General features: G+C 41.8%; 7 protein-coding genes and 6 long non-coding RNA genes across 48 annotated transcripts in view; 7 read left to right on the top strand and 6 right to left on the bottom strand.

Annotated features, from left to right (window-relative positions):
* The window catches only part of AQP1 (aquaporin 1 (Colton blood group)), a 14689-nt gene extending 2734 nt beyond the window's left edge, over window positions 1-11955 (top strand). Inside the window, exons 2-4 of the mRNA XM_072783591.1 lie at window positions 8571-8735; window positions 8991-9071; window positions 9861-11955. Coding sequence (XP_072639692.1) covers window positions 8571-8735; window positions 8991-9071; window positions 9861-10040 — 426 coding nt within the window. The 3' untranslated portion in view covers window positions 10041-11955. The remainder of the gene's footprint in view (window positions 1-8570; window positions 8736-8990; window positions 9072-9860) is intronic.
* On the top strand, window positions 478-5712 carry LOC140608734 (uncharacterized). The gene is made up of 2 exons (XR_012010709.1): window positions 478-723; window positions 818-5712. It is a non-coding gene; the product is annotated as an uncharacterized lncRNA (long non-coding RNA).
* A 21285-nt stretch (window positions 11956-33240) lies between the features above and the next one.
* On the top strand, window positions 33241-44760 carry GHRHR (growth hormone releasing hormone receptor). The gene is made up of 13 exons (XM_072784752.1): window positions 33241-33297; window positions 35473-35575; window positions 35695-35802; window positions 36356-36453; window positions 37540-37637; window positions 38333-38465; window positions 39808-39961; window positions 40200-40260; window positions 40708-40777; window positions 41467-41558; window positions 42155-42284; window positions 42929-42970; window positions 44635-44760. The coding sequence occupies exons 1-13, from the start codon at window positions 33241-33243 to the stop codon at window positions 44758-44760; spliced, it is 1272 nt and encodes a 423-aa protein (XP_072640853.1).
* Window positions 44761-94212: 49452 nt separating this feature from the next.
* On the bottom strand, window positions 94213-100633 carry LOC140608732 (uncharacterized). 2 transcript variants are annotated; one of them, XR_012010708.1, is made up of 3 exons: window positions 100503-100612; window positions 99959-100097; window positions 94213-97181 (listed from the first exon to the last, which is right to left on the bottom strand). It is a non-coding gene; the product is annotated as an uncharacterized lncRNA (long non-coding RNA). The 2 variants fall into 2 exon arrangements; XR_012010707.1 differs by lacking the exon at window positions 99959-100097 and having other exon boundaries at window positions 100503-100633.
* Window positions 100634-108929: 8296 nt separating this feature from the next.
* On the top strand, window positions 108930-167197 carry ADCYAP1R1 (ADCYAP receptor type I). Of its 5 annotated transcripts, none has more exons than XM_072783589.1 (17): window positions 108930-109069; window positions 119909-120048; window positions 121567-121672; window positions 136070-136177; window positions 138533-138553; window positions 139526-139570; window positions 141883-141995; window positions 142629-142726; window positions 143184-143316; window positions 144223-144376; window positions 144807-144867; window positions 145440-145509; window positions 148978-149069; window positions 156258-156338; window positions 159460-159589; window positions 160920-160961; window positions 162415-167197. In XM_072783589.1, the coding sequence occupies exons 2-17, from the start codon at window positions 119998-120000 to the stop codon at window positions 162601-162603; spliced, it is 1494 nt and encodes a 497-aa protein (XP_072639690.1). In that variant the 5' UTR covers window positions 108930-109069; window positions 119909-119997; the 3' UTR covers window positions 162604-167197. The 5 variants fall into 5 exon arrangements, with proteins under 5 accessions (XP_072639690.1, XP_072639687.1, XP_072639689.1 ...); XM_072783586.1 differs by having other exon boundaries at window positions 156255-156338; XM_072783588.1 differs by lacking the exon at window positions 156258-156338 and adding an exon at window positions 151932-152015.
* Window positions 167198-240430: 73233 nt separating this feature from the next.
* On the bottom strand, window positions 240431-295938 carry LOC140608728 (uncharacterized). 11 transcript variants are annotated; one of them, XR_012010697.1, is made up of 9 exons: window positions 295815-295938; window positions 295245-295370; window positions 292608-292683; window positions 282866-283066; window positions 279705-279879; window positions 259060-259160; window positions 258145-258209; window positions 244802-244907; window positions 240431-241117 (listed from the first exon to the last, which is right to left on the bottom strand). It is a non-coding gene; the product is annotated as an uncharacterized lncRNA (long non-coding RNA). The 11 variants fall into 11 exon arrangements; XR_012010698.1 differs by lacking the exons at window positions 240431-241117; window positions 244802-244907 and adding an exon at window positions 247450-247702; XR_012010695.1 differs by lacking the exons at window positions 240431-241117; window positions 244802-244907 and adding an exon at window positions 252437-252638.
* A 30789-nt stretch (window positions 295939-326727) lies between these two features.
* On the bottom strand, window positions 326728-329810 carry NEUROD6 (neuronal differentiation 6). Of its 2 annotated transcripts, none has more exons than XM_072783585.1 (2): window positions 329529-329810; window positions 326728-328037 (listed from the first exon to the last, which is right to left on the bottom strand). In XM_072783585.1, exons 1-2 carry the CDS (start codon window positions 329544-329546, stop codon window positions 327144-327146), a joined length of 912 nt encoding a protein of 303 aa, XP_072639686.1. In that variant the 5' UTR covers window positions 329547-329810; the 3' UTR covers window positions 326728-327143. The 2 variants fall into 2 exon arrangements, with proteins under 2 accessions (XP_072639686.1, XP_072639685.1); XM_072783584.1 differs by having other exon boundaries at window positions 326728-328178; window positions 329529-329806.
* A 12587-nt stretch (window positions 329811-342397) lies between these two features.
* LOC140609460 (uncharacterized) lies at window positions 342398-347873 on the bottom strand. The gene is made up of 4 exons (XR_012011287.1): window positions 347137-347873; window positions 345679-345765; window positions 342984-343055; window positions 342398-342544 (listed from the first exon to the last, which is right to left on the bottom strand). It is a non-coding gene; the product is annotated as an uncharacterized lncRNA (long non-coding RNA).
* Window positions 347874-410995: 63122 nt separating this feature from the next.
* Window positions 410996-416356, bottom strand: LOC140609459 (uncharacterized). The gene is made up of 3 exons (XR_012011286.1): window positions 416194-416356; window positions 411775-411890; window positions 410996-411228 (listed from the first exon to the last, which is right to left on the bottom strand). It is a non-coding gene; the product is annotated as an uncharacterized lncRNA (long non-coding RNA).
* An 18228-nt stretch (window positions 416357-434584) lies between these two features.
* Window positions 434585-568756, top strand: ITPRID1 (ITPR interacting domain containing 1). 6 transcript variants are annotated; one of them, XM_072783580.1, is made up of 14 exons: window positions 434585-435093; window positions 495532-495709; window positions 496986-497034; window positions 497363-497400; window positions 506954-507005; window positions 509800-509886; window positions 512476-512678; window positions 515848-516422; window positions 521118-521175; window positions 557292-557374; window positions 557769-559034; window positions 566641-566768; window positions 567540-567651; window positions 568100-568756. In XM_072783580.1, the coding sequence occupies exons 2-14, from the start codon at window positions 495550-495552 to the stop codon at window positions 568403-568405; spliced, it is 3117 nt and encodes a 1038-aa protein (XP_072639681.1). In that variant the 5' UTR covers window positions 434585-435093; window positions 495532-495549; the 3' UTR covers window positions 568406-568756. The 6 variants fall into 6 exon arrangements, with proteins under 6 accessions (XP_072639681.1, XP_072639682.1, XP_072639680.1 ...); XM_072783581.1 differs by lacking the exon at window positions 434585-435093 and adding an exon at window positions 466458-466596; XM_072783579.1 differs by lacking the exon at window positions 434585-435093 and adding an exon at window positions 466591-466695 and having other exon boundaries at window positions 568103-568756.
* Window positions 568757-586705: 17949 nt separating this feature from the next.
* Window positions 586706-630343, top strand: PPP1R17 (protein phosphatase 1 regulatory subunit 17). 4 transcript variants are annotated; one of them, XM_072783574.1, is made up of 5 exons: window positions 586714-586899; window positions 616132-616238; window positions 620435-620587; window positions 622143-622295; window positions 629104-630343. In XM_072783574.1, the coding sequence occupies exons 1-5, from the start codon at window positions 586730-586732 to the stop codon at window positions 629181-629183; spliced, it is 663 nt and encodes a 220-aa protein (XP_072639675.1). In that variant the 5' UTR covers window positions 586714-586729; the 3' UTR covers window positions 629184-630343. The 4 variants fall into 4 exon arrangements, with proteins under 4 accessions (XP_072639677.1, XP_072639675.1, XP_072639678.1 ...); XM_072783575.1 differs by lacking the exon at window positions 586714-586899 and adding an exon at window positions 610696-610878; XM_072783576.1 differs by lacking the exon at window positions 620435-620587 and having other exon boundaries at window positions 586706-586899.
* Window positions 630344-660439: 30096 nt separating this feature from the next.
* PDE1C (phosphodiesterase 1C) lies at window positions 660440-1151819 on the bottom strand. Of its 12 annotated transcripts, XM_072783564.1 has the most exons (20): window positions 1151720-1151819; window positions 1062901-1062951; window positions 1030482-1030653; window positions 762972-763085; window positions 760930-761112; window positions 759867-759933; window positions 755348-755464; window positions 753248-753388; window positions 744251-744351; window positions 741655-741783; window positions 740482-740583; window positions 739785-739905; window positions 731099-731180; window positions 727647-727767; window positions 725732-725907; window positions 717478-717708; window positions 710842-710919; window positions 680515-680583; window positions 674100-674160; window positions 660440-662809 (listed from the first exon to the last, which is right to left on the bottom strand). In XM_072783564.1, the coding sequence occupies exons 1-19, from the start codon at window positions 1151802-1151804 to the stop codon at window positions 674147-674149; spliced, it is 2154 nt and encodes a 717-aa protein (XP_072639665.1). In that variant the 5' UTR covers window positions 1151805-1151819; the 3' UTR covers window positions 660440-662809; window positions 674100-674146. The 12 variants fall into 12 exon arrangements, with proteins under 12 accessions (XP_072639665.1, XP_072639663.1, XP_072639666.1 ...); XM_072783562.1 differs by lacking the exon at window positions 674100-674160; XM_072783565.1 differs by lacking the exons at window positions 674100-674160; window positions 1030482-1030653; window positions 1062901-1062951; window positions 1151720-1151819 and adding exons at window positions 933809-933835; window positions 953975-954077; window positions 955602-955728.
* On the top strand, window positions 779107-783839 carry LOC140609458 (uncharacterized). Its single transcript, XR_012011285.1, has 4 exons — window positions 779107-779398; window positions 779936-780201; window positions 781164-781323; window positions 783571-783839. It is a non-coding gene; the product is annotated as an uncharacterized lncRNA (long non-coding RNA).
* Window positions 1151820-1153433: the final 1614 nt, after the last annotated feature.

Below are 1153433 nucleotides of genomic sequence, written 5' to 3'. Positions count from 1 at the left end.
AAACTCAGACCCAGCCCGGGGCCACCGCGGCGGGGGGAGGCTTGGCCTGAGAGAGGCTGAGGAAGGCTCGGAGGGTGCCTTCCCGGGACAGGGGAGCGGCGCACGAGCACACGGGAGGAACCAGATCTGCAGAATCGGGGCTCGGGGCCTGGGCAGGGCAGGCGGGGGCAGGGACCGGGAGGGAGCCAGCCCAGGGCCCCAGAGACGGCGGCCCGGGATTACAGCGATTGTTGTCCCGCTTCCCAGCCAAAGTTCAGATCCTGGCGCTGCAGCTGCGGGGAGGCTTGGTAAGGCCTGGTGCAGAGGGCAGCTGGCGAGGCCTTGGCCCGGGCTGGGGGGGATTAGCACTTCTTGTGTCACAGTGACACCTTACCCGGCCCCCTCGCGGAGCCAACCGCTGCTCGGCCCAAGATTGAAGATTAGCCCGCGGGCTGGAGTTTAGACTTTAGTCGAAGAACGTGGTGGCCGAGGTGGGTGGAAGGGACGAGAGCTCCGGCAGGCTCTCCAGAGGGCAGGGCCAGGTGACCCCGGGGAGTGCCCCCCGGGTGGGGTCAGGTTCAGCCGTGGCCGGCTCGGTGGGCAGGGCGGGCGGTGGCGAAAAGGTGCCCGTTGGGGAGGGGTTGAATGTCCGCAGGCCCCTGCCCTGTCTTGACCCTCCTTCTCCAGGGACAGGCAGGACAGGCATCTGTGGGCAGACGTTGCGTTCTGACTCGGGCATCACGGGTAGGTGCCGGGAGGGTGGCCGCCTACCGTGGCATCTTCGTCTGGCCGCAGCCTGCTCCAGTGTCCCTTCCCTGCCCCGGCCTCCGTTTTGCAGAGTCGCCCAGATGCCTGGCTGGGCCGTTGGCAGCTGGGGGAGATAAAGGGACAGGCTCCTGCCGGGGACAAGCACGCCGGGCTCACGTCCTGTCTGCTGCTAACCTGTTGCGTTTTCCTGGAGCTGAGGATCCTGAGACTCCAAGAAGGAACCTAGGTCTTTATAGATATTTCCTGGCCCCTCCTAAACCACCAGCAAGCTCACTCTGGGGACTTGTGTTTATCACCCTTCCCAGGAGGGTCTGGCTAAGAGGAGCCCACGGGGGGCCTCGCTGACCATAAGATTCCTGAGTGTTGTGGTGGGGTGCAGGCACTGTCCTGTCTACACCAGGGAGGTTTGGGGTTCCAAAGTCTGGGCCTAGAAACAGAAAGCATCTCTCCCAGGGCTCCTGTCAGACGCTGGACCTGCGATGTGAAGGCATCTGAAGTTCCTGGCAGGTGGCCCCGATGCCTCAAGAGAGGCAGAGACCGGTCTCTGCAGCAAGTGACACACTTTTTCCCCCAGGCTCAGAGGGAGGCTCCCACAGCCCCTTGGGCCCTGGGCCCCACCCTGGCCCAAATCTAGGTGGAGACCTTTGTTGGCATGGAGATTCCTCAGAAAAATAGGGAAAGAGGAGGCAGGAAGCGGTTGGGGTGAGTCAGGGGGTGTCCCCCGGGGGCATGGTGGGGACAACTTTCTTCTCACTGAGTCAGGGCTTAGGATACGCCCTGGAGAGATCACGGGCCTCTGTCCAGCCTGGAGGATCCCGGGTGGTTCTAAGAGCCAAACCTCGATTTTGACCCAAAGTGAAGAGTGTCGGAGGCAGGGGTCGGTGGCCCCGTCTGACCCTGCCCTAGCCAGAGGCTGACGCGCTTCATGCCAGCAGCCTAGCCTGTGTGGCCCAGTCCATGTGTGAAACAGGGACCGCAGGGCGTGGCTGGGCGCTGGGAAACGAAAGACGCTCATAGCCAGCTCTTCTTATTCTTCTCCTGACTCCCTCACCCATGCTCCCTGTTAACCAGACTGGGGCCGCTGGGGGCCCCCCAGGGGCTGAGTCAACCAACCAGCTCCCTACCCCTGGACCGACCAAGGCCCCTGGCGGGGAAGATAAGCCCCACGCACAGCTGCCCGCGATATGGGGCAGGAGGCAGTTGTGATAAGAGGTGTCAGGGCGGAAGAGAACGTCTGCTTTTGAGCAATGGGGAGGGCCAGGAAGGCTTCAGGGAGGAGGTGCCACGGGAGCCTGAATGGCCCAGGAAAGGGGCTTCCAGGCGGAGAAAGGGTGTGAGCACAGGCAAGGTGGCAATGGGAGGTCAGGGTGGCCGATGGGTGGGGGAACCCGTGGGAGGCTGCGGCTCTGGAGAGTGGAGGGCTGGGGTTCGGGCCAGGGTCTCCCTGTGTCCTAGAGGGGACTGGATGCCTGGCGGTCCCCCAGCCGGTGATTTCAGCACCACCCCAGCAGGGGGGTGTTGCGGGCTCAGGCCTTCTCTCTTCGGGGTCTTCTCTCAGCCCTGCTGATTCTGGGCCTGAGCCTGGGGACCGCTTCTCTCTGCTACATCGGGGCCTGACCTCAGCCCTAAACTCTCCCCTTCCTCAGTTTCCTGAGGCTCGGTTTCCCCAACCACAGGGTGGGCGGGTCGTCCCTTCCCTGTTGGCCCCCGTCGCCTGCATGGGCCCCGAGTTCTTCCAGGGTTGAGGGTCCCCCGCCCCCCGACCTCTGCAGCCTCCTCCAGGGCTGGGGTGGCTTAGGGAAAGGAAAGCCAGTTTTCAGATGGACGTGCCCGGAGAGGGGGCTGGGGGCTGGGTGGTGGTGCCATAGCCGGGACCTATAATTACTGTTTCCAGCCAGAACCAGATGAGGGGGAGGGCGTAGAGAGGCAGGAGCTTTGTGGTGGAGACTTCCCTCACCACGGAAAATTCTGAGGCAGTTTCCCCTGTGAGGGCCCTTGGAGCAGCCTCGCCAGCCCTATGCGGCCCACCCCAGAGCTCGGCCCTAACCAGGGCTCACTCTGGCAGCCCCTGCTCTGAAAGCGCAATGCCCTGCGAGGGGACGTGCCCCGCTGGAGCGCTCAGTCTGCGGGGACTCGCCTCCCCGCCCCGGCCCCCAGGGCACAGCCTCCTGCTCACACTGCTCAGTGCGGACGACTCCATGGAGCACCCCCACCCAACCTGAGCTCAGCCCGAGTGCTCCCCACTTTCTCTGGGGCCCCACCCAGTGGGGGTTCCTTCAGCATTAGCCACCAGGGCTTCCCCCAGGCGGGTCAAACTTGCCTCATGCCCACACTGTGGGCACTGGCTCAGGGAAGCTTTCCCGAAGAGCCCCCTGTTTTTGCTGGCGGTGCCTCCCTGGGGGCCGTGGTCCCTGCCCTCTGGAAGCACCAGTGGGTCTGGGGTCTCCTGAATGGCCAGGTCTGAGTCAACATACTTGCAGGTGTGGGGAGGAAAATGTCATGGCCATTGTCCCCCACCAGCCAGGGCTCCTCCCCGGAATGGTGTTGGGGGACGCTCCTTGCCCCACACTGGTGCTTAGGGGGATAAGCAAGGGACTGTCTTCATATAACCAAGGAGCTGCAGTTCTGTGGAGTTAAAACCCCCAACTCAAAAGATGGCCAAAAAGACTAGAAAATGCCCCATTCCCATGAGCAACTCCTCTCAGGGCCTGAAATCCCACCCCTTGGGCAACTAGAGAGGAACAGATGTCTGCTCGGTGCATGGAGCAGTTTGTATCTGGGGAGGGGCCACAGAGGGCCCACAGGCTCCCTGTCCCGGGGGCGTGCACAGGTGACCTGTCCACCGCTGGCCGCTCTGTGAGGGAGGACCTGTGACAGGCTGTGGGCCACACTGAGAGCCCGGTTCAGATGGCTCTGCGGGGACCCTGGCTGGGAGGGCGACAGCAGGTCCTGGGGACTGGGGGGCATCCCGGGTTACCGTGCGGGCCAACGCTTCCATTTTACTGATAAGGACACAGAGGCCACCGGGGCACTGAGATTGTGCGATTGCATAGCAGATCAGGGCAGGGCAGGCCCATGCCCCCAGCCTGCCGCCCGGCCCTAGCTTCTGCACAGGCTCTCTCTCTCTCTCTCTCTCTCTCACACACACACACACACACACACAAACATACACGCACGCACGCACAGCACCTGGGCGCACACACAGGTCCCCGTAGAGCCACTCAGGCCCTGCGGTCCTAGGAGGGTGGCGGTAGGTGCTCCTCAGTGGAGCCTCTTCCTTTCCCTGGCAGGAAGATGGGGTCTGCCCTGGAGCAAGGAAAAGAAGGAGGGAGGGAAGGAGAAGCCATTGCTTTGTGTATTGTTCCTTGCCAGGAAGATGAAGTAGCTTCTGGGAGCCAATGAGGGCCCTTTGAGACCTGCAGCTGGCTGGCTGTCCCTCAAGGGGACGTCCTTCCCTCCCCTGCCCCTCTCCGCAGGCAGTGGTGGCACCTGTGTGTAGCTGTGCGATGCCAAGGGACAGGATGGCACACCCAGAAGTGCCACCAGACACGCAACATGGTCAGGCAGGGCCACATTCCACACAGAGACACCCCCTCCCAACCCTGACACACAGAGACGACACCTGTGTGATCAGGATTCTCAGAGACAGGTGGGCCACTAGGGCCCATACACGACTAGCTTGTCTGGGTGTCCACATGGGCTGAGAGAGAGAGCAGATATTCTCGAATTTGGGGTGCAGGGCTTTACTTATTTTCCTTACATCAAGCTTGGTAATCAGGTGGCTCAAATCCTCCCTGTTGGCGCTCTTTATATTGTCTGACTGCTTTAGTCTATCTGTTTCTAAGAGAGGGGTCGGTAAACTCTTTCACGCTGGTGGAGGATTGATCAGATTCGCCTTAAAACTGTCAATTTTTGTCATTTGGGGGAGGCTGTCTTGTTTGGTGCTTATAGGTTTAGAATTCATGCAGCTCTTTGGTAGACTTTTCGTTCAATTATGATGCAATAAGCCTCTTAATGTCTAATGAAAAAGAAAAGGAGAGCATCCCACCTGGACCCATAGGATCAGCCCCAGATCCTGCAGATACCAATCTACAAAGATCCACAGAGGCGGGCAAGGGCACGGCTACCCAGAGGTACCTGCACACAGGAACACCTAGGAAGGGGTGACACAAGGGACCCACTAAGGTCTTCCTCGCTGTGAGTGCTGAGTCCTGGAGGCAGTGGGCGAGCAGGGCAGGCTTCAATGTCTCCCTTCCCCTGTTCTTCAAAACTGGATGCTCAGAGTGCAGCCAGGCTTGGTTCTGGAACCTGCTGTTCCCCAAGGGTGGGACACCAGGGTGCCCAGGTTCTGAGTGGGGGCCCTGGGCCTAGGGAGCTACCTTGGTCATTCTGCCCATGGGCAGCAGGGATGGGTCGAGGCGTACTGTCTAGAGAGGTTGGCCCTGCCATGTACACAGCCCCTGCCCCCGCCGTGCTGGAGCCTGGGTCACACTGGCAGCTATAGGGTCATCTTCCACTCGCTCCTCAGTCCCAGCTAGGAACAGCCAGGTCCCTTGGCTGGACCTGTAGATAGTCAGGATCTTTGGCTGGGACAAGGATCCTGGCTTGCTTTTCTTTTCTTTTTTTTTTTTTTTTTTATATTTATTTATTCATGAGAAACCCAGAGAGGGGGGGAGAGAGAGAGAGAGAGAGAGAGGCAGAGACACAGGCAGAGGGAGAAGCAGGCTCCATGCAGGGACCCTGATGCGGGACTCCATCCTGGGACTCCAGGATCACGCCCTGGGCCGAAGGCAGGTGCTAAACTGCTGAGCCACCCAGGGATCCCCAGATCCTGGCTTTCTTAATTCCTCCTGGGGACTCAGCCTCCTCATCCATTATCTCACAGAGGCTTGCATGGGCTGCCCCATAAGACCCACAAAAACTAATGACGGCCTGTGGCCTCCCAGCCAAAAAGCAAGTAAACCAGCCCTGAACCCAGAAAGCTTCCTCTAAACAGGCTGCCTCTAAACAGGGTGGAAGTTCTAGAAAATTAGCATTATCTACTACTTTGGTCACTACCCAGCTAGTATCCCCTCTGAGGTCTAGGCAGTGAGACAGGAAGGTCTGTCCTCGCCAAGCTGCCAGGCCGGGGGTCCGAGATACCCACAGAAAAGGCAGGAGGCTTACTTCCCTGCAAGAGTTGCAGGCAGTCAGTGACAGTGTGATGACATAGCCGCAGAAAGTTCCAGCCAGGGGCCGGAGGAAGCTTCTTGGAGTTGGTGGGGTTTGAACTGGGCCTTGGGCGTGAGCTTACTTGGGTAGGATGTGAAAATGGAGGACTTGCTTCTTTCTGATGCTTCAGGTTCCATGTGGGGACTATTCTGTGGTTCACACTTGTATTCATAAAACTGATTGTTTTGTTTTGTTTTGTTTTTGAAGGGGGCTTAAGTAGTGACCTATAAGACCTGGATGTGCAAACCCTGGATGTGCAAACATATACATATATATTTTAGTATTAAGTGGCCACAACTGAGATTAGCCCTATTTAAGCAATTGCGTCAAATTTAACGGATTATGCACAGTAACATGTTTTGAATTTTTACCTGCTTTTTCCTGGACGTCAAGTTTCAACAGACCCCTAACTATCCCTCTCAGTTCTGAATTATCAAGTCTGGCCAGATGTAAGTCACACAAGTGCATTGGTGGTCAAAAGAGAAGCGGTCAGTAGACGCTGAAGCAATCGGGGATGCTTCCTAGTGGTGGTGGTGGTGGTGAGGGGTTTTAGGAGAGGAAGTTCGCCAACCCCATGCGGTTCTGAGCTAAAGGCTCTGGGTGGTCAGGAAGGGGTTATAACCCAGGGTTCCCCGGGGAAGGTGGAACCCTCTCCTCTTCCTGTGGACTCAGAGTGCTGGCCATGGCATTGGCCCCCTTGTTCTGCTCACTTTGCATGAAAACCTGTGCCTTTGGGCAAAGCAGGGGCTGGGGTACTCAGACCTGGTTAAGAACTGAGGGAGGAGATGAGCTTGCCCAGGCCACGTCTGTGAGACGGTGGCGATGGGGGAGGATAGGCGGTAGGAGCCACGTAGAACCAGGCCTGGTTTCAGGACTCCCACCCACGAGCAATGAGGCTGAGCCTGGGGAGCAGAGGAGAGGGAGCAAGAAGAGGAGTGTGCGGCAGGTGTGAGCGTGACTGGCATCTGTACAAGTCGGCCCTGTCTCACCGGCCTCTCCTCCACAGCCCGTCCTGGCTCCAGGCAGGCCTCACTCGGGTCTCCACAACCCTATGCAGGGTCCTTCCCCTTCCGCTTGTCCCCCTCCCCACCCATCCTGGGAATAAGGTGAGAATGAATCAGAACAAAGCCACAACTGTCCTGGTCCCTCCCACCTCTGCAGCCCTTCCCAAACACTCCAAGACCCTCCCCACCCCCACTGCCTTTGAAACTCCAGCCATTCTGGAAAGTGGGTGGAGGAAAAAGCTATTTTACAGATGGGGGAAACTGAGGATCAGAAAGGCCATGCCGTGGCATCAGCAAGTCGGAGAGTCAGGACCTGAACACAGGGCTTCTGTCCCTATCACCCAACCTTGGGATGGGAAGAGAACTGGGCATTGCCCAGAGGGCTGGCCGGGCTGGGGGGTCACAGCTCTGGGGTCCGCCAGGAAAGGCCTAGAGCTAGGGCTGCCTCACAGGGGAGGGGATGTGAGTCACTTTCCCTGTGGCCCAGGACTGCAGACAAAAGCGGGAAGAGAATTGTTCTTATAAGATGGCCTCAAGGGTGGGGCTGAGAAACCTCGGGGGTGGGGGAGTGGGACGGAGGAAGGCCCCCCACCTAGGGTTTTATAAAATGCCCTCTGGCTTTGGAGGACCCCTCCTTCCCCCTTTGCCCCCGGGATGAGACTTCAAGCTCAGGCTCCTTGGGACACAGCAGCTCTGCCTGGGCAAGGCGGCCTACGTGGCCGCATCCGGGCATCTCTGCCAGTGGGTTTCTGCCCATGTGGAGCAGCTCCCCTGTGCGGGTGCACCTGGCCCCTGAGACCCCCCAAAGCGGAGGGTGAGGGGGCTCCCTGGCGAGGGGTCTCCCTGGCGCAGCTGCAGGGGGAGGAGGGCTCGGGTGACCTCACGGCAGCTCCCATTCCCTTCTTTTTCCATGAGTCATGTTTCTAAAAGTGGCCCAAGAGCAAGTGGCAGCCAGACGGTAGTGGCGGGGCCGATGTGGCCAGGGAGAAGGAGGGGGCTGGTCCAGGAGGGAGAGGGAGGGGGAGACGGGGACGACAGAGAAGAAATGGGAGAGACGCAGAACCAGGGGACGTGGGGTGAGAGGCAGAGGGCCGGAGAGCAGGGGAGAGAGGCCCAAGGAGAGAGGCGAGGGGATTTCAGATGAGCAGGGTATGGGGGAGAATGTTCTGGACTTTTGGGGTGTGAAGCAATGTGTCCAGGTGGACCCTCGCACCATGTGCTCCGCTCCCATGAGCATCCCTGCCCGTGTCCTCCCACGCGTGGGGCTCGGCCCTTGCCTGGGGCACTCTGCTACCCCAAGGCCCTCGGGCCGGCTGGAGCCGGTCGCAGATGCCCGGCCTCATCCCAGGCTCCCCTCGCCTCTGGGCAGAGCTGCAGGTGCAGGCAGGTACCGGAGCTGAGCTGGCACCTCCTCAAAGGTGTGGAAAGGGCCAGAGCCTGGTGTTGGCTGCCAGCAGCGTGTGCTTAGGTGGGCCTGGCCCCCTCTGGGCCTGCCGGGGGGCTGTTGTGATGGGCTCTGAGGGCACTGAGGTGCCTGGGCCTGGGGGGCCTGGGACACGGTCCCCACCTCACCTGCTCACGGAACCTTGCTGTCTCCCTTCCCTACAGCTGGCCCCTGGTGTGAACTCCGGTCAGGGCTTGGGCATCGAGATCATTGGCACCCTGCAGCTGGTGCTGTGCGTGCTGGCCACCACGGACAGGAGGCGGCGTGACCTCGGGGGCTCGGGCCCCCTGGCCATCGGCCTCTCTGTGGCCTTGGGACACCTGCTGGCGGTGAGTGTGGGGTCTTCCTGGGTGGGGACGGGGAGAACAGGGCCAGGCACCCTGTCATGGGCAGGGGGTGCAGGGGACAGGGTCCTGCTCTGAGAGGGCAGCACAGGGACCTCCTGACCATCTTTCTGGGTCAGTGTGCCCCCCTCTTTCGGGGTCTGATTGTCACCTCCTTGTCTGCTCCCTGTGTGTCACTGTGTCTCCTCTTCCTGTCTCTGCTTCTCTGGCTCCTGTGGCCTCCTGCCCTTGCCCTTGCAGATCGACTACACAGGCTGCGGTATCAACCCCGCCCGGTCCTTCGGCTCCTCGGTGATCACACATAACTTCAAGGACCACTGGGTAAGGGGGCGCAGGGATGTCCCCTGGACGTGGTGGGAAGGTTTGGTGCTGAATGGCAGTTCCAACTCCACCCTGCGGCGTCTTCTCCCATCACAGAGGCTCTGGGAGACAGACAAGGCCTGGAAATGGGGACAGCAAGGCCTGACATGGGGATGGTGGGGGGTCACACCTCAGGCCGGGAGGTCGCCTGCCCACATCCCAGCAGCGTGGCTGAGAGCGAGGCTGGACCGTGGCTCCGCCGCTTTCCCACTCGGTGTGACATGGACAGGCTGCTGGCCCTCCTGGTGCCTGCATTCCCTGAGTGGCAAAGTGGGGTGTCGTGGTGCCTCCCTCCCTCCCGGGGTGGCCTCTGGGACGAACGGCCTCACCACCTGTAGGTTGAGCTTAGCGCAGAGTCAGCGCTTGATGGATGTAGCGTCCTTAACCGCCAAGGTTTCTATTTCAGGCCACACTCTATCGAACCAGACACTCCTGTGGCCCTTCTGAAGCTGAGGAGGTTGGGGCAGGGGCCACCCTCAAGAAGGGGCTGGTCTAGTCACACCAGGCCCCCTGGGCTGGGGCACACAGAGGCGAGGAGCGGCCCACTACCAGAGCCCTGGCTTGGGCCAGCTCTGGGGTCACTGGCATCAGGACACTGGGGTTCGGCACTGCCTGCCCTAACACCAGGTGTGGGCGGGAGGGAGCCCGTGCTACAAGGTGGGGCGTGGGGGACGCCGGTCGTCAGGGCGGGTGTCCCAGGAGAGGAGGCCTTCCGTGGATGCCCTCTGAGCAGGCCTGCTCTGTTCCTAGATTTTCTGGGTCGGGCCGTTCATCGGGGGAGCCCTGGCGGTGCTCATCTACGACTTCATCCTGGCCCCCCGCAGCAGCGACCTCACGGACCGCGTGAAGGTGTGGACCAGCGGCCAGGTGGAGGAGTATGAGCTGGACGGCGACGACATCAACTCCCGGGTGGAGATGAAGCCCAAGTAGAGAGGCCCTGGCCCGGGCACCCACGCGGGGGTGGGCAGGGGCGGGCGGAGGGCGGGAGGGGTGCAATCACGTCCTAGACACTCTGACAAGCTGGCCAACGTCACTTCCCAACCAGTTCCCTCCGGAACTGCGTGGTCAAGCCTGGTTTGGGGCTGTTTCTATCACTTTCTTTCTCTTTCTCTGTTTCCTGGCCTCTGGGCTTCCTGGGAACCGACATTTACCAATCACTCACTCCCTTGAAGTCACAGAGGAAGTGAAAGAGAGGGACCCACCCTGCTAAGCTGTCCCCTCAGAGTGTGACGGAAGGTGTGCCAGAAAGTCCTTCTCATCCCAGAGTTGCTCAACAGCTCACCTGCTCCAGGTGTCTCGGGCCCCACTGTTACTGCTTTCTGCCTCTGGCCGCGGCCCTCCTTCTTCTCGAACACGCACTCTGCCCCCAAGGGTGCTTAGAGGGGAAGAGCCCCCGGGAGGTGCAGTGGTAGGGGGCAAGGGGCAGATGGGCTTCATTCTTGCAGGCTGGCCTCCAGCCCCAGCTCCACGCCCAGACTTGCTCCCTGACCTTGGGATCATCCGTTATCTCGGGGGCCCCAGTGACCCCATCTGTAGAGTGGCAGGGACAGGAGAGCTCTACGGGCCCGAGGCCTCTCTATTCTGTAAGCGTAGATACTCCATGCGTTCTAGAAGATGTAGTACGGACCAGCACCTCTTCTTCCACTTGCCCTGGTTCTTTCCCAAGTGCAGAGCCTTGGTTTACATCTGTGTGAACACACGGCCATATGCATACATGTTTCAAAGCAGAGATCAACAGACGGTCCAGGCCATGAGAGGCCCCTGTTGCCAGGAAAGCAAGGCTGACCCCTATGCCGCAGGGACAGGGTTGGCTCTCGCAGAATAATCCACAGGGAGCCCGAAGGAGGAGCACCCATGTTCCTTCACGGGGTTTTAGTTGGCCTTTCCCACCTATCATTGCATCATCTTGATCATCATTTCATTCTCTACTTCCTCCTGCCAGTGTAGACCTCGGTCATGCTCACGCAAGTGTGTGTTGGTTATCTGAAGCCCCAAGCCCAAGGACAGATGACCACGATGCAGATCAGCCCACAGAGGCAAATGTCCCTTGCTGGACCCTTAGCGGGGGGACGTGGTTTCTAAGCCCCCAGCTGATGCTGAGAGGCGAGGAGGAGCAGTTTCCCCCCTTATTGCTGAACTCCTGGCTGGAGGCATGTGGGGCAGGGAGGTGACCTGCCCAGGCTCCCCGTGTGACCCCAGGCCACAGCCTTCCCTTCTCGTTTGCCTGGATGGGACATTCAGCCTTGGCCTGATGAAGTAGCTACCAATACAGCCCACGGACCCCTCAGAGGACAGAGTCTGCTTTGGGGACAGCTGTCTAGACGGTCTATTCAATCCCATCAGGGCCAGAGCAGGTCCCCCAGCATGCCCGTCGCCATGATGGTGACAAAACCCAAGTAACTCCATCTGCAGATTATCTGGAAGCAGCAGGACAACCAGGTAACACTTAATGGTCACCGACCCGTCATGACATCGACACACTCTCTTCTCCATTCCCTAGCAGGGACTTCTAGCTCATTTAACAGATAAGGAAACTGAGGTCCAATGTCCCACAGTGAGGTAATGACTTGGCCAGGCCTAGCAACCAAGGCCATGTCTCTGGCTACTCCCTGGACCACGAGACTGACCCCTCTTATTCCCAGCTGCTCGGTTTCTGCCTGCGTGGTGGTCAGGAGCCAGGAGGGGCGAGGCTTGTGCTGGAGGGGAGAGGGGGGCAGACCCGCTTCCTGCCTGGTTCTGGCTGCTGCGTGCCAGACCTTGCATCTGTCTCTCTGCATATATGTCTCTTTGGAATCGGAATTTCATTATATGTTAAGAAAATAAAGGAAAATGACTTATAATGTCATCTAGGCCTCCTGTAATTTTTCCTCTTTGGGTACCGCGTTCCTACAAAGGATCTCTGGGTTGGAGGGGAGATTGGTGCCATTCTAGGGACCCCCCCTTTGCCCCAAGGATTCCTGGTCTCAGTGGGTGGACACAGCCTCACCTCAGACCTCCACTTGAGCAACACGGAGTCCTGACCCTAACAGGGACTCTGTGAAAGAGTGTGAAAGACATGAGGGAAAGCAGGATGCAAATGTGACAGCCGCATCAACCCCTCTGCCCTCCTCAGAGCATGGCCCAGGGAGCACCAGGGGCTGCTTGGGGGTCTGTCCCTGTGTCTCTCCACTCCCAGTTCCGACCCCACCCACATCTGTTTTGGGTAATGGGACCCAAAGTTTGGGCAGGAGTTCACCCACCAGAACTGAGTGGGGTTATGTTGGGCACAGGTGACGCTTAACTGGCTTGCGAAGGGTGACCTGTGGTAGCTAAGCAAGGAAGAGCAACTTAGCCCCTTGAGACCTTGTGCCACCTCCCTTCCCCCCGCCCACCTCCCACTCCTGGAAGCAGGTACCACACCTCGAAAGGGTGTGTACTCTCCTGTGGAGAAGGAGTCTGTGGCTGCCCAGGGCAGAAGGCAAGAGAGGTCACAGCGGGCTGGCCTCTGCTTCGAGGGTGCAAAGTGCAAAGACCACTCTGTCTGCACCTGCTTTTCCATCTGTCCTCATGGTGTCTGGAGGCTGGTGGGGGCTGAACAAGGCTCTGTCCAGCCCTCTTGATCTCATATAACCCCTTCCCACTCGTGGCCTCCCTCAGTGTTGGCCTAGCTGGTGTGGTTGTCCACATTTGACAGAAAGGGAGATGGATACCCGAACTCACGGGACAAGTCTGTCAGGCTGAGACTTGCACGTAGGGTCCTGATACCCACTTCTCTGCCTACTGCATGCACACTTATGGCTGGTTTCTCAAAGCAGGGACAACCACATTGGGAAACTGAGTGCCCCATAACAGGGAACAGGCTCTACTCCCATTAGCGGGCCTGTCCCTTCCACAGAGGCCTAGAATCTGGGAGGCTCTGAGAACCACCAACCATCTAGAAATCTCATCAGGCCACAGGTGCAGCTATCAACACAGGTGTGGGCTGATCAGGGAAGGGGTGTCTGGGAGGGTCCTGGCGTCCCATCACTGCTCCTGGGAGACACATGGTTCCTGCCTCCCTCTGGTGGAGGCCGGCTGTTGGGAATGCAGAGGCACCCGGCAGGGCCAGGGGCTAGGTCACCCCAGCGAAGGCTGCGTCAGTGCTGTTGGGATAGGCTCTCCTCCTCCAGGATCCACCGGGTCCCCGTGAGAGGCAGCTCTGCTGTGTCCGCCTGTGCAAAGTGCCCCTCCACCTCCCAGGCTGAGGGCAGGCTGGCATGAGTGCAAAGTGATGTAGCTACACCCTGGGAACAGGATACGGGCTAGTCCACTGCAGCCCAGACCCGCCCGGGACAGTGAGCCAAGGCTCTCTTGCGCGGCCTTTCTTTGCTTATCTCCTGCTCTTGACCTCGTCCTCCCCGGTGTGAAGCCATCTCAGTCCCCACTATGGGCCCTGGCCAGCCCCACCTCAATCCTTGCCCTTCCTTCGCCACCCCTGGCCATCCAGGACAGAGCCTTTCTCGTGGATTATTTAGTTATAACTTCCAGAACCCTAGTGACAAGAGGCAGGACGGAAAGAAGAGATCAGGGAACCGGTGTTTCTTGAGCACTTACTTTGTATGAGACACTTCCCCGGGTCATCACATACAGACCTTCTGATCTTTGCAACATCCTTGGAAGGTAGAGGTAGATGAGTGCCCCCATTTACAGAGGACACTGAGGCCCCTGAAGCTGAAATGATTTGCCCAAGGCCACACAGCAGGCTGGTGGCAGAAGTGGGATTTGAACCCGCTCCGCCTGGCTTCAGGGACTGGGCTCCTTCTACTATGCGGTGCGGGCCTGTTTTGTCATGACCTCCACGAAGCTCGGCTCTGGGCCAGCCTGGCAGTTGGTCTTCCTCGGCCCAGAGGGTGTCCGGAGGGAGAGGGAGCAGGAAGGGGAATGGATGGTGGGCTGGGGGGGCAGGCCTCCTGCACCAGGTGTGCATCTCATGCCGGGGCCAGCTGGACTCAGTGTCTGCTTGAGACGCACGGGCCCCGCCTGACCCCAGGCAGCTCCCCGGGGTGGCCCCACACTAGCCACCTGGGGCCCTCGAGGCCTGACTGCTCCTCCGTCTGGAGGAGGATCCATCCGGAGGAGGATGTCTGATAAACCTGCGTACCCCGAGGTTGCCCCCTCCCACCGGAGTAGGGTGAGAAGGGGACGGGCCATGCAGCACCCGAGGGAAGATGATGGAGGATGCAGGAGCCTCAGATGCCCTTTGAGGCCTGGGGGCATCGACTCCGGGGTGAGGCTGCCCCAGACTTCCTCCCATCTCCCTGTCGGCAGGGTTCAGTGCTTCTGGCACCCCAGCTCCCCAGGGTCAGCCCCACTCTGCTCCTGTTTTGTCCAGCCTAGCACAGAGAAGAAGTTAGGGGGGTGGGATGGTGGGGGAGCAAACTAGAACTGGAGCAAGGCTAGTGGAGCAACCAGAGCCCTTGTCTATTTTCTTCATCAAACTTTAACGGAGACAGTCAATTTCCTGGAAGATTCCATGACTCAGCCTTTGTCCCCTGGCTGCCAAGCATTCAGGTGACTCCACACGTGAAGTGCTTTGGTGGGGAGCGCCCATCACACACCGTTGCAGCTGGGTCCTTGCTGGGACTCCCCCCTCCTGTCCCCCGTGGTCCAACAGAGACCTGCTCTCGGAGGTGGCTCCGCGGGTCCGGAAGGCGGTGCCCTCTACAGTCAGCCCAGGAGGAAGCAGGATGTAATCTAGCAGCCATTGGATCCTAGAACATTCTCCCTTCATGAAACTCATAGGAGCAAAACGTTGTGTTTCCACAATTGTCCCACGGGTTCTGAGACCGAGGATCCCTGGCCCAGATTGCATGCTTTTCCAAAGCCCTTCTGAGGGAACGTCTTCCAGAGGCCCGTGAGGATGCCCAGATCAACCTGAGGTTGCCTGTATGCCACACATACGTATGACCTCATGCACTGGGTCACTCCGTTCTGGGTTTCTGAATATCCAGGAATCTGGGATCCTTGGACGCCCATAGTTTCCTTTTCATAGTTCCCCTTTTCCTCCAGGATCGAAGGGATTCTTCTTTCCAGACCCTGGAGGGGTGTTGAGTAGTCTATGGGAGAATTGGGGTCACCAGCAACTGCTCAGACATAAGTGCCATGAAGCCTCCATGGGGCTACTGGTCTGTCACTGGCCACGATCCCAGCATCATTATCCATCTCAAGAGCTCACGTGGGCTCAAAGAGGGCCCAGATGAAAGGGTGTGGAGGTCTTGAGGCAGCCATTTGACACTTGGCCCCAAAGACCATGGTGTCTCTCAGGGAATTGGCAGCTGCAAGGAGGGTTCTCTCCCTTTGGGGGTTCCCGGGCTGATCCTCAGCATCCTTGGAACCAAAGCCAGGAGCTGATCTGGAAAAGCACTGGAGGAACTGGTGCCAGGGGCTCCTGTCCTTGAGGTGGCTCGGCCATGTGCTGACCCATTGGGATTTTTCCATCACTCCTGGAGGTCACACCTTCACTGGTCAGGAGCCTCTCAAGGAGGGGGATAGTGATTAATGTTTTATGGACCAGCTGCTGGGCAGGACGCCTTGTTTTCTTTAGGTTTAGAATACAATGAAGACGATGAATGGAATTTGCTGTGAGCTGGGGGCCAGGGTGGGGTGATTCTTAGGGGCCCGAGGACCCGCAGGCGGTGATGACCACTGTCCTTCCCTCAGTGCTGAAGAGGGGGCAATTCGGAAGGTAGGAAAGGCTGCAGACGATGCAGACGATGCAGACGATGCCGGCAAGGCTTTTGCTTTCGGGGCCTGCATGCCCGGCCCTCAAGTGACAGTTGGGTCCCATCGTTCCCACCTTCGCCTTGGGCCCCGGTGTGCCGGAGAGCCCCTGGGGAAGTGTCCCCAGAAATGTTAATGAGCTCCTTCTGCTCAGGTGACTCTCCTTCATTCCACTGAAATCGCATTCTCTGCATATAGGATTCTGCTCATTTTTCTGTTCTTTCCAGCATATTGAGGGGGGACAAGGTGAGGACAGAGCTGACCGTCAGCCACGTGGGTCAGTAGCATCTCAGCACTTCTGAGCGACTCAAGTGCCCCTCCCCACAGCTGGCCTCCCTGGCTCCCCTGGGCCTAGCCCCCCTGGTACCTCTCTGATCTCCAGCACTTAAAGGTCAACGCTGTCATCCGCACGGGGCCTCACAGATCCTATTCAGGCCTGAAGTCTTGGGGTACTGCTGGTGGACTGCCACACGTGGCTGCTTTATATTTTGCATATCACCACTCGTTGGGAGAGAAAATATGCAATTCATATATATATATATATATATATATGATATATCTCCAAGGTCTAAGAAAGTATGCGTGTGTGTGTGTGTGTGTGTGTGTGAGAGAGAGAGAGAGAGAGAGAGAGAGAGGGAGAGAGAGAGAGAGAGAGAGAGAGAGTCTTCACTCCTGCAATACTACTATATTTGGAGTCCTCCTGTGATCTGTCCTGAGAACCTCTGCGGCAATCCTCCGTCCCGGGAGAGCCATGGCACAGCTTTGTCTAAGTACCCAGCACTGTGCTAGCTCTTGCAGCCTGGCCCACGACCCATCCCTGCAGCATAGGGGATGGAGGGAGGAACACCCTCTGCCCACAGTCATGTTGTTACTTAGAGGTGTCACCACCTGGTGCTATGCTTGGTTTGCCGAAAGCCAGCCTGCCCCCATGTAGAATATTGGCTCAAAAAGGCTGGCCTGGCTTCTGTTCATCAAGGGGGAACCTGCAAATATTTTTCTACAAGCCACTGAGTAAGCGAATGGCCCTATAATTTGAAAGGAGAAAAGTATTGATTTGGGGAGAAAAATGAAAGGGATGGAGGGAAGAAGAGAGGGGAGAGAGAGAGATTCTCAGAGAAATCGATATATGAGTCCAATTCCCCCTTCCCCCACCCTGAAAGCAAACCCAAGAATTGAGAAAGAGGCAAAAGTTCTCAGGGCTGGGAGCAACCTTGCTCCTTCTAAAAGTGGCCAATGTGTTGCTGGCAACTCATTTAACACAAGCTTTATTTTTAAACTTAGTTTATGTTTTTCATATAATGCAATGTAAATAGGAGTAACTTGTCTTTAAGGAACTCAGCCACAAAACCCAAACACATTGAACCTATAATACCAAGAAACTTAATTTTATTTTTATTCTTTTTAAGATTTTATTTATTTATTCATGAGACACACACACAGAGAGAGAGAGAGAGAGAGAGAAAGAGAGGCGCAGAGACACAGGCAGAGGGAGAAGCAGGCTCCATGCAGGGAGCCCGATGTGGGACTCGACCCCGGGACCCCAGGATCACACCCTGGGCCGAAGGCAGGCGCTAAACCGCTGAGCCACCCGGGGATCCCCCAGAAACTTAATTTTAATAACCTAAATTTGAAGGTGCCAACCGAGGTGTTAACATATTTTGACTATCACTTTGGTGTGCGTGGGGTGGGGGATGCTGATGCAAAGCCCGTGAAGGAGGAGTCAGTGAGGTCTGAGTTGTCTGAAGAACTCGCACGGGCCTTCTGGACTGTGCAGGCTACAACGCGTGAGATGACGTGCCCAACGCACGACTTTTTGTTACTTGTTTGATCTCCAAGGAAACTTCCCTGGAATGGATGAGTTCTTGAGTGATACGAGGGCACTTTACACAGGCCTGCGGAGAGGACAGGCACCTGCTGCATTCCCAGCAGTGGCTGTCGAACTGCCTGCTGGGAAAAACAAGTCCCTGGGAGTGGGGTGGAGGCCAGGCACCCCTCTTCTCCCTCCCCCAATCAGGTCTGCTTGCTTGCTTGCTGGGATAGATTACACAGGAGGGACTGTAGTGTGTGTGTGTTTTGGGTTTTTTTTTTTTTTGTCAGTGAGAATTTTTTTGCAGTGAGTAATGCATAATAATTTATACATTTGATAAAAATACTGGCCCCTCTATTTTCACGTATCATTCTTTCTCAGCTGACATTCCTGGGGAAGCCAGGCACTGGGAGGTGAGGTGAGGGTGGAGCTGGGTTCATGTCTCGCTGGCTCAGGTCACTGACCCAGGCGGGCATTGGAGGTGGCCTCTCCTGTAGTCACAGGGCACACGGCTCCTTAAGTCTCAGCTGGCCACCTGGCGTGTGCCAGCTGCCAAGCGGACACCTGCTACCCTGGAAGAAGCATTGTGGGCATTCAGCTTCATTTCTAGGTCCCAGCAAAGACATGGACACGCAGGCATTTCCTGGTCCCCTGGACACCCGGATCGTTTGTTTCCTGCCTTACTTTACTCCTCTCTCCCGTTGGCTTCTCTGCAGACCTGAAGAGGTGTCTCTGCTCCACACCCCACAAGAAGATTCCTGGGCTCTAGGGAGAGAATGGCTCTGTTCAACTGTTCGTGAAGTTCTAGGAGTCACTGATGCGCCTGGATCGTGACTGATGAGCCAGTGGCACCTTCCATCCGAGACGAACTCCAAGAATTTCCGCTGCTGGCAGTGACCTCCCGGGCTGGGAGGAGCAGCTGCATCTGCCTCCAGGAATGTGGGGCCCGGAGACACCAAGCCTAGGAATGCCTCCATGGAGTCCGAAGCTTTAGTTCTAGAAAATTCTGAGGGCTCCCAACTCCCTGCCCATTTCCCTCCTTCTTCCTAAGTAGGAAGTCACCTCAGGCTGCCCTTGAGATGTTCTGGAAATGGAAAATGACAAATCCTAGAGAGTTAAATTTGAAACAGACTTTAGCAGCCATGGAGATTTCACCAGCCGGTGTCCACCTGCCTGGCCAAGGCCTGGAGTGAAGGGCTTACGTGGGTCACCTGAGCTTAGGTGAGTCCCCTGCTCCCTGTGGTCCTCACAGAATGAGAACCCCAGCTCCTGGAGCTGTTGACTGGTTTTCACAGGTGATGAGGTTAAGTTTGGAAACCATCTCACCCTCTGATGGGTGGGGAGGACCTTCCTGCCCAGGGTGAGTCTTCCTCTGGCCCATCACTGATTAATCCTCACCTGCCTTGTCCTGCTGCCCTGGGGAGCTTGTATGGGAGCCAGCAGCAGGTGCCTGGGTACAGCCAGAGAAGACCTCCAGGAAAGGAGCTTCCGTAAATCATTGACTGGCCTTCCATTGTGCTGGAACCAGCTGGTGCTGGTTGCCATGCCAAGCTCCTGGAGCTGTGGGCAAAGGTGGCACAAGCTAGGGGTGAGGCCAAGCTGAGCCAGCTCTCCATCCAGAGCCTCCAGAAACAGGTCAATCTAGGGCTGTCAGGATGGGCTCAGCACACTGGGGGGTGGCTTCCAGTCAGAGCAGGGCAGCAGGACCTCAGATGATTCCCTTCCTCTCTTTGTGCCTCAGTGTCCCCATCCATACCATGGGGATTGCATTTGAGAGTCCTGAAAAGCCCTCCCCGGTCTAGGCTTTTGCTCAAAATCCTTTAAAACCTTGCACCTGGAAGCCTCTTCCCATGTGTTGGCTTTGAGGTCTTATTCATACCCCAGCTCATATCTCTGCAGCTGTGCCCTGATGCCGCCTGGGCTCTGTGCTTGCTTAGCTCTCCTGTGGGGACACACAGGGACAGAGGCCTTGGGCCTGTCCTCAGAAGCTCCAGGATGCTTGGGGGAGACCCCACATCCCCTGCGGCTGGCCAGGATCTGGTCTGTCTGCCTCTGGAAGGTGCTAAAGGTGGGCAACGGCCTGCACCTGCTGCTTGTCCTCCTCATTTGCCGGTGTCCCTGCCGTGCTGTGGGACCCTGGGCTCCCCTCCCCCACTGCAGTGTCATAGCTCAGCGCTGGGAGGAAGGCCCACGGTGGATGGCTCCCTTCGGGGGCCCACTGAGGCCACCATTCCTCCCCCTCCATGCCCTGCTTCCACTAGTCAAGATGCAGTCCCGACTGCCTGGCCAAGGAAGGAGGAGGTCCACACACCCTGGGGCTTATCCAAGTGGAAGAACCATGTAGTCGTTTCAACCTGACTCTTGGGGGAAGCCAGAGAAGCCCCTTCCCAGGGCTGAGCACCCCCAGGGGGACTGTTTTCAAAGCCCCGTGACATCATCAGCCCCATCTTCTCTGGTGGGCCCTCCCTGGCAGGTTTTGGAGCCTGATGGAGTGAGGAGGGGGCAGGGAGGGGGCATTGGGCTCCTTAGCAGGTCCGTCTGGGAGCCCTGGGACAGACGTTACCACCCATGGAGACCGTGGGTCCCCAGGTGCGATGATGCCAGGAAGCCAGAGAATGGCTGGGGGTGACAGGGAATCAACCCAATCCCCCACACCTATACCCTCATCACCATTAAAGAGCTGGGAACTCTGAGGCCAGAGAGAAGGAGACTTCACGAAGTCCCCTGAGGGTGTCTTAGCTGCGGTCAGAGCTCTTCCTGCTGCTCCGAGCCTGCTCGGGCCCTCATCTCCGGCTGCCTTATACTGAGGCCATTTCATATTTGGGTCTTTCCCTGGCCCTGCGAGGTGGTCCTAACCATCTCAGCCCTCAGAGCTGCCCCGAGCATAGTAGCTGCCCGAGGAGGGCCGCCAGGCTCACCTGCTACCTGCCCTGATCCCAGCCCCGCCCGCTGGCCCACCTGTGTACCTCCACTGGTTACAGGGGGAGGACAACATTCCCTGAGCAAAGGACAAGAGAGGACTGGGATGTCCAAGGGACGAGGCCTTGCAGGCTGGACCCCAAGGGGCAGCCAGGGGCACTGTTTCCCCAGGCGGCAGGCAGAGGATTGGAGAGAACGTGCTGGAGGGGCTGCAGAGGAGGCTGGCCTGGGGCGCTGAGCGGACTCCTTAGGCTGGGACTCTCGGGGTCTGAGAATTTCGGGCTGGATCTAGGCTTTGGAGATTGAGATCCTGGGCTGGGGTGAGACGGGAGGTGGGAGCCCCCAGAGTGATCGGTGAAGAGGCCAAGGGAAGACCATTTGTACTGTCCTGCCGTGTGCTTGGCACTGGACAGGAACTTCGCCTCTGTGGCTTTGCTTGGTCCTCAAAAATGAGCTGAGAGGTTGGGATTCACTTGTTCATTTGCCTGAGAAATAGGTACTGAGTTCCTACTATGTGCAAAGCACTATTCTGGGTCCCGACTGTTGAACAAAACAGACAATGGTTACATTTTATGGATGAAGAAACTATAAGTCTGAGAGGTGAGGCAGCCAATTCTAAGTTGCCCAGCTAGGGACGCCTGGGTGGCCCAGTGGTTGGGCGTCTGCCTTCGGCTCAGGGCATGATCCTGGGGTCCTGGGATTGAGTCCTACATCTTGCTCCCCATGGGGAGCCTGCTTCTCCCTCTTGCCTATCTCTCTCTCTCTCATGTGTCTTTCATGAATAAATAAATAAAAATCTTAAAAAAAAACCAACAACAAAAACCAAGTTGCACAGCTAGGAAGGGCAGAGCCAGGATTCTGAGCCTGCTCTAGCCCCAAGTTCTCTCCCTTTCTCTGTACTACCTGGGTGGAAAGGTGGTGGTGTGGTGAAGTAGAGGGAAGTTCAAACTGCCTTGCTGTGGGAGAGTGGGCCAGTGACCTCCCATTCTGGGCCTAAACTTCCTCAGTTGGCTTTGAGGGGTTTGGCCAAGCAGTCTGGAACTGCTCCTGGGGCGTAACAGTGGAAATTAATCTTTAAAATGGGGACAGCTACCAATTTTTGAACGAGTTCTATGCATCAAGCCCTGAGACGGCTCTGAAACTTCCTGAGCAGAGGGAGGGGCCCAGCTGAGCATCCCTGAACTCTACTTGCCCTGGGCTCCTCCCAGTTGTCCAGGACCTCTGGTCCTTGGGTTATCAGGGGAAGCAGCTGAAGCCTTTGGACAAACAGGGGCAGGCAAGGACACGGGGACATATGGTTTATAAATAAGGGGTCTGGGTGGGGTCAAGCTGGTTTGGGTGGGGAGGGTGAGGATCGAGCTGCAGAGAGGCCAGAGGGAGGCCTTGGGGGACCCAATCTTTGCCTTCCCCATCCTCTCTTACCGCAAGGGCAGGCTCCCCTCAGATCATAACTGAGCATCAGCACCTCCTGTACTAGCCCACGGCCCAGCAACTCCGAAGGAGGCCAGAGGAGCCGGGGACCAGAGCTGCTTCCTCCCTGTGTCTTCCAGGCTCTGCCCTGCTGCGAACCCATCACATTCACTTGCACACCAGGTCACCTGGGTGTGCAAATGAAAGCACAGGATCATCAGTGCTAGGTGCCCAGAGAAGAGGGGTGGATGACTGAAGAGGTGGAGGCGAGGGGCGAGAAGAGGGGAGGGGAGGGGAGGGGGAGAGGGATTTTACCCCTGGAGGGAAGGGGAGGGCAGGTGGGGACATCTCCCTTTCCCACCTCTCCCAAGACACTTTAAACTTCTAGTTACACCAAAAGTAACCTAGTTACACGATAATATACGCAGCTTGGTGGAGGGGTTCAGACCATGGGCTTTGCAATCAGACAGTCCGGGTTAGAATCCGGAGCCTCATATCTCCAACAGGTCACTGGGTCCTGTTTCCTCATCTGGAGACAGGGGACCCACCCCACGGAGCTGTCATGAGCTTTAAACGAGCTCCCATACGTGGTATGCTTGTTAAAGCGTCTGCACTCAGTGGGCTCTAAGGAAACAGGTATTATCAGAGAGGTAAATGATCAAGTTTAATAATGCAATAGACCCGGACCAGCCTGTCTTTCACGCCAAGAACTAGAATTTTTCCAGTAATTCGCATCTAGCGGTGAGCACCTGCCCTATTCCCAGAAGAGCCCTGAGAGGCATGTGCCATCCTGCATTTTCTATCTATTATTTCTTTGCCAAAAAAAAAAAAAAAAGTTTTATTTTTTAAAATCATGCATGCCTAGATGCCTAATTAACCTACTGTTTAAAGCTCCTCTTTTTGAGCTTTATAATGCTGGTAGCATATCGTAGGTAATTTTCTGGGATGTTCCCTCCATCTTAGCCTCTGAGACTCGTCCACGTTGTTGCGTGTGGCAGGAGTTCGATTGTAGGGCACTTGCCACCATCGGTTTCTGCCCGGCCACCGTCGCCGCCTCCTGACACGGGCCACTCCGTAGCCAGGCAGATCCCAAGCACCGCGGTGGGCCCGGCCTCCGGCCTCTGACCCCCGTCCCCTCAGCCCTGCACTCCCCCTCCTCACCCCTCAGCCCTGCCATCCCAGCTTTGTCCCCTCCCGGTCCAGGGTCCCATGTCATAGGCACAGTCCCTTCTCCTGTTGCTCTGGGAAGAGTGAGTGGCTGACCATGGGGCACCCCACTTTGCGTCTGACTGGCTGTGTGACCCTGGGTAGGTCCCCTGCCCTCTTCGGGCCTTGGTCTCCCCACCTGTGAGGAGAGTGGGTGGGGAGGATTGGGTGACCCTTCCTCTGCCTGGAGGCGGGGCTTTGCCTCATCCGGAAAGTCCAGGGAGTGGGTGCAAGGTGAGGCAGCGTGTGTGGGGTACAGCCTTGCTCTGCTCCGTCCTGGACCCCTTTCCCCAAGATGCTCTCACAGAGATCGGGGGCTCTGCTCCCAGCACCTTCAAGTGTTCCATGACCTCCTCAACACCAAAATAAGCCACCAAAAATTTGAATCAGAATCTTATGGTGGGGACGCCTGGGTGGCTCAGCGGTTGAGCACCTGCCTCTGGCTCAAGGCATGATCCTGGGGTCCTGGGATCGAGTCCCGCATGGGACTCCCCGCAGGGAGCCTGCTTCTCCCTCTGACTGTATCTCTGCCTGTCTCTCTGCATCTCTCATGAATAAATAAATAAATCTTTTTAAAAAAGAATTTAATGATGCATTTTAGTATGTAACTTGGGGGCATGGACAGAACCTGGGCCTGGACACCAGGAGACCTAGATCCCAGCCCCAGCTCAGAGATCAATTTCCTGTGCCACCTTGGGCACCTTGGGCACCAGTTTCCCCTTCTGCAAACTAAGGACAACTATCCATGCCGAGTGCGTGCCAGGGGCAGCTGGGTCTGTAGCCCCACAGCTCCTCTCGTCAGGCCTGGCTAGGGGAAGCCTGCCTGAGGAGAAGGAGGGCAAAGTCTGTGGTGAAGTTTAAAGTTTACAAAGAAATGAGTTATCCATGCACAAATCAAAGCACCTTCTTTGGTTGGAGGAAAACAAAGTGTCACATTGTTCTCATGCTGCCTGGCTGAAGGCCAGAGCTCCTCCTGCACCCCTGCCGGTCCACACCTCGCCCTGCCCCACTCCACCCTGCCCCCCATCTAGAAGGTGCTCCTGCGGGGCCGTGCTTTCTATTTGGCAGAAAAGCCACTTGGGGATCGTGAGATCGACCTAAAAGCCTTAGAACAGAAACGGATTTGCCATTCAGAGCCCAAAGAATCTAAGCATCATTATTAGTGGTACTACAAGAATCCTCAGCCCTGGTTTTCTTATTGACCCGACCAGAGACTGAGCCCTGACCCAGCCCCAAACCCAGCTCTGACCTTGAGCCCTCCATCTGAGCCTCACCCCTGGTCTAGCCTAGACTCCAAATAAATGGCAGGCTGAGCTCCTGCAGAACCGGGGCACAGGCCCTGGTGGGAGCAGCTGATGGCTCCAGGGGCCAGAGCCCCTGCAGAGCTCCAGTTAGGTGAAGCCCCCTCTCAGGGGGCCGAGGATGGGCTTCTGTCTATAGGGATCCATTCTGAGGCCCCAGGGCCCCAGCTTCTGTGCTTTTGATTGCCCCTGTCCCTGAGGTAACCGGGAAAGGGGGTGAAAACTCGGGCAGAAATAGGGCTCACTCTGGCCTAGCTCTGATACCCTCTGCTTATAGCATGCCCCTCGCCCCCGGAAAGGAGCTCAGTGCCAAATATCCAAATACAGCTGGTCCCTGGGGCCCATCCATCAGCTACAAGGCCCCCCATCTCAGCTGTGGGCATGTCCCCGGCCACCCTGAGACGCGGAAGGGGCAGTGATTGCTCAGCATCACCACCAGAGGGCACCAGACAGGGGCGACAGAAAAGCCTCTGCGCCTCTGAATCTGGACCTGGTGCTGGGGGCCAGGGGGGCTGTCCTAGAAGAACAGGTCCGCCCCCACCCTCCCCTCAAGGAGCCCAGCTGCTTTGTGGGGCCGGCAGACCCACTAGGTGACAGAAAAAACCCCTAAACACTAGCTGCTGTGACCTTCTAAGTTTAGTTTTCATAGTATAAGTCAGGCCCGAAAAAATGTCCTTAAACACTAGAATATTGGAGTTAATGCAAATATTCCCTTTGACCACGCCCCCCATTCCACCCCTATGAATCTATGAACGTTTGGGTTCAAGACTTTGTGTGAACATATGTTTTTATTTCTCTTGGACAAACACTTAGAAGTAAAATTATTGGGTCGTATACGTGTATGTTTAACTTTATATGCAACTGCCAAATTCTTTTCTAGAGAGGCTGTACCATTTCACATCCCTGCCAGCAATGTCTGAGAGCCCCAGCTGCTCCATATCCTTCTCCAAACCCATATTGTCAGTTTACTTACTTGTTAGTCTAGTGGGTGTGTAGTGGAGCCCATGGTGACACATACACCTTGGTAATGGCTAATGTTATCCAGCATCTTTAAATGTCCCTGCTTGTCACTCACAGGACCATTCAAATCCTAACCATTCTTTGAAAATCACGTTGTTTTCTGTGAAGTGGTCGGAATTCTTTGAAACCCCCCCTAGGTACGAGTTCTTTATAAGATAGATATCCTAGAAATATTTTCTCTCACTTAGTGGCTTGCCATTTTCTTTTCTTAATTTTCTTAATTTTCATTTTCTTAATTTTATTGGGTCCCTTTTTAACTTTATACTTAAAAAATACTTTTAGGCACACAGGACAATTGCAAAGGTAGTAGAGAGAGTTCCTCTAATTTTAGCATCTTATGTAACTGTGGTACAATTATTGAAAATAAGAAATGAACATTAATACAAAGCCATCACTAATCTGCAGACTTTATTCAGATTCCATTAATGTCCTTTTTCTGTTCCAGGATCCAATACAAGATGACACCGGGTCCTCTCATTGGATGGAGCTAGAAAATGTATAAACATATACTCACCCGTGCATGTTTATATGTACATGTATGTATGCATCCACCTATCTACGTACCTACCTTTGTTCCTATCTCTATATATCTGTCTCTTCAAGGAAAATATGATTTTATTCTAATACCTGTGACTCCGATTCAGCACCATGTATTTATTCTGGCATTTTTTTCTTTATTTATTTGTAACCTCTCTGGCTTTTATTGACTACAGTATCTTTATTTACATCCTATTACCTATAATATATTTATTTATTTGTTCCACCCTACTATACGTGCAACATATTTTCAGGATTATTAACTCATACCTTTGTGAAAAACAAATGTACCGAAAACGGTACAGAATTTGTGTACAGTTCTTTTTATCTTTAGTCCCACAGTATCCAGGCAAAACATTTAGGTCAATCTCTTTTTTTCCCACTCCCTAGAATGTGGTTATGTATATATGTGTAATATAGTCCGATTCATTTGTTATAGTCTGCACGACATCCTGAACACCCAGGACATCTCGTTGATGTTTTTCAAGCAAGCCCCCCAAAATCAAGCCCCAACAAGGGGCTTGAACTCATGACCCTGAGATCAAAACCTGAGATGAGATCAAGAGTTGGATGCTTAACCGACTAAATTACCCAGGCACGTCCATCCTGGTTGATTAAGAAACTATTTTCATATAGTAAAATTCACTTCTTGAGATGTTCAGTTCAATGGGATCTGACATGCGTAGAATCATATATCTCACATTATAATTCCTTATAGTTCCTTGATCCCCCCCAAATTCCCTCATGCTGCCCCTCTGTATCAGATCCTTCTCTCACCCCCAACCCTTGGGAATTACAGATTGCTTTCTGGCCCTATAGTTTCTCTTTCCTAGTATGTCATGTAAATGGAATAATGGAGTGTGTAACCTTTTGGATTTGGCTTCTTTCTTTCACCCATTAATGTCAATTTAAGATTCATCCATAATGTTGCATGAATCAATAGCCTGTCCCATTTTATTGATAAGTAATGTCCTACTGTGTGAATATACCATAGTTTGTTTACCACTATCTGTTGCAGGATATCTGGGTCATTTCCATTTTTGGATGATTATGAGTAAAGTGCTATCCAATTTGTGTACAGGTGGACATAAGTGTTCAGTTCACTTGGATAAATACCTAGGGTAGGGTTGATGGTTAAGCGCATACTTAACTTTAAAAGAAACTGCTAAGCTGTTTTTCAAAGTGGTTGTACTTTTTTTTTTTGAATGGTTGTACTATTTTGCGTTCTTCCCGGCAACACGCAAAAGTTCCAATTGTTCTGCATGTTTGTCTGCACTTGGTCTTGTCAGTCTTTTAAATTTTAACTATCCTAATACATGTGTGGTTTGTGGTTTCCTTTGTTTATCTTTCAACCGATCAGGGCTTTATCTTTAAAATGAGCACTGGGTGTTATTCTGTATGTTGGTAAATTGAACACCAATAAAAAATAAATTTATTAAAAAAATAAAAAAAATAAAATGAGTTTCTTGGGGCACCAGGGTGGCTCAGTTGGTTGCGCGTTCAACTCTTGATCTCCGCTTCATGGTTGTGAGTTCAGGTCCCATACTGGGCTCCATGCTGGATGTGGAGCCTACTTAAAATAAAATAAATAGTTTCTTGCAGGTATATAGCTGGGTCTTCACTTTTCTTTCAATTTGATGATCTCTTTAATTGGGGTGATTAGTCCATTGATATTTAATTTATTTATTCATATTGTTGGATTTACCTCTACAGTTCTCCTATGCTCTGTCTTATCTGCTCTTTGTTTCATTTTTCTTCCTTTCCTTTTCTTCTTCTTTTTTTGATTGACTAGTTTTTATATGATTGATTTTATCTCTGGTATTGGCTGATTAACTATCTCCTTGTTTTATTGTTTGGTGTGGGAGCTCAAGCATTTCCAATGTATATCTTTAACTTATGACTGTTTACCCTTAAACTATATTACACTGCTTCGCATAGCATAGAAACTGTATAAACATACACTTCTGCTTTCTTCTACTTTCATTTTTGCTGTTGTTTTCATGCTTTTTACTTCTATATGTGCCATAGACCCCACAAAGTTTCACTATTACTTTTGTTTTAACCAATTATTTTTTTTCACTCCAAAAATTGTGGTAAAATACACACAACGTAAAACTTACAATTTTAGCCATTTTAGATGCCCAATTCAGTGGCTTAGGTACTGAAGTATTAGGTATTCACAATGCTGTGCAAGCATCATTACTATTTATTTCCAGAATTCTGAATCATCCCAAATAGAAACTCTGTACCCATGAAGTAGCAACTCCTCATTTCCCCATTACCCCAAACCCTGATAACCTCTATTCTATTTTCTGTGTCTATGAATTTAACTACTCTAGATCTCTCATCTAAGTGAAATTACGCAGTCTTTGTCTTTTTGTGTCTGACTTCTTTCACTTAGCAGAATATGTTTAAGGATCATCCATGATGGAGCATATGTCACGACTTCTTCATTCCTTTGTATGGCTAATAGTCTGTTTAAGGTATGAACCACATTGTGTTTATCCATTCATCTGTTGAGGGACACCTGGGTTGTTTCCACCTTTTGTCTATGGTGAATAATACTCCTATGAGCCTTGGTCTACAAGTATTGTTGGAGTCTCTGCTTTCAGGATATGTGCCTAGGAGTAGAATTGTTCAACCTCTTGAGAAACTGCCAAACTGTCTCCCACAGCAGCTGGACCATTTTCCATTTCCACCAGCAGGGCTGGAAGGCTGATCTCTCCATATCCTTAACAACATGTATTATTTTCCATTATTTAAAATAATAGCAATCTAGTGGGTGTGAGGTTGTATCTCATTGTGGTTTTGACTTGTATTTCCTGAATGATTAATGATGCTGAGCTTTTTTTCAATGTGTCTATCATCTTCGAAGAAAGCTTATTCAAGTCTCTTGCTCATTTTTGAATCTTTTTTTTGTTTGTTTTTTGTTTTTGTTTTCTTGCTGTTGAGTTGTAAGAGCTTACATATTTTTTGAATATTGATTCTTCATCGGTATATGACTTGCAGATATTTTCTCCCATTCTGTGAGTTCTTTTTTTCATTTTTTTTTTTTGTGGTGCCCTTTGCTGGACAAAGGTTTTTGATTTCTGTAACATCCAATTTTTTCTACTTTTCTTTTGTTTCCTGTGTTTTTAGTGTCATATTCAAGAAGTCATTGTGAAATCGAAGGTAATGAAAATTTTCTCTTCTGTCTTCCACTAAGAGTTTTATAGTTTTAGCTCTTGAATTTAGGTCTTTATCTATTTGAGTTAATTTTTGCATATGGTGTAAGGGTCCAACTTCGTGTTTTGCATGTGGATATCTAGTTTTCCCAGTAGTGTTTGTAGAAAAGACTGTCCTTTCCCCATTGAATGGTCTTGGCAGCACTCCCAAAATCAATAGAGCATATATATGTGAGGGGTTATTCTCTCCAATTCCATTGGTCTATATGTATATTTATGCCAGCACCACATTGTTTTGATTCCTGTAGCTTTGCAGTAAGTTTTGAAATTAGGGAATGTGAGGTCTCTGATATTTCCCCTCTAATATTGTTTTGAATTTTCAGGGTCCCCTGAAATTCCATATGAATTTTAATATAGATTTTTCTATTTCTGAAAAAAATGCCATTGGGATTTATATACGGATTTCATTGAACCTACGTATTACTCTGGGTAGTTTTGTCATCTTAACAAATTAAGTCTTCTAATCCATGAACCAAGCCATATTTTCCTTTCTTTAGATATTTAATTTCTTTTGTAATGTTTTGTATGTTTTGTTTTGTTATCTTGTTTTTTTTGTAAAAGTTACCTCCTTGGTTAAATTTATTCCAAAGCATTTTATTCTTTTTGATGCTATTGCAAATGGGTGGAAAGGTTTTCTTAATTTTCTTTTCAGATTGTTTAATTTTTTTTGATTGTTTAATTTTTAGTGTATTAAAAAAACAACAGATTTTTGCATATCAATTTTGTTGAATTGTTTATTAATGTTAATTGTGCATGTGTGTGTGTGTGTGTGTATTCTTTAGGGTTTTCTGCAAATAAGATCATGTCATCTGCAAACAGAGATAATTTTATTTTTTCCTTTCTGATTTGGGTGTCTTTTATTTCTTTTCTTACCTCAGCATTCTGGCTAGACCTTCTAGTAAGTACTACATTGAATAGAAGTGGCAAAAGCAGACATCTGTCTTGTTCCTCATCTTAGGGAAAAAGCTCAGTCTTCATCATTGAGCATGATATGCATTGTGGGTTTTTCATTTATGGCCTTTATCATGTTAGGGAAGCTCCCTTCTACTCTTAGTATATTAAGTGTTTCTGTCTTAAAAGAGTGTTCACATTTGTCGCATGCTTTTTCTGCATCAATTGCAATGATCGTGTGTGCTTTTCTTTCTTCATCTATTAAAACCTAAAATTTTGTATATTTTGTTCAGATTTCCTGTCATTACGGTGGGAGGAATATAAGTCAGTCCCTGCTACTCTGTGTTGGCTGGAGCAGAAATTCCTCACATACATTAAAAAAATATTTTCATGTTAATACAAACAGATTTAGTTCATCCTTTTAATAGTATTTTAATAGTATCTAATGGTACATTCGATAGTATTCCACTGTATGAACATACCACATTTAATTTAGCTATTTCATTAGCATTGGGCTTTTGTGTTTTCTGTTTTTTTACTATATAATACTTTTCTCTGGGGCAAATATTCAGAAATGGAGCTTCTGGTTTTTGAGTATGTTCGTGTAGAGATTTAAAAGATCACGTCAGGGCTGCTTGGGTGGCTCAGTCGGTGAAACTTCTGCCTTTAGCTCAGTCATGGTCCCCGGGTCCTGGGATCAAGCCCCACACCAATAAAATGTAGGGCCACTGCACCGATGAGGGGATGCTCAATATCACTAATACTAAAGAAAATGAAAATAATAATGAGCTAATCCTTTTTCATAGATCACATTGCCTAAAATTTTCATGGCTAATAATATGAGATTTGGAAAATAATGTGGGAAAGTGGTACTTTTCTACTTTGCAGATGGGAGTGAACATTGGTACACCCAGTTTGAAAAGCAATTTGATATGATCTCTCTCTCTCTCTCTTTTAAAGATTTTATTTATTTGAGAAAGAAAGAGAGCATGAGGTGAGAGATGGGGCAGAGAGGGAGGGACAAGCAGACTCCCCGCTGAGCAGGGAGCTGGTCTCACACAGCTGGCAAGACCTGGAGGCAGAATTTGAACTTGAGTAGATACAGAGGTACTCAGAGATGGGTGTTCAGTGACTCTGGTCTATTCAGAAGGACAATGGGCCTGGAAGACCCTAGGATCCAGGTTTCTCAACCTTAGTTCCATCGACCTTTTAAACTGGGTAATTCTTTACTGGCTGTGGGGGCCGTCCTGTGCATCGTAGGACGTTCAACAGCTTCTCTGGTTTCAATCCATTTTCTACCATTAGCACCTTGTCACCACCGCTCCTTGCCCCCCTTGACCCCTGGCTGTGATACTGAAAACTGTCTCTAGGCATCGCCAAATATTCCCTGGGGGATGAAATTGCTCCCTGTTAAGAGCCACTAATTTAGATAATAATTATTATTAAGTGTGAATATTGATTATTAACCTTCATTAATGCTAATGACATTGATACTGATTACCAACAGTGATTAACTGTAATATGCATCCTTGAGCTGTTGCTTATTTGTAGCTGATGGATGGAAGGTTCTAGCTTTCCCTTTAGATCACACCTTCTCAGTGTTCTGCTGTCCCACCTGTGAGTCCTCACTTGGCCTGTCCCTCCAGGAGCTCTGCTTCATTCTGAAGATGAGGTGAACTGTGCGAGCATGCCCGTCCACACTGCTTTTACGGCGAAGCACAGGAGAACCTTTGGGCAAGGGCAAGGGGGGTCTGGGGCTTGGGGTGGTTCGTGTTTTCTTTTCAAAATGTTTTCCTTCAGCACTTTGTCAGCGATGAATACAAACGGAAAAATAAAGCCCTGCTGATGTAAAATGATTCCTCACTCTACACGAGGTAGGGGTGAGGAGCCTTCATCATTCATGATTTGTGCCAGGCTGTAAACATGCCTGTTGTCACCAGCATCCAGCCCAGCAAACTCTGGGAATGCAGATCTGCACACAAACGTCAGGCCCCACCAGGGACAGTGACATCCAGGGCTCTGGAAGATACAAGGTGCTTCCGAATCCCCAAGTGCTGTGCGAGAGCCAGGGTAGCTTAGAACGCTGTCTTTAGCTTGGCCAATTGGGATTCCATATTTTAAAGTCTAAAACTATAATGAAAATGCCCAGGCAACAAATGTCCAAAATCATTTGAGCAGCTATGTTAAGACCTCTAGTTTTTGCTGCTGCTAACAGTTGTCTTGCTTCATTCAGGGTGGTCTAGCTCCATGAATCCCCTTGCAAACCTCCCATTTTGGCTCATTTCCCTCTGTTGCTGTGAAGACTTCTGGAGACTCTGATAAGCCCCCGTGTGAAGTCCAGAGCCTTGACATCTGCACATTCCACCTTGCCTTCCAGGCTGGAGTCCTTGCAGGGAAAGAAGCAAGGTCCTACTGATATGACGCTTCTTGGCCAGCCCATGCAGGGGCATCATGATCTCACTTCTTTTTCTAACCTCATCCCTACCCTGCAACCCCCACTGACACCCTACCCCCATCCCTGCTGTGTCCCCACAGCCTTAGGCCCACCTGCAGCCCTGTGGATGAGGCTTGGGTGACTAACCAAACTGGGAGCTCCTGACGGTGGGCCCAGGTCGTCTTCTTCCTCTTCTCTGAATCTCCTTCATTTGGGGAGGGGGGCTCTCTCTACTGTGGGCCAGCAGAAGGCTGGGCTCCGAGAGGGAGATGGTAAAGAATGTTGGCCTGCCAGGGCAAGGGGTGTCCTATGGCTATCACCTCTCTGGGCCCTTGCAGTCAGTTCAGGACAGGGACACAGCAGACTTACAGATGGAGTGGAAGGGGGTGGGGTGCTCAGCCCCTCCCTGTTGGGGACATAGAGGCCCACTTTGGGGCTGGGGCTGAGTTGGGCATGATGTCCTGCAATCCTGTGAATATTTAGCTGGTTCTGTCCCCTTTGCCAGCTCCTGCCTATGCAAATAGCCATCAGAGTAGGGGTGGCGGCAGCAGCAGCAACCACAGGGGACCACAGGGAGGGAAGAGGGCCGAGGCTCACCCTGAGGACAAGGACGCTGACTGGGGGAGCCACTTTGAGCCCCACCATGGACAGCAGGGTGTGGGGTGCCTGCATCTTCTGCTTGCTGAGCCCACTGCCAGTTGTGAGTAGCCAACACAGACCCTCCTGCCTCTCCTGCTGGGCTCCGGATCTGGGAGCCACAAGGCCATAAGGGGGGGTCTAGCTGGAGCCTGGTGGGTCCCCACTGCTCTTCCTCAGCACAGGAGTTTCTACTAAGCAGGCTACTAGCCATGGCTCAGAGAACTCCTCTCCCCCTCCCCTCCCCTTCCATCCCCTCCACTCCTCCCCATCTCTCTTCTTCACTTCCCTCCTCCCCTCTCCCTCCTCCCCTCCCTTTCCTTTTGCCCCCTTCCCTTCCCTCCCCTCCCCTTCCCTTCCCTCCTCTCCCCTTCCCTTGCAGCTGCTTGTCTCTAGGTAGCTCTGACTAGGAAAACCTGGCTGAGCTGAGTTAGCCTCCTTGTTGCTTCCCTCCAGGGCCTGCCTGGGCCTTCCAGGGGCCACAGAGACCCTGTATGCCCGAGATATGACTCTGAATCAGGGTGGGCAGTTAAGGCCTTCCCATCTCATGTCCCTGATTCTTCCACAGAATCTCCAGACCCCTCCCTATCCCCAGTGTCCCGGAGCCACACTCCCGTTGGGTTGCTCCCTCCTAAAGGGTGTGGCCAGGGACCAGGGTCCTGCGCAGTAGATGGAGAACAGCTGCTCCCCTCCCATATTTGGGAGACTGTTCCTCTCTTGATACACCTCGGGCTGGAGAAGATTTTGGCAAACTTATGTACTGGAGAGTAGGGTGGTGGGAGTGGGGTGCTGGACAGGGGCCCTCCCTGATTGTGCTGTGATTTCCCAGCATGTTTTCTAGGAGTTACTGCAAGTGACACAGGGACCAGGACAGGACATACAAGGTACTGGGTGGGAAGCTCAGCACTCATGGACTGAGGTCTCCTCTTCCCCTGCTGGCTTGTGTGTGAGCGTGAGAGTGTGTGTGTGCTCATGCACGAGTGTGCAGGGGCCACCGCACCTCCCAAGCACCCGCCCCCAGGTGCACAGCCTTTGGGCTGGAATCCTGGCACCCTGAAACTAGCTGTGTGGCCTAGGCAAGTTCCCCACCCTTCCTGAGCCTCACTTGTATCTTTTGTTAAAAAGGAGATGATATCTGTTCGCCGGGGCTGTTGTGCATTGAGTGGGGTCTGATTTGTCAGGGCTGGGCATAGGGTGCAAAACAGGTTGCTGCTTCTTCTTCTTCTTCTTCTTCTTCTTCTTCTTCTTCTTCTTCTTTTTTTCTTTTGGTAATTGAAGTAGCCTGGACACACCTTGTTACGTTAGTTTCAGGTGCACCACATGGGGATTCGACAAGTTTCTATGTTATGCTGTGCTCACCACAAGCGTAGCTGCCATCTGGCACCGTGCGGCACTATTACAAGATCGTTGACTTCATTCCCTGTGCTGTGCCCTATTCATTCCATACCTGGAAGGTTTTGCCCCCTCCCCTGCCTTTTAAAATTTTTTGTTGTTGCTGTTGTTATGTGGGGAGTCTCTTTCCTCTCATCTGTGTGCACCCCACATAACCATGGCTGCTCTCTTTCACGTCCCCTCCCTCTCCCCCACCTCCTCCCCTCTGCTTCCTTCACATCTCCTTATCTGACTCTGACATTCTCCCTCTTATAAGAACCTCATGTCTGTCCAGATAATCCCGGATAATCTCCCCATCCAAAGATCATTAATTTAATCCCAGCTGCAGAATTTCTTTGGCCGGGCCAGGTAGCGTATATTCGGTTTTCGGGGATTAGGAGGCAGACCTTGTTGCGTGAATGAAGGCATTGTTCTGCCTACCAAGGTACTTTGTGCAGAATTGCATCCAGGGAGCAGGGGGGAGGAGAGGGGGAAGAGACGAGGAAAGGCCCTGCACAGAGAGTTGTTGACTCAGTCCCCTCCAGGAGGTCTTCGGAAGCCTTGTGTTCAATGCATCTCAGAACTTGCTCCCATGAGATGAAACTGGGAAGCATCTGTCCAGACTTCCATCTTCCTTTCCTTCCTCCCTCCTCTCTTCCTCCTCCCCCCACTTCCTCCCTCCCTGCCTTCCTTCTTCTGTTCCATCTCCTCCAAGAGCACTCGAAAGTGCGGGGAGCCAGACCCTGTGCTTATGAGCAGGCCTGGGGAAGTGAATCAGGCTTTGTCTCTGTCCTAAGGTCATTTGGACCAGAGAACCCAGAAGGAGCATCCGATTGGCTTGGCTCATCCCATTGCCTTCTTCCTGCAGGTATGGGGTCATGTGCACCCAGAGTGTGACTTCATCACCCAGTTGAGAGAGGATGAGAGGTCATGTCTGCAAGCAGTGGAAGGGATGCCCAACACCACGCTGGGTATGGCGCTTGGGAGGGAGGGGGTGGCTTCTCAGCTCTTCTATCTCCTCCAGCCTCATCACTCTGAATGCTGCCTGGCCTGTCCCCTGAGTCTGCTCTGCTCCCATCTCTCTATCTAGGCTGCCCGAGGACGTGGGATGGGCTGCTGTGCTGGCCAATGGTGGGCTCTGGCGAGTGGGTCACTCTCTCTTGTCCAGATTTCTTCTCTCACTTCAGCTCAGAGCCAGGTGAGGGTTCCGGGTGTGGTGGCGAGTGGGGAGATGAGGTGGTTTCACCTGGTGGTGTCAGCATATGGTAGGCACGTCCCTGGCTTTGGGGGCAGTAGATCTGGATGTGAACACCAACTTCCCATCTTCCTGTGTGACCTTGGGCAAGTGAGCCAACCTCCTGACCCTCAGCTTCCTGACCTGTGACCTGGGGAAACCAAGAACATTAACCTCCCAGTGGGGAGGATTGGTGAGCAGAGCATAGAGGTGCTGGGCCCAGGGCCAGACCCCAAGCAAATGTTCTGTGGATGTCGGCAGGAGGGCTGGCCTGGGGGTGGTGGGGAGCAGAGCCTGTCTGACTACTCAGATGCTACCACTGCCTAGTGGGGAGAGTGTGGAAAGGCTGGACCTGGAACCCAGGCCCCTTGGGGAAAGGCCACTCTTTCTCTGCCATTGAGAAGAGCTGTCTGCAGACCAGCCAGGGTCACCGGATGATCCACAACTCCCCTTCTGTCCTGGAGACAGAGAACGAGTTACAACCCGCTCTCTGTTCCCACCTCTGCATGCCTCGCAGGGGCCGTGAAGCGGGACTGCACCATCACGGGCTGGTCTGAGCCCTTCCCACCTTACCCTGTGGCCTGCCCTGTGCCGCTAGAGCTGCTGACTGAGGAGGTAAGAGGCTCCTGGCATCTTGGAGGAAGGGTCGCCGTGGGTGGTTGTAGGGATGGTGGACTGCACAACTGGAGGGGCCGCCATTTCCGCCGTAGCCAGCGGATGGGAATATTTATTACAGTGGTTTCAGAAGATGGCAGCGTCTGCAAGAGAGACGGCTCTGGTCTTTGGCTAATTGCTCAAGGGTGACACGTGGCCACGGTGCTGGGAGAGAGGGGAGGCGGAGGACAGGGTGGGAGATGTGCTGGCTGCCCTCTCCTTGGCTGCCCTCTCTGTGCCCAGGCCTCCGGGGCAGGAGCTTTGAATGGTTCTGGGGAAACCAAGGCACCTAGTGGTCCTGGGCAAGCTGCCCCCCTCCTCTGGTCCAGGTCCATGGGGTGGTGTGCATGCTCCACACATCCAAATTGAGCAGGGCCTTTGCGAGGTACTTCCTTACCCCCAACCCCATACCTCTTTCCCCTCAGCCCAGCAGGGGAAGGCATGAGTCTGACCATTTTTCAAATGAAAAGACAGACACGGGTGCTGGTTGCTTGCATCCCCCAGGGGTCCCTGGTCCCCTCCCTTGGCCTGCACCCTCCACCTCCATCTCAGGGTGGGGAGAGGGTGGTGTCCAGGCTGGACTTTGATGGATCCAAACACTTGGTCATAGAAAGACCTTCTCCCCGTGGCTGTCCCTGGCTGCCCCCTTTCTTTAGGGTTGGGGGGAACGTATGTGCCCAAGATGGTGAGGAAGTAGGATGTCAATAAACCAGTCCCATTTCCTCTCGAGCTTTTGTCGTTCTTCGATGAATGACAAAATCTACCAATGAGTGAGTGAAGCTGTAGCTTCTCTGCCGCCTGTCTCGGTCCCACCCCACCTAACAGAGTCAACGTGTCACTCCCTGCTGCCCCCCCCTCACTGCCCACCAGCAGGTCAGGTGCAAGACAGGCTGTAAAGAAGTGCCTCTGTTATGAGGGAGCTTGCCACGGGCACCCTGCCCCCAGATGGGGGGTTCTAGAACCGAGAGCCTTCACCTGCATGGTCCTCAAGCCCCTCCTTCCCAGAAAGTGCAGCTGCTGAGACTTTCTCCATCTCTACTCTCCCAGAAATCCTACTTCTCCACCGTGAAGATCATCTACACCCTGGGCCATAGCATCTCCATCGTGGCCCTCTTCGTGGCCATTGCCATCCTGGTTGCTCTCAGGTTTGCTGTCCTCTTGACTTGCTCCAGAACCTTCGCTGCCTCCCTGTGGTCCTTGGGGCCAAGCCTGAGTCCTTGCCTGGACACTCAGGAGGTTGCTGGATCTAGGCCCCGCGGCCCTTCCTGGCTTTCCCTTCCGTTCCCCGGTGTGTTCCCTTTCCAGCCCTCGCACTCCAGGACTCACCGCAGTCTCGACACCTCTGCTCACGTGGAACTTCCTCTGTTTGCTTGGAATGCCCACTTCCTGTGTTCTTGATGTGTTTCCATCTGTCAAAATTCAAAGCCCAGCTCCCACCTGCTTTCAGAATCCTTTTGGCCTCCCACATGGAGCCTTTCTTGACTGCTCCAACCCTTTGACCATTGCCTCCCTTGAGTACCCCCCCAACTTTAGAGTCTGAGCCCCCCAACATGGCTAATGCCATTCTCTGTCTCCTGGGGATGTGCCTCATCTCTCTGAGCACCCAGGAGGCTCCTCTGCCCAGTACCCTGCCACCTATGCCTTTGTCCCCCAGACTCTGAGCTCCCCAAAGGCAAGGACTGGTCCCCTCAGTCCTCTCACCTCTGCTGAGCCTCGGGGCGGTGGTTGGTCGGCTGTCCTGCATGGCTAACCCTGAAGCTCCAAGTCCAGCCTGGTCTGACTCGAGTCAGTTCAGTTGTGCTCCTCCTGTGCTCCCCCTCATGCCTCCCTGCTCTTCCAGGAGGCTCCACTGTCCCCGGAACTACATCCACACCCAGCTGTTTGTGACCTTCATCCTCAAGGCGGGAGCTGTGTTCCTGAAGGACGCCGCCCTCTTCCACGGGGAGAACACAGACCACTGCAGCTTCTCCACTGTAACAGCTGCGGCTGGAGGGTCCCGGGGTGGGTGGGGGGAAGGAAGGCAGCGTTAGGGACCTAGAGGAGCCCCCCGACTGTGGGCTGATACCCTAAGGCTCTGTGATTGCCAATTACAGAATAGGAAACACCCTCTCCTTTCCCTTCCCTTCTCTTCCCTTCCCTTCCCTTCCCTTCCCTTCCCACCCCTCCCCAGAATCAGATCCTAAATCCCCATGGCATTTCTTAGACCCTGGAGCCGATCCATATCCTTTCCCATATTCCGCATCCCCCCCCCCCTTCCATTCCTTATTGCATACTCCAACCTAGCCCATGCCTCACCCCAGCGGCCTTTGCATTTTGTACCTCCCCCCGAACACCCCTGCCTCTCTGTGGCCGGGTGCGGGTGTGTGCCGGGCAAGGTGCCCCTGGGTGCCTCTCCCCAGAAGCATCCACAGGGCCTAGGGGACAGAATGCACCGCTAATGGGACCACTGAGTGGAGGATAGGTGTTGAGAGCTGGGCTTCAGGGAGGAGACAGCTTGGGGCTGGGAGGGGGGCGAAGGGGAGAGAGGGCACGTTAGATGGAGGGACCGGGTGAACAGGGTCTCACAGGAAAACGTGAAGCATGTCCAAGAACCGGGGAAGTCACACGGGGGCAGGGAGCCGAGGCGGGAGAAGCAGAGGGAATGAACGTAACAGGCAGTGGGGGCCAGCGTGGAGGCAAAGCTGGGCTAGCAGTAGCCAGACACACAGACAGACAAACCAACAGTGACCTTAGTGAACGAATGAAAGAAATAGTAATGGTAGGTGTACTGAGCACCTCTGTGGAGGCGTTGCGCTAAATGCTTTGCATGTATTCCCACCTTTTAGTTCCTCCATATAGTTGCATTTTAGTCCCATTTGTACGGGAGTGGGCCTGGGGCCAAGCTCGGGCCACCTGGGTCACCCCTGACGGATGAGCGAGTCCTGCGGTGAATGAGCGAGTGTTTGCTCGTGTGTTTGCAGCGATGGACGGTGCTCCACACCCACAGCTCTGGGGATGGACGTGGGGTCAGGAAGGACCGAAGGAAAGTGAAAAATAGCAATTCCCACACAGAGTTTCCATCTGGTCCTCAGGACAAGGCCACGGGATAGGCAGCGGAAGTATTTCCCTTTACAGATGAAAAGCTGAGGCAGGGGGAGGTTACCCAGCGAATGCATTGGTAAACGTGAACCCAGGTCCCAAATCTGCGCTCTCAGCCTCCACATTATCCTACCACATCCCCTCTGGGGCAGCCCAAGGTGGAGGTGGAGGGGCCTGCGTGGGGGAGGGGCTCCAGGGGGTGTCCAGCCCTGAGGAACCCAGACCCCCGGCCCACAGGTTCTCTGCAAAGTCTCTGTGGCCACCTCCCATTTCGCCACCATGACCAACTTCAGCTGGCTGTTGGTGGAAGCTGTGTACCTGACCTGCCTCTTGGCCTCCAAGTCGCCCAGCACAAGGAGAGCCTTCTGGCGGCTGGTTCTTGCTGGCTGGGGTGAGCTCCAAGGCCGGTTAGGGCAGCAAGGGGCTAGTGGAGGGTGGGGAATTCGCAGGGAGCTCACCCAAAGGTCCCTTCAGCTCACTTGATGGTGACCCAAGGGACAACCTGTAGTCCTACAGCTCCCTGGTCCCCCCTTCCCGGTGCCCTGTGAGGCTGGCAGTGGAGGTGGCAGGTGAGGGCAAGTCCTTGAGCCGAGACACCCCTTACTCGTGTCTCCTCTGTACCCCCACAGGGCTTCCCCTGCTCTTCACTGGCATGTGGGTGTGCTGCAAGGTGGCCTTTGAGGATGTTGCGTGAGTCTGGGTGGCCACCTCATCACAGGGCGCTGGGTCCCCCTGGGGTGTGGGCTGAATGGTCAGGCAGCGTGGCTGTTCTCTACGCTGGGGAGAGGAGCAGGAGACCCCAGTCCTGCTTTCAGGGAACTCCCAGGGCCTGGGCGCAGGATGGGAAGGCCGTTGTGGGTAGCGTGCAAGGGGCATGACCTGGGGCGGGAGGGGACCTCAGATTCTCAGGGTGTTGGGCTCAAAGAGAGGTGGGGGCTGAGGACAGGGTAAATAGGGGCTTCCTGGAACAGGGAAAGTTTTGGGGCCAGCAAGAAGCAGCCAGTTGGAGAGAGGAGGGAGAGGTAAGCCCAGCATGGATTGATCCCTTTGGAAGGGAGCCTACCTGGCTGAGAGAGGAGAGAAGGCTGGGAGGGCATTTTTGGTGCTCCCCTCAGTCCTGGCCTGTCCTCTCTCTAGGTGCTGGGACCTGGATGACAGCTCCCCTTACTGGTGGATCATCAAAGGGCCCATCGTCCTCTCTGTTGGGGTCAGTCTCCGGGGCCAGCGCCTCTGCTTTATTCTCCTTGGATCTGCCGAGGGGGCTGTACCGCAGGAAAGGTGACTCCAGGCTGGGGGAGAGGGTACCTGGGTCCTGCAGCCAGGCTCTGCGAGATTCTCCGCGGACCTCAGTGTGGCATCGGTGAAACTAGGAGGTGGTCTCCACCATCGCTCAGGCTCCTTCTAGCTCTGGGTTGGGATGGATTTGGCGCCCTGGCTGTAGAGCATCTCCTACTGCAGCGGGGCTGCGGTGCAGGAGAGGAAGGCGGGCTGTGGCTGAACCGCCCCCCCCCCCCCCCCCCGCTCCCATGCTGAAAACGGGGCAACGGGGCTGGTTTACATGGCCTCGGTGAATGTGTGCATCTTCCCCAGTTTTATCAAAAGTGAGGGACACCTGCTTTGTGTCAGAGAAGATAGACCCTGGGAGGCACTAGAGGTAGGATGACAAGGCCTGGCCCCCCACTCTTTATCCTGGGGCTGCAGAGGGACCCTGCGCTCCATGTGGGACCCCCCAGTCTCCAGGACACAAGTTCTAGAGCAATGACCTGTACATCTATCTGCCTGCACATCCCTGTGTCTCAAGGATTTGGGGTTTGTAATTCCCAAAGAGGCCCCGTCCCAGGCTACCAGGGCTACTCCTGACTCTTGCCTTTTACCTTCCTACACCTCTATTTCCAGGTGAACTTTGGGCTTTTTCTCAATATTATCCGCATCCTGCTGAGGAAACTGGAGCCGGCTCAGGGCAGCCTCCACACCGAGCCTCAGTACTGGTAATGTGTGTGCACGCACGTGTGCATTCGGGGATGCAGGGAGCATGACTGGACTGGGAGTCGGTGTGGTTCTGTTTTATTCACTATCTTGGACCATGCTCCTCCCTAAGCTTCTAGAGAGATGATAGATCTGGTCCCTGCCCTCTAGGAGATCACAATGTGTGTGGGGGGGGAGGGATGGAGGCTCCAAATATCCAGTTCCCAGGACAAATGGACTGATGAGTGCTGGGGTCCATTTCTATGGGAAGGATCCTGTGGAAGGAGAACTTTTCTAGATGGGGGTGAGGTGGGGGTGAGTTATGGTTAGGGAAGACTTCCTGGGGGAGGTGGTCTTTGAACTAGACTTCGATGCATAGACATCGACTGGAATAAATTGAGACAAGAGCATTTGGCAGCGAGAACAGCAAGACCCCTGCTCCCCAAAGTAAGGAAGCCCTGCATTGTACCACTCTGCGTGTCTGGGGGGGATGGAGTTCTCCAGGGTGCCTGGTGCACAGAGTCTGTATGGAGAACAGATGGGAATTGGGAGTGAGCAGGGGGCATGTGGGAGTTACTAATTCCAGCCTTGGGTGCCTAGGGCTTGTCTTCTCCTGCAGGCGTCTCTCTAAATCAACGCTTCTTCTCATCCCGCTGTTTGGAATTCACTATGTCATCTTCAACTTTCTGCCCGACAGTGCTGGCCTGGGCATCCGCCTCCCCCTGGAATTGGGCCTGGGCTCTTTCCAGGTGAGGGGCCCCACAGGGACCCTTCCCACCAAGTCCTTGGGCAAGAGGGAGGAGGTGCAGCCCACAGGTTTGGTTGAGTTCACTGTAGGTTAAGGGTTACCGGGCTGGTTATCCTCTTTTTTAATCCACTTATCTCTCTATTCATGCAGCTTCCCCCGAACCGGCCTACTTGTCCATTTACCCATCCATCTACCCATCATCCATCCATCAATCCATCTACCTACCTACTTACCCATGCATTTATCATCCAGTTATCTGTCTATCCAGCCATTCATCTATCCAACGTTTACTGAGCACCTATTATGTACCAGGATCTGTGCTCAATGCTGGGGGAGGGATGCAGAAATAAAGCAAATCAGAGAAACAAGATCAACAGTACAGCCTTGGCAGGCTTGCTATGAGGATTACGTGAGACAGTGTGCCTGGTGCATAGAAAGAGATGAATGCACCTCCTTCTTTTTCCCCAATACCTGCCCAGGCCACAGCCTGGGGGCGGGTGGAGAAAAAGGTGGTAGCAGGTTGTAGGTAGTAAGGGGTAGATGAGTAGTTGGTAGTGGGTAGTGGAAGAAAAGATAGGTCAAGACTGTGGCCCTCCTAGAAGTCAGAGAGCATCCTGATGTGTTCCTTTCTCTTTGGCCCCACAGGGCTTCATCGTTGCCATCCTGTATTGCTTCCTCAACCAAGAGGTAGGTAACTCTGCAGGATATCCTTAGCCATTGAGTCTTACCTCCCACCAGACCTAAGGCCACTTCTCTTCTTCCCAGACCCTGTAAATCCCAGCTCGAGCCAAACCTTGACTCCTGTGATCCTTTGGGAAGCTGTGTCTGTCCTGAGCCTCTAGATCAAGCTGAACCTGATTGCTTCCTATAAACGTCCTTTATCCATCCCTCCTCTAGCCTGGACCAAATATACTCTCCTTTCAGGACTGGGGATGGTCTAAAAGGATCCCCCAATTCTGTGTTCCTAAAATTGAACAAAAGGGAGGGTGGATGAGGGAATAAGCCAGCTCTGGGAGAGGCAGAGAAACTGAAAAAGTCAGCAGCAGACAGAAAGGGAACTAGGAAAATAGAGTCAGGTGCAGCAGGAGGGAGGACGATGGGGAAGAGCCAGGGATACTGAGAGATAGAGGGACCTCAGAGGAGGGCACACTCATGCCTAGACACATAGTGACGACAGACTTGTAGAAATGTGGAAAGATGGCAGAGGGAGGAAAAGTAAAATGTCCCACCCAGAAGGCAGCTTGCATCCGTCCCTTAGGATACACTTGCTTTGTGGGAGAATTTAGCTCCTGCCCTAGACAGCCAGGCCCTGCTGCCGTGAGCACCGGCAGGGCTCCCTCTGGCGGCCTGGACCGGCCGTGGGCTCGGAGCTGCCCCGAGGCCTGGGTGCACACGCCATCCGCCAGCTGGGGGACCCCGCTCGCTCCTCCCCTGCCACCTCTGTCCCCGACTGCCTCCCGCCCCCTCTGCCTCTGTACTCCCACGCCAGCCTTATTGGGTGTCTGGCTGCGGACACAGGACTGCAGTGTCTGTTTGTAGTGGCTCTTGGGTCCTGCAGACGTCAACAGGGGTGGGGGACAGCCTCGGCTGAGGCCGGTGGGACCTGGGAAAGACGCTTCCCTGAGAGCTGGGAGGGGATCTGTCCCGGAAAATCACGCTGGAGACCAGATGGTGACATACCTCTGGTGATGGGGAGCTTCCTACTCACAGAACAGCTCTTCTGTTGTTAGGCCCCTGTGGGGAAGCTCACCCTTACACTGAATAGAAATCTGTCTCCCTCTGTCTTTCACTGCAGCCCTAGTTCAGCTCTGTCGGGTGGTCACAGCCTCTCAGCAACCTGTGACCCCAACAGCCCCTCGGAGATGTGACAATTCAGATTCCCCGGTCCCCACCCCTGCCTCCCTCTACCCAGCAGCTTTTCTTTCAGGAATCCTAGGCTCCTCACCTGCAGCTCCTTAGATAGGGGTCTGTGTTTTCTCCCTTTGGGGCATCGCCTCTGGACAGGTTCCCAGTGGCCATAGCTCAGTTCAGCGGCAGGGCCAGACTGAATCCCAGAGCAGGGACCGGGCTAAGCTGCTCAGGGAGGCCAGAAATTGAAGAAAGCATCCAAGGGAATGTTTTTAACGGGACCCACCCAAAGGCCCTCCTAGAAGTCAGAGAGCAGAGCTAAAGGGAATGGTCAGAAATACCCACAGGAGGGAGGAAGTAGTATCACGCAGAGATATACTTGGTGGTGGCTGCGGCCCATCTCCTCCCCAGGAGCCCAGGCCTCCCTTCCTCCTGCAGGGTCTCTCCCTATACCCCCAGCCCCGCCGCGGCCCTCCCTGACATCCTCTCCCTTGTCCCCCGAGGTGAGGACTGAGATCTCACGGAGGTGGCACGGCCACAACCCTGAGCTGCTGCCGGCCCGGAGGGCCCTCACCAAGTGGACGGTGCCTTCCCGCTCCGGGGTGAAGGTGTTGACATCTGTGTGCTAGGCTGGGACAGCTACCCTCTGTCGGAGCAAGAGGGACCCGCGCCCCTGGAGCCCGCAGGCCATGCCTCCGCCCACCTGCTGCCCCACCTGCCGCCCCACCTGCTGCCCCACCTGCCGCCCCGCCCCGGCAGGTGCAGCGCTTTCGCCCCGCCCTACACCGGACCCTGGGTCGCTGCGGGTGGACCGCCTGGGTTCCTCGGGCTCTGTTCTCCTGTCCCTCCTCCCTGGGCCCCAGACCACGGCCAGAGGAGCCAATAAACTTGTAAGTGAATATATAACGAGCTTGAGTGGAGACAGAGGGACCCTCGGCCGTCATCACCCCTCTCTCGTGTTCGGTCCCCAATTCGAGTCTGCGCAAGAATCCTCCTATTTAATTTATTCTTAAAACTTATTCTCTCTTGTCTCTATCTCCACTCCCATCCCTCTTCTCCCGCAGGCAAGCATCCCGACGTGTGTAATGTGAATATTTGTGCTTCTGTGTGTTCTTGCAAAATATGTACTATTGTGTGTGTGTGTTTGTGTGTGTGTCTGTACTTCTGATTTACATAAATTTTGTCGGTTATGTGCTTCATCCCGCTTCTAACATGTTCCCCTCAGCACTCTGCTTTTAAGACATCCACCCGTGTTGCCGTGTGCTCATCTGGTCTCTTGTGACTGCCATATGGTGCTACATGGTGTCATCGCCCACGTATGACCCGTCCTGTCTCCCCTTCGCCCCTGCAGATAAATATTCACACGCTTGTCCCCTCGTGCACCTGTACAAGTGAGCCTTTCTCCGGGACACGTACCCAGGAGCGAAAGTGCCAGGTCATCACTTGTGCCTTTTCTGATGTGATGAAGTACTGCCAGATTGCGCTCCAGAATGCTTGCAAAATCTACACTCCCACCGGCAGCTCCACCAACACTTGGCATTACCCAGCTTTTTAATGTTTGCAAGTCAAATGGGTGTAAAGCAACATCTCATTGTTGTTTCAATTTGCATTTCTCTGATAACTAATGAGTGTGAGCATCTCTTTCAGTGCCTGTTAGCCTTTTGGGTTTGTTCTTCTGGAAATTGCTTGGGTCCCTTTCCTTGTTTTTCTCTGGCGTGGAGATTTCTCAATTCTAGGTCTTTCCCTTGTGGTCTGACTGTTGTGTGCCTTCCCGTGTCCATAGCCTGCTGTCTGCTGTTCCCTGCTCAAGTGAGGGCCCCTGATGTAATACATCATCACAGTCAGTCAGTCCTTCCCCACCCCATTGCTTGGCGGGAGAGAGGAGAATGAGAAGTGGGTGCTGTCCTAGGGAATGTGTTTGTAGACTGATGGGAGATTTGAGTAGAGCAAACAGGCAGAAATGGACCTGGCAGGTCAGGATGAAATCGCTCCCGTTCTTGGTCAGCCCACTGCAGGTCTGTTGTGTAAAACTCGGCTCCATTCCCTGGCCTCCGGGAAGCCTTCCAGTCTTCCCTGCCATTCTTGCTCTGATGCAGGCACTCCTCCCTCACAGTCATGAGGGTTCCAGTGAAAGGAGACTCAGCCAGATGAAACCCAAGGTCACATTGTTGGCCATGACGCCTAACTACCCAACACCTTCTTGGTCGGACAAATGTCACGGTGTGACTCCAGCCTAAGAAAACTCTACTGTGCATTCCTTCCTTTAGTCTCCGATCATAAAAGTAATTCATATTCATTGCAGGGTGTTCAGAGATATAGACAGGATTAAAAAAGGAAATGAAAATCAGCCATAATCTCATTACCCAAAGATAGTCAGTCACTGTTGATATTTTGGTATGTTTCCTGAAAGATTTTTTTTCTCTGCATTTCTGAACCATCTTGAGATCATACTGTATTTATAAATTTGTATTTCTTATACTTAAAATGAGCACACACCCTATAAAAATGGCCAATAGGCACATAAAAAATGCCGACTGTCATTAGTCTTCGGGAAACTGCAACTCAAAACCACAACGAGCTTGTTTCCCACCCAGGAGGACCACTGAAATGAAAAAAAATGGGCAACAAGCATTGGCCAGGTTGTGGTGAAATTGGAATTCTTCTACATTGCCGGTGGGAGTGTAAAATGGTACAGTTGCTTTGGCAAAAAGGCTGATGATTCCTCAGAAAGTCCAATGTTGAGTTGCCATACAACCCAGCAAATCCACCCCATAGCACATAGGCAAGAAAATGGAAAACCCACGTCTATACAAAAACTGACATATGAGTCCTCATAGCAGCGGTGTGCCTCCCTGCCAACAGATGGAAACCATGTCCATCAACTGGTGAATAAAGAATCAAAATGATGTATATCCATACAATGGAATATTGTTCTGTAATAAAAAGGAAAGAGGGACTGACATGTGCTACGTTGATGAACCCTAAGACATTGTGCTCAGTGAAAGAAGCCAGGCACAAAGACCACATGTGGTAGGCTTCCATATGTGTGAAATGTTCAGAATAGGCAACTCTGTAGAGACAGAAAAGGTTCTAGGTTGTCAGGGGCTGGGGGAGGGTAAAAAGGAGACTGCTGGTGGCTATGGGGTTTCTTCCGGGGTGACGGAATGTTCCAGAACTTGCTAGTGGTGACGGTTTCACCCTCTGTGACTGGAACCACTGAATTGTGCAGTTGCAAAGGGTGGCATTTATGACATGTGAATTATTATCTCTCGATGATTGCTACACAACACCTGTAAAACTTTTTTCGGCCACATAATTTGGGAGGCCTATCCGATACTCTCTGTTGAGCTGATAATTGCCTGACAAATCTTCTGTCGGGGCAAGTTGCTCCCAATTTTGAAAAATCAATAGCTGTGATGGCAAACTTCCTTGCAGACAAGGCTTCATGCACATCTCAAAAAGAGAAGAAGCTTCAGAACAAACTCCTGGACCTAGAATGTTCGACCCAATGCAATGCAGATGAGGAGTCTTTTGAGTCCTATTGGCAGTCGTCTCGCAGAACAGCTGGCCCCGTGCATTGTGGCGCAGGCGGAGTGTAGGGGACGGTCTCTCGGCCTCATTATTATCATCCACAGCTTGGTCAGCCCGAGAGTCAGGTGGGGTCTCTCAGAGTTTTGAGGGTGTTAGCAGTTAGTGTTAGCAGTTGGTTCATGGCTGGTGCGAGTGGTTAGTTAGTGGTGTCAGTCGTCAGTTAGCAGTTACTTTGGGGGTGGTAGCCGTGGTGGCGTGGAGGCTCCTCTGAATTGTCTGTCCCTTTGCTGGAGGCCTCATGCATGGCTGGAAGTCTACGCCTTGCTCCCAGTTTCAACAGGAACCTCAAACCCCTGTCACTTTTTCTAGTCTCTTCACCATGGGACCTGGACTGGGACCACTGTGATGATTCCTGGACTGGCAAAGCCTTCCCTTCTCGGGGCTCAGCATGCACATCTGCAGGGGGAAGGAAGGAGTCAGGGGGCGACCTCGGAGGGCCCAGAAGGGACAGGGAAGGAGGGTGGTTGAGAAGAGATATGCTCAACGCGGCCACCAGGTGGCAAAATAACTGCAGCCAAGTGCCCGGGTGGCACAGCCTTGGTGCCCGGCCGGGACCTCCCTGAGCAGGGCGCAGGACCCTGGGCCTGGGGCACCCTGAGCCTGTGGCGCTGCTGGAAGAAGTGGCTTCCGGTGTGCAGAGGACAGCTCCGGGTTTGCTTTTTGTTTTTCTTAAAAGACTATTTATTCATGAGAGACCCAGAGAAAGAGAGAGGCAGAGACACAGGCAGAGGGAGAAGCAGGCTCCCTGCAGGGGGCCCGATGCGGGACTCGATCCAGGGGGCCCAGGCGTCCCAGGATGGCTCCAGTTTTGAGGTGGGCCAAGCTGGGGAGAGGAGGGAGTGCTGGAGAGACAGGAGAACTGGTGTTCGTTGGAGTCTCTGCAGAGATCAGAGCAGAAGGGGGTTGCCCTGGGCGCCTGGTTTTGTGCGGGGTGGGAGGGCAGGATTTGCCATTTCCCACACTGCTCTTCCTTCCAGAAGGCTGCTCCTCAGACCCTAAAGGGAAGGAAGAAATTGGGAGACGCCTCTCCTCCTGTGGTCAGCCCGTGCTCCTTTACAGCATAGGGCAGAGGCGAGGATAAAAATGAGGGGCCCATTCTCTGCCCCCAGGGAGCCCCCAGGGATGTTGGGGTGAGCCCTAGCCTGGATGTGAGTAAGAACAGGCATGTGAGACTCAGAGTCTCTGGGCTGTGGGAGCTCAGAGGACAGAGTGTGGGTGAGGGCAGGAGCAGTCAGGGAAGGCTTCCTGGGGGAGGGCACTTGGGTTGGTTGGATAGACCTTGGAAGTCACAAGGCCAAGTGCCACCATCTGCTGGGCAGGAAGCAGGAATGTGGCTGATTTCAGCTCAGGCGGCGATGCTTGGAGGAAGGGTCTGGCAGGACAGGAATGTGGGCATCACACCCAGGCTTTGTTTTCCCCAGGGTTGTTCACGGGCATTCTTGTTAGGGCTCTGGGCCCTGCTGGGCTGCCTGTTCATTCACTTGCTAAGGATCCCTGAAGCGTTTGCTTAGGCAGCAGGCACTTTGCGAGAGCTCAGAAACAGGGGCAAACAGCTCCAGAACGTTCCTACTCAGGAGGTCAGGCTCAGATATGGCTTTATCCATTCATCTGTCGATGGACACTGAGGCTCCTTCCACAGTTTGGCTATCGTGGACACTGCTGCTATCAACATTGGGGTGCAGGTGTCTCGGTCCTTCACTGCATCTGTATCTTTGGGGTGAATCCCCAGCAGTGCAATTGCTGGGTCATAGGGTAGCTCCATTTTTAACTCTTATAAAGAAGCTTATAAAGTGGTCTCTATGTACGATGGAATATTCCTCAGCCATTAGAAACGACAAATACCCACCATTTGCTTCGATGTGGATGGAACTGGAGGGTATTATGCTGAGTGAAATAAGTCAGTCGGAGAAGGACAAACATTATATGGTCTCATTCATATGGGGAATATAAAAATTAGTGAAAGGGATCATAGGGGAAAGGAGAGAAAATGGGTGGGAAATATCAGAGAGGGAGACAGAACTTGAGAGGCTCCTAACTCTGGGAAACGAACAAGGGGTAGTGGAAGGGGAGGTGGGCGGGGGCATGGGGTGATGGGCACTGAGGGGGGCACATGACCGGATGAGCCCTGGGTGTTACGCTATATGTTGGCAAATCGAACTCCAATTAAAAAAATATACAAAAAAAAAAAAAAAAAGAAAGAAAGAAAGAAGAGAGAGAGAGAGAGAAGATATGGCTTAGGGCTGTCTTGCAAACAACAGGACCTCTCAGGCTGGGTCACACAGAAACACATCGATTCAGGGACGTAGGGAGCTCACCTTATGCGCTCCAGGAGTGCAGCCAGTAGCAGCGCCCACCCCACACCAGGGGACCACTGTGGCAGATTCCCCGCGGCACCACTTTTGGTAGCAGACACAGCTGCCCACTCCAGTAATACTGTGGACAGAAGGCCAGACACACACAGGGCTGTCCTGAAAAGCCAGACTCCTGCACTGCCATGCTTGCTAAAAACTTGATTCCATCTGGCACTGGCTTCCTCTTGATGCTCTCTTCCAAACCTAAGTCTACACACTTGGTCCTGACCCTGCCCACTGGCCGCACAGTAGGGAGGCTTGGACAGCCAGCTCTGCCTTCTGCCTTTGGAGAGGGGCCTGCAGACTGTGGCAAGCTCCTCAGTCGTAGGAAGGGCGTTCAGAATATGCTGGCTGGCCGCAAACATGACAGATGCCCAGTGCTGGGAGGCAATCATGCCACTCAAACAATTGCAAAATCATGGTGGCAGGTATGCCCGGAGAAATAGAGTACCATGAGAACAAATACCTGGGAGCACCTAGGTGTCTCAGTGGTTGAGCTCAGGTCGTGATCCCAGAGTCCTGGGATAGAGACCCACGTCAGGTTCCCTGCATGGAGCCTGCTTCTCCCTCTGCCTAGGTCTCTGCCTCTCTCTGTGTGTCTCTCATGAATAAGTAAAAATAAAATCTTTAAAAAAAAATAAGAATAAATACCTGAAGGGCCAAATCGAGTCTGGGAGTATTAAAAAATAATGCTTTCTGGGGAAGTGACATCTAAGCTGAGATTAAAACTATGAGTATGAGTTGGCCAGATGAAGAAGTGGATAAAAATGCACTTTCCTGGCAGAGGAACGAGAATGTGCAAAGGCCCTGAGGTAGGAAGGAGTATGGCTTTTGAGGGGAGCTGAAAGTTAGCTACTGTGGCCGGATTACAGTGAGAAAAGGACCTGAGATGGGATGGGTGGGCGGCACCCAGCTCACGTACGGTCAGGAAAGCCGTGTTAAGGAGGTTCTATCCCCAAGAGCTGTTGGAAGTATGTGATATAGAACAAGACTTATGTTTTTAAAATGGATCCCTTTGACTTGCATATGAGGGCTGGATTTCAGGCAGATACTTCTGCTGGAAGCAGGGAGAGTGAAAATGGAGTCTGGGTGGGAGGGTGGTGGGAAAGATTAGGGCAGCTTCAAAAGCTGAGTAATGAGTGAATGTGTACAATGTAGAGAGGGGAGGTTTCTAGGAAGGTTCTGGAATGGTCAATGGTGGAAGGGAGCACGTTTCAGCGGGGAGAGTCGGAGCTCAGGGCAGGCACACTGGGTTTGGGGTGCACACGAGACATGCAGTTGGGAGCCAAGGAGCCGGCTGGGGCTGAGAAGGGAGTGGGTGGGAAGTGGCATGAGAGTAGCTGCGGTGCTGCACCACTGAGCGGGTGCGGCCGGGGTGGGACAGGCAGGGGCCCAGGAGGAGCGGCCTGAGGGCTGGAGGTGGAGGAGCGGCCTGAGGGCTGGGAAGTCATCAAGATGAAAGTAGAAGAGGGACTCCCATCCCAGACCAGATAGTGCTGGAAAGTGGAGGTGGGACAGACAGGTAGACACATCCTTTCTCCAGGCTGGTCTGGGAGTGGACGGATGTGAGGTTCCAGGGGGACTTGCGTGTTTCGTTTTACTGAGAGGAGGACCTGGACAGCTGGGGAGTCAGGAAGGGTCGGGGGGCAGGTGGCAAATCACGGAGCAAAGTCACTGGGAAGGAGTGAGAAGGTGGGCCCGGAACCCCGGTGCAGGCAGCTTGGCCAGGTAAAGGGGTGTCAGCTGGCTGCGCATGCACACGGGGGCCAGGGAGTCTGCTGGGGGGCAGGGAGGGAAGGGAGGGGGTCTTGAGGAGAATGAAGAAGGCTGGAAAGAGCAGCAGCAGGAGGCGGCAGCGCCAGCTGGTGAGAAGCACGTGCAGCTGTCGCCAGTGTTGATGGCCCGGCCCCAGCCCAAGGGCGGGGTTTGGAGCGACACCACTTGCCCTGGGGGTGCCGTGCAGCAGGGAGAAGGCAAGTGGAGCTCATCCAGGTGGGGTTTTGCCCGGAAGACGTCCCCGTATTTGCAAACAAGGGCCTGTGCCCGTGGGTCAGGGTGTGGAAGCGGCTGCAGCTTGGGTGAGGGGGTGAGGGGGTGAGGGGGTGAGGCAACGCTGCTAGGAGTGCGGGAGAAGGGCCCTGGAGGGGACCACAGGAGGGGCTGCATCACCCAGGGAGTTGGGGGTCCCCCAGCGTGAAGGCTGGTGATGACAGAGGGGGCCCAGGCAGGGGTGGGGTGACCCTGAGCGGGGAGCACAGGGCAAGACGGACAGACATCCAAGGCGAGGCCACAGGTGCACAGGGCCCCGGGCGGGTGGCAGGGGTCACGAAAAGTCCCAGGCACTGCCCCCTCCCTCTGGACGCCCCATGTGTGTGGCCCGGGAGTCCGGGATGGCCTCACCCTCCCAACTTGGGGACTGTCAGGTACCCGGGCCCTGGAACCATTGGGAACAAGGCTGCCTGCGGAGGGAGAGCCAGACTTTGGAAACCACGAAATTACAAACCCAGGTGGTGTTTGGGACTTTGGTTGTTTGAGAGTCGGCTCTGTCTCGGGGCTCGTGGGCGTGTTGGGCGTGTCGTGTGGCTGCTCCTCCTCCAGCGCGCCCGGTCCGTCGGCGCCTCGGGCCCCTAGCCCACTTCCTCTCTCCCTTTCTGTCTCTCTGTCTGTCTGTCTTGGTTTCCTTCTCTCTGTCTGAGCAGGGCCCCAGCGTCCAGCTGTGAGAAGTGACGAACGGCGCATGGGGCGGCTGGCCTGTCTCTAGGATCCTGGATGGCTGGGCCCCGGGGCGGGCCGGAGGTGGCTGGGGCTTCTGCTTGAATCCAGATGGCCAGCTGCCTGCATCTGGTCCCCTCTGCCCAGCCCCCACAACCGTTTCTCCTTTTCTCCCCATCTTCCTTCCAGATCTTTCTAACCCCTGTGTGCTTCCAGAGCTGGGGTGCTCTGTGTGTGTGTGTGTGTGTGGATGGGGGCCGTGGGGACTGACAGGTGGGATGACACAGGCCAAGCTCACGGACCCTCCCTGCGGGTGTCCCCGAGAGCAGGTCGGGCCGGCGGGGCTGATGGGCAGTGGTTCCCCTGCCCCCCAAGCACTGCGTGAGTGGCGCAGCCCAGCGCACATTCCCATGGTTACGGGGCTGGGAAAGGCTGGCAGCGGTGGCATCGCCATGGCACCGGTGTGGCCCACAGCTCCGCTGGGCGCAGTGCTGGCTCGGAGCGGCTCTGGGCTCCCACCGGGCAGGTCGCCTCCCACCCCGGGCAGCCTGTGGCCGGGGGAGCCAGGTGGGAGGCCAAGCGTCCCTGGGCAGCCTCTGGGAAGGCCGGAGGCCAGCTCAGCCTCTCAGCCCAGCGGCCAGGGCTCTGCGGGGGGCGGGGAGGGGGTGGATGACCGTGGGAATGAATGCCTTGCGCACCAGCTGGCTCAGCGCAGACCAGACTCTGAGTCCTGGCCAAGCCCTGCTGTCCCAAGCCCAGATCCCTTCTGCAGCCCCTTCCTCGGTCGGCACCGGGCCCACCCGGAGCCCTCACCAAACGCAGCCTCAGCCCTCCCCCTGGGCCCTGCTGAAATCTTGATCTTGACCCTGACCCCAGCATTAGTCTTCTGATCCTCTGTGGGCTGCGCCCTGGGGATCAAACAGAAGGGAGAAAAGGATCTGGAGACCTAAGCCCTGCTTTTGGGGGCAGGTATGCCTGCTGAGGACAGAGGCAGGTGGGACGCAGCAGGGGCAGCAGGGGGTGGGGGGCTGCAAATGTCAGAGGTCAGCTGAGGGTCAGAGCAATCGGAGAAGTCCTCCTGGGAGAGGCAGTGGTATTTTGGGCCCAAAAGGGTGAGTCGGACTAGACGACTAGACGAGGGGAAGGATCCTGGGAGGAGGAACAGCTGATGCGAAATTGGGGAGACCCAGAGCACATGATCCGTTTGATCGAATTAGATCTTTCAAAGAGAGGCTAGCCCGGAGCGAATAGAGGTTCTCTAGGCTTAGTTCTGCGTTGCTGGAGCCCGGGAAATGTCCAGGGGGATAGGGTGAGGGACAGTTAGCAGGGTCCAGTGAAAGCCCTTTAAAGGGAGCCTTGCCGAGGCCCTGGCACAGCCTCGGTGGGAAGCTCTCCATGCGGGGCACATGTGAGTCTCACGTGCCCGTGTCCCCACCCGAGCCCAGAGCCCTGGCCCACTCCCCCCGACAGCTCTGAACCAGTGTCTGGGGCATCTCCCACTTGGCAGGGTGGCAGGACAGCTCCTCCTGCTGGTCTCCCAATTCGGGGAGTGTCCACCTCGCCTGGCACCCCTGCTTCCCATCGTGACCGGGAGGTTCCTTCCCACAGCCTAGCCTGGACCAGCACAGCAACCCGGCCTCATCGTCTTCGGCCCTCCTGCCCTCCCTGCTCTGCCCTGGATCCCCAGGACCCCTGTGCCCATTTCAGCACAACTGCCACCTCCCGTGGTCGCTCAGCCCGCCACCTATTCAGCATCCATGTCACCTCCTAGAGGGCCTGTCCCGGCCACCTAGTGACCTCACTCCCTGTCGTGTTGCACGTCCCCGTTTTATTTTCTTCACGGCATTCGGTGGTAATTGCAGTCGATGCTCCTAATTCGCGGCGGTTCCGTTCCATAAAGTCACCGGCAGCGCTGAATTAGCAAACACAGAACCGTGGCTCCCGGGGGAGGCGCAGGGCGGGGCGCAAGCCTCTGTGCCCAACATTTTTGTCCACTGATCAATATGTAATAACCTTGTTTTCTGTGGGTTTCTGTTGGCACACACCTTACTTAAGATGCATTACTGGGGATCCCTGGGTGGCGCAGCGCTTTGGCGCCTGCCTTTGGCCCAGGGCGCGATCCTGGAAGACCCGGGATCGAATCCCACGTCGGGCTCCCGGTGCATGGAGCCTGCTTCTCCCTCTGCCTGTGTCTCTGCCTCTCTCTCTCTCTGTGAGACTATCATATATAAATAAAAATTAAAAAAAAAAAAAAAGATGCATTACTGGCTCATTAACGTTGAACTCCAGGTTGAGCACAATAACTCGTGCGTGAACGCAGCTTGTCTAGTGCCCGTATTTTCTCCGCAAGGCCCATCACTGGCCTCTTGCATGCAGGAGCACGAGCCAGCACTTCTGCACTGCGCCCGAGGCCCATTGTAAGCAGCAAGATCGCCAACCAAGAGCACAAAAATGTGAAAAACGTGCCCTGAAAAAGATGCTTGCTTATAGTGTGTGAGCTGAGAAAAGAAGGCAGGGCGTCTCCTTGTTGGACCTCGGCCGGGAACTGGTGCTTCGGGCCCCTTCCCTGCTCTGTGTGTGTCTGAGATGACTGACCGAGGTGGGTATTGACTTTGGGGGCACAAATACCATGAGCTGGAAGGCAAACGCATGCATACGGAATCTGCAAATAATGGGGGTCAACTGTATGTTATTTATGTCTATCACGTTTGTTGTCAGGCTTTCCTTTGTCGTCCTCACTGCTGCATTTCCAGCACCAGAATCAAGGTGGAGATTCAGCACAGACATCTAACAAAGATGTACTAACACCCACACACTCACACATTCATTTACACACACACACACACACACACACACACACACACACACAGAGTCCTTAGGAATGCCCAAAATAGGAAAGATGGGACATCTCTTTTCCTGATACTCCTCCCTTGGGCACCACAGAGAAGGGATAGAAGGAAGATTCTAGAAAAGAGGGGTAGGTTTGAGTCCTTGCCCTAAAACTTTCCCTGTCACTGCCCTCCTGTCCTTACTGCCATACCTGTCATCCACTGTAGGAAAGGTTGTGTGTGTGTGCACATGTCCTATTTAAACTCCCTCCCGTAGGAATCTGTGTGGGCACAAACCGTATGTATGTGGCCAGGCTGAGGTCCTCTGGGTCCCGGTGGCGGACGAGCAGTCCGTGTGTGCGTGCGTGCATGCACACGTGAGCACTGTACCCCCTCGAGTGTAGGCGTGTGTGGGAGCATGTGCTCCAGCCCTGCCCTGACGAGGCCTGCTGGCTTCCCAGCAGCTGCAGAGCTTGTTGCACTGACAGGGCCTGTAATCACGGGAAATTACCCAGCCCAGAACTAAAATTAAGGCTGCTGCTGCCACAAGACCTGTTTACAAAGCCAAGCACCCGGAAGCGCCTCCGGAGGAGGCTCTGCTAGGAGCTGGGACTTCTGGGGAGGATGGGGTGGGGACCAGGCAGAGGGGCCCCAGAGAGGGGAGGGCAGCCTCTTGCATTTGTCACGCACCTACAAGTGTCAAGCACCGTGCCAACGAGTTAGCCGGTGAGTTAGTTCTGTGCTTCGGCTGGCTTCAACCTCACAGCAGCCCTGTGGCTTAGGGACCATCCCAGTGGTAATGATGCTGCACCTGGGCCTCCCAGAGGTCTTTCAGGCCACGAAGCTCCCAAGTAGCCTAGCTGGGGTTTGAACTTAGAGTTGTTAGACTCCGGGGCCAGGACTGCTGGGCAGGGAAAGGGGTGCCCTGTGGGCTAAATGGCAACGGGTCCCCTAGGAAGTTTGAGTCTCTGGTTTTTAGCATTTGGTATTTGGTGTAAGGAAGGCCCCACAGGAGCCCTTACAGCCCTCACGGTCCCCTGCAGGTGGCTCTGCTGGGCAGAAGGGCCCTCCTTGCGAGGGTCTGAAGCATCCTCTCAGGAGCGTCTGGCTCCTGGGTGTGTTTGCTGGGCCTCTTGATGGGGTGTCCTCTTGAGGACAGTCGCATGGACATGGACACCTGCGCCCACAGCCCTCGCAACCCCGAACCAGGCTGGTCGAAAAGCCCAACTGCTCCACATCAGCCTCTCAATCCGTTTCGTGTTTGGGTTGTGACCAGCGTTTAATGTCTTTAATGAAATGGAAGAGAATGGAAAATAGAGTACATCACACCTAGTGGGGGTAAGTACCGTCTCCTGGAACATATTTTAGGGATCTATATGCATGTTTATACCGAATCACAATGAAAAATGTATTTCTCACTGTGGGTGAGGTAAAAACAAGTTTGGGGGACAGTCCTATAGGTTTTGTGTCCTATTTAGGTTCCTGCATCAGCTGCAGCCAGCCTAGGATCTCCTACCGGGCTGAACCCAGAGTCCCTCTGTCCCCACGACCCGCTGAGCCCGGCCTGGTATGTGGGGGGGCACACAGGGAGAGAAGCCCCCTGATTTACTGATTGGCTGGAGCTACGAGGGACCTCTGCGTAATACAGGCGCACCACGAGCCAAGCTTTCTGCAAAACACTTTAGGTGTGACATCTTTTAAGCCTTGTGAAATAAGTAGCAAATCCTCACCATCCCACAGATAAGGAAACGGAGACTTCGTGGTGGTCACCTCTTCCTCCGTCCTGTGCCCCAAGTGGTGGCTCCAGCCAAGTTCCTCTGAGGCAGCCTCCCCTGAGGGCCTGAGGGATTCTGTGGGTCTAATTAGAAGCAGCTTATTAATCCTGTGACCCAGGCCAGGGTGGCTCCCGGGAGGCTTGCTGGGGGCGTGGGGAGGGTCCAGGCTTCTGCTGAGCCCATTGAGCAATCCTGGGGCCCGCAGCCCAGCCCAGCCCAGGCTTTCATTTCTCCCTTCTTTCCTTGGGCAATTCACAGCAAGCAGCCTGAGGGCCGAGGCCACATTGCTGGTGCCCTGGAAGGGGAGATCTCCCGTGGGAGCCCCACCTTCACAGAGCTGCTCTGAGCAGTGAGACTGCCCGTTGGGCCTCTGGCTTCCCTCCCTCTGCCCTGGCCAAGCCCATAGCCCAGGCTTCTCTGCCCTCAAAGCTCACGGGTCCCTCTGGGGTACCAGAGTGAGCATGAATCTGGAGTTAGTCGGGCCAGGGTTCATGCCAAGGCTGGATCCAGAGACTAGGGTGGCTATTCTTACCCCAAAACACTGTGATTCAAAATAAACCCTATTATTTGCCAATCCCTCCTCTAGCTCTCCCATTTCCTCAAAGTCAAATGCCAAAAGCCTTCTGTGCGGGCCACCGAGAAGGCTTCCTTTTTCTGCCTCTTTGAACTCACCTCCTTTTTCCTTTCTTTTTTTTTTTTTTAAGATTTTATTTATTTATTCATGAGAGATACAAAGAGAGAGAGAGAGAGAGGCAGAGACACAGGCAGAGGGAGAAGCAAGCTCCACGCAGGGAGCCCTGGCTCCCCAGGATCATGCCCCGGGCTAAAGGCGGTGCTAAACTGCTGAGCCACAGGGGCTGCCCTCCTTTTTCCTTTCCTTCATTCACCTGGCTCCAGCCACACTGGCCTCCTTGCTGTTCCTGCCCCAGGGCCTTTGCACTTGTTATTCCTTCTGCACCGAGCAGTTTCCTCTCAGCTACCCACATGGCTACTCCTTTATCTCGGACCAAGTGGCACTCTGCAATCCCAGCGGCAGCCCAAGGCATGTCCTCTGCCCCTTCCTTGCTTTGCAGTCTTCTCTATGGCACCCACGACTAAAACACAGCCTGACTCACTTGTCTTGTTTATCATCTGTCTCTCTCCATTAGAATGCAAGCTCCACGAGGCCAGGGTTTTTTGTTTAGTTCAACAGTGCCTACCACAGAGCCGGCATGAGCAAAAGGTTTGTAGGAACGCATTGAAGTAGAATTAGCATATGTGTAAAGAGGTCCAGAATTCTCATTTCTCACATGACTTCTCTTAAGCTTCTATGTCAAATTCTTTGAAACCAAAGTCATTAAAGAACTCTTTCTTTGACCTTCCCACATTTGGGGTCTGGCTCCACCATGGCCCTCGTGGGTGCCAGGCCCTGTGCGAGGCATTGTAAATACAGGTGTGAACAGAGACACCCCCCTGCCCTCCTGCAGCTCACAGCCTTTGCAGGGGGAAAAGGCGACGATGACAGGGGTGTGACAGGGAAGTACCAGGGGCTACGGGCACCCACAGGGAGAGAGAGTGGTGCAGACAGAGAGTTTAGCCTGCAGAGAACTGCCTGGGTCCCAGAGTGGGGTGTGTGTGTGTGTGTGTGTGTGTGTGTGTGTGGCCAGCGTGTGTGTGGGGGTCACTTAACTCCTTACAGCCTGCTTTCTCGTGGTGGGTCAACTTGCAGATCAAATGGCATGATGGGCTGCGAGGCACTCCAGCACTGAAAAGTGACAGGCCTCTTCACATAGAGGCAGAAAAGCAGGGCAGAGATCAGTAAACCCATTTTACAGATTTTGCCATGTTGATCTTTTCCCGCTTCCTCCTTCCTCCCTACAGTCCAGGCACACTGAGGGCTCCGGCAACCTGAGACCCTGTCAGCTTCCTCTTGCCTCCTTCCTGCCCTTATCTCGACAAGGCCCAGACTTACCCTTGGCGTATCAGGACATCGGGACTCAGAGAGGGAGGGTGACTTGCCCATGGTCACAGAGAGAATCAGAGTTTGGGCGGGGGCTGGGACCCGGCCCGAGGCCCTCCCACCACCAGACATGTGTTCTTGGGACCCCCTGCCTCTATCCTGGGTTTCCCTGGAGGATGCCATGGCCCCTGACCCTGCTGAGCCTTCACTGATTTCACCAGCACCCCTGGGGCCACCAAACTTGGGGCCAAGGGTTGGGGCTGGCTGGAGGCGTGGGAGTCAGGGCAAAGCCAGTTCTCACTGAGGCTTTGCGTGCCTCCTCAGGCCTCCCCACTGCCCTCTCTCCCAGCCTCCTCTCTCTGGAGAGCACTCTTTTGGGGCAGACTCTCCCAAGGCTCAAGAGCACTGGTCTTCAAGGCTAGAGGAGCTGTCATGAAATTCAAGATCCTACCTCTTCCTGCCATACTACAGAGAAGGAAACTGAGGCCCAGGAAAGGCGAAGGGTCTGCCCAGGTCCCAGTCTGAGAATATCTGCTCTCTGGGGGCCTCGGGTGTGTTGTCTCTGGGCAGCATCCTGCATTTCTGGTGTCTGGCTAACCTTTCATGCCTCGAATGACAGGAGACTCACTACTACCATGTGCTTTCTCTTGGTCTTCATTTTTGTTCTTCTGACCTCTGGACTGAGGTTTTAGAGGTCAAGTTTCCTGCTTCTGACCCTCTCTGTCTTCATAGCTGGTGCTCCTAAGGACCCTCACAGGCTTCTTGTCTGTATTTACAGAGGGGACTTCTCCTGCCACCACTGGTCTACTCCACACCGCATACCATACCAGCCGCCTGAGGCAAGGTTTGCTCATCCTTGTCACTCCTTTATTTAAAAATCTTTATTGAACGTATGTCCTAATATGTACCAGGCGCTGTTCCAGGCACTAATGAAAACCAGCAAAAATATGAGTCAAAAAAAAAAAAAAAAAAAAAAAGACCTGACTCAGACCCTTCCTCCCCACCACAGAGCCTCATGCAGCTGTGAGACTGATGAACAGAAGGGCGACTATTAGGGCTATAAGAGACAGATGTACAGAAAAAGTGCTCAGAACGGAAGTGCAGCGAGGCACATGGAAACTTGACAGAACCACGGGCCCCCGTGGTTAGCTGTGGTTCCTCCTCCAGGAAATTGCAAGGCCGCCCTTTGACCCTCTTCTGGACTTGGAGGCTGAAGATCCCTTGAGAACATCTGGAACATCTGCTAGCTGCCTCTCCCACTGAGGGAGCCTGGGCCAGGGCTGGGGGGGCGGGGAAGGAGAAGTAGATCCAGCGAGAGGCCTCGCAGGCCGCCTTCTGCGTCCAAATCCCCAATGGCTCTTCCAGAACCGGGGGCCTGGCGCCTCCCCAGCCTCATCACGAGGCCCTTCTCATCCTGCCTGCCGCCTCTGGCCTCTCAGAGAGGGAGCCCCGGGCCGGGGGGCAGGGCCAGGACTGCCGGCGGGGCCCGTGGCGGCTCAGTCTCTCGGGACAGTCGTGGGGAGCAGGGCTGCGGGAGGTTCGGGGTGGCCGCCGGGAGGGGGCCTCCTGCAAGAGTGGTTGGGGAGCCCGGGTGGTGGATGTGTTGGTGACAGGACGGGTATAACCGGTGCCATGGACTGCGATGGAGCGAGCTGTCCCCCATTTCTGCTATGGGCGTTGAAACGGGGGGAGCTGTTACAGGAATTAGGGACTTGTGTCCCCACCTGCAAAATTCACACATTGAAGCACTAACACCCAGTACTTCAGAACTTGACTGTATTTGGAGACAGGACCTTTATTTTATTTTATTTATTTTATTTTATTTTATTTTATTTTATTTTATTATTTTATTTTATTTTATTTTATTTTATTTATTATTTTATTTTACTTTATTTTATTTATTTTATTTTTTTAAGATTTTATTTATTTGTTCATGAGAGACATACAGAGAGGCAGAGACACAGGCAGAGGGAGAAGCAGGCTCCATGCAGGGAGCCCGACGTGGGTGGGACTCGATCCCAGGTCTCCAGGATCACACCCTGGGCTGAAGCCAGGTGCTCAACCACTAGGCTACCCAGGGATCCCCAAGACAGGGCCTTTAAAGAGGTGACTACATTAAAATGAGGTCCTTAGGGTGGGCCCTAATCCAGTTGACTGGTGTCCTGGTAAGAAGACAGGATTAGGACACGGGTTCAGAAGGAAGAGCTTGTGAAGACACTGGGAGCAGACGGCCATCTGCAAGCCACGGAGCGAGGCCTCAGGAGAAACCAGTCCTGCCCACCCCTGGATCCGGGACTTCCAGCCTCCAGGACTGTGAGGAAATCACTTCTGCTGTGTGCCCCTGGTCTGTGGCATTCGGTTCACAGCCCCAGCCACCTAGGGCAGGTAGGAAGCTCCTGGGCTATGGCACTGCCTTTGTCTTAATTAAGCAGGAGCACATCCGGGTCCCATGGTGGTCCCATCGTGCAGACGCTGTGCCAGGGAAGAGGCAAGTCACCTTTGGGTCGTACTCCTGGTTTGTTTCCCCGGGGGTTAGGCTCAAAACTGGGGAAGCGGGATCCCTGGGTGGCACAGCAGTTTAGTGCCTGCCTTTGGCCCAGGGCGCGATCCTGGAGACCCGGGATCGAATCCCACGTCGGGCTCCAGGTGCGTGGAGCCTGCTTCTCCCTCTGCCTGCATCTCTGCCTCTCTCTCTCTCTCTGTGACTATCATAAATAAATAAAAATTTAAAACTGGGGCAGCTGGAGAAGTTGGTGCTCTTCATGGAGACTCGACTGGAAACCAGTTCACAGGGATGAGCTGTAACTAGCTGCCTTTAAGCACGTGGGAGAAAACCGGGCCCTGTCCCTGACGCCCCCAGGTGCCCCGTCCAGCAGGGGACCCGCCCCGCAGTGGGCCGCCCGCAGCGAGCAGGCCTCTTCCCTGCTCACCGTGAAGCAGGAGAGCGAGGTTCTGGTCTCACGGAGGAGTCGAAGGATGAATCTTGCAAAGAGGAGTGAGTAAGCGCTAGAGGTTTATTAGTGAGGGCACAGGGAAAGCTCTTGGGAGCGAGAGGTCCTGACAGGGTGGCCACTCAAGGTTTTTAGGCTGGTCTTTTATCGAAAATCTGACCGGGGTGTTTGTGGCCTTGAGATTCTGGTGCCGTCTTGGTTTGAGCAAGGACTATTGATAACAAACACCCTTAACGACTCACTTCTTTGTGGTCTGGTCATTTTCTGTGATTGCATTGTAGGCGCCAAAGAAAAATGCTTCCTCAGGACCGTTGGGTGGCTCAGTGGTTGAGCATCTGCCTTCAGCCCAGGGCGTGATCCTGGAGTCCTTGGGATCGAGTCCCCCATTGGGCTCCTTGCATGGAGCCTGCTTCTCCCTCTGCCTGTGTCTCTGCCTCTCTGTGTGTCTCTCATGAATAAATAAATAAAGTCTTTAAAAAAAAGAAAAAGAAAAATACTCCCTCACATCCGGGCCAGGTGGTCTGGCCTCTTCCCTTATTTTTGCTTTCCTTACATCTCAGCATGTTGGGGATTTTGTTTTGTGAGCCTGATTCCATGGTCCTCTACGTGGCTCCCCCAACCTAGCCCTGCCTGTCCCTTACTCACCTGGCCTTGGGGTCAGGGACTCTCCGGACAGCCTTATCCCATGGCTAATTCTCCGATGGCCATTTTACTTTGGAGGCCTCGGTTTTACCCTGTGCAGTGGGGAGAACCCGCTGAGACCCCCAGTTCACGCTCAAGGCTGTTAGATTGAGGAGGCTGGGGGAGAAGGATGGGCGTTCTCGGATACTCACCAGCCGGTTTCTGTCTTCCCTTGAAACAAAGCCAGCCAACTTGGACTCTTCCCAGAGAGACTTTAGGAAAAGAGGAAGGAAGAACTTGCTGTTATAGCGAGAAAAGGAGCAAGGCAGCCGGAAGAGACCCAGCTGGCCGTGGAGTCGTTCTTTCTGGAGGCCTGCACAAATGGGACAGGGACAGTCTCTGGGGTCCTGTTTGCAACAGGGAGATGTGATGCCCACTGCCAGGGAGCTGGCGGGAGGGACCTGACTTAATCCCCAGCCCCGAAATGGATGTGGCCTCACTTTGTCAGGGTGGCCGCGGTGGCCACGCAAAGGCAGCGCCCAGAGATGTACTATCCCTGGGCTGTGCTGGGATTTGCCACCCCGTAAACACCTGGCAAGGCTAGCGTGCATTCATGCATTTCACATTTAATAAATACAAAGGAAATAACTCAGTGTGAAATTGGAAGAGTGAAAAGGGGAAGGGCCAATTATTTGACTAGCATCTCACGGAGCCCGCAGCAGCCATCACCCGGGGACCTGTGTGCCCTCACCTCCCTTGGCTGCTGCGCGTCAGGGGAGGCATCTGGCTCGGGGCAGACTGATCTGTGTGTGTTTACAGGTTGGACTGGAGGGGGAGGGAAGAGGCGGCAGGGTGGCTGCAGCAGCTGCCTGGGAGGGAGACTTGGCTTGGCCTAGGCAGGGAGCGGGAGATGGCAGGAGGGGCGGGGGGAGATGAGTAGGGGACTCCGGTGAGGCTAATTCTTAGGAGGGAGGTGTGGTGACCCTCGTTTCCCCTCATCTACCACACCTGGCCAAGGGCTTCCTCTTTATGGAGCATTCTAGGAAGGACTGCCCCTCCTGGTCTTTGGTCCCGTGGGTTGCGGTTCAGGCAGTTCTCAGGAAACCAGCCTTCCTGGCCACCCACCCATCCCCACCCCCCCGACCAAGGAAGGCCCTGTCACCGGGAGAGGGATGACCCTCCCATGTCCGAGTCCTCATTTCACTTGCAGCTGGGCGCTAATCCAATTGCTGGCTCTAACCTAATTCTCCATTGATGCTTGAGTCCTTTGCCTGCCGATATTAAAACTCTTTTCATTTAATTGTGCAGAAGATAGATCCTCCTCAGCCGTCAGGTGGTAAATATAGAATAGCTGATGTGTAGCTCTCATTTCTTCTCTGGCAGGCCTCCCGCAGCTCTGAGTAATTGGGGACCAAGATGTTCTGGGAAGGGGAGGGGGGCCAGGAAGGAGGGAAACGGGAGGCAGGCCCAGGGGCTGGGACTTGGCCATGCTGGGGAAGCTACAGATCCAAGGGAGCTGGGTCTGTGTTCCTGACCTGGTCCATTTCTACAGGGCCAGTCACTTCTTGAATCTCTCACGTTGCCTAGTGACTGGCATCCTGAGCTGTTGTGTGAGGAGCAAGTGTTCCTGAACTGAGCGAGGGCAGCCAAGGGGGAGGGAATCAGTGCTATCCCATTGTAAAAAGTAAGGGAGGTCATGAGATCCCCTGGAGTTGGGAGCATGGAGGACTGCTCCTGATAAGCCTCCTTGACCTTGCTCAGGACAGAGGGCTGCTTCAGTCTCTATAGTCACCAATGAACCCCACAGAGTTGTGGCTTTTGATGCACCAAGACCCATTGAGTTGATTGTCTGTTTGCTGACCCTACCTGGTCTCCCAGCAGGGCAACGAAGCGCTGGTGGCAGAGTGCAGGCCTCTTGATTTGCAGTGTCACGTGGAACATGGTGGCCATGGTGTGTTCCCCTGGTGGGGAAGGGTAGTGGCATCACAGTGAGACCCCAGAAGCCATTAGAGCCGCTTAGGCTCCAGGTCCTCTTCCATCCACTCAGCAGAGGCCACTTGAAGTCAGCCCTGCCCACCTGTGCCATGCCCCCACCCTCAACACTCACAGGGAGAAGCAGGATAGATGTAGAGACCACATGGCCCAGATCGTAGGTCAAGGGCAGGACCCTGGGCTGTTACTGACCTAGCATCTGGTCATCAGAGGCAGGAAGCACTCCAGGAAGAACCACTAGATACTGATCTCACTGGCAGCTCAGCCCCAACTGTGGCTCCCCACAGCTTCTGAGTTTCCCTTGGGCTCTGGGGGACATGGTTCACACTCCATCTCCTGGAGGTTGGGCTACTTCTTCCTCTTGACCACTTGCTTGGCTCCTCACACCTCAGAGCTCCTGTGCCCGACCTTTGGTGGGTCTGAACTCTGTAGACTGGCCCTGCTTCCCTGTAAGAGGCTTTGCTGTGCTTGAGCTCCCTGAACCACTCCTTTCTACCACCCCTTGTCGCTGGCTGGTGGGGACCTCAGAGGGCTCTTCTCTCTTTTCCTTCCTGCCTGAGAGCAAGGCACACCTTCAGCATTTTCTGAGGGCTCCTCTCTCCTGAATACGTGGGAGATGCTTAGAGCACCATCCCTTCCTGGCCTGGTCACCCCAGGCACCTCTCATGAGCCTGCTCTCTCTAAGTCCACCCCAGCCACTCCCCAAGACCTGCTCCTTCTCCTCCCCCCAGCCTCTACCCCTGCTGAGCCAGGACATCCTTGGGCAAGGGGAAGGCAATCTCTGGGGCTTAGGATAGCTGCTGAATCCCCTTATCAGGAGGTCCTGAAGAAAGGGACAGGGTAGCTTCTGAGACGTCAGCCCAGAACCCCATCACTATCCTTTCCTTCAGACTTTGGAGCCAAACCCGCTGACCTGCTGACCTGCAGGTCACTCTCCTCTATGGCATTGTCAGAGCAAACACCCACAGGACATGCGACTGCTGGGAACATGGGCCCACAGGATCCTTGCATACGAGGGCCAGAACAGCCAACACAGCTGCCCCACTCCTCTGCTCAGAGGAGGAAATCGAGGTCCAGAGACAGCAGGTGAGAGGGGGTGTTTGCCCAGGCTCATGCGGTGACTCCATCCTGACATCCTGGCTTCCTGGCTCCAGTCTGGGCTCTGGACATTTCTGCTAGTAGAGTTGGAATGAGGGGCTGCTTCCTAGCATGGGGGTCAGGATGATAGGGTGTCAATTCCAGGTCCACCCTCTTCCAGCTGTGTGACCTCCGGGCAGTCACCCGACCTCTCTGGGCATCAGTTTCCTTATCTATAAGATGGTGATGACAATGGTATCTATCTCATGAGGTGGCATGAGCGTGCACTGAGTAAGCCGCCCAAAGCCTCAGCACAGCATCTGGCACGTGGTGAGTGATAATTAGCTATCATGCAACATTCAGCTCCACTGCATCACAAATGTCCCTAAAACCAGGGTGAACCATAATGAGCATTAGCTATTCAAGCAATGAACAGGCATTTGATTTACTCCCTCAGAAGATTGAGGGGTTTTGTTATCAGGGGACTGTTTGGATGGCTCTTCCAGAAAGAGGTTTCACGGATGTCATTTGTCCCTTCACAGAAGTTTCCCAGCACACAGCAGGAGTACCAGGGCCACTCCACTCATCCCAAGGCTGCCCCTCCCGGGAAGCAGAGGGAGCCAGCAAAGTCAGGATGCTGTTAGGTCCTCTCTGGAAGTTCTCTGGATGCCTAGGACTGCCTCACCTGAGCAGTGTATCTCATGTTGTGCCTCTGAAATGATTATGCCCCCACAGTTCCGGCCCTGACAGGGTAGAAGGAGCAATGCTGACACTCACCAGGGCCAGAAATAGGATGAGGAGAATGAGGCACTTGCCCGGGGTGCACAATTGAAGAGCCGCCCCAAACTCAGTCATCGAGATCAATAATGTTTTCATTTCTTACCTCCTGTGCCCCCATTCTCAGGAAGCCACTGGAGGATGCACACCACCAAAACAGGGGAACAACAAGCCTAGGGAGAGAAAGAAATAAGATTCCAGAAATGAGGACTTGAACACAGGAAGTACAGTGAAGGCATGTCTCAGCATGAAGGTGAGGGGTGAGTACCCTAAGGGAACCATCGAGTATCAGGCCCAGCAAGCAACATGTCCAGATTCAAACAAGAGGATGAGCCTGAGGTGTTTGATTGAATGGAAGCTACTACTGATAGGTGAGTGGCAGAGATTGGAACACCTGAACAAATTAACAATAGATCCGGGACATCAGGCAAATAAAAAAAGGCAGTAGTTAACTCTGGGGGACAATAGGCTCACACAAAAAGAGTGCAGTTGTAACGTACAACTGGGCTCAGCGACGCTTTTGTTCAATGAAAGATTGGAAATCACCATATGGGAGGATGGAAGGAAAGGAAGTAGGGGATCGATGGGAGATTTAAGTCCTTATTTACCATGGCAGGAAGTCAGGAGCTAATGCCCACAATTGAAATATCAAAAAATATTGTGTATATATATATATATATATATATATATATATATATATATTTTTTTTTTTTTTTTAAATGGAGCTTCATACTGGACGACATACCCAAAAGGATTCAAGGTGATTAGAACCTAGAGGTGATGTGGCCTTGGCGAGCGCAGGGCAGAGACTGTGCCTTTCCTTCTAACCTTTAAGTACAATTTCACTTTACCTATGTGCTGGTATTATTTTCAAGTTCCCCAAGCGTAGTGAAAAACAATTCAGTCCTGGTATCGCTACAATCAGCCTGTCATATAGCAGGTTGTCAAGCGTGTGCTTGTGGAATAAACAGCAGGACAGAGCCCAGAACCGAAGGGGTTTCACAGGCTTCCTGGAGGGGGAAGAGGGGCTGCACTGGGGCTGGAGTCTGCTGAGGATTTGGATGAGCAGAAAGAGGGACTCCAACCACCTGGAGAGGAGTGACAGGGTTATCAAAAACTGAGCAAGCTAATTTATTGCATTGTTTAGTCCTGTTGAATTTCCGAATTCTAAAGGGAAAGCCCCAAAGGGAAGGAGGTAGAAAGGCAAAATCTGCCAGGGGGCACTGCCTGTGTGCACACAACTCTCCACAGGAGTGGACTCTTGTTAAGGGAGCACATGGCATCCCTTCTCGTCCCCTCTGCAACCCTCTGCATCCCTCCCCTCTGCAACCCTCAGACCTACACTTGTTACTTCCATCAGAACAAGGGTGCTCAAACTGCACAGCAGAATGACCTGTGGGGCTGTCCCCAGGGAGCACCTCTGTCTGGAACCACTTCCTGCAGAGTCTGACCCTACTGGGCTAGGAAGGGACCTTCGCCTCAGCGCTGGGACCAGGGGGAGGTAAGTGAGGCACTCATTCTCGGGGTCCTGCAGGGCCAAGGGCAGATCCTGCAGGATTTAAAAGTGCAATGTTTTGTTCTTCATGGATTTTTTTTTTTAATTTAAAAATGTATTGAGGTATTAAGTGATATATCCCATTATATTAGTTTTAGGTGTGTCATATAATGATTTGATGTAAGTAGGCATTGTGAAATGATTATACAAGCTTAGTTAGAATTAATTTTTAATATTTTCAAGTATTCTGGAATCTAGGAGGGGCAGAGGGGAAATAGCTGAGAGATATTTCAGAAGTGGGATCCATAGGATGAATATTTTTTTCTGAAGTTATTGTTTGTTAGTTGGTTGCTGAGTTTTCATGTACCTGCCATGATTCTTCCGAAACTCTCCAACAAAACCTAAAACTGCTCTCAATTCGATCAACCTCCTTAGATTACCTGTACACACAAATCACGTCTTTTCCCCACCTGTCATTCTAGAACCGTCCTTCCCCATCTACCTGAGGAGTTACCTCTCTTTCTTGTTAGTTGACCTCACTGTGTCCTGGACCCAGACCCTTCCTATTTCTTGGCTAACTTCCTTGTTTTGGTGTAGCACATTCTCCAGCGATTTTCTAAGAATTGTAAAAGGAGGTAAGTTTTGTGAATCGTTTCATGTCTGAGTATGTATTTATTTTACCTATTCCAAGTATGTGTTTTTTAAAAAGAGCCTGCATTTTACTTATGCAATGGATAGTTTGGCAAGGTATGGAATTCTAGCTTACAGATAAATTTCTCTCAAAGATTTTGAAATCTCAAGAGATTTTTGATTGCTCAGTTGTTTTCTATTTTCCCCTTTTGTTGTTGAGAAGTCTGATGCCATCCTAAGTTCTTATCCTTTATACATGACCTGTCCTTCCCATTTCTCCTTTTCAGGTTTTTTCTTTGTCTCTGATGCTCTGGATTTCATGATAATGTGCTTTGGTATAGATTGTCTATGACTCATTGCTGCTGGGTGCTCATGAGTGCCTTCCAAGTTGACACTCATGTCCTTCAGTTCTAGAAAATCTTCTTGCTTCATCCCTTGGGAAAATTTCTACCCTCTATTCTCTCTGTTTGTACTTTTCAAAATTCATATTAGTGGGACATTTGAACCTCTTATTTCTTACCTTTTGGACATCTAATTTGAACCTCTAATTTCTTACCTATTTTCTCCTACTTTCTGACTTGCCACTTTGTTCTGTTTTCCAAAAGATGTTTTCAACATAATCTTTCAGTCCTTCAATTGATTTTAAAATTTCAGCTATAAAAAAATAAAATAAAATTTCAGCTAGAACATTTTTCTTTTTACTTTCCAAGTCCTTTCGATTATTCTTTGAATATTTTTTTCAATACCCAGTGCTCATTATAAGTGCCCTCCTTAATACCCATACCTATTTAGCCCATCCCCCCTCCTCGGCCTACCACCCCTCCAGTAATCCTGTTTTTTCTTTATAGTTAAGAGTCTGTTTTGTAGTTTGCCTCTTTTCCCTGCCCTATGTTCATCTGTTTTGTTTCTTAAATTCCACATATGAGTGAAATCTTATGGTATTTGTCTTTCTCTGACTGACTTATTTCACTTAGCGTAATACTCTCTAGCTCCAACCATGTTGCAAATGGCAAGATTTCATTTATTTTTATGGCTGAGTGATATGCCATGATATATATATATATCATATATATGATATATCATATATCATTGATATATCATATATATAATATATCATATATCATTGATATATCATATATATATATATGATGTCTTCTTTACCCATTCATCAGTTGATCGACATTTGAGTTCTTTCCATAATTTGCTATTGTTGATAATGCTGCAAAAAAACATTGAATATACCCACCTCGAATCTATATTTTTGTATCCCTTGAGTAAATACCTAATTGCTGGATTATAAGATTGTTCTATTTTTAACTTTTCTTTTTTAAAGATTTTATTTATTTATTTATTTATTCATGAGACACACACACACACACACAGAGGCAGAGACACAGGCAGAAGGAGAAACAGGCTCCTTGCAAAGAGCCTGATGTGGGACCCAATCCTGGGACTCCAGGATCGTGCCCTGGGCTGAAGGCAGGCGCTAAACTGCTGAGCCACCCAGGGATCCCCCCCCCCGCATTGTTACCTTTTTTGAAGAGCCTCCTTACTGTTCTCCAGAATGGCTGCCCCAGTTTGCATTCCCTCCAGTAGTGTAAGTGGGTTCTCCTTTCTCTTTATTTTTGCCAACACCTGTTGTTTCTTGTGTTGTTCATTTTAGTTGTGACGTGGTATCTCATCATGGTTTTGATTTGTATTTCCCTGATGATGAGTGATGTTGAGCACCTTTTCATGTATCTTTAGTCATCTGTCCTCTTTGGAGAAATGTCTATTCATGTCTTCTGCCCATTTCTTAACTGGATTATTTGTTTTTTGGGCATTAAGTTTGATAAGATCTTTATAGATTTATAGATTTTGGATACTAATAACCCTTTATCAGATATGTCATTTGCAAATATCCTCTCCCATTCTGAAGGTTGCCTTTCAGTTTTGTTGATTGTTTCCTTCTTTTTTTATCTTGAAGTCTCAATAGTTTATTTTTGCTTTTGTTTCCCTGGCCTCTGGAGACATGTCTAATAAGAAATTGCTACAGCTAGGGTCAAAAAGGTTACTGTCTGTGCTTTTTCCTAGGATTTTGATGGTTTTCTGTCTCACTTTAGGTCTTTCATCTATTTTGATTTATTTTTGTGTATGGTGAAAGAAAGTGGTCCAGTTTCATTCTTTTGTGTGTGGCTCTCCAGTTTTTCCAATACCATTTGTTAAAAAGACTGTCTTTTCTTCATTGGATAGTCTTTCCTGCTTTGTTAAAGATTAGTTGACCATATAGTTGTGAGTCTATTTCTGGGTTTTCTATTCTGTTCTACTGATCTCTGTGTCTGTTTTTGTGCCAGTACCATTATGTTTTGATGATTACAGCTTTGTAATATAACTTGAAGTCCGGAATTATGATGCCTCCAGTTTTACTATTCTTTTTCAAGATTGTTTTGGCTATTCAGGGTCTTTTGTGGTTCCATACAAATTTTAGGGTTGTTTGTTCCAGCTCTGTGAAAAATGTTGTTGGTATTTTGATAGGGATTGCCTTAAATGTGTAGATTGCTTTGGATAGTGTAGACATTTTAACAATATTTTTTCTTCTAATCCATGAGCATGGAATGCTTTTCCATTTCTTTGTGTCATCTTCAATTTCTTTCATAAGTGCTTGATAGTTTTCAGAGTACGAATCTTTTCTCCCTTTGGTTGTATTTATTTCTAGGTTATCTTACGGTTTTCGGTGCAATTATACATGGAATCAATTCCTTGATTTCTCTTTCCGCTGCTTCATCATTGGTGTATAGAAAAGCAACAGAAAAAAAAAAAAAAAGAAAAGAAAAGCAACAGATTTCTGTACGTTGATTTTTATATCTTGTGACTTTCCTGAATTCGTTTATCAGTTCTAGCACTTTTTTGGTGGAATCTTGGGTTTTCTATATAGAGTATCATGTCATCTGCAAATAGTCAAAGTTTGCCTTCTTTCTTGCTGATTTGGATGCCTTTTATTTCTTTTCGTTGTCTGATTGCTGAGGCTAGGATTTCCAGTACTATGTTAAAAAGCAGTGGTGAGAGTAGATATCTCTGTAGAGGAAAAGCTCTATTTTTCCCCACTGAGGATGAGATCAGCTGTAGATCTTTCATGTATGGCCTTTATGATGTTGCGATATGCTCCTTCTATCCCTACTTTGTTGAGGTTTTCATCACAAATAGATATTCATGACGGAACAAACGAAAGTACCAACAAACAAAAGCCCAGGGATGGATGGCTTCGCAGGAGAATCCTACCAAATACTTATTTTTTAATGTATTTATAAAGATTGTATTTATTTATTGAGGGAGAGGGAAAAGAGAGAGAGAGCATGAGTCGGGAGGAGGACAGAGGCACAAGCAGACTCCCTGCTGAGTGGGGAGCCTGACACGGGGCTGGATCCCAGGGCCCTGAGATCATGACCTGAGCCCAAGGCAGATGCTTAAGTGACTGAGCCACCCACACACCCCTCTACCACATATTTAAAGAAGAGTTAATACCTATTCTTCTCAAACTCTTCCAAAAAATAGAAATGGAAAGAAATTTTCCAAACTGATTCTATGAGGCCAGCATGACCCTGACACCCAAACCAAAGACTCCACTAAAAAAAAGACAATACCATGAACATGGATGTAAAAATTCTCAACAAAATACTAGCTAATCGAATCCAACAGTATATTAAGAGAATCATTCACCACTATCCAGTGGGATTTATTCCTGGGCTGCAAGGGTGGCTCAATACCTACAAATCAATCAATGTGATACACCACATTAATAAGAGAAAGGCTAAGGACCATATGATCCTCTCAATAGATGCTGAAAAAGCATTCAACAAAGTAATGCATCCATTCCTGATATTCTCTGAATATTTCTTTAAAAAATAGCATTCTGTCTCTCTCTTTCTCTCTGTGTGTCTCTCATGAATAAATGAATAAAATCTTAAAAAAGCAGGGGGGATCTCTGGGTGGCTCAGCAGTTTAGAGCCTGCCTTCGGCCCAGGGCATGATCTTGGAGACCCAGGATCGAGTCCCATGTTGGGCTCCCTGCATGGAGCCTGCTTCTCCCTCTGCCTGTCTCTCTCTCTCTCTCTCTCTCTCACTCTGTGTCTCTCATGAATAAATGAATAATATCTTTAAAAAAAATAGCATTCTGTTCACTTCCCCTCCCCCAGGTATGCAATACATTTTATTAATTTTCTGAGGATATTTTTAGTTTTTCCCTCCTACTTGTCTCTGTTTCATCTGAGTTTCTTTCTCTGCCTGCCAAAACACTTTCTTGCTTCTCTTTCCCTGTCTCAAGGCTTTCCTATCGGAGGCCTTTCTAAGATGTCCGGGGAGCCTTGGCAGCAAATCTTATTTAAGGCAGAAGCACCAACAATCTGACAGGAAGTTGTGTGCACATAGACACGGTTTGTCCTTGGATAGGCTTCCCCAGAGGTGACCTGGTGATGAGCCCAAATGCTACCATCTCCCAAATGCCGTCTTTTCTCCTGAGCTGGGTAGTTTTTCTGCCTGAGAGGAGATCTCTAATTTCTACTGGGGGGTCTGTAGCCTTCTGAGGGTGGAATAGCAGGTGGAGGTCTACGATTCTGTATTCAATCCCCACTTAGGTATGATGCTTTGTCCCCAGCCTCCACTTCACTGACCCAGTGTCACCACTTTCCTCTCTCTGGAGAGGAAGCGTTCCTTCCTCAGCTTAAGTGGGGAGGGACCTTGCAGCAGGAGGGAGAGGGCGGCTCTAACTGCTTTCACGCTGCTCCTTCCATTTCCAGCCTCACTCCTGCTCGCAGAGGAGCCGGGCAGCTCTCCTTCCAGAGTCTTTCCAGGCACAAGGCAGATCCGGCTCGTGTGTCCTGTTGTCTCTTCTCCGGTGTCTTGTCTTTTTCTGTCATTTTAGTCAGTCTTAGTGGGAGTGGGGGCAACCCACGGGGCTTACTCGTGCGGGCACCGTTGCGGGGCTGCATCACCTCCTGGCACATCTACATGCCGGCGGCCCCGCTTCTGCTCTCAGGCCCAGCTGTCTCCCCTGAGCCCAGACCCAAGCATTCAGCTGTGTCCTGGCACTTTCTCCGCAGTGGGTCCCCAGGCCCCTCAAGGGCAGCACAGCTCCCTCCACACCTTCTCTTCCTCCTGTGTCCTGCAGGAGTGAATGCACCCCCCCATTCCCCTGTAGTCCGGGAACTGGGTCCTTCCACTTGCCCCCAAGAGGGTCAACCATCACACACTGTCAGCTCGTGAGCCCGTCCACATCTCTTCATCCCCACCAGGACCTGTCAGGGCCACGCATCATTTCTCCCCCAGACTGCAACACCCCTGGCATCTCTCCTTTCCACCGGTGGGGCTCGGGCCGACCTCTCTCAACCTGATCACGCCCAGGGGGTTCTCACTGTCCTGAGATAACCTAACCCTTCACTTGGCCTGTGAGTTTTATTGTCTGTCCCCAGACAACAACGTCGGCAGGCCCACCCCCTGCTTCTAACCCCGAGTACTCTATGCTCCAAATATCACATGACGTGTTCTCTCCATGCCAGCCGGGCCTTGGAGTTGGGCCTATCTGTTCCTTGCTCCTTCCCCTGTCTCACCTGTCTTCTCTCTTCTTCCTGCCTCTTCTCCTTTCTCTGATCTCTTGTTTATTAAGCGTCAGCGTCAATGTTACTGCCTCCAGGAAGCCTTCCATGACTGCGCCCCACCCCACCTTCCCAAGCTTGATTGATGTGGTGCCCCTTGCTCTTGTACTTGTTACATTGCTAATGAATCAATCCAGGGCCCAGTGAAGTTGGCCGTGGTCAGAGTGGGTGTCTGTCTTTTGTCTGAGGAGGATACCTGTATCGGGCATCTTCAGGAGCCTGCTGTTTGGGAGACACCCCTGGAGGAGAGCTCGTAAATCACTCTGTGCTTGCCTCAGTGGCACCCAGGTCTATGGGGGTGGGGTCGGCCGAGAGAAGGAGGGGGGTCACAAAGCTTCACCCCTCCGAAGTGAGTGCGGGTTTCCCTCCTCTGCAGTTTCCTTGGACTGCAGCTGTGCTGGAACAGAGACCTGGGGAGTGGGGGGTGGGGTGGAGGGTGGGGAGGGGGTGCGCTGGGAAGCAGATCCAAGCCTGGGTGCCCAGGGTGGCTGAGTCACCATGAGGAGCTCCTCCTCGGCGAGTAGCTCCTGAGGCAGGATGGCAGCTGGGGAGCAGCGAGGCCACTTCAGGGTGATCAGAGTCCCTGGCCAGTGTCTCAACCCCATCCCCATCCCACCCCAGTCACTGCTTCCTGCCTCCCTCCTCCTCCCTCTTGCCACCTTTAAACTAAACATCACCCCGCAGTGTTTCCTACCCCCCTCTCTATCCCCACCATCCTGCCCGCCCCAGATCAGGCTTCATTTCCTCTGGCCTGGTGTCCTGTGGGGACCAGATTCTATTTGGCTCCTACACCTGCCTGCTCTGGTGGTGATGAGGCAGGAGCCTGGGATGGTCAAGAGCAGAGGCTCTGGAGCTGGGCTGCCTGGGGCTGGAAATCAGAGACCTTCATGGGTCCAGGGCTCCCTTCCCTCATCTACAGATTGTGTGTGAAAACAACACTAGCTCATCGGACTGCTGTAAGATGAAGCCAGGTGATGTGTGTCAAGCACTTGGAACGGTGCCTGGTGCACATAAGCCTTACAAAGTGGTGCTTCTTATCCCTAGGCAGGTGCTCAGGGATGTCTGGGCATAGACTGGTGTCAGGGCTGCTGGAGAGCGCGCTGTCCTCTGCTCTCTGGACCGTAGCCTCCTTGCTGGTCTCCCTGCCTCCTGCTGACCCTTCCGCTCCGCCCTGTCCTGTGGGACGGCCAGGGCTGGCCTCTGCCTACTTCTCTGCCAACTACACACATGCACACGTGCATGCACACACCCCTCCATTGGGTTCCCTGTGCCCCTGGCTGGTCCCATGTTCCAGGCTTTTGCTCATAAGGTTCTCTCTGCCAGCAAGTGGCTGCTTGTGGCCTTGGGCTGTGGTCACCTTCTCTGTGAAGACTTTTCTTCTCAGCTACCTCAAACTCAGGTGTAAACGTGCCCACCTCACACTTACTTGCCTTGTTCCTCCCACCGGCAGCTTCTTCGGGAGCCCTCCATCCTTGCAGATGCTGCGTGGAATGGCAATTGGTTGCCTGTGAGTCTCCCCAACTCTGGCATCGGGAGTGGGCGTAAGCCTCCAAGGTCCAGGGACCTCCCTGCTCTAGCACAGGCGGCAGGTGCTGCAGGATCCCACGGGCAGACGCAGCCCTTTTGCCTGCCTGGGCAGCTGGGATCCTGGCCATCTGCAGGGGGCAGGGGGCAGGGGGCAGGGGGCAGGGGGCAGGACCGTGCCAGCCTCTGCTCACCACCTTCTTGCCCACCGTCCTTCTAGTCCTTTCTTCCTTCCACACCCCAATATTGAGTGCCTGGAGGTCAGAAGTGAAAGGGAGATGTCCGGCCCTGTCGAACTCCCAGGCCTGTGGGACATCACGAAACTGTGCTCTCCGTGGCAGTCCTGTCCTGATTCTGAGGAGGCCAAGGCCCAGGAGGCGGGGGGTTTGCTGAAGGACACGTGGCGAGCTGACGGTCAGGCTCCTACTGACTGTACTTCTCTTGTGCTCATAGGTACAAATACCACGTCTATAAGCCTGGCTTCTGCCCTCCTCCCATTCCCCGTCATTCCTTAGATCTTCAGGGCCCCTTCTGGGGCCAACCACTGCATCCTAACCTGGTCCATCTTAAAGGGATGGCACCAAGGGTAAGATGTCCTTAAGCTCCAGTGGGGACCATTCCTGCAGTCCCATGTGCCATGGGAGAGCACTGTTGGGTTAGCGTGGCTGCTGGAAGATGCTCCCCAATGCCCAGCCTGGGCTTACAGCCATGTCAGTCACGTCTACCTCAGGATGAGTGAGATCCTGACTCCTTCCCAAGGTGGCTTTTTTTATTTTTATTTTTATGATAGTCACACACAGAGAGAGAGAGGCAGAGACACAGGCAGAGGGAGAAGCAGGCTCCATGCACTGGGAGCCGGACGTGGGACTCAATCCCGGGTCTCCAGGATCGCGCCCTGGGCCAAAGGCAGGCGCCAAACCGCTCTGCCACCCAGGGATCCCCCAAGGTGGCTTTTAATAACGGGAGTTAAGGACAGATTCAGGGCACCAGAGAGGGAAGTGCCTTTGCCTGAAGTCACACAGCATGGGCCAGGCAGAGATAGGGAGCCTGGGCTCATTCTGAACGTACATCTCAGAGCCGCAGCTAGTCTTCAGGGCACCCATACTGCCCCCTCTGCCTTCTACCTGGCGGGCCCCATGGGTACTGTGGAAAAGCTGCAGGGACAGGTGGAGGCGGAGAGCGGGCATGCGGAAGATGAAGGAAGGGGAAACATCCCTTCAGACCGTTACCCTGCCCCACTCTTCCCAGCTATGCACTTGTTTCGGGGGGGTCTGTGGGAGAAGAGAGGGGCATCGAACCATGTGCCTTCCTCCCCATTTCTCCAGACTCCTGGCCATCGCCTCCTCTCCTTCTAGCGGAGGGTGGAGTTTTTGTTGTTGTTTTTGTGGTGTTTTTGGCATAGACGGTGAACTCTGGTTGTCATGGCAACTCCAGTAGAGGGAAGCAGGGAGAGGGCCTGAGTGGGGTGAATGTATCCCGCCATCAGCTGGTTCTCTAAGTGGGGATGTGCAGACGACAAAGGCTGGGAGTCCAGAGAAAGGCCCTGGCCTAGGAAGGCCCTGTGGGCCTCCACGCCCCCTGTCTGACCTGGCTCCAGGCTGCCTTTGGCATAATGCAAGCCTTTCTCCTCTTGAGGGAGACATGGGCCTCCCCCTGCTGCCACATGAAGTTCTGAGTAAACTGTCTTAGTGTGGGTGAGGGAGAAAGGTGAGGGAGAGCTGCCCGGAGAAATGTCCCCCGGCTGGGGCACTCGTGCTGACTCCTTGGTCCTGTTGAGGCAGCGGACAGGGAGTGACAGGGCCAGGGAGTCCTTTGGGTGACCTGAGACACGAGCTCAACCACTCCAAGCCTCCGTCTGGGCAGCCACACGAGAGCACGGGACCAGGCCTTTGATGGTTAAACACTTTTCCAAGGCAATAGTCTCCCTTTGCTATTCATTTCTTATAACACATGTCCCTCCAGTTCACTTTTCCACTTTGACAGTGACAAAGAAATAGTTTTCTACTAAAACAACAGCACATGGCCAGTGCTAAATGGCAGCTGGCGTTGGGAATGGGGGCGATGGGGAGTGGTAGGGACCGTAGCCAAATGGAGAGCTTTTTTTTCTGGATGACGGGCACTGTGCCTACTCACTCCAGTTGACTGTTGCCATGTGGACATGCTGGCTCAGTGGCTCTGGAGGAGCCAGAAATCCGGATTCTGGGAAACTTCCTGATTTTTACCTTTATCCTCACTGTAGTCCTGTGCCCACGCAGATGCAGGACTTCTCAGGATCAAGAAGAGAGGACCCCTGCTCTCACCTAAACAGTTAAAATAGACCAAGCCTTTAGAAATCATCTCATTTGCCTCATCCTGTGCCAGATAGGGACACTGGGACCCAGACAGGACTGGGACCTGTCTGGCCAAGGATACTGAGCGGGTTTGCGGGAAGGCTGCAGCGGGAGGAACCCAGGGCGGATAAACAGGACGACCCAAGACTGTGTGTGCTGCTGAGCCCCATGGCGAGCACCTTGCCCCACATCAAGGTCAGATGGGATTGAGAGGACCTGGGGATTATAATCATCGTAGCCTATCCTGGGATAGACACGTCTTGGTGCTTTACACATATGTGTCCAAGAAGCAGAGTTTGTGTCAATTAAAACAACAATTTTATTTTTGTATTCCAGAGACCCCTGAAAAATGCTATTGGGGAATCTGTCTTTTGCTTTATGAGATGAGAACTTGGGCAGATCCCATGTCTTTTCTGCTCACTCTTAGGCTATAGAGAAGGTGTTAATTATAACTCTGATATTGATTTAACAGCCCTTTGCCCACGCCTGCCTTGGGTCTATAGTGGGAAGGAGCCCACGGTGGGTTTCTTTGTGCTTCTTCCCTCCTCTGGCCCTTATCCAGCTTACTAGCCTGTTTCTGACCCCTCCTGGGTGTGGGAGCGGCAGAAGGGGCAGGAGGGAGGTGGGAAGGGAGAGTTGGCACCATTATGAGCTGGCTTCCTATTCTGAGCCTGGCAGGTGGGTAAAGCTGGCCCTTCTTCTGCAATACCTGGGTGGGCGCTGTCTTTATTCTGGTAGTCAGGGAAGGAAATGGCACTCTTCATGGGAGGCAATGCCCACCCCACTGTCCACCGCCCAGCCACAGGGGCCTCTCATCAACTGGACCATCCCAAGGAACTTGATTGGTGTCGGATGTCTTATACCTGGGTCACTTGCCTGCTGTGTGACCTTGTTCAAGACCTTGTTCAAGACTCCATCGGTCTTAGCTGCCCTCCTCTGTAGAATAGAGAGGCTACGTACTTTTGCATAAGGCTGTATTCCTGCTGACCAGGGGCAGCCAGGTCCTCTTGTCTCCTGGCTCCTACCTGGGCCCCAAGCAGAAGAGCAAAGCCACTCCCCAGTTGCTCGAGGATTCTGAGCTCATGTCCCCCTCAGAGCCTTCAGGGCCTCTGCTGCTTGCTGGAGATGCCCTCCCGTCTCTGAAGTCGCCCCTGTCCCTCTGCCCTGTGAATGCCCCGCTCCTGCCCTGCCATCCTCCTTCTTCCCCAGCACCACCTGAGGGTGGGGAATGTGATGCAGGGGGAGGACTTGACACCTGCTGGGTCCCTGGACTTTTTCCTCCTCCTTGTCTTCCATCTCCTGACCCCACTCGCACCCAGCACAAGGTCCTGCAGATGGGGAACTGCCACAGAGGAATGGTGAGGATCCAAGAGGGCCAAGTCAGTGCCTGGAGGAGGATGGGAACCCAGCAAGAGTGAGCTGCTGGTCTTGGGTCGAGGGAGAATTTGCTTTGAGACAAGGAGAGTGGGTGCAGGCCTTCCACCCGAGAAGGGGCTCAAGTTCTGGGGACCCTGTGCTTCCTTTCCTCTGTAATCAGAGTGCTGGGGAGGCATGCCCCTGACCTCCCGGCTGGCTGGGGACAGGGCTCTGGGGGCAGGGCTGAGACTGTGTAGCAGGATGGGCTTATTACCAGGAGTCTCAGCTCCTCCTTCCATTTGGGAAGTCACTCTGATTTTCAGAAGAACTGGGGCCAGTCAGGTTAACCAAGAAATATCTAGGAATCAGCCCTTGACATTTTGTCCTAACTCCCAGAAAACAGCCCCATTACCTGGGCCCCCACAGGCTCCCCTGCTCCTGGCCCTGGTCTAGCCCTTCCCATACTGTGGGGAAACATGCACCATGCACCCGCCCCCTTCTTTGAGGCCCAGGGCTTGGGCTGTGTCCTGCTCCTCTCTGGACCTCAGCCCTGGGCCTCTTACCTGGCACAGAATCGGTATTTGACCAATGTTTGGCGAGTGAATGACTGAATGCATCCAGGAAGAAGGGGGGACAGGAAGAGGGGGGAGAGAGAAGGGGTGGGAGTCTGGGTGTGGGTGTCAGCTCCAGCCTGCTGAGTTCATTTTTGCCTCACAGCAGGAAATGGGGGGGCACGGGGGAGGGTACTTAAGATAATGACCTTCTGGTGGGAGGTGACACACCGCTGGCCTACTGGCCCTGCCCCTGCAGCCGGTTGAGCAATGAGTGGCTCAGCCCCACACTCCTCCCATCCTGCCCTTGTCTGGGCCCCGGGAGCCGCTTTGGGGAGGTAGGGGCAGGTAGGCAGAGATTTGGAGAGGGCCAGAGGCAGCAGCAGGTGGAAGAGGACAAGAGAGGAAAAGAGTGGGGGTGGAGACAGTGGAAGGAAAGAGAGCAAAAGACGGGTTTGCTTTCAGAGCAGGGATGGAGAATCTGAGATGGTTCTTGGCCCCACAAAGAAGAATCTACCTGCTGGGTCCTGGTTCCTGAATCTGGCCTATCTCCTCTGAAAATGGGTGGAGTTCCTGTGGGGGACGAGGGGCTCCAATCCAGCCCCCTGGGCATGGTTGACCAGAGCCAAACAGACTCTCTCCTTCAGTCCTTAGAGTCAGGGGACGCAGTAGTGAGGGAGTGTGACCCTGTGCTGCTCACTAAGTGTCTCTATGGGCCAGCTGCTTAAACTCTGTCTGCCTCAGTTTGCCCATCCGTAACCTGGGGATAATAATAGGACCATTTCATGGAGGGGTTATGAGTTTTGGACGACATAATCCAAGGAGAGGCCTGAGCCTGGGACATCACACAGTCTCCGTAAATATGTGTTATTATTACTTGGGGTTCGGTGAATGGAGGCAGCAATCGGCAACCGACCTTGTGCACACCTGTGTTTTTACCCGCTGAGAGGGGGAGAATGACGCTGGCTCCGACAACCTGCCAAGAAGCCAAGCTGATATCAGACAAGAACAGCAACCGTTTACAATTACTGGCCTCTTCCTTGGCTTTTAAAAACATTTCAAATCTCCGTCCAATCCTCTGAAGAAGACATTGACCCCCATTAGGAAGGGACAGAAGCCAGAGGAAGATGGGTGTTTTACCCAGGGTCACGTGGCCGTCTGGGGGCTCCCCCTGACTTGGGCTCTGGGGAGGGGGTTAGGGGTGTTGAGAGGTGGGGACAGGAGGAGGCAGTGTTCCTGCTTGGTCCCTGTCATTATTTGTCCTACACACTTGCTGATTCTGAACAGCAGACACCGAATCTTCAGGCCTCAATCACCTGTCTATTTGAGGAGAAAATTGGATGAAAATGGCCTAGAGCTTTCAGCCTCCAGTTCACGAGAAGGGAGGGCAGCGAGGAAGAGAGTAGCTTCTGAGTCTGAGGGTGTTCTCAGGGCCAGGACCTCAGGAAGCAAGGCCCCGAGGCCTGGTGGATGCCTGGGGAGGGGGTAAATGTCAGGGGAGGCATCAGGGTCCTAGACCCCGACCTCCCTGCTGCAAGATAGAGGCTCCTAAACCCCTCCCCCACAAAAAGACATGATGCAAAACTCACCTATGACCACTGGGTCCTGAAGTTTTTCTGCAAGAAAAATAAAAAGGACGAGTGGAGGACATGTGTGGCATGCCCGGAGGCCCTGCTTGGCACTCCCTCCCCTGCATCCTGGTCTTCATTTGTTTGGCCTATTGGAAAAACTGGGAAGGAAGACCTGGGTCCTGCCCTCAGGAAGCCTGTGGTTGGTGGGGACCAGACTCAGCCCAGGTCAGCCAGAGAAGAGCCCTGGTTGAGGTGGAGGTCTGGCTGGAGGGTAGCGCTTGCTTGGCCAGCTAGGCAGAGAAGTTCAGAAAAGGGAGGTCAGTAGAGGTTGAGGCAGTTGGGGAGGTTCCTGTGAGAGGAGTGGATAAAGCTGGTTCTTCAGGACTCGGACAGGGGGACTGAGGAGGAAGAGCCCTCGGGTGGAGGTCTTCTTGTCTTCCCCTAGCTGGGGCAGAGTAAGCGATGAAAGATGACAAGATGGGGGAGGTGAAGGAAAACACCACCTAGTTGGGCCAGGAAAGGGTTGAGTGGCCAGTAAGCCAGGAAAGAGAAACCATAGACCTGGAAGCCAGATGCAGAGAGAGTTGGGCTACGGGCATTGGACATGACACAGTGGGAAATAGGGAGCCATTGAGGATTCTGGAGCAAGGGAATGGCTTGGTTAGATTAGCAGGTGGCGAAACTCATTCTTCCCCTGGCTGGAGAGTGGATGAGAGTAGAAGCTTGGTGACTAGTTGGGAGACTATCATAACTGGTAAAAGGCAGTGGTGCCCGGGTTTGGACTATTCCCAGTGGTTGGAAAGGAGAGACTAAACACCTTTGTAATGCAGATGTGGGATAGCCTGGGGTGGATCAGATGGGGATGGGATTCATCTACGCGGAAAAGGCTAACTTCTACCTAGGTTTCTGGTTTGGGCAATTAGGGGGATGGGGTGCCATTTGCAAAGACTGAGAACACAATGAGGAACTTGACTTTGGACTGGCTGAGTACCAAGCATCTGTGAAGCAGCAGTGTGGAGTCAGTCCATTGGATGGTTGGGTAGGTAGGGGCACAAATGAGCGATGGGGGCCCACTGGCAGATAGATGGGAGTAGAGTATGGTGCTCAGTCGGGTGGCTGTGAATAGCAGAGCCTGGAGAGAACATCTGCACCTCTTCCCACAGACACTGTGCTATGACCCCATCCTGAGGGTTGCCTGGGAGTTTCTGCTAAGAGTAAGAAGAGGGTCAGAACCCAATCCTGGGGACCATCATCGTTTAAAAGGAGGCAGAGGAAGATGGTGATGGGTGGACTCTAGGAAGACAAGGGGCATGGTCATAGGTGTCTGGTGTCACAGAGGGCAGTGTGGTGAGGCAAGAGGCTAGCAGGAGGTCATGGGGCCTCCAGAGTCACAGCGTGGGGTCAGCTGATGGAAAAGCTCAGAGCCCAGAAGTCAAGTCAGGTCTGCTGTTGCTGGTGCCCATGGGGTAAGAGGGGGTCTGCAAGCTATCTTGGAAGCAATTTGGGGTTGTACTACTCTGCCTCCCCAAGACCCCACGGAGGCCCTCCATCTTGTGCTCATGGGATGGAGGAGCTGACCATCTGGCGTCTCTACCCTTCCCATTTGTCCTATATCTTGACCATTTGTCTTCTTGGCCTGCCTACTCCCTTTCCTGTCTTCCTCCCCATGTCAGAGCCAGAGGCCTAGACTATTACAGGCCTGAGCTTATTACCAATTCCTGCACCCTGCTCCCAGGACTCAGGACTCCCTTTCCAGGGGTGCAGGAGTACCACGTGGACAGAACCTGAATTGCATGCTGCTCTTCAGATCTATTCCATGAATAACCCATGGCAGGGCTTGGGGGTTAGACACGGGGGGAGGGACCAGACTTTAAGGTGACAAAGTACACTAGCAAGTTGGCCTGAGGGCCACTGCAGGGAGCGTGGATGGCTCTCTGCCACCCACCCCGCCACGGTGAGCAGACATCAGTGCCCACAGCCATGCCCGTGACCGAGGGAGGCAGTGAGCACCTGGATGTCAGAGAGCTGATAGCACAGACTCTGAGGTCCATGCAGGGGGCACCGGGCGCTCTAGGAGTGGCTGAGTCATTCCCTGAAGCTGCGGTGGCTGGAACATCCAGTCCCTGCTGGTAGACAGGAGCTTATCTGGGCCACCCGCCTGCCCATCTGATGTGATCTCTGCGAGGAGACCTTGTCCTCGGCACTTCCCTGCAGCACAGAGGCCGTGCAGAGCTGGGCTCAAGAGGGGTCAAGAGGGTCCTGAAGTCCATGACCCCCACACCAGCGCACAGGTCTTGGGTCTTAGAAGCACCAGATATGCCCCTGTCTAGAGAGAAAAGGAACCCTCGCTTCTGTTTTTTGCAACCCCTGTGGGGTGTGAGCCTCTCAACTGCAGCCCCTGACAAGGGGTGCCTATATGTATCTCACCCACTGGGCTCAAATACCCCTGGAGATCAAGGATGCCCAGTTCTGCCCAGAACAGAGGCTCGGTTTGGGTAGGTGGGCCAGCAACATGGGGGGAGGGGGAGGACTTGGAATCTGGAAGGACTTTTAGAGAATGTCTTGTCTGGTGTGGGGTTTCAAACACCTTTAGCAGCAGCTCAATGACTAAAACACATGAGGGTAGTCACTCTGACTGCAGTGGGGGTGGTGGGCTGGGGCCACCTATTGACTCCTAACCTTGAAGCCCACCCCCAGCGGCCACCACCAGGAGTGGCTTTGATTAACCCCTAGGGTGCCGGGTAGCACAATTTGAAAAACTGCCCACCAGCATCACTCTGCATGATATACTCGGCCTACCTGTTTTACAGATGGGTATGTTGAGGTGTAAGAAGGAGGTATAACTTATATAAGGTTGTTTGTGGTGGAGCAAAGGGACAGGAATCCAGATTCCTGCATCCCAGCTTGGGACCTCCCAGCCGCCTGATAGGACTCCATCTTCTCAGACTGCTGATGGGATGCCAACAGCTCTGTTTTAAAGAATAATTGTGTTGTCCTAATTGTGCATCTCAATATTGTAAGCCACCTTACATCTGCTTTGGAAACAGGCCAGTAAGCATCGTAAATGCATATGTAAAATCATGCTTCCTTTCGTTCAACCCTGGTCTCTGCTGCCCTGTGGGAATATTTAATAAAAGAGGGTCAACCTGGCCCCTGCCCTTGAGGAGCTCACAGTCCAGATGGGCATGGAGGAGAGAGGACTCTGGCCCACTGTCAGATGCTGCAGCCAGGCCGGAGATGACAGCTGGCCTTCTGTTGTGTGCCCCATGGTGGTGGTGGGGGGGGTAGGCTGCAGGTTAGATTCCCCTGGGGGCATCTTCCTGGCTAGCTGTAGGGCAGAGGCATGTGATCCGTATACCCTCTGGCTCCAGCTTGAATGCTGTTGAGAATATTGACTCTATCTGTTGATAGCCATGACCTTAGGCAACTTTGCTAACCTGTCTGTGCCTCAGTTTCCTCATCTGCAACGTGGAGATTATAAATTACAAATCTCAAAGAGTCGTGAAATTTGGCATGTATCCATTTGCTAAACACCTAGCACTGCACCTAGCATATGGCGAATGCCCCTGAGCAGTTAGCCGGTGATAATGATGATATATGCTTGGGTTAAAATGGGCTCTGGAAGAGTGCCCGCCCTGGGGGGTGGTGGGGGTTGGGGTATAAACTCTCCCATGGGCATCACTTCTTGCCTGAGGCTTGATCATTGGAACCCTGCTTGAATGGAGCAACCTATTGTAGAGGACAGCCTGGGAGCTGGGAGCACGAGGCTGGGAGCTCAGATCCTTGTGCTGCTGCCAAGGACCTGGGACGGGGCTGTGTCTTCTCTGAGCCTCCATTTCTGCATCTGTGAAGTGAGGGACATTACACCAAACACACGTGGCGCTGAGAGTTAGATCAGACGAAGGCGTAAATAACAATCACTTGGCCTGGCATGTTGGAGGCATTCAGAGAAAGTTTGTTCCCTGCGCTCGGCCCCGTCAACAAGAGGATAGCAGGAGGACCCTGGGTGACATATCACACAAGGATCCTCCCTAGAATTTGGGAAGAAGGTGGAAGTAGCAGCTGGCAGCTAACACAGATGGAAGCAGGTAGAGAGTCCAGGCTGGGGCAGAGGAAATGTGCATTTTCATCACTTAGCACATTTCCCAGATGTTCACTGTGTCTGGCCCCTGGGCTGGGTCCTGGGTCGATGGACAAGGCTGACATCACTCCTGCTCCCGGGAGCTCCCAGGGTGCGGGGAGAGGGGTGAAGATGTATGCTCAGATGAACACTGTGCCGGGTAGAAGTAGAAAGGCTGGCCTGCGGGCTGAGGGCTCTTTGAGCTAGGGAGGGCTGGGGTTGGGTTTGGTTCGGTTCGGCTGGGGCTTGAAGGACAGCTAGGATAGAAGAAATTCGGGTATGCCAGTTAGGTTGAAGAACATCCCATGTGGAAGGGCCCCACAGGCAAGTGCTGGGCGGGAAATCATAGGCAAGCGGATCTGAAACCCCGCTACATCCCTACCTCCTACCTGGGTCACCCCATTCAAGCAGGAACAGAATTCCCCCTGGAGGAATCAGAAAGGGCTATTTCCAAAATTTTCACATAGCAACAAATGGTACAACCCATGGTTCACTTTTGAAATATTGACCAAAGCTCTAGCACCACACAGGGGAGTGTTGACTGCAAATTCACCATAGGCCGGGAGAAGGTCCAGTGGAGCCTGGTGGGAGCCTGGGCAGGGTCAGCCTAGGCCCGGAAGGCTTCTCCGAGGAGGTGATGTTGGCGGAAGCCAGCCTGCTGGCGGGAGAAAGCCAGGCTGAGAAAGCTACAGGCGCTCATTCACTTCCTATTGCAGATCAGAGCAAGGAGTTTTCCTCAGATTACTTCTCACTAATAAGACAGGCCTCTTCTCAGGCACGACTGCTGACATGTTTTGTTTTCCCCAGATGGGGATAATCAGCCTGTTTGGTAGTCAGGCTGACAGCTCAGGCAGCAGGCGGGGGCTGGGGCGGGAGGCCCGGGGCTGCAGGCAGCTCTCAGGGAGCAGATGCCGCTTGGTTGCCTGGCTGCCTGGGTGACAACCCCGAGCAGGTGGGGACTGTCATTTGTGCCGTGGAGAAGAGGGCTGCGGGGCAATGTCGCTCGGTTACGTGAACCCCAAGAGCCCACCTGGCCGTCTCCCCACCTCATTCAGGCCTAATGTCAATGCTGAAAAGCATCCAGCCAATCCCCTTGCTTCACGAGAGGAGACCAGTCAAGATCTGTGCTTGGAGCTCCCTCTCCTTCGCTGGGAAGATGTCCATGGTTCCCCATCCCACAGCCCTGACAGCCCCGGCCTTAGATGCCGAGCCAGGCATACACGCTTCTCCCACTTGGGAGACCCGCCTTGGGATCTCGATGCGCAGGTCATGGCCAAGCTCTTCGGCTCCATCTCTAAGTGCTGGGCTGGAAGCCTTGTGAACGGAACACAGCCGGGCTGAGGAGTGGGTAAAGCAGCCATATCCACCTTGAGGATGATGGGTCCCCCACCCCATGGGTCCCTGGAGGTCCAAGGGAGGCCCCAGACCTGCTCCACCTGGCTTCAAGTTTCCCCTCCTTCTAGGCTCTCCTTCCCCTCCTGGACAGCCTTTCTGGATGCCTTGCACTCGTTTCCCACCCAACACACACTCTGATTTCTTCTACTGTATTGAAGGAAGGGGGTGGGCCGCCCCAGCTCCAAGCCCCCACGGCCCCCACCTCAGCACCCCTTCTCTGGCTCCCCAACCAGAGCCCAGCAGAGAGCCCAGCTCTGGGCCGACAGTGTTTGCTTCTCGCTTCCAGTGCAACAGGCCTGGGTTTCCTCCTCCCCTGTGGCTGCACATTCCAGCTCCTCCGGAGAGCGAGGTGTAGTAGTGGCCTTTCTGGAGCCTGAGGTCTTTCCAGAGGGGCCTGGTGGGGGACCCGGCCACGGAGACCATATGCCCCCTGGCTGTGTGTGCCTGTGTTGCAGCTCCCGGGCCCTGGCTCTGTCCTCGGTTCCTTGCCCTCAGTGTGTCAACAAGTCAGGGCCTCCCTCGGCACCTCAGTTTTCCCAATCTGCCTTGTGGGTGTCCAGAGGACCCCAGCAAGAGGCCTACAAGGCAGTGGCCCCCAGGAGAGGCACCTCGGGGACCACCAGCCATCTGGCCCTCGGTCGCGGTGTGGAGCAGCTTCCTCCTTCGTGGTCTCCCAGGCAACGCCGAGTGCCTGCCAAGCTCGCCGCCGAGGCCTGGCTCCTGCGCACATCTTTAGTGCCACACAGAGATGGCTGATGGCAGGAGCCGGGGCGAGACCCAGCCTCCCCAGCTGTCACGGGAAGCAAATCAGATAAGAGCTGAGTGGGGTCAGGAGGAGGGAGTGTTGGAGCCAGGGGTCCTGGGAAAGAAGCTCAGAGGCCATGACTGCCACTGCCCCCCCCCCCCCCGCCCTGCCTTAACACTGCCCTCTCTGTGACCCTGCTTTCAGAACCCTCCATGTGGAATCTCACAGCCCTGGACCTCAGTTTCTCTATATATCAGAGGAACGGGGTGGGGGAGGAGGGAGGGATCTCTAGCCCTCCAGACTCTAATGGCCTGAGACAAGGGCCCAGCCATGATGCCAGGAGCCTGTGCAATGGGCCCCGAACAATCTTTGGGAGGGTGCATCTCTCAAGGGTGTTTATTAGGCAAAGTCTCTAGGATCATTTGCTCCAAGATCCTAAAACCACCCTCTGCTCTTCACTCCATGCCCCAGCTGAGGATCCTTATCCAGGCTGCTTTGCTCTGCTAGCCTCTCCCTCTGCCACTCCCAGGATTTGCAGGCTCTGGTGGTTGGGCAGTTCTTTCTTAAATTATAGTCACTCATGAGCTAAGGCCCTTAGTGCATTCCACCCCTGTCCTGAGAGATGTGGAAGCTAGAGCTGGCCCTGGGAGGGGGACCAAGGGGGTGTGCAGAGAGGATAGATCCTGGGTACTGCTACTGCTGCATGTAGAGGGCTGAGACGTAGGGAGAGCTCCTAGGACAAGGACCGGGGAAAGGGGTGATGTCCGGCCTCCAGGGTATTCCCAGGTCTGGAGGAAAGATCCAAGCATTCCCCCTCTAGGCTGGGCTCCCAGATGCTCACCAGGCCTGGGACATGAGAAGGGACTGCTATGGTGGGGAGTTCTGCTGAGACTGGGCTGCTGGCAGCATCAGATGGCCACAGAGACAAGGATGTCGTCAGCCGCCTTGGCCTCTCTGTGTGGACTGGAAAATGCACCCTCTCTGGGCAGACATGGCCCCGCAGTGCACAGATTCCAGTCCCTCAGAGGCTACCCCCACAGACTGTTGTTGAACGGAGCAGATTCGAATTGCTGTCCATAGAGGCCTGCCAAGCAGAAATTGGAGAGGCAGCAACTCTGGCCGACCCACTGGAGGATCAAGGGAGATTGGTGGCACAGGAGGTGGGGAGGCTTTGGTGCCTGTGGGCTGAGGCTGGATGCCAGGGCAGAAAGGGTATCGGTTCCTTCAACAACTACTAAGTGAGAGCACCTGCTCATCGCCGGGCACCGTTCTGGATGTTGGGAGCACAGGGATGCCCAAGATGGACAAGGTCCTGGAGCTTATGTTTTGCAGGGGAGAGGCAGTCAATAGTAACCTAAACAAACAAACAAACAAACCAGGGGGCAGGCAGAGGCTTACGTCAGGCAGCGCGATAGTGAGTGAAGGGCCATGATAGATGGGGGACAGGTGGATGAGTCTGGCAGGCTCCGCTGAGCCTTAAGCTGAGGCCTGAGTGACAAGGAATCAGCAGAGTAAAGGTCAAGGGAAAAAGCATGGCAAGTGGAGGGAACAGCCCGGCGAAGGCCCCACGGAGGGAAAGAATTTGGCCTGTTCATAGACTTCCAGGAGGCTAGAAGACGGGAGCGTGGTGGATGCTGAGGAGAGAGTAGGAGAAGCACTTAGCGGACAGAGGCCAGATCTGGGGACTCAGCCAGCTGTGGTGAGGAGTTTGGACTTTGTGCAGTGAGAAGCCAGTAGAGGAGTCCAAAGAGAGGACACTCAAGAACAGTGATTCTCAACCGGGAGTGACCCCCTCCACCCCGGGATAATTGACTGTTCTGACTGGGGGTAGGGGTGGGTGCCACGGGTACTTTGTGGTAGAGGCCAGGGACACTGGTAAGCGTCTTACCATGTGCAGGACAGCCCCACAACAAGCGATTATCTGGTCCCGAATGTCAGAGGTGGGAGGGGTTCTGAAGCCCTGGCTAAATGTTGGTGCTCCCCAGGGCTGCTGCTCATTTTGAATAACCCAGGGTCACACTGTACTCACATCTAGCTCTTTCTATATATACTCTGGGTTCAAATTCTGTTTCCACCACGTGCCCGAAATGTCAGTGGTGCAGAGGTTAAGAAACTCTGGAATGGAAGCGTCGAGACTGCTTAGACCTGCGCTGGCCAGTGTGGTGGCCCCTGGCCTCGGGGGGCTCCTGAACGTTCAGATGTGACTAGTCTCAGGTGAGATGTGCCGTGGGTGTAAACCGCCTACTGCATTCTAGACGAGGTATACTGCAAGTGATGTAAAATATCCATATTTTATATTGACTGCATGTTAAAATCTTAATATTTTTGATACGCTGGGTGAGAAAATGTTTCTTTAAAATGAAACATTTAATGAAATGTTTGCTTCTTTTCACTTGCCTCTTTTCATTTCTTTTCAACGTGGCTACTGGAAAAATTTAAGTTAGACACACGGCTTGCATTTGTAGCTCCGTTATGCTATTGGATGGTGCTGAGGTGGCCAGCGATAGTGTGACGGGACGGCTTCCTAGGTGCCCAGCACTGTTCTACACACATCACCGACTTCCTTCCCACAACAGCTTCCTGAGGAAGATATTATATCCCGTTTAATGCAAGGAAGCTGTGGCCCAGAGCAGTTAAGTAAGTTGCCCAAGGCCACACAAGGAGGAAGGGTAGAGCTGGTTCTGGAATCTGGGTGCTTAAGCAGGCCCCATGAGGATGATGGCTGGGTTATGGTGGAAGGGATGGAGTTGGACAGACGTGAGGTGATTCAGGACCCCCATGGGGCTCCACGGGACTCTAGTGGGTGGGCACAGCAAAGCGGGAAGGGAAGAGAAGGAATCAAGAATGCTCACTAGGGGACACCTGGGTGGCTCAGCGGTAGAGCGTCTGCCTTTGGCTCAGGGTGTGATCCCTGGGTCTGGGGATCCAGTCCTGCATCGGGCTCCCTGAGGGGAGCTTGCTTCTCCCTCTCCCTCTGCCTATGTCGTTGCTTCTCTTTCTGTGTCTCTCATGAATAAACAAAAATAAAATCTTTAGGGGATAAAAAAAAAAGCTCACTAGGCTTTGCTTTGAGCAGCAGCAAGTGGGGGTGATGCCATTCATGGAGATGAGGAAGCCAGAGCAGGAAGCCCAAGGGTTCCATGCTGGCCCTGCCAGCTTCAAGATGACTGTACGCATCCAACTAGAGACAGCAAGAAGGTGGTGGGGTTTGTAGGGGGGCATTTGGGGTGGAGATAGACACTTGGGGGTCAGTTGCAGGCCGCATTTAAGGACACGGGGGTGATTTTATCACCCAGAGAGAGTACAGATGTTGAAGAGAGGGTTGCTCAGGATGGAGACGCAGAGCACACCAACATTTAGAGGGTGAGCCATGGGGTAGGAAGCCGAACAGGTGGCTGAGAGAGAAGCCAGTGGTGCAAAAGGAAAACGAGGCAGAAGGAGAGGTCTTGGGAAGGAGGGTGGGGTCAGTTTTCAGGCTCATTGAACAGCCTGTGAGCTCTGGCTGGTGGGAGCAAGATTGCAGGAGAACTCGGGGTCCAAGGAAGGACGTCTGGGCTGGAGCCTTGCAGGCTGCCCAGATTCATGCCGAGTCCCCAGAACTAGGCATCTCTGTTTCCCAGAAGATCAGGCAAGGAAGGGCCATGTCAAAGGGCCCCAGCTAAGGTGAGAGGAGGGCCCAGGGGTGTGGGAAGGGAGACCCAGGCAGCTTATTTCATTTGATAGTCAGGAAGTCCTTCCTGATACCTGACTGCAATCTTAACTGCCTCAAAGTGGGCCTACAGGTCTTTGTAGCCAAGCAGAGCAAACCCCCTGGGACACGTATTTCTTTTGGCTGAAGACAGAACATGCTTCTCCCTCCCGACCTCTCCCCCCAAACCCATCAGCCCCAGCTTCCCCAGGCTTTTCCTTCTCCCTTCGCCTAGGAAAGGCAACAGCCCACAAATTCATCTCAGGGCTTGGACAGTTTGGAGTTCGTGACACATGGGGAAGGATAGGTAGCAACTCTGCTCTGAGCTTCTTGGGTCCTGCCTCACTCTAGAAGCTTCCAGCTGGCCCTCATCCCTAACTTCCACTGTTTCTCTGAGCTGATTAGGAAGATCTGTCTCCAGGAATCTGTTCTCAAGAGCACTTGTTTCTGGTTTGGCAACTTGCTCTCTGCCACCTGGTACCTGACTGCAGCCCAGCCTGGCTTCTGTTCTCTGCTCATTCTTGGCCGTTTGGGGTACCCCTGCCCCTAGCCCAGGCCTGGTCTCGGCTCTCCTACCGCTTTCTCGGGGCTGTCATCCCAGCGCACCAGCCCCCGCCTGGCCCCCACCGCTAATCTCTCCATCAGCAGCTTCTCCTCGACCGCACTGCCCACAGAACCAAGTGCTTTGTCGATGAAAAAGCCCTTTGGGGGCAAACACAGGAAATTAAAGCCTCAGAGCACAGTAAGAAAATCCATTCTTTTTCATGGATTTCTGCAATCCGATTGTGTTAGTTTCTCCTGAGTGGTTGGGATATTCCGGTGTTGCTCACACTCACAGGGGCTGGTGGCGGGGGGGCGGGGGGGTGTCAGGAAGGGGGGTGACGCTGACAAGGAGGGCCTATGTCTGAGATTTGGCCACCCACAGTTCATACCTTTGGGGCTGTAAGGCTGGCCATTCGGTCACCGGTCTCTGGTCTCCGGGGTGTCTTTGGCAGGAGGGAGCCTTCAGGGCATTGTCAGAAGCTAACACCTAGAGTGGATTTGTTGATGGCCAGCTGAGCTTTGTGACTCTGAGTGTAATGTGGGAAGAGAATAGACTAACTCGGGGACAGAGGCATCCATGGTCTACTCTCCATGCCTGCATGGTTTCATCTCAAAATGAGGGGGTTGGATGAATGGTGTTTAAACTCCCTTCTGGGTATAATTCATGCCACAAATGTTAGTAGAGCTCCATCCATGTGCCAGAACTTTCTGAAGCCTCAGCCACACTGAGTGTTCCCAGAGCCCCAAATCCACCAGGCAGCAGCTATGCCCCCTTACCTCCCTTGGCTACCACTGAGACCAGGCCCAGCCTGCCGCCCAGCAAGCAAGCTCACCGGCTGGGATCTTTGGAAGCCATCCTGCCACCAAGGACCTCAGGAATGCTGCACTCTGGTGGGCATCTTCTCCTTCGAGAATCCCAAGATTCCACCAAGGGCACTTCACCACTGGGTCCCTGAGAAGGCAGGCGAGGTGCCAGGGGAAGAAAGGTAGGGAGTGCAGAATGCAAGACATGGCCTCAATTTGGGGCCTTAACTTATCATTTGGGGGAGCAGAAAGAGAAGGAATAAAAGGAGAAGGTGGGAAGAGCAGGGTTTTGGAGTAGGATACATGGAGGACTCCTTCAAGTGCTCAGGCTCTGCTGACATGTCCCAGTGTGGGGACTGTGGGCTGAGGTTGCAACCAGCCCTGGGAAAGCCCTCCAACTCAGGGCTCTGGGAGGTGGCCGCATGCTGGACATTGGGAGAGCAACCCCACAGGACAGACTGGGCCATCCTGGCCCAGGGGAGCAACAGCAGTCACAGATGGGGCAGGAAGATCTGTGAGCCTCAGGGTAGGGGCTCAGCATCGGATTATCCAACTCCATCATGTCTTCTAGTTCTCTCCGTTTTTTTTTTTTTTAAAGATTTTATTTATTTGTTCATGAGAGACACAGAGAAAGAGAGGCAGAGACACAGGCAGAGGGAAAAACAAGCACCTGCGGGGAACCTGATGTGGGACTCGATCCCAGGACCCTGGGATCATGATCTGAGCTGAAGGCAGATGTTCAACCACTGAGCCACTCAGGTGCCTCTCTATCCATTTATCTATCCACTCATCCAGGAAACATTCTCTGGTAGGCATTCCTTTGCCACCCCACCCTCACCCCTCCCCATCACCACTGACCTCTTGCCCAGGGGCTCCCCCGCCCACAGGCTGTGGCTATTATTTCCTGACCCCGTGTCTGACCTTTCACATCTGCTCCTGGCCAAAGTAACCCCCGGCAGGATAACTGATTTCCTGCTTTGTAGATGGTCACGATAGGTGCTGGTTCTCAAAACCCTTACCCCCGCCAGCCCATAACACTGGCAGGAACCTCACCCTTACAAAGAATTGGCAGTCCTCACATTCTACACTTGCAACACACTAAAGCTTTATTTGATTATAAACTTGAAGGAAGAAAGGGAACCAGTCCGCAATGAGTGCATACCCCGGGTCAGGCATTTTCCATAATAGCTCACAACCATCTGAATCTGGTAAAATCTTAACAGCAAAAGTAGCTAATAGTTATTATTAAGTACTGCTGTGTTCTAGGTTTTATGCTAAGTGATGAAGACACAGGCTCAGAAGGGATAAGTGCTTCCTAACTCTCCCAGTGTCACATAATCAGAGTGTGGCAGTGTGGACGTTCAAACCGGCTCAGCTGACCCTTGTCACCTTCCACTTCGACCTCCCAAAACAGACATTGGTCATGAGCTTTGGGGACCCAGTGGAGGGAAGAAAATGATTGCTCTCAAGGAAATTCTGAGGGTAGGGCCCTCTTCGGGGGAGCCTACCTGTACCCTGCCGTTGACCTCTGCTCTCATAAACCCTGGGCTCCTCCTGAACCAAATGCTATAAGGTTTTTTCCTTTTAGGCTTTCACTTATGTCAGGCACGTTCTTCTGTAAGTGCCCCCAAGAGCAGCAGGGATTTATGGGTCTTTTTTGTCTCTGCCTCCCTCCCTAGCTCTTCCTGGTACTTGACCTGAACAAGATTAAAGGTGTTTCATAAATTCATACAGTTTCATTAGCACCCGCTTGGGTCCCCACCAAAAAAACCTTACCACTTTGTGGGATTGAGTACCCTATAGCTATTCTGTTTTACAGATGAGCATTTTGAAGTCCAGAAAAACAGAATGGCTAGAGAGAGAAGAAGTGATAGATGTCCCGAGGGTTCACTCGTGCGTATGCACGTGCTCACAGTACAGGCTGGCCTGGCACTTGCAGAGAGGACAGGGGGCTGTGGCGACAGCGGCTGCAGTTGTCCTGGGCAGGGGGGGCTGGTTCCCAGGAGGGAAGGCGGAGCCCCTCAGTAGTAGGCTCCGGCCAGATCAGCTTCCAGGGCCGGTGAAGGCCAGAGCAGCTTCCTGAAGAACTCATGAGTGACGAGTGACATGCGGGGAGCCCCAGGAAGTAGAGAGGGATGGAGGGAGAGAAAAAGGGAAAGGAACCTATTTTGTTTCTCTAAAGCCCTGTCACTCCTGAGAGGACCATCGTGTTTCCTGTTTGGCTCTCCTTACTGCGTTCTTGCGAGGACCGTGATGGAGGTAGCTGGGTGGCTGCTCTGGGTCACCTGCTCTCCTCTCCACGGGCCTAGGAGTGTGGGAGGGACTGCAGGTTGGTTCCCTTCCCACCCCATACTCCTTCCCGAGGTGTCTCATCCATGCCTGTGGTTTCAGTTATGGCCACACCTGTGCTTCCTCCACCGCACCCTGCGCCGTGAGGACCACCGTGAGGGAGCTTTTAGCAAATGCTGCTTGCCCGCCCTGTCCCAGACCGACTAAGTCAGAATCTCAGAGATGGGCCTGGCTATCAGAATTTGTCACCCACTCTTGTGCAGTCAGGGTTGGGAACTGCCGAGTCCTCCTCTGGTTTCCCTTTCTTCCAGCTGCCACCTGCCCTTGAAGCTTCCTACCTATCCCCTTTGCACCTCTTCTTGTCTCCTCTTAGGATGCCTCCAGCTCAGTTTGCCTGAGTCAGGTTCATCATCTGTACACCCCATCTCACTCCGCAGTGAAGCCTGTTTCTCCCTCGGGGCTCCACCCAGCAGTGCAAGCCGGAAACCTGAGGGCGGACCTGCCTCCTTTGTCCATTTGCTTAGTGTCTAATTGCCGCTCCATGGAGATCTGATTCAGCACCTCGGACAGAGAGACATAAATTAGTGGTGCCCCAGCGTCCAGAGAGCATAGAAGTTTCTCTAGTTTCCCTCTTTCTCTCATAAGAATTTGGATGGACCATTCAGGATGGTGTGGCAGCTCCATAACCAGCGGGGTCCCAGGGTTCCTCCTCAATCGGGTGCATTTGCTCTCCTTCGTAAGCAGCCTTCTTCTCCTTGTCCAACATGGTGTTCTCATCCTGACCATCATGTTCCCGTTGCAGCCAGTGGGAAAGGGCAAAGGGGAAGAGGAGGTCATGCCTCTCCCTTTGGGGGTACAAACTGAATGTTGTTCACATCACTTCTGCACATGTCCCATCGGGCAGGATGTAGTCACAGGCTCATACTCAGCCATAAGAGAATCAGGGAAACACAATCCTACTGACTTCATCTCCTCAAATGGTGTCCAGTCCCCCCACTTCTTTCTACCTCTCCCACCATCCCCTTAGTACAAACCATAATCTCCTTCCACATCTCCTGCCACAGCCTCCTCATCTCCTCACCTCCTCCAGCCTGGTTTGTCCTTTGCATCCTGGTGTGATATCATTTCAATGCAAAGGAGACCTGATCATCTGTTTAGCAGCTTCTTACTGCTCTTAGGATAAAGCCCCAGGGTCTTTCTTGACCCTTCATCAGCCCCAAGACTCTCATGATCTGATCTGCCCTCTGGCCTCAAATCAAAGCCTCCCTCCCTTGCTGTCCATCCTCCAGCCACACTGGTCCAAGTCCCGGGGGTTGAGCACAGACAGCTTCATCTCTACTCATGGCCTTTGCTACTTTCACTGCTGCAGCATTCTCCCCTTCCCATCACCTCCTACCTTCTCCTGTTTCCCTGTATTTGTCCCGCAGATGGAAGAAAAACTGACAGTTGCCCTGAAAAACTCCCCTGACCCCTTGAATGAGATCAGATCACCCAGTCCCTAGGCTTAGGGCACCCTATTCTTTTATTTTGGCATTGCAGGTTGTATTATATTGTTAGTGTGATCATTGCTTAGGTTGTGTGTACCCAGCTGACTGTAGGCTCCAAGAAGTTAGGACCATTGCACTGCCTGTACGGTGCCTGGCATGGTGCCTAGCCCACAGGATATCTTTCCTAAATGGTGGTTGCTCTGGTGAACATTGAGGATTGTAGAAGTATGAAGAGTGATTCCCAGGTTTTTGGCTTATCAAGGAGATGAATGTGGCACCATCTGTGGAGATAGGGCACCAGGAAGGGGTGAAGACTGGGTCAGTATCTTACATTTAGTGTTGGAAATGCTGGGCTGAGATGTCAAGTAGGCTATTGGACATATGGATATGGACTCTGGGGAGATGTCCCACTTGAGTCAATTGACATGAGGGGGGATTCTCCACCTGACCCAAGGTTATCATAAGTCAAGCCCACCAGAAAGGCAGCCATTTAGGGCAAGGGGTGTGGGGGGGGGAATCCTGGCAACATGTTCAACTTTAAGTGGGGCAAAATGGGAAGGAAGTACCAGAATAACTCCCCACTCTAGTTCTCCCTACCAGATATTCTCAGAAGGGCTTGCTTAGAGGCCCCTTAGCCTGTCCAGGAGACTGAGGTTCTGAGTAGCATGTATGGTGAGCATGGGAAAGCTGGAGCCTGTGCCCGCCCACCTGGTGATGGTGTATACCTCTCGCTCCGCTCCACACCCACAAGCAGTCTAGCTCAGCAAACACAGATGGAGTATCTACGGAATGCCAGGCCCCATGGGGATCAGTAATGACAGTGCTGGGGAGGGGCAGGGAAGTAGAAGTAGTACTAGCTAGTGCTTGCAGAGGACTCACTCACACCAGACACCATCCTGGACACCAACTATTTAAACACATTTGATACTTGGGACAACCTTATGGCATAATAATATGCTATTCTTCACATTTTACATCTAGGAAAACTGTGGCAACCAAAAATTAGAAATAAGACCACAGCGACTGAGTGGCAAAAAGAAGACTTCTTTGCTTAAGCAAGCTTAGAGGTGTGGGACTATCTCCTTGTAATAGTGGCGAGAGCTATTGTCACTACTATTGGATGGGTAGGCCCACAAAGGGGTTTCTGGTGAACATAATGCTTCTTACCAGCACTCAGTCACCCCCCACGTATATCCTCAGTAGTTTTCATTGAAACTTCTTGCCTTCTCTCAGAAAGCCTGGAGGTGGGTGGTGGGCTAATGTTGGCAAAACAGTTTTGAGGCCATTCCCCTTGCAAACCCTGCATAGACAATTTCCCAAAATGATTCTCAAGGGGGTAGAGAGTGGGCAGTGCTGGAAATGGATAGGAATTTTATATAAAGATTTTATTTGAGAGAGAGAGAGAGAGAGAGAGAGAGAGAGAGAACATGAGCAGGAAGGAAGGGCAGCAAGAGAGGGAGAGGCAGGTTCCCAGGACCCTGGGATCATGACCTGAGCTGAAGGCAGACTCTTAACCGACTGAGCCACCCAGGCACCCTACATAGGAATGTTTTTAACGTCACAATGACTGGGCAGTGCCCTTAGCATTTAGAACTGGCCTCAAGACGCCAAATGATTTGCATTGCAAAAAACAGCCTGGCAATATCCTAACCAAAAAGCCCCGGTATTGTCCTCCTTGAGAAATGAATGTGGGGTTATGTGACTGAAGCGTCAGTTAGAAGCAGTGCTGTGACCCAGATTAGCAGGCAGGCCTCTTCCCATCAGTCAAGAGTGCTCTGCAGGGCATATTCCCACCTGTCACTGAAAGAGAATGAGTCCCAGTGGGGGAGATTTGGATGAAGCACTGGACAAGGAAAGTTGTGGAGGGGGTAGAGCATCTTTCCCTGCCATCCTGGCTCCACTGGCCCTGTGAGGTGTAGCTGGCACAGCACCCCCACTGTGGCCTATAGTCTCTCCCTCCTCTGTTCAGATGATTGCAGTTGAGAGGTCTGTGGGTCCATCCATTTCTTCCAGGCAGGACTCCCTTGACCTTCCTGGGACTGAGCAGGTGTGTGTGTGTGTGTGTGTGTGTGTGTGTGTGTGTGTGTGTCTATGTGAGAGAGAGAGAGAGAGAGAGACGAGTTACATGCCTAAGGGGGAAGGCTCTTTCTAGAAGAAGACTGTTGTTCCTCCACCTTGGAGATGCTGAAAGAAGTGCAGGGAATAAACAAAGACTCAAATTTATTTGTTACTTGAGCTGGTATAGAGTTCCTCCTTGAAAAGTGCCAGGCTCTCTAAGGAAAAACAATGACCTCTTGCAAGACGCTAAAACCAGCCATGCTGAAGACAAGACAGGGGGTGACAGAGAAGAGGAAAGAGTGCAGTTGAGGAAGGGAAGTTGGGAGACCCGTTTGTGTAGGTGGCCACTGCCAGGCTTACAGACATTCACCTATATTGGCCATCATCAAGGTCAGCATCCCTATGGCCACTCTACTTCCACCACCACCAGGACCAGCTCCTCCATCACTCCACCCAACTCTCTTGCCACAGTCAGTGTCTCCATCTTCACTGTCTGGGTCAGGTTAAACCCTGGTCCATCGGCCTCCTTCCACATTCTCTTTCTCATACTGGAAAGAGCCTAGGGTGGAGCAGAGCTACCTCTGGACAGAAGACCCTTCCGAGAGTCTGGACTTTGAGCGGGAGTTCAGCTCAGGCCTTCATAATTGTGAGTTTCCAAAAGCCAATGTGTCTCAGGGGGCTCTATCTTACCATTTTTAAGAATCCTACTAGTCATTTGGGTTCTTTGAGGTAAAGCCTATTTTCAGAGATCTGTGTGCTCATTAAGGAGGAATCCACAGGGGGGATCAGGGATTGGTCTTGGATTAGGGCAAGGGGTTACAAGTCAGTCTGTGGTCAGGGCAGAGGTTTCCTCTGAGACTGGGATTAGAGACTAATTTGAGACACGGTCAAGGGTCAGTGTCCAGATGGGTCAAAGTGCTGACTGGGACTGAGCCAGTTCTCAGGGTAGAAGATCATCAGGTGTCCATTAATTGAACCTCTTATATGCAAAATTTCTTACAAAGTGCCACCATTATTCGGGGTCAATCCATTTCCTTGAGGGATTCCTGCACCCTCCAGTCCCCTTGCCACCATTGCCCTTTCAGCTCTTAGTCCTCTGGGGCTCAAAATGCAGCCATACTCCTGCGCTGGGGGATAGACTGCAGAAAAAGATGGAGAACATTCTGAATCCAAAGCCCTCCGCAGCCTGAGCCTGCAATTGGAGGAGAGGGCACAGCCGGGCCTGGTGCCTAGCCAGCCCTGGCAGCTGGATGGCCAGTTGTAATGGGATTAGGGCTGGCCATGCCCGCCCCCCCCCATACTCCGCCCCAAACCTCTCCCTCCCGTTCTCCCCCCTGCATCCTGATTAGGATGCAGCCCTCGGCTCTACCTACCCCGCCAGCCTCATTGTCTCAAGCAGAGCCAGTGCCTAGCAACCCTCACAGGGGAGCCCTTTCCCACCACCGCCCTGGCCCCTGGCCCTGCCCCTCCTCTTCTGAGCACCGGCACCACTTGTGTTTTTGTCGCTGCAAAGGAGCCAGGGAAGCAAAGCCAGCTGGGCTCACCACGTTCTCCCAATGACCCGATTCCAAGAGTCTCTTCTGAAATTCTGGCCCTCCTTTCCAAGATTCCTAGGTCCTATCAGCCATTCTCAGATGACATTCTGAGATTCCAGAGCTCCGTTCTGGAATTCTCCAAATCCTAGAGTCCATTCTAGGAATCTATGAATTCTAGAATTGCAAAATTTTATGACACGGTCTCAGACCACTGAATTGTATTCTAGGATTTGGCTTTGGTGTTACAGAGGGCTCTGTGGTGCCAGAGTGGGATCATGAGCCAGGGTGACAGAGGTTAGAAGATGATGAGGGCCTGGGAGCTGCATTTTATTCTCCAAGAGCATGGAGATCAATGAAACTGCCGCCTGGGAAGAAGGAAGGTGGGACTCCCTCCTGGATTCCACAAACACTCTTCAAGCCCTCTAGGTGCTGAAACAGAGTAACGAGCAAAGGAGGAGCCTGCCCTTGAGCAGCTCCCACTCTCTTGGGGGAGACAAATATTGAACAAATAGACAAATAATACCACGTTGTACAAAGTGCTATAAAGAAAGAAAGCAAAAAAAAAAAAAAAAAGAAAGAAAGCAAACAAAGAATTAATACTTTATTGTACTTACCCTGTGCTAGACGCTGTCCTAATGCTTGACATATCTTATTTAGATTTTATAACACTGTGAAAAAGTAGGTGCTATTCTTTAGTCCCACTTTAGAGATGAGAGAATTGAGGCACAGAAGGTTGCATAATTTGTCCAAGTGGCAGAGCTGGGACTTGAACCCAGCAGTTTGCCTCCAAAAATCTATGCTTATCCACTGTGTTGTAATGCAGGGTAAGAGGGTAGAGAGTGATGGAACGAGAGTGCTGTCACACTGAGGGGGAGCGGGGGGTGGGCAGGGACATTTGACCAGAAACTTATCGGAAGGCGAGGGGGTGATGCATGTGTCTGTCTGGGGAGTAAGCCAGGTCTCTTCTTGCAATGTGGAGGACCCATGTTCTCTATGTTCCAAGGCTGGAAAAAGGCTTCTCATGGGGGACCTGGTGGGAGGGGGTAGGCTCATGGAGGTGCTTGTCTCTACGGCCATAAAAGTCCCCTTTGCTCACCCTGGCCAGATTCCCTTGTGTCCTCTCCTCCTTGGTCATGCAGATGAGTCCCTTCCTTTCCAGAGAAGTGTCCTCTGAACACAAAGGAAAGAACTAAAAGAGACAATCCTCTCATGACAGGACCAATCAGCATGGCTAATTCTGAGTAATTAGCAACCCTCCCTACCACCTTGTCAGGCTGTGGGTGGCCCAGAGTGAAAGTGAGTGACACTGTGAGGACTAAATCCCTCTGAGAAGGAAGGGGGAGTGGTGAGGAGTGGTCAGTGGGGGGAGGTGGCCAAGCATCCTTGACCATCCACGCACACCTGGCCTCCTGATGGTGTTCTCAGTCTGTCCTGCCTATAGACACAGGCTAGGGAGTGTAGACAGGGGTACATCAGGGACAGTGGGATCAAGACAAGTGAGCATGAGTTCTGGCTTTATGATTATGCTATTAGCGTCTTTGAGCAAGTTACTTCGCCTCCCTGAGGCTTGTTGTCTTCATCTATAATCCTGGGGTAATCCTAATCCCTAATCCTTCAGCTTTATGATGACTCAAAGAGCTAATGAAATAAGTGAACAGGGTGCCTGGCATATAGTAAATGCTCAACAAGTAGAAGTGCTCATCAGTGGTTCACCTTCGTCCTCTGTTGCCTTGGATGACTTGGAACAGTCCTTTGTTCTCTCTGGGCCCTGGTTTCCACACCTGTACAACAGAGTTAGGAGTTGGTGACTTGCTTGTCCAACCAAAAAAAAAAAAAAAAAAAAAAAAATTCCTGAGTACTGATTTCATGCCAAGCACCAGAGATGGAACAGGACCGACACAGGCTCTGAGCTCAAGGAGCTTTGGTCAAGGGCTGTTCTGACCCCATTCCTCACGTTCCGGCTCTAAGTCATGGGGACTATGGTAGACAGACTTGTAAGGTCCCTGAGATTTCTGCTTCCTGTGTACATGCCCATACAAACCCCTCCTCTTGAATGTGAGCCGGACCTATAAATATAATGGAATTTTTATTTTTCTGGTTAGGCTACTTATGTGGCAAAGGGGAAGGGATTTTGCTGAGGTTGTTAAAGTCCCCTAATAAGTTGAATTTAAATTTGCCAAAAGGGATATTAGCCTGGGAGGGCCTGAGCTAATCATGTGAGCCCATTATAAGAGGGTCTAGAAGTCAAAGACCGAGGCAGAGTCTCTCTCCTGTTGGCCGGAAGAAGCAACCTGCCATGTTGTAGAGAGGGCTACACGGCAGGGATGGTGGGAGCCTTCTAGAAGCTGAGGGCCCTCGCCCCACAGCCATGATGAACAGACTGCCTATAACCTTGGGAGAAGACGCTGAGCCTCAGACCAGACCCCAGGCCTGGCTGACACTTTGACTGTAATCTTGTGGTATCTTAAGCAGAGGATCCTGCCTATGTTCCTGCCCCAAGAAAACTGAGATAACCACTGTGATTTGTTTGAAGCCCTTGTGGTAACTTGTTACATGACAATAGAAGCCTGATAGACAGACCCTACCCTTGAATGTAGGCGAAGCCTTGGGTCAACCCCATCCTGCCACCTGCAGCCAGCTTCCCTGTCCCTGCTCAGGGCCTAGAGCCCCCAAGGCTCCAGTGAATTCCTTGCAGACAATGCTCCCATCTGCCAAGGCAAAGGGTTGTTTCATCAGCTGCCAACCTGCTCCCAAAGTTGGTCGTCAAAGAACGTTCTATTTGCCCTACTTTTAACATAATTATCAGCATTGCTCGCACAACACCGAGTCAGGGCTCAGCCTGTCGCAGGCCCCTATTATCCTGAGCTGCTTTTCTGGGAACGGCTGTATCCACGCCTCATGCCTGCTGCTGCCTCCCACATGAATTATCTGTAATTTCCACACCTCCGTGCTTGCCGAGGCCCCATGTTAAAGCCAGGGACTTGTGGCGGGCTGGGTGCACTGTGATTTCCAAGGCAGCCAAGTCAGGCTCTGAGAAAACTGGAGCAAGTGCAAGTAGAACCTGGCTTTGACTGTGGGAGCTACAGGGGGGTGGGGAGAGCGAGCAGAGGGGAGCGGGTGTCCATCCCAGGAGGAGCCAGAGCCAGAATGAGGGCAGTGCCTGAGCCCCTAGCAATCAGAGAGGGCAGGGCATGCATGATGGGGCTCTGGAACACACGCAGTATGGCCCATTTGTGGGATGCCCGGGAGGGGTCCCTTCTGCTGCAGAATATTACACCAACTCCAGACTGTGCCAAAGAGGGAGGAGGGGATGGGTGTAGGGATAAGAAAAGAAAGCCCTGTGGATAGAGAGGAGTTGGAGATGAGAATAGATCGTGCTATTCTCCTTCAACCGGTGCCCTGCAGGGTATTCAGCTCCCATGGGTAAACAACTGAGCTCTCAGGGAAGGGAGTAGGGAAGGCGAGTGAGAGATGTCCCCGTCTGACAGCTAAGAAGCTATGCCTCCACCCAGAGGCCCACTGCCCGCGTGCAATTCTGCAGGAGAGAAAACATCTCTGTCTTGGTAGGGAAGATGTACTTTCATACCACGTATCTGTGGATGGGGCCTTTGTGTGTGCGTGCGCACATGCTTGGACCCCATGTGAATGCCCCTCTGGGCACAGATTTTGGATGGAAATGCATAGGTGGGGACATCTGGGTGGCTTAGCGGTGGAGCTTGTGCCTTGGGCTCAGGTCGTGATTCCAGGGTCCTGGGATTGAGTCCTGCATCTGGCTCCCTGCAGGGAGCCTGCTTCTCCCTCTGCCTCTGTCTCTGCCTCTCACTGTGTGCCTGTGTGTAAATGAATAAATAAAATCTTAAAACCAAAAAAAAGGAGATGCATAGGCATATGTGTCACAAGTATTCAGGAGTATGCATAATCTGAGCACTACGCTGCATTCGAGTATTTGTGAACATGGGGGAGGGAGACTACCTCTCACTTTCGCTCTGAGCTTTATGGGATTACTTCTTTGGCCACTGGTCTTCCAACACACCCACATTTTCCAACTCCCTTTCTAAGAGTTATTATGGTTCAGGGGAGAGAGCACAGTAGTCCAGAGACCTGGGATGAGGCCCAATTCTGCTACTCGTTAGCCTTGTACTACGAGCCTGTCGTTCTGTTGCCCGAACCTCATTTACCCTGTCTGTGAAATGGGGTGCTAACCAGTCACATCTACCTAGAATTCAGAGCTCCAGGCCCCGTTGTCCCCTGGCCCTACCTGTCCCTACTCCAGACAGTTCTCTCCTTGCTCATCCTTATCCATTGCCACGCCCTGGTGTGGAGGCAGGGCAGACAACTTGGGACTCCTCAGCTCTGAAGGTGAGTCTTCTTTCTTCCTGTACTCCAGGCTGGTGGGGAGGCAGGATTTCCAGAGCTCCTGGAGCACAGTTTGAAAACCATGGACCTAGGCAGCCTTGTGTTCATTGCCTTGGCTTCTCAGAGAATCCAGAGGGTCCTGAGGACCAGTATCCATGGGGTAACATGGCATGATTCATGGATGAGGATGTGGACCTCAGAGGGGAGGGCGGGGGAGGAGAGTGTATCGACCTCCGGGATGTGCATGTGGAATGGCTACTGTCTCAGGGGAGCCCCAGCCCTGATGCCTGCAATGTCCCTGGAGCCTGTGTATCCATGGGAGAGGGGACCTTCATGGGACAATGGGTGTGGCTTGCACACTTGCATGGGCTGAGCACTCCAAAAGCCTCCCTGCCCCTGCCCTGCTGTGCTTCCAGGCCTTCCACTGGGCATCCCTAGGGGCACCTGGGGCTGTCTGGGTCCAGCACAGGAGCAGGAGCTGATTGGGGGCCTTCAGAATCAAACTTTCCCCAAAGCTGTATAATCTGGGCCTCTGGCTCCCACTGGCCTGAATGAGGACTGAGCCAGGATCAGCATTTTTTATTCCAGAGAAAGAAACACATACTCTAGTAGAGCTGGGCATTCAAGGCCCATTCCCCACATACGAGTCAAATGGGTTAATGCACATAAGGCAGTTACTCCCCATCCTTTCCATGCCTTAGAGATCGTAGAAAACTAAAGTATTTATGTAGTTGCTGGCTGCCTAGCAGGCCGAGGGACAGTACTGCAGTGCACAGGTAACCGGTTCTGGACATACAAGGATGCCACCTTGGGACGCTCACATGTAAAGCATTTAGCCGAGGCCCTGTGACGGTGGATCTGAACCTTCACCACACTTTAGAATGGGCTTTAAAGAAAATAATTTTGCCCAGGCCTTACCACGGGCCAACCGTCTAGTGATTCCGGGTGGTGAGACCTGGGCATGGGTATATTTTTAAAGCTCCCCAGGGAGAGTTGAGAAGCCCTGGCCCAAGAATGAAGTGAGCATTCAGCAAATGTCAGCCAGCTCTAACGAAAGTGGCTCCGTGTCCTCCAATGTGCTGTTCTCCTTGACTGAGCAGCAGAAGGGCTGGGCTGGGCTGGGCTGGGCTGGGGGGCCAGGAGTCATGGAGGGCACCACTGCTCAGGAGAGATGAATGCCGGGTAGGGCAGCCTGGCATCCATCTCCCTCAGCCATGTCTCGGAAAATTGAATTACCACTTGTATTTTTCAGCTGCTGCCCGCCTGGCTGGCTGGAATGTGGAAGGGAGCTGAGGCAGTGAGCACCTCAGGGTAGGGAAAAGGTTGTGGGGAAGACCCCCCCAGCCTCCCTCCCTAGGAGAGAGGAGGCAACTCAAGGGGTCCTTTGGGAGGAGACCATTCCCAAGGTGGGCCCTCAGTCTCCGATCTTCCCAAAGGCAGGCAGGTAGGATGAGAATGCGCTGGCTGGCTCGGGGGAAGGGGGAGACTCTGGCCCTGTCTGTCCTCGGGAAGGTCCCTCTGGGGGAACAGGATTGGTGTAGCTGCTGTTCAAGGACAACCAGGTTTGTTTGGAGAGACCAGAGCCTCTGCCTGGAGGAGCAGAGCCCAGGTTGTGAGAGCCCAGCCTGGGTCTCCAGCACGATGGAGGCGGCCCACCAAGTAGAACACCACTAAACTGAACACCGGGACACAGGCTTGGGTCCCCAACCTGATGAGAAAGTTGCCTGTGTGTCCTCAGCCTAGTCCTCTCATCCCTCTGGGGTCAGGCACTTGATTCACAGGGAAGGGGACTGGACAACCTCCCGGATCCTCACGCAGGCTGATGTTCCTAGGCAGGGCTGGCATCAGAGTCCATCCACAAGGCCGGCTGGCCCATACAGCGCTCTGGAGAGAATTAGGGAGATACCCCCTCTAGGACCAATGAACAGAAGTGTGCACTGCCCACACCAAGACGTACATGTGGGGACACAGAATAGATGGCAGGGGGTACAGAACCCTAAGCACTAGGGATCACAAAGCAAATGCACCTGGAACAGAACGAAGGATCTCAGAGCCAAGGGGACCTCTTCCAGGGCCCTGGCCATTGACATTTCCAGGCTGAGCTGGGCTGCCATAGGTGACTCTTGGTTTCCACCCTTCCTCACACTCCCGGGTCCCCAGCGTCCTGCTTCCCTCCTGCTTCCCCAGACTCTGAGACTCCCAGCAGACTTCCTTTCCCTCTCCTGACATTTCACAGTTCACAGAGCACTTTCAGACACAGCATCTTATTTGAACTTCACTGGAGAGGAAGGAAGCAGGCTCCCAAGGGTTAGAGGAGCAAGCCAGGCAGGGGTGTAGCCAGGCCCACGGAGAGGTTCTGTCTGTCTGTGTGACTCTAGCACAGCACCTGGCCCTCTTCTCTCTAGAGAGGTCCCACTCTTTATTGACACAGAGAAGGACTGGCATTCTCCTCCTCCAGGAAGTTTTCCTGGACTGAAAGGAATGTGATTCACGCAGACCAAGTGTGGTGTACCAGCCGGGGCTAGCGTTTGCTGTGCAGTGAGGAGACATCACCAAGTCTCTGGATGGACCTAGGCACTCCCTGCATCTTTCTGGGGCCTCAGACACCTCCTATAAATCTCCATTATGGATTTCTCTTCTCAGTTGGACTGGAATCCCCAAGAAAAGATTCATCTGTTCTTCCTTCCTCCTTCTTGAAGCTTCCTTGATAGAGTGGCCACACCCAAGGCTTGGCCCATAGGAGGCTGGACAATAGCTTACTTGAACGGGGAAGGACAGCCTGGTTGCAGAACTGTGGATCGGGGTTTGGAGGGAGCTCTCGGGATGCTCACGTCTGGGGTGTGACCAGAAACCAAGAGCAGGGGCAGGCGGAAGCAGAGGTTGTGGGTGTAGGTGGGCAGCGGTTAAGTGCTTTGCCTGGGAGCACTAACTGTCTTCAGTGAGGCTCTGGCTCTACTACTGACTGGCTACCTGCCCTTGACCGGCTCGGTTCCCCTCATTAAGCTTCAATTTACCCACCTGTCCTAGGAAGAGGCTGAGTCGGACCGCAGTAACAGTAGTAATAGCGATTTATTCATTAGCGACTTAAATAATAAAATCAGCGAAGGCCTACTAGGGGGGATATGCACCATTCTTATTTAATACTGGGAGGGCGTGGGCGTTATGATTCCACCCACACGGGGTTAAGAAGCTGAGGCTCGGAGAGGTCAAGTCACCAGCCCAAGCGCACCGGCCCAGAGCTTGCCCTGACCCCGCGGGGCCTGGAGCACAGACGGTCTGACTTCAGAGCAGGATAAGTTGTAAGCCACCCCCCCCCCCGCCCCCGTCCCCACCCTCACCCCCGCTCCTTTCTGGCCACAGAGGTGTTCTCCAGGGGTCACATTTGAGGACATCCCCGGAGGGGGGGAGGCAAAGCTGGCCGATCTTCCCAGGCCCTGGGCTGTGGGGGCCCAGAGTAAGCCAAGCGGACTCTGGGACTTGCCGGGTGAGGAAGGCTTCCCGGAGGAGGAAGCGCAGACTAGACCCACGGACCCGCAGGGACTCCTGAGGACGCGGAAGGGGGCAGAGGAGGGCTTTCTGGCTCGGGGAGGCTGGGAAGGGGGGCAGCGAGCCCCGGCCCAGCCCGGACCCTTTGGGGCGCGCGCTCGCCTCCGCACCGCCGCCGGGGTCGCCCGCAGCTCGGGCGGTGTCGGGGCGGCCGGGCGAGCGCGGCGGGCGGGGTCCCGCTCCCCCGCACCCCCCGCTAACCCCTCCCCCGGGCGCCCATTGGTCCACACCCCCACCCGCACCCCACCCTGCGAGGAGCGCGGCGGAGGCGGTGGTCGCTCGCCTCGCTCCGGCCCGGCCTGGCTTGGCGGCGCCTCTCCCGCAGGACCGAGCCCGCGGGGCGCGGGGCGCGGGGCGCGGGGCGCGGGGGGCGCGGGGGCGCGGGGGCGCGGGGGGCGGGCGGGGGCGCCGCGCCCGGGCCCGGGCGGTGACTGGCGGCGGCGGCGGCTCCAGCTCCGGCGAGCGCGGTCCCCGCGTGCGCACACGCACACGCACACGCCGCGGCGCAGGGGCCCGGACACCGGCCGCCGGCGGACACGCGGACGCGGGGACCCGGGCTCGGCGCGCGCTCCTCGGCGCCCTCGCTCCAGCCCGGGCCTCCCGCCGGAGTCCGCCCGCAGCCCGCAGCCCGCAGCCCGCAGCCCGCAGCCCGCCGCGAGGCCCGGTGCGAGCAGGTAAGGGCCGCCCGGCCGCCCCTCCCGATGCAGAACCCTCGTCCCCGCGGGGGGCAGCGGCCCCTTCCTCCCCTCGGCGACCCCCGCGGCCCCTCCCGCTGCTGCTCCCTTCCTGCGCGACAGCCCGACCCCCCCCCCCCCCCCATCTGGGGTAGTACCTGGGGCAGCAGCTCCCTGCAGCCCCTCCCCGCGCCAGAGGGAGAACCTGGGGCAGGACCGGCACTGCGGCCGGGGGGACCCAGGGGGACCCAGGGGGACCCAGACCGAGGGACCCAGGGGGACCCAGAGGGACCCGTCTCCCTACTCCCAAGGCAGACGGACGCGCCTACGCGGATGGGGAAGGCAGCGCTGGAGGGGCCCTGGCTGCTGGCTACCGCAGTCCCCAGGGGGGCTGAGGGGTGGGCAGGCGCCGTGCAGGGGGGGTGGGGGCAGGGGCCAGCCTAGAATGCCCCCCCCATAGTGACACATTCGGGATTGTCCAAAAGAGCGTCGTCTCTCGGTTTCCCGCGGCGCAGAGGGGATGGGGTCTTGACGCCTGGGCGCGGGTGGTGGTCTCGCAGGAGACGCCCTAAGGGGGCCGGGGGGGGGGGGGGGGGGGGGGGGGGGAGCTCCGGCCTCCCTGGGCCCAAGAGGGCCAGCCCGAGACCCCTGCCGGCCGCCTTAAAGGCACAGGCTCCTGCTGCAGCTGCGGGAGGCGGGGGCCACATCCTGGGCGGGATGTTGGCGCTTTGAGGGCCTTCGAAGGGGCCAGGGCCGGGGAGGGGGTGAAGCTAGCCGCTCAGGAGGGAGCCTGGCCAGAAGCTGATTGCATGTCACACGGAGCTGGGGAGCGGAGCCTCACCACTGGAAGGAGTTCAGGCCCCTTTTGGAAGCCGCTGGGGGAGGGCTGGTGGGCCCCTGCGAATTCTCCAGACCATTTCTACGCTTTTAGTGTGGTCAGTGTCCCTGACTTTACCCTGGCCCTATAGCGTCCCACAAAGCATCCCCTCTCCCCGCTAAAAAAGAGAGAAAAAAAAAAAAAAAAGAGAAAGAAAGGAAGGAAACACACAGCAGTTAGCTTTTCTGTTGCACAGCCCAGTGTGTGGGGTGCCTGGGGAGTGGGATGGGGCTACACACCATCAGTGGAGGGTCACTTGCCTTGGGACTGCTGTTAGGCAGAGAGAGACAAGCATCAGGTCAGGCTCGAGGCTTTGAGTGGATGTGAACTAGTGAATGGGATGAAAAACTATTTATGAGCTTGGGGGTGGGCAGCAGCACCCAGATTTTCTCAGGAGACCCCAATCTCAGTTCGGTGCTGGCTGAGGGTGGGGTTGGCAGAGTCCCCAGCTGAATCTGGGGCTCCTGCTCCCCGCTGACCTTGGGGAGGGCAAGCAGAGGTGCCAGTCTGGATACAAACCGAAATTGGAACATACCCATTGGAAACAACACACTGGGGTGGGCTCTTGGCCAAATCTTCCAACCAATCCATCAACAGGTGGGTAGGGTGACCAGGGATGCAGTCCTGGTCCCTTCCTCTATGGATGATTCATTGGTGGGTCTGTATCTGGGCCCGGCTCCCTCTAGTCTGTTTGTCCCTGTGTGCAGTGAGGACAGGTGTCAGTGGGGAGCCTCTCGAGGGACCCTTCCCTGCATTCTGAGGACTAACCAGGCTGAACATCCATTAAAGTCCTCTTTTGTGTAAAGTTCAGGCTGGCAGGAGGTTGATTGGAGAAACACTTTGGGACCCCCTCGCCCCCCCCCCTTTTTTTTATGTGGCCACCCCTCCCTGTCACTCTTCTACTTTGGGACACTCCTCAATTTGTGTTGAATACACAAACACATAAAATAGGTATTTACAGGGATCCCTGGGTGGCGCAGCGGTTTGGCGCCTGCCTTTGGCCCAGGGCACGATCCTGGAGACCCGGGATCAAATCCCACGTCGGGCTCCCGGTGTATGGAGCCTGCACCCTCTGCCTGTGTCTCTGCCTCTCTCTCTCTCTCTCTGTGTGACTATCATAAATTAAAAAAAAAAAAAAAGGTATTTACAAATCAGTATGTGCAGCTAAGGGGCTAGGAAAAACAGGAGCTAAGGCCACAAGGTGGCTTTCTTCCTAGGGAGGTGGCCTCAGATTGAGTGTCCTGGGTCTCTATCCTCCCAGGGATGAAGTCTTCATTGACCAAGGGCTGGCACCAGTTAAGTGGAGGACACTTTGTGCTGTCTGCCAGAGGGCAGAACCAAGGTGTGCCAAGCGCAGAGCGGGAGCCCAGCTCAGTGCCAGGAAGGCCTCACTTCCCTGAGAGCCACCCAGCATGGAGCCAGTACCTGGGGGTGACAGTGAGTTTCTGTCTTACGAGGTATGTGAGCAGAGGTCTGATGCCCCAGATAGGGCTGTTGGGGGCTCTCTACCCTGGTAGGGCCAAAGGCATGGGAAACCTTGGCCGCCCCTGGACAGAGCAATCTGAGTCCAGGGACTGAACGTGCTGGGCCTAGTGGTCCAGCTGCCTGGCAACATACAGGCTTAGAAACTCCTTGGCGGCGACATTTGTACTAAGCCCTGGATGCCGTCAGAGGCACATGGTGACAGCCACCCCCACAGTGACACACAAAGAGGTAGTGACACACTGCCTAGGAGGCATGTAGGTTTCCAGTGACACCTGTCACCGGGCTGGGGCAGGACATGCAACAGCAGAAAGACATATGGACTTTGGGACACACTGTCTCACACAGATCTTGCATACCTGGGGACTCGGACATTGGCCACAGGAAGATCACAAAAGTCTTCCTTAATGAAAGTCTGGATGCACACGGAATCAAATGGAGAAAGTGCACGTGTTGCATGAGATTAGACTGAGGGTTGACAAACTTTTTCGGGAAGGGGCTAGATAGTAAATAGGCTTCGCTGGCCGTGCACCCTGTGGCAGTTGCTTCGTTCTGCTGTTGTAGCAGAAAAGCAACCGTAGGTGACACGTAAACAGATGAGCGTGGCTGTGTTCTGATAAACTCTGCTTAGGGATGCTGAAATTTGAATTTCATACAATTTTTTATGTGCCATGAAATGTGAGTCTTAATTTTTCCTGACCATTTAAAAATGTACAAACCCTTCTTGGCTCCCTGGCTGTACAAAAATAGGGGACAGGCTGGCTCGGACCTGCTGGAAGTGTTTGCCAACCTCTGGCCTAAGGTCAGAGAAGAAAAGTGATTTAAAAGATTAAAGGAGGAAGGGCTTAGTCCTGGGAGGCCGAGCTGCCCTAGGGGGCCGTGGATGCTTCCCTCCACTCTGCCTGGAGCCCCGAGTGTCCATCTGCTTAATGGGTCAGTGCCAGGAGAGGCTCCCTGCCCGGTCTCAGCACTGCACCCCAGACAGGTCTTTGCTGTGTACGTGTGATAAATCTAAGGACACCTGGAGACAGCATTCATGAAGATGAAATGATGGTGTGTCGCTTTAGCTCACCACATAGGTCCTGAGTCCCCTTTTCCATTGACCCTCTGTGTCCGGGTCCCTGCCCGCCTCTACCAGGAGGGAGATGCAGTGACACCTGGACAAGCCCCATGTTTCCAACAAGATTTGAAGCTCACAGTGAGCAGGATGAGACCTGAAATGGCCCAGGCAGGAGGGAGGGTCTCCTTATCTAGGGCTGATGGTTCTCAGACAAGGGTGAAATCAGTGGAGGTAGAGGCAGCCAGGGCGGGCTTCCTAGAGGTGGTGATGGGAGGTGGGCTTGACCTTGAGGATACCTGGATGCTCTCCATCCAGTGCCATACGTTGCCTTCACCATCCTCAACCTTCCCCTTCTCCCCCCGACAAATGGGCACTGCAAAGGCTTGGCGGAGGAAAAAAAAAGCTCCTTTGTAGGCTCCTCCACGCGGCCCAGCTTCTGATTGAAGGCTGTGTAGTGAACCAGGTCTTGCCTTTGGTTTCTTCCCCTCCCTCCTGTTCCCTTTTGACATTTCCTTCCTGCCATTTGCCCCGAGATGGGCCAGGGAGTCCTTCCTCTCCCCTTTTCCATGAGTCTCTGGATTCTGTTCCCTTCCTTCCATTCCCTGCCCAGGGATTCCCCTCCATCACCTCCACCCTGAATCCGGAGAATGGCCTCCGTGTGGGTTTTTCCCCTTCTGCTCGGCTTGCCAGCCGTCTGAGTATTGCCTCAGTGGGAAGCTTCTCACTTCACTCCCCAGCTTAGGGGCCTTCAGTGCGCCTGTCTTATCCCAGGGACCAAGGCTGCAGTGTCTCCAGCACCCGCAGACTGGCATCAACCTCCCACCCCCCTGACATCTTGCTGAGCCCCTGAGCACCCCCAGTCACCCTCCCAAGCCCATTCTCCAGGCACTTGTCAGAGATCCCTGGGGAGGTCTCTGGGCTCCCACTGTATGCTGGGGTCATGTGCGAATCAGAGCTGGCTCCCCCTTCCAGGGGCTCATGCCCACTCAGGAGGGCCTGGGGGGGTGACAAGGAAAGGCAGATAGAGAGGCACTCATAGTCCCTCCCTGCCTGGGAGGTGCTCCCTGGACTGTCAACAAACAGGGGTCTGCTCCTGGCTTCCATTCCCTCCCTGTCCACCCTCTCCCTCCACGCCTCCCACTGCCTTCCACCGGGCCCCTGCCTGCTATCCGGACTCTCCCTCCACCCCCATTATTATCTTCTGCTTCCTCCTCCCCCTCTCCTCCCCTCTCAATCCCACTTCGTGGGGGGTGGGTCTCTCCCTGGCAGAGAACTCCCAGCATCCCTTCCAGGACAGCAGATGTGCCTGGACTCCTCAGTGTGGAAGGGCTTTGCAGCGTGACTTTGGGAAAGTCTCCTGGTTCCTTGGGGCCTCACACCCTCGTAAGTGAGATGGGATAACACTCCCAATGTGCATGTGTGCGTTCCAGCCCAGCCCTTCCCTGCCCTGAGCCCAGGTTTCCCACGTGTCAAGTGGAGGGTGTGGGTGGGATCGTGGGGGACCCTTCCAGGGACCTGGGTTGTGTCACTTACTGTGCACAGGACCTCAGAGGCCAGGCTCTGAAAGGGGAAGGTTTGAACACCCAGAGGAGCATCAACAGTAATGATTAATCGAGAGGATGCCCTGCAATCGAGAGGATGCCCATTACCCAGGCATCGGGCTGTGGCCCTCATCAGCTCTGACCCTACTGAGGAGGAAAGAGGCTTTAGAGGTTCCCTGTTCCTTCTCCAGAAGCGAGTGTAGTTTCCTCCCTTTGAAGGGTGAACTTGGCATGGGGGGTGGGGGCAGGGTGTCGGGGTAGGTAACATTTTTATCCTTTGGTCTTCCCTTCCTGGTTTCCTGCCCTGGGAGGGAGAAAAGGAAGTGGGGGGCAGATCCTGCTCAGGTGCACTAAAAAAGGGAGTATGTGGTGAGCAAGGGAGGCCAGTGATCCACTTCCTGTGGGTCAGCTGTCTCGTGTCAGGCTTGGCAGTGCCCGGTGAGGTGAAGGGAGGGGTGCTGAGCAGCCAGGGGAGTTCAGTAGTGGGTAGCCCAGATGGGCCCCAGCCCCATGAGGGCAGAAGAAGGGCCTAGATCTGTGTGGCCCAATGGAGCAGGAGGGTGAGGTGCTGCCCTCCCACCGTGGGGGTGTGTAGAAGGCAAGGGCTGGCCCCGAAGGACATGGTGGAAGGAAATCAGAGCTTTTCCCTGAGGGCCCTGGGCCAGCCGCTGAGCGGGGTGGGCGCCCGGTCCCCGGAGCTGGGCCACCCTCAGCCGGAGTGCAGCAGAAAGGGTCCTGCAGGTGCAGTCGTGGGGCAGCGGGGAGTGGCTGCAGGGTCTCTGAGTCCCCTCCCACTCCCATGGGGAAAGTGGGGAGCCCGGTGAGTCACCGCTGGCTCCCGTGTGCTGACTGATGACACTCTCTTCCTGTGTGCTTGGCGCAGTGGCTCACCGAGCACGCGGCGGCTGCTCCAGTCTGTTCCCGTTGGTTGCTGTCAGTCCACCACGCTGGTGGGGCCCGAAGAGGGCCTCCCGAGTGTGGACGGGGGAGCAGACTCCCCTGTAGACCACATACCTGTCACACGTGCATTCCCGCCAGGCAGGGCTCCAGTACTCTCTGCTGTGTGACCTTGGGAAGAATCTCACCCTCTCTGGGCTCAGTTTCCCCACAGGGAGCGCAGTAGTAATGAAAGATGGCCTTTAAAGCCCGTCTCCGGTGTGAAATGGTGTGTCTATAATGAACTCTTCCTAAGGAAGATATTTCAGATGTAGAAATACGTGCAGGGGGGAGCTGACCAATCCCTAAAGGTGTGGGAAGGATCACGAACAACATACAGTGCATTCTGCGCTGATCTTCCCTTTGCCAAAGACGGAGAATGGCAGGAGTGTAGGATGGAGTGTTCGAGCTTTGGAACCAGCCAGCTTGGGTTCCCTCCCAGCTCTACTGCATATTTGCTGTGTGACTTTGGAGAAGTCACTTAGTTTCTCTGTGCCTTAGTCACCTTAGCTATAGAATAAGGATAATGCTAGCAACTACTTTAAGGTTTGGGGCAGGTGAAATGAGTTAATGCAAATTGATTGCTTGGAAGAGTCCCTCGCACATACTGGGCGTTTAATAAATGTTAGTCATTAGCAAATAAAGGTGTAGCAGCCCTGCTGCTCCCATTTTGCAAGTGACACAGGGCTATGGGGATAGAGGTGACAGCGAGAAGTGCAAAAACCTGAACATAGGTAGTAAGAAATTAGTGACGGTTAATACCAGTGTGGCCCTACTGTTGGAACCAGGCTATGCGATAGACTCTGTAGTTTACTTACATGAATTTGGTGTCTCACCGTAGTATTTCTGAGATAGTATTACTATTATTTCCATTTTACAGTCAAATCGAGGCACAGAAAACCTGATTTTCCTGAAGTCCTAAGTCTTAAAACTCTAGCAAAGTGGTCCCCACGTCCGCCACCATAAATGCCAGGGAGTAGGGTTTAATTGTTCTCAGATCAGTTGCAGAAGCCAGTTGCCCCAGCAGAGCCTGCACCCGAGAGAGCGAGCCTGGAATATCGGTGACCCGCTTGTCCTGAGCCAGCTGTGTGGCTGGGCCGAAAGAGTCCAGTGTTCATCCTCAGGGAGGGGAGAGTCCCACCCCAGACCACAGTGGCCAGGCCTAGCCTTGTCCTGTGCCATGGTCCCTGGCAGGTTGGGGGAGTGCAGAGGGGAGGTGGCCAGGATGGGGTGGGGGAGGAGGAGCAGCTGACAGGACTGGCAGGTGTCGGGGAGGGACACATCTCAGGGGGCGGGATCTCAGGGGGCAGGGGCACCATGCATGTGGCCCACAAGAGGAGTAGGTTTGGGGCAAGTGGCCTCCAACTGTAAACTCTGAGCGTAGTCCAATAAGGGTGTAGGGAGGTGTGAGGGCGTGGATGGGGGGCGGATGAGGGGCAGAAATGCCAGAAGGGGCTGGGGACACTGTCATCTTGGAGAAGCTAGAGAAGATGATCCCTGAGGTCCCCAGCTGGGGGTGGGGGGCATGGGGGAGATCAAGGCCCTGGAGCTCTCCCACACTCTCTCACTGGGGAGTCCGGTTGGGCAGGGGGTGGCCTGGGGAGGGGTGGGGAGAGGACACTAGTGGGCTAAGAACGATTAGATCTTAAGAGTTCTCATCACAAGAGAAATGTTACATCTGTGTGGTGACGATGTGAACGAGACTTAACCGTGGCGATGGCACAGATGAACATCCACTCGTTACGTCGCGTACCCGGGACTAATAGAATGCTACGTGTGTCAGTTATATCTCAATTAAAAGAAAAGAGGGCGAGAGTGGGAATGGGGAAGCCGGGTCCAGATCCAGATGAGGCCCTGTGATGAGAGCACCCCAGCCCCTCCACCCTGCGTCACTGGGCTGCTTCACATCATTGCCTGAGCAGCCTAGTGACAAAGCAGAGCTGGGGGATGGTGGGGCCGTGGGGCCTCGGCTCCGGCTGGTTTCTAATCAGTGCCGAGGCGCTGGCCTGCGGAGAGCGGGCAGGAGCACCCTGCAAGTCCGGCGTGCCCCTGGGAGTGTGCGAGCGTGTGCGTATGTGTGTGTGAGCATCTGTGCCAGGATCCAAATATATCTAATTGCCTCTGTGCATCTGAATGCCTTTGCGTACTCATGTGTGTGTGTTACTCCTGTAGATCCAGGATCTGGTAAACGTATGTGAGCCTCTGCCCTGCTGGGTGCTTGCATCCGTACCTACCTTTACGCTGTGTCCTGGGGGTGCTTCTGCATTTCTGCGAGGGAGAGCGTGTGCGTGTGCAAATGCACGTAGAGTTGCCTGTCAGCCCCTGAAGGAATCTTCACCTTTGGGTATCTCGTGCATGGCAGTGTACTGATGCCTCAAGTGGGTGCCCTGGGGATGGATGTCTCTCTTTGTCTCTGTGGGGTTTACATGTGTTTACGCTCTTCTCTGTGGACCTGCTTCTGTGTGTGTGTGTGTGTGTGTGTGTGTGTGTGTGTGAGAGAGAGAGAGAGGATATCATCAAAAACCAGCGAGCTCTCAAACACAAATCCATTCTCTGCTTGCGTGCTGCCGCCCACTTGCCCCTAGAGCACCCAGAGTTGTGGGAGTTGCTTGCTCTTCCGGTCCAGCCCTCTCAGTTCTAATAAAGGTCAAAACAGGCACCTTAAAATCCTACCCTATGTGAGCGTTACCTGGAGAGCCAGAACCGGCGTTGATCTTCGGGGCCTCAGCCCCGGAGACACTGACTCAGTTGGGCAGGGATATTTTTAAATGCCCCTCAGTGATTCTGATGGGTGGTCCGAGCTGAGTGTGGGCTAAGAGGTCAGAGCACATCTTCGGACCGGGGTTGGGGCTTGGGGACGGGGCAGCAAGTCTCCATTTGGGGGACCCCGTCCTGAGGGAGGCAGGTAGTGCTGTTGCCATCTCAGAGTGTCGCTGAGAGCCCGGAGCTCTTGATGTCATTTCTAAGTGCTCTTGTCAGGTGTCCTCCTCCAGGAGCCTTGCTCTGTGTCCCAGGGCAGAGGTCTCCCCGCCCCCCCCCCCCCAAGAGACAAATAGCAGCTGGTCCTGTTTATGGTGGCGCCTTGCTGGGAGTATGAGGGAGGTGGCCTCTGAGGAAGGAGCACTGTGTCCATTTAGTGACACAGGCTGTGCACCCATTTCCCTTCTCTGGCTCTTGTCCAGGTCCTGCTGGCTTGGAGGGTGCTGAGATGGGGAGTCACCTCCCTCTTGGCTAAGACATGCATGACCAGTCCAGGTGGGGTGTCATGTGGAGGGTCCTGGGAGTGGGTATAAAAATCAAAGCCTGGGAGTCCAGCCCAGCTGGTCCTAGGGGTGCCCAGGGATGCTGGGGCCAGTGTTTCCCCAGCCTGCCCAGTCCTTCCTGCCCCACAGGGGAGATCCTGCACTGGCATCCTCAGGACGCCTTGGACTTCTCCGAGCATTTCTTGGGGATACCCGAAGCCTCCCTCAGTGTTTCTGAGTGGGCCCTCGGTGGATAGAGCAACAGGTGGATAAGATAGGACCCCTTTTGTTGAGCTTTCCTGCGGCACATTTTTTTCCTCTTTTTTGGGTCCTTGCTTGTCACCAGATTGAGCTTGAAGAAGCTAGGAGAGAGGGGGAGGACACGTGGGTAGGCAGAGAGCCAGGGGCGCAGAGGAACCAGGGTAATGGCAGCTCTGCCCCCCGAGGGGGTTATGCAGAGACTAATGGTTGGGATGCAGCCCTCCATGGGTCTCTGAATCAGGCACCTATGGTGGTGGCCCTGACACCGACCTACTGAATCGTTTTAATAATAATTTAATAGTAATAAAAATACTATTTTTTAAATTACCGTGTGGTATTTCCTTGCATGGCTGCCGGGGCCTATTAACAGTGCCTGCTTGATGGATGCTTTGTTGCTTCATTTTCTGCTGTTGATGCTATTTTAGGTGATGCTGCAGTGAATATGGTTGCCTATGCTTTTTTTTCTTCCCCCTTGACCAGTGCAAATATTTCTCGATAAAGACCCAGATGTGGAATTGCTGGGTTGAAGGGAATACACATTAATGATCGATTTTAGAAGCAGACCAGGCTCTACCCCTGGGAATGTGCCAGGGCTTGCACATCCTCCCCATTGGGCTCCCTTTACTTGGTCTGGTCCCCACCAGGACCTCCCCACTTGGAGCATGCTCTTTGGCAGTCACTGTCTTGTATGTCACGGTGGTGGAGGCTTTGTCCTGCAGCCCAGGTGGCCTGAGAGAGGGTGAAAGGTTACGTCTGTTAGCAGGCGGGGCTCGGCAGCTGGCATGAAGTGGTGAGCGCGTAGTAGAAGCGCAGTTCTTTCTTATGTAGTGGTCCGGAGCGAGGCAGGCCTTCCAGGCTGGTGGGGTGCTCACTGGGATTTGGTTCCCTTTGGTGTGTTTGTTACTCTCCACTCCATGGGTGTTGCCTTGGTGGCACTGTCACAGCCAGGTCTAGCACTTAGGAAGGGTGAAAGAGCAGAAGCGGGGAGTGTGTGCTGCCTGAGGGACACATGGTACAGAAGTGATGCATGTCACTCCCACCCATATTCTGTAGGTGGGAACTTCATCACAGGCCCACACCTGCGAGCAGAAGGGACTAAGAAATGTCCTCTTGAGGTGGGCATGCTTGTGCCAGCTAGGACTCTGTGGCAGTGGAGGGAGATATGGGGACACAGTTGTTTGCTACAGAGGAGAAGCCATGCAGACCCTTCTGGTGGTCTGATGGGGGCCTGAGCCCGTGTGTTCCCCACCGCATCCCCACTGCCCAGCACTGTGTAAGTGCTCAGGAAATGCCTGTTTGATAGAAGAATAAAGAAGGCATAGACAACGGCAGGGAGGGGCTTACCCTTGTAGGCCAGAGCCTTGCTGCAGGTGAGGAGGGTGTCAGGTGCCCCTCCTCTGCCGCGGGACCCGCAGGACTCATGCTTTCCTTTCTCTCTAGGCCGTAGACACCTTGGGGTTAACCAGTGGCTGCTCTGAGTGGGAGGCAAGCAGTGCTGCCCTGAGTCTCCTTCCGGATTGAGAAGCGTCATGGCCAGCATCTTGCAGGCCTCCCTGGCTGCTTTCCTCCTGCTGCCTGTGGTAAGGGCCCAGGACCCTCCCCTCCATGACCAACTGGAGCCCCAGGCTCACCTGAGCTCACACCCCAGAGAACCTGTGTCTGTTGTGTGTCCTTCGCCAAGCTCGGGTCAGCTGGCTGTTATCTCTGCCTGAACCCCCACCGAGCCATTCAGTACCTTTGTGTGAGGTACAAAGGGTACCCCTTCTTCAAGATCTTGTACTGACTTGCCTAGAAATTATGACACAATTTACTAATCTATTATGATGAAGCAGATGTGGCAACCTTTAGAGTTGTGCAGTGTACAACCTGCTCGACTGTATGCAGGGGCCTTAGTTACAGCTGCAGAAAGCTTTTTGATCCCAATCCCTAGCCCATAAGTCTCGGCCAGGTTAGAGCTCAGAAGCTTGCTCTTTGCTAATGCGTCTTCCCTAAGAAGGGAAGGGTGGGGGAGGAGGGTTCCTAGGCCTTGGCCTCTGCCCCTCAACCTGGGAATTTAGACCAGCAGTCGATGCAGCTGTCTTCAGAGGCCTGGATGCCAGTCCTGTCTCCATAATGGCCTTACTCATGACCCCAGAGAAGCTCAGCCCTCTCCCTGGAAGCCTGCGCAGCTGTGAATAGTCAAAACTAGATCGGATCCCTCAGCACTGTCCTTAGCAGCTCAGATGCCTGTGCCTGCCTCCGTACTTGTGGGCACCCCTTGAGGAACCATCCCTGCCCCAGGGTTTTACTTGAAAGTGACAGCATTAGAACACAGCTGTCATGGTAGCAACACATGGGCTTAAATCCACACCTGCCACTAACTGGTTGTGTGACCTTGGGCAGGAACATTTGATCTTAATGAGTCTTGGTTTCCGCTTTTGTAACGTGGGGGCAGGAGTGAATGGGAGCAGTAGTAGGTCCCACTGAATGCAACCACTGCTCATTTGCCCACAGCCACTGGGGGTGCACCTCCTTCCTGAGCCCCCAGAGGAGAGAGAGGATGAGCTCTCCTAGCCCCTTCTCTCTCCCATCCCCTCCTTGCTCCTCCCCCGAAGTCCAGTAGTAGTAGCCTCATGGCCTCTAGAGCCAGACTGCCTAGGTTCGGATCCTGGCTGTACAGTCTCTAAGCTGTGTGACTTTGAGAAAGTTACTTAATGTCTCCGTGTTTAGGTTCACGTCTGTCAGATGGAGAATGAGCCCAGTACCCACTTTCTAGAGCTCTTAGACGGTGTATGTATGTGACAGAGTAATGCGTGCACACAGTAGCACAATGCTGTGCGTGTGTTTGCTACTATTATTAAACACGTGGAAACGGAGACCCAGGGAGGGGTGGAATCCAGTGAAGGCCGCATGTTGAACTAGGGAAGGACAAGAGCCCCTGTGGTATCCGTGGCAAAGTGGAGTCAGGGCCCCTGCTGGCCCTGAAATCTTTCTGGCACTATCTTCTTCCCGCTCCTGCCCCCCCAAGCCCCGACACACTGCCCCGGGGGCTTAGGTAGCAGGGCTTGCAGGTGAGCCTCCTGCTTGCTCCTCCTGTCCATCCTGTGTGTCCCTCGCAGGCCACCACCATGCACTCTGACTGCATCTTCAAGAAGGAGCAAGCCATGTGCCTGGAGAAGATCCAGAGGGCCAATGACCTGTTGGGCTTGAACGACTCCTTCTCAGGTGAGTAGGGTGGCGTGGAGGTCATGGCGTCCCCAGAACATCCAGGCCAGCCTTCAGAAACTGGTGTCCCAGCCTCTGGCCATTTTGTATAGGGTGGTGGAGGGTATAGGTGCCTGGGCCCTTCCGAAAACCCTCTGGGGTGATGGGAGTCCTGGATCTGCTCTGGGCAGTGGCCCCGGGGTGGCCTTCCTCGGGGACAGCCTGCCCAGGATGTCTCACTCTGGAGGAGGCAGTTCTGGGTGGCTGGATGTGGCCGCCTCTGATCCCACGGGGGCTGGGATCGGGCTGGTGTCTGCCCTGAGGAGCGGCTGTTAGTGAGCTTATTAGCAAGCAGCCTGGGCTTGGTGGCAGCAGGGACACAGCTGTTGCCAGTGGCCGAGCCGGAGAGCACCTGGTCAACCCAAAGCAGGCAGTGTGGGGTCATTCCCCTCTTCTTCTACTCGCTCTGCCAGAAGCCAGGGAATGAGGCTACAGCAGGAACCCCACTCCTACGCCTGCTGGGTACAGAGCTTTTCCTGGGGCTGCTGTTAGCAGTGATGTAGTGGGGGGTGCTGCCTCCTGGTGTTGTATGGGGCCATGCACAGCAGGACACTCAGCAGTCATAGCTCTCCCCATTAGATGCCTGGAACACCCCCAATCCCAGAGACAACCCCCAATTCCTCCCACCTTTTCCAAGTGTCCCGAGGGCATGGGATGGCTCCTGGCTGGGATCCAGGGGTCTGTGTAGCCCTCTCCTGCCGACTCCTCTCTGCACTCGTGGTGCAGATGGGATGCAGGCCCACGGGGCAGAAGAGGGCCTGGGGATTCGGGGCTGGGGGCATCCCTGGAGGCTTTGGAGCCTCACCTGTGCCTATGTTGCTGGAGGGTGGGGCTCTCTGCCCAGACTAGAGGGCTCTACTTTTCCCTCTGGATCCTCCTCATTTATGAGGAGCTCTTCTGAGCACCATCTGTTTAAATCCTTGATTAATCGGCAGCCCAGTTAAATGTAATGGTCCCTCCGGGCTGAGCTCCCTGTGCAGTCAGTGAACATTAACTGGTAATGAAGCTGCTCCTGGCCAGGCTGGCCTTTCCCTCCAGGGCAGGCTCTGGCTCAGCCCTAACTGAAGCCGAAAGTGGATTCTAGGCCCTGTCACCCAGGGCAGCTGAAGCAGGGGGCCCAGGTGGGTACACAGTTGCAGGAGACCAAAAGAATATCTGGTCCAAGCCTCTGGTCTCAGGGATGGGACAAGGGGAGCCCTGGGGGCAATGACTTGTTAGGCCACATGGGGGTGGGAGTGGGCGTGAGGCTGAGGTGTCCTGCCTCCCAGCCCCAGGAATTGTTCCTTTTGTTCCTGCATTGCAAGTCTCTGATGTACTTGGTGTTGAGCAATGAGAAGCATCCAGGAGGGAAGAGTAGAGGTGGGGTGGGGACCAGGCCTGGTGAGCTGCATGCAGGTTAATTGCACAGTGATTTGGGGAACCCTGGGTTGGGGGAGGGCATGAGGGCCTGGCCACAGGGGTGCCCTCAAAGAAGCATGAGCAAGATGGATATCAGGATGCACACCCTCCCAGGAGGGGGCAGGCCAGTGCTGAGTTGGGGGGCCTCACCCCCAGGTGATGCTCCAGACAGGAAGAAAGGAGTTCTCTGTGGGGAAGGTGGGCAAGGATTCATGGAAAAGGTGGTATTCAAACTAGATCCTTGGTTCTTAAACCTGGCTGCACATCAGAATCATCAGGAGCTTTTAGAAAAATTTACCCAAGCCACAATCCAAACCAATTAAATCAGAACCGCGGTCCGCTGTAGTCATGAGTTTTAAAGGCTCCCCAGGCAATTCCGATGAGAAGCTAGGCTGAAACCCCTGAGCGAGGCTTACGGACAAGCAGGCGCTTGATGGCAGGTGAGAGCTGGGGGATGGATGAGTGGGGAGGTGGGGAGAACATTCTCAGCTGAAGGAACCCTAGCAGGAAGAGGTGGGGGAGGGGAATGGGTAACTCCCTGTATCTGGAACCCTGAATGAGGGTGGGTGGGAGTGGGCTACAGAGAGGTCTGGCCTAGGGTCCCAGGGGCCCTGTGAGTCAGGGCTGACCACAGGTCACCCTCAAACCTGGACTTGGGTGAGGAACCCCAGGCCTGTGGAAGAAATTCCCTCATCTGCGGACCCACTCATTCATTTATTCACTCATTCATTCACTCACCCATTCATTCATTCACTCATACATGCACTCACTCATTCACTCACTTACCCATTCATTCACTCTCACTCATTCACTCACCCACTCATTCGCTCGCTCACTCATATGACAAATTGGAATCTTAGTGTCTGGCCTGGATTGAGTAGGGCAAGGCCACAGGTAGGGGACTGCAGAGAGACTCTGATAGGCCCAGATGCAGTTCACAGAGGTCATGCCAGGGGGGAGAGGTGGAGCTGGTGCTTTGGGAATTCAGTGGAAGGAGAAAGTACTTTATGCTGTGCAGGGTGAGTGGAGGTGGTGGGATCAGGGAGGGCTTCAAGGAGGAAGGGGCATTCAGGCTGGGCATGCAAGAGGCAGGGTGTGGAGGGGTCTTCCGGAAGCGAGCTTTCCTCTGACTCTGAGTGACCAGAGCAGAGAGGAGTCTACACCCTCCTACAGTCTGCCTCAAGATTCTCTTACCTCTCCCTATTGTCCTGCCATGAGTCATAGGATGGGGCTCTATAGACGAAGCTGAGATGTTATTAAGTAGAGTCAAAAGGCAGCCATCAGGTGGCAAAGAAGAGACTGAGGGCCCAGCTGGATCACCACCTCCACAGCTCTTTCTTTCTCTGTGCCTCAGAACCTTCTCTATTAAAATGAGCAGGTGGGATGGATCATGTTAGTAGCCAGTACTTATATAGACTTACCATGTGCCAGTCAATGTGCTAGTGCTTTTTTTCTCCAGAAACTTAGAGGGTTGGGTCTGTTATTACCCCTATTCTATAGCGAGGAAACTGAGGCCCACGGAGATTATGTACCTTGCTTGGAGACCAGTAAGATCCAGAGGTGAAACTTATAGTTGGGCACTCTGTGCCCTCAACCATTGGGATCCGCTGCCTTGGAAAAAGGATACGATCCACTAAAGCTCTACCCCCCTCACCAGCCATGTGATGTTGCAAAGGGCACTTAATGCCTTCATTTTTCTGTCTGAAAAATGGAGGAAAAGATGATATCTACTACCTAGCATTATTGCATTAAATGCCAATCATGGGAAATGCTAAGGGTTCTATGTGGCATTTGCTAAGTACTCAACAAAAACATGATAGTTACTTAGAGTTGTCATCTTCTGGTATGGAGTGCCTCCAGGGTCTCTCTTCTACTCGATCTGAGTTCTGTGGAAGTGTGGAGATCTCTACAGGAAACAGATCAGTACAGTTTGGAACAATCTGGAAGGGCTTTCTGGAAGACCGGAGGAGGGGTTGGGAACCAGATCCAGGCTGCAGAGGGCAGATGGAGAAGCATGGGAAGGGGAGAGAGAGCTCCAGGTGGGGGATGACCCCTGATAAAGATAGGAAGGGAGCAGTGAGTTCAGTGGGTGGGGACTGTGACAGCTCACACTTGAACACCAAGGACAGCTTCCGAATCTTCCCACACGGAGTTGCATGTAACCTCACCGACCTATGGGCTGGGTAGAGTTTTTCCTCCCATTTTACAGCTGAGGCTACGCAGACTCACAGAAGTTAGGTTGCTAGCCCCTTACCTGGTAGGTCACAGGGCCAGGGAGGGAGGAGCCAGGATGTGCATTTGGCAGTTCCGCAGTCCTTGCCGTTAACTGCTACACTGTGTTGTGGCTCAGAGGAGGAGCCGAGAGATAACCAAACTGCTCCCACCCCCCTTGTGCAGTGAAATGTCACTTGGCAGAGGAATGAGGCTGGAGAGAGAAGTAGGAGAGGACGGCCTTCAGTGTGCCCCCCGAGGCCTGCACTTCACTTGGCTAAAGGGCATCAGTGTTTCTAAGGGCCAGGATAGCAGGAGGCCTCAGCCTCTAGTGACCCTCTAGGCCTCAGCTCCAGTGCTGTGGAAGGAGACAGGGCCTGGCAAGGGGAGGCTCAGAAGTGTCCAGCCTGGCTCACTTCAGGCCTCTGGTCAGCAGGGACTTTGCCCTACAAGCTGAGGTTGGAAGAACCCCTCGGGGGGGGGCATTGGGCATCTCTCCAATGCTGAAGTTCTGGTAGAGCACTGATCTTGCGGTCAGCAGATGGGGAGAGTTTGCTAGGGTCTTAATTTTACTCACGTGCTGTATCCGAGCCTCAGGTCCTGGGGGCAACCTTGTCATTGCAGTTGAGCTAGGCTTCCTGGCTTCGTATTACACCTGCTTGAGAAAGCCAGGCAGCAGTTGATCTCCTTGCGCTGTGCAGGGCATTAGAACCCCCAGGAGCACTTAACAGATGCTGATGGCCAGGCCCTTCCCACACCAACGTGATTAGCATTTGGTGTGTGTAGGGGGCTTGTTGGAGGTATGTGTTAAAAGCCTTCAGATGATTCTAAAGCATATCCAAGTTTGAGAGCCGTTGTTGTGGCCAGAGGATGGCATCCACTGGATGCTCATGCCCTCTTGGACCAGAGAGCAGCCCCCTGAGCACAGCTAAGCCAGGCTGGGAGCTCATTCTTAGCCGAGAGCCAAATGTGAATGTAATGGAGAATTGGCAGTTGGCATGGTGTTGTGCTCGGGTGAACCAAGAGGCCAGCCCTCCCACTGTACCCCTTCTTTGCACCTCCCCCCTTTCTGTCCCTAAGCATATGCACCATGCACAGAACTCTGGCCAGAGGTCAGCTGTTGCCCCGAAGTGTACTTGAAAATGGAAAAAGAAAATCTGTCACCCTGTTCCAGTAACTGTGAGTTGTGAACTCACAGTCATGCTTTGCTATATTTGAAAAATGTATTTCTATGCATTTCGTATATTTCCTTCATTCTTTTAAATTCTAAAGCGAGTGTGTTGGAATGAGGATACTAATCTACTAGAGATGAGGTGTGTCCATCCTACAGTGTGTGTGTGTGTGTGTGTGTGTGTGTGTGTGTGTCTGGGGCAGTAGGGGGCTCCCTGGAAGGCACCTGCTTCCTGTCAACCCCTTTTCTGTCCCTGGAACACCTTAAAGAGAACTGGGATGGTAATGCACAGAGCAGCCTTCAGAGTGGAAGCCAAGGGGCAGAGAGATGTGAGGGTGACAGGGTGGGACCAGAGTTCCACAGACAGCTGAAGAGGGTAGAGAAGCCAGGCAAGGCCAGAAGAGCGAAAGCTGCCTGCATGGTTTTTTGTTCACAACATCCTCGGGGTGTTTTAAAGATGTTTATTGAGACTGTTTTGAGGAGATCTGTTAAGTGGTTTTGTACCTCGTCCCAGACCCCTGAATGCTCAGTGGGACTTGGGACCACATGGAGTCCAGCTCTGTCATGGGACACAGAGAGAGGTTGAGGCTAGAGGTGGCAGTCACTGGCTGGGTCACATGGAGGGCTGGAGCCAGCTCTGGGACAGGGCCCAGGTCTGCCATCCAACCGGGGGCTGCCCTTTGTGTGGCGGTGCTCTTGTGCCCAGAGAGAAGGAGAAAGGACTCCAATGCGTGGGAACGGGGGCTCTACTCTTAAAAGAGTTGCCGGGCCCACCCGGGTCACAGGCACAGCCTGCTTTGTCCTCTGCTCAGCCCGAGCGAGTCCGGCCAGCACCTCCTCTTTGCAGGGCTGCGGGGCTTCCGGCCGCCTGGAGGCCTTCCCTGCATGTAAGTGGGGCTGCTTGGGTGTGGTCCTCCTTGGGGGTCCCCCTGCTTTGGAGAAGATGAAAGAGGCCCGCGGTGGCTTTGGCTGGAGCAGGAGGGAAGATGCGGAAGCCTGCTCATTGCTATTCTGCTGCAACCTCAGAAGCCTGTCGGGGGCAGAGCGCTTCGCCCCAGCCCCACCTCCACTCTCACCACGAGAGGAGAGGCCTGGAGGAGGGCACCACCTAAGGGCTGGTGCCCTGGCTCCCCAGCCCCGGGGCAAGATCAGCTTCTTGACAGCACCTCCCAGCCACTCTGAGACTGAACAGGCGCTCAGCATGGGAAAGGCTGGGGTCCGCGGGGACCCTCACTTCTGACAGTCGGTTCCGTTTCTGTCCCAGACTGGTTTTCCCTTGGTCCCATAGTTCTCAGACTCGAGCCTGCATCAGAACCTCCTGGAAGGCTTGTCAAAATGCAGAATTACCGGACCCCAACCCCAGAGTTTCTGACTCAGTGGGTCTGGGTGGGGCCTGAATGCGTCTGCATCTCTGGCAGGTTCCTGTGCTGTCCCTGGCCTGCGGTCCCCACTTTGAGAACCCCTGACTTCCAGAGGGGAGGACTGCATCTTCATTCCTCCCCCCTCCACTCCCAGCACTGAGCTCACAGCTGGTCCCCATTTTATGGATCAGAAATATTGGCTGTGAGGTAAATCGAATCATTTTTTACCCTGGAACTGTGTGCTAAAATGAGGGGCTTGTTTTAACAATACCCAAGCATCCTCCAAGGGAGCACTGTGTCTTTGTCTGAGTCCCTTTGGTGCCCCTGGTCTCATGGGTTTTGAACACTGCGTGGAACTGGACAAAATCATCACCATGACAACCTGCGATTAGCTCCTTATTTTGTTCCAGTCGAGGCTAATGGCCCTTGTGTTCTCTCTCTGTTCAGTGCGCCCAAGTGGTCTTTCCCCCTCCTGCTGTCACGAGGCACCGCGTCTCCGTGGCTGCTTTGTGTCTAGTGTCTTAGTGAGAGCAGCCCCCCCAACCCAGATCCCCCCAGAGTGTGCACAGCGCTCTCCCCTGAGCAGGATCCCAGCTGTGATGGAGCCCCCTGCCCAGGTTCCCTAGAGGCTTTCAAGCCTTGGGGTGGGGGTCAGGGGGCAGACTGAGCTAGGAGGGCACAGGCAGACTTTGTGTAGAATTGGAGAACTGGAGGAGAGGTGAATAGGGAGGCTTGGGGGTGTCAAAGCAGAGAGCTCTCCCAGGGCATAGGAGCCATTCTGATTTTTTACCTTTCTCCCAGGGGGAGGAGAAGAGGGGACCGGTGGCTGGTGCACTTGACCACAGCCTCCTTGAAGCTTGCTTTCCTGGTTGCTCTGTTGCTAATCTGCCCTGGTTTTCCCTGGGTTCCTGGCCACTACTCCTCAGTCTTCTTTGCCACCCTGTCTTCTAAATGCTGCGTTTATTCTTCTGTTGGGACCAGGCCCTCTACTCCACTCTTCTTCTTACTCCACTCTTCTTCTTCCTCTTTTTTTTTTTAATGGGTTTTATTATTCATGAGAGACAGAGACAGAGAGAGAGAGAGAGAGGCAGAGACATAGGCAGAGGGAGAAGCAGGCTCCCCAGGGGGAGCCCAATGTGGGACTCCATCCTAGGACCCCGGGATCATGACCTGAGCCGAAGGCACATGGTCAACCACTGAGCCACCCAGATGCCCCTCCTCACTTCTCTAATGCACGCCCTCCCACTAGGCGCATCACCCAGGTCCGTGGTCCTCCCTAGCACCCTGTGCTGACCACTCCTTATTCTCTTGCTCTGACTTCCCCCGTCTGCACTCTGGACTTTTATCTGACCGCCTGCTTGAAATCTGCCTCCACTTGGCTCTTGGCACCATCTCAAACTGAACACACTCCAAACAAAACTGTTGAGCTCTAGCCTGCCTAATACCCTCCACCATTTACTTCTCATCCAGTTCTTTCCACTGTGGAGAATGGCTAACGCCTCTGGCCATAGAGACACGCAAGCTAGAAATCCAGGTGTCGTCTTCGGTAGCTCTCCCACTGCATTAGTCAGGGTAGCCTAGATTTCACTGCGGTAACAACAACAACAAAACCCTTAACATTTTGGAGCCTGGGTGCTACAGCCTTTATTGCAAGCACAGCTCACAGGCCAGCTGTTGGCAGAGTCAGGAGGCGGAGCTTGACTCTGCAGGGGTCCTTCAGAGCCCCAGGCTCCTTCTGCCTTAAAACACTGTCACCCTCAACATGTGGCCTCCAAGGGTGCCACAGAGAGAGGAGAGAGAAAAAGAGCATGGAGCCTGTGAGGGATGCCTTTGAGAGCAGTTCATCACCTCCACTTACCCTCGGGGAGAACCCAGTCACGTGATAAGGGTGAGCTTGCCAGCCACAGCTGGTCTGTCACCAGGCCCTTCAGTCCCACATCCAGACTCCCCAACACAGAATGCCTTTCCATCTTGCCTGTCCTGGCTCCAAATAGAGTCCCTCCACCTTCCCCTGGACTTAGGCCCATATCCTAATAGGTCCCGTGTTCGATTGGTTGCTTTTGAAATGGATTACCTTCCCACTCAGCTGAATCAGGTCATATGACTCCTTGTCTTAAACTGCATCTATGGGAGGCAAAAGGGTGCCCCTGCCAGCGATGTCCACACCCTAATCCCCAAAGCCTGTGAGTGTGTTACCTTACATGGCAAAAGGTACTTGGCAGACGTAATTAAGTGAAGGATCTTAAGATGGGGAGAGTACCCTAGATTATTCAAGTGGATCCAATATAATCACAAGGGTCCTTATAAGGGAAGGAAGAAGGCAGGCGGGTCAGAGGAGAGAGTTGAGGATGCTATCTACTGTCTCTCAAGATGGTGAAAGGGGGCCACCGGGCAAGGAATGTCTTGAATCTGGAAAAGATAAGGAAATGGATTCACGCTAGAGCCTCCAGAAAAAGAAAACTAAAACAAAAACAAATGCAGCCCTGCAGATGTATTGATTTTATTTAGCCCAGTGTGGTCAGTCTGGGACTTTCTGACCTTCAGGTCTGCAAGGTAAGAAATTGTGACATTTAAGCCACTGAGTTTGCTTTGTTGCAGTGGCAACAGGAAGGCAATTCCTAATCTAAGGGCTGCTCCTACCATTTAGCATAAAATGCAAACTCTTTTATTTGACCACCAGACTATAAACTCTGTGCAGGCAGAGACCGGGCCGCTTATTCACTCTGTATTGCTCAGCAGCATCTGACTCATATTATAGATACAGAACTTCTTGAGTAAGTGAGTGAATAAGAGGGAGGGGAAGGGAGAGTGAGAAGAAAAATAAGATAAGGGGGGGGGGGGTAGAAGGAGAAAAGGTGTCTTGAGATCCTCCAGTCCCAACAGAACTAAGGTTTGTTGGGACTAGAGTCTGGAACAGATGGGGGTAGAGAAGCTGGATGTGTTCTGTGGGGGTGGAAGGAAAACGAGTTGCTGTCCTCAGTTAGAGAAACCCAAGGCTTTTTCTAGAGCCCAGATGGTATCCTCCTCATCTGCCCGGAGAGGGTTACTGGAGGGATTCAGAGCAGGCCCCATTGAGGAGGGGAGAGGGGATAGAACCCACACCACCTCCATCAGGAACAGGCTGAGAGGTGAGAGCTGTGCAAGTGTGAGTGGGGCATTCTGGAAAGCCTCGAGGTGGCTGCCTGAGTCTCTTGTGACCGCAGTGATGCAGGCCAGAGGGGTGGGCAGAGAGCTGTGAGCTCCTGATGGGATCAGGGACACTGTCCCCTAAAGGAAAACCATGTCTCTACTCACAGCATTTCTGACATTGAATGTGTGGCTTTCCACACCAAGCCATTCTCCAGTTTTCTGTGGACACCAATCGGTGTCCCTACAATTTAATTCACTTCTGACACTAACTACCTGGAGTTAGCACAGACCCTACTGGCTAAGAGCTTAGTCTGAAGACTGTCACCTCCCCAACTCCACATGCCAATCGCAAATCATGGGTCCCTATGTTATCCACACTTCTGTCCGACTTGACTACAAATCGGAGGTTCCCATGACTTCCCTCTTCCTCAGTTTCAGTGATTTGCTGTAATGGCTCACAGGACTCGGGGAAACACCATAGTTTACCAGTTAACTCTAAAGGATATAAATGACAGCCAGATGAAGGGGTTCATGGAGTGAGGTCTGAAAGGATCCCAAGTGCAGGAGCCTCTGTCCCTTTGCACCACTCTGCTAGCATGTGGGTGTGTGTGCCAACCCAGAAGCTCTTTGAACCCCACTGTTAAGGGTTTTTATGGAAATCCTGCTGTGTAGGTATGATTGACTAAATCATTAGCCTTTGGTGATTAGCCCAATTTCTAGTTCCTCTCCCCTCCCATGAGGTTGGTGGGTGGGGTTGAAAGTCCCCACCTTCTAGTCATGTGGTTGGTTCCCCCTAGCAACCAGCCAGGGTCACCCAAGAGTCACCTCCTTAGCATAAACTCAGGTGTGATTGAAAGAGGCTTTTGAATAACTAAAGACACTCCCTTCACCCTTGTCAGGAAATTCCATGGGTTTAGTTTAGGAGTGTTGCCTGGAAGCTGGGACTAAGACCAAATATATAATTCTTATTATATCTTAATATTACAGTCCCCTAAACCCAGACCCTGGGATTGGACCCTCCAGTTATGGATTTTAGTTCTAGTCTTTCCACCTGCCTTGGTGCTGTAGGAATTGCCCCTAGGAACCTTAGACCCTGGAGGGGAACGAGGCTGGGAACCTAAGGAGGGCTTCCATAGTGTGGTAGGCCGTGGGGTAATGTGGGGCACCTTGGCAGGTAGCCCTTGGGAGATGTTTGTCCTGGCCCTGGGGCCAGGGTGGGCAGCCCCAGATTCCCCAGCCACCCTTCTGGGCACCCGCAGGTCCTGAGTGAATCTCTGTTCCAAATTGGAGCTCTGGTCACCCAGAGTTGAGCATAACCTCAGAGACACCCCGCCCTCACAGTGCACACAGGGAAACGGAGTCAGGGTGCAGTGGGTAAAGACTTACCAGCGTCATGAAGTGAGCCCTTGGCAGAAGTCCGCAGAATTCAAGGCTTAAGGCTGCCATGCAGGTGCTGAAGGGACATGCAGGTGCCCTTCTGCTTCCTTTGCCCTCACTGGCAAACTTCTTAGATTTGTTTTCTACACCATTGTGGCCCTGGGCCTGGTGGGTGTGGTAGGCGCCGCAGGGGTTCAGTAAGTAGTTGTCAAGAGAGTGGATTCCCCACCACGCCTCTACACCTCTGACCTCCAACCGGGGGGCCCCATCTCCCCTCATGGCATCCCTGCCTCAGCCCTCCTGGCCATGCTCCCTGTATCTCAGGGGCCCTGAGACCTCAGGAATGTCAGCTGGCGGGAGCCCAGTGTTGCACATGAAGGGAGCGTCTGTTGGCTGGGGCTTCCAGGGCCTGGGCCAGACCCACGATCAGATCAGCGTGGACCATGACAGCCAAAGGTGTGCTGTTGCGCCTCTTTCAGGGACGTGCTGTCATAAGCAGCCACGTGCCCGCTGGAGTCCTGCTGTGTGGGGTGAACGGGACTCAGCCATGACGGGCTATGGCTCTGGTCCCGGTGTCCTTATCTTCCTGGTGTGTTACCCTCAGAGTTTACTGTGGTGCTTCCAGCTCCGGAACTTGGTCATTCCAGGAGACTGGGCCGGTGTGACTGGGTAGGAATTCCAAAATAGCCGGGTCTGAATTCTGAGAGAGCGGGTCTTCCGCATTTGGAAGCTCTGGATGCCTTCTTGTCCAGACGCGGCCCATTAGTCAGTCACGGGCCCCAGCAGAGCGCCTGGGAGCCCACAAGGCCGCCCTAGGTCCTCTGGCCCTGCTTAGCGCCTGCCCAGGCGTCCTCTGTGACCTGTTGGTGGCACTCCACTGGATCTGTCCTCACCTTGCAGGGCTCTGCTTCATCTCCTTGCCTGGGCCTCTCTCAGGGGAATGATTCTCAGGGACACCTAATTGAAATAATGAAATTAATGCTAATAACAGCAGTGAATATGCATTGAGGGAGCCTGGAGTTCCAAGGGCTTTACGCGTATGAATTCATTAATCCTCATGACAGCTCTGAGGTGGGACAGTGTCGGTCACCCGCTGACTGTCCCTTATCTGGTAAGGAAGCCCTCTCCAAAGCCCTCGTACAGACCCCTCAGCAGGGTGTGGGGCCTTTCCTGAAACTACTCAGCTGTTGGACCCTCCACACAGCTGCCTCCCTCCTCAGCCTTTGCCCCCCTCTTAGGAATTACATTCACTGTGTATACTTCCTCTGCCCACCTGGTAAATGTGGGGTTCCCTGGGGCTCCCATCTCCATGCCCTTCTCACTTCATGCCCTTCCCCTGGGGGAACCGCTGTCCCAAGGCCTCATCCCCTCCCCATGTGCCGGAGGGGGGTGGCCAGGGCTGGGTCTTGGGGGCCACATTAAGGACTTGAGGTGATAGGTCCTCTGACAGATATGCTCTGCTGGGGGTGGGCCGTATGACCTGACCAGATCTTCCTTTTGAAAAGATCATCATCATAGCCTGTGGGGTTGAGTGAGGTGACCATGGTCCCGGTGAGAGGATGGCTTACCCCTTAACTAGACAGGGGTGGGAGGATAGAGAATAGGCCATGGATTCCACAAGTGTTTGGAGGTCAAACCAGCAGGACATAGTGACCAGTCGGATATGGACAAGGAGAAGGAGACATAGTAAGGGCAGTCTGTTACCAAAACCCAACTTTGGCTGCCCTTTGTTTGAAAAGCCAATTCTCCAGGGACAAATGTTTGTTTTTATTTAGTGTCTAAATAAAACAAAAGTTTTTATAATATTTTATTCTATAAACAATAAAGACTTAATTAGAGAGAGAGGCAGAGTACAAGGAGGAGGAAGGGTTGAAGAAGAGGGAGATGGACAGGGACAAGCAGACTCCCCGCTGAGCAGAGAGCCCAACACAGGGCTCCATCCCAGGACCCCAGGATCATGACCTGAGCCAAAGGCAGACCCTTAACCGAATGAGCCACCCAGGCACCCCAAGAGATGAGTTTTGTTTGGAAAAGAGTACAGGCTTTATTCAGAAGGCTGGCTACCCAGAGAGAACGCAAACTTGCCCCAAGGCCGAGTCCGAGGTTCCTGCCCGCCCCAGAGACTTTTTAAAAGGGTTGTAGGCAGTGAGTTAGTTAAGGGAGTGCAGTGGTCTGTAACATTACTTGATTACGTGCACGCTACAGATGCCACCTACAGACACTACTGGGACGCGCAGAGGTGGTACAGGAGGGTCTGGTGCCTGGTGCGGAAGGGGCTGTGTCCTTTTCGAGGAAAGAATGCATCATCTATAGATCTACAAAGAAAGGTTTAGTTAATCACGTGGGCCAAGGGTGCTTGCTAAAGCTGCAAGACTGCTAGGTTGGCCAGAGGGGCTGTGGTGGCTTCAAGTCTAAGTGTCCAGCCGAGACGGGAAGTCAGGTTTTAGTGAGAGATGCCGAACTGAGCCCTGGATGGGCTGGGTTGGGATTCCCTTGGGCCTTTCATGTGGGGCTCTCCAGCCACGGGAGGCTGTTTTCAGGGAGTGCGGGTCTCAGGATTGGGGGTTGTCTGAGTGTAGCTCTGTCCCTAAGTCCATGAGCCGGTGATCTTGTCCCAGGTGAGAGGGGGTGAGGCCCCAGGGGCCGGACAGCCACCAGCACTGCATTTAGTCAGGGTGGGCAAGACATGCCTTGTGGTGGCCAAAGCTGGTGGCCAGAGGCATTTCAGCAGAGAGGAAGGCTAGTCAGAGGAAGGGGTGGGGTGTGAAGGCAGGTGAGGAAGTGGCTGTGGGGAGTACAGAGAGCTCCCCGGAGAGCTGGCGAGGGCTGGAAGGAGAGAGTGGAAGGTAGGCAGAGGGACAGGAGGCTCCGCTGAGCCCCCAAATTAATACCTGGCCGGCAAGCTTGTCATCTTTCTCTTGCTCCCAGCAGTGCATGTCCAGCAAGGCGCTGTGTCTTGATGATTCCTAAGGACCCCCCAGTCTGTCCCACCCCCCCACCCCCCCCCCCACCCCGTCTGTCCCACCCCTCAGCCAGCCCTCAGCATTCACCTGAGCTGGGTCTGTGCCACCACCACCCTGGCCTTTTCTGTCTCTGGGCGCCGTGTCCCTTCACAGTCCTGGGCCGTGGCTGCGCAGGCCTCTGCCTGGCTGGCTTTCCCCTCTTCCCTGTCTGGCTGGCCAGTGGCCGCTCCTCTCCCAAGTCTCAGAACCTCACTATCCGGAAGGCAGGTGCAGCCCTGGAGCAGCACCCTTAAGCCAGCCGGCTCCTGGCCCTGCCCTCAGGGACAGGGAGGGACCACCGAGGAGGCCGAGTCGAAGCTGGACCCCTTAGTGATGGTGGCGGCTGGAAGGACTAGGGGGAGCTGGTGTGGGGTGCTACACAGACCCCCAGCATCTCATGCTTAGTGATCCCATATTGGTCTGCTTCTCCCTGCCCTGCAATCCTGCCAGCACCGTGGGGTGGTGTGAGGTGTAAAATCAGGTGAGCGCTCCCTCTCCACCTTGGGAGCTCCTGGAATGACTCAGCTCCTCTGTGAGGGGTCTTCCAGGGATGAGGCTGAGCCCTGCCTCACACAGTGAGCCTCACTTTCCCTCCGTGACACTGTTCCCTCCCCCTGCAAGGGCATGGCTCCCAAGGGTATGTGTGTGGTGTGTGTGTGCATGTGTGGGGCTGGGCCGCCTCTCACCGTGGTGGTGCTCTTCTGCACAGGCTGCCCTGGAATGTGGGACAACCTCACGTGTTGGAAGCCTGCCCGCGTGGGTGAGATGGTCCTGGTCAGCTGCCCTGAACTCTTCCGAATCTTCAACCCAGACCAAGGTGAGTTTCTCCCTGGGGTCTCCCTAGGCCGTGATTGGTCTAGCCTGCTCCTTACGCTTGAGGCCCAGGCTTTTCTGGGACACAGGTACCAAGGACTGGGGCATCCTACAAGCCAGTATTCCCTGTTCCAGAGTTCCCATGCTAGTGAGAGCATGAAGCTACAGACCCTAGTACACACAGGTTGACGTGGAAATGTGCCACATTGTGCTGTCATTGTGTGTGAGGCCAGGCTGTGCTCTTGGAGGTGTCCACATCCATCACTTACCCAGGCTGGACCTTGAACAAGGCAATTCCCCCTCTGTCCCTTGCCCGCATTCTCTGCTCTGTCAAATGGCAATGTGGCATCGTGACTGGGGAATTAAGTGGAAGAACACACGTGGTAGCCCAGGCCTTGGCACATGCTAACGGTCAATAGTGTTAGCTGGTGTCACTATCACCACACAGGGATGCTCAGAGGGCCAGAGACACACCCAGATATGGACACACAATGAGTCGCCCTCAGTCAGCTAGACACAAGACACTCCTGTCCATACCCACATACCCACTTAGATACTAGGTATGGTATCACAAAGAGCTCAGTTTCGGACATGTCTGTATTTGAGGTCTTGGCCATTGTTGAGCTTGTGGAAATTATCAGGGGCCCCAGACAATCTGAGAGTCCTAGAGGTGGGCAGTGGCTGAGGTTCCTAACTCAGGATGTAGGAACATGGAGAGGAAGGGCCAGAAGGAGGCGGGCAGTGCTCTGTGACAAGGACAGGGTCTTAATGACTGCATCTTCAAGGGGAGGGGTCTGAGGAAGAGGGCTTCATGCAGATCTCTTCTTTGGGTATGAGTCTGCTGGGCTCTCTAGGCCAGTCCCCACCTTTCAGCTGGGACCTTGTAGAGTCTTAAGGCTGCTCTCCAGCCCATCCGCCCTGCCTCTGGGAAGGGTCTAGAGCTAGCTCCTGCTCCTCCACCCCACTCCTTGTGGCTGTTGAGGGAAGCAGGACACCAAGTTCGGTGGGGCTGGGCTCCAGGCAGGTGATGTCCTAAGAGCTGGCCCACTCACTGCTGAGCCTTGGGCTGGGGCCTTGTTGAGAGGAGGGTGGAGGGCAGGGGCTCTTGAGGGGATTAGAGGCATCTGACTCACTTGTGTGGTCATACACAGCACCTTGCGACCTGGTCCTCAGCTTCCTATTTCACCTGCCTAAGCCTTAGGCCAGTGTCCTTCTGGAACTGGAGCGCTTCTGAGCTCCACTCCACTATGAGTCCTGCCTATCTCCATCCTCCCACTTGTCTGAGAGAGACAGAGACACCTTCTCTTTGTCTTCTGGAACCCCAGCACCCGTGACTCTGCCTGGAGGGGCAGGTGCTTGTGGGAATTGGCAGAGGGGATAGTAGCCGTATTGGGGGGTGGTGGTGCATGGCCCTACGCAAAGACCAGGGAAAGCAGCTGCCCTGCCTCCCCTCCCCTCACTTCCCCTTCTGGGCTTTTAGCCACACCTCCCATCTCTGGACTGGACCTGCCAACCCAAAAGGAGGGTGGCTTGAGGCTCTCCCATCCTGACACCTGGGGGCCTGGGCGTGCCCCAGCGCCAGACAGGAAGTGAATCTGGAAGAGGAGGCGAACTGGGGAAGTGCTGGGGTGTGGGGTACAGTGTGTATGGAGGGCATCAGGTGCGGTGGCAGCCGGTGACTCAGCCACCTCGCTGCCGCATTCCTATGGAAACCGCCTTCCTCATTTCCTCCATTCATGTACTCCCCTCATTCATCATTTACCTGAGGTTTCTTGCTCGTCTGCTTTGGGGCAGGTACCGTGGCAAGACTGCTGCTTTTCAACAACAACAAAAAGAGGCAAAATGAATCAGCAGTGAACTAAGATTTTAAGAAAGGCTTTCCTTCACACTCCGTCCCTCCCTCTGGCAACTGCACCACGAACATGAATGGCTTATTTACACCTGATTCTTAATGGCTCATTAAGGCAGGCCCTTTAGCATCTGTGTTCACAAAGCTGGATTAGTGAGATTCACCTTACCTACTTAGAAAGTTGAGAATGGCATTTCTCATTCTATTTCCTGGCACCAGGGGCCGAATCTGTTTGCTGCGGTCATTGCTTTTGCAGGCTTCTGAAGACACAGGGACGTTGATCTGCCCTCCCCCTCGCAGATGCATTGGCTCATCTCTCCTTAACTGGGTCCCATTCTGGAGGGAGACGTAGAAGTCTCCGGTGTCTGGTCCACCCCCAGCCTATAGTCCTCACACCCCTGGGTCCCCAGCAGAGTTTGGGAGTGGGGAATGGTGGGGGGCCCCAGTGAGAGCAGACCCAACTTTAGCTCCCTCGTTCACCTCTGTGTTCTCTCTCTTTCTCTTTTTCAGTGTGGGAGCTAGAAACCATTGGTAAGAGGAACCTTGGAGAGGACAAGGCTGCTGATCATCTGTCCATGTGTCCATCCAGTGGGAACCCAGTTCTGACTGCTGGGAATGGTGCGGGTGGAATGAGAGGCTCCTCCGGGACCAGATTCTCCCTTTACCACCTGCCCTTAGCCATCCGGGGAGGTGGGGGACACAGGCAGATGGGGGACACAGCCCTTGGCCTTGAGGTGCTCATGGGCTGATCTGGGAGGATGAGATACACCCGTGGAGGGCATCATACAGGCCTGAATGTGTGTGTGAACCCACGTAGATACCAACATGCTCGGTGGCCTTGGCCTTGGCATTGAGAGCAAGAGAGACCTAACTGCAGCGTGCAGCCAGGGTAATGAAAAGGTCGGGGGGTGGCATGTCAGCTACGTGTTGGAAACAAGATTTTGAGAACTGGAAAGGAAATGAGGGTTCGTTGCTAGCAGGGGGCTCATCATAAGAAAAGGATGAAGGCGGAATAAAGAGTCAGGAGAGAGGGAAAAAATGTCTGCGGACGAAGTCCTGGGCTCCCTTGGATGAGACAGGTTTGGGGCTGAGATGGAGGCGTGTGGACCAAGAAGAAACCCAAGTCCAAGACCCATGTTCCTCTTCCTGCCTCTTTCTGGAAAAGGCCTAGTCATCTTTTTCCATTCCTCTCTCTGTCCGTAGGCCCTTCCACCTTCCTGACGCTATCCCATTTCCACTTCCTGTGGCCCAGTGGGGAGAACTGAGTCATGGGCCATCATTAGCATCACAGAAGTACAAAGCAAGAGGGATTGATGCCCGAAGGCACAGTGTGTCAGAGATGTGTGTGGCTGCCCTGGGTGCTGCAGCCTTTTGGCCTAGACCCCCACCCCTATCCTCAGGACCGGGGATGGCCTTGGCCTTCCAGGGTAGAGAGTAAACCTTGCACAGCTCTGGCATGCTGATGGCTGTGTACTGACTCCTGCCCACTTCTGTGCTTTGCAGATCGAGAGTTCGATTTCCCTGACACTAACTCCTTGGATCTCTCAGGTGAGGGGATAAACCAGGTCCCACCACAGGCTGGCCAGAGGGAGGGCATCCACCGACACGTGAAGTTGGGGAGCACCCCCGTTCCCGGGCTGGCATCCTTTCTGTGGCTATGTGATCGTTGGCAGGTCCTTTTCCTTCTCTGGAAGAGCCGAGGATTTTCTCTGCAGAAACTTGCACTCACGTGTTCAGATAGAATATTGTGTGCACAGATCTCCCGAAGTCACACTGTGGGCTCCAAGCACAGATCCCCTCGGTTAGGTGGTCCCAGATAGTTTGGGACTCCCATGGGTGCCAGTGGTGGTTCTCAGGCTTCCCACTGTGACCACCGTCACCTAGAGGGCTTGTTAAAACTTGGATTCCTGGACCCCACCCCCAGAGTCTCTGAGGTCGGGCCTGAGAATGTGCGTGTCTAGCCAGTCTTCCCAGGGATGCTGATGGGCTAGCCTGGGGGGAGAACCAGTTTTGAGAACCAGTGCCCTAAAATCCTATGCGCCTATGAAATCATTGGGGCAAAAGAGTCTAGTGAAGTGGGCGCAGTCACTGCAAGGTTTTGACAGTCTAGAGAGTACTCCATCTTCTGGAGATTTCCATCAGAACAATACAGTGGCAAATTCGTGGAATAGTTCTGAACAAAAAGATTTATACGCCTCTATGCCCACTCTGTCTTACAAAAAGAAACGGAGAAAGGGGGAAAATAAAAGAAAGGAAATGGCTTTCACCTCTAGGACCCTTTTTTAAAAATTGCTTTTCAAAGCAGCTTCCCTTTCCTCTTCCCACCACTCTGATGTGGGCAAAGCAGAGAGGAGATGAGGCTCAGGAACGGGAAGGGTCTTGGCCAAAGCCATGATTTCCCCCTGGGGCATGCAGATTTTCAGAGGGATTTGGAATGAGGGTGCCAGTAACAGCCTTATGTGGATTTGCTGGAAACAGGAAGAATTTGGCATCAAAATGTGGGACAAAGCGACTCCTCTCCCTGGGCCTGCCAGGTGTCCTCTGTGTCCTATGTCACAGGACTCTGAATTGGAGAAGTGATGGAGACCAGTAGTCTCCCACTCTGGGCAGAGCTGTCTTCTGTGGCAGGGTCACTCACCCTCTGCTTCTTCCCAGAGTTCCAGGAAGTGTGTTTCTGACTCTCTTGGTAAAAAAGAATTGGCCTGGGATCTTCCAACTCAAGGCGAGGATGCAAGATTGGGAAAGTAGAAGGGTTTCCTGTCTTGGCCTCTGCCCTTGCCTCCTTCCTGAGGTGGCCTTGGTTGGAGCTAGAGGAACCTTCCAGCAACGTGGGTGCTGGAGGAGCCCCTTTCCTGCAGATGTGTCCCATCGTACACAATTTCCTGGGCCCTGAATCCTGAGAAAGAGCGAACCATTCCTAAATGTCCTACTATGCCAGGTGAACTCCCAGGAAGCCAGTCTGCGAACAGGGGTCAGCCTGGGCCGGGGGCAGGGGGGCTGCTTGCCTTTCCCCTCCACGGGACGTCTGTGGTTCACCTTATAGACAGTCAGGAGAGGGGAAGATGAAATGAGCAATCATTAAAGGCTAAAAGGCCCCAGGCGGGGCAAAAACCAATCTAGATTCCACTCTGCAGACAGTAAAGGACTCCCTCCCCTTTGGTGTCCTACAAAATGGCCTTTAAAGTCTATCAAAAGGAAATTAAAGTACATTAGTGACAGGAAACAGACCTCTAAACCTGGGAAGACAAAAGTTTTTTTTTTTTTTTTTAAACCTAAATGCACATCTTAATAAGATCTGGCGCTAGGTTAATGGAGGTCTGGTCCTTGTTAATCAAGCAAGCCATGTATCCCCTTGGTGGGGGATCTTGCAGCTGCTGGAAGGCGCAGAGCTCCCGGGGGTACGACGACGGGCACTCCTGCTCCGTGGTCACCTCAGGTGATTCCTGGGCCAGGATCTGGGGGCTGGAGTCTGCAGTGGTGATCTCACATCATTCTTTTCTGCTCACTGACGTCTGGCAAGTGCAGAGCCAGAGCCAGGGGAGGGGCTCAGGCCTTTCCTTGGTGAGCATTTGCCAGTTCCAGAAGAGAGGGAGACTCGGTCCCCTCAGCCCTTGTTAAGAGATCAGCGGTGCCTTGTCCTCCCCGGTGTCCTTTGTGTAAAGGCTGAGCTTGAGGTCACCGGCACGGACTGTTTTCCCCAAGACAGTGGAAAATTTCGTGAACCTGTCTGTAGTCACTATGCTTCCCAGTTGGGCATATGGGTTTCTAGAAATTCCCACTTAAGAAGTAATTTTCAAGTAAGAGTTTCAGGGTCCTCTTAAGTCTTTCCTGTGCCTCACTGAGATTTTGTTCTACCGCAGACATGAGGGTGGTGAGCCGGAACTGCACTGAGGACGGGTGGTCAGAGCCGTTCCCTCACTATGTAGACGCGTGTGGGTTTGATGAATACGATGAATATGAGCCTGGGGACCAGGTGAGTGTCTGCCCCCACCATGGGGGTGAGGCTTAAGAGGCCCGTGACAGCATGTCCCCACCAAAGGCCTTGGCTTCTGTTGGGACTCTAGGATCCTAGGCAGCAAATGAGCACCTGCTGTATACCCAAGCCAGACACACAGGGGGCAAGGCCTTCATTCACTCATTCTGGGCCAAGAAGCACCTGCTTTGCTGCCCAAGTTCCTCCAGCCCCCACTACATGTCCCCTACCTCCCTGGGTATCCTTCCAAGACGCTTGTCTTTTCTGTGGCCCAGAAATGAGAAAGTTGAGGCCAGGCCCAGCAGGGAGGGCCTCCTGGATACTTCACCGGGCTGAGGCTGGTGTCTGTCCTGATTGGTCAGTGCCCCTGCACTCAGCAAGCATTTACTAAGCCTCTGCAGAGCACAGACACTGAGGGGGCAGTAAGAAGCTCATGGGGGGTGGGGTGGAGGGAGCAGGGTAGTAGAGGCACTGACAGGGAGAGCAAGACCAAGACGTGAGATCAGCAAGAGGAGAAGAAAGGAAGGAGGGGCTGGGTGCTGGACCCCTGGGGTGGGCAGGCCCTGGCCTCGGGGAGCTGGGGGCTGGGGAAAGCCCCATGTGGGGCCCTGGATGTTTTGTGCTTTCCTCCAGGATTATTACTACCTGTCAGTCAAGGCTTTGTACACAGTTGGCTATAGCACATCCCTTGTCACCCTCACCACTGCCATGGTCATCCTGTGTCGTTTCCGGTAAGGATCCCTCTCTTCCCCACCAGCAGCATTTGAGCTAAGGCAGCCCACCCTAGCTTGGAGCCCGTGCCCTGTCCCACCCACCCTTGCCCTCTCCTCTGAATGTCAGCCTTGGAGGCCCCTTAGAAGGCATGTCACCCACCCCTACAATAACAGAAGGGGAACTTGATCTGAGAAAGGGCACCTGACATGTCCGGGGCCACGCAGTGAGGTAGATGCTGGGCAGGAGACCTCCGTTCCCCACTTCTATCTTCCTGGTCACAGGAAGGGAAAGTCTGGCCTCCTGGAATAGTGGAGTCTGGCAACAAAGGCCTGGGAAGGAGGTGGGAAGGTGGGGACCCACCCGAGACAGAGCCTGGAGTTGGCCCAGAGCAGCCCTTGGAGAGGAGGGGTGGGATGCTGTGGGGTTCCTCACCTCAAGCCTCTTCCTCCCCCTGCCCCCCACCTGCTGGCCTAGGAAGCTACATTGCACCCGCAATTTCATCCACATGAACCTGTTCGTGTCCTTCATGCTGAGGGCCATCTCTGTCTTCATCAAAGACTGGATCCTCTACGCGGAGCAGGACAGCAACCACTGCTTTGTCTCCACCGTGAGTGAGCTGAACCCCGGTAGGAAAGGCCTTCCAGGGGTCCCTTGCTGTGACACCTCGCCAGCCAGGTGTTTTCCTGCAGGCTAAGGCATTGTCCCCAGTGAACGCAGAAATCCAGGAATGGCCATGAGGTTGCTAGTAACCAGCGAGACCATTGCTTGGTGTCATTTCCTGCCTCTCAGTCTGTGTGTGCGCTTGGCAGAGCAGATGCAGAACGTGGAGAGGGAACGCCTCTCTCGCTTGTCTGCAAAGGAAACTAGGCTTAGAGCGAGGCTTGCCTGGCCCCTGGTCATTTAATGAACCTGTGACAGAGCTGAGGGGCTGCTTGGCTTGGGTCTCTCCAGACCGTCTCCCCAGTTCTTAGACCTTTGGAGGTAAGCAGACATGATAGGTGTTGATGGAATAAAATGGAAAGAACAGCCCAGAGCACAGGACTTTGACCCAGGAGGGCACACATGGCGGGGGCGAGGGGAGCTGTTGGAGATTTCTGGGGACCAGGAATCTCCGCATTGATGTCTAAAACCTTCATTTGACTAAGGAGTCTCCTGTGGGGTCGTCTACTCCCCTTACTCCCCTCTCTGAGGGGCTGGAGAAGGAGCAGGAAACTGGGGGGTGAATGAGCCTGGGGAGGTAGAGGGCCCTGTGCTCACCCCACCCCCATCCTTTCCCGACAAATGTAGAGTTGCCTCCATGGGCAACTCAGAATCCTAGGATGCTGCCGTTTTTAACTCTTCAAATTCAGGAATGTTGAGTCTTTCAATCCATGGGATGTTTGAGCACAAGCATGCTGGAGCTGAAGGGCCCTCAGAATTCTCCTTGGTTCTGCTGGCTTCAATTTTTCAGGGCCGAGTGGGGGCCAGCAGAGGGGTCTTCATGCTTCCCTCAGTCTCCCCACCCTCTTTGCAGGTGGAATGCAAGGCCATCATGGTTTTCTTCCACTACTGTGTCGTGTCGAACTACTTCTGGCTGTTCATCGAGGGTCTGTACCTCTTCACCCTGCTAGTGGAGACCTTCTTCCCCGAGAGGAGATACTTCTACTGGTACACCATTATAGGCTGGGGTAGGTCGCTGGCTGTGGCCTGGACAGGCTCAGGCCTCACGGCCAGGTATGTTCTTGGTCCCGCTGTCAGAGGGTGTTAGGTCAGAGGAGGGAGGTGTTATCATTGTCCCGCAGCTGATGTCTGGTTCTTGGTTCCTTTCTTGTTCTTCCTGCCCATAGAAAGCCCATAGAAGTTGGAAGGTGATATCAGCTGAAGTTCTTCCGAGAAGTGAGATAGCCAAGGGACTGGGGGATACATGGACCCCCAGAGGCCCCACTGTGAGGGACAGTTAGGGTCCCCAAGACTCCAGGTCTGAAAGGGAGACCTGCCCCATGATTAGGACCCCCTGTTTGAGTGGTGATAATGGCCCCTGGGAGCCCCAAATCTGAGGGGACCCCAGGGCCTCTTGGCTTTCCTGTTATCACCAGGCTCCTTTTCTTGTCTTCCCAGGGACCCCAACTGTGTGTGTGTCTGTGTGGGCAATGCTGAGGCTCTACTTTGATGACACAGGGTGAGTACATGCTCAAGAGCCAGGGCCAGAGCCCTGAGTAGGTTCTTACAGATGGGTCTCAGTGGCTGCCCTGACTTCACATTAACTGCCAGACTGTACCCCCATCCTCGGTCCTGACTTCACCCTGATCCCACTGTCATGGACCCGCCCAGTCACAGCTCTGCCAGAACTTAGTGACAACGTGCAAGGTTTCAGAGTCCCTTTCCACTTCTGGGCTCAGCTCTGAGTGTCTATTTTTCTTTTGGGGGAGAGAGGAAGGATATTGAGGATGAGGTCACCTCCCCACCCCCACAAGCCTGAAGGGGAAACATGGCCATTTGCTCAGGAGCCCATTGATGATTCTTACTCTTGGGCTCCACTCGCTGCCTTGATGGGGAGCAGAGGGAAAGACCAAGGCACTAGAAGAACCGAAACTGGGCTTGGGTCTGCAGGATGCCTGAAAACTCTTGTTCCAGCCAGCCCCTCCTCAGAGAGCTGCAAGGGAAAAGTGCCAAATGGGGCCGGGGTCATTGGCTTGCAGGCATCCCAGCCCTGAGCTTAAACTCTCTTCTTTCTGTCTGTCTGTCTTTCAGCTGCTGGGATATGAATGACAACACAGCTCTGTGGTGGGTGATCAAAGGGCCTGTGGTCGGCTCCATAATGGTGAGTATCCTTGGGACAAGGCTGGGAAAGAGACGTGAGCCTGGGCTGAAAGCAGGAAAAGGGAACAGATTCAGAAGTCACTGCACAAACTGGCCTCTACCTTTTTCGTGGCTGCATTATATTCTGCAACATGGGTATACAAGTTGTGTGCTAGTCCACTAGTGTTAGACATTTATATTTTCTCTTTTTTTTTTTCTTGTAATAAAGGATGCTACTAGGAGCAATTCTGTGTGTAATTTTGAGCACGAGCATTCCTTTAGACTAAATCTCTAGAAATGGCATTGCTGGGTTGGAAAGAGTACCTCTCATCATTGTCTGTGCTTGTAACGTAAATCATTTAAATTTTTGCACAGGCTCCTAGGGGATAATGGTAGCTCATTGTTTTAATGTGAATTTCTCCATATTGCTAGTGCAGTGAGGTATTTTTTTCCCCACTTATTGGCAATTTGTTTTTATTCTGGTCATTACCTGTATTTCTCTCGCTCATTTTCTCTTTTGCTTGCTTTGCTCACTTGTCTTTCTAATTGTTTGAAAGGTAGTAACGCTTTATCTCGTAAACATGTTGTAAGTATATTTCCAAGTCTGCATAATTTTTGACAAACTGTCGCGGTTTGTCTTCCTAATTCTGAAATTTCTTTCTTATTATGGAAGCCTTTTCCCATCCTAAGTATTTGTAGTTGTTTTATAACATTTTTATGGGGTGGATTATTATATATATGTTCTGAATCTGAATAAAGCTAAAGCTTTATTTCTTTGTCTGATCTGAAATGTTACCTAATCTTCTTTAGTTTTTTTTTTTCCCCTACCAGTGGATAGACATTCCACCCTCCCAGTTCTTTTTATTAAATAGGCCACTGTTTCCCAGTTATGTTGAAATGTCACTTTATCATGAACATTCTGTGTACTCTACTTGTATTCTATGCTACGTTACTAATCTATTGGACTGTTTCCACGGTGAATGCCCCTTGTGCTGGTTGCTATAACCTGGTAGCAGGTTTTGGTATTTGTTATGTTAATATTCTTCATTCTTTTTTTCTTCAAGATTTTATTGTATATTCACACTTTGAGGTGAACTGTCAAATAGCCTTATCAGGCTGCAAAAAAAAAAAAAAAGTGTGGTTGAGATTTTTAGAGAAATGGCATTAATTTTATGAATTAATTTGGAGAAGTGATTTTCTTAAAATATGGAGTCTTCCTCTCCAAGAACATGGCCCGATTCTCCATTTATGCAGCCTTTTCCATAGAGTCATTTTGTACAGCTTTTCAGTTGTCTTCAGTTTACCTTTAGGGTATTTTCCGTTTGGGTTTGTATTGTGTCTGGGACTCATGCCGTCATTCTGTGTTCTAGTGGGTTACGGCTGGTGCTTCGGGAAACTGTTCGTTTCTGTGTATTTTTTCTTGGTTACCTTTCTAAACTCCCTTAGTAGTTCTTGTTGCTTTTCAGTTGGTTCTTATGGTTTTCTAGGTAGAAAATGACATAATCTTTATATGAAAATAGTTTCACTCTTTCCAGTCTTTATACCGTTGATTCCTTGATTTTGACTAGGATGGTGTTTGCTATTTAGTTTTAGTTAGTCTTCATTAAATTAAGAGAGTTTCTATTCTCGGCTCATTTTAGTGTATATTTTTTCAAAATTATGAAATCAAATGTTTTGGAAACATTTATTGGAATGATCCCTTCCCTTAGTGATGAGCTTTTATAATATTCCAAATTTTCTTCTTATGAACAATGCTATAATAGATATATTCATGCACATGAATATGTCTTTAGAATAAATCTCTAAGAGTGGAATTTCCAGGACAAAGGGTATGTACCTTTAACATTTTCATAGATATCAAATGAGCAGAATACAATAATGCTCATTTCTCATGTCTTTGTTGATATTTTGATGATTGAACTATTCACCAATCTTATGGGGGATAAGGGCAGCTTATTCTTTTTAATCTGTTAATGTAAGAAATATTAGCAGATCTGAGTTTTTTAAAGTTTTGTTCGTTGTTGTTGTTTTCATTTCTCATATAAAACTTTTTTTTGGCCATGACCTGTTTGTTCTTTTAATGTACTAAAAAAATTCTATTTGTTAATATTTTGTTTATAGTTTTTGCATTGTTCTGTGTAAGTTCTCTGTTTTTGGGTGTGTGTGTATCTATTTGTATACTTCTTTTATTGTCTGGGATTTGTAGCAGAGTTTTGTTAGCCTAATAAGTAATTTGTGGGGTCTTCTTTTTACGTGCTCTTAAATAATGAAGTAGGCTATAAATGACATCTTCCCTAAAGGTGTTATGAAACTGGTCTGTAAAGTTGTCTGGGCCTGATGCCTTTTAATGCATACATCTTTGATAACTCTTTAACTTTCTTCTGAGGTCGTTGCTCTACTCAGATTTTCTACGGCTTCTTGATTTGATTTTGTTTATTTCTGTTTTCCAATTTTGTTTGATTTTTCTCTTATGTTTTAAAATATCCTGTACGTCTGTTGTCTTGTCCTCCTTCGTATCCCTAAATATGTTTAATTTTATTTTCTCCTTTTGAATCGACTAACCTACACAGTGAGCAGTATGTACTGTGCAGAATTTCTGGTGGTGTTCAGGCACTGGGCTTGTATTGGAGAAGAAGACTGAGAGAACTCTGCCTTTGTAGAACATGTGGAAACAAACAAACAAAACCAGACCCCCAAAATAAAGTTTTTAATTGATCAAGTCTACTTTTTCTATTTCTTTATAATGAATTTTTATCTTTATTAATTTCCTTCTTGTGTAAGTTAAATTTGTGATACTCTCCCCCTAGCTTTTGATTTGAATGCTTAATTATTTTATCTTCAGTATTTAGTATTTTTTTCACATGTTAGTGTCAAGCTCTACATTTTTTTTTTTTCTCCAGGCGCTGCTTTGGCTACACTCAGAGGGTATTGCCCTGTGGTTTTCTCTTTGCACCTTGTTTCTATTTATTTGTTCCCCATCCTCCCCTTTTCTCACTGTTTAGAGAGATTTTGTTCCCTGATCTTTCTCTGAAGGTAAATGCTGTTATTGCCATTCCCAGACAGTCCTTTAATTAATAATGCTTTTGGTTGTCCATTCTGGTTCCCCGTGTTCCATTACTCTGAACTTGGAGTTTCTCCAGAGGACAGTTCTCACCTCTGCAGGAGCCTCTTCTCTATCTGTTTGGCATTGTTTTCCAACACCCTGATCCTATTTGCTCTTACAGAAATTGCCTACTTTTCCAGCTCACTCATGATAATTTTTCCTGTTCCTCAGTACCCCTATGACATTCTTTTTCTTCTATCTTTTCTGTCATTCTAGCAATAGTAAGTGGGGAGGCAAATGAGTGTTCTGATGCCGCCATCTTGGATTATTGGGATTTGGACTGGATTGGGGAGGGTCCTGTTGGGGCAAGAACAGTCTATGCCGAGGCAGGGGTATGGAAAGTCCTTGCCCAGAATCATTTCTATCTACTTTTTCTTTGCTCTTCAGGTTAACTTCGTGCTCTTCATTGGCATCATTGTCATCCTTGTGCAGAAACTTCAGTCTCCGGACATGGGAGGCAATGAGTCCAGCATCTACTTGTAAGTACCATTGTGAATGCCATAGTCACTTCCAGCAGTTGTGTGGGCCCTGCACTCAGGTCATAGGAGAGGGCCTAGGTTTTGCTGACAGGGTAAACTAGCAGGGGCATTTGCAAGATTTCTTTCTGATTAAAGTGCCTTTAAAATGTAGTTGTCTGCCCATCCTCCAGTCAACCCAGTTGCTGATCTGCATGATTACATGTCAGGGAAGAGAGCGAGAAGATGAGATGGTCAGATCTTCTGTCACTTTAGGAAAATCAAGATGGGAAACACTTGATTCCTTAGAGTAATTAGGGTCTTAGTTGTTTAGCAGTTGGATTTCCTTGGGGGATCTTGCTTCTGTGGGAAGTTTGTGAATGCCACTGGATGCACTGTTGCCTGATGTCCCACCACCAGCCAAGCATGTACAAGTTGCTCAGCCCCTACTAGCGAGCCAGGCGGACATTCTTGCTGGTCTGGATATTGGAAGGGGGGAATCATTTCTCTTCTCCACCTTCTTTCAGGGCCACTCTATCTCTAGGTCTGGTCTTCCTCCTGCAATTCCCTTCTCCCTGAGCAGAGGGACAGGTGATATGTTTGAGATTGAGGGGATTTGCAGGCAACCTTTACACCATTGAGCATAGGGTTTTCTCCACTTTCATGGCCATTTGGCTTGTTTCCTACAAGTGTTTTTGCAGTCATGTCCCTAACAGCTTGTCCCACTTGCTCTGTCACCCCTCCTCCAGTCCTCCACCTGTTCTGAATCAGACTAAGAACTTCCTGTTTCACTCCTCTTGCTTCATAATCAGGAGAATGGCCAGCTGGGTGTGTGTTCTGATGATGGGGAGGAAGGTCGAGTCCCCTGTGGTTGGCTGGAAGGGCTAGAGAGGCATAGGACTTTGGAGAGCAGTCCCTGGGGTCTATCCATGGGCAGTAGAATCCATATGTGTTGCCTCCTCAGTTTTTTAAGAAGAGGGCAGGTTAGAAGGAGCCAAGGTCTTCTCATGGCATCAGTGGGGGATAGGTCCTGTCTTCATCAGAGACCCCAGCCCAGGGCTCAGAACCTTGATGGCTGCCAGTGGACAAGTGGAACAGCAGAGAGACTGCAGCAGAGGGTTCTCCCCACCTGACCATTGTGCTGGGTGGAAAGAGAGGCAGGACAGTTGAGATTCTTCTGCTCCTTGGGGCTTCCTCAGGGAGGCGGAGTTTGCCCTTGATCTGTATGTTAACTTGGGCACCTCCCCTTGTGGAAGTCCTTCCTGTGGGAGCAGAGGATCTGCACAGGGCCTGAGATGGTCAGCCTTGTTTTCCCTGAATTTAAGAGGATTACATTACATTGGAAGGGACCCCCCACCTATTTTTTTGCTATCCATTTACTGTCTTTTTTCCCCCATGTTTTTGCAAGTTTTTTACCAACCCGTGTTTGTATGTATGTGTTTTGTCGTCAAAAATTGTTCATACATGTAAGTCATAAAGTCTCTGAGGCCTTGCACTGGGGGGCCAGTGGGGTTGGCTCCCTGCAACTAACTGCCCTCAAGGGATCATCCCTGCCTTAGTCTCCAGGACCCACAAAACAGGGCCTTCCTGCTCCCTTCACCTCCCCGTCTGACGTCAGCACTCCTGCCCTTGTGTCTGGCCCAGGGTGGACTGCTCAGAGGCCTTTTGGCTCCCACACAGTTGTTTCAGAGATCTGAAGCTAGCCGTAGTGAAGGTGGCCTCTTCTCTCCTTTAAGCTCATGCCTTGGATCCCCCCACCCCCTCTCTCTGCTTCCTGGTAGGAAGTGTTTCTTTCTTTGTGGTTCCTGGGATCTCTTCTCTGGGAGGCTCTCCCTGCTTCCCCTCACCTGGCCTGTGCAGGGATGTATACAGGGACCCAGCTGCAGCCTAAAAAAGGCCCCGATGCCACCCCTTCAGTGACCCCGACACACACTTCAGCTCAGACATCTTGTCCCAGGCAGCAAGAAGCCCTGGGGTCTGGCGGGAGGGAAGCAGGTGGTGGGGCTTTCAAGTTACCACAGACTGGAGTCCTGTCCGGCCTTCCTAAGGCATAGACGACTATTTGTCAAGGTGCTTTATACATTTAAGTACAAGTATTTAAAGAACCAGCTAGTTGGTTTGCTTCTGTCATATAAAAAAAAATCCCCTTGCTACCTCTGTACATCCTCTTCTTAGAGAAAACCTGTGCTAGTCTCAAGCCCCAGAGATGAAAAAGTCAGATGTGGTCTGTAAGCCAGGGGGAGCGCTGATGCGGGATACGGGACCATTTCGATTCCAGTAAACATAGCAACATATTTGAGCGTTTGCAGGGTCAGGGCGACCTGTTGGTGGGAAGTGAGGGATAATCAAAGTGACCGTGCTGCTGGGGACTGCAGAGCTTCTAGCAACACTTGCCACCCAGTCCACAGACATTTCGTGCTCATAAACATCCAGTGAATCTGGTGGGCTGAGTAACCAACTGTTCAGTATAATCCTCATTTTGCAACTGAGGAAACTAGTTGTCAGTGAAGTGAAATGAATCCAGGAGGAATTAGTGAAGCCATAGCTTCGGTACAGCAGGCCCTTGGCTCTGAGCTTGACTGCACCGTCTTTCCTGTCGCCAAGGAAGTTACAGATGAAAGATGGTGTTAAATAAGCATATAAACAAAGCTTCCTGGAAGAAGAGGCCCCATAGGATCCAGCCCTGTCGAGTGCTTTGGGTTGGGAGGGAGGTGTCTGCTGTAGGAGGGGAGATTATGGGGGGGATGGGAAGGGGCAGGACCTGGTGGGAGAAGAGATTTCAGGACTGTGCCCAAGTCCCCTTGGGCCACCAGAGTTATATGTGGGGCTGAGAAGCCCCTTCTGATCTGCCCACAACAGCTTTCTGGTTTTTTCCTCTGTTTCCAGAACAAATTTAAGCCTGGGAGTCCCCAAGAAAGCCCGAGAGGACCCCCTGCCTGTGCCCTCAGACCAGCATTCACTCCCTTTCCTGTAGGTTGGTTCCAGCTGCTCAGATGATAAGGGTTTGAGACATCGCTTCTATTGGGGCTTGGACCCCTGCAGGGGGCAGTGGCCCTGAGCCACCCACACTCACTCTGAGGAGCTGGCATCAGGACTTGGGCAATGGCCAGGCGTGGAGTGTGGGCCTGGGTCGGGGCTTAGCATGTGCTCTGGCTCCATTTGGTCTGGGGTGGGGGTTAGGGCTCAGCCTGAGGCGGGGGCCAGGGTTAGTCTGCCCTTCCCTGCCCTTAGCTCTGTGACAAGCCAGCTGGCTCAGAAAGGGGAGGGTGAGTTTCCGCGAGGGCACCAGTTGTGCTGAGACCACCTTCAGTTGCTGGCTTTCCTCCTGGCGGCCTCCGCATTGCAGGATGGGCTTTGGAAGCTGCCTCTTGGGTCTGGGGTGAGGGAGGGAAGCCCTTAGGGACCTTGCAGAGCAGATCTGCATGGCCCCTTGGGGTAAAAGAGGGAGAAGAGAACAGACATTGTGATGTTGGCAGGGCTGTGACACCCAGTGTCTGAGCGACCGCACCACCTCCAAAGACGGACTCCTTCGTGGCAAAAGTGCAGTCAGGAAGCTTCCAACTCCCACGGGGCTCCATCTTCCACTTCCAGAGCACCCCTCCCCTGTCTGGCAGCACCCGTGTCCTCACAATTTCTCTTAGGGATCAGCAGCAGGGAACGGTTACTCCCATTTTGCAGATGGTGAAACTGAGGCTCAGAGAAGGAAAGTGGTACCACCTGAGACCAGCCAGCAAGTCAGTGTGTAGACAAAGCCTCGAGCTCACGAGCCCTGACCCCCAGAGGCTGGGGACGGGGCACAGAGGGTGAGCTTGTCCTCAGTGGTGAGGAGTGGGCAGGGAAGCTCCGAGATCTGCTGAGCTGAGCTTCTGGCTGGAGTAGCCGTGCGCTGTGCAGTGCTTCCCTGGGCGCTGGGCCAGGGTTCTGGGGGGTATACAGCATCTTAGCTTCACAAGGGATCGGATGGAGAATATTCAGTTCAGGCTGAGACCTTCTGTGGGCCTGCCGAGTGACCCAGTGCCACCAAGTCACTAGGAGCAGGGCGGAATAGATGGGTGCTGCCCTCCTAGGGCTCCCCCGCAGGGGTCTCTGTCTAGCATTGGGTTGGATGTTCCCTGGGGCTCTACATGCCCAAAGGCAGCTCTGCACACCAAAGGCGCCAAAGCATCCACGGAATTTAGCCTGTGGCCAAAGCAGGGCCGAAGAAACCATGTCCTGCCTCCCTGGGTTATACAAGAGCCCTGAGACCTGGACGTGGCTTTGACCTTCCTGCAGATACCCAGCAAAGCCTTGGCGGAACCAGGCCTGCGGGCCGGGACTCCCCCGGTGTCCAGATGGCGGTCTGGGCCGTGTACCTGCTGTGGGGACCTCCAGCCTTCCGAACCATTCCCACCCAGCAGCCTTGCCTTAGTTTCTTATCTTCCCTTAAATCCAAATCAGAGCTGAGCTCCCCAGCCAGTCTGGCGTTATGTCTTTCTCTTGGTTCAATTCCCCCCACCCCCACCCTTTTTAAAAATTTAACTAATTGTAGTGTCTTTTTTGAGGTTATGGCATCTCTTCTTTCTCATGCCTGTCTCTGGCTTTTCTGCTACCCTCTTGTATTCTTTTCAGTGGGTCCTTTTGCATAGAGTCATTGATGTATTGGGAGAAGTGGAGTGTCTGGAAAGGAGGGCACTTACCTTTGTCCCTAGAGCCTTCTCCCGAGAGCCCTCCCCAGCATCAGCCCCCCTCCCCCCTTTGTTCTGCCCCCATCTGTACCCAGGGGTCTGACCTCCCAGCTCCCCTGCCACTAAGTGGCCTTTAGCATACTGTGAAGAAATCATAGGAGTCAGTATTTACTGTGGCCAGGGCCCAGGAAGGGCAGGGACAACAACTTGGAAGCGCAAGGAAGAGTGGTCTCCGAGGACAGCAGCTGAGGATTTAGAATTCAGGGTGAGGGCTTAAGCCTGGCACGTAGGGGGTGGCATCTGAGGTTTGGGCTCTCGGGCTCCTGGGCACCACAGTTGAGGGATCAGGCCCCTGACTGCAGGAGAAAGTAGCCAACCTTTCAGTCTGGGCCAGGTAGAGATAAATTTGGAGACTAGAATGGCTCCCTTTCCTGTATACCCAATTAAGCTCTTTTAAGTTGTGAGAAAAACCTACTTATGTGTGTCCATCTGTCTCTTCATATATATATATATATATCATATCATATCATAGATATATATATATATATCATATATATATATGAGAAACCGACCTTTGACATTCCCTGAGCACACATGAAGAAACTTCTCAAATACGTGACTTCCTCGCGACAGTGCTTCTCAAGCTCTGAGTTGTCTGTGGATCATGTAGGAATCTTGTAAAAATGCAGATTGTGAGCCAGCAGGGCTGGGGTGATGCCTACGATTCTGCATCTCTAAGAAGCTCACGGTGGTGCTGATGCTGCTGGTCTGGGCAGCAGAGCGTCATGCCGTCCCTCACACCTCTCCCCTCACACCTCTCATCTGCAAAGTGGGCCAGTAGCGCCCACCCCACCATGTGGTATGAACTGAGAGGTGCCTTTTGTTTTGTAATCAATTAATGTATTTACTTAAAAGATTCTATTTATTTATTCATGAGAGACACACAGAGAGAGGCAGGGACACAGGCAGAGGGAGAAGCAAGCTCCCTGCGAGGAGCCCGATGCGGGACCCGATCCCAGGACCCCAGGATCACGACCTGAACCAAAGGCAGCCGCTCAACCGCTGAGCCACCCAGGCGTCCCGAGAGGTGCGGTTTATTAAATGAGAACCACGCACCTGACAGAGGCAAGGGTCCTGGGTGGACCTCAGCTTGCTTCATCTTTTTAAGTGTGTCATTCATATTCTTGCCTCAGCAAAATGACCTGTCTCCACATGTCAAGGACCTTCAGACTGACCTTCAAAGAGGTGGAATCACAAATTACGAATCAGTGAATGCCCAAGGTCTGGTGTTTTCGTGTGTGTCTGTTCTCATGTGCATTGGATCCCCTCAGAGATCATCGGCGGGTCCTAGGGGCTCGGTGCCACGTGGTGCCCGAGGAGGGTTCGTGGAGGAGGCCACTCTTTTGCAGTCTGACGAGCTGACATGGCTCTTGATCCGGGTCCTATATGTGTATCGAAGAAGGAAAAGCCTACATGTGGGGTTGTCCCCACCCAAGCGTAAGCAGGACCATGAGAAGCTAGAACAGATGGACGTTTAGTCTGACATCTCCGAGGTGGAAGCTCTGTGCCTCCTCACCCAGCGGGATGTAGAGGGAGCCTGGCACCCAGGGCCCACCTGCGGATGCCTCCTTTAAGATGACCTGTTACTGCAGGCACGAGGGCAGTGCCCAAAAGGCACCCTCCCAGCCTGCAGCCCCTGCCTGTTGAACTTTATCAGGAAGTCCAGCCCAGCGCTGTGCCGTAGGACTCTCAGCAGGGACGGACATGCCCGAGGCTGTGCCACCCGGTATGGGAACCACTGGCTCCATGTGGCTCTTGAGCCATTGCAGTGTGGCTAGGGTAACCGAGGAAAGGGGATTTCTGATTTGATTTCATTTTAACTCAGCTGCCAATGCGGAGTGGCTGTCGTATGGGGTGATGCGGATGTAGATTAAGTAACACTCTGTTCCATCCATCCCACCTCTGTCGCCCCTTTGTGCCCACTGGGAGCTGCCTGGGAACACAGAGAGGAGGAGGTCCAGGCAGGAAGAGTGAGAGGTATAGAGGACAAAGGCTGGTGGACGCCCAAGCCCAGAACTGGCCTGATTCAGGCTGGGTCGGCCCGGCGTAGGCAGCGTGAGGCCCACGGCGTGCGTTTCCAGCTGCCCGTCTTGCTGAGTGACCTCCGGCAGGCCCACGCTCTGAGCCTGGAGCTGACTCAGCAGACAGCGTCCGGGCCCCTGCTTGAGACCCAGGCCTGCCCCCACCTTCAGAACACATGTGCTCTCCATCTCCCCTTACCTGCTGTGGACCCAGTGTGGTGCTTGTTGTGTGCGTGTGTGTCCATGCACACACCTGTACACGTATGGGCATGCGTTTCTGTGTCCAGAGCTGACCGTGTCTTGGCCCCTGGCTTCCTCATTCTCTTCCACGTCACCGCCCCAACCCTGTCTCCACACTGGGGGCTCCCCTCTCCTCCCCTGAGCCGTGTCGCTCTAGGTCCACCTCAGTTTCTCCATTGCCCGATGCCCCCAGCTGACAGAAGTGCTGATCTTGTCACACCCAGCAGCTGCGTGCAGAAATGCTACTGCAAGCCACAGCGGGCTCAGCAGCACTCCTGCAAGATGTCAGAACTGTCCACCATAACTCTGTAAGTGTGCGTGGCGTGGCTGTGGCCGGGAATCCTGGAGGGGAGGGGGCCGCATGCTGCTGCTGCCCGGAGCTCGTACCCTGGCCCGGCTGGACGAGGGCGGAGAGCAAGCCTGTGCCTCCTGCCCAGCCCTTCTGTGCTGTTGCATGTTGACGTCTGTGTGTCTTGTGAGTTCTCTGCAACCTGAAGCCATCGGGGGGGAGTTGGGTGGTCGTGGGGTGGATCTGTGGGCCCAGGCGGGAGCAGCAGGGCTTGCCCGGCACTGAGGCTTGGAAGCCTCGGAAGCATCCTTGCTGCTGCCATGATGTGTGGTTTGCCCTGAATCCCTCACTTCTCTGGGCTTCAGGCTTTGCAACTATCCAATTGTTTCTAAGAGCCCTAGAACTTGAGTTCCTATAGATTGTCCCCCTGCGCGGGACAGGACCCTTACTCTAAGGAACCTCACTCACACTTCATGTGCCAAGTGGCTTCATCCCCTCAATGACCCTGTGAGGGGGATCCTTGTAATAACCTCATTTTACAGACGAGAAGACTGAACACAGAGAGGTGAAGTACTCCCTCAAGGTCCCATAACTGAACCCAGGGAGACCTAAGCATTAAGGCCCCAAGGCATCTCTAACTGAAGATCGGTCTTCATTTCATTTGGAAATCCTTTGAAGGGGGGAGCCCAACATAATTTGGGTGACTGACTGTTGGAAGCTCTCCTTTGGGTGTTTTAGGACTCTTCTGCCCATTGATGCCTCCTTGGGGCAAGAGGACAGAGGCTGAGGCCGGTGTTGCTGTCTCTGTGGCCTAATCAGATCATAGGGTGATTCTTTGTCCTCAAAGGGTTTCCAAGACACACCATGTGTCCCCATTTCATGGCCTCTGGTCAGCTCTGAAGTACAGAGGTTCCAGAACTTTGGGTCCTCACGGCCTCCTCATCTGTGCCCCCCCACCCCCATCTACCAAAGGGGTCACTGGGATGCCCTGGGTCCCTGGCCGAAGTCCCCAGCCATTCCAGGGCTCCAGTAAGGCCATCCATGAGTGAAAAGTGTTGCCCTTGCTGCCATTTGCCACCTGGCCAGGGACAGGGAAGGCCTGAGCTCATGTCTAGAAGGACCCTGCTTCTCACACACTGAACGCATCCATCCACTGCCCCATGAAAGCTGGAGAGGTTTGGCCTTTTGGTTTCTGAGAACTTTCAAACTGCAGGGATGAGTCCTGCAAACAGGCCCATGGAGGAAGGGAGTGGGGAGGAGGGCAGGGGCCACAGGTGCATCCCAGGGCTGCCTTTCCTCCTGATCCCCTTCACTTACCCTTGTAAGGTAACCCCCTCTGGGCAGGGTCTACAGGGGCCTCCAGGTGCCCACGTGCCTGCATTTCTAGGCCAGTTGCCGCTTCTGCTGCCTTTTGAACTTTCGTTCTTCAGCTGTCACTCCCTGCTGCCTCTGGTGCTGGCCACGGGGGACACAGATGAGCAGGGCCTGGGCCCTGGGGCACGTTCAGGCCCGCGTGTCCATTTATCCCTTCCCAGGCAGGCACCTTCTGCGTGTGAGCTCCCAGCCTGGCGTGTGCTGGCCAGGGAGGGCAACTGGTAAGGGCAGTCCAGGCCCACCTTCAAGGAGCCAGAGACTGGCAGGGCACAGACCACTCAAGGACCACACCTGGGTGCAGAGTGGGACCAACTCACATCCTGTTGGTGCCAGTTCTGGTCCAGGGCACCCGGGTCCTGCACAGCTGGCTGCCTGCGAGCAGGGGCAGAGGGGGCGGGCACTGGCACTCGTGGAGCTTCTTGCTTCCAGGGCTGAGCCTTGGTCCACCTGAAGGTTTTCTCAGGCTACTCCTCCCCCTTCCTCTGTGTCTCCTCCTCTGCTTTTCTTCCTTCCCCCCTCTCACTTTCCTTTTCTCTTTGTCGAAGCTGAGATGCCAAGGGCCTCCCTCAGACTCTATGGATTCACCTTCTCCTGAAATCCAGGGCCCCTACATTCAACAGAATGTTGTCTCCCCGAAAGGCTGGAGTGGAGAAGAGGGCAGGGCACATGTGTAAAGGTCCTAAATCACAGAGCCATCCCACACCCCCATGGACAGGAACTGAGAGAGTCGGGAACCCACTTCACACCCCCACTCTGATTGCCCAGGGGGCAGACCATACCTTCAAGGGCAGGGCTGGCTCTTCCAGGAACTCCAGAGGGAGCCAGTCTGCTGGGTGGGCAAAGATGGGGTCCCAGTCTTGGAGACCCTCTGGGAACACCCCTTCTGATAGAGTAGGACCCATGAGTACATGCCATGTGGATCCTTGGGATGTCATATCATGGCTTCTGTGCCCTGGTCCCTCAGAGCAGAGCCCCACCTCACTGGGCTTAGTAGCCAGGGGCAAGCAGAGGAATCCCAGAAGAGGAGCCTCAGGAGGCATGGAGGTCCCTTTGGCCCTGTCTCTCCGTAGCCCGCAAGCTCCAAGCAGATTGCCGCCTCTCTCTTGACTTTCCCAGGTAGTAGGTTCCTCTGGCTTAGCTGGTGTTTGTTGATTCCCAGAGTCAGAAAACCCTTCCCCAGATCCCTCCCGAGTCTCTCCTTCTGTGGTCCACCCACTGTGCCCCCCACCTCTCCCTCACCCGCACTTCCCCATCACTCTCCATGAGCGTCCCTGGCAACCCCAGACTCAGAAAAGCCCACTGCCTCCGTGTCCCTGAAACAGGGACATGGAACTTCCATCCAGAGCAAGAGAGGGTTTGCTTTGCTTGAGGGCCCAGCATGTCACTCAAACCTTCCGGATCCCATCCCTCTATTTGTCCTGATTTCACTTTTCCCAAGGGTTTTGTACCTCCCACCCACGAGGGGTGTCTGTAAACCACACACTCACACGTGCATATTTAGTGGTTGTGCAGGATACGGATAGGGCCTAGAGGGATGCTGTGTCCCCCTCTCCCCCCAGAACTTCCCAGGGAGTTCTGGAAGCCCTGCTGTGTTGCCACCATCTCTTCCGGGCCGCACGCACTGGGAGAGGATCCTGAGAGGGTCTGTGGACAGGAGCTCCAGCTCTGGGGTAGAATGGGGAGCTGGGACTAGGGTCTCTGCCTTCCAAGGCTCCGGCATCAAGACCTGGCGGCCCCAAGAGCAATATCTTGCTCTCTCCTGACAGACGGCTAGCCCGGTCTACTCTGCTGCTCATCCCGCTATTTGGAATCCACTACACGGTATTCGCCTTCTCCCCGGAGAATGTCAGCAAGAGGGAGAGACTTGTGTTTGAGCTGGGGCTGGGCTCCTTCCAGGTACGTGTGGTGGGGATGGCAGGTGGGGGACTCAGGGGGAGCCAGGGCCCGGCCCCTAACCTGCTGGTGGTTCTGACTTCTTTAACCTAGATCCAGCCTTGTGTTTCCATCTCTGAAATAGCACTAGGAGAAAAGGGAGCCGGGAGAGATCCTTCTGTCTACCCTGTGGGCTCCTATGAGAACACACACTGCTATCTGCCTGTTGCCGCACCTGGGTGTTCTCAGCAAGGCCTCCCCTGGGCTCCCCATCTCTCACCTTCAGCCTGGGGTGTGAGCAGGATGCTCTCCAGGGACCTGTGTGTCCACATCCCGACTCCAGCCTGCCGAACCATGCCTCTTAGGGGCGCTGGAGCTCTGTGTTACCCAAATTGGGGTCCCCAGCACCGGACCTGGCCACAGAGAGCCGAACAGGTGGATGAGCAGAGATGTAAATGATCCAGGAAATAGCAAGTAGGGGGGACCATGCACCCATGCCTGAAGGCGTAAGTGGATGTGAGTGAGTTGCTTTAAGGATTTGGAGTAAATTAATAGAAGGCTGCACAAGTGGATCCGTGAAGGTAGCAGTGACAACCTTGAGTGTCCCCCTGATAGAGCACCTCTCTCTAACCCAGCTGTCGGACCCAGCGTCTTGATGGTCAGAAGGTGACTCTGTGTATCTGACTTAACCTCTCCCCACCCCATTCTAACTCAAGGCCATTTTACCGGTTAGGGTTCTTAGCCTGGCGTGGCCGGGAGTTGTGTGGCTGCAGCCCCAGCCCGGAGGCAGAGCCCAGCGTTCCCGTCTCGGCACAGGAACTCTAAGTGCCAGGAGTACACGTGAAGACTCCACGTAGAGTAGCTAGCTGCCTACTTTGTGTCGAGCAATTACTCATGTGGTGTTTTGCGTGCTGTGTATATGGGTATCTGGCCAAGGAAGGCTGCAATGGGGGAGGTAGTGGGGATAGACACACGTCTGTTCTGTCCTGGAATGGTGCCACCCTCAGGGCCCTGCAAGCTGGTTAGGGAGCCCAGAGAACATCCCTGGGAACATCCAGGAAAGGCTTCTTGCAGCAGGTGGGTAGAGCTGGCCTTCGGCAATGGGAAGGATTTGACCTAGGGACTGTGAGATCCAAAGCCGGGGGCAGTCACTTGGCCTCATGGGTGTGGCCGTCTTGGTGCAGCAGAACTTCTCCCATCTTAACCACAGGTTCCCCGGGCAGGTGGCCCCCCATCCAGGTCATTGTATTTTTCTGCCGCCTGGTGTCATTCCCCATTTCCGCCGCCTCCTCCGTTCCCTGTGCACAAGGTCCCTTGCTAGCACTCTCAGGTTATTTTTACTCTCTCTCCCCAGGGCTTTGTGGTGGCTGTTCTCTACTGTTTTCTGAATGGGGAGGTAAGATTCCGACCCTCTGGCTTCTTAGTAATGGAGGTGGGGATTGCTGGGGAGCAGACAGGGGCGGAGCCTGCTGCCCACCAGAGCTGATTCTCTGAACCAGGGCCATGCCAGGCTCCCCCCAGCACCCAGTGGAGGGGGAGGGCAGCGGTGCTAGGGTCTCCTGGCAGCCTGCACCCTGTGCCAGAATCTGTCCCCCTTTGCCTGCTGTGCAAGGCATCAACTGTGCCTATAAAGGCATCACCTGCTGAGCACAGCTGTGCCTGGCAGGGCTTGCAGTGTGGGACATAGCTGCCCCAAAGTCAGCACCGTTCCCGGCATGCCTGCTGGCCTGCCCAAACCCATCCCCTGTAGACCTGGAGAGCCCCCTCCCAGAGAGGCCTGGAGCCTTCTCGTAGTGTTCCATTTCCAGAGCTGTAGTCTTAGGGCCTCCTGCTCCAGTGTGTTAGGGTGATGCTCTTGATTAGAGCCCAGAACAGAGGTCCTAGGCCAGGGTAGGGGCTCCTTGGGTGGGACCAGTATGGAGAGTGGGCAGGGATCATGCACCCGTGCTTGGGTCTCAGCTGCATGACCTTGGCAGACTCCTTCCCTTTCTGCATCTGAGAAATAAGAAGACTGGGTCTAGAGATCGCCAAGACAACTCTAGAAAGGTCAGATGAGGAGAAACAACAGAGCCCTGCAGGGGGTGGCTGGGGGAGGCAGGGAATGGGAGTTATGTGGAGCTTGCCAAGAGACCTGGGGGAGCGGGGGAAGCAGGAGCTGGAACCGGAGGGCTGGAAGCTGGGACCGCTCACTCGCGGTCGTGCAGTCGGTGCGCCACACGGAGATGCCAGCCTGAGGGGGTGTCTGGAGCCTGAAACTAGCCCTGCCCCGTACATCCCGTGCTAAGAGCAACATGGGGGTGTGTTCGCCCAGAGAGCACATTATTCAGTGGGCCCTGACCCTGGGCGCGTATTGGAATCCCCCGGGGAAGCTGTACAACGTACGGATGCCTTACCCCAGGGACTCTGATATAACTGTCCTGCGATATGTCTGGGCATCTGGGTTTGTCGAGCTCTCCAGGTTATTCCGCCGTGCAGCCCTCTGTTAATGGTCTGAGACAATGGGCTCTTTGCCCTGACCTGTCGGCCCCAAGGGCCTGCTTTGTACGATCCCCTGAAAGAGCCTGAGAGCCAGTCCCTGACTGTGGAGCTCCAAGGCCCCGGCCCAGAGGCCCACAGAGAGCAAGAAGCCATGAGAGGGCCTTGCTCAGACGGTGACTTGGGCGAAGGACTACTACGGTCGGCTCCTCAGCGGAGTTCCTTTCGCATTGGTGGCCCTGAGGGCTCCAAGCTGCCGTTTGGGTCAGACGGTAGTGCAGGAGGTGGCGATGCCAGCCTGGGAGGGGCCTCAAGGTAGACGAGGTTGCAGAAGATGTCTGTCTAGAAGTGACCATCTAAGTTGCTCCCTGCAGGTGCAGGCGGAGATCAAGCGTAAGTGGAGGAGCTGGAAGGTGAACCGCTACTTTGCCGTGGACTTCAAGCACCGACACCCATCCCTGGCCAGCAGCGGGGTGAACGGGGGCACCCAGCTCTCCATCCTGAGCAAGAGCAGCTCCCAGATCCGCATGTCGGGCCTCCCGGCTGACAACCTGGCCACCTGAGCCCACCCTCCCTTCCTCCTCTCCTCCGTACACAGGCTGGGGCTGCGGGCAGGCGCCAGCCCACGCACATTGTGCTTCTTTTCTCACTTCGGGCAGGCCCTGGGCTGAAGGCTGGGCTCCCCGAGGTGGGAGAAGGATGCCGGGCGCAGATGGGTATTGGCCCTACCCGTTTGGCACTGGCCCCACCCACCATGGGCCTCTTGGCCCTGATCCCAGACATGTAAATACTCCACAAATTTTGAGAAGTTGTCTCATCCCTACCCCTTTACCCACTGTCCCTGCTCACCTCAAGCAAGTCCCCAGCTTCACCCTACCCTGTTTCCACCAGCCTTAGTGATCTTCTTGACCCCTGAATGAGGCCTTGTGGGCTAAGGCTGACGACCTTGCTTTGAGAGGCTTGGGGTGGGGCCTTCCTGACAGCCCCCACAGTGTCTGACTTTCAGTGTGGACTCCTTGAGTCTGCTTGCCACCTGAGGCCCTCCTCAGGCCTGGCCTGGTCCCTGAGGTCTGCCAGAGGCCCAGTGTGGGTGCCCAGAGCTTCCTTCAGTGGAAGCAAGACTTGAGCTGAGACTCCTTCGTACTCCTCACCCAGCATCTTGGTGTCCAGATGTCCCGCTCCTGGGTATCAGGACAGTGGACAGCTCCAGGGCTCTTCCAATCAGAGACTTCATTTTGGGTGTGGGGCTGAGGGTCCCGGAATGTTCTGGTGCTCTTCATCTGGTTGAAGAAAAATTACCAAGATCCAGAAATGTGGATGTGATTGGAAAGGAGATGGAAAGAGTTTTGGGGCCCATGGAAGAAGACCTTCACTGGCTCCATTGTTTCACTCCGGACTCAAGGGGGTGGGGATTCACCTGGTAGCCTCCCTTCTACCCGTCCCATCCCCGAGCATCAGCTGCAGGAGGTGAGAGACACATGCCTCAGAGAGACTGCTCCCCACCCATACCTACTACAAGGAGCCCTATGCCCTCCTCCTTCTCGTTCCTCCTTAAGTCAAAGCCATGATTAGGATGAACCAGCCGCCTTCCTGTGATGTCACTAAATCCCAAAGCACCTTACCTCCATGTGCCCGAGTCCAGGGCATGAGACTCCCCTTTCCCCCACCCTCATGGACAATGAGCCCCAGCCACCAGCTTCTTGGGCTTTGGCTCAGCTACTGAAATATCTCTGAGACCTTTGCAAAGACTTCCCTCTGTGTTTTCTTGACATTGAATCACCACAGATGCCAGAGTGTCCTAGGGTGTTGGGAGACGGAACCACACCCACCAGGCCTGTTAGAAGAAGCTGCAGATGGAAGGCACAGCAGCTCTCCAGCTCCCATCGTGGTTCTCCAGCCGCAGTTCTTGGCCACAGCCTAAGAATTCAAAATGGGGCAGAACCAGGTTGGGGGATGGTGGAGCAAAATGCTAGAGTGCCATGGCCCGTGTGTGGGGCCCACTTCATTCCATGTCAACTTTTGGTGTTGTTCTTGTCCAAGTGTGTTTGTGGACTTGCTTCGTGATCGTATTCTGGAATGCTTGGGGAACTTGGGTGGAGAGGGAATGCTGCTTAGCTTGGTTTTATAAAGGGGAAGAGGCCTGGGAGGTTTGGGGGGTCTGTTTTTGGAGAGATCCCCAAGATGACTGGAGAAGGACTTGGTTGCATGGTTTAGGGATGAGCCTTGTGTTGTTGGACAGTGAGGCATTGTTGACCCCTTGGGTCTTTGGCAAACCCAGAATCTGCCCCAGTTGGGCTCATACTGCTGAGACTGTGGACACAGAGCTCCCTGTTTGGGGCCTCGGTTTCTCATTTGTGAGATGCAGTGACCTCTAAAAGCTTCTCCAAGCTCTGTACATCAATAATTCTCCAGTTCAAAACTAAGCAGATAAAAGGGCATGCGTCATTGTCATGTGTGTCACCTAAAAGGTTCTGAAGTGCATGTATTTGTACATATGTGGAGAGAGGGGAGAATGTTGTTTATTTTCCCTTTCTTAGAAAGGAAACACTTGTCTCTTCCATTGGGACACCACAGTGGAAGCTAGTGGGCTGGAGGGAGGGATTATGCCAGGGACAATTGGACAGGGGCCTTGGGCGTGATGTGCAGATCCAGCCGTGTCCCTAGCCCGGGCAGGGTGCCAAGGCTGCTTGGACAGTAGCCACCCCGAGATCCTAGGAGCAGTCCCCCGAGTGGACCTAATTTCTTCATCCCCGTCCCCACCAGCAAATCTGCTTCACTGTGGAAAAAAGAGACTTTGATTTTATATATATGTCATCACAAAACAGCAAAAACATAATCAGCCCTGATTTCCATGTGCTGTGCTGCCACCTGAGCCCTGGGTTGCATCCTTGTAGAGGTTCCAGGTTCCTGTTAGTTTGTTGGTTTGTTTTTCTATCTGAACGAATAATTGCCAGTCTTGTGAACAGATGTACCCAATGTATTTTGAATGTTCCAGAAGGTTAGGCAGCTGGCCTTGAGCATCATAGGCAGTGAGGGGGATAGCATAAGGTCTGGATACAACCTCTCTGAGTCTTTGTTTTCAAATCTGTAAAATGGGCAGTAAGACTAGGTGATTTGTGTGGCCCATTGCGTCCCTGGAATTCTATGTCTACACACCAGCCATCTACTTACTGGGCATGGGTCCCAGGCAAAGATTGTGGTATCTGCCTGTCTGGGAAAGGATAAGAAGTGTGGGGCGGGGAGGGGTTTGAGGGCTTTGGGAATGGTTAGGCTGCAGAGGAGCAGTTATCCGACTCCATGACTCTAGAGGATCATTACCAGGAAGGGGTTTTTTCATTGTTTTATGCAATCCTAAAGGGCAACAGTCACCTGGAGTGGCTGAGTTTTTCTTGGAACGAAGAGATTTTTCAACCTCTTTTATGAATGTCTCATCATGGGACAGGTCCTGTTAGGGGAGAAACTCCAACCCTGGAGGAAATGGGATTGCAAGTCAGGGATGCTGAGGCTGTCAGGGAACCTGTGACAGGACAGAGTGTATGATTTGGAGAGTGGAGGGCGGGCAGTTCTGTAGCTTCTTTGTGGTCCCCAGTGCTGGGTGGGGGGGGGGGACTGCTTAACCCCCTACTATACCTAAGGCCAGGCCACATTGTATAGCTCGGTGGGTAGTTCTGTGACTCTCCTTGACACATCCAGTGGTGTGCAGTGATTCGTTTTCTTACTCTCCTGCCTCCCCCAAACCAGTTTCTTTGGGGAGTAGGGCCAGGGAGCTGGAGCTGGGCCAAGGCTTGGAATACACACCATCACCCACCAAGTGTGCTGACTCACCTCCTTCGTTTGACCCTTTCCCTTCCTGGAAGGAAAGCCAGAAGAGGCTTTCTTTGTGATCCTGTGAGTACCCTCGACCCCCTTGAGGCCACACCAATGTGAAAGCAGTGAGTGCTTTGTCATCATAAATTCCTGCTTGAACCCAGTGACCATGGAAGCCTGTCAAAAAAGCTTTGAGCACGGAGCGGAGAACCTGGGCTTCTCCCAACTTTGCGGGGGACCTGCTGTTTGGCCTTGACCCCTTCCCCATATATCTTGAGGAAGACTCACAAAGCACTAGATCTGGGAAGAAAAACAGAGGTCGACAGGTCAAACCTCCCCATTGGGCTGCTGAGAACTCACTTACCAGCAGGCTTACTCAGCATGGTGCCTGTACTGTGCTGGGATCCAATGTGCTTTACAAACCTGAATGAGGCAGTGGGCCCGCCAGCATGTGCCCAGCCCTGCACGTGAACCAGAATAAAGCATCCATACAGGAAACAGTCTTCTTGCACAAGAAAGGGCCTCTGGCTGCAGAAGTTGTTAGGACTCCAAATTACAGGAAGAGCCATGGAGTCAGTGTGGCTTGGGGCGAACTGTGTTCTAGCCTGGGGTTTCCCACCTGCTTCTTGGAGCCTCTGTTTCTTAATCTGTGAAATGGGAGAAGATGATTTGCAGTCTGCCCCATAGGCCAGGGATGAGGTTGAAATGAGACATCCTTGTGTGTAAAAGGGCTTTGGAAACTATATTATTGGCTGGTTACTGGGGCAAAGACCTCTGAAAGGGACTCTGTGCTATTTGTCAACTGCTTTGAGCCATCCTGGGTTAACCTATGCTCCAGTTGTAAAACCACCAGCACTGGGAGTGAGGGGGAGGCCAGTGGACTGTGATGGACATGGAATTCCAGATTTATGTCTGTCAACTGATTCACTTTGCTCTTGGGGTTAGGATGGGGAGGATTTCATGTGGGTGGTGATTTCCATGTCACCTCCATGGGAATCCTTCAAGGATCTGGGAAATTCCTCAAGTGGGCTATGTGCCCCTTTCTGCTTTCCCTAAATGTGAGGTCCTGGGATGTGTTCGTGCTTAGTCATTTGTGTCTTGTCTTATGTTCGTGTTCTGTGGTTTGCCCTCGTGAGGGCTGAAGTGGGGCAGTCTCCAGCATCCCAGACGTGGCTTCAGGCTTGCTTGTGGAACCAGGCTCCCCGCTGTGTTTCGTCTCCCACAATAAAGATAAACCCCAAAGACCTCACTGCTCCCGCTGCCGCCATTAATGCTGTGCTCACAACCTTGTCCGGGATTTTAAGGATGTCAACCTGCTGTAGATGACTCAATAAATGTCTTACCATTTTTCCTGGTGGCTGTTAACTTGGCAGAAGTGATGGGCAGGGAGGAGAGGAGGTGGAAGGGGAGGAAATCTGACCACCCATAGTAATCCAGTCCCCACAGTCCTGTGGCCTTTTGGATTCCAAGGGACAGGTGTGAGAACAAGCATGAATGAGCTTAGAACGAACCGGCTTGGAAGAGTAAAGTCATGACCTCAAAAGGACCTGAAAGGATCCTGCAAATTGAGTGGAATCAAGGTCTGTTAGATGTTTTGAGTTCCCAGAAACGAAAGTAACTCACCCCATGGTTTTGATTCCCTGTGGCCTTATGTTGTTTTATGAGCACAGCTACCAGATACCCTAGAGCTTGCCTGTAATTCCAAATAAGCACAGGTGCATCACTGGCTACCAGAGCCCACCCCCTAATCTGGATATTCAGAGCCATTAGCCCATGCCAGACCAGTTCACCAATTCCAAGTAACTTCCATTTCCTCAAGTTTCTACTGACTGTCATAAACTCCAGTGCCCATTTGTAAGCAGTCAGAATTTACAGTTGCTAGCAACAGAAGATAATTTGGGCTGATAAATCCAAAATGGGGTTTAGAGGGAAGATATTGGGCATCTCCTAGAACTCTCTCGAGGCTGCAGAAACCAGCAAAGATGTCTCAAGGCAGAGCATGCTATAGAACTGGTGGTGAAGCTGTTGTCTGCTGCTGCCACCAGCCCAGTGAGGTCTCTTCTGTGCCAAGGACCCACCCTCATAGTTACCGGTTTTGAGAGCAAATAGCTTTGCTGCCATCTTCACCAGGAAATCAGTCCACATGCAGCCTCTTTCCTCAAGTCTCTCATTTCTGAATCGAAGCCTCACATGAGTCCATTAGGTTGGCTGTGTTTTGGTTGCAAAGGAGGCCAGAAATTTGACTTTTCTGGATTCTTGGGGAAGTCAGGATCCTAAATCTGGAGATTTTCTAAACTTAACAATAGTATTAAAAAGCCCTAGAATAACAAATGCCCATTACAGCAGGCCTGATGTCTACACCTGAAGCAGAGCCAGCTCCCTCCAGTGATCGGGTGGGCCACGATGAGGATGTCAAGCCAATGAAAAGATCAATCCCAACTGGAAACATGTGAGCCCTACAACCAGCTAGGCCACTTGCCAAATGCACCAGGTATCTAGTGGGGCTGTTCCCCAGATGTTTCTTCTTCCTAAGATTGCCCCTGTTCTTTCCTCTCCAGGTCCACCTCTTGTTCGAACCCTAAAGGATAGTACCAGCTATGTCATATGACCCACTTAGCAGATATTTTGAGCTGCTTCCAAAATGGAACTCACCCTCAACGGGTGAAAATCAATCTTGCATGTCTGACTGCTGATCACTTGGGCAGAAGACTAGTGTCTAGAAAAAGTGTCCTCACTGGTGTGACCATGATAAATTGAGGTTCCATAGGTTTCATTCTTAGAAGGAGGTCACATTCAAGAAGCAAAGATAAGGAGCCAAAAGCAAACTGAAGCCTTGAATTCCGTATTAGACTTGAATTTCTTGGCAACTGTGAAGATCATCAAACTACTCAGTCTATGAACGCTTATTAATCCTGTCCTATCCATTCCACCAAATCTGTCAACCATTCCAGCCCTCTTTTCTCCCAAGCCTTTTAAAAGAAGGCCTTCAACCCTGATTATTCCTGAGGATGCTCTTTGCTATGGATAGTGTGAGGAGTTCCTCTTGGGTATCCAGTGGTTCTCAAGCATTACCATGCATCAGAATCACCTGAGGGTGATTAAAGCACGGATTGCTGGACTCAAATTTCTGATCCAGAAGGTCTGAGGTAGGGCCTGCCTAATAATTTCCATTTCTAAAAAGTTCTTAGGTGCTGCTGCTGCGGCAGCTGCTTTGGTCTGGAGACAATACTTTAGGAACCACTGTTCCGGACATTCTACTGAGGACACTGAGTAGACATCACAGTGCCTTTTTGTGAAACTTAGGCCTGGACAATGATTAACTTACTAAGAGGGGGAGGACAAGCACAGACATCAGCAGCATAAGCTTTAATTGGCTTTTCTTCCCAGGCCACTGTAATAAACATGCATTGGTGCTGGCCCACCCAGCCCTGGTCTGGTCCTTTTTTGAGCATTTCTCATGTTTCCTATGGAAATTGCCTGGCTTCTAAGATTCCGTTGCCTTCCAGATCACATTTGGAGCATCCAAATGCTTAGGGGGCCCAGTCTCAGCAGGTGAAGCTGGATGAAGCCCATTCAGGAAGGCTAGACACTGACCTCTCAGTGTTCAAATAACCCCAGCTTTCAAAGAAACTGAGTGCCCATTCCAAAGCAGAAGCAAAGGCAAACCAAAAAAATATTGAGTCAACTACACATATTAGGGATGCTAGAAGACTTGTACAAAACCATCATTTACATCTATTCCAACTCATATAGACTTTCACATGGAGACTGGGGAGTGAAGTCCCACCAACTCAATGGAAAGGGTCTTTGTTGTGGCCCTCTGGGCTTTCTCTCAGGCCACCCCTCTCAGTCATTGTCTCCTATTCCCTTTCCAGACAGTCCCTACCCCCAGTTTATTCTATTCTCTTTACTTGTTTTCTTTACCCTGGGTTCCCTCTCTCTGCTCTTGATCTAGATTTAGGCATGGTTTGGTGCTCAATGTTTTTCTTGAGATGATACCCTTTTGGTGTGCCTGTCCTTTGGGTTTCCCTGACACTTGGGAGTCGTCTGTGGTTTTCTTCTCAACCTTTTTCTTTTTAGACATTCTCTCCAGGGACAAAAGCACTCATTCGTATTCATTAACCATGACTTCAGTTGATAATCCCGACCCTTCATCTCCAAGCACAATCTATTGGCATAGGTGGGGGTTTGTGCAAGAAGTACCATGGAGAGAACTGAGTGAACTTCAGGTCCAGCACCACAGACAGTTCCAAGACACTACACCTACTTGAGAGTCAAATCTTTGTGTGGCCAATTTATCTGACTTGAACAAACACAGATCTAGGATTTATAAGGTCTGAAACACATATAATTTGGGGGAGGGTTGGGTCATCTTTAATAAAAAAAATGCAAAGATTTAAATTCAAACTTAGATATAAACATTTTTCCTTTTAGAATGAGAGAAGTTGACAACTATCACAAATATTTCAAAATCCAAAAAAAATTATATAATATTTGTATTAATTACTCTATGACACTTTTGTCTATTTTTTGGTCCATTTGATCTTTGATTATATCTTCACTGGATTAACTATTTTTCTGTCATTCTCCATACAGATAACTGAAATATAATTCAGTCACATAATTCATCAAAATATGTGTTTTATTACTGATGACTTGGACTCATTATCAATGAGAAAAGAATCCCCCACTTAAACTTTTACATATCTGATGATTGGAAGATTATTTTTTACAGACAAATGCCTAGCTCCGTATATGTCAAACTTTGTTTCTTCACAACTAATCACAATGCCAGACATCTTCATATTATGCTATGATCTCTAGTCCTCTGTTTTTATATGTAATGTTCAATGAAATATAAGAGGATTCCTAGATGACTTAGTAATAATCTAATTACATAATGAAGCAACAGCACACTACTTAGTTGTAACCCGAACTGAATGTATCTTTAACTTGACTTCCCTTTAGCAAGATCCCCAAAGTGCTCATGGTCAGTTCACCAGTCCCCAACATGTGAGATGGTGTCAGGCTTTCAGTCTCTTGTGACATAGAGTATCTTGACTGTTAGAGGAACTTGATAATAGCTGGAGGAAGGATTTGGTAAACTTTTTCAAGAGAATTGCTCTTGAGCCTGAGTATTAATGAACAAATACCCAAGAAGACGGAAAAAAAAAAAAACAAACCCAAAACTTTAGAAGCAGAGAAAGTAGTATTATCAAAGACTTCTTCACTTTCTTCTGAAAAGCTTCCTATGATTCCAAATCCAGTTAAATGCTTCTCTGATATTTTCTCATACAATTTTGTTCTGAAGTCACACTGAGTTTGAACACTCATGCAAGAAATATTAATGGCACATCTATTAAGTTCTATGTGCTTTAAATGCCTGGGATAAAACCATGAGTGAAGGAAAAGATTTTTTTTCTTGCAGGGAATATATTCTAATCAGAAAAGCAGAAATTATATAGGCAAATGAATAATAAAATATATAAAACCAAACAGGGTAGTGGGGTAGAGATTTTAACACGGTGCTCCACACAGGCCTCTCAAGAAGGTGACACTTGAGTTGAGACCTAAAAGACAAGGATATAGTCATTGAAAGATCAAAAGAATAATGATCTGAAAAGTGCAAAGATCCTGAGGGTAGGCACAGATTTAGTGGTGTTTCTAGAAACAGAAAAAAGACCAGTGTGGATGAAATATCTGGTCAACAAGGCTGGTAAGCAAACTTCAATTTCAAATATATAGAAATTCTGGATGAATTGATATATATATATATATATATATATATATATATATATATATATAATATAAAAATACATAATATATATATATCTTGCATTAGTAGAACTAATGCAAGAAAGGGAAATCTCCAGGTGATGGAAATGAGAAATTTAAAAGACAAAACAATGAGTGCAGTAAGTCATGGGGAGGGTCATGATGTTTGAGAGGCAGGCAGTGACCAGGTTAAGTAGCATCTTATAGGCCATGATAAAAAATTTGGAATATTTCTCAAGTTCAGTGGAAAGTCTTGGGAGAGTTTTAAGCTGGAGAGTTAGGTCATGCGGTTTGTATGTTCAAATCACTCTGGCTACCTTGTAGAGAATGGACTGTAGGCTCATCTGGAGACTGCTGCCACTGTCCAGATGGGAAGGATGATCATTTAGCTTGGAGTGGAGGTGTAGCAGTGGACATGGTGAGATATGACTGGGGGCATATAGAGGTCAAACCAACGGGAGTTGCTCTTGGGTTGGGCATGCTAAGGGAAGATGATGATCAGGTTCTTGGGTTGAGCAATGGCTGGGGCAGGGTGCCATTAATGGAGACGAAGAAGACAGGTGGGCAGACTGGGAAGGAGACTTGAAGTGTTCTGTTACCCAAGGGTCAACTTTTAATGTCACTATCAGCCAGGAGTCAGGAGAAGAGAAGCTATTGTGGGTATTCCAAGTATGAGGAGTTTTAATAGGGGCATTAGAGGGTCACAGAACCATTGGAAAGGCTGAAGGAGTAAGACCCAAGCTGCACTGAGCCCCTCAACACCAATAGGATCTGAGACTGGGCCCTGGTCCACATGTTTGGAAGCACAGACAGTGCAGAAAATGGGTGTCCTGGGCTCTGTAAATGGCCTTGCCTCCTCATTTATCTGCATCTCGACCAGGGACATACTTAAAACAGGTCATGACCCAACCTGTCATCTAATCTGAACGAGCACGTGAGGTAACAGCAAATAGAAAAATCCCAGGCACTGAGAACCAATTCCGCCAAAATCATCCAGAGACAAGCTCTCTGATCTTGGGTTCTTTGGGAGGAAAAATCAGTGCGTGGGTCTGCACTGCCCCCTGCTGGTCACTCAGTTACCAACAAGGCAGCGCGGCGCTCCCTTCTGGAAGTTGCAGGAGCCCTTCCCAGCCCGGATTTTTCATCCAACCCAGCTTGCTTCCACACAATGACTCATAAATGAAATAATGAGGGGCAAGAGCAAGCTAAAATGTTTACCATAATTAACATCTAGAGGAAAAACTTCTATCTTAAATCGCCTGTGGAGAGAATGTGGCCCAGAGAGGATTTGGCAGCAGGTTTTAACCCTTCGCATTTTCGGTTGTGAAGCATTAACTTACATTTTTCCCCCCCGATCACACAGAAAGTTTATTTCTGAAGATCACATAAATATAAGAAACATATGTTTGGTGTCATTTAGGAAGAGAATATGGGCGTAAGGATTTTCACACTCAATTGTAAACACAAATACACTCAGTTACTCATTCATTCGGGCCTCAGATTTCCACTGAGATGTTTACTATGACCTCCCTCAAGGACACGAAGGTGAAAGAGATAAGGATTCTGATCTCAAGGAGCTTGCTGCTCATAAGGAAGTTAATAAATACACTGAAGGAAGGCACACAGGGAGATATGCCCTAGCAGATGCTATAGATGCCTACCTGGGGCCAGCCGCGGCAGGTGTGGGCTGCTAATGGTATCCACCTGTCCCCTTCTCCAAATGATCGCTGAGGGATGCCCAAGTGGTAACACCACCCTCCCTCCACATTCCCCATCTGGTGCGGCCTGTGGCCAGCAACTAACTGATGCAGGGGTATGACAGCCCGGGCCCTTGCCTCTGGGTGGCCAGTCTCTATGGTGCGGTGTCCATGCCACAGTTCCCTGCAAGGAGGGGCAGGAGGGGACAGATTCAGCTGCAATGACATCTCTGCCTAGCACCCCCCTGCCCCTTCCGGCTTCCCTCATTCCCCTATAATTTCTCCCAAGGGAGAAAAGTTATTTGCTTATGATTCTCAATATCTTAGGAGGAGATAGGAGTCTCCATTTGGAGACTCCATTGCTTAGGAGTCTCCATTTCAGGCTCTTCTATAGAATCCAAACAAAAACACGTGCCATCAAAGAGGCTCAGGAAAGACAATGTCTGTTCTCAGGATCAGGAAAACGTGCCTGGGAGGTTAGGTTAGATTTGAGCACGTTAGAGAGGATCGTTGATTCCACAAACACATCGACTGAGTGTCTTCTCTGAACTGGGCAGTCTCCCAGGCCTTGAGGACACAGCAGCAAATGTGGCAAAGCTTGTTACGTTCTAGTGGGAGGGAAAGAAATGTGAAAACAAATGATGGACAATTAGATAAATTCAGGTAAGTTCTATAGTGAAAATAAAATATGCTAATCGGTCAACATCACCAAGTCTCTCTCCGACAATTTTCCCAAAACTTAACCATGGGGACAGATGTTCTAATTCCTCACAATGGTTCAAGCCTCAGTCAATGTCAGCTCCTGCTGTGGGTGGTTATCTGAAACCATGGCAATAACTGCCAAGCATTTTCCAAGCACTTCCAAACAAATGCTGTATTTGGGATCTTGGAATATTCTCTAGGTTTTCCACATTTAAGGCACTGAAGTATTTCATTTAGTCTCTGCATTCAGAGCTAAGAGTTTCCCTAGAGGACCAGGGATGGTGTGAATCAGTAGGAGGCAAGTTTCTGCCATTGCTGGAGGTGACTACCTAAGGTCCCCTGACAAATGGCCCCAAGGACAAGGCAAGTGAGCCTCTCAAGGAGCCCAGGCCCTACTGGCTACCAGTTCTATTCTCCAAGCCAACGTCCTAAGACTGCACTGTTCTTTGTTCTAAAATAATAAGACTTCAAAAAAAAAAAAATAATAAGACCTCCCAAGACCTGTAGCCTTAGGAGGTCGAAGCTCTCCCAGGCAGGGGTGTGTTTTATTTATCCTCCTGTGCCTGATGGACACAAAACAAATTTTACTGCACAGGAGTTAACCAGGGACATTTGTGGAAATAAGTGACTTCGAGGACACTTCTAAATTTTTAATACTTGCTTGCCTTACTCATGATCCCCTGTTCAATGGCTGCCTGGGGGGAATTTATGCCTGCACAGAGTAGGTGCACAACATATTTCTTTCTCCAGCTCCCAGTCCATTTTTGAAGTATTAGCCACTGTTCCCAAGAACCAAAAGGCACCCACCTTCCAAATGTCACCTCTTTCACAAGGGCTCTCATGATTGCTGGGATGGCAGACTGACCTTAGAGCCAAAGCTTTTCTCTTTTCTTCTACAATTTGCATGGGGTGAGATCTTCCTAATGCAGCAGTTACTAATCTTATGAAATCCAACATGCCTTTTTCATCACAATTTTGGGTGGCCATTAGGGCTTTCCTAAAAATTTTGATCCTTCTCTTTATGGGAAAGAAATTGGATGGCTTTCACCCCAGTCCTTGAAGTCAGGCATGACCATGTGACATGCACTAGCCGACGAATCGTGAGCAGAAGTGAACTGGGCCACTTTGCTACTGAAGCATTCAAGAGCCTTGTGAGATTTGTCATGTTCTCGTTTCCTCTGCTGGAGCGAAGATCAATGTGGGGATGCCATTTGTGGCAGAAATAAATTTTGATTGTTTTAAATCACAGAGATTAACACAGGGTTGTTGATTTCTGTGGTATAATTAGCTCATTATGATTGATGCACCCATTTTATTTTCCTAAAATGAAATTCATAGTATATATATGTATCTATATGTATATACATATGTATTTACTTAAGTGTTTAAAAAGCAATATAATGGTCTGACTGCCATATAAAGAAGAAAGAAAGGGGCATTAAACTTAATGATATATATTCAATAAGTAAATGCTCTCAGACATAAAGAAGTAGATTCTTCTCCTTGTACATCATATCACCACAAATACAGCCATTGCAAATACAGACTTTTAGAGGTGTGCCAAAGACTCAAATGCCATTTGCAGAGCTATTGTCATTGATATGATCATCTAAGACTAGGAACAATTATCTAAGATTAGGAACATATAGGTTTTATTGTTTGTTTTTTGTTTTTGCTGTTCTATTATCTATCTATTTATCTATCTATCATCTATCTACCTACCTAGGTACCTACCTATCTATCTCTCTATCTGGAGAGAGAGTGACAACATAAGCAGGGGAAGGGGCAGAGGGAGAGAAATCCTCAAGCAGACTCCCAGCTGAACGTGGAGCCTGACGTGGGGCTCAATCCCAGGACCCTGAGATCATGACCTGAGCTGAAATCAAGAGTCAGACACTTAACTGACTGGGCCACCCAGGTGCCCCAATTTTGGTAGAGTTTAATCCTCCCTTGATTAACAGGGCAGTTGCTTTCCTGAGGAATGCAACGTATTCCCCTAATACTTTTCATTTAAGTATAAACAGCAGTTGTGTTCTCCTTCCAGGTTTTTTTTTTTTTTTATCTTTGATAGTCAAAGAGAGAGAGAGAGGCAGAGACAGGCAGAGGGAGAAGCAGGCTCCATGTACCGGGAGCCCGACGTGGGATTCGATCCCGGGTCTCCAGGATCGCGCCCTGGGTCAAAGGCAGGCGCCAAACCGCTGCACCATCCAGGGATCCCTCCTTCCAGGTTTAAATGTGAACCTATTTTGGCCCAGGTTTTAAGTAAAATCCTGCATGTTTTGCCTACGCAAAGGTCTCTTAGGGCATAAAGCACTGCAGGCTGTGGGACAGTTCTTCAGAGTGTGGACCTGCCCTGTATGTCGCAGGATGTCCACTGTTCTTGGCCCTTGCCCAATAGATGCCAGTTGTATTCCAGCTCTCACTGTTGTGATTATCAAAAATGCCCCCCAAAACTTCCAAAGTAGACTTTGAGACCGGATTTTTCCTTCCTTGAAAGCTCTCCCGTCTTTCTGAAGAAGGATGCTGCTCTACACTTCTTCAGGTTACCTAATGCCACCTAGCACTGGCATAGATCAAGAGCAGCTTCCTGACTCTGTTGAGTTGATTTTCCAAAGCCGATTCTGTTAAGCTGAGTTTTTCTTATTAGCACACGCTGAAGGATTGTTCTTAGGGCCAGGTCCTCCAGGACTCTGTCCCTGATGGCGGCACTAGGACTGAGACATAGGGTAGCACAGTGGTGCCCAGAGGGCTGGGCACATCATTCCTTCCTGGCCAGCACCATCATATGCCATGGGTGTTTCTGGAACATCCCAAACTTTTCTTCTTTTGGTTTTAGAGTTCATCATACAAGTCTTTTCCTCACCTCCCAGGAGGCTCTCCGGGCTTTTCAACCCATTCCAGTCCGTCCTCAGTATTTCTAGTGTTAAATGGCCCAGACCTGGTTTAGGAGATAGTAGTACTTGGGCTGGGCTGGCTCAGGTGAAAATAGCTGTTCATGTCCACTGAAGGCAGCACAGGTTCTTAGCTGCTCCCAGAAAGGATGGTGTTTCCAGATTCTTGTGGTTCTCTGTGCCCTCCTCTTCCCACCCACAATTCACCATTCCCAGCTGACTTCAGCTGCACCTTGGAGGGATTTCCCACTTGCCTTGCTTTCCAGAGCTACACTGGAGGGCAAGGTCCAGGAGGATTCTCCTCCTCCATGTGCTGCTAGGCTTTTGCAGCTCATTTCCTGTAAGTGTTGTTTTGGGAGACAGGAGACGGTCTTGGGGATTAGTAATCCCTGACCCCCATTTACCAGTTTTTGAGATTAACTAAAAGGCTCATTGACAATCTGATTCTTGGAAACTCTGTGCTCTTCAGTGTCCTAAATCATGTACAGTGGCCCTGGACTTGGCATCCTGCCCTTCGGTTCCTGTCTTCTAGCACAGGCTCTTGCTCTGTGTTAGGTCTCAGCTTGGTGGCTACTTTCTTGACCTCTGCCTCTGAAGGTTAAGCAATAGTTTGTGTTTTGTGGGGGAGGGTAGAGCCCATATCTTCCAGCCTCCACATCCCACTTCCAGCTGGTGCTTCCCCATGGCAACAGGCTTTACCTCAGGCAGACAGCAGGGGGCAGGAGGGGACTGAGAATCTCATGTCCCTAATTTCTGTGATTCTTCCTTGAATCTTAAGTTCCACATTTCCACTTCTCGCCTCTGTCCAAACAGGATTTAGGATACACGCGGCAGACATGCTTTTGCAGTTCTGCAAGATGTTTGAGTCTCTGATTCTTGACTTCCTAGAGCTTCTTAAACAAGGCTGAATTCTATTTCCATTCTCATTTCAGATAGGCCAGCTTCAACCAAACCATACAGCTTTGAAGAAGAAACTTAACAGATTAAAAAACAAAAACAAAAACAAACCAGGAGAGGCTAAACCATAGCATCTATGGCTACACATTAGTGTTGTAAAACTTTAAAAAAGTCAAAGAATTACTAGATTTTCTAGTAATTAGGAATTACTAGATTACTAATCTAATTTTCTAGATTACTAGAAAAGTCAAGATAGTCATTAATTTGGGGGGCAAGGACAAGACTGTGTTTGGAATGCCACACAGAGGGGCTTCTGAAGCAGCTAAGGAAAGTTCTGGTGCTAACTATGAGGGTTTTTACCTTATAACTTATGAAAACCATGTGTTTTTGTTAGATTCTAAGCAACAAATTGATGGGAAATAAAAGGATGAGCAAAAGTATATCATGTGGACAGCTACCACAGGAAAGCTGGAGTGGCTATATGGCTACCGGACAACAGACATAAAGATTTTATAATGATAAAAAGATCCATCAAGGGTATATCAATCAGGAAGACATAATGATTATATATGTATCCACATCTAATAGTAGAGCACTACGGTGTATGAAGTGGAACTGAGAGAAATGCAGAGAGAAATAGTTCAATAGCAATAGTTGGAGACTTCAGTACCCCTACTTTCAATAATGGACAGATCAAGGAGACAAAAGATCAATAAGGAAAAGCAAGCCTTGAACAAGAGTATAAATCAAATTAGACCTAGCATGTATAGAGCCCTGCACCCCATAGGAGAATATACAATTCTCTCAAGCACACGGGACAGACCATATGCTAGGCCATAAACTAAACCTCAATACATTTAGAAGGATAGAAATAATAGGAAGCATGTTCTCCAGACACAGTGGAATGAAATCAGACATCAGTAACAGGAAAACAACTGGGAGACTCACAAATTTGTGGAAATTCAACAACATACTCCTACATAACCTACGGGTCAAAGAAGAAATCACAAGAAGTCAGAAACTACTTCGAGATGAATGAAAATGAAGGTACAAGATACCAAAAACTGATATTAAGCAGTGAAAGCAGGGCTTAGAGAAGAATTGATTGCTATAAATGTCTATATTGAGAAAGAATAAATATTAAAAAAACCTTCTACATGAATGTTTCTAGCAGCAGTATCTACAACAGCCAGAAGGTGGAAACCACCCAAATGTCCATCAATTAGTGAAAAAATAAACAAAATGTGGTATAGCCATACAGTGGAAAGTAAAAGAAGCCAATCACAAAAGGCCACAGATTACCTGGGTCCATTCATATGAAATGTCCAGAACAGGGAAATCCATGGAGACATAAAGGAGATTATGCTTCCTTAGGTCTGGGGGAGGATTGTGAACATAATAATGAAAAGGCTTAGAGGGGTTTTGTTTGTTGTTTGTTTGAAATGATGAAAATATTCTTTTTTTTTTTTAAATTTTTATTTATTTATGATAGTCACAGAGAGAGAAAGAGAGAGAGGCAGAGACATAGGCAGAGGGAGAAGCAGGCTCCATGCACCGGGAGCCCGATGTGGGATTCGATCCCGGGTCTCCAGGATCGTGCCCTGGGCCAAAGGCAGGCGCCAAACCGCTGCGCCACCCAGGGATCCCTGATGAAAATATTCTAAAATTGTGGTAGTAGTTGCGAATATCTGTGAATACACTTAAAATCATTGAATTATACACTTTAAATAGGTGAATTGCTTGGTATGTGCATTGCATCTCAATAAAACTGTTTTTTTTTTTTAGTTAAAAAAAATGAAACACCACTAGAAAAGAAAAGCATTGCTGTAAGTAGCTTTGAATACATTTGATCAGACCTATTTGGGAGGATCTGTAAATTTAGGCTTAACTACCACTATTATTAATGATAAATGTAAATAGTAGCAATTCAGTGCTTCTTCACTGTATCCAACTTAAGCTATACTTCTTTTATGTGAATACATACTATCCTAGATTGTTTTATACTTAATCTGTCTTCAGCATTTTTTATATTTCACTTTAGCTTTTGTGATTAGCTATGTTAAAAGGCTGTGTATAATTTTTAGGTGCAAATATGCTGAAAGCTAGGTCATAATTCTCCCTACCATTTGTAAGAAATTGTCAAACTGTTTTCCAAAGGGACTGTGCCATTTTGCATATCCAGCAGGAACATGGATGCTCTGCATCCTTATCAGCACCTGATAGTGATAGTTTATTTTAAGATTATTTATTTTTCATGAGAAACACACATAGAGAGAGAGAGAGAGAGAGAGAGAGAGAGGCAAAGACACAGGCAGAGGGAGAAGCAGGCCCCATGCAGGAAGTCCAACTTGGGACTCGATCCCAGGTCTCCAGGATCACACCCTGGGCTGAAGGCGGCACTAAACCACTGAGCCACCTGGGCTGCCCAGTGATAGTTTTTTTTTTTTTTTTTTTTAAAGCCTTTCTATAGTCATGTAGTGATATTCCTTGCAGTTTTATTCTGTATTTTCTCTTTTTTTTGTTTTTTTAAAATTTTTATTTATTTATGATAGTCACACACACACAGAGAGAGGCAGAGACATAGGCAGAGGGAGAAGCAGGCTCCATGCACCGGGAGCCCGACGTGGGATTCGATCCCGGGTCTCCAGGATCGCGCCCTGGGCCAAAGGCAGGCGCTAAACCGCTGAGCCACCCAGGGATCCCCTATTCTGTATTTTCTTAATGAATTATGCTGGTGAATATCTTTTCATGTGTTTATTTGCTACTCATATCATTCCTTTGGTTAAATGTCTGCTCATATAACCTGTTCTTTGAAAGAACTGGGTTGTTTCCTTACTCCTGAGTTCTGGGAATTTTTTTGAAAAAAATCTTCATAAAAGAGATATGTGTTTTTTAAATTTTTTTTAATTTAAATTCAAATTGCAAGATATAGTATAACGCCCAGTGCTCATTCTATGAAGTGCCCTCCTCAGTGCCCATCACCCAGTTACCCCATCTCCCCAACCATTTCCCCTTCCACAGCCCTTTATTTGTTTTACAGAGTCAGGGGTCTCTCATGGTTTGTCTCCCTCTCTAATTTTTCCCACTTAGTTCCCCTCCTTTCCCTCATAATTCCTCACTATTTCTTATATTTCCCATATGAGTGAAACCATATGATAATTGTCCTTCTCCGATGGACTTATTTCACTCAGCATAATACCCTCCAGTTCCATCCATGTCAAAGCAAATGGTGGGTATTCATCCTTTCTAATGGCTGAGTAATATTCCATTGTATGTATAGACCACATCTTCTTTATCCTTTATCTGTCAAAGGACATGGTGGCTCCTTCCACAGTTTGGCTATTGTGGACATTGCTACTATGAACATTGGGGTGCAGGTATCCCGGTGTTTCGCTACATCAGTAACCAGATGTGTATTTTACAAGTATTTTCTCCTTGTCTGTGGCTTGTCTTCATTTTCTTGACAGCATCATTAGAACAGACTTTTAAAAATTTTTATGAAGTCCAATTTATCATTTTTCAAGTTTTAAAAATTTATTTTGTTACTTTTGTTTTCAGAGACCTTTTGGGGCAATAGGAAATAGATTTTTTAAAAGATTTTATTTATTTATTTATTCATGAGAGACACAGAGAGAGAGAGAGAGAGAGAGAGAGAGAAGCAGAGACACAGGCAGAGGGAGAAGCAGGCTCCATGCAGGGAGCCTGATGTGGGACTCGATCCGGGGTCTCCAGGATCAGGCCCTGGGCTGAAGGTGTCACTAAACCGCTAAGCCACCCGGGCTGCCTGGAAATAGATTTTGAAGCATTTTGAGCAGGGGTTCAACATGTAGAAAAAGACATTAAAAAACACTTGGTCTGATTGTAGACAACAATATAAATTGGAGTAGAAATAAATTTAGAGTAAGAAAAATCAGTTGTTACAATAAATTAGGTATGAAATAAATGAGGATTTAGGCAAGTGTGGTCACAACAGGAATTGCAGTTCATTAAAATTCCATCTCTGCTTAACTAGGATGTACTAATGATGGAATAGAGTTAGTTTCAGTCAGAGTTAGATAGTCCAGAAGGAAATCAAGAGTCCTCTGACTGGCAACATGAGAAGGAGCAAAGTCCTTAATTCCATCTGGATTATTCCTCAAATGTACTCCTCCCACTATCCTTCTTTTCTTTTCTTTCTTCTTCTTTTTTTTTTTTTTTTTTGGTATCATGATTTCCTATGCAGTCGGGAAATACAAATTCTCTATATGCAATTTAGCCACAATACTTATATCAGTTATCTCTTGCTGTATTACATGATTCTGAAGACCGACAATTTGGGCTGGGATCAGCTGGGCGGTTCTTGCGGTTCCGCTGGGTCCTCTCATGCGTCCGTGGATGGCTTGCTCATCTTGGTTGGGCCCTCCCCCGTGTCTCAGTGCCTTGCTACAATGGCTTGTCTGTGCTCCATATGTTCTTGCATGTTCCACCAGGCTGGTTTGGGGTTGTTTGCTTGACAGCTGGCAGGGTTCCAAGAGATTGAGCTGAAGTACACAAAGCCTCTTGAGTTCCAGGCTCAGAAGTGGTTAAGTGCTTTCCACTGCATTTTATTAGACAAAACAAGTCAAATCCAGCCCAGATTCAAGGAGTAAATACAGGGAGAGCAGTGACTGTGCCCATTTTATTGTCCAGGTCTATTTTATGACCTGCTCTAAGGTCATTTTGTGAAATTTCTTGGCAAGAAAAGCATTTTTAGAGACCCTCCTGAGAATTGCTGATGAAGGGATTATTTCTATGACAAATCTTCTCTGGATACATTATTGCAAAATCTGGGCCCTTAAAAATGAGCTAGAATTACGATCTAAAGTGGAAATCCCAATTCTTGTTATTTGCCTCCCATAAGGATAAGAAACGGCCGCATTATTAAGTGCCGTACTTTGCTACAAATATTAACTAACAACAATTGACCCTCTCTGGGATTTTCCATTTAGTTATTTACTGGAAGCTGTTCCTGTAATTTTCAACCGTGCTGTTATCTATGAGATTGTCTTTCTTTTAACTGTGCTGGGTTTTCAGATGCATTAATACAGCTTAATATCTCTTCCTGTTGCTTCTCTAATTAAAAGCTTGTTGGATTTCCAAATAAGAAATACTATATCCAGGCACTAGTAATAAAGACTGCTAATAATTAGGAGGGGAAGAAAAGAAAAAAAAAAAACATCAGCGAGGGACGTCATCAACCAGAAGTGAGGGATCCTCTGGTCAGGCAAAAAAATAAATAAAAAATAAAAAAATAAATAAAAATTAAAAAAAGGTGTGTGTTGGGGGGGTGCCCTGGGATCTGGAGAGGACTGTAGGGGAATGACCAGGCTCTGAGAAGCCAGCCTCCCAGGAGGGCCGCCCACGGGCAGCCTGGATGGAGTGCAGGTGCCCTGTTCCAAGCTGGATGTATGATTCCTGGGTCCCAGAAGAACAGCTTCTATGTGCCCTTCCAGTCATTACCTCTCTGGCTCCCCAAGTCCCTCTGCCCCGGGGGTCCTCAGCGCCGATCAGAGCTCCTGTCGCTACAAGAACCAGCCACTAGATGGCGCCAGACGACGGCGCCGGCCTGCGCTCCGCAGGTCCCAGCCCAGAAGGCCGGGTCTGGAGGTGGCTTCTCCTACCTGCCACGGTCCTCCTCGGGCTCCCCCTTCTCTCTCCATCTTCTCACCCCATCCCCACCTTAATAAAAAAAATTCTTTCTTCCGGCAGCTGCTTTTGCACGCGTGATTTCCAGGCAGGGGACAGGAGCGCGCCTGCAGGTGCGCACGTGTTTGGCGGGGGGGCGCTGAGCGGGGCGGGAGAGGGGATTTGGGGGTCCCCCCAGAATTTTGGATGGCCTCTCCAAAGGCATAGATTTAACTCCGGGCAAGAAAGAAGGTAGGGCCACTGCTTCCGAGTGTCCCCTCTCCAGCGTCCCTACCTGGCCGCCCCACCAGGTCAGAGTCTCTCTGAACCCATGAGTTCCTTCTCCATCCTGGTCCACCCCAATCCATGCTTCTTTTCGGAGCACCCCCCCCCCCTTCTCCATTCCAGGCTTCTAACCCAATCATTTCACTGGAAAGCCGGCCAATTTCCTGTCTAACTCTAGGGCCCCCCCTCCAGGCCCCATCCAACCTGCTGCCTGATGGGGCCTCACTGCTGGGCCCCCATCGAGCCTTCCCATTCTCATCTTTGTGCAAGGAACGCGGGGGCTGTTTGCTTGACCCCCCACCCCCGGCTGTCCGGGTATAGCAGGGGTGCTGACCCTGGGGACACGGCAGGGACATTTAGCCAGAAATCTGGAGGGTGGGTTGAAGGTAGCCAAGTAAATGGGGGTAAAAGCATTCTCCATAGAGCAGCAGTTCTTAGAACTAGGCACCCCTAGAGTTTGCCCTACAGGGGACTTCTGGCAAGGCCTGTAGACATTTTGGGGGGTATTTGATCAGGGGTAGGTGGTACTGGCCTCCAGTGGGTAGGGGCCAGGAGTGCTGCTGAACTATCCGACAACCCACAGGACAGCCCCCACAGCAAAGGGTTATCCAGGCCTCAAAAGGCTCTAGGGCTGGGTTGAGAAACCCAGGGGACAGAGGAAGCAGCACAGGGGTGAGGGGACATGGTTTTTTTGAGGAAGTAGATTGATTTTGTTATGGTGGGAAGGTGTGGTGGGGAGATGTGGTTAGAGACCCGAGTGTGTAGAGTTGCACCCAGCAGTTTAGACTCTGTCCTTAGGCGGACACACTGTATACTTGATTCTCAGGGTCGTTGAGAGCCATTGGAGCCTTGGAAATAGTGAATGAAAAGACACAATTTCAGTCACTGGTGTCAACCGGGCATACCTATCCAGATCTTTATCGAATAAATATTGGTATGCCATGATCCTTCGGAAATTAACTGGAAGTAACCAAATTCATCTATTTCACTAAACAAATGAACAGATTAATTGAACTTATATATTAAAGCACTCTTCGAAGCTGTTCATAAAGATTTTTTACCTTTTGTTCTCCCAACACCCTTATATAATAGGTACCTTTTAAATTTTGTTTTTAAATCCTTGCTTTTTTTCAGATGGGGACGGAGAAGCGGTGAGAGGATAGGTCACCTCCCAAGTGTCACATAGCAGGTAGGTAGTAAGGTCAAGATTTTAACCTAGAGCTATAAGACACAGCTCAGATTCTTAACTATAAGCTATACTGTCATTATACGACTTTGCCATATTTCCAAAGAGTAATGGGAAGTCTGTAATCATCCACCTTTTGTATATTTCCAGTAGCCTTGAAACTAGAACATGGATTTCATGCCCTTTCTTGGAAAACTTTGCATACGTGTATTTATTTTTAAATAGTATAATCCAATAATATCCTAAAAGAATTGGGAAAAAATCCACATACCCCAAACACTTGTGGTCATAAAAAATAAATGATGAAAACAAATGAATTAAGCATTGTATTAAAAGTTAGGAAACCATAAAATAAATCCAAGAAAAACAGAAAAGAAGAATTAAAAGCAGAAACTAATAAATTGGAAAACACGAAATTTTGGAAATTCTAAATAAACTCATGGGTTTGTTATTTGAAAAATTACATACTCTGATTTTTAAAGAAGGAAAACATAAAATCACATATTAGGAAAGATAAGGAAATTCAAAGAATCAGAAAAACACAAATATTTTTGCTCAATATCATGGAAATACATTTGAGCTGTTACATGAAATTGGTTGATACTCTAGGAAAATATGAAGTAACAAAACCCCTCCTAGAAAAAGTTAGAAATTATACAGCCCAAGTACAATAGAAGGAATAGAGAAATTTCCCAAAGAGGCACTGTCATTTTCCATAAAAGGCTCCAGACCCAGATGGGTTCATGGAAATATTTTACCCTATCTTTGATGAACTTGCAAGCAAGAAAATCTTCCACGTTTGTTTTATGATGTGAAAAATGTTAATATCAAGCCTGTCAAAGATAAAAATGAAAATTATATTTCAATCTTTATTTTGAAAATTGGTGTACAAAATAGTAAACAATTCAGTAGCAGATTAATGCAAATAATATTCCACAACTAATATATGTTTATTTTAAAAGTTAGGATTTTTAAAACATATTTTATTATTTATTTTGATAAACGGTGAGTGAGAAAGAGAGAGAGAGCGAGTGGGAGAGAGAGCACACACACCAGCAAGGGGGGAGAGGCAGAGGGAGAAGCAGACTGAGCGGAGAGCCTGATGCTGGGCTTGATCCTAGGACCCTGGGACCACCCCCCGAGCGGAAGGCAGATGCTCAACTGACTGAGCCACCCAGGTGCCCCATGTTGGGATTTTTTACAGTTAGGAAGTGACGACTAATTTGACGGGTCAGCATGGCTGGACCACAGTGCCTAGACAGTTGGTCATAAGGTCTGTATATATTACACTTTAGGAGGTGACCCCAAATGCTTTTCCAAAGATGCCTCCTGTATAACTTTATACTTCCCCCAGCACTACGTGAAATTTAAAACAGCTTTGTTTCCTCACCAACAGGGGGTGCTATCAATCTTTTAAATTTTAGCTATTCTCATGGCTATGTAACCATGTACTTCACTATGGTTTTAATATTTATTCCTCTGTTAAATAATGACATTGAGCATCTTATCAGTTTACTAGGACATTTGGATATTCCCTTTTGTCAAGCGCCTGCTCAAATCTCTTGTCTGTTTTCCTATTGAGTTGACAGGTTTTTTTTTTTTTTTTTTCTATTGATTTGGAAGTGATTTAAAAATATTTTCTGTATGCAAATCTCTTGAGAGTTATATATATTGGATAATATCATCTCCCATTTCCAATTTCATTCTCGTGGCATAATTTCATGAGTAGAAGTCCTTCGTGTTAATGTAGCCCAGCTTACAGTCTTTTCTCCTTTGGTTAGTTCTGTTGAGGTTCTAGTTAAGAAATCTTAGTCTATCTCAAGTTCATGAATCTGTTTCCCTATGTTATCTTTTTGATGTTCTTTTAAAAATAATTTACGCTTGAATTTTTTATTTGTCTCAAGTTTATACTTGTGGTTTATGTGAAGTCAAGGGCTGCATTCATTTCTTTTCTATATGGCTATTCAGTTGACCTGGCACTGTTTATGGACAAGACCATCCTAGACTATCCTTTCCCCAACGTTCCATGGTACCACCGTATTCATTTCCTATGGTTACTGTAACAAATTCCCACAAACTTGTTGAGTTCAGGCACCAAGAGGGAAATTTATTCTCAGTTTTGGAGGCCAGAAATTCAAAATCAGTATCATTGGGCTGAGATCAAAGTGTTGGCAGGGTGGCATTCCCTCCAGAGGCTCTAAGGGAGAATGCCTTCCTTGCCTTTTCTAGCTTCTGGTGGCTGCCAGCATTCCTGTTTGTGGGCACATCATCGTAGTCTTTGTCTCCATCTTCACATGACCTTCTGTGTGTGTGTGTGTGTGTGTGTGTGTGTGTGTATAGTCTCCCTGTGCCTGTCTCTTATAAGGACACTTATGATGGCTTTTAGGGACCATCTGGATGATCAGGATCATTTCCTCAGTTAAGTGTTCTTAACCACATCTGCAAAAACTTTACCACGTAAAATAACATTCACAGGTTCTAGGGACTAAGATTTGATATCTTTGTGCGGTCATATTTTAGCCGACTACAGTCACCAACCATCATAAATCAGGTGTCCATATATATGTGTCTGGACTTTCTGTTTCATTTCATTGATCTATTTGTCTCCCTTTGTGCTGTTATCACATTACTGTGATTTTATTTTAAGTGATTTTGTTATATCTTGATATCTGGTAGTGTCTTTCGACTGTTCTTTTTATTTTTTCCAGGATTGTCTTGACTTCTTTTCCCCTTTTACTTTTCTTTATAAATTCTAGAATCAGCTTGTCAAAAACAGGGTTAGGATTCTTTTGACTGAAGTTCCTTTGCATCTATGATCCATATAGGGGGTAATGACATCTTCAACAATATCAAGTTATCCAGTCAATGAACATGGTGATATTCATCCATTTGTTTTTTTAAGAAATATTTTTCAGGGGCAGCCCGGTGGCTTAGCAGTTTAGCGCGGCCTTCAGCCCAGGGCCTGATCCTGGAGACCCGGGATCGAGTCCCACATCGGGCTCCCTGCATGGAGCCTGCTTCTCCCTCTGCCTGTGTCTCTGCCTCTCTCGCTCTCTCTGTGTCTCTCATGAATAAATAAATAAAATCTTAAAAAAAAGAAATATTTTTCAGTAATGTTTTATAGTTTTCTGTGAAGAGCTAACATCTTTCTCAAAATTATTTTTGGTGTTTAACTTTTTATTATTTTTGAAAATGGCATAATATTAAAAATTTTAATTTTCCATTTTTTTGCTTATCTAAAGAGTTTTTGCATAAAATAACCTTGTTTAATTTATTAAGCATTATATATTATCTGTATTTTAAAAAATTTTCTGTACACAATCATGTCATCTGCCAATCCTGATTTATTAGAATGCAACATAAATTAGTATTTACTACTCTTCTGTTAATGCAAAAACCTTAGAGTTATATATTTTAACTTTACATACATATTAGCTCTATAAACCATTATTATTTTTATACAGTCAATATTTATTTAGATTCACTCTCATATGGACCTTTTTTTTTTTTCTCTTTATTTTTTCTCCATTACCATGATTAATCTGGGATTAATTTCCTTACCTTACATCTTTGGGATTCTGTTTATTATAGACTGGCTGATGAATTATCTGTTTTTCACTATCTGAACTTTTTTTTTTTTTTTTGAACTGTCTTTTTTATCTTTTGAGGATACTTTTTTCTGGGGATAAATTCAAATTTAGCAGTTATTTTCTTTCAGAACTTGAAGATGTCATTCCATTGTCTTCTGTATTCCATTATGTAAATTAAGAAGTAATCTGTCATTCTTATTTTGCTTCTTTGAAAGAAATGTCTTTGTTTTCTTCTAGTTACTTTCAAAACATCTTTTGTTTGTTTATATATATATTTTTAGCAGTTTTACTATGGTAAGTCTAGGTGTGTTTTTTCTTTATATTTTCTTGCTTGTGGCTCATAATATTTCTCAAACCTGTAGCATGATGTCCATCAGTTGTAGAGAATTTCTATCTGGTATTACTTCAAATATTGCTTCAATCCCATTTATTCTCTACATTCCCTCCTGGACTACAATACTACATATTTTTTGCCATGTCTTACATCTTTCTTCTTCCATCCTTCCTTCTTTTTCAGGCTTCACTTTTGATATTTCCTTCTTATCTTCTGCCAGTTAATAATTTTTCTCTCCCTCCCCATCTCTATCTCCATCTATTTTAGCTACAGATCTAGAGTTTTATATATGTACATAATATATATGCATATATTGCTGTTAGACACATCAGTTGAGTTTTTAATTTTAGTTTTTCTTTTCTTTTATTTATTTATTCATTTAGTTTTGCATTTTAAATTCAATTTTTTTATTGTGCAGTTTGTATTCTCTAATGAAATTTACTATCTTGTCATCTAGTTCCTTGAACATTACTAATCACTTATTTTAAAGACCATATCTGATAAAAACAATATTGAATCACCTGTGGCTCTGGAGCTGATATCTCTTTGTTTCTTTCTTTGTCATGCTTGAAACCATCAGTTTTATTTCCTGATCTAATTTTATTTCAAAAATCTAACAATTTTTGATAATAGCTTAAATTCCTTTATTGAACACAAAACACTTTGGAGATGCTCTGGATGATGTTATCTAGGCCTAGAGAGCATTTATTAAATCTCTGGTATGAAGTTAGAGTAGGATACAATCATTTTAATCCATCCAGATATTGAATTAATTTGAAGCTGGGCTTCAGTCTCATAAGGGATGTTTTACTTTTGGTTCATCCCTATTCCTGCTGTTTAGTTCCTTTAGGACTCTCAAAGGAAATCCTTGGATGTTTACTAGAGCTCCTCCTCCAATTATTTCCCTTAAGACTCATAAGAATGCAGGAAATCCTTGCTCATATGGTCTCTTCATAACCACTTGTGAATCATCACATTCCTTGATCAGAAAAGCAGTTTGAAATTAATGCCAACTCACCTCTTTGTAAATTCCTTCTCGTTTCTTTAAGTCCTCAGTGCCTTTGTAGTTCTCTAGTGTCTTCAAATACATATTTTAAAAACATATTCTTGAGTATTTCTAGGTGGTATTAGTGGGACAGTTGATCTGAAACCATCTACTCTGTCATTACCAAAAGGATTCATCTGTGATTGCTTATCTTTAAAATATGTACAATTTTCCCAGAAGCACTTTTATAAGAGGTAGAATAGTGTGATGCTAGGTGAGGTGTTTCTTATGATATAGGGTTTGGTATATAAGTTCACTTGATTTTTATTTCCTTTCTATGAACTGGATAAACATGTATGGGATTTTTCTTTTTCTTCACTACAAAGAACATGTTTATGGTTTCTGTGTTTATGTTTCTCATTCTTCTTTTACTTTACAAAGACTTCCAAGGAAATGAAAGAAAAAAATTCAAATTTTATATTGCTATCTTCAAATTGGAAGTCTGATCTCATTTTCATTTTAAACGTATCACTCTGGTTATTGTCTAGAACATTATTTCAAATAGTAAAAGATTAGCATGAACTTAAACGTATGAATACAAGATGGTTAAATAAATTGTGATAAATTCATATAATGAAATATAACCATTAAAAATAATTAGGTAGCTTTCTATGTAATGATATGGAACTATTCCAAGAGATATTGAGAGAGAAAAGCAGGATGTGGAACAATGTGTGTGCTATTACTGCTACTATTTGTGTGGGAAAAAATGTATTTACATTTTTTTCTAAGTGAGTAAGTTCACTTATAAAAAGTGTCTTTGGAATAATATACAAAAACTAGAAAAATTTAATACTTCCTAGAAAAAATTACTCGTAAGGAATGGAAGACAAGTCTCAGACAGACATTAACGTTTCAATGAATATTCTTCTTTATCTTTTGAATATTGTACTATGGGCATGTGTTACCTAGTGAATAATGGAAATAAAATATTTTTCAGAAGAAAAATTTACTTTAATGGGAGAATCTTCACTTGTGGGCCTTCTTATTGTACCTATTACCTTCTAGTATTTAGTAATTAGAGAATTTTATGTTATTTTAAAATATAACTTTTCACATTTTTATAATGTTCAAAATTATTATTTTCAAATTTAGCGTAATATTTTGTTTAGTTCATGTACCATAGTTTACTAATCCTTTTGGCCAGTTATATATTTACATGTTTCCTTATTATGTGTAACATGGGGATGAGTATCTTTGTGAATGTGTATTCATTTGGATTCTATAATTAGCTCTAAAACTTTATGGTTATTTGGTAAGGCTCAATGAAAATAAAATAAGCACTCTATGGAGTAGAAAAAAGGTTAGGAATGATTATAGATGATACTTTGAGTTACCCATGATAAGCATGGCAATTCTCATTTATTCCAACATTTGTCTATATGGACAAAACAAACAGAGTTGTTGCTCTTTAAATATACATACAGTGCGAATTGAACTCTTAGGAAATAATGCACTTAAAGAATCATTAATTATTACCTAATTACTTGCACCACTGTGGCATGGACAGAAAAGTGCTCTGCAATGATGAAGTTGTCAATTATAGTTGATAATTAAGGGGCCAGGTGCATGTTTAACTTAACAAGATAAATATCTGCCCAGATGTTGTTTGTCTGCTGCTTCATTACCAGGTAGGTTAGAAGATTTTCATAAACTAGAAAGACTATTAAATGCATAACCTTGCTACATCAAGAAATCTTTAACAAATCTGTTACTGTAACCAATATTCACTTAGGAAGACTGTTCATCAGATTTCCTGGAGAGCTGTAGAAGGAAGTGTGTTTAGGTAATAGCATATTTGCAGATTCTCAGCGAAATGTCTATTTGAATATAAAATAGGGCAAAAATACAGCAGTACTGGAAATTGGAGAAGATGCTTCTCCATGTCAGAAACATGAAGGAATTTATGTAAGATTTAAATACTGGATTGAAAAAAGACAACAAATAATTCGTGTGTGGGCCATTCCAAGGAACCCAAGAGCCTTGGATGTAAGAGGTGAACATTCTGGCAGATAGATAGTAAAATATCTTAAGTTGAAGGAAAAGCTGGAAGAAAGGACTGGCTATAGAAAAATTGGAAGTTGGACCATGTCACTATTTATCTGATAGGACTGCCATAACAAAATACTAGGTGGGATGGCTCAAAAAACAAGACCTTATTTTCCCAGAGATCTGGAGGCTGGAAGTTCAAGATTAGGGTACTAGCAGGATTGGTTTCTCCAGAAACCTCTCATAGGCTTGCAGATGGTTGCCTCGTGCTATGTCTTCACATGGCCTTTTCTCTGTGCATGTGCCTCTCTGGTGTCTAAGGACACAGTCATATTCTATTAGAGTAACCTGGGTGAACAATGTACAAGAACTTGGTACTATTTTTTTGCAACTTTTCTGAAACTCTGAAGTGATTTCAAAATAAAAAGTTAAAATTTCTATGTCCTCTATTTTTTTTTTTTTACAAAGTAAGCCGTACACAGGGCTTGAACTTAACACCCCGAGATCAAGATAAAGAGTTGCATGCTCTACCAACTGAGCTAGCCAGGAGCAGGACCCTGTGTCTTCTATTCTTGAGGTCAGTTTGGCCAGATACAAAATCTTTGGCTCATACTTTATTTTTTTAAGTATGTAAACTGTTACTCTATTATTTCCTGGCATGTCACATTACTGATAAACATACATAACAATTTTATTCTTTCTCCCTTCAGGGACTTGGTCTTTTTATTTGAATATCCAAAAGATGTTTTCTTTTATTTTTGTTAAAATTTTGGTAAAGCTCTTAGAGTATGCCTTGGTTTGGACATTCGGGGCAAATTTTTCCAACATTTAGTATGTCCTTTCAATATGGAAAATTACATTTTAAAGTTTAACTAAATTAATTTTAATGTTTCAGTAAGGTTTTCTCCAATTTTTTATTTAAAAAATTTTTAGTGTCCAGAAAAATTAAAAGAATATCAATGCAAACATCCATATATACTTCAATATTTACCAGTTGTCAAGATTACTACATTTGCACTGTATCTGTCTATAAGTGTATTGCATTATTTTTTTATTTATATTTGCCCAAACTTTTGAGAGTATAAAATGCATAAGAACTGTTTGGGAGCTACTACTTATTTATTTGCCCTTGTGAAAAAAGAAATACGAATAAGATCTGTATAAAGAAGTCTAAACAAGTTAGGCCCGCAGTTCGTAATAGTCAGTGGTTATTATTCTGTGGCCATGAAATAACCACATATAAAATTTTTTCAAAATACCATTTTCCTCTTAGTCCACACAAACTTAAGTAAAGACCGGGCAGATTTTTAATTAACTTGACTTATCAAGTAATAATCCAGAAATCCAGTTAGTAATAGCCATCATTTATTAAGCATTTACTATTTAAGTGATATTAGATTAGGAGATTTCACAGACTGAAAGATCGCTTATTTATTACGAGATGTTTACGAGATGTTTGCAAGGCAAGTAATATTCTCCTTATTTTTATAGTAGGTCATATAGAGGCGGGTAATTAAGGAAGCTACAACTGACTACATACTAATAAGTGATAGAAGGAGGATAGTAAGTCAGCTCTGTCTGAACCCAAGACCTGATCTTTCCACTACAGAGCACAGAGTACTTGGAAAACTCTAACACACAGCTTGTACAAAATGTCTAAAGGTCTGAATGACTCCCATGGGCCAATCTGTACTGGTTGAGATGAAGGGCTGTTTTCTGAAGCTTGTTCCTCTTTATGTGGCGCAGGCATCCCGTAATGCCCACTTCTGTGGATATCACAAAAGGGAACATTTCTTATCCAATGTGGTTCCTGTGTGAAAGATCTTCATGCAGCTTGATTTCCCAGAGAACTCCTGTTTTGCTGCCCCCCATCCCCTCGAAGTAGGCCTGGATTTCCCTTCTCAGTATCTGACATTGGCAGGCTCCCTGCGTAGAAGAAAAGAGAGTTCAGGTAGTGTTTCAACTCTTCTTCCCTAGAAAGTTTTACCTGTAGAAAAGAAAGGAGGCTGGGGGAAGTGGCCAGCTGGACTGGATTCTTAAGGTACATGGTGGGGCAGGCAACCATGCCAGAGTGCTGGGTTCCAGCACGCATTGTACTCCACTATAAGTAATCATCCTGATTGGGTGGGAGCTTGAATCCATAGTGTGTGACCTCCAGGAAAAATAATATGGCCTTGGATAATTCTAATTCTGTACTAGTGTTTGGGATCAGCAGTTCAGCTACATATTTCTTTTTTTTTCTTTTTAATCAACTCTATTGTTGATTAATTCCTACATGTATTTTAGCATTTCCTTTCCCCCCCTTCTTTTTGATTATTTTCATAATACTTATTACAAAATGCAAATAATATAGATACATATGACAGAATGTGAAAGTTTCTTTCATTTAAAAAAAATCACCATTTGTTGGGCACTAATGATGTCCCATATACTTTATATATATATATCCTCACTCATTGCTTGCAGCAACTCTATGAACAAGCATTATCATTCCTATTTTGCAGGGAATGAAAATGAGGCACACAGATTAAATAATTTTTCCAGAAGGTCTACTAGGTAACAAAAACCATTTTTATTGCGCTGAACTGCATTTAATTCTTGCTTGGCTGACTTGCAGTCTTTCTCATATTGGCTCTGTTGTGATCTTTTCTCCATGTGATCCTTTTCTCCTCTTTGACTTCAATTATATCTTTTTCTGATGGCATGTACTATGGGGAACTCACTAGCTAATAAGCTTTTCAAGAACAAGAAGTAGTTCTGTTTACTTACACGCCTATAGCACAAGAGTGCCTATAGTTGCTAAGCAGTCGGTCTTCATAGAATCAATAAGTGAATGAACAGAGTTTTAACCAACAGGCACTTGTATGCATTATCTCGCTTGGGCCAGTTAAAGTAAAATAAACTTCGTTTTAAAGGGATAATGTATACTGTTGCATTGTTCAATTCAAGAGAGAATTTCATGCTCTTAGTTGTTTACACAAAGATTTCATAAGAATAATCACATTAAGAATTTAGAATTTTTTATGTGCTGTCTAGAGTTGCCAGATGTCATTTTTTATATATTAATCTTGATTTGTCTTCCACCATCCTCTGTTTTTACTATTGTATGTGGGCGGTTTTCTCTTGTGCCCAGGTTAGAGCTCTCTTGCTCCATTCAGAAGTCTCTTGCCCAAGCATCTCCTCAGTTTGCCTTGGTAAACTGCCTCATACCAGTAGTCATCTTGGCATTGGTAAATGTACCTTAAGAATCCAGTCCGGTTGGGCACTTCCCCCAGCCTCCTTTCTCTTCTACAGGCAAAACTTTCTAAGGAAGAAGAGTTGAAATACTACCTGAACTCTCTTTTCTTCTATGCAGGTAGCCTGGTTGCAAACCCTTTTTTCTCCCAGCTTTGTATTTGTTTTCTGTGAAATCATTTAAGTGGGAACAGGTTGAGGGTTTGAAGAACTTTGGTGGCTTTTCCTTCAGAGGTGGTTATGCTGTCACAGGACATTTTCATCTCTTTGGGGTATTCACATGGGCCCCTTCTTCTGCCCCTTATAGATCTTCCCCCAACTCATAGAGGGTCACTCTCACCACACCCTGTGCATCTTTCTGATGCAGCCATGATTACCCAGGAGGCCTGACTTCGGATCTGCCACTGGTCAGCAGTTTGACCTTTTAGAAGTTGGTAAACCTTCCTCGGCCTCTTGGGAATTGGAACTTACTTCAGAAAGAGAATAGTGAATTGACAGTTGTGGAATACGGGCCTAAAAAAAAAAAAAAAATCAGCAGCTAAAAAAGTTAATTATGCCAGTGTTTCTCCACCCATTTTGTTGATAAAAGAGCCTCCAAAATCATTACCTGTCAATCCGATCCTTCAGATAAAAGACTTTTCCTTTGAAAATAGTCATCACATGAAAATCTGAGAGCTAATATCAATATTTATTAGGGGACACATACTCCTCCTGTCCTGTTGTATCATGGATTTACAGTACAACCAGTTATCCTGGGCTCCCTGAGCTCTTTCAAGGGTTGTGCTAAAATTAAACCTGTCGGCTGTTCCTTGGGAGAATCACAGAGTTTCAGACATTTGTAGCTGACTTGCTTGCAGAAGTATGAAAGTAGTTTTTTTGAATCTCTACTTGGAAACATATTTCTTCTTTTATTTCCTCTACCCTTGTGGTTGCTGGCTATTGGTATCTGAAGACCAAACCAAGTTCCTCTGGTGGTGATTGACATGTTCTGCAACTACATAGGTCAAAAGGGAAGAAAAGATGTATGTTGGTCCCTGAGTGGAAAGAAGAAACAGGAAGATTAACAGTAACAGGAAGCTATGCCAGAAGGAATAAGAAACTTAAAACTGAGAGAAGAAAGAAAACTTTTTAAGAATTAATTTTGGAGAAAGATTAGGTCAATCAGGAATGTTAAAAAAGCTCAGTATACAAAGTAAGAAGCAGCAAATGGTTCACATGAGCTGACATTAGTGCCAAAACAGATTTCGAAAGGACTCACATGGCTTTTTCCTAGAGGGAAATACAGTACTCCATCAATGGTCAAGTGTTTAGAGCTGTGTATTAGGTACAGTTCCCCTTTTTAATCTCCAAGAATTTTCTAGGAACAAGAATCAAAGGCATTGGTTGATGAATGAGTTAATGAAGGAATGAATGAATAAAGGGAATGGAACAAGGATGGTGATATTCCTCTCTGACCTAGTCAGACTGCACCTGGGACATTGTGCTTAAACTGAAGGACCACTGAGATGATGACAGTGTGGGGACCACGTACTATGAGGAATTTCAAAGAAACTGGGGAAATTTAGCTTTCAAGAAGGGACATTTCAGGCTGGTGGAGGTACCTTGTTAGCTGCTTCCAAATATTTAAAGTCTCAATGAATTAAATTAAAAACTGAGCAGCATTTGGGGGCTGGGCACTGGGCATGGAATACGGGATGTGTAGAAGATGTATGAATATGTCCTGCCTTCTGGACACTTCTCATGTAGAAGGGAAAAGGATACTGAGATTCTGACAGCTTTAAGACAAGATTTCAGTTTCATAAAAGGGAAAGTATCTTTATAAACAGGCCTGTCCCAAGGTAGAGGGGCTGCTTATGAGACAGCAAGACTTCCTGTTGTGGCCGTTCACCGTAGTTTAGATGACAAGGAATTGTAGATGTCCTCTAGATTCCTATAGGGACCATCTACATCCTACATTTACATCTACATCCCTACATCTACATCTACATCTCTACATCTACATCTACATCCTATTATATAGGATGACCATCTATGACAGGGCTATTCTTGGATGGGATTCTTTATTCCCTTCTACTTCTCATGAATTTTCTGTGGTTTTGCATCATAATATTTGAGAAAGGAAAGAGGCTAGAGAGTAGGCAAGTAATAAAGGGAGCATAGCTTGAGTTATAAAGCATAAGTAATCATAGCTTACTTCTATTGAGAGTTTGCCAAATCCTTGGCAGTGGTGGGCAGCACCTATCCCATGAGGTAGTACCATTTTATCTTCTTTTCCCAGCTGCTGAAGTAACTTGCTCAAAGAGCCACATCCTGTCACCCAGCATGGGAATGGAGGGGCATGCTCTGCCCTCCAGGCTGTGCTGCCTTGCTTGCTCATGCCTTGCATCATTCCTTGACTCAAACCTGCACTTGTGTGCCTGCCAGGAATGATACCTTCAAGGATTCTGGGGGATGCATTTAATTTTCCTACAACTTGCAGAAGCTCCTGTGAAGGCACTCCATGTATAAAACCGTGGGAATGTGAAGAGCCGTGCAAAATTATTCAGAGCAGGGGTTCTTACCTGACATTTGTGTGTGCGTGAGTGTGTATGTATGTGTACACACATCACTCTGTGAAGACATCTGTAGCTTTAATTACATTCTTAAAGGGATGACCCCTGGCCTCACAAAAGTTTAAGAAATAACTGATCTAAGGCTCTGTGGAGAGAAGAGAGAGTCTGTCCAGATATGGACTTTTTCATTCACAAAAGGAATCAGCTAGCTCAAAAAAAAAAAAAAAAGAAAAACAAGACAAAACCCCAGCAATTGAAGTTATTAAACCAATTCATTCTGATTGTAGGAATCATCTAGATTTAACCTTTTGGGATTCGCTTTACTAGGTCTTTCAGACTCTGTGAGGAGGCATTTAGTGGATGCTGCTTTTTCCCTAAAGGAAGTTGGGAGTGCTAGAAGAACACAGGAACTAACCGGGCTGGGGAAATGAGGATTGCTCACTGGCTTTCCTTCAGCACCCTTCCCCGAGGGTTTTGCAATATTCAACAGTAGAGTCTCTGAATGATCATTTTGTTTCCACGAAACTTCATTTCTCCCACCTTCGATCCTTGCCCGACACCATCAAGCATCGCACGGCAGTGAAAACAAAGACAACAAAGTAGAAACTGGGTAGATCAAAAGCAGTCAGATTTCCAAGTAGAAAATTCATCTCTGTTTCTGAGCATCCAAAGATGCTCTCAACATTCTTGCTGAATGCTTTTGATGCCGGAATAAAACTCCCCTTGCATAAGAACTGCGTGCTCGTTCGTGCTATCTGTGAAGATTGTTCTTTGGCAGAAAACTTCTGCAAAAGCTATTGGGAGAAGAGAGGTTTTTGCTTATATTCACTAGTCTTATATTAAGCATTTAATGATTAGAGCCCTGTATTTCTATTGAGATGACATAAAATATCAATACCACTAGTCATGTGTTAACAGTCCATTCTCTTGCAGGAAATGACCCAGAAAAAAAAGAAAGAAAGAAAGAAAGAAAGAAAGAAAGAAAGAAAATCAAATACTTTTAACAAGTGAAAAAGATCACTTCTGTTTTGACTTAGCTGCTTTTCTTTTCTTGCTTAATTCTCACATCTGCTTTGGAAGGACGGCCCCTTTGCCTAAGTGTCCAGCACCACTCTCCATTAACTTGCTGACATCTCCCTTCCTATATACCCTGCCTTGGGCTTCCCTGTACAGTTTTTGCACATTAAGATTTCTTAGTTGTTATCAGCGATAGCTCTGGATTTGTTAGCCATGAGGCTGAAAATCAGTATATATTGGTTCCGTTGATGACATCAAGGTGTTAATAAGGTGGAATAATATAATTGATATATGAACAGTGTCACAGTTTATAAACCGCTTTCATAGGCAGATCTCTTCTAACTTTATTGAAACATGTTATCTTGGAAAAAAATCGTATTTTCCTGGAAAAATATTACATTAGATGACTGTCTCTGGAGATCCCTGACAATACGTCGTGTCTGTGTCTCATGTCTATCTCTATCATTTCTCTGTCTTGAAGACCATATCTTTTTTGCTACTAGCACAATAAAGTAGCCAGGACTTTTTCACTGAGAAGAGAGTCATCCCATACACTCACTGGAGATGGGAAGAATTCCAAGTCTTGATCCTGCTTTACTTTCTATGAGCCAGAGGGTTAACTCATCTCCTCTTGACTCTTTTTTTTTTAGGTTGTGTCTGTTTTGCAGATGAGTGGTCATATTCATTAAATGTGGGCTTAACTAGTTTGATGAGGGGGGGTGTTGGTGGGGAGGGAGTAGCTTATGGTGTGCTCTGTGGGCCAGCAATGCTAACAATAATGGAAAGCACATAAGCCACTGCTCTTAACAGTATTGGCAATTACTTTTCTTTACAAATCTGATTTCTTTTTAATAGACTGTATTTTTTAGAACAGCTTTAGAGGAATGAAAACATTACCAATATAGTACAGAGTTCCCATATACCCCACACCTAGTTTCCCCTATTACTAACATCTTAAATCAGGTTGTTATATTTGTTATAAGGAATGAACCAATAATGGTATGTTATTATTAACTAAAGTCCCCAATTTATTCATATTTCCTTCATTTTTACTTACTGTCCTTTCTCTATTCCAGGATTCCACCCAGGGTACCATATTACATTTAGTTATCACATCTCTTTAGGCTCCTCTTTCGTGTGACAATTTCTCTGACTTTCTTTGTTTTTGATGACTTGGCAGTTTTGAAGAGTAGTTGTCAGGTGTTTTTGTGGATGCCCGCTATTGGACTTTATCTGATGTTTTTTTTTCATGATTAGATGGGAGTTATGGTGATTTGGGAGGAAGATCACGGAAGTAAAGTGCCATCTTCATTACATCATTTCAAAGGTACATACTATCGACACAATTTCTGACTGTTGATGTTGACCTGGATCACCTGGATGATGTGGTGTCTGTCAGATTTCACTCCTGGAGAATTACTTTTCCTCAAACTCACTATGTGCAGCCCACACTGAAGAAATAGGGAGCTATTTTCCCACTCCTTCTGGGCAGAGTCTCTACATAAACTATTTGAATTCTTTTGTATGGGAAATTTGTCTCTTTCCTCTCAAAGATCACTTTCCAAAAGTTATTAAACACATTGGCGTCAAAGTTTTAAGAGAAAGATATATTTTCATTTCTCTACAGTATTACTAATCTGTCCTTCCAAGATACGTATTTTGAATTACTCTACAAACCCCAAATTCAGTTATAGCTACAGATGTGTCAGGCATTGTGCAGATGCTCAAGGAAGCAATATTACAGTTCCCAGTCCACCGAGAAATGTTAGAAAGTCTCTGGGAAATTCCTAAGTGGAATCTGAGACTCCCAGGGCAGCCCCACGCCAGGTGGGTGTAGGATGCTGCAGACAGTCACACATGCTGTGATAAGGACTGATAATGCAAGTGTGGCAGAGAGTGTGCTCTGGGGGCTAGGGTGGAGGAGGAATGCCTTCCCCTGGGGATAGATCAAGCTGATCCTGAAGGGGGGGCGGGCACTGATGAGTGGGGCTGGTGAGGCCTGGAGGGAAAGAGTTGGCGACAATTGCCCACCCTCCCATCCTGTGTTCTCTCTGCAGAGATGGGAAGTAAGAGCCTCAGGTGAACAGAATTGACTTAATCATTCTCCTAAGTTCCTGCCAATGAATGTCATTGGTCCATGCAATCCATCTCTTGTTTCATTTCATTATGTGTTTTCCTTTTTTTTTTTTTTTTTTTTTAGGATTTATTTATTTAGTCATGAGAGACAGAGAAAGAGAGAGAGACATAGGCAGAGGGAAAAGCAGGCTCCCTGTGGGGAGCTGAATGTAGGACTTGATCCTGGGAACCCGGGATCACGACCTGAGCCAAAGGCAGAGGCTCCAGCACTGAGCCACTCAGTTTCCCCGATTTTGTGTTTTCCACCCATTCATCCTTCTCCCCAGTCCCATTCTCCTTGCTCCGTATGCACCCACTCTGGTATGTTCAAGCAGAGTCCTTTCCATCTACTTTCCTGACACTCCCATTTACTGCAGTGTTGTTTTGAGTTTGTCATTTTGTTTTATTTTTTATTCACTTTTTTTTTTTATTATTTGAGTGTAGTTGACACACAGCATTACATTAGTTTCAGGGGCACAACATGGTGATTCAGCTGCTCTATATGTTATTCTGTGCTCACCACAAGTATAGCTACCACCTGTCACCATGCAACACTATTGCAGTATCAGTGACTCTATTGTCTATGCTGTACCTTTCCTCCTTGTGCCTTATTCATCCATAACTGGAAGCCTACTCACCTTCACCCGTTTTTCCCATCCATTAAAATATTTCTATTATAGTATTATATGCTAGAAATATTATGTTTTACTTTTTAAAACTTTTTTCTTACTTTATTTGCACTCAATATTAATTTTAAAATCTATCTACATATTCTCCTTTACCCTGTCTTTTGTTCTATTCAGGCTTCCAGGGGATTGGATGAGGCCCCCCATACTGGGAACAGTGATCTACTTTATTCAGTCTACTGACTCAAATACTAAATTCACCTGGAAATACCCTCATAGACATACCTACAATAGTTAAAAAAATTTTTTTTAAAGATTTTATTTATTTATTCATGAGACACACACACACACACACACACACACACAGAGGTAGAGACACAGGCAGAGGGAGAAGCAGGTTGCAGGGAGCCGGATGCAGGACTTGATCCCGGAACTCCAGGATCATGCCCCGAGCCAAAGGCAGACGCTCAACTGCTGAGCCACCCAGGTGTCCCTAGTTTTTATAACCAAATATTTGGGACTCCCATGGCCTAGTCAAGGTGACACATAAAATTAACTATCAGAAAGAGAGAAAATGGGGGTGAGGGGGTGGGTAATGCATTCAGTTCTTTTCTAGAAAGGTTGTTGAAAGTCCAAAGGTTAGGACATTGGGCCTATAGGAAATAGAATTAAACATAATATGCAGGCCAGCTGTAAATAATATTTAAATTTAAAGAAAAGTTATTGATTTTCAACTTTTAGAATTTATGGACAAAGAATGGATGATGTTTGCAGTTGCAGAAATTAACGTAAATGGTAATGAAAGTAGGACAGTCAAGTGCAAGTTATAGGGTAGAAGGTGCGAAGGGAAGATGTTAGAACGAATGGGAATTGTGCCAATATCCTTTTCATATTTAGAAGAGAATTAAGATACTCATGTTGACAGAACAAAAAAATAGGCATGATGTTGAATGGAAGCCTAGTCATTCTCTCTCCCTTTCTTGAGGACTCATTGAAGTGGTAATATAGGAATAACCCCATAATAGCAAAGAGGAAAAAGATTAGCAGCAAAAAGTGGTCTTAGTAAATTTGTGAATACTGAAGATACGGGAGCCCTTTGATGGTTAGAGCAAGAGTGCTATAGCTCAGAATTTCCAGAAGGGGGCCCATAACACCGGAGAGCTTCAGTCTGCAGGCCACAGACCTGGAGACCCTCCAGGATCAGGTGATGATGAACAAGTACAAGAGTTGACGTGAGTGCGAAGGAAAGCTGGTAATGGTGCTGAGGAGAGGGGGGATTTAACAGAAAGTCTGTCTAATGTTTTCTCCCTGGAAGTACTATTGACATGTTGTGCTGATCAAATTTTATCAAATGGGACAGTCCTGTGTACTGTGGTTCATTTGGTGTCCCTGGCTCCTCCCCATAAATGCTAGTACTAATGATCCCTTAGTTAGTAGCACAACGACAAATGCATCCAGTTGTTTCTAAATAAAAGGGCGTGCTGCTTGCATTTAAGAAACACTGGAAGGAATGCCTGGAATGGTTCCACACCCCCTTTTTCCTTCTGCACAGAAGACAAATAGTCTAGGTTTTTCCCTCCCTCCATCCCTACATATCAGATGTCTCTCTCAAGAAATTGGGTAAAAATCTCTGAGAATCAAGGTTGCGATGTGGATGCCAGTACCAGCTTGGTACCTTTTCGGGATAATAAAAATCTGCCAGCAACAAGCCTTACACCTATATATAAAATTTAGTCAGATTTTTCTATTCTTGGAAAAGACCTAGTAGTGGCAGAGTGGGTAGGGAGATGTACATATACAGCAGCAGCAGCAGCAGCAAAAAAAAAAAAAAAAAAAGCATCACCCAGTTTACCAACAGCTATCACTGGGTATAAAGAAAACCAGCAAGCATGGAAATAAATAACATAATAGATCAAATAGGATAATTCTCCTAGAAGAAAATGGTTAAACCAGAGAACACAAGAAATTAAGAGAAATCTTCTGCTTGATGTCCTCGGAGAGGTTCAAGAAGGTTCTGTATTCATAAAATTAGTACAGTATGCTATGAAAAAAGGAACAATGATGGAGTAAGAAGGTGCTCTTGGGGGGATCCCCAGGTGGCTCGGCAGTTTAGCACCTACCTTCGGCCCAGGGCATGATCCTGGGGTCCTGGGATCGAGTCCCACATCGGGCTCCTTGTGCGGAGCCTGCTTCTCTCTCTCTCTCTCTCTCTCTCTCTCTCTCTCTTTCTCTCTCTCTCTCTGTCTCTTATGAATAAATAAATAAAATCTTTTTTTAAAAAAAGGAAGGTGCTCTTGGAAATTAAGCATTTATTTCCCAAAACTAAAATTTCAAAAGAATTGAAAGATAAAGTTGGAGAAATTTCCCCCAACATGAAAATAAAAAACGAAGAGAGAGAAAACTTTATATAAACGAAGCCACTTATCCTGAGAAGTACAATATTTGACCAATACAACTTCCATATAGATGTTTTATACATATTGATAGAAATAAATGAATTCAAATCCATTGGTGTGGAAAGAAATTCTTCATGTGGCCCTTTTGAATTTGAGTAGATTCTTCTTTCATTGCCTGGAGTATTGGGATGAGGATCTCAGATTTGGTCCTTTCCCTTTGGTGTTTTGAGTGCTCCTGGAGCCACTGTTACAGCCAAAGGACTTCTGGGGTATAGACAGCGGGTTCTCCCAGTCAGGAGACCACCAGGCACACCACACCTGCTTGCGATGCCTGGACCCATTGCTAATGGCAACTGGAGTTCACCTTCGCCCTCCCACTCCAGCTGCCTTCCAGCAACTCCCTGTGGATATTCTGCTGGATTCTTCTTCCTTCCAGACAGATCTCTGCTCAAGTATCATCTCCTAAAAGAAGCCTTCCCTGATCATCTGAGCAAGAACAGGCCCCTCCTACATCATCTTCTCTGCCTTTGAAGCCAGGTTGACATGTCTGCCTATAAGCACCTGGCATGATGATATATGTTTTGGGTCTTCCCCATAGGAATGCATGTTCCATGAGGCCCAGACTTTGTCTTTTTGTCATGGTATTTCTAGCACTTGGCACACTGGATATGCAAAGATGTTATTCTTTGCCATTATTTTATTTTATTTTATTTTATTTTATTTTATTTTATTTATTCGCAAGAGACACACAGAGAGAGGCAGAGACACAGGCAGAGGGAGAAGCAGGCTCCATGCAGGGAGCCCAATGTGGGACTCGATCTCAGAACTCCAGGATCACGCCCTGAGCCAAAGATAGATGCACAACCACTGAGCCACCCAGGAGTCCCTATTATTTGGCATTCTTTATGTAGGGACATCACAAGGGGGAACTTCATTGTATTTTTATATCACAGGGAGCCTCTCTTTCTGTTTCCTACTTCTATGGTTAGTTCCTTTCCTAGTGGAGTCACCATGAGAAACAGAATGGCTGGTGAGGGCAGCAAAAGTGCTGACAGAAGGGCACGGATGCCCCGGTTGCGACTGTGGGATTATTTTAGCTGCAAATGCTGTCCTGATGGCAAGGTCTACCATCAGCCCTCTAACACGTTCACACCACGTGGATGTATAAAGCGCCAGAGTTCAAGCTCTTGGGGGTGGAAGTCTTTGAAGCTAAGAGAAAAATTTATAGAATTCGAATCATACACTATTGTTCAGCTTCAGTTAAAAATGAGTTAGCAAAACAAAGTTTAAAGTTCCCAACTGAGCATTTAAAATAAAAATAGAATTTTGCAGGGAACATAACACCTTTCATTTCAAGAAGGGATAAGCAAGCAGTGAGCCTTTTCTGAAAAATGACATGACAAAACAATCCAAGGTGGTTGTCCAAGGTGACCGGAAATTTGTACGGGGAACTAGAAAATCCTAGCTATTGATAACCTCCTTGCTCTTGTAGTGCTAAGAGAGACGGTCAGCAGGCCTGTGCTTGGCTACAGACACTTCCTAAGTTCTAACGTGTCTAAGGGTTGAGTGGAAGGGGCTTTTTAAATAGTGGCTACTTTAGCTCTGTATCTTGAAAGTTGATTTCCTTGTACTTTTGTAGGTTCAAGAGAAACTTTATTTTTCTACTGTCATGCTCATTTCCATCACTGACCCATAAATGAGCAATTATAAGAGTCAGCACTAACAGAACAAATCTTGTGAGTGACCTAAATCATGCATTTGGGAGGAACAATAATCAAAGCTGTGGGTCACCTGATATGGAAAGTTCTGAAACCATAGCAAGAGGCTGAAGGCTCCTCCTCCTGTTACCAAACTTGCTGTGCCTTTGCATATGCTGTTCCTACTCCTGGGGGTGACACTGCTCCCAACCTGGTGAACTGATCTCATGTGGAGTCCACTCAGTTGTCGCTTCCATTGTGCAGCCTTCCTGATCGTTGCTTCCCCACAGATGGTTAGTTGCTTTCTCCTCTAAGTTCCCATAGCACTTTCTTTCATGCTTCTGTTGTAAATAAGACATGCCACCTATTGTAAATAAGTGTTTATCCGTTTGTACCGTTCATTGCATCATCAAGTCATCAGGGGCAGGGAGCTAAGTCTTCTTTATTCCTTGTCTCTAGAGTTTTTAGCAAGTGGCTGGCCCAGAACGTGGACAGATGAGTGGGGTCAGTCATCTATAATGTAGATTGATCAACCACCACTCTAACTTTAGGACCAAATTCTCGCATGGCACAATGTGCTAACCTCGGTCATGTTGCCTCTCTGCACATGGATGGGGTCACTGCGGCAGGAGCCCTCTCTCGCAGATCTCTGGGATAAGATTGCACAGAGCGCAGCCAAGATGGCAGAGGCCACACTGGCTCCTACTGGTACGATTGATCATCGCCACTAGGTACACTGCTGTGTGTTTCCTTCCCCTTTTGGCGACTTCCCAGCAGACCCCAAAGGCTTACTATTCAGTCTGCTCCAGATGCAGAATCATGGTTTGACAGGAAGCTTGGATCCATTTCTTGGTGCACTCTGCCTGTCTTTGAGGACACACGCATTCTGCTGAGATCAACCATCAGCAGCATGGAGCTGCTCATCCTGCTCCTTTAAATTAATTTTCCCTGCTGTTTTGAGTCTCTGCCTTCTCAAAAGAGTGACCAGATGTCTTTGAGTGCCTCTGGCAGGCTTGGCACCAGAAGACATTGCCATTTCTCCCAGTGTACCTCCATCAGGATGCCAGGCCAAGATGCTGGAGCAGCTCTCCTGCCTGCCTGAGTACAGGGACTTTCCCGATACTGTCTGAGTTCTTAGATGTCTGCCTAGGGCCCAGTAAATCTGCACTTGTTAATTTATCAACAAGCCTTTAAAGTAAACAGACAAAACCTGGCTAAGATCCTCCTGTCATGGAGAGGAGATGTAATTAGATCAAGTTCATTCTTTCCTAACCCTATAGCATGTGCTCACCAAATCCGTGTAGGATAGATCCACGTGAAGCTGGAGTTGTGCCTGCGATCAAAGGTGAAGGCACACTCCCTAGAGGGGCGCCAACTAATCATGTTCATTCCTGGTAAAATTGTAAAGTCCAGTCATTTACCAACCAAGTCAGCAGACTGGTCCCTTGACTGCTAAGCTGGCTTTTGATTTTTTGGGTTCGTAATCTGAAAAATATGAGCGATTAGTAGCTCACTGGAGAAATTATTAAGAATGTTTTTATTGCTCCAGAGGTGCTGTGTTTTAGAAACCGGACCTCTAGGCCTGCCTCTGCTGACATTTAGCTGTGTGACTTCGGATCAGTCACCTCTCTTCTGGGCTTCACACTCATTTCATAGGAGATGAGCATTCCTTCCATCTCTAATAAATCAAGCACGGAGAGATTACTGGAGCATTGGAGATTCAATTTGCTGCCGGCACAGGAAGGTGCTCCCTATCCCTTGGGGCATTTTTAATCTCTCCCTCAACAAACAAGCTGCAGGTGGTCTGGCTGTTTTGTCCGGATCTGTCCAGAAGGCCCTGTGCTCCAGAGAGCTCTATTTTCACAACTAGAATCCAAGGGTGCCCGTGCCATTGTGAGACACAGAAGTCCAGCAAAGTCTGCTATTTTTTTTTTCTTGGAAAGATGTGTCTATTTTCAGTTTTATAGCCAAAATGAAATAGATAATGGTATATAAATCATGAGGCAAAGCATTGTTTTGTAAAATGTCATCTGAATATACCTCACAGCAAAAAAATGTGTGCCCAAGTGTAGCTCCATTGAATATAACAGCGTATCTGCTCTTGTCCCCGCCAGTACCAGCAGGTTAAAAGAATTTTCTCTAGGTGTCCTCCCAAGTTCAGTGCATTTTTTTTGGTCATTGAAGTCAGGTCTGCTGTTTGACCCTTCTGTGTTCTTCTCTTCATTTCTGATATCAGCTATTTTTTCTCATTCCTTCGTGCAAGCCTCTCCAGCTCTCATTTAGACAACTTCAGTATCTTTTGGTTTCTCTACCTGCAGTCTCCCTTCCAAGCCATCTCCTGAGCTCCTACCAGATGAACCTGCCTGGAGGGAGCCCAGTCCAGCACCCCCCACCGCTGGCCCACCGCTGGCCACACTCTACATCACTCTACATCAGTGAAGACTGGGTGGGGACTGGGTCGTCAGACTCTGGTTTGGATCTTGGCTCCTTAACTTGCTAAGTGCGCACTTGCGTCGGTGACCTACCTCCTGCAAGCATCACTTTCTTCTATAAAATGGAACTAATTATTGGTCTAACACTAAAGAATGAGGAGAAGCTGTATGTTTGGCACATTGTAATTGTCAAGAAAAAATATTAGCTGCTCTTTTTATTCTTGGTATTCATGGCTCTTCATAAACCAAGCTTACCATTTCTGCCCAAATTTACATGTTTCTACCTTGCTTTATGTAACCTGTGAAGCAATGTGGAGTGTGCATTGCTCCCTGATTCTTACAGAATCCTTCAAAGTTCCCCCCTCTATACCTGAACACATGTAGGTTCTTTCACTCTGGTTCCTTATTTATCCATGGTGACATCAGTCATTCATATCAAATATTATGGAGAATTTCACCTGTATCACTAAAAGAGAATAATGAAATGAGCCATCCTGTACCCATTACCCAGCTTCAACAAAGAGCAACACATGGCAAAGCTTGTTTCAACTTTACCCCTGAATGGGTTACTTTAAAGCAGATGCCAGACCTTATCTGACCTTATCTGCCTATGTCTCTGCCCCTCTCTCTCTCTATGTGTCTCTCCTGAATAAATAAATAAAATCTTTTAAAAAGATGAATGGTTAATGCTTAAATTGTCTCACAGATGTTAATTTTTTTACAGTTGGTTATTCAAATCAGAATTCAAAGTCCACCCATTGAATTTAGGTGATATATCTTTTTTTAAAAAAGATTTTATTTATTCATTCATGAAAAACACACATGGAGAGAGGCAGAGACATAGGCAGAGGGAGAAGCAGGCTCCATGCAGGAAGCCTGATGTGGGACCCGATCCCAGGACCCTGCAATCACGCCCTGAGCCAAAGGGAGACACTCAACTGCTAAGCCACCCAGGTCTCTCTCTCTCTCTCTTTTAAGATTTTATTTATTTATTCATGAGAGACAGAGAGAGAGAGAGAGAGAGAGAGACAGAGACACAGGGAGAGGGAGAAGCAGGCTCCATGCAGGGAGTCAGATGCGGGACTCGATCCCGGGACTTCAGGATCATGCCCTGGGCCAAAGGCAGGCACTAAACCGCTGAGGACCCCCCAGGTGATATATCTTTTAAATGTCTTTTTATTATATATATTCTTTCTTCTTTTCATGTGATTTATTTGTTAAAGAAATTGGATAATTTGTCCTGTAGAACTTACCACAGTCTTCTTTTTGCCAATTGCATTCCTACTGCATGGTTCAACACATTCTTCTGTCTCTTATATTACCATTGGCGTTTGGGTCTACAGGCTTGATCAGACTCAGGTTTTTTATTTTTGGCAAGAATATTTCATAGACAGTGTCAGGAACCATTTCTTAGCCACTGAGCCTTGGGCGTGGTTCTGAGAGTACAGGGGGTGAGGCACGTTTTCCACATCAGGTTGTATACTCCTCCCCCAGGGTCTACCTCATGATGTTTTCTTGTAAATAAATTTTTGCCTGGTAGTAGGGTTTTGAGGCATAAATCTTCCTTTTCCCTTCTCTGTAGTGGCCTTCCTAAGGGAACCCTCCATGTGGAAATCAACTTCATAAACATCTCTTTCTCCAGCACTCTGACCATGCATAGTCAGGTTTCAATAAGAAGCAATAACCACACTAAACAATCGGGTCCTTTTCCTATTTACCCTGTACCAGGCACTGTGCTTGGTGTACCAGGCACATGCCCTTGACATGTGTACCCTGTACCCTGTACCAGGCACATGCCCTTGACATGAATCACCTCACAAGATGATTTCACAAAAATCTTATAACAAACTTATTTTAGTATTCCCGTTCTCGAGGTGAGGAAGAGTTTCCGAATCCCCTCCAAAGGAACTTCTAAGTGATGCCCCCAAATAACTAGGATGGTGTCCAGTGTTGAATCCTTGCCAAAGGCAAGGATTCAGCCCTGTAGATAACCTGCTTCTTTTCCTCCTTTGAGAGAAACACTTGACTCTTCCTTGGGTTGTCAAGTGTTATCTGAGTGTTAGCCAACTTTTGCTAATAGACAAAGGAGTTGAGAGTGTAAACTCATGTTGGAGATGCCTTGAGAGCTGCAGCTTAGAAGGGGTTGCAGTTGAGTAGTTAGAGGGGGCTGTGGGTTGGAATCCTAACTCTGCAACCCGCCAGCTGTGTGACCTTGGCCAAGCCACTGAACCTCTCTGTGCCTTAGTTGCCTCTTAATAAAATGTGCATGCCAAATGCAAGTACTTAGAAAGGTGCCTAGCATATAGCAAGTGCTCAGTGAATGTAGTTACCTGCTACTGTCGCTATTGTCACCATTATCCAAAGTGTTCCAATAACTACCAGAAAGAGACAAATAAAAAAGCTTATTAAAAACCTTATTTTGTATTCCGTGGTGTGAAAAGGCCAGCTCCCTTTTCTTTTAACTTGTCATGTCTTTCCCAGAGAAGAATGAGAAGTACAGAGGAGGTCTCGAGGTCTCCCCTGCCTCCTTCCCCACCTCCCCCCACCCCACATTTTAATTAAGGTATCTTTTGAGAAGGAATACTTTAATCCAAAGTGATCACTTTGATACTCGAAGAGACACATTTGGAGGCTACTTGGCGAGGGGGAATTAAAGACGGAGAAGCTGAATAAATAGCAAGCAAAATGTTAATGTTTTGGCTTTGTGGTGTCTGCATCTGAGAGCACTCGTCGCAGATTTTCTGGCCGGCTCCAGCTGGAAGCTCCTTTTGTGTGCGCCGGAGCCCTGGCTGCGGAGCTGCGCGCTGCCCCCAGGGGTCAGTGTGGGGCAGCGATCGTCGGGATCCGCAGGTGCCCCCGGGGGATGGGGTGATGGGGGCCGCAGGGCGCCGGCCCCCCCCCCCCCCCCGCTGCCCTGGCCCTGCCGGCACCTGCCGCTCCCCTTCAGCCCCCCACCCCCTGCCCTCCCCTCTCCTCCCTCCCAACAGGATTGTTTAGCCAGGGTCAGAAGAGGTCAAATTGTTCTTTAACTTCAGAAAATGACTGGGGTTGGCCTCCCTTCTTAACGGTAAAAGGAAAAAAAAAAAAAAAAAAAGGAAGAAAAAAAAAGAGAGAGATGGATATAGATGGCTTAGTAATTTTCTGATAAACTCTCCTTTTTTGCTAGTGATGCCTCCCAATCTATTGCATCCGGAGCCATAAGATGTTAGAGGTGTGAGAGGGTGAATAGCTTTCCTGATAGCTGTTCATCTTGCAAAGACACAGGCCCAGAGAAGAAAAACAGACAAGCAGCCCGGATGTCACACTTGAAGTCTGAGCTGAGGGTTTTATTTCTATTTAGCCCTAACCTTATTCGTTAATTATTATTTTTTTAAATTTTTTTTAAAAAGACTTATTTATTTATTTGAGAAACAGAGAGAGAGAGACACACACACAGGCAGAGGGAGAAAGAAGCAGGCTCCATGCAGGGAGCCCGACGTGGAGCTCGATCCTGGGTCTCCAGGGTCACGCCCTGGGCTGAAGGCAGGCGCTGAACTGCTGAGCCACCTGGGCTGCCCGTTAATTATTATTTTTTAAAAATTGGGAATGATGATTAGTTTTAAAGATCATGAACTGATATAAAAATTAGTTGTAAAGTGGTTAGAACTGATATAAAAAGTAGCTGTAAGGCGGTTAGCTGGCAAAATAGCACAGTGGTTAAGCCGGTGGGCTTCGGAGAGAGATGATCTGTGGGCAAATGGTGGGTGAGACAGGGAAACGGCGGTTGCCACCATATATGTGAGTTCTTACCCTCTCTTTGCCTCAGTTCTATTCTGTAAAAAGAGCATAAATTGAGAAGATTTATTTAAAAAACCCTACAAAATAATTTGGTAAAGACTTAGTGGATGTCGACTGGCATTAATTATTACAATTGGAAGCATAACAAAGGACATTTTTGAAGTTGGAGGGTAGGAATCCTATATTTCATCTTGGGGAGTCCAGTTTTACTCCTTCTAGTTCATCCTTCGAATGACGCCCGGAGTGATCTTTGAACACAGTTTGTGAGTCTGTTCCCTTATCCCAATACAAAAAGCAGGAAGAATGAATGTCCCTTGGAAATCTGGTGAAAGAGTCAGGAGTAGGGTGATAACTATGAGATTGGCAAGTCTTACAGAGGAAGAAGCTGTTCCAGGGTACATTTACAACGATGAATTCCCAGGATTTAGTACCTTTCTCAAGTTCAATTGCAAAAGGATGGGGCCTTCAGGGGACTTCGGATATTTTTTTGGATACTTCTTTCTTTGTAACTCAGTTGGCTGTGTGTTGTTTAGGGTCAGGTCATCCAGTTGCAACTTCCTAGAGGACTCCACCCAACTTTGGCTTCGTGTGGAGGGGATGCTTACTCCTCCGGACTATCTTGGGTACCATTCTTTCTCTGCAGACACCCTACACAAGATAAGTGGTAACAAGCGCAATCCAACAGTAGACCACTGCCTTTAGGCTTTTCTGTCTTCTTTGCATTGACTTTGCTGCATCTGTGGTGCTTGAAGATCCTGCCATGAACACTTCCCTCCTATTAGTACTCAGTCCGCTGTCTGAGAAGGGCTGGCATCTAATTCTCCTTTCACCTGGCCAGTCTGGAGATATTTGAGGACAGCTATCAAGCCTCCTTGAATTCTTCTCTTTTTATGTTTCCAGCCATTTTCTTGTGATTCATGGTGAACATGAGTCATCATTCTCCTGGTTCATCATTGCCCTGGTCACCATGGCTTCTAGTTCCTTGCCAGTTTGCGAATGTCTCTCATCACCTATTAGATGTTGGATACCCAGAAATGAATCTAGAACTATGAATAGGATCAGATCTTTCCAGAGTGCTAGTTTATCACCTGCTTTATTCTGAACACCATCATGTCAGTAACACATCCCCAAAATACATTTGTATCTCCGAGAGCAACATTTTGCTCTTGAATCATGGAGCATGTGGCAAACTATACTCCAAAGTTTTTTTCACATCAGTGGCCGTGGAGCCACATCACTTCCTATCCTGGATCCCAAAACTGGATTCTGTGTTTGTCTCATCGATACCAACTTGTTAAATTTGCAGACTATTAGTCTCTTTGGCCAGACCATGAATTCCTTAAGGTCATAGACTGTGTCTCTCAACAACAGGTTTCTAGTGCCCATTACATTGCCTGGGCTTTCATAGTCTTTGAATCCTGTTTCTTATTTATAATTATTGACCACATTATTTGTAACATGTAAGTATCATACATGGACATATTAATATAAACATTTTAAGCATTCTATTTTTTCATCCCAAGTCAATAATATCAGTAATATTTTGATTAAGGCAGAGCTATATAGGACCTAATTAGATACCATCCTTCATAAAATTTATTAAGAATAATAATGATAATAATCAACTCTTCTTGACCAGGATTGAGTAATGTAGCATACATTTATTTCATTTTGCTAATACCTAGCTTACATTTTCAGATCTTGACCACAAGGATTTCAGGAAGCTTTGTTGAAGGCCATGTTAAAATCAAGACAAATTATACCTGTGGCATTCCTGATAATCAAATGTAATAACTAAGCATAGAAAATAAGGTCAGTGTATGACAACTTGAGTTTCAGGGATTTGTTGCTTTCTTAGGAAAATGGTTACCTCCTCACTGGTACTACTGCCTCTTTTAATAAATGTGGATAAAATAGTACTATGTCATTAAGTTGTTGTATGGAGAGCACAATACTCCATACAACTTGTTAAGCATGATTTCTGTCACATAGTATATGCTGTAAAATACTGACTACTCTTTCTTGTTATTACTTTTATTTGACCAGCTATGAACCCACTCAGTTGGATTAGTATCCAATAAATTGTGCATTCATTCAATCAAGTCTGTTTTGATTTTTGAAATTAGTTTAACCAGTTTGGTGTTCTACAGCCAGAAACCATGGTTGGCTCAATTTTTATCATATCAACCTTTTTTGTTTACTTGTTTGTTTTGTTTCTTTGCCTGGAAGAGACAAAGACCTGAGTGTGTTCCTTATGAGCAGATGCATGTGTTTGTTTAAGCTGGTGGCGCAGGGCTGGGAAGAGAATGAGGTAGTATGGCCAAGAGAGAACCTTGTAAATACAGGTCAGGCCAATGCAAAGAAAGTTTGTTGGCTAAATCATTTGTGTCTCCGTGATTTGTGAAAATGAAATGCACGAGTTTTCTCCATCTCTCAACAGGGTAGTTTAAGCATATGGGAAAGGGTCTAGCATTTCATGCAGTTGTATAATTAAAATCTAAAATCAAATAATGATTGAGGTGTGATCATTTGCCTCTGTGGGGTTTGATCTGTGGAGTTTTCATGTGTGAGGGTTTTTTGCTACTTCAGCTGAATGCATGTCTTGAGATCTTTGTCTGCCACAGGTGATAGTCCCAGGTAATTATTAAGATCTACTGGTCGTGACCATGCCATTGTCTTAGATTTTCCTAAATTGTCTCTATAATCTTGATATTATTTAGTCCTCAAAACACGAGTTAGATAGAATTATCCCAACTTCCTAAACAGGGTAAATAATTTGTCCAGTCACACAGCTAATAAGGGACACAGAGAGGTCTGTTCTACTCCAACAGTAATTAACCTTTAACCATTGTGCTTTATCAGCCCCTGCATGACATGCTTCTGTCTTTTAGGAGATCTCAATGGCCTCTTCAGCTTTCGGTGAGCTCTGAGAATGCTTTATCGAAGCAGGAGTAGCATATATATTATTTTTAAAAAACGAAAGGGCCACATAACTTCTTGTTTTAATCTCTGGGAGAAGTAGAACCAAAGGAGAAGTTGGTTATAAATTATTCATAAACAGTCATTAATTTCCTTCTTTGACTTTTGAAGTTTGATTCTCACTCAATTCAGAATTTATTAATTAATAATTTAATTAATTCAACAAATATTAATGAAGCACTTACCATTTGCCTGGTACTGTCCAAAGTGCTGAGGAACTATGCTGATCCAAAGGCTTCAGTGGTCTAAATCCTCACTTTTCAGAAAACTTAGATTCTAAACGTCACTGCAACTTAAGTCCCCAGTGATTACATTATTCTTTATCCTTCTAGTATAATTTATATGTAGCTACACTTAGCCTTGAGCCCTGGCCTCCCCTCACCTCTTAAAAACCACTTAGCCAAACTCTACACATCCATCCTTCAAGGGGCCAGGGCCCACCTTCCCCTTGAAACTTCTCTGACCACAAGGCTACAGGCTACAGGTTCTTTCTCCTTTAAAGCTCACATGTATTTAGTGTCCATAACCCTCTTTTTTTCCTTAAGAGCATGACTGTTGGATTCTTATATTTCAAGGGTTCTTAACCTGAGGTGAGTCCACAATCACCTTGGAAATGTTATCAAAGTCCATGTGCCTGGCCTTCATCTCACTGAATATTTTCTGATTCAGTATTTCTGGTGCTAGAGCTTGATTAGATATCATTTGAAATAGCAACTTAGGTGGTTCTGAAAACTGGAGCAGATTAAGAAACCATAGTCTTATATTGTTGTCAGGCATCATTACCGACTCCCCTACATTTTATATTCAATTTTTCATGCTGAATGTTATCCCCTCGGTGAGGTCTAAGCACCTGGATACATTGTGATTATAATTCTTTGTCTTTTCCTAATTCCTAGCATGATGCTGAACAAATACTCAATAGTTAATCACTGAATGAATCATCAATTAATGAGATTGATTCCATTTCCTCCTTCCTCATGCTGCATTTAGAAAATTTCAGGAATGAATTATGCAATCTGATACCTAAGTCTGACCTTAGGGGCAAACTCCCTGACTTCGGCCTGTGGGGTAAACATGAGGATGGCTCACCTATGTGCTGGTATGCATCTTTTCACACATGGTCGAATAGTGCTTCCCCCAGCCCTGAGGTTATTTGTATGGCCATATGACTCTGTTCTAAGACTTATGGGTGGAAGTGACAGTGTCTCTCGCTGGCTGGAGAACTGAACTACTGGGTACTGTTCCACCTAGGTCCTGAGTAGCTAACAAAGCTGCAGATATGGAGGCTCTAGCATGTTGGGTCCCTGAGTGGGAAGACATGAAGCAGACCCTCCAGCTGACCCATGTGGGATACGAAGCATGAGTAAGAAAGAACTCTTTGTGGTGATTAAACCACACAAATTTGGGGGATTTTTGTTACTGTATTTTAATCTTTCCTGACTGACTCATCATGGACCAAATCTATATTAAATTATTTGTCATCTGCATTATATAAGACTTTCCAATGGAAGTAAAAAGTGTGAAGAGTTGAGCTATTTCTGGGAAGGACAGTGGAAACAAAAGCCAAAAACGAAAGCCTAGCAGAGAAAGGTAATGAATTTGGGACTTTCGTTTATATGGCCACTAAGATAATGTTCTTTTCATATACGTGCTTACTGAAAAATCAACACTTTTCTCACTGGGCTGGTAACAGAATGAAGGACTGTTTGGTAAGAGGGGTAGATGCCATCTTCAGTCCTCGAATGTGGAGGATTGAGAATTGGACAAAAGGCAATCATCCAGTGAGAGTTAGTACCTTGGTTAGTTACATCCTTAATTAGTGATCTGGGATAATTTCTGCTTAAATAGGATGGCTGGGTGACAGGTGTGTCACTTTTCAAGGTTTTGTACTTACTAAAAAGTACCAGTAAGGCAGTTCTACTTTCTAGAATTACGTGATTTATAAAAGGCTGTATTTCTTTAAACTCTCCTCAGTAATGGGTATATTCTTTTTCTTGGTGTTTGGTGCTTTGATAGGTGAAAATTATATGTTGCCTTATTTTGTGTCTCTTTGGTAGATAATGAAGTCATCCAACATTACAGGTACTGTTGGATCTTTGTTTCTTTTTTTTTTTTTTGTGAATTGCCTCTTTGGGTCTTCTCTAGGGGAAATGTTTTTGGAGGTGATGTCTCTCCCCAAGTCAAAACACAAGGACCCTTGGCCCTTCTGCTTACCTCAGGGTTTCGATACTGTCCCCAGGTGCCCGTGCCAGCATCTTAGCACACAGGCTGGCAGGGGGGCAGGGGATGCCAGTAGTGCAGCACCACCTGGATCCCTGAATGTCCCATTCATTGTACTCCCAAAGCTCCAGGATCTGATTAGTTTTCTAGAATGGTAAGGAAGGTTAGAGAAGGTGTTAGAATAGGGCTCAGGTCAGAATCCTGGAAAAACCCAGAGGCTCTCACTTTCAAAAATGTGTGTCTTTTCCCCCTTCTTTTCCTTTCTACCCTGGTGCAGTAGCCAGGGCTGCAGCAGCAGAGACTGACCCCTTGCCTCCCTGGGAGCTTGTAGCAGCTTGTTAGTACCACACGCTCCTCTGCGGGGGGATGGGGGGCACTCACAGGCCCTCCTGACCTTGTAGAAGGCCACATTCCAGGGAAACTGTGGTACCTTCTCCTCTCCACCTCTCCACCCCACCTCTTCGAAGGCTTCCTCCATTCTAATCTGCCACACTGACGTCTCTGTGATCTTTCACTGTACTCATTTTTCCTCCCTCACTGTGAAGGCCTGTAAGATCCTTGATCACCTAACTCACCAGTTGATCAGGACTATTGGCCATACCTGGAAGGATAGACAGATCCTGATGGACTTTGAATTTCAGGCTGAAGAGCTCAGATGGAATCCTTTAGACAATAGGAAAACAGTATGAGCTGGATGCCTGATGATCAGAGGTGTGCCTGATGGGGAGGCCAGGTGACCCACCGCCCTCTCTTTGTTTAGAACATCCGATGAGGAGCCTGTTGCCACCTTCCTGCATTGGGATCAATCTCTCTGCTGAAAGAGGCACATAGATCAGATTGGTTTTTCTCACAAGTGCTGGAGTGCTGGTGGTGGGTTGTACCCTGACATTACCTTTGTCTTGGTAATAAGCACAAGTACAGTGGCCCAAGTGGTAAGAGCAGTGATTGGGCTTTATTAGCTCCAGAGAAGCAAGAAAAGTCAGCTGGACCTTGCTGCCAAACTTGGAGAAAGAGTTTGGAGTAGTAGGCATTCAGTGACTCCCTAGATAGAGATGGGGTTTAGGATCAAAAGCAGTGGGGATTTCCTCCAAATCCGTGATTGTTTTCTGTCTTCCCTGTGTCCATGAGGGTTCTGGTGAGAAAGCAGATCCAAACTGGGTACTTTGAATATATGACCATGTACAAAGATGGAACAGAGTAAAGGAAAATTCAAGAAGTGCTTATAGCACTCAGGAGTAGTTAGGACTCTTATGACCCCTATACCACAAGCGGTAAGAAGAGTTACCAGAATTAGGAGCCAGAGAAGTTGTATGGAACAAATCCTTACAGGAGGGAGGACTTAGAGTTGCGACAGAACCCATGGTGACCCCACAGTGATAGGAGGGCTTGGGAGGAATATAAGTACCATGACTTCATTCTTCTTTCTCTGAGCTCTTTCTGATGCCTCCATTGGCTAAACCCAGCTGGAAACCAGAAGATAAGGGAGGCTGTTGAGTAGTCCATACAGCAGTTCTCCTACGGCAGAATGAAGGGCAGAGGGTAGAGACAAGGTCTGAAGGGCCAAGTGGAAGATATCCAGCATATACTGACCCCACTGTAGAGGAAGAAAATTTTTCCTCTATCCTATTAGCTTCAGACTGTGGAGATCTGCAAATTAAACTAACAAAGGACAGATTAGCAAGAGAAAAGATAGATATAATCAATACTTAAGGTAGTTCACAGAAAACTGTGGCAGTTAGGATTTGGGGGCTTATATACCATTTTAATAGGGAAAGGGAAAGGGGATAAAGTCACTTATGGGAAAACAAATGACTTTTGGAAAGGTAAATGGGCCCTTGGGAGAAAAGATGGGAGACATGACAGTTTTATGACAATGTCCCCTCTCCAGTGATAAGAGTCAATCTTTTCTAGTTGCAAGAAATTCCCGGGTAGAGGATTTATGACATTTGAGTTCTTTTGAGTTCTTTCGAGGGACTCTGCTTTTTGGCAGGTAAGGGATTTTAGGAACTCAAACGCCTTCTGCTCAAAATGATTTTTATGATGCAGTGGCATATTCTGGACCCCTCCACCACCAAAGGTAGCGTGGTCTCTGAGGGACTATAAGGAGACCAAAGTTTCCTATTTTCCTTCATGCAGAGAAATGACCAGGTGGCCCTACTTCAAGGGTGTGCTGTCCTGACCAGTCTTAGGCTAGTCTGCATTATGGGTGAAGGGCATCACACACCATTTCTGCATAGTCCATGGAATATGGCATATGGCCTTCCACTTGTTAGGGAGTCAGTGTCCTATTTATCTTGGAACTTCAGGAAATTTTACAGCTTCTAGGCCAGGTTCTGGCTGGAGTAGAGAACTCCAGACCTCATTTTCTTCAGGGTTTGGGGAAAATCCAGAGCCCTTTTGCATACTCAGGAGAAAATTCTATGTTCACTCATAAAAGTTTTTGGAATTCAAGAAGAAAGTGAACTTCCCAGGTGCATATGCATGTGCATGTGTGTGTATGTGTGTGTTTTCCAGATGGGAGGAAAAGTAAAACAGATAAGGTGATAGAATTTCCATTGTTAGATGCTTCTTGTTTGTCTATGAAATACACATGAAGGAGCTATACTGAGCCATGAATAGTGAAAACACTTGAGTGTTTTTCCACGTGTGAAAACGTTACCCTTTGAAAAATCCAAGTCCCCTCCCTGGGCCACACATGTCGAATCCGGAGCTCAGCTGTTAGGAGCTCCTCACCTGCGCCAACAGCAAAAACAAAAGTGGTCCGGCACAGACATTGTTTAAAATGGGTGCGTTAAAAATACCATCTTGACTTCACAGATTTCTGGAACTGTGAGGAGGCATCCTCATTTATGTACTCTGATGAAGGAAGGTAAGTCTGGGAGATATGCACAAGCCAGTTAAAAGTGGTTCTCTAATTGGATTATGCAACAGCAGCTTTAGAATCCCAATGCTTCACATTTCAAAGAACCAGCAACTTCTCTGAGCCCAAAGTTCAACAAGGAGCAAGACTTCAGGGCATCAGAAGGGGAAGGGGCTGGCAGCTCTGTCAAGCATGATTTTGGTAGTGGCTTCCTCTGTAAGATGAGGTTACAGGGCTGCTGTGGGGAAACAGATCTCTTTATGGGGAAGGCTTTCCTAGGCGCTGAGGAGAAAAGAAGCTACCAGCACATTGAAGGGAGGGATGCAAAGACTCCAGAAGAAGACCTGGCCTGGCAGGTGGCGGGTGGGGGGGGGGGGGTGTCTGTTCCCAGTTAAAGAAGTTGGTGACAGTCTTGGTTCAGGTTTATTTTAGAAACCAGGTGAGCTCTGCTCTAAAGCTGAACATGGCCCTTGCTTTGTCAATTCCCAAGACCTAAGTCAGCTTCAAGAGCTTAGTCTTCCTTTTCAGAACACATTCGTTTTGTGCCCCTAGGTAAACATTTTACCAAAGACCCTTTTACTACTTGTTAACTGCAGTCGTAGCAGCCCACCAGCCCACCAGCCATCCTCTCACTTTTTTGACACAAGGTTGGTTTGGCCAGATTCCATTCCAATGGCACAAGGCTAATACGCTTGTCTAGGACTCACAGACCTTCTGAGATGGAAGACCACGGCTGTAAACACAGGGGTGCATCTGGCTTCAAACCAAACTCTCTGTTATCTCCATTGTTTATTTCTCTTACTACTCGCTACTTTCGTCTTCCAACTGGCCTTCAAGGACTAGTCAGAACTGTCAATGTTTCTGAAGTTTCTGCCTCCGGAAGTGGTAGGGACTGGAGCTGAAGCAAGAGGGAAGAGGAAAGGTATAAGAAAGATGGCCAATATGGTGGCCCCATAGGAAGATAACCTCTAGCATTTACTTCTGTAAAGCAGAACAGTTGGCAAACCACCCAGAAGTCAGGGAAAAGGATTGTAAAAACAGAAGAAAGAGGAAAAATACTCAACATGTGTTGATTATGAATTTTAATTACTGAGTTATCTGTTCAGTCAAACAGACTGGGAAAGAAATGTGGGCAGGAAGAGCTCTATGAATGTTACAGATGATACAATTCTGTTTTTAGGAAATGCACAATTAGACTGTGTCTATACAACCCAAAGTAAAAGCAGATGTATCCGTCATCAGACTATTTTGATTAATGGGGAAATTTGGAGCTTAAATTATCTGGTTCCGCCAGCTATGTTGATCAAATGAACTGGATCATTGCCAGAGCTCCAGTTCCCTCAGTGGGGTGTAGACACAACTTTTTGGGTGAGGCAGTTTCAGAGACAGGACTCATTGTGTGAAGCAGCAGAACCTAAATGGGAAGGAAAAAGCACCACAAAACGAGTGATAATAATATTCTTATATTTGGATAACCCATATGAGAGGTCATAAACTTAGTTTATAGTTTACTTCCAAATCACACAATCAACTCAGCAGGCCTCGTAATCTCCAATGTGGAACCATGCTCTTCATAATCTTCCAGAGAGATGGTTTTCCAATTAGGAAAAATGTTCTCATGCTGTTGGTCTGTGATGAGAGGGCTGAGTGATTGGACAGAAATAAAGGAGAGGATAAAAGGCCGTTGAACACCCAGGGTAGAACTCTCTCACGATAGCTCACTTCAGATATGGGACTAGGGCTGTAAATATGGACCACTTCTGCCTTCTTATTGACTGGACAAAAGTTCTCTCTTGATATGACAGACCGCATCATCTGCCTTCCAAAGTTCCCATGGAGCCAATCTGGTTTTTTCCCCCACTCTCTAGTACACGTTTGTTTGTTTTTATATGTTGATCATGGCAGACTTTGAAGTCCATGTATTCTTTTGCACACCACACTGTGTTTTTTAGGACACACATCTTAAAAGGCACCACTCTCTGAGAAAAGAGGATGATTTGAGTTATGGAAGATGCCGTGGAACCAAAAAATGTCTTTTGAAATAAGGCCCTATTGGAATGTAAATCCTTTAACACTAACTGATGCATTGACTAGCCCGAGGTGTCTATTATTGCAAAGAAGAGAGGCAAATTAAAAACAGTGGAAATCATTAATGGCCATGAGTGATAAGAAGTGGCTATGACAACCCAAATGTTCGTTATGGATGAAAGGATGAACAAATTGCAGGCGAGGCATACTGTGGAATATCACTCAGCCATGAAAAAGAATGAAATGCTGATACTTGCTACAACACAGATGAACCTCAAAAACATACTAAGTGGAAGGAGCCAGACCCAAGAGGTTACATACTGTGTGATTCCATTTATATGAAATATCCACAATAGGTAAGTCCATAGAGACAGGAAACAGATTGGCAGTGCCAAGGAATAGGGAGAGGGGAGATGGGGATTGACTGCTTAATGAGTATGAGATTTTATTCTGGGATATGAAAATGTTCTGGAACAAGATAGAGGTGGTGGTCGCACATTAGGAGTGTATTAAATGCTACTGAATGGTACACTTTAAAATGGCTAATTTTATGTTACCTAAAAAAGCTAACATGTTTGAATCATGCTATTCCCACTCATTCCCTTTTCCTGATGAAGACATGCAGAGAGCTGAGGACCATTTTGGAGACAGTTCTTATAGCTGAACTAGGTCAGTACTTTAAAGAACCTGAGAGACCATCTCCTCCCACCCTTCATTTTGCAGATGAGAAGTGATGTGGTAGTTTCACTGGAAGTTAGGAAGAGGGCCAGGCCGGTATCCAAGCTGCCTGATTCTCATGTCTGTGTCTAATCTAGGAAATCACACTGTGTCCTAAGAGTAGGTGATATAATAGTCTGAGGTGCCCACTCAAAGTGGTGCAGAAAGTTTTAGTAGCTTCTTTTCTGTTGTGATTTGGACCAATGTATTAAGTAATAATAATAATAATAAACTAATAATAACATAAGTTTATTGAGCTCTTATTAGATTCCAGATACTGGGTGAAAGAAACACTTTCTACGCAATACCTCATTTAATTTGTCTCCCAACCCTATGAAGTCAATGAGGAAACTGAGATCCAGGAAGGGTAAATAAATTTCCTCCAGGGATACCTGGGTAGCTCAGGGGTTGAGCATCTGCCTTTGGTTTGGGTTATGGTCTCGGGGTCCTGTGATCAAGTCCCACATCGGGTTCCCCATGGGAAGTCTGCTTCTCCCTCTGTCTATGGCTCTACCTCTCTCTGTGTGTCTCTCATGGGTAAATAAATAAAATGTTAAAAAAAATTTTTTCTCCAGATATTAGTGGTGCAGTTGGGGTTGGCACTATCTCTAGGGCCTACAGTACTTACAACCAATATACCAGTGATTTCTAAACTTCGTCTTCCACAAACTAATAAAATTCCCAGAAACCAATGTAAGGTAGTCATATGTTATCTTGCCAAGTATAAACATGGAGCAAAAAACAATAATAAAGGAAACAAGCCTTACTATTTCCTATCATCATTATGTAATCAAATAAAAACATTTTTCACATCAAAAAGTAGAAAGATCCAATCAAAGAATAGAGAATGTCTTGGAAAGTGGATCTGTTTAGTTTTATGATAAGTTCTTTAGCACAGTAAGAGGAGCAAGTACTGTGGGAGTCTGAGCCATCTGTCTTTGCTCTTCACTCTTCTTTTCAGACTGACTTTTCAGACTGACTAGTCTTATACATACCATTTCCATTTGACAGTGGGATGCTGCTGTGTACATCCAATTTCCTGACTTAGTCAATCAAGTAATACCCAGTGCTTGACAGGTAACCATTTGATGTTCCATGGTCAGGTGTTTGGTCATTACTAGACTCAGTAACAAGTCCAAATCTGCCTTTCTAATGAAGAATTATTGTTGGGAGAACTTGGTATGGCTTTACACTAAACCCCAAGAGAGATGTTCTGTACTTCTTGTAGTGGGGCTTTCCAGAGACTCCATTGAGCATCCCTATCGGCCATAGACACTTCCAGTCAGGTTGGATATGATTGGTCATAAAGTCCAAGTGGCTAAGTAGTTTGAATGACAGCCTATTCTTAATCAAAATTGACAGCCTCACAGGGATCCAGAACTTGGGCCTAGCAGCACACCTATATTGTTTCCAAAACCCAAAGAGGCCCAGCAAACCTTTTGTCTCTTTGTGGACAGTGGGCCAGTTAAAACATATGTCCCATACTTTTGAAGAGTTACCCTGCCATACTGCCATAATATGGTACCACTGGAATCTTACCAATGTGGTAGACCCCTGAAATATTGTGGAGATTTTCTCCTATACTCTGGTATACATATACCTTTCTAAGACATCTGGGGTTTTCGCTACTCCCTGTTCTCCAGCTCCAATTAGCATAATGTCATTGGTGAACTGGACCAGTGCGATATTCTACAGAATATCAAGGCTTTTCGAATCCCTCTGGACAATTTTATGACAGAGGGCAAGAGGGTGGAAAGAAACTTTATAAAGTATACAGTTGTCCCTTCCACTTGAAGGCAACCTGTTCCTCCTTATCTTTTCTGAAATCTTCCCTGCCTTACTGGGGGTAATTACATATGATGATTAAGCACTACCATATGGTTTCTACCACCCTGAGATTCCATTATTTCCATTGAAATCAGGAAGTTCAATGCCAGCTTCTACCTCTACCTCCTGTAAAATATCACCTTAGGGACTTTCAAAGATGCAGGTGCTTCTCTTGCCAATGCATTTCTAAATGCCTTGATAAAATATCGTCCAGGTCTTCTTAATGCAAATGGTTAGGGGATGATGATAATTTAAGTGTTCGTGATGGCAACACATGCAATGAATTATCAATGTCTTATTTTTTCTTGGCAAGGAGTTTATGCTTTCATGAAATATGTGGGCAACTCATTCCCAGAATTCCATTTGGAGAATCTTTTTTCTAGAACTATTCTGTATTACTCAAGATCTGGCAAGAAACAGATGGCACACCTAAATGGAATAAAATTGAAGAGTTTAATAAAGGGAAGCAACCTTCACCTTTAGGACTGAATGGGCAAGAGGAGGAACTGTAACTGGAAACTGGAAAGTGCTACATCTGTGGGAAAAGGAGGTCTGGCAGGAACTGTGGCCTTAAGCAGAGAAATGCTGCCACAGCCAAAACTATATTCTGGCAAGGAAGGATAAGGTGGCTCTCTCTTCTCCCACATTTCAATTAGTCCTCACCAGGACCTTTTGGGATTTCCCTTTGGTTAAACCCAACTGGAAGCCAGAAAGCAAGAGCTCCTAGTGTTCTTCTGTGGAGGTGAGCCTGCTGGACAGAGCAGAGTGGAGAATGGATCTAGAGGGGCAAATGTAGATGACCCAGAACTTAGGCTAAGGATGCTGCATTCTAGAGTCACTTGGAATTCATGGCAACTTTTTTTTTTCTTCCAAGTTGTTATTCAAATTCTAATTAGTTAACATACAGTGTAACATTTCAGTGTAAAGTTTCAGATATAGAATTTAGTGATTCAGCACTTACATACAGCAATACAACATCAATATTCATCACAACAAGTGCACTCCTTAATCCCCATCACCTATTTAACCCATCCTCCTGCCCACCTCCCCTCTGGTAACCATCCATTTTTTTTTTCTATCTTTAAGAATCTATTCCCTGGTTTTCCTCTCCCCACCCCCCCCCACCATGTTCATTTGTTTTGTTTCTTTAATTCCACATATGAGTGAAGTCACATGGTATTTGTCTTTCTCTGACTGACTTATTTCACTTAACATAATACATCCTAGCTCCATCCATGTCATTGCAAGTGGTAAAATTTCATTTGTTTTGATGGCTGAGTAATATTCTGCTGTATATCTATACTATATCCTTATCTGCCCATCAGTTAATGGACATTTGGGCTATTTCCATAGTTTGGCTATTGTTGATATGATGCTATTAACATTGAGGTGCATGCATTTGTTCAAATAAGCATTTTTGTATCTTTTAGGTAAATACCTAGTAGAGCAATTACTGGATCATAGGGTAGCTCTATTTTTAACTTTGAGGAACCTCCATACTGTTTTCCAGAGTGGCTACACTAGCCACTCAGGGAAATTTGTATTTCCCTGATGATGAGTTGAACATCTTTTCATGTCTGTTGGCCATCTGTATGTCTTCTTTGGAAAAATGTCTATTCATGTCTTCTGCCCATTTTTAAACTGGGTTATTTGGCTTTTTTGGGAGGGGGTGTTGAGTTTTATAAGTTCCTTATATATTTTGGATACTAACCCTTTATCAGGTGCTCGTTTGCAAATATCTTGTTCTATTCCAAAGGTTACTTTATAGTTTTGTTGCTTATTTCCTTTGCTGTGCAGGAGCTTTTTATTTTTTAAGATTTATTATTTATTTAAGAGTGAGAGAGAGAGAGAGAGAGAGAGAGAGAATGAGAGTGCAAGTGGAGGGAGGAGAGGGGGAAGAAGAGGGAAGGGGAAGGATCTCAAGTGGACTCCACACTGAGTGTAGAGTGCAGCGCAGAGCTTAGTCTCATCACCTGGAGATCATAACCTGAGCCAAAACCAAGAGTTGGACACTTAACTTACTAAACCACCTAGGCACCTTGAAACTTTTTATTTTGGTGAAGTCCCAATGGTTTATTTTTGTTTCTGTTTCCCTTGCTTCAAGAGACATGTTTAGTAAGAAGTTGCTATGGCCAATGTAAAAGAGATTACTGCATGGCAACTTTTTTGAGTTGAGACATAATATTATTGGACTATATTTTAGGTCAATGGTAGCATGTGAACTGAATTTTGGGTACTTTAGAGAAGGGAGATCTACTAGGAGTCCAACAGTTGGAATGTTCATGGCATTCAGGTGTTGCAATGAGAATGGAGAGGATGGGGAGGATGCTTGGAAAGAAAATATCTAGTGTATACACGTCTTTTATGCCAATCAGGTGATACAGAGTTACTGTGTGAATACTAGAGTTTCCATCTGACGCTATATTAGTGAACCCAGTCAGGAGGCTGTGAGGACTGCACACTGCAGCAGATTGCCTCGGAGTTCTGCTTTTGAAGTTAGAAAGCCAAATAGATGTGAAGAGCATTTGGTCTATCCTCATTTCTATGCACATGGAGAGCTCATATTAATATCAAAGGAAGTCAGTTGTGTATGTGAAAGAGAAATAATTTACTTTGGGGTCCTTATTTGTCAAACTCCATCAGGATTTTCTTCTTCTTGCTCATGAAAATGATAGAATTCAATTTAAAAGCTATGACAGTATGTGATGGAATTTGATGCCAGGAGTGGTAGCAATAATAATAATAGCTAATATTTATGGAGTATTTAAAGTTATCTAGGTAATGCACTTTGCCTTATTAATCACTGATAGCAAACCTCTGAAATGGTATTCTTTATCATCCTCATGTCTCAGATGAGGAAACAGAGACTTAGCAAAGTTAATTCTAAGCTCACGCAGTGAGAAAAAGACGAAGTTGATTCTCTCGGCAGAACTGGTCAGCTCTAAAGTCTGTACTCTATATGCTTTTATTCTCTATTGTGTCTTGATAAGATTTGCCCTGATGATTGTCTATTGTCTTTTATTTATGCTTGTGCAGGTGTGTACTCAGTAGATTTAAAACTTCGGCTATCCAATGCTGCCATTAAACTCGGGTTTTAAAATTACCAGTCAATATTTGTGAAGTTCTGTTCTCCCAATGGGTCTATTCTCAGTGATGGGACACACCCGTGGATAAGACAGCCTCTGCTTAGGAGATGCCTCCTTCTTAGCAGGGGGAAAGCTGAGGTCCATCCACATGCCACCAATACTCCCAGTCCTGGTGAAAAGTGAGTGAAAGAACCTAGATGAATCCAATCTTGATTGAGGAAAAGAACCAATAGCATTTTCTTAGCATTTAAGAATGCATTGTTAATTGAGTTTCAGTTGATAACACAGCGCTCTTGAGTATGATGCATTTGTCCTAATTAAGTACAGGATTTTGCCTCTCCTGACCTTTAATTTGAATCAAATTCCTGCTTTCCTGCCCCACTCAGAGATCCAGAAAATGAGCCCCATTCAAATGTTATCTTTAAATAGGACTATTTTTTTTACTGGAAAGAAGTTACCTTTTTTTTTTTTAATATTTTATTTGAGAGAGAGAGAGAGAGAGCATGAGCAGGGGGAGGGGCAGAAGAGGAAGAGAGAGAGAAAGAGAGAGAGAGAGAGAGAGAGAAGCAGACCCCTTGCTGAGCAGGGATTCCCAACTCAGGGTTCAATCCCAGGACACTGAGAGCATGACCTGAGCTAAAGGCAGAAGTTTAACTGAGTCACCCAGGCACCCCAAGAAATTACCTTTCTTTGAGAAGAAAATAATATTATTTACCAATGTCTATTCTACCATTTAATATGAGAACTACACATAATTCTTTAAACAATCATTGGGGAACAGTAAATGCCATTGAGTCACCTCCATAGCCAGGACTATTTGGTAACACAATGAAAATACTTCTGTTGTTTTCCTCCTTTATGAAGAAGGAGAAAGAAATGAAAAGAAGTGAAAATCTTTTCTATACATTGTATTAATATATTTTAGTACTCAATGTAGATCAGAGCAGTGCAGCCCATTATATCGTTCATGAAATATCAGTCCTCAGGAAGAGTTTAGCTTGGAGCACTTGCTAGATCTGTAGTGTACACTGCAAACCATTTGTGCAAACCACTGCTTTGATACAGCATCAAACTCATCCAGGGAGAAGAAATCACATTTCGTCAGAGAACAGGTTTTCCATCTGATTTGTGCCCAGAACATGTAAAAAACATAGCAGATTGCATGCTGCATTGACTAGGGAACATACATATGCATTTAAATCACTTATGTTTTACTTTTTTTAATGATGCATTGGTGAATTGTATTCCTTTTGCATTTGTAATTAGAAGGCGGAACAGATGTGATGGCTTTGTTTAAAAGGAATATGTCCATTAAAATAACCTATACTACCAAGTAATTGTTTCCTTTCACAAGGGAGTCTGTCCATTGTGATACCATTTTTGAGCCATTTAAATAGATGATGAAGAAAAACATGATGTCTTAGGAAATATTGATTGATTGTAGACATGGGACATTTTTGTGATGAGGTTCAACTGTTTTATAAATTTGTTGTTTATATTTTCTACTTTTTATCTGGAGATGTGACACCATCAAAGAAACATTCATTCCTTCCAAACTTACTTTTTGTCCTCACACTGAGATGAATTATCTAACCTATCTGTATTTCAAAAGACACCAAGACTTTTTATTTTAACAAGCTGTGGTACAGTAAAACTGAATATTCAACCAGCACAGACTTGGTGATCAAATATAGTTGATATTAGCCTTGGCTCTTTGTTTGAACCTAAATAAAATGTGGGTTTTTATTTTGATCAATAACAGCATGCTGGAGATCTGCAGTTAGGGTTGATATAGACAGACTGTGACAGCCCACGCAGTAGCCGGCAGACAATTCTTTAATATATGAACTCAACTGACCCAATTACCCACCTCCCACCCCCAATGCAAATAGCATCTCCAGCAAACCTTTTTGCCATTTTATTCTTGTAACATCAATGCACTCATGATAAAAATTTAACTTAGTCTTTGTAGAACAGATGCATATTAATTTCTTGTACCACTATAATTAAACACCTCTGTCTCGAAGTCACCAATGCTAGTAGACACATCCTCAAGTTCAAAGTTGCCATTTTTTAAAAGAGGAACTTAAAATCAGAAATACTACATGGTCTGCACACAGCTGGAAAAAAAGATAGTATAGTTTCACATAAATTCCATTTAAGATATATTATTGCCAAAAATAACAATTCTTTGTTGATATAAAACATTCCGAAAGGCTTCTTATAGTAAGAAATGTTGGTATCAGTGATGTTATGATGATTAAGATGTTCAATCTAATAACTTGCACTTTCATCTAGAAGAAGGCTGCTGTGAGCCCCAGGGGCACTGTATTATGCCCTATGAGGCAGGTAGAGAGAAAATTCATTCAAACCCCTGTAACCAGATCCTGGAGATGGTCAGTGTGATTGTATAATTGAACACTTGCAAAGGTATTTTGGGGCTTGCTTCTCTTGGCTTGATGGTTTTGTAGGGGGGATATTTTTTTCCTCAACCCTCTCAGAGTCCTTGGCTGGGTCTGAAAATGAAATTGACAAGGACAGATTAACAGGAGAAAAGCACACAAATCTATTAAATATAAGTTTTATGTGACACAGGACCCTTCATAAGGAAACGAAGACCCAAATAAACAGTTGGACCTGAGAATATTTATGCTAGGTTTGATGAAGAGTGGGCAGCCATGTAGGAATAGAAGTTAAAGAGTACAAGATGAGCGTAGTAAGCTAGGAGAAACTTAGGAAGGCTTGTTTGTTAGAATGATGTCCCTTTGTTTTCAACCAGAAGGGTGCTTCTTTCCCCCAGGTGTAGTGAGGGCTCCCTTCACATGAATGTTCTAGAATATGTTCCAGGAGAGAAGGATGGGAGGAGGACCAAAGTGACTTTCCTGTGTATGCTGTTTTCTCAGATTCCTTCAGCTTACAATATTCAATACAGTATGCCAAGGTGCCAGATTTTGGGGTAGTATGTGCTGAACCCCATTGGTTTGGATTTATTGAAATACAAAACAGTTAGCTTTTTGGTTTTCCTGTCGAGAATTATCTCCATTCCATGTTTTCCTTGTTTTCCTAGTCATGGCTCTGATTTTCTATTTCTATAATAAACTTACTGAATTTACACTGTTGATTGTAGCTTTCATATTTTATTTGGAAGGAGATATATAGACATACACAGGTCAATGATTGTGAATTGATTTGACCAAACAAACAAAATCTTCAATTTTTTACTAGCCATTGATTTTCCATTTGCATAAGAGAAATACTGATAAATTTTCTTCAGCTGCGTTATATAATCTGTATTTCCTATAAACACATATTTTATAACTGCTTTAAAGGTTTATACAAAATGCCAATTAAGTAGTTGTTGACAAATGACTGATAGATACTGTTAACAGAGATGTTACAATAGGAATAATAAACTCTATTTATAAAATTGATAGTCTATTGGTTAGTTAATTGTTTCTGGAGATCAGATAAACAAACACTCAGGAAGTGTGTTAGGGAGCCTCTTTCTGGAATAGCTTTCAGTGTTATAGAAATCCGTCTGTTTGAGTTTATTTGGATATAATCCTATCTGAAACGTTGACTTTTAAGGATCATTTCTAAGGCTTTTATTTGATTGTTTACTTAGATCAGTTTTATGTTAAAATTTAACATTCACTAGAAAGTAAAATAGATGTCATTACTATGATCTTCAAAATAAAAAGTTGAACTCTCCCAGATTTGTAAGTTAATTTTAAACTAATTGATATTAAGTGTAAATTGCCTTTATTTTATAAAAGCCAAAAAAGCACAGCAGGCTTGGTATGCTATAAAGCTTACAACTGCTCATAAATCCACTTATATAAAATATCATTATCTCTTTCAAGCCCAGGGGTTTGGAGAATGACAAGAGAGAGTTTAAAGACAATTCTCTAATCAATGGGAAAATTATCTTTTGGGGGCCCTTCTGGGCACACCTTTTCTATGAGCATCACCTTCTGTGGGGTCACACTGTGAGACCCTAGCAACCGTGTTTGTAGGATGGTGCAGATACAGTCCCTCTGCCCACAGCCGATCTGATGGATACCGGGTGGTCCTTGCATGTGGCCATAACTGAGGATATCTAAATGTAAGTGCCCTGGGGCAGCCTTATTCAGAAAGAATCAGAGAGAAGAGACTAGACAATGCACCTGAGAGAGAGGAGTTTTATAACCTTTGATATTTTTATCAGTGTTCTATCATTGATGGAATGAACATATGAAAAGCCAATGTTTAGTAATGTAAACTCCACAGAGTTCTTTGATTTAAATCCTGCCACTTGGGAGAAAGAGGTTAGGTTGGATTGCTTCTAAGACAAATACTCTATGAGGCTGTATTTGAATCTATTTTTTCTTCACATTTTATGAAAACACATTTATTTCCATTAAAGGAAATTGTGGGCTAAGCAAGAGCTAGTAGTCACTAAACGGTTTGATTTTTGGTACTTTTATGTAGATAACTGAGAAGAAATTGAGATTCCTGTATTCTCTCCTGATAGCGCAAGTAAAAATGGATCTACTTTATTATCTACAACAGGAGGAATCCTTTCATCTCTTCCATTGAAAAATTTAATCATTTAAAAATGAGGATATTTGAAGAGGATTTTTTCAAGGTTCTAGAACAACTACCGTAGCTAAGTAGAAGTTTTCTGACAGGTAGAAGCCCTCCATCTATGTCTCCAAATAATACATCACTTACTTCTCTTTTGACTCTTCTCCCCTAAAGGCCCCCTATGTCCTTTGCCTAAACTTCTCTTCTGTTTTTCTATTATTTCTCTTGGCAATTTAATCCCCTCTCAAGGCTTCAGTGATGATACGGAATCTACAGCTTCACCTTTACTTCCAAGACTGTAAAAGTCTTGAGCATATATATGTAAGCAAATTTTTCCAAAAGGGAATGTATTATATACTTTCAAACAAGTACCGTGCACTTATAATATGTGTGTGTGTGTATATATATATATATATATATATATATATATATATGTCAATTTGTTATACATTTCCAAATCCATTTGAAATCGCTGGTCCTCAGTAGCTCTAAAATTGCACTCATCATTATCCTTCCTAGACCTGTTCTTCCACTCTCTTATTTCCATAATTAATTCCATCATTCCATCTTTCCAGGCAGCAAAATCAGAACCTTCCAGTCATCAGTCAGTTCTTCATTTCTTCTTTCTTCTCCTGCCTCCCACAGCAGAGCCATCTGCCTGGTCCTGATGATTTCACCTCTTCTGTGTCTATCTTTTCTGAGTCTTCTTTACCCCCTCACTGTACTCCATTGCATTGGCTTGCCAGCCATTCTGCCCTGATTCAAAATGCCTCCCTCTTCCAGCTGAACACATCACTTCTGGGTTAACCTTCTCAAGCACAATTGTGATTTTGTTGCAGTGCTACCAAGATACTTCAATGGCTTTCCTTTGCATTCAGTCTAAAATCCAAGCTTGTTGTGTTGACTCCAACCTACATTCAGTCTTTCTTCCCCTCTGCCCAGCTGGTGCCTCTGCTATTCTGTAGCTATGTGCTTGACCTGTGAAAAACCCCCAGTTCCTCCAGCTACATGTCCCTACCTTCTACTCCAAAGGCCATTACCAAGTCACCTAGCTAGAGCTTTCTCCAAGGGAAGGATACTTCCAGGGCTCTGATCAAGGTAACATGCTTTTTTTCTTGTACCTATTATGCTAGTTTATCAGAACTGCCACAAGAAAGTACCAAATATAAGGCAGCTCAAACAACAGAAATTTATTTTTTCACAGACCTGGAGGCTAAATGTGTGGGCAGAGTTGGTTTCCTCTGAGGCCTCTCCCCAGGGCTTGCAGGCTTCTCTGTCTTCATATGCTTTTCCTTCTGTGTGTGTCTCTGTCCTAATTCCCCCTTCTTAAAAGGACATCAGTCATATTGGATTAGGGCCCACCCCAATGACCTCATTTTAACTTAATTATCTCTCCAAAGAGCCTATATCTAAATACAGTCACATTCTTAGGTACTAGGAGTTGGGGTTTCAACATATGAAGTTTAGGGGGATGAAATTCAGTCCCTATACCTCTCTTGGCAGCCTGTCTCACTTTAGACAATTCATTCTTGCCTTTCTGTGTGTGTACAAGATTTCCTAAATTTCCTAACTTATTCTTCATATGAGGAGGCAGGGTCCACATTTCTTCATGACATACATGTATTTTTTGAGTAGAGAAGACAATTCACAGCATTTTATTCAAGTTAATCCATTTCATTATAATTTGCCATATCACTGCTGTCACCATTGTTATTGTCATTATTATTTCTCTTTTGAGAAGACCATGCTTTTAAAAAATCTGGGTTGGATTTCTATGACGTTTAACCCTATGATTAAAAATCTTTTTCCGTACCAAAAGTCAACCCCTTCATCACAAGAAAAATAGGAAAGTCTGAGATTTAGTTGTAGAAATTGAGCTCTGCCAGAAAGAATTCATAGTCTATAATCTTTCAGGATTGTACTTTTACCTGGGGTTTCTTTTTGGGGAGAGGGGGCCTATCTCTCATAGATTTTTGCTTAAAACAGATAATACGAACTTCTGCATCATAGAAGGAAAATAAGGTCTAGTCCTTAGAGAACAGACAGGTGGTCCTCTAGGAAAGGAACTCTAATAGCCCCTACATGACAGTCATTCTGCCAAAGTCAGGGGATAGAATCAGTGACCCTCTTGCCTGGACTAGTTGGTAGCAAATAGGTCTAATCAGGTGAGTAGGAGAGGTAGTAACTAGCTTGCAGTTAAAATCTCTAGCTCAGAAAAAAATAAAAAAATAAAAAAAAATAAAATCTCTTGCTCAGGAATGTCTATGTTTGAGTACGCTAGACCTGGAGGGAGATTGTTACAGAGTCTGAAGAAAGTGACTAAGAATAAGCAAATGTGAAAAAGATACAGGTTTCCTATGGGGGACCACAGAGAGGTGGCACCATCAGTCAAGGGTGGTCCTGTGCTTTTCTTTGAGAAGAGTATACACTTAGTCAGTTCTGCAGTTTTCCTATAACTGGAATTATATTGAATAAGTAGAATGTTCAATCAGAGTTTCTGTCCTTTGATCAGAAAACTTTGATAGAACACCTGTGTGCAAGGCAATGGGACAGGTGCTGAAAAGTAAATCAACCTAAGATGTGATCCTGAGCAGAAGAGGCAATCCAGCAGTGGCTGTGTTCTTAGGCCATGTGGAAGGAAGGATGGCTTCTGGCCATCACGATCAGGGAAGGAATTTCTTGATCCTCTTCTCCTGGTCCTCAGCCTATCCTATGTGTCTCTAGTTTATTGCTTGTCCTGGCCCATTCTCCTGTACTTGCTTGTTTTCCTTACTTTGCTTGGTGGTGTGAGAAATGCAAGTTTGAGAGGTTAAGATCCTGCCTCACATGTGCCTAGCATGTGTGGAATTGATGTATTGTGGAAATGTCACTTTGTCTTGGTTCAGAAAGGTGGAAAAAATTAGGGGAAAGGAGAGCTAAGATGGGGTGATAGGGGTAAGGTGTTTTAGTCAGAAGGTAGGGGCAAAGTTATATCAACAAGCAGTTTTAGTACAGCTTAAACCAGATGATAGAGCACCAACACTGCCAAGGACCTCAAGAAGGTAGCTGGAAGCCCTCTGCCACGTAAGTTAGTCTGCAGTATTGGGAAGCTTAAATCCTTTCCCTCTTATCTAGTCAAGCTCAACCAGAGCATTTGAAAGAATAATGAAAAACTAGAGGGTCTTACATTTCTGGAAAGTAGAAAGATCAACTAAACCCAGCAATCTTCCTGCCCCCAAAATAGTGAAGTTGAATGTTAAAGTATAGAGAAAGTTTTTGGATATCTTCTTTAAATTTGTTTTTAGCATTTTAGTCTGTAACAGTAAGGATAGAGAGAGATGCTGTCCCAAAGAGAAAAGTTTGCAGAAACCACAGTAGTTGAGCCTGACCATTCATGATGCCTTTAGATTTGCACAAAACCATGGCTACAAGGACTGTCCCATGTGAATTGGCCAGGCAAGCCAATGCCTATTGTGTAGAAGAGTGTGGTGATGGTTTACCAGCCACAGAGCAATGGGGCCCAGGGCTCCTAAGCTCTGATAACCAGAAGACAGAAGACAATCCACATGTAATACCCAAAGGAATATGCCCCTCTGGAAGCATGCCTTACTACCTGCCACTGTCCCCATTGTTGCAGCACATCCCTGAGAATGCTCCATGACATATTTCTATGTAAACTCCAGAAATGCTGAATGCAGTACCTTGCAGTACCTTACCATAGGAGATATGTAATACATTTTTTTAAGATGATAAAAAAATAGAAGTGTTTTGAAGATAAATCTGGCATGTGAACAAGGACTACATTCAGACAAATAGGTTTGGACAGGTGTCAATTGTTTGGATAATTCTTGCAAATACAGCTACTAAGAAATATGAAGAATTTTAGCCAGGATTTTGCATTGTTAGCATTAATTACATTAACTAACTAACTGCTGTGTATTCTGCTAATGGAGCAGGAAGGAGTTCCCTAAAAGAAGCTATTCTAGGGGCACCTGGGTGGTTCAGTCAGTTAAATGTCCAACTTTTTGGCTCAGGTCATGATCTCATGGTTTGAGATCGAGCTCACATTGGGCTCTCCATTGGGCCTGGAGCCTGCTGGAGATTCTCTCTCTCCTTCTGCTCCTTTCCAGCCTCTAGAAGAAAGAAGAAGAAGAAGAAGAAGAAGAAGAAGAAGAAGAAGCAGCATATTCCATTAGTAAATTAAGAACTCAATAAGACTTCCTATTTCCTGAGCCTTGCTAATGTGCCAGGCACTGTTTCAAGCACTTTTCAATTATTAACTCCTTAAATAGTTACAATCACTCTGGGGGTAGAAACTATTATTATCCCCATTCTGAAGATGACAAAACTGAGGAACAAAGAGCTGAAGCATCGTGGGCAAAGTCACACCAATGCCATTAAGTGGCAGAGCCAGGGTTTGAACCTGTGGAAGTCTGTAATCTGATTGCAGGTTCTGAGATCCTGTTCTACGTTAGCTTAGTCTTCTTATGATAAATTGTTAAGTTTCTCTAAATTTTACAAAGTATGATTCAAATATCTCTGACAGAGAAACATTAACTGCTAAGGGTAGAGAGTTCTAGGTCCTTCTTAAGACTTTGGAAATATGTATACAACATTTAAAGAAAGTTAAATTCATTAGCATAGACAAGCAAATTAAGCAATTTAGGCCTCAGAGTGGATTCTTTGGTCTCAATTATCTGGCTAGCATTTCACAATGATCATTGCCAAATGTCATACTCAAAGTGTTACCGAACAGGCACAGGCTATAAAAAGACTCAGTTTTGTCTCATGGCCAATCTTTCTAGTATAGAAACTCAACTCTGGCATATAATTACAAATTGATACATTGCTATGGTGGATGGAGGATTCCTCATGACTACTGAAATATTTGATAAATACAGATCAGTGACTAAAATGACACAGATAAAGACGGGCTAGTGGAAAACCCTTTAAAGATCAACATATATGAATCTTTTGAGATATTGATCCACTTTGCCCTTGTAAAATTTGAATAAAAACACTGCAGAATTAAGAAATGTAAATTGGTACATAATATTTCTTCTAACTTTTGCAGATGTCTATATTAGGACAATTATCCAAGTCAAAGTCATGAGACACAGAGAGAGGGAGACAGGGAGAGGGAGAGAGAGAACTTTTAGGCTCCTGTCACTGAGAAGTCCTAGACAAATTGACCTGACATCAACTTCTTCACTCTGCCTTCCTGTTCCTCTTTCACTCTTTCTGTTTCCCTCTATGTTGGTTTTTATCAGGAAAGATCTTGCTCCTTACAACAGCAAAGAAGACCCCTTTTCTCCATAGGCCCTCACTATTCATCATTTTAGAAGGAGAAAGAACCTCTTTCCTCTGACATATTTAACGCCCTCTCAGGACTCTTGGCAGCCCCACCCCCATGAGAAGGGCAGGATGGGGAAATGGAGCCTCCCCAGGAAAGCTGCATAGCAGGTGGGGAGGAAGTGCAGATCCCAAGAAAGAGAAGCGCAGGTGAAGCTGAAGAGGAACAGATGCCTCCTGCAACTGCTCAACTATTTACAAACAAAATCTATTTAACCTCCTTCTTGGGAATATTCACCATTTTTTTTTTAACTCAAAATACATCAAAGTGGAAAAGATCATCCTTTTAAAAGATAAGAAATCCATAATTAATACAATATGATACAATGAAATAAAGGTGGGAGGTCCAGGTAGTTCTTTGTGACTCAAGGAAATACTACAATCTTACAAGAATATTAAGTGTCGGATCCATTCTGGCCTTCCACAGATGAGTTTTTGAAGAGTAGTAGTGGTAGCCAGGTATATTAGAGCACTTGAAAGCTTTAGGGTAAAACAAACAATCTGGATATGTTTTCTGGCTCCAAATCTTGCTCCTGCTGCTTGCTTATTGGAAATTTTCATTTCTTTTTCTTTCTTTCTTTTTTTTTTTTTATTGCACAAGGGACTTAGAATCTTTGGGTTTTGCTTTGTTCACTTGTCAAATGAAGATAATTATACCTTTCTTGGATGATTGACACAAAGATTAAGGAGATGATGCCTGTGACACACAATCATATAGTAGATCCTCAATAAATGTCAGTTTTCCAGTGCAATGTATATTCTTAGCATAGCCAGGTTTGATTCCCTGTTTCCTTTATCAGCCATTTTTCCCTACTTGACAGTATACAACACAAATACAAATGGAAACAAAAGTAGTTTGTTCATGTAGTATGGGATAGGAGCAGGATTAATAATAAATTACACTCCCTGTATTTCTGGTAATGAAAAAGACAAGCGTATAAAAAAATTAATTACATCTTGTTATATGTCAGAAATCCAGTAGAAAGGAAAGACAGGGCTGGACACCCACTGAGTCACAATCATGGTATGGCAAGTGTTTTGATAAGAGAGAAGATTATACGTCACATTGTCACCACCGTTCTGTCATTCATTGGTGACTGTGGCCATATGAGGCCCAGAATCATGCACAGCTGCTCAGCACAGCACCCAAACCAAAGAGCAGAGCAAGAGCTTGTGCTTGACCCATTATTTTAAAAATTCAAAATAATATTTTCCTTTAATAGTGCAGAATTGGGTTGAAGTCTTTCCTTTGTAGCTCTGGATTTTGTCTTCAAATTTTGAAGATGACACAACCTGCCATCCCTTATTTATACTCTTATTTCTCAAAAGTGGGTTACTGGTAGGCTGAAATATGTTTTGGATATATCTGAAAAGTATTCCTTTCTACTTGCAAAGTGGCAAGTCTCTCTGACAAGCCTATGAAAGAACATTTAAGGGAAAGTCCAATAGTGTTAGTTTATGTAGCTGTCACTCCTTTGGTCCCACAATTGAGATTAAATGACAGGTATGGGATTTTCATCAGAATAAATCTCTGGAAATTTGATGAAAAGCAGGGAAAAAAAAACCCTGAATTAATTAACACAGCTTAACATATGATCATAATTTGGGGGGGATGTGAATTACTGTTAGTAAAATTTAGAAAAATCCACACATATTATTTTAACTTAAGTATATTCTCATGAAATGTACATGGCTGTGTGGTGGTTAAATGTTTATGGGAACTTCTCAGTTTTTGCTGTTCGGCCTGCTTTCAAAATATTCAAATATATTTGGCTTTTGTAACTTCGCTAATTAAACCTTCTAAAACAGATGGAATTATAGAAATTACAGAGTTTAAAATATCATTTTAATTGGTTTACGATCTATGTGACACATAGTGCCATTCATACTGTATAAAATATATACGGATGGCTCGAAAGAGATAGCATACCAATTAATTTTTCTTTAACTCTCAATTAAACCATGTTGTCTTCCTTATTTGATCCCCTTTCTGTTAGCCTGGCTCCAAGCTGGTCTGATCAACCCTAACTGAAGATACAGGTTGTAACCTGCAATAGTATCGGTGAGTTCTTTTAGGATGACTCATGGTGGGGGGAGAATCTGAATTTACCTTCTTTCAAAAGAAAATAATTTGACCTTAAGAGAAATCTTGAAACATGCATATGGCAGTCCCCCCGAGTGATGCATAGATTAATCCTTCTTTTAACATGGTTGTCTAATGTATGCAAGCAACCATAGTCCTCTGATTTTTTGGAAGTCTTGATTTCAAATATTCTATTCTACTGTCTCACTAAGAACACTTGCATTTATCAGACTACATTTCAGATTTTTTAGTTGAGATGGGAAGTAATAATTGCTGTACATAGATTTCTGGAAGACTTCTATAGACTGCTTCGTGCGTGTCTATGTGCCTCAAGATCGAGAATCTGGTTGAATAAAGCTTCCTTCCACCCACAAAGGTTCTAATTTTGAGGCCCACAATGAAGGTCTCAATTAAATAAACCTGCTTTACCCAGCAAAATAACATGCAGTTTTGAAAAATACTATATGCCACAATTTTTTGGCTACTGTTGGCTAACAAAATTAAACTCAACCGTTTCTTTCAAATATCTCAATTTGCCATTTAGATGGGATTTTAAACACACTATTCCCCTTTGTTGCCATGGTTACAGGTTTGGGCCCTCATGGGTGACAGGAAAGTATCACAGTACTGGTTCCTGTTTGAATACACATGTTCTCTGGGTCTCGCCTTGCAGGGAGAGGGGAGGCCGGAATCACCTCACTCCCACAGCAAGGTAAACCCATGTGTCAAATGACACTCAGAGCTGGGAAAATCGCCCACAGCAGGGACAGATTACCTCTTCCAGTCACTATGGAGAACGATTCAAATTCTGGCTTTAATGAGCCCAGATAGAGTCCTTCTCCTCCCCACCAATGTGACACTTTGCAGACATTTTATGTATCAAGGAAATATTTAACAGAAACGTGCTTCCAAGAATGCCTACCGAGCTGGCTCTAGGCATCTTCCAGCGTTGTGGGGGTCAATTAAAAGAACCAATCAATTGTCTTTAAAACTTTAAAATATTTTTTTAAAAAAGTGGGGGGAAAAGAAAGTGGACAAAAAGTAATGTTAAATAGCACGGAGCATGACTAATGGCGCTAGCATGTTAAAATCATTGGGAAAATGTCCTTGGAAGACAAATGAATTTTCAGCAGAATAATTAACTTAATTAACAAATTTGCATGCATATTCATCAGGCTATTGAAGTCTTTCCAGCCCAGCTTGATGAGCGTTGGTGTAATAATTGTCTCATTTACATTCTGCAATCTACTACAATTTAGGGCATGCAAAAAAAGCCGACCTCTTCCCTTTGACTTTCTTTAGGACCCACAAACTCCTAATAACACGACCATCACCCACTCAGTGGCCTCAAGTTCCGGCCTTTGGAGAGAACCCCCAGAGAGAGTTGATGGTGGTTTCCCCATCCCCCAGCCTTCCTCTTCTTTCTTCTTTTATTTATTTTTTTTCCTTTTGGCCCAGGTTCTCTGTTTTTGCCTCTGCTTGCTCTCCTGGGTAAATCTTGGCACCAGTTCTGACTTCAAATCTCCTGGGTCGCCAGACTGCATCATGTAAAAATTGCCATTTCCCTCTATCTCTGCAGGGCAATCTTTAAAGGCAGTAAGGTGTGACGCTCCAGACTGGCAGCTTGGCAAGACGAAGCCCATGGATACCAGCACACGGGAATCTGGACCGTTCACTCTGACAGCAGTCAGCACTGGGAACAAAAGGAATGGAGGAAAAAAAGCGCAAATGTATTTTTACATATTGTAGGCATATGGCCACAAGACCAGCAGAAATATATTTAATTACCAATTGCGCGCATTGAGGAGAAAAACACTGGGAAAAAAAAAAAAAACCCTGTGTACACAGCAATATTATTCTACTTTTAACTTTTCACCTCCTTTTTTTTTTTTTTTAATTGAAGATAAAAGGGATGTGGATTAGAATCGAAAAGGGTTATCTGCTGGAATCCTCCTATCAAAGGTGATGCCAGTTTTTCATGTGCCTTCCTCAGTAGCGGAACATTATTGTAGGAAATGTAAGTTTTCTTTTTATGATTTTAATTATAAAATAATTTTACTAAGGTATTTTTTGAGGGGAGGCCCGGGGGGACCCGTTTTGAACTGTAACAATTAGACAATTTCACTGTTCTATTGAAACTCTACTTCCAACGTTACACATTAGTTTAGGCCTTAACAATGAATGAACAGCCCTTGAAAAATTATAGTCCTGTTCCTTCCTATGAAATCAGAACAGTTCAACCCACGTTTATTGCCTGCTTCTTGTCTGTCAGGCACTGTGGTAGCCAATGGTGGGACAGGGATGAATCAAATACAGTCCCTGTACTCAAGAAACTTATGGTCTGGGGTGTCTGGGTAGCTCAATGGTTGAGCATCTGCCTTTGGCTCAGGTTGTGATCCCAGGGTCCTGGGATGGAGTCCTGCATCAGGGCCCCTGCAGGGAGCCTGCTTCTCCCTCTTGCCTATGTCTCTGCCTGCCTCTCTGTGTCTCTCATGAATACATAAATAAAATCTAAACAAACAAACAACAAGAAGCTCATGGTCTAAGATGGGAGACAAATACATATAGGCATAATCATAATATTAAATTATTAAAATGATAACCAAAATTAGAACTGTAATTATAATACACATAATAAAATAGGTGCAATATAATGAGGTAGGTATTTCGATACAGGGGCCACAGGGGACTGACTCTCAGGTCAGCCTGGGAGTCAATCACTCAGAAGGCCCAGGAAGGTCTGAGCAAAGGTGTGCGTAAGAAGTCCCATGGTTTCCCTCTATCCTGTTGATCCTGTTCCATCAGTCATAAACCTGGTGAAAAACTGTACCTGAATCAATGTGTTAGAACATCCTGCTCCCCTAATCAACAGCATCTGGGGAGGGTGGAGTTGGGTAGACACCTCTATCAGGCAGAACTTTGTGTCATCTGGTCACCAGTGGTCAGGTGGCTGTGGCTGGAGCTCAGAGGCATGTCCAGTGAGAGTCTATGCTCAGTGGGTCACAAGTATGCTCTGAGAGGTGCTGGAGAGTGACAACTATAGCAGGTAGCAGAGGCAGCAGCCCCAGGATTGGGCTCCTGTTGGGGGAGTTGACTACATGACCCAGTTGGTGGCCATGGACTCTAATCAGGAAGAGAAAGCCCAAGGATCAGGGCAGGTAAATATGTCCCAACAAACTAGGAGCCAGGCCTTAGGTTTTCTAGCCCTAATAGCTGATACCAGACAGGTGTGCCCATCAGATTGACACTTCTGAGAATTGTGTGAATCTCTTCCTGGTCTCCGAAGGGTTTACAGAAAGGCAGATATAGAGAGAGGTCTCCCACCCTGGGGATGGTATAGTTGCAATAATCATCAGAAACTGGTCCCATCTTCACTGGAGCAAGTTTGGTTTATTTGGGGGTTTGGCCTTGGAGAGGCTAACACTTAAAGAAAAGACCAAGGCTCAAATGGATCCAATTTCTTGCACATGAGTTGTACTGACTTAGTTATTAGTGAGCTCAAGTGGCACTAAGTGACAGAGTCTAGGGTTTTTCAAAAGCCAAACTCTATATTCTTAATCACTTAGCTCCACTGTCTATATTGAAATTATTATTTAAGAGGCCAAACACTATAAACATTTAGGGTACAAGACTGCAGATTTGGCTGCTTTATTGGCCATGTGGGGTTTGAAGCTTCAGCTCCTCATCCAGTAGAAAAAAAACTAATTCAAATAATTAGGTAGTAGAGGGAGCTAGCTATGTTTTCTACCTGCAAAATGTGGATTTTGTCTGTACCTGGAATAGCATATTCCAAATAGCCTTCCCATTGCCTAAGTAAGTCCATAATACTATTTCTCAATTTGGTTGAAACATGCAAGTTTGGTTGATTTCATGAACGTTAAAGTGGAGTTATCAGGTTCTGTAGACACTACATGATAACTTTTAAAAGTCTTCAGAGTAAAGTAAGAATGATACTATCACAAATCTAGAACAATGCCTCGGTAAATTAGGTACCTACTATTACGTTCTTAAAATTCATGGCATCAAACATAGTGATTTTCTGTCTCCCAGATACATATGGAATGTCTTAAAGGAAAAGTAATTCCTTAAAATTAAGATTCAAAGGGATTTAAAAAAAAAAGAAGTTAAATTTGAATAGAAATACATATAAAATTGGTTTCTGAGCTTCCTAGAAGACAACATAAAAAAGGAAATATGGAAAATTCCATTATTTTTCATTATCAGCAAGGAAGAAACATATTAGTTCCTCAGGAAGAGAAAGCATTCAACATGCATACAACAGCATACAAGTCTATGTTGTAAGACATAAACATCACATAGACTTGACCATTAAAAAGAAAGAACAGTTTAAAGTCTTTGTAATGATGTAGATTGTAGTACAATTCAAGAACTGTAATAAAATACATTCTTTCCTTTAAAACTAGAATGAAGGAGATATTCTTATCAAGGCATTAATTCAGGGGGCCTCTAGGCCCTGATGTGCAGATCTTGGTCCACAAGGCAGCACTATTTGGTTATGTATTCATAAAGGCAAATATTTGTTGATTACCTGATCTGTGCCATTCATGTTTCTAGGGCCGGGGATGAGTGATAAAAAAGAAAAAAAAATCCCTGTTCACAATCCAAATTAAAATGATTCCAGCACATTAATATAAAATTTTATAGTTTTAATTGTTACCATGATGTGTGATGAATGAATTATGGGTTAATCAACTTACATGATGCTTTACGGTTTACAAAATGTTTTCATACATCATTACAACCCAAGTATCCTTATGGAAGCATTGGGACATGCCAGGTATTGGACTGATGTTCCTGGCCATAGAGCCTTGATACATCATGAAAGTGATTGTGATTTTATTTTTCCATTAGAAAGGATATACTTGAGAGCTCATTTCAGAACTTAGCAAGACAATGAGCTAGTGCCACAAGAGGCCTTAACATACCTTGATGTGTTTAAGAGTTGAACACTACACTTAGTGACACCTGGTTTAATGAACATCTCAATTTTTTTACATCCCATGAAGTGTTGCAGGACTTTTGGCAAAATGTGAAGTTGTTGTGCTAGACACAGTGAGGAACTATGAATAACTGTTAGATGATAACTACTCGTCCCTATCTCAAGGCAATGATTGTGAGTCATATGGTCCACTCAGGCTCTGGAGCCCTGTATTCTCCTTCCTCAGCATGCCTATTGTGCACAATGGGTGAAGAATTCTGCTTCTTTTCCAGTTAATTAACCCACATGCTAATGATACTGTTCCGTCCTTGGTTAATTCAGAGTAACCTCCAGCTGTCTGCCTCCTGTCTGTTTAGAAGCTTTTGGTGATGAAGGTAGAGTAGAGCCCATGAGAAGGAAACTGCTGCATATACTCACCAGCACAGGCAGACGATATTCAGGTAGGGTGATCATCTCAACCCAGTTGGCCCAGAACTTATTTGGTTTCAGCACTGGAAGTCAAGTCCTGGTAACCCCTTAATTCCTATGCAAATAGAACCAGGATTGGTCACTGCCAGTACTGGGAACCATCGGTATAATCAGTAAGTAACAAATGAACACTTCCATCATTGAGTAAAATACAAGGGGTTAGGTAACATTTGGCGTCTTGGTTTGAATTCCCTTGAAAACAGGTCTTGAGTCAAAGATTCCAAGTGAAGGTAATTTATTGGGAGGTGATCCTAGGAAACAATGGTAGGAGAGTGGAGAAATGAGGCAGGAAAGCAAGGTGCCACTTGGAACCTAATCTTATTGATTAAACTGGGAAATGGTGTCTACATATCCCAGAGTCATGCTACCACATGGCAGGAGGATTGGGATAAGCACAGTCATTATTAGTTGAAGTTTCTTTTTACTAGCACAGGATGAGGTTGCTAATTTGATCTGCCAAGCCAATGGGCAGAGTGGACCTCAGCAGTCAGAGAAAGCCCTCTGACTTTCATGGATTGCAGGAGGAAGCTCTGCCATTGTACACTAAAATGGTGAGGGACAAAGGGCCATGCAGAGGTCATTGATAGTGCTGCTACAGTGGATCTACATTGCTTTCCATGTCAACAAATTCCAAAGAATTGAACTCTTCCCTCTGAGGACCCAGGCTCAGAGATGGATGCCTGTTTGGTAAGGGGTGAAAGAAATGTGATGGATATGGAGAAATTCAAAGTGTGGGTGCATGTGTGAAAGGCAGGAGACTTTATTGCCTCTGAATAATACTTGAAACCTGTTCTACTCATTAGTAATTATCATATGGCCAAACTAGATATGTGGGATTAGTTGGAATCTTATAAGTAGACTTAAATTATGTCACTTCAAACATTCATTGATTTTTAGGGACAAGACTTTTCAACTTAAGGGTCTCATTGCATTACTTATCAGGTCTCATTATTATAAAGAATTTGTTTCTTTTTTTACTTACATTCTTCCCTCAGCCATTAAAAACTATTTTAGTATTTCTATCTTTGAGATGGACAAAGTTTGTCTCTCTGGTCTCCCTTGGAAACACCAAGAACAGGACCTCAGTTTGAAGTTTGTAAAGTGTTTAGAGTGGAATGCAATGGCAACGTCTGCATCCAGGAATCCTGGCCAGGTGCCTGGGGTTGGTGACCAGTCATCCCAGCCATCTAGGCTGATCATCAGTCACCTACATGACCTGATGGATACATCTGCCAAATGGACATGCTTGAACCTGGTTAGAAGCTGAAGATTCAATCAGCCATTGTTCAAGATTAACGAAGACAATAGGTGAGCAGAATCCATGAGTCATCAAAAACCTCAAGGCAGAGACTACAGGGAGAGTCTGTTGGTAGGGAAGCCATCTTAACAAATACAGAGCAGCTGTGTGGAGCTGTGTGGCCATGATGGCCATGATGATGCTCACTAGAATGAGCAGCAATGTTCACCTGCCATGGAGAGGAAAGGGCAACCAAATGACTCAACATGGTTTGTGTCCTAGAAGTTGATCCAGGGTTCATGAGTGTGAGTATGAGGCTGTTTTCTGTATTCTTCAGTTCCTGTATTCAGCTTTATAAGAAACCCTGTTAATTGAAGGAAACTGGGTAACCTCATCTACCTTAAGGAGCCCAACTAACCTATCTTTTATATGCTTGAAATAATTTCTCACCTTTCTCTGATTTATGCTAAATAATTTTAATTTTATCAGTATTTTTTACTCTCACAAATTTTTTTGATAAGTTTTCATTAGCCATGATCTATCTCATCCTGTCATTTCACCCTTTGGAATTGTTCTATTTATTTTTATTTTTAAAATGTTTTCACTTTTATTGAGGTACAATTGTCAAATAAAATTGTAAGATATTTAAAGTATGATATGGTGATTTTACATATATATACATTGTGTATACTGACAGTTTTCTTTTAAGTAAACTCTATGCCCAACGTGGGGCTCGAACTAACTACCCCAGGATCTAGTTGCATGCTCTACTGACTGAGCCAGCCCAGTGCTCCTTTATAATGTTAACAATATTTTCATTTTATTTTTTTAAAGATTTTATTTATTCATGAGAGAGAGAAAGAGGCAGAGACACAGGCAGAGGGAGAAGTAGGTTCCATGTAGGCAGCCTGACGTGGGACTCAATCCCAGGTCTCCAGGATCACACCCTGGACTGAAGGCGGTACTAAACCACTGAGCCACCCAGGCTGCCCTAAGTAAGGTTCGTTCTTTCTTTCTTTCTTTCTTTCTTTCTTTCTTTCTTTCTCTCTCTCTCTCTCTTTCTTTCTCTTTCTTTCTTTCTTTCTTTCTTTCTTTCTTTCTTTCTTTCTTTCTTTCTCTTTCTTTCTTTCCTTTTTTTTTGTATATGTTTTTATTGGAGTTCGATTTGCCAACATACAGCATAACACCCAGTGCTCATCCCATCAAGTGCCCCCCTCATTGCAGGTCACCCAGTCATCCCATCCCCCCGCCCACCTCCCTTTCCACTACCCCTTTTTGTTTCCCACAGTTAGGAGTCTCTCATGTTCTATCACCCTCACTGATATTTCCCACTCATTTTTTCTCCTTTCCCCTTTATTCCTTTTCACTATTTTTTATATTCCCCAAATGAATGAGACCATATAATGTTTGTACAGTCTCTTCAATAATGGTGCTGGGAAAATTGGACATGTGCAGAAGAATGAAACTAGATCATTCTCTTATACCACACACGAAGATAAACTCAAAATGGATGAAAGATCTAAATGTGAGTCCAAAATCCATCAAAATCCTAGAGGAGAACACAGGCAACATCTTTTTTGAACTTGGCCACAGCAACTTCTTGCAAGATACATCTATGAAGGCAAGGGAAACAAAAGCAAAAATAAATTATTGGGACTTCATCAAGATAAAAAGCTTCTGCACAGCAAAAGAAACAGTCAACAAAATTACAACCTACAGACAACAGAACTACAACAGACAACCTACAGAATGGGAGAAGATATTTGCAAATGACATATCAGATAAAGGGCTAGTATCAAAGATTTATAAAGAACTTATTAAACTCAACAGCAAAGACACAAACAATCCAATCATGAAATGGGCAAAAGACATGAACAGAAATTTCACCAAAGACAACATACACATGGCCAACAAGCACATGAGAAAATGCTCTGCATCACTTGCCCTCAGGGAAATACAAATCAAAACCACAATGAGATCCCACCTCACACCAGTGATAATGATGAAAATTAACAAGACAGGAAACAGCAAATGTTGGAGAGGATGCGGAGAAAAGGGAACCCTCTTACACTGTTGGTGGGAATGTGAACTTGTGCAGCCACTCTGGAGAACTGTGTGGAGGTTCCTCAAAGAGTTAAAAATAGAACTGCTCTACAACTCAGCAATTGCACTACTGGGGATTTATCCCCAAGGTACAGATGAAGTGAAACAGCAGGACACCTGCACCCCAATGTTTATAGCAGCAATGTCCACAATAGCCAAACTATTGATGAGATGAAAAGATAAAGATGTGGTCTCTCTATACACTGGAATATTACTCAGTCATTAGAAATGACAAATACCCACCATTTGCTTCAACATGGATGGAACTGGAGGGTATTATGCTGAGTGAAGTAAGTCAATCAGAGAAGGACAAATATTTTTATTTTAAATTTAATTTAAAGCCTCATAGATTCAATTCACCCTCTTCAGGTTCTCCTGCGTTTTAGGCATAGGAGAGTAGAATAGGGTAAGATTGGGATCAAAGACATAGATTTATTTATTATTATTATTTTTAAAGATTTTATTTATTTACTTATTTTAAAGTGAGAGAGAGAGAGTGAGAGAGTGAGTGAGCCAGAGACAGAATCCCAAGCAGACTCCCCACGGAGTGTGGAGCTTGACGCTGGGCTCAATCTCACCACCCTGAAATTGTGACTTGAGCCAAAACCAAGACTCAAATGCTTAATCTACTGAGCCACCCAAGTAGCCTTTAACTTCTCTGACTCTTAAATAAATAAGGATAATATTTTTTTAATTAACAATAGTTTATTATTATTATTATCATTGCCCCACAGAAAATAATAGGTGAAACATTTTCTCTCCCCTCATCTTTGCCCCTCAAGTATATTCTGTGAAAGATTAAAGTTTGTCATATTAAAAAATACAATTTGGTAATACAAAGAAAATAAAAGACTATGGACCAAAAACTTGGAGAAAGGGTGAGGAGAGAAGCTAAGAAAGTCTATTGTAATTGAGTTAAAACTTTAGCAGTGAGCTTCTTGGAAAGAAAGGAAAGCAAAATATAATAGTCACATCTTATTCTAATAAAGTAAAATACAAAAACAAAATTTTATAAGGTAAGAAATATGTTTAATGTTTAATTCTGACATGAATTATTACATGGTTCTGTCTATAAGATACATTGAGACACACAGTAGAAATTTGTGGTAGACAAAGGGCCTCTGTATCCTATTTCTTACACTGACTGCAAATTAAAAGCTATGAATGTATGGTTGTGTTGAAAGTTTCTGGAAAGCATTTATTTCTAGAGACAGCTGAGAGATGATAGCCAAGGCATCTATTTTTTAATAAAATGAATAAATGCAGCAATACAAGCTGAAGGAAGTAGAGAAATGACTTGGTTTATTTCCTAATCTTTTTCTTTCTTTCTTTCTTTCTTTCTTTCTTTCTTTCTTTCTTTCTTTCTTTCTTTCTTTCTTTCTTTCTTTCTCTCTCTCTCTCTCTCTCTCTCTCTCTTTCTTTCTTTCTTTCTTTCTTTCTTTCTTTCTTTCTTTCTTTCTTTCTTTCTTTCTTCAGATTTTATTTATTTATTCATGAGAGACAGGGAGAGAGAGAGGCAGAGACACAGGCCCAGGGAGAAGCAGACTCCATGCAGGGAGCCTGATGTGCTACTCGATCCTGGGACTCTAGGATCACCCCCTTAGCTGAAGGCAGGCGTTCAACCACTGAGCCACCCAGGCATCCCTCCTAATCCTTTTCAAAGATGAACAAAGGCCACATTTGCCTTGATAGTACATCAGCTTGCTAACTGGCCTCCTTGGTGCTGGGCTCGCCCACCTTGGTTCCTTTCTCTCTACTGCAGTCAGGGCAGGGATTTCTAAAACACTCATTGTGTCATACATGGTTTCCATCACCTTCTATAGTTCACTCCTCAATTCTTTCAGTTTCTCAGATATGCTATGTGTTTTCCTCCAGGCACATTCTTCTTTGCCTGGAAGAGCCATCTCTGCTGTCAACCGCCATTGCCTCCAGCCCTTCCCCAAAATGTCAAGTCAATACTCATCTTTTTGAAGCCTATCGCTAGTTCCAGAAAACTTCCTTGACAACTCCAACCTCCTTGCCTGGATTAGTTTTCCCTCCTCCGTGTTCCTTAGGCACTCTACTCCATGATATTTTGTGTTTACTCTGTGTATCTTCCACTAGACGGAAGGTTTTGTGCATTAGGAGCACCATCTCAGAGCTTCATTGAATCTTTAGCATTAGCAGAGCCCTGGCATGTAGTAGGGGCTTACTACATATTTGATAGATAAATGAATGAAAGACTTGGTAGGAGCTGACTTTCAAACCAACAGTTGATGTCATTTTTTTTGATGTCATGTTAATAATCAATAGACATCTTCCCAAAGTGTGTTTCATGAAACACTGCTTCTGAGAAATATTACTAAGTGTCCCAGATGACAGACTTTTGTGATTAAGGAAGTAAAAAATGTTGCATATTCTCTCTCAAAAAGTCACTATTTTCATTAGAATATTAATGGCTCCTGTATGTTTTTCAACTAATAAACTTGTGTACTATATGTGTTTTCATATTTTTTGGTGGAACTCTTGAAACTAATTCCAAGCAACACCACCGGTTGTACATGGTCTTTTACTTTAAATTAGGAAATGTAATAAGGATGCATTCATCTTTATGATTATTTATATTATTCTGGAAAGTATGAACCAGTGCAGTAAGACCAAAAAGAAAAAAAAAAAAAAGAAAAAGATGAAGCACACAAAAATGAAAAGACATGATGAAGATTTCGCAGATTATATGAGTCAACTCTGAAAATACAAGAGCACCAACTCTGAAAACCTATTAAATTAACAAGAAATATAAGTGAGTCTAAAACATAAATATATCAAAAATGACTATATATACTATATGAATAGTGGTGATCAATTTTGGAAAATCCTATGGGAAACATTTAACAGACTAGCAAAATATAGCAACTTGGAAATAAACTGCACAAAAATATATATGAATTAGATAACCCAAATTTAAAAAATGAATATACAGAAGATGCTTAAGTTCAGAGACTGCTACATCTCTAAATGAGATCATTCAGTATTTTAAAGATAACGATTAAACACAATGCTATTTAGAACCCCAGTTTGGAATTTGAGAAAGGGTTTCTGAAGTTCAACTGGAAGATAAGTGGGTAAAAGTAGCAAAGAACAAAAGTAATAAAGAAGAGCAATTAGGAGAAACCAGTAATGTCAGTTTTTTAAATATATTAAAAGTTATATATCTTAAAACTTTACTATACCTTGCAGGAATAATCCAAAAGAGACTAAAATATGACAAGCATTTTTAGACTTAAAGACTTAATGTGAAAGAGAGTCACACATACATGTAAGACTAAGTGTTGCTGTTGCAAAGATTGGTTGATAATGTCTCAATTAAATTTAGTTTCTCATTTCATGCTATATATGATTCAAGACGGAGGAAAGATTACAGATAAAAGAAGCAAAGCATAGGAGAACTAGGAGAAAGTATAGATATTTTGTTTGCTTTAAAATTAAGTTATTCTTTTTTTAAGAGTTTTTAGGGTTTTAGAGTTACAGAAGAACTGCATAGAAACTGCAGTGTTCTCAAACACCCCGTCCCCCTTCCCCTCACAGGTCCTCCTATTAGCACCTCTTACGTTGATGTGGTGCATTTGTCATCACTGAGGAACCAATGCTGACACATTATTATTAACTAAAATTCATAGTTTATGGATTCCCTCTATGGAACCCCACAAAGGGTTCCCTCTTTGTGTTGTGTAGTTGTCAGGATTTTGACAAATAGATAATGTCATGTGTCCACCAATACAGTATCGTACAGGTAGTTCCACAAAAAACCTCCTTGCTCCACCTATTCATCCTCCTTCCCTTCCCTTGAACCTGTAGAAACCATCAAATTTTTTTTGCTACCTATACTTTTTGCCTTTTTCAGAGTGTCATACTGTGGGAATGATTCATTATGCTGCCTTTGCACCCTGGCTTCTTTTACTTAGCAACATGCATTTAAATTTCTCCTGTGTCTTTTCATGGTTTAAGAACTCATTTCTTTTTATCATACAATAATGTTCCATTGTATGGATGCACCATAGTTTATTTACCTGCTCATGTATTGAAGGACTAAATACTTTTCAAGAAAGTTCGGTAATACTCATTAAACAAAACATTTATTGAGAGCCTACCATGAACCAAGTCTTCTTTTAGAATCCTGGGGTGTAGCAATGAGCAAAATATACAACAATCTTTGCTCTTGAGAAGATTGCATGCAAGTAGGAGAAGACAGACACACAGAAAATGAATAATAAAAACAATGAATAAGTAAATTTTAAAGTATACAAGAAGGTGGTAATTGCTATGGCAAAGTAGAAGGCAGAGGTGGGCAAAGGGAGTGGGAGTGTGGGGGCTGGTGAAGTTAGGCTGCAGATGGGAATTCTGTATCAGGTGGTTATTGCCCCATGAGAAGGTGATGCTTTCACCCAGATTTGGTGGAGAACAGATGGCCTGGAAGTGTAAAATTTTACAGTTTACTACCAATAAAAAAGGCAAATTCAAACAATGTTATAATATCCCACTTATTAAATTAGCATAAACTTTTAAAAATGTAAGTTTGGTGATGGTACATGGAAATTTCACTTGATAGGAGAAAGAATTAACTGCTATAATTGTTCTTGAAGGCAATGGGGTAATACGGAATAAGGAACCTTAACAACGTTTAAACAGTCTCTCTCTCTCTCTCAAAAAAGGGTGGGGGGGGGGAGGTGGGCTCCTGGGTGGCTCAGTCAGTTAAGAGTCCAATTCTTTTTAAAAAAAATTTTTTTTTAATTTTTATTTATTTATGATAGTCACAGAGAGAGAGAGAGAGGTAGAGACACAGGCAGAGGGAGAAGCAAGCTCCATGCACCGGGAGCCCGACGTGGGATTTGATCCCGGGTCTCCAGGATCGCGCCCTGGGCCAAAGGCAGGCGCTAAACTGCTGCGCCACCCAGGGATCCCTAAGTGTCCAATTCTTGATTTTGGCTCAGGTAATGATCTCAGGGTCCTGGGATCATGCCCAGTTTTGGGTTCTGTGCTGGTCCTGAAGCCTGCTTAAGGTTCTCTCTCTCTCTCTCTCTTTCTCTCTGTTCCTCTGTCTCTCTCCCTCCACCTCCCTCTCTCTCTAAAAACAAACAAACAAACAAACAAACAAACAAACAAACAAACAAACAATATTTAAACAATCATTCCACATCCATAAAGGCATAGCTAAAAAGTGATCAGGAATGTCAACAAAGTTTGTGAAAAAGTGTTTAATTGTAGTTTTAAAATTCAGAAATAGCATCTATTTTCTATAATGGGAACACATTAGAAATGATTATGGTACCTTCAATTAATGTAATGCTATGCAATTTTTAAAAATGATGAAGTCATTTTTGAAGAATATTTAATGATTTGGGAAAGTGCTTATGCACAGAAAATGTTCCAAAAGAAATATACCAAATGTTAACAGTAGTTATGAACCTCGGGTGGTGGGATTATGGATGCTTAAAAAATAACTTCTTTTTGATGTGAATGTATAATGCATCATAAAACTCATGTATAATACATATGTATTATAAAACACATTATTAAAAATGAAAAGTACAGAAAAGTAAAAAGAAAACAAAAGTGGTTTTGGCTTATTCCTCTCAACTCTCTCCCTTCTTTTACTTTCTTCTTCCTGATTAGCTATTATTTTTCTTTTTTCTTTGCTCCTCCTTGTGCCTCTCTCTCCTCACTTCTTTCTCCTGCTCCACTATCTCCTGCTTCTTCTGCTGATACTCATGAGTCAAAGGGCATCCAAATACATTATGCATGGCCAGATGGCACTCCAGAAGGTCATCTATAATCCCACTCTTTCCTCATCCTCACCAGCACTTTTTTAAAAAGATTTATTTATTTGAGAGAGAGAGAGAAGAAGAAGAAGAAGAAGAAGAAGAAGAAGAAGAAGAAGAAGAAGAAGAAGAAGAAGAAGAAGAAGGGCCAGAGTCAGAGGGAGAGAGAACCTCAAGCAGACTCCCCTCTGAGCACAGAGCCCAATGTGGGGCTCAATCCCAGGATACTGAGATTGATCACCACCTGATCAAGCCAATCTTGATTTTATGGAGCCAAAATCAAGAGTCAGGTGCTTAGCTGACTGAGCCACCCAGGCACCCCAGCACTTTCTAGTATATAATCAAACTTTCCTATTTTTGCTATTTGGACAGATGAAGCATAGTGTCTTGTTTTGAATTGCATCTCTGTGGTTTCCAGTGTGGCTGAACTTCTTTTCATGTTATTAGTCACTTAGGTTTCCTCTTGCAATGTATTCAGTTTATACATCTTTTGCCCACTTTCTGGTTGAGCAGTTTGTTTGTTTGTTCATTCATTCATTCATTCATTCACTCACTCATTCATTCATCCGTCCTTGCTCTTCTGGATGGTAATCCCTTTGTCAGTTTACCATCTTTCAACGTCTGCTCTTCCTGTTAACTGTGCTGTGCTGTGCTGTCTTCTAGAGACAAAACTCTTGAACTTTGATCCATCGTTTTTCTTTAATTGACTCACCAGTATTTCCATGTAGAGCATCACTTAGATCTTGAGTTAGATCTCTGTTTTGAGTTTCTGTATCCATCATTTCTCTTTCTTCCCATTTCCATTTTTGTCTTTTTCCTCTTTATTCCATAACGAATTCTCAAGTTGGCCCTCCACATTACGTATTCAGTCTGTCAATGCCAACTCTGCTATTTCTACTTTCTGAAATTTTTGGTTTCCTTACGGCATTTTCGACTTCAATAAACCCTGCTTTCTTCTCATCTTATCACTTGCAGGTCTATTCCCTCGCTACCCTTCTTCCATCGCATTTCATCATCTTGTGAAACACAAACAACTTATAACTTTTTCTTTTACTTCCTTGACCTAAAATGTCTAGAAGTTTCCTTTTTCTGAGTACTCCAGTAGGTGATACCCTTCCCTTCACCCTCCTGCTTTGAATGTTGCTCCATCCTCACCTGGGAAGCCCGAGGGTGAGCCCCAGCCCCTGTGCTCTGACCACTTCTGCAGAGGCTGAGTCTCTTTCCTAGAGTCACAGATGGTAGGTAGGTTGGTGAGCCCAGCGCCTCACACATTTCCTGTCTAGTTTTGCTCCCTCAGACAGAAATGGGATCCACTCCTACGTCCATCGCTGGCTCTCCAGCACATGGAACAGATGGACCACATGGAAAACTATAGCCCTGGTTTTCACTGCTTCTATTTCTATCTACTCCCAGGCCCATAGTGTTTATTTATGGAGACTACTATGCTGGTAACCCACAACCCAAGTCTTGCCCAGGTGTTTTCTGAAGAGTTGAAGTCTCTGGATGTAGATAGGGGTGAGGTGGGAGTGACTGAAATGAGAAATTACCATCTGGCTGTCCTAAAAAAAAACAAAAAAACAAAAACAACAACAAAACATGAGCTCAGTGAGTGATTAGCCGGCTGGTTTTCTGGTAGGTGCAGTTCATGTGTTTCTCAACAAAGCATCATGCAGTGGAGGAGAAACAAAGGATTTTTCTCTCTTCTTTGAGTTTCTTTCAGGATTTTTTTCTTCCCTTTAGAAGTAAAGCACATGGTGTCCCCCTCCCCTCCATGGCTCAGTGCTTATGAGTCTGGTTATAGTTATAGTTATCTGGTAATAAAGCCGAGTTCTCCTAGATTCTGGAAATAAGTTCATTGTTCTAGTTTTCACTGGTGTTATACATGGTCTGTCAGCTTTGTGTGTCTTCAGACAGTTTTTAATGAGACAATGAGAAAGGCCAGGTGTCACTTAAAGCTGATCCATTTATTTAAGAAGCCACAGTTTCATTTCTTGCCCTGGAGAGGTAGGGACTTCTGCTTAGAAAGTTCTTCTAAAGACACCTGCAGGCCTGACCAGTTCTCAGATAATAACAGACTTGAATGTTTTAAGTATTTGGGCAAGGAATTTTCCACAAAAGAGAAACATTTGCCTGAACGATTCTAAAGTCTGGTATGATTAATGCCCACTTCCACCATATAAAAAGTTATAATATGGCTTCTCCTAAAGGTATGAAATTGAGGTAAAGATATATCAAATTGGATCTGATGAATCCATTCTAGTAGATGATAATACAAAAATCTGGTTTATGGAAATAGAGTGTGAGAGGGTAGCAAAGAATGTTACAAATGAGAGAAATTATACATCGTGAGTACCAGGTAGTTTAGCATGTTGTTCTGTGGATGGACTTCTTTGGTATCATTGCTCTTTCTTTATTTGAGGCCCAAAGGCCAAAGTGGTATTAAGTGGTCTTTATTTCAACACAAGGACTGTACCAGTTGTGTGTAAGTTTGCCAAGTAAAATGGAGCAAGCCTCAGTTGAATTTGAATTTCAGATAAACAATACTTAAATTTTCATATGAGTATGTCCCAAATATACAGGATTTGCAAAAGGTGGTGTCTGAACATTTTAAGTGGCACCTCGAATATATAAGAGTAGTAGCTAAGGAGGCCAGGTGATAGGATTTTGGAAACATTTGCTAGAGTTTAGTATCATTCCCATTGTCTCCCATCCCCATGGGGGAGGGAAAGGTGTGTTTCCTTCTGCAGACACCCCCTGAGAAAGAGCTGAAGAACTTGAAGCCTGGGACAGAGGGAGCTGGTGGTGTCAGGTGCCTGGAAGACTCAAGTTAAAGATGGCAGGAGCCATCTGCCTGGCAGTGACCAAGAGAAGAGGGTGCCATTGAAAGCAAGCTGTGCCTCTTCTGGGGCATAGTACCCACAGATTAATCGCAGGTCCCAAAGCAGAGACTGGGCCTGCAGGTTGTTTTAAAATGAACTCCACTAAGGAGGGCTTCCTTCCAGATGAAGACACTGGCAGAAAGAACCCCACCGACGTAAGCACTGAGGAGGTTGCCATGAGTGGCCGCTTGGAGGAAGACTGAGGGAGGTAGATGCTGATGTTCCTGGAGAAGAACTTTCTGCAGGATTTGTGAAAGTGCCCCAAAAGAACCATATGATGGCCAGGGAACACCAATGGAGATCACCTATTCCTTCATTTCTTCATTCTCAAAGATCTGTACTGCATGCTAGGCATGCATTGTTCTTAGTGCTTAGGATACATCAGAGAACATGGTGGACACAGAAACTCACTCTTAAGGAGGAAAGGGGTGGCATACGGTGACCTAAACCTGATAAATACAAACAGTATAGAGTATGCTAGAATGTAGGAATTGCTATGCTATTGTTTTAGAGCAGAGTAAGGGCTTTGGGAGTGCCACGGGAGAGGGTGCAGGTATTAATTAGGGAGGTAGGTACTGATTGGTGTCGAGGCTCCTCATGAAAGGCTGCATGCATTATCTGTTATGATATGTCAAGTGGACATGCATCTAGTTCATTTATAATCATCAAGAATAAATTCATGCAAAAAAAAAAAGAATAAATTCATGCATATTGGTCATATGTCATTCAAAAATATCTTTCAGTTGGTCAAAGAGAACACAGTATTAGTAAATAGCAAAACTCCCCAGTCAGCACTGTCATTTGTTACAGAGAAAGCTAATGGAGAATATTTAAAAAAAAAAAAAAAAGCTGGGGAAAGTGTTAATATTAGCCTTTCCCCTTTTGCTCCCTTCCCTACCTGGCTCCTGGCTAAGATGGTGTTAGCAGGCGAGGAAGGAGCGGGAAACTAAAAGAAACAGAAGAGAAACAAATCCAGGGAGGAAAGAATGGCCCAGAAACCAGAAAAGGGAAAGAGGGTAGCAATGGAACAGGCCCAAGTTTCAAAAGGCAGGTTTGGGCGAGAGTTTAAAAGAGATTTAAACAGGGAAAAGAATATATTTAAAGTACTTAAACAGCCTTTCAATTATTTTAGTTTGTTAAAACAGGGCATCCCTAGGTATGATTCCATGCCAAGGCTGACTTCAAAGTTAGGAAGCCAACTTAGCTCGGGTTCCTAGCAGCATGGTTTGAAGGAGTTGAAGATCACCGGGGAATGTGTAGATGAAAAGTGCTACTTACCAGGAACAGTTATGGACTGAGTTTACATGCAGCAATATGGGTAGGTTTCAAAATATGGTAGGTTTCTATGGGGACATAGAAATGGGAACTGATTAATAGCATAACGCCATGAATATAATTTAAAATACACGCACACACAAAACAACTCTTCTATATGGTGTCTACACAGACATATTGAATGTAGATATAAAGGCTAAGAAATATAATAGAGTAATTGGCAAGGGAAGGAGGGGAATTAAGAGTGGAGATGGGGAGAAAACAGGACCAGACAGCTACTGGCATTGTCCTATATCAGAACTTGTGGGAAGCATCCTGTATCATCTCTTGGTAGGTATGGCCATTGCCTGCACTGTTCTGAGGCTTGGGCACTTTGCAAGTTTACACTGCCTGTTCTTTACATGAATGAATCTAGGGTGCCCTTATATATCCCATGTATCAGGGAAAGAGCAGTAAAGTCTCTGGGTTGCCAGAGCAATTCTCTGGAAGCAGTAGGGTAAGCCCAGGAATGTGCTAATAACAGCATAAGTGGGGTGCATTAAATTCAGATATTTAATCCTGGCTGTCAGATGGGCACCCCTTTTCCTGGTGATCAAGGGAGAGGCCACAGAGTAGATCCGAGGGGCTTTGGGAAGCATTGACAGCAACTGATGAAAGCTTCAGGTGTTTCTTGACCATCTTCCTAAGATAGGTTTGTGGCTTCCCAAGAATGGGCCCCAGCTGGGGTTCATGCAGTAGGCTATGGGTACCATGGCAAGCATAGAAGACCATCTGGTTCCACCCTGTGGGGGACAAGGCCTGGGGAGCAGCCTTTCCTCTGAGGCAGGTAAGCTTTGGGTCTAGGTCTCTTTCCCACATCTTACATCTTCTTTACAACTGGTTGGCAGTGGTAATGAGATGGAGAAGCCATCCTCCTACCTTCTTGCTGACTTCTCATTGAGCCAGCATGCTGCTAACTTTCTTGCCAGCTCAGACTTGCGCTTAATCCTACCAGCTTCTCCTAATGGTACATGGGAAACCTAGAAAGAGACAGAAACTGTTTGTCTTTTGCCCACCACTGGAAGATCAAATACTGTGTGGCTTATATAATAGCAATTATTTTACTATATATTATGTTTTAAATTGGTTTGCATCCTTAGGAAAGAAAGCACACTTGGAATATTTCAGTATGGATCATTCTATTTTCCAAAGGTAATATATTTTCTCATTTCAATCTAGAACTTGGGAAAGTTCACTCATTAAACAATATCAACAGAATACCTATCTTGTGTTATGACCTGATGTTTAAATGCTCCCCTAGGCTTACACAGATAAGTCATGGTTTCTACCTCCATGAACTTATCTACAGCCTACCAGGGAGACCATTATAATATGTTAGGACAATCGCTATCGTGGCGGTCTGGACAGTAGCATAGGTAAAAATGTTCTTGGAGAGTCAAGATAAACTTTACAGAGGAGAAATCTTCAGTGAAGTCTCAAGGGATGATTGGATAAGATGATGAGGGCAGGGAAGAAGGGCTGTGAATGGGTTCTTGACAGACAGAATGGCCATCTCTGTTTCCGGACACCAGACGAAGCAAGAGTGAGAAGCTGAAAGGGGGTTTCCATCCTGGCTCTCGGCACAAAATTTGCAAATCACTTAGGTCTTTGAGGAACTTTGGTTGAGGAATCTTTACAGATCAGCGATTCCCACAGACCTCAGTAGAGCTTTCTGTTTGTTTCAGAAAGAAGCGTGGATTTGAGAATCAGTGTGCATTGCAAAAGCTCCAACTAATGTATCACAATTATAAAAACACCTGTTCTATATATGGCAATATTTTTGTTGTTGTTAATCCACTAGGCTGAGCACATCAAAACTAACTTCTTCATTAAAAAAAAAATTTAATGAGTAAATGATAATCCTAGCTTCTATCTTTTCCCCCTGAAATTCAAAAACCTGTTTAAAAACCATGAATTTTTGAGTTCCAAAAAAGTCTCACAGTGAGCATTGGCACAAACTACTTTTTATAGAAGCACCATTTTCTTCAAAGATTGCAGTTGATTATGAACAATAAGTAAGTTTAGATTTGACCTCAAGGATTCCAGTTCCTTAACAATATAGCTAAGAGATTATCACATCTCAGTACATAAAGACTTTATTTTACTTTGACTTTTTAAATTAAATATTTTAGTATATTATGAACGATATTAAGAACAGAGTTATAATAGACATTATATATTATTAACATTTATATTTATAATTATATAGTCAATTATTTATATCCCAGATATCATAATTATACAGCTCAATGCATCTTAACAGTGTGTATGCATGTGTGTTAGCAACACTTGGATCAGGAAATAGAATACTATAGATACCCAGGAAGCCTCTGTGAGCAGATCTCCCAATCACGACTGCTCTTTCTTCCATGACTCTCTGTATCAGTTAGATCTTCTGTGTAACCTACCACTCCAAAATTTAGTGGCTTAAGACAATAGTCATTTTATAATTCTGTGGGTGGCAGCTTCGGCTCAGCTCAGCAGAAAATTTCTGTTGATCTGGATGGAGGTTCAGCTAATCTTGGGGTGAGAACTTGCTCCTGTAGGTGTCTGCTAGACTGCCTGGCTTCCAGCTGACTTCTCAATGGGATGTCAAGGTTCTCCTCCATGTAATCCCTCCCAGGCTTATTCTTCTAGTGACAGGATTGTAACAGGAGCAAGAATAGAAGTTGCAAGGCTTCTTAAGGCGTAGGCTCAACTGATACATCCATTGGTCAGATTGTGTTTGTCAAAGCAAGTCAGGAGGCCCGCCTAGTTTCAAGGGGTGAGACTCCACTTCTAAGCAAGGCCTTCAACATATTGTGGCTATTTTTATAGTCAACCACAATCACCAGTAATTAGTTTTTGCATTTTGTGTGAATGAAACTGTACTTTTTTATTAAAAGATTTTATTTATTTATTCATGAAAGACACAGAAAGAGAGACAGAGAGACAGAGAGACTGGTAGAGACAGAGACAGAGACAGAGGGAGAAGCAGGCTCCACACAGGGAATCTGACATGGGACTCGATCCCAGGACTCCAGGATCACCCCCTGGGCCTAAGGCAGGTACCAAACCGCTGAGCCACCCAGGGATCCCATGAAACTGTACTTTATGTACTACCTTTTTGGGGGTCTGTTTTATCATTTGACATGATGACAAAAACGTTACATTGCTACTATTCACAATAGTCAAAATAGTACCAATATAACACTTTTATCTCTGTCTTTTGGTGAACACGCATACGTGTATCTGTTTGGTATAAAATCTAGAAATGAAATTTCTAGGTTAGAGTGTAAGTAACATATTCAACTTTAGCAAATACGGCCAGTTTTCCAATGTGATTGTAACACTTCACTCTGCCACCAGCAATTTATAAGAATTCCAGTTGTTATCCATCCTTGCCTAAACTTGGTTATTACTTAATATCAGTGTTTTTAATTTGAGCCATTCTAAAAGGTGTGTACTTATGCTTCATTGCTGTATTTACATTTCCTGGCTGAACAATGACATGGAGTTTCTTTTCACGTGCTTACTGGCTGTTTGGATATCCTCTTTGGTGAAGTCCCTATTCAGGACCTTGGCCTGTTTTTCTATCCAGTGATTTGTAATGCCTGGTCTTTCTCTGCTTTCATCTAACTCCTAGCATGTGGTCTTAAGGGATCCCAAATAAAAACTTGGGGAATTTATCATTGTTTCTCTTTCTTGGCCCTGAAAGTCATTAAAAAAAAAACTCCCCTTCATCATGAAACTGCCAAAAGCTCTATACTTCTTGGCTGCCACTTTGTAAGGCTTCTCTTAGCCCAAGCAAAGCAGTGAGGCATCAATGAATGCCTCAAGGGGAAAGCTGCACACAGTCCCACTGTGTCTCTGTGTCTCTGCCTCCCTTCTCCTAGTCCCTAAAGCCCCAGGGCATCTTAGCATCCTTAACTCCACTTTTATTCTTACCAGATCTTAAGGTTGCTGAAAGCTCCCCTGAGTTTCCTTGTTTTTCAGTAACCTCTCTTGGCTCATTTCCTAGATTCTTTTCCTATACCTCATGCAGGATGGCAGACGACTCGAGGCTTCTTGGTTTCCCTTCTATCCAGGAGTTTGGCCTTTCCCCTGCTGGTCACATTGGTACCTCTCTTCTGTTTTCAAATTTTTAAAAATCTAGCTATTTTTGTTGTTCTTAGTGAGAGATTTGGTCTGCTAGACAGTAATCCTCAATTACCTAAAGTGGAATGAATGCCCTTTTTTTTTTACTTGTCCAGCTACGTAGTATAGCATTGTATGGATATCCTAAAATGTCTTTATATAGTTCCACTTGTGGATACTTGGTTTGTTTTCTATATCTGTTACTGCAAACGATAAAGCAGTGCGTAACTTTATATTCACACATGTGCAAACTTATATTATAAAAAATTCCTAGAATGGAATTACTTGGTCAAAGGGAATATGCATTTGTATTTTGATAGACATTGACATATGATTCTTTGTAGACCTTTACCAAACATGTGATGAGCATGCTTATTTTTTTAAATTTTTATTTATTTATTCATGAGAGACACACAGAGAGAGGCAGAGAGAGAAGTAGGCTTCCTGTGGGGAGCCCAAGGTGGACTTGATCCCAGGACCCCAGGATCATAACCTGAGCCAAAGGCAGACCCTCAACCACTGAGCCACCCAGGCATCCTGAGCATGCCTATTTTTTCACAGCTAACAACGTGATGCGTTATCTTCATTGTGGTATCCAGTAGCTAAAAATAATGATAAATCCAGTAGCTAAAAATAATGATAGCTCGTGAAATAATAGTATCTCATTATACTTTTAATTTGCATGACTCATTGTAGGAGAGATCGAACATCTTTTCAGATGATTAAAGCCTCAAGTTAGCAAACTTCTCTATAGTTTTTGTGATGATCAACATTTCCCAGAGTATCTTCCATTAAATTCACATAAATTTTTCTGGGATTAAAACACACACACACACACACACACACACAAATCACTGTATCTTATGCTTCCCCCTTTTGGCAATTCATAATTCATTATAAAAGCCTCTGATAAAATCAACCAATTTAACTTTTCTTATTGTGGCATAATATATATATCATTTATTTTAACCAATAGTAAGTGTACTATTCCGTGGCATTAACTATATTCAAAATGTTGTGTAACCATTTCTATTATCTATACCCCAAATCTGTTCATCATCTCCAACAAAAATTCTGTGCCCTTTAACAATACCTCCCTCTCTCTCACCTCCTCCCACCCCTTGGTAACCTTTTTTTACTTCCTTTCTCTCTGAATGCATATTTTCTAATTATTTCATATAAGTGAAATCATATATTTGTCTTTCAGTGTCTGACTTATTTCATCAAGCATAATGTTTTCAAGGTCCATCTGTGTTGTAGCATATACAAAATTTCATCCCTTTTTATGGCTGAATAATATTCCATGTTATTTTTGTTTATCCATTAATCCACTCACTTTAATTATTTCCCCCTTTTGGCTATTGTGAATAGTACTTTGAACATAAGTGTACAGATTTATCCATATTTTTGCTTTCAGTTCTTTTGGATTTATACCTAGGAGTGGAACTGGTGGGCCATATGGTAGTTCTATGTTTAACTTGTCAAGAAACTGCCAAACTGTTTTCCACAGTGGTTGCACCATTTTACATTCCTACCAGTTGCGTACGAAATGGGAATCTCTTCATGTCAGGGCCTCACCAACACTTGTTCTTTATTTTTTCTTTCTTGAATATAGCCATCCAACAACCAGGTGTGAAATACTATCTTGTTGTGGTTTTAACTTGCATTCCTCTAATGATTAGTAATCTATTCAGACTGCTACAACAAAATGCCATAGGCTGGGTGGCTTATAAATGGCAGAAATTTGTTTCTCACAGCTCTGAAGGCTCTAAGACTAAGATCAGGGTGCCAGCATGGTTGGGTTAGGGGCCTCTTCCAGGTTGCAGACTCCCATGGCAGAAGGGGCTAAGGGGCTCCGTGGGATCTCCTATATGAAAGTGTTAACTTCATTCATTAAGGCTCCAGCCTTGTGACCTAAGCACCTTTGAACTGCTCCACCACATAATACCATCATATCGGGCACTAGGATTTCAACATATGAGTATTAGGGGAACACAAACATTCAGACCATAGCAATTAGTGATGTTAAACATTTCTTCATGTGATTATTGGACATTTGCACACCTTCTTTGGAGAAATGTCTTTTCAAGTCCTTCACCCATTTTTTATTTGGGTTGTTTTATTGTTGAGTTGTGGGAGTTTTAAAAAAAATGTATTCTGGTATTAATCCCTTATTAGATACGTGATTTGTAAATATTTTCTCCCATTTACTAAACTGTCTTTTAGTATCTTTGGATGCATAAATGTTTCTAATTTTGATGAAGCCCAATTTATGTATATATTCTTTTATTACCAGCGTTTTTGTTACCAAGCCCATGAAGTTGTTACCAAATTCAATGTTATAAAGATTTTCCCAGTGTTTTCTTCTAATAGCTTTATAGTTTTGGCTATTTGGTTAGGGTCTTTGATACATTTTGAGTTCATTTTTGTATATGGTAGATATACATTTTGTATGTGGATATCCAGTCTTCTCAGCCATTCTCAGTGTAACCTTCAGAGCTGTGCAAACATAACAAGGCACACTTCATGAATATTCAGAATCTTAATAAATCACTCAGATTTCTAAACTCCATTTTGGAAGATCAGACCACGCCATAGTGGTTTTTTTTTTTTTTTTGTAGTAGTTGTTTTAATTTGTATACTGTGTCCAAAGTTTGTTTGTTGAAAAACAGTCCCTTACCTATTGAATGGTCTTAGTGCCCTTGTCAAAAATCAATTGACCATTTACATGAGAGTTTATTTCTGGGCTTTCTATTTTATTCCATTAGTCTATATGTGTGTTGTATGCTAGGACCCCATACTGTTAAGTACCACAGTTTCCAAGTAAGTTTTGAAGCTAAAAGTGTGAATCCCCCAGCTTTTCTCTTTCAGATTGTTCTGGTTCTTTAGGGTCTCTTGCAGTTCTACCTGAATTTGAGGAGCTTTTCCACTTCTGGGGAAAAAAGATTTATTTATTTTAGAAATAGAGAGCATGAGCAGGAGGGGTAGAGGGAGAGGGAAAGAGAATCTCAAGCAGATTCTTTGCTGAGTGTGGAGCCTGATGTGGGGTTAGATCTCATGACCCTGAGATCACAACCTGAGCCAAAACTGAAAGTGGAACACTCAATGGACTGAGCCACTCATGTGCCCCAAAGCTGTTTTGGAATTTTGATTATGATTACCCTGAATCTGTAAATCATTTTGGGTATTCATGAACTTTTAACAATATGAAGTCTTCCTACACATGAACATGAGATGTCTTTCTGTTTACTTAGGTCTTCTTTATTTTTTTTCAGCAATGTTTTATGGTTTTCACCATAGAAGTTTTTTCACTTTTATGGTTAGTGTCATTCCTAAGTATTTAATTATTTTAGATGCTGTTACAAGTGGAATTGTCTTCCTCATTTCCATTCTGGCTTGGTCATTGCTGGTCCTTAGGACCACAACTGGTTTTTGTGTTCCTTTACCCTGAAACTTTCCCCAAATTTGTATATTAGCTATCATAGCTAGCTGTCATGTGGCTTCTTTGGAATTTTTTGTATATAGGATGATCTCACCCATGAATAGAGACAGTATTACTTCTTCCTTTTCAATTTGGATGCCTTTGTTTCTCTTATTCTTCTAATGGCTCTGATTAGAGTTTCCAGTACAATGTTGAATAGCAGCAGTGAAAGCAAGCATTCTTGTTTTGTTTTAGATTTTATTTATTTATTCATGAGAGAAACAGAGAGAGAGAGGGGGGCAGAGACATAGGCATAGAGAGAACTTTGCTCCTTACAGAAAGCCTGATATGGGACTTGATCCCAGGACTCTGGGACCATGACCTGAGCCAAAGGCAGATACTCAACCACTGAGCCACCTAGGTGTCCGCATTCTTGTCTTATTCCTGATCTTAGGGGGAGAGATTTCAGTCTTTTACCACTGAGTAGGGTCCACTTAACTTTGTCTTAACTCAAGATTATTTAATGTATTTGGCTGAGGAGTAAGCTATTCATATTGGGAGACACTTTTATTGATAGAATAATACCTGTAATGAGTCTATAATATCTGACAATTACTCTGGTAAAAAACTCTGGTGCTCAGAGAGACACATGGCATTTAGATTTCAATTTTTTATTTCAACATTTTGACTCCACCATTTTGAGGAAGCCATCCTCTCTGCTTAATCAACTTCCTTGTATATTTCAGCTCACTTCACAAAATGAAGCAAAAAAATATACTTTTCTCAAGCAACTAAGCAAGATGTGGCTACTAATTAAAATGCAAAGAGTGAGTTGTATGTGGCACTGTTAATATAGGGAGGACCGTCACACACATGACTTGGTGCTCTGTGGTGTTGTATTGTTGGTGGTTGTAGGAACTCAGCAGGAACACTTAACAGCTGAAAGTTTTATAATTTGCCTTTTAGGGAAAAAGGTGTGAGGTTGATATGAAAACATTGGGTGTTTTCTCCTCTTGCCAAAAAAAATCTTGATTTTATCTTCTTCATTCCAATCACTCACTACTCATTAATTTTCACCAAGCACCCCATCTCCACATGCATGCTTTCTCTCAAAAAATCCCAAGTGAGACTCTGCCAAGACTCTATTCCCCATCTGAACACATTACCTCCCTTTACACATTACAGGTACCTCTGACAAAGGCCAGGAAATGAAATGCTGAATAAACAAATTGGCTGAAAAATCAGAGTTGTTGTAAAATTGGCAGCAGTAAGATAAGCAAGCAGCAGAAACTGGCAGTGGTTAGATCATCAAACAGTAGTGTCAAAATGGCTAGGCTCAAGCTGGTCTCATCAGAACTTCCCAGTCTTGCGGGCAAAACCAGATGAAGGGCACGTTTTGTAGGACTGAGTCATAAAACCAAAGTCACAGAAAGTCTCCTCCATTTCACGAATGTCTCAGTTTTCTCATGTCTCTGCAAAGTTCTATCTATACTTTTAATAGTACTACCTGGTTTTACATATAGTGAATGTAGAATAAAATGGTGGTTAGACAGTCACTGAAAGATTATCATCCCTTATGTCAAGCACTCCACAGCAGTCTTCTTGTTCCTCCTCAGATACACAGAGTCCTTCTCCTTAGTTTGGATTTTCTCTCTCCTAAAATGATCTTCCTCAAACATGCAGAGAGATTTTTTTTTTTGTTTTTTGTTTTGTTTTGTTTTTTCCCCCTCATTGACTTTGGTCTCTACTCACATAGGCCTTCCCTAGTGCTCCTTTCTAAACTATCCCCAAATACTTTCTATCTCATTACCCTGCCTGGTTTTTCTTTCTGGGTCTTGATTTTTGGCACTCTGTTAAATGTTTATTATATATTTGTGTGTTATCTGTTGACTATTATCCGTTTCATGAGAGCAAGACTTTGTCTTGCCCACTGCTGTGTCACCAACATTTAAAATGATGCCTTGCACATAGGTTAAATACGTAGAAAATATTTTCTGAATGAACAAGCTAATAAATAAACTAAAGGGAAAGTCATTTAAGAAATAAAGAGAATGTATTTGCTCTGTGAAATGAAGTCTTGTCCACATATAGGTAGATCCTGCCCTCATATGGTATCATCAGGACTCTCTCTGCCCATCAGCTCTGCCCACCTCTCTGCTGGTTCTACTCTGGCAGACTCTTCCCTTCTGGTGGCCCCAGCACCCTATGGTTATATCGTGCAAAGTTACAAAATTCAGGGAGAAGGACATGCCAAGCCCCCAGTAGCACAGGCAGGATTTCAGGGCTCTAGGGCTCTCCTGAGCAATACCCCTGAACCAAATACTCTGACCAAGTTGTCAAAACATGGTAATTGTCCAGGTCTTGGTCACTTGTTTCCTCTTGGAGTCTGGAGTGGGATGTGTCCAATCAAGCCACCGGGATCAAGACTGGGAAAGGCAGCTCTCCAAAGAAAAATCAGGGTACTGATCCTAGAAGATGTGGAAAGGATACAGGAGTGTACTGTGCTCCTTCTGACTGAAAGAGAGAGAAAAATGAACAAATAAAAAGTTCTTTGCTGCTCAGTTACTGCTTAACTTCCGTTAAGTCCTCTCTCCCAGGAAACTAGTAGAAATAAAACAAAACCTTATTCCAAGTTAGGATCCTTGTCTTCTTTATGCTTTGTTGGCACCCCATAGGTGCTAACCAGAACAACCATGACACAGTAAGCTTTTAAAGATGCAAATGCTAAACACATGCTTGTGACTCAGGCACACGCAACTCTTAACTACTGCCTTTTCAAACATTCTTCTATGTTTTCAGGGACTAGTCAGGATCGTAGGGACAAACTGAATCTCCCACTCCCTGTCCTCTTCCCTGCTCTTTTCCTTCAAGGCACTTCTCGATTTCTAATACATTTTATGATTTATTTAATGTCTGAGTCCCTTCCATTTCACAGATTATAAATTCCAAGAGGACAGGGAGTTTTGTCCCTTTTTGTCCACTGGCCCATTCCCAGAGCCTAGAACTATGCCTGGCACGGAGGAAGCATTCCACAAATATTTGTCAAATAAATGAAAGGTGAGGGGTTAACGTCTGTGCTTTTTCTTTACTATCTCTCTGTATTCGATAGGTTACTATTTTTCCATCAGATATATTTTGTTCATTTTTCTCCTTCATATTCATTTCTTATAGTGTTTCTAGCTTCTATGTTGTTCAAAAGAACAGAACTGTTGCCTAAAGATGTGTTTGAATTATCTTCTTATATTGTTTGTAATTGAACCAACTTCATCAAAAAAGAAAAGAGAGAAGAAAAGAAATGGGTGCACACATAGTAGCCAAAAGCTAAGCACTGCAGTTTTAGGGCAGTTCTCACTGTGGTTTGTACCAGGGAAATGACCATTCCCTGGGATCAGAGGTTTTTTTTCTTAGTGCTTATCTGTCATTAACATAAATGTTTCCTGATCTACTTTGTCAGTTTAGTATTAGAGAAGGACAAAGAAAGGGGCTCCTGGGTGGCTCAATGGGTTAAGCAACTGACTATTTCAGCTCGGGTCCTGATCTCCAGGTGGTGAGATTGAGCCCCGGGTGTGGCTCTGTGCTGAGTGTAGATCCTGCTTAAGATTCTCTCTCTCCCACTCCCTCTGCCCTTGCCCCCTGCTTGTGCTCTCTCACTATCTCTAAGAAATACATACATATATACATACATGAGAAATAGATAAGGGGAAAGAAGAATGGGATTCATTTTTAACTTATAAAACTTAGGTATATAAAAAAAAAACTTAGGTATATAAATCAAATTTTTAAAAAATATGGCCAGTGACTAGTTGTACCTTTCTCAAAGATCCCAACATTTGAACTTGACAACCTAGTAGAATCTGCCCATCTTGCATATTTTTTGCTCTGCAGGCCCAAATTAGAAGTGGTGTTCCCTTTACCTTACTCTTTTTTTTCTAATTTATGACACTTTTTTTTTTTTATCCTTCTGTAATCCCTTGTGTCTCTCTCTAAAAGCCTGGAATGCTGTATACTTTGCAACAAGGAAAGTTACATAGCATGCTTCATTTTTCTCTTTGTCATGGATGCCAGATTAGAATCACTGACTCGTGATTAGAGTTTGTTAATTTATACACAAGCACAATTGTAGTCTCCTTTTTTCTGTAATTTTAATTTTCTACTTCTATTTTACTTACTTTTTATTTTAATTTTGGCTATGTTATACTCAGGAGCTTTTATGGAAAGAAACAAGTTATAAATAAGCCAATTAAAATTTTAGGGTATGTTTATTTGCTGACCGCTGTAATATTGATTAAGGGTGGTGTGGAGAATTCAAGCAAAATAAGAGTAAGACTTCATATTATTCTTGAAGAGTTTATAGTAATATTTGTGAGTGGGATTAGTGTGGACCCAAGCAGGCTGGATATGTTCTGCATCATTCCCTGTTCTGGGATTGCAGAGGTCATGACGGCTGTTAGCTACTCAGAAAGTAGCTTACGATCTTTTCACATATGAGAAGCTCTTTCAAATGTCAAAAGATGCTGTAGACTGTATCACCCAGGATGGGCTATGCTGTGTGGTAACAACAACTTCAAAATGTCATTGACGTCAAACCACCAATTTTCTTTCTGGATCATACTACTATCCACTCTAAACCAACTGGGGCCTCTGATCATCCTAGTTACTCTGACAGCCAAGCTGATGGAGTGGCCATCACCCCTGATCACAGAAGCAGAGGGAAGAGCAGAACACTGGAAGGTCTCCCACTGACAATTAAAGCCTGGCTCAGAAGTGACAGTCATCACTTGTATTCACAACACATTCACCAGAACTAGTCATATGATACCTCCCAACTACAAGGGGGCCAAGATATACAACATTTGCATGGGCTCAGAAGGAGGAGAGAACCAGAAATATTGGGTAAATGACACTAATGACTATGCAGATATACCTACACAACGGCAGTTGTCAATTTTTAATATTTGTTGCTTGAGTAAATGCATAATGATAAAAAGTTGCTATGAATTTGAGTAAGACTTTAAAATTTTGTATTACATTAATATTAATATCTAAGTAAGTATAATAAGACTGAGACATTTTTATCTTAAGGCTAAGCCTAGGAAAAATTAGAGATAACACCAGGATTATTTCTGGGGAGTTCACTTTGGGCAAATAGCCTGATGATTATGTAAGGACAATGGTGGGAATGTGGAGGACAGGAGTGTTGGCTGGTGAGGAGGACACTAGTCTCCATAACACAGAGAAGTTTGAAGTTTGGGAGGCAGTGCAAGAGGATGAAAAGGAGAAAAAGGAGTGCAGGAAAGCAGGAGGGGGAGAGAGAATGAGAGAAAGAGAGACTGAGAGAGAGAGAGAGAGAGAGAGAGAAGACTAGCAAATAGGAAGAATTATTTGAACTCTGGAATGACCCTTCCTTGGAACTTTCTCCACCCCTCCACAGAATTCAATAGCTTAGTGAGCTCAGAAATGCTTGATATGAGTGGATTTTGGATGTGAACACTAGAGAAGGCGGTAGGTTTCAAACTGGGTTGAAGCAGTAAATATCTTCAACAGTAAGGATGCAAAAAAGACTGGATACTGTAAGCTGCTCAGAAATTTGCAGAAGTCTTGAAAAGGGCCTGGTCATAAACTATTGATTTCATGTCACTCTTGAATGTTCGGAGCTGACATTTTTGTTAACTCACACTATTATTAAGTAATACTATTTTAAAATTTCCTTAAATAATCAACCTGTACACTGACTTATTTAATGATATTTACTGATTACAAACAAGACAATAAATCATACAATAAGCAAGGTTCATGTCACCTCAGGAGGAGCAGACATTAAACAGACACATATGGAAATAAACTTATTATTCAGCCCACAACAATACTCAATGGTTATAGATTAATAGACTCCCTATGGATTGTAGGGCCTGTGGATTGAAAACTATAATTCCAGGAATTTAGGCTATTCTTTAACAAGCCTGACATGGGAAGAATGAAAGACCCCTACACCAAATTCAGTGCTTCTAGTTTTGAGAGCACTCTAAAGGATTTCTTAATTTCAGTGCCATAAACAATTCATACCAGATGGTTAGCCAGTATATTAAAGGGAAGAAATTACATTGGAGGAATGAAAGATAGTATGTCAATTAGAAAGAGACTTTAAAATAAATACTTAAAAAAATAGTTAAAGAGATCATGGGATGCATAAGGCAAATTTTAGATTATATGAAAAAAACAACAGGCAAGTTTGAATAAGAAACAGATGGAAATTCTAGAGACAAAAATATGGTCATTGAAAAAGAATTTAAAAATATTCAATAGCTAGATTCGAAAAGAGCTTACATACAGTTGAATGTGGACTTAGTGAAATGAAATATGGATCTGAGAAAATAAATCAAATGCAGCTCAGAAAGGAAACAAGAGGCTTAAATATGAAGGAGAAGGTAAGAGCCATGGAGAAATGAAAGGGTTCAATTTATAGAATAGTAGTTCCACAGGGCAACACTCCAGGACATAGGTTAGAGCCACAGTGAAATAAGTTATGACTGATAATGTTCCATAATTGAAGAAACACATGAGCTCTCAGAGTGAAGAAACATACAGAGTCCTAAAAAGGATAAGTAAAAACAAATTCTCATTGATTTGCATCACAGTCAAGCTGGAGAAAACCTAGGAAAATGAGAAAATTTTACAGGCTACCAGAGAGAAAAGGAGGTCTGTAAAGAAATCATCATCAGAATTATTGCAGACTTCTCATCAGCAACAATAGATGTTATAGGACAATAGAATAGCATCTCCGTTGTACCATGAGGAAACAGTTACAAGGAAATAACTGTTGGTGTAGAATTCCATGCTTATCTAAACTGTGGTCCCACAAAGTGAGAGCAAAATCAGATATTTTCAGTAGCTTACTAAGTGCATGCACTATCCGTGGACCCTCCTTTTATAGAATTATTAAAGATTACTCTTCAGCAAGAATGAAAATGAACCCAAAAGCAAGGTGTTGGGATGCAATCAACAATAATCTGAAGGAAAGGAAAGACTGAAAATACAGTTAAGTATAGAATATTTAAAATAGATTTTACTTATTTATTCATGAGAGACACAGAGAGGGAGAGAGAGGCAGACACAGGCAGAGGGAGAAACAGGCTCTATGCAGGGAGCCCAATGCGGGACTCGATCCTGGGACTCCAAGGTCATGCCCTGGGCCAAAGGCAGGCGCTAAACCACTGAGCCAACCAGGGATCCCCCTAAGTATAGAATTTAAGCAGTTTTTAAAACACAGAAGAAGTTGGCAGAAAGGCATTGATAAAGATAAAAGCTGAATATAATAAAATAGTAAACAAGGAACAGTGGAAAAGAAAAATAAAACAAAAAAATTTAAACTACAAAGGAAAGTAAAGTAAATATGTGACATATTTTAAATCAGAAGAGGAAGAAGCAGGAGAAGAGGAGAAGACTCAAGCAAATAATCAAAACCAATCGGAAAGTTCATTAGATGAGTATCTGCCGTTAAAAGCCACATAGTGATCTAGGTTTCCAGGAATATAATGTTCCTAAATCACTTGACTATCCCCGGTTAGATGAAGGGATGGAAAACTTCCTAAACCATTTTCAGAAGCTCATGTAACAAAAATATTAAAATTTGATAAAAATAAATCTAACATGAACACTAGAGAGTGAATACACTTGTTAATATCAATGTTAGCAATTATAAATAAAGTATTTCCAAAGTGAATAGAGTAGTCTATCAAAATAATAATACATCATAGTTAGATAGGCTTTGTTCTAGAAGGAATAGCTTAATGTTAGGATCTCCATTCATTAAATCAATAGATCAAAGAAAACAACATATAATCATAACAATAGATGCTGTATATAACCATTTAAAATATTTAACACCTATCACTGATTTAAAAATCCAAGAAAACGGAAAATACTGGGAAACTTCTTTTACCTTGTGAAGAATATTTATTCAAAACAGTATCTCACAGTACATGGTGGCATTCCCATTAAAATCAAGATTAAGCAAAAATTCTTACTATTTCTACTATTAATGAGCATTTTTGTGAAGTATAGCCAATGCAATAGATATGAAACAGAAGTCAACAGAAGTCTTATAAGGGAAGATATGGAATAATCATTACTTATAGATGATGTGACCTTCTATCAAAAGCATTAATGAGACTGTTCTGAACTAATTTATTTAATAATGTACAAGCTAAAAAATTAAATAAAACAATTTTTCTCTATGCCATTGATCATCAGTAGAAAATACCTTGGAAAAATGGTTGTGCTTCAAATAGCGGAAATAAAAAGTACGTAGGGAAAGCACTAACACAGAATGTTTCATATCTATATGGGGAAAAAAAATCCCACCTGAATTGGATTTACTTCTCTGAGGTACATGAAGCAAGTAGGAAAGCCTTAATATTATAAGATGGAAAATCTCACTCAAATTAAGGTATATGTTTGCCACAACTTCAAATGAAAATCTATAAGATTTCTGGAAGTGACAGGTGGATCTGATTAATAAAATGCTATTTAAAATAGCATAAAAGAATAAATAAGTACTGGCTGTCAATAGTATTTTGGTGGTATGCAGTAATATACAATATCTCACTAATCCTCTTGAAATTTTAGGTTTAAACTTAGACCTAGAAAGGTTGATTAATTTTCAAAGGGCCACACCACTGGGTGGAATTGGTACTCCAACATGGGTCTGAAGGTCTTACTTCAGAAACTGAGATTTTTAATATCCATGTTATATATTACAAGTGCAACAGCCATTTAAATTTCTTGTATTACAAAACATGTCTAGAGCTTATTTGAGGAAGAAGCAGTTTCCACTATGTTACTCACATTCCATTTAAAGCCTATTCAAAAAGGGATACTCAAAGTCTTTCTTTACCTACGCTTAAAATAGTAGTCTATGGAAAGCTGTTCAGGATATATGGTTAAGTGAAAAAAACAAAACAAAATAAAACACACATTGCAAAGCAGAATGATCCACTTTTGTTCAAAAAATATCCTTTTATGTCCATATATCTGTGTGTGTGTGTGTATGGCAGGATATTAATATACATAAATGTATATGATAGGGTATTTATATATATAAAATATCCTCTTATATCCATATATGTGTGTGTGTGTATGGCAGGATATTAATACCCATAATGTATATGGTAGGACATTTATCTATATAAAATATCCTTTTATATATATGGTAGGATATTAATACCCTAAAATATTAGCAGTGGCTAAACTCAGAATAATTTTTATTCTTTTTGTTTGTCTGTATTTTCTCCAGTCAGTTCTTTTAAAAGTTCTAACATTCCCCCCTCCCCTGAAAACCTCAGCTCTTGTGAAGCTGAAAAACAGGAAGCTAGATTTGTTCCCCAATTCAGGTTCATAGTGAAAAATTAAGCCAGGATTTTTTTTTTTATCTGCAGCCTAAATAAAGCTAGTCATATTAATAGTTATTTTGAGGAAAACGGTCAAGGTCAATTGGCTTGACCTTTAGCCATCATTGAAGTGCAAGGTGGAAAGAAACAATGATTTTCGTATGGTCATCAGGTGACATGGCACCACGCATTTATTTCAGAAATGGGTCCTGTCCACAGGCGAGGCTCTGAGGACAAATCCTGGTAACATCAGAATGCTGTCCTGCTTGGGCAGGTGGCCCAGCCCCTCCCACGCTCCTTTTGCGGATGCCCGCTGGCTGGGGCGCGAAGGGACGCAGAACAGCTCCACTAACAAGCAGCCTTCCTTCCAGAGACATGTGCCTGGTTGTTCCAGAATGCCCAGTGATTCTTGTTGTCACCATGTGGCTCTCCATGTTAACACGCATCTTAGCAAGACCTTAAAATCCCGACTTCGGAGCAGCTACATTTCAGCTCACTCTCAGTATTTTCCTTTTTGTTTGTTAGCTATAAAACCGAACAAATGGGACTGAGGGATGATGGCACGGCTCCAAATCAGAGTGAAACGCATCCCGAGTTGGCCCTTTGCCCAAAGGTATAATTTTCAGCTGTGAGTTGCCCTTAATTCTGAAAATCATCTTTGTAGCTTCAGATTTTCCAGCGGAGTAGAAGCATTGTGTCTGCTGTCCAGGCAACCAGCCTTCAAACACAAAAACAAAAACAATATTTTGCTTTCTCTTTGCATCGAATCAGACTTCTTTAGCTAGAGGATTCAACACATGAAGAATATTCCAGTGTAAATGCTGTAAATATTCTGTGCTTGCAGGCCATAAATAACAGCCTGCTGATTTCCTTAGGTTATTTGATCTTGGAACAGATCATTCTTCCGAGTTTGATACCTGAGATATTTTAAAACTAGATTTTTCTGCCTTTATGAATAGTAAAAGTACTTAGCATTGGTTTCAATTATGTTGGGGTAAACAACAAATTATCCTGTGATTAAGGGTAACAATTGACAATATGTGTATTTAGTAAACACAAATGCCAGTATGTACAACACGTCAACAGTATGCCAGGGCTCTGTATACTATAACACTAGTGAGCAGAAGGACTCTTCAAACAGCAAGTTGATATTTGTTTTTATTGTTCAATAAATAAAGTCTTTTTATATGTCTCAAACTCCATCAGGCAAAGGACTTGTGTCCTATATATCTTATATCCCCCAAATTGAAGAGCAAATGTACACAAAGAGAATTACATGACCTTTCTTAGTTTTGCAACAAATACATACCAAGTTTTCTAATACCCAAGTAAAACAATTAAACCTTCTCAGAATACACAGTAACTGCCAACAGTCTGACACTTATTTGCTGCATGTACCAAAGCAAGCTCTCTGAGATTCAATTTTCTTATCAAAAAACATACAGAACTCTTCTTTCTCTTTTTGGCAAGGCTGTTGTGGGAGCCATGAGATAATCATGTGAATAGGTCTAGCACAGGACCTGACAAAATTTAAGAGTTTAATTACTGTTTTTTTTTTCTTCAGATTATGGAACGAGTATAAGCTTATTATAGAAAATTGAAAAAAAATGAAAGTATAAAAAAATCACCGCTGTCACATCACCTCGTTTTTTTTTCTGGCCCTTTTTCTATCATAGTTTTTGTAGTTGAGGTAATGCTCACTATAAAATTTTACATTCTGCCTTAATTCAATTTACTTTATAACATCAGCATTCTCTCGTGTTATTACAAGCTCTTCGTAAACAACAGTTTTAGTGTCTGCATGGTATTCCATCCTGTCATTTACTAGCCATTTCTCTATTATCGTGTAGGTTGTTTTTAGTGTTTTGTATGGTAGACAGTGCCATGATAAACACCTTTGTTTCTAACTTTTGTATTTCAGATGATTCCCTCAGAATTGGATATATTTCTCCCATCTGTTCTTTGTTCCATATTTCCACCTTTTCTGCCTTCTTTTGATTAATGATTTTTTATGATTCCATTTTATCTGTTTTATTGGCTCATTTACTATACTTCTGTTTGTTTTAGTGGTTGCTTTAGTATTTATAGTATACATCTTTAACTTAGCACAGTCTACCTTCAAGTAAATATTATGTTACTTTATATATAGAATAAGAACTTTACAATTGTATATATTTACCTCTCCCTCCTCTCCTGTGTGCTATATTTGTTTTATACCTTTCTTATATCCAGGTTATAAATATTATGATGCATTGTCTTTATTTTTTGCTCTAAACAATAAAGTGTCTTTTAGAGATATTTTATATAAGTAACAATAAATAGTTTATATTTAGTCACATATTTACTATTTCTGATGCTCTTTACTCCTTTGTGTAGCTCCAGATTTCCACTGGATCTCATTGATCATTTTCCTTCTGCCTAAAGGTCTTCCTTTCAGATTTCTAGTAGTGCAGATCTGAGGATGATGATTTCTCAGTTTTTGTATGTCTGCAGAAGCCTTTATTTCTCCCTTCACTATTGGCAGATTTTTTTTTTTAGCTGGGTATAGAATTCCAGATTGACAGTTTTTTTCCTTGCAGTATGTTAAAAACATTGTTCTACTGACTCTGGTTTGCATTGTTTCTGACAAGACATTTGGTGTCATTCTTATCTATTTTATTCTATATTTTGTGAGTTTTTCTCCTACTCTTTATATTTCTTTTTCTTTGGTTTCAGGCAGTTTGAATATGATATCACTTGATGTAGTTTTCTTCAGGTTTCTGGTGCCTGGGATTTTCTGAGCTTCTTGGGCTCCTTTGAAGAAAAGAGGATAAATCACACCAACCTTTTGCCTAGCAAAATACTTTGCACCCAGTAGGCATGCAGTGATGGTGGAAGGAATTATGGATGAATAGGATCTTGAGCATACTGATAATACTATTAATTGTAAGATAAAGGCAATACTTCTAGGTACACACATAGAAAAAAAGAGAAAGAGAGAGAACACATAATTTAGCTAAAAGTGAATACTGGAAAATCTGCATATTTACATAAATATTATTGAGTAGCTTTGATTCAATGAAATATCCATTTTATTGGGAGAGAGCAATATATTAGGTTTTTGGCAGAAATGGGATATGATGAGTCATGAATTTAGTGAAGACATTGGGAAGAATGTTAAGTAAGGAGCCTGGTGCATGTTTACATGCTTCAGGCTATAAACTTTGTGTGAACCCAGAACACAGATAAAGTTTGGGGCAGTGCAGCAGATGCAGCTAACACTGATATTCTGTAGGCATCATTTCCTATCTCAATTCTAGAACACTGACCCATAACCATGATATTACAATGGACAGAACCATGTACAAATGAATTAGATAGTCATTAGTGATAGAGAAACACGTAATCTTCCTGCTTTGTCTTGGGAAAACGTCTTGGGAGTCATCAGCAGGGTGGTAATGTGCAAAGGAGAAAAGACAAAGACAAGAGCATGAGATTGGTCTTGGGTCAGAAATAAAGAGATTTTACTGGATAGGCAAGCATGTGAACTCGTTGATTCCATAGTGATTTGTTTCTCTGAATGTATTGTTCTCTAAGTGTTTGTTTTTCCTGATGGTATCACAGTCAATGTTTTCATGAATTCAGATCTCCTCCTTGGTTCTTTCACTGGCCATAACTGATTAAAAGCAAATACCAGGCTTGAGAGATAGTAAGGGCTCATACTTCTTGTGTGGCAGATTTTAAGGATTGGATTGGGGGTCTAGAAATTTTGATAGTTTGCTATCTTGGTGGTTGGTTTCATCCTTTACTGCTAAGGGGCCGAGACAGCAAGAAGGGAGCTAACAAATCTTTTATACATAGAAAGTAATTATAAATACTCAAATAATATTTATGTAGTGACAAGCATGACAATTGATTAATTTTAGTATAAAGACTAAATACTTCACTGTTTGAATGATAGCATTGACATTTCTGCTGCTTTAAGTAACATATGATGAGAATATATACAAAGAAGATAAATATATAACTCTGGTAGAAAAAAATAGAACAGACATAGAAGCTGGGGCACGTCTCTTTCAATCAAATATTTCAGTCAGTATACAGTTGTGTATATATTTGTTTAAATGTAATTGAGAGTAGAAAGATCATTATCTATTTCATTCAGAAGGTGCTATTTTTGCAACCCAAATATCAAGAAAATAATTTTTTAATATATATAAACCAAATCCAGTTTTAATATATATGAACCAAATCCACTTAGTTTAGTTATGTTGCCCTTGTTAACATGGGCAAAATAACAAGTGCCCATGTTATTTTAATGCATTAAGATTTGATAAAATAAGACTTCTCTTGCTATTATATGATTAAGTCATTATGTGAACTTTTATTTGTTGCCTTGATCTCAATAAAATGCCCCAATGAAACAATAAGCATTTTATCTCAAAAATCAAGTTCATTAATTTCCTTTTTATTTTAAACATCTTACAAAGTATCTGAGATTCAAGAGGGGCAGAATAGTTACGGTATTCAGGAAGCCTCAAATCTACCATGAACATTTATCTTTTTAAAAAGTGGCCCTATGTATCACTATAACTGATAGAAGACAGGTTGGATATACTTACAACTGATTAGACTGGTGATTAGTGTGTTAGCCACAAGGAAATGTATAAAAGCATATAACTTTAGATGAAAAATTAAAGGTTGATCAACTTTGAATTGGCTTGCATTCAAACTCTGCTAGGTATTGGATAATGCAAACCCATCCCATCAGGTCTTCTTTTGAAAGGCTTAAACACCCTGTAATTTGAAAGAAATTAAAACTAGTCTGCATCCTGAGAAACTCTGAAATATATTTTCAGGTCCTCTGCTCTGTGCTTTCTATCTCAGCCTGGGAAGCAAAAGGACATAACTGCAGAGGCCCTGTTCTATGCCAGTACATATTCTTGGATATGCTTAAAAATAATTCCTTATTATTAAAGGTAGTCGTAGTATATTTTCCAACACCTGAGAGCATGGCAAATAAACCTAACTTAATCAATATACTTATTTGCCTCTTGGTAAACCCTATCTAGCAATATTTGTATAGGCTTCCTAAATAAGAAGTAGTCATTAATGATTTAACATAAATATAAATTTATATTTATTATATAAATATAACATAAACTGGAATTTATATTTATTATAATGTATATACGGAAACTTCTTGAAAATAGTTAAGTTAATTTGCCAGGAACCAAGAGCAATAATTATAGTAGGAAAAAGATAAAGGTATTCCCTGTTAAATTAAAAAAATTACAAGATGCCCATCATCATCATTATTCTTAAATATTCTGAAGGTTCAGGCAAATGTCACAATATGAGAAAACAAAATGAGCAGTATGTAAATATTGAAATACAGGAAGAACTCTTATTAACCATTGATATGATTGATTGTATACCTACAAAAGACAAGAGCATCAGTTATAAAACTATTAATAGAACTAAAAGAACTTATTAGATTGCAGGAGCACAGGAAACACACACAGAATCAGTAGTGTTCCCATTTGCTAGCTACAATTGGCAAAAAATTGAAGAAATGAAGAAATAAGGTCTCACTCAATGACTACAGAAACTATAAAGTACTTGGGAATATATTTAATAAAAAATCTACATAAAGAGAAATGTAGTGGAGTCATATCATATGCCTATCAATCATATACAAATTAAATTAAACTTCATGCTACACATGCTTCTTTTTAAAGATATGTATATTTCATACAATAAAGCTCCCAACTACAGGCCAAGTCCTTTCCTGGGTGTTTAACTTGAGAAACAGCAATCTGTTTCAATCCTAGAGGAAAAGCTGACTATGTTGTATTTATTGTAAGATATTACATCTGTGTATTGTTCTTCAGGGTCAATTAAAAGGATTTTCTTTTTTTTTTTTTTTAATTAAAAGGATTTTCAAGAATAATTTTGACCATAAGCAATTGTCACCTTGATGCTGGTTTTGGAAATCAATCCTTATATAAAATGAATCTCCACCATGGTACGTGGCTTTTCTGAAGGACATAGAGCAAGGCCAGGATAAATGGAGCCCGGGGTGCAATATTATTAAACATTTGGTTTTCTAATATCAAAATAAAATGTGAAGAAAAGTCAAAAGAAGCAGAAAACAGTCAAACTATGTTCCTTTACCCAAGTCATTTCTAAAGACATCCTAAGACAGAATGATTACAACTGCCAGACCTCTGCCCTTCTTTTCTTGTGTTCATCTTGGCTAATTGAGTTAGAGAATCTCCATTGTTTAGAAAACATGTCTGCTTCCAGACTGAGACAAGTCACTACGTTACAGTGTGAATAAGACTTCAGGTGGTAAAAATGAACCATGCTTGATTTCCTCTAACTGGGATGTGCATTTAGAATAGTAGAGCCTCAGTCTGTGTTCCAGGGTGTTGCTAATACGGTGCTTTGGTATATGAGCAATGGGAAAGATCACACAGATGTAAGAGCTCCCAAAGACAGGATAAAGTTAGGGAACTCCTAAGATGAAGTATGAGAAAAGTTAAAGCACTCCTGAGACTATGCTCTACCACTCTACCCACTTCTGTGGGATATTCGTATATTATGTTGGGAGAGGGGTGCTACCTGACTCCCTCTGTCTGTCTTCTCCCATGGGGATAACCCACGTCCCTGAAATTGTTGTTTGTTGACAGTTGTCAACAAACTGAATGTGATGAATATGCCCTGGGAGGTATCCTCATTGGAGAAAGTGCATCCTGGCTAGACAGGAAACAATGTAATGCAAATGTTGATCTTTCCCAGATGAATATAGATATGTAATGCAATTACAACCAGAATCCCAACTGTCTTTTCTGTTTGCTTGTCTTTGGACCTGGACAAGCTGGTTCTAAATATTTGCCAGTTGTCAAGAGAATTTTAAAAAAGAACTAGTGGGAGGCATTTACTCTATCAGCTATAAATAAATACTAAAAATATTACAATAAAAATTCAATGGCACTGGGATAGGGATAGTAAATAAATTGTGAAAACAGTAGTAAATACTTAATGGGAATCTTTCAGCAAGAAATAATTTATTAGGCACAGGCTATGTACCAGTTGTTATGCTAAGTCACTGGTTCAAAAGCTGTGGACAATTTCCAGTCACTGCCATCATTTTATAGGATGAATATTTGCAAGTTACAAACATAGTTCATGGACAAAGATCCAAAGGTGCCGTGAGATGTAGGACAGAGGGATGGATCCTAGTGTGGAATCCATGAGAAGCTTCCCTGAGACTGTGATATTTTGGCTGAGTCATGAAGAATCCCTAAAGTTAAGCCAGGTTAAGGAGGCCAGTGGCAGGAAGACCTGGCTCTGTGGGAGAACCACCCCAGGTAGGAGGAGTCTGGTACATTTGAATATAGGGAAGGCTGGTGATTGGCATGAGAGAGGGGCCCAAAAAATGAATTTATTTAGGAGCCTAAGAGAGGCTGAGAGAACTTCTAGTTTTCCCATAAGAAAAATGGAAAGCCCTTGAGAGTTTTATATAAATTTTCTTGTCTTTCAGCTGACATTGATGTATCAATTTCAGTGCAATATCGATTGGTAAATGATTTTTCTGTATATCTGATACAGAATAACATTTTGATGGAAGTATCAGTAAATTTTGCTTATCAAGTAAAAAAGTACTTATGTATCTATATTATCAAATATTCCTCTTTTTTATATATTTTTCTTTTTCTGAGCTTACTGTTTCCTCTGCTTTCTTATTATTAGCTTTTATACGGTATATGTTTCTTACCATTTTTCCCCAAGGTATATGTGCATGTATTGTTATTTCCCTTTTTTCTTCTGTAGTTTTAAAGGACTGACCACTTTTCTCTGTTTCATTTATTTCTCCAAGTAGTTTTGATGCCTGGCTGGGGCCACAGTGAGGTGACTAAGAGACACTGAATGCAAAATTTAAGAGGATGCCCAAGACTCAAGATTTTAAAGTATGTTCCTGCAATAAATAAAAATGTCAAAATTAGTGCAAAAAGTCTACCATGAGCCATATATCAAAATTTTAAATAAACAGGAATCCAACCCTGCACTGCAACCTTGCTTCTCATTGGCCTCCCTCTAGCCCCAGCCCTGGTTCCAATAAAACAGTCAGCTAACCTTTGAGCTATAATTTGCTGACTTAAGTTTTCAAGCAAATGGATTAGAATTTAATGGTGTTTTTGAACAAGAACTTAATAGTGTTTATAACACTGTCCTTCTCTTCACAAATAAAAGAACATGAATATGCTTGTATTTACCTTTTACCTGCCCTCCTTCCAATTGTTTTAATGACCCAGAATGTTAGGTTTTTTTTTTAAGATTTTATTTATTTATTCATGAGAGACACAGAGAGAGGCAGAGACATAGGCAGAAGGAGATGCAGGGTCCTCTCAGGGAGCCCTATGAGGGACTCAATCCCAGGACCCCAGGATCATGACCTGAGCCAAAGGCAGATGCTAAACCACTGAGCCACCCAAGCATCCCCAGAATGTTAGTTTCAATATACTTTGGACTTAATATCTTTTACTTTAAAGTTCTTGTCTAAATAGTAGCATTAAAGTTTACAACTCCATTAACTACCATTATTTAGGCTTAGTTATGTATTTTAATGGCTATCTTGCTCATCATTGTATCTTTACTTTCCCCTATTGAGCTCTGTATTCCGTCTTTTTTGTTTTTGTGGTTGGGGTGATTAACTAAATGATTTTCCCTGGGACTTCAAAGTTGTTGTTGTTTTTTTCCCCAGAAAATGGACGCAGGTGGTACATTTCCAGTCTTTGTCCACAGATGTCACACTTTCCTCCTCTTGTTTGAATGACAGTCTATTCTAAGGGAAAATTCATGTTTTCTTATAACTTGTGAACATTTCTCTGTCTTCTAGTATTTAGTCCAATGCTCTTCTGGTTCCCTTGTCATTTATCCTTGGCATTTGGAAATGCCATTATGATACGGGTGAAGTGTAGTTTCAATATTTCTTCCCAGGACCTTTTAGATCTGATGACTCAAGTCTTTTGACATCTTCCTTTTTATTTTTGGACTTTGTCTCCCCTCTGCCCACTTAAATTCAGCCTTCTATAATTACGTAGATTATACAGGTTCCAACGTGTGCTTATTAGATGGCACCGGTCATGCACGTTGTCCATGACCATGCCTCTGCTTTCTGGCCTGGATCTGCCCTGGTGCATCAGGATTGGTCAGCTGACCTAGGTTGAGCCAACTGACATCCTTCCCCAGGATTTTTCTTTTTAACTAGAACTAAGGAGGAAGAAGTTAGTTCTCCTGAGTAGAAGAAGCAGACTATAAAGTTCTTGGCTAACTACTTTCTGCCATGTGGAGCATCCCCATTTGTGGTGAAAAGAGCAAAATTGCAGGAAGAAAGGAAAGGAGACGGTGATATTTGAAAAGTTGGTTCCTGATGCTTTGCTTTTAAGTCAAAGAGAATGACAAGGAGAGCACTGTTCATTTTAAATTACCAAATTGGCGCAAAAATGGAGGGACCAAGAAAATGGAGACAGGGAAGCAGAATATTCTCATAGTTCTCATGAGAGGTGATTAGAGCCCTTTTTGAGGTTTTAAAGGGATGAGTTGAAAACATAATTATGAGTTCGATTGATAGACCTGGTCCTAGATGGGTGTGAGACTGGGGAGAAAGGAGAGACTAGACTATGCCTAACCTCTCTTGTTGTGTGCCTGAAGGACACAAACGAAGATAAAATCAACACCATGTGTAATAATGAGGTTGAGAGAAGGAAGCCAGATACAAAGAAGCACTCCCTGTTTATATCAGTTCAATGCTAAGCAAAACCAATCTTTGATGTCTGAAATCAGTTTGGTTAGATGGGGTGTAGCAATTGTAATGGGCCATGAAGTGGCTTCTGGGGGGTGATCTGTTTCTTGATCTAAAGGCTGGTTACACGTGAATATTCATTTTAAGAAAAATACATTGAACAGTACACATATGATATGGACATGTTTCTATGTGAATTTCACACTACAACACAAATGTCAAAAGCAAGGGTAGGAATCATTAGTGGTGAAGAGGATAATTTCTGTTTTGCACATTCTGAATTTGAGGTGTCCATAGGACAGTGGTTCTCAAAGTGTGGTCCCCAAAGGAATAGCGACATTACCTGGAAACTTGCTAGGAAAGCATATCTTTGGGCTCCATCCGAGATGGAGATGTACTGAACCAAACATCCTTGGGGCAGGGCCCAGCAATCTGTTTGCACAACCTTCCAGGTAATCCTAACATATGCTAACATTTGAGAAAGAGTTCTGTAGGATACCTGGATGGATCTGTTGGGCAGAGAGCTAAGCATGAATCTGAAGTTATGTAGAAAATGGTTTGGGCTGAAGGTATGTATGGTTTTGTGGTTGCATTATTTAATTTAAATGATCCTTAAATCCATGAAAAATAGGCAAACTCCCTCCAGGACATACATGCAGTAAAAAGAAGAAGGGCTGAAAGAAGACTCATGGGAAAGCACAGCATTTCAGGGATAGGTAGGAAAAAAAGATACTGCTTGAAATGACAGCATATAAACACAAATATTATTCAGCTTTAAAAAATGTTGGAGATGAACATTCACATGGAAAGATTTCTGTGAAGTATTTTAAGTGAAAGAAGACAGACAATTAAAAGGCACAAAACTTAACAATCCCATAAGCATACACTGACTATCTCTGAAGTGTGCAATTCAAACTATATTTTTATTTTCTTCATTTTGCTTATCGTTCTTTCTAGTTTTTTCTAATGTGAAGATGTCTTGCATTTTGTAAATGACAAAGAAAAAGCCCAACAAAATTGTTTTTAAAAGATGAAAGATATCTTGTACACATGGAACTAGACAACACAGGCATGAAGAAAATGCAGTTTGGAGACTTGAAGAGTCTATGTTAAGATGAAAAGCACAATTGCAAAATTTTAAACTGTAATCCAGACAGAGAATTGGGTACTTCAGAAAATTGAATTAGCACATTAGGAGATGAATTCAGTAAATTCTTTCAGAATGTGGAAGACAAAAGTAAGGAGAACATAACAGGAATAAGACAGGATAGATGAGGTACAGTCCCAAGAGAGAGTTGTGCCTAGAATCCAGAGGTCAGCCCCGGCCCCCACTTCTCCCCAACTTTCCCCCACATGGTCGCTGGAATGACCTACTAGGCTTCTAAAATCAGACCAGGTCACCTCCTCTTAAATCCTTTCAGAGGCTTCCCATTGCGTTTCAGGTGAGATACACTATTCCCTCCTGGCAGCAGGACCCTGTCCACCCTGCCCTCTCCCCACCTCTGTCCTTCTGTCCTTAATTCTCCCTGCACTCCAGCTGCACTGGCCTTTCTGCACCTTCAGGGCCAAGCTGTTTTTCATCCCCAGGCATTTGGGAATGCTAGCTATATTCTCATTTCTCTTCATCCTACAGGTCACAGCTTGAATTAAACTTCCTCAGTGAAGCATCCTCCCCATGCTGTGCTTTCCCTTCATCTTATGCAGCATAACACATAGTTGGAATTTATTCGTGCATCTCCCCAGATAGGATAAGCTTAGTGAGGGCAGGGTCCACATCTAGTTTATTCACCTCTGTTATGCTGCATATAACACAGTTCCTAGCACACAGTAGGTGGGTGCTAGGTGAATATTTGTTCGTTCGTGATTGTCACAGTTGTGCTCCTACTGGTGTGTCTTTGTGGTTATTTTAAAGAGAAGTCAAAGTAGACTGGCCCTGCATCCATCCTTATGCCATTGTACACAGACACTGGCAGGCGTGGGTGCTTAATTGCAGCTCCTCCTCTTACATAAACTAATTTCTAGAAGTAAGCTAACCAAATCTTAGAAGCTGTGTTGTCCATTTGGAGTTTCCACGTGAGGTATCCAGATGGCCTGGAAGCATGAAAATGGCTTCAGAACCTGCCTTGCGTAATCTCAGTGAGTGGTTTATGCATGGATAGACTCCAGCTCAATAAATGGTAGGGGCTATCTTTTAATTATGTGGTTTTCATTCTGTCATCTAAAACACTGCTGTGCAAATTGTAGGTGTCTTATAAATGCTTATTGATTTAATTATCAGTTAATAGATGTGTTTTCTTGCAGAATGGTGGCTTAGTGTTTTTTTAATTTTTAGCAATCATTTCCTATTGCCACATGGACTTTTCTTTCCCACCAATCTGATTAACTCTTGAAATAGGAGGAGCTCTTTATTGAAAACAGTAATTGAAATCGCGCGATGCTTCCAAATGCCTCTAGCAATGTTGTGGGTTTAGTCTCTTTTTTCCTCATAATATTTGTATCAGTTATCTGTTGCTGCATTCCAGATTACCCCCAAATTTAGCAGCTTAAAACAACAAACTTCTACTATATCATAGCTTTTGTAGGTCAGGAACCCAGAACTGCTCAACTAGTCCTCTGGCTCTGAGTTTCTCATCAGGCTGTAGTTATCTTGAAACTTGATTCAGAGGAGACCCTCTTCCAAGAGCATCACTGGCTATTGGTGTGCCTCAGTTCCTCCCAGGCTGTTGGCTAGAGGCCTCAGTCCCCTGCCTTCGGGCCTTTCTGTAGGGCAGCTGAGGACATGGCAGCAGGCTTTTTCCAGATGGAGGGCAGGGAGAGAGGAGAGAGGATGGGAGAGTACTGGAGAGAAAAACTAGAGATAGTGAGTCAAAAGCCAGAGTCTTTGTGTTATCTAGTCTCAGAAATGATATTCTATCATTTTTGCCCTAATCTATCCATTAGAAGTAACTCACAAGGTCCAGCCCACACTCAAGGGGTGGGAATGACACAAGGGTGTGAAAACTAGGTAGTGAGGATATTTGGAGCTATCTCAGGCATTGCCCCACACAGGATTTTCTCTTATTATTTAATACCTAAAATCTCACCTTCTTTTCTTGTGGGAAATTAAAAGCATATAGACAAGTACAATAAAGAATCACATATCCAGCACCTAACTTTAACAACTGTTAACATGTTGCCATACTTGCTACATTAACTTTCTTATTTCTATTTACATATTTTTATGTTAGTTATGGATATCATGACATTTCACCCATAACTTCATAGGCATCTATAAAAAAGGATTCCATGTTTCTACCTAATCACAAAACCATAGTAACATCTGACAAGATTTAGCAATAATTCTATGATACAATGTAATACCCAGTCCATTTTCAAAATTTCAAAATTATCCCCAAAATGTCTTTTACAACTGGTTTGTCCAAGCCAGGCTTTTGGGACTCTCAAGTCTCTTTTAACTGAAAAGACCCTTGGCCCATAGCTCTGTATTAACTTGTTTTTCCCTGTAAAATTATTATTAGTTGTCTGCAGCTCAAGAAGAAATATAGTTTGAAAGAATTCAAATGGAAAATAATTCAGTGATTCCTAAGTATGTCATTTAAATGATAGATTTTGATTAAAACATTCTTCTAACTTATATATAGCATGAGATTTAAATATTCCTAATCCCAAACACCTTCAGAATAGCAGGAGACAGCTTTGACCCCAGCTGATGCAGACATTTAAGATTGTAACACAAGAGAAACTTGGATAGCAAATGGCCTCTATATACAGAAGTGGCATGGATGGGAGGAAGGAAGGGATAGGGCAAAAGATCTTCTTACTCTTATAAAAAATCAGAGTAATAATTACTTCTAACCGAGGTGAGTCAGAGGAAGTGCATTTTTAAGGAGCATATATCCTGGGAATCCAATCTCTAAGGATCCCTTATTTAACAAAGATCTAACTTTTAATTGTAATAGGAACTCCTTTCCTGAAAGATAAAAAGGACCTTAAAACACGTCAATGCCAATTATTCTTTAAATTCTATGCTGTTGTTTTAGTTTGTTCTATGATTTAGTCACATAAAGTAGAATAATTATAATTATTCTTATCAATTTTTAATGTTAGACATTCTAAAATTATTAGAATTCACATTACTATATTAAAATAGAAGAAATATGTGATCATCTCAATAAAAAGGAGAAAAAACAATAACACCGATAACATTCAGTACCTTTTTATTTTTAAAAATCCATAGCAAACCAGGAAAAGCTTCAGAAACCTACGAAGAATATTTGTCCCAGGGTGCCTGGGTAGCTCAGTCAGTTAAGCATCTACCTTTGGCTCATGTCATTATTTGGCTCGGTCCTGGGATCGAGCCCCAAGTCAGGCTGTCTGCTCAGTGGGGAGTCTGCTTCTCCCTCCCACTTTGCCCCTTCCCCCTGTTCATGTTCTCTCTTTCTCTCAAATAAATAAGATCTTAAAAAAAAAAAAAAGATCTTTTGTCCCAGACCTCAGCCAACATCATTCTTTATGAGAAAACTTTAAAAGAAGTCCCTTTATATCAGAGAAAGATAAGGATACCCATTCTCATGTTCTATTTTACCTTGTTTTGGAAAAAAAAAAAAACCTTGAAGTTATAAAGATTAGAAAAGAAGAAACAAAGGTGTCACCATTTGTAGATAATAGAATATTTCTAGAAAACCCTAAATAATCTACAAATTATTAGAAATCATAAGGAAATCTAAGTTGTTATATTTAAGATCAACATACAAAAACAATAAATGCCAAACATAGTTTAAAAATGCAAATAAAAAGCCTTATATTTATAACAACAAACCATAAAGAGCATAAGAATAAACCTAACAAAATATATGCAGACTTGTATAGAGAAAACTATAGGGGATCCCTGAGTAGCTCAGCAGTTTAGCTCCTGCCTTTGGCCCAGGGTGTGATCCTAGAGTCCTGGGATCAAGTCCCACGTTGGGGTCCCTGCATGGAGCCTGCTTTTCCCCCTCTGCCTGTGTCTCTGCCTCTCTCTCTCTCTGTGTCTCTCATGAATAAATAAATAAAATCTTAAAAAAAAAACCTATAAAACTTTGTTAAAAAGCACTCGAGAAGGCTAATAAATGGTAATGTAGTTCATGTTTACAGATAGCATAAGGCCAGTGTTGTAAAGATGTTAAATCTTTCCAAATAAATTCGATTAATTTCCAAATAAACCCTTAAGGGTATTTTTCATGGAGCCTGAGAAGAGGATTCTAAAATTTATGTGTAAGACCATAGATCCAAGAAGAATCAAAGTATTACAGAAAAGGAAATGAGAAGAAGAGCTTGCTGTACTTAGTATCACAGTTTAAGAAACTAAGTAGTTAAGACAGTATAGTATTGATGCAGGAATAAACTGATGATTGGAACAGAAGAGGGAGTACAGAAATAGGTATACCTTTATATAGAGAATTTTTATAGAAGACAGAAATGTTTTAGATAGTCGGGAAGAAAGGGCAGAGAATTCAGTTAATGTGTTAGGGGAACAACTGGTTTTCTATATGGAAAAAAAATGAAGTTTAATCCTAACTCACACCATGTACAAAATTCAATTACTGAATTTAAATATGAAAGACACGATAAAAGCTTGAAAAAAAAGTAGTATTATCTTTTTGACTTCAGAATAAGGAATCTTGGACTTTTTTTAGATGAAGCACAAAATAGTATCAGTATTGAAAATTTAAATTGATTCATAAACACAATAAAGAAAATGAAAGACAAGTCACAAACTCAGAGGTACATAACACATTTAGTTACAAAGCAATGTTATATGTGTATGTATGTATTCCTACAAACCTGGAGAAAAATGGAACAGAAGACACTAAAGAACATTTCTTATTTCTAGTTTTATCATTGACAGAGATTTTAGAAATTTATGGATAAAATTCCTGTCAACTTGAACCTTACACTTTGACCCACCTTTTTTTTTAATTTATTAGAATTCACATCAAAATATGTAACACAACCTTAAGCTTTCTAGATACTTGGCAATAACTTTCTTTATTGTGGAAATATATATACATCATATAGCATTTACACTTTAATCATTTTTGAGTGTATGGATTCAGTGCTCTTGAGTACTGTAGCCATTACCATGATCTATTTCTAGAACTTTTTCACTATTCCAAAGAGAAACTCTGTTCCCTTTAAGCAATAATTCCTCATTGCCCCTTTCTCCAGATCCTGGTACCCTCTCCTCTGATTTCTGCTTCTATGAATTCTCCTATTCTAGGTACTTCCTATAAGTGGAATCATGTATTCATCCTTCTGTGCCTGGCTTATTTACTTAGTGTAATATTTTCAAGGTGCACCCATGTTGTAGCATGTATCAAAATTTCATTCATTTTTATGGCTCCATAATATTCCATTATATGTGCATACAATATTGTGTTTATTCATTCATCTGTTGATGGACATTTGGGTTGTTTCCACCTTTTGGCTATTTTGAATAATGCTGCCATGAGCATTGGTGTTTGAGTCCCTGTTTTTACAATTCTTTTGGGTATTTACCTACGAGTGGAACTGGTGGATCATATGGTAATTTAATGTTTAGCTTTTTGAGGAACTGCCAAATGGTTTTCCATAAAGCCTGCACCATTTTATATTCCTACCAGCAATGCATGAGGGTTCCAGTTGGGATTATCTTTATGTGTCACCTTATCTGATTTTGAAATAAAAACAAAGCATGCGAAGCTTAGTTTTTACCTATAGGTGAAAAGCAATAGTTAAATAGAAAGCAAAACTACGAGATAATAAAACCTAAGATTTGTGGATTTCCTCTAGTTTGGCGGACTTTTCAGGAATCCGCAAGTGTTGTTGGCACAAGCTTCTTTGTCAGTAGGTAATGTGAAAATTGAATTTGTTGTTGGTGATAAAGTTCATGTCTGCTTTCTTTGGGGGGACATTGATTTGGGAATATAGTTTACTGTAACCTGGTAATTTCAGTAATGCAAATGCAACAAAATGTTACTTAAAAACAAAACATAAATTCAATCGGGGGTGGCAAGGCAATTAAGGGGAGCTCTCTCCATTTGGTTGTCCTTCTGGGGCATTATGGCAGCTGCAGCCAATATTGAACAGGGAGCTGCAGCTGTTTACAGATGCATTAGGAAAGAGAGGCTTTGGAACTCAGTTGCAGAATTTCTCCTGTGCAAAAGAAAGGCCAAAATTGTCAGAGAGGGAGCATATCTGAGGGATATAAGTAAATTTAATTTTCAGCAAGAGCACAAGGTGCTAATACTGAGCATTACAGTTGCAATAAATCAGAATCCTGGTTTTGGCTGGCCACAAGAAAGGTGAGTTCGGTTCAGAATATTTCCTGTAATCCAGTTACTCTGATACAGACCCACAAAAGCAATGTGTACCCATCTATTTTTCATTTAGAATATTTATATAGTTCATTCATGGCACAGGATTAGGAGTGTTTGGATTCTCTATTGGTTGCAAGGCTGTCCATTTCCAGAAGTACGTACCATGGTAAATGCAGTAATTATAGGAAAGTATGAAAACACCAAGTCTTCCAATATTTGATTATCCTTAACATAGAGCTTTGGTAATAAAAAAGAGTTTTGTTGAAAATAGTATAACTTCAAATTGGAATCATGAGACTTAAAAAGGGAACATTTTAGACTCAGGGCTCTTGGTTTTGACTTGTGCCTGGATGCTTAACAGGTGGTCTGCCACTTGCCTTATGACTCTGGTGACATCATCTCTTTGCCAAGATGTTGAAGCTGAACACACATCCAGCAGAACAGGAGCTACTTCTGTAATTCAACAAATTATATTTATCGTCTCATCTGGCTATACCCAGTTGCCCAGGAATATGACTTTTGGTCATTATTCTTCACCATATATGTGGTTGTCATGTAAAAAAGCCAAACAAAACAGTCACAAAATCAATTTGTTAGCAGGGCAGAGAGGGGGCTTCAAGGCATGGAGGAGGACCCCAATCCCCTTGGGAAAAAAGCAGAAAGGTCAATTTGGTTTATTAAAGAGCTGATCCTTTTAGGTTCAGGATATAATATACTTCCTTTAATGCCATCTAATAGGAAATCAGAAACAGTCCAAAAGCATAGTATTCCCTGAGGAGGAGTCAACACAAAATTAGTACCACCAGGCCAAACTCTTGTGCTTTCTGCTGCCTTAAGCACAGAATCCTGCAATGCAAATGTCATTTTTACTTCTTGGAATCAAATTTAAGGCCTGGTGTATGGAGGTGTTCTGGTAGGCACTTATATATATAAATAAAATAAAGACAAATAACATGTACTTCAGAATGACCTGGTAGATTTATGCCATAGCCTAAGAAGCACTGAGAAAAAAATAGATTTTTTCCCTGAAACAACACATCAATGAACACACACTAGTCAGGCACTTATTATTGTTCAGCATTCCTAAGAGTAAGTTTCCTGAGCAGATTCCTCAAAGGAGAAAGAGAAGGAGTTCCAAAGTAGGGGTCCCAGGACCGAAGCAAGCCAGAAAGGGGCTTACCTAAAGTAGGCCACCCAGTAAGGAGTGTGGTCAAAGACAAGTGTGATGAGAATCAAATCTCAAGGGTATAGGGAGAAGGGGCAATGATCTGAATTCGGGGGTCAACTGCTCCTGAAGAGTGGGAGTGCTAAAGGCCTATTGGCCTGGTACCTGCTGCATGGTAAGAAAGCAGGCACGATGTCTCCTGAGCACCATGCAGAGTGTGCCAATGGGGATGGGTACAGACATATGCAACACACAATCCTCGATCTCACATGACTTTCAGTATGGCTGAGCAGACCCCACCATCATATGGGGAGCAATCAGAAAACAGTTCGAAAGAGCAAATAATGATGGACTCAATAGTGGGCTCATTACTGTGTGAGGTTCAGAGAGGGTAGTCAGGGAAATCTTCACAGAGAAGGGAGCTAGAGCAGGCCTTGATGTGGTTAGGGGAAGAGGGAGGGATCTGGAGCAGCCCAGGCAAGATATTGCATGTGTGAAGACCCTGAGGGTGAAGGAACATGGTGGCTGCATGGATTATGGGAGGTTGACCCACAGCAAACGTGGCACTGCAGAGACCGCAGGAGACTGGCCCTGATGGAGCAAATGGTGCACCCTGAGAAAGCCAGTGTGAATCTGGAGAAGCCTGATGGCCAGCAAAGGATTGGATGAGGTAGGAAAGAGAGAGCCCTGGAAACAGTGTGTAGGGGACACTAGTCAGGAGGAGAACAGGGAAAGTGGGAGATGTAAGAGACAGAGTCTGAGGAAAGTATACAGAAGGCAGATGAAGTTGTCTAGCCATGAGGTCCAGTTTAGAACCCAGAAGCGGGACAATGGAGGAAATGATGAATGTTAGGACGTTTTTAGAAGAAAAATCAATAGGTTTTATATTTTGACTGTAGGTGATGTATAAAGAAGAGAAAAGTTGAGGAAAATTCAAGAATTTCATGTCTGTGTAAAAGAGAGGTCAGAGAAAGGAGACTTTCCACATGAACATGGTTTTGACCAAAAGGACTATACCGATGCTGAAGTGACATTTAAACAACCAAGTGGAAATGTCCAGTGAGCAGTCAGAAGGAAGGGAATAAAGCCAGGATAGGACTGGAATTACGGATTTGAGCCCACGCAAGGTAATTCTCAGCAATCTGTAGGTTCATATATTATAGTCCTGAGAGACACTACTTTCTGTTGTCTCATGTGGGATGTGAATTTGTGTCCTTGAATTAGCTGAGTACAGTTTTCCCTTTTCAGAAGAAACAGTAAAATAAAGCAATCTCTTTGGTCGCAGCATGGGGACGAGACAAACCAGTTGGCCCACAGTCTATAAATCCAGGGGTTGCCTTGGGTCAGCGGCTTCTTTGAGTCTCCTCAACCATTATTTGAAGGTGAAAGGAAACCCATCAGAATTCTCTTCAGTTTCCAAAGGACACTCCCGGAAAACTCAAAGTAAGGAGCCAGAAGTAGTTCTTTCCCACTGACGCCCATCCCTTGGTCTAGGTATCACTTCTGTTACTGAGTGGAACTCCTCTCATGGAAACAGGTTGCTTTGTTTCCTGAGTGTGGTGTTCTCATCAGACAAATCTGTTGTTTAGTGTATACAGGTTGATTTGGTGGAATGATATTTGCGCGTGGTGTTATGTAAATAGAGTTATGGCCCATCTTTCTGATACTAACATGGGCTATAATTAGGACCTATGTGTATGTAATGGAAAGGGGGGGTGGTGGTGGTGTGTGTGGTGTGTGCCCATGCGCATGTGCGTGCTGAGCGCAGGGGTAGAGAGATGTGTAAGGGAGCCCGCGTTCAAGTTCCTGATGTAAAGAAAGTCGCCAATTCACAGAGGAATTTGATTACCTCTATCCATTATACACGCGCAGTGAGTGAGCGTGCTACTCGCCATCTGTCATCCATTTCATTTGCATCGCCGGCACCTGGCCTGTTTGTCTGCTGCGCTCCCTTCTTCACCGAATTCTTAGGCTGCTTTAATAAAACACAGAAATGTTATTGTTAAAAACCAATTAATTTACAATCCTCTACAGAGATAGTATTACTTATAATTCAATTTGGCTTCTAATGATCCGCTTTCTTGCAAAATGACTTAATTCTTGTGTCAAAGATTAGTTATTAGATATTACCCTGCGTACCAGTCCTGTACTGCTGAGGTAGGCAAAGCAGCTTGGAATGTCCCTGGCCATTAATCAGAAGTCTGAAACATTTTCTTGTTTAACTCCTTCAAGAACCTGGTTGCAGGCATAATGCCCTTAACTCTTCCCTGACCAAATGAGGGAGTGCGCTCCCTCCCCTGGGTTAGGTTTGGTGGGAGGAGATCTGGAATTTTCAGAGAAAGCTTTTCGGTCATTAAGCTGAAAACCTGGATAGGCATCTACAACGTGAGATTCTTTCCCCCTCCATATATCAGCATACATTTTTATTGTACCATCTCAGGCAGTTTGGTTTCCTCCCAGCTGTGTTGTGAATGAGGTACGCAAAGCTTGCCCCCCTCTTCCTCTAAATCTGGCCTTTAGGAGCCAAGGTGGCTGGGTTTCCCACACAATGACAGAGCTGGGTGTCATTTTGCTTATTATGACAGGATTATCCACACCCATCATGCAGGCCAACCTGCTCACACAGTGACAGTCTGGCAGCCCTCAGCCACCTTGTCCACACATTTCACCGATAGAATCACCAAACATATGGCTATAGCCAGCACATTCTAGAAACATCAGCTTGGGCTGAGGTATCTGAGAGAAAATTTATTCTTACAGATTAAAAAATCCTTAAAAGGCTTCAAAACAATTTGTTTTCAGTGTAACATTCTCAAGCTGTACATGTCTTTACTTTTTTAACCTTCTGATGTAACACAGAATTTGGTGTGGAAACTATTATTTCCTTTCTCAGTTCAATCTTAACAAATGCCAAATAACACATATCCTAACAGGGAGAATACGAATATATATATTATATATATAATATATGTTATATATATTATTATTCCATATATATTACTATATTATAATATATTATAATATATATTATTATAATGTTATTATATTATATATAAATATAATATATATTTAATATTTTCTTTTCCACAGGTATAGAATATAAAATTAAAATATATTTACATATCAAACTATGACTATAAAGACTAGGACCTGCCCCGAGAAACCTAATAAATTGCTATGAAAAATGTAAAGGCACGAAAGTAATCATTGAAGGTTAGTAATTACTAAGTGAAGATACTTCTCAAACTTCGAAAGGACTCAATGAGCTGAACTTGAAGCAGCCAGAGAATTAAATAATACAGATAGAAAGCAGAGCACCATTTTGCTGTAAAAGTGTGTGGAGGAGTCTTTTTGTGCGTGTGGTTTCGATGAACTAAAAAATCCAGCTACTTTCTACATTTACAAAATCTGTTGTTTAAACGATGCATTCATTCTGCTTATACTTTTTAGTTTTATGAGATGCAGTTGCTGCTGGTTCTGGAACATGTGCCCGTGTGAACACTGTGGGGTGGGGGAGCTAGAAAGGTAGTGGCAGTTCAGTTTGACTTCTTGTCTGGATCCTGCCACATTCAAAGCGTGAGGTGCTCATTATTTCACAAAAGCAGAGAAACCAGCTTTGCGACTGAGGCAGACGAAACTTGAACAGCTGTCTTATAAGAAGCATTTTCTTTTTTGTACATTATAATATCAAGGGAACTGTGCCTAGCTCCACATACTCTGTCTTACATAAAGCCTTTCTACAAAGGATCAAACATTGGTAAACTCCAAAAGATTATCTTATTTCAGCGATATGGCTCATCCTTAATGTTACTCTCTGATTACTCAATAAATTATAGGTATTATTTATTCTAAGTAGCTTGTCCTGTCTGTTCCCACACATTTTTTTACACACTTTTGCTTAAAAAAACTGAACACAAATGATCATAATATGAGGTTGCCCCAAACTTAGAGGATTTAAAAACCAAGGCTGAAAGGGCCAAAGGGAGAAAGCTATAGGGATAAAGATGGACAAATGGTCCCCAAATCTGTTCCCTGGTGATTTTGGCTCAGATTGATATGATTTAAAAACTTCATTGGGAATAACAGATAATTCATATCCCTGAATCACTGCTCTATATGCAAAGTAGGGATGGGAACCAAATGCCAAAATATGTCCCCAAAAAGAATAATCCCCAAATAACCCTGTTTTCCAAAGTTTATTCTTCAGATTCAGACAATGCATCATCAACCTCAGAAATAGGAGCCGAGCCAAGCAAGCTGCAATCTAATATGGAAATTTGTCCTGGCCACGGTACTGTGTCATTCTTCTGAATGGGATCACCTGCACCCATCTCTCCTAGGAGAAAATTTCAAACAGAGTTAGCTCCTTAAACCTTCTAATTAAAATGAGAAATCCCCAGGCTTCCATGACTCAGCCTCAGAAAAAGATTATTAGGAATTTAATAGGGAAAATATAGCAGCTCAGACCATCTGTGACCCAGTGCTCTGTGAGAATTTAAAGAAAACGGGAGGGAAGCAGTGCACACTCCAATGCACGCTGGAGGAGTACTTTGTAGGAGCTGCAATAAATCAACATAGTTAGAGTACAGCCTTTTTCAGATTTAATTACTGTTACATAATTATTAGCAAAGCATTCTCCTCTGAAACTGTAAAACTCATTACATCAAAAATCCCCAAGCTCCTGATGGAATTTATGAACTAGTTACTTTCTTTCCAGCTCTGGGAAAATAGTGGAATAGAGTCCAGATTTGTCTCCAGCTTTTTAGAAGCAGAGGGGGATTTTTCCCCCCCTGTTTTGTGTCATTTTAATAGGTTTCTGAATTGGTTTTCTATGGATCTTTCTCTTAGACATCCATATTCTCACCTAAATACCTGCTTAAAGGATTGAGTTCCATTTCAGTGGCAAAAGGTAGTAAGCAAGTACATTTCACAGGATGCTGACAGGGAGCTGGCTGATTGTCAATAGAGTGAAAGATAAATAACTTTTCAATGTCTGTGATTTTTTTTTTTTTTGGAAGATTCACTTTGGGTCAGAAAGGTCACAGCCAGTCATGGAGCTTTGGTTGGCAGGGCCAGCAACAACATAGGAGTGCTCTCTATGCCAGGGCATACTGGACCAGCATCTGTATGCTCTGGCGTACCAGAGCAACACCGCAGGCAGTGCCTTTATATCGATGGTTTGATATTGGCCATGGTGGGAGTATGTACAATACAAAACTTGGCCAGTGCTACAATCAAGGCTTTTTCCCTGCAGAGCTAGTTGTTAAACATTTACCAGCATAGCACTGTTGCTGTGCTCACCAATGACACAAGTGTAAATGCCACCTCTATTGCCTACACAGCTCTCAAGGGCATCCTAGGATAAATTCCTCTCACTGAAACACTGTGTCCATCGAAGTTTAACAGAAATGGTTTATTTAAAGTCTGGCTTGGGAAGGGGTTTGTTTTCTTGGAAGCAACAATATTGTGGAATGACATTCCTTTGGAAGATGGTTGAATGCCTGTGGCTAGTTAGCTTAGCTTTTACTCCAAAGTGTTGCTGAGCCCAAGACTGGGACATTGCTTCCAATGTGGGTCACGCAGCCTCCCTAGATCTTTTGAGCCCCTTACCTGCAGAGAAGTGCAGCTGCTAGAAAACAGTTTGCTCTTGCTCCTCCACTCAGAATATACAACCAGCTGTTTTCTGTTGTATTTGTAGGCTCTCTCGGGATTAGCTCTCAGTGAGAGGCAGATAAAGGCAGCTGAGGCTTAACCAGTCAGCTACCTTGGACCCGCTCCCCCTCTGGCCACATTTCCCAGCTACTGACTTTTCACCAGCCCTGGAGCAATCTTAGTTTCTCCCTGGTGATCCCCTCATCCATGCTACCGGCAAGATTTCCCACCACACTCGCTGCTCATAACTGCCATGTAGCCAAACTAAATGACTCCTTGCCCTGAACTGTCCCATGCTCCTCCAGGCCATCTCTTTTCCAATAGAAGAGAGGGTGACTAACATTGCATGAACATTGTTCTACAATTCTGTTTTGATGTTCGGTGCCATACATTTTGTATTTCAGATGAACTATTTAATTTTTTTTAACAATCTGTTTTTAATTGATAAGAATTCTCATCTCTTATTTTTTACAGTAACCTATTTCTATTTAAAATGTATAAATGTGATAACTTTACAAATCTCTTGGAGAATGATGTACTGAAAGTTTTCTTTGGTTTCCAGTGTTAATTCTGTGTTCTCTGGATATAGTTCTTCTGTTTGCTAAGTATTGTGTCTTTCATGTTGGGGTTTTTCTTAGATGTTTGGTGACTCTTCGCGGTCTGTTCATATTAAAGATGTGGTTCTAATTTAAACAGTATTGTTAGGAAGAGTTCTTTGCTCAGCTCAATTGAAACGTCCTGTCTGACTCATGAATTTGGGTCTGGTTTAGAAAGCCCTGCTGGCTGAATGGAGGAAGAGGACATGTGGCAGGCTTTCATTTCAAGCATACAGGTGGTTTTGCTTCTGGGCGTGGAGACTAATTTCTCAGTGACCGTATGTTTGTTGGAGTGCTGTTTGCTTCGACTGCCCAATAACAATTGTTATTAAGTCTACCCTGTCAGAATTTTGAAACCAGAGGGTGCTCCAGAATTTAATCCACAGCCAGATGCTAAATCCAGAAGCACAAGATTATGGAACTGACCTAACATTTTTATTGCCACCTGATTTGTCAACTAGCCAGTCTGTCTTGCCTTTCTTTTCCTAGACTCGGCTGTTTTTGAGTTTGGAGTTCCTAGAGTTTCTGTTGGGGAAACTCACCTGGACTAGGAAGTTATCTCTTTTACTTAAAGCAGTTGTAGAGTTTTCAGTTGTATTTTCTCTCTGTTACATGTTTGAGAAAATTTTATCTGTTCTGATCTGTTGGTGTTAGGTTTTCCGGCTTTTGAGTGTTGCTGTGTATTTAGTTTTTTTAAATCTCCTCCTGCATTTTAATGGGATTTGGGGAGAGAGTGGTGACAACACATGACCTCTGTCATCTCAAACTAGAAATCTTCCTCTGTTCTTATTTACAGGACTTAGTTGTGGCTTCATTATAACCATATCTGTAACTTAACAGAACAGAATTTAACAGTCCACATTTTGCCAGTGGCCTACAAACACACCTTTAATGAAATAGCATGAATCGCGTAAAGTACTACAGGTCTGTACTTTGATGAGAGACCTAGCAGTGGACCTCCCCATCCTCCCCAGCCTCCTGGCTCAAGATTGGGGAAAATGCTACTCTTTATCTAAGTTTCTTGTGGGGGATAGGCATATTATAAGGAACTATCCAATTCTTGTCTCTTCTTCATTTTTGAATCTGATTTATATTACTTCTATTAATTTCTTTTGTATTTTAGTAGGAAATTATTATTAAGAAAATCCACGAAAGCTTATGGTACTAATAGTCTTTTTAAGAAATCTTTGTGCGATGAACATCACACGTTATTCTCTAGACAGTCATCGAGTCTGTGGCTGAAAAAATACTAAGCCTTTTGCTTAATGCCAGCATTTATTGTTTCTTTTTCTAAGACATCATTATCATGGGCCCAAAGCTAATTTTTCAAGTGACGGAATGGATTGTAAAGATAAAGAGGGGAAATGCTAATATTTTCTTACTATGACTTACTAATTTGCAATAGAATTGCACTATAGCAGAAAAACTCTTAAATGTATATTTTTGGATATCAGTTATAATTCTTGGAATTTTATACTATGATCACATGAAAAATCTGTTTCAGTTTTATTAACCACTTAGAGATATATTCTGTTTAATTCTTTTCCATATATTGTCAGGTGGATGGAAGTAGCTCCATGTAAATCTAGAATTCAAACATCTGACCTGGAGAGTAAATGCCATGCTTTAAATTGGTCAGCATGCAATGCAGAAAAATCCTAGAGGGTTACAGATGATATCAATCACTTGCTACACTCATGACTAATTTAATCTCCTTCTTGCCATGTTCTCCCATCAGCCTAACACTGCACGACCTGTCAAAATCTCTGCCACAATGTGACTGGGCTAAAGATGAAACAATTTGTTCAGTCAAGCCTATTTGGCTACCATCTGATTCCCATCTTGTAGTAACTTATCTTGGCCTGGTTGAAATTCATTTTATCATGGTCTATAAAGGAGGTATTTGATTAGCAAATTAGAGGCAACATGAATTCAGCACTGATTCTGGGTCAGGCACTGTTTTCAGCATCGTCCACGTATTATCTCATTTAATCCTCACATCATTACTATGAGGTGGACACTACTAGTCAGCAAAATATACAAGGGAGAAAACTGAGAGCCAGGGAGAGTAAGTTGCCTGCCCAGGGTCATACAGATGGTAAGCAAAGAAGCTAAAATTACCATCCATGGGATGAATGTATAGTTAATGCTTGTATACCCCTTGCCTTAAATACAACACGGCATTTTCATAAGACTGTATGTTAACTATATACATGTAAATATAATGAATGGCCCCAAATAATAAATGAATTATATTTTATTCACTAATTGAAGGATATGTATACCCAAATATTTTATCGAACTAATTCAGCTCACTCACAGACTTTAAAGAAGATAAAGCATATTTCTATTTAAAATATCTGTAATTCAAGCATTGTCTAGTTTATATTGACTTTTTCCTTCTGTTAGCCTGATCATATTAACTTCTACTCAATGTTCATGCCTTCTAACTTGATTTAAAGAATACATTCTCTATCCTTTTAAACTCTTTGGTTGTCACTTTGCCTTTCTGGGTCTTAATACAACCTGCAAAGACTGCCTGCCCTTGCTTATCTATTCTAACCCTGGACTCAGAGGCACACCTAGGTTTGTGGATTCTGGAGCTTATATGGGGAGGAGGATGGAAGGGGGTGGACAATCTTTAACAAAAAGAATGTGAAATTAAAAATACAAAATTAGGCTCAAAACTAATATTTACTTAAGGTAAGAAATCACAACACATTATAGATTTTTAAAAAGCTGGAAAATACTAAAAACATTAAGAAATCCAAGTCTATACATGTATACAAACAATATATTTAATAGTTAATGGTTTACAACTTAAAAATACCTTTCCCCCTACAATTTTTGGCCATATAATTCAGATATATAATTATTGATATAAATGGACTATATAACAACAATTTGGTAATCCAATTTTTAACAAGATAGAAAGCTAAGCTAGTCTTTCTTCTACTATAGTTGATCACAATATCTCTTTTCTCCATGGCTCAACATTTTTATCCAACCTTTCTCTGTGTGTGTGTATGTGTGTTTACAAGTGAATTTAAGGATTAGCAAAGAAGATATACTTCACGTACGTTCAAATTAAGATTTTGTAATATATCACTTGCCTTACTGAGCATTCTGAAGCACCTTTACAAATGTTAGTTAAAACAGTATTTTATAAATACTGGCTTTATCAAACATGCCATTGTATCCCAAAAAGGGAGGGAAATGTAAGGCACATTTATACTTGGATATACTGCCTTAGCAGATCTCCTCCTGCAGGAGAGATTTTCCATTTGTCCAGACCTGGATGAGACAGAAAGTTTCACTTATGATTATATATATCCAATCATTAGTAGGGCTTCCCACTGTCTAGCTCCTGGCTTCTTGTTTTCCTCCATTACCACAATGCTGGGTACTGTAGGACATGAGGCCTCTGGTGCTGCACCACTTCTTGGTTTAGGTCAGCATGCTAGGTGGCAGGACTATTCCAGGAGACTATTCTTAACCACTGAGAAAGCTGGCAACAATAGCATGAAATGACTGAAATCCACATGACTCTATCCCAGTAACCCCAACATACATGTATCCCTAAGTCAGCTTCCCTTAGCCAGTTCCCCAAATCTTCATCTGTAAGGAGAGGCCGTATGAGAGAGAGAAGCAGAGGGGCAGAGGGTCAGGCAGAGGCCCACCTTGAATCTTTGCACATCCTCTGCACCAAGTTACAGGTGCCAGGACCCAGAATTCCCTTCCTGAATTCCTGGGCTGCTGACCTGCTGGCTTGACCACTCACAATGTGGACCACACTTACTCAAGCTCAAATGATGGGGCGGGGGTGTAGGTTAGAAAAGGGGACAGGCTAGAACCTGGGGGATGACTTTCCCCACATTCCTCAGTTCAAGGAGAAACTCTGAGGAGTCAGATTATTCTTACTTTGAACTAGGCCTTCCCATTCATTAGGCAGGCATATTTTTCAAGAGAGTTAGCAAGATTTATAACTCAGATGCTCTACAGTGAATATGCGGTACTTGTATTATCTGAAATAATATTGAAAAACTTGTCACATGTTGCAAAACTTTCAAGCAAGCAAAACTTTGAGGTCTGAATCTAGCTATACAATTTAGAAATTCTGTTCACTGTGTCAAGAAAGTACACTAGGACAGCTGTCTGCTAAAATTCGCTGGACTCTGGGAAGAATTATTGAAGGAACCGTGGCATTAACATTCAAGATTCCCAGGATCGCCAAGCCTGGGGCACAGGGAAGTCACAGCAAACACTGCCCCAAGCTTCTGGAAAATGCACATTAGAAAGCATGACACATACTATGGGGCTTGAGCAAGAAGTACACCTCATTGCTCCCAATGATAGGTGCTTAGTCACCATGGCTAAACAATGTGCCCCTAATGCCTCTTCTGTGGAATGGAGCAAACCATAGAGATCTCACAGACTAGGGCCACCTTGGGCTGGTAGGAACCAGGCACTTCAATATGCTTATGATCACACAGCCAGAATCTGTAATATTCCTAGAAGGAAATCATTCTTGGACAAAAGAAAATTATTTTCTTTGGGAAGAGAAGAATAGTAATATTCAACAGAATGGTGATTTTTTTTTATTGTCCAGCTATTTAAAATTCTAAGCGCTGTTGTTTGTGTTATGTAATACTTAGAGAATGGTATAATGAGGACACGTTGATAAGAATATAGTCCTGGAAACAATCAGATATCTTCTCATCTACTCTTTGACTGTTGTCAGATAACTGCTGTGGGTCCCCTCCTAATCTCATCTGATTCTGTGCCCCACATAGGCTTGGACAGAGGAGGTGGGAGTCCACAGTTTTAAATGCTAAAAAGTTGTCCAAACCATCTGGGTTTTAGGACAAGCCAGCAATCCCTGCAGGTGATGGGAGCGCCCACCTTTGGTGTTCCATCTCTCTCGTTTGCTATTCAGTTATGTATGTCCAACCACACAGCTCCAATCTCTCTGCTAAACAGAAACTGGGCTTGGCATTTTGTTCGGCTTTCAGATCCACGTGGTTTTCCTGCCCCACATCACTTAGGAAAAGCTGGAAGGGAGAGATCAGAGCCCCACTAGGGCTCCTCAGTGTGATTCCCTCCTAATGATCCTTTTCCAATCAGAAGGGAGTGATTCTCCTCCACCTCATTATTTTCCTGCCTAGCTTTCTGCCCTTTGAAGCTGAGTTTTTCCTTCCATTAACAAACAACTATGAGATTGTACTCACTAGTACTTTGTACTAATCTTGTGGTTTTATCGCCTGACCCCTGACCAACCTTTTGGCATAAATGGTTTCTTAAAGGGGCAGTGACTGCTTTTAAAACTTATTAGAAGACATTAAAAGAGATTCCACTTCCTTCTGGGATCCCCTGGAGAAAACAATACATGCAAAATACAGTTATCTTTTATTCAGGCGGTGGGGGTGCCATTTTGCACTGTCTATATGTCAGATTCCACATGGTGGCCTGGATACTTGGTATTCAGAAACCAGGCAAGAAATTAGCATTTCAAACTGATACTAAACACAAATTAGACTCATTCTCATCTTCTGTGACAGGAATAGTACTTGGTAAACACATAGGGAACGTTCGGGGTACAACATACATGGATTCAGCTAAACAAACATTTATTGAGCACCTGCTGTGTGCAAGACACTGTGTTGAATGCTATACTGAATGCTGTGAGTCCATAGTATGACCAGGATTTGCAACTTGATAGAGCATATGGCTTTACATGGACATAATATAGGATTTCAATCTTCACAGAGGGAATAAATACCATATGAGCAGATGATGGAAGTCAAGAGAGGGATGGGTGATGCAATTTCAGATTGAGGGGACAAAGGGAAACCATGATTCAGATTTTCTTTTCATCTAAGGTTTTTCTTTTTTAATTTTTTTTAAAGATTTTATTTATTTATTCATAAGAGACACAGAGAGAGAGAGGCAGAGACACAGGTAGAGGGAGAAGCAGATTCCTTGCAGGGAGCCCGATGTGAGACTCCATCTCAGGACCCTGGGATCACGCCCTGAGCCAAAAACAGACACTCGACTGCTGAGCCATCCAGTTGTCCCTCTTCTAAGGTTTTCTTAACCAGTATCTTTTTTTTTTTTTTTTGCCAGAGCTTTTTGCGCTGTGCTATGGATGGCCTGTGGAGCTGGAGTTTGAAAGACTGGGATCTAATATAAATTTTGCCACTTGCTAACAGTGTGACTCTGGGCGAGTCACCTAACTTCTCTGCTTTTTCAGATTCGGGGCTGGTAATTACATTTATTTGTCACAATCTGTCCAAAGGGTTGTTGTGATAATCCATGTAAAATAACACAGGTATCATTCAGGTGGAGGGGATCATTATCATAACAAGCTTTGTTCACTAGTTGTTACTGGTTATCAATGTTATATTTCTTCTTTTTTTTTTTTTTATTTATTTTTTTTTTATTGGTGTTCAATTTACTAACATACAGAATAACACCCAGTGCCCGTCACCCATTCACTCCCACCCCCCGCCCTCCTCCCCTTCTACCACCCCTAGTTCGTTTCCCAGAGTTAGCAGTCTTTACGTTCTGTCTCCCTTTCTGATATTTCCCACACATTTCTTCTCCCTTCCCTTATTTTCCCTTTCACTATTATTTATATTTCCCAAATGAACGAGAACATATAATGTTTGTCCTTCTCCGACTGACTTACTTCACTCAGCATAATACCCTCCAGTTCCATCCACGTTGAAGCAAATGGTGGGTATTTGTCATTTCTAATAGCTGAGTAATATTCCATTGTATACATAAACCACATCTTCTTTATCCATTCATCTTTCGTTGGACACCGAGGCTCCTTCCACAGTTTGGCTATCGTGGCCATTGCTGCTAGAAACATCGGGGTGCAGGTGTCCCGGCGTTTCATTGCATTTGTATCTTTGGGGTAAATCCCCCACAGTGCAATTGCTGGGTCGTAGGGCAGGTATATTTTTAACTGTTTGAGGAACCTCCACACAGTTCTCCAGAGTGGCTGCACCAGTTCACATTCCCACCAACAGTGTAAGAGGGTTCCCTTTTCTCCGCATCCTCTCCAACATTTGTTGTTTCCTGCCTTGTTAATTTTCCCCATTCTCACTGGTGTGAGGTGGTATCTCATTGTAGTTTTGATTTGTATTTCCCTGATGGCAAGTGATGCAGAACATTTTCTCATATGCATGTTGGCCATGTCTATGTCTTCCTCTGTGAGATTTCTGTTCATGTCTTTTGCCCATTTCATGATTGGATTGTTTGTTTCTTTGGTGTTGAGTTTAATAAGTTCTTTATAGATCTTGGAAACTAGCCCTTTATCTGATATGTCATTTGCAAATATCTTCTCCCATTCTGTAGGTTGTCTTTGAGTTTTGTTGACTGTATCCTTTGCTGTGCAAAAGCTTCTTATCTTGATGAAGTCCCAATAGTTCATTTTTGCTTTTGTTTCTTTTGCCTTCGTGGATGTATCTTGCAAGAAGTTACTATGGCCGAGTTCAAAAAGGGTGTTGCCTGTGTTCTTCTCTAGGATTTTGATGGAATCTTGTCTCACATTTAGATCTTTCATCCATTTTGAGTTTATCTTTGTGTATGGTGAAAGAGAGTGGTCTAGTTTCATTCTTCTGCATGTGGATGTCCAATTTTCCCAGCACCATTTATTGAAGAGACTGTCTTTCTTCCAATGGATAGTCTTTCCTCCTTTATCGAATATTAGTTGCCCATAAAGTTCAGGGTCCACTTCTGGATTCTCTATTCTGTTCCACTGATCTATGTGTCTGTTTTTGTGCCAGTACCACACTGTCTTGATGACCACAGCTTTGTAGTACAACCTGAAATCTGGCATTGTGATGCCTCCAGATATGGTTTTCTTTTTTAAAATTCCCCTGGCTATTCGGGGTCTTTTCTGATTCCACACAAATCTTAAAATAATTTGTTCTAACTCTCTGAAGAAAGTCCATGGTATTTTGATAGGGATTGCATTAAACGTGTATATTGCCCTGGGTAACATTGACATTTTCACAATATTAATTCTGCCAATCCATGAGCATGGAATATTTTTCCATCTCTTTGTGTCTTCCTCAATTTCTTTCAGAAGTGTTCTATAGTTTTGAGGGTATAGATCCTTTACATCTTTGGTGAGGTTTATTCCTAGGTATCTTATGCTTTTGGGTGCAATTGTAAATGGGATTGACTCCTTAATTTCTCTTTCTTCAGTCTCATTGTTTGTGTATAGAAATGCCAGTGACTTCTGGGCATTGATTTTGTATCCTGCCACGCTACCGAATTGCTGTATGAGTTCTAGCAATCTTGGGGTGGAGACTTTTGGGTTTTCTATGTAGAGTATCATGTCATCGGCGAAGAGGGAGAGTTTGACTTCTTCTTTGCCAATTTGAATGCCTTTAATGTCTTTTTGTTGTCTGATTGCTGAGGCTAGGACTTCCAGTACTATGTTGAATAGCAGTGGTGAGAGTGGACATCCCTGTCTTGTTCCTGATCTTAGGGGAAAGGCTCCCAGTGCTTCCCCATTGAGAATGATATTTGCTGTGGGCTTTTCATAGATGGCTTTTAAGATGTCGAGGAATGTTCCCTCTATCCCTACACTCTGAAGAGTTTTGATCAGGAATGGATGCTGTATTTTGTCAAATGCTTTCTCTGCATCCAATGAGAGGATCATATGGTTCTTGGTTTTTCTCTTGCTGATATGATGAATCACATTGATTGTTTTACGGGTGTTGAACCAGCCTTGTGTCCCAGGGATAAATCCTACTTGGTCATGGTGAATAATTTTCTTAATGTACTGTTGGATCCTATTGGCCAGTATCTTGTTGAGAATTTTTGCATCCATGTTCATCAAGGATATTGGTCTGTAATTCTCCTTTTTGGCGGGGTCTTTGTCTGGCTTTGGAATTAAGGTGATGCTGGCTTCATAGAACGAATTTGGAAGTACTCCATCTCTTTCTATCTTTCCAAACAGCTTTAGGAGAATAGGTATGATTTCTTCTTTAAACGTTTGATAAAATTCTCCTGGGAAGCCATCTGGCCCTGGACTCTTGTGTCTTGGGAGGTTTTTGATGACTGCTTCAATTTCCTCCCTGGTTATTGGCCTGTTCAGGTTTTCTATTTCTTCCTGTTCCAGTTTTGGTAGTTTGTGGCTTTCCAGGAATGCGTCCATTTCTTCTAGATTGCCTAATTTATTGGTGTATAGCTGTTCATAATATGTTTTTAAAATCGTTTGTATTTCCTTGGTGTTGGTAGTGATCTCTCCTTTCTCATTCATGATTTTATTAATTTGAGTCTTCTCTCTCTTCTTTTTAATAAGGCTGGCTAATGGTTTATCTATCTTATTAATTCTTTCAAAGAACCAACTCCTGGTTCTGTTGATCTGTTCCACAGTTCTTCTGGTCTCGATTTCGTTGAGTTCTGCTCGAATCTTTATTAGCTCCCTTCTTCTCTTGGGTGTAGGATCTATTTGCTGTTTTTTCTCTAGCTCCTTTATGTGTAAGGTTAGCTTTTGTATTTGAGTTCTTTCCAGTTTTTGAATGGATGCTTGTATTGCGATGTATTTCCCCCTTAGGACTGCTTTTGCTGCATCCCAAAGATTTTGAATGGTTGTATCTTCATTCTCATTAGTTTCCATGAATCTTTTTAATTCTTCCTTAATTTCCTGGTTGACCCTTTTATCTTTTAGCAGGATGGTCCTTAACCTCCATGTGTTTGAGGTCCTTCCAAACTTCTTGTTGTGATTTAGTTCTAATTTCAAGGCATTATGGTCCGAGAATATGCAGGGGACAATCCCAATCTTTTGGTATCGGTTCAGACCCGATTTGTGACCCAATATGTGGTCTATTCTGGAGAAAGTTCCATGTGCGCTTGAGAAGAATGTGTATTCAGTTGAGTTTGGATGTAAAGTTCTGTAGATATCTGTGAGATCCATCTGGTCCAGTGTATCATTTAAAGCTCTCGTTTCTTTGGAGATGTTTTGCTTAGAAGACCTATCGAGTATAGAAAGAGCTAGATTGAAGTCACCAAGTATAAGTGTATTATTATCTAAGTATTTCTTCACTTTGGTTAATAATTGATTTATATATTTGGCAGCTCCCACATTCGGAGCATATATATTGAGGATTGTTAAGTCCTCTTGTTGAATAGATCCTTTAAGTATGATATAGTGTCCCTCTTCATCTCTCACTACAGTCTTTGGGGTAAATTTTAGTTTATCTGATATAAGGATGGCTACCCCTGCTTTCTTTTGAGGACCATTCGAATGGTAAATGGTTCTCCAACCTTTTATTTTCAGGCTGTAGGTGTCCTTCTGTCTAAAATGAGTCTCTTGTAGACAGCAAATAGATGGGTCCTGCTTTTTTATCCAGTCTGAAACCCTGCGCCTTTTGATGGGGTCATTAAGCCCGTTCACATTCAGAGTTACTATTGAGAGATATGAGTTTAGTGTCATCATGATATCTATTCAGTCTTTGTTTTTGTGGACTGTTCCACTGAACTTCTTCTTAAAGGGGAATTTTAAGAGGCCCCCTTAAAATTTCTTGCAGAGCTGGTTTGGAGGTCACATATTCTTTTAGTTGCTGCCTGTCTTGGAAGCTCTTTATCTCTCCTTCCATTTTGAATGAGAGCCTTGCTGGATAAAGTATTCTTGGTTGCATGTTCTTCTCATTTAGGACCCTGAATATATCCTGCCAGCCCTTTCTGGCCTGCCAGGTCTCTGTGGAGAGGTCTGCTGTTACCCTAATACTCCTCCCCATAAAAGTCAGGGATTTCTTGTCTCTTGCTGCTTTAAGGATCTTCTCTTTATCTTTGGAATTTGCAAGCTTCACAATTAAATGTCGAGGTGTTGAACGGTTTTTATTGATTTTAGGGGGGGATCTCTCTATTTCCTGGATCTGAATGCCTGTTTCCCTTCCCAGATTAGGAAAGTTTTCAGCTAGAATTTGTTCAAATACATATTCTGGCCCTCTGTCCCTTTCGGCGCCCTCGGGAACCCCAATTAAACGTAGGTTTTTCTTCCTCAGGCTGTCGTTTATTTCCCTTAATCTATCTTCATGGTCTTTTAATTGTTTGTCTCTTTTTTCCTCAGTTTCCCTCTTTGCTATCAACTTGTCTTCTAGGTCACTCACTCGTTCTTCCACCTCGTTAACCCTCGTCGTTAGGACTTCTAGTTTGGATTGCATCTCATTCAATTGATTTTTAATTTCTGCCTGATTAGCTCTAAATTCTGCAGTCATGAAGTCTCTTGAGTCCTTTATACTTTTTTCTAGAGCCACCAGTAGCTGTATAATAGTGCTTCTGAATTGGCTTTCTGACATTGAATTGTAATCCAGATTTTGTAACTCTGTGGGAGAGAGGACTGTTTCTGATTCTTTCTTTTGAGGTGAGGTTTTCCTTCTAGTCATTTTGCTCAGTGCAGAGTGGCCAAAAGCAAGTTGTATTGGGAAAAAGAGAAAAAGAGAGGAGAGAAAGAAGGAAAGAAAAGAGAAAGAGAAAAAAAAGGGAAGAAAAAGAAAAAAAAAACGAAAAGAAAAAAAAAAAAGAAGAAAAAGAGAAAGAAAAAGAAAGGAGAAAAAAAGGGGGTGGGGGAAGGAAACAAATCAAAAAGCAAAACAAAAACAAAAACAAAAACAAACAAACAAAAGAACCACCGGGGAGTATCTTCTGATTCTGTGTACTTTAAGTCCCTTGGCTTCTCCTGGAAGTTGTCCGTCTAGCTGGTGTTCTGGGGGAGGGGCCTGCTGTGCTGATTTTCAGGTGTTAGCAGTTGGGGGAGCTGCTGTGCCCCTGCCTGGTGCAGGGCTCAGTGGGGGTTGTTTACCCCGTGAGGCCGCAGGAGGAACAGCCCCAGTGGCGGGGCAGCTCTGGAAACCTGGATTCAGCTCCGGCAGGAACTCCGTCTGCAGGGCCTGGAGGCTCCGGGGCGGGGCCGCTGATGTGCTCAGCTCGGGGCAGGAGCGTCCTCGCTGTCCTGGGGCCTCCCGGTCTCTGCCTGTCCCGGGGGAGGCGGGATCCTGGGCTGTGTCCCGGCGCCCTGTGCTCCGGAGCCTGCGCTGGTGGATTCGCGCTCCCGGGCCGCGCAGCCCCCTCCGCGGAGCCGCCGCCCAAGCCCCTCCGAGCTGCTCCTGGAACCGCGCAGCCCCCTCCGCACGGAGCCTCTTCCTCTGCCCGAGCCCCTCCGAGCTGCTCCCGGGGCCGCGCAGCCCCCTCCGCGGAGCCGCCGCCCGAGCCCCTCCGAGCTGCTCCTGGTACCGCGCAGCCCCCTCCGCACGGAGCCTCTTCCTCTGCCCGAGCCCCTCCGAGCTGCTCCCGGGGCCGCGCAGCCCCCTCCGCGGAGCCGCCGCCCGAGCCCCTTCAGCTGTTCCGGGTCCCGCCGGGTCCCGCCGTGCGCGCTGCAGCCCTTAGGGAGCTCGGCGCACTCTCCTGGGTGCGCAGTTGCTGTTACTGTCCCGGGGAGCCCGAGGGCATCCTCGCCCTCCTGGGTCCTGCTCCACCTCCCCACGAGCCCCTTTCCCCCGGGAAGGTCGGTGCAGCTCCTGCTCCTCCGGGACGGGGCTCTCCTGTCCTGGGGACACTCGCCCCGGCCTCAGCCCGGCTCCTCGCGGGCCCCTCCCCCTTGGAGGCCTTTGTTCCTTTATTTCTTTTTCCCCGTACTCCTACCTTGATAGAAGCGCGAACTCTTCTCACTGGAGCATTCCAGGTGTTCTCTCTTTAAATCTCAGGCCGAATTCATAGATTTTCAGGATAATTTGAAGGTTTTCTAGGTAGTTTGGTGGAGACAGGTGATTTGGAGACCCTGCTCTTCCGCCATCTTGCTCCTCCCCTCAATGTTATATTTCTAATTTTCTTAACTGATCTTTATAGAAGGTTTCTTTCCTAATCACTTTATATTTTCTAGCGTAGGAGCAAAACACAGAAGACTTCCACAAAGATGTGCACCTTTATGTCCGTTTGAGAACAGAAGCCCTTGGGGCTTGTTTACCTCATGTACCCCTTTTCTAACAGGAGCATCCTTGTCTGGTGTAGATCCAAGCAAAGGCTTATTGCCCTTCTGTCTTCTCAGCGACTGTCTTCCTTCCTCCTCAATCAGTCCCTCCTCCCGTATATAACAGAAGCGAAAAGGTGCAATTGCCAAATATAAAGTTGCGAAGCTAACTCTGCCACTAGGATTTTTTCCTCCCAAATCATAGGTTTCCTTTGTCAGTTTCACTTTTGACAAGTGGCAGTAAAAAAGTCTCTGGCAAAACATATAGAGTGAAATGTGGTGACTTAAGCCAGACTTCCTCATGATTGATGAAGAAATTCTTTCCAGGACGAAGTCTGGAAGAAAAGTGATTTGAGTTGTGTGGTCTGTTCAACTAGCCTTCATAATGGAAATGGTTAAGGAAGAAAAGCAGTTGCCCAGGACCAAACACATTGGATGGCCTCCATGGTGCTGGTCTATGACACACAGGTTCCCAAGTACACTTAACACTAGACGGGGGTCACAGATGAGAGACATGTTTTTCTGTCTTTTAGGCCTGAGACATGAAAGCGATTATTGTATTTATTTCTCCTCTAGGATGATGCGTTGTTTATATCGTTCATTAGGGAACTTGAACTCCTCCTCATGGAGGCATGGAATCTAGCTATGAAACATAAGCTACCTATCAATTCTGTCAGGATCATGAAAAAGAGAGTTTGAACTCAGAACAATTCTTTTATCTCAATCTTCTTAAATGAATAGAGGGTGTGTGTGTGTGTGTGTGTGTGTGTGTGTGTGTGTCTCGCCTCTTCTCCTTCATCTTCTAAGGAAAATCAGTGACTCAGAAAGAAACTGGGAGCCAGGAAAAAATAGGAGTCTTGGCTAGTATTTGAGATTAAGTGCTATATCACTCATCACTATATCTCCATGGAATAGTAGTAGGTCTATAGCTTTAAGAAATGTATTTTTTCTAATGTGATTAAAATAAGAAATAAACAAAATCTTCATTTCCAGAATTTGAAAGCTAGTGTTTCACACTTTGGTTAGGTCAGGTGCCCTCCGACTTGATATGCTGGCCTATTCTGTAAATGATTCAATGGAGTGACCAGAAGCCTAAAATTGAAGCCATATGGAAACTTACTGTGCATATTAAATTGTGTGTAGCAGTGTTAACAGCATCTTGATTTGTGGCTGCAAGTAATAAATGAATTATATTAATTTTGTAGCTGCAAGCTAATTTCTCTAGAATTACTTTTTAATAACCAAGCATCATGTTCGCTGGTAAGATTTAAATACATTTAGGAACAAATTTGTAGACTTTTAAGTAATGCTAGATTATCATTTTGAAAGCTTAAGAGTTCATTTACTATTTCCCCTAACACCAAATTTTTAGAGAGAAAATGATTTTGCTCAAACTGGGTAAGTTTGTTGGTAAACAATGGGTGTATAATCCAGGAGCGGCCACGACCCCACTACAGCCAGGTGGGAACTACATTATCGCAAGTCTCTCCACCCCCCTATTCATAGGTGATTTGTCTCTATCGTATCTATCGGATAATTTATCATTTCCTCTTGCCTGCTGGATTGAAACTAACCATGCTTTAATGTCAGTGCGAAACTTTGAAAATGGTGGTCGGTGATCTTAAGTTTAGTTTGGTTGTGGAGAGTGTAGGTTCTGGAGACTGGACTCCCTTGGACTGATTTTTCATCCCCCTGCTTATCAATTATATGACCCTGGGCTAGTTTTTGTGCCTCGATTTTGTGAGGGGGACAAATGATAGTCTATGCCCCCACAGGCTGTTGGGAGGATTAAAAGAGAAAGTAGATATGAAACACTTGGATGAGACCCACCTTGATGACACCTCAGTAAATGTGAGCTACTGTAATTCTCTGGGGGAGAAGATGGGAAAGTGGCTGGTTAGGCAGATGTCCATGGAATCCCAGATCTACCAGTTACTGTTCTTAGATAATATATGATGTTGGACAAGTCGCTCCACTGCTCTGAACCTCAATCTTTATCTGTAAAAGGGAATTCTTGTACCAAACCCATCTCCCTGAACTGCTGGGAGGGATACATGAGATGAAATGTGAAGAGGTATAATGAAGTGCTGGCCATGCCATAGTTTTAACAGATATCATTAATATTAATTCCTTCTCTCTTCCATGGGAAGTAGCCTCATTTCTATTATTTAGGGTGGGAGTGAGGTCACAGCTCAGTCAGATGGCTATTTCCCCTCATACTCTTAGGCTCCATGCCAAAGGAGACTTCTGACAATAGGGACAGTGATAAGAAAAATCTACACTCACAAATAATATACTAAATGTTTATACATAACTTTTAAAATATATTGTATTTTTTGGCTATAGATTTTTCTTCCTAATTATGTTTGATAATGAATAATATTATAATTAGTTGGCCTTCCCTGAAGGAGAAGGAAACTAGCTTGTCCTGAAAAAGATATTGCTATGGGTAATCTGTATGTGAGTAATTGGCATGGTATTGCCCAAAATGTTCAACTCTTTCACAAATACTAACAATGATCATTACTCATTGAGTGCTCACTATATGCCAGATGTACCGAGTGATCTACATACAACATCTCATTTAATCTTCTCCTAAATGCTATCAAGTAATTCTTATGGGATCTCACAATTGCAAATTAGGATACTGATGACAGAGAGGCTATAAAAGGTCACTCCAGTCACTTCCTAAATTGATGGTTCAGTTCATGGGATGCAATGGAGTAGAGTGGTCAGTTTTAGCCTTTTCTTTTCTTGTTACAATATCTCATTTCATGACACAAAACTTTACAGCAAAGGGCTTCTAAAAACCTGTACGACAATATTGTTCTTAAATCTTGCAATTAGGAACCATGTTTTCATTTGTCTGCATGGTCCTCAGTGATCCTCCCCAGAAGTCAAAGGTCAGTTATGGTACAGCTCCTGCAGCAATGCCAGGAGGATTCTGGGATAACCATGCCAAACACAAACACAAAGTTGTGCGTTCTACATGGAAGAGGACCTGTACCTGAAGAAACACTATTGGTGCCCCCCACCCCAGTCTTATACCCCTTTTCTTTTCAGGCTCCACACACTGAGTCTGAGCCCACCCCTGCCCCAAAATCCAACTGCAGCACAGACTTCTCTCTTGAACTTCAGACTCAGAGGGCTGCTGCTGAACCGCCTGCCCCACCACAGGGCTATGACTATCACAAGGTGCTTAATCTCAACAAGTTACAAACAGGGCACTGGGGTAGCTCAGTGGTTGAGTATCTGCCTTTGGCTCAGGTAGTGATCCTGGGGTCCTGGAATTGAGTTCCACATCAGGCTTCCCGCAGGGAACCTGCTTCTTCCTCTGGCTATGTCTCTGCCTCTCTCTGTGTCTCTCGTGAATAAATAAATAAAATCTTTTAAAAAAAAGTTACAAACAAACCACAGATGTATAACTGTTCTTCAAACTCTCCTCCCTTCTTCATTTCCAGGTCCAGGCAGTAATTTCAATGGTTTCTCTCTATTCATCACCCCTCAGGCCTCTCCCTTCCTTTCTATTCTGTAGTCATCTTGCATTGGAGCTATTTCCTGAGAGGTTCCTTTGGGTCTTGGCTGCACTTCTCACTTTGGCACTACAGTGACACTCCCAAAATGCACATCTTCTAATGTACTCCTCTGGAAAGACCCTTTAGCAGACTTACCTGCAGACCCACAAGGCTTTCCATGGTGTCACCTTGGCCAGTGAATCCAAGCTCACCTCAGGCCAATCCCAGCTTACTGCAAACACCCTGGTCAAACTGAACTTGCAATTTCAGAAGTGATTTGCACCTTCCTCTCTCTAGGTGAACATTCCTGCCTGAAACTCCCTCTGTTAGAGTCTCAGACGTGCTTCCCAATAAATAACAACTGCTTACTTAATACGATAAGAAATAGGGGGATGGGAGCCAAACATCAGCCTTAAAATTGATGAAGTTAAAGTTAGAGGATTTTGCTTTGAGTGTGAGCTAAATGAGCTTGCTAACTCAACTCTAGAAATGGGTAGACTGTTCCAAATGATCATAGAAGACACTAGAAGACCCCAGAAGATTGCAGGAGCCCTGCCGTTTCTTAACTTGGAATTCCAGGGAACAAGGAAGGGTGGGAAGGAAGAGGGGCTGAGGAACACAAGCCCAGATTTCTTTTCCAACATCCTCCAATCAGATTAAGGCATTCCTTCCCCCAGAGAAAGGGTTTAGGAGGTATTTGGAGGCCAAGATTGTCAGACCTTTGCATTTGGATGGAAATAACAGGAGAAGGAAAGAAGCATTCCCACCATACACCCTCTCACACTGGTCCACCTGTGAAATGTCTCTAACTCGAGCATCTCTTACAGGAAACTCCTGGTCCTGCCTCCCCCACGGCCCAGCCCAGGATGAGCAGATTGTTGCCTCCATCTGTGTCCCCTCGACTAATGCCTTTGATTTAGTAATTTATATTTAACTATATATCTGTCTTTTGTCTTGGACTCCCTGTTCTTAGAGAGCCATGTCTTCTTCATTTTTTTTATATCCTTCATACCTAGTGCAGAGTCTAAAAAAAGTAGTTTATTAATAGATATTTGTTGAGTGAATCGATGTTCTTTTGGCCTTGATTATTCAGGCCCCAAGAGAGCACAGAGCATGCTAGCCTGCTCACCACTGTCTATGCCTCTCCTGTCCCCTTCTACAACACCTAGTGCAGGATGGCACTCCTGGTGAGGGACACACAGGCATCCTCACTACACCAGAAACTCCACGAGAAGGGGGAGCTTGCCTTCTCTCTCCTCACTGTGTCCACACTACCTGGAGCAGTGCAGGACTCATTGGAGCAGGGACTCAATAAATAATTGTTAAATTAACAACTCCTTTCATTGTATTCTCCACTTTTTTCCTCCCTTTAGGATAGAAACATGTGAAGTCCATGACCCATTATTCTGAGATTTTATCGAAGGCATGGAGCAATTGCCAAGGCACTGCCCTAATGCTCTTTAAAGTAGGTTGGTGATTTTTCTATCCCTCCCTTTATTGGCCATTGAGTCCAAAGTAATTGAAATATATGGTTACAGAGCCCTGAACTATCTGACTAGGAACCTGAGAAGCTGGTGTCTTTTCTTTTTGGCCACAATTCCAGTTCTCCAGAAGGTGCTGGCCAGTATACATTCCTCTAGTTCATCTTCAGTGTGACATGGAATCCCAGTGGGGATTAAAGTTTCTCAATTTGCAATTCTCCAGATGCAGTAGGGAATGACAGTATGAAAGTTGTTTTGAGGATATCTCTTTATTTGTTACACTGGGAGAGGATCTTGTAGAACAGATACAAAGACCAATTCTTCCGTTATGACAAATGTACAATCCTGATCACCACTCCATGGCGCTGCCCTTCAGACACTGCCATGAGGCAGGCTGCATTCAGTGCTTCCAGGGTTAGAGCAAGTCTGGATTCCTCTACCAAAAAAGAGGAGTGATGGCCCCAGCTCATGATCGACCAGGATATCCTTTGTTATCTCCCATCATGTCTTAGATACAAACACACACAAAAAAAATCCCTCACGACTAATTTTACTTCTCTTGTATTTTGAGAAGAAGCCAGAATGTTCAGCAAAGGGAACTTGAAAATAGGCATATTTCAAAACCAAACCAGGAATAATGCCATAATGGTTGGAGAATCATTGCTCTCTGATGACAAGTTTCAGGGTCTCCTACATGTACATCCAAGTTTTGGACTAGTTTACCAGATGCTCAAAGGTTGAAAAGCCAACCTTTGTGTCTTAGCAGATCATACACCTGTGACATTACCTGACCAATGCTGTTTCACAAAGGCTAGCGCAACTCCTGTTATCATTTCACTTTCTTTCTTCTTATCACAAACACCAATGGGCACCTGGAATTCCTCTTCTTCCTTACTCTATCCCATCATCTGTGTCCAACTATCTGGCTGACAGATGAAAGGCTATATAAGCTTTGGGGTCAGGAGGGCAGCTTTCCTTTCATTAGCCTTATCTGTCACCCCCAAGATTGTGTCCATTGTTTAATGATGTGAAATGCATCTGGTCCCTGCATTCTGGGAGTTCATGTGGACCAGGTAAAGCCAAGGATTCAGTAGGTGGAGATGAAACCTGAGAACTGGTACTCCAAAAATGATTCCTTGGGTGATTCTGAAGCCAGCAAAACTTGGGAATCCTGCCCTACAAATTCAGGACTTGATTGGACTCTCACAGGATTCTGATGGGCTCTTTGACACTTTATTTTCTTCTTACTTTATCCCCCAGTGTAACTCTGTGAGCTTACTAGGCTCCTTCTCCTCTTTCTAATGTTGCAAGTTAGCCTGGTTCTTTGCCATCTGCCTCTGAAAGTTCTCATTGCAGGATTTCCTTTTTCAAACTCTGGAAAGAGATAAGGTCCCTGACTTGGCATTTTAGTGATTCTTGCTGCATCGTTAGAATTCTCCCTAGAAATTGGCAGGTAGACACACAGGTGATTCTCTCAAGAATTCTCACCTTTCTAGTGTGAGAGGGTCTGACATAAGATATAATGCAGTTTATAAGCTTGGGTCCAGGTATCTGAAGGGTCTGGAATCTCTGGCTTTTTCATTTATTTATTTCACCACTGGTATCTTCTCCATCAGTGGCTTTCCAACTTTTTTCGTGTGTGTGTGTGTGTGTGTGTGTGTGTACCTGAAGCAAAGTTTCAGTTGCTAGTACTTGCTTTTACTTTATGTGAGGGACTCTATTTTTTTATTCTGCAAATACAATTTGTTATAGTCTATATCATAATAGAATTATATTCTATAATATACTAAAATTATGTTAAGCCCACTAGACTAAATTGGTATCACACTGTGCCTTGGATTTAACCTACACTTTAAAAAACTGTTGTTCATCTTGTTCAGATTTAGCAGAAGTCATATGTTGATACTGTGTTAATAATAGAAACAATAGCTAGCTTCATCAGTTGCTTACTTGCCTTGAACCAGGAGGCGAGCAAGTACTTTTCCTAAATGGTCGCATTTTATCTTCACAACCCTATGACATATGTGTTATTATTCTCACTTTAGAGGTGAAAATCTGAACTTTAGTGTCAGTTGTTGGGTGTGAGAGGTCCATGCTGTTTTGTCTCTGGTTCATGATGTTAGTTCTGTAATAAAGCCAGAGCTTATATCCCCAATCACAATCACTGAATCAAAAACTTAGTGAGTCTATGTACTATAGAGACACAAAGAGGACTCAATATTGTCCCTGCTCTCAAGGAGTATACAATCTAGTCATATCTATAAGTGACATGGCAATACGAGACCTAAATAAGATTTTGAATAAGATAATATTTAGACAGCGAAGATTTAGAGGGCAGCTATGTAACCGAAACAAGAGAGATGTGACTTCAGAGCAGCATGATGCCACTACAGACAAGAGGGATCTGGGAGGCTTCATGTAGGAGGTAGCCTTAAAGTCCATGTGAATTTGAGCAAGTGGAGATTAGAAATGAGGACATCTCACGCAGGTGGAGCAGTGCAAGACCCAAAGGCAGTTGAAAGTGCAAACAGATAAGTTCAACCTCAGGGACATTCTCCTGTAGTACAGAAGTTGTCTCATCTTGCTTGTCAGATATCTCAGGAGCTAGAGCACAGGTGAGGGTGTCTTGGTTCCTGGCCCTCCAATCTTGTCTTTATCAGGATCAGAAATATTTTTATGTATAGAGTAACTCCTAAGATATCATTTGAATAAAGCATACTGATGATTTTTTTTTAAAGTAGGTGAAGGGGCCCCTGGATGGCTCAGTGGTTGAACGTCTGCCTTTGGCTCAAGTTGTGATCCCAGGGTCCTGGGATCAAGTCCTGCATCAGGCTCCCTGCAGGGAGCTTGCTTCTCCCTCTGCCTTTGTCTCTGCCTCTCACTCTTTCTCTCTCTCTCTCTCTCTCTCTGTGTGTGTGTGTCTCTCATGAATAAGTAAATAAAATCTTTTTTAAAAAGTAGGTCAAAACCATTGATAATGAAATGGAATATCAATTTGGAAAAGTGGACTACAGATTGCACACATGAGGTCTTGGGTGCCAAATTAGGGACTGTAGAATACTGCCTAGACGTGAGAGCCTTGGGACTGGTTTGGTCCACCTTTGTCCATTAACATTGTGCCCATGGGAAAGTGATATGACTCTGCTGATTTGGTTTGCAAAATGAAATAAGGACGATATAAACTACTACCTAATGCTGAGGTTCCTGGGACTAAAAAAGGTGAATATGTGAAAAGTATTTTGTAAATTCTAAAGTGCTATATGACACCAACGGTTGTTTTCAGTTTTAATATGGAGAATTTAGATGAAGAAAAAAATTAACTGCATTTAATTATTTATCAGATAGAAAATCAGAACCATGAAAGGTGTTACTCGGAGGGACTGGTGTGTTGGAGTAGCTGGGGAAGGTTCATCTGGCACAAGGGAATGGGCTGGAAGGAGGAAGGTGGAACCGGGCAATGAGCTCAGAGGCCAATATATTGGTCTGGGTGTGAAGTGATAAGGGGAGATCAGCAGAACTTGGAGACTAACTTGAAAGGGCCGTGGCCAGAAAGAGAGGGAACTGTGAGAAATATCTGAGATCACTTTCTTCAAACACACTGCAGAAAAGTCTGGAAACAGCTGGCAGGAGGGGTAGTGTTTTGGAGAGGGCTTCACTGTCCACATGTTGAGCTTTGAAGGACAATGGGATAACCAAGTGGAGGTATCTGGTGGCCTGAAGTACAGGGGAGTCCTCATGCAGGGGACACAGGAGGTAAGTGAGAGCCTCAAGACAAGGAAGATGGGTGCAGTGGGTGCCCAGGAGAAGGAAGAAGAGCTGGGAAAGGAGACAGAAGAAGAGTCACCAAAGGGTGAGGAGACCCACAATCGTAGGGAGGACAGGGAGCCAGCAAAGAGAAGGACTGAAGGGCAGTCACCGGCTGCCAGTCACTTATTTTACTTCTTATGATCCTTCTTCTACGAGAAACCAAGAATCTGCAAAGTCATGTCATGTGCCCACGCACCAAGAGCTAAGTGACAAGCTGGACAAAGCTGGGCTCTGAGGCTTCTGCCCTCAGGGGATCTTGCACATGCCCTTAATTGGCACCCAGGGCCTTATGTAATGAGATCTCTTGTCAACTTTTCCAACCTGCTATCCCAATTCTTTTTATCCATGGTTTTTTACGCACTTTCATTTGAAAACATCGGTGTGCTTTGTTCAAAGGATACCATAGGAGTTGGAGTAAATACTACAACATATGCAGGCTCTGTTGGATGATAGAAGTGGAGGAAGGACTGCAGTGGATCAAAGAGACAGGGTGCTAAAGAACGTGTGACATTTTGTATCAAGCGGTTATTGAAGAGTTTTGATGGGGAAGGCGAGAGCAAGAGGCCAGGTGAGGCTTTAGGATGAAGAAAGGTGTTTTGTTGTTCTGTTTTGGTTCTTCAATTGGGGAAGGAAGTCTTACTAACCTAGCTGAGTCACTGCCTCCTAGGTGAGCGCACTGCGTTACACGTTTAGTATGAAAGGACAGGCTACAGACCGCCCCCCTTCCATTCCCTGCCTATTCAAAGGAAGAACTTGAAACTTGTGTGGGACCCCAATTAAGAACCAGGGCCCCTGTGGGAGGGGGAGGATACCCCTCGAGTAGGGAAAGTATCAGATGCAGGGAGGCCAAGTGAGAAACAGGGCCGGAGGGGAGGCAGGCGGCAGAGGCTTTGAGTACAGCATGAGGTTATGCTGGAATCTCCTCTCCGGGGTAGCTGAGCGCCCTGGGACCAAGAGGGCTGAGTGGTTACAGCTGGGGACCCGTATCAGGAGCCTGAGCAATATCTGCATTCCTTTCAAAATGAGAGCATGTTCTTTCTTCTAGGCCAGGGACCCACAGACAGGTGATGAGGGAGAAAAAGCAATTCCAAGGGAGAGTGCAAATGCTCACTAAGACATTACACGAAGTCAGTGGTGGGTTGCTGGGGCACATCGCCAGCCACGGAGGGAGGTGGTGGTGACATCAGCATGGGCAACCTGGGATACAGGAAACACTCTCCTTCCATGCCTTCCAGACAGAGCAAGAGGCCTGAAGTCATGCACTGTACAGGGAGGAAGGAGGACTGGACTTAAGAATAAGCCTACTTAGAATCCACAAGCTGGGGAGTCTAAGAGACCACGTGGTAACACAGATGTATGCAGTCAAATGGGAAAGAGATGGTAGGAAGAGGAAACCGAATACTTGGGCGAAGTATAGGATCTCTGAGAGGAGAAGAAGGATTTGGTAGACAGCAGAGTCCCGGGCACTGGTCCTGGAAAGAAGTAAGCAAACCCGGCCACACACAGCTGGGGAGGGAAGATGTCTGTAAAGATGGGGCTCACAGATGGGGCTCATGGAGCTAAGACAATCTCTTGTCTGGTAGACTGAACCTGCTGGGTAAGGCAAGTGATGACATGCACAGAATGTGTCATGTTAGAGGCCGGGGCAGTGCCGTGTGGGGGGAAGAGGTCACTGTGGCTCAGGACAACCCCACGAGGGCACTGATGAAGAATGGATGCGCCGCAGCAGCCCAGTGGAAGTGTGGTGTGCGGTGCGTCCCGTTCGCACCCAGATGGAGGACATGTCTTGCAACAACATATGCCTCCTGCACTGTCAGGAGTGTTTTGAAAACAACTGAAAATCTTACTGAGTGCCCGTGATGTGCAAAGCAGAGTGCTAAGGAGGCCTGCACAGCACAGAAGAGGAGGCCCAACCTCTTGAGGATTCAGAGTCTAGAAGGGGAGGCACGACAGAGATTGCTAAGTGCCTGACCAACATCCATCTTCCTCTTTCTTACTTGTGGGTGGCAATAGGTTCTGATAAAAAGAATGTATTTCCCAGCTTCTTTTAAATCTAGAGGTGAAAAAAATAAAAAAATAAAAAAAATAAATCTAGAGGTGATCAGTGAGATATTAAGTAGAAGTCGATGGGTGGCGCTTCCATAAATATTTTCTAAAGGGGTCTGACCAGGTGAGTGGGACACCTTTTTGTCATCCCCTTTCCTTGTTCTTTATTGGAATGAGGACACAATGGTTAGAACCCCAACAGCCTTTTTGGGCCGTGAGGCAAATTTGAAAATGAAAGCACCACCCCAAGGTTAGTGGAGGTAGGAGGAGTCTAGGCCTCTGGTGCCCCTGGAGAGCCATTTCGGTCCTGCACTACCTACTACTTCTTTTATGTAAAAGAGAAGTACATCTTTTTTTTTTTTTTTTAGTACATCTTTATTTTGTTGAAGATGGATGTTTATCTATCTATAAAATCCTCATATGGGAGAAAGGACAAACATCGGAGAATTACAAGATTGATAACATAAAAAATAAATATAATACTCACGTAATTCAACTCAAAACAGATATTAGCAATGTGAAAGGAAAGAATTATTTAAAAGGTTTAGAAAACAGAAAGGCCTTTCATCCTTTCGCGTTGGGAGATGAGGAAAGCAGGTCAGGAAGAGAGCAAAAAACTTGGGAATCCTGTCCTCCAGCCTTTTGGCTGCTATATGCTGTCTCTTGAGGCTGCAATAAGAGGTTTGTGGGGAGGCAGGATTTTGACCCAAATCTGACTCCAAGACTTCCAGATCCTAAAGTGTACTTTCTATCTTATACGATTTCCCCTTCCATTGGAGTAATACCTTAAAAGGCAAGATTTTGTAACCCGTGGCCTCTGCGATGTTAGTACAGAACCAACGAGTCATGATTTCTCAGGACTGCAGTCCACAGGGGACAGAGGGGAGCCCTGCTGAGGAGGAGAACTGGCACCCCGACCTTGGTTAGTGTAAAGGGGACCAGCTGGGTGGTTCCCATACCAGGGATCATCGGTGGGACCTGAAGGACGGTTAAGCCACCAGGATCGGTCCCCCACCCCTCCTCACACACAACATAGCATCCCACAGGGGATCAGGCCACCAGAGGAGAGAGCCCGCGTGGGATCGGGACACCCAAACTATAGAAGAAATTTCATGACCTCGGGGTCTGTGCCAGAAAACCCCACTCTTCCGCTTGAGTTCATTTCGAACGAAGCCCCGAGATGAGACACTCCTGAACATTTGCTCCTTCCCCAGACATTGAGCCAGCTGCTTTCTCCTTCGCGTTCCCGAATTGCCAGAAGGGAAAGGGGAGAACGCATCTCCCGCTGTGGTCTCTCGTTCCCACACGGGTCTGTGACCCCGGGAAAGACTGTAGTTTCCAAGCCTTTCAAAGTCTGGACCAACGAGACACTTAGCGGCCGCAGTTGGGCAGCGGGTCACCTGGGACCAAGGTGGGAAGACGGCGCTTATTCCGTTAGTGACTAAACAGAAACGCCTTCGTTTAAGTCCGATTCTCCCCCTTGCAGATGCTTCTCCACTTTCTTGCCCTTTGCCCAGACGGGGTGAGCAGCGATCGGGCTCCCGGTGTCTGAGGGGCTTTAAAGAGGCCGCAGCCCGGGCCGCACGGAGAAGGCCAGGTGGGCGCGCACCAGCTGCGAAGCCAGGGCGAGCCACCGCGGTGTCCCGACGGACAGACAGGGGACTGACGGCTCTCCGCCTCGGGCCGACTTCTCTCCACCCCTAGAGGGCACACGTCCGCGTCTTTCCCCGCCGTCTTTGCCCTCGCGGGATGGGAATGAACAGGTGCTGTCGCGAGCGCCGGGAAGGGCGCGCTCGTCACCAGCAGGTGCTCGGGCACCTCTGCCCCTCGGAGCGCGGCTGCGGTGCGCGCTCGGGGGCGGGTGCGCGGGGGGAGCCGGGGGCCTCGGCCCTGGAGGTCCCGCGGGCGTGGCGGGGCAGCACACGGGCAGCTTTCGGCGCACCTTGGGCACACTCGATGCGGCGGAGGCAGCGGGGCAGGGGCGCCGCCCTTTCCAGCCTCGCGGGGCCTGGCCCCGGGAGGTCGCCTCCTCCCCCGCGTCGGGCCGGCGAGGTCGGCTCGGGCGCGGCTCGCAGGGCGCGGCCCCCGGCCCCAGGGCGCCCACTGCGGGCGGGCCCCGGGCAGTGCAGCCGGTGCCCCGCGAGCCCCGGGACGCGCGCGGGGGCGCCACGCCGCCTGCATCCTCCGCGCTCCCCGCCGCCCGCGAGCAGCCGTCGGGCCCGGCGCTCCCCGGCGCCCCGTCCCGGCTGCGCGGACCCGGGTCTCTAACCTCGCCGGCCCGCGCAGCTGTCGCCCGGCTCCCCCGGGGGCGCGCACCTGCGCCGGAGGGCGGCGGCACGGAGGTCACTGCCACCTTGGTCTTTCTTCTAGAAGGGGCCCGGCCCCGCCCAAGGGGGTGAGCTCCCAGGGCGCCGTTCAAGTGGGTGTCCGCTGGCCTTTTGTCAGGAAACTTTTAATCACACGGAATTTAGCCTCTAATCGGCCAGACTTAGTTAAACCGCGCAGAGTAAAACCTTCCATTTTTTAACATCCACTCTTGGTGTTTGCTGGAAATTTGCCACCGAATTTCGGCTGGAGCTGAAGGTTACCAGGATTTATCATTGTTTCCCCAGGATGTTTAACCCTCATGGGCTCCTCTTCTTTCATTTAAGATACTTAAAAAAAAAAAAGAAAAAAAAAAAAAGAAAAAAGAAAAGAAAAATTCTTATAAGAGCTTTGGCCATTTTGTTTAAGAAATTTGTTTTATCTCGTACGGTTTTGGGATCCAGAAATATTTCTGAGATGGGGAGGAGGGAGTGTTAGAGAGCAGCTGTGTACCAGGAAATAATAAGTATCATGCAAAAATATCACAGCTAATAGATGTCCTTTAGGAGTGTAAATATCTATGTTTAATTGCTTTAAAAATGCGGGGTGGAAAAACACAATTATACATTGTGATAACAAACCTGTACAGATAATTTCTGAAAATACAAAACAAGTGCTGAAAAATTTTTCTTTACGATTGAAATATTGTTCCAAAATCATGACACCGTCCACCCAAATATCATGTTGCCCCATCTGCAATACTCGAAGAGGAATAGTTACCAATTGAATGCATTTAGATTCATCCTTAATAAAAAGAAAATTGCATAGCTTTTTATATTGTTGCACATCCTCAAATGCATCTTCCAACATCAGTGTCACCTTAGGGTTATTCTCAATATTTTCAATTTTCAATTTTCAGAGATACATAATATATAATTGCTAGTAATTATAAACACATCATTTTATTCATCTGATTTTAATAACATGCATTTTTATAATTACTGTACAACTGAAATAGACATTGAGTTACGCTGTGTGCATGTCTTTATTCAACAGTATATTCTTAGACACCTTGTTCAAACAAATCAGGTGAATTTAAAAGAAAATAAAACAAGAAAAAAAAATCCTTCCAGTAGAAACAGAATCACAGTGCTTTACAGACAAAAGGAAAGGAAAAGAAGTCCTCATACGAAAAGAGATTTATTATTACATAGAAAATTCTCACAATAGTTGAAACACACTTCAGGAACTAGTAAACACCTCAGATAGAGTTGTGCCAATTACTCAGCCCACAAGCATCTGCTTTGTCTTAATTAGACGGGGGAGGTGAATGACCACTGTTTATTTTCATTTTCCTCATTAATTATGAAAAACTGCATTTAATTCATCTTGCATGGTGAGAGATTGGCTGCGCAGATGTAAGTCGTAAGGGAAGTGACTGTCGGTGGGCAACCTGAACATGGCACCCTGCCCAAGGGGACCCCTGGGTGGCACTGCACAGTAATGCATGCCGTAATTGTAATTTTTGCCATAGTCCAAGGTTTCTTCTTGCTTCAGGGAAAATATCCCATTATAGTTAATTGGGGGAGGACTTAAGGGACCTTCAAACTGAGGGCTGGCACACTCAGGGGAAGTGCTTTCATAGAAGGATTCATATGCACTGCAATAATTGTAGGGTTTCATGGACTTGGAATTATCAAGAGTTCCATGCCCTGGGGGAGTGGTGAGCTCAGGGCTGTGGTAGGGTGGGTAGAAAGTAGAGTAGGGTGACCTTGTGTGGTGCGCAGCCTCCCCACCCTGACCCATCAGGAAACTCCTGGCGTTGAGCTGCAAGCAGCCTGCCACCAAGTTTGTAGTTGGCTGGGAAAGACCTTTGCATAAGTTTTGGACGAACGTGAGCAGATCAGGTCTCTTGCCGATTCTCAGAATTTCAGAAAGTGCCCAGATGTAGTTTTTGGCCAGTCGTAAAGTTTCTATTTTGGACAGTTTTTGGGTTTTGGAATAACAGGGGACCACTTTTCTTAAATTGTCCAGAGCGTCGTTGAGGCCGTGCATCCTGTTTCTCTCGCGCGCATTCGCTTCCTGTCTCCTGAACTTGACCCTCTCCAGTCGGAGCTTGGTGGTCTTTTTTTTCCTAAGACCCCTCCTTCTGGGCAAGCCATTTTCATCTTCCTCTTCCCTGTCTTCCTCCTCTTCTTCCTTCTCGGTTTCTTCTCCGGGGGCCCTTTTGATGCTCTTTCCTCGAAGGACAATCTGTTTGGAAAAGCTTTCTGGTTTCTTAATTTGCTTCTGGTCCTCACATTCTCTAGAAAACTTTCTGCACATCTGGGATTCTGGCATTACAACAGACTCATCAAACGGTAGTGTTAACATGGTTCTCTAATCTTAAATTACCTGAAAAAATGCCAGCACAATATTTAAAGTGTTTTCATTTTTAAAGTTTATACACTTAAAACATATTTAATGACTTAATCATAAGAATGCACAAACACGTGAAAAAGACTGATTCTGGGACCGATTTTTTACGTAAAATACAATCTTTGAGTTTGTGCAGACTAGTAATTACAAAAAAAAAAAAACCATTGGCACATGCAATAGGATCGATTTATACAGGCAAATTATCAAAAGAAAATAGAACAAGAAGTATTCATTATAACGCCACCACCATCTCCACTTCCCTTTGATTTTAAACTGGTTTTAATGCACAAAAAGGACCGTGGAATTCCAGCAAATGCAAAACATGATATAGCAATGCAGAATTTCATTAATTCCAATTCCCCTGAGTACAAAATAAGAAGAGACACTAGTTTTTAAAATAAAAAAGTGTTATCTCTCCATTAGCTGACAAATTTGTGAGGGTTTTTTTGTTTTTTGTTTTTTTGTTTTTGTTTTTTTTTTTTTTTAGAAAAAGAAATCAGCCTTAACTTTATTTGCTGTATTACATAACTGCAAATTTAGCTAAGTGGCTGTTGACATTTACAAATTTAAAGAAAAGATTAATCAGAGCCGATTTTTAAAACTGATTTCTTTCTGAGCAGGGAAGAAATATGTAAAAGAGCACTATTTTCCCAGCCTTCACAAAAAAGGGGGAGGGGGATTAGGCTAATTTGGAATAAACTGCATAAATAAATTTGAAAAAATAAAAATCACTGGCATTTTTTTTTAAATCAAAGAAAATGTTAAGACTGCTTTTACATTTACAATTTTTCCAAATGTGATCGTCTGTTTACTGCTGTTCAAATCATCCTGGACAAAAAAACCACTCTCGTAGTGTTTTTGTTCTACGAGCCACAGAAGTCTCCCTCTAGCTAATATCTGACAGGAACGGTCCAAGGATTCTGACTGCAATTGTGCACGTGTGTTCAGAATCCCGAATGAAAGGGGAAAATAATTTGTGTTTCAAATGCAATTTTGGCTTTCGTTTGGTGAAGCAGCAAGTATTTTCATCTAAAGTCTTCAAACAAATAGGCACGTTAAAACAGAGACTTTTCAATTTAACAATCTCCAGCCCCCTCAGCACACACACATACACACATACACACATAAACTCTTAGTAATGTCCACATACTTGCAGTGTTACATAATAGCAGTGAAAGTATGTGACAATTACATCATAAGAATGAAATATGATAAGAAGTTATAGATGGCAAAGAGCATATAAATACTATAAGACAGTGACACTGTATCTTTAAATACTTGCATGCAAAGCCAGCATCAATTGAAGTAGATCTTTATTTATATTACCTTAGGTTTTAATTTCATTCAATAATCAGTTTTCATTTTGTATCTTCCAAATCTTTTCAGGCTGAGTGTCGCATCGTCTCCTGGAGTCTCTAGATCTGTGTATATCTGCACTATCTCATTGATCTCTAAAAAGTGACATTGATGCCAACTGCCAGAGCTGGTACCCATGCCATCTGCTAGTGACGTCACAGGGCAGAGAGAACCATGTGATCCTCTCTCTTGGGACCTTCATTCTGCACTGATCATCTGGCATCCCTGTAAGTGGGTACCAGCATTCATGCATCAACACAGAAGGTTAGACTGATAGGGAAAAAAATCTGCACCAGCATTTCACATACAGTAGGTGCGTTTCTCCTCGAGCTGCTTCGGCTCCACTGGCAGTCTGGAGAAATAGCCGTGTTAGTGCTCAGTTTCGCCCTGCCAACGGTGCAACTATTAGGTAGTCGTTAATATTCCATTCATTTACAAGGTGGGCTTTTGTGTGAGCGAGGGGGTTTTGTTGTTGTTGATGTTGACGTTTTGTGAAGATCACCATCCCATTCGTGCACCTGGGTACCCAGGGAAAGGAAGCCGTGAGAAGGAGCTGAAATCAGGAAAAGGGTCTTGAGATGCTTACCCAAAGTAAGATTTGTGTAAGCGAACAGGGATCAGCAAAGGTCTCCTCATTTCCTTGTTTTGTTTCGTGGCATGTAACTTATGGGTGTGTGTCTGTGTGTTCTCTTATTAACATGTACGACTTCTGTGCTTCTTAGGAATTTGGAATAAAAGAACAGTTTCTCCATCTGGGGTCTGTGAAAGACATCCTCAGGCACCCCCCCCCCTTCTCCACTTGCTGGTACCTTTCAACAACTTTTCGGGAGACCGTTTATCTCTTAACAAACGCAGAGATGTCTGCGAGGCCACCGTGAAAGATTTCAGACCACATCCTGTGTCCTCTCCCCGAAGTCACAACTTCGGTCTTGCATTGTCCCATCCTCTCTCCAGTGTTAACTTGCTTGCTCGTTCTCATTTCGTTTCCTACACACCAAACATAAGAAATAGCTCTTAGGTTTTTGTCTTGTTCTTCTCCCTGGCATTCAGCTGAGTGTTTTTAATCAAAGATTAGCTTTTCTGCTTTCTGAAGCCCTCAGATTTTTTTTTTCCTTTCTCTTAAAGATCTTCTCCTTCTCTTAAAAGCTCTTCTCACATTTCCCCCCTCTAGACCAACAGCCAATTTAAAAGTCTCCTCATTTTTACATCAGTGTCCAGTGTTTTTTTCTTTGTCAGATTTACACATATTTCTCTTTCCCCCCACTCCCCGCTTTTGGTATCTTAACGAAGGCAGGGGGAGAACCAGTTAAGCGAAATTGGAGAGGCCTTATTGATAAAATACACTGTGAAATCAGAGGCAAACTCTACCTTCCTCTCCTTCTCTCTGCTCCCCTGTCACCCCCTTCCCTTGCAAAGAGAGAGAGAGAGAGAGAGAAAAGGAACGTTTTATTTCAGAATTGCCCATCAGTAAAGTAAAAAGTGCACTAAAAAAAAAAAAAGTTTAAAAATGGACAAACACAACCTTTGTTGTTTGACAACTGAATAATCTCTTTCTATAAAGTGAGACAGTATGCTTTTGGTATTAAAGTAATCCCTGGCAGAGTTGTAACTGTTGAATCTGTGTTAGCCTTCCCTTTATAAATCCCAGTTTTGAAAGGTTTAGAATTCTGCTGCTTTCATGCACTTTGGTTCCAGATTGGCATCGGCGGCCTCAAATCAAATGCGGTTCTGCTCCTGTCGTCTCCCACTCATTTCCGTCCCCCTGAAAGTTACTCACCTTTGCCTGGACAGCTCTAGAAAAGATGGGGAAGGTGGCAAAAAAGAGAATTATGCTAGGTAAAGGAGAATAATTTTTCTCTCTCAACGGAGAAGAAAAATGTTTTCTCTGCTAAACATGCAAATCAAAAATAAAAATACGGCTATAAATTCATAACCTAAGTGAAGTAGTTTGGCCTAGCTTATGTTTTTTAAAAAAGTCAGACGTACCAGAGGCATTTCAAAATGTGTCGCTTAAGGGGCTATATTACTGGTAATGGGTGCATTGAGTTTCTTTCGCATAGCCTTTGGTTCAAAAACAACACACACCTTTTATGTCAATACAGAGAGTTTCTATAGGAAGAGCAGATGCAGACTTTCGTTTGTTCTCACGTATGATTTAATTTTTTAAATGTTCAGGGGCATAAGTAAAAAAAAAAATCAGGAGCCACAAAGCCTGTCACACATTTTCCATATTATACCATATTCTAAACTTGCAAAGTCTCCAGAAGCTGCACTGTATTATGGGCATCGCAAACACGAGATTCAAAATCTAAGGAATAGGTAACGTGACATGTTGGTAGAAAATTATCACCAATGTAGCTCATCGCAAGGATAGACTTTATATTTTATCTTTGCAATGTGCAGACAAATGAGAAACAGTTTTTTTGATGAAAACATTTGGGACTGTTCTATTTCTGCCTTTGAACATGAAATAAAAACCTTCGGGGGGGGTGGTGAGGTGGGGCGAAGGGGGGATAGATCTGTGTTGAGGTTTCTGAGTATTAATCTATTGTTTGAATGTCTTAGGTTTCCTTTTTAAAAAAAAAGCAGGGGGACAAAAAGTTGTTATGTCAAGATTTAGCAAGGATTCAGGGTGTTTGTACAATAATCTTTCAAAAGAAATTTTGTTATGCATTTTCTACTATAGTTCCAGATATGCAAATGCCTGTGCTGTTAATATGCATTCATAACATACACCATAACGGCTGTTCTACTCTCTGCTAAGAAAGCACGTTAACACCAATACTCCAAACAGAAATACATTCTGAATTATAGACGAATACTCCGAGTATGGGGAGTGTATTATCCTCATTTCTAGAATGTATTTTCTCATTTTACAGCAATCACTGCACACCAAAGTTTACATCTTAATTTGATCCCGATTTAACCAACATGATCTTTGCTTCTGGGGCCAAGACATCTCATAGATTTTTTTTTTTTTAATATGCCCAATGTCTGACTGCCTATCTCTGTCTCGCTTGTACTGGGTAGTCTCTCATATTTCACTTTTAAAATGACCCACAGAAAATGTAGATATAATTCGATCCCATTGCAAGGCAATAGAATCCAAATGTCTAAATTAAGGCTCAGGGGTTATTATTTTTTAGGTCATCTGGTTGGTACCTGTGTCACAGTGAAGAAGAATTCTATTGACTTCCTTTCGCACTCCTCTCATAACCTAGGAGATCAGTCTGGAACATGACAGGCATTTTTCTTAGCCCTCTTCAAGAGTAAGGTAACAGGATGTAGACCCGGGCAGGGTCAGACAGCAAAACATCAGGACCAGAGTTTTTTCCCCTAGAAGGAGGGTGCTTCCTGAGATAGATTTTGGGCAATTTTCTCTCTTGCCTTTTTTTTTTTTTTTTTTTAAGCTCTTAGACAAATGCTTCAGGGCAGCGTGTAAGCCTGTGAGCGAGCCCAGTGTTAATCTTTTAGAGTTTTAACTCTGTCATCCCCCGTGGCTTGAAAGAGTTTTATGGCTGTGGCAAAGCGTCTCACTTTGGAAAACAGTCTTTGGGATTTAAACAAAAGTATTGGAAATATAAGGCAAACACAAAACTACTTTACTCCCCTTGAAGACTTAGCGGGCTTAAAAATATGATTTAAACATAGATGTCTAAATGTTTTATAATATATGTGTGTGTATATATATAATGTATGCATATATATGTATGAACATACGTGTGTATATATAATATATGCATATATATGTATGTATATATTATGTATGTACACACTTGCAAGATTCCTTAGATCAAACAGATAATCTGGAAATTTGAGGGCAACGTTTGAATTGTTTTTACAGATTTACTTCAGGGTGAAGAGTAAACTGAATTGTACCATTATTTTGCAGTAATTATATTGTTGTTTATGAAATTCACAAACTACAGCAACACCCAATATTCTGTTTTAGCCTTTACACAAAACGGCACTGCTGTTCTTTCCAGAAGTACATTTTATTATTTTTCCTCCATAGAGCATACTTTTTTATTTGACTCCCTCAACTGCAGTTATTAAATTCATTTTCTAATTTCTTATTAAATAATGTCCTCTAAATCTGCCGGTTAAAAGTTCTACCAGGATGAGAAGACCAGTATTATCGGCCTGAGTTATTATAGTTCCAGCCATTCATAAAGAAACGGTGCTTTATTAAGTTTTATGGTGTTACTGTAAGAAAACATAGTTTCCTTTAGTCCTTTACAAGTATTAAGAATGATTTATTGCCCCATATTATGACTTTTAATGATACTGCCTAGAAATTAGTGTTATATTCCAATAATGTGTATTGGCATGGTTATTTTTAAGCATAGAAAGCAGAAGTGAAATTTGTCTCTTTTCTGTTACATTAATCCGTTGTAAGACTCGAGTGGGAACTTCAGGCGAGAGATGTTTTACAAAGGTTTCATGGAAACTGCATTTTGAAAATCAAGTTTTAGGTTACATGCTTGTATGATGACATGCAGGCTCTCTTAAGAGGGGATTTCTGGATGGATTTCAAGAGGTTCTGGAGCTTCCTAGGATTATGTGCAAATTTGGCATGTATGTACATATGTGCATTTTTCTAAAGAAAGACTTGCCGTCAAATTCTAAAAGGTTAAGAATCACAACGCATATTTCGATGTCTTACTCAACTCGCCTTAAATCCTGATCCTACTGTTTAATGGTTATGTGTCATTCATTGATTGATTGATTCATTCATTCATTTATTCACCCACTCAGCCACTTAACAAAGGTTTATTGAATATCAATTTTGGATTGACTCCTTTCTTTCTCTCAGACTCTCCAACCAGTATGTCAGCAAATCCTCTCGGTACTATCTTAGAATTACATCTAGAATCTGACCACTTCTCGGTCATTCCACCACTCCTTCCCTCATCCAAACCACCATTGTCTCTCACCTGACCCAAATGACTTCTATGTGTTCACTCTTGGCCCCTTATATTCAGTACAGTCTTCAACTCAACAGCCAGAGGCATCTATCTGGTTAACACATAAGTCAGACTGCATTCCTCTATGCTCAAAACCCTGCAGTGGCTTCCCCTTCCTCAGAGTCAAAGCCAAGTCCGCAGACCCAGCGCCTTCTTCTGGTCTTTCTGTTCCCATCTTCTACTGCTTTTCCCTCCACTCACTCAGCTCCAGCCACATTGGCCTTGGCTGTTCCTTCCATTTCCAAGGACGTCCACCTGAGGCTCCTGGCACTTAGTTCTATCTGAACTCCTTCTCCTGAGTATCCCCATGGCTCCTCCTCATATCCCTCCAGTCTCTCCTCAATGTTCCCTGACAAGGAGGTCCCCTCTGACCATCCTACTTTATATTGTATCCCAACACTCATCTGTCTCTTTATTCACTTTCCAGTTTTGCTTTTCTCCATAGCCCTCATCACTTGCTAACACAATACATCACTTATTTAATGTGTGTATTACTCTACAGTTCTTGTGCTTGCACATGAGAGGCATAAGTACATACTTGTTGAATGCAGAGGTTTGTTCCAGGCACTGAGTTGATGATGGCCATTTGATGGCATGTAGAACAGCTATGGCAAGCCCTCGGGGAGTTTAGAGTCTAGAGGAGGGAGATAGGCAATACATAAGTAAACACAGAAACATGAAATTTATGTATTGGTGGCTACAGATAATCATGGGAAGCCCTACTTTATTAAAGTATCTGGGAAGCCCTTTCTGAGTCATCCTTCAAGCTGAGTCATGAAGACTGAGCAGCAAGCAGAAGCATGAGTGTGTGACATGTTGAAAGTTCTGGGGAGACCACAGTGAGAGTAAGGATCAGATCCTTTGAGACTATGTAGGTCATATAACGGATTTAGGATTTATTTCAAAGGAAGTGATTGAAGGACTTCAGACAGTTAAAGATTTGAAAAGATCACTCTGGCTAAGAAGAGTTGGGGAGGGAAAAAGACGAAGCAGGGAGAGAATTTACAAAGCTTGTATGAGTGGAAAGCTCACAAGGGATGCCTATGGCCCAGCTTCAAGTCAGGTGATGGAAATGAAGGGAGGAGGCCTAGAAATATAGTTTGGAGAGTGAGGCACCAGAACATACTGTTGGATGGGTGTGGTTGGGATGTCAGGAGGTGTCTTAACCTCTGTTCATGGTGATGATGAATAGTGCTCTCCCATATGCAATCCGCCAAGCACCAGGCGAGGTGCTTCACCTACATGGCCTCATGGGATCCTTGCAATGAGGTACATGTGACTGTCTTCACTGTAGGAGTTTTGAAGCTGCAGCTCAGAGAAGTTAGCTAATGTACTCATGACCGTTCCATTTTTAAGTGGGGAGATCATGATTTAGACCTAGGTCTGTCTGAATCAAAATTCTAGCTTTTTTAATAATTACACTTGGAGACCTTAGGAATTAAATAATCAAACATCAGCAAACTGTCTCAAACTGTTTCCAGTACATAATAAATCCTAAATATTTAGTATTTATTAGAGTAGTAGAAAAACTTGACCATCAATCTATTCACAAAATGAAGAATTATACCATTCATATATCTAGTGACTTAAGTTTTTTATCATTCAATTGTATTTTAGATCAACATTTACAGGTAGGTCAATAGACTGCCGTGTATGATGTATTCATATAACAATGATTACAATTGTCATCACAGTGAGCTCCTATGAAAGTTGAGTCATTCACTTAAGTCCTGATCCTACTGATTAATAGCTATGTGTCATTCATTCATTCATTCATTCACCCATTCATCTCTGTTCCTTCAGGACAAGAAGTTGTTCTTTCCTTCTTTTTCATTCACTCAATAAAATACTTTCTGTACGTTAACACTGTAGACATTGCAAGGGGAAGTAAAGGTAAATAACCAACAGCCTCACCTTTCAAGGAAGGTGATAAGAGAGGTTGTTGGTAAGGAATGAAGAAAAATTTGAGTAGAGCTAGCATGTATGTGGAGTGTATTTTTTTTTTTTTACTTTATTTTTAAGTATAGTAGGGACTAAAACACATGTGGATGATAAGTGCACGGCCCAATTAATTCTGATAAACTGAATATATCTGTGTAATAAGGTCCCAATCAAGAAAAGCTTCTTGCCAGGGACTCCTGGGTGGCTCAGTGGTTAAACATCTGCCTTTGGCTCAGGGTGTGATCCCGGGATCCTGGGATCGAGGTCCACATTGGGCTCCCTGCATGGAGCCTGCTTCTCCCTCTGCCTCTTCCTGCGTGTCGCTTGTGGATAAATATTTAAAATCTTTTTTTTTTTTAAATAAAAGCTTCCTTCCAGCCCCTTCAAGGTACCAACCACATCACCCCAAGAGCAAACACTATCCTGGCTTCTCTGAGTTGATTGGTTTTGTTCATTTTGTATATTAAATAAGTGGAATCATTCAGTATATGCTTATTTTTGGATCTGACTTCTTTATCTCAGCATTTTATTTGTGCACTTTACTTGTGTTGTTGTACATAAGTGTAGATTGTTCACTCTTGTTGCTGTATAGTACTCAATTGTGTGACTAGACCAAAATTTGTTTCTCCATTCTGTTGTTGACAGGTGTTTGGATAGTTTCTAGTTTTTGATTGTTATAAGTAATGCTATTCTGGTACATATTTTTTTTTTTTGGTAAAAAAATACATGTGAGGTGTATTCCATTCCTAGTTATATATCCAACAGAAATGCATACGTGTGTTCTGTGTGTATGATTTTAAGAGAAGCTTAAAATAGGACACTCACAAAAAGTTAATTTTTAATAATTACCTACCTGACAACCACCCACATTCTAAAATCATTACACAAGATGAATAACATTATCCCAAATTTATAGATTCCTGTCTTCTAATCTAGGATGGTATTGATTACCAAACTACAAATAATTATTGAAGGATTCCTATGCATCAAGCCACATGATTGTGGAAAAGAAGAGTAGAAGAGATCATCCTTTTCTTCAAGGCATCTAGAGTCCTGTTGAGGAAAGAAAAGTAATAAAGCATTGAGAAGCATGAAGGGCAGACTACGGTATAGAGTATCAAAAAAATGACTATCTTCTTTGTTCATCCTTTAGGAACATACTGCCAATTTAAGACTATGCAGTAGTTTTGTCAAGAATATGTTTCAGAATACTTGCACTTAAAGCATACTGCATATTCAATGTTAAAACACATTGGCGAAATTATAGAGGCTAATATTTGATCAATGTTAATATTGCCTACTATTTTTGAATACTTTCTTTGTGCTAGCTTTTCTGTGTATGCTATATAATTCTTACAACAGCTATATGAGGATTATATACATGAGTAGACTGGTGTAGTGATTCAAGAATGGTATCTGTAGCCAGACCCGCTGATTCCGACACTTTCCAGCTGGTTACCCTGAGCAAGATCCTATTCTTCAGCATTTCCATATATCAAGTGGGAATAATTATATTTTTACCTTATAGTCTGTTAGATGGGAATGGCTAGAAGAGTCCCTGGCCCATGGTAAGCACTGCACTATTATTTGACAGATTATTTTAAAATAAAAATGGAAACAGAGAGAATTGAGTATAAAGCATTTATAGGAAATAATTTCTTAACTCTTTGTGAAGGAAAAACATTTATATGAAATAATTTCTTAACTCATGTCTATGGCAATGACCTCTGGTCACCCAAGCATTCAGGGTGCAAGTGGGGAACATATATTCTGATGTCGGGACAACCAGTTCTGAAAATATAGGTTTCGGCTTGCAATTTCAGCATCTTGGGCCAGGAAAGATAACAGTACCTTCAGGACAAATAAGTTCTCAGTGAAGTCTGAACCGGGCAACAGATCTTTTAGAGATCTGAAAACTTCTTGGCTGTGTATACTCCATTTCTTTTGCATAGAAACATTGCAAGCTTTGCTCTTTGTCTCTACCTACTTTTGAATCTCATAGTGGCTTGGATGGAAGCATATACCACACACCCAAAAGACAGAAAGCATTATTTCTTTTTTTTTTTAGTCCTAATGTTCACATGCTTGCTAATATAAGCCCACAAGATGACTCTGGAAACTAAAGCATTAGGTCGAAAGGCTAACCTTACTAACAACACAGATTTAAAAGCACACAGGCATGATCCAATCGCTCCCCAGGGGATGCACATATTTGCCCTGCGATCTGCCACATGCAGGTAGATCTTATAACCTCCAGATCACATGAAAAAAAAAAAAAACATGGTCCACCCCTATAGCAATAAAACAAGCTGCTAACGAATCCTGCACAAAATGCAAAAACCCAAATCATTATTTGCCTTTTTTATATTTTAGACTTCTGGTTGGTTTGCTCTGTTTGGCTGGCAAATCTCATCCAATTACAATATTTTTTCATTTGCGTTTTAAAATAGCAATCCTAGCCCACTGTTATTATAACATATGTGGTAAGTTGTTGTTCCTGGGGTGGTGATAAATTCGTGGCTATCCATTCACATCCTCATGGGTTGGAATTAATCTTTCTCTTTTGATTTCCCACTACACTTTGTGCTTCTATGATTGTGCTTAGCATAATTTGCTTTGTAGTGTATCTATTTGTGAATGCATCTGTCTCCCCCATTAGCTTGTGAAGATAAAAACTATCTCGGATTTCTGTTTCATTTTGTTTTGTGGTTCCTGTGTCAACAACACACTGAAGTACATAGTAGGGACTCAAAGAATATTGGTAGTAGAAATGAATCGATTGATTGCGGTACATCACATTTGGCTGCAGAACACCTTAAAGTGATGAGACCCATCTGTCAATCAAAGCTGTGATCTTTGCTTCATTAACACCATGGCTAAGCAATGAGGTAATAAGTCAGTGACAAAGAGCTTCATGCCCCACATACCATAAGTTAGGTGACAGATTATATGTAATTCTTTAAGCAGCAAAAACCCTTCAGAAAGCAAGTCTATGTCGTGGCAATAATGATCCATAATTTTATACAGTCTGTATGTGAAGGCTGAACCCAGCTATCTCCTTCCTGGCTCTTTATCCAAAAAGGCTGCTCCAGTGCTAATTATCTCTTTCAAAAGCTAGAGTAACTTGTTCCACTAAGCAGTTTGCAGTGCATTTTGGCCACCGATATTGGTACAAGATCCAGTCTAAGATTGTGGCACATGGCTTTGAATTCTTTTATTGCCCAGTGTCATTTTCTGGAGGAAATCTATCGTTATCCTTTTGATCTGAAGATTAAGCATTCCCCAGCTGGACTTTCTACCATTTGCAGAATGTAAGTTCGGCCTGTCAGTGGTGATGCTAACTTGAAGTACCCTAGCTCTACTTTTTCCACTATTACCTGTTTTTGGAGATGGTCGACATTAAAAGAATGGAAGGAACCATCCTCCGTCATGCTCCATCTGGCTCTGCTAGTTCCTTGGCGACTGAGGCAGCACATACATTTGGTGGACAGATAAGGAATGGGAAATTCATGATATTAATAATGATTTCTCTGTTCTCCAAAGCAAAGGCCTTTCCGGTTTAGCAACTCTTTTACAAATGGTCCATGTTGGGAGGGGGCTGAGCAAGACTCAGTGTTGGAAGTGAAATAGAGATAAATGAATTAAAGACCAGACAGGGCACGCAATGATGGCATGTACTTCAACTGCTGCAGTTACTGAGTGCCTAGCATGGTAAATGAATAAAACATGGGCCTCGCCGCGGAGGGGCTCCTGGTCTTTAGGGACATTTAGATTCATGTAGAGACATTGCTGAAGTGTAGGGCAAGAGTCATTTCATCTGGCTCCACAGAGGTCTGTTTCTTTTTGTTCTGAAATGACCGTAGACATTTTTAGTGGTGGTGATGATAAAAATATGGGAAATGTGGGTGAAATCGACTTCTTACCTGGAGAGTTATAATACAGTAAGAAAAGACTGGATTGAAAGGAAATTCTAAAATGTAACTCTTATGGCCTTTTGAATATTTCATTTTTAACTATTCCTCCCGAGAAAACATACTTTTATTTTCCATGGCAATTCTAGTCAAAACTAAATGAAAAGAGGGAGGCAATTGTATAGGTGGGGATGTGGCCTTTAATTCAGAATCTCTGGGCAGGGTAAAATGAGAACTTTTCTGGGCCCTGAACACTTGACTTTCAGAGGCACTGTCCTCCATAAAAATAATAAAAATATTTGATGACTGTGTTGGTAGAAAGAAAATTTAATACAAGGTTGATTATACTCATTTTTATTCTTCTGTACTACACCTGATGGAGAAATCTACCTGTCATTGGAGGTAGGGCGTGGCCAAGAGCATTTTTTTAAATCTTCAGCTGTTTGAGAATCACTATGCTTTGGGAGTTACCCACTAACCCACAAGGACTTTAGGAAGAATCTGTGGAAGTGCCTGCCTCTCTAGTTCTTCCGCCTTCCAGTTTTCATAAGCCACCCACTGTGCATATGAAATACACCTGGTGTGGGGATATGGCAATATAGGTATGCCACTGAAATTGCCAGATTTTAGTGAATAAAAATGCAGGACACTCAGCTGAATTTGTATTTCAGATATATTTAGATGTGGGACAAACTTATACTAAAAAGTATTCATTGTCTATCTGAAATTCAAATTTAACTGGGCATCCTGTATTTTACCTGGCAACTCTATATGCTGCCTCTATTCTGGGAACTCAAGTTGTTTTTCCCTCCCAAAATACACTTTCCAATTAATATACCATGCACTAATATAGTGTTGCCCAAAGAATGCTCTTTGGACTATTATTATTATTATTTTTAAAGATTTTATTTATTTATTCAAGAGAGACCCACAGAGAGAGGCAGAGACACAGACAGAGAGAGGAGAAGCATGCTCCATGCAGGGAGCCCAATGCGGGACTCGATCCCAGGACCCTGGGATCACGCTCTGAGCCAAAGGCAGATGCTCAACCACTGAGCCACCCAGGTGGCCCCCTCTTTGGACTATTAATAGGAATCACTCAAAAAAAGAAAGAAAAAGAGTTGCACGGTCAAAGATGTTTGTTTTCTTTAAAGCATGTCTTCTTGGGTTCTTCTGTGTACTTTTGTACATTATGACTCTCCAAGAGCAGGATATGGTAGGCACATGTCCCAAACTTATCATTCCATCAGATGGTTTCCTTTTCTTCTGGAATTTCTCACAGGACTTAAATTTCTGATGGGACACACCTAGTACCCCACAAGGACCAATGTGTCTTTGTTTATGATGAGTGTGATGGACAGTTTGAATCTCCCTCACTGATTTACTTTACTTTCTTCTTCTCTTTTGCTCTTGGTTTCTGCGGTGGTGCCTACATAGCAGGGGGAAATCCACCTTTCCCTTTTACCTCAAGTGTTTCACAGGCTCCCTTTTTTGACTGCGTTAGGTTCAGTCAAATGTGGGGTCTGTGGAATCATGGATTTTATCTTATTGTTGAATGAAGGACACCTAAAGCAGGTGTGCAGGGCTGGCTACATCATTTGTGGGGCTCAGAACAAAATGAAGATATGGGCCCCTTTTCCAGAAATGAATAAAAATTACAAGGTGGCATCACCAGATCATTAAACCAAGCACAGGGGACACAGATGGCACACCCATGAATTCAGCCCTGCTGGGGGCACCATCCTCAGTGCCAAAATACTGAGAGTTGTTACCCAGAAAACCCTAGGAATTTCCAAAGGCTAAAAATTGGAACTATCTTCAGATACCTAAAGATCAAAAGCAGAAGCAAGTCACTAGATTTGGCCAATGAAGACATAAAATTTTGGTATTTCGTTCATTGTGAATTTTTTCATTAATTTTGAATTTTAAAAACATTGTATTATGGATTTTATTTATCTTGATTTTGGTGCTGTCTTAGTTTTCTCAGGCTGCTGGAACAAAATATCCTAGACTGGGTGGCTTACATGACAAAGGTTTACTTCTTAGAGTTTTAGAGGCTGGAAATCCAAGATCAGTGTGCTAACAAATTCAGTTTGTGATGACGAAGGTTACTCTTCCTGGCTTGCAGACAGCCACCTTCTTGCTGTGTCCTCACATGGCCTTTCAGCTGTACACATATAGGAGGTGGGGGTAGGGAGGAGAGAGAGAGAGAGGAAGGGAGAGACAGGAAGTGAGGAGGACATCTTTTTCTCTTTTTATAAGGCCACTAATCCCATCATGAAGGCCACATCTTTGCATCTTTGTGACCTAATCTAATCCTAATAACTTCTTGGAGTCCCATCTGCAAATACCATCACTTCAGGAGCTAGGGCTTCAGCATATGAATTTTGGGGGCACAAATTCAGTTCATAACAGGTGCCCCCCAAATTTTATACAGGGGTCTCACCCTATTTTTTGGTCTAGCAAAAGATAATGGAAAAAAGCAGCTTTATCATTATTTACTTTAAAGAACATGTTTTTAAAAGGGGAACATTTTGTTCATTTATTTTTGTTTTACAGCTCACACACAGAAATACACACATATATACATAGACACATCCACATACCCCGATGAATAAATATGATTTCTTGGAAATAGCTGGCACAAAATCTAGATTCATTCTTTAAGAAGACTTTAACTGGAAATGAAAAATGTTAGATTAATTTATTGTTGTCATTAGAATTATACTTATCTCATATAAGTGTCCTAAAGAAGTCAAATTTCTTAAAAAAATATTGTGATCTAATATATTTTATCTAATTTATCTTCTATACATTTTTTTTCTTTCTCAATATTAATATTATTACAATTACCTGGTTAAACATTACTTCTGAACAACACAAAAGAAGCTGTTCTTTTTAAATGAATCATAACTTAGTGATTGTTTTTCAGTTTCTAGAATACTTGTTGTTTTTTTTATGATGCATGCCATGTGTTTCCGGGTGCCAAGAGTCATTTCTTCATATTTTGGTAAAAATGCCCCTCCTTTCTTTAGTTGATGAAGCCTCCTACATTGTCTGTCCGCATGCCTCCCAAAGATAAGGCTAGACCTAGGGCTCAGACCTGGCTGTTGGGTAAATTCTATCCCATAACATGGAGTGATTGCTAGCACTCCATGAACCATGTGATCCCAGTGAGAATCAGCTCCAGGCTTTTGATGGAATTACTAGAAAAAGGCATGTCCTTTCCACTGAGGCTGCTGAACTGGAGGAATGTCAATCTGGATCTGTGGGTACCATCTTGGCCACTCCTGAGGGGAGGCTGATTGAGAAGAATGCACACAGGTCAAGACCTGGCATGGACAGATTCTTGATGGCACTTTTTTGAGTACCTGGATCAAACCATGTTTGAAGCAAGTCCTACCCTGGACTTTTAGTTATGGAAACAATAAATTCACTTAAAAAGTATTCTGGTTGGTGTTTCTGTCACAGATCACTAACAGTAGTGACAAACATTATGCACAGGACTTTCAGAACTGGAGACGAATGATGATTGTATTACAAAAGTGGCCTCTTGGTAATACCAGAGTCAATCTGAAGGCCCATTGATTAATATCTCCCCTCAGACTATATCAGATACCTCCTTGTAAATACCTGGACAGCTATACTTGCCATGAGAAATTATAATTGCCCGCTTACCTATCTGTCTCCTGCTCTGGAATGAGATAAGCTCCTTAGGAGGCTGTTTTTCGGGGAAAGAGCATTTACTTGGTGCTTACTAAGCGTTAGGCTCTCTTGGGTGCTTTATTACATTATCTGTCACAGTACTCCTACAAAGTATCTGTGCTCTTTTTTGTTTGTATCCACATGCCTGGCTTGTAGTTTCTGTCTGTGTGTGTCAGGGGCCAACTATGTCACAAGGAAATCTCTGAATTTACTTTCCTTTAGAACATATATTAAAACTCAATAGCAAAGGAATCATTTCTTTAAAACAAGGGTGGGCAAATTTGTTCCCTAAAAAGACAGATAGTAAATACTTAAAGGCTTTGCAAGTCCTGAGGTCTCTTTTACTGTTACAATGTGAAAGCAGCCAAAGACAACATATAAACACAAACAAATGAGAGTGCCTGTGTTCTAATAAAACTTTATTTATGGACATGGAAATTTGAATTTCATACAGTTTTACATGTTATAAAATCTTGGTTCTTATTTTGGTATTTTTCAACTATTTAAAGAGGCAAAAATGTTCTTAGCTCTTGGCCTGTACAAAAACAGATGGTAGACTGAATTTTGCCTATAGGCAGTAATTTGCATACCCTGGTTTAGAACTTGGACCAGTACTTTCCAAATATAATGCGAGCCACATATGTAATTTAAAATTTTCTGGTATCTATAGTAAAAAAAAAAAAAAAAAGGCAAAAGAAACAGGTGAAGTTAATTTTAGTACTATGTTTCACTATCCTCTAATATAATGAAAATATTGTTTCAACATGTTCAATATAAAAATTAATTAATGATGTGTTTTACATTCTTTACATTTGTACTAAGCTTTAGAATTCTGGTATGTATTTTACATTGAAGTTCATCTCCATTTGTATGCTAAGTTTCCATCAGAAATACTTGATTTGTCTTTAGATTTCATAAAATTTACAGCAGACAATGGATTCACATACATGAATTGTTAAAAAAAACATTCTGAAAAGTTTTCCAGTAGTTTAATCAGGTCTCAGTTCTTAAATTTGTTAAGTAAAATGTAAAGTTCAGTTTGTCAGTTACTAGGGCCACATCTGAAGTGCTCAATAGCTGTTACGCTGGCCAGCCCAGACGTAGAACAACATGAGATTGTTTCTTTGCTGAGAAAAGTATTTTCACTGGCATCATTTAGAACGGTTAGTAAATGGAGGTTGTGAAAAGCAGATACACTCTGTCAGTGTTTTAAATGTTTTTAAATTCTCTGCAGATAATGTACCCTCTACAGCCTGCAGCTAGGACAGAGCTCGGAGCCCTCATGCCTGGAGAGTAGTGACCAAGGATGAGAAACAACAGGGAAGATTGATTGCCAAAGAGGTAGCTAGTTGCAAATCATATAAGGCCTGGTGAGCAATGATGAGGGTTTGCAAACTTTCTCCTAAACATGATGGGCTGTCATTGGAGCTACTTTGAGCTGCTGGTGGAGAATAGGCTTTAAGGGGGCGAAAGTAAAGTGGAGGTCAGTCATGAGGCAACTGCAGGTGTCAAGGTGAAAGATGATGGTTGGTGCAGAGCTGTGATGAGGTAAAGCCAGGAAGGCATCTGGGGTTCTAAGCTGGAGGAGGCACTTACCCTTAGGGTTCTGCTCCTGGGATAGTTCAATCCTGGGAGTGTGCACCTCCTTCTGTGTTGGCCCTGGTGGCTTGGATGTGAATGGTTCTGTATGGGAAGTGAGTGAAGTCACCAGGACTGGCATTTGTTTTGAAAGAAGAGTCCCCAGAATCTACTGATAGATAAGACATGGAATGTGAGAGAAAGAGGGGAGTCGAGTCTAATGTCACAATTTTGATTTTCACTGTACATCTAGCCAGCCCTAGCATAGCCTGCACTGCTCATCCTGCTCCATTGCCAAGTTTACCAGAGCACAGAGGTGTCCCGAGAATCGGAGATTTCAATTAAACACATTTTGAAATTGTAGACTCAGTTGTGCAGCCCCGATCTCCTTCATTGTAACAAGGTTCATACTGTACATAAAGCTGGACAGTTTGTGATTCCACTTCATTGTGAACCAACACAGACCAGCCTCGTCCTTAATTCCACCTCTAAGAAGTCTCAGCAGGCACCCGGACCATGGGGTAGCATAGCTGCATGATCCTGTTTTCACCCATCTCGGATGCAAAGGCTGCCTTGGCCCTTCACTCCATCCTCACCCACCCTTCTCCAGACTCGGAGCTGCTTCTCTGTCTGTAATGGAAATCCAGCCGTTCTTCCCCCCTTCCCCCACCATCGCCACCCCTCTTAAATTCCATTTTACAACACACAAAGCAAGATAGCCTTTGTTAAAAAGTTTAATGTTCTTAATTAGTTGAATCGGTTGGGCTAATTAGAATACCAATTAGAACTGGCAGGGCTATTGTTAATTTGAAAGTGCTGTGGTCTAGTGTTAATCGCTATTAAACCTTATAGTTTGTGAAAGATAGAGAGAGGATGAATACACAAAATACATTTTAAATGTTAAAGGTCCTTGGTCAGAGGGATCCCTCCTGTCAGTGAGTATTCCAGGGAGGCAAAACCACAGAGACGCACATTTGCTAAAGACTTGGGCCTTGCAAGGGGCATAAGTGCCTCCTTTTTCAAAAAATGTTAAAAGGCTGCAATTGTGTTTTTACTAAAACAGCCAAAGTGTTTAATTCACCTAATGGACTAATGATCTGGAATGATTCTTTTATAGAAAAAAAATCAGTGTTTAAGTTACCAGGGCACAAAAAAGTTTCTGTCATTACCAGAGCCATGCGTCCCTTTTGGGTTGTAACTTCCTAAATATAAGGAGCAACCCTCACAATTAAATCTCTTTTGTTTCTGGTCAGTATTTGACTAGGAGATTAAAAACACAAAACCAGAGAAACAAAGTCTTTGCGCAAAAGTACCATGTTTGGACGGTAGTAATGCATGAGTCCATATTTTCATGTCTCATTTGGAAATGACTAAATGGATAAGCAAGTCCTAATTTATGTTTTCAGACAAGTATAAAAATCACTCCTCGTTTTCTCAACAAGCAAATATGGAATGGACAATTATAGCTATTCTTACCGTACATTTTCTGAGATATGACTTTATTTTCCCTCTATTCCAGTGATAAAGACAGAAGGTATTGCCATCCATCGTTGCTGGTGTCCTCTCAATATATCTGTGATACATTTCCAGAAAATAAACCATGCAGTTTATAGAAAACAAATATAAAGATATATTTTATCATATGTATTATGGCACTGTTAGGAAACAAGGAATCTTTTTAAATGGTGAATTGCTTTACAAAGGATATAAAAATGTTCAGTGCAATTGCTACCTCAAATCCTTTTGGAGATAAGTGGAGAATAAATTTAAAACAAACAGACAGACCAACAAAGAAATAAGTGATTGAGTGACAACCAGTGCAGTATTTGTGTACAAAAATTTGTACAGAAGAAAAGAATTATAAATCAGAATGTGTCCCGGGTGTTTCTTAAGATACATGGTGACATGTATCAGAGATACTAGATTGAAATAATGTCTAAATTAATCCAGGTCGTTGTATTAAATTCTACTCCTCCCTGATCCAGTGCTGCCCACATTACAGGCATCATACTAGGTATCTGCTCTGGGGATGGGAAAATACAATGTTGAAAAAGGTTAGGGTCTATTAGGGAAGACTGAGGTAAAGCAAAACAAACAAACAGAATAATACTTGATAGCATCAAAATAGATTTGTTTCCTTTTGATGTGGATTCATACACCACATCGGGCCTTTTGCCTCGCCATTAATTTTTTTACAGGTGTTTATAATCCCTGTTCACCAGCTCCAATTCTTTTAGGACTACTAGTTAACTGTAAGCTTTAGGCTGTGGTTAAGAATAATAGGCTACTTGTCTAAATTTTATCTTTATTTTTAACCTGTGTGTAAAGAAGTTGGCATTGTTTGTTATAAAATGCCAAAGAATCCAATTTTCAATATCTGCCAGATATCAATGAGGTGCCAGAGATCCTTCTCTAAGCACCAAGAGAGGGAAAGACCAAGAGAAGTGAAGCGCAGATCCCAAGTAAAAGTTTGACCCAGAACTATACTGATCCACTGGTCATTTTAATGTTCTTTCATTTTATTTGACTGTATTTCTTCTTACTCAGTTCCTTGTCTATGTTTTGTAGTTGTTTTTTCTCCTTGTGGGCAAATCTCTAGATGAATTTTTTCTATAGTCAAACCATAAATGCCTTCATTAATTTGTCACATTTATTATCTACTATGTACCAAGTCATGTTTTGGGCTCTCAGGTGCAAACACACAAATATAAGACAGCCATGCCAGAAAAGTTCTCAGTCCAAGAAGTGACAGAGAGAGGTATAGAGCTATTAAACCTATTTAATGTACTCATGGAGGAATAATTGTAATGCTGTCTGGCTAGCAGTGTGTCAGGGTCAAGAACAAGGTGCTTCAGAGAACAAAAAATGGAGTGAGAAACTTGCTCTGTTGGCAGAAATTGGAAGTGAGGTCTGGAGAACAGACAGGAACACGATAGACTGCTATCCCCTGGAATGGGCAGGGTAGAGGCCCTGGTTTAGGGTATAGTGGTGGTGGGAGGCCCTTGATGTTATTTGAACCTGAAAAACATAATGCAAAAACAAAGTAAAAGTACAACTCTGATACAAGACACATGTATATTTTCTTTCCAGAATCTCTTGAGGACGGGAGCTGAGCCACAACATAACTAATTGTGTGGTTCAGAAAGTTATTTCATACATTAACAAAGCTCAGTGATAATTTCATCCACAAAGAATCCATAGGATTGGGCCAATATGACATATTTTTCAGAAATTGCTTTTGGCATCCATAAAAGATATGCGAACATCAAGGAAAGTATATACAGTTCATTTCATTTTTGGAAGGAATGTTAAAGAAACAAATGAAATACTTTAATTTCCCTTTTGGTGTGACTTGAGATTAAAAATACCCCTTCTCACTAAAGAAAGCATTCATACCGGGTCATGTGCCATGTGCATCCTTCCCCTGAAAATTGATTTAGTGGAGTCCTATCAAGATGCTAGTTCTCATTCACCCTGTTTCCCCAACCTTCCTGGAAATTTTTGAGCAAGTCTCTCACTTTACTTATGGATGCTTCAGGCCTGCTATTTGGTGTCTGTGTAGACGCCAGGCGCCTCTCTGGGTATGTTTGTAGTTTATTTGCCCCATGTCATTCTGCAGAAATGGATTCACTCAGTCAACTAGATGGGAGAGCTTTGAGCTTTGCTATCAGCTCGAGGAACAAAGGGACTGCAATCCGGAGAAGCCCCTGAAGGGAAGGTAGTCTACTCACACAGTCCCTTGAGGGTCCTCATCAACACGGGAGAACTGTTTTGACAGAACCACTGAATTGGGTGCAGGAGTCACATTCTTGGGACATCAAACCAGGACACATTTCCTGCTCGCCCACAAACAACACAGACCCCTCCGCCTTTGGGGAATAGGAGGAGCCCAGTCTGAGGGGCATGCTCGCTTCCAGGGTTGGTTGGAATAACTTGCCGTAGGCAAAAGGGCAAGGAACATTGAGTAGCAGAAATGGAAGCAAATAATTTATTTTTTTTCAAATTGCGAGCCCTGATGTCTGGCCCCAGATATCTGAGCATATTCTCCATTCTTCTAACAAAAGAAACACACATGCTTATTCCACCCTTTTCCGCCTCATCTGGCAGCCGCTTTCTGGTCCAGCAGACACTAACATCTAATGAGTCAAACTTCTCATTTTCAGACTAATCAGTCGGCTGCACTAATTGCAAATGCAAATATGCAAATTTATATTAATTAATTACTCTGCTAATTAGTTCTGCGGTCTTTTTTGGGTAATAAATCATTGTGCAGTGGAAGGGAAACAAGTCCTGTCCCATTTCACTCCACATAAAAATTTAATGTACTCATGGAAGAAAATATATATATATAAAAAAGACACCCTGAGTTGATCACTGTGCTTCTACTGACGAGTCCCCTCCAGAAAGGTGCAATTGTGAGAGGGCTTTCACATCTTCAGCAAATGCCATCACTAAGGTGCCTGTTAGCAATTTAATTATCACATTATGAGCTTCAGAAAAAGCCAGTTTGCTGTGCTGCAGGCTGTGACATAGAGCTCGGCAGTTCACTCACTTTGCAGCAAAACACTTATAAATAAGATGAGAATATAGAGAGGGAATCACATTTCTTTGCTGAAACGTTGTGGCTTTCGATCCAACATTTTCAGGGGTTTTGTTGTTATTGTTGTTGATTTAAGCCAAAATTATCATCTTGCTTTCCTTACCCCTGAATTAAAAGTTTTATCATTCAGATTTAGGAACACATTGAAGAACTATATCAGGGGAGGTGGGGCTCGGCAAGGTAGAGGTGAGGAAGAGCTGGTAGGGGAGGAAACTGTCTTCCATATGTCTAGGAGCAATGAGTGCTCAGATTTATTTCATAAATTCTTATTGGAGACCTACTAGGTTACCAGCTACCCACAGTGGGGCAGAGAGTGATGTATAAGTGATGCATAGAAATGGTCTCTCCGAATTAGACTGTGAATTCTTTGAGGATAAAAGGCTATGTCAGATTTGCCTCTGTGCTCCTAGTTTTATACCCAGAGAGAACATTCAAGAAGTATTTGCTTATGGGGTGCCTGGGTGGCTCAGTCCATTAAGTGTCTGCCTTCAGCTCAGGTCAGGATCTCAGGGTCCTGGGATCTAGCCCTGGGTTCAGGCTTCTGGCTCAGCTAGAAGTCAGCTTTTCCCTCTGTCCCTCCCCCTGCTCCTGTGCTCTATGCTCTCTCTCTTTCCTTCAAATAAATAAAGAAAAAAATTTTTTTAAAGAAGTATTTGGAATGAATGAATGAGTGGCTGCAGCCTCCAGGGACCTTGAGTCTAATTGAGGTAACAATAACTGTTACTCATGTACAGTTTTGCCTTTTTGTTGGGTAGGTGCCAAGTAATACTCTGTGATTAGGAGATGAGTGGAAGGAGCCATGGTGGTTAAGATTGAAATCCTTACATGTTCAATGTCCCTTCATTTCCTTCTCCTTCTCAGCAAGATATTCTTTATTTAATTCCCCATGCTCGTTCCTCTCTATTGTGCCTTCTCCATGTGGGATTTGATGTGTAAGCAATAAAGAGGAAACTGCTCTCATTACAGCTGGGCAACTGGCAGTCAAACCCTAGCTCAGCCACTGGAGGGTTGGCGATCTTGGGCAAACCATTTAACTTCATGGAATCTATTTCTTCCTGAGTAGAAAGAGTGTGATGGGTTTATCACCAGCAGTGTGGGTGCCAGGGCTTTGCGGGCAGGAGGCTCAGCCCCCATTCCTCACCTCCCACCTGCTCTCCATGTGACTTTAGGTCTTGATTTTTTATTATTGATAAAAAATTATTTACTTTTTGATTTTTTGAAAAGTTGGACTGATGGACACCTGTACATGATGTGACATTTTAAGACTACACAAGAAAATTAATTAAAAAATGAGTCTCCTTCCTTGTTCTCCCCAGTGTCAACAACTAACCTTGTGCATCCTCCCAAAGCTATAGAGATCATGTGTAGTGTGTGCACATACATAGGCACACATGATATTTTCCCAAATACACACGAATGATAGCATACCATAATACTCTTCTGCATCTTATTCTTAACATATTGGTACATATCAGCTATCTCACACTTTTTAAGCCTGCGTATTTCCCATTGAATGAGAGCACAGTAATTGTTTTTGTATTAGCCACCAGTTGGTGGACATTCTGTTTTTCCCCATTTTTCTGCTACTGCAAATAATGTTGCAGTTAATATCCTTGTATATACAAAATTTGGCCCATGTGGAGGTAGATCTGTAGGCTTATACCTAGAAAAAGATTGCTGGATCAAAGGAGACACACTTTTAAATTTTGAAACATGACCAAAGTCATCTTCTCTCTGAAATGCCTTTTCTTTCTTATTATACTTCAGTGTATGGTAATAAACTATATATAACTTATTTCTTTGTCTGTACCCTGTTAACAAGGACAGTGTTGCCCAATCATATGTGTACAATAGATGCTTGTTGATCAACTGGTGGATCCAAGTGTTTCCCATGCTTGCGACAGCCCCCATCTTCCCCAGTGTGGCTCACTTCTACTTTCTATCTTGATGTGAGCATAATTTGGAGATTATTTTCTCAAAGATAAAATAAAATAAACATCTTTTGAATGTTCCATGGGTTGTGCTGGATGATTAACAATTCTTCAGCAGAATCCTCCAACCTGCTGGTCTTGGAACAGCCTTGAGAAAGGCCTGTGAGGCCCTTCTGTGGGTTTCCGTGTGTGGGAGAACTCCTACCCTTCCACTCTGCAGGGCATATGGCTGTGCTCTACGGGGCTCGAAGGGGAAGAGCTGGGCTGATTATTTATTTAATATGAGAGCCTGAGAGCACTAACAATCTTAGATCATAATTAGACTGATAAAAGTGAATAGAGATGCAGATTTTAAGAATACAAAAGGGTATGGTTCAAAATCTGGAGCACTGAACCTTCAAAATTCCATCTGAAAGAAAAAAATAACTGCTCTTAATCAATGCTTTCTGATGGTGCAATGGAAAAAATGTAAACCTGTTTTCTTCAGAAAATTAAATTAGAAACCCCATGCCATATAACTAGATGTGTAGTGTATTTGAGTCATTTTTTTTCTAGACGAAGAGACATTTTTCAATAGATTATATGTTTCCTAACCCATGTTTGGAATAAGAAATGATTGAATTTTGTTTTTATTTTTGGTTTCACCATTTCTTGGGAATCTCCTGTAGTTAGGGGATGAGGCTAGTGAGCTGAGGTTGAGAATTTCATGTTCTCAAATGACCAATTGGCTTATCACGAGAAACTGTGTTCTATACCTTCATGCAATAGCCACTTCTTCTGAAAGCATGTACAGCTGCTTATAAAAAGAAATCCATTAGGTTTCCAGGGAAAGCAATTTAAAAATCTATGCCCTTTTCAAGCACATTCTTTATTCATGTTTTCACATAAAGAGAAATGAAAATCGCCATTAATCTTACTATCCAAAGATGACTACTGTAAACATTTATTTAATGTTATACCCTTCCAGACTTTTATCTGTAGCTACATCTAGAGCTCTAAGTATCTGTCCATTCATACTTCTCTACAGATATGTCCCTGGCATTCCTGGGGTTTGCACTGACACTGCAACTAGACCAGTGGGTTAAGGCTCCTTTTGATTGGTTAGAATCAGTGCTTCCCTGGTTGATAAATACTTTGAGAATCACCTGGTATTTGTTTAATAAAAGTGGAGTCAACCTCTCCCTACTGTTTTGGGGGTATATGTGTGCATGTGTGTGTGTGTGTGCATGTTTGTCGCTCATTGGTATATTTTTTTCAAAACGCACAACCTCATTTTTATGGTTGCAGAGTATTCAGTTGTGGGAATGGATATTCTACAATTTATTCAAGTAGTCTTATGTTATGGGACATTCTGAATTGTTTTCAGTTCAGTCTTTCTTATATTTATATGTCATCCTATTTTATGTTTGTGAGCCTCTTTTCCTTTGTTATCTTTGTTGCTTACATTTCTTTCCACTAGTGGTTTGTTCTACACTTATTGTTCTCTAGTACTCATTATCTTTTTATTGAAAATATTTGAATCCATCTTTATCAGCATTAGGATTTAATCAGTTTCTGCTAATTTCCCCACCTCCACTTTCCTGTGAGAGTAGATACTCTTCCTTTTATTATCTCTTCCCACCTCCAATTCTCAGTTGATGTTTAAATAATTGCAGGTTTTTAGATCCATTTCTTGAAATACAATATGTAGCTTTTCTTTCCAGAATTATGTTCGACACTTGCATTGCTTATATTCACATTAGCAATTGTTTAGCTATTAAGTCTGGACTTGACTTCTTTTATTGCTCACTGCCATTTCTTTTAAGCAACATTTGACATTATTAAATTCTTTATTTTGATACCTGTCTCAATGAACTGAAATACATTTTTGAGGACATTTTTCAGAAAGGGTATGTGGGTGACCAACATTTTTAGCTCTTGCATATCAGAAAAAAATCTTTCTCTTCAAACATAAATGGCACAGGATTTGTTTTGAAGTTTTTCTTCAAATTTCTTTGCATATTCCTCCCAATTAGTTTCTGGCTTTGAGTTTTGATCTGGTTTTTTTCTTCCTGGAATATCATTTTCAAAAAAATTACTCATGCCTGAATATATATAGATTTTTTCTTTATCTTTCAAATAGAAAACCATAACTAGAATTTGTGTGTGTGTGCGTGTGTGTGCCTTTCTTCCTCACCTGGTGTAATGGATCCATGAAATCCAGATTCATCTAACATTGTTCCATCACACAAATCTTTCTGTTGTTATTTCTTAGACAATTAATTCTCCCATGTATTTCTGTTTTCCTGTGTTCTTCCCACTGTACTCTTACTGTGTCTTGTGGATCTACCATACATGTCACTGACCTTTCTCTGTTTGTCATTGTCGTTTGTTCTATGTACATCCTTTTACACTGAGTTCTGGGAGAAGCTCTGAGGCTGGTCTTCCAGTTCAAGGATTCAGTTTTCTGCACTCCCTATTCTGCTATTCACCACTGCACTTGCACTTTTGCATTTGAAAATCCCCCCCCTTTTTTTTTTAACTGAAACCATCCTCTCCTGGCAGCAGATTTTTCCCTTGTAGAAATGCAATTCTGCAATATACTGATTTCGCAACAGTATGTACTGTCATAAAAACCACATAGGCAACTTCAAATGTACAATTTTTACAAGTTTCTTGTCATAAATCTGTATCGTTTTGGGAATTTGACTCCTCTGCTCCTTTTGGTGAAGTGAATCTCACCTTTGAGGATAGGAGCGGAGATAGATGCTTATTTATTTTAAAGTATTATGATGGCTTCATTGGCAGTTTTATAGATCACCTTTCACAGGTAGTTTAGCTCCAGACAAAAAGGAGTGATGACAGCTTATGTTTTTTTGGCTCTTATTTTGGCAGATAGAGGTTCCAGATGCTTGAGAAAAGACAGAAGGAATTTTGAGTTCTGGAGTCCATGGCTTTCTTCTCAGTGTCCTTTAGTGGCTGGCCTGCCCTGCACAGCCCAGGCATCAGAATGACACCTGTTGTCATCCTGTTCACACTTTCTGGGAGCTCCTCACAGGAGCTTTCTTTTCACCCTGCTGACTCTGTGTCACTCACTCTTGCTTGGAGAAGCGGACTACTCCAGATTAGAGGTGAAGACAGCCCCCCACGCCATCATGTTTTCTACTGGTGTCATTTATTGCTACCCTGGATTGGCTTTGGGCTTCATCTGCCAAGCAGAAGTTAAAAGAGAGGTATGTGGACCATAAACTGCACTATTTCCTGATATCATTCATAAAATAGAGATTTGCTCCCATGGTCCACCCTTTACTCAAGCCAGTACTCTTGTCTCTTGGATATTTGTGAGGCTAGGCTGGTGACTCACCTTTCTCTTAGGAAAATACATCCTTCCACAGCCAGATATTTCAGTCTGAGTATTCTATTCCTCAATCTTGACCCAGTCTGCATTATGTCTGGCATAGATCTTATGACATTCTTGGCTGAACAGATCACCTATTTTTATGTCCAGGGACTTTGCATAGTTAAGACCATTAATCAAGATTATTGAATGACAAAAAAAAAAAAAGATTACTGAATGACTGTAAAGGCTGTTGAGAGCTATGACAATTTATGTCCAACAGCCTTGGTGGTCTACAGGACACAGAAATATCTGAGTAGATAACTCAGGAATCACTATGACAATTCGTCATCTCTGTGATGTGACCCATTCACCTGTATATAAATATTCAGGCTTTGAATTTTCTTTTTGACAATTGGCATCATAAAAAGATAGATACCACCCATGGATCTTGAAGATCAAAAAGTTTCTTTCCCTAATTCTTAGTATCTTTTAGGCAGAGGTACATCCCAGTGAGGCTGACTGAGCTGAAACCCCTGGGACTCTCTCCAGAGTGTTTGTAAAAGGCCAGAAGGAATAGTTTATGACTTTCATTCAAGTTGCTTTGCCCTTACTCCTACCTCATCTTACGATGTAAGGTGAACTTTAAGTTTCAGAAGTCCAGCACATTAGAATATTTATTTAAAGACAACTCCACTTCCTATCTTTTCTGGGGAGATGGACTCACCCTGTCACTAGACTCCCCCAACTGTTTATTCACATTGTCATGGTGGCCCAGCCTGTGGAGCAGGGCCCCCCTGTTGTCAGCAAATGGTTTCCTCCACAAACCTTTTAACTCCACAGGTTTGCAACCATTAATTCTTAAGGGTTTTGACAAATCTCCCCAGTTAAATATTAAATAATAAATATGGACCTGATGGTAACAGGGCTTTGTGAAGTCTGTTTGAAAAGTTCTTTAAAATATTAAATTCAAATAAATGATTGAATCAGAACAAAGGATATATCTTAAGACAAATTCAGCCAAGTCTCTTTAACCTTTGAGTTTTCAACATAGATTAGAACGCTAGGGCAGCACATGCTTTCATAGCAAATTGAAATGGGATTTTTGAAGCAGGTCTTGCAAATACAGGTAACCCATACCTAGGTTTGATCTGCCTTTGCCATTTTGGGGGAGAGATTTTGCTGCCTATTGTTTAATAAGAACGTGTGTGGCTTCTTAAAAAAAAAAAAAAACGCTTACATTCAAAGAAGCAAATCCTTGAAAACGCTAGCTTTGGGCGCTATGTTTATTCCTTGTCAATGTCTTCCATATGAAATCTGTTCTGCTTATAATATCTACCACAGTTGGAGCTCTGAAAAAAATCTGTTTCATATCTGCCCTTTGCACTTAGCTTATTTTGTTTTATACTTCCCCCAAGTTATCTGTCTGCAAGCAATCTTGCCTATAAGCAGGCTGTCCTAGGGGAGGAGGATGTGGCGAGACTGCCCTGCATTTATGGAGAGCTGGGGATCCTGACCCCCGGGCCATACCTTATGTGGGGAGCTGGCAAAGGAGAAGAGGGTAGCTTCCACATCTGGGATAAAAAGACTAGTAAAGACCAGCAAAGCCAAATTCTGCGTCCTTCTTACTCCCTCACCCTGTGCCAGGCTGGTCCACCCATTGCGTCTACTCTTGGGTTTATGTTCTGCCACTGTGTCTCCATCTGCTCCATCTGCTTCCTCACCGCTGAGCCACCTCCTATAGCTCTTGATGGAATCTGCCTGAAACAATGACTCCGTGTACCCAAGCTTCCTAGAAGTAGAGCATGACATGGTCGGCCACAGAGCATGCACGATAGAGAGACCTTGTTATAATAGGATGTGGGGGGTGCCTTAGGAGCAAGATGGTTGACTTCATGGGGGCATCATGAGGACATTCACCAAACACCTCTGAAGTGGATGCCTGTGCGCTGCAAGGGCTTCTGAAAAGAGTAGGGATGAGAACCATTTCTCTCAGCTGTGGTGTGGGGGACCGGGACATCTGTGCCCAGCCTGCTGACAGGATGCTCCAACACAATGAGTGTGAGTCCTCAGCTAAAGCCCTGTCATCTGACCCCAGTTTTGATGTAGACCTTGTCCCCGCCTCCCACCCTCCCCTCCATTGGTGCTCACTCTGGGGGTAGGGGTCTCATTGACTTCAGAGATAGACAAATAAAGCAATGAATAGGGACAGGAAAGCTTAGAACTTATCCAAACCAGGAGAGGGAGTTTTAAGATCTAGAGAAAGAAACTTCTCTTGGAAACCCAAGAATAAGATGATCATCTTTCTTCTACAAGAAAGAGAAACATTCACTTTGGGGACAGCTCCCATGGTTGTGGAACTACCCTTGATGGAGCCGTGTTTGGAGCCGTTTCTAACTTGCTAGCTGGACTTCTCCCAGGAATCGGGGTGTGGCCTTGGATCTCAAGCCTCTTTCCTGAATGGTGTTGGATTGTGTAAAGGCACTGCCTTTGGTTCCTCTATGTCCATCTTGTTCACACCACTAGGGGTCCTCATTGGTTTACTCAGGACAGAGTAAAAACCAGTTTTTGAAATAGAAACCACCAGAAAGCAGCTTTGATTTGAATTCTCTGTCATTTCAGGCTGTGTGATCTTGGGCAAATTACTCAGTGCTCCTGAGCCTCAGAGTTCTCATGTTCCCAATGGGAAGAAGAAGAGGTCAAGAGTTTTGCATTTGTCGAGGACCTACTATGTGCTAGACATAGCTTTGTTTTAGTTGGAATTCCTTCAAACAAAGCCAGAGATAAGGATTGGGTACAGCAGTTTCTTTGGGAAGTGTGGGTCACAGCAAGCAGGAGCAGGGGGTCAAGGGTGAGTGTGGCAGGAACTAGGAAAAGCCAATGTAAAGAGTATGTTATGGAAGAGTTGTTGAGAACACCTCCATTCCAGTGAGGCCTCCTCAGAAGGGTCTCCAGGGACAGGAAGCTGGGTCATTTATCCACTGACTCCCATCCCATGTGGTTCGAGAGTGCCTCTGAAGGAGATGCGCTTTCCCACAGAGCGGAGAAGACTCTGGGACAGAAGGTGGAGACACACGGTGTCATTTAGGGTAGGTGAGTCTGAAATCAGATAAGCTGCCACTGGAATTAGACATCAGCTGAAGGATGTAATGTAGGTACCTGAGCTATGGTGCTCAATGCTATGTGTATACACATACATGCATATTTATATAGCCTGTTGATCCATCCGACACATATGCAAGAATCTAAGATCTTCCTCCCAGAGCTGAGATAAGCATTTCATGTAATAATGGCAATTATGCCTGATGCAGGGGACAGTTTGACAAATTCAGCATGGCTGCTCGTTGGGACAGGAAGAGTGTATGTTCACTATCAGAGAATCTTCCCTCCACTGAGGACCATTGTGTTTTGGAAGAGGCAGGAATATAGGGAAGAAGGGGGCCATCCACCAGTGAATCCTTCGCGAGTGCTCCAGCAGCTCCTCTAGCTGCTATGACCATCCCCAGTGGACGCTTGTTAAAGAAATGAATGCCGTAAGATTTTTCTTTGCTTGCCTGTGGAGGGGCAGGATCCTAGATGTTTTTGAGATGATTGAAACAACAGTCTAGAAACCCTCACCATCATGTAAAGTACCCACAGAATGGGATCACACCATGTTTGGGGATCTCACCCCATCGTGAGAGCTTTTTTAAGGCAATGATCACTACATTCCACAAAGTAATGCTTTTCCAAACCTAAATAAATAAATCTGTATTAAATAGATAGAACTTGTGAACATATCTGTTGGAAAAGATTTTTTTTAATCCAATGGAGTATGGTGTGGGCCTGACAGCCAAACAAAGTTTTGAGCTAGTAGCCAGAGCACAGACAAAGTCTCACTGTAAGGAACAATTACCAATGTGCTTATTCACTGGGCCTGCCTACCTAGATAGCACACATCTATGTTACCACTAAGAACGATCCAAACGTCAATTTGTCTGAAATGGATTGCTTGAAATTCGTAGTGAAATTTTCCAGAGCATTTAACAATCATTTGCCGTCTCTCGTTGAGCTTGCTTTGTTTGGAGCCTGCGATCAGCAAAAGGTATTTTTAGTAAAAATATATACCTACTTTAAACCGAAATGTGCTCCGTGCCCTCCTTTCTGTCTCCACCACAGCCTCTATATTAGTTCAAGTCACTCTCAGCTGTCATCCAAATTGTTGTGATCCTCACTGTACTTGCATCCACCTCTTGGCTTTGCCTCCCCCCACCCTCTCCTACCCAGTCTGAGTTCCTGCCCCAAAGGAGCCTTCCAAATTGCAAATTGGAAGGTATGTTTAAGATTTTTCAATGGCTTCATACTCTTCAGAAGAAAATGAAAACTTAGGACCTCACATAGTGGTGCCCCACCTGCTTCTTCAGTCTACTCCAGTTGCCATGCATTTCTGTGATTTCAACCAGACTCTGAACAGAATATGGATCTAATCTTGGCTGAATAAAGCTTCTTGAAGCTAAGTTCTTATAATTCCATAAGTATAAAACTCAGTAGGTCTACAATTTAGTTTGCTATCAAAAAAAGTGCCTTTTTTTGTTCAAGAAGTAAAATTATCCTAGTTCATCGCAAAATTAAATAGTAATATGATTACTAAAAATAGCTCCTTTATGACATTTTGCCTTATAAAAGAAATTGAAGACCATTTTTTAAATTATATTTATGCTACCAGCTTATGTGTCTAACTTATGTTACAGTGGCTTAAAGCAGATGAGTTTTATATTACAGTTTATTGTTACTTAAGTTGCTTTCCAAAGATGTACAGACCCAATTGGAAGCAGCCCTCATTTAGAAAGCCCATTAAAAACAGTTCTCTTTACATCCAGGCACTAATAATACCAAACATATATAGACTCACTGATCCATGAATTCACTCATTCAATCCTATTTCAAAGTTTTTATCGAGCATTTTGGTTTTGGCCCAGCATGCTGGAACAATGAACACTTCTCTCAGAGACCCTATGACCAGCTGGTTATCTACCCTCCATGGGGAGAGCCTAGTTCAGATCCCTGATGTCAGAGGCAGTAGGCAGATACTGGGCAGAAGTAGTTTCTAAAATAATGCCTAGAATAAGACTACCAAGCAGGGCCAGGCCAAGAGTGAAGTATTCACCTCAGGATCAATGGTAAAGTGTCTATTACCAGCTGAGATGAACAAAATACCAAAATTTATGTTTTAAGTTTTGCCATAAACTATCTTAATGCTGAGGTGTGTGTGTGTGTGCGCATGCGTGCGTGTGTACATCTCCCCATAAATTTCATACCCAAGGCAAGTACCTCACTCTCTTTTCCCTAGTCCCGACCCTGCCAGTAGGCAGACCTCATGGCTGCCTGAATGTTGTGGAAAGTGGGATGGTGTCTCTCTCTCTCTCTGCTCTCCTGAGCACCTGCTTAAACGTATATATGTAGCGAGAAAGCAGTTCATTCCACAATAATAGCTTCTAGGCCGTCAAGGCAAAGATAGAAGAATGACTTTAATTTGCACTACTAAGGAAATGGCTAATACCAACTCTTTCCAAGGATCAGATTTAGGATAAAGAGGAAGAGCAAAGAATCCGAGTAGACCCGTGTGCCTTGCAAGGGAGAACACGTGTGAATAGGAAAGCCTGGGGACAGATAGGACACACACAGCTGTGTTACAGTCGGGTTGATCCCAGGTGGTAAAAGTGATAGAACCAGAGCTTTTAAGGCAATGGTTGTCACTGTCATAGTTTCCATATCGGTATATTGGTTTTTTTTTTTTTTTTCCCTTGGAGGAGAAACCATGGACACAGCTTTGTGTTTCCTTCAAAATATTAAAATTTTTAATGGACAAGAACAAAGAAATTTAGAGTTAATGGAGAACATCTGTCTATTATTAACCCCGAGTGCACTTAGAAATTAGAGACAATCACACCATTTTGAAATCATATTACCTTCAAGTGAAACTGGCTAGCCTCAGTTCTTTGTCTCAAAAAAAAATAAAAATAAAAATAAAAAGTACTAGAACTCAGTTTTCAGTTTTAAATTGTGAGGGTTTTTTTTTTTTTTTTAAGATTTATTCATTTATTATGAGAGACACAGAAAGAGAGAGGCAGAGACACAGGCAGAGGGAAAGGCAGTCTCCCTGTGGGGAGCCTGATGTGGGACTGGATCCTAGGATCACGCCCTGAGCCAAAGGCAGGAAAAAAACCTCTGAGCCACCCAGGAGTCCCTAAGTTGTGATGGTTTTGAGAGGTATTTCTCTATAAATATAATGTCTACATTCTTAAAATTTGAGTGTGTGATATTTGCCCCCCTAAACAGGAAAAAATATTTCCTTGTTCCCATTTTCTAATCAAAAGAATATTTAAGACCATCGAGTGAACATTATTTAACCAATCTAAACACAGATCATTTTACAGGTGATAAAAAGTCTTATTTTGGTAATAGAGAGCCTATATTCTACAGCCCCAAAAATACACATCCACGTACACGGGTAAAGTCAGAAAACTTTCACACAGAAATCCAAGTTTGGTCCTTACCTCAGGATTGAAACCCATTTAAATTCCAAGAATAAGTAGCTGACAAAGATAATTTTCATAGATTAACATTTTTCACCTGGGTTTTATATTTCTGGAAGAAATATACACTGCATTGGTTATGCATTGATCAAACTTTTATTGTGCCAGCTGTACTTCATAGACCTGAAAAAGTGATTCAAGCAAAACAAAAGAGAACATAAAAGCACAACTATAATGGTTTTAAATCCCAAAGAGGCAATTACAAGTTTGATTCCAGTGATGCAGCTGGACTCCATTGGAAAACTAAACACCTTATCCATATTAAGTAGTTATGAAGGCTAAGGCTTGGGATGTAAATAATAAATTTGCACTGCAGTCATATTTGTAGAGTACATCCCTTTTAATAAGTGGAAAGAATATAGTAATAAATTTCACACTAACTCGTGTGCAAAGGAGAATTTTACAGAGTTCAAACGTGTTAAGGCAGGTAAGAAAAATGTGTGGTATGAAATAACTAATCACTGGGATAAAACAAATGAAAAAAGATTAGAATCATGTGCACAGGATTGGATTGTAACTCTTTAACCACTTGGAGCCGGATTCAGCCTAATGCAGCTTTTTGTATGCATGATGTTTCTCTGCCTCTCTTTAAAAGAAAAATGAAAGTAAATGGGGCATTGTGCTGCTTCCCAAATTAATTCACAAAAGCCTAGGACAAGACACTTCTAGAACTAATTATTGCACAGTTTAGAATATCTTTCTCTTCCCTGATTTTTAGACGCAGGAATGAGAAAAGTAAAGAATTTATACAGGATTCCATCCAGCATTAAGCAAGCCGGCTGGGGCTCTTCCAAGCTCCCCTCTAAGTGCTCCAAATATGCTCATTAATTCATTAATCTGCCAAGCATTTAGTGTCTATTTCATGTCAGACACCAGAGATGCAAAGATCAGAAGGCACTGCTCTCAACTTGAAGGTGCCACAGTTTAGTGGGGGGAAATAGGTGGGCACATAGACACCCTAGGAAAAAGAAATGCTTGCTAAAGTGCAAATATTCAGTGTCAGGTTGCAGAGAGAAAGGCCACTTAACTGTCTTACAGAAAGGATTTCAGACAAAAGTGCAATAGAAGATGTAAACTTGCATAGTTTAAAAATGATCTTTAAAAAGACTTTGCTCCAAATCTTGCTGTTTGGAACAAATTGCTGAAGGTTACTCAACACTGCTCATTTTTCCTCAATGGGCCATTCACAAAAATCAATCCCAGTTCTTACCAAGACAAGAGTCTGATGATTATCCATAGAGTAAAATAGCAAAGTGAATTCCTTCCTCATGCCAAACAGAAAGATGGAGTTAAAAATGAAATGCAGAAAGTTAAATGTTTGGAAGAAAATACAGGATGATATTTTATGAAGTTGGAGTAGGAAAAAAATTCTTAATCCATTCTCAAATAATGAAAAACCTAAAGGAAAAGATGGACAATTTTAACATCATTAAAATTAAATTTTTATTTTCATCAAAAGGCAAAACAAATTTAAAAAAGAAAGAAGAAAATAAAATGTACAAAGGCAACTGACAGACTGGAGAAGATATTTCTAACCTGTGTCACCATGTAGATTAGCCACCAGAATATATGATATTTATAAGTCAATAAGAAGAAACATTTTAAAATAGAAAAATCAGTAAAGACATGAAGGAGTAGGGGTGCCTGGTGGCTCAGTTGGTAAAGCATCTGACTCTTGATTTTGGCTCAGGTCATGATCTCTGGGTCTTGAGATCAAACCCTAGTGGGGCTCTGTGCTCAGTGGGGAGTCTGCTTGGGATTCTCTCTCTTCCCTTCTCTCTGCCCCCTCCCCTGCTTCTCTTTCCTTTCTCAAAAGAAAAGAAAAGAAAAGAAAAGAAAAGAAAAGAAAAGAAGAAAAGAAATGAAGGAGTAAAGAAACACATGGAAAGATGCTCAACCTCATCAGTAATTGAGATAAATGAAAATAAGTTACAGATTTCACACCTGCAGATTGGCAAGAAGACAAAAAGACTAAGGATACAAACTATTGGTAAGAATGTGGGACCACAGACACTCTCACATACTGCTGGTGAGATTGTCAATTACTAAAACCACTTTGAAAAACACAATGGCAAATCTATATAATGTGAAGATGTTCATATTATAGGACTCAGAAATTTCACTTTACAGAATACATTCTAGAGACACTGTCATACATATACACAGAGATTATGCCCAGGGAGGCCATACTCTAGTTGTGAAAGAGTCAATATGTCCACGAAATAGGAGCATAGAGAAATTAAATGTGGCATATTCATATGATGAAATACTATACAGCAGTGAACATGATGTCCATGCAAGACATTGAATGCAAAAAGGAGGTAATAAAAATGACAAGAGACATGAAGCATGAGTAGTAAACAGAAGATAATCCTGGAGCAGTCTATGGATTTTTCAGAATGAATAGAAGATCTTGGGGTGAAAGGGTGGAGTTTGAATATCTATGAAGGGCAAGAGATGGGCTACAACCCAACCAAGACAAGGAAACAAGAATAGACCCTATATATAACTTCCAATGTAAAAGTCGTACCTGAACTCACCATCTAGAAAAATCTCCATTCACTGGTCTGGTGCAGTGGCAAAAGAGTTTGCTCTGTAAGACAAGAAAGTCATCTGTGAAAACTTGAAATCTTATGCCTGCCCACAATAGTAAGAGATCCCACATGAACTGGAAACATAGTGAGGAAACTCCATGCTGAGTATTAACATAAAAATTATTATCAAAATGACAAAATAATACTAATTTAATGGCTCTATCATTGACAGGCCCTCATTGAAAGAAATACTAAATAAAGGCTGAACTTTGGAAAGAAGAAAAATTGGACCTAGAAAGACCTAGAAGGAGAATGAAATCATGAGGAAAAAAAGGAAGTAAATCTAAATAAAATGACTATAAAAGCAAAACTGTAACAATAATAACTAAAAGAGTGTTAAGGTAGTTAAAAACAAGGTAGAACTAAGATATATAATCAGAATAATATGGCAAAGTGAGATTGGGAAAGTGGATTTAAAACTTCCCAATGGCACACAATTCTAGGATAGACAAATCTGATGGTTAAACTTCATTATATGAAATACACTTTTTAACTCTCTCCACAACTTCACAATAATTTCCTTCTTAAATTTTTGTCAGTTGATTCTTTTCTGTCTAGATTTCATGACTGACTTTAGTACAGACTTAAATACTTTAGAAATTTATAAAGGTTGTAAACAAGAGCTGAGATTTCAATTCAAAATGTAAATGAAATTCTACCAGTTCATTTAATGGAATAAATGCACTAGTAAAAAAAAGTTAATGATACAGGAACTAACTATATAATAGAAGGCTCAAAAATTAAATCCAGTTCTTTAGAGATATTGAAAAAATGCTGGTTATATTGCTCAGGAAGAAGAAAAGAAACAAATAGTGTTAGAAACACAGGAAGGTCATGACTGTGATATAAGTTAAATAAACCATAAGAGGATATCTTGAAAACATTTATGCCAACAGATCTTAACATTTAGATGAAATGGAAAATTTTCTTGAGTTGGCTGGAAAATTATTAGAAAACCCTAATATCTTCAAAAAATTCAAAGGATTAATAAAAATCTACTCCTCAAACCACCACACTCAGCTTTACCAGAGTGCCAAGGAAGTGAAAGCATCTGTGTTATCCAACTGTTCCAGAAAATAAAACAAGAGAAAAAGATCCCCACCTGCCTCTATGGGCCTGGTAAATAACCTTGATGCAGAAAACGACAAGGACAGCCCAAGAAAGGGAAATTATAGGTCAGTCTCACATGTGAATGTAGATACAAAAAAAATCCTGCGTAAGTTATGGTCAAATCAAAATAGCATTTGCAAAAAAACATGTACATAGCCAAGAAGCATTTATCTCAGGAATGCAAAACTGCTAGTGACCCTATGGATTGACAGTGGTCTGGTGTTTCCATTACTATCTAGGATCTAAAGGAAAAAATCCCAAAGGAAGTTCTTAAAGCCTCTTAAGGGAAATCTAGGAAACACTAATGAAGTTTTAAAATTCGAGGTTAGCAAATTCTTTCCAGTTTTACTAGCCAGTGACTGACGACTCCCAATTGTATTTCAATTGTATTTCATTTTGCAAATGTTGTTAGTGCTGTGAATGAGCAGAACCAAATCACAGCATGGCATAGATGGAGCAAATCTGAGAGATTGTGTAGTTGAACCTATCATTTTAGACCTAAGACACATAGAAGTGAAATCATATGCCCAAGGTTACACAGTTCATCAGAGACAGATTCAGTCTGATGACCTAGGTAAACTTTTGACTCTGTACACCAATGCCAAGGGTGCCCCACAATGCTGATTCATAGATATGGATAATTCCACCTCTGACTATGTGATGGGTTAACTTGTTAGACAAATTCTCTCATCTGGAACAAGTAGAAAGGTTAAAGATGATGTATACATATGTGTGTATGTGTGTGTGTGTGTGTATGCATATATGTAGGTAGGTACATGCATGCGCACATATATCTGTATATCAGAGTAAATGTAAATGTAAATATCATGGTACAGTCAAGTCAGCCCAGAAGATAGTTAGGGCTTGGGGCACCTTGATCCTGGAGAGAAAATAAGCATCTGAATGGAGGTAAGCCCAATTTTCCTCCAAGAACTTGCCAATTTGTTAAGAGTCTGAGGCTGAGAGATTGGGAAGCTGGGTAGAACTTTGGGAAGACAAAAAATTAGAATTCAAGGCCCTCTGTGAGTGATAGGTCATGGTAAACACCCCAAGCTATCACTTGGATTCATTTTAGACACCTGAAGGACTACACATAAGAACTATGAGTTAGCAGAATATATCCAGCCCTTGCGATGAAAATCAGCTAAATTCCCTACCTAACTGCCATCCAGAAGCAGAGTAAATTATCTCTGGAAGAAAATAACATCAGTCTGAGCCTTGAATTGTTTTCATACACACTGTCTGGAGTTTAATAAAAATTTCTCAAACATAATTAGGAAAAAAAGAGAAACAATGAAAAACTGAGGGGAAAAATTAGCAACAAACCTACAGGTGATCCAGACATTGGAGTTATTCAACATAGACATTTAAATAACAAATTAGCAAGTTCAAGAAAATAATGATGAGGACTTTCACCAGGCAACTATAGTGCATATAATTTAAAAATCACTTGGAAATTCTAGAACTTAACAATATAGCAAATTAAGAAATTAATTAAATTAAGAAATAGACAGATGGACTCAACCACAAATTAAACACAGCCAAGAAAAAGATTAGTGAACTGGAAGTGAAGCCAGTAGAAACATATCCACATTCAAGTACAGAAAAATAGATGGAAAGCACACACACCAAGAAACATGAACATAGGAGACATAACTGCTTGAGGTGGGCCACTGTCAGAGTGTTTCAAGATTGTTCACCAAAGCTACATCTCAAGTCGGAGATGGGCCTTGGGCATGTGGCACCAGCACTGAAGCATGCACTACAAAATACAATGGCACCATTATCCTCCAATTAAAGCAAAAGGATTATCCAAGTAGATTAAAAAACAACCACCATATGCTACTTACAAAAGAAACATCTTAAAAATAGGATGCTGAAAATGGAAGTCAAAAGATAGAAAAAAGATATATTCTAGTCCTATAAAGGAACACCCTTTTATAAAAAAAAAAAAATCAAAGACTCCATCCATTTAGGAAGATGCAATCATTCTAAATGTGTGTAGATTTAAAATGCATGAAGCCAAAATGATAGAAATGAAGCTAATAAGGGCAAAATTAACTTATTCATTGAGGAACTTCGGCATATTCACATAGAAAGAGTATGTACTGTGATTAAAATAGAGAAGGAAATTGTCCCCAAGGTGTGAAAACGAGGGTACAAGACATCTCTAATGGTGCTTGGAATTTCACATATCAGGATATGTTACTTAAAGAACTTTTAGTCTTCGGCTTTATACCTGATCAGAGAACCTTGTTGTAAGTGAGGACATCATGGGCTGGGGGATGGAAGTGAAGCAAGCTCAGGGAAGGGGACACAATAGATTCGTTTTATACTTTCCCCAGATTTCAGCCATTCTAGTATATACCTGGTGTCTACACGGCCAGTTGTTTTCCCCTCTACATATAAGACAAATGATTGCACATGGCTTGGCTGTCATTTCCAGCTTCTTACAAACTCAGATACATGCCTACCCTTGTCTTGTTCCTTCCTAACATCAGATAGAATGATTATTCTCTACTGTCTTACTTAGAAGTGGTCAGGTTATGGAATTAAAATGTACACTGTTTCCACTCCATAAGGCAGCATCAAACAATGACATCTAATTTCCTATGGCCATGTTCCCTAATTGTCTTATAAAACTGAAATATTAAAAAATATTTCTGACATGCATATACACAAATACTATATGAAAATTCACATTACGGGTATGCGTGTATTGTGCTAATTCAGATTTGGGGGACTTTTTGTAAAATGCCACTTCTCTCTACCTCCTTCAAAGCTGCAGTTAGCCTGAAGCCTTTCCTCACTCCCATCCAGTGTGACTGGAGCTGGTCTGTAGGAATCATAAGTTGTCAAGAGATACCATAAGCTCTGAGGCAGAATGAATTATTTTATCATGTCCCTTTTCTTGGACATTCCATATCAAGGGATGTAGTGGCTTTAAACCCAGGTAAGGGACAGCCCTGCATCCTCCCTCAGCGACACAGGAGCTCCTGTCTGCCTGTCTGTCTGCATCACCTCTGGAATGGATTGTGTCCAGCTGTTAAGAGTTTCGTTCTTAAAGCACAAAAGTCTTGAATGTAGATCCAGACTCTGTACTATACGGGATGACAGGTAGTTGTTACTATTCAGAGACTTATTTGGAAGGAGCTGTAGGTGGCCCTCCCAGGAGGGAATTTATACCAAGAGAGAAGAGATGTTTGGGGTCTGTTTGAGGGATGTTGTCATGCAAGGGGATGGGTGATTCTGGCTACAGTGTGGTGTCCATCATGACATTTTCGAATCTCAGGAGGAGCAGTAGAATGAGAGACATTCTACTGCATAAAGCAGAACAAGGGCCCTAAGGTGCTGCGAGCAGAAGTCAGCACCACTGTGTGGTAGCCCACGTAGTACCCATCAGGCATGGCACATGGCATCGTAGGCACCGTCCACACGCAGCCTTAGCATTGGCACGAGTTGTGGACGTGGCGACAAGCTACGGGAGATGAGGGAGTGTGTAATTCCGGAGCTCTGGGTCACATCCACAGCTGATGTGCCACAGCAGCTGGAGCAGGAGAAATTAGGTGTACAGATGCACGAGCTGGGAGTTACACGAAGTGGGCAGAAGAATAAGACCTTTACTTCCTCCGACTCTTCCAGGCTATGACTCTCCTTCCTTCCAACTCATGTATACCCACCAAATTCTTCAGTTCAAGAGCATGGTAAACTCTTAACCACGTTTTTCCATTAAAATTGACCTTCACTTTGAGGGCCCTATTAATCTCATATTGAGAGCATAGATATGCTCATCATCTTTATATGATCTTTGTTTTCTCTTCACAAATACTTGAAATTCTCATAGAAGACCAGCATGCCAGCTCAGTTACTTGACTATTTCTCCAGGAGACCAAAGAGATAATGAGTGAGATATTTATTACTTTCTCTTTTGCCTCAATGCCTCACTCCCATTCCAAAAGCTGGATCGTCCTGCCGACTTCAGGTCATGGATTCCAACAGTAAAATATGTGTATGTCAAGTCACCTTATAAATATAGGGGTTTGTTTTTGTTTTTGTTTTTGTTTTTTTTGGTCTAAAAGCTATTTGTTGGCTGTAAGCTGTATATAGATGATTGTCTTTATTATCTTCCCCTGAGGGATTCTCTTTGCTTTTGAGCTTTCAACTATGGAAGAATTGAAAATCTTGTTACCAGTTTAGAGGAGAATTATCAAATTAACAACTTCCAAACAAGACTTCTGAGGAAATTTGGAGAGTTTAATCAGTTTAAGATTGGGGTGAAAACTGGTAACATGGTTCTTATATTTGAGCTTACAAGGAGCATTAATGTTTCTGCTCAGACTCTCACTCCCCCACACAATGGCTAGAATAGAATAGAAATGAGGCCCCAAAGAAGCATGGAATGGGGGTTTGCCTCTTTATTCTGAGTCCTGTGTAGCCTCTGGTGGTCCCTTAACCTTTCCATTTATTTTATTTTATTTATTTATTCATGAGAGACACAGAGAGAAAGGCAGAGACATAGGCAGAGGGAGAAGCAGGCTCCCTGCGGGGAGCGATCCCAAGACTGCAGGATCACACCCAGAGCTGAAGGCAGATGCTCAACCACTGAGCCCACCCAGGTGCCCTAACTTTTAACCTTTATTCAACTGTGAAAAGAAGAAGCTCATGGCTCCATTTTACAGTTGTTGTGAGGAGGAAATGAGGTCACTCACTTAAAATGAGCAGCTTGCATTTGCGGGTGAGGCGCTGTCCCAAATGCTGCATATGTTACCTTATTCATAATGACGGCATGTGAGACATGCTGTGTCCATCATTTGGCAGGTAAGAAAAGGGAGGTACAAAGATGACCTCTGTTTGCAAGTCTGCATTCTTAACCACTCTTTGCATTTAGAACATCGACTGGAACACAATAAAGTCTCACTCGAAGTGAACTAGAAATACTATAATGCCTTAGTTTTCCTTTATTCCACGTCTTCTCAAGAGTGTCTTTGGAAATTCTTACGGAAACTGAATGAGTGGTGTTAGAAATCACCTCGTGCATGCAATGAGCGTAGGAATGCATTTAAAAGGAAGTTATATAATAATTACCAAATGCAATGCATTCAGAAGTGATTGTGAAAATACCGCCTTGTGATTATGATGGAGTAATTGAGAGGTGCTGCTGAGGGAAAGACATTTCTTTCCTTTGCTCCTGAAAACCTAAGAATATTTATTTATCTATTTATTTGTTTGCTCGTTTATTGGCAGATGGGGGGCGTTATTGTTCAAATGTGTGATACTTAATTTTGGAGTTGAAAGGGTGATGCCACTCATACAATTATATCAGGCTTTAGAAGTAAATTTCCTATTGTCAGACACCCAAATTAACTGGCATAAATATATGACAAATTGCAAAACAGTTGATTAAACCAGTTGCCAAATAGAACTCCATTCAGATAATAACCCAGTGTTCAACACATTTTAGCACAGACTATTTGAAATGTCTTTATTTAGCAAAATCAGAGATCGAGATTGTTATCCTACATTTATCTTCTCGAAGATAATGTGATCATAATAATAATAATGTGATGAGCTTTGGAAATGAAAAGCTTCTGGGCTCAGTTCACTAGAAAGTGTGCTTATTTTTGCCAGTGAATAATGTGATTAGACAGTAGAAAAGATGGTGGGCTATCAATATTTTTCATAAAGATTCCTAATGTTGCAGATGATGACCACAAAAGTCAACTGATATTCTGAAGGCTACACAGCAAAGGCGTGTCAGGATCTAGGACTGCTGCCTTGCTAGGTCTTGTTTTTCCTATAATAATAAATTTCTTCTTATTTTTTGTTTTTTTTTTTTTTTTTTTTTTTTTTTTTTTTTTCTTTTTTTTTTTTTTTTTTTTTTTTTTTTTCTTCTTATTTTTTGGATTCCTCAGGCTTGATAAGTCCATAATTCCTTGGATATATACCCCAGTAGAGGTAGTTTTTGGGCTTCAGGCTGAAGGCACTTTTTTCCCAAACGAGGGCAGGCATAAAGGAGGAAGGAGAGGGTGGTCTCCCTCCTTCTGCGCATTATCAGTGGCCTGCTCCCCTCTGCTATGTGGCTGATTCACCACTCAGATTGATTTTCATGACATCCTCCTGCTATGTGAACTGATGTAATGATAATCTTCGCTTAAAATGGTCCTGATTTAATGTAAGCTAAGTGACATCATTAGAAATAATGATAACATTTCCCTCTTCTTTCCAACAATTGCTATATTTGCTAGCTCTTTCCAAAAATGTTAAATAATACCATGAAAGTGAACATTCCAATCTTATTCTGGATTTCATGCCATCATGAAATATGTATTGTTCCTCCCCAGCCTTGGACTAATATAGTGGAAACTGGGTCTCAATCTCAGAACTCTTTCTGCAGAGCATATATGCTGCTAATACACCACACCTCTAGCCCAACAGATACCCCATGGCTACTGCCAACTGGTAGGAATGAACAAAGGTGGAGAAAACCATTTGTCATTCATACTCTAGAGTTTTACCATGCATGGAAAGTGCTCTCCTTTATTCCATTTACTTATGGATTTCTTCTATTTTTATATATTTTTCTTTTTTAAAACAGGCTTCCATATATACAACATTTTCCAAAGTGATTATGTGCTTTGTGTCTGTTTGGCTATTATTACCATGGATTATATTAATTTCAAAATGTTAAATCATCCTTCAGTCTCTGGCTGAACTATTTCTTGGCCATGGTGTATATACTCTTATATTTGTTAATTTTTAATTAGAGTTTTAGTTTCTATATTGGCAAGTGACATTTACCGTCAGTGTTGTGCAACTTATTCTAAAACCATTTTTTAGTGTCAAGGCTTTGCTACCTTACTAACATCATTTGAGGAATTTCCATCTCGCTATATTCTGGAATTATATAATATGTATCTGTTTTTTACAGGGTCAACAGGGTTGCCTATAAAACCATCTGGGCTGAGTGATTCTTGGAATGTATTTTCAATTTGTCATGAATATCGATATATTTTCTTTTTTGGTTAGATTTGGTCATTTACATTTTTTAGAAAATTATTCATTTTATCTACATCTTTAAATTTAGTTTCAAAGAATACCTAGTATTCACTATTAGCTGTTATAGTCTCTTGTCTATACTCTCTATTCAAATTGTGAATATTGAATATTTGAATTTTTTAATAATTCTTACGCATGTTAGAATTGCCTATTTCATTGGTCTTAACAAAGGAACAATTGTTGCATTAATTTATTAATTCTATGGGTCTTATTTATTTAGATGGAGTTTTTAAAAAATTGCTCAACTCCTATTATGTTTCTAGAAAATATTTTTCTATTGATTTCAAGTGTTTTCCATATTTCAATGCTTTTTCTTTAATTTTTATTTATTTATGATAGTCACACACACACAGAGAGAGAGAGAGAGAGAGAGGCAGAGACATAGGCAGAGGGAGAAGCAGGCCCCATGCAACGGGAGCCTGACGTAGGATTTGATCCTGGGTCTCCAGGATCGTGCCCTGGGCTAAAGGCAGGTGCTAAACCGCTGCGCCACCCAGGGATCCCTGTTTTCCATATTTCAATAGACTTTTATTACTTTTACTCATTTTATTTCTAACATTCATAACACTTGTTCTTTATCACTATAACAAAGCTCTTTATTCAAACTTTTTCTTTCATTCTCTTATATTAACATAGAAATATGTTCTTTTTGTGTTAATGCTATTGCCTATTATCACACACTATTAATTTAAATTTTTTTCTGTTATTTTATTTTATGTATATTGTAAATATCAGCAAAGAAAGCTTTTAGCCAGAAATCAGAACTAATTATAGCTTAAACAAATTAGTATAGTATCTTTTGCTCTTCTATTTTGTTTTGTTTTGCCTTTTAAGACCTCTGAGGTCACAAGTTCTTTTCATAGGATCATCCATCTTTAGCATGTTACTTTGTTGCCTTATGTTCTCAAGGTGGACACTGCAGCTCTAGACATCACAACAACTTCCCAGCCAAGACAAACAGGAACAAATGTCACCAGCTATGTTAGTTCCTTTCATCTGAAAAGTAAAAACTTCCCCAGACACCCCACACTTCCATATCATTGACTAGAACTGTATGACATGACCAACCTAGCTGCAAGAGAGGCTGGAAAGTAAGTATTTATCTCTTCTAGAGTCTCTAATAGAAGATGAAGAATAAGAATGAGTTGGATATATCTGGCTAATTAACCAACTAACTCTTACCTGCTGCAATATGTCTACTGAAAATAAAAACTGTGATTTTTTTAACCCAATCTGAAATGTGACTTTTAGATTTATTATCATAATTGATTTTAATCCTTTCATTATGCTTCTCCCCTTTTTAACCTTTTAGTATCATGTAGAAGATAATTTTATTACTTTTCCTCCTCTTTTAAAATTTCTATTAATTGTCAGTGTCTGGTTAAAAAGATTTTTAACCTATGTTTTTATGATAATATTAAAAAATTGAATTATATCTTCAATAGCCCATTACTTCAGAGAAGTAATTATTAATTCCCAACTTTCCATTTTGTCATACTTAATCACACTCCTACTACCTGACCTATGTGAATATTTGAGATTTAAATCGGAATATAATAATCTGTATTATGTAGTTCATTGGTTTTCAGCATATTCACAGAGCTGTGTACCCATGACCACAATCTGTTTTAGAACACATTCATGACTCTAAAAGGAAATGTAAAAAATGCATTACATTATTAGTTCTTCCCTTATATTTTTTGATATTTTCATTGTTTTTTGCTAGATTTTTAAAATATTCTTTAGGCTTATTTCTAACTTACCTAATTGCAATATTTAAACCCACTGTTTCATAACCTTTGTTGGCCGGAGAGTGAACTCAGCAATGTGTAAGAGAAAACTTAAATAAAATTTGCTTAAACAAGACAGCTACTTGTGTTTTGTGTAACAAGAAGTCTAAAAATAGGTGAATCAGAATTGGTACAGCAGCTTCACAATATCATTGGCTATGCCGGATCTTTTATGCTATCCCTGGGATATGGACTTTTTTCTCTTGTTCACAAGATGACTTCATTGGGTGCAGCAGATAAGAAGGAAGGGACCTAGGAAAGAAGGCTGCCTGTGTATCAGGAGAGTAATACCTTCACAGAAGCACTGAGCACACTCCACTTACATCTCATTGGCCACATCTATGCCCAGTCAACTTCCACACACATCCCACTACCAGGGACACTTGTGGCTTTTAGATGGACAATGTGAATACAATTGGGGTTCTACTAGTAAATTAGAAAGGGAAAAACAATATTGGATAGGCAACACTCTTACCACATTCTCCTTTTTTGACCCTTTTCTAAGTTAGTTGAAATGTTCCATCAATGAATATTTTTTTAAAAGTACATTTTAAAATTTCCTCTGTATCTGGAACTATAGTTGCATGCTTTCACGTGTAAAAACCCAACTTTACCTCAAATCATTAGATTTCCCACTCAAAACCCTATATTTATTTTCTAAAGTTTCATTGAGTCATATCTTATGTTGCATAAAATTCCTGCATTTAAAGTGTGTAGTATAGTGATTTTTAGTGTATTCATGAAACTGTGCATCGATTGCTACAACAGTCTATTTTAGAACATGTCCATGACCTCAAAAGGAAACTCCATTCACATTAGCAGTCACTCTCCATTCTTTTCCTCTTCCTAGTGCCTGGAAACCATGACCCACTTTCTGTCTCTATGTATCTGCGTATGCTAAGAAATTTCATGTAGATGGAATTAGGCAATACACGGCCTTTGCAACTGACTTCTTTCACTTAGCACAATGTTTTCAACTCTCATCCATGTTGTAGCATGTATAAGTACTTCATTCATTTTGTTGCTGAATAATATCCCATTATTTGGATATAGTACCTTTTATTTATCTATCTCATATAATTACCATACAATTGATGGATTTTGACCTGTGTCCACTTTGAGGCTATTATGAACCTTCATGTGCAAACTTTGTGTGAATATGCTTCTGTTTTTATTAGGAATATACATAGCTAGGAGTGGAATTATTGGGTATTAGGATAACTTTATGTTTAACTTTTATAGAAAGTTTCAAACTGTTTTTGCAAGGAGGCTGCACCATTTCACATTCTCACCAGCAGAATAAGAGAGTTCTAATTCCTCCACATTCTTGTCAATACTTGTTACTGGCTGTCTTTTTTATTATAGCCATCTTGGCAGGTATCAAGAGGTATCTCATTGTAGTTTTACATTGCATTTCCTTTTCTTTTAAAAATGTTATTTATTTATTTACAAGAGACACAGAGAGAGAGGCAGAGACATAGGCAGAGGGGAAAGCAGGCTCCCTCTGGGGAGCCTGATGCAAGACTCGATCCCAGGACCCTGGGATCTTGCCCTGAGCCAAAGGCAGATGGTCAACCACTGAGCCACCCAGGGGCCCTTACATTGCATTTCCCTAGTGAATAGCAATGTTGAGTATCTCTTTGTGTATTTACTGGACATTTATATCTCTTCTTTGGAGAAATGCCAATTCAGAGCCTTTGCTCATTTTTGATTTGGTTATTTGTATTTTTATTGTTGAGTTGAGTTGTATATGGTATATACATTCTGGATAAAAATCTCTTGTCAGATACATTATTAGAAGATATTTTATCCCATTCTATGGGTTGTCTTTTAAATTTCTTGCTAGTGTCATCTGATGCACAGAAGTTCATAGTTTTGATGAAATCTACTTTGTCTTTTTTGCTTTGTCACTTAAGCATTTGGTGTTGAAAGTAAGAGACCACTGTCTAACCTAACGTGGTATGATCTACCTTCATGTTTTCTTCTAAGAGTTTTATAACTTTAGCTCTTACACTGAAGTTATGATCCTCTTGAGTTAATTTTTGTTTATGGTATGAGGTAGGGGTCCAAATTCATTCCCTTGCATGAGGATATCCAATTGTTCCAGCACCATTTGTTGAAAGGACTAATCTTTCCCCATTACATTGTCTTGCACCTTTCTCGAAAATCAGTTGACCATAAATGGGAGGGTCCATTTCTAGATTCTCAATTCTGTTCCATTGTTATGGAATATGTCTATATGTCTATTGTTATATTATTACCATATCATCTTGATTTCTAGAGTTCTATAATAGAGTTCTAAAAATCACTGAGTCTCTCGACTTTATTCCTCTTTTTCAAAAATCGCTATTTCTAGGTTTCTTCATGCTTGTGTCTCTGACTGAAGTGCTTTGTTTAGAGAGACATTTCTCAGATTGCAGTGTACCACCATTGGCCCTCTACTAGTTCCATTTTCTGTTGTGGTGTTTTCTGGAGTTTTCAGCCCTGTATGGATATGGGAAGATGAGACAGAGAAAAGATCAGGGGTTTATCCTTTAGCCATCTTCCAGAGGACTTTGAAAGCACAGAAGAGGAGTAGATGTCTCATTCTTTCACAGATGTAAGCTCACAGTGCCAGATCAGGGGAAAGATTTGGGAAAGCATACACACATCTTTTTTCTTCCTCTTTGCTCATGATCTCATATGCTTTCATAAAGTCTCCTTTAACAAAACCTGAGTATCAGATTCCTTTCAACCCCATTCCGCCTTCTGTATAACTAATATTTAACCAAAACTCCCAGTATGACTATTAGAGTTTGTTCATGGCCAGCATCTGTCTTGGTTGGTTTATGCTCATATATGAATAATAATATTTTGAATAATACCCTGCTCATCACACATGTCAATTACCCAGATACCAAGATGTGAATACCTTTCAGGCTAAGCTTTGCTGCTGTTATGAATGTTCGTCTAAGCTGTGCTTTAGAACTGCAAACCAGGTGCCACTTGGCTTTGGAGGTCTCCATTGGATGGGATATGAAATCATGGTGTAGCTGCAGTTTCTGACTGCAGTGAGTAATTTCATTCATAATCATTTTGATTTTCCCTCTGCGTAAATTTTCCCTGAGAGGAGGTTAGGCTCATTGGGAGGAGAATTCATTCTCTCAAGTCATTAAGGTTCCAGTTGGTGCTCTGCAGCTATAATTAATTAAACTATACTCAACTTCCCTAAAAATGAAATTCTCTATATCCCCAGTGAATTTGAGATTCACACTGCATAGACTGAGGCATGAACACACCAAAACCTGAGTTTTTCTTGAGGCCTATCTTACCTTTTTTTTTTTTTTTTGCCTCCCAGTCTGCCTTCATGAAGGTATCTTGTAAGTAGGGGCATGATGGAGAAGGTGATGTTTCATTTCTACTCTTGTACTCTTGTAGACTTTTTTAGTGAATCTAAATGTCTTATCCAGTAATAATATCTGAGAAGAGGGTGATAGACAGTAAAAAGGAGGAAGTATTCTTTATTTTAATTAAAATGCTAACATAAGGCATGATCATTGAGTGATTGCATTACAAAGCAGCTACTTGTTCTGCCATAGTTAAGTGTGATTTGATGCGTCCATTATGAGCCTCTATTCTCAGGGGTTTATATCTTGGCCAAAATAGTCCCTCCAGGCTGAAACTTGGCAGACAACTCAGCCTAATTACAGTCATTTTCCTTTTTGGATTAAGAAAATGGAATTATTACAGTGCTTTAAGCCCACCCATCCCCATATTTTCAAAGGTCTGTATTTATATCCACTTAAATTGTGGGCTTTGATCCTTTCAAATAAGATGGTAACTTAGCAAGAACCAAAGGAGTTCTTAGTACCTGTGAGCAACTTGATCCAGGCATTTCACAGAAAGGGACTCATCCTTCTGTAGCCAGGAGTCCAGGAAATCACTGCATTAGTAGCAGGGCTTGTGGGGATGTCAAGAAGGCCGGTGCTGTGGGTTTTGCTACCTTCAGTAAATAGGTAAGGTGCATCCTCTATTCCCAAGTCATGAGTCTGCAGCCCCATCACAACTCTCTCTTGATTTTGAGCTACCCTATTGTCCTACCACACATCTGACCTCCATATTCCTCACTCATCTTTATCCATCAATAGGAGTGGACAAAATTCAAGGGGGTTAGTGGTGATTAGTGAGTTCTAAGACATAATAATAGAAATCCTGGGTCAGGAAATCTTCTCTGCAGGAGTCACTTGTGTTGTAATCTTGGAGACCTCAGGGTTCAATGGCTTTACCAGCCTCCAAAGGGCCAGGTAGGTGATTTATTTGCTTCTGTGAATTATCACTGCATTATTTTTGCCACAGTTATTTGACACATTGATCACCATGGATAGTATTAAAATTTTCATCATTTCTTAGGTGCAATAAGTGAAATTTGACTTAAAATTCTATATCTTACCTGTTATATCCCCCCTGAACTTTTTTCTCTAACTTGAAGCATGTCATGTCCTCTTTGAAATACTTCCACTTAAAGTGAAAGTTTTGTAGCTTCCCTGACAAAAACCACAACCTACAATTTGCAAACTTTTGTGAAGAAATCAGTGTGGTTTCTGCAATTTACAGCTTGGAATTCCCTGGGTTCTTGCTTGTAAATCTATCTAGATATATGCCATGAATATGTAACATGCAGACTGATGCTGAATGTAGCACTGTGATATAAATAGGCTTCTTGGGCTTTTCAGAAAAGCAACAGGAGTTAAAAAAAATTCAACTCCATTTTCTGCACTGTGCAGCCCATTAAAGAGACTGTGGAATCAAAATGCTGAAGATGTGAGACAGAAAATGTTGCTGAATCAGTCCCTTCGAAGAGGCTGGCATGAATGAGTCACGTGGTGTGGAGGGAGAAGCAGCTTGGGCACACTTGTAGCTGTCAAAGGTTTCATTTACTCGGAAGGTTTGGTATTTGTGTGAGTGCAGTGAGCAAATAAGTTATGTCAATGATACATACAAACGAAGTTACAGCAATTAAATTAAAAACTAAAAAGGTTTTGAATGTTAAAACCGAAAACATTTTAATTGAACATAATTCTATGGAAGACTATTAAATTACCACCTTGGAACAGAAGCACAAACAATGTGATAATGAGCTATGGAACCAAAATTTAGAACAGATAAGCTGAAAAAATTACAGGTACCCTAGTGTAGGAAATGCACAGTGCTGATGATATGAAAATATGAATTATTTATACCTTTTTTAAATGTAGAATGTAAATTTGCTTGGAATTAATTTCTGTTGGGAAATCACTACACAGTAAACATGGCTGTCTCTTAGGGTAATATTTTTCCTCCTAAATGTTATTATTATTATTTTATTATTGTTGTTGTATTGGGAAGAAGATGAAAAAATACTCAAGATTGAAACGGCCAAGTTATGGTTACACTGGAAAACCAAATCTTTTATTTCTGGGCAACATTGAATGTGGGCAGTCACGATGTAAATTATCCTACACTTTTCAACAAAGGATAGCCAAACTGAGTGCTATGGACTGAATTGTTTTCCCCAACATATTCATGCTGAAGCCCTAACCTGCAGTGTGATCATATTTAGAGATGGGGTCTTTGGAAAGTAATTGAGGGTAAATGGGGGCATAAAGGCATGGCCCTAACCCAATAGGACAGCTGTCCTTATGAAAGAGGAGGATCTCTGTGTAGGCTTGCATCTGTACAGCAAAGGTCATATGAAATGGAGCAAGAAAGTAGCCAACTCCGAACCAGAAAGCTAGCCTTTTCCAGGAATAGAACTGATCAGCACTTTGATCTCAGACCTCCAGCCTCCTGAACTATGAGAGATAAATTCCTGTTGTCTAAGCCACCCAGTCTGTGGTGCTTTGTTATGGGATCATGGGCAGACTAAGACACTAGGTCAGTAGAATGCACATTTAAATTTAATTTGAAGGCATTTTTATATTTACTAATGTTCACCCACTGAAGACCATAAAGCCTGTTGCGTTTGCGGCCCTCTGAACTGTGGGCGTATGGATGCCTGGGTGTACCGCCCCTCAATTACTTCTGCTTATCGATTCGTTGAATGTATATTGTTGTTTCTTCAGAACTGGGAAGTCAATCTGTAACCACTTTAAAAATTGTTGAGATAGTTTACATTCTTTTTTCCTATTAAATCTTTAAAGTCTGGTGTGTATTTACATGTTCAGCCCATCTTCATTTAGACTGAGCATATTTCAAGTGCTTATAGCCACATGTGGCTAGCCGCTGTCAGGCTGGACAGTACAAATTTGGATTGGTTCAAATTAGTTAGTCTTATACACAAGTAACGTGGAATAAGTCTAACATACCTATAAGAGCATATTCAAATGATCAGCCAATAAATTCTTGGATCTTCTTAAATATGTATATGGAATCATCTCAACTATAGTCCATGACTAAAGGGAGAAAGAAAATATATTATTTGTGATTATCTAAGAGACATAGATATGGGACCACTGGTTGTGGCCTTGGATACTGGGCTCTGTCTTGGCTAACCTCTTCCTCCTTGACTAACCTTCCAGGAAACCTCAGGAGCTCCTCACCCCAGTGCACTTCACAGGTGGGGAAATGGAATCCAGGAAAGGAAAGCAATTGGTTTGACCAGATTATACAGTTAATCAGTAGTAGAACTAAGCCTTAGACTCCGGTCTCCCGGCTCTCTAATCCATTAATCTTTAATAAATAATGGCATTTCAGAATTGATGCCAAATGGCTTTGTAACCCTTACCAAAATATCTGTACTTCAGAACATACATAAGTCATATAAATCACATCCGGGGTGCTGAAATGGAGGAGGAGGGAAGGGATCTATATGAATGAGTTTTGTTAATTAACATAAATATGTACTAATTTATCTCAGCTTCTCGGAGTATTTTTATGCTTTCTTGCCATTCATTTCTCTTCTTGATTCTGGTTAACTGAAGGCCATGTTCTGGAGTTCTTTGGGCCAGATGGACTAGCTGTGAGGTGTGGGCTTATTAGTTCTCACACATATAAATGACTCAGTTTCCTCAACCTCTAAAACAAGAAGAAAAGAAATACTTCTCTAATAATGTGACTGGAGGGATTTAGTAAAATAAGATATTAAAAAACAATAGAATCTGGTATATAATAGCATTTAATATATGTCAGTTGTTATAGATGGATTAAATTGCCACATAAGCGAGTTTCAAATGATGATGTTTATTACTTCTTTTGCTCTTCTAGTAAGAGATTGCTTCTGGCTGGAACATCTTCCCATCTTTCCTTTGGGAGTGTTCATGGGAGGTAAATGTAATGGGGGTCAGGTTCTAGAGGCCAAAATGTAATGGGTGCTTTCTTTCATATTCTCACTGAGGACACTAAAAGCCAAATACTCCCTAAGAGCAAGAGGAGAGTATGTGGGTGCCCTTGTCATTAGTGAGGCATTTACTGGTTACTAGGAGCCAGGCAGACTTATGTGGTGTCTGCCCAGTTCTCTCTGAATCTCTGCTGCCCATCTCTCCCTACTCCCCTGCCTTAACTTTACCTGGACCTTCTTCCCATGAGCACCCCTTGTTTCTTCCACATTGAACATCTTACACCTCTACCAACTCATCAACCCCTTATCTATGCTGTGTCTTTGCTCCTAACTTTCCCTCTGCCTAGAACATTCTTACAACCTCCACGCCTCCAGCCCAACATCTGTCTTCACCTTTTCCTGGCAATGTACAACCCCATCACCAGCTCTTCCTCAAATTCTGAATGCTCCTGGGCTCCTCCGGCATTTTGTTTTGACCTGTTGTGTAACCATAAGATGTGTGTTTTGTCTCTGTTTCCCACCAACCCTGGGCTCCTTCTGGACAGGGAGTTTTGTCTGTCTTCCCCCACCTTACTCACTCCCCTTTCCAGCTCCTAGCACATGGCCTGGTGCATAGTAAGGGCCTATGCCGACCAGCTAGATAAATGGATTAAGGACCCTGCCCACAGCCGACCTCTATTCATGCCATTGTAGCCCTAGAGCTCTTTCCCTTCTTTGCTGAGTCTGGAGCTCAATTAGGCTTCTAAATGTAAATTCTGTCTTTTAATTATGAACCGTAGAAAAATATATGTGTGAATGTGGGTATATTTTTAACCTTGAGTGGCTGCATTCTTTTTACCTTTGCCTGTTTTGGAAATCCTTGCTTTCCCTGTGATCACGCCTCTCTCTCAATAAATGGACATGAAAGCGAAGACGTGAATATTTTTATCTGACATTATTTTGGAGCATTGCTTTCCTGTTTGCTGCTGTTTCCTTTTCATGGACCATTAGCAGCTTCCAAAGGCAATATCCTTTCACTGTCACACTATGCCATGGGGGGCCATTTCAACAACTTCAGACTAGGGCATTAAGTGCAATTCTGGATGAGAGTCAGCACATAACCAAATAAAAATAATAAAAGGAAAGCTTGTAGGAGCCATTTGGAACGCTGTCCCGCGCTGAATTCATTTGCAGCCTCGCAGAAACCTACCCATCACCAGTGATCAGCCCCAAGCCCGACCGTACCTTATTTAATTGTAAAGTATTTCATATCCTCAGAAACAGCCCTGCTCGTTTGCTTTTCCTTTTTTGGAGATTGTCTTAGTGGAATGCTGAGATTCTAATCAGTAGGAGAAGAAGAAAATGCAGGTTTTGATTTTAGAAAAAAAAAAAGGTGCATTTCTTACAGCTTCTCTCTCTTTCTTAAAATGAGCATTTAGGAGGCCTCTTTGGAAATTCTTCTAAAATAGGTGCTTAGCACAGGAGAGAAAGAGACACAAAAGCAAGGCGAATTAAGCTCAAATGCCTAATTCAGCATGAGCCACTGCCACCCACATGGATGGTCTTCACGTGGATGGCAGTTGCAGAGATGAACTGGGGAAAACCAAGCATGGGAATTGGTTTCCAGGCCAGTGTCCCTGATGGTCAACCCACTTGAGAGTGTCCTGAACCTGAATTCGGGAAAGCCTCAGGTCTAGCCAACCCAGGGAAGTTCAGCCTTCATCAGTGTGTCCCTAACTTTCCTGACATTAGGGCCCCTCGGGGAGGCCGGTTGTTAAAAGTACTGTTTCCCAGAGACCTTTCACCTTGAAATTCTGACTTAGTTGGCCTGGGGGGCTGGTAATGAGAATCAGTTTTTTTTATTTTATTTTATTTTTTATTTATTTATGATAGTCACAGAGAGAGAGAGAGAGGCAGAGACATAGGCAGAGGGAGAAGCAGGCTCCATGCACCAGGAGCCTGACGTGGGATTCGATCCCGGGTCTCCAGGATCGCGCCCTGGGCCAAAGGCAGGCGCCAAACCGCTGTGCCACCCAGGGATCCCCGAGAATCAGTTTTTTAAGTGGTTCTGAATGAACCTTGTGATCCGGCAAGTTAGAAAACACTGCCCTCATTTATTTATCTATTCTGTAAACAAACAACTTTGATAACCAGTTTTGTACAAGGTGGTGTCCTAGAAAATATGGGGACAGGAGCAGGAATAGACCTGAATCCTGCCCTTTGGGAGCCCACAATCTAGAAAAAGCTTGTGGCATTTCCAGAAAGCTACCAGTTCATGCTTTGTCTTTAGCTTTTCTACAATTCGGTGATGCAGATGAATAAACACTGGTGATGTATTCACTAATCAGCCAGTCAAGAAATGCTTGCAAAGCATTTGTGCAAGATGCCACACCTCAGAGCTGATCCTTCGGTTCAGAATATCTAAGGACAGGCTACATTAGAAGACCAGAGGTGACCCATGAGTCTGTATAACAAAATAAAGCTATCACAAAAATCATAGCTAGCATTCATCATATGCTTATTATGTGCTGAGCTTTGTGCTAGACATTTTCCTCTAAGCTCCTTTAAGTGAAGGGCTGTTTTGTTCATTGTTATACCCCCAGCTTCTCAGACAGGACCTGGCACACAGTAACTGTTCAATAAATGTTTGCTAAATATTTATAAACATTTCTAAATATATTTATAAATGTTTATAAATAATAATAAATATATTATTAGCTGGCCTAATCTTTAAGACAGTCTCTGAGCTAAATATTAAATACTCCAGATATTCTAGAACTCTGCGAGGGAGCCTAGAGAATCTGTATTTTAATCAAGGTCTTTGAAAGATTCTTCAGATCACCCAGATTTGGGAAGTAGGAAATCTGGACCAACCCTCAATAGATATATAAGCCCCCAGGCCTGTGATTCTTCAATACTTTTTTGGCTTCTACTTGAACATTTCAAGACAAGAAATTCACCACTAATTATACTAGCCTATACTAGCCTATACTGGCTAGTATAATAGTATAATTCTGATAACCCGTACCAGAATCCAATGTCTTTAATTTTAGAAATGCTTTTCCTTATGATTACCTGAGGCTGACTTTTTTCACTTCTTCTGATTTCCTCTCCAGGTAAAGGATCATGCCTATAACATTTAGCTCCCGATCATCATGTAAAATGAAGAATTAGGATCATACCATCATACCCTGATCTAGAAACAAGGGGAATGCTGAATCCAGAGCTGATCCTAGCTGAAGAGGCTTAGACCCTGGACTCATTAGAAATCACACTGTGCCTTGAGTTTAGGAAGCACATGGACCAAACTCCCATTAACTCAGATTTAAAACTTGATTAGCACAGTAATTATATGACCTTGTACACATTTCTTGGGCTCTCTGAACTTCAGTTTTTCCATGTAATGGGAATAATAAAGTATCCTACCAATATGTGTGTAAAATATAATAGCTAACAATAACAAAAACAAAATCCATACGGTAAAAATAAAATGATACACACATAGAAACCATAGCTAACGTTTTTCATGTGCTTATTATGGGCTGAGCACCTTGTTAGCTAATATTCTCCTAAGCTCCCTTGGCCCGTTTTGTTTACTTTATTCATGGTTGCATCCCCAATATCTAGAACCATATCTGACATGTAGTAATTGATCAATAAATATTCATTGAATAAATGAGTCAACTCATTAGCTTATCTGATCTTCAAAACAGCTCTGTGAGCTAAATGCTACTGGTAACCCTATTATACATGTGGGAAAACTGAGACTGGTTGCTTGTTCCACCCAGTGGGTGATAGAACTAGAATTTAAACCCAGTATATTCCCATGTTGTGTTACCTACCCACTAGTTATTACATGTCTTTTGCCATTCATTGCTAATGTTAATAAATGTAACTTTAGATTTGCATCCTTATGCATCCTGACATCTGTTGCTGGAGAGGGAGTGCATGAATTTGGTTGTGACACTGGATCTTAACCAGTCATTACTCCATCCTGTGGGTGAAGGCATGTGTTCAAAAGCTGGTGGCACCAGAACAGGGCAGCGTTCTTTTTGTCCAGCTCCTAGTGGCTGTACAACCTGCTTTGTGAGACACACGCTTCACCCAGAGCCTTTGGTTGTCTTTTCCTCCCACTGCACAGTCACTGGGAAAAGTGCGAACTCTAAAACTGCTGGACTGAAAATGAAATATGCAATGGCTTCAGGCTATGTGTTCCCTTTGCTGGGAAGCACTGCCATGATAATTGTTTCTACAAAAAGAAACTACAACTCTGGCAAAAAAAAAAAAAAAAAAATCAAACCCTCTGTTTGCTTGAACCTATCATAAAGCATTGCTGGTAATTATAGAAGCTGATTGTGCGACAGTTTAGTTTAACTTAATTGGCAATTTTTTTTAAACCGCAACACAATAAAAATAGTAAAGAACGAGTCAGGTTCTAGAGATGGAACATTTAGTTTTGGTGAAATGTCAAAGATCTGTGCACACTGCCAAAGGTGTGGGAACGTAACTCTCTGCTGTCAGCTCTGTTATTTAAACCTTTGTCCTTGCGTTTTAAATTCTGTTTCCTGTGTGCAGAGTCTGATGTGGGCTTTTTTTAGTCCATTGTGGCCAAACAGGTCTTTAAGCGGTTGTGGGAAGAAGTGTGCCCCATAAACTGATTTAGAAACATGAGTCCTGTGTCTGGGAGAGGTGGCTTGTGCAGCATGAACTCACTGTGTCCCATCACAAGTTAAGTATAATTGCCTCTTTGGGGGGTTCATTTTACTTGATCGAAAATTGATTAAACCTTTACCTCTTTTTCCATCACCGGATACATCTAATCCTGTTCCCCACCCTTGGCCGCTTCCCTCATTGTCTCCATCATCATCATGTTCATCATCTTCATCTCCATCATCTTTACCAGACTATCTTAATGATAATAGTGACAATAGCTACCCCACTGGGTTATGATACATAGGCCAAATACAAGGCCAAGGACTTCGGAGAGATTATCTCATCTCTCATCACAACAATTTAGAAGCCATTCATGATAAAGTGGCAAAGCTTAGACTCGCTCCTGTCTAGCACCAAGACATATGATTTTATCCACAGTGTTATTCTATGACTTTTAGAGTTTTGTCTACACCTCAGCCCCCATCTCTGGAACAAAGCTTAGTTTCCCAGCCAAGGCAGAAAATAGAGTGAAAACCTCAGGCCACCATTCAGTGAGGCTTGAAATTGGTCTTGCTACCTGTAGAGATAGTATCTACTATATCAGAGATGACCCTTGGGAGGGGCCATGTCCTTCCAGGTGGCAGTCTTCCACATGCAATAACCACTCCCCATGGCTCCTCCTCCAGGCTGGAGTTCGAGCTCCTTTCCCGGCCCAACTTGCCAGGTCCCCGGTAGGCCTGGAGCTCTTCCCTTGAATGCCAGCCCTCTCTCTGGGCTGCTCTTATCAGTTGCTTGGAGTCCCAATCCTGTACCTCCGAGTAAACAGTGAAGACTAGATATTCCTTTCAACTGAAAATCTCAGAGGTGCCTGGGTGGCTCAGTTGGTTAAGCATCTGCCTCCAGCTCAGGTCATGATCTGGGTCCTGGGGTTGAGCTCCACGTTGGGCTCCCTGCTCAGCGGGGAGCCAGCTTCTCCTTCTCCCTCTGCCTGCCACCACCCCTTGCTTATGCTCACTCACTCTCTCTCTCTCTCTTTCTCTGTCAAATAAATAAATAAAATCTTAAAAAAAAAAAAGAAATCTTAGTAATGGTGATGATTGTAGTGATTCATTGAGTGCCCTTTGCCAGCACTGTTCTAAGTGATTTTCCTTATACTGACTGCCCTCATAATAAGCCTAGGAGGTTGGTCTGTTGTCCCCCCCACCAATTTTCCAAAGGAGAAAATGAAATAGAGAAGGGTTCACTGACTTATCTAAGGTGACACAGCTAGAATGTGGCAAAGACAGATGCGTACCCAAACTTAATCATAACACTATGTTGTCATGTCAAGGTGGTGCGGCAAAGGGTTTAGGGAACCAAACTTTTATAATGCATCAGGTAAATATAACAGCTTCTAGGTAAACTGATTTATGAAGAAACACTTCTACTTCAACTCTACCATGAAACCTTGAAATGGGTAGAGTTCATGGAAACCTCAGGTTCCAGTGTCCTGATGCCTCAATGGTATTTTCTACATTCATTCAAATCACGTTTTAGAATATCTTTACATTACTCCATGAACAATGCTGTGTCATGATTGGGTTATAAGTAGAATCATATGCCATATTCTTACCAGTACAGATATTTTCCTATCAAGCTATAAACAACCACATCACTACCTATATCTGTATGTGACTCATTAACAGTCAACTATGCCATTACCATTTATACACGTTATTGATATTGCTTAGCCAGTTAACAAGAAATTAGGTAGGCTTTTGTGTGCTTGGCACTTCTTATATATTCAGCAATATCTAGATGAGTAAGAAAATTGTTTTGGTAAGAAAGATACACATGTATGATTATAGGTACAAAGTCTTATTCATTTGTAAAATGGTGCAGAGAGGGTTCTGACTAATGACACCCTGAAGTTTTAGCTGTGGGAAGTCATCCAAGGGAATCTGAGATGGAGAAGGAGCTAAGTCAGGACTAGGGCTGGCTTTCTTGGCAAATGAACTGTGAGTGAGAGGCAATCATCAAATAAGAGAAGGGAACTTAGTAGGTGGCTCGGAAGGGTCACAAGCTCTGAGACAGAGGAAATGAGAAGTCTTGTATCCACATACAGGGCTGGACTGTCTTCACACTCAGGTCTGTAGCGCCCACTTAGAGGCCACATGGCTGATGCCATTGTAAAACTACAGTGGGCATGCCTTGGGAAAGATGCACAGGAAAGAAAGGAACAGATTAGAGAAAAATGACAAAGGTGTCACTGGGCAAAAGCCCCAGAAACCTCCGTCTCATCACAGAACTGCACTGATCTCTGGGGCCAGCACCAGAGGCTAAGAGGGGACAGGCTTGCTTCCCTGATTCAAGGGGCTGATTCGGAGGGAGAGCCATCTAGATCAGTATTGAGTGATGGACACAGTGAGCAGAGAAAATACTTTGAGTGTGTCACCAAGCTGTCTGTGGGCCAGTCCAATTACTTCCATGAAGATTCTGAAGTTGTAGCTTCCAAGGGAGAGAAGTCTGACATGAAGGACTAGAGCCGAGGGTCCCTGAAACAGGCCTCTGGAGCCCACCAATGGCTGGATGAAATCAACTCTGTGGTTTTGGACATTTGCATTTTTAAAAGACTTTGTCTTCATATGTAATGACTGCTTTCACAATTATTAAGTGAATGTACCCCCTTCTAGTGTGGGAGAATATTTAGATTTCTTATTTAGCAAACTCTGGCCTCCTGGGATTTTTCCTGAAGGAAGTGTCATCTCTTAGGGGACACAGAAAGGAAGCCAGATCTGGAAATAGAGCTCAAGACACTTAGGGATAGAGGCTTCCATTGTGCTTGAGTCATCTGGATAGACGTGGAGGGAGGGACAGAAGAAAGGACAAAGAGATAGACCCATCCTCTGGTAAAGAGACGGACAGACCGATGAGAACCCCCGCCCTCCTCCCAGGACACACCCAGGGATATGGGGGCCTTTGCTGGGGACAAGCTATGCCTGGGTGCGTAGACTGGCTGAGAGCTATGCCCAGGAGCAGGGGAGACTTGAGCTGTGGGGCCTGGCACGTGTTCTTTCTCTACAGCTTGGGGCTCATCACCCTCTGCATGCGCACTGCCCATGATGGGGTGGTGGAAGTGGCCGTGGCTGACCGGGGGGGGGGGGGGGGGTGGTACTGTGCTGAGGCACAGCCTGAATTTCGCACCTGCCAGTCCTTGGGCTCTATAGAGAACTACACAGAGTCGACCTTATGGCTTGTCATAAGGGAAACCAAGTGACTGCAACTATGTCAACTCTCACATGGAGCTCCTCTGGGAAGGAACACGCTTGCCCGCCTCCTCTCCCTAGGGTAAGTTACTCACGTGGTCTTGGAAAGAGGTAAGTCTTTGGACTTATCAAGAATATGAGGCCTTGGGCATCCCTGGTGGCTCAGCGGTTTAGCACCTGCCTTCGGCCCAGGGAGTGATCCTGGAGACCCAGGATCGAGTCCCACGTCGGGCTCCCTGCATGGAGCCTGCTTCTCCCTCTGCCCAAGTCTCTGCCTCTCTCTCTAAGTCTGTGCCTCTCATGAATAAATAAATAAAATCTTAAAAAAAAAAATACGAGGCCTGTGGAGGAGGACTTTAAAAACAAAACTAAGATCTTAGTTATTCTGTATGTTAGTAAATTGAACACCAATTAAAAAAAAAATAAAAAGAAAAAAAGAAAAAAAGGAAAAAAAATAAAATAAAAATAAAAATAAAAATAAAAAAACAAAACTAAGAACCATTTCAAATATACGAAAGTATAGAGAATAAGATAATAAATAATTATATATCCAGTATCCAGATTTAACAAACACTGAGGTTGTAGCATATTTACCTCAGATTAAAAAAAACAAACAAACTCATAGAGCGAAAGTCCATTTTAATCTCATGTTTGTTGCCTTTCCTCCCTCTCTCCTTCCTTCCTCCTTTTCTTCTCAAAGGTGATCTCAAACTGCTCATCCATGTTCTTCTGTTACTATATGTGTGTGTGTCCATAAATGATATAAAGTAGTGATGTGTTTAAAATTTACATAAACGTTATCATGTTCTATGTATCCGCCTTCAATTTCACCCAACATTAACTTTTTAAAGTTATCCATTTGATACAGAACTAGATCTAGTTCATTTGTTTTAACTTCTTTCCTCCTCTCTCTCCACATCTATCTTCTTATTTATTATCTCTCTCTAAAGAGATAGATATGAGAAATCTCTCTTTCCCTAGAGAGATGAGAGTTTGATTTGTTTCTAATTTTATACATTCTCACATTTAATTTTTAAATTCAATTAGTATTTATTTTTATAATGTGTGGTATAGAATTTCCACATGTCACAATGCCACTTAAAAAACATCATCTCCTCTACTGCTTTATAATCTCCTTTTTTTCTATTCCATGTTCTGATATATCTATAGGTCTGCTTTTGGCTACTCTAATAATCCATTAATCTATGTCTCTGTCTCTAAACCAATTTAATATTCTTCTAATGATTATAGATTTCAACAAGATTTGATAGCTGAGAGGGTAAGACCCACACCTTTATTCTTCAAAAATGAGAAAGCTGTGATTTAGATGGTAATATTGGGCTTTGACTGACTTTGACTGTTTTTGATTGGAATCAAAAATAAAGTGTGAATTTACTCTGAGCCCAAGGAAGTGGGACATGTCATACTGTCTGCAATTAGTCCTTCAAACAGTCTGGTAGGATTGAAAGTATTATGCCCATCTTGGAAATGATTAGGGCAAGAGCTGGTGATGTTAGGTAACTTGTCTTCTGAGGACATTTAGAAAGTGGCATGTGCAGAATGTCTTTGACCTCATGTTGGTGCTTAGTAAATATATTTTCCACCAGATCTCTTAGTGCTTCTCAAGAAACCTCATGAAAAACAGTTTCTTTCCCCCTTGGGTAATATGAACTATATATTTTCTTCTTTGGAGTCTAGTGAATTTAGATTCAAGCTGTGCTTAACAAGTTCATTCAAAAGCTCCTTATGATTTAATTATCTATGTAGTATTTTTTGCTCCTTTTCTTAATATCCTCTTCTAATACATATTTTTCCTGTCTTGATTTTTAAATATTTATTCCTAATGTACTGTGTTGATACATGCCAGTTTCATAGCTAACCTTAAATAATTTACCAAAAAATTAATGAATACTTGTTATTTCTATTACAGCGATGCTTCTCAAACTCTAACATACATCTGAATCACCTGGGTTTTGTTGAAATGCAAGTTCTCAGGCAGGAGATCTAGGCAGGTCCTAAGACTCAGCACCCCAAAACCAGCCCCCAGATGATGTTGTTGCTGCATTGACCCAGGACCACACCTTGAGATGTGAGACTCTGCACCCCAGATGAGAAGATTGTATAATCACATCTCCAATCATTTATCTCCCTAGAGGAGACATAGATGGCCACAGTGGGCTGAGAAATACTGATGACAGTTCACCAATTTTCTGTATTACTTAGAAAGCATGGGGAAACAAAGGTGCTCTTGGGTGTGATTTACTGTCAGCTACCTTCCACAGCCAGGACACAGGCCTTTCCAGATAAGGGGGACCACATAGGTAGTGAGAATGTTCTTCCTCTCTGATAGCAGGTCTCAGCTCTGACTGTACATTAGAATCACCGGTGAGGCTTTATTTAAAACCCTATAGCCAAGACACCTACTAGCCCATTTCAATCAGGATTTCTTGGTGACAGGGGCCCAAGAATTTTTTTCAAGTGTCCCAGGTGATTCCAAAGTGCAGGCAAGGTTGAAAACCACTGCTTTGCAAGAGGGGAGCAAGATGGTCCCCTTTACTGGTTTTGCAGAGAATCCTCCCCTCCCTTTGGACTCCCCTTCTGAGGAGGGCCAGGCCCTGCAGCTAGGCCAGCATCAGGCCAGAGTTCTTGAGGTTAATTTTCAAAACTATTTCTACTTCCAACCCCTTGAAATTCTCCCTGTTGGGATCCTTAATCAGACTGGGTTCTTTTAGAAGTTTCCTATTTCAAGATCCAAATGCAAAATAGAGAGTGATCTCTTAACCTTTTAGAGTTTTCTGTCCTCATAAAAGGTTAATTGTGGACTAAATCCATTGCTCCTTCTTCCTTGCATGCCCCAATCTGCATTTTCCTTTCTTTCGGCCCTTGTGTTTCAGGTCCAAGTTCACTGGGTCGGAAGGCAAGTGTCAATGTTCTCTTTATGTGTCTTATTTCTACAAAGTAGAAGGTAGGGAATTTGAAATCCACATGACTCCGGAGTTGCATCTTACCTCCCCCAACTATTCACTATGTATTGAAAAGCAAAGTTTTTTTCAAATAAAAAATGAGTGAAGTAAGTCAATTGGAGAAGGACAAACATTATATGGCCTCATTCATTTGGGGAATTTAAAAAAATAGTGAAAGGGAATAAAGGGGAAAGGAGAGAAAATGAGTGGGAAATATCAGAGAGGGAGACAAAGCATGAGAGACCCCTAACTCTGGGAAACGAACAATGGGTAGTGGAAAGGGAGGTGGGCAGGGGGTTGGGGTGACTGGGTGATGGGCACTGAGGGGGGCACCTGACGGGATGAGCACTGGATGCTATGCCATATGTTGGCAAATCGAACTCCAATACACACACACACACACACACACACAAGCCGGGATAATAGGGACTTCCCATGATTGTTCAATGAGCTGAAAGAATTAAATTCATGAAATGAGAATATGTGATAGAATTTCTTTCACTTCACGAAAACTCAGATCTTAGTTTCCTTCCCTCCATCTTTCCATTCCCATTTAGAAAGAGGTTTCAGTATACCCTTTTGTAAATTGATAACCTTCCTTTTCCTAAAAGATATTTGAGGAGACTGAAAGGAACAATAGAAAGCCAATATACAAACAGATATTTAATGGAAAGCATGTGCCAGAGTGAGATCATTCTTTTAGAGAGATAACTATCACATGCCACCATTAAGAAGAATGTGCTCCTCATAATCTTAATTTAAATGAATAAGTTTCGAACAGAAGAATTGCTGCTAAAGTTTCTAATGAAACACAGCAATCACTTCCTCATTTTTTCTTTTAAACTGAGGTCTTGGGTTGCAAAGAAATTAAAGACAAGTATGTTCACCACTTAAAAAAAAATTCAGTGCCTTTTTCAGTTTTGAAAACACCACTTTAAATACAGATAAATGTTGGGACACCTGGGTGGCTTAGTGGTTGAGCATCTGCCTTCGGCTCAGGGCATGATCCCAGGTCCAGGGATCAAGTCCCGCTTTGGGCTCCTTGCAAGGAGCCTGCTTCTCCCTTGGCCTTTGTCTCTGCCTCTCTCTCTAGATTTCTCATGAATAAATAAAATATTAAAAAAAAATAAATACAGGTAAATGTTAGATTTATTGTTATAAAAAAAACCCATTCTTATTCCATTGGAATATTTCATTGTAGTAGAATTTCTTTGCTGCATGAGAGTAAGTAGATTCACATTTCTTATATCCTCAGAATTTAGATTAGGAGCATATTTGGGTACAAAGTTGGGAAATGATGACAGAAGATCACCTATTCTCAGAAGGCCTTGGTTCTGGGCTGTCCCAGGGATAATCTTGAATACTATTATTTAATTTCTTGACCCCTTAACCTTGTTTCTACCCACACGTTGAAAATGTGTTGAACAACATATTTAATATTTAAGCTAATGAAATGTTTTGTTTTAAGGAATTTTATGGTTACTTTGTACTAATTGGAGATGGGGCTGAAAGTCAGCGTCTCATATGCAAACACCAAACAACAGGACACTGAGGCAATTAAAAAATCAAGTAAAGTAGCATATGCCTTAAAACACATAGGAATAGTTTTTGCTTCCACAAGAAAAAAGAGGGAGGGAGAGAGAGAGAGAGATCCAAGCTTATTTTTCTTTAAAAATGTGGTCCTTTGTTTACCACTTTTGATAGAGACACACATACAGAGAAATATCTCTCTATGAAAAGAAATGGTACAAGCACCATGCCAAATGGCATATGTCACATGCCCTTTAGGTCATGGAGACAGTAGGGAATGGTGAGGACTATGGCGAACCACAGAGTATGTCCAAGTGTTGCCATGTGGAAATGGAGCCCAGGGTTGCCAGATCTTTTGAGTTTGCAAGAAAAACAAACAGCCTGGATTTTTATGTTAAAAAATGTCCTAAGTTTTAAAATACGTATTTTTTAAAGACAATTTATGGGACAAATAAAACATGACTGCCAACTAAATTCAGCCAAAGAACCACAAGTTCACAATTGCTGCTTTAAAAATACTGCAAAAGGGTCAAGGGGAAGCAATTTTAGTGAGGTGTTTGGTATGAAGACTAGCTCCTTTCTAGAACAAATTGTTTAGAAGAAATGTAAGGGCAGCCCCTGGGGCGCAGTGGTTTAGCGCTGCCTACAGCCCAGGGTGTGATCCTGGAGACCGAGGATCAAGTCCCATGTCGGGCTCCCTGCATGGAGCCTGTTTCTCCCTCTCTGTGTGTCTCTCATGAATAAATAAATAAAATCGTTTTTTTTTTAAATAGAAGATATGTGAAATGGTGTGTGTGTGTGTGTGTGTGTGTGTGGTGTAGATAGAGGCTATTAGAAATCTATTTGGTTAAATAGGACATGATACAAAGTACATCACCTTTTTATGATGGAATGTTGAGGGTTGAAGGCACATATTTGAAGAAAGTGGGGGAGGAAGTAGCACGGAAGCCACCACACCAGATGGGGAAGGAACTATGGTTCTGTCACTGAGGACCCAGTGAGGATCCCAGAGAAACTGTCAGGACATAAGAAAGAATGATAGTCCAGGTGAACAATATACATCTTGGTGAGATAGCGATTTGTCAAAGATGAACTATTTTTGGAGGTCGTTTTTAGAAATATCAACAAATGTTAAACAGGGCATTTCTATTCAGGATATAGTGGACTAAAAAAGGCTTCGACATTTCCTAAGGTTTTTTGTCTTGCATCCTCTTCCTAGCAATTGCTGATTGCTGTTTTCACACTCCCTGTCTGCCATACTCCTCTACTTCTCTTTTTCTCTAGAGAAGTAGAGCAAAGGCTCCTTGGGCTCACCATGCCCCCACACCTTCTGTGTCCAATCACTTTCCCATACTTGAGGACTGAAAAGGAGCCAGCACCCTGCACACATATTTAGTGAATTCTGGATATGTACTACATACATTTTTTGTTTTTTTCAACAAGGACTTTCCCCATGTGAGAGAAAGAAAGAGGAATTTGTATTCACACTGCTTTGTAGAGTTCTAAAATGTGTTTTGGGGGGATACAATTCAAACACTAAAATAATCCATTTCATGCATATTAATTGATTTTTACATGAAAACAATTCCCATTTGCATGAGAGCTTTGGCAAATTTTGAGTCTAGGGAAGATGTTATAAACAGTAGTGGGGAGAAAATGAAATCAAACATTGCACTATATTGGTCCGAGCTTAAAAAACCAAGTGCACTTATTCAAATTTTCCTTGCTGTCAATGGCAGAAATCTACTGGTCCTCCTGGCTCATCGCTAGCCACTCTTTCCCTATTATCCTCCATCCTTGGGTTTTAAATACTGAGCGTCTTCTGTTCTCTAGCAATTGTCTTTCCTTAGGTGTATGTGTTCATTCTGTCCTATGGATTTAAAAACTTTGTGTTGCTTTCTCCCAAATGTGAATCACTAAGCCCAGATAAACCCCCTGGTTTCCATCTCATTAACACTCCACCTTGATGTCTTATCAACACAGAAAACTCACCTCCTAATGACTTAAACTGAAGGACATTTTATTGGCTGACATATCACATACAAAGACAAATAGTTGGGCTTCAGGATAGGCTTAATCCAGAGGCTCTGGCTCCATTGGTCTGTGCTTCTCTGCTCTCTCCTTTTCCCACAATGCATGCTAGCTTTTTCTTTCCACTGGTAGTGAGACAGCTCTGACAGTTCCAGACTTAGGCTGCCTCTTCACAATGTCTAGAAGAAAGGAGAAGGATGTTTCCTAGACCTGCTCTCATAAAAATGAGGACTCTTCTTTCCCTCAAAACCCAGAAAAGCTTTCTTTGAGTTTGCTTGGTTTGAATTGAGACATGCCCGTTCCTTTCCCTTCCTTCCAGGATAAGTCCCATGCAGAGATTGGTTCAGCCTTCCTATCTCTAAATTACCCACAAAGCAAACATATGGAGTGACCTTGAAAAGTTTGGACTAATACCTTCTGCTCTATAAAATATTGCACCCCTTTTTAAAAATACTGAATTTTTGTATTATTCGCTTTATTATTGTGAAATAAAATCCATAGAGAATTAAATTAGCCTATATACTTCATTTATTTAATGTCCCAGCTACAATATAAAAGAGAAATATAAGGTGTTAATAGTGAAATAATATATATTTCAATACGCATGTGGTGCGACATAGTTACATTAGAGCCTTACTACTCGTGTGGTCCACGGTCTAACAGCATCAGTACCAACTGGGATCTTGTTTGAAATCAGAGTCTCAGGTCCCAGCCCAGACTTACTGAGTGAGAATCTGGTTGTAACACCATCCCCAGGAAACTCATGAGTATGAGACACACTGTGCCAGAAGATATAATGTAGACAGATGTTTTTTCCTATTTGTAGAATCACAGTGAATATGATAGCCACAAATGTGACTGATAAAGATGTGTTGTGTTGGCAGCTCAGACATCCATTGGTGGTATGATTTTTGGAAATGATGAACAACACTTGAGACAAGAACACAACAAAGTACCATGTGCCCTCAATTTACATTTATCCTGGAAAATACAGAGCGTAATAAGTGATGCAAAAATATGTTGTGTTTACCTATAAAATGGAGTTCGATTTTTAGGGTTGTATAATCATAAATAGGTTTTATACCTGGTTCAGGTTTTACTTTTGATTGTATTATCAAATAGGATATTGGAAAGCAGTAGAGGATCATGGGACAACTCTGCAGACTTTCCCTTATTTGCTGTCAAATCTTCTGCCCCCCATGTTGGTTAGCACTAAGTTTAGTTTGAGGTAGAGAATTCAGCTTCTCTAAACTGGCAAAGCTCAGTTATGTTCAGGACTGGTTCAGAAAGGGTCTGTTAGAAATTTCCAGGGATTCCATAGTGAGGACAACCCCAGGCTATTAATCACAGAGGGCGACCTCTCAGGTATAAACACGTTGAATGTATTTAGATACTGTCTATTAAATTAGTCAAGATGAATGTGTACAAATATGTCTGCTATACTGATAACTACCATGAGTCTGGGACCTTGTCATTTTGCTCACTGCAATATTCCCCCTTGTAGCCCAACGGTTCTCAAATATAGAAGATATCAGAATGACCTGGAGGGTTTGTTAAAACAAAGATTGCTGAGCCACCTCCAGGGTCTCTGATTCAATATGCCCAGCATGGATCTGAGAATTTGTAGTTCTAACAAGTTCCCACGTGATGCTCCTTAAATTAGCCAAAGCCCAAGGATCACACCATGAGAACCACTGACCCAATAAATGTATGTGAATGAAGGAATTACATTCAATTCGTCAACAAATACTTCAAAAGTGTGCTAGTGCTGAGTGCAGTATACAAGTCTGACACCATCCTGGCCCAGAGGAAGAAACATCCAAATCAGGGAGAATAAAATGTGTGGATAAGTGTGCCAGTGGGGAACAGTGTACTCAAAGTGGGACACTGAAGAAAGACTAAAAAAGACCATTCACAGAGGTGTGGGCAAGGTTCATGGGGACATAGGCATGTGAAGTCCTTAGTAATGAGCAACAATAGGAAGCTTTGGCCTTCTCTGGCCTTGAAGAGCCAGGGCTGGAAACTGTTACAGGAACAGTGAGCACTGCCCACCTGGGAGATGGGCTGCCTGATGGGGGCTGAGGCCTCAGGTAAAGGACACAGAAATAATACACTAATGGAATGGTGGGGAGTAGAATGCCCCCGTTCTCCACCCTACCCTCTAGTCTCCTCAGGGACTCCCATGTAGGGTTGCCAGTTAAGGGCACCCAGTTAAATTTGAATTTCAGATAAACAGCAAATTTCTTTTTAGTATAAGTGCAATACTTAAATATACTTCTACTAAAAAAAAAAATCTTGTTTATATAAAATTCCAACTGGATGTCCTGTATTGTATTGTTGTTAAATCCAGCAACCCCATCCCCAAGGGCAAACTTAACCAGAAGCCAGAAAGCATGGGGTAGCGAGAGCTTCAGTACATTAAACTTTTCAGAGCATGGAGCTGGTAGAGACAGGGGATCTGGAGTTAAAGGAAGGGTTTTGGCAATTGGAAAATAATTTCATGTTTGCCTGATCTGGTAAAGAGAGAGAGAGGGAGACCTGATGATCCAGGAGAGATTAACGTCATTCGTGAGATGCCTTGGAGTGGAACATTGATATGATTTTCACAGTGACAAGAGTAAAGGCAGCACATGTGGGCACAGAATATTTGCAGTGGTTTGCAAGCTCAACAGGATGCTCTCCACCCCACCCCCATCTCTCCTCATCACCCCCTCACTTCCCTCTCCTCCTCCCCTTTCCCTCTCCCAAACCACTGGCCTTCTTGCTGTTCTTTCAAAAGGTTTGATAAGTAGAGGTTCAAAAATGGCCCTAGGTGCTCATTAAGGTTACCTAGACAATTGGGACTACCTTGGTTCTGGCAGGAGGGGCTATCCCAAAACTTAGCATGGGAATAATGGCTTCCTTTCTCTGGCAGGAAGGGCTACAAATTATTGTGAAACCCAAGGTTACCAAATAACTTCCATAGACACCTGGAACCTTAAACCCCACCTGCCTGACTCCAAGCAGTGTTTATAATCTCACAGGGACTTAGGTTCTTCCATTGGGGCACAAACCCATTATGCATCCAAGCCAAGCACACCTTGCCATGGGATGGTGGGCAAGGGTTGTGGGATTCATCTTATCCCATGAATCTCTCACTTGTAAGATTCTTCAATAAAGCCTTTTGGGCAGCCCGGGTAGCTCAGCGGTTTAGCGCCACTTTTGGCCCAGGGCATGATTCTGGGGACCAGGGATCAAGTCCCACATCGGGGTCCCTGCATGGAGCCTACTTCTTCCTCTGCTTGTGTCTCTGCCTCTCTCTTCCTTCTCTCAGTGTGTCTCTCATGAATGAATGAATGAATAAATAAATAAAGTCTTTTGTTACCCATTCTGTAGAATGTTGTGGGATTCATCCTGAGGCAAGATAAACAATCCCCTATTAACACAAAGATACTTACTGTGCATGGCCCTGGAACATTCCGCATGTGTTCCTACCTTTGCACTTGGATATAGTCTGCCTGTAATAACCCCCAAAATGTGTTTGTGTCACATTCTCTCATTTCCCTCTGGTCTTTGCTAACATGTCTCATTACAAAGACTTTTCCTGACTACCCAAGATGCAACAGCAATTTGATCCACTCCCCCAGCTTTCCTTTTAAATTCTACATTTTGTTGAGATGCCTGGGTGGTTCAGTTAATCGTCAACTCTTGATTTCAGCTCGGGTTGTGATCTCAGGGTCATGAGATGGAGCCCCGCCTGGGAATCCGTGCTCAGTGTAGAGTCTGCTTAGGATTCTCCCTCTCCCTCTTCTTCTGCCCCTCCCCTTGCTCTCACACATTTTCTCTCTCTTTTCAATAAATAAATAAATAAATAAATAAATAAATAAATAAATAAATAGAATCTTTTTAAAAATCCTATGTTTTATCATCTCTACTACCCAATTTGCATACAAATCACTTGAGGTTGACACTTTATTTCATTTCCTGTTATATCCTACTGTCTGGAAGAGTACCCAGGATGTAGCAGATGCTCAAAAATATTTGTTGACAGGATGCATAAATGAAAAAAATGGCTATAAACTGGACAATTAATTGTAGGTGTAGCAAGATTGAAAATAGTGACTTCATTTAAAAAGTTAAATCTTTAAGGAGGCAAAAGATTATGATCATTTGGATTTGGTTGGAGAAATGGGATCAGAGGGAATCAGACTAGGAATGGTTTTGGAGAGAAGGTTGGTGGAAGGCCTGCTGGCAGATTTGATTTGGTGGCTGAAGGAGAGGAAAGACTCAATGAAAACTCCCTCTATGAACAATTGAATAGATGGGATTTCCAATCACTGAGATGGGAAAGGCTTGTAAAAAAAAGCAGGTTGGAGTAGGTTGGGAGAAAATCAAGAGTTTAGGTGTGTCAAGATTGAGATATCTACTAGACATCCAAATGTAATCATCATGTAAGCAATTGGATATACTAAGTTCAAGCTGCATGAAACGGTCATGGTGGAGATATAAATTTGGAAGTTTTATATGGTCTTCAAAACCAAAGAAACTGTTTTAATTAATGTACAGAAAATATATTAATAGCAAAGCGAGGGGAGGGCTAGAGAGAGTCCTGTTACCCTCCAACATTTAGGAGCTGAACAAAAGAAAAAAGGCAAGCAAAATGGATTGAGAAGGAATAATCGGTGAAGAAGGAAAATAAAAACAAAACCATGCAGAGTCTTGAATATCAAGGGAAAAAAAGTGAGGGGACAAAGTTTAATTGGTACAAATCTTGTGGAGGGAAAATGGCAATACGTACCAATGTCTTAAAGATAATCACCCTTTTTATTAAGTAATTCAACTCTAACAATCTAGCCTATAAAATCCAAAAAAGTGTGCAGCAAGATTTATGCACAAGAGATTTTCATTGAAACATTACTTTATTATAGCCCAAAAATATGTACAACATAAATGTCCCAAAATAGGGCATTAGTTAAATAAATTGTGATACAGCCATACAATTGAATATTATGTAGCTATTAAATTATGTTTATGAAGAGCTTTTAATGAGCTGAAAAAATGCTTGTAAGATGATATAATGTTGAGTGAAAAAAGAGCATGCAAAATTTTATGTACAGTATGATCTCAATTATTTAGTCATACGTACTCATTAGAAAACTACTGGGAAGAAATATCCTGAAATATTTATATAATTTTTAGATTATGGGATTATGAAGAGTTATTATATTTCTTTGTGTTTTGATTTTTTTCTCAACTCATCCTGCATTTCCTCCACAAGTGGAAAACATTGAGAAAAGTTCTTCCTTGAATTGAGTAGAAATCTGTCTCACTCCTACCAAGTCACCTGGTTCTAGTTGTCCCTTTTTAGAAGTAAGAAAGTGAGCAAATCTTACCTCTTTTATCTATGATAGCCTTCAAATATTTGAAGAGAGCTGCCATCCAGAGTTAGTTTTACCTGTGATTCCACATCCTTCTGCCTTTCAAACTGCCAAGGAAAGAAATCATCTGATCTCTTTCATAGTTCCTACTAGAGAATCTTCTACATCAATTACCACTTGCTCTGTGATTGGTCTCTCTAAACTTCAATTTTCTCACATGCAAAGTGGGAATAAATTGTTGGGGGGGGCGTCTTTAATGGGATTTGTGTGTAAATGGCTTTATAAGCTAGGCACTATGTACATTTGAAGGAATGGATGGTCATGGGAGCATTGTCAGACAGTGGGCAGGAGAGAGAAGACCTGTAACCTGAGCGTGCCCACCCCTGCCCCAAACCACAGCAGTGGTCCGGGCCAGTCATAAAGACTCTCCTCCATCAAAGGGAATAAACAGCTTCTTGTACTATCTCCCAGGGTTGGGGTCAGGAAGCAGTAAGGTGAGAAATACAAGCACTGTTGACACGTCAAAAAGTACTATGTGTATGCAGAAACATTACTTCCACATTGGGACCTTCTCCCTCACCCCACATTCCCTATCTCCTCATGTGATAGGAGCTACTGGGGATGTGTGATGCTTTTACCAGTGGATATCATGGCAAGGCAGGCATGACCATTCTCCCATGAAGCCCAGTTTTTCCTTACTTGTCTTAAGATTGAAATCCTACCCATCCTAAAAGACACTCAGGCCATGAACATTCACTGAACCTCCTTGAGATATTTCATCTTCCACTGCACACTTACAGAACTTGCCAGTCCTCCCTTTGGGGACTCATTACTTTCTAATTTGCACTTGTAATTTATAATTTCTTTTTACTGACTAAAATTGAATTCCTTGAGAGCAGTGACCCATAGCATGATAGATCTATAAGATTTTGTATTCTGCTCATGTATTTTCATTTTAAATATGAAGAAATGAAGACTCAGGGATGGGAACTGGTATTCCAGCATCATGTATTTAGTTGGAGGCAGGGCCAGAACAGGGACCAAATTTCTGACTACTTTTTCCATTGGTTCTTATCAATGCAAGTGGATGAATCACTGGAGTCTCTTTGTCCTCAAACTCTCTGCTCAGGGCTCTCCCTTGTCAGAAGCCAGTGGAATAGCAGTTTGGGGCTTGAAATATGAGCTCTGTGAGTGTTGAGTAGATATTGCTGCTGAGTTGTGGAGCCTTTCTTGGGCCATTTCATTATTATGGACTGGTAAATCATTGTTCCTCTCCCTCTATCCCTCCCCACCTGAGGAATGATTCAGCCATTTGAGAAAGGAGGTATAATATAGGGGCAAAAATTGTACTGCACTCCCACCCCAGGATGTGAGGATAAGGCAATTCTTGAATTTGATTAAGTGAACAGCCAACTACTTTTGGTGGAAATCTAGACAGTGATCAAAAGTCTGTTCTTGACTTGGGTTATTCTATTTTTCTCTTGGTGGTCAACTGATGAGTTTCCATTTTCTTTTTCCATAAAAGATATTTTCCTCAAATCCGAAGCTGAGATGTCTTCTGTGTAATACTGGTCCATCAAACCTGTTATTGATTATTTACTGGATAAGCTCAAGTACTGCTGCAATTTTGTTTTCAATCCAAGGTTTCTGCCTTCCTTAGAAGGGTTCTCTAATTAATTGGCATGTAAATGAGGCTTTGGAGCTATGGGTTTATCAAGGGCTTCACATAGTTCTCAAAGACTTTCTCATTTCATTTTCAAGGCAATTTGCATACTTTCACTCAGTTCTCCTTCTACATTTCTTTGAAGAAACCCTTTATGCCCTTGGGTGTTCTCTGTATACAACTCCCTTGACCTAACACTTGTGCTTTACTTTCCCCTGAGCAATGACATTGCCTTAGGCGGAAGTGACACATTTCCATCACTGATGAGCCTCCTGAAAGACTCAGAGAGTGTCTTGGGTACTGGCTTGAATGTATCTAGAGCTGAGGTTGTTCATCCTGTCATCTTTAGAGAGTCCATGCACAAATTAAAGAGAAAATGCACTCCTCCGTGTAGAAAGGAATAATAATCCTTCACTAATAAAGTTCCTTTCTTTTTGCTATGCTAATTAAATTTAGATGGGTTTGCTAAAGAATGGGTTATTTTTTTCTTCATCATTCATACTTTTCAAATGGCATTAAATTAATGATGTCCTCATGAAAGGTAAGTTACTCTGCCTCTTGACCTACCTCTTGGTCACACTCCATTGGTGTGGAAGAAGGGAGACATTTGTCTTTTTCTGAAATTGAACTTGGTACTTACTGGTCATTACTTCTACGAAAGCATAAGACATGTCACTATAATGTTGCTACATATCAGACTCTCTGCTGGGTAAAAGATAGAGTCCCCCTCTCTGGGTATTGTGGCTTAGCACCAGCACTCTGACATATGATATGGTAGGGGTCAGAATAGGCCCAGAACTAGGAAAGGTGGATCATGATCCCAGATTAGTCATGTTTTGTAACCCTGAACATGTCATAAGTGAGGAAATGTGGTTTAAAATCTAATATCATATTCCATCAATTTAAGATGCCATCTAGTGTAAGATGAACCTTATTTTATGTACCACTAGGAAAAAAAAACTGCTTACTAAACTATGATAAAATGCTCTCTCATCTAATTGGAATTTTTCTTTGATATAGCTCTTTTATTTAGACTTATTTAAACACAGATTTCTGAAATTGCACTATCTTGTATGTGTGTGTGTGTGTGTGTGTGCATGTACACACACATCAAAGGACAATTCAAGCAAAATAAAGTAAAGCTGCCTCCAAATTGAAGTCTTCTGAGTGACCTTTCAGCTCAGTGTTGCTGATGCCCAGGCTTTTCTCCTCACCCTCGCCCACAGTCTCCAGAGTGCAGGTGACGAGCGTCTCTCTGAAGAAGCACGCTGTTTTGGGTTCTGGTCTTTTCTAAGCTACTGATACCGTCCTGCAAATTTTGACACTAAAAGTTTCTTGGGTCTTACCAGAATGTGTCAGCTGGCTGTTTTCAGGCAACTACTGGAACTCACAGTCCTCAACAAATGCTTTGTTGACTGAAAGGTCCAGGAATTGGAGCTGTTTGGTTATTCCACCAGTAATAACATGTTTTTTCACACACAGGCAATCATAATAATTTCCAGCTTACCACCTGGCTTATGATAATCGGATGACACAGTTTTCAGAGCTGCTAAAATATATGTGTGTGCATGTGTGTGTGAGTTCATATTGTAAACAATGGTGTAAAAAATAGCCTAATCAGAGACTTTAACCTATTAGTGCTAATTGGGACAGTGGACATAATGTGGCATGGCAAACTCGGACTTCTCCCAAGCTTCCATCTGCAGGGAACACGAAGAAGCGGATTGGGCACAGTGCTCTGTATCATTACATTACTGGAGATGTACTAGTCCTATGAAAGAGAACGCAGAATAAGAAGGATGTCTGAATCTTCTTAGCATAATGAGGTCAAGATATTAGCTCTTAAGAAAGAATCAAAGCTATGCTAATATGCAGGATTTGGATTTCTTACATATACTAGAGAAGAAGGGGATGCTAGTAGGGAGTTAATTCTAGTGGTGGCCACATATGCTTCATGTTGAGTATGCTAAGTCTTGCTTCTCAAAGCATGGTGCAAAGACCAGTGGCATTGACACCACCTGGAAACATGAAAGAAATGCAGAATCTCAGGTCCCACTCTAGATGCACAGGATAAAAATCTGCAGTATGACAACATCTCCATTAAAGTCTGAGAAGCACTGCCTAGGGGAGAGTTTTCTCCCTCCAGGCAAACACATGCACACACCATCAGGGACACCAGAGCTCATCAACCCTTAAGAAGCAGATATTCAACACCTAAGGCTGTTAAATATGTAATTTACTTGAAGATTTTAATGATGGCTGAGTTTTAATCAGTTTTGTGGATAGGAATGGTGAGTTCTGGTCAAACGAAATGGGAGGCAGAACTGGACTCTATCTGGGGTGGAGATTTTCTTGTTTTTTTTTTTTTAAGATTTTATTTATTCATAAGATACAGAGAGAGAGGCAGCAACATAGGCAGAGGGAGACGCAGGCTCCCCAAGGGAGAGGCTGATGTGGGACTCGATCCCAGGACCCCAGGATCATGACCTGAGCCAAAGGCAGATGCTCAACTGCTGAGCCACCCAGGCATCCCTATATGGAGTAGAGTTTAAAGGAGATGGCTGTGGGGTGTGGGAGAGGAAGTTTGGCAATAAGAAAAACCCCAGTACAGCACCCTCTGAAAGCCTTGGAGAGAATATTTGAGAACTCTCTGCCCCAAAAACCTAAGGGGATGATTTGCTTTTGTACAGGACACAGAAGAGCCAGAGCAGATAATGTCTAATTCCCCAACCCCAGTCTACTCTCCAGAGTTAGTAACAATCTCTGAACTCTCATGTAAAACGTTACCTAGAGTAGTGGCTTTCAAACTTTTCAAATATCTTTGACTTGCAATTCACAATAAGAAATACATTTTATGTTAGTTATAGCTGAAATAAATCTCTCATAAAATTATACTCATCCTGGCATTTAATGCACTCTCATATTTTATTCTATCATATTTCTTTTTTTTTTTTAAATACCACTGTGACCTACTAACATGATTTCATGAAATACCACTATGGTAGCACAATCTTCTTTCACGAGGAAAGGGGGAGGGTGGTATAAGGGCAAGTTGAGAAGGGGAATCCCTTCTTCCCTCATCTTCTATGAAATCAGGACTACCTGCCCTCTGTGTAGACACCTGATTGGTCTATAGGCAAGAGCCCACAGGTAATACAGTGATGCTCTTCTCCTCTGTCTCTAGGGAACATGGAGACACATTCTGTGGAAGAGAAGAAATTAGAAGGAGGAGCAACAACAAGAGCCACTACTTCCACAGGTTACGTCAGTGATTTGGTTTAAAAGCAAACTATTTGTTTGCACAACAATTGTGACAAAGTATTTTTATAGACAGGACAAAAAATTAAAAATATTTACCACATTTTCTTTCACAGGAAGAGGTTTTGAGAAGATTTAAGGAAGGACCAGATTGCTTTCCTTAACAAAAAAGATGGTCACTGTCTTAGTCCATTTGGGCTGCTATAACAAAATACCACAGACTGAGTGGCTTATAAACAACAGAAATTTGTTTCTCACAGTTCTGGAGGCTGGAAGTCCGAGTTCAGGGTGCCAGCATGATGGGGTGAGGGCTCTCTTCCGGGTTGCAGACTTTCCATGATGTCCTCATATGGCAGAAAGTGCTAGGCAGCTCTGTGGGGTCCTTTTTATAAGAGCGCTAATCTCATTTATGGGGGCTCCACCCTCATGACCTAGGTACTCCCTGAGGACCCAATTGCCCAACACCATCACATGGAGCATTAGGATTCTGACATGTGAATTGTGGGGAAACCCACAGATTTAGGCCATAGCAGGCAGAGAGGGAAATGAACAGAAAGGAAGCCAGAAGACCAACATGGGAGACAGGAGAGGACAAAGAGTGAGCAGAGGGAGTCTAAGAAAGAAAGGAGACTGGGAAATTTGCTTGCTATGTAGTTCAGGCTTTTATAAAATTTGGATATATCAAATATAAAATTGTAAAATTCCTCTCTGCCCAATCCTAAGGAAACCTTTAGAAAAAAAGTTATATTACCCTTTAAAGCTTTTATAGATATGTGTGTGCTTCATGTGTGATTGAAATGAGCCTTAGGGCCACCGCCAGAGGGCCAGTTTAATTTGGATTACAGAAGTAAAGTAACAGTGTTAAGTAATAAATTGAATCTTTGCTGATTAAGCAGTTCAGGGGGGCTCCCAATAAGAAGAATGAGTGAGTTACAAGTGGGTTTTGAAGATCTGATTTCCACTTACAAGTATTTTCATGCAAGACTGCAAATGTTTCCCTATAAACACTTTCTCTGCAAGATCAAAGTGAGCCTGGTGAATCACGTGGTCTTTAGATCTTAAATGGCTTAAAGAAAAGCCATTCTTAAAAAAAAAAAAAAAATTAAGATAAGAAGGGAGGCTGAAGTAATATTTCAATGAGATTTTTTGGGGGGAAATTCAACCGTGAAGTTGCATGAGCTTTCATTTCCCTAAGACCAGAGCAAGACAGACTCAATGTGTTGAGATTACTGAGAACTATCACATCATTGAAACTTCAGTTAACAACAGAAAAATAGTGGTTGAACTTTCCTGGACTTGAGGACTTGATGAGACCTGTAACCCCTGCATGTCTAAGGAGCGGGTAAAACTTTACTAGATGGAGTGATGTGTGTGAGATCAGTGTTTCTAGGGGAACTTCTTTATAAGTAAGGTTTTATGAGTCATGGTGAAGAAGTAAGCAGATGATCCCCACCACTGTAAAGACAAGTGTTCTTGTCCGGGCCCGGATGTTCTGATGTTCTCAGGGGAATCTGAGAGGTGGTGGGTTTTACAGTCTCCTCTTATGACTCCCAGGTAAACACCCATAAGGATCATTCCCTTATTTTGATTTACTGTAGGAACATGCATGCTAACTTAGAGCCTTGGCATCTGAAGTCATTTGTGCTGGTAGCTAAGGAAAACAGGCAGTAGGCGAATCAGGACTTAGAATAGAAAACTGCCGCCAACCCTATTATGCTTTTATGGTTACTGATAATCATTGGGAATGATATTTCTCTCACTGTAGATGTCATAATTTTCTTACTCTTCAAATGGAGGGTTTTTGCAGCCCCACGCTCTGTCCATGTATCTAACAGCTGAATCCCCGATGCTGTGCTCTTCCCCCTCCAAATCACCCTACGACTTTCAAGAGCTCAGTTCCGCCCTGTGTCCCATTGCTAGTCTTTGTTTTGTCTTTGTAAAATGAAAGTCTGGGCCCAAGCTTTATTTTTCCTTTGATTTTCAAGTGCCCTGCCATCTCCCAGTGGTGTCTCCCTGTTGACCCCAGCTCCCAGCAGTCCCTCCTGGCCGCTTTTCCCAACTCTATGTTCAGTGACATCAGATTGGTAGCTCACCATCCGCCGTGGCAGGAGCAGTTGTACCACAGACACTGGCAAGTACGATAGATCAGAATGCTTTTGTTGCTGAAGAGCCAGTGGTTAAACACTTCCCACACACCCCCGGGCCCCTCTCATCCAATTCTAGCTTTGAGCCTGACAGATACCACTCTTTGAATTTATCGTGTGTCATCTCAGTCTCTACTGGCAGAAACCAAGACTTGGGTCTCCAATTTGTTCCCTTCCCCTTCTCCACCCCTTGTCTCTTTTGAGAAAGGAATTACATACTTTTCAATCAGCTCTGCACACAATCTTGGCATCATCTTTGTTTCATCTCTCTGCATCCACTGAGGATATGCAGAGTTTTAATGGTTATTCCTTTGAAGTTTCTCTTAAAACCATCCTCTTTCCTCATTTTCCCTGCCAGCCCTCATCATGTTATACCTGAGTATACTCAAAAGACACCCCCTTCTTTTGTTTACTTCTGTTTCTCCCAATCCTATAAATGGCAACAAAAGATTCTTAGATCCCATCTAAACCACAATAAAAAACTTTCATGGCTCCAACTCTCTGATCATATCTCATGTCTAACACCCCCTGCCTGGTTGATGAGACTACTGTCAGCCTTGCACTATGTCGGCCATCTCCCCCAGTTCTTTCCAACTCTGTCCCATCCCTCTGGTAGGGTGTCTCTTCCTGTCATTTTACATGAGCCTCCTCTCCCAAGCAGTTTTCTCAAGGACCCGGAATGCCAACACCTGCAGCTGCAGGAGAGAAAGAGGAGGCAGTAGCAGCTGCTGGCATGGAGGTAGATGAACCTCCCAGACTTAACCTTTCCCCAGATTGTTCTGAGTCAGTCCACTCACGCCAGCTGCCAGGGGCCCCTATTTCTCCATCCATCTCATCTTCACAACTGGGCATTGCTTTCTTGTTTGGACTCTTTGGGATATCCTGATCTGACTCTAAACTGCATTCAGTGGTTCTACTGGCCTTGCTAGGAGACAGCCCTGGAAAATGCTGGTCGTGGACTCTGTGTGTGCTCTATTCACATGCCAATGAGTTTTGGGTCCTAAACCTCTTGCTTGTGCCATTTCCTCTCTTTATTCATTGATTTGAATAAAGTCTAGTGAGCATATACCATGTCAGACACCAGGACAGGCAATAGAGATGCAAAACTGGAAAGATGTGATTGTAACAGCCTCTGGGACAGGGGTTGGCAATCATAACCCATGGACCAGATTCAGCTCACTATCTGGTTTTGTATTGCTTTCGAGCTAAGAATTGTTTTCACATATTTAAATAGTTGGAAAAAGTCAAGCGAAGAATATATGCAACTCAAATTTCAGTGTTGATAAATAAAGTTCTGTTGCAGCGTGAGCATGCCCATTTGTAAGGTGCCATCTTGTAAGGTGGCTGCTTTTCCACTCTAACAGCAGAGCTGAGTAGTTGTGGTAGAGACTTTATGGCCCACAGAGCCTAAAATATTTACTATCTTGGCCTTTACATAAAAAGTTTGTTGACCCCATTCCAAGATTTCAACATTTAGTGAGTGAGATAGACATGCAAACAATTACAATATACTTGGATGACTAATTTGATGGCAGGAAAGATGAGAGACAAGCATAGGAGAGAATAAAGCTCCTGCTAGAAAATGTGTCTGAAGGGTAACGTTTAAAATGCACGGAAGGTGAAAAGATGCTCAACATTTGGATCAGATAGTGGGGGGCGGTGAAGGCACGCCAACATTATGTTAAAGGGGTCAGGGCAAGGGAGAGGGAAGCATGATTAGGGAAGAAAAATTTCCATCTACCTGTAGAGTTGACTACATAGCTTTCAAAACCATAACATGTTGAAGTTGCAAATGAGATCATTTTGGTAAAGTTTAAATAATCCAAAATGATAGATCTATCTCACATGCGAATGATAGATACCAAAATTAAGATAGTGGCTACTTTTGAGAAAGATGGGCAATGAGATTAAGGATGAGTATCCAAGAGATTTCATCTGTACTGAAATGCTTTATTTCTTTTTAAAAATTATGAGGCCAACATGGCAAAACTATTTAATTCAGCAATTGCTAAAGCTGAATTGGGTTCACAGATGCACATTAATTGTTTCTTATATTTTATATGTTTGAAATATTTTTAAAGTAAAAACACTGATTTCACCCTTTGCCTTAAAGATGTTCCCAGTCTACAATTTAGAGGTGGAACATGACATGCCTGCCTCTCATTTGTAGTTGGAGCTTTTTGGGGCAACTAGAACAGAGTCCCTCAGTGTAGCTTCGAAATGGGCACATTTATTAGAAAGTCACACAAAGGACACTTACTGAAATCAAAGGACAGAAGCCAAAGTACAGCCAGGACTCCTGGGGACTGGAACTGGAAGGTGGAAAGTGGCCAGGAACCTGGACAACCTTTCACAGAGGCTACAAGGTTGTGCTTGTTCTTGATCTCTCTCTCTCTCTTCCTCTCTCTCTCTCTCTCTGATTTTCTCTGAGCATCTGTTTTACTCTGCTTCTTGCTTCCTCTTAACTCCTCTGATTCATCTGTAAGACATAAAATGAAGTTGCCCTTCCATCACTGACAACTTTCATATGTGGTTTGTTCAGATTCAAAATGAGAATATGTAATTCGTGTATATCATCATTTCAAACCAGGCCACACAGATCTATGGCCATGCCACACGCATGTATGGCCCTGCCTAATCTTTGGTTCATCCCCAGTGGTTATCCCAGTGTAAACAGCACCCGGCTGTTTCCCTGAGCAAGGGCTATGGAGGTACTACTTCCTACTACTATGGCTACTTCTTCTTCTCCTTCCCCTTCTTCATCCTCTTCCTTTTCATTTCCTCCTCCTCCTCTCCCTTTCCTTCCTCCTCCTTCTGCTATTACTGATAGTACTACTAATAATAAACATTTTTTAATCCTTTCTGTGTTCCAAAGATTACACCAAGTACTTTACAGACATCATCACATATATCACACATATATCACACATACCACAGATATCATCACAACCCTATGAAATAAAATACCATTATCCCCATTTTACAGATGACGGAAATGAGGCAGGAAGAAACTTAAGTAACTTACCCAAGGTCATACTGTGAATGATAAAGTCAGGATTCTCAGGCAATCTGAATGTAGCTGGTAAATTGACTGGCATTTCTTGCTCTTCAATTTGGACAGAGCAGGCTGAGGTGGTTGTTCTTACAGTGATGCAGAGTGCAAAGGGGAGGAAAGGAAGTCATTTGAACAGGGCACTGAAGGAGCAACAGGACTTCTTACACCAAAGAACAGTGGATTTAAAAAATGAAACAGATGAACATGAGGGGAAAAGAGAGAGAGGCAAACCATAAAACAAACTCTTAACTATAGAGAACAAACTGAGGGTTGCTAGAGGGAAGATGGGCTAGATGGGTGATGGGCATTAAGAAGGGCCTCGTTGTGATGAGCCTGGGTATCATATGAAAGGGATGAATCACTAAATTCTACTCCTAAAACTAATATTACACCATATAGTAACTAACTAGAATTAAATAAAAAATTGAAACAAACAAAAAAAGGAAGAATGAGGCAGGCACAAAGGCAGCAAGGAGAGTTCAGGAGCCCCAATCAAACCCTGGCTTTGAGATGACATAAACAGGAGAACGCAAGGAAAAGACACCAACAATACCCTTCACTTCATGACCTGTGGGTAAAATTAGCCTCCGCCCACCACCTTAGGATAAGCCATCTAAAGCTCAAGCTGCTTGGCTCTTATGAGTTCACCAGATGAGAAAATTCAAGGGATAAGATGAATGCCATGGTATCTTGTATAATAGCAAGCATAGTGAATGTTATTAATATTATGTCTAACATTGATGGGGTCTTTATTATGCACCAGGACCAGCATTAGCCATACTTACAACATTAGATAATTTCACTTCACAGCAACCTCATAAAGTAGGTACCATTATCCTCCCCATTTGTCAAAACCAAAAACTGAGGTTTAGCAGGACTTGTTTAAAGTCCAACGACTTGACTTGGCTGAACCCATGTCTCTTGGACTCCAAAGCCACTTACCTTAGTCACTGCATTATAATACACAAAAGTACAGCCCCAAAGATCTGTCTAGATGGTTTACGAAGCATCCATATCCTAGACTATCATGCAGGCATTACATGATGTTGTAGTTCTTTATTTTCATGATACATTATTAGGTGAGAATAATATATATATAATATATATATATTATTATAAATATAATATATATATATTTGTGTTTATTAGCAATATACACATGTATTAGAAATACATGTTAGAAATATGTAAGATATGAAATACATACATGTTACACACAGAAAAACCTAAAAGCACTCACACCAAAATATTTATCTCTTAGTATTGAGAGCCTAGGATCTTTATATTTAGCATGGATTATTTGTATAAATTTAGTGGTCTGGTATTGGTAAACAGGTATAACAAAGAGGCTCCAAAATGCAGTAACTCTCTCATGTGACTTGGTCATCTTTGACACATAACCTCCAAGGCTGCCTCCAGCATCACTCTCATCTGGACAGCTAGAGAGGAAAAGAAGGATCCAGGAGAAGCTGTCTGTCTTCAGGCAATGACCCAGAAGCTACACAGTCACATGCTCTCATACCTCATTAGCCTGATATGAGCAAGAGTGGCAGGGAAATGCAGTTTCTAGCTGGATGGCCACACACCCTGTTAGAATATTCCTATCAATAAAAGAAGGGGCTAGTGAGTGCTAGGGGACACCTGTATGCAGTTGGCCACTTAGGAAGCATGATTTTTAGGAATTCCAAAAGAGAATACCCTAAACCTCCACCCTCTGAATGGGAGAGCTAGAAGCTTCCCTCTCCCATACCCCTTTCCAGGGCCATTGTACAGACTTGCCCTGCACAACTAGAAGGCACAATACAGGGACCAAATGGGGTCCCAGACCAGGCCTGGGGGATGGCCCAGCTTTCTTTCTCTTTCAGCCTGCGCTCCTACTGAACCGAGCAATTCTTAGCAATTTGCACAGCAGAGTGTGTGTGTTTCTGACCTGTCCTTGGGAGCCTGGGTTTGTATTGGCTGACTCTTAAGCAAGGGTGTCCCCCATGATTATAGTGGAAACCAAACTGCTCTCCTACCACATCTCTCCCCACTCCCTGCACTGTACCTTCCTGTGATCCATGTCCTCCAGCGCCCTGCCTCTCAGTCCACTTCCCAACTCGCTGGGGTGTCCGTCAGTCCAGAGCAGTTGGGAGGGAGCTGTCATTGTTAGGATTAAAGTACTGAATATACATACATACTCTTGAACCCCCTTCACTTTATTAGGCCTTTTTGACTTGACGTCATGATATGGTTCCTCAGCTTAGTTTCCTTAATGATAAAACTTTTGAAATGGATTGATACCTAGAATTCATCAGTTGAAAGTATCTAATTTGTCCTTAAATAGTAATGCCTATGTAGAGCAGGAAAAATCCAAGCAGGTCAAAGGGATATAGATTTCTCTTGACTTCTGTCCCCAGTCTTCCTCTTTAGACAACCACTTTTCCAGTTTCTCACATAGTCTTCTAGAAGACAAAGAGACTGTGGTAGTTGGCTGGACACACCCTAGCCACTGCATCTTTCATTTATGCCACAATCAGAGGTAGGGTCACAACCTGCCAAGGAGTAGACCGAAAATGCTTTCTGAACTCACGTCCTGCTCTTCCTCCTGCCGTTCTGTCCTTTCTCTGCTCCTCCCCAACCACGAGCTCCTTCACATGCATGTAGGTCAGATATGCCCAGCTCTGTGATGACCTCCCTTCCCACCTCATCCTGCCCACTACTCTGACTCTCCAGGAAGAGCCCTTCTTCCCCTTAAGGTGCTCCCCGAGCACTTTTCCCCAATACTCTGGCATTTCTCCAATAGTCATAATTGTTGCAATGTTCACCCTTCTCTGTCCTTGCTCCTTGTAAATTCCTTGATTACAGAAATCCTTCATCACGGATCTCTGGGACTCTACATAGAAGAGGGCTTATCACATAGTAGGGGCTCACTAAAAGAAGTAAAGGAAGACCCAGACCAGCCCTTCCACTGGTGAGTGGAATCTAATTGAGATGTGATTGAAACCCAGGAGCAAACCCTGGCCAACCTCCTTTTCAAGAAACTGTGAATTTCTCACTGCAGCTCTCCAGAGAGGCCTGCTTATCGGGGCTCAGTGTGTGGTCTAGAATCATGTGCACCGACATATTGCAACGCAGTATTTTAATGATGCCTTAGGTAGGAGGCAGCGCTGTCACATATAAAATGGCTAGAGAAAGAGACGGCTCTTCCTCTTCCCATTTTGAAAGTTATCAGATATTTTGGAGGAAGATGCAAATACCAGATCCCTTCAGACACACAGATATGGGCAGAGACACATACGCACACGGAAATGCTGTGTCTTCGCTAAATATAACCCTTTGTAGCGACAGTATCTCAATAATTTTCAAGTGAAAAGATAAGGAAGGAGAGCCAAGTCTTTCATAATGAATGCAAGCCTATAGCTTTTAAGCAGGGCTAACATATGGGCCACTGATGTGAATGTGAATGCAAATTAGATATTTTTGATTGCTTGAAATAAAGTCAGCAGAATCAAAGCCTCACACAGCAAATGGTGCAGATTTAACTACGTCAGTGCCAGGCTGAGAACAAGAGCTCTTAACACATCCTCAGGAAAAAAAGGGCCTTCAGGCTGGCATTTTGGATTGAGGCCTTTCTAGGTAGGACAAAGATTGGGCTTTATTGGCACTCTGGTTCTTTTTTTTATAGAAGAGTCATTTGCATTGCAAGGCTATGCATTAAAGATCGCCTTTGACCTCTGACCTTTCCCATTTATTATGTTGTCAAAAACCTTAAGGTCATAAGGAGCCACTAGAGGTCATTTTATCCAGTCTGCTGCCTTCAAGCAAGTAAAGTCATATTCACTGGGGTAGGCACCATCCACAGTGCTGGAGGTCCAGCAGAGACTACAACAGTCACTTTGTTCAAGGAGGTTACTGGTGTTTGGAGTCGTGGGACCAAAAATCTCACTCTGGTATTTCATGATTCTGACTCTGGCGGAGGTGAGCCTAAAATGCCTTAGGAGCACAGGTGCAGGGCACATTCCCTCAGAAAGTGTGTGTGTGTGTGTGTGTGTGTGTGTGTGTGTGTGTGTTTGGTTCATGGAAGGCTTCCTGGAGGAGTGACCCATGAGCCCAGCCTTGAAAGGAAGAGAGTAGCTAGCCAGTTAGAGGAAAAGGATCTACCCCCACAGAGGTGCAGAAGCCAGAGAGAGGCTCATGCAGTGAGGCACACAGTTCCCTGTGAGGGAGAGCATGAGAGGGTAGTGGACAGGCTGAGTGCATAAGCCGAGAGGACCTTGCTCCCAGGGGACCCAGCCATCTCATGTAGTGCCCAAGAGCTAAAGCTCTAGGCATGGAGATAAAGGCTTTAATAAACCTTTAATAATGGGAGGCCTTTACCCACCCCCAATCCCCAAAAGCATGAAGTACCTGCCAATGAGGCTGCGTCATGCAGAAGGCTCCTGCCCCGACTCAGGCAGTTGAAACATGAGAAACAGAGTTGGTCAAGAGGCTCCTTATGGAGGCTTAAATCCCAGCCTCCGTAGCTTAGCATTGGGAGGGACTTCTCCTGTCAAATCAGCCCAACACTGCTGTCTCCTTCCAGCAAATGTAATCTTCTCTCCACTGCTTCCTTACCTCCTAGCTTAGGATTTGTTTCTAAACCTCACTACTATTGACATTTTGGACTGAATACCTCTTTGTTGGGGGTAGGGGCTGTTCTCTATATTGTAGGATGTTTATCAGCATCACTGACCTTGACACCCTAGATGTCAGTAGCACCCCCTACACACATGGTTGTAACAATCAAAACTGTCTCCAGATATTTCCAAATGTCCTCCGGGGGGGATGCGGTGGGGACCAAATCATCCCCACTTGGGAGCCCTTGCTGTAACTTAAATACACTAATACTTTTTCCCAGGAAATTCTCGTTTCTCTGCTCTACTGTTACAGTGTGATCTTGGTGAGGGCTTCTGGTTCTTTCATAACACTTTCTTCCCCTGGCTAAAGTGTTACCCAGCCTGGATGCCTGGTTTAAGCTGCTCAGTCAGAGCCCTTCCTTGGTGCTCTCACTGGACCAGGGAGCCTCTTACTTTCTTCTAGTGGCACATGTGGACATCATGAGCCTGGGGGCTGTTGGTGGTCGTATAACCAGCCATAGCTACAGCCTTAGCAAAATTCTGGTGGCCTTTGAGTACTTAGGGCTATTTGCCCTAAGACCTGTGGTTAGCCTCCGTGAACATTACACCCACTTTTATAGTGAGCTCATGTGAGTTGAGTTTCAGTCACAACCAAAGCAGACCTACTGAACTCACCATCCCATGGTGATAAAAGTCTAGTCTGAGGACAGGCAGATGAGCCAACAAGGTGAGGTGAGAGTGGGATTGTGTTTACATCGATATCTGGAGCATAGTCAGTCTGAGCTGCTTATCCCAGGCTGGCTGAGGGCAGAGCTCTTCCTGAGAGTCATCCTACCTCCTGAGAACAAAGCCGTGGCTGTGAGACAAATGACCAAGATGCAGTTGTTGTGTGGGATCAGATCTTTATTCCTTTTGCTTATTCCAGTGAAAGTTTCTATCCCCAGAACTATGACCTAATAAAATGCCCTGGCTCCTAGTTCTACCTCACTCTTCTAGTGATGGGTCGGGAGGAAGCAGTACGGAGCTGAGAGGGCCCTGACCGTCTATAGAAGACAGCACATTTTTCCTCTTCTTATTTTTTCCTCATTTCCAAGGCCAATGGCCAAGTAGAGAGGCAACTGTCCCCCCCTCCCCCAAGGAGAGGAAATCTATGAAGCATCCTTTAAAAAAATCTGCTTCCTTTCATCTGAATCTCCACCTCTATTCCAAGTATCACAAGCATTACCTAGTGTCTCCACACATCTGTGATGTATTTAAATTATCTTGCCTTGGACAACTTGACTAATTTAATTGCAACAGAAACATCCATGTTGTCATGGCACAACATCCTGCAGTCATAGTCTTTGACTCTATATCTTTAAAAGAGCACATCAGCCTCTTGACTATGGCAGGGATATAGGAGAAAGGATTAATAGATTAGCTAGCACCAGGCCACCCACCTATGGCTGAGTCCTTCAATCCAAAAGGCCCAAAGCTGCATGTCAGAGCTCTGCTGGTTAGGAGAGCCTTCCCTTATCCTAGAAACAAGCCCCACACCAGCTGTGTTTCTTGCTGTGGGAAGTTACCCACCACGAATGCAACTGCATAGGTGCTCAAGGTTCCTGGACAAGCTGCTTTCATCCAAAAAAAAAAATTCCTTTTCATGCTAATACCAGATCCTACTACTAACAATACATGGGCATTGCTCACCAGGCCTGGAGCCCTATTTTGTATTTTAAGGATAGCTGGGATTCATCTGAATTAAGTAGAGAAGACATGCAGACACGGAAATGATGATCATGAAGCTAAAAATTGTTTACAGTTCCCTGGAAGTAGGAAGCTTGGTACCATGCAGGACCACACAGAGGAGCACTGAGGTCAGGCAGGAGGCAGAGGGAGCAAGGTAGGGTGGCGGGTGGGAAGAAGGAGGAGGGAGGTATGTAGAAGTGTGAGCAAGAGCTTTTCTTGTGGTTTCTGTGGGAAGGAAAAAGCAAGGCATGCTGAGCAGTTTAGGATTAGTTAGTTTGAATAATCTCAGCGGTTCTAGGGCATAGGAGCTGCACCCAATGGCCTGGCACTTGGCCCTGGAGCGATTAGGGCAGGGGAATTAGCAGCTTGGAACGTGAGACCCTAAAAGATACTGTGGCTGGGGGTATTGGTTGGTTTGCACATGAAAGGCATGCAAGACTCTGGGTGGTGCAGTTCCTCCAGGGTCAGTGAGGCCCCAGATGTCAATGCATCAGAATACAAAAAATAAAAAGATATGGTTGGTACAGTTTGTCCTTAGGGATATAAGCATTAAAGTGGTGGTTTTCAGATCTTGTTTGTATTTTTGTGTTATGCTGTTTGTTGTTTGTATTACAGTTTGATGCATGTTGTATGTGTTGGTGGAGCTACAGAATTCTTTATTCAAATGAAATGTCACTCGGATTCCCAATACATAAAAGTAAAAGATAGCTACTCTGGTTGCAATAAAGATCATTGGTCCAGAGATTGAAATACACAGCCTTTCTGCCCTTTTTCCTGGGCGGTTCTTGAGGCAATACTCAAGATGTATGGATCACGGCTTGGAAACAGGGCCCTGGAGGCCTCTCCTAACACCAGTTGTATCTGCCACAAAGTGGGAGTCAGCTAACCCACATTCTAGTCCTCTGCATCTACGCTTGGGGCTGTTGGAGGGTCACCGAACACCGAATGTTCCAGGAACCTGTCCCCTAGGTTTTTTCTGCCAGGACACTGCTCCCATGTATACCATCTGCACTGAAGAAAAAGCCAGTATTATGTTGTAGAGCAGCTTGCAAGGGACCCAAGTCACAAGATGCTCCTCTGAGGACTTATACTGGACCACACAGAAGATGCTGGCTCAGGATAATGGGATTTGAGCCACCTTCTCTGCCCCTTACTCCTGAGCCTCCGAATCTCAAGTCCTCCAGTATCTTCTCACTCGAAAGGCTAGCAAAGGCCAGTCTGAAGATGAGCCAGACAGCATGGAGGGATAAGAGCAAGACTTTGTCTCAATGGCTAGGCCAGAAGAATCATGATGACCTGCCCCAGACCTTCTTTCTTGGGCCTGCTTCAGTTCACTAAATGCAAGTAAGCAATGCAAAGAAGAGAGGAAATCAACATTTCACTCTCACTGCCATCATCATCATCATCATCATCCCTGATACAGTTAATTTTATTGTAAATATCATTTTTTTCATGATGTCCCTTTCTTGCTTCAAGGCAGTTGTTATTAATGTGACTTTAATGTGCTTCATTGCCCTGAAATTGCTGGTAGAAGCTATAGTTCTCTGTCTTGTTAACCTGAATTTTCTATGTTCTCTCAAGTGACCGGCAGCAAGGTGACATTTTTGCTGTTATTTCTCTGTTGACTTATTGTATCATATGCTTGTAAGTACACAGAGAGCATGGGCTGGAGAGCCAGTCTTCCACTCACTGGCTCACTCCATGACTTCTGGAGACCTTCACCTCATCTTGTTCCCCGTGCTCAGAGAGGACTGTCTGTTGTCCTTGACTGCACCCTGTTCCTTCCCATGGTCTTTTCTTGTGGGAAAGCATCATTAGGAAGAAAGAGTGACCTTTCTATTTGGAATCTGGGTTCAAAATGAACCCCCATTGTTTTGCACTGTGGAAACTTACAAGCAACATCTCCTTGGAAACAGTGGTGCCAGCTGACCCACTTAATCACTTATTGCTCAGTATCAAGCGAAGGAATTTTCAGTTTATTTCTTCTTGATTTTGAATTCGGGGTTGTGTTCTAGAACTTGCCGGAAATCTGTCCTCTGAAAAAGTGGAAGGATATCCTACTTTTTCAGATGCTGCTCTTTGAATCATAGGACATCCTGAGCACAAAAGAAAAGTGCTTAAATTGGGAGTTGATTGTACACTATGTAGAATGAGTGTCATGCTAGCTCCAAGTGAAACCTGTTTTGAGAGAGTCAAGGTGATGTTTTAGAGCACTTGGCTGATGCTTAGAAAACTATTTCTGTAACACAGGTGTACCCATGTATTGGGTGCATGATTTTAAACTCCTCTTTTCCTTTTGTTCAAATTGACTTGAATGTTGCGTGTTTGAGTAGGATTATACAAAAGTTTTTGAACTTTATAAAGTAGGATCCATGTGCAGATTTTTATTGTATGTAATTATCTAAAATGAGAGTAGCATCCATGCAATTTTCAACTTACTTTCTTGGCTTCTTAGGTAATATAGAAAATTAGAACTTAACTGTAACTCATATGGACAGGTAGGTGAAGTAGAAAACAAACTCATGTGGAGATGGAAAAGAACCGTCCTTGAGCAGATGAATAATGATAGAGGGAAGCAGTGGGTGATGGCTTGTGTTGTTCCCAGGCCTTCCTGATTCTGGCATAGTAACCCTGCACATTTCCAAAAATGTAGGGGCAAACACTTAAATATATAACAAAAAAAGCAGAGGCATTTGAAGAATATGATAGTATAACCTCAAGGTTAACTTAACAAACATACTTTTAAAAATTTTTTGTAGAATCTATTCCATTTATGATTAGCATACCAAGGTTTTGAAATATACTCAGAAATGTCTAAAACTCACTAATATGGAAACCAGCCCAGAAATTGGTCAGAGATGTAAAGTGGTGATTCTGAAATGCTCTGAAATTCTGGGGGAGGGAGTGGGACTTGTTGTTGTTCTCATTTTTATTATTTTGAATTACCAAATGATAGACCCACAAGTGGCACAGGAGATCAATTGGTTCAATTATCACATGGTCAACCTGATTTTCAAGATGGTAACTAGCCTTTCCAAAGTCACAGTCTAAATCCGTAATGTCCTATATGGTAGACATTAGTCACACATAGCTATTGAACACTTGGAATGTGGCTAGAGAAACTGAAAAATTGAATTTTAAATGTTATCTATTTTAATTTATATTTAAAAACTGATACTTGGTTCAGTTATTGGAAAATTGTAAATATGTCTAGAGCAACTTGGCTCTATTAATCTACTTTTCAATTATGCACTTTATGAAATCTAAATACAGATCAATTACTTCTGAGAAATATTTAGCATCTAAATTGAGAAGTGCTATAAGTATAAAATACACATCAGATTTCAAAGACTTACTATAAAAAAGCAAATATTTCACCAATAAGTTTCATATTGATTGTATGTTGAAATAATATTTTGGATATATTGATTAAATAAAATTTATTAAAATTAATTTTACCTGTTAATTTTTACTTTGTTTTAATGTGGCTGCTGAAAAATTAATCATGTACATGGCTCACATTATATTTCTACTGATAGTGCTGCTGTGGAGGATAAACAAGATGGCAAATATAATTTTTTTAAGATTTTATTTATTTATTCATGAGAGACACAGAGAGAGAGAGAGAGAGAGAGGCAGAGACACAGGCTGAGGGAGAAGCAGGCTCCACGCAGGGAGCCTGATGTGGGACTCGATCCCAGGTCTCCAGGATTAGGCCCTAGGTCGAAGGTGGCGCTAAACCACTGAGCCACCAGGGCTGCCCTGCAAATATAATTTTTTGATTGTTAGTCTCTTGATCTTCACTGAACTATGCTGCTTCTTTAGAACATTTTCTTATCTCTTCTATTACCTTTGCAAAGCTAGTATGTGACCTTTTATCAAAAGTTAAAAAAAAAAAAAAACCTCTCTGCTGGAGAAAGCATTCTAGAAGATGGCTGAAGAAGCACCAGGAGTCTGTATCCCCACCTAGACACCAATTGCACTAGCATAATCTGTCTAATAGAACTCTTCTGGGACGTCTGAATCTATTGGAAGTTTGTAACTTCCAGGAGAAGCTTTGAAAGGTAATTTGCAGTTAGTTTCAGTCAATATTAGCTCTTAACACAGTAGCAGCTACTCATCTCCCATCCTCATCCCCATGGCAGGCAGCTGGGTACATGCTCCTGGAGTAGCTTACATGCAGCTTTCCAGAGCCAGCTTTTCAAGAGCAAAAAGGACCCTATTCTCCAGATATCAGAAATCTGATTGCTGATTGCTGCTTCTGATCACAGAGGTACAGGCAAAGAGGTAGGTGGCCCTTGTTGTTGTAGTGACATGGCTCTTTCCATTGCTGTGCATCTTTCTCCTTCTGGCTGAAATGACTTTTAGGGGATTTAAAGGACCGATACCCCTTCCTTTTTTTCTTTCCCTCTTTAGAAGACAGATATTAAAGACTAGGACATTCAAAAGAAAATGCAGGGGTACCTGGGTGGCTCAATCAGCTAAGTGTCTGACTCTTGATTTCAGCTTAGGTCATGATCTCAGAATTATAAGATTAAGCCATGCTGGGTGTGGAGCCTGCTTAAGATTCTCTCTCTCTCTAAAAACAAACAAACAAAAAAGCAAATGCATATTTAGGGAAAACTAGAAAGTGACTACACATATGCAAGGAAAGGCTCCTGTCCAGAAAAAACTGAGAAGACCTTAAGTTTATTCTTCAGGCTGATCCTTGATATTTGATATAAATAAATGAAAATGAACAGATGGGAAAAGATATTCTATGCAAAGTGTAACCTAAGGAGAGCAAAGGTGGCTATACTAATATCAGACCAAATAAACTTTAAATCAAAAAGTTTACAAGAGACAAGGAAGGACATCATATATTAATAAAAGATTCAATATAGCAAAAATTTATGACAATTACAAACATCTGTATACCTTCTAACAGACCATCAAAATACAAAAGGCAAAAACTGGCAAAATTAAAGAGAGGAACACAGTTCTACAGTAGTAGTTGCAGACTTCAATACCCACTCTCAATAATGGATAGAACAACCAGACAGAAGATTGATAAGGAAATAGAGGACTTACACAACACCATAAGCCAATGAGGTCGAATAGATAATATAGAACAATTTGCCCAACAACATCATGCACATTCTTCTTAAGTGAAGGAACATTTTCCAGGATAGAATATACATTAGATCACAAACTAAATATCAATAATTTAAAAAGACAATATTATACAAAGTATCTTCTCCATCTACAACTGGATGAAGTAAGAAATTGATAACAGAAATAAAACTGGGAAAGTCATAGATTTGTGGAAACTAAACAACACACTCTTCAACAATCAATGAATCAAAGAAGAAACCACAAGAGAAATTGAAACCCCTTAGAGATTGATAAAAATTAAAATACAGCATACCCAAACTAATGGAATACAGCAAAAGCAATGTGAAGGGAGAAATTTATAGTTATAAATGCCTACATTAGAAAACAAGAAAGATCTCAAATCAACAAATTACCTTTACAACTGAAAGAACTAGAAAAAAAAACCTAACTAAACCCAAATCTAGCAGAAGAATGGGAATAATAAAGATTATGGTAGAGAAAAATGAAGTAGAATTTTGAAAAATAATAGAGAAAATCAGTGAAACCAAAAGTTGGTTCTTTGAAATCAACAAAACTGACAAAATTTTAGCTAGATGAATTACGGAAGAAAAAAAAAAGAGAGAAGACTCAAATTACTAAAATCAAATGTTAAAGAGGTTATTGCTTTTGGCTCAGGTCATGATCCTGGGATCCTGGGATCAAGTGTTGCATCAGGCTCCCCGCAGGGAGCCTGCTTCTCCCTCTGCCTCTCCCTATGTCTCTGCCTCTCTCTGTGTGGTTCTCATGAATAAACAAATAAAATCTTTTAAAAAAAGGAAATAAGAAGACTAGTTCTGCCCATGTACTACAGTTATGAAGGTGTCAAAGGCTGACAGTACAGTGAGTAAGGATCCTGTGGCTCTAATACAAAATTGATCCTGGCCATTAGGACAGAGGCTGTTGCAAGTCTTCCTGACTGTAGATGTCACTACTTTTTGGATTTCGAAAATTTTAACTATTGGTACAACTTGGTGGCTCAGAGATTGAGTCAGCCTTTGGCTCGGTGTGATCCTGGGGTCATGTCTGCATCCAGCTCCCTGCGGGGAGCTTGCTCCCCCTCTGCCCATGTCTCTGCCTCTCTCTGTGTGTCTCTCATGAATAAATAAATAAATCTTTAAGAACAAAAGTTAACTATTTCTTTTGTCTTTTCCAAAATGATATTAGAGATAAAGGACAGAAAGGGAAAATAGCGATAGTGACTCCGAGTTGTTTTAACTGAGTGTTTTCTAATTATGAAAGAAGAAAAATTCATTTTGAGCTTAAATCATTCAATAAGAAACAGAGTAAATAGTAAAAGTTTTCTCCTTCTCTGCCCAAAGTGCCCAATCCTGTTCCTCAGAAGCACTGCTGTTATAGTTTCTTCTGTCTTCCAGACATTGTCGATGTCTGTATCAGATGTAGATATGGCTCTGGATTTGTTGGCTGGAATAGTTGAACATTATTTTTTCTTTTTTCTTTTTTTTTTTTCTTTCATTTATTTATGATAGTCACACAGAGAGAGAGAGAGGCAGAGACATAGGCAGAGGGAGAAGCAGGCTCCATGCACCAGGAGCCTGACGTGGGATTCGATCCCGGGTCTCCAGGATCGCGCCCTGGGCCAAAGGCAGGCGCTAAACCGCTGCGCCACCCAGGGATCCCGAACATTATTTTTTCAAAGCACAAATGATACCATATTCCACAAACGATTCTATAATTTGCTTTGATCGTTTCACAATGATACCTTGGGCATCCTGTCAACAAAAAAGAAATCTTTATCATTCTATTAGCTGTGTATTAGTCCTCGGCTTGTATGCATTTAATTTATTTAACTAATGTCCTTTTGATGAGCATGACTGTTTTTAGGGTCTTTCCCTATTATAAAAGTATTGTAATGAACACCTTTCTCTCTCTTCCATCTGTAACATTCTGTATAGACCTTTATGCATATGTGTTAATATATGTGTATGGGAAAATCAAAAGAAAGAAGCATAATTAAATAGTAAAGTATAATTAAATATTTAAAAAAATATTATCAAATAGCATCCTAAAATGTGAATGTGAACAAATCACCCTTGACTATCTTGAGGATTATAGTTTGTTTTTTTTTTAAAGATTTTATTTATTTATTCATGAGAGACAGATAGAGAGAGAGAGAGAGGCAGAGACACAGGCAGAGGGAGAAGCAGACTCCATGCAGGGAGCCTGATGTGGGACTCCATCCCGGGGCTCCAGGATCACACCCCAGGCTGAAGGCAGGCGCTAAACCACTGAGCCATGCAGGGATCCCCGAGAATTATAGTTTCTTTCAAATTTTTGTTATTATGATTCAATGGCAGTGATACCTCATTTGATATAATTTGCTTTTTTACTAGGAATGCTCTTGAACTTCATATCATACATTTATTGACCATCAAAAAGCAAAAGGGTGGCAATACTTCTGTGATCTCATGAAGGGACATCAACTCAAAGGTTGGCACCTGAAGTCCTTTGGAGAATGACTCTGAGGCCCTGGAGGTAAGATTCATCACCTATTTATCTCTGTATCTCCAGCACCCCAGCACCCCAGCACATTGCCTGCCTGGCATATGGGAGACACTCTTTCAGTGTTTGTTGAATGAATGAATAAAAGTGGGCACAATAATGTAGAAAAAAACTAAAGAAGGCATACAAATTTCAGACAAATTGGAGATGTGGTGTTTGGAGTACAAGGATTTGAAAGAAAACTCTATGAAAGTTACAGGCACAATCTGTTCATGGGTGTGACATGTGCCCCATGCTTGGAAGGGCCCCAAACTTAATTTAATGCGTGGCTGGCACCATTTTGAAATTCATAATAGTTTTTAACAAGGGGCCCTGCATTTTCATTTTGCACCAGACCTTGCAAATTATATAGCCGGTCCTGGGTACAGTAGGTGAAAGTAAATGGGAAGATAAATATTTAGAAAGTGTTTGGAGAGATGGAATTGCACTTGAGGGTTACATCTGGATGAAAGTGAGAAGTGGGGTTTCTGGAATCTTTTTATCATATGCTTCTACTTAAACCAAAATAGATCAGCATATGTAGTCCTTTTTAATCCTAATTTTTAGATTAGCTGACCTGTGGTAACAGCAAAATCATGGTTATGATTCCATCAAGAAAACATCAGCATAAGCAGCTGTCCACTGAGTGGGGAAACAAGACATAGAAAAAGAAAACTCAATCAATTGTCTGCAATAGTAGATTACAATTTGGGTGTAATAACAAGAATTACAATGGAAAGAATTGCAGTGTGTGCTGAGTTAAATATTTCACTTGTGCAGAATTTAACACCAAATCCATTTCTTTCTAATAAGTGATTTTTATTTACCTCAGTACATAAATGAAACCGGTCATTAAGGCTCTAAATTTAGCAAGTGATAAAATGGGATTCATTTCTTTATATTTGACAACTGGTATACATGCACACATATGTTTGCGCCAGTGTATATAGTATCTCTATAACACACATTAAAATGGAAGTGAGAGCATCATATGCCAAGTATCTTGAAAGTAGAAGGAACATGGTAAATTCTGGCCACTCACTGACAAAGGAAACACCAGAAAAAGACCAAGTTCATGGTAGGAAGGTCATAAGTTTGATTTCAGAACCACACGGAAAATTGAATCCAAAGTGCCTTTGAGATATCAAAGCAGCTATAATACGTAATCTTTTTGATGCATGCATTTAGAGATCAAAGGAAATGTTTGGTCTGAAGTTGCCTATGTATTACTGCTGATTGATTGACATCTTGACCATGGACTAAGCAAAGAAAAATGGGAGAGGGAAACGGCCAGTGGTCAATCTTTGTAGAAGGGATAGTCCTGCATGTGAGATTGAGAAGGGGGGGCCCCAGAGGCAGGAGGAAAACCTGTCCCGTGTTGAAAATAGAGCCAAGGGAAGAGATGCTTTTAAGAAAAAGAAATGGTCAGTGGTGCCAAAAACCTACTAGCAGGTGCAATAAAATGACTGTTTGATTCATTAGAGTAAGTAACATAGAGGCCACTACTATTGCTAAAAGAGCTGGTCAGGTGCCAGAAGCCAGGCCCAGGTAGGTGGAGAAGTGGATGGGATAATAGAAGTGAAAACACACACTTGCTGTCATCCTTTCTCTCTTGCTCCTTCTCTTTTTCAAAGATACAGAGAATCGGGGATCCCTGGGTGGCTCAGCAGTTTAGCACCTACCTTCGGCCTGGGGCACGGTCCTGGAGTCCCGGGATCGAGTCCTGCATTGGGCTCCCTGCATGGAGCCTGCCTCTCCCTCTGCCTGTGTCTCTGCCCTTCTCTCTCTTTTATCATGAATAAATAAAAAATAAAAAATAAAATCTTAAAAAAAAAAAAAGATACAGAGAATCAAGGCATCTGAGTCACCATTCTGCTCACTCACTTTGCTGAGAAACCTTGAGAATAGTGGAGGTGTCCAGAAAGAGTCCATTCTCACCAGGAGTTGAGGACAAATATGGGGCAGTAAAGGTGACTTCCCTGGACTTCTAGCCCTGCTCCAAGTCTTAGTCTGGGAGTGACGTTAGAAGCTGGGGAAATCTCTGAGCCAGAGACTCGTTTCTTCCTTTCAGAAGTCAAAGAGATTTGGGGAGTATTCATTGCCTTCTAGAGGAAGACTGACCCTACATCTAAGCTGAGACCCAGCCAACAGGAAGTATGTAGCCAGGGTGCACCCTCTGTGAGGCCACGTGCCTGGTGAGCACTGTGTCAAGGTGCTGGCATTAGTGCAAAGTGTCATCTTGGTCACTGCAAAAGCCCCAGGGTCTCACATTCACAAAGTTCTCAGATTTAGACTTATGTCCCTGGCTGTAACCGAGGCAACACACACAGTCTCAGAAGTACACGAATAGGATTGGAAAACTGTAAATCTGTCTCTGTTCCCTTTCACCTCAGGCAAGCTACTGAGCATCCCTGTGCCTCAATTTCTTTGTCTTTGAAATAATGGAATCTACTTCATCAGGTGGTTGGGAAAAAAATTAAATGACAGAAGATCGGAAAGATGCATTGAGCCAGGCATAGCATAGAGTAAGTGAGTGTTCATAAGTGTAAGCTGGTATTACTTTTATTACTATTTGATGTTTGTGAACAACATGATTGTATTATATTGTATTCCTGGTGTGAAATGTAATTTGTTAAATGTAAACATTTTCAAAGTAGCATCATAAATGTGACCCTATTTTGACATTTCTTTATTTTTTTAAATATACTGGAGCCTTAAAATAATCTAAGTGTTTTGGGTTCTTCTCCACTCTGAGTGGACTTGGACTTGGGTATGGAAACTGAACCTGGGACAAAGTGGCAGTGGGGAGGAGCTCTACCTCTGCCTTCATAATAGCAAGAGATGTCTCGAAGGCTCAGCCTTCATTGTTCTTTGAAAGTATCTGATATGGTGATAAAATGAGTGCTGCTGCTCTTAGGTTGTCACTATTATGTGAATGTCCAGGTCCCCTTGGAAGACTCTCTTTGGGCACCTGACCATATAGGTCAGGCCAGCTCTTAGCGCAACTGCAGGCAAATGGAATTGCTTTGTGAATTGTCATATCAAAAATTAGTTTATGGAACTGTAGCTCAGAAGGGATATTAATATTTCAAGTGCTTATCAGATAGATTTAGAACTTTCTAGAGGCTGGAACGTCTGGGGGGAAAAAAGGAAGAAAAAAAAAGCTTGTCTGATCTAGCTTGACGGTCAAGCAAAAGACATTTTTCATAGAAAAATTGCTAAAAGAAAATATTAATTACTGGACACGGTTATTCAAAACAGATGAATTCATCTTTGGAAATTCAGAGTTCATGGAGTATAGATTTTACGAGCAACAACAGCTTTGTTCCTTTTTACTATTGTCAAATAAAGAAAAGATTCACATTTAGGTGGTGGTATTTCTGAATACCAATTAATTTCTTCTAAAAGGTGTTCTAAATGACTGAGATAGTCTTGGCACCCACCTTGGACTAATAAGGGAACAAATACGGTCCTTAGTAAAGCTAAAGCTTCAGGCCAGAATAGGGAGAAACTAAAATCCACCATGAATTTTGTGGAAAGAAATCTAGACCTGATGTAGGTAGAGGCTGCGAAGGAAGGCAAGAATGGGTCACATTTCCAGGCTCTGTGCTAGGGAGCACCACGTTAGCAGAGAGCATCTTCTTAGGAATAGTAACCGCACCAACCTGGTTTGGAAGTTGAGGAGATGTGGGTAGAGACGAGCAAATGGCCACTCTCTTCTTGGTGCTGGGTCTGCTAGCACTCATTTTATGTCATTTATATCTCCCTAGAGGATGGGGGGACATCCACGTTTAACAAATGAGAAAACTGAGGTTCAGAGAGTGTATGCGACTACTCCCAGGTCACACAGCACACAGCGGGCACTCCGGCAGGGTGGCTGGGTGGGTTCTGGGATCCAACCCATACCGTTGCTCATAATGCCCGGTCTTTTCTGCTCCATCCAAACTGCCTCATCACAGCGGGTCCCCCCATTTCGGATATCTTTTTAATGACACTTGGAGGCGTTTTCCAACCAGGGAATTACAGACACAGATTACGTGAAAATGGCTAAATCTGCACCATGGGATAAGAACTATCTGCAGTTTACTATTCAATTAACCTAAATGTAACCATTTATTCCTGCTGACATTGTTTGCCATGCCTACTTCATTGTAATGGAGTACTTAATTGGCTAATATCTACCTTGATTATGAAAGGGCACAAACAGTGAAATGAATAAAAATATTATAGAGCAAAGCAGAGGGAGCGAAAAGAAGAAATGAGGAAAAGCTACAGAGAGGACAACAGTTCCCATGAATACTTGGCTAAGGATGTGACTTCGCCCTGCCTAGTGCTGTGACCTCTTCTTCCGTTTCCTGGATGCCACTGATGCTCCTGCCTGGCCTCCCCTCAGGTCTTACGAAGCTAGTGGTTCAGGGCTGGCTGCTTCCTGCTTCCTTCAACTGGAGACTTAGAATCAATGGTAGAGAATGGCCAATATCAGCTGATAAAATAGAGCAAAGTTCAACATTTCCCCTCTACCATCAAAATATTGGTCTATTTCCTTGTAATACCTTTTCGTGTGTGTGTATGTAAAAAGCATTTTTTGCAGAGTTGAAATTACACCATACACATAATTTTGTATTCTGCTTTCTTTTCACCCAAGAGTGTATTGTTACAGCATACAAAATCCTATGAAAACAATTTGGGAAACACATTTAATTAGTGTTTTCTCTTAAATTGTGAAACATATAGACTCATATGGTGGACACCTGGCAGGATATACAAGGGTGGGGTCTCTCCCTACCCATACCCAGCCCTATCTCCTCCCCAGCACATGGGGCTGAAATACCTGCCAGGCCTTTTGCTAGGTCTCTGACTCTGAGGCCACTCCTGCTGTCGGTGTAGTGGAGCTGGGTTGCAGAAATGGGAGGGGTGTTTGACTATAGAGTCTCTAGGTCCCAAGCCTGGTACCTTTGTTCTTTGGTAGTTTTTGTCTAACTCTATGGAATATTCCCTTCCGCCCCAGCTGCCAAAGGCCATTTCTACTGCTTGGCATTTTATAATGACTATAATATTGTGCACTTGGAAGATATGGATGTATCTGCTGTTTGGTTCTGCCCTTGGGCCTTTGGGCAGGAGACTTGTGAGTCTGTTGGGAAGAGGGGAGCTGTATGTGATCCATTCATGTCCATGGAGGCTGATAAAAGCAAATTGAAAGCAATGAGACACCCTAGGCTGTGCCCAGGCAACTCTGACCACCTGTCCTCGCTCCTGGACTCATGGCTTCAGTTTCTGAACTCTGTATCCAATTCGAACTCTTGCCTGTGGTATCCTCTAGCAACTTCCAGGGAGCGCCTGGGTGGCTCAGTTGGTTAGATGTCTCTGCAACTTCCCTGCTTTTTACTTCTTAGTCTTTGGCTAGCTCATGCCTATGGTTTTTGGTGTTCTCTGTTATCATGTGGGTTTGCTCCACGTTGACCTCATGGCCATAAGGAATTAGCCTTGGCCATGGTACACCTGTTCTCTATTTCTTTCTGTTGGGATGAGGCAGGTTCCAACATTTAGCCTATGAGTGCTGCCGGGTTACTCATTACCTACCCAAGGCAAAGCATGAGGGGCAATCCCTCTCCCACTACCCACACCTGTGGAACTCAGTGTGACAGGAAAAAGAGACAGTCATTCCCATTGTCCCAAAGACAGATGAGGAGATAATGGGACTGACGCTCAGTTTACATTAGCCACCCCTTGCAGCGTCACCACCACCTTGCCCCTATTTCTCTTTTGAGTAATACTGGGGTAGTTCCAGTAAATTCCAAGTTCCCAAGCCCAAGAGATAAGGGCAAAGAGGATGGGCAGGCTTGTATCCAGACTGTCCTGTCAGAACAAGGCAATATTGATGGCCCCTCTGGGAAGACATTCTGCAGCCAGGACTCCCCTCCTCCCTGGAATGTAAGGTCTGTTAGCTAATTTACCACCCAATTTGGCCAGATGAGCAGCAGGACAAATTGTCAGAAGGCTTCTCTTTAGGGAGGTTCCTCTTTTCCTCTCAGTCACTGGGGATGTGAGTGAGTCGGGCACCTTTCCAGACAGCAATCAGAACTACAGACCATAACTATATATTCTTTGTCCCAGACATACTATATCTAGGAAGTTACACTTTAGGAAATCACTGGACTGGGACGCCTGGGTAGCTCAGCGGTTAAGCGTCTGCCTTCGGCTCAGGGCGCGATCCTGAAGACCAGGGATCGAGTCCCACATCAGGCTCCCGCATGGAGCTTGCTTCTCCCTCTGCCTGTGTCTCTGCATCTCTCTCTCTCTCTATGTCTATCATGAATAAATAAATAAATAAATCTTTTTAAAAAAAGAATAAATAAAATCTTAAAAAAAAAATCACTGGACAAATCCTAAGGTAGCACAAGTAGGTAACAGGAACAATGTGACAACAGAGTTGGCCATAAAAGCCAAAGATACTTAAAGAGTGAGGGAGGAAGGGTAGGAATAAGGGGAGAGAGAGAGAAAGAGATACACAGAGACAGAAGGAGAGAGAGAGATAAACAGAGACAGAAAGAGAAAGAGAGTGCTTGCATGTGAAGAACTTTAATGCCCTACAATAAATTTAATTGGTTAAATAAACTGTGGCCTGTCTATAAATGTAACATTAAAAATGATTAAATGTAGTTACTAGCCTAGAAAATGTTCTTGCTATATTGTTAAAGTCACAAAAAGCAAGTCACCAAACAGTATCCTTTTAAGGATATGCACTAAATGTTAACGGTGGTTATCTGTGGGTGGTGTGATTTCAGGTGACTTTTAAGAAATTTTTTTTTCCTTATATGTTTTTTTTTAAACAATCTACAAAAGCAGGCATTGCTTCTGTAATGAAAAATAACAGCCAAGGAGGAAAGAGTACCTAAAACCGCCTCTCTCAGCCATTCTGAACTCCTCGTTTTGTGTGAGAAGTGACAAGCACCTTGGGGACCCAGACACATCTTCCTGACTTTGAAACAATGCTCTCGCCCCAAATCAGGGTGAGCAGAGAAATCTGGATGAGAACCTCATCCTTGCCAGACACCGTCTCATATAAATCCCTGGCCCTGGCAGTCCTGAGCCCACAGCAGAAGCCCCACCTCGGGGGCAGCCCTAAGGAATGAGTTTTCAAGAGCCCAGACACCCACCTTCTGTTTCACAGAAGCTTCTGCACAGTTCTACCCAGAGGACAGTCAAGGACACCTAATGGCTCCTTAGCTATTGGGACCCTTTTCTGATCTCAGGATAAAAGGCTGCAGTTGCCTTTCAGCACACAAACATTTGTCCTCACCTGCCTCAACCAAGCCTAACCTTGCAGGACCACCAGGGAATGTGTTAAAAGTGCCCTTTCGGGTGCCCCCATCCCAAGTGGGATCCGAATCTCTACAGACAGTGCCTAGAACTCTGTGTTTTTACTAAGCTATTCTATGCACTAAGAGATGGAAGGCAATCATGTCGCCCACACAGCGTCACCCTCTCTGTGCCATCAGAAACGCATGCCCTGCTGGGCCAGTTTGTTCCCTCTATTGCAAGATAGCAGGGCGCGTGGGAATTCAGACACTCTGAACCCCACCAACAACGTGATGAATTCCTTCCTTCCTTCATTTCCACCACTGGACACTGGTGGTGGAAGAGTAAGCCACGGCCACCGCTCCCCGGGATATTGCAAACAGAGGGGGATGCCAGCACGCCAGTGTGTAGCTGTTGTGCAGTGTGATGGGTGCAGTAGTAGAGGTCAGGAGTAAGACACCCAATGTGGACATCATCCCAGGCCACTGACGGTGAGCCGTATGCAGAACGGATAAGAAACTCCATGGGCCTGAGCTTGGGGGTGCGTGGAAAACGGAGGGCTGTGGAGTCAGTGAGAAACACATTGAACCTGTTTTACAGCTGAGAAACAGAGGAATTTAGGGCTGTAGGAATTTCTTTGCGGTCCCCTAGGGAATTGGGGTTAGAAATAACTGTTTTTCATCTCCCCATCAATAGAACATTGGCTGGGATTCCTAACTCCCACCCAGATTGCTATGAGTGGCCCTACGACCCCAGAGAAAGGGATATAGGGACTCCTGGGTGGCTCAGCCATTGAGCGTCTGCCTTTGGCTCAGGGCATGATCCTGGAGTTCTGGGATCAAGTCCCATATCAGACTCCCTACATGGAGCCTGCTTCTCCCTCTGCCTATGTCCCTGCCTCTGTGTGTGTCTCTCGTGAATAAATAAATAAAATCTTTTTAAAAAGAGAGAAATAGGGATATATTACTGCACTAGCTCTCAATCATTTCGATGTCATAGATCCCTTTGAGGACCTGATGGAATGTGCCTATGTGCACGCACTTTTGAAAAAATTGCAAGGGGACTGTTAACCCCCTGAACCCTTCTACAGTTCATGAGATAAAAACTCTTAACCCCAAACAAAGGACAGAGAGAGGTGTGAAAGGGTAAGAACACAAGGAACTGAAATCTAAGAAAAAGATGTTCAGCATTCCTGGGAGAAAATGCCTTCTGAAGGGCAGGAGGAAAACAAGAAAATGAGTAGGCTGTGCGATGCGCTGCCAGCAAAACATCCAAAGTGATGACAGCTGACGCGCTAGCAGTATTTTAGGATCTCTCTGCCACTTGCACATTTGTTCCTTAGATACACTGACAAAGGCCCACGTTGGAGATTATTGACTCTCTTTCCATTGAGGCTTTTCTATCGAGGATGACAATAAGAAAGCTACGGGCCTGGCAAAAACTTCCAGCTATTGGTGTGATGAAAATGATGCCATGCGCATTAATGGAATCATTCCGTGCCTTTCCCACAGGATTCTAGAACATTCTCATTTGGTGACACAGCTTCCCCTGCAATGCCTCTCCCCCAGAATTTACCTGGGGCGGCAACCATCCTCAGTGTTTGGCCAGCTTGGCCTCTTCTGTCACAGCCTTGTTCTGTTAAAATAAATACACTAAACTCACTCTCAGCAGGTTATGGTGGCCGTCCCTAATGTGGCGAGTGGCTGTGTTCCGGCTGAGTGGATGCACGGGTTTCAATGCCTCAGTTGGGAGAAATGAAGAATATAAGAGGACAGAGGATAAAGAGAATGTGGTTCCATGACCTGAGATGGTGGAGCTTATCTCTGACAGTGGCGGCCCCGACATCTAGTCTGAGGTCAAGTTAAAAAGGACTCGGGCCAGCACTAAGAAGCTTTGTTCAGTGGAATTTGTCCTTTCCAGATCTCTCACAGACAGGACCTGAGCTGACAAGTTCCCCCAGCCCAGTTTACGGGAGCCCAGGAGGAGACCTTTAGAGGATCTGTTCGCTGACTTCCATTTCACATCTTGCAAGGTATAGACTATGATTATTTTGCTTAATAGATTAAGAAAGTGAGTCCTTGGGACACCTGGGTGGCTCAAAGGTTGAGCATCTACCTTTGGCTCAGGTCATGATCCCAGAATTGAGTCCTGCATCATGGTCCCTGCGGGGAGCAAGCTTCTCCCTCTGCCTATGTCTCTGCCTCTCTCTCTGTGTCTCTCATGAATAAATAAATAAATAAAATCTTAAAGAAAGAAAGAAAGAAAGAAAGAAAGAAAGAAAGAAAGAAAGAAAGAAAGAAAGAAAGGAAGAGAAAGGAAGGAAGGAAGGAAGGAAGGAAGGAAGGAAGGAAGGAAGGAAGGAAGTAGGTCTTCTGTAATGAAAAGAGCATGGGGTTTGACACCATGGGAGTTCTGGATTTGGTGGAGCTAAGCCTCAACATTCTTACCTATAAAATGGGTATAACACTATCCAGCATTATCATAGCAGTGAATCAGATACTATAGTTTCTTCCCTTAACTAACAGCCCAAAGTTACTCTTCTGGAAAATGGCAGAGCCAGGTGTTCTAATGGCAAGTCCAGGAATCGTTCCCTGCATCCTACCCTGCCCTGCCTACTACATCTTCTGTCTTTTTGAAGACACTGTGGAAAGAGCTTCAAATTCCCATATGGCGCCTTGGAGATTCACCTTTCATGACAAAGATTCCCACAGAATTAATTCACAGCACTGCTAAGGTGGGGTGCTGGTGGATGTGAGTAATTTTTTTTATAGTGTTACAATAATTTATCATCCTCTCTCCAGCAGCCGTACTCTGGCTGGCAGCTCTAAAAACCCTACAGTCCACGAGAGAGCAGTGAACAGAAATATTTTCAAGAGCAGATGGGACGTACCTTCAAAACGCAGGATTGTCCCACTGAAACTGGGACATCTGGCAACCCTAAAAAAGCCCAAACTAGATGAAATAAAAATTATGAGATGGAGAAGCAGAAAAATATGTCTTTGCATTGATTAGCAGGGAATGTAATTAATCTCCTTCAACTCCCTTTTCAGTCCTGTGGTGTAAAACAAGGAGAAATCGCAGTCTTGCTGCCTTCCCCTGTGACAGTTCTTACGTGAGAATTTCAAAGTAGTAGAGTTTTAAAACTTCATAGTAATGCCTCCCCTTCTATTGCTCGGAACTGTTTGGGGAGTGATCAAATTCATGCCCAAACTTCCTCAGTACAATGCTTTTCTTATTAGCCTGGCCAACAGCGGGGTGAGAACACTCTGACGCCTAGAGTTAGGCCAACGTTTACGGTTTTATTAGGAAATTATACAAACAAATCTTTCTTTGCCTATTAGAGGGTTTTATTCCAATTTCTTTTTTTGTGGAGGTCAGCAGTGGTGAGAGAGAGGGAGTGCAGGAGGGAAGATCTCCAGCTTTTCTTCTCCTCTCCCCTTCCTTCCTTCCTTCTTCCGTTTTGACTCCTAGCATCCCATGTTAGGTTGGTCATTTTCTTCTTATCAAACGTGTGTTCCATTTAGCCTAAATACCATTAGACTAGACACAAGTGTTTGTGTGGAGCTCTGTACTGTTGTCACCTGTCCCTGCCCCACTCGGGTCCAGAACAGTGCCTGAAACATGCTGGTACTGACAAGTAAAATGTTTGTGGATTTGAACAAGCTGGACACCTGACACAGACCAACAGCCTTCCTGCATTAAGTCCGGAAGGGGATCAGATGAGTCAGTATCTGAGTTCAGTTTGTCACCTGATAGTGGACAGACCACAAAAATAAAAAGGTAAAATCTAAGAAACTAATCTTTTTAAAGCCAAATATCCACTCTTTATAAAGGCTTATTAAATATATATAGGAAAATATGTCTACATAAAAATATAGTAAATCATATATTATATAAGCTATAATATATAAACACTGTATATATATATATATGTGTGTGTATATATATATCCCTATTGAATTATACTTTATTTTCCTAAATATTCTATTATGCCCACTTCTTGGGTCAGAGAAACATTATGAACTGAACCAAATTCCCCTCACTCCCAAAATCCATATGTTGAAGCCCTACCCCCAATGTGGTAGTACTTGGAGAAGAAACTCTCTGGAAGTGGTCAGGGTTAGATGGGCTCCTGAGATTGGAGCCTTCTTGATGAGGCTTGTGCCCTTATTAGAAGAGGAAGACCTCTCTCTCTCCATGTGCATTCTCAAGAGAAATGCCAGGTGAAGACACAGCAAGATGGTGACCATTGGCAAGCTGAGCTCATCAGGAACTAAATCAGTTGATCTCTCAATCTAGGGCTTCTAATCTCAGAAATAAGTTTCTATTGTTTAAGCTGTCCAGTCTAGAGTATTCTGTTAGGGCCGTCCAAAGCTGACCATCACAAGAAGCGATGCTCAGCATGATTAAACACCACAACCAAGGGCCCATGGCCATGGAATGCTATAGCCAAGAAAAGAAACATGTTCTGATAATAAACCAAGGACAATTTCCACTAGGTGACATAGACAGCTCCAAGTTCATGGCCCACGATGCATGACTGTATAGACACGCATGGACACAAGCAGCTTGTATCATCCCCGGGTTGTTTCCTGGAACAAACCCACAGAGGTTGTGCCCGGAAGCTGGAAGGCTTGGGTCTGCCTCACTCTCTGCCAAGCAGAAGTTGTGAAAGCAAGCCGCCTGGTGGATGCTAAAGTTTCGAGACACTTGTGAGCTAAGTGCCTTAACACGACAGATTTATATATATATATACATATATATGTATATATATATATATAATTTTTATTTATATATAATAATATAAATTAATATATACTACTTACACCAATGCAGTTAGAGAATATAATCTTTAATACCATTTATGAAGGAGGAGGTCCAGAAAGGCCAAAGGAGGACCTTAGGTCCATGAAGTTCATAATGCAGGCCTGAGGAAAGCACCAAGTATTGAAAATACTTTTCACTTCCAATGGAAACATTTCCTCCGCTGTATTAAATACTGCTCTGTAGTTCCGCAGCCATGCCCCACTCTCCCAAAAGTGCAACAATCATTCCAGAGTCTTGTCTGCTTACACTGTTCCCACTGTTTACACCATCCCCTCCTTCCACACCACCTTCTCCACTAGGCAGATATCCTAATGTCATCCACCTCTGTGCCTTTGTGAAAAGGCATCACAGCTCTTTGCCTCTTGGTTTCTACTATTCTCCTCACCCTCATCACCTGTTGCCTTGTGTTTTAATCATTCAGTCCATCAGGAGCCATACCCAAAGTTAGCAGAGTGCCCTGTGCAATGCAGTCAAGCTTAGTGGTAAAAACCAAGGATTCTGGTCCAAAGTTCAAAATCTAGTTTTGTCACATACCAACTATGTGCTTTTTTGCCTAGTCAGTTAATCTACTTTCTTCCATTTCTTCCTCTGTAAAATGGGAAAAAGTGTAGCATTTTCCTCACAGGATTCTTGTGAAGATAGTTTGAATATACAGGCATGTGTGCACATGCATTCAGACACAGACTTACCACTGGGAACATAGTAAGTGCTATGCAGTGATAGGTATTATCATCATTTATTGCTATTTTTATTAATATTATTAGGTATCAATTTCTAAGCATACAAAGAGCTCCTTAAGAAGTTCAAAATCAAGTGGGAAAACAGGCATATAAGGAAGAAACATTAAGATATCTCTTTCTGGGGCACCTGGGTGGCTCAGTGGTTGAGTGTCTGCCTTTGGCTCAGGTCATGAGCCCAGGGTCCTGGGGTCGAGTCCCACATTGGGCTCCCTGTGGGGAGATTGCTTCTCCCTCTGCCTGTGCCTTTGCCTCTCTCTCTGTGTCTCTCATGAATAAATAAATAAAATCTTTAGATAAAAAAAAGACATCCCTTTCTAAGTGTTTTGAAAACCCAGACTCTCTCTAGCTGGGGGGAAGTTGAGAAGGCATTTTAAATGGAGGCCGCATACAGGTTGATCTCAGTAGAGGGTTGGATTCTTCAGGCGGATGAGGGGGCAGGGCATCTTGGAAGAGTTTGCAGACTTGACGATCTCAAATGGCTAAGTTATGTCTGGAGATTGTTGAGAATTTTGGTGGGGCCAGAGCATAGGCCATTTCTAGGGAAAGGAGCCACAAGGGAGGTGGGAGACAGAGAGTGGAGACACACTTGAGAGTTCCACCCTTTTCCTACCAGCTGTGGGAAACTGGGGAGCAACTTGCTTAAATATCTACTCTGGGGAGACCATTGTGAGGTACTGGAGAGAGGACTGGAGGGAAGGGTCATTGGAGGGGGAGTGGTTAGCAAATGATTATGAGCATGAGCTCAGATCTGGGGGCTGGATCTAAGGTAGGGTGTATGGAGAGAGAGAGATGAAGAGGCCAGAGATGCCAGACTCAGCTGGGTGTGGAGACAGACAGGCTGTTGGAAGATGATGAGGCAAAGACAGAAGCTGACTGATTCCTGGTTCTTGGCCCGGGTGGTAGGATCCGTGGTTTCTGTGCTTCTGGAACACATGTAGAGACTTCTGGGAAGAAGCTGGGATGAGTCTGGTCCTCAGAAGGGAGACCTAGGCTGGTGATAAAGGCTTAGAGGATTCATCAAGCCTGTAGGTGATGCCACAAGAGTGGCTGAGAGCACCCAGGTGAGGGTGTCAGCCATGGGTGGATGGCAACACAGGTTGCCTGCCAGGATTCAAACCTGAACAGTTGTGGCAAACCTGAAAGAAGTCCGTTGACAGAGTCTATTATATTTCATTGTTCATTGTCCACCCCATCCACAGGACTGTTAGTTTCATGAGAATAGCGTCTTCGTGTTCTGCAACAAAGACTCCAAGAGCCACCAGTATCATGTGATATAAACTGGAGCATGTTGAGGAAACATCACAAGCAGAAGGGGAGCTGAATATGCACAATGCTCCAAGGTTCGTTATCCCAGAGAAGGGTGCCTAGGGCAGGCAGGTGCCCCATAGCTTTGGTAGACAGAAAGCTTCCACTACTTTGAAATTCTACATATTTTTAAGGGTGCAGAGGGGGCAACCTGGTAGAGAAGCATCTTCATTAGAAAGTCTGCTTTGGGGCAGCCCCAGTGGCCCACCGGTTTAGCGCCGCCTTCAGCCCAGGGTGTGATCCTGGAGACCCGGGATCAAGTCCCACGTCAGGCTCCCTCATCAGCTTGCTTCTCCCTCTGCCTGTGTCTCTGCCTCTCTCTCCCTCTAGTCTGTCGTGAATAAATAAATAAAATCTTGTAAAAAAAAAAAAAAAAAAGTCTGCCTTGGTCGCTGTCCCAGTCCAGTGAGTTGACTCTCCTTGCTAAGGCATTAAAGGGAAGAGGTGACCTCCAGGGTCATCGGATCTGTATCTCCTCACTCGGGTATCCCCAACGCCTACAACAGTGCTCAGCATCTAAAGTGGTCAAAAACAGTCATGAAATCAATAGTGTACCCCAACGTGTCTAGCACAGATCTTGGCACATGGTGAGTGCTCATGGAGTGAACTTTCCTTCTGTCTTCCAGACACTAATGGGACTCATGCTAATTCTAACTTATTTCTCCAAGCCCTCATCCCTATTCACACAACCTAGTGGGAGATGATCCCCCTGTAGGGGCCTAAATACCCTGGGGTTCTTTCTCTGTTTTTCCTCAATTGCATTAGCTGAACCCTATGTCCCACCCCTCTATCCCTCCCCTTCCTGCTGGACAATAATGCTGTACCACTTTACAACAAACAGGGACAGCTGCCACCAGTTTTCAGCTAAGGAAACGGAGACTCCCAGGGTTTAATGTCTTGCCCAAGGCCCTAGGGATGCAGTGTGGGAGCTGCTAAGCCTTTTGACCCCGAGTCCATGGCTCTGCCCATGCCTTCTACAGGAAACACTTGGAGTACGGTTCACAACAGTCCCCAAGCAGATCTTTGGGAGAAGATGATGCAATGGTCATCATGCTGCATTCCCAGAAAAGCCACACAACACAGGCCACTTAGGGTGGATTGGTGGAAAGAACACTGAGTTCCTGGGTCAGCTCTGACTCTTAGCATGTGTGTGATCTTGGGCAAATTTCTGCAGTGCTCTGGGCCTTGGTTTTCATTTCTGCAAAATGGGAATAATGATGATTCCTGCCCTTTCTACGCTATAGAATTTTTTTAACCAACAATTGCTCAGTGGGGCGCCTGGGTGGCTCAGTAGGTGAGGCATCTGCCTTCAGCTCAGGGAGTGATCTCAGGGTCCTGGGATCGAGCCCTGAGTCGGGCTCCCTGCCTAGCAGAGAGTCTGCTTCTCTGTCTCCCTCTGCCTCCTCCCTCTGCTTGTGCTCTCTCTGTCTGTCTCTCAACTAAATAAATAAATCTTTAAAAACAAAACAATCGCATAGTGCATATTGCACAGCAAATGCAAATGCAAAAATAAATACGTAATTGAGTGAAAGAGTTGAGAGGATTGTGAAATTGCCCATAGTATCAGGGGCCTCTTTTTTCCATTCTAAAAATGGTCAATAATGAAAAGAGTGCCTTTTTTGGTCCCTAAAGATTGAGTTGTAGTATCCATTTATGTATTAATTTTGATTCTAAATTAATTTTTCCTAAACGGCATTGCGCATGTTTGAACTGAGCTTTACAAACTTTTTCTTTTTCTTTCTTTCTTTCTTTTTTCTTAATCAGACAGTCGAGATTTCTTATAGTTCACTCTGGCAGAAATAACTCTTTGTCATTGTCATCGCTTTGATAAACAAAGCTTTGAGGGCTTAAAACACCCCGGAGGATAGAACTGATATTTTCCAAGGGATCCTTTGGTCCTTGAGTCTCAGCAACTTGTTCCTTGTGCAGTTACATGAATGAGAAAAAGAGCCTGGCTCTTGGATCTGGGACATCTGAACTGACTCCTGCCAAGTGGCAGGGACAATTTTAGTGCTGCTGAGAATCTGACTGCTGTTTCCGCCTACTCCCGCCTTCCTCCTTCCTCCTGTCCTTGAGCACGCAGATGCTGCCTGCCTTCTGCTCTCTCTCCTTTACCAGTTTCTTCTATTGCCATGTCTCCTTGCACCCGCTCTCCACACTCCAGATTCTCCCCGTTTCCCTCCTTCTCCCTCCCTGCTCTCTATGCACCCTTACATATTGCTTGGCTTCTCCAATAGCCCCGTGCAATGCCTTTCCAGGGAGCACAGCGCGGGGCACAGCCTGGGGGAGGCAGGCTAATTTCATTCTCCTCTTGAACCTTCAAGTGCCAGTCATAGGAACCCTCTTTAAGGCTTCACTTTCATTCTCATCTTTCCCCTGGATTGCTGCAACCTTCCATAACCAGGTACTTGTCTCCAGTTCTGCCCACTTCAGTCTCCCAAGTCACTCCCTGGCTCTCAGAGTGAACTTTCTAAGTATTAAATCAGACCATGCCACTTTCTAGAATGCCCCGGAAACTCCAGAGAAAATCCATATTCCTCAACTTCATCTTCAAGATCATCTCTTACCTGGCCCCGGCTCACTGGTCCTAACTTACTCATTTCTAGGTACACATGTAGCACACACTTCATGCGGATCCCTGATGGTGTTGCCAGTGAATGGATGAATGAGTGGCGCATGCCCAGCATGGGCAGCAGGGTGGCACATGGAAAGGGCCCAGGCTTTGGGGTAGACTTGTGTGCAGGTGTCAGTCACTTATTCACCTACTGAACAGTGAAGCTCTCTTAGCCTAGTTTGCTGTATATATAACAGTAAGTCTTTTGCCCATCCTCAAGGCCAGGACTAGGGAGAGGTGAATAACGACTTTACCTTGGAAAAAAAAAAAAATTCCAGGGGCATCAAAAGCTCAGTAATCAAGAAAATATTATTTTACTGTAGTTTTTTAAAATAAAAATAAAAATTAATGCAAAAGAACCCCATGATGAGCACATTTCAAAATTTAATAAAAGCAGTTTCTGACCCCCAACTTAAGCCTCACCCTTTGTCCTGCTCTTTAAAAAAAAAAAAAAAAGATTTATTTATTTATGATAGACATAGAGACAGAGAGAGGCAGAGACACAGGAAGAGGGAGAAGCAGGCTCAATAACAGGAGCCTGACACAGGACTCGATCCCAGGACTTCAGGATAACGCCCTGGGCCAAAGGCAGGCGCTAAACCTCTGAGCCACCCAGGGATCCCTGTCCTGCTCTTAACACAGGGCTTCTGTGAGAATTCCGGGCAGGCTGTTAACCACCACCTGGCCTTGTTCCTGGGCTTCCACTTGGGCTTGAGTCCCCCAAAAGCAGTGATGCTTGAGTGTGGCTCAGAGACTGGTATTGATCTACAAACCATGGTGAGTCCGCAATGAGGAAAGTACAGAGGTTGAAAATGTTTTTGTAATAATTGGACAGAGTGATTTTATGTCTGTTCTATCTATTTATAAGTTTGGGCCTTTTATCTGGTACTTCTTCTGTTTCTCTCTTCTTTAGCAATTCGTTTTTGTTATAGTTTATAAAAGCTTTGGTGAGCAATGGTTTGGAAAGCATTTTACCAAACTAGTCCTTCACCACGGATGATTTCAGCACCGATCTCCAAAGGTACATGGCTTCCTAGAATGGATTTATTTGTTCCTAACATGGGGTGGACCAAACTGTGGGAGGATATGGTCTAGACAGTCCCAACTCTGGGAGGGCCTCCCCGGCATCCCTGTAGTCTATGCAATCGGCGCCCCCTGGTGTTGTGAGCAAAGCAGCCCTGTGTGCATCCTGCGCTGCTCACCAGGATCCTCTTGGATTCCCCCCACTTGGGTTTCAGACTGGATTTCAGGTTCCCTTTGTATTCCTCCCTTGCAGCTGCGTTCCGCCCGACAATGTAGCTATTCTCCATCATTCGTCTCTTCATTCAACAAAACTTATAAGCCCCTCCTGTGGGTGGTGGTGGTGGGGGGGGACATTCATGGATGTTGGGAACATAGGCATGAGAAGACCTGACATGGTACCTACCCTTGCTGAGCTTACAGTCCACCAGGCAGGCCAGGTGAACAACTACATGAGCAAGTAAATATATCAGTTGATGAAGTAGCATAAAAACTAAACGAAGGGCTCCGGTAAATTGCAAAGCAAGGCCTTTCTTTCTTTCTTTCTTTCTCTCTCTCTCTCTCTCTCTTTCTTTCTTTCTTTCTTTCTTTCTTTCTTTCTTTCTTTCTTTCTTTCTTTCTTTCTTTTTTTTAAAGCAAGGCTTTCTTAACCAGAGTGTCCAGTGAAGCTTTCTCTGAGGACAGGAGCCCTAAATAGGACAAGGTCTCAGCCATGCAAGCAGCAAGGGAGAAGGTTTTATAGGCAAAAGGAATAAAATACACTAGATCCACAGGAGGGAAAGAGCCTGTGGTGCTCCTGGCCCTGGAGGAGGAGCACTGTGGTTACCTAGAGAGGATGCCAGGGGAGGTTGGGAGGTGGCGTGCCCCCTCACGCAGCACCTGTAGGCTCGGTGAGTTATGTGCCCTGCACCCTCGGTGCCGTGACAAGTCTGTCCCCCACTTTAAAACAGGTGTCCCATCTTTGAAATGGATATTCCCTGGGATAAGACATGTGGGTAACACAAGCCACCCCGGCCTGCTGAGCCTGCTTGGGCAGCTGTGGTGGACGCCGTGCTCACCTGGGCACCGTCTTCCCTGGCTGCTCCTCCTCCCGCCCTGGCTGCTGATTTTTGCATAGACTCCAATCCTGGGGAACCAGGCTGGGCAGGCACGCTCTGCTCGCGTCCAGTGACTGGTCCAGGGAGGAACGTGGGTCCCAAGCTGATCTGGTAAGATTACTTCTCTGAGGTTCATTCTAACTGGGACTGACAGCAAAGGCAATGTAGCTTTGTTGTTGTTGTTGTTGTTGTTTAATTGGAGTTCAATTTGCCAACATCTAGCATAACACCCAGTGCTCATCCAGCCAAGTGCCCCCCTCAGTGCCCATCACCCAGTCACCCCAACCCCCCGCCCACCTCCCCTTCCACTACCCCTTGTTCATTTCCCAGAGTTAGGAATCTCTCATGTTTTGTCACCCTTACTGATATTTTCACTCGTTTTCTCTTTCCCTTTATTCCCTTTCACTAATTTTTATATTCCCCAAATGAATGGGACCATATAATGTTGGTCCTTCTCCGACTGACTTACTTCACTCAGCATAATACCCTCCAGGTCCCTCCACGTCGAAACAAATGGTGGGTATTTGTCATTTCCAATGGCTGAGGAATATTCCACTGTATACATAGACCACAGCTTCTTCAATCATTCGTCTGTCGATGGACACCGAGGCTCCTTCCACAGTTTGCCTAGTGTGGACATTGCTGCTTTTGTGATTAGACACCAATGGTGAGCACACTCTGCCTTCAGGAGAAAACCTGTGTGCAGGGCAGGAGCCGAACACAGGTGGGCAGGTGTAGAGGAGGGATGGAGAGGCGCTCGGGACTGTGCTGCGTCCCCGGCTCTGGGCCCTGGTTCCTCTCTCACCCCGGAAACCCAATAAATCCGTTTGTCCTTATTGTTCTTCCTACACTTGCTTCAGTCCAGTTTCCATGGCCTGTAACTACGAAGACGTGGCAATACAGCCTCCTCGGCTGCCCACCACCTGCAGGGCCTGTCCCTTCCCACCTTCCCACCCTGCCCAAGATGTGATTGGCCTTGGCAGATTTTTTATTTTTTTACTTATTTTTAAACTTCTTAAAGCGTTAATTCCAGTAGAGCTCACATCCAGTGTCAAACTCGTTTCGGGTGTGCCATATATAGGGACTCAACGGTTCTGTCTGTGAAATACAGTAAGGGCACATCCACGCTTCCCCAAGTGGATCTGTCAGGAACTTTCTACCATTGGGAGACTGGGTGTGACCGTTTCTCAATGTTTTGAGATGCCTTTTATCTTTGGAAAAGTTAGCAAATCTGAAGGTCTTGAGTCAGTATTGTTCACAGATTCTATGAGGTTCCTAGGAGAGGATACACACACACACACACACACAGATCATCTCTTTACAGATACACGAGTGCACACACACACAGATACACACTCGCAGACACATGTAAATGCACACATGCAGGCTGCATTCTTATGGAACGTCAGGGCAATTTCAGTTGTTTCTTTTATGACCAAATAAAAGGAATACCGCTTTCCTCAATGTTCTATAAATAAAAGGCCTTTTCTTGGGCCCTGGGTCAATTTCGAGTTCTTCAAAACCATCTGGAACATGATTTCCTTTCTTCTTAACAATTTCATTGTGCTATTTTTCTTTAAGCTCAACTGTAGTAGGGGGAAAAAAAAACCTCTAGAAACCAAGCCAAAAATCGGTGTGAATCCTGACAGCAGGCCCCAAAATGCCAAATGGGCGAGAAAGAAAGGGAAACACTGACTTTTTCCGAAGCCATATAACAATCCATCCATGTAACAATGCATCTATCTCGATGAGTGTAAACTTTGAGAGGCTGGCGTGGGCCAGCAGGAGCGGTTTGTCTTGGTGGCTGCGCATTGTCATGTGCCCATCTATCCATCTACTTCTACCACTCTGAATCTGGTGACCTTTTGGATTCACTGCAAAATCCAGATGTTCAATCTGGCTCGGAAACCCCCAGAGGACTAACTATGGGGGTATTGCAGAGGTGCATGTAGATATTTTAAGCTGCAAATGATAAGTTAATGAGGAAGGTGGCTTGTGGAAGTCTTGGAAGTAATGATCTACTGCCAGAAATTGGATTTTTCTGTGGTTTACTCCACTTTTAAGAATAAATTATATTCTTAGTCCTAGGTTTATGCGAAATTGCTCATAAAGGCTGTATTATAACTATGATGGTGCCCACTTTAGGAGCACCATTTACACAAAATTCTCAGCTTCAAAACACATTAAGTATGCAATAGTTATTTGCATATCAAAATAATTCTGTGAATACATTTTTCCTACCAAATGATTCTAATAAATATGCAGCTTCTCCAGTTTCTTTAAAATAGGTTATTTGTGGCTACTTTTACATATCTAGGAGAAAGAAACATTTTGCATCAGGTGGAGAATGCGTATACTCTGAAACAGAGTATTAACTGGTAAGCTTTAATTACATGGTTGTTGCTATGAGAAGATTTGATGATCGTCCTGGTCACTTCTGATCTTGGGAGGAATTTTTGGAGTTCTGAAGCTTCAAGTGACTCTATGACTGAAATAAAAATTCTGGTTGGCAGTTGGTTAAATGTGACAGATTCTGTGAGCTGCTCCTGAAGTTAGTAAGCTGGTCCTTGAGAAATGTTCCCTGGATTCTCTTGATCATCTGCCTGCTAAGGAAAAGATGAGGGGGGAAAGAAGCCTGAACTAGAAGCCAAAACCTGCACTGGCTTTAGTATTAACCACCCATGTCACTCTTTGGCAAGTCATTTATCTCCCAAAGTTCCAGGTTCACTGTTTGTAAAATGGAAATAACACCTGCCCAAATTTTGTGTGTTGTCAAGGGATTTAAATGAGATTACACATATGAAAAGGCTTCTAATCTATTGTAAAAATAACTCAAAGATTAGTATTATCCTCTTCACTTTGTTCATAAAATAATGATGTCCTCTCTGCCTGGAATGCTTTGTTCCTGCATCTTCACAAGGTATGCGGGTTTAGATTCCAGCAAGATGCAGATTTCACCCCAACTTTGTTAATGCAAATATTATAATGAAGGAATGGATGTGTGGATAGGCTTAAGGGAACAAGAAGGAATGATGAGAAACCTAGGGAGGAGCAGAAGCAAGAAGCCATTGCTACTTCTAAGGCCAGCAGCCTGAGGCTAGGGTGGGAGGCTCCTGGTTAGGGAGCTGGAGCTCTGGAGGGCCACTCCACGGGACCCACAGTTGTGGAGGGCCACAGCCTTCCCCAGGGTGCAAAGGCTCAGGTGCTAAGCAAGGAAAAAGCAGGAGACACAATGCCCCAACTCTCCTCCTCTTGCCTCTTGCTGTCTCCTTTGGCCAAATTCCATTGCAAATCAGTTGGGAAATAAGTCAGATAGGGAAGAGCAGGGCATGGATGGGGGCAAGTGGAGAATCAACAGCTCGCTGGTTAATTCATTCTTGTCATTCAGTTCTCATCTCTTCAGAATGCCTTTTCCCACCACTTGACCTAAAGGACCTTCTGCCAATCCCTTTCAACTCCATCACCTTGTTGTATTTTTTTCGTAACACCTATTATGACTTGACATCATTTTACCATTCATTTCCTTGGTTATTTATTGTTTGCCTCCCCCGCTAGAAGGCCCATTCCATGAGGTGAGAGTGTCTTTGGTTTTGTTCACAGTTCTAACTCTAGAACCTGGAACATCATCGACATTTCCTATATCAATATCACTGAAGAGAACCTCAATGAATAATGATGGTAGAGTAATGGAGGAAGATGTTCCATTGCCAACAAATACATGAGTTGCGACTGTATCAACAGAAGCCACCTTTGCTCCAAACCCTGGGCTGAACCACCAAAATTTCCCATTCTAGAGAAGCCAGCCTGCCCACCCCTGCCAGGGACTGAGGGATATTCATGAATGACTTGCTTCAAGGAGTAGCTGTTCACTCATTGTTCATTGCACACTGCTGCAACAGGAACAGCTTTCTCATGACCAAGTGTCAAAAGGAACCAAGACTACTCATTTTCTATTTGAACCTGGAGGTGAAGACTCCACCATTTCCTCTACACATTCCTTATCATTCTGGGAAAAGAGTAACTCAGGTTGCATGAAAGCTCCTGCTCCCAAAGAACTGGATGCATCTCGGCAATGACAACAATACTAGTAATCCCTTATACTTGCATACGGTGCTTAGCCATCATCATTTAATCCTGACACTACCTACGGGAGAGGTGTTATTTTGTCATTTCTTAGATAAGAACGTTGAGGCTCAAAGAGGTTAGGTACTTGCATACGGTGCTTAGCCATCATCATTTAATCCTGACACTACCTATGGGAGAGGTGTTATTTTCTCATTTCTTAGATAAGAACGTTGAGGCTCAAAGAGGTTAGGTAAATTGTCACGTAGATAAAATGGAGCTTGATCTCAAACTCTGTCCCCTTGGGAGCTGTTTCCTATGTCAGTATTACTGAAAAGAAGATTGAATTCTACTGGTAAAACCGGTCACTGACAAGAAAAATCCATGACTGAGTGATCTGGAATTCAACTGGCATCTGTTAGTTGATCAGAGAGCTTGGTCAAGTAACAAAGAATGGATTTTAGACTCAGATTTAAGACCTTACCTTACACATTTGGTTTTTTATTTTAGGTAAGTCACTTCTCTTTGAGCCATAGTTTTCTCTTCTCTAAATGGGTTATCAACACGTCTTCCAGAGTTGTTTGGGCATTAACTTGCCCCAAGTCACACCATAAGCAAAGGGCAAAGCCAGAACTTGAGCCCAGTCACTGAAGCTAATAATAGCATTGAGATAATAGCAATAAAAATGAGACTGGACATTCCCTAGTCATTTGCTTTCTCAGCCTACCCAGTGATTTGCCCACCCACTGTTAGAAAAATGAGGGGAAAGGAGAGAAGGAAAAGAGATTTGATGTAATGAGTCTTTGACCTTCAAGAAGGGGTTGAGTCTGAGCATAGAGAAAGCAAAAGATAGGAGCAGAGGCAGAGCATTCACCCACATTCATCCTGGTAGAAAATTTATCTTGAGTAATCCAGGACTTGAATCTCTTCCTTCCAAATATAAAAGAAAGAACATTTCAAGATCCTTAACATGCCTATCCCATCCCCTCTACCATTGCTTTTCAGTGCCCTCACTTAGTGGAAAATAGAAATCCTGTGGCTCCTTTTGATATAGGCCATGGGGACCCAGCTAAGGACAGGCAACTCTCCTCCTGCTGTTCCTGCTGGACAGCAATAAACAGCCAAGCGTCCCCAAGGGATACGGACCTCACCGCTGACGTGAGCATAAACTGCCAAGGCTGCACCCGTGATGACAATGGGAAGGGAGTCCTTGCAGCTCAGGAGGGCAAGTGGACTTTGCAGTTAATCAAGCAGCTGAATAGACATCATAGTTAATCATGCCAGATGTTGTGGCATCAGCTCTATTCGAAACAAAAGGAGGGCAGAGGTCACTAATGGTAGAAAGCACAAGGAATGGCAAGTAAAGAGGAATGTTTTAGCTATGAATTACTGTTTTAAAAAGACGGGAAAATATGCTGGCTGTGATTTTAACACGAGTCAAGGTTATTTGAAATGTGCATGCGAGTTATTTTTGTAAAGCAAAATTGACAGGGTTGGGTATCCACATTCACCCTAAGAGAGGTGGTTCTACCATTATAACCTCTGAAATTGGAATCAGCTGTTTTGGAAAATGGAGAGATCTTAATCTTCATTCACATGTCCAGCAGAGCCTCGATGACCATTAGGGAAATAGGTGGAGTAGATTCGATCACTGGATGGAAGAACATGGATTCAATAGGTCTCCAAGACTTGGATGACCTAATATTTCTTGAACGATGCCTGGACTTCTCAGTGAACACATCCCTGTAAGGGCAGCAGGAACTGTACCCCCAGTGCCTGGCACTGAGCAATTGCTCACTTAATAGTGTTTAATAACAATACATACATACTTTTAAATTTAAGTACCTATAATGCATTAGGTATTGTGCTAAGATATTCATACACCTTTCAGTCCTATCCCCAACCAGTGAGCTATAGAGCAGAGATTCAAAACCTGTCCCCCTAATGTGGGCCCTTACAGTATCTCTCAGCTGCTACTCTCCTTTGGGGCTTTGTTAGTTGAGAAATGTTCATCTGAGAAGCTGACTCATACAGAGGCTTCACAAGAGCTTCTGCATTTTACAGGGTTCTCCATGCTTTGATATAAATGTCCAATATGTGAAGTGTCTGGGCACTTAGGCAGCCTCATGAAGGTCTGAGAGACCATGGGAGATTTTCTTCAGTGACCAGCTACTTGTTGATCTTTGCCTCTTGGGTAGGGTCACCAAGCTCATTATCATTTTTGAAATTGTTTTATGAGAAATGAATCTTCAGGGGAAAGGAGACAGGCATTCCACTAGGCTCTTGAGAGGACTTACCATTTATTCCTCACAATGGCCTAGTGACATACACTTTTGTTTAAATTCTCATGAGAAAGGAAAACTAAAGCTCAGAATGGTTTACCAACTTAACAGAGGCCACATAGGGACAAGCAGAATCTGGTTTTAAATATAAGCCTTCAGGATTGCAAATCTGGAAGCTTGGGGGAAAAATAGAGAAGGTGTTTAGTCCATGCTTCTAAAACTTGCTCTGGGTAAACACTCCAACCCCTGTGAGATATTCATGGTTCAACAAGGTGGGAAACACTTCTTACTTACCCTGGTTTTAGAGATTTTCAGTGCACATCAGCTCAGGAAAGAGCCTCAGAATTCCTGCTACAAAGACTGTTCATGTTAGTCAGCACTCCCCAAATGTATTTGAGCACCAAACCTTTCCCCAGTACCCTTCATTGTTGTCGTTGCTGTGCAAGGGTTGGTCTTGGTTTCCATGTAATATGGATGAACGTTCCATGGACCTTGGACTACAGTTTGTGAAACCCTGGTTTATTCTGCTCTTATGAGAGAATCAAGGCCATGGCAGGAGTAGCCAATGATTAATGCTTTCTTTGTGTGTATGGATGTCTGATTGTGTGGGTATGAGCATGTGTGTAGTGTCTGTGTGCCTCATGGAAGCAGAAAGACAGAGAGAGCCTAAGAGTCTGAGCGCTACCACCAGGTCTAATTGGGAACAGGAAGAAGGTGAATACCTATAAACTAATTCTCTTGCTTCACTTGCTTTCCCTACAAGGGGGCTCAGTGACTGCCCCAATTTTTCTTCTTATCCTTTATTATATGAATATTACAAATTGGAATGTATACGGGAAATCATTTTGTCAGGGACTGGCATGTGTTGCTGGAAGTGCTGGGAATTGGGATGGAGTGGGGAGAGGAAGGTAGAAACATGAATCCATTTCCTGGTTTTGACGGATGAGGCTAAAGTCTGGGCTATGACAGAATGTACTAGATTCTCTTAGGAAAGCTGGCAAAGTGATTAGTACCTAGCATCTGTGAGGCATTGCATGCATGCCCCTGACCTACAGCCAGGGGTAGATACAAAGGCTGATAGGAAAATTTTAGGATCTCCTCCAATGGAGTTGTAGATTCTGGAGAGTTCGCTGGAGTGTAAGTTCTTCTTCCACAGTTCAGTCTCCCAGATAGATGGACCAGAGGGTATTTAAGGTTTCTAACAGAGTAATGCCCAATGGCTCTAAGATTTTAACCAGCTTTTCCAAAGGATTACTAAAAATTGATCATTACGGAATTGTTCAGACTGTTGCTTGGTAAGTAGCTCCCAATATAGTCTCTCCCACCTTCTTACTAAAATACTCATGGAGAGACAGAATAAGAGAAAATTCAAAGCATTGGAAACTGAGATTTGTAGGCAACTTATTATCAGGATTTGGAATGCCTTGTTACTAAATAAAACACAAATGGAATTATTTCAGAAAAAAAAGACTAGTTTGTGTCATGACCTGCTTTAATGCAATGAAACAGTATGATTAAAGAAATAATAGATGTTTTCTTACTTCCATATCATCTGCAGATTTAAGAACTAGGACCTGTACCCACAGGACCAGTTGTGTCTATATGCCCCCATCCTCACTTTCCACTTCTTAAAGTCTAAGGCAGAGACTATATACCTTAGAACTCAAAGAGATGCAGAGGGCAGGGCTTAGGCAGAGTACATTCTGGAAAGTTTCATTCTATAAAGAAAATAGTGAATGGAGCACCTAGGTGGCTTAGTCTGTTGAGCATCTGTCTCTTGATTTCAACTCAGGTCGTGATCTCAGGGTCGTGAGAGCAAGCCCTGCATAGACTCCATGCTCAGTGTGCTTGAGATTCTCTCTCTCTTTCCCTCCACCCCCACTCTCTCTCTCAAAAAATTCAAAATTTAATAAAAGTATCTTATAAAGAAATTAGTGAAACCCAAGGCTGAGGAAGGAAACTTACAGAGCACAGCAAGCTTAGCATGGTCCATTTTCACATATTGCTTGGGTTTGTAGCATCAGAGAACTAAGGCAGGAGAATAGCAGGAAGATTATTCACTAGCTAAAAGCTTGGTAGAGACTGGTCAAGGATCTGGAAGATGTGCTTATTGACCTACCTGTGCACTTTACGCTGGAGAAGGGAAATCAGTAAGTGGATACACCCTGTGTGAAAATAAATATGGGGAATGACTAGACCTCACCTTTCTTGAAGGATGGACAATAGCAGTAAGAGAGCAATGTGGGGACCATGAAAGCAAGTATCAGCCAAATAACACATTTAGCATATCACTGGAGGAAATAAGGAAAGGAAGACATTTCTACAAATCTTCTGTTCATGATCTGAAGGACAATAATTTGGGGGAGCAGTTAGGTTATATTCAGCATGGAACAAAAAAGACATGGCCTACATGAAACATGAGCAGAGAGCCATCAAGAGAGAAGGGATTGGGATCCCTGGGTGGCGCAGTGGTTTGGCGCCTGCCTTTGGCCCAGGGCGCGATCCTGGAGACCCGGGATTGAATCCCACATCGGGCTCCCGGTGCATGGAGCCTGCTTCTCCCTCAGCCTATGTCTCTGCCTCTCTCTCTCTCTCTGTGACTATCATAAATAAATAAAAAAAAAATTTAAAAAAAAGAGAGAAGGGATTGAGGTTTAAAAGTTGGAGTGTGGGATTAAAACAGACTTAAATGAGATAATATAGTATTTTAAAGAATCTTAAAAGATGATAGCAACATTAAGTTTCACATTGGAGAAGAGTAGAACTAACACGTAAAAAAAAATTAGCAGGAATATGAATGAGAAGTTTGTAATTTTTTCCAGAATACAGAGGCAATGTGAAAAAAAGGAGAAAAAAGGAGACTATAAACACTAAAGACAAATATGGATGGCCAATTTGCAAATTATTATTATTTCTGAATTGAAACCCTGGAAAAATAAAAAAGATATAAAATTATAACAAAAGAGCACTTTCTGCATATTTTATGTGAAGTCAAAGAAATGACACATACATCTAGACATTTGGATAAAGGCAAACAACTAGGATAAAGATAAAAATCTATTACGATCCAAATAAGAGAAACAGGTTTTCTGCAAGGAAACAAACATTAATTTAACTCAGTCTCTCATTTGTAACCTTAAATGCCAGTAGACAAGAAAGCAGTGTTTTTTTTTTCCTCTGTCGATGAACAGTTTTTAAGCCCAAGAATGCTAGATTCAGTCAATTGTGAGAAGGCAAAAGAAATATATCTTCTGATAAACAGAAATGCCTAAAACATACTAATGACACGTCTACCCTCCTTAACAGAATTATTTACAGACCCATTCCAATTAAACAAGAAGGTAAGCAAAATTAGGAGTTCAAGAATGAAGAACTCATAAGATAAAAGGAGTGAGTCTGGGTACAGTCTGGCCTATTTAATAATTCTTCATCAAGAACAAATGCTCTCTATAGTATATACATGTAAAGTTATAAGCAAAAATATAGGTGATGTGAATAATGTAACTAAAACAGATAATTTTAAATCTATATATCACACTTACAACCTTACAAACTGAGAATCTGAGATCCCCATTCCAGTAAAACATGTACACAAGTCAATTACATGTAAACTCATATACAGGGTATTGAAAATTCCAAAGAAGCAATAGTATAGGCCTCAACATCTTGACCTTTGCCTAATGCAATAGTACTAGAATTTATTAACAAAAGGTTAATGTATGAAAGCATTATTAAATGAAAAAGAGATTTTCCAGATAAACCAGGCTGAGTTTTTTTATTTTATTTCTCTGCTTAAGTGTTAAGTGTTGAAAGTCTTTGGAAGATGATCCCTCTGGTCTCAGACATGAATAGGTGCTGGGGAGGCTGTCCCATTGCCAGCTTAGGGAAAGGTTAATTGTGCAATTTACAAAAGATTGGGTTTTTGTTTGTTTGTTTTTTCTTAGTAGCTCCGATTACCAAGTGGTGCCTCTCCCTTCAGCTCCACTTGCTTTTTTGTAAGAGATGTAAAATATTTTGTTAACCTGAGAGAAATTTGACTTCAAATAAGCGAAGGTGTCCTATAGAGAATGAAAGAAACAGGAAATATTTGCCCAATTGCCGCCAATCTTATAAACATTCCTCTCCCACCCCTAAAGGGTAAGCCTTGACTAATAAGGGAAATATGTGTCACCTCTCCTTGGCCTGCAGTCCACAAACTTATCTGAACCATTTATTGTTCTTTATTTAAGTTGGAAACTCAGTCCCTTGAGGACTGTAAAATCTTCCCAGAAGTTCAGGCCCTGAGTTCTGGCTCTTACCCAAGTCTTATTGGTGGAGATGCCTGCAGTGTGAGTCCCAGGCCTGTGGGACCTGACACACCAGGGAGGGCCCCCTGGCTGTGCTCGGGCTGGATGGTTTGGGGTAACTGCTTCCTTTCAGCTCAGGTATCCATCAGCTTTCTTTTGTGGTCTTGATGTGCTGTTTCAGAGCTCACACACCTAAATGGAATAAGCAGCAATTTATTCCAAGCGGAAGAATGGTTTGATGATGATGATGATTATTAATATTTGGTTTGATTTTTAAACAGCCCTTGAGCACAGTGCTGAAACATCCTGGACACTGAAAGTTCTAGAGATATTGCTTTGTTGAACCTTAAAATATAGTGATTTATAGAACAAAAAAAAAATATCGTAAGTTGGTTTTGAATTGTAGTGCAGTTCCTGTTGGTAGGCCCCTTTGCTAGTACTTGGATGTTGAAACTCCTAAAGTGAAAACCACCATTTTTGCCCATGACCGACTCCAATTGCTCATGGTTTGAATGTATTTATCTCTTAACACAGACAGAGGAAAACAGTAGACATTTAGTAAAAATTTACTGAAAATGTTGGACCCCAAGAGGAAAGTATGTGATGACCATACTTCCTAAATTTTTCCAGACCCGTCTTCATTTTAAACATTCTGCCTCAATACGCATAGAGGTAAAATTTTGTCTTGATTATCAAGTGAAGAAGTATGGTCTCTTTGGTGTGAGTGTCAGGTAGCTAACGTAAGAGAAGCTTTGGACATGCTGTAGACCTGTGTGAGCCTCACACATAAAACACCTAGCACAGTGACATCATGGAAAGCCGCTCAGCTTTGGAATCAGAAAGGCCTGGGTTCCACCCCAGTTTCACAAGGTATTAATTGCATGACCTTGGGCAAAATCACAATTGTGGTGGGGACATCTGATGCTCCCATAGCCATCATGGTAGAAGACACATGGGGAGTGGGGAGGGAGAGATACTGTGGGATCCTATTTCCTGGGGCTGAAAGTCAGAAAGCCTTCGTTGCCTGATACTGCACACACTGTCTTCACAGTCAGCTCTGTGCCTCCAGCCCTGCTTCTGTGAGAAGGGCCAGGCTGCTTATGCTTGAATTCCTAAGACAGCAGGAAGGAAGAATGGAAATCAGTAATGTCTCCATGCCTTTCCCTGGGGAAAATGTTTGCCACTACTCCTGCTTTTTCAACAACCTAGAGGATATTCACAGAATGGCCCATGATTCTGAAGTTGTAAAGAAATAATTCTACTCAACGTCACTACTCTATGCAAAGGTTGTAGGTTCATTCTAGTTTGATGGGAGGAGGGAAGGAGAGAAGGAAAGGTTGTGCCTGTGGGAAAAACTTTCACAGGTAAATATTGTGATAATGAAAGCCCTAGGAGAGCCTCTTTATTTAGATGGGCCAATGGTGTTTTGTTTTGTTTTGTTTTGTTTTCTGGTAGAAATATAATGCACTCTGTCATTAGGCAGGGTTGCTCCCTACCTCACCAAGATGGAATAACAGCATCATAGTTGAATTCCACCTGTACCATTCTCTCCCCACAATGCTTGGCCAGTGGCCTAAAATACTTGGCTGCCGATGAGGGAAATTAGACTGTGAGTAACTGGTGTGATTAACTCACCTCTAAACTCAGGGTAAACGAAACTCCCTTTGGCAGGGGGGAAGGGGTAAGGGTTGTAATAGTTATAGCATGTTTTCGGCCCTGAGGAAGAAATTAGCAAATGAACTTGAGCCCAGCGATCAGGGATTCATCAGTAATTAAAAAGTACCAGATTCGACTACACAGTCTGACCACATTCAGGACTTAGAGATACCCTCTGCTGAACCAGAGCACACTGTGGGTCTCTCTGTTCCACAGTAAAATCCTCTAATGTAGGTACCAAGCTATCAATACAAGGCATTTGGACTGTTTTCAAAACAAGTGAATTATCTATTGATTCTTGTGTACCTAGAAACCACCCTCGGAGTCAGGCAGGCATGACATGATTATCCCCATTTGGCAGATAAGGAACCTGAGGATCAAAAAAGTTAGACAGCCTGCCAATGCCACAGAGCTAGTAAGTGGCTCATCCAGTTCTTAAATCCAGAGTAATTCAATACATTCCAAATTCATGGAGTCCCTACTATGTTCCAGACTTCTTGTCTCCTTCTTTTCTCTGCCTTTGTGCTCTTCCCACCAAATCACAATGTGGTACTCTTGAGCCCAACATCAGTGTCACTTTTGGTGCCCATTGGGCTCTCTGGTCACAGTCCTGGCCCTGCATTTCCTCAAGACAGATGCTCACAACTGTCAGTTGCATCTTTGCCAAGTCTAGTAAGAGATATTGGCAAACTTACAAAGCTGGTAGAAACCCTTTCCTTTCTGAGTCTTCATAGACCCTCCCTGATCCAAGTAGGTGAGTGTCCCTTCAATTGTGCACATTGAGGTATTCAGTAGTTTGTGTCATGGGCTAAAGAACAAGGCCTATCTGGAATACATCTTGTATTTTTTCATCCAGAATGGATTCTTAAATGTAGAATAGGCTTAATATGTGTATGATATATTTATTATTATGCAAAATGAGAGGTTGTTATTCATTATGACAATAATAATATTCAGACAATAAAACCAGTAGTGAGCACAATTTACTGGCGACACACTGTTCTCCAAATGCTTTTATACAATGAATTCACTTAATCCTCATAAAGTCACTACATAGGATGAAAGCTAACATGGCCTATGGCTCCTTTTCTGAGAATGAGCCCTGGAATTACCTCAGATGATAAAGAAAGACAAAGATAGCCCCAACAACCTAGATGAAACATGAAACATTCCTGGACCACAGAAGGACCAGCAACCACGATGACTCATTAGGTAGGGAAGGAGATTTCACGTCTATTATGATCCAAATAAGAGAAACAGGTTTTCTCCCCCTACCCTACAGTGGGCAGACTCTTTTCTCCCCCTACCCTAAAGTGGGCAGACCCCTGCCCACCCTACTATCTTTGAAAGACATAATTAGCAACCAGCCCAGTGAGACTAGGGGACACCTGGTCAGGGTAGGGCTAGAAGCATGCCACAGGACCAATAGCCACAGATATATGACTACTGGACCGTAATTGGGCTTTTCCTCCTTAATCACTACTCTCCCTGACCCCAAGGTGTCGGTTAGATGATGACAAGTGAATGAGAGAGCCATTGCAAAGAAGCAGAGTTAACACATAGGTACAAAGATAGCTCAGGTGACTCCTCTGACCAAGGGGCATTCCTTCATCCCCACCATTTAAACTCTTTTGGATGTAAGGAATCCAGGCCTTTGCTCTTTTCCCATAGGTTCATACCACCAGTTGAGATGTCCACTATATCTAGAGGACTGTGAGCTCAGAGGGAAAAACTGCAAGGCAGCTAGAGAGCAAACAACATTAAGAGTAAAATAGCAAGAGTGCCTGGGTGGCTCAGTCAGTTAAGCATCTAACTCTTGGTTTTGGCTCAAGGTCATGATTTCATGGGCCATGAGATTGAGCCCCTTGTCAGGCTCTGCACTCAGTGGGGAGTCTGCCTGAAATTCTCTCCCTCTGCTTCTTCCTCCACTCTCTCTCATAAATAAATAAATAAATAAATAAATAAATAAATAAATAAATCCTTAAAAAATGCATGTCTGTTCACCTAGCAATTACATTTCCACAAAATAAAAAATCCTTATAAAAAAGAAAAAGACAGCAGCTTCAACAGCATACACTGAATGAAGGAATATTAATAGATCAGAGAAAATAAATTTAAATGTCTCCCTATCTGACTAGACCCCACCCTAAAATCATCAATGTTAACATCACCAGTAATGGGATAAATTGACTTCATATGTCCCTTGATATGGCACACTGAGAGGAACACAGAACACAGAATCACCTCAGTGGTATTTCTGAAAGAAAGCATAAGCTAAGTCTAATGATGGGGAAACATTAGACAATCCAAGCTGAGGAACATTGTGAAAGTTAATGCTTCAAAATGTTGCTCCCATTATATTTAAAATACTTAGTGATGTTCCAGATTAAAAGAAGATAAAGAGACATAATAACCGAATGCAACTCATTATCTAAAATTTTCTTTTGTTATAAAGGACATTTTGGGAACCACTGGTGAATTCTCAATAAGGTCTGTAGATTAGATGACAGAATTTTATCAATGTTAATTTCCTGATTTTGATCACTGTATGGTAGTATGTAAGAGATTGTCCTTGATTTTAGACATTTAACATTGAAGTCTTTAGGGATAAGGAGATATGTCCATAAATTACTCTTGGATGATTTAGACCTATGTATTTAAAAATATATCTTTATCAGTAGATTGATAGGTAAATAGATAAAGATATTTAAATTCAAAGAGAGAGTGGGAGAACAGCAAATGTGGTAAAATGTTAATAAAGTATTGGGGCAAGGGTCTGTCTGGTGGCTCAGTCAGTTGGGCATCTGGCTCTTGGTTTCAGCTCAGATCACAATCTCAGGGGCATGTGAAATTAAGCCTTATATCCGGCTCTTCACTCAGCAAGGAGTCTTCTTGTGAGGATTCTTTCCCTCTCACTCTGTCTCTCCCCCTGCTCACTCTCTCTCTCTCAAATAAATAAATGAATCTTAAAAAAAAAAAAAGAAGAAGAAGAAGAAGAAGAATGAATTGGGGTGAATGGCATGTATACATTCTTTGTACTAGAAAACTTTTTATAAGTTTTTTCTAAGGATGAAATTATGTTTAAAAGCTTAAAATATGATCCCACACACATTTTCTATCCCTTTCCTCACTTTATATTTCTTTTCTGTGCTTATAACACCTGACATAATATTTATTTGATTATTTGTTAGTCTCCCTCCAGTATAATATAAACTCAATGAGACATGTTTTGTCCCAGCCATATTTCCAGCTTGGAAAATAGTACCTGGCACATAGTAAGTGTCAATATAACAAATGAATCTGTAATAACTATCCAATGAATATTCTCAAAGAGGGGTAAAGAGTGATGTTGGAAAATGAAGCTAATACAAGTGTTCATAAAGAAGAATTTTAGGAGGTAATGGTTATAAATATGTTAACAGTTATGGTGAAATTTAAGAACATGAAAGAAAAGAGAAAGTTCTGAAAGCTTCTCAGCAGAAAAATATCACCGACAGAGGAACAGTTATCCAAGAGACAGCAGATTTCTCAATTGCAACACTAGATGCAAGTATACAATGGGAGGTAATTTCAAAAGATTTAAGGAAAAGAAAATCGATTCTAGAATTTATATCCAGCTAAATTTTCACCAAACCTTGAATATTACAAAAATATTCTCAGGAATGTAAGGAATATCAGAACTAATAGCTATACAAAGAGCTTGTAAAAGAGAAATTCACATTACTTGTAATAATACATGGAAAATTCACAAAAATTATTATTAAAAATTATTTTTAAAGTATTATCCATCAATTAATTTCAAATCATCAGCATCATGGAAACTAAAACGTTTATAATTACTTTTTAAAATGTTTATGATTTTAAATATATGATCAATAATCCAGATAGGCTCAAAACAAGTGATCTAATTTATAATTCAAGAAGGTAGATATAAGGCAAGAAAGTAAACCCTTAGAATGAGGAAGAGGAAATAATAAAGATTAGAGCAGAAAAAAACAGAGTATAGAATAAAAGAGCAATACAGAAGATGAATAAAACCAGAACTTTGGTCTTTTCAAAGATTTATAAACTTTAGGCATCTGGTAAGACTAATCAGAAAATTAAAAATATTTATCTGTACATTAATTATATTTGAATTGTTTAATTAATTTATTCAAAAATGGTTATCTGCAAAATATTTCAGAAAATTGAGAAATAACTATGGACAAAATGGAAAGCTTTTACAATTTAAAAGAATATTATAGACAACTACAGGCAACAATTTGAAAAGCTTGAGCCAAATGCATGGATTTCAAGAAATGTATAAAATACCAAAATTAAATATCACAAAAATAAATAGAATATATGAATAAATCCTATTTTCAAAGAAACAAAGACTTCTACCTCAACCTTGCTTTAGCAGCAGAAAGCCCCAGGCCCAGATGACTTTTAAAAGGAGTCCTATCCATTTCTAAATAAAAATCTTCTTAAAAAGAAGGAAAGGTAATTAACTAATTCATGAAGTTAGTGTATTTGCAATTTCAAAGCTAGAGAATAATGAGAAATGGAAATTATATGGACATTTCACTTAAAAATAGATGAAAAGTTCAAATTAGATATTAGCTAATGGAATACTTAATGTATTTTTAAGGTAATACACCGTAATCAATGAGGATTTATCTTAGGAAAATAGACCTAAACGGAAGACTAACTCAGAGAAATTATTAGAAAACTAGAATTAGAAGGTAGTCTCCTTAACTTGATGAAATCTACATATTAAAGACACCCAGGAAACATATGCAACAGAGAAATAACAGACTTGATCCTTTTAATGTAGGAAATAGCACAAGGATACACCCTGTATCACTACCATTGCGTTGTTTAAAATAGTGTTAGAAGTTCTGACCAACGCAATGAGAAAAAAATAATTAAAGGAGAAAGAAAAAGAAAGAAAAGCTATGAAGATAGAAAGGAAAGGGACAACATAGTAAATTCTAGGACCATCTACACAGAAAGCGTGACAGAATTTTCAAAATATGGTAACCACAGAGTTCCACAAGATCCTCAGATACAAACTTAGGTACTATATGTCAATATCATTCTTCTAAACTAGTGTATTAGGGTTCTTCAGAGAAACAAAACCAATATTGTGTGTGTGTGTGTGTGTGTGTATCTGGAAATATACATCTTTCTTTCTCTCCCCCCCCCCGTTTTCTCTTTCACTAGACAAGTATTTACAGAGACAAAGATATGAGATAGAGACATATATCTCAGTATTTATACAAAATATACACATATGTATATATTGAGATAAATAGTATCTATCTATATAGACAGAGACAGAGACAGAGAGATGAAGAGGGAGGCAGAGAGAGAGAGAGAGATTTGATATGTCAAGGAAAGGGCTCCACAGACAGGAGTAAGGGGAAATGGATTGATTGAAGATTGTTCAGTAGAGGTATTCAGAAAACTGGCTCACCATAGGCATAAAAAATAAGTTTGGGTCCACATTATACTGCATATTAGAGTGAACTCCAAAGGTATAAAAGACCTATGTGTTAGAGGTAAAGCTGTAAAATGAGTGTGTCTGTGGTGGTGGTGGGGGGGCATGATAATTTATTTAATCATTGGGTGGTGAAGTACTTCCTAAATAAGAACCCCAAAGCACAAACCAGAAGGTAAAAATTGGATTTGACAACATCAAAATTAAAGACCTCTGTTCAATGAACCGCTCTATATAGATTATGTTAACATATGGGTGGCAGATTAGGAGAACATATTTGCAACTTCAAAAACCAACAAGGGATTAATCTAGAAAATACAAGGGACTCTTATGAATCAACCAGAAACAAAAAATGAACACAGTAGAAAAATAGGCAAAGGTTATGACTCTGCAATTCAAAGAAAGGAAAGCATGGAAGGACAAAAGTATATGAAGAGATTCTCAACTTTGTTAGTGGAAGTGTAATAATAGAAGTAAAAATTGAAATAATGCAGACTTGCCACTTTCTGTCCATTTTAATGAAAATCAGATGCCACCCAGAGTGGCACTTAGCAAGTGCTTAGGAAATGAGGTCTCTCTTGAACTTTTGGTGGGAGTTTAGACAATACAACACCATTCTGGAGAGCAATGTGTCAGAACTGGGTGAAATAAGGAATTCATAAACCATCTAGGGTAGGCAATGGCCTATAGAGATGAGTAAGAACAGTGAGATACTACAAGGAAAAAAAACAACAGAAAAACAACTGTATCATTCAATTCTTCTATGACATTAAACTCCTCTCGTGGTAACAAGATGTACCATGAATATTGATGTTAGCCACACTTATCTTACATTCCCACTCAAAACAACAAAAAGACAGCCCAAGACTCTGGGCCTCTCAGCTACGGTATGGCCTTCATTCTTCAAGGCTACCTGAGATCTTTAAACCTTGGAGGTATCATCCTGACTTAAAAGAGGCCCCAGGGAGCTGTGATCATTCAAAACATCATGATCCTTGATCTTAGGTATATTTATTTACACAATAACAAAGTAAAAATGTAAGCTTAGCCATATCTGAGTTATCATTCTCACTAATTCTTGACTCTAGATCAGCCTTTGTGACTTTGCCTAACAGACTCTGGTCCTGAAATCTGAGATATCTATATCTATATCTATATCTATATCTATATCTATATCTATATCTATATCTATCTATATCATCTATATGTATATCTATCCAGACAAATTCATACACAAGGTCATGAAAGCCCAGATATGAGAGACTTGAGAAAGAATGCTCATGATTTCATTGTAGGGGATTGGGTAGCACTGGAGCCCAACTGAGGTCCTCTCAGTGGTGGAAAGGAGAAGTAAAATTGAGTTGAGTTCTATATGGTGAGTAGGAACTCTACAAACAAAGAAGTGGAGGGAAGTTCTATCTGACAGAGGAAGGAAGCATCATCTACATGGATGTGATGTATGAGAAAAACAAAAAACAGAAATGATCTTTCAGGTTCTTCAGACAAGTACAATTGTGAGTAAGTGGGTGATATGGTCAGATCACTACTAGCTGTGAGCATAGACTGGAATGAGAGGAAGTAAGGAGGCAAGAAGACCAGCAAGGGAGCTGATACAACCCAGAAATGTCTAGGCTTAAACAGATAGTAGTGGTGGAGACAGAGGGAAAGATAAATTTGAGAGGAGTTAAGGAAGAAGAATTAATAAGGCTTGGTTGTGATGGGAATGAGGAAGAAGGGAAAAATCTAAATCTAAATCCCTACATGTCTGGCTTGGAGTTTGTGAACAAAAATTATGAAGTCACTGGCTCTGCTGTCCAGAATCTTCAAGTTCAGTTGGGGAAGAAAGCCACATAGACAAGTGATATGGTAGTAAAATTGAAAAGTATAGTAATGTCATCAGGGAAGGGAGATTAATTAGTTGCCTTGGGCGGTGTATTGGCTATAGTTAAGAGTATAGACTCTGGAGCCAACTACTAGGGTTTTAATCCCAATTCTTCCTCTGAGAGGTTGTATTTATTCCTTAATGTTTCCACATCTCAGGTTACCCATCTGCAAAATGGGAATAACAGTAGCACCTATAATGCAGGTCTGGTGTAAGGTTTTAATTAGGACAGTGTTAGGGACATAGACAATGTTTAAACTGGAGGCTAAGGCATGTCCTTGAGGCAGTATGATATTGTAAGAAAGGAGTTCAGACTTAGAGGTAGAAGCAGATGTTGTAGTTCAGGAGTTCAGGTCATGTGACCTTGGACAAAGCAAGCCACCTTTCTGAGTCTTAGCTTCTTACATGTTAAATACCGAAGGAAAAAAAAGTCTTTCCTGCCCTGGATATCCAACAAGTCTTTAGAAACAAGGTAAAATAATAGATGCATTTAATGAAGCTGTAAAGCCAATACTAATGGAGCAAATTACAATCATTAATGTGATTTCACAGGGGGAAGAAATGCTAACAATAGAATGTACTTGCTGTTTCAAGGGTTTGCCAGTCTGTGGGAACAGGGAAATATCAAGGACGGAGATCTGACCTAGGGATAGAATTACCAATTCATTCCACCTTCCTTTCAGGGTTCTTATGACAATTAACTTGCCAAGTTTCAACCGCAAGACCATATGTTTACTGGATCACGTGGGGAAATGTGGTTTATTCTGATTATTTGTTTGTATTAACATTATTAGTGCAGTGCTTCGTTTATTATGTTGGCCCTAATTCAATCTGTCAGGCCGCTTCACAGCGCATAAAGTGTAAAAATATTCCAAATGCAAGTGATTTTTAAAATAGGAGAACCCTAAACTCACCTCCTCCTGAGCAGAACTTGTTAGCCGTCACTTTGGACTCTACAGAGTGGTAGTCCTTCTGATTGTTATCCTGACCCTTTCCAAAGTCTTGTAGATCCTTTGGAAGTGCCAAAGAGTAGTCACGTGCTAATGATGGTTTTAATATTTAATGTATTTTAATTATTCTAATTATGTGGAAGCTGGTATTCAGTGACCTAATTTAAGGTAGGTCGTTTGAGCAACCAGACCACCCATTTTCTGAGCACATGGAGTATCTAAATATACATCAAACTCCTCCCTTCAAAGCTTCTCTCTCGCAATGACAAATAGTATGTTAAGTTCCACTAGTAAAGTGTAGAATTATTATGGTACCCAAATTCACAATTCTTATTTCCGATGTTGTAAATCAGCCCATCAGGTGACGCTTCCTAGTTCTTTGGTCTCATATCTCCTTTTGCTTCCACATACTCTGTTTCAGCCCATTTGGGGAACTTTGTAGTTCCCCAAATGTATCATCCTATTCAATAATTTTGCACCTTGGGGATCCCTGGGTGGCTCAGCGGTTTAGTACCTGCCTTTGGCCCAGAGCGTGATCCTGGAGTCCCGGGATCGAGTCCCAGCATCGGGCTCCCTACATGGAGCCTGCTTCTCCCTCTGCCTGTGTCTCTGCCTCTCTCTCTCTCTCTCTCTCTCTGTCTCTCATGAATAAATAAATAAAATCTTAAAAACAAATAATTTCGTACCTTTGTATGCTGTTCTCTCTGCCTTCAACCTGCTTCCCACTGCCCCAGGCCTAGCTCAACCCTCATTTTTCCGGAAAACTCCTACTCATGCTTCAAAACTCAATGCAGACACTACTCGGTGAAGCCTTCCCAAATTCCCGGTTGAGAATATGTCCCCTCTCCCTCTGTGTCCTCAACGTCCCTCCATGAGAGTTACAGATTGTGACCCCCAAAAGGCTGCAAGATCCTTGGGGAGAGGAGAGTGATTTGTTTTTCATGTCTCCTTTCCCTAGCCCTGGGCCTGGCACAAGGTAGACCTCCCAGAACCTTGCAGTGCCCAGGCATATAGAAAGTCTCCTCTAATTTGGCTCATCTGTCTGAAGGAGCCCCACTATCTCGGTCCCCTGTTTTGAATATTTCCTGATATAAAATAGATCAGTAAAACAGGTTTTTCCTTGGGACAATGGGCGTGGATTATGAAAATGTTATGCAAGATTAGTCAAATGCTATACTGCTTCCTTCAGGAACTGTCCAGGTACACAACTGACAGTTCAGGAGTGGTGCTTTTGTTGTGGATGGATGGGGGCCAGTGGAGGGGGCTGTGACGATCGGCTTCTTTAGGGGATGGGCTTTCCTTGTCCCCTGAGCTCTACTCCAACAGGCAAAGGTAAGACTGTTTGTCAAGAACTTTTCTTTGTGCCTCAGCATCCTGATGACTAAAAGAAGTGACACAGAAAGCCTGCTTGCTCTTTCCCTTTTCCTATTTGTAAGTACTTTTTTATTTATAAGTATTTATATGTTTATTTTGACTGTGAGCAAGCTAACAGGCTTGAGTTGAGTTCAGGTGACATTGGTGAGAGTGCTGCAGTCGTTAGAAACGAGTAGAACAATGAGAAATGCTGCCTGTGGTACAGTGGCTGGGAGTTCCCTGAGGGGGAGACAGAGGAGAATTAAGTCTCAGTCTCTCTGTGGGTGGGGGAAGGTCACTGATAATAATAATCTAGAGCTGGGGCTCCGAATTAACAAGTAAACAGTGTGGTCATGAGGGCTAGCCGATTCCAGGGGAGGGGAGAGAGAAAGAGAGAGAAGAGAGTGAAGTCTGGGAGATAAGAACCCCTTGGAAGCATGATGCTCCATTTCCGGTTTCCAGATGGTGATATTTTTGTGGGAGGATGTCATTCAGAACAATGTTCAGCGTGCCCTACTCAGAATGTTTTGCTACCTCATCTTTAACTGATATAGTTGTTAATTAAGGAAACATGCTAAAACTAATGAAATTGAATGCTCTGATAGAACAATAGATTTATACATATATATTTATATATCAACATATGGAAATACAATTGCATTTATTTTATATGTGTGTGTGTGTGTCTGTCTGTCTTGCTATATAATAAAAGTAACTATTTTCAGCAGATATTTTTTCTAAAGTCAGCACAGGGCTCCCTCTCACTTCTGCTGGTTCTGGTTTCACCATTACTGGGGTACTCAGGAGAGAGGGAAGTGCTCTAGTAATTGTTTATTCATGTTTGATAACATGTTGTTAAATAATAACCTTCCTGGGCCACTCCCCCAAGTCCTCCAAGATAAGAGATCAAGAAGTAAGAGAGTTTGGGGGGAAAGGATTTTTTTTTTTTTAAAGGAAATAGCTGTAGGGCTGCTTTTTCATTCCTTTTTGGTACTTCTCCACTGAAAAATACATGGAGTGATAAACACAACGAGACAATCTGCTTTCTGCAGCAAAGTAAGAAATAGAGAGAAATAAATGATGATGTGTCCATACAATGGTCAACTATGTGGCCACTAAAAAGTAACTCAAGTCTAAGTGCTTGGTCATGGCATCACTTCCAACAGGTGTTTACAGATGAAAAATCCTGGAGGACAAAATTGGCAACACTTTCAATAATGATTACTTCACAAGATTGAGAAAATGGGAACATTTTCTCACTTCATGTTATATACATTGTGTTGTTCAAAATGTTGGTAATGAGCCTAAGTGATACATTCCTTATGCAAAGAAAAAAATGACTGAAGGAAGAAAGATGAAAGAGAGAATGAGGAAATCAGGGCACAAACCGAGGTGTGCTCTTTTGCAGATGGGGTTAATTGTTTGCTATTTCATGTTATAAGATGCCAGAGACATGCATTAAGAAAAAATAGAATAGAATAAATAGATAGATGATAGATAGATAGAGATTATATTAGTCAATCCTTAATAAATTATGTTGCTAATAATATACTAGGCTCCTAATTAAACATTGAACTTTTAATCAATTCGATATAATATTGATAAAAAGGGACATTGGGGAAGGAAGGGGAGTACTTTGGGAATTTAATTTTATTTTCCAATAAAAGGAAAAGAAGGAGCTGGATTCCCAAAACCATGGGGCACACAAAATAAATTGAACGAGTGACAGAGAATCATCCAGACATAGGATTGGACAAGAAGAGAGAGGGGGACCAGAAGATTAATAGTAAATCCTTTTTAATAAGCTTCATATTTTATAATGTGCTTAATGTTTCATCACCTTAGGGTCTTAGTGGAACTTTAGGTACTTTTTCAGAGGTCTTTTGGTATGTGTTTATAGGTTCTAGAAAATAAGAATTAAAAATATTTTCCAGAAGAGATTTAGTAAGTTAAACTCTTTGTGCAAAAACCCCACCCAAATTATATGATCTTGTTTGTTTTCTGCTCATTTATTCCTATTAAGTCTATGAAGTTCAATTTTGCCTCTTACTATATAATTTAAGACACCCTAGCTATCTTTCAAATCTCATTAGAGAAAATCTCAGGGATGGTGGGGTATAGTATAAGGATGGCAAGAGTTGTGGTTGAGTCAGAGATGGCAAAGCTCAGAAAAAAGCAAGCCACCCACTCTAAGTGACAGAGATAGTAGAGGGTGGAGCCCAGATTGAAATCTAAGTCTGTCTCACCAAAGCTATACTCTTAAGAAAAAAAAATTTGCCTGATACAAAAGTATCATATGCTCTCACATAGCCATAATTAGAGCCTCATGTATCCTTTTACCCTATCTAAAAGGGCAATCTTTATAGAAATGACAAAGCAATGACTTCTCTGGGACAAGATGTGACTGGTACCAAAGGTGCCTGACTCAGAGGTTGCATGAAAATAGGGCTCCATACAAGAGGTGTCCACTCCACTGGCTAGGAAAAGAAAGATGGACATACACGAGATAGAATAATGGCCCCCATAGCAAATCTCAACATATTACCTTATGTATCAAAAAGGACTTCATAGATTTGAATAAGAGTCTTGAGATGGGACGATTATCTGGAATTATCTGGGTGGATGTAGGGTGATCACAGGGTCGTTATTAGAGAGAAGCAGGAGAGTCAGAATTAGAAAAGGAGATGTGATAACACAGGCAGAGGGTCCTTGTCACAGAGATCTGAAGACACTACCCTGCTGGCCTTGAAGCTGGTGGAAGCAGCCCTGAGCCAAGCAATGCAGGCAGCCTCTAGAAGCTGGGAAAGGCAAGCAAATGGATCCTCCCCCCAAAGCCCCCAGAATGGAATGCAACCTTGCTAACTAACACCTTGATTTGAGCCCAGTGACACTGATTTTGGACCTCTGACCTCCAAAACTGTAAGATAATCGATGTGTGTTGTCTTAAAGCTAAGTTTGTAGTAATTTGTTACAGATCAATAGGAACCCACTATAATAGGCTTTTTTGCTGAACTTAATGTCTCAAGCCGTCAGAGTTACTGAGGGACAGGAGGACAGGAGTGGGAGAGCTGGAGATTATTGCTGATTAAGACAGAGCAGGATCACTGATGCTGGAAAGGCCTCAGAGTTTGACTTTCAGATGTGTAGTCAGTGATTCGTGCTTTTCCATCATTCTTCTCTAATCTCGGGTTCAAGGAATAAGCAGCACAATTCGAGGGACACATATACAGCAATATGCTCACTTCATCACACAGGATATTTTCTGCTTTGTGTAGAAAATTAAAAAAAAAAAGATTTTCACTAAGATCTTGCAAAATAATTATCCTCGTATTTAATCCTTTCATATTTTAACCATTACGGTTTGTTCAGGCATTTGTAAATTTTCAAAGACAAATTTAACTGCAAATAATAAATTATTTAAAACTTACAGAAAAAGACTTTCTGAACCAATTCCCAAAGAGCAGACATTTCCTGAATCTCAATCTTCCATCATCTTCCAGAAGATGCAAAAGAAGAATTTGGGCAAGTCACATAATCTCCCCAGAGTTCCTATTTTGTGAATTTATGCCCAATTCATTGAGATGGGAAAAGAATCTTGAATCCTAGATCTGGAAGGAACCCCAGTGATGGCAGCAGCCCACATTTTTCATTTTTCATGTGAGGAAACTAGAGCAGCTACTCGTCCCAGATTTTACACCGAACTGCCCTCTGCCTGTGTCCCTAAGGACGTAGTCTACCAGACTCTCCACAGGTGCTAGCAGTGCAGACATTTTTTTTCCTTGAGAATTTTGTAATCTCAGAAGAAAGACAGACAAAAACATAAATGCATAAGATGGCTTCTTATAAAGGCAATGACAGAGGTCAGGACAGGGTGCTAATAGAGCTTGGAGCAGGGACACACAGCCGGGCATCACTCATCATGGAGAGCTACTGATTTTAAAAACTTAAACTTCAATTAACTTTCTTTTAGTTTACAAAAATAATTGTGTCCTTGGTAAATTGCTTTTAAAATACTGTCAAATAGGGGCACATGGGTAGCTCAGCCGGTTAAGCATCTGTCTTCAGCTCAGGTCATGATCCTAGGGTCCTGGGATAGAGTCCCATGTTGGGCTCCCTGCTCAGTGGTGAGTCCACTTCCCCTACTGCCCCTTCCTCTGCTTGTGCTCTCTCTCTCTCTGAAATAAATAAATAAATTATTTTTAAAAATACTGTCAAATAAAATGAAGAAAATTAAAATTGTCCATAATCAGAGATTATAGAGTCCAGAGACTATAATGCTACTATATCTCTAAATATATATATATTGTTTTGAATCTCTCTCAATATATGTATAATTTTAATGGATAATATATATATATATATATACACATGTATCTATTAGCACACTATCAAAAATATCCTACTTTATTTTTTTTTAATTTTTATTTATTTGTGATAGTCACAGAGAGAGAGAGAGAATGAGGTAGAGACACAGGCAGAGGGAGAAGCAGGCTCCATGCACCGGGAGCCCGATGTGGGATTCGATCCCGGGTCTCCAGGATCGCGCCCTGGGCCAAAGGCAGGCGCCAAACTGCTGCGCCACCCAGGGATCCCAAAAATATCCTACTTTAAAGTCACTGTATTTCAGCATTGAAATGGATATACTAAATGCCATGTAGGTCAATTTCCACATAAATGAAACTTTTTATTTATTATTAGTTTTAGATTTACAGAAAAATTGCAAAGGTAGTACAGTTTCCCGTATCTACTTTTCCTTGTTATTAACATCTTATATTAGTGTGGTATATTTGTTATAATTAATGAAAAAATATTGATACATTATTATTAACTAAAGCCCATATTTTAAATTCCTTTAGTTTTTACCTAGTGTTCTTTTTTTCTGTTCCATGATCCCATGTGGAACACCACATTACATTTTGTTGGCATATCTTCTTAGGCGCCTCTTGACTGACAGTTTTTTAGACTTTCCTTGTTTTTGATGACTTTGACACTTTTTTAAAAGAATATTGACCAGATATTTTGTAGACTGTCCCCTAGTTGGAATTTGTCTGGTGGTCTGTCTCATGATTGGAGTGGGGTTATGAGTATGGGTGAGGAAGCTCCCAGAAATAAAGCAGCATCCTTCTCATGCCGAATCAGAGGTACGTAACTTCAACATGACATGATTTCTGATTCTAACTTTGATCATCCTGCTCAGATTCTGTTTGTCTGGTATCTCTACTGTAAAGTTACCCCCCTCACACACACACACACACACACACCTTATATATACTTCACTCTCTGAAAGAAAGTCACTGTGCATAGCCCACATCCAAGGAGTGGGAAGTTAGAAGGTGGCTTATCGACCTGAATTATTTGGACTTCTTTTGCATGGGAGGTTTGTCTATTTTCCCACAATTATTTATTTATTCAATCATTTATTTGTATCAGTGAGAACTCATGGCTACTGATATTAAACTTTTGGTTATGATCTATGTTTTATTTAGTATGTGCTCAAATTGTACCAGCTTTGGCCATTTAGGAGCTTTTTCAGCTGGCTTTTGGATCTCTGACGTACTGCATCAGTGTGTGTGTGTGTGTGTGTGTGTGTGTAGCACTTCCTTACCTTCTGGCACTGTCAGGAGCTTAAGTTCATGTTTTATATTTCCTGCTCTAGCCCTAAAATCAGCCATCTCTCAAGGAGCATTGGCTCCTTTTATTGGAGAAGGGTATCAGAAACCAAGATCTGGGTACTAGCCATGCTTATTAACGGCAGGGTGTTTTGCTTCTAGGCCCTCTCAGCTGACAGAGGGAGGAAATAGATACGTGTATGCCGACCCATGTGTACAGACATACCTATAAGCATGTCTGTATGTAACCCGCTGTACCTACAGTAAGCTAATCATGAGCTAACACTGATGTCTCCAAGTCCAATCCATTACCACGTGGGTCACTGCAGCCTCTTCCCCTTGCTTGTTTGTAAATTTCCACTCCAACTGTGAGAAATCCGGCTCCCGGATTTGTGTCTTTTCCCTTTTATTCTGTTAGCCTGGCTAGAGATTTTCCCTTTCATCAATCATTTCAAAGAACAGGTTTTGGTTTCATTAATTTTTCTCTAGTGTTTTTCTGTTTTCAACTTCATTGATTCTCACTCTCCTTTTTATTATCTCTTTTTTTTTTTTTTTCTCCTGCTTACTGAGGCTTATGTTGCTCTTCTTCCCTCTTTTCCTAAGGTAGAAGTTTGGTTTATTGATTTTAGATCTTTTTTTTTTTTTTTTTCCTAAAATAGATGCTATCAGTTCCCTTCTAAGCATGGCTTTCGTAATTTTGCGTTTTCATTTTCATTTAGTTCAAAATATTTTAAGATTTATCTTGAGATTTCTTCTTTAGAATTAGAATTGTGTTGAATTGTGTTGTCTAATCTCTATTTTGAAATTTCCCAGGTTTTTTCTGTTATTAATTTCTAGGTTGATTCCATTGCACATGAGAACATGTTTTGTGTGATTTCTAGTCTTGTAAATGTGTTACGTCTTTCAATTTATCTAGTCTTGTAAATGTATTTTATAGCCCAGAATGTGGTCAATTTTGTTGAATATCCTATGTGAGCTTGAGAAGAATGTATATTCCTCAGTAGTTGAATGCAGGTTTCTATAAATGTTATTTGGATCAAGTTGGTTAACTGGTGTTGTTCAGGCTGTCAAACTTTTACTGATTTTTGCCTACTCTGTGTATTGGTTACTAAAAGAGGAGTACTGAAGCCTGCAACTGTAACAGTAAATTTGTCTATTTCTCTTTTAAGCTATTGTCAGTTTTCACATCATGCATTTTGATGCTCTTGTGTTAGGTGTACACACAAGATTGTCATGTGTCATGTCTTCTTGGAGAATTTCTACCTTTATCATTATATAATGTCCATCTTTATCCCTGATACTCTCCTTGGCTCTGCAGTCAACTTTGAAATAAATATGGCTAATTCAGCTTTCTTTTGATTAGTGTGGTATCCCTTTCTCCATCCCTTTTACTTTTAATTTATCTGAGTCCTTATATTTAAAGTGCATTTCTTATAGACAGCATATAATTAGGGCTAGTTTTTTTTTATCCACTCTGACAGTATTTTTTTTTAACTGGTGTATTTAGACCATACACATTTAAAGGAATTATTGATATAATTAGATTGGTATCTACTGTGTTAGTAATTGTTTTCTCTATTGGTTGTACTTGTTCTTCATTTCCCTCCCCCCCCTTTTTCTGCTTTCTTTGTTTTTTTTTTTTTAATTTTTATTTATTTATGATAGTCACACACACACAGAGAGAGAGAGAGGCAGAGACATAGGCAGAGGGAGAAGCAGGCTCCATGCACCGGGAGCCCGACATGGGATTCAATCCCGGGTCTCCAGGATCGCGCCCTGGGTCAAAGGCAGGCGCCAAACCGCTGCGCCACCCAGGGATCCCTGCTTTCTTTGGTTTTATTGAGCATTTTATATGATTATATATTTCTTCTCTTAGCTTGTATTATATTTATTCTAAAACATGTTTAGTGATTTCACTAGAGTTTACAATACCTATTTTAAATTAATCTACATGCACTTTTAATTTTCTTAAGATTCATTAATTTATTTATTTTAGAGAGAGAGAGAGAGAGCACACAGGAGAGGACAGAGGGAGAGAGAGAAAGAAACTTAAGCAGACTCCATGCTGAGCATGGAGGCCATGTGGGGCTTGATCTCACAACCCTGAGATCATGGCCTGAGCCAAAACCAAAAGTCCAAGGTTTAACCGACTATGACACCCAGGAGCCCCTAAAAATTCGCTTTTAAATAACTATACCACTTCATGTATAATACAGATGCCTTACAATGGAATATTCCCAATTTCTTCCCCCATCCCATTTGTGATATTACTGGTATTCATTCCAGCTATCTGTATACTATAACCACCCAATACATTGTTACTATTATTACTTCAAACTGTTTTAATTAAGATCAACTAAGAATAGCAAAAACTAGACATTTTTTTATTCTCCCATGATCTCTTTTAAAAATCTGGATTTTTGGCCTATATCGTTTTCCTTCTACCTGAAGAAATTCTCTTAATATTTGCTACAAGACAGGTGATGAATTTTGCCAATTTTTTTTGTTTCTGAGAATGTTTTTAATTTTTCCTTCACATTTGAAGGATAATTTCACTGGATAGAGTTCTAATTTGATGGGATTTTCTTCATTCACTATTTGAAATATTTACTTTGCTCTCATTTTGCTTATATGGCCTCTGGTGAGAAGTCTGCTATAATTCTTACCCTGTTCCTTTGTAGGTACATTTCCCCTTCTCTGGTTCCTTTCAAAATTTTCTTTTTCACTTTTAGTTTTCTATGGTTTGAAAATGCTATACCTTGGTGTGGTTTCCTCATATTAATCCTGTCTGGTGCCTTCTGAATTTCCTAAATCTGTGGTTTGGAGTCTGTTGTTAATTTTGGGAAGTTCTCGGCTATTATTTAAATATTTTTTTCTGCTCTGTTCTCTTCTCTTTCTGATACTGAAACTGTATATGGCACGTCTTAGAATTGTCCCATAGTTCTTGAATGTTCTGTTTTAGAGTTCATTCTTTTTCCTCTTTGCCTTTTCAGTTTGGAAAGTTGCTCCTGGCCAACTTTAAGCTCACTGATTCTTTCCACTGCTGTGTGAGTCTACTAATGATTTCATCAAATGCATTCTTCATTTCTGTTGAAATATATTTTTTTTATTTCTAGACTTTCTTTTTGATTTTTTTCTTAAAGTTTCCATCTCTCTGCTCCAACTTTATTTGCATGCTGTCTGCTTTTTCCATTATACCCTTAACATATTAATCATAATTATTTTACAATCTTTACCTGATCGTGCCAACATCTGTGTCATATCTGAGTTTGGTTCTAATGATTGTGTTGTCTTTTCAGACTGTGCTTTTTGTTTTTTTGCCTTTGATATGTTTTGTAAATTTTTGTTAAAAGTCATGCATGTTGTATCAGGTAATAGGAGGTAAGTAGCCTTTAATGTGAGAATTTATGTTAATCTGATTAGGAGTTGGACTATGTTTAATGTTTGTGATAGCTCTACATACCAGAGATTTCAAATTCCTCTAGTATCCTTGTTTTTATCTTCTATCTTGTTGACTTTGGTCTTCCCTAAATAACTCCTCAGAGAGAAAGAGAGAGACAGAGACAGAGACGCGCAACTCTTTCAGCTGTAATCCATTATTATTATATGAGAACTCTGCTGGTGTGTTGATTAAATCATAGGGAGAGGAAGCATTTTATAATCTTCTGATTGGATCTTAGTCTATGTGTTAGGGCTGTGACTTTCACAAGTGTTTCTCTAGTGGAAGAACCCCCTGCTCGCAGTTACCCTACCTCGCAACAGCATTCCTAGTCTATATCCTCGATGAAGCCCTGACCCCTGTGGACTATGTTTTTTTTTTTCCTTAGGTAAGACAAGGCTAAAATAGTCTAGTATAGGAGAAATGCTCTTCCACAATTGGGCTAAGGGTCTTGCAAAGTATTTTCCCCCCCGGAAAGTAGGCCTTTGCTGTGGAGAAGGATCTGAATATATTTCATAATGATTACTTTTCCTCTCTTTCTCCCAGAACCATGAAGGAATCTTTCTTACCTCTTCACTGAGATAACTTGGTGGGTTTTCTGGAGGCAAAGCCCTCAAAAATAGAAGACATTCTCCTGTAATGTATCCATGAGGGATCTTCAATGATCTCAAACTGTGTCATATTCAATGTGTTTATGTTGTGAAATAGTAACACATACACCATCCCTCATTAGGATTGTGTCAGAAACCTGGTCTTTTTACTTACTTTGCGAGGTTTGTTGACAGAAATGGTAGTTGTAAGGGTGATGGTTCTTCTTGAACTACTGAAGAACCTTTTTGACTAAAAAGGCTTGGAACCACTAAAGCAAAAAACACTGAATACATTTATGGAAAGGAATATGACAAGGGACAGTGTAGGAAGTCTAGATAACTAATATAACAGCTATTCAATGATCCTGATAATTTTTAGTACTCAAGACAATGTGTGACTCCACTTACTGTTTTCTATGAAATGTCTCTGAATATTTGGTACTCTCCCTTCCAGTCAAACATGCAGTGACTTAGAGGAAGGAGTAAAATCAGTGCCCACTTCTTATATTACTGTATCACATAGGTTCAGTTTATCAGACATTTATTGACCAGTTATTTATTTCCTATGAGCAAAGTAAATGGCAATATGATCCAACTTCCTGTAGGGTCCTAGAAAACATCCCCCAATACCATTCATTTGCCTTCTGAAAGCATTTTATACCTCGATTACAATGTTAAGCAACTCAGAGTGTCTGCAGCTAATTTGAGACATGGCTAGTGGTTCCCTTTCAGGAGTAAAGATTAGAGAGCCACTTCCATTGTATTACTTTCCTATATGGTCAGAGTTAACATATTCATTGTTAAAAAGCAATTTCAATTTTCTTGCCAACTTTCATCTTCTGTAGAGTGGATAATCTAAGTCATAAGAATGTATGTTTTCCCCCATGGGGATCAGTAAAGTGAGATAGTAAAGAAAGGGTTTTTTTGTTGTTGTTGCTAGTAATAACGCAGTCCATAAACTTTTAAAATATATCTTGAATTGCTCTGCCTCTAAAAAACTTTATTCACCTATTCCTTGTTATCTTGGATTATTTCACATTGTATTATAACTTTTTGTTTATGACTCTATTTCTATCCTGAAAAGAGAGCTCCTTGATTCAGGGAGAATATCTTATTTTTATATCTATAGTACCTAGAAGAAAGCTAGCCCAGGGATATTGCTCATAAATACTTGTTGAGATGAAATTAAAATTAATAAGGTTCTATTTAGATCTGAAATCCAGTTTCTTCCATTACTGAGCTCTAAATCTATGTATCCAAACTGCTTGAGTGATTATTATTATTATTGTCACCAAACATACAAAACATAATGCATCTAAGATGATTGTAGTAAGTTTAAAGAACATTTTTCAAACATTATTGCAGTGATCCTTACAATAATTCCATAACGGAGCATCTGTGAAATAAATGTTTGCATTTTACTGGTGAGAATACTGAGTCTCAGAGATTGACACCTGCATAGTGTCTCACATATAGTACATGCTGGAACCAGCACTGGAACTAAGGGGCCCTACGTCCTAAGAAATTAATACTTCTGCTTTGTGTAATACAAGGTTTTTCTATCTCAACACTCTTGATATTTGGAACTGAAAAATTCTTTGTTGTTGGGGGAAGCTAGCTGCTCTGTGCCTGTTGAACAGTGTCCTTGGCCACTATTCATTAGATTCTAGTTGCATCCTCCACCACACTGTGACAACAAAAATGTCTCCAGACATGGCCAAAGATCCCATTGGGAAAATCAGTTCCAGTTGAGACTCAGTGGTCTTATAGCAAGCACAATATGGTAAGTGCTCTGGGACCAGCATAAGTAAAATGGGAGGCAGGGGTGCCTGAGGGGGAGGGACATCTCCTTCACAGTGGAGGCAGCTTTTAATTTGGATCTTTACTGTAGAAAGATTGAAATGACCTAGCAGTATTTATTATGATGAGAATGAATATCAGATATTTGTTGAGCAGTCATGATGTGTCAAATTTAGCTCTAAGGGTGAAAATATAATAAGCGTTGTTAAATGTCTTCCTAAAATGAAATACCATCTTAATGTCCATCTAGTGGAACATAGAGTTATTTGGGGTCTCTTAATCTCATGATATGCATTTAGCATCTAGATTTATTATATTATCTGCTAAAGATTACTTAGGAAAGAATTGCCTCTCATTAATTTTTGTAGCTTCCTAACTTATAAATCAATCCCAATCATCATTTAATTGTACTGTACATGGAGATTATGTTTTCTAGTAAGTTTCTAGCTCATTGTGAAGGTCCAAAGCTATTGAACTAGAATGTCTTTGCATAAATGCAGAAGGAAGGAAAACCTACCTTTAGCTCTTGTCACTGTTCAGCCAGGTTCTTAGAACTGCATAGAAATTGCCTCAGCAAACATGACAACCATTTCTCTGACTCAGCTCAATGAGCCCAGGGCTAAATATACTTGGAAAACTGACCTCTCTGAAAAAGTATGCTCTCCTTCCCTGAATAATCATTTGTGAAGTATATAAGAGCTGTTTGTATATTCTTTTTTTGAGCTCTGGAAATATGTGTAATTATTAAGCATATGGACTCGGGGGTCAGTTGACCTAGATTTGCCTGTCCTCTGCCTCTACTCATGCAACTTGTGTGACTGAAGACAGTTGTTTTAGTATCTGTGAGCCTCAGTTTCCTCATCCATAAGATAAGGATAAGAATGAATTCCACTTTGGAGTGCCTTGGTAGCTCAGTCAGTTAAGCGTCCAACTCTGTTTCAGCTCAGATCATGATCTCAGGGTCCAGGGATCGAGCACCACATTGTGCTCCGAGAACCCTTTTGTTAAAAATCTCAACTGTCTGTTGTCTCTCCCTATGGTAGTTTACTACAGTAGACATTTCAACAGTTCATCTGACTCTATTCTCCACTCCAAGCAACCTGATGATTATAATTTGGCTTCTCATGTAGGTCAAAAGTTTCAGTTCTTTACAGCTCACAACCTGATTCTGCTTTTGGCAATCTTAACACTTTTCCTCATCTTCTTGGTCTAGATTCTCCTCTTACTCTAGACTCCTTTCTGGAATGAATTCATCTGCCACCTTGGCTTCAACTAGGAGCTATTCTGTGACTGCACATGTATGTTAGCCCAGACTTCACTATTGAACTCTAGACTCCCTATCCAAACTACATACTGATACTTCCCCTCAGTGTTTCCACGGGAACCTTATATTTGCAAAACAAAACACACCAATTCCTTCCATAAACTTACTCCTTCTATAATCCTGCTTGAGAAGAAAATGATATTGACCATGTACCCAAGTTGGGAACCTGAGAAAAATCTTTCACTCCCCACCCCCACATAGTAAGCAATCAATAAAACCTACTGATTTTTTTTCTCCCATATAGTCCTACATTGCTCACATTTTTATCTCTAATCTTAGGGCTATGGTTGCAGTCACCATTATATTTCACTTGGTTTCCAGCCTCTCATTTTCAGTTTTGTTCCTTCTGTTCATTCCATTCTGCATATTGAAGCAAAAGGACATTTTTTAGAATATAAATTTGATCATGTCACTTCCCACTACTCTCAGAATAAAACCTAACCTCTTAATAGCATATGACACCTTCCATGATCTGGTTATTCCTTCCCTTTCCAGCTATATCACTTGAAACGACTCTTCGTAGGTTTTATATGAGCCATACCTAGATTCTTGCAATTCTTCAAGTGGACAATTCTCTTTTTTGTCCAAAGGACTTTGCACATGCTGTTCCCTCCACCTTCCTCCCACCCTATGTAGAACATAGGGGCTTACTTTTACTTCCTGGCACTTTAAGAAGTCTACCAGGAGACTTCATGAGATTATAGGTGCATTCACCTGATAGGAGAGATATTAACACTGTGCTTCTTTTAGCCTGTTTTCCCAGGATGACCCATTAATGGTAGAAGTGTTATATAGGGGGTTCCTGACACTTTAGTTTTAGTGCCTAATACACAAAAATTCATTTTGTGAAACTGTCAAATCACATAGCTTTTCTGGGTCTCATTTTCCTTATCCTTGACATTCCATTATAAGATTACTGTGTAAATCCAAAGAAACCAAAGCTCTGAGAATGACCTACTTATTGAAAATACAGAAAATGTGTGGCATCACTTTTCCAATCTCACTTTTGCTCTATCCTCACCTCCCTTCTGACTGGAGAACTTTCACCTTTTAGTATATTTCCCTTCTCCCTTCCCTTTAGTTTATCTTCCCTTCTCCCTCACCTCATTGACTAACTTCTATTCTCCTTTAGGACCAAGCTTAGACTTGATATTTTCCAAGATGCTTTTTCCAAACCCTCAAAGCTGGGCCAAGAGCTCAACCTATAAGATCCTGTAAAATTCTTTCTTTTTCTCCGGAAAAACTTAGCAACTCTCTTGTCGTTTTGACCTACTTTATCCTCCTCTCTTAGACAGTGAACAAATTCACCTTACTTTATCTATCTGTGGCCGAGGAGTATCCTTCTGTAAGCTGAAAGATAGACCTGGAAGGAAGTGTTCTATTTGGGAGACTGTTCTTAGAATAACAATGCACTAGCTATCGATTGCCAGTTTCAAAGTTTCACAGATTTTGATATATATCTTCTTTACTTTTCATGCAGAAAGCTTTATTTTAAAATTCAGTCATGTACACATTACTTTTTCTGATTTAACTATGCCTCTGAAGAGGAATTGATTTTCCCAAGATCATTCTAGTAGAAGCTAGACAGGGTCCTGTTCTCCTAATTTCTAATACAGATTTCAGTGCATGTATACTCAACTTCTCAATAAATGAGCTATATGAATAAACACATATGTAATTAATGGATAATCTAAATACAGGTAATTGAGAGTTTCTTTGTGGATGCAATTACATGCTCATTTTTATTTAAAAAAAATCACTTTTGAAAAAAATCTTCTGAAATGAAAATTGTTGAAAGAGAGACTTCATCTTTTAAGTGTAGTTCTGAACATGATATTTCAATTAAAGTTGTCTTGTCAATTAGCCTTTATCCAAGACCATCATATCCTAGTGAGTGGTGCAGACGTTCTAGTCTTCTCAAGAATAAATGGTCAGTGGATGCCACAGGAGGAAAAGGATGTGGTGTTACTTCAGGCCTTTGAGACACTCCTGGGCTCCTGAGGGTAAAGGTCTCAGATACTAGTGGTAAAGAGGTGAAAAAAATCCTGATAGACAAGGGACACCTCCCAGGATAGTTTCAAGGCCAGTTTATAGGGCTATTCAAATCTTGCTTGCAGATACTAGGAGCTCTGCAGAGGAACTCACAAGCTGTCATGGGGTTGGGAGTGGGAGAGATATAAGGTTTTCCTCTTCATTCACCTTGAAGACAACCTTAGTCCTTCCGTTTTATATATTGGGGTTCCTGGGTTTTGTTGTTTAAAGATTTATTCTATTTATTTGAGAGAAAGAGAGAGAGTAGAAGAAGAAAGAATCTGAAGCAGACTGCACTGAGCACAGAGCCCAAGACAGGGCTCAATCTGACAACCCAAGATCACTACCTAAACTGAAACTAAGAACTGGTTGCTAAGAACCACCCAGGCCCCCCTGGGGTTTCTGGTTGTTTTCCTTTTTTTAATTAAATATCATTAGAAATGCACATGTTCTTTTCATTTTCTTTTTTTTTTTTTAAGATTTTATTTATTTATTATGAGAGACACACACAAAGAGAGAGAGAGAGAGAAAGAGAGAGAGAGAGAGAGGCAGAGACACAGGCAGAGGGAAAAACAGGCTCCATGCAGGGAGCCCGATGTGGAACTCCATCCCAGGTCTCCAGGATCATGCCCTGGGCCCAGGGCAAGCACTAAACCGCAGAGCCACTCAGGCTGCCCCCACATGTTCTTTTCTATCATTGTAACTCTGATAATCCAGCTTATCAAGATGAAAATAATTGCTTGCATGCACAACTCAAGAATAGAATCACTTTTAGGTAGTGCTTTAGCATTCTGTCCTTTGTAAGGATGCACAGTAAATGTGACCATGAAATTTAATTTTTGTAGGATGAAGTTGACATTGTACTTATTTACCTTTCTCAAGTGGAATTGCCTGATCTTTCAATTAAAATTCTTCTTAGATACTGAAATCCCATAAAGGCAGGACTATTAGCCTTGACAGTTTGGTCCTTTTCTTTATGGGTTTGGGAATATGTGTGTATGTTTATGTTTTGTATCCTCTGAACTTTCCAGTAGAACTTCCTGGGAATTGAATCTCTCCACCCGGAATATCAGGTTCCACAGTCCGCATCTCCAGTGACGGTTTGCAATGCAAATTGTTGGGTTGGTAACACACAGTACCATAACCATGGTAACCAAATGAAGACAAGTTTGCTTTACTTCCTCAGCAAAGTACATTCTAGCCCTAGCCCGGCATTCAGACCTGACGTTACTGCCAACAGTCAAGGGCATTAAAGGAACAGCCAGAGGGTTCATAGAAATAAAAACACAACTGGAACCATTGTATTCATTCCCCACCCCCACCCCCCAACACACTTCCCCTGAGTCCAGGACTTATTACTAATAATCCTGTCATTTCTAACTACTTTCTAACTGCTTTCTTGGAGGGGAGGGTGGAGAGAATCACTATGTATCTTTATCCCCAATTTGACTGCAGATTTTGGCAAGCACACTGTCCTGGCTTTCCCATGCCTCACTTCTAAATAGGAGCAGATAGAAACCTGGTCACAGTTCTGTGGTCACAAGGACTTTTTAGTGTTAGCAGCTGTGATTCTCAAGGAGACAGGAAGGCATCCAAATAAAAACAGACACTTTCTGAGATCAACAACAAGCAAGCTACAAAGGCCACTTCTCTGCCAAAATTCTTTTCTTCTGGTATAGTCATTCTTTCCATTTGTTTGTTTGTTTTCAGCCTGTGGGGGAAAGGTATTAGTCCACTATTCTCATTTTCTGTCTGTTGGAATGGAAGGGCAGCTGTGGTATGTTCTGAAACTCCTTTACTTGCAGCTGTATGACCCAGTGATGCTCCAGAAGAAAGACTATTAGCAATAAGGTGAGCAATCTAATTGTCAGGGATTCTGGCCCAGATGATTCCAGCACTCCTGTGACTGCCTGGTGGCTGCCATTAACATGGAAAGATAAGAAAACACAGGGAATGGAAATGCTCTAGGCTCAAAATTGTTAGTTTATTTCCCCTAGTTTGTGAATACCGTTTCAAGCAATGTTTCTGAGATAGGATGAAGACATTATTTTGACTTTCTTTTGTAACTATTGGGACTTGTGTGTCATTTTCACTGGTACTTATTACTTCATTGTGGTTCAGAGGATGATTTTCTAACTCTTCCATTCTTGCCATCATTATTTGTTGGCATTCTACTCTAAAGAATAGCTTTCCCATCTCCCCACAGGTCTGCATCCTTTAGACATTGGTACATATTACCCGAGCTCTCCAGGAGGTTCAAACAATTAATATTTCCACAATGACGAGTGTCAATTTCCCACCTTCTAGGTGTTTTCACACTAATGAATTTCTGAGAATCTGATATGGTAACCTATTGTCTTTTTAGTTTTCATTTCCTTGAATATTAATAAGGTTTATTACATTTACATTTTTTAGCCATTCATAGAGTACCCTTTAAAAAAAAAAAGCTTAGAACCCAAAGTAGGGCTTAAACTCACAACCCTGAGAATGAGGCCTGAGCTGAGATCAAGAGTCAGAAACTTAACCAACTGAGCCATTCAGGTACCCTAATTTCCCTATTTTTGTATTGCTTCATTACATTGCTTTTATTTCTATGTATCTTTTTTTATTGATTTATAATTGCATGTCATACATCAAGGATATAAAAGTTTTTCATAAGGGAGACAGAACATGGAAGACTCCTAACTCTGAGAAACGAACGAGGGGTGGTGGAAGGGGAGGAGGGCAAGGGGTGGGGGTGAATGGGTGACGGGCACTGAGGGGGGGCTTGACGGGATGAGCACTGGGTGTTATTCTGTATGTTGGCAAATTGAACACCAATAAAAAATAAATTTATTATTAAAAAAATTAAAAAGAAGTTTTTCATGTCATATATACTGTCAATATTTTTACAGATTTTTTGACATTTTGACATTTTTATCATTTTTGCCATAGGAAATTTTAAATTCTTAACTTGTTAAATCCATTGTGATTTCCCTTTATTCACTTTGGGGTCATTTTTCCACAAACTTTTACCACCTCAAGATTAGAAAAAAGTTCTACTCTTTTAGAATATTTTATTCTAAGACTATTTTTATTTCATCTTTTCATATTAAATCCTTAACACAAGGGCAGCCATGGTGGCCCAGCGGTTTGGCACCACCTTCAGCCCAGGGTGTGATCCAGGAGACCTGGGATCGAGTCCTACATCAGGCTTCCTGCATGGAGCCTGCTTCTCTCCCTGTGTCTCTGCCTCTCTCTCTCTCTCTCTCTCTCTCTCAGTCTGTCATGAATAAATAAAATCTTAAAAAAAAAATCCTTAACACTATTGGCATTTAGTTTGATGAATTGTATAGGGCTTTCTTTTTGTTTTGCTTTGCATTTTTTCCACTAAATTTTAAATTTAGAAATAACTATAAATTCACATACAGTTCTAAGAAATAATACAAAGTCTACCTGACTTAATGAAGGAATTCTTCCAACAATGCATTGATAACCTACTTCTGCATATGTAGATTTTTATCTGGGACAGGCTTTGTCTTTTCAATATAATCAACAGGTATAAAGTTGTAATATCAGGACAGTTTCTCATAATCACTTATAAAGAATAATATGCTTCCTTCTCTAAATTCCCTGAGAGATTTTATGGTTATGGTCACAGTGGGAAAGCAAGGATGATGATACCTTTGATGTTAGAGGAATAAAGAATATGCTAGAATTTGCCTTTGTGAATAATTCAGATAGGAAAGATGATTTAGACCCAGGGGCTGACTTAGGTCTTGATCTCTTCTCCTCTCTACCATCTATTTCTGTGTTCTTGGATGGAACACTTTCTCATTGTAGTTAAGAAGTTAACCATTATAAGGACTGAAATACACAATTTTTATTGCATAACAATATTTTTTAAAATATTTTACTTATTTATTTGAGAGAGAGAGACTGAGCATGAGCATGAGCATGAGCAGAGGGGAAGAGGCAGAGGGAGAGGGAGAAGCAGACTCCCCACTAAGCAGGGAGCCTGATGTGGGGCTTGATCCCAGGACCCATCATGACCTGAGCCAAAGGCAGACACTTAACCAACTGAGCCACCTAGGCAGCCCTAACAACATGTTTTAAACTTGAGATGTGTACACCTGAAAATCTTAAAGCAAATTGCTTGACAGGTCATTTTTTTTTATAGATATCAGGCAAGGTGTATAGAAGGAAATTGTGATAGAGCCCAACTAAGAGTATTCTTAAGAGAAACAGCAATCTGCATTGGTCAGGGTTCTCCAGAGAAATGAGATAATTGAGATAGCACATATTTATATGTATATAACATAAACATAATTATATATACTCAATTAGAGAGAGAGAGAGAAATCTATATCTATCTATCTATCCATTGATCTATCTACCTATATATTGCTCATGTAATTGTGGAACCTGAGACATTCCATGATCTGCCATTTGTAAGCTCGGGACTTGGGAAAGCTGGTGGCATAGATCTAGTCTGAATCTGAAGCTTGAGAACCAGGAACATCACTGGTGTAAATCCCAGCACTATAGCATGAGGATTCTGATTTCCCAGCTCAACAGTCAGACAGAGAAAAGGAGAATTTTCTTTACACCTTTTTCTTCTCTTCAGACCTCAATAGATTGAATAATTCCTGTCCATACTGGGGAGAGCAATCTGCTTTACTCAGTCTACTGATTTAAATGCTAATCTGTTCTGGAAACACCCTCTTAGACACACCCAGAAATCATGATTAGCCAGATATCTGGACACCCTGTACTGGAGTCAAGTAGACACATAAAATTAATCATCACACCATCAGCTAAGATGACTTGTGATTTCAGTAAGCTAACATTGAAGAACATCTGTTTAATGGTTGCAAATCCACTGCTGAATAGCCCTTTGGTGAAATTTATGCTATAATTGCTCACATGCATTTTAATCCCCCTGTCTGGAATGTTTGCCTATCCATTACCCATCTTCAAGAGCCAGAGCCAATACTTCCCCTTCCAAGAAACCTTTTTTATTTCCCTAAATGAACATTTTTCTCCTTTACTATTTGAGAACAGTTGTTTTATACTTCTCTTAAAATGCATATTATGTTCTACTTCGCAATATATGGTTAATAAGTACTATTTTTTGTGATCAACTATAAGCTCTTCAAAGTTTCTTTACAGAGTAGACAGTAAAATATTGAATTGAATTTAATTAGCAGATATTGTTATTGTAGTTATTTACTTAGTAGTTCTTACATACAATACACTTTTATGAAGAATGACTAGTGCACAGTACTGTCTTTGATGGGACAGAGACTCCAAAGATAAGTAAGTCACAATTCTCCTCTCCTGAGAGCAGGGACAGAGTCCAGCAGCAGAACAATCATTCATTCATTAAACAATCATTGCTGATCACCTGTCGCTACCCATGGCCTACACTAAGTGCCATGGATAAAAAACAACAAAACAAAACAGAACAAGTCATGGTCCTTGAGTTAAGTGGGAAAGGCAGAAGTGTACGGGATGCCTGGGTGGCTCAGGGGTTAAGCACCTGCCTTCGGCCCAGGGCGTGATCCTGGGGTCCCGGGATTGAGTCCCACATCGGGCTCTGTGCATGGAGCCTGCTTCTCCTTCTGCCTGTGTCTCTGCCTCTCTCTCTGTGTATGTGTCTCTCATGAATAAATAAATAAAATCTTTAAAAAAAAGAAAGGTAGACGTGTAAACAAACTACTTGAGTGTGAAAAGTGCTATAATAAGGAGTTGTGCAGGTTGCTGTGAGTGCCAGAAATGGACTAGGATGAGAGTGGAGAGTGATAAGGGAGGTTTTATAGAATGAGTTTTATTTGAACTTGATGAAATGGTACCCAGGAAAGAGAAAAGCAGCACCAGCAGTGGGATCTGCACCCAGTAGCATCTGAGAGGAGAGCACTTGAAAACAGCAAATAGTTCTATGCCTCCAGAGTGGGATGTACACGGAGAAACCTGGATTGTGGTGCTATGGGAATGAGAGATACCTCCACATCCTTTCATTCTCCTTCCCCAGGGTGAGGCAAGGCACCTGCGGAGAGGACAAGAGTAGAGATAATGAGAAAAGACAGAATCATTGAGAAAGAAAAATCTCTTTAAAATTGGAAAGGGATTGGAACATGGCTAGCAGTAGGTGAACCAGTTGATTCAAGTTTACCAGCCTCAAAGGCGTTTCAAGTTTCTAGGAAGCTGTATATATGGTTCTTGACTATAATCTTAACACTCCAGCTTATTTCACCAGCAAAAGATGAAAATGCCAAGTCTAAGAGAACTGACTCTGGATTCCAACTTGGGCACAACTTTCTTGTGTTTAAATCCAGTTTGCTCCTAAATGGCACGAGAGAGCACCCTTCACATATTTCATGGTGGGAGGAAGCCACCCACAGAGCAAGTCAACACAGACTGCTTGTTCCTCCTAGCAGAGTGTTGACAGAACACTCTATTCTCTAGGATCTGCCTCTACTTTACTGAATCACTTGGAAATCTTTATTCATCTTTGTGAGACTTTGGTATTTGGACAGGGAGGAAGAGCAGAAGGGCATTCCTGGCCTGGCTTTGTCGCTTGAGTTTTTGAGTGGTCTTTCAAGTAATAGGAACAGTGTTGCTTTTTTTTTAATCCCTTGTATAATTTTGATGGATATAGCTTTAAAATATTTTTAAAATGTGAGCTCCATTGGTCAACTAATAGGCTATGTGGAGGCTTGAAATAGAAAAACCATCTTATGGAATCATCTCATCTCATCCAATTCTCTCATATTATGCAAGAGGAAAAATGACATTCCAAGACAACTTGAAACCACATGCCCAATGTCATACAGCCAATGAACTATTTGTTGATTAATTAAAATAAATTACATTTTGTTTCCTTGATGATGAGTTAAGATCTTTTATCTGTTGGTAGCTGTTGGAAGACACATAAGGTAAAAGAAGGTATTTACTCAGATAATTTTGGTTGAAATAATAGAAGTGAGCATCAAGTGATTACCCAGAAAATTTTGCTTCAAAATGGAGGTAATAAATATATTTATATAGTTGAATATATATTGATATATATTTGTATGTATGTGTGCAAATATATATGTATATGTATATAATCTGATCACTTCTCTAATTCAGATTACATTGTTCCCTGATACCATATACCTATTCCTGGCAAGTTGTACCTTCCCATAAATTATTTAATTGTTGAGTATCTAAGTTTTAGTAATGACTTCATAACCAATTTTGCATTGATATTTCTCAATCCCTTGTTGGTATTCATTTAAACAGCAATTTATCCAGCAAACATGTATTGAGTACCTTTTTCTACAATTATGATAGGAGAGCTAAGATCTCTGTCCTGAAGAAAATCCCACAATGGTTAAACAGAATTACAAACACAAACTTATAAAACAATACAAAAATACTTTAATAGAGGTTTACACTAAACTATAAGGTTACAGAGGAGCAATTAAAGCCATACTCATATAGGGAGAGCATGTAGATAGAGAAAATAAGAATGGGCTGAAATTTGAGCTGTGGAACAGTCAAAATGTTGATAAGTCAGGGGTGCCTGGGTGGCTCAGTCAGTTAAGCATTGGACTCTTAATCTCAACTCAGGTCGTGATCTGAGGGTCACGAGATCAAGCCCCGTGTCAGGCTCCATGCTGGGATGGAGCCTGCTTAAAATTCTCTCTCTCCCTCTCTCTGTCCCTCCCTCCACTCTAAAAAAAATTAGAAAAGCTAGCAAAAGATCTTGAGAAAAAAGCCTTGAGTGAGATAGGAGGTAATCTGAGAAAGTATGGCATTTAATTTTTTTAGATATTTATTTATTTATTTATTTATTTATTTATTTATTTATTTATGAGAGAGAGAGAGAAAGAGAGGGAGAGAGAGAGAGTAAGCACAAGCAGGCAAAAAGGGAGAGGAAGAGGGAGAAGCAGGCTCCCCGCTGAGCAGGGATCCTGACATGGGGCTCAATTTCCAGGTTCCTGGGATCAGGACCTGAGCTGAAGACAGATGCTTAACCAACTGAGCCACCCAGGCACCCCTAAGACCATGGTATTTTAAAAAAAGATAAAAATATTATGTCCATTAAGAGAAAATAGTGAAGTACTGAAAATTCTGAAATGAGAAGAACTGGTAGTTGAGTGTTAGCATACTAATTTGGGTGGGTAATAAGAGAGTGGGAGGTGTGGACGATGATGAACATGGGAGCATTTGCTGTGATCCAAATGAGACTATAAGTTTGATTCATATCAGATTGGCAGCAGCAGAGGAGGTCAGTGTGAGATATATTTTAAGGACCCGTCTCTCATCCTCTTTTAAGTGACTTGATATGGCATGTAAAAGGAATAAAGGAATTAAGGAAGACTCATAAGTTCTTGGCCTGAGCAACTGCCTGAATAGTGTTACCAGTTACTGAGATGGGGAACACTGAAATAAAGGCAGGTACTTAGAAGGCAAGCAGAAGTCAAGAAAAGAATAAAGGTTTCAGCATGACACCTATTAAATTAAAAAAAATAAAAGTATCCAAATGAAGATGTGAAGATCCAAGTGAAGATGTGTAACTAGAAATACCCCACTCTGAAGCTCAGGTCGCCTATTCTAAGGGTCTGGACCAGATTTGGAAATGTGAATTAAGGAATCATCATGAGTTGAATAGGAAACTAGAGTAGGAGTTGGATAGAGATTGAAGGGTCAAAGGAGGATTATTTTAAGATGAGAGACATGATAAAGGGAACGATCCAATAGGGAAGAAAAATGGTGCTCAAGCGAAGTCTGTGAGTAGAATAGGGGTGACAAGGTATGCTTTAAACTGGGAATTTGGAGGCTGTTCATTTATAGTGATGAAGTATGACCATGAGAATTGAGTGGAGGGAAGGAATGTTGTAAATATTGTAAATCTGCTGATCATTGAACTGAGTGGTCAAGTGTTGATGGATTGCCCATATTGACAATGAAATCAATTGAAATCTTCCAGGAGGATGACAGAAATACCATTCTTTTTGCAGTAAATGAGGGTAAATATCCTGGATATTTACATAGTCTGATAGCTTATGCTTCAAAAGACAGAGGAAATAAGATCTGAAAGCAGCAATTAGGAACATGGAGGAAATTTATACCATCTTCAAGATTATAGTCCTGATTCAATGAGTGAAAAGGATAAAGCCACAGCTTGAGAGAGTGGCAAAGGAAACCATGTTCAGGTTTTAATTAGAAACAGGAGATGAAGGGACATTCAGTGAAGAGCTAAAGATAAAGTGGATTTAGTAGGTGACAATCTATGAATTCCAGAGGGCACAGGGGTTGGGAGCATCTGGAGAAGGTAGGAGATTGGGCCAGATGAGGCAATGTCCACTGCCACATCCAGATGAAGCAATGTCCACTGCCACATGAGCATGGTTCAAGGGCATAATGGGATTTGTCCTATGGTCTCCTAGAGTAAGAAGTGTGAATCAGTTTCCTTCAAGTGTATGCCTCCCAGGACTGGTCTCAGTCTGTGGAAGGAAGTGAGTGGTGTTGAAGCTTATGGTAATCATCTTTGTGAAAGCATGAGGGGCTCTCAAGGCTTCCTTTTCAAACCTCTATGAGTGATGTCACAGCTGGGAAAGGGACAGGTCTTCCTGAAGCACATGGCTCTATGTAGACTTCTAAATTTTTCTACTGAGGCAAGTTATTTATATGGCAGATAGAAGAGCAAAGCAAACTGGATACCATTTGAGATCTTAACAAAAGGCTTGAACAGAGTAGTGATGAGGATCCATAGTAGAGACATAGAGATGGTGAGATTCCTGTGGATCAGAATGCTTCTGGAATTTTTTCCCATTGTGATGTTCTCTTCCTGACCATGGGGCTCCTTCAGAAGTGGAGCCAAGGCTCGAACTACAGCCTACAATTATCAATTATAACCCTGAAATTAATACTATAGTTGAAGGAATTTCTAAACTCTGATATGAGTCTCTAGTGTCAGGTAAATCTGCATCTCATGGTCACAGAAATATTTTATTCTAATACTTTCCAACTATATTTTTCAATTACTCAAACTAAGCAATCTCAAAATGACCCAGGTTATCTACAAACTATGGGTGTCGAATTTATCTCCTATGGAAAAAGAAGCAAATTGTTACATTGATTGGTGATTCTTTTCCTTTACTTGACAGTTCTTGACATGAAAATGACATACAGAGGCAACATAGAGAAGGAAGGATTCTTTTCCTTTACTGACAGTTCTCGACATGAAAATGACATACAGAGGCAACATAGAGAAGGAAAAAAAAAACTGGCCCACTTGGGTATTGATTGTTTTATATACATTTTTCATTAATTTTTTCCAACAGCCATCTGAAGTGGTTATTTCATAGTCATTATAGAGAAGAAGAAATAGATTATCAGAGATGTTTGAAAATTTCCCCCAAAGAGATGTCAAAAAAGCATCAGAGCTGAGATTAAAATCTGGAGTTATATGACCTGAAAGCACTTACCCTTTAACCACATTAGAACCAAGAATACTGGCTAAGCCAGCTGGTGTCCCTTTACCAAATAACCAAGCAATCAACTTACAGTTACAGATTATTTACCCTGGGCAGAGTTCTGTGCTGGGATCTATGGGGAACACAGAGATAAATAATCCACAGTCCCTATTCTCCAGTATGAACAACCTTTTTGGCAAGACAACCTGTTTGCATAGAGGTGAAAAAGTTAAATAATCCCAGAGGACAAGAATGTAACTACTGTCACAGCTTTGAGTATCAAGGTATCAAATCCTGTGATTTCTCTGTGGGCTGAAGGCTTCACAGCGAAAAGGAGCATTTATTGTTGCATTTGCTCAAGTGAAAAAAATGTCATATAAAATTAATGTTACACCACCAATATTTTGAGTATTTAAAAAAAAATTTTAAAACGTGAGGACATTTTGGTACATTTCTCTCTCTCTCTTTTTTTTTTGTCTTTTCAATATACTTTTCCTTAGTTTTGTTTTTACAAAATTGTCCTTGGTGCCTGTTTTTCATCCTCTTTCCTATTAAACATGATAATATAAGAAATTTCCTACATTAAAGGAGGTTCTTTATACACATAAGGATTAATGGTATTGTAATTCGAACAGAAGGGATCTGAAGACAGGGAAGAGACCTTCAGGCACAGATGGCAACATAATCTCAGATGAAGATTCACTTTGGACCAAGTCAGCATTGGCAAGAATTTGGTTCCAAATGGTCCTGGGGATAAACGGGTTAATCAGAGGATTCAGCAGAGACTCTATCCCAAACACTTCAGCCCGCCAGTCACCTGAGCAATTCAGGGCTGCCACCACATCTGTGTCGCTTGCAAAGAACTGCTTGCTCTTTGGGTCAAGCCAGTGGATGCCAAAGGAGGGTCATCTAAGCATGGGAGAATCCAAAGCAGATTTGTTTACTTAATGGGAAAGGCATCCACCAAAACAGCAGGGAACAAAAGAGTTTTTCTTTACAAAGTGGTCCCTGACCCTCGCCTTTAGCAAGGGTTCCCACTTTCCTTGGCAGCCTTTTGCTGCTCTAAAGCCAACTACAGGGGAGCTGGCAGGGAGCATATCCTCACTGCTTGTGCAAGCCCAGTGGCTGAGGTCAAACACGCCATTTAAGAACAGAAGTTTCGGGACATACCCAATAAAGCAGCACTTCTATCTAGAACTTTAACGATTTTTACATTGTTATATTTGAAAGAAACAGTAGCTCTGTTAAAATTTGACATTGTAGTACAGAAGCAGCAGTTTGAGGACTTTAGCTGCTTGACAGCTCCTGCTCCCACTACAGAGTGGATTGGTGCAAAACAGGACCTCACTTTCAGTTGAGGTTGGTGGAGGAGCAAGACTGTTTTAGGGTATGCCCTATTTTTCTATGATACTTTATCCTTTTCTTCAGACTATGAGAACGTATTGAGTTTGTTGTCTCATGAATCTTGTTAAGCACGATTTCACAAGGATATTTTCCCTCCTTGTGAAATCTTACGTTGTCAGAGTTGAATACACACACAAGATGCATGGCATTGCCAAACAGAACTTTTTTACTCAAAAGAGCCAAAGTATGAGTAAAATTAAATAGCCAGAAATGAAATCCAATTCAATTAAATTCTTAAAGTTTATTTTGTCTAGTGTTATGGATTCTACTACACCAAATAATCCTATAAAGTTTAGAAAGATAATCTTATCTGTATTATTTTTGTCTTGTGTTAGCATCAGAATTTTTATTAACATATATTTGTTCCCAGAGGATATTCTGAAAGTTAACTTTCTTTTTTAAAAATATTTATTTATTTATTTCAGAAAGGGAGAGAGAGAGAACCCTTGCAGGGGGAGGAGAGGGTGGGCAGAAGGAGACAGAGAATTTCAAGCAGACTCCCTACTGAGCTCAGAGCCCAAAGTGGGGCTTGATCCCACGACCCTGAAGTCATGACCTGACTTGAGCCAAGATCACAACCTGAACTAAAATCAAGAGTTGGATACTCAACCAACTAAGCAACTCAGGTGCCCCCCAAAAGTTAACTTTCTCAAGTTGGCTGACTACATGACTCACTGTTGATATAGATATTAACTGTCTACCCTTTGCCATAATTTTTAAATAATTGAAATTTCTTAGTATTTGCTTTTTTAATCATAAAATTCACAGACATTACAATTGTCATTGATTTTGCAGTAATTTACTATTATAACAATAAGTGAATATTTATACTTCAATTGAATTATAGAATTTTAATGTACAAAGCATGTAAGGAAACTCTGACTGCCAATTGCATCACAAGAATGCTCACCTACCTATACTTAAATGAAAATATTCAAATGTTTACAATAAATCTGAAAGACTTGCCTTGATAAAATATTGATTAGAAACAATGGGTTAAGTCATGTGACCAGTGATTATGAGTGAGTTTAGCGATGCAAGACATGTTGTTGAGGTAGGTATTTGACTATTTAGTCATTTCTCTAAACTTGAAGAATAAAGTAATACAAATTGAGGCAGATGCCATGGAAAGAATTTAGTCAGAAAGCATGGTTTTGAATCCTAGCTTTGCTACTTTAATTTTATATTTAATATTATATTTATATTTAGTATTTATATTTATAGTTAGCACTTATTTAGCACCTACTATGTACTGAGAATTCAGTCAAATACTGGAGACACATTGATGAGTAAGAAGGAGACCCTCCTTCTTAATGTCCCGATAATCTGGGGAACTTCAACAATTTACTCAGATGTTCTAAGCTTTTGTCTCCATCTCTTACTCTGCAAGTCTCATAATGATATTAATAAAGGTTAAACGAGATAATAGGGATGATCAATATTTCTTGTGCCATAAGCATAACGTACTTATTACCATTCTAACTGTCCCAATCATCCTATCAGTCAGATGGTATAGCTTAATAATCACAGGAATATGCTTTGAGTCCAGTGCCTGGGTTTGAGTGCTGGTTATTGTGTGGCTTTAGGTATGCAACTTTAGATATGCAATCCCTCTGCTCTTCAATTTACTAGAAAATTGTGACAGATCCCTTCCTCTCTTGGCAATTAAATTAAATAATGAATGTATAGAATTCCACATAGAATCTAGTACTCCACTGGGGTCAACAGTTTTTAAAACTCAGGACAATTTATACCCAATTAAAAAATTAAAGAATGCAGTAAAATTATAGAATTTATACAAGGCCACCCAACAAGTCGCAGAGGTGGGACTCATCCACGTGCATCTGTTGCCAAAGTCTTTATTTTTCACATTTTGGGTTGTCTGAGAATATTTGTATAGATGCAACTGTTGGATAAATTTGAAGGATACTGATTATGTTAATCAATACCTTGAATCTCTCTTCCTGGCTGGTGTCCCCTCCCAGTCCACAGTTTCTTTGCTCTCCATCCACATTGCAGACCCCCAACTGGATCGCCCAGAGGGTGGATGTGGCCTGATGACAGGCAGGGGGCATTAGTCCCAGTGCCCACCTGCCTCTCCCCTGAAAAGGAACCACTTCTCCATGCTGAGACAGAGAACTCAGCTAGGGAGGGTGGAGGAATCCGCTCCAGAAGACTGTGGTGGCCTGTTGGCACTCTGGCTTCTCCTCATTGAGTCAAGCCTAAAAGCTGACTGACTCATCAAGTCTGATCTGTTTGTATGTTTTAGTTTGCCGAATCTCTTACAATGGCAGAGAGGTCTCGTGGTTCTGGCAACTCCCAAGGAGGCCGAGGAAAGAGCAAGAGAGAGATCCTGAGGTCCACCAAGAGGGCCTGGGCTCCCCTGGATGAGCAGCTGCTCCCGGGCCCCAAGGAGGACAGCCGGAGACTCACCATTCCTCTGCTCGGTGAGAATGGACCCTCAGGGCAACTTGAAAACATCTGGCTGTGGGGAGATAAGGGGGATGAGGGGGTCTTGGCTGGGGGCAAATGATTTTGGAACAAACTCTTGGCTTGAAAGATACTAGTGTTCCTGGAAGGATGCCAGAAACTTCTGTGAAATGGGCACTTCTTACCTCCCCAACATTCAAAACTCACACCTTGATGGAAATAGACCAACTGCTCCCTTTCTAAGTGAAGTCCATGTCAGAGACATGAGGCTTCCTGCAGGACATCAAACATTTTATTGAAAGGATCTTCTTATTTTCAGGGTCTTGCACGAAGCATCCACAATAATTTTAATAGCTTAAAGAATAATAAATGGGAAAACACTTTTCCCTCCTCTATGATATAACTGATAGTTTTTGTTCTTTGCCCACCACCCAATTCATTCTGCCTCTATAAAGTCCCTATATTTAAAAAAATAAGCATCTTCCATGCTTACTTGGCCTTTCTGGTTCACCAGACACCTTGTGAAGGGGTAAATCAGGTACTTCACCCTTCAGTGGGATAAAGTCAAAGAAAACCAACCCACAGTAGTCTGTAGCCAACCAGAAAGGACAGAAATATTTACCAGGAAATATTGCTTTCTATCCTCTTCTTTTTGCCTATTGACTATTTGTTAAGCCAGTGACAAAGATCCACCTTAAAAGACTGGTGCCTTTCTAACACAGGATGCCTTTGGCAATCCTGGGACTCTAGTGCAATTTGTCCCTGGAATGAATGCAAATTTGGTTTAGAACCTGGCAGAGAACTCCTTGCAAATAAACATCACTGGCTAGCTGCCTTAGGTAAATGTCATGATTCAATAAGGAGAGGGTCCATGGTGAGCTATATCCGACAAGAGAGAGACAAAAGTCTGGTATGCTTTTTCACTCTTCATGTTCACACCAGGTAATTTAAAAATTATTCTAATATCTCTTGCACTTCAGTGATTTATGCTTCTTCCTTTTCACATTTCCTTTTTTCTTTCTTTCTTTCTTTCTTTCTTTCTTTCTTTCTTTCTTTCTTTCTTTCTTTCTTTCTTCCTTTCTCGATGTCAGTCATTTGGCAAGTTTATGATTTGTTCTCAGGAAAGACTAATTATGGAAAGTGGGAAGTTTTGCCTTGAGAAAATAAACGAACATGCTTTTAGAAACATGTGACTATGTAGGAAATAGAGCTATGGTGGTGGTTGGATAATGGAGTAGTGTTATTTTAGCTGCTGTGCTTTGATTGACTGGTCTGTTTCTTTCTCTTTTGTAGAAGAATCCAAACAAGCCAGTATTCAGCAGTGGCTGGACTCTGGATTCTTGTAAGTGTTTCTTTGTGCCTTACACATCTCTCTTGCAAAAATCGGTGAAAACAACATGGGTAACTCTGCTGGGGGCAGGTGTGACAGGTAGGGCTTTTCATTTTAACTGGATACATGAAGGATTGCTCTATTATTACATAAGTTATATATCAATTTTAAAGTATGCAACAGAATACTGTTCCAGTCCCTGGCTGTTGATTGCTTTTAAAAAGTTCTCCCATAATAGAGCCTAGTTCTGCATTTACTCTCATCTGTTTAATTAAAATGCAATTTAGTATAATTGAGTTGTATACATTGTTTGACTCGCAATATTTTTGTTTTTTTATAGGGTAAATGAAAACTTTCAGCAAGTCATCGACCACACTGGTAAGACAAGAGAATCAGAAGCATTTAGGCTTTGTGGACCCGAGTAAATTGATTAAAATGTCTATGTGAATAAATCTTCTTAAAATGAGAAATATCAGAGCTTGCTAAAAACAAGCTGGAATGGATCTCAAAAACCATCCAGCTCAACTGTTTTGTCTGATACATAAAACAGAGGCTCAGAAGGGATAGGGGGTCACTCAGTAGCAGGCAGAGGGCTGTAAACCAGGCCTCTTGCCACATCATTAGTTCAGACTTTACCAGAAAACTTACCGGGTTCTATGAAGACATTTTGCAAGGATATAATTATGGAAATGCAATTGTTTAACTTTTCCTCACGCTGTATTATACTTTTATGTCTAAATCTAGTTTCTTTCTATTCTTCAGTCTCAAAATTGTATCCTCTCTTTCTAATGGTGCATTTGTTCTCAAAAAGAACAGATGACTGAATTCTGTGGCAAACAATATAAGTATGTATTTCTGACGCAGGAAATGTATCACACTTGTTACACTGAGATTTGATAAGAACATTATAAAAGTAAATTAATTGCAAATCTCACAGTTTCCACCTTCTTTAAATGAAATACTGTATTTCATAGAAATACAATCATAAAATGCACTTACAGGCCCCCCGCATAACCAGCTCAATTGGTGGAACATGCGATTCTTCATCTCGGGGTCATGAGTTAAAGCCCCTCCTTGGGTGTAGAGATTACTTAAGAAATAAATATAAATAAATAAATACATACATACATACATACATACATTCACATTTTAAGTACTACTCAGGAAAATAAAACAAGAAGCCTGGCAATTATAAATGAAAGGCAACCCTGATTACAAGACACTTCCTGATTTCATAGATGTTAAAATTGAAAAAAAGGCGTGTTTTAAAACTGATGAAATGTCATAAATAATGTATGTAAAAAAATGACATAAATTAGGAGTTTAATGATTAGAGGGGAAAACTATTAGTCTAATGGTTACTTACTTGGCTGATTCTAATTATTTCACTTCCTCCTCTGACATCTTAAATTAAGATTGACCATTGGCTACAAATCAGTTTAAACATGAGGCTTTTTTACTAAAAACAAAAACAAAAAACTAGGTATATCATTGAAATTTCCTCCTTATCGAAACTTCTTTATTTTTTTAATATAAAAGTCACATTATTCCCCAAATCTCTGAAGATGTTTGCCAGTAAACTGAATTTAACGATCTCTATAATAGTGCAGAATCAAGAAAAGACAAGAACTTGGGGGGCCCAGCTGACTCAATTGGTAGAGCATGTGACTCTTGATCTTGGAATTATGAGTTCTAGCCCCACATTGAGTGTAGAGATTACTTAAAAATAAAATCTTAAAGAGAGAAAGAAAGAAAGAAGGAAGAAAGAAAGAAAGAAAGAAGAAAGAAAGAAAGAAAGAAGAAAGAAAGAAAGAAAGAAAGAAAGAAAGAAAGAAAGAAAGAAAGAAAGAAAGAAAGAAAGAAAGAAAGAAAGAAAACCTAAGAAATACTGCCAGCATGAGATGTCAGAAATCCCTGATGTTTCCTCTTGCCCGGGTCATGGTGGGAGGCCTGGGGTTGTCAGTAACTATATTATTAAAAGCTTCACTTCTCAGAAATTAAAGACAACCATGGCCCTTCCACCTCTGAATCAAGTCAATGGAGTGTAAAGGCACAGACAGGAGGTGCAAAGGTGGAAGAAAGAAGGGATAACACATCAGAAACACACAATTCCCATTTGCCAGGTGCTTTATCTTTTCAGCAAGGTTTTTTAATAATAATGGAATAGCCTCTTACAAGTTTAATTGAGCCTTCATTTTACAAGCCTCTTTATGATCTGTTGTATTTTAAACTCAGTAACCTGTGTGGAAGGAAGGCCGGTGTTCATCCAAGCTTTGCAGTGAAGATTCTGGGCCACGGAGTAATCAGGGGTTACGGTTTGGGGGCAGAAGCTGGTTAGGAGAGGGCAGAGGAACTTGAAGCCCAGCATTCAATCAAGCCTTCTGTGTGCTGGTCCTAGCCTTCTGTGTGCTGGTCCTAGCCATGCTGAGACCAATAAATGTGGAGTTTAGAGAAGTCGAGTCATACTGTAAAATGTGGAAGCTAGGACAGTGCCAAAATCTGGTACCTAAAATTCGTGGTAAGAGTGGCAAAGAGAAAAACCGGCGAGATGAAAAGAAACCAAAGAGGAGAGAGAAGAATAATCACTACTGGAAGGAAAATCCCATAAAAACTCATGCAATCCTAGTATGATGCAGAGTGGTACCTTCGTTCCTAGGGCAGCTCTAACAAATTACCCCAAACTTAGTGGCTTTAAACAGAAATCTACTCTCTCAAGATTCTGGAGGTTGGAAAACTGAAATCAAGGTGTGTAGACCAGGTCATTCTGTCTCTGAAGGATCTAGAGAAGAATCCTCCCTTGCCTCTTCCTTCCTGCAAGAGGCCCCCAGGAATCCTTGGCATTCCTTGGCTTATAGTGACAGCCTTCCATTCTCTGTCTCTACTCCACACGGCCACTTCTTCCTGTGCAGGGAAAGCTTTTCTCTTTTTTTAAGGACACCAGTCATTGGATTTAAGACCCACCCTAATCCAGTATGACCTCACCTTTACTAATTATATCTACAAAAACCCTATTTCCAAATAAGGGACACATTTTAAAATGAGACTTCAGATACAGAAATTAGATTCAACCTACTACAAGTAGAATTTATTCTAAGGTTGGTTTCCCTCATTGATCACTCCTGAGGCCTGCAAGTACCTGCTCATCTGATAGGTGACACACTGCCTCCCATAGAAAGCATTCTAGGGGACCTCTAGGTCTTGGACTGGGCCCCAAATAAAATGGGAGGGAGGTTGCATATGGCTTCAGTGGTCCTATTGCTGAATTCCTTCTGAATTTAGAGATGGCTAAAGTAGGGCATTGGCCTTTTATGGTGACTCTTTGGCTTTCATGGGGCTATGTGACTCCCTAAAGTCTCATTTTTATTAAACTGGAGTCTAGCTGGCTCATTTTCCAATTGCCAGTACTATTACACTAGATAAAGCCCTTAACCCATGGCACTTCAGCTTCTTCATCAGTAGAACTGGGAGGGGAGATAAATGATTATATATATTTTTTTTTAAGATTTTATTTATTTATTCATGAGAGACAAAGAGAGAGACAGAGACAGAGACAGAGACAGAGACAGGCAGAGAGAGAAGCAGGCTCCATGCAGGGAGCTCGATGTGGGACTCGATCCCAGGTCTCCAGGATCAGGCCCTGAGCTGAAGGCGGCACTAAACCGCTGAGCCACCTGGGCTGCCCAAATGATTATATTATATATTAAGGGCACACAGTCTAGGTACATTACATATGCTATCTTATTTACCCTAACCATTTTCTAAGGTAAATATTATCATTAAGAACTTTTGCAAGGAGGAGAATGAGACTCAGAAAGGTTAAGTAACTTGCCTAAAGTAGGTAAGGGGGTCAAGATTTGAATTTTGATCTGTCTGACTTGGTAGCCACGTTGCCTCTCCAGAAGCCTAGTATAATTTACTATATGTGTTATGCATGGAAGCACCCAGGGGGAAAGCAAGCCCTACATCAATCTCCCTGCAAGAAGAGTCAAAATGTGAGCATCGTGGCTGAGTTCACTGGCATTTACTTCTCTCTCCAGGTCTTCTGGCTCTTGTGCACCAGCCTTCAGAACCACAACATAGTCCTCCAGAATTTAAATTTTTTACAGTAGAACTAATTTCTTATGTCAATTGAATAATGTCAATGGAAAGGTTAAATGACCACGGCTAGATGTTAAAATAAAAAAAAGATGCATCAAATAATTCCTCTGGAAAGCCACTCGATTGGCTGGCTGCTTGCATCCCAGGTCTTACTCAGGTATTTCACAAAGGATAGTCTCTCACCATCTGCCCAAAACATTAGGACATCTTAGCTGAGTGGTCTGGCAGTCTTCTTAAGTATCTCCAGAACATTGTCTGTGCACATGGATAACTCAGAGCACATGGATGACTTACAGGGAAGACCCTTATGGGCATCCTTCAATTTGTCTTTCTCCTTTCTGAGAACTATCACTGGTACAGATCAACTCCTTGTGGTTGTCACCAACAGCGTGAGCAAACACAAGTTTGATGCTTGGTTTGTGCTCAGTGAGGATCAGTGGAATTTCCTATTGCCATAAACACAATAGGACAGTTAGAACCTCTTTGAGGTCAGTTGGGCTGCTAAAGGGTACATGGTGATGGATGTGAAAGTGTGTCTTTTCAGGCTGCTGACTCTTCTTAATCCCAGATTCCATAATAAAACTGTGTAGATGAAAGCCTGAGGTGAGGAGCTGGTTTTCAGCAAGCCCACTCCCACCACTGAGGAACAAATTAGACTTTGGCATCATTGCCCTGAGAGTGCATTGGAGTTACCTTGCAGGAACAGTCACCTACACAAATGCATGTGTCACTGGGGAACTTTATGAAATGTGCACTTGTTTAATAACACAGCCAAGCATAACTTTGAGGGAATGTCCAATGTCCACAGCAAAAAAAAAAAAAAAAAAAAAAAAAAAAAAAAAAAATATATATATATATATATATATATATATATATATATATAGTTTTTGTCAAAGATCTGCTTGGAGCCTTGGAGCCATTGATTACTTGATGGGTGGTTAATTCATTTTCCCTTTTAATATTTAGATATTTCTTCTCCAATCCCCAGAAGGATCCTTGAAGAATAAACTTAACATCTTTCCAAAAGGAATTTGTTAAATAAGAACTTAAAAAAAAATCAAATTCTAAAATCTGTGGTCTATAAGATGAGGTCAATGTAAATCCAATTAAACATAATAGATGCTCCCTTAATGCTTAGCAAACAAAAGCATTCAGAGCAAAGAACTGTGTTAGTGGAGGGGCACCTGAGTGGCTCAGTCGGTTGAGCATCCAACCTTGATTTCAGCTAAGGTCATGATCTCAGGGTCGTGAGATCAAGCCCAGTGTTGGGCTCTGTGCTGAATGTGCAGCCTGTTTGGGATTCTCTCTCCCTATGTCCTCACACTCTCTCGAAGAGAGAGAGAGAAGGAAGGAAGGAAGGAAGGAAGGAAGGAAGGAAGGAAGGAAGGAAGGAAGGAAGGAAGGATGGATTGTGCCGGTGGAGAATACAAAGATGTAGAATATAAGGCTCTGCTCTTACATATGTCATTCTGGCTCCCCAGGACCGTTGAAATGTGAATGCAATCTGTGCTAATTTTTCACAAGACCCTCTTGTCTTGTCCCCTTTCATTGCCATCCTAATTCTTTATCTTTCTTCATCTAATGCCTCCTGTCTTAGAGTCTTTCCTGTTCTATTCTCCTCTTCTCCTTCTTTTGAGCCCTGACCCAGGTCCCATATTCTCTATAAGCCCTTCCTGACATCTGCGCTAAGAGACTCAGTTTTTCTTCTGAACACCAGTCACATGCAGTATGGGTTCTACCCATATGGCACCTGGTCTGTGATGCCTCAAATTATTAGGGATATGAGCGGCTTCACTAACAAAATTGTGAATCTCACTGAGGTAGGAATTATCTCTAACACATCTGATTTCCCCAAAGCTAGTCAACAAAAGATCTCAGTAAAATTGGTCCAAAATGAAGCTGATGTAAGTCAGATTGGGAAATCTTCAAAGAAGAGTGACTTGGGCTAGTCAAAGAGCGATGTGGTTTTGATAAAAACAAAGAGGCAAAGGAAGACAGTGTCACTGGGTTCAAGGAACTTGAACAAAGGCACAGAATGAAAAGAAAACCAAATGTGTGCAGGAAAGCATATAGAAGGCGGTCAGACTAAAGAAATGGTTTCATTCTGGGGAACAAAACTGGAAATTTTTCTGATAAATAGGGGTTTGTCAGCTTATAAATGCCTTAAAATCCAGAAAGAGGAAATCACACTTGATGTATTGAGATCATCTCAGGTTCCGGTCAAAGGAGAAATCACTGAAACTGGGGTCTGTGTTGAGGAGGATTTTGAGACCACATCTTTGTTCACCTGAACAGAAGGCCATGAATAATTAGTGATAGTTGCCATAGGCGCAGCGCTGGGGAATTGAACCAAGCGTGTTACACACTTGCCATCTCTATTAGAGTGAGTTATGAATGGTTTCTGAGAGGAGAAATGACAGATTCCAATGTTTATCCTGGAAATAGGAAGAAGGTGCACACCTTGGGAAGACACTGTTGCGATCACAGGCGGGCTGGAGGTCACAAGGGCTTGGGCTGCGTGTCGGCACTGGAATGGAGAGGATCCTGTCAGCTGCATCCAGAAAATAAGCAGATATTCGAGCGAAGAAGAACAAAGCATTACAATTGGCTTTAAGGTTTTGAGCATGAGTGTCAGAGAGAAAAAGGAATCTTTTCTTTTGTAAAAATATGGACTGTGATCATTTACAAACGGAGACAAGCCCTGTCGACTGCCTCTGCTCAGTGTCTCGGCCGTGCAGGAGTTAAATCTACAGAAAGCTGCAGAATGCTATTATTTTAGAGCCCTGTGAACATGTAATTTGATTAGTCTATTGGACGATATTCCAAAGAACCAAATGTCTTCCATGAATCAGTCAGAAATGCTTAGGAAAACCAAAATAAAAAATGCTTTCTAAGCCAATAAAGGTGCTAATTAGTGCCTTCTGCATATCTCACTACATCTTCTCCAGTAATCCATTTTGCAGGGTTAAGTGCGGTGTCTGCTGCTTCAGATGGCAAAAGTCCACCCAACAGTAGGGAGGGTGGCTGGAGACTCCAGTATCTAAAAGGGAATCAGAACTGGCATTTTAACCCATGCAATGGGATGTATTGAGTGGAGCAGAGAACTTTTTTTTCTTGCTTTAATTCGCTTCCAAATCAACCTTTATGAGACTTAGGGATAGTAGGACCTTATTTTTCTTTTCTTCCTCAATCCACCATGGCTTTGAAAGAGTAAAATCTGGTGTTAAAAAACCTTAGAAGGGGATCTTAGAAGGAAAGAAAAATTGGGGAAGATATCAAGACCAAGCAACTAGAGAAGGAAGAAGGACGTAAGGAGACCCTGGCACACAGGGCTCTGTGGGTGGATACAGGCATCCCACCTTCCGCCTGGGGCAGCCTCGAGCATGCCCTCTCGAGGAAATGCAAGGTCATGGGAGCAGACTGGTGGTCCCATTATGACATTCCCTACGTGTCAAATTCTGGTGGTGGTCAGAGGGGGCGGACTCAGATGCTCCCAGCAGCCAGGCAGGTGACTGCTAATGAACCAAGCAAACAGGATAGAGACTGCGGAGAATGGCTGCACACGTTGGCTCCAAAAGATTGCTCCCTGAAGAGATCTGGGCCGATGCTGCTGCATCTTCGGAGTTTTAAGGAGATTCTAGGAATCCCAGTGCTGGCGAGAACTGGGCCACCAGCTTGTGCCTCTCGGTTCAGGTTCATTATTGAAAACCGACAGAGGGAACGAGAGCCTAACCCTGACAAGCCCAGGAAGTTTATCTTGCAAATGAGCAAAGTGGAAAAAAAAAATAACAACAACCGAACTAGACTGGAAAAAAAAATTCCTCCAACAGGCAAGGAATAATAGTTTTGTAATGTCTTGTGAGACTCTCAATGGCTTGGTCCAAATGCTGGAAAGGCACATCATAGATTTATATTTTTCACTCCATATGACTTGTGTGACAGGGTTCCATTTGTTTTCTAGGCTAGACGTCTAGGCATCACAACCATGCTCTCGCTACCTTTTAAAATTGTAGCTGTGTATTCTGGGCTTAGTTAAGAACTCACCGTCTGCTCACACCTCAGTGATATGCCTCAAGTCTTTATCTTTCTAGACCAGTGTTCAGCAGGGTCACCGAGCCTTTGAAAAAAACAGCTGAAAACTACAGGTGTTCCTATCTCCACCTCTAAGATTTGGCACTCAGAGGCAAGTTCACAGATACCTAGAGATCTGTTCCTTGTCTCCTACCCAGACGAGAACCCCGGCTCCAGACTGAAGAGCCCTTTATTATTTTCAACCTTTTTTTTTTTTTCATATGTTCCAATCACTTAGGTTTGTTTTTCCAAAATTTCTCCCCACCTGCATATATTTCTCAGGGTGAAAGACTTGACTTTCTCATGGGAGTGCTGGGTGGCAACATTTCCAGTTTTATACATGTCGCACATTTGCACCCAGGAAAGCCACCGTGAGAGGAAATGAGAAGGCTGGTGAACTTTCGGAGGAACTGGCCCATGTTCTGAATGTCTCCCTCTGCAGACGTCTGCCACAGCGTTACATCATGACGCAGATCCTGAAGGCTGCCACGGCTCATTCAGGAGCCTCCCAGGACTTAGCTCTCCTCTTCTGTCTTCAGCACCACTAACCAGGCAAATGGACCTTCAGCGTCATCTCTCTCACATTTATTTGTTTGCTCAGAAACCGTGTCCCGACACATACATACAAACTCCTCTTTCTGGTTTTCAAATAAGCGACAGGACATTTCTGTTGAGAGTGTAGTGTTTTGAGAAGAAACAACAGCCACAGATAAAAATAAGCTGTGGTATCCTGCTGGCTATGGGAAATACATTCAATCTCTCTGAGCCTCAGTTGCCTCTCTGTTAAGGGGGGATTTTTTTAAATTAATTAATTTATTTATTTTTATAAATTTTTTATTGGTGTTCAATTTGCCGACATATAGAATAACACCCAGTGCTCATCCCATCAAGTGCTCCCCTCAGTGCCCGTCACCCAGTCACCCCCACCCCCTGCCCTCCTCCCTTTCTACCACCCCTAGTTCGTTTCCCAGAGTTAGGAGTTTCTCATGTTCTGTCTCTTAAGGGGGGATTTGTAATACCCATTTCAATAGATTTGCTGTATGAAATAAAAGGGGTGGTACCTGCAACATGCTTAGCATGTTGTCTCCTACAAAGTTAGTGCTAAGTAAATAATAACTGTTATTGCTGTAATCAATAATCAAGGTAATGATAAATTCCTGGATCCCCTACTTTTGACTGTGTGATCATGGGCTTTTTATTTGACTCCCTATCTGAAAAATCAGGATAGGTCCTAAATTTAAGACTGTTGAGAGGATTAGGAGATACAAATGCATGGCAGATGCTCAACAAATGCTGGATCCTTCATGTATTCTTTTGCCTGTCCTCACCCATGCTCCTCAACCTTGTGGACCACGAGTGAGTATTCCAAATGCCCTACGATCTCATCGGACTAGCCCTATCACTGTGCTTTGCACTTGCTATGGACACTCTTCATGCATGGCCACACCTCTTTTCTCTCCATCAAACCCTACCCATTTTAAAAATCCAAGCCAAGTACCAGTTTCTCCACGAAACCTTTGCTGTCTACTTCATTTACCACTGACTTCCCTCTTGACTGAGCAAGTACATTTCTTCAAGTGGTTGTCACACAATTTAGCCATTAATTACATTCCGTATTGTTCCACTACAGAGATGCCTTGTACCTCGTGTTGATACAATCTAGGATATGGAAATCAATCCCATCTTCCTACACTTGAGGAACAGAAAATCTTCTATGTGCTAAAAAGGAAATCAAGCTCATCTCTTCTTTTCTTTGTTGCAGTTTCTTTGCATGAACAAGGAATGGTACACATAACTGTGAAGGACTACCTGAGGTAGGTGGCAGGGCCCCCGTCGCTCCACTCCAGTCTTTCACAGCCACATCTTTCATAAATGAAATGGAAATGAGGACACTTCTTAATAATGCCATGGATCTTACGCTCTTGTCGCTGGTTTAGCCACATCACCTAGAATGCTTTCACTAGCCTTGAGAGAAATAGAGGTTCTTTCACTGTCATAAAGGAGGAACAATTAAATCCACACAAGCTGGCATGGGGGAGGGGGGAGGAATTTAATGAAAACATATGCATAAAAGGCATTTGGCTATAATATAACTGTTCAGAGGCCCTGTCCGTAAAATAGTTGCATGCATATTCTCATATTGTCAATATTATCCACCGCCATGCTATTTGCTGGGCAATAATACAGTTGACCTTTGAACAACATGGCTTTGAACTGTGCAGGTCCACCTAAATGCCAGTGTTTTTTAAATTCAAGAGTAATTACCATACAGTGTTGGTTTCAGGTGTACAATATAACGATTGAACAATTCTATACATTTCTCAGTGTTCATCAAGATAAGTGTACTTGTAGGGCAGCCTCGGTGGCCCAGTGGTTTAGCGCCACCTTCAGCGCAGGGTGTGATCCTAGGGACCCCGGATCGAGTCCCGCATTGAGCTCCCTGCATAGAGCCTGCTCTCCCTCTGCCAGTGTCTCTGCCTCTCTCTCTCTCTCTCTCTCTCTGTCTCTCATGAATAAATAAATAAAATCTTAAAAAAAAGGAAAAAGACAAGTGTACTTTTAATTCTATTTCACCCATCCCCCCACCCACTTCCCCTTTGGCAACCACCAGTTTGTTCTCTGTATTTAAGAGTCTGAGGTTTATGTTTATCTCTTTTTTTCTTTGTTCTTTTGTTTTGTTTCTTAAATTCCACACATGAGTGAAATCACATGGTATCTGTCCTTCCCCAACTTACTTATTTCATTATTCAGATTTTTTTTTTCTTTTAAGTACAATACAGTACTATAAATATGTTTTCTCTTTTGGTTTTCTTGATGACATTTTCTTTTCTCTAGCTTACTTTATTGTAAGAACACAACATATTATATATAACATACAAAATATATGCTAGTTGACTATTATCAATAAGGCTTTCTGCCAACAGTAGGTTGGGTTATTAGTAGTTAAGAATTAGGGGAGTCAAAACTTATGTGTAGATTTTGACTATGTCAGGGGTCCTAGCCTCCTTGTTGTTTGAGGGTCAACTGTATATAAGATTTCCAATGTTACAGGTTGAATGCAGTGAGAGTCTCTTAATATGAGGATATACTAGGTCTCAAAATAGTGTCCAACAGTGGCAGCGGCATCACCTCAGAACTTAATAGCATTGTGAATTTTAATCCAAACATTCTGAGTCAGGAAATCTGTGTTTCTGCAAGCCTTTCAGATGATTCTGAGAGACACTCTGGTTTCAAAACCATTGGCATAGATTGAGCTTTCTAAGGTTGGGAATTCTGCTTCCATGCCTCAGCCACCCTTGCACTTTTGAGATAATCTCAACTAGTTGAAAACCAAATATTCAATACTGTAACACTCTGACTCCTACCATTCACAAGTAAAAAACTACTTTGTCATGGTTTTTCCCTCTTAGCAGATTAGCTATTTTTGCTCCTCACAGAATCAGGGAGCTGTAAAAGGACCCCAGAAATCTCTCAGGCAACTTTCTCATTTTGTTGAAGAGAAAAGTGAAAGCCAAGGTCAGTGACTCACCCCTGCTCTCATGGCTTGATTAGAACTCTGACAATACATGGATTCTCCGGGTCCAAGGCCAGGGCAGTTTCTGGGTGGCTCTACTGAACATTACAAAGTAAGGTGTGATCCTCAAACCCGGAATGAAACAGAAATATGGCAGGCTTAATACAAACTGAGGGGAGGCAATAAATAAAAAGATATCTTCTGTGTCTCTCCAGGGCTCCCAGCAAACTCAACCATCTGTTAAAACCAGAGTCTTTATTATTCAGCAACACAACTTTCTCTGCCTTAATGCAGAAAAACAATTGAACAAAGAGGCAAGGACCAGCTATTCTGACTAAATGTGAACAAGGACTAAGGCAAATTCAAGATAACTTGGTCTCTTAGGGACACTTGATATCTACACTGTATTCTTTGATTAATTCCAATTTTGTGCCACCTGGCTGTTATAACTGATGAGGCTAGCTGTATCTGTGGGACATCCAAGCTATATAAAGCTGAACTATATTACAACCAGGTTTCATTCTGTTTAGAAGTGCTTTCCAGTGCCTTGCAATGCAGGCCTATTTGGATAGTGTGGCACCGTTTTTTTTGGTGTGTAGTAGAGGAGTTGGTTACTATTGTATATGGATGGCTACAGGAGCCCTGGAGAAAGCATTTAGAGTTTGTTAACCATGTGATGTGGAATCCATCACCATTATGGGAATTAATACAGTTATTCCAGTGACTGCTCACTGTACCTCTTTCATCACATAGTTTTAACTTCTTCGGAAAGTTGGTGCCTACCAGAGCTGTGTTCTTGAAAGGTTCCCCAATGATTTGCCATCTGTCAAAAGTGAGACATACTGTCACCTTTATAATGAGCACTAGCGGGCACCTAACACTTAAATTCTCACACCTTCTGTAACACAATGCTCTTGAAAAGAGGAGCACCTTCTTCATTGCATGTTCCCTCTTCTTCAAAGGTGTGGCCATTATGGGATTATTAGAAAGGAGGAGGTAATGCAAATATTTGCTCAGGAAGGGGAAGATTCACAATGATTTCCCAGGGGACTGAGTCAACACATCTCATCATTGGTATTTTCCCCCGACTGTAGATCTCTGCATCCGTTTTCAGAAACTCCCACCCTGTCCAGAGGGACCAGTTTCAACTCTTGCCACTCTGCTGCAAGTATACCACAAAGGTATGTGATTTCCAGGCACTCTTCATCCAGAGAAATCATTCTGTGTAACAATGGATATTGTGAAATTTTAAATAGGCACTTTGGAAATAACTTGTTGAATGAATGGATGAGAAAATGAATAAAGGATTTCATAACTCCAACTTGCAAGAACAATGTAAAAGAGTCAGTGGAATTGAACTAAATATCCATCAATGGGGAAATGGCCAAACTATTGGCCAACCAACCCATTTTATGGAATTCTAAACAGTGATAAAAGGAAAAGGCAGAGAACTATATATATTTAGAATGAACTTCAACTCATATTTTTCCGGAGAAAAAAGAAAGAAACATAGAGTATGCTGCTATTTATAGGGTGGACAAGTGAGAACCAAAAAAACATATATGTAACATAGAAAAATATCCAGAAGGATCCATATAAATTTAGTAGGAAGGGAGTCAGGATTGGTGGGGGGTAATGGTTAAGAGGAATGAAAGCTTTATGTGTAATATTTTTTAGGAGTGCCTGCATGACTCAGTCAGTTGAGCATCTGACTTCAGCTCCAGTCGTGATCCTAGGGTCCTGGGGTCAAGCCCTGAGATGGGTTCCCTGCTCAGTAGGGAGTCTGCTTCCCCCCTCCTCTGCTCCTCCCTCTGCTCATATTCTCTCTCTCTCAAATAAATAAATAGAACCTTTAAAAATGTTTTTAACAAGATGAATATATTTTATGTATTTCTTGCATAATTAAATATAAATAAGAAGAGTTAATGATATTAAAAATAATGTTTAGTGACAAATAAATCAATAAATACATTCTTGGATATGAGGTTGTGAGCCTTTGGAAGGCAGAGAACTATGTTCCTGTTCCTTTTTGTGCCATGGGTGCTTAGCAGAAAGCCTAGAATATGATAGATGTTCAATAAATATTTGTGTAAATGGACAGGATAAAAATTTGTACAGTGAGGTCAATATGACCACAGATTAAATCTTTCATACACAATTTAGCTTTCTTACAAGAATTGTTTTCTCCCTTGAAACTTTCTTATCTTAAGATATCAAGTAATTGATACCCCTGTTCTCTCTTTGTTTCCAATGATTAGGATACCCAAGCTAAGCCACTTAAGCCCCAAAGTAAGAGTTTTTGGCTTATCTTTTCTTCCTTGTTCAAATCAGGAAGCCAAGCACCAGATCTCTATGTCACATAAAAAAGTGTGAACGTGATATTGGGTAATGTGTGGTAAGTGGGTCGGCCCAGTGAGACTACAGGTGGCTGTTGTTAAATGTGTGAATGGCTAAATAAATGAATTGTAATTAATCCAATTTAAATGATGAAGTCATGAAAGTAAATCATCCAAACTATCTCAAATAAGCTCCTTAGTGTTGCATGTAGAGGCAAACAGAAACCTGCCGCGAAAGAGCTGAGCAGACCTAGGAAAACCTTACCAAAAGTTCTGCTTCCCATACTGTCCATGAGGTTTTTTTTTTAAAAGTTTTTAAAAAGATTTTATTTATTTATTCATAAGAGACACAGAGAGAAAGAGAGAGGCAGAGGGAGAAGCAGGCTCCATGCAGGGAGCCCGACGTGGGACTTTATCCTGGGTCTCCAGGATCAGGCCCTGGGCTGAAGGCGGCACTAAACCACTGAGCCACCCGGGCTGCCTTGTCTGTGGGTTTTAAAAGGTTACTAGCACAGTCACCAAGGAGAAGGACAGGAATTGGGAAGTAGTTGGTATACATAAATATAATTTCCAGATAACAAATGTTTATTGTTTTAAGTCCCAAAGCTGAGTAACACAATTTGAAGAAAGCACTTTTATTTCTCATCAATGTCCAAAAACAAAAACCAAAAACAAACAAACAAACAAAATACAGAACATATTTTATTTATTTTTTTTAAAGATTTATTTATTTATTTATGATAGACAGAGAGAGAGAGAGGCAGAGACACAGGAGGAGGGAGAAGCAGGCTCCATGCCGGGAGCCCGAAGCGGGACTCGATCCCGGGACTCCAGGATCGCATCCTGGGCCAAAGGCAGGCGCCAAACCCCTGAGCCACCCAGGGATCCCTACAGAACATATTTTAATCTTACTCAGGGACTGAGACTCATTATTTGTAAGTATCAGTCCTTAGATTCTGCATGTAGTGATTTCTCTACAGACCTGTGTAGCTGATAAGGCCTCCAGACTGATTCTCTTTAAAAACATTCTTTTTTTGAGTTGTACTGTTTACAGGTTTTTTTTTTCTTTTCCTTCTGTTTCATTGTGCCAAGAACTACCATTTCTTTGTGGTTACCAGTGTATTACCTCTGGCTTCTGACCCTCAATCTCCCTGCCCTAACTTAACATTTGCCTATTATGAAATGAAAAGTCAGATAAGTAAACTCATTGGTCTTACACTAAATTACAGACAAGCAGTCCCTGAGTGGGGGTGATGGACTGTCCTTTAAGTAAGTATGTATAAGCTTTCCTGGATGAGCCATCTATTTGTCTATTTAGATTCTTCTTTCACACAATTTCTGGAAGATGGGAGGGTGTGGGGGGATGATGACAAGAAAAAATACAGGCTTTGTTAAGTGAACTGTTACTGGATAATATTCATATTTTTACCACAGCATTCCTGAATGGCTGGAATTTTGGGAAAAAGATCCAGTGGAGATTCTCTTGGATCTGGGGTTTGGTGTGGATGAGCCAGACATCTGCACACAGATCCCAGCCAGATTCCTGGGTTGTAGCTCAGCAGCCAGAGGAATCAACATCCGGGTTTTTCTTGAAGCTCAAAAGCAACGAATGAACATTGAGAACCCTGACTTGTATGGTAAGTGGGGCTACGTGGCTTCTGAATCTCAGCAGTGAGGGTGAGTGGCCGGATGAGTCACAGCATCAGGAGGGACTGTCTGGAAGATATATGTAGTAGCAATCACTCCTCTATTGCAGTGGCCTCCAACAGAGACGTTTACGTCTTAATTGCTCTACATGTCTGCTGCAGGTTCATGTGAGTGTTTGGGGGAAGGGAGATCTTGCTCCATGTGTCCTCCTCTGTGGACTCAGCCCCATCATCTGGAACGTCACTGGTTGCAATGACAGAAAAGGTGCAAATGGAGAATCATACTTGACTCTTAACTCTTTCTGCTCAGAATTTACCCATTGATTTCACTGTCAGATTTCTTTGTCCAAAATCAGTCATATGGCCATGATTAACTCCAAAGGGGTGAGAATATGCAGTTTTACTATTTGTCCAGAAAAAAGAAAATGCAATACTGGAACAGCATTAATGTATATCATGACCTCATACCCAGGAGGCAGAGATACCAGGATCTGAGAAAGCTTATCATGAGTCACAAGATAAAACCTTAATTTCCTCATGTATGAGGTTTAGAACACTTCTTATTCCACCATGGGCTGTAAGTGGTAAGTATTAATCCAGATTTGTGGGTTAAATACGTCTAAACCTTTTAATTATCATACATGCTGCTATTTTTCCCCAACTGGTGGTCAATGGAATACTTTTCTCTAGGACATTACTAGGATGTTCTTGGAGTGTGTGTAATGTGCTTAAATAATTTTGGGGAAATATGTCTGGCAGTTAAGCAGGTTTATTTACTTCAGAATTTGCTTAATATGTTAAGTGCACCCTTGGTCTCCTAGAGAGGATGCAGGACAGCATTTTCAGACTCATATAAGTACAAAACCCCTCTTGGAGGGGCATTGAAGAACATCTCCTCCATGGGATAGAGTTTGCAGAATTCTGGACTAGAGAAAATGCCAAAATTCTGTTTCTGAAATACATTCTTTAAATAAATTCATGAAAGTCAAGTGAGATAAAGTGTTTTTCTCAAACAAATATCTTACATGTTTCATTTTAGTCTTTGTTTCCTCCATTTTCATGTAGGAGAAATGGGTCTGAAAATCTCAGCAATGCAATTTTTAAAAAGAATTTGTATCCCCGAAGGTGTTTCAATGCCATATTTCTTAACTTCTTAGAAGAAATTAGTATCATTCTTTGTTGTCTCCTCCTCCAAGCCACAGGGAGTTGTGAGTTCTTTGATCAATTCTTTCTTTGGAGACAGTAATAACACTTATCATTATCTGGGGAGTGTTTGACCTGAGCTATGAAGTAAACATTTTGTAGATGAAATTGACACACGGGAGATGTGTGTCTTCATCTTAGAGAAGACCTGGGAAATGGCCCCCAGTCCTGTGATTGTGCCCCACTCTTATTTCCATGATTAACACTATGCTAATAATGCATTGTAAATGCTTTCACTCAACACTTACCAGGACACTCTTGATTCAAGAAAACTGAGAAGGTCAAATGTAAAACAAGCAATAATAAAATTAGTTAGTTGTTCTACACACAGAAAGGAAAAATGTGTCTCATTCAAAGTCAATAAAAAAGGTTCAAAATTGAAGGGAAGAGAATCAATTGGTTCATGGTTTAATTTCTCCACAGGCAAAAATAAACAAACAAAAATAAAAAAAAAAAACCCTCCATTCATCTAATGCCACAAGACTTGTTTTCTGAATTGACTTAGCCAGCTAAATGGATAGATTTTATCTTAGTTTAAGTATAAAAATATGCTTTAGGATAGATGTAAGACAATCGTAAAAGTACAATTATGATTCAGTCATACCACTGGGGTCACAAAAAAAGATTCAGTTTTAACTAAAGCTAAATTTAGGGGGAAATGTAATCAGAATGTTTCTGAAAATATCCAGAACCCAAGAGTCCCTCTTTGTCTTAAAAGAATATCACAATCTTCTGTGAAAAGCCTGTCACATTTTTTAAAGTAGAAGGATCAGTAGTAAATATGTTCCCCTTTCAGGTGAAGGGAGCGGGTATAGACATAGGATATGCTCATGGGAAAGTCAGTAGCATTGCTGTAATGGTGCAAACAAGAACAGAAGACTGCCTCCTTACTCACCAACGGGGCATTTGGCCACTGCTGAGCCATGCAACCCTGCATGCTTTATTACTGCCTTTTGGCTGTGTAATAAAAGCAAAATGTTTTGTTTTGTTTCCATCATTTTGGTTTTATTATCTGTAGATACCAAAACTACTCTTCACCATTTTTTTCTGAAGTGGCAATGTGTCCCCGAATTGCTCTAGCTGCACGAGGTCCCTTCCATATGCTAATGAAGTCAATACTTGCCTGTTGCCTAAATGAACCATGCAGAAAGACTTACAAGTTGAGGAGCTGGTTCATTTGAAAAGGCAAATGGGTTTTCACATCAATGACTGTCTTCTTCTGGATGATTAAGAACAATATATTCTCGTCCTGAGTCTTACACATTTATAACTCTAATTGCTGATATTTGTACAGCATTGTGCTTTTCATTGAGTGATACATAAAATGGATTATAATTACCCTCATTCTTCAAAGGAGGAAACTGACCATTTACTATGTGCTTGGCACAGGCCCTAAGGACCATATTTCTATTAATTTGCTTACTCTGACATCATACTTCCAGTGATTGGTTGATGTAGGGTCTGGATCTAGGCCTTCTGACTTCAGATTCCATGATTTTTGCACACTGATAGGTGACAGTATAGGTGAAAATGATGGAGGTGATGGTTAGGATATCTACTACCTAAAGCTGTGGAAGTACACTCAAGTTCACCTCATATGAAAGTTAGGCAACCTCTTTAACATTTAGTTTAATATGCAAGATTACATTAAAATTCATCTCACCTATAATTTTTATGGATTCACACATAAAAACTAAAGGCATACATGAATGTATATAGTCACGCATATTTAACTAAATATAAAAGGTGTTCACTGCTCCCATGACACAGTGGCAACTCCTTATCTCAGGGAACCACCTCCATGATGACCACTGGCATGTACTTGAGTTTCAAGAGCTTGCAGTCCTTCCCATCTTGAAAAAAACATGTGTCTTCAACCTCTTCAGTTTTGACTACATTCATGCAGTTTCAGGGGAGAGACACAGTCTAAAAATTGTGTGTTCCTTGTATCACTCAGGACGTTTCCAACAACTGGAGATCCTGGACCATGTAACCAATGCCTTCTCATCCTTGATGAATAATGTTAACATCCTGCAGAACAAAGCTGAAGAGAAAGATGGAGGGGAAAATGTGCAAAGAACCTCAGTGAGTGAAGCCAAAGAACATCGAAGAAGAATGGGTGAGCTTTTCAGTAGAGCTTCAAAGCAGAGCATTAGGAGAGATTGCAGCCCAGAAGCGTCTGAATCATTGAAGATGAGGGGCAAATGTTCCATCACCTCTGCAAAATCAGGAGAGTTCGGAGCAGAGTTAACAGTTGTGACAAACGACCAGGACCAAAGTCCTTTGTCTCCTCCAGCAGAGCACTCCTCTCTCCAAACCTGTGATGATTTGGTACCTTGTCATTCTCCCCAAGCTCTTCTGAGCAAGCAATGGCCCCGCTCATCCACACTGGCCAAGAGGGCTCCTCCTTCCTGTATGTTGGAGGGGTCAGTCAAGGATAGAACTCAAAAGGTGAACTCTCTTCAAACTACCAAGCTCAAGAGCTTGTCTCGTCTTGCAGGCAAAGCACTGGACTCCTTTGAAATGGAAGAGGTCAGTGTTATACCTACACGCTCAATTTCTAAGGGAAACAACCCTCCCCAAAGCATCTGTGCCTTCTGCCTTCACTTAACCTTAACCCCTCAAGGGGTGAAAGATTATTTCTTATTGTTCCAAACTCCTCTTTCCAGTCTAGGACACTTAAGGTCATTCTAGCATGCTTTCAGCCACTCTAACTTTCCTTGTTTCACCATCTTGGAGGGTCAGCTACTTCCCACTCAGTGAAACTTGCCCGCCACTTCCACTCTGTGTTCTCACAGCCTTGGTGGGGAGAGCTTGTATGGCAGAGACTGTCCATGTGTTTTGATGACATCTCCCCCACTTGTCTATCAGCAACTCAATGGCCAGATTTTGTCCCCAAGGAGATGTGCTTTGGAAATATTTCTCCTGTAATGCCCCATGCAGGACCTTGGACAAGGAAGTAGGGATTTGGGTTTCATTTTGATTTTACAGGACCAGTATTTTATTTGTTTGCTTGCTTTGCAATTTATCAATATTCACATAACTTGACCTCCATTGCAGACATACACATTCACCACTCTGTGCACCAAGAACTCCCTGCATCAGCCTCTTTGCTCTGCAGGTGCACCTTTCAGAGACTAGTCCCACCTTCTTCTGGTGTCCATGCCAATGGCATTGTCAGCATCATTCTACACCGCCATGAGTCGACTCTGAGAAAGTAGGAATGCATTTGAGGTGTAGGGGTGGTTCTCACTTCTGGTTCTTCCTAGACTGCACCATGGCGCAGCACCCCTTGACCTGGGTCCTGTGGGTTGACTCAAGTCCACTCATCAGGGGCTGCTTGTCTCCATCCTTTTTACCACATCTTATGCAGCCTGACCACCATACATTCCGTTTTTTAAACATGGGCCTGAAACATGTGATAGGGGAAAGATTATACTTTTACAGACCCTTTCCCCACTTGTACCTCTTCACACTGCCTGTTTTATCCTCTCCACACCATTCATTTCCCATCCACCCAGGGTCAGAGCCTTGTAACCCCGCACATTTCTCTCTCCTGACTGGGAGAAGGGCTAAGGAATGTTAGTAAATAAACGAGTTTTGTCCAAACTCTGTTATTACTATGTCAGTAAACAAATGAGTTCCATTCAAACAAAGCAACAACCACACAATCTGCCCCTTCATCTTTACCTTCACTCACTCGTGCTAATTTTCACTCTCATTTAGATGACACCCCCACTGCACTCCTCAGTCTTTTTGAAAAATATATATACATATTTTCACAGATTGGTCTATTCTTTAATACAATGAGGAAGGAAGTACAAAAGAAAAAAATCCCCTTTATCATGTAAATCCAGGAGTGGGGCAGGATTGTATGCAAATCCCAAGGTGGGACCACCTTTCCTTTGAGCCCTCCACAGGCCACACACCCTGATAGGCTCTGGAGTACAGACTCTGCCCTCAATGGAACCTCTGTGTAGTGGCAGGGATGGCACAGAAACCTGTAACACGCTGGGAGAGTGACAGCTATACTAGTAAACTTTTATGTCACTCTAGACATATTTGGGATATCTGAGGAGCTTGAGGCTAAGTCCTTAACCAGCCAGGGGGCTAAGAGAACCAAGGAACTTAGAGAAAGGAAGGCTGACCCATAGCCTAAAAAGAAGAGGAATTAGGTGAATATGCCTATTGGTAGCCCTCCCCATTCCACAAAGATAGTCTTCTATCTATTTCGTTGCCTCAAAATATGTAGCTGGCAATGATCCTAATATCTAAGTATATATGTTTGTATGTGTACATATCCTATGTCAGAAATGATTTCAAGAACCTTAAAATGTTAATCTGAATGTAAACCAGTAGCCTACAAATGAATAAAAATTACAAATGGAGAAAAAGCAGACTTTTGGTCTCCTGCCCTGATTTGAAGATAGGCTGAGGTGGCACTAAGAAAAATTATTTGGTTTTAATTCAATCCTGCAAAGATTATTTAATTACCAAACTACTTAAAATGCTATAAAGAATATCAAGAAAATCTGTAATCCATTTGCCAGTCTGCTATTATCACCTACAGTCCAAACAAGAAATGTCACCATCTTCAGCCTGTTGGCACACCCCACAGACACTGCGGTCTCCTGTCAGGCTAGACTGACTTAGAGAAAAATAATGTCCATTGGATGCCATCTATATGTGAGAGTACAGGGATAGATTAATATCATATTCAGCATAAAAAGGACTGAGAAAAGAGTGCCAGTTCTTGCATGGTACACCTTCAAATATTCTTAAATGACAATTATTCAAGGAAAAGCTAGCTAGTAGTATATGTGGGGGGTGGGAAGAAATTCAGACACCAAAATAAAACAAACTCATGTGCAGTAGTATATAGTAGGTACTCAGCAAATATTTGTGAATGAGTAAATTAACGTTAAAAATATTTGATATTATTAGTTTAGTCTGTGGATGGCATCCACAGGGAAACAGAATATTCTATTGAACTACATAGTTAACTTTGTTTATGATGTTTTTTAAATATTTGCCTAGATTTTGTGTGAGAGTCTCTCTGTATAACTAAGACAGAGCCCCCCAAACAATATAAAAAGAAACTCACTACTTGAATTTTGTTTTTTCTAAAACATATACTTGAAATATTACATCCTCATCACAGACTGGGAGAAAAATATTTGTTTCATTCAATACCAGTGGATGAGTAAATGGAGCTTGGGTAGGTTGCATCTCAAATAGGAGCTAATGCCAGATGTAATAGTCATTTTTTAATGGCAAATTTAAAATTCCAATTATAAGAAATGAAAAATATGTGTGAAATTGGCAGATTTTCATGGCATTTAAAACATGAGCCAATGTCCTTAAATATCCAGCAATCAGAATTTCAACTGTGATTGGCCACAATTTGCCTCCAGATCGATCTATGATGCTTTCCCTAATGTCCTACCAACAGCTGAATTTGGCAATATTTGGCTCACTTTTCAAAACTAGGATTCTAAGAAAATTGTGCATAGATATTTTTAATGCACAAATCAACATATTTTGGTGTTTAATTTTTCTTAGTAAAATTAAGTCTGTTCCTTTCTTTTTTAATTCCCAAACATATTAAGAGAATTTAATACTAATGAAGCCTCTGCAATTGTAAAGTCAAGGTAGGATGCTTCTTTATATCCGCCACAAAACATTTTAATCTTTCTCTCACTTCCATACAAGGATCTTGCTCTCTAGAACTCATATGTGAGACTGTTGCCCATATTATTAAACAATACCAATTGGCATCCTGATTAGGTGGAAAATGTTTCCAACATTAACAACTATTTCTTTATTTTTAATTTTTAAATTTTTAAAAATGTATTAATGAGTTTGGCTCTGGTGGAATAATCCAAGAATACACCTGGTTTTCATTTTAAATTATTGAGATGTTGTTGTTTGAGGGTTGCTTCTCGATAGATTAATGTACACTTTACATCACACTAAATGGACTTCTCTGCATGATAATGATCAGAGCAAAATAATTTTCTTAGTGTACTTAAAAATTTATATTATGAACATGGTTTGAGTTACAAAACCAATAAAACTAATGTTAAGAAGTAAGTCTAATTAATTACAAGTATGAAACAATTTCTTTGAAGAAAAGAGATGAAGGATTAAAAAGGAGGAATAAATATTTCTTACATTGCTGAGCTATACTCTCACAGTTCTTTATTCCTGAGTTAAAGGTCATTTTTGGCCACATGCACGACAGTGTTTAAATATCCTTTGATTCAGCTTTCAGTATATAGACATTAGTCCAAATAAATAATATGACATGTAAGAAAAAGATTTATGTACCAGGATACTCATCTTACCATTACTTTTATTTGCAAAAGCTAGAAAACATTCCAACATCAGTAAATTAATGTACTTTTCCAAATATAGTCTATTGTAAAGTCATTAAAAATGATGTTTTCAAAGAAATCCTATAAGTGGGAAAAAAAAAAAAAAGTTCTCCTTCTAAGCTTTGATTGAAAAATTTTGATTGCATTACTATATCCAGAAAAAAAAATTAAAAAGGAGACCTGCAAAAATGCACTCTGAGGTATTAAGAGTAATGTTTTCTTGCCTTCTTTAACTCTATTTATCAAGTTTCTATAGTAATCTATATTATTACTCATAAAGAAATTTTTTACTCCTAATTTTATTCTCTAGAGTAGTATATTAATTTCTGAAAGAATTTTAAAAATAAATTCTGCTCTATCAATTTGGAAAACAAATTTTCTTTGAGCTAAGCTCTGTATAGCAACTGAGTTGTGAATTTTCTGAATTGCTCTCCATAAATTTACCAAGTCATAAATAAATCTCTTAGAGAGATAAAATTAAATGTGGGAAATAACTTGCTTTCTCCAAATATATTTAAAGCTCTTTAGGAGAAAAAAAATATAGAATAATAATATTATTATTTAAGTTTTACTCAAATGTTACATCTTCCAGACAGGGTCTCTATTCCTCCCACACAGAAGTGGTTCCCGCATTTCTCTCTCCTGATCTTCTTTAGTTCTCTGAATCTTTATCCTGAGTGCCTTGTATGTGCCACCTGCCTGCAGCAGACTGTAAGCTATTTGAGTTCAGAAATCATGGTTAATCCTCTTAGCAGTAGCCAGTAGGCACTCATTATATGTTGATTAAATAAATGAAGTGAATTTATTATGAAAACATCCCTAATGAGATTGATGTATTTTGGTGTCTCAGGTCCAGAGCTTTGATGAAGAGACTGGTAATCCTCTTGACATGATGTCGGGAATTGCAGGTAAGATTTATCAAGATGTGCAATGTCATCAATGGCCTTTCAGAGAGAAAATGTAAATAACTAGTACTCAACTTTCTTAATATGTAGGACTTAAACTACATATTATTATTATTATTATATGTAGGACTTAAACTACATATTATTTCATCTTCAGGAGATGGCATAGCTGGGGCACCTGGGTGGCTCCGTGATTGAGAGTCTGCCTTTGGCTCAGGTCATGATTCTGGGGGTCCTTGGATTGAGTCCTGCATCAGGTTCCCCACAGGCTTCTCCCTTTGCCTATGTCTCTGCCTCTCCCCCTGTGTCTCAAATGAATAAATAAATAAAATCTTTTAAAAAAAAGATGGCATAGCTACCACTGTTGCTATTTACTACCACTACTATTTCTACCTACTGCTATTAAAAACCTACTAGCAATGCCAGTGTACATGTAAATTTCAAACAACTTACTACAGATCTGTCCGATATCCCTGGGGCTAATGCACTCTGTGCTTTGTCTAAGATTAACTCTGTGTGATTTGATCAAGAGAGTGGAATGGATTCCACATAGGACTGGGACTGAGGGAATACTTTCTTACTCCTACTGACAACTGCTTGATGTTACAAAAGTCATATCATTTTACTGGTCCTTTGATAAGTGGGGTTAATTTTTTAAGTTTCTCTGCTAGCACTTATATTCTAAATTAAGTGATGGTAGGACCTTCTTATTAAACTCTTCGTGGAAACAAGTTGCCTAGATGTAACCTTCCAAATAATCTTTCAGAATCATGTTATATAATCCTAGACAGCAAAGAAGGAGAGCTTTCTCTACTCTTCATTCTTATGCTCCCATTCAGCCATCATTGTGATTCAGCATTTCCATGATCCTATAACAGAGCTAAAAGTAGACAGGGATTAGTGAAGCAAAATAAAGCAGATGAAGCTAGTGCATTTCCTGGAAGAAAATATGCAAATTTTTAATTTAATTTAGTGTGGTGTCAAACACATCTTTTTCATTACAAAGTGTATGTATGGGCCTCATTTTGCTAAATGCTGTTTAGAAATTATGCATTAGTAATTATAGGGTCCTGCTGATTACATAAATTGTTATCCTGCTCTTCGAAGTAATTACCACATAACCTGCATTGAGGTTTATAAGACAAAAATAAGCATCTGTTTTCCATCTAATTGAATGCTTCTCAATGAAGCTAGAGGTCCCTGTGCCAATAGGAACTGCCTTCCTTGACATTCAATTAAGAGGTCTGCTGATATCATGTAAGTCACCCCAATCATTCCAAAAATTGATTTGGTAAGTTAGGCAAAAGCACTAACCTATATTTAATTTCAAATTCAGAGAGCAAAGTAAGATGGGTGAAGGTTAGCATAATGGAGAAAATCTGAACTAAAGTAAAGCAAATATAATTTATTACTTTCAAAAACAGTGTCATTAATCCAAGAAAAAATAGGACTAGGAAAAAAGTAAGTAAAACAAGTTCTATTTCTATTAATAGAGAAAAGGGAAAAGTATTACTTTTATTTATATATGAATGAATGAATGAATTCATTATATATAGGAATAAATTATATATATGAATGAATTTATATATGTGTATGAATATAAATGAATGAATTTTTTAAAAGATTTTTATTTATTTATTCATGAGAGGCAGAGACACAGGCAGAGGGAGAAGCAGGCTCCATGCAGGGAGCCCAATGGGGGACTCGATCTCTGGACGAGGGATCCCTGGGCTGAAGGCAGACACTCAACTGCTGAGCCACCCAGGCATCCTTAAATGAATGAATTTTGACTCAAAGTTAAAAAAATTATTTCATTCAAAAATGAAGGTACCATTAAATGGCAGAAGTGATCCTGTGCTACATCCAGAGCATAGCCCCTAACCCACCTGGCTGCTTCCTGGCTGTTGAAATACTTGCTCCCAGAACATTCTCTCTGGGAACCCAGCTCTCATGTTGTGAAAATCCCAAACCACATGGGAATGTCCACTCTGATAAACAGCCTTGAATGAGCCTCTGTGTGAATAAGGAAGGCATCCTAGATGTCTAATCCAGTCAGACTTTCAGATGACTTCAACCCAGATGTCATCTGACTGCCACCACATGAGAGAATCCAGTCCACAACCACAGAGCTGAGCTGAGTCAACACACAGAACCATGATAGATAATAATCAACTGTGGTTCTAGGTCACAAATATTTAGTAACATCATGTGAGAGTAAAAATGTGAAACAAACTTATCCATTGTTGGTTGTCAGTTAAAAATCGTCATAATTATTTGAAGTACAATCTGTCAATGTCACATACTTTTAAATGTATGCAACTATTCCAGTTTGCAATTTGACCCATCAGTAGACTCCAGTGTACACATAAGAATTTTGACTGCAAAAACATATTTATAGTAAATATGCTAGAGGCAGCCTAAATGCCCAAAAGTATAAACTAGTTTTAAATAATTATGGTACATTGTTACATTAAAATCTATTCAGACATTATTTTGAGAAATGAGGCAGATACTTACGCATTGATATGGAAAGGTCTCTGAGACATACAGTTGTTAAATGAGAAAAAATATGTGCAAAAGATTTTGTGTAGACACCTCTTTTTATTAAAAAAAATATCTATTTCTACTGAAGGGAGAGAGTATGCACAGGATGCATCTGGAAGAGCATATAAGGAACTGCTAATGGAAGTACCTTGACAGAAGGGAAACTAACATGTTTTAAATTAATTGGCATCTTTTAATTTTCTTTTGTTACCATGTGCATATGTTATTTTCATAACACTACTTAGCAAAAAATTCTGGGGATACTATAGGAAATTGACACCATAAAAATGGGAGATATTGTTGTTATTAATTCACTGCTCCCCATGACAACCAGTCCAAAATTTTTGGACACTTTTTCTTTTTTTAATTTTTAAATAAAAATTATATGTAGTTGAGGTGTGAAACATGATGATTTGATATACATATACATATTGAAAGGATTACTATGATCAAGCTATTTAGCATATCAGTTCTTCACATACTTTCCATTTTATGTGTGTGGTAAGTGCACCTGAAATCTATACTCTTTTAGCAAATTCTCAATATTTAACACAGTATTATTGACTATACTCACCAGATATCTTAGATCTCTAGACTTATCCATCCTACATAATTGTAACTTCGTATCTTTTGATCAACATCTCTTCCAAAATTGGGAGATTTTATTATTCCTCTCAGCTTTTTACAGATCAAGTTTGACATAATAAAAGGTGATAGATGATAATTAATATTGTAATTGATAATAACAATATTCTTTCTCAGTGTTCTTCGTATACTTTATCAGAAGAGTTAACAGTTTGTAAATGCAAAGATTATCTCACTGATTCCTTACATATGCACACATTATGTATAGGGCACCCTACCATGGATAAATGCAGTAATATTTGAATTTAATAATAAAAATACAAGTAACACTTCCTCCTCCCAACAAACAAAACAAAATACTAAATCCAGGTCTTCAGGATTGATTTTTCCATCCTAAAATAAATACAGAAGATGCTCATTTAAAACTGTAGGTTCAGATCATTTCAATAATAATGATGAATATTTCATATAAAATTAAAGAATTGGAAGAGAAGCAGTAATCTGAGGCAAATTCATAGCATTAATTGCTTTCATTATCAAACAAGTAAAAACTGAAATAAATTATTTGACTCAAGAAGTCATCATAAAAACAGTAAAATAAGCATAATTAGAAGTTAGAGGTTAATAAGCTAGAGATTAATCATTTAGAAAGCAGAAAAAAATAATTTGATAAGTAAAATCAAAACACTAGTTTTTCATGTGGGGAATAAAAACAAAGCTGTCAAACAATAAAAGAGAAATGCATACTAACGAAATTAGATAATCAAAATAAAATTAGAGAAAAGACAGAACCACTGATATATAAAAGAAGTTATACCATATCCAAAACCTATGTTTTAAATTATAAAGGAATACCAATACCAATACAAGTGGTATAATTAAAACCAGGGATAATTAGTATGAGTGATATTTTAGAAAATGTATGTATTCATAGTAACAAATTTTATATTGGTATTATGTTGACAATACTCATAATATACATATCTATTTTAAACCAAAACATTAACAAAATATCGTAATAGAACTGCTAAGTAAACTAGTACCAGAGAGGGGAAAACAAACAAAAATTAAGTTTACCAAAAACTATCTCTAAGAACAGCAATGAACAGTGACAAAATAAAACCAAAATTGTTGCATAAGTAGGCTCTCTCATTTTTTCAAGAGATAATGGCTCTTCTGTAAAAATCTTCCAGATAATGTAAACATTTGTAAATCTTTCCAGTTCCTTTTAGATTAAAAAACAAAACCTGAACTAAATTTTACTTATGAATACAGATGTAAACATTTTTCAGTAATGATGATTTAAGTTCAGTAAAACATTAGAAGTATACTAATCCTTGAAAACTAGCTTTCATTCCAAGATTTCAGTGTTTCAACAATTGAAAAACCAAAATAATTTATCAACTACTATGATAAATTATTAAAGGAAATAAATGATATGATAAATTTGATAGCTTATGAAAACGATTTGTATTTTTATAAAATATTTCACTGTTTACCAACAGAACTTCAGATGAATGAAATTTCAGATAGACAGTTAAATGCAGAAAAACCACACCCACATTATAAAAGGTCTAAAAGTATAAACGTAGGTGAATTTTACATCATTTTGGAATAGACAACTATTTTTAAAGCTCGACTTAAAATGCAATAGCTATTTAAATTAAGCAATTTTCACAGCCTACCATTTAATACCTATATATGAAAAACAATCATAAAAAATTAAAATGTAAATGACAAGCTGAGAGTGTATTTTCATCATAAACAGCATCATAAACAAAAAAGGATTAACAAAAATTCTTTGCAAGTAGAAATAGAAGGAAATTTTCTTAGTCTAAGAGGTATCTACCAAATCTTGATAGCAAATATCAATCCTAACAATGAAACCTTCAAGGAAGTCCTGTTCAACCATGAATAAAACCTACCAGCACTGGGCAGCCTGGGTGGCTCAGCGGTTTAGTGCCGCCTTCAGTCCAGGGCATGATCCTGGAGACCTGGGATCGAGTCCCACGTCAGGCTCCCTGCATGGAGCTTGCTTCTCCCTCTGCCTGTGTCTCTGCCTCTCTCTCTCTCCTCTCTGTGTATTCTCATGAATAAATAAATAAAATCTTAAAAAAAAAAAAAACCTGCCAGCACTACTTTTATTCGGCATTAAACTAAAGGTCAAAGCAGAATGGCAAAACCACGAAGTAAGATGTATACACACTTACAAACTGTCCACATTTGCAAACGAAATAACTGTCTGCATAGAAATCCCAAGAGAATTAATAGGCATATAAATAGAATAACAAGGTTTAGCAAGTTTGTTGAATGCAAGAGCAAAATGCAAAAATCAGTATTATTTCCAAGCACCACCAATAACCAGTTAGGAAGACATAAAGGAAAAAAAAAATATTTCTTTCACAGTTCCAACAACAATAAACCTGCAAGAGTACCTTTGAATATATATAAATGAAGATTCAGGGTATTTATTGGGAAAATTATAAAATATTACTATGTCTCATAACAAAGACCTAAATAAAAGCAGAGCTATGTCATGTTCATGAACAGGAACACTCAGCATTACAAAGAAACCAAATCTCCACCAGTAATAAAATTGGCAAAACAGTTTCAATAAAAATCATAATAGAGTAGGTTTTTGTTTTAATTTTTGTGTGGAAGCTACAAGGTTGTCCTGAAATCCCAATGTACTAGTAAAGGGCAAAGAAAAGCTAAGATAATAATGAAGATCATGGAGGAGGAATCTGTGCTACTAGAAATGAACACTTATATCATAATTGGGAGTAAGGTGTTACTCCACTGTTACAAAAAAATTTTTTAAGATGATGAACCAGTGAAATAGAGTTCAGAAGTAGATCCCCTGCATGTATGGAAATGAAAAGTCAGAAAAAGCATTTCAAAACCAGTGGAGAAAGGATGAATGTGATTGATACAATTAATTGGTTATCCATATAAAAAAGATCAAAAATTAAACCCTTGGCTTGTCCCATTAACAAAAATAAATCCAAGTATAGCAAAGGTCTAAATGTGAAAAGCAAAGCATTGGTACTTAGAGAAGAAAATAAACAGGGTGTATTTATGACCTGAGAGCAAAATACAATTTCTTGAACAGGAAACCCAAAAAGCACACACTGTAAAAAGAAATATTGATAATACAACTTTATTATAATTGTTAATATTGGTTCAAAAAAGACAGCATACACAAAGTTCAAAGACCAGTCACAGGTCAATTATACTTCAAAAACAAACAATATCACAAAGTAGAAGTTATCTACAATAATATTCAGCAAAATATTTAAAAATTAACTGATAAAGAAGAAAACCCATTCTATGCTATTATAATTAGGAACAAATAAATTTAAATGATTAGATACTATTTTAGGCTGACAGAATTTTAAAAATTTGATTCTACCAAGTATTGGTGAAAGGAGAAAATAGTCTTACACAACTGGGGAGACTATAAATTGGTACAGCCTATTGCAAAGCAGTTTGGCAAAATCGAGTCGAGTTAAAGTTGCACAGACCCTTTGACTCAGCCATTTCATTTGTAGTATATGAATGAACTACAAATGTAGTATATATGCGATGAATGAACATATAAAAACTTTTTTGCAACACTGAAATAGTGAAAAAAACACCTAAAGGCAATCAAATCAATAAGAATAAGGTTAATGATACTGCAGCATAGTCATAGAGTAGAATAATACGCTGCAATGATAATAAGCAAGTTAATTTGTCCACATGAAAAAATATCACGAATATAAGATAGGGGTAAATGAATTACAGTTAGGTGCATACAATATATAAAATATATTTACCTTAGCAATACTTGGTGTCTAATGTATATACAAAGTAAAAGCACAAAAATGTACATTGGAAATATAAACACCAAATTCAGGATTCTAGTTAACTCTGAGAAGGAAGGTAAGGAGGGAGGCGATGGGATCAGAAAGGGATAAACCCAGGTAAATAAGACTACTGTATCTGCAATGTTTCCTTTAAAAAAAAAAAAATCTAAAGTAACTATGGAAAAATGTTAAGTTTTAGTAGAACTGAAGGGTGTTTACAAGGGATAAATATAGGTTGTGTTATTTTCTATACTTTATACATGTTTGAAATTTCCCAATGCAAGAGAATTGAACAAAATATAAAGATGTCAGTAGGAATTATATTAAATAAGCTAGTGCAAACGAAGCAGTTTTCAACGTCAGTAATAGTCTAAAAGTATACACGATACACTAAAATAGGCAAATGACTTATTAAATTGATGGAGGTTTAAGACATCATATAATCTAATGTTGGCAAGGATACACATTGCTTTCTGGAAGGCAATATATAACAATATATATCAGAAACTTTGCAACTGTGTTTATCTTCCTATGGGGTATCCCACTAGATGTTATCCCACCGCAATTATAATAGAGATGTACAAAATTAGAACTAGCTTAAATATCCAATATAAAGGATTGTTTAAATAAATCATGATACATTATATGGAGCACTATGCGGTCATCAAAAATGAAAACTGGGAAAAAAAAGAAAACTGGTATTTCATGCCACAGTGGTTAAAAACTTACAATTAAGAGAGAAAAACAAGTCATAAGATAAAATGCGTTTCTACAGAAAAACATCTCAATTTGCTTATATGAAATCACATATATAATCTATATGATACACATAAAAACTGTAAATGTTAATAGTTGGGTGACCATCTCGTGGTGATGAGTTTCAGGTAATATTTTTTCTTCCAAGTTTCTAACCCTCGACCCTCCCACAAAAATAAATAAATAAATAAGTAAATACATAAATAAATAAATAGAAAGCACAAGTGTACACAGCATAGACAATCATGGTTTTTCCTTCTTTTGCTTCTCTGTATTCGCTAATTTGTCCACAACAAACTAATCATTCAACTAAGGTAATGCTCAATGGTCATTTTTACAAATGAAATATTTTGGGGGGTATTTAATGACAGCTAAATTATTAAGGTTTTGCAAATAAGATTTTTGTTCCAAAGCAGATTTGGAAAAGGTAGTTTTGAAGAGGTGCCTCATCTCCTGGTTGGCCTTTCAGTCTTCTTCCTCACCAATTACCACTAAACTAGATTCTGTTTAATTTTGTTAAATTTAATTTTAAATTTTAAATTTTAAAAAAAATTTAATTCTGTTAAAACTAGATCTGTTAAATCTTTTAATTTCCCATTCTCAATCTTTCTCTTTCTCTCTCTCTCTCTCTCTCTCTCACATCTCTCTGTTATGTCATAGGGGCTGGTAATACTAATTTAGAAGAACATCAAAAATAGCCCATTCTCATTTCTTAGCCGACAAACTCCACAGTCCTACTACTCTATCTCCTTTTTCTTCTCTATCTGTAAGCGCTCCCTTTATGCTACCGCTAGCCTCGGTAAATAACACCTCTGCAGGACTCATCTGGAAAAACAGTAATCATTTGTTTATGCCTCTCTCCTTTACACTAAATTATGTTCTGCTTGAGAATAGGAATCTTGTCTTATTTACCTGCCATCCCCAGGCCTAGCACAGTGCCTGACCCATCAGGGAACCGCATACATGACACCATCTAAGCTTCTCCCACCTTAGCCAGAAGAGTTTCCCTTCTAATTCACCAGTGGTGATTTAATGTTGCAACAGTGCACTGTGGGCAGAGTATATGATTATCTTAAAATACAGCACATGGTATTTTTAATGATCTTACTGGCATGGATTTCAGTATTTGTAAATCCGGACTGTCTCCAATATGTATATTCCTTTCAAATCTATGAATTGGTGCTTTCTTTTTGCATGTTGCATTTAGTCCTACGCGGTGTAGACTTCATTTATTTTGGTTTTGCAAACGTTCCAGCAACAACTCTCAGAAAGTTGTTTTACCTGAATATACAAGGAATCTGTTGCCTAATTCGATATTCCAATCAGTTACAATTATTATTAGGAAGCAGTTCATTGTTTTTTTTTTGTTGTTGTTTCTTTTTTTTTTAGCAGTTCATTGTTAATTAACAATTTATATTTGATACATTTGCAGTGTCCTGAACAGTTTCAATTACATTATTTAATCACCATACTACTCTTTCCTCTTTAGAGATAAGACATCAACAAATTAAGCAAGTTGCCTGAGTTTACACAGCTGGCAAAGAGAGGACCAAATTTCAAGTCAGGATCTTTTGGATTCAAATCTATTCCTCCTTCCATACTGAATTCACTCATTCAATGAATATTTATGAGCACTTATACATATAAGAACCTGGTCTAGGTGCCGGGGATACAAATGAAAGCAAAACAGAACTTAGTCCGGGGGAGCCTGTGAGTATCTGGAGGAACCACTTACTTACTGAATTACAATTGCCCTAAGTGTCACGAAGGAAAAGCAAAAGATGAATCAAAAGCTATTAACATCCGAGAAAGAGCCAAATACAGATTTGAGTGCCTTGCTAAAGCATCCCTTTAAATTCTTCTCACCATTTATTAGGCACTTACTCCATGCCAGGTGTGGTTCCAGGCACTTTATATGTATTAATTCACTGAATCCCCCCTTGGAGGTGGATCCTATGGTCACTATTCCCATTGCACAGATGAGCACAGCGAGGTGGAAGGACCACGTAACTGCCCACAGCCCCACACCTCAGAGCCCCTGACTGCCTTTTGTTTCTGGCTGGCTTCTGAATTGACTTTGAATGCACCTGGTCATAAGCTCTTAGCACTTGCCTTAACTTCTAGTGCAGAAAAGCTATTGCGGCAACAAAATTGCTTAAAGATAAACTTAGATCAGGAGACTCAGAAGATCCTGATTTCTGTAGTCATTCACACATGAATCTGCTTTGCCATCTACAGTTTCATACTTGGATTATCACCACCGGCCTCCCCGACGATGTGGGTTGCTAACTTGGAGGTAAAACATGAACTCCGCTGGCACCGAAAAGAGAGGCTGGAGTGCCCACCTCTTTTGTTGTTTGTTTGGTGTGGGTGGTGTTACTTGTTTGCAGAGAATTAGCACACAGGGAAGAAGGATAGGCAACATGAAGGGAACTGACTGATCACCCGTGACCATGACCGCCTGTTCGCACAACCGACTAGGACCAGGCCACTGGGAGAGCCCAAGCCTCCGCAGCCCCGTCCCTTGGCTCCGTCGCCTAGCCTCAATTTGAGTCCAATTGCTTAATTTTCTACCCACCCCACGAAAGGCAATTCCCGTGCTGCTCTGTGTCTTCTTTACATTTCTCCATAATGCCATCTCTGGCTGTTTAACTGCAGCAGGCTTTATGATAAGGGTTGTTGTTTGTTTTTTCTTCCTTGGCAGTAGGCAGAGACTTAATTTTAAAAGACACACTCAAACTCAAACAGCCCTGAACGACTTACACGGAAAGCAGGGTGTTTTCTAGGCTTGTTTTTGAAATATTACAATTTTTTTATTAGGCAATTTTATCATTGTTATAAATAAGTAATTGTACTGGGGAGAAGGGATAATCCTTATTTAATTAAATTCATCTATACTCCCAGGTTGGCAGCAACAAGACATATGTGAGACTAATACCCACAGCCTGCCTCTTTGCATGTGCAATTAAAAATTCACTCTACAGTAGCACTGGCAGTTTAGTGTTGCTTTTGGCATTTACAAATTCTTTTATTTTGTGACTTTTTTTTTTTACCATACACATATGCTGGAGCAGATGTTGCTTATTTGTTGTTTATTCAAATCTGTAGGCTCTGGCAGCTAACTCCATTGTTCTGTAATGAAGCTTTATTCACTGTCCTGTATTAGGACCCAGCGCCTGCACGAGAGGCTGCGTTAGTTCCCAGTAGGACGCCACAGTTATTGCCCTTGTAGTTGGCTGTTTATAGTTGGAAGCTTGCACTGGGGGAACAAACCACCACAACAAAGAGCTGGGTGGTTCCGGTCGGGGTGAGTGGGAGGGAACAGGCAGGAAGGTCACCCTGCAATGCTCTGCTCTGTAGCTCTGCCCGGTGGCCTCAGCCTGGCACCCACACTCTGCTGCCTTGGGGATTTGCTGTCTGAAGCTCATTCTCTTCTTGGACTTTCTTTCTCTCTCCCTCTAGTTATTTAATTCGTCCACAAGCGGGGTGCCTACTGCACCTCCCCACCCCCTTTTTTCCAGTGCCCCCCACCCCACCCCCATGTGGATTCCTTAACAGCCACATTTAGCCAGAGGACCTCCGTCCAGAGCAAAAATCTTCCATATATCACAGCCTCATCACCTCTTTCCTCATCCCCATACTGTTTCTGGCTGTCCACGTCTTGGGGTAGCCACACTTCATAAAGTCTAGAATGTCAGGTCCACGTTGACCAAAATAAAGACCTACTGATCCCTAGAGCTCCAATGCCAATTTTGCCTTCTGGAAAACCCCTGTCTTGGCCAGGAGGCAATCAATCAGAGATGTAACCACCTCCATCTGGCACATTATGACATGGAACCTCACTATTAACACATTTGTGATTCATCTTGTCCCAATGAGTGGTGCCAGGGATCAAACCACATCCTCCCTCCCCGTGGCAGCTGGGAGCACTCTAGCTTCCCAGCATGCAGAGTTAACACATCGGCTCCTGTGACATCGCAAGTAACAATTCTTTTAATTATCACACCTTCCCTCCCTCTCCCCACCCACTCCACAGACATTTTGGCACCATGGGGATATTTTGCAGCCGGCAATCAGTACTTTTCTTAATTGACTGAGTATGTTCCAATAGAGCAAAGCCTGGTATTATCCACTATGGAACGAAAGGGGCAGTTGCTTGATGCGAAGTTCTGTAGATTCAACACTCTCCATGTGCTTGGTAGCTTTTACCTCCATAAGGGTGCCACAGTGTTTATTCATTTTTTTTAATTATTTCTCTCAGTTGTCTATATATGAATGTGAATCTCTTTAGGATAGAATTCAAGGGCTGTTCCATTCTGGCCTCAGTCCACCCTGGCAGTCTTGCTTCCTCTCCCATAGACTGCACTGCATATATTGAGTTGCCCAGCATCCTCCACCATTCCCCACTTTTCCATCTCTGCAATGCATGGCTTCCTTTTCATGGAATCCACTCTCAGTCTACTTTGCCACGTGCCAAATGTCACCCGTCCTCACTGTCTCAGTTTGATTAGTACTCTTCTGTCACTTTCTCCAAGAACCCTGCTTCCTGGGGATACACCTTCTTCAGTGCTCTGCTCAATTTTGACATATGCCTTTACTCTAGGCCTTAACACAGTCTGCCTCGAATTATAATTAGCTGGTGTAAGACATATGTCCCTAACTAGATTGCTACTTGTTTTAAGGATTCTCTCCATGCGTCTTCACAGCTAAGGGTTGGCATCACATCTACAGAGAGGTTAGCATGGGGAATGGGTTTAGGAAACGAGAATAAATCTTCATTGAGCATTCTGTGTTACAGGCACTATACAAAGCACTTTACATTCTTAATTTATCCTCAAAACAACCATGGGATTTAGTGGATTTCACTCCCATTTTATAGATGAGAAAACCAAGTCTCAGAGAGGATAAGTAATTTAGATTAAGCTAGCTCAGCTACTGAGTGACTGAGCTGGGATTCACAGCTCTGTCTGACCCCAAGCTTTTATTCTTCTAAAACATTCCTCTGTTTCCTTGGCCAAAATTCTAATACTGTTATATTAGACTAGCCAAGACCACCATAATATCAAAATATAGGTAGAACTGGAGTGATAGTTCAACAGAGAAAGCACTGCTGTACTTCTAAGGAAATATTAAAATCAAGTGTATTAATATAGTTGAAATCATCTACACCAACAAAGGGAACAAACTGAAGTTTATGACCTAACCAGGGGTTGAGTTTATTTAAATTCAGACTTAATATATAATAATAATAATTACATTAATATTATATATAATATTATTCAACCTCCCACAGAACTATGCTAGATATGATATAAACAGGAGCATTCCTTGCCATGTCCCTTATAAATATATATATATATATTTTAACAAGAGCTGTGTTTCAAAGTTTTTTTAGAAGATAGTTTATATCAGACATGAAACCAAGAATGCTTTGTTTTATTTTAGCCTGAGAGATTGTCTTGGAAGGGGATTTAAAAAATCACTCTCTCACTGATCTTTCCTATCCTGGATTAGTGATTATGCGAGGAAGGGAGGGCGTGGCCAAGGTAGTGGATGGAAGCCACCAAAGATGAAGGAAGGGCAGTTAAGTTGATGTGTTGCAGATACTCCTTATCTTGTGCTTTATCTCCAATTTTTGCCCCAGCTCAGCCTCCTACCTCCTCTCCACTCCTTTCTATGCCCCTTTGATCACCTGCCAAGTGCTAGTATAAAACCTTTCAAGGTGAAACAAGGCCATTAATTAACAAGGCCATTAATCAAGAAACTAGGCCATTAATTAGGAAGGGTTTTTTTGTTTGCTTGTTTGTTTTGTTTTTTTGCCAAAAGTCCCAGGTTATATGAAGAGCAGTGGCCTGAGAAAGCACAAGAGGGAAATCATGGCTTCCCATCTCCTTTTCTAGGATCTGTCAGAAGAAAGTTCCCAATTCTTGTCTGGTGTAGCAGACATCATCCTATTAGCATGAGGCTCTGGAAAAGATTGAGCAAACAGGATATCCCGATGGAAAGAAAACTGGTGCTAGAAGAGGCTTTGAGCGTTAGGATTTTTCCTTCCATAACTGATCTTATTCTGATTGTTCTCCTTACCTTGGAAAGAGAGTTGGCATCTCCCCCTCCCAGCCTTCCCTGGGCAAGTTGAAGCCAGAGGTAAGGCTCATTCTTCTTTCTGGGTAGAGAGGTTAGAGAGAGGCACAGAGCCAGAGCAGCTGAGATTTTGATTGGTGTCTTCTGCTGCCAACTCTAGTCAGCTTCTGGTGCCCACACAGACGTCAACGATCATATCTGACATGGTCTATTTCCTGCAGCATGTGCAATTTGCCCACCTGCATGGCAATCCCACAGGTTTAACCTTGATCAGAGTCTGATGCATTAACCAATAGGCTTTCAAATTTATTTTATAAACTATAACATAGTATGAACTTGTAGATATTCTATTTTCATTAAATGACTTTCTTTTAAAAATGTGTGGAGTTGGTGTATAGGGACTTTCGAAGTTTGGTTTTTATCATTTTTGTTTCTATTACATGAATAAATAATACTGATAGTATAAATTCTTGCATTCTGAGAAATAAGACTATTTAAAAAGCCATTATTTGCTCTTTGTTAACCGGAAAGTGAACAAATTATGATTTCCTAGCATTCCAAAGACCCTGACACGCATATCTTGATAACCTAGTGGGGGACCTGACACTGGTTTGTTCAATGGGTAAATTAGATCAACAAAGATTTCCCAGGAGCTGTAATTCTGCCTATGATAAAAAGAACAAGCTCCTCCCTAAATGTCTGCAATGGTACAAGACAGCCAGACAGACAGAAACTCATGATGGCCAATTCCCTGAGGCTTACATGAAACCAAGGTCACACAGATAAACTTTGCAAAGATAATGCAATCCACTGTCCTAGAGTTCTGTTGATATGACCTGATATGGAGAAATAACTTTGAATTTAGAGAAATAAAAGATTTTTTTATGTCCATGAAACCCTCAGTTTCAAATATTTATATCAATTATTATATCGACAGAGGATTTCATCATGGAAATTGGAGAAACTGAAGCTTTACATGGGGATGCTGAACAAAAGATATGGACCACGATATTTCTGGAGAAGCATTTTTTTTTCTTTTTATTTTCCTTTGTGCATGTTGCCAACTCTTTCTATACTTTCCAATACCTTCCCAGTACATTTTTTAAGTAATATTTTACCTCATGTAGGCTAACAAATCTAATAATTTCAGTTTACTCTTGGCATCTACCATTATGGTAATTTTAATTCTTTTTTCCTCTGGATGAGATGATTTCTAAGCCTGCTAGGAAGCAGTCAGCTCCAGGATTCTTTCCTTTGCCTTTTTCTGGGTTAGATTCTCTCTTTCCTAAAGTTCAAGTCTTCTGTCTTTGAATTCTCCTTTTTGTTGTTGTTGTTGTTTTGTTCATAGAACATCCTCCATTGATTTCACTAGATAAAAAGGATGTAGTCATAGAACAAAGCCCTGCCCTCAGCGTGCTGTTCCCATCAGATGGTGGCTCTCTAATGCCTGGTATACAGTTGTCATTCTAGGATATCTTGGCAACATCACCTTGGAAATTCCTCTGGGTTTTGTCTTTGTTGGATCTCTAGTTTATTTGGGTTTTTTTGGTGCTTCTCTGTCTTAATGGATGCCTTCACTTTGGTGGAAGTCACATATCCATCAACATCATTTCTTTATTTCTGATGCTCCCTATGACAATTGCTGGTTCAATGTCAATTCTGGCCACTTCATATCAATGAAATTGGACAATTGTGGTCTTTTGTGACTGGCTTATTTCACTTAGCATAACATTTACTAGATGCATCCGTGTTGTGGCATGTATCCATACTTTATTCCTTTTGCTATTGATGAATAATATCCTATTGTATGGATATGCCACATTTTATTTATCCATTCATCAGTTGATAGATGTCTGGGTACTTTCCACATTTTGGCTATTATGAATAATTCTTCTTTGAACATTTATGCATAAATATTTTGGAGACATATATTTTTATCCCGCTTGGCTATATACATAGGAGTGAGATTGCTGGGTATTAGGTAGCTCTCTGTTTAACATTTTGAACAATTGTCAAATTGTTTTCCAAATCAGCTATGCCATTTTATAGTCCTACCAGAGAGCTGTCACACAGGTCAAATAGTGAAAATTATCCAGAAATGGGGCTTCTCTGGAGCTTTCAGATCCCTTTTGCTTCCTCCAAGAACTACTAGAGCTGTTGGTTTTCACAACTATCATTTTTCCAAGGGTACTAATTGTTAGGACTAATGTAGATCTGGGGAGAAAATGATGGGATTCAGGTAAGTTAAGATGATGCCACAAAATTCACTGTTATTACTTATATTCAGCTACTTTTTTCTTAAATATATGCTCCTTAGATTGTCGCAGGACTTTGGTTAATTTCTAGAGTTCTGAAAGAGTTCATTTTGACAATTCTTACCAGCATTCTTGTTGCTTTTATAGAATAATAGGATTTGGAGGTTATTTTTTTCACTCTTCTAGAAGTACTTCCCTTTCTTTATGTCTTTGTAATAAAACACAGTCCTTTACTGGAGCTTTAGTAGGGTATTTGCAAGAAAAAAATTATGTGTTCATTCTAACATTTTAATCCAAGCCCTATATTTGTGTTATTATTCAGTAACAATGGATTTTAAATTTTCAGCTAGTAGAATATCAGGTAATAAGACACACCAGAAGGAAAGATATTCTTAGTTAAGGCCATCTTTCTTTTAAGTTCCCATATGATCAGCAGTCTGTTTTGTTTCAGTGTGAAGCCAGACCCAGTGGTTATGTTTATATTTATGTTGTATACCCAATAACACTCTGAACATTCCTGAATTTGGAAAATGGCTCCTCAGAAACGCAGGTATCATTCTGAATTTCTTATTGCTCTTGTATAGTATGATGACATTAGGTTATGTTTGTGTCATTCTTGTCATTAATAAGAGCTTTGATGTTTTCTAGCTCATATGTTTGTTCCTCACATCACCTGTGCAATAGCTCAAGTAGTCAGGCTTATTACCCTTTTAGATGCCGGACTTTGGCTCAGGGGAGTTAAGTGACATGCCAGAGAACACCACTTAGTATGCACCAATGTTAGGAGTTGAATCCAGGTGACCTATCTTAAAGTTTAGAGACTTCTTTACTATACCATCCAGTGTCCCTGATCCCAAGTAGCATGGAGTTTTCGAGTTTTGTTTAGTACAAACCATCCAATGCTTAGAGTAGCTATACAACCTCCAAGATCTTCTTAAGCATGTAAGATAAGGGACCTGGGGAGGTAAGTCCAGGAATATTTTCAATAAATGATACTTTACAAGAGGAGGCTGGAACTAAATACCTTTGCTTTCGGAGGGGAGGAGGGTGTAGAAGAGACTATGAGACTTAACTCGAGCCTGGTAGCTTATCCGAAAAATAATTCTGCATGCAGGTCTGAGGCTTTATACTTTTCCTGATAATTCAACAAATATTTATTTACCACCCATTATGTGTCCAGAACCATAAATATTACTGACAAAGCCTCTACAAAAGGAAGAGATGACATGCAATTAATAGATAAATATGCCTCATGAATACGATAATTTTTGCTGTGTGGTTCAATACTGTACACCTAGATCCTTATGGCATATGCAGATCCTGGTACATAATTGGTGTTCAATAAATATTTATAGAATTAATTAACTAACAAGATAATTTCAGATAAGTTTAAAGGGTATAAAAAATAAAATGGGATAATATAATACAGAGTGTCCTGGCCCAGGGACTGTATTATATTGAATAATTAAGGAAGGTTTTCTGAGGAGAGACACCCTTGTCACCAGACTTTAGAGCAGTCATTGCTTATATTTGGAAACCTACTTCAGAGAGAACCACTGAGAAAACTCCTGACTTTATGCTTTCAGATCACAAGGAATCCTGTAAAGTCCTTTCTTGTGCTCTGGAGTAGAATGGCAGGAATGGACACTGGACCTCACCGAGGGTCCACTGCTAATAGTTTCCATCACTATCAGCCAAGGCTTGAGAATGTAGTTCAGGTTAATTTTGTATTAATTTTTAAAGGAGAATAGAATGGCTTCTAGGACATACATGTTGATTAACAGAATTCTAGAAGTTACCATAGTCCGGAATCAACCCTTAGAAAATAAAATGATATAGGTTCATTAAACATATACAGCCAATATAGTCTCATTTTTTCTTTGGGCACGGATTTGATATGGGTGCTTTATTGGAAAAAGGTCAGGTCACGTGCATTATTTGTGTGAACCTATGGTAAGTTATTTGAGGCCCACAAACCTCAAAGCTTCCATTTTCATGATGGACATGATAAAATTCACCCAACTTGACAGTTGTAAGGATGAGAGACAACATGTACAGAAATTAACAAGCAATAACAGCAAGCAGTAAATGGTAGCTATTGGTACTATTGTTGTCATTATGGATTCATCTCACAGATCATTTGCAAATCCTCCTCTGTCATGTCTATGGACAAAGATATAAAGGCAGAATCAGTGATTATCAATGTATTGTCCTTAGTACTCTTTTAAGAAAATGACATGAACTGATTTAAAAAATGGAAATCCTTTCTCTGATTCTTAGGAGTTAAAGTATGTGTATTTGCTTACACTAATTTTCAGGTAAGATCAAGATGATTACTAGTAACATACTAAGTATCAAAATAAGAACTAATACAAGTAGTGTGTTAGAGTGTACTGGGAATTCTAATTCTGTTCTCTGTTAAGAGGCTTGACTGCTATACAATGCTTTGACAGCATTACAAGATGCCTGTTATACATACAAACATGTAAATTGTTGGAATTCTTGCAAATTTCCAGAATTGTGGTTTGTTATCAATATAGTCATAGCATCATCTTTAATTGATCATGGCTTTCAATTTTGGCTTTTCTTGATTTTTTTAAAATATAAATCATTGTTAATTTATTTTTCTGTATTTATTATATTTATGGTTAGCCTTTCAGGGCCCAGAGATGAATATTTAGATACCTGGGCTTTTTGCTTTCAATAATTAGATTTTTTTAACATGCAGGTTCTAGAGCTCCATTATGAATCATTGCTCCCATTTGTCTTAGAAACTGACCTTGGGGAAAGGTTGTGTTAGAGTGATTTATTAAGAAGTACTCCCAGGGGGAAAAACAACAACAACAACAACAAAATAAACATAGGGGACTGAGGAATGGGACGAGAAGGAGGTAATATACACTTTTTAACACACCGTTCCACACAACAACAAAGATCTGATTTTTTCATCATTTCATTGAGTCCACATGCACTATCTGTTATTTTAGCTTTGAAAAGAGCTAGTACCTGAAATCACACAGTAGGTTCCCCAGATAACCGGAAGAGTAGTTTTCAATGGCTTTTCTCTGATTTCCTCTGTGCCCAAAGCAAGAAACAACATGAGGATTATGCATAAGTGAATGAGACAAAAACCTCAAGGCCAAGAAGATTTCTAAAATGAATATGCTGGCAGCATAAAAACATTAGCTTGTCTTTGAAACAATTGTCAGACTCCCAAACCTCTCCTGTCTTCCTTTTCTAAACCTGAACACTCCATTGACAAATGGGATGATTTTCATCTTGGTGGTTTGCATACATGGTGTAGTTGTCCTGGTTGTATTCCAATCTAAATAATTGTATCTCCTCTTCCTCAACCCCCCCACCCCCACCCCCACCCCACCCCCCGCCGCCCCATTGCTTATATTCTGAGCGGCATTCTCTTTCCCTTTTAAACCGATTGCCTCTGGACACCACTGTGAGGTGGTAACAGCTGCAGGAAGATGCCGCAGAGATGGCTGCGTCGGTGAGTAGGTGTGTCCATCCCAGTACACTTTGCCTATCAACTTGTTCAATATTTAAAGCATTTGGCATCTTTCAGGAACAAAAACCTAGAGAGGAGAAGATCTTATGATTACTCTTCTAACCCTCAGCAGATTTGAAGCATTGCTCTCATTAGGGTAGAGATAACACCAACAATTAAAAAGTGATAGACTTTTGCAGAGAGCTTGATTAATGTAAAGGAGCTTCTCAATATGATGTATTCATTGATAACCTATCATAAAATTAGCCTTCATTTAGGTTGTCCAAAGTTATCACACCTCTGTGTGGTATTAAGGATTTCTAAGTTAAGCAAGAGGGGCATTGAAATGGAGACTGAATATTCCCAACAATTTAATTAAAAGAAAATGTGTTATCAGCACAAAATCAAAACCATCTTGCTTTTTGTAAAGAAAACTTCCTTGTAAGTAGAAATAAGAGTTCACACAAAATTACTTCGGGGAAAACACATTGCAATTGGCCTCCTCTTTCAACAGTTGTTCTTTAGGCAAGTTCCTTACCTTCCGAATAATTCAAAGTAATAATTCAAATTTCTAAGGAAAAAAAAATCACCATACTCCTGTGAGTTTCTGGTTTATAATTGTGCCCTCCTCCAGTTCCTGCAGTAGAGACACTATGTTCCATAAACTAAGCAGTTATCTTGGTTTAAAAGAATGGAGATCAAATAACTATATTTCAGAAAAAAAAATTTGACTTCTTCAGAAGAAATGTGTTTAAATTTACTTCTAACACTACAAAGCACTGCAGGAAAAGAAAATATAGTCCCCTTTCTATTTTAGCAAGGGGAATGATGGGGAAAAATTTCAGAGGCACACTTGTATTTATTGTGCTTATAGAAATTTTACATGCTCTTCACACATTTTTCCTGGTTGTCTTAGCTTCCCCATGATCCTAAGGAAGCCTGGAGAAGGCAGAAACCCATTGCTCACAGACTTTTAGGAATTATCATACTCTCTTCAATACCATTAGTGTTATAGGAGCAAGGGCTGGGATGTCTATACCCAGATCGAAAGCGTAACCATTTCTCCAAACCCAAGATCTTTTCTGCTTTATGTATATCTTTCCAGTCACCACCCAATTTGCCCCTCTTCCCCCTCAATATGACCAATAGCCCATAGCAAAAAATTAGGGCTGCTCATGGGAACATGCAAAGAGGGCAAGTTTACATTATTCTTTGGGGGTTCCCTTGTCACATCCTTTTCTTCTGAGTTACAACCCTGCTGGAGGCATCAGGGTATTGCCACCGTTAGGTACTCATGTTTCACAAAACTTTTGGTCAAAAAGGGAAGGTACAGAATGTTTCTTCGCTCTTCTCTACCTCACTTCCAGCACAAAATGCCTCCAGGAGGCTCCTCTCCTTAGAGAAGGTAGAGATGACGTTAAAAAAAAGGTCTTGAGCCAAGAAAGCCAAAATAGGCCAGAAGCAGATTTTCAGAAACTTGCCTCCTTTAATTGGGTTATAATGCAGAACACCATAATTATAGTTGAGGATTAAGACTTACCTGCAATTACTTCTAATTTGTGAATGAGGAAATCAGGCCTCGTAAAAGTTAAGGAACTTGCTCAAGTTCACCCAGCTGGCAAGTGTTGGCATCAGGACAAAGCCCAGAACTCTCTGACTCCAAATGGCACGCTCTGCCCAGATTCCATGCTGTAAATAACTTTATTATAAAATGTGCTCTGCTGATGCAGATTGCAGTCTATTAGAAGCCAAAATGGATAAGATGGTTTATCACACGTATCACGAGGGAGTGGGTGCCACAAAGCATTTCAGGATTCATTCTGGATGACCTGGCTGCCCATTGCCTTGTATATAGTATGTCTGAGAGAGAAAATTTCTCCTCCTACTCCTCTCTATCTCCATGTTTCCCTTTGTCTTCTTCCAATTTTTAAACTATACTCACTTTATCTTTAATAGTTATATATTAACCATAATATCTTATTACTTTTTAAAAATAGGTTTAGTCCCCTCTCCTTTCCTTTGTCTGTAAATACATGCAAAATATTCTTTATCTATCTCCATAGACTTCAGGGAACCATGTTCAACCCATATGCATACTCATGTTAAATATATTTAGGGGCAGGATTGGGGTTATATGGTTAGTTTTAGACAATCAGATTTTTGTCATTACAAAATAAAAGGCTTAATGACTACTTTTGTACTTTTATGTGTATACTTTTATATGTGAGGAAAGAAAGGCCCATGAGGTTAGTGATTCGCTCCAAGTGCCAGTGATAATTAGTGGCCAAATCCAGACCCAAGACTCTCAGTTTTGAATCTTCAATTCTGGTTGTATTATGATTAATAAATTCTTTTTGTAACAGGGTCCTAATTTATTCTATGTTTAAACCATATGTGTCAAGCTAAGTTTAAGCAGGTAAATCCACCATACCTCAACATTTTGAGGTCAAGAATAGTGTCTGACTTCTCTTCAATCCTCAGAATTTACCTTAGTGCCTGGCACACAGCAAGCACTCACAAATGAATATGTTGAGGACCAAATAGGTTCTTAAATAAAGCGTGTTCTTTAAACATTTAAAAAATCAGAGTAGACATTTTTTAGGATGGGCTTTTTTAAAATCTTTTCTTTATAAATTTATAACTGCTTAATCAAAATAAAATGATCTCACCTAAAATTAAAATACTATATTCTGAAATATATATATTTAGCTGCACTAAATGTTAATATGAAGTTTCTTTATTTACAGATATTTTGTGATAATAAAAACCTTCAGTAAACTTTTCTAAGACTTCTTTATCCATGGCTCAATATGTGATTTTTCCAGTGTTAAAAGGAGCCCAAGTTGATTCTAAAATCAAAGAACAGACAGAAGTTCAAGTGGGTTGTAATCTTGGCAAAAACATGTTCTACCAAGAAAAAAAAGGAATTCAGCCTCCAAATCTGTTACTGTGCATGCATCTTCTGGTTTTCCTTTCATATGAGCAAAGTCCAGGAAAAAGAATCATAGCATCACATAAAGCAATGGAGTATATTTTGTGTGACTAAAGATATAAAAATTGCTTGTTTGAAATAGGCCTACTGTATGACTCCTTTTGAAAAGTCAGTTTGAAATAGGGCACCTTACAACCACAGATATACTTTAAGTTTGGGTGTATAACCTTATGTTTGGAGAAATGCCATTAATAATATTTTTAATTGCCTTCACTAAACTGGTGCTACTAAGTAGGAATAAGTTTTCCTAGTACATTTTTTGTTTGAATTTTACTATTTACAGATCTGTGGTTGTTCTTTTCTTTTGTTATCACACTTCCCTTTCCTATCATGAATATCACAAAAATGGATACGACAGCTTAATTTGAGTTCCTTCCTGTAGTAGTTATTCAGGATTTCTCTTCAGAATAGTTTCTGGCATTTGAATCCAAACAGTTCTAGCATGTCAGTGAAAAACATGCTCTACCGGAGAAGCCAGTGCTGTTGGAACCCCAGATAAAAGGACTTAGTTTTAAACGTACACCAAAACTCTCGTTATAAGGCTATTTGTTCTTTGTAAAGGCCTCTGACATCCTCAAAGTTCATTCTCAGAATGTGAACTTCTGGAGAGGAGAAGCATGGTTCTATTCACTATGTATCCCCTGAATCTAGCACATTATCTAACACAACATGCACTCAAGAGATAAATATTTGTGGAGTGAATGAATAAATATAGCAAGCTTCTTCTAGAAGATAGTTAATCATCAGTTTTAAGATGATTTTTATTGCTTAGGAGGCATACCTTATGCATTGTGTGTTTCTAAAAAATATATGTTGGGAAAGACATCCTGGGATAAATTTCATTGCTATCAAATTAAATAAAAAGGCAGTCTCAGGATTTTTGTTTAGTATCTATTCTATCATTAATCTGTGGCATGTCTACTAGACAAGCTTGTCAAAATCTGGGCTGCATCTTTCAATTCTCTTCCCTGTCCATCCAGTGCCTGGTGTAGAGTAGCTAATCAGTAAATGATTGTTGTTAAATGAATGCGAATATATATAAAATAATTTTATCAAAATTTAGGATAACTTGGGAGCAATATAAAAGAACATTCATATTTTTTTAAAAAAGAACATTCATAGTGAAAAACAGAAAAGAAAAGAAAAGAAAAAGCTGACATGGAAATTATTCTTTAGAGCATCATCAGCATAAACAGGACAAAGAGAAGAAAGTGAGTAAATATGATAGATATGGAGGACACTGCCCAATTCTCTGCCCATTTTTTCTCCAAACTTGAGTGATTTGAGATACCTATAAAAACCCAAACCTCATTTTTATTAAAAAGCAGATTAATCAGGCATCTGGATGGCTCAGTGGTTGGCTCAGGTCATGATCCTGGGGTCCTGGGATTGAGTCCTGCATCAGGCTTGCCTCAGGGACCTGCCTCTCTCTCTGCCTCTCTCTGTGTGTCTCTCATGAATGAATAAATAAAATCTTTTAAAAAAAATTTTTAAAAAGCAGATTATTCAGAATTAAAATCAAAGGATACAATACTATATGGAAATTAATCATGGCAAGGCATTTTTAGTTGTCTGATCGATTGTATTGGATATATCACTCAGGCAGGGAAGAGAAGTATATTCAAACGGTTTGACTGAAAAGATTTTGAAAAGGAACTATTCATAGGTTTGGGCTGGGTTCAAGAGACCAACAAGAGATAGGGAAGCACTCCAAGGCTAGCAAGAATAAAAGACCAGGTCTGAAAAGACAGAGAAAGAATCAGGCAGTAGGGCCAGGTAAAAGTGGAAGCCTGAGAGAAGAACACCTCACCAAGACTCTTACTGTAAAGAAATGCAGCCATATTAAAAAAACAAACAAACAAACAAACAAAAAAACAACACCATGAAGGCAGTGGTTGAATAAATATGCCTTGTTCTTTCTCCTGCCTTCAACCTCCTCCTTCTACTAGCACCTCCCATGGACTGAACAGAAGTGTAAATTTGGAACACAGATAGGACAGAGAATGACCAGAGCGAGGCAGTGGAGGCAAAGAAGGGCAAATGGAGAGCAAACACACACAGCTGACTTCCCTGAGAATCCACCTTTGTCCCTGATGCAACCATGAGTCCCATGTCTGTCCCCTAGACTGCAGCTAGATGAAAATCATAAGCCTGATTCTTGAAGAAAATCTTAGTTCTCCAGCTTGGTGAATTCAATTTTTTTTCCTTTTTTTAAATCTTGGATTATTGCTTTTGATGAAGTAGGCTACCAAGTAAAAGGACTACTTCCTCCTACTGTCTGAGGATTTGACATAATTACCTGCATATCAACTAGTTAACTCAAGCACAAATAATGTTTGCTCCCAAACTGCTTCACAAGGAAAAAAAAAAAATATTGAACTGATTGTCTCTAGACCTGTGGTAGTCGACTCAGTACAGAAATTAAAAGTTCCAAAGATATTAGTATTACAAAATTTGAAATCTACCCATTGTCCCAAATGATAATGGGGACATTGTTCATTTCACCCTGGAAACTTCTAATTTTCTATTTTCAAATATAGGATAAACACTGGATCTAAATTTAAATATGTCATTACATTCTTCCAGGAGAGTGAATGCACGTTTGCTATTAAAAACTAGATCTGTGCCCCTTCTTTTTTGACTCAGGAATATCTAATAAATAAGAATCTATGGAGACAAAGAGGATATGTATATTGAAACAATACAATCTTTATAGATTCATATAAATGTTCTGTTGTAGAAATATTTAATTGAATTAGAATCCTAAATTGTTTCATTCCAAAATTCTGCATGATCAAACCCCTAATTACTTTATGTCACCTAGCTCCAGGCACACTGGCTTGTTTTCTCCTGTGGGTAGAAACATAGCTTATGGGGGAGGAGGGAGCAGAGAGAAACATCACAAGTCACTCCCTCTGAATATATTACTCTAAAGTGTCCTTTCAACAATTGTTAAGGTAATTTGTTGATATGATGATTTTTAAGAAAGTGGTATTGAAAAGATGTCAGAGGAAGCAGAGTGAATAATGCATTTAAAAATACAATGATTTAAAAAAAAATACAATGATTAGACCATGGGACCAATAGAGAGGAGTTTTCATGCTCACTTACTTCTCAACAAACATCCTCTTATTAGATGCCAGAAGATAGTGAAGACACATGTTAAGTGAAAATTTTATAGCTCCAGAATTCTATACCCTTTTGAGTTGTCATATTTTTAGTGAAGCATCATTTCAGACAAGCAAAGTCTTGGGAATTATAAATTATATAGGCATAATGCAAATACCATGAAAATTCTTAAAAGAGAAGAAACATGAAAAAAGAATTCAATAACAATATCCTGGATCTAAAATCCTAGATCAAAAAAAAAAAAAAATCCTAGATCATATCAGAGAAAGCTGAATGTAGAAGAAAATAAAATTGTCAGCAAATACTGATTAATTGGGGAGTCAATAGATACTGCTTTATTCTTGATGTTGATAATTGCAGTTTGAAGTGTTTAGATTTTTTTTAAGTTATCACCAATTAGATTTAAAACCATTTTCCATGCCTTGTGAATTACCAGAGGGGAAAAAGCAATCAATGAAAATTTAGTCCATGGGGCAAAAGAAAAAAACATGAATAACTAATTAGTTAATTAATTATATACCAAATATTAAGCCAAATAGCCACATTCTGAATATTCAGAATATAAAGACTATGCTAAATGTTTTATATTATCTCCTTTAATCTCTGAGACAGCTGTTTATGGTGCAGTTCAAAATCGAGCCTACTTAAATGTGAAGTTTGGAGTTTATTAATACAACAGTAGGATAGCAAATACAGATTATAACTTGTGTCCCAGTTTTCACTGATATATATTAGCCATTTGTAATGTTGAGCTGACAAATAGTCTGAGGCTGGATTCCAGCTCAATAGAAAAGACTGTTATAAACTATTAGTGATGCTTATTTTCAGATTTGTATCAAGTGTGTGACATATTTGCTACATCAATCCCAGTTATAATATAGAAAATGTAAAATTACAAACAATAAGACTAAATGAATATTTTATTAAAATAGCCATAGATGGAATAAATGCATCTGACAAAGGAAAAGACTCAAAGGTCTTTTAAAAATGTTATCCACATTTATAGGATGCCTGGGAGACTCAGTCTTGATCTTAGTTCAGGTCTTGATCCCAGGATGGTGAGTTCAAGCTTCACAGTGGCCTCCACGATGGGTGTGGAGCCTACTTAAAAAATAAAAAATAAATAAATTTTTAAAAATGTTAGCCACATGTAACATAAGGAGTAACAGAAAAGCTAAAAGAAAAATGAATGGCAAAAATATACCAAAAGAGTATACCAATGCAAAAAAGAAAAGGGAAAACAGGAATGACAGCATTACTATTAGATAGGATGGATTTTTTTAAAAAGGGGCCATTCAAAAAATGTATGAAATAAGGCCAAAGCTATCTTAAAAGGCACAGACGTAGTCTTTTCTCTTTTTAGAGACTCTAGAATGAAGATAAATAAATTATTTGGCTGATGACATTAGAAAAATAAATAAAAAGTAAGAATTAGCATTAATCTAAGAAGTGGGAGTCCTGATATACCAGTAACTATTGCCAAAATTGAAAGTTGTCAAAGAATTTCATCTTTTAAAATGCACCATGGTCAGTGTTTTAAGGCTGAGCTCTTTTAAATTCTTTAAAAAGTTTAAGGAAATAATACTACATCAGCTCTCCATGCTGCTTGAGGACATAGAAACAAAGACAGAAACCTATCCAGTTGTTTTCTACACAGCATAAATCATGACACCACCGTCTGAAACAGAAATGCGCTTACTCACAAACACACACATGTGCACAGACACATTATAAAGAACTTTTGATAAAGAAAAACTCACATATATATGCAAAAGAAGCAGATTATAAATTGTATGTCATATTTATTTTACAAAATAGACACATATCCCTGTGCACAGAGAAAATGTGCTGGATGGAAAGATCTATAGACAGAGTATAATAATTTTTCTGCATGGTTCAGACGGTAAGTGATTTTCATTTTCTTACTGACATTTTTTCATTTTCCAAATTTTCTTCACCATCACACACTAATGATCCTAAAAAACAACTAATGGCATTAAGCTAAAAGAAGCAGTTTAAAAAAGCAGCTTCTTCTTCTGCGGTTTCTTCTTCTTCTTCTTCTTCTTCTTCTTCTTCTTCTTCTTCTTCTTCTTCCTCTTCTTCTTGTTCTTTTGTGATGATGAAGGAAGACTGTTTTCACTAAAGAATAGAGGACAGACTGCTAAAACTGCAATGATAAACAAACAGAGGGAGAGAGAAAGGAAGGAAGAAGGAAAGGGGAAGAAATAAAGAGGAAAAAAGGAAGGAAGGAAGAATTCCCAGGTAATAAGAAAGAGCTTGAAGTAAAAATGTCAGTACTCCTGGATGGTTCAGTGGTTGAGCGTCTGCCTTCAGCTCAGGTCATGATCCCAGGGTCCTGGGATCCAGTCCCACATTGGGCTCCCCATAGGGAGCCTGCTTCTCCCTCTGCCTATGTCTCTTCTTCTCTCTCTGTGTGTCTCTCATGAATAAATAAATAAAATATTTAAAATAAAAAAGAAACAAAAATGTCACCAGGGCACTTCTGGAAGTTATGGAAACATTAAGTAGAAATCTTTGTAGGATAGGAACTCCTCCGCCCAAGCAGGCTTGGCATAGAAAGAAGAATTAAATTGCTTCAGGAATATTTGCCACAGTCACGAATGTTCTCAGCCATTCGTCAGTTCTAGGATCAGAGTCAAGATAAATATAAGCTCTGTGAGGATGAGTATCTTTGTTGACATTGTGCTGGAGTTTCTAGAACAGTGTAAGACCCCACAGGGGCCCAGTAATATTTGTGAAATGATAAAATGGAGTTTTGCAGTAGAGCATTCCCAGGCTCTTTAGAGTATTAGCAGTGGCTTGGCCCACAGCAAGAAGGGGTTGCAAGGCCACAGATAACACAAACAGATTTAAGAATGAAGGTCAAAATCGTCTTGACAGGATAGAAATGTGGTCCCAAATTAGCTCGACTGAATTCACAAGAGAACAAAATAGGGCCAATTTCAGGATAACACAACACTGGGAACTGAACTTCTGACTAGACTAATCTTGGCCTGTGAGTATAAGTGAGACATTCAGAAGTAGGCAAAGGGTGGTCCTCCTCTGCGCCATTGGTCAGACCCTATCGCAACTACTGAATCTAGTTCTGAGGGATCGGTTTTATAGCAAACATTACTAGGTAAGCACTTAACTGAGAAATACAAGACACAATGGCTTAAAAACTGCCCTGTGAGGGCTGATTTAAAGGATCTGGGGAGATTTAAGCTGAGGATAAAAGGCCTGGAAAGTACAAAAGAGCTGGTTTGAGGAAAAGGAGTTAAACATGTTCTTTATTACTCCCTTGATCAAGCTATGACCCACAAATGGAAAATGCAAAAGTAAATTCAGCTCAACATAAAGAAGCATTTCCTAAAAGGTATGATATGTTCTGACTAGATAGAAGTAGGTCCCTGTTACCACAAATGTGTAAGCACTAACTAGATGGCCATCTGTAAGGAATGTTCTGGAAGGGACTCCTGCATTGGATGATAGGTGGCACCATCCTATCTATCAATCTGGAGGACTGACTGTGGCCCATAGAGTACTTTTGTTTGTTCTACCAAACATTTAAAATTAATTTTCAAAATGACTTTGGAGGAATACAGCCTCTGGAGTCCAGACAATCCACACTGCATCCCAGCTGCTTCACAAACTTATGCTACCTGCCCACCTTGAGTTTGCATCGTCTATAATGTCCAGTCCAGTTCCAACAGAATTGCTCCTGTGACTCAACTTCATCACAGAACTGTCACAGAATTTTCTGTCACTGGGGGCTAGAAGAGAGGGGACCATGGCAAAGAAATCAGTGAAGTAAAATAAAATAAAATAAAATAAAATAAAATAAAATAAAATAAAAATAAAAATAAAAATAAAGAAATCAATGAAGTAGAATAGATCAATGTAGATGGTGGGCCCCAGTCTGATCTCTTTCTTTTGCTCTACACAACTCCAGCCTATACTACACATATAAAGACTCCTTTTCCTTTTCTCCCTCCCTATGTTTCAATTCCATAGAATTTCTTTTTCCTGAGCCTATAGGAGCTCAGACTACACTAAGAGTAAAACTCTCTACTTAGGATTGATTCAAAAGCCTTTATTATCAACTCAGCTCAGAAAAGCAGCCGTTTGGGTGAACTTTTCTTAGGACTTGCAGCCATTCTAAGGACTCTAGGTAGGGCCCTGGCTCCTTGGTTCTGTGGTTGGTATAATGCTGCCACCTGCTGATTATCCAGACAAAGTGCCTGAGGCATCTGTCTCCTCCCAGGCAGAAATGTTTCAAACTTTTTAGGCAGTGAAGCAGTACTGCCCAGGCAGGGTCCGCTTGATGGGAAAGGTTAAAATCTAACTCCATGAAGACAGGCCTGTGCTGAAAAGGGGGATTTTTAACAAACAGCATTAATAATGGTACATATGATTGATAACAATGATATTCATAGTACTTGAGTTTTCTTTGATAACATTAAGAGAATGTTCTGCAACAAAATTTATATACATAATTATATCATCTTTTACAGGTGCATAAAGTCTTCATATATCCAGTACTTATTATCATATATTATTCTCATTGCAATCCCACAAGTAACCTATCATTGCCATATTTATTCTTTTCCCCATAAGGAAACACTCATCGAATGTGAGTTGCATGCCCAAGATCACACAGCTAGTAAATAAGAGAGTCAGAATCTGAATCCAGTAGATCTAGTTCTGGATTTTCTAAACGACTCAGTTAAGGGTCCTACATGGATCTCAGTAGCATACACTGTAGAGAAGCTGGCCACCCCTTGAGCTATGGGATTGGCAGATAGGGGAACCGGAATGTCTAAAGGGACATGACAAACCTATAAAGGGGCTGGTGGTGGTTTGGAGCAAGATCCTTCCAGTAGGGGAGGATGTGAATAATTAGATCTTGCTAGGAAGAAAGGACTGGTAGGTAGAGGAAAGGTGGGAACTCAAAGCTCTAATCTAATGAAGTAAGGAAGAGCTGTAGCTTCTTGGGCATTATTAAGAGCCTATGGAAAATCCCATTGATGAAGCTTCTAAGATTCTCCCAGTCTTCTTGGCCTAGATAGTTTCGGGAACTGGGCTGGGTTGGCCTGGGGGCGGGGGGCTGGCCCCCCTTTACTATTACCCTGCCAGATGCCATACTGTCTTCCCTTAATTCATGCCCTCGGTGTTACATATTTGGTGTGAGGACAAACAATGCACATTTGCATTTGTCTGTTTTGTTTAACCATCTATTGTAGCTGTCCTGGGCTAAGAGGTTTCTCATCCTTTATATGATTTAATTGCTACATCCTTAAGAGAATGTTTCGAATTTGCGAATCCAATTTCGAGATGTTTATCATCTAGTTGTTGAAAAGGTGGCTTATAGGCCGGAAAGATTTTTAGTTCTCTGAAGAAACTAAACCATCTGTAAATTGGCCCACACATTACTTGGTAACTCTCTAAATGATTCAAATGCATGTATCTGACTTCTAAAATTTAAGATAAACAAGCCTCTGGTACTGAGAAAACTACGCCCAATTCCACCATTGGATCTCACCATCAAAGAAAAGCTCTCAAAATCTGGCCATTTCCAAAATTCACTTAAATGAGTCTCGGAGGTTATTTTGTTATCTGTTTTTGTTCATTGTGCTTTACATTAGTGCAATTAGCTAAAGGTAACAGTTATAGTTTAAACATGTCCTTCTTAGAGAAAATCACTCTTTCTACCCTTTAGGGACCCTTGACTTTGGTGGTTCTCTATTTTCATTTGGACCAGGTTGATGTGGACCAACCAAAACATGTGGGAAAGAACTCTGACATAGAATTATGTTCTAGTGCTTGAATATATCATTTCATCTTAGGGTTGCAAGAAGGAGAATAGCAACCATTTTAAATGAAGCTTATACTCAAGAATAGTAATTGCTTAGGGATTGTCTAGAATATTCAAAGAATAATGATGTATGGAAGTCCTTCACAGCTTATGCTGCAAATCTTGCACCAAGACATATAGAAAGAAGAGGTTCCAGAGCTGTTTTGTCCATCCTTCAGCAAGGTTCAACACTGCTGTTGAATATCTCTGGACCCCCTAACATTTACATAGCATAGGGTTGGAGAATGAGGGGTAAAAGTCAGTCTCATATATTGCTCTCTCCTGTACCATGCTCTGTCCACTGCATAGCCATTGTGGGGGCTAACTAGAAAAGCTGCCATGGGTCCCAAAGCATGTAGACTGGAATGGGACGCTTGTATGGAGAACTCTTGAGGATGGGCTGCCCACCCTGTAGGGCTATTCAGTGGAAGGGCTCCAACCAAAGTGCTCAGAGCCCTTTGCATAGCACCAGAAAAATATTTTATATTCTGCATTAAGCATCTGAAAGGTTTCTGCCATAATCATTGTTGATTTCATACCCATAGTTGATAAAAGGAGAAAAATAGGTGGTATTTTTCTAACTCTAAAAGGAGCTGAAGAGCTTTAATATTGGTGGAGCTCATTATAACACAAGCAGCAAAATCTTAAATATCACACTCTATTGTGTAAATATTACATAAGTAAATTTCCTATAATAAATATACAATGCATATACACTATTTCCCTTGACAGCTCGTAAACAAATATTCTACTATTATCAAGGCTAAAGTCTCTATAAAGATTGTACATCATATTTAAAGGGAAGCCTCACAGGGAATTCCTTCCATATAAACTACTCAATTTTATAACAAGTGTTTTTGTTTTCTTGTTTTTACTCTTCTAAGTCTTTCCTATAAACCTCACATTACATTGTTATTATTTTGTGTTTAAATTGTTGTTATTTTGAAAGATTTATAGAACTTTAAAAAATCTTTAAAACTTACCCACACTTAGAGTGTGTGGGTGGTTCAGTCAGTTAAGCATTGGGATCTTGATTTGGGCTCAGGTCATAATCTTGGGGTCGAGGATCAAGCCCCAAGTCAATCTCCACACTCAGCAGGGAATCTGCTGGAGATTATCTCTCCCTCTCTCTCTCTGCCCCTCCCACTGCTCTCTCTCAAATAAAGAAATAAATAAATCTTTAAAAAAAAAAAAAAAACTTACCCACACGTTCTTTTCTTTCAGTACTTTTTTTTTTTTTTTTTTATGATAGGCACACAGTGAGAGAGAGAGAGGCAGAGACACAGGCAGAGGGAGAAGCAGACTCCATGCACCAGGAGCCTGACGTGGGATTCGATCCCGGGTCTCCAGGATCGCGCCCTGGGCCAAAGGCAGGCGCTAAACCTCTGCGCCACCCAGGGATCCCTCTTTCAGTACTTTAAAGATGTCACTCCACTGTCTTATCCTTTGGATCATTTCCAGTGAGAACCCACTGCTTTCCTTTTCTTTGTTTCCCTTGTGTATAATGTGTGTTTTTGTCTCTGGCTGATTTTAAGATGTTTCTTTTTATCACTGGTGTTGGGCAATTTCATTCTGATGTGCCTTGGTATAGTTTCCTTCATATTTATTGTGCTTGGAGTTTGTCAAACATCTTGAAACAAACTTTTCTTTGAAGTATTTCTTCCAGGGCTCCCCTCCATCTTTTAAATATTCCAATGACCCATGTATTCAGCTTCTTGGCTTGTCCCACAGTTCACTCAAGCTCTTTTGATTTTTAAATTTTATTCTTTAGTCCTTTTTATTTGGGATAGTTTCTACTGATGTGTCTTCAATTTCACTAATCTTTTTCTTCTTCAATTTCTAAAATGCTGTTAATCCCATCCAATATAAATTTTACCTGAAACATTGAGTTTTCATCTCTAGAATTTCAATTTGGGTAATTTTTTTAGTATCTAGCAGTCTCCCCTCCACAGTTAATCTTTATTCTAGCTTCTTAAACATGGACTGTAATCATAGTATTTTAATATCCTTGCTTGCTAATTCTAATATCTCTTTCAGTCCTAAGTCAGTTTCAGTTGATTGGTTGCCCCTACCCCTATGACTCATATTTTTCTGCTTCTTTACATGCCTGGCATTTTTTGTTAGAGGCCAGATAGTGTAGATTTTATCTTAGGTCTGGGACAGAGTTGAGTTAATTAGAAACAGACTGATCCTTCCAGGTCTCACTTTTAAGATTTGCAACGTAGGAAAAATGCTCTTTCCAGAGCTAATTATTCCTCAGTCCTGCAGCGAGAGCCTCCTGAGCACTCCGCTCCACCAGGGCTCTGTGAATGGTGAAGTTTTGGAACCTGGCTGATGGAAGCATGCACTATTCCAGGCCTGGGGAGTGCTAGGCACTGTGTCTCCTAAGCCTTTCCAGTGATTCTGTCCCCAGTCTTTGGTGTTTGCTCACACACAGGAGCGGATCAGCCTTCAGCTAACTACTCAAGAGGGTTTCTATGAGTTCTCTCTTTGTAAATCTACCTCCTCTCTCCCATTCTTCCCTGCAAACTCTAGCTGGCTCTGTCATTCTGGACTCTTGGTTTTGTCTCTTCAACCCAGGGAGACTGCCAGGGTCTGCCTGGGTCCACCTTCCCTCTCTACACTGCAGCCTATAAACTATTTCAAAGCAGGAAGCTGGGTGATTGTAGGGCTCACATTATTTATTCCTGCCTCTCAGGGACAGCCATTTTAAATTACCTGACACCCATATTCTGGAAACCATTTTTCACATACTGTGTTCAGCTTTTTAGTTGTTTCAGGTGGGAGGAAAATCTAGTTCCTATTATATCTGCTTGCCAGAAGCCGAAGTCTTCTTTAAGTCTATGACCTGTAAATATATTCCACATTTTACTCTGAACTATACAAAAGAGGTAACAGCAAGGTCAAAGATATTGTTTTCTCAAATTTCCTCTGTTTCTCTAGAATTCAGCTATTAAAAACTTACATCCTCTGATTTTTAGACTTTAATTTTAATTGAGGCTGATTAATGAATATGGAATTTGTAAACTTTGATTCTACAAAGCTAAGCCCCCTTCTCTTTCTTTTGACTACAGGGTGAGGTAGTTGGAATTTGGGCTGGGTAGACCACCCCTGGACCCACAGCTCTACCAACTGTCGTTGCTCAGACACATGGGCAGTTAAGACTGGTGGGAGAGAGTCCTACAAGTTGATGAGGTGCTGCTGCTCTTATTTATGGGGCTGCTCTCAAAGTTTGGATCCAGAACACTTAAGCAGAGGGTGGATTGTTTGCTTTTTCGTTTGAACTCTTCTGCAGCAGCTGGTTCTTCAAGCAAAGGCAAATTCCCAATTTCTCACTTAGGTACCAAATAGCCAAGCATGAGATCAATTAGCAATCACTTTTTTCCTTTCAGGCCACTCCCCGGACCCATGCCCAGTCTTTTCTCCCAGGACATATAGGGCTCCTCTTTCTGCTTTTTGTAGGGGAAGGGCTACACTCCAACAACCCTCTTCCCAGGCAACCTCCTCTTCTAGCCCATAAAGCAGTTGCCATTAAGTAGGAGAAAAAAAAATATTACAATTTAATCTTTATCAGGTTCGTCCTCTAGTAGCCACCCACATCTGCTATCCCTGCTAATATAACGTATTTTATCTATGGTAAAATTTCAGATAGATTTAGAATTTCCAGATGCTCATATTTAGAGTCATTACCTGCCCTCACTTAACATTATTCTTTCTCTGCCCCTTCCAGCCTTTCTCAATGACAAGAAAAGCAGTCTAAAACATGAGCATGGACTTGTAGTCATATAGCATCCAGATGAAGCTAGTAAAGTTATTATCCAATGTTTAGTTAAAAAAAAAAAAAGGACATATATGTCTTAGTCAATTAGGGCTGCTATAACAGAATACTACAGACCGGGTGGTTGTAAACAACAGGAATTTATTTCTCACAGTTCTAGAGGCTGGAAGTAAGTTCAAGGTCAAGGTGCTGGCAGTTTCAGTAGCTCGTGAGAATCTACTTCCTGGTCCACAGGTGGTCATCTTCTCACTGGTGGAAGGGGCAAGGGAGCTTTCCTCTCTGGGATCTTTTTTATAAGGTATTAACCTCACTAATGAGAGCTCTGCTCTATTACCTGTCACTTCTTAAAGACCCCACCTCCTAATACAATTACCATGGGGGTTAGGATTTCAGCATATGATTTTGGGGCGGGGGGGGGGATGGAGGGACATGATATTCAGTTCATTACAAAATACATATGCACAGATATATACATTTTTTTATTGTTTTGCCAGTGTGGCATTTAAAAGGAACTCATTTCCTTATGGATTTTCTTCCCCTTATTAAAGAGGCATCTGCAATCATTTGCTATTTAGTCTTAAGAGATGGTGGTCCTGTTTCCTTTATTTCAGGAAACCAGTGACACAATTTTACCTGGACCCTCTAACAATCGAGAAAATAAATCCTTGGAATTCCCTTGTTCAGCTCTGTTTCCAGGAAGTGGGCTTTTATTGAGGATCAAGCAACAGAGGAGGTTCAATCTCAGTCCCACTGACAGCCTATTTCCCTTCACTGATTCCAGGCCTCTTCTTTCCACAGGTGCCACAGTGAACCGAGAAAACAGCTGCCAGTCTGACAGCAGTGGGTTCCTGGATGAACCACTGGAGCCCCTGCCCCTGCAGGTAGAGGGCCACCGGAGGTCTGGAATAGGAATTAAAAGGAAGATAAGTAGAAAGCTAGCCAGCACATCAGGAAAGGGCAATCAGCCCTTGGAAGACACCTAGCATAGGGACTCAGGGGATGGGGGATGATGGATCACACTAAACAAGGTGCCCGAAAGCTTAGCATTCCTTTCCTTTTTATTTTCTTTTGATTTTACCAAACAAGGAAGCTGAGCCCCATAGACAGAAGGGCTTAGTTAAAGTAGTAAACTAATGTAAAACTGAGTTTATAACACTTATCTCCTGACTCCTCAGTCAATGGTGATGATAAGGAAAAGACTCACACACACTTCTGAAACATAGTGCCTTCCCCATCCTCCTGACCCATTTGCTTTTATCCTGGTTTCTCACACAGTTGCCTTCCTTGCCAAGCAGCCAGAATCCTGCTGAGAATGGATGTAGAAAGCCAAGGGATCAGAGCCAGTGCTTGGTGTCACCCCAGTACTGCCAGCAAGAGTCAGATGAATCTGATTCCAAGAGTACGGTGAGCGCTTCCTTTTCAAAACAAGACTGGAGTATCTGGGAGGAAAAGGCCTCAATATCCATGGTAGAGAAAGAGTCTCAGTTTGAGGATATGGAGAAGCCACAAGAGCCATTGGCCCCAGATACAGCCCTTGACAAAACCAGCAGACGGGGAGAACACCCAAGGAAAGACAGCCATCTGAGGCAGTACCTACCCATGCCCCAAACTGAATATGAGGCCATCATGGGCACAGTTACCTCCAGATATGACTGTCCTCTGGGGTTTATGGTGACCCACATCACAGAAGTGAAGGATGGGTTTCTGAAGCTTGAGGGGCCTGGAGAAGCATACATGCAAAGCCACCACCACAAGTCCCAAAGATCACCTGGAATTGATCCTGCTCACAAGTGCCGTCATGATGACTCTGAGGACCCAAGAGGAGCAGAAAGCAACAAAACCTATACTGACACCAACAACATCTCACTGATAGGAGAAAGCCCACCACAGGACATCTCCAAGCCCAGTAATGTCCTGTCCTATACAGTTGACAATATTCAAACATCTGAAAAGTCCATTCTCCACCTAGATACTCAGCAAGCAAAGCCAGTGTGTCCTGCTTTGGGTCAAGTACCACATAGAGCAGAATCTGAGATGGAAAAGCTTCCTCCAAATGCTGACTCAAACACTGTTGGTTCCAGGTCTGTGACAATCCAGATGTCCTCCAATCTGGCATCGGCTGCTCAGAATGCTGTGGCTTTGGGGGCTGATTCTAAAGGAATGACTTTAGAATGCACTATGGGTGACCCTGTTCCCACCACAGAACCAAGACTGGAGACAAGATCAAGAGAGTGCCGTGATGTTTCTGTTCAGGCCAATATATGTGAGCCTAGGCCCTGGCATTGCTGTTCAGCTCCAAGTAACAAGGCCCAGTACCTCACCAAATCTGTCTCTCTAGACACAGCAGCCATTTGTCACACTGTACCTGCCCACTGCTGTGTCTGCTGTCATCACCATCCCCACTGCCACTCAGAGGGGCAGAGCCCCAGCTCTGTGCTCTCAGCCTGTAGGCACTGCCCATGCTCAGATGATCATCTGGAAGCCCAGTTCATTAAGACGTTGAACATCCTTCAGGACACTACAGTGAAGGAGCTGTGTTCTGTAAGTATCATCTCTGCAGAGACGGGAAGGCAGATGGAGAACACCAACTCGGGGATAATGTTTGGGCTTCCTGAATTTGAGCTCTTGGGGCATATCTTTCCATCTCAAATCATGAGTAATACTTGTAGAGTGCTTTAGAGCTTATGATATAGTCTCACAAATGTCTCATTATCTGATATGTTCAATCACCTTCTGAGGTAAGGAGGAAAATTTCATTATTAATCCCCATTTTACAGAGGGTTAGAGCATAATAAATTCATGTGTAAGGTTATAAACATTAATGCATCAGTACCTCATCTCCAACTGAACAATTCTATGTCTTAAATTCACTTAGCTGAATTATCTTGCACGAGCCATTAAATCTCTCTGATCCTAGTTCCTGTTTTGTAAAATAGAGAGTCTGTTCATGCCACCGACACAGGATTACATTAGGATTAAGTGAGAGAAAGCCTCTAAAGCACTCAGGATGCTCAGACACTCAGCACAGTGCCCAGCACACAGAAAGCCCTAGAAAATGTTAATTGTATGGCTCCTATTCTTCTTACTAGTTTTCATTACTATTATATTATTGTTCAGCTCTTGAATCTAGAGCTTCCTTAGAAGCTCTATATGAAATAGAGGGACTTCTGTTCCATCTTGGCTGAGTTTATTTAAAAATGGACATTGAGTTTACTGAAAACTGAATGAGCCCCCCCAACCTGTTTTGCCCCTGATAAATCAATAAGCATTTAGTGATGCCTTCAGTGTCCCCTCTTCAGTGATTCTCAAGGTGAGAAATGATCTAGGCTGTCAAGCTTAGCCATTGTTAACAAAATTAAGAGTGTCACACATGAAATTTCCTGTATAGAAAGCGAAAAACAGAAAGGTGGCACAGATAACATAGGGCTACAGCTGTTCAAAGGAGTGTGGAGGGCAATTATAATTTGTTAAGTGCCTACTATTTGATGCCTGATGAGTTACCTTCCCATTCTTTTAATTCCACAGATATTTATTGAGTGCCTGTGCTAATCACTTTATTTACCTTATGTCAAGTAACCCTCATTTTCATCCATGCCATGAATCCTGAGTCCCTAAGATAAATGCCAAGTCTTTCCCCTTTTGCAGATGACGAACCTAAAACTAAGAGAGTGTAAGTTTCCAACTTACCCCACTAATAAGTGGTTAATCCAGATTCAAATTCAGATTTAGCTGATATCAAATTCTTGGACCACACACTTTGGGCAACGATGTGTCTAACTTTAAAATATCTAAATCTGTAGAAGTGTAATAGCTACATGAGAAAGTGATTATGTGAAAGATAAGGCAAATTACTACGTAGCCCTTCAACATCTAGAAATCTGCATAAATGTTATATAAACATAGAAAGAGGATCGATGAAAGATAATTTACTACATCATTTTTTCAAATTGCAAGGTTTCGGGCATTTGGAATATTTTTAAGTGGGTCATTTAATAAGGGTTGAACTAGTAAAAGAAGTCATTGAGATTATAATACTATCCAAAAGTTTCGTGGGAGTGAAATGCAAAGGCTAAAGTTGAAATGCCCAGGTCCAAATCCTGAAGCATAGTAGGAGTCATCACCACCATCATCACTGATATTTATTAAGGGATTTTAAATGCTATAAGGTGGTGGATTTGGGGGCGCCTGGGTGATTCAGTCAGTTAAGTGTCCAACTCTTGAATTCTGCTCAAGTCATGATCTCAGGGTTGTGAAATTGAGTTCCACATGTAATCAGCATGGAACCAGCTTAACATTCTTGCTCCTTCTCCCTCTGCCTCCCCCACCTGCCTCCCCAAAAAATGGTGTAAGCTGGTGGGTTTCAATTGGGGATAACTTGCCCCCATCCCTGGTAACATTTTACAATGTTTGGAGACATTTTGGGTTGTCATAGCTGGAGTAGGTGTTGCTACTATTAGTGGGTAGAGGTCAGGGATGTTGCTAAACATCTTACAGTACACAGGACATACCCCTACTCAACAAAGAATTATCTACCCCAAATAACAACGTCAGGGCTGAAAAGCTCAGCTCTAAGGGAATAAACATTTTGTTGGCTCCATAGTTAATATAGGAAAATGTTAAGAATGAAAGATAGCTAGAGAAGGTGACATTTTAAGAGACTGTAGAGAGAAAAAATATTAAATCCTACAATCAGGTATTCTAGTTTTCATGAGGAAAACCAGGTTGTCAATCTAAAATATCCTGAATAAAGATTTTTTTCTAATTTACATTTTTAAGATAAGTTTTACAAGGATATGTAAATTAAACCATATTTAGTTCTATATTTTAAGAATAATAAAGTATTAAAAAATCAAAATTAAAAAAAAATCAAAATTATCCTAAAAACTCCAGAAGAAAAGGCCTCTCTAGACGTACTAAATGTCATTCTTTTAATGTAAATGTTGCAGTTATTTATTCCATAATAAGATACTATCTAGTTTCTGTTCACATCATCACTCCTAAAAACAATATAAATCATTTACTGGTTGTGTTCTAAAGGGAAATAGGGGCGCCTCGGTGGCTCACTCAGTTAAGTGTCTGACTCTTAATTTCCGCTCAGATCATGATCTTAGGGAAGTGAGACCAGGTTCTGCTTGGGCTCCACACTCTGAGCAGGGAGTTTGCTTAAAGAACCTCTCTCCCCCTCTTTTATCCCTTTGTGTTCTCTCTCTAAAAAAAGAAAGAAAAATAACAAACATGTATCCACAAACTAAGAAGCTAGACGTCTATCGTTAAATTCTCTTTGGGAAGTGCTATCACTTCATTTATTAATATTATAATCGAGTATCTATGGCAATAGCTCTGTATATGATACTCAATTAGCCTATCATTTGCTCAGTTGTATGGCCACAAATGAAAAAAGAAAAAAGAGTAATTCAGCCTCCCATGGGCAGAAAAGACACTCTACCTCATAAGGGTATTAGCATGGTTGAGGCGACTGTGACAAACCAGTGCAGACAAAAGAGACACCAGGGTCTAGAGAGGCTCAGGTATTCAAAGGGTGGGCCTGACTACCGGTGCCAGGAAGCTGTCTAGTCCATCAGGCAAACCATAGCATCCAGAGAGCATAGCTGACCAGTTAGTATAGCCCAGTAAGACCATTAATATGAAAAGTTTTAATAAGGCATAAAGGGGGATGCCTGGGTGGCTCAGCAGTTGAGCTTCTGCCTTCAGCTCAGGTCATGATCCTGGTCCAGGGAATCAAGTCCCACATCAGGCTCCCTGCAAGAAGCCTGCTTCTCCCTCTGTCTATGTCTCTGCCTTTCTCTCTGTGTCTCTCACGAATAAATAAAATCTAAAAAAAAAAGACATAAGGGTCAATAAGGTATTTGGGGGTGTCCTTATGAATTTGCAGAAATATGGTTCTGGAAACTGTAGAAGCAAGTGGGTATGCAGCCCCTGGGATCCCAGCAGCAGGCAGAGGACTACAGCTTTTGAGAGATGGCACTGGGGAAACTCAGAGGCAGGAACAGGGTGAGGACTGGTTCTGGGAGCTAGGCAGAGGGACATTGATTAGAACTGGGACCAAGGATTGAACCTGGGCCAGCTCCAGGGCACAGCAGAGATCCCCCCATTTCTCCTACCTGGTGTCAAGAGATGACCTTGGGCCCAAGTAGCCCCAGCTATGTGGAGAGATCTGGCAACTGGAAATAGACCTTCTTCTTGATTTGACATCATAAAATATTAGCTCTTCTGCAGAACATGCAGGGGTTTTGTGTCCCATTACGCACAATGGCCATCTTCAGACTAGTGGGCAGCTTTCAACTGAGTAGGAGGGTTTTTTTTGTTTTTAAAGATTTTATTTATTTATTCATTAGAGACACAGAGAGAGAGAGAGAGAGGCAGAGACACAGGCAGAGGGAGAGCAGGCTCCATGCAGGGAGCCTGACGTGGGACTCGATCCCGGGACCCCAGGATCATGCCCCGGGCCAAAGGCAGGCGCTAAACTGCTGCACCACCCAGTGATCCCTGAACAGGAGTTTAAATGAGAATGCATGCCACCATCTCATGTCTTCTAAAAGCTTGTCTCATAGTGCCTCAGTTTGCTCTCCTCCTAGAATTTACAATTATACCAAAAAATGTTATTTTTACATCAAATTAATCTGACATTATACACCTTGAAATATAAGGTTTTATTAGATAACAATGCATTTCTCCTTACTTAGATTCAAGGAACCACAAACATACACTCAAAGAAAGCAATCTTTTACACATGCATTATTATACTTGTATGCAGGTGTGCACATAGGCACGCAGACACTTGCAGAAAAGCAAGTGAAAATGAGGGATTGCATTCACCCACAAGAGGAGGCTGCTTAAGCCAAAGAACAAACTCAAGAACACAGAGAAAAGGTATCTATGGTGAGTGAGTGTGTAAGGGTTTGTAAGGCTTGAAAAATGTTCTGGAGAAAAATGTCTGTAAATCAGATGCTAGGTGCTAGCTAGGGTTACAAAAATTATTCATTAAAAAAATTATCTGGAAAATAAATCTTGGACCCAGTGAAGATTATAGGCAGGGACAGATACTCTAAGCTGTCAATGGAAGTTCCAAATGAGTGTTGAAAATAAGAGCAATTTTAGATAAAAGACTCAGGAAACATCCCCACCTCCTCCCCTTACAGGGCAGTAGGTAACAATTCAGAGACTAACTTGACTAATTGGTAGATGCCATTTCTTTTTTTTTTTTTTTTTAATTTATGATAGTCATACAGAGAGAGAGAGAGAGGCAGAGACACAGGTAGAGGGAGAAGCAGGCTCCATGCACCGGGAGCCTGATGTGGGCTTCGATCCCGGGTCTCCAGGATCGCGCCCTGGGCCAAAGGCAGGCGCCAGACCGCTGCGCCACCCAGGGATCCCGGTAGATGCCATTTCTGTGGTCTTGCGGGTCACCCTGGTTTGTTGACTTGATTAAGTCTTATGTATATGTGAGTTCTTCATAATAATTTATCAATTTAAAAAAAAAAAAAAAAACTTTCCAGAAAAGCAAATGAGATCATCTGAAATAAGACTTTCGGATATCAGAAAATTCTTCTATAATGCTCATGGTTTAGATTTAACTAAAAAGAAAGCACACACAGCTTAAAAAGTTAAGATGAGCCCATTCAAAAGTGAAGTTTCGATGCTTTCTGGTGGTGTTGCTCTTACAATTGAAGTTAAAGTTTGTTTTAATGGGTTTGGGTCAGTCGAGTAGACCTTTAATTCATTGCCTTTGGGTTATAACCCGGAACTTACATTGGAAAAAAAAAAGGGGGGGGGGAGTTTAAAACAGCTTCTTTTCTTTTTTTCCTTGCCTAAGGTTGCCTTTTTTTTTTTTTTTTTCCTGAAATGTAGTTTTAGTACTTCCAAATGGCCAGAAGATGGCACTGTTTCAGAATCTTCCGCCTCACTCCCTTTTCAGGGAAGAAAAGGCCATCAGTCCCAAATCCCAGCCTGCGTGCCTTCCAATCACAAAGAGTTACCCCAAAATAACTAGAGGAAGCATAAAATTTAATGTTTCTAAGGCTCAGCCTCCTTGAGGCTTTCCATGTCCCTGGCCTCACCATCCCTAGAACTTGGTCAGCTTGTAGGAATCTACTAGGACCCTTCAACCAGGTCATGCCTAAGGGACAAATAACTCGTCCCGGTCTCCAGCTACGTGGATCAATTAAATTTTTTTCTAAAGATTTTATTTATTTATTCATGAGACACACAGAGAGAGGCAGAGACACAGACAGAGGAAGAAGTAGACTCCATGCAGGGAGCCTGACACGGGACTCCATCCCAGGTCTCCAGGATCATGCCCTGAGCCAAAGCAGACGCTCAACCACTGAGCCACCCAGGCATCCCGCTCAGTTAGATCTTGAGAATAAAAGAATGAATCAGACTTGAAAGCTGACCTTTTTTGACCATGGACGAGTCACTTTGTCATTCTGTGTCAGAACATTTCTCTTCAAAAGAGCCCTTCATGGTCTCTGAGATGCTTCCCGTTTTCAAGAGTCATAGTTGCAGTCACCTTTCAAGCACGCTTGCTGACATCAGTAACACTTCAAATACTCCTCTAACCGGTGCAAATGCACTTACACCGAAGCAAAAGTAATTAGAGGGTTTTGCCATGTAACAAACGTTACTCACATATAAAAATTAGGGGACAGAATCAAAACCAAACTCTCAAAGCAAAATGACGAGGAGCTTTCAGTATAAAAACATCACTTATAGGAAAGTATTTCTGTTATGACAATTCCAGTAAAAATAGCCATGAGGCTGCCAGGATCTTGGTCATTGAGTTTTGGGGGGAAAGAGTAAGAAATCTGAGACTTCCTAAAAAACAGGGCTAAGAGGAATTAACACAACTGTTAAGACTGATCCCCATGGAAGGAAGAAAAAGAGAAAGTTGAAAGAGGGCATCCAGGAAAATCAGTTTCCTTTAAAGAGCTTTCCAGAAGCCCCAGTCCATGCTCTCTGCTTTCAACTCATCGCCATCCTACTGCAAGGGATGCTGGGAAATGTCATTTGTTAGACACACTGTTGCCCTAAGATATTAGAATTCTGTTCATGTGAATAAAGGGGGAGAAGACAAGGAGCAGGCAACTAGCAGACTCTGGCACAATACTCTGGGAGACAGGGAGGGGGCCAAACCCATGGACTGTAGTGAGAGCATTAGGGTCTAACAAGCATCAGTGTCACTTAAAGTCAGATGGGTAAAAATAAATAAATAAATAAAATCAGATAGGTAGAGATGCTGGGGTTCTGGATCATACATTCCTCAAAGCATAATCCAACCTGGGCTGGAAAACAAAGAAGGTAGCTAGTAAGAACTCAGGGAACCATTAGGCTCCCAACAAATGGACTGGACTTAGGGGCTGCAGGAAGATATGCGAATCAGGAAACAAAAGCAGAAGCACAGTCACGCAGAGAAAGTAACATTTAAAGAATGATTCTCATCCGGAGCAACAAGGAGCAGGATTGGGAGAGTAGACAAGAGGTCAATTCTAGATTCCAGTTGATGAAGAGCGTGGGACGCCTCATTGATGCCTGCCTTGCTCTGGATGAGCTTGTTAGCTGCATGGAGCTGATGCTGCAGATTTCACCGTCGGGGATTGTGGCTAAGCAGGGCTGAGGCTGATTTAAAAAAAATATATATATATATATATATAACCCCTACCTCACCTAGTCCTTCAGACCCTGGTAACCCCTACCTCAGCCCTTCAGACCCTGGTAACCCCTACCTCACCTAGTCCTTCAGACCCCGGTAACCCCTACCTCACCTAGTCCTTCAGACCCCGGTAACCCCTACCTTAGTCCTTCAGACCCCGGTAACCCCTACCTCAGTCCTTCAGACCCCGGTAACCCCTACCTCACCTAGTCCTTCAGACAGCCTGCGTGTCTCCGGGACATAATGTCTCCAAGAGCCAATCAACAACCGGTGCTGCCCTTCTGTCCCAGCCAAGTGTTGCCTCCACTTGCCTGGAGAAGCCAAAGGCTGGGCTTTCCCTCTGTTCTTCCCCACACGATAGCGACAGGGCTTCCTTGCCGACAAGGGAGCCCCAGTGGGAAGGCCGCCGGAGCAGAGGGGAGCTCTCACAGTGAATCAGAAAGGACTTCCTTCTCAGCTCTTTCTAATTGTTCCCAGTGCACGGTCCACGAGATGGAAGCGATGAAGGCGGTGTGCCAGAGTTTCCGGGAGCATTTAGAGGAAATTGAACAGCATCTTACAGGACAGCAGGCGCTCCTTTGCAGGGACATGTCAGAGGAGGAAAGGTAATTATCGAAGAGAGTCATAAAAGCAAGCAGCAGCCCACACACCTGGAGCAAGGAAGGGGAATCAGGGCAGGACAGATGAGCACCAGGGAGCAGGACTAATGAGAAATGAGTCCTTCTCCTTTGCTTTCCTGTTCTTGTCCTTGCTTTCTCAGTGGGAGTCTGTGAGAGCTATTTGCTAGATAGCAACACTTATTCTGGAAGGCCAAGGCTATTTGAGGTCAGAAGATGGGCAGTCAGCTGGGAAGAAGGGGCTAGCCAGCGGGATGTCTTCCACTGATGTGAGTGGGGCCTATGCAAATGTAAGCGTTGGGGGTTATGAGGGTTTTGAAAATCTGCATTATGTTCACGTAGATTAAAAAGCATATGTCCCAAAAGTCCATTCCTCGCTGCCTGGGCCCCGAGGGATGGAAATACGGTTAACTGTAAAGGGGGGCGCAGGAGTTTTTACTGGGTGGATGGAAGTGGTCCCCAACTGCCTGGTGGTGACTGATACAACTTGGCACATTTACAAAAAATCATCACATTGTGCTGTTAAAATAGGTAAACTCGGTGGGATGCAAATTATTCTGCAATCGAGTTGTTTAGAAAAGGAAAGAAAGAGAACCTGCCCTGGTGATATATGCTATGTCTGCGACTGATGCAAATGAAGAAGGTGACATTACCTTTTAAGAAATGTCAGAGGAGTGACCTACATCTTGAGAGGGATGATGGAGGGCGGGCGCTTGGAGGCCACATGAAATCCGATCGCTTCCTGTTCTTTACCTGCAGGGAAGAGGCGGCACACCTGCAGACCCTCCGCCGGGCCCTGCGGCAGCAGGTGGAGGAGCTTGAGTTTCAGTTGGGAGACCGGGCTCAGCAAATCAAAGACGAGATACTATCGGTATAAGATGGTGGGGGGGGGGGGTGGGAGCTGACTGCATCCTGCCACTGCAGGAGGGAGGCGTTAAATCAGAATTCGGTGCCATCAGTTTCAGATTCTGGGATTACACCTCTATTTTAAGTATAAAGAAAGTGAAGCCTTTGCTCAAGGCCACGTGGCTAGCGGATGACAATTCAGGATTCGAACTCGGGTCACCTAATTCCTGTGCCAATCTGACCTCCTCCCCTGTACATGAGAGATAGGTTATTATTAGCCATTTTCTCAATGAGAAGAAGAAACACAATTTGGGGGCAGGTATGGCTTAGTCACTGCCAAAATCAGCTGCTGGCTCACAGAACCCACTGGAGAGAATCCCCCACCCATGAATACCTTTCCCACTAGTCTGGCTTAGCTATATGATATGAATACGGTTTGTTGCCCACTATTTCTGTTCTTATTTTCCTTTTAGCAGCTTGAGCTTCTCACCGAGGAGCAACCTGAACACTATACAAACCTGCATGACTGTAACTGGACAGAAGAAAAGAATGGCCACACTTCGTGTGCTAAAATCCACCGGGCCCTGGGCCTCCGGGTTGCCTTGCCTCCCCGTGATGGCCGGCAGGCTGCCAGCTCCAGTGTGACCCATCTGGCTGCCTTTTCTCCACCCACCTTGGAGAGCAGCCCCAAGATGTCTCCTTCAGCTCGAGCAGAGTCAGGTCCAGCCCCTCTGTCAAACTGTCCTACTGGAGAAAAGGGTACAAACATCTTCCTCTAGATCAGAGTGGGTTTGATGGCCTTCCAACACAATGAGCACATTCTAGCCAGACAGGGAAATCTAAGTTGCCCCCGAGAAGTGTCTATCAACCCTTCTTCAGCTTTTTAAAAATATATATTCTATGCTGCGTTTCAACCCAAGAGAAACTCAATATTTCAATATTTATTCAATACAGACTAAGTGAGCACCTACTATGTGCCTGGCACCAGGGAATACACAGTGGCCAAGATATATGGTATCTCTAGGTATAAGTGAAATTTGCCCTGTGGAAATTTAGAGTCTGCTGGGGGAGATGAATGTGGACACGCAAAGACATGTGGATTTGAAACTGTGAAAATGCTCTGAAGGAAATAACAGGGTTTTATGAAAGAGAACATAGCAGGGAATCTGATCGAGATCAAGATGTCAGGAGGGCCTGGTTTGAGGAAGTGACAACAGAAGAGAGAAAGAAAATCCAGGCCTCAGAAGGACCAGACTTTCTAACGGCCTGAGGCAGTCAGCCCCTGGAAGCATCGATGAAGCTCCTACCTTGTGCCAGGAAATCCTCTCATGCTGGAGACAGCTGTGAATAAGACAGACGTCCTGTTCATAAAGAGTTGGATGGAGAGGGAAGAAAATGGGAACAGCAGACAAGATAATTTCAATATTGGCAAATGCCATGGAGAAGACAGTGTGGGAATATTGTAGAGACTGGCGTGGAGAAAAAGCATCCGGCATTCCTTAGGGTGACGGCCAAGGCCTTGCTGAAAGGAGGCTCTCTGGCTACGACCTGAATGGTGAGGAAGAGGAAGCCATGTGAAATCTGAAGAAGGAACCTTTAAAGCAGAAGAAATGGGAAGTTTAAAAGCCCTAAGACAGAACTAGCCAGAGGTGCTGAGCACATGAGTGTTGGGAACGTGGAAGAAAGAGGAAGTCCAGGGGTCAACTCTGTGCTGGAGTCTGAGAGCCACGATCCTTCTTCCACATGGAAGCATTACGGGTTCTAAGCAGGACTGTCACATAGTCTGGTTTACATTCAACACCACACCGACGGCCTGTGGGGAACACACCGCTGGGGACTTGCAGCCCTCCCAGTGACGAGGCTGTTGGTGTAGTCCCTGCTGTGAGAAGCAGAGTGTCAAGTTGCTTCCATGCAGCTAGGGAGGCTTGGGAGCCCCCCACCCCACTGAACCGTGGGATGCACTGACAGTCTTGAAGTACTGGAGGAATTCTAAGGAAAGGAGAATGCATGAAGAATGGAAGAGTCAAGAAATGTCATGGAAAAAAATAATCCTTTGAGGGAAGTAATGATGTGTAAGAGATGTGCAGGTGGAGGTCACTTCCAAGCAAAGAAACTAAGAAGCTTTTTCTTTTAAAACTACCCACTACTAGAATGGACCTCCTAGCCCATCTCGTGCTTCATCCCCCTTGCTTCTTGGAAACCCTTTGGCTTCGGTGGAACCCTCCTGCCATCTGGACCATCCCACAGTTGACTGCACTTTCTCAGAGTATGAACATCCTCCTGCCATCCTTAATTCTCTTCTTTTTCGCTCTCCACACCTACTTTCCCAATATACGCAGTTCACAGGTACCTCCAGTTCTTGCCCTCTCCAGAATTCCTGTCCAGAATTTTCTACTCTCAATAACACATTTTCACCCTGAAGACTTGCCTGTATGTCTCGCTCAGCATCTAACACTGATCCTGTCATTTCCCTGAGTCAGTTCATCTTCCTGATACTTCCTGGTCCATGGCATTGCCGTACTTCACGTGCAGACTCAGAGCCACAAGTTCACATTGTCTCTTCGTCCTCCGTTACCTTCTTCCCTCAGAATCAACAATCACATCACTGCCGAGTGTACTGCCACAATGTCATTCCCAGAAGCCCCTTCGAAACCTATTACTTGGTGAAGACCCAACTGAGGGGCCTCCTAACTGCCTCTAGCTTCCTTCTCTCTGAGCTATGCTGGCCTCTGCCAAAGTGGTCTCCCTGAGGCATCACTTGGGTCATATTACCCTGGCCTAGGGTGAGTAGCCAGGGAACACTTTTAGGCTATTCTAGAGAATTAGAGACAAGTCACAGGATCACTTTCCAGAGCAGTCTTGCACCAAACAACCTCTGTGCCCTGCAATTGTTATGTCCCTCTCTTACTCTCCTGCTGCCTCGTTTCTCTTGAACACATCCCTATTTTGGCTCCTGCATCATGGTTCAGCTTCCAGCCCCAACTTGACTCCTGGTATATTGCATTTGTACTCCCCCCCAAGACTGCTTCCCTTTCTAAACTTTTTAAACTTTTTACTCTTTCCCTCGGTCAGACTCTAGGCTCCCTGGTTTATCTCCATTTCTCCAATATAGACTTCAAAAAGGTTGCTGTGTTTCTGCCTTGACAATCAGGCAGATGCCTTCAGAGATGATGGAGGTAGAAAAGGAGACCTATTGCCCTCAGATGAAGGGCGGCATGTGGAACCCCCAAGGATCACTAAACATCTCATGGCATTTCCTTATTTATTCTCTGAACTCTCCAACAAAGAGCACAAAAGGGGAACCAAGATATAGAGAGCTGCTTGTCCCACCCAGAACCTTTCCTATCTTTAGTCCTCAATGACCTGATTACCAACACTAGTTCCAAATACCATCTCCTATAGCTCATGCCCTTCCTCCCATAGACATGAGACCTCTAGAAGCCCAGCCCATCTGATGACCCATGGGTTATGTACTAGTGTCCCCCATGGTTCTCTATCCTGAATAACCTCTAGGCTCACAGGGGAGCTTTAAAAAATACTGACATTAAAGCGTCACCCAAGATCCATTAAACAAGAATCTCCAGGGATGGGATCCAGGTATCCATCCGTAGGCTTTAAAAGCTTCCCAGATGATTCTGACATGCAGTTAAAATTGAGGATTGTCGGGATCCCTGGGTGGCTCAGCAGTTTAGCACCTGCCTTTGGCCCAGGGTGTGATCCTGGGGTCCCAGGATCGAGTCCCATATCAGACTCCTTGCATCGAGCCTGCTTCTCCCTCTGCCTGTGTCTCTGCTTCTCTCCCTCTCTCTGTGTCGCTCATGAATAAATAAATTAAAATCTTTTTTTAAAAAATTGAAGATTGTTGTTCTAGATGAAAAGGCTACCCTACAATTCCATTTTACAATTCCATTTTTCCTATTGTTTTTCTAGGGACTCTCTATTCTTTTCTCATTTTTCTTTCTATACTACCCCTCTCAGCTAAAAGAGTTTTTCACAATTTATTGGCGATCCCTGAATAACAAAGGAGAAAGGAAAAATGATGTGTGGACTTTATTTCTATTTTTACAACATTGACTTCTACCTTGATCATCAATTCCTACATTTCATCTTTATTTATAGAGAAGTAGTAAACAGATGACTGTATTTTGTCTTCCTTCCTTTCCCAAAAGTCCTCTTCCAAATTTGACAAACGAGATTAAATATACATCTTTGATTAGGTAGATCAGGGTAAGGATTATTTGTTTCTTTAACACCTTCCTTCTCTTGCAGGAAATGTCTGTATAAAATAGCCAATTACAAAAATTATGGAAATGTAGGTAGTCTTCTAAAGGTATATGGTTGTTCCACCACTAGGACACAGCACAAACATTCTAGAAAGGTGAGCAATTAGACAAATTGCCTACAGTGTAAACATTAAATGTAAACGTAAAACTGAGTGTTTTGAATATTATTTATGGCACACGAGGTATGAAGCAAGTCTCTCAAGGATAGAATCTACAACAAGCACTCAGGTGACTCAACTGCTCTGATTTATGATGTCCCCTAACTTTCATCCTTCCACCTTTTCCATAAATAAGCTTCAAAAATGCGTGTGTATATCATAGTATGTATAACAGCTACCATGTTTCACTCGAATATCAATGTACTCAACTTAAGGCATCATAAAACATTATGGTTATGGAAAGAATGTCAAAGTGTTTTCTGGAATTACCCACAAAGTAAATGCCTTCCCTCTCGAAACTTATGGCATCCCTACTGGCCTATTCTTTTATATCAGTGTGTGATACACAATGTTCTGTATCAAGCACTTACATTATAATCCCTTATTTTCAAAAAAGGGTTCACAGCAAAACTGCTCACTGGGCTTAGGGAAAATTTTTTTTTAAAGATTTATTTATTTATTTGAGAGAAAGAGAGAGAGAGTGCGTGAGAAGGGGGAGGAACAGAGGGAGAAGAAGGGAAAAGCATGAAGCCCATTCAGAGTTTGACCCCACAATCCTCAGATGAAGATGCAACCTGAGCCTAAACCAAGAGCCCAGTGCTCAACCTCTCAACTGACCCAGACACCCAGGTGCCCCTTAATTTAGAAAAGTTTTTTCTAGGAAACCTAACTTAAAGCTAAATAAGATTTCCTTTTGGAGTCCAGATGTATTTTGACAAAGTTCAGATGTGTTTTTGACCCGAGTTGCTTCCACACAAACATGAAAATGAAGATTTGGAGGTGGGTTTTTTTTTTTTTTTAAGATTCTATTTATTTATTCATGGAGACATACAGAAAGAGGCAGAAACACAGGCAGAGGGAGAAGCAGTCTCCCTGTAGGGAGCCCAATGTGGGACTCGATCCCGGGCATGCTCTGAGCCAAAGGCTGATGCTTAACTGCTGAGCCACTCAGGTGCCCCTGAAGATTTGGAGGTTGTCAGTTTATATGATCAAACTGGATAAAATGGGCAGACCATGCAGGTCACCATTTGTTTATACAAAAATAAGAATCTTTGCACATGACAGGCTTTACCTCATTTGAGTCTCTCGGTGCTAAGGGAAGTATTCCCCATTTAAACACTGAGGAAGCTCAGATATGGAGAGATTGACCTACACAAGCACACAGTGAGCCTTATGTTTTATCATTAAGAAGTAACTGCATGCTACGGCTAAGAGCTCAAGCTCTGGAGTTAAATCCAGGCTTTGAAATTTAAATCCAACTCCAGTACTTATTCTGTATGTTGGGCAAACTAATTAACCCCCTAAGATTCAGTGTTATCCTCTATACATTATCAGAGTTAATGCATATACAGCCCTTTAGAACAGGCCTGGAACTTGGCTCAGGATGATTCCATACTGAGTCTGGCTCAGTATGATTGGGATTCTGATGACAATAGCAACAAGAATAGAGACAGCTCTGTAATAGCTACTTCCATGCAAAGTATTGGGCTAGACATCATATGTGCATTATCACTTATCTTTGTAACAATCCTGAAAGGCAAGAATGAAAACACACACACATACACTCAAAAAGTTAGTAAATTATCTAAGTTCTGACAACTAATAAGAGATTGAGTTGACTCTGATTCCCTGCTTTGCCAGTGGTTCTCATTTATGGCTCTGTCAAGCTTTGGGCTTACGTGGAGAAACTGATGGTCCGAATCAACCGGAGTAGCCCTGTTTCTGAAGACATTGTACAGTAGGCTTTAGCAGAGATTTTTCTTTGGGAAAAAAAAAAAAAAAAACTCATTACTATAGAAAAGTTTGAAAAGCACTGTACTATGCTAATCACACATGACTCTTACAGTAAGATACAGGTTCTGAGTTGCTTTCATACAAAAAAATGACTTCCACAACATAGGAATCCTAAAAACTCAGCTTAGTGCCACTTTTCCCACTGACAGGAATAATGGCAAGAGTTCCTTTGCAGCCTCTGAGTAATTGTTTGGGGAATCTTTTTGTTCTATCATCAAGTTCCAAGATCCTGAATTCTCTTTCTTTGACAGTTAACTCTATTAAAGTTGACTATATTCAGGAGAACCCAGATCACATATTTGAAAAACAGGAGATCATCGCAATATTTGTCGAAAGTTAAAAAGAGCAAACTCTTTAATTCTGAAACCCAACTCAGGGTTGGAGTCATTTTGTTTCAATGAAAAAGATGGAAAAGGTAAAACCATACTACCTGTTTATTTTCAAATTTAGAAATTGGCAAAGGAACTATTTATCCTCTTGTATATCAAAAGACTTGGGTCACTTCCCTGTATTAATTACATTCTATCCAGATTCCATTTCAATATTCAAAGCCAAAGCTTTGAATTGAGAAGACTGACTTGAGATACAATATTGGGAACTCAAGTCACATACTTTCCTTGGTTTTGTTATGCATGAGTGAAGACCCAGTTTGCATGATGAAGACAAAAACCTTGAAGACTGCTTTGAATCACAGCGTATGCATAGGCTGTGTAGATTTGTCTAAGAAAATGTATTTTTTTTTTTTTGTTCACAAATAAACATTTCCCAGAAAAGTGTCCCATTAGATTTTGTTTAACAGATATTCCCTTATATGTGGATTTTTGTCTGCAGGACCAGAGTTATTCTGTCTTCAAAAACAAATAATTCTGTTGAGAAAAAAAAGATCAGAAGACTTTCTAATGACATGAAAATCCGGTCTATTAAACTGTTTTTTCTTTGTTGGGAAAGTAATCCGTTTCTGCAGTATAACACTAGTCAAATAAAATGGGACGTTTGTGCAGAGTTTAAAGATTAAAAGTAGTTTCCCTTTGAGAAGAAAAGCTTCAGAGTGTCTTATTGTGGATTGGTGGGTTGCATATCTAATTTCAAATTGTAATTAAAACAACAAAGAACAGCCAAAATTTGCAGGGATTATGGGTTATTAAAAATGATGTCAAATTGCCTTTTTTTGAGAATTGAGAGAATAAGAGCAGAAGCCAATATATGGAGGTCACCTTTCTCTACCCAAATTCATGGCACCTTTCTCTACCCAAATTCAGTCTCTAATAGTCTAATTTTAAAATAGTAGTAGATTAGAGTTTAGTATGGGATTATGTCCTCTCTGAATCTGCCCCCAATTAAGTAAAGGAAGAGCCCTCCACATCAAAGATGATTTCTTATTAGAATCACATTGAAGACATTTCCCTTTGGGTATTTCAAGAATTCAGTGCTTCACCAGGAAAATGGAAGGGAACAAAAACAATTCTTAAATTGTACCTACACTTTTTTTTATTCCTGTTATCCTTCAATAATTGCTTATTTGTTGATCTATCAGAGTCACAGGATTTTTCCTTTTTTAAATCTTAACGTCTTGGGGGGCTATTTTACTAGTGTGTAGTTTGGAAGGTTTAAGAAACACGATAGGTTCCTACCATTGGGACATACCTTTGAATATTCAACATAATCTCCTATTAAAACTATACCTGTTTCTCTCTTTTTACCTGAATAGAGAGACAACAGTGTTGTCCTTTGTGTGTCCAGAGTACCCTATATGGACTCCAACCCTAAATCCAAACTCTACATGGCACTTAATTGCTCACATTTCTACCTTCCCCCCAGATTTTAGAGTAAGTTTCTTGAAAAGAGAGGTTGAATCTTAATCTTTTTGGAATTGCTTGTACAGAGAACTATAACCAGAACACAGAACATGATAGGGGCATTTGCTAATATATATATATATATAATTTTTTTTTAAATACTGGACCTGATCTCAGAACAAAATTCCTGAGTGATATTTTTAGTGAGCATGGAAATATGCATTGACAGTATTTTTCTTACAACACTTTAAAACATTATCCCTTTTTTGTTGTTTGCTTTGACTCCATGGTTTCTGGTGAGAAAACTTTCCTCATCTCTTTATGTGTTGTTTTCATCCGGCCTTTTCAAGATTTTTTGCATTGTTTTACTTTCTATTCTTTGATTATGATGAGTCAGAGCATGGCTTTCTTCAAGTTTATCTTATTGAAGTTTGCTTAACTTCTTGTATCTGAAAATATATGTTCCTTTATCAAATTTGGAAGATTTTCAGCCATTATCTCTTCAAATATATTTCTGCACCATTTCTTTCTCCTCACCTTCCAGGGTTACAATAATAACAAAATAAGAAGCTCTGACACTGTCCTACAGTTCTTTGAAGCTCTGTGAATATTTTATCAAACATTTTTTCTTCTATGTTTTCCAGATTGGACAATGTTTATTGACCTACCACCAAGTTTATTGACTCTTTTTTTTTCCTCATCTCCTTTCTGCTTTTGTGGTCCTACAGCTGACTTTCTATTTCTGCTATAATATCTATCAGTTCAAAATTTCCATTTGGTTCTTGAGATGCTTTCTGTTTTTTGGCTGAGAATTTCTATCTTTCCATTTTTGAGAGTGTTCACTCTTACTTCATGTACATCATTATAGAAGATTCCTTGTCTGATAATTCCCACATCTGGGTCACCTTGGCATTTGTATTTGTTGATTACTTCTTCCCTTAAAAGTTATCGATTTCTTGATTCTTTGTCGAGTAATTTTTTAAAGATTTTATTTATTTATTCATGAGAGACACGGAGAGAGAGAGGGAGAGACACAGGCGATAGAGAAGCAGGTTCATGCAGGGAACTTGATGTGGGACTCGATCCCGGAACTCCAGGATCACACCCTGAGCTGAAGGCAGACGCTCAACCACTGAGCCACCCAGGAATCCCTATCAAGTAATTTTGGACTGTATCCTGGACATATTATGCTATGAAACTCTGGGTTCTGGGTTTAACTTTGGGTTAAAAATTTTCTGGGGAGTGTCTTGATTTGTTTTGTTTTATTTATTTGTTTGCTTCAGTAGGCAATCAACCTAGCTAGGTTTGGACCACAGTCCTGACCCATTTGCATTCTGTGATTCCAGTATCAATTTAGTATTCACAATCTTTCTGTGGTATCTGCCCTACCCTGTGCATGCACCATTTCAGTCTAAAACTTAGGTGGCAGTCTACACCATAGTTCAGTTTTCAGAGTGTTTTCAGTCTACACCATAGTTCAGTTTTCAGAGTGTTTGCTATGTTGCTTATGATTAATTTTATCCATGCCCAACTCACGAAGAGCCCAAGACTTTATACACAGACTTAAAGAGTCCCTTTCTCCAGTTACCTCCATTCTGTGGATCCACCCCATTCTCTGACTCCTAGGAGTTCCTTTTCATGGCTCTGCCTGGAAAATCATAGTTTTAACATCAATCACTATAAGGAACTTCCTGAAACTAGGTCTACCTCAGAGCAAAGTAACAAGAGCAAAGAGCTTTCAAACCATATGCTTCCATAGCTGCTGTCCCTATGTCACCTCCACTGCTGCTGCTAGTGCCACTGCTGTGGAAATGCTACTTCATTACTTGGACATGTCCAAAGTAGGGCTTGAAGAGGTAACAATCTTTCCTTCCCAGTCTCTAGCCCAAGAGAAGATTTTTCTTGCAGCATTTTCTATTAGCACCTATTGCATAGTTTCATGATTCAGACTTCCCTGGAATCTATGTCAGGAATTATGGGAGGAGAGAAGAAGCAGAGACTCTTCTTCATAGATGTTGTTCTTTGAGGTTTTTATTCTCCTCTCCTGCTGACTTGTCATTAAATACTTTTCAGAGTCATCAGATAATTGTTTCATGCATTCTGTTCAGGACTTGTGGTTGTAATCAGTGAAAAAGTTAGGGCAGCATGCATTTATTTCTTCTTAACGGAACTGAAATTTGCCAATCTAATTGTTCTTCATATTCTCTTATAGTAAATAATGCTAACAATTGCTTATTATATGCTAAATATTGTGTTAAAACTTTTATATGAATGATTCACATGTAGAAAAAAAAACAAACATTTGTCTAAATATCTTCAGTTTGTAGATGAGGAAACAGAGACTTACAGGAATTAAGTGAATTGGTCAATGTCACACAACTGAAAAACCAAGTACAAGCCTAGGCTGGTCTGACCCCAGAGCCAAACCCTGGGTCACTCTGCAACATAGCTATGGCCAGCTCCATCATGCAGCCTGGTTGGGGCCAGAGCTGCAGACACTCTGATTATATGTGAGGATCAGGAACGATGTAGCCTGAGACCCATGTTTCCATAGCTTTCAGCATTGATTAGGTCAAGTTGAAAGATGTACTTATGCACAAGGCAGGTTGAGATTTAATATTGCTTTGTGTTGGTTATTGGGCAGGTGTTTGTTTAAAGGAAGTGGAAACAGGTGTGTGGGCTCTGATTCAATTACATGATGGAAAGGAACACACTGATCCATGGCCATTTTCAAGGAGAGATGCTGATTGTGCTAATTAATCATTTGTCTGTCAGAACAAAATGGAACATAATAGAAAATGATGTTCCAGTTACCATAGGTATGGAACACAGACTCATGTGTCTGGCACTCCAGCAACCAGATGCAACTGTTTATGATGACAGCAATTAAGATGCAGTACCTGAGTCCTCCTCGATTACCATGTCTGAGATGGTTTGAAGGAAAGGTGTTTTATAGACTCTTGCCAACAGCATGGGACATCATCCAACAGGAATTGCATCCCAAAGGAACTTTTCCCTTCAAAGAGATGAATTGAGTCCTTTTAGATCATGATGGTATCCCAGAGATAAGGCTGAACCGAATATTTTTCCATCCTGTGTCTTGGAATACTCAATCTACCTCACCTAACCAAGATATTTATGCTCATAATAGAGTGTCATAATAATATTTTATTCTTTCTTTAAGTTGTTCCCTTGCCACTCAACAGCCAGAGTAGTCCCTTAAAAGCAAATCAAGTGCTTTGCTCCCCTGCACAAGAATCTCCAATGGTGTTTTCAGTACATTTATAATTAAATCCTAACTCCTTACCAAGATCTATAATGTTCTACATGACCCAGTCCTGCATACCTCTAGGCCTTCATTTCATGCCACTCTCTCCCTTTCTCACTATGATCCAATTTCATGGATCGTCTTGCCAGTTCCTGAACAAATTAAGTCCATTCTCACTTCAGGGGGATTTCCTTTGCTGTTTCTTCTTTGCATTTGCTATTCCACTTTCCCTAGACACACATATACATGGTACTTTCTCATTCGATCTTCAGATGCCTTCAGAAGTCTTCCTTTTACAGCCCTATCCAAAATAAGCCTTCTTGCTGCACATATCTCTGAATATTCTCTATACATTTAACCTATTTTGTTTTTGTCCTAACATTTATTATCTGGAGGCATCTGGATGGCTCAGTCAGTTAGGCACCAAGTCATGATCTCAATATCCTGGGATCGAGCTCCGCATTGGATACTCTGCTCAGTGGGGAGCCTGCTTCTCCCTCTCCCAGGTCCCCAGCTCCTTTCTCTCTCTCTCACTATCTCTGTCAAATAAATAAATAAAATCTTATTTTAAAAACCATTTATTATCTAGACTTTTGTTACTTCATTTATTTGTTCAGTGATTAGACTGTAAGCTTCACGGAGAAGAGACTTGTCTGTCACCTTTCTATATTTTACCCATAGGCCTAAACCACTGCCTGATACATAATAAGTTCATAAAAGAATTTGATGAGTAGATGGACAGGAAAATTAATAACTAATCATTTATCTACACTTATTTATATTGAATATACACAAATAAGGCACAATCTAATCCATCAAGGAATTTTTAGTGGAGGGGGGAAGCACACACAACTAATAACCTTTCCATGTTACTTCTTTGCTTTTATCTTTCAAAACCTCCCCATCAACAGCGAGGTTTCTGAGCCCAGGATCATCATTTTCACCAGACAGTGGAAAACTTGAGAAAAAAATGTTAGGACACATGGCAAGGCTTTACTAAAGTGAATGCAACCCAAGTGACAGTGTTATAACTCTTCCTTCAGGGTTACATCTCCTTTTAAATTAGAGGAGTTTCCTCTTGGTTGCAGGTAACAAACCTACCTCCGTATTATACAAGTCTACCTCAAAGATTTTTCCCCCACTCGAGGCTCTTGCTTGCTTCTCTAGCCCATGGAAGTTGCTATCTAAACCCCCCTTATTATAAAGCCACTTCCCCCCAAGGGCCTGCTTCGCAGCGGAATGTAGTATGGACAGGTTTCCTTTATCTTTAGGACCTCACGCCTATATGGATTTTTCAGATTATAGTAAAACATCTGTAATGATTCTCAAATATGATTGCCCATTCAAATAACCTGAAATTTTCAAAAAGCTACTATTGCCTAGAAAAAAAAAAAAAACACCCAGGCATTTTTATATCATTGGTTTAGGCTGGGACCCCAGGATTGATATTTTATAAAAATGCTCTGAGTAATTTTAAAATGTACGTGGAGTTGAGAACTATTGATTAAATAATCTTTAGGGAATTAAATTTATAGGGACATCATTTTAAACATGCCAAATTTGACTTTTCTCCTAATCTGAAGGAGAAGCATCTTACAAGTTAAGTACTTCTTAGGAGGTCTCTTCACTAGATACCTACCAGATGGTATCCTTGCTCACTTGCCCTCAGGACTTGACTTTCTCTCACACCTTCTCAAACTTTCTCCACGAGAACTCCCACTAATTTTTTCAAGAAATTACATCCCTTACCTACAGATGTTGATGTCACACGAGGATCCACCTTCTGCTCTAGTCTGCTTTGTGCAGACTGGCCCTGTTTCCTGGAGTTCCCCAAAACATTCAGACCTCTGCTGTAGTCTTGTGAATAAGAATAGAAAGTGAGCATGTGAACTTATTCCCTGGATTGTAAATCATTTCCCCATGAAATGTCTGAATTCAAAACTAACTAGCTACATTAGGGATTAATTTTTGAGAGATTTCCCTTCTTCTTAAAATGAAAAAACAAAAACAAAAAACAACCTGAATCTTAACACTCTTGCTTACAGTGAGGAAAGCCAGATAAAAATTATACTTTTTATAAGCCAAAGAGGGAACTGAGATCACAGTGCAAACAAGTAACTCAGAATTCAAGGAGAGACAACCTCCCACCTTGCCTCTCTTGTGATAGAGCTTAGCAGGAAAACACTTTTTTATATGAAGGCTACTAATTTTTGTGCATTGATTTTATAACCTGATATAAAAAATGTTTAAAGATTTTCCAAGAGAAAAACTACCAATCAATCCAATCAATATCCCTTATAAATGTAGATGCAAATATACATTTTTTTTTTGCACAATCAATTGAAAGGACTTAGAAGCACTCCAATAGCAACAATCACTTCAAGCATGTAGACCTTAAATCCTAACATTATTCTCCAATGAAAGAAAATAGGACTGTTTAGGGAAATGGCTGATTCTAGGACTGGGGCAGGAAATAGACAAGGTTAGCCGGGAGCATCTTGTGTTGCCAGAAAGTAAGAAAGTGTTCAAAAACAATCTGATTGCATGGAGATGTGTCACAGGGACACAGGACCAACTGAAAAAGCTTTCAGTGGAAAACGATACAATAATTTGAGCAAAAAAAGTAAATAAAGTCATCTTGATTATAACTCAAAGTCTAAAATAAATATCCACAAGTCCACATCAATATAAGTAAATGATCTGAATGGATAAGTAAATGGGAAGAAGAGATAATTCTCCCATGGAGAAGAATTTCAAATAATTTATGTAGACACTCCATCCTCAAGGAGGTAGACTGTAACTCCCTCAGGTGCAACTACGGACCGTGCGCAATAAAACCCTTCAAGACAGCACAGTACAGAAAAGAGGAAAAAGAAATAACTTTACTTAGAAAAACCTGACACATACTGCCTCAGCCCAGTGATCAAGGGCAACCTTAATAGTGATAATGTATGTTGATATTACATATTCTTAAATGATATCATGAAAGTGACATTTTACTTCTGTGTCACAGACAGAAGAAACCTATGGAAAGATGGGGACCAACGATAATGTACTATACTGAATGGGATGCTGGAACAAAGAACATCAGGTAAACACTAAGCAATAAAATGTAGACTTCTGAATAAAGTATAGACTTCAGTTCATAATAATGTATCAACATTGGTTCATTAGTTGCAAGAAATGTACCATGTTAATGTAAACTATTAATAATAGATGAAACTGGGTTCAGACACATAGGAAGAAACTTTCTTGTACCATCTTCACAATTTTTTGGGAAATTGAAAATATTTCTAGAAAATGAAGTTGATTGTTAAAGAGAGAGAATAAGACCAGTGTCCAAACTAAAAAGAAATTGAAAAAAATAAAAATAAATTTTAAAAAAGGAAAGAAGGGATCCCTGGGTGGCGCAGCGGTTTGGCGCCTGCCTTTGGCCCAGGGCACGATCCTGGAGACCCAGGATCGAATCCCACATCGGGCTCCCGGTGCATGGAGCCTGCTTCTCCCTCTGCCCCTGTCTCTGCCTCTCTCTCTCTCTCTCTCTCTGTGACTATCATAAATAAATAAAAATTAAAAAAAAATAAATAAATAAAAAAGGAAAGAAAATGAAGACAAGCTCTAGGTGAGGAGAAACTACTTAGAAAATATGTATCTAAAAAAAAAAAAAAAAAAAGAAAATATGTATCTAATAAAGAACCAGCATTCAGAATATGTAAAGTTCTGCTGTGATTCAATAATGAGAAAACAAACGGCCCAGCTGGGAAAAAAACCTCATAAATTTCAAATAAATACCTCACGTAAGATAACAGATGGATGACAAATAAGCACATGAAAAGAGACTCAAATTATTAGTCATTGGGCAGCCCGGGTGGCTCAGCGGTTTAGCGCCGCCTTCAGTCCAGGGTGTGATCCTGGAGACCAGGGATTGAGTCCTGCGTCAGTCTCCCTGCATGGAGCCTGCTTCTCCCTCTGCCTGTGTCTCTGCCTCTCTCTCTCTCTCTGTCTCTCTCTCATGAATAAATAAATAAAATCTTTAAAAAATATATTAGTCATTTAAAAAGGCAAATTAGGGGTACCTGGGTGGCTCAGTCAGTTAAGCAACTGCCTGCGGCTCAGGTCATGATCCCAGGGTCCTGGGATCAAGCCCCATGTTGGGCTCCCTGCTCAGCGGGCAGCTTACTTCTCCTTCTCAGTCTCCCTCTCTCAGATAAATAAATAAGACCTTTTTAAAATTTTTTTAAATAATTTAAAAAAAATAAATTTTAAAAAATAAAAAGGCAAATTAAAACCACAATTAAAAACCCATAACAACGTACCAGAACACGCCTACTAGAATATTAATAACCATAACAATGATACTGCTAATACATTGACAAGACCAAGTACCAGCAAGGACTTGGAGCAACTGGAAGTCTCCTACATTCCTGGCGGGAATGCAAACTGCTACTGCTTTGAAAACAGTGTAAGGGTTTCTTAAAATATTAAACATACACTTGTGAAACAACCGTCCTGAAATTCCACAGATTATATCACAGGCAGCTCTCTGTCCCGTGTCAATGTATATTTTGAGGAAATTCTCCCAAACTTGCTTTGATAATTATATGATGCTTTACCAACTTAGATAGCTAGTTTCTTCAATAAATAGCTATTTAGTACATATTATATGCCAGGCATCAATGTAGAGCCTCAAACATACATACAAATTAAGATAGACAACATCTTCTTTTATGTGACTTACATTCTAGAGAGGTAAGGTCAAGGTACAAATAGGCAATAGACAAGTAAACAAAAGCAATAAAATTTCAAATAATAAGTGGTTTTATGTAATCGGCACATAAAACAACATGATGGTGACTGCAGAGGTTATTCTGTACTGTTGTTCACCGAGACGGACCAGCTCTGTCATTGGGCTGCAGACCGGAATAATGGAATAAAACCAATCAGATAACAAATGGTGGCAAGGATGTAAAGAAATTGGAGCCCTCTAACATTGCTGGTGGAAATGGAAAATAGTGCAGCCACTGTAGAAAACAATTGTTCAAAACGCCAAACACAGGATAGCCATTTGACCCACCAGTTCCGTGTTTGTGTACCCAAGAAAATGAAAACATTCACCTGTGCATGAATGTTCAGAGAAGCACTGTTCATAAGAGCCAAAAAGTAAAAACAGCACAAACTTCTATCCACTGATGAATGGATAGACAAAATGTATATCCATACCGGGGACTACTACTCTTCATCAATAAAAAAGAACCAAAAATTAATTAATTAATTAATTAATTAATTAAAAATAAAAAAGAACCAAACACTACTAATGCTTGCTGCAACGTGGTGAGCCTCAAACACATCCTCAGTGAGAGAAGCCAGCCAAAAAAGACCATATACTTTATGAACCCATTAGTGTAAAATGTCCAGGATAATCAAATCTGTAGAGGCGGAACTTAGATTATCAGTTGTTGAGGCCTGAAGAATGAGACATGGAACGGAAGGGACTGTTAATGTACAGGATTTCTTTTGGAGGCGATGAAAATATCCTGAAATGAGATTGTAGGTGATGGTCGCACAACTCTATAAATATACTAAAAACCATTAAATTGTCCACTTGTATGTAAAATATATCTTTTAAGGAAGTGTTAAAAAATAATAAGGCAATTATGCAAACACTCGAGGCCAAGTGTTTCCAGGGAGGAAACAGGAAGCAAGTCACTTGAGATGGGAATAAATTTGGCCTATTTGAAGAACAGAAAGTAAGGTTGGAGCTAGTTAGAGAAGGAGAAACAAGTAGAGACCAGGTCTGATAGGGTCTATTAAGTCTGGAGGTTGGGGGGGCTGGAGCTAGGATTTTATTTTGAATGTAAAGAGAAGTCATTGGAGGGTTTGAAGTAGGATAGTGACAGGATGTGAGGCATATTAAGATGAATCTGGCCACCTCGTGGGTGATTGACTCAGAGAGCATAAGGGGAAGCAGAGAGACCAGCCAAAACTTAACACTCAGAAAAATAGGAGATTTCTTTATTCTTTCCTTTCCTCCCCCGCTTATCTGTTCTTTTCTGCTCTTCTCTTCTTTTAATCATAAACAAAAGACAAGGTCACTTTATATTTAGCAGAACAGTTCTCATGAGTTATCCCAGAAAAAGACACTAGCCAAAATATTTGACCCTCTGTTAACCTTTAATATCTCTAACAAGTTGTACATCGCTGGTCACAGGAGAACAGTCTAGAAATAATGAAAAATTTAGACGACTTTTATATAATTAGTCCATATAAAAAAAACACCATTATCCCAATTTAGTATCAAAACCTGCTTTTCACTCCAAATAGCACTGCCAAGGTAAAACTTAGACCACTTCATGTGTCTGTGACAACTCTTTCCACACCAGTTTCCTAGCTCACAGCAGCCAAATGATTTTCCTACATCACAAACAAACCCCAGTCTTCGGGGTTATATTTGGAAAACGAACAATAAGGCATCTGTAGAAAAACAGCATTTGCATTAGATTCCTCTTCTTGCCTAAGGGGTTATTTGCATTGTGCAAGCTCAAGTGGGTGGCAAAGAATAGGCAGGCTTTGTTAGACCATTACTCATGTAATGAGATTCGATGCCTGCTATTCAACACAATTTTCAGTGGGCACTTTCCCTGGGGTTAAATTGCTGCCTACAGACATTTTGATTATCAAATATAATTTAAAAATAAAAGACCGCAAAGTGCCCCCCAGCTCCGCCTTTCCCACCCCCACCCCTACCCCCACCCCTGCATTTCCTGTTCTTCAATTTATCTCATAGAGGAGATTTGCTCAGCAGAATACTATGCTCAACCTTGGAGTGTCTGAGTCTCGCCTGGGACTCCTCCAGCCCTCCTCCCATCCCGCAACAAGTCCCAAGGTGTCTCTCCAGCTGACCCAGATATTTCTATGTCAAGAGCCAATCAACCTTGAAAGTATGAGTGATTTGACACCTAGTGTTTCAGCCAGCTCCAAACATTCATATTGCACATGCCCACTCCTCCATAAGGTTGAGCCACACCCAAGCACTGGTGACTGTACCCACTTCAGAGCCTATTTATCAATTCTAAACCTGCCCCTTCTTCAGTGCAATTTTCCTCCAGTTTCTCTCTTTTATGATCCTGCACTTCTCCCTGTGAACTTTGTTTTGCCCTAATCTCTCTGATAACTTTTGTCTTATTATTGTCTTCTAGAGAAATCAAGCAATGCTTTAAAGTAGACTGGCGGGATCCCTGGGTGGCGCAGCGGTTTGGCGCCTGCCTTTGGCCCAGGGCGCGATCCTGGAGACCCGGGATCGGATCCCACATCAGGCTCCCGGTGCATGGAGCCTGCTTCTCCCTCTGCCTGTGTCTCTGCCTCTCTCTCTCTCTCTGTGACTATCATAAATAAATAATAAAAAAAAAAATTAAAAAAAAAATAAAGTAGACTGACAAGAAACCTTAGAACTTCAGGGGAGCCTGGGTGGCTCAGTGAATCAAGCGTCTGCCTTCTGCTTGGGTCATCATCCCAGGGTCCTGGGATTGAGGCCCTTCTTCCCCTCCCTTTCCCTCTGCCTGCTACTCTGCCTGCTTGTGCTTTCTCTCTCTCTCTCTCTCTCTCTCTCAAATAAAATAAATAAAAAAAGAACTTCCAGGCCAGGCCCTGTCTATAAACTGCTATGAGACTCTTACCACATCTGTCACAAAGCTCCATTGTACCTCACTGGTCACTAATTTCCTTGTGCCATGATCATAATGGCTCTGAACCTGCTTTGCATTCCCCACCCCATCCGTCACCCATCACCAAACTGGGGCACACTGGAATGTCTGGCTGTCTTCAACATCATGCCTGGGCTGAAGGGAATCATGGGTCCCTGTTCAGACCCTCTGTCCACCTAAGTCTACCATGCTGGCATTTCTGTTGTATCCACTCCATATACCCATGGGACAGACACATAGGTGGTCAACCAGAAGCTCAAATGGGAAGCAAGCTGTAAGTCCCCTGTGCTCTGAGATTCCCAAACCTCTGTCAGGGAATCCCAGAGATCTAACAGGGACCTAACAAGGCAATATTAGCAAAATCAAACATATATACTTTTGACTCTTTTTTTTCTTCATTCTTCTTCTTTTTTTTTCTTTCCTGGTTTTTAATAGCCTTTCCACGTTCTTTGTACAGGTTTGGGAGTGTAGAAATAAGCAAAGAGCACTCACATGAGAGTGAGCAAAGACTATTCCTTTCAGAGCCTGCTATAACAAGAAGTCAGCCACCATCACTTGTGTTTGGCAGTGACTCAGGGGTAGGCAGGCAAGTGGGAAAGCTTTGTAGTGAAATAAAAGAAAGCCTTCAAGTGTGCTCTGGGTGGGAATTGTTGGCATGGTGAAGCTGGAAATGAACTAACTATAAGTGGGCCATCCCTATGATTGGTTTGGGGAACGTATTTGATCTTGTCTGGTTAGCCCTGAGTTGGAGCTGAGCAAAAATTAGGGAAAGTGACAGTAAATACCAAGTCATGGCCATTTGAGGTTGATTGCTGCAGAGACTGTAAGTCACAGTTCTTTTTTTATATGTGGTCTAGCCATTGTCCATATGTATTTTCAGTCCTTTAAGAGGGAACAGATATCTCTTGGGGCACCTAGGTGGCTCAGTAGTTGAATGTCTGCCTTTGGCTCAGGGCATGATATCAGGGTCCTGGGATTGAGTCCCACATCGGGCTACCCACAGGGAGCCTGCTTCTCTCTCTACCTAAGTCTCTGCCTCTCTCTGTGTTGCTCATGAATAAATAAATAAAATCGTTTTTTTTTTTTTAAGATATCTCTTTCTCTTGATATGTAAGAACTCTTTATAGGTAAGGAGATTCATTCCAAATTGAATCTGAATTTTGAATTTGTTTAAGTGTGTTTATATCAGTTTTTAAATTTTGTATGAACTATTCATTTTCATAGCCTCTGCTTTAGTTAACTTGGAAAGATTTTTCATATTCAAAATTATATAGTATTTACCTGTATTTTCTTTAATACTTGTACTATTTTTTTATTTTTAATATATTGGAATTTGTGCTCGTGTAAGGTGGGTAGTAAAGACCAGTTTTCCTTTTATCCAAACTGATAGTTGCCTCAATATCACTTATTAATAAACCCATCCATTGCCCATCAATGGATTCTCAAAATAGTTTCACTTTGATGAGATAATAATATCTTTGTGAATTCATAATTCAAGTCTAAGCTTTAAGAGTCCAATGTGGAAGAAGGACAGGGAATACACATTAAGCGAGCAGTTAAAAGAAAATCCAGGATAAATTGCTAAGGTAGAAGTGTGTGTCCCATTGATGAGTTTATTATGTGTTTATAGTTTTTGTCCTTTAAACATATTTGAAATCCATAAATCTTAACTACATCATTCAATGACTTTGACAAAGTGCATCTCAAACTACTATCAAGATAATGAATACCAAGATCATCTCAAAAGCTTCCTCATATTCTTTCCCATTGAGCCGTGCCCCATCCCTACAGAGACAACCATTGTTCTGACTTTTTCCCCATCATACATCAGTTTTGCCTGCAACATACTCTGAAATGCATCAAAAGCAATACATGTCAATTGGAGGATAGAGGATAAATAGGTGGATACCTACATGATAAAGCAAGCATAATAAAATGTTAATGATAAAATTGGGATAATAGGCATATATATATTCCCTGTAAAATGCTTTCAACTTTTTATGTTTGGAAATGTAAACAATAAAATGTTAGGAAAGAAAAAAGGAAGGCAAAGGCCCAAAGAAGAGCTAAAGCACCCCTGTAAAGGATCAAGATAAGGAAATATTGCTAGATATCAAAAAATATGTAAAGATATGTTAATCAATACAGTGTGGGGTTGGTACAGAGACAGAAAAACTGACCAATAGAACTGAACAGAGAAACCAGAAAAAAAACACACAAATGCAGAAACTTCACTTATGATGGAAATAACATTGAGGATCAGTAGAGGAAGAATAACTTTTTCAAGAAATGGTACTCTGAAAATTGGTCATCCATGTGAAAAAATAAAGTAAGATTCCTTCCTGACAGCATAATAGCACATGAATTAAGGATATAGGTGGGAAGATGAGACTGTGCAAGATTTTGAAGATGTAGTTGACTGATGCTCAGAATCCATTTCCACTTTCCTCTGATGGATATCGCTGTATTGCAGAAATCTTTTTTTTTTTTTTTTTTTTAATTCTCAAACTCCCAGTAACTAAGAAACAGGATAAAAATTAGGTTTAATCAATTAGGTGCACTGACATGAGATTTAGAAGGTAGCAATGAGGCCAAGGCCATATACCTGCTTCTTTAGGCTGCTTTCTGTTTCAGGCAAGCCCAGGGAGAGTCCAGCAGGCAGCCTGGCTGGTGGAATGGACAGTTGTGATGGCAGGAGTGCCTGGATTCCCTTCCATTCTTCGGCCACCATGCATCAGAGCTATCAAGATGTGGCTGGTTAGGTGGTTGTGACAGTTTTGTGTAATAGATTTTTGATTCTGGATCATAGATTTTATTTTGATGGTTGATCCAGATCTGATCAGAATTAACACCTTTTTAAACCACTTTCAGGTTAAAATATCTTGATTATGTTTCCTGCATTTAGCCTTGACTAACAATGCATACAATATTAGAAAATACCCTTATGGTCTTGCAGTGGGAAAATATTTCTTAAACAGGATACATACTGGACAAGTCAGAAATCAAAATAATTCACATCTGACTTCAATAAAAGACAACATGAAAAGAGAAAAAACTCACAAAACACTGATGATATTTGCTTCACATATCCTTGGTACAGATCAAAATCCAAAACGGATTTCTTAAAAAAAACTAATATGAATCAATAATGAAAAGAAGGATAAGGATTAAAAGTTGTCAAAATACATGAACAAGAGAAAGAGTAAATGTCCCATAACATGTGAAATTATACTTAACCTCATTGGTAACCAACAAAATGCAAAATAAAACCACAAGATAAAATTCTAACTCATCAGATTGGTAAACATTTAAATAGTGGATCACACAGTGATATTTGAATATTGAAAAAACAGAATCTAAAACACCACTAATAAAATGTATTCTGGGGTGCCTGGGTGGCTCAGTCAGTTAAGGGTCTGCCTTCAGTTTGGGTCATGATCTTGGGGTTCTGGAATCAAGCCCCACATCAGGCTCCCTGTTTAATGGGGAGTTTGCTTCTACTTCTTCCTCTGGCCCTCCCCCAGCTCCTTCTCTCTTTCTCTCATTCTCTCTCTCTCTCTCTATCTTTCACACACACAAACAAATAGATAAAATCTTAAAAAAGAAAAGAATGTATTCTACTACAGGAACTTTGGAAAAGAGTCTGTAATTACCTGAAAGAGTCCAACCTGGGCATACCCTATCACACAGATATTTCATTGCCAGGAGTATATCTTTGAGAAACTCTTATACATATGGATCAAAAAATATGAGTAAGAATGTTTCCAGAAGCATTGCTTCCTTGCAAAAAATCAGAAATAATCCAAATGTTCATCAATAGTAGCATAGATGAATGAACCACAGAATGGTTGTTCAATGAAATACTATGCAACAGTGAAAAATGAATGAATTATAGTTACTTGTTGCCTCTTTGTCCTCAGATCTATTCCTTGCCCTTGCAAACTACATTTTCTGGATTCCTTTGCCAACTGACTTCTGGTTAGATGTGCATCCTCCCCAATCAGATATACAAGACGGAAGCTGGAGAGTGGAAGGAAACAGAAATCCAGGTTATTTCTCTCTCTCTCTCTTTTTTTTTTTTTTCTCTGTTTTAGTGGACTTCTTCTAGGATGGGCCACATCTCTGCCATTCTCCACCAGACGATTCTTTTCTCTATGGCTTCAGCTCTTGACACAGTTCTAGGTCTCACCAGATGGCATGGTTCTGGGCTGAGGGTAGACTCCCTGCTATATCCTTCCCACCCTAGTGGTGGAGGGTCTTTGTGCTGTTGCTAAAAGCTGGTTTGCTTCATCATCCTCTACTTCTCGGCTCTTTTATCGTCCATGGAACTAATGCCCTGTATTAAATTTCTTTTGTTTCATACCTAGAATGCTGTTTGTTTTTCTGTTCTTTAACCAATACATACAACTAATTACATCACAAGTGGATCTGAAAAAGCTTTTTTAAAAAAAATTTTAAAAAGCAAATCGTAATAGAATACCATCAATATACTTGCACTTACATAGGCTCCATAAAAATGCAAGAATAATATATTAGTTAGAGATATAAACATATGCTAAATTTATAAAGAAAAAACATTGGAAAAGTCAGCAGTGGAGGTGTAGTTCTGAATCTTACTAAATTACCCTTTAAAAAGAAAATACATGACAAGGTAACAGAATAGCAAAGCCAAAATCCACTGACATCTACAACAAAGTAGGTGACAAGGTACCCTTCTGAAGAACCCAGTACAGGGATCCCTGGGTGGCGCAGCGGTTTGGCACCTGCCTTTGGCCCAGGGCGCGATCCTGGAGACCCGGGATCGAATCCCACGTCAGGCTCCCGGTGCATGGAGCCTGCTTCTCCCTCTGCCTATGTCTCTGCCTCTCTCTCTCTCTCTGTGACTATCATAAATAAATAAAAATTTTAAAAAAAAAGAACCCAGTACAATGAATGTATCTCAGAACTACTGCCTGAGACACAGATGAGAATATTTCACCACTGTTTCCCATCTCCCAGAGTTGTCCCAGAAGATATTAATGCCTTGTTAATAGCACAATGCTTTCAGGTTTGCACATGTGCCAGAATGGCTGAGTAGCCTCCTGCAGATGCTCCACATGGCAGTGGCAGAGAAGCCCACGGCAAAGAGCAAGAGATACTCCAGTGCAGCTGAGCCAAGGGCTGTCAAGAACAGTGAGAGAAAAGTGGTGGGTGAACTGAAGTCAAAGATACATCCAATACAAACCCTGAAGCTTGCCAATAAAAAAAAAAATTTCATTTTAAGTATATATGGAACATTCAGGAAATTTAGCAATAGTTGAGGCCACAAAGGAAACCTCAGTAAACTCCCAAGGACAGATATGGTACAAAGAGCATTTTTTACTTCAATGAAATAAAACTAGAAATCAATTTCAAATAATAATAGTTTTAAGAGATATAAACACATGCACATCTCTGAATCAGGGAGGAAATACAAAACAAAATCACAAAAGTTCTTAAAAATGACAAAAAGGAAAACATTACACATCAGAAGCCGTGATGTACAGTTAAAGCATTAATGAGAAGGAAAATGACATATATGTATGCTATATAAATAAATAAGTATACATATGCAAGAGCATATGCATGTATAAGTACCATATACATAAATTAACTACCAACTCCAAAAGTAGAAGGAAAAAGATAGTAAACCAAAATAAAGCCAAAAGAAGGAACTAATAAGATAAAAACTAAACATAATGAGTTAAAAAAAAAACAGGAAAATAAATAAATAACAGTATTTATTCTACTAATTAGAATTCTATTAATTAGAATGAGTTATTCTAGATATTTTATCTAGAATTATCAGATAAATACAAAGCTGTTTCTTCGGATAAAATAAGTGAAATAGACGAACCATTAGTCAACTAATTAAGCAGGCAAAATGGGGAAATGACTGAGAAGGAGCGTCAATCAAGGACTTCTAACAAATCCTAAGAAATGACTGCAAAGGATGACCATTAGTCATTAGATGGGACTCCATCTTCCCCAGGGCAGTTCATGTCTGCTGTCCCAGTATCACTTCCACTGATCACACACTTTAGATCTCAGTTGGAAAATGTTTTTTTGGTCACCCTAATTTTGCACAGCTCTCTGTATAAATTTGGAAACCCAAATTGAAATGAATAATTTTGTAAATGCTATAAGCAGCAAAATTAACCACAGCAGAGACAGAAAGTATATATAGGATAATTACCTTGGAAGACAAAGAGAAGTTGGTTACATGGATTCTCCCCAAATATGCACCAAGACCAGAAAGTTTCACAAGGAAATTCTACCAAACTTTTCAAAGATCAAATAATAGTAATGTTACTTAAATTATTCCAGAACACAATGAAAGTAGAAAGACTTCCAAACTCAGTTATGAAAGAAGCAGATTGACATTGAAACTTCAAAAAGATTATACCAAAAAAGAAAATAAACCATTCTCACTTATAAATATCAATGCCAACAACTTAAACTATTAGCCAATAGAATCCATGGCACAATAAAAAAAAAAAAGTATATATTCTAAGTGGTCTCCCCTCCCAGGAGGGGAGCATGTTAAATAGTAGGAAATCTTTTAAATAATTCAGCATATCAATAAAGCTAAGGAGAAAAATTGTATTTTTGTCTTCATAGATGCAGAAAAATTATTTTATGAAACTCAGAATAAACCCATTAAAAAAAACCCTCGATAATATAAAAATTAATGGATGCTTCCTCAATAACTCAATAACCAGTGTGGTACCGCACATATTGGAAAATTTCTAGAATTTCCCTCTAAAGACAGGAAAACAATGCCTACTATCTCCTCAACTATTAAAACATTGTTTTCATATTATATCAGGCAATGCTATTTGTAGAGGCTGCTTTTAGGTAACAGGCTTGAGCAATGGGAGCCTGACTGAGTAAGGTAAAAGGGCCCATAGTGGCCACTGGGGTGAATGCAAACAGGCTCAATTAGGTGACCCACCTCAAAATATCCATAAGCCCTAGCTGACCAATGGACTATTGAAAACCAGGCACAAAAAAAGGAAAAAAAAAAAAAAAGAAAGAAAAGAAAACCAGGCACAGTTACCAAAAATGGAAAAGTCTGTATATTCCTTAACTACAGCTCCCACACCACTGCCTCCTGGTAGATAGAGTCTCAGCTTTGCTGTCCTGCCCACAGCTCCCTTGGAGTATATTCAATAAACTTCTATCTCCCCTTTTCTGCCTTGAGTGAATTCTTTCAGCACCAGCTGGCCTCCACTGATGGGGTCACCCCATACTACTAATAAAGAGAAAAAAATTAGAGATACATGAATTGCAAAGAAAGAGCAATATCTCTCTTACAGATGACATAATTATATATCAGAGAACCCCAAAGAATTGATAGGAAAACTGCAAAACCTCAAGTTTAATAAAATAGCACATTTTAAAATTAACACATAAAAATCAATACCTTTCATATGGATAAAAAACTAGTTAGAAAACATAAAAGAAAAAGTCTTATCTGCAATAGCAAAAATAAAATACTCACATATACTAAAGCATAAACTTAACAAGAAATATTCACAAACTATATGAAAATAACTAAGATAGTCCTAAAAGACAAAAAAAAAGTAGATCTGAAACTCATAAAGATATGATGTCAGTTCCCTCCTAAATTATTTATGAATTCCACTCAATTCTATAAAAATGCCACTTTTCTGGAGGAGGTAAATTAAATATCAAGTTCTCTGGAAAAAAATAAATGTGCAGGGGCCCCTGGGTGGCTCAGTGGTTGAGCGTCTGCCTTTGGCTCAGGTCGTGATCCTGGGGTCCCAGGATCGAGTCCCACATCGGGTTCCCTGCATGGAGCCTGCTTCTCCCTCTGCCTATGTCCCTGCCTCTCTCTCTCTGTCTCTCGTGAATAAATAAATAAAATCTTTATTAAATAAATAAATAAATAAATAAATAAATAAATAAATAAATAAATAAACGAGCAAGGATAGTCGGAAAACCCCTAAAAAATAAGAACAATGAGACAAGGGATATTAGAACCTTACCAGGTATTAGGACATGTTATAAAGTACATATATGTGTGTGTATATATATATATATATATATATACACACACACACATAAAGCTACATATATATGTATATATGTATGTATATGTAGCTGTATATATGTGTGTGTATATAAAGGTGACATCTCGAAATGAAGGTGCAGGAAGGGAGTAGACTTTTAAATAAGTGGATAAGTAGAGAGTCATATGGAAAAAGCTGAAATTGAACCCAGTTCTTTTAGGATAGCCCAGTTTCTTTCTTTCTTTTTTTTTTTTTTGATAGCCCAGTTTCTAAATGAATCAGATACTTAAATGTCAAAAAACAAAACCATAAAAATATTTTTTTAGAGGTTGGAGAATTATCCAGTAATCTGAACGTAGAGAAATTTTTACTATGATATATGATATAAATTCCAGAAGCAATAAGGAAAAAAATTGATATATTTGACTATATAACTTTTAAAAAAAATTCTACATGGCAAAAAGGAAGCAAGTTTAAAAATAAATGGCAAGTTTGGAAAACATATTTGCAACCTCTATTGTAAATAAAGAGGAAACAACCCTAACATAAAAGCTACTAAGAAAAGTGACATCAGAAGGATGAATGGATTGCTCACAGAAAAGAAATATGAATGTCTCTTAACTATATGAAAGAATATTCAATTTCACTCTAATGAAAGAAATTAGGAATATATTGAGATGTCATTTTGGCAAAAATCCCAAAATTTGACAGCAATTCTGTTAATTGGCTATGAGAAAACAGACAGTACCAGTGTGACCATAAAAGTGTAGTATAGAGGGTTCCCCTCTTTCCACATCCTCATCAACACCTGTTGGTGGGAATGCAAACTGGAGCAGCCATTCTGGAAAACAGTAAGAAGGTACCTCAAAAAGTTAAAAATAGAACTACCCTATGATCCAGCAATTGCACTATTGAGTATTTACCCAAGAGATACAAAAATACTGATCTGAAAGTTACATGTACCCCCATGTTTATAGCAGCATTATCAATAGCCAAATTATGAAAAAAAAATCCAGGTGTCCATCCACTGAAGAATGGATAAAGAAAATGTGATATATATATTATATATATAATGGAATATTATTCAGCCATAAAGAAGGATGAAATCATGCCATTTGCAACATCATGGATGGAGCTAGAGAATTGTATGCTAAGTGAAATAAATCAGTCAGAGAAAGACAGATACTGTATGATTTCTCTCATATGTAAAATCTAAGAAATGAAAGAAATGAACATGGCAGGGCGGGGGGCAAAGAAACAACCCAGGAAACAGATTCTTAACTACAGAGAACAAACTGAGGATTACTGGAGGGGAGGTGGGTGGAGAGTGGATTAAATAAGTGATGGGCATTAAGGAGGAAGCTTGTGTTGGACACTGGGTGTTGTGTGTAAATGATGAATCACTAAATTTGACACTTAAAACTAATATTACACTGTATGTTAACTAACTGGAATTAAAACACAAACGGGGGGGGGGGGTAGTGTAATATAGAGCCCAGAGTTAAATGTCTTTTCCTTTTGACCCAATCATGTCACTTCTAGGAATCTTCTCCAAAATAAGATATAGAGCATTTACATCACTCCCAGGATGTTTTTTATGTTCAGTTAGCAACCTTCCTACCATAAGCAACTTTCTGATTTTTTACATGATAAGTTAGACTTGTTTGTTCTTGAATTTAATGTAAAATACAATCATACTCTAGGTTATCTGGATTCTTTGCCCCCCCCCCACCCCCACAGATTCATTTATATCATTTGGTGCAGTAGTTGTTCACTCCTTTTTACTGTAGTGTAGCATCCCACTGAGTGAGTTAAGCCATAATTTGTTTATCCATTTTCCTGTTGGTAGACATTGGGCTGTATCTGCTTTGGCTTTTTTCTGAAAATTTGTTGAAAAGTCTTTTCTCATTGAACTGCTTTGGCAGCCTTGTCAAAAATCAATTTGTGATAGAAGTTTATGGATCCATCTGGTCAATTTCATTAATCAATTTATCTCTCTTTGCTATCTCTATGCCAGTGGGTCCCAACCAGGGTGATTTCGCTCCGCCCTTAGAGGGACAGAGGGAAGGAGGCATTTGATAATGTGTGGATAAATTTATTCATTGTAACAATTCAGAGAGGGGGTGGCTATTGGTATCTAGTATGGTATCTAGTAAATAGTGGCCAAAGATGCCGCTTAACATCCTGCAATGTAAAGGACAATGCCCACAACAAAGAATTATCTAGCCCAAAATGTTAAAAGTGCCAAGGCTGAGAAACATCGGTCCACACCAATACAACACTGCCCTAATTATGGTAGCTATATAGTAAGTCTTAAAATCAAGGGGTGTCTGAGTGACATAATCAGTTAAGCATCCAGCTCTCAGTTTCAGTCCAGGTTGTGATCGCAGGATAGTGATCCCAGGTCAAGAAATCGAGCCCCATATTGAGCTTCAAGCTCAGTGCAGTCTACTTGAGACTCTCTCTTCTGTCCCTCCCACCTGCTCACTCTCTCTCTCTCAAATAAATAAATAAATCTTCTTAAAAATCAAAATAAAATGACAATAAAATCAAGTAGTGTAAGTCCTCCAACTTTGTTCTTTTTCAAGATTATTTTGGTCATTCAAACCTTAGGATCTTGAATGGGAATTGCATTGAATCCTTAGATAAACGGAGAACCCAGTCGTCTTAACAATACTAAGTCATCCAATCCGTGAACATGCTCCTGGCTGCTGTATCAGTTGATAGATTTTTTTTTTTTTCGTGTAATGTCCTTGCCTAGTTTTTGTATGAAAATTATGCTGGCCCTATGGAATGTTTTGGGAAGTGTTCCCTTCTTTCTATTTTCTGAAAGATTTTATGTAAACTCAGTATTATTTCTATCTTCAATGTTGGTAAATTTAGCAGTGAAGCCATCTGGACTGGCAGTTTTTCTTTGTGCAGGATTTTAATTATGAATTAAATTTCCTTATAGACGAAAGGCTATTCAGATTTTCTACTTTTTTTTCTTGCATTCATTTTGGTAATTTGTGTCATTAAGCATTGCTTTAATGACACTCCACAAATGACACTCTCCAAATTTTTATCATTCAGTTCAAAAAAGTTGTCTTTGATTTTTATTTCTTGTATAATGGACAATTTTGAAATTTGTGTCTTAATCATCAACTATTTGATGGTTTTCCAAACATTGTGAGTTCTTTATTTCTAATTTCATTCCACGCTGGCCAGAAAATATACTCTGTATTATTTCAATCCTTAGAAATTAAGGATGTGTGTGTGCCTGTGTGTTTATGGTCCAGCATATAGTCTATACTGGGAATGTCCCATATGCTCGTGAAAAGAATGTGTTGTTGAGTGGAACATTCTAAAATGTCAGTTAATTTAATTTGGTTGATAATATTATTCAAGCCTTCTGTATTTCTATTTTTTTAAAGATTTTATTTATTTATTTGAGAGAGTGAGAAAGCAAGAGACCGAGCACTAGCAGAAAGAGGGGGCTGGGAAGGGGCCAAGGAGGAGGGAGAAGCAGACTCCCCACTGAGCAGGAGGCCCAACACTGGGCTCCATCCCAAGACCCTGGGATCATGACCATGAGCTGAAGGCAGATGCTTAACCAACTGAGCCTCCCAGGGATTCCCTCTTCTGTATTGCTGTTTTTTTCTACTTATACTATTAATTACTGATAGAGGGTTAAATCTCTAACTATAATGGTAAAATATTTAACTATAATTGTGGATTTCTCTATTCTTTTACTTCTGTCAGTTATTATTTCTTAAACCCTGTTACTAGGAACCTATATACTTATGACTTATGTGTATTCTTGATTAATTGAACTTTTGTCATTACAAAATGTCCCTCTTTAGTGCTTCTTGTCCTCAAGTATACTATGTCTGATATTAATATTCTCATTTGAGCTTTCTTACATCTACTCTGACCTATTTTCCCCCAATTTTTTCCTTTTATTCTATTTGTGTATTTATATATAAGGTCTGTCCCTTATAAACCATATATAGTTTGACCTTTCTTTTTCATGCAGTTGGACAATCTCTGCTTTTTAATTTGAGTGTTCATTTCCTTCATATTTATTTCACTTTTACAAATATGGTTCATTTTAATTCTACAATCTTAATATTTGCCAAGTAGCCCCTCTGTTCTTTGTTCCATTTACCCTCTATTCCTGCCTTCTTTTGAATTATTTCTTGAAATTCCATTTCATCACAGCTCTCAATTTACTAGAGACTCCAATTTGTTTTTTTAAGTTATTGTTTTATGATCTGTAATATGCAACTTTAATACATTACAATCTACTTTCTAATTTTATTATGTTATTTTACATACAATGTAAGAATCTTACAACATATTCTTCCCATTACCTCTCTTCCAACCTTTGTTATTATAGAGTCATACATTTTACTTCTGTATGATATAATCTCAACAATAAATTGTTATTCTTTATGTTTTCACTACCCCATTGTCACCTTAAAAAAATAAGGAGTGAGAAAAATAGGGGCACCTGGGTGGCTCAGTCAGTTAAACATCTGACTCTTGATGTTGGATCAGGTTATGATCTCAGGGTTGTGAGACCGAGCCCGACCTCAGGCTCTGTGCTGGGCATGAAGGGCATGGAGTCTGCTTTAGATTCTTTCTCTCCCTCTGCCTGTCCCTCCCACTCATGTTTTCTCTCTCTCTCTCTCAAAACTCAAAAAAAGAAAAAAAATGAGAAAAATAGATTTTATGTTTGTTCATGTTTACTATTTCCATGGGTCATATTTCTTGCTTTTTTGCATGCCTCACAATGTTTTACCATATGCCAGACAACATGGGTAAAAGAACAATAGAAACCAATGTAAATAATATTTGCCCTAAGAAAAAGGCATACTTATTCTTTTGTCATACACCAACATGGGGGCCTAAATAAATCTAACCTGACGTTAAGCTGGGTTGGGACTTTGTTAATAGCTTTTATTCACCACTGACTCCAGATATTTTTAGGGTAGTATAAGGACCTTCTCTTCACCAGGACTTGAGCTTGATGCATTAATGATTTCAAGATCTCTTTAAGATTCTCTGTCCAGCTGCTCCCCTTCAGCACCGTAGGAGAGCTCTCTCTGCTCAACAGCTCAGCTTTCAGCTTTTTGAGTCATTGGGGGCTTCTGTAAGATCTCTCTCCATCCTGCTGCCCTAATTTGAACCTTTCACAGTCTCTAAGGTCTACTTGGTGATGGTCTGAAGTGCACTGGAGTGATTTCTCTTGGTTTTCCTGCTCTGCTCTTTACATTCATTCTGTGGGCTCCTGCCTTGGACTAAGTGATGGCCCCAGTGCCTCAAGGAAAATTCTCTTCCCTCCCCTGCCCTGCATGCAGCTTTCAGTGGAGTGGACCACTATACTTAACTTGGAGATGGTGCCATAAGTCTTAAATAAAATATCTTGGCTTTCCTCCAGCCCTCCTGCCCTGCCCCAGCCAGAAGCACACTATCTATCCCCTTGCACTCAAGGCAAAACCCATGGGAAAGTGTAGTGCTCTCTGGCCAGGGTTCTAATTCACCCCTCCAGCTCCTATCCAGCCATTACAATTTCTTTTCATTTATAGCAAATTTTTCTTTCTCCTCTCCTTTCCCAAGTGGTAAAGGCAGCCACTCCTCTATTTTCTCCTAGGAAAGATTAATCACTTTCTCTAATTTTTAGCTTATTTAGCTTTCTTTGCATCCTCGACTCTCTGATAGGTTAAAAAAATCTATGATTTTTGTGGCTTATCTTGTTTGTTCTCATTTTTAAGACCTTGCAATTTTCCATATTCTAACAGCAGAATTCTCTCTCCACCTTCAATTTTAATGAATGCACTTTGAATAGTCACGGAATCTTAACCTCTTATAAATGTTCTCATACATGATTTTCAAAGTTCTACGGAACCTCCAAATATACCTTTTGTCTAAATTGATCCAGGAGATTCTTATTTGACAAGTTAAACTTGATTTTACTATTAATGAGAAAGAGAAAATAAAAGATGAAGCAAAGAAAAGGGAAGAGGATGAGTGTTTGTTAGGTGTCTGCTATAAGGTAAGCATATCAGATGTGTTTGCGGTGTTCTCTCTCTTAATACTGATCACAACCGTATATTACTGCCTCCATTTTATAGGTAGGAGGCTGAGGTCACAGAAACTAAATTGCCTGTGCTCACCAGGGTGTAATTCGACAGGATGGAATCTAAGCCCAGTTTTCTCTAATTCCACATCTTGTCTTTCTTTCCTAGAATGTTATATGCTCAAGACAAGAACATTTATAGGGAAGAGCAAGGAAGTCATGTAGTTAGTAGTGGGTGACCAGGATGAAGAGGTAACACAGAATCAGATCACATGAACCTTGATTCTAGTTGTAGATGTTTGAAATTGACCTCAAAGGCAATTGGTATCATTTTAATTTCCTGGATTGTGATGGGAAGATGAGAAAAGCTTTCCGGGAAACACTGGCAGAGACAAGAGCTGGTTGACTCAGTCTTCACACTGTGTGCACCACCAATCCAAACCCAAATGAACACATGATCTAGTAATAACCATGTGCTTGTTTGCAAATGCAGCTTAGAAGCAGATCCTGTAACTTCCCTTTCCCATAAGAGTGTACCCCCAGGGCCACTCCTCTGTAGGCATTCTAGAGCTGCTGCTGCCAAGCCAGGGTGGACTGGACAGACAGGAGGAGGGGCCAGAGCTCTGCCTAGAGGCCCTTGCCAGAAACCACGTAGCTGACCTTCTCACTGGCAACAGGCTGGAGAGTTTCCCACTGGGCTTTATGAAGGTAGTAATATGAGGCATGTAATTTCCTTGAAATCAAGTACAGAAGTTATAGCTGCTATTTTAAATACATGCTGGGTTTAAAATTTGCTTTCACATATTCCTAAATTGTGTGCCATTTTTCATGCAGTTGAAACTAAAGAGGCAAAGTCCCAAAACTTAAAAAAAAATTCCACATCGTAAAAACCTGAGTCAACACTTTTCCTTATGCTCATAGAGTTAATGAACTTACTTATTAATATTTTTGTAGCACAATTCAAACATGATAACCCTTCATTTAACTACTTCTCCCTGAGCAACAGAAGCTTTAAACTACATTGCACATACCTTAAAATTCTATGTGCCCTTTGGGAAAATATATGTGCTTGCTCCCTCTGTGTTTAGAAACCCCCATAAACAGTGTGGCGTGTCTGCCACTATTACCATCTGGTAGCTGACATCAATTCCCTCGCTGGTTTCCTCCAACAAGGCAGCCTTATATGAACACTTGCAGTAACATTTGACAGGCTTTGGTGACACAGTGGGGATTAGGCTCAGTTCCTTTATTTTCCTGCCTCTCTGGTAGAGGTTTCTCAGAATTCAGGAAAGTCTCAGATTTGGAGAACTCATAACAGCTTAGCTGGAAGGAAACAAGCATGGAAATGGAGATGAATTCGTTCTCCACAGGCCTATTCATTCTCACGTGCTGTGAGAGATAACCAGTGACCAGAGAGTATTCGGGCGCCCTTAATGACTTAGAGCTGCATTAGTCAGCATATTTTCAGCATGTTTTTCATCTTTAGTACACTTACTTAATCGAGCATCAGAGAAGCCATGATAGAATTAATATTCAAGCAAAGCTTTGGATTAGTAACCGAATAAAAGCCACATGGCTCCCTTGCTGTTCTGCTGAGTGTTGATCACCATTTTATACAGTAGCCAGATGTCCAGCTTTGAGAGCATGTTACTCAAAAAGAATAAAATAGCTTGATTTTCAGAAGGGAGCAAATGATGGATCAGATTTGTTTGTTTCACTGATGCAGGAGAATAGAAGAGCATGAAGCATGGAAAGACCACCAATGCAGCTGAGGGAAGTGTCACACCCATGAAAGAGCAAGGTAGAGGCGAGAACACTGGCTCAGGAGAGGAAAGACCTGGGTTCAAGTCACTCTTTGCTTTTAGTAGCTGTTCAGCCTTGACAAGTGATCTAAGTCTCCGAAAATCAGGTTTTCAATCTGTAACCTAAAATAACATATACTTGATAGAGATGTGATGAGAATTAACCAGAATATAGTTAGATTGAAATAGGAACTTAATAAAATGTAGCTAGATCAGAGTGACTGCTGTTTAGATCAGAGTAATGCTCAACATCAGTCAATGTGATTACGTCCCATTCAGTCAAAATGCTGCTCAAAGTTAATGGGACTTTGGCTCAAGGACCTCATAGCTCTAAATTTCTATTGGAAAAGACAAATCAATATAAGCCAGGACCTGGAGACTAGATAGAAATGCGTCCAAGTGGAGCAAGTCTTAGAACTGAATTGGCTGCAGGGAATGAGAGAAAATCAAGGTAGAGATAAAAAAGAGATAAAAAAATGGGGTATATGTGAAAATGAGGATATAGCATAAATCAAATATCTAGTCAAGCATCAGAAGACGTCAGTGTCAGGTCCTGACAGGTGAGTAGCATATCATCAGAGGCATTCAGGCAGCCAGCTGATATTGGAAAATAGGGACAAACCTACCCCCTTTATTTTTTTTAAAGATATTTATTTATTTATTTATTTATTTATTTATTTATTTATTTAGTGATTGAGAAGAGAGAGAGTTCATACAAGCAGGGGGAGAAGCAGGCAGGAGAGGGAGAAGCAGACTCCCTACCAAGTAGGGAGCCTGATGCAGGGCTCATTCCCAGGATGCTGGGATCATGACCTGAGCTAAAGGCAGACGCTTAACCATTGAGCCACCCAGGTACCCCAACCCACTCCATTTCAATGCAATTCACCCACATTCCTGGGAAGATGTTATTATCAAGGCCAAAATACCAGAAATAATTCAAAGTTTTATTTAAAATTTGATTGTTCCTTTTACCCTTGGAGTGGTATGCTTCCTGTTGCTCAGCTGCACCGTCTTGTCCACGTGAGGGACAACCGTTGCACACAGTGAGACTTTCACTTATGTAAATAAAAAGTGTTTGGGTAAATCCAAAAAAGAAAAATTGATTGTTCTTAAAACCACATATAACATTGTCCCTATAGAAAGGCCGGAATTTTTTGCTCTTTCTCGGAAAGATAGGTAAGTAACTGCTGTATTCTTCCAAATTTCAAAATTTGGCTTCCTTGGCCATCATCCTCTCCCATAATCCATGTAAGGAATTTTGAGATTGTGGTGACACTGTATTTTATTTGCCACACTGTCTAAGGATGTTAGGCAGTGCTTAACACACTTCCTGCACATAATTCCTCAACATTCAGCTGGATTGATGGATGGATAGTTAGACGGATGATGGATAGCTGAAAACATTATCACTCCTTTGTCTAGATTATCTTTTTCTGCCTTTCACTCAAAATCAGTCTTCTCTCTTCAAAGACCTCACTTTATCTCCAAAGAAACCGATCCTTGCTGCTTTCCTGATGATCCCACTTGACTCAGGTCTGCAAAAATGCACATTGTGTCCATAATTTTTTCTGTGTCTGTCTACCTTCATTTCTACCAGATTATGAGCTCCTAAAAGGTAGGGACGGAATCATATTTATGTTTAACTCTTTAACCAGGGGTTAACTTAATATCAGGCATGACATCGAGTTATAATTTCAAAACTAAAGGCATCAGAAAAATCTTGACAACAGCCCGGAAGAAATGACAAATCACACATAGAGGAATATCAATTTAGATGATAGAAAATTTCTCATTTGAAACCATAGATGTCAGAGGAAGTAGCGTAATATTCTTCAAGTATTGAAATAAAAAAAAAAAGAAAGAAAACCTGTCCATTTCAAACCTATATCTGGTGATATTATCCTTCAGGAATTAAAGGGAGATAAATGCACTCTCTGACAATGGAAAACTAAAAAAAAATGTGGTGCTATCAAATACATTCTTTAAAATTTAACTGAGGTAAGTTCTTCTAACAGAAAAGAAATTATAAAAGAATCTCAGAGCATCCGGAAAGAAGAAAGAACATTGGAAAGAATAGAAATATGGAAGTTTATAAGAGCCTAACTTTTTCCTTATGAGTTTTATGAAATAATATTTGATGATTAAAACAAAAATTAGAACACCATTTGTTATTTTAGACAATGATGCTTAAAAGCGGGGAAGGGAAGGGATGTAAGTGAAACTCAGGTTTCCACACTTCACTTGAAGCATTAAAGTGTTGATACCAGTAGACTGTTAGTCTTAATGTTTCTGAATGTTTTTATGCATGTTTATGTCTGAGATTAATATTTAAGGCAGTGGACTTTGACTAACTCAGACTGTCCCCCTTATCTGTATGGGCCACATCCAATCAGTTGATGGCTCAAATAGAACAAAAATAACCTCCCCTAAATGAGGAGATTCTGCTAGCAGATGGCCTTTATACTTGAATGGCCTGAGTCTCTAGCCTAACAGCCCACCCTGAAGATTTTAGACACACCAGCTTCCATAACCACATGAGCCAATTCCTTAAAACAAATCCTTTTCAATGTATATATTGGTTCTGTTTCTCTGGAGAACCCTGACTAATACAGAGATATGCTCAAACAGTCTCTAAATAAACGAAGATGGAATCCTAAAACATGCTCAATTGACTTGAAGGAAAGGCAAGAAAAAAGAAACAGAGGAATAAGAATCAGAAGAAACAAAAAGAAAACAAGTAATAAAAAGTCAGAGTTAAATGCCAATATATCAATAATTATCTTAAATGTAAATGGTCTAAATATATCAAATAACAGAGATGAAGAATGTCTACCCAACTATATGCTGCTTATGAGAAATTCCCTTCCAATTCAACAATATAGATAAGTTGAACATAGAAGGATGGAAGAAGATATGCACTGCAACCAATTTTTAAAAAGCATGAGTGTCATATTAATATGACCAAATAGACTTCACAACAACAAAAATTTACTAGAAACAAAGAGGAGCATTACAAATAATGGGATCCCTGGGTGGCGCAGCGGTTTGGCGCCTGCCTTTGGCCCAGGGTGCGATCCTGGAGACCCGGGATCGAATCCCACATCGGGCTCCTGGTGCATGGAGCCTGCTTCTCCCTCTGCCTGTGTCTCTGCCTCTCTCTCTCTGTGTGTGTGACTATCATAAATAAATAAAAATTAAAAAAATAACAATTAATATATCAGGAAGACATAATGATCCTAATTGCCTAAGCACCAGATGACAGTCTCAGACACATAAAGCATACTAACAGAATTGAAAGGAGAAATAGACAAATCAAAATAAAAGTTGGAGACTGCAACACTCCTGTCTCTGCAACTAGACAAAAAGTTATCAAAGAAATTGAAGATGTAAACAACACAATGAACAATATCTAACTGAAAAATATAGAACACCTCCATATACATTTTTTTCAAGAAATCATAGAATATTCACCAAGATAGACTATTTCTTGGGCCATAAGAAAAGCCTCCAAATTTAAAAGAATTGATATTATATAAAGTGTGCTCTCTAACCACAGTAGAACCAAACTAGAAATCAGCAACAGAAAGATAATAGAAAAATCTGTAAACATGTGGAAATTAAATAACACACTTTTAAATAACCCATGAATCAAAAGAGAAGTTTGAAAAAATATTGTAAATACCTAAAGTTAAATTTAAAAAGCTATAGCACATCAAAATATGTGGAATGCAGCTAAAGCAGTGTTGAGAGGGAAATTTATATCATTAGTGCTTACATTCAGAATGAAGAAAGGTCTCAAATCAGTAACCTAAGTTCCTACCTCAAGAAACCAGTAAAAGAAAGACAAGATAAATTCAAAGCAAGCAGAAAAGGAGAAGCAATACACATAAGAGCAGAAATCAATTAAATTGAAAATAGGAAAACAATAAAGAAAATCAATGAAACACAACTGGTTCTTTGGGGGAAAAAATCAATAAAATTGATAGGCCTTTAGCAAAACTGATGAGAATAGAAGGCACAAATCATCCAAATCAAGAATGAAATAGGGAGTATCTCTATCCTACAGCCATTGAAAAGATAACAAAGGAACAACTTTATGCTCATTCAATAATTTAGAAGAAATGGACCATTCCTTGAAAAACCACCAACTACCAAAATTTAACCAAGATGAAATATAGTCCTGGAATCAGTAAAGAAGTTGAATTTGTAATTTGAAGGCTCCCCAAAGAATTTTCTAGGCCCAGATGGTTTTAATGGAAAATCTACTAAACATCTGAATAGGACAACACCAGCTTATCATAGTTTCTTCCAGGAAGTGAAAGAAAAAGGAATACTTCCCAAGGCATTATATAAGGTCAGCACTAATTAGCGAAACCAGCAAACAACAGCACAAAAGACAGTATATCTATCTCTTTGTTTATTTCATGTACATCTGTAATTATTTCAAATAAACAAATAACATTATCTCTCTTTTCAATAAGCACTTATTAAGTATTTGGTAGTTAATTCCTGAAATGTTGAATGTTTTTCATTTTTAATCCAATGAGAATAAATGATATCAGAATTTATTGATTAATTCAAATAATCTTCTGTTACCTAGAGCTAAAAGGTATTCAGAACTGCCCAAAGCAAAGACATAGACATTTATTTACCAGAAAATATTGATCTAAAACAGTTATTTCTCCTCTCTAATGGCTGAAAGAGACAACCAAAGAGATCTAGCGAGATGTCTGGGATAAAACCAGCCTGCAAATTTTCAGTGAGCTTGCTTTCACACACACTCTCTCTCTCTTTCTCTCTCTCTCTGTCCCTTGATTGGGAAACTAGAGTCCCATCACCCCTCAACACAGAAACTGCCTTAGATTGATTTTGGAAGGCAAATATTTCAAGTGCACACTTGATAGGCTATTGACTAAAATAAATTGTCTGGAAATGTTCATCACTGTGATCATTCTCATTCGTAAAGATTGAATATTTGTGATTAAAATGAAAATATATTCATTTAAAGCTAGTTACCATTAGCCATCCATCAGGAATGAAGCCAGAAGCCAATTGAGCCACACATCAGGGGCTCTTGGACCTACAAATCATGTCATGGACACAATGGCTCCTTGCACTTTACACTCGGAGCTTTGTAGGCCAAGGGGTCTATGACTTCAACACTGCACATATGTAGCTGTTATTTAGAGCTCTCTGAGGTATAGATTTACATTACCATCTGCCATCTCAGTTGCTGTTTACATCTGCCTTAAAAGGAGGAAGGGGGTTGGGCATAATCAATTAAAGTGTTTGTAGAAAGCCCTGGGAAAAAAACACCACCACCACAACACCCTGAACTTGGGATAAGTACACATGTCCATCCAAAAAGGAAGTAAGCAATTCATACTCTCTTCTTTCTTTGAAATATTCCCTTTGAGTTGGGGAAATTAAGTGACAAAAGAGTGTTTTAAAATTCCTAACACTTCAGCTTTTCTGAAGAGCTTCAGAAATATTCTCAACTATATATGTTTTAAAATTTATTGATAAATGTATTGGTAAATGAGACGTAATATAAATTTAACACTTTTGCTCTGTGAAAGACTCTGTTAGGAGTTTGAAAAGACAGACCATAAACTGGGAGAAAGCATTTGCAAAGCTATATTTCTTATAAAGGACTAGTATCTAGAATACATAAGAAATTCTTAAAACTCAACAGTAAAAAAACAAACAAACAATCCAGTTAGAAAATGAGCAAAAGACATGAAGAGACATTTCACCAAAGAAACATAAAGATGGTAAATAAACTCACAAAAAGAGGTTTAACATCATCAGTCTGCAGGGGAATACAAGTTAAAACCACCATGAGATAGCACTATATGCCTAGAAGAATGACTTTAAACAATTATAATAACACTGAATACTGGCAAGTAGGCAGAGAAACTGGATCACTCATAAATGGCTGGTGGAAATATAAAATGGTGGAGCCACTTTATATTTATATTTCCAGTGGAGCCACTGGAAAACAGTTTGGCAATTTCTTATAAAATTAAACATGCAACTGCCATACTAGCCACCAATTGCACTCCTGGACATTTATCCCAGAGAAATGAATATTCACATTAATATAAAAGTCTATACATGAATTTTTTAACAACTTTATTTGTAATAGCCAAACACTAGAAACAATGCAGATGCCCTACAACAGGTGAATGCTTACATGTTGGTACATACCATGGAATATTAGGCAGCAATTAAAAAGGAACAACTTGGATGAATCACCGGGAATAATGCTGGGCTGGGGCAGGGGGGCGGGGGGGCGGGCGGAGAAGTCAAATCCAAAAAAAATTGTACTGTATGATTCCATGTATATAACATTTTAGAAATAACAATATAGAAATGGAGAACGGGTTAGAGGTTGCAGGGGTTAAGGAGTGGGTGGGAGCTAAGAGAATAAGGAATGGGATGGGAGGCAGAGCAACATGAGTAATTCTTGTGGTGATGGGACTGTCCTATATCTTGACTGTATCAATACCAATATACCAGTTGAGATACTGTCCTCCAGTTTTACAAAATGGTACCGTTGGAAGAAATTGCTTAAAGGGTACAGGAGGCTTCTCTGTATTGTTTCTTATAACTGTGTGTGAATCTAAATTATCTCAAAAAATGTTTAATATTAAAAAAGAAGTGAAGAGTTTAGGAAATAAAGTGTATTTTTTCTACTCAAGTTTGGAAATAAAGATGCTGCTAACCCACTGGCCAAAAAGGCTGTTGATAAGAAGATAAAGCAGATGGTTGGGAACAGAGAGCTGCTTCTAGGGACTTTCTCTTAGCATCCAGAGCCCCCCTTTCTAGCCAGGAGCATTACTTTTTGGTAATGCTTTCATCTCTTACAAGGATGTTCCACTAAGGACCAAGACAAACTGGATCCAACAAGGAAGCCTGCTCCCTGCCAATTTGTGACTTTGGCCTCTGAATAAATTCTAATCCTGGGAGTCAACCTCAGGATGAGTTTAATACCATCCCAGCCCTATTTCTGGGATGCTGGAAAATGGAAAGGGGGAATGAACCACTCAATACTGGTGACTAACAGGTGTTGAAGCCAGTGAGGGACTTCTCAAGATCTGCCCTGCATGCAGCCTTTGGAAGGTGAGGAACCCACATGCCTGGATTCCACTCATACCTCTTCTGTGAGTACTAGCTGTTGGGTATCACTGGCCCCTGATCTTCTGGCTGCCCTCAGGGGACTTAAGCCCCTCCGGCTGATCCCTACTTCATCCCCTACACTAACCTTCCAGCTCTTCATGCCCAGATCACTGATTCTAAACTGCTCCTCTGATCAGCATAGGACATTTCCTCCAGTGAACTTGCCCCAAACACAGAGCCTGCCTCTCCGTATGACAGCACAGCACACTCACAGCCTTGCTTCAGCATCCTGGAGTGAATTCCTCATATTAAAACATTTGATTTCATTCCTCTGAAGCAACAACTTTTTCCTGGCCTCCACACCCCAACCTAGATGGTGATGGCTGCTTTCTTCTCTCTGGGCTGTTCTCTCCAAAATGCTCTTTTTGGTCAGCCGTACTGCCAATTGGTTAGGAGCATGGCCTCTACCTCCGATTGCCCAGTTCAAACTCTAGCCTTACCACTTTCTAACAGTGAGGTCTTATGCAGATGATTTATCAAGTCGGCCCCCCATCAGTGAAATGCGGATGATGATGATGGCCTCTTCTCTGGCAAGAGTGTTACGAAGATGAAATGAGTCAGTAGGTGTAAAGAAGGGTGCCTCGCACATGGGAAGCCTTAAGTAAATGCCAGTGATTGCTATTCTTCTCACCCTGATACCACTCTGAGAGGCCCAGGTGGTGAGTGAAAGTGTCTTGAATTTAATCTCAAGTAGATTTGAGGGTTAAAATTAACTGTGGTGTCTTTTGGGCAAGTCACGTAATCTGTGCCTCACCTTCCCTATTTGCAGTCAGGCCAAACAACAACAACAACAACAACAAAAAAAAAAAACCCTACTCCATAGGGTTGTTTCAGAGATTGAAGGGTCTAGCTGGCTTGTCTGATCTCTTCAGCCTTGCACACGAGGTACTCAAAGCACAATTCTGTATTGTGTTTTCAAAATAGACAATTATTGCAGTCGGGAGCAGCAGCTAGATCAGTCCTCCTTCCCTCTCCATCCCCCTTGCCCTGGCGCCTGTGAAACGGAGCATCCCCATGGCAACAGAGGCAGCTGGTCCCTTGATAAGAGGAGCTGGAGCCGGGCTGCAGCCACTGCTGCAGAGAAGCCGGCCCAGCTTCAGGGAGGAGGCTTGCCCTCCCCATCTCTCGCCTTATCCCGGCACCTGCACTGATTGGTAAGTGCTTCAGATTTTTACTCCAAAAACTTTTGTGGCAAGAAAAGCAAATTTCCAATAAGTCACAGCTTCTCTATGGTTGCTGGGACAAAGAGGTCTGCTGCTGGTGAAGCAAGGGGAGGGGAGGGGGTGCCGGGGCAGGGGTGTGTTTTGTGGAGCCAGGCTAAACTGGGGCTAGGTGGGGAGCAGGAAAAGTCATCACCTTCAAGACATGTTTTCTAAGAGAAGTAGAGTCCCGGATTTCGTGAAAATCACAGCTCTCAAAAATTAGGTTACTAAATTTCGAGAACGGTGGTGTATCCGCATATCCGCACAGTGTGGGAGGCTTATCTTCTAAGGCTGGGGAGAGTGGGCTTACCAAAGAAACCTTTCCATGCCCTACTTCAAGTAAGAGTCACTCCTCGAGGAATACTGCAAATTTAGTCTTTTAATGAACAAACTTGATTTTACACCGTAGTACTTTTTGACCTGAATTAAATCCTCTAGTTAGAAAGAGATGTGACAAAGGATATGAATTTTACATAATCAGACGCCACATTGAGCTGTGGACATAACCTTCTCATTTTTTATTCCATCAAGTAAATCCAGAGATGATTACTTTGGGGAAATTCTTTAGAGTTTTTTAGAATTTCATCATGACTAGGCGAAGTGTCAGCTCACTCCTGAGAGTCAGTAACACCATGTTCCCCAGACTTGGAAAGGGGTGTCCTGCCCTTGGCTTGTAACTTGGATTGCTCTAATCTCATTATTAGCTTCAGAGGAAGCCAGAGATGGGGCAAGGACCTGGTTCCAGTGGTTCAGTTGAGATATACATGTTGTAAACCCAAGGGGAGGGCAGCGAAAACAAACAAAGCAACCTACACTTCTTCAAGTGCCAGCATGCGCAGCAATCTGGGTTGGAAGCTTTACACACGCTGTATTGTGAATACTTTCAATCCTGGAGAAGAGCCACCATCAGCCCATTTTACAGATGTGGAAACTAAGTTTCCAGGAAGACGTACCACTTTCCCAAGTTCGCTCAGCTAGGGAGTGGTGCAAGTAACCAAACATTTGCTTCTTCCACCCCATATTGCACCAAATGCTTGCAGTCAGTGACCTTGAGTTAAACTTCATATTCTAACATCCAACCAAGAATCCTACTGGGTATTAAGAGAAAGGACAAAGTGGCCAGACCCACTTCTGACCTCAGACTGAACTGACCAATGTTATTTAGCTGAGGAACTGGTATAACTGCCCTAAAGGAGGAGCTGGCGCTGCGCTCCTGGAGGCGGCTCCCCCTTCGGCTTCAGCAGCCTGCCTTGGCCGGTCTGTCCTTCCACAAAGTGGTGGAGGTCCTTCCCAGGCCCCTGATCTCCCAGTTCCTGTTCTCAAAAGAGAAAGTGACTCTTATCATTAAATGCACAGCTGACCTTGTGTACTGTGTGATGTCAGTTAATAGATCTCCTCCCTCAGTGGTATTTGCATTTGCAAGTGTCTCTCTGTGGGGGGAAAAAAGACTTGTCCCTTGTGAAAAGTAAAAATTAGCAAGAGGAAATTGCTAGAGTTTAGTATCAGGCTCCTGAAAACCTCAGACCCCTGAAACCACGTCGTTGGTTTCCTTCTTGTACGTGCTACACCAAGCCACCCTCACGCTCTCAAACATTGAGAAAGTTAGTACAGATCCACCAGCCTTTACTCTCTAATGGAGAAATCTGAAAAAATTCTGAAAACCAGAAGTTTGTTGTTGTGGTTAAGTTCAACATAAATTTGTTCGGTAGCAAGACCTGAGCTGAGAGGAGATGAATCTTGGTGTGGTCTTTAATCACATCATTTGGTGCAAGCGTTCAGATTTTTGCTATGGAAGTAGTGCGTGCGATTGTGGTGATTCCTGCTTCCCTCTGAAGGGTGTCACAAATGTCCCGATTTCCACAGCTCCTGTGGCTCCGGGCTTCTCAGGTGAGGGTAGGCAGCCCGATACCATCCAAACCATCACTGTGTGAGTGTTAAAATTCAGAGACTACACTGAACACCCAGGAAACAGCACGAGAACGAATGTTAAAGGGTCGCAAACCTTTGCAGGAGAGAACAGTTTATGTAATACCCACAAGGCACCTTGACAGTCCCCAGCCTCCTGGGTGGAATCTGAAGACCCAAGGGACCAGGTCTTTGGGTACGAAAGAAAGAGCTCGAGCTTCAGAAGTTCCCAAATTACAGCAAGTTGTTCTGGGAGATGATGAAAACTTCCAGGGCAGCAAGACGAGGGAGGGCAGGGTCCCCTGGCCTGGGCTTGGGGTGGGGAGGCTGAATTAAGGAAAAGAAAGCATGGATAAGGTCAGGAATCATAGGTGGAAATATTCCACTTCTTAGCTCAAGAATTAGACTGGCTGGTGTCTTACAGTGGCTCACTCTTAAAGAGCACCTCTTCTTACTGAGGAGAGAGAGGAATGTGGAGGGGATAGGGAGACCCAATTATCTTATACTAACATTCAACACGCAAGTAAGAAGACAGTTACTAATAAGGTGATGCTAAACCAGACCTCTCTCTCCTAGAGTATTTGTTCCTTTCTTTGTGTGCAGCTTTTCTGCCCAGGAGACCTTAGTGACATCATCTACGATATAAGTATCTTTTAATCCCCTGGGCAAAACGTGACCCCGCCAGCACAGGGTATTTTTGTGCTATAAAAGTCCCAAATCTGCAAACCATCTCTCAGCCCTGTAGCCAACGGAGGCTTGCCAGTCCATCACCAGCATTCTTGCAGTCACACTGGTTGAAAATAGTGTTGTTCCCCCCCCCCCCGTGGACACTAAGGGGCTATCTTGGGAAATAAGCACGTCTCCTCGCCTTGTCCAGGGACTTCCACACTTGCACAATTCACTTGCCAAGGGCAGGCTTCCCTCTCTCAAGTCCAGGACTCTGAAAGCCGTTTTGTTCAGATGAAGCCTGGCCCTCCTGTGGCCCAGCATCTGGATGAAAATGAAAGATTTGATTTTTTTTTTTTTGGTACTTTTTGGTTATACAAGCAGGTCTTCATTCGCTAAGTCACATGCTATGGTAACACTAATGTTACAGAACAATGACTGCCATGTACTCAGTACCTGCAACGTGCGAAGAAGGGAGCTGTTCTGTTTAACCTTTATGGTAACTGTCAGGTACATACTATTATCTCTATGTTACAGATAAGAAAAGGGAAGGTAAGAATGGGATAGGGGGACAGACAGGGACCTACATTCCTGGGTGTCCATCTGTGGGTGCACCACAAAGATGCTAGCCTTTGCTCATTCTATCATAACAGCTATAGCTTGTAGGCAGAAAGGGCAAATATGATTATATCATACTTGGGCTCCAATTACCTCACTCCACCATGACGCTGTAGCTACTTCATCAAAGTCATACAGCTTTTTAGTTAGAGAGCTGAGATTTTATCTAGATCCATTGGAACCCGAAAACTTAGATTCAAATTAAATAACCCGCGATTGAGCACAGGAGCAGCCCATATGACCCAAGTACAAAGAACAGCTTACTGCTGTTGGAGGAAAGGAGAGGGGGCCCATTGCCAGGTAGGACCTAAAGCAGGCCTGGGTTCAAAAGATCACACTGACTCCACATGTGCAACTAATAGTATCACTTCAATCTCTTTGAGCTTCAGTTCTCCTTCTGGAGAATGAGTATTTCTTGACTAGGTCCTCCATGGAGTGATTTACAGCATCAAGTCAATGACAGAGCCCACGACTTTCTACCCAAAAAGGTGGAAGATCGGTTAAGTAGGTGCTCAGGCCCTACTTGAGGCTGTAACTTTGCCTCTAGACCTCCGTGCTGAGCCCAGTCATCCCGACTGGGAGTCCCAAAGCTTTCTTCTCCACTCAAGCAGGCCGAGGTTAGCCACCCAGGTGAACAGCATACTTCCTTATGGTCCTGGGGAGTTGGCAGTCTCAATACAAAAACTAAAACAATGGTCAGAATTGATTTCTGCTAAAGTCACTCAGTATAATCAGTCTGCTGGGTGACACTAAAAGCCGGGCTCAAGTAATCTGTTAATAGCTCCATTTGCTATGCAGTCATCCAGCTCGTAGTGGGAGAGGCCCTCCAGCCTACCCGGAGAAAACTGGCTTATTCTTCAGAAGACAACTAAGTCTACGAGCCTGAAATGTTAACGCAATTCACCTTTGTGTTCATCCACATGCCAGTAATCCAGGAATCTCAAGAAAAGAGGATCAGTTTGGGTCATTTTAATCTTATTCCTCTCTAAGCATTCTTATAATGATAGGACATGAGTAATAAACTAAAAGATACAGAATTGGATTCTATAAATCTCAACTAATGCGTTTCTCATTCAGACCTGACACATGTCCATTCTGGATTTCCACTCCTCCTGGACAATGACTACAACTAATAGCTCTGAGAAGTTCAATGGATTTGTGGTTTAGGAAAAATGAGAGAAGGGGAAACAGATTTGCTCTAATGTCAGAAGTCTCTAGGGAGAAAATAATAGGGATCCATTTCAAGAGCTAGAGTTTTTCCTACCAACATCTCTACAACCTAGAATATGGATAGAGAGGAAAGCTCATTAGAGTTATTTTATATTATACATTTATATATTACATGCTATATCTTGTAGTTATTTTATATATTTGTATACTATATCCTATATTTTATAGCTATTTTATAGCATGTAATGTATACACTTGTATGTTACATGCAATAGAGAGCCAGAAGCTTGGTTCAATTTGGATTCAAAGGAATCACTGTTGGAGAGTCTTGGGTGTCTAATGAGTCTTCAGAACTGGATTTGGATCCAGGCTATTTAATAACTTGGATCTTGGCTATTTAATAATTGTGTGACTACATTAATTAATTGTATTTTCTGATCCTCGGTTCCTTCATCTGCAAAGTGGGCATAATAATCCTATTTCACAGAACTCAACAGACAATATAGACAAGATGTAATCAACATTTTTTTTTAATTCTCAGCTAACTCATATCTAATTCAGAATTGACAAGTATTCATTCTGAAACTCCCACGGCGTTTCTGAAAGAGGATAAATATTGAATATTTGATGCATGGTGATTACCAATAAATCTGTGTGTATGTGTGTGTTTCATTTATTTTAACTTAATCTTAAGTTAGAGTTCCTAGTAGGTAAGTACAAGAGGCAGATTTGAAAAATAGGATTAAATTGGGAATGCAATAGTAAGTGCTCAATAAATATGCTTATTTAAAACGTGAACAAATGAACAGAAGACATACTAATGGTCCTGTTCCTATATTCCTGTAGTGCTGGGGAAGAAATACCTCCTTCGATGATGTCCACTGAGCAAATGCAGCCATTGGAGCTCTCAGAAGACAGACTGGACAAGCTAGACCCTCATTGTGACCCCTTAGGTAAATGCTCCAGGGTGAATGTCAGTAGTGGAAGTCAGAAAGGAGATGTCTCTGTCATTCTCTTGCCATTCGGTTTGCAGGCAAGTCAGAGGGAGACTCCCAGAAACCTGATCGTTTGTGCCTTCTGGTGACAGCCAACACCAGATGGACAGGCAAATAGCATGGCTTTGCAGGGTCTGCCCTGTAAATATTAGCTGAAGCACTGGAGAGAGGTTCATTAAGGTTAAAAAAAGAGAGAAAAGGCATTGTCCTTTTTTGGGGGGTCTGACAGAGTCCCAGGCAGAGCATTTTTGAGGCAATAAATGGAATGTGTCAGCAGAGCTTGTTTCCAGTATTTGCCGGCACACTTAAACCCCATGTGCAGTGCCAATAAAATATTTCAAATATCTCTCTTTGCCTATCAAGACAGAATTTTAAATAGCCTTTTTCTGCTTTATTGTCAATCTGTTTCCTTTCCAGAACTGACTTTTTGCATAACCTTTGTAATGAAAATACCAGAAACATTTCTGCCTCTACCCATTTCTAAAAATGAGACACTCAGACTTTTGATGGATGGGCCTTTTGCATATTCATAGCCTTTGTTTATGTCTTGCTTGGTTATGACTCCCCCCCTCCTCTCCTCTCTCCCCATTTGCCATCAAGATAGTTTATGTTCAAGATTTCTCCAAAAGTGGGAAAAAGTGCAATTAAAGTAAAAGTCAAAATTGAAGCAAATGTCTTGCTCTCTGTACTGTGCACTGAGTTGGATTTTAGGGTGAAATGGTGACCCATGACTGGTCCCTACCCAACCTATACTTCCAGAGATCCCACAGCTGGGCAGCACCCAGTCTGAGTGATATTCATTCATTCAACAAATGTCTGTGGTAAGTATGATATAGGGGGAAATTAACTGTGATGCGTGGCAACAAATTTTTAAAATTTCATTTTCAGTCAAGCGTTGAAAAACATAGGGGGATGGGGTAACTGGATGATGAATATTAAAAAGGCCGTGTGAGGGCAGCCCGGGTGGCTCAGCGGTTTAGTGCCACCTTTGGCCCGGGGCCTGATCCGGAAGACCCAGGATCAAATCCCATGTCAGGCTCCCTGTGTGGAGCCTGCTTCTCTCTCTGCTTCTCTCTCTGCCTCTCTCTCTCGAATAAATAAATAAAATCTTTTTTTTTTTTTTTTAAAAAAAGAAGGGTATGTGATGTGATAAGCACTGGGTGTTCTATGCAACCAATGAATCACTAAATTCTAGCCCTGAAACTAATAATACAGTATACGTTAACTAACTTGAATTTAAATAAAAAAATTTTTAAGTGAAAAATAATAATAGTAAAAATGAAACGTAGTCCCAAGAGCCTGGGCTTACTCCTGATGCCATAACCTGCCAGTAATGTGACTTTTAGCCTTTCATCTTGCCTTCTAAATCTCATTTTCCTCATCTGCAAATTGGGGATAATAGTATACTTCCTTGTGGGCTTAGTGTGAGAACTAAACAAGATAATATATTTAGGGTGTGCTATGAATATTTGACAACTGGAAAACACAAGCATTGATGAACCAGAGAAAGTGTTTGTCATTCCCACACACTAGAAGGATATGAAATCATCTAGTATATAAGCAATATTCAAGGGATTTCCCCTCACCTCTTTTTTTGTATCTGTACACTTAAAAGCATATGATTAAGTACCTTACATATAGTATGATCTCAATAGATGCTTATTAAATGGAAATGATTGGGTTGAATTATTCAAATCCTTTAGCTGAAAGGAAATATGTATTTCTATTACATATGGCTGAAGGAAATGATGCTATTTGATTTTCTGATTGTGTATTGTGATCTTTGGAGGATGCAGGCATAATAATGTATGGTTGCTAAGTATTTCTAATGGTAGGTTTCTCATGCATACTGAGTATATAAAACAAAGGACCGTCCAGATATAAAGCTCAATAGACCCTAGCAACTTGAAAGGAAGAACCATTCATTTGTCTTTTTAGTCCTAGAATCTCGTTTAAGGCCTGGCATCGAGGAGGAGCTTCATCAATGTTTGTTGAATAAATACATTTTGAGTGACACAGGATATAGCTAGACCCACAAAACTGAAGTGAACATGTTTGGCACATTTAAACCTCCATGTTTTAAAGACACTGACCCAGATATTTTTATAAAAAAGAAACAGAGAGAGGGACACCCGGGTGCCTCAGTTGGTTAAGCACCTGACTCTTAATTTCAGCTCAGGTTATGATCCTTGGAGTCCTGCGATGGAGCCCCACATCAGACTCCTCACTCAGTAGGGAGTCTGCTTGAAGATTCTCTCCCTCTGCTCCTCATCACTTGTGCACTCTCTCTCTCTAAAATAAATAAATCTAAAAAAAGAAAAAGAGAGAGAGAGAAGAAGGAGGGAAGGAAGGAAGGAAGGAAGGAAGGAAGGAAGGAAGGAAGGAAGGAAGGAAGGAAGGAAGGAAGGAAAAATGGCTGAAAAGATCCATTTAATTTCTGAATTTCTGAAAATCCATTCACAGTTGTAGAAGTACCAGACTGTAGCCAGGCCTTAGTGAGTTTCCAGAGAAGATAGATAACTCCATTTTTTTGTAGCTTCTTTGAACCCTAACAGACTATTTCCTTACCTATAACATGTTTGAGTTTATTCATTTAAGCATACATTCAACAGATATTTATTAATTTCTGTAAGGAGATAAAACACAAGATATCTGCCATCAAAGAAGGCAGAAAGACATATGAATAAAAAGGTGTTACATGAGCAAAAATCCTGTGGATATCTTGAAAATAAGAAAGGACACCAAGGACTGGGAAAGACTTATGAGATGGGGCAGGAAGGTGGGCTTTTCTTTGAACCTTATAAGAGGTTAGGGGCTGAGCAATGACCAGAGTGAACATTCTTTTGAGGATCTGAAATACATCAACTGAAACAACTGCTTTGCCAACATTAACAAATTTAGTCCTCTCTCTCTCTGTCATACACACAGACACACACACACACACTGATTTAATATTGTCTCCACTTTAAAAGTTGAAGCAATATTAAGTTTCTTGAAATTAAGGCCCAAGTTTTCAGAACTAACAAGTGATAATGTCATCAACTGAACTCAGATCAGTCTACTCCACTTAAATCCATTCAATATGCATTTATTGGAGGTAGAGGCTATTAAGAATAAAAATATCAAAAGAATATAATAATCTCCAAGAAGGCTCTGTCAAAAGCAGGAGACAAGCCATTATAGAACAAGCAAATGTCATTGTCTAGAACAACCATAGAGAAGCTCAGGGAAGCACATCAGCAGCAAAAGCATCAAGGAGTCAGATGGAACAGAGAAAATACTTTCGTGGGCGAGAAATGATCAGATTGGTTTCATCACTCACACTGACATCTGATGGACATGATGTAGAATTCCAGCTTTACAAGCTCCAGGGACTGAGAAAGGTAAAGAGCTGAGTAAGAAGACAAGAGGATCTGGAGTGAGGATGAGCAAATAGGAGAATTGCAACGGCAGTGGGGAAGTGAATGAAGACACCACTACTGAAGGCAAATGTGCATGGTCAGCATGACCCAGCGGGCCCCAGACATGAAGGAGGGTGAAGAATTTGTTACTACAAGACTGAAGAGCATTCTGGGTTCCCTACTGGCCCATGGAGTCTTCAAGAGACGAAACCTTGATCAAAGGAAATTAAGAAAGAGCGTTTAGCACAGAGAATCTGTTCTATCAGAAATTTAACTCAAGGGATCCCTGAGTAGCTCAGCAGGTTTGGCGCCTGCCTTCGGCCCCGGGGCATGATCCTGGGGCCCCGGGGTCGAGTCCCACGTCGGGCTCCCTGCATGGGGCCTGCTTCTCCCTCTGCCTGTGCCTCTGCCTCTCTTGCTCTCTCTCTGTGTCTCTCATGAATAAATAAATAAAATCTTAAAAAAAAAATTTAACTCAAACCCACTCTGTGCCTTGCCTAACTATATTTTAAAGTTCTTCATTTTGATTATCCGTCCATTTGAGCTTTCTTTATTTGAAATTTTACAGACTATTCTAGTTTTCTGTTTTATTATATGTATTTGTGCAAGACTACTAAAGTCCTCTGTAGACTAAGCCAAAATATATAAATATTTTTCTTTTTTCAGACCAAATGGCTTCTGCAAGTAATTGAAAACCAACCAGTTCCTTTACTCATGTTATCTTTTTTTTTCTTTGCATCCTATCAAAATCAGATGACCTTTCAGACCAGCTCATTAAAGACTGTGATCTCAATAAGAAGCCAAGAAAGGGGAAAAATGTACAGGTGGCCCTGAATGTTGAGTCAGAGCAAAAAAAACCGAGGAGGAAAGATACACCAGCACTGCACATCCCACCTTTTATACCAGGTAAAGGGCAACGAGGTCAGTTTGCATGTCTGTAAAGGGGAACCATTGCCACTAGATCACATTGGTCTTACAACTTTTTCCTTAAATATGTGGGTGTTTTTAAATCACGGGTACTAGTCCTTCATCTGTCTTCGTTACAATAAGGTCAGCTGCTATAACAAATGAATTCCAAATTGTTAGTGGCACAACACAAGGTTTTTTTCAGTCATCACTAGTGTGAGTTGAGGAGGCAGGTTCTTCTCCAAACAGTAATTACAGGGACTCTGGCTGATGGCAATCTGGACATCACCAGCACCTGGATTTCAAAGTCACCATGAGCATCAGCATCCAGCAGGCATGGGGATGAGGGGCACAGGGGCGGGGCGGGGGATGGCGGGAAGAACAGAATGGAAGACTGGCAGGCCCGGAAGTGACACATATCACTTCCTTCCATCACAAACCTCACCTGACAGCAAGGGAGGCTGAAAAGGGTAGCCCAGCTGTGTGTCCAGCAGAAAAGCAAAATGGTTTAGGGAACAGCTAATGTGTCCCTATAACAACTTTGTGTGTGATGTGGGACTCTCTCATTTCCCCAATGTTTGATCTGTTCTTATTTCCTTTTCTCCTTCCCTTTGGGCCATTTATTTAGTGTCCTCTCCACTCACAGCCCACTTGGAGGGATACAAAACAAAGAGAACACTGAGCTTTCTGGGAAAGAGCTTTCAGTTTTATTTATTTATTTATTTATTTTAATTATCAGGGATATATTTTTTTAAATTTTTATTTATTTATGATAGTCACACAGAGAGAGAGAGAGAGAGAGAGGCAGAGACACAGGCGGAGGGAGAAGCAGGCTCCACGCACCGGGAGCCCGATGTGGGATTCGATCCCAGGTCTCCAGGATCGCGCCCTGGGCCAAAGGCAGGCGCCAAACCACTGCGCCACCCAGGGATCCCGAGCTTTCAGTTTTATAAGAAATAATGGAAGCATGTAAATGGCTGAAATATGCAGTGAGCAGGAAGGCTGTAATGAGGTCCTTACAGAAGGACCCTGGGAGCTCAGCCTGGGCAGTGAATCGTGGACAGTTGGATTGAGGAGATTGTTTGCAGAGAGTTGCTAAACGTTGGAGAGAAATTTCACATGGGAGAGAGGTGAGAAGGTGGCAAGTCACCGAAGACCGTAGCATGTGGCTTGCAGAGCAGCAAATGATCCATTGCCCTAAGGAGGATGGACCCCAGAGGTGGACAGACCTGGGCTCGCTTCCTGGCTCTGACCCCTGCGAGCTGTGTTACCGTGGGCACATTTCTTTGCCTCACTTTCCTCAGATGTGTGATGGTGGTCGTAATATTAAATTCCTCGGGGCTTTGTAAGGCTAAAATAAAATCAGGCCTGCAAAACCCTTTGTGTCACTTCAATAAATACTAATTCCTAATATAAAAAAGCTTTTCTTAAAATAAGTCTGAAAGATATATTGATTACCATCACTAGGTATGTGTGCAAACATGAATGCATAGACCTTATGTATAGGATGTATGTATTTGACCCTGTTTCTCCCTCTGTTCCCCTAACCATGCAGGTGTGCTTTCAGAACATTTAATTAAAAGCTATGACATTCAAGAGATACACCCAAAGGGCAAAATGAGTCCAGCTCTTCATAACTCTGACCTGGACCAGAAAAAACCAAGGAGAAAAGACACACCTGCCCTGCACGTGTCCCCCTTTGCAGCAGGTAAAAGAGCTGGTGCAAGGTATTTGCAGGGGGTGATGGGAACAGGTCAAGAGCCTTACCATCTGGAGGTGCCACGGGCATGGCCTCTGTCCTGGCCCAGCAATCTGTGTCACACAGAAGCGCTCTGTGGGGGGAGCAGCATTTATGCTGCCTTTCAGGCTTACCTTCACTGGCAGCTCCCCCAGGGCTGACTTGGAGCTGGGGAGGTTCAAAGCATTACTCATGCTTCAGCAGAACTGGTCAGATTCACTGAGCCAATGAAATAGAAATGTCAGTGGGTCCTTGAAAAGAGCTGGAATACCCTCTTCCCCAGCCTTCTATGGATCATGCACCCTACTACTGATGGCTGATTCTCCCAAGACACCTGGCTGGATATACTGACCAAGTCTTCAAAACAAGAGAGAGAGGGAGAGGGAGAGAAAGGGAGATGCGGAAATAGTGAGAGCTAACTTTAGTAACAAACTATAGACATGATCTCTGAAAATATCACCTTTTTTTTTCAGATGTAATTGAGTATTTATGGTTAATTTTGTTAGGTATGATAATGACAGTTTAGTTATGGTTTTAAAAAGCTTTTAGTGTTAGAGATACATACAGACGTGTTATAGGGAATTTGCTTTACAAAATGAAAAATAAAGACAACTAGGTAAAACAAAACTGATAAAATGTTAATAATTATTAATTATGTACTTCTGTCTATTTTGAAAATTCCCATAATAAAAATGTTTATTTTTAAATTTAAATTCAATTAATTAACATATAATGTATTATTAGTTTCAGAGGTAGAGGTCAGTAATTCATCAATCTTACATAACACCCAGTGCTCATTACATCACATGCTCTACTTAATATCCATCACCTAGTTACCCCATATCCTCCACCACCTCCCCTCCAGCAACCCTCAATTCATTTCTTATGATTAAGAGTCTCTTATGGTTTATCTCCCTGTCTGATTTCATCTTGTTTTATTTTTCCCTGTCTTCTCCTATGATTTTCTATTTTGTTTCTTAAATTCCACATGAGTGAGATCATATGATAATTGTCTTTCTCTGACTTATTTCGCTTAGCATAATACCTTCTAGTTCCACCCACAATTGCAAATGGCAAGATTTTATATTTTTTGATCCTGAAAGTATCATCTTAATGAGAGCTATCTTAACATGTGTCAAATCAAACCCAAAAATCTTGCTGAAGTCTGTGCACAAGGCTTTACAGCAGCCAGTATGTGAACATAGTCTTATTCCTGAGAATTTCATGTGGATATTAGGGAATAAGAAGTATATGGTCATTATTAGACTATAATAAGACTGAGTATGTGTGTGGGTGTGTGTGGGGGGGGGGGTGTATGTGTGTCTTTTATATAGATATTTGGAGAGGAGTGGCAGGGAAGAAAATGTACTAATGTTTATGGAGAGCCTACTAAATATTAGGCACTGAGTTTGGTATGTCTCACAGATTTTTTAAAATCAGCTGAATAGCACAAGAAAGTAGCTATTAATTCCCTATATAGATAAAGACACTGAAAGAATGTAAGTCACTTAAAGTCTTCTGTGGATGGCATTGATGGATGGATAGCTGCTTGGCTGCTTGATGGATTGATAACGGGATGATTAGATGGACAGATAAATGGACCAAATTATGTTCAAGATTAAACCCCATGATGTCATAGAGCTGAGGCTTGAATCCAGGGCTGTCTCACCTGTGGACAACTTTTTACCGTACTGTGGTATAGTTGGGACTTGCAGCACTAGGGTAATCCAGAAGGGACACTTTGGGAGGAGATGAGATTTTGTCATTATAGAACTATGTTTCCCCATTGTTTTATTTAATAAAGAAAAAAATGGAAAGAAGGCTCAGAAGAAGACATCATGAATAGGCAGTCAGGTGCAGCAGACAAGGGCTACTGATTTCTGTGGGGCAGAGCCAAGCAAGGAGGACTGGAGCATAAGGAGGGACTTCTCTGGAGAAATAGATCGAGGACCAACTGGCAGGATCTGAACTGCCTCAAACATGCTGTTTGCGAGCTACAAGCATCCCTACTGCACTGATCCTCCAACCCATCACGCTTTTCCCCCAAGCTCTGCCTCTGTCCTGCTTCCAGTCACCTTTCAAGACAGTCAGCTCAAAGTCTCTGCTAAAAGACTCCTCTAGGTCCAAAATGATCCTTTTCTATTCCGAACTAACTCTGTAGTAGACATGGGCAGGCCAATACCAAACTTTGTCATCTCTTCCAGCGTAGTCTTTTACGGCTTTTGTTTCTAAGAACAGCTACAGCTGTTCTTTACATTGACTTACATTTGATGAATTCATGAGAACTGGTCTGCGGTTGCTCTATGTTGCTGATATTAACCTTGACATCTAGTCCAGTCCCTTCTATATAGCAATGCTCAATTAATATCTATGGATTTGATATTCTATTTGGCAATCACAATTCTGCAGTTCCAAGTTCTTCATTAGGAGACCCTGTTTCTTACCCATTCTTGTATTTGTTTTTATTGAAGTCCTCCTAGGGGAAGACTAGGGGAAGGGGAAGTCCTTCCTAGGGGAAGACTAAAACAAAAATATGTATGGACAGAGAGTCACCGTAGCACACAGCATTAAAGATGGACTTTGGAGTCAGAAAGGTCTAAATTTAATCTCTGGTTTTGCTCATTCTAGCTTTGTGACCCTGGGCAACTAGCACAAACAAAAGAGCCTCCTTCATTTCATCCATCTCTGAAAGGAAGACCGAAAAATCTGTCTCCCAGGATTGTTAACATAATTAAATAAAGCACATAAAGCACTTAGCACAGATCCTGGATTTTTGAAAGTCTTCAATAAATGTTAGTTCCCCTCCATTCTCCCAACCTTATATTCCTTGAGATGAATTAAACCATTTCTAAAGGTGAGAATCTTCCTAGCCGCAATGTTTTGCCTCTCCATATAAATCTACTGATTCAGGGTACTTCCTAAAATGTTGAGCTCTATTTATCTGGCAACGGATGCTGCCTGCATCATAATATCTATATCTTCAGAGAGCAGCTTCCCAGTTGAATGAAAAAAATGTTTCTCAAACAAGGTGAAGTACACAGAGCTGGAGAGAGAGGCTGTATATCCGTGGACTCTAATCACATTATGGAATTCTTTGAATCAGCAAATCTCTGTGTTATATTTGCAATTATAGATGTTGTTCTATGAGTCTAGTTTTTATTAGCATATTAGCTGGAGCACTTTATTTTTGAAGAGCCTTTTAGTATCTAAAGATTTGGCAGTAATAGAAATGCTAGTTAAGCTGATAAGGATAGAGCCTTCGGCAGATGTTCAGAGAGACTCATATTGGTTCTAATAAGGGTGTTGAGAGGAACTCACAGACAAATGCACTCTGGAGACATCTCCTCTCATTAGCCCTTGGCAACTGAAGACTGGACGAGGATTATCTCTCTCTTCTAAATCTCTTGCTAACTACCTTCATTCCCCTAGGTTAATGAGCTTATTTGACAAGTTCCAACTGCCAGACAACTCCTCAGTGAGGAGTCATCTCTGGCTTCCTTGCCAACCCAAGGTTTGTTCCCAACTTGGCCCACATTTTCCAGGGCCCCCCATCTTGGTGACTACATGGCAGGGTGTACTGGGTTGTGATTAGTGAGATCTGAGTAGCCTAGACTTGCTTAAAAGAAAAAGAAGTCTTTAGTTAAGGTCTGTGGCAAAGGGAGCCAAAGAAAGTAAAGAATAATGAGGCCAGAAGCACTGAAGCAAAGCCTGTTGGATAATTGGCCCATAAGCTATGAATATTTGGAAATCAAAGCTCAATAATGTACTTGTAGAAAGGGGACTGTTATGTCCTTTGAAAGTGACACCGCTTCTATTCTGCTGGGAAGAGTGTTCTCTCTCATGTGGCTTACCAAGACAGGTGGTGTCTTAGCCTCAGCTCCCTTAGATCAGAGGCATACATCTTTAATGCAGGTGACCAGCTCTGAATGGGATCATGGCCTAAAACAGCTTGCTGCAAGTTTAATTGGTTGACCCTTAGAGACTTGGGACTGACAGCTTTGGCCTTAAAAACATACCTGGTTCTAACGAACAGCCAAGTTCCATGAACTCCTACACAGAGAGTAGAAAGGTAGAAACTGACATTTTCTAAATCCCTACTGTACCCCATACCCTTTGATAGATCATAGAATACCCTTTAAGAACCTGAAGGTTTGGTAGGGGAGATGGATATATTACCCAATGATTCCTACAATGTGATATGTACTTTAATGGAGGTTCATGTAAAAGTGTGCTTGAAGCATAAATGAATATTGGTCTAAATCTACCCGGCAGCATCACTCCCTGAGGGAGATAGGATTTCTTTTTCCTCCAGTTTCGCAGATGAATAAACTGAAGCTCAGACAGGTTAAGTGACTTGCTCAAAGTTAAATGGCCACCAAGTTAAGGCAAAACTTTCTGGCTCTAGACCTCATTCCTTCAATGACACGTCTCTGTTTCCCCCAGGAGAACAGAGGATCAAGACTGGGTTAAACTACCCATGTTTATCAAACCTCACTCATCTTCAAAGGAACAAAGTTGATGATTTGAACTATCAAGAGTAAAAATACAGTGATGACATACATGCTACTGATTTCAGCTTCACCCTGCACAGTCACAGCCATGAAATCAGGATTTTCATGAGCTACCATATGTATTCTTCATTGTAAGATGCTAAAAATAATGCTTAATTCTACTAATATAAATATTAGTTCACTTTCTACTTAAAGATCTCCGACGTCCCTGTGGAAAGCCTAGCCTACTTTGGGAAGGGTTGACCTTGATGGCTAAACAGGATCCTCCCTTCCCTGAAATCCCAGGACTTTTTTTTTTTTTTTTTTTTTGACCCAGATGCTCATCTGACTAGGTTTCAAGGATACCCCAAATAATCAGAAAGTTGACTGGGATCTGGGAATTTAAATGCTCTTGCCTACTTTGAATCAACTCAAATTTGGCTTAATGTGAAAAGATATCAAAGAGAATTAGGATAGTAAGTTTGGGGACTTAGCATAGTTAACTCTCTGTTTTCTTCCCATGCTAACCTTCTTTCCAAATGAAAATCCAAACCTCTTTGCAGCTGGTAGAAGAGAAAATATCTCCCACTGTGTTTCATAAGTGATTTATGCAAAATTCTCAGTTTCAACCAGACTCTTGAAATTGTTTTTCTCCTCCAATAAATATCTGCTAATTGGTTAAAAAAAAAAAAAAAACAACCCATATGAACAAACTAGGAACTGAATCAAATGAATAGTCATTAAGATCAACACATAGTTTTCATTAATTTGCTGCTGTTGAATGGAGTCCAGTGTTGTAGAAAGGCCTCTTGTGGTGCACAGCTTTCTACCCTCATGTTTAGATCTTTATGAAATGCTTAATGAACTGAAAGGTCTCTAATTATGAGACGGTGGGGGCGATGCAAGGCAGTGGTGGTTGGCTGAAGTGGATGGACAGAAATCATAGAGGACTGGCCTTGAACCATAGCTTCCTTTATCTTTTTATTATAATGACCCTACTTTACAATTGACAGGATGAGCAGAACCACCCAGACCTCCTTGGATGGTCTTAACTGGGCTGATCAGTCCAGAATATTGTGCTCAGTCTTCTAAAGTTCAACAACCAGCAAGCTTTTAAAAAGCAAAATATATTGGAGCCCAACATAGGAATAGCAACTTTGAATTCTGTGTAGTAAGGATGCTAAAAAAAAAAAAAAAAAAAAACACTTGATGCTCCTAAAATTTCAGAAAAGAAAGGATATTTTAACCCCTCAAAGAAGAAAAAGAATCATCTCAAAATAAAAAACAACTTTTTTAAATTGCCACCACAGAACTTTATTAAAACTCACAGCACTTTCTTAAATTTCTCCTTTTCCTTTGAACATTTTAAACTTTATCACCTACCAGTACTGACATTCAGGAATGGCATGTTCAGAGCCTCAGCTCGATATTTCCCCCAGATGTTAGTAAAATGTATTTAATTTTGGTTTCATGCTACTGACCCATTCTTTTCTTAATTTTTTAATTTTTTTATTTCATTGTATTTAAATTCAATTTGCCAACATATAGTATAATACCCAGTGCTCATCTCATTGTGTGCCCTTCTTAGGGCCCGTCACCCAGTCACCTCATCCCCCACCCACCTCCCCTTCTGTTTGTTTTCCAGAGTTAGGAGTCTCTCATGGTTTGTCTCCCTCTCTAATTTTTCCCCACTCAGTTTTCCCCCTTCCCTTATGGTCCCTTTCACTATTTTCTTATATTCCACATATGAGTGACCCTTCTTTTCAAAGAACTGAACTAGCTAATGTGAAAGGAACGGGAAGGGACTTGGTGCTCACAGGGTGATGCTGCACTCAACACTGTCTGCGCTTCTCCTTCAATTGGCACAAAACCAGCATGCTCATTTTATATCCAGGAAAATTCAGGTGTGAAAGTGTTAAATGGCCCAACACAGACTGAGGGAGTAGCAGAATAAGAGGTCCACAACAAGTGGACTCCCAAACCTGTTTGTTTTCATCCTCCTGTGCTGTAAGCTTAAACGCAGACTATAAACCAGAGGTAAAAGTTGCCTCTGACTCCTAGGTTGAGGGGCTTCTGGTCACCAGAATGCTGCCTCATTGAGTCCTAGCTCCTCTGGGCGGGCCAAAGGCATTCCACTCCCTCACTCAGTTGGCACCTTTAACTCTTGGCTCTGCAGATGCTAAAGGGTTTCTGGGTTGCCATGCTCCTGTGTGCTGTGTCTACGCAGAAAGGTTGTCTAATATTTTAATTAGAGGCACTTAATTGCAGATTGGTGCTTTGTTTTGCAGGTGTGACACTGCTCAGGGATGAAGGACCCAAGGTGATCATGGAAGATGACGAAAAGGATGGTGACAAGATAGCTATTTAAAGAGAGTTCCCCTGAGACCACCTGTAAATAGGTTAGATTGGTTCCCTGTGGTGACCTAGAAAAAAAATAGACTTGCTTCTGCTCTCATTTTGTGATAGTCTGCCTTTGAGATCCAGACACCTTTCCCCCAAGAGGCATACTATATCAGATTGCCAGTCACCTCCTTGTCTCTTTCCTCTTTCTTGAATCTGGTTTCTATTCCCGCCTCTTGAGTTGTCATTTTCTAAAGCAGTGGAAAGGAAACAGATCCTTCTAAATTAGGAGGTAACAGGGAAAGCTCTAGTGCACAGCTTCTGCATCTTCTGGATCAATCTATGGAGCAAAGAACAAGAACAGCATGGAAGTGCTATTTTTCTTGGTTTATGCTGGTGGGCAGGACTTGACTTCACATCATCCAAATAGCAGTTCAAGTGGGGACTCCCTGTTGCCATTTAAGGAGGTGAGAATGTTTGGGTACAGACTCACTGATTGCTTTGGAGAACATGGTCTTTTATCTCTTTATCTTTCCTCAAGAGCATGTGTCTCTGGTGACATTTCTAAGGCCCTTGTTACTGATACCATAAAGGTGAATGAACTGGAGGAGTCAACCCAACCAACCATGCCTTGGCTGAAAATACCAGAGATAAGGAGTGCTGGTCTACTGAGACACTTACAATTATATCCTATTTGTTTTCATTTTTTAAAACATCTCTTAACCATGTTGTCCTGAAATCTGTGAGCTGTGTCACAAGTGAACCATTATTAATGATAGGTAGGATATTGTTTGAGATGAATTTACTTCTTAAAAAATTAAGGCCAGTGGAAGGCCACTCCTATATTTTTAGCATTCTCACTTACTTAGACCCTCATATGCTTTCTTGGATGGGAAGGAAAGATGCAGAGTTTGCTACTGAGCAAGAACCTCTATGTAGCACCTACCCCAGCCTGCTATCTGTGGATGCCATGGGAAGCCTTTGCAGGAGGGCCTTATCACCAGATCATGGACATGGGAAAAGGCAAAAATTGTTGTTCAAAAAAAGAAAGGTGGATATTCAAACAGATCTTGCCTGAAAATGGTAATTTTAAAGCTCTGTATACGCCCTGGCTCCAGGAGGCTGTCTTTCTCACAAACATGGGAAAGATGTAGGACACTGCTGGTAATAAAAACGCTTCTAACCAGATCTTTATATCCTGGTGCATTTCTTCTAAAAATTATTTACTTACAAATATAATGAGAAGAGGTTGCAAAAGAGAATCACAGGATTGATTGATTTGTTTGGTTTGGTTTTGACCCACATAGGCTTAAAAATGTCTGAATCAGCCATTAATATGTAACAATTCAATCAGAAGAATTTGTGTAAGATTCTAGATTTCCAGATTCTCTTAGAAAAACACCTCAAGATCTGACAACCTTGGGTTTGATTGGAAGCATGACAACTATCAGCTGATGCTGGGCAGTAGGTGTCCTTTTAGAAGGAGCACACATTCTCCAGTTCACCCTCTGCCCCACCTGGAGTATGTCACCTGCTGACTTTCCTGGCCAGTCTTCACATTTGGGTTTAGAGCTCCTAGGGAAGACCCACACTTGATATTCCTAATGACTTCTTGCCTCTTTGATCCCAGGGCTCCCCTTTCACTTCTGATGGCCTCAAACATGGGGGGGGGGGGGGGGGGGGAAGCGAATAAGATGTGGCCAGGCTCTTGTTTTAGGCATAAGTGGTGCAACAGGCCACCATAAATTCTTTAAGAAGCTGGAAGCAATTAATGTATATAATAGGATTATATCACCACCGGCAGTAATTTTTACCAAATGATTCTCGCTAGAAAAACACAGATGGAGTCTTATGCTATCAGATTTGCTGATAAGCATGGTGCGTCCTGCAGCTGTGGCTGTAGGATATATGCAATAAACTTAATGGCCAGTCTGGGAAAGCCCAACCCATTTCTGATTTCTGGGCATGTGGAGAGTAGACTAGCCATTGTATAGACAAAGGCCTTGGCTTCCAACCCCAGCTGTGCGACACTGAGCAATTCCCAGAAGCTCTCTGTTTCTTTATCTTGAAAATGAAAATAATAATTCCTATTTGGCTTTCTTAATGGTTTGAGAATTAAATGAGATAATATATGGCAAAGGGCTTTATAAGTGATGTGTAACACAAGATATTTTTAAGACATTTTCAGAGCACGGACTATACCTTTTCTATCACCAAGTCCCCACTGCTGGGGTATTACATGGGCAGCAATTGTGTAGAATTTAATCCCAGCACCTGAAGAAGAACTTCCAATAAGGAGATGCCATGGCTTCTGCAGCCCTAACTGCAAGACCAGTCCTCCTCTTTCTGGGAATGGCCTTTGTAACAGTCCCAGCTGCAAAGGAGCATTCACTAAATAACGAGGGCAAAGCCAACCAAACTTGCAACCAACCCTGGACATCACTGGATTGATTTGGATAAGTCTAATCTTCCTTACTTTTCTTGACCCACATGACCCTTTTCTGGGCAGGTAAAGTAGAGGCTTAATAATGAGGATACATTCTGATTAAAATAGTTCCCGGTACATTGTGAATAACTTTCCTCCCACGACATAATAGAATTAAGAAAATAAAACCATTACATGGTAGCCCAAATTAAGGGCATCCCGAGAGACCCGGCAAACCAGTTGGCCATTTGTTCCTTCTGCAGGCATCTACCGACCCCAGGCTACCTGACATGAGAAGGCACCAGATGTGAGACGCTTAGCTCTCGTTCCAAAGCCCCACGCAGGCCTGGTCTCTTTCTTTAAATCCAGACCCTCTTTAAAAGCTGTCGCCTGAGATCACACAGCTGACTTCTCATGTTTAATTATCACTAGAAGAGGCAGAAAGAAGCTGGTGCTGAAGGAGGAGGATAGAACCATAAAGAACTCAGTGTTTCCTTTGAAATTCAAGCATGTATTTTTCCTAGCGGAGAATGAGAGGCTTAGTTCCACGATGGATTTTCAGAATCTCTGTCATCTTGTGGAAATGAAGCTCCCTTGCCCCTTGTGATTGCTAAGTGTGAAAATGTTACTCAAAAACTCCCTAAGAAAACAAAACAAAACAACAACAACAACAAAAAAAAAAAAAAAAACAAAAACAAAAAACTCCCTAAGACAGAGAATGAATACATAGGAAACCAATGAGCTGAGACTATTCCCCCCACCCACCCACCCCCACTCTCCTGGACACAGGGCTGCTTCGAACTGGCTTTAAGGTATCATCTGTATGGAGGTTTCAGAGCCCTGGGGCCACCATAGTCCCTGACCCACCAAATCAAGCAGAAGACTCTTCATAGATAAACGTGTTCACAGTTGAAAGGATCTCTGCCCTCGAAACATCACAGGTATCAGCTTACCTTTCACAAGAAGAAAAGGGTAGGTGTTTCTTAACTTAGATTAGCAGGTCCTGCCAGCAAGATGAGCCCACCCCCCTGAGAAGAAGAAACAGAAAATGGAACACCATCGTGCTCATCCTAACCAATGTCACTCTTCCTGATGCCAAAAATGTGAACTTTCAGGGTTGAATAAAACAGCAAACGACAGATCGTCTTGTCCTTATTGAGAGCTTCAGAAGAACAATATAGACTTTGGTATTTATCAACCAAATCATATAATAAACGATATTTAAAATTTATGAAACGCTACTTACATAATGCCCTTCGTAAAAGGAACAGCATGCTGGGATCCCTTGCGTTTATTTGCTCTTTTTTCCTCTATCATCTTAGCAGATCCTCAGAAGCCATTATAAGAAAGCTAAGTAGGCAGGGAAATTGGCGTGGAGGAGAGGCCAAGGTGGGAATTCAGGTCTCTGAACTCCTAGCCCAGTGCTCTTTGTATAGTATGAAACTGTCCTGAAAAGCCCCCTACAAGCAGGGTCTGGACGATAGAGAGTGTTAAAGAGGGAGATTTTTCAGTGATCCAGACAGAAGTGCAATATGTGAATGGTTTCTTTTAGTGACTTTTCCCCTGCCCTCTCTGCAGAGATTAATTTTTGAATAAAAGCATAAATAAATGTTCAACTTCCCAACACCTAAAATTTGATGATGGGTAGCAGATGCTATGCTTTAGGGAGGTGAGTGGATTATGTTGGTCTTCTCATTCCACTCCAGCGTCCTGATTATGCATTCTCTATTCTGTAGCCAGAGTGACCTTTATCAAAAGACAAATCTGACCATATTAGACCTCTCCTTAGTGTCTTCTCCTGGCTTAGAATAAAGGCAAAGATCTAGAGCCCGGGACTGCTCCCTCCACCCTCCTAGCTCCGGGGGCATTGGCCTCCTGACACTTGTGGTGTTCCCTCTGCCCCAGCGTCCTGCCACTGCCAGGGATGCTCCTCATTCTTCCCTCCCACCCGCCCCCAACCCCAGGGCTGTGTGACATCCAGTGAAGTCCCGCTCAGCCTTCAGAGCTCAGCAAAATGACACTTCCCCAGGGAAGCCCTGCCTCACCTCTTTCATCAGGTCAGGCTTGGCCATTACTCACAGGTTCTCTAAGCCCCATGTTCTTTTCTGTCACTGTCCTTTTCTTCCATGATCGTCCACTTGTGACACTGGCTGACCATGGCCTCCTTGCTCTTGAGCAGAGGCCCATAAACACAGAGATTGCATCTGACTTTGCAACACTCACACCCTGTACCTGGCATAGAGTTTAGCATGCTATAGATGCTCAAGAAATACCAGTGAGTGAGTTAAGTGGGTAAATGAATGAATGAGACTCCAAGCCCGATGGTGCAAGGCTGCCGTGCCTTCTGCCAAACTGAAGGTACACAAGGTTACGAACTCTTGCGAAGACCAGAAAGTCTCTACAGCTGAATGCACACAACAGGCACAGCAAGCTGGGCTGCATTCTGGACCCCAGTCTTCCCCTTGGCACCAGAGAGTTCTCTCAATTGGCAGCCCACCTCCCCAAGGGCAGAGTTTTCTGTTATCAAGTCCTCTCTGCTTGGGGAATCAATGGTGGAGTCAAAGGGAAGGGCAGCTGCCCAGTAACCTGAGGGTGTAAGTGTCATGGCTTAAGAGGTGACAGGGTGAGGACTTCAGATGCTGCAGTAGGGGTGTTCCAGCATGAGGGATGGGGCGGGGTGGCTGTGTTCCAGTACACTCGGCTTCTGCTTTTTAAGCAGCTGCATTATCACCTTAACATGCTCTCCCTAGTGGTTATACAGTATAAGGAGAAAATGCCAATCATCCTTGACATTTGAGAGCTGGTGAAGTGACAGGAGAAAATCTAAGATGTTGGTTTGACCATGTAATTTGTAGGAACAGTTTATTATTCTTATGTAATATTATTATTATTATTATTATTATTATTATTATTATTACACTAGCAGTTGGGTCCTCATTAATTACGTGTGAAGGCATCTTTGTTTTATCTTTTTTCTAATCACAGAAGGAACTTCTCTGTACTCTGGATCCCTTTTCTGGTCTGTTTACAGCACAGCCTAGGCTAGGAGGCCGGAGCTATTAGAGCCGGCTTCCATCAGGCCCAGCTTGACCTTGGGCCTGCAGCGTTTTAGTGCATCCGGTTGTCTCCAGCCCCAGGTCCTGTCCTGAGAATGTCAGCTCCCTTGTGCACCAAATGCCTTAACAGGCTGCAGGGAAACAGAAACTGTTGACTGAGGCTCATCAGGCCCAAATCATCCCTGCTGTTCCAGGTGACTTCTAGGCGAGTCAGCTTGTCGTGTGGTATCAAAGCCCCGAGAGCCCATGCTCACCTGTGCCTGCATCTTGGAAGAATTCACATTTGCCATGAGGTTTTCTAGGACCTCCTGTTACAAAAAGTCCTAGTCTTTTGACCGTTTTGTACAGCTAAGGACCAACTGCCCACCTGGTGCTATGATCCTGGCAGCTGGGGGTCGAATGACTGCTGCATACAAGCTTCTGCAACTAGTAGCAGCTGTCAGGGTAGCTCCTCTGGGCTGGTCATGGGTTCTGGGACCCCCTTAGGGAAAAGTGTCTGAACCCCCCAGCCAGGGTGGGTATCGTCAAGTCCAGACTGCTCTTGGAGTTCTAGAACCACAGCCTGACCCATCAGTTACCAGCAGGGGGCTGCAAATAGTGGTGGTGATGTAGGTAAAGGCAGGTTGAGAGACAGGAGTTTGACAGAAATGCATGAGAGGAGGACATCAGACGTGGGGAGAGTTGATCCCAGTGGTAAATCCAAGCCCTAAGATCTTGACTATCAAGGTCCTTTGCTTCTGTGACTTCTTTAGCAATTTACCAGAAATGCTTCCTGAAGGCAGCCTGGCTTTCCCTCCTCCCTGAACACTCTTTGGCTCCCAGCCACCCCCAGCACTCAGGAAGGCCCATGCAAGAAAAGGGCCACAGAGCTCAAGCCTCAGTGGCTTCCTGGTAAGTCTGCCCCTCTATGTGCCCAAGAGACAGGGGCTGTCTGCACTCAGGGCACAGGAGTTGCTGAGAGCCCGGCAAATCTGGCCACCTGCTTCTTTGCACCCTTTTTTGCCCTGCTACTCAAATAATCCTCTGTCCTCCACACTGCCACTGAGCAGCTTTTTTAGCAGCATGATTGATGAACATTAAAAAGACAAGAGTAGGGGATCCCTGGGTTTCCCAGTGGTTTGGCACCTGCCTTCAGCCTGGGGTATGATCCTGGAGCCCCAGGATCGAGTCCCATGTCGGGTGCCCTACACGGAGCCTGCTTCTCCCTCTGCCTGTGTCTCTGCCTCTCTCTCTCTCTCTGTCTCTCATGAATAAATAAATAAAATCTTAAAAAAAAAAAGTCAAGAGTACCTGCTTCAGGAAAGGTTTAAAAAGACATCTTCCCAACTCTCTGGAGTGTTGACGAGGTTGCCCTTCAATGCTGGGGGACCAATACAACTCTTCACTGCCCAGGTCAATGCTGTTATAATTTCCTGGTGTCCGGTTCTCACGCGTGCTCTTCCCCTGCTCTTCCCCTGACGTGGTCCGTGGATTATTTCCCTAGGCACCTGTTGCCCCCTCCCTCCCCATCACAAAGCACTACCACGTGGCTCTGTGTTCAACCACATGACTCTGGGCCCTGTCTCACTGGCAGCCATCACACAAAGATAAATTCACACATTTGTTGAAATGACCCATCACACCTACGAAGGGCTCGAGGCCTACTGGGCCATACTCACTGCTCTAAGGCTTCTATTCAGGAAGAAACAAGCACCATGACCAAGTCTGCTCTTCCCTGAACCCCTTAATTCCACAGGAAAGCTTCTTGTTCCCATTGTCATGTGCTCAAGGGATCCTTTTATTGCAAGGAGATGATAGTGGGAGTCTCCTAGGTAGAGCACCTAGAAGCAGAGGTGCTAAGCGAGAGTAGGGTGGGAAGCCCTGCATTTCCACCCTCCTCCCTTCCTCGCCATCACCTCCTTTAGCCTTTATGGAAACCCTGAGGGCTCTGCCCAGCAGGGTTAGAAAGCACAGCAACTACATAATTAGGGAGGCCAAGCATTCCTTCAGCTGCCTCCAACGTGAGAGTCCTCGGTTCACGCTCAGCCCCAAGCCTCCCATGTTGAGTGGGATGCAGGTTTTCATTGTGTGGGTAATGTATGGGTTTTAATATACATGTTTGCAAGCTCCGTCTTTGATATACCCCATGCATTTCTGAATAGGAACAACGTCCCTGGTGATTCCTCAGTCTGAGCAGCCGCCAAATCTGCAGCCGGTCTCCTATAGAGCAAAGCAAAAAGCCAGCAATAAAAAAACTAAATAGCAAATCAACAGGGTGTAGTTCTTGAACAAATGCACATTCATAATTTGTAACTGTGTAGTTATAAATCCCCTCCTAGAGTTTTGCTCTAACGACCCAAAACAGAGAGGAAGCTTTTATTTTTTTTCCCTTCATTTGGGTATTTGGTGAAGGAGCAGTGTACATTTGCCAACAGTACAAATATTTATACTTTTTAGCACTTTCAAGCATTACTTCAGATGTAGTGGAGCTACAGAAAATCCATGCCTGATTTACCAAACCCTGCTCTGCAATAAAACTCCTAACAGCCACAGATATTAAGTTCTGAGGGGGGAAAAAAAAAACCAGTATTCTTGATTTTTCACAAGAGGTTTAAAGACCTAGGTTCTGGGATCCCTGGGTGGCTCAGCGGTTTGGTGCCTGCCTTCAGCCCAGGGCATGATCCTGGAGTCCCAGGATCGAGTCCCACATCAGGTTCCCTGCACGGAGCCTGCTTCTCCCTCTGTCTGTGTCTCTGCCTCTCTCTCTCTCTCTCTCTCTCTCTCTCTGTCTCTGTCTCTCATGAATACATAAATTTTAAAAATCTTAAAAAAAAAAAAAAAGACCTAGGCTCCATGATCAAATCCTCAATTGCATGCTTGTGTGTGTGAGCATACATATATAGATCTCACCTCAAATCTTCTCTCTAACCGATGTCAAGCACACAATGCTTGGCAAAAGGCAGAACATTCTGTGGCCCATTTCACTGCAAGCTCAACCCTAATCGGGAGAGGTCAACAGAAATAGAATTCTAGCAGAGAGAAAATGTTCGCCATTTGGAGATGACTGGCTCTCAACAACAGGGCTCCCTTGTCATGGTGCTTAAATGAGGAAATGACATCCAATTATTTGGACCAATACTGACCAACAGAACTCCCTGAAAAGATGGAAATGCTTTAGCTCTGTGAGCATACCCTACCCTTGTGCCTACCATACCGGGAAACAAAGGTTTGAAATGTAAAGCTCTCTAATTTGGTTGGAAATAGAATCGACCATCCAAGCAGTCGAATTGGACATAGAGAAGCACATGATTTTAACTTGGAAGATACCTTAGCATCCTCACGTGGCAGAGACAGTGGGATTTAGAAACTCCAAGTGAAATGCTAGATGTTAAATAACCACGATAATGGAACTCGATTTCCAACAATGCTTGGGAAAACTCTGGACTGGAAGCTCCAATCCATAGACAAACTCGTGCTCAGGTGCCTCTGGTCTTAAGAGAGCCAGGCTTAATGTCCAGCCACAGCTGTGATTGTACAGAGAAGGCTCAGTTGAAAGGGGAGAGATGAGACCATCTGAACAACAGCCTTATGCAGGATGCTCGCTCAATGGAGCCCCATTTTGTCCTCACAACCATCCCATTCACAGGCAGCAGGAAGGGGAAACAGTCTCAGAAAAGTAAGAGCCCATGTCTCACGCAACTAATAAGTATAACCCCTGGGATTCAAACTCTGTCATATTTGCACCAACATCCCTGAGAAGGTGCCATGTCTCTCTGCTGACAAGGACTTCCTCTAGCAGATGGCTTTTGTACCTGCGGCCCAGCCTTGGACTTGCCCTCCACTCCCAGCATGCTTCAGCCCCACCATCTGTGAACCAGAGCCCCCTGCACTTCCCCTCCGGCCCTCCCACCAGTACCGGTCCCCACACCCTCCATGGCTACTGCAGGCATGCTGCTCTCGCTTCACTCCCACCTGTCCATCCTGAGCCCAGGGTCAGGTCAACCTGACTGCTTTTATGGTCTTTGACACAAAGTTTTATGTTTTTCTTTTGGTGTAAAATTTAGTAGCCGTATCCATCCAACAACTACTTAATTGAACAGAGGACGGTCTACACACCAGACACGGTGGCAGAAAGGTAAAGAAGGGCCTTGCTCATTGGGAGTTTATTAGTCCACCAGTAGGAATGGTATCAAACAGAAACAATTCAATTAAGTATTCATATTGACTAAACCAGGGTTATGGGAGCTTATAACGAGGGAGCCTGGCCTCATCTAGGAGTTGGAGGTGCAGTCAGAAAAGTCTTCCCCAAGGGAATGATATTTGCACTGAGGTCTGAAGGATACATGAGTGTTAACCAGGTGAAGTTCTCCCAAGAAAGCTGGGAGAACCTGGCTGGGGGTCGGACTGTGTCATTTTGGAAGTTATGTCAGAGTCCTTGTGGTCAGTTTTCTATTTGGAAGTTCTGGAAGTTACATGAATTATATTATATTTACAGGAAATATAATATAATATAATATAATATAAATATAATATAAGTAACATATATTAAGACTATATACTTATATTACACATTATATTTTATAGTTTATAATTATATATTTTATATAGAACTATTTATATATTTTATATACTATACATAGATATATAAATATATTGTATTAATAATTATTCATGGGTTATTTATGGATCATCCACTGTTTTCTGAGCACTGAGGATTCAGAGATAAAAAAAGACATGGTCCCAGCCTTACCTGACCTCATACCATCTTAGAGGAAGCAGTGAGCAGATGCTGATGATCTACTATGTGCTAGATAAATGTCGATTCTGGAACTCAGAAGAGTTGGGGTGGGGAGAGAGGCTAAGTACTGCCACGGAGGTCTTAGAAGAATTCACAAAGGAGGTGAAATCTGAGCTTGCTTTGAAAAAGAGAAGACGAAAGGTGGGAATTTCAGTTCTAATGACACCTGAGTGAAAGATAGAAGGGTGGAAGCTGAAAAAGATATGCCACAGCCTATGGTGATAAATCTTGCCAATGTAGAGTCTGGGTTTTGTACTTTGTAATTGGAAAGACCTGGGTCAGTGCCAAGCTCTCTACCACTGACCTGGGATTGGATTTTAGACCTAGGTCTTTACCTCTTTGGAGCCTTGCTTTCTCATAAAAAGAGAGAGAGAGAGAAGGAAGGAGAGATAAATGCAGACTGCTATGCTTTTGTGAAGATTAAATGAAAAAAAATATGTGAAAGTTTCTGGCACTTGGTCGGTCATAAAAGAGGCACAAAATAATAGAAGCTTTTTCGAAAAAGTTGATTTTCCTTGTGCCTTCCACTGAACAACTATTCTTTCACTAGGGCCTTGCTCTGTCTGGCTGCCCCTCGCCCAGAGACCACAGTGACGGGCTTGGTTTGGAGTTAGCTTGGGATGAATGGATTTCATTCTCTCCTTACCAAATGCTTTGCTCTTGCATGAATGACAGATTTCATAAAGCCTCAAGTCCTACACACCACAAGAAAGGCACACAGTCGGGCAGCCCCGGTGGCTTAGCAGTTTCAGTTTAGTGCAGCCTTCAGCCCAGGGCGTGATCCTGGAGTCCTGGGATCAAGTCCCACTTCGGGCTCCCTGCATGGAGCCTGCTTTTCCCTCTGTCTGTGTCTCTGCCTCTCTCTCTCTCTCTCTCTCTCTATGTCTCTCATGAATCTCTCATGAATAAATAAATAAAATCTTTAAAAGAAAGAAAGAGAAAGAAAAGAAGAAAGAAAGAAAGAAAGAAAGAAAGAAAGAAAGAAAGAAAGAAAGAAAGAAAGAAAGAAAGAAAGAAAGAAGGAAGGAAGGAAGAAAAGAAAGAAAGAAAAACACACAGTCACCATCCATTTGGGGAGGGCCAATAAGAGAAAATAGTAAAATAGGTTTTGCATTTTTTAACCTTTTTGCCTCTTGTGTGACCTTTTTTAAATTTAACAGTAGCAGTAAATTGAACCTCAGCAAAACCCACTGAATCTGAATCCAAAGTATCCAGTAGATGATTCACTGTTTCACATCAAGGAAAAGCTGCTCACACCAAGGGTATCAGAGAAAGGCAGGACTATAACCCGAATGATTCCTCCCCAGAATGCTGGCTGAAGGCCAGCTTCAAATCCTAAGCTCCGTCCAGGAAAGAGAAACAGGGTCAGGCAAGTGAGGGATACTGGGTCTTGGGGAGAAAATACCGGAGATTTCTCCTTTTAATCCAGGATGTGTAATAACTACAAGACAGGTTGTTTTTCTGATTGAGTCCACTAGAGGAAGCCAAATAATTTAAACTTTCACTGGGACTGTTCTGTATAAAAAACATGCACATCGAATTTGAGAGCAGGTATGCACCTGGGAAGGACAGGTGATACGACAGGAGCTTTGGAACTCCACCCATGGGGTATGGCTAAGAATGAAGAACAGCTCGGTCATCCACCAGCTACGTCTGCTGTGACAAGTTCCTTAATCTGCCTTAGCTTCAAGGTCCTCATCCGTAAAAGCTATTTGGTTGTATCTCCCTTACCAGGTCGATGGGACAAATTATTGAGATCCTGCATTTAAAGCCTCTGGCTCCTCTAGATAGTGATTCAGTTTTAGTTCATTTCTCTTGCCCACTTTGTCTTGGTGTCTGTGGTCTCCCCAGCAGATCCAGTGCTGCACAAACTCACACAGTGTGTGCATGCACAAGAGCACATACCCAACACACACACACACACACACACACACACACACACTGATCCTTTCACCTCTATAGAAATATTTCAGGATCACTGACCTCAAGTCTCAGTTCTTGGGTTCAATTTCTGCTTCCTCCTCACTTCTTTCATCAGCCTTCCGGCCACCCCCAGGACTCACCAGTCCTTACCAGTTCATGCCAGCCCCTTTTGCCATCCTCCTGCCACCCCTTCTACCTCTCTGACCTCTGAGCTGTCAACTGAGTGCACGTGATTTATTTCAGTCCATGAGCTCTTCTGAGTTAGAATCACCCCTTTGCAGGGTGGGAGAGAAAAACTGGGCTTCCAGGTCAACTCAGTTAAAGAAGCCCTTGCTAAGTGCCCCTTTTTTTAGTTTTTCGATTGAAGACTGCCTGCATACGCTGTGGCAAACACTATATTAGCTGCTGCACACAGAGAGGCCGAATCGTTTCTGTCCTCCCTGAGGAAGGGGAAACACACATGGAAAGGCGTAGACAGGATTCACTGTGATACATGCAGTACCAGACACCCATGCGAGGGGCAGAGGTCACCCCTGAGAGAGGGTGTGAGTGGCCCAGAGAAGGCCTGAGGATGAGATGACAGAGGAAAATGGATAGGAAGGATGGACAGAAGAGAAAATGACACAGCGGAGGATGAAAGCAACAAATAAAACACACCTGAGATAGCCCGGTAGGTCCAAAGATCTAAAAATGAGATCAGATAATGCAGGGAGTTTGGGGCTCATGAAACTGGCAAAGTGCAGGGAGGCAGAACCTGGAGGGCCGTGCAGGCCAGCAGAGGAAACAGACCTTCCTCGTCCTCCAGTTGGTGGAAAACCTTGGGATGGTATTGCAGAAGGGAATGAGGCTGACTGGTTTGTGCCTCGCCACGTGCTGGGGAGGCCTGACGGAGGCGGGAGAGCCATCAGGTACCGGGACTCAGCAAGCTCACGGGAGCCTACAAGACCCTAAGGATGAAAAGGGAGCTGAGAGGCTCAATGGGTGGGGATAGTTAGCTCTTCCCAGAAGCTCCCACCAATCACTGGTTAGAAATCACCTAGTACAACTAAGTACAACAGGTGTCTGGGTGGGGTGGGGGGGAAGTGGCATTTTTCACTAAGAACTAAGGCAAAATATCTCCAGGAATACCTTTTTCCCAGCACTCCAGGCATGATGCCGAACTTCCACCAAGTTCACCTCTTGCCAGGGGTTGATCTGGCCCGGACTCTGGCCCGGGGAGGGGAGCTGTGAGGATGGAGGACATTCCTTCCCCTGAATGACTATTGGCCAGGGCTCCATACCTCCTTCAATTCTGAATCTGAAAAAGCAGGGTATTGAATAACTGAATAGAAGGACTTGTCCTGGGGGAGGAGGAAGTGTTGATGTAAAGGGTACATCAGCCCAAAGATTGATTGCCTTGCGGTGAGCACACACATGCAGATGCTCCCACACCCACTCAGATGTTCCCATGCACCGTGTGAAGCCAGGAAACCCAGATATGGGGTGTTGGAGGAGGAACTTCAGTATTTCATTTTCTTGTGACATTTACCTGAAAAAGTTCCTCCATCCTGAATTTTTCTCCCTCTAGGTTTTATTTATCTCCTAGCGGTAGCAGCCAAATTATGATAAATAGCTGAGTTTAGGCTGTTTTTGAGAGACTCGGGCATTATTGGACACCAATGGTGAGGCTTAATTTTACTTGTCAACCGGGGTAGGCTACGGTGCCCAGTTGTGTGATCAAATACCAGTGTAGATGTTGCTGAGAAAGTATTATGACGATGTGATTACCATTTAAGTCACAGAGTCTGAGTAAAGCATAATGTAGGTGGGCCTCAGCCAATCAGTTGAAGGCCTTCAGAACAAAAACTGAAGTTTCCCAAAGAAGAGGAAATTTGGCCTCAAGACTGCAACATACAGGGGATCCCTGGGTGGCGCAACCATTTGGTGCCTGCCTTTGGCCCAGAGCCCGATCCTGGAGACCCGGGATCGAATCCCACATCAGGCTCCCGGTGCATGGAGCCTGCTTATGGCTCTGCCTCTCTTTCTCTCTCTCTCTCTGTGTGTGACTATTAAAAATTTAAAAAAAATTAAAAAATAAAATAAATAAATAAATAAATAAAGACTGCAACATACAAACACTGCCAGAGTTTCCAGCCTGCAGGCCTGCCCTGTAGATTTCAAACTTGTCAAACCCCACAATCACATGAGCCAATTCCTCAAATTTCCCACTCTCTCTCTATTACGGTTCTGTTTCCTCTAAAGAACCCCGACTTATGTGCCCACACACTTAGAGCTCTTCATTCCCACAATTTGTGTTCGGTCTATTTCGTATTTAACAACATGGCTAAAGTCAGTAAGGGTAAACTGCAAACCCAAGGAAGACCTTGGGGATTAATTTGGTGGATGTTCTTGAATCTGATTCTTCAAAGACAGGCCTGGCAGAGCCCTGAAGCCTCATCAGTGAGGGGAGGGGAGGGTTGCTGAGTTGGGTGGGTGACAATAGTGATTCATCCTGAGATTGAGGTGAGACTCTAAGGTGCAGCATTTATTTTAGGGACATGTGTCAGGCTCTAAGCTTGGAATTTCCATTCTTGAGGGAAAGTCATTCCACATGGTTGTCACACACAAAAAGAATAAGAATAGTTGGCATTCTGCTGACATCCATTCTCTTCTGTTCCTTAGACAAAGGTGAAAGCTTCTGGCCCAAAAGACACATCAATATTCACTAAATAAATTGACTTCTAATGCCTAATGTGTTACCTCTCAAACGGATAGGGGAATGTCCTCTTGTCCACCCCAATGGTTCCTTTTGAATTACCTGGATAACATCTGAGCCCCAGCATTGAAATAGTGACATTGGGCAGGGATCTCCCTCCTGGCTAGGGCTTCTGAGAGCCGTGTCACCCCAGCAGAGGGGCTGGAGAGGGGACCATGGCGTGATGAGTAGGATTCCCACCCGGAAAGGCACACTCCCTTGTGGTACCTTTTAAAATATCCCCTGGGCAGAGAGCAGCTATTATGATTCCCATGAAAAAGACACTGAGGCACAGAGAACCCAGTGACTTGCCCAAATCCGCACAGGTCATAAGTAAGCACTTGTCCTAGAACTGGAGCCCTGGCTTTTGCTTTGAGTCCTTATTGATGGCTCATTAATATTCCTGCCCGTCTGGAATTCCACAGGACAAATGTTCCCACAATGCAGGTATCCTTTTAAAATTATTCATAAAACACCAGCATGCTTCTTCCGCATATAAGAATGCTTTGGATATTTGAAAAATAATAAAATCTCTACCCACCCTCATCCTCTTGGAAATTAAGATTTTTTTAAAAAGGGTTTACTCTTATGAAGAAGGGACTGTGAGATTTGATGATAAGCTGCAGCCCTGGAGCTTAATCTCACAGGGGAACCGAGATGTGTCCACTGATTATTAGAATCGTGGATCTTCTATCTGAAGGATCATAAAGGTTAGTTCATGTGGTCCTCACTCTGGTCAGAAAAGGGCCCCAAGACCTTGGCAACCTGCTGAGGTGGCAAAGTAATTTGGTGAAAGGGTCTCCTGGCTCCTGGTCCCAAGCCTTCCTCAGGCTCCTCACTGCTTCTTGAGCACAAGTCAGAGTGCGTGAAAGCCACACATAATTCCCAAACTATGCACCAAGGAACCCCAGGGGTGCCACAGGATATTTTAAATGTCTGAGGGAAATAACAGCAATACTTGATACCTGCCGGACTCCGTGTGAACTACTAGTGCCAGGTAGTTCACAGTGTCAACATGTCCTATCTTTCCAAAGCTGAGTTTTTGACTGTTGCTGTGCTAATGAGCAAATATCACACACACACAGAAAATCGATACGGGACAGGAAATGAGGGTGTTGGTGTCCACCCTGACCCAAGGTTTGAGAAGTTGTGCAGGGCTGGGGTGCACATATATCCCACTGGTAAGTAACTGTGATTATATAAGAGTAAAACTAAAATATCACAGTTTTCTTTTGATTTATCTATACAGTCTTTTCAAATGGCCACTAAGGGGTTAGAACATAACACTTAAAATACTGTGTGAAGCTAACCACTTGAAAATTGGAAGGGGGATTTCTTTTGGCTTGGAGTCCTGAGACAAAGCTGCTGAGACAAAGAGAAAGTCTTGGAACCTCTGCAGAGGAAGGCCTTGCTCCGGGAAGTGTGCTCCTGCACCTCTTCCCCTGTCATCCGGGGAGCTCATTAGAATTGCAGAATTCTCTGCCCCACCCAAACCAGAATTTGATCTTGCACCAGGTGGAAGGGCCCCAGGTGATCCTCTTACACTTGATTCACATTTGAAAAGCTCTGCAGAGAGAGTTCTCAGGGCAGTGTATGCAAAGCCTGGGACTGCTGGCTCCTAAGGGACCACACAGCTAGCATCCCCTGGAGTCAGGATCCCACCCAGACACTAGCTATGGATCTTGGGCTATTCTGTGACCTTTGAGCCACTGTTTCTTTAATCGCTGAGTGAGAATAATGGCCACATCCTGGCTCTTTGAGGTGGTAATAAAAGTTAAATGAGGTAATACAAAGCAGAATGGCTGGCCCGGAGGACATGGTCAGAAAACAATTGTTTTTGCTTCCTGAGTCTGTGGCTCTAGGGCAGATGATTTGTCCTGTGTTTGTGTGTGTGTGTGTGTGCATGTGTGTGTGTATACACGTGCACGTGCATCTTTAAAGGTTCACAGTTGGGGATCTCTGGGTGGCTCAGCGATTTAACGCCTGCCCAGGGTGTGATCCTGGAGTCCCCAGATTGAGTCCCATATCAGGCTCCCTGAATGGAGCCTGCTTCTCCCTCTGCCTGTGTCTCTGCCTCTCTCTCTCTCTCTCTTTCTCTGTGTCTCTCATGAGTAAATAAATAAAATATTTTAAAAAATAAAATAAAATAAAGGGTCACAGCTGCAGAAGAAATCGAGTCTGATTGAAGATCACATCTACTACAATGACCAAGCGATTACACATGGCACTGTCTTTTCAGGTCTTGTACCAAGGGGTGTTGCCTGGAAATGTGTAAGGTTTGCCTTAGGGATTTCATTGTGTGCCTATGTCCCTACAAGGAGGGCAAACACTGCAGGCAGGCCCAGGGCACAGGACTGGTGGAGGGATTTGTGTGTGTGGTAAAATACACACAATCATCATCTTAAGCATTTTTCAGTTTAAGTTCAGTGGCATTACGTCGTGTAGGCATCACCAGCATCCACCTCCAGAGCTCTTTTCATCTATTAAACTGAAGTTCTATACCCATTAAGTGAAGACTCCCCAGTCTCCCTCCCCGCAGCCTCCGGCCCCCAGCATTCTTACTTCCTGTCTCTAGAATGTGATCACTCTAGGTACTTCAAATGCATGCAGGCGCACAGCACTGTCTTTTTGTGACTGGCTTATGTCACTTAGCATAATGTCCTCAAAGTTCATTCGTGTTGTAGCTTGTGGCAAGATTTCCTTCCTTTATAAGGCTGAATAATCGTCCATTATGTGGATAAACCATATTTTGCTTATCCATCCATCAGTCTATGGACACTTGGGTTGCTTCCTGCTTTGGATTCCTGTAGGTATGTACCCAGAAGTGGGATTGGATCACGTGCTTATTTCATCTTTAATGTTTTGAGGAGCTGCTCTACTGTTTTCAGCCGCGGTACCATTTTGCATTCCCACCAGTAGTGCACCAGGTGTGGGATTTGTTTTTGAGTTGTTTTCAAAAGCAGCATGAAGAAATGACATATGAGAGACAAGGACATATTCTCCCCTAGGACTGCGAGGTCCCCAGCCCGGGTGACCCTGCCTCACTCCTACAGGATCCGCTGCACACTTAGGGCGGTGCCTGGAAAGTAGAGGAGCTCAATACAGGATTGCAGACTCAAAGGGAGTGTTTCCAGGGGCGCCTGGGTGGCTCAGCTGTTGAGGGACTGCCTGTGGCCCAGGGTGTGATCCCAGGTCCCAGGATCCAGCCCCATGTCGGGCTCCCTGCAGGGAGCCTGCTTCTCCCTCTGCTTGTGTCTCTGCCTCTCTCTGTGTCTCTCATGAATCAATCAATCAATCAATCTTGTCAAAGTAAAATCAATGAGTGAGTGAATGAATGAATGTCCATCAAGAAGACCATTGTCGCAGAGTACAGCTTTTCTTCCTACACACCACCGCCACCTGCTGGAGACAGTTCACATTGCAGCTGCCAGGCTAATGCCCGCGCCTCTAATACTCTGCAAACGTTGATTTGTTTGGAAACTGCCTGTGCAGATTTTTGTGATCTTTTAGACAGGTTGAGGCTTCCTTTTGCTTTGTGAAATTTTTTAAATCAGAAATAAAAATGTCACAGAGTTAAGATAGTGGGTACACAAAAATGTGGGTGTGTCAGGGAGAGAGAGAGAGAGAGATTGAACTGGGATGACATCCTACATAATGGGAATAGCTTATATGGAGGGAAGCCCTGCGAAGAAATGGAATTTGGCAAAGTGTGGACAATGGTATGTAAAGATGCAAAAGGCCAGGACAGGGCCAGCCTTGAGGATTTTTTAAAGTGGTCACTTAGGGGCACCTGGCTGGCTCAGTGGGTAGGATGTATGACTCTTGACTGGAGGGTCCTGGGTCCGAGCTCCACATTGGGTGTAGAGTTTACTTTTTAAAAAGAAGAGAGGCAGCCCGGGTGGCTCAGCGGTTTAGTGCCGCCTTCAGCCCAGGGTGTGACCTGGAGACCCGGGATCGAGTCTCACCTCAATGAGGCTCCCTGCATGGAGCCTGTTTCTCCCTCTGCCTGTGTCTGCCTCTCTCTGTGTCTCTCAAGAATAAATAAAATCTTTTTTTTTTTTAAAGAAGAAGCCACTTAATGCAGGTGATGTCCTAAATACAAACTATTTGTTCATTATAACAATTCTAATTATACCTTAGCTGCAGGGAAAAAAAAAAAGAACAACACCACTATTAACTGAGCTTGGCCTCTTTTATTCATATGCAATAAAACTATGACTTTTGAAGCCTAGAATGAAGAATTTAGCTTTAAAAAAAAAGAATTTAGCTTTTCAGTAGTTCAAACTGACCTTCCCAAGGTAACGGTCTGAATCCATTCTCTGACATATAAAATACCATCTCCACTCCAAAGACGTCATGGTGTAGTATACTAAGCCTAAAGCCTAAACATGTTTCTATTTCTTCTGCAATAACTGTTTCAAAATACTCAGCTTTTGGTCATTATTAAGGAGAGAAATGCACGGGAGTTTTAAGTCTGTCTTGCCTCCATGGACTATTTATATAGGTATATATATTATATAGGTTAAATAAGAAAAGATAAAACCTGAAAACAGAGTAGGTGCTCAACAGAAATTTGTTTGCTTTCTTACCAGGCTGGAGTTTCTCTTCCATTCCCCCATATGGGCCCCACCTCCCCCGATCCATATCACCGATGTCCTGTGGGTGCCTTGAGTGATGGGGTGGGTTCTGGGGATTTATCAGTTTTAGTGCTCAGCCAACTGAGCCAGGAAGAGGGATTGTGTGAGTTGAAAGAGGAAAAGAAGAGCAGGGGTGAACTCCATCTCATTTGAAAACAGGTGTTAAAAAAAAGAGAGAAAGAAAGAAAACAGGTGTTGCCTGATAAGAAACAGCTAGGAGAGGAGAGGTTTCTGAGAAGTCATTCTAAGGGGCCTTGTTTCCACAGCACCAAGCCCTGCAAAGGAGGTCCTCAGTGGGCCCGGAGGGTAGCAAACCCACGGGTTCCCCCCCCCCTCACCAGGGACGTAGTTAGCTGCCAAAGAAGGCAGGACATTGGACTCAGGCCGACTGGGGTTCAGACACAAGCTTCCCCAGGCACCAGCTGCGTGGCCCCAGGCAGGACGATGAATGCTCTTAGTCTCCATTTTCTCTTATTAGAACAGGAAAGATGATTCTTACTTGTGACGTGGTAAGGATACAATGGACTAACTTATGAAAGCCTGTCCCAGGGAGGCCTTCTCATAGGACGTGCTCAAAATGGGTTTGTTCTCTTTGGAGAATGCCAGGTGCCCCTCCTCGTCTCGCCCCCCACCCCCACATATATATACACAGACCTCATCCCACACCCCTACAGATGCCCCACCTGCCAGCCCCCAGCCTCAAATCCTTGACCTCCAAACTCAGTGGCAACTTAGTGAGCGTGCTGTGCAATGATCTACTGAGGTCTTTTTGGGAGTCTCAAAGATTTCCTGTTTATGGAGACACTATTGACTGATGTGGGCAATGATTTACAGACACACACACGCAAGCCAGGATTCCTAGAGGGAATTTTCATTGTGATCACATCTTCAAATGAATGGGTAAAGCCTCACTCAGGCGTCAGTCAGCTGAGGAAAAAATTATGGAGAGGATAGAGAGCTAGAAAGCCTTCCCAGAGTCCCTAGAAATCTATGCCATGGATGAGAGATAATGCTCTTATTTTAAGGAGGCTCTTGGAAGCACTCATAGTCTTGATGGGAATATAAATACCCATTTATTGAGTACTGACCATGTTCCAGGCTCTGTGTTATGACCTACATGCATTTTATAACATAGTCATTCCAGCCACTGGAATGGTTGTTTGAAGGTCATACTGCTAACAAACCATGGAGCTGTGAGGTAAGTCCAAGAATGGTGGTATGCCCAGGTGCCCAGGGCACTCACAGGAATCCTCCTGAGGGGCACATAAGAGCACACTCACAATGCAGGGTGGACTGCTGAGCCCTCTGACTACCCTGTCTCATCTCCCTCTTCTTCATGAGCAGGGTTACTGGTCCTCTTGGATTGTGACCTTGACTTACAGGGACCACAAGTCTCTACCAATGTTGTGAGATCCCAACTGGCTCCGCCCACCCAGGACCCTGACCCAGGGGCTGCCCCTACCTGCTGGGTTCCTGCACCACCTTATCCCCAATCGTGGCTTCCTAGCGGATCCAAACCAAGCAGAGGGAACAGGGCATGCAAATGCTATGAACCCAGGGACTGGGGGTATTTCCAGCAGCTGAAGCTCATGGAGCATGTGCAGGAGAGGCAAGGACTAAGGCAAGGCAAGGAAGGGGCAGGCGGGCACAGATCCCAGAAGCACCTAAGCTCTTCTTCCACCATCAGTGTTCTGAAAGCAATAGGAAGAGGAGCAATTTAGGCAGGAGAAGCGACTTGATTAACTTTGTAATGAAAAATATCTCTCTGGTAGTTTTAGTGGCCGTGACTTTGTTTTTGTTTTTGTTTTTAAGATTTTATTTATTTATTCATGAGAGATACAGAGAGAGGGAGACAGAAAGAGAGAGAGAGAGAGGCAGAGACACGGGCAGAGGGAGAAACAGGCTCCATGCAGGGACCCCGACGTGGGACCCGATCCCGGGTCTCCAGGATCACACCCTGGGCTGAAGGCGACGCTAAACCAGTGAGCCACCCAGGCTGCCCGTGGCCGTGATTTTGAATTCATCTGTCGATCTATATTTTTATTCCTTAATCCAGTAGATTGTTTCTAGGTGTTTAACAGAACTTGTAATAAAACTACAAATGGCATTCCTCCTAGAACATGGAACTCATTTTCATTTTTAAGATTCTCCCAACCAGGTGACCGCCTCTCCGCCAGCCTGCATCCAGCATTGGTTTCTCTTCCTCTGGGACAGTCGTTCCCTTATCCCCCTAGTGTGTGACTCAGCAAAAGGCCAAGAAAAAAGGAGCTGAGTTGGGGATGAGGAGTAATTCAGTACAACTGGAGTGCAAGGGATCAGAGGTAAGAACTGGCTGCAGGGGATACTGGAGAGGAAGGGCGGCCCAGGTCATACATGCCCCATTCTCCTCCTAAAGCATTACCCAGAGTTAACAACTCTTTCTGTTCTGGAAATGCTTTCTTCACAGTGGGAGCCCAGCCCTCACTCATCATGCTGTTTGGTAGTGATTCATTCATAAAGCTACCTCCCCGGAGCACCTGGGTGGCTCAGTGGTTAGGCGTCTGCCTTCAGCTCAGGTCATGATCCTGGGGTCCTGGGATGGAGCCCCGTATCAGACTTCCCTGCAGGGAGCCTGCTTCTCCCTCTGCCTGTGTCTCTGCCTCTCTCTCTCTCTCTTTATCTGTGTCTCTCATGAGTAAATAAATAATATCTTAAAAAAGAAAAGCTATCTCCCCACGGGATGAAGCTCCATGGTCACCAAGGACTGTGACCCCACCATGGCTGCATATTCCCAGAATACAGCACAGTAAGAAGACTCAATCAATACTGTCCAATGACACAATGAACTAATGCCAGGGACAAGAGGCATGAATAAAGAAAATGAAAGTGGCGTGGCATGTGTATGCATGTGAGGACTATGAGAGCCCTGGTCCTACTCAGTAAAGAACAAACATCTCACAGGACTTCTGTTTGCTAAGTCCTAAGGCCCCCTCTGTTCTGCTGCTATCAATCAGTTGTTAACATCAACTAATAAGCCAGCATCTCCCTAAGCTCTTATTTGATGATGACTCTAGACTCTGCAGTTTCTCTTCTGTTAATAACTATAAATTTCTTGGGAGCAGGGGTGGCTCAGTCAGTTAAGCATCTGCTTTTGGCTCAGGTCATGATCCCAGGGTCCTGGGATGGAGCCCCACATCAGGCTCCATGCTCAGTGTGGAGTCTGCTTCTCCCTCCTCCTGTTTGTGAGTGCATGCTCTCTCTCTCTCCCTCTCTCCCCCCCTCTCCTCCTCTCTCTCTCCCCCTCTCAAATAAATAAATCAAATCTTAAAAAAAGAAAAACCCTATGGGGCACCTGGGTGGCTCAGTCAGTTAAGCATCTACCTTCAGCTCAGTTCATGAACCCAGGGTCCTGGGATGGAGCCCCGCATCAGGCTCCCTGCTCAGTGGAGAGTCTGCTTCTCCCTTTCCCTCTGCTACTCCTCTTGCTTGTGCTCTCATTCTCTCAAACAATTTTTTAAAAATCAAAAATAAATAAAAAAATTTAAACACCCTACATATTTCTTATGAATCAGCACTTTAGGATTATATTTAACTGAATTCAAGACATGGTCCCCAGCTGTCCTTCACTGAAACACACTGCATTGGCCCTGAGATATTTGCTTTCCACACTCTCCAAGCTTAATCTCACAGAACCCACCTGTATCACCAAAAGTAATGCTGAGTACCATTCGGGGTAAAAGTGAATAGATCAAGAACGTTTCAAAATTATGTAATGTGGTCCCCTTGGAATGTCTAGCTCTAATACAAACCTTCTTCTGAGCACCCAACCAGTAAATCAGACTACTAATTGTGTGTCTTATAAACCACGGGTGCAAAATGGAATAACCCATTTCCATTCTGTCCCTAGATTCTTCCTCTTTACCTCTCCCTTCCACCTGCCCTCATGGTCATCCATCTCAGAAACTGCTGCCTTCATTTGCCCTCATCCATGCAGACACTCCTTCCTCAACACCCCATCCCTGGTTTGTTGATTCTACTTTTCAAGTTAGAATCAACTCTACTTACCTTGCTATTTCCAACACCACTCCTAGCCTGGCCTCAATTCTCCCCCCACCTGCCCTACCTCTAAGATCCCCTTATTAGCTTGCTGGTTTCCTCCCTATACCCCTCCCTACCCATACTCCATTCTCCAGCCACAGTGATCCTTATAAAATATGAACCTTGTCCTGCTGGAATATTGGTAAAAAAATTTAAAACTTTCCCCTTACCTTTAGAATCAAGTCCACAATCCTCAGTCTGCCTCTAGGACCACTACATGATCCAGCCTTTGTTATTCAGAGAGGTTCATCTCACACCAGCCTCTCCATTGGTCACTATGCCCTTGTAATATGGGCCTTTTAGCATTTTACCAAGTGTATGCTTTTGTTCATGCACATTCATCTCCTCTACCTACCCTTCCATTTCTTAATTTCTATCTACCCTTCAAATGCCTGCAACTGGCCTCCTAACAAGCAAGTAAGATGAAGGAGGCAACAAGTATTTCTAAGTAGAAATAGCAGCTTGTTTTCAATGGTGTCAACAACTGAAGTGAAAAGATCATATCAGCTCTGGACACACACACACACACACACACACACACTGCTGCAAAAAAGTAAAACAAATATTTAAACACCTTAACATTAAATTAAAAAAAAAAAAAAACACCTTCACGAAACTTCAGAGAAGCAGAGTCTTTTATTTAGTTAGAAATAGGCTTCAGAAGTAGTAATAGAAATAGTAACAGTAACTCAAAAAATAGATTATTTTTCTTATGCAACAGTTAAGTTCCCAGGGATGGTGTAGTGGTTCAGTGATATAATCAGGGACACAGACTCTTTCTTTTTGCTCCCGTTCAGTCAGTGTGTTGGATTTCATTTCCATGCTCCTTATTGCCTCATGGATCCAAAACAGCTGCTGTAAATCCAGGCTAAAGTCAGTATTCCAGGCAAGAAGAACTGGAAGAGGCAGCTTTGTATGTCGTTAGCAAAAACTGTGTCACCTGACCACCCTTAAATGAAAGATAGGGAGCCACAGAGGTTGTGCCAGCTTATGAGCATACTAGGGATAATAAATAGAAATTAATGGTGCTGTAATAGCAACACAAATGATGCTATAAATAATAGATTGTTATTTATTTCCCTATACAAAATGTCATGGATATTGTCTTTTATTTAGAATTGTCTTTCTTATATTTTTTAAATTAGAGTTCTGTCTTTATTATGTTAGGATTTCTACAATTTGTTTCCCAATATTTCCCCCAACTACATTTTCTTCATATGTTAAGACTTCTTTATATATATGCATATATGAATTTATATATAATTATATATATGTAATTTTAACAATAAAACTATTCAAGAACTTATGCCCTGTGTTTGATAATAGAATATACTTATACAGAAATGTAGAAGAATTATCAGAATGAGAATGGTATTCTCTGCAGCCTGTCCACTCTTTTGAATCCAAGAAGATTCAACATTCATCCAGCTAAAAACTATCCCCCCATTAAATGTCCTGAAACTCAGCTAACAGCTCATGCCTCTGAAAGACACCAGGTGGCAGTGCAGCATAAGAAATGAGTGTGATCAAGGGCACTCATTCAATTCCACAAATTAAATCAGTATAATTTTTAAGGGCCTTACCCACATCCTTGTGCCACCAGTTTATCATGGCTTCAACTTCATCTCCAGAATGAGCAAAGTAGAATGCCCTTTCAGTGACACGTTTCATTTGGCTTATTAACATTCAAATTTTTTTCAGATGGAAGACTTGACTGAAAACACAACTGTGTTGTCTAATGCAACATCGCCCCAGGCACTTTTAACCTATTTTAGGAAATGATGAGATCACACTCTGATATTTGTTTCCCAAATTCTGAATCTTGTGGGACCTCTGTGGGTAGATGTTTGTGGGACAGAATGGCCTAGGTTGGGACGCCTGGATGGCTCACCAGTTGAGCATCTGCTCAAGGTGTGATTCTGGAGTCCCAGGATGGAGTCCCGCATTGGACTTCCTGCGAGGAGCCCCCTTCTCCCTCTGCCTATGTCTCTACCTCTCTCTATGTGTCTCTCATGAATAAATAAATAAAATCTTTAAAAAAGAAAGAAAGAAAGAAAGAATGGCCTAGGGTAAACTACCAATTTTTAAGGGTGAGACTCTAAGGTCTAAAGTTGTATTCCTTTCTTCTCCAGGAATTTTGAGTCTAAAGAAACAGACACATATGAGCAATCAAGTAAGGTTTTTTTTTTTCTTTTTTAGAAAAGTATAATAATACTTCAATCTGCAAACGTACAAATCTTTTTCGAATCAACTGAGATTTTGACACATGAAGAGATATTGAATCAGCAGAGAATTAGAGTAAAGGCAAAACTAGGTTATATCTGCATCCAGGGATGATACATTAATTTTTAACAGAATAGAAACTCCAGTGGACTTGAACCAATTGCATGGAGTTCTGTGATGGGAATTCTTTTCTGGCTGTGCTTGGACTTGGTGAGAAAAGCTACACTGATTGATTAGTAATGTCAGTCATAAGTGAAGAGAGGTGGGATGGTAATATATTTGTCACACATTGACAAATTTCCTATTTCTATCTTACTCTGGTTTGGTGCCACCTTCAGCCATTACATTTTTTGAGGACCTATTTTATATAAACTACTGTGTTGGTTGCCATAGCAAACACAAATATGAAAAAGTGGGGGTTTGGGGAGGGAATGGTTTCTACTCTCCCAAAGATGATAATATAGTAAGAAAGAATTAAGATCTATGTAATTTGAGGCAGGATCATGAAAGCGTCAAAAGGAAGCAAAATAGAGCATTCTGAGGGTTAACCAGGACAAAAAAACAATTCTAATCAAAGGGATCAGAGCACATGACCCAGAGGAATGAAATTTTCTGTTGAGTCTTGAGTAACTAAGATTTTCATAAGATGTAGAATGAATTGCATAAAAAGAGTGATGTGAACATACATGAGAATAGGCATGGTTCCATCAGGAAATAGTTCCATGTGAAGGTGAGGGATAAAAAATAGTGTTGCAGGTGATAGATGTCACTTCATGGACTCTGTTTTCTGGAAAAGGCATAATTAATATATTCTCCATATATTCATTCATTAAATAGAATCACTCAGTGATATCTGCATGCCTTTATGTCTTAAAATGCTTGAATTCAAATGTTTTGGCAATTTATCTGACCTCTGAGTATGGCTGGGGAGAGAGAGGGCAAGGGAGATCTTGTACAAGATACCCAGACCTCTCTATGCACTTATCTTGCTCGGATACCCAGACCTCTCTGTACACTTCTCAGCCCTCATGGACAGGTGTTGAATCTCAGTCTGTGAGAAGCCCACTGGATGAGACAGCAGTCCATAAACTTCTCCAACAGGGAAGTAAGCACATTGGCAGATTTGTTCTTCATGTTTTTCCTCATACCATTGGTCATTCCTCTACCATTGGTCATTGAAAGTCAACTTTTCTGGAGCTAGGATATATCTGACATGGAAGGGAATATCATTTCTTGCTATGAAAAACCATAATTCCTAAGGAAGAAATCTGGAGCTGGGAGCAGAATTCCAGAGAAGCATCAGTGACAAAATATGAAAACTTATTTGGAGAAATAAAAGAGAGAAATGACTTTGAGAATGGGTGACTAAAGAAATAGAGATAGTAATAACAGAAATATAGACATCAGGGAGAACACAGTATGAGAGCTGGAGAGGAATTCAAGAATGAGGCTTACAATATCTTCAAGACATTCAGGTGAAGAAGTCCAACAGGTAGTTGGGAATGCTTGTGTAGGTGAGAAAGCAAGAGAGACAGATTTGTAGAATCAGAAGTCAAGCTGATGGATTTGGTGCTTAAATTCCTGAGAAAAGATACAATTTATGGGAATCTTGGAAAAAATCCTATGAGGAAGAGAAATGGTTAGCCACTAGTCCAAAAGTGATGTAAAGAGACAAATCAGAAGATGCAGTGCTCACAGACCAATGGAGGAGAGCTTCTAGATGAAATGATGTGGGCAACAATGTGAGAGACTTCAAAAAATTCAAAGGGAACAAGCCTGTGTAAATGTCATTGTGCTTAAGGCAGTTTGGATACCTCCCACTTGACTATTGAATTTGCTGATTTCCCATATGAAAATCAAATGTAAGCCTATTGTGGCAGTAGAAAAAGGATATGCTTCAGTAGTGGAGGAAGTTGGTTTTAAAGAGAGAAAGAACTATGTCTTCCTCTGAGATATCAGGAACAAATAAGAGAATGCTATAGTCAGATGCCCACAGGGGAGGGGAGCAAAATAAGAAATGCTTTTTCCCCATGGACTGTGTTTTCTTAATGCTGTAGTGGAGAGGACCGGGAAAAGGAAGCAGGAAGTTGAGGAAAGAGCCATCCATTTGGAGTAACTGATGGGAGATGAGGAAGTTGCATCCAATGAACAATGGTCCATGAAAGACTGAGCTACGGGTGAGTAAGGGGTCATGTTAAAACAGTTGTGGGCTTCTCCTTGTAATGTTTCATGAAAAAGTTTCAATAAAGGGCACAATACTGGTCCGGATTGAAGAAGGGCATCACCAATCTGGTGTTGGGAATGATCACGCTGGTCCTGGATTCTGTGTTGGAGCCATGTGAGAGCATGCTGAATGACAGAAGATGAGTAATTATGGGGAGCAGGCTCCATGAAGAGGTACATCAAGTCTGCAAGCAACACAGTGTGTGGAAACAATTATATACTCCTATAATCAGAGGACCTCAACTGAATCCTCTCTCTACTCTTTTCCACTAGCTCTGCAAACATTCTGCAAAAATTTAACCCTTCTGCGTCCCAATTTATTGATTAGCACCAGGACAATAAGGCTTCCCACACAGGTTTATTCAGAATTAAATGTATTAGAAGGCACACGGGTGGCTCAGTTGGTTGAGCTTGAACATCTGATTCTTGGTTCTGGATTAGGTCATGATCTCAGGGTCGTGAGATCTAGCTCCTCATCGTCAATCTTTGAGCTTGGCATGGAGTCTGCTTGGGATTCTCTCTCCTTCTCCCTCTGTCTTTCCCACCCCTGTCCCTGGCTCACATGCGCATGCCTGCGTGCTCTCGCTTTCTCTCTCTCTCAACTAAATAAATAAATAAAATATTTTTTAAAAAAGAATTAAATATATTAGTACATATTAAAGTGGTTGAGACCTAGTGGCTTCTCAAAAAGTATTAACTACATTTTTTTCTGTTGTGCTAGAGCAATGTTATGTAATTTAAGTTTTTTGACAGCTGTAATTGGACATACGTGTCCCTGTTATTACATTTGCCTTTTACATTTATCCTTTTACCATTGTGTCTTAAATCTCAAATCTTCTTATACCCAGTGAGTCATAAGAGATGCTGCTAAAAGGGCAATAATCATAAATGAATTGTTTCCATCATGGCTGGTTTCTAGGCAAGGTGCTTCTATAAGCACAGGTCAGCTGAGTCTCTTCCTCAGGTGCACAAAATAAAGCATGCCATAGAACATTCACAGAGAACCTCAACCCACATTAAAAGACATGATTGAATACAGTATACGGTAGTTATTATCACTTATCATTCCCCAAAGCAGTTTTTCATGTTCTTTAAATATAACAAAAGTATAATGAATGCTCATGAATCTCCTAAATTAGTCTTTGAACAATACCACCAAAAAAGCCTACTATCTACATCTACGATATTGTAGAACATTTTCTGGCCCCAACTGGCCTTGCCATGGGCACCTGGGACTTTGCCAAAGGTTAAACCTGGAGCTAAATCGTTAATTCTTCACCCACCCCCCTCTCAGTCCTAACACATCCTCACATTTAACTTAATTTGACAGACTCCCAATAAACCAAGATGTCAGCCCAATAGTTTTTCTTTTAATTGGAAATGGATCAAAAAGAGTATATTGATTAAGTGAAATTTGTAGGCAAAGGGAAAATAAATTCAAACTTTATGGATAAATAAGTGTCCTTCCATCTGTCTTAGGAACATGGGTCTTTATGGAAATCCTATACTTTAAAAATAGTGGTTATCAACCATCTCCGCTTTTCTCCCTCTACCTCTCGGGGGATTAGAAATCATAACAATAAGAGTGCTGGAATGCCTTCCCTATTTCAAAAGCTCAGTGGATGAGCTCACAGTAAGGCTTAACTGGCTCCTGCTATAAAGAGGTAGGAAGCAAAGGGAATTAGCATTCTCTGAGCATCTATTAGTGACAGTCATTGCTCTACCCATGTGAGGTTAGTATTACTACTAGATGGAGAAAAAAAACACAAAACAAAACAAAAACCCCCCAAATCCACAGAACACCTGGGTCTTATTCTGGGCAGAGGTGTGCTGGGAAGAGAAAGAACAATTTATACTGCTCTTTTCTTATAGGGGCTGGTCTCCTGCCTAAGAACTGGATTATATACAAGAAAAAACACCATTTGAAGCTTCTGTCAATTCTTTGTACTTAGGACCCAGAGTAAATGTCCTTTGTTTGGCAGATTGAGTTCATAAGCTTTAAAAATGCCTTGAACTTGTATGGTATAGGGAGTAAGAGACAGATTGCTCTGTACATTCACAGAAATTTAAAGTTCAAGAGGGGAGAAAGGTCTTGGTAGAAGGAGAAATCCAAGAAGATACAGGCAAATCTGTGTCTAAGGAAGACACAACCATGAGAAATCCCCCACAAAACGAGACTAGCTGATTGTGGTTGGATTTTTAATTTATGTGGGTGAACACCCACTGCTGTGCCATCATCCCAACCTTCTGGGAAAGTCCGTCCTATGTAGTAGGCTTGTGTTGGTGGAAGTTCAGAAAAATAAAGGCATTTGGTAGAAGTAAGATGCCAACGGTGGTCAAGGGTTCAGAGAAGTGGGATATGAGAGCAGGAGGTGGCCATAATAAAAGATAGAAGGTCAAGAACTCCTAAGAGCTCAGGGAGACAGGGGTGAAGGGAGTGCCAAGGGTGGGGGTGTCAGGTTACCCACTGAATGTCGAAATGCATATTAAAGACTGCAGTGCCCTGTGAGGCAGAAATCGGTATGGGTGTGTCTGTGTGTGTGTAAATATTATTAATTAATTTATTAGTTAAATTATGAACTTCTTTTTACTGAAGTTGGAGAATACAAACAACCTATCTGATGTCATAGCACCAGTAAGGGATGTTGCTGTCAAACTCAAAAGCCTAACTTATTTTTACTACATTTTACTCTTTCTCCAAGAAATAATAGCAAATATTTATTGATGCCCTTAACTGTTTTCTCAGCCCTGTGCTGTGCTGAGCCAGGTAATAATATTACCCTCATTTTACAGCCCAGGAAACTGAAGTTCAGAGGGATTCCAAAACTTGCTAGAGCTCACAAAACAAACAAAAGGCAGAGCCAAGATTTAATGTTAGATTTTTCTAGCCCCACAGTGCCAGTTCTGAACTACCAAGTATATAGTTTGGCCTGGGATGATATAAAACGGAGTTGATAACACAGGTGCTTACCCACAGACTAGCCGGTATTCTGGGTTATTCATATTAACAAATTAATTGATTGGGTTGGTATAGGGGCAAGGTGGTTTTAAAAACCCTATACAATCAGGAAGCCAACTGAGAAGCTTGTTATGCTATTCATCTTGACAAGATATTCAGGACTGAGTAGTGCCAAGCATAGGGAAAATCTAACTCTTTTCAAGTGAATCCCAGAAATCTGGAGAAGAAAAAGGTGACTCATACAAGAAAGTCCTTTAAAAGCATATTTTTATTTGCTATAAGAATATAATCTGGCATTTCTATACAATCCATCATGCAAAAAAACATGGTAGGCATTTTACAAGCAAAGCAGAATCTCGGTATCTGTACATGTGTTCAATCAAGATATTAGCCAAAGCTGAAAAATAATATATTGGGATAAAAGAATACAGAAGGAGCCAACTGTCTTCCCTAGGATCATGGCTTCTAACGTCAAGAAAGCACAGCCACCTTGCTGTCTCAATGCCTAAGACTGAAAGAATTGACGGATAGATGAGGAACATCATCGATGATCCCCTGGGGAGCAAGGAGGCCACTACCCATGGGCAGTTTCATTGTGTGGCTAAATGGCTCTGTGAAGCAACACTGGGGCATCTGTATACAAACAGAGAGGAACTACCTGTTGAGCTAACCTAATTCAGGTGGAATAGACACTGCCAGCCTGCAGAAGGATCCTTTGCTTAGGCACCAAGCAGGGAGTTAAGAATTACAATTGCTTTCCTAACAAAAAGTCACAGTGATTTTTTTTTTTTGTATAGTAATTAAATTTCCCTGCAATACCGTCATAAAGCATGTTTTAAATAAATTGCTCAATGGCATGATGGGCACTAAACTCTGGAGCTGGCCCACCTTGCATAACTGTGGTTTACTGGAAGTGACTGTGGCCAAAGAGTTCGAAACCCTTTACGATCAGACCCCCAAAGGCTGTGGCCATCAGTGCGCAGCTCCTTCTTTGCAGGGGAGCCTGAGAGTTTTTTCTGGATGTGGAATGTTCACAGCTACATCTGTCGTGCTCTTATTACTCACTGAGTTCAGCAATAACATTCCAAATCCGTGTTACCTCAATCTTCACCACAAAAGGCAATGGGTATTATGAATCCCACTTTCTAGTTAAGCAAACTGAGGCTTTTAAAGATTATGCCATTAGACTGAGGACATGCAACTAGTTATAGATGGGACAGGACTGGTGACCAGGACTGCCAGACAACACATGTAAATTTTCCACTGCCTCAGACCATTTCTTGAAGGGGTCAAAAGTTATTTCTGGCCTTGAACATTTCCTTACCAGTTTGTGTGATTTTAGGCCCAAAGTGAAAAGTCTAGGAGACATTCAGGAGAGCTAAAAATGTCACAGTGAAGAGAAGTGAGTTACTGACTTCCATTCCACCAAGAGCTGTAAGAGCAACTGAGATCCCAAAGGGCCTTTGCTATGCTATATGGTCTGCTGAGAGGATGATCTGAAATTTAACTTAGAGGTATCTCCAAATTTATGGAGAAAAATCTGCAAATAAGGGATTCAAATTAGGTTCAATAATTTACACTCTCCTGCCCCAGGACCACGAGACAAAATGGACATCTCCTGGGGTAGATCTCAAACCTGGAGTCTCTGAGGCATGGGCATCCCATTGATTTCTAGCACTGTCAACTATAAGTAAAAGTAACAAATTAGAAGTAGAGCCAAAATGTTATTTCCTGCAAACTCTCACATCTCCAAAGGGACAAAATGAGGCAGGAAGCCTGTCATGAAAACCAAAGCAAGGATCTTTATTTTTAACTCATATCTGCTTTATGAAGCCTCACTTTAGAATCCTCCATGAACTCAACTATTCATTAGTCTTCTTTTCCCTCTGCAATTGTTACATTCAGAAACACAACTTTTAACTTTAATGCACTTACTTTGAAAGTTACATATTTACCTGGATTTTAAATATTGTAATAATCACTGTAATTAAGGAATGCACTTGTAAAAACATTTTTCCCATTGTATTTAAAACTGGAAAAAGTGTTTTAAGAAGTGCATTTCTTAACTACAATGATTATTAAGCCAATATTCTTATTGCGGCAAGTCAACTTCTAGGGATAAAAGAAGTGTCAGTGGGAGGAATTTTCTAAAGAAGATGCATTATTTTAACCCGGGTCCAACTTAGACTTTGAAAGATCTATACAAATAAAAGCCACAGGAGACTACCGTCTTATTATTGGAGTCTGTGTTGACTCCCAGGTCCAGTTACAGATGCGTCCTTTACAGAACAAAGGGGAAAATCACATATGGACTTCACTTTGCCTTGATAGAGTCCATCACAAAAGCACCAGCCCTCCAAGGCCTCCAAGGGTCTTGGAAACCTATCCCACTGTGGCTGGTGAGTGCTGAGAGGAAGTTGAGTGGGCCTTTCCTTCACTGTCCCCTTGACCTATTTTCTGTTCCAGTTATGTGAGATATTCTGAATCTTTTTCATTTTGATCCTCTGATCCAGCATCTTGTACCTCGCAGGATGCTCATCAGTTTTCTTTGGGACCGAAGGTGCGTAGGAACTAGATGCATAAGCAGGGCGTTTAAAATGACGCAGAGGAGCCTTGATGACTGGCGGCCATGCAAAGGAAGACAGACAACCATTAGCCTCACCAATGACATGGCCCAATCTAAACACTGTGGGCAATGTGCTCCCCCCTAGGCCTGTCTGTTTTCTTTAAAACCAGGACACAAACAAGTTGGACCCTCACTGGAATCTTACTGCAGATAGATGAAAAAAGACATTCTCACCTTGGTCATTTACTTAAATAAAGACAAATTCTTAGAGATGGACAATGATGACCCCAGAATACGAGTGTTTTTTTGACAATGAATGTTTGGGGTTAAGGAAGTGAGAGGAGCAGTGGGATCACTTTAGCGAATAGCAAAGCAAACACAGGTGAGCAGAGTCATACCATGAATCAGCATTAAGCATTATATATAAGCTTTTAGGTTCAGCAAAATGGCACACAATCCTGAAGTGCTAAAAAAAAAAGGACATCACTGAGAGAATATTTGCCAAACACATATATAAAGGTCTTATATCCAAAATATATATTTTTAAACTCTTAAAATTCAGCAAAGGGAAATAAACAATGCAATTTACAATGGAGCAAAAGATCTGAACCAACTCCTCACAGAAGAAGATATGCATATGGCAAAAAAAAGTAACAATTTATGTCATTAGGGAATTGCAAAGTAAAACAGCAATGATATACAGTACACACCTATCAGGATGGATAAAATCCAAAACAAAACAGATGACACCAATCGCTGGTGACGATGCAGAGCAATAGGAACTCCCATTCTTGCTGGTGGGAATGTTAAGTATTACAGCCACTTTGGAAGAGTTTGACAGTTTCTTATGAAGCTAGTCATAGTTTTACCACATGTTCCAGCAATTGCGCTGCTAGGTATTACCCAAATGATTTGAAAACTGATGTCCACATAAAAAACCTGTACATGAATTTTATAAAAGTTTATTCATAATTGACAAAAACTATAAGCCAAGAACTCCTTCAATGGTTAACTGAATAAACATGTTGTAGAACATCTATAAGTGGGTTATTATTCAGTGCTAAAAAGAAATGAGCAGTCAAGCCACATAGAGACATAAAGTATTACTGCATTCCTCCTCCCTCTGCCCCCAGCTCTTCCCCTTCTTGACAACTTAAATATACAATCATAGGGGGTGGTTAAGTTCTGGTACGTTCTTAAAATATACTACTGTGATACTATGGAAAAGCCGATATAGATATCTATTAATAAAAGTAGAGGTTCATGTAATACTGTTAAACCAAAAAAAAAAAAAAAAAACCCAGTAAATATAATCTAATCTTATTACGATAAAAATGTACCAATATGTGCATCAGAAAATCCGGAAGATCACATCTTTAAATCCTGGCAGTGATTAGCTCAGAGGAGTAGATACATGGTTTTTGGTTCATTGTTTCTACTTTTTAATTTCTCTATGATGATCAGTTTTTAGTGACATAACTTTTGAAAAAGAAACATACTACTGAAATTTCTTTCCATAGAATTGCAAGTCAGAGCTTTTCTACAAAATCATGCATAATAAAAAGCCAGCAAAACTGAGGTCATTTTGGGTGTTAGTCTGAGACATCTCCGAGAGCTCAGAGCTGACTATACTTTTTCACAGTCTGTACACTAATACGCATTCATTGACTTCTTAGAGTTCTTGGGTGTTGCTGATAGAACAGTGAACAAAACAGACAGAAATTCCATTCTAGTGACCCCTACTGAAACTTGTCACTTCGCTTACAGAAGAAAAAAGTGTTCAGGCATAATTAGGGATGCTATTACTACCATAACACCCACACTACCTTTGCCTTCTGAGTTAGGCTAACACGAAGTAGAGACTTTGAGTAAATGGTCGAGTAGTGACATAATAATATCTATGCGGAAGAACAGAGAGGTTTTTTGGAAAGACCTCAGAGCACTCAATTCCGTGCTTTATGGTGAACAGCACAAAACACTCTAGAAACAAGTGTAAAAACAGCCCTGTTACCCTGGAGAATGGGGTAGAAACAAGAGAGGCTTCAGATTAAAAGCGGATTGTTGCAAGCATCTGGGCTAGCTGATTTACTGCTCTTCAAGTCACAATCCCTCTCCATATTCATTCTATTTTCACTACTCAGCATGAACCCAGCCAAAGTATTATTGAATTTCCCACTTCTCAGCATGAAGAGACATTTACCGTTTGCTGGAATTCTGATCGTCTGAACAAAAACTCCCCTTGCCACTGGAGTCGCTGCAAATAGAGTTGAGCCTGCTGATAGAGATCGGCTCCCCACCAAGATTGTGGAAATACTTACATGCCTGCTGTCACCCTTACTCAAAATGTTGGAAAAAAGAAAAATTCATACAGTGCTGTTCTGTACGCATTGATTACCTTTCCTCTCTGCAGGGGAACATGATTTGATGACAGAGCAAAAGAGCAGAACCAGGGATAAGGCCACCATCTTGAATTTAGAGGAGACTTTGGTTTAGGGGGTGCCCGTGTGGCCTCCTAGGGCCCTTTCATTTGTATACTGGCTATTGCTTAGATACTGGAAGAGGATCTGATCCTTCCCCTTTCAACAACTGCACACATTCCACAGCTGAACCTGAGCAGTGGTGTTAAAATCCACCCCCTCCTTCCCCCGGGGGTAGAAAATAACCAAACTGAGAACAGAATCCCCCTTCCCTCCATGTGCTTGGTTGTTAGCAAGTTGGACCTTTTTTTTCTCTTGGGGACATAGTCACAAAGTCTGCTCTCATCTCTTAGAGCAATTTACTTGGTGGAAATGGTCTAATTAGCTACTGAAGATCTGACAAAGGCACATATCGCTGCTCAGAGCCTGAACGTGTGAGAGTCATTATCTCTATTAGTTTCAAATGCACTTAGCAAAAGAAAAGTGCAAGACAAAAACTGACACATCACCATCCTTTATTTCACAATTACACACAATAATTTGTTTTCCATAAAAGCAGCCCTCTTTGAGGAGTTTGAATCCCCGTTTGTTTAAATCTCATCTTCCTCGTAAACACCACAGTTCTCCCAAAAGTGTGTGTGATCATCTCCCTTTCCTCAGCCACCACCGACCTGTTTTTCCCTCTCTGTTTCTGTCTCTGTCTCTGTCCTTGAGGCCATTTTGCTTGGTGGTTACTTTCTTTATGGTGTGGGAGATGAGTGCATAGAATTGTTCTTCTGGAAATAGATTCAGATTTAGTCCTACATCAAATTAATACGGTTAGTTGGATTCAGGTATTGCAATGTGAAAGAGGACTTTTAAAGCTCTTTAAGAGTATATTAGTCTATTATTGTTTCTCAAAGTACCCTTCAATAAAGTTGTGAATGTAATAGGTGTTGTTGAGGGACAGGGAGATTCCTCAGTCAAATTTAACTGGGTTAAAGTCAAACTACTATCTTCATGGCAGGACTTCTCAGACACCCAAATAATGGGGATGTGTATTAGGAATCCTTAAGAAGAGCCGACAGCCTGTGGTTTTTCTCAATCTTATTAGGTTAAGAAATTCCCTTCATCTCACAGAGTGTTCAGCAGAAAACACTTTCAGAAAAGACTGGCCTAATTCATTATTATCTTTATCTTATGGTATCATATCATCTACTGTCATAAATCCCTACTTCGGGACACCCCATTGTTTCACACAAAGTGAGAACAGGCCACGGAGAACTATCACTGGTCCTCAGCTAGTGCTGGTCCTGCCCACTCTCCACAAGTTAAATAACAATCTGTGTGAGAATCTGTCTCTGTTCTTTTGATCCTCTCTGACCTCACGGTGGTCTTCTGCTTCCAGTCACTGCAGGAGTAGCAACTCCTTATGGAGATTTTCTGAATCCCTGTTGCAGAGCACTACCTCTGAGGGCAGCAACTTGGTCTACCCTTAGCTTCTGAATAAATTCTAATATTAGCACCATTCTAAAATAAGAACTGTTGGACATTATGTTTTCTGCCCTTTCAAAGATAATGCCATGATATGATCTTTGCAAAAAAACCATTTCCATTTTAGACCTTTTCTATCTGCATTCACACACACACACACCCTAACAAATAAAAAAAAAAAATATTTGTTGCCTCTGAAATGCTGTTTTACACGAAGAATAAAATGCCACTGCCATACATTTCATTTCTAAAATCAATGTCTACTTGTGGTATCTGCCTGAAAGCGGATGGAAGGCTCTTATAAAAATGCGCAAAAATCATTCATGAGTTCTGAGTTGCAAAAGGATCAGAATGCTAACATCAGCTCCATCAAGGATGGAATGATATAAGAACCGAGCTTGTGATTTTCATTTCAGGATTCACCATGGTAAAATAGCTATGATACCTGACATACATTGTGTGCTAGGCACAATGCTAAGAATTTAATGTGAACGAGCTTTTAATCTTCTTTACAATCCTATGAAGTAAGCACTGTTATCACCCCCTTTTTGGGTGAGGAAAACCGGGGCTTAGAGAGCTTAAGTAACTTGCCAAAGCCTACACAGCTGGCATGCAGGAAGTCTGGATTCTGGATTCACATCCAAGTAGCTCAACTTCAGTGCCTTCACTCGATATTTAAAGTAACCTTGGACCCAAGTTCAGAGTAAGTTTTGATAAGTAGCATAATAAGTTAAAGGAGTCAAACTTGTACCTCATTAATACTCTCAATATTTGAGTATCTAATCCGTATAATATATAGGATTCTTGAACACACTTGTTAGTAGGTATACTCACACTCCCCCCAAAGCAAAAGCAAATCATCCTCTTGCCCCTTACACATGCACCTAATATAATTTGTGATAATGGCTCAGGAAGGAATTATATAAAGGTCCTGGCTAACAGGTCTCTTAAATAACTGCTCTTATCTCTTGCTTTACTTATGCCAGGTTGGAATGTTAATAGGAATTCCAGAAGTCACAACCATTGTTGATGAACAGTCAAGCCAGGTAGAGCTTCAGGATTTTGGGTGAAATTTTTAATTTGGTGGTTCTTACCCAGGGTGCAAATGAGAACCACCGGGGGAGCTTTTAAAAATCCCAAAGCTCAGGTCAATTAAAGCAGAATCTAGGTGCATTTAGCCTGAGACCTCAGGAGTTTCTAAAGCTCTTCAGATAATTCCACTGTGTGTGTTTGAAAACTACTGTTTTGGTTTCTCCAAACATCTCCTTCTTTATTTTCACAAAAGAAACAATAGTTAATAATATTTTGCACACACAGAGTGTTGTGTAAACTGTGGAGAGCTAGCCAATGTTGCTGCTATATTTTGATCACAACAAACTGCCTGGGTGGGGAGGAGTCTTTATGCATCTGTTAAAGTTACTTGCAGTCTTCAGAATTATGCTTCCCCCCCTGCTCCTGTCTACCACACTTTGTTCTTCTTATTGGGCCTACCATGATGACAAAAGCTCTGAGAAATGAAAGGCATTCTTTTGTTGGAGACAGCAACTTCAGTGCCATCATCTGAGGACTGTAAGGAGATCCACACCAAGAGCCAACCCTGAGATTAGCCATTATTTTCTAAATAAATCTAACATCCAGAAAAGGAAAAATATAAGACAAGACAAAGAGCATGTTCCTGATGTCTGTCTGAGGGGTAAGATAAGAGTGAGAGCTCTGCAGGCAGAGATCTAGTTTGTTGTTGTTTAAATTGTTGTTGAATTTATTAAAATAAGTTGACTGCCAAATGTTATAACACATTCCTGACTCGTGGCTATGCAACTTGTCCCAGGAGAGAGGACCAGTGGGAAGGGAACATCTGTCCTGCAGGCAGTGCTCAGGGGACTCCATGGGCCTTCCCTGGGCCCCAGCCCTGACATAAGGCAGTTAACAAAAGGACCTGGGCACTCCTTCACAGCCACTTCTATGGACACATGTACCCCCTGAGCCATGTCAGCAGCAAGGGGTACAGCCTGTCTCATCCGTGCTTTTCCTTCTACCTACATGTGGACTAAATCCACTGTTCTTTGTGAGAATCCACAGCAAACTTTATACAAGACTCCTGTACTTGAAATAAAAATGCTGAGCAGGAAGGTGGCATTTTGGATGGATTTTTAAAATATTGAAAACCACCAACTCTAAGTCCTCTGGGAGAATTTTCTCAGCTGGTGGGATGAAACATCACTTCCCACTTACAAAACACATTCAAGGTGAGCCATTTGGAATGGGCACACTATAAAAATTCCCCAATGCCTAATTATCTCAAGATATCTTATTTTTAAGACAGGACGCAACACTAAGCTTTTGGCCCATTCTGCCAATGGACAAGCTAGGAGTCTTAAAGCCTGCTTCTACCACTCCTGATTTTTCTTGGGCAAGTCACTTCACCTATAAGCTTCACGATTCTCCTCTGCAGCCCATGTGTAACGATGTTGCCTATCTCATAGGGCTGCTGGAAAGAGTCAGCCACATTGGGCTTTTAAAGGATTTCCTACAGCGTCTGGCATAAAGAATGCCTGCAGTTCCTGATGACTTCTCTTAAGATGCTTGTAGGGAGAGTGACCATGTCCAAGGGGAACTCCCGAATGCCAGGAAGACTTCTAGGACAGGCACTGTCATTTCTTACAGGACTGACTTTGGGCTGCTAGTTATAGTATTGCTCAATTTGAGATAATCCACCCTTTGGGACAATCTGCCTGATGTTTGTTTTATGCCTCTGGATGTGTTTCCCCTTTGGACTCTTTCTAGGATATCTTTTCAGATTGTCTGCAATTCCAACCGGGTTTATATCTGATTCTGGTCAGGTCAGCCACATTAGCTAATTTGGCATGAATCAGTGGCATTTGGAAGGTGAGCTCATGAGAAAACACAAAATCAGCCAAAAGACTCCCCTCAATGCTAGTATCAGCTCCATGGAGGACGGAAACAAGAAGGGTTCATCCCATTCCCAAGGGAGAAACACACCCTTTAAACCTCCAGCAGTTTCGATCAATTGGTTTCCAAAGCTGGTCTTTTCCTTAAAGGATAAATGGAAGATACTAATACATTTCAACAGAATAGACTTGGTTCTTGTTCATTATCTAGGCTTCCCATGAGGTGTTTTGAAAAATGAAAGTGAAACATAACAACTTTTATAAACCCAAGGCTATACTGTTTAAGAAGATTAGTAGTATGGTCTCCGTCCTCTGTACCATTCAGTGTTTTCACATCCGTTATTGCAGCTGCCCCCATCCTTGGAAGGGGCCAGATTCAGTTCTGTCTCTACTCCCCTATGACTCAAGCACATGATTTCAGTTTCCTTTTTTTTTTAATTAATTAATTAATTAATTTATTTATTTATTTATTTATGATAGTCACAGAGAAAGAGAGAGAGAGAGGCACAGACACAGGCAGAGGGAGAAGCAGGCTCCATGCACCGGGAGCCCGATGTGGGATTCGATCCCGGGTCTCCAGGATCGCGCCCTGGGCCAAAGGCAGGCGCTAAACCGCTGCGCTACCCAGGGATCCCTGATTTCAGTTTCCTACGTAGAAAAGAGATGATAACTCTCACTACAGAGAGCTGTGATGATAAGCGAAGGAAATCACTTAAGTGAACAGTCAGCATGGCACTGACATGTGGTAGGTGCTATCTTGCTATCTATTTCTAATCCTTCCTCAGATGAAGACCCTACAATTCAGGAATTAGCTGGAAAATTTGCAATTGCCAGGAAAATTCAGTAGTAGTATAGTTTCCCAGCTAGGGAATTCATCTGTCTCCTCAAGGCACAGAAAGCATTATACTGAGGCAACAATGATTAGTGTCTCTTCCTTTCATAGAAATACAATTTAGCAACATAAACCCAGCCAGAAAATCACTCTTAAACCATACCCATCATATGTATTGTTGTCTAAGGTGATGATCTATCCTTATGCTCTTCAAGGTGTATTTTATATTAAAACTACAATAATGAAGCCCATCATCTACATTTTAAAAGATGCTGGCTCTCCAAGGACTTTACCTCAAAAACATGAGACTGCTCAATAACCTACTGGATCCACATTTTCACCTCACAGAGCAAAGAGCACAAAAACAGGAAACCTGCTGTCTGAGAAGCTATCCAGAAGGAGCTGAGAGGACACTGCACGAACCAAATCACTACCTAGGATAGAAAGATGACCCATCAGCATTTCTAGGCCCCCAGAGGAACATATGTCCATAGGGAAAAGATAAACCATATGGTTTTGTGGCCCTTCATCCAGCCTGGAGCTGTTTGCATCCACCTGCAGTTCTCAACCTGGCTGCACATAAGATTAGTTGGAGAGCTTTGAAGTTTACTGATGCCCAAGCCCTACCCCTAAGAATCTCCGAAACGATCCATTATTTTAAGGTGGAGCCCAAGTATCAGTATGTTTGTCATGTCCAGTGATTCTAATGTGCACCAAGTTTGAGAAACACTGGCTTAGGTTCCAAGTTTGTTCTGAGACTAAGTCACCTTATACTTGGGCATTAAGGGATGCCTGGGGCAGGTGGCAGGGTTTTGTCATTACATGCAGGAGTTTCCAACCCATGGCCATGTGCTAAGATCTGTGACAAGAACTGAACCCATGAAAATATACTCTGGGGACAGGTGGTGTGGTATTATTACAAGAGAAGCATGAGTTGGGACAGCACATAACTGGGTTAAGCTGTTACTAGTTGTAAGATTCTAAGAAGATAAACTATTCTGGGACTCAGGTTTTCTGTTTCTGTTTTTCTGAAAAATGGGAAGAACAGTAACCGCCTTGCATGGTGCTCTGAAGATTTTAAAGGGGATGTAAATGAGATAACATATGTACAGTAACTTGGAACCTTGCAGACTGCCAGCATGTCGTAGGTGCTTGGTATGTGGCTACCATTAAAATTTAGCACAGGGGATGAATGGTCATCACTGAGGGCCTTTTAATGGTGCCTCCTGATGGATTTGTTATTATAGTGTAGAAAAGTCATACAATTCCCTGCACAACTGGATTTTACTACATGAAAGACCTTACCAAACAATGAAGAGATTAACTTAATGAATTTATTTGTGAACACTCGGCAGAGAACATTCTGATTCATGAAAGACTATCCAAAATGTGCATGTATATATATATGGAAATATATTTATCAGCTACCTGAGGGAACCCCTTTGCTGAAACTTAGGGCCATTTGGAGCAAAGCAAAAACATTTAGCCCACATTCTAAACTATTTACACAAGGTACAACATGCATGGATGTTCATGAAATCACTTTGGGTAATGCCTAACCATGAATGTGAGTGAGTGCTGGAAATCCTGGCTGGGATGGGAAGTGTGACTTAGACAACAAACCAGAATGAAAGAATTTCAGTCCCTGAATTCTAATCTGGGTGCAATTAGGAAAATAACAAGGACATTTTTGATTCTTAAGACTCTTTGCATTTATTATGCTGAGGCATAATAATTCTTCAAGTCACCTTCATTGGAAGCCATTCTTAAATCACTGACGCCTTGGTTTTTTTTTCAATGCTTCTTTATGCTTTACCCCACAGATGATTAAACTTGGCTACAAACCTCATGGGGATAGGGAAAGGGTATTATGCACACTTGCATCCCCAGAACCTAATCACAGAACTGGTAACAGTTGGTGCTAAGAAACATTTAATGAATGAGTAAACTACTCTGCATCATACTCGGTAACCTTCACAGATTTCCCACCTACTAAAGAATAAAAATGAATCACTTAGGATACACACCAGCTGGCAAAGTTGAACAGCATCTACAGGCCCTGACATTGTCCCCTGCGTCAACAATGTCTCGATACCTAGATTTGCTGCCCATGGTTGCCATCAAAGGGTGCCAGCAAGTTCCTTCCCTTTGAAGTCTCCAGTCTGTAGCCCGAACACACTTGCTTTACACAAACACTTCAACCTCAGCTCCTTTCTATAAGTCTTCCTAGGGGGGCGGGGGGTGGGGGTGAATGGGTGACGGGCACTGAGGGCGGCACTTGACGGGATGAGCACTGGGTGTTATTCTGTATGTTGGCAAATTGAACACCAATAAAAAATAAATTTATTATTAAAAAAAAAAAGTCTTCCTAGAGTGTGGAGAGGCACTGAGGCATGGTGTTCAAACCCCTCTCCCTCTGACAGAGAGGTGAAAGAGGAGGAGCAATTAAGTAAGCCTGGAAAACAAGCTCTTTTCTTCTTCAAACAATGGCTGGCTATTAAATGCCCTGCAACTTGATGATTTAATGATTAATGGTTTCATTTAATAAAATTATTATTTTAACTAACAACAACAACAAAAAGAACAAAAAAGTACTCCCTCAAGGAGGGATCATCTTCAGTTTAGCTCTTTCATTTTGTTTGCCCTGGCAGGCCCAATGTATGTGAGGCATGCTGTTTCAAACGAGAAAAAAATATTTTGGAGAAAAGCTAAATCTTTTTCTTGAGCTTTTTCCATCAATGTGTGCGGTTTTCCACATGTGCATATGAAATGGGAAGTGTAAGGCTCAGTCAGTAGCTCTGCCCGTTGTTCATACCAACAAGGACCTATGCCAGAAGAAGCCTGCAAAGCTAAATTTCACCAGGTTTGTAGAGCTCTGAAGTGCCAACTCAATACATCACGAATGAGCTTTGATCCAGTCCACAGAAAGAATGACAACCACCATCCCTTAAACAGAACTCAAGATGAAAGAATCAAAAAGAGAGCACTCATTGGAATCTTTACTTAAAAGACAGTGTGTGTGGGGGGGGAGAGGCAGCCCCGGTGGCGCAGCGGTTTAGCACTGCCTGGAGCCCAGGGCGTGATCCTGGAGACCCTGGATGGAGTCCCACTCTCTGTATGATGCCTGCTTCTCCCTCTGCCTGTGTCTCTGCCTCTCTCTCTCTCTGTCTCTATGAATAAATAAATAAAATCTTTTTTTTTTAAGAAATAAAATCTTAAAAAAAAAAGTGTGGGATCCCTCTGCACCCATAGCTGCACCTGAAATCAGTGCATGGGTAATTGGTCTAATCCCCAGGAGAGTAAGAAAGGTGGTTACAGTATGGATGATTTGACACCAGTCTTTATCCATTAGCAATGAAACTTAAGCAAAAAGCATAGGCTTGCCTTGCCTTGCTGCCTGCTAACGTCAGGCAAGCTACTTATCCGATTATGCTTCAGTTCCCTAATTTGTGAAATGGAGATAAAGTACCTTCCTTAGAGAGTTGTCGTGAGGATTAAACGAGGTAATACATGTTAAGAATCTAGCACTGTCCCTGATATTCAATAGATGTGCAATACATATCAAAGTATTTATTGTTAAAAAACCTGTATTAGGGAGATCAGAAGTTATTTTTTGTAGTTTACCTCTCAATAACATAAAATACATAATACTTTGCCTTGGTTAAAAAAAAAAAAAAAAAAAAAAGCATAAGCTTCCTAAAATGTCTTCAGACCTCAGAGCTGGTCAGTTCTCTTCGGAGGAATCCTCTGGATGGACGTTTTATCCGTAGTCCCCTAAAATAGGACACACGACAATGTCATTGCAAGCCAGCTGGCATCTCAACACACAAACTCTTTTTCTACTTCAGGCATGGAGATTAGAAGCAGAGCTGCATCTACTGCCAACACTACCGTGCACGCCAGCAGCCGCACACACAGGGGAGCAATCAGCTATCTCTATCAGCGAATGGTGACAGTACTGTACCTTTCCATCTAAGGATAACTTCAGGAAAATGATGTGACTGAGACGCCCTGAGGAATCAGCTCAGAAGTAAGTCACTGACTAGTGTCCATCATTAGCAGTCATGACTGTAAGTAGTGCTGAAGCTCTGGGCAACTCCTCCAGTGAGAGCCAACATTTCCTCAGCTCTCCATCATTACAGCCCACCCATGGAGCGTGATTGGGTTCACAAACCTCATGGGGCATAGTTGAAGGTGGCTCTAGAAAAAAATTAGCTGCAGGTGCTATTACTTTACTACATAAGAGTCACTTTGCTATAGATACGCGAAGAATCAAGGTGTGTCCCCAGAAGAGTCTCCTGGTGCGGGAGCTTTAGAGGAACCCCTTTGATAATTTCGGAAATTATACAAGCAGTTAGCTCCTTTAATGAAGTGGTCTCTGGTGGCTTCTGGATTGAAGCATGTTGCCAGCAGGACTTTCTTCATATCTGAATCCTCATATCCCAATACCCATCATTCCCAATATGGGAAATGTTAGAAAGGGAAAACATTAAATTTCTCCTAAATATATGTAAAATCATGTTTACATGGATGAAACCAAACAAAACTGTCTTGGAAGACAGCCATAGGTTTTTCACTTAAAATTCTTTAATATATAATATTTTGAGCATACAGAAAAATATGGATAATAATAATATCAAATTCCCATACATTCTCAATACAATTTAATCAAACCTTAACATTTTGCATATTAGCTCATAAGTTCATTTAAAGAGATTAAATGTCACAAATAGAGTGGAAGTACCTACTACACTCTTCCATGATACTTCTCTCTCCCCACCACCCAAAAGACATCATCTAGAATTTGATGTTTATTATCCCTGAGTGTATATATATATTGCATTTGTATGCATCCACTAAATATGTAATATTTTTGCTTGTTTTAAAAGATAATATAAGTTGTGTTAGATGGTATATATTTTGTTGCAACCTGCTTTTCTTATTGGATGTTACGTTAAGCATTGTTTGTAATGGCAAAAAATGGAAAGCAACCATCGATAGGAGAATGATTAAACATCCTGTGGCTCATTTATACAATAGGCTACTATACAGATGTTAAAATGGACAATGTCTTTCAAAGACTAGCTTTGTATTTTTTCTCTTTGTTGAAGTATATCCCCTTAATTTTTCTTTCAATGAAGCCTGTGACTGGTAAATCATGTCGTTACATACCTGAAAATGTTTTTACTTTGCCTTCACTCATAACTAATAATTGAACTATTTTAACTATTATATATTGGTTGACTCTCCCTCAACACATGGTAGACACATTTTCATTGTCTTTTGGCATCGACTATTACAAATGCAAATTTTGCCATTAGTTGGTTGTCATTTTATTATAAGCAACCCGTTTGAATAAAGCCAGCTTCCCATGGCATTTAAGAATTTCTCATTCTTGAGGTAGTTTTAGGCAATCTCACACAATATCATTAGATGTGCATTTGGTTTTATTTAGGTATAGCAATTGAGCTGCATTTTCCACTTAAGGTGAGTTTTATCTATCTTCCATGCTCTTTCATTTTTTATTGAGATATAATTCACATAACATAAAATTTATCACTTGAAGTATATAGTTCAGTTACCATATACACAGGGCTGTGCAGCCATCACCAATATCTAATTCCAAAATATTTCCATCACTATAAAAAGAAATCCCATACCCGTGAGAATTCACTCTTCATTCTCTCTCCTCAAGCTTCTAGTAACCCCTAGTTCATTTTTGCTTTCTATGGAAAAGCCTATTCTGAATATTTCACATGAATCATACAATGCAATGGCCTTTTGTGCCTGGCTTCTTTCACTTAGCAAAATGTTTTCAAGGTTCATTCATGTTGTAGAATGTATCAATACTCAGTCCTTTAGACAGATAATAGATAAAATGTCTGTTGTACGGACATAGCAAATTTGGCTTATATATTCATCACTTGATGGACAGTTAGTTTCTCCATTTTTTAACTATTATAAGTAATACTGCTTTGAATATTTGTGGACAACTTTTTGTGTAAACATATGTTTTCAGTTCTTTCGGGAATACATGTAGGAGTGGAATTGCTGTGTCATATAGTCACTATATGTTTAACTTTTTGAGAAACTACCAAACCATTTTCCAAAGTGGCTGCAGCATTTTACATTCCCGCCAGCAATGCACAGGCTAGTAATTTCTTCACATCATCACACTTGCTATTATTGTCACAATTCTAGTGCATGTAGAGCAGTATCTCATTATGGTTTTGATTTGCATTTCCCTAATGACTAATGATGTTCAGCATCTTTTCATATTCCATTGTATATTTTTTTGGAAAAGATATTTTCCAAAAATATCTTTTTTATTTAATTATTTAAATTATCTGTCCTCTTTCTAATTGGGTTATTTATCTTTTTATTGTTGAGTTAATAAAAATTCTTTACATATACTGGATACTAGACCCTTATCAGATATATGATTTTCAAATATTTTCTTCCATTCTGTGGATTTTCTTTCCACTTTCCTAATGGTATCCGTTGGAACACAAAGTTTAATGAAGTCTTATCTATTTTTTTCTTTGGGTTTTAGGTGTCATATCTAAGAAACCATGGCCTAATCTAAGGTCATACAGATTTATCTTTATATCGTCTTCTAAAAGTCTTATGGTTCATGCTTTCATTTTTGATATGATTCCCTCTCTATCCTATGTTTGCTATCCTGTCCTAAGAGCTAACTTCCAACATTAATTCTCTTTTCAGCTGTGTTCCATATTGAGTTTTTCTTTTCTTTTTTCTTTTTTTTTTTCTTTTTTTAAGTTCCAATGACTATATGTTTGCTTTTTTAAATTTCAGATTTGGGGATCCCTGGGTAGCTCAGCAGTTTAGCACCTGCCTTCGGCCCAGGGTGTGATCCTGGAGTCCCAGGATCGAGTCCCACGTCAGGCTCCCTGCATGGAGCCTGCTTCTCCCTCTGCCTGTGTCTCTGCCTCTCTCTTTCTATGTCTCTCATGAATAAATAAATAAAATCTTTAAAAAAAATAAATAAATTTCAGTTTTGAATTGCTTCTTTTGCATCTCTCTGTTCTTGTATTTTTGTTCTGCACAATTTCATTTTATTACTTTTCAAGGATTATTATTTCACTATTTGGTTCTCTGAGCATCCTTAAACATTATATTTTAAATTGTTTGACACCAACAGTTTGTGATTGAGGCATTTGAGTCAAGGGAGGCAGTATGTGGTATTCCTGAGGTAGGAAGAAGTAAAGAGCTGGCCATTGTAAAGACTGATGTAAAGGGTGTCTGCTAAACAATGCATGGTTACTTATGTCAAGTGTTTTGAGAACTACCCTTCCATTTCTATAGAGTTTGGAATGGTCAGAACTCAGTGCCTAACAAATTATGGTATAATATGAAATGTGCCTGAGACACCCAATTTAGGACCAGTTTAAACTGCCAAACTAAGGCCAAAGACAAGATGGCTGCAACACAGACTCATAAGCCTTGGAAACCTGGCAGGCCAGCAGTAGGATCCCAGCACAGCAGGTGGGAACCAGGTCAGCTCTGCATATTATTGTGGTTGTCCAGAATGATGTCAGAGGTACCACGTGACCTAGGAATGTTATAAGCTTACAGAGAAAAGCAAACACCATTACAACACACTGGAGTTGTTTGATTTGGAGCAGTTTTCCTCCTAATGTTTATAGTCCTAAAAGCACCAAAACTACAAGCAGGAACAAGATAAAAGAGGCTTGCAGAGACTACAGAAAAAGGTCTGATTGATACTAAAAAACAAGTTAGTATAGTTAGTACAAGTCCAAATTTGAAAATGAGTCTTTTCTGAAGGTGATTGCTTTCTATATAGTCATAAATGAAATCGGACAGTTCTCACTCATACACCCACAGACCCAGTCTTATAAACATTAATGAGCACCCAATGTGTGCTTAGCACCTTGATAGGCCCTGGGGCAGGAAAAAAAGATAGTCCCCACCCTTGGAAAAGCCACCTATCAGTGAGTAAAGGGATTTACAAGCAAATCATTATACATCACTGTTAATCCTACCTAGTTGATTTGGAAGGACCACAAAGAGAAATTATCCAGAATTAGAAAAGGGTAAGGAGTATTCCAGGCAGAGTGACAGTGGCAAGAAAGCTCAAGGGCTACTCAGTGGACACTGAGCAGTTTTTGGACTGCGGTAGTAAAGCTACAGAAGTTGAGGTTGAAAAAGCAGATAGATATAGACTATGTTTCATCTAATCTAAGATACCACTGATTGTAAAGTGAACTATTACTTCATGTATTACCAAGAAAAAAATGCTGCTCATTAAATTATAACACAACATTGATTGCAAAACATTCCTACACAGATGGACTAAAACGCAAGGCACTATCCCTCCCAGAATGGATGAAATTCAGCAATTCCCAAAAGAAGAAATTTAGGAGAAAAATTAGCATTAGAAAATAGATTCTTAATTATAGAAAACAAACTAAAGGTCACTGGGTGGGGGGAAGGGACGGGTAACTGGGTGATGGGCATTAAGGAGAGCACTTGATGTAATGAGCACTGAATGTTATATAAGACTGATGAATCACTGACCTCTACCTCTGAAACTAGTAGTACATTATATATTAATTGATCAAATTTAAATAAAAAATAACAAAAAGAAAAAAGATTCTTTTAAAACGCGGTAAGTGCAAACTGAATATGAATATAAGTTTTTCTTATCAAATTGGTAAAGTATTAATGTTAACATTTGCAGGAGTGTAGTAAAAGGCAAACATCACTAAAAGTATAAAATAATACTACCTTTCTGGAAATCATTTTGACAATAATGTGTCAAGAACTTAAATACCTACATATTCTTTGAGCTAGTAACCCTACCTAAAGGAATCTATCTTAAATCCATATGTACAGACTCAGAAGATTTATGGACAGGAATGTAAGGTTATTTATAATAGCAAAAATGTAAGCTACATAAAAGCCAAATTTATCAATGAATCTATAAATAAATTGAGGTATACTATGAAATGTTAGTCTCTGAAATATTGTTTAATATTTAATAACATGGGGGAAATATAATGGAATAATAAATTTTAAAAGAAAAGATACAAATGTCTATGTAGGATAGAATTCTAATCTAGGGGAAAAAAGTATAAAGTATTTAATAAAGAAGGAGGGGTAATCCTAGCTCTGAGTGTAGCATGAACATTTTTCCTTCTTATAATTTTTACTTTTCAAATTTGCCAATGTCCATATTTATGACCTCTCTTTCCTCCCAAACTAATGTGTTCTTCCAATTTTTACTAATAAAAATTAAATTGTGTTAGAGAGTGTAACCCTACACATGGAGACAGAACGACCAACAGGTGTCCCTTATACTGAATAGCGATTATACAGGATCATCATGAATGCTTAAAATTTTCTGGTCAATGTTAGATGGTACCCAATGCAGATCATACATGACTTCCATATTTCTCAAAAGTAGAGATTAGCTACAAGTCAGTATTATGCTAAATTTACAAGCAGTGCCTCCAATCCTCATCATGCAGACATATGAGAAACAAAAGTTCCAAGAAGCGGGATCCCTGGGTGGCGCAGCGGTTTAGCGCCTGCCTTTGGCCCAGGGCACGATCCTGGAGACCCGGGATCGAATCCCACATCAGGCTCCCAGTGCATGGAGCCTGCTTCTCCCTCTGCCTATGTCTCTGCCTCTCTCTCTCACTGTGTGCATATCATAAATAAAAAAATTTAAAAAAAAAAGAGTTCCAAGAAGCTGAGTAAGTGTAGTGAGCTTGCACAATCTGAAGAAGGCAAAACTGGGATTTGAACTCAAGTCTCTTGCAAAGGCTCACACTCCCCTGTACCATCTGTCTCTCAAAGAAGTTCTTCTATAGCATGTCCTGATGAACATCAAGGAAGAACAAGATTCTACTCTTTGCATCATTGAGCAGGAAAGACCATGGCCCAAATATGAGTACATTATGTCCATTCCTGAAGGAACTTTACAAATATTGATGACAGGGGTAAAGCTCTCTGATAACTTGGGGTGGACTGGATAGATAAGAGGCCAGATTCCCAGTTCATCAATTGTCAAAATCAACTGGGAAACTATTCCTTTCTATTACCTGTGATTGCTAAGATTATGGTACAATGCCATCTACCCACCTGGCAAGGTAAGGCGACTTGCAGAGCTAGTGCTGGGGGCTGGTGAGCCATGAGAGCGCTTCTTGGTTCCTGGAAAGAGAAACAAGGGGTAAGGAGGAGTAGGATTGTGGACACACTTGTTGAACAGGTGTATGCTCATCTGAAACATTATCAAATGATCCAAATGTTTGGGTCTGAAAACAACATTTAGAAGAAGGTTAGGTGAGGTCATGGGAGCAGCACAGATTCCATGATCCAGAAGAGCCAGGAGCACAGCCATTCCTTCTGTGTACACGATGGTTTCGAGTCTACTGGTTGGCAGATTAGTATATTGGGGTCCACAGAACAGGGCTGCACTTTAGAACCACCAGGGAAGTTTTTTAAATATATAGTTGCCAGAGCACCACCCTCAGATTCTGTTTTCATTGTACTAGGGTGGAACTCCACGATCGGTCCCCCAGATGATTTTCATATGCCTCTAGGGTGGAGAACTGCTGCTGTGGATGGGGAAGTTCTAGATTTAGAATTGAGGTATCAGGGAGTTTGTCCCTATACCCTTTACACGCTATTGCCCTGAAACAATTGACGTGAATTTTCTGAAGCTCAGGTCTTCCTCTGCAAAATGAGGGAAATAACAATGACCTCAAAGTGTTCTGGTGGGGATGAAAGGGACCACAGTATGAGAGTGTGCAGAAGGCCACACAAATGCTAGGTTAGTGGGGTCTGTGAGTTCCCGGCAGCTGGCATCACAACTCCTCCTGGGAAAGGGATTATCTATCTTTGTGCATATGAATAGTTTTGTGGGCCATGAAGGAGTGACAAGCCAGATCCCAGAGTGAGGATGGAGAAGGAGAGCAAAATGAAGAGGAGGCTGAGTTGTTGTGCAAAAGAACATTTACATAAATATATAAGTATGTGTGTGTATGGGTCTATACACACGTATACACATAGGCATATATATACGCATTCACATAGATACATATAAATTATATATACATGTATACAAATATTCATTCATTCATTCATTCATTCATTTCTTTGTTTATTTTGCCATCCAGAATGGGGCCAAAGAGGCCTGGATGTCAGAATCTAGCCACACCCCAGATGCCTGGAGTCTGAACTGGCAGTGGTGCAGAGAGAATTCTTAAACAGAAGGCATCCGTGATTCCTTGTTATTTGTGTTACAAGCTCCTGAACCTACTCAAACTTTTTGTAAAGTCCACTTTGCACACACAGGCCTAGTGTCTATGGAGGTTGTGTTAATTGAGAAACTCTCTTGAGTCAATGCAATCATGAGTAAAGATAACAAGATGGGCCATCAACTGATCCACATCAGAGGAAGCAGAAACTTGGCGCTGGAAGCAAACTTTCTCTACCCCAGAGTCGCGGGTGAGATGTGGAGAAATACACCCAGAATGGTGTTTGAGACGGTTTCATTTTAGTCTTAAAGAATAGGGTACCACCCTTGACATCCTGTGTTGTTGTTCATTATTATTATTACTGGCAGTAGTAGAGATAGTGGTGTTAACAGTGGAAGGAGGACTAATAGTAAAAATAGAAAACACAAAATTAATCCAAATACCTTAAAGATGCAAAAATGGTTAATTTGCATTAGGTGAGAGAAGCTATCTAGGGCAGAACTTCATGTCTCCATTGGCCAGGTCTTGTATATGCCCTGAAGATCTTAATTGGCAGGGAAATCAGAGGGTCCTAACCTCTGAGCAAAATGGGTCAGATTGTTCAGACCCATTCAGTAGTTCTGAATCAAAATGACCCTGATTCAGAACTCCCTGAGGTGATTTTTATAAATATGGCTTCCAGGGCCCTTTCCTGAGCCTACTAAAGTGAAATATCCAGGAAATGGAGGTAGATGTTGCACGTCAACAAGTTCCCCAGGTGGTTTTAATGACCATCAGTAGAATGAGGTGTCTCAGACACCCTGGGGAGAAATTACCCAAAGTATCACTTTGGCCACGGCTGTCTCATTGCACAACTCCAGAAGGTGCCATTCATGCTGTATCCTACACAAAGAATGGTGGGCCTGTGTGTAACAAGTCAGCTCTGCTTGGGGTTACCACCAGGATGCAGAGCCATGCCTCTGACCTTGTCCAGAGGCCCTTCTGATCCACCAGAAATACTTCTGGGTCCCACTGAATCTGCATTTACACGGGGACGCCAATGACTCAAAGCACTTATCCCTCTGTTCACAAAACATTTTACTTGTCTCACTGTCCCTTTAGGATAGGGCTTCTCAACATCGGCACCCCTGGGCTGCAGGAGTAGGCTAGGCTGTCCTGTGCATAGTAGGATGTTTAGCTGCATTCCTAGGCCTCTACCACTAGGTGTCAGTAGCACCTCCCCTGTCGTGATCCTCAAAAATGTCCCCTGGACCTAGACAATGATAAATGTTCCCTAGGAGCAAAACTGCTCTCAGGTGAGAACCACTGCTTCAGGATGAAGGCTAGGTTCAGGTTTTTTATCAGAGTGGTGATTCACAATCTGACCACTTGGTCATTAGTAATAGTAATAGTCATTGTTGCACATGAGGCAATTGCAGGTTCTAAGCACCGTATTAGCTATAGACAATTAAATGTACATTAGTTATCTTTTCTGTTATTAATATTCTGATAATAAAATAATTCCCATTTTGTGGAATTTGGAGCCAAACGAGTTTAAGTAATTTGCACACAGCTACTGAGCATCTGGGGAAAATAGTTAAGTCAGGATCCTTTAGAGCTCAAACCTAGAGAAATTTTCCCCCATGACTCTTGCTATTTTTTGACTAACCCATTATCCAGGCTTCCATCAAGTGCAGTTATCCTAAATTTGCCTAAGGATAAGAAAAACCTAAGCAATATTTTTAACAAAAAAGAAAAAAAGTACCAACCAAGCACTGGTGAGCCAGCATTTCCTAAAGGGCTTAGTTGTTTGACAAGTGCCCCCAAGGTGATTCTGATCTTCAAGCAGGCTTGGGAAACTTTGTGTGATATAAATTTCCTTTTTTTGGTCTCACTATTGGAAAATTTGGCACTCTGCTTTCCATGGACACTCTTGTGAACTTGAGAGATCAAATGTAATGCTGCCTAAGTGAGCACTTGAAAACTTGCAAAGCACTGAATGGCAAGCTATCAGTGTTATTAGTTGTAGGAACATTCCCTAGTGCCAGGTGATTTCATAGAAATGTTTGGTGCAATTTTTTTAAAAAATCACGTACTATGATCTTCCAAAAGCCTGCGGTTTGATGGCTTTTTCTTGAGGCAGATTTTCATCCCCTTGCTATTTTCTTTGCAGTAGCTGAATGAGATAATCTCTGGGAGCCTTGGGTCACCGGAAAGTAGAACTGCAAGCCCTCTGGACATGGATTTATTTTTTCTGTGTGCTTGATGAAATGTCCAATACATCACAAACAAGTAGCAGGTGGGGGACACATAAAATAAACTTGTGATTTCCCCAGCCTTTTGGGTGATATCATGGACGACTGGGTGTGGTTAGGTTCTGAGTCAACCTCCCACTGGCTCCCCATTAACTGAGGTTGTGTTCCTGAAGTCATTTTCCATGCCACAGCCACCAAATCACAAACACTTTACTCACCATTCCATTTGTGGGAATAATACTTAATGTAAGTTTCATTTTTTAAAACGCCACCCCTCCCTTGCTCCCATTCCCAGGAAAAACATCAGAAACTGAGCTGGAAGATCTAGGTCCAGCTCGGCTTCCAAATTGTGCCCTACTGTTGCCGGCCAGCAGAACGTCTTGGGACTCCTATAACTCTCTCTAGGATTTATTGTAGAAATCTAGTTGGGATGCTGCTCTGTGAGTGACTTGGAATTCACTGTCAGGGATTTTCAATCCTGGCTACACATTAGGATCATCTGGGGAGCTGTAAAGAAAATATGCTGATACCCAGGCACTTCCCCCCCACTGTTTAATGGATCTGGGGTGGGGCCCTGGGCATGGGCATTTTTTCAAGCTCCCAGCTGAGCCCGCTCGCAGCCACGAGTGAGAAGCACACATTCAGTGAATACCTAGAGAAGACATTTCTTTCAGTTGTCGGGGGAAGGGTTCTTTATTCTGAACAACCGATGTGCTTTATCCTCATGGACGATATGAATCTTGTAAATGGCTTCTTTTCATTTTTATTTAGGTTTCCAGGAAACTCAGATCCAATTTATGACACAATGCTGGGAACTGGGGAGACCTATTCAGCCTGCATGACTACAACATTTGCCCTGGTTTGCTCCAACACCAGCTACTTTCTGTCTCTAATTTTATTCTGCTTTCTTAGTTGTTTTGTTTTGTTTTTTTTTTTTTTAAACAATTTGATTGTGTTTCCGTGATTTTAGAATTCCAAAATGGTTTTTAAATGAAGTAGGTAAAATGAAAACATAAATAAACAACTACATCAGGGCTGATGTTGCCAAGCTTTCTTTTCCTCATCTCTAAAAATTTAAAAACACTAATTTCAAGATAGAATTGTGAGGATCAAGTAGCAGTACCCATGTGGAGGTGCTTAGCAAACTGTGCGGGGCAATATAGTGTTTATTATTTATATTCAAAAGAGAGGGGTGTATGTTTGTGTGTGTGTAAAGTAGCTAATATGTCATCTTTGGAAGATAAGCATTTTAAGGTCACAGATTACATCGTCCTTGACCCACGGCATGTGAATGTTCAAAGAGTAAACAACCCAATCAGTCAGCTTGGGGCAGAAATGTCATCACTGCAGTCTCTGTGACTGCAAGTATCTTTTGACAAACGAATAGCTTTCAGATATTTCAAATTAATGTCCTTGGTTGGTTCAGCTAAAGGGCAAGGATTCTAATTCATCAAGAGTATGGAGAAGAGGACACTGATGGAAGTGACAACCAACCTTGGGGCCGATAAACACACCTAAGACTCAGGACCGTGAGGCTAGCAGTAAACCCCAGTGATATAGAGCTTGATTCAAAGATATTATTTCCCTTCTGCAAAACAGGGTGGGTACAGCCCAAGTCTGCCGGGAAAGGGTATTTTAAGAGCCCTTGAGATCAAGCATCAACATTAGTAATGGTGCAACAATAGGAATGTTGTTACAATGCCAGAGGACAGATCCCACGGGCAGAGGTGGTGCTGAAAGACGGAAGTAGGAAAAGCATCTATCATCCTACTGGGCATTTTCAATCCCTTTCTTCTAGCATTTTGCAACATCTGCCTTTGTGATACCCACAACCTCTGATCTCTATGGCTAAGCCCATCTACCAACACCTTCTCCATGTTCCAACTGGGGTACGGCAGAGAGCAAGAAGCCATTGCCTACCGCCTTGGAACAAATCCCCAGTTTTGCTTCTTCCCATCCTTGACACAAGAGTATCAAGGGAAATCCACATTCTGCTCAGGGCGTGGCATCACTGAAGGACTTTGGAGGGCTTCAAACCCACCCATAATTCCCTAAGAGTTGTTTTCCAATAGTGCATAAATTAGAGCTGCATATTCACAGTGTTTAATAACAATTTTTCCTGCTCCATACATCCAACATCAATACTATGCCTACTTTTTAAGTGGGTTTCTGTTCATTACAAAGAACAATGACCTAAAATACAAGAGCTATTCAGATATGCAGTTCTTTATGCTCTTGAAATATGGCTGTTTCAAATATTAATTTCAATATGCTTTGGAATTGGGCCAGCAAATGACAAGTCAAATGAATTTTACAACCTTTGACCTAGTAATTGTACGTCTAGGAATTTGTCCAATGGAGATAGAAATGGGAGAAAGCCTTATGTACAAAGAACTCCACTGCTATATTAATTACACAGCAAACAAACCAATAACTAAAAACATGTAACTTAATTGTCCAACAGCAGAAGTTGGCTAAGTAAACTGTGCTAGAGCCATTAGATGAATTATTAAGATGATACTGAAATTATATTAATATGGAGGTTTTTTTATGGGACGCTGCTTAAAATCTGATGTTATATGAACAAACTGTAATGCACAATTAAATATACTGCATGGTATGGTCTCAGCTGTTTAAAAACACATAGCAAAAAACTCTAAGGAAATGAGGAAAGAAGTGACAATGAATGGTTGTTAGATAGGATATTATAGTGAATTTAATTTTATTATACTTTCCTGTATCTTTAAAAATGAGTAAGTTCTGTATTTTTAAAAATGAATTTTTTCTGCTTTTAGGAAAAAAATTTAATTGTTTTAATGCATGGCAAACACAATCACTTGGGAGGAACATCACAGCCCCCTTTGTCAGAGAAGTAATCCAGTGGAGTCACTATGCAGGAACAATACGTGGAGGTGGCCCAGGTTAAGAGGGTGGTATCTGGTAATACGTCTCCTCACCACTAAAAAGGTCCCTCTCCATGGCTGGTTTGAAGGAGGTGGGCTGGGTGCCAACCTGTACATAAACCACTAGTATGCCCACAAACAGGGGTAATGACTATTCCCTCATCAGACTTCTTATGTTTATTGCTGAAGAGAAAAAAATATTGCCAGGTAGGCCTTTCAAGAGAAAAAGAGAGACGAAAAGTTTAGAATTTGAAAACTGGCATCACAGGATTGTCAAACCATGTCATTGTATCCAGAAAAAAACTGAACATATGGATGCCAGTTTAATTCCATGAATGCTGACACTTCTTATGCCCCGAGGACCTTCTGATAACCCATCCGCCTCATCCCTCAAAAAAGATTACACGAGAGAGCTTTACTGTGTATAGTTTCTAGTGTGCAGGCAAAGACGCTTGGTAAGAGAGTGTCATGTGGCGTTTGGAGGAATACGAAAGAGATAGATGGTTGAGGGAGTTTGGACAGTCCCATATCTGGCATGGAACGCAGACAGCAACAACAACAACAAAAAAACATGAAAGAAAGAAAAACAGCATTAGGTTTTTCAAATTCCAACGGAGAGATTAACTCACTGTTTTTATTTGGTAATCAGAAGAACATACAGGTACTTATTCATTACTAGATGATGGGGAAAATTATACATAGACAGTCAGCCTCATCTGTGCAATAAAGATTTACAATAAACACATCTTGAGTTTATTGGGAGTAGTTTCGCATTTCTGTTTTACATGAATCTTTAGGAATTATTTTTCCATTTGGAGACATGATGCTATGGCAATTGAATAGTTTGTTTTCGTACAAACCAGCATCATAGGGAACAAAACAATCTTCTTTAGAATGGATGGCCATTCTTTTGCCCTTTGATACACAAATGCAAATTGCCACCTGCATTTTATCTACTAGAAACATATTTTACATCATGGAAATACATTCTATCACTGCTGTAAAAATAAACACAAGTCCATTTTACCATCTTCCCTTTTGCAAAAGCATTCTCAGAACACATCCAGAAATCTTTTCCTTATACCTCCAAAGAATTACTTATTTGGCACGATTTGGACTGAGTTTAGGGGGGTTGGTTCTGCTTGCCTCCCTTTTTTGAGTCTTGTTAAACACTCTTGGTATTAATCCAGACATTGCCCACAAATCTCGCTGAACAGCAGCAAAATCTAAGGCTGAGATGTGCTGAGTTAGCCATTCACATTGGGCCAATGCCCATACAGGGAGAAGATCTATCGATGATGATGAGCGCATGGCATCTTAAGGGGAAAAACCCTGGGAAAGCAAAACTTGGGCTCTACACTGAGGGAAGATGGTAGCATTACATTAGCCTCAACGTGACTCACCTTGCTTTGGGTAACTGATCTCCCATGAAGATTTCCCATATCCTGCTTCCTTTCCCCAATCTATTCCCTATACTCCCCACTTACCTACCCCACCCTTGGCACCCAACATTTCCTCATGTTAATTACACTGGAAGAAGGTGCCTTTCTTTCCCCCATTATTTTGTGTTTCCTTGTGCTAAAATGATACCACAGGCAGAATGGCTTGCCTGGACAGAGGCAAAAGAAGGAATTTATGAAAGGTAGAAAAATGAGAGAAGAGAAGAAGGGAAAGGGAAAAAAGAAAGGTATGAAAAAGGAAGAAGATTCTTAAATTAGATAGGGGGAGGAGTCTGGCTGTACAGTGCGCACCAGAGCTGATAAAAACCTAACCGAGCTCTACAAATGAAAATAGCAAATATTTTTAAAAATTTTTTACAGCATATAAAATTGTATAAAAATATCAAAGCAAGAAAAAAAGGAAAATGTATACTCTACAATTCCATCTCTAGAATCAGTTACTGGACAGTACCTACAGCTGTAAGTTTTTACTACAAGTCTATGTATATTCGTGTGTGACTCTATCTCTGTACCATCATACATATACCCACTCAAAGACAAGGACACAAGTATACAAATACCAACCCCAAGATAGATCATGAAGCAAAGACTTTACAAATAATGTGCCTCCAGGACAATCTATTTAAAGGCCAATCCATAGCTGCTGAGTTTTAATGGGCTTTATTTTAAATGAATTGTCCTGCACCATAACCTGACAGAGAAATACTTCTGCAGGTTAAGAAGCCTGCTCCCATGAAAACACATGGGTGAAGTTCAGTGATCATGGCTGAAGCTAACTAAAGATGAAGGCCTCCATGATGGCACTGACCAGCCTGCTCCAGCCAGCATATACCCTCAGAGATGAGGAATCTTCTCAAAGCAGGTTGGGTAAGTGTGCTCCCAGTGAGCTGAAAAGGCCCACACACCAACCCCTGCTTCTCCCAGCTCAGTGGCTAGGAACCTAGGTGAGGCCCAAGTTCATTGAGTGAAGCAAGCCATTGCCAGCGTTGATCCACTTCCACTTGGGAACAGGAACCAGAATAAATGTAAATTCATCTCAAATACATCTGCAATATTTTAATGAAAAATGGGAGAGGTGTGTGGGGGGGGATTAGTTAAAATAACCAGGAACTAATCATGTTGAAACAGACTTTCATGAACTTTTCAGTCTGGGTTTTCCATGGCACTCTTTGTTGTTTAATGTAAAAACAAGGTGTTCTTTCAATGAAACAATCCTTGATTACTGCAGACTTTTCCTGGAAAAGTATGTTGTCTTTTACAAATGACTAATGAAAACATCCAGAGGACCACCTCCCATTTTTTAAACCTCTCTGAATCCAAACTAACTGAACTTTGTCCAACAGCCTAGGTGGCTCTGCTACCATTCTAATTCTAGTGTCACCTCAATGCTCAGTCTCTTCGACGAGAGGAAATCTTAACAACTGAAATTTGGTCTTGGCAGGTAATGTGTCCCTGGTTCTCAGAGGGATGTATCATAGAAATATTATACTGTTCATGATATTTTTTTCAGTAAGTTCATTTTCTAAGTGCTAATGACGCCTTTAATGATGGAGCTCTGCTGATGAATCATAAGTATTACTTTCCATTTATTCACACATAAGATCCAATATAACATCATTATTGCATTACTGTCCAATTTTGCTGTAGTTCAGTGCTGTACACCAACTCTGTAATAACAGCAGAGCAAAACTGGGCAGTGATTCCCACACTGCACGTGTAAAATCCCCTATTTGCTCCAAGACAGTCCACTTTGGATTTTAAATATTTCAACTTGGATTATAAATAAATCCACTGGTATTTCATATAGATCGGTGTCATCCCCTTTGGAAGAACAATTTCGGACAAATCCTGTTTTGTTGTGTTTTTATTTTTTTTCTTAAATCCAAAAGCCGCAGAGGAGTTTTTATTTTTTTATTTATTCATAAACTTGGCTCTGACGGTTTTCCCCAAACTACCTGCAGTTTTGTATCCCTTTTCACAAGCTGCTTACGTCACTAGAGTATGTCTGCATATACTTAGAAAGCAAGCTTTAGTGACACGCTTGGCATATAGGCGATGTGGAGCTTTGTTGGCACGCACAGGTACATAGTGGGATGCAGCTAGACAACTGTGCGCATGCTCCCTGAATGCTGGCTGTGTGCCAGGCCCTGTGGTGGGGGGCAGCACTGTGACTCCTGTTGGGATGCGCGGGGATCTCAGAATCAGAACAGTTTCCAACTGGAATAAAAAGGTTGTCTGGAGTCTTTAAATCCCCTTTACTGGGGACATAATACTGCATACTTGGGCTTTAATCTCAGAATCTTCTCTCATTAGGAGAAAAAGATTTAGTGCTTTTTTTTTTTCTTTTGTTTTCCCCATGTTGCTCTTGACCTTTTCACTTTTCAAATTTACTCAAGGCATGGTTCTAGGTGGAAAATGTAAAGTCATTATATGGCTTTAATTCTGCAAATAAAATAAACAGGTACACTAGATTATTCTTTGGCTCTCAGATGTTTAGATACTATTTTACTGTTTAAGTATATTGGGTCCTTAACAGGAATCCTATCAGATGTTTCCAATAGTTTTTAAAACCTCCAAGAATGAAATGGATAATGGAGGAAAATCCATTTAAATTTAATGATTTAGAAATGAGTCTCTTGCCTGCTGCCATAAATTATTAGGGCTCATAAACTAAGAAAGGTTGGCATGAATAAAAGATGGGACAAAGGCCTCCCTATGGATCGGTCATTATGCCATCAAAACATACCACATCCACAAAACCTGGGTGTAGAGCTATGTGGTCACATAGGGAAACTTTAGGGTCAACTTCATTTGGAAAATGTTCCACCTAGGGAGATGTAGAAACTACGGTTTGTCAATGGTGGAAATGTCCCTACTGCTTTCTCCACATACTGGTCAATTCTTTTTTTTTTTTTTTTTTTAAGATTGTATTTATTTATTCATGAGAGGCAGAGAGAGAGAGAGAGAGAGAAAGAGAAAGAGGCAGAGACAGGCAGAGGGAGAAGCAGGCTCCATACAGGGAATCCAACGCAGGACTTGATCCTGGGACTCCAGGATCACTCCCTGGGCCGAAGGCAGGCGCTAAACCACTGAGCCACCCAGGGATGCCCCTGGTCAATTCTTAATTCAGGTGCGTAAGCCCTTGCTTTCTACCTGACAATGTAATACTGAGTAAGATGTCATACTCCATGCAGTGGAAGAATGTGTGGCCCATATCGCTGCTTCTTTGGCAGCTGTTTCAAGAGAACAAAAAGACCACAGAAATTGTGCTAGAGCTTTGGAAATATTGTTCTTCCAGTCAATACTGACTTGGGATCACAACTTCAATGTTTTATCAACTGCAGTATCAACTTATTCCACAATTAATACATTGGTTTACATTTTTAAAAAGTAGATAATTTTGAATTTTTCTCAATGTCCCTTCAAAATACTTCTTAAGGATTTAAAAAATGAGTTACATGGAGTTTTGCTTTTCCACACTGAGAATTCCAAGCAGAGCTCTATACTGCATGAAATTCTCTTCTCATTCTTTTTCAGCTATTAATGACTTAAAGCAAATGGAAAACATTACCATCTTTATTGTTCCTAGAAAAAAATGGCTATATTCCTGTTTCTATTTCAGATATTGTTTAGTCTTTCCAGTTAAGAGTATAAAAGGGAAGTTGTAAGCTTTCTATTTTGACCAGATGCAAAGCTCTATATACAGGACAGAAATGAGGTAAGAGGTTCAATTTTCAAGATGAAAAGTTCGACATGCCCTGGTTGTATTTCATTCCTCTACAAAACTATACCACCTCAAAGAGCATAGTTTGCAAACTGATGTCCCGTGGATGGAGTGCAGGTCATAGGCATGCTTCTTGCAACCAGCACAGTCTTTGGAGATTTCTGAACTTATTGCCAATATTTAAAAATTTGGAGAGGGTTTATATAAAAACCTAGGTATCTGTAGAGGACCCCCATTTGTACATAGCACTGATCCTGTAGCCGACTAGTAATTGCCCCCTTTCCACAACACACACCTCAACATACAAAAGGTTCCCATTCCTCACAGTCCCTCCTGTTCCTTATTGCCTCACTGGTACCAATTGCCATTGATCACGATAACTCTGATAGGACATGGCTTGCTTTTACTCATTTACCACTAGGCCCCTGACTTGAATTTGTGACCCCATTATTTACTGTGGTCACTGAAAAGCAGAGAGACCGACAGAAAAACACGTGTCATTACAAGGCAAAATGTAAAGATGACAAAGAACTGTGTTTAAATATTAGTACACAAATATGCATTCTTCACAAGAGTTCTTCAGATCTTTCTGTTGGGGGTATTTTGGCGAGGAAAGTAGCCTTGTAGACCACATAGATAGTCTCCTTTCTGTCTGAAGAAATAGGAATATTTTGCCTTAGCAATACAAAGATTTTTTAAATGTTTGTTTTGGTGTTTTTCATGTAGAAATAAATCTGCGATGGGGACTACACCTACGCCTATCATCTAGCTCTCTCTCTCCCTGTTAGCCAACCCCACTCCATCACCAGCATAATCATGGGGTTTCCCCTTGGGGAGGACTCAAAGATTCTCTTGTGAACCATAGCCACCTTTTAAGAATCAGTTTTATCCAAATCACACCATTTAGACCCATAACATTACCCTTCCCTTTACTCTACTGGATCCCATTTTTTACTTGGATTCAGGGGGTGTATCTTTATTCCCTTTCCATGCTACATCCACGATTCTTTCTCTTGATTTGTGCTATTAATTATCTCCTATGTGTTATTTTTAAAGACTCACTAAAATGAGAAGAATTATTTGACATATCTCCCTGATACTAATTCCCTTAGCACTTCCCTGAATAGAAAGAAAAGTGATTAAGTGAAACCATAAATATCCAACAGAAGAGGACCAGCCAGTGGTAAAAATTTCAGTAACCACTTAGTTATGGATGCTACCCAATGAAAACAATGTGCCTCCTACCTATACAATATGGTCATCAGCTGAAACATTCAGGTTTATATTAATGAATGCACAGATAAATTAAGCATTTACAAATAAAAAGTCCTATAGGATAATCTCTTTTTTAAAAAAGAATTTCATATATAAATGGAAAGACAAGCATAAGAACAATTTTTAAGTCTGAAAGAAAATTGGAGAAAAAGAATGTTCCTGACTCAGGAAAGGAAACAACCAGAGACTGGAATCATCATCTCATCTGTGATGAAGGGCCAGCATGGCTGTATCCACCATCAGTAGCCAGTACCAAAAAACAAAAACAAAAACAAAAACAAAAACAAAACCAATTTAAAGTAACAGCATCGACAGTAGTAAAATGGCAATTACTGCGCATGTGGCTTTTTCAGACCTCCCTCAGCATATCCAGGATGTCCATCCTCAGCAGGCCAGACAGGTGCCTTGAAAGCCAGGGCATTAGCAAAGAATTCTGAGGAAGTCCCTTCATGTTTTGTTTCTGTTTGTGCCAAAAGCTCAAGTTGTTTTATTTGCCTGGGGGAGGATCTCCCCAGAGTTCCTAGACCTCAAACCAGCTCCCAGAGAGCCATCTCTCGGAAGGAGGCGGCATGAGGGAAGGCAAGTGTGGGGAACTTGTTTCTGAAAGTTGGACACCTTCCCCAGATATGGGTCTTTGTGGAAGGAGGAGAAGGAGAGTGAAGAAGCTCAGCTAAAATGATGCAAGACACTGGCAGCCTCTTTTATTGTATGTGAGGTGTGTTTTACTCTTCTGAATCTGAAAAAAAGAAAAAGAAAAAGAAAAGTGTCAATGCTGCCTTTCCCCCCACCCCTTCTCCACCCTCCAGGTCTGAGGAGAAGAAAATCTGAGGAATCAAAGAAAGGGGGGAGGATCAATTATACATTTTTATACTAGTCATTGCTGCCTCTTTTGTAGTATCATTTGCTCTGTTCATAAAGGGAAACTCTCAGTGGAGAATTTCAAACACTGGTTACACTCAAAATCTTCATAGTTACTTTTAGCTTGATTATCAAACATTTGGTTCATGCAGTATGGACACTAAAATACTTTATTTTGCAACCAAGATGACAGTGACCACCAAGCTGGGATGATATGCCTCTGGAGTCAGTGGGATTGGAAGAAATCAGAGTCATCAAATCCCAGCCATTTCCATACCCAAAGCAATGATCCTCTCTCAGAATTTTTGCACACTTGCCCCCCTCAGAAGCCTCCTCAGGAAGATTTAAAGCAAGATGTGTTCCAACTGAAATCATTACACAGATAGGTAAATCACCTGACTTCTCTACTGGGCTGAGAGTGAGGCAATAGAGGAAGAAGACAAAGATGGAAACAGAATTAAGTTAATGAAAATAGACAATAGTGGATTTTTTTTCCCTGCCTGGCATACTCTACCCCATGCAAACTCACTGGGCTTGGGTAGAATTTCTAAAAGGCAAGCAGACAAACAAAAACCATCATGTTATTTCTTCCCACGAGTGTTGCATGGTCTGCAAGTCATTGTGCCTTAAAGTTAGAGAGGGTTCCTTCCTGTGTAGAGTTCAAAAGAGAGAGGAGTACTGTGGCTTAGATTTTAAGGATAACACCATTCTACAGAAACGTTAGGAGTCATTAGTGGATAAGGAACATTTCCTACTCAACTTGAAAGACTAAGATACTGTCCTAAATAAGATTTAGTTGAAATCAGGCAGCAAACTAGTTGAGAAATAGGGGAGCCCTATCTGATCTCTTGTAATTACTGTCAATTCTCAATTTGCTAGAGGGCAGTGATCCAATTCTCTGTTGTTCCTCTTTCTTCATTCTAGTCCCATGTATGTTTATCCTCCATCAGCACCTTCACCCATTTTGGAGAAGTAACAGAAAGAGAAATACTTCTGACCAATCAGTTTACTCTGATACAAGCACTGTGGGTGAAGAAGTCACCAGGCGCCTCTCTGCAACTTGCCAGTGAGAGAAAGGGGTGAAACAAAAGCTGAAATCCAGGCCTAGAAATCTTCCTTTGATTCTGATTGTCAATGTGCAATTTGGTCTGTGTGGGAGTTGCAAGACAGCACTCCTCGGTGGTGCTCCTGCCCTGCCATTATCTGTTTGAGGTCATCTGTAATGAGACTCCTTTTAGACAGTCATCAAAATACTAACTACCTTAGGAGATGTCCCCAGGCCCTCAAATATAAAACCCAATTTTATTATGATGATAGAAGTTTGAGGTTGATTTTTTAATAAATGATCAATTGGTTGGAAGGATGCTAGGGACAGCAGACAAGGACCACTGTTACACCCAGTGTGCCTCAACTAGCCAACAAGGGAAGTGATGCACATCTTCCTCCTTGTGGCCTGGATTAGCAGAGGTCAGCTGTCTAGCCTACAGGGTTCTAGAGATGGAAAGAAGTCCATCTAGGATCTTTAATGGAACCCAAAGGCCCTTGAAAAAATACCTTTCTCCTTCCTAGTCATTGCTTCTGAATAAGATGAGAAGGACTGGCTGTGGATCTCCACCATCCCTCCACAGTCTTCTGGTCAAGGGATGGACGGAAGGGTAAATAAAGGAAATGTGTGTCTCAGCTGTGCCTGTGTTCATTAAGTATAACCAACAGTAAAAGATGCTCTGTAGTTGGGTCTGTGACCTGAATGACCATCCCAGCCTTCCCAAACACATGTTCTCTCTAAAGTAGTTTCCGTCCATAGATTTCTTAGAGCACTTACTATAAGGTAACTCCTATCATAGCTATCTGCAAGATGTTCCACGCAGACCATAGACTCCTTGGGGGTAGGGAAAACATCATTTATCTTCATAACTCTTTGCATATGTTATAATGTCCAACACACTGCACATGCTCAACAAGTATTTTTTAACTGAAAGGAAGTGAACTAAATAAGCGTCAGGTAAATGGGACAGATATAGAAGAATAACGAGTAGGAAGTCTCTCTCTACCCTTTTTGAGAATCTTTTCACAGCAGGAAATAAAAATTAAAAAGAAAATCATAAATGTATTTATTTAATATTTTATTCAATAGCAAGGCATGATATGTAAAAAATGTATACTTCCTTTGCAGAAATTGCCCCACTGTGGAGACTAATATCCCAGAGAAGAGCCACCTGTTGTGCAGGTAGCTTTGACATGGTCTGTAAATCAGGCTTGCTCCTCATTCACTCCACACTTCCTCCTCTGAACTTTGAGTGTCTTATATTTGCTTTGTTGTGGTTTGGTTTTATGTTTTTGTTTTCAATTTAAACTAAAATTAGATAAGCATTTTAAGCTAAAATTGGGTAAGACTACAAAGTATTAGGAAAATAAGTTCCTGAAACCAGATAAATGGCCATTCTGTATCTGAGATAAGGGATTATTTTTTGTTACAGAGTCTTTGAATTCCATTGATTGTAAATCTATGTTGCCTTTTGGAGGTCACAAAAAAGCAGTAAAATTCACCCACCTTTTTATGATTGATAAACAGAAATGGAAAATATCTTCACCTAACTTGGGATAATTTGTGAAAATATTAGGGCACCTGGGTGGCTCAGTGGTTGAGCATCTGCCTTTGGCTCAGGTCATGATCCTGGGGTCCTGGGATCGAGTCCCACATTGGGCTCCCCATAGGGAGCCTGCTTCTCCCTCTGCCTATGTCTCGGACTCCATGTGTCTCTCCTGAGTAAATTAAATCTTTTAAAAAAATCTGAGAAAATATCTAAGCAAATGTCATCCAACCACCCACCCCCTGACCAAAGACTTCTTATGTCTCGCAAAGGGGCAGCCATTGGAGCCCTGAATCCTGAAGCACATGCTGTATGAATTCACAGAAATATATTAACTCTATGGAAATGAATAAGAAAAAATGTAAAAATGTTTCAGTGACTTCATTTGGAGAAAAAGAGGTGGAAATTTACAACAACATGGTCTTGTTTATTCTACCCTTCCCACGTTACTCCTCCTCCAGGTAAGTGGAGATGCTGTATGAAACCATTTGGTTTAAAGATAATTGTTTTAAGAAGAGGCTTAAATTTCGATTTAATGTTACTTGACTCTAAAAATGTGTTTATCTGTCATAATGTTTATTCCTAGATCATCTCTGAGGCAGGCCTCACAGAAATCTGGCACCAAGCTTGAAAAACAACTGTAAACACTTTTCTCTTTCATTTTTCTTGGTTTTGATTTTTTACAGCCTGATTCAACTATCATCCAAGCTCAAAGAATAAAGCTGACTTGGCTGAGAACAGACCTGGGATTCAAACCAGATTTTTAGGTTCCAGAAACTCTACCATAGCTGCCTCCGTATGGAGTTGACTTTCTACGAAAACCACAAAATGATACAGTAAGCAATGGAAAGGAAGACTAAATGTGGTAAAACCAAACTCAATTTTGGATGTATAGTAGAATTTCTGGGGCTTATAAGTGGGTTCTGGTTTGGAATAATAATTATGAGAAAATGCTAAAAACAAAAAAACCCACATTATTTTAGATACAGCTATTAGAATTGATCTAGGCACAGATTTCACTGTTTTAGATCATAAATGCTATTTTAAATTGTTATCACTAAATATCCAAAAGCATATATTGCCTCCTTTCTCCATGACCCAAATGATAAAGGATATAATTACAATATGATTATTCTAAGTTAATTGTATGCATGTAATACTAATGCTACAGTCCTGCTAAGATACACGGGTGGATGGGTGGATGGATGGACAGATGGATGGATGGATGAACAGATGGACAGACCGAGAGAGTTAGTAAGTAAATGTATGGAAATATAACTTACTGAAACCTTGCCTAGGCCAACATGATGAGCTCCTAAAATTTAGCCATTTGATCCAAATACACAGAATAAGAACAGTACAAAAGATAGTAGTTCTTAGCTCCCACCTTTGCCCATTTTTTTCTTTTCTTTTGATCCACAGCATCTGTGCTATCATTGAGAATAATGATGGTATTAAACTTTTAGTCTCTAACTTTTCTGCCCTCTCCCTCCCTTTACACAGCATGGTGTTTCTTTCCAAACTTAAAATCTGTCAATAACTCACTCTCTTCTACCCCATGTTGCCTGAGGTATTTTACTGCTGTTACTCTCTGTATTAATAACTTAGTACTTTAACACCCAAGAAATAATGAAAACATCCAACTCTGCAAGTGCTCCAGGGTCTGGCCCACTCTTAAAAGGTAAGTAAACATCAGGCATCAGCAGCCCTTAACACTCTTTGGTGCAGGTGAGACAACCAAGATTTGTCTCCATACAAAAGTTTTGTTTCTGATCAGTCTTTGAATCTGCTATTTTTTTATTTAAATTCAATTAGCCAATAGAAAGTACATTCTTCATTTCAGATACAGTGTGCAATGATTTATCAGTTATGTATAACACCCAGTGCTATAACCACATCACGTGCCCTCCTTAATGTGCATCACCCACTTACCCCATCCCCCCACCCACCACCCCTCCATCAACCCTCAGTTTGTTTCCTAGTGTTAAGAGTCTCTCATCTCTAATGATTTTTCTCCCTCTCTAATGACTTTCCCATTCTGCTATTTTTGAAGCCAACAAGAAGCCAGAGACTGTAGAGACCAAGAAGGTCCTTCAGAGAAAGTTAAGTGAGGCTGGAATTTTAAACCTGAAACATTATGACTGCTCTTCATGCTTTTCTCAATTTTTTTAGTTTAGGAAAAGCAATATAAGATTCAAGATAAGTGAGAGAAAAAAACAAATATTTTCTCTCAAGTTTTCACTGTGGCTCCAGAGTATAAGATAAAAATAGCATGCATTGTAGAGGGCTAACACTTATGAAGTACAGACGTCATCACTTGAAGATCGTGGTGCCCTTCTGTGAGAATGCTAAGAATAAATACAAAGAGGAAGCTTCGATACTTGCTTGATATTGCATTTTTAACGGTTCTCCTTGCATGTGGGTGTCTAGAAAAGAAATGGCATTAACAATGTAGACAGTGCTAGCTCCTGGAACTGGCACATATTTATGGCAAAGGCAGCTGCTATTTTAAAGAATTTTTTATAATGTTAATAGAGTTTCTCTTGACAAATGCATTGCTACTTGTGTTTTTCCCATCCCTGTGTAGAATTTGACAAAATCTATTTTTTAAGGGGGAAAACAGATACGTATTTATTTCATGAATACTAAAAAGTTATTTTTAATCCTGAACATCAGTGTTAAAGGAAAAAAAATCACATTTTCCACAGTTCCAAAATTATAATCCTTTCTGTCAGACGGGGTTCCTTTAAAAATACAATGGTACATTAAGAGTGTAACGAAATGTCTAGAAGATAAAGTGAAACAATGAAAGCTTATATACCAATAATTCCAAGGGAAAAAATGTTTAAAAAGATTAATTTTGTCATTACCGAAGTATACATAATATACTTTTATTTGACATTTCTACTATGTAGTTATTTGGTTAGAGACTGGAATCTAAATGGCTATATAAAAAACATGAATTGACTTTAGAGTATTCTTTAGCATAACACAATTTAATTATATTAAACCCACCAACCTTATGTCATATTATATGGATCATACCACCTATAAATGCAATATATGTATATGTTTATATACTACACATATATTTACACAATTATCTATAACATATCCCATATGTATATACATATATATTTCAGTTGCTGTTTCAATACTACAAATGTGAATTTCAAAAAAACAAGAATGTACAGGAGGATGCCACATGTTCCCTTATCATCTACCATGAGGATATCTATTATACACCCTCCTTGAGAAGCACAGAGATATTTACTAAACCTAAAAGTATATAAAAATACTATTTGGTTTGAAATGGATGTTTGTAACCAAAAGAGCTAACTGTTCTGATTCACTGTGACTCATTGATGCTAGAACCATGTGTAAGTAATAGGCTTTGTACTTCCTTGCTCCCAAGAATATAACACTGTAGTAAAAAGGAGCAGGAACATTTTGTAGTTCACCCTATTTGACCATTTTCTACCATGTATCATGGGATGGTTAACAGTCTTCCCCAAAATCCATCCAAAAAACAATTATGTTGGGTTTCAGCATTGCTGAACTCACAATAACTCTTGTTGGGTCAACCTACAGCACAGCTTCTGAAAATAGCTAAAAAATAACACTTAAGTATATCAATCAAAATGTTTTAGCAACAAAACCCTTTAAAATCTAATTAGTGAGGTTTTATCCAGAACATGAGGATAATAAGCATCTGAAAAATAATATTGCAATTTTCTCTTCCATTTATCAAACTTTTTACGGTTTTCCTTTGACAGGGACATTGGAGTGCAGGATTTAGACCCTTGGGTTATCACACAACTTGAGAAAATAAGGGTGTAAAAATGTTTTGAAAAACAAATATTTCATGGCTCTTCTTGCTAAACCATACCGTTTACTTATTGTTGATGCTCCATATGTTAATATATACACATAAATTTGTTAAGTAAATGGGTCACAGGAGTTTTCATGGACAAATGGCTAAGGGAAATGGGATATTAATCAGAACATGTGTTGTTATGATGACTTATCTTAACTGGGACTCAGGGGACTCCAGATGTTTGGTCCCCGTACACGCATGGAAAATAATTCATAAGGATGCTGCGTTCTCATGTTGAGGGAACATTCTTCTTAAAAAATAGGCCTTCTTTTTGTCAAAACATAAAGGGCTACAGTGTAATATCTTCCCAGAACTAAGAAAAAAAATGTTCTCCTCTGAGAAGGAAAGAAGTAAAAACCCCAAAAGATGGGATTAACTATTTGTAGAAACTACCTCGAGACAGCAGAGGTTGACTTCAGTGGCATGATCAATAGTGAAGTGTACTGCAAATGATTCATGGCTAAAAACAGTTAAATACTGAAGTTTTATAAGTTTTGTCCTTAAAGGAAATTAGAAAGGACTGAAGGCTATTGTTACAGTAGCACTGCCTTGGGTGTGAGAGGAAAGGACAGTGTAATAGTTACTGCTGTCAGAACTGTTCACCATCCTTGGCCTTTTTTACCCACCACAGTTCATGATCTGAGCATACCTTTGGAGATCTGTAAAGCTTATGAAAATCTGGTAGGCTATGGTGGAGAATCAAAAACAATGCCTTAAAAACAAAGAAGTTTCTGCAAGGTTAAGGCCAGAAATGTGATCAATAACAACTAAAAGTGAACAAGAGATCAACCTATCTGACGGTTGAATGTGTGGTTGAAAAGAGACTTTTAGAAAGACAGGTGCCATGGAGGAGTGCCTCTCACACTGTCAGAATGCAGGGCATTCGAGATTGCCCCCATCTATTCTTCCTGGCAAGGCTATCCTGATGGTGGAGACAGATGTATCAGGATATTCTACTTTGAAGTCACACTTTTTCATCAAGTAACTCCCCTTGTGTTTTCAGTTTGTCAAGCAACTTTCTTGTATGATTTGAGTTCCCAGGTAGGTTTTCCTTTAGGAGAAAGAAACCACTGACTGGACAGTTGACACAAATATTCCAGGGTACATCAGTAAGTTAGCAGTCAAAACCATACATTGATTATGAGTATTGGTGTTAGTGTCAACAAATCTTTTGCAGCATAACCAACTCTTGGTTTACGGTCAATATGAAACTCCTCTGCCATTGTGTAGAGTCCTTCTTGCTAATCAGCAGGCCTCCTTTATATCATCATATATAGCACAGGCTCCCAAATGATGGAACTACTTGAGTTTTTCTCCAAATAAGATAGTTCTTATATAGAGAAAAAAATGAATAAAAATCCACAAAGTGTATTTCACTTCAAAAATCCTATGTCGAGAATTTTCAAGATTCCATAATCTTCGTCTATTACTAAATTGTATTATGTGTACCTTATGCAACACAAATTGGGATAGAAGTTTAAGATGGTCATTAAGATACTGCTCTTTAAGACTTGTGAACCCATCAGAATTCTGAATAAAACCATATAGACAGCTGCTTAGAAACAAGTCAATCTGTCAAAAATTGAGGAAAATATTAAGTGACTATAAATGCCTTTAAAGTCCCCCATGACTAGGTAGGATATATGGAATTGATTCAAATATGAATGTACTGAAGATGGGTAAATGTGTTCAATTGTTTCTATAGCTCTACATGGACCAAGGCACAGCCAGCATCAGCTGCAAGTGATAACGAAGCACTGTGGGAAGAAACAGCATAGATTGGAACAAAGAGGAAATAAAAGGAGGCAGCGGCTACAAGCTATGGTTTTGAGGGTCTGAAATAGGGCAGGTCTTTATTTTGGTGTATAAAGACAGCCTAACAACCACTGTCCTGCGTAGTGTGGGGGAAAATATTTGGAAGAAAGAATGAGGTGAGCGTAATTCCCTGAGAAGAAAATACTGGGTACAGGTATCCATGCAGACTTGAAAACGGATGATTGCCTCAACAAATGCACAGCTCCTGAATAATGATATATGTGCCAGTGTGTTTGTTGCTTCTCAAATCTCTGAACATGAACTTAAGTTAGGAACCATCTCTGCTGTAAAGACAGACATGTGTCTCAGTTTTCCAGGCACCTATTATTGGACTGTTTCCTCCCTGGATTTGCAGAGAAGGGCACAACTCCAGGTCTGTGCAGGCCCTATCTATCTCTCTCTCTCACTATGAACTCCACTGCAACGCAAGACATGACACCCCACCCTTTAGGCAACTAACAAAATATTTTCAACTCTAGCTAAAAAATAAGAGCATCAAGTAAGACTCAGGTGTAAAGGTTCAGACTATATCCTTCCACTGCTTTTATTAAGAACTTGGTGCATCTATTAAAATAGAACAAAAGGAATCTAACAAAGTCAAAGTCATCCATTCCATTTATTTACCCACTTTCAAACTACTTTGGTAGGATCAGCTATATTAAAAAAAAAAAAAAAAAAGGAAAAATACATCCAAATATGAGGACTCACATCCCAGGCAAAATGCTTGAATGTAAACAACAAACCTTTTAATCTCAAGTAGTTGTTCTACACGACCCAACAAGAATATTGGCTCCATTGTCTTTTGTTTTCTGTGTTGAGATCCAAGAGATGAGAACATGAGCAACTTAAGAAATAAACAGAAAAAGTGCCTATAAGGAAATGAGCTTAGAGACTCATTTCCCCGACAGACAAAGGCAAGTAACAGCTAAGAAAGTTTTAGTGAATATAATATACAAGTATAAAATCATCTCTCCACGTATAAGTTTTATTTTGTTTTCTCTCAATATGGGTTTTAATTTGGCTTTTAATTTGCATTTCTTACTTATGTCTATGATTTCCTAATGTGCTTATTTGCTAGCTGTACATCTCTTCTTGTGAAATGTTTAAATCTTTTGCATGTCTTTAATTAAGTTGTTTGTTTTCTTATTATTGAACATAGAAGTTTCTGTATATATTTTGGATATAACTCCTTCAATACAAATAGGCTTTGCAAATATTTTCCCCAGGTCTGTGGGCTGTCCTTTCATTCTAATAGAAGCTTCTGAAGAGTAGATGTTTTTAATTTTGATAAAACATAATTTGTCAATTTGTTCTTTTATGGTTTGTACTTTTGGTGTCATGCCTAGAAAACCTTTGCCTAACCTGCGATTGCAGAGTTACTCCTGTTTTCCTAACCATAAGTTTTATAGTTTCACATTTTAAATTTAGGGTTATGATCTATTTTAATGTTTCCATATGATGTAAAATATGAGATAATTATTTGCATATCAGTATCAAATTGTTCCATCACCATTTGTTAATGATTACCTTTCTCCATGGAATGCCCTGCCCTTTGTTAATAAGTTATCCATGTATATGTGGATTTATTTCTGGACTCTCTAATCTATTGACCCATCTGTTTATCTTGATCCTAATACCACACTGCCTTAATTACTACAGCTTTACAGTAAGTCTTGAAACAAGGCTACCTTTTTAGTCCTCCAATTTTTCCCTTCTTTTTCCAAGTTGCTTTGTCTATTTTGGGTGCTTTGCATCTCCATATAAATTTTAGAATTGGCTTGTCAATTTCTACCAAAAAAAAAAAAAAAACCTTCTAGAATTTTAATTGGGATTGTATGAATCTGTAGATCAATTTGGAGAGGACTTACATTTTCACTATCTCTGGAAAATCCCCCAGTATTTTGAAACTAAACACTATGCCTCTAAATAATTGTCAGATCAATGCAAAAATCAAGATGGAAATTAGAAAGTATTTTGAACTAAATGTGAATACAAATGCAACATGTTAAAATTTATGGCATACTACTAAAGTGGTACTTAGAAATTTACAGCACTTAATGCCTACATTAGAAAAAAATAAGTCAAATTAATCACATTAACTTCCATATTAAAAAACTAGAACATAAGGCAAACTCAACCCAAAAGTAAGCAGAAGAAAAAAAAGATAAATGAAATAAAAACAGAAAAACAACAGGGAATATTAATAATAATAATTAATAAAACTTATTATCCTCTAACCAGACTGGTCTAAGAAAAAAAGAGAAAAAAGATAAATTACCAATATAGAAAAATAGATTAAGTCACTACATATTCTACAAATAATAAAAGAATAATAAAATAGTATGAATATCCTTATGCCAATTTAATTCCACTATGACCTATAAATATACTTTGCATGACTTGGGTCCTTTTCAATTTATTGGGACTTGTTTTATATCTTACAATCTGGTCTATATTGATAAATGTTCTGTGTGCACTTGAAAAGAACGTGTATTCTTTATTGTTGGGTATTCTAGGAACACCACTTGGGTAAAGTTGGTTGGTAATGTTAAAATCTTCCTTTCTTGCAGATTTTGTATCAATAGATATTCTATCAACGATTGAGAGAGGAATATTACTGTCTCTAATAAAATCATGGATTAAAAAAATTTTTACAGTTCATTTCATGTATTTTGGTGCATAAATATAAAGGATTATCATATAGTCTTGATAAATGGGCAACTTTATTATGAAATGAACTTCTTTATCTCCGGTGATAGTGTTTGCAATGAAATCTATTTTGTAAGATACTAATGCAGGCCTTAAAGCTTTCTTTTTATTAGTGTTAATTGGTATGCCAATTTCCATCCTTTTACTTTTGGGCTATTTGTGTCTTTTTTTTAATAAAGTTAGACTATAATTGGGTTTTACAATCTGAAAACCTCTGCCTTTTTATTGGGGTGCTTAGGAAATTTAATGTCATAACTGATATCCTTAGTTTTAAGTCCATGATCCTGCTATTTGTTTCCTATTTGTCTCATATGTTTTTTGTTCCCTTATTACTTTTTGCCTTCTTACCGATTAAGTTTTTTTATTATTTCATTTATCTCTTTTGTTGGCTTATTAGCTATATGTCTGTGTTTTGTTATTTTAATTTAATTGCTTTAGAGTTTATAGCATATGCTTTTAATTTATCACAGTCTACTTTCAAATGATATTATATATATCACTTCATGTATAATATTAGAACTTTACAATAGTATTCTTTCATTTCTCTCTTCCCAGCTTTTTATGCTATTGTTGTCTTTTTATGCTATTGTTTTATGCTATTTCAATTGTATATGTTATTTTTTATTTATTTATTTATTTATTTATTTGAGAAAGAGTGTGTACAGGAGGGGCAGAGAGAGAGAGAGAGAGAGAGAGAGAGAGAATCTCAAGCAGACTCCATGCTGATCATGAAGCCTGATCTCATGACCTTGAAATCACCACCTGAGCTAAAACCAAGAGTCAACCACCTAACCAAATGCACCACCCAGGCACCCCTCAGTTATATATGTCATAAATCAAACAATGTATTATCATAATTTTGTTCAAATAGTCGGCGATCTTTAAGAGGTTTAAATGATAAGAAAAAAAATCTTGTATATTTATCCATTTAGTTATCATTTTTTGTGTGCCTGATTCTTTTCTGCAGGTTCATATTTCCAACTGGCATAGTTATCCTACTGCCTTTCATTAACATTTCTGGTAGTGTGGATCTACTGGTGATGAATTCTTTCAGCTTTTATATCTGAAAGATATGTTTACTGTGTATGGAATTCTTTTTTAAAAAGATTATTTATTTATTCATGAGATGTGTATGGAATTCTTAATTGAATTATTTTTTTCTTTCAGCATATTAGCTCCACTGTCTTCTTATTTGCATTGTTTCTGATAAGAAATCTACAATTATCCTTATCTTTGTTTAATGTACTTGAGTTTTTCTATTTCTCTAGCTGTTTTTAAATTTTCTTTTCTTTACTGGTTTTTAATAATATGATTATGCCATGTTTTGGTGTAATTTTCTTCAAATTTCTTGTGCTTGGTCTTTACTGAGCTTCTTGAGTCTGTGCATTTATAATTTTCATCACCGAGCAAAATTTTAGCCATCAAATATTTTTCTTTCCTCCCCTCCCTCTTCTTTATGTTGGGGATTCCAATTACACATACATTAGGCTGTTGAAGATGTCCTACAATTCATGGATGCCCTTTACAATTTTCTTTTGGTTTCATTTTGGATAGTTTTTCACTACTCTTTTCTTCCACAGTGTTTATCTCATTCACTATATTTATTATTAATCTTATCCAACGTTATTGGATAATTTCATCCAGTGTGTTTTCCACATCAGACACTGTACTGTTCATCTCTAGAAGTTTCCCCTTCTTTATATCTCCCATGTCTCTAATCAACTTCCAAACATATGGGCTATAGTTATAAGAACTACTTTAATGTTCTTGTCTGCTATTCTAACTTCTATTTCAGTTCTGGATTGGCTTCCATTGTTTCTCTCTCTCTCTCTCTCTCTCTCTCTCTCTCTCCCTCCCTCCCTCCCTCCCTCCATCCCTCCTTCCCTCTCATTACAGGTAGTATTTTCTTGCTTCTTTGCATGTCCAATAATTTTTTGTCAACTATTGGATATTATGAACTTTACCTTGTTGGGTACTGGATATTTTTGTATTCCTATATATGCCTATGAACTTTAGTCTAGAGTAGAGTTAAGTTATTTGGAAACACTCTGATCCTTTTATGTCTTGCTTTCAAGGTTTATTAGATAAGACCAAAGCAATATTTAGCCTACAGCTACCTACTCCCCCATTAATAAAATAAGACAATCGGGTGGATTCTACACAATTCTCTTTAAATGATGAGGTCTTCAATCCAGCTAGTTGGAATTGGCACTTTTCTTGCCTTATATGAAGTGTGAACATTCGGACCATTCCTTCTAATCTTCTTGAATGGTTCTTTCCTGATCTCAGGCAGTTTCCTATCTGCATGGTCAATCAGTACTCTGATGAGTGGATACTCTTTAGATCTCTGGACTTCTATATCTCTACAGATCTCTCTTCTCTGGTACTTTATCTTGTTAACTTCAGCCACCACCGCAGCTCTCCCTGGATCTTTATTCACTTCTTCAACTCAAGAAGTCCATCAGGTCTGCCTGGGTTCTCCCTCATATGCTGCCTGGAAACCCTCTCAAGGGACTACACTGAAGCAATCATAGTGCTTATTTCATTTGTTTCCTGTTTCTTGAAGATCACTGTCTTTCATTTCATTTCTTTTTTTTAATATTTTTATTTATTCATGAGACACACACACACACACACACACATACACACAGAGAGAGGTAGAGACACAGTGTCTTTCATTTCTTAATGTCCAGTATCTTGAAGACTATTTTTCCACATAAGTTGTCTTTTATTATGATTATTATTGTTTCAGGTGAAAGGGTGAATCTAATTCTTATTAGTCCTCTTTGGCAGAAGCAGAGGTCCATAAATAGTCTTTTGTCTACCCTTTTCACTTTATATTGCTGACTTTAAATTTCATGAACATCTTTAAATATTCCGATTCCCAGAACATTCAGTGAAGGAGAAATTCCTGCTGAACTCCTCTGGAGCTTGGCAAACAACCCTGTAGGGCCTAATTATAATCAATCTTTTAAGAGACACAAAATGGTGGCTATCTCTTATATCTCTGTTAATGTAGTCAAATAAAGTTAAGGGCAAATTCATATTTCCGAGCAATTCTTAAAAATTTTGGCAGGTCCAAGAGGCTATGCTGTTTCAAAAATGGCTAAAATCACACTGAAAAAGAACTCATTCACTGACACCCCACAAGTCTCCCAGTGACACTGTAAAAGTTTAGGCCCTAAGAGAATCTTGGCTCAGAGGCCCAGTCTTTTTATGTTAGTACATTTCTCCCTAAGAGTAAACAAGGTAGTTTCGAAGGACATTCATTCTTTAAAGTCAGTTTGAAAATTAGTGCTACAGGATACTAAGGAGAACCTCAGTAGCCTGACAGAGATAATGTACAACTGCAATGTGTTCACTATGCCAGGATGTAATTTATGCTTTCAGCACACACTCCTTCCCTCTGTGAGTGCCTCAGCTCACTGGGGTTTGGGAATAACCAACTGCGGTCCAGTTTCCATCAAGCTTCTTTCTGAATGCATACAATGTTGCAATTTCCAACCATAGTGGGTTTGGTCATACTGGGCACTGAACTGTGCTTGGATATTTCCTCTCAAAAATTAGACAGAGCTGGTCACCACTGGTTCCCAGGGGGAGAGGCATGAAAAATAGTTAAATTGGCTTCCTCTAGTTATCAAATGTAATAGGATCTATTAAAAAGAAATAACAAAATGTATGTGGTTGTTACTAGACAGCTTTTAAAAATAAATGTACCCACTATTCATGTATCATTTAAAATTTTTCCTAGAGTTTCGATGACCAAAATTGAAGAGATAAATGAGACTGACTGAAATCTTTTCTACTTCATGCCACCAAGAATAGCTTTCATCCTAGTAAAGATTTTTGGCTAAGATAGCACAAGTAACTAAAGCCCAATGACCTATGTCCTTATGATATCAAAGCACTAAGAATAACTGATATCATATTAGCCCATCTATGAAATTAAAATACAAGGTTGTTCATGTCCAACTTTGTGTATAAACTTGCTAGTATTATGAATATACCAGACCCATTTAAAGCAGTGGAAAGTTAGAGTTATGGAGGGAAAAAGAATTTTTCTTATTACTGTACCCTGTTCACCACCCTATGGAATCAAGAATCCTGTTCATTAAACAATCAAGCTTTACATTTATTTGTCCAATAGAACATAATACCTATTTACCCTCTCCCATACAGCCCTTTTATAAAAAAGTTGCTTAATTATTTTAAATACTTGGGGACAATTAAATTATAAGGGCTCAGGTAAAATAAAAGGGCTTCATGAAGGTAATAAAATCTAATTCACAATGCCCATATAATATCATAATAGATATTTGTAGCACAATATGCAACAAGATCCCATGTTAAAGATTTGGGACTCAGTTTATTCTGCGCTTTTATGCTGTAGGAATTTAGATAGGCCACTGAATTCAGGATGGGCCAGGTGTTCAGGTGCTGGGTTTATACATTACATTTATACTGTACATTTTCTGGCTTGCATTACCTTGACTTGGTTTAATGATATCTGGCAACAAATCTTACCCTACAGCAGAGTCTAGCTAGGATGACTACCATTTTGAATTCTGTTTTGTCTCCCATGTAATTCATGTCTTAGTCACAATCATTTGAGGAAGGTATTTTTATTAGGTACATGGATTTCACTTACATAAACAATTTGGCGCAAAACTGCATATGGATGTTTCCTAGATATTATGTGATAAGACACCTTGAATGAGCTTAAAAGAAAAGGCTTAAGAACCGATTTCACACATGAGTAAAGAAAACCTGTCATAGTGGCTTGAAGATGAAAGCTAGAAGGGCTGCTTCCTTTTTAATAGGTGGAGTTGTGTTCAAATTTTTTCTTACTCTTTGAACTGAATACACAGTATTTGTTCTTCAATGACATTTAAACCAAACTATCAAAGAACAGCTTAGCATCCACAATGTCTCCAGGGAGGCATAACTCAAAGAGAGTCTGGGACTTTTGAACAAACCATTACCTAGAAACTTGAGTTTTCAGTTTATCATGTACACATATGAAGGAGTTGCTATGCATAAGCCCAAGTTACAACTGAACCAGGAGATTTATATAAAAGGCGGGAGCAGTTTTCTCAGTAGGATAGTACAAAGTCTGAAAGAGAATAAAATCTAAACTTTCAGGTTTTAGAAAGAGTAAGATGCTTTGTGAAAAGTAAGAGCAATGTTCATGGAGCACATCACAAGGTAGGTTCATTCTACCTTGGGTATTTGGTGGGGTTTGCCATCCAAAGCTTGCCTTTGAGACTTGCTGACCAAACTGCATTATACAAATATGTCTGTTTTCCAATATGTGGGCCTTCCAACACAGTGAACACTGGACAGATCTCTCATCTTATCAAAAGTAATAATTCCTCATTAAAAGAGAAAATGTGAAAATTGAAAACATGGAGCATTTCCCATTTATGCTGCACAACTCACAATCAAAGACTTGTATTCCATCTCATTCCAACCAGCAAGTCTAGAGTCAACTTTAAAGTTAAAATGAAAAAATGCCAAGTGGTAAAGACAGAGTGTAGAATGCATTTGTGATGGAGAAAGAATGGTGGAGGGGAAGAGATACAACGATAATCTGTAAATTATTGAAATAGGGATTGAGTACTTCTTAAATGTAGTGAAGGGTTTTTTCAGGGTATAATATAAGAATATATTAACAACCACAATTTCAATTCTAGGTGTAATTCTAACAAACCTGCATTAAATTGCACATTTTATGGAAAAATATAATGGGAATTATGTTCTTACCATCTGTTTTCTTTGAATCACTTCCGACATTAGATTGATCCTTCCTGTCTGTCTTATTTTTACCATCTTTCAAGTCACCTGAAAGTAATAAACATGACAAACAGTATATGTATATAGTTAAAAGGGAAGTTATAACTAGTCTTAAACTTGTCAAGGTAAAAAGATGAAAAAAATCCATAATTTTAGTCATGAAGGGGGTACTTGTCTGAATGTAAATATCTTTTTAATCCATATATTAGGTCTTAAAAGCTAGATTATGATCTAGAAATTAAAACAAAGTTCCTGTTAAGCAACATTACACTTAAGCCAATAATGTTTATTTTCCAAGAAAGGCAATTCAGCTTTATTACTGAGTTGTGGAGTGTGGAAAACTTAGGTCAAATGTAAGTTATCCCAGCTAATAGCTACTTAACCTCTATATGCCTCAATTTCCTCATCTGCAAAATGGGGATGATAATAGCTACTTTATAGACATAATAAAAGGACAAATGTATTTAAGTTAGTGAATGTGATATCTGGCACATCATACAATGACAACTGAACTCTAAAACAGAGTTATAAATGGTATTCTAAGTAATGAGCTTGTCAAAATATGATTTGTAAATGTTAAAAAAACACTATGCAGGGGGATCACTGGGTGGCCCAGCGGTTTAGGGTCTGCCTTTGGCCCAAGGCGTGATCCTGGAGTTCTGGGATCGAGTCCGAGGATCGAGTCCCATATCAGGCTCCCTGCATGGAGCCTGCTTCTTCCTCTGCCTATGTCTCTGCCTCTCTCTCTCTCTATGTGTGTGTGTCTCTCATGAATAAATAAATAAAATCTTAAAAAAAAAACACTATGCAAACAAATGTAGAATAAACACATGTCAAAAACTTAATTCATTCACAAAGGAATCAGAGAGATGGTGTTAAGGGCATTTAAGGAAATGGGTATTTATAGGTAGAAAACTGTTAAAATAAGATTGATGTGTTAGAAACAAAACTGGTCATGTCCTACAGGGCAATAAAAATAATAACTTATGAGTGGGGGGAATCTCTTCTAACAGTCAAAAATCTCTAAGTTAGCATGTAACTTTACAGTACCTAGGCTTGAGTCAAGGTAAATGACAAGGTTAAACACAGTCATGTTCTAAAGCAGAAGTCACTGGGCAACCCAGGTGGCTCAGCGGTTTAGCACTACCTTCAGCCCAGGGTGTGATCCTGGAGACACAGGATTGAGTCCCAGGACGGGCTCCCTGCAGGGAGCCTGCTTCTCCCTCTGGCTGTGTCTCTGCCTCTCTCTCTGTGTGTCTCTCATGAATAAATAAATAAAACATTAAAAAAAATAAAGCAGAAGTCATCAAAATGTAGCTCATGGGCCAATCTGGAAATAGAGATCTTTGGGAATATCATGTCCATTTGTTTACATATTGTCTGTGGCTGCTTTCATGCTGCAGTGGTAGGTGCCACATAGTTGCAATGGAGACACACAAAACTAGGAGTAGTTACTGGCTGGGCTAACACAGAGAAAGCTTGCTGACCCTTGTCTAAGAGAATTAAATAATCCCTGGCCACGTTTGTCCACCAGTAATGTCACTGTGACATTGAAAGGACATGGCATCCCTTCCCCCAGCCCTATTCTCAAGTTTTGGAAATTCTTCTTACAATCTTACTAATAGCATCTTTGTTTTTAGCCTGCATAAAACCCAGAATACACAACATTACAACTAAAATACCAGTACTTCTTAAAACAAGAAGACCCTAAGAATAATTGCAACCAGGGAGGACTATCTTTTTTTTTTTTTAAAGAAAAGATAGAGGTCCTATCTTTTTTTTGCTTTCTTTGTGCCAGGCAATGTGATAAATGCTTTGTGTGCAGCATTTCACTAAATTATTTCAACAACCCCATTATGAAAGTACTGTTATTGCAAGTAGACAAATTCATCACAGTTTAATTCACTAAATTATCAATTTGCAGAATAACAAACTCATCAAATGATGTTTTCCAAGTGTGGGTTTTCCCTTGACTTCACTACAGCCACTGTGTCACACACTGGTCAATCTTGCTGTGTTGAGTGCAGTGCACTGGCTGCTGGCTGCCAATGGTTCACAAACCATCCTGGCCCCATCTCTGCCTATAACCTTGCATGTATTTCTCCTTCCAGCAGCAGAAATGCTCCTGTTGGCCTCTGTAGACCTGGTTTAAGCAATTCGTCTGACAGTTTTTGCATATATGGCCAACTGATCTTTCCATAAAGTGATTTTGTTTAAGCAGACTTGTGAAGAATGGACATGAAACTCATATTACCATCTCCATTTTATGGCTATGGAACCTAAGGCTTGGAAAAAGTAATCTACCACAATATACACAGATGGCTTTGAGTCTAGAAGCTAAGCTTTCAACCACTGTATCTTGCAACTTTCCTATGAAGCTTAAGTTTTCAATTTCTGTTTATTGCTGCCATTTCTAAATGCCTTTGGCCTACATATTTATAAAGAAATGGTTATCTAAGCATAATTCAAGACCATTTTGGGTTGTAATATATTCAACATAGTAAGTATTTTCAATGGAATTTGATAAATCCTAAGCTAAGAGTCAATAAATTCTCCAAGTTTCCTCTTACTCTTAATTCTGAAATAGGATGAACTGGCTGAAGGGACTGAGGTAAAAGGGGGTCAACTCTAGGCAGGGTGTAAGCAGGAGGAATTCAAGTGAAGGGCATGGTCATCACCCTTTACCACCACCAATGGCCAAAGGGAGAATTCCTTTGGAGGTCCCATGAACAGTTCAAATATTGGCTCTTGTTTTAAGGATGCCAGAGATGGATTCAAGGATTTTGAGCCCTATCGTCAAACTAATTCTCTGTAGAAAAAAAATCTTTCTTTCCTAAATGAGCCTTCACATCCTAATGCATAATACTTTACACCTTCAAGGTTTCCATGGACTGGAGCTTTATGTACAGCTGCATCAAGGTCAGGATGTCTTCCAGAAGTCATAGGGGGGTTCAATTTGCTGGATTCTAGGCAGCAGCCTGTGGCAACCTGCCTTTTCCTCAGTCAGGGTTGGGGAGGTTGAGAAAGGAAGTACCTTGTTGGAAACCAAAGCTTAAGGGATCTCATATATGCTGATGAGAACACCTTTAGAACTCCACTTAACCAATGTTCTCTGGTTCTATCCCGGAAGTATCTTGGGTGACCACAAAGAAGGATTATGGGAAAGTGACACATATTTGTTTGATGATGTTCCTTGAACAGAATCCATTAGGTAATTTCCCATGGGTTGTATATGGAGTAATGGCTGATCTGAGCTGTTATTCAATAAACAGAGGAAACAAAAGAGCCTTTCTGCACAGTTATAAATCATTTTAATTAGACTGCTGTAACACAGTCCCGAACCACCATTAGGTTTTCTTATTATTGCTCAAAATTGACTTCTTTTCCCATGTCTCATTTAATACTTAATTTTTAAGGGAAATGGTAGACTGTTGATTACTTTGGGAAATAAACACAGTTGTGAAATCAACCCAGCCTGGTTGAAAATTTGGTCTCCTATTTGTCTCTTTCAGGGTCTCTCTCTAATGGTCTTCAAAATAGATTACTGCCACCTCTACCCTCTCTGGGTATTTGTTTATACTCATTGCATAGAATTCATAACTTTCTCTATGATTGGCATGTTTTTTGTTCATTGGTTTCTCTCCCTCAGCAGACCAGGGGTTGGTCACATGGCCCCATTGCCTGATATTATATGGCCTACAAACTAAGAATAGTTTTTATATTATTAAATAGTTGAAAAAGGAGAATATTTAATGACAGTTGAAATTATATAGAATTCACACTTGAATTTTCATAAAGTTGTATTGGAATACAGCCATGCTCCTTTGTTTATAAATTATCTGTGGCTGCTTTTATACTAAAACATAACTGTTCAGCAGTTGCAACAGAGATTGCATGGCTCCCCAAATCTACAATATTTACTATCTTGCCCTTTACAGAAAAAGTGCGCCAAACCCTGCAAACCACTTATTGTGGACCTCAGCTGAGCCTCAATATTCTTCTGATTTCCTAGTCTCTCCAATAATGCCAAAACTTGCAAACAGTAGGGATATGCTGATTATGAAATACAGAATTTGGACTTGGACCTAAATTTGACTTGAAATCTCTACTTAGTGGTTGCTGGACCTTAAGCAAGTGATTTAACCTGAATCTCTGTTTCCTCATCTGCAAAATGGGAATGATATATCTACCTCACAGAGCTGTTAGCATTTTTTACATGACTTAGTGTAGGTAAAAATCTCATGTACAACATCTGGCACATATTATGCATTCAATAAATGTTATTGGTAATACTTTTGTTAAAGGAAGACATTTTAACCCACTTTTCTAAAAGAAAAAAAAAACTAGGGAAGAAACCACATCTTGCCCCTCTCAGGAGCCCTTCAATACTCCTTCTCTGAGAAGGAGATACTCATCTAGAAGGAGGAGTTTGAGAATGCATAGCTTCAGCTCAGCCACCCAATTCTCTGATTCCCAAACCCCTTTGAGATGTGTTTTCCACAAGACACACCTTTTCTGTCACTCCACGAGCAGCCCGCCAGGGTTGGGAAAGAGGTGGCAGTTCCTAGGCCTGCCTGCTCTGCCAGTGTCTGGTTGGCTAAGCTCAGTTCAAGGCTGATGGATGAAGTAGCCTATGTGCTCAGCAGACTGAGTCCCATTTTCCAATCCAACTCCAGTTGCAGTAGAGCTATATTTTGATCACAGACTTTCTGATACTGTATCTCTCTCTGAGAGAGCTCAGGAGGTTCTGAACTCGGGAGGGGGATGAGAAGGGATCTTCTGCACTGCCCTGTAACAGCAACAGGTATATCATAATTCTTATAAAACTGAACATATTTTCTGGACAATGATGCACCTGAATGCAAAGCAAACCAGTTAGGAGCAGTCTCCAGAACCAGGCTGTTGAGGTGCAGCACAGGGTGGAAGAAGGCCTTCTCAATTTCCTAGGGTGCTCATGGGGTCACATGAGGGAATTTATGCAAAGCCCTTGGAACATGATAGGAGCTCTTAATATTATCATATGTATTAAAATATTGTTTCTGGATTCTATATGTTCTGTATGTTCATTGTAAAAATAATTGGAGAGTGTTGTGCTAAGCACCTTCTACATGTTCCTCATTCACTCAGGCTGGGAAGCATACATAACAGCTACAGCGTGGCCTACCAGGTGGATAAGAGAACAAACCTGTAAAGAGAGGACTTAGAGCAGCATCTGGTGTATAGTCAATAGATGCTAGTTATTCTACCGTTGTCATTGTTTCTGCTATCATTCTCATTACTGGAGGCTCACAGTGGCCCTGCTGTGAACAGGAATTATTATACACATTTTACGGAGCCACTAGAAAGTTAAGGAACCTGGCCAAGGCCACCAGGAAGTGAAAGGCACAGCTGTGACTTGGATCCAGGTCTGTCGAACTGCAAAACTACCTTGCCCCAACTTGGCCCTTGAAGGCTCCAGAGACTATGGCCTTCCTGCTCTTCCCTAAACAAGGTGGCCAATCCCATGCCCTTTTGCCTTAGCTCATCTCGTTTCCTCTGGTGAAGAAGGCCCTGTCCCTCATCTGACTGGCAAAGTTCAGTATTTAAAACACAGTTCAGGCACCACCACCTCCTGAAGCTTTCTTTGACATTTCTCCATTCCAGGAGCCCCAGAGCAACAAAGCTAATGTCCTTTTTTTTTACATGATCCTTGATCATTTTAGCTGCCATGCCATGACTTTAATTTGCTCAGAATTATTTCCAAGGCTGTCTATGTTCTCTCTGAGATTGTGGACTTCCTGTGGCTTTTGCATTTCTTTTTTTCTTTTTTTTTTTTTTAAAGATTTTACTTATTCATGAGAGACAGAGAGAGGGGCAGAGACATAGGCAGAGGGAGAATCAGGTTCCCTGCAGGGGGGGCAGGGAACCTGATGTGGGACTCAATCCCAGGACCCGGGGATCATGACCTGAGCCAAAGACAGACGCTCAACACTGAGCCACCCAGGTGTCCCGGCCTTTCCATTTTTAAATACTCAGTGCCAAGCACAAGGCACAAGGTGGTGACCAGATCAACCTGGTTTGCCTGGTACTTTTTGGCTTTAAAATCTAAAACTCTGGATGCCAGGAAATTCCCCAGTACCAAGCAAATGGGATAGGGTGGTCACCATAATGTATATACTTTTTCACCTACAGACATACAGACACATTCTACTGGAATAGACCCTAGATAGACCTGAGCCCCAGCCCTGCCTGCTAGAGGGATAGTACCCACATCAGATGGACTTTCCATCCACCCATCTGGCAGTGAGCACTCAGGAAAATGCTGAGATTGTTATGAGTTACTTCCTCAATGGCTAGGCAGGCACTGGCCAGAGTCTCCAGAACGGTTGGGAAAAGCTTAGAAGCTCCAAGTCTCCCCAGAGGGAATGGCCTAAGCCAGTCTCTGGCTTCATCTGATGGGATCCTCGTGGGACCCAGGGCCCAGTGAGGTGTGATCAGCAGCAGCTGGGAAGACCAGACACACCTGGCTCAGAGAGCCAACCACATAGGTGCCGTTATTTGCCAGTTTTCGTTCATTATGTCATTGATATCCCAATGAAAGAGTTCCACCAGTGAAACTGTACTCACCATTCTGTTGTTTTTCTCCTGAGGACTTCTCAGATTTGGAATTCTTTCCACGAGGGTTGTCACTTTTGTTTGTGCGTGTTCCGTTAACTTGATTCTTAGCTTCTCCAGATGTCTTTTTTTCGGTTTTGCCAGCCGCACCCTCTTCAGCCTGGCTTTTGGCTTCCATTTCCTTTTGCTTCTCCTCTGCAGCCAGGCGAGCTTTTTCTTCCGCCTCCTTCTTGGCCTTCTCCTCTGTATCCATGGCAAGTCAGGAAAGACACAGAAAAGATGAAAGGAGGTCACGCTATTAGGAGAATTGCCTCTTCAAACAAAAACAAGTATTTGCACTGAGTGTTTGGGATCTATTTTTGGTTAATTCAAGTCAGGTTAGTGTGTATATTCAGGAAACCAATAATATAGGTTCATGGTGATGTCATTTCTGAAAATAGTGGGTGAGAAAAAGGAGCAGGGAGAAAGTAATAAGGATCATAATAATTAATAAACCGATATAACAATTGGCATTTTCAATGTTTATCATCAATAACTTCTCTTGAGTGTGTCCTCTATGTCAGGTATTACACTAAGTGCTTTTCAAGGACTACTTCTTTTCATTCCCAAAACAGCCTTAGGCAGTAGCTACTTTCATTTTAGCTCTATTTTACAAATGTGAAATCAAGGCTCTGGAACATTACAAAACCCTTCCATGACCCCAGTAGAAATTGGAGTTTCATGGATATCTGCTTAGGATCTGGAGTTTAAACATAGACAATTGATAACAAAACAGAAAGACAGGAAAAATAATTGCCACTAGAATAACACAGTTTCAGGCCAGTGTTTATGAATTTAAAAGTAGGAAGAGGATAATCAAGCCTTACAAAAAGCATGGTCTTCGAACTGTCCACAAGATTAGAGGTAGTCTTTTTGTTGTTGTTGTTGCTGTTTTTTTAGAGGTAGTCTTTAGTTTGGGCAGATACCCTAGTCTTCCCCTTTAATGAGAGAATGTCAGCCTCGTTTCCAATTCTGTTTACTGTGAAACGGTCTGGCTCTGTGTTTCATCAAAAACATAGGGTAGTTGCATACGGTCAAGCATTCATGACAACATTGTTTCATTCATTCATCTAATTTCTATTGAGAAGTGACAGTGTCAAGCACCATTTTAGGCGCTGGGATTATAGCAGCAAGCAAGATTTAATGGAACAGAAAAGATCATAATTAAGTAAGCAAGTCACTAAGATAATTTCAGGTGGTAAAAAGGACTTTGCCAAAAAGGCAAAGCAAAGTAATATGATGGAACAGGATCAGTATAAGAGAAGGAGGTGGCATTAGATCAGGAGGTAAATAAAATGCTATTTGACAAATTCTTAATGATGAATTGCTGGCCATGAAATAATCAGGGAAAATCACATTCCAGGCAAAGGAAATAAAAAATGTCAAGGCCATGAGGTAGGAATGAGCTTGGTATGTTCAAGAGATACTAAGTTAGTCAGTATGGCTAACATAGATTTAGAAGAGTTTGGTGACAGATGATGTGGTCAAACAACCAAGGACATGCAGAGTTGAGACCTTGCAGGGCCTTGGAGGCAATGAAGTGGTGCTGGGCTGTAGGAAATAACACACACCTAACAGAAGCCAATCCTCCCTTAGGGGAGAGACTCGCTCTGCTTAGCATCCAACTGATTCAAAAGGCCTTCCAGATTGTGGCATCCATTATAAAAAGCATTATTGCATTTTTTCTCTAGATATGTTAAAAACATCCTACACCTCATTATCAAGGGTCCTCTTCATTTTCCTTGGTTAGTCTTATTCCTGAAAAAGCTAGCCTTCATAGACAACAAGTTTGTTTTTAATCTAATAGGCACTCGAGTGGTTATGTTTCCCCTTGTTTTAACTGCTTAAGAGCACAAAGCCCAAATCTGATCCAGTTCACATGTTCATAGGGTTTTACGGCATTGTATTTTGTGGATGTCTGTGATCTCTGGCTTCATTTTGCTTTTCCTGCCCCTACACTTGCCTGGCTCAAATGTCCTCTTTAATATACTATGAAGTTTTCATTAATCTTTTCATTGATCATCTATCCAATCCATCCAACTCAATGCCCTGGCCTCACCCTATTCACATTAAATCATATTCTGGAGGGAGAGGGACAAGGACGGGATATTTTAAAAGCTCTCCAGATGATTCTAACATGCAATCAGCATTGACAAGAGCTGATTTAAATTTTAAATGTTTGCCATTCAAAATTTCCTGACATTCTGCTTCCCAACAGGGTGTGTTTATACTTTACAATGAAAAGGTAAGGAAAGATTTCTTTACAAAATAACATAACTATGCACATATAGAATATAAGATGTCTTCTGACTTCTACAGAAAGGTACAACTAGAGAGTAAGAGAATGCCCTTGCAAATGTTGAGATGGCATTCTCAGTAGACTTCAGGGTCACAGAATGGCCCCCTGGAATGTTCACCCAGACTTTCTTTCATCCTCCCATAGTGTCCTGAAGACAGAGGTCAAATGTCATTTCCATTACTGGATTCCAGTAATGTACCAATTCCAGCTTGGTACAGTATCCGACACATAGCAGATACTCATGGAGAATTGGTTAACTAAAATAAAATGTGCACAAGGGGTTATGAGTCACCCTATTTGCCAATGAACCTGACTTGTACATCTTCCATCACCGTAATTTTCTGTGTGAAATACAGAAAGTATACAAATTCTATCCTGGAAGACTTAGCCATCTGACAAATGTTGGCTTTCTTAACTACCAATGCAAGTGAGTAAAAAGATGGCTGTACTCACTACACAGAGAGGAAAAGTGAGGAGGAAGAGCATTTTCACTCATACTCAGGTATCAGGTTAACTAATTCATGGTCCCCTCATAGACTCCCCACTGAAGCCGTGGCAAACTTTCAACATTCAAAATATCCACAAGTCAAAAGTAACTGATAAAAACTGAAGGTATTAAGTTCTGGTTTGTTACAGAAGAGCATAAAATATTATCTGGGCAAGAAAAATTCATTTGACAACTGAGTCAGAACAATTTTCTATGGAAAGTCTAGCAAAAAAAAAAAAAAAAACCTGGGAGGAGGTACATTTTAAAAAACAAATCTGTTTTTGCTGAACTACTGCTGATAGCAGGCAATAGGCAATTAATGTTTGAATTAATGAATGGTAGCTCTTACGACATCATAATCAGACCCTAGGTGAGCCTGCCCCACTGTATGAGTCCTTTTACTACACCAACTGTGTTCCAGCAGGTGGCTCTGCAATGTTCTTCAACTACTCTACTTCCATCTCTCCTTGATTCTTTGAAATACCTGGTATTTTTTTTTGAAATATCTGGTATTAATGTGACCAGCCATCAGTACACAGTGATATTACTCAAAACAGGTATGGAAAAAACAAGCAAACATATAAATAAGAAAAAAAAATATGAGGTATGTTTGTGCCACTGTACTCAGATTCCCGTATATTTTCAGGATGAAATTATTAGTATACAGAAATCTTTCCTACAAAGAGAAAAAGTAGGCAAGCATGCAATTAATTTGTTCCAAGGATAACATATTTAGAATTAACTGTTCAGCTCTTAGGTTTAGCATCTGTGGTATTTGTCGGCTTCTAGACTAACAGAAAGCAAATGTCATAGTGCAACTCCATTCCTTCTGCTTCCTATTTCAGACTATCTGTGGTGATTTGACTCACTATGAAATTGGCCCCAACAAGAAGCTAATGCGTTATGGTAGAGAAAAGCAGAGTAGAGCCCTCATGATCCATAAATCTCATTCCTCCTGAGAGCTGGTTCTATCCCACACTGAATGTCTATGCATTCTGAGAGAAGTACATTGATTTGCTTCATTCATTTTCCTTTTCTGAATAATGGCTTATAGTCTCTTGATTAAAAATGATATTGAACTAGTTATCCCTTGATATAATTTTCTGAATTGCCTACTTACATTATCTATGGATATAGATAATTGTTCCAAGGATAACATATTTAGGGGGAAACTAGAGGGAAAGAAAAGGAGAGATACTAACAGAAAAACAACCAACCAAAATACTATATGAATTTTGAATAGTTAACTCTTAGTCATATATGAAAATAATAACAAAAATACTTCTAGATATCTAAGGACTCAGAAGATGTTCACACAAGATCTTTCTAAAAATGGAAGCCAAGAAGTGCTCCAGCTGACCACAAAACTCAATCAGTATTAGAAACTCAAGAATGGAAAAAAAAAAAGAAAAAGAAACTCAAGAATGAGGAAAATATATAAATGATGTGCAATAAAACTGGTAACTCTTAGTGTCAAATAAAAATAACTGTTGTTAAGCTAGATATAAAACTTGAGGGGATCCCTGGGTGGCGCAGCGGTTTGGTGCCTGCCTTTGGCCCAGGGCGCGATCCTGGAGACCTGGGATCGAATCCCACGTCGGGCTCCCGGTACATGGAGCCTGCTTCTTCCTCTGCCCATGTCTCTGCCTCTCTCTCTCTCTCTCTGTGTGTGACTATCATAAATAAATAAATAAAAATTAAAAATAAATAAATAAATAAATCTTGAAGCAAATATTAAAAATAATATTAAGGTTAATTATAAAAAATAACAATTTACTTATAATCACCTAGATTAAAAATCTCATGGTATTTCAACAAAAACAGTGATTATGGAGGAAATAAATAAAAATACAATAAATGTCTCAGCATTTGCAAAGGAGTGGCATTATATACCGTTTCATATTTTTGTTGATTGACACATAAGTCAATAAAAATGTAAAGGTGATCTCTGGTAAAAGAAAAATAAGATATATTTAAAGAGACCATTTACAAAGCTAGCTAGTGAGTAGGGTTATGGGCAAATAGATAAAGAGGATTAGAAGGTACAAACTTCCAGTTACAAAATAAGTAAGTCACAGAGATGAAAACTACAGTATAGGAAATATACTCAATAATACTGTAATAGGGCAGCCCTGGTGGTCCGGTAGTTTAGTGCTTCCTTTGGCCCGGGGTGTAATCCTGGAGACCTGGGATCAAGTCCCGCATCGGGCTCCCTGCGCGGAGCCAGCTTCTCCCTCTGCCTGTGTCTCTGCCTCTCTCTCTCTCTCTCTGTCTGTCATGAATAAATAAAATCTTTAAAAATAATAATACTGTAATAATGTTGTATGTTGACAGATGGTGACTATACTTATCCAAAAAAAGAACATAAAATTAAAAGTCATATGATAAACTAGATAGGGCAGAAATTGCAAGATATTTTGTCAACTGAAGATTAACTATCTTTTATATATAAAGAGCTACTATGAATCAATAATAAAAATATAAACATCCTAATGGGAAAAATGAAGGGGGCAAAAACACAATGAAATACCTTCCACTTCTACTGGAAGACATTAAAAAAAGACAACTTTATAGAAAGAAATTTAATAATATACATCAAGAGCTTTATAGTTTTTCATCTACTTTGACAGAGGAATTCCACGTCTAGAAATTTATCCTAAATAAATAATCAGAGGTTGGCCCAAAGACTTTTGACCTTGTATACCTTGTATGACCTTGTATACCTATACCTGTTATATACAATAATGAAGAACTGAAAACCAAAATGTGCAGAAATAAAGGAATACTACTACATACAATGTAGTCATTTGAAGCATACTTTCAAGAATTTTCAGTATCGAGATAAAATGCTTAAAATAAAAATAGTAAAACAAAATACAGAACAATATTATGCTATGATCCCAATTTATGGGGAAAATTTTTACTTATATATTTCATCAATGTCTGGCTGGAAAGATTAAAAGTGAAAGTGAAATATATATATATGTATATATATATATGTATGTATGTATTTCAGCATTATAATCTAAACAAAAAAATGTTTATAAGGCATTAAATATTGATCAAAAATTGATCAATATTGATCAGACTTGCAAATTATTATACTTATGCATCTTATTTGGGAATAATAATGATTTTCAGCCCTGAGAGCTGTTAAGAAATACTGATTTAATTTTTTCTAACAACTATGGGTTCTGGTCCAGCTAGCTTTGTATCAGGTTGGTTAATAAAACCAAGACTTTTGATCTCATTCTAATCAATTTAATACCAACATATGTTCAAGTACCCCATGCAGGTCAGGCTTTCTTGAAATCATGGTTTTCTGGTAGAAAAGAAGAATGAGCAAAACAGCTTAGGATAATCTAGTACAAACTGATCACCAATGGAAAAAAAAAAAGATGTAAACTGAATCTCTTAACCACCAGTGAACTAGTCAACAGCATTACTGGGCGGCTAAATCTCTTACAGAGTATTAGATATAGGTTGGTATTTTTACCACCGTCTTCTTAACTCTGCATCCAAGCCTCTAACTTTCTTTTCCAATTTTTTTCAAATAACAGCTATGAGTTATCAGGCACCAACCACACACAGGCTCCATTCTCAGTGCTTTACAGATTTATTTCTGTTCTTTGCATCAACTCTGTGATGTGTATTATCATCCTCAGAAGGTAATTTTCGCAAAGAATCTGCATGAATCTGCCAAAAAGCACAGTGCAAGCAGGGATTCAATTCTCCATTTCCCCACTAACTGAAATGTGCTTTGATATTCAAACCATCCTCCCACAAAACGTACATAACCCAGGTTTTGTGCCTCTGTCCACTTCCTTTCTCCTCGCTCCCCATTTTAAAATATAACACCTCCTGCAGGACTAACCTCAGGCATCCTTGAAGTCCTGGCTACAAGATGCCTTCCCAAACACCCCCAGCAGATTTAGGGACAAGTCCCTTTATACTTCCAAAATAGCTTAGTCATATCTCAATCGGCATACCTAACATTTTGTTAACTATTAGCATTTATTCATCTGTCATTCTTGAAGTGCCAGTTTTCTGCTGGGAAAGCAGCCGTCTAATGCTCCCCTCGGTGATTAGTTTCAGAAGGTAACTTAAGTAAACTAGATAACGGCAAACAAATTATTTCGAAGTACCTCTTTAGATTGTGTGTTGTCAGGAATTGGATTTTCAAATGTAATGAGTGTAATTGATTATAAGAGCATGCTTCTTTTGAGATGATGTAGTAGCTGCCATTGCTGCTTGCATGGGCTGCCAGCAGGGAGAATTTAAATGTTTAAAGCATCTGAATAGACTGTGAGAGGCTACACTTAAGATATGGAAGAGGTGTTGGCTCTGCAGCTCAGGGTCCAACATATGTCCTGAAATGATAAGGGCCCAATTATGCCTTAAAAGTGCCATACACATAAACCTTTTGCCCCACCGAAAGGAGCAGCCACTTGGACAGGATTTTGTAAACAAGCTGCAGTGGCTGGCATTTCACTTCTTTCCTTGAAACTCTGTGCTAATGCCCCCCTACCCTCAGGTTTGAGGACCGGGATGTCTGATACACATCTCTGTCCTCTCAGCATGCAGGAGGCACTTGGTAGATGTTAACAGACACTGACTGTTGACGAACGCTCACCTCCACAAATCCCATTGGGATCAACCCCCTCGCTGAGCTCCTGGAGCCATCGATGTTTGTGTCTCTCCCTGGAATCTGGCACCACACCATTGTACCTTTATCTCAGGTATGTGTTCCTCCCTGGGCTACAGGATGAGCATACGGTGTGTTTGGATCACGCAGTACATGCTCAAGAAACACGAATACATGTGTGAGCAAATGGATGTCAGCTTTCAAGAAGCACACGGGTTTCAATCTTTTTTATTTAGAATACCAAGAGTCATGACTTTTCTCATCCGAATTCTGATGTTGGCCTCAGTGAATTTTACCTGCAAGTTTGCTTCATCTCAGGAGACCTGAGTCTCCTGAGATGAAGCAAGGACTTAAGAGAAGTTGAGAATATGAAAGGAGGATCAAAATGCACGCAAGGATATGAAAACTCCTAGCCCAGCGTGATGGCAGAGATGGCTATTGGCTAGGCTTTACTTAGATAAAGGAAGTAATGAAAGCCTCATCATTGTGTCACATGACATGAAATGAGAATGATAAGCTGGTATCAAAGAAACCAAGAAATAACAACACCCATCCGCTGTAGGATCTTTATACAAAAAAAAAAAAAAAAAAAAAAAGGACTTTAGTCAAATAGCACAAAGGTCATGCCTAAGTGGGAGCGTGGCAGTCAGCCTCATTCTATTATGTGCTGAGGTAGATCCTAATATTTAGCCATTTGAATTGATACCCTGAGATGGTGCTTCATTTGCAATACCTTTAAGTATGTTTTTTTAAGTGGGTTTGGACAGATCTGGAAGATTCCCCGGTGGCATGTTACCTTTGGGCACCTTGGCCCTCCATCTCTCCCGATTGATGTGCACCACCTCAGTCCAAGTGGCTTTAAAACTCTTGTAGTCAACAGGGATGACAGAACTGTTGATGGGGGCGCTTCCTTCTGAGCCAGTGCTCTTGACACCCGATCTCTTTGCATCTGCCGAACTGATGCTGTTCAAACTGGAGGACAAAAAATCATATCAAAGAGGAAGGTCAGTGTTTAAAAAAATGTATGCCAATGAGTGAGCCCAAGAAAGTATTGGTTAACACTTCTCAAGTTGTATTGTGAAATTCCCGGGTCCTGAAGTTTGCAATTCCTATTTTCCATATATGACAAATGGGAAATTCTGTATTTTCAACAGGAGAAAAAAAAATCAAGATTTCAGCCTCATGAGCATCAATATTCTCCATATTTCTTCCCTGTTGACTGGTGTCCTCTTATTCAATGACTAGAATTCCCTCACATGAATTCTCTGTCTTTAACTCTGAAATTAGTTAATTTGAAATTGGGCTTCTACTTGGCTTCCCAGTGCACCCACTTGCTTCCACACTGACCACTTTTCCAGGTTACCCAGCCACTTGTACCTCTTTCTCTCCAGCTCCACCTCCCACTGGACTGGAGTGTCTCTGTCCCCAGAGTCCCCAAGGCCACAGTAAGATGATTTTCTTATGTTCCTGGGGGAAGCTGAAAAGGCACAGACACCTCGGAGATTGTGGGGAAATGACTTCTACAAAAGGCATTTTTAAAATGAATATTATTACTTCAAGCTTTAACCATGGGTGATTTTGCAAATATAGGAAGTATCATCTTCTGGGAAACTTGAATGTATCACACACTTCCAGATGGCTAGCGCTGTGACCCACACAAATGCAAACCCACTGACAACCATAACTGAGGCTGGCTAGATAAGTAGGCTGTGTTTCAGCCCAGTGCTTGCAGGGCTGTGGGGCAGGGGACTCAGGTGGAAGGCTTCTGTCCTCCGTGAGAGTAGTCCTCCCTGAGCCCATTCACCTTGAGCATCCCCGGGTTCCCACTGTCTTTTTTTTTTCCCACTGTCTTAACAGTTGTTTTACCTTCCCTTCTATTGACTCCCTCTCTTGCTTCACCTTTCTTATTTTCCCACTAATTCTATTTCTCTCCTTTCTCCTATATGACAAAGCCCTAGGTTTTACCTGGACAAGTGGAAAAGGACTAGCAGTGGTACCGCTAATAAAAATCAAGGGTTAGCTTTACTGTAGCAAGCACTTCTTCCGTGCCCAACCCTGTGTTCAGGGCTTTATTACACTGAATAATTCCTTTAATCTTCCCTCCAACTTAGGAATATTATACCCCACATGAGGAAACTGAGGCTACTCACCTGAGATGACACAGCTACCAAGTAATGGGACTATGATTTTTAACGTGGATTCTGACTCCAGAGCCTGCTACTAATCTATGCTCAATATAATGAAGTTGTTTCAAAAGGTGATTTAAAATTTTCAGGATTTTTTTTCCCTTCCTCCACTTCATTCTCTCCCTAAACCTAGAAATGAAAATCAGTTTCATTTCTTGTGAGAATTCTGATCAGCAGTACTTTCTTTTTGTAGTATGGGGAGCAAGGACTGTCTGGGCCCAGGAGGTAAGTGTCGTGATAGGTGCTGTCTTGAGCAAAAGCACCAGAAGAGAGAATGGGGTGGAGGACCAGTATTGGAAACCCACCAGTCATGGTGTAGAGCATGGCTACCTCCTTCCAGGCCAGCCTGTAGAGCACAGACAGTACACCTTCCATTCCTCTGAGAAAAAGAAAGAGGCAGACTTCTCTCTTATAAGAGAGATAGGGCAAACATCATTAGGAAATACCCCCATCTCTACCAAAGGAACCACTCTGTCCTCGTGGACAGGCCAACCTGACCTCTAACCTTCGAGTTTCCCCACTGACCTTGAACGCCTCTGTCCTATCCCGCCGGTTTGGGAGGTTTCATCAATTAAGGGACTCACAATCTTTTCAGTCATGTCTGTGAGCACAGTGAAGGTGGGTTCCACAATGAAATCAATAAAACCTGAAGAGAGACAGCAACACTTCAGAAGAGCTACATATTACCTGGCCTTTCTATATTTTCCAATGGAGACTAATGAATCTTATCTTTTTTCTTTTTGAAAATTTATCCACAGAGGAGCTCCAGATCAGATTAGGAGTGAGTAGGTTGGTCTTATTCATTTAACATATTCCTTGAGCTGAATACCATGAGTCAGTTCCATTTCTCCTGCATAACTTTCTTATGATTTTCTAGCAGCTAGCTCAATCAAGTGATTAAGAAACACATATTCAACCCCCACAATGGAACAAATGCTGTGGTCGGTGATGCATATAGATGAAGATGTAGAACACAACCTGTCTACCTTCAAAGAGTTTATGAGAGATTAACTGAACAGAAAAATGACCCCTAGAGTATATGGCAAGGGCCAAAGGAGAAGACCAAAGAAGGCCCCTGGGAAGGTAAGGGAGGGAGGATATTTTCCCACCCACTGAGAGGCCTATGAATAGCTTTATGGAGGTTGTGATGTTTGAGCTGAGCCCTAAGTGTCTTCACACTAGGTGGAAGGGATGGAATAAGCAAAGTGATGAGGATGAGAGAAAATGCAGGATGTGTCTGAGGAATAACTGGGGCTTAAGGATTTTTTTTAGAGTTGGAGAGGCAAAGCTTGAGAAGGCAGGAAGTCATCATCAGCACAGGGAGGGAGGCTCCTAAGGGTCAGGCCAAGGAGTTGGGACTTCGATAGGTATTAGAAGTCCCTTGAGATGTTTGGGCAGCCTCACAGGTTTTTTTTAAATGTTCTTTGGGAAAATTGATTTGTCAAGAAACTTAATCTGGCAAGAAAGGAGAGAGCAGGAGGGGATGAGGCTGGGAAAATCTTTCAGAAGCTGTTGCAATAGCTAAAGAAAGGCAGGATCCAGTGCCACTGTAAGGTGGGGGTGTCACGGAGGCATAGGTGCAAGCACAGCAGGAGGTGGTGCTGCCTCTAAGTGGGAATTGTCAGAGACTTCCCCCAGCAAAGCAGAGAGCCCAGAGTCGATGGGGGAGAATGTGGCTGGGGAAAGGACAATGGGCTTGGTCTTAGATTGCTGATTCTGGGGTACAGAGGACATGTCCAGATGGGAGAGAGCAAACAGAATTGGAAGAAAAGGGTTGGAAATTAGGAGAGGGGTCAGATTCGGAACTGTACCTTAGAGATATCACCATGTCAGGGAGACAGCTGATGTTAGGCTAGAGTTATTGTATCAATGTCTCAAAAAAATACCCAGGTGTTCTATAACACATTAGTAGAAAATATATAATCTGGAACTATTGGTGATAGTTCGTTACGCAGCCACATGAAAGTTGGGAGGAAATGAAATACCAAATCAAGCGTTTGTTTGGTGCAAATGCTTATTTGGTTTTCATAATGACCAAGGTGGGTGATCCTGGCATTTAATGCCCAGCAATAAAGGTTGCTAAAAGTCCTACAACATAATTGGCAAAACAAGCAATGTCCCAAATACCCATAGTATCCTGATAAAGAAACACTGATGTCCAGCTTTGTATTCTTAGTTAATTGTGGTACAATTTTATAATTTCAGTTCAAGCTGAAACTGAAGTGTTTCATGACAGTTTTCTCCTTTTTTGCTTTTGTACAAGTTAAAGTCAACATGTCCAAACCAGAACTAACTCATCAGCTTTCCCTCCAACCCTTATAAACAGGACCACTTAATCTGGATTGCTGCCTTCACCTTAGCTTTGTGTTCAGCTGAATCCTTAATATATTACATGCCACCTCTCTTCTGGAAAGTCTCCGTCCTCCTTCAGTTCTATCACTCATCATTGTTTGCTTGTAATCCTGCAGAAGGCACCTAGCTGATTTCCTTGCCTCTGGGCTTACTCAAAATCCTCCAGCTATCCAATAGAGAAGTCTTCCTAAAACAGTGGTTGACAAACTTTTCTGTAAAGGGCCAGATAAGTGAATATTTTAGGTTCTGTGGGACAAATCTATGACAACTCCTTAACTCTGTCACTATAGTGTAAAAGTAGCCATAGCAATATGCAAATGAACGAGCTTAGCTCTGTTATAATAAAACCATTTACAGGACCAAGTGGTAGGCCAGATTTAGCCCACAGGCTACAGTTTAATGACTCTTACTCTGCAGCATCAATTTCCATATTTTTAAATCTTACTTACAATTCTTTAGATATACCCTGATTTTCTCTCTAGACATGTTGTTCACTTCATCTGCCCACTACTCCAGCCAGGAGTTGTTTGTAGTGCCCTGATCACACTAGGCTGTTTTAAATTTCTCTGCTTAGTATACGCTGATCTCTTATCTGCAATGCCCTTCCACCGACCCATTACATACCTCTCACCTACAGCACCATTTGCCTAGATATTGCCCACTTATTTCTTAAGCCTCAACTCAAATGCACCCTCCAACAAGTCTTTCTGAGTCTAACAGTCTACACACTCTGTTCTGTACCTGATTATACCATATACAGAACTCTATCTTTGCACTGTAACACTCAAATAGATTTTGTTTTCCTAACATCTTGCCTACCACCTAATACTAGTTCAATGTCTTTGGGAGCAGATACCATATATAATTTTTGTTTTTTACAACATACTTCTATTACAGTGCCTAGCAGTGCCCTGCACCTAACAGAAACTCAATATATTATCATGAAAAAAAAGAATGAGTACTCAAAATACAAGTAGAAAAAAAATCAGTAAATCCTTGTTGAATTTACTTTTTTGAATGATTTCAGACTCTTCCAAATGAAGAGCACTGATGATATTTAATTTATGTGTGATACTGGTAACCTCTCTCATATCTGAGGATTTTCGAAATGCATATATATTATGGTAATTAGCAGTACAAAATTACCTCTACCAAAAAAAAAAAAGTGTTAAAAAGTTTCTAAAAAGAAGGAAACATTTAAAATGAGCCAATCCTGAAAGTAGCGTTATCTAGGAAATGGGACTGTCCTGGAAACAGGGCCAGAGGAAGTATCATTGAGGAGAAATGCCAAGGAGATTTCCGGTATTGCATGCAGAATGGAGAGGCTGAAATAGAATGGGCTTCTTGCCACTGATTCTTGTCATCACATTGTGAAGTTGAGGCCCCTTTTGCTCTTGGTGGGGAATGATAGAAACAGCAGAGAATTGCTCTCTAATCTCCCCACAAACCAGCCACATTCCAGGGAAAAGAGTGGGGAGAACACCTCCATCAATCCAACCGACCATGAGCACAGCAGAGCAAAATGGAGCCAGGTTCCCTGCCAAAGAATCACTGGGAACATCTGAGCTTACTTTTAGGTATCCCTCTCTGTTTATTCTTTCCATCCAAAGGGCTGTAACACCTACCCACTTGCGACTGAGCAACCATCGTCGACTTTCGGTCACACAGTGGAGAAAAAGGCAGCCCCAGCTCTGCTTCTCTGTCACCCTAGAAAAACAGGAGGTCATAGTAAATTAAGATCAGTAGGTACAGTTGCCCAGATTTTATTTAGCACCTTCAACTGCCACAAAGGCCACTGGTCTTTATTATAATTATTACAATTACATTATGTAATAAGTCCTTCTAGGTCCTGCTCCTCTGCATAAAAGGCACCAAGAAACTGAAGCCCTCTGGAGTCCAATCAGTCCATCCAACTGCAAAGGCACATGCTGTTGTATAGAAAGCCTCATCAGGCAGCAATAGGTCCCCTGAGGAAAATAAGAAAAGCCATTGCGTCCCGTGGCCTAGAGCCAACACTGCAGTCAGGATTCCTATGTGTTCTCAAGTTGTGTAGATCTGTGGCCTTTCATGAGCCAGTAAAGCCCCTGTGTTGTGGGCAGTCTCCAAGACACAAATTCAAACTGGACTGTTTTGGTTTTATTCTCCTAGTGTTGCTATCTAAACCTACACACAACTCAGGTAAGTGCTTCCAGGGTCTTAAGCACAGGCTCAGTCCATAATGAAAAGTGGACCAAAAAAGAAACAGTAAATAATTGCTTTTGTTTCTCAAGTCAGACAGTAATAATTCTCTGGCCAATATATTCTCAATCTAACCAAAAGCATCACTATAACAAGTAGGTACTATGGAAAGTCTAAATAATGAGGGAAATGATTTTTGAAAACCTGAACCAAAAGCTTTAGTCACACACCTAGAGGAAAGGGAGAAGATGGCACCCTTCTTATAGTAGTGAATTAGTGCTGATTCATTTTACTAGGATAGAATCTGCTCAGGTTAATTGTTACTGATTTGAGTTGAATCTGGCCTTTCTCCCCCTAGCTGTGTGATTATAGTAAGCTTATTTTCCCTCTCTACATTTCAGTTTTATGTTCTATAAAGTATGAGATAATACCCTCTATTTCACCAGGTTGTGATGAGGATTAACTGAGAAATATATGTAAATAAATAAAAGAACTATTATTGTTTCTCTGATATTAGATATCTTAGGTATCTCTAATATCTAAGTCAAGATTTGAGAAACATTTAGTGAATTTGTTATATCAAATACACTCTGATTAGAATAAATATTAACAATACATTAAGAGTAAATAAAAAGTAATAACAACTTCATTCAAAAACTAGATCTGGATTAAAAACGCAATACTTTTTCTTTCTAAGGCATGTTATGAAAGAGAAGGGATGCTGGTCCATATACAGAACATCTACTGAAAGGAAGGAAAAGGAATGGGTGTCTGAGGAAGATGAATGGTGGGGTCACAATAGGTGCTGGGGTCATCCAAGGGTCTTAGGAACAGTCCTGAAGTGGTTCAGTTCAGGTGTCCTGTATAGACACCTCATGGGACACAATGGCTTTTCTATTTCTGAGTATGCCTTGCTAAGGACTGTACTATCTCTCAAGTGGCATGATAAAAATAATTTACCCCTAAGCTACTTCTACTTGGACAGGATGCAGAGAAGGAAGAGTATAACATAAACTGTTGTTGTGTAGATGGTTTAGCAGGATAACTCAGCTAAGACAAATAAAACTCATTTTAATTCCTTATGAAGCAGGGATACAAGGTGAGTTTTTGGTACATTTTAATGGGGGTGGTTTAGAAGAAAAGGTGGTGAACACTAACCATTTGACTATTAAGGTATAAGCATCAATTTGGATTTTATTATTAAAAAAGTATAAGCTATGAAATGACATCCCATGGATTTATCCATACCCATATCTACACATCGTTTACATTTTTTGGATGTAATTAAGCTGAGTAGACTCAACTATTAAAAGCCTATTTTAAAGTAGTGGTCATTGAATTTCCTTTGGAGGACAGACATATTTATGAATTGGAAAAAAATGTGCAGAAAGTAATATGAAAGGAGGTACTTCTACAGCTGAATTCAACTTGATTTCAAAAATATCATATGACTATAACTACTGGTCCATGTGGAATTATTCATACCCTTTCCTTTTTACTGAAGACCTTAATATTTTCCAAAAAAAAAATAAAGGGCAAAAGTCTTAGGATGAAGGATTTTTTTTAACTAATTCATTTTTTTCTTCTAGGACAATGCACAAAAATAAGTATCATTCCCATGGTGGAGTTTAAGACTAATAAAGTCATCTAGTCAATCTGCAAAAGAAACACAATGCATATTTGTTGAATGAATGAAGAGATAATTTGATTAGAAACACTCAAGCTCCTTTGGCTACATTATGACAGGCAGGCTGGGGGAACAATGAGGCAGTCAGCTGTTCATAAAACTTCCCTCTGTTTCCTCTTCTATTTCTGTCCATACAGTTACTCTACGTTTTCCAGGATCTCTGCCTGTTAGTGCTAGATAATAAAACAAGAGGAAGGGGATGTATCTCTACCATACTTCTGGCATATAAAATCTCCTATGTCTACTTGTCCATGTTCTTCCCTTTTTTGCTGGCTTGATGTAGATAAGCAACATGGAAGCCATGTAGAGTTTGGGTCTAAAATCACTGCTAATTATAAACTACCTGCCAATCAAGAAACACTTGTCCTGTACTTCACATGAGTGGGTAATAAACTCCCATTTTATGTGTGTTATTATATATTCTGTGTGTTACAGCAGCCATATGTAAGCAACAAACCAAATAAGAGAAACAAAGATTATTTCTATATTGTAAGTTCAAGGGCAGGTGACGTCTCAAGTGAGTCTTTCCAGGTGGAATGAAGAAAAAGTATATTATTGGAGAGGGTAACAAAAGTATCACACACAAAAAAATTGCAGCAATGTACAGTTTTCTTTCCCAGGAGAAAAAGTTATAAATATGAAGTATAAGAAAATTATTGTGATTTTGGATTTAAGATAGTATAGTAAAGACATCTGTGTCCTTTCTTCTCAGAAATTATCCTCTCAAAACAGGAGAGCAAGAATCAGAAACACAAATACTAGGAAAAATCTCTCCTCTCAAATCAAACTATATGAGGAATGGCTACTAAATGTTGTGCATATCGGATAAGGAAGAGGTCAGATCTCCAGAGGAGAAGCCTATGGCTGAAGATCTCAGATAAAACTTGAAGAACATAGTTCTCCTGGTTCTCTCTGGTGTGAGAAGCAACCCTGAACCCTATTTAGTCCCTAGGAATTGTAGAAAAGGAGAATTTGAATGAGGAAATACATAGGCATGGCAAGAGGATGATGGATGGCAGAGATTGCTGCCCACTATTGTCTGGGAAGAAATAAAGATTAACGCACATACCCACACACACACACACACACACACAACACATCCCACATCACAGAAACCTCAAAAGAAACCATGAAGAATCTCTGCTATTTTAGAATATTGCTGCTCTGGTTCCTCCTGGGCACATATCTCCTGCAAATAGTCTAAAAACAATACATTTCATTCACTGATAGTAAATAATAATTATAATAATAATAATAAAATGAAGGAGGAAGAAGGAGCACTACCATCACTACCAACAAACAAACAAAAAAAACTTGTGAAAAGATATTTCAAGTGAAAAAGGGGGAAAAAAGGGAATAAAGGAAGAAACAAAAATAAATAAATAATGGATAGGAAATACCAGAAAAAAACAGTGCCACCCAGTGATGACCAAACATTGTCATGAATAGAAGGAAACTCCTGAAATTATCAAGAACAGGGACTCAGGCAAACAGGAGCTAGCAGAACTCAGGAAAGATATGGAAAAGAAAAACAGAATCATGCATAAAAGAAGATTGCCTGGAAGCAGCACAAATGAGTCGTTCTTGATGAAAACAATATTAAGGGGCATGAAGGTCAGGAATGTAAAAAGCAGACCAAACAAATACCACTGATCAAAGAGTTAATGAAGATTTAAAGTTAAAATATAGACATGGAAGAAAAACAAAAGAGAGCAACATATGAACTGTTTTCCCTATAGAAGAGAACTGAACAAACGGAAAACAAAAGCATTCAAAGATTTAATCAATGTAACTTGAATCTATAGAAGAAAAGAACATGCCAGTTCCCAAGAAAAGCTATTACAGAACAATCATTACTGAAATTTATCCTAGTAAGATCAGTAAGCTTCAAAGGTAAAGTAGTAATCCTTTAGGGCACATAAGCAAAAAGATATGTCACCTAGACAGCTAGACAGGAAAATAATTACAGCAGGGTCTCCAACCTCTCCATGGCAATATTCACAGGTGGAAGACACTTGAGTGAAATCTTAAAAAGGCCTCAGGGAAAGAAAGTTTGATTAAAAAAAAAAAAAGTCTTACCCAAGCAAACTATGGCCCAAGTAAACTATGGCCCAAGTAAAACAGTAGTAGAAAAATGGGCAAGTACACAAAAATGTGGTTTCATTAGCTCTTCTAGAAGAAATCTCTTGAGGAACAATGTTGGCCAACCAGTGGATGATCAACCAACACTGAGTAGATGTTAGAAAGTACCAACACTGAGTAGAACCAAGACAAGAACAACTAGAAAATTATGCTTTTGCCAGATATGCTTTCTACTGTTCTGGGTCACTTTGTTTAGCACATATCTTTTGTAAGCAGCATGTAGTACATGCCATAGAATGCTCATTTAAAAAATCAGGACAGGGGGATCCCTGGGTGGCGCAGCAGTTTGGTGCCTGCCTTTGGCCCAGGGCGCGATCCTGGAGACCCGGGATCAAGTCCCACGTCGGGCTCCCGGTGCATGGAGCCTGCTTCTCCCTCTGCCTGTGTCTCTGCCTCTCTCTCTCTCTCTGTGACTATCATAAATGAAAAAATTAAAAAAAAAATCAGGACAATTTAGAAATAATATGCCCAACAAGTAGTAACAAGGAGTTAATTATGTTATAGAAGTGAAATGAGGAATAATGTCTGGAGGTAATGAATAAACATTGGCTTTCTGCTGTAGATGAGGATACGAATATATCATTTAAATATGATATATAAAATAATCGAACTATATTTAAATAACAAAGGACAGACTATAAGAATTAAACAAGTTAATAAAACCACCTAAAATTAGATGCTGGAGAAGAGGAGAGAGGAAGCAGAAGTTTACTACTTTTTATAACAAGGAGGCAATAGATAAATAAATAAAGGATGTAGAATTTTTATCATCAAGTTAGCCACTGGAAGAACTAAAAACTATATAAAACTTCCAAGTCATCAGAAGAAATAGAGAACAAAGCAGATGGCACAGCCAATATAATGAACTATTTACGAAGAAGCTATAAAAACAGAAGGCATAATATAAAATACTATGGCATCTAAGATCAAAGATTCCCATAATTTCAATAGATATGAATACAGCTGATATCAAATAATAAAAGAAAATAATTTTAGATGGCCTCATAAAAAAAACCTCAACTATATTCAGTGTTTAAAGGGCACATCCAAACCAAATTGTCTCTGAAAGGTTAAAGGTAAAGGCCTGTGCAAAGACAAGGGTCATATTCTTAAAATGAGTCAAATTTGAATTCTAGGTAAAAGCATTAGATGAGATGAGGCAAAGAAGCAGGCTTTATAATGATAAAGGGTACAATAAATTATGACGATCTAATAGTTATGAATATCCAAGAACCAAATAATACAGAATCAACATTCACACTACATAGAAAAGAAAATAGAAACACCTGTCAACCCACAATAGATCAATTTTTCAAATGATATATAAAATACCTAAGTGACATAATTCATAAGGTAGACGTATATGGTATTCTTTGAATTCTATGCCTTGCAAGTAGAAGATGAATCTACTTTTCAAGAGCAATGAACATGCACAAAACATTATATGGTAGGTGACAAATAATTCACAATAAAATCCAAACAATGAAAAAATTCTTTGAATTTCAATAAGCCACAAATTAATTATAAAACTAGAGAGCAAAAGAGCACACCACTGTTAAAATATATAAACAAACACCTCTATCTGAACCAACTCTTCTGTAAAGGAAAAATCTACACCAAAATTACAGAATATTTAGGAAGGAATGATTGTGAACATATTGTATATCAGAATCTATGAGATTTATAAGAAAAAGACAAATTCCTAGCCTTATCTCTTCTAATTCTAAACAGGCAGAATGAAATAAGTGAATGGATCATCCAACTCAGGGAGTTAGCAAAAGAACAAAACAAATTCAAGCAGAACAAATGAATTAGTAAAAATGAAAATCTCATTTAAGGTATTATCAGATAAAATAAAAACAAAATAATCAAATGATTAGCCAATTTCATAGAGAAGCAAAGGGAAAAACACTAATACATGAAATGAGAATTAGAAATGGGGAAACAACCACGGACACAGAGGATATTAAAGAATTGCATGAATTTGATGTTTGCAAAATATTAAAAAAAAAACCCAGAAATATAGAGGAAATGAACCTCAAGACTTTTATAGCATGTATTTACCAAAGAGGCAAACTTCTACTTTTTAAAAGTCAATATTTCATTGAGAAGCACCCCAAGGCCATAGCTTGGATTTTGTAAAATATGGTTATAGTACTGAAGATGTAACTTACTCTTTTAGCAAAGTTGGAAGGTCTGGTCTATCAACACTGAGGCTATGCCCTTATTTTGAATTATAGCCCAGCTTTCAAATGTAGTATTTTCAAAGACTCTTATAGTCCCATTGAGATTTCCCATTTGAACTGTCCGATTTAAAATCTATAGTTAAGAGCTGAGGCAACATTTCTCCTACATTGGTTACTTACAATGGCTCATGGCATCTGGGTTAAAATATTAAGTCGATAAAAATAATTTACTGAATCATAATTACTAAAAAATGGTTCCAGTCCAGTGAGCTAACATTCCACTCCCAATAGGCAAGAAATTCAATAAGGTTATTTTCACATTGCCTCTAGCACCTTTTCATTCAATTAAAGCATATGTGTATGCAAACCAGGTTTCCTTTATGGGAAAAATTGTGCACATATTTAAGCAATTTCTCATAATCACTCACAATTAAAAGAAAGAATCACTCCTATACCTCAAACTTAAATGAATTAGCTATCACCTACCTTTGGCTATGGATTAAATACTCTCAGCCATAGGGGGTGTTATCACACAAGCAATATTAAAGAAAGCATATAATAAAATCCTTTCACTAATATTAGAAAAACAGCTTCCAGAAAATTGGCTCAAAATTAGGCCTTGATTAAGGATGAATTTGCAGTCATTCTTGTATATATAAGGCCATACCTGTATAGCTCTAGTTCCTCGCACACCACTGGGTTCTCCTTGAAAACAAGTCTGAGAGACCAAGCAATGACTTTGGAAGGGGAAATGCCCACATGTAGAATCGGGTACCTTAGGGTATATTCACATAACAGTTTACGGGAACATGCGTATGTGCATGTGTTGATGTGCACCCCTAGACAGTGTGAAGGAAGTGTAGAACATTTAATGCCAGAAGGACCCTAAGGAAACATATGGTTCAACCTTCTCCTAAATCCCTCCTGCTGCCAGCACCTCCTAAAATACAAATCACAGATAAGACCACTGGGAACTAAAAAAAAAAAAAGACCATTGGGAACTAGAAGAGGGATTGGATTAGTCCCACAAACCAGTTGGAATAAAAGCTCCAATAAAGGGTCTTCTGGATATTGCTGAATATGCTATTGACTCTGCTCCCACCTCATCACTAGATATTGTGTACAATTTCAGAAGAAAAAATACACACATGTAGATGCCTCCTACAGCTTTTCCGTTCAAATCAGAATCATAGAATAAGAGTAATCATAGGAGTAATTTACTTCCAAAAATTGAGTAACCATTAAAAGAGCCTATCTCTGTCAGTTTAGGGGACAAAGTTGAGACTGGCATCATGAGTAGTGTCTTGTGCAGAAGTAACTGAATTAGCTGTGCTGATGTGAATTTGCTATATTTTAGGTCCTTACAGCCTGCATGTCATCTGGCTTCCAACCTCAGGACCTCATGTCTCGAAGCAAATGTTTTAGTGGCAGCTCTTGTTGGAAGATGACAGTTTTGGTACAATGCATTTATTTCTCCATTTCTCTACTTCTGTGTACCTTTTTTTTTTTTTAATTTAATTTTAAAGTATAGCCTACTCACTAAAAACTGGCTACCCTTGTAGAAAACACAATCCTGGGTCTTAGGATGGATGTAGTACATTTAAATATAATTGAAACAGTAGCTTCTAGTGATTTCCTGACCACAAATTGCTACACCTCACTTTGGAATCTAACTTATCCGCTCAAAAGAAATCACCCAATCAATTTTAACAGATTATTATGAGTTAAAGGTTAACATCTTAATCCCACATGGTGATGCAAAAGCAACCACCATTTGGTCAACCCATTAGAACAGGAGTAAAAGGGAAAGTAACCAGATGACACCTTGACCAAAAAATGGACAAAAAGAATTTTTTTTTCCAAACAGAAATGCATAGGACAGAAATACCATAATATTCTGAGAACCAAAATTTAGGTAAGAGTCAAACATCACATGACTAAAAGGCCACACATGCACACACACACACACACACATACACACACACACACACAAGCTATGAACCCTTCCTCCCCAAAGAAAATGACTGAAATGCCAATAGTCTTCTTATAGCATTGCTGAAATATAAAACTCAGAAACTATCCAGTGCTGACAGCCCTGAGAATAGCACAGCAAGGTACCTGTCTGAAGAACTCTTCTAGAAGCGACATTGTCCAGCGATGATGGAGCTCCCATGCTTTTGCTGGATGGCTTATGTCTGCTGTGTGCAGCATCAGGGATAATGCTTTTGGCTTTTCAATTCTATAAACCCAAAGGACCCAAACACATGACAAACAAACTTTCAGAACCTCAATAAGAGTTTTTAAAAATCATTAATTTCTTAATCTCTCCCCATTCTCTCATCTCCACCCCCACTTCAGCTGAACTGGGGGGAAGCATCATTTCATCCCACAGGGATATCCAACAGCTTAGTCTCCATGTTTATGGTGCTGGACACCTCATAAATGGACTCAAAACTATTTCTGGAATAATTGCATCACTCAAAAAAAAAAAAAAAAAAAAAAAAACAAGAATCTAAGAGATTCACTCATTGGCTTTTGTTGCCCCTATACTGAGTGAATCTTTGTTCAGTTTCCTGCAAGGAATGATTTTAAAATCTAATGTGGGAGGTCAAATTGTTACTGGCCCTATTATTTATTTCAACCTTGATGAGAATCTGTGATATGTACAACTGTAATGCCCTCTCCTCAACCATCCCCACATGGTGAGACCATTCAAGGAAGCTCTCTGAAGGAGGGACACTTCAAAGGTGCAAAAACATGGACAAGAACCAGTTCAAACACCTATAAAAACACATGATGTCACAGGTCCACTCACGCTTCTGGCTGTTGCAGAGCAGTCTTCATTGCTTTGATTTGTTGGAAATGACAGGACATGTCTGTGGCCATCACCATCTCAATTACCAAGGTCCGAAACTCCCTTTCAGGGACACCCCGTGAAGAGAGAAGCATGGAAGTTAAAAAAAAAAAAAAAAAAAGGAAAGTAAAAATTTGTTTATATTTTTTGCCACTTCTAAGCAAAATCAGTTAATGGTGACATTTCTAATCAACTTGAACCATTTAGGTGAACTTTTTTTTTTAGGAGGAATAAGTGAAGGTTAAGGATTAAGGAATCATTTTTTAGGAATATGACATGTGGAACATACATATCAGTATGGCTTACTTTTCTGAATCTTTACATAATGGCTAGCACAATGAACAGCCAAGCATTTAATTATAATATAAGTACTATTTGCATCACAGTAGATTCAGAACTTTATAAAGATTTAAATGGTTTTGTCTCTAATCTTTGAAATATCTTGACCTATATTAATAGCTACAAAGCCTTGCAGGCTTGCTATATACATGCATTACAATATGTGCTAAGCATTTTAAATGGATTATATCATTTACTATAACATTAACTAAATCATGGGGTAAATTTTATTATCTATTTTATAGAAATTAAATTTTACAACAGTATGAAGGGTTAGGTAACTTCCTAAATGCCATACAACTAGTAACTATTTCCATATTCAAACTCAGGTGTGCCTAAATTCATTCAGAGACACACAGTGTCATTTAGGCAACAGAATTAGATATCCATGATTTGTTTTGAGTGCCAAAATGATTTCCTTAGCAAATTTTGAAAGATTTTTAAAAGAAGTTCAAATCAAATAGAAGGCGAAGAACAAATGTTAAATGAAAAAACTCAGATTTAAGAAGCTAAGACAAATGCAATACCAGTTTCCTAAGGTAAAAAACAGCAGGTATTTCCAAAGTGCCTACAATATATTTGAGTATTTGTATTAAGAAAAAAAAAAGAGAGAGAGAGAAAAGAGAGAAGAGGAGGAGGAGGAGGGAGGGAGAGGACAGATCAGGGTAGGAAGAGACAGAGAGAGAAGGTGCCACAAACATTTCAAGTGGTGCTGTATCTCCAAAAGCAGCATATTTAATCTCTCCTCATGGTTCTTTTCCTGGACTCCAAATCTCTCTCCTGTCTCATCCTTACCTCCAGTCATCCTTTGAGAGGTTGATCAAAATATTCATTTCCTCATCCTCTTGCAGAAGGCGATAGGCTGCACTTAAATGGTGATTTTCTAATACAGACCTATCGTTGTACAGAATAGCAGGGTCAGACCTGAACAGAAAGACAAAATAGTTTAGGATGTTTAACGGTTGAGATTTTTCAGGTAACTCTCTCAAGCTAGAATGCACCACCTTTTTTCCTATGTTTAACAATTATATTTGCCCTCATGACATTATGTCAACCAATTAACTAAAACCAACACCACAAATCATCAATAGGTATTTGTAGGGTATTTAAATGTTAATATGTTAATGTGAAATATGTGATATCCAACTGTAGGACTCTCTGAAAGCTGTTCCATAACCAGATCTCAGTGATCTCTACTAGCAGCATAGGTGGATTTCATAAAACACGGGTCAACTCAAATTTCCTTGTATTTTCTGGAATGCCTTTAATTTTTAAAAATTTTATTCAGTGAAAGAATTTATTTATTATTGTTATAATTCTCTGAACACATACCACCTGGTAGGTAGAGTCTGCCAAGTGCCTCTGGTAGTACCTTGATCTTAATTTTGCCATGTGGAAGCCATGTGTATAAAATTGAGAGTAAAGAATATAAGGATTGTATGATAGTTGCTAGTCACTTATTCGCAGACCATTGCACCAAACACAGAGCTGTACACTGCCTTAGATTATTATAACTTATTTGTTTCTCATCAAGGAAGCGGAGTCTCAGTGATGTAAAATGACTTCCCAGGCCACGGTTGGGATGAAGGCAAGGTCTGACAGTTCGCCCACTGCTCCTCACAATAACTTGTGCCTGTCACTGGCCAAACTTTGGGATATAGCTAGTATACCTTTAAAGTGTCAAGCTTAACATACCATCAAGGGACAAAGAACTTGGTTACAGATTTAGTTTTCTGTATAGGGATCACACAGGCTGAGATGCTTTGAATAAAGTTCTATTAAAGAAGGCCAATGTTTCAATTTTATTCCGAACCAAGCGTAACGGAATCCACTGAAATTTTCCTACTCCTATGAAGATAACACAAAACGTGCAAACCCCATGGTGAAAGGTCTTATCTTGTATCTGTTAAGTAAGGTTCCCACTGATGTGTATTTTGTGATGGTAAGCTCTTTTCCAGCTGCTGTAATGAAGCCATTTCCTCTGAGTTGAGATGGGTTTTGATATTGGTCTCCAGCAAAGACCCACATACAGTTGCTCTAACCGCCTCTCTTTCTTCAGCAGGTGCTAATCATCGCAGCCTCAGTCCTCAGAGCAAAGATCCCACTCATAGATATCCAGTCAACAGAGCTGCTCTGTGGAATTCCCTGTATTTAAAGCCCTTGAAACAGAACCACAAAAGGCTGCTTCCCAGCAGCTGAGGCTCCCCTCAGGAGGAAGTGAGAGATAGACAATGAAGCTAATGGCTTAAATCCTTTTGTCTGCTGACATTCTATTGAAATTCCCCTTCTGAACAGAGATCAAACAATACTGCCTTCTTTTGTGTACCTCATAATTAAGTGTTCGGTTCATTAAATAAATGTAGATTGATTTAATGAACACAAACCTATCTGGACTATGCACCTGCTTTTTCAAGTGAAACCTCAAGTATTTATTTGGTTTTAAATTCTCATCGCTCCCCACTACATTCTTCCTCTTAGACATGCCATCTTTCACCAAATTCTAGCTTCTCTTGATTACTATGTCAAGGCCCAATTAACCCTATTAGAGTCTCTCCAGTTTCATATAACTGTCTTAAGAGAAGGTATGTTATTAGGTTAGGACAGGACAGATGAAGTTTCATCCTAAATGGAAAAGACAATTGACTGGTACTGCTTGCCTAGAATGCTGTGTCGAGAGGAATACTGAGGATAAAAATGAAGCTTGGTTAAAAAAAAAAATTGATTAGTGATGTCTGTTATAGTCAAGAGGTTCAGAGTCAGGTACCTGGACCCATACTTAATACCAACCCCCCCACCCAGAGATTTGTGTTTACCTGTGCAGTTCATCATAGTGGGTACACAGGTTATCTATGGCAAGGGCTGTCTACATGAGACAACCCAGCTCCCCAAACCCTCTGCCAGGGAGCAATGCGAGCACTAAACAGAACAAGGATGAAATCAGGAAGGAGAAGAGTGTCCCCAGAATCCCAGAGCCATAGGGCAAGAAGGCCCAGTTATCATACATGTCAACAGAAACACCCTGATCCTGGGCCATCCTCGCTGATCCAGTCTACATGACAACTGCACCTTTACGTAAATTCTTCTACCACCTAGTAGAAATAGGTAGCGTATGCACATTATATATATAAGTAAAAAAATAGCTAGCATTAGAATAGAGAAGAAAAGGATATTCATATACGATGTGAATAACATACGAGAATTGGGCGCAGACGGGTTCTCAAACTAAATCTTGATCAAAGCTGACCAGGCTGATCTCTTGTCGAAAAGTTCCTTTCTTCAGAAATGCAAAATAGAGTAACCATGCAAAAGAAAGACAGCTAACACCTTTCTGACTTCTAAAACTCTACGCCTGACCCCTCCTGCCTCCTCTCCAAACATCCAACATCCTCACCGTGTCTGAATGTGGAAATTGTTGGTGGTTCCGGTGTGCTCATAGTCGTGGATGGCAGCTGAGAAGATTATAGCAAAGATCTCCAGTTCTGTCAGCCAGTTCTGAAAGGGAGATTGCAGGGCAATCAGATAATCTGTTTCTTTCTCAGAGAAAGTCCTCAGCTTGCTGAAAACACACGCACGTCGTTGCCTTTCCACCCTGCAGCTGGTGCGCTATTGCCAAACACACATTTTCTGACGGATGGATTTTTTTTTTCTCCCTAGGAGGAGGCTGGGGGGCATGTGATTTGGAAGTAGCACGCCCAGCAAGGTTGAAAAAGTGAACTAATAGTTTCATTTTTTTTTTTCAAGGAAGCAAAAAACAAGAAACATGAAGACTTTAAAAACCCTCATTGTATTCGTTCCCAAATTCCAAGTAAATTCCTACATAGACAAAGAAAAAAATTAAGAATTTCAACACAATACCAAGAACTAAGCATAAGAGAAAACCTAATGTCTATCTACTAGAGAGTGGGTAAGTAGACACATGGGAAGATGACACCTGGCCTTCTGCCTTATGCATGCTGATGTCTGAAAAGACCACCCCCATCCACACCACCAAAACTGGCTGTAGTTCAAGGTTCTCAGATTGTGTTCCCTGGATCAGCAGAGGTAGCGTCACCTGGCAGCTTGTCAAAAATGCAAATCCCACCTCAATCCCACCAAATCAGAACCTCTGGATTTTACCACCAATCTGTGTTTTACCAAGCAATCCAGATAATTCTGATGTATGCTAGTATTTGAGAACCACTGCATGTTTAAAGTTTCCATAACTGACTTCCTCTTCCATAACTATAGATTCATTGATGCCTCCCAACCTTCCTGTAAACCATACTACTCAATGCCCACATGACCAAACATCCATGACTGCTAGCCCAACCTTTGGGACCCTCAGCTCACTTTTGTTACCAGTTGAAGTGATACTTACAAGTTCCAGTGTGGTTTATTCCAAACACTGTTTTGGAATAAAAACAGTTCTGGAAAAAAGACTGTTTTGGCAAGTTGCACTTGTTATTATAGTTATGTAACTAAATATGACATAAAACCAATGAAATACAAACACGAAAGTGGAGCTGTTCGCCTATAGAAGGCACTGAGGGGGGCACTTGACGGGATGAGCACTGGGTGATATTCTGTATATTGGCAAATTGAACACCAATAAAAATAAATTTATTATTAAAAAAATAAATAAATATTAATAAATTTTAAAAAAGAATCTAAGTTCAATGATTTGGACAGTCACTACGAGGCTGTTGTCAAAACAGGTATGGTGAGTGTGAAACAGAATAAAATAATTATAAAAATGTAGATCAATTCTGCACTCAGTTTGCTTTATGAGTATCTTTAAGTTCACATTTCACTTTGAAGAAACAAAACTAAAATTTTTAGATAGGGTCAGGGTTAAAGGAAGACTGATATGAGTACCCAAATCAGCAGAATTCAGAAATTAAAGAGGTCAGAATTAAAGATTAGTGAATAGAATATATTTAATTTGGGGGCACCTGGGTGACTCAATGGTTGAGCATCTGTCTTTGGCTTAGGTCATAATCCTGGGGTCCTGGGATTGAGTCCCACATCAGGCCTCCACAGGGAGCCAGCTTCTCTGCCTCTCTCTGTCTCTCATGAATAAATAAATAAAATTTTTAAAAAATTGACTTAAGTTAGTAGAAAATGATTAAGAATGGACACATACGGGGGCGGGGGGGAGCCCAGGTGGCCCAGTGGTTTAGCGCCCCCTTCGGCCCCAGGGCATGATCCTGGAGACCCGGGATCGAGTCCCACATTGGGCTCCCTGCATGGAGCCTGCTTCTCCCTCTGCCTGTGTCTCTGCCTCTCTCTCACTCTCTCTCGCTCTCTCTCTCTCTCTCTGCTGTCATGAATAAATAAAAGCTTTAAAAAAATTTTAAAAAAAAGAATGGACACATACATTTTTATAATTCCCACCTTAACTTTTTAAAATTAACTACTAATTTTAATATTCATCTTGAAAATTTCCTGAGAAATACTGCCTTTTTAAGGATCACTAAAAGCAAAATAAATAAACTACATAACAACCGATAGAAAAGAAAAAAGACTCTACAGTAAGGAAAAGAATAAGCATAGTGATAACTCAGGGTAAAAAACCCCATACTTCTGAAAATTATTTCTAGTAGAATTCAGCATTAGATGTCAGGAAACTTTTTGGCACCTCTGATATCGCACCTCAAAAATACAAGCTGATCTATCGGAAACAGGAAGACATAAAGAAAAAAGCAGACTAAGATGAAAAACCAACAAAATGAAATGCCAGTTTAGGATAATTAAGATCTGCAAGTAAACTGAAGATATAAAGCCTACCCTGGAAGCAGTGAAGGGCTTTCTTAACGCGATTAGTGTCTATGGGGCCTCATGTTGTGTCAGAAGCTACTCCAGGCATTTTGCACATAGAAACTCATGCCAGACACACAACTCCACAAGGGTAGGTACTAGATGAGAAACTTGAAGCTGGGAAAGGTTTGGTAACTAAGCCAAGGTCACACAGCTAGTCATGTGAATACCCTCGAGAGTTCCCGCTCAATCTTTCTCACACTTCCTTTTGGTCATGGTTCATGTGTTTACTTCATTTTGCATAAAATTAGAAGTCAAATTTTATATTTTTCTTTATATTTTCCATGCATGTTTTACACACATGTTCTTGATATCATTCTCATTTTGGCAATGTCTTTCTTTTCCTTCCCTGTACCCTGGCACCACCCATCAGACTTGACTACCTCTACCTACTCCCACTTCCCCCCGACCAATATATCTCTTTCTCCAAACTCATGCAAAGTTAACATTTTAAAATAAGATTATGAGGCTACCTTGGAGCTAGTCGAGCCATGCTTGGAACAGAACTTCTAAAATGACAAATATGTCTGGAACACTATAGTACAAGGCTTTTCCTGTTGGCTATAAGTAGGATCTCTGCAAGCACATAGCTCTTCCTAAAACTGAAGGTGTTTATACTCGAGATGACACAGAATTCTGTCTAGGCAAGACAGTACTCACGAGTACAACGGAAAGATGACTCCTGGTGGCAAACCCAACAAAACCAGAGTAGTCTGAGGAAATGTACCTTATACTCATGGAAACAGTGACATGATTCATGCCAGATCCCAAAGCAACCTTCCTGCTAAGGCCTTTGGAAACAGAACTCATGTTATGCTGTACCCTTCGAGGATTTAAACTCATGGAAAAATAAATAAATAAAAATGTAGATATTTTTTCTAATGTGAAATAGATCAGTAAGTCTATCAATAAAAGGATTATGACTGAGAGCCAATATACCATCTAAATAAATCTGAATCATAGGGCATCAACCTAGACTACAGGTGTCTAAATAACTACATAATCATGGTTCTCACAGTAACTTCTCCCTTTTACCCAAACACACCAACAAGATCCTATCTTACATATAACCCACTTTTAATAAACCAAAATCAACAAATGATTTATTTTTAAAGATTTTATTTATTTATTCATGAGAGACACAGAGAGAGCAGAGACATAGGCAGAAGGAGAAGCAGGCTCCCTGTAGGAAGCATGATGCAGGACTTGATCCCAGAGCCCCAGGATCACACCCTGAGCCCAAGGCAGACACTCAACCACTGAGCCATCCAGGGCCTTCAACAAATGATTTAAATAAGCAAATAACAAAAAATAAAACCATAGCCTTTTAAAAGTCATCTTAACACCTTGCTTTTCAAAAAACCCTGTGGATACTTAGAAATCAGTTCTGTTGTTTGAGGATAAGAAGAAAGGACAGATGGTATCTGGCACAAAAGGAAGGAAGTAAGGAAAGAGGGAGGGAAGAAAAAAGAGAAGTAGAGAGGAAAGGAGGAAGTAAAGGAGGGAGCCAGGGAGGAAGGGAAGAAGAGAAAAAGAGAGAGAAAGAAAAAAAGAAAGAGAAAAAGAGAAGATAAATATCTTCACCCAGGGGCCGTGAAGGTTGGACAGAACAAGAAATGGAAGTGTGCATTTCCAGAAAAATGAACACAGGAGCCAATCCCAGTGTCAAAAGATGATTCATCATGAGTAAGGAAATGATTCCCTTTACTGGAGAAGCAGTTAGAGCTAATTAGAGCCCTGTAGTGTCAGGCATTAGAGGCTACAGGGAGGAACACAAACCAGATCCAAGAGGCAATAAAGTTTACATGCAAAAGTAACATGGTCAGCATGCCACTGAGGGGGAGAAATAAGAGCAGTACCTTTGTGTTTTGGGGGGGTTTTGTTTGTTTGTTTGTTTGTTTTTTTAAGAGCAGTACTTTTGGATGGAAAGTCCTTATAGGACGTATAGACAATTTGGAGGAAGAATCCATATGGGTTAGCAATTAACTGAATGCAGGAGGGAGGAAGAGGTCTCAGTCAAGGAGAAGAATGAATTAAAGATGATCCTAACATTCCTAGCCTGAGTGACAAAAGTGCAAAACGAAACAAAACAAAAAAATGATGGGTGACATCATAAATAGAGACAGAGATGAGAAGTTTTGAGGGAAATCAGGTTTCATTTTTTTAAAAGATTTTATTTATTTCTTTGAGAGAGAGAGAAAGCATGAGCCTGGGAGGGAGAGGAGGGGAAGAGGGAGTGGGAGAAGCAGACTCCCCACTGAGCATGGAGCCTGATTTGGGTTTCCATCCAAGGACGCTGGAATCATGATCTGAGCTGAAGGCAGATGCTTAACCAACTGAGCCACCCAGGTGCCCCTCAAGGCTTCATATTTTAATATGGTCCAGATTTCCACCTAGGGAATCCAGGTTCACCTCTCTATTCTATGGACCTCTGATTAGTAACCTTCACTAATTTATTAGTGTTTTGTCATCGAATGTAACATTAGAAAGTGTTACAAAAGAGGGCAAAGATCATGGGGTCCAAAATTCTGCTGACCACAAACACTAATAAAATTATTTAACACTATTTTTTATAAAGATTTTATTTATTTATTCAGGAGAGACACAGAGAGAGAGGCAGAGACATAGGCAGAGGGAAAAGCAGGCTCCCTGTGGGGAGCCTAATGCAGGACTTGATCCCAGGATCCCAGGATCCCAGGATAATGAGCTGAGCCAAAGGCAGACACTCAACTACTGAGCCACCCAGGTGCCCCTATTTAGCACTCTTTAGCCATTTAGTGTTTCCCATATAAATATAATGATGGCATTTATGACCAAAAGAACAAGATACATAGCCTCTCACTTCTAAAAAAAGAATACACAAAAGGAAAATTAATGGCACTTGCTTGACAAAAGCAATGAAAGGGGCCAACGGATGGCTTTGGATGTTGGAATCTTTTGACCTAAATCACAATTTGACTGGAGCTCAGAGTCTGATTCAAATTTATTCAATCAACAACTTTTCAGTCTAATTCTGTTCAAAGATTTTTCCCTTAAAAGTGGGCAAAATAATTCCAAAAGGATTCAAGCATATTCTTGGCGGCTAAGTAATGCAATAATGAGTAGTATAAATAGATTACAATGAGTAATACTGTTGATGTTGAAGCCCAGACATCACTTTATCAATTGGATGTTTTGATTCCCTATGTGTCTTACAGTTTATAAAACTGAAATGATTTAAAGCATTTCCCCCTCTTGGTTTGTAATGAAAGGTTAGAGTAACAATATGTTCTCCATTCATCAGTGGAGAATGCTCTCCACTGTTTCTGTACACTTGCAATGAAAGAGGTTTGTTTTGAGCTGCATTTCCAAGAGAGAGTGGGTGGGAAGTAGTTTCTATATTTAAGAATGATTCTGAATATGGCCTGAATTGATAATGAAAATTCAATGGCAAATGAGCTCATTTAAGAACAGCACGCGGTACATCATGATCATTGGCTGCTATAATATAACATTTGTGTTAATGATAACTTCCATTAGCATAAATACTCGGGAATTTTTGAGGGCTAAAAAAGCTGTGTATGATTCACTTTTATATCTCCATAGGACACTGTATACAGCAGGTACTAACAAAACATATATTGAATAGATGAGTCGAAAGCACATCTACACATCTATGTTGATCCTTACCATGATATGATACTTTCTAGTAGCACATGAGGATACTGAGTTATCAGAATATCAGGGGATCTCTTTTTTTCCCCCCCACAGGCACTGTAGAAGTACGGCTAAATTTTTAAATGCACGGCATCAGAAGTCAGTCCTGGGATCAAATCTTAGCTCAGCTCCTCTACTTGTTTGCTTGGGCCACCATAACAAAATGTCACCGACTAGGCGGTTTAAACCAAAGAACTTCATTTTCTCACAGTTCCGGAGGCTAAAGTCCTAGATCAGGGTATTGGCAGGGCTGGTTTCCGGTGAGAACCCTCTTCCCAGGTTGCAGATGGTCATTGTCCTGTGTCCTCACATGGTCTTTCCTCCATGCGTGTGCATGTCTGCAATCTTAATCTCACTAGAGATTAGGACTTTTGACAATATAAACTGGGGGCAAGGGGTGACAAAATTCCACCTAGGACAGAGACTTTATAATGGGGCAATCTTAACTCTGTGAATGGGTTTCCTCCTCCTTTTCTACTGAATATGTGTCACTTTCTCGTCGATTCTTTTATATAATCCAGATCTTAATCCTTGCTATTTTCCTTCAGTACTTACAGCATTACGGTGATTCTTTTTATCCTACAGTTTTTAATTCTAATATACTCAGTTTAATCAATATTTTATGTAACTTTTGTGTCTTGAGGTTTATGTAAGAAATAAACATTCTCAAATTTTCTTCTAATATGATCAAATTTTAACCCATTTGTCCCATATTTGGTAACTGATGTAAAGTGGAACAAAAACATTCTTTTTCTTTCCCAAATGAACAATAGTTGCCAGAACATTTTTGAACTGAATCACTTTCCCTGTAATGTTGTTGGCTATAGATGTGTCCTTACCTTCTCACCTGAACTCTTTCCTCATTATACTCTAGTGAGTGCTCCATCCTCACCAAAGCACTGAGACCACTCATGTCAAGGGCACTAATGACTTCCATGTTGCGAAAGGCAGTGGTCACTTGTCTATTCTCATCCTACCTGATATTTTGGCATGTCCCATACAATTCACTATTCTCTTGTGAAGCGCTTACTTTCCTTGGTTTCCATGACTCCACACTCTCTTGGTTTTTATTCCAATGTCACTGACCACTCCATTTTAGTTACTCTTGTTGGCTCTAATTCTTTACCTTTATTTTATCTTATTTTATTTCAAGATTTTATTTATTTATTTGAGAGAGAGCATACACAAGCAGGGGGAGTGGCAGAGGGAGGAGTGGAGCAGACTCTCTGAGGAGCAGGGAGCGCAACATGAGGCTCAATCCTAGGATCTCAGGATTATAACCTGAGCCAAAGGCAGATGCTTAACCAACTGAGCCACCCATGCACTCCTCTTTACATTCTTTTTAAACTCTCAACTATGGCAGGACTCACTGCAGAGCCCCTAGGACAGCTATTTTATCTACATCCAATTTAGGCCTTTCATTTGACCTAATAATCTATAATTGATTTTATTGCTTTTTAAAAAAGAGATGGTCAAATTATTTTCACAGAATACTTCCACAACTTTTTAAGACACTACATTGTGTTGGCTGAGCACTCCAGAAAAAATGCTCAATAGCAACACTAGTGTGGCCATCCCTGTTTTGCTCCATGCTTTCATGGCATTACCATTAACTAAATCTGCTCCTGGAAAAATTGTTTACCACATTGAACAGGTCCCCTTGATAGTTTTTCTAGAATTTAAAAAATTATTGCTTTTTAAAATAATATTTTTAAGAAGGCTGCTTTACAATAAGGAAAAACTGAGAATTGTTGAGAGGTTTCAGGGAAATCCAACAAAGTTTTACTAACGACAATTCCTAACTATTGAGTTTCCTTCAGGAGGCAGACAGAGCACTTCATATTTTTGATAGTTTATTCCTAACTACCACAGTATTTCTACAAGAAAGAATATTTTTCATCATTTTAAAAATGAGGAAATCCTGACTCAGAGATTTAGGTGATTTATCATAGGTCACTAAATCTAATAAGTAATTACTCAAGGATTTATATCCCACTCTATCTCACTCCAGTGGAACACTCCTCCCACTGTGTTCCATTTTTAATTCAGTAAGATATTAGACAAAGTCTTTCAACATGCCCTAGAGGAAAAAAATAACAAATGTGTTCAGTTTATGGGCTAATTAATAATCATAGCCAAACAATGTCTACCTTGATGTCAACTCTGAAGATTTCAAAGGAAAAAGTCATAGAGACTTAACACAGAGACCTAGCTATTTGTCACTAATAGCTGTATCTTGTAAAAGTAATAGCTTTCATCAAGGCAAAGAGGGAAAAGGCACAGATAACCAAGTTAAACAATGGATGCCAGTTCATACAATGGATCACAGAACACAGACTCAAAAACATCTAAAGAGCTGAAATGTTGGGTCAAAACAAGTAAGAAAAATTTCAAATGATTAGAAGTAAAGATTGCCCTTTAGGTCAAATGAATTGCACACACATAAATAGGATGAGATTAACTGCAATCCTTGTGAAAAAGATCTAATGGTTTAAACCAAAAGCTAACTTTGTGGAATGTGGTTGTCAGGCATACTTGATACGATTTCAGTATGCATGGATAGCATTGTGTTGGACTATAGCAAGAGGTTGATAATACCACTCTCCATACCTGGAAATACATATTTAGTTCTAGAAATTATCTTTAATTTGGCCATAGACTAATAAAGATGCAAGTCACTACCACATATTTATTTCAAGTCCAGGATGGAAAAAGTATCAGAGGCAATTAGGAACCCCAAGACCCTTGGTGATTGATTAGGCAATTCCTGGGGAGCAGAAAGGCCATGCATCAATGCACTTCTTGTGGACTCAACCTCAACAGAATAGGAACAGCCTCTAATAAAAACAGTCATCACATCTTTTTGTGTAATCTAAGAGTTCATATCGGTACTTACCGCTACTCCTGTCTTATAAAGGAGGTAATGCACAGTCTGTGTAACATCGGCGGCATGCATTAAATTGTGGTAAGGATTTTTATGTTTGCTGTATCCCACTTCCAGGGCCTCCACAAATGAGACAAGTGCAGAAATGGGGATCTGGAAGAGAGCAGTAAGGTTAAGTAGCCAGTGATTTGATAACTAAGTGAGGAAGCAGAAATCTAAGGCACTTGAGCTGCTGCTTTCTGGAAACATAACATACCACATGAAGAAATAGGAACTTTACAAGATTAGTGAGAATTACTGAAGAAATCATCAGATTATTTTAAAATCTCACAGGAAGTCCTTGGTTCAAGAACAATCTGCCCTATACATTTTTTGTTGTTGTTGTTTTCAGTCCAGAACCCCAGGAGAATGAAACAGAATCATCTCAAAAGCAGTTAGGGCAGAAAGGTATGTGTTCATCTATTTCTCAAGCAAATGTTCAAGTCTTTTATTTCTTGAGAAATAAATGGATCCATACTGTGTAGCATATCTCATTTATTTTGTGGAAAAACATAAATTACCTAAATGTTGTAAGGTATAAATTGATTGCAAAACAAATACAAGCTTCCACTTCCCAAAAACTGTGCCCTTTAGAAGGAGTGATTGTATGCACTGGACACATGGAAAAAAACAAAACAAAACAAAACATGTGATATCCCGTTATATATGAGAACAGAAACCAAATGCGTTCTTATGTCGATTACTTGGCAATTTATTATTGTTGCATTGCCATTTGGAATAACATTTACTACTAGTTTAATTCCTTTTCTGTCTCAAATATGTATAATATATATATATCTTCTTTCTCTATGTGGCAGAAAATAAAGAACAACTGTAAAATATCTGTACAAGAGAAGGGGACCCTGAAAACATTCACTGGATTTCTTTTCTGGATTAATTCCTTGGCTAAGGGCTAATTATCAAATACAACACTAGGGGAAAAAGAGAGAGTATGTGTTCCAGGAGATTAATAATCATGGTAGGAAGAAAAAAAAATAAGGAAAACACTGTATATTAATGTTTCATGAGAGTCTATAACATGTTCTTCCTTAACCACATCCTTCCATATTTACCATCTATGGGTTTTTTAAAACTTAAATATTGCTTCTTATATGTCAGAGATTAGTTAATTATCATTTTCAAAAATGAATATCCAATAAGCCCAGGTTCTTTGGGCTGTTCATGAGAGGTCCATGAGCCACTGAAATGCTATGTAAAGGTATGTGTACATGCACAAGAGCTTTATTCTCTGGAAAGGGTCCTGAGCATCCATCAGATTTTCAGGCAGATTTCTGACACAAAGAAATTAAGAACCATTGCCATAAAGCATTTATGGCTATGTAAAAATATGCCCCCATAGTCCTTAGGAAAGTGATAAAGAACTGTGCTGTCTACAGAAATCAATACGTTATATTCACAATACCCTGCATTTTCCAGACGCTCATCAATATGACGAGAGATATGATAGATGTTGCCAGATGAATGCACAGATTCCCTGGAGAATCTGGCCTGACCTCTAGAGTCCATGGTATTAGAAAGCAGAAGGGATTGAAAGCTAGAAACAATTCATGCTCTTTACTTAAAGATGAAGAATTAATTTGAAGCACGAATGGCTGGGAAATACCAATGATCTGTCACGGATGATAAGTGAGAGCATTTGTCTGAATTTGAGCCAAGTAGTGGGAAAAAAAGTTTGCAGAGACAGCAGATGCACACTGTCTCCATTACTGTCTCCGCACCAGCAGTGGTCTCAGTACATGAGATCAGGCTGATAGGAGATCTGTGGGCAGAGCCATAGGAGAGTCCTGCTAGTCCGCACTGTGGGCTGTACTTCCAAGAAGACTGGGATCACACAGTGTGCTTCTGGCCTCTCACCTGCTATGAGCCCCACCCGGCAAGGGCTTAAGTCAAAGTTCCCACCACCAGGGAGCCAAGGGCAGCAGCTCTCTGGATGATGCTTCCTAAGTCACTCATAGCAGTTTTCAGTGTATATTCAAAGGATTCCCTTGGTCTTAGCCCAAAGGTCATGGAAGGATAGACAAATGCATGCATTGTTTAAGAGTAGGCACTGACCTTGAAACGGCTGATCAGATCATAACGTGTGAGTAATTCATAGAAAATGAATTTCAGAGCATGATCCCCACTGGCCTCATTGAGGGAAAAGACATCAAAGGACCACTTGTCCACATCCTGTGTGGCCGAGTAGAGAGAAAGAATGCATTAGTCCAAAGCCACTTGCATAGTTACCAGTTTCCCCGCTTGGAAATCACCCTTCCACCCTCACCCAGGATTTCATAGCCCAGTCTCTAACACCATTTCTGCCCTCAAACTTCTCTCAACTTGCCAGACCTGCATAGCACTTACTGATAAAATAATGAAATAGTCTTACTACTTAAAACAATAGCCGTAATTTATTGAGTGCCTATCATATGCTAGGCATTGTGATCAGTGATAAATATATAATGTACCCTGAAAACAACTCTAAGGGGTAGGTATTATTAGTCACCTCTTACAGATGAGATAACAAGTTAATTTTCCTAAGTACCATCACAAGTGAAGTGCTAGGGACTCAAGTGGGGCCAGGACACAAACACGGTCAACAGATACCTAAGCTCAGGCTCTTTTCATCAAGCCTGTCCCCCTACCACTGCTGAATTGCAATTGATTATTTCACTTCATGACAAGCTAGGGTGCTTCCCTACTCCAAACTTCTTCCCAGTCCCTTACTATTACGTACTGACTTCCTCTTAGTCCACAGCTGAGAATGTTAACCCACTTAAATGTATTCAGAAACAAATATGATACAGAATACAAATAATATGTCCCTTCAATTCAAATTGCTGAGCTAAAACCACAGAGAGAGCCTTCATTTCACAAAACAGAAAAATGCTACCACTTCTGAAATCACTGATCTGAGAACCTAGTGCTCAAATCTGTAAGTCACTTTACTAAAAAAGTAAAAGCAAGAACTAAGCTGAACACACTCCTCACATAACATTCTTGAAGTTTAAAGCCTTTTTGTCTATAGCCACCAAAATACACATAAACATTGTCTGATGTCTCCTTGACTTATAACCAGCTACTTGTGGATGTGTTAAACAGAGGTGTCTTTAAGCAATAGTTACAGCAACAGTCATTTGGTTTCTTGTGTCAAGAGTTTCACTTTCAGTAGTTAAAGAAAGTGTACTGTTGTAAGCATGAGACTAAGGACACGTGTGAGACTGCACTGGGTCCAGGCAAAGTCAGATGGTTCCTGGGAAGAGATGCTAGCTGTCTGGAACTGCTGGTCTGAGTGGCTCAATGCATTCCAACCTCATCCATCTATCCTGATCCTGTCCCTTTTCAAACATCCCAACCACCAAAGATCATCTCAAGGTCATTAAGGGTCTCTCTCATGGATGTCCAGGCACGGGAAAACTGAATTGTATATAGAGAAAACCAAACTTTTCCAAAAGGGTTTCAACTGTATTGTTTCAGTTGACACTCAGTCATAACTTCACTTCAACCTTCTAAAATTTCTCCTCCATTATAACAACTAAAGAAATAGTTACAAGTATCGAGCACAGTTTCTGTGCCAGGCACAGTGAGAAGTGTTTATATATTTGTCAACTCACAACAGTAGAAATAGGTGTTACTTTCCCTACTTTTATACAGGGCAACCTCAGAAAGATGAAATGAAGTGTCTAATACCAACTGGTAGGAGAACCAGGTGATAACCTCATTGACACTTCTAGCGATAATATTACTGCCAACAGATGGCATTGTAAACTCAATGTATATATATGCTGTGACACAGACCTCATGCTCTAAATACCCCAATAGGGCCTAGGCCATAGATAGTGGGGCCATTTGAGATTAACCCAAGACCTAAAGCTTCGCCTTAGCTACTATAATTGACATTGTCATGATATCCATTAACCCTGAGGAAAAGTCCCCTGACAACTCAATAGGTGAGAAAACATTTTGTCATGTTTGCAATTTTTAATCTTATTCTCCAGAATGAATAAAAAAGAGAAAGGCTATCACTGAAAATAGAGAAATGATCACAGTAAGAAGTCATGATTTATTCTGAGTATTAGGACTTAGACAAACAGGAGGATGAGTGTGAATGGTCAGCTGGATGTTCTCTCCCGCTACTCATTTTTAAAAGGGCCTTAGCTGTGATTCTCAAATTTTAATGTTCTTCAGAAACACTTGAGGTACTCAGGAAAAAAAAATGCTGATTCTCAGCTGAGGGACTTGCAGAATCCTGGCCTGCAACCTAAAATCTCCATTTTTACCAAGCGTCTTATGTAACTGTCCAAAGCCATTTTTCCTCTCTTACCAAAGTTGGCTGAAGGCCCATTCCTGGGGAAAAACTTCATGAACTTCCTATCAGTCTAACGTAATGGAAGCCTGAACTTCCTCATTTCCTCCCACTTTTAAAGCTGGAGTCTACCCGGGGTGTCTCCTCCTAAGATACACAACAGATACCTTCTAAACAACAGCACACTTCTATAATTTCAATAACCCCACCTAAAAAGACTAGAAATTCCCAAATCAGAAGCTAGCATATATTGAACAGAAAAAATTAAAAGAACAAAAGTGTGACATATATTTCAAATTTAGAGACTGGTGGTAGTTAATTATTCTCTTAATTATATGTGATTTCATGCCATTTCCTTACATTAATCACAAAGGTTAACATGACTGTGGCATGATGGTTATTTTATTGGATTGTATTCTCTCAGTCTTTGGGGAAGTTTCCAATAACAGAAAAAGACAATGGTGATTCCATATAAACTACTGGCAGTGAAATAGAAATAACCTTTTTTAACAGGTACTACTTAAAAAAGTAAAAAAAAAAAAAATTTGTCTGATCCCACCAATTCACTTTCAATCCACTTTAGATAAAACCAAGTCTAGGGAGGGGGGAAAGCATTATATTGTAAAAGATCCTGAACTTCCCCAGTAAACAGGGCACAGGATCAAGAGAAAGTGGAGCTTTACCCTTCTGCACATTGTCAGCAGTACGTGTGCAGAAGGATAGCAATTTGGAGAGTTAGCACTTATTCATCGTCTGAATCATTCTGGTTCCTTTCTCCTCAGAAAGATAACATGTGTGCATCTGAGAATGACTTTTCTCTAAGCATAAAATAACAGTCCATGCACATCCCAAGTTGTTCCACATTTTCTTCAGTTATTTTGCATAGGAAAGATGTTCCAATCTGGAAGAAATATTTTTATAAATTTCTTAATACTGGTATAATCACCTGTATTTATGTTTATGGTAAGGGAAGGCATTAAAGATCAAGGATTCTTTTAATGTCCTTTGAGTTTAATTGAATGTTTCAGGTTCAGTTATAAAAATCAATGCAGCTTCCTAGTGGGTGTTATGAAACATCAGATCTCATGCAGTGATTTCACTGATTACATGTGAAATGTGGCTGTAAATTATACTGGTGCCCTAGGTTCTGGGGCGAGAGTGGGGCACTGAAGAGGGTTAAGAGGAAACATGTGCCTTCTTGCTATACCCTTCTTGAGTATCTTTCCTGTTCTTAGGATGAGTTAAGAAACAGAAAATGGACAACTGAGAATCTGAATATAGGGTCTCACAAATTCAATTAGTGAATGTCTTTGAGGTGAGAGAAAAAGATGGATATATATAATCAAAATGGCTCTAAAAGGCTTTCTTGACATTAAGTTGATCATGGAATGGTCCCATCTCTGATTCCATCAGTAAGTAATTTAAGTTACCTTCTGAAAATATCATCAGGTAATATATGTTTCAGGTTTCAGAGAAAGACAACAGACTTAACAATAGTCAGAATGGGATGTCTGGGTTGGGCAGTCGGTTAAGCTTCTGCTCTTGGTGTCAGCTCAGGTCATGATCTCAGGGTTGTAAGGATTGAGCCTCATGGGCTCTCTGCTTAGCAGAGAGTCTTTTTGAGATTCTCTCTCCCTCTCCTTCCACCCCTCCGGCTTATGTGCTCTCTCTCTCTCTCTCTGGTTTTCAAATTAATAAATAAATCTTAAACATGCACACATGATAATATGCTAGGATGTCCCTGAGCAAATGGATGGCACAATTCCATGTATAGACACCATGCAATGTCAACAGACCTAGTGATCCTGGCCCTTAGCACAGCCCCACCCTCAAATCTGGAAGCCAAAGCCGCTTTAGCACAGCCAGGACAGCCTCAAGCCAGTGGATCTGAATTGACACATACCTAAGAGGAATACATCCAGTTTGAGGCTCTTCTATTCTATTTATTCTATTCTATACAATTCTAAGAGCTTGCCTGATTGGGAATAATTCTACAAGATTTAGCTCATTTAAACTCAAACACCTGTACAACTTCCCATGGAACTTTCAGGCTCAGTGAGTCTTGGATAAAGAGTAGGATATATACATTCTGGGGGATAAACATTCACGGAGTAAAATGTTACTGTAAGAACAGATAAGTAAAAAATAACAAAAGAAGTAAGTCAGGAATGACTGGGAAACCTATAAGTGAACTATAAATGAAAGCCTCTTAGTTTCAAACAATAAATGTAACTGTACTTTCTATAGGATACCATGTACACCATAAGACCTTTTCATTGGTTTTACCTTTAATGCTTCAATAACAGCCGGTGGGTAGCTCAGTCCAACCATGTTTGATGTCCGTCTATACATTCTGGCAAAGTCAGACAGGGAAAATACAATATTATATCTTGGGAAGGAGACTTAGCAGGCCACAGACTTATACTAAGTACTGACAAACAATGAGTCATGTCATCCAGTGGAACCAAGAAACATAACAATTTTTTATAATCATTTTCATAGTCATTCAAGTGGCCTAAAAATGGGTTAAATTTGGAAGAAATTAAAGCAATCCCAGATACATGAATCATTGGAAACAAACAAAAATTAATTTATGTGCCCCCGATTGGAAATTCAATTATTAAAATGGGTCACTTCTTCTGCCAGAAGTGAATTATAGTTCCACATAGACAGTATGCAAAGTGGCACTTTAACCTAAGTGAGGAACTCCTATGGGCAACCCATTTGGAAGAGCTTGTTCTTTAGAACTGTCAAAAACAAGAAGAAAAATGTCCCAGGTGAACTTTGAACTGAATGTGGTATTTCTAAAACCTGTGAATGTGCCATAAGGATTATGGGAAGAATAAATTGATTTGTGCATTAAGGATTGTAGGAAGAATAAATCAATTTCTGGAATCTATTCTGGGGAAGGGGGCAATTTAATTAAGGAGCAAAATGGTTAACAAAATTGGAAAGCATCATGGGGAATTCAAAGCCTCTAAATGAACTGTCCCCCCACCACTCCAAGTCAACAACCACAAGGCATACCTGACCTATTCCAAATGCAGACATTATCCACATATGTCAAAGGATGATGGATTAGATGATGCCCCTTTTAAAAATCGGGAGACTGGACTTAAACCAAATCTTTTCTAGTTAATGAAAAGAATGCTGAGCAAAGGCAAAAGCTTGTCTTAATGATGGTACAGAGACTAAATAGATATGTTTTGGCAACCCCTCGTTCAAGACTGTTTCCACCAGAATTTTCTGTCTTTATAAGGATACCAAAATTAATCAGAGCATAGCTTCCAGTTATTGTAGACTGGTGTCCCTTTTGCTGCTTTGGTCACTGAATGACAGCTATCTTTACCTCTCCACAAATATCCCAGCCTGTACTGCGTGGACGATGCTCTTGAACCGTGGCTTCTCCTCACTCCTTCTGAGCATCATCCCCATCTGCCTCGTGAAGGTGGAGGCCAGCCAGTCTCGGACCTCAGAAGGCACTGCATCTGACTGAATGTCACTGAGTTCATCCTCTGTATCCAGGAGTCGCCTGAACGCAAGAAACACAACCAGGACACTGAGTTTAAATCGGAAGTTAGAGCTCTCTGTTCAAAACAGCTGCTCCTTCTCTCCACCCCACCTGCACACACAGGTACAAAGAGACCAAATAAAAATGGCCACAAAAAATTCAGCACTCTTTTGGTAAGGCTTGCAAAAGCTCACCACTCTGTTTCAGGATAGTTCTCTCTACCATACTGTACAAAGAAACAAAGAGATCAGAGAAAGTCAAATATACTCCATCTCAGGCTACGGGTCTCAGGACCACTTCAGGAAGGAGGACTCAGTATCTTCATTCCTAGGTTTGTGGAATTTGAATGGGATCTAAATCTTCCATTTAAAAATGCATTCACAGGGAGGTTTATTTCACAGAGGGACCATGTGGCACTATTTTGTGTTTAAAAAAAGAAAGAACATAAAGACTTTGCTATGGACAACAATACAGCATCACAAACTTCAAAGTTAATTGCTCCCACTACAAAAAAAATAATGACGATTCTGTGGCATGATAGAGGTGTTAGCTGATGCACTGATGGTAATCATACTACAATATATAAGTACATTAAATCAATACATTGTACAACTAAGTTACACAAGGTTATACATCAGTTATAAATAAATCTTTAATAAAAATAAATTTAAGACAAAATAAAAATATTTTTTAAAGAGAACAAATTTTAATTTGAAAGAGAAAAAGAAATACTTTGTAAAATATTACCCAAACCACATCAACCCAGCCTTCTGGATTAATAAATCCAAATGATGTCAACCTATATTCTTTCTAATTTGATAGAATATTACAGAAACAGAAATTCTAAATTCAAGCAAAATTTCCACATAATGTAGTTCTTTATTTGAGCTCAGTGGTATAAGTTATCTGCAAGATGTGTTTAACTGATGTTTGAAACTTATTCATAGGTCAGCCCACCAGAAGAGAATATAAATAGTAATAAGTTAAAATAAAATTGTCTTTTATACTTATATTAAGTCCTACTAAAAATAAGCAGTGTAAACAGGTGTCAATAAAAAGAGTTTTTTTTATAAAAAGGTTTTATTTTCCCTTTAGACAATCAATTTGGGGGGCAGGAGAGAAAAATGTAACATTTGGAAGTAACTATTATATCAAATTTCCTTAAATTAGGAAACAAGCATGTCACCAAAAACTAAGCCACATGCAAAATTCTTGGGTTACTAGGAAATCCTTTCAGATTGGAATCTGGCAAAGAGAGTTAAGGCTAATAGAGGAAACTGTCTGAATTAGGAAAGAGAAGAAAAGCCTTTCAAATTCACCACGTCAACATTTTTCAAAAGAAAAGCTATCTTGCTACTTTCAAATGCATTTGGTGATGGGAAGTGCTTTCATACCTTTGGATAATTCAGGTGGGAAAAGTCTATGAAGAAAATCGGTAACGGTTAAGATTAAAGAAGGAATTGTGGGAATTTAAGAGAATAAATGCTTTACCATCACTTCAGGAGCCTCCACTTACAGACAATGTGCATTAACACATGAACATAATTTTTAGGCTGAGGCTAATTGTGCAATTACTACAGTGGAACGCTACACTTGATAAGAAACCTTATCATATTTTTAAAAATCACTTTCTCTCTGCTTATATTGTTGCACTTCATTATCATGATGGCCATGTGAAATAAGTTCATTTAGCTCCTTTCTCGGATGAGGGGGTAGAGAGGCTATGAGAGGTCCAAATCTACCTGACTTGTTTGTGCAAATGAAAGCTCCATCACCAGTCATTTGAGTGCTATCCCATTACAGGCCAAAGAGGACATTTCAGAAAAGCCGCATAACAGAAAACTCACCTTCAGTGCACGAACTTCTCATTTTTGGCTTACCTGGTTTCGTCAATGTACACAGATTCAAGCACTGTGGCTGCATATTCCAAATTCTTCTTAAGATCTACAACCGAAGCCTCGCCTCTCTCTAATTGTTTGACCAGAGACCTTAACCTAGGAGGAAAAAAAGACACAACTAAATTAGAATAGAGGAAACAGAATAATTTTACAGTTAGAGACACATTTTATAGCCATATAATATTTTTATTTATTCCAATTTACCTGAAAGGAAAATACAAATCTAATCATGTAGCTGACCAGTATTTCTCAAAGGAAAAGTTATAAAATAAATACATACATTTTTGCCATTGTGAAGCAAGAACAAAAATGTTCTCATCCATCAGGCACTGACCACCTCTGACTTTCCAGCTGCCTTTTTGTCTTTCTAGGTGTTCCCTAAATTAGCAATGATTTTCCTGCTTCTCTAATTTCAATTTTTTGGTTCTAACTGGATGTAGTAAAACAAGAGCAGCACCAACATCACCAAATACCACTTGATATTCTGCTGTGTTAAAGATTATACTATGTTCACCAGCACCCAGCCTGCATAGCAACCTCATGGTCAATGGGTGTACCAAGACAGTGAAGAGATTTAGAGCACCAAAATACCCGTAGAGGGTTACATAAGGAATACATGAAGATAAACTATTTTACTCAACAGGAGGAATTCCACTAGGGGCAGATAAATGCCCCAGCTTTAAGGGGGGAAAAAAGAGAGAGAGAAAGGCTGGTTGATAAACCAACGTACTGAAGACAAGATCTTCCCCTCTACTAATCAAGTGTTCCAGACAGTATAAGAAAAATGATAAAATATGCTCTTATTTAGATCAACATTATCCCCACAGAAAAGGAGTTAGTATATATGAGACCAATGAAATGACAACAGATGATCAAAATTCAGTAACGGAAAACACTGTAAATATCACAGATGTGGAGGTTGGACAACTCTTCAGGCTGTTTGACAATCAACAATTAAAAAAACAGAAACTTTGAGGACAACCTTGGGTTTGAGCCCCACATCACAACATATTAGCTACACATTACCAGGCAAGTTATTTAATTTCTCTGAGTGTCAGCTAAGAAATGGAAATCCCATGATGAAATTTTCTGAGTTGTTATAAAGATTAAATCAAATTGATATTAATATATTCACATCAACCATGTCATTTTTTCTAGCTTTATTTAATATATTTAACATTTCACATTGTGTAAGTATAAGGTATACCACATGGTGATTTAATACATGTATATATTGCAAAATGATTACCACAATAAGGTTAGTTAACATATCCATCATCTCATACAATTATAACTTTTCTCGTGTCAAGAACATTCAAGACTCACTTTTAGCAATTTTCAAGTATACAATACTTGAAACTAATACTTGCTAACTCTAATCACCATGCTATAATCACAAAAACACATTAGATCCCCAGAATTTATTCATGTTAAAACTATTAAGTCTATACTCCTTGATCAACATCTGCCCATTTCCTGGTTGTTTTTGTAAAAGCAATTGTTACCATTATTGTCATGATTGTGATTCAATGACCTTGATCATCATAGGCAACCAGATGGGAAGGATTCTAGCAATATATTTAAGATTAGTATCAAGTCTCATCTCCCAACGCTATTTCAACTTTCCAGACTTCAAAATATCCTCGAAATTTGCCATCATAAGAGAGAATGGCTGACTTCTTGGCAAGGTGTAAACTAACTCCCTTCAGATCTACATGAAAATAATCAGCAACAAAGATTGGAATCTGAACGATGTAAAATATAGAAGAAATTAGATTGAGGGTGGTCACTACCTGACTTGTGAATCTCCAACATGTGACAGGGATATAGACAAAGGAAAGCAGCAGAGGCCTCTGTGGCCCTGGAAGAGAGGATCAGCCCTGTGGCTCCCATTAGCAGCACTAGGAAGTGTTCTGGGCTTCAGGGGCAGCAGGACAGGGAGTTGGCATGGAAGGGCTTTCCAGTCACTCACACGGAGTGGACAGCCAGTCTGCCAAAGAATGGGGAGATTGTAGCTATGAGCCCTGAGAGCTATTCCAAATAAGGACTGGAAGCTCTAGCAAAACACATTCCTGGCTAAGTTTGCCTCTAATTTTGACTCTCACCTCCAGGGGCCCAACTACCCCCAAGCTGTCTGGACTCTCAACTGACAAAGTAAAATGAGGGTAAATTAAGGAATTTTTAAAAATTTTTCTCCCTTCATTTGGGGCTTGAAAATTCTACCAAGGAACTGACATGAATCTCTAATAGGACCTATGTCAGTTCTCAAAACCTTACTGAAAGGAAAATGACAAAAAGTAAAAAATGATTAGGTAAAATATAAGACTAACAGAAATAAGAACCAGATGATCCGGTCTACGTGTAATAGGGCTCCCACAAGAAATAAACAAAAGCAGCTTCAATCAAATAAGTTTTCTTAGACGGAAGAAAAACCAGATGAAAAGGGATCAGATAAAATCAGGGATGAAAAAAAACATTAAAATATCCAACGTATACTGTTGAAATTTTTTATTTCAAAGAACAGTGAAAAGAACTTGAAAATCTTAGAAAATAATATATATGACTTACAGGTAACATAAATGTAAGCTGGTCATAGAATTCTATCATGGCAAATACCAGAAAGCCAGTAATACCATTTTTTGAGAATAATGTGATGTAATTGAAGATATCTATGCCCATACCCAAATTAAGTAGAATTGCCAACAAATATATTCTCAAGTGTGGACAAGTTCAAAATTTCATCATTAATATGAGTCATCATTAATATGATTTTCCAATCATGATTTTCCAAAAAACGGAAACAAAAAACAAAAAACACTGGGATAGTGATCTTTCAAGGATGGGAGTAGATTCCTGGGTCTCCCATTAGACGGATTGTGGATTGATGACCTAGATTTAACTAAGCCAGTCTTTAAAAAATTGACAAGGAATTCCAAAGATTTTTAAAAACTGGCAGATGAAATATAATGCTAATTATGCAAGGTCAAGTAAATATGAAAATGACTGACACTTCTTTTCCTAAGAGAAGTTCCTGTTCCTAGTACAAGGGCTTCCTACATTTATGAAATAAAAACCAATTATAATTAGTCAAAAACAACTGAAATTATCAAGAACATCATATAGAGAATGACTTTGAATCCACAATTATTAACGATTCCCACTCCTGGGAAAGCCTGATATCAGGGCAATCAAGTTTGGAAGAGCTGGGGGATCCCTGGGCGGCTCAGCAGTTCAGTGCCTGCTTCAGTGTGATCCTGGAGTCCCGGGATCGAGTCCCACGTCGAGCTCCCTGCGTGGAGCCTGCTTCTCCCTCTGCCTCTCTCTCTCTGTCTGCGTTTATCATGAATAAATAAATAAAATAAATAAAAAGCCATCAAAGTCAAGTCTTAAAAAAAAAAAGTCTGGAAGAGCTTCCTATCATCTTGGGACCCAGCAGCCAGGGCCCTAGGCCAAAGCAGAAGTGAGGCACCCAGCAAAAGCATTACCCTGAATCCCACTCAACAGTTCAGATCAGAGCACTGAAAATCATCTCCCCCTGGAAAGTCCCAGGCTCGGTGCCACAAACAGCAGAAAGTCAAGAGTGTGGGGCTCCATCCTCACGTAGTCACCAGTGGTGCCAGACAGACACTGGCCACAGTCACATTTATGTATCTGGTGTAAAGGTCTGCCCTGACATAAAGTTGTAAACAGAAGCAAACCCATAACCTAGCGGCTTCAACAAACCCAGAGAAGAAATAAGACAGAATAAAGGACCTTTACGATGCATGAGAAGCACTAAAAATTCATGTCTGCTCCCGTTTCTCTAGCTTATGAGATGAGCAAAAGATTCTATCAACACCCTGGTAGACATAAAGGAAACCTGGAACACACCCAGTGCATTTATGGAGAACACCCAGCTGAGATTCATTCGCCTTGCTTTATTCATAGAACAACTAAACAGAAAAAAATATACATGTCAACAAAAAGATTCAGCATTAACAAGAGCAGAGAATATAGCACTCAAAATGCAGTGAAAGAATCATTTTTGAAAATTAAATCTCCTGGGGCACCCGGGTGGCTCAGTGTTTGAGCGTCTACCTTTGGCTCAGGGCATGATCTGGGGTCCTGGAACCGAGCTGCATTGGGTTCCCCCTGAGGAGCCTGCTTCTCCCTCTGCCAATGTCTCTGCCTCTCTCTCTGTGTCTCTCATGAATAAATAAATAAACACATCTTTAAAAAAAAAAAAAGAAAAAATTTACTAGTGGCAACAGAAGTAAATTTTAGGGAACATCTACTTTGTGTTCAATAAAATTCAAGAAAACATGGATTTGTGAAACAAAGTGAAAGCTGAAATCATATTGTAATAAAAAGCAAATACACTGAGACAGGAAAAGAAATTAAAAAGAAACAATACATGACAACAGAAAGACTATAGGAACTTTAAAAAAAATTAATAAATGATAACCAATTTTTGAGACACCCAGCTCCTATAACCCATCAGATATAAGCAAGAGCTGTCCCTGTCCACATAACTGCCGGCTTTATGCTTTATGGAACTGCCACACAAGCCCTGGAAAATTCCAGATGTCCTTATTTTCAAGTATTGCTGAGCATTAAGATAGCGTTCAAGTGGGTGTTCCTCCATTGGCCTCTCAGTCCACCCTCTTCTTTATCCTTTCTGGAATGTGATGCCCTGTCCTTCCCTACCTACCACTTACCTCGGTGAAACAGCTGCTTCATGAATGGAAGAGTTTCAAATGAGCTCTTTCACCACTCCACCAGTTAGTTTCAAAAATTAAAAAATCTCCGGAAGTTTCTGGGAATAAGGAGGCATCCTTCCCTATTTTCTATCATAGTAAAGGTGTTCCCTAGATCTGAATCCATCTTAAGAAGGGTGGTCTGAAAATAGCCATGTTATAGAGTATCTCATAGTCATGTTATAAAGTATTTTTGCTAACCTTGGAGAAGACTAGCTAAGGCAGGAAGGCTCAGATGTTTCCTCTGGCCTCCTCGTGAAATCTGTGTGGATATTTTTCCACATGAATTCATTTCACCTAAAAGCCCATGTCCCCAAGGACAGATCCCCTGGTGAGCTTCATTCCGTATAACTAGCTATTTAATACTATTCATAAGGATTTTTCGTTCAGGAATCTAAAGGAAGGGAAGGAGGTAGGAAAGGAGGAAGGAAGTTGAGGGAGGGAAATAACTACAATAACAATAATAAAGTTTCCCTTCTGAGTGAATGCTCATAGTTTCCAGCACTTCATCTATTTCTGCCACCGTGGCTGCCAGATAATAGTTCCAATATAGAAGTGCAACACCATTTAAGGAATAGCTCATGCTTTCAAAATTTGGCAACACGTCTTTCTGTTATGATAGTGTATAATTTCATTGTGGATAAGCCACGGCAGCTTTACGTGAGTCCTCCATTTCTCCACAGAAACTCTGTTTTCTACAGGTTCCCAGCTACAAGGCATATGATGAAATGCCGTGTTACCTCAGTTTTCTGTCCCTCAAGCCCAGAGCAAGTGCTGGATGCTGAGTTAGCTTGAGACCATGCCATTATTTGAAATGCATAAAAGCGTCAGAAGACAGGAACTAAGTAAGGAAAGGCCCAACACCATATTTTGGAATTTGAAAGGCTATTGGAGTAGAAAAGAGAAGGTCTTTTTTTTTCCCCCACAAAGACAATTTCTAGGATCACTGAGGTTGACTTTTTCTTTAAGTAGGCTCCACATCCAGCATGGAGCCCAATGCCGGGCTTGAACTCACAATCCTGAGATTGAGACCTAAGATGAAATCAAGAGTTGGACACATAACTTACTGAGCTACCTGATACCCCAGGTACCCCAGGAAGTAACTTTTGACTCAACTTCATAACCCAGAAAATTGTCCTACAATGGACAAGGCACTATTCTCCACCCAAGTGAGGTCCCAGAAACCCTCTACTACCATGCCTTGGAAGCATACAATTTTGTTGAGCTTTAGACACTACTACAATGAAATCATCATAAAAGCCTCCTGAGCAAAAATAAACTGCAATAAAAAGCCAGGAAACATGTTTTCTTATATCTGTCCTTTCTGCTCAAGGTTATTCCCTCTGAGGATGGATGAGCAGCTCCTAAAATGCCAGTATGGCCAACCATGGCTGTTATTTCTGACAGGCTTTGTTTAGTTTGAACAAAATGTAAAAGGGAACTGGATCTTTTAAAACACTTCCCGTACATGTCCCAGTGAATCATGAGTCCTACAAACTCTTTTGAATAAAAAACTCAACATTTCAGTTCATCACATCCGTGTATTTGTAAGGCAAAGGCATTTCTGTGTACTTTTCACACACCTGTTTCCTCCATGTCACTCCCATCCCCCGCCACTTACCTAAATGCCATAGAAAGTAAACTAAAACAATTCCTCCATATGGGATACTCTAAGTGACCTTCAGGCTTATACTTCATGTCATCTAGCAATGCCATCTGAGTATTTTTCTGGTGATTTGTTTGTTTTTATACTTAAGATGGTTGCACTTAAAACACTCATTCAACATTTACTGGGTGCTTGCTGTGTGCAGGCACTGTGACAGGCTCTAATAATCCAAAGAGAGAAAATGCAGTGCTTTCTCTTAATTAGGGAAGATGGACAACTAATCGGCACCTACCATGAGGCACAGCAAGCATGATGGCAGAGGGGACAAGGGTGTTAAGAAAGAAGAGGATAGAGGAATGTACAAAACACAAGGTCCTCCCCTGAGGAGGTGATATCAGAGCCACTGGAGGCCAGAGAGGCATCAGCCAGGCAAGCTAGTTGGGACTAAAAAAATGGCAAACTTTGGACTGAGGAAGCAGCCGGAAGACTGTGATCCATTCAGGGAATTCCACTGGTAGCTGGAGCTTAGGGCTATGTGAAGAGACAAAACTTTAGAAGGCAGAAAGAAACCAGACTCTGGTGGGCTTATCGTGTCAAGCTGAAAAAATTTAATTTTCTCCTAGAGATAATGAGGATCCCCTGGGGAATTTTTAAATGAGGTGGAGGAGTAGTATGAGAAGATCTGCATTTTAAAAGATCAATCTAGCAGCAGAGTAGAGGACTGCAGGTACTTACTAACTTACTAAGTAGGAAAATTCTATCCATTTTTGTTGTAATTAGGCTTGTCTTTTAGCCTGAACAGTGCAGTATGAATATAATCTCTCATGTGACAGCACATGTTAGGGTGTTGCATGAGTTTGGTAGTAGTATGGATTGTTGGTTTTAATAAGTTCTTAGGCATGTGGTTTACTAATTTAGTGATCTCCAAACCGAAAGCAAGAACATGAATAAAATGATGACTGGCAAGAATAGCCTTGTTATGTAACTTTTACCTTTTGTTTATCTGATAAATAAAAGAGAATTTTGCTTTTATGGGTCCCAATTACACATGCTTAGGGAGATGACCAAATATATTTAAATAGATTATCGGGTTCTAATCACTCTTTCACTTAACAACAACAACAACAAAAACAAAACAAAAAAAATACCCAGGTGACTAGATGCATATCTGTATGTTATATACCTCACTATATAAGTTATTAACTAGTAAAAAGACAATAAGCTTATAAAAGGCTTTAAATAACATCATTAACAAAATTGACCTAATTGAACATGTATTGAACATTACACTCGGTTGCACATTACAACATTCTCTTCAAGTACAAATGTAACAGTTATCAAAACTAACCATATGTCAGGTCATAGCAAAAATCTCAACAAATTTCAAATAACTGAAATCAGATAATGCTCTTTAACAACAGTGGAACTGATCTTGAAATCAATAACAAAAAAGTGATTTAAAATATTCTAAGTGTGTGAAAGTTTAGGAATATACCTCTAAATAACCATGGGTCAAAGGTTAAATGAGAAAATAATTCTAAATGTTAACGAAAATATGATACCTCAAAACATATGGCATGCAGGTAAAGCAGTGCTAAGAGGGAAATATATAGACAACTAAATATCAGAAAAGGAGAAAATCTGAAAACAAGTGATTTCATTATACATCTCAAGAAATTAGAATAGTTAACCCAAAAAAGTAAACTATATCAAAAAATACACATAGTAAATAAAACTTCATTAAATAGAAAACAAACTTATACTTAAGAAAATCAATTAAGCCAAGATAATAACTAAAAATAATGAAGCCAAAAGCTAAGTTGGATAAAACTTTATTGAATATTCAATAATTTAAATAATTGAAAAGCTTAATGAAGTGGATGGATTAGTCAAGGCTGATCAAGACAAAAAAAAAGGCATAAATAACCTAAGATCAAGAATAAAAGACAGAATATTACTACAGATCCTACAGACATTTTAAAAAGCACTAAAAAATATCATAAATACTTTTGTGCAGATAGGTACATTAAAAGTTTAGATGAAACTTTAAAATTGAATGAAAACTTATCAAAACTGACATAAAAAAGATACACTATAAATATTTCTGTATCTATTGGAGAAATTAAATCCATAGTGTAATATTTCACCACCAGGAAAACTGCAGTGCTAAATCACTTTATCAGTGAATTCATCTAAACCATTCAAAGAGGAAATAACACAATCTTCCAGAGAAAAGCAAAAGAGGAAACATTTTCCAACTCACATCCTTGCTTCCAAGACCAGACGAGAACATTATAAGAAAAGAATTACAAACCAGTCTCTCACAAACATAGATGCAAAAATCCTAAACAAAATTTTAGCAAATTCAATCCAGAGATAAATAAAATGGAAAGCAAACACTAAGCACACTTTGCAAGAATGCAAGGTTGCTTAATATTTTAAATCACTGAATAAGTATTGTTCATCATTTTAACAGGAATGAAAGAGAAAAATCATGCAGTCTTCATAATAGATTTAGAAAAAAGTGTTTGAGGAAATACCTATTCATGACAAATATCTCTGTAAAGCAAAAGTGAATTTCCTAAATCTGATACCGGGTCTTTAAAATAAAAATGCTGCAGCAAACATCATCATACATAATACTGAAATACAGTAAGCTTTCCTGTTGAGCTACCTAATATGGGGACATGTATTACCACTACTTCCCTTCAAGCCTATATGGGAAGTTCTCACTAGCTCAAGAAGGAAATGAGAAGAAATCAAAGGTATACAGACTGGAAAGGAAAAAATAAAACTGTTACTACAGATGAAATCATACACAGGATATCTAAAATAATTTGCAAATAAAGTAATACAATTCAAAGGTGAAGTTAGCAAGGTCACTGGATAAATAGCAATAAATCATTAGAAAACAGTACTACCTATAAAAGCATCAAAATAAAAAGTATCCAGAAATAAACCTTATAAAACACAAAAAAGAACTCTGTATAGAAAAAGTGTAAGGTATTATTAAGAGATATCTAAATGGCCTAAATAAATTCAAGAATAATCCATTTTCATAAATTTAAAATGCAGTATTTAAGAAACATGAATTCTGCCTAAATTCACTTATAGACTTCATGTACTCCCAAACAAATTCTCCACAGGTCATTTGGTGGAAACTGACAGGCTGATTCTAAAATTCATTTGGAAATGCAACCAAATATACCCAATATGGTTTTGAATAAAAAAGAACAAAGCTGAAGAACTTATACTCCCAAATACCAAGACTTATTATAAAGCATTGAATTCCGGGCCTGTGTTCCTCAACCACCTCGCCATCCCAGCCTTCTCCTCTCAACATCCAGCTGGTGTGTGTAAGGATGTACACCTGTCCTTTTATATTAATACAAGCACAACATAAGTAGGCAAGGGAATCTGCCACAAGAATAATTAAAACAGCTAAATATAAATTGCTTTTGAATTATCATATTCTACCTGTGATTGTTCTCGTCCATCGGCATGGGCCCAATCTTTAGATGCCCACTCAAAGGTATCACTACAGACTCTCTTAGTTGCTGTGGGTGTTCTGATGAATATCTGCATTCATTGTTTTCCTGAAGCTCCATCATGAGACATACCTGCACATTCGGTCTTCTTCTACGGTCTGTTCTATAAAGTAAATCCACAAAGCATGCCAGCTCACCAACTATCAACACTAGACAGAAAGCGCTGGTCAGCCCAAGAGAAGCCTTACGTCTTTATGGTATTCCAGGAGTTATTATGACCCACGGGTCAAGTTTCAATTCATTTTGAGTTGACAATTTTGACTGTGTTCCTGTGGAGTTCTTGTAGTAGTAAAATAACGCAGTGATTTAGAAAGGGGCCCCCTCTAGTCATTCACGGTCTTACAGAGAAATAGTTCTTAAAAACCAGTTTGTCCTTCACTTGTTTTTACTGTCACTCAACTCGCACATTCTGTTAAAAGGAGATAATGCAAAAAAAAAAAAAAGTGCAAGATGCACAATTATGCTAGGAAAATCTTTATTCCTGAAGGGAAACACCGCCTCCCTAAACAGAGCTTATGAGGAAAGGATGCTGATGTAAGAATACACTTTATTGGCCAGTTTTCTTCAGGAAAAAGGAATACAATGAATGAAAAAGAAAACCCAGAGCATCATTCAGAATTCACCAGAGGCATCATTCAGAATTCACCACAGGCCATGCTGGGTACTGTGCAGGGGGAAGGAGGTGAAATCCCGCCAAGCTCCCAAAAGGTAAGTTCCAGAAGCCATTTTTCATTTGCAGCTATTCATGTGCAAAGAATCACCATCACTTCTCTCTGCGGATAAACATGCCACTTCAAAAACATCTGTTTCGATAGACCAAAGAAATGAGAAAGACTAAAAACATCTTTGAATGGTGGTAATGAGAAAAGGAAGATGAGCAGAAATAAGAGGAAAGTCTGCAGGAAGATTTAGGCAGGTTGAAACCATGCATAGCCAAGTTTCTCTACATCTTAAGAGTCAACTGAGCCCCATGGCCTCCTCGTTTCCCTTCCTTAAATTCAATTCCTTATTCAGTTTGAATTTCATTGTGTTGGAATGATTATCCAAAGAAGCTAAAACTCACTCACCCAGCAAAATCACAGAAACTCTACCATACTAGAAACATAGTATATTTTAATAAGATAATCCAAGATTACCTTTTCCTCCCACTTTTGGTTTTCTTTTCTTCTAACAACAGAAATAAATAAAATTAATTCATGGATAAAAACCTACAAAGAATGGCTAACAAGATGCTAATGAGTTAGCACAGCTCCCTTCCTTAAGATTAATTCCAGAAGAATTGTAGAAATAAAAAAAAAGGGACGCCTGGGTGGCTCAGTTTTGAGTGTCTGCCTTCAGCTCCCGTGTGATCCCGGGGGTCCCAAATCGAGTCCTGCATCGGGCTCCCCACAGGGAGCCAATTTCTCCCTCTGCCTATGTCTCTGCCTCTCTCTGTGTGTCTCTCACAAATAAATAAATAAAATCTTTAAAAAATAAACAACAACAAAAAACAAACATGCACAAAAGAAATTAAAAAACCAAAATTCAAAGAAAACCATGACTCATTCCCAAAGTGACTCAGGGGTGCTTTGCATGAGGAAAGAGCAGTGTGTCTCCTTGGGCTGGGACAGGAGACAGCCCCAAAGGCCCCGGGGAGGAAATGATAGGCCAGAAAGTGTTATAGTCTGCAACTGACCCCTCCCTTCCACTGCCTCCGAATCCACAGTGGCCACCCCCATAACTCTGGTGACTCAGAACACTAAAGGTCAAGAGATTTGAGAGAGTTCAATCAGGGTTGTTTGCCACATCTTGTGGCTCCACTAGGTTCACCACAGGCTCCAAGATGGCCACAGAAGGAAAAAGAATGTGGAAGGACACTTGTGAGAGGGTTTTATGAACCAGGCTGGAATTGGAACTCATCACCACTGGTCACTTTCCATTGTTCAGAATCCAGTCGCATGGCCACACCTTTCCAAGAGAGAAGCTGGAAGATGTAGTCTGGCTGTGTGCCCTGCAGGGTGAGGGAGCTGGGTGGCTGGAGAGCCAGTCAACCTCAGCCACAGCTAGAAAACAGTGTTTTTTCCTTTTAACTCTTATCTTTCTACTTTGTTGAGAGGATCACATGGGATACTGTATATTAAAGTGGCTTACTAAAGTTATAATCCTACTAAACTGAGAAACATAATCATGCTGATTATGAGATAACATCCCAAACTTTCTGATAAAAGTGAGATCGCTCTCAAGGAAATTATCCTGAGTGAGAAAAGGCAATCCCAAAGGTTACATACTATAGGATTCCATCTGTATCACGTTCTTGATTTCTCAGTTTATGTTTATTATTTCACAGGATTGTGAAATGAAGGACAGATTAGTGGTTGCCAGGAGTGGAAGGGGGAAGAGAGCTGGACAAAGATGGGAGCATAAAAGAGAGCCTGTAATGATGATACTATTCTGGATCCTGAGTGTAATAAAGATACACAGACCCATGTGTGTTGTATAGAACTAAACAGATGTGCACACACATGCACACACACAAGTACAATAAAACTGGGGGATCTGAGGAAAACAAGCAGATTGTGCTCATGTCAATATCCTGGTTGTACTGCAGTTTTACAAGATTTTCCCATGGGGGAACTGCTAAACAGTACATGGGAATCTCTCCACATTATTTCTCATAATAATCTGAATCTATCTCAAAAGAGAAAGTTTAATTTAGAAAAAGGGACACAGCCCTCCAGCTCAATGGAATATTGATAATAATAGACTAGATTTACATTTTCCTTAGCCTTGGCTGGTCTTACTGGGGTCTCTCTGTTCAAGTGGCCTGTTCAGTATCTACCTCCTAGATCCTTCTGCTTGGTTTCAGCAGAGGAAGAGAGTAATGTTTACAGGTGAGCTGTTAACTGTCTGATGGCCTTGGAGAAGATCCAACAAGGGCTTACAACAAGTGATGTTCAGAGCATGGTAAGAACCAGGGAAAGACTCAAAGCTATTTCTTGCTGGAAGATTCTCAGGATCAGCTGAAGAAACGGAGATACTAGCGGATGGTTGGCACACTAATAAGACGAGGAAGAAGAACCCCAGCGACTTTCCTGAAGGGTCCAGATTCCACCTTTCCTGGCCAGGATCCCTGCGGAGCTCTAAGGTGTGAGGCACCTTCCCTCCTAGCATTTGTGCTCCACCTTTCCAGCTCATCTTCAGAAGTCTGTTTCATTTTAAGGGTAATTTCACTAAGGCAGGCTGACCAGGAAGGTCTGTGAAGAAGGAAATTCAGAGTTAGGCATGAGGCTGATGGAGTGAAGGTAAGTAGGCAGGGGTGTGAAAGAACCTGTCATGGTGATTGTGTTGTATTGTACAGTCATTTCCAATCAAACAGGAAACCAATTTGCATGTTATTAACATTTGAAGTTTGTTTTCCACATAATTACCATTCAATTTCCTGCCAACCATAAATCATTCTGTAATGGCTTTGGGGTGGGAGGGGGCAGGTAGGCATCTGGACCTGTAGTGCATTATCATTCATTGTCGGTCTGCTCTAGCACATTCTAATCCCTGAATGTGTCAAAAGCCACAAGTTTCTCATTCTTTTACTATATATTAATAGAAAAAAGAGTTGAGGAGACTTTTTACTCAGGTGTTATAATCTCCCTCACCAGCATTACCTCCCCGGCTTTGTACTCAAGGCCTGAGATTTGTTGTTATACTTTTTCTTCTATTAGAAGTGTGCCCCCACCTTCTCTGTGGTTAGAAACACAAGCTTGCTATAGGTCAGGTAGCTAAGCAAAGTAAATGCTAATACAGGACAAAACTCCCCAAATTATTTAGGAACACAGGTCATCTCCTGTTAGCTGTTTTCTGTAAGAATTTATAAGGAGAGTTGATTTACAAAGGAATTAGCAGTAATCATAGCAAGTAGTGATGGGTCAATATGGATAAAGCACTCTGCTTACTCCAGATAGAATATTCCTCAGCATTCATGATGGTAATTTTTACCGTTTAAAAATACTGTCCAGTGCTTTGGATTCCTCCCCTCATGAGCAGTGTGAGCCTCGATGGCACCAGGACTCTCTTGTTTCACATTCTGAAAACCTTCTAAAACTCTGTACATACTCAGTAAGATTTTTTTTAATGGCATTTGAAGTTCTGTGACATTGTTACATGTTTTATTATTGAATGTGTAAAGAAGAACTTTCAAAAAAAAAAAAGAAGAAGAAGAACTTTCTTTGTTGAGCTTCAGACTAGGGCCTGAGACTAGAAAGAGGAGGAAAGAGTTCCGTTCAATGATTCTCTGTCAAAGGAAACAGAGACACAAGGGAATCACAAAATGTTCAACCCTCGATCCTGACTTTGGAAGAGTACATGAGATCTGTCAAGTCTTGAGAAGCAGTGGTGCAGTCACAACTACACTATCGAGGGTTTCTGGAGAGGAGTTGTCCTTTCTCCCAACGGTCTGCAAACCTGCACAACTGGGGCTCATTAATCTCCCTGACATGGATAGAGCAGCAGAGGGGACACCTGCTCTGTCCACAGGACGACAGGCCAGCCAGACCTGATTACAGGTCTCCCTGCAGAACCTGAGAAGTGGCTGAGCTTGGTCCATCCAGTGCTAGTGTGAACAACGAACAACAGGAGCATCTCTACTACAGTTGGGGACGGGCCTTCAAAATTGATAGTCACACATATGGCTCAGTGACCTGTCACTTCCATGTGTCCTTGGGTCCCGGGCTATCTACTCTCAATTGCTATGGACCTTCTGCCTTTTTTCTCCAAGCCCTTGCATTCTCGCATTTCCCTCCACAAAGATGCCATCAAATTGGAACTGAAAAGCTAAAACCTGTGGCCCAACTGACCTTCTGCTTTATACTTCCCTCACCTAAAACCCTAGTTCGCCCTCATGCAGGAAATTCTTCCACCCAAATTCATTGGTATATAACAAAAAAGACTATGTTGTGTTTTCATCTCCCCTCCCCACCCCCACCAACTGCTGCCAACAGCCATTCCCACCACAAGTCCCCAGGAGGTGGTGGAAAGAAGAGTCTAGGACATGGGTAGTGTGCTAGTCCAAAATCTTGCAGCGGGAGGTTGTTGGATGGGTCAAGGGAACACCGAGAGCTGAGTACTCTAGACTTTGGTGGGCTCAGCAAGGCATTACTCCTGAAGTGACTCCCAGGCCATTCTCACACCAACCCAGCACAGTGACATCACAATACAAGCAGCTACTGTATGATAGTTAGACAGAGGGAGCCCACAGTTCAGATCACTCAAGTCTCCCCTGGCTCTTGGGTGGGAAGGAGGAAGGTGTGAGAGATCCCCAGTGCCCTGCATAAGGCCATGGGACAGCTGATAGAGCTGGCTGGTGGGAGTACCAAGAGTGCTATCATGGTTGAGGGCCACAGGAACCAAGTGGGCGTTACAGCCAGACCTCAACAGGACAACAGTGCCACAGGAGTGGAGTAGGGCTAAAATGGTGGGGAGAAATACAGATGTTAGCTAAAGATGTCACTAAGACTTGCAGTGACCAAGTGGACAAGAGAAATGAGAGGTGCCAGAGAACAATGCAACAACATAAGGCCCCATGCTGTCTTGGGAGAGCAATAGGGAGAGAAATACAGTTATCTGATTAAAATATTTTTAAACATGAGTTACCTAAAAGGACCATTTAAATTATTAGATTGGGTGGAGTTTCATAACTTATATTATAGTTCCTCTCTTTCCACCTTTACCAAATTCTTTCTCTCTCTCTCTCTCACACACACACACACAGGCACACACACACACACACCCATTACAGACCCAGACCCAGTAGAATAGAGAGCTTATGAAGAAGATCAGATCATACATAGGAAGCAAAGAAGCCACAGGTTCCCTGCACATCTTGAGTATGCTGGGAATAAATGATTGCCCTTCCACACTCACAGCGCTGAGCAGCTCCTCAGAGGCAGGCAGGGCACATGAGAAACAGACAGATAAAGAAAAGAAAGAAAAGAAAAGAAAAGAAAAGAAAAGGAGAGGAGAGGAGAGGAGAGGAGAGGAGAGGAGAGGAGAGGAGAGGAGAGGAGAGGAGAGGAGAGGAGAAGAGAGAGAAGAGAAGAGAAGAGAAGAGAAGAGAAGAGAAGAGAAGAGAAGAGAAGAGAAGAGAAGAGAAGAGAAGAGAAGAGAATGAAGAGAGGAGAGGAGAGGAGAGGAGAGGAGAGGAGAGGAGAGGAGAGGAGAGGAGAGGAGAGGAAGAAAAGAAAGAAAAGAAAAAAGAAAAGAAAAGAAAACAGACTGATGCAGTATCCCTGGGTGGCTCAGAGTGGTTTAGCACCACCTTCAGCCCAGGGCGTGATCCTGGAGTCCTGGGATCAAGTCCTGCATCAGGTTCCCTGCATGGAGCCTGCTCCTCCCTCTGCCTTTGTCTCTGCCTCTCTCTCTCTCTCTCTCTCTCTCTTTTTTCTCTCTCTCTCATGAATGGATAAATAAAATATTTAAAAGAGAAAGAAAGAAACGGACAGATGCAGTGCATGCCAGGTCCCAAGGCTCTCACACCTGGCATGGGAGGTAAATGCAAAACCACCATAATCTTCTTTGGCAAATCCCGTGACAGAGCTATAACCAAATATTCTTGGGGCACATGGAAGAGGGAAATTACTCCTGGTAGAGGTAGGACAAGGTTCCACAGGTGTAGACATGCAAGCGAGATTCAACAGATCAATTTAACAAGTATTTCACGTGTCCTTATATATACCTGCAACTGTGCTGGGCCCATGCATCTTGAGGGTACAGTCTGGTAGGGACAGCAGGCATGAAGAGATAAATTCTATAAAACACATTAAGTCCTAAAATAGAGTGTTTTAGGCATTATGGGAAAATCAAAAGTTCACTGGACCCTCTATCTCCTGCTTAGGCGAAAAGAGCACGTTAAAATAGATATTACAAGAAGAGGTCAGGGGAAGAGAAGGAGGAAGGGGAGGAATGTGAGATAATTTCCAAGTGACTTCCTGAATTTCTTCCCCTCAGATTTGGGAATACAATACCTTTGGTCCCACTTGGAAAGATAGTAACTCTGAGTCCAGTATACTGTTTATGTCTCCCTAGGGCATAAACAGCACATCTGCCAACCAGTAGCCCTGCTACCCTTCCAGAGAAGGCAGAAGAATAATAAACATAAACTGAGAGGAAGGGGGAGGCCAGCAAGGACAGTACTGCCCACTTAAGATGACGTCCTATGGGTGGCCGTGGACACGGTCTCAAAGAGATAAAGAAATGGGAAAGAAAAAGTTAGGAAATTTTTTTTGAAAATTTCTTCTACTCCAAAATGTCATCTGTAAGAGGAGAAGGGACTTCAAAATGACAGGGCATGAGTAAGTATGGCAGTTCTTGTTATTTTCATTTTTCTGTCCTATCTGAGTCTCAGGAGTAAAGGGCAGATGTGGGACAGGACCATCCCTACTTTGGAAAGTGACTCTCTGTTGGTAATTTCAAACAGGTTACAAATCTATCTATCCCTGGGGCAAAGCTATGGGGCCATTTCACAGAGATGAATGCAAAGGCAGAAAGATGTTAAATATCTATTAGGGATTCCCTCCAAAAGGCTGTTTGGGTGCCAAGATGAGCTGAGATGTCCAGATGCCAGGTGAGCGGATATCTGGGCACCACTGCTGTACTGAGGCTTCTGCAGGGAGGTGGGAGATGTCTGCTCCTAGACCCCAGGGAGGGTTGGGGGAAGCTGGACCTGCACACAGAATGGACAAAAGTGGGGAAGGCTGGAGAAGATGGATCACCCAACTACCAGAAAGTCTTCTTTTTCTTAGAGACAACTTACCAGCTCTTGTGATCCACTTGGTAAGGATTTTTTCCTATCACTGTAGTCTAAGAATGAGAGCAGCTAACTGGACCTTACTAAACATGTTGTCCAGAGTGCTTGCCTTCACATTTTTGTGGGTTTTTGCCTTCATGACAGTTAGTCAACAGGCAGTGATAATGAGATATGCAGGGACAAAAGAGTTTTGAAGAAATGATAGCAATAGTACTATTATAGGAAGAGTAAGATTGATCATCGTATTGAGATTATCCTAAATTGATTCTAGTGCAATGATCCCCAAAGCCTACCCTGAATTCTAATTTCCTGGGAGCTTTTAAAAATACAGAAACCCAGGCCAGATTTTAGACCGAAGTATGAAATGACAAAATCATGCTGATAATTCTGACCTTGCAGGGTGGTAGTAACACTTTCAGACAAACAATGTGAATAATTAAACAGCCTTGTGAAAGGCTGTGAGGTCTGAATCATCTTGACCAGTGCTTTCTAAACTGCATTCCATAGAACACTTGGCCCACAGGATGTTAACAGGCATTGCTCACAAGAAGCCTTCAGGATGGAAATGTTGTGAAAATCCTGCTTAAAAAATGTTAGGAAGACTTTGTTTCATCTCTATCTTCTCAAATCTTTTTCCCTGGATGCAACACCCATGTGACTCTCTGAGGTAAGGCTATTGTGTAAAGTATGTTCCCACTAAATTTGACAAAGGTTTGTGCTTTTCTTTTAAATCCCTCAGAGCAGGAAGGTTCTATTGTATGGGATTTGGGGATCACTACTCTGCAGTCACCCTGCTCTGCCTCGTTAGATGAGCTGGTTACATTTTTTGCAGACAAGGGATCCAGCAAACTGGGGATGAAATAACAATTATAAGACAAGACAGTTTCCCTCCTTTTTATGCACTTAAATTTTCTATTATATATCGAGAGAAAAAAAAGATAAAGATGCAAAAATCATGCAAGATTATGCATTCGTGGAAACATGAACCACAACATGTGACTGTCCCTGAAACCAGTTTCTATTTTAAGAACATGTCATCTACTCTTTTCTAGTTTATATTATCGCATGATTTTTTTTAAGATTATTTATTTATTTATTCATGAGATACACAAAGAGAGAGGCAGAGATGTAGGCAGAAACATAGGCAGAGGGAGACATAGGCTCCCCATGGGGAGCCCGAAGTGGGGCTCAATCCAAGAACCCTGGGATCACGACCTGAGCCAAAGGCAGAGGCTGAACCACTGAGCCATCCAGGTGCCCCAATATTATCACATGATTAACCAAAGTTTTCATAAGTTACTCAGATATTTTTTTTAATTTTTATTTATTTATGATAGTCACACACAGAGAGAGAGAGAGAGAGAGAGAGAGGCAGAGACATAGGCAGAGGGAGAAGCAGGCTCCATGCACCGGGAGCCCGACGTGGGATTCGATCCCGGGTCTCCAGGATCGCGCCCTGGGCCAAAGGCAGGCGCTAAACTGCTGCGCCACCCAGGGATCCCAGTTACTCAGATATTTTGATGTAGTTTGATGACCTCAGCAATGATAGAAGAATAATTGAAAAAATTATTTCCCTTTGTCCCTTCTGACTTTTCTCTAGTATTTTTTCTTTTTCTCCCTGGCCACTCCCTGATGACCAGCTACCATAATTTATAAGGACAAAGGGGCGTATCGTTATGACTGCCAATTCTCAAGTGGACTATACTATTCCACATTTAGAAAATTGTCCCTGAATTAAACACAGAATCACCACAACCTGTCTATTCTCCCTCATTCACATGCTTTGTGTTAGAAGAATTTCTTCAAAACCTCGAATAACCTGACCTGCATTAATATTTTTACTTCTTTCTTTTCCAGTAGTCAGAAAACCAATGATAAGTTGTTTACCCACCAGAGAACATTTTCAACACAAACTAGTAATTTTCCTTGGGTTTTATTTAAATTTTTCCTAACATTCTTCCAAATAACTCACGGTTTGTTTTGTTTTACTATGTGTTTGCGATAACACGTGTACAAATGTGAGATAAAAACAAAGTTTTCCTTAGTTTATGTTCTTTAAAAAAATAACAGAGAAGACTCCAAATGAAATAAGTATTTCAAAGATGATAAACACGCTTGTCATTGGCATTCCCTATATAGTACCCCACTAGACTTCCTTATATTTCACACAAACCTTTGCTTTATTTGCATTTCAAAAAGAGTAAAACTGGTCATTGCAAAAAACTTATAAAATACCCATTAGAAATGAAGAGAAAATAAAAGTCACATCAAATTGTTCTACCTAGGGCAGCCCGAGTGGCTCAGTGGTTTAGTGCCGCCTTCAACCCAGGGTGTGACAGGACTCCAGTGAGTCCCGGGATCGAGTCCCACGTTGGGCTCCCTGCATGGAGCCTGCTTCTCCCTCTGCCTGTGTCTCTGCCTCTCTCTCTCTCAATCTGTGTCTCTCATGAATAAATAAATAAAAATCTTTAAAAAATTGTTCTATCTTAGAGATAATAATTAATATTTTATCATATATCCATAGATTTTTTAAGTGATGATTTTTTTTATCTTCTCTACACAAATTATTTGATAGAATGCTTTTATACGTAATATGATATAAATCTCTTCCCACATTACAAATGTTTTTCTTCAACATAATTTTAACAATAACACAGTTTGTCACTAAATATATACCTTAATTTGTACAACCACTCTATTAATGAAGGACATTCAGGTTGTTTTTAATTTTTGCTAATATGAAATATATTTAAATGAAATTATTATGGCTGTATTTTTATGCACTTCTTTTTATTAGGATAAAATGTAAAAGTCCAATATCAGTATTAAAGGAAAAGAATATTTCGAAACTTTTTTACGCTTATCACTAAACTCTCCATAAAAAATGTATAACAATCTTCTTATTCACCAGCAGAACACGAGATTGCCTACTTCTCCAGATTTTCACAAATACCTGGTAAGACTGTTTGAAAGGCAATGGAAGTACATTTGCATAGATATATGTTTTATCTCATTTTTTTATTCCTTGGATTTTCAATGGAAATTTTAGAAAGGGAGAAAATAAAGAACTTGATATAAGATTATCATCTTTGACTGGAATGGCTCCCCTTCAGCCCAATTAGATTTTAACTGAAGGAAGTTATTTATGTTTCTAATATAAAACAGTAAAGAAGTCATGTTCGATCCTCCGGGCTTCTCTGCCTAGCAACTCAAAAGCTTTCCATCATTTATGCAGTCTAGCCTCTTGCCAGAGTGCCCTTAGCATAGCACTGCTCGTGGTTCCAGTCTTTACCAAGAGCATGGATGTCCCATTTATACCAATCAGTCCTGACTGTAGATAAAAAGCATCAAAAAGTGGCAACCAATATTGCAAGTCTCAGAAGATCCCTAAATGCCCAGTTATTAACAGAAGTATTTTTAAAAATTACAGATTTTATGTATTATGTGAGAAAGGTATTGGGACCAAGAGACGAAAAAGAGGTTGAAAGAATAAAGTCAAGAAAGAAAGGGGGGCAGGCAAAGAAAGATGGATTCAGGGGAGGAAGGAGTGATGAAAAAAATGTATAAACCTGTAGAAACGAGCATTCCTGTATTTCGCTCCACAAGTGACAGGAAGCAGATTAATCTGTTACCTATTTCATTTTGCCCAAAGGTTTCCATTAGACTAAACTTGATTCTTGAATGTGTACAACATTACTATCTCATCCTCAGGCAGTGATTCTCAAGCAGGGGCAATTTTGTTGACCACAGGAAATTTAGTAATGTCTGGAAACATTCTTATAGCAAGAGAGTGTTACTAGCATCTAGTGTATTAGTGGCCAAGAATGCTGCTAATCAATGTACAGGACAGCCTGCCACAACAAAGGGTTATTTGACTTGATATGTGAGTAACACCAAGAAGCCTTGCTCCAAAGAAAACTAAAGTTTTGTTATCTGTTCTTATTGGAGAAATGCCATTGGCTTTCTGTCTCTTCAACTAAAAAAAAAAAAAAAAAAAAAAAAGGCAATAAAAAATAAGCACAACAAAAAATCTCTAACAGACCCTAGATACTCTCTATTTAATTGATTTTCTTGTTTATTCTATTTTTAACAGCTTTATTGGTGTATAACTAATCTACAAAAACCTATACATATTTAATGTGAATAATTTGATGAGTTTGGACAGATAACACTTATGATACTATCACCACATCAAGGTAACAGATCCAACACCTCGCAGAGTTTTCTTTGCTTTGTTTCTTTTTTATGTGTTAAGTGGTAAGAGCATGTAACATGAGATCTACCCTCCTAACAGATTTTGAAGTGTACATTACCAAATTAGCTATAGGTACTATATTATATAGCAGATCTCTAGAATTTATTCACTTAGCATAGCTGAAACTTTCTACTCATTGAATAATTGTTTTAGGTATGAGGTAATATCCATTAGTTTTCTCTTCCTGTTTTCTTTTTTACTGTAATATACAATATTTTACTGGAAGTTGTGAAAGTACCACCAAAAGTTTAAGTTATAGATAGTTCATCTTTTTATTCATGCTTGGCTAAAATTCACTTTATATAGTCATGACAAATATAATAAGTATGTAAATAAAACGTGTCAGGAATATACTATGTATCTGCCCAACATTCTATGTAATATCTATGTGAAAGACACAAAAGCACAGTAACATCACATATACATAAATATATATCGCTATATATCATATATATGTCATATATGCATTCATATATTGCAGATACATCACAACAAAATAAGAGTGTTCTCTATAGCACTCTATTGACATCCTGAATGTTTTAAAACTTCCTATTTCAGAATCTGATTTATAGTTTTAAAAATGAAAATCTAAAAATGAAACTTTTTCAATGATTCCATTGTTTAATAAGTTCTTTTTTTTTTTAAGATTTAATTTATTTAGAGAGAGTACACACATGCGAGCGAGGGGAGGGGCAGGAAGGGAAAGAGAGCATCTCAAGCCAGCTCTGCACTGAGCAATAAGCCGGAGTGGGGCTCCATCTCAGGACCCTGAGATCACCACCTAAGCCGAAATTAAGAATCAGATGCTTGGGGATCCCTGGGTGGCGCAGCGGTTTAGCGCCTGCCTTTGGCCCAGGGCGCGATCCTGGAGACCCGGGATCAAGTCCCACGTCGGGCTCCCGGTGCATGGAGCCTGCTCCTCCCTCTGCCTGTGTCTCTGCCTCTCTCTCTCTCTCTGTGTGACTATCATAAATAAATAAAATTTAAAAAAAAAAAAAAATCAGATGCTTAACTGATTGAGCCATCCAGGTGCCCCTCCACTGTTTTAAAAATTCTTAAAATTTGTGTTACCAAAGATGGCCCAATATTTTAAAACCCATTAATACAATGTACCAAATTAATGTCAGAAAGAAAAATCTATATGATCTTTTTGATAAATGCTAAAAATAAATTCAATACAGCAACTAAAACTATGTCATATCTAGAAATAAATACAAAAAGAAATATCCTTTTTCCATGAGAAGAAAATTCTAGTGAGGAATATCAAATGAATATTAATAAATGGAAACCTATATCATGTTTCTGGATGGGAAAGCTTACTGTTTTAAAGACACAAACTTCTTCTCAAATTATATTATAAACTATTAATTTGCTGTAATTTAGGAGCTTATTCTATGATAATCTAGAGGGTTAAACTTTTTTAAGCAGCCAAAAATCTTCAAACAAAAAGGAATTCAAAAGAAAAGCAATTTTACAATTTCCTACTAGATATCAAAAATAGAAAGTTTGAAAATAAAAACATTATGGCTTGTCAATGCAGAAAAACATTTATGTTTTAGCTTAATTTAGAAAAGAATTTCCAGGGAAAAAATTTATTATAAATCCTATAATGACAATATATGATAAATTTATTTTAACAGTAGAAGTTGGAATTATTGATTGAACAAATAAAATAGTATGTAACAAATTTCGTAAGCAACTGTAAAAAATAAGATAGATGCATATTTTGCACCTTATACCAAAATGTTTTCTAAATGCACTGAAGCTTTAAATGCAGGAAATGAACCCATGCAAATACTCAAAATAAGTATAAGATACATATTAGTATAATATGGGAGTGAAATTAGGCTTTTCTAAGCATGACATTAAAGCTTGCAAGCATAAAAGTAACAGACCAACAAACCAAACAACTACAAAAAATTTACAGTTATATTATGAAATGAGAAAAATTTATTTACAGCATATCACAAAGAACTGTTCCTAAAAGATTTTTTGAAATCAATAAAAAATACAAACATGCTTTTTAGGGAGAATATGCAAAGGAAATGAGCAAAAATAATTTATAAAAGATGAAATATAAATGTACAGTAAGCTTAGAAAAATTGATGAGCCTCACAAATGCAATTAAAATTTCACTGAGATTCCATTTATTTATTAAATTGGCCAGAATCATAAATCATAATAAAAGTGCAGAGAAGAATAGGGGAAAACAGTTGCTCTCATAAGTTACTGACAGGTCTATAAATTGTATGATCTCATGGACAACTAGGCATTGTTTGTCAGAAATTTAAAAAATATGAGTATCCTTTCACTTAACAATTTCTCATCTATTTACTTATCCTAATAAAATAAATAAGGATCTTCTGAACTATTCATCTACAAGGATGTTCATCATGTGTTCCTTTATAACAGCAAAGAAGTAATAGTTATCACTAATAGGGGATTGATTATATTAATTGGGAAATCTTCAATTTTTATCATTATGTATTATAATTACAAAACAAAATTTTAAATTATACAGTACATAGTATAATAATTTATAATATTAATGCAGAAGGATGCTCACCACATATTAAATGAAATGGGTTAAGTATACATAGTTATCAGATACCTTATAGAATCCACATAATAAGAGATCTTTCTTAGCCTTCTCAAATGAAATGCTGAAAATACCAAACGAGTATGTCTCAATTCTAAAATCAAAGTGTTACATTGTGTTTTATGTTACATCTTGGGATATTTCATTTTTCATTTGAACAAATAAACTCTATGGGCTAATGTGTAATAACACCAAAGCTATACCACTAACCTTAAGAAAATAACCATTAGCAAAGAATTAAAACACTAATAAGGACAGTGCTTTTTGTGAAGTCATTCCTTATCTAATAAAAATATTGAAATTTTTTTCAAGAAAACAGGACTTTTTGATAGGGAAATAAAGCTTCTGAAAATATCGGCATTTGGGATTCTACAAAGAAACTTTTAAAATATTAAAATAAATCTTTCCATAGAGCACAGAAAATATCTAAAGATATATGTGATGACTAAAACTGCTAATAAATTGTATTTTATTTTCTATAAGCACCAGAGACACCCTAATTTTACAAATATGCCATAAAATACAAGAAAAAAATTTTTAATCTTACGTACACCATTGATAAATTAATTCAATCAGTGAGGAATTTTAATGAGGGAACTTTTCGTACATCAGTACTTCAGTGAATTGTAAATGGCGCTCAAATACCACAAGGTCAGATTCTTTTTTTCTTTTTTTTCACAAGGTCAGATTCTTAAATCAATTCATGCATTTATATTCATTGTAAAACCTGTCAGTCTTTGAGTCCTAGATACTCTAGCCGGTCTATATGTTATGTAATAATAGTAAGAATTTAAATATCATGATGGTCCATTCTCTTGCCAAAGCTTTCAAAATGAGAACACATAATGGGAAGACTATTCCCTTAAGGGAGATTTCTCCAAAAATAGCAGCCTGAGTCAAAAAGAAAACAATTGGTCAAACTCATTTATTATTACAATCTAATCACATTTTACAGCTGCCCATGGGACATCTAAATGTAAATTACATTTACAACTTTCATCAAAGGGCCAGCATTAATGCTTATGCAATAATCAGTTCTTCTTTGGTTATCTCTATAATTTAGAAAAATAAGATTAAGACAAGACAGTAAGTGGTCATTTCCCTCTTAAACTTATTCTGACCCTCAATCTTGGTTTCCCTATTTTTACTTAAACATGTAAGTAGAGCAATGAACTTATACTCAAAAGAAAATTTAGACAGTGAGAAGAATGTTCTGAATTTCATGGCAGCCTTCTCAAAGTGCACAGGAATATAGAAGGCTCTAGTGCAGTCTTTTGGGGAATGCCTCTCCTTCTAGCTTCCATCCCTGGATGGAAGCAGAATCCAGCCTCTAGTGATGCAGGACTAGGCAACAGTAAATAATCTATTTCATTTCTTGGTTTGATAAGCACCAAAGAGAAGCACAGAACAAAATGAAAAAGCAAAGGGAAACTAACTTTAAACTTTAATGAACTAGTAATTCTAAGGGAACCTTTAGCATTTCTCATTAGGGATAACAATGAATCTGGATTTGGAGACAATATGAAATTTGCAAGCAAAATCACTGAAAGTGAAAAAAAGTCTGTACAAAAAGAAATTTCTCTTAAAGGTAAAGGTTTTAAATTTAGGGTCCTATGACAATTGCTAAATGAAGGTACCGCATCTCCACTCACTTCTTAAAATTACCTAAATCCAGTGTGTCCAGACACATAAATATGAAGGAAGCAAGGTTTTATGTATACTTTTTCTTCTACTGATGACTGCTAAGTACTGCTTAGATTGCTATAGAAGCACTATAGTGCTTCTTACTATAGAAATGAGTAAGAATTTTTCCCAATATTCACTGAATTTCCACCATTCTTTTGAGAAAGGACCAACTAGATAAAGACCTGCCACTCAACTGAAGTGAGTAAAATTAATACTTTAACAGTAAAAAAAAAATACTTTAACAGTAAATTATGCATCCCAACCACTATGGTTCATGACTATAATTAGTATACATTAAAAGACTTATGGCAATGGTTTGGAAGCTCTGTCAACTGACCATTATTTGTTGATGAGATGATTTTTATCATTATAAACTAGGAGCATTTTAATCAGCAGTCAAATGTGTTACCTTAATTGTTATTCAGTTGAAAAACTTGGTAAAATCTCTGCTAAGACTTCTTTTATTTGTTCTTTTGTATACAAGAGGAACATACTTACTCTAGGCTAGATACTCTGTTAGACACTGTGGAGAAAAACAGAGGAATCTATGACATGGACCTTGGTCCCATATCGTTCACAGCTTAACAGTGCAAGTTCACTACAAGATATCAAATGATTGCTTGCACTTAATTTAATAAACATCCAAAGACTGCCAATGTGTTATGCATTATGCTAGACCCAAGGAGACAAAAGCAAACAGGTCACAAATTGACAGTATTCTATTTGGTTTCAGACATACAAATAAGAATGAGCATCTCTATTCTCATAGATTAGCTAAGTGTTGTCTCTATATTATACAATCAAATATCAGTGAACCTGGACTTAGCTATCTTGACTTCCTGAAAAAAATATCAAATGAAGATAAAATGCTATGCCATCTATTTTTAGAAAATTTTTAGAGATGAAAATGTCTACTTGGAAAAAGTATGTCTTTTATTGAAAAATTATCTGTGAAATAGGTTTCTTCTGCATTTTTTTCATCTTTTGCTTTTTAAGCCCAATGAAGGGATTGAACTCACAACCCCAAGATCAAGACCTGAGTTCAAGAGTCAGATGCTTATCCCACTGAGCCACCCACGCATCCCAATTCCTTCTACATTTTAGAACCAGGAAATAATTTGTTACTTCAAATAGAGAGTGGGGACTATATAACTTAATGTGTGCAAATTTTTGTCTTCTTTTGAAGCCCTTATGGTTGAAATTTCCTTTGTAGTGCTAAGATCATAGTGGACATTAAGTAAATATGTTGGATAAATAATAAATGGCAAGCCAAGCATTTTACTTTAAGTACATTTTCTCTCATGTGTAAACTGATTGATCACCATTATGTTTCTCCCTAAATCCTCATATATTTGAAGTCATTATCTAACTATAACTTCTCCTCTTTATGTCAAGTATGTGCACGTCGTTTCCTCACAAACACCACATGTAACACCTTCAATCATCTCATTCTTACACAATTATTTCAGTCTTTTCAGGCTCTTTTAAAAGTGTTAGTCTCATGAGATTCTAATAAGTTATTATCTCCCAAATGTCAATTTCTCATAATTCCCAAGAGTATGCTAACTTTGTATATTACAGTATAAACTAATATAAGAATGAGGGGTCATTCTGTGAATCCATCTTAGCCTGTCGTTTCAATAAATTAGCTGTACAGTGAAATACATTTTCCTTGGTTTGAGCTTGATATCAGAAGAGTAGATACGAAATCCCCATGCCTGTGGCCAAGTGTACTGTTGGGGCAACAGCATTTGTTGTTGCCAAGTCCATGGCAGGTGCTATACAGGCTACTGAGAGAAAAGGCACAAGAAGCTTCCAGCTCAGTGAGGGGCACATGCATTTGTTCATGCAACAGTAAGTGAACAAGACAAGGGATCACCCAGCAGTCTAGCACGTGGCTGTTGGAATATAAAGCCTTCTGCTCCAAAGCCTAGCTTTTTCATTTACTCATTAAATGACTTTGTACAAGTTTTTCAAACTTCCAGTATTTCAATTTCTTTTTTGATAAGGTAGGGATGACAAGACTATTTACTTCACAGGTTTGGTGATAATTATATAAAATAATGCATGTGGAAAGATTAGCAGAGTGCTTTTAAATCCTTAGCGGCTGCTATGTGTATGCACACACATATGTGTGTACTTTGTGCCAGGTACTCTGCTAGGTATATAAATAACTATGATGCAAGGCAATATTTTAAAAAGAGGTAAAATGATGAGCAAGAATAGGTTTTGAGAAGAAGCCAACAACCTCCCAATATGTCATGAGAATGTGCATGCACATGTGTGTGCGTGTGAGTGTGTGTGTGTGTGTGTGTATGTGTGTGTGTAGCATCAGAACTAACCTCAGAGGGTGGGAAGTTCTGAGCCTACAGGTAGAAACAAGATAAATATCCTTGTCCAAGGAAGCAAAGAGCAAGAAAAATGGCCCAAGTCATATTATACGGCCATTCAGTCTCATCTGCATTGCTGGGCACCATTCCTTCCTTCCCCAAACATATAGGCCTCCATAGATAAGGTCAACTGTGAGTCATAACTCATTTTATACAGACTATCACCAAGAAAAATCAGCAAGCATAAAAGGTATTTAATAAATTAGAACCCATAAAACTTTATGGGAAGCAGGTGTTTGAGTCCCATTTTATGGAACATGAGCCTAACAAAAGGATTATATGAAGTATTGTGAGGTGGTTCAGCCTGTGAACAATGATGGGAAATGTAATCACATGCCCCACAAACTAGACTATGATAAGTCTCCTGTTGTTAGAATAATGCCATTTATACACCTATTTATAATTTTATATTCCTCCCTTTCATTTCATTCTTCATTGAAAGTTAATGTATTGCAACTCATTGGCAGGCAATTTATTTTAGGGTGAAAAGTAATCTAATAAAAAACAATAAAATCTGTGAATATGAAAAAATATCCCAAAGATTTATTATACAAAGATGGAAAATATATCTCTTATATGAAGGCATTCATAAAGTGAGTTAAGTTCTCTGTGCAGAAGTTCTTAGGAAATATACTTGACAGAGTCATTTACCTTCAATGTCAGCAATCACCTGGGAACAAGTAAAAATCACTCCTACAAGTCAAGAAGTATTTATATGCAGCCAAATAACTAGAGCAAAATAAAATCTTATGGGAGAAATAGATGAGTGTACTGAAAAAAAGTGGAGGGTGGGTAAGAGGGGAAGATGTAAAATTTAATCTACATCTAATTTAAAGAAGTTAAAATGTTAAAAGTTAAAATGGGCCCACTAATCACACAATGATTTAATTATAGGATACCAATAATCTTGATTTCATTGACAGTTCTCAGTAGGTAAATCTCTAAGAAAGTGATATTCAGTCATTTAGTAATATTGCTCTATAATCTAGAAATTTCTTTAGGATCTTTAAATTTACTTCTTACTTTCCATGAAAAGTTTCAATATCATTTTCTTTCTTTAATTTTTGCTCCTTGATGGAACAGTTCCTCTTTTATCATGTCATTAACCTTAATGCCAAGTTTTCAGGGTGGTGGTAAGGCTCGCTGTATGAGGAGTGGATGGCCAAACCACTCCACCACAATGAGAATATGCAGGTATTCTCATTTTGGGGGCTTCTGCCAAGTTCTGGACATCCACCATTAACAGGCGCATCATGGTGTGTTGTGATGGTCAGTTAGTATTCCTCTGCCGGTCAGTCCCTGTGCTGTGCCAAGACATACAGAAACTGAAAATCAGGTCCATGACTTCAAGAAGTAAACACTCTGTCTTTGCAGGATAACCTCATTTAGTCCTCCAAACAAATCTATGAAGTAGTTAATATTTTTATTCCTATTTCACAATGCAAAAAATGGGCTCAGTGTACCTAACTTTTCCAGGGTCCCACACCTAGAAAGTGATGGCATTTGATTCCAGAGCCTGTGTTTTAATCATGATGTAATTCAATAAGTAACAAAGATTGGATGATTTATCAAATGACCAAATGGATGAATAAGACATACTAAAACAAATCGAACACCGTGACCATATTCCTATTCAGCCTCTCAACTTCCTTAGAGATAGAATATTTTTAAGTTTTGAGTTGTATGTTTCCCAAGTTAAAATTAGATCCCAAAGACCATGCCCAGTACTATGGACACTGGCATCCAATGATTGAGCTAAACTATGAAAAGAAATATTAGTAGTCACAATCTGTCCCTAAAATGCTAACAAAACTAATGACACATTTTTACATGTTAGTCTATAAGTTGACCAAATTGATGCAAAAAATGCCTCTTTTTTTTTTTCATTTCATTGATTCTATCAACTAATTGTGATGGTTTATAAACATAGCCCAAATAATGTAATAATGTCAAAGAACTACTAGAAAATTAATAGTGAACTGAGGGAATCTAACCAAAATATACAGTTTAAACCAAATTTCTTTCAAACATTCCTGTGATGGTCTTTTTGGGTTTTGTTTGTTTGTTTTTGTTTTTTTTTATTTTTATTTATTTTTATTTATTTATTTTTTTGATGGTCTTTTTGATGTGTCAACTTGGCTTGGCTGGTTCCCAGTTACTTCACCAAATACTGATCTAGGTGTTGCTGTTAAAGTAGACGTGACTCAAGGCCATAATCAGTAGACCTTAAATAAAGGAGAATATACTAGACAACTTGAGTGGACCAGTTGAAAGGCCTCAGTTGCAGAACTGGAGCTTCCCAAGAGGAGAAGAAATTTTGCCTATGGGCAGCAGCTTCAACCATGCCTAAGAGTTCTAGGCTGCCCGATGGCCATCCTATGGATTTGGGCTTTACCTGGTAGCCCCCAGAATGAGCAAGCCTGTTCTGAGCAATCACTCTCTGATATATACCTTCTGTGGGGTCCACTTCTCAGGTCGAACACCAACTGGCAGACTTACTCTTGTATTCTTACATAGCAAAGAGTTGTAGTGATTCTAATCAGCTCATCAACCTTTACTCAAGAAAAACCACAGGGTTTGGAAGCAATATAAAACGTCACAACAGCTAAGGGGCTCCTACCACCATTTTAATGAAAAATAAATTTTAAAGAACAAAACACAGACATGAATTTTTAATAACTACCCTTTAATAACCCTTTAATGACCACTCTTATTCATCCTTACAACTCCAGTGGCTATTACATAGTAGGTGCACAACAAATACCTTATAAGTGAGTGAATTGATTCAGCTGACTGTTCTCTTGTGCTCCCTTAGATTCTTCACTTGCAATGGTTGCGGTACAAAGAATGCCAGACCCTACCACAGAAACTATAGATCCTGATAAATAATTGCTTGGAAGCCTTTCATTCCTCAGAAATCCCACATGAATTTCCCATTTTTAAGACAGCATTTTGCACCTAACCTACAAACTGTATAACTCTCCCACTCAGAATTCCACTGACCTAACCACTGAAATATAAAAACATAGTTATCACCACCAAGAAATAAGAAAATGAGCCAGTCAAAGATAAAAACTTCTAAAATAATGTGGCCTAAGTCCTCTTAGTTGGTTGCCCAGATGTCAGTTTCTAATTATAACTAAGTAGATGGCTTTGGCCATTATGGCTATTTCTACACACTGATCATCAGTGATTTGATCCAATCATTGTCAGAGAACTCACAGATCTTTGGACACCCTCTAATATCAAAACATGCCACTGGAACTTTCTAAATAAGGTTTCGTGCCCTCTCATGTGAGGAATCAGTAGCCACCTTTCCTATCACACCCATGACCATCAACTGCCTGGACTCTCTTGGGCTTCATATTTAGCTCTCTCATTCCGCTCCACTTGGAGCTGATAACCAGGATCCAGAATGTGTGTAGTGTTATAAATAAAGCCCCAGGGTGCTGGCTCTTTTAGGTTCATTAACACCAAAGAGGGAAAAAGAGGGAAGGAAAAGGAAATCTCTCTTCTTCGTTTCCCATTGCTCCTAAACCTCATATAGTACCTAGTACGTGTAAGCTAAGAACTGTCTAAGAAGACATATCCATTTAATCTTTCTAAAATCCTATTTAAAAGATCATACTATATATTTCCAAGTCTAAGACACATTTATTTCGACATTTTAACATATCTGAAGCAGGAATACAGATTGTACAATCTATAGAATGACTTACTCAGCATTGATTTATCTTCCATAAAATGAAGGTGTACCTTATATTTGATAGCATCTTATTTTAAATGAAATTAGGTCTTCAGTTTATTTCACAAATGAAGAAACTGATGCACACAGGCTAAGTATCTTTCCCAAGGCCACAGAAATAGTAAGGGGCAGAGTCAAGACTTGAACCCTGATAGTCTGGCTTTAGAGTAAAGTTTCTCAAAATTGGCACTATTCACATTTTGTGCTAGCTCCTTGTTGTGAAGAGTTGCCTTGTGCACTGTTGTATATTTAATAGTAACCGTGGCCTCTACCTACTTGATGACAGTAGCACCCAGCCCCAAGTTGTGACAACCAAAAAATGTCTCCAGATATTGTTAATGTCCCCCCGTAGGCAAAATCACTCCTGACTGAGAATCATTGCTCTAGAGTATGTTCAATCATTGTGCATATATATTCTCTAAAAATGAAGACATATGTAGAGTGACTTCCACTACAGCCAAAAAATGTTGGGTCCTCTCCAAAAACCAAGACCACTGCTTAGATTAAGTTTTCTCCCATAAGATGGTCCTTTCTCCTGATTTCTTATTTTATTTTTACCCTGCTCTTACTGTCCTCCCCCATTTTAATTCTGCACAATCTTCTAAGCAGTATTCTTTCCATACTTTTGCCATGTCTTATCTCTCTTAAGTTTTCACTTTCAGTTTAGGTGAACTGGAATTTAGAAGCACTTCTGGAGGTGCTGAAAGCATTTGCTCCCCTATCCCTGCACCTGCCTTTTGCTAGGGGAGAGTGCCCTGCTTCCTTGCTACTGCCTTGTACCAGCTCCATGCAACACCCCAGGGATAAGTAATGGGAACTATCTGCTTGCTCTAGCTTTGGCCAAATTAGGAAACCAAGCAGAGGCTTTTCAAAAGCTGGTAGCATGGTAAAATCCAGGCAAATAAAGAACATGATTTGACTGCAATATGTTCTGATGAGAAGACCTATCTGTTCTCAAAACCCTGTAAGTGGAGAGGACATATACGTGGTGGGTGAGTACATGACTTCTACAGCTTAATGGCCTAGGTTTCAATCCCAGTCCTGCGGCTCAAAAACTGTATGAGTTTGAGCTACTTGATCTTCCCTTGCTTTAGTGTCCTCCTCTGTCAAGACGGAAAATAGAGCCCCCATCTCATGCAATTGTTGCAAAACACCTGGTCTATGCAAACAACAGATAAGTGTGTGATCATTAGGAACCCAATTCTAAAAACAATTGAGGTATGTTTTCAGTTTAGCTTGATAGGCTGGTTCCCAATTTGTCAGCCTAATTTTTTAAGTAGAATACTCCCATCAAAATCCTAAACATAAACCAAGCAAAAATATATAAGCAAATTGCTTACATTTATTCAGAGCAGATTATGGAACTACGCTATCATATTTCAACATGTAGTTTTGGTAGTCAAGAGACACCAGAGCTCAGGAATTGAGATGTCTTCACAACCCTGTTGATATACCACAAACATCATGTACCTCAGCTTTCTCCCTCTGAAAAGGGGTAGTAAGAATTCATTGTGATCATTACAGAGGATACACACATTTGAGGCTGCATTTTGTCCACACTGTCTAGAATTCAGAAGCCCTATTTTCAGTTTTCATTTTGGCTCTTCACATGGTACACAGCCAATCACATGAATTTTCAATAAAAATTTTCGGTGAAATTTGAGACTACTTAAAAGAAAAGTAATCCCCAGGGTACTAGCCAATGCTTTACAAGCACTGTGTCCAGCTCTATTTTATTAGGGAGTGAATTGGAGAAATAAACACCATAAATAATAAGTTGTGGCCAATTTGGGTCACACAGGAGGAAAGAGGCATGTTACCATTAACATGTAACAATCAACCTTGGGCCAGAAAGAGAAAGCCAAAGCCAAAACATGGAGTCAACAAGGGCAGGAGTTATGCAGCAGGTGTCATATTAGAGATATGACAATGGATGAATGTGAGAACAGCAGGTAAGACACCAGAATCAGAAAAAGGGCAAGAATTGGGGAAATTTGAGGTATAAAGGCAACCCAAGCAATCAAGTCTGGGATTTGTGATTTGGGACCAAGACAAGAACAGTCCAAAATCATTTCAAGATTCCCCTGGTGCTCCTTTGGAAGAAGTGAGTACAAACTAGTATCCATCCTCATACAGAGTTCTCCAATCCTAGCCTCATAAAACTGGTTTGGCTATTGACTATTGAGCAGCACTTGTGTGCTGGTTTGCCATTTCTGTTCATGAGCATGAAGAGTAAAGTTTTTTAAAAGAACCTGCACAGTCCACTTCATTAATCACCCTTCCGCCTACATCTCATGGTTGTATGTCAGTTAAATCCACAGCAATTATATTTTTAAACCAGCAATTATCCTCATTCCTTCTCACTGACACTCCATACAGTTAGTCTGGTTTAGTTCCAAAGTAAAAACAAAAAGAAAAGCATATACCACCTAAAATAAAGTCATATAAACATAACTCAGATTGGCTCAAAATCAGATAATTTTTAAGCAGCTCCAATCTGATTTACAAGTCAGATTCAAAGTTGGTTCTATATCAAGTATGAATTAATTACACAAATATTGCCAAAACAACCATAAAAAAGTCAAAGGCTAAGATCTTATTTAGAATGTAGTCTAGAGAATATAGAGATTATTACTGGAAGATCCTATCATATCAAGGCAAATATAAGAGTTTGGATTTTATGTGTAAAAAATAAGCACAGGCAGGAAAGAAATACTTGATGGCAAGGATTTCAGGGAAGAATTTAGCAATTTTACATCCAACTTGATCCATCTATACCCAAATCTCAACATGGAGCTTGCTTTTTCTACTTGTGCATTAAATAAGGATGCTTACACTGGCCAGGATAATAAAAAGAATATAGGGAAAACAAACGGCAAACCTAACATAATACATCTTTAACTATAGTCAATTCACCCTAAATACAAGTTTTCAGGGCAAGGAGATATGGATTAAGCAAATTAATTCCTTCTTCCTCATTATCAGCTGTCTTTGTCAATCATTACAAAGGTTGAATACTAAGCTACCAAATGCATAAAAAGAATGGCTTCAAAACAACTTTGGTAAAAGATGCTCATGCCACATAAATATAACTTAGAGTTATCTCAAGGTTTTTCTTCTATTTAAATATTGCCTTTTAGCATCTATAATAACAAAAACTGCCGCTGTCCAGTTGAAAAGAGTTGAGAAGACAACACCCCAGTTTAATCATGAGACAGTCACTATTCCTCTGAAGTTGTAAGAGGGTTTGCTCAAGAATAAATCCGTTATCACAGAAAAACCACTATGTAACAATGATGTCTGTCTGCCCCTAAGTATCTCCAATTCATTTAGCTCTATTTGCTAAGCCTCACCAAGATGACATTCATTCATTCATTCATTCAAATATTCACTTATTCTATTATCCCTCTAAAACGAATCCATTTGCTATCCATTTGCTATGAGATTTAAGGTTCCCCAAGAATCTAATTAATCAAATCAGTCTTAATTGCTGTGTAGACTGATCTGTGGACTCAGAACCTGTGTCCTTTATTAAGATCCTGCCTTACCCAATAAGAGTTGGCCTTTCATGTCCCAATCTCTATCATAATAGCTCAACCTAGATGCTCCCACTAGCCCTAGACACAGGCTTGGCCTTGCTCTCCAGTGTTACCAATATTCAAGGTTCATCTGCCAAGTCACAGTCTTCCACCTAGGTCTTGGCTGAATATTACTATATCTTCCTAAAAATCCCTGCTTGCCCACTGGGCCTGTTGTCTGCTGCCAAGTTACTTCACCATGAAAATCTGCCCAACCTCCAGCTTTGATTTTGACAAAATTGGCCTAGATGATGCTACTTATTTATTTGGGGGATTGATGATAACTACATATCCTGCACATTTCACTGATTCCATAGAATTTTTGTCTGGGCTTGTTTAGCCTTAAATATCTACACTAACTTCTCTGTGTTTTGGTTTCTTTATCTATAAAAGGGGAATAATGTTAGTATCCACCACAGACAATACTATAAGGCTAAATTATATATTTTTATAAGTATTTAAAACATTTATATTTTATATGTTTTTAAATATATAAAACTTAGAAATCTACAACAGTGTCTGGCAAACAATACCTCTATAAGTGTTATTAGTATTACTAGTACTATTATTTTTGACTTTTTCCAGTAAGCTGCAGGATCCCTGAAGATGGGATCCTGCAGCTATTTCATTCTTAAAACCCTCAGATCTCGGGGATCCCTGGGTGGCTTAGCGGTTTAGCGCCTGCCTTTGGCCCAGGGCACGATCCTGGAGTCCCAGGATGGAGTCCCGGGATGGAGTCCCGGTGAGGGACTCCCGGCATGGAGCCTGCTTCTCCCTCCTCCTGTATCTCTGCCTCTCTCTCTCTCTCATTCTCTCTCTCACTCTCTCTCTCTCTCTCCATGTCTATAATAAATAAATAAATCTTAAAAAAAAAACAAACCCTCAGATCTCAAGGGTGATTTGCATATCTTAGGCAATAAATGGTTGTCAAATAAAATTGAATTACTGAGTACTTACCAAAGATATGTAGAAATATTATGTCTATCATATAGCTGTAGAAAGTAAGACCATAGAAATCAAATTGCCTACTTCAAGACATAAAGCCACTAAAAGAGCAAGACAGTCAAGAGCCCATATTTCTGGTTCCATGCACTGTCCTCATATCATACTGTTATAAGAACCTGATATAAGAACCAATGTATATACTCAGACCTAATTTATGTAAATTTACTTCTCCTTGGGCAAGGATATGTTATAGGGTAGCTTAGGTATGCTCATTCATTCATATATTTATTAAGCAGCCTTGTGCCAGACTGTTTTAGGTGTAAGGAGACCACTATAAAATGGACAAAAAGCTTTGCCTCATGGAGCTTACATTTGGCTGGGGGTGGGGGATAGAAGGGGTGCAGACAATAAAAAAATTGAATTGTGGTAAATGTGAAGCATAATATTGAGGGACTGCTCCATTATATGACCTTCATTGATACTATCAGTTCCCGTTCCATTTATTCATATCCCTTTCTAGAATCACTGGACAAGTTTCCTCCAACACCTGGTTGGTGAAGAGAAGTCTATTGATTTGATGCTAAGAGGGTATAATATTGTTATTTTGCTGCCAGTCCTCCTGCCAAGTCTATACTTCACAGCCGGCCTGAGGAATAACTCCACTACCGGTGATGGTCAGAAACATAAATGGCCCTATGGAAGTTCAGTTGCTCAAACTGAGGCAGCTCTCCTGGATAGGGGAGAAGTATCACTTCTATTCAGCCACAGGTAGAGAAGTAAATGTCCCAATCCTGATCCAGGACCCATCTCAAATACAACCAAAAGATAAACAAGAGTTCATTTTGGTAGGAATAATCCTCTTTGTTAAGATTTTATTTATTCATGAGAAAGAGAGAGAGAGAGAGAGAGAGAGGCAGAGACATAGACAGAGGGAGAAGCAGGCCTCCCATAGGGAGCCTGACGTGGAACTCGATCCTAGACCCCAGGATCACAACCGGAGCCAAAGACAAGCACTCAACCACTGAGCCACCCAGATGCCCCAGAAATAATTCTCTTTTTACAAATAGAAGATACGTTATATGACATCAGGTGCTTTAAAATCCCAGGGGTTATTTTAAAGAAAAAGAAAAGTTTTCATTTTAAGTCATCAATTTCATTTTGAGGGTTTTGAGGCAGCTTCAAGATTTTATGACCTTTTATCAATGCAACAATCACAGATGGGTATTCCTCTTTAAAGCAAATTAATGTCAACCTAAGTATAAATGAGTCAGACCTATGAGTTTCTAAGCATTACTGTTAATTACACTGCCAAAACCAAGCCTTTGTAGTTTTAATTTTCTAGCTTCCTGAATAAGCCTGCTGAAGACATCTTTTACTTAATGACATTAATTGTCTTGATATTGGGTTTGGATATGTTGCTTTTTCATATAGCATCTGAATGTAAAAACAAAAATAAAACCCAAAACCTAACAAACACACGAAAAAGGAGAGATCATCAATAAAATTCTTTTTTCCCAAATTACTACATTAAACCTGCATTCAGGACCTGGCAAGCTACTGATCTACTCTTCATAATTCTCCATTTCTTCCAAATAGCTATACTCTTAAATCAAGTAATATATTACTCTTCAATCATGTTTGATAATTAAACATCAAAGGCTTGCCAAAGGACCTGTTAAAAATATCTAACCTCTGCTCTGGAAAAGTCTCTGTTAGAAATGATATATTGAATAGTTTAGATTCAAATCACTGCCCTGATTTAAACCATGTGTAAATAATAATAATACTATAAATAATATAAATAATTGAGTGTTACCCACAACCCCATACATCAAAGACCGTCAAAGATATTTAATATTGAAGTCCTTTCCAATACTAAGCCCCAGGAGATTAGTAAGAGGTCAAGGTGACTGGACCTTCTTAATTAGAATGTAAATTCATTTTTTGATTTATTGTATCAAACAGATCCATGAGTAGCTACTGATTTTTTAAACATGCTCATTTTCTATTTCATTGACAGCTATCAATTAAATATTAATTAGAATCCCCCACCTCATTTTTAGTTTCAGTGTGCTGGATTCATTCAACCAAGACAGGGACATTTTGTGTCACAATTCTATGCCATTCTGGCTTCCGAGTTTTGGAAATAGAATATCCCACACTAAACAAAATTTGCACCAAACTGTCAACTCTGAGGCAACATGTTATTCATTTGTACCTATGTATACATCATGCCTGTATGCCCAAGCCAGTTCTACAGACCCATGAAAACCCAAATGACTTCTTCTTCCTCTCAGAGTAAAAAGGAAGAGAGAGATGGGGAGGCGGGGAAGGGAAGAGGGAGAGGGAGATAAAGGGTGAGATGTTTAGCTGTGCATGTTGCAAAGGGGACCAGGTGTCTGACTGCTCCTATCAAGACTGTGAACTAGTCATTCAGAGCTCATTTGTGTCCCCAGTTCCTGAAAACAGTCTTTCTGTGGGTTTGCAGCCAATATGAACTCGCCTCTCTCTGCCTTTCCTCTCTGAAGGCTTTTCTTTTGTGTCCAGTACACAATGACAGTTAGCATCAATTCATGCAATTTCCAGTTTTCAAATTTTTGTTGGCATCTCTTTTCTTCTGTCATTTCCTCTCCTTCTGTTCTTGTACATTTATGCTTTCTTCATTGCTTTGCTGTCATATGGAACAGTTTTATAAAGGAGTAGAGGTAAATCCATGTGTTTAATCTGTTATATTTGGCCAGAAGTCTCCTCTGTACTATAGCATACCACTATAATCTAAATCAATTTGACCCACAATGGCTGATTTCCAAGGTGGGCTGAACATTTAAAAAGCAAACGGCATTCCTTGTCTTCTTTCTTATTCCTCTGTTTCCATGGATCAGGTTATATGCAACTAATGATCAGCAGCAGCACTGCTAAAAAGTCAAGTCATAGATTATGGCAGGATTTACAGATAAAGCTCAAAGTTCAAATCTGAATATCTGGCCAATTATTTACTATCTGATTAAGATATTAAAAGCCCTAAAAATTGGGCTTAGGAAAACAGAAATACCTGAGACATAATCACAGCATCATACAATCCTTAACAGACAGTATTGTCACATGTGGAGTAAAAAGAGTGCAGTTCATGGAGTAAAGATGACCTGACAAAAAAAAAAAAAAAAACCACTTCCTTCCCTCCATTTGATCTAGGCTGCTGTTGAACCTCTCTATTCAATTTTAGTTCAATTATTGTAGTCTTCATATTCTTAATTTGTTTAGTACTTTTTTATTAATTTTACTTATTTTTGTTTGTTATTCACGTCTTGTTTAAAATAAAATTCGGGCAGCCCGGGTGGCTCAGCGGTTTAGCTCCACCTTCAGTCCAGGGCATGATCCTGGAGATCTGGATTTGAGTCCCACGTCCAGCTCCCTGCATGGAGCCTGCTTCTCCCTCTGCCTGTGTTTCTACCTCTCTCTCTCTGTTTCTCATGAATAAATAAATAAAATCTTTAAAATAAAATAAAATAATAAAATTCACTTTATTTTTATTTTTTTTATTTTTATTTTTTTAATTTTTATTTTTTATATTTTCTATCTCTGTTGCATTTCTATCTTTGTTCACACATTGCATTCCTGACTTTGGTTAAGTACATTTCTTACCATTATTTTGAATTCTCTATTCTGTAATCCATTTATCTCTGTTTCATTATAGTTTCTGGTGATATACCTTATTCTTTTGTTTAGAACATATTCCCCTTGTTTCTCCGTTTTCCTTGACTCTCTGTGTTGTACATTAGATAAAAACAATTATTTCTCCTAGTCTTGACAGATTGGTCTCCTATAGGAAATGGACTTTGTCAATCAGCCTATCCTGAGCTCCTATTTGCCTCTTAAACTTTTGTGATTGTTCAAGCTACCATCTGTTTTCTTAGTGGCCCCCAGTAGTTGAATGTGTACCAAGACTCATGGGTATCCCAAAGGCGAGGATCACAGTCAGCACTCAGATGCTGGCTGACCAGAAGCCAGACACTCAGGCAACAGCTGGGAAACTACGCAGTCAAACCTGCTCTGGAGGAAACTGGAAGAAGGACATTTTTGCCTTCTCCCTCTGCATTAAGCCACAGGGGGTGCTCCAACACCCATTTAAAAGCTGCTTGTTTGCTATAGTCCTGTGAGACTCATAAATGCAAGTATCATTGGTTATCAGAACTGGGTGATTAGGGGCCCATTCCTCAGGTGGCAGTCATAAAAGTTGGGGAACCAGATGTGTGGACAAGCTCCTTCCAGGAAGATGCTGGGAACTTGGTTTTGTTGTTGGGCCAAGTGACAGGAAGTGCCCACCAGCACTTTTGGGCTCAAGGAAGAATCAGTCAGTACCATGCTAATTATAAACCAGACCGGCCCTCGGGCAGCAGCTTGTAAAGTAAGCAATTAAACCATTTCCAGAGAGAAACTGAGAGATGGGCATTTTTTATCTGCCCCTCTCTGCGCTAAGCCCTGGAGGGATAGCCAGCTACCAGTGTTCTCTCCTGTTAACAACTGCTTCTCTGTTTGCTCTAGTGCTATGGGACTCATCAGTGCAAGTCCTGTTGGCTTTCAGAGCTCTGTGATTTGAGGGCCTGTCCCTCGGCAGTAATAGCCTTAAAAGTTGAAGTGCTAGATATGTGGTCCAAATCCTTTGTGCCTCAGGGAAATGCTGGGAGCTGGATGTTTCCTCTCCATTACTGTATATGCTGTGTCAGTGGTAGGATTTATGACAAGAGTGTGTTTCAGCCTTTACTACCCAATTTGATATATTTTTTTCAGTTGCCTGATGTCTAGGAGTCACTCAGCCAGCTTCTGGATTTCTTTCAGAGACAATTACTCCATGTGTAGCTACATTATTCAATGCATCCACGGGGGGAGGGAATTCAGGAGCCTCCTCCATCACTATCTTGGTCCATGGTCTGAGTTTTACTTTTCCTTGGTGAAAGGTTGTTCTTCATTCCTCAGTGGAATCAAGGGAATCAATCTAGGGGCACCTGAGTGGTCCACTTGGTTAAGCAGCTAACTCCTGGTTTCCACTTAGGTCATGATCTCATGGTCATGAGCCCAGCATCAGGCTCTGTGCTCAGCCTGGAGTCCACTTAAGACGCTCTCCTTCTGCCCTTCCATCCACATTAAAATAAATAAATAAATCTTTAAAAAAGGTTAAAAAAAGAATCAATCTGCTTTCGCTCTTAGTAAGTATGATATTTAACTAAAACTATTTGTCACATATTTATTTTCTATCAGGCAGTATGCCAAATGTTTGGTGTATATTAACTAATTTAATCCTCACAACCAAATGAGGCCCGTATTATTAATACTCAATGTAGAGGTGAAGAAATTGGAATTAATAGAGAAATTAATAAATAGCTTGCCAAAGTCTCACAGCTGAGAAGTGGTACAGCTATAATCTGAATCCAGTCAGCCTCCAAAGTTCACCTCTTTACTGACCTCCTTATCATATGACCTCAATATGCATATGAAATTCCATGGCATGAAGAATGAAAAGGGAGTCTACATTGATAGTATTTAACTTTTCTTTAAATACTTTCTGTGTGATATCCATGACCTCTCTTACAAATACTTCTGATTATTTTGGGTAGACTCTATTTAACAATCTTAGGAAAATGCTCTGGAAACATCAGCAGAAACATATAAAATCTCATTGCCCCAGGCAAGAATGCTCTATGAAATTAGAGCCAGATTTTGCTTATAATTTAATAGTCCTTTTTTCTCCATCATTTGCATAGAGATACAGCTTTTATAGAGTTTTAATTCTGAATTTACATTCCAAAAATGTCAATCTGGAGGCTGTAATCCTACTAACTTTGCTGTATGCCTATTTTTCTGAATGCGTATAAATGTTTATTTTCTTTAAACAGCTTATTTCAGAGGTAAAATGTATTCTGAAAGCTTTACTCTAAGCATAGGCTGTCATAAAACTTCCTTGGCATATCTTTCTCTTACAGTTAACCAAATTACATTAGGGTATTTGAAGCAAATGAGGATATAACAAAGTGATGTGGGTGGACAAAATGTATGAACTGCATCCTGTTTATGGGACATTTTTACAATTGTATAGGCTGAAAGCTATGTTTAGAGAAACAGTTGAAGAAGCAAATAAAATCATTCACTTAGTGGTTTATAAGCAAAAGAGAAAAAAGGGTGTTAATCTTCATGATAAAAGTATAGAGTCAAAAATGAGTTTTATATCAAAAAAATCATTACAAAAGTCCTTGAAAGAACATAAAAGACAACACAATTTATAAAGACAATTGGGACAATTCCACTATTCCAGAATTGGAAGCCTCTGTTCTTCTTTCTTTCTGTGTGTCGCTCTCTTTATAAAGATGTTTCTGTCAGCTTGGGTGCATTTTCATCAAATTTAGAGTGTACATTTAGGAAGCTATAACTAAACATAGACCAGTGACATATGCTGAATCGACTGGGGCAGAGAGATAGAGGGGTACTCAGAGCAGCTGATGCTGAGGCACAGGATGGAGGTCCCTGCAACACACATTAAGGTTCTCTAAACAGAGAAACCCAACAGAGGTGTTAAACCTAAGTCCCAAAATCAATAATTCCAGTGGCAAATGCTCTGAACTGGCCTTCTGATTTTGGATTAAGCTGCTTCTCACCTAAGCCGCACAGCATGATTCAAACACAGCGGCTGCACATTAGCATCATTTGGAGGACTTTTAAGGTCTATGGGTCCCCAGTTCTGAGCCAGACCAGTTAAATTGGAAATTATGGGAGGGGTGGGAGTTGGGGGGTAAATGAGTAGCCACAAGACACCAACATTTTCAAAATCTCCCCTGGTAATTCTAAGCTGTAGCCAGAATTGAGAAGCACAGGTTGAGTAGCTGCCAGAATTTATTTAATGATGGTTAATAATTCTCTCTCTCCTAAGTAACATGGAAGAGACCAGCAGGTATTATGCAAACTTAAATGATATTTTTCTAATAAATAACTGAAAATATTTTATATCAACTATCAATGTTTGTGCCATACAATATACTACCAAGAAGTGTAGACAGGGAAAAGTAAGGACTTTGCAGATCAGAAGTAGTATTTGATCCCAGCAAAGCCAAGGTGAGGTCATCCAAGTCCAGTGCTTTCAACAAAGTATCCTCTCAGTAACAAGTGTAATATAATAGTCCCAACTTCCTAAAATGAACTTTCTTCGATTACATAGGATTCCATTACTATGTAGCTCTGATTTTAAGTCAATAGAAACCTGAGTTTTAAAATGCAAGTGTGAAGGTTCCTATCATCTTGGCTCGCACTATTTGTTTTGGGTTCTTTCAGTAGAGGAGGGTATGTAGGGTCTTCTCCCTGAAAGAAGTTGTGACCCCCTTCAATTTGCAGTAAATCTCAGAAGATTCCTGTGAGCTGACAAGCATTTCTCATTCTTCTCACATGATTACCTTTGGATTCCAACCTAGGAAACAGAAGGGACTGGCTTGTCGCCTGCGGGCACATGACTGGCACTGATAAATCCCTGCCTTGCAGCATTTCAGACAGCTTTGATCAACAAATCAATGGGAGCCACAGGCACCTGGTCTATGTAAAGAGACTTCATTTCCTCCACTGATCCAGCAGCTGCTCCTTCCTTTTGGGGACTCCACGTTTATATATAGGCAGGGTTCAGAAGGAGGACACTGTGACATTGTTTGCTCTTAATACCTTCCCTATTCAAGGAGATAGACAGTGGTTTACACTCTGTTCTGCTGCTGGAAGCAACTGGAAAGTCCAAAGTACTGTGCTCTCCCCAGGGAGAAATGCTGGTGCCTTGCAGATAATCTGGTACTGTTATTAAAATAATTTTAGGAACCAAAAAAAGGAAAGTTCAAGCACAAAGCCATCAGCAAAGAATGAGAGAGTCTTAGATTCCTGTAACTATTTTCCATGTCGACAGTATGCTCTTTGAAGTATAATTTATTCGATTACATTTGCCAAGTCAGTTGATACATACTACCCCAAATGCCAAAATATAGTAAAGATGGAAGACAAATGAGTGAAAGGTGATATACCACACATCTAAGTATGAACCATACCTTCATGAGATGCAAAAAGATGGAGCCTCAGTGTCCAATCAACCCCAACCAAACTACAGTAATCAAAGAGCTTTTACTGCAGAGCAGAAAAAAAAAAAGCAAAAAAAAAAACAGTCCTTAAGTCATGCAATAATGTAAAATTTCCAAATATATGGCTCAGTCAGTCAGCCAGATTTATAGAAAATATCTGGTTGAAAATGTGTTCATATGCCTTAAGCCACTTTCTAAGAAGAGATATTTCTTTCTGTGTGAGAGAGACAGAGATTCTTACTACTGACATCAAAGCTGAAGAATTTCTTTAGAGTCCCACCACTAAGTGGACTCCAAAGGACAGAGGTCTGTAATGATGAATTGAACCCCATTATTACTTTGACTGATTAATTTTTCCCTATGTCTGTTTTCAGTTAGCTGCCCCTCTTAATCAGTAGGAGGAACAATTAAAACAATTATTTAAGATATTAAGTCAGCAAATGTTTATTAAGTGTCATGTGTGAGGTACTAGTTAAGACATTAGGTCATTTGTACAATAAAATTCCACACAGTCCAAAAAGAATGAGGAAAATCTATACAGGATGCTAGGGGAAAACTCAAGGGGAAAAAAAGTGATATTGTCATGTGCAAAGTATCTTTCATTTGCACTTTTAGAAATTATTTATGTTTGTATTTGTATTTATATGTGCACATAATTACATGGAAAATTTTTGGTACAGTGCACCAGAAACCACTGACAATCTCTGGGAGTGCAGCCCTTTCGGGGTAAAAGGGAAATCCAACTTTCATCATAGCGTTTGCAATTTTTTTACTATGTACATCCATATTTCATATTCTAAAAAATGCTTAAGTTACAAGCACCATTGTCTAAAGTAGACATCATTATTACTGAAAATGAAAAAAAATGATTTCAAAAAAACCACAAGTTTTCATAATCTTACCTAGTGATCAAATATATTTTAAACCTTAGGACTAAATTTTCTTTTTTCTTTTTTCTTTTTTCTTTTTTTAGGACTAGATTTTCAAGTAAAATTAGAATTCAATAAATGACTATAGATTTGGCAAACATGCAAAATCATATATAATCATACACATATGCATCCTCAACACCAATTTCCACGTATGCATATGTGTATACTCTGTGCCTTATGTCTTAAATCTCTCTCTTCCTGCCCACTCTGATTCAAGGCTGCCATTCCTCTCAAATAGCTATAATGTAAACACAAGTATACCTGTTACTACACATGGCAGTTTATAAACATACTACTATGTTTTATATTCGTGATGGATGAATAGAATACACTATATTTACCCATGCCTGGGTTTGTGCAGTTTTACATACATATACAGTCTGACATTTGTGTCCTTGCCAGCTGTAGGTCCTCAAATACTTTTTCTTTTTCAGTCATTCAATGGCCTATGATATGAAATGATTTCCAACTCAGAGATTTTCAATGCTAATGTCCAAGCCTACATATGGTATTGTCATGACAATTAGCTAAACGAAACATATGAGAGTCCCTTCACTTAACTCAGATCTCAGCACAAATCAGCAACTCAGCAAATGTTTGTGGACTATCAGTATATTGAATACATAAGTTGAAAGTGAGGAGCACCTGGGTGGTGCAGTTGGTTAAGCATCCAACTCTTGGTTTCTGCTCAGGTCGTGATATCATGATCATGAGATCGAGACCCACATGTGGCTTCGTGCTCAGTATGGGGTCTGCTTGGAATTTCTTTCTCCCTCTGCCCCTCCCTCAGCATGCATGTGCTCATTCTCTCTCTCTCTCTCTCATATAAATAAATAAATGTTTAAAACAAAATCTTTATTTAAAAAAAGTGAATGCAAACCTATGAGCATTTTAGAACATAGCCTCTAAAAGAGCTTAGACCGAAAACTAAAAATCTGATGAAATAGTAAACAAATCAATATATCAATTCAATTTATTAAAACATGAATGCAGTAAATACCCAGTACCTACTTCTGGAAGTGATGTTACAGTAAATGTTGACATTAAAGAACAGTTTCTAATTCAGTTTCTGAAATTGAGGAGTCTTTTGCTTTTCAACATCAATTATCATATTAAAAAAAAACTTTTGAGGTTTCTGGGTGGCTCGGTTGGTTGACCATCCAACTCTTGGTTTCAACTCAAGTCATGATCTCAAGGTCCTGGGATCGAGCCCCAGGTCAGGCTTGTTGTGCTCAGAGTGGAGTCTGCTTGAGATTCTTTTCCTTACCCTCGCCCTCGGCCCTTCCCCCAACTCTCACACACACACACACACACACACTCTAAAAATAAATAAATAAAATATTTAAAAAAAAAAAAAAAAAAGGAAAGAAACTTTCTACCTAAATTACAGGTTGTTATGCCAAGGACAGCCAATAGGCCTGTTATGTTAAACAAGCGTATAACAGTTTTAGGTTGACTCTTTAAAAAACCACACCCAAAGAATGAATTTTACTTTTTCAAGGTACTTAAACATGCTCTATTCCACTTACGCTTTTCCGCAGTACAGAAAAAAAATGTGGAGTTAACCCAAAACGGTTAAGTGCTACCTCCCAGGTCTCTATGTATCTCCTGGTTGCCACAATGCCATGACACCATGAAATGCAGGACTTCCCTCATGTAAGAAGAGCTTTTCACAGCATGAAAAGGGATGCCATATTTGATGTACACCTCTGCTGTGAGAACTACACCAATTTCAAAAATAATTCCATTTTTTTTAAAATACATCCACCTGAATCAAATACAGACTATTAGTCTGAGTTCATTAACAAAATTTTTACTGGTAAGTATAATTCAGAAAATAACACAATAATTAATGTAATTCTGTCATTTATTCCAGGGGTACCCATCTCTGTGTAACATGCTTCTCATTGAAACTAATTTATGTTCACAACACAACCTCTTTGAAGTAATAAATTTCTGACATTAAAATCTCCAGTAAATTCTGTTAACACATCCAGTAAAAAAAAATTACACTAGTTTATGTGAGTTGATGTCAGGTTTATATAGTAAAACTCTCTCTTGCTTCACAGTCTAAAAGTTAATAGTAAAAGTACTCAAAATGATCTAATTTGTAGTATCAATGAGGAAGATAATTTTTTCCTTATGCTACCATTATCTCAAGAGCCCATTTGTGACCAGAACTTTTGCTAAAGTCCCTTGTAGCGGGGCAGCCCGGGTGGCTCAGTGGTTTAGCGCTGCCTTTAGCCCAGGGCCTGATCCTGGAGACCCAGGATTGAGTCCCACGTTGGGCTCCCTGCATGGAGCCTGTTTCTCCCTCTGACTGTGTCTCTGCATCTCTCTCTCTCTCTCTCTCTCTCATGAATAAATAAATAAAATCTTAAAAAAAAAAAGTCAAGTCCCTTGTAGCACTAGTTGTCAAGGTGACTGATGGCCACGGTCACCTTCCACTCTCTGTAGCATCACCATGGGCCAGAGGACTAGGAGGGTCTAGTCCTACAAGAAATAAAGTCCTCAAATACTAATTCCCTTTCTTATAATACAAACACTTGATTTCGGGGGCGGGAGGTGGGGGAAAGGACGGTAATTGATTATGTACAATTAAAAATGCAATAATACTGCATTTTTAAACTAAAAATCTCATTTCTTAAGCACACGTGTGAGGATCAAATTGTCAAATGAATGGATTCATTTTATCGTATAACCTTCCCTTATGACAGGTAACAAAAACTCAAATGCCTTCTTTATTTAATAAGAGCCAGTGGCTCAGTTGGTTAAGGGTCTGCCTTTGACTCAGGTCATGATCTCTGGGTCCTGGAATCGAGCCCCACATTGGACTCCCTACTCAGCAAAGAGTCTGCTTCTCCCCTTCCCTTTGCCTCTCTCTCCCCTTTCTCCCCACTTGTGCCCTCTGCTCTCTCTCTCAAATAAATAATAAAATCTTAAAAAAAAAAAAAAAAAAAACAAAGAAAAAGGAAAGAGCCGATGGATAAAGTTATCCTCTATGTAGGATGAGTCTATAAAGTTTAAAATGCGAAGTGGTTGAAATAGTGAAGAGAAGGCATCCTGGGTAGATGGAAAGGAATAAAAAGGTTCACATACTGATACAAAACTCCTTTGTTTAATTGAAATCAATACTTTAAAATAAAAAATATTTGGCTGTCAACCCTGAGCCCTGGGCATTCTCTGTCTCCTTAACAAATCAAGTTAGTTATTTCAGCTCTGCCCCTTGCCTCAGGCCCATACTGAAGCTCCCTCTTACTGATTTTCAGGGCACAAGTTCATTCTCCTCTGGCTTTTGCTTTTCACATAGAAGTTTATATCTCTGAAAAGAAAACCTATAAATCGGCTCTCAGTACAAATGAAAAGCCAGTAACACCAAGGTCAAAGAAAGGTTCCACTGATATGAGGACGCATTCATTCATTTATTTGTTTATTTATTGTTTATTTGTTGTTCACATAAGCAACCACTCTGTGTCAGGCACAATGCTAGGCCCCAGAGACACATGTAATGACAAATATTATTTAGTTCCTTGGATCAAGGTGTTTAAGATCTGGTTGGGGAGAATAAATGAATTCAAGTTCAGGTACATGTGCCAAGAACAATACAAAATAAAATGGCATGGTAGTCCCAAAACAGGGTTCTGGGAATCCTTTGCACAAAGTTTCACTGCCTCTGGTGTCTCCCATTTATCAAGGCATAACATCACCAATGGGCAATGGGTAGGGAAGAAAGATAATTCTAGCAGTAATAGCAGCTTCTGCAATGCTCACTGCACTGAGCGTGGGTTGGGGAGAAGTGAGGACAATAAGGCTTATTATCCCCACTTCTCACTTTTTTTTTAAGCAGGCTCCACACCCAGTGTGGGTTTGAATTCATGACCCTGATATCAAGATATGAGCTGCCAAATTGAGCTAATAAAAAAAAAAAAAGATATGAGCTGAAATCAAAAGTCAGGCACTTAACCAATTGAATCGCTCAGGTGCCCCTCCACTTCTCACATTTTAATAGAGGAGAGGAGGCTTCACTCCACTTTCTATAGGGGAACATAGGAAACAGTACCTCCCATGGGGTATAGGCAGCAACCTCTAAGTTTCAACTATTTCTTATTAAATACTTCTAGAGTGACCATATTCTGCAAACCAAAAATATGAGACATATGGTCTCACAAAGGATAACTTTTTTCAAATTCAAAATAGATATATTTGTATAAACAGCTGGAAAGACTTAAAATTGAATCATATGGCTATATATTTGACAAATAGCCTTGATGAATTAGGGAATGGCCCAGAAAGCTCATTGTATATGTTGACAGAGAAACAAGTTTCACCACACCAAATTATGTTGATGCTGATGCTGCAAAAACAAACAAACAACAACAAAGAAAAACAAGTAGAAAGGACTGTTTCTGCCAATTGCTGACAAAAATTTAAATCCTCTTTCCTAAAGATTTTAACAAAAAGGTCTATAGAAAGAAACTAAACAATGTGCTCAAAAACTACACCTATGGCACTCTAATTCTATTCCTTCCAAGAGAGAAAAGAATTCTCAAAAGTTTTAACATCTCATTTATCCCAAACTTAACAGGCATCAGAAACATATATATGAGCAAGTACACAAACAGAGAGGGCCAAGAGAATTCCCCACTAGGTTAAGATACTAAACTTCATGAAGGTGATGATAACAAGCAAGACATTTAGAGCTTCATAGACCCTAGGAACTCATATTTTGCATACAAGTGTAAGAACTTTACTTCTCTGGTTTAAAAGCTCATAGCAGGTTAGAGACAAGGAAATAAAATGTGGATAGAGAGAAAAACTACTTAAGTTAAGCATATGAACAGTGCTGGTACTGTAAATATTTGTTTCATGAATGAATGAATGAATGAATGAATGAAAAAATGAGTTACATTTATTTTTTTTTTTTGAGTTACATTTAATAGCCGTGCAATAGGCAATGTATAAAAGGCTGATCAAAGAACATCCAAGACCTAGAATAGGAGAAATTATTTGCAAATCATATATCTGATAGGTGGTTAATAATATACATATATTCTGGACTTTGCATTTCTCCAAAGCAGTTATGGAAATAGCCAACAAGCATATTAAAAGATGCTCAACATCACTATTAGAGAAACACAAATCAAAACCACAATGAGATATCCCACCTATTCGGAAGGCTACTATCTAAAACAAAAACAAAAACTAAAAATAAGTATTAGTAAGGATGTGGTGAAACTCTTACCCTTGTGCACTGTTGGGAATTTGCATACCTATGTTCATAGCAGCATACTTATAATAGCAAGAGGTAGAAGCAACCCAGATGATCAATGAAAATAGATAAATAAGGCATGGTGTATATATAACATAGATTTATTATTTAGCCTTTAAAAGACCAACAAGTCCATGAAAAGATGGTCAACATCACTAGTCATTATGGAAATAAAAATTAAAACCATAGAGATATATCATCTCATACTCATTAGATGGCCATTATCAAAAAGACAAGAGGTAAATGCTGGCATGGATGTGAAGAAAAGGGAACCCCTTCTGCACTGTTGGTGGGGTTGTAAATTGGTACAACCACCATTGAAAACAATATGAAGGCCCTCAAAAAAATTAAAAATGCAAGTACTATATGATCCAACAATTCTACCTCTGAGAATATACCCAAGGGAAACAAAAACATTAACTTGAAAAAAGTTACCTCCACGTTCATAGCCAAGACACAGAAACAACCTACATGTCCATCAATAGATGAATAAATAAAAAAAAGTTGTGGTATATACACACACTGGAACATTATTTAGCCATAAATAAAAGAATCCTACCATTTGTGACAACATGGATGGACTTTGAGTGAATTATGCTAAGTGAAATAAGTTAGAGAAAGATAAGTAGTGTATGTTCTTTTTTTTTTTTAAGATTTTATTTATTTATTCATGAGAGACACACAGAGAGAAACAGAGACATAGACAGAGACACAGACAGAGGGAGAAGCAGGCTCCATGCAGGGAACCCGACGTGGGACTCGATTCCGGGTCTCCAGGATCACACCCCTAGCCGAAGGCGGCGCTAAACCACTAAGCCACTGGGGCTGCCCAGTATTGTATGTTCTTGTTTATGTGTGGAATCTTAAGAACAAAACTTGTAGAAAGAGAAGTCAGTTTGTGGTTACCAGAGGTAGAGGTTGGAAATTGGAGGAAGGTGATCTAAAGCTACAAACTTCCAGTTATAAGATAAATAAGAACTGGGGACATAAAGTACAACATAATGACTATAGCTAACACTTCTGTGTGATATATGAGAAAATTGCTAAGAGAATAAATCCTAAGAGTTCTCATCACAAGGACAATTGTTTTTCTTTTTTCTTCTTTCTTTTTGTTGTATCTGTATGATATTAGTTAAGTGTAATATAGTAATCATTTCACTATATATGTAAATCAAACCATCACCTTGTATGCCTTACACTCATACAGTAAGGTATGTCAATTATTTCTCAATAAACCTGGAAAAAAAGAGGGAAATTCTGTCCCATGTTATGACATGGATGAGTACTGAAGAAAGACATCATGCTAAATGAAATAAGCCAGTCACAAAAAGACAAATACTCTTTGATTCTATTTATAAGAGGTATCTAAAGTAGTCAAATTTACAGGAACAGAAAGTAGAATGGTGGCTGCCAGAGACTGGAGAGAGGGAGAAATGAGAAGCTATTCTTTAATGGGTATAGAGTTTCAGTTTTGCAAGATGAAAAGGTCTAGAGATTTGTTGCACAACAATGTGAATATACTTAACATTACTAAACTATACACATACTAATAGTTAAGATGATAAAATCTGTCACATGTTTTTACAATTTAAAATCTGTTTTAGGGTGCCTGGGTGGTTCAATTGCTTAAGCATCTGACTCACGATTTTAGTTTAGGTCATGATCTCAGGGTCATGAAGTTGAGCTACACATAGGGCTCCACGCTGGGCATGGAGCCTGATTAAGGTTTTCTCTCTCCCTCTCCCCCTGCTCCTCCCCACTGACTCCACTTGTGCTCTCTCTCTTTCTCATAAATAAATAAATAAATAAATAAATAAATAAATAAATAAAATTTTTAAAGAGACATCCAGAACCATTTATTGATATATATATATGTGTATATATATATATATATATATATATATATATATATCAGTTGTGCTCACTAGAAATTGTCAGTGTTAATGATATTGACCATTAAGAAACTCATTTTATTCAGTACATTATGTTTAAGAATGGGCACAAATACATACTCTCAAGATTGTCCAATACAAAATAGTTTTATAAGTGGCATTTACAATAGCACAATTCAGTTGTTTATAAAATTCACTAATATGGGGCACTCCATTCCTAGACAATGCAAGATAGAGAATTTCTCTAGTTTGCCTCAAAAACAAAAACAAAAACAAAAACAAAAAAAAACCATCTTGCTTTTTTTATAAAGGTATTTTGTATTCATTTAATATAAACTCCCTTGGGACACCTGGGTGGCTCAGTGGTTGAGCATCTGCCTTTGGCTCAGGCAGTGATCCCAGGGTCCTGAAATTGAGTCCCTCGTTGGGCTCCCCACAGGGAGCCTGCTTCTCCCTCTGTCTATGTCTCTGCCTCTCTGTGTCTCTCATGAATCAATAAATAAAACCTTAAAGAAAGAAAAGTCCCTTGTGATGAAGAAAAAGCTCTTTTTTATCCTTAATCATACAGACTGGAGATCTGTATTGATTGAGCCCTCTGGCTAATTATTCACCACACATTTCTTATTGTGTAGATATAGTCTAACACCTTTTACATGACTTACAGTTTTGAAATTCTTTCAAGAATGTCATTTTGGAAGATGGATCTGTTTTTGATTCAACAGTACTTATTTGTCTAGTATCCTGGAAAAAATCAGTAAGCATCTAACAAATTTAAAAGTAGTTGTAGGGGTGTTTGGATGGTTCAGTCAGTTAGGCACCTGACTCTCGATTTCAGCTCAGGTCATGATCTCGAGGTTGTGAGATCAAGCCCCGTGTCGTGTTCTGTGCTGGTTGTGGAGCCTGCCTGAGTTTTCTCTCTCCCTCTCCCTCTGACCCTCCTGCACACTCTCTCCACCTCCATCTCTAAAGAAACAAATAGTAATAACAATAACAACAACAACAACAATAATAATAATAAATAAAAGTGGTTTGAGAGGTCTAGAATTTGCAGTTTCCAAAACTAGTCACAAATTTTGGTAATCCCATGTAGCTTCTTGTAGCTTTTATCTTGTAAAATATCTCGAAAAAGAGCATGCCAGCTGGATAAAGTGAGGGTCAACAGCCAAACAGCTTTAAGGTAGAACCAATTTTACTGGTGAAAATCCTTTTATACCTAATACAATATTTAACTTTTAGAATACTTTCATTTAAATTATATGTTCAGTGCTAAAATTATCTACCTCTACCTCACTAAGACCCAAAACATTGACAAAAGTTTACTGCAAACCTTTATAAAAATCTACTTTGAATTATCTTCGTATATCATAATTAATTCCTGGCACGTATAAGTACTCAATAATTTAAATTTTTTGTTGAATGAATAATTGAATAAATGGTTTAGGTTATATTTCTAACCTTAATCATGGTTACAATGCATTGTGGATACAGCAACATCAAGGTCTCAGCAACACCACTACCCCAGCACCAAAGCATTTTTAGCTCCTAGTGGTACGTTCAGGTATTGCACAGAAAAATCGACATATGATCCAAATCCTTTAGGAATATCCAAATTAAACAAGCCCAAGCACCAGCAAAACTTTTAATTTAAAATTATTACTTTAACAATGTGGGAACAAAACTATTGATTGGGCCAGACTACTTTTTATTTTTTCAAGTCACACACAGTCACTTTCTTTGTAAAGAAAGTAGCCAACTCGTGTACATGATTATTAGGTTAAGCATCATTGACTTGGGTGGGCAATGAATACACAATTTCACTAAGTTCTCAAGGTCAATATCCACAGAGTTGGCAAAATTTGACAAGAGTTAAAAGGAAAACAATTGTTAACAGTAAATCCTTGCTTTGCTTTAATATTTAATGGTATGATCTCCTTTAATATTTAGTGATATGACCACTATATTACCATCACAGCAGAGAATAGAAGTAACAATGACAAACATCTTACATGAGACAAATAAGAAATAAGTTTGACAGCTGAGAAAAGCAAAGAATTTTTAAGGGGAAAGAACTGATTGGAGGGAGGTGATGAAGAATGTAATAAAGATTTCAGAGAGCAGCCTCAGGACATGGAAAAAGAGTTCTCACCCTGCCTGACTCATCAGGCCATGCTTAGGACAGTAATTATCTCTTCTCTACCAAATGGCCTAATGAAACATGACAGAAACTAATCAAAATAACAGAAAGGAAGGAAAAGGGAAGACATAAGATACTATATGACCAAGGTCAAGGCAGAATGAAGTAAACTAGAAGCAGAAAAAGTACTGGCAACTCCCAGTCTACTCAGGTCCAACTGAAATTCATTGAGATGAAGCACACTTGGCTGTCCACACCACCATCACAAAGAAGAGCAATATAGAAACTGTGAATCTAGGAGAGTCCCTTAGGACCACAGTCTATGAATGTCTTTATGAATGTCTATGAATGTCAGACCAATGGTGTCTAGCTCTGACTACACATTAGAATTACATGGGAACCTTCAAAATCCTGATGCCCAGGCCCATCTTGGAAAGACTGCTTAACTTGATTCCTATTGAACATGTGTGTAGAAATTATTTTAAAGCTGTCCAGGTGATTGTAATTCATTGTCAGAGCTAAGAACCATGATTTCTACTCTAACTGTTTAACAGAGAAGAAACTACAGCCAAAGGGGGATTGTAATTCATCTTCCCCAATGATTTTTTTTATTTTTTTCTCTTAAGGATACCCATGGCATCTCTTGACATTGTCTGTCATGGAACAGGCAACAAACTGGAAAATCAGAGGCCTCGCTCCAAGTCTTGATTCATCTAGATCACCGAAGGCAAGGCTTTCCACTTCATAAATGTAAAGTGAAGAGCTGGACAGTTATACAAACTCCTCGGCAATGAAGAGAGGCCATTTTCTTGCCAGGGTAGCTTCCTCCAAAGTGGCTTCTCGTCTTCTTCATTGTTGCTAGCAAAGTCTTTTTATTTACCAGCAGAGTCACATTACTGTCATTTCTGCCCCAGCCACCCTTCTCCCTGCATAGGGTTTATTCATGGGGTACAAAGGCTGCCTGTCCTCCATTTCAGCATTTCAGAAACTCATAACTGAGTATTCACAACAGAGCTTCCTCTAACATCTACCAATTCTCTATCAGAAGATAGTACTTTCAAATATGACCCAGGCCACAATCTTGTTCAAGCTCTCCAGTAATGTTTGACTTTGAAAATAACTCAAGACATAAACAGAAAGATAAGCGACATTTCTAATATTATGTTGATCTTGAAATTCTATATGTGGGGTTTACCTGATGGATCAACTTTCTCATAAAATTCTGATCTGTAGAAATAGTTTATATTCTAAATAATACTCTAGACCACAAATTGAATCAGCAAAGTTACACCGGAGCAGGGGACAGCAAACCATGGCTCAAGTCAAATCTATCCACCAGACTATTTTTAATTTTGTAAATGAAGTTTTATTTGAACCTAACTTATTTGTATACTGTCTATGGCTGCTTTCATACTACAACAGCAGAGATGCATAGTTGTGACAGATTATATGGCTCATAAATCCTAAAATATTTACTAGCTGGTCCTTTATAGAAAACTCTGCTGACCCCTGCACTAGAGGGTGGAACTAGGGAATGCTGCCCTCAGACACTTATTCTGCTACCTCAGAGGACCCACCCCTATCACAGCCCACCACAAAAAAATGTTAGTTCTGTTATACTCTGATAAGCCTCTGGCTCCAATGAAATTTCTTATTGATGTTACAATAGGTGATATAACTAATCAAAAAGAAAATTTTAAAAGTCTATGTCTTCCATGCATTGGAAATAGAAAAATGGCAGAGCAGGAAAGGGGTGGGGAAGAAGCAGAGTGATGCCTGATGAACCATATATTACCACCCCCAACCTTCCTCTTAAAATCCCATGAAATAACTAAAAATGCATTTTTAAATGTGAAAAACATCCTTGCAAACTAATAAAAGTTCCCATGGTGAAACAGAAAGTTTAAGGAAATATACACCAGATCAGTTCAACTCAGAAGCAAAACCAGAATGAAATCACATCCCAAAATACACAGAGGCAAAAATTGCTTATAAAGTAAAAACATTTGGGGAAAGCCAAATCACAGATAATTGAGGCAGGATACCAGGAGAAGCTCCAGAAGTATTCATCAGGGACTAGGTTCGGAGTTCCTTGTCATTTAAGCCTGCACCACTATTCCTCTTTGCCAAGCAATAGACAGCAGGGACAGTGACCACTGGTTAAAGTACTGAGTGTGGGGCTAGAGTCAGGGAGGCAGAGAGGCTAACTAGACACTAGGAAAGACAGCAATTCCCTGCTACCCAGAAGACACTAATAGAAACGTTCACATGAACTGGAAATATAGTATGGTAGGCCAAACAGAGAAGAAAACAGGGATTTTCAAACACAAAGATAAAAAGATTAACAAGAATCGCCAAATGTTTTAGAAAACCCAACACCAAACTCAATAGAACTAGCACCTGAGGAAACAGAACAAAGAGAAGATAAATTTAGAATAAACATATTGACTATTTTCAAGAGATGGGATTTGATATTTATTAGATCCATAATCTAGATCTTTTAAAATAGATTCAAGATCTTTTAAATTAATTTTGATCATTGGACAGAAGACTAAATAGGGGGGCTAAATAGTAGATTGCATTCAACTGAATAGAAACTTAGGAAACTGAAATAACAAGTCAAGAACTCTTCCAGAATGCAGAACAAAAATATAGTCTTGTGTGTGTGTATATATATACACTGTTACCCTCATCATAAAAAAGAGATCTTGCCATCTGCAATAACATGGATGGACCTAGGGGGCATTACACTAAGTGAAATATGTCAGAGAAAAACAAATACCATATGATTCACTAGTTTTAGAATCTAAAAAACAGGGATGCCTGGGTGCCTCAGTGGTTATGCATCTGCCTTAGGCTCAAGGAGTGATCCTGGAGTCCTGGGATGGAGTCCTGCATTGGGCTCCCTGCATGGAGCCTGCTTCTCCCTCTGCTTATGTCTCTGCCTCTCTCTCTCTCTCTCTCTCTGTGTCTCTCATGAATAAATAAATAAAACCTTTAAAAAAAATAGAATCTAAAAAACAAAACAAACAACAACAACAAAAACACCAGAAACACTCATAGAGAACAAACTGGTGGTTGCCAGTGGGGAGAAGGATGAGGGAATGGGCAAATAGGTGAAGGGAATTAAAAGGTACAAACTTCTAGTTATAAAATGAATAAGTCACAGATACAAAAAGTACAACATAGGGAATACAGTCAATAGTTATCATAACACTGTATGGTGGCAAATGCCGGCTACACATGTGGTGAGAATTGAGTATTATAAAGAATTGTTGAATCACTATGCTGTACACCTGAAACTGATAAAACATTGTGTGTCCACTGTACTTCTATGATAAAAATTAAGAAAACAGACCTCTAAATATGAAAGAAAAGTTGAGAGACAGCAGGATGGATCAAGATATTTCAATATATGTCTAACAGGTGTTCAGGAGGAAAAAAAAAAAACCAACCACAGAGGAAAAGAAGTAAATGAAGAATGTTAGGGGAAAAAATCCCAGAGCTAAAAACACAAGTCTCAAATTGAAAAGGGCTCAAGCGTCAAACAAGATGAATTAAATTATAGTTTGTATATTGTGGTGAAATTTTGGAACATCAAAGTTAGTGAGGAGTAAAATAGTACAAGCTTGAAAATAGAAACAACAGATTACCTACAAAGGTACATACTGATGTCAAATTTCTCACTGGCAACACTGGAGTGCCAGGAGAGAAAGGACTACTCTCTTTGAGTGTGCACAGAATATTATTTTGAACTGGTTCCCATCAAACTAGCATTCAAATAGAAAGGCAAAAATTTACATATATTTTTCAAACCTTCTAGCTTTGAGAGACTTGACCTCCACAGACCATCAATTAAAGAATTCTCAGATTAGCAAAAGAAATGAACCTAAGAAAGAGGAAGATGTGCAATACTACAAACAGAGCAGAGGAAAGCAAAACCCTCAAAACCCTGGACAAGGGACACCATCTCTTGCAAGTGGGAAAGTAGGTCAGAGCCCTGATGGCATGACTGTGGCCCTGTAGGTAGAAAGCCCAACTTTTCAAAGCAAAGAATTTGCTCTGGGAAAAGTGTTCATCCCAGAATGCAACAGGTAGACCCACTGTGTCGGGGCAGGATATAGCTGTTCTCAGACACATGTTTGTGTGGGAAACTAGATACTGGGTTCTAGGAGGAGGATTTAGAAATAAGAGTCCCTCTCCCAGGTCTGTATCTGTTCTTTCTGGGCCTTGAGTTCCTCATCTGTCAAGTGGTGAAAAGTGTACTTACCCTTTCTCAAAAAACTGATCCCTACCCTCTTCAAATGTGTGGTTTGTAAACCAACATACACTCTAATGAAAGGGCTTTAAAGATGAATATTATGTTTCATTTCTTGGCTATTCACTGGTAGCTCCAATGTTAACAATGAATGTTATTCATTGATTTCCTCCTCTCTCCACCTTCTTTGCTTGGCCCTACAGAAACACAAGAGGACTGAAACAAGATCCCAGTCCATGAGGGCTCCCACAAAGGTGGCCAGCAACCATTTCTGAGGTTCCTCCAATTTCAGGGCAGAGTCTTAGCCTGGGTATCCAACACTTTCTGGGATATGTCCAGCTGTTGGTTGGGGAAAGCCCTTGTCTGCATTTTTAAGACCAAGAAGCAAGTAGTTGAGTTCTGCATTGTTTCTGAAAGGCCCACATTCTCATGTCCTTTGGTGAATCACTAGGGGGACTGAGCATTCTGGGTGACTTGGCCTGTAGTCTTATAACCCTTCTATATCTGACCTGAGTGCTGGGATGTGGTTCTGATTCTCAGTTTCAAATCATAAATGGGATAAAACAGATCCAACGGCCGAAAAGAAATCAGGCTTACAGGAAGGTAAGAGGTTACTATTAATCATGATCAACCTAGATATTATTTGCTTATCAAATACTCTGTATCAGAGATTTTATATATTCTCTTAGACTGTCACAGTCACCTTCCAGGGGAAGAATTATGCAATGCACAAAATGGGAGTCAAAGGGATGGGGTTATTTTCCCAAGGCTCCAGCTAATAAAAAACAGAGACAGGATTTGAATTCAAATCTATTACTTCAAATCCTATCATTTTTTTTCCTATCATTTTTTTCTATCATACCAAGTTGCCTCTATCTATCTCTGACCAACTGTACTGTACTAGAGAGGTAGAGTTGTCTAGACTATGTTTTTCTCCTCTGACATACTCTAAGGAAGATGCAATTTGTTGCCTAAGATGGAAGCAGTAATTGGGGGAACAGATTGGAGAGACTTGCATCAGGCTTTCCCCTGAATGATTATCCAGTTCTTATATGCACAGTAGATTCATTGATTCATCCACTTCCAAACTAGGAAAAAACATTTGCAAAGGCTAGTTGAGACCAAGAATGGAACCCCAGAATACTCAAATAGTCCAGTGATGCTAACCTGGAGAGCCTAAGGAAAGGGAAGGAGATGAGAAAGCAGGAGAAATAGTAAGAGCAGAGAAGTCTAGGGACCCCACAGATCCATGGAGACAGATGTCTTGAAGCATTGAGAATAGGGATTGAGTCAGAGTTTCCCTGGAGGGCAACAAGGACTGTGTCTAGGAACCTGCCCCATATGCACATTTGATCTCTCACTAGTCCTCATTCATAGAGCACTAATTCTGGTAAGGAATTGGGGATGACAGGGTGAATGAAAACCAGTCACTCTCTGTGAACTGGTGAACCCAGAGTTTCACCCTGAACATCCTAACTGGGTCCTCTTTTTCCCACTACATAGACTCACCAGATCATTCCCATCCTTCCCTTCTTTCCAGGTAAATTTTCCCTACCTATCTCATCCCTTACAAGAACATAGCATACATACACCTTCCACATCACGCATCCACACACAAATTCAGGGTTAACTGCAAATAGAAAAATAATTCCAGCAAAAGCTCCATTTCTACATATGACAGAAAATAACCAGAATACTCAATCTTTTGAATGGAAACAGATATTTTAAAACACTAAGCAGCCACTTACCCAAGCTGTCCACCCAAGCACAGAGCAGCCTTCCAAGGCACAAGGTTACCAGAACATTCCACAGTAGAGCAAAGATGATATGAACTCTGGCTATACTGAGCCTTTGGAAACTAAATCCTAGGATGGTACTCTAAATACATTGAGTAGAACCCTAAAAGCAATGGTAATGGGCAAGCAAAGATGGCAGCCAAGAGGAAGTCTCCTCACTGAGGTCACAAGAAACCCACTGACTTGGAGTTGAAGGATAGAGAAGGATAGGACAGCTCAACAGTGCTGTCTCCACCCTAGAGTCAAGTTCATGATCTGTAGAATAAGATAATCACCCTGCAGAAGATATTAGTATAAATTCCAATGGTCTTAAGCCCACAAAAGCTGAGCTAGATGATGACAGAGAAGATCCTTTTACCAAAGGCACAGAAGTTTCTATGGACAGCCCAGAAAGGGAACCTATCCTTCCCTTGCAATCTTCTGCAGTCACCCTGTCAGCCCTACCACACTCCTTGCTGCTAGAACTGAATCCGATCTTGACAGATCCAAGGAGGACATATGAGATAATGTCTTTAAATAGTATTTTAATAGGTAAATAACAGGGATTTTGATACCTTTCCAACATCCCCCTCCTGCTAGTCATTCCTATTGGAAAATTTCCCAACACTTTGGGAAAAGAACACTGAACTAAAGTTGTCAGGGAATCTGGCTTCTAATTTTGTCTTAACCCAGTAACCTAGGTGCAACCCTTATCTTCTTATGTCAAGAGTCTGACATTTGTGATCTTGCGATGATAATGTGAGGGTTCCTATGTAGCTCAAGTAAGATTGGGGTGTGAAAATGCTTTAAACACTGTTAATCACAATTTAGTGGTATTTTGAGTGGATTTTGTCATACAATAAATATTTTGATACTTAAACTAAAAAAGCAAAGATGCACAAAACAAATAATATTTCCAGTAACACTGAGAATCAGCGATCTCTCTGTGAGACAGGTATCATTCCTCATGTAAATATATACTGGGGAAGTAGATAACCTCTGGGTTTCCTTTAACATTTGCCTCTAATAACAGTAGCTAAACATCTCTCTAAGAATGGAGAAAAGAACAGCCCATTTTTCTCTTCCCAGAGTAGCCTGAGGAAACTACAGTAATAAGAGCCAAATGTGTAACACGGACTCCAGCTGAAGAGTATGGATACCTCATTTCAAAGCTTTAGGAGGGAAATCATAAACTGTGTCAAGCATTGTGTTTTGTGTTGATCCGAATTACAAATCCCTCCAAATTTCTCCAGGAACAGTGTCAGTTTGAGCGTTGCTAGCTCCTAGCTTATCCCCTTCGAATAGCCTAACATAACCCAATTCCCTCATGCTGCTCAGGGTTGCCCCCAGGAAAGGATGCACTTTTAAAGTTCTGGCCCTCAATAATTTATGAACCTGGGAGAATTGATGACGTCAAAGCCATTTGAATTCCCAGAAGAAATACACCCTAGAAATGGTGTGAATTGAAATTGATCTAAGGGGTATTAAAATGGATGTGTGCTGCCGTTTGTCTCATAGGTAATAAATGATGCTGTTCAAGTAAGCAGTAATGCAAAATACTAGAAGGATCTGATTTAGTAACGAGGTTATTCTTCTTGGAAGCCACTCATTTTGAGAGGCAAGTGATAGTTACTATCTAGAGGCAGTAGTAAGAAACCGTGGTATTGCCTGGATTACATCTATCATGTTGGTTTTTGCTATCCTTGGGACATGTACAAATGTGGAAAGTAAGCACAATCTATATTGTCCTCATTTATATTTCATCCAGTAGAGGTGCCCCTCACATATGATAACAAAAGGTTTCTTCATTCACTGAGGAAATATTTTTCTGCTGATAAATCTAACAATCTTGTTCTTGTCACTAGGGATGCTTTTTTTAAATTGTACCATAGTTTTTGCTATTGTTACTGTTCTTTTTGATATACAAAAACTGCACATTTTTAATGTATATAATTTAGTGAATTAGGACATTTACATCGACCCCCACAACCGTATCTCAATAAAGCTATTATAAAAAATAAAAAAATAAAATAAAAGCACATGTATTTTTTAAAAGTACCATGTGGGCTATTACAGAAGCAAGATGTCAATAATGCTAAAATATATATATAATTGGCCATGACTGGTGAAGAATATGTAGTTGTAGTCTCTGAGGTGGGCCAAGACCACATTTCCAGTATAAAGGATATTTCCAATGCCTGAAAGCATGAAAAATCTCTTTCTATGTGTGCCCCACTGGTTAGGCTGCTCCTAAAAAAGGCCCTGTCTTATAGCAGTTTGGAAAGGTTTGAGCTTCAGAGTACAGCATGCATGCGGAAGAGCTCTAAATGCAGAACAAATGCTGCCAGATTAGTTCCATGTAAGGTAATAATTAAGAGCTATATGTCTAAGATCTAGCTCCCAACATCAAAAGGATAACTGAAGTCTAGCCCAGTGAGGCTCAGAACACATATTTGACCTCTGCCTTGCAGTATTTGCTCACCAAACATCTGGGAGTCAGAAAGCCTACAGGAGCCACTTCAGGGAATTGGCTGCAAAGGAAGTCTTGTTCAACAAAAAACTATATTGATTGTTGATCCACTTTGTATCTTTTTTTTTTTTTTTTTTGCAACAGATACATAAACTGATTTGTATTACCCAGGGTAATACACCTAGAGATATCAGGCTCCTCATTTTCTGCCAAACTAAAATCAGTACTCAAATCTTAAGGTGAAACCAAGTCCACCAATAATAATTTCATAAACATCAAGGACCAGGAGTATAAGCCCCTAAATAAATAATAAGTAATTCTTCCAATGTACTTAATTCATTCTCCCCAGAATTTCTGTACACACAGGTGGTCTTCTTTCCAGAGACATATGCATGAGGGCTTTCTCTCAAGGAAAGATAAACTATACATTCAGTATTAGGATCAAACTTCCAAAATTGGGATCAAAACCAATTAGAAGACTTTGTTGGTCCCTACCATTGAAAAAAAACAACAACAGTATATTCGGAAAAACTATAGGAGAATCTCTAAATATTATTTCTTAAAGATATGTATAGCTAGATAAAAAAATAATCTCACCAAGAAATATCAAGTAAGACAAAATTCATATCTGTTAAGTCTCCCCTAGTCTTCAGAAATGACCCCAAAAGCAGCATCCTGTGGTCAAGCATAAGTCTCCAATGGAAGCTGCTTACATCATTCCCACTGCAGCTTGCTGCCCTCCTGTCCCAAAGGCCTCCCCTCAACTAAAACAAGCTTCAAACACTTAGGGCAAACCCCACTTTTCAAATCACCAGAGCAAGACTGATCAAAAGCCATCCTTTACCACTTTTCAAACTTTTTTAAAAACTTCATCATACTGGTTGCTGGTTTTCTCTCTCCATCATGGATGGTCATGCTCAAGTGTTCACTTAAGGTCGACAAGCATGTGGCACATGATTCACAATATGGCTAGAAGCTGGCAGGATATTGCCCCCTCCTAAAGATGTCCACATGCTAATCCCCAGAACGCTTGAATACACAAAGGATAGTTGCAGATACAATTCAAGTGAGGAACCTTAGACTGGAGTAGCCTGGATTATCCTGGTGGGTCAGATCTACTCAAAGGAGCCTTTGGAAGCTGAGAATCCTTCTCTGTTGCAGACAGATGATGAGGCAGAAGAAGAGGCAGGAGAAATCTGAAGCATTTCAGGGATGCCCAATGAGGGAGTCAGCCCACCATTGCTGGTTCTGAAGACAGAGGAAGGGGACCACACACAAAGGAACGGAGGCAGCTTCTAGAAGCTGAGAACTACCACCCCTGCTCAGCAGCCAGCAAGAAAATGATTGTGTTGTTTTAAGCTGTTACGATTGTGGTAATTTAACAATAGAAAATTAATAGAGTGGTCATTTGTATTAACAGCTACAGTGAATTGCTTTTCTTTAATATTTATTACAGGCTTTCGCCTGGCTCTTTGTGAGTTATTTTCATAACACTAGAATCTGCCTAACTTATTATCTTACCATTTTATTGCTTTTAGTGTCTCATTATCATTTGATTTTTTTAAATTAAGATTTGCCATTTATGATTTATGATCTCTTCTATAACTGGATTTAGGAATCCACCAACTTACCAACTGATCAGGAAAAAAGTTTAACAGAAAAAAATCATAATCCCCCATCCTCAAATTATTTAAGTAAGCACATTCTTTAGCTGTATAAATATAAGTTCTAGTGATGCCAAATAGATTTGGTTGCTGAAATATGGAAGAATCAAATTTCAGGACATGAAAGTTTTAAATTCTTTCAAGTGGGACAGCCACAGGAGCCCTATCAGCAATGTGTCGATAGACTTGGTACAAAGGAAATATAATAAACCGTTTCATTCAGTTGCTAAACCTGTGTCAACAACATATATTCACACTCACTCTCAGAAATGGAATTCGCTTAAAAATAAGATCTCTCAAATTGGATGACTGACCTTACCATTTTCCGAGGCCCAGATTATCCATAAATAATCATGTAATTTTTCTTGAAACTTTCTTCGCTTATCAAAGTTTTGGCGCTTTGAATTCTCCTTTGGTTTTGTTTGTTTGTTTGTTTTTTAAGATTTTATTTATTTATTTATGTATTTATTCATTCACAAGAGGCACACACACACACAGAGAGAGAGGCAGAGACACAGGCAGAGGGAGAAGCAGACTCCCTGTAGAGAGCCCCATGTGGGACTTGATCCCTGATCCGCTGAGCCACCCAGGCACTCCAGAATTGAATTCTCCTTTGAACCAGTTGTAATGTCTTACTAGTTTTCTCATTTACAAATTAGTTATTTTCTTAAGTTTTTATTTATTTATTCATAAGAGACACAGAAAGAGAGGCAGAGACATAGGCAGAGGGAGAAGCAGGCTCCCTGTGGGGAGCCCGATGCAGTACTCAATCCCAGGACCCCGCAATCACGACCTGAGCCAAAAGCAGATGCTCAATTGCTGAGCCACCCAAGTGCCCCCAAATGAGTTAAATAATATATTTGATATGTGTATTAGGGCTCCATGGAAACAGAGACAATAGGAGTTATATAAAGAGATAGATAGTGTGTATTTGGTTTTTTAAATTTTCGTTAGCTATACATCTCTATATATACTACATATATGATAGATTGTGTGTGTATATATATATATATCTATATAAAATATATACAAATATATAAAATATTTTATATTTGTATATATTTTATATATATATATATAAATGCATCTATGTCTATAAAGAGATAGATCAAGGTAGACATAGAGATAGAGATAGGAATAGAGATTGAGATAGAGGTAGTAGATAAAGATGGACACAGAGGGGAACTGGCTCACGTAACTATGGAGTCTAATGAGTCCTAAATCTGCAGGATGGGCCAGCAGGTTGAAAACCAAGGGAAGAGCTAATGTTGTAGCTCCAGGTCAAAGGCAGTCCACTGTCAGAACTCCCTCTTCCTTCAGGAGAGTCAGTCTTATTTCTATTAAGGTCTTCAATTGATTAGATCAACTGATTGGATGAGACCTACCCATAGTAGGAAGAGTAACTTGCTGTCCTCAAAGTCTACTGATTTAAATGTTAATCTCATCTAAAACACACTTTAACAGAAACATCTAAAATAATGTGTGGTCAAATATCTGGGTCCCATGACAATCAAGTTGATACATAAATTTAACCATCACAACATGTGTTCATATTATATTTGAATGAAATTCATGATTTACCTCAATAAAATAATAATAATTATAATAACCTTTAACAACTGGCAGGCCTTTGAGGCCAAGTTAGGCTGGGTCTCTTTCACTTTCCAAAGGCATCACTACACCCCTCCAAAGTCAGCCAGGTCTTCACAGTACCCATTCACCATAGGGGAAGCCCCCAGACATTCACCACTGCTAAGCACAGGACTCCAAGTATCATTTTATTGAGCCATGTCAGTGATCTTCACGTATGTAGGGTAACCAATGGTAAATATTCTCATAGTACCTGTCCTGAAATAGCTTTTAAAAAATTAAGTCAGTATTCACTCAAAATATTGATTAGACATTTACCATAATCAAGTCATTGTAGAGGATATAAAGAAGCAAATATCTCAAAGAACTTAAAATATAGTTGAGACAATATACAACACATCAATTCAACACACATTCTTAAGAAGAGGTCAAGTCCAGATATGAAGTACATTTACCTGGGAAGGTCCACTCTAGCTAAGTTATAAGTCTAAAGAAAACACAATAAGATGCACAGGTGATGGCATTAAAATGTGAAGGACAATGTACCTCTATTTTCAAGATCATGTTAACAAGATTGAGAGGCTAAACCCAACACTAACCAGATAAGCCACGAGGTCTTGTCCACTTGTACAGCACCTAAAACATTGCCATTCTTCACTACAACTTCTCTCTGGGACTTTTTTTTTTTTTAAAGTAGGGTCCATGGTGGGCAAGGAGCCCAAGATGGGGCTTGAACTCATGACTCTGAGATAAAGACCTGAGCTGAAATCAAGAGTCAGATTTTAAACAACTGAGCCACCCAGGAGCCCTCTCTAGGACTTTTTAACAGCCCAGATCAACAGGAAGCCATCTGTCATCTTTTCAAAACCCCACATAAAGATACATTCCAATTTCTCTAGAGATATCAGTGTCAGTAACTCATTTGAGAGGTCCTCCCTTATCAATACAGTTATGTGTACTTTGGACCTGACTAATAGGAACTCTCTTATTCAGTAAACAGAGATATCTTAACTGACTGGCAACCAGGAAAAGGAGCTGTAAATGATAAACTCTGCATAAGTATAGTTCAGTGTCCCTTTATTACAATAGTTTAGGTATTGGCTGAAGAAAATATCTGAAGTTTAAAAACAATTATTTAAAGTGATAATTGCATTTTATTTTATTAATATCATTTGGAAATTATTCATTTCTTTACATTCACTTAGCTCCATGAAGACTGTGAATCAATCAGCACTACTGTCATTTTAAGCATAAAATAAAATAAAGTGGTATTCAAAATAACCACATCTTGATATCTTTTCCAGGCCTTTTCATGCTTCCAACTTTCTTTCCTTACTTGTCCCTCTCCTTGATGCTTCAGTATTACTTATCCTTTTTGGAAGGAGGAGGATAGTGTGGGAGGGTGGAGTGGAAGGGAAATTTTTGTTTTAGTGTTTTGGGGGGATTTCTTGTTGTTGTTTTTGGTTTTTCTTAATTATCATCCTAACACCTAGGAGTCTTTCTTAGTCATCTAGATGAGGAAGATTTTTTTTTTTAAGTTATACGTTGCAGTTTAATAGCAATCACAAATCTGGCACCCAAGATCCAAGACAAGCTCCAAACTAGGGCACAACAGAGAAGGAACCCCACCAAGTCAATGAACTCAAATTTGTGCAGTTTACTGGAAAGCTGCTAATTTCTACAGATAGCTCTAACTCTGTGTAACAACCTGACTTACCACTCCTGAGCATAGTAGAAATTGCAAACAGTAAGGGGTGGGCAAGGGTAACAAGCTCCAGGGGAGGTTATATTGGTTATATTGGAAACAAAAAAACTTACAACAAGCAAACAAAATTACTCAAACAATGAAGCCTGAATTTTATTCAATATTTAGACCCTACCCAGTTTGGTCTAAAAAAAAAACATTACTACCATTTTCCTTCCACTCTTACATGTATGTTTTTACTTTTTAATGTTTCAGAAATTGAAATCAGTCACAGAAGTAACATGTTCTTTTACCATAATAGTGTTTCTTTCCTTTAATGAAATTTGGTAGTGGTAAATCTTACAATGTAGAATAAAAGAAATGAGGTAATGAATATGCGTTAAAAAGCTGAATTGGGTTCACTGTCCTCTGTATTGAGAGTTTCAACATTTTATAGAAATTTTCACCCCAAATAACAGTCTTAATTTGACTACAAGAGATAATCTAGAAAATTAAGCTATGTAAAGCACTACATTCCTCACAGATGCCTGATAAATGAACTATATATCCTAAGCATATGGACCTCCCAAAAAGGCAGCCAAGGGTTATCACAAACTGTTGCTAGTGTACATTAGTAGCTTTTCTTTTTTCTTGATTAACTGGTGTTTGACATTTTTAAAGACCTACTCTAGGAGTTCCTGGAGGCCCCAGTCAGAACAGCATGCAACTCTTGATCTCAGAGTCATGAATTTGAGCTCCACATCGGGTGTAGAGACTACTTACATAAATAAAAGTTTTTTTTTTTTAAAGACTTGCTCCAGTGAAGTTTAGAGGCTTCATAGGTTTTAAAGTATAATTTTTCAGCTTCCACACTTAAAAATGTACGTGTCTTTTCTCTTTCACTTAATAAAGAAGAGCTATATGCTCGAGCACACAGTTTCTTGGTGGTTTCTCTTGCTTTATTTTGGTAACAGTTAACTAACCTTGTCCTCAAGCTATCCTTCCTTCAAGTTAAAAAATCTAAACTACCATTTAAATGTTCATAAATCTATCTGACTGGCACTGTGATCAACTAACATTGCATGCAAAGACAAAGGAGATGCAAGCCCTACTCCCAAGGGGCTCAACAGGGTGTTAATATAAAGGTCTTATTAAGGGCTGACCATTAATCAATAAATTTCTCGTGAAATATACTCCCATAGCTTATTCCAATTTTGATAAACTGAAAGACACTTCTACAGACCACCTCAATTTCAATAAACTGAAGTACACTCTCAAAGCTCACCCTAATTTCTACAATATCGTAAGAATATGCAGAATAGAGTAAAACTAATAAGTATATATTATCATAATTGCTAACCACATATCAGAAAAGGCCTCTCTTTGGAAAAGATTTTCAGTATATGTGAGTATAGTTTAAACATACACACACGTGTGTGTATTCTTGTGATCATTCCACTCCCTTTCTCCTCATTCCTGAAAAGCACATTTGAAGGAAAGTAAGAGTTTAGGAATAGCCTTGAGTACACTCATCAATTCCAGTGAATCATTCAAAACCTTATGGTTTTACTATTAATAACAATTTATTAGTGACACCTCACAAGATCCATCCACAGTGGACACTGCCCAAAGAATCCAGTCTAGTGTAAATTCTACTTATGAAATCAATAAGACTTAAACTTGAAAAGGAGTTAGAGAAAGTTAAAACATTCACTGCATGGAAACCTCCAGGAGCTTAGCTATTACTTCTATTAAAATAAGATTCATCTGACCTAGAAATTATCCATGAATACATGCAAAGAAGAGTAGATCCCAAACTCATCAAGGCAGATATGCCAGTTCAGCCACTGGCTCTTCTTTCAGCCTTCAATGAAGTTGTCTTCCCCTCCCCAAGTATATTCTGTTTATTATTACTGTTTGCTCAGCAGGTACTGGTAGCCAGGGAGGTCTGAGCAATGAGGCAGAAAAGAAATGGTTAAACCAACAGTTGTTTCAGTCGCTACTATACAATTCTCAGGTTTTCTTCCCAACTGTGGGTATCACAGATGAGATTGGCCCCTCTTAACTAACCATGATCTGGCCAGGTCTTCCTTTTTCCAGCACTCCCTCATGGATCTTCTCTGTGATGAATAGTTTTTGTTTTACTTGATCCCAAGAGCAGTTAAGCCTAAACCATGTATATGACCTGGACTGTCCCCACCCACAGGATGAAGAATCTTGGTGTATATCTGTGCTTTCCATGGAAAGGCTGATGCAGCTTTCAACTCCTACCTCCCTTTAGTCTTCCATAGAAAATACCAATTTACAGTTCTTGCCTTTCATTAATATGAAATACATAAATAATTTGGAATATTAAAATTAAAATAATATACTTCCTAATTTCAAACTATACTATAAAGCTATGGTAATCAAAACAGTTTGGTTCTGTCATAAAAACAGACAAATGTATCAGTAGAACAGAATTGAGAGCCCCAAAATAAACCTAAGTATATATAGTAAATTAATATTTAACAAGGTAGCCAAGAATACTCAATTGAGAAAAGACAGTCTCTTCAATAAATGGTGGTGGAAAAACTAAACATTCATATTCATATGCAAAAGAATGAAACTAAATCCTTATTTTACACCACTCACTAAAGTTGATTCAAAATGGGCTAAAGACCTGTAAATATGAAACTCCTAGAAGAAAACATAGGAAAAAAGCTCCTTGACACATGCCCTGGCAATGATTTTTGGATACAACACCCAAAGCACAAGTAACAACATTAAAATTAAACAAGTGGAAAAGCATCAAACCAAAAAGCTTTGACACAGAAAAAAAAATCAACAAAGTGAAAGAACAGTCTATGGAATGAGAAAAAAATATTTGAAAGCTGCATTTCTGATAAGGGATTAATATCCAAAATATATAAAGAACTCCTACAACTCAAGAGAAAAAAACCCAATTAAAAAAACAGGCCAAAAAAAAACAAAAAAACAAAACAAACAAACAAAAATAAACAGGCAAAAGACCTAAATGGACATTTTTCCAAAAATGAGTTATGAATGTCCAGCAGGTACCTGAAAACATTTTTAACATCACTAGTCATTAGGGAAATACACATCAAACCACAAAAGGATATCACCTCACACCAATTAAAATGACCATCATCAAAAAGACAAGTGATAACAAATGCTGGCATGGATATGGAGAAAAGAGAACCCACCTGCACTGTTGATGGGAACTTAAACTGGTACAGCCACTATGGAAAACAATATGGAGGTTCCTCAAACAATTAAAAATAGAACTACCGTAAGATTCAGCAATTCCACTTCTGGGAACATAGTTAAAGGAAACAAAAACACTAACTCAAAAAGATATTTGAACCCTCATATTCATAGCAGCATTATTTATAATAGTCGTGACATGGCAATGATCTAAGTGTCCATCAATAGATACATGGATAAAGAAATTGTGGTGTGCATATACAGCGGAATAGTATTCAGTGATAAAAAGGGGAATCTGCCATTTGTAACAACATGGATGGGTTTTAAAGGCATTAGACTAAGTGAAATTAGTCACACAGAAGAAGCCAAATACTGTATGATCTCATTTATACATGGAATTAAACAAAACAATACAACGGAACTTATCAAAAAAGAGACTAGATTTGTGGTTATCCAAGGCAGGGAGCCAGGGGAGGACAATATGGAGGAAGGTGGTCAAGGGGTACAAGCTTCTGTTATAAGATAAATACTAAGAGATGTAATGCACAACGTGAAAACTGCAGCAAACACTGCTGTGTGATATATAAGAAAGTCATTAAGGAGTGAATCTGAAGAGTTGTCATCAAGAGAAAAAAGTCTTTTTTCTTTTTTTGCTTTTTCTTTTACTGTATCTGTATGAGATGATGGATGTTAACTGAGCTTATTTAGGTAATTGTTTCACAAAATATGTAATTAAAACATTTATGCTGCACACCTTAAAACATACAGTGATATGTATCAGTTATATCTCAATAGAATAATAAGAACTAGTTAGCACTTACTATGTGCTGGGCACTGTGCTAGGTGTTTCCCTTATATTGTTTTATAAATCTCAAGAAATCTATGTATTTACAGAAGGGAGAACTGAGATTTGGAGAGACTAAGTAACTCCCTCAGGATCATACAACTAATAAATGGCAGAGTTAATATTCTAATCTCTGTATCTCCAACACTCAAGTTTTATTAACTATCTCTTCCTACTTCCTCCAGCATAAATTTCCTACCCATTTTAGATATAAGAATGTATATCTAAAAGATGTATCATAGAGATGAGGGAGCAATTTATTTTTCACAAAAAAAAAAAAAAAGGGTTATTATAGAGTGAGGTAGAGAGGTCTCGTGGAAAAGGTACTACTTCTGTTTTAGTCCTGAATTTCACATACTATGTGTCACTGGCAGGGCTACTGTTGTGCTTCCCTGGACATCAAGTTCCAAATCTAGAGAGTAGATTAATAATACCTGCTCTTCACACTGCACAGAGCTGAAAAACTAAAAATGAGAGGATACATGTGAATAAGTTATGACAAAAATTAAACAAGCACTACAACTGATATTATTAAAATTTTTACACACATCTATCTAGAAATGTGGATTACTCACAAGTACTCAATATTGGATATTATGTTCACTACTGTTGATATTTCTAATAGTGTGCCTTACATGCTTTGCCATATGGTAGATATTTAAAAACTATCATGTTGTTGGATTATAATAAATATGTGTGTCAACCATCACAGTCAGAAAGCTGGTATTAACTGGCATCCATTTAAAACAAGAGATTAAATTTATTTCAAAAATAACTGTTTCCAAATTCTATCTTTGACCAATCTGCCTGAATTTGTTTGGGCCAATAAGAACACAGGTTTGCCGCTGTGTTCATTTAATTAGTAACCACAGCAGGTTCTACCCCTAACTTGGTTTAATGGACTCCACCATTTACATCCAATTTCCACACTCCATTCTGAAGGCAGAAGGGAAGCACCTTGAGAAAGAAGACAGAAGTTCTGATTCTTCAGTCTCCAAGCAAATGCAAAACAATTTGCCCCACTGTGTATGTGTGACATGGACAGATCCTCAGCAAATTACTGAAGGTATAGGAGCCAAAACTGGAAACCCAAAACAGGGCACTTGATGGCTCTGTACAAGACCACTTTCACTAGGGAGACTTTACCTGCTGGATTTCTTCTATAAGCTCAGATTTTGTTTTTGTTTCAAACAAGTCTCCCCAGAGAAAATATTTATTCATCTTACTAGGTACTTTGACATAGGATTTCCATGCTAAGAAAAATGTATCTGACACATCAGAACAGCAATAGAAACTATCACAGATGATGCCAGTAAAAAAAAAAGACTCTTGGCATTTTTTGAGAGCTACACCTCAGAGACCATTTTCATGGCATCTTACATGAAAAAGAAAGGGAAAAAATGAGGCAATAAGTACTGTTCTCTTGAGTTTGTAAAATATTAAGCAAAAAATATATAGATGGATACACATATTAACAACAAAATTGGAGAGGTGGAACTGCAGAAATAGGGTATCTTAGTACCTTGGTGCTCAATATTTTGATGGGAACATTTTAAACTGTGATGACTTTGTTATTTGAAGTTAAGCATCTTCCTTGTTCTTTTCCCAAATATATTTTCCACTTCAATCCTCTGCTGTAAGTAAATAAAACTCATTAATGTGAGGTCTAGAAGACTGAAGAAGGTCCTGTTTGTGTAGCCCGTGGCTGAGGATCTCCCAAAGACTCATGCTCCCTCATTCATGGTATAGGGTTGTTGCTGGGAAGTGGTTGCACCACCAGGGACTACCTGCCTCAACTCGCTAATAGGGAAGTGAGGCCGTGGGACTAGTCCTCAAAAGGAAGGCACGTGTGTCACTCAAGGACCAAAAATCTTAAAGAGCAATTGCCCCTTCTTCACTCTTTTTCCCCATTCTCTGGCTGAATGCAGACGTTTCACAGGATGTGCCACAAGATATAAAAAGCCTGGGTATCAAAATCACCAGTTGGGAAATTAACCACCCACATGACAAGGAACATGTGAGGAGGAAATAAATTTCAGTAATGCTAGGTCACTGAGAGTTTGGTGTTTGTTACAGCAGCTACCATTATCCTAACTAGTCCAATTTTCTATTTCAGTTTTCTTTGTATTATACAGTTTTTCCTTTTGATGTGTCTCTTAATGGGTCTATTCCTTTCTAACAAAAAGTTTCATTCTCTGATCTATTCCTGGCTTTTAGGTACTGTACATATTGCCAAGAATCTGTCCCTCTGGCTTACTGAAATAATTAACTATATTTTTCTCCATTTACCTGTAGCAACTTGGCTTACCATACTGGACTACTATTATTTGATGTAAGTGATTATGACTGAATAGAGTTGTAATGTGGGGCATAAATGTAAGTTTAAATATTGATTATGAATAACCCTGGACAATGACACACTTTACCTCTGATTCAACATTTCATGCTTTCAATAATTCTCATCTTTGCTTGTTTTGCCAGGTCACAGGTGATGATGATCAATTTGACTTCCAGGGCAAGTCACGAGAGATCAAAGATGTTTAAACTTTTTGCTATTTACACTTTTAATATTTTAATACATAAAACAGAGTTTGATGTATGCTCAGAATGTGCTCATTAACAGATTTACAAATAAAATAAACTTCCATAGGCATGTGTGAACATTCTTGTCCAGAAAAATAGGCTATCTAAATCTCTCAGTAAGAAGAGATAAGTTAAACGAAGTTAAATTTTGTTAACTGGAGTTTAGATTGAAGTGATTTGTAATTAATAAGTTCTTCTCTCTCTTAATAGATAAAGGTGTTTTAAGTCACTTCAACTCACACTTTGGAGAACCCTGTCCTGAGATTTTTTTTCTGTTTAACCTGTATATCCACATCACCTATAGCCACCAAGGAAAAACAAAATTCAGAATCAATTAGTTAAGCAAAAGTTCAAATTAAAACTAACTTCTAAACTTTGTTTTCTAACAAAGACCCAATAACCAAACCAAAATTCCTAACTCTAATCACAACTATGAGTCTTTCAAAAAAATCCACAAAAAGAAAATTGAACATCAATCATCCAAAATCATGGGTAGATAAACAATGAAACCAATTTATATTTGTACAGGTGTCTGCTTCTCTTCCATAAATTGGCATGCCCAACTATACAGAAGAGATTTCTCTTCTGCAATAAAACATTCTTACTAATAAGCCTACCTATTTCTCTACAGAGAGGTCATAAATCTGAACATATGCTAGTAAGCAAGGCAAAATTGGCCAATAGGCACACTAAGGAATAAAAATGGGAAAATTCATTAATGATCCTTTTTACATAGACAAAGTAATTGTCCCATACTAAAACTATAGTGCTATTAAAATAGAAATTTTAAACACATATACTTTTCCCCAGTCTTACATTTCACACTAGACAGGCATGTCAGTTAACTTCTCTGATATAGACACAAAGATATGTCTATGTACCTACACAATTCAATATTTGGCATTTCAAGCATAAGGGTAACATGTCAGTTTTCCATTTGTTCTTCTATGTGGACATTAGCTAACTTGGGGTTAACAGGGACAAATATAAGCCTTTTCCTGTAACCCTAGCATCACTCAATTCTGTCATTCAAAAATGTCCTTCTACATGATCCTTGAAAACAGCTGCAAAAAACTGCTCTCCTTTATGGACAGAACAAACCACCACCTAACCCCCACTGAACTGATGCACTGAGTTCACATGGTCAAGATGCAGAGCAAGAGGATAAAAGGAAGTGACTCAGCATTTGGGAACTGTGACATCATTGGCAAATTTAGTTTAGTTCTCTATAAGCTCTAACAAGAGAATTCTTCATTAGCAAGGTCATTTTCAAAAAATGAGAAACATTGGCCACATTAGCACAATTTTCATGCAGCATTACATATACTGGTGTTCCCTTCCTGGGTAGCTCAGCCAAAATGCATTTTCTCAACAGTTCACCTCCCAGCTGAGGCTTTGGTTACTCCTGGCAGTGGTGGGTGTTGAGGGCAAAGTAGGTAGAAAACATCATCCCCACCAAGCCACCGAGCAGCAACCAGAGCCTAACATGCTTTATATTTTTTAACAAGTTGCCATCTAAATGATAAACAACTCTGAAAATCTACTGGGTGCTATTAAAAGCACCGTTTCCAGGCATGGATCTCCAGTTTGGCCCACCTGCAATGCTGGATATGGTAGTGACTTGGTTTTCCATTCACTGAGGTGTTCGAAACATCGAATATACTGCAGTGATTAAAGGAAATGTCTTTTTGGGTTTGCAAATTGTTTTAAAGCTAAATGTTGTACAAACAATGCTTTCTTCTCCAAATATCTGCATGGTAAATTATCTTACAGTCATGCTAGAGCCAAGCTAAGTGACACAGATGAGAAAAGCTTGATCTCAGTTTCCTCATTCTGTCCTGTTGTTTTTCCAGGTCTCATCAATTTATCCTAGTAAGCCTCCAGTCAACATTAGTAGAAGCAGTTGCTTCTCTTAAAAATTACAGTCATATTTAGACATGTTTTATCCTTTGTAAACACTCGCTTCAGGTGAATCTGACATATATGGTCAAAATATTCCTAAAGAACCGTTGGTAAACTGATTTTTTTTAACAGAGAAATTTAAACATGCAATGGAGAGTGCTCATTATTTACAGAAACTCTAAGACTAAATCTTTTGTAAAGTTCCTTTTTGCAATGTGAACATCCAGGCCTGATTTATCTATATTGTAACTCCCAATCTTCATATATCAAATATATTCAAAAAGTGCCTACCACAGCACATGGCAGTGGTCATTCAATACATATTCTGGCTTAGTGCAGATTCAGAAAATCCACAGAATAATATATATATATATATATATATATATATATATATATATATATATATCATAGTGTACCCAGATACGTTTTGTAAAATTACGTACAAGTTTCTGACCTTGGATAATTTGGGCACATTCATGATATTTCAGATATTAGATGACTACATGGAATTTTTGAGTTTTAGAGAAATCTTTGAATTGAATAAACCAGCAGAGAACTAGTCACTTGGGAAATCAATTTCCAGATTCTTGACTTCTATGCGTAGTTTTTCCCAGAACTAATCTTCCTGTAGCTGAGGCTTCCTGCCAGTTCTTCCTACCACTCCTTTTCCCCCATGTAAAAACTCAAGAAGTAACAAACAAGAAGACAAGACAAAATAGCAGTCCTCAACACCTTGTTTAATCAAGATACCATAACCATCTTTGTCTAAATTGTTAAAAGAGGGATCCCTGGGTGGCGCAGCAGTTTAGCACCTGCCTTTGGCCCAGGGCGCGATCCTGGAGACCCGGGATCGAATCCTACATCGGGCTCCCGGTGCATGAAGCCTGCTTCTCCCTCTGCCTATGTCTCTGCTTCTCTCTCTCTCTCACTGTGTGCCTATCATAAATAAATTAAATTAAATTAAAAATTTTAAAAAATAAATTGTTAAAAGATATATTGCTAACTGATATTCTCATGTAATGATAATTTATTTTAAAAATTATAATTAAAAAAAATAAAAATTATAATTCATTCACATAGTTTTCATCAATTTTATACTAACAATGATTCTAATGATAACCCAATCCAGAAGGGAAAAAATTAATACTTAAAGACTGTGGCTAATGAAATTGAAAATAAATGCAGTTTTATTACTATGAATATTAAATTTTTTTGATTTATTTATTTATTTATTCATGAAAGAGAGAGAGAGAGGCAGAGACACAGGCAGAGGGAGAAGCAGGCTCCATACAGGGAGCCCGATATGGGATTCAACCCCAGCACTCCAGGATCACGCCCTGGACCAAGGCAGGAGCCAAACCGCTGAGCCACCCAGGGATCCCCTAATATGAATATTAATGAGACACCATGATAGGCTGATTAATAAGAGGTGTTCAAACATAAGATAATATTCTCTAGGAGAAGTGGAATGAAAATAGAGTTTCCAAGTGGTGAAGAACTTGTTCCTGATATATTTTTAAAGATAATACTAGGTATCAAATTAAAATCACATATCCTGATGCATACATTTTAAGGATGGATGTAAGAGCTTCATTTTAAACTGTTAATATTTACAATATACCAGAAATAACATAGTTTTCAACTTACTAAAATTAAAAGAGTAATTACAGTGGAGAAATCTGAAGGACACCATCCTGACCAGATTGATCAAAGTTAACTGACCAACAAGGGGACAACTGGTATTCTGTGACTCCTCATGTGTCACAGTGACACAGCACCACTTTGGGAAATCCTTGTGAAAGATGCATTACCTGAATCTAATCAGATGAAATTTCTGACAAACCCAAATTGAGGGATATTGTACAAAATAACTAGTCTTTACTCTTCAAAACGTCAAGGTCATGAAAGCAAAGAAGATGGAGGAATTGTCTTGGATTCCTACAATAGGTAATCCTGGACTAGATGAAAATGCTATGCATGAAGACAAGTGGTGAAAATTGAATACAAAACTGTAAGTGAGATAATAGTATTTTATCCATTAAACTTCTTGACTTGGATAATTTTTCTGTGATTATGTTGGAAATGTCATTATTCTTTGGAAATGTACACTGAGGTATGTAAGAATAAGAATAATACTTATCCTCAAATGGCTCAAAAGGAAAAACAAAAATAGATAGATAGATAGATAGATAGATAGATAGATAGATAGATGATAGATAGGCAAACAGATAATGAATGAAGAAGAAAACTGGCAAAATGCTAATAATATTAGCAATGAATTTGGTGAAAGGTATATGAGTGTTCTTTGTACTACTCTGGAAATGCTCCATGAGTTTGTAATTATTTCAAAACAAAAAGTAAATAAACTAAAATCTACCTGTCAAATTAAAATATGGGAATGACTATATCATTTTCCGGAATCTTACCAGATATTATTGGTCAAAATTTGGCAAAATGCTACAAATTCTGGATTACTTCTCTCTCTCAACAAGATCCTTATCAGTCATACAATTTCTGCTCTCCTGAACTCCTGTTCACGCATTCCCCACCAAGATCTGTATGTTCAGTTTTATCACCTCCTTTCTCAATTTTGTCTAGCAAATTGACACGCTCTGTCTGCCACCTTTTTAAGAAATAGTAAAGGAAGTATCACTTTCTATTTAATAAGCATGAACTGTTTGTCTAGAGAAGCAACAAGTTAATTAAGTTTAAAGACGAATGATCTACAACTAATCTGAGTTTATATTGTCAGCATATGGAGAAAAAAAAAACCCCAGTAGAAAACAAAATGTATCCAAAACTCTTTACTATCATTAAATTACTTTTATCTATGGCCTATATATATGATATTTCATATGTGTTATATATACTGTATACATACACAGATAATTGAGCATTGAGTACAGTCACAGTGTGATTTTATACCTTGTATAATATTGAAATTTCTCTTTAAAGGGAATGATGTAGCTCTAAATGCATATTTCATCTTTTTATATCTGTGGTCTTGAGTAAGGAAAGGGTTAAGGTATAAGCAGGGGGAGATAGGAGGCCCCTGACTCCCTTGACTAGGCTCACAGGAAGGGAAATTACTGACAAGGCTCACAGAAATCCCAGTTGTGGAGAAATGCTGAGACATACAAAACCAGAGATAAGGGAACAAACCAGACCACCTGGCCCTGGATGTTAGAGAGTATATTTTTTTGGCAGGTACATTGTAATCACAGAAAATGACCAGACTACAAAGTAAGTCATTGAAGATAGTTTCAATAGTCCCTGCTCAAACCAAGACAGCATAAGAATTTCAAGGCCACAAGCTTCCCAGTCACTTCTCAATAAAAGACTGTCAGTGGGGGGATCCCTGGGTGGCTCAGCGGTTAAGCGCCTGCCTTTGGCCCAGGGTGCAATCCTGGAGTCCCGGGATTGAGTCCCACGTCGGGCTCCCGGCATGGAGCCTGCTTCTCCCTCTGCCTGTGTCTCTGCCTCTCTCTCTCTCTCTCTCTCTCTCTCTCTCTCTGTGTCTATCATGAATAAATAAATAAAATCTTAAAAAAAAAAAAAAAAGACTATCCGTGAAAGCCCGCAGTGGCAACCCTTTCAGGACCCCTCTCACCCTAGAGAGCTTTTCTCTTTACATTCTCTTTTCACCATCAGTTAATAAACTTTCACTTCACTTCACCCTTTTGTGTCCATGAGATTCATTCTTCGACTCCATGAGACAAGAACCCAATAACCCTGCAACAGTCTCAGAGTATACAGGATAGGTTTTCATTTATCTCCACTCCATTCTTCTGAAGGAAACAGAAAATAATCCCATTTGACAGATAAGAATACTGGGGCAAAATGAGACAAGAGACTTGAACTGTATAAAATCATATGTAGAGTGACTGTACAACTAAATTGAGGAATTAGCCCTCCCAGGTACCCATCTATATAGTTCCATAACAGATCATGCTGGGATATGCTGAAATTTCCCACTCCCCATACATAGAGACTTCTACATGCATATACATGCTGCATGATATACACATGGATGTGAGCATACATACATGAATATATTTAACATTGATGTTAACATGAATATATCATGACACCCAACCAGGCAAAAACTCAGGCATGAACCAACTCAGGCATGAACTAACACCGATAAAATATCTCCAGAAATCAGTTTATTTCCTTTTGTCCTAGTCAACAAAAGGAGTCAATGAATATGTGAATAGAAGAAAGTGGGTATCTCCAAAAACAAATTCTGCCTCAGGTTGCTGAGATGGCCCATAAGCCACAGACAGTTCAAATTTCAAGACTCAAAGACAAAACGTATAGCCAACAATCCCTGTAAAATCCAGAATAAATGTCAAAAGAAAATTCCTGATACAATGTCTATCTTTCTATCATGCCCAGAGGTTCATAATTAGGAATCAAACGTTGGCTTCTAAATGTTCAAAAGCCTTCTAGCACCTCTTCAAAATACCACAAAATAAAGAGGCACTTTGTTCCCACTGACCTCTTGGAACTCTTACTAAAAGCAAACCAATTCTAACTAGAGGAGCCTAGGTAATATTTCAAAAGTGTTGCTACTCCTAAAATCTCTTTACCTTGTAAGCACCGAATTGCTTCACCTTGGCTGGTAAGTGTCAATGACCCCCAAGAGTCTACACACACACACACACACATACACACACACACACACACACACTGAGTCCTTTGTAATAGGTGTAGTAGTTTTAACAGTTGCTATTTGTAATAGTTGAAAACCAAAGATTTCCAGTTTGTGACAGTTCTGTGGAGACAGAAAATAAACCTTGCAGTGGAGAGGCTTCTCAGAGATATGACTCACTTCTGCTACAGCTGTATTCCATAAGGGCTACAGAGGGAATGGGTGAGGCTGGAGGGGGTCAGAGAAGGATGGAGGAGGCACTAAATTAGAACTAAAATTATGGGACCTTAAAATTCTCTGATCAGAGAATAAAGAGAAGGCTTCAGCAGGAGACAAAAGAAAAAGGAGATAACATGCTTAGTTTCAATGAACCCTATAGGGGAATGTGGCTGACCAATGAGAGGCCAGGAAAAACCAACATGAGGGTTCCAGAAGGGCAATGTGTCTCCCTAGGACTGGTCTTAGCCAAATAATTCAGCACTCACACATGACTGTGCCATCTAATGCATCTTCCCGTCTTCACACCTGTCAAGACCCACATAGACAGGTCAGGAGCTGGATAGATACATGGTCAGCCATGAATTACCTGAGAACCGAGAGAGGCCACAAGTTGAATGTGAGCACATTAAGGGTGTTCTGAAGAGACAGGTCTCCCTGTCCTGTGACCAGGGCCCATAGCCAGGTCAACACCACCATTAAGTTCAACCACTTTAAAGAATACCTGGCTTTTGGTGTCTTTGGATTCTCCTTTTTCCTTCTGATTAAAAACAACTTTTGTTAACTTCTTACTATAAAAGCAATGCAATTAGAAAAATTAGAAAATACAAAGAAGAAAACAACAAGCTAGATGCTCACCACAGAGAGAAACATTATTAATACTAGGTGTATAAGTAATAATGAAAACAAAATAAGAATAATTGCCTATATTTATTAATCAATTACTATATGCTAGATAATCTAATAAGCATTTTATAGATATATTCTTATTTAATCTTACTGTAAAACTTGTTTTTAAAAAAAGGTAAGAAAAAAAGTGTTAAACACATTTTACAGACATTTAAAATCAAATGTCATGCTGAATCACTAGGTTATATTGTTCAGGATATATTTGCTTATTTGTTATGCACATATGCATTTATTTAGCAATGAAAAAATTTCCATATTAAAATTTGAAGCCCTCTCATTAAGAAATATGAATCTTTCCCAAATTATTCAGAGCTTCTGGCAGTAAAGAACTATAGTGTTCTTTATATAAGTTCTGCCCATACCCTGTTGAGTTTATTCTTTAGGTTTGATGCAGTTATGACTGGGTTTCTTTTCTCTCAATTATACTATTGTTTGTATATTTATTCAGGGTTCCCTGTAATTTTGAGGGTAATCAGTCACATTTAAGAAAAAGACCAGAGATTTTCTCGTAAACATGAAAAGCCATAGGGAAATGGAGGAGGGAAGAGTAACTAGAAGTTAATTTGAATTGGTTTCTTTGCAAGACACAGAAATAAGTGCAGATACAGTAAACATCAATGAGCACCCACTGATTGATTTGTCCTGGCAGTGAATTAGACAGTAGAGGGTTATAAAAGAATCCTGTTATTGGGGATTCTTGGGTGGCTCAGTGGTTCAGCACCTGCCTTTGACCCAGGGAGTGATCCTAGAGTCCCAGGATCAAGTCCCAGGTCTGGCTCTCAGCATGGAGCCTGCTTCTCCCTCTGCCTGTGTCTCTGCCTCTCTCTCTCTCTCTCTCTGTCTATCATGAATAAATAAATTATTTTTTTTAATTTTTATTTATTTACAATAGTCACACAGAGAGAGAGAGAGAGAGGCAGAGGCACAGGCAGAGGGAGAAGCAGGCTCCATGCACCAGGAGCCCGACGTGAGATTCGATCCCGGGTCTCCAGGATCGCGCCCTGAGCCAAAGGCAGGCGCTAAACCGCTGCGCCACCCAGGGATCCCTGAATAAATAAATTAAAAAAAAAAAAAAAAAAAAAAAAGAATCCTGTTACCACTGACCTTGACATGAAAGAGAGCTTACAAAATGGGCAGGAGGTTGAAAGTTCATGTATGAAAATCTGTTAGCACCTACAGAGATAGTAAATACTAAATTGTGTAACATGACTCCCCCTGTCCTAGGTATTAAGAAAGTGCCTAGAACACTGAGCTGGGAAAAAGAAATCCCACCAAAATAAATAAGCTTATGTTATCACTGAATCAGTGGGCAGCTGGGAGATAAGAAGCCAATATAAACACAGAGATTTTAAAACTCTAACACCAGAATAATATCTTTATGGTGAACCCCAAGTACCCACTAAGCTCTATCACTTTAGCTCCTCAAACAATGAAAACAATCAATAATACTCTTACTGAAAAATCTCAGGGATAAGGAGGAAAGAGGACAATAGATCTATGAAACTGCTTTTCAGAGTTGAACCATGTTGCTAAGATGTGGATACGTCAAAAAGCATGGGGCTGCCTTCTATCTTGAGTCTTAATTTATTCAATTGTTTTAGACACAAATCGCTTTTCTTTGGTTGAAAATTTATTGTGGTTTCACTTTTCCAAAGAAATGAAAATTGTATTGTTGAATAAACAACTTGTAAAGCCATCTATTTTTGCTGGCACTTATTAAGTACCTTTGCTCCCTGTATTGAATTTCAATTTAGTCACTTAGTCCAACACATAACTAGATCTAAATTGATGTCTGGATTAGAATCCTTGAAGGAACAAGGGGGAAAGACTGTTTAAGCACTCCACCTCTACTGGAAAGGTAAATATCCTAGCCTCATGGGGCTGCGGACCACACTTTCTTTTCCCCCATTTTGATCTAGAAAGAAGATGACTAAAGGGGAGGATGGAAAGAGAATTAGTCACTATTGTGCATTTCCTATATGCCTAGGACTGCTCACGTTGTACAAGCTCTCCCTCAAAATGACCTTGTCAAATGGGTATATTACTTCTATTTTACAACTTGAAAACAGAAGCTTGGAACAGTTACAGCATAACCTAGGCATATACATACAGGCTTAGAAACATAAGGGTAGGGTTCAAGTACCAGCTCTGCTGCTTACCAGCTGTATAATCTTGAGTGAGTTATTCAAGCACTCTGAGACTTAGCTTCTTCACCAATAAAATGGGGAGAAAACTCTTCCTTTTTTTTTGCCAGGAAGCATCTGAGCTATTATTTGAACCTGGCTTCATACTCCTACACCTTTATATATATACACCTGAGTTATACTGCAACTATTCTAAACCTCAGAGTCCCTGTGAAGATTATGTATGTAGGGTACAATGAGGGTCTAGGGACACTGAGGATTAGATATATAGAGCACTTAGCACAGTGCTAGGCATACAGCAAGAATCTGATAGGTGGCAGCCATTATTAGTAATAAATAGCAGCCATTATTATTAAGATCTACATTGATTCATCTGTTTGTCTGTACTTCAATTCTGGATTATCCTCCTGCCTTCTCTGCCTTGCTTTACATTCTAAGACTTCTTCCTAAAGATGCATTACCAGAGCTCCCTCACTGCTGGAGCTCTGGTTGTATAAGATGAATGCAAGCCACTAACAGGTGATAGGGCAGGAGGAGAGAATTTCAGGTATTTCTACTCTCTTCTTCCTCTGAGTTACATCTTCTAGCAATGATAGTGACCCTCCATGACTTCAGTTCCTGTTAGGATGCCCCTCTTTCATAGTTCCTGCTCTTAATGGCTTCCTGCAATGCTAATTCCTCCTCTTGTGCTTTCAGAACTAAAGGTGTAATAACTTCCCATTGTTACTAGTCTCTGGGTATACCAACACCCCTAGAAGATCCCCTTAGACCTGGGCCTACATTTGTAAGTTGTTTCTTTGTTAAAATTTCTTGATCCATCTGAGTTGGAGTCAGCTCCCTGCCAAACCCTAACTGATATCCAGACTCAAAAATCGTAAGTTAGTAAATGAGGGATCCAGCCACCATTGTGATTCATTGCTAGTGCTTTACAAAGCACTCGGCCAATGGCAATTTAAACTAAAGCAGAAGTTTACCATCAAATATTACTAAATAACCATTCTTAAAAGGGAGAGGAGTATTGTTAAAGTATAGCTGGCAATTACAAAAAAAAAATACACTTGATGACTTATTTTGATGATAATTGAAAAATATTCTCTATCTAATCAAAAGCTCTACCTCAATTATGCAGGTTGGTCCAAGTCCGGTCCTCAACATAGCACCAACTACAATTCAACTTTCTTCTGAGAAATGTCAATCTAACTTCATTCTGAGAAAGACATTCACAGAAACTTAGAGAAATATGCCCAAATTGTAGGCAGCAGTTTTTCTCAGTCCTTCTGAAAACTGTATCACAAACCTCAAACTCTGGAAACCACCATTATCAAAATACCACTAGAGCAATTTTGCAAACCATCATTTTCAACCATGTTCAGTTAGGACTTGACAGAAGCCACTTTAGCAGGTCTCATTTTTTTCCCTTGCAATTCTAAGTGAAATTGCTAATAAATCCACAGGGCATGAATAAGCATGTAATTACTCAGTTAAAGACTAATTATATGGGCATTTATTTGTACCCTCCAAGCTCAAAGGATATTGGATGCAAGATCCAAAAGAGGCGTACTGTATGTTTTCAAAGACTCAAATTTGTGTTTGCTTCAGTGTTTCCTTTTTGCTGTTTCTGCAGATCTTTTTATAGCTTTTGTTTTGGTGCACAATTTGCTATGTGAAGCTTAGGCACATTAGATGACACGTTCAAAGCAATGTGCCCCAGTGTTTCACATGACTGTAATCAGTTATGATGATTAGAAGCAATTTTATAAGTGAACCCACATTATTAGTGAATCATTGCAAATTTCCCATTTTGGAATGGAGCAATAAAACAGTAGTCTTGACAATTGCTGGTCATCAACAAGCTCCATGTTGGCAAGACAAGCACGGAGTATGAGCTCTGTCAATCTGGCAACTTGCCATTTTCAATAATTCTATTCCACCAATCCCAACTCCCAGATGCAATGTCAGCTGGATGCAAAACTTTTACCCATTTCCTGCCCTATACACTGTACCACACAGCCACACAGCTGCTGGCTTTTGCCCCAGATGCTAGGGCGGTTCACTGAGGATTAAGTGATGACTTATAAAAGTTCTTCCTATTAGAGAGAAGTGCTATAAGAATATTTTGGAGTCCAATGTATCTATGAAGAAAGAGGCAGTCTTGGGGCACCTGGGTGGTGCAGCTGGTTAAGCATCCAACTCTTGGTTTCAGCTCAAGTTGTGATCTCAGGGTCATGAGATGAAGCCCCACATCACTCTCCGTGCTCAGTGCAGAGCCTGCTAAGACTCTTTCTCCCTCTCCGTCTGCCCCTCTGCCCCTAAAATAAATAAATAAATATAAATAAATAAATATAAATAAATATTTAGAAAAATAAATAGGAAGAAAGAGAGAGAGAGAGAGAGAGAGAGGCCACCTCAGGTATACTTCCTTGTCATCTGTGCAACCCTGCATTCACATTCTATTCATCCAAGCATATTCATCCTTTTGTCACAGTGGCTCTATATTTATATTCACCTTTCCTGTTGCCAACCCCTACTTAGTTCTTGGGTTATTTCCTAGAACATAGGCAAAAATATACTTGATAAATGGGCAAGTGAATAAATGAGTGGATGAATGAATAAATGAGTCCACCTGGATGTCCCAAAATGTTGTTCATTTTGCCCTCTAATTACTCTTCCATCATTGTTCTATACCAAATATCATGAGCATCCTACAGCCATCAGACCCTACCCAATTTTGCACACACTTGGAAAACCCAGCCTATGGCTCCACTTGGTATCCCTGCTGCCTCAACTAGAGCAACAAGCTTGGCTCCCGCTTTACCCTTATCCCCACTGTGACATCAGTTTTCTATTGCTTTGTTCAAAAAGGCACCCCATGGGACTCCACTCTGCCTTCACAGAGCTCCCCTTCCTGTCTACCCATGCCAGATCCATTGCAATCAGCCACCACAAGAGGAACTATACGTGGTATATAGACATTGCTCAATAAATGTTCACAACTGTCCATATGAACCATTTAACAAATGCTATATCCTTATCTGAGTGCTATATGATTTAGTGATTTAAAATGCACTTGTCAACTTTTACCCATATCTTTTTCACAGAAGTCATTTACATTTTGGAAAGAATAGCAGATAAAGTTAAGCAGTGATATCAAGCCAAAACACAAAGAGAAAAACAGAAAATTTGGCATGGAGATATCAATAAAATCATAGAATTGTTTCCATTTGGAATAAAAGCACAGGGCACAGAGTTCATTCAGACCCTACCTTTTCAAAGCTAAAGAAACTCAAGCCTACAGAGGTGAAGTTCATTAGCAAAAGTCACACCTAATCAACTAGCAGTCTGGGCCATACATTGAGCTTCTGGCTCTATAGATTGTCAGGGAGGGTGGAGAAGGAAGAACAGAGGATAAGCAAGACCAAAATGAAGTTAGGTTGAACCACTTCATGACAAAAAGAGGAAATAAGAGAGTAACAAAACTTTAAAAATGTTCCCCCCTACCAGTTCTTTCTGCACTGCACCCCTTCACTGATAAGCATAGTGGTATCTAGTAGTTCAGAATTTGTCAAGGTGTGCGTGATAATCTCCCAACCCTCATCACAGGCTGAATTGTTTCCCTTCAAAATTCATATATTGAAATCCAACCTCTAGTACCTCAGAATGTGACTGTTTGGGAAGAGAAGGTCTTTATAGAGGTGATTATGTTAAAATGAAGCTGTTAACATGGGCCCTAATCCAAACTGACTGGTGTCCTTATAAGAAGAGGAGATTAGAACTCGTAGAGAGAAACCAGGGCCATGAGCATAGAGCGAAGACAAGGAAAAGAGGCAACAAGAGGTTAGCCATCCACAAGCCAAGACGACAGGCCTCAGGAAACCAATACTGCTGGCACCTCAATCTTAGACTTCCAGCCTCCAGAACTGTGAGAGAATAACTTTCTGTTACATAAGCCACCCAGCCTATGTAGTAATTTTTATGGCAGCCTGAGCAGATCTTCCAATTCAAAAGACTCCAATACTACAGAACTATGGAGATGAAGCGGGGGGGGGGGGGGGGGGGGGGGGGGGGGGGGCACTCTAAATGAACCCACTGGGCCAAAACCAGATAACAATCAAAATCCTAATTCCATCCACAGCCTTGCTGCCTGCTCCTACAAGTTGGACTGAACAAATGTCCCTTCCCCTTTCTAGGTCTTGAGTCATCCTCTATGATAGGGTGGGGGAGAGATGATATAGCCAGTTCTAGCCTTTGCTACTTCACAGACCTGTTTTGGGGACCAAACGAAATGATAACGTCAAGAAAGTGCTAACAAACATGTAAGGTATTGAATAATTCTTATTCCTATTGTCATGTGCAAAAGAACTCCAACTGCAATTCTAAATCTAAACAGGGCAACCGTCTGCTAAAACAGAGGATTAAAATAGATTCCAGAATCTCCTAACATAATATCCAAATGTCTGGGATACAATTTTAGAAATCCCAGACCATACCAAGAATCAGGAAAATCACAACTTGAATGAGAAAATACAATCAACAGAGGCCAACACTGAGATAAATCTGATGTTCAAATTCTGACAAGGACTGTAAAGTAGCCAGCACAGAAATACTTCATTTTTTAATTTAATAAAGGAATTATAAATGCCTTTGAAACAAATAAAAATAGAAAATCTTACACACAAAAAATAAAGATATAAGAACCCAATGGAAATTACAGTACTTCAAATGCAATAACTGGAGTTAAAAATTCACTGGAAGTACTCAATGTCAGAATACATAAGACAGAGGAAAAAGATAAGTGATCCTGAAAACAGAACAACAGAAAGAGACACTGGTGAGACAGAGCAAAATATCTAAGTTTTATCATTAGGGTTCCAGAAGAAGAAGTGATAGAGATAGCCTGAAAGCATATTCAGAGAAATAATTACTGAAAACTTCCCAAATTTGGTGACAGACAAATCTATAGATTCAAGAAGCTAAGAGAACCCCAAACAGAAAAAGCTAAAAGAAATTCACACTAAGATACAACATAATTAAACTTCTGAAAACTAAGACAAAAAAACATAATAGGATTAATATTTTACACGTCAAAGTTTTTTGATATTATGCACTGGGAAGTCTTTGCATACTGAGAATGCAAATAGATTTTTGCCAAATATATAGATATAGACAGATATCAATATAAATATAATACAACATAGCTTTTATACTGTGTCAGGTAATTATGAGCCCTTTGACAATTATTAACTCAATCAACTCTCAAAACAATCCTATTAGGTAGGTATCATTATCCTCATTAACTTGCCCAGGGTCACATAGCTAGCAAATGGCAGAGCTGAGGATTCAAACCCAAGCAGTCTGAGAGTTTCCACTATGCACAGAAGTAGTAGTATAATCAATAACTGAAAAGAACAAGATCTTTAAAAACTATACAATGAGACAAGGAGTAATACAGAACTTAATTCCTGGTATTTTAAGTTTTTTCTTTAAAATATATAGGGCTGGGGATCCCTGGGTGGCGCAGCGGTTTGGCGCCTGCCTTTGGCCCAGGGCGCGATCCTGGAGACCCGGGATCGAATCCCACATCGGGCTCCCGGTGCATGGAGCCTGCTTCTCCCTCTGCCTGTGTCTCTGCGCCTCTCTCTCTCTCTGTGACTATTATAAATAAATAAAAAATAATAATAAATAAAATATATAGGGCTGGACATTATGGCTTATACAGACTTAAATAGCAATAACTTTCATTGTTCAGAACTGAGTCTAACCCGAAGTTGTACTTGATGAAAACAATACTTTTTTTTTCAACCAGAATCACATACAGTAAAAGATACCTGTGATTCTTTAAATCATGCCAGTATGTTCAATGATTTTCATTAAAACAGATACACTCTCAAATATGGAAAGCAGATCTCTTAATTCTATTAATTAAAAGGGAAAACATACACACACACATGCAAAAAAAATTAGACAGCTAAACAATACAGGCACACTGAACAATGAAAATATTTTGCAAATTTGAAAATAGTATAGGTGTCAAGATGAAACTGTCCTTTTTAGGACTGCCGGGCCAATAATATCTTTTTGTTCTAATATGTAATCATTTCCAGAAATGTGGTTTCCTGTAAACCAAAAGGAAACTGAAGTGTTTTGTCATCATAAACTACCCTAACAACTCCCTGTATGTGACAGCACTGTTTATGAGTGACATTTACTCTGGTACTGGAGGAAGTCACTGGGATATACTGAGACATACTAAGTGTCCAATAAATGCAAGTTTGATGGACAAAAGAGAGAAAGAAAGGGATGGAGAGAAACCCAGACTCTGGACTTACCTCTGTCAAATCCCACCTCACTCCTAGAATTCTTGGAGTGATTGCATAGGGGCATGAAAGGAGATGATGGAATTTTTCTAAAACTGCTGTGGTGACGGTATAACAACTATAAATTTACTAAAAATGGCCAAATTGTACACTTAGATGAATTTTATGATATGTAAATTACACTCCAATAAAGCTGTTTCTAAAAAATCTCCCTATTATCCTTGGATTAAGGCCCAAGTTCATAAAAGCATTCCTTGATAAGGCTCCTGCTTCTCTCACATCTTATCTTTTTTACCACCCAAGTTCCCCAGCCCTCTAACCCACCACTCCACTCAGCTTCTGTCTACTGCACAACCTTCAGTTTCCAGAAGATCTGAGGTGGTTTTACAGCCCCATGTATCTGCTCACTTTTGCTTTTACCTTCTGCCTTGCAGTCTTCTTCACTGCAACTGCCTAACAAACACCAAATGGTGTCAAAAACACAGTACAACCTAATTCCTATTCTAGGAAGCTTTCCTGAGCCTCTTGGTAGAATTGGCTATTTCTTCGTGTGTATCCCCAAGGAACCCAGTAATTCAATGTCTATAAATATTTTTTTTCCTCTAAGGTAACAAAGACATCTGCAATTCTATCAAAATATCCATTAGCCCCAATCCTATCCTTCTCAGATCTATAAAGATAATCAGCAGATACACAGAGCCTAACAAGATGCTGATCCATGGTGGAAAGGAGCAAAAGAATAAAGATTGATGTACACAAGTCAAAAAACTATGTTAGCAATAATGAAAAGAATGAATTTAAAAAAAAAAAAAAAACAGCCAAAAACCTAAGTCAAGAACTAGGGTTTGAACTCTAAGTTGAACCAACAGAGCATCACTACTGAGACTGATGAGCATTCAGTCTCCCATCCCACAGCATCTCCATCTGCTTTTAAAATTACACATCTGTAGAGATTATTCCAGTGAATGATATTTGTTCTGAGGCCATGAGATATCAAGTAAATACTAACCTCTGCTCAGAACACCGGGTAGGAAGGCAGGGAATATATATATTGACTATAGTCAGGTTTCCTTCAAAGGAAAATTAACATTTTAGTACACAAAGAATTAGCATATAACCTGGGAAATTAAATAATCCGTCATTGCAGTCACCAGAGTAAAAGAATTATTATGGGGGTCTCTGTTTGCAATTCAGTGTAGGAAGAAGAAATTTAATCATTCAACAACCATTCAAGCATTTGTTAAACAAATGAAGTATAAAATGATAAGAGAACCAGTCTAGAAGGTGGTAACCTCTGATCTGCAGGTAGAATGTATGCTACAAAAGAGCATAAGTGAATTGCTTCGGGGCCCTTGATTTCAGCAAGTTAACAAAAGATTCAGGGTCAATGATAATTAAATTCATGATAAGTATATGAAATGATCTAAGATGAACATTTCTTAGGGATACAGAATTTCCATTAAGTATTCAATATTAGTTAAGTGATCCTAACTAGTACTTTTTCCTTCTATCCATAATCAAACATTCATCAAGCATGGAATTCTACTTCCAAAATGCATGTTGAATCTGTGTACTTCACTGCCACCAATCTGGTCCATGCCACTAGAGTCCCAAATATAGACAATTCTGTAGTCTCCTAACTGGCTTCCCTATGGCAGAGTAAATTTTTGAAAACATCTATCTAATTAAATTATTAAACCTCTTCGGAGGAAGGGACAAAGTTGCTGATTGTCCTGACTATAAATTAATAACATCTACATGAAACATCTGAAAAGAAATGGGTCACTTTTATTCACAGTAAATTTGTTCTAATAAGATAGAGATGAGGAACATTACAAACGATGTCTACAGCATTAAGTAGAATCAATAAAGACCCAGAAAGCCACTCAGAATATCTGAGTTTGGAACTGAACAGTGATTGGTATACAACTAAGAGAAAAAATGATGCCTGCAATGTTCCTTAAGATCCCCTCTGTGTTGCACCAGTGGCCAACAGCAAGTTCAGCAGCAAGAGAGTAAAGAAGATAGGAAGTAATAATAACAATAAAAAGAATAATCTGGTGCAAATGGACCCCAAATATAGTAGTCATCCCTGTGTAACAATCACCTTTCATTGCAATTTACTGATGTTGCTTCATTACAATACAGCATAGAAGAGGGTAATCTGCAGACTGTACTATTTAAAGCTACGTATTTTGAAGTAGCACATATCACTCTCACAGGCACTGCTAGGGGATCCAAGTCAGATTGTACAAAAGTGAAATGACCTATACAGAAAAAGGGTAAAAGGTAGCAGGGAAAAGTGTTCCTTTTAGTAAATATTAAAGGCATTTAAAATTAGTCTGAATTAAAACATCCTTTGAAGAGGTAACAACTTGTAGCTTTGTTAAAAGGAAAAGATAAAGAATATGTTGCTTCCTGTTTGAAAATACAAACTGGGTCTGTTTCCTACTCTTTCCTTCTCGATCAGCTATGTAAAAACTACATTTGACCCCAGCTACTCTCTATCATAGGACAGTGTTTTGATTATAACACTTAGCCTGATCTGATTTCATTTTATTTGATGCATGTGTTGATTTTCTGTCTATACACTAAAACATGAGCTCCTTGAAAGAAAAGATCTAAAATAATTAATTAATTAATTAATTAATTAAAAAGAGAAAAAGATCTTTCCTGTTTTATTAACCACTGGAGCCCCACTGGGTTGCAAACAATAGTTACTCAATAGCTACAAAATAAATTAATGAATAAATCCTGTATAAATCCATTTAACATAAGGCTAGAATAATAATAGCAATAAAGACTCAAAACTGATTAATAACAACAAGTATCCAAATTGTCTGCTTATTATGAGCTACTCCCTGGGTTAAATCTTTTCTGGCATCTTCTTCCTTAATTCTCCCTAGAGCTAATGAAGTAGAAACATCATCTCCATGTTAGAGATGAAGATACTGAGATGTTGAGAAGTGAAATAAATTACCGGACACTATAGAGCCAATATATGCTGAACCAGAGTTCAAACCCAGGCTAATTCAAAGTTCATACTCTCTACATCACCCTATCCTGACTCTGCTGAAAAAGGCATCTGCCCAGATATTTTCAACACAGATTTCAGTAGTCTCCCCACAGGGGGCCCCCCAGCAAGGAAGCAGTCTTCCCAAGTCAGATCTCATATGGAAGCTAGGCAGAGGGATAGCCAATTCTGTCATCTGAGCCTCACAAAATTATGTTAACTGATGGGTACTTAGAGAATGTACATTTCAGAAGACTCAAATTGAGTACAGATGTTTAGAAGATTAGTGTCAAATTAGAAAGCATTAACCAGACATTAAGGCCAACCAAATTGGTCTGCCTTTCAGAAGCTGGGTCGGGATGGGAGAAATGTGTGCTAGCTAAGTAGGCCAGGTTACTCAGAGGTGGTCCTGTAACTCTGAAATCAGTGAGAGAAGCCCAGCTTTGCCAGAGAACAAAAAAAGTAGGAGGCCTGACCCCTGGGGCTGAAGGATTGAGCTAAAAAGGCTTTCAGATGGGTTGGAAAGAGAATGGATTCTTCTGCGAAGACTTTTCAGCAGCTTGTAGATGCAGCACTAGAATACAATACAACAGAATGTTGTTGTTTTTTAAATTGTGGTTAAAATATATATTATTTGTACCATTAATATACATATATATTACATATATGTAACATGAGATTTATCCTCTTAACAAATTTCAAGTGTGCAGTATATTATCATTAACCATAAGCACAATGTTGCATGGCAGATTTCTAGAATTTTTTCATCTTGCATGGCTGAAACTGGAAACCTTGCACACTATTGGTGGAAATGTAAACTGGTGTAGCCACTGTAGAAAAGAGTGTGAAAACTTAAAAACTTAAAATTAGACTACCATGTAGTCCAGCAATCCCACTTACAGGTATATATCAAAAACAACTAAAATCCAGATTTGGAAGAGATACAACCTCTCCATGTTCAATGCACCACTACTCATAACACTTAAGACATGGAAGCAACCCAAATGTCCATCAATGGATAAAGAAAGTATGGTATACAAATAGCCAAAGCAATCTTGAGAAAAGACGATAAAGCTGGAGATACCACAATCTCAAATGTCAAGATATACTACAGAGTTGTAGTAATCAAAAAAAAAAAAAAAAAAAGAGTTGTAGTAATCAAAACAGTATGGTAATGGCAAAAAAAAAAAAAAAAAAAAAAAGATATAGATCAGTAGAACAGAATAGAAAGCCCAAAAATAAACCCATGTTTATATGTCACTTAAACTATAACCAAGGAGGCAAAAAATATACAATGAGAAAGTCTCTTCAACAAATGGTGTTGGGAAAACTGGACAGCTACATGCAAAAGAATGAAACTAGACCGCTTTCTTACACCATACATAAAAATAGACTCAAAATAGACTAAAGACCTAAATATGAGAACTGAAGCCATAGAAGTCCTAGAAGAAAACATAGTCAATAATTTCTTTGACATTGACCATAGAAACATTTTTCTAGATACTCCTCCTCAGACAAGGAAAATGAAAATAAAATTAAACTACTGGGATTATACCAAGCTAAAAAGCTTTTGTATAGTGAAGGAAACCATCAACAATACAAAAAGGCAATCTACTGAATGGGAGAAGATATTCACAAATATTTGCAAAAGTCGTCAAATATATAAAGAACTTATACAACTCAACACCAAAAGAACAAAAAATCCGGTTTTAAAATGGGCAGAAAACTTAAATAAACATTTTTCCAAAGAAGACATATAGATGGCCACAGACACATGAAAAGATGCTCAACATCACTCATCATCGGGGAAATGCAAATCAAAACCACAATGAGATGTCACTTCACACCTGTCAGAATAACTAAAATGCGCACACACACACACATACACACACAAAGGAAATAACAAGTATTGGCAAGGATGTGGAGAAAAAAGAACCCTCAAGTATTGCTGGTGAGAATACAAATTGGTGCAGCCACTGTAAAAAAAGACTATGGAGATTCCTCAAAAAATTAAAAATAAAATTTTATGATCCAATAATTCCACTACTGAGAATTTACCCAAAGAAAATTAAAACACTAGTTCAAAGAGATACATGCACTTCTGTTTACTGCAACATTATTTATAATAGCCAAGATTTTGAAGTCACCCAAGTGTCCACCCATAAAGTAATGGATAAAGAAGATGTGGATAAAGAGGAATAAAGAATATATATATCAGGGATCCCTGGGTGGCGCAGTGGTTTGGCGCCTGCCTTTGGCCCAGGGCGCGATCCTGGAGACCCGGGATCGAATCCCATGTCGGGCTCCAGGTGCATGGAGCCTGCTTCTCCCTCTGCCTGTGTCTCTGCCTCTCTCTCTCTATCTGTGTGTGACTATCATAAATAAAAAAAAAAAAAATTAAAAAAAAAGAATATATATATCAGAATATTATATATATATATAAAATCAGAATATATATATCAGAGTATTACCCAGCCACAAAAAAGAATGAGAGCTTGCTGTTTGTAACAACATAGATGGATTTAGAGGGTATAATGCTAAGTGAAGTAGGTCAATCAGAAAAAGACTAATACCAGCATTTCACTCATATGTGGAATTTAAGAAACAAAACAAATGAACGAAGGAAAAAAGAGGCAAAAAAGGAAAGAAAGAAAAAAGAGATAAACAAGCAAAGAAACCATTCTTAAATACAGAGAAAAACTGGTGGTTGCTAGAAGGTAGGTGGGTGGAGGATGGGTGCAACAGATAAACGGTATTAACAGTACACCTATCCTGATGAGCACTGAGTTCCATTTATAGAATTGTTGAATCATTATATTATATACCTTAAGCTAATATACCACTGTATGTTACTTATACCTCGATTTTAAAAATGTGGTATACAACGGAATATTGTTCTGCCTTAAAAAAAGGAAGAAAATCTGGAATGTTTTTTTAACCAATAATTTGATGCTGGGGATATTAAGACTGTCTTAGAACTCCATTTTTTCAATAGAAATCCACTTTTCAACAGAAATTTTTTCAACAGAAACTAGGAGAAATGAATGAGATCCTACTTCTTCAAGGACATATTCATATCATCCATCGATGTGTTTCTAGAGGAGGCAATGGTCTCTGAGGTTCTTTAAACCTGTTTCTTTATTTTCATTCAGTGGTTTCATTGCATTCAGAAAGATTGAGTGTATTTCCAAATTATGAAATCTCATTCTGAAAATTGCTTTTGGAATATATGTGTTGGTCATCAAATGATGCTGCACACATATCTGCTTATAAGACTAAGTGGGAATAATAAATCCTCAGGTAAAAATATTGAATCTTGTGTAGGAATATGCTGAGCATTCACCTTCCCAACTGCAGGAGTCATGGCAAACATCGTTAATAAATCACAACCTTAGAGTCCTTAATCCATCGCTCATAATAGCACTCAAAAATGATGGGCCTTCCCTATCATGAGTAATTGTTTGGAAATAAAGAAGTAGATGAGGCAGCATAGATTGGCAGTAAAGAGCACTGCTCTTAAGTTCAACAAATATCTACTGTGTGCTGGTTTCCATCTGTAAAATGGAATTTAAAAAGTCCCTAGTTCATTATATGGAGGTTATAGAGATTAAATAATTCAATTAAGCAGATAGTATTTTATTTTTAAAAGGAAATGCTAAGTACTACTCTAGGTGCTTTTCACATATCAACTCATCTAATCCTCAAACAATCTTATGAGAAAGAAAGTATCCTTATCCCCTCTTGGGAAATAGGCACACAGAGAAGTAAAGTAACTTGCTCAAGGTCACAGAGCCGGTAAGTGGCAGAGGCATGATTCAAACCTAGGCATCTTGGTTCCAGAGTCCACATGGATATGCCACATGTGTTAAGAAGACAATCTCCATGTTCATTAGCTTTCTGCTAGGACTTCCTGAAAGTGCATAAAAAATATGTGCATGCTTTGCTTTGAGATCTCCATATGAAAGCTACTAGAAAAAGACAAAGAAATATTTTATTAATCCAAACACCAGCTAAGAAGAAATATAAGCAGCAGAATTTACTGGACCCAAGTCCTATATAATGATTTTGCCACAGGTCAACAACTGACCTGTATTGGTCATTTGGTCTCCATCTCCCTGACAGGTGACAGGTAGTACCAATACTCTTTAAATAATAAGACCTCAAAGAACTCATCATATCCTGACAGTAGGGGAGAAATAATATGTATATCACCATTTGGAGGTGGAGGCCTAAGTAAATGTTCCAGGAGAGAGCTCCTTTAGGAAAAAGTAGCCTTTGTCACATGTGCTTAGACTTCAGGCAGGAAGTACCCAGAAGTACTCTTCTGCAGATGATGAGGCTTCCAGCCAACCAGACGCCGGCTTCTTCTAGCAAGTCAATCTAGCATTCTGCTGGCACCTCAGCATAAAGCAGCACAGATCCACTTCATCACAAAATTTCAGGTGAGTCACTGGTAAAAAGTGAGTCCTTAAGTATCAGGGGTTAAGACTTCAGGAAGCAATTATTTTTCAGAAATAATACTTGATTTTTAAAAGTATGGAAATTCAAGCTTTATCCTGAGCAGAATTATTTCAAATCTGGCTTAATTTCCACCTACTAATATAATTATGATGAATAATCTTGATAAAAGTACTTTGAATTTGTCTAACACCTCCTAGATGATGATTTCCAAGCCTTCAGTAAATCCCGAGAGCAAGATTATTAGTTTTTTTTCTATATTTCACAAGACCTTTGGGTTGATACTCAACAAAATGAGCCACAAGTGGGTTTTTCACTTTCCCAGTCAAAAAAATATTTATACCTATGACCAGCTTGCTTTCTTGACTGTGGTAGTTTCCTACTGCCGCTGTAACAAATTACCACAAACGCAGTGCTGAAAACAACAATTTTCTTATCTTGCAGTTCTGGAGTTCAGAAGTGTAATATGGGTTTTACTGGCCTAAAATCAAGACGTTAGCAAGGTTACACTCCTGATGGCTCTAGCGGAGAATCCATTTCCTTGCCTCTTCTACCTTCCAGAGATTGCCTGCATTCCATGACCCATGGAGCCTCCCTCCATTCTAACACCAACCAACGTGACATCTTCAAATCTCTCCTGATCGTCGACATTCTGCCTCTCTGGGATAAGTAGCTTTGTGACTACATTTGGCTCACTGGATAATCCAGGATAATATTCCCATCTCAAGATCCTTAACTTAACCAAGTTGGTCATGTATTCACAAATTTCAGGGACTAAAATGTGGACAACTATGGGGAGGGCATTATTCTACCTATCATATTGATCCTTAATACTTTCTTAAAGTCTTTTCTTCTGCCCTATGAGGCCATTAAATGTCAAAATAACTGAATTCTAAGTTATTTTTGCAACTGTATATATCCAATCTTTTGACATCATCATATCTAATAATTCAACTTTATAAGTTGCAGATCTTATCTAATAATTCGATTTTATCATAAGTTATGTCAAACTACAGCCAAGAATATTGACATTATAATACCATCTATATAAACAGGAGGACAAAAAGTATAGCAAAAATTTTTTAATCTTAAGTTCTGCCTTTGTATATTTATATTCCTATAGATTTATAGATAATTGAGATTTGGTAGCTAAGGTTATAAGTAAATTTTAACAATATAACATATCACTTGTCTTTAACTGGTCCATTTCACATACTTTAATTATAAAACTCTTTGCTAACAAAAACTCAATTTAAATTAATTTGCTTCATACTCAAATGTCTCAATAATGATGAATCTAAAGCAAGTCTTCTCTCTGGATTTTTTTTTTTTAAGATTTTATTTATTTATTCATGAGAGACACACAGAGAGAGGCAGAGACACAGGCAGAGGGAGAAGCAGGCTCCATGCAGGGAGCCTGACATGGAACTCGATCCCGGGTCTCCAGGATCAGGCCCTGGGCTGAAGGCGGCACTAAACCACTGAGCCACCCAAGCTGCCCTTCTCCCTGGATTTTGATCAATAATACTTTTACTCAAGGATAAAGACTTTTCAGACTATGATCTACCTCAAGTGACAACATTTTATCAATGCTTTAGTTTTAAAAGTATATCTGCCTATAAGCACTTTTTCTAGACAGTCATGACTACTTTCTTAGCTTGAATAGATGACATACACATATTACTATATATAGTTGTATGTGTCAATACACATAAAAGAAAAGAGGAGATAACAGGGAAAGTGTTAACTGCATATATTTTATCTTTTGATGATGTCAAAGCAATTTAGATTTTATATCTGAGAATTAAAAATGAGACAAAAAAAGAAAGTTTCATATCTTACAGATGAAATTGATGCCTTGGAAGCAGGACAAGAATAGAACATTTCCTGAGTACATTTCATGTTTGAGACTTTGTTCTAGGTACTCTACTAAAACAATCATTCTCAAATATATTTTTTGTCAGTGTCTTAAAAACAGCCTATTATGTTACGTTAGATAACGCCCTTCTAAGCTGTACCACACAATTCATTCACTGTTTTGTCTGATGTTCCACCTGAAGTACAGAGTAGAACATTATTCTTTCTAGTTGAAAATAACCAGATTTATGTGGAGTTTAAGTGTCTCCTTAAAATGTGTCTCCTGAAAATGGCTTTCAACTTGACCCCTGACATGGCAGCTGTTCAGTACTGGTGCCCTGGATCAGAGGTCACACTGAGGTTCTTGCTTTTCAAAGATTTCTCTCTGTCAACAAGCATATCAGTATGAATTCAAAAGAATGAGAACAATTCCATATGACATGCATCTGCCTTTTGTCCTGGGAGCGATTATGGTAAGTTACAAACCAGGAACTTAATGTCAAAACCCTGTGTTCAGTGAGGCATAATGGTCAACTCTCAGTAGCCTATACAAAAGATAAAAGAAAAAAAAAAAAAAAAAGAAAAGATAAAAGGATAACAATAAATAAAATTTACAGGGACGCCTGGGTGGCTCAGTGGTTGAGTGTCTGCCTTCCACTCGGAGCGTGATCCCAGAGTTCTGGGATCAAGTCCCACGTTGGGCTCCCTGTGAGGAGCCTGCTTCTCCCTCTGGCCTATGTCTCTGCCTTCTCTCTGGGTCTCTCATGACTAAATAAATAAAATCTTAAAAAAATAAAATTTACAGATTATAGGAATGTTCATTGGAATCAATAGGTGTAACAAATTCCTGACATCGAAGATACTAGAGAAGGTTCCACACTACTTTTTTTTTTTTCCCCCATGAATATAGGCAGAAGTCAACCAGTCCTTCTTAGTTTGGATAATTCTATGTACTACCCAAAACCAAGAGATTTTGAAATGGGCCTGAGAATAACTCAAATACACACAAACTGCCTAATTGAAATCAAGAACCAACTGTGACAGTTATTGTATTTAGGTGGTGGGTAAAAGGGTGTTCATTATATTAACCTTTTAATTTTCCTGTATTTTTAAAGATGATTTCAAAATCAAGAGTTGGAAATAAAAAAGTAAAATTGAAAAAGGTAATTCGTAAGATACTTTTAAAACATTCAGATTTTGACAAATTTGTATAAATTTGGGGCATATTCACACAAACCAGTTAGTTCATACATATACCCCAAGAAAATGTATATAAAATCTACCACCTGAGAAAATGGAAGTCCACACTGCTTCCTACCTCTTTTGAATGAATAAAATGTGACTGGTGTAGAGTTCAATTCTTTAGAGAAATTTCCTTTTGCAAGTCATGTCATATTGACATATATTAGAATAGCAACTAAAATATTCTAAACCCATCCCCCTTTTCGTGTAACTGTCCTTGTTACACTGTTTTTAAGTCAGAGTACAAACTGCTCCAGGGCTAAGCAATGAAAGAAAAATCTCCCAATTGCTCCTAGCTACACAAAGACAGGTACAATGAACATTCTAATGACTACACACTCCCTAGTGAATTTAAATTTCCCAAAACAATGAATAATCAAAAAGTCTTATGAAAGCTTCTACACAAAAGAAAGGAAATGAGAGCCTGGGCAGCAAGTGTCCAGGAGGAGGGAGATAGAGTCTCACTTAAGACCAACTTATGGATGACTCCCTAACACACCACAGAAGATAGTACAAATGTTGAGGCACCTGGAGGTTAAGTGTCCAACTCCTGATTTCAGCTGAGGTCCTGATCTCAGGGCTGTGAGATCTAGCCCTGCTTCAAGCTCCACAGTGGACATGGACGCTGCTTAAGATTCTCTCTCTCTCTCTCTCTCTCTCTCTCTCTCCCTGTACCTCTCCCTCCCCTATCTCCTTCCCTCCCTCCAAAAAAGGACAAAAGCAAATGCATGGAAACATGAATTCCATTTACTATCATAGCTGACCATCCAAAATTCTTTGTTGCTATTAGAAAGTGAAACTAGTGCTCCTGAAAAAAATGAAATGAGAATCAAAAGGAGCTATGGTTCACAGGGAAGAACACTGCTGCTACTGCACAGCACTTATGTCCTGTAGCATTATGCAAATGTCTCCTTATTTCTTCCACTACCCGTGAGAGTTAAACATTAGAAAGCCTTCTGATTTATAATTCTAACACCTTATTTATTTTGTCTGTAAAACCAAATAGCAAAAAAAAAAAAAAAAAAAAAAACCAAAAAAAAAAACTTTTAGCAGAGGTGCAAAGAACTCTGAGTTACTGTGAGTGCCAAACTTTATTCTCCATATATCTCCCTCTTCCCCTTCCTTCTCTCCCTTCCCACCTTTCAGATACACTATCTTCTCTTCTGACTACTTCAACAACTCCCTATTCTGGGATTTTTTTCCATTTTCATCTTTCGATTTTGTGTGCCCCTTTCTGGCAACCTTCAGCCCCCAGCACATGGCCATCCCAGATGGCTATAGTTGGCTCTAAAGAAATAACATTTGCAGGAATTCATAAACAAACCATACAGGAAGTTGTTTTAGAAGTTAGTGGCCAAACTATATAGAATTAGTAAACAAACTATATGGTGAGTTGAGAAAAAAGAATAAGAGGTCTGCTTATCCTTGGCAAACCAATCTTCAACAAGCAGATGAATTTTCAATAAGGGGCTAACCCAACCAAACTTAGTTGAAGAAGGGATTTAGTTCACATACAAGGCTTTAAAAACTAAGTTACCCAAAACCCTCTATAAAACATAAATTGAGGATTATCAACTTCTCAATCATAGTATCTGTCACAGAAAGACCAGCAACTTTGGAATGGATGGATTTGGGCCACCACACAGCCAGGAAACTTTGGGCAAGTTACTAAATCTTTCTGAGCTTTGTTGTTTTGCCTATAGTAAGATGATAACACCTGTCTACCAGGGCAAGAAGAAATGTGTGAATATATGTAGAAAGGCTTGTAGTATATATTCAGTAAAAGAATACCATGTAGGTGAGTTCTTGAATATCAGACATTGTGAAAAGTGTTTTATACATGTTGACTCATTCAACCTTTACAACAATGGGGACAGATAAAGTTTTAGTCCTTCCTCCCTGAAGAGATCAGAATCATTGTCAACACCAGCAGTTCCCAAATTTGACTTAATGTTTGATTCACCTGGAGTTTTTAAAAATTGTGATGCATAAGATTCATTTATTTATTTATTTATTTATTTATTTATTTATTTATTTATTCATGATAGACATACACAGAGAGAGAGAGAGGCAGAGACACAGGCAGAGGGAGAAGCAGGCTCCACGGTGGGAGCCCAACACGGGACTCAATCTCAGGACTCCAGGATCGCGCCCTGGGCCAAAGGCAGGCGCCAAACTGCTGAGCCACCCAGGGATCCCCTGCATAAGATTCTTATTTAAGAGTTCTGGATGCAGCCTGAGCACTGGGATTCTTAAAAGCTACCTAGGTGTTCCCAATGTGCAGCCAAAATTGAGAATCAGTGTTCTAGAAACACCTTCCCCCTCCAACATCTTCAACATCTTGTTTTTTCTTCTCACAGTCTAGTGGCCCTTATCAATGAATTCACCAATCATTCATTCATGCATGCACTGTAAATTTGGAGAGAAGATAGTCACCATGACAGGGAAAAACTCAAAGTCTAGAGTGTAAATATATGAGTAAGCCAACAATAATAATCTGAAGTGTTCAATCATGCACAAACTGATACTTAATTGAAATGCCTACCATGTGCCCAGAGCAATGCTGCTAGGCTCCGGAGATAGAACAATGGAAAACACGGACACATCATCTGACCTGATGGACTTTCTCATCAGCCAATAAGAACTATAACCAAAGTAAGTTCTGATTGCTATAGAAGAAAGATTCTGTTTTCCAGAATTGTCCTTCCAGCTCAGAGAAGCACTAAGCCTTCCAGCAGACAAGTAGTCAGAATGCACTACAGCAGGAGTACAGGAGGGTGGAGAAGAAAAGTCTAGTACAGGCATAACTGAAAGCCAAAGTGCAAATACTGACTTATCTGCAATGCCTTGAAAGCATCCTACTTTCCCAGACTCAGCCCAGGAATTAAAGAAAGGTTTCCATGAGTTGAGGAACTCTGCACTGAGTCTTCAAGGATGAGTTGAGGAACTCTGCACTGAGTCTTCAAGGAAGAAAAGGTGATACTTAGGTTGGGAGATGGTGCGAGGATCCTCAGGAAAGAGAAAGCAAGGGCAACTTTGAAGCAATGGGGGGGGAGGGGAGTAAATAGCACCCAGATGATCTACCCCATTCCCTCTCCTTCTCTTGAGTGCCTGTCTTCCCCTAGCCCTTTATTCCCCTGTTGGTGGGTTGTTTTTTGATTTTTGATTGATTTTTTTTTTTTTTGCCTTACTCTTTTCTTGTTCCTTCTAGGCAGTCTTTAGCATCTTTGACCTACCTTCTCCCACCTGTACCCTCCACTCTACCACTTTACCCTGGGTGATTGTCCTGGCAGCAGGACCAGATTCATCAGCCCACACTCAGAAGGGCCCCTTCACTTGATTTAATGCTCTGATGTCATCGTCCTGAAGTTCTTAATAATTTTTGAACAGCGGGCCCCTGCATCTTCATTTTGCACTGGGTCTTGCAAATTACACAGCAGGTCCTGCCCAGAAGATTTAGGGATTCACCGGTCTAGACAGAGAATTCTGGAAAATAATTTCTAAGGAAGGTCACCTCTGGTGCAATGATCTTTTAAAAATTGATTGAGTTTGTGGATTGTCTACAACCTGTGTTTATAAAAACACTGACTGCTAAATCAAATGTTGACATAAGTGGGTCTTGTCATAGAGGAATAAAACCCCTTTTTCTCTCGAAAAAGTTCTGTAAATCAACAAATTACAATATGGAAACCTCAGACAGAAAATGCAGGAAGTTAACAAGATACTGTCCTTCAGAGCAGCTGTTCATTCAATGCCCCCACGTCTATTCCTCAGTTCCTCTGAAAGAAAGATGCCCCTCACTGCAAAAGAATAGAGAGAAGTATAGGGAAATGACCAAAAATCAATGTTTAAAGAAAAAACACTGGAAGACTGCTGTTGAGATACCCTCAAGCCATGAGTGCATAATTTCTCTTCTGAGAAAAGATTTACCAGTCCAGGGACAAGGGCTGAGAGCAGACCAGCCAATTGGTACTATAGCAGTCATGAAATAATACCACATCTTCACAACAAAGGGGTGAGCTTTTTCATGATTTTTCTTTACTCCACTAAAACACAAAGAGTCCTAGGTCACATTTTTTTAGATAGCAAGGCTGTTTATACAATTAGGTAAATTAAATTTATGATTGACACCACGGGAATGGTTTCTCAGAAACCTTGAAAAATTCTTCTTATTCTCAAGAGAAAAGAATTTTGAGCTTCAATTTGCAAAATCAAATCAAACCCATTCCCTGCTCTGCACCCTCCCTTAGTACCTTGTTCCCCATTTATATCATAGGAAGAACAACACTGGCCAACACCTCTTACTGTGAGATTGTCTTAAGGGCCAAATAAGAAGCTCATTTATATAAAAATGTTTTTTAAGCTGGGTAAATTAATCACTAATAAAAAGTGTTGCCATTATACATTGGACAGTTCCCTTTCTTCACCTTAACCCCAGATATCCTAAGACCCTCTTTTTCTCACTCAGACTGAGTCTGTCAGCCCCTGCACCACCATCCCCTTGCCTTGCTCCCTTTTTCTTCACCAGCAACATGGCTTTGCACCTGCACTAAATCCCCAAATTGGCATAACCAGAGTGTGACCCTAGCCAAGTCCCCACCTGTCCTCTACCAGTGGTTCTTCTAAACCCCTAAAATGCATGCACTGCTCTGGCTTCCTGGTTTCCTTGAATCTAAAGGATTCCTTGAATCTAAAGGATTCATCCTTTAGATTTCAGTTTGGATACTGGTTACAGTGTCACTTCTTCTAACAGTCCTCCCAAACGCATGTGTGTGTGCACATGCATGCGCACACACAGCAACAATCCTGATGTGATGGCATTCCCAAAATCTTCCATATCTCTCTGGATTCCACCCTATCATAGCACTTGGTACAGAACATTGTAGTAATTTCTTTCAGATGTCTTTCTTTCCCTCACTAGACTGTTGAGACCCTTGAAGACAGGGCCCATGTTTATTTTTATTTTTCAGGCACTTCAATGGACATAGCTCTTGGCAAAAGTAGGCATTCAGCAGATGTTTTAAAACTGGCAAAGAAGAGGAGTAGGGGAAAAGGGTGATAGTGGACTGAACAGTGCTCCCCAAAATTCATGTTTACCTGGAAAGCCAGAATGACACTATTAGTTTTCCCAGGTCATCATAACATATCACCACAAACTCATTGGTTTAAAAGAACAGATATTTATTCTCTCATAGTTCTATAGCCCAGAAATCCCAAATCCAAGTGTTAGCAGGGCCATATTCTCTCTGCAGATTCTTGATAAGAATCCTTTCTTTTCTCTTCCTAGATTCTAGTGGCTCCCAACAATCCTTCATGTTCCTTGGTTTATAGTTGCATTACCACACTCTCTCCTATTTCACATGCCTTCTTCTCTCAGGGTACCATCCCCTTCTTATAAAGACACCAGTCATTGGATTTAGGACTAGTATGACCTCATGTTAACCAATTATATCTGTAATTTCTAAATGAAGTTACATCCTGAGTTTCCAGGGAAACATGAATTTTGGGAGGGACTTAAGTGACCTATTGGGAAATATTGTCTTTGCAGATATAATTAGTTAGGGATCAAGGTAAGATTGTACTGGTTTCAGGTGTGCCCTAAATCCAATGACTAGTGGCCTTATAAGAAGTGGGAAAGACACAGAATGAAGACTGAGACAGACATTGGAGCCCTGCAGGCCTAAACCAAGGGATATGTGGAGCTGCCAGAAACTGGGAGAGTCAAAGAAAGATTTTTCCCTAGAGTCAGCAGAAGGAACATGACCTACCAACACCTTGATTCTGGACTTCCAGCCAACAGAACTATGAGAATATGTTCCTATTGTTTTAAACCAATCAATTTGTGGTTATTTGCTGGAGCAGCCCAGGAACTAAGGGAGGAGGGGAGTGATGAAGAGTTGATGAAGATGAATGATTGTAACTCTTTTATGAGCTTCCATTTTCTAGAAAAAACAGGGGAGGGGAGAAACTAAGGAGAAATGCATCTGTTTCAAGACAAACTTCAAACCTATGTAATTTAATGTCAACACTGATTAAACCAAAGGAATACAAGGCAGAACTATTTAAATTTTATTGAATCTGTGCCTTAAGCAGGTATGTGAAAGAAAACATTCTTGAATGAACTGGGATTAAGCTACTAGATATTTATGTATTTGTTTGCTTTTAATTTATTCATTCATATGTTTATTTAGTACAGTTTTAAAAAGGAGACCTTTTTTAAATAACTTTTTTTATCTGGAAATCTCTACTAAAGAAACAAACAGGGATGCCTGGGTGGCTCAGCGGTTGAGCATCTGCCTTTGGCTCAGGATGCGATCTCAGATCTGGGGATTGAGTTCCACATCGGGCTTCCTATATGGAGCCTGCTTTTCCCTCTGCCTGTGTCTCTGACTCTCTTTCTGTGTCTCTCATGAATAAATAAATAAAATCTTTAAAAAAAAAAAAAAAGAAAGAAAGAAAGAAACAACCTATTCTTGATAAACCAAGGATTCTTGAGGAGATTAAGGAAAGTAAACAGAGAGGTGCAAACAGGAAGTGCAATTTAAAGCATTTATTCTCAGTGGCATTTAGGAACCAGAACAGGGTGGGCCCATCCAGTTGAGCTCATTTTACCTCTGCCTCAGTCCTTTTTCAGAAGTAGTGGAAGATATTACAGAGCTCTGGGACTTTTTTAATTGCCTAAAGAGAAAACCACACCCAGGCCTAAAAGGAAAAGAATCAGCTTTGAAACTAGGAATATGTTTCCAGCTATGGTCACCTAGAAGGCCTTTGTTCTCTCTCTGCAAATACCCTGATGAAATGAAGGGACATGTTCTCGTATAATAAAATACCCCCTTCCTTAATAAAACTAACTTAATGAAGCATCATTACAATTTTTTGTTCTAGTGAACCTTGTTTTAGCTTCATTATCATACAAAGTAGACTTAAAAGAGGTTATTTCTGCTAAGTTTACTAATAAAATCCCTTTGAAAAATAGCAAATAGGAGGAGGCTATCTTTTGCTCAATTCTCTGATTTCAACAGTTCTATAATGAACTTTCAGTTTAAAGCTGGCATGAGTAGAATATATTATGTATCAGTGTTGGTTGTCTGCCAGCTTAGAACCATTCTCCACCTTCTCAGTGTGCCTCCCATGGGGATAACTCCCTTGGAATCACTGTAGCCCTCCACTCCCTGCTGAGTTTTTGTTGGAAGCACCAGTAGAAGATCAGAGAGTGGAAAGAGAAGGAAACTGGGGTGAATAGGACATGACCCATCCCAAGATCACTGTTGTTCTGACAGTGCCAGGTGAGGCAGTCCCTTCCATATTTTTCTGAGCTATCTCCAACTCCCAGTCACTTCACCCATCCCCTGCCCCATCAGGCCCAGGCAGTGACAGTTTCCTGCCACTGCCAGTCCCTGGGTGTCTCACTATTCTTCTGGGTACTCTTAACTTTGCCCATTCATATGTAAAGAGCACCTTTATTAAGTGACCCTGTGTCAAACCCTTGGGTTTGCCATTGGTTTCTAGCCAGAGCCATGACTGGTAATGCCAGCATCTGTAAGACCATTTAAAATATGTCCATGTAACCCATATAAGTAATCACAGCAACTCATAGGATGACTTTGCCTTACCTGTCTTTTCTCCACTCCACCTTCATCTGTTGAAAATCTGCCCATCCTTCAAGAATCATCTTTAACGTATTTTTTAACTTCATACAGTTTCTTCTACCTTTGAGCCTCTCTCTTTGTTTTTTTAATTTCATTATTTTGAACTTTACTCTGGTAGTGTTCTCATTCTGCTTTATTTTCATTTGTTCTCAGGTCATATCCCCTTCTCTGGCTAATAACTCATTAAGATCAATGACAGAATGGTACCAATTTTTATGTTCCCCTCCCAACCGGTAACTAGTTCACTGTCAGTATACATATTCACTAAATGTGTGCTGCTGCTGCTGCTGTAAACTCTAGCCAGGCAGGTATCTCCAGTAATTTCCCTATTATAAAACCAAGAACATTTTCATATACACGCATATCTTCATTTTATTTATATATGTATAATATATTATATATTTACATATATGTCCTACACTGATGTTTTCCTGATAAACCAACTTTTCCTTTTCTATTTTGATAGGTATATAGATAGGTCCAGACAGAGACACAGATGTAGGTATAGGTATAGATATAAAACAAGTCTTCACCTTTGGTCAAGTAGTTTTCCAAACATTTTATACATTCTTACACTTCAGTGTCTCTGCTAACCCAGAGAACATTTACTTTCTCCCTTGTTCCCTTTCCCTCTAATGACACTGCTCATTACAGCTCTTGCTGGCCCATGACTGGTGGACTGTCCTTTGCTCTCCCAACTATAACAATCCAAAGAGCATCTATGTCTTTGTCTTTAGCCTTCTTCTCAGTCGGCACTTTCTCCTGCCTGCTTCATCATTTATTACTTATGATCATATTCAATTATCTATCTTGAGTTTCATTTTCCTCAACTAGAAAAAAATGGGAATAATTTAGTCATTCACTGAGTCGATTATTTAATAACGACTTGCTAAAGACTGGGCTGGGTGCAGGGAGGCCACGAGTCTGAAGCAGCCTGTTCCACAAGGACCTTGCAGTCTGGTGTGAGGGCGCAGAGGAATAAAAAGACACATACGGTGCGGGAAAGAAGACTCCTCAGAGGAAGGGACCACTGAGCCAAGCCCTTCATTCTAGGTTGGAATTAGATGAAGAAACACCCTCGATAATTTGGTTGATTTTGAGAATTATGGAAATAGGATCAGTCACAGTTGCAACAGCAGAGAGATCCTTTTCACAACTGAAATTAATGTAGATTTGCTTGAATTCTACTGGGTTTAAAGAGAAAGTATCTGCTTTGGTGAGTCTGACTACTGAACTTAATTCAGCTTCAAAATTAAATTACTGCTCTGCTGGAGAGTCACTTAGAGCAGCAAGATTCAGGGGAAAAAATTAAATTAAAATCACACTTAAAAATTCAGCACACTGAGGCTCCTGGGTGGCTCAGTCAGTTTAAGCGTCCAACTCTTGGTTTTGGGTCAGGTCATATCAGGGAGGTGGGATCAAGCTCCGCATCAGACTCTGCACTCAGGAGGGACTTTGCTTGAGATTCTCTTCCTCTCCCTCTGTCTCTCCCCGCACCTTCTCTCTAAAAATAGATACATACATACATAAAATTCAATACATCATTGAGATCTTACTATGATATTTATTTCATATTTAAGCTGCTACAGTTTTCTCCTTGTACCAAGGAACCCCTTACATGTTTTTTACCTCTTACATGTTTAGCAACTCTGAGCTGCTTCCATATGTAAGTGAGGCTCCCAAGTCCTGCAGTCCTTTCACTTGACCAAGAAAGATGGTTGTGGACACTGGTGAAAACATTTTTATATTTTAATAAATTTAACTCTGTTTATTTTTTTTTAAATATTTTATTTATTTATGACAGATACAGAGAGAGAGAGGCAGAGACACAGGCAGAGGGAGAAGCAGACTCCATGCACCGGGAGCCCGATGTGGGATTCGATCCCGGGTCTCCAGGATCACGCCCTGGGCCAAAGGCAGGCGCCAAACCGCTGCGCCACCCAGGGATCCCAATTTAACTCTGTTTAAACTATGAATATCCAACTTACAAATTTTCAGGTTTTTTTTACATATGTAGGTGTGTGTGTATTTGAATGCATATTATATAGTCAAAATTTGTGAGCCATTTAGTTGGAATGTGACATACATTTCTCTACAGAAATTCTACCTAATAGTGCCTAGCTTCCCAGGCTAGCTCTCAAACATCTATTACACCACAGCATCTTGTCACCACATCAAACATCTCCATGGGGCAAATGTGGCAAGGGTTAAATTTAGAGGCCTACAGTTCTGATTCTGATTAGGTAAATGAAGTCAGGGCCTCTGAGGCAAAGACTGGAAACCAGTATGGTGGGTACAGTTAAGTGCGGTCTCTGGGCCCCTTGTGCTGCATAATGGAGAGACCTAAGGCTCTGAACTCAAACAGACCAAAGTCAGAATCTCAGATTCATCAGTTGCTAACTTTGTGGCTATCAAGAAATTATGTTCTCCATATCTTCATGCCCTTACCTACAAAACAAGAATGGCTATAAGGATTAATAAGGTAATACATGCAGTGTACCTCCACAAGGGCTGGCACTCAGTAGCCATTCAGTAAATTCTGGCTCCCTTCCATTCTTTCCTTTGCTTTCTGAACCTGTTACCTACGTCTTGGACTATGAAGAAATTGGCTTCCATTGTAGGACTGGAGAAAAAGAACTAAATGAAAAGCATCTGTGTGTGTGTGCAACATGTACTGTGTGCATACGAACATGCGTGCATAAAATCAGTAAATATTAAGTACCTGGCCCAATGAATAAGAACTCCATAAATACTGGCTTATTTTTCCACTAGTTTACTGAACAGACTGCTTCCTTTTCCACTGACACAGCCTGTAAATTCTTGCTCACCATTCTGTCCCTGGGCCACTGGAATGTGAATCACGGTGTTTCTTCTAATAGTCACAAAGCCATAGTCTTTGTGGCTGGTAATGTATTAGATAGTTTCTAGTTGGTTCCAGACCTCTGGGTTAATCTGGAAAAGACATATGGAGGCAGCCTAGAGACATTGATTTCCATGAGTTCATCTGCCTGGCCTGTAAAAGGTGCCGGGGTGAGTATAAAGAGAGAAAGAATATCTGTTCCCCATTGGGGTCCTACATACCAGGCCTGAACCCAGTGCAGAGGAGGGCTGTGTTCACAGGCTACAAGAATGTTTCAAAAGGACACCCAGGGTCTGAGTCAGTGGAAAAGAGGAAACCCTTCTTGTGTATGCATAGAACATATGTGGCTTCAGCTCAATGATACCCAGGGAACCACAACACCAACTTGGACTATACCAGAGTTGGCACTTTTAGGAGAATCAGAAATCTATACTAGTTTGGGAAAGCCATTTTCCTAAAGGGAATATTACAGGGCCAGGATGAATGAAGCACGAGTACTTCTGTGTACTGTGGGCATCAGGGAAGAAAGGCTTCAGAGAGAAAAATCATGAGAGAATTATTTCATCACACACGAGAAATCCCCAGGAACTCCCAGTCATCTGAGGTTAAGACTTCTCTAGGGGGCAGGGAGGTGGTCCTGAGACTTCAGTGTCAATCCACAGGCTGGAAGGGTTTGAGGAGAGTGCAGAGGGAAGGGTACAGCCAAGGACAAAGTCCAGCAGTCTTCAGTCAGGTGTATGTGCAGCAATGCTCACAGTTACAGGGGGCGGAGGGAATTCTGTGGCTTAATAGCAGAATGGAATAAATGGTTAGATTATAGGTATATAAATAATAGTTTCTAAATATTATGGCACCAATATTAATAACTATGACTTTTTTTAAAGCAAATCTGCTAAACCCTTATTGTTCATCACCACACAGAGAAGACAGATAATGATGGCTTGCTAGCACTTGTCAGGATCCCGGGAGGAAGACACTGTATAAATATCAATTATAATCAGTCCAAGTTTTATTGTTTTCCATTCTCCAGTGGCATTTTATATGTAACACAATCACTAATCTTCACACTATACAATCAGTACCTACTTAGTATATTGTCCGGAATAGTTAAACTCTAATTAGTTTATCCCAGTTGCTCTGGGAACATCTCTTAGAGGAGCTTTTCTTATCCAATAATTATGCTTTTGTTGTTTTCTAATACAAGCCAATATGTACTGGTTAATATTTAAGTGGCTTCACACTGAGATAATAAAAAGTGTTTTGAATATGTCTCCGCTATGTCTGAGACTGAGAATGGCTGTGGCATCACTATCTGTTTTGAACTCCAACATAATCATTCCTGATCATTCAGTATGAATGCTTAACCCAAGAGATAATCACTGTTTTCCAGGCTAACACTCAAGTTGGCTGAATTAAAGACACTCTGGCCTATGCAAAGGATCACAGTCTGAGGTAGCCTCAGGGGAAGAGGGCAAACAGGATGGGAGAGGCTAGGTGGCAGGTATTGGAGACTGTAATTTAGGAAAAACAAGAAAGGGAGACAAAGGGCCTCAGGGCATATATATTCAGATGTTCTAAGCAATCAATTAGAAATCAGGAGAATGGATGGATATCCTCTACAATTTTTTTTTTAATTTATTTATGATAGTCACACAGAGAGAGCAAGAGAGGCAGAGACACAGGCAGAGGGAGAAGCAGGCTCCATGCAAGGAGCCCGAAGTGCGACTCGATCCCGTGTCTCCAGGATCACGCCCTGGGCCAAAGGCAGGCGCTAAACCGCTGCGCCACCCAGGGATCCCTGGATATCCTCTACAAATTTTTTTCTCTATTATAAGACATAATAGTTTATAGATATCAAAGCTTTGTGTATGGGAAATTAAAAGAAGAAATTTTGGGGTGAAGAGTCTCATAAAATCTTACAAACAATAAGAAACATTAAAATAATAAATAAATGAAATGCCAACATATGCAAAAGATAGGAGTAAAAAGTGAATAGAACAGAAAATTAGAAGGCCTAAATGCTAGTCCTGAAGCTTACACTTATTTGTGACCTTAAAACTTACACTAATTTACCTTGTTACCTTGACAAGTCTTTTCATCTCTCTCAATTTCTTTCCTTATCAGTAAAAAGAAAATGATAGACAAACTTGATCTCTTAAAAACAAACAAAACCCTTTTTGTAACTGGCCAAATCCAGTAGTCCTGAGTTTTCTCTTTTTGGACAGTATTTACGCTCAAAAGCATACAACCAATCTATCAATTATGTGTTCCCAACTGCCCTGTATAGAAGACAGAATAAATCATTTACTCCCCAAGGAAGAGAAATCAGAAAGTGAAAAGCCCATGTTGCTGAATCACTGTTGGTGCCTGATACAAAAGTCCCATTGACTGCATCCCTTCTGTATCACAAGCAGCAGCAAGTGCTCTAAACCAGAGGAAGCCAGATACAAAGGCACACAACAGTCATGGTGCATGGTAGAGGGGCCACAATTCTCTTATGCTCTGTCTCTAATTTCATTTTATGGCTTTGAGCAAGCCCCCCAATTTCTTTATGCTTTAGTTCTCTGATCTGTATATGTGTTAATATTATCTAAACTGCCTTATTATAAAAAGAATTAATATTTTAGACACATTTGTAATCAAAGCACTTCAGAATGAAAAGTGTTAGTTTTAAGAGCTAATGTGCTTATGGAAATAGCACTGAACTTGGAAATTAAAAAACTGGTTTGAAAGGAGATTTACTATCTAGATGCTGGGTGACATTCTCACCTTTCTCTTTCAGTTCTCTCATTTGATAAGGACAAACTGTAAAATCTTCCCTGTCCACACCAAGATTACCAAATCCAAATAAGATCATCAAATGTATGGCATCTTTGAACTACAAAAGTAGGTTCTTGATAGCCTCATCACAATCAGAGGAACCTAGGAACCATTTTCGCACCTCTTTCAACATTAAGTTTTACAGGTCCAACAACAATTAGGAATCAGGAAACTTCAGGACCTCCTGATAGTAAAGGAACATCAACAAAAGAAGCAAATTCAATCTAAGCTTTATGCAAACCTGGCAACAGTAAGTGACAATCATGAGAGGCTTGCTTGGTCACCTTCTTAACTGGCTTGTGAAACAATGGTGGCAGGTGTTACCAGCAAATCCTTGGTTCCATCAAACTGTAGCAGGAGCCAGTCTGTAACGATTTGGGGTTTCACCCTCTGAAACAAAAACCCACGTGGCGAGACTGACTGGATCATGATAATGCATCTAGAAATGTTTTTCCATCCTAAACAAAAGAAAATCAGAATGGATGTTCTCCTAAACAATGGATGGATGGAATGGATGTTTATCCTAAACAAAATCTGGAGAGAAGCCCAAATAATCCAGATGATCTCTACCCACTTCATGGGTATGCTTGTTTCTAGATACTATTTTGGATGTTTTTCATTTTCTTTCTTATTCAGAAAGGCATATTTTTCTTTCTCCTGAGTATCCCATTTAGTTATAGCTGTAACTACTGCCCACGGGTCTTATAAAATGATAGTGGGAGGGGAAGGGGACAGAAGAGAGTCAGTGAGGCCTTTTGGTTGGAGGTCTATTTTGTAGAATACTAAATGGACAAGTAAGTCTATTTTGCAATTTTTAAGAAGACAAAATACAAACTTACACACTCATCTTCCAGTGACTCATTCTCTACCACTCCTTTAATGCCTGCCTAGAAGCCCTGTTCTACGGTCGAGAATATTTCACCAACATTTTTACATTTTTCAACTCCGCATCTAAATTCATTTAAGAGTAAGCCAGTTTAAAATTATGTTTAAAATTATAACATAATTATATTACATTCCTAATTATGCACTGAAGAGTTGTTGTGGAGTTTCTTGTTTGTTTTTCATTCCCTCTAGGTTTTGGCATGGATAAAACTGATTGAATCACCAGTTGCTTATAAACAAGAATAGATTTTTCTACTCAACTTTGTAATTCCCCAAAGAGCTTCATGGGGGAGTTTTATATCTATATAGAGTGCTGCTTATAGCTGATAGGCCAACTGGTCTCCTAGCAAAAGCACCAAATCTTGGGACCAAAACAAACAAAAAAGCATCACTCCTGAATTGTCACCAGCATCTAGGCTAAACAAATCCTTTTGTATTTTTTCAGTTTCTGGTTGGTCCACGATCCTCCCTTCCCCCCATGTACTTGAGGTACAGGTTGCCTATTCAAAAGGTGAAAGAACCGTTGGCAATGGGTATAGGTGCCAGAAAACAGGTTTATTGGGCAGCCGGCATTACCCCAAGAGGGACATCTGTTCAGCAGGAAGCTACCACTCTGTGCCAGCCTTCAGAACCATCTGCCTCCTTATGCTTCAGGACACACACACACACACACACGCTCATCCATGCACTGACTGGGTATGAAACCCAAGTTGGAGAGTGAAGCTGGTATCATAAAATGTCTACCTCACAGCAGAGGCTGAAGGAGCATACAGTGAAGAACCACCAATGATTACTATATGGATTTGTCTCTGTATGGGAGAAAGAGTTTCCCACCCTAATGCCCTGATCCAGCCCCAGCCCTCATGGTAGATTAGTAATTTATTGCCTGAAAGACTTAATAAAGATCATCCACAATGATGTCCAAATTAAATTTCAAGGTCACAGACCTACCGTAAATTCTTCAAACACTCAGAAAATGTCTTTTAAAAAACAGCTCTCACACGGGGGAGTTAAAGGAGTAAGAGGGAAAATGTCCTTCGGATGGATGGTCTTTCATTACACTGCTGTCGGTCCAATCACAGGATTAAAGAATAGTCAGTGAGACTAATGTCACACAAGACAGACAGATGTGGGTCATGGGCAGCAGAATCACAGGGCATGCCCTCCTAATATTTGTGTGCACATGCACTTGCATGCACTTCTGTACACATGTGTGTGGAAGGACAAGACACAAACTGTATTGCTTAAACGGATCCAGTATCTCCTTATTGCTGAGCATTGTTAAGCTAATGTCCAAGATGAGTAAAATGGTTTAACTGTTTCTAAAATGTTATGATGACTTTTAAAAACTGTATCTTAACTTTAAGAAATAATTTGGAAGTTTACAAGGTAGTTAAAATAAGAGAATAGAAAGCAGTAAAATTCTAGATATAAAGGGGGAGATAATAGTACCAGAAACCAGAGATGAGGATTGTTGCAACTGAGCACTCAATTTGGCTCTCCAGTCAAGCAAAAAGAAAACCATGAGAAGTAAAATAACCCTCATGATGTTACCAACTTTCAGAAAGATAAGTCTTCCTGGAACTGAACTTAGGAGTAATTCATTGCATGAAAATGTAAAGATGGATGGGCAGATCGACAAATATTAATAAAACATAAAATTGCAACAAACAGTGCTGTATGAAACAAGTCAGCATAGAAGTTTTGAGTGTGAATTTCTCAATAGATAAATCTGAGTTCAAATTAGTAATTAGGACATTTATCAAACTAATTAAACCATACGAAGCTTCTGATTCCTCATCTCTAAAACGGAGGTGACGGTACCTACCTCATAAGGTTATCATGAGGATCAAATGAGATAACACAGGAAAAGGACCTTGTACAGTACCTGACCAGCAGGTGCACAAGAAATGTTGGTTCCATATATCATTTCTCAGCCCCACTCACAATGGTTGGCTTCAGGTCTCCATGTGGATGGAACAAAAGTCTAAGACCTATTGACCTTGAAGGCACTCTAAATAAATGTGTAAATGTGAAAATGTATAAATAAGATATTATGATGGCCCAAATAAATTGCTGGCCAGATGCAACAAAAAAATTTTTGAAGAAACTGAAAGAATGGTGGCTGACCTTTTAGATTAACAGTGGTCTCAACCACAACCAGGGAGTTGCTGCAGGACTCATTGCCAAGGATTAACATCTTTTTTACTATCTCACCCAGATAGTGGGCCATCCTACCTCCATATTGAGGGCTGGCTATAGGCATGATTAGAGACAAAGTTAATTCTTTGTCTCAAAGAAAACATATCATGAACCTATAAGATGCTTAGACAAGAATAAATTGGGATTCCAGAATCTGTTATCATACAGAGCTCTAGAGCAATAATTTAATTTGAAATATATAAGAATAAATATCACCTACTTAAGAAAATAAGTAAAATACTTTTATATGGCTGCTAAAAAATATTTTTAATAGTACTATTCCTGGATGGAAAAATGGATGTATACATATTAGATGGATCACTAAATACTCAGCAATCCTTTCCCATATGTCTGACTCTGTGCTGAGTTACATCAGGTTATTATCATCAATTATGCTTGTACACATCTAGTTACAACTGTGAGTTTATATTAGTGATCCACAAAAGAACTGTTAAACTAAATTAAAAAATGCTACAAGGTCAGGACGCCTGGGTGGCTCAGTGGTTGAGCTGCTGCCTTTGGCTCAGGTCGTGACCCCAGGATCCTGGGATTGCGTCCTGCATTGGGCTCCCCGTGTGGAGCCTGCTTCTCCCTCTGCCTGTGTCTCTGCCTCTCTGTGTCTCTCATGAATAAATAAGTAAAATCTTTTTAAAAAAGAATGCTACAGGGTCACCTGGGTGGCTCATTCAGTTAAGTGTCTGCCTTTGGCTCAGGTCATGATCCGGGAGTCTGGGATCCAGCCCCAGAGTCAGGCTCCCTGCTCAGCAGCGAGTCTGTCTCTGTCTCTCTGCTTGTTTTATGCTTCCTTGCTCTCTCAAATAAATAAACAAAATCTTTAAAAAAAAAAATGCTACAGGATTATGCATACAGTTCACAATACAATTAAAGAGACTAAAGCAGAAAATGACCATTTGTAACAAAATTGTGGTAATTGTCACCATACACATTGCTTTGTGTGTAATTAACAATTTGGTTAACGTATGCAAATTGTAATACTAGAAGTTCTTTTAGCTAAAGGGAGGATTATCCGAAATTCATTTCCACAGCCAAATTCCAGCCCCTGGCAAATTTTCTAGTATCTGCACATTTTCTCAAATGATGAAAGCAGGTCAACAGCACTAAGCCAAAGCAACAGTTTAATTTTAGCATCTCTCTGTGCAAAAGCTACTGCAACCAAGGTCACAGCCAAGGTTACTGTGCCACCTCCTAACGGCTGTGCTGTCAGAAACCCCATGAATCATTTGCAAGTACTGAAACATTAAAGAAATGTTGGGGTTCAGTAACAGAGGAACCAACATAGTTGGAGCATTTGCAGAAACTCTTTCCTACCTAGGACCTTTCTCACTCCCTAAAGACATGACCATTCATTCACTCAACATTTACAGTTGCTCACCATGTACCTAGTACTGTGCTAGGGGCCAGTTACAACAGACACCAGCTCGGCAGAGCTTACAGGCAGTCTCAGACCTAAGCACAAACTTCAGGGGCATAGTCCTAAGGAAATAAAAGGCTCAGAATCAAAATGCAGGCACATTAATATGCAAATATGCTCTTCAATAAGGGCACATCACCTGTTCAACATGCCCTTGGGTAAATGAGCCAGAGTGACTGACTCACTCCACTACAACCCCATCCAACAGCCATATAGGGTCCGCATGTCCAGGCACAGGTTTGGCCAGGGGATCCGTGCAAACCACACTCAGCAGAGCACAGTAGAGCCTGGAAGAAGCACCAGGAATCCTTGCAGTTCCACCACTCTTGGATCCTGCAGCCACTTCCCCACCCTGCTTATGAGAAGCCCCATGTGACATTGATAAATTATTGTATCTGCTGATGACACGACAGGTCAGGAACATGGAGGGAATGGCACTCCTACATGAATGTAAAAACACTTTCCAGCAAGAATGCAGGTGAACTCCAGGTGACATCCACATTAGTCATCATAGGTTTTTACACGTTTCTTTGTATAATTTCAGAATTATATATGGTGAGACATGCCTTTAAATCTAGGTAAGGTAAGGAACCCTCACAGAGCGACCAAGAGACAGACTGATCATGCCACAATTACTTACTGAGTGCCTGCTGTATGCCAGGAGCAATGCCAAGCGTGGAGGCTATTGTTAGGAGAGGTAAGAGACCCCTATAGTGGTGGGTAGATCATGCATGAGGGCTTCCAGTATCAAAGGTGTACGTGCAAAGGCAGCGAGGTAGAGGGGAAAGAATAGGAGCATCCAATGGAAAACCCAGTTCTTGCCTCTTATCTGTAAAAATGGAGACAACCACACCTATTCAAGGTCACTGTGAAGACCAAATAATAGCAGTTATGGCTTATTATGTCAAACAGTTGAATCGACTGCCATAATTTGAAACTGGGCTTCCCCTCATTAAAGGTATGACCTTTCTGTGCCTCAGGCTTCCTCATCCATAAAAGAGGGATATATAGTCTCTTACAGGGTAGTGATAAGGATTCAATGAGTAAATTCATATAAAGAGCTTAGAGTGGTGTCTGGAATGTAGGGAGAATTCACAAGTTAGCTCTTATCACTGCTGCACTCCCAGGGCTATAAGAAGGAGCTTTGAGGGTGTTGGGGAAGATTTTGAAGTTTAAGCAGGATCCCTTCAGGTAAGGCTGGTGGGAGTATGGTGGAAATATAGAAAGAGGGGAAAAAACACAGAGCAGCAAAGTGGTGTGGGAAAGCCGGGGCCCAAGAGGATAACACTTGTGCTCCCAGGTCCCTCTCACTGTCTCTTTCTGTCCCACTCCATCCTGGAGCCAATCCTAACCAGAGTAGGACCCTCCCGCCAGACTCCGATACCAGCCAGGAGGATGAGAATCAATGTTTTCATCACAGAGCAGGGGCCAAAGATGAGCCCTGGATACACGCATGCCCAGGAAGACCCTCTCCATACTCACCTGCACACCCACACCCATGTTGCAGCCTTCATTGGGTCAAGCCATCCCAGAATCGGGAGTCCTTTACTGAAGCCCCTTAGCTCAAGCTCCGATATGCTGCCCAGTTCTTAGGGTTATATTCACTTTTTAGCATTTTTACTTTTACAGAACACCTTCACATAATATGACTTTTTAACCTATTGATTTTCTAAAAGTACTAATCGCTATCAAAAATAATGAGGTAGAGACTGATCTTCTTTTTGTATAGAACTATATGTAATATGGTTGCACCTGTGCAAAAGAATGGATGTAAGGACACTGCCCATATGTGAACATGAATTCTTGAAAGATACAAGAAATTTTTTACAGTGCATTTTCTTTGGAGGGTAGGACTGACAGATCTACAGTGAAAAAAAGAGACTTTTCATTTAATACAGTTTTGTATGTCTTAATTTTACACTGTGCATATGTATTACTTTAAATTTTTTAATGAGTTTAAAAAATGAACAAAATATTCCATCTCAGAAGTTCATTCTAATGTCTAAATAAAAGTATGTTTTCCTGGTACATAGTAGCTGTTGGTAAATAACAGCTGCCTACTGCCACTACTATCATTATATGTATAATAAAACTTGTAGGGGCGCCTGGGTGGTTCAGTCAGTTAAGCATCTGACTCTTGGTTTCAGCTCAGGTCATGATCTCAGAGTCATGAGACTGAGCCCTACATGGGGCTCTGCACTCAGTGTGGAGTCTGCTTGAGATTCTCTCTCCCTCTGCCCCTCCCCCTGCTTGCTCCCTCTCCTGATAAATAAATAAATAAAATCTTTTAAAAAAAACTTATTGTATAATTAGTAAACTAATAATTATCGTATAATTATTTGTACAATAACTACGAATGTAGTATTAACTATGCTCAAGCTTATCCATGTGCATCAGATCTCCCCAGTGGGGCTGTGAGCTCCATGAGAACAGCTTCTATCTGGACTGGCCTTTGCTTCCAGGCATACACAGCACCTCCCTCAGGGATCATCATCACAGACTAACTAACTAAATAAATATACACAGGAATAACTGCCCTGCCCAACAACCTCATGGGTGAGGGAGTAAATATATCCTTATCTCCACATTGCAGGTGTGGAAACTGAGGTCCAGTGAGGTCATGTTGGGAGGTCAAAAGTAAAAAAAAAAAAAAAAAAAAAATGGGGAAGGAGCTAGACAAAATCCAGGTCCCCGAGACTGCCAGTCAGAACTTTCCATCAGCTGTGGCAAGCTCATTAACACAAGTAGATTGAACTCAGTGCCAGCACAGAGACAATGTTGAAAACCCAGTGAGAACTAGAGCTGGGACTACTAAGTGAGCTCACTAAAACAAACCAACAAACACCATTTCATTAGGCACATATGTAGTAAGACTGTCCCCTGATATGATAGTTATATTAGCCAGGGTTGTCCAAAGAAACAGAACCAATGGGAGATATATAGATATAGACAGAGATGATAGATATAGATATAGATATGATTTAGATATAGATATAAATATATCTCCACATACACTACAAAAGGAAATTTATTATAAGGAATTGGCTCATGCAATCATGGATGATCTGCTGCCTGCAAGCTGGAGACCCAGGAAAGCCATCAGTATAATTCAGTTCAAGTCTGAAAGCCTGTGAACCAAGGAAGCTGATGGCATAAATCCCAGTCCAAAACCAGGAGAAATGAGATGAGATGTTCCAGCTCAAGCAGTGAGGCAGGAAAAAAAGAGGCAAACTCCTCCTCCCTCTACCCCTCATTGTATTCAAGCCCTCATCCAACTAGATGAAGCCCACCCAGTTGGAGAGTACAATCTACTCTACTGAGTCCACCAATTCAAACGTTCATCTCATCCAGAAACACTCTCTCAGAAGCGTCCAGAAACAATATTTAATCTGGCACCCCATGGCCAGTGAAGTTAACACATAAAATTGATCATCACACCAGTAAAGTCACCTTAGGGGGACACACATGTGCATGGATTCCAAACAAGAACAGTAATCTGTAGGGAAAGAAAACAACCCCATACGATCCACAGAGAGCAGTTCCAGGAGAATCCTGCCAACCAGCATGGAAGCATGAGCCCATTGGTGCTGGGGAGCCAACAGTCACCTACACAAATACTGGTTCTGCCACATGGCTTGGGACAAACTGATCCTCTGTGAGCCTCAGCTTCCTCATTCGCAAAATGATGATGATCCAGGTACCCAACACATAGGGTCCACTATACGGATTAAATGAGATAAAAGGTCCTAAGTAATAGAAAACTGCCTGGCTTAAAAAGTATTTGATGAACATTGGTTATGTTTGCTATTTCTATTATTAGAGATAAAAAGCCATAGCCAGAGCATAACCACACACACAAACACATGCACACACGCGCGCGTGCACACACACACACACACACTCCACCCTAAGAATTACTTGCCCCATTCCTTGCACAGACTTTATCATACTACTTATCAAGGGTACTAAAATGAGTTGTGTGGAGATCTGTCTCTTTTCTAGACTGAGTGTTTTCTAAAATCAAAATAATTTGTATCTTATTCAATTTTATATCTTCAATTCTTAATACCTGAAAAGTGCTCATACATGTTTGTTAAAAACGTCAAAGTGGAATGAAAAATTCTGAATCATTTAGACTCACTGATAACAGTGATATCACTCGGTGATAACATGATATCAATCACAGATATAACAGCAAACAATATTTTAAAGATTGAAATGCAGTTTCTTTTCATTTTGTGGATGTCTTTTTAGATAGTTTACCATAAACACAATATCTATAAATAAAGCTAACTTGTATTTTGAGGCCCACTAATGAGCTAAACCGTCAGCCCTCTAGCTTCCCTTTGATGTTCATTCAACTTCATTCTTGCAAAGTTTAAGCCAACACATAGGACGAAATGAATACAATTCATCAAAGAGCCCAGGCTTCCACAGACCTACACAGAGATCCAATCAACAGGTTGTCTCTGCAATGGAGACAGGAAGATCCCTTTTAACGAGGGCAATCTCTCAAATCAGTTCTCCTTCTCACACCTTGGTGGGAGCAGTGTGGAGGTATAGCAAAGGAAACTCTACCTCTTTTTCCAGGCACTATGGCAAAATTCTGTAAGTTGGGTCACTACTTGGATATCTTTGTCAAGCCGGTTGTGAGACTGTGAGCCCCAAGAATGTGCCAACAGCAAACCTTACTCCATTTCTATATAGTACAATCATGTTTGTCCTCAGATATAATTGCGTGGTTCAAGATAAAACACTCCATACTACAATGCTTATTGTCTTTAACTATAAGCCCCATCCATCATGAAAGCCAGATTAATTCCTTGCCTAAAGCCAGTAATATGTCTTTGGGATAAAGCACAAACTTTGAGAGTTTAATAACTTCATTACATTACACGGCCCATCCATTACAACAGCATAGCTATGGCTGGACTCAGTTACTGTGATTACTCAAGCCAATCTCATGTTTACAAAGGACAGTTTGCTCCGAGGGAGGCAGAAGACTGGTTTTTGGAGCCATTCATTTATTCCCTAGTAACTGTTTGTTGAGTGTCTACTTTGTGCCACACACTGCTCCAGGTACTGTGGCTACCAAAAAAGAAAGAAAAAAAAAAAAACACACATTTTTTGCTCTACGGAGTTTAACGTTAGTGAGAAAAGACTGACAAAAAAATTAAACAAAAGCTCATTTCAGGTAATGATGTATTGTTAAGAAGAATCAGGAAGGCCTTTCTGATGAGGTGAAATATGGATGATGACAAGGGGCTTCCATGCAAAGATCGCCCTTTGCACAGAATTTAATCTGGCTCTTCAGTTCACATCTCTGCAGAACTCTGTGGAAGAACTACATCCTCAGTATTCCAGAATGTCATAGCTAAGATACATCATAAAAACTTGAACTCAATTCCATGTACCCAAATCTTCAGATTTCCTAGATCCCTGGAGAGATCTTGTCAGACCCTTGAGTGTGGTTTAGATACTTAGCAGAAGCCTCTGTTGTTTAAATGGCCCCCAAGACACTTGAAAATAAATAGGACTCATTTAACAAAACAGTTTATTCTGAACTGTCAGTACCTCATTAAAAGGAAGACCCCACTGCCAGCTCCACTGCCTTATCCAGACCTGGCCAGCATGCACATTCACTCACCCCTTCTCCACAGGACCTGTTGTAGAATGGGCATGTGGCCCAAGCTTCTCCTCCAAGTAAGCCCTGAGGTTTATGCAAGAGTTAGTAGAAATAATGTTTCTAACTGATGGACTGAATCTGGAGGTACATGAGGCCTAGCTGCTAAGCCTGGCAGAGAACAGAGCCTATGTGGAGCAGGAATGTTGGAAAACAGTAAGACAGTGGGCCTAGATGCCTTCATCTGAACAGCTGGATCAATCCACACCTAAAGCCAACATACTCTCTGATTCTCAAATTCTTTGGTTAATAAATTATCCCTTTTTTGCCTTAAAGTAGCTTAAAATAGGTTTTCTATCACATGCCACAGAAAGAGTCCAAACACATACCAGAGGTAAACCATCCTTAATACCAAATTACTGAGAACCAAACACACTTCCCAATATATCCAAAGAGCCATTTGTAAGGAATTCTAGATTGGGACAAAAGAAAATCGAGGTCTCTTCTGATTTCCATTAATCAATAATTCTTCTTTAGTTGGCACATATTATGTTTTCATATTGGTGCCAGCTTCTATAGAGGATGAAAATGTATAAAGCATTGCTTCCCTGGCATCAAAGTGCATATCCTACAATCTATTACCGTTACTAATGCTTTACTAATCCATAGACCTTTCTAAGATACACAGCTTTTTTGAAGCATTGAACTTCAGGTGCGAAGAATCAGACTAGATCCATCCAAATCCTTAGTATATGAACTCTCATCATTGCCCCAGACATGGCCCTTTTTTATCAAGTGCCCACTAACCCTTACTCATATCTTTTCATTGCATCTTCACAACTGAACAAAGGAAGCTGAGATTCTGGGAAGTCACTCAAACCTCACAATTAGTGAGCACCCTCTACCCCTCCATTGGTCTATTTATAAAAGTATAAAAGAAGTTCCTCTAATCACACTAGCAAGAAGCTATACCATACTGGCTGGTGTGTTTGAAAGGTATAGTTCAGAACAGATGCTTCACATTTGCCACTAAGCACAGAGCCAAAATCTATGAGATTGCTTCTAGTCAACTGCTGATTTCTCATCTTTGAATGCAGTCATTTTCAGGAAATTTTGCACAAATTCAGTTGGTACCTACAGACACACTGAAATAGTGAAGCCAGATTTAAATCAGATTTTTCCAGGATAACAAAAGGAGATAGCTTAAAGTATCCGTGATTTTTTTTTTTTCAAAAGTCACTTCTTTAAAATGTCATTGCTGGCTTTCTTTAGTGGCATTCTCTTTCTGCAGATCAATGATAGATCTATTGTCCCTTTTTTGGTTCCACGGGTTCTGACTGAAGCCAATCAGGTAAGAAAAGACACAGGGGTTTCATTTATTTAATCTAGAAATAAAATCACCTAAAAAAAAAAAAGAATTAAAAAAATTTTACAAGTAATTGATTTCTACTTCTTTGCCTGAAAATGACTCTTTCTTATCCTTCTGGCACATTAAATTGGTGAAGCAGTTTCACTTTTTGGGTACAATGCTCTCAGAAGAATTAACACTTTCTACATCGATTAATTTAGAAAAATTATCTTATTTGTATTTAAATACAAAATGCTCTCCCATGCTATACAATTCAAGGGGGTAGAGGATATAAGAGCAAAAGAAAAAAATTTTTTCTATAGTTGAGGAGGTTTATAGGGGACATAAACCATAGCTTGGGTCCCAAATCTTTCAGATATCACTAGTAGATGGGTGTCCTGGATCAGAAGCCTGGTGTTCAAGGAGGGCTTCCTTGCTAGGCCCCTCATCTACAGTTGGTGCTAGCAGTACAAGACAGATTGATGTCATTTTCCATAGGAGGATAAGAGCTCAATATTGGAACGTTCTCCTTCTGCTGATAAACACAGGAAACAAAAACATGATAAAATTCCACTAATGGGTAACTTGGGTATAAAAGAGAAACATGGTTGACACTGCCAATAAAGTTCATATGTGGCCAACAGGTGAGAGGAAAAGGAAGACTCGGTGGCCCTTGAGGCCACCCACTGCAGTCAGAAAGAAGGGCCACCATGATACAAAGTGCTCTATCTATGAAGTCAGCCTGGGCAGGCATCAGTCCCAGCTCCGCCACCCTCCTGCTTCGTTGCCATATGGCAGGACAAGAATAGGAACAAGTCCAGTGTCTGGCACATCAACACTTCAGGGATAGTGGTCTCCTTTTCTCTCCTCCCCACTCACTTTCTATGATAATCCTTGGTGTAATCAACGCCTCATGTCTTCCAAGGTTTACCTTATTTTTATAATATTCAAGTGCATGCATCATGACTAAAATAGTGAGTACAGAATTTGGAATCCCATAAGCAACCCTATTTTCCATTAAGTTTGCCTAATTAACTCTATTAGGATCCAGAGAGGTTTTAAAAATAGAACTTACCTGTGTGAGAGTTAATTGCATGCTGTTGTCTGTTCAATACTTCTGTCTGAAGTATACATAGGCTTTGCATTCTAAGAAACAAGCTTGACCCTCACATATGCCCCATTAACTCTTTTCCCCCAAAGAGCCACCTCAGCACACCTACCATACTGGCCTCCTAATTGGACTTTGTTTCTAACTTAAGCCTCAGCCCACTGGCTTTTAGAATATCATAAATCAGATCAGTCATAATACTAATTCTCTTGGCTGGGATCAGGAATATGGGGGAAAGAGGCCACTCAAAGGAACTATAAAAGGACTGTAATTATTATTTTTCATATATCATGAAGGTTTATCCTAAGATAAATAATCAAAACAGCTAGTAATATATAAATAATGATCACCTACTTCAGGTCTTTGCCTTTCCTGTCCTATTTTTACTTGCACACAACACCACTAACATTACTGCCACCATCACCAGTCTCAACTGGCCTTATTTTTCTCCGTAGCACTGATGGTTCCATATATTTTACTTATGTACTTTATGTTTCACTCTATTAGAATGGAGGCTTGAAGAAATCATCACTTGGTTTTCATTTCTATACCCTCAAAACCTATGCCACTACCTGGCACAGAGCAGGAACTCAAAAACATCTGTTAAATATCTAATACCCAGTCCAGATCTAATATTTCTTTGAGACTCTCCCTATATAAAGAATTTCATGAAAATTTTTAAAAAACTAATATAATATGACAATACTAAATAATGAGTTTAGAGAAACTTCCAAGGTAAATGGTAGAAACATGTTCTTTACAAACTAAATCTTCTGATAGCAATTCAAGTGTAGCTTTTAGTATTGCTTCTCAGAATCCCTTCAATAAATATTTAGTAAAAATAGCTCCTTTCCAGACTTTTAGCATAACTCTAAGGATATTTAGGCCTGACCCACCTTTGTACAAAAACTGGAAGCTATGGATAGTCTAGTGTCATTTGGATCAACGGCCCAGGCCCTTACTCCATTGGCTTAGCTGCCAACCAGCTTCTATTTTACTCCATGGCTGTAGATTCATGCAAGTTGGATAATAATAAATGGACTCTTCACAAAGATGCAGTACAAGGCAAGGCTATGAGAAAAAATATAAGGAATTACACTTCTAACCAAGCTGGAAATGGAGGGCCTAGGTGACTCAGTCAGTTAAGTGTCTGCCTTTGGCTCAGGTCATGATCTCTGGGTCCTGGGATCCAGCCACACCAGGCTTCCTGCTCAGCAGGCAGTCTGCTTCTCTCTCTTTCTCCCCTTATGCCCCTCTCCACTGCTCATTCTCTTTCTCTCAAATAAATAAAAATTAAAAAAAAAAAAAAAAAGGTCTAGCCATGCTGGAATATCAGTGATCAGATTTACCCTCCTGTAGATAAAACCTAAAAGTAGGCAAAAAAAGATACTTCAGTGGTTTTCAAGACACTAGGTATCACGCCAACAAAGAACGGGCAATAAAGAGTGGTACCTGAGACATGGGAAACAAACAAGGGGAGCTCTCTGATTGCCACAGCTTACTGCCTTGAGAAAGTTTCCAGGCCTCAGTGCAGAGACAGGGAACCCAAGTGGAGCCTGGCAGTCTCCCTGAGTTAGGAGACAGAGATGAAATTCCAAAGAGGCCAAGGCAGCTACAATGTGCAGGACAGTCTACCTGAGAAAGAAGAACTGCACAAAGAGAAAACATCAGAGATCCATAGAGAATCCCACCTGAGTATACAGCTAAGTAATGTCAGTACATATGTGTGAGGAAGATATGGCTACTTTTGTACCTCAGCAGCACAGTCGAGCAGTTACAACAGCAACCATATGGCCCTCAAAGCCAAAATTTCACTATTTTGCTCTTTACAGAAAAAATTTGCCAACTCCTGACTAACATCATACTTGACGGTAAAAGACAGACGCTTTCCTCCCAAGATCAGGAACAGGACAAGGATGTCCCCTCTCACTAGTATTCAACATTATTCTGGAGATTGTGTCCAGTACATTGAAGCAAGAGGAAAAAAATAAAAAACAAACAGGTTGGAAGGGAAGAAATAAAGTTGCCTTTTTAGACAACATGATCTTTTATGTTGAAAACCTGATGGACTCAACCTAAACCTAAAAGCAATGAGAACTAATCAGTCTAGCAAGCTTGCAGGATACAAGATCATTATACAACAACCAATTGTATATCTATATACTATAAATGAACAATAGGAAGTTGGAACTTAGGGACACCTGGTAGCTCAGTCAGTTAAGCATCTGCCTTTAGCTCATGTCATGATCCCAGACCTGGGATCAAGCCCCACATCTGGTTCCCTGCTTCTTCCCCCCCCACCCCCGCTTTTGCTCTCTCTCACTCTCTCTCTTTCTCAGTCACTCTTTTTCTCAAATAATAAAATCTTAAAAAAAAGAAGTGGAAACTGAAAAAATAATGCCATTTTAGTATAAAAGAATTTAAGTACTGTCTTCTTTCATTAAGATAGAAGCTTTTAGCCTGGTCTTCACTCATTGAAACTACACTGTATATAAACCATCATCAAAGTAACTTCTTATATCAAGACATAAGAGTTTGTACACGTAGAGAAAAAAATAAAAATAATGCCATTTTTAATAACACAAAATATAAAATAACAATAAATCTGGTAAGAGATTTTTAACACCTGAATACTAAAAACTACAAAATGTTGTTGGAAGAAATTAAAGAAAACCTAAAATAATGGTGAGATATACTGTGTCAGAACATTTGATATTGTTAAGATGTCAAATCTCCCCCAAATTTATCTATAGATTTGACATAATCCAAAATTAGAGGGATTTTTTTGTAGAAATTGACAAACTCATCCTAAAATTCATATGGAAATGGAAAAGTCCTAAAATAGAAAAGCAACTTTGAAAAAGAGCAAGGATTTTTAAAACTTTGGAAATGCAACCTGATTTCATAGCTTATTACAAAGACAGTTTGGCACAGCATCAAGATAGACAAATAGAGCAAGAGAACGGAACAAGAGTCTTAAAATAGACATACAAATATATAGAAAACTGATTCTCAACAAAATGTAATTGCAACATAGCAAAGAAAGGCTAGTCTTTTCAACAAATGGAGCTGGAACCACTGGACCTTCATACACAAAAATCTAAGCTTCAATTCATACTTACAACCACATATAAAAATCAGCACACACTGAACCATGGACCTAAATACAAATCCTAAAACCTCTAAAAGAAAATATAGGAGAAAATCATTGTGCATTAGTTTGCTATGGCATAAGCAAGTGCCATGAATCAAATGGCTTAACAGAAATTTATTGTCTCACAATTTTGGAAGCTAGAAACCCCCAGATCAAGCTGCTGGCAAGTTGGTTTCTTCTGAGAGCTGAGAAAGATGTTCCAGGGCTCTTTCTTTGGCCATGTTTACCTTGTGTCTCTATAAATCATCTTATCTACATATAGGTCTGTCTCTGTATCCAAATGCCCCTGTTTTATAAGGATAGCAGTCATATTGAATTAGAGCTCACCCTAATGGCCTCATCTTAATTACTTCATTAAGATTCTATAGGTATAAATAGGTATAAATACAGTGAAATTCTGAAATACAAAGGGTTAGGACTCTGAAATATCTTCTGGGGGGGGTAACATAATGTAACCTATAATAGACTCACAAATCTACAATTCATAAAAACAACTGATAAACTGGACTCCATCAAAATTGAGACAGTGTTAAGAACACAAAGAGTTAGCCACAGAGTACAAGAAAATATTTTCAAATCACATGTCTGATAAAGAATTTGTCTAAATTATACAAAGACCTTCAAGATGCAATAATAAATAAACAACTTTAAAATGAGAAACAAATTTTAACAGATATTTTATCAAAGAAGATATACAGATAGCAAATAAGTACATGAAAAAATGTTCAACATAATTAGACGATATGGAAATATAAACTAAAACCACAATGAGATACCACTGCTCATCATTAGAACAGCTACAATTAAAAAGACTGAGTGCTTCATGGATATGGAGTAACTGGAACTCTCATACTCTCCTGGTAGGAATATAAAATGGCACACATTTGGAAACAGTTTGGTAGTTTCTTAAAACTTTAAACATGTAGCTACTACGTGATCTAGCCATTCCACTTCTAGGTATATAGTCCGTGAAAATGGAAGTCTAGGTCCACACAAAAACTTGCCTATAATGTTCTTAGCAATTTTATTTGTAATAGCCCCAACTGAAAGCAATTCAAATGCCCATCAACAGTGAATGAATAAAAATACTGTGGCATTTAATCCATAGTGGAATAATATTGTACAATATAATGAATAAAGCACTGATAACATGCAACATGGATGACTCCAAAAACAGTGATAGTAAGTGAAAGAAGCTAGTTTAAAAAGAGAACATACTGTATGAATCCATATATATAAAACTCTAGGAAATGCAAAATAATCTACAGTGCTAGAAGGTAGATAACTGGAAATGGACATTTAGAGAGAGAAGGGCAAGATGGAGCTAGAGGGAAGCATTAAAATGATCATGAGCAAAGTTTTGGAGGCCATGGGTGTTTATTTTGAACATGGTAATGGGTTTATGAGTATATGTATGGGTTAAAACTCATATTGTACAGTTCAAATAAGTATAATTTATTCTGTGTGATTTATACTCAATAAAGCTAATGCTAAAATACTCATTTCCCATTCAGATGGCCTCTGTTTCAAGTCCTGGCTTTCTCTCTTTCTAGCTTTGTCATCTCAGTCAAGTTTATCTCTGAGGCTCACATTCTCTGACAGCAAAATGGTAATTCATAACACTTATTTCCCAAGGCTATCGTGGATATCAACTGATAACTCCATCTCTGGAAATAGGAAATACTCAATAAATTATAGCTATTATTAATAACAATAATGAAGTTCCTAATTCTTACTTTTTAACTTCCCATAAAGGCTACCTTGAAAGACAAGACATACAATCCATATTTTCAGAACCTAGAAAGCTGAATGTTCTCCACTTTCTTATTCAGTGTTTCAGATAGTGCTAATGTAAATGAGTTTTACTAAATCAAAAAAGGCATTGGCAGAAAGTCAAAGTGTGTTTTTCTGATCCTTTAAAATCATATTTTCAAATATAAGTTGCTATCTACCCTGCTATTAACACAATGGACTTAGTTACACAGCCTCAGCAAAGTGCTGTTTTATACATATACAATCCTTCCTCAACTGCAGCTGGCAAAACTACATTGCGAATTTTACACACATGTGCACACACACGTGCACACATACACATCTCTCAAATTTTTCAACCTAAAGGTCTTTTTACATATGTGCAGTTTAGACCCTCAAGAATAAAAGCATTAATAATTACTGTTCCTTCACATAGACCACATGGATGGGCCTATGGGATTGTGCAAAGAGAAGAGACAGGCCTGGGTAGCATCCTTATAATATATGAGTGGAAGACCCAGCATGGAAAAATATCCTTAAGCACTGTAAAAATTAGTAAAAAGGCAACATACACAAGTACTTTGCTGAGATTTTGGAAAACAAAATGAGGAAAAGTCACATGCAAAAGGCATCAAGCATCAAGTCAGTAAGAAGACAATTCAAAAACATTTAAAACCTATATAGTCAATGACACAAAAAACCTTCTGATTTAATTTGACCCAAAGGATCACACCTTCACAGCAATGGTTTGTGAAAAAAGTGACATTGTTATAATGCCTACAGATCTGGTTTATTAAGGAGCAAAAACCTTCAAGAAGTTTTGTTTTACTCTATCTTTAAGAAATATATCAAAGTTTTTTTCAAACTCTGAGATTAGAAAGTGCTCATTTATTCCTGGCACGTATTTTCCAAGTTCACAGAAAGAGACAGGGTCTGCAGTTCTGTATAGAAATCTCCATTACATGTGTGCTGCTAAAACCCTGGCTTTCAAAGCATGTATATTTAGAACTTGCGGTGGCAAAACAGATTACCAAACAAATGACCAAAAAATGAGGAATCAGATGCTTAACTAAAGTATAAATGGTGACTCTCTAGTTTGCAGGTGTTTACAAATGTAAACATACTTATAATAATAATGATTTCCAATATGTACAGGCACTGCGGTTTATCTCTACCTGGGTAAGGTTTCAACTATGCTTAAAGTCAATAAAGTTCTCTAACTCCTTTTCTTTCCTGAGCAATGTGTTATAGCACAATCCTACATACCGTATGAGACCTGGGTTTGAATCTGTAGAACTATTTCCCAGCTTTTTGATCTAGGACAGCTTACTTAATCTCACTCAGTCTCAGTTTCCTGTTATGCAAAACACGCGCAAAACTAAAATATTTTTCGTGAGGATTAAATGAGGTTTAAAGTGTTCAGCACAGGGTATTGCAAAAAAAAGTACTTAGTATTAGCTTCTAATTAAGGCAGGTACATTTCTAGTCCTCCAGAAGAGACTACATCAGAAGTGCAGCTGGAATCAAAATTAGAAATGTACTTCATACATACAGAAATAACAGATTAAAAATGGGGGGATGGCTCAGGTTTTGATCCCGGGGTCCTGGGATCAAGTCCGGCATCGGACTCCCCACAGGGAGCCTGCTTTTCCCTCTGCCTATGTTTCTGCCTCTCTCTGTGTCTCTCATGAATAAATAAATAAAATCTTTTCTAAAAAATGGGAGGAATATCTATTTTCTAAATCAATTGTGTGAAATCAGTCTGGTGGCCATCATCATCTCAACAAATCAGATTAGGAAGCCAGAAATTGTTCCACTGCTTGAGAAATAACCAATTCACTCAGGCAGAAAATCCCAAATCTCCATGTTGTATTGAGGTGGCACTTGAATGAAGTTCATGATTGGATAGTCTGTGATTTTTCTAACCAGTGTTTCTGTAGAAGTCCACACTACCTCATACAAACCAGTTGTTTGAATTTTAAGATATCACATCTAAATGCTAGGAGCAAATTTAAATGAGTACAAACTATGTAGCAAAAGATATTGCTATAAACAATACAATTTAGAGGAGTTCTCCACTACAGTCTGTCTCACCACTAACATTTTTAATGCCAAATGGTTAAACTGACGCTTTATTTCTCTGTAAGCTAAAGGAATACAGATAACCAACATTTAAGATAAAACAAGCCAGGGAAATATAGGAAAATTATTTTTATTTCTTATATCCTCTCTCAGTTCATGGAAACCAGGTACTGGCAACAACATTTTGACGTCTTATTTTTAAATACAAAGATGCCATAAAGGTAAAGGCTGATACATGTTTTGCTAGTATATGTTGCTACTGAAAATTTTAAATTTTCTATACATCGAAAGAAATCATAAGAAAAAATTTTAAAATCAATGATAAACTAGAGGGAGAGAAAACAAAGGACACAGGATTCATACGTTTTTTAGCCTACAAACAGTTCTCAGATGGAAATATGGGCAAAATACAAATTGGTAATTCACAAAAGAAAAATTATAATCATTGTTGATACACATTCAATCTGATAATCAAAAAGATGTGTACTAAAGCAATGTAGGGGATCCCTGGGTGGCGCAGCGGTTTGGCACCTGCCTTTGGCCCAGGGCGCGATCCGGGAGACCCGGGATCGAATCCCACGTCGGGCTCCCGGTGCATGGAGCCTGCTTCTCCCTCTGCTTGTGTCTCTGCCTCTCTCTCTCTCTCACTGTGTGCCTATCATAAATAAATAAAAGTTTAAAAAAATTAAAAAAAAAAATAAAGCAATGTAGGATCAAAATCACCTATCAGATACAAAATATAAAATATTAATGATAAACAGATAGGAATTTCCTAGTGAATAATCTTTCATATGTATTAAAAGCTTTACAGATTTTTCATACTTCTCAAATTCCCACTAAAAGGATTTTTTCCTTATCCTAGGGTAAAACCTAGAAGAATAAGGAAAAGAATGCATGCATCAGTGTCTATAAGATGAAAAACAAAAGCAACTTAAATGTCCAACAAGAGTGGATTGCACAGACATACGGTATAATATTATGCAGACATTTAGAATGATGCTTTAGAAGGAGATTTATGGACAAGAAAAGTCCATATCAATATATCAATAAAATAAATAAAACCACTTCAAGAATGTATATGTAGTCTAATCCCATTCTTATAACATTATTTTGTAGTGAACAAAGTTTAAGACTGTGTATATGAAAATGCTGACTGTAGTTCGCTGGAAAGTAGAATTTATTCTATATTTTTACATTTCCTGTGAACAAGACACAGTCAGACAAAGCATAATGGTTAAGAACACAGGCTGTACAGTCAGCTTGACTGAGTTCAAATCCTGGTTCCAGCCTTTACCAGCTGTGTCCTTTTTCAAACTATTTAACCTTTCCATGGCTCCACTTCCTTTCTGTAAGATGGGGATAACAACAGTGCCTACCTTACAGAATTACTATGAGTACTAAATGGTAGATCTAGAACAGTTCATGACACCTAGTAAAAACTCAGTAATGTTAATTATTATTATCATTTTCTACTTGTGTTATTTATACGATAGATTGCCGAAAACAATTAAGATAAAAATACCTTGACAGGGGAAAAGGTGCCAAGAAAATTCAGTGAGAAAATAAGTCTTCTCAACAAATGGTTCTGGGGTAACTGGACATCTGCACACAAAAGAATGAAGGACGAGTGCTACCTTCCATCATACATAAAAATTAACTCAAAAGGGATCACAGACCTAATTGTAAGGGTTAAAACTATAAATCTCTTAGAAAAAACATGAGTAAATCTGTAAAGTTGGATTAGACTTTAGATTTTCTTAAATCATGACACCAAAAATACAAGTGACGAACGAAAAAATTGATAAACAGGACTGCATCAAAGTTAAAAGCCTTTGTGCTTCAGAGAATACCATCAAAAAAACAAAGTACAAAATACAGAAAGGGAGAAAATATTTCCAAATCATATATTTGATGAGACTATCTAGAGCATATAAAAAAAACTCTTAAAACATAATAATCAAGACAAATAACTTACTTAACAATGGCCAAAAGATCTGAATAGACATTTCTCCAAAAAAAAAAAAAAAAAATACACAAATGGCCAACAGGCACATGAAAAGATACTCAGTATCATTATCCATTAAGGAAATACAAATCAAAACCACAATGAGCTACTACTTCACATCCACTAGGATGGCAATAATCCAAAAGACAGATAATAACAAATGTTGCTGACAATGCTGAGAAATTGAAACCCTCATTCACTGCCAGTGAAAATTTAATATGGTACAGCTGCTTTGGAAAACTCTTAGGCAATCCTCAAAATGTTAAACACAGAGTTACCACATGACTCAACAATTCCACACCTAGGTATATAATCAGCAGAAATGAAAACACTAAGAATATATCCACACAAAAACTTATATAGGACTGTTCAAAGCAGCATGATTCATAGTAGCCAAAATGTGGAAACAACCCAAAGGTCAATAAGCTGATGAACAGAGAATCTAGTATATTCATACAATAAAATATTATTTGGCAATAAAATGGAGTAAAATACTAATACATGCTACAACATGGATGAATCTCAAAAACTTCATGCTAAGTGAAAGAGGCCAAACACAAAAGACCACATACTATATGATTCCATTAATGTGAAATGTCAGGAATAGGCAAATATATAGAGGCAGAAAGTAGATTAGTGATTGCCTAGAGCTGAGGGAGAATGAAAGGTAAGAATGAAGAATGAATACAAATGGATATGGGGTTTCCCTTTCAACTAACAAAAATGCTCTAAATTTAAATTTTGGTAATGGTCACACAATTCTGAATATATGAAATATATTGATTGTACCCTTTAAATGGGTGTATGTTTTGGTATTGAATTATATTTCAATAAAGATTTTTAAATTTTTTTTTCTAATTCCCTAGCAACTCTGAGCTTGACTTCCAAAGAATGTCCTTGGAAGAGCCAGTAGTTTATGAGAAGCAAAAAAACATAGTTTAAAAAGATCTCCCACTGATCTGTTAAGGCTCCAGACACTTCCTTTTCATATTCACCCATGGCTGACTCCTCCCCCATGACTCACTCCTTAACTCTTTATTAAAGCACCTGTGCTAAGCCAGGCATAGCACTAGGTAATGGAACACAAAGGTGACCAAACCCTAATCAAGTTTACAATTGAGTGAGTATGACATAACAAGTCACATTAATGCAAGACGGGCAAAGTATAAGGTACTTGGCAGCTTGTGGCAGGCTGGCAAAAGGAAGCATCATGGAAGCAGTGACATCGCACGGCGAACTGGAGGATAAATTCGCAAGTGAAAGTGCTGGAGAAAAAGGAATCAATTTGTGCAGAAGGAACACGTACAAGGGACTGGAGGCTCACTCATTGGGGAAGTAAAGGATGTACAATATGGTCAGAGAAGACTGTGTGCACTATAGTGGTAAAAGGAAGTATGAGTCTTCATGGAAAGCCAGGTGTACCATGTTAATGAGTTCAGATATTAATTTGAAAACAATGCAGAACCATTAAACAGAAAACGTAAATGATAACATTAGTGGTTGGTGTTCTAGAAAAATTACTCTGGCTTCAGGATAGCTACACACGACCCAAAGGAAATATAATAAGAAGCAAATATCTGAATTTGGGGGTTGCCAAGTAAGACATGCCAGCCCAAACTGTGCTACTGATGGTGTGGGCAAAGGAAGGCAGCTGGATCCAAGAGGTATTTCACAAATTGATGGGACACAACTTTGTATATGGCACAGAGAAACCAGAAGAAGAAAGGATAACCCCCAGCTGTAGCTTTGGCAACTGGATGGATGATGGTGCCATTTACCAAAATAGGGAACATGCAAGAGCAGCAAATTTGGAATGGAAGATATTAAACATATTCCATTTGGACTTCATAAATTAAGCTGCCTATGAAACTTCTAAGTGAAGACAAAGTTTGAATATATAGGTCTGAAGTTTAGGGAAAAGAGATGGTGGGATATGGATTTTGGAATCATGAGTCTGAAGAGACTAGATGAAGTTCTGGGAGAAGCTGAGTTGTGAAGAAAATGGATGAAGAGGGTAGGGGGCAGACCCCAGGGAACACTAACTCCAAAGCCATAGGAGCCCCAGTCCATCCTATAGCATCCAAGGACCTCCCTTCTGCCCTTAGTAGTCAGCTTGGTCAGCACAGGCACTTTGGGTCTGACCACTGAAGAACTTGGCCCCCAGACACCCTAGCCCCTTTGTGCACCCTCAGTGAGCTTTTATCCCAAGAATTCCAAGGGAAGGCTATATGCCAAGGACCATCCTGGGTGGTGTGAAAAAAAGACACCAGCAAATCCCCTGCCCTGACAAAGCCTAGTTGGGCAGGGGACAAAAAGAACATACAGGTGACATCAGGACACAGCAACAAGTGGCTCCAGTAAGGCCACACCCAAAGGGAGAGCCCATTTCTACTCAAGAAGTATGGACAAGTCCTAGCAGAGAGTGCTTCCAGCATGTGAGTTCTAAAGGAAGAGAAGAAATCAAAAACACAGAAGTAAAAACAGGCCCAGGAACGTTTGGGGAATGCAAGTACTTCAGAATGGCTGTAGGTCAATGTGCATATGAAGAAATCCTTTTATCTCAAGAAAGGGGACCTCACTGAGGTATATTCAGTTGGAGATGGTTTGTTGAGGTTTGTACTTTCTAAAAGGAAGCAGTAAAAAGAAACTTCTAATCCATGAGCCAGATCCCAGGTCTCACTCAACAGGGTGCTTTTCAAAAGGGCAATACAAGTATTAGTTTATAATCACTTTGCTATATGCTCATACACTTATAGCAAACACTGATAATGGGAGAAGCAGTTCTGCTGGCCAACAGCACCAACAGCTCCCAGGTAGTTAGTTTATCTCCCAACACACTTAGAATTTCTGAGTCTCTTCATTACATCTGAAATTTTAAAAGAAGGTAAATTGTTTTTTTTTCCTGAGGGACGGGTATGTAAATGGAGTCTTCCTGAATGGCAGTAGATTAGAACTCATTTCACTCCCAGATCCCAGATTCCACAAATTTAAGGAAAACTGTGTTCCTAAGTTTTATTGACAGAAGGGTAATTTAATTTTATAAATTCTAAATTTGCTTTTCTGAAATAGGAAGCACAGAATATGATATAAGGGCTTCCAAAATACCAAAATTTTAATAGGTCCTTTGCTCAAAATTGGGCACTTAAGCCAAATCCCATAGATCTGAAGCAGAGAAATTTGCAGATACTTTAAAACCAAGACAGAAAAAAACCCCACAGATTCTTGGTTTTACAAAGTAAAGACATTTAGTGTAAAATTGCAGTTATATTTTCTGAAAAGCACACAAGAGCCTCAAATCCTGGCAATCCATACAAGGATAAAGTGTATTCAAACAAGGCCCAAGAGTTCAGTCTGTATCAGACAAATTCCACACAAATCTAAAATTTTGCTCTGGGGAGCAAATCAAAATCTTCCTGACAAAATACAGATCATATACTATTTGTTTTCATCAAGACCACCAGTAATATAAATTCCAAAGCCATATTTTGCATTGCAGTAATTTCTATACCTTCAGTCTGTTTAAACCATTATGGCTGTGACACAGGTGGGGCAAACATCTTCTCTGCAGCCAAATGCTCTACTCCATTTAGAAACCAACTCTACACAAGAGGAAAATGCAAAACTAACATCTACAGAGGATATAGAAGACAACTTTGGAAACAACTACTCAATACATTCTTCTAGATTCTTTCCTAATTTACACTCTGATCAATTTTACAGGGGCCGTTACTGTTGATTTTATCCCAAATGAAGCCTGACATTAAAGGCTGCCCTCACTTTCTACTTTCTTGGTCCATGTCCTTGATACTCCCACATTCATACTTCCGTAGGCCTTCCTCACGCTGCATTTAAAGGAAGGTTTCCTGGAGATTCTACTGTTTGGAAATGGATTTCCTCCAGCTCCTTATATTCTTCACTTAAAATCTAAGGCTCTAAACTTTTGACAGCTTTGTAGATTTGCCCTACAAATCCCTACTGTACTGACTACTCTCTAAACAAATTATGCTCAGTGGAAGTTCCCAGCTTTGAGTGCGCTGCATTCCTTCCACAAAAATTTTTTTTCTTTGAGAAGGAAGAAAGGCAGACAAGAATTAGAGGATGGTGTAAGGAAAACACATCTTACCTTGCTTAGACACAATTCCTGTTTTCTGTTTATCAGGCACCTCAGCCATGAGACAAGATACAAATTAGATCCCGCACAGGTAAGTGATGAGCAAATCAAATACTTATTCTCTACTTCCATGTGTCTTTTTTACATTTTCAGAGCTTCCAGAATGCTTGGCTGAAGCATTCTGTGCACCAATTGAAGTTATTTTAACACATAATTTGAATTTCAGTCATGTCTTATTTGACATTTTCAGTTTATATCATCAGCTGACATCCACTTGATGTCTATCAACAAAACTTAAGAACATAATTTTTCTTAACTTCACAAAATCCTGGATGTAGGAATGAAATGGGTCCTATTCAGTCTACTGCCATTAAGGAAAACTGTATTACACACTTCTCTCTCGGGGAAAAAAATACTTTACTTTAAAATTCTGAAGAGGAATATTCAATACATTTTCCCTTAGGATGTTCTTAGTCTCTCAATCTAATAATCAGAGATTTTTTTTCATTCCTAATGTTTCACTTAAATATATGATCAAGCTATCCCCAGGAACCTAATATGTGTTTTTATACTCTCTATCCAAAACCCTTATTACAGTGTCTGACATATAGCAGGTGGTCAGCACATATTTAATGAATACCAATGAGAGAAAGAAAAAAAATGAACAGTGGAAGACATGGAAGAAAAGGCAGAAGACAGAGGAAGGAAGAAAGGAAAGGGAGGGGAGAAGAGAACAAATAAATATTAAGAGGATCCAACAGGAACTCAGCACTCAGGAAATTAACAACAGAGTGGCAAAGATGTGACATGCACATAATAACCACAATACAAAGTAGAAAAGATTAAAGGGCTACAGATAAAATGTTGAGGAAAATCAGAAGAAAGTTACATAAGTTCTAGCTAGGAGAAGTCAGGAGCAAGTCAATAGAGGGGGCATTGGAAGTGGGCCTTGAAGAAGAGGTAGATTTCAGTCAAGTGGCCATAGGGCACAAATGTAATTCCAAGAAGTCATGAATATGAGAAATCAAGGGGAAAAAGGGGGCATGCAGTATGGGAGGGGGCCACTTCAGTAGCCAGGCATATCATAATACAGCAGAAGTATTAGGAGATCATTTACATGAAAAAGTAAATGAATAAATGAATTAGCTTCGGCCTGGCACTTTAAGATAAAAGAAGAACGTGAATATGGTTTCTGCTATCCATCTGCAGATGTCAGTTGCAAATTACATCTTTATCACTTTGTAAAGAATATTGTTGGAAAGCCTTCTTCCATTAAATTGGATCTCCCTGAACAAAAAAAAAAAAAATGAATGAGAGAACTGTATGTATTTCATAGTGTTTTCATGTCATTTTATTTTAATCCCAAAGATATGGGAAATCAATATGAAATAGATTCTTATTTTCCTATTACCAGCACTATAATCCAGTGTTGAGTTTGCTTTTCCTGCCTTTCTTTTTATTTCTGATATTTTTTAACACTTAAAAGCAAACCAAAAAAGGCTTTGTTCTTACTCTTCCCCTTGCCTATTTACTCCCCACCATTTAATACATATACACATTAAAGACTGGTCAAACCAATTTGCCAATAAATTACACTCCTGCTGGCTTTTATGGCTGAGTTATTTCTATTTGTAAAAAAAAAAATAAAAAATAGAACATACTGCCATATAACTGGTCCTGGCAGAAATGTTAACTCTAGAATAAAATGGATAAAACAAAAGAGTATAAAAGCCAGTGCGGTTAGTGAAAGCTTCAACATACGGCTTGCAATGGTTGAAATCTCTTCTGACACATGATGTTTGTTAAAGATTATACTTGCTGAAAAGTAACCACAGCTACGATTATTAAGTTCTTTTTTTAAAAAGATTTTATTTATTCATGAGAGACACAGAGAGAGAGAGAGATCAAGAGAGAGAGGTAGAAACAGGCAGAGGGAGAAGCAGGCTCCATGCAGGGAGCCCCACGTGGGACTCGATCCCAAAACTCCGGGATCACGCCCTGGGCCAAAGGCAGCCGCTCAACCGCTGAGCAACCCAGGTGTCCCCAATTATCAAGTTCTAACTGAGTTTTCACTCTATGGCCATCAAGCTTCCCACACAACATGATGAGTTTTTTTCATGCTTAAGCACACATGAATTTTTAAACATACATCAGAAGAACTTAACTTCTTTTTCATGCAGGCATTCGCACACAAACGTTCATAACAGCCTTATTTGTAATAACTCCAAATCAAAAACTACCCAAGCTATCTTTTATTAAGTGAATTGTCAAACAGCGGTATAGCCATACCATGACATGCAAATGAGCTTATGCATAACTGATAAAAATCTGAATAAACTCTATGGATTGTACTAATGTTAACTTCTTGGTCCAGAGATCATACTGAAGTCATGTAAGTCACTAGGAAAGACTAGATGATAGATACACAGGACTTTCCCTTCACATTAGCCTATGAATTTATCATTATTTAAACATTAAAAGTTCTTGGGATCCCTGGGTTATCTCTACCGAGATATCAATACTGAGTGCAGAATAAACTATGACATATATATATTTTTTGAAGAAAATATGGATGAGAGGAGAAGGGAGGAAGATATATAACATCCCTAGTAGATCCCAAATTGATGAGTGGCACCTGGGTGACTCAAGTCAGTTAAATGTCTGCCTTTGGTTCAGGTCATGATCCCAGGGTTCTGGGATGCCAGAGTTTTGGGGTCAAGTCCTGAGTGGGACTCCCTGCTCAGCAGGGAGTCTGTTTCTCCCTCTGCCCCCTCCTCCTGCTTGTGCGCGCTCTCTCTCTCTCAAATAAGTAAATATCTTGATGAAGTCCCAATAGTTCATTTTTGCTTTTGTTTCTTTTGCCTTTGTGGATGTATCTTGCAAGAAGTTACTATGGCCGAGTTCAAAAAGGGTAAGGATACAGTCAACAAAACTCAAAGACAACCTACAGAATGGGAGAAGATATTTGCAAATGACATATCAGATAAAGGGCTAGTTTCCAAGATCTATAAAGAACTTATTAAACTCAACACCAAAGAAACAAACAATCCAATCATGAAATGGGCAAAAGACATGAACAGAAATCTCACAGAGGAAGACATAGTAATGGCCAACATGCATAAGAGAAAATGCTCTGCATCACTTGCCATCAGGGAAATACAAATCAAAACTACAATGAGATACCACCTCACACCAGTGAGAATGGAGAAAATTAACAAGGCAGGAAACAACAAATGTTGGAGAGGATGCGGAGAAAAGGGAACCCTCTTACACTGTTGGTGGGAATGTGAACTGGTTCAGCCACTCTGGAAAACTGTGTGGAGGTTCCTCAAACAGTTAAAAATATACCTGCCCTACGACCCAGCAATTGCACTGTTGGGGATTTACCCCAAAGATACAAATGCAATGAAACGCCGGGACACCTGCACCCCGATGTTTCTAGCAGCAATGGCCACTATAGCCAAACTGTGGAAGGAGCCTCGGTGTCCAACGAAAGATGAATGGATAAAGAAGATGTGGTTTATGTATACAATGGAATATTACTCAGCTATTAGAAATGACAAATACCCACCATTTGCTTCAACGTGGATGGAACTGGAGGGTATTATGCTGAGTGAAGTAAGTCAGTCGGAGAAGGACAAACATTATATGTTCTCATTCATTTGGGGAATATAAATAATAGTGAAAGGGAAAATAAGGGAAGGGAGAAGAAATGTGTGGGAAATATCAGAAAGGGAGACAGAACGTAAAGACTGCTAACTCTGGGAAACGAACTAGGGGTGGTAGAAGGGGAGGAGGGCGGGGGGTGGGAGTGAATGGGTGACGGGCACTGGGTGTTATTCTGTATGTTAGTAAATTGAACACCAATAAAAAAAATATCATTATAAAAAAAAAAAAAAAATAAGTAAATAAATAAAATATTTTTTAAAAAATTTTTAAATTGCTGAAAACTTGATTTGGGGAACTAGTTACTAAGTTGTCTCAAGCTTTCAATATACATTTATACAATGGGGACATATACACCAACTTAATTAGATTGTGCAAAATAAAGAAGCATATGTAGTATTTAGTAAGAGTGTGAGACTCAAATATAGTGGACCCTTGAACAACCGGAGTTTAAACTGCACAGGTCCACTTATATATGGACTTTTTTTATAGATACAGTACAATTCTGTAAATGTGTTATTCCTTCATTATGATTTTAATAACATTTTCTTTTCTCTAGCTTATTTTATTGTAAGAATACAGTGTATAATACATATACAAAATATATATTGATTGATTTTGTTATCAGTAGGCTTCTAGTCAACAGTAGGCTATTAATTACTTTTTTTTTTACCGGAATCAAAAGTCATTTGCAGATTTTTGACTGCATGAGGTGGGTCAGTGCCTTTAACCTCCATATTGCTCAAAGGTCAAGTGTATTAATTTTTTTCCAATTAGCAAAAAGGAAAAAAAAATTCTCTAACATTTTATTCTTCTCTCCTTACTCTTATTGCATGACCTTACTTCTTGAAAAAATTATTTTTTCCTCCTTCAACAACCATCAGAGACAGTAAAGATTAAGCATAAAATCAGAGCTCATTTCATCTAGGTGCATCTGTTTTAAGGAGGCCTAAGTTTAATCACCAAACCATTAAAAGACAGTTCTGTAAGCTCTCAGAAGCACAGAATCCCCTTACACGGTTCAGCCATGGGGCTGAAATGTAGCACTTTAACAAGATCCCTGCTCTGAACACTTAACACTCAAGCTCTCTGTTGTGGTCTCCTTCCCAAGGTAATTGCAATTTCACTTCTCTCAGTGAATATAATCCCCACCTTTTGCTCTTTTTAGTGAATTGTAATGACCTGGACAGATGGCAAACAGACCACTAGAAAAGAGATGTCTTCAAGTACCAGCCCAATGAGGGAATCCGTCCAGGAGGTTTAGACAGAACAGCTGAGCAGGCCATGCAAAGAGTCCTCTTCATATAAAGTCACCATCTTTTCAGAAACCTTTTTCCCATCTCCAAATGTGCCTACCTATTTACATTCATTTGATGCCAGACACCAAAAAGACAGTATAAGAGAGAGGTCAGGCACAAGGACAACCTGAAAGCCACGGCCAGGGTCCAGGCGGGGGTGGAGAGGAGGTGGAGAGGAGGTGGAGGTAGGAAACAATGATGGGGAGAATGAGAGTCAGCAGAAACCAATGGGCAATGGGGCATGAAGATGGTAATTAGAAGCATGTATGTATTCACGGCTTGAAGACATCACTGAAACAGCTGCCTGCTACCACTCAGAACACTAGGAGCTGATCCCAGCAGGGCTGGCTGGGGCTTCCAAGGTAGGGCAGGAAACCAGAAGGCAGAAGGGCAGTGCCAGGGAGAGTTGGAATAGCGGCGCTGGGTGAGCCAATTCTAACAGCGTCAGAAACAAGGTAGAAACCTGCCATGAGGTAGGTCTGCCATGGGTGGGATTTCACTACAACAGGGAGAGGACAGTTAAGGTCAACTATTGGCTGACTCAGACTGGCTTATCCACAATTACTTATTCAGCACCCATGTTATAGATGCAGTTCCCAATCTATACTTACAGCCAAAGGTCACACAGTCAGGGTACAGGCCTGACTCCACTGCTCTCTGTTCAAGAGGGAGCATATTCTCTTTTCTATCTTAAAGAGGAGGATCAGAACACTTACCTAGCTGTGTCTTTTCAGGCCAATCAAGTTCTGGCAGCTTCTGTTTCCTTCTAATACCTTCCCGGGAATTTGCTCTGCTAATGAGGCCCCTCCATCTGACAGCTGGTTACACAAGCTGCTCTCAGAGAACAAAACCTACATGTTAAAGTAACCAATATCCCCCCACATGCACACAAGCACTCGTGTGTGTACACACACACACACACACACACACTCCCCCCAATGTAATTCAGAAATCATGGTTAGAATGAATCCAGCACCAAATGGAACAAAGGCTGCCTCCAACTCAAACTGAGCATTCCCACTTTTTCCCTTGCCAAGTGCATAGCCCGTGCTATACTTATAATCACCCACAGAGCAGAGCTGGCCAAAGCTTGCAGTGTTAGATGAAATATTGGTGCCCCATCTGGTCTGCCATCAACTCTTATCCTTCGAGAGCCACCACATAAGAGACTTGCTGTCCATCTCAGAACATCAGCAACATACCTCAGTCCTCTAAGAGCAGTATTCTGCTGAGACAAGAGAATTCCAACTCAATCACTGATCTAGACATACTACAGCAATCATCACCACCACACATCTCCTGGAACGGCCAAAATCGAAAACACTGACAAAACCAAATGCTGGCAAGGATGTAGAGCCACAGGAACTCTCATTCCTTGCTAATGATAATGCAAGATGGTATGTCCACTGTGGAAGATGGTTTCGAAGTTTCTTACAAAACTAAACATATTCTTGCCTTACAATTTGGCAACCATGTTCCTGGGTATTTACCCTAATGAACTGAAAACTTATGTTCACAGAAAAACCTGCACACAGATGTTTTGGAAGCAACAAGATGTCTTTTAGTAGGTAAATGGAAAAATAAACTGTGGTACATCCAGATGATGGAACATTATTCAGTGCTAAAAGAAGTCAGCTATCAAGTTATGAAAACACATGAAGGAATCTTAAATGCATGTTACTAAGGGAAAGAAGTCAATCTGAGAAGGCTATACAGTTTATGATTCCAACCCATCTGACACTGTGGAAAAGATGGCACTATGGAAACAGTAAAAAGATCAGTGGCTGCTAGAGGTTGGGGGAGGGAGGCATAGATGGAACACAGAGGATTTTTAGGGCAATGAAATTATTCCTCATGATACCATAATGATGGATAGCTGTCATTATGCATTGTCCAAACCCATAGAAAGTACAGCCAGAAGTGAACCCTAATATAAACTATGGATTTCGGGTGATATTTATATGTCAGTGTAGATTCATCAAGGTGACAGCAGGGAAGGCAGTGAGTGTGTAGGGGCAAGGGTATATGGGAATTCTCTGTACTTTGCACTCAGTTTTCCAGTGAAGGTAAAACTAAAAAATAAAGTTATTGATTAAAAAAAAAATCTTCAGAGACTGACAAAAGTCAAACCAGAAATTCTGACATGCAAAATGAGTGGTAGTGGTAGCGCGCACGCGCGCGTGTGTGTGTGTGTGTGTGTGTGTGTGTTTGAATAGATATCAAGTCACAACATTCCAAAGAAATGCTGTCTTTACCAATATGGGAAAAGATAAGCCTCCAAATATCCCACAAATGAATGTAACTGCCTCAATTTTCTTTGCAAAGGCAGAGAAGCCTATCAAAAATGGTAAAGAGGCTAAAGTAAGGAATTTTTATCAATCAAAAATCACAACTCTAAATCTCTACCAAGATGAGTCTCACTGTTATGAGCTGCATTATAATCTACTGCAGAAAAACTTAAAAAGAAATTGTTTTTATCTGTTAGACTAATGTAGTGATTACCATTTCCTCCAATTCTTCACTTCATGTTTTCAGAGCAGTAAAAATCTGATATAATAAGTCTTACACTGAAACCGTATTAAATCTTCAAAACCAATCAGAAAAAAAAGCACAGGCAAGTCCTCTTGGGATTTCAACCTAATCACCTTTAGGGACCAAGGGTAGGATCAGAACTTACGTATGTCTTTACCCAAGAGGGGAATGCAAAAACAAAGCTGGCTAGGGACAGCCTTCCTCCTGGTTCCTCCTGGTTTCCATTGCTATGCAATAGAAATTTACTGAGTCACACGTGGCATTTAAAATTCTCTAGTAGCTGCATTTGAAACATAAAAAGATAAAATAAATCTTAACAGTTTGTTTAACTATTTGTTTAAGGTATCCCAATGTTTATCATTTCTACACACAGCAGTGGTTGCCACATTTCAAGAGCTCAATAGCGGCTTGTGCCTAGTGGTTACCATATTTGATAGCACAGGTTTTGAACTTTCAGTGTAAATCTAAAAGGTCCCATGCTTCCCCCTTCTCAAATATTTATTTATTTATTCAAATGCATTTATTGGGATCCCTGGGTGGCGCAGCGGTTTGGCGCCTGCCTTTGGCCCAGGGCGCGATCCTGGAGACCCGGGATCGAATCCCACATCGGGCTCCCGGTGCATGGAGCCTGCTTCTCCCTCTGCCTGTGTCTCTGCCTCTCTCTCTCTCTCTGTAACTATCATAAATAAATAAAAATTAAAAAATAAAAAAATAAAAAAAAAATGCATTTATTAAATCTCTTCATCATTTTATTATTCTTGCTATGAGAAGTTCTGCCTATCTCTCTCAAGTAAATAAATAAATCTTTAAAACATAAAGTTCAGCAGAGTAAGTAGTAAGAGCACTTACTTAGGTCATCCCTTCAAACTATGCAAATCAATAAAAAAAAAAAAAACAAGTTTAAGATATGTACCAATGTGAAAACCAGCTCAATCTCAGTTTTATTGTTGTTGTTGGCAATTTTATTTCCAGTTCATATCCTTCCCAACCCGTTTGGAAAAGCAAAGGATTTCTCATCCCAAGTTGATCTTTATGATTCAAAATAATGCTGTACATAGTTCTGTTTTAACAATGACCTACAGATTTTATAGAAACAGAATAAATGAAGAAATAATATGTGCAATGCTATTCTAACTAGGAGCCTGCAAAAAAAAGGAAGAGAGAGGTGTAGTGAAGAGTGGGAGGAGAGGAAAGAAGGAATGGAGGAGAGACCAGTGGGGTGAGTGGCAGATATCACAGCATTTCATAGAAATAAACTCAAAGAATCAAGAGTTTAAAAGCAAGATTTTCACATTTAATGACTTTTACACAAATAAGTAATGGCTTGTTAATTGTGTAAATGTTATAAAAGGGATTTTCAAACTGATGAACATTAATTATATACACCAATACGTCTGAAAAACTAAGAAAGCACAGACTTTAGCCATTGCAATTATGCATTTTAAAGACTGTTCCTTAATAAACACTATGATGGGCCTTATTTCATTGCAGCATAACTTATACCAAAGAACTGGAAACAACCAAATGCCTATCATTAGGCAAGCAGACTAATTATGATTTAGCCATATTATTAATTTTTTAAAGAGATAAATTTTTAGGAGCTGACACATAAAAATTTCCAAGATATGGGGACATCTGGGTGGCTCAGTCAGTTAAGCATCCAACTCTTGGTTTGGGCTCAGGTCATAATCTCAGGTTCATGAGACTGAACCCATGTTGGGCTCTGTGTTCAGTGGGGTGTCTGCCTGAGATTCTCTCCCTCTCCCTCTGCTCCTTTCCCCACTTGCACGTGGTCTCTCTCTCTGTCTCTAAAATAAATAAAATCTTTAAATATTTTCCAAGATACGATTGCATGGAAAACCAAGTTGCAGAAAAATACATATTATATAAAATACATATGCCCCCTTACTGATAATAGTTATAATAACTCAGGAGGAACCTGGAATCAGGATAGGTAAAGGGTCAGAGGGAAAGTCAAAGGAGACTGGCCTTCTCAGTAATGTTTCAATTTTTTCTTGGGCAAATATATTCATAATTTATGTGTATAGAAAAATAGAATTTTAAAATAACAAAGCACACTCTCAAATGCATTTATCCCAAAAAAAAATTTAATATATTGAAGCCAACCACACTCACACTTAGGCATTTGTGCTCTCCTAAGAATAAAGCTTCTCCCACCGTATCTGTGTAGATATCTGAACATTGGGATATATCCCTGAATACAGAGAAGTAGTTCCTTTGAATTGCTTATTTTTTAAAAATTCACATCTCTGCAAATCTTCTCTTGTAAAACTGAACACATCAGTATGCTTCTACTTGTGTATGAATCAGGTCTTGGTGATACTGTGAAATAAACATAAAATGGAGAAATTAACTGGATGCTGAGCTTGATGCAGGATTGCAACTGTGATTCACAGCTCCTCTTTGTCTTTGACTTACTTTATAATAAACCTGATTAAAAATTTATAAAATAGGGGCGTCTGGGTGGCTCAGTCAGTTAAGCATCTGCCTTTGGCTCAGGTCATTATCCCGAGGTGCTGGAATCCAGCCCCATGTCGGCTCCTGCTCAGCAGGGAATCTGCTTCTCCCTCTGTGCTTCCCCCTACTTGGGCATGCTCTTTCTCTCTCTCTCTTTCTCTCAATAAACAAATTTTAAAAAGAAAAGAATTTATAAAATAAATACAAAGTACAGTAGATATTATTGTCATTTGCTAATACATGGACCTCTTCTCCCCCTCTAAGAGGACCTCTCCATCCTGCTGATGCTGTACTCAGCCATGAGACCATTCTGCCCAAAGGAGGGTGAGCCGTGATATATTCCACTGAAGCAAATCTTTAATGGTGACCAAGTGATTTGTCTCTCCTGCTTCTGTCCTCACCATGAGACGCACAGCTCCTATAGCCTTTGAGCCATTTGACAACTTTGTAAATTGTAGATAACTGATAATAATACAAAATAATTCTTGTCTATAGACATGCAAATTACATTCTGTCGGGTGGGGATGTAATCAACTTCCCTCTTGCACTGTGGGAAACATTCTGTCCTCCATTGGCAACATTTCTAATCTATACATTTGCCTATTCTTTGGATGGCCATTTGAACTGGTTGTAACATCTTACCAGTTCCTTCATTAATAATGAATTTTTAAAAATCTTTAAAACATATTCATTTTATATCTGAATGAATTAAATTTTACCTTTTTCTAATGTATCCTGACAGTGTTTAATATGTGCTAGATAATTTTACCATACGTTTAATCCTCCCAACAACCCTATCTTTTACTAATGAAAAAATGAGACCCAGAGAGATTAAGTAATGTACTTAAAGTCACACACTGATTAATAGCAGAGCTGAAAATCTAACTCAGGTCTAGCTAACATCTTCTCCACAGTGTCTCAAGGGCAACATTCTGAGAAAGGTTGCTCTTGAGAAAGAAAGATATGGTATTGGAGTATCAAGAAATCACAGATTATCAAGGTCCAGTTCCTTTGTCATATGAGGAAACTGAGGTCCAAAGGTCCAAAGATCTTATCCATGTTATGTAGCTTATTTTGGGTAAGGACTACCATTTGGGGCTTCTGACACTCAGGCTAGTGATCTTAGATTCAAGAGAGAAGTTGTATTTGACCAAAACCTTGATAGACAAATAGAATCAACAGACTTGGGAGGACATAGGGAACAAAGGCAAGGACATGGTGTGGATATTTGATATGAAGAACAGGGTCCTATTCCAACCACGCGGGTCCATGGGCATGCAGGAGGCGTGGGATGGAAAGAAACAGGGCAAGGAGACTCTATCCAGTGTCACAGGGCACTGGAGAGCAGAAGCCATAGGTCTGTAATTCAAGAACAGCACTGCTTGATGGAGAAATACCAAGAGGTTGTGAAACAAGTTTTCTACTTTCTTAGAAGTCAAGAGATTAGATGCAGGCTATCTGACCTTGGGCACAACCCTTTACCAAATGAGCTTGCTGCTTCATCTGAGGCTGAACAAGATGACACACCTAGGATTCCTTCCTTCTAGGACCAAAGCTACAGCAATGTCAAAGGAGCAGATATGCTTCCTCTTAAACTGATCATGGTACTACACTGAGTTTTAATCACATGTGTTACAGAAATCCACGATGAACAACTATTTAGAAGAGCCATGTACTATCCTGGAGAGAAGAGGCTGCATCCAGGGTTTTTTGGGAGAGGGTTTTGGAGGCTTTTTTTGAAGGAGCTTTTCTGACGACAAAAACAAAACTACTTGCTGTCACTCCACTGTCTGGTTGTGTTCCAGCTCAGCAGGGACTTCACAACAAGCCGTGGCTGCTTCTTTCTAGTCAAGTGTATCACTATCAAGAACCTCTCACACCTTGAGAATTTTCCCATCTTTTGCCATCTGGGCATACCCTGGTCCTCACAATTCCAAGGCAAGAATCACGGTCTCAGTGAATCCATATGCTGCTGAGGGTGTGTAGAGACAGACCCGGACAGGAAATAGGACCTTGATTTCCAAAAGGCACACATAAAATACAAGATGAATGCAGAGAGAAGAGTGATCAGACTGGATGGTACAGACCAACTCCATCTTAGAAGGAATAATGATTCCTGATTCTCTTATTTTGATTAAAATCTACCACCCCCTAGGCACACACTGGGTACTGAAAACAATTAACATCCACAGTGTCCTCTCAGCCACCTACACACCAGTCTGTGGAACCTCATTATTCAAAGGGCCAGGAAAAAAAAAAAAAAAAGAGGGCCAGGGACCAGGACCAGGAGACATGCAGAGTCTCAGGCCCTACCCCACACCTCCTGGATCACAATTTGCATTTTAACAACAACATGTTTAAGGTGATCACATTAAGGTTTCAGAAGTACTGTTTATAGAGTTCCCAGGACTAAGGCAGCAGCAAAGCATGTATATGCAAAGAACTAACAAGTGAGCAGAGGGATGCGGATGGGGGAACACTAGCCTGAGAACTGGAAAATACAAACTCTATTACCAACACAATTAATTCAGAAGGTGACTTCTCAAAACTTATCTTCAACTGAATTCAAAGGACAAGGCTAACACCTTCCCATGGTGAACTGAGAACTGAATCCACAAGCATGGGGAGGCAAGAGAGGAGGGGTGAATTCTCTCTTGACCGCAACCCAGCAGAATCAAACGTCATTTCCCAAAGCTGTCCGAAGATGCAGCATACTCGGGGATCCCTGGGTGGCTCAGCGGTTTGGCGCCTGCCTTTGGCCTGGGGCGCAGTCCTGGGGTCCTGGGATCGGGTCTCGCATCAGGCTCCCAGCGTGGAGCCTGCTTCTCCCTCTGCCTGTGTCTCTGCTTCTCTCTCTCTCTCTCTCTGTCATGAATAAATAAATAAAATCTTTATATAAAAAAAAAGATGCAGGATGCTCTGGGGTGAATCTGCTGTCTCTTTGTGACTCACGCACAGATGAAGGAGCTTAAAGAAAAGGGAGAAGCAAACCATGAAATATAGTAAACGATAGCTTCATCTTCCTCACTCTGGAATTCATTCAGTAGTTTTAATGAACTCACAGTCTGGAAGGCAGGGTGAAACACACATATGGAATATGGAAAACATTTGCATTTCATGCTGCCCTGTGCACTGAGAAGCCCAATTCCCTTTGTTATCAAGAGAATAAATATCCTTCCTCCAGTTGGTACTTTGGAAAGGAAAAATAAAAAACAAAACAAAACAAAAAAACCCTTGCTTTCCATCACTAGTGTTACCTACTGTGAATTCCCAAAGAATGCAGATTCTCAGGCACTTATTAGGGCAAGAAGTGATTCACCCAAGACACAGTCTACTCCCATTACTTTGTGCTTTCACCTTGCACCATGTAGGCAGGCAAAGGCCAAGGGCCTAGGGCCTTCACGGTGAAATTCTATGTCCTTCCTCTGTGGGACACTTCTCTTGGTTTGACCCACAGATCTGAGAGAGGTTCAAACAACTTGCTTCTAATTTCGGTTAGCAGAAAACTCAAAGACTCCTGGACGGATGTTAAATTATCCCCAGAAAAAAAAAAAACACGGCACTTGGATTTATTAATGCATTTAGGCTGGACCTGGACACTCGAATGTATCCACAAAAGGATACAGTTTATGCTCTTATTTTTAGTACCCACTAATCAACACCAATAATTTTCAAATTAGAAGTTGTTTCCCATCAGGGGATAATAAAATCAGTTTACCATGTTAATAAAATAGAATAGAATATGAAATACGAGACTTAATTACTAATAGTAAGATAAACTTTTATTTCAGTTGTGAGTGGGTGGGGGTGTGAGTGTGTGTAAGCACACACTGAATCACAGTATAAAATTGTTTCTTATTGTGGGTCACAGTAAGCAGGAAAACCACTAGCTGATTTAGAGCACCTGGAAATCAGCCTCTTGCTAGAAAGAAAAGGGAGGAATCTTGGGGAGAGAACTGGTTTCCTCAATGAGCTTCTAAAAGCAGAAAGAGAAATCAAGTCCTCTTGTGGCCCCACAGATGGGACTGGAACTTCTAGATACTCCCTCCAGCCCCCAACTGTGGCTCAATCTCAAGTCACATCTCATCACAGATCTCACAAAAAGGAAGAAGTGCCAATCTGTGCCAGCACAGATTTGTGCCTCGGACAGAGATGCCAGTCTGGCATGTGGACTCCCCTTAGCAACACAAGAAAGGCTGAGCAATCTGGAGATCCTTTCCCTTGGCATGGCTTTCATTAAGGTCTTCATTCTCTACAAAGATTATTTTCCTTTTCTCCCCCAGGTATCTTCATGGTAGCCCCCAGTCACGCTCAGCTTCAAATGCACAGGGAAACTAAACAGAGAAATTTAAGCAAATGCCCAAAGCACCCACATCAGAATGACTGCCATCCGCTCTGATGATGAATTGTTGTGCCAGCACGGTTATAATCCCACCTTGTCACCATATCTCATAGCCCCAGAGTCAAAGGGACAGGGACTTACGCGCCAAACTGGCCTCAACTGAAACCAAGTCCTACTATCTTCTGACCTTGGGGAAGTTGCTCCTGTTCTCTAAGACTGTTTTTTTTCACCCATAAAATAGGAAGAACAAAAGCACCTACATCAGAGGTTATAGTAAAAATTAAGTAAAATAAGTGTGGAAAGCACTTAGCCCAGTGCCAGGAAAACATTGAATATTATCATGTATCATCATAGCTATTATGTTTATCATCACCGACATTATCATTTCAAATCCATTTTAATTTCTCCTCACCCTAGTTTATTTGCTTGTTTTGAAATCGATACCTCAGGTATGGATTTTAAAGTATGAGAATGAAATAAATAATATTTTGTTGTGTTTATTGTCAGTGGCTTGTATAATGATGGGCCTCTAAGCTCAACACTCCAAGGAAGTTCTCATTTTCCCTGGGGAAACAAACACCATAATGCTTCTCTCCTGAACAAGTTGTCAAAAGCCAGAAAAGCCATGCATGAGAGTTTCTATCTCTGAAGTCCCAGTAGCTCAAAATTCCAATGGGATCAGTCCGTATCTGTTCTAGTGTATAAGTACATTAGCAGAGGGCAGTTCTGGCCTATGACAGCCACATACGCCAGCTGCTGCTGTGGAAATAGCAAAAGCAGCCCCATGTTTCAGCTATAATGTACCTGGTCAATTGTGAAATCTGACTTGAAGGGAGATAAATTTCATTTTTACCCCATTTGGTAATGAGAACGAAGGGCTGCCTGGCGTCCAAAGAAAATGCCAGGGAGAGGGTAACTCAGAGAAAGTTCAATCAACTTAGGCAGTGGAATAATGTTCTCTGAGTGCCAAGTGCATTACTGCTGCCTATTATAACAGTTTTTCAAAACAAGGATTTCTCTACTCCCACACAGTTTGCTTCAAAAATGACTTTTCCTTCCATAAATGGTGTTCCTGTGTCTGAGAACCACATATATAAGAAATAAGGCTAAAAAGGAGGCATCTAAGCCACCAGGTCAACCATACTCACTTATCTACTTGCTCTGATATAGTCATCCTGCATTTATTAGGGAAACAAAAAATGACTGAGGGTCTTTTCTACGAAGGAGCTTATGAGATGGTTAAGGAGATGAATACACTAGAATCCAGTGTGATGATGTAGCACTGTAGGTACAGAAGAGGCATCACAAAGATACAGAGGAGGAACTGTATGGATTATAGGGCACTGTATAGCTTAAATGTTTATGTTAGAAAGATGAAGGGTTTAAAATCAATGCTCTGTGTTTCATCTTAAGAAGTTAGAAAATTAAACTCAAAGTAAGCAGAAGAAGGGAGTAAGAGCAGAAAGCAATGAAATATAAAATAGTCAACAGAAAAAGAGAGAAAAGTTAGGTTTTTAAAAAACATTAATAGAAGTAATAAACAAGTAGGAAGACTGATCAAAAATAATGAGATAAAGCACAAATTACCAATATTAGGAATGAAAGAAGGGGTATCACTGCAGATTTTGTACACATTAAAATGATGGTAAGCAATATCATATCAATGAATATCACAACATAGATGAAATGAAAAATTTTGTGACAAACACAACTAACCAAAAATGATGCAAGAAGAAGCAGAAAATCAGAATAGCCCTACACCTATTAAGACAGTGATTATCCAAGTGTGGCTCCCCACATTAACAGCATCAGCAACACCTGGGAGCTTTCTGAAATGTAAATCCTCAGTCCCCATTCCAGATTTACAGAATCAGAATTCTGGGGGTGAGTTTCAGTAAGCTGTGTTTTAATAGACTTTCCTGGTGTTTCTGATATCATTGGAGAACTGTTTCAATACGTTCTTCCTGCAAGAAGCCCAGACCCAGGTGGTTTCACAGATGAATTCTATCAAACATATAAGAACGAAATATAAGTTGATAACGGGAGCATCTGGGTGGCTCAGTTAGTTAAGCATCTGCCTTCAGCTCAGGTCATGATTCCAGGGTCCTGAGATAGAGCCCGAAGTTGGGATCTCCATTCAACAAGGAGTCTGTTTGTCCTTCTAAAATAGAGGACAGAACAATTTCCATCATTACTCTTAAGCCCTACTCTCTTACAGAAGATGTAGGAGATTCTTTTTATCTGCCTTAGATTTTTATTTTGAAGTGGTTCTTGGTTTCTTTGGGATGGGCCATTCTGACAGACAAGTAAGTGGTCCACGGGGTCCAGGTGGCCACAGTACATGCCTTCAAGTAAAGTCTTTATCAATCATCTCCTTTCCTTTACTTTCAGCCTTTAAAGAAGTGATTGCTTACTTCTCTGTGCAGCAGCTAACTACTGCTCATGGCAGGCACACCCGCTAGGAGACCCACAGCACAGTGATCCTGCCCTACCCTTGCATACCAAAACCCACTCAGGCCTGAGCTGAGACTGGAGCTCAGATAACAAAAGTTATTAAAATCAAGTATCTGCTCATGTTACTCCTTCTAAATAAACACTCATAAAAACTTTTCATCTGGCAATTTCCTCTTATTCATCCTTAAATCTCAGATCAGGAGTTATCTGCGACAAGATTTTCTGAGCCCCCAAACTAAGCAGAGCACTCCTGCACTATCTTTCTGCACCTCTATCAAAAACTTTATATTGAAATAACGTGGCTGGGTCCCTATCTCTCTCCCATTATGTCATTAGCTCCTTGAGGGTAGAAACTACATCTTACACTTTTTATTTTTATTTTTTAATGTGTTGCAGTGCAAGACCATCACATACTTGATAGTAAGTATGCAGTAAAGTGAAGAGTCTGGGAATGAAGTCAGACAAGCCAAAACCTACACCTGCAAATAAAACATGCTAATTGTATTTTACTCAATACTTTTGGCAGGACTCTTTTTTATCTTTTTTTACTTTTAATTATTTTAGAAAGAGAGAGAATGAAGGGGCAGAGGGAGATAGAGAATCTCTAGCAGACTCCCCACTGAGTGTATAGACCCAAGCAGGGCTTGATCCCAGGACCCTGAGATCATGACCTGAGCTGAAATCAAGAATCAGATGCTTAACCAACTGAGCCACTGGAACCCCAGCAGAACTCATTTTTAAAACTGAATACTTTTAATTTGCTCTTCGTTTCACCTCTCAGTAGTATTGTTAATGCAAACCATGTGGACCAGCTTTCATTTTACAACTTGATTTCTCCTTTTAAATCTCTGGCAGGGAGGCAGGTCCCTGCCCCCCTGACCTGTACATGGCAGGACATCTTAAAAGATAAATACAGGGACCAAGAGAATAACAGTGAGCGGTAACATCTAGAATCTTTGACTAAAACAGCTGGATTCCTTCTTTTAGGCTCTTTCTAGAGACCTGTACTTTATCTTCACAACTTTATGAATCGGCCTGAAGCACAAGGTAGACTTTCCCACTGCTGTCCACAATTTTCTGGCACTGGTCCAACTACACCTCTGACAAATAAGATCCTGAAGAATTAATCTCCTGTACAAGCAGAGTAAGTCCTTGAGGGAGGCCAAGTATTGCAGAGAGTTGGCAAGGTCTCCTTCTTCATTATGAGGAAAAGTTGCATTCTATAGACATGAATGTTTATAAGGAGGGAGGGTATTATACTAATAGCTAATATTTATTAGTCACTTACTATATGCCTAGAACTGGGTCATATACCATAGATACATTGTCTCATTTAATCCTTATCAACAACCTTAAGAGTTCAGAACTATTAGTAGCCCATACCCTGAGAATATGCATGCTTATCAGGCTGAAATATCACAAAATTAAGGAGGGGTGGAAATGAGATTTACATATAGGCTTCTAAGACCCCAAAATCCATGTTCCGAGTGTCAATGCTATGTTACCTTATTAACAGACCTCTATAATAATTATGCCTCCTACCGTATCCTACATGAACCAAAGGCAGAAGTTATTGCTATCAAGGAGGGAGAATCATCTACCCCACCAATCCAAAGACCAAAAGTACCCTTTAAATATGATTCATTTTCCATACAAGAGACTAATTTAAGGTAAATTTCTTTCTATTCAAAATAATGATACTAAATGGTATGCTATTTAAGCTATATAATGGCTTCATCTGCACTTTATCTGTCAAATCCCCAAATCATGCTCCTGGAACATATCTCTCAATACAGAGAAGTCAGCAGGAGGAAAATGCAGATGTAAAGCAAACAGGTGGAAGTATGAAGGTAGTGTGATCTAATGAGCACAAACCACAGTCATAATAAATAGTTGTATGCATGGGCCACCACCAACACCATCACTGCAACCATCACCATCACCACCATCATTGATACTATTATTCAGTACCTTTGTTCCCACCCTTCAGCAGCACTGTGACCCCTGAGGGAATGAGGCTTCTGTTTACCCATCAAACATGCACTTACCCATCAAACACTCTGCCTTACCAAAAGAGTTAATTTTCTTTCTCTCTTTCTCTCTTTTAAAAAATTTTTTTTTTACTTATTTATTCGGGAAGCAGAGATAAAGAGAGAGCATGGGGGTGAGGGAAAGGGTCAGAGGGAGAAGGAGAGAGAAAATCCCAAGTAGACTCCTGGCTTAGCTGGGAGCCCAATACAGGGCTTGATCCCATGACCCTGAGATCATGACCTGAACTTTGGTATATGTGCTGCCGAAGTGAGCACTATCATGACCTGAACTAAAACCACGAGACGGACACTTAGCCAACTGAGGCACCCAGGTGCCCCATCTACCTTTTTCTCCTGATAATGGGTCATGAGCAAACAGTGGTGACTAGTAAATGTATTTCTACTGTTCCTATTATCAAAAATTCAGGACATGAGAATTAGTAAAATTACTGCAAAATTACCACAAAATTACTTGAAATGATCAATTTGGCATACTGACAGAGAATGATCGCCTACCTTACAGTCTATATTGCACACATCAGGCTCTTTTCTTAAGCTATTTGTACTAACTCTAAGAAACTCCTGATTATGATCTAAATGATAAAACACATCTTAAAGATTAAGGAACTTATTATAGCGATGTCATCCCATAAGTCCTCTGTTTGTATTTATACCAGAGGGCAACAAGACAACGGGGACAACCCCAGCTCTGGTGGCAGACCTCTGCAATGCACAAACTCAACAGTAAAAGGAGCTTGCCCTGTGACTCCAGGCAGAGCCATGTTTTCAGACCTACCGTACTGGCTACTGGACTTGTATTGACCTCAAGGGACATTTTTGTTGTCTGGTGTATAAGTAGGAATCCATTCCAATTTATATTGGGCCTTACTTTGTAGCTACTAGTTTTTATTGAATTACTGATAATGCATGTAACAGATGGGACTTCATTTCTCAGTAAATTTGTTTTGCCTTATTGCCTCCTATGTAACAATATGTGACAATAGCAAAGTGCTTCTTTTAAAATCTGTGATTTTACGCTTTTTCAGGGCTAATAGAATACAACAGCATGTAGAACTTATGATTTCTGATTTATTTCAGAATATATTTATATAAACTAAACAATATTATCTCTTCAAAATAATTTCAAAATCTCTTCTAATGCATGATTTAAAGTACCTTAAAATTTTATTCCTTATAAAACTTAACTGCATCTAATACACTATAAAATCTTATATGTCAACTACATAAACTATGAAACAGAATTCATAAATCTTCTACATAAACAATGAACCATAGGCCAAAACAGTAACATTAATAATAATCGCTAAATACTCTTTACACTTACAAAAAGCCAGGAAGTGCACTTAATGCTTTCAATCTTTATCTCATTCAACCCTGACAACAACACTGTAACACAGGGAAGTACTATTATCACTTCTTTTGTACAGATGAAGAAAATAAGGCTTAGAGTGAGGTCCCTCAACCTTGATACCACTCACATCTTGGATCAGATAATTCTTCATTATGGTGTAGATGTTCTGTGCACTGTAGGATGCTTAACAGTATCCTTGCCTCTATCTACAAGATGCCAGTGGTATATCCCACTCTCAGATGTGACAACCAAAATTATCTCCAGACATTGCCAAATATCCTCTGATGGGGGCATCACTACCACTTTGAGAAGCTGGCTTAGAGAAATAAAGCAATGATGGTCATACATAGGAAACAGTAAAGGAAGGATTAGAAGCCAGGCATACTGATTCTATAATGCATGTTATCAACCAGAACATTCTTTGGAAAAGGCATGATGAACTATGGGTACCTTCCTGTGGAAATATCTTCCAATGACACTATACCAGACTGGGCCATTTCAAACCTTTTTTTCCTAATTAAGGGCCATGTTCTAAAAGCTATGGACTTTGGGTGGCTTGCTTGCTCCCCTGCCCCACCTACCCCAACCTTCTTTCTGTTCTGTTCTATGTGCCCCAAAAGAGAATCACCAATCACTTGTTAATGCTGATTCCATTCTTCAGTAAATAAGACACAGTCTCTGCCCTCACAGAGCTCCTAAAAAGCAGGACCTATTTTCTTCCTTCTTCCTCTCCCTTAGATGAGCGTGTGCTCAAAGTGCAGGCTCTTTGCGCAGTGGCCATTGAAGTCTGTTTTCTCTATACGGGATCATTCTGAGCACTATCCCTGTGCCAAAAATTTCCAAAGGCTTCATATATGCCATTCTGAGCTCCCAAGAATTCTAGCAAGGAAATACCATTATTTCCAAGTATTATTGGCCAAGGAGAAACTGAGGTTTGGTAGGTATGGGCACCTACCCAAACATTACAAAGGTTTCATGCCAGGACTCGGATTTCATGGATAAGCGAAGACTACAGAGATGCCTGTTCCAAAGAATGTTCTTGGCTTAATCTACTCCTCCAGCTTGCTTAAAATGTTTCCTTCAGGTCCCCTCTCCCTGACATCCCAAAGTTAAGGGAATAAACAGCATAGAGCTGAGCACAGTCCACTAGTGGAGAGACAAAGCGAAAAATTCAGGCAGTGACCTCATGAACTCCGAAAAGACATTATCTTATTAAATCAGAGGACAGAAAAATACAGAACAAGTTTTCTTTTATCTGATTCTCTTTTTACCATTTACTTTTTATGCTTAAAAAGTTACATATTCATGTATGACTGATTGTATCGTTTCAAAGTACTTTAAGTTGCTGTACCAAAATAGATGGTTTTGAAAAAAAGAAACTGGTGGTAGAGGTGAATTTTTCCCTCCTTCAATCACATTATTTAAATATACCTTGTTGCATATTTTTTAAAAAGACTTCATTAAACTTTCCTGAGAGCTTCAACTTTTGGGTTGGAGCCAAATATGAAAATTTTCAAACGTAAAATGTCCCAATGGTAAAAAGAACAATGGGCGGAGTAGGGAAATGAACTCCAAAAGATATTTCTTTTTGACCCTTTGATTTTATTCAGCTTTCAGCTGCTTCCTTTGGGAGGCTAGGGGTGGGGGTGAGGGAGTTCCAGAGCTATAAACAAATAATGAAACTACTTGAATAGAAAGAACTCAAGAAGCTTTGCCAACTCAAAGTCCTGCCTTTAAACCCTAGCCCAATCACTTCTCCGCTTTGTGACCTTGGTCAGGTTACCTATTTTCCCTAGGTTCTTCATTTGGAAACAGGATCGCTGTGAAGATTAAATAAAAGAATGCATATAAAGCATCTGACACACAGTAGATACACAATAAATTTAACCAATAGGGTGCCCTTTAGACATAGTATGTTTTGTCCAAAATCTGTATTTTGGCAATTGTCCTTTTAATATATTTCTCATGATTAGTTCATATTAGGTGAAATTAGAAATATCAAAAGCAAGGGTGATCTGATTGGTGCCCAAAGAACTATCATTATGGGGCCAGTCTATGTTACCTGCTCAGTGACCATCATGCTCATCCATAATGCTGCTTCTCTCCCATGATTCAACATAAGTTCTACAGTGCTTGCCATCATGGCAAAGGCTGTTTGGTGGCCTAGGATTTCTTGTGGAAGGACCTCAGTAGTTAGACTATTAGACTATGATTATGACTATTAGAGAATAGTCATTTTTGAGGCCAAAGGAACCAGAGAAATCTTCACATTCAACCTCGGTCTCTTCACAGATGAGGACACTGAGCCCACAAAGGAGCAATTTGGCAAAGCTAAACTAGCAACAGAATCCAAATCTGATTCTTAATTTCTTTACTCTATACCAGTGGTTCTTAACCACTGGTTAATTTTGCCCCCCAGAAGACATTTTTGATCATTACAACTAGGGGATGGGGGATTGCTACTGGCATTTAGTGAGTAGAGGCAAGGGATATTACTATTCTATGATACAAAGGATAGTCTCACAATGGAAATATCAATAGGGTCAAGCTTAAGAATTCTCATGTACACTGTTGAATCCAGCACCTCCAGATACTCCAAAAGCTGCTTCTTAGGCTTCTGCCTTTGGGTGTTGGACTTGGCCCCAATTCGGAAGCCTTCAGCAATGACTGAATCAATCAATTCTGCCTCTTTAGTGTTGAGAGCCACTGGGATTAGGAGAGATTAGAGACTTGCCTACCCAGGCAATATAGTCTGGGTTTAACTTCTGAGGCACAGTGATTATGTCCAGCATGAGTGCTACTGAAGTCTTAAAGTCACACTTAAATCTTATTAGACAATCTAAGAAAATGATTCTTAAAAACATTTTGGCAAAATACCACAGAACAGCCAAATGATGCACACCACAGTTATCAAATATTTAGATTAGTGCACTGCAAACAAATATATTTGCCATTGTACTAAAAATCTCTATAATTAATGGTCTGCATGGAGGAAAGATAAAGATTGAAGCATTGGTAATAGAGAAAAAATACTTTCAGAGTTTCTACCCAAAGCTAAAGTTCCACATTGAAAGAACTCATATAGAGAAGAAAAGCAGAGTCAATGATCCAAGCAATTACACACTTTCTGGTTCTTGACCATGCATGCCATCTGTCTTGCTGACCTCATAGGACTCCACCCTGGCCAGTGCAAGGACCAAATGAGAGTCTAGATGTGGGAGTATGTGGTGATCTGCAAAGCCATTTATAAGTATGAGTCATTTATCAATCTGAGCTTATTTATCCACAATTCCACTTGGTAATTCTGACCTTAGTTCTGGGTCAGGGTAAAAATACATAGAGGATCCCAATCTGATTCACTCATAAATTTAACCCACACTTAACAAATACCAATACCAGGGAACATATTCTCTACTCAACAAAATCATACTGGTGCCAAGAATGACATGCACCCAACCATGTCTTGCACATGGAATTAAAGCAGCAGTAACTGGGAGAGCAAGATCACTTTTAGGTGGTAAGATCTAAGAAGCTCCACAGAAAGAAATGACATCTGAATTGCATCTTCAAGAAAAGATGGGCTTTCAACAGGTAAAAGAGAACATCTAAAATACTACAAAGATTACAATGGAGAAAGGATGATAGAAAACATAAGGCAAATATGGCAGACAGTGAAGAGTTCAGCTTGACTGGAACTTGGGATGAACAGAAGGGAGTAACAGAGACAAAGCAGGAAAGTGAGGTGGATGCAGTTGTAGAAATCCTTAAAATCCTAAACAAGAAGACAGCTTTTATTAGCCAAAAGGAAGCTAGAGGAGGTGTGTTGTTGTTGACATGGCATAATTAGAGACATTGTGGAAAAAAGTAATCAGACATGGATATGCAGAATCAGACAAAGAAACCAGAGTAAATACTATATGTTGGCAAATTGAACTTCAATAAAGAAAAAAATTGGGATCCCTGGGTGGCGCAGCGGTTTGGCGCCTGCCTTTGGCCCAGGGCGCGATCCTGGAGACCCGGGATCGAATCCCACATCGGGCTCCCGGTGCATGGAGCCTGCTTCTCCCTCTGCCTGTGTCTCTGCCTCTCTCTCTCTCTCTCTCTCTCTCTCTGTGATTATCATGAATAAATAAATAAAATCTTTAAAAAAAAAAATAAAATAAAGAAAAAAATTCTAAAGAAACCAGAGTAAAGAGAGTGGTTAGGATAAGTCCTTCAATACTCCTTGAGAGACGGGTAATAAGACTGGAGTAAGATCAAGAGAATGAAAATAGTAAGAAGGAAAAGCCCACAACCTATCAGAGACCCATTTATCATGGGGGAAGTGGAAGAACCAAAAGTTACGGTTGAAGAAACACACACAACAGAAACTCATATGAAGTGACTCAAAAATGTTGATCCTGGGTGAGTGGGAGAATGATAGTAATTATCAGACTCCATGATGGAAGAGAAATGAAAGCTGAATCATGTCTAGTTGATCCTCTTGACTCAGAAAATGGCAGTTCAATGACAAGGTCATTAGTTCGACTAATATCTAGACAGACTCAGTGAGGAGCTACTTAACATATCTCAGCACCCTCTCTCTCCACACCTAGTTCCTAACTCCTACTACATCACCTCTCTGGCTCAAGATCCCCATACCTGTGCTCCCCCACCTTCTGCTGATATATTAGGAGGGTGACAGACTGAGTGACGGTCACAGAATAAGTGAGTGGTAGTTGCCTGATACTCTGACCTCTGACCAAGCTATCTATGCAGACCCTCCATTACCCACCTTTCTCCCCTGGATGTGTTTCCCCTGAAATTACAGTACCTGTAGGCCATTTTCCATGTTAACTGCATTGGGTATTATTCTTTGTGACTATGTTTCAGTGTCCATCTGTGATCTGTGCTCTAACCAAACCACTTTGCTGCTTTTTTTGGTGTACCTTGACCTGCCACCATTCACTGTAAAGTCACTTTGATTCAGTTGGCAATCTTGGAATATGTATTAGACATATTCTCACAGCTGATGCACATGTCCTTACTACTTTGAGAATTTAATAGTCATCACAATTATAGGAAAATATTTTTCAAAGAGCTTTATCTCTTAGAAGGCTCTCTTGTCCATGATGTCACCACTAATACTTAGGCTCTAAGTATCAATACTACTAAGTAAGTAGTAGTATGTAAAATTGGTTACCCATAAGTATGTGAAACTATGTGCCTTGATTAATCCTATACCCCCTTCAACTTTCCCCAAAAGTTATTTGATTGTCATTTTTCATTGCATAAGAGACAACAGTCCACTGATTCTGTGATGCTGAAAGAATTTCAAAAATCACCAATGAGTCTTACTATGTCTCCAGAATGAGGAACGGGCCCAGCTCAGCAGAAGATCCACTTGCTCACACAAGGATATAATTGCTTGGCAGATAGCCTTCCCAAAGGGTGAGATCCACTGGTCTTCCCCGCCCCCCCCCCACCCCTGCCACACACACACAAATGACAATCTATTATTAACAGCAAGGTGGTGGTTCTGCTGATGACTCATTAAGCATGCTGATTCGTGACAGCAAAGGCAGACCTGACTAAGGGAATCATTTGCTGGATTTAATCAATTATTGAGCTCATCAAATGTGATTACTAAGCCACATAAAAACCCAAGTGAAAGAAGGCATTAGACACTTAAAGGAAAAAAATAACTCCTTGTTTTGCCTTGCAAAAGATAGAGGCTGCTCCATTATCTACATGTGCGATATCCACTTTGCTGTCTTCCTCCTAATATCCAGAAAATTTTTGAGACATTTGCCCCTTTGAGAGAAAACCTAAAGAATCAGCAAAACATACATTTTTAAGATAACTGAAAACATGAAGAAAACAGAGAGAAATAATTCTCAGCTATCCGATTAGACTTTAATATGCCCATACTTCCAAGGACTGTGAATAAGAAGCAATACTATAGGCTCTCTTTGTGATCTAGTGAGAGAAGAGTATATAATAACGTAAATATCTTCCCAAATGACCCAATTGTTCCCAATGACCTTCAATACATATATCTATTATAGCACTTACATTCTAATTATTTTTGTTCACATGTATCTTAACTACAAAACCACATACCTCTTCCCAGCGGCAATTTCTTGTATAGTTGACCCTTGAACAACACAAGTTTGAATTGCACAGGTCCACTCACGTACATATTTTGTTGTTGTTAAATACAGTACAATAAATGTATTTTCCCTTCCTTATGACTTTCTTACTAACATTTTCTTTTCTCTCCATTTATTTTAAGAATTTCAGTATATAAAACATATAGCATACAAAATATGTGTTAATTGACTATGTTATTGATAAAGCTTGTACTTAGCAGTATAAGTTATTAGTAGTTAAGTTTCTGGGGATTCAAAACAGGTGACTACCAATCTAATTTGATTATCAAAAAGCTATTTGGTCACAGAATGTCTAGATTTATAAAATGAGTAAATCAGAGATAGCCAGAACCAGAACTTCTTAACACTATCTAAACAGAGCTAAGATTTGACAATCAAGCAACCAACTAACCAACCAAGCTAGAATTAATAACCGATAAATCAACAAAAACCATTATTCTAACAAAGTTTTCACTCTTTGATGTGGCTTAAAACTCCAACTCCTGACCATTCTGACCTAAGTATTTCACCAATCCAGACATGAAAACTGGACACTTGTCTGCCGTCCAGACACTGAGGTTTGTGGAAAAGTCGTTATTTCTACCTCTGCTGACCCAATCACAGCATTTCCAGGCATACTAAAATAGGGGTGTGGGTGTACAGGGGTGTTGGAAGCACTTCTAACACAGATTCGGCTTATAACACCATCTCTGATAGCAATTCCTTTCTTTAGCAGCAGCCTGGAAGTATTAGATTACTTCTACGTATTTGTGATTATTTTGTACACAATCTGGCATTCTTTCTCAAAGATATAAACCTCTCAGAGCCAGACATGATAACTTGAAGCTGCAGCTGTATTAAAAACAATTTGATGAGAATTTTAGGGGGAAGCAGGTCTCCTAGGTAATCCTCTCTAGGTGTCAAATTACCATGTCACCACTTCAACAAATCTCTTGGAATGACTGACCTTTGTGGACAAGACTGAATCACAAGGCAAAAGGATGGTTCCCCTTAATTGTGTTGATTTAAAGCCTAATCCAATAAGGGATTCTGTGCAGGGAGAAGCTTATCTTCCACCTACTGGTGCCACTGCTAACCCAGTAAAGAGTTTTTACAACATCATTCTTTTGTTTGAAATTCTGGTCTTAGAAGAGATGAGTACATTTCCCTTAATACTAACAGTGAGATTCAGAAGAATCACTATCATAACATACTCTTGGGCTACTAAGATCTGCCTAGTACTTGATAAACTATTTTTAAAAAGATACCTAGCTCAGTTGATTTGTAATAGGATGACAATAACTTTGAAAGCCAGAGGATTTTTTTCTTTAACATGGCTTTGAAAGGTGAATAAATACATAAGTGAAATTAAATGAAACCTCACACAAGAAGTTTAAACAAAGGTAGATTATTTTTGTATCCTGAGCTCTCTTTTCCCTCATATCCAAGGCAAACCTATGAGAGCTAAAGCTTTTTAATATAACATTTATGTCATTTGGTTTTCCTACATGAAGCCACCAGCTTTATCTAATTATTAACTGAAGCCAAATGACTACACTCAAATAATCCATTGAGTTCACACTAGTATGTCTACCCCTAATGTGAAAAAGGAACCAAGCTACCCCTAGTCTGAATGAATCATCAAATAGACAAGCATGTACTGAAACAGACCAATATCTGACAGAGGCATCAAGACATACCTAAAAGTGTCTACCACTCATCAAATGAAGTATCCACTTAATCCAAATTTACAGATCCCTGGAAAAGTTCTCAAATAAGTCATTCTGAAAAAAGGGTATAGATTCAGTAAATGAAGGTCTTAAATTCTTCAACATCTTTCCATTAAGAGACATAATCTATGTCCCCCCTTCTCTTGATTCTGAGTGGGTTCTGTGATACCTTGACCAATAAAATACAGCAGAAGTGACATTGCACCAGTTTCAGGGCCCAGGCTGTAATTAAGAGAGCAGCATCTTCCACGTCTCATCTGTTGCAACACATAGTTTAGGAAGCCAGCAATCACCCTGAGACCACCATTCAGTGAGAAGTCCAAGTTCCATGCTGGAGGATCAAAGGTATGTGTACAAAGAGAGAAAGACACAAGGAACACCAAGACTCTGCACATGTGAGTGAAGAAGCAATCTTGGAAGTAGACCCTCCATCTCAAGTAGCCACAGCTCACTCCAACTGGGTGAGGTTCAAATCACTCAGCCAAGTTCTTCCTGAATTCCTGACCTGTAACACTGTGAGCAGAATAAAATGGTTGTTTCAAGCCATGAGTTTAGGGATGGTTTCTTATCAATGAAAGATTGGTAGACATGGATGATTTCGTATGCAAATATGTATGTGATTATAAATAGAAGAGCTCAAACCAACCGCTATTAATTTGTACTTTACATGACTTCAGTGAAGCTGGTGCAAGACAGTCTATTTTTTTATTATATCGACATAATAATAAGTTCATGTAAGATATGCAAAAATATGCTTTCAAAAATAATCGACATAGTAATTTGAAACTTGTCAGGGTTGAGCCGCTCTCTTATAAAATTCCCTTTAACCTGTCTATTTATCTCTTCTTAAAATAAAATTGAAGCAACTTTGAAATATTTCATACCCAGGTTAACTACATATAAAAATGATAAATTACCTTTTACTACTGAAGACTATTATGCCCTTTAATCTGAGTGATTAATTTACATCCTGTTCAGTGGTTCACATGCAATTACTACCATGAACCCGATGAGCCTGAACAAGACAGAATTATTCAGCCATCTGTATAAACTCACTATATTTAGAAAAGTATAGGAAGCCCTAAGCTTTTATTCATCTCCTCTCAATGATGTGTGCACCTCTACACTGCATATCAAACTGTAACACTACTATTCTGGATTACTGACTTCATTTGGAAACCACAGGATAGGACTCTCTGTCATGAGATGATGCTCATTAGAAAAGGTAAGATTAAAGCATTCATCTGAAATAACATTCCTGAAACCAACCGGATTGCATTGGTGATTTTTTTTATCTAATTATAATCTGTTTAATGTCATAATACCAAAATCAAAGACAATCAATGAAAAGCAGACACTAGACTTTTAGACTGAACTGTATGGGCTTCTAATGCTTGGCAAACAAAAGATCTGAGCAACTCTATTTCTTTGGATGTGCTTTCCAAACTCTTCTCAATAAAATGAAGTAATGGAGGATGATAAAGGATAATATTCTACTTTAAATTACCTTTTCCATCGTTAAATTTTTAAGAAGATCATTAGTGCCCTTACAGGAATTTGTACCTATGCTTTGGGCTCGACAGCATTTTATCAAAGAATCAGGCAAATAGGAATTACAGGCAAAAGAGAATTCAAACACTAAAAGTGTACTTAAAGGTGCTTTTTGTGCTTTCATCCATAAACCTTCAACACCTGCCAGCCCAGCCCCTCTCTGGTTGAGGTTTTAGTAAAATCACTAGGCAGATATACAGTTAATAAGCCTTTTCATCCACGAGATCCACTCTTACAGGAAGGTATACACTCACGGTGCCACATTAAATGTCTGCAATCAATTTTTAATTACAGCAGCACTAGTGATCCAAAGATGAAGCAGGCAGCTTATTGAGAAGGAACCAAAAGACTGTTCATTACACTGAACATCCACCATGAGCCAGGCTTGTGAAGAGTTGCACCACAAATGACTCAACCAACCAGCTCCCCTTTCTCAGAAAGATACTCTTACCTCTGGGATGTTTTCTTATATTTCCTCCTGTAGGAAAAGAAGCATAAACACACATCAGAAAAGAATTTGTGGCAGGCAGTGAGTTAGAAAAGAGAACTTCAGCAGGGATGGGCATGAAGGGGAAAACTTTGTGGTAGGTTCTTTTTGTGAGGCTTATGAGTTTCAAAGCCCAGCTACAAGTTTTGAATCATTGTGTGATACTGTGGTCAGATGCATATAACCAGTCTTAAAAATAGCATCCCCAGAGCTCAATGCCTCTGCCTTCTTATGTTCATTCTTTCCCTTTGAGGGTACTATAGTATCTGGGTTGAGATCAGGCTTTAAAGACTGCAAGACCCAGATTCAAATCGCAGCCCTTCCACTTCTTAGGTTCATGGAGTTGGTGAGGGGTAACTGGACAGGGTCCTGTAAAGCATTTCTTTTGTCTGGCACACATTAAATGACCAATAACTGCTGGCTATTTGTTTTGTCACTATTATTACTATTACTTCCACTATATAGCACTGAAGTCCCTTTACGGACATGCCTTTTACAATGAAAATGAGTAATCATGCAGCTAAGTCATAAGATCAGACATAAGCTCTTCAGAGAAGGAAGAAGGGACGAAAGGGACAATGAGAAAGTCTAGAAGCAATAGTGGTGAGAGAAGCAGTAGGAACGTGCTAATGGCTCAGCTGTGGGCTAGTCTCCTAGAAGACTTCCCCAGGAGCAGAAGTGGCTTGAGTTCTAGAAAAAGAACTAGAGTTCTAGAGTATAGAAAACTATAGTTCTAGACTAGTGGACTAGAACTCTAGCCACTTCTGCTATTTAGCCTTGGGCAAATGCCCCAGTAGGGCATACGGCTTCCTAATCTATTAAATGGAGATAACATCTGTCCTGGCTATCTCACCCAGGTCATAATGGCATTCAATGGCAAAGTGGCCATCAAGCTTCTTATCCCAATATCTCAATGGTTTTCACGTGTGTGTCATTTTTTCCACACTCTGAAGTATCTCAAAAAGAGTTTGAATAGGCTCTTTACTGGAGGAGATTCAAGGAAAGAAAGTGGTGGAAGAGGAAAATGCATCCTTCTGCTTCCCAAGTGTCTTTAGTTCCACACCTGCGTTCCCATTACAGTCACTGCGTCCAGAAAGCCAAGGCACTAATTTGCTCATAGAGCTATAAGTTACACATTTTTTAAAAGGATTTTCAAATTCAGAATCACTATGATCTGTTACAACTCTGTTCAAATAAACATATGCATAGTGGCATTGGGTGTTAAGTGAAGAAAGCAGCATGCAACATAAAACCTACAAGGTGATCTTGCCTAATATATCAAATATTTATCTAAAAGGAAACACCAGAATGAAAACCATGACTCCAGGGTAGTGGATTAATGGATCACTGTTTTTATATTTATTATTTTTACTATTATTTTATACATATATATAGTCACATATATGGACATATACATATATGAATATATAGAGATATTTGTATGTTTGAATTATACCATATATAAAGAGAGGAAGGTCAACTAACAGAGTGGGTTAAGGCCTGGGCTTTAGAACAAACTGTTCGAGTCTTGATTTTGGCACTTAGTATGAGACCAGTTATTCAAACCTTCTGAGCCTCAGTTTCTTCATCTATTAAGTGGGAATAATTGGAGAACCTCTCTCAAGACCTTAGAGTAAGAAATAAACAAAACAACCCACATGAATGTCAGTTCCACAAACGCAGATTCTTTGTGTGGTTCTCCATGGTAACCTAGAGCCTAAAATGGTGCCTTGCACCCCCTCTAAAAACTGTGCCTGGACCCCATCAGCAATAACAGATCATTCTTCAGGCAGTAGCCAAAGGCAGAGGTTTCACTACAGGCATGGAGTACAGTGAGTTATCGGTATGGCCTGTGCCCTTGGCCTTTGTTAGGACTACTATCTTCTAAACTGGGCTAAGGGGGTGCCTGGGTGGCTCAGTTGGTTAAGTATCTGCTTTCAGCTCAGGTCAAGATCCTGAGCCTGGGTTCAAGCCGTGCTTCAGGCTCCTTGCTCAGCAGGGAGTCTGCTTTTCAGTCTTTCTCTGCCCCTTCCCCCCACCTCCTCTCTCTACCCCTGCTCATGCTCTCACTCTTGCTCTCTCTCTTTCTCAAATAAACAAAATCTTAAAAACAAACAAACAAGAACAACAACTACAAAAAAAAACAATACTGGACTAAGGAGTCTCTTAAGGTGAGATCAAAAAATAACCCTTTGAGAGTGTGCAAAGACCAAAGACAAGGGGGGTGCAGGCAGGCCAGATGGATGCCCCTGGCTTCAAACCAGAAGTCCAACTAATTCTATCTACCTTCAAAGGTCAGAAGAAGACAATCTTTGTTGTTGGCTTCCACAGAATTCTCCCAGAATTTGCCAAGAACCATACAAAGCCACTGCTGGGAGCACTGAGACAATCAAAAATGGACAAAAATAGGGAAGGCTTCCATTTTCAGCACCTACTAGTAACAAGTACTTAACATACATTGTAAATCCTCATAATGACACTGTTAAAATTCACTCTCTGAAAGAATCTGAATTCTAAAAATGGAAGTTAAGACATGTACCTAAAGCATTACTTTATGATACCAATTGGTACAAGGGGGGAGGCTCAGAAAGCTTTGTGAAAAAGGTGGTCTTGATTGATGGCTGGGATTTCAGAAGGAGAAACACTTAAATATGAGGTAAGCTGGTAAGGAGAGCATGTCTAGTGACCTCAAACCAGCCCACCGGCAGCCCAGCCCAGCCAGATATGGAAGAAGATAGCAAGCAACAAGGCTGAAAAGTGCTTAGGCCAAAGTTAAGTGACACAATTTATACTTTTTTTAAAAAGATGGTATCTGGGAGAAGGGGTCACCACTGGCATTGTTTTGTCTCATCTCTGATTATGTGGAAAGACAATAGGGCTCTGGAATGTGACAGACTGGCTTCAAAATCCAATCCCACCCCCAGCTGTGTGAATTCAGGCATGCTTTATGCTAAATCAAGCTTTAGTACCCACATCTGTAAAATAGAAGGACCGATCTCAGAGGAACACAGTGTTTTGAATTTGCCACATACATGCATGCCATGTAGGCATTAAAAAAATTTTAGGACCCTTTATTTTGAGCTTCTTAAAGCCAGGGGTCTTGTTATATGGATCTGTATATCTACTCCAAGGGCTCCACATCAACTGGCACATGGGTGGCACACATGTCTGTTGGCAAAATAAATGAATCATATGCAGCTGCCACTCACACTTATAAAATATTGGCTGTACATTTGGCAGACCCAAAGAGAGACCAAAAATCTGATTTTTAGTATAATCCACCTTCTTGACACTCACTCCCCACCTTCACAGATGCATGCTTGGCATCATAGTCCTAAGTTCTCTCTTCCCATTTTGTCCCATTTAGACACAGATAGCTTCAGAATCAAGATAGACCCAATCCAAACAGGGTCATCTTAAATTGGAGTTGAAACGTGAACACTTAAAGTACAAGAGAAAATTTACTTCTATGGAAATTATCCTACTCAAGATCCAGCTCACAGATCATTTGGACTGGGCAAGATGAGTGAGGACTGAAGGAACCCTACTTATCCTCCAGCTCTCAGCTGAGACATCACTTCCTCCTGGAGACCTTCCACAGTCTCCCAAACTGCATGGTACCCCTTTGGTATGAGCTCACCTACATCACTGCACTTGTTACTCCAGACAGTTACAATCTGTTACACTGATGGCAATGATGGCTTGTCTGCTACCTGCTGGTGTTTCTCTCTTTCCTACACAGTGATTAGCAAATGGGAGCTGCTCGATATATTACTGGAGAATGAATAAGTGAATTTTTCCAGAAGCTGATCAAAAAATACTTTCTACTCATTTTCCTTCTGTTTAGCAATGATTTACAATGAACGGTGAGGATGCCTACCACAGTCATAGTTTTCTACACACAGGAGGAATGCAATGACAGTGGGCTGTGGAGCATATCCTGTTTCATGCCCATTACACAAATTAACTCACTTTGATACCTACGGACCCTGGGATGTCTACCTCACTTCACAGTTGATAGAAGTGAGGCTCAGAGAGGTTAAGTAACTTGCCTAAGGATACAGAACCTTCAACTGGTTGAGAGAGGAAGCAAACTCTGAAGCCTTCAAAGTAAATTGAGAGAATTATGCAAAAAAGTCAAAGGATGCCAAGAGGGAACTTTAGACACTAGACCTAAAAACAAACAAAACCAACAACAATAAAACAAATGGTGTCCTTCCTTCCAAATGCAGGAAATGAGCTGGAAAAGAACCCAGTTTATTTTTGGCCTTTTGTTTTTAAGAACTTCAACAGAATTTATTCCTGATTCATAACCTGAAAGACAAAAGGAATGTTTTTAAATGTTCTGTTTTGGTTTTTCAAACTTACTTCATATTTACCATTTTTTGAAACCTGAAGCAACACATCACAAATCTCAAGATTCACATAGCTGGGCTAAGCCAATGTAAAAATTAAGAGAATGACCAGGAGCTGTTATGCTCTGGGATCTGGCAAAGCTGGAAGTATGAGAGATGGAGACAGCATGGCTTCACGCTCTGCAGAAGACTGGTCATCTGCACAAGACCGAGGCTGAGGAAACCGCATCCATGAAGGTCTTGGGCAGCCCTTTGCCAACTGTTCCCTAAAACAGGTTCAGCCCTCCGCACTCTTTGGAGAAGCATTACAGCATAATGCTTAAGATTCCTTGTCTGAGCTCAGAGCCTCCTCCAGCTTACTGTGTCCAATAAGCTACATGACCTTAAGCAACTGACGTCATGTTCCCAACCACCAGTTTCCTTATCTGTAAAAGTAACAATAACACTCACTTCATAAGATGCTGTGACAATCAAATGTACGACAACGGAAAGCCTTCTAGCACAGTGCTGGGTACCCAAAAAGGGTTTGAGAGTCAGCTACCGTATAGTAACAGTACTGCATGAATAATAATGGTATTTTAATTCAGATTTCCAAATTTTGTTTGGGGAAATTAAAAAAGCCTTTCATTAATTAAAGAAGTAAAGAAAAAAGGCTGCAGATTGCTTTCTAAAAGTAAAAAAAAAAAAAAAAAAAATTAAAGACCTGAAATTCTTCTTATCTTAGAACACTTAAACCACAAAGAAAGCAGGGCTAATCAGAGTCCTGCTAAAGGGAGGTGGAGCTGAAACTGTCCAGCTTTCCCTCCAGGCCCAAGAGGCCCTGCAGGCTATACAGCCTGCCACCCACTCTCTCTGTGATCTCAGTTAACCTAGCAGAATGATACACTTCCTTCTAATGTTTAAGTAGGGCCATTGTTGAGAAAGCAGGAGAAAAAAAAGTATAATTGGGTACTTATGAACTGGACACCATAATAATCTTTAGAAATAGCTAAAGTTATCTTTTGATAAAGATTCAGGGCACCTGGGTGGCTCAGTCGGTTGAGCCGCTGCCTTTGGCTCAGGTCATGACCTCAGGGTTCTGGGATTGAGTCCCACGTTGGTGTCCCTGTTCACAGGAAACCTGCTTTTCCCTTTCCTCCCTGCTTGTGTTCTCTCTTGCTTTCTCTCTCTCAAATAAACAAATAAAGTCTTTTAAAAAAAAAAAAAAAAGATTATTTTTATCAATGACAATTCCCTAAAAACAGAAGCCCAGTGAGTTGCTTCCCAGAATCCCTAAGCACCTTCCAGAAGTTGTAACTCAGTGCAGAGACAGGATGTACCGTAAGCAGAATTGATCAGTCCATATCCACTTACTTCTTAGGCAAATTAAAAGACTCCTGCTCTTCACTAAAAATCAATGTCTGTTTAAGTCTGGAATGTTTCTATGGAACCATGGATTGCCCAAGAACTACCAAATGATGTGTGTGTGTATGTGTGTGTGTAAATGTACTGTAAAAAAACAGGAAGTGAGCAGTTGGAAAATCTCCGCCAAAGGTTTCAATCCTTTTATATCTAGCTGATCAAATTCGGAGAAGTGAAGACTGAGATAGGAGCATCATCAAAGAGCAAAGAGCACTCACCCCCACCCCCACCTCCACCCCAATATTTTAAAAGTTCTCCAAAGCTCTCCACAGCTGTGTCATCTGCAGAGGCTTCTAGACTCTGAACTTCATCTTACCTCTCCTGGCCCCAGCCAGGGAGAGAGAAGATGAAACTAAGCAAGCATAAAAGGGGTAATTCCGTCCACTATAAACCTGGACCTGCCTGAGAGCAGAGCACAGACAGCAAGGGAACCATAAGAAACAGCAATGAGGTGGGAGTGAGGATGTTTCTGAAGGGTTTTATTTGCTTTTGGATGGCTAGGGGTTCCCGAAGTACTGGGCATGCCCACAATCAAATAAATGTAAGTTTCACATACTCCAAAGTCAAACAGATGATTTGGGAATCATTCCTGATAGCCTGGATAAGTGAGAGTTGATTAAGCACTGATGTTAAATTATGAAGAGGCTGGCAGTATTTCCTTTTTTAAAAGTGAGTATCTTTGAGTAAGAGCCATATGGGTGCTGCAAAAATGAGGTTTATAAATAGGCTTAATAAAAAAAAAATAAAATAAATAAATAAATAAATAGGCTTAATATTCAAACAAGCTGGCTTAAAAAACAACAACAACAAAAAAAAAAACTTGTGTTTAGTTTCAAAGTTGACAGCAAGATACCTCCCAATTGGGCACAAGAAGGTTTTCTGGTACTAGAAGTTGAATACGCAACCACTGTACATGCACAGTGAGGACTCTAGTTCTGCCTTTGGTGTTCTCCGGCGCTTCCAGGCAATGATGACTCACTCTGGTCCAGATCCCGTCACATCCCGTCTCCATCCTCTCCTACCAAGGTCACCACTGCTGCCGATGCACAGACAGCTTTGGAAATCTTGGTTCTTGGCCCTCAGTTCCCTCAAGCAAGAAGAGATTGGGGGACAGGCTCAGAAAAGCAAAGTGCACAGCAAGACTCAGAGTTAACTGAATGGAGTTAACTACATGTTCTCAGGAGTTCAGGTCACATGTAGCTCCCTCTCCGGACAGGAGACTAAGATAGAATGTCACAAATACCCATGAAATGAGTAAGGACCTGAATGATCATCTGATCCTCTAGTTTTGTTTTTCATTGGCATATGGGGTATAGACTGAACAGAACGGGATATCTCTGGAAACTTCTGAACACGTCTTAAATCACTTGTATGAACTACTCTATGTTGCTGAGAATGGAAGGTCCTTGTATATATTCTCTTATTCCTACCAGTGATTTCATTTCCATGTTACACACATTAAAACCTAGGCCTGCAAAGCTATGTATATATTGACTGCATGATGGCACTTCTCATATTTTGAACAAGAAAATGCCAATAAGAAAATGTGTATAAACGGCAGTCTCCTGGCACCTTCTAGCAGAGTATTAGGGAGGGGGAAAAGATATTAGAGTGAGAGATTCTCTTCCCTTCGTAGCTCAGATATTTCTTAACTGATGAGCTACAGAATGAAAATCCATGTGGGCAACGATTCTATTTTCCTGCTTGGCCAAAGATCCAAGGCAATACAAAAAGTAAAAAATAGCGAAATGACATAAACTCACTTTCACCTGGAATAACCCAAGAATTAGGAAAGGGTTGTTTTTGTTTAAATCTTCTAAGAGAATTTTTTTGCCTGTTTTTTTTAGCTGGGGAAAATTTGTCCCCCAGACTCCCACCCTCCCATTTAGCCTTCTTAGAAAAGGAAAATCACATTCGTAGTCGGCAATCAATCCCCAAAGCACAAAACTGTGATATGTCTAACCCAAAGTGACGAGATCAAATTCAAATGATGAAGCGAAGTTTGGGGGTAAAGATGGTGAATCCAAAGGATGAGAGAATGCTAATCTGAGACAGGGCTGTAAATAAGACAATGTTTAACTCATTCCTGGAAGTAAATATGTTTCTGGCTAGAGCTGGCTGGGCGCTGAGAAGAGGAGAAATCTTTGCAAAGGTTTAATACAAACTAACCAAGCCCACAGGATGCCCCCCACCTCAATTCACACAGCCAGGGCACACCATGACCCAGGCTCCCACATCCCCGAAGCCCTGTTTCTGCTTTGTCTCCCTCCCCAGCCCCCTTGTCTGCCTGCAGACAGCTGGCCAGACACAGAAATCCAGAAATCCAAATCTCTTGTTCATGCCTGCTTCTCTCCTGGGCCTGAGTTAAAAATTCCAGCACTCAAATTACTGTCCAACAGGCACCCAAATGGAAACCCCTCCCCAAAGAAAGCCAAAATCTTCCTCTGGAAAGCAAGGCTTTTTTGAGCAGACCAGGCATTATTTTTCCTTCTCGCTTAAAGCGAGGCAGTGATCTAATCCCTGGCACCAGCAACAAAATATGGAAAAGGTTTTTAGCGAAAGGAAATAGAAAGTAAATGTTCTGCTTGTAGAAGTCCAGGTAGTACTTCTCTGCATAAATTATTTATCCCTCTATTCATGTATTTACAACCACTTGCTGTGTCAGAAGTACAGCAAAACCGTGCGGTAGGGATAGAAGAGCTTTTTGTGACCTCTTTCCTGGGAGCCTGGCTCCCATTTAGATAAACATCAGGGAGAAAGGCTGAAAACAAAAATATTTCTTAATATCTGCAACACTGCCCAAGTGGGGATAAATCCAAAGGATTAAGACAAAAATCTTACTCTTCACAGATACATCCCTATAATTAGGGGAGGGGTAGAATTTTTTAATTGAATTACCCAGAGCGTTGCTCTAGCTCTCTACTTCGTTCTTCCCCACGTATATTTAGCCAGAACAAAAACTCTATCTTCTGCCAAGTTTAACTTCAGTCTAATTTTTCTAAGCCTTCCCCCATCTAGTCTAGTAGTATTCCTTCCCTCTCTCTTCTCTTACGCCCTTCCTCCCAGCTCCTATCAACACCTCCTTCTGGCAGAAAGCAGGGTAATTTTAAATCAATACACCTGCTCCCAGGGAGCAGAGGTTCTTCCTATTTCCTCTAAAGCCTTCTCTCCCAGTAACATCATCCACGTAAGACTCTTCTCTAGACACAGACTCTGTAAATTTCAACAATCTGAATGTGGTAAAAATGAGGCCAATATCCAAATTACAGAACAAAAAAGAAAAAAGATTAACCAGCAGATGCACTCTCAGGGACCATTTTGAGCTCTACTGTCTCCAGAAATCAGTTGAATCTTCAAACCAAATTCTCCTTACTGAAACTATCCAAAGACTCCCACTAATGGGTGCTTTGAACAATTCCTTCATTCTTTCTTAATGATGACTAATTTCAGTCCACAGTTTTATAGAAAGAATGACAATTCTAAACAATATTTATGGGGCTTCCATTTATGAGAATTAATCCTTTTGTTTCACAAATAGGCAATACAATGGGAGTCTATTCATGAAAGTGTTTATGGTTCCTCATAGTTAGCAGACTGGATTTCCAAATAGCGACCACCTGGGATAGTATACTAAATATAAAATACTTTGTGGGAGGCAATTTAAAGATATTATAAAACCCATCAGAGTCATCCTCAGACAAGAGTCGGAGAAGTAGGGATCCCTGGGTGGCGCAGTGGTTTGGCGCCTGCCTTTGGCCCAGGGCGTGATCCTGGAGACCCGGGATCGAATCCCACGTTGGGCTCCCTGCATGGAGCCTGCTTCTCCCTCTGCCTGTGTCTCTGCCTCTCTCTCTCTCTCTCACCATCATAAATAAATAAAAATTAAAAAAAAAAAAAAAAAGCTTTAAAAAAAAAAGAAAAAAAAAAGAGTCGGAGAAGTAGAGGGAAAAGGGGTCAGATATTAGTCTGAATTTGAACTATTTTTAAACCACACATGGAAGTGGCTTCCAAAAACTAATCTCTCACTACTGGATTTACTCAGTGTCTCTAGAGTGCAGGAAAAGTCTTGGTTATTTCAGCATTTTGGTTGTTTGGAATCTGGATAAACAGAACTTAATGTTCTTTGGATATCTAATAGTGACTTTCAGCCAAAATATTCAATGCATTCTTATGTTGATTGTTTAAGTTTTCACTCTTCTGGTGTCCTTAAGGGAAAGGAAAGCTATGCTTCAGCACAATATTGAATATTGGGTCCTTACAATAGACTTCTGGAAGAGAAGGAAAGGGAAGGGGGGGAGGACCATTTGAGGAAGGCCTTAACCAGCAGGGAAACGGCCATGAACAAGGCAGATGTGGTGCGGAGGGTGAGAGCAACAGCAGGACTTACACACTGCCCCAAGCGAGACCTGGTATGCCCATCACAGGGCACCACTGGGCAAGCCTAGACAAAGGAAGGCCTCCTGCAGAGTCCAGGGAGCCCCCACCTGACCAATCTTCAACAGGTCCTGCTGCAGTGCCTGGGCCCCATGCTTTCAGTCTCACTGCCTGGCTCATGCTGTTTTCCCAGAAGTTTTAAAATGGGGCCTCATTCCATTTAGTTTCTTGGGTCATGATCTCTTTCTTCCTTTAGAATACTGAGAATGATCCTGCCTACCCTTCAGGTTCTGTCTCTGCTCCAAAACTATGTTATGGTGTAGCATCAAGCAGCCAATATGAGGATTCCAAGCAAAGCTAGGTACACTGATGGCTAGCTGGCCTTTCATATATGTTGGACAAGAAAATGCCAATGAGAAAATACATATAAACTTAAGTCTTCTGGCACCTTCTGTCAGACTATTTAGGGCACCACACTAAACTGTTCTCTCTACATGTGTATGTCTACATGTATACATATATACATAATTTTTTTTCTTCTTACTTTGTCAGGCTATCCATTATACCTCCAATCCAGAACTTTCCTTTCATCTCTAGACCCCATTTATCCAACTGCTCATGCCTTCTCCTCATCTCCTCAAGGACATCATATAGGTCCCTCATATTCAATATGTCCAAAACTGAACTCATTATCTCTAATCTCCATTCATTCTGCTCCCATGCACAATGAAACCTGTAATCTTGCTCCCCGTCAATGGCCCTCACCTAGGTAAATAGCATCTGGGAATGAAGCGAAAATCTGGGAGTTATCCTAGATTCCACACTCTTCCTCATTTCTCATGTCCAAGTCCTGTTGAGTCTACCTCCTGAAAATCTCTCAAATGCATTCCTACAGACCTACAATGGCTTCCCATTGCTAAAACACCCTGGTCTAAAAGAAGAAGCTTCTTGGCCTTAGCACCATCTTCTTGGAAATCTCTACACCATAAGAGGCAAGTAGAAGTGAATGCGTAGGCTAAAGCATCATCAAAGAAAGATGAGACAGGGGTCCAAGCAAACTGCCAGCTTGTGCATGCATGGAAGTCACAGGAGCAGAAATAAGGAAAGCCAAAGGCCAGGGAAACTAGTACCAATTGTTGGACCACATGCCTGCTTTCTAGAATTTTATTCAATGGATCTAGAGCATCCATCACCATCTGATCACAATGATCACCTTAAAGAGACCCACGTTGCTCTACCAAAACAATCTCTTTTGGTCCTTTCCCTGGACCTGTGACTTCTGGGACTAATTCTGTTTTCATTTGTGGCTGAATATAACATGTGTATAATAAATAATGTGTGTATAACATACATATATATACATACACATGTATATATAAAATAAAGTGTATAATAAATCTCTTCTGCTGTCTTAGATAAAGAAAAGATAAAATAAAATAAGCAAGATCTGATCCCTCTCTGTGTCTTGAACCTCCTGTCTCCAGTCTTGGCTACAGCCAGTTGGCCTTCTTGTTTTTTTCAGAGGTTCCACATTCATTTGGCTCTTTGCACATGCCGTTTTCCCAGGCTTTGAATACCTGAGAACACTCTTCTTTACCTCTTTACTAAACTAATACCTACCTACTTGTTCTTCAGAGCTCAGCTTAAATCTCCCTTCTTTAGAGAGAAGCCTTTCCTGACTCTTGGACCAGATTTGGACCTCCCATAATATGGTTCTGCAGCACCCTGTAGTTCTTTGTGGCACTCATCACTATAATTACTTGTGGAATTACATGTTTAATATTTGCTTCTACCAGTAGACTGAATGTTCCATAAGGGAGGGAGCCTTTATCTTGCTACCCACTCTCTAGTGCCTGGTGCATGATAAGTGCCAGGGAATTGTTTGCTTAGTGAATGAGTGATGGATGACACTCTCGCATATAGATGTATGTGTATTCATCCAAATATATAAATAAAATTCATTACCTATAATTATAAATTATGTCTTCTCAATTGAATTATTCTCTTAAGCTTTTCATTATTTCCCAACCTTCTTACACTCATGAAGGCTTGTTTATTTTCCTTAATAAAAGCTGTCAAAAGAATATACTCCAGTAAGTCTGAAGAATACCAAAGCTATACATGGACTCAGTATACTTTCTCCAGAAATAGAGTATTTCATTTGTTGTAGAATTCATTTTTTACTACCTATGAGAAACTGTGATGGCCTTTCTCAAAGCCATCACAGACTACTTTATGGGCCCCATGTTCAACAATTATTTTTCTTAGTTTTTTATTGAAAATCCATGAGTTAGGTCATTGAGCACTTTCCCCCTATATAGGAAAACTGGAACCAAGCAGTCTTTCATGAGCCAAAGAAAAATTAGACAGAAAATCGAGCTAGAAATGCAGAAATCTCTCTGCTTAGGACTGCTTCCCAGCCAACAGAGGCTGTAAAGCTTGGTCAAAATAATAAATACTTAACTGATTAATATTAAGTTGTAATTAGCTAATAAGTCGCACAACCCAATTGTGCTAAGCAAGCACTCATGTATTAAGATACTGCATTAGTATTCAAGTAAAGGAAATTTTATTCTACATATAAGAACCTATTTATCCTTTTTCTATTCACCTTTCTTCCCTTTAATACCCAATAAGAAAGTAGTCAGGTGAGACTTACTTGATTTTTATTAGGAAAAGAAAGACAGGGCACTTGAGTGGCTCAGTCAGTTAAGTGTCTGCCTTCTGCTCAGGTCATGATCCCAGAGTCCTGGGATCAAGCCCTGCGTGGGCCTCTTGTTCAGTGGGGAGCCTGCTTCTCCCTCTTCTCCTCACTCATGCTCTCTCTCTCACTATCTCTGTCTCTCTTTCTCTCAAATAAGTAAATAATATCTTTTAAAAAAAAAACTCTAAAAAAAAGGAAAATAAAGACAAAAACAATTCCTCAGACACAAATATCTTCCTTCTCTGAACCCTAGGATACTATGTCAGTATCACTTATTTAGCAATTAATTATTGTGTATACTTTTATTGTTATTTTTTAACTTTTAACATGTATAAAGAATTATCTCCTTAACTAGACTCTAAATTTCCTGAGAGCAAGGCTTTCCCCCTGATATTTCTATATCTCTTCTGAAGCTCCTAGTATCTGGTATATAATTGGAGTCCAACAAAAATATGCTGAGCCACTTGACATTTCCAATTAAATGAGAGAATGGAAGAACTGATTAATATACTAAAATATGTAATCTGGAGGAAATAAATAATTTTTTAGATTATTCTTTTGGCATTGCTTTATTAGTAAGATTTATTAGTGAGATTCAGGTAAAGCCCCTCTTCCCTAAGTCACCTGTTTGCAAGGCTTTACCTTGGAACCATGACTCTTAGACCCACTGCTCCAGGCCAAAGGTCTCTCCATAGTTCCACACTGCCATCACTAAAAGCTACATGGATTTTCCAGAGGCTGCTCCATTTCAACATGTCTAAACCCAAGTTTATCATCCTGCTTTATCCAAGCCTGCTCTTCTCTCCATGGCCCCTAACAAGGCAAATGGCATCAAACTCACTAAGACATCCAAGCCAAAACAAACGTGGAAGACAACTGCTCCTTTCTCTCTCTCTACTCCAAAACTAAGTACACTACCCTAAATTCACGAATCTTCTTCAAACAGTCTCAGACCTCAAATTCCATCACCAGTCTGTCCTCCACATTTCTTCCAGAATAGCCCATCCTAAAATTCAAGTCTCAATTTTTACTCTGCAGCTTAAAGTCTTTTAACAATTCCTTATAACGTAAGAGATAAAAATGTAGATTTCTTAAAATTACATGTAGCAAAATAAAAATGATTCTCTGGAAGATGAATGGAGAATGGGACACATTTTCGTGTATGTGTAATATAGTAAAATGTATTCAAATACTTACCTCCTTAAACTATAAATACGTATAGTTTTGAATAAAACAGAAAGTAAATTTTAAAAAATTCCATGCCTTTCTTTCCAACACTGTCTCCTTGATGTGCCAAGTCTCCCATGCCTCTGTACCTTTGTACACTCTGTTACCTCCATTCATTAGCTTTTATCTATCCCTCAATATTGTACTCAATAAGTCACAGCTACCTTTCAAGGAAAGTAAGGTTCTTGGGAATTGATTTTTAAGGGAAGGTAACCCTATGAGGTCCCTGATGGACCAGAGACCAAACTGGGAGCCAACTGCTTTTGAGGTGACCTGAGAGATTTCTGTCCAATAGCTCAACATTAGATAACAGCAAATGGACCCAACCACACCTTCTCCTTTTGTCAATTGCCAATGAGAGATGAGCATAGAGAAGAGCACTGGGACTCAGGCTACATCCTTAGTAAGTAGAAGCACTTTCCTAATTTTCCATAAAATCAGCTCAGAATTCTGGGATGATTTATTCTGGGTTGACTAGAAGACTCCTTGTTTCCTTGAATCTTTGCAAAAGACTTTTTTGCATCTTTGCAGAAGGCTGATATGAGTAAAAAGAATCTGTGCAAGTTTCTTCCTTGTGATTTTGAGGACTCTGCTATAATAAATCTGTAGCTCACTGCTAGTCTGCAACACCATCTCTGGCCATCCCAGGTGGAGGAGCTCCCTGTGCATCCCTCTGTAACTATAGTCAACACTTCCGGCTTTTCCTTTCAATCTCTCCTGCTGGCTTGCCAAGTGCGGAAGGGCAGGTATCTTATCTACCCTTGCACACCCAGAGCTTATCAAAGTGCCTGGCATATAATGGACACTCAGTAAATGTTAATTGAGTAAACTAATGTTGCCTGAACATTGATGGCACTGTTAAAAATGTCTGATGAGTACAGAGAAAATACAGCATAAGAGAGCTTAATTAAATAAGAAATATGAAACCAAAGACCCACGCTTCTTTGCCTATGGTTTTACCCCCACATCTTTGGAAGAGTCAATTAAGTTCTCTGTGCTTCGATGGGGTGTTAGTGAAGACTGAGAGAAACCAGACTCAAAGCAACCTAAGCAAAAACAGCCCCACTGGTCCTGTAGCTGGCAGAGCACAGAATCAGAGAAACAAGTGCAGGAACTGGGCCTCTGAGATCAGACCAGGGATTTCCACTGCATGGTCTCCCCTCTGCTTTTCTCTAGGTGTTGGGTCTACTCTCTCCTCTCACAGAAAAGTCTTCTTCATGAAGTCTGGAAGTAGAGCCAGTGGCAGCAATCAGGGAAACCCAGAAAGGAAAGCAGCATTTTCCAAGGGCCAAGAGACCAATCACCATGAAGGACACTACCACTCCTGCTTGGTTTCTGGGCCATACCGGAGACCTGCCACTGTTACCACAAAGGTGAAAATTTAAGATTGGCTAGTCCTGGACCTTGAGCTCATCCCTAAGCTAGGGATAAGGGTAGGGAGGAAGGCAGGGTCTATTACCATAATGGGGAGTAGGAAAGCTCACTGAACAGACAGGAACAAAATAGTCCCAGGCTGCTACCTTGACAGCCACTTACCTCCTTTTACATCATAATATTGTTTTAGATAATGCAAAAGAAAAATAATCTTCAAATAGAGTGTTACATAAGCATGAAATTTATTATGCTATCTCATAGTTAAGCAAAATAAATATATGATGGCATAATTACTGGGGCACCTATGTGACACAGAGGTTGAGCGTCTGCCTTTGGCTCAAATCATGATTCCGGAGTCCTGGGTTCGAGTTCCACATCAGGCTCCCTGTGGTGAGCCTGCTTCTACCTCTGCCTGTGTCTCTGCCTCTCTGTGTGTGTCTCTCATGAGTCAATAAATAAAATCTTTAAAAATAAACAAGTAAATAAAAATGATGGCCTAATTATAATTGTGACAATAAATGCCAAGGAGTAAGTGAAACCTGCTCGCTTGGTCTCAATTTAAAAGAAAAAAAGCTATAGAAACACTTTTTATCATCATAGAACAGGCTGGCAATAGGAAAACTCTTGGTTGGGACCCAAGGTACAAGTCAAGACCCAAACCTATGAAGTTCCCCGCCTGCCCCCCACCCATCACCAGAGGAACAAAATGCCACCCTTATCATATTTTCCCTTATTGGAAGATTCCCTGACAAAACTGCCATCGGGAGGGGCTCTTACAAATCTTACTCACTCTACAGAGGAAAGAGAGATGACAGCAGCACTGGGAGATAACCCAGGTCTACAGAAACAGAAATGGGTAAGACAGAAAAAAAGAGAGGTTCCTCCTAGAAATGTAAGCAGATAGCATGCCCTTGGATAGAGTTCATTAAAGAGCTCAGGTGTGCAGTATTTGTTTCCTCCCAGCTTAGAGGAACATGAACATGGGTATGAGAGGGTTGCAGGGCTGCAGAGGGAGGCTGAGGAACACCACAACCCTTGAATCACAGTCAGCCTCTGTGCAGGGGTGTGCAGCACTTCACTCAAGGGAGATGAGAGTCATCATTATAGTAAACACCAATGCTTGCAGGGTTTTGCAATTGTAATTGGGGCAGACAGCGTTTAAAATTCACATTTCTGATAGTTGATGTGCTATTAGCATCCTGATGTTGTTACAAGGCTAGATTAAGAGTTCTTCCCAATTTTTTTCCCAGAGAAATATGTGAATGAGCTCTAGGTTTCTTTTTTTTTTTTTTAATTTTTATTTATTTATGATAGTCATCAGAGAGAGAGAGAGGCAGAGACACAGGCAGAGGGAGAAGCAGGCTCCATGCACCGGGAGCCCGATGTGGGATTCGATCCTGGGTCTCCAGGATCGCGCCCTGGGCCAAAGGCAGGCGCCAAACCGCTGCGCCACCCAGGGATCCCTGAGCTCTAGGTTTCAAATATGTATTGATAATTTACTATATACCAGATGGTACTATAGGTGCTAGGGATACACGAGTGATCAAAACAGATCAAAAAACTATGTCCTCGATGAAGTTTATATTGTAGTTGGAGGAGACAGACAATAAATGTAATAATAGAATACATGGCATTTAGGTAGTGAGATGTGCAAGAGAAAAAATAAAGCATGGAAGGGGGATGAGTGGAGATTGTAATACACACAGGATCCTCCCCTATATTCTGCTATGCTATAGATTCTTGGCAGATAATAACAGTGGCAACAATCCTCTTACTGCTGGTAAAGATCACTCCTGGCCAGTGCACAAAAGGGGAGAGGATATGGGGAGGGAAAAAGAGAACCTAGGTAAACCAAAGAGTGGGATTCAGCCTTGGGTTGTGGCTTTCCCACATCTTATCCTGTTCCTACTTCAGTTTAGATTTCTGTGCCCAACCTGGGTAATGATGAAAACATGCCTCCCATCTACTTCATGGAATAGTGTGTTGGTAGGGCATGTGGCCTATACACTGACCCAAATTTGTATTTATCTCCACTCTGATGATTAAAAAGTTCATATTTGGTTCTTGATGTTTTCTTCATCGCCTATTAATTGAACACCTACTACGTGCCAGACCCTGCTCTATGCACTGCGGGTACAGCAGTAAGTAAGACACACAAAGTGTCTGTCCTCAAGCAACTTACATTCTGATAAAGGAGATGAAAAATTCAATAGTAGATTGAATAGAGACGATACTGACAAGAAGACTGATGCCATTAAACAGTCCAGGTATGAGATGATCAAGTCCTGGACTTAGATGGCTCTCAATCAAGCAGAACTGAATTCTTGACTATCAGTGGTTGCCTATAAGGTCCTGTCTATAAAGGAGTCACATGGTTATAAATTGATATGAAAATCCAATTGTGACTACTGAGTCTTTCTAAACTGTTGAAAGAGCTGCTTCCTTTCTCTTACTAACTGGAAGAGACTGAGTCTGTTGTGTGGACAAACAGAAACATACCCTTCCACCTCCTAAGGGTTTCTATTTTATGAACTGCAAGAGTGCTATTCCAAGTGGTATAAATAAGCATGCCTTTGGTTTCCAGAGTCTTTAGCAACTTATCACAGCACTACTGTTTTGGGTTTTTTAAAAGGCAGTAAGAACCATTAACAGTAGTAAAAAAAAAAAAAAAAAATATGTCATAATAACGATAGTAACATGTCCTTTTCAAAATAGAAAGTGGAGCAACAGATCTCTCTCCTAGGATTGCTGTCAGGCAGGGCATTTCAGTAGGAAGGGTAAAGAGAGGAATTCAAAAACACAAGCTTGGAGAAGAATCAACCCACACCTTTTACGTTCAAAGGCACCGGATGCTGAGTAGATGCGAGAGACTGGAGAACCGCAAGTGTGGTTATATCACACCCCAACACCTTGGGGAGAGAATCCTAAGAGATAGGAAGCAGAAAGCTACAAGACAGTGTGTTATAAGCACTAAATGCTTTTTCACACACATTCTCAGCCTGGCTGATTTACCCAAACACTCCTCTTTGCCTGAGTAGCTCCATGGAGTCAGCTGCAATTGTAAAGCAGTCAGAGAGAAGCGGTTCATGAGTGTGTGCAGATGAGTCCCTCCAGCCGAGACGGCAGGGGGACCGGCCTGGCAGCACTTTGACATTGCATACCTCAGACCCAGACTTTGCAGACACAACAACTTTTCTGTGTGCAATATGATCAGATGTAATGTTCATTACATATGACAGGAGTTTACTATAAACACGGCTCTGAAAGAGGTGCTGCCCAGCATGCATCTCAACTGGCAGGAGAGCCTGCCAACCAAAAAGACAAGATCTCCAAATAAGTTTACCGCCTCTGTCTACAGCAGCCAGACAACTCAAAAATCATATTATTTGGCATGGTTTCCCATTTAGATCAATGGCAATGAAACTCACTTGGATTATTGATGAAGGGCTTTTATAAATTGCACTTTAAATGGGGATCCTTTAAAGAAACATATACTACCTATCGCTTCCCCTTAGGAACTTTGAATATCCTGGTCCGGATATGGTCTCCTCTAAGATGAAGCTAACTTCTATCAGTGGCCTTTCTATTTTGTATTGGGGTGTGTGCGTGTGCATGTGTGCACATGCGCTCTCATGCTTTCAAACACAACTACAACAAAACAAACTGCCAAGGAGCCAGTATTCCTGTCACAGTCCATAAGGAACAGAATGTCTGGAGAATATACTTAGAGAAAAACTGTTGTTGGTGGTGGTTTTTTTTTTTTTTTTTTTTTTTTTTACTGCACTAGATATTTGATGCCAAATGTCTAATAAAATGAGTATCTGGTAGTTATGAAAGGTGTCTTTGGGATACGCCTGGGCAACTGAGGAGCAAGTTGTAAATGTACAGCTATCACTGTAGCTTCCTGACTGGGGTGACCAGCTGTTTATTGTTTATGAAATCTTTTCACCAAACACCATGTATTTTCACCTCTCCTCAGCACGCAAAAGCAGACAGAACCCAATGAAGTGAATGAAATTCAGAGATCTCTGTCCATCAGTCCAAGTAGAATTCTGGCCACTATACTGAAAGCAAATATGCTAATTCACTATTCCAATATTGCTAGGAAATTCCAATATTGGTTCTGACCCCCACTTTCTCCAAAAATAGCCCTTCCTTCTAGTAATTATGTCTGGACAGAAAGAATCCTAAGAAAATATCAGAAGTTGAACTAGGCTGGGGTAAGGGAGAGGAAAACACAGCAGCCAGAATGAATGTTGAATTTGAACTGTTGGTAAGTTCTTAGAGCACCTGCAGAGACGTTTGCAAGCATTTTTGCAGAGAATATCTTTCTTTGATCAATAGTCTGTGGCCTGAGTCCCTAGATTTTTCTCCCTGGGCAAAAAAGGACCAGAAACATCTCCATGGGTACTGAGCTACTACTACAACTGATATCTAAGGACATTTCCTCTTCCCCCAAAGAAAGTATGCTTTGGAAACAGCAAGGCGTTCTGTTCTAAAACACTCGGGAAAACAAGTCTCAGTTAGGGGGGGACAAAAGGAGCAGTGACTGTAATTAAGGGAGAAGCAGTTGTGGAACTTCTGGGGCTGTATTTAAAGGGCCCTGCAGGAACCAGGAACGAGGTGAGCGGTCACGGCTGTGGCTAGGGAGTAAAACACCGATTGCAAAGAGAAGCAAATACTAGATTTACTTACAGCCCTCGGAGCCGAAGCCAGATTTTCTCGATCTGCTCGGGTTGCAGGTATTTCAGAGAGTTGCTCTCAAATTCTTCAATCTCCTTGGTCGGCGACTCCATAGCTGCAGGTTATCGCTGGGAGTGAGGCTGAGGGAGTTCGGGCTGCCCCTCCCCTCCCCGCCTCCCGGCCGGGCTTGGAGTGGGGGGGCCCTGGAGCCTGGCCCCTCGCGCTCCGCCTTCTGCGCCCCGCAACCCCGCGCTTACTGCGGGCGGGCGGCGCGGGCCACCGGGCCCAGGTGCCTCCGGGGGGCGCCGCGGGAACCCGCCGTGGCCCCGAGCCAGTGGCCGGCGAGGGGGACTGCGCTCCGCTCGAGGAGAAAGCACCTCGGACCTCTCCGGAATTTTTTTTTTTTTTAAACAAAGCCACGGAAGCGATCTGTGTGGCAGCTGAAGGATTTGGGGGAGAAAGGGAGGCCGAGTGGGGCGGGGGGGTGGGGGGGGGGTGAGAAGGGGAGGGGGAGAAGCGCCCTGGGGGAGCCCGAGTGGGGCGGGGGGGGGGGGACAGTGAGATGGGAGGGGGGCAAGCGCCCTGGGGGAGACCGAGTGGGGCGGGGGGGGGGACAGTGAGATGGGAGGGGGGCAAGCGCCCTGGGGGAGACCGAGTGGGGTGGGGGTGGGGGGGGACAGTGAGAAGGGGAGGGGGGAAGCGCCCTGGGGAAGCCCGAGTGGGGCGGGGGGGGGGGGGGGACAGTGAGATGGGAGGGGGGCAAGCGCCCTGGGGGAGACCGAGTGGGGCGGGGGTGGGGGGGGACAGTGAGAAGGGGAGGGGGGAAGCGCCCTGGGGAAGCCCTAGTGGGGCGGGGGGGGGGGGACAGTGAGATGGGAGGGGGGCAAGCACCCTGGGGGAGACCGAGTGGGGCGGGGGGGGGACAGTGAGAAGGGGAGGGGGGAAGCGCCCTGGGGAAGCCCTAGTGGGGCGGGGGGGGGGGGGACAGTGAGAAGGGGAGGGGGGAAGCGCCCTGGGGAAGCCCTAGTGGGGCGGGGGGGGGGGGGACAGTGAGATGGGAGGGGGGCAAGCGCCCTGGGGGAGACCGAGTGGGGCGGGGGGGGGGACAGTGAGAAGGGAGGGGGGCAAGCGCCCTGGGGGAGACCGAGTGGGGCGGGGGGGGGGGGAGTGAGAAGGGGAGGGGGGGAAGCGCCCTGGGGAAGCCGGGCCAGGCGGGGGGCGGGGGAGAGAGTGAGAAGGGGAGCGGGAGGGGGGCAAGCGCCCTGGGGGAGACCGAGTGGGGCGGGCGGGGTGGGGGACAAAGAGAAGGGGAGGGGGGGCAAGCGCCCTGGGGGAGCCGGGCCGGGCAGGGGGGGATGACCGTGAGAAGGGGAGGGACGGAGGGGAGCAAGCGCCCTGGGGGAGCCCGAGTGGGGCGGAGAGGGGGACAGTGAGAAGGGGAGGGACGGGGTGGGGGGAGCGCCCCGGGGGAGCCGGGCCGGGCCGGGGGGGGGGGGGGGGGGGTCCGACCCGGAGGCCGCGCCCCCGCTCCGCCCGCGCCCCTGCCCCGCGCGCCCGCCGCTCGCTCCTCGCGTCCCACCCGCGCTCTCTGCCCGCGCCTCGCCGCCTTCGCGCCCCGTCTCTGTTTTCCTTCACTTACCAGCAGCTCTGCTGACAAGCGAGAAAACTGACAACTGAGAAAAGTCGACCGTCGGCGCGCCGGGGCTGGCGTCTGGTGCGACACCCGCGGGCGCGGAGGGAGGGGCGCGGCCCCGGGAGCTGCGCGCACCGGCCGCCCCGCGCGCCGTCCGGGGACCCGAGGACCCCAGGCGCGCCCGAGCCTCCGCGGAGCCGGCGCCGGAGCTCTCAGGTAGGGCTCACCCACGCGCCCGCCCGAGAGCCCGCTCCACTTGGCGACATTCAGGCAATTGGTAGGAACTAAAGGAGCCACACGAGACACCTGGAAAGTCCTGATCTTGCTACTGCGAGGCTTCGTTTCTCCCTCCCGCCCCGCCCCCACCCACCCTTGGCGAGGAGCTGGGAGTTTGCACCGATTAATGTGCCACAGACTCCTCAAGAGGTGCCTGCAGGGCGATGGCTGGGCAGACGTTGAGATCGGCCAAAAAAAAAAAAAAAAAGTTTCAGCTCCACAAAGTGGCAACTCCCTGTGTGTCCCCCACCCCACCCCCCGACCCCAGGTCATTCGCGATGTCAGTGAAGCATAGTGCTCTAGAAGAATGGGACCAGGTATGGAGTTGGGAAAGGAGGAAGAAGGTGGGATTAAGAAAGAGACAGAAGACAGAAAAGGGGAAGATCCTGGTTCAAGTGGATTGCAGCCCTGACATCACAGAATTGGCAGACGGACTCCCATCTAGAGGAAGCCCTAGAACCTCCCTGGGCCATTTCAAAGCCGGGACTCAGGGCTCCTGGCTGTAGCTTGCCAGGTACCCTATTCCCCTCACTGGTGGATTCCTTGAGTCGCTCCCGGCATCCTTTGACTAGCCATTAGTCACATACCTGCTTCTCAAAAGTAGGATAGAAGTAAAGGTAAGAGCTAGTTTTTCTTGATTGCTCCAGCAAAGTTACCTTCATGCAACCTTGATAAAAGAATACAATGATAGTGTCTGAATTCTATATGATCACCCATTTGGTAGTTGGCATTTATTTTCCAGAAATTAGAGGTGAGAGTGATGAGGACGGCAAGACTAACCCTCTTCGTTCCAGTGGAAGAAGGTACCTTCCCAAGGTGAGATGACTGGCCCATCTGATTGAAAAGGACATACATGCTCACCTGCCATACAATCTGAAGTCGCCTCATTAAAGTCAGTCCTTAATTTTCTGGAAGCACGTACATTATCACTCAGTTAACACATTACTACCAGACAAAGATAGGATTAAGCAGCCAATGTGTTAACATGAAATTCATCTATCTAAAAAGAACCAATTGCCTACCCAATGTCACCCCACAGGGAACAGTGATCTGCTAAAACTGGATGTTTAAAAAAAAAAAAAAAGACATTATTTTAACAGCTTGTTTTGGGGATGCACGATGGGAGGCAGCATGGTCCCCAAATGAGGTTTCCAACTCTGTGCACCTTGGGCAGCCTGCTGTCAGCATATGGAAGTGTAGTAATGATAGGAACAGCAAACAGGTATCCAAAACCTTCTATAGTCCAAGCACTGCTCTAAGGTTCTACCCTCACATAATACCTGCAACAACTCTAGGAGGCAAATACTATTATTGTCAACCCCATTTTACAATAGGAGAGCTGAAGCACAGGTAGTTATCCAGACCTGCTAGAAAATGAACTGCCCTGGAAAAGACAAGCGTTTGAGTTATGGCTCATTACCCTATCCAGCACAAATCTGTCCCCCTCATAGGGTCCCATTTTCCACATGGTTAAAGTAAAGAATTTAGGCATAAAGATTTTTTTACAACTGTTCCAACTTCATGATTCTATGAGGTCATCTGGAGAGAACGGGGAGAAAGGAATTCTGAAAAGGGAGATGCATATTGCTGGAAACATATTTTAATTATGGTATAGTATGGTTTCTCTGAGGGCCAGCCTGGGATGAAAGGATGCAATAATAAAGCATATTTGTATTCCTGCCCTCCACTATACCTGTCACCTTTTCCTCGTATGAGTGGGATTTAGATTAAGTCAGAGAAAAGCAAATTTTGAAGAAAAAGAAAAGGAATAGCCTTTCACCGCAATTAAGCCTATCAGAGAAGGAAGACAAAAATATTATTGAAAACGGTTTCTTAGAAGTATTTTTGTTTCTTTTTTTTTTTTTTTTTGAACTTTTTAAAAGCGAACATGAATCAGAAAGTTAGTAAGGATATATCTTTTTTCTTTATTTTAGAGCCATATAGTTTTTGGAGCTGGAGGGACCTTAAAAATAATGTGGTTTAGAAGTTTACAAATGTTTTAAGCGACGGAATATTTTTATATAGAATAACATTTTATAAGGGACTCCAACGCACACCTCATATTGAAAACTTAAAGAAAGAACTGCTCTGATTGAATGGGGAGTAGCGGGGGCGGGGGGTAGTACTTAGTCTCCAGGGACAGAGTCCACCTCTACCTTCTGTATATCCCATCTCTGTGTGATGAATATTTCCACTTCACAGATGAGAACACTGAGTCCAAAGTACCATAGACCATCTTAGGATTTCTTGCTCCTAATCCAGAGTTGTTTCTAAGCCACATTAGGAAAAATTTGTCTTCTCTCTGCCAAAAAAAGTATTACTCCTTTTAGATCCACCATGTTACTATGTCACTCAGATTTCATTCTTTTCATCTATCACAGGACAAGATATGCTTGACAGTTGCAGCAACATTACAAGCCACAATTTCCACAGGCAGTCCACTCAGAGACAAGCAACAGACGCAGACCCACTGAGAGACAAAAGATCTAAGAAAATGCAAAGCCACTCACAGCTTTGCTTGGGAGGTTAATTTCCATTGTGACTTCTTTACCCAGCTTTTTCAGTAAGACTTTTTAGGAAATCTTATATGGTGAAACATCACTAAATATATATAGACATGCATACATAATAAATATATAATACACATATGCGTATATACACACACATATTTATACATGGATATAACTGCCAATTTAAAAGTTCCCCAAATAAACATAGAGTAACTTAGTCTAAGTACTAGCAAGCCTCTGCATCATCAGCATTAAATATCATAAGATCAGAGAGAGTGAGCTCCCTGTCTGTGGCAGAGTTGAAGAAGAAGCTAGATTACTATCAGGCAAGGGAGTAGGCATCAGGCTGTGTAGACATAAGAATGACCCCTCAGGCCCCTTTCATCTCTAAGATTTCATAACCCAATAATAATCATAATAACCACAATCACTACCCTTACCAATTACTGAACCCTCTTATAAGCCAAGCATCACCTAAGCACATCACAGGTTGTTTCATTTCATCCTCAACAAAACACTTGAGAAGAGTTCATCACGCCCATTTACAAGTAAAGACAGAAGAGGCTCCCAAAGATCAGATCACTTTTGCAAAGACATATAGTTAATAAGCGGCAGAGCCAGGTTTTAAACCCAGACCAGAGTGCAAAGCTCCTGTTCTTTTCCCTTTGTTATACCACCTCCCTGCAGACACACACAAAAAAAAAGACAAATAAAAGGGAATAGAACAAAGAGGGTGGGGCTGCAGGAGCACAGATGAAGAAAGGTCACTGATACAGTGGGGGAATTCGGAAAGCAGAGGTGACATTCAAACTGGATCTTGAAATCGATGAGTAGAGGGGTCCCTGGGTGGCTCAGTCAGTTAAGCATCTGCCTTCGGCTCAGGTCCAGGGATTAAGCCCCACATTGGGCTCCCTGCTCAGCGGAGAGTCTACTTCTCCTTCAGCCCCTCCCCCTACTCATCCTCTCTCTCTCTCACACTCTCTCTATATTTATAAATAAAATCTTTTTTAAAAAAATGGATGAGTAGAAGTTGCTTACATGGAAGATGGGTGAAGGCAGGTGATTCCAGAAAGAGCACACTGCATGAAAAGAAACACAAGCATGAGAAGGTATGGAGTGTGGAGCTGCTCAAAAACAGTTTTACATGGCTTGGCTATAAGTGCATGACTCAAAATCAGGAGAAAATGCTGAAAGGGTTAGCCAGATTTTGGGGTCATGGAAGAAACTCAGGCTCTCTCCAGATGATGGAGAAATGGGGTTGCACTAGGTAGACGAAGGCATGGTCACATGTCGAGGGTACTCACTGCCCTGAATACACAGCATACACTGAGGTCAGCTCTCCGGGAACCTGCCATGGGCATATGCAACAACCATGGGGCAACTGACAACCAGGACTCCATCAGGGGAATCCGATATCAGGCTCCTCAGCCTACAAGGAAGGAAGAGTTGCACAAAGAAAAAAGACAAAATCAGAAAAGGCACAGTATTGCCTCCCATGAACACCCATCTTCCAGCTTCCAAATTAGGACTGTTTGCTTTGATCTTCATGAAGCAAATCAGTGTCCTTGTTACATTTTTCATGATTTGGCAGCAGCATCGTCCAGAGAGTCTGTTGAGGGGGAAATTCTGGAGAAGCATTTAGGATATGGGAAGTCACACCACCAGGCACCAGAGCCCCTCCTTCCTGCTCACACCAGATGTGAGCCAGCCCTACAATATACTGTCAACAGAGGCTCTTCTCTCCCACTGGCTTCCCTTTTTGGCAAGGGGCCTCTCTGGTGACAGTCACAGGGTCTTTTCTCTCTGATGTCTTCTCATTTTGGTCTTATAATTTGGGGCAGACTCTGTGTCAGGAATCACCTCTACCAGAAAAAAGAAAATGCAAGAAGAGGTGATGAACTGCTAAGCCCAGGGGACCTCCATTCTCTGGCCCATCTGAAATGGGGCTCTGAGTAGCCACCATCTCAACTATCCAGAGTTTGGCCAAGTCAGGTAGGGAGAGTAGATAGGAGAAGAAACGGGATGGAGTCCCAGCTCGGGGTGGTCTCATGTAACCTGCACGTGACTCAGTTTTTGCCCATCTCTCTGGCAGGATCCTTCAGTTGCTGTGACAAACTCATGTAATGCTTCTAATGGAGATGGCATTTGCAAAGTGGATGACTAAGTGGAGCACTGAATCACATGTGACCTAGGATAAGATACTTCTCTTCTCTGGCCATGGGTTGAGTTAGGATTAGCAACCTCTGGATCGCTTTTCAGTTCTCAGCCACAGCCTCGCCTGAGATAACCAAGCTTTTCATGGGCCCCCAAGAAAGCTATAGGAAAATCTAGAGTCTGACCACTGGCTAGATTTGACTATATAATAAACATAACTTAAGTTGGTCAATCAGAGCCATCCACCCTGTATCTCTGAACAAAGTGATCAGTCAAAGGGTAACTAACAGGAGATCTAATACTGGTTCCTTATGAGAGATTTGATATGGCCACTGGGAAAGAGAGAGAGTCTATTTGTTTTTCCTTTGAGATAACATTATGAAGCTTGGGGTTTTTTTACCACGTATAGAGAATATACCAGAAAAATGACACCGATACACAGAAAAACAGAGAGAATAGCTGAAGACACAAAGAAAGAAATGTTAAAGGATCTTTGGAGCCCCTTTATCTTACAGTGCCTGAAGCCAGAGGCTACCCATGGATTTTTTTAAGTTATATGAACCAAATAAATATCCCGTCCTCTCATGTTTTTTTTTTCTTTCACTTAGGCAAACTTGAGTCAGATTTCTGTCACTGACAACCATAAAAATCCTAATAGAACTCACATTGAGGATTTTTGTAGAGTTTAAAAAAAAAATGTACGGCCAGTGCCTTAAACAATGAAAGCTCTTGTAACATAGTAGCTCCTCCCCCAGCTCATCCATCCAGTACAACATGAAAGGAAGGAAACAGGAAATGGTATAGGACTTTGAGGTGGGCAAGGCACCCAAGGTAAATGTAAGGAGACTTTTTATCTTGATAGATACCCCAATAATTTTGTTTCAATAACAGCTTAGTAATTGCCTACCAAAGCACTGCCGTTACTATAAAAGTTAGTTCTTCAAAACAATCCTGAAGTGAACAAAATACATTATTTTTATCTCCAGCTTAGAAGTCACATAAATGAAGTCCAAGAGGTCTGCTGGGTACCTTCCACTGGTCTACCCTCCAGCTACTGGCTAAGTAGCATGACAGTACCAGGATTCCTAACTCCTGGCCCCGGTACCCACTCTGCCTCTCAGAACACTCTGCCAACCCAGCAGAATTAACTTGGCTATACTAATGAAATTGAAAATTTTGTTCATGTAAAACTGCTGATGCCACAGTCAGCCAAATTCTGACCCAAATGCACATAAATCAGTGGGTTGTCTTCCTATTGCTGTAAAGCAAATTTGAATGTGGAAAACCTCGGTGCTGACAGGAACCTTAGCAATCCTTTTAGCCAAGTTGCTAATTATATTGAGAGGAACAAGCAGCCCAACCAGGTTAGATAAGGCCCAGTGCAAAAGGCCCAGTGGCAGAGCTGAGACCAGAAGCCATGTCCCAGAGCTCCATTATCCCTGAGCTTCCTTTCTGGATCTCAAGAATGGTTCTAGCTCCCATCTGAGGATTTGGTTCAATGGTTTATTCACAGATAAGAAAGAGGAATGAAAAAAAAAAAAAAAAGAAAAGAAAGGAAAGGAAAGGAAAGGAAAGGAGAAAAGAAAGAAAAGAAAAGAAAAGAAAAGAAAAGAAAAGAAAAGAAAAGAAAAGAAAAGAAAAGAAAAGAAAAGGAGGAATGCCCACTAAAAGTATAGGCCATTGGCAAAGGCTTCCTAAAGGGAAAAACTAAAGAAGAGAAACTCCAGGAAAGTGAAAATGCATGTGGTGGCAAGGAATCTGGTATGACAGGTGTAGGTGGCCCAAGAAAGGGCCAGCCCTCAAAGACTGGATATGCAAATTGAGGTGGGCCTCAGATACTCAGAAAGCTTAGTCCTTTTACACTCTTGTCAGTAGGAAATCATTAAAATCTGTTGAGTGTGTGTATAACAGATACAAAGCAGAATTGCGATTTAACAAGTACAATTTATAAAGAATGATAAAAATTTTTTTTCAAAAATTGTCTTTAAATTGCCATGAGAGGAAAAAGATTTGCAGATTCTTGTCTCTGTAGCAGGGCGAGGGGTGGGTGGGTGGGGCGATATAGACACAATTCCCCAAACAAACGCAAGGACTTTTAAAATTTATTCATGCATTCAACAAAACAAACTTTACTGAGTGCTTACTATGTGTTAGGCGCTCTGTGACGATAGGTATACAGTGGTCAATAAAAAATCCAGTGCCTACACCATGGAATGTCAGTCTAATTAGGGAAACAGGTAATAAATATATCATCATAAATCATGAAAAGTGCTAACAAGACAATTAACAGAGTCCAGTACAGAAAACAATAGGGGTGGGGCGTATTTATAAATAGGTTAGCATCAGCCAACTACTGCTTGAGGATTCTCTCTCTCGCCCTCTGCCCCTCCCCTGCTCTCTCTCTCTCTTTCTAAAATAAATAAATAAAATCTCTCCTAAAAAAAAAGTAACTCGAATGAGGAGAGACTCTAGACCTATGAGTCCCAGCATCTAAAACCCACAGTGACAATACTGAACTAATTCAATCAGTGATGAAGAATTAATTTCCTTGTTGGTAGTGTTACTACAGGATTCACTACACTAGTGTCCCAGAGGGCAGAGATCCCAAGTGTCCTGTCCACCACCGTCCTTGAGGGCATAACAGACCAACTAGCCCATGGCCAACTGGGCTTCTCAGAGAAGGACTATGAAATTTATTTCATTTTTGGTCCAAAACAATTCCTGCCATATGAACTATATTCAAAGAGCAAAGTTGAGACATGGAAACAAATACATCTTCAACTAGACCAGAAGCTAATTTGGGGAAAGGCCATAGGCGCTGGTCAGGTTATATTTTGGTGCATAAAAGGTTAACTTTCGGTTATCTAGCAGCTGTACCTCCAGATAAGGGAAATGTTACTTCTTGTGTGATTAAAAACATAAGGAGAATTAGGGAAAATACTCCTGACAGCATTTTCAAAATGTCCTCCAGGACACCTAAATGGCCCGTTCTATTCCCTCTGATTCTCAGAAGTGAAAGGATTTTTAAGACTCAGGAGAATAAAAGAATAATGTCTCCATGAATGCCTTCCACCCATACGCTTTTGACAGATTTGTGCTAATAAAAAAGACCCTGAAGGCACCCTGATCTGGCCCATAACCCTCATACATACAGATGGATAGACTCATCAGAAGTTGGTAAACGCTTATATTTCTACTTGTGAGATATAAATAGACTCCTATAAGCAGGGAGTGGGACCTGATTTACCAAGAGGAATGGAAATTTATGGGCACAATTTGAAAGTAATTAGCATGCACAGCAAATCTTAGCCAGAGGCTCTACAAGCCCTGGGTGCCACCAGTACCACCATGGAACTGCGTAGACTCCCACAGGAATACTTCTGTAGCTTCTCCACCGCCTGGGCTAAATCTAAGTAAAGAAATGAAAATCATTCTCCTCAATGGGATTTCAGAAGCTCTTAAGAATTTAAGCCAAAACACTGAAAAGAAAGAGTGCTGAGCCCTTGGACATAGCTCCAAGTCACATCAGTTAAGATCCTGTTAGCAGCCATTCTGCTTTCACTGTGGGTTAACCAAACACAGCCTCCCACACCAGTCTCTAGGTAACAAAGATTCCACTTCATACTTCCTGTGCCCACTTGGTCACAAAAGGGAATTGTGAAAATCAGTCCCCACCTCACCCATCCAGACAACATAGCAGGAGTACCCTCTCCATCCTGTGCAGAAATCAGTCTCATTTGCTATGGAGGTTCCAGTTATAATGATCACAGCATCCATTGCCCATATACTGCTATTCTATAGATGACTCTATCAGAAACCATTCGGCTGGATCAATTCCAAGCAATTCCTAAAGATACTACCATTGCCTGCGACTTGGGACCACATTTCCTATTCACTGACTGCAGGATTTATCAGTCTCTAACCACGTTCTAGAACCCGCTGGTCAGAGAGGAAATTTTAACGCATGCACGACCCTCTGAAAATCCCTCCACCTCCCATTGCAAAATCAAACTTGGTGAAGGGTTTATTGACAGAGGGGTGGTCATTTACTACCGGTCATCTTGGGCGCTTTACTTGATTACTTTGGCTCTTAGGAACAACAGTCTCATCGAGGTGAAAATGTGCGTACATCAGAATATTGGCAGGGGGACTTACATCATTCAGTTTGATTATAAATTTGATTAAAATTGCAGTGATAACCTACCGCCCACGGTTACACTCTAGCCCTGGGGAAACCACGACTAATAAATGCATCATCATAAATCATCTAAAACTTAAAGGAAAGGAGGTTGGGGGGAAGGGGAGGGGAAGAGAAGGAAGGAAAGAAAACCACTCCTAAGAAAAGCTACGGAAATTTAAAGGCCAAAAAAAAACAACAACAGCAACAAAACAAACAAACAAAAAAAAACACTTCTGAAAATATAACGATTGGACTTTTCTTTCTCTCTTTTTTAAACCAATTAAGCAGGTGCTTCAATCTGAGTGTTTATGAGAGTTTGCTGTCCAACGGTACGTGCGAACGCGAGACTCTGGGCATCTTGGCCGCGGCCGGCGCCGCATCATTTCGCGCCTGTTGGCTGAGCCCGGGGTCTGCAAACATTCGGGATCCGCTTTTCTTCCTCGGTGGCCGCGGGTGGCCAAGGTGGCCGGAACCCCGCGGGTCCAGGAGGCTCCGTTTGTCTGGCTGCTGCCAAGGGTGCGCAATCACTAAGCCGTCAGAAGGCGCTTTCAGCGCTGCAATTGATAGCGCTGTGATTGATAGCGCCCCAGAGGCTCGGGAGGTCGCCAGGGCTGGGGGGGGAGAGTGGCTGCAGGGGAGGGTGGCTGGAGGATGGTTGCTGGAGGGGAGGGTGGCTGGGGGGGGAGGGTGGCTGGAGGGGAGGGTGGCTGGAGGGTGGTGGCTGGAGGAGAGGGTGGCTGGAGGGTGGTGGCTGGAGGGGTGGGTGACTGGAGGGGAGGGTGGCTGGATGGGAGGGTGGCTGGAGGGGACGGTGGCTGGAGGGTGGTGGCTGGAGGAAAGGGTGGCCGGAGGGTGGTGGCTGGAGGAGAGGGTGGCTGGGGGGGAGGGTGGCTGAGGGGGAGGGTGGCTGGAGGGGAGGGTGGCTGGAGGGGTGGGTGGCTGGAGGGTGGTGGCTGGAGGGGAGGGTGGCTGGAGGATAGGGTGGCTGGATGGGTGGGTGGCTGGATGGGAGAGTGGCTGGGGGGAGGGTGGCTGGGGGGTGCTCCGTGGAGGAAAACCCCTTTGCCCCGCCAGCTGTGTTCTCGCTCCCAGCGGAGCACACTGGCCTGTCCCTAATCACCCGTGAAGTGGTGCAGGGGGACGTGGTGCAGAGGAGGGGCAGGGACAGCGTGAAAAGAACCCACGGGGACGACCAGCTGTGACTCATGCTTTTCACCTTTGAAGGGAAGTAACATTTTGGAGCAGGATTCCACTCTGGCCTGCCTCCAAGGGACATGAGAGAGAGAAAGAGAGAGAGAGAGAGAATGCCCTTCCTGTTCCGTGCTGACAAGGACCAGCCCATGCAGCTGGAAGGAAAGGGCCAACATCAACAATGCGTGGGGACAGTGGCTGACATGGTTTTCAGCTATCTGGATAATTGTGCAGTTGTCAAAATAGAGCTCGAAAAGGCCATGTGCGTACAGAGCCTTCACTGTTACTGAAAGGGCAGGCTCTTAACCCTGCATAGTATCCAGAGGACACCTCCAATCTCTCCTGTCCCCCCAAAGTAATTATTTGCTACCAGTATGAGTTAGTAATAGGAGGAGGAGGAGAGTAATAATCATAATAGCTACTGTTCGTTGTACGTAGTATGTACCACCCTCTTTGTAAGCATGGCAACCCATGACACCTTCACGGGGAAACTTAACTTGCCCGAGGTCATCTAGTAAGTGGCAGAACAGGATTTAAACTGAAATTTGTCACTGGCCCACCCACTGTGGTGTCTCTCAAAAGCAGATATTTTTGTGTAAGTTGGAAGGCTTAACTGTGTCTGATTGACAAATGGCCCTCTGACCCACAGCCTTCTGACAACGGTTTGATGATTTTGCAGTTGCACACCATTTCAAGCCATCTTTTTTTTTTTAACATTTTATTTATTTATTCGTGAGAAATACAGAGAGAGACAGAGAGAGAGAGAGAGAGAGAGAGAGAGGCCGAGACACAGGCAGAGGGAGAAGCAGGCTCCTTGCAGGGAGCCCAAGTGGGACTCGATCCTAGGTCCCCAGGATCAGGCCCTGGACTGAAGGCGGCACTAAACCACCGAGCCACCCAGGCTGCCCTCAAGCCATCTTTAAGTAGCTTTATAGACCAGAATAAGGAGAGTAGAGAAGTGACCACTGACCCAAGACCACACTTGCAGACAGTGGCAATATGCTGAAATGAGAAGGACCCTGCAGTGAGAAAGTTAACAGTTAGTGTCCTAGCAAATTGCAAGTATACCAGAGGGTAGTATTAACCCTAACCACCCTGCTACACCACATTAGATCTGCAGTATGTGTCCATCCTCCCTACCTAAAACTTTGAAACTTTGTACCCTCTACCCAGCATCTCCCCTTTCCCCTGCCCTCCTCACCATCCTGGCAGCCACTGCTTGACTCTCTGCTTTTATGAATTACGCTAAGAGGGTAAATTTTTTTTAAAGATTTTATTTATGTATTCATGAGAAACACACACACAGACAGAGAGAGAGAGAGAGAGAGAGAGAGAGAGAGGCAGAGACACAGGCAGAGGGAGAAGTAGGCTCCATGCAGGGAGCCCGACGTGGGACTCGATCCCGGGTCTCCAGGATCATGCCCTGGGCTGAAGGCTTCGCTAAACCGCTGAGCCACCAGGGCTGCCCTAAGAGGGTAAATCCTAAGTGTTCTCACCAGCCCCCAAAAAAGTGAGTGAAGTGATGAGTACGTTAATTAGCTTGATTGTCATAATCATTTCACAATGTATACATGTATCAAAACATCACATTGTGCACTTTAAATACATACAATTTTTATTTGTCAATTATATTTCCCTCAGTAAACCTGGAGGGAAAAAGAGCCTATAATTGGCATTATGGGAACTGGGTCAGTCATTCCTCTAAAAGTCTACAAGTAGAGCCTCACCTTCAGAAAGACACGACACCGCCATGCCGTGTACCATACGGGTTTCCCAAGAAGGCATGCTCTCTTCCCAAGGGTTTCCAGTGACTAAAAGGGAACACACTGTGAGGGACTCCAGAAGGAAACCCTGCATATCACACACCCAGGAAAACCTCTCTCACCCACTCCGTGGTCTTGCTTTTGCCTCTGCAGCACTTTCCTCCAGAGATCACAGTAAAAATGTTACTGGCTTGCTTCGTTACAGCAGGACAAATACTTTCTTGGCATCATTTTCTTGTCTTTTAAACTTCTCTCATTCCTCTCATCTAATTTCTCTGTTGCAAGAAATGAAAAGCAAGTGTGTTTCTGGAATGGTACATGCAAATGAAGAGACAGTGATGGGAGGCTGAGATGAAACGCACAGAGCTGACAAGGCAGAGCTAAGTGAGCCAGCAGGCTCATCGTTGATAACACAAATAATAATGATAGTAATAGTAATAATCCTAACAGCAGCACTTCTGCATTTATCTCCTTGTGGGACGGTCCTTTTCTCAGGCTTCCCAAATCAGAACAGGGAATTATGCAGAGACCCCGAGGGGCTCTGCCCTCTGTGATCTCTACTCAACCCAGATTAATGAAGCATTCATAACACCTGTGCTTACACTTCTCACACTGTCATCCCAGCCATGTCAGGACTGGTTTCATCTGCGTCGGAGCAAGCCTTTAAATTCCAGCGGCACCAGGGACTCAAAAGGCAATGACCTTGACATACACAGGCTTTCCTCTCACCACCCAGGAAGCTGGGGGCTCAGCACCAATACCACACAAAAGCCACCTTCCACCCTGGAATTAATCATCATTTCGGAGTTTCCATTACAAATCTTTGTTTAGAGAAGCCCAGAATAGTGAACCAATCATGAGGTTTTAGAGTGGTTTTAAACTTTTATGGATCAAGGACACTCTGAGAATCTGATGAAAGCCACAGAGTTTCCTTCTACCTATTTAAATAAAATGTGTACACTCTGATTTGCATATATAAGGAGACTCTTGGACTCTCCTGGAACTCATCCAGGCTCCTTTCCCAAAAATCCTGTGGTTTAATGAGGTGTGTGTGTGTGTGTGTGTGTGTGTGTGTGTATGCATTTTAATCTAGTTTGCTCTTCTTACCCCAAAAGGAAAATGGTATGAACTAAAAGGAGAAGATAACTAATAAAAGGTATAACTCAAGTTTTCAAAAAGGGAATGTATTTAGTGAACACCAAACACATGCCAAATATTCTACCAAGTATAGGATACATTTTTGTGCATTTAATCCTCTTTACAACCATTCAACAACAAGGACTGTTTTACCTATTCACCTCTCCCTCCCCAGTGCCTTTCACAGCGGTGGGACCCCTGATTACTTGCTGAGTGAATGAATTATTACTATTTTGCATATAAGGAAACTGAGCCTCTGAGAGGTTAAGCAACTTCTACAAATCGAACAGGGAATAAATGCTACTAGGGATGGGATTTGAACTCAGGTCTGCTTGCTCTCTTTCCCCTGTGCCTTGATGAACATTTGGTATAAGAGACTAAAGCAAAGACATAAAAATGAGATGCTGTGTTGATAGCCAGACTTGTGGGGAGGAGGAAAAGCAGAGTAGGTGGGCTGGGAATATGAGGAGGGGCCAGGGCAGGTCTCAGTACAGGGACCAAGGTGGTCCATAGTGTCATCTCTGGAAGTTGAGATATGAGCAGAGCCTGGAAGGAGATGAGAGGACATGCAAAGTGGAGGAGTATGCCAGAGAGGGGAACAGTGAGGGCCGGGCCGTAATCAGAAGTATGCCTAGTGGCTCAAGGAAAAGACGAGAGACGGGGGAGAGTCATACAAAGTGAGGTTGGAGAGGTGATGGGCAGGCAGGGAGCTGCAGAAAGCTCATGTGTCAGTCATGACAAGGACTGTGGCTTTTACACAGAGTGAAATGGGAACTCACTGCAAGATTCGGAGTGGGGCAGAGGCATGATGTGACCTCCGTTTTGCAAAAACCATTTTGGCTGTTGACATGAGGATGGAGGGTAGCAGGGCAGAGAGTAGGGTGGGGAGACCGGGTGTGAGGCCACATCCAGATTTTCAGGCAAAACATGATGATGACTTGGCCACGGTGGTAGCAGTGGAGATGGAGAGAAGTATATTCTGGACTAGTGAGAAAAGAGAGGCATTAAGGATGACTCCAAGGTTCGGAACCCAAGAAACAAAACTGACATCTGTTCAGGCTCATCCCTACCTTCTAAGTAGGCAAAAAAGTCTGCTCTTATTCTCAAGACTTCAAAACCAACCTGAGAAAAAATAATATATTTACAGTTTCCGAGTACATTTCTTTCTTTTTTCATGAGATATTGTGTGTGGCCTTATGAGAAAAGAGGAATGAGTTTCTTAAAAATTGCATGTTCTTTCACTTTTGAGTTTTAGAAAGCAAGCTTCGAAAAATGTTTCCTTTGTCTTACTCCCTATCTTCATATCTAAGGCTGCATGACCTTCTCTCCTGCTCCGCTGGACGCCAGGCCAGTACTTGAATGTGCTCCTGCTGGCCACTAAACACAGAGCTTCCAAACAGCTTTCTGAAACAGGGAGCTCTAGGCGGATGCTGACTTCCAGGTGACCCGAATCTGACACCAGGAGTGAGAAACCAGGGCTGTCCCCTCTCCTCCCATGAAAAACACAGGCATTCCTGGCTAGCCTGGGCTGCCAGGCAAATGTCGAGCCATCAGCTCTGGACACAATCAAAAGTAAATGTGGAGCTCGCTTCCGGATCACACTGTGTGGCCAAGGAGACAGTCTACTGGAGGTTAAAGCAAAAGTGCTGAAGGGTTTGCAAAGGGTAAGTCTCTCACTTACTTACATCAAGGATTCACTTAAAAAAAAAAAAAAAAAAAAAGAAAGAAAGAAAAAAGAAGAAGAAGAAGAAGAAGAAGAAGCAGCAGCAGCTAAAGTGGAAAAGCCAGGATGATAGAAAAACTGTATTTTTGTAAAAAAAAAAAAAATGTGTTGCACGTCTACTGTGTACATGACACTATTATTTTCCTGAATTCCACACAACATTCTCAGTAGCCAGCTTTATTTTCACCATTGTTCTGAGAAGGAAAGATTAGAGAGGTCAAGTAACTTGCCCAAAGTGACCCAGCAAATCGGTACAGATGTCTGACCACAAACAACAGCTTCCACCATCGCTGCCTCTAGGATGACCGGCCATCCCCCATGTGCTTGGAACTGAGAAGGTTCCCAGGATCCAAAACTTTCGGTTGAGATGCAGAAAAGTCTCGGGAAAACTGGGACAAGAGAGTCACCCTCACTGCCTCTTGAAACAAAAATATGCCCACAAAAATGCAGTCATTTCATGAATAACCTAGAAAATTCAATAGAATAAAAACATCATTGGGAAAATCTTTTTTTATTTTTTATTTATTTTATTTTATTTTTTTCATTGGGAAAATCTTAAATGCACACTTTTATTTAAGGTAAATACGGGCTCCGAGGGGGTTCTGCCTTTAAGAAGAGCAGGTTTCTTTCCCACCCGGTTAATAGCCAATCTTCTGCAATCACAAGAGGGAGGCCTTGGTGAGAATCTGCTGCAGAACATTAATCCCCAATTTCCTACACTTTCAACTCCACACTAGGATTGGTTCCTCCAGCTGGCTCCCAAAGCAAGCTTGCCAGTTGTGAGCGTTCCCACATCCAGTTGCCTTTTGCATCTGTTTGCTGCAAAATGTCAACTGCATCTCTTGCTCAGGTCATTATAATTTATACCCCTGACCAATCTACCCAATGTCTTGCTGAAGGGCCATCAGTGAATTCGGCTCCCCAGGATAAAATTCAGCGGCTTAGAAAGGTGGTAGCATTTCTCCAGAGCCCGGGTTCCCCATTTGCTAGTACTGCTCCCTCACTCATTCTACAGACATTCATGCCAACTTTGAGCCAAGCCAAGTGTCATTGTCTTCATGTAACTTGTCAATCGGCAAAGGACCCTCTTTTCAAGGAGTCTCGTTGGTAAGGGGTCCTGAGACGCAGAACTTGACAGTTGACACAGAAGATTCATCCTCCTCTTTATCATCTAGTGACTCAATCAAAGGAAATGAGGGGTAAAAATAAGCCAGAATAGTTGAACTGTTGCACCAGGTCCTGCGAGCTTTGAACAGCCAGCCCAGCTGTGCCTGGGGTGACAGGCGCTAGATGTGAGTTTACATGTTTTGGACACTGCTGGCAGGGTGGGCCGAAGGGACAGAAGAGCCCTTCCGTACACCCTCTCCACGGGCTGGGGGCATAGGAAGGCACGCTCTCTGGCTCACCTCTTAATCTCAGGGCTAATGCCCAAAAGGCAAAGAAGGCTGAGTGTGTCGCTCTGACCCAGAAATAGACGGAAAGGGAATCCACCAGCAGGAATCTCTTCCCCCTGCTTATCTCTGCTGGTCGTGCTTTTGCAAGTCTCCCCCATCATAATGATGTGCTGATAAATGTTGAATCTGGTGCAGGGTGAGCCCTTCTTTGTAGCATTTGCTGATTTCTGCAGTATAAATACTCCCACTGTGGCCAGTTTCAAGCTACCCATATGATGTCACTGAACACAGAGGTGGGAAGAAATGTGAACAGTCACGTCCAGCACACGTGACTGAGACCCCCACACCAAGAACAGCCCCTGAGACCCCCACACCAAGAACTGAGTGCCTTATCCTGCTTTAGTGCCACTCTTCCTATTCTTGAATGATGGAGGAGGGAAACTGTGCTTTTGTCGGAATGACCGAACCACAAAGGCAGACGAGGGAGTGCATGACACTTCGCTTGACGAGAGTGGAGGGTGTGTGCATTTCTACTACTTCAAGCCAAGGAATTTCTTTCTCTTGTGCTAAACAAGTTCACATGTTTTAGTTCAGTACAACTTACAAAACTGCTGTGAAAGAGGGGAAGCAGTTTTTATTACACAAATAAGGAGACCACCTCCGAGTGGGTAAGACTGCCAACCGAACAACTAAATCTGAGTCCTGAGCCCTATTTATTATTTATTCATCTGTTTGCATCTCCCCAGAGAGGAGTCCAAGGGTTCTGTCTACAGTATAGGTATGATGATGGGGCTCCCCTGTTTTCATTCTTCCACTGGCTCCCTATCAATCATAGGATAAAGTCCCAGATATGTATGTAGGATGGCACAGAGGCTATCTGGCCATGATCCCACTTTTCAGCAGCCCTGCAATCTCATCTAAACTCCAGCCACAATACTTGGAATTTCCATAAAATGACTGGTTCCTTCCCAATCTGGCCTCAAGTTTTACCTTCCACCCCCACTATTTGGGACACTCCTCCTTTCATTCATCCATCATCTCCAGCTAAGATCTACATAGATTTCTACTAACTTATTGTTCTTTTTTCTTTAAAAGGCACTCTGCCTCCTCTAAACTAAGTAAACTATTTGAAGGCAAGGGCTGGGCTGGTTTGTCCTCCAGAACATATGAGAAATGTTTACCTGCTGAAATCACCCTTTTATTTTATTTAGAAAAATAGTCCTGGGACACTCAGGTGGCTCAGTAGTTAAGTGTCTGCTTTTGGCTCAGGTCATGATCCTGGGGTCCTGAGATCAAGCCTCACTCGGGCACCCCATAGGGAGCCTGCCTCTCCTCTGCCTATGTCTCTGCCACTCTTTCTGTGTCTCTCATAAATAAACAAAATCTTTTTAAAAAATAGTCCTGCCGCTCGGAAAGACTTCTGCGTGCTTAAATTGCTAGAAGACAGGAAATCTCCTTGGGAAAGCAAGTAGACAGCGGTGGCATTTCTGATGAGGCTGAAGCCAGACAACAGTCAAAAACCATGTTCCCAGGACAGGCAGTTCCGGCACCATCTATGGGCCCACATCAAGTCCTTCCTTCACTGACAGTCTCTTCCTCTCAGACAATGGCAATGGAGCTGTGTCACTCCCAGCAGGACTGGTCTGGCCTTCACTGCTGTGCCACCATGAGCAGCTACAGAGGTTATGTGGCTTGGCCAGAATCACACTGGGTCAGGGAATACCAAACAAGACACAAGCATTTGTTATCATAGTTCTACAGCCCACCGGCGGGCTTCAATGTGTGGCTCTGTGTCATCCTTCTCATGCACCCAATGTGCTGCTTCTAGCATGGATGTTCAATTAAGTTTGCAATCAGATTGCTGCTTCTAGGGAAGCTGCTGTTTCTGCTTCTTAAACTTTAGAACAGGGTGCATATGCAAATGTATATGTCCTCCAGGTCTTCACCCCAAATGAGACTTTAACAAACAAGACTGTAAGTAAAATGCTTATAGAATAGCACACAGTCCTTCACACCTGGCCCCTCTCCAGTCTCAACAGGTACCCAGTGCAAACATCTATCCCATGCTTAGGCCAATATTTCCCATAATACTATGTTGCATGGAGTTCTAAACTGGCATCGTAAATGGCCTTTGGTCAAATAAATCTAGAAATGCTAGGTTACAAAACAGGAAGAGGGTTTACTGGAGGACATCTGAGAACTTTATCATGCTAATGCGTATCATGAACCTCCAAAATGAGGTATAGTATGCAGTATTCCCCAGACTTAATGGACCATGGACATGCCCACTCACCTGTAGGGACTGATGCTTTCCCAATATAACTTTGAGAATCCAGTTCTAGCCTCATGAATTCATTCAATCACTGAGCAGGTGAGGCACTTCAATCAATACCAAGAAAAGAAAGCATTAATGCTTTGGAAGATTTTTTTTTCAAGCCCTCATACAAGGTGAAGTCAGACAACAGAATGTTAAATAGAAAATGTTAAATATCTTCAAAATTTTTTATTCCTAAGCTATAAAGCCAAATAGCGCATCAAATCCTGCCAAGAGAATAAACTATTTATTCCTCCTGACATCTTAGGATTCTCTTATGGTAGAAAGAACATAGACTTGGGAATTAAATACACCTGCATGTATATCTTGGCTCTGCTCCTGTTCACTGGCTCTAAACTGCCTTACAGGGCTGTGGTGAGAATTACATAAGACAATGAATACCATCACATAACAAAAAGTAATTAATTCATGACTTAAAATTATTATTTTTCTATGATATGGATAACATCCCACTATGTCTTATGCAAATAGCCCATGTTCTGTCTTTATAAAAGTGATGATTCTATTCCAAGCTCTGCTTTATGGCCTTGTACAGGACAAATCTGTATTAATAAAGACTTCTCAGAGAAACAGAACTAATAGGATATATAAATGATCATATATATGTATATACAGTTGACCCTGAACAGCACAGATTTGAACTATGCAGGTCCACTGATGCACAGATTGTTTTTGTTTGTTTGTTTGTTTTAAGATTTTATTTATTTATTCATGAGAGACACAGAGAGAGAGAGGCAGAGACACAGGCAGAGGGAGAAGCAGACTCCATTCAGGGAGCCCAACGTGGGACTCGACCCCGGGTCTCCAGGATCAGGTCCTGGGCTGAAGGCGGTGCTAAACCACTGAGCCACCAGAGCGGCCCCAGATTGTCTTTGATACAGTACAGTACTACCAATGTATTATTCTCTTATGATTTTCTTAACATTTTCTCTAGTTTGCTTTACTTTAAGAATATGGTATGTAATACATATACAAAATGTATGTTGACTGTTTATATTATTGATAAGTCTTCTAGTCAATAGTAGGCTATTAGTAGCTAAGTTTTGGAGGAGTCTAAAATTATATGTGGATTTTCTTTTTTTTTTTTTTTAAAGATTTATTTATTTATTCATGAGAGACACAAGAAGAGAGTGAGAGAGAGAGAGAGGCAGAGACACAGGCAGAGGGAGAAGCAGGCTCCATGCAGGGAGCTGTCCATGGGACTCGATCCTGGACTTGATCCTGGGATCAGGCCCTGGGCTGAAGGTGGTGCTAAACTGCTGAGCCACCCGGGCTGCCCCGTATATGTGGATTTTTGGTGGTGCCATGGATCAGTGCCCTAAACCTTGCATGGTTCAAGGATCAACTATATATGGATATATGTAAAGATATGATATGAGTGTGTATATTTATTGTAAGGTATTAGATCACAAGATTACAGAAGCTGAGAAGTCCCTAGATATGTAGGTGGCAAATTGGAGACTCAAGTAAATCAACGGTGTAAGTTCCATTCTGAAGGGCAGCAGTCTTGAGAACCAAAAACAGATATTTCAGTCTGAGTTCAAAGTCCAGAAAAGGCAATGTCCTAGCCCCCTGGGACAGGAGGCATGAGAAGTTCCATCTTACTCAGGCTTTATGCTCAGCTCTTAAATTTACTGGATTGAAGGCCACCACATTATAGAAGGCAATCCACTTTACTCAATCTACTGATTCAAATGCTAATCTCATCCAGAAACATCTTCACAGGCAAACTCAGAATAATAACCGGCCAGACATCTGGCCACCTCATAGTCCAATCAGGTTGAAACATAAAATTAACCATCACAACATCTAAATAAAGCTACTGAATTAACTAGGTTGAGTAAATCTGGGATTTGGGGCTGTCAGAAGACCAGTGTGCCAAGAAGCAAACTGAAATGCCAAATGACAAGCCAACTCCAGTGCCAACATGCCTAAATAACTGGAGGAATCATTTAATAATCTGGCTACAGTGAACTATTCAACAGTCTTTGCTGCCCACTGACTAACCCCCAAAGATCAGCAGATCATGCCTCCAACTCCAATACCAACATTTGGAGAACTGTAAATGAAAGTGAAAATGCTCTTAGCCATCAAATAAAGCATCCCACACTGACAGCGATGTTTTGCTTGTTTTTGCTTGTTTAGTCATAAAACTCTACCCTGTTGGTGCATCTTAAAAACAACAACAACAATGAAGCACCCCAGCAAACTTCTGCCCACATTGAAAAGATGAGCAATTAAACAATACACAAGACTGGGAAATATGTGGGTAAATGGGAAAACAGTTGCCATGGGCACTAGAACCTCAATTATGAGGCTCTAACTAAAACCTCTCTTCTGCTGGTCTCTTCACACTCCACTTCTGGTAGGAGCACAAGTGGCAAGGTGACATGGCAGGAAAGGGGAGAGGGACTAACAGCTGTTGAGCACAGATGTGCCAGCAGTGTGCCAAGCCCTCTAAAGACAATGACCCACGAAATTCTCACCACAATCCTGAGATGGATATGCATTTACATTCTCCATTTCATAGATGAGAGAACTGGGATTCACACAAGTTAAGTGACTTGGCCTTGAAGAGCCTTTCTTCTCATGAACAATGAGAATTATATAAATGATTGTATTTGCTGCCAGGAAACTCAAATTCAAATGATCTTAACATAATCCCTGCTTATAGATTTTAATGTCTATTTTTTCTTATGCCCCTATAAGCCACACCTAATCCATTATGAATCAACGTAGAACCAAGATGGGTTGTAAGATGGACACATAAAACATCTGGGATGAAGATCCAGATTTCTCTGATTCCAAAGCTTTAATTCCTTTTACTTCATTAAGTTGGAGAGATTTAGTTGAACTAAGTTTTTGGTTGGCTGTTTTACTCTGTTTAAGTACCCGTCAGGATTTTCTAGGGTAAGTCTAGATCTATATATATCTTGGGCCTGCTATAAACCTTTGAGTAATTTCTGCTAGGATCACTCCCATTTTATCTCCCCTATTACATGGGCCTAGAATTCTTTTTATAAATCACTGAACTATCTGAAGAAGTTGGTCCCTGGTGTTGAAATTTAAAACATCTACTTATGGCCATACACAAATATTGAACTCTCGGTAAGACATGCAAGCTGCAGTATTTAGGGGGAAAGATACTGATGTCTACAACTTACTTTGAACTGCATAATAAAACATGGAGGGAAAATAACACAGATTGATGGATGACAGAGAAACAGACAGATGGACAGATCTACGGAAATGCAAATACAGCAATTGTTAGCTACAGAGTCAAGGTAGTGCATATATAGTGTTCTCTGTACAATTTTATCACTTTCATTACATATTTAAAATTCTTCATTAAAACTATTGGAGATTTGGAGTACTTGGATGGCTCAGTGGTTAAGTGTCTGCTTTTGGATCAGGTTGTGATCCTGGGGTCCTGGGATTGAGTGCCACATCAGGCCCTCACAGGGAGCCTGCTTCTCCTTCTGCCTATGTTTCTGCCTTTCTCTCTGTGTCTCTTATGAATAAATAAATAAAATCTTTAAAAAATATATTGGGGATTCATAGAGAAGTGTAAGGCCAGGGGCTGGGAGAAGGGCTGAGTTTCAGTTTAAGATAATGAAAAATCAGATCACGAAAATATATATGGAGATGGATAGTAGTGATAGTTGCACAACAAGGTGAATATACTTAATACCACAGAATATGACACTCTAAAAGAGTTAAAATGATAATCTTATGTGTGTTCTACTATATTTGAACTAAAAAAAAGAGACAGAGAGAGAGAAACATTGAATTATTCTGAAAAATTGCTGTAACAGCGATAATTGCTCTTGAAAATACACAGAAGGGACAGAACAAAAAAAATAACTTTTCAAATATTTTTACATAAATATGAAAAAAACAAGTAAAATATATTAAATAAGCCAGACCAAAAGAAAAAAGGTTTATGTCTTTAAAGAAAAAAAAAAAGTTATACACAGATCATTTGATTTCAATAGAAGAAAGTACCCAAATGGAGGAAATGTCATCTGTGGCCTTACAAAAAAGCCTGGACTACATCTGATTTTGCTCCTAAAAATTTCACCTAAATCACTGTGTGCTTGTTCATGTGTGTTTCACCTCCACCATGTTAATGTTGTCATCCGGACGAAAAACATGGATAAGTGACACTTTGAGTCTTTTTCGACTCTAACATTTACATATTGTGGAATCTTTTGCATGTTTTATATGATTCCTTATATTTTATATGATTAGATAAATACCAAATTGACTGATTAAAAAGATAAAAACCACAAAACCTCCTCTGGATCACTGTTGTCTGCAAAATCCCTTCTGAGTCCCGACCATGTTCGTAAGCCTGCTGTTCCAGCCTCCCCCTCTCCCATGAATCTCCCCCTTTTCTGAAGTATACTATCCAGCGTGCCTCTGAGTATATTCTCTCCACTGGCTAGAGGTACCTGCTCTGCCTTCCCCTGCCTTCACACCTACCTTCGACCTGGGTACCCTTCCCCCTGGTTCATTCTGAGTCTTCCTTTGACCTGCCCAGCTCAGTAGTACATCTCCAGTGAGCTCTTTGTGGCCCTTCCCCTTCTCATGCCCCCATCCTCCATCATCACCACCAACATCAAAGCAGTTGTGTTACCTCCTGCACCTTCATTCTGTTTGTTTAGAGTTTTTGTTGGTGTTTCTTTCTTCATTTTGCTTTGTTTTAGAGCTGAGATATAACTGACATATAACATTACATTTGTTTTAGGTGTACAACACAGTGATTTGATATTTGTAGATAGCATGAGATGATGACCACAATAAGTTTAATTAACATTGTGCATCCCTACTTTCCATCTCCCACTAACAGTTGTACTCAAAATGCACTTGTTTAAATATGCCTCCTTGGTGAATGAGTCTGTGCCAGGGGATGGCCCCTCAGACTCCACTCCACTCCCAGGTACTTAGCACAACAAGTGGAACATGGCCTTTTCTCAGCTAAGTGGACAGTACAAAAAGAAGGAAGGAAGGGAGAGAGGGAAGCAACATTTCTGTATGTCCCATGGAACTGCAGGCTGCTTTACTATGGCATTCTTAAAGAACTTCTTGTTTGAGGAAATCAGTGATATAAATTCTGCTGTGTTTGATAGGAAAATAAATACATAGTTCTGGTTGCTCTCATTAGTCATCTAATTCCATAAATTTAACTCCTGCCCAGTGGCATATTAATCTACTATTCCCTAAATTACATACTTATGCCCAAATGCCAATATCTACTAAATTAAGGGAAAAGTGAAGATGATGTTTTATTTGAATTTTTCAGAAAGCCAGTGTAAATACTTCGATCCTAGCTAAGGCAATGCATAATGCCTTACAGAGTCTAGACATTGACCTTCCCTTTTAACCTAGACTGATCTATCCATGCCCCACCCACTTGCCAGAATAAGAAAGGTGATCCCAAAACACCAAATAGTATCTAAAGCAATCTCTGAGATAATCACACATGCATACAGATACATACATGCACACACACACACACACACACATGCTTGTTATCCTGCTCCTGACCTTCTCTTTGGTGAACAACTTAGTCCCAACCTACAATCTTACCTGGGGCCAGATCTGGTGTTCCTATGTTCTCCCCAATATTTGAATATTTGCTGGGGAAAAAGAATCGGACAAACATGAAGTGATTCAAACCCTTAAGGGTTGGTTGATATGATTCAACATCACTTTATTCAAACTAATGTAATGTCCACAAGGCATAGTACATAGGATTAACTGAATGCTTTCGTCACTTGATGTCACCTCTCACACTGGGATCCCTGGCTGAACATAAAACCATTGTGCTGGAAATTAAGAAAGTCCAGATCCAAATTCTCTTGCCCTTGAATAGTTGTTTTTTCCTTACTACTTTTTAAAATGACCTTTTAAAAACTGTCACAAAAAGAGGTCAACCTGCTTCTCAAGCATATGTATGTGACATCAACCAACAACGTTATTGGAATTCTTGGTTGAATTATTGGATAACCAAGAATAATTGGATAATAATAATTGGATAATAATAATTATCGGATAACCAAGAATAATTGGTTATTCTTGCAATGGATTTCCTTCCCATAGAGAGAATTACTTGAAAATAATGATAAAAATTTGGTCCAATAACCAAGATATATTTCTTGGTCAAAGACAATTGAAAGTTGGTTGGGTATCTAAATTCCTGTATTCTTCTAGACAATGATCTATAATACCAGGTATTCTTCAAGCTCTTAAATAACAAGAGAACCCTTCCATTGTATTTGTTCCCTCAGACCACATTTACTGAGCATATCCTGGGTGTGCACTGAACACAGAGCAGGATTCCTTTGAAGTTTCCTGGGAACAGAGGCCCCTTTATCATCCTCATCTACAGTAGTCTACTGAGGGTCTACTGTTTTTGAGCTTGACACACTTGGGTTCAAATACCCATTCTGCCACTTAGCCACCATGCCCTTGGGCAAGCTATTTAACCTTCCTGAATCTCAGCTTCCTCCTCTATAAAATGAGGGTAATAATACTATTCTCAAAGGGTTATTATACAAGAATGAGGTTAGCAAGCCTATATAAAGCACCTGGCATGCTGCCTACCTCAGTAAATGTCAACTCTTTTCCCTCCTTCCTTTCCTGTCTGGCAGGAGGCAACATTTCAGGAAAAACTGTACCCACTCCTGAGAGGTCTGGAGTGACAACTGCTTCTATAGCATAGCACACTACCAACAGAGAGACAGAGGGTCAAAGAGCAACTTTTGAGGTGACTGGTATTTAGCCATTGTGTTTTTGGTGTGGTCTCCTAGAGATTACTGCCAGAGGCATGGACCCCTCACCTGCTGCCAAAGGCAGGCCCTGGAAAAGCTTGTTTGTTGTAGACATTTTTCACGCTGCACATGCATCCATGGGAGACCTTTCAGGCCTCCCTTTGCCACAGTGGGATTACTTCACATAGAGAAGTCAGGATTGAAGGATTTCCTCCAGTGATTGAGGAGCACATGACAACCTACATAAAGACATAGCCTATTCAATAGGGAGAGAAGTTTCTGCCTAGGCCAGCTGAAACTCAGTTGCCACTTACAAGTACATAGAGTTGCTCGTATTAAAAGGTCCAGGGGATACTGGTTAAATATAATCAATTACATTGAGGGTTTTATCAGCTTGCCTCTCCCACCCAATACTCCACCCATAAGCATAAAAATGGACAAACAGAATGTGAAAGAGACATGAGACGGTAAAAGATTCCAACAGATATCTGGAAGCAGGAAAGGGCCAAGGGTACAGTCTGACTATGCTACTAAAGAATACTACAATCAAAATACTAGCACTCTTCTACAAGAGGAGTGAGTTGATTCATCCTGCAAAAATCCCAAAACCCAAAACCTGAGCTGTCAAGTTCAGTGGAAGGTATGGATGAACATGGAGCTGAGGATAGGGGTCTTAGCCCACTCTCTATTTCTGTGGTGCTGAGAGCCAGAGAGATATTTCCCACCCATTCTTGCTCAGGCAGGAGGCTGGAAGATTCTTGAGAAACTGAAGAAGAGAAAATATCCAGAGATATTTTCCAGAGAAAATATCACTAGATACTAACATGGGATTCCCGAAAGGGACCAGCCAGAAAGCTGCACAATTACCCTACAGCAAAGCCCAAAGGTTAAAAGACCAATCACATAGAGAGGGCTTGCAATTAACTTTTAGTGCTCTTAAATATGAATGAACAGACAATGGTTGTCATGTATTTAAAAAAAATCCGTCTGGGGAAAAAAAGAAAAAAAAGAAAGAAAGAAAGAAAATCCGTCGGGCAGTCCAGGTAGCTCAGAGGTTTAGCACTGCCTTCAGCCCAGAGCATGATCCTGGAGACCCAGGATCAAATCCCATGTCGGATCCCTGCATGGAGCCTACTTCTCCCTCTGCCTATGTCTCTGCCTCACTCTCTCTCTCTGTATCTCTCATGAATAAATAAATAAAATCTTAAAAAAAAAAAAGAAAATCCTTCAACATGATAAGAGTCAAAAGTAGAGAGCTATTAAAAGCAAAAAAAAAAAAAAAAAGAAAGAAAAAGAAAAAAAAAAATATATATATAAGAAAAAATAAAAAGATTGAACCACAAAGGATAGAAGATAATGTTGGAAAAATCCAATATAAAGTAAAACAAAAGGACAAAGACATGGAAAATCATAGAAAATAAGAATAAGAGAATAATCTAGAATATCTAACATCTGACTACAAAGACTTCCAGATCAAGGCGAGAGAATAATGGAAAGAAATTATCACAGGAATATAGAGTAATATTCCCCAGAACTGAACACAAGTTCCTACATTAAAAGGTCCTCAAATTGCCCAGCATAATGAGAAATAGGACATATATCAAGGTATATCATCATAAAATATCAGATTTCCAGGGCTAAAAAAATACACTAAAAACTTCAGGGAGGAGGTTAAGCTCACAGTTCATATAAAAAGAACTGGAATCCAAGAGCACATAGTTCTCAATTATAACCCAAGAACTTGAAGGCAATAAAACAATGGCTTCATTGTTTCGAAAAAAAATCTTCCTCAACCTAAAACTAAACATAGCTAAAATTTCAAACAACTATAAGAATAGAATAAAGACATTTTCAGACATACAAGTTTTAAAAACTTGTATCCTTTTTCTCAGGCAGCTATATAGGATATGTTACCCCCACAGTTCTCGACTTCTCTCCTAAGTTGGATTTCCTATTTCTCAGGTCTCATATCAAGATAAAATAAAGACACTGAATACTGGTGATGAATAAAAAGAAAAGAAAAAATAAATACATCGATATCAGATTCTGCCCCCAAACAATTCAACCAATCATGCATGGTAAAGTTCACCATCTAGAAGAATCATCCCACCACTCCCTACCCACCCGTGTATAGAGCTTTTAAGTGGCATTTCAGTGCCCTTTTCTTAAATATGAACAGTCAATAAAGGAGTATCAGATATCTGAAGGCAGTCTCTAATATAGAAGATCAGGGATGAGAGGGAGGAGACTGAGAAGAAAAAGTGATTTTGCAAGATTAAAATTTTAAATTAAAAACAACCCAGCCCCCCTCCTCCCCCCACCCCCCATTCCCCGCAATACACACACACACCATATCAATAGGGCTCCTCCATAATGAAATGGGATTACAGCTAAAAGAACTACAAGCCTCAGATTCCATTTAAGGAGCTTCCAGAAGAATCCAAAAACAAGCAACAAAAACAAAGACACTATAGAAAAGTTTCACCTCTGACACCACAGCTATGGTAAACATAATCTAATTCTTAAAGAATTAGGCTTATCTACCTCTATTCTCTTTACCTGATACATAATATATGGCTTTTAACAAAAAAATATAATCCGTACTAAAGGCAAAACATAGTCTAAAGAGACAAAATAAACATGAGAATCAAACACAGATTTTGGAATTATCAGAGAGGAAATTTAAAATAACTATAATTAATATACTAAGGACTCCAATGGAAAAAATGGACAACATACAAAAATAGGTGGATAATGTAAACTTAGAGACAGAAACTCCAATGAAGTATAAAAAGGAAATGTCACAAATTAAAAACACTGTCACAGAAATAAAGAATGCTTTTGATGAGCTTACCAGTAAACTGAAAATAGCTAGAAAGAAAATTAATGATCTTGAATGTATGTCTGTCAATCAATACTTCCAAAACTTAGATGCAAAGAGAAAAAAGAAAGAGAACAGAATATCAAAGAACTGTGGGACAAATGCAAAGGGTCTAACATATACATAATGAAAATATCAGGAAGAAAATAGAGAAACAAAATTATTTGAAGTAATAATGGTTGAAAATTTTCCAAAATTAACCAAGAAAACATTGAACCACAGGTCCAGGATGCTCAGAGAACACCAAGCAGTATAAATACCCAAATCTACACCTACACTTAGCATATCAAATACGAAATCTACACTTACACTTAGAAAATCAAAGACAAAGGGGAAATTTTAAAAGACACCAAGGGAGGGGTATCCCATCTATCTACCTACAGAGAAACAAGAAGAAGTACACTGGACTTCTCTTTATAAACCATGCAAAGCGAGAAGAAGGTAGAGCACTTTCATTTAAAGTGCTAAATAAAAAAACAAAAACACCAACATAGAATCTGTGTCCAGCAACGTTATTCTTCAAAAGTAAAGGAGAAACAGATTTGCTGAGACAAACTATAATTGACAGACTGTCACCGATAGACCAACTTTGCAAGAAATGTTAAAAGAAAGGCATTCTTCAGAGAAAAGAAAAATGACATAGGTCAGAAACCTGGCTGTATATACATCAAAAAATAACACATTACAGAAGGAATAAATGGATCTAAAATATTCTATTTTTTCTCATTTTTAATTGATCTAGCAGATAAAAATTTTTACAAAATAATAATAGTAGTCATATACTTGATAATTATACCTTATGGCTAAGTAAAATGAATGACAGTGATCTTATAAAGAATGGGAGGGAAAAATTGAGAATTCTTTGGTATAAGGTGCCTGCACTACCTGTGATGTAGCATAGAGTTATTTAAAGATGGACTTGAATTAATTGCAAATGTATATTGCAAACTCTGGAGCAACCACTAAGAAAATTTTTTTAAAGAAATGTAGTTGATACACTAAGACAAGACGAATGCAATCATATAAAATGTTCAATTAAAACTGGAGAAGGATAGCTCAGTGCGCCTGGGTGGCTCAGTAGGTTAAGCATCTGCCTTCAGCTCAGGTCATGATCCCAGGGTCCTGGGATGGAGCCACAAGTCAGGCTCCCTGCTCAGCAGGAAGCCTGCTTCTGCTTCTGCCCCTCCCCCTGCTCATGCTTTCTTTCTCTCTCTCTCTCTCTCTCCCCCCTCCCTTTCTCTCTCAAATAAATAAATAAAGTCTTTAAAAAATAAATGTAAATAAATAAATAAAACTAGAGAAGGTAGAAAAATTAGAAGACAAAAAAAGAAACAAAGAACAAGGTTGAGAAAACAGTCGTAAGTATGGTAGATATTAAATCCAACTATAGCAATAATTACTTTAAATGTGAATGGGGCAAGTACAACAATTTGAAGACAGACACTATCATAATGAATAAAAAACAAAACCCAACTACATGTGCCTACAAAAAACAAAACTATTATATTTACCTTCAGTGAGATAAGGAAATAAGAAATAACTTGGAAATTAAAGATATGGTCAATGTAATGAAAAATTCAGTCAATGTGTCATAATATAGGTTGAAGGACTCTTCTACAGCGTAGAGTAAAAAAGAAAAAACCACACATAAACAAAAAGAGAAAAAGAAAAAGATAATTAGAGGATCAATCCAGGAGATAGTGAAGGCTCCAAGGGTTTGCCCAAGTCATGACTCTAGAAGAAAATTATAGAGAGGCAAGATCTTTAGCCTTAATCCTTCCCCAAGCATGTTTTGTGCACTGACGATATTCCTAGTACCATGAAAAAGATCAACATTTGACTCCAAACATTTATCAAATTGCTCCCTCTTTGTGCTAATAAGCATGTAAATGTTCATAATAGCATATAAATGTTCATAATTTAGAAAATCTAGCCATGGTTTCTTCCTGCATCCCACATTGTCAGATATCAACCCTCTCGCCCCTCTGGCCCCTCTGTCAGATATCAACCCATGACCACAATACCAGGCCTATGGGTTGTGCCAGAGCATGGAGACTTTAAATGGAATCTGAGTCACTCAGTGCAGTACACTGGCTACCATATGCTTCTGTTCCAATGTTTGTGCCTTCTCTTCATTTCAGCCTTACCCCTGGCACCCATATATTCTGAATCATCTGGTCCACATTCCAGGATTTGAGGTAAAATAAAGCCCCTTGGCCAAAGGAACATGCAGGGAATTGGCCACAAATATTGTTGGAGCAAAGGAATGAGAGAGATGTGGAAGCTCAGCCTTGGGGCACATCTATCAAGTTCTCATCCTATTCTAGCCACAGTGCATCACTGGGGTACAAAATTTATCAAACACATAAATATTTATGTACAAGAATTCTCTTCATATTGTTGTTTATGATCACAAAAGCCAAAAAAATGGAAATAACCTAAATATCTGAAAATAAGGAAGAGGTTTTTAAAATCCTAATATATCCATATGAAGAAAGGGATAACACAGGCTTTAATAACAACAGAGAATTTATATACAAGGAGAGATGGATAGAAGCTTATTGCTCTGCCAAGGAAACTTATTACAAAATAGTATATACCTCTGAATCCATTTTTTTAAATAAAAGTAGTTAAAAAACAAATGAATTAACAAACAAATATAAAGCAGAATTGGACCTATAAATACAGAGAACAAATTGATGGTTGCCAGAGGGAAGGGGTGTGGAGGATGGGCAAAATGCCTTCTCAGGGAGGCCTTAAGTGAAATTAGAACCCCTCACCTCACCCCAGCACTCTCCACCCATTTGCTTCCCAATATGACTCTTCTATAGCTCCTCTCCATGGACACACTCTGTGTTGCCTATTTATTCCTAGCTATAGGAGTATATGTGAGCTAAATATTAGCGGGAATTTTTGTCTGTTTTGTTCACTGCTCTATGCCAAGCTCCTAGGACAATGCCCGGCAAATGCAACATTCTAAATAAATAAATATCAAGCATGCAAATTCACCACCATGGGTACATATGTCCTTCCCATTTTACTTATACATATGCCTGAATTGGCTTTTTTTATTGTACTGGCATTTTTTTTTTTTTGAAGTATAGCTGACAAGCAATGTTATAATAGTTCCTGGTGTACAACATAATGGTTCGACAATTCTATACATTATATAATGTTCAGCACAATTCTTGAGGCAATAGCCAGAGAGCCACTTCTGACTGGGAAAGTATGCATGCATTCTCACTCAGTATCTCCATTAAGCTTTGTGATACTTGTCAAGGTATATTCATTATCCACTTAACTCTGCCTGGAAGAGAGGAAGTCGCAGAGAGCTGACCAGTGCCCTCTGCAAGGCTTTGCAAGATAGGCACATGAACATGCACAGGACAGGGGGCAAACAGAATCACTACTAGGAAAGGGGCGTAGTATGTTTAGATCATGCGTAAAGAAGAGGGAGTATAATTTACAGGGGTTGAAAAGGCCATGTTTGGGGCTGAGATGCAGTGTGCCAAACCCAGGTCAGGAGAAATCAGTGAAGGATCATGAAACAAAATTGCCATGAAGGGCCTATCATGGGCCATTGTTACAGCAGTTTTTTTGTTTGGTTTGGTTTGGTTTGTTTTTTTTACTACCCTTCGGGGTTAGGTTATATGTAAAGGAACTGAGGTTTAGAAAAGTCATTTACCCAGGACCACAACACAAAAGTGATAAATCCAGCTGTGTCTGCCTTCAAAGCCCATAGACTTTCTACTAAATGAAATCTACTATTCAGAGCTTAAGACAATGCCTAGCACATATGAAGATACATATATCAGCATTGTTTTCATCACAAAATCCTGCTGCCTTGTGTGAAGAAACCATGACACTTGAGGAAGAGTGGGTCTTTCCCTTGATTGACCAAAAGAAGACTGCAGCTACATATTTGGCCCCCAAGTCCCACTCTGCTGACCCTTTCCATCATTATCTCTTACCGTTCCCACCCTTTCCCGCTCTATCTCTCTGCCTAATTTAAAGTGAGAGATGAACCTCAATCAACACACCACCGTAACAATGATGCTGATGAATCATCGTCCCTCAAGATGGTGCCTCTGCCACCAACCCAGAAGCCTTCCAGAGACTTCCATCTGATTAAACCCCATCGATGGGTGGTATTTTCCAAACCACTGCATTTTAAGATCTCAGAAACAGGTGGGGAAAACAACAACTGAACTTATTAGAAGATGACTTTAACTGCCTGAAAGGAAACTAAAAATCTCCTTAAAATCCCCAGAGAAATTTCTAAAACTCCAGAGCAGCCTGAAGCACAACTACACATTTGCTAGAAATAAAACATCTCACGTCGAACATACTCTCATTAGGCAAACAAAGCTGGAGGGTGCTGTTGGGAGGCAGTGGACTGACACAAATTACACTCATAGTGAGGCCTTTCACACACACCACAGCAGGAAACAGGGTTTGTAACCAGATGGTAGAACAAGGCTTCTGAGAGTAAGGGGCTCTTCCCATCACTTCTTGGTCCCACAGCAAACTCAAGAGCACTCTCTGAGTCAGACTCAAAAGGATGAAATCTCTTAAGAGTCTGAAGAATGTAAGCAGATGAAACCAGAACTAAACTGAAATTACATATCACTAGTTCAAAGTCCTTAGATTTTTAAGCTTGGAGCAGAGGGGCAAGTGTGAAGTGACAAGAAAGATGTTTCAGAGACATCAAGGACAGTAGATTTGATTATAGATCCTGAAATCTTCTAAAAATTATCAGCAACTTCATAGCCTTGTAAGACACCAAATTAGGTGAGTGTGAGGTGCTGGTTATATTAAATTTGTTGGAATCTCGCCTTCATAATACAAAATGGTGCAGAAAATAAAAGTGGAAAGAGGTGGCAGGTCACAACCAATTAGCCCAAGATTGTGGCACCATGGTTGGGAGTTGGGTCCTTCTGGAGCCACAGAAGTATTGGGAGCCATGAGCCTATCAAGTGAAAGTCTGTTGGGGAAAATCAGGTTCAGACCAGGAGACCTTTGACCTACAATCAAGCAGAAGCCAGAACTGCAGGAAAAAGATTCCAGAGCTAAGAAGACAAGATAAAAACAAGGAAGCTTGAGAATGGCGGGGTGTACCCCCGTTGGTCAGCACATGAATGGTACAGGGTCAGAAGAAAGGCAGACGAAACAAGATCTGGTAATAAACTGGTAATAAACTTCTAAGTTACCTGCCTGCCCACTTTGCAGGAAAATTCCACAGGAAAATTTTAAAAAGCTGGATTTCCTTGATGTTCTCCCAACCTCATTTTGGTATCTTCACTTAATACTGCTTGAATTCATTTGTGGCTACAATATTACCTTTCAACCAAAAAAACAGTAATTCTCTGTTGCCCAAAGAGGAATTGTCAGAACCTAAACTTTCTAAACACCCTGGGAATCATAAAGGAATCTCTGTATTGAAGATTGTGTCTCCCTCAGGGAGGTTATGTCCTCTCATGAGTTTTGCCCCAATTCCAGGCACTCACTGCAGGCTGCAGCAGAGCCCTCCACTCAACCTTCCTTACCTTCAAAATGATGTTACTTTCTTACGTTACTTTCCTCCACTTCCTCTTTTTCATGCTTCTTTAACTTTGTCTTTCCTCTTCCTCTTCCTTTCACATTTTTTTCCTTCTAAAGTTTATTGCATGAATGACATAAGTGATCCAACTTCATTCTTAACAAATGTTTCACTAGTAGTCCAACGTTTTAGTGAATTAGCCATCCTTTACCCATCAATTAAAAAACCTTCTTTATTATTTGTAAAACTTGTACATACACTTGGGTCCATTTCTGGACTTTTTACTCTTTTTTCTTCATCTGTGTTTATCTATGCTCGAATCTGTACACAGTGTTTTAATCATTATAGCTTCATAATGCATCTTTCCAATAGTGAGAAATCTCCTTCATTATTATTCTTTGTGTTCTAAAAATAATTGTCCTTCTATTTCTACTTTTGTAAGAGATTTGCTCAGAAATGGACATTGCCAACATTACACTTAAAAATCTGCTAAGAGGGTAAATCTTGTGTTAAGTGTTCTTACACAATAAAATAACTTGGGGGGGGGGGAGAAATGGATGTTGCTTTTTGAAATCAATTTATCTGGCCTAGACTTTACTTGATTATGACATTTCAAGACTCAATTTGATAATGGCTTTGGGACTTTTGTGTCTATATTCAGAAATGAGATTGGCCACTAGTTGTCTTTTAAGTGTAATTTCTGCAAAAAATCATAATCGACATTTGCAATACTGAGCTCACTATATCTTCTAATTTCTAAACTCTGTGGGGCTAAGTATTCCTAATAAAGGAAGATAAGCCAAAAAAAGCCAATGAGTTCAGGCAATGCGCTAACTGGCCAGTCAGCAACAGTGTGATAACTTAATCATTATAGGATACAGTTATAAACATAGGATATTTCTCCAATTCTTTTGTCCCTTAGATTCGTCCTTGTCCACAACTGTATGAAGATAAGATGAAAGGTACATGGGCAGATTCTGCTAGAATAGCCATCAGACAAAAGAACTACACCTTCCAGAAGGCTTTGCACAGTGGAAAGATATGACTAGTCAGAAACTTATCTTGAAAAGCTACACATAACTAAGGAACCAATATAGAGGGGACAAAATGGCATGGATGTGAGAGTTCTGCTCAAGTAAAAGTGCAAGAAAATCCCACGAAATTAGAGTCTTAAAATGAGAGAATGAGGGCATGTTAGACTAAGCCCTTAAAATCCCTAAATATTATAGAAGTGTGTCAAGAAAGTTTTGTCCTTAAATGTGACATATCTCTGGGGAGGAACTAAAGGTTGTTTTGAACCTTGAGGTAATGTTTTGATAGCATTAGCTCAGTCAACCCTTTCCCCCTTTTATTTCCGCACCAAGGTTTGCTAGGAGGTGCTCATACACTACTCAGTTTGTAGAAGACTTGATGTACTTCTCTTTCTCCTAGTAGAGCTGTACCTACCACATTGCCAAAGGACACTCCTAATGTGCTCATCACACCCCATAAGACAGTACACCTGTTATTCTCAAGGGATGGGAATAGTGTGTCCTTGCTGCTTCGGATTAAAGCTGATGCATCATAATAACTAAGAAGCAGGCAGGGGTTTGTCAGATTTATTCCAAGTAAACACCTGAATGACCTCCCCAAATGGCAGGGGGGCTGCTCATAATAGGCACATACATATGTAAAACAACAAAAGAGAAGGTGCCAGAGTTTTTCTGCCACCTGTACTTTCCTCTCCCAATTCCACCACCTGGGGTGAGAATGATGATGAGCTGTGGGAAACACAGAAGGTGCAGTAACCTTGGAAAGCCAAGCTGGGAGCTGAGGGAGTAGTTCACTACAAGAGTGAGAGGAAACCAGAACAAGAGAGGCTGGTCTGAAAGCCCTTTTAGTCCATAATCCCTATTAGGTGATTTGTGTCCTCTTTTGCTATTGCTTTGGACTACAAAACTATAGAATTATAAAACTTGAGATCCTTACAAACATATAGTTACTTCTTTCCAGAGCTTCAGTCACTTCTCTGGACAAGTTCATCAACAGCACCCTATGGCCTATTTCATGGCAATAAGCTAAGCCATTACAAGGGAGTGCTAACACTCCTCATCTCACTGTGACTTCCTCAACCATATGGGAAAAAGCATTTTTATTTGCAAGTTATTACTCAACTATGCAAGTGAAAACCTCTGCTTCTCTGCTCCTGGGAATATGCAGATGCAGGATGTAGAAATCAAAACCCTGCTCAGTATGCATCTGGAAGCCCATCAGAGGGAAAACATCCGTGAAATTTCTACCTCTCTTGACATGATAATTTTTCTTTCTGTCCAATCCCTCAGACAGACTTTGTTTTAAAGGTCAAGAAAAAATATTAATCTCAAGCAGTTTGGCTGACTAGGCTTTCCAACTCTTTGACCAAGATCTATTGACCAAACTTCACCAATAATAATAACTACAGGGAAACTATCTCATATGTAAATGGGACTTCATAATTTGTATGGGAATTCTGTGTACATGATCCCTTTTGGGCCTCAGGGCCTGTGGGTATTTATTCACAATAAAACTGAGGCCCATTGCAGTTGAGAGATGTGCTCAAAATTATTATCAGAGCTATAAGTAGAACCTAAGCCTTCAACTCCAGTATAATACTCCTTCACCTCTTTGTGTCTTTAAGTCTTTCAAACTTATGACAAATGGTCAATTTACTACATATATGGGCATACACATGGGGGCATATACATACATATGTGTTCCAGGATCTATAGTGATATCCCCTCCTCCTTCCTAATATTGCTCATTTGTCTTCTCTCTTATTTTCTTGATCAGTGTGGCAAGAGGTATATTTCTTATGGCAGGATGTGGTCAAAAGTGTTCAAAATCCACTGCTCATCTTCTTCTCCTAAATGACTACAGAAATTCTGGAATACAATGAATCAATGAATTTCATTGAGAAATTAACTTGGTTCCATGTTTTTAATTTGGGGGTAGGATGTAGTTGTGAACTCATTAGCCTAAAGAATTAAGTCTATTCTCCCCCTTCTCCTCTCAAGAGGGAGAAAAGCTCTATGTCCTTGAAGGCTGGTTTCTGTTACTTTCAGGGAAGGACAATACTTTAAAGAGAGATTTCCAAGGGGAGGACAGATGCACACTGGTGCAACAAAAGGAAGAGAGACTTCTCTTTTCCCTAAGGGTTAGATTTCTAGAACCTGGGTAGTTATGTGAGTATGTTTGGAAAGTAAGGGGTAAGTGAAGAGGAAGTGGAAAGTTGCATAGCATCACCATAGTCAAGCTTGTAAGGAGGCATCTTGGGGGCACCACCACAGACAAGTATAAAAGCAAAGCCTGACAGACAGAAAGGACCAGGTCTCCATTGGAGCGTCTAGGAACAAATGGAAGGATACCAATGATGGTGATCACCACAGACTTAAAGTCAGGTCCTTCCTTCATTTCTCAAGATAGACATCATTACTGAGATCCTTGCATGATTCCATACAGAAGAGAACCCCAATAAAAATGAACATTAGAATTCCTCACCAACCACAGCTAGTCAAGTTTAAAGCAAAGTTTGATTTCATTTAGAAAAATAAAACAATACATGACATTTTCTTGTATCTCTAGGTCAAAACATTTTGCAGTTGCTATATGCTATTTATGATGCTATGGTGATATGACTAACTTTGGATCCTACCCAGAACTCCTACTAGAAGGACCCCTCCAGGATGGAGAGTAGTACCAAATTCCAAGCCAGATAATGTATGAGAGGGTACCCAGGACATGGAGACTGGGGAGCTAAAGGGTGCCAGCTTCAATGGCAAGCTGAAAATAAGTTTTTATTTTCTCCTCTGTCCCTTTCTCACTGAATCCCTGCTTTCCACACTGATTCATACATATATTTGGACATACTCTGTTTATACTAAAATTCCAAGTCTACAAAAAGTTCAAGAGGATTCTCCGGGAACTGGAAAAAATAAAGGGAGACTGCAAACACTCAAGCTACTAAGCCAAAACTGTCAGCTGGAAACATACAGAATGACATTGAAAATCCCCAGGTTAAGCCAAAGTCTTAAACATACCTCCAGATTTGCTTCATTTAAGGCTCCTACTGGAAGCTGCCAGAGGGGTTTCAGAAAAGCAACAGTGTAATGAGAAATGCTCCAGTTTCCATGACAGCCTAAACTGACCATAACATGAGTAAGAGGGAATACCTTCTGCCTGACTGCCTTAAGATGGGACATCAGTCCTTTTCTGCCAGACTCAAATTGCTTTTCTGGGTCTCAAGCCTGCTGGCATTTTGACTAGAACTATACCGTTGACTCTCTGGGGTCACCAACTTGCCAACTACAGATCTTAGGACACATCAGCCTCCATAATCACATGAACCAGTTCCTTATAATAAATCTCTATCTATACATATATTCTATTTGTTCTCTATCTTTGGAAAACCGAACTTCCACAGGAATTAATGTGGAAAACCAATTTAAGAGCTCCTCAGAATGCAAAGAAAAACACCAAGAAAGTGCTTTAATATAATAGGAGGTCCTAAAGAAAGGGTAGAACCAATGAAATAAGAGTAATAATCAAAGATATAATAGAAGAAAACTTTTCAGGTTTGGTGATTTTTTTTAAAGATTTATTTATTTATTCATCATGAGAGACACACACACACACAGACAGAGAGAGAGAGAGGCAGTGACATAGGAAGAGGGAGAAGCAGGCTCTTCACAGGGAGCTCAGTGTGGGACTTGATCCTGGATTCTGGGATCCAGAGCTGAAGGAAACCGCTCAACCACTGAGCCACCAAGCATCCCAGCCTTTCTGGTTTGATCTGCAAATGCTAGGACCATCTACCAGGTAAACTCAAAAGAGAATAAATAAGAACTCATTAAAGTAACAAAATACATTGCAATAATAGTATAAAACAAAAATAATCAAGATAATATAATGCAGAAGGAAGGTAGGGTTTTCTAATAGCAACAATATAAAATGCCTAGAAATAAGCATAAGAAATAAGCATGACAAGAACCATATCAATTGATAAAACCTTCCTGAAGAATATAAAAGAGGACTAGAATAAGCAGAGAGCACATCAATTACTGAACTAAAAGATTCAATATTATAAAGATGTAAATTATCCCTAAAATAATCTATACATTTAATGCCATTTCAATAAGATTGCAGGGATATGTGTCAAAGAGATTCTAAATTCTTCCTGAAATATTAAATGTATACATTGATTAAAATGTTTCTCAGAAAAAGAATAGTAATGAAAGGAAGAAACTTACCCAACCAGACCCTAGTAGATACTCTATATAAAGCTACAGTAAATAGAACAATGTGATGCTAATGCAAAAAGAAAAAAGAAAGGGAAAGAAAAATGGGCAAATTAATGAATTAGAATTGAAAATCAACAGAGAACTGAAATAGGGGCACCTGGGTGGCTCACTGGGTTAAGTGTCTGCCTTCAGCTCAGGTCATAATCCCAGGGTTCTGGGATGGAGCCCCACTTTGGGCTCCCTGCTCTCTGGGGAGTCTTCTCTCTCTCTGCTCCTCCCCCTGCTTATGTTCTCTCTCTCTCTCTCTCTCTCTCTCTTTCATATGTAAATAAAATCTTTTTTAAAAAGAGCTCTAACAGACTTCAGAATTTAGCATATGAAAAGGTGGCATTTAACATTGGTAGAGATAGAATCTTATTTTTGAGGGGGGGGTGTGGAGAGTTTTGCATCACCTTAGCTATTTTGCTCTTTGTGTTAACACCTACTCTTCACAACCCTCAGAATTGGTTAATAGAAGAGCAATAGAGGGTTTGTGCAAGACTGAGAGTGGTGACTGCAGACTTGTTCATATTTCTGCAGTTCTCTGATAGATTTGTCTGATCTGGGTCAATTTGGTTCTGTAATCTGAATGTTCAATAGAGTTATCTTAAGAACCTCCAGGGAGTCCTGGCTGCAGCTACTGCCATTGATATTTTACTTTTCTCAGGACCTGAAACCCCTTCTGCCTAAAGCATATTGTCCAATCTCATTAGCTGCGGATCTTGAGGGTCCTCCTCCTGGGCTCCTCTGCTGCTGAGACTTGTTTTCTCTTTGATCTCACACAGAGTGCTGAAGAGCAAGGGTTTCATTCTGTGACAGTTCAGGGCATGTTTCTTTGCTTGTGCCTCATTCAAGTTCTGGTCAGTGATGGTCACAATCTGGTAGAGGATGTCACCCATGTCCTGCTTCCTGTGTTCTCCCATTCATGGCTATGGAGGGGAGACCATGACAACCTATACCACGTGGCCAGCGGGATCATTTCTTTTCTTTTTCTTTCTTTCTTTCTTTCTTTCTTTCTTTCTTTCTTTCTTTCTTTCTTTCTATTTTTTTTTTTTTTAGATAGAGTTTTAAGAGTTGGTATTCTGTTAACTATATAGCAATTTGGAAAAAAAAAAAAAAAACACAAGTAATTTAGTGCCTGCCTATCTTATGCAAGACACCAAAATAAACATGAGTGTATTAAAGATACAAATTTTGAAAATGATGCCACATGAGAGGTGCCTGAGTGGTTCAGTGAGTTAAGTATTCTACTCTTGATTTTGGCTCAGGTTATGATCTCAGGGTCCTGGGATGGAGCTTTGAGTCAGGCTCCATGCTCAGCAAGGAGATTCTCTCTCTCCCCCTCTCCCTCTGCCCCTCCCCTTGCTCACCTGTTCTCTCTCTCTCTCTTTCTCTCAAAAGAAACAAATCTTTTTTAAAAAATGAAGCCACATGAATGCTAAATTACAGCTTAAGGAACTGCTTACATAACATGAAATTGTGGAAATTTTATCTAGAAGTTTTGTTCAGAAAATTTATTTTTCTAAGCATGAAAAATAAAGGACTAAGAAATCTGACTTTGTAAGAATTCTTGTGTCAACATGTGACATAAAATTAAAAGCCTACAACAACAAAGTAATTATAGAGAAATTACAACATGTATGAGATACAAATGGAATAATGTAGTAATTAGACCTGATTCAATGAGATAAATAGATATTACCAAAAGACAGATACATATACAAAGAAGGAATTCAAATGGTCTATATGATTACAAAAGTGTTGGAGTGCCTGGGTGGCTCAGTTGGTCAAGCTTCTGACTCTTGATTTTGGCTCAGGTCATGAATTCATGGGTCATGGGATCAGGTCCCATGTCAGGCCCCATGTTCAGCAGGGAATAAGCTTGGGTTTCTCTCCCTCTGCCCCTCTCCTTACTTCTGCTGTCACCGTGTCTCTCTCTCTCTCAAATAAAGAAATCTTAAAGAAAAAATGTTCAGCTTTAAAATGTAAATGAAACAATGATATTGTTTCTCTATCATCAAACTGGCATTGCTTTTTTTAAAATGATCTTGGCCTAAATGGCAGAACATGGACAATCTCTTAAACTATTATAAGAATAATATCAATTTGTATGACACTTCAAAGAAAAATACAGCAATGCCCTAAAGTCAATATACGGCTAGTGTAGGAAAAGCTCTTTGGTAAAGTACCTCTACATCTAGAAATTCATTGTTAGGAAATAATTAGATGTGGGAAGCAGTCAGACATTTAAAAAAAAAAAAAAAAGTGTTTATCACAATATTAAATGTTGTGGTGGTTTAAAATGAGAAATAATCTAAATGATCAACAATTGGGGGCTTGTTTTTAAAACATAATTTACACTATCATTAAAAGTGATGTAGCAGATTAGTATTTGTCACATTTTTTTACATAACTAACCATCTTTGCCCTCTCCTCTGAATCCTATTTCCTCATCCCTTAAAAAAAAGTTGACACTAAATATCACTCTCAAGACTGTGTTCAATCCCTCAATTGTGCTAGAATAAAAAAATGGTTGAGTGCAGTTTATGAAAATACACATCTATGGACAAAGAAAGATGCTCCTGACACACTGTTCATGGAGGAGGCAAATTATGATTTGCTTTGTAATTATCACTTAAGTTACAAATTCATAATTTAATTACAGTTTATAATTTTAAATTATAAAATTATTTGGTTTTGAGAAACACATACACCAAAAGTAAAAAGATATAAAAGATACTGCAACAGTTATATCTGGGTATTAGAATTATACTTTAAAATTTTTCTCTTTTCGATTTTATATTAATTTCAATATATTAATATATACTTGTTTACAAAATTTAGGGCTTTTTTAAGTTTCTTTTTTCAATAATCTCTACATCCAACATGGGGCTGGAACTCACAACCCTGAGAGATCAAGAGTCACATGCTTTTCCATCTGAGTCAACCAGGAGCCCCTGATTTAGTATATTAATAAACATGTAACAGAACACTTTCATAACAGGAAAACAAATTATTTTTAATTTCTTAAAATATAATAGATAATCACTTTTAAGTTTCTCCTTACCAAGATAGTGATTAATCAAAAGAACAAAACAACACTAATGAATCATTCTAGCTTTTTTATTTGCCTTCCAGTTAATTAATATTCATCAGATTCAAAACCCTTTGCATTTACTCTCTTCAGGTCACTCCACATTAACTTGAAATAACACAAAAATAATCTTGTAATAGTATTACTTCTTTATTGCTTTCATTCAAAGACCTTAAATTGTTTTTAATGGGCTTATATGTTTCTTCTTCTGAGTGAAGACAGAAATAATTTTCCCAATGACTGTTATCTCAGTTTAGGATTAAAGTAGAGCACACATTGTTCCAATATAATTAGGCCTAAAGTTCTCTTATATGGTACCTTACAAAGTTAGAAAATTATAAACTTGTGATTCTGAGCTTCCAAGCTTTCCCTTCTCTGTTACCTAGAAACAACATACCTCACACAATGATAACACATGATTTATCATAATGGAAGAACAGTTCCAACTCACAAGTACAAAAAAACAATCTGACTGCTTACTTACACTATTTTTTCAATAGCATAGATTTCTCTTTCTAATTATTGTTTTTATCTTCAGAACATAGTGCCAAATGTGCAAATAGGAAAGGCAGAGCCAACAAGAACAATGTCTCATGTCTCTTCCACATTCAAAGCAACTATTTCTGTCTCTCACTACAGAAGCTAGCTATCAACCTTCAGAGGCAAAAAATACTATAGATTTTTTTTCTGGAAGAAATGGGAACTAACATTTCTCCATTATAAAATATAGAAAGTAAATAATGAAGATAAAAAAGTATATTTCAAATTTGGTTAAGATATTAATATTTTGCAGGTGCAGGGGATATTGAAGTACTTAAAGAACATCATCATGTTCATCATATCAAGGCAAATGAGGAGAGCAAAGACCTTGAAAATGTATAGCCTCTCTCCACTTACAACTTCCCAACTGGGCAAGTGATAACAAGAACTACAAAAGCATGTCCTGAGCTCATGATTTGCCCAAGCACCATTACACTAACAAATGTGAGTTACATTACTATTGCTAACTTTTATCAGTCATTTTGTGTTCTAAGCCCTGTTTCACATTTAGTCTCTTGAAATTGAGGAAATCAGGATAAATCTACGTAGATCAAAGCTGCTACATTGCACCAGAGGGTACTGGTATTTTCCTACCAGTTTGAACCTCTTAAAAATTTCCCCACATGGATCTGCACACAAGATTTCCTCTTGGTGTCTGAAAGGCTTTCATTTGTCCTTCAAATGTCACAATTCAAGCATCTTCTTTCAAAATGCTCCCTGAATCTTTTATACTCATGCTCAGAGTGAGAGCCCCTGGCACAACCCCCTTATTAGAGCATTTTATTATGCTGCATGGCACTGATTGTTTTGAATGTCTGACTCTACTAGTCTCACAACAGGTATATATGTAATCACCTCTTGTTTCTCTAGACTCTGGCCCAGGATCAAATTCTCAGTAAGGATAATAATTTGTTGGTTGGTTGATTGATTCACTGGAGGGATGAAGTAAAAACTTTAAATCCTTAAAGTATAGAAGAAAGCAAATGGTTGGTCACTTGTACATCAGAGCTGAGCCTTGGGTTCCCATTAATGTATTAGTGACCTTCAGGAGCCCTAATGAAGCCATCTCATTAGAGTCGATGAGGCCTATTAGGCCTAATTCATTCACTCTCTGACTTAGGATAATTTACTTATATTGAATTTCAAACTGATCTGATAAGATGATTCATGATAAGGTATCTTCCTGGGTCTGTCTTCTCTTCCTCCTAATTGCCATTGCCCAAGTTCAGCTTCTTCTTGTCTCTAAACCATAGACACTACCTTCTAAATTGTTTAACATTCTTCCCTTCATTCGTTCAACAATTCTTTATTTAGCACTCCCAGGCATTGTTGTAGACAGTGGAGACAGCAGTGAACAAGACAGACATGGACCCCAACTTCATGGAGTTTATAGTAGGGGGAGACAGACAAAGAAGTTTCAGTGATTCTGAAGATAGACATCATAGAAATCAACTAATGTAAAGAACAGAGAAAAATACTGAAAAAAATTAAAAGAGCCTTGGGGACCTGTGGGAAATTTCAAAAGGTCTCCCATAAAAGTAGTTGGAGTCCTAGGAGAAGAGAAAGAAATTGGGCCAGAAGAAAATAATAGAAAGTGGCCAGAACTTCCCAAATTTAATAAAATACTATAGATTAAAAATCTATAGATTAAGGAGCTCCAGTGGCAAAAATCTGTTAGAGCATGCAGTACTTACACATAGTGCAACCAGAAAAATATACAGATTCAGGAATAACACATTCAGGAAAACCACATCTAGGTACATCATAGTCTAAGTGTTAAAAGATAAAGACCTGGAACAGATAAAATCACCTAAAGTAAGGACAGAGAAGAAGATGAAAACTAAGCCACAGGATTCTCTAAAACAGAGATGTCAAGTAGAAGATAAAGAGCCAGGATATAAAACAGAAAAAAAATGGCCAATGAGGTATTAAAAGAAAAACAAAAACCAAACCAGAGGAATGTGGTGATCACACGAGCCAGGAGTAAAGGTGTTTTGAGAAGGAAATGATTAACTGTGTGCAGCACGGTAGCATGGACCAAGCGTGATGAAGGCAAAGAACTAGCAATCACATCTGGCAACATGGGAATCAGTGAACACCGAGACAAGAGCAGTCCCAATGAAAAGGTTAGAGGAAAAAGTGCAAGAGCCTAAAGAGGTTGAGGAAAGAAAGGAAGGCAAGAAGAGAGGCAAGGACTACATTCTTCACTCTGATAAGAGAGAACTTCTAAATTGCAAAATTCATTATGCTTTACTCCTAAGTAAAACCATACAGCAGACCTTAACACAGAGACCTAAACATCCTCAAAAAAGAATAAGAAGGAGGAGGAGGAGAGTAGTAGTAGTTCACAGCAGATTAAGGGTCTTGAGTATTGCTTCCCAACATACCAATCTACAAGGCACACTAAAACATCAAGGGAAATGTGATGCAACGTGGAAAATTTGTTCCCAGAACTCCTCTCATAGCAATTGTTGGAAAGAATAGTTTGAAAAACTTGTAATAATGATGATAAAAACTGAAACATCTCAAGGGAGGTTCTGAAGACAGTACAGTCCTCTGTGGTTAACCCCAATAACTACCCTAATTCATTCATTTATTTTTGCTTCCTCTGTTCCCAGAAGTGTCCACCATATAGTAAATGCCCAAAAATATTTGCTGAAAGAATGAATTGGTTCAAAATAACCCTATGTCACTTCTCCCTTGGATTTTATATCTTACTTATCAAAGGGCTCTTTCTGACAAAAATGTATATTTAGTTACAAAGAGAGAGGAGCCAAAACAAGCATGTAGCAATAGCTGCAAGGCCAAAGTTGCTGAAATGTTGATCCATGTTGACATAGCTTTTGCTCAGTTCCTTGCATCTAGGATAAATATATGCTACATTCACAATATGCATGTAGAAATATTTAATCATGATGTTGTACACCTGATACTAATGTAAGGATATATGCCAATTGTATCTCAATTTAAAAATAAATCTCTACTGAATCATAATTAAACAGAGGAAGTATCTGGGCCTAAGAGAATCTAAAATGGCTGTGCCTCCTTCTTCAAAAAAGTTACCTTTATGTGAAAAAGATGTGCAAAGTTTACTTGTTTAATTGGAAGTAGTTTGGTGTTGTGTATTTAGCAATCCTTAATAGAAAAGAAGGAAGCAATTACACCCAGAAGACTTTCCTTTTAAACCCCACATTTATAAAGCACTGTATTTTCTTCATGTAGTTCACCCTAACAGAATCATGTAACCATTCATTCATTCATTCATTCATTCATTCATTTTATTCCTGTATATAGTAATCCAGGATGCAGCATAAGAATATCATAGTATTTTTATAAAGTAAGAGTCTGGTTCAATAAAGACCCTACAAAATACTAAACACAATACGTATTGTGAAGGGAAGTTTGCTTCCAGAAAGCAGCTTTCATACTGCAAGCAAAGATGCATAGCAAGCAATCCAGCTATCTAAAAATAGACCAGGGTCCACCTCCAGCCCTTGCACTTTCCATCTTCACTCTCCATTAGGAAAAACGTCAGCATCACCTGGTTCTTCAAGGACCGTGCAATTGCAGCACCCTTTGAGCCCATGTTCCACTTTCTGGGCAACACAATCAAATTAATCCCTGTCACATGCTTTGCTTGGGTGTCACCATTATTAAAAAGCAATGTGAAGACTGCCTGGAAAAAAGCTGATTAGCAACCACAGTTAACTAAAGGCTCTAAAATTGAATAATCAACTAAGTGAGGGATAGACTCATTGCCAGCTGTTGTATCTCCTCTGGCCCCTGGAGAAGAAGCAGACAGGGGGTGACCAAGGCTGTTCATCATCAGATTAAATAATGAAAAGAGCTAATAATCATTCTCCACTTCAATATTTGTTATGCAATTCACTCGACCTATTATTCAGGTTTTGTCTACATCGGTTGAAAGAATGTTGGAAACGACATTAACAGGGAATACATTAGGGCAGAGTTATCTGTCCATTCAACTCAAAATCTCCTACTCATACTCTCCACTCCCTTTGACATCATCCCAGCATGCAAACGGCAATGGTTACTTACAATAAATAAGATGCTTGTATCAATCCATAAGTGTTTATATTTCATGGATCAAAGAAATGCTATTATAATTTATATGCCTCTTTATTTTTTAAAAAGATTTTATTTATTCATTTGGCAGAGAGAGAGCTCCAGAGAACACAAGCAGGGGTAATGACAGAGGGAGAGAGAGAAGCAGACTCTCCACTGAGCAGGGAGCTTGATGCAGGGCTTGATCCCAGGACCTTGGGATCATGACCTGAGCCAAAGGTAGATGCTTAACTGACTGAGCCACCCAGGTGCCCTATATGCCTTTTTATATAATCATAATTTAGCACACCTTTCATGTCAAGATCCCCAAGCCCCTCAATGATTACTTATGAATTGAATTACGAATTTTGTATTTCACAACTTCCTATGAGAGTTTAGTTAGCATGGTCACTTTTAAATATCTCTGGCAAAGGAGAAAGATATTAACTAAAAAGATACTAACTAAAAAGATACTAACTAAAAAGGTAGCCAGGGATAATATAAATAGCAATAAATTTTGAAAAAAAAAAGTTCTGGGTTCAAATTTTAGTTTTATAATTATTTGAAACACATATCGTAGATGTTCAGTGAGAGTTTTATTGAGCCAAATACTTATTTTATTTTATTTTTATTTATTTATTTTTTTTCCGTATCATTATTTTTAATGTCCAACGTTTATAATATGAGGGCCTGGGCTTTCTCCTCATCTCAAGTTTATAAATTTTCAATTGGCTTGTGAGGCCAATAGGGATACTTCTTCTTGTCTAATTTGGTTTCTGGGAAGACTTCATTCAGGTCCTCAATGGTCATCTGATCAAATGGAATTATGTTCTTCATCTTCTCCAGCTCTTTTACATATTCTTCAATCCTGGCCTTTGAGCGAGACAAAAACTCAGTACAGCTTTTCACATCTTCTTTTTCCTCAGCGTCCACCTGGACAGTGTATTTATTCTCTGGCACAGGAACCTTCAGGGCATTAAACTTCTTGAAGTCATCTACCAAGCCAGCCTTTGCCACATTGGCCTTGTAGTAAGCCCAGTCGATAGCAGGTGGTTTCTCAGGAAGAGTAGCCAGCCTGGAGGTAAGCATGTCATTCCAGGATTTCAGGGAGATGGCAATGGCCTTCTGGTTTCGGGGTATGATCTCCCCAAAAGCTACCCAGTCAATGGTTTTTAGAGCAAGTTTTCGCCTGGCCATCTTGAGATCCTTCACCGACCCCGGCGGCCCACAGTCCACAGCCCAAATACTTATTTTATTTAAAAAAAAAATTAACCTTCAACTAATGTACCACATTGCACAGTAGTAATCTACTCTCTTTCCTTGTCTAAAAATGAGGATAATATAATAACTTACATGGATTTGTTGTGAAATTAAATGGAATAACAAATATGAAAGGGATATTCCAATATAAGGTACTATTATTAATAATACTAGCAGATAATTAAATCAACAGATTATCCAAACTCATTTGGACCAATGTTTTCCCTCCGAACCTTTACCCAAGACACTGACAAGCTCCAATTTTTCACTATTTGATTTTAATCAACTCTCTTTTCCCCATCTTCTGGTTGATGTCAACAACTGGGAAATGCAGAGTGCTGCACAGACCAAGCCAAGAGAGAAAATGATAAAGCCAGAGATTATCATTCCCAGAATGCCCAAGAGTTGAGGTTTGTGGGCATAAATGAGTAGGCACAAAACATATTAAATACTAATCAATTAAAACTCATATTGCAAATGTAGGCACATTGAAAATCATTAATTCCAATTTATATAGATCAACTGACAACTTATGATAAGAATTTCTAAATGTTGACCCATAAATCATTTTTATTTGTTCTATTTTTCAACCAATCAATTTACCATCAAATTACTAAATCCATACATTGACATCAGTAGTCCTGAGTCTCTTACTCCTTCAGAATTTTAAAAGTGGAAAAATCTGAAGAACCGTAAGGCTTTCTACAGTGATGGCAATGTCATATAATTTATGCTGTCCAATATAATATCTACTAGCTACATGTGGCTATTAAACATTTGAAATGTGCCTAGTGCAAATAAGGAGGTAAATTTGTAATTTTACTTAATTTCTTTTTTTTAAAAAGGTTTTACTTATTTATTTATGAGAGACACAGACAGAGAGGCAGAGACATAGGCAGAGGGAGAAGCAGGCTCCATGCAGGGAGCCTGATGTGGGACTCAATCCCCGGTCTCCAGGATCACGCCCTGAGCCAAAGGCAAGCTCAACCACTGATCCACCCAGGCATCCCTGTAATTTTACTTAATTTCAATTAATTTTGATGTAAACAATCACTTTAAGATACAGCTCTGTGGTTGGTGCTCCAGAAGCCATTCAGCCTGCTTCAGGGAGAGACTCAAGACTTCAAGATGAGGGAATAACCATTCTTTAGATATGCATCAGAGAGATTCCTGTCAAGTCTGATATTCTACAGCACTAAAGAAGGAACCAAATGGTCAATTTAAAGGGAAGAAGAAAAATAACTAACTAACTAACTAACTAAATAAATAAATAAATAAATAGCTATCTACATCTTTATCAATAATAGCAATTACCAGCCTCATGAATTATCTCAGTAACCTTGGGAACCCTGGATGGCGCAGCGGTTTAGCGCCTGCCTTTGGCCCAGGGCGTGATCCTGGAGACTGGGATCGAGTCCCACATCGGGCTCCCGGTGCATGGAGCTTGCTTCTCCCTCTGCCTATGTCTCTGCTTCTCTCTCTCTCTCTCTCTCTCTCTCTCTCTGTGTGACTATCATAAATAAATAAAAATTAAAAAAAATAAAATATCTCAGTAACCTTGTTTGCTGAATCTGCTAAAGTTTTGACATATTCATATGTTCCTCCTTCTCAACAGAATCTAGATTTGTTTTTTCAGGTAAAAATGTGGTTATATTGCGTTAGAACCAGCTTTTGCTTCAGGAGGGGCAGACCTAACTGGTCTAAGCCAATTATACTGGCCCAGAAGTGGATTAGGGCAGCCCACAATTTAGACACAAATCTGTGATATAATTCTAATCAACTCCGTTGATACGAAGATTAGTCGACTGGGATATGAAGGGTGGGTATGGGGTTGCTTTTGAAAATGGTTTCTCGCCCTTAAGAAAGACACTGGAAGAGGCTCATCATGTTCCTCTGAGGTTTGCCATCTATTAATGTGATGCCTGGAACTTCAGCTGCCACATTATGACTGTGATGGGAGCTGCTCTGAGGATTAACACATCCTGCTGAGGATGACAGAGCAGAGAGATGGAAAGAATCTGGGCTTGTGATGACAATATTGAGCATGTGAATGAACAAATCCTGCAGCAATCCTACTTTGGCTCTTCTATTTTTATATTACGTAAAATAACATATTTTTTTAATTCTTTGGTCACTTTGGGTTGGATTTTCTGTTACTTACACCAAAAGCATTCTGACACAACCTCCATTTGTTAAGTACCAGGTAGGTATCTAATAGACATTATCTCATTTAATCCTTGTAACAATCATCCAAAGAAAATTTCATTAATTCCATTTTGCAGCTGAGAAATCTGAGGCTCAAGAGAGATGAAGTTGCAAAGGTCACCTGACTAATGAAGTGGCATGGGGACTGAAACTCAGGGTTGCCTAATACCAAAACCCCCATAATTCCCTTCCAGCCCCTGTCTCTCAGAACTGCATGTCCCTCCAAGGTCATGCATTAGCAGATAAGTCTTAAAATGGCCTCACTCTATTAACTAAGTTGCATTACTTTTTCACATCATCTGTAGATCCTCACATGTAGAATAAAGTGATCTGCCTAAATGATCTCACCCAACTATGATTATAAATGGAAAACAATTAGAGCTGTGATTCATTTCAATTTTTATTTCAAAAGTATTCCCTTCATACTTTTCCTGACAGCTGAGAAAGCAGGCTTTGAAGCCAGAAACTCCACCTCCATCAGATATTATACAGGTTCATCTCTAACATGCTTGATGCTGTTAGCTGCCCAGGTGGGGCATGACTGTGGCTGTTACAGCAGCAAAATGCACCTTCTTGCCCAACTCCCTAGCCAACTAACAGAGCACCTCAACACCTTGGCCTGCCATAAAGGTTGGGAGTAATTTTGAAAAGCCTAGATGCCTCACCACTTTACCCAAGAGTAAGGATATGCATTCATGAATAATGAAGGCCGTGAGTGAGTCAGGCAGCATTATGCAGTTATTAGCCAACTCCAAGGTGTGCTACTTCACAGAATGATTATATGCTAATAGGTTCATTTGCTTGCTTTGTTTTGATTCCTTGGGATGGACCCTTTCTCTTACCCGTGGAATAAAAATTTGCAAGGCTCTTCATTTAGTTGTCAGGGAGATAGCTTTTGAGACCCTGATTTACGTCCGCCATTGAGATTCAAATCTATTTAGGGACTTTGAAAGCATTTAAGTGAGAAAGCATAAGAATAGGATGCTCCAAATAATATTAAGTAGATACTCTTCCTTTCTGGAAGTGGAGCTTAATCCCATCCCCCTTGAGTATGGGATGGACTTAGTGACCTGTATCCAATGAATAACAGTATGGAAAGGAGAAAATAGTAACTTTACAGTGAAAAAAAATCTGGCAAGTACTACCTTAAACAAGTGGTTGGGTTTATCATAATGAATGATATCCTGTATCCCCAGATATTATGCGATGAAGAGAGAACTTCACCTCTATGGTTTTCCTGCCCATAACCTACAACCCCAACTTCCAACTTAATCATTAAAAAAACATCAAACAAACCCAAATTGAGGGACATTCTACACAATACCTGACCAATATTCTTCAAAACTGTCAAAGTCATCCAAATCAAAGAAAGACAAAAATTGCTACAGACCAGAAAAGACTTAAGAAGACATGAAAACCAAATGCAATGCAGTACCCTAGATGGGATTCTGAGCCAGAAAAAAAAAAAAAAAAAAGACGTTGGGAGAAAAACTGGCAAAATCCAAATGAAGTTTGGAGTTCAGTTAAAAGAAATGTACCTATGCTAGTTTCTTAGTTTTGACAAAAGTACCACAGAAATGTAAGATTAGGGGAAACCAAGTCAAGCGGTATATGGAGACACTCAGTATCATATTTGTAACTCTTCTGTAAATTCAAAATTATTCCCAAATAAAAAGTTTATATAACACCTCTCCAATCCCCTCCCCTTGCCAAAAAAATAATAAAAGGAAATAGAATAGCTTCCTTCTTTACCCCTCACCCCAGAACATACACATGTCCATCCTTGACTCTGTACATTTAGGCCTTTTACAATTGGGTTTTCAGTGAGAATGAAAAATAAGTTAAGAGAAAGCAAATAGGAAAAACAAAATTTTAAGATTTTATTTATTTGAGAGAGAGAGAACATAAGCAGGGGGATGGACAAAGGGAGAATCGGGCTCCCTGCTGATCAGGGAGCTCCAACAGGACTCAGGGCTCCATCCCAGGATTTTAGGATTATAATCTGAGCCAAAGGCAGACACTTAACTGACTGAGCCACCCAGGTGCCCTAAGAAAATAGGAAAATTTTAGATCATAAGCAGGAGAAATATAGAAAGATCTAGAAGGAAAAAAAAATGTCAACTGTACTTCAATTTTTTTTTAACAAAAGGAGGAGGTGGAAGAGGGATAGAAATAGAGGGAAAGGTCAAAAAGGGTAAGGCACTCCAGGTTTTGTCCCTCAGGACAAAACTCAGGAGCAAGGAAGCAAAATTAAAAGAGCAAAAAGCAGTATATACAGTGCTGCCCACACACAGGTCCTCGGGATGTCAATCTCACTGATGTCTGATATGTTCAGGGTACTGTATTCAGAACTGCCACAGGGTGTGGAAATGATGAGACAAAGTTCTCCAGTAAAGAGGCAGCAGTGACTGGCCAGAGGCTCACCAATCGCATCTTCTCTTCCAGGGTCCACAGAAAAAAACTGCATTTCCCAGACATCCTTGCTTTTAGACTGGTGCCATATGACACACTTCTGGTCAGTGGCACGTAGGTAGAAATAACACACACCACTTCCCACTCTAGCCTCTAAAATATTTCATATTATCCACCATCGTGTCTCTTTCTCTCTTGCTCTCTACAAACAGGCAGTTGGAAGCTAAGGCCTCTGAAATGGCAAAGCTACTTCTGAAGATGCCCAGATTCCTGAGTCTCTGATTGGAAGTAGCCAGACAAAAGATGCTCAAACTGCAAAGGATGGTGGCCAAATGAGAAATAGAGTTTCATTGGGTCAAGCTGCTGAAATTTGAGGTTTGTAGGTTACATAGCAGCCAGACTATCCTAATACAGAATATATATAAATGACTCTACTGACCAAAACATTTTAGAGCAGCTCGGAATGTGGAAAGGGGAAAAGCTGCTATTACTCTGTTGCTCCAAAGGATGGGGGTGGTTGTAGAGCTGGGAACTGAATATTCCAGGTGAAGAGATGTCCCTAAGAGAGCTATCAAAACAGAAAACAGCAAGGCATGGTCAAGAGCAGACTGGCATATGCATCACTTTATCTGGAATACTACAGGGAAGGAAGGAATTGCTGGGAAATGAGTCTGTGAAAGAAAAGTCCAGGCCATACTATAGCAAATCCTAAGTGACATTTTAAACAGCTATCTTAGGTACTTAAGGCTTTTTTTTAAAGAGTTTATTTATTTATTTGATAGAGAGTGAGAGAGAGCATAAGCAGTGAGGAGCAGCAGAGGGAGAGGGAGAAGCTGCTGAGCAGGGAGCCCGATGCAGGGCTCAGTCCTGGGACCCTGGGATCATGACCTGAGCTGAGGGCAGACTCTTAACCAACTGAGCCACCCAGGCACGCCAGTGGATCTACAGGGTCATTCTAACCTGACATACGGAATGAACTATGTGTGAGAAGACTATAGGAGTAGTCCAGTGGGGACATCCTGAACTAGGGGACAGTCAGAAGGGAAGAGTCTTTAAAGACCTTCCAGAAGCTACCATCCCATCAGCTGGTAGGACTTTGCAGCTGTGCAGGACATAGTATCACTGGCCATGACTTTATGTAACTTAGAAAGAATCATCACTTCATTCTCTTCTTGCCACCCCCATGTGCTATGCTAAAACCCTCCCATCCACAGGCTACCATATATTTTGCAGCTGTCAAGTACAAACAGTTCCCAGAAAAAGAGATTAAATAGGTTTAACTTGTTATTCAACAACTTGTTCCCATCTTCCTTTACCCACAGCTCAAGCCCAAGGCTCACATTGCAAACGGTAAAATGCGCTTTTTTTCTTTTCTCTCTTTATTTCTTCCTTTTCAGTTTTTCTCTTTTTATACTAAATTCAGATCAACAAATATTTGTTGAAATATTCACAAAAGCTGTGAAAAAAACTGTTAGGAATATAAATTTAAATAATAAAGTATTTGAAAGTAAGTATCCCACAGTAAGGAGTCAGAAATTCCAACACACATGTAGCTAACCAAAGATGAAGTGCAATGACATGTGTGACCTTGAACTATAGGAACACAAGGAGAAGACTCATCCTGCCCAGGTAGAATGGAAAGGAAGTGAGGATATCTGACCTGGCCCTGGACAGATACATAGAATACTACTGGGTTGAGGGGTACCTGGCCAGATAATTAAGAGTTCAACTCGATTTCAGCTCAGGTCATGATCTCAGAGTTGTGAGATCAAGCCCCGCATCAGGCTCCATGCTCAGCATGTCGTCTGCCTGAGATTCTCTCTCTTCCTCTCCCTCTGCCCCTACCCCCCACTCATGTTCCCTCTATAAATAAATAAATACATAAATAAATAAAATCTTCAAAAAAGAGAGAGAGAGGAAGAGACAGACACAGTACTAGCCCATAAAACCAAGCTTTATCTAGCTTCAAATGTACCCTGGGGCTCAAACGATGCTACTAAGAATTTGTGTCCACCTATCTCTCGGTGCTCCTCTCTTCCGCGTCAGCTTCATACTGAGGTAGGCTTTACCCTATGGGGGCTACATCACCCCTGGGAAGACCAGACACCTCCTACCAGCTCAGCACCAGTTTCACAATAGTTCCTGCAAAACCACAGGTTGGTTCTGATTGACACAGCTAGAGGCATCCTCCCATCTCTAATCCTGTATTTTCACCAGCCAGGCCTGGGATATAAGACCCAATCCAGAAGGTTGAAGGTGAAGCAGCCCCAGCCAAGCTGTGTGGGCTCAAAGTAGACAGAGTTTCCCCAAACGGAGCCAGGATGCTGCTCCCACCAGAAGAAAGAACATACGCTGGGTAGGAAACAAATGTCGTACAACTGATGTGGCTAGAGCATAGCATAGAGGGTGGGAAGACAGGAATGATGAGGTGTTGGGAGGGAAAAATCAAAACAAAATCAGGACCATATCGTGGATCCTATTTTGGATATGCAAAGGAATGTGGATTTTATTCTTCAGGCTACTTTTTCTCCCACAACATAAATGATGAATGACACCATCTGCAGGCATATCCGGGGGTTATTTGTGATTTTTTTCCATGCATTAGCTCTAATTCCACCCTTATTCTCTCACGCTAGACAGCAATGATACAGTGAACCTTGCTCTAATTGGTTTTTAAAGAGTAAAACGAAAAGAGAATAAATTATTCACAGACTTCTGCTCTCTAATTATTAGTACTAACAAATTACTTTGATTCAACAATGTCTCCCAGTGCCTCAGTTGAGCACAGATGTTGAAGGCAATGAGGAGCCACTGAAGGTTTTTAAATGTAGGATGGATTAGATGAGGAGATTCTAAAGGCAGACAGGCCGGTTGGGAGGCTATTATGATAGAAAGGTGAGAGGTGCCAAGGACTTGAGCCAAACTAATAGCTGGAGAGAATGGCAAAGGAGAAACTAATTACAGGGGTACTGCGCAGGATGTCACTACTCACTGAATGGAGAACACCAAAGCAATGCTTCAGATTTGCCTGACAGCTCCCAACCCATGCATTTTCACCCCCTCCCCACCCTAACTCTTTCACTTGCCCGCCAGCTAGTACATACACACTTAACACAGAACATGACTGGGGCAGATGTGGGGACTCCTGTCTAAGCAAAGTTCTTACAGGTTTGAAGGAGTGGGTTTTTTTTCATAACTGCTTCTTGATTGTAATTTAAAATATAATAGGGATGCCTGGATGGCTCAGTGGTTGAGCATCTCCTTTTGGCTCAGATCATGATCCCAGGGTCCTGGGACTGAGTGCCACATCAGGCTCCCCACAGGGAGCCTGCTTCTCCCTCCCCCTGCCTATGTTTCTGCCTCTCTCTCTTTCTCTCTGTGTCTCTCATGAATAAATAAGAAAAAATCTTTAAATATATATAATAAATAATAACATAATAAATGTTGGTGATTTTAGGTGGTTATGAATGATTGTGTGGGCATTAATTATAGCCATAATCACAATTGTTAATTATTATAAAAATATTTATTAACTGTTCAAAATAGTGCCTTAAGGTTTAATAGCACTATATCACTCTACGCATTCATTTATCTCCATTTACTTTGTTTTCACAATAATTCTGAAACAGATTAGTGGCAGAGGAAAGGTTGAAACTGCAGGTTTCTTGGCACCTAGGACCATGATTTTTCTACTTCATTTTGGTACTCACTATTTTCAGTAAAAATTAATAAATATAAACTGTATCCCCAATCTGAGAACTGGATTATCATTTGGCTTTTAGGTTTTTAGTTATTCAGATTTTCCCGAGGAGAAGATTTAAATAGGGAGAAATGAAAATGTGTAGGTAGTTTAGGGGAAGTAGAAAAAGCTCCCAAAACAGTTCAGTTGGTTATATCAGGAGGTTCTCATGGGGTTGCCATTGGCATCTGGGGCAAAACAATGCTTCCTTGTATTGGACTGTCTTTTGCATTTTAGGATCTTAAAATCTTCCCCTACCCCCACCTCTAGGGTTTGCAGCAACGGAAATTCCCACTTGTGTTTTCTATCGCCCTCTGGGGGATTAGGATGATACTGCAGGATATCTGGGCCTAGCCTGGGCATGGAAAGTCTTTGAACCTACCAGACTTCAAATAAGGCAGAGCTAAAGCTAACGGCAGTTAAAAGGAAGAAAAAAAAAAAAAGATAAGCCATTATACTTCCTAATACCAGGCTCCAAACTCTCTGACCACTATTCCTTTGCGAAAGCTACTTCCTTTCACTGGAACTTGCTATACCCTCACAAAAACTAACCGTAAAGCTATATATCTTGTCTTCAATTCTCAGTCAAATTACAAATTCTGTTCCAAGAAGCCCTGCTGACCCCCCTGCCAGTGGAATGATTCATCATGTCCCAACCCCAGAATTCCCATAGCAATGGCCCCTCTGTGCCGTCTGCACTAGATTTCATACTGTGATCATGTATCTCTTTACCCACTTCAGCGCTGCCAGTAGAAATATGCCACAAGCTACTTATCTAATTTTCCAATAGCCACATTTAAGGTAAAAGTAGGTAAATTAATAATATGTCTTAACCTAAAGTATTCAAAATATTATAACATATAAGCAATATTGAAATTATTAATATTTTATCTTTTGTATATATATTAAGTCTAGAAATCAGGCATAATTTACTCTTGTAGCATATCTCAATATGGAAGCTAACGACTCATTGGAAATACTTGTTAGCATTTAGATTTTATTAAATGTACAGTTGAAAATGTAGATTCACATACTCAAGCTGTTCTAGATATAACTCAATAGAATAGTTTTCCATAACTGAAGTGATCTCAGTTTTAAAGCTTATATTTAAATGATTAAAAGTAAATAAAATTTAAAAAGCTGTTGCTTGGTAGCACTAGCCACATGTAGTAAATGGCTATCATACAGGACAACCCAGCTGTCTCCACTACTAGATTTAAAACTTCTCAAGGGCTTACAGGACCTTATTCACCACTGTATGCTCAGTACCCAGGTCATTGCCTTGTGCGTAGTAGTTACTCAAAAAGTGTTTTGAATGAATGAATGAATGAATGAATGAATGAATGAATGAATTGCTCATCTTAGTCTCACCATAAGTATCCAACAGAACAGTCTATATATGTGATAATAATTGTACCTTTCATTTACATAATGCTAAACAGTTTACTAAGCTCATCATCTATTCATCTTCACAATACCCACTGAGAAAGATATCATTTCTACTTTTCAGGTGGGAAACAAAAATACAAGTTTCAGAAAGCTCAGTTGCTGCGTGTAAGGTCGCTAGTAAAGGGCAGGGCCAGATTTCAAACCTAGATTTTCTGAATCCCAGTTAAAGTTCCTTCAACTGACTCACAGCTGCTCTTCAGTGATCAACAAATGTATGTGGAATTGAATTAAATACTTCAGAGCACACAAAATATGCTGAGTACAGCTGAGAAAGGATTTCCTGCAGTGTCCTCTATCAATATACAACATGAATATCAACATTACATAAATTCTATGCATCAATTAAATAAAGGGTCAAGGCAAAACATTCTAAGGCCAAAGAGATTACAGTTAATACCTGTTTGATAATATAATGCTGAGTGAAGGAAGGTTGGAACGGTATCCAAAGAAGAACAATACTATTAACCAGAGCACCTCTGATCACAAACACAGTGCTCATCTGGGGAACTCCACAAATTCTGCCTAGGATACAAGGATCTAACCAAGTAAATTACCCTAGAGCTATTAAAATCTATTTATGAAAAGACGTCTGTCACTGACTTGCTTATATTATATTTGCAAAAACAGTGGGAAAACTTCAGTATCCAAGGATCAACAAATGGTTGGCTAAACTATGGTATATCCACTAAATGAGAAAGTTCTTTGATGTTTATGAAAGTTTAGATGTGGGGAAATGTTGGGTGGGTTTATACCTTTAAATTTTAGAATATGAAACTGTGTGATTAAAGAGAAGTTAAACACATCCGTAGAGGAAATGAATCAAATTTTAACAAATATGAAAAGAAGAACTATGGGTGATATTTTCCCCTTTCCCTTTTCTACGAATATGCATCACTTTTAAATATATATATATTATAAATATATATATTATAAATATAAATATATATATATATATTTAAAACTTCCTTTAAACAAATAAACAGGCAAATACAGCTCATGTCTCCCCTACCCACTCCCCAGCATGGATAATGGAAGCCCAAGTAAAGGAAAAGCTTCTCTTACTTTCTGTCTAGAAAATGAGCTTCCACTCATAATCAAGGAGATAATCCTTTTCTCTGAGTTGTTGATCTAAGCTACTGGGTGGGTCAAGAACTATCATCACCCCTTGGAAGGATGTGGCAACTGCTCAGCAACAGTCTAGCTCAATGCCCAAGGCCACACAGCTTTGTAGAACCGAGTCCAGGCAACAGATACAACTCAACTGCCACAGCAAAGCTGCTCATATTCCCAAAGTGCCCTGGCTGACTTCCAGTAGACACACTTCACACTGGGCCACATCAATGTGGGGTCACCTTACACGCTTGTATAATCGCCACCCAGCTCTGGGAGATGTTGTTCACACTATTCTAAGAGTCAGCCACATTAAGTCCTCAGTGATAAAGAGCCTGAAATAGGAAATGTCCTTGGAGCAAGCCAGGGGCTGGCAAAGACAACTCCCAAACTCTCCAAAACTCCCAGGCTCCCCTCCTGCCTTGCCTGTGAAATTGACCACCTTTGTTCTAAAGTCAGTGGGATTTCCCAAGGATAAATAAAGGCTAAAATACAGAAAGATCCCTACCATAATAACAAAAATCTCACACCTTACTGATGGTCATCCAAAAGGGCAGGCAGAACCATTCAAACTCACTTGGTTGCACAGGTGTATACAAATGTCAAATTCATCTATTTGGTTACTTAAATATGTACAGTTTTTTTTCTATCCCAATTATAGCTTAATAAAGCTGTTTGTAAAAGTATAGTGATTTACCTTTATATTTCCCCCACTAAACTCTAAGTTCCCTGAAGGCAAGAACTTTCATGAGGTCTTTCCTAGGTACATGTCATCTTTTCTCCTTTGCCCCCAACTCCTTACCCTAAGAACAATATATGAGTCCATTGTTTGTGCTCCAGCTTCCCGCTAGGGAGTCAAGTCAAGTGGGAAGTGCAAAGGCTCTGGGGTCTCGGCCCTGCTCTTTCTCAGATGCGTGCCCACAGGCAAATCATTTACTTTTTCTGAACGTTACTTTGCTAATACATACAGGAGGCATAATATTGATATCTACTAGGAGCGGAACAAAGAGTGACTATATTACTCCCATGAAGAGTATGTTAGCAAAAGATACAGAAACTGTCAGCGTAGGCACCATACGGCTTTAATGAAAGGGCAGGCTACCTTGAGAATAATAATAATACTCAATTCCAAGCTGTGAAAAATGAGCACTGTCACACTCAATCTAAGGGGTTCAGTGTTGACGGGAATGGCTGGAAGAAGCCCCATCAGAAGAGGCTACTCAGGGCTCTTTGGCGATGTGGTTTTGTGAACCAATTTGCCCTTTGAGTCGGTGTTTCCACTTCTAGATATCTACCCTTAGGATTCAGCTTAATATATGGCAATATCTAGATGCACAAAGATTTTTATCATAGCTTTCTTTCCAAGAATGAAAAACTGGTAACAACCCAACTGCCCAACACACACTCACATATACATATTATGTGGCAACATAGAAAAATGCTTAAGATAAAATGTTCAGTGAAAAAAAAAACAGGATACAAAATTATATCCACATCATAATTACAACTATAAGTATAAGGCATAGATAGAAAGACTTCAGGAAGGATGCCAAAATGATAGCATGGATTAGAGTCAGGATTTTTTTTTCTTTTACCATTTATCAAATGTTCTACAAGGTAAGTATATTATTTTTATGACAAAATTTCCTTTTGGAAAGATGAAGAAAGGAGGGCCTGGTGACTAAGAAAGTGAAGCAATGTCTCAAAGTCAGTTTATCCTGAAGGTGGTGAAAACATGTCAGCCACTGAAATAGTAAGTAAAAATAGTCCGTGCCTAGCAGGCTTCTGAAAACTTCCACATATCACATTCCCAAAAGAAAACATGCAACTCGCCTGCATTCTGTTGAATTGGCTTTTGGAGAAAGACAACACAAGGAACATTTGGTGACACTTCAGTTATCGAAAATGGCATGGACATATGGCATCTCGGAGGGTGGGAGAGCTCATTCTGTGATCATTCCAAAACGCTAGACGCCTGTTCCAGATACACACTGTAGGAAGAGAGCAAAGTCTGTATCTGGTGACTATGGTCAGGAAAGGCCTTAATGGCCATTGGAAGAATGGTGCCCTGTGGAATGTTTTAATACACCAAGGCAACATGGATGGGGGAGAATGTAGGGGAGGAAGGGAAGACCAAAGCAGGCAGAGCAGTGGTTCTCAGGCTTGCTGAACTCAGTTTAACCAGAGAAGCTTTTAAAACCTACAGCTGCCTGGGCCCCACCCGGGGGAGGCTGGTTTAATCACTTGTGACTGTCTTGTGCAGCCTGGATTAAGAACCACTGAAATAGAAGGTAGATAATAAATCTGAAGAGAATAGAGACCACTGGGTATGGTAAAAGGCAAGGTTTTCAACTGGGAGAAGATGAAAATACAGCATGGAGGGAATCCACTTGTGGTTGCTGGTGATGCACTGATTTTGTTCAATAAGTTAGAAAAAGGGATAGAATTTTAGAATTCATTTGCTCTACTTTCTCTTGGGTAGACACCCCACCTCTCCTCCTCCCCTTCCTCTTCTTCCCTCCTCTCCCTCTTTTTCCCTCCCTTTCCTCCTTCCCTCTCCTCCCCTCCTTCCTACTCCCTCCCTACCTTTTCTCTCCCATATACACACAAAGACAACATACACACACACCTCAATCAGTTCAGCTTAAACCAAATAACAGAATTCCTGGTGATATTTTGTAATCTTTAAAAATATAACTAATAGATATTAAGGACTATATTAAGTTTATTTAACCTGTTTTAAAACAAAATTATTACAGATCCACAATAAATTGCAAAAATAGTACAGAGAATTCCTATGTACCCATCATCCAGCTTCTACCAATGACATCATCATACATAACTACAGTACTTTATCAAAACCAGGAAGTTGACATTGACACAATACAATTCCCCGGATTCTAACCATATTCAGATGTCAGTTTTTGTACTAGATGTTTTTACATATACTTTCTCATTCCACCCTTCCATTATTACTATTTCCATTTTGTAGAAAAGAAAACTAAGGGCAAGAGAAGCAGAGTAACTTTCCTGAGGGGGTAAGTGACACAATTGGGACAGAAATTCAGTTTTGTCTGATTCCAAATCCCAGGTCTACACCACCTTCCTCCACCAGGTCCCCATACTGCACAGAGCACACCACCATAGTTCACGGTCCCTAGAGAGAGAAAGGGCTTTGGTGAGACTGCAGGGAGATGTTGGTGATAGCCTGTAGTAGAGGCCTATGATAGCAAGTGTATAGGCTCATGACCAGGAGAGCAGGAAGTTTTAGGAAGGGTTTTCTAGGTCTCCAATATGAGCAGCTAAAGCTGGATTCACAGGCTGAATAAAGTACTATAGGAGGAAGGGGCAGGCAGAGAATGAAGCCCAAGGCAGCAGGCCAGTTGGTAGTGTAGTGAAAATCCACACTAGGTACTAGGAAATGGCAGGAAATGATGTAAGCAGGCTAATGTTGGCACCTAGCATTGGATCAGAGTAACAGGGAGGCAGGCATGCATGGGGAACCGAACTGGAAAGTAGGTTCACACTAGCCACAAAACCAGAAGACACAGACCCATTCCTCAATGCTAGACTGAGAAAGCAGTGTGGCCTAGTGACTAAAATGTGGGTTCTGGGAGTACCTGGGTAGCTCAGTTGGTTAAACATCTGCCTTTGGCTCAGATCACAAACCCAGGGTCCTGGGATCAAGTCCCACACTGCGTCATCAGGCTCTCTCTCCCTCTGCTCCTCCCCCTTCCCACCCCACTTGTGGGGTGCTCTCTCTCTCTCTCTCTCTCTCTCTGTCTCACTCTCCCTCTCAAATAAATAAATAATAAAATAATACAAAATGTAGATGCTGAAGCCAAACTGTCTGGCTTTGAATCCCAGACTTACCAACTGGTAGTATGAGCTTGGATTAGTTAACTGTTTCATGCCTTAGTTTCTCCAACTGTGAGCTAGGTTAGCTATTATTAAGCACACTTCTAGAAATGAAAGAGAGGCATAGGGTACCTCAAAGTTCCTAGATGTCAGAACAGCAACTCAGTGCTAAGGGAGATGTGAACATAGCTGTTAAGGTCAAATAAGGTCCATTGCTTCACACAACACAGGGCCTAGAGCAGCGTATACACCTTCCAAGAGCATTAAACAGGAGGCTGAATCATATTATGTACTAATTAGCAAGTACCTGCTGATGCCAGAAACTGTGCTCGTTGCTTAACATGCATAATCTTCCTTGACTCCCTACAGGTATCCCATGAGGAAAAGAATATCTAATCCCGTTAAACAGATGAAGAAACTGAGCCTCAGTTTAAGCTGCATGTTCAAGGTCACACAGCAGGCAAGGAGTAAAGCTGGATTAAAAGCAGACCTCAAGTGTTCCCACTATATCTTCCCGATAAGATACAGGCATCTCTTTGGACTGGTGTTTGGTAGAGGCATCAGATACCGGCCAGCAGGAGCAGGAAGCAGAGAGTGGTGCATTATGGTAAAAAGAGATGACAAGGAAAGAACTGGAGATCCTACTTAAAGTCTAGATAATACGTTTGAACTCCTTTCTCTGGCTAAGTAACACCTTTCCCAGCCCACTCCACATGACTCTCTCCACTCTGCAATTTTCCATAGTTCTTGTGGCATCAATAGGTCCATGTAAGGACACTGCCTTCCACCAAGATCAGAAGACTCCAAAGAGCCCCTATCTGCAGGGTAGAGGTTTACGCTCTGGATTTGCCTATATACATCTTCATATTCCAGGTAGAACTTATTTCTGCCCACTAGAGGTAATGCATTTGAGACTGCAAAACAACTCATACTACCCCTCTGTTTGGCCTTTGTGGACTTTCTCTCATAATTAAAGCCCTAGATTCCAGGTGGGATAAAGACACATGGCTTAAGATGAAAGAAGAATTCAGAACCTGTACTGATACTAAAATGTAGAAAGAGAAGGGAAGGGAAAGGTCTTGTCAACAGTCAAATGTCATTTAATCGATGGGAAGGGATGACAGAGTTAGAAGTCACCATTAATTCAGGCAAAAATCATCAAGTGGTGCTAAAACCACTGCATAAATGTTTGTTAGCAAAGAGGCTACCTGCACGGGTAACTTATTACTTACTACCCCACAGGCAACGTATTACTTACACAGGGGAAAAAAGGTACCTTTATAGTGGAAAATGCTCAAGATTACATCACCAGTAACAGGGACAATTAGCAATCTTCCAGTGGAATGCTGCATTGAGGACACAACACCACTTACGTAGTATTATCAACATGAACAGCCTGAATCAGACCATAAGGCAACGATCCGACAATTTCTAACTGAGGAACATTCCACAAAACAAAGCATGTGACCTATTTGGTTCAAAATGTTAACGTCATGAAAGACGAAGAAAGGCTGAGAAACTGCTTCAAATTAAAGGAGACGAAGGAGATGTGACAACTCAATGTAATGTGTGCTTCAGGAATGGGTCCTGCACCAGAAGGAAAGATTGCCATAAAAGACATTATGGGAACATTTGGTGAAACTAGAGAATGGGCTGAGTATTCAGCCTTATGTAGTACTGAATATTCAGTATTATGTAGTAATGGTATTATATTAATGCCAAGCTTCCTGTGTTTTAGTATTCTTCTGTGGCCATGTAAGAAAATGGTCTCAATCCAAAGAAACTGAAGTTGAAGCTGAAAGATCATGATGTCTACAACTTTTGCCAAGAAATTCAGAAAAAAAAGATAGATTATGATATAAGATGGGATGAGATGGGATAGATAATCAATAGCAAGTAAGCGAATGCGACTCTAAGCAGAGGCTAGACAGTTGTTCATTTTACTAGTCTTGCAACTTTTCTGGAGGTTTAAAAACTGCCATAATAGTTTTTTTTAAAAAAACAAATCCAACGACTTTTCTTAAATAGAAGGGACCTGTCGGTTAGCTTAGAGCTAGACATGACAGCCTTGTTCAGTGCTACCCTTAGAAACTTAACCACCATGAAAACTAAACCCTGACATTGCCAGTCACACTCAAGGATGGAATAATCAGCCAAACATTAGAGAAAACATAATTTAATAAATATAATTCAAACCCCCTTCATATACTCTTCTAATTCTACATTTGGACCATTTTCAAAGAATGAAAATGATGAACAGATCAAAGTTCGGGACCCATTACCCAAGACTGTTATTTGATTCACATCTTCCTGATTTTGACTTTGCAGACAGTGTTCAAATCATGCTCTTGGGCAATCTGCACTATGCCTGCCTCCAAGTATTTGAGCCCCATCACCAGAGCCAGAATGAACACCTCTCCTGAATGAGGGCAAGCATGTCTGCAGCTCTTGTTCAAATAACAATCCTTCCCCAACACTCAGGGTCTGGAGGTAATTTATTGTAGCAAATTCACTTCTGGCTGCACTTAATAGTAATCAATAAATGGAGAGCAGAGCAGCTAGGTGATAGTTATGGGGCTGCCTAGTCAATAGCCATTAGCTACCACTGTACTTAGAAGTAATAAAAAAAATGGCCTCAGTTCCAGTCCACGTGGAAAACATATTTTCACAGGTTTCTTCTCCAAATTGCCTATGTACTTCCTCCAGGCACTATCGGTGTTCAGACCCCATGCTAATCTCTAGTTCCACAACTCCACCCCTGCTGAAGGCCAGAAACTTTTGTTTTGATCTCTGTGTGTAGGGGACTGAGACATGGAAATATAATTCCTAGTTCTGTAACTTAATGGAAAATGCAACCTTCTTTCTGTTTCCCCAAAGATTTTACAAGAGCTCCAAAGATCTCCGCGAATGGAATACAACTGAAACTTACTCCCATGGTAAACCTACCATATTTGGTTTCAACTTTACCTTTCCAATACCACTTCCCTTTCACATGCCTTAGACACAAATCCAGCAGGTCCTTCAGCATGTCTCCCTGCCTCTGACCTTGGCACAAACTGTCCCTTTCACTTCGCTTTTATGTCCACCATGATCCAAGGTCACCTGTTGCATTGTTACTCCAAGTGCCATTCATATATTCCTCAATTGATGTGAGGTCCAGGGCTGTGGAACATGCACTGGTCCAATTCACCCCATATGGCTCCAATGAATAGTACAAGATGTGACTGCAGAGTGAGCACTTGAATGGGAAGACAGCATCCAGTATGAGAAATATTCTAATAAGAAGGAAACTGTTCCATCCCTGCTAGCAGAACCCTTGCCCTAATGCTGCAAGTGGGAACAAAAATTTCTAAAGAGTAAAATACAGAGTCACATTATTATGAGGTAAGCAAGAGGCCCCACTGCAGAGGAGAGGGACCAATCACCAATCAAGGGACATCCTATTTGCATTATCACTGGGCATGGTTTTAGAGAGTTTTGCTTTATTTTTATTCAGGTTCTTTAATTGTACTGAAAAAAAAAAAAGCAGTAAAGTCAGTCATCACACAGAAAGTTTATAAGGGAAAACATATGGTGCTTTTGAGATATTTCTCAGTGTAGGGTCCCATATCAGTAAGCCAATCTGTCTCTTGACCTCATCTACCATTAAATTAAGCCTTAGCCCATGGCCAGATACTGAGAAGGAGGAGGATATAAAGTAGGAGAAGTAGAAAGTCAGGGTCCAGCTTTTCTTGCTTGGGGAATTGTGGGGAAAAGGGAAACCAGTGTAGAAAAGAGGCAGAGGTGAGGCCTATATGTCCTCTTCTCTCTCTGGAAGGACATCCTCCCATAAACCAGAGGGTCCATATCCAAGTACACTTAGTGGCCAGTAACGTTAGGAGGGGCCAGGTTTTAGCTTTCCCAAGTTGTCTCTTGGGTTCTGTGAGGTTTGGCCAGGCCATGATGTTCCCCTGAGCTCCTCAGGCCAAACCTCAGAAATAAGCTGGGACTGTGATTGGAGAGTTGACCAGTGAGGCTGACATGGGGACAAAGTAGCCAAGGGCAGAAGGCTGGACCAACTGATCAGAGCCATATTAGAATCACAACCAGACCTCAGTGGATCTCAAAGCACTTCCAGAGGAGGGCTAGGGGTGGAGAGCCTTCTTGCATTTAAGACAGAACCTCAAGGATTCCTTGCACACTTCAGGTCTCTGTGGCCAAGGGCAGAAGTTCTCCAGCATCAGAAGTACCCCAGCATCAGAGCCCATGGCAAAGGCACAAAATCAAGTATAAAATATAAAATCAAATAGAGACTGACCCAGGATTTCTAGGCCAGTAGCCTTGGATCTGTACCCATAGCACTGAGCTGGCAGTGGTAAACCAGCAGAGGATCACAGAGAGACAGGGGACCATGTTAGCCCAGGTCTTCTGAGACGCTCCAAGACAAGACAAGACCTGCAAGAAATATATCAGGGGGAACATCTATAAAAGAAAATGGGGAAGAAGCCAGGGAGGCTGGGAGACTCAGGATAGAAGTCTGACTCCCAGTGAAGGAGAAAAGGAAGGAACGTTGAATGGAAATATCTTAGACCACAGTATAGCTCCACAGAAAGTTCAGCAAGGCCATCATGGACTCTTCAAGTCAATGTCACCATTAGAGAAGTCCCATGTCTCCCAGGAATGGCCAGTCTTAGCATCTCTGATGCTCTCAGTCACTGGCTGAGAGTACCTTTGGGAAACACAGCCTCAGCCATCACCAAAACAAATTTTCTTACACAGAAGCTGGGACCTTGGACCAAGTACACTCCCTGTGGCTGGAGATGTGAAAGATGCTTTCACATGGCTGCCACAAAGATAGATCTCCTCTTTCCCAAAATACCATGGAAGGCCCAGGAAGAATGCAAGAGGAATAGTGTCTGCATGCTCCATGCTTTGTCAATTTCCAAACAGTGAAAAAAAAAATCTCTCCATAAAAACTTACTTACGAAAGAAGTCTAAATATTTCCCTTTATGAGAAGCCAACTTTGCAATAGAAACTCCTCTGAGTTTAAAAACAACAACAACAACAAAAAGCCCTCAGAATTCACTATTTCATTTTCCCCTTCACAAACTTGAGGAAGACTCTACAATTGGGATTAGCAAAGACCAGAAGGGAAAAATGTCAACTCCAAGGAGGCAGCATTAAGTCAGGGAAGTAGGTGTCCCCAAAAGTCCCAGTGGGTGACCAACATACGGTGATAGAGAAAGATGTGTGACCAGACTTCCCATGAGCTAATTGGGAATTTTAACCCATGACTCATCCTGGGGTGGGGTCTGAAGCTGCAGGGGCCGCCACCCCACGCCATGTCGTATCATCAGCCAGATTGCACATTTCCTGAAAGTAATCAAGTCAGAAACTGGCTTCTTGGCAGTAGCCCCTAGTGGAAAAATGACTGCCAAAAACCAAAATGAGGATGAGTTCAATGATTTAATTCTGCATGGAAAACACAATCCGTTAAATGGGATCTGACAAGGCCTTAATCTCATCCATAGCTGAGGGCGTTGGCTCAATGCAGTTCTACTCCCTGCAACATATTCTTAGTAAGCTATGTATAGAATCAGGAACACTTTTGCCAAAGCCCAAATAAGTCCATTCTAAGTGGGAAGAGAAGCTCATCAAGCCCCCAGTGATTCCCTGGGGGAACAAACATGTTATTCTTCCAAATGCAAAATTATCAAAATTTGGTAACTCAACCCATGTTGAGAGTCACATGGCTCAAGGGAAGTAACTGAGATGGCCCATATGCACTGGATGGCTTCAGAATTTCTGCTTGCATCTAAGGAGGTCAGGCCGGGACAGTCTTGCTTAAAAAGCACCCATAGGGCTCATGTTCCAGCCTGGGGTTCATTGCACGATCTAGTCATATAAGCAGGGGTCAAGGTGTGGAGGATCAATCCACTGCTAAACAGGGTGCTGAAAACTAGGAGAGAAGGAATTAATGGCTGTCAGATTCATTAGTCCTCTTAATCCTAGCAACAGTCCCCAAGGCCTGCGTTGTCAATTCAGTTTCCATTTGTAAAATGAGGAAACTGAGACTCAAATCACATGGGTCAGAAGAGCATTTGCAAACTCATACCTGTGGCATTGGCAAGCCCAGGCCCTTCTACTCAGAGGGTGGTCCTCAGACCCTCACATCACTTGAGAGTTAGTTTGAAGTGCAGATTCCCAGGCTGCAACCCAGACCTACTGCGTCTGGATATGAATTTAATAGGATCTCTGAAAGAATTCATTCATAAAGTTTGAGAAGTGCTGCCCTTAAAGGGGTTCTATCCAAAAGCATGGGTAGATTAAAAACATAAGTTTGGACTAGAAGAAGGATTTAGCACAGAAGAACAGGGTTATGTCTCACAGGAGAAGCACCAAACTTTATATCTCAGCCACCACATCCAAATTAGTAGAATCAATCACATTATCTTATTCACCAATGACAAAGCCTGAAGAAGCCAAGGTGATGTGGTGGGAGCAGAACATGATGAAGAAGTCATAGCTTTGGATCCAGGTAGACTGGGCTGAGATTCCTTGCTCTACCACCTGCTGAGTAACTTTGGATAAGCTGTTTGATCTCTCTGAACCTGTTCCCTGACCTGTACAACTGGGATTACAATACTTGCCTTGCCCTGGTTTGGGAGAGATTAAATGAGCAAATGAATGTACAGTTCCTGGCCATAGCAGATGTTCAATAAACATTGGTTTCTTTGCCCCCCATTGCAATCTGGACTGGTGTGAACACTGGAGGCTGGGGAGAGAAAAGGCTGCCAGCAGCCAACTCTTTCCTGTTTTCTGGGCCCTCTGAGTCCTGTCACTGATCAGACTGGCTGGGTTTGTCTGTCTACCTCAAGCTCCAGGTTCTGTTTTCTATCTCATCTCTTTTAAGAAAATCCTGGGCAGAACAACAGGCTTAAAGAGACAGGTCATGAGGAAGAAGGAAAACAGGCATCTGGGGTGTAATCCCCAGGAGTATCTACTTTCCAAACACTGAAGTTTTTTTGTTTTGTTTTGTTTTGTTTTTGTGTGTGTGTGTGTTTTGTGTGTGTGTGATGGTTCCCACCTTCTTCTTTTCAAAAGTCTCAGGTCTTAAAAGCAGATTTTTCAGGCCAGAGGCTTAGCAAACTTTCAGAGCAACATGGTGTCTGCACCTGGAGTCACAAAACCCAAGTCTGATCCTATTTACTCAAAGGCACATAAGGCTTTCAGTGAGAGCTGGTAGGGAGAAGAGACTAGCACCTATCTGGGTGCCAGATACTGTGTTTGTCTCATTCTTTTATATTACCTCCTTTAAACCCTCTCACCATTCCTAGGAAGTGGGCGCCTCTATCCCTATTTCAAAGATGGAGAAAACGAGGCCAGATTAGATAACTGACCCACTCAAATTAACACAGCAAAATATTTCAGAGTTCCAGGGAATATTCAATATCATCTGGTCTAGTGATTCTCTAAGTGTGGACCCTGGACCAGCAGCATTGGCACCACCTTGTTAGAAAGGCATGTTCTAGGACCCCACCCAGACCTGGGGTGGAGGAGCCCAACAATCTGTTTTCATAACTCTCCAGTGACTGTCATGCACCCCATGTATGAGCCCCACTGCCCTTGTCTACCCTCAGGGGTGACCGTTAAGAGAATAGAGGTTCAAAGAGATGACGCAATTTGCCTTGGTAACTCAGTGGAGACTAAAGCCAGTACAGCCACTTTCAGGAGTTGAATTTTCCTACCTGGGAAACTTAGAATATCCCATTCACGAAGAGTAAAAACTAAAGTCCATAGGACAACCACACAAAACTTGCAGTGATATAGGCTGGGATTTGAACCTGAACAAAAATGAGGAGCCCATTCCCCTCATGCATTGGTCACTTTCTCTCAAAACTCTGCCCAACTCTCTGCTCTGAGATATGGAACATTTGTCTCATCCCTATTGCCCAGTAAAGAGGAAGACTAGAGGGGAGCGTGCCAGGGAACACATGCAGAATTGAGATGACATTTGCACACCCTCAACTGTTGACTCACAAGCCTTAGTGGAAAGAGGTGGTACCTCTCATTTTGTAAAATCTCTATTTTTAAATCTGTGTGTCAAATTCTCACTTTCTGCTACACTCCCTTGCATTATTGCTAACTGACATAAACAGTGAGTGTTGGCCACCAGGGGCCATTTGGTTGGACGAGGAGCTGTCCTGAAGCCACGCTTACAACAAAAGCCACATGCATTTGTTTTTTAACAAAGTTTATTTATTTGTTTTTTAAGTAATCTCTATACTCAATGTGAGGCTCTAACCAATGACCCCAAGGTCAGGAGTTGTATGCTCCTCTGACTGAGCCAGCCAGGTGTCCCCCCAAGCATGCTTTTTTTATGTGAGTTTATAGATTACATGTTTATTTGGGATGGGATTCCAGGGGCTGCTAAAGACTAAACAGGACCTAGAGTCTCTCAAGCTACCCCTTGCCTCTGTCATTGGTGACCACTGATTGGCAAGCCATTGTCCTTTTTCGTTTGTGTTTGAATTCAATCAGAACTATGGGCTCTTCCTTTCTGAGCCAGTTTCTCCATTTCTAAAATGGGCATCATGTTTGGGTTTTTAGGGTCATGCCTGGCAATCTCAGAATTCTATGGTTATTGTTGTTGTAACAGGGAGCCTCAGGGAGACTGAAAGTACAAATTTTAGAAGCTTTTTTGAAAAACACTTAACCATTTACAAATTTATAGACACTTCCTACCTTTGGAAATAGAGAATAGAATTTCCTTTAGGGCAGACTCTCCTTTTGATCTAGAAGGAATTACTTGAATGGAAATTTTTATTTATTTATTTATTTATTTATTTATTTATGATAGTCACACAGAGAGAGAGAGAGAGAGAGAGAGAGGCAGAGACATAGGCAGAGGGAGAAGCAGGCTCCATGCACCGGGAGCCCGACGTGGGATTCGATCCCGGGTCCTCAAGGTCGCGCCCTGGGCCAAAGGCAGGCGCTAAACCGCTGCGCCACCCAGGGATCCCCTTGAATGGAAATATTATACAAATATAAACAAGTATGCATTCTTTGTCCAGGGGGTGGCTTGTATGTAATTGTCACCACCTACTTGCAGAGAGCTAGAAAAGATGTCTAGGAAATGTGATAGGAAGCATCTGACCTCTTCCTTTTGAGGAGCAACATCATTAGAACATATCTGAGAAACTGGGGTAGCACTAACTGAAGCCAGATGTCAGCTAAGGACAACAGAAGCCGCAGGAGGAGGCAGCACAAGAAAGAGGAGATCTGGACTGGACATGAACTTAGAACTTCAGTGAGGTCAGAAAGTCCACCCTCAGCACGAGATCCCATTGCTCTGGCAGGTGCCAGAGGCAGAGCAGGCTAAATGCTGAGTGTCAGTAAGCCTGGAGTCCCTGGGTATAGTTAGGGAGACAAACCCCCAAGAAAAGACTAGACTTCCTGATAATTTGGCACATTAGGCTTACTGTATTGCAGTTTGGATCTTGTTTGATAATAAAAGCTGATGACCGTTTTTCACAACCCAGGATTCCTAATGCCCTCCAAGTAGAAACAAGGAGAAAGAGATGGGAGTAAGCAAAGTTGCCACTATGGTGCTCAGCGGTAATAATCCTACAGAGGAGCTATGAGGACGGACAATGCAAATTGATGAGAACCATGTGTTCCTCCTCAGCAAAAAAGACCCACCCTAACTGAGAAAGACAGATGTTAACAATCACATGCTCAGATGCCTTAAATGTGTGTATAGGTGTGTGCAAATGTATATTTACACGCATGCGTGCCCACACACACGTTACAGGGGGTGAGCAGCTCTGATTTTCAGAGTGAGAAAGAAGAACCTAACATCCTAACCTTGGTAGAAGACTACTGCTTAGTAAAAGGATTTCTCTCAGGGACTGAGAGCACTGATCTATGATGCAACCTGGAAATGTTAAAATGTGTGAGTGTAACACACCATTTGTCCTATATTTCCCAGAGTCACTAACATTGAGAAGTCAGCAATTCTCGTGATTTTTCACTCAAGGGAAATGGGGAGGGGGACACACAAAAGTGATATATTCCTATCAGCATTATTTAAATTCAGCGATGACTCATTTCTTTCTTTGCAATCCAAAAAGCATATAGAAAATAAGTGGCACTTATTACATGGGTCACCTTGATTCTGCTCTAATTTATTTTTTGATAAATAAACTGTTCCCCACATGTTAATACGTTGCTTATGATAATTTATGTACAACAAATTCCACAACTGATGTGACCACCACAGTTAAGGACAACTACGTTAGAGAATATTTACCTCCTAACATTGCCATTGAAATCACTTATCTTCTTCAGACAAGGAGACAAATAAATGAATAATCAACGCTGATGGATTTCTAGCTTGAATTGCTGAAAGGTTGGTACATTTACACCTGCCATGTTTTTCTTGCTGCACCAAGTGTTACAAGGAGCCAAAAATAAGTTCCAATCTTAACAAACATAATTTAATGTTTTTTCTGGAACCCAGACATTGATACATAATTCAACTAGCAGATCAAATGAAGTTCATGACCATCAATACATTTTCTCTATTAAAGAGCACTGAATGCCAAGAGAAGAGGTGATGGTAATAAAATTGGCAAGCAAATGAGATGTTCTTCTCACGAGAATGCCTCTTTAGCTGTTCATTTAAGAGGACAATGAAGCTGGTCTGGCCTGGAAGGAGTAGCTACAAGAAGACTACATGGGAAGGGGTGGACTCCACCAGGGACACTCCAAAATGAGAACATATAGCCCAAGAATGCCATTTGGCCTCCCTCCTCCCACCACAGTCAAGTGCAGAGAAACACAGGTTCATGGAAGTTACTTCTCTCTACCTGAGTGGGTTTTATTTTATGTAAAACCACACAGTGCAATAACCAAACCTTTAGTAGGCGTAAGAAAAGCATTTGCTTTGCAATTCTTGTCCTGCCACTGCATCAGTCACATTCCATAAAGAAATCCAAACCCCTATTCATCATTGCTTTTCAGAGCTCATCTATAATTCAGTCTACACTATGAAGCTTCACACAATGAAATGGCTTTTACTGAGCGATTACACACGTCACCTGGATGCAAAAGAGAGCACGTTTTTCATGGATGCCAAGAGTTGTCTGAGTTGTTTATGAGAGGAGAAAAGTGAGGTTTATATGTTCTACTAGCCATGTGGAGAGTACAAAAGCCTTATATAATGGAAAGAAAAGTGAAAGACATAAAACTAGGGTAACAGGGAGAAAAGAGGGAGGAAGGCAGGCTGGCAAAAAAAAATTAAACCTTAATTTCTGATACCAGCACTGCTGTATATTTCAAAAGAGAACTTGGAAGCCTCATTCAGGGAGAAGAAATAAATCAGTTTTACAGACCATGTCCCACACTCAGATTGATTTTTCTTTGACACAGTGGAAAGGTAAGTGCCAAAGTCGTGACAAAGCGGAGTACCATGCAGGAAGAAAATGTAAGCGGCCTCTACAGAAGACGGAAGACCAAATGATGAACAAGAACACAGTCAGCAGCCACCTGGGAAAGCACACAGGAAGATCTGCAGTTCATTTCAGGAGGCAGCAGCTCTCACATCTCTTAGGACTAGAAACCTTCCCCCAGCCAGAGACTCTAAAGGCATGGGGCTGAATTCATTCCCACACATGCTTTTTCTCTGTATACTTATCTGCATGCGTCATCCTCCTTTGAAGCAAAAGACTCATTAATCCAATTCAAATTGCCAACATCAGTAAATCCTTCGCCTCAGCACTTAAATGCCAATACCAATTAAATACCAACAGCAACTTAACTACTGGTAAGATCTTCACTACATTCAAGAAATCCAGCCAGAAGTCCAGCTAGCATCAATTCCAACACTCCTCATCAATTCTAATTTACTCAGAGCAGAGAAATGAGGTAATTTGCAGGCCACGCTGATGATGCATCCAACTGGACTGAAATAACTCCACAGCAAATCAGAAGGAACAAATTGATTGCAATACACCAAACCTGAAGGATGTCTTCACCAAGGCTTCTGGGCTATCGAGCTGAGGTAATTCATCAGCTAGGATTTCTTCTGGTGGTCGAGGGTCATGGACAATCGTTGGCCGTGGCTTTTCCTTGGCGTTTCCCGTGAGCCCGTCAATGAGGGAGTTCCACAAGCAGTTCTGTGACTTGGACCCTGAGGTATGAGGGGAGAAATGTGTGCAGTCAATTACCAACCAACAACATGTCCTGCTTTGCCCAACTCAGGATATTCCAAAGCAAAGTGGGGAAAATTACATATTTCTCAGGATCTCCACCAACATCCAAGGGTTCCAAAAGATATGGGTCAGGCTACTTATGGAGCAACCAGGAGTTTTTAAATTATATGCAGAAAATAGGCTAATCCCCTGAATATTTTGATCCACAGCCAAGTATTAAGGACATATATCTCATTTCGTTTCAGTGGTGATCAATTCCAACTCCTGATAGAGCTGTAGAGATTTATGGATATATTTAATTAACTATTGGAAGTATACAAAGGACTACCATTTTAGAGAAGAACATGGATGTTCAGATACAAGTCTCCCTTATGAGCTCAGTTTGATCAAGGACTGAGTTTCAAGACTCCATCCTATGGAGACACCCACCTCAGACAGGGCCCCACCTCTAAAACCCAGAACTCACTCTAGGCAAGTTCAGTCGTCTAGAAGATCAAGACCCAAGGAAAATTACACTGCATGTTTACTGATATTCTAATCAATAAACACTTCAAATATATTAGATGAACACTAAAGGCAAACATGAAGTGGTAATAGTGTCACAAAATAGGGCCTGATCAGCCAGGTAGTCAAGGGCAATATCAACAGGAATGAGTTACATGGATATCACATACCCCTGATACGATGTGATGAGAATGGCACTTCACCCCTGTGGTCCTCCTTCCCAAAACACATAGCCCCAGTGTATTAAGGACTAAGTATTTCTAGCCTCTGTTAACCTGATGCTTTAACCTCTTCCCTAGGTGCATATACCAGATATGCCTTGTTATGGACAATAATAATGTATCTGAGTCATCTTGCTTTTCAAATACAAACCAATCAAACCAGAGTCCACCCCCACTATGTCCCTTACTGAGCTTTCACACTCTGGACCATTATTCACTTGCCTTCCTCACCTCAGGGCAGGTACCAGACAACTAGGGACAGTCCCTAAGTTCCAGAGCCCACTGAAATTATTCAAACTAGCCAATCCTGAGGCTACTTACCCTGCCTTCCCCATTACTCTGTACAGAAGCCACAATAAAGACACTTGTCCACAGTTTCCTCCACCCTAGATCTCCCTTATAACTTCTCAGGATGGCCTCCATGATGAGACATGTAGCCCCTCTTTGGGGATCTCCAAGTATCACAAAGTTATCTTTTCAAGGGCAGTCATTTCCAGATCTGTTGGCCCTACCATACCTAACTGATAATAAAAATCTATCCAAATACCCAGTCTAGTCATGGGGAAAACATCAGACAAATCCCAAATGAAGAACATTCTCCAAACACCTGACCAATACTCCTCAAAACTGTTGAGATTATCAAAAAACAATGAGTCTGAGAAACTATCATAGCCCAGAGGAGCCTAAGAAGACATGATGACTAAATGTATTATGGTGTCCTGATAGGATCATGAAACTTAAAAGGACACTAGGTAAAAACTAAGGAAACATGAATGAAGTATGTACCTTAGTTAATAATTCATCACTATTAGTTCATTAATTTTGACAAATGTAACATATTAATATAAGATTCATAATAGGGGAAATTGGATAAGGGGTATCTGGGAACCCTCAATACTATCTTTGCAAATTTTCCATAAACCTAAGACTATACTAAAATAAAAAGTTATTCTAAAAATGCAAATAAATAAAAACTATAAATAAATAGCTATTATAAAAGAAGTCTACGAGCAAAAAAAAAAAACTTTTTAAAGTAGAGCCTGGGAATATTACTATTGCTATTATCCAATTACCACTGGTTTGTGCTTTGTTATTCTCTTCCCACAGGAAGAGAATATTCTTGCACAAAGATACTGTTGGGTTGCCAAGTCATACACTCATGGAGCTGTGTCCATCCAGAAGGGGTTGGCCTTTTCTACCCCAACCATGCAGAGGGAGGACCTTTTTCTAACTTACAAAAAGGTTCTTTATGGGGTCTTGGGGGTCTTGTGCAAACTGGTAAAAGACACCGCCAGCTAATGCATATGCATGTGATAGATGGGCAGAGAATAAATCTATATGCGCATGGGGATGCCTCCTCAAGTCCCCAACCAGCTACCTATAGCCCACAACAGAAGAAATCTCCTGAAGGACAGCTTTATCCCTAAGATCAAAAGAACTTCACACATCTCACAAACATCTCTGAACCTTCACTAAAAACACACATATGGGTCAGCAAGCAACTCTTTCAATGACCATGCCTTTGAGTGCTCCCCTTGGGCTGTCCCACATCCAAATTGCTTTTGTATTAATCAAGAGAAAATTAAAGCACACTAGTGCCAGGAAACAGATGCCTCTAACTCCTGAAACGCAGGACAGCTTTTCTAAAGTCCTAAGCAGATATCTTAATAAGATCTGGTCATATTAATGAAGGTCTGGTTCTACGTTAATAAAGATCTGTTCTATGTTAACTAAGTAAGATCTGGTTCTAGGAGGAAGAACAATAGCAGCAGCCTGTTTTCTTAAATTTGATCTAAATGGAGGCCTTACAATAAGCTCTCTGCCCACTTCCCTTCATTCTTTTATTTACTCATTCAATATAGACATATTTAATTCCTTCCATATGCCAGGTTCCATTCTGGGCCCTAGAAATAGAAATATTAGCCCATAAACAATCACAATAAATGGGCAATGCACCATACTAAGGGCAAATGAAGTGCTCTAGGAGGCAGAAGAGAGCTCACCCACTCTGCTTCAGGGCCCCGGGGGAAAGATACACGGACAACATCACATCTGATAAGGATATAAAGCAGGGACAGGAGCAGCCTGGGTGGCTCAGCGGGTTAGTGCTGCCTTCAGCCCAGGATGTGATCCTGGAGTCCTAGGATGGAGTCCCACATCAGGCTCCCTGCATGGAGCCTGCTTCTCCCTCTGCCTATGTCTCTGCCTCTCTCTCTCTGTGTCTCTCATGAATGAATAAATAAATAAAATCAAAAGAAAGAAAGAAAGAAAGAAAGAAAGAAAGAAAGAAAGAAAGAAAGAAAGAAAGAAAGAAAGAAAGAAAGAAAGAAAGAGAAAGAAAGAAAGAAAGAAAGAAAGAAAGAAAGAAAGAAAGAAAGAAAGAAAGAAAGAAAGAAAGAAAGAAAGAAAGAAAGAAAGAAAGAAAAAGAAAGCAAGCAGGGACAGATCTTCAGCAGGTGAAAAACAGAGAAAGGAACATTCAGTGAAAACAGTACATGCAAAGGCTCAGAAGATACCAAAGTAGCTTGTAAAGGCTGGAGCAAAGTAAGAAGGGACGGTGACCAGAGAAAAGGTCAAAGGCTGGTTGGACAAGTTGTAAAGTGCCTTGAATAAAATGCTAGTCATTTAGAAAGTTTTCTTTAGATGAATAAGAACTAAGGCCACACCTGTGTTTGAGAAAGGAGACTGGCATGCTATAGAGCAGTGAACTTGTGAGGAATAGCAAGGTAGTATGAAAAGGTCCATGCACCCATCTCATCCATACATGAAATAAAGCCTTACCACATACTTTTGACTAGTTTTTAGTATATATAGATGTGATCAATAAATTACAAATTCATATAAAAGCACTAATGAGTTCATAACAGCTTTCTCACCATATTTTCAGTGAGTGACTCAGAAGGGTCATGTGACCTAAGCTCTTTTCTATTAGGAGTCTCAAATGGAGATTGTTATTGATCTCTGGTTTAATTCCACTGTGGTCTGAGAAGAGACATTGCATGATTTCTATTTTCTTTAATTTTGTTAGGGTATACATTATGACCCAGAATGTGGTCTATCTTGGCAAATAGCCCATTTGAGCTTGAGAAAAATATGTATTCTGATGTTGTTGGATGAAGCAGTCTATAGATGTTGATTATATCCAGTTGATTTATGGTGTGGGCTTTTTTCCTTTTTAAATGAATTTTATTTCATTCATTAAAACATCACCTATATATATAAAGAGTTTTATATACATACAAGAGTTAGTATATATTCAGTATATAGATCATTCTTGATGCACATAAGGAATCCCAGACTCCTTGCTATAACTTTATGATATATTCCCTCTCACTACCCAATCCCAGAGAAAAAGAAGTCTTTCTAAAGATTTATGATGATACTTTGGAAAAAATATTTCCAGCTATTTTTCCTATTTAACATCTAAACAACTATCCATTTATAAGTATTTACTATTAAAATTGTCTTGTGATGAAAACTTTAGAGTATAAAAAAACTCATTTTTACTTATAGCAACTTTTTGATAAATAAATCTCTGGTTTGTTTCTGAGGGGAGGTTTCAGATTTTTTACTAAATCTTCAAAGAGGGGATCCCTGGGTGGCGCAGCGGTTTGGCGCCTGCCTTTGGCCCAGGGCGCGATCCTGGAGACCCGGGATCGAATCCCACGTCGGGCTCCCGGCACATGGAGCCTGCTTCTCCCTCTGCCTGTGTCTCTGCCTCTCTCTCTCTCTCTGTGACTATCATAAATAAATAAAAATTAAAAAAAATATAAATCTTCAAAGAGGTCCATAACTCAGTATAAAAAAAATATATGCCTGTGATTTAGAGACAGATTTTCAATTCCACCAGATTGATGGTGCGGTGAGTTCAACTAGGTTCTTGCTGATTTTCTGTCTGATGAATCTGTCCATTTCTGAGAGAAGACTATTGAGGTCTTACTCTCTGATAGTGAATTCATCTATTTCTTTCTACAATTCTATTAGTTTTTTCCTACTAGTTTGACACTGTTGTTAGACATACACACATTAAAAATTCTTAGCTCTTCTCAGAGAATTGGCTCTTCTATCATTATGCAATTTCCTCTTATTCCTAATAACTTTCCTTGTTTGAAGTCTGTTCTGTTTGAAATTAATATAGTTATTACTGCTTTCTTTTTTTTTAATTTTTATTTGTTTTATGATAGTCACAGAGAGAGAGAGAGAGAGGCAGAGACACAGGAGGAGGGAGAAGCAGGCTCCATGCACCGGGAGCCTGATGTGGGATTCGATCCCGGGTCTCCAGGATCGCACCCTGGGCCAAAGGCAGGCGCCAAACCGCTGCGCCACCCAGGGATCCCTACTGCTTTCTTTTGATTAGTGTTAGCACAGTATATTATTCTCCATAAATTTACTTTTAATCTATATGAGTTTTTATATTTAAGGTGGGTTTCTTATAGGCAATTATTTGGTTCTTATTTTCTGATCCAGTCTGACAATCTGTCTCTTAACTGGTGCATTCAGATCATTGATATTTTAAATGATTATTGACACAATTGGATTAAAACCTACCATATTCACTATTTTCTGTTTGTTGTTCCCTTTTTTGTTCCTATGTCTTCCACTGTTTTTCTACCTCATGTCATTTTTTAGTGAGCATCTTAGATGATTCTAATTCTACTTTCTCTCTTTCTTAGCATATTGGTTATAGTTCTTTTTTTTTTTTTTTTTTTTTTTGGTAGTTGCCATAGAGTTCACACCATACATTTACAGCTAATCCAAGTCCACTTTCAAATACCACCATAATACTTCACTCACAGTGTTAGTACCTTATAATAACAAAATAATCCTAATTCCTGCTCCTGTCCCTTGTATCATTGCTGTCAAATCTTCAGAAGAGCTGTGAGTGATGCTCAGAATTATCGTCCTGAGGAACGGAAGGAACATTTAAATGCAAGCGCTCATCCCAGGGACAAGTATAACCCGACAGGATATTAACTCTCTAGGCTTTCTGGGTCCACTATGCATGAATGTGGGACAATTCCCACACCATCAGAGAATCTCCAGGACATAAATCAAGAGAAAACAGTACAACTGGAGCCTAAAAAGTGGGCCAAAAGGATGTGAAGTTGTGTTCAAGAGGTCCCCAATACATAGAGTTCCCACACAGTTTTTGTATAGAAAAAAATACAACCAGAGGGGCACCTGGGTGACTCAGTGGTTGAGTGTCTGCCTTTGGCTCAGGTTGTGATCCCGGGGTCCTGGGATCAAATCCCACACTGGGCTCCCCACAGGGAGCCTACTTCTCCCTCTGCCTATGTCTCTGCCTCTCTCTGTGTCTCTCATGAATAAACAAATAAAATCATATATATATATATATATGATTTTATTTGTTTATATAACCAGAATCCCATCTGCTACTCATTCCTGCTTTAAAAGGATCACAATGGTCCTTGCCATGGCTCTTCCCAAGGCAATTTGATGTGGGCCTTTTGAAGTTGAACTCTGAGAGCAGGAAAGAATGCTTCTTCAGAGTCTCCACAAAATGGGCAGAGCACCCTCCAGGGACACTGGGATGGTCTGCCCTGACAAAATGAAAAATAAAAATTCCACTGCTCTGATTTATTTTAAGCTGATTTTGAAGGCATGAAATGTTTCTGATTAAACAGAAGCAAAAAAAAGGAAACAGAGAGAGAGTCACACAGGTCTCTCTCAATAATATCAAAAACCCCATGAGGGAAATCATAGATAAACTAAGCCTTCAGGGTACCAAAAATAATGTGGCTCAGGTGCAGGAGATGAGCAGCTCCATTCAGCCCACTCTGTGTCATCTGCTTCTGCCTCCTCCTGTCCCCACCCCTGCTTTCCTGTCTCCTTTGACTTGTTCCTGTCTCTCATTTGAAGCCAATTACATTCTCCTTTTCTGTTATTTTTCCTTTGTCCCTGCGATAAATCCTCTCCCTCCTCTTCACAAAGACAACTTTTTGTATACCCCATGAACCCTCTAGATTGATTATAAATCTTCTGGATTCACAAATTCTGGTAGCCGCATCTGTACCACTGAGCTTATCAAGAAAACAAGTCCTCAGGTTCAGATGATACAAACATTGTTCAGCAGTTGCTACGTGCTAGACATGGTAAAGAGGGCTTCACCTGTGTTACTTTATTCAATGGTCAAATTCAACCCCTCAAAGTAAATATTTTTGAAATATTATTGAACACTAGGCTATTAAGACTCTAAGAGATCAAATAAACTGGATCGCACAGTTAGAAAACAACAGATTGCTTTGACCTGAAATTCTCATTCTCCTTATCAAGGCTCCAGGTGATATGTCACACTGTTTGTACTTTACTTTTGAGCAAATAAACAGATGCATATTGTAGATCAAGCATAATATTCCATATTTGTTATTATGAACCAAACATTTTTTTACAAAAGAAATAAGATACACTCTATCTGCAACTAGGGAGAGCCTTGATGTTGCTTAATCTCTTCCATGAAAAAAAAAAAATCTCTTCCAGGAAGCAGTTAGCAGCTTCCTTTAAGGACGGAAGTTTGGGCTGCAGGAAAAGATGAATAATGCAAGCTAAATTTAATGGATTGAGAAAAGACTTCTTAAGAAAGCAAGAAAATGAGATGAGAAGGATCTAAATAAGAAATAGCTACAGATTCATTTTTGAAGTGTGTCTAATGGTGGCAGTCTGATAAACCGCTGGCAGGAGGAGCTCAAGGTCACGTGGTAATCCTATTTAAATCTGACAAGTGACTTATCAACTCAGTTCCTGATTTGAAAAAAAAAAAATACACAAAGATAATGTGGACAAAAGCCTGAGAAATTAGAGTCCTGCAAAAGCACAGAGGAGGAATGCTTGAATGGCTCAGCGGTTAAGCATCTGACTTCAGCTCAGGCCATGATCCTGGAGTCCCAGGATTGAGTCCCACATCAGGTTCCCTGCATGGAGCCTGCTTCTCCCTCTGCCTATGTCTCTGCCTCTCTCTGTGTGTCTTTCATGAATAAATAAATAAAATCTTTAGAAAAAAAAAAAAAAGAGGAGAGGGAGTTAAATCTTCAAAAAGGTGAAAAAAATTATTAGAAACCATCAATGATTCTCAAAATATCTGTGACACAGGTTTGTAGGTATCCTCTTTTTCTGGGAGGATATGGGTCTTGAAATTCCCATCCAGTAGAAAAACAGGGGCTGGAGCACAGAGGTCAAGAATTACCTAATAAAACCCAGATGAAAAGTTTTATCCTCACTAAGAACAAACAATGGTAGTGCAAAAGATTAGGTAGCGATAAAGACTTGAATATCTTTAAATCAGTCATGTAGGCACTGTTCTTGTTACTTTTAATATACTAATTCTTGATTTTGAAAACTTTGCAGAAATTTTGTCCAAAATATTATCCTTTTAATATGTAATTAATATACAAATATTAATGAGATTTTGTATTATTCTTTTCTTTCCCCAAACCCAGGGGATATTTTACACTTACAGTGCATCTCATCTCAGTTAGCATTAGTCACATTTCAAGTGCTCAAGAGTTATATTCTTTTTTTTTTTTTTTTTTTTTTTTTTTTTTTTTTTTTTTTTTTTATTATTGGTGTTCAATTTACTAACATACAGAATAGCACCCAGTGCCCGTCACCCATTCACTCCCACCCCCCGCCCTCCTCCCCTTCTACCACCCCTAGTTCGTTTCCCAGAGTTAGCAGTCTTTACGTTCTGTCTCCCTTTCTGATATTTCCCACACATTTCTTCTCCCTTCCCTTGTTTTCCCTTTCACTATTATTTATATTCCCCAAATGAATGAGAACATATAATGTTTGTCCTTCTCCGACTGACTTACTTCACTCAGCATAATACCCTCCAGTTCCATCCACGTTGAAGCAAATGGTGGGTATTTGTCATTTCTAATAGCTGAGTAATATTCCATTGTATACATAAACCACATCTTCTTTATCCATTCATCTTTCGTTGGACACCGAGGCTCCTTCCACAGTTTGGCTATCGTGGCCATTGCTGCTAGAAACATCGGGGTGCAGGTGTCCCGGCGTTTCATTGCATTTGTATCTTTGGGGTAAATCCCCAACAGTGCAATTGCTGGGTCGTAGGGCAGGTATATTTTTAACTGTTTGAGGAACCTCCACACAGTTTTCCAGAGTGGCTGCACCAGTTCACATTCCCACCAACAGTGTAGGAGGGTTCCCTTTTCTCCGCATCCTCTCCAACATTTGTTGTTTCCTGCCTTGTTAATTTTCCCCATTCTCACTGGTGTGAGGTGGTATCTCATTGTAGTTTTGATTTGTATTTCCCTGATGGCAAGTGATGCAGAGCATTTTCTCATATGCATGTTGGCCATGTCTATGTCTTCCTCTGTGAGATTTCTGTTCATGTCTTTTGCCCATTTCATGATTGGATTGTTTGTTTCTTTGGTGTTGAGTTTAATAAGTTCTTTATAGATCTTGGAAACTAGCCCTTTATCTGATATGTCATTTGCAAATATCTTCTCCCATTCTGTAGGTTGTCTTTGAGTTTTGTTGACTGTATCCTTTGCTGTGCAAAAGCTTCTTATCTTGATGAAGTCCCAATAGTTCATTTTTGCTTTTGTTTCTTTTGCCTTTGTGGATGTATCTTGCAAGAAGTTACTATGGCCGAGTTCAAAAAGGGTGTTGCCTGTGTTCTTCTCTAGGATTTTGATGGAATCTTGTCTCACATTTAGATCTTTCATCCATTTTGAGTTTATCTTTGTGTATGGTGAAAGGGAGTGGTCTAGTTTCATTCTTCTGCATGTGGATGTCCAATTTTCCCAGCACCATTTATTGAAGAGACTGTCTTTCTTCCAATGGATAGTCTTTCCTCCTTTATCGAATATTAGTTGCCCATAAAGTTCAGGGTCCACTTCTGGATTCTCTATTCTGTTCCACTGATCTATGTGTCTGTTTTTGTGCCAGTACCACACTGTCTTGATGACCACAGCTTTGTAGTACAACCTGAAATCTGGCATTGTGATGCCCCCAGATATGGTTTTCTTTTTTAAAATTCCCCTGGCTATTCGGGGTCTTTTCTGATTCCACACAAATCTTAAAATAATTTGTTCTAATTCTCTGAAGAAAGTCCATGGTATTTTGATAGGGATTGCATTAAACGTGTATATTGCCCTGGGTAACATTGACATTTTCACAATATTAATTCTGCCAATCCATGAGCATGGAATATTTTTCCATCTCTTTGTGTCTTCCTCAATTTCTTTCAGAAGTGTTCTATAGTTTTGAGGGTATAGATCCTTTACATCTTTGGTGAGGTTTATTCCTAGGTATCTTATGCTTTTGGGTGCAATTGTAAATGGGATTGACTCCTTAATTTCTCTTTCTTCTGTCTCATTGTTAGTGTATAGAAATGCCACTGACTTCTGGGCATTGATTTTGTATCCTGCCACGCTACCGAATTGCTGTATGAGTTCTAGCAATCTTGGGGTGGAGACTTTTGGGTTTTCTATGTAGAGTATCATGTCATCGGCGAAGAGAGAGAGTTTGACTTCTTCTTTGCCAATTTGAATGCCTTTAATGTCTTTTTGTTGTCTGATTGCTGAGGCTAGGACTTCCAGTACTATGTTGAATAGCAGTGGTGAGAGTGGACATCCCTGTCTTGTTCCTGATCTTAGGGGAAAGGCTCCCAGTGCTTCCCCATTGAGAATGATATTTGCTGTGGGCTTTTCATAGATGGCTTTTAAGATGTCGAGGAATGTTCCCTCTATCCCTACACTTTGAAGAGTTTTGATCAGGAATGGATGCTGTATTTTGTCAAATGCTTTCTCTGCATCCAATGAGAGGATCATATGGTTCTTGGTTTTTCTCTTGCTGATATGATGAATCACATTGATTGTTTTACGGGTGTTGAACCAGCCTTGTGTCCCAGGGATAAATCCTACTTGGTCACGGTGAATAATTTTCTTAATGTACTGTTGGATCCTATTGGCCAGTATCTTGTTGAGAATTTTTGCATCCATGTTCATCAGGGATATTGGTCTGTAATTCTCCTTTTTGGCGGGGTCTTTGTCTGGCTTTGGAATTAAGGTGATGCTGGCTTCATAGAACGAATTTGGAAGTACTCCATCTCTTTCTATCTTTCCAAACAGCTTTAGGAGAATAGGTATGATTTCTTCTTTAAACGTTTGATAAAATTCTCCTGGGAAGCCATCTGGCCCTGGACTCTTGTGTCTTGGGAGGTTTTTGATGACTGCTTCAATTTCCTCCCTGGTTATTGGCCTGTTCAGGTTTTCTATTTCTTCCTGTTCCAGTTTTGGTAGTTTGTGGCTTTCCAGGAATGCGTCCATTTCTTCTAGATTGCCTAATTTATTGGCGTAGAGCTGTTCATAATATGTTTTTAAAATCGTTTGTATTTCCTTGGTGTTGGTAGTGATCTCTCCTTTCTCATTCATGATTTTATTAATTTGAGTCTTCTCTCTCTTCTTTTTAATAAGGCTGGCTAATGGTTTATCTATCTTATTAATTCTTTCAAAGAACCAACTCCTGGTTCTGTTGATCTGTTCCACAGTTCTTCTGGTCTCGATTTCGTTGAGTTCTGCTCGAATCTTTATTATCTCCCTTCTTCTCTTGGGTGTAGGATCTATTTGCTGTTTTTTCTCTAGCTCCTTTATGTGTAAGGTTAGCTTTTGTATTTGAGTTCTTTCCAGTTTTTGAATGGATGCTTGTATTGCGATGTATTTCCCCCTTAGGACTGCTTTTGCTGCATCCCAAAGATTTTGAACGGTTGTATCTTCATTCTCATTAGTTTCCATGAATCTTTTTAATTCTTCCTTAATTTCCTGGTTGACCCTTTTATCTTTTAGCAGGATGGTCCTTAACCTCCATGTGTTTGAGGTCCTTCCAAACTTCTTGTTGTGATTTAGTTCTAATTTCAAGGCATTATGGTCTGAGAATATGCAGGGGACAATCCCAATCTTTTGGTATCGGTTCAGACCCGATTTGTGACCCAATATGTGGTCTATTCTGGAGAAAGTTCCATGTGCGCTTGAGAAGAATGTGTATTCAGTTGAGTTTGGATGTAAAGTTCTGTAGATATCTGTGAAATCCATCTGGTCCAGTGTATCATTTAAAGCTCTCGTTTCTTTGGAGATGTTTTGCTTAGAAGACCTATCAAGTATAGAAAGAGCTAGATTGAAGTCACCAAGTATAAGTGTATTATTATCTAAGTATTTCTTCACTTTGGTTAATAATTGATTTATATATTTGGCAGCTCCCACATTCGGAGCATATATATTGAGGATTGTTAAGTCCTCTTGTTGAATAGATCCTTTAAGTATGATATAGTGTCCCTCTTCATCTCTCACTACAGTCTTTGGGGTAAATTTTAGTTTATCTGATATAAGGATGGCTACCCCTGCTTTCTTTTGAGGACCATTCGAATGGTAAATGGTTCTCCAACCTTTTATTTTCAGGCTGTAGGTGTCCTTCTGTCTAAAATGAGTCTCTTGTAGACAGCAAATAGATGGGTGCTGCTTTTTTATCCAGTCTGAAACCCTGCGCCTTTTGATGGGGTCATTAAGCCCGTTCACATTCAGAGTTACTATTGAGAGATATGAGTTTAGTGTCATCATGATATCTATTCAGTCTTTGTTTTTGTGGACTGTTCCACTGAACTTCTTCTTAAAGGGGAATTTTAAGAGGCCCCCTTAAAATTTCTTGCAGAGCTGGTTTGGAGGTCACATATTCTTTTAGTTGCTGCCTGTCTTGGAAGCTCTTTATCTCTCCTTCCATTTTGAATGAGAGCCTTGCTGGATAAAGTATTCTTGGTTGCATGTTCTTCTCCTTTAGGACCCTGAATATATCCTGCCAGCCCTTTCTGGCCTGCCAGGTCTCTGTGGAGAGGTCTGCTGTTACCCTAATACTCCTCCCCATAAAAGTCAGGGATTTCTTGTCTCTTGCTGCTTTAAGGATCTTCTCCTTATCTTTGGAATTTGCAAGCTTCACAATTAAATGTCGAGGTGTTGAACGGTTTTTATTGATTTTAGGGGGGGATCTCTCTATTTCCTGGATCTGAATGCCTGTTTCCCTTCCCAGATTAGGAAAGTTTTCAGCTAGAATTTGTTCAAATACATATTCTGGCCCTCTGTCCCTTTCGGCGCCCTCGGGAACCCCAATTAAACGTAGGTTTTTCTTCCTCAGGCTGTCGTTTATTTCCCTTAATCTATCTTCATGGTCTTTTAATTGTTTGTCTCTTTTTTCCTCAGTTTCCCTCTTTGCTATCAACTTGTCTTCTAGGTCACTCACTCGTTCTTCCACCTCGTTAACCCTCGTCGTTAGGACTTCTAGTTTGGATTGCATCTCATTCAATTGATTTTTAATTTCTGCCTGATTAGCTCTAAATTCTGCAGTCATGAAGTCTCTTGAGTCCTTTATACTTTTTTCTAGAGCCACCAGTAGCTGTATAATAGTGCTTCTGAATTGGCTTTCTGACATTGAATTGTAATCCAGATTTTGTAACTCTGTGGGAGAGAGGACTGTTTCTGATTCTTTCTTTTGAGGTGAGGTTTTCCTTCTAGTCATTTTGCTCAGTGCAGAGTGGCCAAAAGCAAGTTGTATTGGGAAAAAGAGAAAAAGGAGAGAAAGAAGGAAAGAAAAGAGAAAGAGAAAAAAAAAAAAAGGGAAGAAAAAGAAAAAAAAAACAAAAAAACGAAAAAAGAAAAAAAAAAAAAAAAAAAAGAAGAAAAAGAGAAAGAAAAAGAAAGGAGAAAAAAAAGGGGGGTGGGGGAAGGAAACAAATCAAAAAGCAAAACAAAACAAAAACAAACAAACAAAAAAAGAACCACCGGGGAGTATCTTCTGATTCTGTGTACTTTAAGTCCCTTGGCTTCTCCTGGAAGTTGTCCGTCTGGCTGGTGTTCTGGGGGAGGGGCCTGCTGTGCTGATTTTCAGGTGTTAGCAGTTGGGGGAGCTGCTGTGCCCCTGCCTGGTGCAGGGCTCGGTGGGGGTTGTTTACCCCGTGAGGCCGCAGGAGGAACAGCCCCAGTGGCGGGGCAGCTCTGGAAACCTGGATTCAGCTCCGGCAGGAACTCCGTCTGCAGGGCCTGGAGGCTCCGGGGCGGGGCCGCTGATCTGCTCAGCTGGGGCAGGAGCGTCCTCGCGGTCCTGGGCCCTCCCGGCCTCTGCCTGTCCCGGGGGAGGCGGGATCCTGGGCTGTGTCCCGGCGCCCTGTGCTCCGGAGCCTGCGCTGGTGGATTCGCGCTCCCGGGCCGCGCAACCCCCTCCGCGGAGCCGCCGCCCGAGCCCCTCCGAGCTGCTCCTGGAACCGCGCAGCCCCCTCCGCACGGAGCCTCTTCCTCTGCCCGAGCCCCTCCGAGCTGCTCCCGGGGCCGCGCAGCCCCCTCCGCGGAGCCGCCGCCCGAGCCCCTTCAGCTGCTCCGGGTCCCGCCGCGTCCCGCCGTGCGCTGCAGCCCTTAGGGAGCTCGGCGCACTCTCCTGGGCGCGCAGTTGCTGTTACTGTCCCCGGGAGCCCGAGGGCATCCCCGCCCTCCCGGGTCCTGCTCCAACTCCCCGCGAGCCCCTTTCCGCCCGGGAAGGTCGGTGCAGCTCCTGCGTCTCCGGGACGGGGCTCTCCTGTCCTGGGGACACTCGCCCCGGCCTCAGCCCGGCTCCTCGCGGGGCCCCTCCCCCTTGGAGGCCTTTGTTCCTTTACTTCTTTTTCCCCGTCTTCCTACCTTGATAGATGCGCGAACTCTTCTCACTGTCGCATTCCAGCTGGTCTCTCTTTAAATCTCAGGCCGAATTCATAGATTTTCAGGATAATTTGAAGGTTTTCTAGGTAGTTTGGTGGAGACAGGTGATTTGGAGACCCTACTCTTCCGCCATCTTGCTCCTCCCCCCTCAAGAGTTATATTCTACGCGACAGTCTGTTCTACAGAATTTATTTTGATTCATGTTTCAATTGGCTGAAGAACACCCTCAAATAATTCTTTCCAGAATGACATGGTTAATGGGATAGATACACATGAACAACAATTTAAGTAGAGATTTATTGAATTTACATTAAGCTCAACATATTTCTTAATTATCTTCTGCTATCTTGCACTATAAAAGAGAATTAGGAGCCAAGTCTGAAATAGTTTTTCTTTCTTTTGTAGACAAACATTTTTCTTTACCTTTGTATTTCAAACATTTTACTAGCATGTTTATAATGGTGAGTTATTTTTACCAATTTTTAAATGTATTTTTCTGGAACACAATGAGCCCTGTCAATATGGAAACCCAAGCCCTACTTTCTTCCACTCAGGCAAATTGCCTTCAAATTTATCTTTGATTACTGCTTCTGTTCCAATTGTTTTGTTTGGCTTCAGTCTCAGAACATCTATGATTCATTTACATGTGTTGGTTCTTCTCTGGCCTCCTATTATCTTGTCTCACCATTTTCAATTGCTTATCATTTTTATCTATTGTGTAAGACACTGTTTCTCAAGTCTGTCTTCCAATCATTGATTAAATTATTTTCAGTGTCATTTCTATATTTCAAGATGACTTTTAATTCCCATGTTGCATATTTACTTTCTTTGCATCTTAACTCAAAATCAACCTGCTTCTTTTCTTATGGCTTTCTGCTCTTATGTTAGAAGGGCTACGTCTTCCTGCTTCTTATGGAGAATATAAAGTAGGGTTTACATACTGTCTTTTGCCTTCTACATTAAATCATTTTTCAGAAAGCCACCTCTTCCCAACATCTTTATGATGGTGTTTCACTTCCCTATTTCATCATATTTTGTTTAGTTTTATTTTTGACTTAACCCTAGTTTAGTCATTCTGGAATGCAAAAAAATTCATACAGAGATTATCGTTTTCCAAAAGGTAAGGTATGTAGGTTACTCTAGGTTTCACTCACTGTCTCCTTGGGCTGCCGGATAAATTCAGCAGAAAGAACCGAGAGTAAAACTGACATTTACATCCAGACAGTCATCATAATAAGCAATGCATAACCCAAGCCAAAAGAGTAAGCACAAAAAATGGTGCCCAACCTGCTTCAGAGTAAAGCCTTGCATCTGTCTTTACCCAATTGATGGGCACAGCTCCCATCTAATTTTCAAAGCCTATTTAGAAATTCATATGGTACAGTAGATCACTATATAGTGAGACCATCAATTCCAAGAGGGAAGGTTTCAATTACTCTTTGTCATACATCAGAAGAATGAGTCTGTTCACCAGAGTAATGATGTAGACAAGATTAAAGGGAGGCTGTTTTCAAGAACTTTGACAGCATTCATTTAGTATACTAATTAAAAGAGAAGTTTATCTATTGAGAGTGAAATCTACTTGACAAACACTTTGTTAATGGTCAGTGTAAGTTAGGTACTTGGGTGTTAAAAGATAGCATTTTTTAAGTTTTCCATAATTATGACTTTCACTAATTCAGACACCACCCCCACCCCCATAATTAAGTGAAAATTTTTCAATGCATAACTACCTTGAAGTATGCTAATGTCTGCAAAGCATGCAAAAATCCAAGTTTTACCATCTGCTGGATGATTCATTTGTAAATCTGCCTAGTATTCCTTTGGGAAGTTTCAGCGCGGATTTTTAACCTCATTATAAAAACTTGGTAGGAATGAATTTAGTAATATAGTATGTATGAAAGTGCTCTGAGCACTTGGAAGAATGTGCCACATCCATCGTAGACATGTTGAAATGGTATGTGTACCGTGATAAAAAATAAAAGTGTTTGAAAGTAATTGCTTGGAGATTTGGTGTTTTAATCAAGAGTTCCAGAAAAACAGAGACTTTGAGGTAACATATTAGTCACAGGGAAGAGCTCCTTCAAATTCTGGTCCAAACTAGCCATTGTTGGTAATAAAGACAGTGGATCATTTGTTGGTGATAAGCTCCTTTAGGGAAAGAACCGTGATCTACTCATTTTTATACTCCTGTACCCAAAATGTCCTTTCAAAGTTAGCTTTTTCATGTACTTCTAAGATACCTGCTTCTGAGGCTGTAGAGAACACATTAAGAAACTCTAATAAATTTCTCAGTCTTTTCTCCCTTCTATGGGTTTCAATTGTATCATGCATAGATTTTCCTCAGTTTTTCACCCAAATGGCTTCGCACCTTGACCTCTCTTCCTTATCCTGCCCTATTGTACTAGAGAACTTGGCTTCATAAAATTTACTGACCTGGAAGCTAGGCAATTCCTTCATAAATTCCAACAACTGCAGCTCTAAATATGAGAATTTCCCCAAAACTTCATACTTGTAGGGGAATTGTTAATAGCTTAATCTACAGGATGATGATTCCTACAGTTGCACATTTTATAGCCTACAAAACTGGATGTGTCCAGCCTGGGCTTCAACCCAAGGCTTAGCCAAGGCTTAATGCATACTATGGCAGGAACCACTGCACTTCCTTAGTCTACCTGCCTATCAGTGGGGGGGTGTGGGGAGGAGGGACAGGGCATAGTACTTGGCACACAGTAGGCGCTCCATAAATATTTGTTGAAAAGAAGCTATCACGGGAAGCCATGACTGGTAAATCATGGAAGTCCCATAATTTACAATTTATCTGGCTTGTTTTCTAGTAAGGTAATTGAATATGAATCTCTAAGAACTGTCTAAGTGATAAGTGGTTTTATCCCTTTGTTTGAGATTGTTACAGATCTGGGGGCGCTTGGGTCGCTCAGTCGGTGAAGTGTCTGCCTTTGGCTCAGGTCATGATCTCAGGGTCCTGGGATCAAGCCCCATGTCAGGCTCTCTGCTCTGCAGTGAGTCTGCTTCTCCCTCTCCCTCTGCCCCTCCCCCTGCTCATGCTCTCTCACTCTTTCTCTCAGATACATTAATAAAATCCTAAAAAAAAAGAAAAGAAAAGAAGAAAAGAGAAAAGAAAAGAAGAGAAAAGAGAAAAGAAAGAAAAGAAAGAAAAGAAAAAAGAAAAGAAAAGAAAGAAAAGAAAAGAAAGAAAAGAAAAAAGAAGAAAAGAAAATAAAAAAGAAAAGAAAAGAAAAAAAAGAAAAGAAAGAAAAGAAAAGAAAAGAAAAAAGAAAAGAAAAGAAAAATTATTACAGATCTGGAACAGTTCTAGTCCCTCTGCTTTCAACTCAATTCAACATTTATTGAACATTTATTATGTACTGACTGGCAAGGCACAGTTTCTGTTTTTGAGGAACTCAAAAATCTAGTAGGAAGATAGTCATTAAAGAGATATTTATAATACAGTATAAAGCGAGCAATAATACAACTATGTAGAAATATACTGATGCGAAACAAAGCAGGGAGCGATCATTTTGTTCCAGAGGTCGGGCGAGGCTGTACAGAAAAGGTGGCTTATGACACAGTTTTGAGAGATAAATGGTTGGCTTGGTGATCAACAGAAGATTAGAACATTTCAGGCAGAAGGAGCCACACGTGCCAAGGCATGGAGGAGTGAAACAGCATGAGAGGGCAACTAATTTCATTTTTCTGAGGCTGAAATGATGGCCTCTTAATAGGAGACGTCATCTCGGGCCAGTTTGAAGGGCCTTGTGTGATGTGCCAAAGATTTGGATTTAATTCTGTAGGCTATGAAGGGTCATCTTAAAGGTGCTTTTTTTTTTTAATTAAACTTTTACTCTGAGAAAATTATAAATTCACATGCACTTGTAAGAGATAATACAAAGACTTCATGTACCTTTTACCCAGTTTCCCCCATTGGCGACATTTTGTAACATTATAGTACAATATCACACCCGGGATGGTGACACTGAGGCAGAGCATTGCCATCACACAACGATCCTTCCAGGTACCTGCCTATAGTCACACCCACTTTCCTTCCCAGCCCTCTCCCTCCTTAACTCGTGACAACCACTAATCTGTTCTCCATTATCTATAATTTTGTCATTTTAATAATGCTATGTACATGGAGTCATACACTAAAATATAAACTCTTGGGATTGGCTTTTTCACTCAGCATAGTCCAACAACTCATGTTGTTGCATGTATCAGCTTGTTCTTTTTATTGCTGAGCAGTATTCCATGGTATGCATATACCACAGTTTGTTTAACCATACACTGAATAAATAAGTTCTGAGTTCTTTCCAATTTGTGGCTATTATGAATAAAACGTCTATGACTATTCATACACAGGGCTTCTTAAAATGTAGTAAAATACATATGATATAAAATTTACCATCTTAACCATTTTTACGTGTAACCAAGTTCCATGGCATTAAATACATTCAGGTTGTATCCACCTCCAGAACTTTTTTTTTAAAGATTTTTATTTTTATTTATTCATGAGAGACAGAGAGAGAGAGAGAGAGAGGCAGAGACACAGGCAGAGGGAGAAGCAGGCTCCATGCAGGGAGCCCGACGTGGGACTTGATCCCACGTCTCCAGGATCACGCCCTGGGCTGAAGGCGGCACTAAACAGCTGAGCCACCCGGGCTGCCCCCAGAACTCTTTTCATCTTGCAAAACTGAGCTGTGTACCCGTGAAAGTAATTGCCTCCTCCTCTCAGCCCCTGGCATGGTTATGATTCTACTTTCTGTCTCCATGAACGGCTACTCTAGGTACTTCATGTCCGTAGAATTCTACAGTATTTATTTTTCTGTTCCTGGGTTATTTCACTTAGCATCATGTCCTCAAGATTCATCCATGTTGTAGCTTATGTAAAAATTTCCTTCCTTTTTAAAGCTGAGTAACATTCTACTGTATGCACATTTTATTCTGTAGATATTTTGCTCATCCATTCATCTACTGATGGACACTTGGATTGCTTCCAGCTATACCGCGAATAATGCTGCTATGAGCAGGAGTGTACAAATATATGTTTAAACTACTACTTTCAATTCTTTGGGGTATATACATACTCAGAAGTAGAAGTGCTGAATCATTTGGTAATTCTATTTTTAATTTTTTGAGGAACTACAAAACTGTTTTCTATGGCTGTGGCACCACTTTACATTCCCACCAATAGTGCACAAGGGTTCCAATTTCTCCACATCTTTGCCAACACTTGGGTTTTGTTCTTTTATACTAGCCCTCCTAATAGTTGTGAGTTCACATGTACAGGTTTTTGTGTGATAAGTCTTCAGGGATGCCTGGGTGGTTCACTGGTTGAGAGTCTGCCTTTGGCTCAGGGCATGATCCTGGATCCAAGGACAGAGTCCCACATTGAGCTCCCCGTGGAGAGCCTGCTTCTCCCTCTGCCTATGTCTCTGCCTCTCTCTGTGTGTTTCTCATGAATAAATAGAATCTTTTAAAAAAAATTTTTTTAAGAATATAAGTCTTCATTGCTCTGAAATAAATGCCCAAAAGCGCAATTCCTGACTCACATGGTGCTTGCATGTTTAGTCAAAAAAAAAAAAAAAAAAAAGCCAAACTTCTTTTTGGTATATTTTTTATTGGAGTTCAATGTACCAACATACAGCATAACACCCAGTGCTCATCCCATCAAGTGCCCCCCTCAGTGCCCGTCACCCAGTCACCCCGTCACCCCATTCCCCCGTCCACCTCCCTTTCCACTACCCCTTGTTTGTTTCCCAGAGTTAGGAGTCTCTCATGTTCTGTTACCCTCACTGATACTTCCCACTCATTTTCTCTCCTTTCCCCTTTATTCCCTTTCATTGTTTTTTATATTCCCCAAATGAATGAGACCATATGTTTGTCCTTCTCCAATTGACTTACTTCACTCAGCGTAATACCCTCCAGCTCCATCCACGTTGAAGCAAATGGTGGCTATTCATCCTTTCTGATACAGCCAAACTTTTTAAAAAGTGGCTTACCACCAGCAATATATGAATGATGCAGGTCCTCTTCATCCTTCTCAGGATTTGGTGTGGTCACTATTTTTTTTTATATTAGCCATTCTGGTAAATGAGTAGCAGTATCTCATTGTGGTTTTAATTTGCATTTCCCTAATGACTAACAAAGTTAAATATCCTTTCAAATACTTACTTGTCAACTGTATATTTTCCTTGGTAAAATGTCCTGTCTTTGGTCAACTCTGAATGGGTTGTTTTTCTTTTTTATGTTTGAGTTTTGAGAATTCTTCATATATTATAATACTAAAACTTTTTTGGATAGCAAAATTATTTGCAAATATTTTCTCCCACTTTTTGGCCTGTTTTTTCAACATCTTGGCAAGGTCTTTGCAGAACAAAGGTTTCTAATGTTGGTGAAGTCCAATGTATCAATTTTTTTCCTTTTATGGATCATGGTGATAAGTCTTTCTTTCCTAGCACTATAATCCCATGATTTTTTTCTATCTCTTTTTCTAAAAATTACATAGCATTATGTTTTATGTTTAAGTTCATAATCCATTTCAAGTGAATTATTATATAAAGTTTGAGACTTAGGTTGAGGTTTGTATTTTTGCCTGTGGATGTCCAAATACATGAGCCCATATATTTAAAAGGCTATATTAGCTCCATTAAACTGCTGTTGTACCTTTGTCAAAAATCGGTTGGACGTATTTGTGTGAATGAATCTATTTCTGGCTTCTCTATTCTGTTCCATTGACCTATGAATCTATCCTTTTACCAGTACCACCTAGTCTTTATTACTGTAGCTACACACTAAGCTTTGAAATCAAATAGACTGATTCCTTACACGTTGTTCTTCTTTTCCAAAATTGTTTCAGCTATTCTAGGTCCTTGAATTTTCATATAAATTGTAAAATAATCTTGTCTATATTTACAGAAACTCTCATTGGGATTTTCATAGGAATTGTGTTAAATCTGTTTATCAGTTTAGGGAGAATTGACATCTTCACTATGTTGAGTCTTCCAATCGACGAATACAGTATTTGTTTCCATTTATTTAGATTTTCTTTTACTTCTTTCATCACCTTTGTGTAGTTTTCCTCATTTAAGTCATATATATTTTGTTAGATTAACATCTATGTATTTCACCTTTTTTTTTTTCTTTTTAGAAAAGAGAGAAGGAACAGGGGGAAAGGCAAAGGCAGAAGAAGAAAGAGAATATGAAGCAGGCTCCACACCAAAAATTGAGCCTGATGTGGGGCTCAATCTCACAACCCTGAGATCATTACCTGAGCTGACATCAAGAGTCTGATGCTGAACCAACTGAGCCACTCAGGCGGCCCTACACATTTCACCTTTTCTGAGCAATTGAAAACATCACTGTATTTTTTATTTTGATTTTTTATGTTTATCTTATATCCTATAACCTTGCTGAACTCACTTATTAATTCTAAAAGGTTTTTAATAGATTCCTGATAAATTTCTACATAGACAATCATGTCTTCTGCAAACAGAGACAATTTGATTTCTTCCTTTCTGATCTGTATGCATTTTATTTCATTCTCTTCCCTTATTGCACTGGCTAGAACTCCCAGCACAATACTAAGTAAAAGGATGTGAGCAGATATGCTCATCTCACTCTCAATTTTAGGGGTAAAGCATCAGTCTACAGTTAGCCGTGGTTTTCTTGTAGATGTTCTCTATCATATTGATGACAGTCCCCTATATTTCCATTTCCCTGAGAGTTCTTATCATGAATGTTGAATGTTGTCAAATGCTTTTTCTGCATCAGTTGATATGCTCATATGATTTTTTCTTCTTTTGCCTGTTAATATGGTGGATTACATTAATTTTCAATACTGAAAGAGAATCAACCCCACCTGGCATGGTGCATAATTCTTTTTTACATGTTGTTGAATTGTTTTGCTAATATTATGTTAAAAAGTTTTACATCTGCATTCATGAGGATATGGGGCTGTTGTCTTTCTCTGGTTTTGGTATCAGGATACTACTAACTTCATAAAATGAATTGGGAAATGTTTCCTCCTCCTTATTTTCTGGAAGAAATTATGTAGAATTGGTACGAACTTTCCTTTAAAAATTTGGTAGATCTTTCCAGCTAAACTTACTGGGTCTGGAGATTTCCTTGGGGGAATTTTTAATTATTAATTTAATTTTCTTAATAGTTATAAAGCTATTAGCTACTTCATAATTGGTAAGTTGTAGTATTTTGTGTTTTTCAAGAAAGTGATCCATTTTATCTAAGTTTTTAAGACTCCAAGTTCAAGCAGAAGTCTCAGATCCAACTCCTCACTCTGTACAGCCCAAAGCCTGAAATCTTTAGCACATGTACTAGATCCCATGGCCTTGGCAATACCACTCTCATGCAGCATAGCTACAGAATCAGCAGCATGTTTATAGCTTGCTGTACTAATATTAAATTCTTCCTTCATTTCCACCTGCAGAGTTCCTTTTTTTTATTGCAAGTTTAACTATGCATTTTAAAGTATTTTTTAAAATATTTTACTCAGCATTTCTATATGCTTATGAAAAATGGAAGGTTTTCAGACTATCCTAGTCCATCTTTTGCTGGAACTAGAAGCTTCATCCAAACTTTATTCAAAGGAGCATATATTGAGAGAGGAAAAGAGGAGGTGCTTGGCATATAATAGCCAACCCATTCTTCCTTGCCCTCCCTGAGGTTACATTACACACAAAAAGATTTCTATTCATATTTTTAAGTTGTATAAGCTTGTACACATGTAGTAAGGACTAAATATTTGCCATTAACTCAATAAGCTGGACTACAATTCCCATGAAGGAAAAAGAAATTAGTCTGCATTTAAAGGGAAAAAAAGTCTAAAGGAATATATGTGAAATGCTGAAGGGAAAGGTGTCAGTAGATAGCAATGCAATTAATGTGATGATCGAGCTGCTCTGTATGAGAAACTGGGAGGAGTGTCTTTCAATTCCTAAGAGGGAAATGGAAAAACAGGGGAAAAAGTAGAGGAGTGTAGGCAAAGAAGGATCCAGGGGTGGTGGACCAGGAGCTACATGAGCAAAGTGGTCTTTAAAAAAAGTTTTGTTGGTGAGATGGATGAAAGGGCTATTGAGAACAAAACTCTGAATTAAAATTGTCTGCATGCAATTGCATATTGTAATCTCTCGTGGATCCCTAATCTTCACTCAAGGTCTGCTTTCACCAACAGCCTTTGGTTACTCCAAAAAAAGAGAAGGGGCTTTGTTCCACATCTGAGTCTATGTCAGAGCAGATCAGAAGACAGCTACAAGCAAATAGAAGGAAACAATCAATAGAGGTAGGAAATCAGGGCAAGGAGAATATTAGATCATCCCTAGTATTCACAGAAACATTGAGGAGTGCTCTGAAATTCCAAAGGGCACACAATAGCAATTTGGGCCTATTTACCTAAATCTCAATGGACCTCCAGCTGACATCTGAGTTACATATCATCCACAGGCTCCTAGAAGCTACTTAGAGTATCACCAGACAGTCCACTGATGAACCAATGGCTAGCATATTGTAGACCAAGTGATATAGTGGTTATATTCAAAGACCCAAATATATACACTCAAAACAAGAAAATCAAAGTGAGGCTCAGTTCTCCAAACACACATGCTTCACTATGTGTCCTTCACTATGACTGTGACCATCAACCCCTTCTAGGCCAAGCTGAGTTTTCCCCACTAGACAGGTTCTTGCAGAGAGCTCATGACCCGTGACAGAAATGCTTTAAAGATTATCTGATTTTACAAGAGGTAGTGAGCTTTGGACTGGATAGTTTTAAGTTCTAGTCTAACTTGAAATTGTTCAAATGTAAGATAATGAATTGATGGATCTGTTTACTAAACCAAACAGGTTTGCTTGGCTGATAATGACTGGATTTGATGAAAGCAATGGAGAAAAAGGAGTAAGATACAATGTGGAATCCCTTGTGATCAGGCAGACAAATCTTGGGTTAACAAAAGTTGGGGAGTAACTGTCTATAGTTCTGAAACACAAATAAGTCATGACAAAAACTAGAGTTTGAGGATGACAGTACAGGTGATTTGGAGGTGCAAGCAAGAGGCAAGTGAGCCAGCCAGACAGCTCTTATAATGATGTTATTGTGATGGGGAAAGGCCAAGAGTAGACAGGAGATGACCACAGAAAGAGAAAAAGATAATTATATTCAAGAGATGTTACAGGGCAATGCCAGTTGTAACAGTTGAATTAAGGGGTATCATTAGACTATTTTCCTATAATCACTTTCAGTCATCCCCTACAATCCCTCCCAATTAAAATAAAATTAAATTAATAAGACACTATTCTTTGATAAGGGTAATTAACATTTGCATATATATAAACAAGTGTCTACAGAAAAATAATATATATTATAAGTATCTATAGAAAAATGCTAATTGTATTATTATTCTATGATCTATAAACAGGGTGCTTCACTGCACCCTGGCTTCTGCCTCTACCCTCATCACCACCATCACAACTAAAGCAGTTGTTTGGAAACTGGCCTACATAAGAATCACCAGTATTTTTTGATAGGACCCACCCCAGGAGTCTCTGATTCAGCAGATCTGGTAAGGGGTCCAAGTACTTGTATTTCTAACAAGTTCCAGGGACCCCACTTTGAGGACCACTGAGCTAGATTGCTACCCCTAAGCCCTTCATGCACAGAAATTCTAGGGCTGCCACTGTTGAAGATAAAGTTCCAGTTTCTGCTGTAACAAGTGGAAAATGAAGATGTTCAGTCATTAAATACCATTGAGGTAAGACCTAGAGCTCTATACAGGATCTGAACTTTTTAGAAATAGTTAAGTGTTGTTTAAGACAAATCAGAAAGGGAGACCTAGGTGACTCAGCAGTTGAGAGTCTGCCTTCGGTTCAGGATGTGATCGTGGGGTCCTCAGATGGAGTCCCACATCAGGCTCCCCACAGGGAGCCTGCTTCTCCCTCTGCCTATGTCTCTGTCTGTGTCTCTCATGATAAAGAAATAAAATCTTAAAAAAAAAAAATACAAATCAGAAAATCTCCAGATCTAGTTCCTGCCCTATTCTGGGCTCTGTAAATGGCTCTGGTTCATCCATACTACATGCCCCACCCCTGAAAGCACAGAATCAGCCACAGCCCACTGTTTAGAGCATTTCTCAGCCCTTCCTCCCACCCATTTTCTCTTATCCTTATTTTCATCATCATGGTTCCATAACCCATCCAACTCCAACTCAAGCTTTTAATGCTCGCAACAGACCCTCCTTGCTATGACAAGCAATTTCTTTTCTTTTTTTTTTTTTTTAATTCTTATTTACTTATGATAGTCACAGAGAGAGAGAGAGGTAGAGACATAGGCAGAGGGAGAAGCAGGCTCCATGCACCGGGAGCCTGACGTGGGACTCGATCCCGGGTCTCCAGGATCGCGCCCTGGGCCAAAGGCAGGCGCCAAACCGCTGCGCCATCCAGGGATCCCCGACAAGCAATTTCAAAAAGTTCTCTGGCTAGACTCCAGCACTCTGTTGGAGATAATTTTGAGTTTGCCCTGGGGTTCCACAATAGGTTTCATCATGTAATAGGTGCTGGCTCACCCTCTACCCCAACCCCAGAGCTCACCCTCACTGTACTGCCTCTGCCCATTCTCTACCCGGGGAAGGGGATCATTCACCCAGATTATACACCTAGTACAAAAATAGCAGGGGACTCTCCTTTGGCTTTAAAATCCATCCACACAAATTATTCCAGCTCTTCAACAGGATAATCTGTTTTCAACGCTGCCTGGATTTTTACTTCCAAAAGCAAAAGAGGTCAAATGGGGCTCCATTTCCTTAACTGCTTTTGATCCCACTATTTTCTTTTCAACCATTGCTCACCTCCCAAGCATAGGCTCTTCCAAAGCCCTGGACTGTCTCCACAAAAGTCCACTGCACTGAATGTCTGCCTGAGTCTCCTCGAGCTGAGATACACACCAAATTCTGGACTTCTGCTGCCATGCTGTGGCCACAGCTGAACACTGCATGCAGCCTTTATTTCCTAAAAGATTGTACCGCCCTTTTATTTTTAATTTTTTTAAGATAACATTACCTTAGTTTCAGGTGTACAACATAATGATTCAATATTTGTATATATTGTGAAATTATCATCAAAAAAATCTAGCTAACATCTGTCACCATGCATAGCTGCAATTTTTTTTTCTCGTGATGAGAACTTTTAAGATGTACTCTCTTAATTTTCAAATATCCAAGACAGTATCATTAACAATGATGTCACCATGCTACACATTGCATCCCCATTGCTTATTTATAACTGGAAGTTTGTACTTTTGACTACCTTCTCCCACTTCACCCACTCCCCACATCCCATCCCCTATCTACTTCTGACAAATACCAATCTGTTCTGAGTTTGTTTGGTTTTTTTGGGGGGGAGGGAATTATTATTTCACATGGAAGTGAAATTATACAGTATTTCTCTTTCTCTGCCCAACTTATTTCGCTTAGTATAATCACCATAGGATGGACCTTGAGGGTTTCTTTGTTTGTTTTAAGATTAGAAACTACCTTCTTCTACCTGTTAACCTCCACTCACTCCCTAAGCCTCAGCTAATGCTGGTCTCCTCCAGAGGGACTCCCTTGAATCTACTTTACTCCAGGTCAGATGAGGTCTCCCCATCTGGTTCACGCGGCTCCTTGTAGCAACCTCTAGCATTTCCCTCCACACGCTGCACTGGAGCCGTTTATTTCTGCATCATCTGGTCAGACTGTGAGCTCTCTGAAGACAAAATTACTCATGTGTGTGTTTCTAGGGCTTGGCATGGAAAAGTCCTTAATTAAAATATGTAAAAAGAAGGAAGTAAGGAGGGAGGGAATGAAGAGGGAGAGAAGACAGGGAGGAAGAAGGGAAGGAGGGAGGGGACAGGAAAGGTGATAATATATGCAGTGACCATCACCCATACTTACTGAGCAGTGTGCAGACACCATGCTTCATATTATTTATCCTGGGTAATCAGAGCTATAGCCACCTCAGCTGCCCCAGCATCATCCAGTGACTGGCCTATTGGGGGCCTCCTGGACCCTGGTCCTTCCTATCACCCATGACCAATATTTGTTCTAACAGATCGGTGACCACGTCACATGTTTTTAAGTGTTTTAGCACTCACACCTGCATGAGATCATCCACAACCAATTTGGAAGCAAGCTCTAATAATGGCCTAGAATCCCGATGCAGAAGGTTTGGCTTGGATGGGTAAGTTACCAGGCTGAATTCACACAGAATTCAGCACTCCTGGACATAGAACCCAAGCCCCAGCCTAACCTAGAGCCTGTGTCCAAAATGGCCTCTGAACACCCTGATAGGAGTGAGTCGGAGACCCTTGAGGACATACTCAGGAGTGGTTTCTGGAGTGTGTGTTCTGGCAGCAGGAGAGCCTACCCCCGCTTATGAAGTGAGGATGAGGGGGAAAAGTGGGGAATGGGGCTGGCAGGTACAAGTTTATGATGTCTTCCCTAAACAAGTCATTGCTCCTACACCAGGCATGGTTAGTATAACTCAAGCAGGTGGGGTGGGGTTCCTGGACTCCAGGAGCCTACTCTCTAATGGGGAGACTGACACACACATAAAACAGGCATCTCCAGGGAGGAGGACTCTTCTGGCTGGCACTGGAGGGCAGCCGTGTCAGCATCCCAGATGTCTGGACCAGCAGGGAACCCAGCCCCACAGCCAGCTGACTTTATCCCAGAAGTCCTGGGATGTCAGGAGCTCCAACCTGAGGGGGGCCCCAGGAGTTCCTCACCTCAAGGCCACCTCTTCATGGCACAGCTGTGGTCCCCAAAGGCCACACCTTCAGCTCTAAAACAAGGCTGAGTGCCAGTTGTGAAAACCTTTCAAAGGCTTCCCAGAATCAGGGTACATTTCATGGGCCAGCACAAAGACCCCCCTGGGCTGCCTCTCCTTTGTCCCTTCTGTTTTACATATTGAGAATATATTTTCAGATGTCTGGGGAGAAAATTAAAAGGTCTGATATCAATCATTTTCATCATAGTAAGAATGAATCCCTGTGTCCTCACTCCAAAAGGAATTTGCATTTCAAGTCTTCAAGTGATTCACTTATTTCAGGGAATTCCTGGCATCAGTGAGCTGGTAAAATGGGACGTTTGAGGAAAGGTCTTCCTAATCCAGATGGAATCAACTTAGAGAAGGTCACTGCAGTGTAGATCCTCAAACCCTGCCCTGAGCTGAAGCTTGAGCATCTCTACTACCAAGCTGGCAGACCCCCAAATCCCTGTGCTACAGAGCTGGGAAATTCTCCAGCCCTCAGACCTGGGAACAGCCAGGATTTGGAGTTGGAAGACCTAGAATTCCATCAGTGTGCAATTCTTGATGTCTTCTCCCAACTTAGTAGTCCTCATTTGTAAAATAGAGACAGCTCATGATGTGAGCACCCGCTATCAGCTCTGCAGGCGGTACTGAGGTGAGGTGCTCTGCAGGCTCATCACCCCTCAACCCTGGTGCTGATGCAGGGGTGGGAAGTCCCCACACACAGGAGCTCCAGCCCCAGGACAGCTAGCCACATGATAGCTGCCATTCTAGACCATTTGTGGGTCCAAAGCCAATGTATCTTGGGCTCACACAGTACCTTATGATCAGGGTCACTCTCAATTCCTCATTCTCTTGACATCATCATTCTTCTGTAGGTGTTGGAGGAGAAGATAATATTCTCCACTGTCTCTGAATCTCATGCCCCTCTCTCCCTCCCTCTCCTTCCTTCTCCTTCCTCACCTCCACTCTTAGACGAATGACTTCCTGGTTACTCTCCATGCCCATGGATATTAAGCAAATGCTCTGGTTAAGATCAGGTTGATCAAAAGCCACTTCTAAGCATAAAATGATGGGCACAAGGTGATAAAAAGGCCCTGATAGGATCCAGAGACTCACAAGATTCACCACGCAGTGTCCACCACCACTACTATTTGATGCCACATCAAGTGTCTCCAATCTAAAGGTGACAGTAACTGAGCTTGACCAGTGGACTCTGGTATTGATTTCTTTGAGGAAGGCTCAGTTCTGGGTAGTGGTGTCAACCACTAAGTGATAGGGGTTCCAAGAAGAAAGCCACGCACAGGTTGGTTATGTTGCAGAAGTAACCAGAATGAGGCCTGTGAGGCTAGTAAACCAGCTGGCCAAGGCGGAATCAGAAACCACCCCTTGGAAAAGCCAAATGTTTTCATGATTCCTACACTCTACTTCCCTTTTGTTCTCCTTTAGGATTTCTTGATATAATCAACACAGCTCATCTCTTGCAATATGGGGAAGCTGAGAAAAGTACACTGATTCAAGCATAGGCAAAATCTATAGAGAAATGAGAAGCTACTCCAGAAGCATCAGGAATCAGACTATGAGACCCCCAAAGAGAACGAAACTTGGGTATGATTTGGGAGGCCACAGGTCCAGCCCTTCCCTTCCGGCCCTGAGCTTTTTTCTGTAGACCACCCCACCCCCCATCTCAGTGGGTACAGTTTTCAAAGCATTTACAGCCTATGTTCTTGTTTCCCATCCCATCAGGCCTACATCCACGCTGGGCAGTGCACAACATCAGGACTCTATGTGTGTCTTCGTGGGTGCCAAAATTAGAGAATGTTGCAGAACCTCATCTTCTAGCCTCCAAAGAAAAGTCTGTCATCCAAATCCTTCCAATCTCCCCAAATTGAATATTTCATTCACACCATACCACAGCCTCAAGGTCATTTTCGATATAGTTAAATAAATAGAGTACCAATGAGACAATGTTACATTAAGAATTATTTTTTTCTACACGAGGTTCTGGGTTTATTCTCCATTATCTCCACCAAAAAAAAAGAAAATATTTTTTTTTCTTCTAAAGGCCACCTAATTTTCTCTCTCTAGTATTTGCTACAAAAAAATTTAGGGGGGAAAACAATTTAGGAACTAATGGTACCATCCGACTCCCCCCTATCCAGGACATTGCACAGTCAAGAAATTCTTTTGCCTTTATTTTGGTTCCAGAATCAGCCCAACTTCAGTGGTTTGCCACTAATTGCGTTTAGCCTGTATATTTTGTTTCTCTCATGTCCTCACTTATCTGCTATGAATAAGCTTTCAAGTGACATATCCTTCCAACCCAGACACACAACTCAGAAGTTTTGTGAAAGTCATTTACAAGCGAAGTCACCTTCATCTGCCTGGAAGGGACCAGCTGCTCCAGCTTTCATTCTGACTTCATGGTGATGCCCCTTGTCCCATCCCCTTCCCACATATTGCAATGAGCATCAAAGCACCAGGCACTCCCGCAGAGGCGCACGCAACACAATGCACACAGCGTGATTGGGTTACCATTCCAGCTTATTAATTTGCCTGACTACTGCTCAGGAGATAAGAAACAAAGGGACTAAAAGCATATTCATCTCCTCATTGAGCTGTGGGATGAAATCCCTATTTTGGAAAGTAATGGCTCCAGGTAGGAGGGCCGTGAGAAGCGAGGGTTTTATTACACAGCTCCTAAAATGTGGGCACTTAAATGCTCGTGCATTATCATGTATTATTACAGTTCTAAAAAAACCATTTCTAGGAATCAATCCCAAAGTTTTGAAGCCTCCCCCAAAAGAGCTGGAAGGCATAATTCTAGAAGAAGGCCCTGTAAATAGAGAAATTATACTTTCTATTCTATGCGTTAAGGCTTACTATGGCGGAACCCACACTCAAGACTTGATCTGCCTTATTTGATCGACCTTCTGTAATAACAATGCAGTCACTGAGAACCTGTGTACCATGACTTCAAAAATAGGTAACTTTTTGTATAAAGGAGAGAAGATGGGTATGAATTCTCTATTTTTCAGATGGAAAAACTGAAGCCCAGAAAGCATCAGCAAAACTACTTTAAGCAAAAGGCAGCAAGTAGTGATAGTGCTGGAAAGAAAAATCCATCTATTTTGATGGTCAGTTCACCATTTCTCTACTCTGTGGGGAACATACCCACCCAGCCCTGCTCAACCTCTTGTATTTCTGCTCCCTTATTGGCATCTGGGTTTTCCTTCTAGGGAGAGCATTAATTGGCTGGTCACACTGGCATAGAAAACACTGAGGGCGTTTGGCTCCTATTCTCCCATTATGATCCAGACCTGGAGATGAAAGAGTCAAGAGAAATCGATGGGAAACTCCAAGGCCCTTACGGGATTCCTGTGCCCAAGGAAAACAATTCAACCTATCTGAGCTTCAAAATGTCACCTAAACGAGGTAAAGCCAGTGGAGGCAGCCCATAAAGCATCACATGTGTGATGCTTTCACACATGTGTGGACCTTGGCAACTACAAGCATTTCATACACTCTTTGTCACACTATCTTCATAAAAAGCCCACCTCTACTGTGGGGCTCGCTGAGGGGATTCCCAGTGAGCAGTTCTCCAACTCAAATGTGCACAGAAATCACCAGGGATTTGTCGCATTCAGATTCTGATTCCTTAAGCCTGGGGCTCTTCATTTCTAAAAATCCCCAGGTGATGTCAACTCTCCAGCTCCCAGGACCCCACTCAGAATAGCAAAACACTGGAGCATAGTTTGATGAATGACACACAGTTCTAAGGATTGAAAAGGCAATAGCAATGAATAGCTCATTCTCGATGGGGCTCAAATGAAATATTAACCTGTTGAAGATATCTCTTATATTACTCTTTTATTGACATTGTTTTACTGACACCTGGCAGCATTACAAAGGTGTACCATGCAGGCAAAAAGGCCTCTGAAGGAGCCCAGGAAAGGAGTAAATAAGCTCTACTCACGAGAGAAGCGGGCAAGTGGTCTGGCAGTCTTGTCTCCAGCTTCATTTGCAACTGGAAAAAAAAAGCAGACAATGCAATAAGAACAAAGCACATAGTCCACAGAATATCCCCAACCTATAGCTGACCCTCTGGATGATTTGACATTAAACTATGTTTGAGGATCTTTGTAAGAGAATAAAAGCAACTTCACTCCCTCTCTTTCTGTATTTCCAGAGCTGTTCTCAATGTCTAAAGTAGGGAAATGCCTTAATCATTTTGATGAGTACATCTGAATAAAGCTGGAGAGGACCTACACAATATGTAGTTTACTATGCCTATAGGTATTCGTTGGCTTGTACCCACATCATAAGAGAGTATGGTGAATGCCTGAGTTCCAAGTCAGTGTATGTTCAAGCTTCCTCTTATCAGGCCGTTAAACGCGTCCACCCCATAAATCCAGTCTGCTCAGATGGACAGGGGCAAAGCTAAGACAGGATTTCAGAAGACAACAACAAGGTTAGTTTTTATTAGGAGAATATTTAAATGTAGATACTAACAAGCAGGGTAGAGTCATAATGAATAGCCCTTATATTTATAAACACCATCTTTGGGATTCAAAATAGAGATCAATCATTAAGTAGAAACACAAGTTTCACTCACTTCAAATATCACTTTTAATGCCGATAATGATAACAGCTTGGTTTTTTGATATATTCATAGTAAACCGGCACAAATATTTGTGATCAACTTGAACAGAGCACCCAAAGCAATTAATCGGAAAAACCTGTTCACTTTAGCTTACAAAACAAAACAAAACAAAACACCACTCACTATATAGGCAGAACAAAAGGGATTGCTAGAGTAATCCTTAATGTAGGCAGGTTGCAATAGCCAGATAAAAGAAATAACTACTTCATAAACATTACATCAATTTGCAAAGAATGGAAGGAGTAAAAAAAAAACCTTTCACCCTCTCACAAAGGTAGTGACTTCACAATTCACTCTCTGTCTACCTTTCCGTCATTTACATTGCCCATTGTCTGCACTTTGTGGATCACAAACAAGATATTATACAAAACGACCAGCAGAGGGAGGTGACATTGCATCCTGCTCCTGTTACCTCCCACACCCCAGCATTTCAAAAAGAAAAGAGGGCAAGAGAGGGAGGGAGAAGCCAGCCCTAGTTAGTATAGTATAGACATGAGTTTCCCTGACCTTGAGTTCAAATCATTTCCTCTTTAGACACCGTCGGTCTCTAAAGAAAGAGCGCAAGGCTCTCCCCATCCCCCCCCCCCTCAAAATACTTGCTGCAGAAACTGATGGGCTGCTGTTAAAGCAGGAAAATGAAGACCCCTGCCATTGCTGAAAACACCAGCAACCATTAAAATGTTCAACTTGGAGAGTGAACATTTTCCCTGTGGGAAGGAAGAGGAGCAGTGACAATACTGTCACCATTTTACAAGCAGCAATGACTATTTCCTGGCCCAAGAGCTTTTTCCTCCTCTCCTTGCCACCCAAACCAAGGATGGGGACTGCTGACCCAGATCCAAGTTACACCAGGAGAGGCAGGAAGCAAGATCTAGGCCAGTGAAGTACCCAGAGAGTTGGCTCTACCCAGAAGGAATCTGAACTATGCCAGCGGTATTATTTTTCTAAACGCAGACCCAGTGCCACACTCCCTTACTTAAAGGTCTCCAGGGATGCGCCAACATTTACAAGACACAATCCAGCCAACGTGACCTGGTATCCAACACCTGATCCCATCTATTCTTCTCTTAGATATTATGTGTGTATATTTATTTATTCATTTATATCAATTGTTTTAGATTCAGATTCTAGAATAGTCTTGGATCACAGAATCCAGGGGACTTTCCATCTCTAGTCCAAGAGGACTCCCTGTAAGATTCAAGAAACAAATCTTTCACTCTACTCTCCAAGGAGTTCCACTCTTTCTAGGTCAGGGATTTGCAGCCCTGGCCACACATTAGAATTACCTAGGGAACTTCTTAAAATCCTGATGCCTAGGCCACACCCCAGACCAATTAAACAGAGCCTTGGGGATAGGACCCAAGCATCAAACCTGTTAAGCTGCCAGGTGATTCCACTGAGCAGCTGAGAAGTACTGCTAGATGGTGTAACTTCATACATCTTTATGAAAGCAACATTCAGGAAGGAAGGTGTGGCTCAAATTCCTTCGAAAATAATTACCCCTATTCAGTTCTTCTTTTCAAGACGCTTTTGTTTTGTCATTAAAATCCTGAACAGGGACATGTCTCTGCTTTAAGAAAAAAAAAAATCAACTGTTAAAACTGCAAATATAAGTATGGGGACCCATTAGTGAGCAATTCTTCAGACTGTGAAGGATTTTTTTTTTTTTAAGGATTTCTTATAAAAAGGTTGCCTCCAGCCTCCAACACATGTGCACCGAGCACCAACTATGAGCTCAGCACTGGGCAAGGCTCTGGCTGGACTGCAACAGTAGATTTCACTCAGTCTTGACATACCAATAAATTAGGGAAGAAAGCTATGCCTTAGAATCTGGGTTTACCCCAGCCTGATGAGCTAGGGAATTGATTCGATGATGATGATGATGATGATGATGATGATGATGATGATGATGATCTAGATTCCTTGGTCCCAGCCCAGAAACACTAATCCTTGCAAGTGGGGACAGGAGTCTGGGTTTTAACCAATTGCCTCAGAAGCTACACTCACATGTGAAAAGCAGTGTTCTAAACAAAGTGTGCCCCTGATATGTCTGTTGTATTGCACACCCTCCACCGCCCACCCTCTTCCAATAAATAGCCAGAAGCAAATCTTAAAGGAAGATTTGCCATGGAGACCGGTGAGAGGGAGGCAGGAGAGACAGGAAGTTAACTCAGAACAATGAGCACCCCAACCCCAGGCAATGAAGGTGGTGGTGATGACCGAGCTAAACTACAAACAATCCAGGCCATCAGGACAGGATGGGAGGGTGGTCCAAACAGTTGTGGTGGTCACCTGGGCAGGTGCACACTGCTTTGTAACCAAAACTAGCACCAAAAACACTGCCACCCTTGTTTTGAAAGCTCTGGCACCTGGGTGAGGATAAACGCAGCTGGGGTGCTGGGTGCCAGGGCGAACACACAGTAAGCAAGCAAGCTGGGAACAGGGCCTGGCCTCCTGAAAGGAAATCTGCCCAATGCACTGGCTGTCTGCTGCTTTGCCACAATCTCTGAGGCCAGCCCAGGGACCCTCTCAAGGTGAGGTCAGTCCTTTGAGAAGCCTGGTTGCTGGAAAGCCAGGCACAAGGGACTCCCAGAGAAGAGAGGCTTGGAATGAGGTTCTAGGCACCTTCCTAAGTTACTATAAAAGATGAACTCACAGCTGTTTGGCCTCACCTCACACTGCCGTCAGCTTGAGAAATCCCAAGCAACAGCAACTGGATGGATGCTGGGGAGAGAGTCTTGGTCCAAGATCGTCATCTTTGCTTAGCTGTCACCTTCTAAGTAAGGCCTTCCATGACCATTCCGTTACTAAGGTCACAATCCCCAACTCCCCATCTTCCTCTGCCCCCATTCCCTTTCCCTTCTCTATTCCTCCCCCCAGCACTGTCACCTTTCATATGCTCTGTACCTTATTCATTGGGCTCATTGCCTTTCTCCTTCCACTACAATGGGTTCTCTGGACCAGCACCAGGGAAGAAGGTCATGATCATGATCACATGATCATGGTGATGTGATCCAAACTCTGAGCATGGATTCTCTGTCAGTGAAAGAACTACTACATCCACAGGGCCTAACCGCCTGGCACACAATATTTATCATATGAATCAATGACCAATCTTCTACCAATGTACCATGCAGAGTGCAATGGGGGCCAAGAACTGGAAGGAGAAGTGGAAGGGGACAGTGCAAGGACACTAGCACAGAGTGAGCACTTATATGTTCTGTAAGAACCAATTCGGCCTTTCAGAAATATTTATCAAGCACTGACTAAACTGTAGATACCAGGTAAGGCTGTGAACAACCAGTCCTGGCCCCTGCCTTCGCCCCCAGCAAGACTGCCATTCCCATTTGATAAATATTCAAGCCACTGGAATTCAGAAGGGTCGGATACCTTTACTAAGACCACACAGTTGTGTGGCAAAACTCCAATCCAAAGCTAGTTGTACCTGGCTCCAAAGTCCATTTCCATTTTGCCTCTTTTGCCTTCCATAAAGGGTAGGCGGAGAGGAGCCATGCTTCAGAGAGGGCTGCATCCAGGTAAGGGTCTTATTGAGGCCTTCCCGTCTCCCTCACACCTCTAGGCCCCGTGAGAGCCACATACTGGCCTACTGAGAGTGGGGGAGGTCACCTGCCTAGGACCTCATACCTGCCACAAACCCAGAGACTGCCAGCAGAGAGGGATCCTTTTGTGAGGTGGATGCTGGTGCCAGGACCCACAGCAATGGCATCCAGAATAGGGAGACGCTAAGAACAAAAAAGCTTCACTGCCTTGTTCATGCAAGAGCCCCAGCTACCAGCTGGCTCCCTAACCCTCCCACACCCTCCTTAGGTAGAAAATAGTGACAAGGGAATAGAAAGAAGAATCAAATTCATGTTGGCATGAGAAGCACTACAACTCATAAAAAGAGCCTCAGGAGGCCTATTCTCTTTAATAGGTGAGGAAACTGACATTCCAAGAGATCAAGTGACTTGTCCAAGATCAGACCGGAGCCAAGCAGCAGAGTTGGAAACATCCTTTTCTCCAGCTCCAAGCCCAGCGTTCTCAGGAAGAGGGATGCGGTCAATCTCTTTAACTCCTGCATCGTGGTGTGTCCAGCAGGGTGTAAAGGGTCTGGCTTCCTTTTTCCCCACTGGGTTTGATAGATATCAATGCCTGACACCCCCAGGATCCACCTTAAGCACAAAAATGTGTAACTCTAATTAACAACGAAGGCTGACAAAAATGCTGTGTGGAGGAGGCTTCTGATGCCGGGTCTGAGGTATTATCAAAGCCTGCGGTGACCGGGGTGGGGGAGGCCAGAAGGCGACGTGGAAAAGTCCCTGACAGCTTGGATGACACATCAAAGAATAGGGCCACAAAGTGTATAATTCACAAAGATAACTGAGTTAAACACTTATATAAAATATGTTATTGGGGTTGCTTAAAAAGAGAAGTGCTAGCTATATAGTAACTAAGGGTCAGACTAGGCGCTGCTCATTTCTTACCTGATTTTCTCTTCACAGCAACTCTCTGAGGATATTGCTATTATTTCCCCCATTTTCCAGACGTGGAAACTGAGTCTCTGAGACCTTAATTGCCTGAAACAACCAGGGAGCAGCAGATCTGGAAACTGAATCCAGCACTACCTTACTCCAGAGCCAGTGCTCTTAAACCCCGGTGCTCTCCCTCGCACTTCCAACACTGTCAGCACCTGAATGGTAGTACTATTTGCTGAGTCCTACTACCACCCAGGCCTGGTGGGGGAGGCCCTTGTCTCAACTCAGCCTCAGGTTAGAAGCTCACAGAGGAATGTAACCCCTGCTCTTCTGTTCCTGAAACAGAACAGAGCTCTGCAATCCAGCTGGAATTTGTGTCCAAATGACATAAAAGACATCGCCACCCCTCAGCCTCTTCCTTTTCCCCCTTCTATATTCAGAGATGCTCAGCATCGCCTCATTATACCTTCCGGGCCAATTTGGCTGTCAAGTCGACTCTGAATCAAGTTCTTGCACAAAAGAAAATAAAACCAATTTGTAGTGATGACTCATCAGTGCTGATAATTTGAGAGTGGCAGGGATGGTGCACCTCACAGGCCCTTCTCTCCTAGGGTAACAGCCAAACCCTTACAGAGGGCAGGGCTTGCCGGCCAGAAGGCAGCATGGCTCACTGGCTCACTCGGCCCAGGGTGCGACGAAACACACAGAAGGGAAATCACACAAGCCTTTGCCAACCTGAGAAGACAGCTTGGGAAACATATTTCCTTTACTTTCTTTTTTTTAATTTGGAGGAATTTAGGTCATATGGGAAGACTCACGAAATGTATTTCTTTCTTCCCTGGTCCTGATTTTATATATTTGCTTATTTACCTCTATCCTACCTCATTCCACAAATTATGTTTTTGCTGCATGTACCAATCCTTCTATGGAACAAAGTGGGATATTAATAAAAAAGTGAAATGTATTTATTTCGATCACGTCCTTGCTTCCATTTCCTGATCCTTTTTTCCAAGTTGTCGGTTTCAAACTGACTTTTCACGGCTTCCTGTGACTTAAACCAAACAATTGATTAACCTCTGTTGAGTCTCCCCTGCACCCGCTCTTTCTCGTCACTGTGCTGAATGCAAGGATGGACATTACTGGTGTCCTGGAGTCCAGCCGAGTCCCAGAGGTCAGGCACGGAGCTTCCTGACATGGATACTGGTAGAGTTGTTGCAATGTGAATGTAATGCGGTACCTGGTATTTCTGTGGAAACCACCTGGCCAAGGTACCAGGCCCTGACCTCACAGAGCCTGGGGCCGAGCTGGGGAAACATGATATTAATACATGACCTGATCCAAACTCTGTTGAATGCTAAATGAAAGGTCCTTGTTCATAGAAGAACAAGAATCAGAACTGTATGGGATTAAAATCCAGGATCAAGCTGGCTGCTCAAACTGTTGGCTAATTACACTTCACTCCAGACAAGGCAAAGAAAAATATACGGAGAGGAGGAACACGAAAACCCTACATCATGCCAGGCACTCACAGGAACTTCACATCCATAATTTTCATTTAATTTTCACACCATCCCATGAGGTGAGTCTTATTACCCCTATTTATAGATGAGAGGACTGAAGCTTAGAAAAGGCAAGTAACTTGCCCAAATCAGGGCTAGTGAATGGCAATGCTGGGCTTGAAACCCAGTTCTGAGAACCCTTCTCTTCTCTGCAGATGCCATGGCTGGAATGCATGTTAAAAGGTCCAACCCCACACATCCTGTTAGGATTCCCTACAACATCCCAGACATATGGATGGCATACTTCATACCTGAATCGCCCCTATGGATGGGAGCACATACCCCTGGAGATAGGCCCCTTCACCTTTAACCCATTCTACACCTTAGAGGGCTCTTCTTTGCGATGATGACATCTAAGGGCTCAATCAGTCTTTGACGACAACTGTCATAGCCTCAGCCCCTTGAGCCGTCTCACCCCCACACTGACACTCCCCCAGTTCCCTCCTCATCTGACAAAAAATAACTAGATGCCTTCTCCCACAAAAGTCAAGTCACTTAAATCAGGGCCAGAGGAAGAGAATATATGTGTTATTTTAAATACGCCTCAGCACCCCACTGCTTAACAACATTCACCAACACAATGGTCTTCAGGCCAAGCCGAAGTCTCAGCTTCTCAGAAGACAAAGGGCACCTGGGAACCATCTTCCGGACTATAATCTGGAGCTGTCCAAACGGACTGAGCACTTTCAGGAAGGCTGCTGTCTGAAGCGCCCCACCTCAGACTCCACTGTGCACACAAATCACTTGAGGATCTTGTTAATATGCAGATTCCGTTTCAGTTGGTCATGCGTGGGGCCCGAGACTCTGCATTTCCGACAAGCTCCCAGGTGATACTGATGGGGCTGGTCCAGGAACCCCACTCTGAATGGCGGGGTGTTAAAGGACGTAACCCACTCTGAAAAGGAGCAGCCAAGCACACTTTCTAAGAGCACTTTGGAAAGCCCCAGCATGGTTCTGAAAATGCACACTATGGAGTTTAACGTCCAATTCCCTTGGTTTCTTTTAGCAGTTTCGTCAGAAAGAACTGTTCACAGCAGGGCTTTGGAACCTACCGAAGGACAGGTACTGAGAGTGTATGCATGTAAGAGGGAGTCTGAGCAGAGAGGGAGGGGGAAGCTCAGCCTCCTCCACGGCACGACAAAGACCAGAGCTGAACTAGAAAATCACTCCCCATCCAGAGCACGCGGCCAGCAGGAGGGCACAAAGCCCAAAACGAGCAAAGAGCTCCTCAGATCCAAGGTAAGAAGTCAACCTCCAGCCAGGACTCGCTGGAGCTGCTCCATTTTCATGCACGCTCCTTGCAGGACCTTGAGCTCATGAGAGCGAGCGTGCACACTCCGTTCCCGAGCTTGGCTCAGGCACACACAGCCAGCATTGCTCTGTCCAGCAGCATAGATCATCACGCCGTCACTGACTGGCTGCGGGCTGAGCAGATCAAAGGCATCAAACAAATAAGACTAGGCACGGGTCACTGTACCCTTGGACAAGGAACTCAGATGTCCACTGGGTTGAGCTCCCCATAGCAGAGCCCGCATCTGCCCAGGCGATTTCCCTCCGGGCTCGCGCAGGGTCTGCACACTAGGTGGCTGAATGGAGGGCTAGGAAGGAGTGGAGGAAGCCAGGCCCGGCCATGAAGCCACAGAGGCCCTGGGGCAGAGACCAGCAGGACGCTGCGAGCTCTCCTCCTCTGCAGACGCCAGAGCCCCATGGCCAACTAGTTAAAGGCCGGCTCTTAGCTTGGCAATTTATATTCTCAGCTGGACGGATGTTTGGGAACCATTTGCGGGAGAGGGGTCATAAATTGGAGGCAGGTGTCCTAAGCTTGGCAAGCAAGCGTTTAAATTGAATTCCCTTGGGAAGAGTTCACCACAGTTGCATGGATCCCCGCTGCTCTCACCAGTCGGGCTTCATCCCAGCTGCCTACCTGAGACACGGGCATTAGGGCTCTCAAACTACACCTGCCAGAGGAAAACTGTGTTTCTCCTACAAACTTCCTCTTCCCCACGCATTTCCCATAAGTGCCACCTCCTTTCCCCACCACAGGTGATCAGGACAAAAATATGTGAAGTTACCCCTATTTCCATTCCTTCCTTCATACCCATAGCTCTTCCACCAATAAACCCTAGAGTACTTATTTCTAAAATATATCCTAATTCCTACCAGTCCTTCTAGCTCCTCTCCTAAAACTCTGGCCCTTTGTTTCGATGACCTCAACATCATCCCGGGGTCTCTCCCTCCACTCTTGCCTCTTCTCTGCCTGCCACAAGTCCATCAGACTGCCTGGCTTCCCTGCTTAAATGCCTCTAGTGCTTCTCATTGTGTTCAAACTGCTGCCTCCACATCCCTCCCTGATCTGACCTCGTCTCCTCTTGTGCTAGTTGACTAAGCCGTAGCTACCCAAGCCTCCTTTCTCACTCCCAAAGCCACCAAACCTATTCCCATGTTAGTGTTTTTCCTGCTTGGAATGCTGTGCTACTGGTAACAAGGATTCCCATAGTATCGGTTCCCCTTCCAGGCCTTTCCAGGTGCCAGTTGAAGCATTTTACATGTGCTAACTCAGGCAGTTCTCTTCCCCACCCTCGGGGGTAGTGCTATAGTTATCCCCACTTATTAGGGATGACGTTCCTGAGGCAGAGAGAAGCTAGGTGACGTCCTCAAAGCCACACAGCTGGTAAATGGCAGAACCAGAGTCATCACTGTGCAGGCTAGTTCCAAGGCCTTGCTCTGAACCACTATATACCCTGCTTCTTATAGATCTCATCCCTTGCACAGCAGCCTCTTCACCTTTCAGGTCTCAACCCAAATGGCATGGCCCCAATCCTTCTCTGACCCTCATCCTCTCTCAGGCATCTGTCAATATCTGGAATTAAAACACGTCTCCATCACAAAACACGTCTCCAGACACAAGAGGGTATAAGTTCCCTGAAGGCAGCTTCCAGCAGCCTTATTCTCTGTAGCCCCAGAACTCAGAGTAGTGCCTGGCACAAAGCTGCCTTGACAAATATGAGCCAGTCCACTGCCTGGCTTATGTTCCTGCCAGGCCTTTGAAGGCATCTGGGTTTTCAATCTTCCATTTTGTCCTATCTTGTAGTATTATCTGCAGTCTCCCCACGGCCTGCTCCACAGGACAGCGTCCGTGCCCGGATGCCAAGGCCCTGCACAAGGTGGCTCCAGCTCCCACCACAGCCCACACACCCCTGCACACCAGCTCTCTACCTGTGAGTCCCACTCTGGACACTTCAACCCCAGGCCTTTATTCACGCCCTTCCTTTGACTTCATGTTCTTCTCCACTTTTTCCAACTAACGAACACCCACTCGTGCATCAGGGAGCAAATGCAACCACCCCCAAAGAACAAGTTCCTCTGTGATCCTGCTCCTGTCCTCTTGACACCAGCGTCCTGTTATGGCAGGTAGAAAGACCACAGGCTTTCCAGTCAGACGGGCCTCAGCTGGAATCCTGGCTCCTCGGCTGTGTGCCAACACTTCTCCAAGTCATTTTCCTCATGTGCACACTTAAGTCACAACGCTTAACCTCTCAAGGTTGTCAAGGTGGAAGATGAAATGTGGGGAACACTCAGCAGCATCTTAGCACACAATCACGATCAGATGCTCAGGGAAAGGTAGATGATGGTGTTAGTGTTATCTCTTTAGGGTCCACCTTTCCAATGATATGTGTGTTCCGTGAAAGTAGGGACACGCCCTTAATACCCTTTTTTTTATCTTCATAGCTAAGTGCATGCATGACACATGACTCTCAGTAACCATCTACTGCAGAAATGCATGAATGAGTATCTTTGGATTCTGGTTCCAGGTAACTCCGGGATCATAGGAGGTCAAAACCTTCCTCTGGTCCTTTCCCTTTACTACTAATAAGGAAAAAACTGAGAGACAGACAAAAACTGCACCTACAGGACCTTTAATTTTATGTTAGAAAAACTGACTTAGGGAAGGGGACAAGGAGGATGCTGTTGTGGTCTCTGGGAGGACACAAAGAGGATAAGCTGGAGATGAAGAGCACTCTCCCAGGGACCTGGCCTTCGGTGGCCAGCTTTATTAATTAGGAAAAAAACTATTAAAATATATCACAATCTGCTGGTGAACCAGCAAGAGATGAAGCATTAGGGGCAAACTGATGATTATCCATTTTCAGAGAGGGGGTGTTGCTCATCATGCCTCACCACCTGGCTGGATTAAACTTCCACAACATTCCCGCTAAGAGGGCCCTGCAGTAAGTCATGTTAAGGGGAGAAAAGGCAACCTCAGTGCTTCTGGAATGCAGATTCCAAACCTTCAAGGGACAGGACTGATGTGTTTTTCCTCTATGTTTCCCTTTGTAGTTTCTACACAATTCCCCTTTTTAAAAAAATTTTGTTATTTAAATTCAGTTTCGTTAACATACACTGTATTACTAGTTTCAGGGGTAGAATTTAGTGACTCATCAATTGCATATAACGCCCAGTGCTCATCATGTCATGTGCCCTCCTTAATGCTCATCACCCAGTTACCCCATCCCCCCACCCGCCTCCCCTCCAGCTGCCCCACTTCGTTTCCTATATAATTCCCAATTTCTCTTCCCAGCACACACACAAGCTCACATGCCCCACTGACTGCAGGGTGGTAGCATGGTAGTTTTCCCCTTCTCTGTCTTAAGGTTTTTCTGCTAATGAGGTTTGGAACCTAGTTAAGGATTGTAATGTGAGTATGACAGCAAAGTCCAGGGCACTCTCAGAGATGGGAAGGTAGTGGGGGTGCATATTTTAGATTGGAGAGCAGAGTAGGACTCTCTAGGGAAACTAAATATAATCTCATGATGAGATTTGAGAAAATCCACTGCCTATGAATCTTCACCATTCCCTCAGGGGCCTCTGCATGGCGCTGCAGAGAGGAACCTTGGAAGAGGCCGAAGACAAACACAGTGGAAGAAACAGTTGTGTCTACTCACTTCAGGCAGGGTGTTAGCAAAGCTGCGTCATGGGAGGCATTTTCATGGGACTGCAGACATGTAGTTTATCACTGATAACACGGAACAGCAACAGAGCTCAGGATTTAGAATCCCAGGGCTTGATGTAGGATACCAGCCTCTCTCTGCCTGGTCCTGACTTCCTCATTCAGGCTCTCTGGGCCAGACCTGCTTCTAGAAAACAGCTTTAAAGGCAAGAGACATGTCCTGCCTTATTCACAGGGTTGTTTTAAGAAAGGGCTAAATGAGCTACCTCATAAAAAAAAAAAAACACTTGATCAATCATAAAGGGATGAGGGTATAACAGGACTACTGCTCACACTGTGAAATTTTATATCTCAACTAACAGAGAATTTTAATGTTTTATACTCCTCTGGACAAACATTGTGGCCCCCTTATTTATCTCTCTGTGCCATGAACCAAATGTTTTCGTCTCCCCAAAATTCATACACTGAAGCCCTAATGTGATGGTACTTAAAGGTGGGGTCTTCGGGAGGTGATTGGGTCATGAGAGTAGAGCTTCAATGATGGGATTAGTGCCCTTATTAGAAAAAGAAGAGAGGTAGCCCCCTCTCTTTCTCAGCTATGTGAAGATACAATAAGAAGGCAACTGTCTACTAACCAGGAACTGGGCCTTCATCAAGAACCCACTGGTGCCTTGATCTTGGACTTCCGGGCCTCCAGAACTGTGAGAAATAAATGTCTGTTGTTTAAAAACCCCCACTCCAGCCTAGTCTATGGTATTTTTGTTATAGAAACCCAAGCAGACTAAGATGCCAGAGTTTATATTTATTTTCTTTAAGATTTATTTATTTATTTTTAGAGAGAGTGAGTGGGAGAGGGGGAGGGGGAGAGAGAGAGAATCTCAAGCAGACTCTCTGCTAAGTGTGGAGCCCTGATGTGGGGTCTGATCCCAGGACCCTGAGATCATGACCTGAGCTGAAAGCAAGAGTCGGATGCTTAATCAACTGAAACATCCAGGTGCCCCTAGAGTCCATATTTAAAATACGTAGATATGATTAGTACAATAAATATTAGAAGGGTAGCCAGGTGAGAAGATAAAGAGGGCCTGGGGTGCAGCCTGAGACAGGATGGTCAGGTAGGGCCTCTGATGAGGAGATCAGAGCAAGCACCTACAGGAAGTGGGGAGGTCCAGAGAAAAGCACAGCAGGCTGAAGGGGCAGCTAATGCAAAGGCCCTGAGGTACAACATGACGGCGAGAATGCACATTCCCGCCCAGCACATAATAAGCACACAATAAGCCTGAGCCATGTGATAATGACTATCGTTCTCACTGCTACCAAAACAGGCAGTTTCCATTGGTGGATGAGTCGAAGCCAAGGAAACCCAATGCACTACAACAGATGTTGGCCAGAGCCCCTTCAGATCACAGCCTCCACATCAGAATTCAGCTCTGGGGGCTCTTTTCACGCTGCTACAGAAAACAGCCACATGGGGGCAGAGGCCATTAAGGAGTAGTACTTGCACAGGAGGGCAGCAGATTCACTCCATTTCACCCTCGATAGGATCCTACCTCTTCCACACTTGCCCTCTCCCTCACCCCAAACACAGCCTCTGAGAAGAGGTCTCTGCAGGTGACAGACTGTGCAGTCAACTTAACTCACACGTGCTAAGCCCCTAGTGTGCCTTCAGCTCTGGGCCAGGCACTTGGGACACTGAACTGGATCAAGATGACATCTTTGCTCCTGGGGAGCTCACTTTTTGGTGAGAAGTTAGGGGTGGAGAAAAAAACTGGATGAAGAAGTGCCATGGTGGACCTTAGTGCAAAATGCCCTGGAAGCACAGAGGAGAGAACATTCTCAGGGAAACCCACCTTCCATCCCCGCCCCAGGCTACGAGGTCCCCTCATCATATGCTCTCATTGAACTCCCTTCCTTTCCTTCCTTTCTTTCATAGCATTTATAAAAACTGTAATGGAATAATGATTTAAGGGATTAATATCTATCTCCCTGCTAGACAGTGGGCCCCTGAGGCAAGGACCTTGTCTGTCTTGTTCACACCCACATTCCTTACACCTAACACATGGCTAGCATGTGGCAGGGACACAGAAAGACACCATAAATAAATGGTGTTCTTTCTGCTGAACACAAGAACACTTAATTCTGTTGTGGAAACATGATATTGGCCTCCAAGATGGCTCCCATGAGCCTCACTACCTAGTACTCATACCCTCGTGTGTTTCTTTTCCATAGTACGTCAGGACTAACCACAAGATGAACAGATTACTGTAAATGGTTGCTGTATGACTTCCAAGTTCTGGTCATAAACACTGCTACTCACACCTCTCTCATGGATCCCCTGCTCTGAAGGAACCACACAGTCAATCTGTGAGGAGACTTAAGCAGCCCTGTGGAGAACTCCACATGGTGGAGAATTGAGGCCTCCTGCCAAAAGCCAACATCAACTGGCCAGTCATGTGAGTGTGCCACATTGAAGCAGATCCTCCAGCCCCAGTGAAGGCTTTAGATGACTATAATCCTAGCCAACATCTTGAATGTGACCTGATAAGAGACTGTAGGCCAAAACCCACCTAGCTAAGCGGCTCTCTTTCCTCTTCTTATAAGGACACACTAATCCAATCATCGGGTCTGCACTCTCATGACCTAATTACTTCCCAAAGGCACACCTCCTCCAAATACCATCCCATTAGGGCTTCAGCATATGAATTGGGGGTGGGGATGGGGACAAACATGGTAGTCCCAAAACTGAAATGCAGCAGGAATTAACACCAGAGCTGACATTCTTCCCAATACCTCTGTTAGGAGAAATCCATAACTTTTCAACCAGGGGCTACAGCGGCCTCCATCTCAGCTCCCCCAATTCAGTGGGTGACCCAGTGACCCTGCCAGGAAGAGCAGGATGAGGCATGAACAGCCTGTGTCTCTCCCTTCCCAGGGCCACCCCCGGCCAGGAAAAATTCCTCACAGACTGTGCCACTCTTCCTTTCTGGCTGAGGCTCTCTTGAGCCTCCCCACTGCCTGGCAACAGTGACGCTGCTCTGTGCCCCAGGTGATCACCCTGTCACACACACCCCTTCCCTTCTGCAGGGCAAACAGAGGCAACATCCCAAGGCATCTTGGAATGAATACCCAAAACAGTGCAGAATCTGAGGCAAACTGACAGGATGTGATTCCAAGCTCCAAACCCACCTTGGAAACACTAGGCCAACACTAGGCTGCTCTTTTGAATGGGGGACATACCTTGAGCCATGAATCCTACATCTCAGGAAGATTGTTCCTAGAAAAATAAAAAGGAAATTTGTGCTTCCAGGGCAACTACTCTGTACAACTCCTGGGCATTTTACACATATCTCTATCCTCACCATTACCCTGTGAGTCAGGCATCACTATCCTCTTTTTCCAGATGAGTAAACAGAGGTCCAAAGAGGTTGAATAAATTGTCCAAACACACAGACAATAGTTGTGTATAGCTGGACAGGCTGCACACTGCACAATTCTAGAGAACAAAAAAAAAGTAATTTCAAAAGGGGTATAGTTTTCCAACTTGCACAAAGGCACACATGGTTCTACTAGACAACCACCAACCTCCTGGTCAGTAGTGGTTTGATCCTACGTCTGTCTGACTTCAAAGCCTTTGCCCTTTCCACCAGAGCTCTATACCTTCCTTGGGATAGCTTCATGTATTTCCATATCAAAGTTTTCACAGTTCAACTGGCAAAGATGGCACCACAGACCTCTAGACATTCCAGCTGGAAAAGATGTTGGCAATTAATAATCTACATCAAAACCTTCCCTCTGTATTGGAAGAACACAAGGCCCAAAGAGGGCCAGTGAGCTTCCCAAGACTATACAGCTGGGTGTGGCATAGCTGTGACTTGCATCCCACATAGCTGAAGGTAGATCTGGCCCCAATATAAAGTTGTTCTAAGCACAACAATAGGTGATCAGAGCTATATTATCTAAGCTAGTCATCTCAACTCTTTTTTGCATCAGAATCACTTTTTCAGTTGTAGGTGGAGGTAGCAAATGAAGGATCTCAAGGAAACGTCCTTCACCTGACAACTTTCTGAAGTCCAAGCTTAAAAGAGGGCTGAAAGGAAATGGGAGCTGAAAGGGCCAGAGCTCAGAAGTTTCTCCAGAATAGGCAAGAAGTGCATTCCTCTGCAGGCCTGACAGGTCCTGGGAGGGAAACCGTTGCTAAGTGGAAGTTTCTAGGCCCTCCCTGGTGGCCCTCCAGGCAGTTGGCATCCACCTTGAAGGGAGAGCTCAGATTCTGCATAGGCCTCGCTGGGAGTCCCTGAACACCATGGCGATGGCCCCTAGGTAGCCAGGGTGACAGGAGCCAAGGGAGAAAGAATACAGGGAGGAAATCCGAGCACTCAATTTGCTGTTCTGTGGAAGGTACCAATTAAAATGTTTCACCCTTCTGAGGCTGCTGTTCAGCCCTGCTCCAGTTGGGCTGCTTCATTAATAGCCCCTTCTGACACTCCCTCCTCCACCGTCCACCGCCCCACGCCTACCCAGTTTCCTTTCCAGCCAGTGAATCCCAAGTTAGGCTCAAAGGCATGCTGGCCATAAAAACTTCTAGAGTCATAAATAAATAAATAAATAAATAAATAAATAAATAAATAAATAAAACTTCTAGAGCCACAGAGACCCCCACTTTGACACTGAAGTTCAAGGAGACAGGGTGACCACCTAAAATCATTCAGCTAGTCTGTCCTGGCTCAACATTTAACATTTAAAATGTTAAATGTTTAAATGTTAAATGACATTTTAAATATCATTGAAAACAGTCCTTCCCACCTTATGTAAACCTGGTCCACACACTTTCCTGCATAAGTCACTGATATTGCCTTTGTACATAGCTGGTTCAGAGCCATGCAGGAGGAAGATCCAGGACTCCAAACTCCCAGGTTCCACACCCTGCATGGCTCAGGGAAGAACAGCCCACTGAATCACCTGCAAACTCATACTGGAAGAAGCTGTCACACAACTCTAGAAAAGGGGGCTAGTAACCACTGACACGTCTCTGCACGGCTGTCTTCTAGTTTAGTTGGTTCCTTAATACTTAGAATCTGATTTTCATAAAGTGAAGCAACTTATCACTTCACAAGAGCTGATGAAATCTTAAGGCTGGCATGCAGGAATAATTATTTAAAAGAGAAACAGAGTACGGGAAAATTGAATATTTCCATGACGTTACTAATATGAACATGGACAGAAGTGAAATAATAGTAAACAAACACCAGATCCGACACCAGTTAGCAAACTGAAAGCAAAAAATGTATTTATTATAAAGCTTAAACAAATCATGCTTATCACAGAAGTATAAGAATACTATTAGAGAATGTAGTAATCTCATAATCTCTCTCTCTTGGACCACTGAGATTATATAAGAAAACAAAAATATCATCTCAACATGTAGGGAAAGTCTTTGAAAAAACTCAAGGCTTTCTTATGATTAAAAGAAAACAAAAGCAAAACAAAAAAGATGATGTCTCTTTCCAAGTAAGATGGAATAAGCACATACCACCCTATCTCTCCCACTGAATGCAGCTATGAAACCTGAACAAAATGCATGGAGCACCTATTTGAGGATGCTGAAAGTAAACAGTAGCAGGCAGATTAAAAGAAAAGACAATTCAAAGTGCCACCAAACCAGTGGTAAATTTTCTGGGTTTTCTTCTAGTTTTCTTCTATTGCCCTCTAGCCTTGCCTCAAGGCAGTCAAGTGGATATCAAAATGAATAGAGATTAGACATCACCATGAAAAAGAGAACTCCTAAAAAAAAAAAAAAAAAAAAGAAAGAAAGAAAGAAAAAGAGAACTCCAAGTGAATAGTTCCAAGACTGGAACAAGAGTGGGAAATGAGTCTTCTAATACCTGAGTAGGAGAAATCCATACTTTTTTTTTCTTATTTTGTATATGCTCTTGCATGTCAGCCCCTAGACACCCACAAGCCCCTACAATTCTAAAGGAGGAGTATCTTCTCTGATCAAAGGATCTGCGGTCCCAAGAAAGTGGTATAAATTCCCCTTGCGTTATTTTTCTCTCTCCATCTTCCTGCCCCTTGGCCTGGGATTCATGGAAAGTGAGTAGAAGAGTGGTAGTTGTAGTAGAGCTTAAATAAAACTCCAGCTTTCTAGCCAGAGACCTAAAAGGGGAGCCTAAAGGAATCATAAAGTATGAGGAGGATTATGGAGAAAGAGAAGTTCAGGGAAACAAAACAATGAAAGCTATATGACCTATTCTAGGCTCACTTCTGAGCAGTACATGTATGAATCTGACTCTAAACAGAATAGCATAGACCTTAAAAGCTGAACTAAAAGATGAACCAGTACCCGACCCAGACTGACTGCTGAGTGGTACATATGGGACAGATCTGAGTAACACTGTCAAGTCTTTAAAATAGAACTGATGTTCTAATCACAACCCACAGAAGGCAAGTCAGAACTTTCAGTCTGAACACAACTTGGTTCCAGCTGCCAAAACAAAAATATCAAAATTCTCCATATGATTTAAATAAGACCCAAAGTCTCACCTCACATATTCTAAATGTTTAGGATAAAATTCAAAAGTATATCTGGATATGAAGAAACATACATGAATAAAGACAATTAACAGATATCAATGCTGCAGGGATGAATTATTGGAATTACCTGGCAAAAATTTTAAAGCAGTGTTATAAAAATTCTCCAACAAGTAAGGGCAAATACTCTTGAAATAATGGAAAGATAGTCTCAGTGAAACAATGTAGAAAAAACAAAATGAGATACCAAAAAATGTTCAAATAACCCAAAAGTAAACAGAAAACAGGAAACAAAAGAAAAACAGAGGAAACAGAAAATAAATAATAAAATTGATTTAAATTCAAACAAAACAATAAAATATTAAATGCAGATGGTCTAAATATACTAATTAAAAGACATATTGTTAGAATGGAGTTTATTTAAGTATTTTATTTATTTATTTTAGAGACAGAAAGAGAGCACAAGCAAGGGGAGGGGCAGAGGGAGAGGGAGAGAGAGAATTCCAAGCAGACTTCATGTTCAGCACACAGCCTGAGGCAAGGCTCAATCCTAGGACCCTAAGATCATGACCTGAGCCAAAACCAAGAATCAGACATTTTACCAACTGAGCCACCCAGGCACCCAGAATGGATTTTTAAAAGAGCCCAACTATATGAGGTCTACAAAAACTCATTTTAAATGTAATGCTACAGAAAAGCTAAAATTAAAAAGGTAAGAGAAGATATACCATGAAAAACCTAATCAAAATAAAGGAGTGGTTGTATTACTCAGACAAAATAGACTTCATAAAAAGAAAATTACCAGAGATAAAGAACATTAACATAAAGACAAACATACAGACAAATGGAACAGAATGGTAAGCCCAGAAATAAATCCATGAATATACAATCAACTGATCTTTGACAAGAGTGCCAAGCATATGCAATGGAAAAAGGATAGCCTACTCAATAAATGGTGTTGGAAAAACTAGAAATCCACAGGCAAAAGAATGAAACTGGATCCTTATCTTAAATCATACACAAAACTCAACACATGAGGGATTGAAGACTTATAGGAAGACCTGAAACCATAAAACTCCGAGAAGAAATCATAGAGGAAAACTTCTTGAAATTGGTCTTGGCAATGATTTCTTGCTATGACACCAGAAGTACAGGCAACATGGGCCTCTGGTGGCTTAGTCAGTTAAGTGTCTGACTCTTTTTTTTTTTCTTAAGATTTTATTTATTCATTCATGAGAGAGAGAGAAAGAGAGAGAGAGAGGCAGAGACACAGGCAGTGGGAGAAGCAGGCTCCATGCAGAGAGCCCAATGTGGGACTCGATCCAGAACTCCGGGATCAGGCCCTGAGCCAAAGGCAGATGCTTAACCGCTGAGCCACCCAGGGATCCCTAAGTGACTCTTGATTTCAGCTCAGGTCATGATCTCGGGGTCCTGGAATTGAGATTCCCATCTGGCTCCTCACTCAGCAGGGAGACAGCTTGAGATTCTCTCCCTCTCCCTTTGCCCCCTCCACTCATGTGTGCCCTCTCTTTCTCTCTCCCTCTCTCTCCCTTTCTCACTTTCTCTCTCTAAAATAAATCTTAGAGAAACATTACATTTATTTTTTTAAAAAGGAAATATTTGCAAATGACATATCCAACAGAAGGCCTGTATTCAGAATATATAAAAAACTCTCAAAACTGAGTAGTAAGTTGCTGGTGGGAATGCAAAATGGTACAACCACTAAGGAAAAGTCTGGCAGTTTCTCATAATGTTAAACGTAGAATTACCACATGACAGCAATTTCACTGCAAGGTATATACCTATAAGAACTTAAAGCAGGGACTCAGATACTTATACATCAATGTTCACAGCAACAATATTTCCAATAGCCAAAAGGTGGAAAAAACCCAATTACTCATCTGTTGATAGATAAACAGAATACAGTATATCCATATAGTAGAATATTATTGATTCATAAAAAGGAATGAAATTCTGATACAGGGTACACATGTATATACCTTGAAAACCATATACCTCGAAAATTATGTTAAGTAATAAGCCCAGACACAAAAGGACAAATGTCGTATAATTCCACTCAAATGAGGTACCTAGAATAGGCAAATTCATAGAGACAGCAAGTAGAATAGAGGTTATCCAGAGCTAGGATAGTAGGGGAGCAGGGAATGGGGAGTTATTATTTAATGAATAAAATTTCTGTCTGGGATGATGAAAAAATTCTGGAAATGGACAGTACATTCTGAATGTACTTAACATGTATTAATGTACTTAATGTATTTAATGTACTTAATGTTCTTAATGACACTGGGTTGTAAACTTAAAATGATTAAAATGGTAAATTTTTATGTTATATAAATTTTACCACAACTTTAAAAACTCAACAGTAAGAAAAGGAACAACACAATAAAAAACCGGGCAAAAGACTTAGACATTTCACCAAAAATGATATATAGCAAGACTACAAAACACAAAAAGATGGCTAACATCATTAGCCATTAGGGAAATGCAAATTAAAACCATTATGAGATGCCACAACACACTTCTTAGGATGAGTAAGATGGCTAAAATAAAAATTTTTTTTAATTTTTATTTATTTATGATAGTCACACAGAGAGAGAGAGAAGCAGAGACATAGGCAGAGGGAGAAGCAGGCTCCATGCACTGGGAGCCCGACGTGGGATTCGATCCTGGGTCTCCAGGATCACGCCCCGGGCCAAAGGCAGGCGCTAAACCGCTGCGCCACCCAGGGATCCCTAAAATAAAAAATTTTGACAATACCAAATGCTAGTGAGGATCCAGAACACTGAAAGTCTCAAATATTGCTGGTGAGAAAACAAAATGGTATAGCCACTCTGGAGAACATTTTGGGAGCTTCTTATAAAGTCATACATCACTTACTGTAAGTATTTATCCTGAAGGAGTAAAAAGTTACATCTCACAAAAATATGTATACAAATGTTTATGGCAACTCTATTCATAACCATCAAAAACCAAAATGACCCAAATTCCCCTCAGCGAGTAAATGGACCAACTGCTACAACCATACAACGGAATACTGCCCAGCCATACAAAGCAGCAAGCTACTGATACACACAACTTGGATGCAACTCACTTGCATTATACTGCATGAAAAAAGCCAGGCTCAAGAGGTTATGTACTATATGATTCATTTGTATAACATTCTCAGAAAGAATTAAATTATATGACAGAGAAGAGATTAGTGGTTGCCAGAGGCTAAGGATGGAGAGAGGTTTTAACTAAAAAAGGTCAGCAGGAAGGTTTTTTGGGGTGATAGAACTGTTCTATAGCCTCACTGGAGTGGTGCTTACACAATTTTAAGCATGTGTTAAAATATCTAGAACTGTGCACCAGAAAAATTCTGTAATTTTAAAAAATAAAATTCAAAACAAAAATCTCTCAGCAAACTAAAAATAGAAGGAAACTCCCAAAATCTGACAAAGAGAACCAACCAGGTACCAAGAGCAAACACTGTTCTCAATGGTGAAAAGTAAGAAGGAATCCCTTGAAAGTCAGGGATGAGATAAGGATACCCACTATAACCACTTCTGCTCAACCAGGAGTCTTGACCAGCACAGGTTATCATTTTCACCTAGGAAATCCAAGAGAATTCACAGACAAATAATTAGAACTAGTAAGAGAGTTAAGCAAACTTGCTGGTTAACAATAAAATCTATATTGGATTCCTTTACACTAGCAATGGATAATTAGAAAGTATAACTTTTCATTTTTTAAAAAAGATTATATTTATTTATTCATGAGAGACACAGAGAGAGGCAAAGACATAGGCAGAGGGAGAAGCAGGCTCCATGCAGGGAGCCCGATGTGGGCCTCGATCCAGGGACCCCAGGATCACGCCCTGGGCCGAAGGCAGGTGCTAAACTGCTGAGCCACCCGGCTTTTTTTGCCTGAAAGTATAACTTTTCAAATGATATCTTCTACAGCAGCACTAAAAATTTACAAGGTGTCAATGACTAAATGTAGTTGAAACATCAAGATTATTATGGAGAAAATTATAAAATTTTATTAAAAGATATTTAAGAAGTCCAGAGTTTTGCTATGTTTATAAATGGGAAAACTCAGCAGCATAAAGATATCTGTTCCCTCCAAATAAAAGTATACATTTTTACTGAATAAGTATTTGCAAAGCATTTAGAACAGTGCCTGGCATATAGTAAGTGATACATAATTGTTGTTGAACAAATAAATCAAAATTCCAACGAATTTTTTCATAGAGCTTGACAAGCATGTTCTAAAATTTTTAAAACAGAACAATGGTCCAAAAATAGCCAAAGCAATCTTGAAGAACAGAGGTGGGAGGAAAGATAATTCTCATTCTATCAGATATTAGCAGTTAATTATGAAACCATTAAGAATGTTTTATGGGCCCAGGAGGAGACACAAAGAATAAAATAGACTAGAATAAAGAGTCCTGAAATATTTGTTGTATAGAAACTTGATATATGACAGAAAAAGCATTGCAAATTAGTGAGTGCTGAAATTGTTTATTATCCATACTGGAGAAAAATAAAGTCCTAAGTCATACCATCTACAACTCTCCACTCCAGGTAAAATAAAGCCCTACGCATGAAAAGCAAAACTTTCAAAGAAAATGTTTTTTCTTCAGGGTAGGAAGGAATTTCTCAACCAAGATGCAAAAAGCACAAACCATAAAAAGAAAAGATTTTTTTTAAATAATAAAGCATTTTAAAACTTCTGTGTTTCAAAGATTCTATAAATAAAGTGCAATATAAGCCATCAAGCAAAATAATATAATTCATATAACCAAAAAAGTGCTTATATCCAAACTACACAAAGAACTCCAATAAATCGATACAAAACCAATAAATAGGGGATCCCTGGGTGGCGCAGCGGTTTAGCGCCTGCCTCTGGCCCAGGGCGCGATCCTGGAAACCCGGGATCGAATCCCACGTCAGGCTCCCGGTGCATGGAGCCTGCTTCTCCCTCTGCCTATGTCTCTGCCTCTCTCTCTCTCTCTCTCTCTGTGTGACTATCATGAATAATAAAAATTAAAAAAAAAAAACCAATAAATAATGTAGTAATTTTTTAAATTAGACAAATCATATAGACAACTCACAGAAGAGGAAACCAAAATGGTTAATAAACCAAAAAAGATGCTCAACCTCACTAATAATCAGGGAAATGAAAATTAACACCCCAATGAAATATCGCCAAATTAAGTATAATGATGTTCTCTAGAGATAGGGAGAGAAATGAGGCCAGGAATGGTTCACAGAGAGCTTTAACAAAATGTGTAACTGTGACAGTCACTAAATCTACTCATAAATATTTCAGTTCCCCTCCTTTTTTTTTTTTTTCTTTTTTTATTTATGATAGTCAGAGAGAGAGAGAGAGAGAGAGGCAGAGACACAGGCAGAGGGAGAAGCAGGCTCCATGTACTGGGAGCCTGATGTGGGATTCGATCCCAGGTCTCCAGGATCACGCCCTGGGCCAAAGGCAGGCGCTAAACCGCTGCGCAACCCAGGGATCCCCTCAGTTCCCCTCCCTTAAGTGCATTTCCCTACCTCTTTAAGCTAAGCAAGTATCTGTGATTTCCTTCTGCCAGGCAAATGCATGCAGAAGTGCCCCTTGTAGGTGGAAACCTTTGAATAAATATGTAATTGGTCACCTTTCCTTCCCTTTGCATGACTGACAACAATGCCCACAACCTGGATCCTGGACTGGGCCTTTTTCACCCACATATGGACATAAAGCATGAATGGGAGATAAAACTTTTTGTTCATTGTTTGTTTCTTCATTTTAAGCCACTTAGATTTGAGAGCTGTTTGTTATAGCAGCATAAGCTAGCCCACCCTGACAGAGTAGCACTTTATTCCTTTACCTGGATGGTGGGTATATGGATGCTCATTATATTATTCACTCTACTTTGTAGGCCTAAAATATTTCATAATTTTTAAAGAATGATGGTAATGAATTTTTAAAGTGATGGTAATGAATCATTATCTAGGGTAAGTGTAGAATATGTATGCCTTCATTCTAGAAATATCAATTGAATACTTACTATGTGCCAGACACTGTTCTAGGTGCTCAGGATTCAACAGTGAACAAAAAACATCAAAGTTTTTGTGGAGGTTAAGAGAGGGAAAGCAGAAAATAAACTAAGATATATTTAATTATTCAGATGGCATACTTATTATAATAAAAAATCAAGCAGAGTTAAAGGGGTAGAGATACATAGAAACAGTACTATTTTAAATAGCATGGTCAGGAAAGTCTCTAATAAAGAGATATCTGAACAGAGATCAGAATACAGAGACTTGCAATGGGTGGAGGCCAGGGTTGAAGGGAGAGGAAAGTAAGGGCAAAAAAACAGCAAGGAAGCCCCTGTGTCTGGAACTGAATGACCAATCTGGGAACAAGACCAGATAGGGCCCTCTAGACCATGGAAGGCCATCAGATGGTCTTGAGCAAAAGAAGGATAGGATCTTCCATATGTCTCAAAAGGATCGTTCTGGTTGCTGTGTGAAGAATATTTAAAGGTTTGTTAGGTGGAAACAGGGAGGCCAGATAGTTAGCTACTGCAATTGTTCAGTTAAGAGGAAATGATGGCTTGGTCAAAAGGAAGAGCTGGAAGTGGGGAGAAACAGATTCGGGATTATAGGTAAATATGACAGCATTTGCTGATGGGATGGATGTGTAATATAAGGGAGACAGGTCAAGGATGACTATAAAGCATTTAGCCCAAGCAACTGAAAGGATGGGGATGCCGTAAACTGAGTAGAAAAGACTGGAGGAAAATCAGACTAAGGTGGGAAAGATGAGATCAGAAGTTTGTTTTTGGCCATGTGCTCCCTGTTAAAAATCCAAGTGGTGATATCAAATAGGCAATCTGGAATTCAAGGGAGAACTTCAGACTACAGCGAGCAGTACATCACTGGTATTTAAAGCCATGGATTGAATTAGCTCACTCACAAAGTAAATGTAGATAGAGAAGAGATCCAAAGACTCAACCCTGAGGCAGCACAGCAAACACAGAAACGAGCCTTCACTGAAGAATAGAGGCTAATATCTCAAAGCCAAGTAAAGGAGAGTTTTAAGAAGGAGGGAATGGGCAACTGTTTCAAATGCCACTGAGGATCAAATATAACGGCTGCTGTATTTAGCCAATGTGAAGGTCAATGTGGAAGTGGCCATCTTGACAAAAGCAATACCACTGTAGTTGTGGTGGAGACTGGGCCTGGCACAGACCAAAGAGCAAAAACTAAGTCCTCATGTGTAAAAATTATGTTGAAAATTTATCCTACCAAGGAGATCCAAGAAATGGGCCAATTACTGGAGGAGAATGTTATGTCCATACAGGATTTTTTTTAACAGGTAGAAGCTATGAAAGCATGTTTGCACGCTAGTGAGAATGATCCAGAAGAAAAAGAAAAATTGATGATGCAGTGGGGATGATTGCAAGCAAAGTTCTTGAGAAGGTGAGAGAATGTAGAATCCATTGTATAATAAAGATACTGGCCTTAGACACCGTCTATCCACTGTACCACAACAGAGTATTCAGGGAGAAAGAGCAAGTGTAAAAGTATGAATGCAGAGTATGTGAGTACAGATACAGGAAAAGTATAAGATGTGCCAATGGGACCGTGTGGAAGTTCTCTTCTGTTTGCTTCTATTTTCTCAAGGAAATAAGAAGCAAGATCATCAGCAGAGAATGAGGAGGTGGTAAGATTTGTGAAAATTCTGAAAAGACAAGAGAGGATATAAACTAATTGTCTCTCAAAGGGAAGAAAGGTATTAAGATTTTCCAGGTAGTACAAGGGTCCAGTATAAGACTCAGTGGTCATGAATTTTTCAATAAGATAGTCAGCATGGTTTGTATGTTTTTTCTGACCATTCCGCAGCCAGAGAGTAGACAAAGTTAGTGATTCCCCTGGCTATGTGGTATTACCAAACAAGTAGAATAGAGGGTGAGGAGAAAGGGTATTCAAAAGAGTGATTACAATGGTGGCACATGGAAACAAGATGAGTAAGGAGGTAATGGAGGACCGGACAAGGTGCTGGCCAGCAAAAAGCAGATAGGGTCAATAGTTTGGAGTTCCCAAGAGGTTGAATAATTGTTGGAGGTAGGCTTGCTCCTAGGAGTGGTCTGGAAGAAAGGAAAGGATTAGTCAATATGCAGGATGTTGTAAGTGGGATTTGGGGGAAGGGCTGATCTACGGTGATTAGTAATGACAAAGCCTAGAGTATGCCCATGGGAGTGAGTGGCCAAGAGAGGACAAGATCATGCAAGATGATGAAATAAATTAATAGAAAGAGCAGAATATTAGAAGGATCATCTACTTGTGTATCAAAACCCCCCAACATTGTAAAAATAGTAGACCAGGAATAAAAAAAGTCTTCAAGAAAATAAAAAAATAAATAAAAATAAACTTTAAAAAAGAAAATAACAGAATTTGTAGATCCCACTCAGAGAAAAATATTCCTGTGTTATATTTGCAAAAAAACAATGAAGAATTTCAGGATCACCCTGGATTTGGAGTTAATAAACAGTTTGTCAGATTTTCAGAAATAACATGATGCCATTTTAATAAATAGTAACTAAGGTAATGACATGGTGATTGAGACAGATCTAAACCTGCAATTTTCAAGAAATCTCTTCTTGACAAGATTTTCTAAGTTGGTTCATACACTTCTCCCCACTCACCCTCTATCACAGCTTTCATCCACAGCAAACAACAGAAGAGGGACCCCTGGGTGGCTCAGCGGTTTGGCGCCTGCCTTGGGCCCAGGGTGTGATCCTGGAGACCCGGGATCGAGTTCCACATCAGGCTCCCTGCATGGAGCCTGCTTCTCCCTCTGCCTATGTCTCTGCCTCTCTCTCTTTCTCTCTCTCTTTCTCTCTCTGTGTCTCTCATGAATAAATAAATAAAATCTTTAAAAAAAAAACCAGAAGTACAGAAGGAAGACAAGTATTTATTTCAAGGACTCTGGGTTTCACTTATGTTTAATAGTGAGGGAATATGGAGGAATAGAAAGATCAGACATTCAACCTACTGGAAGAGCCCCCCAGGCACCTGTGTGGCTCAGTGGTTGAGTGTCGGCCTTCAGCTCAGGTCATGATCCTGAGGTCCTGGGATCAAGTCCCACATCGGGCTCCCCGCAGGGAGCCTGCTTCTCCCTCTGCCTGTGTCTCTGCCTCTCTGTGTGTCTCTCGCGAATAAATAAATAAAATATTTAAAACATTTTTTAAAAATGAAAAAAATAGCCCCAGGTCTCATAAGGCATATTGGCTCTTTAGTTAGAAGATCTGAATCCGAAGTTCCACTATTTGATTATTTCTGTAATTTGCTGGAAGCATTTTCTCTTGTTATCTTTGCTTTTAAATCAGAAACTACATATATCCTTACCTAGAGGGCTCTGATGAGGATTGAGACACAACATGAAGGTCTTATAAGCTATAAAATACAAAATAAAATAAATATTCAACTATTCCATTAAAAAAAAGTCTTCAAGGAATGACTAGAGATGATCTACACAAGATTATAACAAGGAGTCATGGGTAGTACAGACTGAGGCAGGAGCTTCCCAAGACCTGGTGGCTTCTCAGGAGGAGGCAAGAACAGTGGCTGGAAGCAGCAATGAGGGAGAAGAACTTCACATTCACATCTCTGGTCTTGGTGGGGCATGGGATAATAAAACATCCAGTGAAAGCTGTGTCCTCTGAAGACAGCCCAATCCTAGATGGAGCAAAAAGGTAAGTGGCCACTCAGAGAAAAGAGTGAGGACACAGGGGACTTTTATGAGTAGGAGAATGAGGGTTCCCTGTGGAAGGTTTAAGGGAAAGAGGAGAAGAGAGACACTGAGTCCAGTTAAAGGATACAAAAGATCCATATGGAGATAAGTGTCTGGAAGATGGTGATGGATGACTCGGGGTCTGGCTTCCCAAAGTGCCTAACACCAGTGAGTTTCTCCTGGTGGACAACTGTGGAGAGACCATCTCTTAGGCAACTGAGGTAGAAAGGAAGAATGTTAGGAGGAGGAAAAAATGAGGCTTATCTGGATGAAAAATGAGGTTTATCTGGATCACACAAGCATTACACGCTTGTGTAATGAGTATATGCATGATGTATTTCTTAGGGAAATGGCTCTGAGACAAAGAGCTTTCTACAAATGAACACTGGAAGAGGTGGCTCCACACACTGGCAGTGCCTAGCTTTCTCTGATGATATGCATACACTGTTCACAAGGCAGGGAGCATGGGGAACACTCAGATTAGTCCTTTGAGCCTTCCCAGTTCACCTGTTTGTGGTGATGTTTTTGAGCAGGAGGGAGCTGGTAACACTAGTTTAAAATGGGATATGGAAATGATCTGTGATTGTTAATGATCCACACCTTCCTTGACCCACATGTCAAGGGAAATGGCTCTGGTGGACTTAAAATGGTTGAAACTGTACATTAGAAATACCAAAATAGAGTCCCCCACCCATCACACAGACCTGAAGGAAACTGAGGTCTTCAAGAACATCCTGGTTGGGGTGGGAGGTGGTCATGGTGGGCCTGGAAGAGAACTTCTAAGGATCAGACAGCTGGAGGTCAGAGTCAGCAGGTTCAAATCCTGCCTCTTTTCTGGGGGAGGTTATCTATCCAATTTTTTTTAAATTTTTTTTCATCTATCCAATTTTAGTGCCTCTTCATGGATACGTGGGGGATAATAATACCAGCATTTGAGAGTAGTTGTGAAGAACAAAGTCTATTGAGCTTTTAGGACTATATCAGCGCTCTCTTCTTTACCATCTCCTTTCCCAGAAAGAAACCATGAAATCTGGGACCTACAGACCTGACCAAAAAGACAAGAAAGTATCAGTGTTCCTGATCAAGAAGGACGCTCAGACATAAGAGTCTTCAGAACTGGTGATAGAATGAAGCATATCTCAAAAGCCTTTCAAGATGAGGATTTATGTGTCAGTGTGTTTCCAAGGAGACAGATTTTACAAAAGTTACTATGAGACACACTCCCTCTACAAAAACAAGATAACATCACGCTCCTGCTTTCAGCAAGCTCCTTCTGCCTTCTGACAAATGATGGAAATGTAGGAGGAAGAAGCCTAAAAGCAGGGTACGAAAGCAAAATCCCCACAATTTGTGGAATGAATGAGTGAGTGCTGTGTTTTTCCTCTGTGCTGAGATGGGGGAAGAGAAAGGACAATAACAAGTAAAAGTAGCCACATAGGGCCCAAGGAAGGAGTACAGAGGCAGTTGGGGACCCAGTCACTAGGCCTGGAACAAGCAGTAGTGTTAACTAATAAGAAAGAAAGAAAGACCTTGGGCTGGTTCCTAAAGTTTTCAGGACACCTGAATGCCATGCAACCAAACTCACACATGAAGTCTGGCCTCCAGAGCGCTCTCAATATTCCAGAACCAGTTGCCCTGATCTGGCTGGCTCTGCTCTGAATCAGCATTCCGAGAGCAGGGATCCATAAGCCGTGGTGTTGAACACGGAAAATGGAATCCCATTTAGTTCCTTTTTCCTTTGTGGGTATTTAGTATTTTCACCTAATCACCAGCTCCCTCAGTCTGAAGCACTGTTTTCCAATGGGCATTCTATGGAATGGATATTCTATGGAATATCTTGCTGGTATTCCATACAGGAAAGTGCTTTGTTAGATAATGCTAGCTAACCCTCCAAATAACCTCCCTATTCCAGAGACATGCAGGGCACATTAAAGGCTCATGATGTTCTACTATAAAGAAACCTGATGAATATAGTGTATGTGACTAGAAAACTCTTTTCCCATCCATGCATGAAATATACCCCCTGGAAGTACCCACAGAGATAGAGAGGAGGGAATGGATTTCACAGACATTTCCAAAGTTGAATTGGCTCAGTTCAATAACTGAATATATTATGTGGACACAGGCTGTTAGTTGAAATAAGACATGTTGCCATTCAGAGTTGGGTGGCCTGGGTAAGGGTGTAAAAGATAATTAGTACTATACATGTTGTAGTTGAGATTCCTCTGAGGTGTATAAATAGATCCAGTTGGCAATGCGACATGAGTCTGGAATTTGATATATATAATGAGGGGCTCCATACAAAAACCATGGCTCAGGGCACCTGTGTAGCTCAGTGGTTAAGTGTCTGCCTTCCACTCAGGTTGTGATCCTGGGGCCCTGGGATCGAGTCCTGCATCAGGCTCCCCACAGGGAGCCTGCTTCTCCCTCTGCCTATGTCTCTGCCTCTCTCTGTGTTTCTCTCATGAATAGATAAATAAAATCCTTTAAAAAAGAAAAGAAAGACAAAAAGAAAGAAAGAAACCACTTCATAAAACCAAATGGCTGAGGTCCCCAAAGGAGAGAATTTAGTATTGAAGGGAAGACCAAACCTTCTTCAAATCAATATTATCATCATTGAACACCAAGAATGTGCAAAATCACTGGACTAGAAATACTTAAATGTGCAAGCCAGACTCCTAGCCTTAAATGAGCTTATAGCTCATTTAGCAAGGGAGTTGAGAAATAAACATAGGGAGAATGAAAATATGTAAAATTGAAACAACAGCTTGGTTCAGCCCCAGAAGGGATTTTTCAAAACATGGAACAGCACCTACCCAGTGAATTACAGAGATTAAAAAGCCAGAGGGCACAATAGACTGACAAGAGGACCCCGAGAGAAGGTAAGCTCTATCGAGAACTGGAAGGACAGGTAAGACTTATAAAAGGAACAATTCCACCCTTGCAAACAACCGTTACTTCCTGTCATCAAATAGACATGCCAGGACCCTCTGCTGCAGCAAATACTCTCTGACCCAGTGTTGCACCATAATTAACTTCTAACCACACTCATGGGCAGAATGTCACCAATGCTTGGCAAACAGAATATTTGGAGAGAAAAGATTTTGTAAAAGCTTCCTTTTGGTTTTGTGCATTGTACATAAATGCTACCACATATGCAAAGAACAGGCATGAGACATGGTAGGTGGGAGTCTCAGCAGAATTGTTTAAGGTAAAAAAGAGAAGCATTTGAAGCATAGTCTTCAAATATATGCAGCTGTCAAACAGAAGAGGGATTGGATATATGTTCTAAGGTGCTAATGGATGAGAGAGAGCTCTTGGGAGTCAAATGTTTTATAAAACATTATTTTTTTTAAAAAAAGATGTCCAATAGTCAAAGATATCTGGGAAGAAGTGGCTGCCATAGAGGATAACAAGTTCCCCTTTATCACTGGAAGTGTCTAAGCCAGATCTGAATAAACTCTTAACAGGCATGCTATGGAACAGAATCAAATATGGTACAGAAAACCTCAGTTTCTTGGAGTTGCTCTTATAGGGCCATCCCACCACACTAGTGGCTATTTTCATCAATTCTACTTTGGAGTAATTTAAAACTTTTTCTTTTTAAGAACTAAGCGCCTTTCACAACTGCTCTCTCATGTATCCACCCAATGATCCATGAGATTATTTCCATTTTGCAGATTTAAAAAAAAGTCAAAGGCACAAAAATAAGTCAATCATTGCGTCTTAAGATAGTAGTGGAGTCACACCTTCTGTGGGGGTGAGGTTCTAGAGTTAGCTCAGAAAACAAAGATCACATGTGCTCAAGGATTGCCTCTGAAAATCCCTCAAGTCAGTTGTAAGTAGTCTCTTTGATCTTATGTATACAATCCTAAACAGTGCACAAGATAAATGCATGCAGCAAGGCATGCATTTAATAAAGAATGCACATGCAAAATATAAACTTAGGGAGTTTTGAATTATATAAGAGAGAGAAAAAAAATGGAAGCATACACAGGCCAAATGAGCATTTGCTACCACTCCACCATATGCACAGCATCTTCAACTCTGTAGCACTGTGTCAAGACAGATGAGTGGCCCCGGGTCAGCTGGTCTGGCTGCAGCTGAATAATGACACAAAAGCTCCCATTTACTGACACTCATCTGCCAACCTCTGTGTACAGTACTTCACTGACTCCTTTCAACTACTGATCTATGGAGTAGATACTGCTACTACCCCATTTTATAGATGAAGGCTGACAGTGAGTGGTAACCCTGGGTCACACACACAGCCAATAAGGAGCAGAGCTGGAGCAAGGGTCTGTCTGAGTCAAAAGCATGGGCTTTTTGGAGTGATTCTCCAGTTATCTGTGTGTCAGAATCACCTGAGGAGTGAATCTGCTCAAAGCAGAGTTTCCAGGATGCCTGGGTGGCTCAGCAGTTGAGCGTCTGCTTTTGGCTCAGGGCATGATCCCAGTCCAGGAATCGAGTGAGGAGCTCTCTGTGAGGAGCTGCTTCTCCCTCTTTGTCTCTGCTTCCCTCTGTGTCTCAGGAATAAATAAATAAAATCTTTAAAAAAAAAAAAAGTAGAGTTTCCTAGGTCCATCAGACCAACTGACTCAGAATCCCAGCCTCCTTCTCACTCGATTCTGATATGTACGGTCCACAGACCACACTTGGAGAAATCCTGCTGCAGGCTCTAACTCCCCTGCTTAGTGCACTTCCTACTAAACCATGTCAGTGCTCCCTGACCAGTGCTTTGAGGGCTATTAACAAAATGCTAGAGGATGATGAATACAACTGATAATGCTATAGCCACATCCTCTTACGACTCATCTCCGAAGCAACATGCCCCAAGTCCCTCCATAAGCACGCCCAGCTGCCTGGGGTTTGTTTTAATGATCCAGGGCAGAGGACACCCCCTGAAACTGTGAGACCTTTCCCTGCGTGAAATGTTTCATAGTTAATCCAAATAAGCTTTTTTACTTAAAAAATACCTCAAAGGCTGATTACAAGTTCTTGGCCGTAACATACCACAAAGGCGTACAGTCATGGACTTGCATTTCTGAATGGAATCATTCCACTCCTTTTGATTGAAAAGGCGCATGATCTAGTGCCAGATGGTGACATTTGTACAAGTCAAGCCGGATTAAGTCAAGTGCTTTAGTGAAGCATGATGCAGATAAAGAAAATGATGGATTATCAGCACACACATGCACACACACATACACACACATGACTAATGCTAAATTCTTTAAATTGTAGTAGCAGATTCCCCAGCAGCCTATTTCTGTTCCCTGGCCTCTGCAGTTCCCAGCCTCTCAGAGCTGGATATACTTGGCATTCGTTCACCTACAGCTGGCATGTCCACAGTCCAGGCAGAGCTGGGCCTGAGTCAGACAGCCCACGACTAAACCCCTTAGGCCCTCTTCCAACCCACCTCTGCCTGAACGTTTGAAGCTGTGTTCAGCTAAACATAGCAAAAGCAGCCTGAAGCTTCAGCTCCGGGAAAAGCTGACTCATCTATCCAGTTTTCCAGACCAGGCACCTGGGCATCCATCATCCTTTCTTCCTTTTCCCTCACCTTCCACATCAAATCCATCACCAACTGTTCTCATCTGCCAGCCCCTTTCCAGCCCACCACTGCCAGGATGCTCCTGGTTTCCTGTTCCGATGCTCCCTCTTGCAAACACCACTGCATGCTCCTAACTGCTCTGCAGCCTCAAGATTCATCCATGTCAGTGAATTGTTCTCTCGCAGGCACCTGCACAGAGGAGTTGCCTGCCTCAGAGGAGGATAATAGACGCACTAAACCGTCCACACATGAATACTAAGGGCATAATTAAATATTTATAACCTCTTGCCCTTTCTCCATTCTCCTTTCTCTACCCTACCTCCCTTAAAATTTTGCAGCTCCCCCTTGCTATTAAAATAAAGTCCAAACTCCTTGTTTTTGCTTACAAAGGTTGGTCATAGTCATCTCTCCAGGAGTGTCACCTGATGCTTGCCACATCCCTCCCTCTCAGCACTCCAGCCAAGGTGAAGTTCTTTTAGTTGAGACCTCATCTGATTGATTATATCAATCAGATCTCAGTGCCAGGGTTGTAAAGACAACCCAATTGATGGTTAATGTCTCCAGGGAGGATTCCATTTTGTGTTTCCCTATAAATAAAGTGGATACTTAGGGATTATGAATCTTTTAGGCAACTGCCATTTATTTGGGAGTGACAATCTAATTATGTGTTATACAGATCGCCTGTGTCCCCTCCTCTCTGACTTGCCTATTCTTAGGCAACTGCCATCGTTCTAAAATTATAGCTAATACAATCATATAAACCATGTATCAAGCACATTTTCCAAAAGATTCTTCATTCATTTATTTAGTAACTGTTTCCTGAGTATCTACTCTGTGCCTGGCACTGTGCAACATCTCATGATTATAGGACACGAGCCACAAAACAGGCATAGCTCCTTCCCTTTGATGATGGTTTTGTAAAGTACTAAGAAGAACCAGGGGCAACGAGAGTATAGAACTAGTGAGTCTGGAAGGAAAAAGAAAAAAAAAAGACTTCTTTGGGAAATTGATGTATGAGAGCTGATACTTGAAGGCCAAGCAGAACTTAAATCCATTGTGAGGACAGGCAGAGAAGAGGCATTGCGAACAAAGAACCATGTGGAGGGAAAATGAATGTGGGGAGGCCAAAGGAGGATGTGAGAGGACCAAGAAACAAAACTGGAGAGGAAGGCAGGGCCAGAGCCTTCAGGCCTAGCAGGCCAGTGCTGCTCAGACTATTTCCAATATGTCATGTGCCGACACTTCTGTAAAAACCCATAAAAATGTTATCACTGAGAAATTAAAATTAAAAGACATACAAAATACAAGCCCCGTTTTTTTTTTTCACTACTAAACAGACATAAAATTATTATGTCAGTTACTATAAAAGTTTTTAAATGCTTGCTCTCAATTTGTGTCATTTGTCATGGCTTACTGATAACAAACAGGGACCCGTCTACAGACCACACTTTAGTAGTCTGTTGGATGGAAAGCCATCAAAGGACTTTAAGAATGGATAAGGTAAATTCAGAATTGAGTTTTTCCAAGATCATTCTGGTGACTATATGGGGAATGGGTTTAGGATGGGAGGGCCAACTGGGGCTATTATAGGCCTCTTGGTGAGAGATGATATATCTTAGAGGGAATGATATTTAATGTTTGCAACAACCTATGAACAGCTTATTGAGATTTAAGGTTACCTCTAGAAATAGAATTCACATTTCCAAAAACCTAGTGAATCCAGACTCTCCAAAATAGTATTTAAATACAATCCTTAGGGCCATCTTATTGGTAACCTTATAACAAGATCCTTTTTACTGTTTCTGTAAATAGCTTTTCTATGCCATTCACAGCCAAAGCAGCCTTAATTGAAACCCCATGATAACCGATCAGCATTACCCAGACTTCAGAGAACACAGCTGCCATTCTTCATGCAAATGCTCTGCAATGAATGAAACCTTGGACTTGGAACAAGAATCGGCTTATAATGGGCTGTTGTTTTTAGTATTTTCTCATCTTTCTGAAAATAATGGATTTCCAATGGGTCTTGATGACTTTTAAAAGACAACTGAGTTTATGCAGCTGGGGAAGGATAAGGCTCAGGGAAGGCCAGGAGGCAGCTCAGCTCAAGAGCAAGAGCCGAGGACTTTGCTGTTAAGCAGGAAGCACCTGTGACCCACATCCATCCCATGTCATCTAGAAGACCCAGTGTTTATCAAGCAGTCTCTCTAAACCTGTTTCCACATCTACAAAATGGAGCCAAAAATTTCTGCTATGGCTCATTTGCAGGACTGATGTAAAGATAGTTTCAATGTCATTCAAACCAACATTTCTGGCACAAGCAATGTGCCAGGTATTGAACTGGACACTGAGGTGACACACATGGGAGGCAAAGTGTAAATAATTAAGGGCAATGCTGCATGGTAAACACAACACTGCACAGACACACACACAGGAGCATCCAGAAGAGGCAGTGTCTACTCCCAGGAAAGGGTCAGTGGGTCAAGGAAGGACTCCTGGATGAGGTAGTAACTGATCTTTGAAAGCAGACAAAACAAATTCCCAAGCATACAAGCCTAAGAACCCCATCCTAAGAACACCATCCTAGCATGAAGCATTTGAAAACCACACGTAGCTCACTACTTAGAAAATATATGGAATTAGGGAAAGGGTATAAGGCAGAATAGAAACAGAGGAACCACAGATGGCCCTGTGCACCAGTGGAAGCAGGAAATGAGACCATATCTGAGGATCTAGGCTGGACTAGACTCCAAGGATGCATTTGAGTGTGAGTCACTGTGTGTGTTGTGCACATGTCTGTGAGTATGTGCATGTGTGTATGCACATGCAGAGGTGAGCAAGGGGAAGGCTGAAGAGACCTCAGAGACCTCTGTTAAAAGGAGTTGTCTACTTCTAAGGAGGGCTCCAGGACCCTACAATTAACTCTATGCTTCCAAGAAGGCCTTTTTTGCAGAGGAAATTCTCCTGGGAGATAATGGCTGCCCCAGAAAGTCAAAGGCACATCCTGAAATCTGACTAGGAAAAAAAATGTCAAAGAAACAACTTCCCTTTCTTCTTAGGACTCTGTTGAAAGCAGCCAGTCTAAAGTGGCTCAAACACTGAACCTTTTCCCACTGCCAACCTATTCCCAGAAGAGCTATGAAACCCAAGTCTCTCTGCTTTGGAAATCATCCACATTGATAACATGTGGTACCAGAGGTTGGTGAGAACCCAGGGCATGACCCCAAGGTGGCTGACGTCACCTTGCAAAGCTGTTAAGAGCATTAATAAATTCATGGGACTCGAGGCCACTCAGATGAAGACACCAAAATAAACTGCCCAGATTTTTTCTGTGTCAGAGTGTCTTGCCCCACATCCTTCCCCCTTCTCACTAAGGAAGCAGGAGAATGAGCACAGGCCTTGCAGAGGCATGGAGCTCAGCTTGAATATAGCTAGACCGACTCAAAGTTCTTAAACTTTAGTTTTTAAGAACTACCTGGAGACCTTATTAAAAGATAATTCCTAGGCCTCCTGGCCAGAGTTTCTGATTCAGTGAGGCTGGTGCAGACCCAAGAATCTGCATTTTGCCCAAGCTTCCAGGTGAGGCCAATGCAGCCAGCCTATGAACACTGGGCTACCACATACTACCTCTGTGACCTTTCCAAGTCATCTAACTTCCCTAAGCCTCAGTTTCCTCATCTTTTGAATGAGCATAATAATACCTGTTCCCTAGAGTCACCATGGGCAGTGCTTGAGAGAACCTGTTTTTCCATGATTGGCACATAAGAAGCATTTGATAAATGGAATCTGGAGTTTTGTAGTAAGAGGCCATGAGCTCCCAAGACAGTAATACCAGTAGAATCCCAGGGTCCTGAAACCCAAATCTCAGAAAGAAAGTATTGCATGGACAAGTTCACGCACATACACACACACATACATACACACACATGCACACCTTCATCTACTGAAATATTATCAGTTCTATGGGTTCCTTGAGGTTTCATCGCTCTCGAGAAAAGGAAAGAGAATGCAGCTATAAGGGACTGCCCCACTGGCATGTCTTCACTGTCATCAGCTATGAAACATTCATCAGATGGAGCCAGGGTTTGTACCAGCTGGAGAGTGAGCTGAATGGGCCCCCTCTCCTGCCCCTGAGAAAATCATCAGCTAGACACAAGCAAATGCATTATTTTAAATATAACATTGGAAATATTATGAATGCTATGGAAACGGAGGAGGAAAGTCTATTTGTCCTGCCAACCAGGAAGTAAAGGGTTCGCAAAGCTTCACCAAGGATGGTACATTTACAGTGAGCCCTGAAGGATACACAGGAAGAGGAAAAAGAACACCCTGGCAGAAACAAGAGCCCGAACACAGGACAATAGATGGCAGCCTGGGAGAGAAGTGGCTTGTACTGCTTTATGCCCAGAGTTAAGTATGTGTGGATAGGAGAGGCGAGGCCAGATCACATACACAAGGGGCCTGGTAGATGATGGGGAGTGATCCCTCATGAGGGAAATAGGGCACATAAAACGCTGAGGCAGAGACATGACACAACCATCCCTGCACTTTGGATGGAGCACTGTGGCAGTTGTAGAGGAGAGAGGACCAGGTTTAGAAGAAGGGAAACCGGGATGCCTGGGTGGCTGAGTGGTTGAGCGTCTGCCTTCAGTTCAGGTCATGATCCTGGGGGTCCTGGGATCAAGTCCCACATCAGGCTCCCTGCAGGGAGCCTGCTTCACCCCCTGCTTATGTCTCTGCCTCTCTGTGTGTGTCTCTCATGAATAAATAAATTAAAAATCTTTAAAATCTAAGTGGAATAAAATGATGTAACTAAGTTTTAAAAAGAAGAAGAAGAGCAGGAGGAGGAGGAAGGGAAACCATTCAGAAGGCAAAAGCTGGTAAAAGTCTGACCCAGAGTGATTCACAAGGAAAATGATGGGGGAAAGAAATCAAAAGACATTTCCCAAACTAGTTTCAACGTGTTTTGCCACTTCACATAAGGTAGGGTCTCCATCAAGAATCCAACTCAGAACAAGGGGTAGTGGAAAGGGAGGTGGGCAGGGGGGATGGGGTCACTGGGTGATGGGCACTGAGGGGGGCACTTGACAGGATGAGCACTGGGTGATATGTTGGCAAATTGAACTCCAATAAAAAAATTTTTTTTAAAGAATCCAGCTCAGAGACCTGGGATCTAAACTTGAACAACTAGACATCTCCCAGGTTTCACTCAAGTGGTTGTAAGGTATAAATAGCTTGTTTAAGGGAGTTTTCCGAAAGCTGTTTGGAGTTACAGAGAAGGGGCTCCCACTGTGGGCCTGGCAGTATCACTGTCCTGCCAGGTGACTGGAGTGGAAAGCCCAAGAGAGGGACTGCAGCACCAGCTGTCTGGAGACAAAGCCCTGAACATCCACCTCCTAGCTGCCCTTTCTCCAGGGCATGAGCACCAGAGCCAACTCACCAGGAGCTGTATTTCTCCCACAAGCAGCCAGTTCTCTCTGCCAACATCTCTACCAGCCTTGCCAAAGAATTCCTGTTGCCCACTCAGGCTCAGCTGGCCTCGGGGCTGCTCAGCTCTCTGGGTCAGTCCCATGGAGGAGTAAAAACCACTGAAAACACAGTAATATGACTTCGGGCAAGTCACTGCTCCTCCTGGCCTCAGGTTTCTCATTTGTACAATGAAGTAACAGCATCTGCTGTACCTCGAATGTGTGCTGTTGTGAGAATTAAATATGACAACGTATATAAAAATGTTTATGAACTGCAAGTCAGTAAGTGCTGCCCTTTTCTCTACTTCCAGCCCAGTCTCTGGCTTCAGCCTCTTGCTTTGTCTCTACCTGCTTTTAGCCAGTCTCCATCCCCTCACTCACCAAGGAAAGGTCATTTTGAAGTTGATCACTGGGTAACAGGGCTGAAGTTCATCAGTCCATCAGTCCATCCATCCACCTCTCTGTTCTACAAACATATTTTATGCATCCGGCTTAATGCAGCTACTGGGATTGTAAGGTATATAGTTCCTGACTTCTGGGAATTTACACATACCCCACCAACCAAAGTTCAATAGCCAGCTACCATGTGCCAATGCAGAACTGAGGAAAGAATGAGGACAAAGACAAAGTAAACATAAGAATTTAGAGAAGTTAGGGAACCCTGGGTGGCGCAGAGGTTTAGCCCCTGCCTTTGGCCCAGGGCGCGATCCTGGAGACCCGGGATCGAATCCCACGTCGGGCTCCCGGTGCATGGAGCCTGCTTCTCCCTCTACCTATGTCTCTGCCTCTCTCTCTCTCTCTCTCTGTGACTACCATAAATAAATAAAAATTTTAAAAAAAAAAGAATTTAGAGAAGTTAGAGAAAAGACAGGTCAAGGAGGAAAACAAATGAAAAAGAGGAACAGGGATGTTTTGGGTGTCAGCAATACCCCCACCTGCCTTGTGTCCGCTTCACCTCTATTCCAGGCCTGGTAAGGTGCCTGAAAGAGAATGGAGACTCAATGAAGACTTATGTACACCTAAACGATGTGCCAGGAACCAACTCCTTAAACTCAAATCCCAATTCCCTCATTTACTGTGTGATCACAGGCAAATTATGTGACATCTCTGCCTCAATACTCTCATCTATAAAAGGATCATGATTGCACCTATTTTAAAGTGTTGTTATGAAAATTAAAATCAGTATTTATAAAATGCTTAGAACAGTGCTTGGCACCTTGTAATCATTCTATGAGTGCTTTTATTATTATTATCATCATCACTATTATTATTACTACTACTGTTATTATCAATTCATAATATAATCATGACACAGAAGAGGTGTGGCTGGCTATCTCCTGGGCAGCAGGACAGAAAATGTCACTCAAGTTCACATGCCACTCAATTGCCTGAGCCCAGCACTGGCTCCTGATGAGGTTAGAGCCCCAGCTCAGGAGCTGCTCCTGGCCAAGAAGACACCAGCAAAGCTTTGCCGGGTGCTCTCTGACTTTCCTTGGCCACATTCTGTGTCTGGGAGCAGAACCAAATATCCTCAGTGCATCCTGACAATGCCACTGTGAGATACAGGCAGAGACCACAAGGGCTTTCTGCAGCAATGGAGACCAGTACAACACGTTACCTGCTGCCCATTCCATCTACCTGCTCGGGCAAGTTGGACAATCTACAAGGAGCCAGATGGGTAAATTCAAAGACACCAGGCCCCTCAGCAGAGTTTCCAGAAGCATCAGATGAGCTAACAAGTCCCCTAAAGATATAGGACAAATGCCTCCGAATTCCAATTTGCTCTCTGTGTCCTCTGCGGAGCTGGGGGATTTCTGAAAAGTTCCCTAACCACTTAAAATCTATGTGTCCTCATCTATATATAATGGGAATAATAAAACCTACTTCTCAGAATTCATTCATATACTAGCACAAGGGCCAGCCCATCACACACATTCCAAACTGTGTGGTGAAATGGAGTCTATATTGAATCTGGTATCAATATCAGCCCTTGTCTTGTCTGGTAATCAGCCTCTTCAAACACAAAGCCTAACAGTTAGTCTCTTCCCAACACATTTGCCATCTGCTTCCCTTCTCACCCATGAAAGCTGGGCCCCTTCATGTGGCATGGCCTGGGGATGGCTGATGTACAGAGGGACAAAGGCAAGGGCACACTCCTGGAGGATTCTCAACAAGCTGTGCGCGTGCCCAGCACACCTTGTGCCAGCCAAGGGAATTCAAGACTCTGGAGTCCCTGAGGAGCCATCATGTTAAAAAAAAATGTAGCCAGGTCAATGAATTTAAGTGGGGACTCGCTCACACATAGAAGCTCCAAGAAGCCCAGTGGGCAAGGCAGCCAACTTTCTGAAACTTTATTTTGGACAAGCTTGCAGCCTTCTGTAGTTGTGGGGTTTTTTTGGTGTTTTTGTTTTTGTTGTTGTTGTTGTTGTTGTTTTAACTCAAGCCAAAAAACATCTGTCCTTATACTCTTAAGAATCCTTCTAAAGGCTTAGTTCCTTCCAGAAGCAGCTCCCACTCTTGCCCTTTAAAAAACCTGCTAGGCCCAAATCAGTTACCCTCTTGGAGCCTCAAGAGTCTACTCATCTGTGAATTGGAAACAACAGGACCTGCCACTTGGAGCCACTGTAAGGAGTGAAGGAGGTAACATCTGCCATGCCCCCAGCACATGGCAGGTTCTCTGCAGGATCCCCCCATCTCACTGCACAGCTTGGACCTCAATGAATCACAGCACATGGTAGGCAGTCAGTAAAAATTTATCAAGGAGAAAACAATATTTTTTAAGTCCTGATTTTTTAACATTTCAAATGGTGTGTGTTTCCCAACTCCCCAGACCCAGAGATGCTATCAGCAATTTTCTCCTCCAAATGGAAGTTTTGATAAACCACTTTCCCATATTCTCAGCAGGGAGGAATAGTGGTCTGAGGCTAGCCAGGGGCAGCACTGAGACCCCAACTTCATCAGCAGTTCATTAAATTCCACCTATGTGCTAGCATAGGTGAGCATGGCTAGATAACTGCTCTGAAGGTGCAAAACAAATGTCTCATGTGCTTGGGGCCTGGGACAAGTCTCTGCTCTAGACAGAACACTGCCTTAGAGTCAGAACAAGTGGATTCAACTTGAACTCTGCCTCTCAACAGCTGGGAAAATTTGGACAAGTTCCCAAACATCTAAATGTCCTTGTAAGGATGATGAGGCATTCTTGGACTTGAATCTGGATTTGACTTAAAATCTCATGGTTTTCTCACTACACTGGGCTGAAATTTTTAAAAGCAAAGCAAGCAAACAAACAAAAACACTGCTCTTAAGGAAGAATTTTATTTGTTCTCTCATCCACCCCAAGGGAAATTTCTAAAGCAAACATCATCACATTTCCACCCTCTGTGACCTTGCTACAGTAGCTGAAGTGGATCCAATTAATCTAGAGAGAGAACAGCATCAACAGAGGCCACTTGTCACTGCAACAAGCTCCTCTGGCTTCCATGAAGAGGATGAGTCAATTTATTCTGCAAGCTCATTCTTCAACAACTTCCATTACACACATCTGTGTCACTGCATAAACATACAACACAAACCCACAGCACAGCCTATCTTCCCCCAAGCTGGATATTCTTTGTTCCACCTAAATACTGGGCTCTTCCCCAAAAAAGTGTCATCAGACCCTGAGGACTAGGCCTAACCAGTCTTCAGGGAGCTACCACATGGATCTTCCTGTTTCCAGGCCCACTGATGAGGATCATCTATCTCACCAGAGATCCTTCAGTGGTGAGAACTTGGGCTTTGAGTCTAACTCAACGCTGGAAGTCTGTGAAAACCAGAGTCAGGGTCAGGGAGGGAGGCAATGAAGAGAAGAAGAGTAACTGAACAAAGCAATCATAAGTGGATAGTCAGAAGGCCTGGCTCCACCCATCACTGGCTACATGGTCGTGGAAATGTTATATGATTTTTCTGGTTTTCCCATTTGTAAGATGAAGATGTGTAATTATCTCTACTTTTCAAGACTGCCATAAGCATTATGGGACGATATGTATATAAAACAACTGGCAGAGAGAAGGTCTCAATAAAACACAAAAAAGTCACTTTTCCCTCAATTCTTTGTTTTGTGAACACAGTGGTCAATCCATGGAGGACAGCCCACTGTGGGTTTTCTCTGTGGAGAGATCTCATCTTCAACCCTGAGAGACTGAGAGAAGCCAGAAAGTTCCCTTCCTGCTCTATGAGTTCAGTGTTGGCTTCTTGGATCAAAACCCAGGAATTAATTCAACTTTGACTTTTACATTGAACCTGCCCTTAAGTGTCTACTAATGTGACAGCTAAATCATCAGAATCAGAAAACCCAGACAGATATTTTAGTGGGTGTATGTCATTCACTATTTTGAAATCATTTATGCTCCACCATCAGTTCAACATCTACACTTTGTAGATTTTTCTTTTAACATGCCACCGGTTTTAAAGTATTGTTCTTAAGCAGAAAAAAAAAAAAAAAAAAAACTGAAGGACTAAAATTATCCTCAGCCTTCAATTCTGAACACCAAAAAAAAATTGTTTTTCATTGTGTGCTGACCCTGAGATAGGTGGCTCACATCTACAGCCACTCTGGGATTTTTAGATGTGACATCTAGTGATTTTACACGTGAGAAAACAGCTGCCAAAGACTAGGCAGGGCCTCCTCTGGTTTGCCCATATTGATGAGAATATTTTTGAATTTTTTAGATTCTAAATTGGACTACAGATAGGAGATAAAAAGTTATGTCAGGATAGTTTTTGACGTTCATTTGTATATTTTTGTATTAATTTGCATTTTCTGCGGTCCCCGCCTCCACCTCACACTCAATTCCAAACAAGCAACCAGGAAGCTAAGTCTGTGGCCCCTTCTTGTCTTTGTATAAAATCGTAAATTCACCACAAATGTTACACACTGCTGGGTGGGCAGGTGGTCCAGGAGGATGGCATAGAGGCTTCTAAGAGACTTTGAAGGTTCTAAAGCAGGCAAAGGAGAGACAGTCTCCCAAATGTAGAAGATCCAGCCTGGGAATGGGATCCATAAGTGGCAGTGGCTCACAGCCCACCATATGGCAGTGTACCGGGAGGTAGTGGTAGGACCTCAGAGGGGTGATTATAAGAGGACCCCAGCATGGCAACTCCCCTGGAACACAGGTTTCCAAACTGGCCAAAGATTTCTGTGTACCGAACCTGGTAGAGAATCAGCAAAGCCACCAACCAGACCTTCGTGTGGGGAACCAGGCAGCTCCATGGTCCCTAGTATGAACTAGTGATGCTCTTCTTCCTAAAATCTAGGAAGGGAGAGCCCCAATAATGATTCTGAACTTCCTGCCAACCAGTTGGAATGGAAGCTTGAAATTAAGTTTAAATAGATTTTTTAAAAAATACTATGTTTTGCACACCTAGGTGTGTGGGTGAAAATTTCTATATAAAGGCTTTCCTTGACCTATTCGGCCTTCATTCTCTCTCGCCTTCCTGGTTCTTTAGCCCTCAGTCACAAACAATCACTTCAATCAAGACACTGAAAAATTATGGTTCTTGGTTTTACCCCCTTTGAGTCATAATTAAAGAATTAAGATGTCAAATGTGATTCCTACTACAGAATCCAGCTTCCTCCTTTCAATAAGGCATGGTTGGGAAGGTACCAGAATCTCCTTGAAAGTTTTTTACTTCACATCTATTCATGACCACCACCCCAGCATCCCTAGCAACCCAAGTCTCTGGGGACAGAGAAGGAGAAAAGGACATGATATACTATCTTTAACTTTTTGGAAATAATTTCAAGTTTACACAAGATTGCAAAAATGGTACAAAGAACACCCATAAATACTTTACCCAGAGTCATCTACTATTAACATTTTACCCCATTTGTTTTATTCTCTCCTTCTTTCTCTCTCTCTCTCTTTGTTCTCCTCCCTCCCCACTCCATATGTGTATATTCATATATACGGTACTACGTATAGGCATGGGGGTGTAGCTGTGGGTGTATATATACATTTATTTGTCTGAACCATTTTGGAGTAAGTTACATACACTATGGCCTTTTACCCTCAATACTTCAGGATGTATTTCCTAAGAACATGGATAACCACAATATAGTTATCAACTTCATAAATTTACACTGAAAGTACTTTTATCTACTCCACAATCCATATTTCAACTTTGTCAATTGATCTCATAATATTCTTTATGTTGTTTTTCCCCTCAAGAACAGGATCCACTCTAGAGTCAGGCATTGCATTTATCATAATACCTTGTTAGCCTTCTTGCATCTGGAACATTTCCAATAGCCTTCCCTTATCCTTTATGACACTGACATTTTTGAAGAATACAGCCCTGCCCTTCCCACAATTTTTTTAATATATAAGAGAATGCCTATCATTTTGTGTATATCTGATGTTTCCTTGATTAGACTGAGGTTTTGATGATATCTGCATCATATAGATGGTGTTCCTTTCTCAAGGTCTCACATTTGGAGGCACACAATGTCCATCTGTCTCTCACAAGCCATTTTAATTTTGGTCACCTAATCAAAGGTAATGTCATATTTTTCACAATATCCCTACTGTTTTATTTCTTCTCTTGCAAGATGCTTTAGGACCAGGCAAATATCCTGCTCTTCCTCAAAATCCCACCTACCCTCTAGATTTGGTATCCACTGATAATTCTTGCCTGATGTGAAACTATTTACTATGACGTTTGCAAAGTGATGACTATAAATGCTTTTCAGATCACTAGAGTACCTCTACACTCCAAACAATTGAGAACCACTAGATAGAGAACCCCCAAAACACTGACAGTTGTTGAAGGTTTAATGTGCAAACAACAGGAGTCATTGAAGATGTTCCTGTTTATCAAAAAAGGAAAAGAGGTCAACATTTATCAAGCCGCTACTGTTTTCAAGCACTTTATATACATTATCTCAATGACCTTTCATGACTACCGTTCTTTAACAGATTAACACACTGAGGCTCAGAGGGATTAACTAACACACCCAAAGTCAAATATTTACTAAGTGACAGCACTGAGATTTGAATGTAGGTCCATCTGACTCAAAAATCCATGCCTTGTATACCCTCCTACTTTCATAGCTAGTTTCTGATTCCCTCCAAAATGGATCCAAGCTATCAGGTCTCTCATCATATTGTGCCCATTGGGGAAGGAGCTCTCATTCAGAAAACATTCCATGCTTTGGGGCACCTGGGTGGCTCAGTTGGTTAAGCGTCTGACTCTTGATTTCAGCTCAGGTCATGATCTCAGGGTTGTGAGATTGAGTCCCATTTCTCTCGCACGCTCTACCTCTGCCCCTCACCCCCTCCACTTCCTTCTCTCTCTCTCTCTCTCTCTCTCTCTCAAGAAAGAAAAGAAAAGCAAGTACCCCATGCCATCCAGGACTTTGGTTGGGTACAGTCCACATGTCATACTCACGGAAGGCTGATAAGGGCCACCAATAATTATTCAAATAGATCCACTGGATTCAGTGCCTACATTGATCCTATCCTTCTCCTAGCTGTCTTAAAGTTGACGAAGCAGAGTGGGCCTATCATGGAGCTAGAAAAAGCCCAACCATATAGCTCTAAAAAGTTCTGTCCAGAAGCCTTTTGCACCCCTCCCTTCCTTTTCAAGTAGGCTTTTCCAAAATGCCCCAAACAGATGCTTTTTTGTTCTGCCAGTTACGCTACAATATTCCCTATTGTTCTTTAATCCAAATTACATTTCCCTTTGGAATCTGGGACAGCTTTGCCAAGAAGCAAGGGCAATAGTCCAGTTTGTGATGAACTCATTCAGATATACAAAAGAATTTTTTTTTGAGATTTTACTTATTTATTCATGAGAGACACACACACACACACACACACAGAGAGAGAGAGAGAGAGAGGCAGAGGGAGAAGCAGGCTCCATGCAGGGAGCCCGATGCGGGACTCGATCCTGGATCCCAGGATCACACTCTGAGCCGAAGGCAGATGCTCAACTGCTGAGCCACCCAGGTGTCTCTCAGATATACAAAATTAAAAGTAGTAATGGATGTTGCACACCCAAAACTAATATAATGTTATGTCAATTATATCTCAATAAAAAATTAATTTAAAAAAAATTTTAACATTACTAATGGAGTTAAGCAGTTAACAAAACAGAAAAGATGGACCGCTCCAGAGAGGGCAAGATTAGCAAGGTAGAAATAAGAGTCAAGGGAACTCATTTCATCAGTACCTTGTTCTGTCTCACTGCCCTTTAGCCCCAGATAATTACATTGCTGCTAATGGTTAATGAGCAAGTCACTGGACTCCTCTCGGTCTCTGAGGCATGAATGAAGTCAATCCATCTTTCAGCTCTATGGGTGGGTGACCTGATTTAAGCTTGGCCACTTGTATCCAAATGTCCCCCAGATATAGTGATCTATTCAGAGATAGGCACATGATCCAATCCAGGCCAAGAAGACTCTATCATAAGACTTTAGGCTGGAATAAGAGGGAAAGAGAAGAATGTTCTTTCTCTTTTGCTTTAAGGATAATGTAACTGAAAGCCAGCACCAGGACACAGTTAGCCTGAAGGTAAAGCCAATGCAGAGAAAAGTAGAACCAAGAGAGAAAGGGACAGAGATAGAGACCAAGCCTGAGAATATAATTTAAGCCACTGAATCCAACTATGCCTAAATCTAGGTTACTCTTTGGTATTTTCTGTTTTGTGAGTCAATATGTAAAGTTTTTCACTGAGGTCAGTTCAATTGAATCACTTACAACCAAAGGAATCCTGACTAACAGAGAAAGATACATAACCAAATAACTGAAAAATGGGTCAGAATCATACTGTCAGAAATTAAGAACGTATGGTGTTATGTGTGTCTGCAGAAAAAAAAGATATCACTTCTAGCAGAACAATCAGGGAAGGCTGCATGAAAGAGGTGGTATTTGAGCAAGCTCCTAATGGATAGTAGAATCATCTGAAGAATCTCCCCTCCAAGAGGAGGTGGGAAATGGCAAGAGAAAAAGAGATATTATCAAACCAGAAGAATAAGAGAAACAAAGGCATGCATTATTTTGAAGCAAACTGCAGGCATAATTTCACCAATAAAATCTTCAATATCTATCTGTAACAGATAAAAGCTTTGTAAAATGTAACTATAGCAGCATTGTTATACACAACAAAACTAACAACTCCTTAATAATATCTAATACCCTGGGGATCCCTGGGTGGCTCAGAGGTTTAACACCTGCCTTCAGCCCAGGGCATGGTCCTGGAGTCCTGGGATCGAGTCCCACATCGGGCTCCCTGCATGGAGTAAAATCTTTAAAAAAAAAAATCTAATACCCAGTCTGTGCTCAATTTCTCAATTATATCCAAAGTGTCCTTTAAAAAAAAAAAAAACTGTAAAGCATCATTATTTACTGTAAAAAAAACTAAATACATATTAAGAAATACAAACTTCCAGCTGTACAATAAATAAGTCACAGGGATGAAAAGCACAACATCGGGAAGACAGCTAATAACACTGTAATAGGTTTGTATGATGACAGACGGCAAACCTACCTATCACAGCAAGCATTGTACAATGTACAAAACTGTCAAATCACCATGTTGTGTAACCAAAACCAATACAATATTGTGTGGCAACTACACCCAAACAAGTATAAAATTAAGGGTTATGAATGAAAAGAGCTCAATTATTTAAAGTATTATTTTTTTATTTTTAAGTTTTGTAAGTAAAAATGTTACATACTTTTTTTTTAAAGACTTATTTATTCATGAGAGACAGAGAGAGAGAGAGGCAGAGACATAGGCAGAGGGAGAGGCAGGCTCCATGTAGGGAGCCCAATGTGGGACTCGATCTTAGATCCTGAGATCACGCCCTGAGCCGAAGGCAGGCACCCAACCGCTGAGCCACCCAGGAGTCCCAATTTTTCATACTTTTATACATGTGGCCCCAAATATATAAGACAATACTCTGCACATTGTGGCAATCAAAACATTGCTGTAGTTGATAATTGAGTTTCATGAATCTGAAATATGTAATCTAAGAGGAATGTACTGTATTTTTCAACAAAATTTAGAAAGAACCCCAAACTGTCTTTTTACATTTGTTCTGTTCAAATCAGGATCCAAGCCAGGCACCAGAGGGCTTGCCCAGTGGTGTTTATTTTAAAGGATCACTCTCCAAAATGTACAAGAGACAGATCTGTCAAAGTAGACAAGTTAGGAGGTTACAGCCATGATCTTGGTGAGAAACACAGACAGCAAAGAGTCTGCAGAAATGGAAAGGGATGGATTGAAACACATGTAAGAGATAAAATCTCTAGAAGAGGAATCAAGGAGGAATACTAACTTTCTGATAATGTTAAGAGTGGGGTAAGCAAGTGGCACCCTAAGCAGAAGCAGAAGATGGAGAACAAGAAATCAAGAAATCATTTTTGAGAATCTGCCATATGCCAGGCATGCTGGAACCCACTTGCAGACAAGACAGATAAAAATATCTGTCCTTTCAAGAGCTTGCTTACTTTTTTTTTTTTTTAAGTAGGCTTCATGCCCCACATGGAGCCCAACACGGGGTCTGTACTTAGGACCCCGAAATCAAGTCAGAGGCTTAACCAACTGAGCCACCCAGGCTCCTGTGGAGCTTACTTCCTAAATGATGCCTGAGAGAGAGCAGTAAGCAACAAAATACAATGAATTCAGAAGGGTATGAAGGAATCAAAATCTGTGAAGTGATAGATCAGGTCCGTGGCCACCTGTGGGGGGTGGACTTCTTTAGACAGAATGGTCAGGGCGGGCCTGTCTGAGGATATGGCATTTTTGCAGAGACCTGAATGAAGAGATGGGGCTGGCCTTGAGGATGAACATTCGAGGCAGAGGGTACAAGGGAAAAGGCTCTGAGCAAAGAATGAGCTCGAATAGTAGTGTGTTAGCCTCGGTCTTCAAAAATGGGATTAAATGGGCGAGCATGAGTTAAGATGCCTGTGAGTAAATGGGGGGGAGGGAGCTGGAAAGGCTGAAAGAGCCGTCTGCCCACAACTGTAGGGGAGCAGGGAGAGGGGGAAGGCAGGTGAAAGCACCCTGGACCTCCAGGCCACCTAAGGAGAGGTGGCGGGCTAGTCCCCCACCCCCACCAGCGGTAGGCGGGGCCCGCAGCTCCCCCCACCCCTGCAGCCCGGTCATTGGGGGCGGAGCTCCCTGGGGGCGGAGCCTGCGCGCCCACTCCTTGCCTTGCCAAGCGCAGCTCAGAGGCCCTGGTCAATTACAGGCCGACTTACAGGTCCCAAGGGCTTTCCCACCCAAAACCCCCCTGAACGAGGCCCAGTGCTGAGATGAGGTCGGAAAGGAAAGGAGTGCACAGGCCAGATCACAGGCTGTGGTTCCTTCATCTAAGGGCAGAGGGAGGAGTTAAGGGTGTCTTCCGTTTGGGGCTTGCTGGATCTGGGTGCGGTAGGAGACACTACCGTGGAGATGTCAAGTGGGCAGTGGAGAGCACTGCTTTGGAGTTTCAGAGTGATCTCAGGGCTCAGGAGAAAACTCTGGGAATGTCTGGCATGCAGGGAGCAGCGAACACTTTGGAGTGAATGGGACACTCAGGGCAAGTCCAATAAAAAGAGACGGTTGGCTAAGAGTTAAACCTGGGGGCAGGAATGGGGGAGTCCATCAAGCACTGCAGGCTGGAATGGCCTGGAGGAGAAGAAGGAAACCAAGGGGCCTTTTCCCCTCAAACTACAGAAAAAATAACCCCTTCTCCCCGCCTCCTCTCTCTCTCTCACTCACTCTCTAATATTCCAGACCCCCAACCAACCTGAAGTGGGGTCTCTTCTCACACCCCTGTCAGTCACTAGAAAGGGATATAATGTCCCAATGGGAGGAAAACTCTTCTGATTTTGCTTCTTTCTCTCCTGATCAAGGCTTCATTTCTCTGCCCACCAGGGTGGTCCACAAACACCAATTATGATGCTTCCAATTTATGGAGCTCTCAAGGCATTTTATCTGCATCCGTGAAATTAAGGATTATTCTCCCAGTTATACAGAAGTGGAAACAAAGGTTCAGAATGGCTTAGTGAAGACAAATGTCCTAAAGGTGATGCAGTGTGCCTGTCAGTAAAAGAAGTCAGGCTAGCATGCTATCTGGATAAGCACACCAGATATGGTGGTCTAGGAAAATGAGAAAAGGAGCAGGATCCTCCAGGGCTGTCAACCTGGCCACACAGGCCTCGACAGGTCAGGCAGGACACCAAGCTGTGCGGATCCGTTCCTAGACACAGCATTTAGGTACTTAGGGTAAGACCTGATGTAGGGAATTTTACATCCAGTTGAGTCTTGATGTGTCTAAATGATACATGCCTACGTTTTTCCAAAAGGCTTATTAGGAAGGTGCCTTGCTCAGCATGGCCTGGTGATGGGGTGAGGAGTGGAGATTGAAGACAGACCTGGTTTTAAACCCTGGCCCCGCCAAATGCTGACCCCGATGGCTATGGCCAAATCACCAACCTCTCCAGTCTCAGTTCCTCTACTAGAAAATGAAACTAATGACATCTCTCTTTCTGGAATGATGAAAGGATTGACTAATATATAGATAGCCTAGCACATAAAGGATACAAAAAATACTACTGTGAAATTTTTTTAAAAACCAAGGGTTCTACATTTATTTCTTTCTACCTTGCCTTGTTCCAAAAGAGAGTTATAGCAGCTGGGACACAGTAAATATTTGTTGACTGGAGTCATATAAAATAGTGACAAACGAACTCAATGTCCCACAGAGAGGCTGGAGAAAAAATGAGGAAAAATTGCCTACAGTGCAATTTATTAGTTTTTTTTAATATCAATGATTTGAATTCCAGATTTTCACTGGAATGGGGAAAATGAGTCTAGTATTTAAATGCACTTAGGATAATAGGTAATATTTCAAATAATATGCAACCTTTCACTAATTAATAACATTGAACTAGACCTCCCTCATCCTTCTCTTCCTCTCCATCCTCAAACACATGCCATGTGGAAGGACTCCTGAGTGATGGTTAGGGAGAGGGCAAGAGAGGGAGCAGTACCAGCTAGCACCCCTGATAACAAACTATTAGTTATTCTCACTTGAAGAGAACCACTTATATCTTGTGAATTCTTCCCCATGAGATCTGAAAGAGGCAGTGAGCTATAAAACACTAGTAACCTGAGATTGCTGAACTCAGGTTGTCATGACAGCTAGAACAGTTGCAGTCCTTAAAAATGCCTGCTAAATGTTTATCATATTGTTGTTTAGAGTTAAAATGCTGGAAGCAACCTAAATGTTCAATAATAACCTTGTTAAACCCATGCTTCACACACTTTAATTGATTTAAAGCCCTGGGATGGGAGTTGTTAAACTGCAGATTCTGAGCCAGCAGGTCTGCCTAGGGGCAAAATTGTGCATTACTAGCAAGCTTCCTGATGGGCCCACAAACCACACTTTGAGTAGCAAGGCCTTGCTTAAACTATAACAGATGTATATTAGAATAATGTGTACTTGTTAAAAATGATTATATATATCTATATACATTCCTATGAAAGGAAGTTTAGGATATATTGTTAGGCAATAAAAGCAGGCTATCCAATTAAAAAGTTTATAAAGCAGAGCACGAGACAGTATATATATAGTATATAAAACAATCCTATTTTATATGCAAATTTTGCATGTAAAAATATCTAAACTAATGCACTACAAAAATCTAATAGTACTTATCTCCAGGTGGTAAAACTTAAAGTGATTTTAATTAATTTTTCTTTTTGTGCAACTGTATTTTATAATTTTTGTTCTTTTTACAATAATAAAGTAGCATTTGAATAATAAAAAAAGAAAGGAAAATCTGCAAGAGATTATGAGGCCCAGGAAAATGCTTTCTCCTGGGATTATTAAGCAAGAATATATAAACGGCACATCAAGAAAAGAAAGAAATGAAAAAGCTCTCAGGAGGCCAAGCTAATTTCAAATGTGACCTTGCCACCCATCACGGTGCCCCAAAGACTTTTAGAAAAGGAGAGAGGTTTCCAGTGGCCTGACCTAAGGAAAAATATCTTACACAATGACAAGCTGAAACTCCACATACAAGGAGCTAATTAGGGGAATGCCTGGGTGGCTCAGTGCTTGAGTGTCTGCCTTTGGCTCAGATCACGATCCCAGGGTCTTGGGGTCCTGAGATTGAGTTCCACATCAGACTCCCATTGCAGAGCCTGCTTCTCCCTCTGCCTGTGTCTCTGCCTTTCTCTCTGTGTCTCTCATGAATAAATAAATAAAGTCTTAAAAAAAAAAAAAACAAGGAGCTAATTAGGAATAGTGACCAAGATGCCACCTGGCTTCAAGACCTGAGGTGCCCCCAGGCTGGATGCCATGATCCTAGAACTCCTGTTCAACAATCCTGTGGTACTTGGGGATACACAGTGCAGAGGGCACAGGCTTTAGAGTCGGTGGAATCCCGCATTGCCATTTAGCAGAAGGCCCTTAACCTCTCTGTATCAGTTTCCTCCCATCCAAACTAGAGGTGCAGAGCTTGAATGAATTCACAAGGAGATGGACTTTGAGAAGTCCCTTCCATGATGCTGACCTGCCAGGTGGGAAGCCTGCTGGACAATCTAATCCACCTGGCAGGCAGAGATGATGCCTGTGGAAGAATTTTAAGCTCAGTACATATTGTGCTAAATTGGGTATACTTTCCTTCCTTGGAGTGAGTTGGTACGAGGATAGAATGCCATGATAGTCTAGAACAGATAAACAATAAGAGGTACCAATTTTTAGGGACACCTGGGTGGCTCAGTGGTTTAGCACCTGCCTTCAGCCCAGGGTATGATCCTGGAGTCCCGGGATCGAGTCCCACATCAGGCTCCCTGCATGGAGCCTGTTTCTCCCTCTGCCTGTGTCTCTGCCTCTCTGCCTCTCTCTCTCTCTCTCTGTCTTTCATGAATAAATAAATCAAATCTTTTTTTTAAAAAAGGTACCAATTTTTAAAGAAAAAGCTTAAAAATATATTACCCAGGAACAGAATCACTTCTGACATAAAAATGATGCTGTGAAATGAGTAGTTTTCATCAGAAGGAAATCCATTATATTGGAGGAAGTTATGGCATCAGATTAGTTGAACTTAATAAGTTACCTGTGATGATTTAGAAAATTAATAAGGCCTCACAGACCTTATTGACAAATAAGGGAAACAGGAAGAAGCTGGCGCACCTGTCACAGGTTTTGCACCATGCCTCCCTTATTTGGCAACAGGGTCTCCACCACAGGATAACAGTAGATGGAAAAATGCTTGCAAGGAAATGAACACCAGTCAGAGGAAAAGCCTCTTGTGGTCTATCTAGCTCCACCTTGAAGAATGACTGGGGAGGCATCTAGGGTGCCTTTCCATTGCAAATAAAGGATGGAACAATGAAGGAAGAATTTGACAAGATAAACTGGGTCTTCTTACTGGAGAATGCCTGGGTGCTGCAGCCTGTCATTTCTTCCACTGGTTTAGCTGCAACAAATGCCAATTAGTCATCTCTACAGTGTTTTACCTATTCACTCCTGTAGCATCTCAGCCTGGGAGGGATGTTGCCTGAGAAATGAAGATGCTCACTGGCTTGGGTAAGTAGACTGGGGAGTGTAGCAATGCACAATGAAACCTGGGTAGCTCTCTCTGCCCCATGTGATTCAGCCAAGAGAATGGAGACTTACAGGTTAGAAAGAACAGCAGGACCAGCAATGAATAAGGGAGGGGCACATCCAAGCAGGATGAGGCCCAGACTCAGTGGAAGATCTCATAACCCAGCTTGACTGACCTTTGCTGGGAGATGCAGCTAGACCAAAAAATGATTACATTCTCACATATCTAGGACAAACATTCAAAACATCCCACCAGACCAGATTGTATACACATACAGCTACCTGTTTCACAAGGAAATTGCAAAAGATAAGTTGCTTCTCATTGACCCAGTGAAGATGTAATTCTCCCACTTAAGTAAATTCTGAAAATTCCAAATACTTTTTTGCACAAATCAGAGAGTCTCAAAGCCTACAGTAAGATTCATGACCAAAGTTCATCGCCTGAAGTAAGATTTCTTACATAGGAAAAATCTTGACTTTCAACCATGAAAAAATTCAGTTAGGTTGTCTATGACAGACATTTTTGAGTCTCTAACCAACAGCCATTCTCCCTTCAAAGCCTAGCAAACAGAATCCTGATTACATTTGGGTGCAGTGGACCCAGGCAAGGACTGATTCATGATTGGTCTAAGTCAATAATGACAATACCTTTCTAAGAAGCCAGTGACTGGTCTATGAGTATGCATGTGACCCAGTTCTAGTCAATGAGACTCAAAGAAGTAAGCGCTCATGCAGCCATTTGGCCACATTAAATGAGGAGCGGGAAAACAAAAAGAAATGCAAAGCTGGTTTTTTGTTTTGTTTTGTTTTGTTTGTTTTGTTTTTTAGAGATAAGCAGAGTGAGCATGGTGGGGAGGGGCAGAAAGAGAGAAAGAGAAAGAATCTCGAGGAGAATCTGCACTGAGTGAAGAGCCCCACGCAGGGCTTCATCTCAGGACCCTGAGATCATGACCTGAGCTGAAAACAAGAGTTGGCAGCTTAACCAACTGAGCCATCCAAGCACACCAGATTCTTAATTTTGTCTCAGGGTTGTAGGATGGGACCCTGTGCTCAGAGTGGAGTCTGTTTGAGATCTCTTTCCCTCTTCCTCTGCCCCTCCCCCTGCTCATATGTGCACATGTGCATGCAGTCTCTCTCAATAATTAAATAAAACTTAAGAAAAAAAATAAAGAGTCAAACAACCAACTGAGCCACCCAAGCACCCATCCAAACTATTTTCATTGAGCATACATGTCAAATGTGACAGTACATTGGGCAAAAGAGGGCAGGTCCAAGCTATAATTTCAACAAGTATTTATTAAGCATCTACCATATGCTTAGATAACCCCATATTATTAGATATGGAATAATTCATCAGTAACCTCTGTAGCATCTGCTTCAAGATAGAGGTGTGGTTGGGGGGTCTTTCAGGATATTAAGCAGGAAATGCCTCAACACCTGGCAATTAAGAAATCTACTTCAGCTTGGATCACACCCAGGAAGTGACTCTTCCAACACAGCTCTCAAAGAACATTTGATGCAAAAAAGAACAGCAGTTGCAGTGGCAGCAATGACAGACACAGGGAAAAGTGTACCCACTCAGAGGTTGACGGTATATAGCATGTCATAGTGAGTCCCATAAATCAGGGGAGTAGACAGCCAGCATTGTGCAAAACATATTAGAGGAAAGCAAAGCTGTCCGTAAAAATTAATTAATAATATATGTATATATGTGTGTGTGTGTATATATATATATCCCAGAAATTTCATCCCTAGACACATGTACAACACATTCAGGGGACTTATACCACAGTGATCATTGTAGTATTGTGAGTCTTAGCAGTCTACGGCCATACCACCCTGAACGCGCCCGATCTCGTCTGTGAGTCTTAGCAAATCAGAAAAATGAAATGTTATCAATAGGGGAAGGGGTAGATAAATCGTGGTATGTCCACCAAAAGTAATACAAACATCAGTGAAAAATGAGTCAATATGACTTATTTATGACTTAATATATACTCTTGGATGGGTCTCACAAATATTATGTTAAGAAGGAAACGGTGAATTGTTAAGGGATTTACCAGTAAGTTATGATTCATAGGAAGTGATGGTTTAGGATACATACATATATGGTAAAGGACCAAGAAATGCTTGAGAATGATGAAAAGTAAATCCATGATAGGGATAACTCTATGGCGGAGGCTGGGGAATGTTTTGGGAGGATGTTCACGGGAGACCTCAACTGTGTTTCTAACATGGGTATTAAGTACATAGTTGGTTATGTTATTGTCATTTGTGCCTTTTGTATGTCAGAATGATTTAATGACTTTCTTCTCAAATGGATTGAGATTGTGAAATGAACAATAAAAAATCTAATCTGATACTTTAAAAAAAATTAATTAATAAAGTCTTGATCCTGTACTTTGAGCCAATGTATAAACATCAACCAAGAACTTCCTGTAATTATAGTACTTCTGAAAGTATGTTGGGGCCACACCAGAGGATATAGGTCATCCCACAACTATTGCCTTAGCCACAGTGGACATAGAGTTATAGGAACAAGAACTGGTACTTGATTACAGAACCCATTGGAGTTCTTCTGTGGGTCCTTGCATTTGTTTGTTAGTAAGATGGAATTCACTTCGGGGGTCAGGATAATAGTCAGAGGAGGACATCCTTGAAAACCAGGAGATTCAAATTTTCCTTTCAAAGACAAGTACAGGGTGGCCCTGGTGGCACAGCGGTTTAGCGCTGCCTGCAGCCTGAGGTATGATCCTGGGACCCGGGATCAAATCCCACATCGGGCTCCCTGCATGGAGCCTGCTTCTCCCTCTGCCTGTGTCTCTGCCTCTTTCTCTGTGTCTCTCATGAATAAATAAATAAAATCTTTAATATAAATAAATAAATAAATAAATAAATAAATAAATAAATATTAAAAAATTAAAAAAAAAAAAAGACAAGTACAACCAATCTGGGGGGACATCATAGCTATGTCTGTGTCTCTAATCAGCATGAAGTCACTTGAATCATTAACAAAATCAGTTCCATCAACACTGTAATTGTGGCGGAAGCCTAGATCACAAAAGTCGTATGTGACGGTGTCTCAAATCTAAAGACACTGAATCTTAGTATTACAACTTTGTTGGGTTCTTAAGAGGAATAATATAATATCAATTTATGCTTCTGTCTCTTTTCTAGAGATCTCAAAACATGACCTGGGTACTATTCTCATTACAGAAGAGGGTTAAGGAAGATTGTGTACTTAATGAACATGACGACAGCAAAGCTTAAAGTTAAATCTTAAGAGGGTTTTGGAATAGAAGGACACTGAAACATCCAGTACAATATCTCAAACATTTTTAGCAGTAAACCTTTTATTCAAATGGAATTTTACACAGAACCCCAATATGGATAAAATGATATTTACTTATTATAATTTTATTTAAAAGGGAAAACTCATAAATTTTAATAAATTGGGTCAATGAAATCAATTAGATACTGTTTTGCTGGACATGAAAATTTCAAATTGGGAGTTAAGGATGATCATTGTGGATTATATCAGCATCAGTATCCAATGCATTTCTCTGTCATGTACTGTTACTGGTTACATGAGATCTAAAAAATTCAGATTGGTACTTAAAAGCAATGACTAAATAAGCTTTGCTCCCCACCCTGTAATGTCAGGATAATTTCAATAAATTGAAATAATAGAAGCTTTATTCCAAGTTCTACTCAAAAAGAGCTAATCTTACAACATAAATTAACATGTTTACAATTGCTGATGTGTTCAAGAAAGTTAGTATATTTGATAGAATAAGTGAATGTGGGATGCCTGGGTGGTTCTGTCCATTAAATGTCTGCCTTCTGCTCAGGTCATGACCCCAGATCCTGGGATCAAGCCCCAAGTGGGGCTCCCTACTCAAGGGGAGCTGCTTCTCCCTCTCCTCTCTACTCGTGCTCTTTCTCACTATCTCTCTCTCTCTCTCTCTCTCTCTCTCAAATAAATAAAATCTTAAAAAAAAAAGAATAAGTGAATGTTTGTAACAGTTTTTTCAAAAGTTGAAAATGTATTTTACAACTGATGTTTAAACCAAACATTTGCTTGATTTCTACAGCACCTCTCCTAGGCCCCAGAATTCTACTGTCTAAAAAACACTGATCAAATTAAATTCCTCAATTTTATAGATGAAGAATTTAAGCCCAGGTTAGGGAGATTATTGCTCAAAGTCATACAGTTACAAGTGCATATCCATGCTCCTCACTTAGCAGGGAATCTGCCTGGGATTCTCTCCCTCTCCCTCTGCCCCTCCCCCTGCTCACACTTTCTCTCTCTCTAAAATAGCCAAACTATGGAAAGAGCCCAGATGTCCATCAACAGATGAATGGATAAAGAAGATGTGGTATATAGATATACAATGGACTACTATTTAGCCATCAAAAAAAATGAATTCTTGCCATTTTCAACGATGTGGATGGAACTAGAGGATATTATGCTAAGTGAAATAAGTCAATCAGAGAAAGACAATTATCATATGATCTCATTCTTATGTAGAATTTAAGAAACAAAACAAAAACAAAACAAAAAAGAATATCATAGGGGAAGAAAGGAAAAAATAAAGCAAGATGAAATAAGAGAGGAAGGTAAACCATAAGAGACTCTTAATGATATGAAACAAACTGAGGGTCACTGGAGGGGGTGTGGAGGATGGGATAATGAGGTGAAGGACATTAAGGAGAGCACATGATGTAATGAGCACTGGGTATTATATAAGACTGAAGAATCACTGACCTCTACCTCTGAAACCAGTAAAACATTATATGTTAATTAATTGAATTTAAATAAAAAATAAAGCATTAATATTCAAAAAATTAAAAAATAATAAAAAATAAGATAAATACACAAAATCTTTTTTAAAGTTGTTCCTCTTCCACATTAAGCACATCTTTTACTTCTAGCAAAGAAAATAACCTCATATATTTCATTAGATGGCAACTTTTACACCTTGACATGTATTTCAGAGTTTACAATGAGAAAAAAAACCTTCTAAATAAAAACTTCTCTGCAGCATGCCTATGCCAGCTCTCACTAATGTCAGCGGGTCTCACACAAGCTCCTCTTGTAGGCACATAATCTGCACAGCCACTCATACTAATGGCCTTTTTCTCTGTGGCTCACACTTTGTACTTTCTCCATGAATCTTGCTGAACCAAAAGTAAGAAAGCAAGTAAACCTGAAAATATATTTCAAGAGTTGAGCATCAAACAAAGAAATACCAGCAGCAGGCAAAGAGCTCAATTTAACTATAGCCATCTCTAATATGATAATTCTCCAAACCCTCATTCTATATCCTGGCCTCTAGCCTAAGACTTCTCTACTCCAAGTTGGCAGGAATGTAAGGGAAAATAAAACAAAAGCCACAAGTCTTACTAGGTTGCCCCTGCAAATAGCTCCTGGAATGGGCAATGAAATTAAGCACAGAGCTCCCCTTGCACTGGACTTATATACCTATTCTCAAACTCATGACCACAGAGAGCTGATTAATCACTTGTTCATTAGTGTAACTTAAAGTCTAAAACAGGAAGTCATCTGCAATGGGTGAAAACATCAAGCAAATTCACTGACATGACGACATGATACCAAACCATGCTCACTTAGTAAGACCCTGTAATTGTCGATGACAGCTCACTGAGTTATAGCAAACCTTAGCTATAAGTGGCAAGATATCCAATTTGTGAAAATGCAAACATATTTGCATTTCCTTGGAATACAAATGACCATGATGAAAGCAAAAACTTTTATTACAATAATACTATCAACAATAGCTAAATGTATTGATCATTTACTATGTACCAAGCACTATTATAAGTACTCTATACTTATGAGCGCTTTCATTTTACTATAACCCTAAGAAATAGGTACTGTTTTCAGTCCCACTTTATAGAAAGCAAAAGAAGGCAAAGACAAGAAAGAAAGTATCAGAACTGGCGAAACAAGCACAAACAGCCTTATATGAGCATTTGTCTTAGCTAGGTATTAACTGGTATCTAAACATGACTCAAAAAGCAGTAAGAGAAAAAGTTTAAACATCTCAAACATCATCTTCAGTTCTTCGCTTAAAACAGATGAGCAAGCAGACATTAAATCCCAGAGTTAGGGTTAAATGGATCCTCAGAATCTAGGAGGTGGGTGGTTAAGTACAGGAAACACAGCTATTTTGAGAGATGGTGCTGTGTGACAGTTAGGTTTCGGGGCTCCTGAACAAGACAAGCTGGATTCCAAATCTGGCTCTGCCCCCTTGTAAGCGCTGGTATCTTAAGCAAATCATTTAACCTTTCTGTGGAAAGGATAATATCTCACAGTGCTGTTGTGAAGACTAAATGATCTACTACATGTGAAACCTTCATATGATACCTGGTCCACAAGAACCACTTAACAAACATCAGTTACTTTTATTATGACCCTACGACCACCAGCAGAGAAAGAAAAAAACTGGGAAATGAAGCTTTAATTAGCACAGAAAGAACAAAAATCGTGGCTTTTATAAAAACGGTTTTTCACTATTCTGCTCCTGGACTCATTCTTAAAAAATAAAAAATTCCTACACCGCACATCACTTAAAAACTGCATACATGCCAAGTTTTCCCATAATAAGCAACATATGGCACTACTCAGATATGAATAGTTATTTTTTTAATCCTCTCTAAACCTCACTTTTGCAAAGTCTTCACCAATTGCCAATAGGCATTCAAAATTTTTTGCACAAGTCTCAGAAAATCAGCGATGATGCTTCTGACCCAAAATGGTATAAAGCAACAATGCAGATGCTCCTGAGTTCTCATTAATAGCAAAGAAGGCACAGAGAAAGATAAAAAGTCATAACAAAACTAAAACAGACCACAGCCCAATACCAGAACTGATGAGGATTATAAAATAGATGGCACTGGATTAAAACAACAGCTGCTAAGGCTCTTGATGCAGCCTAGCTTTGATGAATGAAACAGCCCACAAGACCAAAGAGAGAGAGAAACTGACAGAAATAAAGATGCTTCAAACTTCTCCTTTCATCTCTCAGCCTCAGGTTCTGTTCCCTCATTGTCTTCCCCAACTCTACCTCTTAACCCTTCCAAATCTAATCAGAAACCACAAATTCTAGAAAAAACAACATTGATGAGGGTAAGAAGAGCCCGGGTAGCAGGACAGTACATTCCTCTTAGATAAAGGCCATAATACCATCAGGATGAGCCCCGATGGCAAGCACACTGATGACTGTAGCTGTTCATATTCAGAGTGCCAGAGAATCAGGTAATGGAAGAGACGGAAGATGCCATTGCAGTGAAGCAGGACTCATCAGATAACTGAAGAGGAAACTGGGCGGGGAGTAATGACACCAAAATGCCCCACACATGAGGAGAGGATTGGACTACATGGCAAAAAATAAATAAATAAAAAGTATAAACATGGGAAGATGGAAATTAAAATGCAATTAAGGTTCCAAAGAAAACAAATGCAGAAGAGAAAGGATTCTAGAGAAAATAAAAATTCAATAGCAGAAACAATACACACTGGAAACAGTTAAAGAACAAAATGGCACAAAATCCATTTGGTGGTCAAAGCAAAGAGAGGTCAGAGGGAAAGAACGTGGACATCAAAGTGATTCTCATTGTGGAAAATAGAGAATGGAAGTCAATACAGGGATAAAGGGTGTTCCTGAAGGAAATTTCAGAACTGATGGAAGACAAGTAATCATCAAAGATACAATAGAAGGAATTGTTTCTAACCTGAAGAAAAACAGCATAGGCAGATCAAACGGACCTTCGACTTTCTCTAAAAGTCAATTAAGAGTCTCACATCTACTCCTATGCTTTCAAAACTATTTAACTATAAGGATAAATTTTTCTAGTTAAAAAAGAAAAAAAAACTATAAGCACTCAGGAATAAACCAGATTGCCTATAAAGTATGAAAAATCAATCAGGTTTCAGATTTCTTCAACGGTAGGCTAAATCCAAAGACATGCTAAATCAAGCCTATAGAATTTTGAAGAAGAAAAAAGTTACCACCCAGCAACTTTATGCCACCAATTTATCTGCCATGTTAGAAAGGTATTTTGACATACATGAGCTCTTAAGAGATACAGGAGCTTCTAGAAAGTTTCTTGAATTTGCAATCCCACAATCTGAAGATTAAGAGTTCCAGAAAAGCACAAAAATAACTGGCAGTGATAATAAAACTCGTTAAGAGATAAACTGCAGAAAACTCGCTATAAAACTGGATTCAGGGGCACCTGGTTGAGCGTCTGCCTTTGGTTCAAGTCCTGATCCCAGGATCCTGGGATCGAGTCTGGCATCAGGCTCCCCACAGGGAGCCTGCTTCTCCTCTGCCTATGTCTCTGCCTCTCTCTGTGCGTCTATCATGAATAAATAAATTAAATAAATAAAAGGTTTTTTTAATGAAAAAAAACTGGATTCAGGGACTGTCAATGGATATAAGGAAGGGTTCTTTTTGGGGTGATGTAAATGTTCTAAAATTGGATTGTCCTGACAGTGGCACAATTCTGTAAATTCACTAAAAATAATTTAATTGTATATTAAAGCAGGTTATTGTACGGTATATTACATCTCAATAAAGCTGTTTGTAATAGAGTTCTCCGGAGATACAGCATCAACCAGATATATACAGATACACGTAGAAGGAGATTTATTATAGGAATTGACTCACACATTAAGGGACGAGAGGAGTTCCCTCATCTGGGACAAATTAGGTGGTGCTCACCAGCACTGAGAAGGGTGATCTATACCCAGCCTATGAATTCAAATGCTAATCTCTTCTGTAAATACCCTCACAGACACACCTAGAAATAACATGCTATCAGAGCATCTTTTAGCCTATTCAAGTTGATGTATAAAATTAACCATCACAAAAAAAAAAAATTAACCATCATTGTTTAAAAAAAACAAAATAAAATATAAAACTTATCTGAACAGAAAAACCTATAATGCTAAAAAGAATCATATAAAAAAAAAAAAAAAAACTACCTGGATTTTTAAGCCCCAGATTGTATCAACATAGCCTAAAAAGTGGGCAAAATGAGTAAAAGTATAATAAATTCCTTATCACCAAAGATGCCATGTCACACCTGACTCTGACAATCTGAAAATGTAAAAGCTGATTAAAGAAGCTTTGAAAAATGAAAGGTAACTACCCCTACAACATATGTCTAGAAACACTAGAAAAGATAACACGTAAAGAAAATACAGTCCATATATCAAAAAAAAAAAGGAAAAAAAAGACACATGGCATTTTTTCAGTAGAACACCTTGTTAGAAAGAGCAAATATAACAATTTTAATAATAATTCAGTAGAACACCTATGTCAGAAAGAGCAAATATAACAATTTTAATAATTATTATATTAATCTCTCAATTTAAAAAGTTAAAACTATCACATTGGAACAAAAAACAAAATATGATACAGAGTGAAACAAACAGGAGAAGGGGCAAAAATGAGAAAAAAAGCATAATTTTTTGAACTGATGAAAAATACAAACATTTCACACCAAGAAGAACTTCACTTAAAAATGGGCTTTTTTATGTTCATTGCAACCAAAAGGCAACATATTTTTAAGTGGAAAAAAAATGTAGATTATACACCAGTATGTAGAGAACGATCCCATAGCAATTGTGAATATGGAGTTTATGTACACACAAACCCAATAGAGGAAAGGGTGTTCACCAAGATGTCAGATGTAAATTCAGGGAGAGTTTACTGTTTTGGAAAAGCAGATGGGAGAGGCCTGGTTAACTTAAATTTTTAGTAGTGAGAATATAATATATTCACACATATACACACAAAGGATAGTGCAAATTTGAAGAAAGAAAATGGTAAAACCACCTAGTGGTACATATCCAGAGAATCATTTATATTGAAAAAGAGTTAAATTGATGGTGAATATGTAATTCTCATTAATTCTACAAAACAAATTGCAGTGTAACAAAATATATATAAAGCTAAAAACAAAGAGAAATTCATAAGAACAAGATATAATAATGAGAAGGCTTTAATAAACAAGTAGTCTTCATCAGGTCAAGCAGCCAAAAAAATAGATAAGGATCTGAATAATGGTATTAACATAATTACTAATCTGGATAATTAATTGTTAGGATTATATAATTACAATATAATTAAATTAGTTTAATAAATATATTTTGTAATATATATGAAAACAAAATATGCTCTATTTCTCAGTGCCCATGGAACTTTTTTTTTTTAAGATTTTATTTATTTATTCATGAGAGACACAGAGAGAGAGAAACAGAGACATAGGCAGAGGAAGAAACAGGCACCATGCAGGGAGCCTGATGTGGGACTGGATCCCGGATCCTGAGATCACACCCTGAGCCAAAGGCAGATGCTCAACTGCTAAGCCACCCAAGCGTCCCCCATGGAACATTTTTTAAACTTTATTTAGAATCAGGGATCCCTGGGTGGCGCAGCGGTTTGGCGCCTGCCTTTGGCCCAGGGCGCGATCCTGGAGACTCGGGATCGAATCCCACGTCGGGCTCCCGGGGCATGGAGCCTGCTTCTCCCTCTGCCTGTGTCTCTGCCTCTCTCTCTCTCTCTCTCTCTCTCTCTCTCTCTCTCTCTCTCTCGCTGTCTCATGAATAAATGAATAAAATCTTTAAAAAAAAAAAAAGAAGAAGAAGAATCAGACCACCTAGGAAGTTGCTAAGTCATGCTCTTAACTACAATCCTATTAAAAATCCTAAGGACTTTTTTATTTGTTTGTTTACATAGGCTCCACACCCAGCATGGAGCCCAACACAGGGCTCAAACCCGACCCTGAGATCAAGATCTGACCTGAAATCAAAAGTTAGATACTCAACCCACTGAGCCACCCAGGCACTCCCCCTAAGGACTTTTAAATAGACTTTTAAACTAGAAATATAAAATCCATCAAGAAAAAAATAAGTAATAATAGCCAAGAACATTTTGAAAGAGATGAATGAGTGTAGCCTTGCCATATTGGATCTTAAAATGTATCACAAAGCTACAATAACTAAAAAGCATTACACTGGTTTAGGAAAAGACTGGAAGAAAAAGGAAATAGAAATTCCAAAAAGGAGATTCAAATATGTATATGTATGTATGTACGGGTCACATTTATATTATGAAATTAGTGTTTACATCAGTGCAGAAAAAAATGGATAATTTGGAAGGGAAACAAAGTATATCTCTATCTTATTACAAAATAAATATTAGATAAATTCAGAGATTTCAATGAAAGATTTTATAAAAATAAAACTATAAATACAGTCCTAGAAGAAAACGAGGACGCAGATTTTCATAATGTCTTTAGTGTAGAAGGTTTTCCTAAACATGAACCATAAACGAAAAAATTGGTTGGTTTATTTTAAAATATAATGCCTGAACATCAAAGTTAAAAGGCATATTTACAAGTGGTGAAAATTACCTACAGCAAAATCACTTAAGTTAATAGCCTTAATGTAAAGAAAAAAAAAAAAGCCTTAATGTATAAAAATTTTATATTAAAAAACATCCCAATAGAAAAATGAATGTGTATTTGTTTGTAAAACGAATTCTTTTATTTGTAAAAGAAATACAGATGCTGCTTATAAAAGAACATGAGACAAAAGGGTTTAAACCCACAAATAATCAAATAAATTAACAGAAGAGTTAATTCCTTGACATATTAGAGTACAACTTTTTTAAAAGGTTGAGATCCAGGGCACCTGGGGGATTCAGCCAGTTAAGCATCTGCCTTCAGCACAGGGCATGATCTCAGGGTCCTGGGATAGAGCCCCACAGCAGCAGCAGGCAGTGGGGAGTCTGCTTCTCCCTCCCCCTCTGCTCCTCCTCCCTGCTCGTGCACACACACTCTCTCTCTCTCTCAAATAAATAAATAAATAAATAATCTTTTTTAAAAAAGGTTGAAATCCAATCTAAGTAAAGGTCAAAAGGCAAACTCATATTTCAAAAGCTTCAAAAATATTTCTACTCAACAACTTTACTTCAAAGAATTTATCCTAAGGTAAAAATAAATTACAAAGATGTAGAAATTATGATAGTCATGGAATAGATTTTATGACAGCAAGAAAACAGAAAGAACATAAACATCCAGCTAAATAAACCGCAGGACCTTAGAAACACTGTTGAAGAAGACTTTGCATGAAATTATATTAATTATACATTGTTAGGTAGGGGGGAAAGGTAAATGACAGTGGGGTAATGGTCTCATATTTAAAAAATAATAATAAATGGACACCAGTGTTAAAATTCAAGCAGAAAAAAAATATTTACCAAAATACTAATGGTGATTGTCTGTAAACATTGATATTACAAGTAGGATTTCTAGTTCTCGTTGCCAATCTTTATTTTATAAATTTTTCTACAATCAACATGTACAACTTGCATAATAATTGTTAAAATAATAACAACAATAGTAGTAAAATCATGCTGAAAATTGTTAAGCTTTTACTCCTTTCAAAGAGCATGAACATGCTACTTCTTTTTCTCCTTAGCATGGAAGAAAGCACCACGGATTCCCATTAATGGAAAAAGATGTGGCTTGCCCTCACCCTGAGGGACACTTTCAGTGAGATGATTACAGCTGCTATGACAACAAGGGGAGGATGTGATGTCACATAATGATCCAGTGACTGCAATGTTCCCATCCCAATGCAGAGCTCTCACTGCCAGCTGGAAATCCAGCAGAGACCTCATTAAGGGCATCTGTTCGGTAATTACTACAAGTTTCCCCTCGTCATGCATCCAACTCTGCAAACAGCCCTACCACAGAACTCCAACTCCTGATTCACAGAGGGCCTTAATCTCCCACTTCTATAGAGCTCAGACTGACAGTCACCAGAGACCCAGGGTCAAGTGCCGGCACAGTCAGCAAACGCAGCTTCCATCAACAGGGATCAGGAGGGAAGAAGGAGCCAGACAACTTGTACTGAAACAGACATAAACTGAAGCTTCAAGGTGTTTAACTAAGGGACCTATACTGCATCTCCCTAGAATGTTTAAATATTTTCATTTCCATTAGAGAAAACCTAAAACACTTCCAATCTCCAGAAAAGAAGAGCAAATAGCAGTGATTGCACAGCAAGCCAGAGAGAATCAATTGCAAAATCAGAATGCAAGATAAATTCTCCTACAATGAATATGAAATCCCAAGACTCCTACTTCTAACCATTAAATGACATAACGTGCTGGTTTTTTGCATGCCATTTCCTCTGCCTATAATGTTCCCAAAATCTCTCCCCTGACCATTCCATCCTCAACCTCATCCAATTCAGTGATTCCCAAACAAAGCTACACATCAGAGTTACTTAGAAAGCATGCTAAAATGCACATGCCTGGGCCCCACTGTTGTAACCACAGAAGCAGAGTCTCCAATTCCTGGTACCAGAAATCTTTAACAAGTTCCCCCACTTGGTTCTTATGCAGCCACCCCTGCCCCTGCAGTATTTGAAAAACACTGATCTAGCTAATTCCTACTTCTTTAAAACTCTGCTCAAGGACTCCCATATATTGCTGTCAGGATTATAAAATGGTGCAGCCACTTTGGAAAACAGTCTGGCAGTTTCTTGAAAGTTATACATTAATTTACCATACAACCCAGCAATTCCACTCCTACCCAAGAGAGTGAAAACCTAAATCCACACAAATACCTGTACATGAATGTTTATAGCAGCATTATTCATAATAGCCAAAAATTAGAAATAACCTGTGGCCATCAATTAGTGAATGGAAACACAAATGGATATATCAATACGATGAGCACTATTCAAAAATAAAACAATGGAGTAGTTATACATGGTGATGACTACACAACTCTGTAAATTTACTAAACATCATGAGTTGTATTTTTTAAATGGGGGAATTTTATGGTATGTAAATTGCACCTCAGTAAAACTGAATGAAAGGGAGAGGGAAAAAGCTAAGACAAGACAGGAAAAAATGGAGTCCAAGCCTTTGCTGACTGTTGCAGGCAGTGAGGCCTTCTTATCCCTGTTAGCCCCATTTTTTATAAATCCCCCATTTTTATAAATAACACCGGGCCCAGGGACATTATTTTTTTAATATCAGTCTACCAGCCCACATGCTTTTCAAGAATGAGAAAATTGTCTAATGTCACCTTATATCTTGCGGTCAATGGGCACCTAGCAAATGTCTAGAAGAATAAATGCAGCAATGGGTAACCATGAGCTTTCAGTTGAAATAAACCGTAACATACATTCTGGTACTAAGATCTTAATACCCAGTTTACCTCCCTCCTAAAGGTCATAAACCCTCTCTGTGGGATAAGAGAAGATGTTGGATGCCCGAAAGTACTTTGGATTTCTACCAAAGGTATGCCCCACAGGAATAGGAAGAGCCCTTCCCCGACATCCCCCATGCAACGTCAGGCTCACACGTAACCACAGTAGCTTCAGATACCCTGGACTCAAGTCCTGGTCTCTCCACTTCCTCAGGCAAGTACCTGTGTTTCCCTTCTTCATCAGAAAATGGGGAGTTAAATGAGCAGGTACTTTCAAAGCCCTTAGAACAGTGCCTTCGCAAATCACAAGTGCTCAGTTAGAGACAGAGGAGAGAATAAGTATATGTGGAGGGAGAGAGAGAGAGAGTGTGTGTGTGTGTGTGTGTGTGTGTGTAACTGGTAAGACATCACTGTCCAAACAGGCTGTGCTGTGAAAGGCTCAGGTAAGTTTCACCTGGCTCCTGGGGTACCACAAAGGAAAACTGAGATAAGCACATTTCTCACTAAGTTAAAGAAAGAGTAAGTGGAGTAATTTTCAATGTCCATACATACAATTAGATTTTAAAAAGCAAGTAATAGAACAACATGTAGGATCCCATTTAAATATAAAATATAATAGAATATTAAGTGAACAATAGGACAAACAAAAATAAGGAAGCAGACTCATCTAAATACTAATAAAGGTCATCTCTGGATAATAAGGTTTTCTTTCCTGAGTTTCTAAAATGAATCTGAATTATCTTTACAGCCAAACAAAATTAATAATCCTATCTTCATCTGTTAAAAAATTAATTAAGTAATTAGGAAAATGAAGATAGCCTCCAGCCCCCACAGACCACCTGCCTCTCTGGCAGCCTGAAAGTTTGTCCGGTTTGTTCCGAAGAGAGAATGAATACTCAGAAGGATACAGGAAGGCTCAGATAGAGAGGAGGAACTCCCACACACGGTAGCAGCTAGGTGCAACAAAATAACAGGGCCAATCAACAGTCAACGGGCTGATTCACCCCAGTACAGGCAAAATGTCCTTTTGCAAACACAAATCTGATCCTGTCACTTCTGCTTAAAACCACCAGTTGCGGGCAGCCCGGGTGGCTCAGTGGTTTAGTGCCGCCTTCAGCCCAGGGCATGCTCCTGGAGACCCGAGATTGAGTCCCACGTTGGGTTCCCTGCAGGGAGCGTGCTTCTCCCTCTGCCTGTGTCTCTGCCTCTCTCTCTCTCTGTGTCTCTCATGAATGAATGAATGAATGAATGAATGAATGAATGAATAAATAATAAACCAGTTGCAGGGCACCTGGGTGGCTCAGTGGTTGAGTGTCTGCCTTTGGCTCAGGTCATGATCCTAGGGTCCTGGGATGGAGTCCCACATCAGGTCCCTCTGCCTATGTCTCTGCCTCTCTATCTCTCTGTGTCTCTCATGAATAAATAAATAATTTTTTTTTAATTTAAAAAAAAAATTACCTTCTACTGCTCTTGGGGAAAAAGACCAAAACCCTTCAGCTGGCCAGAAAAGCCTCGGCCCACCTCTAGCCTCTTCTCGGCCATATTCCTCCTCTACCCACCCTACAACCACAGGGCCTCTGCACAGGCCATCTGCTCCACTGGATGCTCCTACACCTCTCCTCCCACCTGCATCAGGGAACCCTACCCCAATCCCCCAGATTAAGTACTATCCCACTGTTGGGCACTCATAGCACCCTGGCCACTTCATCAAGAGAAGAGCACAGTTATACCACTAATGTCTGTGGGCTCAGCCAGTTTGTCGGTTTTACTAACATGATATCCCTAGTGCCTAACACAATAGCCGTTGTGTGGTGGGCACTCCATAAAGAAAGGCTAAATGAATGATTACAATTCATGTGCAGCCAGGGACACTACAATACATGTGCCTAGACAAAAGCAAAATCAGATCCTGGAAGGCCTATGAGGCCCACTTGGTAATGTGGGCTTGATCCAAGCAAGCAACGGGAAACTACTCAATAGTTTAATTTTTATGTTCCCAAATTCATTTTATTTGTTGTTTTTTATTTTTATTCCAGTATAGTTAATACACAGTGTTATATTAGTTTCAGGCGTACAATATAGTGATCCAACAAATCTATATATTTCTCATGGCTCATCATGATAAGTGTACTCTTAATCTCCTTCACATCTATTTCACCCATCCCCCACCCACCTCCCCTCTGGTGACCATCAGTTTGTTCTCTATAGTTAAGAGTCTGGTTGTTTGGTTTGTCTCCTTTTTTCCTTGTTCATTTGTTTTGTGTCTTAAACTTCTCATATGAGTGAAATCATATGGTATTTGTCTTTCTCTGATTTATTTCATATAGCATTATACTCTCTAGACTCCTCCATGTTGTTGAAATGGCAAGATTCCATTCTTTTTTATGGCTGAGTAAATATTCCAGTGTGTGTGTGTGTGTGTGTGTCACATCTTCTTTATCCATTCAAGGATGGAGACTTAGGCTGTTTCCATAATTTGGCTATTGTAAACAATGCTGAAATAAACACAGAGCTGCGTATAGCTTTTTGAATCAGTGTTTTCGTATTTTTTGAGTAAATATCCTGTAGTGGAATTACTGGATCATATGGTGGTTCTATTTTTAATTTTTTGAGGAACCTCCACACTGTTTTCCACAGTGACTACACTAGTTTGCATTCCCACCAACAGTGCACAGGGTTTCTTTCTCTTTACATCCTCACCAACATTTGCTGTTTCTTGTTTTTTTTTATTTCAGCCATTCTGACAAGTGTGAGGTGATAGCTCATTGTGGTTTTGATTTGTATTTCCCTGATGATTAGTGACGTTGAGCATCTTTTCATGTGTCTGTTGGTCATCTATATGTCTTCTTTGGAGAAATGTCCGTCCATGTCTTCTGCCCATTTTTAATTGGATTATTTGGGGGGTTTTTGGTATTGAGTTGTATACATTCTTTATATGCTTTGGTTACTAATCCTTTATAAGATATGTCATTTGCAAATATCTTCTCCCATTCAGTAGGTTGTCTTTTAGTTTTGTTAATGTTTCCTTTGCTGTGCAGAAGGTTTTTTATTTTGATATAGTTACAGTAGCTTCTTTTGTTATTGTTTCCACTACCTCAGGAGACCTGTCTAGAAAAATGTTGCTACAGCTGATGTCAGAGAAATTCTTTGCTCTTTTCTAGGATTTTATGGTTTCAGGTCTCACATTTAGGTCCTTAACCCATTTCGAGTATATTTTTGTGTATGGTTAAGAAAGTGGTCCAGTATACTTCTGCATGTTGCTGTCTAATTTTCCCAACACGATTTGTTGAAGAGGCTGTCTTTTTCCCACTGTATATTCTTGCCTCCTTTGTCAAAGATTATTGACATATATACATGGGTTTATCCCTGGGCTCTCTATTCTGTTCTATTGATCTATGTGTCTATTTTTGTGCCAGTATCATACTGCTTTGATTGCTATAGCCTTGTATCTTGAAATCTGAGATTTTGATGCCTCAAATTTTGTTCTTTTTCAAGATTGTTTTGGCTAGTCAGGGTCTTTTGTAGTTCCATACAAATTTTAGAATTATTTGTTCTGGTTTTGTGAAAAATGCTGTTGGTATTTTGATAGGATTGCATTAAATTTGTAGATTGTTCTGGGTAGCATGGACATTTTAATATTTTTTCTTCAAATCCATGAGCATGGAATATCTTTCCATTTGTTTGTGTTGTCTTCAATTTCTTTCATCAATGTTTTATAGTTTTAAGAGTGTAGGTCTTTTATCTCCTTGGTTAAGTTTATTCCTAGGTATATATTATTTTGGTGCAATTGTACACGGGATTGTTTTCTTAATTTCTCTTTGGCTTCTTCATTATTAGTGTATAAAAATGCAATGGATTTCTATATATTGATTGTGTATTCAGAAACCTAACTGAATTCATTTATTAGTTCTAGCAGTTTTTTGGTGGAGTCTTTAGGATTTTCTATATACAATGCCATGTCATTTGCAGAAAGTGAAAGTTTTGCTTCTTCCTTACCAATTTGGATGTGTTTTATTTTATTTTATTTTATTTTATTTTATTTTATTTTTTTATTTTATTTTTTTGTCTGATTGCTATGGCTAGTACTTAGTTCAATACTAAGTTGAATAAAAGTGGTGAGAGTAGGCATCCTTGTCTTGATCCTGATCTTAGTGGAAAAGCTCTCATTTTTTCACCATTGAGTATGATGTTAGCTGTGGGTTTTTCACATATAGCCTTTATAATGTTGAGGTATATTCTCTCTAGACCTACTTTGTTTAGGGTTTGTGTAATGAATGAATGTTGTACCTAATCAAATGCTTTTTCTGCATCTATTGAAATGATCATATTTTCATCCTTTCTCTTTAGTGCAATGTATCATGTTGATTGATTTACAAATATTGAGCCACACTTGTATCTTGGGAATAAATATCACTTGATCATATTGAATGATTTTTTAATGTATAATTAGATTTCCCAATATTTGGTTGAGGTTTTTGTTGTTTTTTTTTTGTTTTGTTTTGTTTTTTTTTTTTTTGCATCTATGTTCATAAGAAATATTGGCCTGTACTTCCTCTTTTTTGTAATGTCTTTATCTCGTTTTGGTATCAGGTTAATGTTGGCCTCACAATATACATTTAGAAGCTTTCCTTCCTCTTCTATTTTTTAGAATAGTTTGAAAAGAATAGGTATTAACTCTTCTATAAATGTTTGGTAGAATTTACCTGTGAAGCCATCTGGTCCTGGACTTTTGTTTGTTAGGAGTTTTTTTTATTACTGCTTCAATTTTATTGCTGGTGATCAGTCTGTTCAAATTTTCTATTTCTTCCTGCTTCAGTTTTGGTAGTTTATATGTTTCTAGGAACTTACCCATTTCTTCTAGGTTGTCCAGTGTGTTGGCATATAATTTTTCAAAATATTCTCTTATGATCCTTTGTACTTCTGTGGTGTCAGTTGTTATTTCTCCTCTTTTATTTCTGACTTTGTTTATTTGAGTTCTCTCTCACACTCTCTCACTTTTTTTTTTTAATGAGTTGAGCTAAAGGTTTATCAATTTTGTTGATCTTCTTAAAAAAACCCGCTCCTGGTATCATTGATCTATCCTATTGGTTTCTTTAGTTTCTATTTCATTCATTTCTACTCTGATCTTTATCATTTCCTTCCTTCTGATAGTTGGGGTTTTGTTTGTTCTTCTTTTTCTAGCTCCTTTAGGTATAAGGCTAGATCGTTTATTTGAGATTTTTCTCACTTCTATAGGTAGGTCTGTAACAATATAAACTTCCCTCTTACAACAGCTTTTGCTGCATCTCAAAGGTTTTGGACTGTTGTATTCTCATTTTCACTTGTCTTCATGTATTTTTTTTTATTTCTTCTTTGATTTCTTGGTTGACCCAGTCATTGTTTAGTAGCATGTTATTTAACCTTCATGTATTTGTGTTCTTTCCAGATTTTTTCTTTTGGTTGATTTCTAATTTCATAGTGTTGTGGTCAGAAAAGATGCATAGAATGACTTTGATCTTTTTAAATATGTTGAGACTTGTTTTGTGGCACAATATGTGATCTATTCTGGATAATGTTCCATGCGCACCTGAAAAGACTGTGTATTCTGCAGTTTTAGGATGGTATATTCTGAATATATCTGTTAGATTCATTTAATCCAATGTCATTCAAAGCCATTGTTTCCTTGTTGGTTTTCTGTTTGGATGATCCATCCATTGATGTAACAGGGGTTATAAAGTCACCTATTATTATTGTATTGCAATCACTTACTTTCTTTGTGTTTATTAATAGCTTCATTATGTAGTTGGGTCTTTCCATGTTGAGTGCATAAATATTTACAATTGTTATATCTCTTTATTGGATTGTTTCCTTTATGATTATATAGTATCCTTCTTTGTCTCTTGTTACAGTCTTTATCTTAAAGTCCATTTTGTCTAACTATTGATACCCCAGCTTTATTTTCACTTCCATTTGCATGAATAAATGCTTTTCTATCCCTTCACTTTCAAACTGCATCTGCCTTTGGATGTGAAATGAGTCTCACATATAATTGAGTCTTGCTTTTTTAACCACTCGTTCACTTTATGTCTTTTATTAGAGCATTTAGTCCATTTACATTTAAAGTAATTATTTATAGATATGTGTTTATTTTTTGCCATTTTGTTACTTGTTTTATGGTTGTTTTTGTAGTTCTGTTCCTTTCTTCTCTTGTTCTTTTCTGTCATGATTTGCTGGCTTTCTTGAGATTCCTTTCTCTTTATTTTTTTCCCAGTCTATTACTGGTTTTTAATTTGTGGTTACCACTCAGTTTATATATAACATCTTATGCATATAGCAGTCTATTTTAAGTTGATGGTTGCTTAAGTTTGAACTCATTCTTTATTCTCATCCTCTGTCGTTTTAGATAAATGATATCATTATTTTACATCTCTTTATTTTATGAATCCCTTGACTGATATATATAAATATACTTAATTTTACTGCTTTTGTGCTTACTACTTTTCTTACTTCCATTTATGTTCTTTCCTTCCCACGCAAAAATTTCCCTTTAACATTTCCTGTAGGATTGGTTTAGTGGTCAGAAATCCCTCTAACTTTTGTTTGTTTGGAAAACGTTTTATCTCTCCTTCCATTCTGAATGATAGCCTTGCTGGATAGAGTATTCTTGGCTGCAGGTACTTTTAGCATTTTGAATCTATCATGGCATTCCTTTCTGGTGTGTAGTATTTCTGCTAAAAAAAAAAAAAAAATCCACTAATGGCCTTATAAGGTTTCCCTTGTATGTAACTGTTTTCTTTTCTCTTGCTGCTTTAAAATTCCCTCTTTATCATTACTTTTTGCCATTTTAATTACTGTGTGTTGGTATTGAACTCTTTGGGTTGATTTTGTTGGGGTCTCTCTGTGCCTCCCATATCTGGATTTCTGTTCCTTCCCTAGATTCAGAAGATTTTCAGCTCTTATTTTTTCAAATACATTTTCTGTCCTCTTTTCTCTCTCTTCTTCTAGGATACCACAATGTGAATTTTATTACATTTGATAGTGTCACTGAGGTCCCTAAGTCTATTTTCATTTTTTATTATTTTTTTCTCTCTCCTGTTCTCTCCATTACTCTATCCTCCAGGTTGCTGATCCATTCTTCTGCTTCCTCTACCATTTGTTCTATCTAGTGTATTTTTAACTTCAGTTATTGAGTTCTTCATCTCTGATTGGTTCTTTTTTATGTTTTCAATCACTTTGTTGAGGGTCTCATTGAGGTCCTCCACTCTTGTCAAGTCCAGTGAATATATTTATTACTTTTGCTTTAAGTTCTCTATCAGGCATGTACTTATCTCCATTCCATTTAGCTCTCTTGCTATGATTTTGTCCTAATCTTTCATTTTGGACATATTCCTCTGTCTTCTCATTTTGTCTAACTCTGTGTGTCTGTTTCTGTGTTAGGAAAGTCAGCTACTTCTTCTGCTCTTACAGTAGTGGCCTGATAAAGAAGAGATCCTGTGGTGCCCTGCAAAGCAATGTATCCCTGTTTACCAGAACCTGGTGCTTCAGGGATGTCTCTTATGCACATTGTGTTGTCGCTGAGCTGCATTTGCCTTCAGTCCAGTTGACTTCAAGGTCTCTTTTTGCCTGATGTCAGCAGGGTTTTGTCTCCATGTTAGTGGGCCAGTTGTGAGGCTGCTTGGGCTTGACGTGAGTCAGACCAGGCATTCACCAGAGATGCAGTAGCACTGAACTACAGGGTACTTTTCCTGTGTTGTCTCTTAAGAAGCCTTCATTTTGGGGCAGCACCTGTAGTCTGACCAGATGTCTGTCCCTAGCCCACTGATGGGGCTACAGATGGACTGGTGTGTACGGTTATCTCCCCAGAGCAGGAGTCACTTTGGAGTTATACTGTCCCCTGTCAACGCTGCTTGCACACTGCTAGGCTTATGGCACCACTTTAAATGGGCTTTGGCCAAGAGTGTATTGGAGGGCAAAGGATTGCAGGAGAACATGGGGGCAGGGTATGCAGTGTTAACAAGATTTGCATAGGTCTTTTTGTAGGAGACCCAGAGCTGCTTTAGAAAACTCCTGCCACATGACTAGAGGGGACAAGTCCTCAGGAGAGCATGGGGGGCAAGGTGCATGGTGCCAGAAAGGTCCAGGGACAGGAGGTGTATAGGGGAGGTGAGAGGGGTGGATCCACAGAAGCACACAGGAGCAGAGTGAGCAGTGTTAGCAAGTTAGGTAGTGAGTGTTGGCATCACACTGGTTCCTGCAGGTGTCTGTGTGTGTCTAGGCAAGGGGCAGGGGAGCAAAACGGTGCCCACCAGCTCCTTTGTTCCTAGAGGAGTCTCTGAATGATCCCTGTCCCTCCAACACATGCTCTAAGATTAGTAAACAAATCTCCTCCCTTCATACTCCAGGTGTTTTTCAAATTGCTGCTTCTATGCTGTATCTCAGCAGGACGATTGTGCTGTCTCTTTAAGGGCAGGGATTCAGTTTCCTATCCCCCTTCCAGCTCTCCCAGAGCCCAGTCTACTGATTTTTAAAGTTCCAGGTGTTAAGCCTCACTGTTATAACAACAATTAATGAAATTTCACCCCTCTGGTTTTCAAAGTCAAATATTATGGAGATTCATCTTCTCCATGCAAGTTCCTAGTACCTGGGGTCCCTGATGTGAGGGTCTGTTTCCTTCCTCTCTTTGAGTCTGAAACATCTCTCCCTCCTGTAGACAGTCCCTGTGGGCCCACTGAGCTCCCATTTGCATCTCTGCCTTTTCTACTCCCTCTAATGTGTCTTCTTCTCTACATTTAGCTGTGGAGAGTCTGTTCTGCCCATCTTTGGGTCATTTTCTGGGTTATTTACACTGATGTGGGTGTTTTCTAGTTGTATCTATGGGACAGGTGAAGTTAGGATCTTCCTACTCTGCCTTTTCCCCATAAGTCTCATACTGGACAGTTTCAAACTGAAGGGCAGAGAGATCAGTTGTATGCTCCAAAAGAACATTCTAGCTGCTGTGTTGAGAAGAATGTGGAGGGGAGGCCAATTGGAAATATTGCAATATTGGAACTCAGTAGGAGAAGAGGAGGTCTGAACTACGGCAGGGGAGATGGAAGGGAAAGTATGAATAGGAAAGAGTTTAGAGGGGCACCTGGCTGGTTCAGTTAGTAGAGTATATGACTCTTGATCTCAGAGTCCTGAATTCAAGTCCCTCATTGAGCATGAAGACTACTTAAAAAAAAAAAAAAAAAAAAAAACAGAATGAGTTTAGGGAAGAAAATCAACAGGACATGATGGCTAATTAGATGAGATGGGGATGAGGATGCAGGAAAAGGAATCTTAGGTTCCCAAATTTCTGCTTCAGATGCCTGAGCTTTCTGAAATGCAGAAACTGGATTTGAGTCACTGTTCTGAAACAAGGCACTCAAATTTCTTGAAGCCCCAGTTTCTCCACCTACAATATGGAGCTGCTCATAGTTCTCCTGCAAGGTTACTGGTCAACCAAATAAGTTGGTGCTTGGAAAAGTGTTTCACAAATAGCAAAACCTTGTTATTATCATCAACAACATGGGGATAACAACTTGCATAACTGCATTATCACCCCAAAAAAAGAACCTCTTTGAAACTGTCTCTAAGACTAGGCTTAAATTCTTACACAAATGGCCTAAATTCTGCATCTTTTAAACTTTTCTCACTGTCTTAAACAGTTGACCTCATGAATGACCCAGATGAGAAAGGAAGAAAAGGCATCTCATTGGAAGGTTGGGTTTCCCTGGGGCGCAGCAGATGGTTAGGATCTGCTTCAGCACAGACTCCTGCTGGTTCCCTCCTTAAGAGATGTTGGATTCCCCTTCAAAACTTACTGACTTAACAAAACTTGAAAATCTAAAGTAACTTCCAACTGTTTAAGAAAGATGAGTCACTAGACACAATGAGCTATACTTTGTGACCACAAGGTAAGCATCAAAGCCAGCCAAATACCTTCAGGCTTGGCATGAACTAAGGAAAGAGAAAAGAGAAGGTAAACGAAATAAGATTTATAAGCATCTGGGGTGGTCTCATTACTGGGCCAGCACTATATAAATGTCATAATCATATATAGATATTATTATTCCTATTTCATAAGGTTCAGAAAGGTAAAGAGAGTGGTCAAATATCTCATAAATGGTGAACATCAGAGCTAATCAATTCAACTTCTGATTTGTCCAAAAATAAAGAAGGAACATTCTTTCTACTTTATACACTACAATAATTCTTTGAGATGATCTCCAATAGACAATATGTCTAATGAATAAAATATATAATTCAGCAGATCCAGCACAGCATTTTAACCCAAAAAATAATAAAATAGTAAAGAGGACTAGACCTGAACCCTGAAGGCCTGCATTGAAACCCTCACTCATCAGGGACTACTCCATCTGCAACCCCACTTACAAAAGCTGAATTAAACAACCTTAAAGGCCCTTTCTTAAATGCTAAACAAATGCTGGTGATTAGTAATGATGCAAGTCCAAGATAGCTAATCCTTCTCTTATGTTCTTTTCCAAGCTCATGGAATCACACCTGAGTCACTCTATGCCATCATCAAGAAGAGAAAAAGCACACTAGAGAAGCAGAAAGGAAAAGCCAATCAATTAACATGATTTCCTCCCAGAGAAACAAATCTCCATAGCAGCACGTGTGGACTGATCTTCATGGATGGAGTCTTGAGTAGTTTGGACCTTTGTCCAGCAGATACTGCCCTTCCATAAATAAAAACCAACTTCCAGTAACTTTGCTTCCAAGCCCCACTTCCCCAGGGCTCCTTGGGGAAGCCCTGGTTCTCAGGCCAAGCTCCCACCACACTCCAGAGCCTGCCCACCAAATGGCACAGGAAGTGCCAAGCAGCTCTCCCCAGAGCAGCTGGCACCAATTACCCAGACCCTGCTGGAAGCGCTGGGCTGGGGTAAGGCAGGCATTCCGGATACCAGCCTGGTCAAAAATCCTATCCTAAAACAAAGACAGCCTTGCAGCCCTGCCAGCACTCATCATAAGTGTCTGGTGGGGGTCTGTGGGAGGCAGCCAGGGGGCAGGCTGGCAAGCACCATCCAGGAAAGCAGCTGTGGGCCTGGGAGACTTGCCCATTCCCTGATTGCAGGGCCTCTCCATCATCACAACGAACAGCTACCAATTATTGGGCACCTAGAGTGAGCTAGGTTCTTACATTCTTCATCCTATTGAACTCTCCCAACACAACAAAGAAGGAACTGTTATGCCCGTTTCCAAATGCGGAAACTGAGGTTCAAAGAAATTCATGATCTTTCCAACAGTCACAGGGACAGGATGAGCCAGTACTGGGCCTAGAGCCCAGGTCTCCTATATTATCTTCCTTTCTACCTACCATCCTGGCCTGGGAGAAATAACCATCTAAAAAAGGGCCTAGAAATTAGGGACTCGTGTTGCAAAGCCATCACAAGTGACACACTAAATCCTAAAAGATGACAAATTGGTTGAGAAGATGGGAGCATTTGTAGGTCCACCATAAATTCTTCGAGAATAACTACACAGCATCAGGACACCAATGCCCAAGGACACAAAAGTAAATGCCTTTGGTAAGAAATGCCAATTCTGAACATCAGAAAACAGAAGCTCAAGGTCATAATTACAGCTTTTCCATAATTACAGCTTTTCAAAGAATAGTACATATAAGTATTTGATCAAGCAGGCCTGAGAGTTGGTTATTACCATTAACCTCATGATAATAATATTATTGTAGAAATATATTATCATTATGGATATATATTATGAATATAATAATAACATAAAAATATTATAATAAACATTTATACAGAACTTACTATGTACCACATGCTGTTTGGAGTGCTTGATGTACATTAACTCATTTAATCTTCCAACACCCCAGGAGACAGGTAATATAATTATCTCCATTTAAAAGATGAGCACATCGAGATTCTCTTGGATGGTAACTTGTCCAAGATCACACAGCTAAAAAACTCTGAACCCAAAATTCAAAGCAAGGTAGTCAAGTTCCAGAATCCATGCTCTTAACCTCTGTACATACCTCCTCTCAAAACCAGTAAGCGTTTATGAAGCAGAACCCATGCTAGATGCTCCCATAACTACTATCTATTATCACATTTATTGTTCATAATAAACAAATCTAGGAACGTGAATTGAAGCCATGAAGGCTTCCTATACCATCAGAATGGACCTAACCTTGCTGACAAACACACACTTGGAAATCTCCACCCATTTGTTCCATTTCCCACTAGGATTTGATATCATGGTCACTTGCCTTTGCTTCCTCCCTTGAGTCTAAGCTCAGTGGTTATCAAACTCACTGTGAATCAGAATTACCACACCAAATTACATACACACAATCTAGGTTACTTACTCCGAGAATAATTTTAACCCTTCGCTAGTCTTACATCCAATTTACCTCTACTTTGCACTGAACTCTGTGAAGCATCTTTCACCAGAAATCCCAGTGCACCTCATTTAGCCATTCCCCTGCACCTTCCCACTCTGAGAAAGTTATGATGGCCCTTAGGACTCAAGGCTCACCTCCTTCCCAAGTGGCAGGAACCACAGAGATTTCCTTACTCAACCAGTTCATTTACAGATGGAGAAACTGATGCCCATGGTAAGTGATTCATCCAGGATTAAAGAGCGAAGTTAGTAAGAAACTAACCCCAACTCCCAATTCTGAGTCCAGTGTGTGTTTTCTATCATACTAGGCATTTTCCCCCATGGTTTCCCCTGCCCTTCCACAGAGTCTGGTTCAGTGCTATATTCAGCAGATGTTTATTAACTTCCAATAATAATAGTGCTGTAGATTGTGCCCCCCAAAATCTATATGTTGAACACTAACCCCCAATGTGATGATATTAGGAGGTGGGGCGTTTGGGCAGTAATTAAGGTCATGAGGGTAGAGCCCTCATAAATAGGATTAGCACCCTTATAAAAGAGATGCCGGAGAGGTCTCTTGACCTTTCTGTCATGTGAGGACACAGAGAGAAAATGGCCATCTATGAACCAGGAAGCAGGCCCTCCCCAGACACCAAATCTGTTGGTGCCTTCCAGCCTCCAGAACTGTGAGAAATCAATTTCTGCTGTTTAAGCCACCGGGTCTGTGGTATTCTGTTACAGCAACCCAAATGGCCTAAGACAATGCCTAGGAGCTCTACTTGCATTTTATCTCATTTAATGTTCCAATCCAGCAGCGTAGCTTAGGACACTGAACTGCAACCATGTGATGCCACCTCTCCAATATCACAACCAAAGGAAGATGGGGTTCATACTGTGAACCCCAAGTGACTAATTCCAGAGCTAGTTCTATTCCAAACTCTAATAACCATTCTGGTCCCCTTTTCCTTCTATGTCCCGGGACAGATCCACAGGCCTGGCTCAGAAAGACATTCCTGCAATGCTGGAACTACTCCAATTTCCCCATGGCTCCAGGTGGATTCTTTCCAGGTCCAAGGAGGCTGGGTAAACTTTCCAGGTACACCGTGTGGCCCAGGGAGGAGTGTCAGTCCATAGGATGGCAGAAGAGTGCCCAATGAACACTTAGCTCGTGTTCCTGTCTGGTGCCGGGGACCAGCATGGTTGTACAGGGCTTCCTGGTGCCACTCCCACACCAGTACAGGCTGACCTATCGCTGAACCTGCTCCAGAGCACACCCGCAAACCCTCAAGACCATACCACCAACCCTCATCCATTCCTGGCCAGAGCCAGCTCTAGCCACAGCATAATTTCAGGTGAAGGAAAGCAACAGTGAGCAAAGACACACAGTGTGACAGCCAGGCACCGCGCATGGCACATCACTGTCCAGGATGTGATCCACCCACAAGGAAGGTGATACTACTCCATTCGTTCTAAGAGGAAAACTGAGGCTCAGAAAAGCTGACTGACTTGCCTAGCCAGTGCAATAAGTATTTGTGTGACTCCAAAGCTCAGGGTTTCTCACTACAAATGCAACCTCTCGGGGATCCCTGGGTGGCTCAGCGGTTTAGTGCCTGCCTTTGGCCCAGGGTGCGATCCTGGAGTCCCGGGATCAAGTCCCACGTCGGGCTCCCAGCATGGAGCCTGCTTCTCCCTCCTCCTGTGTCTCTGCCTCTCTCTTTCTCTCTGTGTCTATCATAAATAAATAAATCTTAAAACAAAAAAACAAAAAAAACAAAAAAACAAAACAAATGCAACCTCTCTGCAAACACACATCTCTAACACTGTGTACTAGGGTTGCTGGCTGACAATCAGAACCCCATCGTGAGGGCCTCATTCCTCAAGCTCACGATACATCTGCCCTTTGTTGGAGTGTAAATGCTGTCAAGAGGGGGGCACGATTTTTAATAAGTATGAAGTCTTCCTAATAACAAGAAGTTTTTTGATGGCATTTTAGAGTTAAAGCAATTTTTTCTTGCATAACTTCACCTGATTCTCACCACAGTTCCATAACTGAGACTCACACTCCCCATTTCACAAGTGTGAAGGTCTTGCCTCCACCCAGACCGACAGGCAGGTGGAAAGCAGACAAGTCATGAGCACTGAGTCCACCCTGGACTGAGAAAACTCTGAGCCATATGCACCAAGGGTGACCAGGGGCCTCTACGCCTAGGCTGGTGAGTGGGCCCCACTCCCAGGGCATACAGCCAAGTCACCCTGGCCTCATTTACCATGGAGTCCTGCTACCCCACCAGAAGCCCTGTGACAGAAGCATCCATTAGCAGGCCTCCTCCACTTAGCATGGGTTCCCAGCTCCCACAATCCAAGAGCAGAACAGGAACCCTCACTCCCAGCCCCCTGGGCCTTTGCTGTCTAGGGGACCCTTATGTTTCCTCCTCTGGGACAACCTCACAGAGAGAAACATAGGGCATGGGAGCTAATGGCAGTTGCTACAGGAAACACATCCCTCTGTTAGCAACACCGTTTCAGTACAGGCCTAGAATTTTCCACACCACCAGGTTCATTTTTTAAGAAAGTAGCTTCTTTGCCATATACCCCACCAACTTCATATCCTCCTAGCCCTTGGCTTCACCTATTTCTTCTGACACCCTAGAGATGATCACTGAGGGGAGAAGGGAAGTGAGAGCCCTCCTGGAGCCCCATTTTCTCATCTGTAGAATAAGTGGTGAGGAGTACCAAAAGAGATTAAGAGAGGCCCACTCAGTTGGTTTTAAAAGAAGAGTTGTTTTTGGTTTTTGCAGACATACTTCACTTTGAACGGAAGACTAAGAGAGGGACTGTCTACTTACTTCACCCTGGAGAAACCATGTGACTAGTTGGTGTAAGGGCCAAGGGCAGGTCACCCCAAAATGTGCTACTTTGGCATGCAAATTATTTCAAGCTGAAAACAATCAAGGCCCAAAAGACTTAGAAAGAAACTTAGAGGGATCCCTGGGTGGCGCAGCGGTTTAGCGCCTGCCTTTGGCCCAGGGCGCAATCCTGGAGATCCGGGATCGAATCCCACGTCGGGCTCCCGGTGCATGGAGCCTGCTTCTCCCTCTGCCTATGTCTCTGCCTCTCTCTCTCTCTCTGTGACTATCATAAATAAATAAAAAGTTAAAAAAAGAAAAAGAAAGAAACTTAGATTTCCCCCTCCACCCCCACTCCACCCAACTGCCTAAAAGAATTTAGAGTACCTGCTCCAGGAAGAGAACCATGGATAACTACATTATAATATAACTAAGGGTGGGGGGGATCCCTGGGTGGCTCGCTGGTTTGGCGCCTGCCTTTGGCCCAGGGCGCAATCCCAGAGTCCCGGGATCGAGTCCCGTGTCGGGCTCCCGGCATGGAGCCCGCTTCTCCTTCTGTCTGTGTCTCTGCCTCTCTCTCCTCTCTCTATGACTATCATGAATAAATAATAAAAAAAAAATTTTTAAATATGAACTAAGGGGTAGTAGATAGGGAGAAACTTAGCAAAGTTGATTTGTTAAAATTCCTCTCTATGCTCCCTTGTTTCTGAAACAAGGAAACAAACATTTGTTTAGCAAACATTTACTCTTTTCCATCTTCTTGTTAATTGCTTTCCTTCCCTTTGAAGTTTCAGACCCCTACCTCTTTCTCCTCAGTTCAGGATGACATACGTATTTCATTTTGTCTGACTATCTTTGGAATCTCATGTCTATGAGGATTCCCAGTATGTACATAATTAAATTTGATTTTCTTCTGTTTATCTGTCTCATGTAAGTTTGATTCTTAGTTCAGCTATAAGAATCTTAGAGGGTAGAGAAATTTTTTTTCCCTAACACTGGCAACCATGGGTGTGGACTACAGATATCTGTATGTTTCAAAGCAAGTCTTCACTGCCACACACTGATGCTGGCGGGAATAGGAGTCCTCCTTCCTGGGAGAAATATTTATAATATACATAACACAGCACTTACAAATATTATACACACACACGCATGCACACAGACATAGAAAGAAAGAGAGAGGAAGGGGAGAGAGAGAGAGTAAGGCTCCCTTGAATATGTAGGGGTTAAAGGCATCAGTACACTACACAATTGAAAATCCACATATAACTTAGATTACCTAAAAACTTAACTACTAATAGCCTACTGTTGACTAGAAGCTTTGTTGATAGCATAAACAGTGGACTAACATACATTTTGTATGTTATATGTACAACATGCTATATTTTGTCAATAAACTAAGGTAGAGAAAAAGAAAATGTTATTAAGATCATCATAACAAAGAGAAAATACATTGTACTGTACTATACTGTATTTACTGGAAAATATTCATGTATAAGTGGACCTGTGCAGTTCAAACTTGTGTTGTTCAAGGGTCATCTAGATATGTATATATTCACACATATATACACACACACACACACACACACACAGAAACATATATGTATATATGCGTTGGGGCACCTAAGTGACTGAGTCAGTTAAGGAGTCTTGGCTCAGGTCTTGATCTCAGGGTCATAAGTTCAAGGCTCCATGCCTACATGTGCATATACAATGTATATCATTGATATATATTAATTATATAATTATGTGATTAATATACAGTAAGTATATATTATATAATTAATATATAGTATTATATTTATATGTTATCTATAATTAATATATTAGTTCTGTGTATAATTAGCATGTACTACTATGCACTAAGACCACCTGTAAATTAAAATAAATTATAAAATCACCCAGAGGAAAAACATATAGGCAAAGGAAATAAAAATATAATTTTACAAAAGAAGTGAAATAACATGTGAAATTGAGATTCTTCTGTCCACCTCTCGAACCAGCAACTTTTTTTTGAAACTATAGTGTCTGGTATTCATGTGAGTGTATGAGCAGCTTGATAAACTGCTGTAGGAGTATAAGCAGGTATTTGCAGAGGTTAGTCGAACAATAAATGTGTTTTAAAATCCCTAAAAATATACAGAGTCATAGACAAAGCAATCATACTTCTAGAAATGTATCTTCAGAAGTATTTACGGATGTTCTCAAAGATTTAGTCCTTTTTCACTATTATGGCAAAAAATCAAAAGACGCTAAATAACCAACAATAGGAAACTGATTAAATAAATGCTTTAAATATAGCATGAAGCAAAGCTAATAAGATTTTAAATAGATTATCAAATATTATGATTGCATTTTGTTTTAAAAACTATATACACACAAAAAAGTACTGAGTATATAAATATATGTTAATAATATTTAGCATTGGGTGATAACATTACAAGTGATTTTCTTCTTCCTTTTCGATTATTTGTGTTTTCTCAAATGTTTATATTGGCCTAAAATTTCTAACATGTCTCTTAAGGTATTTACTAGTTTCTACCTAATAAAAAGTCATGTATGGACAGGTCACATCACCTCAAGAGCACAAATTCCTTGAATACCAAGTTCTAAGTCTGATTTATCTTCATAACCTACCCCCATGATATTAGCTTAGGGCCTTGAATAATTACAATTGCCATTGATTGAATGTGCACTGTGTGGCAGGCATAGCGCTAAATTGTATCTTTTAATGCAGTAAAATTCAATAAGCATTTGTTGAAGAAAGCAGGGAAGAAGGACAGATGGAAAGGAGTATCTGAATAAATGTCCAGAGATCTGAAATAAGCTAGCGGCTCGCTCACCAGGAAGTGAGCAGCTCACTTTTGAGGTCCCTTCTAACTAGCAGACCATACCAATGTGCTAAACCATTTCTTCTAGTGAGTACAGGAGCAAAAAGGATGGAAGGGGTTAGGTGGGGGAGGACCTGGATTTTAGAAGCCACACTTTTCAGAAGACCTCACAGGGAACTACTAGGTAAAGCTTTAAAAACCACTTTTAGAAGTCTCTTATCAGATTCAAGAAAACTAACATTAACATGGCAATGGCCTTTTAATGATTTAAAGATAATAGCCTTTTAATGTTGCCATTGGCAACATTAAATTCATTTCTACAAAAACTCCCCAAGCAGCCACCATCACTATTAGAAGGTGAAAGATAAATTATACAGAGTTTCATAGGCGCCTAAATAAGTGATTCAGGGCAGGGTGTGAACTCTCACAAAGGATGATGAGGCCAAGGGGTGCAGAGAGAGAACGTCTTCCTGATAGAAGGACAGCAGAGGAGGTGGCCAGTGAGCAAGAGGCAGGGGAGACAAGGTTTCTCAACGCAGAGTTAGGGAAATGGCATTCCTGGTTGATGAAACAGCCAGATGGAAGGCTCTGAGCCTGGGATTTGAGGAAGGGCAAGCAATGATAATTCTGTGGAAGACACGGGTTTAAAGTGACAGTTGAGGCAGGAAAGGCTAGCTCAAGCCAGAATGGGGAGTCTTAGGAAACAGGCTAAGTAGTTCAGACTTAGTTCTGGAAGCAATGCGTTGTTCAGTCCGAGCCCCAGAAATCTTGGGCCACTTCATTAAAAGGAACAAAGGAGTTCCTAAGATAAGTTCCTCCCCATTGGTTTCTTCTTGCCCCTCTGGCAATTTCTTGCTACCGGGTGAGGAGTGAATGCAGCCCACCAAAGAGCAAATTAACACACCCTTCATTTTCAAAGATTTGGAGGTTCAGTTCAGATTTGAAGCCACAATAACCTGAGCATAGACAGAAGTAGAAATGCTGGAGCAGCTCCTTGGCACCTGGCTTTGCCCTGTTGTTCTCCAAACTCTGACATTCCAGAAAGGAAGCCCCCCCCCCCCCACCCCCGGCTTTGCCCACCTCTTGGGAAGATGAGGAGGCAACCTCTGGCCACTTGTTTCAAAACACTGCACAGCTTGGGACCGGTAGGGAAAGCTTGGAGAACTGTTCTCTTCGAAATCAGCCACCAGAGGGTCAGAGCCCTGCAGTCCTGGCTCTAACACACCCTCTGGTACTCCTCTAGGTAACAGGTTGGAGAAGGAAAGAAAACGGGGAGCCACAGGGAGTCCCGAGGACCGCGGGCCGCTTTCTCTCGACTATTTCAGGAACACGATACACGCGTCCCTGCCTCCCTCGGAGCCCGCACCCTGCGGGTCTGGCGCTCCTCCCCCTCCCCCTCCCGCCCTCCCCATCTCCCTCACCCGCCCTTCTCTGTGTCTGTGTCCCTTTCCCCCGGTGGAAACTGCCCTTCGGTCTGCCTCTCCCTCTGCGCACCTGTCTCAGCCTCTGCACCCCGCGTTTCCGTCACCCCCCGCCCCCCCCACCTCTCTGGCTATGGGTCTCTGACCCGACCTCCAGGTGTGCCCTTCCGTGTCCCGTGCGGCTCTGCCTCGGGCCCTGTCTGTGCCCAAGGCTTCCCCGGGGCTTTCCGACTTCAGTCCTGCGGCGCCCCGAGCCCCGTCCCCGACCTCTCCATCCCTCCGCCTCCAAGCCCGCGTCCCCACCGCTCCTCTCGGGTGTGCGCTGCTGAGCTCGCAGCAAGGGAACCGAGCGGCGCGGAAAGCCGGGACCCTGCAGACGGTCGGCGGCGCTGGGGGCCTGGGGGACCCGCCCCCCCGCCCGCCCCCGAGCGCCCCAGCCCCTGCTTAGGGAGGACCCCGCCGCCCGGCTGGGGCGGGCCGGAGGGTGGAAAGTTCTCACCGATGGTGAAGCTGTAGCCATCGATGCTGAAAGTGGCGCTCCGGCATTTTTTGAAGCCCTCTTTCCTGTTGCTGGCGTCCGTCATGGCTCGGCCGCGGCGTCCCCTCCGCGCGGTCCCCGCCGTCCCGGGCCCCGCCGCCCGCTGCGAGCCCGACGCTCCGGCCGCGAGTCCGCCCAGGCGCTAGGAGCGCGGCGCGGTCAGGGCAAGGCGCCGCCGCCCCATCCCCGCCGCGGGGCTGCAGGTGGGCGCGAGGGGCGCCCGGAGCGGGGGGCGGGCTGGGCGCGGGCTGGGCGCGGGCGCGGGTGCGGGTGCGGGTGCCGGTGCCGAGCTCCCTGCCTCCTCCGCCCGGGGCTCTGCGGCCGCCGCAGCCCGCGCGCACGCCGGTTTGGTCTCACAACTTGGCCTTCCCCTCTCTGGGGGCTGGTGGGGTTTGGGGACTCAGGGGAACGGCTGGGATCTGGCGTCGTGCTTCTTCGAGATGTTTTCTCTGGCAGGCGGGAGAGCTCCCAAGAAGCACATCAACAGATGGAAAAGCAAACATCCGAGCCGGTCAGATGCTGCCAAAGTTTACTCCAAACAAGGAAGCTGGGGGGGGGGGGGGGGAGGGGGGAGGGGGAGGAGGTGTGAAATCGCCACGCCCACTTCCTCCCAGCAGCTGTCCCCTCCACGAGCCTAGAGCCGCGATAAGATGACTTCTCCACGGTCCCTCACCAGAGATAGTATCAAAGCAAACCGTATCTGTGGCCACGCGCTTTCACACGGAGGCTGAAGACGTGCAATTTACAACCCTGTTCTAGCCCATTGCTAGGGGCTCGTCCCAGCTCTCTCCAACGTGGTTTTGCCACATATTAGACTCCTGGACTTCGTGGAGGGGAGAGATTTTACCAATCCTATAGCTAACCCTCCTATAGCTTCCTTACAGATAAGGAAACTGGGGCCCTGAGAGCCTTGATTAAGGTACTACAGATAGAAAGTTGTTGCAGCGTTAAGACACAGTAGTTTCTTCTGGTGACACCAAGGCAATCACGGGTCCTACTGGAATGAGTGACTGGTAGGCAGGGTTTATACAGAGAAAATCATTCCCTCCCTCCAGCTAGCAGTTACTGAGGATTTACAATTGCGTTGTTCTGTGTCAGGAACCAGGGAGATCAAGCGAAGAGATCAGAGCTGAGTCCCTTGGTGGAGTCCACCCAGTGTCACATGTAGAATGACAGTGCTATGCTCAGGTTATTGGAGGACCACAATTAATTTAACTTCATTTGCTGTGATTGGATTTGACACAATTAATAAACACTTGTCAATCAGAAGTCAATCAATCAAGTATATTTAGAGAGTCAATCAGGTATATTCCTAATTGGTTCCAGTTGAGGTTAGGGAGCAGTGGGTTCTTTCCAATAGTTCCCATTCCCCTATATTTTTTCCACTTTCCCAAACCTTTAGCAGATGCACCCACCTTCTCTTGTGTCACTGTAAATCCTGGAGTGAGGAGCCTGAAAGCCCTGAGTGACAGTCTCCTATAGTAAATTATCAAGAAAAAAATATCTAATGCAATGGAAATTTTTCCATGAGTGAGTGAAATTAAGACTTGGTATTTAATCACTCTTAGCAGAAAAGCTTTTTGAGATACAATCTATAAAAATAATAACAATGTGATCATTTATCTGTCCCCTAAAGACTGGTAAAAATAACTTGCCTGAACAATTAGAACTGTTT

This window comes from Canis lupus, chromosome 18, assembly GCF_048164855.1.
Source record: "Canis lupus baileyi chromosome 18, mCanLup2.hap1, whole genome shotgun sequence".
Taxonomy (NCBI): Eukaryota; Metazoa; Chordata; class Mammalia; order Carnivora; family Canidae; genus Canis; species Canis lupus.
This window is presented reverse-complemented; position numbering and strand designations above follow the sequence as displayed.

Bases quoted from the DNA above. Each gene is read 5' to 3' on its own strand.
- NEUROD6 (XM_072783584.1), bottom strand. From the start codon at position 328,157: ATGTTAACACTACCGTTTGATGAGTCTGTTGTAATGCCAGAATCCCAG.
- GHRHR (XM_072784752.1), top strand. From the start codon at position 33,241: ATGGACAGCAGGGTGTGGGGTGCCTGCATCTTCTGCTTGCTGAGCCCA. The intron at 39,962-40,199 runs GTGAGCTCCAAG...GTACCCCCACAG, and splicing joins GCTGGTTCTTGCTGGCTGGG to GGCTTCCCCTGCTCTTCACT. The intron at 40,261-40,707 runs GTGAGTCTGGGT...TCCTCTCTCTAG, and splicing joins GTGGCCTTTGAGGATGTTGC to GTGCTGGGACCTGGATGACA.
- PDE1C (XM_072783562.1), bottom strand. From the start codon at position 1,151,804: ATGACGGACGCCAGCAACAGGAAAGAGGGCTTCAAAAAATGCCGGAGC. The intron at 1,062,952-1,151,719 runs GTGAGAACTTTC...TTTTTTTTCCAG, and splicing joins TGGCTACAGCTTCACCATCG to TTGCAAATGAAGCTGGAGAC. The intron at 763,086-1,030,481 runs GTTTGGTGTATT...TTTTCCTCCTAG, and splicing joins TTGGTGAAGACATCCTTCAG to GTTAAGGTCTCTGGTCAAAC.
- ITPRID1 (XM_072783578.1), top strand. From the start codon at position 466,642: ATGACTAAAAGAAGTGACACAGAAAGCCTGCTTGCTCTTTCCCTTTTC. The intron at 507,006-509,799 runs GTAGGTGGCAGG...CCCCGACTGTAG, and splicing joins ACTGTGAAGGACTACCTGAG to ATCTCTGCATCCGTTTTCAG. The intron at 512,679-515,847 runs GTAAGTGGGGCT...TGTATCACTCAG, and splicing joins TGAGAACCCTGACTTGTATG to GACGTTTCCAACAACTGGAG.
- PPP1R17 (XM_072783574.1), top strand. From the start codon at position 586,730: ATGTCTGGCTGTCTTCAACATCATGCCTGGGCTGAAGGGAATCATGGG. The intron at 586,900-616,131 runs GTAAGTCCCCTG...ATATTCCTGTAG, and splicing joins GCTCAAATGGGAAGCAAGCT to TGCTGGGGAAGAAATACCTC. The intron at 622,296-629,103 runs GTAAAAGAGCTG...TTTGTTTTGCAG, and splicing joins CGTGTCCCCCTTTGCAGCAG to GTGTGACACTGCTCAGGGAT.
- ADCYAP1R1 (XM_072783586.1), top strand. From the start codon at position 119,998: ATGGCCAGCATCTTGCAGGCCTCCCTGGCTGCTTTCCTCCTGCTGCCT. The intron at 141,996-142,628 runs GTGAGTGTCTGC...GCTTTCCTCCAG, and splicing joins AATATGAGCCTGGGGACCAG to GATTATTACTACCTGTCAGT. The intron at 142,727-143,183 runs GTAAGGATCCCT...CTGCTGGCCTAG, and splicing joins GTCATCCTGTGTCGTTTCCG to GAAGCTACATTGCACCCGCA.